At 47.5% G+C, this 1,142,026-nt stretch overlaps 5 protein-coding genes across 11 annotated transcripts; 1 reads left to right on the forward strand and 4 right to left on the reverse strand.

Moving 5' to 3' along the window:
- Positions 1 to 234,215: 234,215 nt before the first annotated feature.
- Positions 234,216 to 797,866, forward strand: AGAP1 (ArfGAP with GTPase domain, ankyrin repeat and PH domain 1). Of its 6 annotated transcripts, none has more exons than XM_079924566.1 (18): positions 234,216 to 235,087; positions 422,521 to 422,579; positions 428,945 to 429,032; positions 451,749 to 451,834; positions 456,195 to 456,336; positions 461,372 to 461,506; positions 504,000 to 504,127; positions 506,010 to 506,165; positions 513,592 to 513,684; positions 591,476 to 591,580; positions 614,733 to 614,901; positions 636,172 to 636,330; positions 669,914 to 670,075; positions 722,781 to 722,935; positions 725,869 to 725,959; positions 729,567 to 729,789; positions 786,636 to 786,891; positions 789,340 to 797,866. In XM_079924566.1, the coding sequence occupies exons 1-18, from the start codon at positions 234,925 to 234,927 to the stop codon at positions 789,541 to 789,543; spliced, it is 2,574 nt and encodes an 857-aa protein (XP_079780692.1). In that variant the 5' UTR covers positions 234,216 to 234,924; the 3' UTR covers positions 789,544 to 797,866. The 6 variants fall into 6 exon arrangements, with proteins under 6 accessions (XP_079780692.1, XP_079780693.1, XP_079780688.1 ...); XM_079924562.1 differs by lacking the exon at positions 234,216 to 235,087 and adding an exon at positions 388,338 to 389,937; XM_079924567.1 differs by lacking the exon at positions 636,172 to 636,330.
- On the reverse strand, positions 380,827 to 381,475 carry LOC307188357 (large ribosomal subunit protein eL21-like; the record flags this gene model as incomplete). The annotated part of the gene is made up of 1 exon (XM_079925358.1): positions 380,827 to 381,475. A coding segment is annotated over one exon (492 nt), but the record flags the coding sequence as incomplete, so codon positions are not given.
- Positions 797,867 to 827,596: 29,730 nt separating the features above from the next.
- On the reverse strand, positions 827,597 to 830,469 carry GBX2 (gastrulation brain homeobox 2). 2 transcript variants are annotated; one of them, XM_079924836.1, is made up of 2 exons: positions 829,313 to 830,469; positions 827,597 to 828,267 (listed from the first exon to the last, which is right to left on the reverse strand). In XM_079924836.1, the coding sequence occupies exons 1-2, from the start codon at positions 829,833 to 829,835 to the stop codon at positions 827,744 to 827,746; spliced, it is 1,047 nt and encodes a 348-aa protein (XP_079780962.1). In that variant the 5' UTR covers positions 829,836 to 830,469; the 3' UTR covers positions 827,597 to 827,743. The 2 variants fall into 2 exon arrangements, with proteins under 2 accessions (XP_079780962.1, XP_079780963.1); XM_079924837.1 differs by having other exon boundaries at positions 828,036 to 828,267; positions 829,258 to 830,469.
- Positions 830,470 to 847,338: 16,869 nt separating this feature from the next.
- Positions 847,339 to 888,017, reverse strand: ASB18 (ankyrin repeat and SOCS box containing 18; the record flags this gene model as incomplete). The annotated part of the gene is made up of 5 exons (XM_079924890.1): positions 847,339 to 847,870; positions 848,625 to 848,738; positions 864,257 to 864,761; positions 883,836 to 884,103; positions 887,777 to 888,017. The coding sequence occupies 5 exons, from the start codon at positions 888,015 to 888,017 to the stop codon at positions 847,685 to 847,687; spliced, it is 1,314 nt and encodes a 437-aa protein (XP_079781016.1). The 3' UTR covers positions 847,339 to 847,684.
- Positions 888,018 to 944,373: 56,356 nt separating this feature from the next.
- Positions 944,374 to 1,111,511, reverse strand: DRC11 (dynein regulatory complex subunit 11). Its single transcript, XM_079924891.1, has 19 exons — positions 1,111,066 to 1,111,511; positions 1,102,817 to 1,103,141; positions 1,099,057 to 1,099,176; positions 1,095,058 to 1,095,249; positions 1,092,552 to 1,092,623; positions 1,075,151 to 1,075,356; positions 1,049,926 to 1,050,010; positions 1,040,805 to 1,040,927; positions 1,028,778 to 1,028,853; positions 1,021,671 to 1,021,777; positions 1,021,412 to 1,021,513; positions 1,000,400 to 1,000,452; positions 996,893 to 996,975; positions 989,133 to 989,240; positions 984,782 to 984,981; positions 971,046 to 971,132; positions 960,563 to 960,740; positions 952,925 to 953,163; positions 944,374 to 944,996 (listed from the first exon to the last, which is right to left on the reverse strand). The coding sequence occupies exons 1-19, from the start codon at positions 1,111,074 to 1,111,076 to the stop codon at positions 944,868 to 944,870; spliced, it is 2,496 nt and encodes an 831-aa protein (XP_079781017.1). The 5' UTR covers positions 1,111,077 to 1,111,511; the 3' UTR covers positions 944,374 to 944,867.
- Positions 1,111,512 to 1,142,026: the final 30,515 nt, after the last annotated feature.

Raw genomic sequence — 1,142,026 nt, forward strand, 5'->3', positions numbered from 1 at the left:
AGGGAGGGAGGAGGAAGAGAGGGAGGGAGGGAGGGAAGGAAGGAAGGAGGGAGGAGAAAAGGAGGGAGAGAGGGAGGGAGGGAGGGAGGGAGGGAGGAGAAAAGGAGGGAGAGAGGGAGGGAGGGAGGGAGGGAGGAGGAAGAGAGGGAGGGAGGGAGGGAAGGAAGGAAGGAGGGAGGAGGGAAGGAGGGAGGAGGGAAGGAGGGAGGAGGGAAGGAGGGAGGAGGGAAGGAGGGAGGGAGAGAGGGAAGGAGGGAGGGAGGGAGGGAGGAAGGTAGGTAGGTTTGGGGGAGATGTCCTCCACTGCAGCGTGGTCTGGAGGAGTACGAGGGTCAACATTGCCTTAGAGGAGCCCCACGTCCCCCAAGAGTAGCCTGCTGCCCTAGTGCCTGGTTGGGAGCGTCCCTCGGGAAGTGTGGCCTCAGTGCGACTGTAGTGATGGATTTCAGAGCCAGTCCTGGTCAATTACTCTCCCTGCGGTTGGAGATCTGAGAGGTACATTTCTATGATCGTCATGAAATTCTTCATGTGTTTTACCCACAGTAGGTACCTTCATGTTATTTCATTGATTTATATGAAACTTTAATATAATTACTAGCTATTTGCTTGCCAACACTGTCCAAGATATATTCTTCAATTTAGGATTTTCTTTTCAGTTTTTTATACAGATATTTTTATGTAGTCAAGTTTATCTACTTTCCTTCCTTTTTTTAAACATTTTAATCTCAAGAGATAAGGATTTCTTTGAGTTTTCATATTCAACTTTTGAATCATTCTAGAATCTATTTTAACATAGAGTTTGAAGTATAAATTGTTTCAAAATTCCAAATCATTGATTTTCCCCAAGCAGTTTTTGAACAACTCTCCCCTTCTTTATTGATTTAAAATGCCACTTTTATCAAATATGATATTCTTATATGTTTCCTTGATATAAATTGTGTGCCCATGTCTATTATTTTCCCAGCACCACAGTTAATACCTGATGATAATTCAGGAAAAATAGTTACATGAATTGCACGCTTATTATGTGCTGGACATAGTGCTAAGAACTTTATCTGAGTATCTCATTAATTCACACGGCCAACTTTCACTACAGATATTCTTATCACTTCCATCCTATAGAAGAAGAATCTGAAGATACAGGCATTAAGTGACTTGCAAACACATCAAGCCAACAAGTGAAGCAGCAGGAGACTCATCTAGCTGCAGCCACTGTCCAGCCTGGGACAGCTGTGACCTCCTTTCACACCCTCAGTGTCTAAAAATGCACGTGTGTGTGTGTGTGTGTGTGTGTGTGTGTGTGTGTGAGAGAGAGAGAGAGAGAGAGAGAGAGAGAGAGAGAGAGAGAGAGCTCTCCACCCTGTTCCTAGAGCAATGTAATCTTCTTCTAGTGACTGCTTTGGGGCACATACGAATGTCCTATTGGACAAGTCCCATCTTCCCTCCTCCCCCTCCACTTTCTCCTTCTCCTCTTCATTCTCTTCTTTCCTTTTCAATGTCTTCCCGAATGGGCATGAACTAAACTACAGTTAAATGGGTTTAAACCATTGAAGTGTTGAGATATGTGTCTTAGTTTCCCAGGGCTGCTGTAACAAAACATCAAAAACCATGTGGTTTAAAACAACAAAAATTTATTCTCTCACAGATCTGGAGACCAGAAGTCTGAAATCAAAATGTTGGCAGGACGGTGCTCCCCGTGAAGGCTCTAGGGGAGAACCTGTTCCACGCCTTTCTCTTAGTTTCTGGTGTTGCCCACCATCCTTAGGGTTGTTGGCTTGTAGACTCATCACTCCCATCTCTGCCTCTGTCATCACCAGGTGTTCTCCCTGTATTCCTCTCTGCCTCTTCTTATAAGGACATAGCCACGTTGGATGAAGGGCCAACCTTACTCCAGGGTGACCTCATCTTAGCTAATTGCATCAAGCCATGCTCTTCTCTCCAGGTGATACGAGAGGAGGGGGTGGCCTGCAGGGGAAGCCCAGCCTTGCCAGGCATCCTCCTCTCCTTTCCTTTTCGGTGCCTGTAAATTCACCTCCCCCTGTGTTCCTGCCTCCCCGCGCTCAGCACACTGGCCTCAGGCCCCATCTTGCATTCTGGGGGTCCTGGGTAAGTTGGTCTGCTCAGCAGAGCCAAACCCTTCCTTGCACTGTTATCCCGAGATGCTGATGGAGGGCTGAGGGCGTAGGAAGCTGCACTGTGGCCCCAGATCCCAGCTCAGGTCTCCAGTCCAGCTTTTCCAACACAAAAGCTGACTTATTACATTCAGATTCCGAATCCTGGGTCTGACCTTGCAATGGTTTGGGATTTGGGAGTGAGATATATTGGAGAGATGGCTGGAACGGACTGGTCTCTGGGGGTGAGAATTCTCATATGGAGAAAGGGAAGCTCGGGCTGGGGCAGAGCAGGGGCTGTACACCTTTATGCCCTAGGAAGCTCCGTGTGCAGAAGGGCAGAGCTGAGGCTGGTGAGGAACCAGCACGGACTTGAGGATGAGCCCTGCCTGCATCTCTGTAGTCACCTTGACCTGACTCACCCGGGCCCCACAGGGCCGAAGCAGGAACTAGAAAGGGTGCTTGGGGCCCCAGCCAGGCAAAGCTGCCAGCATGGGCTGTGCAGACAGCAGCAGGCAGGTGCTTTTATTGGTTTTCTCCGGTTTCATAGCCAGCCCAGTGTTTATACTCAGAGCAGTTTCGTATTTTCCTCTCCATCTTCTCTGACTTTCATCTGAGGTCAAAGCAGCTTTTTCCAGTAGCTTTGTGACTTCTTCACATCCACTCTGATCCACAAATGTACTAATTATGGTTTTGGATTTTGGAAGTCAGATGACTTTTACCCACAAGGCACAGTAGGCCTTTTTAAACAAACAATTGGAACTGCGTAAAGACCCATATGGGAAAAGGAAGAGGAAGGAAAGTTGAATGACATTAACATAAATCTAAAGGGCAAAATCATCCTCCCATGAGATTTTATCTGGAGCGTCTGAGTGTGGGAAGGGATGACACAGACACAGCGAGACCTAAAGTGGCAGCGAGAGACGTTTCAGGATGCGATGGAACGAAAAGGGAGAGAAGTCCAGACCCCGCCCGCTCCCACCCTGGCCTCGGGTCTGCAGAGTTAGTGTTGAGCAAAGCTAGGTTTGGGGGAGAGCAGACAGCAGAAGGGTTGGTCCCACCAGGCCATGGGGGCACTCCAAAAGCAACGACAGCTGCTATTCAGGAATCTCCTGAGGGCAACTCTGCTGCAGAAGTAGATGCTGAGAAGGAGAGAGGATGAACCTCTAGGAGTTAGATTTCACTGGCTGGAGCAATTCCACAGCAAGAGGCAGTGGTAACTGCCAGGGTCTCCAAGACACTATCACTAAACAGCCCACGCTTAAGGCAACACCCAAGTGTTAGGAGCTCAGGGCTCAAAGGGAAGTAGATATTGAAAATCTTTCTGTACTTAGAATGTGCAAAAAGGAACCCAAATCTAAGACCTGGCGATTGGAGTGTCATCATTAAACTCCCTAAATTTTGCAAGAAGACAGGATATCTCAAGATATTACTCTTTGACCAAGGAAACACGGGTGCTTGGCTTTTTGCCTTTGTATCAGACAGCTATTGCTGGTTAACAAACAAGCCCAGAATCTCAATTTTTATTTCTTGTCCATGGGTTCATGTGCACTGTGGCTCTGCTGGACTTGGCTCAGGTCTGCTCAATGCACCTTCTCATTCTCCTCAGAACAGTGGCTGGCAAGGCATGTCCCTCTTTTGGCAGAAGCACAAAAAGCCAAGCTAAACCACACTGGCACTCTTGAGGCCTCTGTTAGCATCTTGTTTGCTAACATTCCATCGGCCAACAAAAGCAAGTCATGAGGCAAAGCTCTAAATCCACAGGGGACAGAGATTATCTTCCATGTGTTCCACCAGTTGGCACTGCAAAGTCACATGGCAAAGTCTGGACGTGGAATCCTTTACAGAGGGCGGGTAAAGGACTGAGATCCACAGTCCAGCTTACCATATTCATGCTGGGAGGTTTTTCTCAAAGGAGCGCAGAACTGTTAAGTTATGGTTATGGACACGTGACACAAATTCTTCTGGCAAGAGCAAAAACAAGAAGAGCTTTCTTTCACATTCCCTCTATCTGCCTTCTTTCTTTCAGACACACAAACCTCTAGATGGCCTTTGGAGACGTTGCCAGCTCTGCATTTCTGCGGTATCTCAATGCAGTCCTGGTGCTGTCTTCTAATCACATTGCAAAGCCCCTGGTGAGCTGTAGAGTACATCTTGCTGGACATAATTTAAGACAGTTATTGGAATAGAGAGTATATTTTCAGCCTTGGGCACAATATGTCATGAGACAAATTTGATTAATGTGCTGTTCCGTACCATTTCAGAACCATCCTGGGGAAGAGCTGAAAGGCTCACAGGAATTCCCTGGGTCCCCTGGAGGATACACACAGGAGCAGTGGTTGAAATTAGGGAGGGGCCTCCTGAAGATGAAAGGGCCCTGATAGATTAGGCTCTTCTCCTCTGAAGGGTCCAGCCACAAAGCCCTGGTAGACCATAGCCTGATCGTACAGTCCAATGGCTGAGAGTACAAAATTCAGGGTAAATACTGTTCCTTCACCCCTCACATCTGCACAGAAGGGAGATGCATTGGTCAGTATGGGTTGGGTTACACTGCAATAACACACAAAATCTCAGGCGCTTGAGACAACACAGGTTTGTGTCTGGCTTACTCCCCATGACCCTCACAGGTCACCGGCTGCTCTATTGTGCCTTGCTCTGTTGTAGGGGCCCATGAGAATGGAGGGGACCCCACTGAGTGAGATATTGTCTGTCACCTGGTGATCCATTCACTCTTTTCTTTTTAAAATTTATTTTATTGAAGTATAGTTGATTTACAATGTGTTAATTTCTGCTGTACAGCAAAGTGATTCAGATAGATATATATATATACTTTTTCATATTCTTTTCCATTATCATTTATCACAGGGTATTGAATATTGTTTCCTGTGCTATACAGTAGGACCTTGCTGTTTATCCATTCTCTATATAATAGTTTGTATCTGCTAACCCCAAACTCCCAGTTCATCCCTCCCCCACCCCTCCTCCCTTGGCAGCCACAAGTCTGTTCCCTATGTCTGTGAGTCTGTTTCTGCTTCATAGATAAGTTCATTTGTGTCATATTTTAGATTCCGCATAGAAGTGATATCATATGATATTTGTCTTTCTCTGTCTGACTTACTTCACTTAGTATGATAATCTCCAGGTCCATCCATGTTGCTGCAAATGGCATTATTTCATTAATTTTTATGGCTGAGTAGTATTCCGTTGTATATGTGTACCACATCTTTTTTTTCCATTCATCTGTCGATGGACACTTAGTTTCCTTCCATGTCTTGGCTACTGTAAATAGTGCTGCTAGTGATTCGTTCACTCTTAAAGGCATCCCTCGGGATTCATGCCCAAACCACTCGTGTCTCCTCGTCCTGAGATAGTCACTTGGCCACACTAACCTTGAACGTGCTGGGGAAGTGCAATCCCACCTCATGCCCAGAGGGTAGAATGTTGGGAATAGCCCAGTCAACCACTGTGGGAAGGAACTCCCAGTTCTGTCCGCAGGAAGAGAAAATCTGGGAGAACCTCTACTGTCCTCCTTCCTCATCCCAATTCACTCCCATCTCCCAAGACTTCTCTGTGGTCAGACTGGGGAGAGGCCAAGCCCAGTGGCCAATCAGAGGCTGTTCAGCTCCCCTCTCCTGGGGTAAGCACACTGGGGTCAGGTATAGGTCAGGATGCCCCTCTCTATCCCCAGGCAGGGGACCCAATGTCCATATGGTAGTGTCTTCCTGCTCGGCAGACCCCAAAACTCCGTGTGAGTCAGCCCATGGGCTGGCTTGAGAAAGAAGTGGACAAGAAGCCATAATTTGGGGCCATAAATCCACACTGAACCCTTCAATATAAGTTTACCTCTTAAACAAACAAACATAATCTCTTTTGCTGGTTTTAAAACTCAATCTCCTATGGCTCTTCTGTCTTATTTCTCAGTAAGTTCTTAACTCATAGGAAATTTAGGGCTTGTAACTAGTTAGCACCCTAAATCCCAACAAGCCCTCTGCAATATTCCGTTATTTTCATTTTTAGTAAACTTTTCATTAAAGTTTCATTACAGCATAACTCACATACAGAAAGATGCACAAACAGTAAGTGAACAGATGAATGCGTTTCATACACACATATAGCCAACACGTAGGTCATCAACAGAACACCCTTCAGATCAAGAAACAGAAAATCCCCAGCACCTCAAAATTCCCCTTTATGTCCACTTGCATCAACTAGCCCCCTCTGCCTATTCTTCTGACATTGAACGTCATAGATTAGCTTTGCCAGTTTTCAAACTTCACATAAATAGAATCATACAGTTTATATCGTTGGCGACCAGGTTCTCCCTTTGTGTTGCTGCTGTGAATAGTTTTCATTTGTCCACTTCCATTGCTGTATGAGATTCTCCTGTGTTCATCTCTTCCTCTCCTCATGAGCTTTTGGGTTGATTCTAGTTTGTTACTATCATGAATACTGCTTCTATGAACATTCCAGTGTGTATGTCTTTTGGTGAACATACATGTGCGCTTCTGTTGGGTATCCACCTGAAAGTGAAGTTTCTGGGTAACAGGGTATAACCAGGCGTGTGTATATTTTGCCTCCAAAGTGGTTGTGCCCATTCATGCTCCCATGGGCAGTGTATGAGAGTTTAACATCCTCGCTAACTATTGGTCTTACCTGTCTTTTTAGTTTCGGCCATTCTGGTGGGAATGTAGTCACATCTTTTGGTGGTTTTATGTCGTATTTCCCTGAAGACTGATGAGGTTGAGCCTCTTGTCATATACACTTTGGCCATTTGAAGAACCTCTTTTGTGAAATACTTCGTCATGTCTTTTGCCCATTTTCTACTGGGTTTTCTTATCAACGTGGGAGAGAGCTTTATATTTTCTACATATGAGTCTTTGGTCAGATATATATCGAAAACACTTCTCCCATTCCATGGTTTATCTTTTCCTTATCATCCTGTGCTTTCCCATTTTAGCTAATAATAACTCAAACAGAGCTCTCTCCTCACTGCATGGGAACGACCACACCCCACAACGATGCATCAGGTAGCGTACGATATTCTGGTCCTAACTTTTCAGGTCATAATCCAGAACCTACAGACATTTATAGACAGGTGGGTCAGCACAGCATCCTTCCTCCTGTGTAAATTAAGGCCCAAGGTCCACTAAAGTGTGTGACTTCTTAAATGGGACCTTAATGGGAAATAGACTTTACTCAGAGGTATCAGCCATAATTCCTATCCATCTGCCATAAATCCAGCTGTCTCCACAGATACGTCCACTGAAATGACCTCTATTTCAACCAGGAGAGTCTGTGAATCAATCTGGGTCCCGGGAAAAAAGAAAAAACTTACAACATTTCGCCCTGTATTGGATCTCCGTTGAGGATCTCCAAAATGAGACACCATTCTGTCTCTAGGGGGAACAGACAAAGGGACAAAAAAATTTCTCTTATTTAAACATAAAGGGGGAGTCACATAGACTCTGAATGTCGGGCGGACATTTGGAAGAAGCACATAGTTTACGTTGAGGGTGAGACAGGGACCGATTCTGGTGTCTTTTCAGTGAAGATCTGCCCAGGCGGGACACAGACTGAGAAGGTGGTGATCAGTGGGGACACGCAGCATCTGGTGAGGTCAGAGGGGAAGGTGGCTGGACACACGGCCCTAGGTGGGCACGGCTGGTGACGAGAGCATTCAGGGGGTCATCAGCAGAGACCCCATTAGGCACATTCTGGAGTCTCTTTCCCAAGACAGTTTCAGAAAACCAGAGTCAGCGAACAGGGTCTACAAAACTCTCTTTCCTGGGAATTCCGTTTGAAGGGAATGAATGCCAAACAGATGTGACATCTTGGCTTTGGAAAACTTCTGAGGCTCTTCTTTCCTTCGCAGGAAGCTGGTGATGGCCTGCCTGGGCCGTGGGTGGACAGGCATTCCTCCCCACCAGGGGAGCTCCATGGGGACCAGACGAAGGGTGCATTAAAAACAGGTGGCTATCGACCAAACCCTGCTTGGTATAAAACACAAAACAGATTGAAAATCTTAACGTAGCAATTCTTTAAGTCCGCATATGATTTTCGAGACGAGGGATTTTCACTTCCTGTAAAAACTCAGAGTAAATAAATACACTCATTAAATGGCCAAATGTGAGAACATTTCTTTCCAAGTGTTCTCAAAGCAAGTCAACGAGCCCTGGATGGTAAACGCCTCCTTGGTCCCAGGAAGCTCAGGCCTTTCCCTGCCCCCTGAGCAGGCAGCCCAGGAGTGATGTGAGATTTCCCTGGGGTGGAAGCAGGAACCGAGCCATGGTTTGGTGGTCCTAAGACCCCTACGTACCTCAAAGAGAGTGGAAATCTAAAACTCTTCCCTGGGTTTGGGACCTGAAGCTACCATGGAAATGAAAGGAGAGAGAAGGAAGTTTCTAGATAATCAGCTAAGGGGCTCCTCAATGGCCCCCCTCAGAAACACAGTGGGGAGACAGATGAACTTCACTGAGTGTTTGCAGCCAGCATTGGTCAACCCGCAGACGTGGCCCCAGGGATGCTGGTTCGTGTTCTGAATCCCTCCAGTGGGACCTAGCTGACTTTCGCCCATGCCATGGGCACAGGCCTCACTGTCACCAGCCCGGAGTTGGGTGGGCCTGTGTCCCCCAGAACTGGGAGCCTCTGGAGGGCAGGGAAGCCGAGCTGTCAGTGCCGTGCAAGCTCACACCCTCCTCAGACCCAGCCCCTCTGCACTTCTGACTCCCCAGGCTCCCCACCTGAAACCCTCACCAGAAATCCTTCCGGAATGATCGGCTGTTTAATCCAAATGCAGCTGTAAATGGATACTGGATTGGTTTTTATATAGCATTTCCAAGCCCCCAATAAAGATTCTGCCATGGGGTTACAAATTCACATTTACTAGAGTGAGAAAATAGGGAAACCAGATTTCCTTTGTCGATTTGGAACTCACTGGCAACTGAGAAGCAGGGAAAAAATGATACTTCTGTCTAATCTAATAAGCATCTTTTGATCCAATAATCTAGCCGGTCTCCTGAGACAGCTGAGTCTCTGTCGTGTCACTTGGTCCTCAGATAACCTCTCTCCTGGATCCCCTGCAAGAAGGTCTGCGGAGAAGGGGATGCAAATGATACTGTGGCCTTGGGGGGAAGGGCAGCCCAGGCCCTGCCGCCCCTTGGTGTGCGTTCGCCGGGATCCTCAGGTGTGCCGGGTCTGCCTTTGTGCCCCCTGCTGCTGCCCACGTCTCAGGTGGCACACCCGGTGGTCCTCTCTCACCCTGCTCATGGCCCCAGGGCCATCTCAGCCCTCCCCGGTGTCTCCCCTGTGGTCTGACGGTGATCCCCACTCAGCCCTTAGCCCAGGTGTTTGGCCCCCTGTCTATCTGCCTACAGGGTCATTTCACCCCACCCCGATCCCTCCTCTGGGAAAGCTCCCCAGCAAACTTCAGGGATGGCCAAGTGCCCCCTACAGGTGTGAACAGAAATTTCTAACTGGCCTCACACCAAGGGGGGCGGTCAAGGGCGTCTTGGGAGGGCTGGTCTGGAGTGTGGAGTGTATCCCTTCCTGACTGTGAGCTTCCTTCCCAAGTCCTTAATGGCGGGGGGGGGGGCGTGTAGCATAAAAACCCCTCTGCTTTTTGCTTTGTCCTCTCTCTCTATTAACACGCATCTCGCATACCCCTGGGACCCCAGCCTCAATCACGGCACGTATCGGACTACTGTTTTCTCCCTCTCGGGCCGTTCTGTGGGGCTGGCTGCAGCAGAAGGGTGCTGTGCTGGTGTCAAGGGTCTCAGTGCTTTCAAGCTTGTACTGGCTAGAAAGAGTCGATTGTTAAAATTTTAGGGATTCTGGAAGCTGGTTGTTAAACATGGGCATGATTAAAAATTAAATTATATAAACCCACAATTAGGTAAATTTGATTAAACGCAGAGGGAATGAACACTTAAAGCATATCGCTGGGTTAACTTTCTGAAATGCCATTTAAAAACATATTTTTTCCAGCAATGATGGATTTAGTTTATTATATGCCTTATTCTCCTTTTCCAGCCTCATATTTTTATTTAAAAGATAACTTATTTTTTTGTCTCTTTAAAAATAGACAACGGGCTTCCCTGGTGGCGCAGTGGTTGAGAGTCCGCCTGCCGATGCAGGGGACACGGGTTCGTGCCCCGGTCCGGGAGGATCCCGCGTGCCGCGGAGCGGCTGGGCCCGTGAGCCATGGCCGCTGAGCCTGCGCGTCCGGAGCCTGTGCTCCGCAACGAGAGAGGCCACAGCAGTGAGAGGCCCGCGTACCGCAAAAAAAAAAAAAAAAAAAAAAAAAAAATAGACAACTACCCCTTTGTAAACTTTTCCTTTGGTCAATGAAATTAATTAATTTCAGGGCACAGATATTCCTCTTGGCTGTTATAGGAACGATCTTTGATGTTTTAAATGTTTATCCTAAGTCCCTATTTCTTGTTACTCTCTGCTCACCTCATTCTTAAAGCTGATATATCTTGTCGTTAAAGTTCAGGGGTATTGAAAGCCTGTTTGTACATGAAAATGATCAAACATCTCCAATTTATGTCCACAAAGGTCTCATATACCCATCACCTGCATTCAAATATTATCAAGAAATTGCCACATCATTTATCCGTCTTCCTTCCTTCCTTTTTCCTTCCTTCCTTCTTCCTGAAATATTTTTAAGCGAATTCCAGATATCATATCACTTCTCTCTTACCCTCTTCAGTGTGCATTTCTTTAAAAATATGGGCATTTTCTTACATAATCATAAAACTATTAACACCTAAAATAATAAATAATTTCTTGATATCATCCAATACCATTTCATATTCAAATGTCCCGATTGCCTCAAAATGAAAAGTTCTGCTTTTAAAATCAATCCTCCTTGGCCTATTTGAATAGAATGGGGTCTGTGCTAGGCTGAGCCAGGACCAGAGGAGAAACTAGATAGAGGGCCCGCTCTCCCCCTCCCGCCCCCTGAAATTCCAGCTAACTCAGCTGTCCCATCCTTCTTCCCGCTGAGTAAATTGCAGGTCTGGAAGAATACCACTAAGTACTCACGGACGGTCTGGAGGATGAATATCTGATCTCGCAGCCCCATTTATTACCAGACCCATTAAGCCTCGGCTCTCACAGCTGCCCCTCAGCCCCCGTGGAAACCCTGGCGTGCGCAAGCCCAGCCACTTAGGCTGGAGATGAGAAAGGACGGCTTGTTTTTTCAAGTGTATATTATATCCACTTCAAACATTTCTGAAGCTCGGAGAACACTTTCATTTTGTAAAAGGTTAAGAATAAAGAACTTAGGCAGAGTGGCCTATTTCGAAGGAGAGGATAATTCAGAAGATCAAAGGGCACACCATGGAAATTGGAGTCACGGATTTGGTATTTTTCCCCAGGACATCACAGAAGCCTGGGTACAGAGGAAGGTGAATACGCCTCTGAAAATATCCCAGTTAAGGACACCGTGCGCGGAGAAAAGCATTCTCTCTTGGAAGGCGTCCGGGTCCTTTGAAGACGCGACTGCTACCAAAACAGTCTTGTTATGGGAAAGAGTCCAGGGGTTTGGGGCGGTGCCTCGGGATTTTTAGATGCACTGGACAGACTCCAGGTAAGAACTAACTGCTGAAACCAACTCCACTGCAGACCGACCTCCAGATGGAGAGCTGAGAACTCAAAGTCCGTTCTAGGCTCTGCCCAGGTCCCCATTGGGTCTGGAACACGCCATTCTGCTTCTCCCTGCGAGTGCATTCTTTGTGACTCTGCTTCCCATTTGCGCTTCTGTTTGTCATGGAGCAGGTATGACATCATCATACTTGCACAAAATAGAAACTCTTTGACCACGGTTATACATTTTTCTACAGGAAAAAAGTATGTCTTGTCATCTGGGTTATTTCGATGCTTCTCTCTCTTTTCCTGCATCTCTGCCTGATTTGGGCAGACCCAGTGGGAAAGAGGAAGAACAAGGTTTTCTTGGGCGCGTAATAGAATTTCTCCAGCGCCCCTTTTCTGAACAACAGAGATAACAGCGCCTCCCTTTCAGATTGTTCTGGTACTTGATGCCTATAATTCCTGGCTTCTCCACTGATTCATTCTTTCTCATTTCACCAGTAGTGCTGGTAGCTCTTCGTGCTACAAACGATCTCCCGAAGGATGGAACTGCCTCCCAAGTGCCCTGCGACTCTTCATCTCCGTGTACCTACAGCAATGGGAAGCGGGACCGCCAGGATTCACCGCTGGCTCTGCTGTCCTGGAAGAGACTCTCTCCATACCCTCCTCCCACTTTAGCAGCCTTGAAACACCAGGGCCTTTTCCAACATCCGCTTCCTCTGACTCAGACGTTTCAGAGAACCTCCGCCTCAGATCTGCTCACAGCCTCGTCCTGTTCACGTGGTAAGAACTGTCCCTTCCTGGACCTCTCTCCTCCCGGAGGTTCAGGCAGGGCTGGGCCCACAAGCCAAGCTGGAGGCAGTGAGCAGACATCCCTCGAAGGCTGGGGCGAGGGTGGATCGTGGTGGTGGCTCACAGCTATTCCTCTCCCTCCCTGTCTGGCTCCCCTTGGATGCAGGGTGCCCCCCCCCCCGGGCTGAGTGGGCTTGAGCAAGTGTCCTGCTGTAACTAAGGACACGTGGGCAGAGGCCTAGTTGGCAACGTTTGTCCTCCTGTACCCCTGCAGCGCCCCTGTAGGTCATTATCCAAAATTCTCATGTTGCAGAGCTGTTCACCTTCGTTCAGGTGACAGATCCCACTTGCACAATCACTGGACCCAAGGTCACCACCAGCCCTCCGTTTCCTCTGCCCCCTCGGCATGGGTAGACCCCACAACTTCGCTCCGAGTGCCATCCACTGCTCAGATGGAGGACTTGTGCCCAGAGCAGGAGCCGGAGGCCACCTCCCAAATCCCTTTCCCTCCCATCAGCTCTCTGGAGCCACGAGTGACCCACAGACCTTGGGTACGATGGTTGTTCCAAAGTCCCGGGACATTTCAGTACCCACTGCTTTCCTTTGAAATTTCCTTAGAGTAAGTTTGCAAATCTCCCCAGCAAGGAGAGAGGGCTGCTGCTCCTTCTTCTACTTGCTATTGTGAAGCCCTTTAACTATTTTCCACATAGACTCTAAGCTAGGGAATTTTAATTGGGTCTGCGCTTGGAGGTAAGTGGTCAGGAGAGGGATGGATCGCTTGGGGCATGAGAAGGCAGGTGTGAGGGGGGTTGGCGGTTGGGCATCTTGAGTGAACAGAGGGAGCAGGGGATAGGAGACAGGAGGTGAGCAGGTCAAAGGACACACGTGGCCTCTTCCCCAATTTTGTTGGAAATGCCATTGGCAACCAAAGCAATGAAAGAGGAATTGAAAACCACCCAAGTCTGTTTTAGAACATCACTGCTTTTGTGTGTAAAACTTTGGTAATAATTGCCTGGAAGGAGCTTGTATCTAAATTGGTACCCTGTCCCCAGCCATGAGGTAGGACTCAACAGATGACGTCCACCTCAGCCCCGCCCACCACGGCCAGCAAGTTCCCCGAGGGACAGCAGAGATGTCCAGCACCACGAAGTGGTTTCATCCTGATGAGCTGACCAAGCATGGGCTTAGGGACTTTGGGAAGTAAAACCCTGTCATTGGGCTGACAATTCAAAGACACAGATGCATCTTTGCTCCCTAAAAGGGTTGGATTCACTTTAAAGAGAAGCACCAACTCAAGAAGTGGGATTTATGTTCTATTAATAACGTTGTCCACTTGGGTAACACATAATGAAGAGAGAAAACCACTTGATCAGGGTCGAACAAGGGCGTCCAGACTCCTTATTATCAATGACCAACTAATATATTTTTAAATTTTATATTGGAGTATAGTTGATTAACAATGTTGTGTTAGTTCAGGTGTACAGCAAAGTAATTCAGTTATACATATACATGTATCTATTCTACAAATTCTTTTCCTATTTAGGTTGTTACAGAATATTGAGCAGAGTTCCCTGTGCTACATAATAAGTCCCTCTTGATTATTTATTTTGTATATAATAGTGTGTATACGTCAATCCCAAACTCCCAATTTATCCCTCCCCCCCCACTTTCCCTTTTGGTAACCATAAGTTTGTTTTCTGAGTCCGTGAGTCTGTTTCTGTTTTGTAAATAAGTTCATTTGTATCATTTTTTTTAGATTCTGCACATAAGAGATATCATATGATATTTGTCTTTCTCTGTTGACTTACTTCACTTAATATGATAATCTCCAGGTCAATCCACGTTGCTGCAAATGGCCTTATTTCACTCTTTTTAATGGCTGAGTAGTATTCCATTGTATATATGTACCACATCTTCTTTATCCATTCATCTGTTGCTGAACACTTAGGTCATTTCCATGTCTTGGCTATTGTAAACAGTGCTGCAATGAACATTGGGGTGCATGTATCCTTTCAAACCATGGTTTTCTCTGGATATATGCCCAGGAGTAGGATTGCTGGATCATATGGTAGCTCTATTTTTAGTTTTTTAAGGAACCTCCATACTGTTCTCCATAGTGGCTGTACCAGTTTACATTCCCATCAACAGTGCAGGAGGGTTCCCTTTTCTCCACACCCTCTCCAGCATTTATTGTTTGTAGATTTTTTGGTGATGGCCATTCTGACTGGTGTGAGGTGATACCTCATTGGAGCTTTGATTAGCATTTCTCTAATGATTGGTGGTGTTGAGCATCTTTTCACGTGCCTCTTATTTGCCAGTTATATTGACAGAGCTCTCATGGGGGTGTAACCACAGCCTGAAGGGACAGAGGAGTTTGAATACGTTTCAAAACAATCTGTAGGTAATAACAACAACAGTATTATTTTAACCTTTTGATAGAAAGATTAACTGTCATATAAGGATGAGGAAATTGGGGGAATACAAAAGGAAAATGTCACAAAAGTAAAGGGAACAGAAATGTAAAAGTCTGGCTCATCAGCCAACATGTGGCAGAGGCCCTGGATTTTTATTCTCTTCTCTCCTAAAATGTTTTCATGTTTGCATTACAATGACAGCAGGATGAGAGCCGGCACCAAAGTGACCTTGAGGTCACCTTTATGTTCCTTAGGAGGAAAGGCACAAGTCCCCAGAGTAGGTGGAGGGCTCTGTCTGCCGGCCCCCAGGGCTGAATCCTAGCCCTGTGGTCGGGCAAATCGGGAAGTTTGACTTCCTGGTTTTGAGCAAACATCAGGAAGATGCCTTGCAGGGGTGTCCTGAAGATGACCCCACAGGGAGCTGAGGCAGAGAGAGGCTCCTAATTGCTTGTCTCCTGGTCTCCCCTGTTTTCTGTGTAGAAAAGAAAAGCTACAGGGGAAGGGATAGTCCAAGACCCAGACGCACAGTCTCAATGACTTTCGGGAAAAATCCCCTAAGAATTTCCCGAAACATATTTAGAACAGGAATTTAGAACATACATATTCCAAATACATCTATTGTTGACTATTTATTAAACAATACAAATGGATACTAAGCATAAAAAAAACAGCTGTATCTTTGATTCTAACTCACGGATAACATTTTTCAATATCCAAGAAATCCTCCTTTTTGATTTTTGTATTTCAACATCGTCCATGGAATTGCTTCCTATTCTGATAGACAAGGTCAATGGACATTGATTTTAACATAGCGCTTTGTTGCTGTTCTTCTGACTGCTCTCTCTGTGGAATTAAAAATTATGTCTGGTCTTGTCCTTACATGAGACCATGAAGGAAATGTAAACCATAAACATGCCGCTCAGGGCACTGCCAAGTTGTTCCCAGTGGAAAAGGCCCTCCTACTTCAGCCCGGCAGAAATTTTTGTTGCTGCTAATTACGTGACTAATTTGTAGATTTTGTTAAGGAGTGACTTTTTTTTCACACAGGAGAACTGATCACTACAATGACCTTCCAATTTTCCCTTTGACACCAGCCCCCCCACCCCACCCCTAACCCCTGCTTTTCTTGTGTTTATTAAAATAGTCAACATTTCTTGAAGTTGATTTGGGAGCCAGAGCCTGAAATGCCTTACAACTTGCCCAACAGATGGGGGAAAGGTGTGCACCTTCCAGGGAGAAGTCCTACATTACAAAGTTATTATATCATGTATCTTGCTTAATTCAGGTGTAACTATAGCAACTACCTAGAATCGGAGATCAGTGAGGAGTGATTCCCATGAAAATGAACTTTGCCTCAGGCCATTTTAATTAAAGCATAAATATTTTGAGGAAGGAACAAGTTAGATGTATTTAAAAGAGGGGGCAGAGGGCTTCCCTGGCGGCGCAGTGGTTGAGAGTCCGCCTGCCGATGCAGGGGACGCGGGTTCATGCCCAGGTCCGGGAAGATCCCACATGCCGCGGAGCGGCTGGGCCCGTGAGCCATGGCCGCTGAGCCTGCGCGTCCGGAGCCTGTGCTCCACAACGGGAGAGGCCACAACAGTGAGAGGCCCGCAAAAAAAAAAAAAAAAAAAGAGGGGGCAGAAAGGAGGGCGATCACATACGTGCTTAGCGTATATGGATCTTCTTCACTTCTATTTTCCTTCCTGGCCCATAAAACTAGTGAAACTATTCATGTAAAAGGGAAATACATTTAGAAAAAGATACATTGAGTAACACTCATTTTTAAAAAATGCATTATTTAGAGACGTAATACGTTTGTTCTTATTTTTATGTGTAAACTCAACTACTGCACACATGATACCTGTCTGGAAAATGAAATACACTTCCCATAAGTGCTGAGGACTGAGGGTGGTATAGATTCTCCCAGGTAGAAGCCTGATTGGGTAATGGTCACGGACAGCATCCTGGGTGGTACCGCTGGATCCCCATCTTTCATCACTACTTACTAGCTGCATAAGCGTGGGCAAGTTTCCAAACTCTCTGAGCCTAGGTTTCCTCATCTATAAAAGAGTGATAATAGTACCAGCTTCGTAGGGTTGTTGGTGTAATTAATTAGGATAATGAATGGAAAGTGTTTGGCATGGGGTAGTCCGTAAGCACCAGCTATGATAGTTATCACTCCAAGTTTCATTAATGAGACAGAGAGTGATGGGAGGCTAAGGAATAAATAGAAGTTTGGAGACAGGAGTCCTAAGACTTACTCTTCCAAAAACTAGCTAGGAAATCTCTTCCCCTCTCTGGGCTTCAGTCTCCTCACCTACAATCTCAGGAGACTGGGCTACGCAATGTTTAATATCCATCCAGTTCTCGAATCTTGTGCGTCTAATCCACCCTTTCCACCTTTAATGCCATTGTCTCATCCATCACTCTCTGAAGAACCCAGGAAAGGGGTGTCAGTGCATCTCCTTGTCCTAGGAGAGAATACTGGCCCACGCAGGGGGGACCCCAATAATCTCACACCTTCCTCACCCTCCTTTGAGTCCAGAGGTCTGTGTAAAGAGAGCTGATCAAAGGGAACCCATAAATCACCCAGCTAAAGCCATGCCCCAGGGCTCACATTGATTTCTGCATTCAGACTTTATCATCTGATCCTCCCTCAGAGGTTCACACTCCGGTGACCCAAGCGTCCTCCCAGCATTTGGCTGTGTTAATCAGCCTGGAAGTGGCAGCCTGGACACAGGTGTGAGGTGAGGATTCCCACCCTTCCCCTTGAGCTGTGTACGATGACTTTGTGAACATAATTACTAAGATTTATACAAGGGAATTAGATGCATTTCAGATTTTTAAAAAATCACAACCCTATGTGAAAATGCACATGGCCCGCCTGCCTTAGCACAAGTGAGCGTTTCAGGGACCTGGGGCGTTGCATTTCTTAAGAATCACATGAGTAAATATATTGAGTGTTAAATTTATGGTTCTATTCAGTGGATAATTCTATTAAAAGAAGAGGAGAAAAATCTATCTCATGAAACTTCTTATTTATTTAAATTTATTTTATTGAAGTATAGTTGATTTACAATGCTGTGTTTATTTTTGATGTACAGCAAAGTGATTCAGTTATACATATATATAATAGTTTGTATCTGCTAATCCCAAACTCCCAATCCATCCTTCCCCCACACCCACTTTTTCTTGGCAACCACAAGTCTGTTCTCTATGTCTGTGAGTCTGTTTCTATTTCATAGATAAGTTCATTTGTGTCATATTTTAGATTCCACATAAAAGTGATATCATATGGTATTTTTCTTTTTCTTTATGACTTACTTCGCTTAGTAAGATAATCTCTAGGTCCAACCATGTTGCTGCAAATGGCATTATTTCATTCTTTTTCATGACTGAGTAGTATTCCATTGTATAGATGTACCACACCTTTATCCATTCATCTGCTGATGGACACTTAAGTTGCTTCCATGTCTTGGCTGTTGTGAATAGTGTTGCTATGAACGTAGTGGCGCATGTACCTTTTCAAATTATAGTTTTGTCCAGATACCTGCCCAGGAGTGGGATTGCTGGATCATATGGTCACACTCTTTTTAGTTTTTTGAGGAACATCCGTGTATGGCCACTCTGACCAGTGTGAGCTGATAACTCATTCTAGTTTCGATTTGCATATGAAACTTCTAATTTAAAGTCAACAATCCCATCCTTGTTACTGAGGATGTAGACAACACCAGGGAAATTAAGGCAAATTATTGCTGTCGTGTTTACCCCAGAGTGATGGGTTAGGGGTCCCTTTGCCCATGTCAGTTCCAGGTTTTTCCTGTCACCACAGGCGAGCCTACAAAGGATGGGGAGAACTGAGGGCTTGGAGGGGACGTGGCTGTCTGGATACCACAGGGAAGACTTAGTAAGAAATATTTCTCCAGAAGGATGTGTAGAACTTGCAGGATGAAGAAATGAGGGAACAGCCTTTGAGGCACAGAGACCAAAGCTGTGAGTTTGGACTTTATCTTTTAGCTGCAAGGGGTCTGGTAGACTGAACTGACAAGCCTGCAGGCTGGGTTCTTCCAGAAGCAGACGCTGAGGCAGAGTGAGCAGAACAAGGGAAGTACTGGGGAGAGACATCTGTGAAAGGAAAAGAGAGGGCAGGGGAGCTGTCGGGCTGGGGGACAGAACCGACAAAGCCCCTGCCCACCCTCAGGGCTGCCCACGAAATGAGGCTTTGCTGGCGGGCATGGTCATGCCCTCGCTGTGCGCAATCACTGTCTGGGACCTCCCTGAGAAGAATGACTTTGACTCGACAGCCGAGGTGATCACCGAAGGAGCCACAGGTGGAGGCCACTGGGAGAACAAACTCTTCTAGAAGGCAGGGCTGAGCGGTGCAGCTCCGTGCCGGCCATGAGAAGAGTCAGGTGTGTTAACAGGAAGAATTAACATTTATTGGGTGCAGGATATACTCTCTGCTAAGCGCATCACCCTTGTTTTTTCATCTGACCTTCAGAGTAGTCCTGTAATGGAGATGCTCTAATAATTATTCCCAATTTCCAGATGACGAATGGGGGCTCAGGAAGGTAACATAAACTCAGAATCGTGAGGCCTGCTAAGTGACAGAGGCCAGGTGGCAACTCCCCCCCACCCCTTTTCACTGTCTAAGCTGGTGGTCTTAGCAGTTTTGCCAGACAACAACGGGGTGAGCGGCCGAGGCAGGAAGCCTGGTCAGAGGGGTGGTCCACAGCACAGCCCGGAGCTGTGGAAGGAGGTAAAGAAAGATGAAGGGACAGCTTTGAAAAAGTCTTCCAAGAGAGATCTTCCATGACTTTGTCTGTAAGGTGAAGGTAGTGGGTAAGAAAGATGTCACTAGACGATGTTGAGATGTCCGGCCTGTTTAGGTTTGATATCTTTCTTTGATCAATTTTGGCAACTTATAATATATTGGAAAAACGTTAACCACATCCAGATTCCTAAATTTATTAGTTTAAATTATGTTCACGGTATTATCTTATTTAGTTAATTTGCTGAAAGTGTAGTACAGTCACAAGTTTTGAAGATCAGAAAGTATAAAAGTGTACATGATAAAAATCTCCATCCTTCCTCTGTTCCCCATCTGATCAGTTCCTGCCGTGTGGGATACCCAAGTATATATCCAATGTTATCAATGTCTGATACATTCTTTTAGAGATTTATAATGTAGATAGAAGCAAAGACAAAAATTATGCTTCCTTTTTTACACAAATTAACGCATTCTCTATACACAGTTCTGATTTTTCCATGTTAGTACCTAAAACCTGTCTCCTTATTTTTCATGGCATCATAATATTCCATAGAACGGATGTAGCACATTTGCTTTATCCTGTTGATGAACATTTACTTATATGTCAGTATCAAGAACACTTCTTCTATGGAAAAAAATGTTCTTTATCTTAAAAGTTTTAGTTGTTTTAGCTCTGTAATTATATTCTCTTTTTAATTCCAAATACTATAGGTCTTAATTTCTTTCTTTTTTTTCCTTTGACTGTACTTCCTGAAAGTTTCTCTGTTTTTTAAAATCTTTTCAAGGAACAGCATCTTGACTTTATTATTTCTACAATTTTACTTCTAATTTATCATGTTTTTTATCATGATCAGTACCTGCATTTTTGCTTATTTTTATTGTTAGGTAAGTTCTTGAGTTGAATAGTTAGTTAAATCTCTAAAGATCTTTCTTCTCCAATAGTAAAGGTTTGTAAAGTTACGAATTTGAATTGACAACATACTACAGGTTTGATTGTATTTTATCATTAATATTAATTTCTAAATCATTTGTAAATTACCATGACAATAATTGATTTGCTCTTTTTTTAAAACATCTTTATTGGAGTATAATTGCTTTACAATGGTGTGTTAGTTGCTGCTGTATAACAAAGTGAATCAGCTATACATATACATATATCCCTGTATCTCCTCCCTCTTGTGTCTCCCTCCTACCCTCCCTATCCCACCCCTCTAGGTGGTCACAAAGCACCAAGCTGATCTCCCTGTGCTATGTGGCTGCTTCCCACTAGCTATCTATTTTACATTTGGTAGTGTATATATGTCCATGCCACTCTCTCACTTCATCCCAGTTTACCCTGCCCCCTCCCTGTGTCCTCAAGTCCATTCTCTACATCTGTGTCTTTATTCCTGTCCTGCCCCTAGGTTCTTCAGAACCACTTTTTAAAAAATATTCCATATATATTTGTTAGCATACAGTATTTGTTTTTCTCTTTCTGACTTACTTCACTCTGTATGACAGACCCTAGGTCCATCCACCTCACTACAAGATTTGCACTTTGACTCAAAACTATTTGAAAGAATGCTTTCAAAATGTCCCAGTACTTAAAATTTATTTTTTCTTATTCATCTGTGGACTGTTTCTGGATTTAAAACATTTTGGTTAAATAGTGTGACCTCTGTAATTTCTACTTTGGAGTATGTAATCAAGTTTTTCTTTAGCCTACGTATAACCAAATTTTGTAGATATTCCATGTTTTTTTTAAAAGCCTAGTCTCTCTTTGTAGGGTACACAGTTCAATGTGTGTCTATTAAACATGTTAATTGCAATGTGCAAATCCTTGTCTTTCCTTATTTCTTGTTTCCTTCTGGCATGTTCTGAGTTGGCGCATTAATGTCTTCCATAATTATTGTTTTGATCATTTCTCCTGGCAATTCCAATGCTTTGCCCTTTTACATATTCCAGCACGATGCTGTTTGTGCATCAAACTTGTCCATGACTTTACACATTCTGAAGCATTTTTATGGAATATGTAGATAAGGACAAGAGAGCTGTGTTACTTTATTTACAGAGCATTTTGTGGAGTGAAGTTGCCTCTAGTGGCATCTCTTTAACCACTAAGTTTGACCAAACCACACATAGTGCACAGAAATTCGTTGGCTCAGTAATTTCACTGTTGTTCTCAGAAATTCAGCCAATATCTTTTCTCTGAATGTAGTCCAGCCATTTCATGGAGCTCGTGAACTCTTCCAAGGTATTAGTTTACAATTTCTTAAATGATGGGGTCACTATAGCAAAATGAGCAAGGTCTAATTTGTACCCAGACACGAATTTCTACTCTTGGCAAGACTTGCTCTATTTCATCCCCCAAAATTTACTGTAAAGATTAAAAATGCAACCTCAGTTGGGTATTTTCAAAGTGACTTCAAGTGAAGCTATAATTCACATTTTGCCTTGCTGAATAAAGTTTAACCTATCTCAATAGGGAAGAAATTTCAACACAGTTCCTGGTCCTGAGTTCCTAGGCAACCATATTTGGAGTTTGATATTTCACAGGATTCGGTGAGAGATAATCACAGGGGTTATTTTCCCCTCCTGACATCATCTTTTAAAAATATGCTTATCTATAATTTTAGGCACTTATGCTAGCATTCCTTAACCTTAAATTCCTAGAAGTGAAATTCTCATATCAAAGGATGAGCAACTTAAAATTTTGGTATGTAATTTGAAATTGCTCTTCGAAAATCTTACCCCAATCCACACAATCACACTGGGTGTAGAGCTTCCTGTTTCCCATGCTCTCACTGAACTAGGTGTTATCACTTTCTTACGTGTCCAATACGGCAGAAAAAAATACTTCATTGCTTTAATTTGCATTTCTTTCATTGCTAGTAAGTTTGAACATTTTCCTAAATTTAATGGCCATTTGTATTTCTCATGTTAATTGCTTATTCATACTCATTGCCCATTCTTCTATTGGGTTATTTGTATTTTTCTTATTTGTCTTTAAGAGCTATGCGTAAGGGTATAAATCTTTTGTCGTATTGATGAGGTCCTTAAAGCTTTCTGTATTCCAGCCATTTACATATCTGGCCCAGCTGAGTTTTTCTTACCGATCATTTCTCAGTATCAAAATACACTGCAAGGCTTCCCTGGTGGCTCAGTGGTTAAGAATCCACCTGCCAATGCAGGGGACACGGGTTTGAGCCCTGGTCCAGGAAGATCCCACATGTCACAGAGCAACTAAACCCATGTGCCACAATTAATGAGCCTGTGCCCTAGAGCCCGTGAGCCGCAACTACTGAGCCTGTGTGCCACAACTACTGAAGCCTGCGCGCCTAGAGCCCGTGCTCTGCAACAAGAGAAGCCACCGCAATGAGAAGCCTGCGCACCACAACGAAGAGTAGCCCCTGCTCACCACAACTAGAGAAAGCCCACGTGCAGCACCACAGCTAAAACTAAATTAATTAATTTTAAAAAATTTTTAAATACACTGTAAAGTGGGTAGGTATTGTTATTCCCATTTTAGAGATAAGAACAGAATTCAGAGAGGTTAAGTGGACAGAAATTGACAAAAAACCAGGATCAGGCTCTGAAGTTCAATGCATTTCGTCCTCAATCCCTGGAAGTCTTGCACAACTTTGTTACTGGAGCTGCGGTCACTGCCACTTCTACTGATGCTCTTTTGGCTTCAGACAGTGCAGTCAATTTCCATTTGACCCAGAAACATCTACTGCCCCTAAAAACCTGAATAACCCCTAAAATCTTTACCTAGGACGAACTTGGCTTAAAGTCCTGCCTCCTTAAATTCATGGAGTTTCCGTTTGCAAGAATATCTACGTTCCACCTTAAGGGAAAAATACATTATTCTGTTTGGGTTTGTTTTGTGTTCAAGAAGCCAGAGAACAATTCTGTGGGTTGAGGCAAAGCCATGCTGCGAGGCTGCCTCCCATTTGATGTTTGCCACGAACCCTGGACAGCTCTGATCCCCATCACAGGGCCTTCGCTGCAGATTTCCTTCCAGAGTCTGAGGTTGACTAGATGGACGCACCGTGTTATTAACAACCTTTAGCTGATGCCAGCCCGCTGAACTGGTTCGATGAAGAAACAGGCAAAAGCTAAAACTCACAAGGTATTTTGTTTCACTGTTGCAGCACCAAACCAGCATTCTTTTTTTTAGAAGCACCACATCTCTTTGGTGACTGGACGTGGGTAGACAAGAGGCAAGCTGGCCAGCCCAGTGATAAAAGCCAGTGCCAATAAGCTAGTCAAATGACAGGGTGGCAGAACCGGTCTAACACAGCAGCGTGTCCAGACCATGCAGTCTTTGTTCAAGCTTCTGATCCAGGCCACCCCTGTCTGGTCTCCAGCTGTAGGTGGTTTTGGCTGTTCACCCCCCAGAGCAATTTCTAGACCAGTGACGTTCTCGCCTACGTTGCCTGCAGGGTTTTGTTTGTTTGGTCTCCTCTGGGCTTTAGGGACTCTAGAAAGTGGCCACAGTAAAGGTCAACCTTGGGCAATTTGAAGTTTATATAGTGAATGCCTTGAGTACAGGAGGAATTCTTCCTAAGATGGTGGGTGCCCCAGAAAGTTTTGTTGAGTTCTGGGGACTCTGTATACAGATTTACTTGAATTAACCACTTAAATTCACAAATCGGAGAGGAACCGAGAGGACGGGCAGGGACGGAGGGGTGATGCCTGCGAACGCTAGGGTCAGACCACCGGATGGAAACATTGACTCTGTACTCACCTTGGGCAAGACACCTCGGCTTTCTTGGTGTCTTCCTCATGGGTAATGGTACCTATGCTGCAGGGTTATCTGAGGATTAAATTTAACACACTTGCCTAGCAAACATGGGAGCATTAGCCAAAGCCATCAAAGTCACTGCAGTGCCCCACCTGCTGCTGCCTTTCCTGACGCTCTGAGGGCCCAGTTCCCTTCAGCACCCATTTTAGGGGTTCTCAGACCCACCTCTGTGTTTTGCTTAAGATTCAATCATAACACTACGTTTTTGAATTTAAATTACACGTACAAATTTGAAATAGTATGGTATGAACATACCCACCTCGTGAAATGATGACCACAAGAAGTTTAGTGGACATCCATCATCTTGTATAAATACAACATTAAAGAAATGGGAAAAAAAGTATTTTCCTTGTGATGAGAACTCTCTTGACAACTTTCATATATAACATACGATACAGTGTTGTTAAATTATTCAATGGAGACTTTTTTTTTTGCGTGTGTGTGTGTGTGTGTGTGTGTGTGTGTGTTACGCGGGCCTTTCACTTTGTGGCCTCTCCCGTGCTCTTGATGCGCAGGCTCAGCGGCCATGGCTCACGGGCCCAGCCGCTCCACGGCATGCGGGATCTTCACGGACCGGGGCACGAACCCATGTCCCCTGCATCGGCAGGCAGACTCTCAACTACTGCGCCACCAGGGAAGCCCTGGAGACTTTTTTTTTTTAACATCTTTATTGGAGTATAATTGCTTCACAATGGTGTGCTAGTTTCTGCTTTATAACAAGGTGAATCAGCTATACGCACACATATGTTCCCATCTCTCCTCCCTCTTGCGTCTCCCTCCCTCCCACCCCTCCAGGCGGTCACAAAGCACCGAGCTGATAAATGGAGACGTTTTAAATAGCACTTTGGTGATAAGGAGTATTGAAGGCTGTAACAAATAGATCCGACGAAGTCAATTCCATCAACGCACATAACTCATCACAGCAAAGAACTTCAAAACCAATCATTCTCTTTTCCCTATAGCACAAAAATACAGATACCTAACCCTTAAGAAATGATAATTATGAAAGAAAAAATAGGTGCTCAGATGGTACTGCCCTTGCCTTATGCAACTAAGTAAACCAAACTCCCTCCCCCCCGATCTGTGATATGAGTGAAGCAAAGTTCCAATTACACACAACTAAACATACAGCGCTGAGTGTTCTAGAATGATGACTTCAAATACCCTAGGCAGAGACCTGAAGCTGAGCCTGGCTGGAGCCGCAGGTCTGGGGTGGAGGTTGGGGAGTGAGTGTGTGTGAGGCCATCATGGAGGCAATATCTACCCGGGATGTGGGGAACCAGCAGGCCTGCAGGGCTCTCCCTGTTTGCTTCCTTGACTTTTTGTTTGTTTTTCACTTGTACCGAACGCACAACCAGAACACAAGCATGTCAATTCTGTTTGAATGATTATCTAAGTCGTTATTATTGTTATTGAATTTTCTGGGACGCCACACTTTATTTCAAAACAACAATGACACCAGCCCGTGGAAATACAGTCACTGCGCCCTTACGTGGCTCTTCTTTCAGTCCTCACTCTGGGTCAGGGTCGCAGGTGACAGAGAAGCAAGACCTGGCCTCCAGGAGGGCCAGCTTTGCCCAGACACTGGGCAGCATGAGCACAGCACACTCAGACTTTGTGTGCCACAGCAGACCCCTTGCTGTCTGCACTGGACAGCAACTTTTCCCAAGATGTCAGCATCACAGGACGCTAATAATGAGAAGCCTTCTGTGTTCCGAGGCGTTACTAGGCACCCAGAAACATGAGGCGGCTACCAACTTAGCCCAGCATCTCCCCTGCCCCGTCAGGGTTAATAGGAGGCAAAGATGGAAGGAAGGGAGAGATGTACAATAAAGGAAAAAAGGGAGGAGACTGAAGGCTGGAATGGGGAGAGGGGAGGCAGGGAGGACAGGACGGGGGCAAAGAGAGAAGGCGACGTTCCCCCCGCGAGGATCTCAACCTGAGCCTGGAGCCTGCAGAGCCAAGATCTTTCCCTCCTTCCCTCCCTCCTTCCTGCCTTCCTTCCTTCCTTCCTTCTAAGTGCTTTTCTTTCTTCCTAGTTTTTCTTTCTTCAGAGCCTCAAGGGAGAGTTGGTAATTCTTCATCCTTAAGGAACTATGACAAGGTTTAGATCTCTTGGAATGTGCAATGTCTCAGAAGCACTAGGAATTTATTATCTATTTCCAAACAAAGCGATAATTAGATCACTCCAGATAACTAATATCATGTTTTCAGAAGTCCTAAGTAGATGATAAGCTAATATTTGTACAGTTGACCTTAAAAATGTGACAGCTGAGAAGCTTCTGGAGCGATGCCCAGAAAGGCACCAATTATGAAAGGGTTTAGCAAGCCGTGTAGAGAGGAACTTTCGGAATTCTTTTAAAAATATGTTTTCCGTTTTGTAAATCACTATGCTAGAGTAACTGTGGAATTATTCTTTGACAGTATAATTACATTTTAATTGTAGAGCAATTAAGCGTTCACTAGTCATGAAGGGGAAATCCAGTAGCCAGTCAGCTGCCTCCACTATGAAATCTAGACTGTGGTTCGTACGGTAGAAGACTTCGGTTCCCTGGTGACCATTGGCATCTTTCAGTTGGGTTCAAGCATTTGCAAAGACAGTGAGGACTCTCTCAGAGGCAGCTGGACACTCAAATACCCCCAAAGAAACAGTCAGTGTCTGTCAAAACCCAGCTAGAGGCTATTTTGCAAAATGTTCTGAAGACATATTTAGGAAAATATTCCCTGTTGTGCAATCAGCTCCCATGAGACAATGAAGTCTCCATAGAAAAAAGGAAGCCTTTTGGGGGGGCCCGGGTGGGTACAGGCGCCTCACCCAAGATGCTCGCTGGAGGTCCATTCAGAACGGTCCTCTTTCCTTTCCGCTCTAAAAGTGAAGCAATTCAGGCTAGAAACCACAGCTAGCACGAATGAGCAATGAAATGGTCCTTAATCCAAAAGATCCGAGCGGTATTTTCTCCCCCATTTTGACACTTATTCAGTGGAGACTTTTTAAATGGTACTTTGGTGGGACACAGAGAGGACCACCCCTGCAAGGAATTAGCCACGCCCGGACAGGCTCACTGCAACCAGACTTACCTTCAATCTCCCTTCCATCTACATTTTTTGCCTGATGGTTAAAGTGCTTATCATGAGAACGAAGCTCTCAGCCTCCGAAAGGTTACGGGACTTGCAGATTTTAGGCAGCAGAGGAAGAGTTGCTCCTGGACCTTGGGCCTCCCTGGTGTGGACATCTGTGCCATTTCCTCGACGGCAGCAGACAATTAGCAAGATGTTTCAGACACTGTGTGTAGTGGTTGGTGCAGGAGGGGACAATTGAGGGGAAGGTGCTTTCTCGCGCACAGAGCATGCGATTATAAACTGATGTGTTTTTTTTTTAATGAAAAGTGATTAGGTTAAAATGCTACAAGAGCCTTGAGAATATTCACAATCTTTGTCTAATTCCGCTTCCAGGAATCTGTCAAGGGAACTCAATCAGAGATGAAGTCGAAGCTTTTTTTTTGTTTGTTTCCACATAGAATATATTAACACAACTCTGTGAAGTATTGGTATCAAGCATATAAATTTAATCCATGTACAGGCAGATTGAATGACACAATGAACACATTTGGTCTAATGTATATTTACAAAATCCCTCATCCAACAATTACAGATCATTTTCCAAACACTCACGAATTCATACAAAAATTGACCACATATCACGCTACAGAGTCAATCATAACAAATATCAGTGAATCAGTTGCTATAGAGATACGGTCAAAGCTTTGAACTCAAGGTCATTTCAGCTTTATTTATAAAAGCAGAAACCGGCAACAATGGAAATGAAGGGGGAAATGATTGAAAAATGGTAATGCATCCCCTTAAGCAGGCATCATCAAAGTGCACGTTTTCAATGGCACGAGAAACTGCTCATGAGGTAATGGTAAGTGAAAAAAAGACAATTATATTCAGCATATCAATTTCATATATAAACCTGAAACAAAAAGTGGTAAGAATGATTCTACCTAGCCAGAGGGGTCACTGGTGATTCACAGTATTTGCCGAAATCTCTACAATGAAATTTTGTGAAAGAACCAACAGAATTCTCTAGTACACATTTTATTTTGTTTTCTAAATTTATTTTCCCCAGCTTTATTGAGATATCTTTGACCTATAAATTGTGTACATTGAAGGTGTACAACGAGATGATTTGATACACATATTTCCAAATGATTACCACAGAAGGTTAGGGAACACATCCATCACATTACGTAACGCCTTTTTTTTTTTTTTTTTAACTTTTCAAGGAAGCATTTATTACACCCATATATAATTCCAGTCTGGACATACTATATATGATATCAGAAGCTTAGAGTCTTTGCAATGAGTCGGTGCATAACAGCAATTTTTTTTTTTTGTACTGAGAATGTTTAAGATCTGTTCTCGTTATCAACTTTCAAGTTTCTAATACAGTATTTTTAACTATAGTCACCATGCTGTACTTTAGATCCCAGAACTTATTCATCTTCCAACTGGAAGTTTATACCCTATGACCAGCATCTCCCCATTTCCCCACCCTAAGACCTCAGCACCACCATCTTACCCTTTGTTTTCATGCACATTAATGTATTAAAATAAAAATGAACATGTATAGCAATGAATCTAGATAATCTGGATCCCAATATAAAAAGGAAAGTGTTCTAATGAGATTACGTTAAAAGAAGCAAAAAAAAACTGATGGCCTCACAACAAAATGACACAGGTGATGGAAAAGAGGCAGCATGGAAGCAAAGAGACGGCAGACATTGAAAATTGACACAAGACAAAGTTGAGGTCTATTAAGAAAATGCACTGTGAGAAACTTGTCATTTTGGAGGAATTAATTATAGAATTCCTCAGGAAAGGCTGTCCTCAGACTTTCTGCCACTGGCCTACTGTCGGCCAGAGCAGTTGTGGACACAAGTCTCTTTCTATGCCATTTGCTTCATCCCTAACAGCAGAAATACCATGAGTGACCTGGCAGCGTTGCCGTGGAATTGAATGACCTGTATGTGGAAGCACTCTTGCACAAGAACCTGGATAATAGCTGCTCAATAAATTTCCTTTTCATTTCATGTGTCAAACAACACGGCAACAAAATATGCAAAGGAAAATTTATTAGACGTACAAGGGAAGTGGACAGAAATACAATTGTTATATGAGATTGTAACTCACTGTTGTCCAAATTCACACAATAGCAACCACCTGACATTGTTTGTCACGAGACAAACAAAAGGGTTTTGTAAGCCGGAAAGTAGCATGACAGTGTTAGTTATTTTCATAATGCTAAGTAATATTTATGGGAGTCATTATATTTTTCTCAGGGTCATAAAGAAATTCTCAATAAATTTTAACGAAGTCGAAATCTTGCAATCCATATTTATGAACCCAATATAATATCTAATATTAGTCATTTATATTTAAACCAGAGAAACTCCATCCCCTCCAACATTTTCAAGTGCTCTCCTGAATAACACTTATGTATAACAAATGAAATGATTTAATAGTAATTGATTTGGAAAATAAAACACTATATATTGAAATAAAATTATAATAATCAAAGCATGCCTTAAAAATGTTATTGAATATTAACTTTTCGATGAAGGATTGATTAAATGGGCTCTGATTTCACTGAAGGAATCACAAGAGACATTCGAAAGATTTGGTAATAAAAAATGTTTAAAATATATAAATGAGGACAGGCTGAGATAAAACATTCCAGCAAATGTCCAGATTCCATAAAGAGCTCACAGAAGTTGATTAGAAAAAAGTTAAAGCTCCAACAGATAAGTGGACAAAGGATTTCAACGCACAGAGCATACTTCATTGTTCACTTGTATATAATAGATGGAAAGGTAAACGAGGATACTTAATTAAATACCCATAAACTCCTCCTATGTGCTGGGCATCGTTCTAAGTGTTGACAGAGTAACTCCTTCCACCCTCCCAGCATCCCTGTAAGGTAGATAACGTTGTTGTACTCATTTTACAGATGAGGAAAAGAACCCCAGGAAGGAGGAATGACTCACCCACGGTCACCCAACCAGGAAGTGGCAAAGCCGGGATTCAAGCCCAGGGTGTATTGTCTCAGTCACGTGGGGACAGCATCCCCAAAGGATGAAGAAGCAGAAGGTATGTACATGAAGATGTGGGCACAGCATGGTTTATAGTGGTTAAAACACAGCCACAACCAACAACGTGGGAAAGCTGAAATCAGTAACTGACATCAACTGAAGAACTTTGACATTGTCATTAAATCTGCAATGAAGCCAACTTGGAGCAACTTGAAAAATATGATGTTAAGTGAAAAGAACATACATTGCATGCGCGCTATGTTTGCAATGATGAAAGCATGCATGCATATAGACTACGATGGGAAGGCTGTGTGGAAAGTGAAAACAGTTGATGTGGCTATAAAACTGTATGTGCATAATATCAAAGAGAGGAGTGGTTGGAGAGGAAATGGAACACAGTGTCTGAGAACTCTCTGCGTTTCCTCCAGTAGAGTACCCTCTCCCACTGAAGGGCTTCCCAGGGCACAGCAGCTCCCTGCCCACCCACCCCATCAAAGCTGCCTGTTCTTCATCCTTCAGTCTCATCACCTCCTTTGGGAGGACTTCCCTGTGCCCCGCCCTTCCCTGGCATCCTCTGTGTTTCCGCAGCAGCCTGCTTCTCCTCATTCTGCAAGTCTGGCTCCTTTTCTTGTCTGCAGCTCCCAGAAGATCCTTGAGGGTACGGCTACATCTTCTCCACCACGTAGCCCTAACTCCCAGACTGGGATGTATTTGTGGAAGCACTCACACATCTAGGTACTGCGGATGAAGTTCTCAAAGCTTCATAACATTTGTCGGAAAAGGCACATTTCCCCCTCCCCCGAGAATACTGTAAATTTTAACCCAGAATTTCATATTAAAAGTGAGGCATCCCAGAGTATCGTAAATGAGACGATTGCTAGGTAGTCTTTCTTATGGAAAGGGAATGTAAGACAGTATATACCTATTAAACTGAGATGTCAAATAATTTTAATCTTAATTCCAAGAGCGCCATTGTAATAACAATACTTTTAGAACTTGCAGATTTTTCTAAGTAGCATACTTCAACTTACAACACTTTGATGTGAATTGGTGTGGTTCTTAAAATGGCCCCGAAAAGTAAGGTTTTTATTTATCCTGTTTGACCTACGTGGGGTGGAGGTGACGTTGCAGGTGGTACAGCTTGCCCGAGGGCATCCAGCTGAGAAAGCCCACCTTTTTAGGAGATACCGAATGACACCTGGGAGGAACATTCAAAAGCGGATAAGTGGGGCTTCCCTGGTGGCGCAGCGGTTGAGGGTCCGCCTGTCGACGCAGGGGACACGGGTTCGTGCCCCAGTCCGGGAGGATCCCACATGCCGCGGTGCGGCTGGGCCCGTGAGCCATGGCCGCTGAGCCTGCGCGTCCAGAGCTCCGCAACGGGAGAGGCCACAATAGTGAGAGGCCTGCGTACCACAAAAAAAAAAAAAAAAAAAGAGGTTGGACGCTAAGATGAACAGGAAGTGTTCACCGCTGGTGGGCAGTGTCCCTAGAGTAGGCTCTCCCGGTCTCCTTCCACAGGGAGGTGTCAGGATTCAAGCGGGGAAGAAGCCTGGGGTCTGAGCATCCTTATGAAAACCTTGCCCTGAGCCTTCGGGGACCACGGTGTGAGTCAGATTTCTCCCTTGCTTCCTTGGTACAGTTCTCTCTTCTTTCATGCTATCTGTGTAGGCTGATAGCCCCTTTTTTTAAACTCCTTTGTTATTGTTTCAGGGGTATTTCAGGAAGAAGGGTTACTCAATGCATGTGTTAAGCCTGCTGCTTCCAACCAGAGAGCTGTACAAAACTTGCTAACAGGGCCCTCCTTCATCCCAGCTTTGTGTCCAGACACACCCCCTTTATCTCTAGGAAAAAAGCCCCCTCTCATCCTCACATGCTTACTCTGTCCTTCCTTCCACAGGGCCTTTGCACATGCTCCTCCCTCTGCCAGGACCACTCTTCCCTTTGCAGTCTGCCTACCTAACTCCTTCTCACCTGTCATGGTCCAGTCCAAGCACCGGTCCCTGAGTGGGGCCTTCCCTGCAGGACACTGTAGTGTGGTCTGATTACTTTATTAATGTCTGTCTTCCCAACTCAACCGCAAGTTCATGAGGCCAGAAAGCTTGTCTGACTGTGTGCACCATTGCATCTATCTTCTCTACTCAGTAGATACTTTTTGAATGAACAAATGAATGAATGGGAAGGTGGGGCTTGAAGGCATTTTCATTTCGGCAGTTGTGCGGCGTGGTACGAACTGGCTTCCCAGGCTGGCGAAGTTGCCGCGTCTCAAGACTCTTTCAACAATATGAGAACTGTTCAGAGCTTCCCTGGTCTACAGTCAAAAAACCAAAGGTGAACTAAACTGGGCTTTTACTGATAAGATCTCTAAGCCCAAAGTACACAGGTATTGCAAGCTTATTTAATATTTAATATTCAGTTTCTAATACTAGCATCCTAGATTAAGGAGAGAGTTAGGCCACCTGCATTCAGTCCTTTCTTGCACTTCTCACCAAACATCTGTCCATCTGATATGTTAGGATCTCAGTAAAAAGGACGCAAAATCCACGTCGAGTTGAGTTTTGTGGGAAACCTTAGGAGCGTTCAATAAAAGCCTTAAAGCAAATGAAGATGCAGATATGGTGGATGGAAAAAATGCTGCCACTTGCAGCGATGAGTCTTGGGTGGTTGAACGCGATTCTCTGAGCTCCATTCCCTTGACCAAGCAGCCTGTCAAGGAAATGTGGATGCAAGTGATGGCCTCATTCTTTGATACGCTTGTTAAGTGTCCCTCCATCGAATAGAACGTTAGACAAGCAGAGTCCGGGACAAGTTCTCTACTATGAGCCTTGGTCCAGATTGCCACCCCTGCCTAATCCACCACCCCCTGCCCTGCCCACATAAGCATTCTAAATCTGGCCCTTGATCTGACAAAGGCTTCTTAGTTTTCTACGTAGCAACTAAAAGCAGACTGGTCGAGAATCCAGAATGCTGACGCTGTATACCAGCACTGTTCCCGGCTAGTTTGGACACGGGAAAAGTCCGTTTTCCCTGTTTTTGTGTCTCTTTACTCAGTGATCAAGTGGGCCTAGAGGGGCTTTAATTCCTTCTCGTTCTAATATTTTGTGCTTCTTTTATGAGCTCTGGCCCTCAGTGTCTTTTACTTGCACGGGACACCACCGTGTCTTGCTTTATTAGGACTGGCAAGGCGGGGAGGTACCCAGGAGTGGAGAGAGAGGTTTGAGATCCAGGCAGGCTCCTAGATGAGAGTGACAGATTGGTGGGAATTAGAGAGCCCTGTAGATTTTAGGGATGGAAAATTGGTCTAAAGCATATTCAGAGGAAGATCAATAAGCTATCAGGATTGCGTATTCAATCTCTATTGCTGTGTAACAAATTACCTCAAAACTTAGCGGTTTAAATACTCCATCTCATGGTTTCTGTAGATCAGAAGTCCGAACACAGCTTTCCTGCAGCCTCTGCTCAGGGTTTGCAACAGGCTGAAATCAAGGTGTCACAGAGGATTTAGCAGCTGAGAGTGGACAGGGGAGCGATCGGCTCCCAAGCACACGTGGCTGTAGGGAGGATGCAGTTCCTCACTGGTTCTCCAACAGGATGGCAGGCTCGCAGGAAGGGGGATACTCTGCCAGCAGAACAGAAGTCACCATTTTATGTAACTTAATTATGAAAATGACCTCCATCACTTTTTACATCCTACTGGCCAGAAGCAGGTCCCTACATGCAGCCCACAACAGGGTGGGAAGATCTCACATCTCTCCATCCTCCTGGAAGTGGAGTCTGTTGGGAGCATCAGGTCTTGCATGGTGACCAACATAGGCATTGAGAGAGCACCCGAATGGAATATTACTCAGCCACTAAAAAGAATGAAAAAATGCCATTTGCAGCAACATGGATGGACCTAGAGATTATCATACAAAGCGAAATAAGTCAGAAAGAGAAAGACAAATACCACATGATATCATTTATATGTGGAATTTAAAATATGACAAAGAAACATGTCTATGAAACAAAAACAGACTCACAGATACAGAGAACAGACTTGTAGTTGCCAAGAAATAGGGGGTAGGGGGGAGGGAAGGATTGGGAGTTTGGGGTTAGCAGATGCAAACTGTTATATATAGGATAAATAAACAACAAGGTCCTACTGTATAGCACAGGGAACTGGATTCAATATCCTGTGATAAACCATAATAGAAGAGAATCTGAAAAGAATATGTATAACTGAGTCACTTTGTTGTACAGCAGAAACTAAACACAACATTGTAAATCAACTATACTTCAATAAAGTTTTAAAAAAAGACAAGGGGCACCAGTGCTGTGTCAGTGTCACCTCAGCTTGACAACAGAAATGTGTTGTCTCACAGCCCGGAGGCCAGAGTCCAAGTGTTGGCAGCATTGGCTCCTTCTGAAAGCTGTGGGGAACAGTGTGCTCCAGGCCTCTCTCGTAGCTTCTCGTGACCTCAGGTGTCCTAGGCTTGTAGACGTCTTTTTCCCGTGTCTTCACATTGTCTTCCTTTTGTGTATGTCTCTCTCTGGGTCCACATGTCCCCATTTTATAAGGACACCAGACATCATTCGGGCCATCTAATGGCCTCAACTTGATCATCCACAAAGACTTTACTTCCAAATAAGGTCACATTCACAGGTACTGGGACTTAAGCGTCTTTCGGGAAGACGCAATTCAACCATGACAAGTGCTAACACACAAATAGGTTTTTTCTGACATAAACCGTACTTGGCTAGGGTTTTGACTTTTTTAAAGTAGGCCATTGTTTTGTTTTGTTTTTCCTGAAACATTGAATATTTTTATTTATGTTGAGGTGCAATTCACATAACATACAGCTAACCATTGAGAAGTGAATTATTCAGTGACATTTAGTCCATTCCCAATGTTGTGAAACCACGACCTCTATCTAGTTCCAAAACATTTTCGTCACCCCGAAAGGAAACTCTGTACCCATGAAACAACGGCTCCCCAGCCCCTGGCAACCCTCAACCTATGCCTTTGCTTTCTAAGGGATTATTTTGAGTCTAATGAGCTTACTCTGGTCTATCCCCCTACCCTTCACCTGGGCATCCCTAGAGGGAGCTCACAATACTCTAGGGGTGAGTAACACCACCATGTTAGGCAGGGTTCTCCAGATAAACAGAGCCAACAGGATGTGTATGTGTATAGAGAGAGATTTATTTTAAGTAATTGGCTCACACGATTGTGGAGGCTTAGCGAGCCTGTACTCTGAGGGGGTAGTCCCAGCAGGCCGACTCAGGGAAGAGCTGCAATTCAAGTCTGAAGGCCGTCTGCTGGCAGAGCTCCCTACTGCTTGGGGGACATCAGTCTTGGAGACCTTCAGCTGATGGAGTGTGGCCCACCCACATGATGGGGGGCATCTGCTTTCCTCAAAGCCCACCAACTGAAACGTAAGCCTCACCAAAAGAAAACACACACCCCCCAGAAACACCTAGAATAACGTTTGACCAAATATCTGGGCACCGTGAACCAGCCAGGTTGACAAACACAGTGAACCGTCATGACCATGAATCATCGCCCCCTTTCAAGAAGTGAGAAAACTGGGCTCCAGGGAAGTGAGCAGCCCCTGGTGAGATGGAGAAGCTGTTTGGTCCCAGACAGGCTGGCTTCAGTGTCCACACTCTATCCCCCACGCACAGCCTTCTGTCCACACACCAGCCTCAAATAAACTGCATCCGAGACCACGGACCCCTTCTCACGCAGGGGTTTCTCCACCCTCCTGGTCTTGCGCATGTTGAGAGTTTCTTCCAGGCCCTTGGGCAGCAAGAAACTTGCAGCAGCTCCTCTGAAAGCAGCTCGTGTCTCCTATTAGGACACCTTTGGGTTCTACTGTCCTAACCCACCTTCTACAAGAGCACTGGATTTCCCCTCTTCTCCTACCTTCCTCCTACCTCCTACCTTCTCCTACCTTCCTGGGTTCTACTGTCCTAACCCACCTTCTACAAGAGCACTGGATTTCCCCTCTTCTCCTACCTTCTCCTACCTCCTACCTTCCCTCCTCCTCCCTGGTCCCCTTGTCCCCCGGGCTTCACTGCAGTCCCTGTGGCTCACACGCTCCCCTGACTACCCCTGCACTTACTGGCCTCAGAACTTTCCACAGTCTTCACTAAAATAAACATGTGAAAAGTACTTCAGGCTGCTGGAAATTACTGTGGGAGGAATGAATTGCAGGTCGCACATTCAGGTGTGCAGGAAAAAACACTTTTAAGCCAGACAGAGAAAGACAAATATCATATGATACCACTTATATGTGGAATCTAAAAAAAAAAAAAAAAGATACAAATGAACTTGTGTATGAAACAGAAGCAGACTCACAGACATAGAAAACAAACTTACGGTTACCGAAGGGGAAAAGCGGGGAGGGATAAATTAGGAGGCTGGAATTTACATATACACACTATTATATATAAAATAGATAAATAAGGACCTACTGTGTAGCACAGGGAACTCTACTCAATACTCTGTAATGACCTATATGGGAACAGGATCTAAAAAAGAGTGGATACATGTATATGTATAACTGATTCACTTTACTGTACAGCAGAAACTAACACAACATTGTACATCAACTCTACTTCAATTAAATAAATAAATAAATAAGAAAAAACACTTTTATTTCCTAAAAATAACAGCATAGGGGCCACACAAAGGGGAGGGTGGGAGACTGCAACGGGGGTCAAGAGCAGGTCCTATCCATCATCCTCTGTATGTCCAATAACTGCCCCAGGCCTGCGGTGCCTTCCCTGCACCCTCGAGCCCAGCATCCCCTACCCACTCTCCCTCTGAAGTCAGCCGCGTGTGGGCCGCTGACGTGGAGCCCAGCCTGCGCCTCCTGGCCGGCAGAGCCTAGGGACCTCGGTCCCTCCTCCATCTCTTAGAATCACCCCCAGACAATCCTGTCTCTGCTTTTCCCTAGAGGTAAACGGTGTCACTTCATGTCCTTTACGACACCTACCCTCAACTTCCATCACTACCAAGGGCATTGGAAACAGGTGTCCGGAAATCCAGCCCAAGCCTGGTCAGAGGCCTGGTCAGAGGCCTGGCCACTCCACAGCTGCCTTCAGCCTGAATGCGCAGAGGGACTAGAGAAAGGCAGGGGAGGTGGAACCACCCTCCATACCTGGAAAAGTTATTCCGCCAAACTGAAGAACGCGCTCAGAGAATTTTCTTGGGATCTCATCAAAATGGCATCTGGAGAGAAGGGTTTAGATGGGACGCACTGCTGTGACTTGGACTCCACTTCCCAAAGCCCTGGTGTCTCACTCTGGAAATGGCACGAGGTGCCTGTTTGCCACAGAGACTCAGTAAAGAGAACACGCTTCGTCAGCAGTTCAGTGCATCCCCCAAGAAATAGAAGCAACGGTGGTGAGAAGAAATGAAATGAAAAATTGAGAGCTGAGAGCAGCCTGAGAGATCATCTGGTCCAATATGCTGCTATGAATGGAGTCAAGGGCCTGAAAAGTGCAATTATGTGTCCAGGCCTTCAGTGAATTAGGAAGGGAGGCAGCCAGTACCCCACTGTTGTCCCACGTAGGGGGGTTTCTCAACAGGCCCACAGCCCAGGTCCCGAGCGGGACCCCCTCAGTCAACCGCCGAGGCTGTCTGGACCCCCACGGGTGATGAGAAGCAGCAGAGAAGTCACGCCAATAGACCAACAGCAACTTTTCCTGGTGTTTGGCAGCAGACGTTACAGAAGGATATTTCCAGATGTGTACGTAGACATTTTACGACACAGAATGCTTTTCAGAGGCACATTTTACAAAATGCCAGTCCACAAGGAGATAATAGGGGGCCTTCAGAAGAAGAGGAGACCAGGGTGGCTGAACATTTCTGCTCTCTTTGAATAAAGCCACAAAAACCGCAGCAGGAACAAATGCGACAGAAGAAGGCTTCCTGCCAAACGTGGGAACGGGGGAGAGGAGATTCTTTCCTTTATAACCGAGACAGAGACTGATCCCTCACCGGAAGTGGAAGATGTCTCTCCAGAGAACAGGCTGTTCCCACGGTCACAAAACACGCTCATTTCCGAGAGACAAATGGGGTGACCCGTCAGCCCTGAGTTTATGTAATAATGTATCTCAGTATTTATGATACTTTGCAACAAAGGTAACTAAAAGTGGGAGCAGGGTTCAATACAATGACACCCTGAGATCTATACACTTGGCTTTGAAAACAGACAAATGACAAAAAGAAATGACATTTATTTACTAAAAACTAAACAGAGAGCTTAAGTGTTTCTTTTTCTTATTATGCCGTAGATTAAATTTAGTCTTGTAGAAGATTTAAAACATCTCAGAAGCCACAAACTTACTTCTAGCTTCTACTGGGATGGTCTCCGGCTGCAGCCAAGTTGTCCCAGCCACCATCTCAGCCGTGCTTTGTGCTGCTGTGAAGACAGGATGCCGTGTGACGGTCCTCATGGACGAGTAGTGCCAGCATCTTCCGTCCCTACAGCTGATGAGCTTAATCTATGATCTGCTTACAATGCCCAAGGAGACCCAAAGGCCTTTTGGAGAAGAGGCTCATAAAACAGGTTCAGATAAACTAGAAATGAACACAAAAGCTGACTCCAGGGGCTTATCTTTGGAAGCACCAGCATGAGAAAGGAAAGCGGAGCTGACATTTCACGGCGCTCCTAATTATGCCTCACATTTTTTTTCCTCTGCACCCCCTTTCTTCCATATCAAGAGTGAGTACAATTGCTAAAATATCCTGGAATACGGAGACATGATGCAGCTTTTCAAAAATGACTATAGTTAAGAGGATTTCAAGAACATTTTATCTTTTTTTTTGAACTTTCATTGACTTTTTTTATTTTTTTAATTAATTTTTATTGGAGTATGGTTGCTTTACAATGCTGTGTTAGCCTCCACTGCACAACAAAGTGAATCAGCCATGCACATACAGATATCCCCTCCTTTTTAGGCTTCCCTCCCATTTAGGTCAAGAGCATTTTACCTTGGTTGGACTATAATCCTAAAGAACCCACTTCTAAACACAAGCTTAATGTTACAATCTTGGAAAAGAATAAAATAAAAACAGTTTGGGCCACTTAATCAAATCACACAGCTACATCTTTATTGAAGAAAAAGGGACTTCCCTGGTGGTGCAGTGGTTAAGAATCTGCCTACCAATGCAGGGGACACCGGTTCGATCCCTAGTCCAGGAAGATCCCACATGCCACGGAACAGCCAAGCCCGTGCGCCACAGCTACACGGCCTGTGCTCTAGACCCCGCGAGCCACAACTACTGAGCCCCCGCGCCACAACTACTGAAGCCCTCACGCCTAGAGCCCGTGCTCCGCAACAAAGAGAAACCACCACAATGAGAAGCCAGCGCACCACAAAGAAGAGTAGCCCCTGCTCGCCGCAACTAGAGAAAGCCCGCATGCAGCAACAAAGACCCAATGCAGCCAAAAATTAATTAGTTAATTAATTTTTAAAAAGATAGAAAGCTGCCATACTCAGTCATGCAATATAGTCGCAGAATTAGTTTCAGATAGTAACGTAGAAAAATAATAGATTAAAGAAGAGAAAAAGCCTGGGATATCTCAACTGATAGAGAAAAAGTATTTAGTAATGCTCAATACCTATTCAATAAAAAAAAGAAGTTCTCAGCAAACTGGAAGAAGAAATGAACTTCCATAACTTGATAACTTGCAGTCAGTCTTTTTTTGCGGTATGCGGGCCTCTCACTGTTGTGATCTCTCCCGTTGCGGAGCACAGGCTCCGGACACGCAGGCTCAGCGGCCATGGCTCACGGGCCCAGCCGCTCCGCGGCATGTGGGATCTTCCCGGACCGGGGCACGAACCCGTGTCCCCTGCGTCGGCAGGCAGACTCTCAACCACTGCGCCACCAGGGAAGCCCTGCAGTCAGTCTTATCATCTTGTTGGAGAAACTTTAGACACATTGCTTTCAAGATTAGTAACAAGACAAGAATGCCCATTATTACAGGTACTGTTGAAGACACTGACAAAGGTCTGACCAATAATGAAGGGGAAAAAACAAAGACAAGAATTAAGGAGAAAGAGATTTAAAAAATCATCATTTACAGACTGAACATTTCCTACCCAGAGAAACTAATGGACTCCACAGACAAAGTATTAAGAGTAAAAAAAAAGATTATTCTCCAAGCTTTTGGGTACAAGATCCACCTTCCATAGCAATTCTCTACATCACATACACAGAACACAGGTGCATAATCATATGATCATCTCAGTAGGTACAGCAGAAGCATCTGACAAAATTCAACATTCATTCATGTTAAAAGTTGGCATCAACCTGACAGTAAAGGGACCCTCCTTAATTTGATACATTAAGAAAAAAGAAAAGAAAAGAAATACAAGAAGCCCTTCTAAACTTGGTGGTTAAATGTGAATTGTTGAATTGTTTTCTCTAGACCAGAAACAAGACAAAGATGCCCACTGGCACCTCTTCTAAACATCACACTGGAGGCTCTAACAGTGGGATAAACCAAGGGGACAAAAAGATGTAAGGGTTGGAAAGGAAGGTATAAAACTATCATTACTTGCTGACAACATGATGTTAATAAGAAAAGCTAGATTAAATATTAGAATTAATAAGCAAATTTATCAAAGTCACTGGATAAAAGGTCAATATTAAAACCCAATTTTATCTCTTCATACCAACAATAATCAAATAGAAAATTAAATTTTAAAACATTTTAGTAACATCCAAAATCATCAAATACCTAGGAATGGATCTTATCAAAGACATGCAAGCCCTTTATAAGGAAAACTACTGAATATTAATGAGAAAATTTAATAAAAAACTACATAAATGGAGAGATAGACCATGTTCATGTGTTGAAAGGCTCCATATTATAATGATGTTGGTTTATTTCAAATTATCTATAAATTCAATGCCATCTCACCCACTGCAAAGTCTAACAGGGTGTGTGTGTGTGTGTGTGTGTGTGTGTGTGTGTGTGTGTAAATTGGCAAGTGTATTCTTAAATATATATGTAAATATAAAGGGCAAAAAATAGGCAAAGTAATCCTTAGAATTAAGGACAAAGTTGGAGGATAAACTCTGCTTACTCGTATTGGGACAAATAGAGAGAATATAGATGGAACAATGGAACCAAATAGAGGATCCAAAAGCAGACTCCCACATAAAAAGATACTTGATTGATGGCAAAGGTAGTACTGCAGGTAAATAGGAAAACTGTGGTCTTTTCACTAAATGTGCCGGATCAGCTAGATATCCATATGGAACGTAATGAATCTCCATTCCTACACCCTAACTTAGTCTCAAGGATTGTAACTCTAAGTGTGAAAGATAAGAAATAAAACTTCTAGAAGAAAACACAGAATATCTTCAGGATCTTGAGATTGCAAAAATTTATTAAACAGAACCCAAAAAGCAATAATCATAAAGGAAAAGACTGATAAATTATTACTGTGTTATAATTAGGAACTTCTGTTCAACAAAATACATCATTATGAGATTTAAAAAGCAAACCACAGGGCTTCCCTGGTGGCACAGTGGTTGAGAATCTGCCTGCCAATGCAGGGGACACGGGTTCGAGCCCTGGTCCAGGAAGGTCCTCCATGCCACGGAGCAACTAAGGCCATGCACCACAACTACTGATCCTGTGCTCTAGAGCCCTAGAGCCACAACTACTGAGCCTGAGAGGCACAAGTACTGAAGCCCACGTGCCTAGAGCCCATGCTCCACAACAAGAGAAGCCACTGCAATGAGAAGCCCACACACCGCAAAGAAGCGTAGACCCCGCTCGCCACAACTAGAGAAAAGCCCATGCACAGCAAAGAAGACCCAACGCGGCCAAAAATAAATAAATAAATAAATTTAGAAATTAAAAAAAAAAAGCAAACCACAGAATGAGATAAAATATTTGCAACACGTGTAACTGACAAAGAGCTTAAATCCAGAAAATATACAATATTCTTAAAAATTAATAAGAAATGACAAGAATTTCAACAAGCACTTCACAAAAGAAATTATCCAAGTGACCAATAAACACAAATAGGTTTTCATCCTCATTAGTCAGGGAAGTGTAATTAAAACCACAGTGAGATATCACTGGATACCTACCAGAATGGGTAAAGTTAAAGACACTGGCTAAACTAGACATGGCAAGATGTAAAGTTATAGGAACTTTCATTTGTTGCTGGCAAGAAATATCAACTCTATGACCACTTTGGAAATCTATTTGGCTGTATTAAGAATACTAAACATACCCAGCGCTTTTACTTCTAGATATATACCCAACAAAATGCATAAATATGAACACAAACAGACCTGCTCAAGAATCTCCATACAGTGTTATCTGTAATTGTCACAGACTGGTAACAACCCAAATTGTGATATAACAATACAATGAACTAGTATACAGCAATGAAAACAAACTAATCTACATGCATCAAGGTGAATGATTCTCAGACACATATTGTTGACTAAAAGGAGCCAGACACACAAAAAGTCATAGTGTATGATTTCATTTATATGAAATGCAAAAATAGCTACACTAATCAATTGACATTGGAAATCAGGATAGCAGTTACCTTTGGGGAAAAAGAAGAGAATAGCAATTGAGGGGATCCACAGAGGGGGCCAGGAAACCTTCTACTTCCTGAACTGGTGCTTATCATGTGACTGTGTTTACTTCATAAAAATTCATTGGCATGATGTCGCCTGTATGTAGAATCTAATAATAAAAGTTGAACTCATGAGGCAGAGAGTAGCATGGCGGTTGCTTGGGCTTGGGGGTTGGGGAGTGGAGGATGTTGGTCAAGGGGTACAAAGTTTTAGTCATGCAAAATAAGCTTCAGAGACCTAATGTGCAGCCTGGTGACCACAGTTAACAATAATGTATTGTATTCTTGAAATTTACCAAGAGAATAGATCTTAAGTGCTCTCACCACAAACACACGCAAAATTGGTAAATATGTGAGGTGATGGATTTGTTAATCAGCTGTATTGTGGTAATCATTTCATCATGTATATGTAGATCAAAACATCAAGTCACACACTTTGACTGTATACAATTTTTATTTCTCAATTATGCCTCAATAAACATGGGGAAATTTTCATTCAGCTACACACTTATGATGTTTGCAACAGACTGGAGGAAGATATTTGCAATCAACATGCAGACAATGGAGTACATAGAATACATGTTTAAAATAGCTCCAACAAATCAACAACAGATCAATTTGAAAAAAGATCAACAACTCAAGAGCAGAAGGGAATAAAGGTAGAAAGACATTTCATTGGAGAGAAAATGCAATAAAATACAGGACTATAAAAACATGAACAGATGTTCAACTTTACTAAAAAAAAAAAAAAGCACCAAAAACAAAAATACAAATTTTTCAGGAATTCATATTGTTATGGCTTAAATTGTGTCCTCCTAGAATCTGTATGTTGAAGCCCTAACCCCTAGTACCTCAAAATCTGATTGTTTATAGAGATAAGGTCTTTAAGGAAGTAATTATGTTAAAAATGAAGTCATTAATGTGGGCCCTAATTTAACTGACTGTTGTCCTTACAAGAAGAAGAGGTTAGGTCACAGATATACACAGAGGAAAGACCATGTGAAGATAAAGCAAGGAGACAGACATCTCCAAGCCCAGGAGAGGAGGCCTCAGAAGACACCAACTCTGCCAACATCTTGATCTTGGACTTCCAGCCTCAAGAACTGAGAGAAAATAAATTCTATTGCTTAAGCCATCCAATCTGTGGTGCTTTGTCACAGGGGCCCTATCAAACTAATACACATACGAACAAGAAGATAGACATTAAATACATTAAAATAGTTGCTGCAAGGAAGATGGAAATGAGGAATTCAGAATGGGGACAAAAGGGCTTCCCTGGTGGCACAGTGGTTGAGAGTCCGCCTGCCGATGCAGGGGACGTGGGTTCGTGCCCCAGTCCGGGAAGATCCCACATGCCACGGAGCGGCTGGGCCCGTGAGCCATGGCCGCTGAGCCTGAGCGTCCGGAGCCTGTGTTCCGTGACGGGAGAGGTCACAGCAGTGAGAGGCCCGTGTACCGCAAAAAAATAAAACCAGAATGGGGACAAAAGGATAATGGAAGAGGCACCTTTCACGGATCAGTAGCAGAAAAGTGTCCTGAACTGAGAAGTGTGATTAACTTGGCTGTCTTACTGTGAGGTTAAAAACCAAAAAGAAATGAAGTGAGAAACCAAAGCCCTCACAGTATCAACACAATCTGAGCTTGTAGCTGGATTCCTCAAATGTCAAAAACCATAAGCTTCCACTTCCATCATGTCCCGTGGTCAGGGTCTTTTATTCTTCCTTCACAGTTCCCAACACCATAGTCATATCTTACCTTAGTAGTGCACTTTTTCATTTATTCCCAGTATTCATCTTCCTAAAACTTGAGGCAATTTTTGTTTCCTCTTTGATTTCACCGTTGACTACTTCTGATACAAATGATAAGAATAAATACTCAGGCACAGACATAGAAAACAAACATGGTTACCAAAGGGGATAGCGGGAGGGGGGGTGATAAGTTAGGAGTTTAGGGTTAATGTATACACACTACTATATATAAAATAGGTAAACAGCAAGGACCTACTGAATAGCACAAAGAACTATACTCAATATCTTGTAATAACCTACAATGGAAAAGAATCTGAAAGAGAATATATTTATATGTAATAACTGAATCACTTTGCTGTACACTTGAAACTAACACAACATTGTAAATTAACTATATTTAATTTTTTTAATTAATAAAAAATAAATTAAAAAATTTTTTTTCAAGATTTTAAAATGGAAAAGTACTTATTTAACTATTGAAATCATTGTTTATATCTATTTGTTTGGGGGAAAGAAAAGCACAATTGAATTATTAAGTTTTAGAACAAAAATAAGAGATTTTGATTCTTCTGAAAAAAAAAGAATAAATAATTGAGGAAGTGAGAGCCATTGGAAAATATGTACAGGAAGATAATACAGATTATTGCATTAAAGAAATACCATCACTTCCTTTGAGTTGGCAAAGGTGGTCACTGATTTGGCTCTGAGATTTTAGCAAAGAAAAGAGGAGAATGTGTCACTGCACATATAATAAAATGAAAAGTTATTCAGGACAAGTCTAGCCAGGTTCTTCAGTGATCAGTTGTAACTCTTTGAGATAGAAATATGGATTTTTTTTCTTTCATCAGCATCTTGAACTGTATATTGTTGAATCTTCCTTTTCATTCCTTAATAATGCATTAAACAGAATCCAGAGCTTTCCAGTTACTTTTGGGTTTTAAAACTTAGTCAAGTCTAAAACCTCAACAAATTTAATAGGATAGGAATTATTTCAAGCATCTTTTCTGACCACAATGGCATGAAACTAGAAGTCAACCACAGAAAGAGAAAGGAGAAAAAACCAATTACGTGGAGACTAAACAGCATGCTACCAAAAAACCAATGGGTCAACGATGAAATCAAAGAGGAGACAAAAAAATACCTCGAGACAAATGACAATGAAAACACAACCTTACAAAAGCTATGGGATGCAGCAAAGGAGTCCTAAGAGGGAAGTTCATAGCGATAGACACTTTCCTCAAAAAACAAGAAAAATCTCAAGTAAACAACCTAACTTACCACCTAAAAGAATTAGAAAAAGAAGAACAAACAAAACCTAAAGCCAGCAGAAGGAAGGAAATAATAAAGATCAGAGAAGAAATAAAGAGATTTTTTAAAAATAGAAAAAAATCAATAAAACCAAAACCTGGTTTTGAAAGATAGACAAAATCAACAAACCTTTGGTCAGGCTCACCAAGAAGAAAAGACAGAGGACCCAAACAAACAAACAAACAAACAAAACTCAGTCCAGTCTAAAGCCTCCATCTCTGGTGCGATTTATATCTCCTCCCTTCCCTTGAGCAAACGTTTACACCCAGGCACTATGTGTCTGGATCTGAGGCGGGGAATGCAACACCACCTCACTCCCTCCATGGTGCTGGCATGTGCGGGAGGAAGATGGATCCTTACCCAGTTGTTGAGTTGACATCCCCTCTTGGCTGGTTGGCTGTCCCTGCTGCTCCATCACCCATGGTCGTCAGTACCGTCTGGGGCGGGAATGTGAATCCCACTATCTCAGGGGATTCGTGGACTCTTGGCTGCATCATCCCCTCCTGCAGGAGAAGCAGCTCCCGCTCAGCCTCGTCTGCTCTTTCCGGATACCTACGCCGCAGCTCCCTCCTGTGCTCCCCTCACCCATGAGCTGTCCTGTGGGAGGGGCAAGACTATGTGGGTGCTGGCAAAGGTTTATCAATGGGCTTCCCACCTTCAAAAAAGAGAATATGTGTATATACACGTATATATGGTTATTATAAGTGTTATTGATATAAAGGATGTGTAACATACAATTTACAAATTCTAACATATACCGTACTCTTTGCTGTAAATTCTGTGTAGCCAGTTGACTCTGACACAATGATTTTTTTGATTTTTGGTAGACTCTTGTATCCACAGCCAACCTATGGTTGCCACTGACAAATAAGTGTAGTTGTGAGACAAGTGTTGTTTGATATTTTCCTTGATGTGGTGTGTATATATGTACACACACACACATACACATATACATACATACACACACACGGACAATGGAATACCACTCAACCATAAAAAAGAACGACATTTTGCCATTTGCAGCAACAAGGATGGATTTGGAGGGCATTATGCTAAGTGAAATAAGTCAGAGAAAGACAAATAGTATACGATACCACTTATATACGGAATCTAAAAAATACAACAAACTAGTGAATATACAAAAAAAGAAGCAGACTCACAGATGTAGAGAAGAAACTAGTGGTTACCAGTGGGGAGGAGGGGCAATATAGGGGTTGGGGGGTGGAAGGTACAAACTACTGGGTGTAAGATGGGCTACAAGGAGGTACTTTACAACACGGGGAATATAGCCAATATTTTATAATAACTGTAAACGGAGTATAACCTGTAACGATTGTATAAAAAAATTAATTAAAAAAGACAAAAATGAAACACCGAAGTTGTGTGTTGAAACTTGTTTATCAATGGTGTGAGTCACTTTTGCTGAATCAGACAATACTTTTAAACACTGGAAGAAATTTCCTCAATTTTTTTGTGCTATTCATAATATGGTGGCTATAGACATTCCCAGTTTCAAATCTAATTTGCGTTATTAACATTTCTCTATCAATTTCTTAAGTCTAGACAATTAACACCACAGTAAATTAAGCCCTAGTATGTCGCACTTGACAATTTCCACGGTGTAAATACTCCTGATGGCCAACCTGACATCACTAAATGTGCACTTGGGTAGAGACGCATCATGGTAACACGCCATTAGACAGTACCTGTCACTGAGATAGATGATATCTATTATTAGGCATAGATAATAGCAAAATGTAGTAAAGTAATTAGTATTTATATTTTGTTTTATTGAAAATTCGTACAATTTAATTTTTAATCATGACTGTGTTTAACTGGCTCACACAATTCCTGGAAGTTTCAGTCAGTTCTCACCATCCAATACGAGTTGGCTCCAGCACACTTGGATTAAGCAATTAAAAAAGATTGTGTTGGCAGGTCAGTCCTGCCCATGGCCCTTCTACTGGAACTGGTCCTGTCCACAGTCCCGTCATAATCGAGGCTGGGGAACCATCTTGGTGCCATGGGACTCCCCTGGGCCAGAGATGGCTGCACGAGACTGAACACACATAACCTTAAGAAGACCGGTTCGTGTTTAGACTGAGTCAGATCCTCTATTTCTCAGGATTAGAACCAAGATTCAGAGAAAGTAGCCAGAGGGTAGCTGGGTAGAAGACACACAAAGAGTGGAACTGAGTTGGTCCATATGTTGAAATACGGGCACTAGAGTGAATCGTCGCAAACTCTCTATGTTGAGGTCATAAATTCTGAACCTTCCTGAGCCCTGGTTATTCAGATTTCCCCTTTTTATTTATTTATTTTCATCTTTGCGCTTCCCCCACCGAACCCACCCATCTCTGAGCTAGAACCAGGCAATTTAAGACAGCTGTCACATCGTTCACTGTAACCTGATGTTGCCTGGACACCAACACGGGGGTGGCCAGGTGTCACCTCCGCATCTGAGGAATGCCTTTACGGTCACTGTCCTTGTTGAAACAATGATCCGTTTGGCTGATGTCTGAGTCACGCAGCCCATTCTAAGGGTCGTACACAGAGCACAACTGTGTGTTCTCAGGGGAGACTCAGGTACACCTCAGGGAGAAGGTGAAGGATGAGTCAGCGACAGGACCACAGAGCCTTCCATTAGAAGCCAATGAAATATCAGGAAAAACAGGCCGGCAAAGTTTCCTTTAGATGCTGAAACCCTGGCCGGATCGACGCAGCTCGCCCACTTTTCTTTTGTTCTATGGCAGAAGGCGTACAGCACACTGTGACAAGCCTCCCAACTCCTGGAAAACATTTGATCTTGGCATCTTTTCACTGAAAAGGTAAACCTGGAGTACATTTTGTGCAAACTAAAAATAGGTGAAGGTTTTGTGTATTTGTTTCCTGAAACTTCTTTCTTGGTACTAAATAAGCTAAAAGCAACTATACCATCCCAGATCAAAGACATTAACTCTGTTGGAAGAGAAGGTAAATGCTGGCAACGTATGCGTTTATAAAACATATGTGTGATGTGTCAACTTGACTGGGCCACAGGGTACTCAGACATTTAGTCAAACATTATGCAGGATGTGTCTGTGAAGATGTGCTTCTGGATGAAATTAATACTTTGCATCAGTAGACTGAGTAAAGCAGATGGCCCTCCCCAATGTGGGTGGGTCTCACCCAACGCACCGATGGCCTGAATGGAACAGAAAGGCAGCCACGTCCAGGAGTAAGAGGAAACGCCTCCTGCCTCACTGCCCTGAGCTGGGACATCAGTTCCTTCCTGCCTTCAGACTGGAATGTACGCCATCACCTCTCCTGGTTCTCAGGCCTTTGGGCTTGGACTGGAGCTATATCATTGGGTGTCCTGGGTTCCTCAGCTTGCCAACGACAGATCTGGGGACTTCTCAGACTCCATAATTGTGGGAGCCATCTACACACACACACACACACACACACACACCCGTTGGTTCTGTTTCTCTGGAGAACCTTGAATAATACAACATGTACCACAGGGGATACATGCGTTCTCACACAGTCTCACACAGGATAATGCGTTCACTCATTCATTCGTTCATTCATTCAACATTCAGTGGGTACCAGTGTAGCATCCAGAGGCCCTTGTGAGGTACCCAGATCCTGGCTGGAGGCTGTGAACAAGCTCTGAAGACTATAAAGCTTGGTGCTCATGCAAGTTGTTGTTTCTTATCTTTGCTCTACACGGGAGCGGGCAGTTTAAAAAGAGCGTGATTAGAAAGGGAAGACAATTTAGAATTTAACTGTACAAAATTTCACGAACCCATAAATGAGGGCCTGAAGAAAATATGCTTGGTTGGAAGGCAGCTCAGTCCAAGTTTGGGGGCCTCCTTGAGCCCCACCCTGAAGGACTCCAGTCCTGCCCTGCAGACCTGAGCCGGCTGCCGCTTCCCAGACTCTGAACCTCTGGAACATGGGGAAGTCGCATTTTAGGCAAAAGGTGGATTTCTGGAAGGTTTTGCGTTATTTAAGACTAATTTTCTCGTAAGAATAATTTAAAGAAGGGGTCTTTATACCAAATTTTGTGCATAAGGTGAAGTGAGTTTCAAAATTTTAGATTGTATTACCTCAAAAGCTTCCATAATTAAGTTTTTATAAAATGCATCTGGGCTGTGCACTGTCTGGTCCAGGCTCGCTGACACTGACCCCTGCAGTGGGCTCCTTAGGTCCCGCGCTCCACCAACCAGAAGGCCCTCTCCTCCGGGGCACTGGGCTGCCCGTCAGCGCCTGATGCCCTACCTCACCGCCCTCCAGCCTCTCCTGGGCTGAGCACTCCTTCCACCAGTGGGATCCAAGCCGGTGATAAGGGAAATCTCCCGGCCTATCCCCAGGATACGCTTCCTGGCCTCTGACCCCCCTGTACTCTTCCTCACTCTCTCCTGCAGGTGTCTGTGGCTCGGAGTCTGTGTGCGTTAGGCTCTCGGTCCTATTTGTTCAAAAGTGCACCCCCTGGGCAGCCTCTGAGGGTGTTTGACCCCAGTGTTCTTCCCCCTTCCACGTGGCCTGGTCCCCACATCGTGCCCGTCGTGAAGCATAGCCTCCTCCCCAGAGGGCCAAGCCAGCAGCATCGTGATACAGTTCGATGGGCAGCGGTGTGACCCGAGTGGAAGACCACCTTTGCCTGAAGCTGCCAGCGTCATGCACGTCTCTTCTGAGGGCGACACACTCTCCCCTCTTTCTTCCAAAGTCCCCTTCCCGCCACCGTGTAAGCCCTGCTTCGTCTCCAAGGGGTCAGCTCAGCCAGGTGATGGGCAGAAATGATGATGTAATTAGAGGTCAGGGATCCAGCCTTTGCAACCCATGGGATTGTTTTCCACTTCTTCCAGGAAGGGGGACAGACACTTTGACCTAAGAGAAAGACTTGCCCTGGGAGAAAACACAGGACACTCCAGACAGTAAGGAGGAGAAATGAAGAACCAGAGATGCCATTTAAATCACTTATTTATAGCTAGGGATTACGTGGTCTTCTATGATAAGCTGTTTTTTTCCTGTTTATATTCTGGATCTGTTTTGGGTGATAGTCACTCCCGCTGCCTGGACTAGCAGGAATGCTGTGTGGAGAGCGATTGCTTCACACCCGCAGCATGTAACGGCCACTGCCGGGCACCCTTCTCTGTGCTTTGGACCCTACACTTGCACGATGAAGCGGAGATAGCTACCCCGCTTCACAGATGTGGACCCAGACTCTGAAAGTCTGTGATGTGTATGAGGAAACCCAGCCAGGAGCTGGGTGACCCCGGATATGAACTCAAACTGCTGGACTTCAAAGTCAATGCCCTCTTTTCAACATTAAAAGAAAGGCCCAGCTATTTTCCCACGGACTAAAATCATCTTTCAAGTCTGAAGCTGACTTGAAAAGGCACCAGTTCCGGTAAATTGATAGCCCTGTATGGGCCCAGTTCTTCACCCACCCTGCCTTTTGCAGGTACCTTTGCCGTGTTCTCACTCCTACCAAGAGCGGGGGGGGTCACCAGCCCTGCCTTCTGACGTTGGTCTTGGGCCTGTGACTTGTCTTCGCCAACAGAATGGATGGAAGCGGCAGAATCCCAGTTCCAAACTGGACCTCAGGAGGCCGTGCCCATCCCCCTCGCTCTCTGCCCTTGTGCCATTGTTATGAGAACCTGTCCGGGACATTCTGCTGGAGAATGAGAGGTACGTGCATCGCAGCCAAACTGCCTCAACGTCCCAAACCGCGGCCACCGCCGCTCACTGGCGGCCACCCCGCCCCTTTCTGTGAGCGAGCATCACCAGGGTCACCAGGTCCCCCTTGCTGACCCCAAGGTGACCCTGCACACATGGGAAAAAGATGCCACTGAGCCTGCGTGTGTGCTAGGGAGTTGTCACACAGCATTCATGTGGTCTTCAATAACCAAATCAACATTCATTTTATTTTGTATCACTAGCAAGTTGGTAATTTTCACTTTTATTTGCTCAATTCTGCCCCATTAGTATTCATACCGCAAACTAGATGAGAAACAGCAGGTGGCAGAGGGACCCATTGCCAATCCGGACGGTAATCCTCAGGTAATGACTTGGATTCACATCAGTGAACTTTCTTTTCTCCCCAGTTTTTGCAGTGGAATTTCTTCAGTGTTTATTCCTTAATAACTAGTTCATGCTCCTAAGACAGGATCTGAAAGCTGATCGTTAATTAGCCTTTGGCTTTCTTTAGAAAGAACCCTGCAAATTGAAGTTTCTGTTAAAACAGCCCCGATGGTGAGGCCAGACAGACACATTGCTGGGACCAACACTGCTGTTTCCCTCACAGGGAATCTTTGGGATTAGACAAGGCTGGTAAGGGAGTGCCAGACACTTACCCTTAGAAACCCCTCCAATGAGGTGAATCAGTGGGGCATCCGGACGGGCCCGCGGGGGCAGATTTCTGAGACGTCCCGCAGGCCGGGCGTGGCACACTGGGACAGCAGAGGTCAAGACGGGACCCTGGGAGCGTCCACAGAGACAGATCCTAAACCGAAAAGCCCATGGATGACTATTTAAATTGAGTCCAGAAAAACAATGCTGGACACAAAACAAGTTCGGCAAAACGGTGATAATTGTTGAAGCTACGTGACAGGTACGTGGTGATTATTACGTTCTTCTCTTTATATTTGCGTATTTTTGAAAATGTCCGGACCAAGATGATTTTTTTTAAAAAAAATCATTTAACTAAAGCTGGAGGCAGGGCTCCAGGGCTGCTTCTTCAGGGAAGCCATCCCTGCCATCACACGAGAGGCCAGGGCCTCCGTCAGCAGCTCTCATTTCACGCTGTTCTCACCCTTTTGGGCAAAGACCTGAAGAAGGATCAGTTAGGAAGAATAAGGCCAGAGTTCTGAGTGTTCTGGAATGCGCTGAGAGGAGACGGGGCCACTGCAGGGGTGCACCCGTGTGGGCGTGGCCTCTGGCTGGGAAGCGAGCGGGCGATGCTCAAAATCAAGGCAGAGCTGCAGCAGCCTTGGGAGAGCTGAGCCTGCCGGTGTCAGGGGGCCGGCCCCAAGGAGAGGGAAAGCCACCAGGAAGACGGGCGGGCCCACCCCTCTCAGGGCTCCACTTATGGTGTGGACAGAAGCCCAAGCAGAAGCCCACGAGAGGGGAAGACAGAGGCCAGAAGAAGAGGCAGGGGTTACTGACAATGCCGAAAAAAAGTAAATAGACGGAAAAACCATCCCCCAAGTCATCAGCAGGCAATGCTGGCAAGAATGCTCCCCCCAGGCTTACACACGCATGCATGGGCTGCCGGTGATGCCAGAAGCAATTCTGTAACCCTGCCCTTAACACTTAAACCAGCAACATAAGCATTTTTCCAAGTGCTCGTCACTCTAAGGCCAACGTACAAGAGCACCAAGATTTGCTTTGGAAGAGGGGGCTCATGAATTGGACTAGAGGCTATTTCCAGATATAACCCAAAGGCAAGCATGAAATCACCAAAGATGAACCCAACAGCAACCATGGTGAAGATGTGAACAATCTGTGGATGCAAATAGGGAACTGCAAATACATCCCATTACTAGATGATGCTAAGGCTGCAGGACAGTTTTTAAAATCCTAAATTTTTCATTCATACGTATTCAAATCTCTCAGAACTCCTTGAGAAAGTGAAATTTTATCTTTAAAACAAACTTTGTGAAGTTTGAAAATAAAAGCACACAATGTTCTTGGGGTCAAGAAAGAACACTTTCTGGGACTTCCCTGGCAGTCCAGTGGTTAAGACTTCGCCCTCGAATGCAAGGGGTGAGGGTTCAATCCCTGGCGGGGGAGCTAAGATGCCACGTGCCTCGCCGCTTAAAAAACAAAACATGAAACAGAAGCAATATTGTAACAAATTCAATAAAGACTTTTAAAAAATGGTGCACATCAAAAATAATCTTTTAAAAAAAGAAAAAGAAAGGACACTTTCTAAGATACTGAAATTCAAACTTTGGAATCAAAGTTTCAAAGAGCAGAGAGTTGGATGAAATATGTGTGAAAGAAAAGTGCCTTGAAAATGTAAATTATATTTCGGTATTAATCTGTTTGTATCACTCACTTATTTACTTGTCAAAATGACTTTCACAAGGAGGAGGCTTTCCTGCAAGGTTTGATGCATTGGTGGGTTAAATGTGACAGAATCGGGGAAGGTAAAGTCGGTAATTTAATCACGCCACAGCCTGGTGAGTAAACTCACCCTCCTGTGACACATGTAATTTACAACTGGAAGTTACTAGGAGCAGTTTTTCACATCAAGCATTGTAACAGATGCAGTTTCTATGATATTCCTACACGGCTCAGCTTACTAACCCCCTCTCCCTGGAAGAGAAGTATTAATGCAAACCTCAACATCATATAGGAAAATTCCTTGTCCCTTTTGTTAAACAGACTCAGAATTTTTTTTTAAAAGATAGACACCAAGTACCTATTTAGTTAAATTTTGTGTTTTATTATTACCTTTTCTCACCTCCCTTATTTCCTAAACCAGGTCATGTTGCCCACCAAAGTCTTCACGTGCTCAAAGCATTTGTGTAAATCATGGGAAGTTTCTCATTAAGTTCAAGCCTCTGTTGAACTTTGTGGCCTGGGTTTATACACTTTTAGACGAGGCTTAGTTACAGTATTTGGAGCTGATGAAAATCTCATCACATACACAAACCCTGTGCTCATGTCCAAAGCCTTTGTTGTACCTGTCCAGTGCGACACACCCAGTGTAGCTGTGGAGAGACTTTGAACCTACAGATGTTCACTTCTCTTCTTCCCCTTCGGTCCTTCTCATGTATTTGCTGTTTTCTCTTCCTCGACGCCCCATCATGGTTTCTCTGCCTCCTTCCCCTCTGCATCTCTGCCCCCTCATTACATGTGGTGGAGCGGGGAAGCGGTGGGCCGGCTTCCTCGGTGGCCCTCTTCCGGCTTAGAGGGATGGTGATGGGCTAGAACGTCGCCGCGGACACGCAACCAGTGACACTGAACCACTGCTTGTAGGGAAGATACAGAGGTAGGTTCACGCACACTTCTGGTCCACCCATCAATGTATGACCTTGTTTTCTGTGTGTTAAAGACATCTTCTTTAATATACTGCTGATTCATTCATTAACATTAAACTCACGGCCAACAGCTCTATAACTCAGGCCTGAACAAAGCTTACCTAACGCTTGTATTTTCTTCGTAAGGCACATCACAGCATTCTTGAGCTGAGGACACTGGACAGCTCTTCGGCCGTATGCACAGGGGGCCACTTTAAACAGCAAAATCACCAAGGAAAAGCCCGCAGTGGGAACCGCATGGCACTAAAGAGAATGTAGAAGGGAACCCTGTTTCCAGTGTGAGCAGGAGACAAGAAGGCAGAGTTGCTGGTGCCACCTGGTATGGGAACAGGGCAGCTGGGTGACTCACATTTTCCAAGGCTCTGTGCATGTCGGCAAAGGACCCCGAAAACACCCCGAGCATTGACCTGGGGGTTACAAACAAATGTTAACAAGCAGGCCAATCCCCAAATACGAATCCACAAATAATGACTGGCTGTGTTTTGTATCTCCTTCTTTGGCCTCAGTCTCATTATTGCAAAATGTATGGGGGGAGGAGTTAGGAGGGAAGGTGTAGGATGGTTTTTTCCAACTGAACTCGGGGGACCCTAAGGGATTGGGGGAGGGGCCTCAGAGCTGCGGGCTGGGAGAGAAGCCCCGCCCCCATCTTCCCTCTCTTTCGGTGGCCGCCCCTCCTTCTCCCTTAGTCCAACCACCGGTTTCCAAGGACGTAGATTTGCCAGCCTGGAGACCGGCGTCTGACCACAGGGGCTCATCAGAGGACCCCCGGCTCCCCTCCTGCCCCAGTCACCAGCCCAGCGGCAGCAAGGTCACTTTACCCTTAGACTCCCCAGTAAATACATTCAAAAGAATGTTTCTTAATTTATACCCCTTTCCCCTCTGGTAACCATACAAACTACTCTATATAAAATAAATAAACAACAGGGTCCTACTGTATAGCACAGGGAACTGTTGGGCTGGCCAAAAAGTTCGATCGGGATTTTTCTGTGAGATATTACGGAAAAACCCGAACGAGCTTTTTGGCCAACCCAATATACTCGAGATCTTGTAATAAACCATAATGAAAAAGAATATGTGTATGTATAACTGAACACTTTGCTGTACGGCAGAAACTAACACAACATTGTAGATCAGTTATGCTTCAATAAATTAATTAATGTCAAAAAATATGTCTCTTAAGTCAGTTTCAGCTGGATTTCTGTCACTTGGATTAAAAACAAGAAAAACGCCCTTATTTGCGCCTGAAGGCTGGACAAATTGGATTCACGGGATTAGATTAGATGGTCTTTGTGATTCTTTCTCTTCATATTTTTACATTTTTCCTCTTTTTTTCCCACAGTCCCCCTTCTCTCCTTTACCCGTTCATAACATCAGGCTGCAAAATTTAGTTTACTATACGTCATGCTTTTCCAACCAAGTTGCATGTCTGCTTTTCTTATTTTGAAAAGCAGGAGGATAAATGGTTTCTTTACCTCTGTCATTAAAATCATATGAAAGAGGTTCCTCCTTATAAGTGGTGATTGATTTCCACCCCCAGAGGTGATTGTCCTTTAATTTTTAAACAACAGGCATATGGTATAATCTACCCAAGTGATTAAAAAAGAAAATCGATACCCTGACTCCCCAGTGCAGTCAGGGTGGGCTCAGGAAGGCAGCGGGTGTTTCCTGATCTCAGGGCCCACAAGCCTGAAGAGCAGACGGCGGTCTACCCTGCTTCGCTCTGACTCATATTCCCTGCAACTTTCTCGCCTGGTTTCCGCTGTGACGTCCTCAGGGCTTGTCTCTCTGATACAGGAGCCTCTAGATCCAGCGCCTCAGAACTTGGCAGCCCCTGGTTCTAACTGCTACCCCACCCCCGAGAGCTGTCATGAGACAGGCCATCTATCAGAGCTGAGAGCCGTCTCTCCCAAATGGCTCCATCACTTTTAAACCGAAGACTTTTTCTCATCTGCAGAGGCCATCTGACATCATTGTTTTGACCTGAAGGATCCATGCCCCTCAGAAGATGCAAGCAGCGGGTCTCATCTACACGTTTCCTTTTTTATTCTCTACAGGCTTCTCAACAGTGAAGAGCAATACCCACCCCTTGCTGAGTTCAAACTACGTGGTGGCGTTTTAGATACATTAACTCAGTTAAATATCACAAAACCCATAAAGAATAGGTATGTTTTGTGTACTTTACAGACTAAGACACTGGAACTCAGAGAGGTTAAGTGACCTGCCCAGGATCACACAGCTCAGAGATGACAGAGCCAGGATTAGAATCCAACCCTGTTGGACTCCAAGAGCATACAAGTTTACAACAGTTTTAATGTGGCTACCAATAAATTTTGAATTACATATGTGGCCCCCATTTGAGGTTCACGTTGCATTTCTTTTTTCTTTTTATATTTTGCGGTACGCGGGCCTCTCACTGTTGTGGCCTCTCCCGTTGCGGAGTACAGGCTCCAGATGCGCAGGCCCAGCGGCCATGGCTCACGGGCCCAGCCACTCCGCGGCATGTGGGATCTTCCCGGACCGGGGCACGAACCCCATCGGCAGGCGGACTCTCAACCACTGCGCCAGCAGGGAAACCCTCACGTTGCATTTCTATTGAACAGACTGGACAAGACAGGTAACGTACCAAAGCAAGTTAGCGTAACTACCACCAGAACCTTCCAAAGCTCAGAGGGTTACATGCCGTAGGAAGATAAAATTTCAGGAGGAACCCTCAGGATATAATAGGGTGCTTTTATGAAATCCTTAAATATCCAGAAAGAGTATTAAATGTATAATGCTCCTAAGGCTGTGATTAAGAATCTGTAGCAAGTTAGAATGAAATGCATGATTAACTTTGGAACCTAATTAAAGCTATAAAATAACTGGCTGGATGGTGTGGCCTTGAAGCTGGTGCTCTCAGGCCTGCGGGTCCAGCCCCACTGGCTCCAGCGGACCCTGCGCTCCAGCAGGGAGCACGGGCTGGGCCTCCACGGGCTGGTGGGTTTGGCCAGTGGGAGGTGCTGGCAGGAGCTCAAAGGGCAGGAGGGGAGGAAGGCCAGGGAGTCAGTCCCCTCGGCCCCGCCTTGCTGGGCTGTGGGGTGGTGTGGCTGCCACCCCCTTTCACCACCTGTGACACCAGGTGGTGTCCCCCTTTGCTGATAGACGGTCTCTCCTAACGCCACAGCCAGTTCTCAGGACCAGTCCATGCCCCCAGCCCAGCAAGCTCCCCAGCCTCATGGCTTTCCCGGAACCCTGTCCACTCCTTGTGGACTGAGCCCTTCCGAGTGTACCAACCTGTCTCCAACACCACCCCCAGCCCAGGTGCTGCAGAGCATAGAACAGAAAGACACATTTTAACTGGGGGTGAATTCACCAGCTCTAAGGAGCTGGGATGGACACCAGGTAAAGGAAACCAAGACACCAACAAGCAGAGCTTTGGGACCCCTGTGCAGAGGCAGGAGATGGACACGGAATGGGCTGGCAAAGGAGAGGGCATGGGAAGACACACTGCAGCCCAGCAGACCCCAGTCTCGGCTGCACTCTGTTCTGGCCACCTGTGTGAGTGTTTGCAACTGCCCTGGCCCCCTTTTCCTGACTTGTAAGATGGGCCATGTCCACCTGACAAGCTGTTGGGAGGATTAGCCTAGTGCCTGCCTGGCACGAGGAAGAGAGTGCCAACTTCCAGTTCCTGGATTATCAGTGCCCACAGGCAGGTAAGATAAGCCCAAGGAACATCAGTCTTGACGCCAGCCCTCAGAGTCAGGAGAGGCAGGTAGGACCTCCCTCCACACCCAGCCATCCACTCGGGAGCTGTCAGGAATCTCCTGGGGCCACTGGTGAAAGAGAACCATAGTCTAGAGTATAAACCACGCACATCGACCACCTGAGCAGAGGGAGGCTGCAGCTGCGGGGACAGGGGTCCCACTGGCGCCTTCCCCACCCCAACTGCGGGGCAGGAGACTGGGGGACCAATTCCTCCCACTGCAGCCTCTCAAACACCCTGGAGCTCCCCGTGTCCCGCCCCCATCTGCCTAATTCCACCCTTCATCCTACAATGTCCTGTCATTTCTTTCCCCTCACTCGACACCTACGTCTTTCATCCTCCTAACCTTCCCCTGTACCCTGCTTACCACCATCTGCAAGCTTCCTCTGTCCCCACCTTCCCACCAGCATGTTCCCAGCACCACGTCTCTTCCCTGAGGTCACCATGCCACTCTAGCTATGCCAGCATGTTCCCAGCACCACGTCTCTTCCCTGAGGTCACCATGCCACTCTAGCTATGCCAGGTGGTGGCTTTAATGTCTCAGAAACCCCTTCTCTCCAGGTTGAGACGGGGTTTGTGCCCTCTTGTAATATCCAAAATGGCTCAAATCCCAGTCCTTCCCAAAGGACCCCATGAAGAGTCACCTGACTGAAGGATATCTGGGCTGAGCAGGAGACTTCCACGTGCCACCTGAGTCCATGTAGACGGTCCTCGTCACATTACTGGTCACCTGACATTCTGTGACTCTCCACCACCCTCACCTCTGTCCCCCCAAAGCACCACCAACATAAGACTTGGGGAGCTAGAAACATTTGAGACGGGCAGAAAGTCTTCAGATGGGAGACTATATCCGACCACACCCCAGATCCTTCCGTCTTCACCAGACCAGGTCCCGCTGTGGTACTGGGGCGACCTTCCCTTCCCGGGTCCTCCTTTTCTCTCCTTCCTGGTACCACTCCTCCTGCCTGTGAACCCCAGTCTCCCCAAATGCAGGAGGTTTCCACCCTTTCCCGTCTAAACCTCTCCCAGCGAGGCTAAGCAGGGGAGGCTAAGCAGGGGACCATCGCCTTTCACGGCTGTTTTTGTTCTTTGCCTAAACAAAGAGCAGTTTTCTCCCAAAAAAGGAATTCTGTGTTCTCATCCTACTACCAACAGATTTCACAATTGCAAGCGTCCCTTCACATCCCATGCTACTCTCTCCCTTGCTGTCTTGCTCTCTGCTGAAGCCCCAGCATGTACCACAGTGACTCACAGTAAACAATCAATTACCATTTGCTTAACAAGTGCAGGGATGCTTTAGGATGACTCAGGGCAGCCCACCACCCACCATCATTATTGAAACCATATTCCACGTCTATGCCTATGGGGTAACAGACCTTCATCCACGTCGGCACCAAGGCAGGGAAACACAGACCTGGCTGGTCGCTGGCTGAATCCTACCAGCATCAGTCAGTGTCATCAGCTCACGTTTCTTATGAGACTCAGGAGCTCTAGACAGTCTCACTTCATCTCATCTTAAGTCAGGGAACACAGTCTTAGTACAAACAGAGACCTACAATTCATTAAATGCATAATTCTTCTGTGTTCTGGGGTCTTGCTGTAAGGCTTCAAAACGGAGGCTAACCTCCAACGCTGACATTCACATCTGCCAGCCCCCATCTTGACTCTCTCTGAGGGGACTCATCCCTCTTCACTGATGGCAAGGAGAAACAGCTGTCAAGATTGCCCAGGTTTCTCTAAACTCCATGCCCTTCGGGGTCTGGGGGTCCTTCCATGCAGCAAAGGCAAGCAGGACAGGTGTGTTCATTCTGGTTCCATCCCGTTGGCAGGAAGGCCTGGTGGCCAGAGCTCTCTCACGCCAGCAGATTGATGCATCCCTCTTACTCCCAGCTGACTCCCTGCTCCCTGCTCCCAACTACTGTTCTCATAGAAACTCCTCCCTTCCCCACCCCAGGCTCTCCCTCCCTCTCTACATCAAGACTGTGCAGTCTCTTCCCCTTTATCATCTCTGTGTCCAAATAATGACAAAGACACGTGTTTGTTAATCCAGGTAGATTTGTCTTATTCTGTGGAATCCACATTTTTTATTTCAATTTAACATTAAAAATATTCTCAATTATGCAAGAACACATTCCAAATCTCAGAGCTTTAATGTAACCAAACAGTTCAGTCCAAGCTTAAGGTGTCAGCAGGTTTGGCTTCTTTTGAGGCCTTTCTCCTTGGCTTGCAGATGGCCACCTTCTTGCTGTGTCCTTACATGGTCTTTCCTCTGTGCATGCATCCCTGGTGTCTCTCTGTGTGTCCAAATTTCCTCATCTTATAAAGACACCAGTCAGATTAATCAGCATCTGAAAGACCCTATCTCCAAATACAGTCACATTCTGAGGTCCTGGGGGTTAGAACTTCAACATATGAATTTGTGGGGGGTTGGGGAGGAAGGGCCACTACTCAGCCCATAACAGATATGGTGTCGTTCTCGACCACACCTTCAAATACTGGTTATGTTGCTTTCTAATTGCATATCCGTAGACAAAGTTAGTCTCCCTGAACCCTAAATCCCACATCTTCCAAATGTAGGTAATAATCACAGTCCCTCAGGGCACAGGGAAGGATTAAATGACATAATGTGGCTGAAGTGTCCAGCACAGTGAGGTACATAGTAGGAGCTCAGGTCATGGAAGTTCCCTTCCCTTCGAGCCTTTCTCTGCATCCGCAGATGGGAGCCTCAGCCTTGAACTTCCACCAAGAGATGCGAGTGCTCATTGCAGCAATACCAGGTTGCTATGGCACTGTCTCTCCTCCAGACCTCCTGGTAACCAAGGACCACATCAGCTTCATTGAGGTTTCTAGTCCAGAATTGTGGAGCTCAGAGGGAAGTTGCTATACTTTATTATGGGAGGAAACCTACTTTTATATTCTCAGTCTAAAGAGGAAAATTCAGGCATTATTTGTCTTGTTACAAAACGCTTGATACTAAAATTTCTTGCCTACTCAGAAGGCACTGAAGGGTTACAGTGATATTTCCTGGTTGTTTTCCCACATTTCCATTCCTCAGCTACTATTTTTAAGGTGACTTTTCTAGGTTTTCAGCTTTTTCTTCTTCTCTTGGCTAAATATATTCCCATCATTAACATATTTTTACTTAGCAGGTTTATATTTACCATCATTATTTATGTCCATCCACTCGTTTGCTTTTATAAATTGAGAAAAGAGATTTTTTTTTACCAACTGGCTAAAATTACTTTAAAATTTCATTTCAACTGTAATTATTTTTCACTTTTACCTTATTTTCTCCATCCTCCTGCTTTGTTTTCCATTTATTTAAGTGGACAGAAGACTTTGAGAAAAATCAAATTATCATTTTATAAATAGCACAGTTTCTCCTCTGCCCTTAACCAATGAGATGAACTGTACATGAAGGTTTGCCCACCCTCAGACTCTCATTACTCCTTGTGATGCATTCCACCTTATTGCCACCTTTTAATAGGTCCATTCTGCCTGGATGCATAAGAGCTTCATTACTTCAATGCATTTCTTTTTAAGTGTTCCACCTCGAAGGACTGCAGCCTTCTTGTTCTCGCAAATATGAATTCAATTTTGTTAATTGCTAAATGGAGACACCAGCTGAATGACCACCTGCTCTTTCCAATGACATTTACAAAAAACTCACGGCTACGATCTAGTAAAGGGGATGATGATTCATGCATCCAGTGGAATTCTGCTCTAGAGGACAGCAGAGGACCTCTTCAATCCTGGGGTCCTCATAATCTGCAAAGTGTCTCACTCTCCCAATTAAAGTGATGTTTTACTTCACCACAGAGCCCTTCAAAAATCCATGCTGCATTCACGGTCAACTTTCAAAAGAACACATCTTGCTTCTCCTTCAGAAAGAGTGAGAAAAAAATATTAAACTAAAGAAAAGCTCAGCTTGGAAGTGAAAATCTCTTTGTAGGGACAGGTATTGGGAGTTTTGCTTATGATTTGAATAATTCTGTATCTGCTAAAGTAGAATCTGGAGGATGTGGTACCAAGTGCATAGGTAGTTTATCTCATGCTACTGGGCCTGATGGAAGTGCACCTTCACAACATCCAGTATGGGTCTACACAACCATGCCATTGACTTGAAATCCAGTTTTGACTGTCAATATTTATTGAATGAATGAATGAATAGTATGGTAGAATAAAAATGATTATATTCCCCTGTATATGTGAGCCTGGGACCCCAGTTGATAGAATCCTAGAATCTGTATCTTCTCCTTCTTTGAAAAATAAAGTGAGGCTTTGTGACAGCCTGGAGGGGTGGGATAGGGAGGGTGGGAGGCGGGGGAGACTCAAGAGGGAGGACATATGGGAACATATGTTTATGTGTGACTGATTCGCTTTGTTATGAAGCAGAAACTAACACACCATTGTAAAGCAATTATACCCCAATAAAGATGTTAATAAAAAAAAAAAGAATGAAATAATGCCGTTTGCAGCAACATGGATGGACCTGGTGATTATCATACTAAGTGAAGTAAGTCAGAGAAAGACAAATATTGCATAATATCGCTTATAAGCAGAATCTTAAAAAATGATATAAATGAACATATTTACAAAACAGAAACAGATTTAGACTTAGAGAACAAACTTATGGTTACCAAGGGGGAAGGGTGAGGAGGAGGGTTAGACTGGGAGTTTGGGATTGACATGTACACACTGCTATATTTAAAACAGATGACCAACAAGGACCTACTGTATAGCACAGGGAACTCAGCTCAATATTCTGTAACAACCTAAATCGGAAAAGAATTTGAAACAGAATAGAAACATGTATATATATAACTGAATCACTTTGCAGTACACCTGAAACACAACACTGTTATTCAACTATATCCAACATAAAATAAAAATTAATAAAATAAAAAAAATAAAATAAAATAAAGTGAGACCCAAAGAGGTTCTATGGCTTGGCTGACATCCCACTGAGAGAAGACTCCGTGTGTGACCCCTGGTTTTCTTTTGTAACTAAACTCCATCCCCTGCCGAGTTGCCTTGCATGGTATGGTGGAGGAAGGGCTAGGAGAGCATGTCTCCCTGGCTCTCTCGTTGACTGAGTTATCTGGGTCAGAGACTCCTACTCCAACTGTACCAGCTCTTCCCCAACCATATAGTGGGGAAAATAGTGCCTGCCGTTCCACCTACCTCACTAAAGGTAGACAAAACGATCCTCAGATGAGACTGTGGGCATGATTTGAAAAAGTAAACTGACATTAAATACCAGTGGTAGACATTATTTTATAGCATTTTCTTCTTCTGTGACAACAGGAAGCTAATTAAAATGATATTTCTTCATGATTTTTATACAATTGGATATGTACTAGGAAAACTTCTTCCTGGTACCTCTGGCTTCTTCGCTTCATGTTAAAAATCCTGGGTGATGGAAAGGATGTGGGTTGGCCAGCGAGTACTGAATTCTACAGGGCACTGTACCATAACCTGGCATGCCAGAGAAGTCACAGAACAAAAAGCACGTGTGGCCATGACACCGCCGGAACCTCAGTGGGCAGCCACAGAAACAAAGCATCTTGGAGGAAGTTAGATTTGGGTTACAGGCAACCGCAAGTAACGTGCTATCACAAGTTGCCACATGGTTGTAGTACATTTACTAAGAGGCAGTTTTTCTCTGGGCCTGTGAGTCATTGTTCAAAATCTTTGTTTTCCTTTGTGTACATGCAACATGAGATTATTTTTGCATTATTCTTAAAACTTCAGAAGAATGGAACCCATGAGAGGCCTTTTCTGTACCCTATTCCCTAGTCTTTGGGTTCCTTTGTCATAGATCATTGCTGTCAGCTTGTTAGTCTAGAAAGCCTAAATTCTTCCATGGGAATTTAGTGGCCATCAGACTGGCAAAAATTCACAAGTTTGACAATATACTCTGTTGGCAAGGTTGTAGGAAACAGACATTCTCGTACATTGCTGATGGGAACGCAAACATGGTGTGACCCCTATGAAAAGGAATTTGGCAATATTCAAAAAATCTACCTATTCATTTACCCTTAGACCCAGCAATCCCTAGGAATTTATCCTAAAGATATTAGGAAAATTACGCTAATTTACCTCCAACAATATGAAAACACAAATGCACAAGGTTGTTCATTGAAATATTGCTTATAATTGTAAGATATTGGAAACTACCAAAACACCCAAGCAAGGAAATCGACTGAATCAAGGAAGTTGGTTCAATGAACTCTGGCACATCCATACAATGGAATACAAGGCAGCTGTGAAAAGGAAGAGGTACATGCATACATTTCCTTGCTTGTCAGCTGAGAGAGCTTAGAAGCATGACACTCCAGTAGAATGATTACAGTTATTCCCCAAATCTTGGCTTCTAATACCATTCTCCAATAAAAGCACCAGCACTCCTTGGAGAAATGGTTGATTCTAGTACTAAAGCAGGAAATATACAAAACAAACCTGGAACATCTTATATTGCCAGAAAGTAATGAAATACTTAAAAAACAAAACATAAAAAACCCACAATGTTTTGGATATATCAAAGAAACATAGGGGGGCTTCCCTGGTGGCGCAGTGGTTGGGAGTCTGCCTGCCGATGCAGGGGACGCGGGTTCGTGCCCTGGTCTGGGAAGATCCCACATGCCGCGGAGCGGCTGGGCCCGTGAGCCATGGCCGCTGAGCCTGCGTGTCCGGAGCCTGTGCTCCGCAACGGGAGAGGCCACAACGGTGAGAGGCCCGTGTACCGCAAAAAAAAAAAAAAGTAAGCCTTATTGCAAACTATGGACATTAATTAATAATTGTGTATCAACAGTGATTCATTAATTGTAACAAAAATATACACTAATGCAAGATGTTACTTAATAGAGGAAACTCCGAGGGGGAGAAGGAGGATGTGGGATCTCTCCACACATCTGTTTGATTTTTATGTAAATCTAAATTTGTTCTAAAGTATGAAATCTATTAATTTTTTAAAGATTTTGAAAATCAGTCAGGCTCACAGTAGGTAATCTGTGCAGTCATAATGTCAATTTATTAATTTACAATGATGGTGAGTTATTAAATTGAACAATATAATGAATCATGTAATAAATATCAGAGCATTTTCTCTCTCTAGGCGGAACTGCATAATAAATGAATGAGAAAGCAGGTTGGCAGGAAGGCAGGGAGGGAGTGTGGGAGGCGGGGTAGTACCTGGGAAAACCTGGGGCCTGTCCTCTCACACTCTTTTTTTTTTTTAACGTCTTTATTGGAGTATAATTGCTTTACAATGGTGTGTTAGTTTCTGCTTTATAACAAAGTGAATCAGTTATACATATACATATGTTCCCATATCTCTTCCCTCTTGCGTCTCCCTCCCTCCCACCCTCCCTATCCCACCCCTCTAGGTGGTCACAAAGCACCGAGCTGATCTCCCTGTGCTATGCGGCTGCTTCCCACTAGCTATCTATTTCACGTTTGGTAGTGTATATATGTCCATGCCACTCTCTCACTTTGTCACAGCTTACCATTCCCCCTCCCCATACCTCTCACACTCTTGACAAACCACGCCCAGGCCAGTCTGTGGTCGTTCAGCCCGGAAGCTACTCCACAAAATAAAACCTAACAAAATGTTCCTGGGGTCTTCATGGACCTCTGTGAAAAGCCCAAGGGCCCTAAAGAACCACCCTAGAAAGTGGGCATGAGCCAGAGGCAAGACTTTCCCTAACTGGGGGTTTTCCTGTCCTTGAGGTCCAGAGACCCTGAAGTTCACTGACACCAAGAACACGTTATCAAAATTCATTGCAAAGTGTGCGCCTGCGTGGGTGTGCCTTTGTCTGGGAAGAGTGCCTACAGCTCCCTTTAGATTTTCACAGGGGATCTGAAACACTCCACATCTGCCTCTGCTTCACTCTTGGACTTGTAGACAAGGACCCAGTTCCTTACAGACCTCTTGCGTAACGAAGAGCACCCATAGAGCATGCGCGGATAAGCAAGCGCGTTCAATGCAAGCACAGGAAAGGATCACAGTCACCCCTGAGTCTTTCTCTACATGCAAGAAACAAACATGGGGCTACTTAAAAAATTCTTCAGAAGAGAAAGCGTAGTGGGTTTTTCTCCAGATATTTATTTATTTATTCACCTGGCTGCCCCAGGTCCTGGTTGCGGCACGCGGGATCCTCGTTGCAGCATGCGGGATCTTTTTTTTTTTTTCAGTTGCTGCAGGCGGGATCCAGTTCCCCGACCAGGGATCGAACCCGGGCCCCTGCATTGGGAGCGTGGAGTCTTGACCACTGGACCACCAGGGAAGTCCCGAGAGTGTAGTTTTTTGTGGATGTCTCTGCCGTGACGTACCAGGGCATTATTCAACACTCATAATTCCACTTGCGTGCAACTTTTACCACATACACATTCAACACTGACACCTTTTTCTAGAACCAAAATTTGGCGTTCTGAACTCACTTTTTTTTTTTTTTGCCCTTTTTTATCCCTGCTAAGGATGAAAACTTTTGAGATGACAGTTATGATGTTGATATCAAGTTATTTTTAGAAATTGGGTTACAGGTTTTTTTTATCTGGGATGTTTCATGAAAATTGTAGTGTTTTCATCTCTAAAAGATCTTTGGGAAGCCACCTTTTTCTGAGGAATGTATACATTTCAGAAAAGGGATGAATCATTTTCTAGACAGAAATATCCTTGGGATAAAGCCATGGCAAAGAATTGTCTAGACACTGTGAGCCTCTTTGCTTTTGCTCAGAGATCTCTAAGTGTCTAGCTGGCTTTATTCAGCTTTGCTGACAAACATTGCCTTTGCTGCTTCTCTGCACGCTTGCCATGTGGAGGGGGCTCTCTTCCTTAGGTGAACATGTGCCAAGCATGACTGATTAACAGAGTCTTAGCAGGATTTACTCCTGATTGAATTTTGCATTGGTTCCTGGAACTCCAGCATGATAACTGGGGCATGTGTTTTGCATACTTACTTGTACAGCCAATGATTAACCCAATTTTGTAAAATAAAAAACACTTGTTAGAATCAGGGCTGGGCCTCGCACTTTTAGCCTGGAAGGGATCTGATAACTTCCCCCAACATATCCAGGGAATTCAGGGTTTAGATGCTCTTGGTCAAAGATGGGCTAAGCCCCTCTCTTTGTTATCCATACTGTGTAACAAACTGTCATAAATTTAGCAGCTCAAAACAACATATATTTATTATCTCAGAGCATCTCTGGGCCAGGAGTCTGGGCACAGCTCAGCTGGGTCCTCTGATCAGGGTCTTACAAGGCTGCAGTCAAGGTGTTGGCCAAGACTGGGGTCTCGTCTGAAGGCTCAACTGGGGAAGGATCCCCTTCCATGCTCACATAGTTGCTGTCAGGAATTAGTTCCCTGCAGGTTGTTGGACTGAGGGTCTCAGTATCTTGGTGACAGTTGGATAGAGGTAGCCCTGAGATCCTCACCACATAGGTCTCTCCTATGCATCTTCGTCGAAGCCAGCAAGGAAGAGTATAATAGAGGAAGTCTGTTAGCAAGACAGAAGTTACAGTCTCTTGTAAGCTAATCAGCTAATCACAGAAGTGACACCCCATCCTTTTAGCCATATTCTATTGGTTATATGTAAGTCACTAGGTCCAGCCCACACTCAAGGGGATGGAATTAAACAAGGGTGTGAATATGAGGAGGTAGAAATCACCACGGGTCATCTGAATCACAGCCACCAAAATTGTATCTATTTACAAAGAACCTGTAAGTTTCCAAGTTCTTAAAACTTGCCCTTTGGACTAGGATGGTTCTGTCCTAGGATGCAAGACAAGGATGCAAGAAAGAGCAGTGAGAGCTGTGGCAGCCATAGAAATAAGCTGCTAAGATCTCCAGTCACAGGGAGAGTGTTTGACTGAAGGCCCCAGATGGATCCATCATCATGTCCCCAAAGAGGCCACACTGGCTGCAGGCTGCTCCCAGTCAAGGCCCGAGCACTGGGGAAAGGTGTTAGCTCAAGTCCATACCTGGGCAGATATTCAACTCTTTACAGCTGGTGACTTTGGGCTCAAAGACTCCCCATCAGCCTGGCCAAACCATTCTTGGAATGGCGCTGCAACCTGAGACTCTTCCCACCCTACCCTCCTTCCTTCCTTCTCTCCTTCCAGGGGTCAGATCTTCATAATGGTCCACAGAGTCTCCCTGCTTCCTCCTGACCCCTTCACAAGCGTTTCCCCACGATGAATCCTTTGCACGTCTAATCCTACCTTGGCATTTGCCTCTTGGAGGATCCCATCTACACAAGAATATGAGAGGGAGAGAAAGATGAGTTTTAATATTTAGGGCCAGATCATTTAAGGCTTGATGCAATCTTATCTGGGCATAGTGCTGAGAGAAGACAAATTTGCCTACCCACCTGGTCTAGAAGATTCCCTGCAATCTAAGGAAATCCACAGGGACCCATGACAGCAGAGGCTGGAGCAGTGGTCACAGCCCAGAACATGACTCTGCTGACATCCTGAATTTCTGGAGGAAGTGACTCCTGGACTTTGCCTTCATTGACCACAGCAAGGGGTTCCAGGAAGAGCCGAGGGGCTGACATTCCTCTCTGTGGGGTGATGTGCACATGTTTCCTGGCTAGCCAAGGTGGGAAGGACAAGGACTTTACCCCGGGCTCCAACACTTTTTGGTATCAGAGCCATCTTGCCTCAGGACCCTTTCCAGTCTCTTGAGCTCCCTTGTCCCCCTGTCAACATAGTCTTGACCAGAGAGCACCCAATGGAGCCCTGTCCTCCTCACTCTGTGGTAACCATGGGTGTCTCTCCGTCCCAGGTGCAATGACTCCATTCCAGGCTCACTCATCTTCAAGTACATGACCTCCAAGGGACATGAAGAGATATAGGGCCCGTCTGGGATAACTGGCATCCTGGCCAGGAGTCAGGGAGGACTCGAATCCCTGTTCCATTGATGCAGGTCCAGAAGCACTAGACCTGACCTCAGGATGAAAGATCCCTTTCTTAGCCACACCAGGGACAGGAGAGCCTTGGCATGGTATTAGGGGTTTCACTATAAGGGGGACTTTGTACCCCAAGCTTGTGCAAACTGGACATACTGGTTACAGTGACATTCTTTGCCTTTTGCCTAGTAGATAGACCTCTAGGTTTAACAACAGAGCTCATTCTCTTATTCGTATTTATCTCTGATCACATGGTGGAAGGGCAAAGGGCCAGAGTTCTTCCGTGCTAGCCACTGCCCCAAAGAAGGGCAGTTTGGGCGCTGGAGTAGAGGTACATGGGTTATAGACTCTGGTTCCAACCTCTAGCTCTCAGCTTTAATCCAAACCAGGGCTTTCAGACCAAGTGTCTCAGATGCCTAACTTGACCTCTTTTCATAATTCTACTGTTAAAATTAATTTTTTCATCCCAATCCAGAATTGAAATAAATAAGAAGTCCTAATAAATTCCATGTTTAAACAAATTGAAAATAAATTATTTCCATTTATTACAAAACCACAGGGGGAAGAAAAAGCCTTTTAAGAATTTTGAATAAATTGACTAAAATCTATTTTGATTTTACTTTTAAGGAACGTAAGTTACCTTATAAAACCTGACTAATAATTCTGAACAAATTTATGCAGTCATTCAACAAATATTTGTCAACACTATGTTCCAGGCTCTGTTCCAGGTACTGAGGATACAGTGATAGGAAAAGAAAAATGAAAAACAAAACATCCTAGAATCCTAGAATCACAAGAATCACAGGAACGAAGACTTGGTGTGGACTGAATTAGAGAGCTCAAGTGAGATTTGGGGACTTCAAAAAGACTTATTAACATACATTCATATTACCTTAAAAATACTTTTCAGATTGGCAGTAATGCATTTTTGATGATGCAAAAGACTTCCAAATACGGCGTAGAATAGGAAGGGTCAACTCTGCTGATATTCACATTTCCTGTTAAATATTCGAGACAAAACTACCCTTCAGTTTTATTTCCAAACGAAACACGTAAGCCCGAAAATATCAGGATGACGTTAAGGCATTGCTCGCACTGTCTTTTCAGATGTTGCCCACATGGCTTGGTCACTAAGGTTTGAGTTAGTACCAGTCACTAACTCAGCAGTTTGCCGGGCTGGTAAAGTTTCAGAGAGATGGAGGACACCTCACACATGACGAGGTGGCAGTGGCCATGGGTCTGCCCTCCTGCCTTCCATTCCTGTCCCCTTCTCCCCTGCCTGCCTCTACTATAGAGACTACAGCAGTGCTGCCTTCATGGGCATGGAATCACACAGAGACGTGCCCTCGGAAGGGGGCCTCGTCTGGGCTTTAATTCTCTGTGGTCATTGAGTTAAAATTCTTAATAATTTTATCTTTGAATTTGTGTTTTATGAGTGCAGTCCACTGAGACAATGAAGTGAGCGCCACTCACCTCCCTACCTTACCCCCCAAAAGACTCTCAGCACCTCCTCCTTTCACCCCTGCAGACACTCCTGGAGATGTGGGCATGGGCACGGGAAGGGTAGCTGGTACCTCCCAGGCACTGAGTCGGGGGCAGGGCCCAGGCACTGGGGAGTGTCTGCACTTACTTCCTCAGCCTCCCCTTTCCGACATTAAATAGCAAATAAAAAACACCACACAGAGAACACAGGAGAAGGGAAAAGCTTTGCCCTTGCTTTGTGAGCAACACGGCCCTGGTTTTTCATTTGCATGAGATCCTGAATATTAGGTAGTGAGCTCTGGCCATTAGCACCCCAAACTCTATTTCCTTGCGCCCTCACCTCTTAGAGGCGCCGGCCCTGGGAAGCAGATCTGACCCGCACAGCCAGCTTACTGAATGGAGACCCTTGAGAACCAGAAATGTTTGTTTTATTCATTGTTAATTTCCTGGTATAGACCAAAAAGCAGGTGTTCAGTAACACTTGATAGAATTAACATTAAAGTACATATGTATCCGTGTGCTTGGTAACTGTATCATTCAAATGCCCGCATTATTTTTTTTCTATTCGATCTGTCGAGTCATGAGATTGATGTGCTATCTTCCAGTATAGTTTGATCAGGTCCTCTTTGAATTCTCATGCACTTTCTATATTAGATAGCTGTGTTCGGTGTATAAAAGTTTCTATGACAAATGCGTTTGGACTGTATCTTTTCTTAATATAAAAATCCCTTCCTACAGTGGAAAATTAAATATCAGCCTTAAAAAAGAAGGAAATCCTTGGTGAAAGGGCTCAAAGGCACAGTCATGAAGGATGAATATATCCAGAGCCCTCGTGTACAGCATAATGACTAGTTAGGAATACGGTCTTGAATACTGGAAATTTGCTAAGACAGCAGATTTCAGGTGCCCTCATGACACACACTAATGTGATGAGAGGATGTGTTCATTACCTTGACCCTAGTAATTGTCAATACTCTATGTGTACCAATCACCATGTTGTACACTGTAAACATACACAACTTTTATTAAAAACACAAAATAAAAAGAAGAAAGTCCTGGCGTTTGCAACAACGTGGATGAACCCATAATTATGCGAAGTAAAATAAGCCAAATCCTTTTCAAACTGCACTCCAGGAGGTCCTGCAAAATTGATTGATGCCGACACTTGAAATAAATCTATCGGACACATTTGGAATATATAGATGGGCATGTTCAACGAATCAGCACCCTCCACTCAGCGTGAACTTGCAGATGCCAATTCTCCCTGGAGTCAATTGTAAAAAGATTGACACTAGCAGGAAGGAAGATGGTTATTAAATGGCCCTTGCGGCCGGCACGGTGTCTTCCTGCGTTACGTCTGAGCCTGCTTGATGGTTGCCACCCCAGCTGGGAGCATGTGATTCCCACAGTGCCAGCCGCAGCTGCCCAGCTCCAATGACACCGTTTGACTTCAAGCCTTTAGCGGTTCTGAGACCAGGTACGTGACATCAAAATAGCCCATCAGCTTCAAAAATAATAAGCAAAACAATTAAGGGAAAAACAACTGTCGGAAAAACTGGGGTTTGTTTCTTTCCTCCCTTTAACCGGTTGTTTTGTCCATTGACAACTCTAGGAAGAGCCGCCACAAATAAAAGATGCTAGTGAAATAATGGCTTTTTTGTGCTGGGGATGACTTCATAGTTAAGCGTGATTGACGCCTCCGTGGGTCTTGGATCGGCAAGGATGTAATTAAGAAGTCAGCTGATGTGGGCTGACAAATCCCCCTCTCACTTCAGAACACTGATGCGTGGAATAAATTTTATTCCTGGCATTTAAACCAGCTTCCGAATTAACCGTTTCCTTCATTCACCCTCAATTTTCAGCGCTTGCTTTTTCCTTGCCTCTTTAGACATCAGCTCCAGCCATGCTATCGCTGAGGCCTTAAGGAGTTAACTATTAAGGGTTTATTTTTTACCATTATTGATCTGTGTAGAAATTTGTATCTTTAACTGGTTTGTTCTTTAACAAGGTAAAACCTGCTCGTGGTTTAAACAAATCAGAATATTCAAAAAGATTAGAGCAAAAGGCAATAAATTCCTGCTCCACTTTTTCTCTCCCACTCGCGCCAAAGGCAACACCATGTAACTTTTTGTTCTTTTTTTCTGATTATATCCTGTATGTCTAAATGCTCTCTGTATACCATTCAGTTCTGATTTATCAACTTTTCATTTTCTGTTGGCTGTCTGTGATGACGTATCTCATTCTATCAACACCCCCGCTTCCCTGCACCCAATATACTCATATCACTATTTTCAGTTACTTTCACAAACATTACTGCCCAGTAAACCTCTCCCACTCCTAATTCTGTGGCAGCATCTGCTTCCCAAGGACCCAATGAACACGGTGGCAGCCCGAGTACCCGAGGAAGTAGGCAGTAAGATGGGATTCGAATAGGATGATTCAATGTCATTAAGATCTCAGTTCTCCCCACATTAATTTATAACTCAATCGAAATTTCAATAAAATATCAACAAGCAGTTTTATGAAGCTGGAAAAGTTGACTCTGATGTCCATGTGGAAAATCAAACATGCAAGAATAGCTAGGAAAACACAAGGACAGAAATCCACGATAAGGTCTTGCTCTCCAGATGTGGGAACATCCTATGAGGCCTCTGTAAGTAAAACACTGTAGCACTGGGTCACGAATAGAGAGACAACAGATGGAATTGAATACAAAGTCCAGAAATAGACCCAAGTATGTATGGAAGTTTAGTATAGGGTAAAGTTAGTATTTCAAACTGCCTGAGCAAAGGTGAACTTTTTAATAAATGGTGCTAGGACAACTAAGTAACTATTGGGAAACGATCAAATCAGATACAAACCTTACACCATACGCCAGACTAGACTCCAAGTGGATCTAAATGTAAAAACATGAGGCCATGTACATACCGTATGTAAACATAGGTTAATTCTCTTTAACCTTAGCGAAGGAAAAGGCTTTGTAGCTATGACACAAAATGGAAAAGCGATAAAACTAAAGAGTGATAAACTTGACTCCATAATTTTTTTTTTTTTTTTTTTTTTTGCGGTATGTGGGCCTCTCCCCGTTGTGGCCTCTCCCATCGCGGAGCACAGGCTCCGGACGCGCAGGCTCAACGGCCATGGCTCACGGGCCCAGCCGCTCCGCGGCATGTGGGATTCTCCCGGACCGGGGCACGAACCCGTGTCCCCTGTGTCGGCAGGCTGACTCTCAACCACTGCGCCACCAGGGAAGCCCAACTCCATAAATATTTTCGAAAACTTTTGTACAGGACTTCCCTGGTGGCGCGGTAGTTAAGAATCCACCTGCCAATGCAGGGGACACGGTTTTGATCCCTGGTCTGGGAAGATCCCACATGCGGCGGAGCAACTAAGCCCATGCACCACAACTACTGAGCCTGCACTCTACAGCCTGCGAGCCACAGCTACTGAAGCCCGCGCGCCTAGAGCCTGTGCTCCACAGCAAGATAAACCACTGCAATGAGAAGCCCGCGCACTGCAACGAAGACCCAACTCAGCCAAAAAAACTTTTTTAATCTTTTGTATAGAAAAAAATCATCATAAATAAAACTAAAAGACAAATGACAGTTGGGGATAGACTCACAACATACAGCAGGGACAAAGGGTAATATCTCTAATATAAAGAATTCTTAAAAATTGAGAGGAAAGCAATCGAAAACCTGATAGAAAAAGGGACAAAAGAAACCGGCAATTTACGCAAAGCTATATAAATGGGCAAAAACACGAAAATGCTTTCAACCTCACTCATCAGAGAAATGTAAATTAAAACTACACTGAGATTTCATTTCTCACCTACCAGACTGACAAAAATTCAAAAGACTAACAACACATTCAGTTGGTGAAACAGTGAGGAAACTGGCTCTCTCCTATGTGGCTGGTGAGAATGTAAATTAATATTGCTAGAATCCTTATGGAGGAGAATTTGGCAGCCTCTAACAGAACGACATACAGGTGTTTACCTTGTAATCGAGCAACCTGCTCTATGAAGACAAGGTTTCATCGCAGCACTGTTTGTAATTAGAAACAATCCAGACACCCACACCTAGGAGAGTAGATGTAAACTGTGATACGTCCACACGGTAGCGTACTACACAGCTATACAAAAGAATGACAAAGATCTCCATAAAATCATGTGGAGGGATTTCCAGGAGACATTAAGTTAAAAAAAGAAAAGAAAAAGTGCAAAAGAGGACTAAAGTATGCTACCTTCTGTGTAGGAAAAAAGGAAGAATCAGAAAATGTACATGTTTCTGCTCATCTGTGCAAAAAGAGACACAAGAAGGAAAACCCAGAAATTAATGGCGTTGGTTACCTCCAAAGAACAGGGTGAAAAGGAGGAGTGTATACCCATGAGTTAGTTCTGACTTTTGGGACCTCGTTAATGTTCCATATACTTAAAATCAATAAGAATGAGAACAAGAAAAGTAACAGTCAAGTACAGACAGAACTTAAGTTACAAATGAACTCAATTATTTTATGATTTCAGGTGAATAACACAACCACACTGAAGGGTGAAGAAAGGGAACAAACCTGAATAACATTTCAATACTCCACATCCTTGGGCCAGAGACGGAAAGAACAGTCAACAAGCATTGAACTCTAGCTGTAAGCTGTGTTTTTCTCAGTAGTACGTGTCAGCACTTTTGAAACTACTTTGTATATTCTAGCAATGAAGAAATACGAACACGTATAATGGATCATGGGAGCCAGATTTCTCATCATCTGAGAAGGAAATTAAAAATATGGAAAGAAGGAAAGTTAGAGTAAACCCTGAAGTGACATACTGGAGGTATCAGTGTGAACACTTGATGATAGATAGATAGATACAGATAGATAGATAGATAGATGACAGATGATAGATATAGATGGATGGGTGTGTAGGTGGGTAGGTAGATAGATGATAGATAGATAATAGTTAGATATAGATGGATGGGTGTGTAGGTGGGTAGATGATAGGTAGATAGATAGATAGATAGACAGATGATAGATAGATGATGGCTGGATAAGTAGATAAATACTGATATATTTATTTTGCTCTGTCTGCTAAAGAGGGCCCAAAAGCAATGATACTAAGTGGTAATGAGCAAACCTATCACTCAGATCTTGGTACAAAGAACCAGTGCTTCTTAGAATAACAGCTGGTTTGGGGTCTGAAGATGGAAAAGACTCAAAACCAGGTCTTGTAAAGATCTTGTAAAACAACCTGGAACATCTTGCTGTGTCTGAAGATAAGGACTGCTTTAAGAAGGATGAAAACAAATCAAAGGATGTGGGACCATCTTGAAGGCACTCCCGTAGCCAAATCTGCAACCGTCTAAGCACCAAAACAAATAGTAATAAAATACTGACAGACACAAACAAAGAGGGGAAGGAAAAAAATCTCCTCCTTAGAGTAAAATGCCAACTAATACATGTAAAAGGAATCATGAAATTGGGAAAAATCACCATTTGGTGACCATGATAAAAAATACTTATTTAGGATGTGACCAGTGACTTGATAACAGTTTATCATTGTAGGGATGATACAGGAACACTGGCCAACCTCACGAGAGAGATGACTCACAGAGCAGCTGACAGACCAAGAGGGCTCGTCCACTGTGAAAACCCAAATTGGGATAGAGCTTAGGTCTCATGGCTGATCGGAGAACAGGAGATTTATTTGATCCCTGGGCAGTCCAATTCCCTTCAGCCTCACCACTGTTAGCCATATCAAATCGGATACCCAGTACACATCTCAGGGAGCTGCAGGGATGTGCTTAGCCAGGAGTTACCACACTCGTAGAACTGCTTTACTGCCTTAAAGGACAACCTGACACAGAGAAAAGCGCCTCTCCTGCAAGTTAGTGGGTCGGTGGTGCTTTAAGCTGTCCCCAGACTATTCCCCTCCTTGGAAATAGCCGCTGGGACTCATTAGCACCAACGGCCTTGCCTCTACAAAAGGCAAGCAATCCTAATTCCCAAAGAGCAGGCTTTGAGTCCCTGCGCGCAAGGGGGTCTCCTGTGAATTGCAGTATGTTTATTACATTGGACGTTCCTTGTTCCTGTTCAAATGAAACATATCAAGACAGTCCTGGGCTGGGCACCGGATGGAGAGCCTTCCTGCCTCTGAGTGACACTAAGGAGAGCAATAACATTCTTCCAGGTCTGACTCCATCATTTTAATCATGGCAACTGTAAGCACACCCGCTGCTAATCCCAGCGCTGGGCTTCCCGGGTCCTGAAGTCAGCCTAGTAGGGAATCCAATTAATGAGCTGCGTTTGCAGAATGACTTAACTCAGTTGTTACCACTGGGAAAACAGATATATATACAATGGAATATTACTCAGCCATAAAAAGAAACGAAATTGAGCTATTTGTAATGAGGTGGATAGACCTAGAGTCTGTCATACAGTGAAGTAAGTCAGAAAGAGAAAACAAATACCGTGTGCTAACACATATATATGGAATTTAAGAAAAAAAATGTCATGAAGAACCTAGGGGTAAGACAGGAATAAAGACACAGACCTACTAGAGAATGGACTTGAGGGTATGGGGAGGGGGGAGGGTAAGCTGTGACAAAGTGAGAGAGAGGCATGGACATATATACACTACTAAACGTAAAATAGATAGCTAGTGGGAAGCAGCCGCATAGCACAGGGAGATCAGCTCGGTGTTTTGTGACCACCTAGAGGGGTGGGATAGCGAGGGTGGGAGGGAGGGAGACGCAAGAGGGAAGAGATATGGGAACATATGTATATGTATAGCTGAGTCACTTTGTTATAAAGCAGAAACTAACACACCATTGTAAAGCAATTATACTCCAATAAAGATGTTAAAAAAAAAAAGAGAAATGGAAAGTGTAGGTTCCCTCTCTATCGCTTTGTGTCCCAAAACCAGACGCACTGTCCTTGTGACGAGGAATGGGGGTTTTGTTTTCGTTCAATTGTCAAACCAAAATTCCCACTTTCTTGCCTAGTCACTGGTTACCATCTGTTTAGCTAAAAGGCTATGAGGATTCTAATCCCGTGTTTAGTTTCCTAAAATGTTTGTGTGCCTGCTTTTCCATCCAGAGCTTTCTTCACATGCTTTTCAGAGGGGAAGGGAACCGCACACAACGTGTTTTCCATCTGCACTGTAGAAAGTAAAGTAATTCAGAACTGGAAATTTGTGTTTTAATTCAGTATTAATATTGTTTGGATGTAGTGTCCAAACAGATTTTTCAATTTAATGTTCTGCAGAGTTTTCTTTACCTCAATACTTACTTAAACTGCCAGTTTGACAGTTTTGTTTGTTTCAGAAAAAGCAAAAACGCTGTGGTTTTCTTCCTCTCTTTTTAAAATGAATACATATACTTCGTGGAAGAGGGGCAGCCGGGGCCAGACCAGGGTGAGAACAAGCAGAAACCTCACTTCCCATCTCCTGTCCTCCCCTGCATCCCATCACGCTTCCTTTGACACCTTCTCCCCAAGCCCACACCTGCCAGCCTTCTCCAGACAGGACAGGGAGAGAGAGAGGGAGGAGGGAGGGAGGGAGAGAGAGAGAGAGAGAGAGAGAGAGAGAGAGAGAGAGGGAGAAGGAGGGAGAGGGAGAGGGAGAGAGGGAGAGATAGAGAGGGAGAGGGAGAGGGAGAGGGAGAGAGGGAGAGAGAGAGAGGGAGAGGGAGAGGGAGAGAGGGAGAGAGAGAGAGGGAGGGAGGGAGGGAGAGAGAGAGAGGGAGAGGGAGAGGGAGAAGGAGGGAGAGGGAGAGAGAGAGAGGGAGAGGGAGAGGGAGGGAGAGGGAGGGGAAGGGGCGGGGGAGGGGGAGAGGGAGGGAGAGGGAGAGAGAGAGAGAGAGGGGGGTCAATAAACATATATTTGAGGGCAAATTGGAGAGCTTTCAAAGAGCAGATTTTAATTGTGTCTAGTCATCCCTGGCAGGTGTCATTTGTTAGCGATAATTGACAAAGCGGGATACGTGTGCAAGAGAGACTGTTTTCAAAAGATATTTTATGCATTAAAAATCAACTTTAAAATAGATCAATTTAAGGTAGTTCTCCCAGGCGATATTTACATACAGTATCTTTTATCCATGAGTCATTTGATATCAACAGCATCACTGTCATCACCAGGGATTTTGTAGGAGAAGTGAGGAGGATTTCTTTCCTTCTCTTTAATTGTTTTGTTCCAGCCTGAAGCACTGAGATATTATATCGCAGACAAAAAATGAACAGAACTATGTGCTCATTCCTAGTGTGGAAACCTGCTAATAAAAGAGGAATCTCTGGGACTTCCCTGGTGGCGCAGTGGTTAAGTGGTTAAGAATCCGCCTGCCAATGCAGGGGACACGGTTTTGATCCCTGGTCCGGGAAGATCTCACATGCCACGGAGCAACTAAGCCTGTGTGCCACAACTACTGAGCCTGCGCTCTAGAGCCCGTGAGCCACAACTACTGAAGCCCGCACACCTAGAGCCTGTGCTCCACAGCAAGAGAAGCCACCGCAATGAGAAGCCCGGGCACCGAGACGAAGAGTAGCTCCTGCTTGCTGCAACTAGAGAAAGCCCGCACGCAGCAACAAAGACCCAACGCAGCCAAAAATTAATTAATTAATTAATTAATTAATTATTTTTAAAAAGAGGCAGCTCTCAGCTCTGCAGTAGGAAACAACAGAAGGAAACAGCAGCTTTGTGAGCCGAGGCCATCTTTCCTCGGCCCAGAACTATGAAGCTTTAAAAGATTTTACATCCAATGGAAACTTCTTTGAGCTTTCAAAAGAAACACGTAATCCTCTGACCTGTCAATTTAGCACAATGGATAAATACTGTCTTGTAGTGCAAGTACTGTATGTTCATTTCATCAAAAACTTAGGCTCAAACAAAATGCCACGCTCTTTAATTACAAAATTTTTCTGGGGACGCTCCAAAAATAATTTCTCAAATTATCCTAAATTTAGGTATTTTTAAAATACTATCTCCTAACCCAGTTTTCCCCCTCACTCCATATTTTCCTGGAGTTCTAGCAAAACACCAATTTAGAAAATTAGTCAACTAATTTAAATATAATTCGCCAACTAAGTTAACTGTAACCCTGTAGTAAACTAGGTCGAACTGAAGTTTTCCAGAGTTTGTACTTCCTGTCTTCTTGGGTACAAAAGCCCACTCTCACGTGCAAATGGGCATTTCTCTTTAACTCTGTTAGATGTCCTGCCAAACACTGGGCTCTGTCTATTACTCAAAAATTAACTTTGGGCCTTCCCTGGTGGTGCAGTGGTTGAGAGTCTGCCTGCCGATGCAGGGGGCGCGGGTTCACGCCCTGGTCCCGGAAGATCCACATGCCGCGGAGTGGCTGGGCCCGTGAGCCATGGCCACTGAACCTGCGCGTCCGGAGCCTGTGCTCTGCAACGGGAGAGGCCACAAGAGTGAGAGGCACGCGTACTGCAAAAAAAAAAAAAAAAAAAAAAAATTAACTTTGGCTTCTATTAAAGAAAGCAGAAGGAATTCATGAAGAGCGACTATATGATTACGAAACTCAAGTGAAGTTTATGTTAGCAAAGCAAAGCTCCATCAGTTCTTTCAGGGTGTGCTGACCAAGACAGAGACGGCTGGGACTCTGCAAACTCCAAGAGCACAGGCAGAGCAATCTCCATGATAACCTCCCTTTAGCCTGGTGAAGGCTGTCCCTACAGCTGTGGACTTCTGCATTGTTGCCTTTGCTGGTCAGGAACAGCCATCTTTCCAAGGCTCAACATCTATCTTCCCCTGGTTTTCAGAACTGCCAAAGGTCTGTGCAGGACTGCTGTGAGGTCTTGCTACCAAACTCAGGTTCAGCTGCTCACCACTTGAAAGCCAGTATTCGAGAGACAAGTATTAGAAGGAAAGGAAAGATTGCTTTATCCAGGAGGCCAGCAACCTGGGGAGAAGGCAGACACAGGTCCAAAAGCCAATTCCCCACTGCCAATCAGGGGGCAAGAGCTTTTAAAGGGGAGTTTCAGGTGTATATAGGGAGGGGGCTATGTGCAGAACAGCCCAGTTAGCTCAGACAGTCATCTTGAAGTTGGCCATGTGGTGGTCTGATCAGAGTCATCGTGATTGTTTTAAGTACAGTTAAGCGTCAGTTCCAGAGCTGGTTTGAGGCCAGTTTTCAGAACTGTGTGAGATGGAGCAGCTAGGTCATGGCCACAGTCTGGTCATCATGTAGTTAACTTCTACCTGGTGGAGGTTTCAGTATCTGCAAAACAGCCCAAAAGATATGGCTCAGAATATTATCTGTAGCCCTTGAGGAGGAAATCAATGCCCTTGGATTTGTTTAATGGCTGAACCATTACTATTTTGTCTTGTTTGACTATTTTACTTTGCTGTTTCATTTTTCATTTCTCTGATTAAATTTATCCTTTGGCTGAAGTTTTCCTACAGACAAGAGACAGGCTGAGGACATTGCCGGGGGGCGGGGAGGGGTGGTGTCTGTCCTGGGAAGGCCCCATAGGGTCCTGCTCGGTTTCAGTCTGGTTCCCTTAGCAGAGGGGTGTGGGTCAGCCACTTCTTTCCTATTGGTCCCATAGGGCTGGTACCACTCATGCTGTTGAAGCTGCTGGCGAGATTCGCCAAGGCGGCTTGAAGCACAGGGGTCCGGGAGAGGAGTATTCCTCTGTGGCCGTGGTGTGCTGGAGCCAGTCGGTAACAGCTCACAAAAGCCAATTAGTAAACCTTCAGGAATTTTGCAAGCCAGTTGTTAAACCCTTGGTAGCTTGAAATCAGCCACGGTGGGAACATTTACACCACGGAAATGGGCAAATGTTTAAAAACTCAGGCTTTGGGGCTTTTTTCCCATAGAGCTAGTTGTTAAATATTTATCCACATACCATGGGGCTGGGTCATCTCTTGGCTGCCAGGAGAACCAGACACATGGTTCCTAATTGCTTTCTGAGGCTGCTGGAGAGCCCAAGAAGATGGAGGTGTGGGAGATCCAATTTCCCAGCAGGTAGTATGGCTGAAGCCAGAGGTTGTATCAGAGACATTCTTCCACTTAGCCTTGAAAACGTGAGTCACTACTGTTGCCTTTCGCTGACTCAAATTGCATAATAAATGTCTGAGACAGCTCAGACAGCTCAGCTCAGAGATGCAGAGAACTGCATCTCAGTTTTCTTTCATTTTCAATATCACTTCTCTGGGAATCTATGGGATGACCTTGAATGAAAAGGTGAGGTTGAATTACGTGGCTAATAAGACTACTCTGTAGTCCATTTCCTGGGAAAGAGGTGGGTTTCTGGGTGAATGCTTAAGTGACATCCAAGGTTAATTGCAGGACAGAACAATGGTGAAAGCACATTGAAGGTAACTATACCGTCAGGTAGAAATTTCACTGTGGCAGGTGCCGTCACTGCCCACCCCCCTCCACCACCCTGCCCACCATGCCCTTGAGCCTCATCATTGTAGTGAAGGTCTGCCCACCCCACTTTCAACCCCAGCGGCTGCATCTCCTTGTTGGAGGGCTTTATGCTGGAAAATTAAAGGTCCCAGGGAGCAACTCTCAACAAAAGGCAGAGCCAGTGTGAAAATTCCCCTGCGCCTAGTTTGGGAGGAGTCTGACGCCTGTTCTGTGTTTTCACCTAAAGTTCCTTAGCAGTTTAAGGTCCAGTGTCACAGGTGGTAATTGGCTTCATAAGGCATTCTTTGTTGGGTTTCCTCCCTTCCCCATCTCTCTTCTCCATTTTCCACTAGGTTCCCTAGGATTACCACCCAAGTAACTACTGGGGCTGGAAACTTTGCCCCACCCAGAGCCTGCATCCAGGGAAAATGACTAAGACGGTCCCTTTCACTGACGCTTCACTCATCCAGGGCCCAATCATACATGCACCCTGGTCTCCAAAAGAAGCCAGACCTGTGCTGATACACAGTGACAGCATATTCTAGCCAAAGATGTTCTTCCTGCATCTGACCTAGAGCTGGACACGTGTTACATCATGTTGCTTGTAATTAAACCCAACTGAGGCTCTATCCCATCCTAGAGCCCTCAACCAATGATCTACAGGGATCTGAGGACTGAGTAAAAATGAGGACTTTTTTTAAAGCTTTATTATGTAAATTTTCAAGCACACAAGATTAGAGCTGACAATATAATGAACCCTTTTGTTCTCATCACCTAGCTTCAATAATTATCAACATATGTCTATTCCCCTTTAAAAGCATTTATACCCTCCATTCTTTTTTTGCTGGATTATTTTAAAGTAAATCCAAAGTATCACCTCACTTCATCTGTAAATATTTCAAAGTCTCATAAAAAATAACATAAGAGCATTTTCTAAAATATATTACTAACATCACACTAGATAATGAAGGAAAGAAAAATTCCTCCCTAACATCAGGAACAAGACAAGGATGACCCTCTCACAACTTCTATTCAGCATTGTACTGGAGGTTCTAGCCAGGGCAACTAGGCAAGAAAAAGAAATAAAATTTATACTGATTGAAAAAGAAGAAGTAAAATTATCTTTTTTTTGTAGATGACATGATCTTGTATACAGAAAATCCTAAGGATCTTTGAGAACTAATAAATGAGCTCACAAAGTTTCAGGATACAAGATTGATATTTAAAAAATCAATTATTTTTCTCTACACTAACAATTCCAAAATGATGTTATGGAAGCAATCCCCTTTACAATAGCATCAAAAAAATAATAAAATGCTCAGGAAAAGAAGAGCAAGACTTGAGTACTGAAAACTATAAAACATCACTCAAGAAATTAAATAGAAAGACATCTTGTCTTCATGGATTGGAAGACTTAATGCTGTTTAGATGGCAATACGCCCCCAAATGACCTACAGATTCAGTGCAATCCTTATCAAAATCCCAACTTTATTTCTCACAGAAATAAACAAACGGATTCTAAAATTCATAAGGAAATGTAAGGATCCAGAAGAGCCAAAACAATTTTTTAAAATAAGGACAAAGTTGGAGGACTCACACATCCCACTTTCAAAACTTACTGCAAAGTGAGAGTAATCAAGCTAGTATTGGCATATAGATAGACATAAAGATCGATGGATTAGAAATGAGAATCCAGAAAAGTTCCATACATCTATGGTCCATTGATTTTTGACAAGGGTGCCAAGACAGCAACAGGTAAAGAGTAGTCTTTTCTACAACTGGTGCTAGGACCACTGGATATCTACATGCAAAGAATGAATTCAGACTCCTATCTCATAACACATACAAAAATGAACTCAAAATGAATCACAGACTTAAAGGTAAGAGCTAAAACTATAAAACTCATAGAAAAAAGTATTAGAGTAAATCTGTGTGACTTTCAGTTAGGCTGAGTCTTCTTAGATAGAACACCAAAAGCAAAAGAAACCAAAGGAAAATAAAAACAGATAAATTGGACTTCATCAAAATTTTACATTTGCATGCTTCAAAGGACACTCTCAAGAAAGAGAAAAGACAGCCCACAGACTAGGAGAAAATATCTGCAAATCAAATACCTGATAAGGGTCTAGTATCCAAAATATATAAAGAACTCTTACAGCTCAATAAAAAGAAAACTCAATTTTTTAAGTGGACAAAGAATTTGAATAGACAATTCTCTGCAGAAGATATACAAATGACCAATAAGCACATGAAAAATACCATTAATCATTAAGAAAAAGCATATCAAAAATGAGATACCACTTCACATCCACTAAAGGCTAGAATCAAAAAACAGATAATAACAACTATTGGTAAAGACATGGAGAAATTGAAACCCTCATACGTTGTTGAAAAGAATATAAAATGGTGCAGCTGCCGTGAAAATAGTTGGCAATTTCTCATAAAGTTCAACATAGAGTTATCATTTGATTCATCAATTCCATTCCTAAGTGTATACCTAAGAGAAATGCAAACATATGTCCACACAAAAACTTGTACACAGATGTTCATAGCAGCATTACTTATAATAGCCACAAAGTAGAAACAACGCAAATGTCCGTCAACTAATGAATGGATTAACAAAATGTGGTATATCCATACAATGGAATATTATTCAGTCACAAAAAGGAATGAAGTACTGACACATGCTACAGTGTGAGTGAACCTTGTTATGCTAACTGAAAGAAACCAATCACAAAAGGCCACATCTTGAATAATTCCATTTGTATGAAAAGTCAAGAATAGGCAAATCTGTAGAAGCAGAGAGTTGATTAGTTGGAACTGAGGCGAAATGGGAGTGACTGATAATGAGCTATGGGGTTTCTTTCATGAGAGAGATTTGTGGCTGGCTTTGAAGATAGAGAGGAGACATCTGAGGAGGGATGGAGGCAGCTTCCAGGAGCAGAAATCGAACATCAAGGAAATGGGAACCTCAGTCCTACAACCACAAGGAACTAAATTCAGCCAACAACCTGAGTGATCCTAGAGGTGGATTCTTCTCCAGGACGTCCAGAGAGGAACACAGCCCCAGGGGCATCTTGATTCCAGCCTTACAAGACCCTGAGCCAAGGACCCAGCCATGCCTCTCCCAGACCTCTGATCTACAGAACTAGGAGCTGATAACTGAGTGCTGTTTTAAGCTGTTAGGTCTGTGGTAAGTTCATTGCCATGCAGCAAAAGTCAGCACAGCCTGCTGTTTATGGCGTGGCTTTTCTCTCACTCTTCAACACACGTCCCTGCTCTTTTGTAGCAACACACGTGCCTGCAAACTTGTAGACCAGGAATTTTTACAAAGGGTGAAGCCGGTCTGCTCAAAAACATGACATTTTTGAGGGTTATCTACAACATCTAATACTTTGAAAAGATGTAAAAGGACACTAAAGAGAACAAAAATAAAAACTGATTTAAAAAGTAAAAGTATAAAAGAAGATGAAAAGTTTTGTCATTAAGTATTAAATGGCAAGGGAGTAAAATGCAATGTAAATATTTTACTGGCCAATGTAAAAATAGTAAATCTACCATGTGATAAGAATCAAAAGGAAATCTTCTAAAGGTTAATGTAACAAACTAAAAGGCAATTTTTGTCTTCCAGGTTTCTTGAGGTTTAATGGGCATGCAACACTGTGTAAGTTTAAGGTGTACAGCATAATGATTTGATTTATGTAGATTATGAAATGATTACTAAAAGGCAATTTTAAAAGTTGAAAATTATTTTTAAACTTTTTAGAAATTAATTTTTAAAACAAAAATTGATGTTAAAAATTATAAAACAAAAGAAATTATTAAAAATTAAAAGTAGAACCATTTTACAGAAAAGAACAGAAATTCTAAAACTTTTTTTTTAACATCTTTATTGGAGTATAATTGCTTTACAATGGTGTCTTAGTTTCTGCTTTATAACAAAGTGAATCAGTTATACATATACATATGTTCCCCTATCTCTTCCCTCTTGCGTCTCCCTCCCTCTAAAACTTCTTAATTAAAAACAAATAGAAGTTAAGTGAAATAAGCAGGACCATATAATGAAAATCATTAAATTTCAATGAAATAATACAACACACCCCAGAGGCAATTTAAGACTAAGGTCATTGAAACCTGAGATTCCAAGAAAATAAGGGAAACAGATGAAGCTTTGAGGAAAGGTGGGCGCCTTACAGGGTGCGCCAGCCCTCAGCCTCAGGGGCTAGTGGCTAGTGAGGACCAGAAGGACACTGTCTCCCGAATTGCTGGCCCTTCACTTTCAGGTAGATCACTACCCACAGGTGCAGACTTATGTCCAGGGAGCCAGTGCCTTAAAGAGCCTTCCAAGTATGTATTTGTATAAAGATTCACTTTGCTGTACACTTGAAACTAACACAACATTGTAAATCAATTACACCCCAATAAAAATTAAAAAAAAAAGAAACCTACCTCTTAGTACCTGGACATAGGAAGCAATTAATAGGAATATGCCGAGTTTCATGAGAGAAAACGTCTCATTAGTTGATAACCAAGAGGCCTCAATGAAATGGAGGTGCAGAAATACTGCTGGTTGCAGGTCATTGTAAGCTTCTTGTATTATTCCTTCTCTTTGGTGACAATACATAAAACAGTTCATGGATTAATCTGAGCTAACATTAGAAAACAAATATTCTCTAAGCATAACCTACCACCTCATCTCTCTGTTCATCTGTTGGCTTCTATTATTTTGTTTCTTCTATGCAAAGAAGTTTGCTTACTTGGAAGTAAAGTGTTTGAAATATCACCAACAAATTAAAAAAAAAATCCCTGTAAGCTTTCAGAAGTGCAGCTTTTTCCCAGGCTACACTCACCCCAGCCTCCACCCATAGTCCAGGGGTTCTGTCTTCTGCTGGAGGTGGGGGAGCTGTCCAGTCCCCCCAGCACCAAGGAGTTGGCACATCTGTGCCCTGCACAGAGCAGTGGTTCCCCCGCGGCGTGGGGAGGACCCAGGAGTCCCGCCGTCCTCTTGTAGCTGCCCTCAGCCCAAATCCATGTCTCTTAAGACACCTACCAGGTGCAGTCTGCCCTACACACTGCCTGCCCAGGCATCACAGTTCTCCTGTAGGAACTGTTGTCAACCACAGCCTAACCCTGACCCCCAGGAGAATCAGCCCACACCCTCCATAGACAGCTGTGGAGAAGAGACATAAGGTGGCCCAGAAACCTCCAAATGAGCAAAACTTGGTTAGTCTCCATGGGGTAGGACAGGACAATGCACGTCCACAAGCCTTTAGTTCATGGTGGCTAGTTAGGAGGGACTGTAGTTCAGTGATAGAGCACATGCTTGGCATGTATGAGGCCCTGGGTTCAATCCCCAGCACCTCCAGGTATTGGCTCTATTTTCCTCTAGTGGAATAATGATGGAATATTGTTCAAACATTGTGGCTAAAGCAGTCACCATGGGGGCCTAAAACACATGAGAGTGAACAGAGATGCTCATTCCCTCTCCACCCAGATGCTCAGGTCCTAAGCTTCTCTGGGGGTCCACTGTACTTGCTCAGCACCTGCCTATAATGGAAGGGTGCCTGGAAAGTGCCCCTCTCCTCCTGGTTCTTATGTCATTGTTCTGTGGCTCCTCTTTGTAAATATCAGGACGGGCAGGGTGCCTGTTGCAGAGGAAGTGGAGGAGCCGCTCTGCAACGTCTCCAGGTCGCACCCAGAGAGGACCTCAGCCTCTCCTGCAAATGCACTGGGCTCCTTGCCCAGAGCTCTTTAAAAATCAGCATGGAGGAGACCTTCAAGATGACGGAGGAGTAAGACGTGGAGATCACCTTCCTCCCCACAAATGCATCAGAAATACATCTACATGTGGAACAACTCCTACAGAACACCTACTGAACGCTGGCAGAAGACCTCAGACTTCCCGAAAGGGTGCGTGAGGAGAGGGGATTCAGAGCACCGCCTAAACAAGCTCCAGAGATGGGCGTGAGCCATGGCAATCAGTGCGGACACCAGAGATGGGCATGAAACGCTAAGGCTGCTGCTGCCGCCACCAAGGAGCCTGTGTGCGAGCACAGGTCACTCTCCACACCTCCCCTCACGGGAGCCTGTACAGCCTGCCACTGCCAGGGTCCCATAATCCAGGGGCAACTTCCCCAGGAAAACACACATCATGCCCCAGGCTGGCACTACGTCATGCCGGCCTCTGCCACCTCAGGCTCGCCCTGCACTCCGTGCCCCTCCCTCCCCTGGCCTGAGTGAGCCACAGACCCCGAGACAGCTGCTCCTTTAACCCTGTCCTGTTTGAGCGAAGAACAGATGCCCTCCGGTGACCTACACGCAGAGGCGGGGCCAAATACAAAGCTGAACCCCGGGAGCTGTGCGAACAAAGAAGAGAAAGGGAAATTTCTCCCAGCAGTCTCAGGGGCAGCGGATTAAATCCCCACAATCAACCTGATGTATGCTGCATCTGTGAAATACCTGAATAGACAATGAATCATCCCAAAATTGAGGCGGTGGACTTTGGGAGCAACTGTAGACTTGGGATTTGCTTTCTGCATCTAACTTGTTTCTGGTTTTATGTTTATCTTAGTTTAGTATTTAGAGCTTATTATCATTGGTAGATTTGTTTATTGATTTGGTTGCTCGTTTCCTTTTTTTTATATATATATAGATTTTTTTTCCTTTTTCTCTTTGTAAGTGTGTATGTGTATGCTTCTTTGTGTGATTTTGTCTGTATAACTTTGTTTTTACCATTTGTCCTATGGTTCTGTCTGTCAGTTTCTTTTTTTTTTCAGCATACTTTTTAGTGCTAGTTATCATTGGTGGATTTGGTTTTGGTTTTGTTGCTCTCTTTCTTTCTTTCTCTTTCTTTATTACTTTTTAATTTTTTATTTTTAATAATTTTTTAATAACTTTCTTTTCTTCTCTTTTCTTTTCTTTCTTTCTTTCTTTCTTTCTTTCCCCTTTTCTCCCTTTTCTTCTGAGCCATGTGGCTGACACAGTCTTGGTGCTCCGGCCAGGTGTCAGACCCATGCCTCTGAGGTGGGAGAGCAGAGTTCAGGACACTGGTCAACCAGAGACCTCCTGCCACACGTAATATCAAATGGCGAAAGCTCTCCCAGGGATCTCCATCTCAACGTTAAGACCCAGCTCTGCTCAACGACCAGCAAGCTACAGTGTGGGACACCCTATGCCAAACAACTAGAAAGACAGGAACACAACCCCACTCATTAGCAGAGAGGCCACCTAAAATCAAAATAAGGTCCCAGACACCCCAAAACACACAACCAGATGCGGTCCTGACCACCAGAAAGACAAGATCCAGCCTCATCAACCAGAACACAGGCACTAGTCCCCTCCACCAAGAAGCCTACACAACCCACTGAACCAACCTCACCCACTGGGGGCAGACACCAAAAACAACAGGAACTACAAACCTCCAGCCTGGGAAAAGGAGGCCCCAAACACAGTACGTTAAGCAAATGAGAAGACAGAAAAACACACAGCAGATGAAGGAGCAAGGTAAAAACCCACCAGACCTAACAAATGAAGAGGAAATAGGCAGTCTACCTGAAAAAGAATTCAGAATAATGATAGTAGAGATGATCCAAAATCTTTGAAATAGAATGGAGAAAATACAAGAAAAGTTTAACAAGGACCTAGAAGAACTAAAGAGCAAACAGACAATGATGAACAACACAAGAAATGAAATTAAACATTCTCTAGAAGGAATCAATAGCACAATAACTGAGGCAGAAGAACGGGTAAGTGACCTGGAAGATAAAATAGTAGAAATAACTACTGCAGAGTGGAATAAAGAAAAAAGAATGAAAAGAATTAAGGACAGTCTCAGAGACCACTGGGACAACATTAAATGCACCAACATTCGAATTATAGGGGTCCCAGAAGAAGAAGAGAAAAAGAAAGGGACTGAGAAAATATTTGAAGAGATTATAGTTGAAAACTTCCCTAATATGGGAAAGGAAATAGTCAATCAAATCCAGGAAGCACAGAGAGTTCCATACAGGATAAATCCAAGGAGAAACATGCCAAGACATATATTAATCAAACTATCAAAAATTAAACACAAAGAAAAAATATTAAAAGCAACAAGGGAAAAACAAATAACATACAAGAGAATCCCCATAAGGTTAACAGCTGATCTTTCAGCAGAAACTCTGCAAGCCAGAAGGGAGTGGCAGAACATATTTAAAGTGATGAAAGGGAAAAACCTACAACCAAAATTACTCTACCCAGCAAGGATCTCATTCAGATTCGATGGAGAAATTAAAACCTTTACAGACAAGCAAAAGCTAAGTGAATTCAGCACCACCACACCAGCTTTACAACAAATGCTAAAGGAACTTCTCTAGGCAGGGAAAACAAGAGGAGGAAAAGACCTACAATAACGAACCCAAAACGATTAAGAAAATGGTAATAGGAACATACATATAAATGTAGGAACATATAAATAGGAACATATAAATAGGAACATACATATAAATGTAAATGGATTCAATGCTCCAACCAAAAGACATAGACTGGCTGAATGGATACAAAAACGAGACCCATATATATGCCGTCTACAAGAGACCCACTTCAGACCTAGGGACACATACAGACTGAAAGTGAGGGGATGGAAAAAGATATTCCACGCAAATGGAAATCAAAAGAAAGCTGGAGTAGTAATTCTCATATCAGACAAAAGAGATCTTAAAATGAAGACTATTACAAGAGACAAAAAGGACACTACATAATGATCAAGGGATCGATCCAAGAAGATGATATAACAATTGTAAATATTTATGCACCCAACATAGGAGCACCTCAATACATAAGGCAAATACTAACAGCCATAAAAGGGGAAATCAACAGTAACACATTCATAGTAGGGGACTTTAACACCCCACTTTCACCAATGGACAGATCATCCAAAATGAAAATGAATAAGGAAACACAAGCTTTAAATGATACATTAAACAAGATGGACTTAATTGATATTTATAAGACATTCCATCCAAAAACAACAGAATACACTTTCTTTTCAAGTGCTCATGGAACATTCTCCAGGATAGAGCATATCTTGGGTCACAGATCAAGCCTTGGTAAATTTAAGAAAATTGAAATTGTATCAAGTATTTTTTCTGACCACAACGCTATGAAACTAGTTGAGTTTATTTTTGTGTATGGTGTTAGGGAGTGTTCTAATTTCATTCATTCATTTCATTCTAGTTTATCTTCTCAACTAGTCTCACACCAGTCAGAATGGCCATCATCAAAAAATCTAGAAACAATAAATGCTGGAGAGGGTGTGGAGAAAAGGGAACGCTCTTGCACTGCTGGTGGGAATGTGAATTGATACAGCCACTATGGAGAACAGTATGGAGGTTCCTTAAAAAACTAAAAATAGAACTACCATATGACCCAGCCATCCAACTACTGGACATATACCCTGAGAAAACCATAATTCAAAAGGAGTCATGTACCACAATGTTCATTGCAGCTCTATTTACAGTAGCCAGGACATGGAAGCAACCTAAATGTCCATCGACAGATGAATGGGTAAAGAAGATGTGGCACGTATATACAATGGAATATTACTCAGCCATGAAAGGAAATGAAATTCAGTTATTTGAGATGAGCCTAGAGATAATCACAGAACATGAGGTAAGTCAGAAAGCAAAAGACATATACTATGGTATCACTTATAGGCATTATCTAACAACTGACACAAATGAACGTATTTTCACAGAGAAAGAGTAGTGAGGTGGCTGGACCTAGAGTCTGTCATACAGAGTGAAGTAAGTCAGAAAGAGAAAAACAAATACCATATGCTAACACATACATATGGAATCTAAGGGAAAAAAGAAAAGGGTCATGAAGAACCTAGGGGCAGGACAGGAATAAAGACGCAGACGTAGAGAATGGACTTGAGGACGCGGGGAGGGAGAGGGGAAGCTGGGACCAAGTCAGAGAGTGGCATGGACATATATACACTACCAATAGCTGGTGGAAAGCAGCCGCACAGTACAGGGAGATCAGCTCAGTGCTTTGTGGCCACCTAGAGGGGTGGGATAGGGAGGGTGGGAGGGAGATGCAAGAGGGAGGGGATATGGGGATATATGTATATGTATAGCTGATTCACTTTGTTATACAGCAGAAACTAACACACCATTGTAAAGCAATTACACTCCAATAAAGATGTTAAAAAAAAATCAGCATGGACCTTTCAGAACAGGAAATTGCTTCAGGTTTCAAATTCTTCTGAATTTGTAGCTCAGGGCTACACTCATGAGGTCCCACCAAGCTCTGAGTCAAAGAAATACAAAACTATCCCCCAAGAGAAATTTGGGATAAAAGCGCGGCTCTTCTCTAGCTGAATGTCAGGGTTCCGGGAGAGAGAGATTTTGAAAGCTCAGTCACCCTCACGGAGGGGCGGTGTATAAGGTCCAAGCCTTTAGAAGGAAGCAGGATTCCCAGAAAGGAACGAGAAGAAAGGGGAGAACATAAACCTGGGAAACACCTGCATGGAGGGTGTACATATCTAATTATAGATGATTTAGAATCAAGTAAAGGAAGGCATCCCTAGCTCAGCATCTGGCCGCAAACCCCGAAGAGTCAAATCATGTCTGCTTTCAGCTCCATCTCCCTAGCTTGTCATGTAAATAGAACGCTGGTCAAGGCCTCTTGGCTGAGAGATGCCACTATATCACTACATTGTAAGGAGACAACGGTCACCGTATAGGTGATGGGCCCACACGGACCTAATGGAGCAGGGATGCAGGATAGAGATGAAAGACAATCTGGTGCATTGAATGAGGTCATCATGCCCTACAGTTAAGGAAATCACAGCGGCTGTACCAGCCAGCATCCTGCAGGACACAGTATCCAACTCAGATGGTTTAAGAGTAATGGATGAAGAGCTGTGGGCAGGGTAAGCAGACACACAGAGCCCAGAGCCCAGCAGGGGTGGGCATTGCCATTGCCATCACCACCCAAGGTCAAAGGTGTGGACATGGCCCAACAAGATCCCAGTAAGGGTGACAGCCATGGAGACGGCTGCCTGCAAGGAAGAGGAATCACGCAGGGATACAGCCGCTGGCAGAGAAAGGCAGCCCAGAGTAGGGCAGGAGTGGCAAAGATCTACCCACATCCCTCTCTCTGCTCCAACTGTCAGCTACCGCTTCCCAAACGCCAAAGCCAGTGGGAAGCCAGCGGACAAGGGAGACAGACAGTGCAGACTTGAGGAGCAAGCTTCCTGGTCACAGAGCAGAGAAGGTTGTAGAATGGGCAGGGAGGGATGGAGCAGAGAATAACCACGCAGTGATCACTGATATTAAATTAAGAAAGCACCGTCCCTGTAGGACAGGGGTTCTGCACCACGACACTGTTAGCATTTGGGGCCAGAACCCTCTTTGTTATGAGAGCAGTCCTGTGCATCATACGATGTTTAGCAGCATCCCCGGACTCTACTCACTAGATGTCAGGAGTAGCCTCCAGTCATGGTACGAAAAAGGTCTGCAGACATTGCCAATTGTCCCCTGCAGGAGGGGGGCAAAAGAAGCCCCAGCTGAGGATCACTGCTGTAGGAAAGAGTATGTGACCACAAGACAAGAAGGTCAAGACTTCAGACACTACACCAGCATCAACAATAGGAAAAAGATTCCATTAAGACCCACACCTCACCTTACCTGGTTTTACTGCGTTCAGAGAGAGAGGTGGTGATGGAAAGTAAACTAAAGGGATTTTAGTTTCTTGTAAGACTGATGACAAAACGAATGTGAAAACCCTTCCACTAGAGATGTGAGGAAATATAACTAAAATGAAAAATGATGATGCATAAGCTAGAAGCCATGTAGGCGTGTGGGCTGCCCCACACAGGAGCCAGAGTGTGGGGTAACACAAACCAGGAAGCAAAGGACAAGATTTGCAGGAGTAAAATCTCAGGAGACTGAGATCCACGTATAAAGTCACAGCTCTTAATGTGATGGCTGGAAAAAAATGTGCCAGCCAGCCCAAGGAAAAGACGAGAAGTAGATGACTCGCTGGACTCTGGGTGGGGAAAAACACCTTCCTTTGCCTCCTGCGGGTTTGCCATTTGATTCCCTAGTTAGAGGAACCTCCAAGCTGAGAAGATAGTGGGAAAAAACAAAAAATATCCTACAGGGGCAATAACGCAGCTGAGGCACTGGTAGAGTTAAACAGAAAATCCCACGGATTCAACTGAGAGAAAAGAAAAAACACTGGAAATGAACTTGAAATCAAAAAAATAATAAAGCACTAGACTTTGATGGAAGCTCAGGAGATGAGCATTAAATATCCCACATCAGACAGCAAAACCTACAAACAGCAAGAGGAGTCGAAATCATAGGAAAAGAGCAAAAGACTCTAGAAATAAAAAAGGATAGGTTTGAAAAGAGAAATCAATTAGTAGAATTTTAAAATATTGTTATTGAAAGTCAAAACTCCACGGAAGAGTCAAGATTAGATCCAGCAGAAGAGTTTCACTTCTGAGCCCATCATAAGAAGTCAAAGTTAGGTGCTGTCTGATTTTATCATTGAAATAATATTACAGTCACTAAAGGATTCTTCCTATGAGAACAATGATAGCTCTGTAGAAATGAGCCCTAATGCCAAATCTGAGGAACTATAGATTGCATATTGCCCACTGCACAGTACAAGACCTTCTTTATAAGAAGACGGATCAGTTAATCCATGCAATAGAGTAACTAATTGTATAAAGTTGTGTTTGATGTAATTTCTTAATAAGGGCTCCTCTGCAGATTTATTTCCTTGTATTCCTGTCTCACTTCTTTCTGGGACAAACCACACCTTTATAGGATCAGAAAGGCAGTAAGGGCTTCATTGCCTTTGAATCAATGTCACGTGATGGTTTCTGAGAAACTCACCCACCCACATTTATTCATTCCATAAATATTTACTGAGTATCCGCCATATACCATCTACTCTTCTAAGTGCTTGGGTAAATCCTTGAGGGAAAAATCCCTGGCTTTAGGGAGCTTGCATTTATGATAATAGAAGGAGAAGGAGAGGAAGGGGAAGGGGAAGGGGAAGGGGAGGGGGAGGGGGAGGGGAAGAAGAAAAAGAAGTAGATTACATTGGATGTTGAAAGTGGTAAAAGTTATAAAGAAAAGAAATAGAAATATTGGCCCTTCAACCCGCTGTACTTGGCAAGGCAACAATTACCAACTCTTTGTTATTGTAAATTTTCCATAAACAAGCACATTTTTCTACTGCTTTTCTTGTTGGGCTTCATGTCCTCAAAGCTATCAATGATATATTTTGTCATCTGTGACATAAACTGTAACCTAGGCATATGGTAATCTTTCTTTCTTGTTGCTGTTTAAATCATGCACATAGAGATGGGCAGCTCAGCCTGGGACAGCCCTCCATCAGCTGGAGGAACTCCATCAGCCTGGCCAGATAACCCCACTGCTTAGCCTTCCCCTGGGGTTCCCATTGATCAACAATCCCAGGCAAGTAGCAGCATCAATGAAGCCTGAAAACTGATTGAAAGCCCAGATGGCTGCTCCACTGCTGAGAGGACCCCTGGATCTCTGGAAAGGAAAATCCACAGCTAGCTGGCTTCCAGGGAAAATGTATTTGGCATTGTGGGAAGTCAGCAGAGAATAGTCACTGGGGACAGCGGGGACTTAATAGAGAGCACTGACATTTCTGCACGATAACCCAGCCTCTCCCTGCTCCCCACAGAAGGAAAGCCTGATTAGGATGAGAGGTGGGGAAAGAAGTGCGATAGACGTGAAAGAACTAACCATATTGTGGATTTCATGTTAGGGTGACAACAGACGCAGGTCCAGTGATGCCCCTGCTGGAAGCGGGCCATGAGCTGGAAAAGGAGAGGATTCTATCCTTCGGCCCCCAGACGGAACACAACTCTGCCATAAGACCCGTTTTAAGACTTCTGATCTCCAGCACTATAGAATAATAAATTTATGTTGTTTGAAGCCGCGCCGTTTGCTGTAACTTGTTACAGCAGCCATAGGAAACTAGCACGGGCATCTTTACAGCACCATATTCCACAGCAACTCACTTGTACACATCCATTCACTCCATCAATGCTCATTGCCATGGGAGACAGCCATGAAAAAGACAGACGCATCCCTGCCATTGTGAGCCTACAACCTATTGGAGAAGATGACATAAAACAAGATAGTTTCAGATTATTTCCTACATATACTTTATGAGAAGCAGAGTGACCCCACAGGGGCTGTGGAGGGGCTGCTATAGGGGGTAGTCAGGGAGGGCCTCACTGAAGAGGTGACATTTGGGCTGAACCCAGAAAGATGAGAATGAGCTGAGTATGGAAAAACTAGAGAGCCCATTCCAGGCAGAGAAAATAGTGAATGAAAAAGTCATGAGGAGGACTTCCTTGGTGGCACAGTGGTTAAGAATCCGCCTGCCAATGCAGGGGACACAGGTTCTAGCCCTGGTCCAGGAAGATCCCACATGTCATGGAACTGGGCCCATGCGCCACAACTACTGAGCCCGTGTGCCACAACTACTGAAGCCCATACACCCTAGAGCCCATGCTCCACAACAAGAGAAGCCACCGCAATGAGAAGCCCGCACGCTGCAATGAAGAGTAGCCCCCTCTCGTCACAACTAGAGAGAGCCCACACGCAGCAACGAAGACCCTACGCAGCCAAAAAATAAAAAGTAAAACAATTAATTCTTTAAAAAAGGCCATGAGGAGGAGAGATCTCCAGGTAGAGAAAGGAAATCCTTATAGATGGATAAAGAGGCAAGTGCTATTGCTTTAGGTGGGAGGAGATCACGTAAGGGGCCAGACTACTTCCGGGGCCAGATCATGGAAACTGCTCAACAAATGTGAAGTCAAGGAGATCTGTGTGAAATCTTACACACGCTGATTATGTGGGACGTCGTAGGGACTGATTCTGTGAAGAGCATGTACTCTTCTCCCATTTATAACTGATACAAACAGCTCTTCTTTTCCATCAGAATGAAAAATTTGTTACATACAAAGACCATTTAAAAATACTAACATTGTGTTCGGTTGATCAATCAATTAATTTGGTGTCATTTCAATGCCAGGCTACGTTGTGGATGAATGGAGTAAAGGGCTGCTTGGAAAAGGAACTGAATACAGAAAAAAAAAAAAACTTATTTTGGAAAATAGGAAGTGAGAAAGTCTGATGATTCCCTGCAGAGTTAGAGGGGCCGTGGGTGTCCAGGGCGGATCTGGGTATCGCTGGGAATCACAGTACGGTTCTGTTTTGTTGATAGTGATGAATATATTGTTCTGCGAACACTGAGATGCCAATCCTATAGAACTCAAACACCCACTCACTTGACTATTTGAACTTTATTTAGCTGCGTTATGCAGTTAAAAAAAAATGTGCTCCAAAAATTCCACTTCTAGGAACGTTGTCTAAGTGGTAGGCACAAAGATTTACCCTTAAAGATATTCATAATGTCATTTTTACAGTGGCAAAGAAACAAACACAAAATTCATAGATGGGTAAATAATTTATAGAACATTCGTAAAGTGGATTATTATGCAGTCATTAAATTTTGTGATAAAAGAAAAATTACAATAGTTAGAATTTATTGAGCCCTGCCTTGTAAAGTCTTAAAGGAGAGCCCAGCATGTTGTATCAGCTCATTTAATCTCCACGACGACCCTACGAAGTATACACTAGCATTAGTCTTTTCTTTTCAGATGACAGAATAAGGCACAGAGATGTCAAGTAACTTGCCTAAGGACTCATTGCTAATAATTCGAGGGGAGGTAAGAAAGCAAGAGAAATTGACCAGCAATTTCTAAAATGGGTCCAATATCTAAAAATGAATCATAAACAGAAGCATTGAAAACCCATTGCTACCTTTTACCAAATGAGTATCAGTGTTCACACAACGCACCCACACCTCTCTGAGGTATTACAGTCCCCAAGACAGGTGTTGTGTTGCTTAGAGCACTGCTCCTGGCCTCCAGTTCCAGATGCACAGCTCTAGACGAAAGTGCTTAGCTGGTGTGAAGTGAGAAAGGAGGAAGTGAGTAATTCTTAGTGGCAGACCTCAATTTCTTTCCCTCCGTGAAACCCACAACCCTCTGAGGTTTAACTGAATCACGAGGACTTCCCCCTGGTCTGTCACTGAGGTTTCCATCCAAGAATGTTGGCACTGGGAAAGGGTCTCGGGGGATATCTCATCCAACCCACACATGCTGCAGAGATTCCAGAACAGGACTCTTTTCTTTCCATGATGGAATTTTCCTTCCCTGGGAAGAGAGATGCCTCAGACTCAGCAAATCGTATCTGCCAGGTCCTGCCATCAGTAGAGATGGAACAGTTTCCCTCATTTGAAGGTCTGTGGTAGATTACAGATGACCACAAAATTTTGGACACTTCTCCCATTGACAAGGGGAATGAAAAGGAGATCTACGTCCCCACCTTTACATCTAAGTGGGCTCCATGACTGTTTGCCCAATAGATTGTGACAAAGTGGCACTGTGTCATTCTCTGGGCTCAGGCCTTAAGAGACTGGCATCTTCCACTTCCCGTCTCTTACAACACTTGCTGATGGATTCCAGCCACCTGGCTGTGAGAAGCCCAAGCCACATGAAGAGGCCATACATGGAGGCTCTGGTCAACAGCCCCAACTGAACTCCCAGCTGACAACCTGCGTCAACCACCAGGCATGCAAGTGCACCATCTTGGACGTCTGATATAAGTTGAGCCTTGAAATAATTCCATCCCCAGCCATGCAGACCACAGCTGCGTGAAAGAGCCCATACAAGAACTGCTCAGGCGGGTTTCCCTGGTGGTGCAGTGGTTGAGAGTCCGCCTGCCGATGCGGAGGACACGGGTTCGTGCCCCAGTCCGGGAAGATTCCACACGCTGCGGAGCGGCTGGGCCCGTGAGCCGTGGCCGCTGAGCCTGCGCATCCGGAACCTGTGCTCCGCAGCGGGAGAGACCACAGCAGTGAGAGGCCCGTGTACCACAAAAAAAAAAAAAAAAAAGAACTGCCCAGGTAAGCCCAGCCAATCCACAGAACCACGGTAGATAATAAGTTGGTGTTTTAAGCCAGTAAGTGTTGAGGTAGTTTGGTTGCAGCAATAGCTAACCAGACAGAACAAAGGCCAGTTCACATGCCCTCCATCCTGGAATGTCAATACTCGAAAGAGAAAAAGAGAAAGTCTTTGGAGTCATTATTTCATGCGACAAATCTGTATTGAGTATTTTCCGTGGTCCAAGAAATGTTCAAGATGCAATGAACAGAATAAACACGGTCCCTGTTCTCATGGAATTTACAGTCTAGCCTGGAGTAGAGTGGGGGAGAAAATATCAGGTAATGATAAGGGCCATAAAGAGAATTTAAATAGAGAAGTAAATGTAACCTTGAACTGTATATATTTGTTTATATTAATATTGTTACTTTCTAGCTGCAAGCAACTAGCTTTCTTTCCGTTAAATTTATCTGGTGTATCTTTTTCTACCTCTTTAATTTCAAACCTTTTGTGTCAGCTTATGTTGTACTCCTGTAAACAAGATACAGTTTGGATTATACATCTTCTAATGGTTGCACTCCGCATTCATGTTTGCTGTAATTATTGACGTATTTGGATTTATTTTGTCCACATTGTTTTCTATTTTTTAACTATGCTTTTGCTTTTATTCTCAATAATTGAATCTCTTCTACCACATCTCTTCCAAGTTTCTCTCCAAGCCCAGCTTCTGCTTAAACATCTCCAAGCTCTGATGTATCTGTTAGATACTATACTGGTAAATAATAAAATTCCCCGTGAATTTCTACCCAGTGGTCTTCATGTTGAATCCACACAGAGTGAGTCCCATCTATCTTGGATCTGGCCGCATTGCAAATACTCTAATCTGCCCAGCATGCTCGTCCTGCCCCAAGTCCTCTCTCCTTAACACCCTCTGTCTCCTCACCTTTTCCCCAGGACTCAGTTTCAAGAACCATCATTCTATTTTGCTGTCACCCCTTTAAAACGTGGTGGCCACATCTGAAAGAATGGACCATGGAGTAATCTGACCTCTTCCAAGAAAGATGAGACTATTTCCTCCCTCACTGAAACAAAACACAATCGTCACAGGGGCTAAGCTCACACCGGCTCTGGGAGCTGAGGCACAGAGCAAGCTCACTGCCAGCCAAAGTCTCTGCATCATGTCCCTGCTGTGATGCTACCTCTCCTCCACCTTACGTGCTCCAGCTGAATTGTCTTAATGCAAGTACCAGACTGCACAATTATCCCAACTGAGACTTCATCTCGTTAGAGTCAGTGCATTGCCCCAGGCTGTCAAGATATGTCTGGATTTCTTCCAACATTGTGTCATCCACAGAAGGAGATGTTTTCTTTGTTCAGACTTCTCTCCCTGTGGTTTCCATGGCCCTAGTCCAATCATTCTTTACATTTTTTGTCTTATTTACTGGTAATACAGTCACACCTGTTAGCAGTGTGTGGCAGGTGGCTACGGGAGGCGACAGAAAGGTACCCCCAGAGAACCTGTGCTTAAAGCCTCTCTCCCAGCTTGAGGAGTAAAGCTCTCACCTAATGGGTGTGAGTAGCCATCTGTGGGAACCCACTGCCAGGTGGCTAATGTGGGACAGCAAAGTCTGAGGACATCCAAAAGACCAACCAAGAGAAACCCCAGGAGGGCAGGGAGGCGTTGTAATTGACATGTCACGAGCAGAAATATGCTCAAGTGTATCATAGCCCGTGACGGTGGGTCGGTCGTGGCCGTCAACATTTTTTTAACAATAGAGACTCTTAGAAGCCAACTTTGTTGGTGCCCTAGATTTGACCATGTCACGGGCTAAATTTTGTCCCCTCAAAATTCCTATGTTGAAGTCCTAACCCCCAGTATCTCAGAATGAGTATATGGAGATGGGGTCTTTAAGGAGGAAATTAAGTTAAAAATGAGGTCATTAGGGTGGGACCTAGTCCAAGATGACTGGCGCCCTTCTAAGAAGAGGAGATTAGGACACAGACACGCACAAAAGAAAGGCCATGTGAAAACACAGGGAGAAGACGGTCATCTACAAGCCAAGGAGAGAGACCTCAGAAGAAACCAACCCTGCTGATACCTTTATCTTGGACTTCCAGCCTCCAGAATCGTGAGAAAATAAATGTTGGTTGTGTGATCCCCCGGATCTGTAGTACCTTTTTTACAGCAGACTGAGCAGAGCACTATCACTGCAGAGGCTAAGCTTGTGCTAGGTCAGACCGTAACAACTCGTCTGGCAAGGCCACCTCTGAGTGGCAGTGACTCAGGTCACCTTCCTGAGATCAAACAGCTTCCTTTGTACTGACTCTGGGCTGCCAGGAAACTACATTTTCCGTGACTTTTCTTGAGGTCAAGCTGGCTCCAGCATTTACCTCACAGGCACATTTCTCTGAAATCTGGCAGACGTGTTCCATGCGTGTGTACATCACATCAGCGAGCACACCTACAAGCATCTGTGCCCAGTGACTACAGCTCCAGGTAGACCCGGGCACCAGCCTTGGGGAGACGGGCAGATCTGCAGCCTAAGGGAAACCTCAGCCTCAGGACACTGACAAAATAGAGTTTGTGACGATGCAAAATTGAAAGCCAGACCCAGGATGTTAGTGAATGAGCTGAGATTGGGCCGTTTATGGGGCCATCCAGGTGGCCAGACGGCGACGCTCAAGTACTCTGCTGTCTTATCGCCTATGTTCTTGGAAAGGCAACAAAACTAATGCAATCTAGAGATGTTGACTGTTTGCTTTTCAAAAGCAGAAACGATTTAAAAATTCCGTCAGGCCTGAAGGAAGCTGATGGGGAGGGGCTGTGCCTGTGGACGGGGAGGGGCTGTGTCTGTGGACCGGGAGGAATTAGGTCCGTCTGGACATCTGGGCCCCTACTCAAGTCCTGCCTAGCGCTGCACGTAACTGGTCCAGCATGGGAGTCTCCTAGTCAAAGGAGTTCTGGGGATGGGGATGGCGGGGAGGGGCGGGGGTGTGTCTCAGACATTTGGTACTTTTTTGTTTTACCCATGTGAGACCAGAATGGAGGCTCAATACTTTCCCAGCAGCTTCTCTGGCCTCTGGGTGCTGGTGAGAAAGGTCACGTGACCAGGGAGGTGCCTCCCCTGCCACACACCTGGTCTCAGGGCCTTCGAGAATCTAAGTGCTCTCTCCGAAACATCAGGGTCCTATCTGGGCTCCTTCTTACCTCTGGCCCTTCCTGGAGAAAGGCAAATTGAATCCTATCATTCTCCCTGCCCACCATCCCCATTGAGACTCACCCCAAGACCATTCAAGGGTTTCCAACTCCCCTCCACGGTCTACAGGGCCCCCCCTCACCTCCTGGGGCTCTCACTGCAGTCCCAGCCATGCGGCCGGCCGCCACGCCCTCTCCCCCTCAGGGCCTCGCAGGTGTCTCCCCAGGTCGACCCCAGTCCCCTCCTCTGGGCACTTCCTCCTTCCCCACGGAAGCCTTCCTGGTGAGGTCAGGCACCCCAGTCACGTGCTCAGGTAGGACTCGGGCCCCGCTCTGTCAGAGCCTGCTCCAGAGTCTGCAGGCAAACATTCTTCTGGGGGACAGGTAAGTGACCAGCTCCCCCACTAGACAGTGAGAACAGAGACAAAAGCAGAGTCTCCCTCCATCACTACCGGCCAGTGAGAGAACTGGCAGATCAGCCCTCCCTGGGGACCCCGGAATAAATGAAGTAGAAGCAGCCTCTTCCCACTTACTTTGGACACGATTCCCGTAGGCTCATTTTCTTTATTTTTTTCAACCTCTGTGGTCAGAAGCGTCAGATTAACCACCCAACGGAAAGCTTAGGACATTTAGAGGCAGGTGTAAATGACAGCTACGAGAATCAATGCTCATAGCTGACAGTAAGAAAAAAAATATGAAAAGAAGGCAAAAAAGACAAAATCATTCTCTTGTGGGCTTAAGATTATCATTGGAAACAGCACACAATGACATCCTCTGGACTCCAGGTGGGGTGAAGATGCTTCCCTACACTGAATGGCCAGTGGCTGCCATTTTATTGCAAAGTCAAATTACTGTCCTTGTATTCTCATCTTAAAGACAAAGGTAACATATGCAGTGCATTCTGGGTGGATCTCCACCTCAAAGCATCACCATGTTTTGGCACTTCAGTGACGGAGGACAGGAACTGGCAGACTTTCTCTTTGCAGGCTGTACAGTCTCTGTCATGATAACTCAACTCTGCCATCACAGCATGAAAGTAGCCGTAAACAACACTAAGCAAATGGGCATAGCTGTGTTCCAATAAAACTTTATTTATAAAATCTGGTGGTGGGCCAGATTTGGCGCCTGGCTATAGTTTTCCAACCTATACCTAAGACATTCATACTGTGAGCTCCTCACTTACCACTAATGTCAGATGAGGGAGTGAAGGGACATTGCAGTCTGGGGACTTCCAAGTCTTAATTGGCTTAGCTGTCATCTATCAACTCCTCAGGCTGGCTTCTTTCCCTCTGCACCCTGCTAGATCTGGAGGTGAGATCTGCAGATTCCCCTCTGTGCCCTGGACCGCATCCCAGGTCTAGAACTACCAGGCCATTGTGGGGTGTTCACGAGTCAGCCATCCCCATGAGAATTCTTATACGGCAAAGCCCACCACCACCCTCGGGGAGGAAACCCTAGGATAATGAATGGTGTTATTAATGAGTCTCCCTCCCTGATGAAGAGCTCTGCTTGGCTCTTAAAAAACTGCTAATTAAAGCCGATACCCTCAGTCAAACAAAAGAAGCTTGTTTCGCCACTTTATTCTAACTGTGGGCATTAATCTAAATGAAGCATCCTCACGAAGAAGCCGTGAGACAAAATACACCTGCATCAATTCTTCTTATTTACCTTTGTGAGTTCTCCAGCTCTGTTATTGTTATTGGCCCGAGTTGGCCCTCCTTCTCTCCCTTTCTTTCCCTCTTTAAACTTCAAGCATCGTTGCCAAGACTAAGCTTAACACCAAAGTTAATTAACCATAGATTAATTGCCACCCTAAAGAGTCAGTTCTGGAAATGACTCCTGTGGCCATTCAACTGAGACTTTATTGAGGCGCATAGAAGGTTCTGTTAATGAGAGGATCAGAGGATGTGAGCCTGCCGTGAGCACACAAGAGCAGCCGGGCACTGTTCCCCTCTTGACAGCCAGCTTGAAGATGCAGTGAAGTAACCTATGCTGTAACAACAGAGAAAACATCACACAGAGAAAATTGCAAGGAGGAGCAATTTCCTCTTAAAGAACGTGAGCCGTAGCTTTGGAATTCAGGAACAGCTAGGTCGACGAGGCCTCACTGGATGGAGATTTCTGGGCAGTTCATTTCGGTCTAGGTTTCCCTGAATATCTGTATTTCCGGAACATATTTAGAAAAGAAAAGAAGGGCTGTTCCGGATGATAATGGGGAATGGCCCGGAGGAGGACAATTTCAGATGCTTGTGAAACAGACCTCATCACAACGAGGCAATAAAATAGGTCGAGTCGATGGGCTTCAAAGAAATTTAGGATCATTCTAAAGCCTTTAATTACAAGGTTGAATGTGCTATAAATTTAAAAATTAAAATTAAATCCAATTACTAAGCCTTCTCTTCAGCACAGAGGCTCAGAGGACCTGCAAAACAGAAGCTGCTTCTGGCAGATCCATAAATGCCAGCATCAAATTTGGGAAGAAATCAAGACTTTTTTCTCAGAAATATTTAGAAGAAAATCCCAAAGGAAGACTGAAGTTGAACCAGGGGGAAATGTGGTGTTCCGCTTTCATCTGGGATGTAGAAAGCTGGAATAAACATTATTCCTACCGAAATGATGAGAGAAAGCGGATAAATTACAAAATCATAACATATTTTGATCTATCAGCGATCTGAGGTTGCAGGGCAACGAGGTATCCTGAAGTCCAAAGAAATGAAGGTAGCTCCGAAGCAAGGTGCAGACATCTGCTCACCTGTAGCACAGCATGAGAGGAGGAGATGCTGAGACCATATAAATAGGCAAGAAGAATTCAGCCACAATTCTAAGGAACTACAAAATGTTGGAAAATGGGCTTGCACAAGAGCGTAGAACCTCAGCAGACACCAGGGGAGTTTGCACCCACTTGCAGGCTCTTTTCCACAGACTTCTGCAAATGCTTACAAGAATGGTCAAGGGTTGGGGAGGAGACAGAAAATAGCTTCCTCAGTGGTACAGGCCTGGAGGAAGGGAGCAGGTACAGATGCAGGAAAGACACGTAGCCCCACTTGGACCTTTTGCCACTGGGAACAAAAGTCTTGAACCTCTAGGAGAAGGACAGTAAGCCCTATCTGCTACAGAGCACAAGCGAAGAACCACTGAGGGCTAGAAGAGGGTCAAAATAAAAACCCTCTACTCCTGAGGTACGGAAGTGAATGGTACAAGTGCGTAAAACTTTGCATGCTTCTTCCCTTTATTTGCCCTGATCCCCCTTTGCCATTAGTAACCACAACTACAGCCAACCCAACAATCTCACTCTTAGATAGCTGGCTATTGAGAAGAACAAATATTAAATATGTAAAAATATTGACAGTAAACCCAATTTCTAGGCAATTTTGCCTCTCTAAATCTATCATTCAATTGGTTTTGCATTTCTTTACTGTTAAATAAAACACATCAACTGACAGTTAATATTTACATCACTGCCACTAAATCATTTGTGAGAACGTACAAGTGCCAGGTGGCTGCCTGTTGAGTAAAACTCATCCAGGCGGTGCCTACAGGATGCCAAGCGAGTAGCTGTACATTGAAAACTTCGGTCTATTTGCTTTGCTGGACTTCACTGTGCAAATGCTTTGACTGCTTCCGTAGAATCAATTGCATGTTCTGTCAGGATCAGTTAATCAGAAAACCCACCCAGGCCAGTGGTACCCAGCACCACCTTCATGGCTCCCACAAAACAAGCAGGAAAACGGAGCTCTCCACTTGGAATCACAAATCTAGTTTTTATCTAGATCTGTCATTTACGAGCCATATGTCCTGGGCAAGTTACTTCCCCTCCCTCAGGCTCCAATTCCTCGTCTGTAAAACGAGGAGGTTGGAATAAACATCCTGGTACCTGCCATCTGTCACATCCTACGTTCTTGGTAATTGGCCACCAGTTGTTTTGAAAATATGCATGTTAATTCTGGGTTAGCTCAAGACCAGGTAATGAAACGGGGAGAGCTTGGCTTTGGCTTTGAGCTTTGTCTGTGCTTCTGCGACTCCCCCAGCTTCCACCTCAGAACCTCTTTCTCCATCTTTCCCTCCATAATCTCGCTTAGATTATTTGCACCAAGGTTAAAACACTGGCAACAAATTAAACATTTACCCAAACTCAGGCTTGAAAATGAAAGAGGAGGAAGAGTCAAGTAGTGTCATGAGTTGGGCACCAGAAGTGCCTATAGTTCATACCCTGCTCCTTCCAGCTGTGTGATTCAGGCAGGTCGCACACACGTTGTACGTACCACGTGGGATTTTTATGGGCATTAAATGAGAAAATGTCTACAGAGTCTACAGAACTATGGCTGACATTTAATAAGGATTCAAAACACGTTAAATATTGTTATTGTTATCCCTCCTTAGCAAGAAATGATCAAAATCTGAGATAGCAGAATTAAGTTATTTGATAGTTTGAATTGTTGTTCAGAAAATGTTCATTCTTTCCCTTCATGCTGTGGATAGAATATACGGCCCTGCCTCGTTGATAGTGAGCTTGGTCATGTGATTTCCTTTGGCCAGTGAAATTTTAGTGGATGTGATGCAAGTAGAAGTTGTGAACATCCTTCCATAGTCTGGCTTGGTCTCTGGAATCTTCTGATCTCTGCCAGGAGAAGAACGTGCCCCATGACCTGAGTTCAGCTTGAAAAGAAGCCCAGCCGCATTGCAGTGAACCCTTGAGAGTGAGGGTAAATGGTTATTGCTCTAAGCCTGTGGGTTCTGGACGGTTTATTACACAGCATTATTATGGAAATAGCTGACTGATACAGGTTGCAATGATGCTGTTGTGGGTCAAAGCCTGGAAAATGAGGGAAGCCTTTCAGGTGTCAATCATGTTTCCTGCCCTGCCTTGTGTCTATGCATCCACCTCCTTTCTAGTGCTCTGTGTTTGGAAATTTACCCCCCAAGAAAATCTTCATTGAGCACCTCTCTGCCAGGTCTAGGCAAATAATGCAAACAAAACATTATCCTTACCCTCTTATTGTCTGATGACAGCCATAGACAAATTAACAAGAAATAACAATTCAGAGGGTTAGGAACTATGATAAAAAAAAAAATGTCAGACTGCCGTGGGACCAAACAGAAGGGACACCTGATGCAGGTTGCGGGATGAGAGAAGGTGGCAAAGTAAAAACTGAGACCTAAAGAATGGGTAAGAGTGACTAGACAAAGAGTGGAAGGAAGCATCTCACACCAGAAACGATGTAACAAGGCATAAGCAGGCAAAACCCATCTTTCAAGATGGAGTTCCTGCTCCCAAACCCCTGCTTTCCTTTCCTGGTAAGCTGGGTTAGACCACAGGGAACACTCAAGAGAGATTAGTGTTTGTCTCGCTCTCCCTTGGGGAGCTGTTTGGAAATACCCTTGCTGGGGACCACTTCTGGAAATCCTGAGTTCGCACATCTTGGAAGTGGCTCAGGCAATGTGCTTTGTAAGTAAGCTCTCAGATGATGCTAAAGCTAACCCAGTTTGAATCACTGATAAGATGCCTCCTCTGTGTTTCTCCTGGGTACCACCCTGCTCCTATGAGCCAGGTGCCTGGAGGAGCCATCTCTGAAGCCCATCACACCAGGGGAAGAAAGCGCCTCCTGGGGGGCCGTGGGGGGGAGTGGAGAGTAACCCCCCTGCTCTTCCCACTGAAAGTTCCCAGCCTCAGTGCCTGGAAGTTTCCAGAGTTGCCAGATGCCCGTATCTACCAGACGATTTATAGCTGGGGTTTTGTGGCTCCCACTCGCAGGATACAGCAACGAAGAGTCTGTACAGGAAAGAGCTTGGTTTGGGCTGGAGGGTGCAGGGAGATTCTAAATCTGGAAATTTGATATCACAGTGCTTCTGAGCTTTTAAACCCAGACTGTCGAAGGGAAAGTGGATTGCGGCAATTGACTCAATCATATTCCTGGAAACCAGAGTTTACCTAAATCATTCATGAAGCTGACTGTACTCAGCTGTGTTCCCACACATGATTCCTGTCTCTGCCACCCCCTTCATCCCGCCACACACTCACACAAACACACACGCTCACACAAGCAGGCGTGCACACCCTCTCGTGCCCACACATTCACACCCTTTCGCTCACAAACTCACACTCACACGCCGACACACACTCAGCTGCGGAACCCGAGGAAGACGTGAAGGTCAGAGGCACCCCCGAACTTCAGCATATGCAGGACTGATTCATACATGAGCCGTCAAAACAGAGCGTCTCGTTAGGGCAGCAGAAAGCGACTGTGAGTTTATGATCTGTGGCAGCTCAGACGGCGTCCTCCGCCATCATCTTTTCTCCAGAAGAGAAAATCATTCGACTCTCTGTTGAAAATCTAATTTCCTGTCAGGCAGCCTGATTTCAGGGAGAAGAGGGAGGCGGGGGGAGGTGGTGCTTGTACGTGCTGTGCTGTGCGCTGTGCGATGTGTGTGTGTGACCTGGATGTATGCATTGTGGGTTGTGTGTGAGGTAGATGGTATGTACGTATGTGGTGTACTGTGGGTGTGTTGTACGTGGAGTGCTAGTGGTGGTGTGTGTGTGTGTGTGTGTGTGTGTGGTTGTGTGTTCGTGTTGTGTGTGTTACACACGAAGACAGCAGCATCCAGGGAAGCAGAGCAATGGCTGAGAAGGAAATGTCTCCCTAACACCACGTCGGCCAGGTTTTCCCATTTTTATCAAGTATTCCTTCTGAATGTCATTTTCACAGCTCAGACCTAACTCAAAGGTGAGTTTTTCTTTTCTGGAAAAAATAGAAATTATCCAATCAATACACTTCTGAGCGATATCAGTGAGTGCGATTAAGGGCAGATTAAAGTTCAAAATTTCCCATCAATTTCTACAAATGCACGAGCTTTTGAAATGTCAGAAGAGCTCTCTTCCCAGTGAGAAGCTCCTCTCCCTTCCAGGGAGGAATCTCCCAACTGGGCCACGTCGAGGCAGCTGAGAACATCAGACCTTCTCTTCCCACGGACCTTCCTGTGGGTCAAAGAGCAGGTGCAGAATTTCTCTTTTCCAAACAAGCTTTGGTTTTCCTGTCGGACGTGTCTCCTGAGGCCCACGTTCAGAATACCTTTGTGAGGGAAAGTCCAGGAATGGAGAAATGGATGCACTCCACATCCTGGGCGCAGCAGGCCCTTTGCTAACTCTGCTGACAGCAGAGGGTGGAAGGCGGCGCCATGGGACGGGGGGGCGGGGGGGCATCACGCTTCACTTTGAGTGTCATGTCACGCCAGCTTCCCTGCCGTGCAGAGCGATGGAGGGGACGCAAGTGTAAGCGGGGTTGATGGCCGCCTGTCTATCTGGGGCTCCTCCAAGAAAGAAAAAGCAGAGCTGTCCCTGGGCAAAATATCCAAGGAAGTGGCCCAGGATGGTCCGTGATGGTCACCCCAAAATAGCCCAGCATCTACTTCGACCGCCTCAGCCCCAGTTTGCTCCCCGCGATCCATTCTCCACCTTTCCTTGAGCCACCCTCTGCCCCGGGAGGCTGGCCAGTGTGGACCCCCTCAACCAGGGCCACTGGCTTCTGGACTCTGGTGGGCTGGGCCAGGGGGAGCCCAGGCATGAAGTGGGAGGAGGAACAGAGTGAGGTTAGGGCATTGCCCCTGCTCCCTTGGATGGAATCACCATTGGTGGGCTGCCTACCTTCAATGACCCAAGACTGGAGCTTAAAGAAGCAGTCCAGGCCCACTGCTGTCCTCTGTCCCTCAGGCGTGGGAGAGAGAATACCCGACTGGCACTAGCGCCAGGATGGTGCACTGCCCCTGGTACTTTCCCTACATCTTCTCTGACCTTTGCAAATAGCCCGTCATCAAAGTCTCCTCGAATGACCCAACCTGCATGCACCATCTCGGTCTTGTCAGGACCAACGGATACACCCAGGTCGTACAACACCGCCTCTTTCATTTCCCCACCTTTAAATTTTCAATTCATCCAAGCTTCAGGAAAAACATGCTCAATGAACCAATTCATGCCTGTACCCTGTTAATCCTCAAGGCAACTTGTCACACAACACCTCTCACATTGGCTGCTCCCATCCCAATGCCAGCATCTCCAGCCAGCTCTGCCCGAGTCCCCACTCCCTTTCTTCTCTGCTGTCGCTCCCCCAGCCATCCTCCTCCTGCGGGACCTTTCTGCTCTGTCTTCTGGAACCTTCATTCTTTTGAAAACCTATACCCCAACCTCTCCATACCCTCTCAGAATACTCCTCCCACCTCCTGGATCCCCATCAAGGACATGGTTTTACTGGTAACCCTCTCCAGGGTGTTTGTCATCCCCAGGGCCACCAGCTGGACCAGGAACAGTGATATTTCTGCATCTTCACTGCAGCTTCCCAACCACAGCACTTCCACGCTGACACAGAACTCTTCACAAGTAACCTACAGGACGGTGACCAACATTGAAATGTCCCCTCGGAACTTAAGGCCAGCCCCCAACCTTCTAGCAGTCTCCCTAACCCTAGACTTTGTCGCCAAGTTTCAGTCTCTCTCCAACAAAACCTCACCCTTCCACTGATTTTTCAAAAACCTGATACACGTTGTGTCCTTGAGGGTAACGAGTCTCCTCTCCTTCCTACCTGACCAGGTTCTGTGGCTCAGAGACCCCAGCCAGGGAGCTCCACGGTGACTGTCATTCAGCTTCCAAAGGACCAGCTAAAACACCGTGTGACATACAAATAAGAAAACAATCGATCTCGTCAACGGACTCTGCATGGCTTGCCCAAGAACAAGAAAGGAGATGCGTTAGGGTTTGAGAAAGAGATTGGTCATTTCAGCTAACAGTGTTTTACTGATTCTAAACAGTCATTATGAACTTGATTTAAAGGAAACGCCTCTCTTTCTATTAGGGATGGAGCTGCATTTATGAGCATCTAAAAATAAGATAAAAGAGCACACATTTCTTGCTTTAGTGCCATGACTGAAGCCTCCTCTGATTTATTGTGATATTATTGATAAAACAATGCCTCGTCCTAGGAGAGCCATGTTTCTCCTTTTTCTTAGAAGGGTGACACCTACGAAGAGACTGTCGTACGGTAGATAAATGCAGAAGAGAAAGAAGTCTACAGAGCTGGCCTCGGCCCCCAGTGATCTAGTGTAGGTCATCAGAAGACCGCTAAATCAAACAAGTTAGACGTGAGCTTGAGGTCACGTGGCATGTGTTAGCAGCTCCAGCCTGGCAGGGCTCTCAGGGAGGTCAGAGTGGGTGCTAAGAACATGGATGGACCTAGAGATGATCACACTAAGTGAAGTAAGTCAGAAGGAGAAAGACAAATACCATATGATACCACTCATATGTGGAGTCTAAAATATGAAACAAATGAACCTATCTACAAAACAGCAATAGACTCACAGACATAGAGAACAGACTTGTGGTTGCCAAGGAGGTGGGGAGGGATGGAGTGGGAGTTTGGGGTTAGCAGATGCAAACTATTATATAGAGAATGAATAAACCAGGTGCTACTGTATAGCACAGGGAACTATATCCAATATCCTGGGATAAACCACAATGGAAAAGAATATATATATATATATATATATATATATATATATATATATATATATATATATATATATATATATATATAACTGAGTCACTTTGCTATAAGCAGAAATTAACCCAAAATTGTCAATCAACTATACTTCAATAAAAATTTTTTTAAAAAAGAAGAATGGGTGCTGAGTTGGTTTGCTCCCCAGGGAGGCACTTCCATTCATGCACAGCCTGGACCTAATTTCTACCCAATTTCAGATACTGCTGTGGGGCTCCAAAAGTCCAGGGCTTGTGAATAATTGGTCATACAGGGGAGGACAGGGACACCCTGAAAAGCATGTGTGGAAACTTGGCCACCTGCCCAGCACTGACCTCTCAACTCCACCTCTTTCTCTGCCCATCACCGGAGGCAGGTCTGAAGGGTCACCTGCCTTTTACTGGTGCTGCGTTTGGATAGAAGCAAAAGACAGTAATATTGACAGTTAGCATTTATTGAGCACTTGTTACATGCCAAATGCTGGGCTGAGGGCCTGCACACCTCATCTCTCAAAAGGTCTTTGTGGGTTGTTATTTTTAGGGAGCTGACTCTGAGAGATTAAGTAACTCTTGCAGCATCACAGAGCTAGTGACACAGCTGGTACCTAAACCCACACCTGTCTCACTATAAACTCCATGCTCTTAACTACAGCTCTTAACCACTCGAAGGTCTCAAGACACAGTACCCACGCGTGTCAAGGGGGACACTCCACAGCAGTTATTTGACCATTGTTCATCGGATAAATATTTCTTTGCGTCCTGCACTGTGTAATGCACTTTGTACATAAACACAACCAGTGGAGAAGCAGGCTTTGGGGCAGAAAGGCGTGTATATAAATACCTGGAACAAAGGAAGTGTGGGGTAAGTGTTAAGAAGCCCTAGGTGAATTGAGACGTGGTAGAGACCACTGCAGCTGGGCCACTCGGGTACAGGTATGGGGAGACAGGAGGGAGACACGCAAAGTTAGGGCATCAGGCATCCCAGACGGAGGGGATGCTGAGAAGTGTGGGGATGTGCAGAGCACAGCCATGAACCGCTAACTCCCAGTTTGTCAGGAGACAACGTGTGTGGAGCAGGACACCCTGAGTGAGCGTGGAAGGACAAACCCTCAGGGGATCCCTACTGAGCTAGGAAACGTGAATTTCATTTTCCCAGCAAGAAATTTTTAAGCAGAGAAAATGACATGATCTGAGCTGTGATTTAGGGAGATCAAACTGAAGCCTTGGTGTGTAGGTTACAGTGGAGGGTGGCCAGAGCAGGGGCAGTTAGGGGGGTTAAAAGAAGATGCAACTGCCCAGGAGAGAAGCACTGAGAATCTAAACCACAGCCGCAGCAGGGAGATCAAAAAGGAGGGAAGGATGTACCAATGGAAAGGGATTTGAGAGGACATGGAACTAAAGGGAAATGGAAGAGAGGTAGAAGGGGGATGAGCTGAGCCCATTAGGTTTTAAAAGTTTGGGGGGGAAGGGCACCACGCAGAGGGAATTGTAGAATAGAAGATAGAACAACCGTTCCCCTCCACACGGAATCCAGTGATGGACGTGGACTCCAGTGATGGTAGAAACACAAAGGTGAACGAAAGGTCCAGGGAAGGGAATAAAGAGAGAGCACAGAGGATTAAGGATGGGACTATGGGGACACAAATGCTTAGGAAGCATGCGATAGTCCAAGAAGTTGGAGATGACAAGGCTACACATTGTCACAGGGGCAACGGGAAGGGATGATGTCAAGAAGAGCGGCCAGGAAACTCAGTGAAGTGCTAGGGAAGGAGCTGAGAGGATGGGACCTGACCACGGCTGACAGCTGCAGTGAGACCTACCTTCTGTGCCAGCCAGATCGAGGTTTCCGAGCGTAGGACAGTGTCACTCTCCTGGCCACCCTGCAATGCATGTCACGCAACTTACGCGCGGTAGTCACTGAGCAACGTGAGATGCAGGATCAAGAAGTCATCACCCTCTCACTTATATTCTCCCACCACCAGCATAACAGAAGACAAACCAACACACTGCTGGAAATGGAAAGGGCTCGCAAATGCTTCCCTGGAAAGTCGAGAAGATCGTGCGGCTCACAGCACACCTGAGGGTGAATGAGGAAGGGCGAGGGGGGTGGGGGATGGGTGGGGGAGGGGGAGGGCACTCACCTGCCTTTGTGCAAAACGTGGAGTGAGGGAGCCTGCAGGAAATCTCACACACACACACACACACACACACACACACACACGGTTATCCTAGAAAACCACACAAATCGGGCTTCCCTGGTGGCGCAGTGGTTGAGAGTCCGCCTGCCGATGCAGGGGACACGGGTTCGTGCCCCGGTCCGGGAAGATCCCACATGCCGCGGAGCGGCTGGGCCCGTGAGCCATGGCCGCTGAGCCTGCGCGTCCGGAGCCTGTGCTCCGCAACGGGAGAGGCCACAGCAGTGAGAGGCCCGCGTACCGCAAAAAAAATAAAACCACACAAATCATTTGGACCTGAGTAGGAAGGAATAAGGATGGATGGACGGTTGAAGGTGAAAAGATGGCAAACGGAGGACACATTGATTCAGCCCCATAGCTAACCCGAGAGCCTGCTCCCCGGGCTGCAGGAGGTAGGGATGACCCTCGGAAGAGAGCAGAGACACGGCAGAGGGGACCCCACCAAGCGCTGCTGGGTGAGGCAAGCCTCAGCCGGCTGGGAGGGCAGACTCCCAGCAGTCGGGCTGCCGTGCTCTGCTGCAGTTCTGCCCTTTCCTTAGAAAAAATGATGGGTTGCTTAAACAGTCAAGGTGAAATACAACTTGGTCTAAAGGTTTCCCTTTCCCTCTTGACAGTGGCTAAAAGAGGAGAGCAGTGACCTGAACAATTTCTGATGGAGCCCGTCTCAGCCAGTAATCCCCAAAAAGTGTCAATAGAGAGAAAACAATCACTGAGCATATTAAGAGACTGGCCAGTTCCAAAGGGACGATCAAGTCAATCAAAGTTAAGTCCAGTAAAAGACTTGCTGCAAGTAGAACAAATTTTTTAAAACTCTACTATATTCTCAGTGTGATTTGAAAAGACTTTACACCCTTAAAATCAAAGCTGTCTTGAAAAATGAGCCACCTCGAATCAAAAGGAGACCTTCACGGTCAGAAGATTTTCACTTACCAGTGACAGTAAACAGTAGATTGTAAATTGCAAAAAGCAAACAGTAGCCCAATAGAGCAGATGGGAGACTGCTTCCAAAACTATAAAGAAAAAGATAACATGGGAACTGAAGAAATGAGAGATTCATTCCATCACGTACACTCATGTAACCAGTACTCTTTGAGAGCCTGTTGGGTGCCAGACCCTGTGCCGGGTGCTGTAATATGCATCAGGGAGCAGAAGAGAGAAAGATCACATTCCAGCTGGAGCAGCAGACCGTGAACCGAGGCTACGGCGGGTGAGGAGATGGGGGGTGAGTTCTACAGAAAAAGGGAAAGTGAGGCAGGTAAGGGATTGGGGGGAAGGTTCAGGTGTCAATAGGGTGGCCAGAGCGGACCAAACCGAAAAGATGCTATTAGAGCAAAGAATGGCAGGGAGGGTCCTAGCATGGGGTTATTTGGGTGTGAGCATCCCAGGCAGAGGGAACAAGCACAGAGCCCTGGCATGAAAGGACCTGGCATGGCTGAGGAACGGTAAGGCACCCCAGGTGGCCATGAGTGGTCGGGACAATGGTGGCTGATGAGGCCAGGGGGTAATGGAAAGCAGGAGGGGGGCACATATGTTGGTCTTAGAGGCCACTGTGAGAGTTATGGCTTCTATTATAATGAGAAGGGAAAACATCTCTGTGAGATTATTTTTGAGCAGAGGAGTGACCTGATTTAATTTAATTTTAAAAGGATCACTCTGTGTTGAGAAAAGATTGGGGTCAGAGAGGAGGCAGGGCACAGGAATGGGAACAGGGAGGGCAGTTCAGTAACAGGAGAAAGATAACAGTAATGTAAAACAAGGCTGTAGCGAAGGGGTGCTGGTAGGTGATCAGTCTCTGGATAAATTCCAAAGCCAGTCCAGTGCTAATAAGACTTCTTTGTGGTTTTGATGTGGGGAGAGACAGAAAGAGAGGAATGAAGGTTTCCAAATTTTCTGGCAGGAGTTACTGGAAGTCTGAAGTTGCCATCACCAGAGACGGAAGGATGCTGGCAGGCAGGTCAGGGGACTGCATGCATCAGGAAGTCAGTTTTAAACATAATAGGTTGGAAACTCTGTTGGGCATCCAAGTGGGAAAGTCAAGTTGGAAGTCTGGAATTCCAGAGAGAGGTCAGAACGGAAGATGTAAATTCAAGACTCTCAGCTTCAGCATAAACCTCAACACACTCACAGCTGGCCTAGATCAGGAAGCTGCATTCTGAGCCCTGTTATGTGGATATAGTCTATTTAATCACAACATAGTACATTCAAACATGTTGTGCTCTGGGAATTTCATCCTCTTTGAATCGGGTATTGCCACATACGTACAAAAAACAATTATGCACTATGTCAAATGTTTTAAATGCTCAGAGCATCACCTCACTACAGAAGTGGTCGCTACAATCTACTCACCTAAATTTTCATGTCCAATCGATATCCAGAGCTGTGGTACCACGAGGAAAAGTGCCCAGTCTGAACTCAATAAGGCCCTGGGGACGGACAAACAAGTTCTTTGTTTTGTTACAGAATCCAAGCTCATACGGCTCACCGCATGACAGGCCAATAAATCCAGAGACGAGTTGCTGGGGCAAGAAATAGCGACTTTATTCAGAAAGCCGGCAAACAGAGAAGATGGTGGACCACTGTCCCAAAGAAACTCTCACCCAAGTTAGAATTCAGGCTTCTTTTATACTAAAAGGGGAGGAGTCTGGTTGGTTATTGCAAACTTCTTGGTGTCGGAATCCTTTGTTCTTACAGCTGTCCACATATGTCAGGTCATGATGTTCCTATAAACCTCCAACAAGACAAATGTTATTCTCTGTTCTGCTGTTTATCTCTATATGAATGGAAAAGTGTTATACCCTTAAAGGTCAGAGCCTTGAGAATGGACTATTCTGTATATTTCTGTCTCTAGGCAACATTCTTAACTTGTAGAAAAAGCAATAGAATACGAAGGTTAAAGTAAAAGAAACAGATCCAATATGAAGTCAGATTTGTTCTTTCTTATTACAATTTTAGCCAGCCAGCCAATTATTGACACCACAAAAGATGACTTCAGAAGAATCTATCGGCCAGTTAGTGATTAATACTAAAAAGAATTACAAAAATGTCAGTAGTGGGAAGGAATGTGGTAAAAATGGAACATACCTATCAAGTTATACAAAAAGACATGATACTCGCTGGGTGGTTTTTGCCCAGGACTGGAAACTCTTGAGTCTCTCTGCTTGTGAATGAGGATGGACAACACTATGAGTGGTCAGGACAGACACCACTGCTGCTGAGTGTGAAGAGCTCGGGATGGAATTTATGCTCAGGCTCTGTGGATGGACCCATCTCTGTGTACCCACCGAGTGCCAGGCACTGTGTGAGGGCTACAGACATGAGATAAAACACAGCCTCCTTTTTCTTCTTCCCCCCAACTCCCTCTCCACCCCCGGCTTCACTCTGACCTTTTAGCCCAGGAAGATTGAGGACAGCTTCTCCGAGAAGAGTTCCACCAATCCCATATTACCCCTTCCAATGCAGGAGAAAGGGGAATTATGCACACCCTCCTTTTGTCCTTGTTCCTTCTTCCCCGCACTTCTCTGTTGTAAATTCTGCAAAAATGGAACTATTGGGTTGGCCTAATTGACCTCGAAACCTACTCACTCTCAGGGAAAAGTAAGGGAGGGTGTCCTCCAAGAGCACTGCAAGCCTTACAGACAAAGTACGAGGTCTGAATTCCCCTGGCCCCGCTAAGAACATTTGACACATGTGGCAATGTCTGGAGACATTTTCTATTATCTCCACTGGGCCTAGGCAGTGCTACTAGTGGGTGCATCTAGTGGGTGGGTAGAGGCCAGGGATGTCGTTAAACCTCCCGCAATGCATGGGACAGCCCTCCAGCAAAGAAGCAAAATGTCAATAGTGCTGAAGGTGAGAAACTTTGGTCCAAAGAGATGAAGCCAGATGTACGGAGAGATCAAGGAAATCTTTCACTATCCCTGGGGAAAAATTCAAACAAATACTATATTTGCTGAAGGTGTAGTCAGCAGCATTACTTACATGTATTTTCTTCCCTTCTATCCTGATGCTATGACATTGGAAAAGCAGAGGTTACTGTGAGGGAATATGAGAGGCTGGCCAACCTTAGGCAGTTTTTTTTAACCTAGCCTCACGACTGCACTAAATTTTTATACAGAACTTCTACTTCATCAACTTCCTCATCATCTCATCTAGTGTTGGAACTAGAAATGATCCTGCTACCAGAACACAGACACTTTCTGAGATTGGTACCTGGAGGGTATTAAAAGGAAAAAGGTAATGAAAGCTGGCCAACGAAATTCTTTAAAGAATTCCTAAAAATTTAGACTCACATCTTACACAGACTAATGGGCAAAGAAATTGGTTGGACATTTTAATCAGATGTCAAGCTTCATTTTTGGAGTGTGTTATTTCTTCCTTAATAAATGGAAATCTAAATTAAAACAGATATAAAGTCAGAGTTGATTTTTACATTAAAACTGCCTTATATGGTCAAAGGGTAGCTCTTTGTGAAGGCTCCTGTCTTCCCAAGCTGTAAATAATGTAGTAAAATATTAAGAGAGCCTTTGATTGTGGAAATTATTTCTGCTCTGTTCCTCTTGCTGCCCTTTCAGCAGCTCAGGCCCCTGGTTCAGACACTAAGGGTTACACCGCAGGCTGGCGGTTTGAGGACTTTTTTAAAGGTTTGTGGGTTGTGTGTTAGGTTTTTGTCTCTTGATTTTGCCAGCCATAGAAAAATCACATGAGTAGAGACACAAAAGGAAATGATTTCCTTTGGTGTTTTTGGTAGAGTGCCACGTCTCCAGTAAGCTTTATATAATGAATTTGTTACCGAATACAAGTTTGTATGCCCGACTCACAGTGAGGCCAAACAAACAGAAATGCTGGAGTTTGGAGCAGAGAAAGGTTTATTGCAGGGCCAAGCAAGGAGAAAGGGTGGCTCATGCCCCAAAATACCCCAAACTCCCCAAAGTGTTTCAGCAAAGTGTTTTTAAACTCAAGGTGAGGGGTGGGCATTGCTGGTTGCTGCGAACTGCTTGGTGTCGGCATCCTTTGTTCTTGCAGCTGTCCACGCAGGTCAGGTCACATTGTTCCTGTAAACCTCCAAGACAAATGTTATTCTCTGTTCTGCAACTTTTATGTCTCTATGAATGGAAGAGTGTTATACCCTTAAAGGTCAGAGCCTTGCAAATGGGCTCTCCTGTGTATTTCAGGCTATAGGCAACACAGAATACAAAGGTTAAAGTAAAAGAAACTTATCTTCCATGACATTTGTTTTCCAAAAGTTAGGATCTCTCTTACAGAGAAGCTGTAGCAAGGTCCTACACGTAGTCCCCTTCAACATCATTCAGGTGTTTGCAACACCACCCGAGATGAAAAGTGGGAGAGTATATGCTGGAGAGATCCAGCCCACTGAGATCATGCAGTCAGCTACCAGAAGCTTCTTCATTCAGACTTGTATCTCTGACTCAGTGAGTCATTGACCCCTTTCCACTTCACCTTATATAGGCAGGTCTGATGCAGACCCAGGAAAACAGCAGGACACCAAGATGGTGAAAAGATTGACCAGGGCTCTCTCACCGGTCACAGGTGGTACAGAGGGGTGTTTAAAAGACTGAAACTTTGCTGATAAGAGTCCTAATTCCAGATACATGGGACACATTTATTTTAATGTAATATTTTTCTGTGGTATTGCCTTAAAGGGCTAATAATGTGTCAGCAAGGGAAGTGACAAGGGGACTCAACATTTCCTGTTTGGTAGACTGGGGGATTCCTGAGGGAAAAGAAAAAGAATCGCGTTTGTGCCCATATGTGCAGACCTTGTAAGCCTCCCAGATGGTCCCCTCTACCACCCTGTGGGGTGGCACCGTCAGGAAATTACAGTCATGAGACTCAGAGGGGTCAGGCAACCTGCACAGAGTCAAAGCAAGGATGCAGTGGGGAAGGGAGCTGACCCCAGGCTGCCTCAGGCCAAGGCCTTGCCCAAGTTCATTCCGTGCGGTTTGAGGCTTTCCCAAAACAACGCCTGTCCAGGTTGGGGATGAGAGGACAGCGTCTCTACTGACCCCACCTCCCATGGAGCGATTTGCCCGGGGCAGCCCCTCCCCTGCACATCGCGTTGCACACGTGTGGGGTTGAGTGGCCTGCGGCATCGTGCACGTGGCCACAACGCGGGAGAAGGAGAAAGAGGCCACTGATGTAGGGGAAAGGCAAGCGCTGTGGAGTCTTACCTGCCAGTGGCACGATGGACCGAAACGGCCACCACAGCAGGCCCTTCAGCCAGGCTGGCAGCGACCTCCCCCCAGGACTGCAGCTGGCCCACACTGCAGGGGCACATCAGCTGACTCCCGGCTGCTTCCCCGAGACCCCTTCTACTGCCACGACTTTTACTCCACGTCTAGGAACTGGGCGTGAGGTCTGCCGGCCCCAAAGCCCTGTTATGCATCAGGGATGGGGAAACAACAACAGGGTGGGCTCACCATGAGCTCACCCAGATTTGGAAGCTACACGAGGGGCACAATTTTCCTCCGTGGCTGCAGACAGCAGCCTACTGCTCACTGGGTCTTCCGTTTCATATCACCTCCCAGGTCTGCTGGGACCATCCCCACAAGCCGGGTGGCTCAAAACAACAGAAACGTGTTCTCTCAAAGCTATGAAGTTCAAAATCGAGGTATCAGCGGGGCCACGGTCCCTCCGCAGGCCCTAAGGGAGAGCCCTTCCTGCTTCGGCCCAGCTTCTGGGAGTTGTTGGTGGGCCTTGACCTGCGGCTGCATCCCTCCAACCTCTGGCTCTGTTGTGAGATGGGCTTCTTCCCCGTGAGCATGTCTCCCCTGTGTCTAAATCTCCTCTTCTTATAAGGACACTAGTCATTGCATTTAAGGTCCACCCTGATCCCGTACAGATTCATCTTAACTTGATTATCTGTGCAAAGACCCTATTTCCAAGAAGATCACTTTCAAAGATGACCACACAGGGATCTCCATGTAGCTTTCTGGGGGACACATGTCGACCCACAGCTCTTGATCATAGAAATCAAGCAACGCCCTAGTTGGCTGTCCAGCTCATTCTCCCCCGAGAAAACCATCATCTGTCTAGTCATCGTCAACAGATCCCTGAGGCTCAGCGCCTCCCACTGACCACAGTAGCCATCACTGAGTTTACCTTCACTCATCTCTGCTGGTAAGTGCCCAGGACTCCGTTCCTGCTAGAAGCCAGCTCTGAAGGATTCTCTCTGAGTCACCTCCATGCTCAGACCCTAGGTGGCAAATCCATCCTAATACCCCCACCTCCGGCAAATTTCTGCCCCATTCCTCGGCTCTAGGCCTTTGCCAGGTCGTGCCGGCCTGGGCGTGTCTCAAGTCCTGTGGGGTCTTGCACGTCGGTGGCCACAGGAGAGCCCAGGGTTGGGAGGCCAGCAGCGGGTGGCATGGACACAAGGAGAGGAGTGTCAGGTCCTGCCTGCCACAGCACGAGGAACCAGGATGAGTGGTCGCTGCAGGAGCTTCTTATCACCGGGCTCCCAACCGTTAGCCAGTGCGGGCCCCCAGGCCAGAAAGCAAGGCAGGTGTGGACGTGGATGGGACCCAGACCGAGCTGGGAACATGCAGAGGGAGGCACAGACTCTTCCCGACAGTCCTCTGAAGGGGGGATTTTTCGGGATTAGGAGAATGAGGTACTTGCCCAGGAGGCGGTGGACGGGGGTTCTGTCCAGCTCCAGCAGAGGAGGCTTACTGGTTCCATCTGCTGCCGTGGCAGGCTCACTTCTGTGGGATGGGAAGCCCATTAGCGCCCATTAGCACCCACCCACGGAAAAGCAGAGGCGGGCGCCAAGCTTTAACTAACCTAACGTGTAAAAAGGCTACAGCTGGAAAAGCACGATCCACTGACGTCATGCTTTCTGAAAAGGGGGAGAAGAGTCCCAGGAGTTTCCTTCTGCAGTGCAAGCCCTCAGCTCTGCTCAGGAGCAAAGCTGGGAACCTCCTCCACAGACGTGCCAGGAGAACTGGGGTAGGCACGAGAGGCCACCGCCCCAGGTGGAGCGGGCACTGGCCTTGGGGGGTCCAGGCTGAGGGCACTTGGGCAAATGACTTAGATGTTCCCAGACTCCCTTTCCTCAAACATAAAGGGATTAAATAAGACACTGTGTGAAAAGCCCCTCTTGTGACAGATCAGGTTATATGATGTGACGGTTGATTCTACGTGTCAACTTGGCTGAGTCGTGGGGTGCCCAGATAGGTGGATGTTTCTATAAGGGGTTTGGGGGTGATATTTACATTTAAACTGGTGGATTTTGAGTAGCACAGATTGCTGTCCCCATGTGGGTGGGCCTCGTCCAATCAGTTGAAGGCCTGAATAGAACACAAAGACCAATCTCTCTGGAGCAAGAGAGAATTCTGCAGCAGACGACCTCTGAACTTGAACGACAGCATCAGCTCTCTGCTGGGTCTTTAGCCTGATGGCCCGCCCTGTAGATTTTGGACTTAGCCTCCATAATCCATGAGTCAGTTCCTTAAAATAATTCTCTCTGTATGTACACATCCTATGGGTTCTGCTTTTCTGGAAAACCCTGACTAATACATATGGTTTTGGACAACACAAATATAGAAGACCCTTCAGTATTACAGGCTCAGCTTAGCTGTCCCACTACAAGGCTTAAGAGAGACAAAACCTCAAAGCTAAAAGGATCTGACTTACCGTTACTGTTTCAGCCCATCTGCTTTTCCTTTTTATTTTAACATCTTTATTGGAGTATAATTGCTTTACAATGTTGTGTTAGTGTTAGTTGCTCTTCTTCGAAAACATAATATTGCCGTAGGTTTTTTAAGAATGAGTTCTAAAAGGGAGCAGTCGAGAGAAAAACGGGCTGTCCCTGGGCTGGGTGGTCTTCAGCATTTCCATTCAGAACTTGGGTGGATGTGTACACCAAGCACGTTCCCGGATATGAAAGGTCTGGATTTTTTCCTTCCAAAGCTTAAAGGACTTGCTCTTGAAATCTGTGGCTCTGAAAGAGAAAATCAGCTAGAGGTGGAAAGACCACCTCAGTTATGTACTGACTGCTTCCTTCTGCATCAGGATCCCACCCATTTCCTTATTCCCAAATCGTGCCTGACAGTACTTTCTGCCCTTAAGGGTGCATGCTCTCAGTTAACCCTCCTTCTCATTGACTTCAAGCAAAACCGCAAAAAAGTTTAAAAGCACAAAACAATAAAAACTTCTTTTAAGCTTTGTAACAGAGAGCTCCTTCCTGTGACCCTCCCGTTCCTACGATCTGAACCTGCTTTGTTGACCACGGACCCTGGAGATGCAGGGACAGCACAAGACCTTCACCACGTGCTCTGCCGTCAACACAGTCAGCCAGGCGGCTCAGCTCTGCCACACTTTTCATTTAATAGTCATGCCCTGGCGTGAGCTCAGCTGAAATGACAACCGAATGCCACGAGTCTGCAGCCCGAAAACCTACCAGACCCTTCCTCTCCTACTCATCCTAACTTCTGCTCCCTGAGGAAGCTGTTTTATAAGATTCTGCAGTGAAGATGCTCAGGTCTACTGTGCTTCAAAGGAAGGATCAGACCATCCAAAGTTGCCTTGTTTTCATGTAGGGACCAAAGACGTTTATTTTAAGAAATAGGACCAATCTGCATAGCTGAGCGTGATATTTGCATCTGCAGGTATGTGTGTCTGTGGAATCTATAGCATCCGCCCTTTGCATCAGCGGTGATAAGTCTAGGTTTCTTTCCCTCCTCCCCGCTTTCAATAAAATACTGCAAATCCCCGTCCCCACATCTCCAATCCTTTGCCTCAATTCTTCTTGGGTTTTTTGTTAACTAGGTTTTGGGGGCATTTTGTTTGTTTGTTTGTCTATTTGGTGTTGAGGAGGTGGGTATTTGTTTAGTTTGGGTTAGTTTTGTTTCGTTTTATAAGAGTATAAAAACAAAAAGCAAATACCAAAGGATATAAAGTCAAAGTTCAGGTTCCTGGGCTTCCCTGGTGGCGCAGTGGTTGAGATTCCGCCTGCCGATGCAGGGGACACGGGTTCATGCCCCAGTCCGGGAAGATCCCACATGCCACATAGTGGCTGGGCCCGTGAGCCATGGCCACTGAGCCTGCGCGTCCGGAGCCTGTGCTCCGCCACGGGAGGGGCCACAGCAGTGAGAGGCCTGTGTACGGCAAAAACAAACAAACAAAAAAGTTCAGGTTCCCAACCCATCTACCACTATTCTTAATAGGTAACAGAGTCCATTTCATTTCCCTGGCCTGTGGCACGTGTCTGTCCTCTGCTGTGAACGATGTCTGGTATCTCTCAAGTTCCTCTAAGCCCTAAGCTTGAGGACGACCGTTCTCCTACTTCAATGTGCATCAGAGCCACCCACTTAGGTGATTTTAAATTTTTTAGGATGACACTAAAAAAAAGGAAAAGGAAGCAGGTGAGATTAATTTCCATAATGTATTTTAGTTAACTCATATCCAAAATATTATAATTTCAATAAGCCATTAATATAAAAAAATTAATGCAGTATTTGGCATACTGCTTTTCTCATATCAGGTTGCAAAATCAAAGTGCACCTTACCAGCCACAGCTGAAGTGTTTGATGGACGCTGTGACACAAGAGGCTGCCACATGGGACAGTGCCGTTGTTGAAGGCTCATTCAGACACGGTCGCTGGTCCCACCCCCAGGGTTTCTGGTTTGGTGGGTCTGGGGTGGGGCCTGAGAACCTGAATATCTATCCAGCTCCCAGGCGATGCTGATGGTACCAGTCCAGGGACATATTCAGAACTGCTGCTTTAGGGACATGTCAAAGATAATGATGAGGAAAAATGATTATGTAAAACCAGGTGCATTTGCTACCATTGTTTTAAGTGAGATGAGATTCCTGTTCTCCCAAAGCCTCAGCTGCTTGGACAAAGGGGTCAGAAGGACAGGTCTGCTGATGCAGCTGCCTGACCCAGGACCCCGTGGCTGGGAACACAGGCGACCCCTTCTGCTGCCCTTTGGGAGTTGTTCTTGGCCAGCACAGGAGTTATTTGGAGAACTCTTGACTCTAGCTCCAGTACAAGACTCTTCGTGGACACAAGATGGCTATTCCCCTGCATCTTGGGTCAAGACATGTGTGCCCTTGAGAGTAATGAGTCCCCAGTCACCTCGATCAGAGAATCAGTGTACAGCGCCAGCCGCTTGCCTGGGCACCTGCTCAAGACCACACACTTCCATCCAGGGGACACCACGGCTGCCTTGGGGCCAGAAGCGAGGGAAGTGCTCGCCACAGCATGGAAAGGAAAGGGCTTCTGTGTAGAATGAGGTTCTAGACACGGTGGCTATAGTCGTCAGTTTTAAAGAAATTATGGGCAGGGGAAATCGGCTGTCCACAGTCTGCTCTTTGTGTTACTTTCCTCTCTCCAAATAAAGAGGTGAAAACTACTGTGCAGGAGAGGAAAAGCCTGTTGGTGGGTTTCAAACACTCGAACGCTTGCCTTTTGCAAGAGGCCTGAGCCCCAGCCCATGTGCCCCTGAGGCTGAGATAAGATAAAGAGATGCTGGGAGCAGTTAGAGGGGAGAGTGGATTCAGCCTGGCATCTGGAGTCAGACAACGGGACTGCACCCCTCCCCTACTGCCCAGCTGGCGGCCTGGCCCACGTTCTCAGCCTCCCTCTAAGCCTTAGTGACTTTATCCGCAACTCGAGAGGAGCAAAAGTATTTACCTCCAAACTTTGTGGTAGACTAAATTCAATTAATTCCTGTTGGGCGCTTAGCATGCTATCGGGCACCTGAGACAGCGTGAAGAGAGGCAAGGTATCCACCAAGAGGCAACTTGGGTTCAGTAAGATCTGAAAGATAGAAGGAGGTGTCCTACAAGTAACACACGGGGACCCCAAGTTCTGTTCCAACCTCCTCAGAGAGGCTTGTCTGGCACTGAGAACATCAAAAGCAGACACAGAAGTGGAAGGTTCAGGTGACGTCAGAGGGAGACACACTTCCAGGATCACAGAACCAGGCTAAGGCCTCCTGGTAGCTGAAGGGCATGGGTCATGACGACCTTACCCTTCTCTCATGATGGACTCAACGGGTGAGGAGGGAGGGGCTGAGACTCTGGGGGCCTTGTCTCTGGAGGGAGATGCAGGGAACGAGCGGCTAAGGGGGAATGTCACCGAGGGTTGGAAGCTCCAGACCCCAATGTCAAGGGGACATTTGCACTGAGGTTTGCTTCTGGCTTATCTGATCGCCCTCCCCAGCTGGGACAGGAGATCAGACTCTGAGCAGAAACCTCCTCTAAAAAACGAAAAAGAAAAATGTTTCTTCATGGCAGATTTCCCAGATCCTAGTGGGGCATTAGGCAGACAGGTGAGGAATGTGCTGAAAACCAACAGAACATAAGCCCCTGGCAACGAATCCCCATCCCTGTACCTCTGAAGGGGTCTCACCAAGTCTGCATGGCCTTTGATAGGCTGTTGAATGGGGTGCACAGGGCAAGGGTTGGGCTGGAGATGCTCTGTCCAGTATGGCAGCCACTAACCCCGTGGGTGGCTACTCTGAGCCATGCTGCAAGAGTCTAATATATACCAGATTTCAATGACTTGGTAGGAAAAAAAGAATGTCAGTACTTATACCTTTATATTGATCACCTTTGAAATAATCGTATTTTTGATACAAGTTACATATGTAACATATAATTGTATGTGTATTACATATATTTTATAATACTTAATAGAATATACTACTTAATATAATTTATGTAATACAGTATTAAAATTAATTTCCCGTTTAATCTCCCTGAAAAAGAATTCAGATTAATGATGGTAAAGAGGATCCAAGTTCTCAGAAAAAGAAATGAAGTCACAGATCGAGAAGATACAAGAAGTGTTTAACAAAGACCTAGAAACACTAAAGAACAAACAAACAGAGATGAACAACACCGTAACCGAAATGAAAAATACACTGGAAGGAATCACTAGCAGAATGTCGCCTGCTTACTTTTTTTAAAATATACATTTATTTATTTTATTTTGGCTGCGTTGGGTCTCCGTTGCTGCACGGGGGCTTTCTCTAGTTGTGGCGAGCGGGGGCTACTCTTCATTGAGGTGTGTGGGCTTCTCATTGCGGTGGCTTCTCTTGTTGTGGAGCACGGGCTCTAAGCATGTGAGCTTCAGTAGTTGTGGCGCATGGGCTCAGTAGTTGTGGCGCATGGGCTTAGTTGCTCTGCGGCATGTGGGATCTTCCCGGACCAGGGCTCGAACCCGTGTCCCCTGCATTGGCAGGCGGATTCTTAACTACTGTACCACAAGGGAAGTTCCTGCCTGTTTACTTTTAGTTTTTAATGTGGCTACTGGAAAATTAAAATGACAAACGTGGCTCGTATTCCGGGCCATTGGACAACACTGGTCTGGAGGATTAGCTAAGTGTCAATAATTCCTTTTATGGCACAATTTCCCCAAATATGTTCCTAAGCATATGAGTCCCGGGGGGTGTTCTCCACCATAAGAGTTCCTTAGTCAAATAAGCGTCCTCCCTCCTTCGAAGACACACATTTACACATAGTTAAGGACCCTGATCATGTAATGAGAAGACCTGTCTAACCCAGCATTTCCCAAATAATAGTATTTTTCCATTCTGTTCATGAACACCTACAGAACCAGTGTCCCACAAGACCTACGTTGAGAAGTGCTTTGCCAACATACAGAGAACACAATCACTTAGCAGCCAAGATGCAGCGTGAAAGCCACGTGCAGAATTTCCAAGGCGTGGGAAGCAGCGGAGGAGAAGGCCGCCTCCCTTTCCGGGTCAGTAACCCTCAAGATCGGAGTTAATGTCTGGGGAAGGGTAGACGAGAGCAGGGCGGGGAGCGATCTCATCAGTCACCGACCGAATCACCTTCGTGTCTTAATCACAGACTGTTTTTCACGGGCAAGAAAATTCCCTTGGGAGCGAGAAATAGACGAAGCATTGAATACTACACGTTGAAAACACCCACCTACGTGGTCACGGAGCTTGCAATTGTATTTCCATTATTTAGTAGAAAACGATTTGTCTTCAGAGGCCAAGGATCTGCCATTTGAATGGTTTGTGTCTGCCACATCGTCAGCCAGCTGCAGGATCTAACAGCATTCCGCTCTCCACTGTCTTTCTTTTTGGGGGGGTGGGGGGCTGGTTGGGGGAGGGGATGTTACAATGATCGGCAAGTGGTCTGCCGTCAGCACCACCAGCTGCTTCTCTGACTTGGGGACAGCAGCCACCTGGGCCACCCGGGAGTGACTTCACTGTCTTGGGAAGAATCACTTATACCATGGAAATAATGTCATTAACTAGCCAGGGCCTTGGGCAAGCAAGGGGCGGCAGGACCCTCTCTGGTGGTTTGAAAGGTCCTGAGACCTGAGCCTTTTCTCCCTGACACATTGGACAGTCGCCTATCACAGCAGCTGCCCAACCAGGAGCTGCCCCCTCTCTGGAGCCCCAGTCACACTGACGGTGCTGATTTCGGTGAAACGGACCTTTTGGACACCACAGACAGAAGCCACGTAAAGGATTTTCTCCGCCCGCCGTCTCCTGTCAAGTGCAACTTCACGCTCTGTCCAGAAGCTGCCACACCACCCCGACCTCTCCCTGAAGATGGAGACCTTCAACGCTGGAGTGGCCTGAGACCCAGAGGATGTCCCAGAGAGCCGCAGGGGTCACCACTCAGGGAGGCCTGCGGGGATCACGAGGGTCCCTTCCAGCCCACGGGCGGAGGAGGTTCTGAAGTTCTCTATCCACATCCTGGAACAGGAGTCACAAAACCATAGTAAAAGTCCAGTTTTCGGGGCCTTCCCTGGTGGCGCAGTGGTTGAGAGTCCGCCTGCCGATGCAGGGGACGCGGGTCCGTGCCCCGGTCCGGGAAGATCCCACATACCGCAGAGCGGCCGGGCCCGTGAGCCATGGCCGCTGAGCCTGCACGTCCGGAGGCTGTGCTCCGCAATGGGAGAGGCCACAACAGTGAGAGGCCTGTGTATCGCAAAAAAAAAAAAAAGTCCAGTTTTCACTTCCGTCTTCCCTCTTCGGGATGCAAAAGATAAGTTTCTTCATAACCTGTGCATGGAGACATCCATATAAAAAGAAAAAAGAAAGGCAGTGGGGGAGGGGAGGCGGAGAGGGAGGAAAGCAGGATGTCTAAATAAATTTAGCACCTAAATAGGTCCTTGAAGCACCTATTTCTGGGATGTACTTATCTGACCTCGGTTAGGATCTACAGCACATAGTCTGAAAAAGCGCAGCAGGCTTGACATTACTTTGCTCAAGAACAGTGTTCCTGATCTGTTAGGCTCGTCTGTCCCACCGGAAGGTGAAATCGTACACTCCAGGGGTCTCCTAAGGGCCTCCGTTAGTACCACCTGAGGCTCACGGGAGGGAAAAGGATCCAAGGGACTGGCAAGGGGGGTGTCACTGTGGGGAAGGGGTCCAGGAGGGAAGGTCGCCTGGCAGGGAAGAGCGATGCTGGGAGATGCCCCACCCCAGCCCGAGTCAGAGACCCGGAGGGTAAAGTAAAGCACGCTGGACCTACGAACTGGGCAGGGGTCTGTGACACCAGGTCCAGCGCCGGCAGCCAAACCCAGGGTCGGCTCGGAGAGCTGAGATTCGCCCACTTCCCTCCCCAAGGAGCTTTCAAAGCAGAGCTGGCTGCTCAGCAAAGGAACCCCAAGACTCTTGAACAACACAAGGAGAGGCAGAGGTCCGTCTTCCCTTGCAACAGGAGGATTTCTCAACTTTATCTTCAAGGCCAGTAGGACTCTAATTATTTAGTGTTAATTCCCTACCTGGGCAGATAATAATAGTGAAGTTCCCTCTAACTCAGGGAAGAGTTCCTGCAGAAGGGTGGGACCATGGCCACTTTCTTCCACAAATGTCCTCTTTTCTTGCTGTCCATCGGCCATCGACCTGTCCGGTGAGAGCAGTAGGGTCTTGACTAAACGGAAGCAGCAGCATTTTCCTCTTAAATCACAGCCCCGTGGGCCGAGCTACCAGGGAGGATGAAGTCGGGTGGGACTTGGTGGTCGGGGAATTGGCCAGGCTGCTCCAGCGGAGGTTGACCCTGAGCACTTGAGGTCACCACCACCTCCCCTCCGGTGCACCCAGCATTCACAGCTGCCCCCTTCCCAGCCCGGTACTGGAGGATCCACCCAAAACGTCCTTCAGAACACCTTGTTTTGGAACAGTATGGAAGAGACACTGAAGGCACGAATGTGGGAGACCCTTTGGTCTCACTGGAGAGTGATGGCTGGCGTGGGGAAGGACCAGGGGCGGGGCTGGGGGAGGCACGCACGCTCCCACGCAGACATCTGCCTGGCCTCCCCCGAGACGGCCTTCCGCACGCCTCCTCTGCTCCAGCTACACCCTCGCTCCTGTCCGGGCACCTTCTTTCTCCCCCTGTAAGGGCAGCTTCCCGACCACCCAGCCAGGAACAGAACAGGGATAGCAGGTAGGGGGCGGAGGGCTGGACCTGGCTCCGCAGACCCAGGGCTCTGCAGGCCCTGTGCACTTCAGCATCATCCCAGCGTTTCCTCACCTGGGATCTTGCCTCGCTGAGGGAGGAGATACATAAATCAAACGGTAAGGGGCACGGATGAGCTAATTAGCCGGCAAAGTGCTGGGTAAGGGCTCGCAGCGTTGTTATTTTTAGTCAGGGGTTTTGAATCGTGACACGAGGCATCATTACGGCCGCTGTGTCCGCTTTAACGAGGCACTCATTTAAGTCCAAGGATGCACATTAACACCTGCCCTAGGTCGGGTTTCCGTGGGCCTGCGCCATATGGGTCACCGGAGGAAACGGGCAGCCGGCCAGGCAGGGGCGGAAACCAAGATCTCGAAAATTGTCCAAACGCGCCCAATTACCTCATTGCTCTTGGTAGCAAAGCTCCTGAAAAGACTTGTCCGTACAGGCACCTTCAGGCCCTCATCCTCCATCCACCCCTCACTCCATTCCATCAAATCCACCCAGTCATGGTCGCCACCTCAGACGGAAGCGTGCGAGCGGCACTTTTCTTTGGGCTCTGTTCCCACAGAGCCCATTCCCCCATCAGCACAGCCCCGAGCAGTGAGGGGCAAACCCATCCAGCACAGACCAGGCCAAAGCAATGACCTCCTTCTTGACTCGCCTCCCTTCTCTCACTCGTCTCATTCAATCCATCGACAAATCGTGCTGGTTCCACCTTCAGAATACATCCAGGATACAACAACCCTCGTCCCTACTGCCAGCATACCAGCCCACAGCTCCGTTACCTCCCCCAGGCCAGCACACACCCAGCGGTGCTCTCTCTCTGCTCTGTCCCCTGCAGTCTCTTTCCAACTTAAACTAGATCACGTACTTTGATGCTCAAAAGCATCCCATTTGAGTCTCCTCACCTATAAAAAGGCTTTGGCCTATGTTAGCTCTGAAAACGCTGAAGTTTAGCATCCCATGCCCACGTTCTGCTCCTCCCACAGTGTGGGGGGGAAGCGGGCAGAGGAGGAGATTACAGAGGGACCTAAAGACGTCTGCGTCTCAGCTTGAAGTGCTGGTAACAGGACCACAACGAGCGTGGAGGCACGTGGGTGCTGGCTGTTGTCATAAAAGCCATCAAGGTGTCTCAGCAAGGATGTGGTCAGAGAGGAAAGAAGCAGGTCCCCTGGGGACCACTCTCCTCTTTGTACCTCTGCCGGGAAGTGAGGTGGGCCAAGGGGGCTGTTGTGTTGATAATGGGCTGGAGTTCTTATGCATTTACCGTTTATGAAGTGACTTGGAGTAAGGAGAGTCAATGAGGAAATCATGCTTATCGCACGTCAGAGAAAACACCTCGGGAAAAAGCTAGCTAGCACCGCGAGGAAGAACATCTGTCAATAGCCACGGGTAAATCGGCAAGTACTGTATCAATTTTCGAAGCTCTGTAGTCGGTTTATTTTTAAGGCTTCATCATCAGCTGTAGGTTTCAGTTTTTGCAAAGAAAAGGAGCAGCAAACTCAATCTGTAAGCATTTGCATTGAAGCAAGAGAAAAAGAATTTCACCAACATAAGTCCTTGCTCATTTCCCCAGCAAGGAAGACAGTGTTACCGTGAACGGCACCAAAATCATGGTTCAAACACACCCCAAGCTCAAAATGTGGGCTCCAGGCAAAACAAATTATCACATTTTCAAGAGTCATCAGCATTGGGAAGCAGAGGGAGGCTGATATAAGTGTGAAGCGTTTAAAATGAATTACTTGCCTTTGTACTAAAGTTTAAATTAAAAAGGGAAGTAAAATCTAGCTCCTTTCACAGGTAGGCAGTGCTCAAGGGCGGGAGACCTGAAACCAAGTCCATGAGGGCTCGTAATTAGCCTGGTAAAAATAGGAAGCTTTCCCAAACTTGCCTTTAGAGAAGACAGTCTTCCCCAAGGCCACATCTCCTCCTTCCTCTTCATTGCCCTATGCTGGCATCTTGCAATGGCAGTTTGTTTTCCCATCAGGTCTTGGGCAAACACCCACAGGCCCCTACTGTATGCACCAGCCACTGTAGAAGAGGTGCTGCCCCCACAGAGGAAGGTAACGTCCCTATGGCAGGAGAGGTCACCCCAAACCAGGAGTGAAGGCAGGGCAGCCCCACTACTCCTGGCAGAATGGGGTGAGATGTGAAAGAGGAACAGACAGGATGCAATGGGGCTCGGAGGAAGGGAAGCAAAGGTTCCGTTCAGTGACTGGGACGCAGGAAGGTGACTTGAAGGAGATGATGACATCTGGCTTGGGCGGTGAAGGACCGTGAATGTCGGAAATAAGGAGGAGCTGGGTGGGCAGGATAGAGTCAGGGGAGGAAGAGCACGGTCAGGGAGCAGCGGTTGTCCGGCCTGGCTCCTGCGTAGGGCAAGGAGCAGAACAAGGAGGAAAGGAGGGCGTCTAGAGCAAACTCGCACCAGAGCAGAGAAAATCTTAATGGCGCACTGTAGAACTTGAACTTGCTTCAGAGTGAGAAGACCTTGTCCTGCTGGAGACTGCTGTCTGAGTGTCACAGTGTCCCCAGAGAGGGAGACCCCAGGACGCCAGAAAAACCCACCTTCTGGCATGGTGTCCTTGCCACACTCTGGGCTCAGCCTGACGCCAGCTCGGGGCACAGGGCTGTTTCTTTGACATGAGTCAAAATGAACAGAAATGGCCTCTCTCCTCCCAAGACTGTAAACACACCATATTTCAAGAGTTCAACAAATCCCTCAGACTCAGTGAAAGCTACGGGCCCTCACCCTCCCCAGTCACTGCACTTCCGCAAAAGCAGGTGCCCCAGCCACCGATGTCCTGCAAGGTGGCACCGCCCCTGGAACGGGGACCGATACCGCCGTAAGTGACTCACCTTCCACAACAGCAAATTGTTAGATTCTATTCGACGTGCCTGTGGTACTGGATCAACATAATCAAGTAAAGTAAAAATAATTATTCAGAGATTCTGTTGCAACGGCAGTAAGTATGCAATTGCTATCCTTATAATTGGCACTTACGTGAAACCCAGAGGCAAAAAGCAGCCTCAGATCATGGCACGGTAGGGACAGCTGGTCTCCGGGAGGTATGAGACGTGGGTGTGTGTCCTCCTGGCCCTGCACACCCCGTCTGTGGCCCCGACTCTGTGTCCTGTCGCTTCCAAACTTGTTGACGAAGCAGTTTCCTCTGTCTCACCCACACTTCTCCACCAGAATGGATGGATGCCCCCTCAACTTCTCGGCTCTAGCAGAAATCCAATCTGGCTTCCACACTCCTGCTTCTCTCAAATCCCTCTTCCCAGAGTCACAGGGATCAAGCAGCTCACCTGCACCCCCTCCTGCACCCAACACACCTGCACATCCTTCCTTTGGCCTCCTCCATCTCCAGCCAGCTCCACGCAGCCCCTGCTCCGCCCAGGGCTTCCCAGAGGCAGCTCTGGACCCTGAACTGGTACAGCAGCGGCGTTCTCACCTGCGAAGGAGTTTAAAATGCTGATTTCCAAACTCATACGTTGCATGACTTGAAACCAGGGAATCATTTCTTTTGGAAGCATCCCAGCTGATTCTGACCTCAGTCAAGTCTGAACACTGGCCCTCCTACGGATCCTAGCTTCCCTGCTCTGTGCCCTCTGGCCTTGCTAGAAAACTGCAGTATCACCTCTGTCCTCATTTCTTCAGCATGTCCTGAGTACTTCCCGTGGGCAGGGTGCTGTGCTCGGCGCCGTGGGAGTGAGGGAGGGAATTAATGAGAAATTGCTAAGACCCAATCCTTGCAATGGAAGAGCTCATTGTCAATTACAAATGACAGAAATATGCATAAATCATTGCCGTACACAGTGAACAGGTCTCCATTGAAATGATCATCAAAGTTCCATCAGAGCTCAGCAAAGGAGAGGCTGCCTGCCTGGAAGTCCAAGGGGGCTGCCACACGTCCTGCAGAGCTGCGTCCCGGACAAACTGAACCAACAGATAAAGAGCGGGGTCACTTACCAAGCCAAGTGATTTTCTCCTATAGCATCATTTTTCAGGGTTACAGTCTACTCCATAAGTTATAAAATCCACCTCCTATTATTACACATTTCGGTTGTGCCTGAGTTTCTCCTGTTCTAAACATATTGCAATCTTGCAGAATTAAAAATAATATTCTGCTCAGGAAAATTCCACAACATACAACTGCCCAGTGAGAATACTGGGTTTTAACATTTTCTTTTCTTAACCTGTGTCCTTTTGAAAGGTGAAAATTTGATTATTGCTTTCGTTTCTATTCCTAAGAATATTAACGAAGAGGTCCTTTTTAAAATATTTATTGGCAATTTTTCATTCTTCATTTGAAAATTTTTTTTGTCTTTTGATCATTTATCTATTGCAGTGTTTGTAAAAGAAACTGATTTCAAATAATTTTAATATTACAAAGATACTGACTTTTCATTACATATATGCAATACATATTTTAAATTCTTTTAATTGTTGTTCAGCTTTTATTTTTCAGGGTGACGTGTTTGGGGATTCTAACATCTTCTTTTGCAAAGTAAAAGCTACCAATATTTTGCTTTACGATTTCTGCTTTGGATGACAGTATCTCATGACTAAATTATATTTTAAACTGATGTGTATCTAACAGCTTCTGCTATGTTGTCCTATATTTTATGTTCTATCAGTATATATCGTAATTAAATACTGATTGAATCTACTCTTAAAGAGCCATTCTTAGTGCAGTAAATTTTTTGTCACTATGTCAGAAGCAATAGTTGCTCACAGGAATCATCCTACAAGTACGAGAAACTTTCTCCTACTTTACGGATAGGTTCAAATCAAATGTTGCCTGTAACAGCTACAACAATTACCGTTAAAGAACACATGCTTACATCAATCAGCGTGCAGCAGACATCTTTTTTTTCCTTCTGTAATGACGTCTTGCAAAAGTTTAGTCACCATTCAGGTCAAAGCAGTAACCAAGAAAATATAATGAAATATAGAAAGAGTTCTCGTTTCATATCTAACCTCATGCTCTCATGCCCCTGGTTATGAGAGCAGCCTCTCCTTCACTTCTTTTTTTTTTTTTTTTTTTTTTTTTTTGGTAGTACGCGGGCCTCTCACTGTTGTGGCCTCTCCCGTTGCGGAGCACAGGCTCTGGACGCGCAGGCTCAGCGCCCATGGCTCATGGGCCCAGCCGCTCCGCGGCATGTGGGATCTTCCCGGACGGGGCACGAACCCGCGTCCCCTGCATCGGCAGACGGACTCTCAACCACTGCGCCACCAGGGAAGCCCAAAACAGCATTTCTTTAGAACTCAAATATTGAACTGTTAGGGTTAGTATCACCACTTGGTGCATACCAGTCACGCATGGATTCCTACCTGTCAGACCCAGATGGAATGTTCAGTTGTTTCCAGGATCTCAGCTCCTTGGCCTTATTGCCTCCTTGTGGGAACTCTGCACACTCTTGATTTCTGCGGCATCTTCTTCCTTGGTCCTCTTCCTTCATCCCTGGTGTTTCCTCCTTTGCTTCACTCTCCCTCTCCCCGACCTCGCCCTCATCACTGGCCCACTCACCTACAGCTGCCTCAAATTCTAGTTTTCCTGGGTCCTCAACCCATTCCATATGCCCTTCCTGGAAAAGCCCATCCACTCTCTCCAGGGAAAGACCAGGCGCCCTCCTGGTTTTATCCTACCCATACAGGTCATCGGGGACTTCTGGGCTCAGCCTTGCATATCAAACTCCCAGCTGCACATTTCCACCTGGCTTCTCAAATCCACAGACACTTAAGAAAAAGATCACTAAGATGAAAGTCATCATGCGCAGGGTTTTCTTAACTAGTTTTGTTTGATTGTTCTACCCAATGAAATTTATAATCGACTAGTCTAATTCCAGGTGGGAAATGTGTGGGTGTTTTTATTAGGATTACATTACATATGTAAATTAATATGTAAAATCTTCGTCTTTAAGTTGTTGAGTTTTCTATCCAAACACATATACGTCTTTCCATGTATTTAAGTTCTACTTCTGTGTTTCTCAAGAGGGTTTCATAGCTTTCTTTAAGCAGGTGTAAGACATTTCTTGAGTTTATTCTAGCTATTTTATTATTTCCCTTTCTTTTATACATTAACTTCATAACTGGAAACTTCTCTAAGTTCTATTTTTTAATAGCTTTTTCATCATTTACTTGGGTTTTCCAGATACATGAGCATATCATTGACAAATTAAGATAGTTTTAGTTTTTCCTTCCAGTACTAATGCCTTTTATTGCGTTCCCTTGTCAAAGGCAGGGGTTCATAATTCCAACACGTTGTTAAATCATAGTGAAAATAGTGGGCATACTTGCTCCATTTAATGGGAAATCCTCAAGTGTTTTCTGATTAAGTAAAGTGCTAGTTTGGAGGCATAAAATATATATGTCTGTATATAGATGTGTATATATATATAAATTAGCATAATAAGAAAGTATTCATCAAATCTTATTTTATTGAGTGAGTATTGCCTTTTGTTTGTTTGTTCGTTTGTTTGTTTTGCGGTACACGGGCCTCTCACTGTTGTGGCCTCTCCCGTTGCGGAGCACAGGCTCCGGACGCGCAGGCTCAGCAGCCATGGCTCACGGGCTCAGCCACTCCGCGGTATGTGGGATCCTCCCAGACCGGGGCACGAACCCGTGTCCTCTGCATCGGCAGGCGGACTCTCAACCACTGCGCCACCAGGGAAGCCCAATATTGCCTTTTGACAAATGCTTTCTTTCTGGTTTTTTTGTATCTTTGGAGATGACTTTTTAAGTCTTTATCCTTATCTCTATTCGTATGATGAATTATATTAATGGATCTCCTAATATTGACCCAACATTTCTGTATTTGTTTTCTGTCGCTGCATAACAAATCCTCCGAAAACTGAATGGCTTAGAATAACAACGAACATGTATGTTCTCACATAGTTTCAGAGGGTCCGGAATTTGGGAGCAGGTTGTCTGGGTTAACTAGACATTGATCAGTAACAGCTATTAACATGACACACACACACGCACACTCACACAAAGGCAATTGCGGCATTATATGTCTCCTGATGGAAGACCACACCATCACCTATAAAGTATTCTTGCCAAAAAAATTGAACTCAGATTTGATAAAATCTTGACCCAACTACCAATTAATTTATGGGAAATACAGAGGATAGAAGAACATGTGAAAGATACCATAAGGAAGAGTCAGCACAATCCAGACCACAGGAGACTATGTGATAAAACCTAAGTTTCCAACATGCAAATTAGAAAGGACAGAGAGAGACTATATAAACAAAACAGATCTGAGAGACACAGTATTCAATCATAATAATTGGATCTTATGTGGATCCTGATTCTAAGAAACAAGAAGAAAAAATTAGGAGACAATTAGAAATTTGATCACTGGCTGATCATATTAAGAAATCCTTGTTAATTTTTTTGTTGTAATAATGGTATGTTGAATTTTTTAAATTCTTTATCTTATAGAGAGGCATCCTGAACTACTAATGGTTGATGGGATATGATGCCTGGGATTTATTTCAAAATAATATAGGAGTGGGAGGTGGATGGTGTTACAGATGATGCTATATGGGCCATAACTGGTCATTGTTGTAGCTGGGTAATGGGTACATTGGGGTTCATTACCCTACACTGTGACTTTTGTATATATTTGATATTTTACCATATAAATAGCTCTCTAAAAATCTGAACACATCATTTTCTCCCATTCTCAGCTGTTCCTTTTCTTGAAAACCTTATTTCAGTTAAGGGTATCACCTTCCACCCAGGTGCCTGAACCAGAAATCTGAAAGACAGACAGTTCTCCCTCTTCCCCACCACTTCACAATGTCCACTGAATCCTGTGTCCTGAAGATTTTTTACCTCCTATTTTTTTTAATTGAGATGAAATTCACATAACATACAGTTAACCATTTTGAGGTGTGCAATTCAGTGGCATTCAGTGCATCCACAACGTTGTGCGACCACCACCTCTCTCTAGCTTCTAAGTTTTTTCATCACACCAGAAAAACTCCCTCTACTGATTTCCCCCTCCTCCCATCCCCTGGTAACCACTAATCAGCTTTCCGTCTCCTTGGAGTTGCCTATTCTGGAGATATCATATAAAAAGGATCATGCAGGGTATTCCTTGGTTGCCCAGTGGTTAGGGCTCCATGCTCCCATTGCAGGGACAGGGGTTCCATCCCTGGTCAGGGAACTAAGATCCCACAAGCTGTGTGGTGTGGTCAAAAGAAAAAAAATAGAATTATGCAACCTGGGGACTTCAGTGACTGGCTTCTTTCACTGAGGGTAGGGTTTTCAAGGTTCATCCTAGTTGCAGTGTGTGTCAGTACATCTAAAATTAATTGTTCTCTTCCTTTCCATCTGCTTACCAACACTGCTCAACTTCAGGCTTTTCTTCTCTCTTCCCCCGGCTATTTGAACAGACTCTGAAGTTATCACCCTGCCCCTCCAACACATCCTCTCTCTCCTGCAGCCAAAGTGACCTTGTCTTTTACCATCACATCCCGCTCCCTACATGAGCCAAACCATCCTTCCTTCAAGCTTCACACCTAGATTTACTCAAATTAAAACACCGTCCTCTTCTTCACACCCTCTCCAGCATTTATTGTTTCTAGATATTTTGATGATGGCCATTCTGACTGGTGTGAGATGATACCTCATTGTAGTTTTGATTTGCATTTCTCTAATGATTAATGATGTTGAGCATTAAAAAACTACAAATAGAACTACCATATGACCCAGCAATCCCACTACTGGGCATATATCCTGAGAAAACCATAATTCAAAAAGAGTCATGTACCAAAATGTTTACTGCAGCTCTATTTACAATAGCCAGGACATGGAAGCAACCTAAGTGTCCATCATTGGATGCATGGATAAAGAAGATGTGGCACATATATACAATGGAATATTACTCAGCCATAAAAAGAAACGAAATCGAGCTATCTGTAATGAGGTGGATGGACCTAGAGTCTGTCATAGAGAGTGAAGTAAGTCAGAAAGAGAAAGACAAATACCGTATGCTAACACGTATATATGGAATTTAAGAAAAAAATGTCATGAAGAACCTAGGGGTAAGACAGGAATAAAGACACAGACCTACTAGAGAATGGACTTGAGGATATGGGGAGGGGGAAGGGTAAGCTGTGACAAAGTGAGAGAGAGGCATGGACATATATACACTACCAAACATAAGGTAGATAGCTAGTGGGAAGAAGCCGCATAGCACAGGGAGATCAGCTAGGTGCTTTGTGACCACCTGGAGGGGTGGGATAGGGAGGGTGGGAGGGAGACGCAAGAGGGAGGAGATATGGGAACATATGTATATGTATAACTGATTCACTTTGTTATAAAGCAGAAATTAGCACACCATTGTAGAGCAATTATACTCCAATAAAGACGTAAAAAAAGAAAGAAAAAAAAACACCATCCTCCATTGTTCTTTCTTCTCTCTCTTATCTTCTTGATCACATTCACTCTAATTATTCTAACATTTAAAACACTCCTTGTCACGTTCTTTGCAGCATTCCTTTCATTAGCCAAACACCAGAACAAACTAAAAGCTCACCCATAGAGGCAGGGTTGGAGTAATTACATTCCATCCACAGGATGGAATGTAATTATCATGCAGTCGTTAAAAGGAATGGGGCTGAAAGAAGCTAACGTAAGGAGCTTCCTAGTGGGTTGCACAGAATAGAACACAGCATCACTTTCCCAGTGTTTCTTCCAAAGTGAATGACCTGACCGTAATAATGAGGGAACGATCAGACAAACTCAAATTGAGGGACATTCTACAAAACAACCGGCCCATGTGTTTCATCTCAGTGTCATGAAACACAGAGAAGGATGAGCTACAGTCGCAGGTTTAAAAATTTAGAGACATGACAAGCAAACGAAATGTGTGACCCTCTGTAGGATCCTGAATCAGAAAAAAATAAACTGCAATTAAGGACATGATGAGGGCAACTGGTGGAATTTGAATACGGACTGTATATTAGACAGTGGTATTATATGGATGTTAAATTCCCTGAGAATGATGTGTACATTACATGGGTAAGGGAATGTCCTTGTTCTCCAGAGATACACCTGAAGAATTTAGTGGTAAAGATGATGATGACCCCTGCTCACTCCCAAATGTCTCTGCAATAATACCAATCATTACATACATAGGGAGAGATACAGAGACAGAGCAAATACGGCAAAATGTTAACAAAATATTGGCAAACTGTGTATTGGGAATATAGAAATGCATTGCCTTATTTTTACCATTTTTCTGTAAGCTTGAAATTTTTCGAAGTATAAAATAATGAAGAAAAAATGAAGTAAATCATTGTATGCTGGCATGGAAAGATGTCCTTAATACGTTGTTAAGTTTCAGAACACAGTTATGAACTCGACACAGAAGAAGCCTGGGATAATGCACATATCCCACACTCTATTCCCAGCAGCTGCCCCGGGGCAGTGGCTCCTAGCTCTTATCCCGAGACGTGATGCTTTCCCTCTCTTGAGGGTCCCTTTATAGATGATAAAACACATGGTCCATGAGCTGTAGGAATGGGTTGAAGAGCAGGGAGGTTTTTACTTTTTACTTCATCCCAATCTGTAGAGTTTTAATATTTTTACTGCTGAGGATCCATCACTTTATACCGAAATACCCCCTTAACAAGTCTAAACTATTCATCTTATAAATTGTCTCTAATCTATAGGCATGGGCTTTGAGTTACTCATCAAAAAGTATTATGAAAACCTAAAAGGGCTTCCCTGGTGGCGCAGTGGTTGAGAGTCTGCCTGCCGAGGCAGGGAACATGGGTTCGTGCCCTGGTCCGGGAGGATCCTACATGCCGTGGAGCGGCTGGGCCCGTGAGCCGTGGCCACTGAGCCTACGCGTCCGGAGCCTGTGCCCCACAACGGGAGAGGCCACAACAGTGAGAGGCCCGTGTACCGCAAAAAAAAAAAAAAAAAAAACCTAAAAGATAGGGATTTCCCTGGTGGTGCAGTGGTTAAGAATCCGCCTGCCAATGCAAGGGACACAGGTTTGAGCCCTGGTCCGGGAAGATCCCATATGCTGCAGAGCAACTAGGTGCGGGAGCCTCAACTACTGAGCCCACGTGCCACAACTACTGAAGCCTGCACACCTGGGACCAGTGCTCCACAAGAAGAGAAGCCACCACCATGAGAAGCATGCACACCACAACGAGGACTAGCCCCCGCTCTCTGCAACTGGAGAAAGCCCTCGTGCAGCAATGAAGACCCAACACAGCCAAAAATAAATAAATAAATAAAATAAATTTATTTTAAAAAAAAATCTAAAAGATATGCTCAGCCTCAATAATTATTAGTGCAACCTAAAAATTAAAAGAGCATGGTATCATTTTTATCAATCAGACTGGCTAAAATTAGGTAAATTTATACATAGCATTAGTGAAAATGGGAGAAGGGCGGTTGGCCATCTCACACACTGCTGGTGGGAAAAATAAATGAGCTCAGCCTTTTGGAGAGTATTTTGTAACACCTATTATAATGGAAAATGTGCACGCCCCACAATGCAGCAGTTGAACTTTTATATCTGTATCCTGGGGAAACTCTGTACACGAAGAGACACGTCAACGTGTTCACTGTAGCATTTTCTGCAACAGAAGAAACTGGAAGCCAACACCCACCAGTAGGGGAATTGGGCAAATAAAATAAATGTAGCCCTATAAGTTTCAGCTGTTAAAAGAGATGCACTGGGGCTTCCCTGGTGGCGCAGTGGTTGGGAGTCCGCCTGCCAATGCAGGGAACACGGGTTCGTGCCCCGGTCCGGGAGGATCCCACATGCCGTGGAGTGACTGAGCCCGTGAGCCATGGCCGCTGAGCCTGCGCGTCCGGAGCCTGTGCTGTGCAACGGGAGAGGCCACGGCAGTGAGAGGCCCACGTACCGCAAAAAAAAAAAAAAAAAGAGAGATGCACTGAACTCATATATGGCAATGTGCATAGATTCAAAAACTTAAAATCGAGTGAAAAAGACAAGATACAGAATGATAAGCTGTGCCATTCATGTGTAAAGTGTTTTAAACACACAAACATATACACACATATATATTTACACTATTTATATACACATATGTATTTACATTATTCTTAAATGGAACACAGGAATATGTACCAAGCTCATGAGAGGAGTTGGCTTTGGGGAAAATGAGAAGGATATGGAATTAAAGTGGCAAGAGGACCAACCTGACAGATTCAAGGACATTAGCTACATCTGTAATGATTTCATTTTTAAATTAAAAATCAGGGGATAAGTTGTGTAAAAATATTAACAGTTGTCAATTCTAGGTGGTACAAAAATGAGTGAATATTTTTAAATTTTTTTCAAAATAAATATGAAGGTTTTAAAGTATGTGAAAGAATAAGTATTTTCATAATATTCTTCCGTCACCCAGGGGTTGGGGTCCTTGACAACATAAAATAAAGCTTATGCCCCCCAAATACCCACATCAATATCTTGACAGTATCTTGATTCTAAGGAATAAAATATAACCAGAATGTTGAAGAGTCTAAATAGAGCAGCACTCAGACATGTAGTTAATCAAAACTAGCCAGAGATACAACCCACATGTAGGATTGATTCATTCTGGAATTTTACACCTGCCAACATGTTCTGGGGAGAAATCATGGCAGCCACTCAAATGCATCTATTTTTGTCCCAGTTTCCTCTTTGAGTTAGCGAATAATGAAGTGGGAAGGGAGGACTAAGTCTTTTCTTTGTGATATAAAAGTGAATCTACTAATTTCAAAATGTGAAGGTCAAGATCCAAAACAAATCTCCTCATACCTGTAGTACATCAAAGCTCTAGGTATACTCAGCATACACTAGGCAAGAGTTCTCAAGCTAGCATTCGTCAGAATCACTTGGGAAACTTACTAAAAATCCAAATTCCTAGGCACCACACTCAGCAATTTTGATTCAACAGGGATGAGGTGGGGCTGAGCATTCTTTGTCTTTAGCAAACTTCCCAAATGCTTGAGATTTATATAGTCTGTAGAACACAATCTGAAAAAGAATTTTAAAAATTACTGATTAGGGGATCAAGCAACAGCTTTGGTTATGCTGGTTTGTTGGTTGGTTGGTTGATTGGTTGATTGGTTGGCGGTTGGTTGGTTGGTTGGTTGGCCAGTGCTTGGTTGATCGGTGGTGGTTGATAGGTGGTATGTTAGTTGGTTGGTGGTTGGTTGGTAGGTGGCTGGTTGATTGGTTAGTGGTTGGTGGGTGGTTGGTTGGTTGGCAGTTGGTTGGTTGGTTGGCCGGCCAGTGGTTGGTTGATTGGTGGTGGTTGATAGGTGGTAAGTTGGTTGGTTGGTGGTTGTTTGGTAGGAGACTGGTTGATTGGTTAGTGGTTGGTGGGTGGTTGGTTGGTTGGCGATTGGTTGGTTGGTTGGTTGGCCAGTGGTTCGTTGATTGGTGGTGATTGATAGGTCGTTAGTTGGTTGGTTGGTGGTTGGTTGGTAGGTGGCTTGTTGATTGGTTAGTGGTTGGTGGGTGGTTGGTTGGTTGGCAGTTGGTTGGTTGGTTGGTTGGCCAGTGGTTGGTTGATTGGTGGTGGTTGATAGGTGGTAAGTTGGTTGGTTGGTGGTTGGTTGGTAGGTGGCTGGTTGATTGGTTAGTGGTTGGTGGGTGGTTGGTTGGTTTGTTGGTTGGTTGGCCAGTGGTTGGTTGATCGGTGGTGGTTGATAGGTGGTTAGTTGGTTGGTTGGTGGTTGGTTGGTAGGTGGCTGATTGATTGGTTGGTGGTTGGTAGGTGGTTGGTTGGTTGGCATGTTGTTTGGTTGACTACAATGTTTGTTTTCTCATAACTATGGGCAGAATTTCTCCCCATTTTCTCCCATTTGGCTCCTGCTCTCCACATTAGAAACTTGGAGTTTTCAGTATCCGTCCCACCCTTAACTTTCACATCATAATAAGGTCTTGGATGGTTAACACAGGAGAAGCACTCTGGAGTCAAATATTTTCTCAAATCCATCTGTTCTAGAAACCTGTACTGAGTTACCTTAGGACCAAAAACAAACCTAGTGTTTCAGTCTTTGGCTTTTGTGTGACATTCATCATAACTTGCTAGAAAGCTGATGAGTGTAATTGCAGCATAAAGCACATTTCTTAGGTAAAGTCACTGTGATGTGCCAAAGGGCCCAGACATCTGGTCAAGCATTCTGAGTGTGTCTGTGTTTCTGGATGAGATTAACATTTGAATCAGTAAACTGAGTAAAGTAATTGCCGTCTTTAATGTGGGAGAATCCCATGCAATCAGTTACAGGTCTGAACAGATCAAAAAGTCTGACCCCTCCATGAGTGAGGGGAGATTCCTGCTGCCTGACTGCCTTTGAGATGGGACACTGGGTTTTCTTCCTGCCTTTGAACTCGAACTGAAACACTGGCTTTTCATGGGTCTCAAGAATGCCAGGCTTGGGAGTAGAACCATACTATCGGCTCTGGGTCTCCAGCCTACCCACGGCAGATGTGGGGACTTGTCAGCCTCCTCAATCATGTGAGCCGATTTCTTATGATGAATCTCTTTGCATATGTTTATACATACAATACATGCACGCACACGTGCATACACACACACATGCACGCATACACACACACAACATACACCTCTTGATCTGTGTATCTGGAGAACCCTGACTGATACAAGGAGCAATAGGAAGTGAATACACTCATTCACAAAAAAGAGATCTGTTGTCTAGAGAAACAAAGTAAACTGGACAAAGTTCACACCAGATGTTTCAGGACCAGGATTCACCAGATCTCCTCTGATACATCATGGACTCCACCTCTGTGCTTGGTTACCACGCCATGCTGCTGTCACTCCCTCGTCCCCTCATTTACCTTGCTGTGGCCAATGACTGATGTAAGATGATGACTGAAGATGATGGGCTAAAGGTGCCAACAGACCCAGGGAGAGAATGTAAAGTTCTTTAATGGCAAAAGCTACCCCACACGTGGCGTTGCTCTGATGTGCTCCAGGTGCCGGTGGCTTCTCACACCTGGCAGATCCCTCACTCCTCGTGGGTGGGGTCAGCCCCGTGCCCAGCCCAGTGCATGCAACTCTGGGCTTCTGGAAAACACATACCAGGTTATCTCCTGTCTTATGTCGATACCTGGCTCCTGTGTCCTCTTCTATTGACTGTGTCTGTGATGTCCTTCTGTCGGTCGATCCCTGTTCCACAGTGACCAACATACACACTCAGCTATTTAGTTAATAAAGAAAAGGTCCGCAACTCTTGATGAAGGGCTGGAACTCTACCACTTGGATCTCTGCAAGACATATCCTGTTAAAGTCAGAAAGAAGGCCAGCAGCCCAGAGTTGCTGTCCCGGAACCCACATCCTGCCACGTGCCAGGGAAAGTCCCTGAGGCGCCCCCAGGGTGAGGACAGGCTAGCATTTGTCCTCTGAGGATGCAGGCTGCACGAAGGCACAGCTGCTGGTTGAATCCCACAGCCAGGGTTGGACACCTGCTGAACATGGGCGGGCTGGCGCTGGGTCTACAGCATAGGACATTCACACCATTTCAAATCAGGCCCTCTGTGGAGTGACAGGTCACAAAGAGGAGCCACAGCCGGGAAGAAAGGTGACTGTCTGCCCCGGGGAGAGGGAGGGAGGAGGAGGCCAGGCCAGGCTGAGGGCTGGGCTGTCACCAGACAGTGATCTGAGAAGGAATCGCTTTCACGTTGGGGCCGGGGCTAGATGGAGTTCTCCGGAAGAGGCAGAATTTCCAGCTGGGTAAACAGGTGGGACATAGAACAGAGGAGGGTCATTGTTGACGCAGGGGAAGAATCATTAAATTTGGAGATAAAGGATCTGCCAAGTAATGCGACTTTGTGAACACGTTACCTGAACTATGCAGGTTTCGATTTCTTCATCTGTAAAATGGGCTGATGGTACCCACATCATTGTCAGAATGTTGTTGTCAGAATGAAATCTGAACCCTTGCTGTGTAAACTGTTGTGGCACTGTATTCACCGATGTTAGGATCTAATTGTCTGTCCCAGGCATAGAGAAGAGACCTGTGGTTGCCAGGGGAGGGGGAGCGGGCAGGAAAGGAAGCACTGGGAGTTTGGGATTAGCGCATGCAAACTCTTATATACAGGATGGATAAACAACAAAATCCTACTGTAGAGCACAGGGAACTATATTCACTATCCTGTGATAAACCACAATAGAAAAGAATATGAAAAAGGATATATATGCATAACTGAATCACTTTGCTGTACGGCAGAAATTAACACAACATTGTAAATCAACCCTACTTGAATAAAATTTTTTTTTAAAAGATCTAATTGCCTGACCCATGGTAGAGTGTTCTGGAAGAGTTTTTTGACTCCTAGCTTTTACTTTATAATTGGATCCTATAGTCGTCCTAGGAGGTGAACATCGCGGTCTCCAGTTACAGTAGAAGCGTCCCCGGGAGCTTCGGGAACGCATCCAGGTACACCCCAGCCCCCACCAGGGCACACCCAGCGCTGCGGACTCCTGGGCCCCTGCTCTGCTCTCACCCCGCACTACCTGCCCTTTGCTGGCTCCACCCCCTCCCTACGGAGGTGTGAGAGGAAACCAACCCCCGCTCTGCTGATACCCACACACAGAGGGGGTTTTGTGTGGCCGTCAGGGCTCTGGACGCGGGCTCACCCTCTCCCACCCGCTCTCCTTGTCTCATCTCAGCCGGAGCCAGCCCCGTGCGCCTTCCCCTGCTTTCCCAGCCTTTGTCCCAGGCCTGGCGGAAGAGAGCCTTCCCGTGCCCCGCGCAGTCCTGGAATGTGTAATGAAGTCACCAGCCTGTGAAAGAAAAGGCCTCTGTTTCTGTGGGTGATGGGGCTGGGTTCCGGGACGTGATGATGCAGCTCTGATCCTTAAAAAGGAAGTGGTGACTGTTAAGGGCACGTCATCTGGCCTGGCAGCTCTGAGAAGGAACATTTCATTTCTGCTCTGTGAGTTCCCTTCTGCCCTCTTAATGGCTCTGTGGCTGTCCGACCACATGATGGTCGTTGCTTTTCTGCCAGGATGGTATGTGCCACCCGGACGGAAGAGCCCCCATCTGTACTTTCCCCCACTGGCCATGCAAACCGCACAGTGTCCGCTGTGGGCAGAGGGGCTCCTGGAGCTGTCTGGGCCCGTGGTGGCTCTCACGCCAGGCCCAGATGACGTGCCCTCACCTGCAGTGGAGACCAGAAGTGTCACCCTGTCTTGGCTCCTGGGGATGGGGCCACAGGAGCTGTGGCTACTAAGCTGGGGTGATAGCCATCATGAAAGCCCAGGAGGCAATCAGTCAGGGGCCAGAACCACATCCACTGGGCAAAGCCAGAGCGAGGGCCAGGCCAGCTATATGATCAGCACAGAGCAGATGACAGATGCCAATGGGGCAAGGGTGACTGAGAATCCACAGGCCAAACGGAGGCCAAGCCCCACAGCACTTGGCAAGGAGAGGAATCATCGGAGCCAGGGAAGGTGAGATCTATCCTGCTCGGTTCCTCAAGCGGACACAGGCCACCTCTGTCAGAAGCACAGAGTGAGGCTGTTCGTTCAGAATCCTGGTTCCCACCCCAAACCAATCAAAAAAGAAGCCCTGAAGCTCTGGCCCAGGAACCTGCACTGTGAAGAGTTCCAGAGGGGCCGCTTGAGTCCATTAAAATTAGAGTCTCAACAGGGTCGGAACAAGTTCGCAGGTTGCTTCTTCTGGGAAGTGTGGAGAACAGAATCTCATAAATTATTTTTAAGCTTATCTGCCTCCTCTCATTTTACTTATTGATTTTGGCGCGTTTTACACTCCTGTTTCAACCACCCCCATAAGGCTCCCGTGCCAATGGGTAGGTGTAGACATTGTTTAATGTAGATGGATCCTTTAAAAAACAGCCTATTTCTTGGTGTGTGCCTGTATTTTTGACGTCTGTAAATAAGGTTGCCTGGCATAGCTGCTTCTTACATTTTTCACTGGACTTAAGATGCATCCACGCTGCTGAGCGAGCATCTCCTCCATCATTTTTAAGTCCTGCACAGACCTCCATGGCGTGTGTGGGCCACATTCTGCCTCTCCACCCCCAGTGATCCGCACTGCAGTTGGCTTCATCTCCCCCTGCCCCACACGCACTGCCACCGATCTCCTGCTTTTCCATAAGGGCATAGCCAAGGGGTGTGGGGAGTGGTACCCAGAAGCAGTGATTGATGAAGCCCGTAGTGTTCATCAGTTGACCTCTGCCAGATGGCTCCCCCAATGGACGTACCCATCTCCACTCCCTCCACCAGTGCACAAGAGTTCCCACATCCCATATCCCTCCCAGCACTAGCAATGGCCAGCTTCTAATATTCTGATTGTTGCCTAATAGACTTAAAGCAAGGTCTCGCTGTGGTTTTAATTTGCATTTCTCTCTTTTTTTTTTTTTTTTTTTTTGCGTTACGCGAGCTTCTCACTGTTGTGGCCTCTCCCGTTGCGGAGCACAGGCTCCAGACGCGCAGACTCAGCGGCCATGGCTCACGGGCCCAGCCGCTCCGTGGCATGTGGGATCTTCCTGGACTGGGGCACGAACCCGCGTCCCCTGCATCGGCGGGCGGACTCAACCACTGTGCCACCAGTGAAACCCTGAATTTCTCTTTTTACGAAAGAGTCCGAGTGTCTCTTCGTGTGATGGTTACTCTTTGAGTTTCCTCTTCTGTAAATTGCCCATTCATATCTTCTTCTTATAGATTTGCAGTATTTCCTCATTTATCCCAAGTATCATTTCCTATTCAGTTTTAGTTATTACAGATGTGTCTTCTTTCACAGTTATATATTTTTATTAACTTGATGGTATACTTTTAAAACAACTTTATTGAGATATAAATCATATACGGTGCAATTCACCAATTAAGGTGTACAGTTCACTGGTTTTCAGGACATTCACACAGTTGAGGATCCATCACCACAGTCAATTTTGTTTTAATAATTTATTTTATTTTTGGCTGCGTTGGGTCTTCGTTGCTGTGCGCGGGCTTTCTCTAGTTGTGTTGAGCCGGGGCTACTCTTCGTTGTGGTACGTGGGCTTCTCATTGCGGTGGCTTCTCTTGTTGCAGAGCACGGGCTCTAGGTGCGTGGGCCTCAGTAGTTGTGACACTTGGCCCAGTAGTTGTGGCTCATGGGCTCTGGAGAGCAGGCTCAGTAGCTGTGGCGCATGGGCTTAGTTGCTCCGCGGCATGTGGGATCTTCCTGGACCAGGGTTCAAACCCATGTCCCCTGAATTGGCAGGTGGATTTTCAACCACTGCGCCACCGGGGAAGTCCCACCACAGTCAATTTAATAACATTTCTGTTGTCCCCCAAAGAAGCCACATACCTACCTGCAGGCAGTCACTCCTCACTACCTACCCCTCCAAGCACACCAGCTCTAAGCGAGCACTGATCTCTTTCTGCCTGAGTAGATCTGCCTCTGCTGGACATGTCATGTCAGTGGAGTCATACACTATGTGGTCTTCAGGGACTGGCTTCTCTCACTTGGCCTAATGTTTTCAAGGTTCATTTGTGTTGCAGTACGTAGTCGTGATTCACCCTTTACTACAGAGTAGCATTCTGTGGTGTGGATATACCATATTTCGTTTATCCATTCATTGGGTGATGGACATTTGGGTTGTTTTTACTTATTGGCTACTACAAACATTGGTGTATACCAATTTTTGAGTGGACGTGTATTTTTATTTCTCTTGGGAATATACCTAAGAGTGGGGTCATATGGTAATTCTATGTTTCACATTTTCAGGAAAACATTTAACTGTTTTCCACAGGAGCTGCACCATTTTACATTCCCACCAGCAACACATGATGATTGCAGTTTCCCCACATTCTCACCCGCACTTGTTACAACCATCTTGATTACAGCCATCCTCAGGGGGATGGAGTGGTAGCTCATTGTGATTTGATTTGCATTTCCTTAATGGCTAATGATGTTGGGCATCTTTTCATGTGCTTATCAGTCACTTGTATATCTTCTCTGAAGAAATGTCTATTCAGATCCTTTGTCCATTTTTCAATTAGGCTAATTATCTTTTTATTATTGAGTGGTAAGAGTTCAATGTACTTTCTGAACAATGAAAGATAAAATCCTTAGTTTGATATAATCACATCAAGTTTGCTTTGTTTTGTTTTGCCTTATGGTTTGTGATATAGAAGAAGTTTGTTTAAGAAGTCCTTCCCCTCCCTGAGTCACAAGGATGGACACACACACACACACACACACACCACTCAATTAACATCTTAATTTGCCTTTCACATTTAGGTCCAAGTGGTTTCCACCTTTGTGTGTGATGCTGCTGGGTGGTAATCTGATTTCATGTTTCTCCATGTAGTTGGCCAGTTTTCCCAACATCATTTACAAAGCAGCCCATCCTTCCCCAGTGATTTATGATGCCACCTTTATCATATATTAGGTTTGCACATACACCTACACCTGTCTCTGAGCTCTTTATTTCTTTCCTTCAGTCCATTCTGTTCCTTTAGTCTATTTGTCTGTTTTCACAGCAATTCCACACTGTTTTAACCAGCCAGGCCTCTTGTGAAGGTCCTAGGGCCCCATCCTCATAGAAGACTCTCTCAACCTTAAAGGTGCAATCCCCTGGAAAGCTTCTTCTCTTCTTGACCTGTGCCTCTATCATTACTTGCTTTGGAGTTCCTGTAGGACTTTGACCATTGTGTTGCCCTCCAATTTTCTAGTTACCCCATAGGTCAAGGAAAACTACTGTGATTTATGCTTAATGCTCTCCTAATCAGGGTCCTTTGACTGCACTAATTGTCTTAAAAAGCCAAATCTCCCTTCAGATAGCCAGGTTCCAAAGTCATTTTTTAGGGACTTCTGTAAAGCATGACTTTAAGGATCTGTGTCTAGAGACGGCAGCTCTGGTTTCATCATCACAAACAGCCATGCCCTCCATCCACCTGGGGTCCTGGGTGTCCCCATGTTCAGTATAACACACCACCTCTCAAGCCTCTAGCTTATAAAAATATTGCCCTCTACAGCTATCTAACACTGTACAATTTTAAAAGGGTGCTTACTTATTGCATTAGAACCTTAGAACTTTCTGATGAAGTGTTCAAGTCTCCATACTGTTGATTCCATTTTAAAGGTGGAGAAGGAATTCCCTGGTGGCCCAGTGGTTAGGACTCCATGCTCTCACTGCCGAGGGTGCAGGTTCAATCCCTGGTCGGGGAACTAAGATCCTGTAAGCTGCACGGCGCAGCCAAAAAAAATTTTTTTTAATTAAAAACACACACGCGCACACACCGCACACACACACATACACCTAAAGGTGAACAAGCTGAGGTGCAGAGGGGACTTGTGCTCACCCATGATCCCACAGCCCATGAGTGACCCACAGAACTTGGGAAAGACCTCGGCTTTTCTGACCTATACTGTATACCTGCATTAGTTTGCTAGGGCTGCTGTAACAAAACACAACAGGTTGGGTGGCTTAAATAACAGAAATGTATTTCTTGTAGTTCTAGAGGCTGGAAATCCCAGATTAAGGTCCAGCAGGGTTGGGTTCCTGGTGAGAGCCCTCTTCCTGATTTGCACATGGCCACGTTCTTCAAAAAGCCTTTCCTCTGAGGGTGCAAGGAGAGAGAGAAAGCGTGCACAGTCTGGTGTCTTTTCTCATAATGGCACATCCTACTGGACAAGGGCCCCACCCTTGTGACCTCATTTAACCTAAATTACCTCCCAAAGATTCTGTCTCCAAATACAGTCACACTGGGGGTTAGGGCTTCAAGATGTGAATTTGGGTGGGGATGCCATTTGGTGCACAGCACTGCTGTAACAAGTTACTACAAACTCGGGTGGCTTCAGGCAACACACATTTACTATCTCGCAGTTCCGGAGGGCCAAGGCTAAAACCAAGGGCTCAGCGGGGCGGCGATCCTTCTGGAGTCTTTACGAAAGAATCTGCTTCCTTGCGTTTTCCAGTTCTGGAATCTGCCTGAGAAGATCTGTAAAACCCTCATGGACTACCCCCCGCTGTGGCTTATGGGAAGCCCTGCTCAGACGGCAGTTTCTGATCTGCTTCACGTATACACATCACCTGCCGGCCGTGCTTCCCTAACTTAGTGCCCCAATCAGGTTACGTCTCTCTTAAGTCATAGTGTTTTTCCTTGGACGATATTTGTGCTTTCTTGGCTCACGCGTGTGTCAACGTTTTTGCTCATCAACATTAGTTTTCAGTTTTAGGGAAACTTCAAAATGAATACATTTTGCTCAAATATTAGACAACATTCCATCTGTCAGAATTTCTAATTTTTTCGCAGGCATTGATTAGAGTGTGTGTGTGCATCCGTTCAGCCATCCCACAGATGTTTGCTGACATTAGTGTGCCAAGCACTGTAATAGGGGTTTATTGCAGAGATGCCCACACAAGTCGACATGGGGAAGTAAGAAAAACCTGGATGGGGGTCCAGGACACTGGTGTGTCCATCAGGGACCTGGCAGGAAACACAGTTCAAATGGAAAGACTCTGGTGTGGGCAGGGCTGGGGGACCACACAAGCGATGCTGGGGAAGCCAGAGACTTGCCACAGAGGACAGTGTGCCATCCCTGGGGCCAAAGGGGTGACTGCACACAGGTGACAGCTGGAACCGTACAGGAGGGAGCTGTCATTGTGATGGGTCAGAGCTACAACCAGAGACAAGATGTCAAACAGGGAGCGGGTGGGAGGAATACCCCAGCTTCTCTCTCTTTCTGCCCCCTCACCTAATGCCAATGCCGCCCAATGGTCAAATCCAAAGAGAAGCCAGCTGGGAAGGGAGCTCAGGAAATGCAGCTACGGGGGTTAGTCTCCAGGGACAAAGAGAGAAGAGAAAAGCAGAGAATGGACCCTGCTAGGGTGGGGGCAGGGCAGGGAACCAAGGCTAACCAGCCTTCCTGTTTCTGGCCTGGCTCTGTCACCAAATAGTTCTGCTTCTTTGAGCAAGACATTTACTTTCTCCATGTCTTTGTTTTTCTCACCTTAAAATGAACCGTAGAACTGAAATCTATGAGTTAAAGGATGATCTCTATCATCTATTTCAACTTTAATCAGCTATGGTTTGAGATATAGACATAAAAAAATAGAAATATATATATATATATAATTTATATCCAACACACCACCAGGCCACATGTTTGTTTTCTGTAAATATATGAAGTATTGTGAAGATGAGGCTTTCTAGGCACCCCTAAGTATAAATACATCAACTGGGTTTCCCTCGGTACACATAATTCAAAGTGGATATCCACAGAGTTAAGAGGAAAATCAACAGATCAGAGCACACCGTAGCATTTGGTCTGGCCTGATTTCTTTGATGGGTTGGTGATGGGGTACGACTGTTCAAACGTCTTCAGGATTTTCATCTTTCCATGGACAGCTGCCATAAAAATAGCGAAGCTTCGTGAAGTAAACTGTGCCCTCACAAAAGCCTTCTCTCCTTACAATCTACAAATTCACTGATGAGACAGTTACCAGTGTGCACTCGAGGAGGAGGTTTGCAAAGAATAAGGACGGGGTTCGTATTTCCCCCGTGCCTCGCAGGCGGAAGGTTATGAAACGAAGCCGCCCTGGTCGTGTCCCAGAGATGGCAGTGGCAGAATCCGACAGTCCCCAGCATAACACTATTTCAATCTGGAGGATAATCTAATAATACCTTTGAACAGAAAGACACAGCCATCGGCAACAAAGGCAAATACACTGATGTGTTTGGAGAGCGTCACCGAAGTCAGCTTTCCACTGTTGGATGACGTTCTCAGTTGTGAACCCCTGGGCCCTTGGCTCAGAGCTGCCGCCCTGGCTAGTGGTCACTTTCTGGACTCATGCCACTGGGACATTTCCTCCCTTGTCACTGAGCAGGGAGGTCTTCACCCCTCCCCTGGTGCCACGGCCAGGTTCCGAGGTCGAGTCACTGGAGAAAAATAATAATAACTGATTGAAAAATGTTGGCCGTTGAACCTAACTGTCCATCAACAGATGAATGGATAAAGAAGATGTGGCGCATATATACGATGGAATATTACTCAGCCATAAAAAGAAACGAAATTGAGTTATTTGTAGCAAGGTGGATGGACCTAGAGTATGTCATACAGAGTGAAGTCAGTGAGAAAGAGAAAAACAAATACCGTATGCTAACACATATATATGGAATCTAAAAAAAAAAAAAAAATGGTTCTGAAGAACCTAGGGGCAGGACAGGAATAAAGATGCAGATGTAGAGAATGGACTTGAGGACACGGGGAGGGGGAAGGGTAAGCTGGGACCAAGTCAGAGAGTGGCATGGACTTATATATACTACCAAATGTAAAATAGATAGCTAGTGGGAAGCAGCTGCATTGCACAGGGAGATCAGCTCTGTGCTTTGTGACCACCTAGAGAGGTGGAATAGGGAGGGTGGGAGGGAGACGCAAGAGGGAGGAGATATGGGGTTATATGTATATGTATAACTGATTCACTTTGTTATAAAGCAGAAACTAACACACCATTGCAAAGCAATTATACTCCAATAAAGATGTTAAAAAAAACAGTTGGCCATTGATTCAAAAGTGGGTACATGCATGGAAATTTCTGGAATGCAATGGTGTGTCCCCCTGGGAAATGACAGGAGCCCTGCTGGGAAGGAAAATTTAACTCCTGGGGTAGGATGAAGAATTTTATCTTTGTTGTCTATCCTTTAGCGCTGTCTACATTTGTGATGTGTGTGTATTACTTTTTTAATTAAAAAACACTCTTGTGGGCTTCCCTGGTGGCTCAGTGGTTAAGAATCTGCCTGCCAATGCAGGGTACATGGGTTCAAGCCCTGGTCCGGGAAGATCCCACACGCCACAGAGCGACTAAGCCTGCGTGCCACAACTATTGAGCCCATGTGCCACAACTACTGAAGCTCATGTGCCTAGAGCCCGTGCTCCACAACAAGAGAAGCCACCGCAATGAGAAGCCCATGCACCACAACGAAGAGTAGCCACCGCTCACCGCGACTAGAGAAAGCCCGCATGCAGCAACAAAGACCCAACACAGCCAAAAAAAAAAAAAAAACACTCTTGTGAGACATTCAACTATTCTACAAGCTCTGGTCCTCAGGTTTCAATGAGAAGGTATTTGCAGAGGATCTGTGATGTGCTTGCACAGATCACAAAACCCAGGGAAGGTGTGATGAATGAGTTTACTTAGAATTCATAGAATCATATTAAATAAAATCAAAAGGCTATAAAACAGCTGAAGAAGGGCCGTCTCCAAGTGCGCCGACAGGCTCTCAGTGGCTTAGGCTATAGCAGTAGCTGACCTCCAGAGTGGAAGGTCCTGCAAGCCGTTAGTTAAGCAGGAGGATGGATGTTTCTCTTGCAGGAGAGGATGTCATTATGGGCAGCGTGGCCACTGCCAGCTCCTCCTATCTGCATGACATTTCTGCTGGTAGATTCCCTTTGGTTTAAGGCCTCCCATCAGCCCCTGACTTTCTTCCAAGAAGTGGAAAGAGGGCAGACGCCACCTCTGGGAGCCTGCACCAGCCCAGGATTTAGATATTGTCAGGCACTCTCTCCACCATCTTATTACTCAGGGACAGCCCCGTGGGAAGGAATTTATGGCCTCCAAAAGCCATGGTTTTGGAAATATTCCACCATGACCCTATAGCCTTTGGACCAAGTCTGTGATGGCCTCTGCTCTGAGGTTTCCCTTGGTTATTAGTTTCAGGTTCTGATGACCCCCTCTGTGTCTACTCCGTTCCAACATCCTCACCCCATCCTCTTTTTCTAGCTCTCAGACTCCAACTCCTGTCCTAACTCTGGAATTTGACCACATCCTCTCCCTGGTTTCAGAAGCGACCACTCCTTGGAGCAAAAGGTCTAGGGTACCTGTGTTCCTCAACTCCAGTTAACCTGGTTAAGAAAAATCTTCTGGAAGTAAACTCGAAATGTTAAGTCAACAGAATGGTGAAAGAAATCTGGGGAAAAAATTGACCAAAAACCTGCAAAACCATCTTTGTGGTGCCCCAAAACTACCAACACTCAAACTATTGTGGACTTGCATTTGACAAAACTGTTGTCTCAACCCAGTGGTCATGTTGATCGATTTGTTCTCTGCCAGACTGCTTTCAGGCAAGTTGTTTGTGGCTATATGGTTTGCTACCCTGTCCCTCAGCCAGATCTTCACACCACTTTGTCCTGTCACACTGTCACCTAGAACACTGCCTCACCCACCAACCCAACCTCCACTCCCACCCCTTCCCACCACAAAGCACCCTTGTGAGGTCAGACACTAACCAGTAATTAGGGAAAGTCCATTCTTTGCAGGGGAACAGGAAGGCCACTTGATAAGGTGTTGAAGACTTCCACAAAGTCCTGGCCAATGAACTCCACTAGCTAGAGGACCAAGTGAATGCAAAGCCTGGAAGGGATCCCCTCCTACCCCATCTCTACCAGCCCTGCTTCAAGCTGGGGTAAAACACCTGAGTCCATCCTTCCTGTGGTCACCAGCCTCCTCTCCTCTCTTCCAGCCCCTGTAATAAAAACTCTGAGCCTCCACTGAGCTCGCCTACACCCAACTCCCATCTTACCCTGCTGTTCAACGAATCACTTGATTTCTCTCCTTTGGGGACTTCAACTCTCTCCTCTCCAGCTGTACGATTCTGAAGACGGCCGTTGAGATACCAAAACTCTTGGTATCTACTCTCACATGAGACAGCTTCATCTTCCAAAAACCTTTCTCAATTTGGGGGACAGGTCCCAGAATAAGGATTTTCTGAAGTCATCTAGGTTTGGAATCCATCTAACATAAATTGCAAGCTGGAGGGTGAAAGTCGCAGTAGAGAGAGACAGAAAACTACATTATTGGAGTATCTTTGTCAGAATCTCAGATACACAAATGACCTGAAACATCATACTCCCACTTTGCCAGGGGTACAAATGGTCTCTCCCTGAGCCTCTGCTCAAAGACCAGGAAAGGCAGGCACTCACTTCCCCATCAAGCACTGCCTCTGCTTGGATTCTTCATGTCTTCCTTATTCTTTTGTTTTTTCACACACGAAAAATGTCTTTTCCATTGCAATTTTCTTCCTCCTCCCTTTAACAGACATCTTATTTATCAACTATAGTTCTTTTTACACACTTAGTCTTTATTTTTACATATAAATGGTATTACTGAAGATTATTTTACTTGTTAGCTACAAAAACCTACTAGCTTAGGCAAAAGGGAGAAATACAGGAAGACTGATAGCTCGTGTAATGGCAGGAGGGGTTGGCCAACCCAAGCCTGGAAAAGTCGGGGTGCAGCTGAAACCACGGAAACAGGACTCAGACGCTGCCTGTCTTTCCCACTCTTCTCTCATCTCAGCCCCTCTCTGCCTCCCAGCCTCATTCCCACCCCTCAGGCTGCTTTCCCCACATGGTTGGAAAGGTGGTGGCCAGCACCTATCGGGTTTGACATCTTGGGTCTCCCACTATCAGAGACAGATTCCCTTGGGTGTGGAGAGAAGAGTCTAGGGAGGGATGCTGAATGGCCTGGCTTGGGTCAGGCTCTCATACGAGACAGCCTTCGAGTCAGTGCTCATTAGCTCTTGGCCCTGACCTCTGGCTCCAGAGACTGAGCCCCACCCAACGCTGGAAGGGAAGTGCTGTCACCCGGAGAGAGGTAGATGGACAAAGTGATAGGTGTCCCCTACAAGCGCACATGTTATGTAATAATAACAGGAACAGCTATGACCATAACAGGGAACATAGGCTGAGTAAGGGGAGACCAAATTCCTAGTATAGACAATAGGGCATTCCACCTGAATTACTTGCATCTAGACTTGTGCAGAATAACAGCTCCCTAGGAATCTGGGAATACCGTATGCTACCTGGCAAAGGTGAGTTAAGATTGTTCTTCAGCTGACCGTCGAGTAGGGAGATTATCCTGGATTGTCTGAGTAGGTCCAATGTAATCACAAGGACCCTTAACTGTGAAAGAGGGAGGCCGGAGAGTCAGGGTCAGAGTGATGTGATGTGAAGTGATGTGAAGTGAGAAGGATGCAATTGGACATCACTGGTTTTGAGTATGGAAGAGGACACAAGGCAAGAAAACAGATTTTCCCCTAGAACCTTCAGAAGGAACGCAGTCCTGCCAACACTTTGATTTTAGCCCGTGAGACCCATTTTGAGAGTTTGGGGGGTTTTTTGGTTTTTGTTTTTTGATGTGGACCCTTTTTAAAGTCTTTATTGAATTTGTTACAATATTGCTTCTGTTTTGTGTTTTGGTTTTTTAGCTACCAGGCATGTGGGATCTTAGCTCCCTGACCAGGTATGGAAGCCACACCCCCTGCATTGGAAGGCAAAGTCTTAACCAATGGACCACCAGGGAAGTCCCCCAGTGAAACCCACTCTGGACCTCTGACCTCTAGAACTGTAAGATAAAAAATTGTTGTTGCTTTAAGCCACTGAGTTTGTGATCATTTGTTACAGCAGCAATAGGAAGCTAATCCACAGCGTTATCTCTATATGGTAATTGGGAAGACTTTGGTTTGGGGAGAAGGGTCAACAGAGCGGATAAAAGAGAAGGAAGAATAACAGTGCTCTGTTCCCTTCTGCAACCCCTGTGCCTTGAACTAGGTTGGAGGCTCTATATTTAGAGAGCTTGGGCTGGGAGCTAGTGGAATTGCTTTTATAAAAGAAACACATGAGCCTCTGGACACAATAGAGCATTGAGGGACCACGTGACAAAGTGTGGCACTGAACTGGGGGAAAGGCCCTTCTTCTCACCTTTGTCTTGAACGCAGTTCCACTCTTGACACACGAAGAAACTTAGCTTTGAGGCATCTGGAGGCTACTGTCTTGGCATGTACAAGATCTCATGGGAGTAGCAGCCAGGACGTGGAGGCCAGAGCAGAACAGGAAAAAAATACGATGGCTACATACACAAAATATTGCAAACAATTTTAGGAGGTTCCCACGGAGTTTTTCCATGAAGCCAGTCGAAGAGTCCAGATTAAGGACCACTGGAAGCATGTCCTGCTTGTACTTTCCCATTAAATCTGCTCATCTCAACAGGCAGTAGGCACCAGTCAAAAGAGAAAAGCTGTGGGCACGCTAAGATGACCGTGGCACTCACCCTGACTTTCTTATGACCCTGATCTCATGCTGAAGTCTACACTCTTGTTGTCACTATCCTGATTTCAGTGCTGTCCCTCACCATTTATGCCTGGAGTTTAAGTCCTTGACCACCCAATCCCGTGAATCTCGGCTTTCCCCAGAGTTGCCTCGAGTGAGAATCTTCCCCCTACCCAATACAATTCCCTGTCCTCAGACACTTGATGGGTACCCCCAGTCATGCAAGCCTAGTTCTCCCATAAAACGGGCATTTGGATTCACCAGTGGGCTCTGACACAGGTACTAGCCACTACCTGAGTTCCTGAGCCATCAGAAGTAATGGAGAAAAATTTCCCCCAATTCCAAACAGTCCACTCCTTTTCTCCTTCTCCGGTAATGGTTACAATTATAAAAATGTCTGATTATAATTTGGTCCGTTCATCAGTATTTCTAAACTGCTGTGAACCAATTCCAACTGTATCATGCAGAGACATGGATCACAATCTATCTCTGTAGTTTACAACAGTTAATCCTTTCTTGAATTCGATGCTCCAAGGCTAAACCTGGCTTTGTGACATCAGAACTGATTAATGACAATAAGCTAGTTCTTGCTGAGTATGAAAATTTCAGTTCATTTCTGCAACTGTTCTCCTTTGCCAATTTTTTTTTTTTTTTTTCAGTACGCGGGCCTCTCACTGTTGTGGCCTCTCTCATTGCGGAGCACAGGCTCCAGACACGCAGGCTCAGTAGCCACGGCTCACAGGCCCAACCGCTCCGCGGCATGTGGGATCTCCCCAGACCGGGGCACGAACCCGTGTCCCCTGCATCGGCAGGCAGACTCTCAACCACTGCGCCACCAGGGAAGCCCTCCTTTGCCATTTTTATCGAAAGTCATCGCCCAACAGTTTTTCCATTTTGGTGGTGAGACTTAATACCCGAGTGTCTGTATCGGGCCAAGTTCTGCGTCACAGGTGTCCCCATGTGGCTCCTGGCTTACTTCCCATCTCCATCAGCACTAACCCCTCTCACTGGCTCTCCAGAAGGCAAAGTAGACATTCTCTCCTGGTACGGTGACAATGAACTGAGCCTGGATCTCTTCTAATCAGCAGAAAAGAATGCTCTCCTACCATCAGAGGAATATGGCATTTCCTTTCTCCCATTCATCACTGCTAGTAGATTTCCATTAGAGTCTTGACGTTCCTTAGCAACTCCCTAGCAACAGAAGCTTACCTGAAATTGTATAAGGCTTTCCAGAAATTGTTTTTTAAAGGCCTCATTCCTTCCCAACATTTCTACCCTCAAGGAAATAATTTCTCTTTATTGCTTTTTCTGATCACAAAAGTAATACAAACTTGCTTTAGAAAACTCAAGCAATATACAGATATGAAAATAAAAATTCCCAGCTGGTACGACTCCCCAGGCCCCAACCCACCCCCTCCCAGGAAAATCTCCCAACAAACGTTATTAAACAAGGTTGGCCTGTTGTTGTTGTTCTTGCTGGGGTTTTTTGTTTTGGGGGGTTTTTTTGCGGTACGCGGGCCTCTCACGGTTGTGGCCTCTCCTGTTACGGAGCACAGGCTCCGGACGCGCAGGCTCAGTGGCCATGGCTCACGGGCCCAGCCGCTTCGCGGCATGTGGGATCTTCCCGGACCGGGGCACGAACCCGTGTCCCCTGCATCGGCAGGCGGACTCTCAACCACTGCGCCACCAGGGAAGCCCCCTGCTGTTTTTAAATGGAGTTTAAGTTACTTTCAGAAACTATAAGTAACAAAAGTATTTTTCGGTGTCAAAACTAGAAAATGACTTCCCTTATTTTTAAGTACGGTACTTGCTACCAGAATGCCTGCACTCTAGGTTGGTTTCTAGTTGTTCTCCTTTCTTTCCTATGCAATAAACATTCCCTTTCCCCTGAATTTCAACTTTCTATCCACTAGAAATTTTATTCAGTGAGAATAGGTCAGAATGAGACTCAGGAAAGCATAGACTAGGTTGAAAGAATCTGAAGAAGTTTGCCCGATCCAGTGTGACAGTGTGTGTGACACTGTGACACTGTGTGACAGTGTCAGGGATAAAGGCTGAAATGAATTAATGTAAAGGACAAAGATAATGTGGTTACTCTCACAAAAAAAGATGAGCTGGAATCTTCTATACCTGAACACAGCAAAGCTGCTTTTCAAACCTGAGTGAGGGTCTAACCATACGTAATTAAAGTTGGAAAGAAAAATAAGTTATATCGACCCCATGTACACCCTAAAACACTCCAGAGCTGTTCTCTTTCTAACTGGGAGAGGTCTGAGCTGGCAGAATGTCATATTAATTAGCACTGGGGAAGTGTATATGTTTTGGGGTCTGGCCTCTATCTTTAGAAAAGCTAAGCGTCCTAACTGCCATTCTCCATATCTGAAGTTAGTCAATATTAGAGGTTATTTATCCTATATTGATATAGACATGATTGACATAATGCATAAATTATCAGAGATTTCTCACAAGAAAGAAAAAGGCTGCATTCCTATATTCATTCATTCATTCATTCATTCAAGAAATGTTATTAAGAATGAATTCTTGTGTCAAACTTGTCACCCAGACGTGTGAGAGTAATGTGTTCATAACGCATGGATCTTGCTAAAAGAAAAAAAAAAGAAAAAAGAAAAAATTCTTGATCAGACTCTTCGCTAGACTTTGAAGATTCCAAGATTAAGAAGAAGGGACAAGTAAGCAAATAATATTACACAAAATGAAATGCATGCTGTGGTCCCTGAGAGCATTGGCAAGGGTGGTGGGTATATATATAAATATAAAATATTTATATATATAAATATATATATATAAAATATTTATATATATAAATATAAAATATTTATATATAAATATAATATATAAATATGAAATATATAATATATATAAGTATATATATTATATATATAAGTATATATAAATATAATATATATATAAATATAAAATATACTAAATATATATAAATATTAAAATATATATATATAAATATATAAATATAAAATATACTAAAAGAATGTACCAATCTCAAAAACATCAAAGAGCATTTTGTCATTAGGAACAGCTACAAGTCCCACTTCAAATTACCCACTTAGCAATTTTTCATTAAAAGAAAAAAGACAGTTTGTAAATTAGTTTCCTGTGCCTGATGTAACAAATTACCACAAACCAAGTGACTTAACAACAACAGAAATGTATTCACTGGCAGCTCTGGAGGATGGAAGTCCAAGATCAAGGTGCCAGCAGGGCCGGGCTCTCTCCAAAGGCTCTTGGGGAGAATCCTTCCTTGCCTCTTCTGTTTCTTGGCCTGCAGCTGTGTCACTCCAGTCTCTGTCTTTACGTGGCTTTCTCTCCTATTTGTCTCTGTGTCCAAATTTTCCTCTTCTTATAAGGATAACAGTCATAGTGGATTTGGGGGTCCACCCTAATCCAAGATAACCTCATTTTAGCTTGATCACATCTACAAGACCCTACTTCCAAGTAAGGTCACATTCACAGGTTCCAGTGGACATTAATTGTGGGGGAGGGGACACTATTATTATTAGTGTTATTAGTTATTATTAGACACTTAGCATAAGATCTACCCCCTTAGACAATTTTAAATATACGATAGGGTGTATTGCTAACTATATCGAAACTCTCCTCAGTGCAAATGCCCTGCGGGAGAGGCAGTCCTGTGATTGTAAACTGCACATTCGGGCTTCCCTGGTGGCGCAGTGGTTAGCAACCCACCTGCCAATGCAGGAGACACAGGTTCGAGCCCTGGTCCGGGAAGATCCCACACGCCGCAGAGCAACTAAGCCCGTGCGCCACAACTATTGAGCCCACATGCCACAACTACTGAAGCCCACATGCTTAGAGCCCGTGCTCCACAACGAGAGAAGCCACCACAATGAGAAACCCGTGCACCGGAACAAAGAGTAGCCCCTGCTCACTGCAACTAGAGAAAGCCTGTGCGCAGCAACAAAGACCCAATGCAGCCTAAAATAAAATAAAATAAAAAAACTTTGCCTTTAAAATAAAAATAAACTGCACACTTAGGGTACCATTTGCCCAGAGTTCAATACTATGAAGGGCCCCAAGGGAAGAGCAGAGGCAAAGAAGCGGCCTGAGAAACAAAATGTTTAGACAAAGTACAGATTCTAATATACAAAGTTAATAAAAGTAGACCTGCTCTTGCTGGAGCAGTTGGAAGAGTTTGCCAATCCCTGGAATGGAAGGGGATAAATAGCATTTTAAAATCCCAGCTCCTGACTCTGGCATCCACTTTATATCTTGGGGCTCGCAAGTCACTCGATCTCTTTGGACCTCAGTTTCCTCACCTATAAAATGAGGGGAAGAAATCTGTTCCTCCCGAAGTCACAGGGTTCGTTTGAAGTATATTAAGTCCGGTGAGTCTCGAAAGCACAGTTTAAATATAATGTATTATTATGAGAAGAGCAGAGAGGAAACAGTATTTACTCTGCAGCCTGCCCCCAGCACAGCCAGAACGGGTTATCAACTCATGACTTAAGACATTCAATTTCACTGCTTCCAACGTGCATTACAGTCCTGAAATTGTAGATTCCTTCTCTAGATGAAAATAATCTTCCTAATACCTGTATCTTGTTTAAGCCTTTATTCACACGCGGTTTCATATTAAAAAAGAAATACGAAAAAAAGAAAAAGAAAAAGAAATACGCTGTATATGCTTATTATAAAAATTTCAGGTAGTAAAGAATACAGATAGATATTAACCAAAAATAGAAATCTTTTCCAGTTCTCACCTCTTACCCACCCCCAAATTATCTTATGACTCTTAATAACCAGATGTTTATTACCAACTCTAAAAGTTTTTAAGTAATGTGCAGAATTCCTTATCTGAGGGGCCTGCTAAAAGGTCTCTTCTAACTGCCCTCATGTTCCAGGGGGCTGAAGTGTGGATATGAAATCACACACAACTTCGCACAGACTCTCTGGGTTTTGTTGCCTTTTATGCAAGTCATGGAAGCGTGAGACGGAGCCACGGTCCGCCATGCACGTGGGAGGGTTCATGTGACCAGTAGCAGGATGGGCTGGTGACTCATTACTCTCTGGGGGGGCAGAGCTGGGGCGGCTAGTGTATCCTCCCTGGGCCCTAAATGCAACAGTGTGTTTCTGCTGAAACTGTGTGGACACCAGTGTTGGACTCCTAAACACGCAGAGCTCATCACTCCCAAGAAGGGAGAGCCTAGATGAGAGACGTGAAACCTTGCACAAATAATTTATCCCAGTCTCCAGAAGGAAAAAGCAGTGCTCCCAAATGCAGCAAGCACTAGCCCCCCCACAAGTGCTCCTGAGTCACCACTCTCCTAGCTGGACCCCTGATACTGACCTAGAGGGATGGTTTTCAAACATCACTTCTTATTGTGTCTGTCCTTCCCTCCCTTTCTTCCTCTCTCGCTCTCTTTCTTTCTCTTCCTTCCTTCCTTTTTGAAACCAGTGGAGCTCTTCCTTTAAATGAAATCTTATGTGGGAGCCCCTATGCTTTCTTCTGTCCCAACCCGCCTTCCTGGTATGAAAGAGAAAAAGCACAGGCCTAAAATGGCATCCCTTGTGCTAAAGCCCATGATATCAAACATAGATTTAATACCTAATCTATTCCAGTGATTAAAAAAAAATGTCCAACCAAGTAAATTGGAAGGTCATCAGAAATGGGATCTTAATCAACCAGCCTGGAGTTTTCTGCTCAGCACCAAAGCCACCTGTCATTTGGGCCCTCTCTTTCACTCTCCACACCCCACCCCAACCCCGCCCTCACCCCCAGGAAGAAGAGGCAATCTGCATGATAAAACCCTTGCGTTCCTTTCCCCCCAAAAAGAAGACATCCTGGCCTAAAACCAGTCCTTTCTTTTCTTTGCTAATGCTCCCTTGTCCCATCCTTCTTCCTAGAAAAACTTTCCATTTTATACCACCGCTGGAAGTGCCCTTCTACAACAGTTGCTAGATGGGAGGCTGGCTGATTCATGAATCGCCCAATGAGGCCGATTAGACCTTCAAATTTACTCAGCTGGATTTGGCTTTTTAACACTGCAAAGACCACTTTCTTAACAACAGAAACCTTGTTGGCCTCTAACTCACTGACTTGAAGTTATGCTCTGACAGTCGACCAATATCTATATGAAGAAGGGTTGTCTGCCTTGCAAATATTTCAGTCTATAGGATCTGAAGGACCTGAAGTCTCCTCCAAGGACCCACGAGGACAAAACACAGCTGTGGAGAGACGGAAGGGAAGAAAAACAGGAAAGCGAATGTGGAGAAGAGTAGGTGCAGGTCAAGGTCCATCAGAGGCCGCCAGGTGACCTGGGAGCCAGGTTGTGAGGGGCTCTGTTGAGACCCAAGATTGGAGAGCATTTTGTCAGGAGCCCCCTCCCCACCAGGAAGAGACAGTGCAGGAGGTGTCATCCATGTAGTTCCTGGAGAAACACGATGCGCTTTTGGCCTAAGGCCAGTGCTCTGCAAACAACTCTGTGGGCGTTGAACTCCTGGAACTTTGAAGAGAAGAAATGACTGTTGTTAGTTTGAGAATGTTGCCCCGGGCCAGGAGTTGAGACTATCATTTCAGAATAAAAGCTTCAAAGGCATCTTTCAAAAGTCACCTTACTCACTTTTGCATGTTCTTATCGTAGGTAAAATGGAAGAAAAACAAAAGACAACCCAGTTTCTTAAATGGATAAAAGTCTTGAATAGACCTTTCTCCAAAGAAGGTATACTAATGGCCAAGAAACACGTGAAAAGAGGCCGAACATCACCAGTCAGTAGGGAAATGCAAGTCAAAGCCACAGAGAGCTACCGGCTCACACCCGTTAGGATGGCTACCATCACAGAAAAACAGAAAAGAGCAATTGTTGGTGAGGGTGTGGTGAAATTGGAGCCCTTGTGCTCTGTTGGTGGGAATGTAAAATGGTGCAGCCACTGTGGAAAAGAGTATGGTGTTTCCTCAAAAAGTTAACAGAATTTACTGTATGATCCAGCGAACCCAATTCTGGGTATACACCCAAAAGAACTGAAAGCAGGGTCTCTGAGTGATATTTGTACACCCATGTTCACAACAGCATTATTCACAATAGCCAGAAGGTAGAAACAAGCCAGGGTCCACTAACAATGAATAGGTAAACAAGATGTAGTGGATCAATACAACGGAATATTATGCAGCCTTGAAGAGTACGGAAACCCTGTCACAGGCTACAACATGGATGAACCTTGAGTACATTATGCTAAGTGGTATAAGACAGTCACGAAAAACAAATACTGTATGATTCCACTTACATGAGGCACATAGAGGAGTTAAATTCAAAGACAGAACGTAGAACGGCCCGTGCCAGGAGCTGGGGGAAAGGGAGTGGAATGTTGTTGTTTAATGGGTACAGAGTTTCAGTTTGGGAAGATGAAAGGGTTCTGGAAATCTATGTGAGTATATTTAACGTTACTGAACTGTATACTTAAAAATGTTTCAGGTGGTACATTTAATATTCTGTACGTTTTACTACTATTAAAATCTGTTAAATCTTTTGAAAAAAAGCCAAAGTCTAAACATTACACAAAGATAAAGGCACAATGATTTACAACAAAAGGGAATACAATTTATCAACAGTCAGGCCTATTTAATAAAAGATATATAGAAAAATGGAAGGCTGAATTTTGCCTAGTGATACAGAACAGAGGGAAATAATACGAACCACAGCAAAAAAGGAAGAAACACAGACCACAGAGAGGTTTTTCGTTAGCTTTTGAGAGGTTTAAATATCACACGCCAGATGGTCATTCTTGCAAGCAGTGGAGGTTGACGCCCACAAAATAGAGGTTACCAGCTTCTCCGTGCTTTCACGGTCCCCACACCTTATTCTTATCACATTTATCAAAGCAAATAAAATAATTTACATCTATCTCCCCATGACACTGTCACCCCCATTAGAGCAGGGGTCGCCTCTGTTTCCCTCAACATGGTACCCACAGACCACCTGACACGTAAAAGACAACTCGATAAATATTTTGTTGACTGAGTGATTGATTAATCGGTCGATTGATTGAGTTCATGCACGCATGAATGAATACAAAAATTGCATTGATGTACCCTTCTTGGGAGTGTAAATTGGTGTTGCATTGGAGAAGCACAATTCAGCAAAATCTCTTAGCATTTCTAAAGCACATACCCTTTGACTCAGAAATTCTCCTTCCAGAAATTTATCCTGCAGAGAAACTCCCACAAACGTGCACAAATGTAAACATGGATGCATGATTTGCAACTGAAATATTCTGGAAACCATATCAATGTTCAAATAAATTACAGTATATTCACATGATGGAATATTATGTTGTCATTTATTAAAATAGAGCTTCATGTAAAGATGTTCAAAATCTACTTTCAAACTTAAAAGGCAAATTGTTGAAGAATATATATAGGAGAATTCTGATTGTGATTGTTTTTAAGTGCTTATACTTAAAGAGAAGTCCTATGAGAAAAACTAGCTCAGGGACAGGACTGTGTTTAAGAGGGGAAAGTGACTTCTACTTTTCAGGTGATGCCTGTCTGTGCTCTGAATTTCTTTTTTTACTATAAGCAGGTATTAATTTTATGATATAAAGAGTAGTATAAAGCAACTCTCTAGCCTGGAACATTAAATTGTAGAAAACATACCCACTGAAAGTTAAGATGCTGCACAGGTGTACATGACACGTTTACTCTGAAAGCAAGAAGCCACTTCAGCACTTCTGAAGGCCAAGCTGACCGTACAATGAAAACTGACCCTTTTGGTATTGGCCACCAGCCCTTCAAGATCATGTCAATGAAATGTTATATGAAGGGTTTAAAGTCTTCATTTTTTTGTAGATAATGTCTTATTTGGGGGGAAGGGGGTTGGGTGGGGGTAGCGGTAGATAAAACTTGAGGAATTCCACAGTGCCTGAATTTGTCAGGATAATCTCAGCTATGCTGCAAGAACAAAGAAGCCCTCAATCAAGGTTGATTTCTCACAGTGTAGATTGGGGAGCCCACTTACTTCTCTGGCTTCCAAGGTCATTGTGGCAGGGGAAGAGAGAACTGGAGAATCCGGAAGGATATTCTTACAGTCAGGCTTGGAAGTGGCTCACACAACTTCCATCCACGTGCTGTGAGCTGGAACCCAGTCACAACCTAACTTCAAGGGGGACCGGGAATGGTAGAGAAGAGGAATGTTGGATAATCACTAACAGTCGCAGCCCGGGGACCCGAATGTGTACCGGCTACTGTCCCGGTGAAGTAAAAGGGAAGATGTTGCCATCCCCTTTTATGAGACAAGGAGATGGGTAGTTTGCTCAGCATCACAAAGAAGCCAAAGGGCAGGGCATCCATGCTGATTAAGCTTGTACCACATGCCAAGTGCTACGTGCCAGGGGCTCGAGGTATGTGATCTTACGTAAGTCTCACAGGGAGTTGCCATTCTTCCCGTTTTAAAGGCGAGGACGCATGCTCAGAGGTGGGTAACTCCTCGAGATCAGCGGCTGCTGAGGAAAGAGCTCTCGTGAGACCCCAGGTCTTCAGACCCTGGATCTGAGTGTTCCTGCCAATGCAAGTGGGACCCCGTCCCCCAATCACCTTGTCACTGCCAGCCCAGCCCCACCGCACACCCCCAGCTCCGAGCCAATCCTGGTAGGGAAAAAAGGAGCCTCAGCTCTACCAGTGCGAAGGGACCAGGGCTGTTCTTTACTCTCTCAGGGTACTCCTGCCCACCCGCTTCAGCCATGACTAAGCAGAAACTCACCCAGCTGTCCTGATTCAGAGGCAAGTTCTCTGCTGAGTCCCAGGCCGATCTCGGGATCCCATTGGCTTCGGGGCCTAAAAGGCTGTAAAGATTTGTCAGTCGGCTCCTCTCCTGCAACCCCCACCATCCAGCCCCCCATCCCGCCATGACTGCCATTTCTGGACCGGCTGAAGGCCGGGGCCCTGGACTCCCTGGCCCATCAGTCTTCCATCCTCAGTCTCTAGGTAGCAAAGTCTCACCTCCCTCAGGCTCAGCCCAGCAGGATAACAGGGCTCGTGATCCCTCACGGATGTGGTCTGTGTCTCATCACCGCTTAAGCCCCGGGCTGCAGGGAACCGGCCCTAGACACGCACGGAAGCAGTCAAAGCTCTTCCGTCTCCACCTGTCTTGTTGACCAGATATCCCACCAGACTTCGGATTCCAACCTCAATCCACCGCGCGGAATGCAGGCCGACTTTGGATGCTGTCAGGAGGTCTGAGGTCTAACACCCCTGCCTCACTCCCTGAGCCCGCCCACCGCTTCCCACCACTAGGAAGAGCCCCGTGCCTCCAAATTACCTTCATGGAAACAACTTTTCCAAGGGTTGCCTATAAAATAATCCGTATTGCAATGCAAAAGATTTATAAAGTGCTAGGGAAACTAAATGGCATTTTTAAGGAAACAGAACTGAGTGGAAAAGGGCAAAATTTAGGCAAATTCCAGTGTGGCTGTGCTGAGGACCCTACTGTTTGCTCAGCAGCCCCTTCCTCTGCTGGGACCAGCTTTCCCCGACTTTGCCCATCTGCACGGCCCCCCGGGAGCATCCAGGTTCATACATCATGACGCTGGGAAGCTGACCCAAGCCAAGAAAGAGCTCTTTGTGTGGGGAGAAGACTCCGAGAACCCCTTAGCGTACTGTGGGGAGAAGACTCCGAGAGCCCATTAGCGTACTGTGGGGAGAAGACTCTGAGAACCCCTTAGCGTACTGTGGGGAGAAGACTCCGAGAACCCATTAGCGTACTGAACTCCTGGTATGAAAGGGGATGCCTTTAATCTGAAATTTACTGAGATTACATCTAATGTATATGTAATTTGGAAGGGAGACTTTCCAGGTCAGCCTGACTCTTGTCTTGAGGGGAGTCAAGGCCAACATGGAGCTGTGGGGGGCGTCATTTTGACCTGTGTTGAATAGGACGCTGAGATGGCCCTTCAAAGAAACCAAGGGCCAAAGGAAACAGAGCCCTTGGGAGTGGTCTCCCTGAGGGTCCCAACGAGCTCTCAGGCCTGGTTCCATTCCATCCTGAAACTCAGTAGCCTCCAGGCTTTGGGTTCACAGAGGCTCCCTGTGCCTTTAAGATGAATTTCCCTTCTTATTTAAGCAGCTCACATGACTTTCTGGGCTTTGCAACCAAAATTCCTAAGTAATACAAGCTGTGATTGAGGAAGACCAGCATTGATCAGTTAGGAATCAGAACTTTCCATCAATATTGTCAAGAACCTATAAAGAATTCATCTGAATTTTGAACAGATTCATCTGGCAGCTAAGCAGCGATTATTTACCTTCCTTGAAATTATTTACTATTCTGACCAAGCTTTCTCAGAATTGGCAAACAAATTATTAAATTAAATCAATTTGGTTTCTTGTATACACGGCAAAATATGTTGGTAGCACAAAGTAAGTTGCTATTTTTAAGGTAATTGCCTTTGACTTTTTGGCACTCTGAAATTCTAGAGAATCTGCCGGCCTTTCTCAGCCCTGAGTAGCTGAGCCTCCAGTTTCCTAAATTTCAAACCTGGCTTGTTGTTTTTTTAACCACAGTGAGAACAGGGTATACCTGATCACTTGCCTGAAATTTAACAGGAAGGAGGAAATTGGCTGCAGAGAAATTCAGTGAACTTTGCCTTGGCTTTTCCCCAGGGATGCGTGTTTCTGGAAGGTGTTTGTGTGGGCATGTGCCCTTCACTCCGCAAGCATCTACCTCACCCCTGCTGTCTGCCAGGCCCTGTGCCAGCTGCTGGGTACTCATAGAGGGATAGGACAGTGTCTTGGCCCCCCAGGAGGGTCATCAGGGTCACCAGGAAGATGGACGGGTAGCCAGGAACCACGATACTACGTGACATGTCCAAAAGGAGCACAGTCTTTGGGCACAGAGAAAAGGGTAAGGCAAGCTGCCAGCTGATCTGCAAAAACCCCAGGGAAGAGTGCGTGTGGGGAAGCGGGCCCTGATGGTGGAATAGTAGGCCTGCCCAGCAGACAGGAGAGGAAGGGGCATTCCAGGAAGAGGAGAAGGAGGAAAAAAGGCATGCTGTTAGGAAAGCCCTTGAAGGACTCAAAACACTTCGAGGAGGCAGGGTCCCTGAACAAACCAGACCCCACGTCCTATAAGGACAGGAAGTAAATACCTTTCTCTCTCTCTCTTTCTTTCTTTCTTTCTCTTTCTTTCTTTCTTCCTTCCTTCCATCCTCCTTGTTTGTTTAATAACATATTTATTGAAATATAATCCACATACCATATAATTCACCTATTTAAGTGTACAATTCAATGGTTTCTAGTACATTCACAATGTTGACAACCATCTCCATTATGTAATTTTTAAATATTCCATCACCTCAAGAAGAAATTCTGTATTCACTAGCAGTCTCTCCCTCTCCTCCCCAGTCCCTAAAACCACTAATCTACTGCCTGCCTGTTTGCAGTCCCTGGAAACCACTAATCTACTGCCTGCCTGTTTGCCTATGTTGGACTTTTCGTATAAATAATATGATACAATATGTGGTCTCTTATGACTAGCTTGTTCCACTTAGCATAATGTTTTCCAAGTTCACCCATGTTGTAGCCTGAAGCTGTACTTCATTCCTCTATGTTAAATGATATTCCACTGTATGAATAAACCACACTTGTTTATCCATTCATCCATTGATGGACATTTAGGTTATTTTCACTTTGGGGCTATTATGAATAGTATTTCTATGAACACTCACATACAAGAGTTGCTGTGGAGATATGTTTTTATTTCTCTTGGGTATATAGCTATGAATTGCTGGGTCATACAGTTCCTCTTGTTTAACATTTTCAGAAACTGCCTGACTACTTTCCAGAGTGGATGCACTATTTGACATTCCCACCAACCATAGAATATATGGTTCTAATTTCTCCATGTATTTGCCCGCACTATGTCCTGTCTTTGATTATAGCTATTCTACCGAGTATGAAGTGCTATCTCATTGTGGGGCTTTTTTACTTCCCTGATGATTTATGACAGTGAGCATCATTTCATGTGCTCTTTCTTTCTTTTTTAAAATTCCTCCTCACAGCTCAATAAATGCCTGACTTCCTGACCTAAGAAGGGACATGAAGGAGGTGAGGGACATCACTTCAGATTCAGGTAAACAAATAAAATATTGCCAGACTCAGAAAGGACATAGGTGTTGGTCACAGCTGTCGAGCTGGGCAAAGACCCCCCACATTGTCAAAAGGAGAAGCTCTGAGGACCCATGAATGTATTTAACCCCTGATTTTTTTTTTTTGGCCGCACAGTGCAGCATGCAGGGAACTAAGGTTCCCCTACCAGGGATAGAACCCGTGACCCCTGCAGTGGAAGCACGGAGTCATAACCACTGGACTGCCAGGGAAGTCCCTAATCCCTGATATTAAAGAGCATATTTTCATCTGAAATTTACCATGACCAATATACTTATATATGCACAATGCTTTGGAAGGTTCCTTGATATAGGAAAAAGCATAGACTTAGAAATCAGACAAACCCAAATTTTATTCCCTATGCTATCACTTGTTAATTGTGTGGCTTTGGGCAGATTACATAATCTCCACAAGGCTCAGCTTCCTCATCTGTACTACTGGAACACAAATACCTAATTCATAGGCTTATTGTGAAAATTAAATTAAATAATGTGAAAAGAATCTGGGACTTCCCTGGTGGTGCAGTGGATAAGCGTCCACCTGCCAATGCAGGGGACACAGGTTCAATCCCTGGTCCAGGAAGATCCCACACGCCACAGAGCAACTGGGCCCGTGTGCCACAACTACTGAGCCTGCTAGCCACAGCTACTGAAGCCCGCACGCCTAGAGCCCATGCTCCACAACAAGAGAAGCCACTGCAATGAGAGGCCCGTGTACCGCAATGCAGAGTAGCCCCCGCTCGCCACAACTAGAGAAAGCCTGCGCACAGCAGCAGAGACCCAAAGCAGCCAAAAAAAAAAAAAAAAGAATCTGCTGTCACTCAGTGGTCACTTAATAAATTTTGGTTCCTTTCTCTTTCTCCTGATACTTAACTGGGGACAGTTTCGCAGTTGCACATCGCCATGAATTTCGTAACTGATAATGTTTCATAACAATGACAGAATGCCCCCTAGGTCTAGGGAAGAACTTTCCAACTGCCTTTGCTCTGTTTTTTGGCAAGAGCTAAGATCTGAGGGCCTGATGCAATCAGCAAACATTCCTGCACCTCCTCCTAGCCTGGTTCTCAGCAGCTGGGCAAGTTCAAAGAAGGATCTGATTGTATTTTCCCCTGACCTTAGTGACCTCAAAATCTCTGTGTTGATACCCGAGGAATCTGCAAGATGTTTCAGACGGTACAGAGACTGTGTGCTGTGTGGTCATGGAGAAGTTGGTCCCTGAGCCAAGGATGGAGGTTCGGATGGTTAAAGGTGGGGATGGGGTGGGGATCACTTTCCCCCAAAGAGGAATTGACACGTGAGCCGGGCCTAAGCTTGCCAAGTATCTGGGGGCTGGGAGGCGAGTAAAACTTAGCAAATGCACATGGAAAGGAACAGGATATCCAGTGGTGAGAAACGGCCTCTCGGAATTCCTGCTACTCCACCATCTGTGGCTTTGTTTGGTTAAATGTGATTGTCAGAGACCTCCTAGATGGCTGCACCAGCCTTCCCCACGACTCTCTCACGGTTTGTGTGACTTTTCTCATCTGCAGTCAACTCATGGACACACGGAAAGAGCACTTTCTAACCAATACCACCGACCCCCCCCTCCCACCCCAGGTGTGCTGCAGGGCTGGGGGGTAAGGCTGAGTCCCCGCAGAGCTGGTCATGAAACAGTGCCACAAATACCCACTCCCAAGCCAGGGCAGGCTCCCTACCGGGCTCTGTGTCCCTTTGGTGCCACTCACCTCCTCTTGGGCAGCCCTGGCGCTGGCTGGGTATCCCTGACTTTCCCAGCTGCTGGCCCTCAGGGCAACAGTCTAAAAGGAGTATATCTTTTGAGTAAATAAGTATACAAGAGTACATATATATAATAAGTGTTATAAACTGAATGCCTGGGTCCCCCTCCCGAATTCATATGTTGAAGCCCTAACCCCCTCCCTGCAACGGGATGGTATTTGGAAACTTACCTTGTTGGCGCCTTGACCTTGGACTTCCAGCCTCCAGAACTGTAAGAAAATACATTTCTGTTGTTTAAAACCACTCAGTCTATGGTATTCTGTGATGGTAGCCCAGGCTAAGACAATAAATACACAAAAATATTTGCTTCTTGGCATTACTCTTGAAGAAAGTCATTGCAGTTGTGTAAAAAAAAAAAACAACCTATTTCTCTTTATCAATAGTTTATCAGCTTTTATCAGTTGTTTTCGAAGAAACCCGTGTACCGTATGGTAGAGACTTCTGCGACCGCAGTCCTCAGTGAATTAATTTCACATTTTCATGATTAACTCCTTGCTCTGGAGCCTCCCAGGTCCTCTAACTTTCTAGGGAAAACACATGCCTTCTAACACGTTTTCAAGCTCTTATTCTGTGTGAAGCACTGTGCTTGTCCTTATTTACATGGAAGAATACTGCAACATCCAGTAGTTTTCCTTTTGTTGTTTTTCAACTTCAAAGTAACATCCAAAATATTAGATTGATTTTGGGGACTTCCCTGGTGGTGCAGTGGTTAAGAATCCGCCTGCCAATGCAGGGGACACGGGTTCGATCCCTGGTCCGGGAAGATCCCACATGCCGCATAGCAACCAAGCCCAACACCTACTGAGCCTGTGCTCTAGAGCCGGGAAGCCACAACTATTGAGCCCACATGCCACAACTACTGAAGCCCGCTCGCCTACAGCCCGTGCTCTGCAATGAGACAAGCCACCACAGTGAGAAGCCCGTGCACCACAACGAAGAGTATTCCGTGCACCACAACGAAGAGTAGCCCCAGCTCGCTGCAACTGGAGAAAGTCCGCGCACAGCAACGAAGACACAACACAGCCAAAAATAAATAAATTTATTTTAAAAAATATTATATGATTTTCTAACTGGGGACGTGTATTTTTCCAAGCAGTATAATTTTTTGAGTGTCTTAAAGAAATGTTTCCCTGGTGAGTCTGTTTGCTGCCCAGCAAATCCAAGAAATGTTGAGCTGAACACCAGCTTAGACCACTCCTTGTAGAGAAAATTTGAACATCAGGTGGGAAAGAGGATGGTGGATCTAAGCGTCCTCTTTGAAGCTATAGATGCAAAATCTTTTCCCACTGGCCCTACATATTGTCTGAGTGTGAATGACATTATTTGCCTACATTGAACCTACATTATTGTTTGACTCCACTTTGATAGCAAGCAACTTCCCCAGGCCACACAGAGTTTACATGTGGCTTTTCCGAGGCGCAGTTGCTTTTAGGAGATGTGTTTGTATGTGAGATGTGCAATACTGAACCTCAATAGAAAAGGCTTTGGCCTAATTACTCGCACAGGAGGAGATTTTCATAAACGTCCTCAATAGCTACATTAGTGGAAAACTGGAAAAATTATGTAATTAAGCACCCTGATGGCTTGAGAATTTTAGAGCACTGGGGGACCGGCCAGACCTGCACTTGCACGTACATGCTGTGTCAAGACAGTGTCACTAATGCCCACTGACCTCAGTCACGCCCAAGCCTCCACCAACCGTGCCTAACTTCAGAGTCTGTCTTGTTCCTTCGCTGCTCTGCCCTCTCAACCAGAGAAAGCTAGAGCCCAAAGGAAATCACAGACCCAAAATGTCAGCGAGGAAATGAACCTCTGGGGTCACACATTCAACCCATTTATAGGTGAGGATGTTGAATTGCAAAGATGTGACGTGACCTGCCGAGGTCATTGAGCAAGTTAGAGGCTGAGCTGGGACGAGGGGTACCACCTGGTGTCCTGAATTCCAGGCTACTGCCCTTCCCCCACCCCCAGTGGCCTCCTGGCCACTTGCACCATCCCCTGCATCGCAGGGCACAGGAGAGTGGCAGTGGTCAGGCACAGCCAGGCTGCCCTCAGCGTTCCAGCGCTCATGCTTCTTGTACTTTCGACTGTAGCTGGCCCAGCTGGGGCATCCACTGCATGAAGCTGTGTTTAGCCAATAAGTGTCCTAGTCACTTAATTAAATGGGAAGACACAGCTGCCACCCTTGCCCTTCAATTATTTCAATACATCCTGTTTCTATGGTGTTTTGTGTTCTTTTAAATTTTATTTTATTTATTTTTTTTATACAGCAGGTTCTTGTTAGCTATCTATTTTATTTATGTTAGTGTGTATATGTCAATCCCAATCTCCCAATTCGTCCCACCACCACTACCCCCGCACGTCCCCCCCTTGGTGTCCATACGTTTGTTCTCTACGTCTGTGTCTCTATTTCTGCCCTGCAAACCGGTTCCTCTGTACCATTTTTCTTGACCACGTGGTGTTTGAACACCTCATCCCTCCCCCTGCTCCACCCAATACCCACACCCACCTCTCCAGCAAGGAATTCATGTACACATGGGAGCTATTTCCCATTAAGAAGACAAGTATCAGAACAGGAGGTGCAGTTATTTAAAAAAAAAAAGAGAGAGAGAGAGAATGCTTTTGCTGCATCAGAAGATCCAGAGCTGACACAGACTCGTGCTTCGTGGGGAAGAGTATGGTGTAGCTCTTGATGGAGACTTATAAAGAGAGAGGAACAGTCAGTCCTTTGTGGGAAGGGAAAACATTTTACTTGGGCTTTCCAGCTCCAGTGAACAAGTACTCAACCAGCACCTACTGTGTGCAAGTCCCCGGCTGTGATGAGCAATAAAAGATGAAGATATGTTATCTCTAGCCTCCAAAGGGCATATGGTTTTGAAGAGGAAGAAAGCATGTATCCAAATAAAGTGCATTTATTAATGGAAGGCAGGAAGGATTCTCCTGCAGACCCGTGGCACAGCCCATGTTTCATCTGCAGGACGGAGTTCCAGGTCTGCAGAGCAGGATGGGGCCCTGAACCCCTGGAACACAAAATCGGTGCACCAGTGCTGGCCTGTGTGCAGGGTCTCCCACTGAATGCTCAGTCACGGCTTGGGTAAAAGTTGGGGCTCTCCTTTGGGGTCCGATTTGGGGGCTCTGGGATGTCCTGAAACCACATTTGCATAGGGAGCCCTAAATTGCATGCAGAGGGTCTTCGAGAAGGATTTGGAGCTCCAGTTAAATTTAACGTCTGCATTAATTTGAGTTAACACCTGCAATTAGGTTAAGATACTCCAAGTCTGAAAGGGGCACCCTCCTACGCTGTTGGTGGGAATGTAAATTGGTGCAGCCACTCTGGAAAACAGTACGGAGGTTCCTCAAAAACTAAAAACAGAGTTGCCATGTGATCCAGCAGTCCCACTCCTGGGCATATATCCGGACAAAACTACAATTCAAAAAGATACAGCCAGACACAAAACACCACATGTTGTTTGATTTCATTATTATGAAATATCCAGAAAAGGCAACTTCAGAAAGACACAAAACAGATTAGCGTTTGCCAAGACCTGGGGAGTAGGGGGATAGGAGTGACTGCTTAACGGGTAAGGGCTTCCTTTGGGGGTGATGAAATGTTCTGGAACTTTTTAGTGGTGATGGTTGCACAACTTTTTGAATGTATTAAATGCCTCTCTGAATTCTACACTTTAAAATGTTTAAAACAGTAAATTTGATGTTATGTGAATTTTACCACAATAAAGAAGACAGAGAAAAAGAAAAAAATATGGAGGAGGATCCTATAGATTAAAAGGGACTTAAGAGACATGTCTACCAATCACAAAAGAAAGAAAGAAAGAAAGAAAGAAACAAAGAAAGAAAGAAAGAAGGAAGGAAAGAAGGAAAGAAGGAAAGAAAAGGAAAGAAGGAAATAAGGAAAGGAAGGAAGGAAGGAAGGAAGAAAGAAAGAAAGAAAAAGATACATGCATTCCTATTTTCATTGCAGCAATATTCACAATAGCCAAGACATGGAAACAACCTAAATGTCCATTGACAGATGAATGGATAAAGATGTGGTACATATATACAATGGAATATTACTCAGCCATAAAAAAGAATGAAGTAATGCCAGTTGCAGCAGCATGGATGGACCTAGAGATTACCATACTAAGTGAAGTTAGAAAAAGACAAATATTATATGATATCACTTATATGTGGAATCTAAAATATGACACAAATGAACCTATCTACAAAACAGAGACAGACTCACAGACATAGAGAACAGTCTTGTGATTGCCAAGGGGGAGGGGGGGCGGGGGAGGGATGGATTGGGAGTTTGAGGTCAGCAGATGCAAACTATTATATACAGGCTGGATAAATAACAAGGTCCTACTGTATAGCACAGGGAAATATATGCAGTATTCCGTGATAAACCATAATGGAAAAGAAAAAAAATACTCCAAGTCTGAACAACCAGCAGGAGACTGGCACCTCCCAGCAAGGCCTGGGTAGGACACTTGGAGAAACAAACGGACTGACTTTGAGTGGAGGATTCGGGGCAGCGGCCAGCTTACCTGGTCCCTGGGGCTGTCCCCTGACACCCCCCGCCCATTCACGGACTCCATCTTTGTCAGTCCTGAGCTGACTTGCTGTCACACCAAACTTACACTAAACCCTCCCGACACCAACCTGGTGACTCGCCCGTCTGAGCCTTGCCCCCTCCCTGCCTAATCCCACACCTGGTGCCTTCCCTCCTCAGTCAGTGTTCCCTGCAGGGGCATCACCTGGGCCACCACTGTGTAGCTCTCACCCAATCTGGTCCAGGCCCCAGGGTCCCCAACTTCTAAAAACGCTCAGCTGGACTGAGCTCACCAGAATCGGCAGCAACCCAGAGTGGCCAACTGGAGCCGAACGAGAGGAGCTGTGGCAGCCGCCAACCAGGAGCGGAGACCACAGCGTCTTGGAAGAAGAGCTGTGGCTGTATCCTTGGGGGAAGGGCAGTGGTGATGGGGTCTGGGTCAAAGTGGGTGCAGCAGGCTTAAAACGGACTGGACCCACCAGAGCAGGGTAGGTGGCAACCAGCCTGCCTGCCACTGTCCTGAGGAGCGGGGAGGGGCAGCCAGAACATCCCAAAGGAGGGGCAGGGTGACCTCAGGGGGCTCTCCTGCAGACACATGGACACCCACCTCTGCAGCCACAGTCACCTCAGCACAGGAGGAAGACAGAGATTCTGGGTCTCTTCCAGACAAGAGCTTCTCAAGCGTCATTTTTGTCCATGAAATAAAAAATACATTTTCCATGGTGACCCATTATGTACACACACACACACACACACACTCACACACCTATGTACACGCAAACACACACACGAAAATACACAATTGAAACAAGAGTTTCATAAAATGTTACTCTTACTTAGTACAATGCACTATGTAATTTTCTCTATTCTATCTCATTTTTTTAAATGCAGATTATAACCCTTCAAATTCATCGCATGGCTCCCAGAGGGTCATGACCCTTAATATGAAAACCACACCTCTAGGTATCAGGTGCCTTCTGAGGTAAGAGAACAAATGATTAGAGGCCAGAGGGAGGGGAAGGTTGGGGGGACGTTGGTGTGATGGGGGCTCAGGCCACACTCAGCTCTCACCATGTGTAGGCTTTTGACGGCTCAGAAAGGGTAAGTTCTCAAACCGAGAGTGACAGCTATTGCTCCAGGGTTTCCACCTATATAGGAAAAGTGAAAGAGGAGAGTGAGTCACTATTGTTAACAAACAAGAGAAGAGTACGTGCTTTTACGCATGACTGTCCATCATAAAATAAAGGTCTAGGAACGAAAACCAACCGAGAGATTTTAGCGCACACACCTTGTGAGTAAGTTGCAAAGTATTGAAACATCACAAATTCGTGAATACTCGCCGTACATTACCACATCCAGCTTAGCAATGGGGGTAGGGGTAATTCCCATGTATTAGAATGCATGCCTGTTTAAAATTACTGAAACGCTTCCAGGCTGAAAAAGAATTCCTGAGGAAATATATACCACTACACAGAAGCAATACCCGAACAGCCGAACAGCCCACCACTTTCTAAACGTATTAGCAGAAAGGTCAAATAGCTGGAATGTATAATTAGAAAGTGAGAAGAGTTATAACTGCAATGAGAAAGGATAAAATTCTAACAAGCGACACAAATCATGTCACAGGTATGCTGAGAGAAAGTCAGCTACCTCAGAATACATGCTGGCTGGTTCCATTTTTCTGAAATCTAGAGCAGCTAAAACTAATCAGTGGTGATGGACATCAGATGAGCAGTTACCTGGAGGGGTGAGGGTGGATAATGAATGCAAAGGGTATGATGGAACTTTCTGGAGTGCTGGTTGGGCTGGTGGCTTTATGGGTCACACATGTCAAAATTCATCAACTTGCACACTGAAAATGGATACATTTTGTTGTATGTAAATTACACCTTAATAAAGTCGACTTTTAATCGCTAAGATTAATCACTACCCTAAATTGAGGATAACATGAAAAACGTACTGATAAAAAGGAAAAAGAAATGAAACAACCTGCCCCCAAATAAGAATCTTGGTAATGCACATGTACACAGGCTTGGTAGAAATGTCTAACTCCCCACAGCAGGCAGTTTTCCCAGAAGCCAACTACATGAATCTTGGACATGCCAGTAACGCATCCACTGTGGTTTATGAAGTGCTCCATTTTAGGAGCTGTTGATAACTATTAGTAACAGCCCTGGGTCAGGAGTAACATGCAAGTCCTTGGTTATGGTGCGCCTCAGTCCACAAGGTAGAAAAAGTAACCTGCCTCTGGGCATCCATGCGAGGCCCAGTAGGGGACCTCAGCAGCCAGGGTTCACAGAGCATCCTCTGAGAATCACTGTGGTACCCACGCTTCCTTCCACATCAGGACCACACAGAGGACTCGCATCTGGTCCGCCTCCGCGATGGCGGCAAACCTTGATCTCTCCCTGTGCCTCGCCTGTCTCCCACCCAGCAGAGCAAGCAAATGGTTTCTTGTGAGGTCTCTTCAGGCATCTCAAGTCCATTCCAGATACGCATCACCCAGCCCGTGACCTGACCTTAGGTAACCTGGTGGGCGCCCATTTTCTGTCTCACCTGAAGGCCATCTTGTCTGCCCCAAGGAGGAGGATGGACCAGGTCTCCAGCGGGTGCTCTCCCCCAGGCAGCTCTTCCCTGTTTCTCCACCAGGAAGTTACAGTCCGGGCCCTCAGACACCCACAGGGCTGGCCCCTGCCCATGTTTTCTCTCTTTGCACGTGATAACCTACAGATCACAATGAAGGCTGGAGCTGGTGTCCCAAGTCTGTCCAGTCAGACAGAGACAGGGGATTAGGGGGGAGGTGGAAAATCAGGCATCTCTTGAACCCAGGAGTGAATGCACATGTGGAAATGGAGGGCCCCAAACCACAGGCCTAAATACTTACAAGTGATTCTTCAAGCTACGTTTACAGTCTGGCCCCCCTCCTTTGCCCCCAGAACCTTCAGCTTACTCCCCCAGAATTGGCCGTATGACCCGGAAGCTAAACCAACCCTAAGTCACAGCACAGATCGGCAGGGCTGAGCCCAGAGCTCCTGGGTGATGACTGGTCCTGTCCAGCTCCCCCAGGACCCTGGGTGGAGGTACCCTCCTCCACCATGTCTGGATTTCTGTTAGTTCCAAGGGATTCCTGAGCAAAGAGGGCTGGACCGGGGGAGAGCACAGTGGTCTGGGGAGCCCAGCTGCCTAGACACCACCTTAGGTGATTGGGGGCAGCCGACTTGGCACAAAAGCAGCCCCCCTTTCTCTGTGTGACGCAGAGGGGCCGGGTGTGTGGAAGGGAGAAGCTGCCGGTGCAAGAACGAGCAGCCACCACTGTGAATCTCCTGCAAAGACAGGAGAGATGGACCTCCCCTGATGGACCCTGATGCCCAGGAAGACTGACCCAGACAAATGGAGGGAGCCGGGAGGATACGTGCGGTTGCCTGAGGCTGAGGGGACTCTGCGGTGGGGCCGGCTTATCTGCTGGGGGAAGCGGCAACCACTCTGGAATCAGCACTATCAAAATATAAAAATTAAAAATATGAACACATGTTCAGCTGTCCAGCAGGTCCTTTTCTGGGAAACCACTCTTCTTCTCTGGGGGACTTTCATGGGACTTCAAATCAAAGAGTCATTTCTCCTCACTCCCAAGGATGGTATGAGACTCAAGCCACAGTGCAAAGCCTCCCTCAGGACTTTCCCCAGGGCTATCAGGGAAGACACAATTTTGCGATCTCTATGGACATTACTAGCCAAGAGTGGACACTATTCCTTTTTGACACCACATTGGGAATTCTCACTTGAAAATCAAGCCCAGACAGGGCAAAGCAGGGCAACAATAAAAAGAGCCAAAGTCAGTGCCCTGATTATATTATTTGAACCCCTGGATCCAGCTGTTCCTGAAACCACCCCCACAACTTTGACTTCTCAGTTAAATGAGCCAATTTATTTCCTTTTTTTTTTTTTTTTTGCATTGTGCTGATTTGAGCTAAATTTCTTTCACTTATAACCAAAGAGGTCTGATGTACATTCATTATCCCAAAAATACCATTTCTAAATAATATACCCTAAGGAAATAGTTAATTAAGAAGGGGTGAGAAATGATTTCTTTGTTATGTTGAGGTAAGAAATTATTTCTTACATGAGATTCTGAAAGATAAAGCCATGAAAGGGAAAATTAATGGTTTAAAGCCAATTGAAAGGCAAAGATTTCAATTCAGAGATAAAGTTAATCAGCAAATAACTGACTGGAAGATGATATTTCAGCATATATAATCCAAAAAAACTCTTAAGTTTTTATATATATATGGAAATATATATATATATATATATACGGAAAAATAGAAAATAGGAAAATGCTATGAATAGTTTATTCTCATATTGGGGAAAAAAATCAAATAGCTAAAAAACATAGACTGAAATAGCCTTGTTAATAATCATAATTCAATCAATAAAAATTGTCATTTGCATCTACCAGACTGGCCCAAATTTCAAAAGGAAATAATACTGGGGGAGATGAGAATCCTCACACACCATTAGTAGAAGTATAAACTGACAAAGCTCTTTGGCAGAATAAGTTGAAAATATTTAGTGAAAATTACTCTGCATATGATATCACCCCAGAAATCCCACTGCAGGACATATACTTGAGAGAAACTTTCACTAAAAGACACATATGAGGGCTTCCCTGGTGGTGCAGTGGTTGGGAGTCTGCCTGCTGATGCGGGGACACGGGTTCGTGCCCTGGTCCGGGAAGATCCCACATGCCACGGAGCAGCTAGGCCCGTGAGCCATGGCCGCTGAGCCTGCGCGTCCGGAGCCTGCGCTCCGCAACAGGAGAGGCCACAACAGTGAGAGGCCCGAGTACCACAAAAAAAAAGAAAAAAAAGACACACATGAGGATGTTCCATGCAGTGTTGTTTATAACAGCATAGAGTTGGGAATAACCTAAAAGTCCAGCATCAGGGATGAACAGATACATAACAGTGGATGCCCATGACTGAGTGCTCTCTACCTGGGAAAGGGAGGAACAGAAGCTACATACATCAAAGAAAGAAAAGCTCAATATGTAATATGCTGAACGAAAATTAAGAAGTGTCAACTTTAAAGCACATAAAGCAATAAATGCTTCACCAAATTACATATATGTATAAATCGAAGTCTAGAAAATAGATCAGAAGGACACACATAAAATATTCAAAAGTAGAATCTATAAGGGAAAAAAATGGAGTGAGACTTGGGTGAAGAAGAAAATAAAATAATATGAAATATTTTTGTGGATGAATGAAGATAAAGTGTCCTGAGCTGGAGGTAATGCACAATCCAGTTCTGTGCACCAAGATACAAAACAAACTAAAAACGATGAACGTACACAACTTTTGTTACAGGAATAGTTGTGAGAGACTAGAAGCTACTTAGCTATTAAAGAATTAAGGGACCAATCAAAACATTATGGTATATTCATTTGCTAAAGTAATATGCAACCATTAAAAATTATACTGTAGTGTGATATTGTGATTTATAATAAGAAATATATATATCTGGACTTGGGTCCTTTTCCTGGCACAGAGCACCTGAAACTCTTGGAATTTCCTGTAAGGAGAGTATTAAAGGTGCTTTTTGTGTTATGTTAATGAGTGACTTTGAGAAAACCCCTAAGTCTCCTAAGGATGGGGACTGGTTGCCAGGGTAGCTAACCATGTGATTAGAGGGTTGGAACTTTCAGCTCCACTTCCTAACCTCCAGGACAGGGAGAGAGGGTTTTGAGATTGAGTTCAATCACCAATAGCCAATGATTTAATCCATCATGCCTGTGTAATGGAAGCTCTCACAAAAAACCAACAGACAGCGTTCAGAGAACTTCCGTGTTGGTAAACACATGGGTTCTGGGGGAGAGTGGCTTATTCAGAAAGCACAGAAGCTCTGTGTCCTTTCCGCATACCTTGTCCTATGCATCTCTTCCATCTGGCTGTTCCTGAGTTATATCCTTTTGTAATAAACCAGTCATCTAGTAAGTAGAATGTTACCCTGAATTCTGCGAGCTGCTCCTGCAAATTAATTGAACCTCTGAGCTATAGCCAGCAGGTCAGAAGCACAGGTAACTATCAACCTGGACTTATGATTGGCATCTGAAGTAGGGGGAGGGGAGCAGGCTTGTGGGATGGAGCCCTCAACCTATGGGATCTGACATTATCTCAAGGTAAATAGTCAGAATTGAGTTAAACTGTAGGACCCTGCACCCCGTATCCCAGAATTGCTTGGATGTATGGGGGGAGGGGGGGGACCCACACACTGGAACTGAAACCAGAACTGTAGTTGCAGAAATTAATTCGTCGACATGGAAAGTTATTCATGTTGTATAATAAGCAAAAAAGCAGGTTATAAAATAGTATGTATGATTGATTCATACTAAACGTAGAGAACGTTCTGAAAGGGTGCACAGCAAATCCTTAAGTGTGGTTACCTCTGGGGTTACAAGTATTTTTCTCACTTTCTCTCCTGGTGTATCTGTATCTTCTGATAGCTCAGCAATGAACATATATTACTTATATGATAAATACAAAATTTTCAAAGCAAGCTTTTATTCAGTAAGAAATAATGTGCTCACCTGGCAACTCCCAAGCACGACTCCTCCAGGGTCCTTTAACATATTTCAGTGGTTGCAAGCGTTGGACTATTTTTGTGTCATTGTAGCATATCAACCCCTAGACATGTTGATTTTTGGAAGAAAAACGATCAGCACCTTGAGATAGAGTGTGGGTGACCTGCAGGTGTTTCCCTCAATGAAGGAAAAGCCTAAATATAGACAATGCAAGTGTGAGAATGAACCCACCCTGTTCCGTGATGGGAATGTGAGCAGGTTTTCTTCCTGTGCGCTGCTCAGGCCCACTGCGCGGAGTGCAGCGGTCTGGTGGATGTCAGGATGTAAGGTAGTTTTCCACTCTGCACTCAGCTTGCCGCCTGTTTCTGGGTCTTTTGGCACCGTGTGCCCATTCCATCCTGTTGGAGGGGGCCCAAGGGAAAGACCACGTGGTTAGGGGCACAGAAGCTGGTCTTTGCTAAGAAAAACACTCCGACTTCACAGGATGGGGCTGGACCCAAAGAGGCAGGCTCTCTCCCCTGGTAGAGAACACAATTGAGAAAAGTACAACCTGCCTACCACTCCCAAAGACTTTCCTAAGACATATAAAAATAACTTCCAAAGTTAGAAGGGACATTACTTCAACTGTGTATCTTACTCCTAATTAAAATCCAAATCATGGGACTTCCCTGGTGGTGGGTGCTGTAGTTAAGAATCCGCCTGCCAATGCAGGGGACACGGGTTGGAGCCCTGGTCTGGGAAGATCCCACATGCCGTGGAGCAACTAAACCCGAGCACCACAACTACTGAGCCTGGGCTCTAGAGCCTGTGAGCCACAACTACTGAAGCCCGTGTGCCACAACTACTGAAGCCCGTGTGCCACAACAACTGAGCCCACGTGCCACAGTTACTGAAGCCTGCATGCCTAGAGCCCATGTTCCGCAACAAGAGAAGCCACCGCAATGAGAAGCCCGCGCACCGCAAGGAGGAGGAGCCCCCGCTGGCCATAACTAGAGAAAGCCCGCATGCAGCAACGAAGACCCAACGCAGCCAGAAATAAACAAATAAATAAATTTATTTTTAAAAGAAAATAAATCATGGCTCAGAACATAATCTCCAATGTGACTTTAAAATGCTTCCTTGTACATTCATGACCTTTTTGCAGGTTTAAATGTTCCAGGGGAAATAATTTTGGAATTGTCAAAAAAGGTTGAGGTTCAGACCTCAATATTCCAAGATTTAATTAAGAATTCTCATATTCCATCCCAAGGGGAGCTGAGCCTTCATTAAACCCTGTTGGCTAAATTAGGCAGAATTGAGACCCCTTAGATGTACCGACAGAGGAGGGGAAACTAATCTGGGGAAGGACGGAGTGAAGGAGAAGAAGACTGACCCAGGCAGCAGAAACACCCCCAGGAACCATCCTAATTGAGAGGAAGTGTGGCCTTTCAGAGGAGGTATGTGATTCCACCCTACACCTAAATCATCCCACATCAAAGAATCTGTTATGAAAGCAAACTGTGGTGTGAAACATATGGAAGACTTTGGTGTCCACTGGATGGCTAAAAGCAGAGTCTCCAAAAACATCTTAGCTATTTTTAAATTTATTTTATTGAAGTATGGTTGATTTACAAAGTTGTGTTAATTTCTGCTGTACAGCAAAGTGATTCAGTTATACATATACATATATAAATTCTTTTTCAGATTCTTTTCCATTATAGGTTATTACAAGGTATTGAATATAGTTCCCTGTGCTAGCCAGTAGATCCTTGTTGTTTATCCATTCTAGATATAATAATTTGCATCTGCTAACCCCAAGCTCCCAGTCTATCCCTCCCCAACTCCCTCTCCCCCTTGGCAACCACAAGTCTGTTCTCTATGTCTGTGAGTCTGTTTCTGCTTCATAGATAAGTTCATTTGTGTCATATTTTAGACTCCACATATAAGTGATATCATATGGTATTTGTCTTTCTCTTTCTGACTTACTTCACTTAGTACGTTGATCTCTAGATCCATCCATGTTGCTGCAAATGGCATTATTTCATCCTTTTTTATGGCTGAGTAATATTCCATTGTGTGCACACATGCGTGCGTGTCTGTGTGTGTGTGTATGTAGATACATATATATATAGATAGATATTTATTGTGTCTTCCTTATTGATTAATCTGTCGCTGGACATTTAGGTTCTTTCCACGTCTTGGCTATTGTGAATAGTGCTGCTATGAATATAGGGGTGCATATATCTTTTCGAATTATAGATTTGTCTGGATATATGCCCAGAGTGGGATTGGAAAACACCTTAGCTAGCTTTAATAACAAGTTCATTACTAAGAAGGCAGCCAAGGTTATGAGAAGAACTGGCTAATAACAGGCTGAGCAACAAGGAAGAGTCCATGAGTGCTGTGGACATGATGCAACTTGGGAGACAGGCCACCTTGGCATTCATGATGGCCAAGAAGCGAACAGTATGCAAAGCCAGTTCCATGGCTAATCTGAGCTAAGGACTGTGTCTAGGACAAAAGTCCCCAAAGAGGAGTAGATCGCTGCAAATGAGTAAGGGGCTTCGGGCTTTTTAACTGTTGACCCGGACGAGGTGAAGCACTTATAGGAAACCATTCTTTATGTTGACATTGGTCAATTCATCAACGTTCTGTGGGTATAGTTTTTCAGCAGCTATATGTATGAACCATAATCCAGAACACATCGTGAGCTTCTCACCCCAGTGATATTATGAGGATTTTAGGAACCTCCCGGGGATGACCCTGGATTCCATGACCCGCTCATCTGCTCCTCCAATCCCCCTACCAGCAAAAGGCTTGTTGTGAGAACACCATGACCTGTGAAGTGGATGCCTGCTGGTTGCTAATGACTGCCTCACAAATAACCCTTTAATACGATCTTACATTTTTCAGGAAGCACACTACATTTTCTATAATCATATATCGCTTCTCTTTCCATTTCAAATGTTATTTTGTACCCTCTTGGGTCCTCAGGCACACACCTGATTTTCATCATCACTGCCAGGGTTTGTCAGAGCAGTTCACCTTTGCCAGTTATTTCAATACTCTGCAATGCAAGTCAACTTTATTCTGCATAATTCACTTCCATAAACATTTTATTGAGTACGAACTACACGTCTGGTGCTAAGCTGAAACTTGGAGATACAGAAGTGTATAGAGCATGGGTCCCTGTTCTCAGTAAGTTTACAGGAGAGAGATTCTCCATATACTTGGGTGGGCTGTTTCAGAGACATGAGTTTCTCAACATCCCGTGTGAGCTGGCCTCTGGGGTGGACTGACCTGTGGCGGACTGACCCTAAGAGGACCTCCATGACCTCAGCTTCCTGGTGTGGCACCTTCATGTAGCTTCTTCTGATTGACTGTGGGTAGGACCCGTGACCTACTTCTAACCAACAGGATGCGGTAAAGGTGATAGGATGTTACCCCATGATTATATTACATTATATAAGACTCCATAAGCAAACCAGAGCTAGAGGCTCTGATTTGGGGTTGGCCACACTGCAAAAACCCACATTGTAGGGAACTTCATGTGGTCTCTAGGAGTTGAGTACAGCCTCAAGCTGACAGCAAAAAGCCAAGGCCCTCAGTCCTACAACCACAAGAAATGAATTATGCTAGCAACTCGAATGAACGTGGAAGTGGGTTCTTCACCAGTCAAGCCTTCAGATGAAAACACAGCCCAGCTGACATGTTGATTGCAGCCTGTGAGAACCTAAGCAGAGAACCCCCTTCCCAAGTCATGCCAGATTCCTGACCCACAGAAACTGTGAGTTAATAAATGTGGGGTGTTTTAAGCCACTCAGTTTGTGATAATTTGTTATGAAGCAGTTGATAACTAATATGCACTCCTGGCCAACATGAGGTACTGACAGCTGGAATCTGGTGAAGTTACTGTCCTTCTGTTGAGTCTTACCATTGGAACATTAGGAATGGAAAAGCCCTGATAAAAGACGCCTTAGTCTACAAACACACACACACACAAATACATGTGCAAAGCCCACTGTCAATCACTACTTTTGCCATGGTAGGAAGGGAAACAATCCTTAACCAAAGACCTAGTGCTGTGGCATTTTCTTTAGGCTGCACGTGCAATTAGAACAGAAGATTCAAGACGTCCAAGTAGAATAAATCGACTCATTGAACACAGTGTTTTAATCAGGAACCAGAAGATCTGCTTTGACCTTAACATGGGATTTTAATCTCTCTTAGATTTACCTCTGTTAGTTTCACCCATTATTCTAGCTTATTGGGATAATGTTGAATCTCTAATCACTCAACCAAATTATCCTTCTCGGATCTGTGTCATCAGCTATGTCCAGCTGTGAATTTTAAAGTCATCTTCATGGGTAGAGATGGATGAATATGATTTAGCAACTCATGTTGGAGAAGTTGACCACAAACTCAAGGACATGGCTGCCTTGTATCCAAGTATCATCTTGGGCTGTAAAGACTGGAGTACGGTGTCATATCAAGGCAGGTAACGGTGTTTGGTGTGGTCAGACCACATCCGTCCCAGTTCTAGGAAAGATGTTTGAAAGGAGACATTGAAAGAAACCAGGAGTGTTTCTTAGGGAAGTATAATCTGGGATGGGTGAAGCCTCATTCGAATGGAAAATGACTGTGAGAACTTTTAAGGAACCAGGAAAGGACAGAATAACTCCTTTAAACACTTGCAGGACTATTCTTAAAAACAGAATTCTAACCAATGAAAAGAAATTGTCTACCCAGGTCTTCGTCTGCCCCACCATTGCACCAGCTCTTTCCTTTGCCTGCAATGTTCTTCCCCAGGAAAGCAAAACACTCCTTCCTCACCTCCTTTTGCATCTTTGATCAAAATGTCACCACTCAGTGAGGCCTTTTCTGACTACCGCAAGCCTCACACCTTCCCCACCTGGGACTCCCTGTCCCTTGCCTACCTTACTTTTCTCTGCAACACCTGTCACCATCTGACACACCAGCGTTTGTTTACTGTGTGTCTCCCCAAAGAGAGAACTAGTTCCCCGAGCAGGGATTTCATTTGTTCACGGATGTTTCTCCAGTGCCTCCATCTGTGTGTTGAGTGTCCATCGTAGGCACTCAGTAAATATCTATTTAATTATTAGGTTAATTAATTGATTAATCAATATTATTCATATTACTCTGCCCTTCAGTGGAGCCATTGGTCATGTCCTTCATCTCTAGATTATAGGTTCATAAAAGCAGAGACCCTAAAGGAAAACATTTTGGATTCCCTAAGTACAAACACATTGATGAATGAATGAATGAATGAATGGGTGGATGAACAAAGAAACAAGCTATCTAGGGTCCAAAGGACAAATGGCACATTAGAAGAGGGAAGCCATTAGGAAGATTTTGAATAGAAGCTCGGAATTTCTTCTTGCAGCAAGAACTCAAGTTTACGTTTATACTGCTTGTGAAGCAGGAGGCCTGTTAAAAACAATATTATTTCTATTTATTTATTTTTGGCTGCACTGGGTCTTCGTTGTTGCACAGGTGCTTTTTTCCCGTTGCAGCAAGCGGGGGCTACTCTTCGTTGCAGTGCACGGGCTTCTCATTGCAGTGGCTTCTCTTGTTGCAGAGCACGGGCTCTAGGCACACGGGCTTCAGTAGTTGTGGCTCATGGGCTCTAGAGCGCAGGCTCAGTAGTTGTGGCTCACACACTTAGTTGCTGCGCGGCATGTGGGATCTTCCCGGACCAGGGCTCGAACCTGTGTCCCCTGCATTGGCAGGCAGATTCTTAACCAATGCGCCACCAAGGAAGTCCAGTATTATTTTTATTTATTCAGTACAATTCAGATTTTTTCAAATTGATCGAGAATTCTTAAAGAAAATTTTTCCAGAGTCAAATAAGCTTAAAAAACTCTAGGTTTAGCAATTTTAAACAGACTTCTTTATGACAAAACTTAAAGAAGCCTTTAAAATGCTAATATCTATTCTACGTGAATCACCAATATTCATAAATCCTTTTATCAAATATTTTAAATCACAGGATGCTCTGACCATGGAATAGTCATGAACACCGGCCAGTGTTCCATAGAACAGAATTTGGGAAATGTTTCAATGTATAAGTTAGAAATTAGCACTGACACCTATTTCCTTGTAGCCCTATTACCTTGAAAACTCTACGTTAACTTTTCTTTTTGAAAAGAACTGACGTGTAAAAGTAAAGAAAAAACAATAAGAGCTGGTCATGACCTCTGTTAGGTGGCCAGGAAGGATCCAGTGTTATTTAAATAATAATAACAGTAAACTTTTTAAAGTAGGTTTCAAGGTAAGGGGAAAATGAAGAGAGGAAAGAAAGTCTGACCCCCCCCCCCAGGTACGAACAAGCAGGAAGGAGAAAAAAAACCTGTCTCCTTTGAAGGTAGAGCATGTCTGACCTGTTGGGAAATCTCGTTCTCTCTCTTTCTTTCAGGCTCATGCAGCAGCTAAGGTGGACGAGCTTCGTGCCCAGTAGCCCGGGCTGTGCTTCAAACCCATCTGTGCCCATCCTCAGAGCCCACTAGGGTCACCTTTCATACCATGTGGCCCCCTTGGCACAGGTGGCCAAGCCCTGAGTGACATAATAATGGCAGAAGGTGAAAAAGAGGAAAGAAGCCTAGCAAAGGTCTTTTCCCTTCCAGCTTGTCATTTTAAAAAAAAAAAGGGACTTCCCTGGTGGTCCAGTGGGTAGGATTCCTCGCTCCCAATGCAGGGGCCCCAGGTCGATCCCTGGTCGGGGAACTAGATCTCCCATGCCGCAACTAAAAAAAGATCCCATATGCCACAAGGAAGATCTCTTGTGCCACTACTAAGACCCGGTGCAGCCAGAATAAATACGTAAATAAATATTGGAAAAATGGAAGGAAGGAAGGAAGAAAGAAAGAAAGAAACTAGGTTCAAAGTCATTGGACCCCGCTCTAATTTCCACAGAGAAATTCTGTTTGCAGGAAGCTGTTTCACTTCCGGCGTGCGGTTTGATGCTGGTACCGCCATCCTGTTTCTTCCCGGAGGGGTTTGAAATATCAAAGTCTGTCGCCTCTGTTCCTGTTGGGAAAGGGTTGCCTGGCTGAGCTTTTCTATCAAAAGCTTTAGTCAAAATAGTACATTCGAGTTACATAAGCATATATATGTAGAAAGAGACAGACGTTAGCGTTTGAAGAAAGTGTAAACCAGAAAGCTTGCTGTATTTTAGTGGCAAGTTTAAAGCCCTTTGGTAGGGAGGGCTTAGCCTCAGCACGGGCACAGAGGTGTGTTTGACGCAGAAGGCAGCCCCTGGCTGGTTGCAGAGGCAGCAACAGAAAGTGGGAAGTGCAGACTGAAGCCAAAACGCTAGACATTAGCTCTTAGGCTAAGAAGTTTGGGTCTGAAATTTCCCCTTCTCTCCTTTCCAGACTTTCCACATTTCTGACAATGTACATAGATTGCTTTCACATCTAGGGAGAAAAGCAAATCGGTTTTATGAAAAATTGGGAGACACAAACATTCCTGTAAGAATAAAGTAATATTTAAAAATACTTAAAAGTTCACACACCATTGTAAAGCAATTATACCCCAGTAAAGATGTTAAAAAAAAAAAAAGTTCAGTTAAATTATTTCTATTCATCCTGTCTGGCAGCAAGGGTCCCCCTGGAGAGGGCTGCCCGTCTGGAGAGGAGGCCCCACAGAGGAGGCTGTGAGCGTGTGGCCCGGGGCAGAATTGGGGCTGGAAGAGGGCAAGCGGGAGCCTTGAGAACTGAGCAGCGAGTGGCCTCCAGCCAAACACCCACCTGTGCCTGGGAGAGCCGGCAGGAGGATGCACATGGACGCCCAGGCTGGACCACAGCAGCACCAGATAAGCAAAGACCCAGGTTGCTTTCCTCCAGCCCTCCTCCCAGACCCCAAACCCTGGGTCGCCAGAGTGTCTTTCTGGGTTCCTGTTCTAATCTCAACGTTGAGCTTTTCCTGCCAACCGAGAGGGTTTTGGTTTGTTTGTTTGTTTTTGCACCTAATGATGAAACACTTTATTCTGCATCAAGGTCTCTGGAAAAGGAAGCTGCATTTGGAGCACGTTACAGGTGAGGAATGATTTCCTACTAGGACCAGATACTCCATTACCAATGCTTCATTAAAAGGAAACCACGATTTACCGCACCAGAATTCTAGAAGCGAAAGAGGACAGAATTTAAACGGGCAGATATAAACGTAGCACCTACACCTGTATTTTAAAAACGAGTTGGAAAGATCTCTGCTTTTTCCAGTGCCCCGAGCCCCACCCGCCAGTGGAGACCCTGTTCTTTGTTCATCATGCTTTCGAGCCTGGGAGCGAGAGGCGTTGTCCTCGGGTGTCCCGGTTCATCCTCAGTCTCGGCCAGGTCTAGCTCCCTGCGTTCTCATCCTCCCTGTCTCTCCCTGGAGAAGATCTCTTATGTTCTGGGTCCAGGATGGTTTCTTTTCTGTTCCCTTCCTCCAACAAAATAGGTGTTGGGCTTCCTTGGTGGCGCAGTGGTTGAGAGTCCGCCTGCCGATGCAGGGGACACGGGTTCGTGCCCCGGTCCGGGAAGATCCCACGTGCCGCAGAGCGGCTGGGCCCGTGAGCCATGGCCGCTGAGCCTGCCGTCCGGAGCCTGTGCTCCGCAACGGGAGAGGCCACAACAGTGAGAGGCCCGCGTATCGCAAAAAAAAAAAAAAAAAAAAGGTGTTGACCTGAGCCCTGCAGGGCAACAGGGTTTGTTTCCCCAAAAAGTTTGGGCTCCGGCTTCCTGTGTGAGAAGGTCCTGGAGGGCTGCCCCTCCCGGACACCTGCGGAGGTTTCTCCTCCCTCCCGCCCCCTCCCATCTTTCCCATCAGCTAGGTCCATGCAGAAAGACCATGAACAGGTGTGGTTCCCCTTGTGTCCGCAGCTCCCGGATTCCACGCTCAGAAGAGCCCACGTTGAGTCTTTGACAATGAGGTGAAACTGGGCTGCCGTCTTCCCACCTGCTGTGTGTCGGCCCATCCTCTCCCTGCTCGGACCAGAACAGGTGCTCTTGTCCCGTGCCTTCCTGGAGCCCCGTGTCTTTCCCTAGACTTCAGGCTGAATGTTCTTCTTTCTTGCTGCGGGGAGCACGGCTCTTCCCACCTTTCTACATCGTAAACAGAACCTGGACCTCCCCCCACCTTTATTCCTTTTTTGAAAAGAATAAAGAGGTGGGTTTTTTTTGTTTTTTTTTTAAGTAGAAGGAAGGATTATTTATTTATTTATTTATTTATTTTTGCTGTGTTGGGTCTTCGTTTCGTGTGAGGGCTTTCTGTAGTTGCGGCGAGCGGGGGCCACTCTTCATCGCGGTACGCGGGCCTCTCACTATCGCGGCCTCTCCCGTTGTGGAGCACAGGCTCCGGACGCGCAGGCTCAGCGGCCATGGCTCACGGTCAGAGTTGCTCCGCGGCATGTGGGATCCTCCCGGACCAGGGCACGAACCCGTGTCCCCTGCATCGGCAGGCGGACTCTCAACCACTGCGCCACCAGGGAAGCCCTAAAGAGGTTTTTTTTAAAGGATTAAATTGAATACATTCTGTGGGCTCCCTCTGAATTTATTTCATTTTGTTTTGTTCTTGATGACTAACATTTGGGGGTTGAAGGGTTTGTTTCTCACACTACTTTTTCATCCATGAAACGAAGTGTATGAATAGTGTTTTGCAATTTATAAAAGCCTTTCCCTTGATGCCTAATCTAATTGATCTTCACGGCAACCCGAGACTCCCACAGTCTGCACAGGCTCACACCTGTGAGGGGCAGAGCTAAGATCCTCACCCAGCTCTCGTGGTTCCCGTGGTTATTTTCTCTGTAACACGCTTATCCTTGTAACAGTCCTGACTTCTACCAGCCAGATGTTACTCTTCTCATGTTATTGTCACTAAGAAGAAACAGGTTTCAAGCAATCCGCGTCCTTGCTCAAAGCACAGCACTGAGCCTTTCCATTCAAGGCTGGCCTGTGACTCCCACTCTCCAGGCAAGAATGACGTCCCATGTGCCCTGTGCCCCGTGTTGGATTAGATTCAGAATTAATGTTCACCGAGCCCCACCTTTAAGCTGGCGCGGCTAGGCTCTTCCACTGTCATCCTATTTCATTCTTAAAACAGCACTGTGAGAGAAAGCCCACTATATCCATTGAAAACATAATTCTATTGTTTTTTTAAATTTCTAAAGTAATGCACACTCATGGTTTTTGCTTTTTTAAATCAAACTCTATAGAAATGTATAAAGTTAAAAATAAGGCTTCCCTTCCACCCTCCCTCCCAGCACTTAGGCTCCATAAGAAACCATAAGTAGGTTATTTATCTTGTAGAGGTTTCTTACATATCCTTCCAGATAACGTCTGTACGTAGAGAAGCAGACCCATACGTGGATACATTTATAATAGATACTTTTTTTCTATCTAAGTGGGCTGATACTATTTTCCACTTGATTTTTTACCATATATATAGATAGATGTAGATATAGACATCTTCCCTTATCAGTAAAGAAGGAAGCATCTACGGTATTCTTCCAAGCAGCTGTTCAGTATTCCATTGAATGGCTGTTCTACAATTTATGTAGCTGGGTCCCAAACTGATAGCTATATAAGTTATTTCTAGACGGTACAATTACACACAGTGTTGTGAAAAGTTAGCTTTGTGAGCCTTTTCTCACCTTCTGAGACGGCCCACACTCTGTCTGTGGAGTGTGTTTCTCTCTGAATAAATCCACTTCTTCCCTATCACTGTGTCTCTCACTGAGTTCTCTCTGCGATAAGACATCAAGAGCCTGAGCTTCATTAGGTCCGGAAACCAGAACTAAAACCCCACCGAATGGAAGACGTTAACTACTTGATGAAGCACTCTTCATTCCAGAGAAGGTCACAGTTCGCCCATCATCACCTGATGCCAGATGATCTCTGGACCGAAGTGATGCGGGCCCTGCAGGGCACCCCGATCCTTATCAGCAATCCACCCCTGGACGACAAGACTCCTCACAGGCAACCCCACCCCGCTGGGTCGTGACATACAGTTCTGAGGGCATTAGTCCGCTCTGGTTCCCTTTGGCCGGCAAAGCAATAAAGCTACTCTTTTCTACTTCACCCAAAAAAAAAAAAAAAAAATTAACTTTGTGTCTTGTGGGCAGGTTCATTCAACTCTATCTCAATCTCTTCATTTGTATAATGGGAATAAAAATTCTACCTCCCAAGAGGTTGTTGTGATGGTGAAAAGAGATAATAATGGAAAGCAGTTAGAACAGCGCCTGGCAAATTATAAACACACAGTAATTATTGAATATTATTATTAGAAACCTTTGCAAGAATAAACAATACATTTCTGTAAGTAAAATTCATGTGTAAAAGAGTACAGACATTTAGAGTTTTGATAAACAAATTGTCTTCCTAAACATTTACTCAAAAAGTGTTCCACCTCACTCACAAACAAATGCAACTCAAAACAACATTGCAGGAAAAAACAACAACAACAGCGCGGTTCCGTCTCCCACTGCCCTGATCGCCAGAGACTGAATGGCTAGAAGATCACCAGTGTTGATGAGGCTTTGGGGGAAGACGTTCTCATACTAAGTGGCAGCATGTGTAAGAGGCTCCCTTGCTAATTTTGTCAGGCTGTTCTTGACATATCTACAGTGTGTTTCTTGTTTTTGTTTTTTTTTTTAAATAAATAGATTTATTTATTTATTTACTGGCTGTGTTGGGTCTTTGTTGCTGCGTGCGGGCTTTCTCTAGTTGCGGCAAGCAGGGACTACCCTTCCTTGCAGTGAGTGGGCTTCTTGTTCCTGTGGCTTCTCTTGTAGCGGAGCACAGGCTCTACGCACGCAGGCTTCAGTAGCTGCGGCATGTGGGCTCAGTAGTTGTGGCTCGTGGGCTCTAGAGCACAGGCTTAGTAGTTGTGGCGCACGGGCTTAGTTTCTCCGCGGCATGTGGGATCTTCCCGGACCAGGGCTCGAACCCCGCGTCCCCTTCATTTGCAGGCAGATTCTTAACCACTGTGCCACAAGGGAAGCCCTGTTTCTTGTTTTGTTTTTTTTAACAATTTTGCAGAGTCCAGTTTGGGCTTCAGTGACCCAGAGGTTGAGGGGCTGTGGGTAGCATCCCTCTGGTGAGAAAGGCCCTCCCAGGTGCCACAGGCCGGCTCCTGGGCCCAGGTGGTTCCCAGTGGGAGACTCTCAGTGTCTTTCAGCTCCTTTAAGATGTGGACTTACCATTCCGGCTGCACATAGGTCCACATACAGCAACATGAAGCGATAGACTAAACGACAGTGACCAGAGGATGGAGACCCTTCATTTAGAGGCTCTGAAGCCATTGGTTAAGAGACCAGGTATGGACTCCTTCCTCCACCAGCTACCACTGTGTGAGCCTGAACAGGTTACTCGACCTCTCTCAGCCTCTTTCTCTCCTCAGCAAAATAAGGACAATATCCTTTCCTACCTCCAGGGCTGGTATTCAGCTACTGGCACCAGGAGGACCATAAAATGCTGACCTAGTCCTGTACCAGCTGGTGAATAGCCACTGTCCTCATCTCTTTGCCTGAACCCTCTCCATGTCAACTCTTCCCACCCCTCCCCCAGGACTCTCCCCCAATTCCCCCTCAACTAAAGGGTTTATGCCTCTGGGACCCTGCTTTATCACTGTGGCCAAGTCCACTTTTGATGATCATTGTTCGTGCCCTACCACAGCTGAATAATTGGAGTATCTTGTTCCTCTCTGCACATACGTGTGATGCTGGGAACTGAAGGATACCTTCATGTCACAGAGGGGCCAGCAACACATCAGAGAGTCCTGGAGCGGGTGATAGCGTTATCCCTGGCTGCCATTCCTATGCTGAGTTGGCTGGAAATACCATAAACTATGTACAGATAAATATATCCATTAAGCCCCCACTGAATGTTATCACCAAGGCAACTTCCTCTCCGTCAGATCCCCAAACGGCCCAGTCCACCCCAGTGGACTCTTGCCCATCTCCTGGAGTCATGGAGTCTTGTGAGACAATGCACAGGAATCAGCTGGTACTGCATACAACCCAGCCGCCATTAATAAATGATGGTTATAATAGAAACCCAACTATCAGTGCGAAACAGAGACAAGCGATCATAGCGCAGGATCGTGCCCATCTTCCCCATCTCTCCAGCTTCCTCCAGGAAGGGATTCCTGTTTGTGGCATCTTAAAGAGAAGAACAGGAAGTGAAAAAGTCAAAGGCGACCCCACTACGTGGGACTAGAAAGGAGGAACATGGGAAACAGAGACAGGAAAGGATTACTGGACAAATGTCTGAAAGGGGCTAGTTTGGAAATCCGTAACAGAAAGTGGGAGAAAGCCGCAGCTTCAGGAAATGTTCCATTTCCCCCCTGAGAGGGGTAACCAGAGGCTGACTCAGTGTGAAGCCAGTGAGCTCTACACTTTGGGGCCATTGGCTCACAAGGACCCTTCCAAGATGCGGGGAGGGGCCGCGTAATGCATTGACACAGTCATATATGTTTTTGAAAACTGCAAAAGTAAGATGTTTTAACAGCAGTTTCTTAGGATCTCGCTCTCTTTCTCCACTCTTGTTCCTCTCTGTCAGCTCCTCACATCCGTGGCACTGGAGTGGACTGGGCAGTTTGGGGATCTGACGGAGAGGAAGTTGCCTTGGTGATAACATTCAGTGGGGGCTTAATGGATATATTTATCTGTACAGAGTTTACGGTATTTCCAGCCAACTCAGCATAGGAATGGCTGCCAGTGATAATGCTATCACCCGCTCCAGGACTCTCTGATGTGTTGCTGGCCCCTCCGTGACATGAAGGTATCCCTCGGTTCCCAGCATCACACGTATGTGCAGAGAGGAGCAAAAATAAGTTTAAAGTAAGAAGCCAGTATCTAGACTGTGGGAAATCCTTCCAATCATTTCATATACAAAATTATAAGCTGAGGATTCAGTTCTTATCGATGCCCAGCTAAAGCAGAAGTTCTCTCCCGACAGGAATGTACCTATAACCCTGCACATACAGCTATAAATGGACCATATTTTTCTCTTTATCCATGGGAATTGTGTAAATAGAACTTAGAATTTCTATGAAAGTTGTCTTAACCTGCAGCAGTAATACAAACGGTAAGCATTTCTGTGTATAAGAATACATATTTCACCCACCCCAAATTTTGGATTGTGTGTTCCCATATCTGACACCTTTTGTCCTTACAAAGTCTGATGGTTCTAGATGAAACAACATGCCAAATTGCCATGTATCAGTAGAGCGGCCTAGGCCAACCAGGTTCTCATCAAAAACAATATTCTTCTGTAATTTGTAGCATGAGAGCAACTCCATTACCAAATTATGTGTAATCAAAAAACCTACTGCACTTTCTTTACTCTTTATAAATAAATACTAATTTTGTGCCTAATTTTATATTCATAATTTTGTATTCTTCCTCATGAGGCCCTCCAAAATTGTACAAGCTTCAGGCACAAATTGTACAAGCTTCAGATCCGCAAAATCTGGATCTGTCCCTGCGTAAAATCATGGGGCAAGAAAACGTCTCTCTTTAAACTCTGTATTTTGAATTAACGTTAGACATAAAAAATGTTGTAGAAGTAGTATACCCTGCTTCCAGCTCATGGAAACACAACCACAGTTTAATCAAGAACAGGAGATTAACATTGCCATGATATTATTAACTGAACTGCGAACCTTATCAGAATCTGACGATTTTTCCTCGAATGTCCTTTTTCTGTTCCCAACTCTTGTCCAGGATCCCACATTGCATTACGTTGTTGGGTCTCACTAGTTTCTTCCAGTCTATGACAGATCCTTAGTCTTTCCCCATCTTTCATGACCTTGACGCTTGGGAGAACACTGATGGGTTATTTTGTAGGATGTTCCTCAGTTAAGGTCTGGCCAATGTTTCTTCATGATTGGAACAAGAATATGGCAAAACAAAATATGGCAAGAATGACGTCATATCCTTTCTTATCGAGGGGTTCGTGATGCCAAGATGTGTTGTTAACTGTGACGCTTACCTCAATAATTTGGTTAAGTTGGTGTCTGCTGGGTTTCTCCATTGTAAAGTCATGCTTTCTTTTCTCAGTAGTGGATAAGAATCTTGAGACAGATACTTTGAGACTATGCAAACCCTACTTCTCAAACTCTCTCCCACTAATTTTAGCATTGGTGGATCTAGTCTGCAACAATTATTACTGAGGTGTTTGCTTAATGGTTATTCTCTATTTCCCTCTTTTTGTGTTTACTTAGCAATTGAAATTCTATTTTGAGAAGGAGCTGTCTCTTCTCCCCTATTACTTACTTGTTTATTCAGTTATTTATTTAGACCAGTAGGAACTCATGATGGCTTTTAATTTTATGCTATATGTTAAAATTCAACACTATCATCATCTAGTTTGTTGATCAAATGTTTCAGCTTTGGCCACGTGGGCTTCCTTCATGTTGACTCTTGTGTTGCTTTGATAAGCTGCCATCTTTACTTGAGCATTTCCTTATTTTTTATTTTGCCACCACAAGTTTCATCTTGTATTTTTCCTGCCCCAGCATTGGATCAACCAGTTTTCCCTGATTCCTATTTCTGGAGAATGCTGTTTAGAGACCAGGATCTGAGCAGCAGGTGTACTCATTGTTACTGGGGTATCATTGCTTCTAGGCTCTCTCAGAGACAGAGCTAAGACATGTATGTATACGTAAATGTCTAGTAACCCATGTGATACACACATCGGTATTTCTCTGTCTCTATAAAATCATGAGTTTATACTGATACCTCTGATCCCAATTCAACACCACAGGGTTCATTTTAGCCTTTTCTAGGTAAAAACATGGGCAAGGCTACCTGTGTCATGGAAATGAAAGCAAAACCAATCCTCCAGAAACCTCTGGTCCATCCTGTAGCCCTGGGGTCTCATGGACACCCCTCAGGGGTTCATATCATTTAAGCTTCTCCTCTAGTGCCATAACTTAAAATAGATGTAGGGCCTCAGGGTCCGATGGGAATAAGAAAGTCACCTTTGTCATGTGTTTTGATCATAAAGCCAAGGGTACAAAAGAGAATTAAAGTGATCGAATTACAATTGTCAGTCCTCCAAATGTTACGACTGGCCAAGATTCAGATAAATTAAGATGCATGTATTATGCTGAATTTTATTTCTAAAATTACACTTATTGACTTTGGAGCTGCACTAGTCCACAGCAACTAATTGCATTTCAGATGGAAGAGTCGCATATAATTTGAGAAAACACTTCAATAAGAGTGACTGAAATCCCAGGGTTTACATGGTCATGTGATGTGAGGCCTACTGTATTATGCAAGCTAACCAAAGACTTCTTGGTGATAACACCCAAATAGTGCGACTACTCCAAAAGGTAGGGAGCTCCTCCTACTTAATAATAGAGAAATAATAGCATTTACGCTGGTTTCCACGAGAGGAATTTTCCATAAACGCTCTGGTTCCTTGTCCAACCTCTTACTATTCCCAAGGGAGCTGGGGTCAGTGACCTGATTGGACAGTCAGGGAAAGAGAGCAGGCGTGTTCGGCCAGCCCATACACCTCATGCCATCCGAGAGCAGACGTTCTGGTTTACTCCTCCCGGTCCCAAGCTTTCCCAGTCCAGAATCACACCTGAGGAGGTTTTCCAAGACACAGGGTAGATGAAGCTTTTGTGAAGACAGGACTCGAGTATTTTTTGGATATTGACAATTTCGAGCAGATTTAAGACTGTTTCAAGTGAGATTTGACCTTGCTGAGCCACTGCAGCTTTGGACAGTTTTGTTTTTCAAAAGGAAGGGCAGCAGCCCTGACCTTGACCCAGCCCAGGCCACCCACACCTTAGCAGATGCTCCCAGCCTGTGACAGCCATAGCAATCCTGGGCAGTAAATGGAGGACACAGAGCCCAGGCCTTAGCGAAGGCGTGTGCTGCTGGGAACCAAGCAGATACTTTAGTCAGATATGAGCTGCGTGGGTGGCCGTGGCGCGCCAGCTGCCACGGCTTGACCTGGACCTGTGCAGACACAGCTGACATTTAAATATGCGCACCAGTACCCCAGGTGAGGCTGAGGCTGGAGGAGACCCTGCTTGACCTTGACCTTGACCTTGGTGGGCAGAACATGGTCTGCTTTTAAACTGGAAGGCAGCTGAGTTCTGCATTTTTTGCAGAGAGTTAGTTGTACCTCTAGAATGTGGGTGCTAAACCTGGGGAGACAGACAGCAGTAGATTGGCCACCAGATTTCGCTCTGCACACACGGCCAAGGAAAAGGCTGGAGGAACTAAGCTTTAATCACAGGGTTCCCCATAGGCTCTCGAGCTGGCTCTAGACACGTTCATTATGTAAGTTCTGACCCTGGCTTTTGACTTCGGAGAACCAAACTGACTCACCTTCAGGAGGTGGTAGATTTTTCAGTAGTAAATAAAAAGAAACAAGGGTCTCTTCTGAAACAAATGTTGTCATTTTTGGTGAAGGCAGAGAATCAACTCAGTGAAATCGTTGCAAATCCAAAAGCTAGAAAGACCCATGCCTCTAAGAATCACATTTGCTCAGAAAATTGAGGCGAAATCAGAGTGACGTTAAACAAACCAACAAAAATGTTTTAGGCTTACAGTCAGAACAGGAAAAGTGAAAATAAAATAAGGCAGACTGGGAGGATTCAACTGGAGAGAGAGAGATTTCTTTAAGAGACAGGAGAAAGGGTGGGATTTTAGCAACACCCAAAACAGTACGGGAGGAATAACTGAGATCTCAGGGCCAGGAAAGACATTATAAACAGGAAAGGAGATGCACCCCAGGTCTAACAGGGAAATAGGGGGATGTTGTTAATGTGATCTTGGTTGTTAACAGGTCAGAAACAGTGGAGTCCAATAAAATCTGACAACTCTGCCATCTCAGGACTTCTGCTGGGAGGACCTCCTTCTGCGAGGAGAAGGCGTCCAGAGCGTCAGTGTCTGTGGTGAGAGCAACTGCAAACTACCATTAATGTTGGATGGATATTCCAAGTGGTTACAGAAAATCTGAACAGATTCTAGAGAAGGTCACCCAGACCAGCATGAAACACTCGAAGAAGCCTCCTTAGATGCATTTCAAGGTGACACAGTCGAGGTGGGACCAGTACTTCCTGCCCTGTGAGAACAAGCTCAGGAACAAGAGTGCTCTACGAAAAGGTACAGCCAAGATGCCCTGAGCCAGGACAGTAATTAGAGCAAGTCTAGCCTGGCTGAAATACTCGTCCTCAGGGAGGGGTGCCCTCCCGGTGGAATGACCCACTCAGGAACGGAGTCGTAAGGAGATGAGAACTCCTTGAACACTGGATAGTTGTCGCAGACCTAGAACCTTCTTATTTCCTTTGGCTCACTCGGTAGTCTCACAAGGCAGAGGGTGGAGAAATATCTTAGAACAAAAGCCACGAGGAATTAGGAGAGAAGGCACTCAGATGGGGATATGGTTCTAACCAAAGGTGTGTGGGACAGGAGAGGGAGCCGTTCAGAAAGTAGCTTCAGCTGCTGGAAACTCAAAGGGGGCCTCAGGAGGAAGAGGACCGCGGAGGGAAACCCACTGGGGGGCCGGCCCGCAAAGGGAGCGTTCTCAGCGGACCAGCAGAGCAAGTGCTCGAGGTACCAAAGTACCAGAACCAGAGGTTTCCTCATGCAGAATGGGGAAGAGACTGCAAACAAGACCCAGGAATGAGCCTTAAACTGTAAATGGCAAAGCTCTGCAAGAAGGCAGCCCTGTCTCACGTATACAGGGGGTTGTCCCCAGATGAGATGAACACACACCGTCACAGTGTCTCGATGCGTACAGATGGTTAACGGGGTGCATGAAAGATGCTCAGCAACGCTAATCATTAGAGAAATGCAAATCAAAACTACAGGGAGGGGGGCTTCCCTGGTGGCACAGTGGTTGAGAGTCTGCCTGCCGATGCAGGGGACACGGGTTCATGCCCCGGTCTGGGAAGATCCCACATGCCGCGGAGCGGCTGGGCCCGTGAGCCATGGCTGCTGGGCCTGCACGTCCAGAGGCTGTGCTCCGCAAAGGGAGAGGCCACCATGGTGAGAGGCCCACGTACCGCAAAAAAAAAAAAAAACTACAATGAGGTATCACCTCACACCTGTCAGAATGGCCATCATCAAAAAGTCTGCAGATAATATATATATGTATAATCGAATCACTTTGCTGCACGCCAGAAACTAACACAACACTGTAAATCAACTGGACTTCAAATAAATAATAAATAAATAATGTCTCGACGGCAGATTTCTTTTGGTTGAGTGTAACTCAGAGGCCAGGGACTTGAACCGATCCTCACAGACCGACGGGCAGCCTGGGTGAGGGGTGCAGTGAGAGCAAGGCTCTCTCCATCCCCACCCTTTGTTCACGTCCCCCAGATCCCTGCAAGGCTAAGCACTGGCCTGCCTCGCTAAGGTGGTGAGTGTGACATGCGTGCTCTCTTATTCCTTCCCCTTAACACTTGGCCTCTTTAAAAGAGACTCCCTCCACCTCTTTAGACCTCAGTGAGTTTCTCAGCCCTGGCTACACATCAGAATGACCTGGGGAGCCTTGACGAACGACTGGCGCCTGGCTCCACCCCAGAGCCCCTAAGTTAACAGCTGTGGGATTCGGCCTGGGCGCTGTGGGTTGTACACACTCTACAGGTCTAGCCAGAACCTCAGCATGTTGCCTCATCTGGAACTAGGGTCTTTGCAGATGTAATTAGTTTGCAGTCAAGATGGGAGCACACCGGATTGCACGGGATCGGGGGCCGTTACATCCAATGAGAGTGTCTTTGTATAAGAGACAGAAAGGGCACATAGAAACACAGAGAAGTCGCTGTGAAGACAGAAGGAGAGGTTGGAGGGATGAACCCACAGCAGAGGAATGACAAGGATTTCCAGCAACCACCAGAAGCCGGCAGAAAGCATGGGATGGTTTCTCCCTCGGAGCCTCCGGAAGGAACCAACCCTGACAGCATCTTGATTTCGAGCTTCCAGCCACCAAAGCTGTGAGGGAATAAAGGCCTGCTGTTTTAAGCCCCTCAGTTTGTGGCACTTGGTTACAGCAGGCCCAGGAAATGAATGCAGCAGCTGACCATGCTACATGGCCAGGCTGGCAACACTGGCCTTTCCAATGGAAGAGACCCCCAGCTGCCCGTCTGGGGGTCTGCCCATCATCCTGGCAAGAATGTCCCTGGCTGAGAAGAGAGGAATTAGAAGCTGGGAGCTTGATTTTTGGTCTTTAATGTCTTTGACTTTTAACTCACAAGGGCAAAATATTTAATTCCAACTTTGATTCCATTGGACTTCTACTTCTTTGAAGTTTAGCTTGTAAGAGGATTTAATCTTCTGGCTTTATTTTATACCCAGGAACTTCTTAATGAAGAGAGGGCCTATATTTACATAGGGGGTAACTTATTACCACCTGTTAACTTTTGGAGTATCTTTTTTTTTTTTTTTTTTTTTTTTTTTGCGGTACGCGGGCCTCTCACTGTTGCGGCCTCTCCTGTTGTGGAGCACAGGCTCCAGACGCGCAGGCTCAGCGGCCATGGCTCACGGGCCCAGCCGCTCCGCGGCACGTGGGATCTTCCCAGACCGGGGCACGAACCCGTGTCCCCTGCATTGGCAGGCGGACTCTCAACCACTGCGCCACCAGCGAAGCCCCTGGAGTATCTTTAGGATGTCATTTGGTCCCAGTGCAGGACCTCTGATAGGCGTGTTGAACACAAGGCTAGATCTGAGTGTGTGGCCTTGGGAGAAAAGTGACCTTGAGTTGATTTAACTCAGCTGATTTCTGAGCTATTCGGGGGCGGAGTCTGTACTGCCATCTAAGCTCCTAAGAGAATCCATAAAAGACCGGTGCCTGGTGTAGGCGGAGCGTCCTGCGAGGGTGGGAGCTGACCTGCCCAGACGGACTGCGGGTCCCCTCCCCTGAGATGGGGCTTGGCCTCGGTCATCCATTGGCCCAACAGGTGAGCTGGGCAGCTGAAGAACACAGTCACCTGGGAGAACCCCTCTGGCTCTCTAGGGGAGGGGCTTTCCCAGAACCCTCCAGCCCTCCCACCGCCCCACACACCCAGCAGGGGAGCAAGGCCTGCCGGCGAGGCACCAGCCCTCAGCGCCAGGAGCCACCCTGAAGCAACTTGCCTGACGTCATCTATGCCCCTGAGAGTCTGTCTTCCCATCCCCCCACCCAGCCCAGCCCGAGGCAGGACAGGGCGAGGCCTGTCAGCTGCACATTTGCTCCCTGCAGGCAAGGAGCCAGCAGACCATTCCTGAACCTGGTCTCATCAGTGACAAAGGTGCTATCGAGGTCTCTATCTGCTGATTGTTTTGTCTTAGTTTATTATTATTCCGAAATCGGGTGGGAGGGGAGTGCCACTTGTTGACCCTGAAAGCAAACATTGCTGACCCTTCCTGAGGGCTGGCTGGGCACCGGGCTCTGCGCCAGGACATTACAGGAATGTTCAGTATTGTTGTACTGAGTGTTCACTACAGCCTCAGGGAGGAGACGCTCTATCTCCACACACGGAGGCACAGAGAGGCTGACCAGCAACGGGAGAGATGAGACTTGAGCCCAAGCAATTTGACCCCAAAACTCTCAAGTCAATGAAAGAAAAGCAAATGTGACTTGTTGTTACCAAAGGGGAAAGGTCGGGGGAGGGATAAAATAGGAGTATGAGATTAACAGATACATATTACTGCATATAAAATAGATAAACAACAAGGACTTACTGTACAGCACAGGGAACTGTATTCAGTATCTTATAATAACCTGTAGTGGAAAAGAATCTGAAAAGAATCACTTTGCTGTACACCTGAAACTAACACCGCATTGTGAATCAACTATACTTCAATCAAAAATAAAATAAATACATATATATATAAATGAAAAGCACATGTGGACAATACCAGAACCATGTTGACAATATATTATACATATAAAATACATATGAACATGAAAAACTCATTAGGTATGCACGAGTATATACAAACATACGTTCACAGATAAGTTCATGAGTGTATATATGGGTGTGAGTATATGCATGTGAGTATGATGTATGTGAGTACATATACTCACAAGTCTTGGTACGTATGTGCCATATATAGTCAATGTGTGTGTATGTGTGTATGTACCCAGCAATTTCTCTTATAAGAATGTATTATAAGTGCTGTGTAAACAGATATGGACAAGGCTGTTCAACGCAGCTTCTTTATAATAACAGAAAGTGGAAACGATATGAATTTCCAAAACAATCGTTGACTAATTAGGTATATTACAATAGAGTCATATAACAGTAAATGGCTTTTTTGAAAGACATACAAATAAGAAAAATGGAAGCGTAAACAACAGCAATAAGGTCTGAAATTTGGGAAGCAGAGCAATGAGTAGAACTAACCTGACAGCTAAGAACCTTAAGCAGATAATGAGATGCTGAGAACCAAGGAGCAGAGTCCCCCAAAAGTCTAGGAATTGGGGTGAGTGAGGGGTGGCATAGAGGCAAACCAGGCGGGGCTGAGTGAGCGTTCAGGTAACCCCTCCTCTCAGCAGAAGAAATGCCCCTTCCCACCCCCTGCCGAGCCTGGAAGTAGACCCTCTGGAGAGAGGGAAGACCATGGCCTCTGGACAGGGTGCCCAGGCTCCATCGAGGGTGGGGCCCTCCACCAAAGACAGGGAGGTTGAACGTGCGTTTGCCTCATGAATGCTGAGACCCCTTTCTTCCAACAACTCCAGGCAGGATGCTGGCAGCAGCATCTCCTCTGGAAAAGGCCAACGAGAATATCAACATCAGGAATTCCCAGCTATATACACAGCCCAGCCAGCAGAGGAAATTGACAAGGTCAGTAGAGTGGGATCCAGTTTCTCAAAAGGAGTGAAGAAGTGACCGTGGAGGACAAGCTATTGGCCTTTGTGTGGCTCTCGGGTCACATCTGCCGCCCTGACCACAAACAGTGGCCAATCTGAAGTTCCCAAAACTGAACACGATGAAAGCCAGACAGAGGAGACAGGATAGAGGGAATGTTCCATAAACACTGGTGAAAATTACACCGTATCTAGGGACACAGCCCAGAGAGAGACGCGCTGCCGGGGAGCAAAGATAAGAGCAAAACCGTTGGCCTGTTAGCACCGGAAACAGCAGGTGTTGGTGACAAAGCCCTAGAATGAAAGGGGCGAGAACGCAGAAGAAACCTGGCAAGCGTGTGCTTTCAGGGAAATTCACCGCAGACGTCAGAAGGAAAGAAACGCGTCAAGGGAACAAGTACCATAACTCCACTGGACCGGAGGGCAGCGGCGGGAAAGAATTTGGGATTTGTGGAGAAGAGATTAAAAAAAGATATTACTAGTTTCAGTTACTAATTGGGACATTCTGCATTTGTTTTGTGTGCATCAGCTTGGGGTTTTTGCAACCAAGTGAATAGCCCTGATCACAATCCCTGGGGGGGCCCAGGAATGCCCTTCAGGAGCCCTGGGGAAGACGTCGTTGGACACAGCCTAGCTGTTTGTGACCAGGAAAGATGGCCGAGCCACACCTAGCACCAGTGATCTGCCTCATGACAGAGGAAGCAAATATTCAAACAGTGGAAGCCGGGGTTAGAGGGTGTTGTGGGTTTAATTGTGCCCTCTCAAAAAATAGGCTGAAGTCCTAACCCCAGGCACCCATGAATGTGACTTTATTTGGAAATAGGGTCTTTGCAGATGTAATTAAGATGGAAGCTAAGTTGAGGTTATCCTAGAGTAGGGTAGACCCTTAATCTGATATGACTGGAGTCCTCATAAGAAGCGGGCAAGAGACACAGACACACACACAAGGAGAAGGCCACGTGTCGACTGAGGCAGAGATGGAGTGACACCTCCACAAAACAAGCAATGCCACGGATGCTGGCGGAGCTAAGAAAGAGGCACGGAGCTGACCTCTGAGCCTCCAGGAGGGACCAACGCGGCTGAAACCTTTGATTTGGGACTTCTACCTCCAGAGCTATGAGAGAATGAATTTCTGTTGCCTCAAGCCACCCAGCGTGCGGTGCCGTGTTCCAGAGCCCCAGGAAACTAACACGAAGGGGCTCCGAGGTGCACCCAGAGCCAGGATTAGAATCCACGCCTCCTGACCTGCTTCCCTTCTCCTGCCTCTGCTCATCTGGGAGATTGTTATCAATACAAAACAATTGCTCCACTTGAGAGAAAATCCTGAAACACATGGATTTAGAGAATTGAATACAAATGCAGCCACGCTCTGGTGTTCCAGCATTGACAAAGCCATCAGTCCTTGGCTATAGATGACTGGTACTTAACCCAAGACCAAAAGCCCTCCAACCTGATTTCCAAACTTCAGTATTGGCACAGAGGAAAATAAGCCTTTGCTTTTCATTGGTGAGGAAAATCTCTCTGCTCAGAAGCAATTGAAGAAGATGAATGTGGAACCAGATGATACCTGTTTCCCAAAGCCCCTTTTCTGCCTCTTAACTGTGCTCTGCTGTTCTTCAATAAAGGACAATTAGGCCCATTATGGCTGTGTGGTCCCTAAACAGCCACGGGTCTGCAGAATTTGTGCAACGTGGAGCACAAATTGGTCTTCTTTAAATTTCTTATTAATTGGAGTCCTCTTATCTGAACACAGCATAATTTCTGCCTGTTCCCATGAGGAGCCCCTGTAGCTGTGCTAAGTGCTGCTGGGCACCTCTGCTGTACCTGATTCCCTGGGTTGGCCCCCACCCAGCTGCAGCTCCAGCCTGGTAGGATGCCTGCTGTCATGTGCTCGCTAGGGAACTGGAATGGAGGATAATTCTGCCAGAGAGGGAGAAAGGCTCCCCAGTAGCACCAAAAAATGAAAGAACTTTATTTATTTATTTTTTAAGTGAAGTATAGTTGATTTACAATGTTGTGTTAATTTCTGCTGTACAGCAAAGTGTTGGTGGGAATGTAAGTTGGTATAGCCACTATGGAAAACAGTATGGGAGGGTTCTTAGAAAACTAAAAATGGAATTACCATATGATCCAGCAATCCCACTCCTGGGTATATATCCAGACAAAACTCTAATTCAAAAAGATACATGCACACCTATGTTCACGGCAGCACTATTCACAATAGCCAAGACGTGGAAACAACCTAAATGTCCATCAACCGATGAATGGATAAAGAAGATGTGGTACAGATATACAATGGACTACTACTCAGCTGTAAAAAAAACAAAATAATGCCATTTGCAGCAACATGGATGCAGCTAGAGATTATCATACTAAGCAAAAGGACTTTATAATGGATATTAGTGCCTGCCAACTCTTTTTATTTTTTTAATATGTATGTATGTATGTATGTATGTATTTCTGCCTGCATTGGGTCTTTGTTGCTTCACGCGGGCTTTCTCTAGTTGCAGAGAGCGGGGGCTACTCTTCGTTGTGGTGTGCGGGCTTCTTGTTGCAGTGGCTTCTCTTGTTGTGGAGCACGGGCTCTAGGCACACAGGCTTCAGTAGTTGTGGAACTCAGGCTCAGTAGCTGTGGCTCGCAGGCTTATTTGCTCCGTAGCATGTGGGACCTTCCCAGACCAGGGCTCAAACCCATGTCCCCTGCATTGGCAGGCAGATTCCTAACCACTGGGTCACCAGGAAAGTCCCCAACCCTTTTTAATTTCTCTTTTTATTTTACCATTGTCCTGGTACTTTGTTCTAAAATAATCTTAAGACAAATACTGTATGATATCACTTATATGTGGAATCTAAAAGCCACAACAAACTAGTGAATGCAACAAAAAAGAAACAGACTCACCAATATAGAGAACAATCTAGTGGTTACCATTTGGGGGGGAATATGGGGATGGGGGAGTGGGAGGTACAAACTATTGGGTGTAAGTTGGGCTCAAGGATGTATTGTACAACATGGGGAATATAGCCAATATTTTGTAATAACTGAAAATGGAAAGCAACCTTTAAAAATTGTATTAACATTTTTTAAATTAAAAATAAAATAATCTTAGGAGCTCTGAGAAAAGAACGAGGGTGTGTTAAAAGGTTGAGAGGGAGAGGGGAAAGGAAATTAGAGAAGGTTCAAAGCAGTGGCAAGAGGGGCTATGCGCCATACATATGATGTTTCTTTCTGCGCTGTCTTAGAATTTCCGGGAAGGTCCCATTCCTGAGGGCAGTAGGCAGTAAATAACTTCAGGTTCTAATATAGACCCTCAAGACACATCCGCACGGGACTTATCCTGAGTTGACCAAGCAGGCCCGTAATCCTCAAACCTACTGGCAGGCTATCTCAGCACAGACTCAAGCTTATCGGAGATCATGGGTGGCAACAGAGCAGAACCAGCCCGTGGGGTGGGGGAGGGGCTAAGGTGTTTCCCATGACTCCCCTCCAACCCCCAAAGGCTCCAAGAGACCCCTCCTTAGAGACTGTTGGTGCCCGTGTCTTTCTCCCACCTGAATGGCAGCTGAGATGCAGCAATTCACTGCCATCCTGCTGCCTGAGCTGAAGCTTAAAGGGAGGGGGGCGCTTGGGAACACTGGAGCCCGCTCCCCACTGGAGGCTCCAAGGGTGGAGACTTGATTGGACCCCCTGGGAGAGAGGGCAGTCATACAATAGCACAGACCCCAATACGGATGTGGTACAAATGCATGAGTTTCCTCTGGGCCAAGGGGATGCTGAAAAGATAGCCTGCTAGAACTGACTTTATGGGAACCCACCCAAGAGGGTGACCTTCAAGGCCAAGGGAACCTTGACTGTAAGAGGCTGTGGGGTGGACCCCTGGGGAAAGAGCTGAGGAAACTTGCAATAAGTCAGTCAGGGAACAGTCCGTCCAAAGAGCTGATACCTCGAGTGCGACAAAAGAGCCGATGTTTGGACACCAGTCATGACCAAGAGCTTTGTGAGAGACTCAGGATGGACAAGGGATAACTGCTGTTTGGGATGAGAGGGCCCAGAAATGTATAGCTGAAGGTGCTGAAGCCAACGCTCACCTACATCCTCATTTGCCTTGAGCTGGCTCCCCAAAAATCTTTGGAAAATCTGTGTGTGTGTGAGTGTGTGTGTGTGTGTGTGTTCGTGTGCATGTGCATTTTAGTTTTTAAAATCTCACATGTCAATCCTTTAACTATTTTTCCCCTGTTCTCCACCATCACTGTTAGCTTAGACATTAAATGTTAAGTATTATCGTCAAAAATAGAATGGGACAGAAAAATGTGGGAGTGAATTGCCATCCTCTATGCAAAGGCTAACGAAGAGATGTTTCTGTTAAGTAATCCTGATGCTCTGAGATACGGTAACTAGAGAAGCTTTCTAAAAGCTCTTTGCAGTTATAAAGGTTCTGTGTAATCAATGGAGCCAAGCAGAGTGTCCAAAAATAGATGCAAGTGCACACAGGAGTTGAGCATATGGTAATGGTGACATTTTAAATCAAGGGGAAAAGATAGGTTCAGCAGATGACATTGGGACACCTGGTTAGGCATTCAGGAGGAGAGGGGAAGCGATCCTTCCTGCAATCTTAACACCAAAATAAATTCTGGGTATGTGGTTTGCAATACGGTAGCCACTGGCCATGTGTGGCTATTTAAATATAAGTTAATTAAAATTAAATAAGAGTAAATACTCATTTATTCGATCATATTAGCCACATTCCAAGTGCTCAAGAACCCTATGTGGTTAGTGACTACCATTGGACAACACAGACCATATTCATCATCTAGAAAGTTCTGTTGAACAAGCCTGCTCTAAATGGTTCAAGTGTTTAAATGTAAACCTACTAAGCACTAGAAGAAAAATAAACACAAGTTTTATAATCTTGAAATCAGAAAATTCCCTGGCAGTCCAGTGGTTAAGTCTCCGCGTTTCCAATGCAGGGGGCAAGGGTTCAATCCCCAGTCAGGGAACTAAGATCTCACATGCTGCCCAGTGCAGCCAAAAAAAAAAAAAAAAAAATGGAAGAAGAAGAACAACCCCAAAACCTGGAGACCAGAGAAAAGTGGCTCCAATCGCTAAGAAAAAATTTTAAATGTTTTCTGTATGAAAAATAATCTCATAACCAACATTAGCAAAAAATTAGGGAAAGATTTATAACCCATAAGCAGATAAAGAGCTAATTTGCTTAATAAAATAATAAGAGAACGACAAATACCCAACAGCAAAATATGCCAGGGGCCAGGCATCTTATAGAACCGAAGATATAAATGGCCAATAAATATATGAAAATATGTTTAACCTCACTCATAATGAAGGAAATGCAAATTAAATAATGATGGAAGAGGCCACTTTTCATCTATTAATTGGCAAAAATTTTAAAGTTTCTGTTCACATCATGAGCTAGAGTGTGGAAAAACCTAGGGGGTTCATACATTGTCGGTAGAAGAATAAACAAGAGCAACCTCTTTGGAAGCAGTTTGTCAGTAGAAATCTAAATTTAAAATGCACATTACCTTTGGCCCAGGATTTCCATCATTAAGAATGTACCCTACAAATAAACTTGCAAATGTGCACAAAATGGTTACTTGCAGCATTATTTGTTACAGCAAAACAAACAACCTCAATATCTATCAAATGGCCTATTAAATGTGCTGACAAAGATCCCAAGATATGTCAATATAATTAAGTGAAAATGTAACACTAGGACAGTGCATGGTACCATCCTGATTTTGTTTTGTTTTGTTTTAAGATGTGCAGAATATACGTATAGATGCTGCATAGATGCAGATATGCATAGATGTAAGGGTACACAAGAATCTGCTAATAATTACTCCCAATGAGTGGAGCTAGTGGATGCGGCATAGTTTCATTTTTCTCTTTTGACCTTTTTGTGGATGTTTGTTTTGTTTTATCATTTGCATTCATTTGTTTTGTTTTACCATTTGCATCCATTTGTTTACATTAGAAAGGAAATAGTTTCAAAAATTGATAAAGGTTCTGTACAAGTGGAAAATACTCATCACTTCCTATCTAAATTCAATTCCAAAAGGACCGTATTTACCCAAGTCATGTAGACAAAGGGACTTGGGCGAGTTTGGGGGCTGCGAGATGAAACTCAGCCCCAGCGCACATTGAAAGCAGGAGTACCCGGTCCTGAGGGCTCAGTGGCCAAACGCCAGGCTAGGTATCGCCTGACTCAAGCTACCAGATACTCAGCAAGAGGATCAGCTCTGACTCAGAGAAGGATCTGGTTCCAGGGGATTTGGTCATCAAGAGCAAATCATGTGACATCCCAGTGAGAGAAACGGCCGGCCATTGTAAACCTGTGGAAAAGTGAAGTTGGTCTTGGCTTCTGGCTTCACGGAGGTTTTTCTATTAACCAGAGGTGAGCCCAGGTGTGAGGTTAATGGCAAGATGCAAAGGAGGCTGTTGGGGACTGCAGTGAAGTTTACACAGAGAGGAGGACACAGTTCCTGTGACAAGTGGGTGTTCTATTATAAAACAGAGCCCTGGGGATGGCATGGAAGGCCTCCTGTGGTTCTGAAAACTCAGCCCCGAGGGGACAAGCAGGCTGGGGGGAGGCACTGCCAAGGGTGGAAGCTGACAAGTATAAGCCTTGTTTTGTTCTCTGTAGCAAAAATGAAACGTCAATAAGGGAAAATGTCTACATTTTTCAAATTCCCTAACATCCCACTGCCCTAAATTAACTCATTGGATGTTGACATATTCCCTTTCTCTCTTCCTTCACATAGACACATATGTTTCACATTTCTAATTAAAACCTACACAAAATGTATCATTTTTCCTTTTTAAACCATATAATATAAAATGTATCTATGTTGCCCAAGTTGACACCCTGTTCTACTGTTGCCTAGTCCACATTGTGGGATACTTTTGATTTGATAAAACCTGAAAGACACTACTCCAATGAACCTCTTCAAGGTATACAGTTTTCTCCTCCTGTTAAATTACTTCCTAAAAATACTCAGGACTGAAATTATAAGACCAAAGACATAACATTTTGCAACGTGTTGCCACATTGCTTTCCAGATGGGATATAACAGTATTCAGTGCCTATAAGTTGCTAGACAGGGATGGAGCCACAAAGCCAGGAACACAGTAGCTGTCTTAGTCAGCTGGGGCCCCTATAACAAAATACCATAGTCTGGGTGGCCTAAAAAATAGAAACTCATTTCTCACAGTTTTAGAGGCTGGAAGTCCAAGATCAGAGCGGCAGCACAATTGAGTTCCAGCGAGAGCTCTTTTCCTGGCTTGTTCATGGCCACCTTTTTTCTGTCCTCACATAGTGGAGATACAGAGCTCCCTCCTTCTTCTTATAAGGCCACCAATCCCATCCTTATGACTTCATTTAACCTTAAGCCTCTAAAAATCCTATCTACAAATACAGTCACACTGGGGGTTAGGGCTTCAACACAGGAATTTTGGGTGACACAATTCGGCCTGTAGCATCAGCCTTGCCCACTAGGGAAATTCCTGGACCATTTGAGCCCAGCTCCACCCGAGGATACCTGACCACACCAACCCTTTCTCTGGAGAAAATCCTGCGTGTCATGTGTGACAAGGAAACAAGAGCTCTGCACCTTTAACAGAGTTTTGGGGACAGTCAACAAAACAGAGGGACAGGGAAGGCTAGATTTCCATACTGAAACCTGGAAACTGATTCCAACCTGCTTTGTTTGTGATAGATGAGCATTGGATATGAGCTCAGCTGAAGCGAATTGGGAATGAGGTTTCTACATTCCAGAATGAACCTGACACTCAGCAATCCGCTCTCATGTTCTCCCATCTCCAATCTTTTCGGACTTTAGGTTGATCTGATACCACCACCAGGACCTTCCCGGCTTCCATGGGATCCTGGGATAGCATCATGAAGACAGGTTTTTTGGTTAGAGGATCTCTAAAAGCATTTTTGGCCCCCAGACAGCTCCAGCATCTTGGAGACAGGTGATACAAGAGCTCAGGCTGAACTCAAAGGAGTCAGCTTCACAAAGATTAGTTCATGTTGCATCAGCTTTTCCAGACTCTGCCCAGTTCAGTCCCCATCCCCTCCCCTCCATCACCATGATAAAACATATCACACAAGCTGGGCTGTTCCTTTCCAGGCAAGATGGAAAAGTGTGCTGCAAACGTGCCCTTTGCCTCATATTGTCCTCTGCAGGACCCTCCATACCTCCTGGCCAGTCAGCCCTGGACAACCCCTTGGGGATCAACATTTTGGCCATAGGGGTTCTTCTGTCCCCCAACGCAGAACTGCTGCATGAAGCTGTATGAGCTAATTTCAGTGCAACACTAGGACCCTTGCTCCTACCCCCTCACACACACCTGTACCTGTGGGAGAACCCTGAGTGATGCTGCATGCTCCCCCACCCAGTCTCAACACCCCCTCCATCCAGAAAGAAATCCACATCTGGATCCAACACATGTGCAAGTAATGCAGAATTTACTGATCTCCATGGAAAGGAAAGGATGCCATATAGGGTAAGAAAATGCATGTCATATAGCAAAACTTAATGCAGTTTCCGCATTAGTCATGTTCATTTTCTCTCTAGGTTTTAGACCAGAGTACCTACTGCTGAGCCTCCACTCTCCCCATCTCTTCCCACAGAGCCTTGAAATCACCTTCTATTGTCCAAGGCTTTTCAACTCTATTCTTCTGCAAACATTTACTTCCTTTCTTCAAAACAAACAGCCCAGTCATTCACCAAAACTGGAGCAGATTCTGCTCCTCAAGACTAGATCTTCAGGTCATCTTTCCCATGAAGGTCAAGGTCAAAGGGAAGTTCAGGTGCTACAGGGTAATCAACACATAAACCTGAGGCAAAAGAAAACGGAAATCTGGCCTAGATACTTGGGCTGAAGAAGGCACTGAAGCTGATGTAAAGAGCAGCTTACCTCAAGTCCGCTGGAGCACACAGTTGGAATTAGTTAATTAGTGATGAGAAAGTATTTGCTTACCTCCATCTACACTGACAGCTCTGAGAAGGAAGTGAGTCTCTTTTATTTACCATCGTGTCCCAAATCTCCATTACGCTGACCGCCTTGCACAGAGTAGGTGCTCTGTAAACATTTATTGGCTGGTCGACTGGTCCCATTTTATGCTAACCCCAATATAGCCTATGCATGCATATATTTTAAAAAATAAAATAAGATTTTAGAGGGCGCATTTAACCTAACTCAGGTAGACATACTTTGAGTTTGAGAAGAAATGTAAAAGGGCATTAAACATTATAATTGCATGTGTGTAAATTAAATTAGTAACTGATGTTACTAATAAGGTTGCGGGTGTTACTAATAAGATTCCCAGAAACATAATCATAATACCGTATGCAGTAGGTGTTTTAGTGGCTCCATTTTACAGATGAGAAAACCAAGGCCCAAAGATGGTAATGAATTCACCTAAGTCATTTAGTTAACAGTAGCCAGAATTTGAATTAAGTGGACTGGTGTATGCGCGTTCTATCTGTGGTTAGATTGAGTGGTTCCGAGAGAGGGCTCTGGACCAGATATTTTCTCCTACTGCTACATCTGCCATTGTTTTCTGGGTGACCTGAGACTAGCTTTAAGCCGCTGTTTTCTCATCCATAATGAAGAGCCATCTGGAGGTGCTGTGCACGGTTCTGGCATGGTGACATCACAAGCACAAGGCTGACCATCACTGCCAGGAAGAGTGGTTTGACAGAGAGTGAGCCCGCACGTGGTCCAGACTGCTGGCGAGGCACAGGTGGGTGAATTGCCCGGGGCCAGAATTGCTGCCAGAAGCCAAGGACTGTGAGATTCTACTCCAGGTCTGGGGGGAAGAATTGGATAGAACACCTACCTCACCCCACTTAGGAAATTTCATCCTATAAACCTGGCGGTGACTTTGTGCTTCTAGTAACCAAGCGGGTGATAAGTGGGATAACGGCACGAGCAGGCCCTTTGGAGTCCCAGAGAAATTAGCTTTTTGAGGGAAATACAAAGGGATAGCATTCATTTCTAAGAAACTTCTAGAAACTGCTCGGTTTTTACAAATAGTATGGGCTTCCTTAAACAGGTCTGTGATCTAAAATATTTTAAGAGAGAAGTTTAATAGCCAGGATCAGAAGAGCAACCACAAAAAATGTTTCCATTAACAGCTATGAAGTTGTAAGACCCCATTCCCATACCATCCTGGTTAACCAGAGATTTTTGATGGACCAGGTATACGACATCCTGACTATACCTTATGAGACCAGCAGATGAGACCAACGGCTCCACCTGGAACTTGTAAGTGCAGAATCTCAGGCCTTACCTAAGATCTGCTGAATCAGGACCTGCAGTGTTAATAAGACCCCAGGTGATTTGTGCGTATATTAAAGTCTGAGAAGTGCTGGCCTACAGGTCCTCTGGTCCATGTGATATTTTTCAAGCAAGGAAGTGGAAGCCCAGGAGAGGAAGTCTTTTACTCCAGGTGACAGGAAGGTGGGGGGCTGTGACAGGGAAGCCCCACAGCCCCCATGCCCAGTGGAGGCTCGTCCCTACTCCTTCCTCTGCCCCAGCACCCCCTGCCCCCCCGCCCCCCCCAGTTATGAGATTCTCTTCTCCAACCCCTTGACCCAGAGATGGGTGGAGGATGGGCCAGCTGTGTGGCCCCTTAGAGCAGCAGACAGCCAGGGACACAAAGCACGCCTGCAAGAGAAAGGAGCTGGAGGATGCACGCCTCCCAGAATGCTCTCAGGGAGTGCACGGTGTGTGGAGAAGGATGTGGGGACCACGGCTGGTACCTTTCCCTATGCCCGAGGCTTGCCTCCCAAACCCACACGTGGATTTTCCCTGTGGGAACCTGAGATCTCTTTGACCACAGAATGTGCTAGGTTTGAAATGTCAGGGAACTGATGCCTCAGAAGACAGCCCTTCATGAATGAATCGGTGGGTAAATACCTTGGCTTCCTCACCTGTGGGGCACAAGGACCACTTTGGGGTGACCCCATGCAGTCTTCTAGAGGACCTGGGAAAAGGAGCCCCCATTGCCCTACAGCAACACCCTTCTCAGGAGCACACCCTAAGCTGGCTTCCTCCCTTTCCTTGTCTTACTTCCCAGCACCCCTTCTGGGGATTCCTGGGATCACCTCCCAGATCAGCTCCTTGCCCTTGAATCCTCTCAGAGTCTGCTTCTGAAGCAATCCAACGGGACTGAGATGAGAAGCCCAAAGATGATCACCACGCTGCACTGTAGGGAGGGTGGTTTCCTCCAGAACTTTGGTTCTGTGAATGAGTGATGCAGGTTTGGGGCAGAGCTGAACTGCCGTGGAGAATGGGGACCAGGGCTGACTTGAGCTACCCCAAGACACCTTTCTCTTTACATTCCTGGAACAGCCTAGCTTCACATCTATGTACATTAGATACTCAGTGAATATTGCTTTGATAGGCACCAAATTATTCTCCTTCCAGGCCACCCACCAAGCTCTGTCCAGGTTTGTGTGATACTCAGTAAGGTTTGTCTTGGTTTCATAACTGCTTCAAAGACTTGGTTGGTAAAACATAACCAGTGAAATTGAGAAAAGAGTTTCCAAAGCTTGGTGTGTACTGTTTGCATATTCATAAAGTTCCTATGCACTCAGTCCCATGGGCGTCAAAATAAAGGCTCTGTATTCACTGTGCTACTCCTTCATTATGTATTCAGAGGTCGCCCACAGAATAGCTGTAGCTACAAGGGAGTCCAGATTAAGGACTCTCTGACTTTTCCCCAGGATTTCCCCTGCTCTGTTACGACTAGAGGTCTGCTGTTGACTCATTTGCGTAGGTTAGAAGGTAGTTGTGCAAACAACATTTTTTCAGATTTTCTTCAAGCATGAGAAAGGTCAATGAGATAAGATGATTAAAATGCTTTTTTGATTAAGAAAAATAAAATGTCTGCTGTTAAGGCAACACCTTTCAGAAGCCCCTCTAAAACCAGGCTGGACCCTCTAAAACTTGCGCAGCAGTCAGCAGACTCTGCAACGGGCCCAACAGTAAGTGTTTTAGGATTTGCAGGCCTCGGGTCTCTGTCCTAACTACTCAGTTCTGTGGTGTGAAAGCAGCCAGTCACAATGTGCAAACGTGTGGGCACGCATGTGTTCTAATAAAACTTTATTTAGACATCCAAATTTGAATTTTATTTACTTCCAAATGTTATAAAAATAGTCTCCTTTTGACTTTTTAAATAGAATGTGACAATGATTCTTACCTCATAGGCCATCTGGCCTGCTGGCTGTCTTTTGCCAAGCCCTAACCTGGTGTTCTGTCACCCGCTCTCCACTCGGTGGAGGGGAGGAGGGAAGGAAAATATAATAGAACCGGAGGGAGGTGTTGGGAAGGAAAGCAAATTTCCCCTCTGCCCACATCATCCCTGTGCCCCATCTTCCATGTCCTGTAGAACAAAACCACCCCAAGTAGATAAGGCCTACAGATGATCATGCAGAAATGTCATGGGTCTAGGAAGTATTTAAGTACCTAGAAAGTTTTTTGACATCTTGTACTGATGTGTCTTGCTTCTTAAATAACACCCCTGCCCCAAAGTGAATCTAATGGGGGAACTTGCATGTTAACAAGATAAAAGTGAAGCTTTATGTAAAGGGAGCCGGTGTTGGGGGTGAGGGAGAACCCCATGCACTCACATCCCAACCCCACAGCCAGCCGGCTTTCTTAGGGGGCTCCAAGGAGCACAATCGGATGACCACTGTCCTAAGAAGAGGAGGCAAGTCCTAACACCACTGCTGTTCCTTTTCCAAAGGCAGTCTTACGTTCCTGGGATACACGCAGAAAGCTGGCCAGCATGCTGGAAGCCAAGTGTGCCGTGGATCCCAGCCGGGCACATGCCAGGGCCTCCTCTACAGGGCAGACTCACACCCCGGGCAGAGTGTGACACACAGGAAGGGATTATTGTCAGGCAACATGTGGGTCACAGCTTAGCAGAGCATCGAATGACAGTCAAAACACAGAGCCTGGTGAGAACAGGAGAGACTGGAGTTAAGGCAGGGAAAATGCTCTTCCATTCCACAGAAACCATGCACACTGATCTAGATCTGTTTGGTTATAGGCTCATCTTCCACATCACAGAAAATGTCTCTGTGATCACACATTCCCGTGTGGGTTTTGTTTGTTTGTTTTTGTTTTTTAATTTGGCCGCACCACACAGCTTGTGGGATCTTAGTTCCCCGATCAGGGATCGAACACAGGCCCTCGGCAGTGAAAGCGTGGAGTCCTAACCACTGGACCGCCAGGGAATTCCTCCCTTGTGTTTTTAAAATTAGAGATTCACTGTGGTTAGAAGGGAAACAGGTGTGCTCACACTCAGAAAACCGGGCTTTACCCTCCGGGTGTGTCGAGTCTGGCTGTAGCCTTGGGCCCATCACCTCCTCCCTGACCCTCGGGCCTCTTAGGTGCACAGCATTAGCTGCCCTGTCATGTCATAGAGGGTTAAATAAGATGATGTCAACAGGTGCCCAGCCCAGGATTTAGCGACCTTTCGATAAATATTTAAATTGAAGCTGTATTTGGACACCAAGTGAAAATTGAAGAACAGAAAAGCAGTCCTTTTGGGGGGCTGTTGTTTAGTGTACTTTCAGTGGGTGCAGCAAAAGGATGTTTACCAAAGGTATTAAATCCTAAAGTTTAACAACCCGCCCCCCGAAAGTTTTGTAACAAATAATCTATGAAACAAACAGATACAAAGCACAAGTGCAAAGATGTTTGCAAAAATATATGGCAGGGCTTCCCTGGTGGCGCAGTGGTTGAGAGTCCGCCTGCCGATGCAGGGGACACGGGTTCGTGCCCTGCTCCGGGAAGATCCCACATGCTGCGGAGCGGCTGGGCCCGTGAGCCACGGCCGCTGAGCCTGCGCGTCCGGAGCCTGTGCTCCGCAACAGGAGAGGCCACAGCAGTGAGAGGCCCGCGTACCGCAAAAAAAAAAAAAAAAAAAAAAAAAAAAAATATATATATATATATATATATATATGGCAATTGTGATTAGAAAAAAATAGTTGGTAAACATCACAGAAACCCTCCTTTCAGACACCTCAACAGATCCTTTCTAACTCAGTTACTTGGTTTTCATATGATCTGCGAGAAGATTATGTAATTTCAAAAGTGTCTGTAAACTCCTCATTTGCATCTGATTTCTCAGTGTCTAATTTGTTCATCAGCCAAAACTATATGTATAAAACCAGCTTTTTAATCAGCTCACAGAATGTGTAGAAGAAAATTAATCTTCCATTATATGAGAGAAGAATTCTTACATTTAGAATTATTATGCATTTTGCACTTGATGCAAGGAGGAATGATTTACAGAATTGTGTTAGCTTGTGTCTCTATAAACATCCACTTTAAAAACTGCTGCAAATCCAAGGTTGGTGTGCTGCATTTTCACACCCCCAGGAGCTGATGTGAATTCGGAACAGAGTTTTCATGGCACACGCAGAAGAGGGCTTGAGCGAGTTGCTAGGAGAATAAGGCATCTTTGCCTTTTGTCCTCATTTGGAAAAGAGAAAAAGAAACAGTGGCTGGCTTCATGGGAAAATTCTAGGGAAACAGTTCTTGTGTGGCTGTATTCCTATCAGGCAAGGGGAAGGGCATTTCCACTAAAGCAGTGGAATTTCTGCACTGGAGCCAGCACCTCCCTCTGCTCTGGCTGCCTGGGTCTTAGACATGCTGATACCCACCCTGTGTGGGCTCAGGAATTGGTAACTTTCACAGGACCAGTTCCACTCCTGAGTTCGTTTTTAACAAGTAGTTCAGGAAGTAACTTCACCCACAGGGGCCTCAGTTTTTTCGCTGGTACATGAAAGGGACTCTGAGGTCTCTTCCGTAGTGTTGATTCTGTGACAATCTGAGACCAGATTTCTAACTACTTTTCTCCAGCACAACTCTTAGGAGCGGGAACCCTGGTCTGGAAGAAGACTGATCTTGGTAGAGTTGTTTCCCTCTGACAGTCATCACGAGGACTTGCTCTGTCCAACAATCCCACGTCTGGGTATATACCCCGAAGAATGGAAAGCAGGGTCTCCAAGAGATATTTGCACACCCATGTTCATAACAACACTATCCACAATAACCAAAAGATGGAAGCAACCCAAATGTCAGTCAGTGGATGAATGGATAAAGAAAATGTGATATACATTCATATATATATATACCCACACATAAACATATATACACACATACACACATACATGCATATCATTCTGCCTTAAAAAGGAAATTCTGACACATGTTGCAACATGGATAAACTTTGAAAACATTATGCTAAGGGCAATAAGCCAGTCTCAAAAAGATAAAAAACTGCACCATCCCACTTATAGGAGACACACCTACAAGAGTCAGATTCACAGAGACAAAGGGTAGAATGGTAGCTGTCAGAGGCTGGGGGGAAGGGGGGAGGGGAAGTTGTTGTTAAATGGGTATATTGTTTCAGTTTAGCAATTCGAAAAGGGTTCTGGAGAGTGAATACATAACAATGTGAATATGCTTAGCACTACTGAATTGTGTACTTAAAATTGGTACTAAGGTACATTTTATGTTATATGTATTTTACCACAATGAAAAAAAAAAAGACTTGCCTTAGGAGACCCCAAGCCTCCGCCTGGGCTGGGGACCTTGTCTTGCCTACTTTGTCCTGGCCTTAAACAGAGGGGTCTGTGAACTTGGATGAGGAAGCATTTACATCTTTAATTTCACTAAGCTTTAATTAAAATGTGGTATTTCCTTCCACTATAGATGTAAATAATAGATCACAGAAGTATCAGCAGTGTCTGAGACTTTGTCACTGAGAGAAATCAGATTCTTTCCTATCACGAATGTTACAAATTCCTTAAAATATTGTTTATGTTTATCAGCAGTTCAAAGTTCTATTAGTAGACTGGCTGCTACATCTTGTTAATTGATATGTTAATAAAGAAGCAGATATATTCCTATATCATAAACTGTTAGATATCTTGATAATTCTAATTCAGTATAACTGGTTTCCTTCAAAGTCCTATGTATTTCATTGAATGACTTTTAGAATATTAAATTAAATTTTAGATAAAAATGAGAAGAGCTCACAGTGCTTTAATTTTCCACAGGGAGGCTGGGTTCTTTGTTTTTGTTTTTTGGGGACGCTGGTCACTAAGCATGTGTTGATGTGGATCTATCTGAGGGACAGCCCATGATACATTTCACTGAAATATGCAAAGCCCGGGTGTGTTTCCACTGTACTGTCAGCATCAGTGGAAGGCAGAATCAAGGCCCCCAAAGATGTCTGTGTCCTAAAGCTGGAATCTGTGAAAACGCTTCCTTACATGGCAAAAGGGATTTTGCAGATGTGATAAAAATAAAGATCTTGAGATGGGGAGATTGTCCCGGATCATCAGTGGACTCAAAGTAATCACAAGGTCCTTTAAAGAGGGAGGCAGGAGGGTGGGAGAGAAATGTGAAGATGCTACGATGCTGGCTTTGAAGATGGAAGAGGTGGCCACGCACCGAGGATTGCAGGCAGCCTCCAGATGCTAGAAAAGCCACGCAAACAGATTCTCCCCTGGAGCCTCCAAAAGGAGTGCAGGCCTGTGGACACCTTGATTTTAGCCGCATGAGACCCATTTCAGGCTTCTGTCTTCCAGAACTGAGATAATAAATAGGTGTTGTTTTCAGCCAGTAAGTTTGTGGTAATTTGTTGCAGGAGCCATGGGAATCAGATACCACATGGAAACTGTGGAAGAGTTATGCTTAGCAAAGACACCCAGAGAGAAGGCGGGGGTGGGGGCGGTGAGAGGTTTGCTTATATGTTTGTCCTTTGAGAAGTAGTACTTCCTTGCTGTCTTCACAAAACAACAAAAGTTTCACAGAACAACTGCTACCTTTAGACAGCACTCACCCCCACTACCTATGATGCACTGATATTCTATTCTATTTGTTCTATTCTGTTCTATTCTATTCTATTTGCTGATAAGATTGGTTTCGCAACCTCTTAAAGAATCATGGCCCATAGAATGCATCTCTGAATAACAATTTCTCCTTAATTTAGGAAAATATGGTGATTGTGTGTGTGTTTGTGTGTGTCCCCAGACCTTTAACCAAAGGAGTAAAGTCAGTCTCATAAAGTGTCGTGGTTTGGGGTGAATTCCTTTCTGGTGATTCAGGACAACTGGGACTGTGAAGAGAGGAGCAACGGGCCTCCAGAGAAAGCGGGGTTCGAGGAGAAAGGTCAGGAGTGAGAGCTCCACGTGGCAGAACAAAGACACTTTCCAGAAAAGTAACATTCAGGGTTCAGCTGCAATTTTCCCATCTACCCTAAACTCTGACTTACCCCATCCCACTTTCTGCTGCTCCAAGCTTTGTAAGAGTCCTCAAGAACCGTACTCCCATTTTAGTGACAGTTGGAGAAATAAAACTTGGATTTCATACAGGAAACATTTTGCATTTTCAGTGGGATTTTGAAAATCTTGATAAAATCATATAGCATCCATTATTAATTTTAAGGATAGCCCATAAACATGGAAATCTTTTTTTAAAATAAATTTATTTATTTATTTTTGGCTACGTTGGGTCTTCGTTACTGCGTGCAGGCTTTCTCTAGTTGTGGCGAGCGGGGGCTACTCTTCCTTGCGGTGCGCGGGTTTCTCATTGTGGTGGCTTTTCTTGTTGTGGAGCGCGGGCTCTAGGCGTGTGAGCTTCAGTAGTTGCAGCAAGTGGGCTCAGTAGTTGTGGCTCGAGGGCTCTAGAGTGCAGGCTCAGTAGTTGTGGTGCACAGGCTTAGCTGCTCCACGGCATGTGGGATCTTCCCGGACTAGGGCTCAAACCCGTGTCCCCTGCATTGGCAGGCGGATTCTTAACCACTGCGCCACCAGGGAAGTCCCATGAAAATCTTTTTTAAATGACCTTGAGCTAAATAGTGCTACTGCTCATTTTGTTTACTCTGCATATTAGGAAGATATTCTTTTAACCCTGCAAATGAGCACTGACTGACCTAAAAATGTAAGTGCAAAAGAAATGAAGCCTTTAAAGACTGTGTTCATCTGTGTTTCTGCTTTCCATCCCTTTGCCTCAGGAGCTGTGGGGGCCTATGGGGTGATTCTGAGCCTGTTAGTAGTAGGTGACTTATCAGGTTACACAAATCTCATGAGTTTCAAAGGCTACCTTGTACTGAGGGGTATGAGTGTGGGTGGGTCCAAGGCTGATTCTGGGAACCCAACATTTCTTTCGAAAACCCTTCTAGTTACGCATAGGTAGGTTCAAATGCAACTACTATGACACTTGACACCCCCAAATAGTAAACAACAAGTGCATACTGAACACTGGCAGCATCTGTTAATGCGTTATAGGCAGAATAATGCCCCCCCTCCGCACCCGAAAGATGTCTAGGTCCTAATGCCTGGAACCTGTGGATATGTTACCTTATGTGGCAAAGGGGAATTAAGGTTGCAGATGGAATTAAAGTTAGTAATCATATGATCTTGAAATGGGGAAATGAGCCTGGATTATCAGGTGGGATCAATATAATCACAAAGGTTCTGACAAGCGGGAGGAGGCAAAGGAGGGGGTCAGAGTGATGTGACGTGAGAACAACTCAACTCACCTTTGCTGGCCGTGAAATTGATGGAGGAGGGGGCCACAGGCCAGGGAGTGCGGGCAGCCTCAAGACGCTGGAAAAGACAAGGAGACAGATGCTATGCAGAGCTTACAGAAAGGACCGTGATGTCGGTGCCTTGATTTTAGCCTGATGAGACCCGTGTCAGACTTCTGACCTATAGAACTACAGGATAACACATTTGTGTTGGTGGCAGCAATAGAAAACCAATGACTCTGTTTCAGAAAGTGAGCCATGGGCACCAGAGAAGGGCTGCCTGGAGAGGACAAGCAGAGCTGATGTGGGAACTGGATTCTCTCTCAAGGGGGCCCTTATTCAGGGCAAATGTCAACAAATGATGAACCCAGAAACAAAAATGTCATATATTCTCACATGTCATATATTCTCACATACATATCATGATTCTCTCATACATTTTCACAGGTTCAAGGATCCCCTCTCCATTAGCGTCTATTCCTGTAGAACAAGTCACTCTCAAATTTAGAGGCTGAAAACGATAATTGTTTATTAGCTCTCAGAGTTTCGATGAGTCCAGAATTCAGACAAGGCACAGAGAGAACAGGTTGTCTCACGCTACCTTACATGGGCCTCAGCTGGAAGACTTGAAGCTTGGGAGCTGGAATCATCTGAAGGATCTTGTATTCACACGATCTTGTAGCCTCTCCCTGTGGCTTGGGCTTCCTCACAACATGGTGGCCAAGGGCCAGTGAAAAGAGTGGAGGAGGGGTGAGAAAGATAAGACCAGTAGGAAGTATACTGCTTTATATGAACCATCCTCAGAAGTCCTGCATCACTGCTTCTGCTGCACTCGATGGCTGGGAAAGTTGCACGTACAGAAAAGGTGGAAGCTGCCCCTCTATTTCTTCCCTTAGAGAAGTGGAGTAAATCAGATCTGGATTATTTGCTTACTACAGCCTTGTGAACTTGGGAAAGTTGACTATAGCTCTGATAGCAATAATAATCCAATGTTTTAGGTGTTATAATCTATCTTTTACAGAAAAGTAAACTGAGGCTTATAGAACTCCTGTTCCATTGCTGGGATAATACCTGCAGGTGACAAAGCACTTGCCCACATACCTTATTCAGATGCTCACAACTGCCCTGTGAGATGTCACTGCTTTCTTCCCTGGGCCAAACAACTGAATGAAGGACACAATTTCAGCTAAAGGGCTCGATTACCTGGCCAAGGATGGCGTGCCCCACTGGACTGATAACCAGCTCTGCACTACCTTCCACCAGTAGGATTATACAGCCACACCTTTGCCACATAACTCTGCAGGGTCCTCTCATGGTGGGTGGGGTGTTCTTCCCTCCCCTGCTTCTGGGCACAGTCCTGTGACCTGCTTTGGCCATGGGGATGTCAGCAAATGTGAAGAGGTTTGAAATGAGCTTGCCCAATGGGGCTTGTTCTCCTGAACTTTCCCAATCACTGAGAGATGCACATGGCTCCTGAAGTCCTGCAGTGCCAGGAGGAGAATGAGAGCTACATGGAGTAGAGAGGCGGGGCCCCACAGAGCCCAGTCTGGATCAGCCTAGAGCTCAAACTGCAAAAATGCCAACACAATTTGTGTGTGTTCTCGTCCTCACCCCAGAGTCATTGCCTCAGAGAGCAAAATGCAAGATAAGGAAATTTTATCTTGGCCCTTTCCTGAATTATGCCTCTTTCTGGTCTCTGCTCTCCTCTCCTGCCCTACGTGGCCCCTCCCCACCTCCATCTGGAGCCCAAAGCCGTTGTGAGACGCTAGTTCCCCACAACGACCCTCTGCTCTCTGCAGATGACCCCATGAGATGAAGCAACCTCTGTCGTATTACAGTCTACACACATGTCAAATAAAAATCTCAGAGCTCCCCAATCAAGCGTGCAAAGTCACCTAATGAAATCAATTCAAGCTCAGGTAAATAACCTAAGAATCCAGAGACACAGAATGTTTTATAAATTTTCTAAATCACTTCTTAGAGATAATTTAGGTGGAATAACTATGTAGCTATGTGTAAGGGCACCTGTGCACGTTTGGGGGATGGGGAGAATTTTGATGTTTAAAGTTATGACAATAAAGTTCTTCCTCTGGAGGACACAACTCACACTGCTTCATTTCAGGAGAACGTAGAGGTATATGGCTAGGCACTAGCAGAAGTGCCCTAGATTTACACGTTTACTTAGACATGACCAGAATCATTCACCCAACTGTAACTCAGTCACTGAATGTTTGAGTGTGTAAACCCTGTGTTCATATGTGTGCGTGTGTTGGGCAGGGGGGGTTCACGGCCACCTTCATTTATAACTATTCTCACTCTCTGTTCACAATCTCTGTGTTGGATTCAGAAATTGAACCCCAAAAGCAATGCCTCTTCTACAGATAGTCCCCTGGAATGGAGGCTCTCTAAGGGCAGGCATCATCTTTTCTGTCTTTCTATTTCTAGAATGTAGCACCCTGTCTAGGACAGAGTAGGTGATCAAAGAAGATCTGTTGAATGAATAAATGAGAGAATGAACAAATGAATGAATGGGATGGTTATCAGGCTTTTCCTTGATACTTCTGGTGACAGGAGAAATTCACTACTTTGAGAGCCAGCTTGCTTTCATAGTAAAGTTTTCACTCACAAATTAAAGTCCTTGGAAGGACTATCATATCCAAATAGGCCCGAATTCTTGGCTGTATTCACAAAAGATGAATCTCCAGTAACCTCCTTGTAAATGCCACTGGGTCTCATGTCACTAGAAAAACTAACTTTCATTTCAATTCAGCTAATATTTATTGAACACCTACTATGTGCCTGGTATGATGGGAGGGGAGCCCTTACCTTAGGAGAGATAGTTACTATTTTTCATCAGTGAACTTGTTGAATATTCATTGCCCCTACAGTGACCAAGGACTGTGCAGAAGAGAGATGGTCCTTGTCTTCATGGAAATTACAATTTAATGGGAGAAGCCATTAATTTGATAAGCATTTATTGGGCACCTACTACGTGTCAGGCACTTATAGGTGCTGGAGCTAGAACAAGGAATAAAGCAGACGGAAATCCTGGCTCTCATAGACTTTATATTCTGGTTGGGACACAGAACACATCCAAGATAACTAAGTAAAGTATGTACTGTATCAGATGGGGATGAGTGCTAAGAAAACATTTAAGCAAGTGTATTAAGTTCCTATTGTTGTTGTAACAAATTAGCACAAACATAGTGGTGTAAACAACACAAATTTATTATCTTATAGTTCTGGAGGTCACAAGTCAGAAATGAGTTGATAGGACTGGATTCCTTCTGTAACCTTTAAGAGAGAATCCATTTTCTTGCCTTTTCCAGCTTCTAAAGGCCACCTATTCTCTTTGGCTCATCGTCCCACCATTCTATCTTCAAAGCCAGCAGTGTAGCATCTTCCAACTTCTCTCTCCCCCTCTCATCCCTGCATCTATCCTCATAGCTCCTTCTCTGACTCTGACCCTGATGCCTCCCCTCTTATAAGACCCCTTGTGATTACATTGGACCCACCCAGAGAGTCGAGGATAATCATCTCAACATCATTGACTTCATTGCATCTGCAAAGCCCCTTTGTCATGTAAGATAACATAGTTATAGGTTTCAGGGATTAGGATGTGGGCATGTTTGGGGGCAAAGAAGGAAGACGTGAAGTGTTGGTGAAGAGGGATGCCATTTTAGACAGAATGTCAGAAGAGGGCTCACGGAGACGGTGGCTTTGGAGTAATGTGTGAAGGAAATGATGGAGCTGCTGAAATTGCTGGGGGAAGCGCATTCCTGATGGAGGAAATACCATGTGCAAATACATGAGTCGGGTGTGTGCCGGGTATATTTAAGGAACAGCAAGGAGGCCAGGCAGCGTGGCTAAAGAGGGGAGAATGGGGAAGAAGGACAGATGCTGTGGTGGGAGATGTACCAAGGAGCTGGGGGAGATAATCCTCCCTAGGTCTCTTGCACTTCTGCATGTCTGAGTGAAGAGGCATGGACTGCCTTTGTTCTTTTTAAAAACTTTTTTTGGCTGCGTTGGGTCTTCGTTGCTGCGTGCGGGCTTTCTCTAGTTGCGGTGAGCAGGGGCTACTCTTTGTTGCAGTGCACGGGCTTCTCATTGCGGTGCCTTCTCTTGTTGTGGAGCATGGGCTCTAGGCATGCGGGCTTCAGTAGTTGCAGTATGCGGGCTCAGTAGTTGCGGCACGCAGGCCCTAGAGTGCACGGGCTTCAGTAGTTGTGGCACACGGGTTCAGTAGTTGTGGCTTTGACCGCCTTTCTTCTGAACTATCTTTTCAAGAACTTTTGTAGAGCAAACAGCCTTGGGAGATGAAGATAGGGTTTCCTGTCACAGTTACAGGGCAGAATGCTTACTGCCCATATAAAAGATTGGGGTTCTCTAAGCTCAGGGTTCCCCTCCTATAGGTCAATCCACTATATGTGCATCTGGACCTCTTGGCCCTCTGGGAACTGGGGCTCCGTTAACTACCAGCTCATGAAAATGCTGATCCTCTAGCTACTGCGATTGCTATGAATAGTAAAGTCCTTTGTTTCTGACCCAGGGGTCTTGTGTCTTTGGCAGGCTACCTTGTTAGCTTACAAGTAGGGGGAACCATCACACCCCGCACAGCTCTTGATAGGCTCTAGTGTGTGTATGGCTTTGGAGACCACCATAAAGAGCTGAATTTTACTCTGAATGGAACAGGAGTCACGGGAGGGTTTTGAGCAGAGGCTTAACATGACCTAACTTGGGTTTTATAAGGGTCACCAGGGCTGCCTTCTTGAGAACAGACTGTAAGGGCACAAGATAAGAAGCAAGGAGATCAATTGCTAGATCAATTTCCTAGCAATAACCCAGAGGCAAGATGATCACGACTTTAGTAGGTTGGTGGCAGCGGGGTTGGTGAGAAGCTGTGAGATTCCGGATCTTGTGGAGGTAGAGCTGACACTATTTGGGGTATGGGGAAGAGAGGCATCAAGGATAGTTGTTGGCCTGAGCAAAAGGAGGCCTGAAGTTGCCCATAACTGGAACAGAGAAGATTTCAGGAGGAGCAGAAAAGAGGGCATAACAAGAGTTCAGTCTGAGACGTGTTAGATTTCAGCTGTCAGCGGGCATCCAAGGAATGCTGAGGAAGCGGTTGGATATGAATTTGTGATTTAGGGTTGAGGTCTGGGCTAGAGATATGAATTTGAGGTTCATTAACCTGTATATGATATTCACATCCAAAAGACAGAGATTCCCCGCTTACAGAAGAGAGACCCGGAGATGAGCCCCGGGGGCTCTCCATATTTAAAGGTTACAGGAGTAGGAGGGGATCACAAACCGGACTGAGAAGCCTGGAAGGTCGTGGGAAAGCCTGGTGATCATGTTATCCTGGCAGCCAGGAGAAGGGTTCAAGGAGGGGAGCAACCAATGACTGCTGAGACGTTAAGTAAGATGAGGGCACGTTGTCAGCATCTCAGTTACTACAGTTAGGTAGGATGAGAGCAAAGCCAGAGGCATATCACAGAGGGAGCCTGGAACTCTGCCTCAGGCATCAGGGACCCTGCTGGGTTTGGGGATAGGGAGGAAGGCATGAGCAAGGGCTCAGAGTGCTGAAGGTGGTCGGCACATTTGTCTGGGGGAACTGTGAACCCGAAGTGTAACCCAAGGATGCTGGATACCAGGGTGAGTAAGCCACACGCAGGCTGCACATGAACCAGGTGAAGACTCAGCTGGCTTTGATCAGGGATGCCAGGGCAGCAGACTCGCGTTTCCAAAAGGTCACTTGGATGGGCGTGGTTAGGGACCAGGCCAGTGCGCACAAACCTGGCGCCGGTGCTCAGCACATCTGCAACTATGCGGTTTGCCTCGAACCTGCGGGATTAGCCTCCTGCGCGCGCTGGGCCCACTGCTGCAGTGCAGTCAGGCTCCGCGGGGTCCCGGGCGCTGAGCTTACGCGGGGATTGGGGTGGGTGAACAGGCTGGGGACCCACATCTCAGTTTGCTTGGTTTTTTGTTTTTTTTGTTTTTGTTTTTAATTTTAAAGGAAAAGGATGCCTAGGGAGCCTCCGTGGTATTTCACAGCACCTCGTGTCCTCGTCTAAACTTCACTCCTGGAGTGTGAATATCCACGCCGCCACGGCTAAGGAGGCTCTTCGCCTTCGGGAAGAAATTAAGTTTATTTAGAGGAAGCACTCGTGTCACTTTCGCAAAAGGAGACAGCAAGTGAAAACTGGGGCTGGGGGGAGGGGAAGCAACAAAGTGCGGTCGGGGGACACGGTGAGTCGCAGAAGCTCCTCTAACCAACCGCCCAGAAACAAACAAAAACGCGGGCGGGGTCGTGCACGGCCTCCCGGGTCCCGAGACGGCGGAACAGCCGCGGGGCAGCGCAGAGAATCGTGGAGAGGCTGGGGCAGGGGGCGGCCGCGTCGCGGGTCTGCTAGCCTGTCAGCCCGGCCCCTCGCCCCCGGGGCCCCGGCCGCACGGGAGCCCCGGGCGTCGTGCGCACCTCCCCCCCGCAGTCCCGGCGGGGCGCCGACGCGGCGCGGCGCGGACTACAAGTCCCAGGAAGCCTAGGGGCAGGCGCGGGGCGGAGCCTGGCGCAATTCCCCGGGATCCGGCGCGCTGGGAAGCGCCGGGGAGGAAGCAGCGGCGGCGGGCGGCGGGCCGCGAGCGGCGAGCGGCAAGCGCGCGGGCGGGCGGGGCGCAGGCGGAGGCGGGGCCGACGTGGGCCGGAGCCCTGCGTGCCAGGGAGGGGGCCGGCCGGGCAGGCGGCGAGTGGCGCTCGGCGCGGGCTCCGGGGCTTGCAAGGCGCCTGCGGCTCGGTCCCGGCTCGGCGGGCGGCGCACGGCGGGCTCGGCGCAGGGGCCCCGGCGCGCCGGGCGGCGCAGCACGCAGCGCGCGGACCCACGCCGCGGCCGGGCGCCCCGAGCGGCGCGGCCGCTGCCCGGGGGCCGGCCCTCGGCCCCGGCGCTCAGAGCGCGGCGGCTGCCTGGGCTTTAATGGCTGCTCGGCGGGGCAGCGCCTAGGGGTGGAAGGCGGCTGCGGCGCAGGAAGGCGCCCGAGCGAGCCTCCTCCGGGGCCGGCCGCGCCCGCCGCGGCGCTCCATGGGGGCCCGCTGACCCGGGGCGCCGGGGCCCGCTCGCTCGCCAGCCCGCCCGCCGGCCGCGCATCCCGGCCATGAACTGAGTCGGCGGGCCGGCCCCGCGCCTGCTCCGCCCGCTCCTTTCTTCTCGCGCCTCCTCCGCCCGCCGCCGGCGGGCCCGGCTCCCCGGGGGCTGCGGCGCCCCGGGCTCGGCGGCCCGCGGGCCCCGGGGCGCGGGGCGGCGGCGGCGGCGGGGGGCGCGCGGCTCCGGGCGCGGTGCCTGCACCATGAACTACCAGCAGCAGCTGGCCAACTCGGCTGCCATCCGGGCCGAGATCCAGCGCTTCGAGTCGGTCCACCCCAACATCTACTCCATCTACGAGCTGCTGGAGCGCGTGGAGGAGCCGGTGCTGCAGAACCAGATCCGGGAGCACGTCATCGCCATCGAAGGTGAGGGCCGGGCCTCCGCGGGGCTTCTGGAAGGCGCGGGGGAGCGGGCGCGCGCGTGTGTGTGCATGCGTGTGTACACACGCGCCGGGCCGTGGCACGCGGCTGCCCCGCCGAGTGGGCACTGCGGTGCGTCTCACCCCGCAAGGCCGGGCGAGAGCGGAGGGGGAGGCCGAGGGCTGGGCGAGCGCGCCGCCAGCTCTGCCAGCGAAGATGGATCGCCGGCGATAATGTGCTAATGGGCAGTAGAGTCTCCGGTGAGAAAGTGGCTCCGTGTGGCCGCGTCCTGGGCCACCCGAGTGACCCAGCCCAAGCCCTGGGGCAGCCGGAGGAGTTGGCGCCACCGGACCGCGACAGGTTACCAGGCTGGGGCCGAGCGTCTTGCTGGACGTTGAAGAGGTCTTTTGAGAAGTGTTGCTTCTGGGGGCGAGGCTCTGGCTGACGTGCTGAGGCGGGCAGGGCCAACCCCTTTGGTGTCTTTGGCCATTTCGGGGGCACAGTGGAGAGAGCTGACCTTAGCCGGAGCGGAGAGCCAGCCCCCGCTGCAGGCTGCATCGTGTCCCGATGCTGGTCTACCTGCCCCTGTGCAGAAGCTGGCTTCCTCTATGGCGTGTTTTCTACCAAAAGTCCTGGGTCACATCAGAAGAACCCTCCCTGGGGGGGTCTCACTTTCACACACCTGGCACTGGGAGGCCACCCACCCTTCCTGCGAGTCAGGCGAGGCAGTGATCCTCCGGAGCCATTCAGGCGAGTTCTGCCTCTCCTGGGCCTGTGTTTTCTCGGGTTTGCCATGGCTCTTATGTCTCTGCTATTCGGCTTCCGGTTTGTTCCCTTGCTTCCCTTCTCACTGCCATTGGTCAATGATGGTAAAAGAACTGAAGGGTGGGTTGTCCATAATATAGAACTGTCCTAACCAAAAGCCACTCTGGCCACAGTTGAGGAACACTGAGAAGGTTCTAAGGCCTGGCAGGAGTGTGTCGGGAGCCCAGCCGCAGGCATCGCCCAGCTCCCCTCCGTCTGCAGGTGAGGGGGCACTGGCCTCAGGAGAGCGTTGCTGTGGCGCCGTGCTGCCTGAACTGCTCACCCCAGAGTGTCTTGGTTTGACGCTTGACCAGTTAGGTGGAGAAGGTGGATGTGGTGGGGCTGATCCTCTTGGCGTTTGGCAGCCCTGTGGACTTGAACAGCATCCCAGCCAGGCTGCTGATTGGCTGCCTGTATCCATAGGGGACTTGCTAATTCCCCCTGGCTCTCAGAGCACCTGGCCGCCCTGTTGGCAGTTTAAGATGCTTCCAGGTTCCTCGAGAGGCAGAGGCTGCAGTGTGGCTCTGACAAGACTTCCGGGAGGCCGCGGGGCCGGCACACGGCTGCTGATGCTGGGTGAGGTTGCAGAAACGTTCCTCCAGAGCCGGGGCTCTGGCTCCGCGGCCACCCAAGTGAAGGGCTCCTGTGCCTGTTTCCGCTGTCTCTGCGCAGCTCTCTGGCAGCATCCACAGGAGTCTGATGAAACACTTTGAAAGCTGGTGACTAGCACTGAAAGCACCTGGCTGAGAGCGCCTAGTCTCTGTGCAGAGACCTCTAGCTGAGTGTGAGTCATGCTGCCTCCTTTTCATTTCCCATCGCGAAGCCCAGTTCTGGGGTCTCGGGCACCCCTCGCAAAGCATTTTGACTTTCTAGCAAGAGGATGTGGTTTCATTTTTCTTTTCTTTTCCTTCTTTTCTAAAAAAACCAAAACATTGTGTGGTTCCTAGATGGTGGTTTCTGGTAGCTTGCTGTCTACCTGTACTATGTCAGACTTTGGGCCCCTTCTTGGCTGGAAACCTTGTTATCATTAATAAGACGCAGAATCAATGATGAATCCTGCGTGGGACTTTGGCAATGCTATTATTTTTTTGTTAGAAAAAGGAATGTTTATATTGTGTCAGGGCTGTGGTTAATTTAATGAGGCTTAAGAACCATTCAAATATGATTCTGTTCTTTGCATTATTATTAACAACTATACCACTTTTTACTTGTATAGAACTTTAGCAAGCATGCTCTTGCATTCATAAGCTCGATGTGGAGCTGTACCAACCCTGTGAGAGAATGTGGGCCGGCTTCATTCGGGGAAGGATAATGACCTCCTGAACGTTTGACTGAGGTCAAAGTCGGGTCTGAACCAAAGGATCCTTTGAACCTAGGTCTGCAGCCCCCCAAAGCACCTTCCACTGCCCCTCCTAATGAAATATAAGTTCATTTGTTATAATGAAATGTTCTCACTACCAATTTTAAGATACGGTTGTGATTTATATCTACATCATTGATATTTTGGAAATTGAGAAGATTGCTCAGCTGTGGCAGGATGACATTTTTCCTGTGAGGAGAGAAGCATGCAAGAAACAGTTTTGTGCAACTGTGTAGGATATGGGTTCTTCACTCACACCGAGCAGGAGAGCATTGCTGTGGGGTACGGAGACTGAAGACGCATTTAACTCCGCGCTGTAACTGAGTGTGCGCTCAGAGGATCACAGTACCTCTAAGAAACGCACGCAGATCTGCCCCTGCCTGTGAACCTTGCAGGTGAGGATGGTACAGTAGCAAAACGTAAACCTCTCTGAATTTTAAAATATAAGACCGTTTCCAATCAGGAAAGTATATGCACGTCATAACAAATGGTTTAAACATCGCTCATCTCAACAAACAGAAAATTGCCTGCATTTTAGAGGAGATGCAGCTAGGCATTTTTCCTGCCTCTGTGTGGACCTAAGCAAAGTTGGAGTCATACTTGCAAAACTACCTGATTAGCATAAAGTGAGCACTTTTCAACGTTAGGAAGCAATTTCAGAGATACGATGTATCACATCGGTGTGAGGTTCCAGCATTTGTGCCATAATTTACGTACAATTTCCCCGTTTTCCCGAGTCTTTCAGGAATCGTTGGCTGTTGCAGTGAGGAGCGAGCTTGTCAAAGGGGAGGATGTTTCAGCTAATGCTTATTTCAAAGTGATTCTAAGAGGGTCTGGACTGGAAAATCTCTTAATGATGGGCTGAACTGTATATATTTTAGTCGAAAGAGCTCACCAAGATCCCCAAATCTGAATGGGTCTGTGACCCTGTTTGAAGGCATGGGGAATGTGATTTAGTTCTCAGTCCTGTTTTAAAACATCACCTTGCCAAAAAAAAAAAGAAAAAAGAAAAAAGATAAGTGTTTTTTCAAATCTTTACTTCGGACTTTGAGAGGTTTATTTTTTCCCTCCAATCTCTGGAGTTTAAGGAAGCATTGCCTGTTGTTTTCAGATTGACCTGGTCAGATTTCTGGGCTGTCCCCCGGGGGTGTGGCCAGCACCCTGGATGTTCTCCGTGCCTGGAAATGAACGGGAACCAGCCTGCCTCCTGGGTGAGCAAGCATCTCGCCTAGGGTCCCCCCTCCAGTTCTCCTTTAAAAAGCCCACCTGGGGTTGATGGAGTTGAGGTGAATGAGTCAGCTGTCTTTCTTGTTAAATGAAGCTTGTTCTTCTAGTACGGGTAAAGCCTCTGTTAGCCATTGCACCTTGTAATTCAGCTTGCCTGCCGCAGAACCGTGATGCAAATGATACGCCGGGCCGTGGTCGAGCCCCTAACCAGCATTCATGCCTCCACACTCACCAAGCAGCTGCTCGGGGAGGGGGGAACCGAGTTCCCCACTGGCCCCGCCGGTGGTTTGCGTGGCTTCCTGGGAGGACTTGGAGAGGTCACAGTGGCCCAGTCCTCGGCAAGAGAACTCTGCCTGCCACCCCTGGCCAGGGCACTTACACAGGGGCATTGAAGGGCCGAGCCCCAGCATTTGGGGAACCTGGGAAGATGGGGCAGGGAGCGCCTTTCATCCCACGGTGCAGCAGCTCTGTTGAGCACCTGTGGGCAGCAGAGTGCCCAGTGCTTGACCTCCATCATCTCAGTCCATCTTGTGATGATCCAGTGACACAGATGCCACCTTGGAGGCCCAGAAAGGGTAGGGAACTTGCTGGAAAGAGATGGGCTGGGCTGGTCAGCCTCATCGCTGGCTGTCTAGCCCTTTCTGAGCTAGGAACGAAGCTCCTGGTTATTCATAGTTCCCACAGCCTGAACGTACAAACCACCCCAAGCACGTGTCCCCTTTACCCAAGACAGGAAGGGGTTGCGGACGCCGCCACTAACGGAAAGTCTTACGTTCTCTGCGTGGTGGCTTACCTCGGCAAAACTTCTGTAAGAGTTTGTTTGCCTAGAAGAATTGATTTCATCTGGTTGGGGCAGGTGTGTGTGTTTAAGGAACAAATCCCTTCTTCCTGCCGTGAATGAGCATAACCCTTCCTGGACACGCTTGACTATGTTCGTAATCTTGCAGGCTTAATACAAGTTGTAAATATGGGGCCTTTTCGTTATTGATATGAGTGTCACAGTCTCCTCCTTCAAGGTAATTCTCGGGTGGCGGTCCGTCACTTCCAGGTTAAATTTCATACCTTCACGGTCTCCGACCCTTCCGGATTCTGGGCGTCCCTTCAGCCTGGCTGAAGTCCGCATCTTCCCTGTCTGTCCCAGGCCCCAGCTCCCAGCAGGGACTGGGGGCCCTCTGAGGAAAATCAGGTCGTGCTTGTGTTCCATCTCCGCGGTGATGCAGAGCGTCGTGTCTGGCCCTTGGAGGACGCCCGGGAATTGTTTGTTGAGCGGGTGACTTGTCGGCGGGGCGGGGGGGGGCGGAGGGCTTGTGTTTTCTCTGGCGTTTGGGTCCTCTTGCTTCTTGCTGGTGATCTGAACAATGTTGAGCCTCTAGCAGAAGTGACGGTGTTTTGCTAGTTGTCACCAGAGCACAGGTGTCAGGGCCGGGGTGTTTTGGGGTCTGGTGGATTAGCCCGGGTGGCAACTAAATGCCGTGTGTGTTTGGGTGGAAATGAAGTTTTCTCTAGTGCATGTAGGGGAAGAAAAAGACGTGCTTGCTTAATCCTGGCAACTTTTTCAACCTGGCTCTCGGCAAAAGGGTGGTGTTTCTTCCTCCTGGGTGGAAGTGAATTTCAGACCCAGAATCGATACCATTGGTAGGGATGGATGAGTGACAGGCTGGGTGGCTGACGTAATGTAGCATCCTCAGTGGAACGTAGAGAGCCTTGGTCCTCGAAGTTGAGCGCGCATTCGAATCACATGGAGGGCTTGGGAAGACAGGTTGCTGGCCCTGCCCCCAGAGTTTCTCGTTCCGTAGGTTTGGAGCAGGCCTGAGAATGTGCTTTCGACAAGTTTCCAGAGGATGCTGGTGTTGTCAGTCTAGGGAAGGCACTTTGAGAAGCATGGCTGGGCGGGGGGGCGGGGGGGGGCGGAGCTCGGTGGCGGACCGGGCATCTTCCCTGGGCCAGGGCTCTGCGCAGTGCTTTCAGTCAGCGAGGGGGCGTCCTCTTGTCCTTCCCTGTGGGTGACAGGCGGGGGCCAACAGCCCAGGGCGTTGCTTCTGGTGACACAGCTTAAACACAGTGGAGGAGGCCCTGAAGCCCAGGTTCGAATGGGTTCAAGTCCAGGTTCACTCTGCTTCCACGGTGCTGATGCTGAGTGCCCTGCGAGGAGCGTGGCTGGTGGGTGGTGGACATTGCCAAGGGCATCCCTTAGGGAGGGAGACTGTAAATCCCGGTCCTGGGTTCTGTGGGCTTCCCTTCCTGTGTCTCCAAGGTCGGTTGTTGATCCGTAGGTAGTCTCCTGTGTGTTTAAGTGGGGTTCTTCCGTATTCACTTGTTACGATAATTTGGCAGGTGATACGTTTTGTTTTTGTTGTGCAGCTAAAAGCGCTTCTAAACAGGAGAGCTGTATGTTATGAGCAGCTTGAGAGGGCTGTGTGGGGAGCCTGGTGGAAGTGACTCAGGAGGGAGAAGCAGCCCTGGCAGCTGCAGGAACCTTCACAGCGGAACCTGGAGCCCTGTTACTACCCCCTCTGTTGTTGTTGTTGGTGGTTTTTTTTGGTCTCAAACTGACTTTTTATTTTGTTCAGACTAAAATCTCTTATTTTGCATCCTTTTTTCCTGTGTACCCTGCAGGTGTTTACAGTTGGTGCGTCTAGCTCTGGCTTGTTTGAACTACCGATTTGTTCCTGTCTCTTGTTTCTCCACGTTCCAGCAAACCCGTGTCCCCCACCCCTCCCCCCGGCCCAACACTCCAGATTCTTTGAGGCCTTCGCCCAAGTGATTGAGTTTGGCAAAGCGGATCAGGCTTAGTTATTTTTAAAATCCAGGGTTGGGGGTTCTGATCTGTGCTTAGCCACATAATTCCTACCCTTTGTTAAGTACCTTTCTCCGAGAAGGAAAATGAACTCTGCAGATGTTCATCTCTAATCTCTGCAGCATCTGTGATTTTCCTCAGGTTCTGAGCACCAGGCCCGGTGTGTGCTGCCCTGAGCCCCGTCCTTCCCGGAGCCGCGGGGCTCTGAGGCTGAGTCCCGTTGGCTCCCATCTTGTGGTGTGGAAGCCTGCACAGCGGGTCGTGGTGATGACCCATCCCGGGGCAGGGCTGGCGTCGCGGTGGGCCCCATCCCTTCACCTCCCTGTGCTCTCTGCTCACGACTGACCCGGCGGGAGGGGCTGCCTTGGTTGCATGTGGCGGCCAGGGAGGGAAGGAGAGAAGGTACCTGCCCCAGCAGAAGAGATTTGTTACTGGACCCTTTGAGCAGCCAGCCAGAGAGCTTGTCTGTGTGCGAGGTTGGGACATTTCCACAAGGAGCAGACTAAATATAGGCTGGAGGATTGGGCCCAGGGCCCGAGCGGGGGCTGTCATCGCTCTGATACTGTTTCTCCCACTGCTAATCAGAACTCGCCACCGGCCCTGAACAGGTGGCCGCCCTGAGCTCTCTGCGAACAGACTGGTGTTTCTGTTTAACCAGGGCTCCTTTGCAGACTTCACACTTCTCCCGCTGTTTGGTGCGGACTGTCTTTTTTTGGGCTGCAGTGTTGGGAGTATTTGTGCAGTGTTTCTACACAAGCGACTGTGTGATCTTCAAAAACTGCCTGTGCCGTCTGGTCGTCATTAGCATCCTGGTTAGAAGCTGCTTTTTTTTTTTTTTTTTTTTTTAAAGGGTGGGAAACACTTTTCATGGTTCTGGGAGAAGAATTCCAAATAATTACCGGCCATGTTCACAAACGATTTATGTTTGGTCTTAGAAATGTCAACATCCAGCAGGCTCTTGCAGAGAGAACCATGTCCCTTTCCAGCTTAGCACACAAAGCTACTGTTACTGGATCCTCAGATGATAGTCTTAAAGGGGGAACAGTATCTTCAGGCTGTGAATTTAGTTTTCATTCGGTGAGTTTTAGGTGATATGGACATAGTCTACCAGCAGTACTGAGCATACGACAGAAAAAGAATTTTTCGTGAGGACCTACAACAAAACAAGACCCACCTTAGTTTCCTGAAAGAGTTTTTATTCCTTCACATTCTCTGTGTCAGGGCAGATGGTGGCCATCAGCAAGATTTGGTCTCACAGATGTGGTAGCTACTGGCTCCCTTTTGTAATGAAATAGAAGTGAATTCGGAGAGAGCGGGTTGCCCTGAGAGCCTTCTGTTTGTGTTTCCAGTTGACCTTGTCTGAGAGGGGAGAACCGGCGTATTTTCCAGGGAGGGGACTTCCGTGGGCCTGCCTGCCTACCCTCTGCTGTGGTTTCCAAAGATCTGGGTGCTGCTGGGAGCAGTGACGCAGTCTTCTCCTGTCCCGGCACCGCTCCTGTCAGGTCAGGCTGGTGAACCTGATTTCAGACAGACAAACAGTTGTTTCAGTTTTCGCTTCGACGATCAAGCCTGGATCTCTGATTTTTCCGTGTGTTACTATTAGGAGTTTGGGATTGGAGGGATTGAGACCACTTCAAACGCCCTAGTTTTTTTGAGCTCTTTTTTTTTTTTTTTGGCATAAAACATAGATCCAGAAGGATGCCCAGGTCGTCAGGGAGGGCGTTTTCACAAACTGACCACGTGGGTACATCCAGCCTCCAGATCAAAAAACCTGAGTTGGCCGTAGCGCAGGGCGAGACTCACCTGTATTGCATGTGGTTGGAGGTGGTTGCCTCCGCTTACTTACCTGTTCTCCCGACGATGGGCATCTGGGTGGTTTCATGTTCGGGGCTGCTGGGAATAGGGCTGCCGTGCCTTTGGTGCCCACGTGTCCCCGTTCCTGTTGGGGGCTGCACGCCGGGGAGCCGAGCGCTGCGTCCTGTTAGCCCTTCTCGCAGGTCAGCGCAGCTGCTCCGGAACCCGCTCCGTTGGTGGCCTCTGTCTGGAGACCTTTCCTTGCTGTTCAAGGTTCATTGCAGACACTCAGGATGGTGGCTGCCTGCTGCCTCCGTCCTTTGCTTCTCCTTCTTTCCAGCTGTTTGTCCAGAAACAAATAGTCAAGTGCTTTATACGTTTCCGGCACTGTCTTAGACATCAGGTTTTTAGCTTTGGATATTCTATAGGCTCTTCATTCCCTGTTAGTGGAATAAGTATAGCTTTGTAAGTGGAGCTGTGAGAATGAAATCCTTCACCAGGAAGTGTTTTCCTCGAAACTGCGGATGGCGCGATTCCCCCGGGACTGGAACGGGGTCCCCTCGGCTCTCCCTGGCTCCTGCCCGACATCAGTGGTCAGTGGGGGTCCTACTGGCTGAGCCCACACCAGCCCCGAGTCTATCCCACACCTCGGCGCCGGGTTTCAGGTGACCTGTGCGTCTCTGTTGGCATCGGAAGGGAAACTCCTTCTGTACTCCCCGTCCAAACTGATCCGTGGTCTTAATGGTTACATATTAGCGCTCTTCAGTCTCTGTTGTTTGTAGCAATTATGCGGAGACACAAAAGGGAAAAAGATCAGCGAAGTGTTGCCAACTGTCTGTTACTCTCAAGGGGTTATTTTCTTTGTTCCTCTGCTGTGTCCTGGGAGCTGCCCATCCCCCTCCACAAAGGCCACACTCACGAGGCCAAACCCGGGAAGCTGGTAAGGACCCGAGGGCCTGAGAGAGAGAGAGAGGGGTGTGTGCCTGTGTGAACGTCTCCAGTGGCTGTACAAACGCAAATATTTATTTCGAGGGATGGGGGTTGGGAGGGCCGGGTTTACCCTCACTTTGTTTAGTATGGGAAGTGGCCAATATGAGAATCAGTAGACCAGATTTTATCGAGCACTGACAGTGGGCAAAGCACTCTATTTGCATCTGGTGGTACAGGCAGATGTGTGGGCTTGGAGCCCCTCTCCCAGCACAGTCGGACCTAGCCCAGGAGGCCACACTGGCCCAGACTGGGATAAGCAGGTGGTGTGATGCAGGCGAGGGGAGTGGGATTAACTGGACTTGGAAGCTGGGTGGGAGTCAGGCAGTGGAGGCTTTCTGGGCGGGCGGGTAATAGGAGTGGAACATCCAGTATCCATTCTCTGCAGCCTGTGGGGACCTGGGGAGGAGAGGCCAGAGGATGGAGAAGAGCCCGGTGAGCCCCAGAAAGCATGCTGGGAGTGCTTTTATTTATTGGGCCGTGGAAATTACAGATTATGGATTTCCATTTGGAAAAGCTTGTGCCATGATGCTCAGCTGTTACCAGGCAGGATAGAAATGGTGGTGGCGGCCGGTGGTGGTGGGGAGTGGCAGGGAGTGTTCATAAGTGGGCTGTCGGGCTTCCCTGGTGGCGCAGTGGTTAAGAATCCACCTGCCAGTGCAGGGGACACGGGTTCGAGCCCTGGTCAGGGAAGATCCCACGTGCCACAGAGCAACTAAGCCCATGCACCACAACTACTGAGCCTGCACTCTAGAGCCTGTGTGCCACAACTACTGAAGCCCACGTGCCTAGAGCCCACGAGCCACAACTACTGAGCCTGCGCTCTAGTGTCCATGAGCCACAACCACTGAGCTCGCGTGCCACAACTACTGAGCCTGTGCTCTAGAGCCCGCGAGCCACAACTCCTGAGCCCACGAGCCACAGCTACTGAGCTTGTGCTCTAGGGCCTGTGTGCCACAACTGCTGAGCTCGCGTGCCACAACTACTGAGCCCGTGCTCTAGAGTCCGCGAGCCACAACTACAGAGCCAGTGCTCTAGAGCCCGTGAGCCACAACTCCTGAGCCCGCATGCCACAACTACTGAGCCAGTGCTCTAGAGCCCGTGAGCCACAACTCCTGAGCCCGTGTGCCACAACTACTGAGCCTGTGCTCTAGAGCCCGTGAGCCACAACTGTGGAGCCCACGAGCCACAACTCCTGAGCCTGCATGCCACAACTACTGAGCCTGTACTCTAGAGCCCGTGAGCCACAACTACGGAGCCTGTGTACCGCAACTACTGAAGCCCGCATGCCTAGAGCCAGTGCTCTGCAACAAGAGAAGCTACCGCAATGAGAAGCCCGCGCCCCATGACGATGAAGAGTATCCCCCGCTCGCTGCAACTAGAGAAAGCCCGCGTGCAGCAACGAAGACCAACACAGTCATAAATAAATAAATTAATTAAAAAAAATTTTAAAAACCCACAAAACTGGGCTGTTGCAAGGGGAGGTGGGGGCCTGGGCAAGGGAGCAGGGGAACAGAGATGGGCACCCAAGGATGCAGGTGCAGGCCTGAGGTTGCCTGTGAGTCTCGGGTGGAGGGGGCAGGAGGAAGGAGCGAAGTTTGACCCACGGAACGCAGGAGCGGGGCCGTGTGGGGGGATTCCACCTCTAGATGCCCTGGAAGCCCTCAGGTTTGGGCCGGAGGGGTGCTCACAGCCACAGCAGGGTGGTTACCCGGTTACCTGGGATTTGTGGTGGGAGGACCCTCCCCTGCAGGGTGGGCTCAGATGTATAGATTCACGAGTCACCCCCGTCTGTCATCCAGGCTGAGGGGCAGGCATCTGGGATGTACGGCAGCCACTTCCTCCCCTGCAGAAGCTTCACTGGGTGTCTGAGGGGTACGGCAGCCTCTTAGGAGTGCAGCTAGCGTGCATTGCTCTCCAGGAGCTGAATCAGTCCCCGCAGGGGGACGTGTATGATTGAGCCTGGGCTCTGGTGGCCCTGCGGTCCTGCTCATCCAGCCAGGTCGTCTCCTGGCCACCTGTGCCTGCCTCAGAGCATGTGTCCCATGGTGCTGGACTGGTGCCTAAATCTCTTCTGTGTCTGTGTCTCCCTCTCTGTCTCTGTCGCTATACCGTATCTGTCTATTAGGTGTGTATTTATTTTTTCACTTTACGGCTTTAATCCGTAGACTTGTAGAGCCACGTGCTGGGAGCGCAGAGGCGAACAGGCTGCTTGCTGTATAGGTCAGCGCAGGCACAGGCTTCGGGCCGGGGTGCAGTGGGCTAGGAGGGCTGGAGGGGGTGCCCTGGGGAGCCCAGGAGCTCCTGCAGGAAGCGCTCGCTGTTTGAGCCCCAGAAGATGGGGAGCTAATGCCATTTGGGGCGGGGGGTCGCTGACTGGGCATCTTGGCATCTTGCTTCCAAAGGAGGCCTTTGTAAACTCTCATCTCTGCCCAAAGAAATCTCACTGTCTTCACACAAAAAAGTGTGTTTCTATTTTTTTTTTTTTTTCACTTGAATAAGTTTAGTTTTACCCAGGTTTCTCAACTTGGACTTGCTCTTCTGGTCATCTTATGCTGGGGCATAAAAAAATTATATATCTATCTCTTCCTGCCTGCTCTCTAAATCTAGAGTCCCCCTCCCCAAAAAAAATAAAAACCTCCGAAGCCCCAAACTCTTTCCCTCAACTCCTTGCTTGGCAGGAGAGTTGTGGGGTGGGGGGAGTGGTGGGCGCTCAGATCATGGGCAGTTGGCTCTTGTGTTTCTGTCTGTGCGTCTTGGGGACCCTGCCCGGATGGCGAGCTGGGTGTGGCCTTGTGGCAGTGCTGCTTTTTCTGAAGTGGCTCAGAATTCCAGGCTCAGACGCGAGAGCCTGTTTCTTCTAGAATCCCAGCGTCAACTTCTGAGGGGATGCGGGTTGAAGGGGTGCACTTCTGGGCTTTTCAGTTTCCAGGTCACCTGCTTGGACATAAAAGAATCTCAGCGCGGTGCGGTCTCCCTCATCCGGGAAGATGGGACCCTGCTCCACTCTTTGGTATAGACACCTGGGCGCTTTGTGTAGCGCGGGGCGTGGCAAGAGAGCCCCCTCACCTGAGTCCACGGAGCCCTCACCCCCTGGGTGGACTGCAGGCACCCCCTCTGGGTCTCCGTGTCCCACAGCCTAGGGTCTGGGATTTGTGTGAGCAAGACATTTTGCAATGAAAAGAGATGAACATTGTTTACAAGTTGAGGAGGATCTCTTTTCCTCAACTCACTGTGATGAAAAATTTCAAACATGGAAGAGTTGAAAGAACGTTCAGAGTGAACTCCTACACACCCATTGCTTTGCTTCTCCGCTAGTTAATGTTTTGTGTATCTCTCCATCCAGAGGATGATAGTTCAGCAGGCTTTTTTTTTTTTTTCCCGCGGTACGCGGGCCTCTCACTGTTCTGGCCTCTCCCGTTGCGGAGCACAGGCTCCGGATGCGCAGGCTCAGCGGCCATGGCTCACGGGCCCAGCCGCTCTGCGGCACGTGGGATCTTCCCGGACCGGGGCACGAACCCGCGTCCCCTGCATCGGCAGGCGGACTCTCAACCACTGCGCCACCAGGGAAGCCCAGCAGCAGGCATTTTTAATAGAATGCAGGGTTTTCCTAGGCTGGCTCCACGTTGGCATGGAATCCGAAGGATTTCTGGTACCACCTGGGTGTCATGGTGTCAGATTCCAGGTGCAGTGCAGGCACAGCAGGGACAAGGTGCTTGTTAAGTGTGGATTGAACGTGAAGTGTCTCCTTCTGCAGGGGAAGTTGGTTTAACGTGTGCTTCGGAAGGACAGTTTTTGTTGTTAATCTTTTTTTTTTTTTAATTTATTTTTAAATTCAACTATGCTTCAATAAAATTTAGAAAAATTAAAAATTTATTTTTGTATTTTATTTTATTGACGCATAGTTGATTTACAATGTTGCGTTAGTTTCAGGTGGACAGCAAAGTGATTCAGTTATATATATATGTATTGTATATAACTGAATATATATATTTATCAGATTCTTTTCCCTCATAGGTTATTACAAAATATTGAGTAGAGTTCTCTGTGCTACACAGTAGGTCCTTGTTGATTATCTGTTTTATATATAGTAGTGTGTGTTGTTAATTTCGATACAGTTCAACCTTGAACCCACAGGGACACTTTGAATTGAGCTCTGACTTGAATTCTGTGGCTGAGCGTGTGTGTGGGGGAGGGCAGCCCCACTTTGGGCCTTGGGGGTTTTGGTTGTTGGGGTGGCACGCCATCCTCTTTGTCCAGGACTTTGGTTTTAGGAATAGTCTGTGTGTTGATACGGAGCACAGGCATTTCCTTGTTGGATCATGTTCCACCATGATCACTTCCTGGAAGCAGAATGATGTGGAGGATCTGATGACTCTTTGTGACTTGTAGGGGGACAGGCAACCCTAGCTGGGGGAGCCAAGACAGGCTCCTGCCTCAGTGACGTGCTGTGGAACTCTTGGGAAACACACGTGTCCCTTTCGGCCTCAGTTTCAGAGTCTAGAATCCATGGTGTTGAACTTTGATTGAGCTCAAGCTTCCTCCAGTCCCCAGAGTGACTGCCACTGTCCCATCCATTGCTCCTCAGTCCCTGAACCGACCTGGTCTGGTAGAGGTGGAGGAGGGGATGGGGAGGGTGGGGAGGAGAAGACTTGGTCAGAGGAAGCCAGATTGTCCCAGGGCATTGTGTTCACTTGTTCCACCCACAGTCTTCCTTGCCTCAACAAACCCAAGAGTGAAATTTCACTCAGTAGAGTAATAGCCAAAAGGGGAAGAAAACATCTTGTATGTGTGTATGTGATCCATGTAGTACGTGGGTGATCTAGCCCTTGTGTGCCTTGTGTAACAGGTGCACACACGTTGAAGGCCTTGTTATGACATCTGAGAGTGTGCAGGGGTCTGCAGAAGGAACCCTGTCCGTGATAATAATCTCCAACATCTCCACTGTACCCTGGTTCCCCAGACTTAGCCAGAGATAGGAAAAGCAGACGTGGAACTCTCCGTAATCCTGGCGGTGCTGGGTCATTGTCACCGCGGTGAGCACATGGTAAATGCTGCAGGTGTGGTTGTCGAGCCTGTGTGTGTGTATGGCCTGTATGCTAGGTGTCTAGTTCAGCTCTCATTCACCTCTCCAGTTGATGAGTTCAGGGAGCATCCTGGGCTGAACTGGAAGCCAAATTATAGTGTGATTCCTGTCTCAGCAGCGTTAATTACAGAACCTGATTAGGCCCAAATTCCTGTTCCCCAGACTGGGCCCACGTGGGGCATGTCTTCTGAGCTGTCCTTGAGCCAGCGATGACTTCACAAAGGGCTATTAGTCCGTAGTCTCCTCCTCCGTTGACCCCCTGCAGCTCCCTCCACATCCTGCCCAGAGCTGGCCTTTGACCACGCAGCCTTTCAGGGGCACTGAATCAGCGGATTCCTTCCCCTGTATAGTCTCTCGGTGTCTTCTCCACGGCTCTGAGCTGTTGTCTGCACGTCACAGGGTGCGTCTCCGGGCTGCACCAAGGTTATGCTGGCAGGTCAGACTTTTTTCTCCCTGGACTCGAGCCTTCAAGCCATCTTAGCTCACAGCCCTGCCTTTGCTTCCAAACCAAATTTCCATTTGGTGAGCCTGTGGGTCTAAAATATCCAGCCAGAGCCCTGGGTTTCAACTTCCACTTCGTCATGATTATCTCTTCAAAGTCCAGGCTGGCTTTTAGCTGAGGGGCACGTATGGCAAAATACATCTCAGTTGTCACCTCTTGTCACTCGACTAGGGATTGAGCTTCTGGGCGGCTCTGAGTGTCCATCCCTTCCTCCCATGCTCTCCTCTGACTTGCTTTCAATGACCACCTCTCCCCACAAAGTGGGGGAAGCTTAAGTTTCGAACATGTCACCTGCTGATGGGACAGGGATTCTCTTGTTCTAACAGTTTAGTTAAAAAAGAATGCTCCCGGAAAAGGGACCCTCCTCCACTGTTGGTGGGAATGTAAATTGGTGCAGCCACTATGGAGAACAGTATGGAGGTTCCTCAGAAAACTAAAAATAGAGTTGCCATGTGATCCAGCAGTCCCACTCCTGGGCACATAGCTGGACAGAACTATAATTTGAAAAGATACCCGCTGTTCACAGCAGCACTGTTTACAGTAGCCAAGACGTGGGAACAAACCCAAATGTACATCAACAGGTGAATGGTTAAAGAAGATGTGGTACATATACACAATGGAATACTACTCAGCCATTAAAAAGGAACGAAATAATGCCATTTGCAGCAACATGGATGGACTTAGAGATAATCATACCAAGTGAAGTAAGTCAAACAGAGAAAGACAAATACCATAATGCTATCACTTACACGCATGAACTTATCTACGAAACAGACTCACGGACATAGGGAACAGGCTTGTGGTTGCCTGGCGGGGGCAGGGGAGGGATGGATTGGGAGTTTGGGGTTAGCAGATGCAAACTGTTATATATAGGATGGATAAACAACAAGGTCCTAGTGTATAGCACAAAGAATTATACTCAATATCCTATGATAAACCATAATGGAAAAGAATATGAAAAGAACGTATATATGTATAACTGAATCACTTTGCTGTGCAGTAGAAATTAACACAACACTGTAAATCAACTATACTTTAATAAAATAAATTAAAAAATAAAACAAGGAATGCCCCAGCCTCCGTGCGTTTTCATGGTGGAAGGATTTCAGATGTCTTGCTTGTCTATTTCAACAACAGGCAACCAAAGTTCTCCTTAAGGCTTGACTCTCTCTCTCTTTTTTTTTTTAATGGCCGCAAGGCATGTGGGATCTTAATTCCCCAGCCAGGGATTGAACCCGTGCCCCCTGAAGTGGAAGCTCGGAGTCCTAACCACTGGACCGCCAGAGAAGTCCCCCTTGACTCTCTTAAGTATCAAAAAACCACTTGTTCTTGGGGCCTTACCTTAAACCCCAGGGACCTAGGGAAGTCACCTCGGTCACCCCTGTAGCCGGGCTCCCTGTTGGTGTCCGCCCTGCCCGCCATCTCTCTCATGGAAACGTAATGCGATTTATAATGACATCTGTGAGTGTGGATGTTTGCGTGGATGTGTTAAGGGTGTCTTTTCCCAAGAGGGTGGGAGCACAGAGTCCTGTTCTGTTTTATCCCTAGAGCTGTCCCGTCAGCCTTGACAATGCTCCTTAGCAGGTGAGGGATGGAGAGATGCATGGACCGTCTTGGTTGGGGTTCAAGGCTTGTAGCCATAGGGGACAGGACCCTCCATCCTGCTGCAACCGTGTGTTGATTCTTAAACAAGCCCTGTCTGAGAATTCTGTAGGAAGATACTGTGCAAAGCTAATTGCAGTGAACTTTTCCAGTAACTTGTGTGTGGAATATCCATTTTCCATGGCTACTGTTACCTTGGCTGTTGTTACATAACTCCGGTTAGATTCAGCTACTGGCGTTTGTTAAGCCTGGGTTCCAGTGTTGGAAAAAAACACGACCTAAAGAGTGATGACTTTGAGATTGCCTTTTTGGGGCTTTCTGGACACAAAAACAAAATTTTTAATCAGAAACTTGAGTTGATTTGACCAAGAGTTTCTCTCGGTTTCAAAATGTGATGTCACCGAGACCATTCTTGGTAAGGAGCTGTGAGAAGCTGCGTCCACGTGAGCAGGACCACTGAGACTTGAAGCCACTAGTGAAGGCCCAGCACTTATTCCTCCACCCAGATCCACGCTGCCTTGTCCTCTACCGACACTGCAAAGAGGGGAGACATGGGGCCTGATGGTGGACAAGGAGCCGAGTGGACAGGGCACAGTGGACAGAGACCCCAGCTATCTGCCCAGTCTGTTTTCTTGCTCTTTTCTCTGTGCGTTACGATCTCTACTATTTAGGCTCCAGTCTTTTTTTATGAGCTTGAAGGGGGCTGGAGCTGCAGCAGCATCTTGCTGGTTCTTCTCCCTGAAGCCCCCCAGCAGCCAGGCCACACTTGCTCTGGGCCGACCCTGTGGAGCCGAGCCCTTCTTCAGAACTTCCTGCTCTTTCATCGGGAGATTATTTTGCCATCACGTGTGGACCTTTCTCTGCGCCGAGCTTCTGTACCTGGAAAGCCCCGAGCGAGGCAGCTGTTCAGGACCTGTCACGTGGGAGCTGCTGGCTGGTGACGGCTGGTCCCGTGGGCCAGGCTCGCTCCCACGCCAGCTGGCTAAGGAGTCCCAGCCCCTGCCTCCGCCTCCCCCCGTGGTTCCCTTTCAGACTGCAGTTATGAATTAGTTTTGGGGAACAGAGGACATGAGTAGCTACTTAAAAATGCCCTGCACCGCGAGGACGGTGGGGAGAGGCCAGCACGAGGCAGTGGGTGAGTGGCCTGGTGCCCTGGCGGAGGAGTCTGGCTCGGCCTGTGGACCTGGGGTGCAGCTCTGCCCCAGCGGCTGCCGGGCGCGGGTTTGCCTTGTAAATGACACCGTCGCTTGGAGGCATCCCTGACAGCTGCCCCTGCTCCAGATTCCAGAAATTTCTATTAAACATTTCATGAACACACTCGTGGTTTCTTCCCTTTTCCTCCCTTAATAAAATCCGTAATAGCACCGACTGTTTATTGTGTGGGGGACCCCGCCCTGTGTTAAGCGCTTAGCGTGCTTTGTGCCATTTTACCTGGTCACCCCGGCACAGAGGTGGGAGAACCCTCCTTTCGCGGGCCGGGAGCTTGAGGCCTAGCGTTGAGAGCTTTGCCCAAATCTGCCCACACCTGGAGGTGGCTGAGTTGGATTCGAACTCAGGACTCACACACTAACCCCCGCCGCTCCCCCTCCCACCTACCTCTCTGTGTGTTTTTTAAAAATTTTTATTCATTTTACATCTTTATTGGAGTATAATTGCTTTACAATGGTGTGTTAGTTTCTGCTTTATAACAAAGTGAATCAGCTATACGTATACATATGTTCCCATATCTCTTCCCTCTTGCGTCTCCCTCCCTCCCTCCCTATCCCACCCCTCTAGGTGGACACAAAGCACCGAGCTGATCTCCCTGTGCTGTGTGGCTGCTTCCCACTAGCTGTCTATTCTACATTTGGTAGTGTATATATGTCCATGTCACTCCCTTACTTCGTCCCAGCTTACCCTTCCCCCTCTCCATATCCTCAAGTCCATTCTCTAGTAGGTCTGTGTCTTTATTCCCGTCTTACCCCTAGGTTCTTCATGACATTTTTTTTTTTTTTTTTTTGTGGTACGCGGGCCTCTCACTGTTGTGGCCTCTCCTGTTGCGGAGCACAGGCTCCAGACGCGCAGACTCAGCGGCCATGGCTCTCGGGCCCAGCCGCTCCGTGGCACATGGGATCTTCCCGGACCGGGGCATGAACCTGTGTCCCCTGCATTGGCAGGTGGACTCTCAACCACTGTGCCACCAGGGAAGCCCCTTCATGACATTTTTAATGATGCAGAAAGGAGACCTCTCAGATCCGCCCAAGGTCTGCAGAGGGCATGAGGAGTTCTCTGTGCTCTGTGCTCCTCCTGTAGGTGTCTTTTACTCACTGTGGTCACCAGGAAAATCACAGCTGCTAGCTTGCTTTTCCTCCGTTGCTGTGATTGGTGGCGTCGGGATGCTGGCTGGCGGTTTTGACTGCACGGCAAGGACACCCGGCGCAAGCTGGTGGCCTGTGGTGACAGTTTCCCAGTCTGGGAGGAGGGAGAGATTCCAGACAGCGTGGCTTTGAAAATTCACCTGAGTTCGGAACATCTGTGACACCTTTATTCTGGGCTGGCTGAAACTATAGCTATTAAATTTAAGGCACCCGAATTATATGACATCTTTTTTAAAAAAATTTTATTGATTGATTGATTGATTGATTGCTGTGTTGGGTCTTCGTTTCTGAGTGAGGGCTTTCTCCAGTTGCGGTGAGCGGGGGTCACTCTTCATCGCGGTGCGCGGGCCTCTCACTGTTGCGGCCTCTCTTGTTACGGAGCACAGGCTCCGGACGCGCAGGCTCAGCGGCCACGGCTCACGGGCCCAGCCGCTCCGCGGCATGTGGGATCTTCCCGGACTGGGGCACGAACCCGTGTCCCCTGCATCGGCAGGCGGACTCTCAACCACTGCGCCACCAGGGAAGCCCCTATGTGACATCTTAATAATAAAGATGCTGGCAAGCAGGTCATTTTAAACACGTATAAATAGACGTTGCTTTTCCTCTGAGCTATAATTAGCACATTATGGAGAAATTGCTACCCTGAAAGTCACCGTGATTGACCTGAGGTCATGCAGAGCCGGGTGGCAGGGCCGGAGGTGGCCAAGTCCTGTGCTCGGCTCTGATGCCGGCTTCATGGGGCAGCAGAGCCAGACTCTGCGTGGGGCTCCGCGCAGGATTTGCTTTCCACCGCAGGTGTGGTCGGGCGGCTCAGACGGTGCCGTCCCTCTTTCAGAGAGTGGCTCTGGGGACGGAGAGAGGTGAGACTCACCCAGGCTTGTCCCGTAGTTGACTTTGTCAGGCTGGCAGTTCTCTGATGCCCGTCTAGTGCTCTGTCCACAACATTCCTTCCAAGGGCATTTGGTGACGGTCTGCATTCTTGTTCTGTACCAGACCAGACTCGCCTTTCAGGCGGGGCTTAGTCCCCATCTGTGCAGGGGGCAGACTGCTGTATCTGCCCCAGGCCGGGGAGGGGCAATGGGCCCCTGGGTGGTGGGGAAGGAGTGGGAAGTGTAGGTGGTGGCTGTGTGCCCATCCCCTGGCATCGTAGCAGTGTCGGGGGAGGGGGTGCAGCGCTGCTGGCCGAGAGTTCCCACCTGAGCAGTCCCCACCTGCTTAGGCAGGACTTACCTGTAAGGTCGTGTGACCCCCCCCCCCCCCCACCACGGGACGGAACAGTTATTCTCGGTGAATTTTACAGCTGCCTTGCCCTTTCTGCACCTACTTTATTTTATTCTAACCACTTTATAGACTTCCAATTTCTGCAAGAGAAAGTGCACACATTGAAAGTTTACACTTTGATGAGTTTTGACGGGCCACCCCGAAACCACAGTCACGCTCTCGGACGTGTTCATCTCCTCAGGCGTTGCCCCCTGTGACCCATCCCCTCACCCCCATCCGCTCGCACTGATCTCCTGTTCCTGTGGATTAGTTTGCATTTACTAGAATTTAACAGAAGCGGAATCACACAGTAATGGACGCTTTCTTCGTTTGGCTTCATTCGCTCAGTGTCAGGATTTTGAGATTCATACAAGTCGTTGTGTGTATCAGTCGCTTGCTCTTTTTTACTGCTGAGTTGTATTCCATTGTGTGTGCTCCCCACAGCTTATCCTGTTGTTGGATATTGATTGACTCACTTCCAGGGTTTGGCTTTTACGAGTAATCTGCTGTGAACACTCAGTACTGTTCTTCCTATCGGCACGCGCTTTTGTTTCTCTTGAGTAAATATCCAGCAGGGAGTGGCTGGGAGATGTGGTGGGTGTAGCATCAACTTTGAAACTGCCAGACGGTTTTCCAGATTGGTTGTTGGACTTTACCCTCCCGCCAGGAGTCTGAGCGTCTCTGCTCTGCCTGTCAGTTCAGCAGGCTGTTAGGACAGCACGTGTCCTTGAGAGAGAGGAGTTGCCATCCTTGTCTCATGGGTGGCAGGTATTTTGCACTTTGTGACCCCCCTGACGTCACTTTCGCTCCTTGTCAATCCAAGTGTTTGGCTAAGACCTGCGGCTCTTAACAAAGAGAAGGAGCACATTTTGCCCCCAGAGGACATTTGGCAGCGTCTAGAGAAATTTTTGGTTGTCCCAGCTTTGGGGAGGCAGATGTTAGTGGCATCTGGTGAGTGGGGACCAGGGACGTTGCACAGGGTGGCCCAGAATCTCAACAGTGCTGGGCTGAAGACCGCCAGCCGGACTTCCGTGGACCCTGCCGGCCTCTGATCTGCAGTGCAGAGCTCTGCGCTGACCAAGGGTCAGTCTGGTACTCGTTGCTTTTTCAGGTGGGAACCAGTGGCATTATCTGTGGGGTAATGGACCCACGTGTTGTCAGGGATCAAGCACTTCTCAGTAAGGGAGGCTGGCCTTGTCGCCTGGATCTGACCGAGCCTCTCAAGGTGGGCAGGGGCTGTGTGAGACTCAGCCAGCACCTTCTCCTCTAAGGCTTCTAGGAAGCTGGCTCCTGGGTGAGGATGTGACTTTCCTCCAGTTGCTTGAGTCGGCAAATTCCACCCAGCGCTGTACGACTAACCGCGTGAGCTCAGGGCTGTCTTAACGAACTTCGTTGATTATTAACCTTCGCTTGGCTCAGGGAAATTACTCACTTGTTCTCTGGCCAAGAGGAAACCTCCTGGAAGCTTTCATACTTAAATCTTTTTGACAGCTCCACATTCTGGAGCATTCCCTTGGCAGTTCTTTTACTTATAGGGTGGGGAGAAAACTCTTGTGTACTTGCCTCAAATCACAGATTTTGCTCCTACAAAGCTTTTCACAGACGTGTTCACAGTGGGGCTCAGTGTGTGTCGGGCAGATGACAGCCCTTGTCCACGTCAGCCGTCACTTCTTGCTGCATCAGCAAAGTACTGCAGAGCTGACTTTTATCTGCTTGGGAGTTCGCTTATTTATTCTTTTTTTTTTTTTTGCTTTTGGGGGATAATAGCAAGAATGGGAAACACTGTTTTTTTTTGACACACGAATAAAAAAATAACCCCTGTACTTCCTTCCCCATTCCTGCCTCACTTTCTCTGTTAGGAAGGATGTGCCGTGTGCCCACTGCTGGTTGGAGACCTCTGAACTAGAAGTAGACCCTGACCTCTGAACTGAAAGCAGACCTTGACCTCTGAACTAGAAGTAAACCCTGGCCTCTGAACTGAAAGCAGACCTTGACCTCTGAACTGGAAGTAGACCCTGACCTCTGTACTGAAAGCAGACCTTGACCTCTGAACTGGAAGTAGACCCTGACCTCTGAACTGAAAGCTGACCTTGACCTCTGAACTGGAAGTAGACCCTGACCTCTCTGGGGTCCTGCCACTGCTCAGCAGCCCCGGTGTCCCCTCGAGGGCCAGCTAACTTCTGCACCAGTCAGAGAACCTGCCCTTTGTCTCCCTTGCCAGGACATTAACATTCATGAATGTATTATTAGTGAAATATTAAGTGCTTGGGATGTTATAAAAAGTGCACTGTGTGTTCATAAGAGCGAGGGGTTCCTGGCTGGTCTGGTCCCCTCTGCAGAGTTGGGGTTCTTGTCCACAGTGGTGCTTGGAGTCAGGCCCTCCCGGTCCACTCAGGGTCATTCCTCAAGGTCATTCCTCAGGTCAGGCCCTGTCAGGTTAGGTCACTTCCCTTCAAGTCTGTTTTGCAGTTTTCTTGGGCCTGTTTATGCTTTTCTAGTTCAAACGTAGCTTCCCTAGCTTCTCTTTGATACCAAACTGTCTTAAAGGGTTGAGATCATGAAATTTGACGACATAGCATGTGTTGTTTTCTTCCGCCTGTGTCCCCCTCACTCCATTCAAGAGCCGCTGTGTTGCCACTGTGGGTTTGTAAGGCACGGCTTCCCTTCCCGTATACCTGTCCAGGCTGGCGAGCCCACCCGCGGGCCTGGCTGTAGAGCTGGTGGCCTTTAGAGCAGAGATTCTCAGAGTCACCCGGACAGCGTGTGAGCACCGGATGCGCCCCAGAGGCTCTGAGCCAGGAGGTCCCGGGCGGGGCCTGGATGCCGCCTCCCCGACAGGTTCCCAGGGGCTGCCCCTGCTGCTGCTGGGTGGGGCACTGGACTTTGGGGACCACTGCTCCAGGTCTCCCAATCCTGGTGTCACGACGTGAGGAGCGGTGAGTGACCTGAATCTGGAATGTGGACAGGCCCTGTGGGCACGTGCCTCGTTGGTGGGTGGAGGACCCGGCGTCCTAGCCAGTGGGCTCAGGAAGCATCGGTGGTGTGGTTTGCTATCACGGGATGCCCGTGAGCTTGCCCCCTTTCACAGGCCTTTCTTAGTTAAAAAGCCAGAAGGCCCAGCAACATGCGATCCCCCACATCAAGCCTGCTGGAGACTTGCTGAGCTCTTCATACAAATGAAGACTTGATAGCTTTTCAGGTTTTCACAGGGTGATAACCCGTAGGATGGCGCTGACGTGTTTTATCATCAGCTTCACAGGTTGTGTGCTGTCCCCGCATCTTTGATTGTGTAGTCAACACGTATTTATGTTTATGTGATCAGGCACTGGCGGTCCTCACCAGCCTCCCTCGGTGTGCGCAGGCACGTCTCTGCTTCTGCGCTCAGATGTCCGAGGACGCTGATGTGGTAATTCGTGTTTGACAGCTTAGCTAACCCATAAATAGATTCCAAAACAAATCTGGCCAGGCCTTGCCCTGCTTAAAAGCCTTTAATGGCTCACCAGGGCTTTCAGAGTGAAGTCGAAATTCCTGGCCTCACCCCCTTAGCCTTTTTAGAACAAGTCATTGGGTAAATAAAGAAATGCAAATGGAATTGCTTCTCTTAGCATCCAGGGCCCTTGGTGACCGGCCTGCGTGGTCTTGCCCCTCCCTGCAGGCACCTCCTCTGCAGATGGCTCCCTGGGGGCCACCTGTCATCTCGGGCTCCACCAAGGCCTCTGGTGGTCCAGCTCCTGCCCCCAGGCAGGCGTGCCCCTCTTTTCTTAACCCAGCTGACGTCCTCACTACTCAGCTCAAGTGTCACTGCTCCCTGGAGGCCGTACAGACGTCTCCTGGCTGAGACTCCAGGCGGGCAGCCTGTGCCCCCAGCTCTGATTGTGTCCCCACCCCCAGCCCCCCAGTCTCTCCCCAGCGCAGGCTCCAGGTGCTCAGGGACTGTGGTCGTGGGACCAGATCCCAGGATCCCACGCAGGACCCACCGTGTGGTGAGAGCTCCGTGGAGCTTGGCCGCGTGAGAGGGGAGGACCAAGCTCCTGAAGGCGTCTTCCCTGGAATGAGGCCGTATGTATGTAGCAACGGGGAACACACCTGATGAACACGGACCCAAGGACTGAAATACCCAGAGAAGAGGCCCGAGGCTATAGTAACCAGTCCGTGAGGCCGGGTACCCAGGACTTGGAGGTTACTGTGGCTACCATTTTGGGAATGGCCTTCAGAACTTAGGGCAATAAAAAAAGTTCCTAAATTCAGGCAATCTTTGCCCTCAGCAAGTGGCCTTTGCCTTTTAGGATGGCCAGAATTTGCTTACCTTTTAAGCTGGGGAGCGTGATAAATCAGTCTGTTTGGGTCCATGGTTGAAAACATCGGAATCCCATTGTAGCAAATTCCAGCGGATGAATTTACCAGCAGGATGTGGGGGGCAGTCCTGAGCATGGGAGGCCGGTCTGAGAGCCAGGCCTGGTGGTGGGCTGAACCAGGGCCGCTGAGGGGTCCAAGACCCCTGTGTCTTTGGGGTACTGCACTTCTTTCTTGGGCCACCACTTGGGCTTCCTGTTGCCAGAGGGAATCAGCCACCTCTTGGCCACCTTGATTGACGGTGCCAGGAGGGTGGTAGAGAAGAAGAGGGGCAGGTCCTCAAAGGCTAGTTGGAGGAGCTGCCTCCGAAAGCTGGGGGCACGGATGCCCAGCTGGCAGGAGCAGTGCCAGTGCATCACGGTGGGGAAGACACGTGGGCTGTCCCGTCAGCAGTGAGATGCTCATCGAGTCTGGAGCGTGATTTCCTGCATCCGCCCAAGTCCACTGCGTCCTTGTAATTCTTCACGAACAAGTCTGGTTATGGTTGGGTATTTTGCAGTGTTTCAAAGAGAATGGGATGGGTTCATTGGTGACTTCTTTAAGATGCGCAAACACCATGTGTCAACTGGTAAGCAGCTTCAGCCATTCTGAATTCCTCCTCGCAGATGTAAAGGCTGGAAATTAAACATCCAGGGAGCTGGGAAAATGCCAGAGGACAGCGCTGCCTTTTAAGTGTTCACTGAAGTGAGATAGTTTTCAGAGCGCGGGTAGCTGAGTGATGCGGCTCGAGGGCCTGCTAGGTGCAGGGAGAAGTCGCTGGGCTGCCTGTGGGCTTCGGATGGTGACAGATGGCTGGGCTGCCTCAGCGCTTGGGCTCCAGCTCCCCCCCTCCCACTTGCCCCGGGACTTTGCCACTCCTCCTTCAGACCAGGTGGTTCCCGGAGGCACACACTCGCCTGGCCTGGGCTTCCTTCCTCTCCCGGCCTTCGTCCCTCAGGGCACAGGCACCCCAGCTGCACGCATGCCTGGCAGCAATAAACACCCCAGAACGCTCTGCTCGCGAGAGGAATGGCTTTCCTGACTGTTCTACTCTGCTCCCCGAGCCTGGGAATAAAGCAGAAATGCTGTGCCCTTGCCTTCTCTCATACCCGGGCACATTTTATTTGAACCTCCCTCCTGGCATTTTCTGCTTTTACTCCGTCATAGTAGCTATTGATTGTGGGGCATATAGTGTGTAGTGCCTAAGGAGAGTGTCTGAATGATGTCTGGTCTTGCTCTTCCTGGCTGTGTGCTTTTGGGGAAGCCGTTTGGATTCTGACCCTCAGTTTCCTCCTACTTTACTTGGAGGAAGTGAGTGTCAGCACCTGGTACCCTTAGCTGCTCTTCCCGCTGACTCTCCCCTCCCCACCCTCTGCTCAGCCCGAGGTCTGTCGAGTGGATGTACGTTCATTCGCCCCTCTCGGGAGACTTCAGATCTTCTCCCTGTCCTGGGGGTCAGTGGGGGGATGCTCAGCTTGGGAGGGCACACTGTGTGGAGGGTGGTCCCCCCCAAGCTGGGTCTCCGCAGTGGGATTCACCCTCTCTAACATGGTTGGCCCGAAAGCCAGCCGTGCAAATGCTGCTGATGGACAGTTGCCGGCAGAAGCATCCTTGGTCCTGCAGGGTAAGATCTGACTGGCTGGGGACACGGTGGCGTATTGGAAGGGCTTGGTGTCTGTGTCCGTCTGCAGGGAAACAGACTGTCCCAGACCGGGGAGCTTAAGAAACAGACATTTATTGTCTCACGGTTGTGAGGCTGGAGTGCGAGATCGAGGTGTGGCCGGGGTTGGTTGTCTCCTGCGGCCTCTCTCCTTGGCTTGTGATGGACACCTTTTCCCTGTGTCCTCATGTGGCCTTTTCCGTGTGCACATCTCTGGGGTCTCTTTTCTTATAAGGACACCAGTCCTATTGGATTAGGGCCCCACCCTTAGGACCTCATTTGACCTTATTTACCTCCTTAAAGGCCCTGTTTACAGCCGCATTGGAGGTTAGGGCTTCAACATAGGAACTTGGGGGTGGGGGGACGTGATTCAGTCTGTAACAGTGTCCTTCCCTTCCCCGGCCTCCCCGATATCACCCGTATGTGGTACCTGAGCATTTCTTCATCACCCACTCAGATGAGGGCTCCGACTGCACAGCCGTCTCCGCTACTGCAGGTATGGGGGGCAGCCCGCCCTTGACTTCCAAAGTGAATGGAACCAGGAAACAGTGACTTTCTGAACCTGAGATGAGCTATTTATTTTTTGTCTTTATTATAACGTATAATATCTTTCCTTCTTCATTAATATTTTTATTTACATTATGTTTAATTATATTTAGCATATCTGTATTTTGTATGTTTATTATAATTTTATCTTAATTGAGGTTGCAGAGACTAATTTGTACTGGGAAAAAAATAATAGCCATGAGGTTACTGTTTTAGAAAAAATGTAGAAGAGTATGTTTAGATTCAAGCAGTTTTTAAAAATATAAAACAGATGATAAAAAAATAAAAATTTGTTTAAAGAAAGAAGCGTAATGAAAAGCAGAAGTGATTGTTCGCAGTGAGACTTAAGTGCAGGGATGCCTCCCGGGGTCCCCCCCACCCCCTTAGGGTTATTGCCCCAGGGGCAGGTGAGAGGATCCAAGCTCAGCCAGGCCTGGGCCCCCCGGGGCACGGAGCAGGAATGAGCCCAGCAGCCCATCCCGCGAGCTTGGCCCAGAAATGTGGTCCAGAAGAGAGCGAAGGGCCGACTCTCTCCCCTTTGCCTGAAGACCACGGCTCTGCCACATCCCTGCTGCCACGTTCAGTCTTTCTGTAGCTCTGGCACTCGGTCCGAGCAAGAACAACGGTGCATCGAGTCATACCAATCATCTCCAAACCCAGCTTTGGACAGTCTCGCGACTTCGATTATTCTTTCATCTATTGTCTGTGAATGCTTTTATAAAAGGGTTTTGGTAAAGAATTTAAAGGTGACAGAAATAAAATCAGCTGTCAGCCCAAACCCCATACCCCCCAAATGGTGTCTTTCAAGATGTTTTGTGTGACGCCCCCCACCCCCGCCCCCCCGCTGGCTTGCTGGAATTGACTTTGATCCCCGGTGTCCTGACACGGGAGCCAGGCTGGCAGTTGCAGGTCAGTCAGTGCTTGTCAGCTGTGCGCAGTAGCCTTTGGGAGTGGTGCGGAGCAGAGCTTCAGCTGGTGTCCCCTGCTGTAGTCCAGAGAGACGAGGGCAAAAAGAATGGTTATTCACTTTTAAATCCTCAAGGTAGTATGATTTTTTGCGTCTTAAACCAGAGGGACGGCATAGCCATCAGTAACGGGATCCTTAGGTCGCCTCATTTCCAGGCTGGTGACTCTGACATCGCTCCTTTAGTGCATCTTGCCCCTCTGCCCTTGATCCTCCTTGAATTCATAGCGACAGAAGGCCCCCGCCAGGAGAATTGTCAGAGCAAACCACCTTGGCACGCTTGAAACCGGTACTGTTAGCGATAGCAGTTTGCAGGTTATGCGACATGAATTATGTTAATCAGCTTATATTTATTAATTGGTTTAATCCTCAAGTGACTCTAAGACGTAAATGTAATTCTCGACTTAGAGATGTAGGAGCTCGAGACTCGGAGTAGAATGATCATTCATTTCCCTCCCTAAGGAGAAGGTCTAGTGTATGCATAGAAAATAGAGAATTGTGTGTACGTGTGTGTGTTTTCATGTGTATATACGTTGGGTGTGCATAGTGGGTGAAGGAGGAAGAAAAGCCTAGGCTTGAACTTTTTGAGTTAAATATTGCTTTCTCAAACTTACAGAGCAATTCAAACACGTAAAATGTATGTAGAATAGCATAATCACCTCCCAGATCACCCATCAGCCAGCTTCAATAAGTACCAACCCGTGGCCAATCTTACTTCCTTGAGACACCCTGCCACCCACCAATATTATTTTGAAGCAAGTCCAAGACATCCTGTCATTGCATCCATAAATATTTCAGTGTCCATCTCCAAAAGAGGAGAACTCTTAAAAACAAACAAAAAGTGCACGTGACCACACCACCATTATCACACTTAAAAAATGAACCATTTCTTAATACCATCACATACACAGTTGGTGTCCGAATTTCCAATTGTCTCAGGAGTATCGTGATTTTTTTTTTTTTTTCAGTTTGTTTGAACGGGGATCCGAATAAGGTCCAGGCTGTGCGGGTGGTTGATGCTTCCCCTGAGTCCCTTCCAATGTGTGGGTTCCACAGCCGTCTTCCTTCTCTTCTTGTGGAATAGATTTGTTAACAGAGCTGGTGCGCCCTGCGGCACTTGTTGGTCTGGAGTTTTTGGGACCGCATCCCCTTAGAATTATGTAACATGCCGCCTCTGTGTTTCCCTGTAAATTAGTGGTTGTGGAGGCTTGTGTTGACTCCAGTTCTGGTTTTGTTTGGCCAGACGACTTCCTGGGTGGAGGCCGGGCTTCATCATGGGATGGACCTTTGAATTGTCTTTCTTTGATGTGAGCAGTACCTAATCGTCATCTTCCGGATCTGTTCATGCTAAGAGGTTGCAAACTGGAGGTCTTGTGATTTTGTCATTCATTCTTTCCAGGTTGTTGCAAAGCGCTTGGGAAGGAAGTGTTTCTTTCCCGGTGCAGATCTAGTCTCTGCCTGCCTCTGGGGCATATGGCGATTGCTGGTACATTTCAGGGGGATCTAGTCTCTGCCTGCCTCTGGGGCGTGGAGATTGCTGGTACATTTCGGGGGGATCTAGTCTCTGCCTGCCTCTGGGGCGTGGAGACTGCTGGCACATTTTGGGGGGATCTAGTCTCTGCCTGCCTCTGGGGCGTGGTGATTGCTGGTACATTTCAGCTGGTACATTTCAGCAAACCCCAGCGCCGGGTTTGTCAGTACCTAGGACGAGACCCAGGCTGGTGTGGATGGCGCCTCGCTGGGCGCTGGCTCCTGGGAGCGGGGTCCCGGTTTTCCACTCAAGGGTGGGAGCCATCTGCCGAGCACCTGCCCCAGCCCTGGTCACCTTCACCAAGATGAGCTGTGAGAAGTGTTTTATGGCGTCCAGGGATGAAACAGCAAGTGTGTACCCAGGGGCAGAGCTGGCCGGACTGGATGCCCATGGGGGAGGCACCGTGTGGGTGGACGGGGAGGGGGTGGCCGGTGGCCAGACAGCCTTGGTTTGAGTGCCGCTTGGACCTCCCTGTGACCTCGGCGGCTGGCGGCATTGAGCTCCACGCCCCCGGCGTCCAGCGGGGACGATGCCGCCCATTTCCTCTGAGTTCTGTGCTGAGTGTCCAGAGGGGTGATTCACGCCAGCGCTGAGCACAGCGCCTGGGACGGTGTAGATGCTGCTTAATCTGTGTTCCTAGTTCCGAGCGTAAAATGGTTGTGACAGTGGGTGGGGCGGGGGGGGGCACCACTGTCACGTGACAGCTGGCTGAACTTGGCTCCCCGTGGCTAGGGCGGCCGACCCTGATCCCAACGACACCCACGGATGTTGGTTCCGATTAGAAGTCCTGCTCAGAGGGAGTCAGCGTGTCACGCCAGGGTGAGGCGGGGGATGGCTCAGGCCCAAGATGTAACCTTAACGGTACAGGGTGGCTTAGCAACTCCCGGTATACTTTGTATGCAGGCTCCAGGGGTGGTGCAAAGGGGTGGAGGCAGGTCTGGAGGCTTTGAGCTGAGGATCTGGAGAGGAGAGGATGCAGGTGGACGGCTGCCCGCAATCTCTTGTCAGAGGACGGGGCCTCCGTGGTCCTGCCCGCGAGTCAGCATGACCCGCATCCTCTCGCCATATGCCCGAGGCCTTCCCCCAAAGGACGAGCTGGCTGTACAGCCCTCACCCCTCCCTTCCAGGAAATGTTCTTATCACACAAAGCGGGGAAACAGAAGCTTGTACTGGAGAGCCTCCCCAGCAAGGCCCTGCTCACTGACTGGGGGGTTTGGTCGGGGGGGGGATGTACATCCAAGAGAAGCAGATGGTGGGCAACATACCACCCTTATCGACCTCACTGGGCACATCTGGGCCCCAAGATGACCGAGGGAGGAACTCTAGGGATCCTGCATCTCTTTGGATCGATTCTTGGATATTGCTGGCTAAGTATGTATTAAATTCTAGATAAACTAATTCTGTGTACAAATTCTAGGTAAAATGTCTTCATGGAAAAATAGGAGTTTCCATTAAAAAAAAAAAGAAAGCTTGAAAATGTATCAGGTATTCCTCCTGAGTCTGCACAGTGTGAATGCCATTTTAAAATTTCAGGGTTAAATTTCTTAAGGTGATGAGATAAGGCAGGTATGAAATTTAGCAGAGAACATTGAGATTGATCCCTTTAATGGACTTTACCCCCTTTTTTGGGGTGGTCACTGTTGAATGTTAAATTTCTGTTTTACGTCGGGGTCTCCTTTGAAACTGGAGGTATTGATGTGGTCTTCGGCAAATGTCTCCATTGCAAGAGAGAAGACTAGTTTATAAAGTGGGCAAGCTGCGTGGGAGTTCTGTCTGATGGCTGTTTTAAAAAGTCAAGGCCACTTAGCCATGTGGACCCAGAGGCATAGCTGGGTTGTCCCGGTCGATGCAAACCTGGGGACCAGCTGTGACGGGCGTCCACAGAGCAGCCCTGTGGGAAGACCTTCGGTGTAGCACAGATGTCCTGGCCTGTCTCCTCCCAGGGGAAGGCTCGGGCATGGCTGTTGCCTTGTGATTCATCTCTGTTTACTTGGAGACCATGAGTTAGATTTTTATTTTTTGCAGCAAGAAAATCACTTGAAAATGTGGAATATCACCCTTGTAATCCTGTGATAGAAAACTATTTACATTTTTAAAAAAAGAGCCTCTTGTGAATAAGTTACGGTAACAAGGAATGAATTATTTGGAGACGAAAAGAAAAACCTTCACAAAGCATACATTTAGAAGCAGTAGGAGCTTGACAAGATCGTTGTGCGTAAATTAAAATCAAAAGGAGATGCAGATGAGGATGTGAACTGCAGGGCCTGTGTGAGAAAGTTCACCACCAGCCTGAGGTTGGAAATTGGACGCACTTGTTGCTTCTTGAGGTGGAGAATAGTGATGATGTGTAATAAACCTAAAAATTAATGGAACACTTTTCCTTGCAAATAATAAGTGAATGTGGGTGAATTCTTGTAGCATTTATCCCAAAACTGTACAGGCAGACTTCCACTGATGGAATGAAACCGTGGAAGTGATAGAGTGGATTGTTTTTTTTTTTTTTTTTTTTTTTTTGCGGTACGCAGGCCTCTCACTGTTGTGGCCTCTCCCGCTGCAGAGCACAGGCTCCGGATGCGCAGGCTCAGCGGCCACGGCTCACGGGCCCAGCCGCTCCGCGGCATGTGGGATCTTCCCAGACCGGGGCACGAACCCGTGTCCCCTGCATCGGCAGGCGGACTCTCAACCACTGCGCCACCAGGGAAGCCCGGATTGTTTTGGGAAGCATTTCTCTCCGTACTTTTGGGGTGGTGGCGGTAGTCTTGTTTTTCTTCTGAAGTGGAAATACTGTCAGGCTTCCAGTCTTCCATGAAACTGTATCAAGCGAAAGTAAAGTAGCAATTCTTCTGTATCAACTTAGTGTTTTGTTCACGGCAACAGTGATCAGTAGGAACCCGTATGAAATGGGAGATTGCAAAATCCCCAGGAAACCAGAAATGGGGGGTGGTGTGTGATTTTAGGAGGAGAATCCAGGTTGTCAAGCCGCTGGCCAGACGTGATTCTCAGTGTGGAGGTGTGGCCTGGGATGTATTTAAACTGACCCAAGTCAAGAAATTATTAGTAAGTGGGGAGAATGCCTGAAAAACAGGCATCCAGTTTTTTTATATAGAATTTATAAAAATTTATTTATTTATTTATGGCTGCGTTGGGTCTTCATTGCTGTACACAGGCTTTCTCTAGATGTGGCGAGCGGGGGCTGCTCTTCATTCCAGTGCGCGGGCTTCTCATTGCGGTGGCTTCTCTTACTGCAGTGGCTTCTCTTGTTGCAGAGCACGGCTCTAGGTGCGTGGGCTTCAGTAGTTGTGGCTCGCGGGCCCTAGAGTGCAGGCTCAGTAGTCGTGGAGCACAGGCTTAGTTGCTCCGTGACAGGTGGAATCTTCCCAGACCAGGGATCAAATCCATGGCCCCTGCATTGGCAGGAGGATTCTTAACCACTACGCCACCAGGGAAAGTCCCATCCAGTTATTTTATTTTATTTTTTTTGCGGTACGCGGGCCTCTCACCTTTGCGGCCTCTCCTGTTGTGGAGCACAGGCTCCGGATGCGCAGGCTCAGCAGCCATGGCTCACAGGCCCAGCCACTCCGCGGCACGTGGGATCTTCCCGGACCTGGGCATGAACCCGCGTCCCCTGCATCGCAGGCGGACTCTCAACCACTGCGCCACCAGGGAAGCCCCATCCAGTTATTTTTAAACAGACTATTAAACAGACTGCTTAAACATTTGTAATTTGTGTTCATTGTAGGATTATTCAAAGTAGAGATGGGGGAAAAAAGCCCATAACCGAGCATTTCAAGATGTCGTGTTGAGGTTTTTTCGCGTGAGTTTCACATGGTCTTTGCTTGCTTCCTCTCACATCTTACAACAGAGGCTCTTATGGTGCTCAGGTCCTCAACCCCTGTTTTTAATATCCGGTGATATAACTGGAGCGTCGCTACCAAATTGCATGTGTGTTATCCTTTCAAGTGAATGGATGTTTCAGAATTAGCCACACTCTGTTGGGCATTTAAGGTGCTTGAGTTTTTGCTGTTCTAAACAATGCAGTAAAGGATGTTTTCATAGTTACAGCACTGAGCATTATTTCTTTGTGATGTCATCCTAGATGGGTAATTGTTCTATCAAAGTTTTTTTTTCCCCAATAAAAGTAATGTATTATTGCACTGATTCCAGAAAGTTTGTACCCATTTATCCTCCCATGAGGAGAATGGACCCTCCCTTCCCCACTCCACACTTGGGCATCGCACTCCAGAGGGAAGGGGTGGAATGGGGTGGCCTTTACTAGCCCGGCTGCTGGACCAAGTCTGTCCTTTCTCTCAGCAGGCCCCTGGGACAGACTGCCACCTGCACACACGGGTCATCCCCACCTTCCGCCGCTATTTGTGATTTCTTAGGCTTCGTGAGGGTATTGATTATGGACTTTTCATTTCAGGTCTGGAACTAGAGACTGGGATGGAGAAGTTCCCAGAACTCTGGGGAAAGTAAACGCACAGTGTGTGGGAGTTGCCTGGGGAGAGACGGCTGAGACTGTCATTGTCATGTAGTCGGTGAAAGACTGGCTTCTCAACAGAGTGTCTTTGCCCAGCTTACTTCTTGCAGGAACTTCGGAAGAGCACGTGTTTCCATCCTTCGTGAGCTTCGGCGTGTGCAGGCAGCCTTGTGTGTGATGAATAGTTTTGATCACGGTTTGGCTGTCGGTTACTTGATTGTTCGACTGTATTTTTCTCGTTCCTTCCCTGTCTGCAGTGCCGATGGTTTCCAGGTCCCCCCTCTTGGGACTCTAACTCTGTGTGGGGAGTGGCTCCAGGCCCTCGCTCTGCTGCCTGGTCAGATTTCTGCTGCACTGTGAGAAGGCCCCTTTGCTGCCTCGTCATAGTTAGAGCCCTGGTCCTTTTATGTTATGGGGAGCAATTGTCGTAAGTCCTCTCCAGGGAACTCGGACTTCTGTACCGTGTGCTGGAGCTTGCCCTGGGCTGGTGGTTGTAATACCTACAGTTTCGTGGGCATCAGCTGCATGTGAAGAATTTTCTGTGTATTGGCTCCCTGTTATAATAATCTACGGAATCCCTATCATCGTGGCAGGTAGGGATTAAGAGACTCAGAGAATACGGATGTCGTGTAAGGTCCTACAGGCGGTGAGTGGAGAAATCAGGCTTGGTATCCAGATGTGCCTGACCCCAGAGCCCATGGTGTCCATTGCACATGGTATCCAGGGGACACGGGACAGACATGCACAGCCAGCATCAGACTGGGCAGCTCCAGGGAGCTGGGACAAAATGCTTGAGAGCTCGGGCCAAAAGAGTTCAGCTCGCCATGTCTGAGAGCTGGAAGGGAACAATGAACCTCCGCATTCAGGTTATTCTCATTATTGTACTAACCTGTCCCCACCTGGCCCATCCCCTGTGTGAGGTGCACACGTTGGCGTGTGAACCTTCTTCGGGACCGTCATGCATTTCATCCCCTCGGCCTGGCCTGTGTGAGTCAGGACTGTCGGCAGTATGGGGAGTAGAGGTTGAGCAGTGGGGGAGAGAAGGGAAGCTGGGCAGGCAGATCTCTGGCCCCTGGCTGCCCAGCGGAGCAGTTGGAGGAGGGCTCGGAGCTGCGATGGGGCAGTGATTGGGCTGGGCGGAGGCTGTGTGTGCCTCATTGGGTAATGGGATGGGTTTCAAGAATCCCTGTTCTCTAGGACTTGGAAGGTTAGGGTAAGGTGTGTTGCATCCTTACTGTAAGGTGTGTGGTGTTGGAGGCAAGTAGGGCTGGGGAGGCGAGAATCAGCCCCGCAAGGCCGGGCAGCCTGCCGTCTCATGCATCTTGTCTTTGTCAAGAGGTTCACCATTTATCTCTGAAGTGGACAGAGCTGGAAGCCTTGAAGATTGTGTCAAAGAAAGGATGTGAGTTATAAAGTGCCTGTGATACCCCACTGTCGTGCTACCAGGGGGGTCCAGAAGATGCAGTTACATCTAGAAGATGCAGTTGCATCCAGAAGATGCAATTAGGGGTCAAATTGTTGCCAGGTTACTAAGCTGTCCGGAGTGAGTGCGGCCAGTTCTGTGTCGGTGTCTCAGACTTCATTACTGAGGTCTTCCACACACTACTGGTTTGCTGTAAGACAAATGTAATATCCCCGTAGATTGTGCTTTACTCCATGTAGCAAGTAGTTTCAGGGACTTTCACAGGGTCCCTTGTGACCTTGGTCTGGTATCAGTTTCCTGTCGCTGCTGTAACAAGTCACCCCAAACTTAGTGGCTTAAATCGACATAGATTTATTCTCTTACCGTTCCAGAGGTCAGAGGTCCTAAAATTAAGGTGTTGGCAGGGCCGTGCTCCTTCTGGAGGCTCTAGGGAAGAATTCATCCCCTGGCCTTCTCCAGCTCCTGCGGGCTCCGCGTACTCTTTGGCTGGTGGTCCATTCCTCCATCCTCGAAGCCAGCCGTGTAAAGTCTTCAGATCTCTCTCTGATCGCTCCGTCCATCCTCACGTCATGTTCTCTCTTTCTTCTGCTTCCCTCTTCCGAATTCTCAGGACCCTCATGATGACATTGGGCTCATCTGGATATTCCAAAATGTTCCCTTATTTTAAGAACCTTCACGTAGTCACACCTGCCCAGTCCCTTTTGCCATGTAAGGTGACGTAGTCTCAGGACTTGGGGGTTAGGACGGGGGCATCTTTGGGTGGGGGCACGTTTCTGCCCACCGCAGTCCCCGGGTCTGTTTCTCATCAGGGCCAACGTTCCTGCAGGCAATTCTTCTCCTGCCGTGCGGACAGGCCACACCTGTCATCACTGGGCTCTGCTGTTCACACGGGGTGGCGGGGGGCGGGAGGGCACTGCGGAACGTCAGGCTTTCTGGCTCTCTCTGCCGACTTCCACTTCAGTTTAGGAAGTACAGTTAGCAAACGAGTACCGATTCTGGGCAACCATCGCGACCTGTGAACGCACGTGTACCACGAACCTAGACTCCGCACGAAGAGGCTGATTTTGGAATCCCAGCTGACCCTCCTTGTCCAGACTGAAGCCTGTGGCTGCCCTGAACCGACTGGGGTTCCCCCTTTTTGCTGGGGAGGCAGAGCTCCTCTTGCAGGTGGCCTCGCCCCCCGCTCGTCGACGTGAAGAGGCCGCCTTGCTCGCCTCGCCACGGTGTCCTCGTGGCTGGACCTGCTCCTGTCCCCTCCTCCGCTCCTGCGGGAACACCAGTTATCCTTGTAGCCTCGCCCAGGGTTGTGTGTCCTCATCTCCTGGACGGTCTTCTCTTCTCAAGTCCCATAGCTTGTGACCGACCCTCTTCACGTCACCTGCCACTTTCTGCCTTGAGATGCATAATGAATTGTGCATGGGTCCTTGTGGTGGGACAAGGTTACTGGGAGGCCCTGGTTCTCTGCCCACCTTTACCTCTAGGTAAGCAGGAGCCCCGACCCTGAGAAGTGGTATCTTCATTAGATTGTTCACCCGGCGGATGCTTGTCCAGGTTTTAGACTTTTCAGCAGGAAAAAGAGAAAACAGAAAAGGTAGAGTTGATCACAAAGAGGAGAATTTGCAGGGAATGAATCAACCGTTTTTCTGATTATTAACAGGTTATATGCTCAATATAGAGAATGTGGAAACTATAAAGAAGAAAAGTTGCCTGTGATCCTTCCGTCTGGAGGCAACTACTGACTCCGGGGAGGTTTTCTCCTTTTCCCACCTTGGTGTTTTATGAGGGTTGGTAAGTGTCACGTAAGCAATGGTGTGTCCAGTGTTTTCCTACTGAGTCTTTGTTACAATGACATTTTTCCTGTGTCCTCGCCTTCTCATCAGCGATCTTTTTCATGGCTGCATGATATTTAAGTATGTGGATGTATTGGAATCGACTCATCCCAAAGTAGATTTAAAAAAAAACAAAAACACCTTTTTGAGTGCATCAAATAAAAAATGACAAAAATTAATATTTTAAAACAGATGAAGAGAAAACCCAGAGACCCTGCGCAGTTTACCCCCATCCCCTGCCTGTCTGTGGCTGGCAGGGTGCGTGCCGGCCTGCTCCCTCCTGGTCCTGGTGAGTGGACGGGGGCCGTGATCCTCCGCGAGCTGTGGACACTGGGGTCTCCCTTCGTTCAGAGCCGCTTCTGTAAGTTGGCAGACACGGGTGTTGCTTTCTTTGGTGCAGTTGTGTCATCAGTGCTTCAGATCTGTCATGGCGGTGATGGAAGGAAAAAAAAAAAGAAGGGAGCCATCTATGGCTACTGATGGTGGAAAGGAAAACAAAATCAGACAGAAACTATTTGTGAGGCGCCAGTGTAATGAGAGTGAAGGGAGATAGAACACACCGTGAGCAGTGAATGAGCATCCGAAGCAGGGAGTTACAGCCCTACTTTGGACGTCTTTGCTTTGAAAGAATTATTTTTCAATCTAGTAATAGTCCATTAAATATCAGAAATGATCAGGTTCATTCAAAACCACAGTCAGTTGCATTCTGATGAGAGAGGTTTTGACTTTCTTCCTTGTAGAGCTAATGAAGATGCAAATGTTTGTGGCAGGCAGGAAATTATGTAAGAAATCGTAACGGCCAAGTTTTCTGGACCAGACAAGTGGAGAACGGTCCTAGGGAGGCGTGTGCGTCCGTTGCTCGTTGTTATCACCATCGCGTGGAAGCATGTCAGATAATTAGAAACTAGGCGGCATTTTGTGCTAAGCATCACAGCAGAGATTTTGCTTGGAATGTTGACCGGAATTACGCTCTGGCTGAGACTGAACACGTGGCAGGCATCCTACTCCAGTTCTTAAAATCATCAGGCAGAGGTTTTATTATATTTTTTTGGTCTTTGGTCTTCTGTCTTTTGCTTTAATGCAAAGGAATGCTCGGAGAATGGCACTGGGAGGCTGGCACCAAGTCAGCTTCGGGATTTTTCTCTAGTGTGGGGACCGATCTGCCCCTCTGCCCTCTCCCATTGGCTTTTTTTTTTTTTTTTTAATGGCTCTTGATTGTACTGTTTTTGTCTCCATAACCCATGTCAGCTTCAGGGCCATTTATTTACCTTTTTTGATGAACGTTCGAAACGTAATCAAACTAGAAGCTTCTTGATATACACACATTCATGTGTGAATTATGTTATTCCGTTTAATCCTAACACATGCCCTCTGCAGAGTGTCTCCTTAAACCTCAGGGATGCCCTGTGCCTCGGTTTCCTCACCTCGCAACACCAGGGGTAGCGGTGGTACCTCCTTAGAGCAGCGTCTGGAAATTCAAGTACGGTAATTCGTGGAAGTGTTCACAGCAGCCCCATGCACACATCAATGCCCAGGAATGGCGGCAGGCTGCTGTCTCTGTCTCTTTCTCTCTCAAATTGTCAAGGCATCTTGTTTTAACCTCATTCTGCCCTGTCTGGGGTTCCTTAGATGAGTTCTCAGTTGTAGTATTGACCTTTTCTACAAAAAAAGCGCAGCGAAGCCCAGGAAAGTGACAGCAGGAAGCCAACGCCAGCCTGCAGCTGTAGCCCAGGGGTGCTTTCCCCTTGCAAATGCCTTTGGCCCATTTCCTGGTTCCGTTGTGCTGGAATTCGGGCTTGAACGTCAAGAGACCAGCTGTTGACATGAACGGCTTTCTGCAGCCAAGGGTATTCCAGGACAGCCGGGCTGGTGCTGGCAGGAGTGTGGGGAGGGTCCGGTGTCCCCAGCGCTGCCCGGATGGTCCGTGCGCACACGCATGTGCCAGCCTCTGAAAGGAAGGGCTGTGTGTGCCGAGCAAGTTCATTGAAGAGGGTGTGGAGGTCGCCACTGTCGACCCTCATTATGTCCTCACTGCAAATGAAATGAGAACTTGACCGCCCCTCCCCTGCGGGATGAATGGATCTCAGAATAGCATCTTGGATGGAAACAGCGCCTTGAACTCTTGAAACGCCGCCTCTTCTCTTTATCCTCCCCTCTCTGTGTTCTCCGCGGCGGGCGGGTAGGAAGTCGTGGTGACTTCACTTCGTGGTGAAAGTGTCCTCAAAGACCCCGGGCCGGGCTGTGCGTCCTCGCTGGCTCGGAGCTGCGGCCCTTTCACGTGCCCGGCTCTTCCGGGCTGGCACTCTCATTCCAGAAGAAAAGGTTCTTGGCAGCCTTGAACAAGCTTGCATGTTCACGCCTAAGTGTGTAAGTGAGCCAGTGTGCCCCTGATGAGCTCAGAGGGTTGGATCCGGAGGCAGGTTTGCTGGGAGGACATGCCGGTGCCTGGCTCTGCACATCCCTGCCGGCCAGAGGTCGGCTTTCTGGAACCTCCTCCACGGGGGGAGCACGCGTTTGGAGCCCAGGACCCCGGCTGCGCTACCTTGAGCTCTCCAGGGTTTGGCCGCAGAGGTCTTTCTGGCTTGTCCTGTAGGACTCAGACCTTTGCTTCTTCCCTGTTACTCACTTGTCTTCCAGTGAGCCCCACCTTTTAATTTTAACTCTTGTAATGCTAAAAGCGCCTTGCGTTTCTCCTGGCTTTGACTTATTTTTTCCATCAAGAGTAATCTCTATTTCCCTTAGTGGAAAGCTTAATAACACATCAAGGACAGATCAACTGTTCAGTTTCCCTTGAAAACTATCTCCCTTTCCTCCCTGTGGGGAGGGGGTGTCTGCCTTCCTTGTGGCCCTTTCTCGTTTGCTTACAGCACAGACACACGGAGCCCGGTGTCTGTGCACGCACATGTGTGCACGTGAGAGTGTGTACAGGTGTGGGCGCACGTCCCTCAGACAGGACACTGTGTCCAGTCCTGCCTGTCCCCACCCTGGGTACCTTGGTGCTTACTGCGTACGGGGCCCAGCACCCCGTGTGTGGGAACCAGGTCCCCCGGAGAGGAGGGCTCCCGCTGGAGTCTCACACCGCATTGTTTAAACTGTGTCCAGTTGCAGGCGTTGGGGGATCAACAGTGAACAAACAGGTGCGAACTCACCTTCCTGGAGCTAATATTTTTGGGGTGGGTGGAGCATACAAACAAAGCCAGTAAAGTACTGCTTAAACGTGCAGCCAGTACGAAGGACACGGAAGAGCACACGGCAGGGAAGGGGTGTGAGTGTGTGCTGTGGGATGGGGGGTGCTGAAAGTGTAGTGGCCTCGTGGAAGGCCTGGCCGAGAGGGGCAGCTGCCCGCAGCCCTGGAGAAGGGTGCACGTGTGGATGGAGAGGTCTGGGTGGGATGGACTGAGCTTCTGGGCGGAGCCCTGAGCTGGAGGGGCCCCTGAGGCTTTAGGAACAGAGGGAGGCAGGGGAGAGGGCTGACGGAGCTCAGAGAAGCAACGCGGACCAGCCGAAGCGGGCCCTGTGTGGGCCGAGTGGTAGCAGGGAGAGGATGGACTCTGGCGGCCGTTGGGCCCCAGGGAGACCTGGGCACAGCCTGCGTTCGTTGGGCACAGCCTGCGTTCGAGTGTCTGCTCCCCCACTGCCGGCCGCGGGTGAAGTAGGAGAAACCCGAGGAGCGTGCAGCTCCCCATGCGAACACTGTCACTTTGAGTGTAATTATCACTTCTAGTATTAACAGTGCTGGCCCGTAGGAGCTTTCAAGTCCATATTATTGAATTCTGAATCCAGTCCAATAATTCTCTCAGCAACTGAGATACCATTGACTGCGGGTCATGGATGCTTTAAGGCCAAAGTCACCGAGTGAGCCGGGGACTTGCTGCTGGAAATCACTTGCCTTTTTTTCCTTGTTTTTCCCTTGCCCTCCTTTTTTTCCTGTGTGGCATTAAGTCAGCCACATTAAAAATTTTGTGCATCTGTCATCGGAAAAACCAGCATGCTTTCCCCTGCAGAGCAGGCTTGAAGACTTTTTCTAATATATTACACCAGCCGCACGAAGTGGCTTCAGGTTAGCTCTTAATTCATATTTTCTGCAGCTGCTAATACGCCTGATAGTCAGAATTGTTGCCCATTGGAGATAAAAACTAAATCTCAGCTTCTGCCCTGCCTCCCAGGAGAAACTCAGAGAAGAACTGTAACGCCTAATCCATATTTTGATGTTGAAAAGAAAATCGGTTATAGGCTTATTTCGAGCCTTTGGGTGTCTACGGTTGTGCAGGCTGGGTGTCCTGACTTACAGCGTAAAATCTGAATGTCCGGCGCAGGGACCAGATTGGTTTCTGGCCGATGCATGTTGTGCCTGTGATGGGGCGTCATCCTATCTTTATGTGCTGAGCGTTATTCAGTCCCAGAATGCATTGGATTGTACGCAGACTGTCTGTCCGGGGATGTGCTGACCGACTTCTCTCCCAGGCTTTGGAGGAAAAGCCCCAGCCGGCGTGTGTGTGTGCGTGTACGTATGTACACTTGCTCACCGCTGCACAGAGGATGGGGCATTGCTCCTGAGCCCAGGGGTCCCGTTCTCTGGAAAGTTCTCTCTGCACAGGTTTCTGTGCCCCTTGATGGGTCCCTGTGGAGTGCCTGGAGCAGATTATCACCTGGTGGTCCCTCCTTCAGCGGGAGCTACCCTCTGCCTCCTTGGTCCAGACCGAAGCATCTCAGGCCATCAGCCCTCCGCGTAGGGCCTCCTTTCCCACCTTCTCATCAGCGTTCCCTCCTTTGGATGAGTTTGCCTTGTGGAGGACACTTTTGAAGTGTGTTTTCCAAGGTAGGATTTAGTATTCCAGAGCAGAACAAGGAATACCAGTGGAGGGGAGTCAGATTACCTAAGGAAAAAATAAGAGGAAAGATGTTTTTTCAACGTACTTTATTATAGCATTTTAACGCCATTTAAAGTCACTGGAAACTGATGTTTGAACCTGCGATTATTTTATTATAGCGTTTTAAACCTTTTTTTTTTTTTCCTGGTCGGAGGCAGAAAGAAAAAATTGGTTGGGTCTCATCAACCACTTTCTGAAGTGTGAGTTTTATTTTTTTAAATTTTTTCAAAGAGCCTTACCCTTTTTTTTTCTTAATTTAATTAAAAAAAAATTTTGGCTGCATTGGGTCTCCGTTGCTGCGTGTGGGCTTTCTCTAGTTGTGGCGAGCGGGGGCTACTCTTCATTACGGTGCGCGGGCTTCTCATGGCAGTGGCTTCTCTTGTTGCAGAGCACGGGCCCTAGGCGCACAGGCTCAGTAGTTGTGGCACACGGGCTTAGTTGCTCCGCGGCATGTGGGATCTCCCCGGACCAGGGCTCGAACCCCTGTCCCCTGCATTGGCAGGCGGATTCTTAACCGCTGCGCCACCAGGGAAGTCCCGAAGTGTGAGTTTTAAATTGTTTATTTATTGTTCACAGAGAAGCAGCAGCTACTTTCTTACGTGCAAACTTTCAGATATTATGAAAAAGCACAGTGAACCGGCACGTATGCTTGCCTTTTCCTGATCGAAAGTCCTGGTCTCCCTTGGTGTGGAAGACCCCGTGCAGCATTGCAACAGTTGGTGTGCAAACTTCCAACCGCATTTAATAACTTAGGCTTTGCACAGCTTCTCCTTGGAGAAAGTGTTAGGGGTGTTTCTTCTGGGGCTGAAATTTTATGGTGTGTTGTGTTGTTTTTGCTTAAAGAGGCTAGCACGGAGAATGCAGAGCACAGACAGTGCTTTGGAATCTTAAAATGTGCCAGGTAGCTGATCTCTTAGGGACTTTTTCTAAATTAACCCCACACTCTTGAGATATGAGGATGGATCTTGTCCCTGCCTGGGGCTACCTGGGGAGGGGTTTCTGGCTCAATAAAATTGAAGGACGCTGGTCTCCTGCCTCCAACTCTCGGTCCTTTTCAGGATGCCATGCTTGGTCCTTCACAATGAGTGGCCTTTTTTTAAAAAAAATTATTTATTTTATTTATTTATTTTTGGCTGTGTTGGGTCTTCGTTACTGTGCGCGGGCTTTCACTAGTTGTGGTGAGCACGGGCTACTCTTTGCTGCGGTGCACGGGCATTGCGGTGGCTTCTCTTGTTGCGGAGCATGGGCTCTAGGCGCATGGGCTTCAGTAGTTGCGGCACGCAGGCTCAGCAGTTGTGGCACACGGGCTTAGTTGCTCCGCGGCATGTGGGATCTTCCTGGACCGGGGATCGAACCCGTGTCCCCTGCATCGGCAGGTGGATTCTTAACCACTGCACCACCAGGGAAGCCCGAGTGGTTATTTTTTGTGTAGAACCTACTTTTGTAATTTTCCTGTCCACCCTCCGTCCCGTTTTCCCCATCAGGTGGGAGGGAGGAGACGGAGGTGTGAGGTGGCCCTGGAGGTACCACACTGTGGGGCAGAGGTCACTGAGGTCTGTCTCATGTCGAGTCCTCCTCCCCCTGGTCATCTGTCTCTGAGAAGAGAAGTTTCGATGAAAGATGTTGCAGCGCATGATTGCAGCGGCGTCCGCGTGGGGAGCGTGTTAGTGCTGGGTGCCCATGGTGGGTGTATGGGAGCACATATGAACGAAGACTGCGGGGCAGCCAGGGAAATGTAGATTTCTGACCCACTAGGGTTTTGGGCGTAAGAAGTCTGGGCCTTTCAGTCTGGGTCAAGGAAGCACCTCGTGCCTGCACTGGAGATCCACTTTGGTCCTCCTGGTCCTGAGTCAGGCCCAGGGAACTGTGGACACCAGTCCTGCCTAGAGAGCCATCCGCATCCTGCTTCCTCCCCAAGGGTCCCTGGAGAGAGGAGCAGGCAGCGGACGAATGGACGCAGGTGAGGACACTTCCCGTTGGCCTCCTTTTCAACCCTTTTCTCTATCCTTGTTGGGGAGAGAATGTCGTTTTCATTGAATAAGATCAAAAAGGAAAAAGAGCCTGGTTATCAGAAAAGCACAAGAAACGATGCTTTTAAGGACTGGGGAAACCCTCTACTTACTCTCCTGGGTGTGCTTTCTTTGGAGGGGAAGAGACTGGAGGAAATCTCTGCAGAACCTCACAGTGCCTGAGAATGAGAGTGAACAGATCTTTGAAGAGGAGACCATGATGAAGGGAAAAAAGCACAGGAGGATATGGCGTTACCTACAAAGGTCGCGTGTTTATCCAGTTCGTGCCTCACAGCGTAAAAGGTAGGAGGAGGCACTCAGGGCTGGTGCACAGTGTTATGGGAAAAAGGGCTTCAGGTACTTGGGGCACAGAATACACAAGTTGCGGATTTGGAGGGATGTTTGTAGCTGATTTCTACCCAGCATGGTTCTCTATGTGGTCGCTCAGTTGCTTGAGCAAGGTCTAGATAGACCTAGACTTGAGGAGAATTTATTTCTTAATAAAGTAGTACTCGCGGGACTTTCCTGGTGGCGCAGTGGTTAAGAATCCGCCTGCCAATGTAGGGGACACGGGTTCGGGCCCTGGTCTGGGAAGATCCCACATGCCGCGGAGCAACTAAGCCCATGCGCCACAACTACTGAGCCTGCGCTCTAGAGCCCGTGAGCCACAACTGCTGAGGCCTGTGCATCAAAACTACTGAAGCCTGTGTGCCTAGAAGTCTGTGCTCCGCAACAAGAGAAGCCACCGCAGTGAGAAGCCCACGCACCGCAACGAAGAGTAGCCCCTGCTTGCCGCAACTAGAGAAAGCCCGCACACAGCAACGAAGACCCAAGGCAGCCAAAAATAAACAAATACATAAATAAATAAATAAAAATAAAGTAATACTCGCAGTGGGGGGAAAAAGGAGTATAAATATCAAAAGTAATTGTGGTTAATTTCTTTGCACTCTTCAAGAAGTTTTCTCGTCTTACGTAAGCATGGATCTCTTGCTCTGTAACGGTGAAGCACATTTATTTTATCCGACAAATGACTGTTGGACACAGTCTTGCAGCAGGTCACGTGGATTTGCCTCACGCAAAGGACAGTGAACACAAGCAGTAGGTACAGATTAGGGAACAATAAGGTGAATGCCTGCATTCTCCATCCAGCTGAAGAACCATTTTACAAAAACCTTTGCAGACCCCCGTGTTCCCCTCCCCCCCCAGGTAACCACTATCCTAAATGTTCTTTTTGTTGTTCCATTTCTTTCATTTATGGTTTTGTCATTTAATGTGTCTCTCCCTAAAATATGTATCGCTTGGTTTTGCCTGTCTTTGTCAACCTTATGTAAATGTAATCCACCTGTATGTGATTCTCTGCCTGGCTTTTCTTGGCTACACATGATTTTGGTTACCGAGGCGCTAACTCACGTAGCTCTGGTGCTTTCATTTTCACTGCTGTATAGAATTCCTGTGAAGAGTTACAAGGCGTGGCCACCATTGTGGTTCTGTCTTATTCTTTCTCATGGCTGCATCATTTTGTCCCTGCTGACGCTGAATGTCATGTGACATTTTTTTAAATGGATAAGGGTCCAGATGGTGAATGGTCACTGTTCCAGGAGTGAAGTTGATACTCTTTGTGGAAGCGGGGGTGTTGCTCTTCAGGCTGGAACTGTTTGTGTATCTTTCACTTTGATTTATTGCAACAAATCTTTAGAGCAAGGACCCAGGGAGCAAAGTGCAGTTCAAAGAGTGGGTTCCCGTAGGCTGGTTGCCAAAAGCCGGAGGTCAGGTGTTAGAAGCCCAAGAGCAGGGACCCATCCTGAGCACAAGGGCCAGGGCCAGGGTTGGGGTCTCGACCTTGGCCTCAGGGAGCCTCTCCTTGTCTGCACACGTGGGAGTGGAAGTGACTCCTGAGATGAAAAGGAAGCAATCAGTGGAGTTTGTTTCCTCCTGTGGTTTCAGGCAGCGCTTTCTCTATCAGATCAAAAGAGCCCATCAACTCCCAGCCTCCATCACCGAAAAATAAAATCTCATTTTCTTTCTGATAATACCCGTTCACTGTTTTAAAAAAAAACGAAACAAAACACTACCAGGAAAAGAATCCATAAATTCTCATCACCCATCTGCTACTAATCCATGAATTTGATGTGTCCACTCGTATTTTAGAAAGTGCTTATGAAACTATATATATTTTACATGTAAATGATCTTAAAAAGAAAGTTGAATTTCTCTGAGACTTTTTAGAAAGTTTGCCACATTTGCTTTACTTATGTATACGTAAATTTTTGTGTTTTTTTGTTTGTTTGTTTTGTGTTTTGTATTGTTTTGTTTTCCTGCACCTGCATTGCAGGCATCCTGACACTTCAGCATCAGATACTGCCACTTGTACCCCCTCAGTATCCACTGACCATAGGACATTAACCCAGTGCCAGTGTCCCGTGCTGGCCTTATTCACAACCCTCACTTGCCCACTCATCTCCCAGGGGCTTTTAAGAAAATTGTCAGCGTTTTACTTTCACCTGCATGAACTGAACTGCCAGGAGGACCAAATTGCAGCTGGGATTTTGTCGCTCATTTTCAGGACTTGGGCGTGTTCTGATCAGGTGCTCCCGTTACACCCACGTGCTGGCTTTTCTTCAGGACCCGTTGGGCAAGTCAAGGCACTGTCCTTCCCTGGGCAATGTGGCTCCCACCCAGTGTGATGGGCTGGATCAGTCCCCTTCCCCAGGCAGCTCTCGGGGACAGGCTGGGCCCCGAGGAGGAGGGCTGGCTGTGGCTCCACCTGAAGGAGCTCAGGGTCACCGGGAGGCTCTGATGGAGGATGGGACCGAGCAGGGGCAAGTGCTGAAGCATCAGGAAGAAGTACCTCTGGTTAGGATGTAGCCAGTCTTCAGGACACAAGGTATCTGCTTCATTGCTGTTAAGTTTCCAGTCCTGCGGAGCATGCTCAGTGGGAGATGGTTAAATTCGAGCCTGGGATTTTGGTAGATGTTCCATCATTGCGTATGGTGAGAATTACTAGCTTTGCCTCTTCACTGGGAGACTGTCAGAGCATCCAGGTGAGAGGTTGGAGGAAGGATGCTGCTGGACTGAGCTCCAGGGCAGGGGCTGTCTGGCCTGCAACTGTGTCCTGCAGGCTGGGGGGCTGGGATGACCGTGGGCTGCCCTGTTGCTTTCCCTTTGAAGTTTAACCTCTCCCGCAAAGATCTCTTCAGCCTTCAAGTCTGCAGTGCCCCCCAGCTTTGCCTTGCCTGGAGCATTGGTGCTTGGAAAGGTCATTTTCCCTGGTCTAGAAACAAAGTATGTCTGTTAACTGTGACCACCTCCAGAGGGTGCAGACCCTGTCATGACAGGGAAGAAACCGGACATGGTCGCCCTGAAGGAAGGCAGGGCCAGCCTCTGACCGGGCGTTGGGGTCGGAGTGCCAGCACCTTCTTCTACGGCAGGTACCCTGACTCCCTCAGGGGTGTGGCTTTCTCCTTGGTGGGGTTAGATGATAAATTTTTTTTTTTTTTTTTTTTGCGGGCCTCTCACTGTTGTGGCCTCTCCCGTTGCGGAGCACAGGCTCCAGACGCGCAGGCTCAGCGGCCGTGGCTCACGGGCCCAGCCGCTCCGCGGCATGTGGGATCCTCCCGGACCGGGGCACGAACCCGTGTCCCCTGCATCGGCAGGCGGACTCTCAACCACTGTGCCACCAGGGAAGCCCTAGATGGTAAATTTGACATGCTGTTTCCGAATGGATTGAGCAAAAGGTAGTGATTCTGTTTCTGCACCTTTTTCTAGCAGCTTCTTGAGCACTCTTCAGCAGGGTAGACGCTCCTGGGAAGAGCAGGAGCTCTCTTCGTGGAAGCATCATGGCTCTGCCCTTGAGAGCGGAGAGTGATCCTATGACAAGAGCCTCCTGGGCTCCTCCAGTCCCTCGTGCAGCTACAGAATAATTGCGGCCGTGACCACAGCCGAGAGCCCCGCGGTGAGCTCGGCCTTACATGTGTGCAGGAGCCTCGGCCACTCGGAGCCCTGCCTGGCCCAGCAGGTGTTCTCTGGGGTGTCCAGTGGTAGCACGTGCCCTGAATGCATGACCTCGGGGGCGATCACAGGCCGCATCTGAGACGACGTCCGCCGGGGGCTTGGCAGCCTTTTTCACAGCGGAGCCTGCGTGTGCTGCCCTCCCCCTGGCACTGCTGTGACCTGAATTCGGCTGGCTCAGGCCATGCCCTGGTCCTCGGGTGCTGGCTCTTCCGTCACCTCTCTCTCCCTCCCTTCAAGGAAGCATGTTTGAATACAGAGTGACCCAGGGGGGAGACAGTTTCATAAGGCTAACCTTGAAGGTGCACAGATGCTTCACAAAACGTGTGAGTGGCCATCTTGATGAGTGATGACTGATCACTCAGATGTGAGTTTCACTGGTTTCAGGAGCTTGATGGGAGTGAGTGGCAAGAGATCTCCCATCTAGTGGTCCAAGCAGTGGTCCGTCAGGCGTTGGGGCAGGAGAGAGCAAAGCCAACAGAGACACAGAGGATGCTGCAGTTTGCCTTTGTGAAAGCTGTGCAGGAACAGTGGGAGATTTGTGCCCCCTGGAACCGCTCACGAGGGCCCCGAGTCTGCAGGGATTGGCTTTCCCCCTCTAGAAGGGTGTGTGTTCAGTTTCTGTTACGTAAGTTTTAGAAAGAAGAATGCTCTCTGGGGCGTGACCAGCCTTTCTGAGGTAGAAATAGGATCCTTCTCACAGTCAGTGGGGCTGGAAACAGGCTTCGTTCACCCCAAGTCAGGCTCTCAAAGCATATGGGGGCCGAGCACCTGAGCCTCTTCCCCTGTTAGTTACAGCGAAGTAACCCAGATGTGCGAGGGGCTGTTGCCTGACACCCTCAGGGTGGGACAGTGTGTGCCTGGCCGGTTGGAAGTGCAGAAGCCTGCTGGACACCCGTCCCCATTAGCTGTCAAACTCGAATTTCTGGTTGATTAACCAGGAAAAGCCTTCCTGCTGGAATGTCGACTCTAGGGAACCTTTTGTGTCAGGTTTCAGAGTTCCTTTGTTTCCTCCTGGTTAAGACTGGTCCAGGGTCACATTACCTTCTTCTCAGTGGTCCTGTAGTCTGTGGGTGGGGGTTTTTGATAGTTTTAAACTTTCGGCTTGAGTTAAACCAATATTCTAGTGAGATGAGCAGTCATTCCAACGCACGGATGTGTCTTCCACAGCCTCTTTTCTGTCTCCTCTCCCTTACCCTGGTTTTCGCCATTTTGTTGTTTAGATCATCCTCTGCTCGGGAAAAGGAGACACTGTGTTCTCAGCGACCGTGGACACTCCCAAAGCTGATCCGAAGGACCCGCCTAGGTTCAAAGGGCTTGTTAATAATAGGGCTGTTGGTGGAAATCATCTTGATTCGGACTTCCTTGTCCTGTTGAAGGTAGTGTGGTGTAAGTGAAAGGAAGGGATGATTATTCAGAGGCTGTGCGTTTCAAGGAAACCATGCATCCGTCCCAGCTGCAGTTCCGGAGGGCCAGTGAAGGAAACCTTAGTTCGAGGTTTACTTGGAGGAAATCTGAGGCTGAGCTGAAACCTACCTGGTGTCTTGCGACTGCTGCTGGTAAAGCCGGGGAAATAGTAGATGGCATTTTCTGCTTCTAACACATGGTGAGATTTAGTCGACCTCAGTAACTGCCTCCTGAAGCCATTTACTTCCTGCAGACGTCGGGCTCCTTGGCTGTGGGGAGGCCGTGTCACTGTGGTTAGCTGGAGTTGTCTCTGCAGATTCTGCTTGTGGGACCCAGCACATTAGCAGCTCCAGTGCCCCTCTAGGGAGCTGCCCCGGCGGCTCCAGCTCTTCTGTCTTCAGCAGTGACACCCTTTTATTCTGGCCCCGTTGGATGTTGCTTTGTGATGGGTAGACTGGACCCTGTGTGCCTCTACTGGTCCTCACGGCGCCAGGGACCAGAACCACCTTTTACGCACCCTGTTATCTGCCGAAGCACCAAGTGTTGGTTGGTGCTTACTGAGTACTTGTTGGATACAGAGCATGAGAGAGGTCGAGGCTCCAGTACAGGTGGGGCGGGCAGGACCCAGAAGGGGACACCCCGACCCTGGGGGACAGGGTGGGGGCCACGCCCGCTGGCAGAGCGGGATCCGTGCTTGTTTCTTCAGCAGCCCAAGCTGCTTGTAATCCCTTTATACAGTGCATTCTCAGTGGTGGTGAAAATTGGTTCTTGAGAGGAGAAAAAACAAATCCTAGAGATGACGGTGGTTTTGGTGGGCCACAGGATGTAAACAGGTGTATGGCATACCTCTGCTATTAAAGTTTCATGGGGGAGAGCGATTAGGGGAAAAAAAATCTAAAAAGGTGTTTTAGGACAGGTAATACTGAAAATTGAATTAAGAAGCGCTCTTCTTACCACATGAGATTCTCACCTGCAGGCCCTTGTGCACGGAGTCCTCTCTGCTGGAGTGTCTACCTCCCCACCCCCAAGGCCTTGGCTGGGACCGCCTCATTCTGCAAGGTTTGGCCCAGGCTTTGCCTTACATGGGGAGCAGTTTTCCACACTGGACTGTAATGGTCTGTGATGGAGGGGGTCAGAGGGCAGAATTTCAGGGACATGGGAACAGCCGTCACCACAGCAGGCCAGACCAATCCGGGCTGTCCCCCTAGAGCTCAGGTGGTTTTTTGCCTCGTATGTGAAGGTCACTCATCTGAGCCGAGAGTGGAGCTGCAGGGAATCCCACGGCTGAGTGCCCAGCAGGCCCTCCACCCCCAGTGGGGTCATCCTGCTTCTTCAGGGTCTTGATTTTCAGGGGCAGAGGGGACAAGAAAAGTGGAGGTTGCAGTCTAGAAGGAGCCTGGTTGTAAATTAGCCAGGTTTGAACTCCTGGTGGTTCCTGGCAGCCTAGCAAGAGAAGGAATTCTGGTTCCAGAACCATGCCTGGGATCAGCACATCTGTCCTGGATCTCTGTTGAGAAACAGGGCTGGGGTCCTTCCAAGGTGACTCTGGTTCCCAGCCAGGAATCAGGTTATTTCCCAGCTGATGGTGATGATGCCAAAGATGGGGTGGGAGCTTAGGGGTGGGTATTGGGGGTGATGGGGGGGGTCTTTGGGGATGCCAGCGATGGCTTGTCTGATTTCACCACCAGTCCTTCAGTCCAGCACACGTGGGTGCCCTTGTGTGGACCCGGACAAGGAACTGCTGGTCCAAGACCTCATGTGCTCCTCCGTGCCTGGAATGCTGCTTTGCCTCTCTGGTCTTCAGTTTCTTCTGTGACAGAGTGAAAAGATTTTATTTATATGCTGCTGTGAATCTTGAATCAGATTAAAGAAGGTTAACGAGAAGCAAGCAGTTTGCAGGAGCAGGGCGAGGAAGCAGGCCGTCTGTGGTACTCGACGCATGGTCCATGTGGACCTGCTCTGTTGCCCAGAGAGCTGTGCAGAGGTGAACCGCGTCAGCAAAAAAGACACCTTTGACCGTGTAACAGAAGACACAGGTTTGAGGATGGTGGTGTAAGATGCACCTCAGAGAGATGCTCCGCTTCTCATCAGAGAGCGGCGGTGATGGCAGTGGTGCACTTGGAGATTGGGCCCCAAGGACGTGGCTTAGCCACGTGGTACCCCCGCTGCCAAAGTTACACGCTCCTCTTGTGATTCAGAAGGCTTTGAGAAATCTTTTAGCAAACCTTTGCTCTCATATCTTAGGTAACTTTTGCTTCCCAACGCCTGAACAAAGCTCCAGGCAGTAGTAACATGTTGCCGTATTGATTCTTCTAGTGGCTTTCCAAACTCCCATAGCGTGACAGAGCGACCTCGAGCTCCCTTGCCCCTCCTGGTCGTGGGTATATGAACACTGCTTTACTGCTCAGAACATCTATAACATAATAAGAGACACAAGTCACATTCTTGCGACATTTTCCATCTGCCACCCTAGGAAAACTACACGGAGATGAACGAGGCCACAGGGTGTTGGAGGCCACACTTCCAGCCTGGCACGGGCCAAGCCCGTGGGTGCCATGAAGTCCATTAGCACAGAGATTAGCGAGCCCTAGGAGAGATGGGAGGGGGAGTGGGCCTTCAGTGTTCCTGTTTGCTGGCGTCCCTGTGGCCTGCCTTCATGTGATTCAGGCCTCTCCCCTGTTCCCCACCAGCCTCCCAGATTCAGCCTGGGGCTTGTGTGGGGTGATGTCATGATGAACATGCATCTCGCGTGTTCCATGTGGAAAGGAGTACGTTTCCTCCAGGAAACACTCAAGTCCCCACCTCCCAGATAACCGCATCCTAGCTTGTGTGAGTCCTTTAGACTGTGGGGTGGCCTTATTTCACCTTGTCCCTGTGAGAGGCTGGACTTGCGGGCGTGGCGGTGAACTTGGGAGTGGAGGCAGCAGGCAGGTGCTCAGTGTCCGTGCGTCGGAAAGAGAAGAGCCCAGTGGAATTCCGGCGGGCGGTGGTTTTGTGAAAATGCGTGTGCAGTAGTAACAGGTGCAGTGAATATTTGTGACCCAAGCCTTGGGAGGTTAGCTTCTGGCTGCCACTTCTGCCCAGGTGTCATGAGAAATAGTGACTATTTCTCATGAACATTGAAATACAGAATATTTATGTCTGTTTTAGAGCAAGAAGACAATCGGAGCGATTGCTATAAGGTTCCTGTTAGTTCCAGAGCGAAGTCCGGCGCCTCAGGCATTAATTCAGTTCTCAGCCGGTGGACTGCGGTTTGCCTTCGAGGGAAGGTGACACGCTAACCTGGTGGGCCTGGGGTCCTGGGATGCGCAGTCTTCCCCACATCCGTGAGGATGTTCCAGTGGTGGGATCCATGTGCTGAGATGCACTGAAAGATGGCGTGTCGTGGGCTCATTTTCTCCTTTTTGTTTCCGCCTCTCTCACCTCCCCACAACTTATTTCCAGAAACACTGGGGTCCATAAAGGCCCACAGCCCCTTCCCTGGAATTGGGAAATCCAGGAGCTCCTAGGTCTGCGCTGCTCATGTGGCAGCAAAGCCTGAGCGGGGACGCTGCTTTTGTTCTTTATGTGTATGTCCGCGCACGCACGTGAAGGTGCTCGCACTTCACTATGGAATTATCCACGTGTTTGATGAAAGGTGGGTGGGGTCAGAAAACTGTAGCCCGCGGGCCAAATCCGGGCCACCGCCCCGCTGTTCTTGTTCATAAAGTTTTATTGGGACAGCCACAGTCTTCTGTTTGTGCTTGCCTCTGGCTGCTTTTGCATCTGACCTTTTACAGACGTGCCTCCACCCCGCCCTGGCGAGAACTGGCCTGCTGGGGTGGTGGTCCAGGGTCCAGGCGCTGGGGCTTGTGCAGGAACGGTGACCTGCTCGCTCTGGAGAAGCAGCCCGTAGTCCTGGGAGCTCACGCAGGTGACTGAATAGCTTCAGGCTGCCTCTTCCTCTGGTATCGTGTCCCTCACGGTTTTGGAGGAAGGTGCGCTAGATCAGTGGGGTTCTCCAGACCCTTCGAATGTGAGGAATGCGGACTAGAAGAGGCTCCCATAGGTAATCGAGCTGGGAGGAACAGGGAGAGTCAGTGAGTGCAGCCCCCGGGATGTCCCAGGGGTTGACATCGCATTGCCTCCCTCTGGAAGGACGGAGTCCTGGTTTGCAGACTGCGCCAGCCTGCCGCTCTCGGAGGACTCCTGTGTTTGGAGAGCTGCGTGGGCGTTTGGAGGCGATGCAGGACCCTCACCAGCAGTGAGCACCGCTCTGCAAACAGCTGCTGTTTTTAGCTCGGCCCACCTGTCCTAGCTTTCCTCTTTCAAGTTGTACTTGCCCGTTAATCTTCCGCGGGCGTCATGGTCCGCTTCCATTCCCTTGGATTAGTGTGTGTTTTTTAAGCCCTTTTCCACAATCTAATTTTTTAAAACGAGGGTAACACGGTTTGTATTTTAGCACCTGGTGAGTAACATGAAGAGTACTGATATTTCTGAGCACCACGGGTTTTATGAGTGCCCATGGCGGCTTCGGTCTACGGAGGAGAACCATGGAAGCCACTATGAATTGTTAATTCGGGACGCAAGGCAGGAAGTATGGGCGGCACATCGCTGAGTGATTGGAAGACAGCGTCGCCCGCGAGCACGTCAGAAGTGCAGGCGTGTGCCCGAGTCGTACTTGCATTTGGATCCCCACGTGACGGGGACACATTACCGTTTGGGAGGCTCTGGTCAGCCCCGCTGATCGGTCCTCCTTCTGTTTTATGGATGTGGAAGGAGACAGGAGGGTGGGCAGTGCAGCCCTGCTGTGCCCTCTGCTCCTTGGTGCCGTCACCCCGCGGGTGTGGTGTCACCTGTACCGGCAGGCACCGCCCCAGGGAGGCCGTTGTGGGCGCAGGAGCCGGTAGCTCCTTCTGCACGGCCTGGGGCCTCCTCCCAGGGATTCCTAGCCGCTGGGAGCCGCCACCAGCAAGAGGGACGGTCACCCTCCCAGGGTCCCTCCTGGGCTTGTCCTGGAGCCACTCCAGCAGCCTCTGTGCAGAGTGACCTGCCAGACACCTGATGTTACAGGTCTGTGATAGGTTCGGTTGCCAGAAGGTCACCCTGATCTGGTGGTGAGGGCACCCCTGCCTCTCGTTACCCAGCTCTCAGGCTCGCCCGCTGCAGGCAGGGCTCGCCTGAGATGTTCCCGTGGCCACTCGGTGGCGCCCAGCTGTCACGGAGGAAAGAGGAAGAGCTGCTGGAGAGAGTGGGGGACAGATGCGTCCCAGGGGGAGGGCACGGAGAGGCCCTGGGTCCTCTGGTGGCCGCAGGTCGGGTGTCTGGGCCTCCGCGAGGGTTGGTGCTCGGCTCTGTGGACTCGGCTCGCTCTTTGGTGGTCGCCGCTGTTTAAAATGATGCACGTCCTTGTATTTGTCCTTATGAGGCTGGGTGGATTTTAGGGAGGGCTGGTGGGGTTGGTGCTTTAGAGATGTGGCGCGTGTCCCTGTTCGGGGTAGAGTGCTGGGCGGGGGTGGGCAGGGCCCGCCTCGGGACCGCAGGCTCTGAACCCACAGGTGGCCTGAGGCTTTTCTGCCCCGCAGCTGGCCTCTCCTCTGGGATCCTTTCCCCGCCTTCGCCTGAGGAGCTCTTTATAATATTGAAACCCTTTGCTGCTTGGGGAGGGGGTGGGGGGGCTTCTCCCGGCCATTCCTCCCACAGAGATAAGGTCTGCGGGCAGGGGGTCTCCTCAGTTCATGGTCCAGCCCTTCCTTCTTCGCCCCAAATGCCGATCCTTGACAGCAGTGACGCCACCAGCAGCTGTCAGGAATGCCAGTTCTCGGAGCCCCCGACCTGCTGACCCAGGAAGTGCTACGGGCTCCCTCTGGCCGCTGTGGGCAGATGTTTGCCTTGGTGGTGTTGACGGTCGGCGGGGACTCGGGTCGGAGCCTCTTACGTCCTCAACGCAAGGAGCGGGCCCTGCAGGTGCCGTGCCCAGGGTGGTGGGAGCCTCCGTCCTTCCTGCGGCTGAAGAGTGAGCTCGTGGTCTGCTGATAAAACAGCATTTCTCAAGAGAGAACTGACCTCAGAGGAGAGGTGGGAGGCTCAGCGGGTCGGGATGCGGCAGCTGATGCTTGGTCTGTGGGGAAGGGAGGGAGCAAGGAAGCATCACGTGAGACCCACCTCCGCACAGATGAGACCACCTGGGGAAGGTCGGCCCTGTCTTTGTGTCTCACTCTCAGGCTATGGTCGATTCCCTTTTGCCTGCTTGTCTGTCTTCTGGGAATGGGATTTCCAGGCCTCTGGATCTTCCGAGTTGAAGATTCTCAGGCCCCTTTATGAGACCGGTTGAATCGTTTTCTTTCCCAGGCGTGTACTCGGCCGGCGTGTGCTGAGGGTTTGTGAGTGGGGCACCTTTAAAGAAAGAGGGACAAGCCGGAAGTTTTCTCTGGGATGTGCAGAGGGGCTCACTTCTGTCCTTCCCTGGACTGGCAGGTCTGGCGGGTGAAGCGGGGCATGCTCGGTGCGGAAGAGCAGAGAGCGGTGTGCCGCCACACTTCCGGCGATGCCCACCGCTGCCGCCCTTCGGCTCAGAGTGAAGGGGGAGGAGCCTGACGGAGGAGGCGGCTGGGGGCGGGGCTTCTGTCACGTCTCTCCAAACTCTCTAAAGAAGATAGAGGAAGTTCGCAGTCCCTTGAAGACCTCTGGTGTGGAGTTAAGGTACAGATGGTTTCAGTCTGGTCCCCGCGAGCCCCTTGAGCAGGACTTGGGAGAAGCGTTAATCGGATGAGTTTGAGCATCGTCTCGATGCTGTTCGGTCTCCCCTCTGCCACGTTCATCTGGCGGGGTCGCACTTTCACTTCTGCACATTGCTGGCATCGAGAAACACAGTTACTGCAGGGAGGAGAGGGAAGTTGGCGCCAAGAAATTCTATCAAGGGACATTTTATAAGTGACAATAGTGAAGGAAACCAGGTTTGGATCGCTTGCCTGGTGTGCCTACAGTGCACGTGGGATTTCAGCGCAGGTTTAACTCCTGCCTTGGTGGAGGCCAGGAAGACCAGCTGAGGTGCTTGGTCAAGTAGAAGCGTTGGCTGTTTGGAGAAAGTCCAGAACCCCGGGGACTGGACTTTCCGGAAAGGGTGGAATTCTTCCACCTCTCCTTCACTCCCTGAAAATGTCAGAGGAGCAGCTCCCACTTGCCGGGCAGTGGGGACGCGGCGGTGGGCGTAGCTCCTCCACCTGCGGGGGGTGGTGGGCAGGTGCACGCACCTGTCAGAGGTCTGCAGACAGGTGTGGCCGAAGTATGCAGGGCTGCTGTGGATGCAGAGAGGGTCAAACTCAGAGAACGGAGGGTTCATAGAGGTGTGGAAGAACCAGGTGAGAGCAGTGTCTGCCATCCAGAGAGCTGGGTTTCAGGAACCCAGCTGCAGACTCTAGTGTCTGCGGGTGAGTGTGATAGGCTGTGTCCTCTTACCTGAGCAGTGGGGGCCTTGGCTATGGGCCCAGCTAGTGCAGAGAGGCCGTGCCTACCTTGGTCCTAACCTCTGATGCACGCATGTGCGCGCACACACACACACACACACACACGCACACAGCGTGTATCTGGGTGTGAGTCTGATGACCTCCTAGTTGTGCCTTCGTTCTATTTTCTCCGCAGGTAGCATTAATGCCTGTCTTGTGTTGTTGTTAGGATTAGTTAAGAAAACAGATTCCAGGACACCGGCACATGGTGAGTACTTAGTGAGGGGTCGCTGCTACTCCAGTCATTGTCACCCTCATCATCATCTGTATGAAGAGGGCTTTCCGCACATCTCCCTGCCCTGTTGGTTGGCATTTGGTGGCAGTGAGTCTGTGTGTGAATTGGTGCCCAGTCCCCGAAGACGCCAGTTAACAGTTACCATCTGGAGCCACAGCAGGGCGCCTGGGCAGCCACCTCGCGGGGTCTTGGGTTTGGACTGAGCCAAGAAAGGGCAGGGCCTCTGGCAGGTGTGGGTGGGAGCCACTCAGGGCGCCCGTAAGCACGTGTGACATTCCTGAGTGGCACTGTCTGTCCTCTGCAGTGGAAGTAGTAGTTCCCCTTGAAAGTGGCTTAACTGAGCTTTGATTGGCGTGTGGAAGCACCTCAGCTTAGGGATCCGGGAGCCGCTGTGTCCTCCACTCCCCACCCCAGCTGGTGGGGCCCTGAGCTGCGGTCACAGCTCCAGGGCTTGGTACTGGGTGGACAAAGTTTTCTCCCCAAGTCACCTCTGCGCAGAAGTGCAGGGAAGCTTATTTGTAACGAAGGTGGAGTCGGGGTCTCTGCAGGAGACTTGTGGAAGGGCTCCGGGGAGTCTTCAGAAATAGAAAGGTTTATTGAAGGTAGGCTTTGGGGACGAGGGGCAGGGAGTCTGTAAGGCAGCGCGTTAATTGGCAGGTAATTGGGAGCTCTGATCTTGAGTGTCTTGTTTTAATTAGCCTGGCTCTGCCCGGTGGAGGCTGTGCTGTAGCAGAGCGCGCGGCCTGCTTAGCTGCGCCTCATGATTTATTTGGGTTTCTTATGTGGGAAGTTTGCCTGGGTTCCAGCCCTAGCTGGGAGCTGGCCACCATCTCTAGGGTACCCGGGGAGCACTTGGAGCTTTCCTGGTAAGAAAAGAAGACCGGGACCCAGCTGCCCTGCCGTAGCCTTTTAACCAGAGGCCCTGCCTGACCCTGGGCCTCCTGCGCCCGGACTGCTTGGGGCCTCACCAGGGCAGCCTCCAGCTTTGGTCAGGGCGGGAAGAGACTTCCATTTACACGCCTGTAAGTTGGAGGGCCTTGTGAGAGCCTTGATGCCATTTGGAAATGTTTTTTGAGTCTGTCAAACAGTCTTTCTCTCCAGCCAGTAGAATCGTAGGGAGGTGTGGGGCGGTGGTTTCCTGGGGTGGGTGTGAGCGGTTGGGTTCTCAGCATCCCGGAAACCGGGCAGCCCTGGCGAGGTCGGGTGGGTGGAGGGCCCCAGGCTCCTAGAGGCTCCCAGGTGCCTCTAGGCAGAGCTGCCACGGCTCTGTGGGTCTTCTCTCCAGAGGGATCGTTTTCTTAGGAATCTGGGTTAGTGAGGAAAGCATTGCTTCTTAAAGATGCCTGCTCTGCAGTGCCACCCTTCAGCCGTCCCCATCCCTCTGTGATGCGGAGAGCCTGCGGTCCTGCTCCGTGGGCCGTCCTGCGAGCGTGGCGGGTCTGCTCAGCTGAGAACCAAGGAGGGGGCTCCCTGTTCACTTGTGCCCGTCCCGTTGTTCTCCATTTCCAGTCTCTGAGTGAAGCCCGTCCCCAGCGCAGTGTCTGACGCCCGGCCGCGGGCACAGGGAGATGCTCATCTGTAGCCGTCCTGCACCTGTCAGGAGGGTGCACGCGTGTTAGGGCAGCATCCAGGGCTGGCGGGGGCCGGGACCTCGCTGCTGCAAGCAGAGGAAGCTTGTGCAGGGAGCAGCCCCTCACGCCCACCAAGCTGTACACAGCAGGAGGAGGCAGCCGTGTTCGTGTTCACCGTTGGTTCAGCCCTCGTGTCCTGTCGTCAGGTTGCTTTCGCTAAGGTAGGAGGATGTTGCCCCAGGGCACACGTGTGAACTTGGGCTGTAAGCGGCCTCGCTGTGTGATTCACACCCGAGTGGAGGCCGTGCTTGCCTGAGGTGCTCAGCAGAAGAGGTCTGGGGGTCGCTGCCCGTACCCGAGTTACTGAGGTTAAAAGCTTCGTGGTGGGTGGCGTGCTGTTGGTCTGAGGCCGGCCAGTGGCCGCTGCGGGTTTGGCCAGGAGGTTGCTTGGGGTTTTGGGGCACCTCCTCTGGGCCGTGTCCGGCCAGGCTGGGCTACTCAGACTGGAAAGCAGGCCTCCCAGGCCTGCCTGCCGCTGTCTTTGAGTTGCTCTGCGGGCTGTGAGCGGGAGCTGCTCCTCGGAGGGGAGAGCGGGGTTCGGCTGCAGCCTCGCTCAGGGAGGAGGGACGGGGCATTGAGCCGGGAGGGGTGTGTACACGGTGGGCGCCAGCCTGGCCGTGCCTGTCGCCTGGCCAGCAGCGGAGGTGGCCCCCGGTTTCTGGGAGCTGCCTCCTGGGGAGCTTGGTGTCGTGGCTTCTGCTGCCCACTGGCCTCATTCAGGAACAGACCTGTGACCCCCCAAGTCCCTTTGTCCTTGGCCTGCACCTGCCTTCTAGGACTCGGCCACTGCTCCAGTGGCCACAGACAAGATAGGAGGACCCTGCCCCATGGCCCAAGCCAGGCTTGTCCCAGCTGCCCACGCCAAGGCCTTCCAGGATGGAACGATGCCCGGGGGCAGCCCCTGGCCCTCCACGTCCCGTAGGTGAACCACGTGGGAATCTGGGGTACACAGCCCCAAGAAGGGCGTCAGTGGAGATGCCACGAATGCCTGACCCTTCACCCTTACGGTGCTCAGAGTGGCCCGGGTGTCAGGGCCCGTGAGTGACCCGCAGCTGGGCAGGGAGGGCGTCTGGAGCCTCCTGCAGACTGCAGTGGGGACTCTGTTCTCCGTGTGTGTCCCCTGCCTCCGCGTGTGCACGTGGGGATAAAGTGATACGCGTACATCCATCCAAACCAACGTGTGCTCATGCACCCAGCGGCCTTAGAAAGTGCCGTAGGTTGTGTTTAACTTTTTCTCTACCAAGGTGTGAGGTCAGGAGGGCAGAAGTGCTTTTGGTTGTGTATTGAACGGTGGCCTCGTCGTGAGCGGGAGACCAGTGTCCGTGTGCACTTACCCCATGGCACTGTGTGTGTGGACGTTCGTTTTGGACACAGGCGGTCTTTTGCTTTTTGCGGGGGAACGTAGAAGTCAGGTTTGAGCTAGGCTGTATTATTTTGGAGCCGGGCTTGATTGTTTTCCGAGGACCCAAGTATTTAGCAGGTACCGTTGTGGCCCCAGGGCTTTCTGGAGATTGGAGGTGGAAGCCCAAAGGGCCGTCCCAGGCTTCCCAACCGGCAGGGACCCGGGGTCTGTGGTGCGGTCTGGGAAGGATGCTGGAGACTGTGGGTCTGTTGCCTTGCCAACCAGGTCTGCGTCCTGCAGGCTTTCACAGTGGGTCCCGGAGAGACACCGGGGATGGGAGGGAAGGGTGGGCAACTGAGCCAGCCACCACGGGTTTGCCCAAACCCTCCCAGGCCCTCACTCCTTCCCTGTGATTCACACACGTCTCTGCTCTTCAGAGCTGTTCCTTGAAGTGTGTTGATGTTATTTTAGGGCTGGAAAGCCTTGCTCGGTCCCTCCCCTCGGGAGGATCAGTGCCATGGGTGCTGGCAAACACGCAGCAAGACAGCGGCGCTGGGCAGAGGCTTGGCGTTACTTTGATTTGGTGAAAGGAATGGAGTCTGCACTCATTCCAAAGAGCTGGCTTTTCGTTGTGGTGCGCGGGCTTCTCATTGCAGTGGCTTCTCTTGTGTGGAGCACGGCCTCTAGGCGCGTGGGTTTCAGTTGTGGCTCGCGGGCTCTAGAGCGCAGGCTCAGTAGTTGTGGCACACGGGCTTAGTTGCTCTGTGGCACGTGGGATCTTCCTGGCTCAGGGCTCGAACCCGCGTCCCCTGCATTGGCAGGCGGATTCTTAACCACTGCGCCACCAGGGAAGCCCCAAAGATGCTGGCTTTTGAGAGTTAATAAGACATGGAAAACGAGAGTTGATGATGATGGTGGCAGTGATGTGGATGAACTTTCGTTGGCTTTTTCTCTGTGCCAAGAGCTCCTGAATGCATGACCCGAAGGAACCCACTTAATCCTTCCACCATCCTGTAACTAGGACTTGCTTTGCTGTTCAGACAGGAAGGGGAAGCACAGAGGTTTCCTGAACTTGTCCTGGGCCACAGTGCAGTTGGTGGGACCAGAGCCCACCCAGACCACCTGAGCCCGGAGCGGCTCCTGCCTGTGTGTCTGGTCCCATGTGTGAAAGTGACCACTTAGCTCTGTTGCAGAGGCGTTTTTGATTTGCACTTAACTATTGCACTGAGTGACATTTGAGGTCCACGTCGGTGCTTCCTCCAGCCCTGCCTCATGTGAGTGACGTTTTGGTTCTGGACAGGTTCACTCACCTGTTTGTAAAGTGGTAGGTTTGGACTGAGAGCAGGGGCTGTAGGGGGTGTAGAGGAGGATGTGCCCGGGCCTGAGTCCCAGCTTCGCCTCTTTTTCTGGCCGGGGCCCTGGTATTCAGCCCACCTGAGCCTCAGGCCCCGTCTGTAAGTGGGAGGAGTACCATTCACCAGGGCTGCCTTGTGGAGGGATGAGGTCCCCCTGCATGAGATGAGAAAGGGTATCGCTCTGTGCTCGGGGTGGGGTGGGGGACAAGGTAAGCAGGCACGTTCATGGAGATTGTTCAGATCCTCATGGGCCTGTGCGTGTGTGAGCCTGTGTGTGCCTGTGAGCCTGTGTGTCTCTGTGTGTCTCTATGTGTGTCTCTGTGTGTGTGCAAGTGCACGTCTGTGTGCGCACGTGCCTGTGTCTGTGTCTGTTGTGTGTGTGTGTGCGCGCCTGTGTCTAAGTATGTGTGTCTCTGTGTTGTGTGTCTGTCTCTTTGTGCACATGCATGCTTGTCTGTGTGTTTCTGTCTCTGTGTGTGTCTTTGTGTTTGTGTGAGCCTGTGTGTGTGTCTTTGTGTGCAAGTGCACACCTGTGTGTGTGTGAGCCTGTGTGTGCTTGCATGCCTCTGTGTATGTGTCTGTTGTGTGTGTCTGTGTCTGTTGTGTGTGTGCATGCATGTCTGTGTGTCTCTGTCTCCCTCCGTGCGTGTGTCTCTGTGTGTGAGTGTGTGTGTGCACTGATGCCGTAGGACTGCCCACATTCTCCTCCTCTGGGTGAGGAGCCCCGAGCGTTTGGCTCTTTTGGACGCAGGTTGTCTTGTCTCCCCCATTTCATGATTTCTTTCTTTCTTTCTTTTTTTTTGTGGTACACGGGCCTCTCACCGTTGTGGCCTCTCCCGTTGTGGAGCACAGGCTCCGGACGCACAGGCTCAGCGAACATGGCTCACGGGCCCAGCCGCTCCGCGGCATGTGGGATCTTCCCGGACCGGGGCACGAACCCGTGTCCCCTGCATAGGCAGGCAGACTCTCAACCACTGTGCCACCAGGGAAGCCCTCGTGATTTGTTTCTTATTTAACTCTCTGTTGTCCTCGTCACGTATTTCCCTCAAATGACGTTAGCCACCTGTTTCCCCTGTATTTTGAGCCACTTCCCTCCCCTGAAAACCCTTTCTGGCACCTCCTCCTCGCGTCTGCCGTTGTCCACGTCTGACTGGCCTTTGCCCCTTGGGGGCCTCTCTGTGTGTCTGCATCTTGGTGGCCCTGTCTCCTGGTACCTCTGATTCTAAGAATAGCATGTGACCAGGAAAACCAGCAGTGTTGAAATCTGACCTCTCAAGTCCTAGAAAATACTCAGAGCCCTTCCAGAATGTTCTCCCATCTCCATCCACGTCCTTTCTCTCTACTTGATCCCAGCTACCCTCCAGTCCTAGCCGTCAGAAGCAGAAGGGCCCCAGAGAGTCCAGTCCACTTTCCCTCACCCTGAGTTCCAGGAAGCCTTGTCTGCGTTTCCCAGAGGAGCAATGTTGTGATGGGATCAGGGCCCCATTCCTCACAAAGGACGCAGCCTCGGAAGGTTTGATTAGAAAGATGCAGCAACTGTCAAGTGCTGTAGTTTATAATAGTATGATTACACTCTCAGCCAGAAAGATAACTTTCCAGATTGATTTCACGAGGAGCCCCAAGGTACAGCGTACACAGAATTGAGCTCTGTGAACGCATTATCATAGCCTCAGACAGGTCTGTTTGTAATTAGGGGGAAAGAGTTCATTACACATTTCATAGAAGGCTTTAAAAAAAAATAAAGTCGCTGGGCCTGCGCGGGAGGGGCCGCAGCAGTGAGAGGCCCGCGTACCGCAAAAAAAAAAAAAATAATAAAAAAAATAAAGTATTCGCCAGCTTAGAATTTCTGAGGATACGATGATGGGGGTGATATGAGTGTCTTGAGACTGTTTGGAAATCGTCCAGGGAGCTGAGTGCTCATGGTCGTGGGTCTTGGTGGCCATCTCTCTGGCAGGTGGTGAGGCGTTGCAGAGAGCACGCCTCGTGCGGGGCAAGCGAGGGTGACGGTGGTGTTAGTGGAAGTGTCTGTCACTGTAAGGCGTGTTCTCGAAGATTAGTCAGTTTTTCATGATGGCTCTGCGGCATGTGGGATCTTCCTGGATGAGGGCTTGAACTCGTGTCCCCTGCATCGGCAGGCGGGTTCTTAACCACTGCGCCACCAGGGAAGTCCTTTAATGTTTGTGACAGTTGCTTGCAGTAGCAACAGGAAATGAATAAACTTACCTTTTCAGAGGTTGTCAACTTCAGGTGTTACATTCTCTACCGCGGTGGTCCCCAACCTTTCTGGTACCAGGGACTGGTTTCGTGGAAGGCACTTTTTCCATGGACTGGGGAAGGGGGGATGGTTTCGGGCTGATTCAAGCGCATTGCATTTATTGTGCGCTTTATTTCTGTTATTATTACATTGTCATGTATAATGAAATAATTATACAACTCATAATGCTGACAGGAGGCAGAGCTCAGGAGGTAATGCGAGCGATGGGGAGCGGCTGCAAATACAGACGAAGCTTCGCTCCCTCACCTGCCGCTCACCTGCTGCTGTGTGAGCCAGTTCCTAACAGACCACGGCCTGGTATCGGTCCATGGCCTGGGGGTTGGGGACCCCTGCCCTACTGGACAAAGTGATGTTCCAGGAAGCTCAGGTCACTGCTGGATGCGTGCACCCCCCCCCCCCAACGCCCTGTCAGAGTTCCTCCTGTTTTGTTGGAAAAGTCATAAAAAATATTGATCAGACTCAGCACAAAGGACTTGAGTGCTTCCTCCAAGTGTGATGTCTGGACTGTGTGGAGAAGCCGCTGGAGGGGAGAGGCGACCAAGGTGGGCTGTCCCGGGACTGGACACTGCAGGACGACCTGTGTTGTCAGGTCATCGTCTTACCCTGGCTCTGCTTTCCAGTCAGTTTTCTTTGCATGGACACAGTATTTCAGCTTCCTTTCTAGCCAGAAAGGCCTCGAAAGCTGGCTGGGGACCTAGCCACCATTTCCAGTGTTACTTCTTTGTGTCTTGAATTCAAAACTATCAACAAACAAGTGACTTTGAGAAACCCTGGAGGTTGGGAGGCTGCCGGGGTATGGGGGGGAAGAATGGGAGGGCTTACAGATGCCTTCTGCTGATTTGGGGTGGGGGGATAGCTAGAGGGTTTCCCTGACATGTTAGGGTTGTTCTCAACTCCCCACAATTGATCCAGGTGTGCAGCCGGGTACCCCCTTATCAGGTGTTTCCTCTGGCTGCTGACCTGGGGGTGCGAGCGGAGGGCCTGGTCCCTCCTGGGCCTACCTCGACCCTTGTCCCGCTCCCCCGGGCAGTGTTCCTGAGGCTCTTGCCATCTGCCTGTCTGGTGAGGATATAAGAGGATTAAATTGCTAATTCATTATTTGGGGAAAATATCTGTGAACTCAAATAAAGGCCCATTAAATACCTTTTTCAGGTTAGAACTGTAATTGACTTAGTGATGAGGCAGAAACCAAGGCCTTTGATTTAAAAACTGTTGACAGGTTTGAACCTAAGCTGCTTCTGTTTGCAGAGGAAGGGGCTGCCTGCCAGTCCAGGCTGAAATGCAACTTCTTTTATGTCCTCTGAGCTTGACTTTTATCCTATTTCATAAAACACAAGGCTTTAAACTTTTTTTTTTTAATTTATTTTTGGCTGCATTGGGTCTTCGTTGCTGCACGTGGCCTTTCTCTAGTTGTGGCGAGCGGGGGCTGCTCTTCGTTGCGGTGTGTGGGCTTCTCGTTGCGGTGCGCGGGCTTCCCATTGAGGTGTCGTCTCTTGTTGCGGAGCACAGGCTGTAGGCGCGTGGGCTTGAGTAGTTGTGCTGCGCGGGCTCAGTAGTTGTGGCGCACGGGCTTAGTTACTCTGCGACATGTGGGACCTTCCGGGACCAGAGATCGAAGCCGTGTCGCCTGCATTGGCAGGCAGATTCTTAACCACTGCTCCACCAAGGCTTTAAATTTTCACACATACGGCTCTTCCATGGACGAGCTTGAGGTTTTTGTCCAAACAAACTAGCTAATTCTGTGACATTATTGAGATGAGCAGACATACAAAACTCCCAACAAATGGTGACAAAATCTGGGAGCTTAGAGATTGGTTTGTGTTAGTTTTAACATCAGAGACGGTCTCAAACAATCTTAAAGGAAATCAGCGTTTGAGGCCGTTCACCACGATTGAAAGCAATCCCTTTATTCATCTGTTACATTAGGCGTAATGGAAACAGTTCCTGTATTTTCTCACACTGTAATAATCCGGCAGTGTAGTCAAATCATAACATATTATGTCTGTAATCAAGTGATTAGGGTTTGGGTACATATTTGCCACTGTGGGGTTGAGGAATGAGGAAGAGATGCAGGTCTTTTAGGACAGTGCCGAGCCCTGACCACGGGGACGGCCGGGGACGTGGCCTCTCCTGTGCGTTTTGGAGTGTGTGTTCTTGAATGGCATTGGCCGCATGACCCCTCCACCCCCTGAGCCCCCAAGTCCCCAATTCCCTCCTCAATCCCTGACCGTGGACTTCTCTCCCTGTTCCTGGAGCTTTCCAGTGGCCTTCTAATTGCCAGACCCAGGGGTTCTCTTTTGGTCTTTTTCTGGAAACCCTCCTGCCCTGTAGCTTCTGTTGTAAAACTAACAGTCAGCTCCGGCTCCAGTCCTGGCTCTGCCCCTTTGAAATGGGTGACCTTGGGCAAGTCAGCTGCCCTGCTTTATCTGTAAAGTGGGGGGCTGCGGTGCACGTCTTTACGTCCTGGGGTGCCGTGCAGGTTACAGAAGGCGTCTGTGCCCCGTGCCTGGTGTGGGACTGGATATGCTGTAGGGTTTCCTCCCAGCCCTCAGCTATGCCCCCAGCCCTCAGCTGTGCCCCCAGACCACACCTCTGAGCTCTAGGCCCGTTCCGTGTCCCCACCTCCTAGGGATGGCGAGTCTTTCTGTCCGTCCTGCCCCTTCTCTTCTGGTTCTGGGGGTGCCTTGCCCCACCCATCCTCTGGACTCTGCCTTGGGACCCTCATCCTTGGGGCTGTGGCTTCAGTCACCCTGCTTTCACTCTTACCCAGACAATGGCAGTGGCCCCGAGAAGCTTCCCGAGCCCCCCGTCGCTCCCAGTTTCCTCCGCGTGGGTACAAACTGAGAGGCTTTGATTCCTTCTCTGGAGAAAATGAATGCATTAATTGGATCCAGGATCTTCGACAAACACTGTTCTATTTTTACAATCGGACAGGAAGTTGTAGTTTTAGAACTCTCTCTTTATAGATTACACCCCTGGGGGACTTGGATTGTTATAATAAATTATCATCCTTTTCTTGGTAGGGTGATCTTCTTTGATTTCTGGGTAAATTCTAGGAACTTGCCGTATTTTCTTGATCCTAATTAACTTTGCTGGGGCTTGGGAAGGGGCCCCTGCAGGAGAGAGAGAAGGAAACTAGCATTTCTTGAGTGTCTCAGAGGTGGCAAGCTCTGTGCCAGCTCCTCAAGTGTTATTTGACTTAATTCTTGTCGAAATCCCTATGAAGTGGGTGGTATCATCCGTTTGTTACAGATAAGGAAACTGAGGCTGGGCAGGTGGGGAAGCTGGCTACAGGTCACGTGACCGTAATGAGAAGGTGGTCCGTATGGGTCTCTGGTTCCCATGCCCAGGCTCTGTGTGGCCCCAGGACCCTCTCCACAGACAGAAGGTGGTGCTCCTGCTGCTTCTGCCGGTCTGTGCGTCTCCGCCGGGGGAAGTGGTCTCCGGAGAAGTCAGAAGGGCCTCCTCTCGGCACTTACCTTTCATCCTGCACATTTTCTCATTTTATTTTATTTATTTATTTTTGGCTGTGTTGGCTCTTCGTTGCTGCGCGCGGGCTTTCTCTAGTTGCGGCGAGCGGGGGCTACTCCTTGTTGAGGTGCAGGGGCTTCTCATTGTGGTGGCTTCTCTTGTTGCGGAGCACGGGCTCTAGGCGCACAGGCTTCAGTAGTTGTGGCGCGCAGGCTCAGTAGTTGTGGCTCACGGGCTTAGCTGCTCCGCGGCATGTGGGATCTTCCCAGACCAGGGCTCGAACCCATGTCCCCTGCACTGACAGGCGGATTCTCAACCACTGCGCCACCAGGGAAGTCCCCACATAACCTTTTAAAACCTTTTTATGATCATGACCCTGGCCTCTATCCATCGAATCTTAAAGTGGTCAAGCTACTAAGGACTAAGACGTGACATCATAGGATGCTTTCCTTGGACTGGGGAACCAGGTGTAAATTGCAGGCTCGAGCCTTGCTTTCGAGCAGTCAGACTCTGAGGGGGCGGGGGAGTGGGGGCGCTGCAACAGTGGCTGAGCATGACCTTCCACAGACATCGGTCTCGTCTGCCATGCAGTGGGCCAAGGAAGCCTCCCGGTGTCCTCACATGGGGGAAGGATTTTAATCCAGTTTCTCAGGCCAAATACCCGAGACCAGCTTTCTGCACGTTCTGCGGAAGTATCGGTGCCTGTGAGGATGCCTTCAGGTGCTTCTCCTAAACATTGGGTTTTGGCATCACTCATCCATTTAACACATCGAGGGCCTGCTGGCTGTGAGCCAGACCTGGGGCCAGGTGTCAGTCTGGATCCCCATCACCCGGGTCCTGGCACTAGCTCCCTCCCCGTGGAGCTCTGGGCCCCTTGCCGGCGTCGTAAACCAAGGTGGAGGAGCCCCGCTTAGCTTTGCGGTATCTGTTTTAAGGGCATTAAGGGGGTGCTTTTAGAAGGGTCATCTTTTTAGTGCCCTCTTTCACAGTGTAGCAGCTGCCTGACTGACCATGTGACATGCGGGAGGGGATTCTTGGGAGGAACCCACCAGGCGTTCACGTATTCCAGTGCTGTTAGGAAGATGCACTTTGCTTTGTTATTTGTGATGAAAAGGTTCCTAAAAGGCCATTGTGAAGTGTATCTACGCAGAGCTTCTCATGTCACTGATTTCCAGAAAGTTTCAAAGGATGTCTTGCCGCTGTAGTCTTTTTTACAATATTTTATGATAAAAAATTTCAAGCATATAGAAGACCGGAAAGGACTTTACAGTGAATAGTTGTATCCGCACGACTTGGATTCTGCAGTTAGCCTGTGGCTGTGCTGGCTTGAGCGCATTTGTCCGTCCCTCCGTTGTTTCGTTTTCCGGATGCGTTTCAGAGCCAATTGCAGACTTCAGTACATCTCCCCCTAAGTCCTGCCACGTGCATGTCATCTGTTATTAACTCAAGTTGGAGATTGGTTTCCAGTTGTGTTTTCTTTTGAGATAAACATTTATAAACAAGGAAATGCACATTCGCGAGGGTGCCATTCGATGACTCTGGGCAACCTCTTCACTGTACGAAGTGGAGGGCAGGTTCTAAGTGTGAGAGAAGGTGCTTCGTCTCCGTGTCTCATATCTATGTGGTCCAACTGGACCCAGCCGGCACGCAGGAGAATCTGTTGGAGGGAGACACGAGTGGCCGCAGATGAGGCAGGAAGCGTTTTGGGTCCAGCGTGTGTGGACCTAGAAGTCCCTGCCTGACAGGCCCTGTGTTAGCTTCCTGTGGCTTCCAGAATGAAGGACCACAACCTGGGTGGCTTAAAGCCACAGAAATCTGTTCTCATAATTCTGAGAGCCAGAGTCTAAAATCAGGTGTCAGAGGACCGTGCTCCCTCCAGGGACCCTGGGGGAGGGTCCTTCCTGCCTCTTCCAGCTTCTGGGTCTGCTGGCAGTCCTTAGCGTCCCCTGGCTTGTAACTGCGTCACTCCGGTCTCTGCCTCTGTCATCACATGACCTACTTCCCTGTGTGTGTCTTCCGGGTGGATGTGAATTGGAGGGACGTTCTTCAGCCCAGTACAGGCCCGAGCCTGGCTTCAGGGGCCACGTGGGCCTCTTGCCCTGGTCCATGCCCCTAAGGAGGGGCCCACTCCCACCCCAGGCCAGCGGGCAGCTGTAGGCAGAACTTGGTGTGTGGGCTGGTGTCTTGGCCTCTTTTCTTTCTTTCTTTTTTTTTTTAAAGTCTTTATTGAATTTGTTACAATATTGCTTCTGTTTTTCTTTCTTTATATTTTGGTTTTCTGGCGGGGAGGCATGTGGGAAACAGGGAACCAACACTAGGGAACGAACTCACACCCCCTGCATTGGAAGAGCAGAGTCTTAACCACTGGACCGCCAGGGAAGTCCCTGGAATCTCTTCTTTCTTTCTTTCTTTTTTTTTTTTTGCGGTACGCAGGCCTCTCACTGTTGTGGCTTCTCCCGTTGCGGAGCACAGGCTCCGCACGCGCAGGCTCAGCGGCCATGGCTCACGGGCCCAGCTGCTCCGCGGCACGTGGGATCCTCCCGGACCGGGGCACGAACCCGTGTCCCCTGCATCGGCAGGCGGACTCTGAACCACTGCGCCACCAGGGAAGCCCCCCTCTTTTCTTTCTTGTCACAGTTGAGCTGGAAGGATGTTTGGAAGTGGAGATCCTGGGAAAAGGTGGGGACACACTCTGTTTTCTGGGAGAGAACCTGTCTGTCCCAAGAGAAGCCCGAGCCATGGCCTCTCTCCCCAGTGATCCCTTCTCAAGCCCAACGACCCTCTCCCCGGCTGGGAGGCCAGCACTGGGCACTGCTGGGGCTGACCATCTGCCTGTTGGCATTTTCGTCTTTATCTCCAAGCCCTGCCCTCCTCCTGCCCTCCCTCCAGCCGCCTGACCCTGTGAGGGGTCTCATCCTCTCACCACGTCTGCACCTTTGCTGGGACTGTGCTCTCCTCCAGCGTCCCTTCTCCGCCTGGGCCTCTCCGCTGGCGGGGACCATGCTTGCTCTACCTGAGCCGTGTGTCTGCAGGTCAGGGGTCTGCCGGGCAACGGCTGGGAGCTCTCAATGCCGTGTTGGCAGGGGTACCTCAGCAACCTGCTCCCCAGCCGGTGCCATTTGGTGGGGCTGCTACCTGTCTAAATGCTCGCCTGGAGATCAGGGGTGGGGATAGGAAGCTGTGGGTCACAGCTGAGAAAGTTCCAGAAGGTAGCTGTGGAGCCAGCCACTTGCTGGGTGGACGCCCTCAGGGAGGTTGTCCCAGAGCGTGTTGGGTGGGTGACATTGCCAGTGCCCTTCCACCTCTGGTGCCCTCCGTGGGGATTGCCTGTTGACTGCGACGGCTCTGGCGCCATCAGGACCCCTGTGTGGCATCCTGAAAGGGGTTACCCGCAGGTAGAAGCTGTCAGACCGAGGCCAGTGTGGGATTCGTCCCTGACTGGGTCTTGAGAAGCCCTGCCAGCTAGTCTGAGGGCAGCAGGGTGCTTACAGATGGAAGCACAGTTCCGTGTTTATGAATCCAGAGCCGCTGTTGGCTTGCTGTCTGCACTGCCCCGGGCTCCGCTAAGCGTTTACGCTTGTTCTCTTGTTGAGTAGACGCACAGCCCATTGGAACAGAGTCCGCCTTGTTTTTTCTGAGGCGGAAGCTGAGGTTTATCGGAAGGGCAAGGCCCGTCCTAAAGCGCCCAGCCCTGAGATGTCGTGGCACCAGGAGGTCTGTGTGGGGTGGATGCTGGCCCGCTTCCCTTGACTCCTGGCCCCTTCCTCTGACATCAGAGCCAGCCGGGCATCTTCCAGTCTCTTTCTTTGTCCCTCTGCTCCGTCGTCCCATTGCCCTGTCTGACTCTCCTCTCTTGCTTCCCTCGTATAAGGACCCTGTGACGGCACTGAGCCCAGTGCCTAATCCGGGCTACGCTCAAGATACTTCATCACAGCTGCAAAGTCCCCTTTGCCCTGTGAGGTGGCGTATCCACAGATTCAGGGCACTAGGAAGTGGACGTCTTTGTGGGCCTGCTAACTGAGTCCACCGCACACCGTCAGAAGGGATCTTAGCGCAGTGACACGACCACTTGTGGATGCCCGTCTGGGGCCAAGCAGCCCTTTACGTGTATTCTCATTCAACCCTCACAGCGACCGTCCAGAGTGGGCTTTGTTATTCAGTTCGACAGGTGGGGGAACAGGCTCAAATGTTGAGGGACCCCATGCAGTAAAGGGCAAAATGGAAAGAGACCCTGATGCTTCTGAGCCCAGGGTTCTGCCCGCACCCAGGTGAGAACAGTCTGTGAGCAAACCCGGTGCTCAGGTTCAGGTAATTCAGGAAATGGGGGGCACCGCAGGGCTTGGGCCCACGTAGCGGGAAGGTCTGTGGTCTCACCTTGGCTCGGCCCTTCTTGGCCTCACTGGACCTGGGAAGCGGGGTCTTGTCGTGGAGCCTGGTTCAGAGACTGACCCATGTGTAGTATTTATTCCTCACACCACCTGGGCCCGAAATTCCCATTGCTAGTCAGTACCCAGAAGTGGACGCTGTCATTTCTCAGATTGGTGCTCTCTTTACGTCCTTAATAAAAAACAAGGTATAAATTTAGAATATTTATGGAATTAAACATTATAACCAGCATTGAAAATCTAAGGCAAGCAATGGGGTGAGTGGCCCACGATTAAAAATATTAGAGAACCTGTCTCTTTTTTTTTTACTTTTTTTTTTTTTTTTTTGCGGTACGCAGGCCTCTCACTGTTGTGGCCTCTCCCGTTGCGGAGCACAGGCTCCGGACGCGCAGTCTCAGCGGCCATGGTTCACGGGCCCAGCCGCTCCGCGGCATGTGGGATCTTCCCGGACCGGGGCATGAACCCGTGTCGCCTGCATCGGCAGGCGGACTCTCAACCACTGCACCACTACGTAAGCCCTGAACTTCACTGCATTTTGCTGGACAACTGCAATGAAAAGGCATTAACAACCTCCTAGCATCGCTGAGAGCTCCTCCGCGTTCCGCCTCATCCTCTCTGGGTCAGCTGGTCCTTCAGCTGCCTGCTCCTGAGTGTGTGCGGTGTGACCCAGCTTCTTACACGTGCACAATTCCAGGACATTCACTGGAATTGCACTGAGCGCCTGCCCCCGAAGGCTGCTGCCCTGGAGCTCCTACGGGGACCGTGACTCGAGGCCTCCCCTGCAGGTGTCCGGCCACCGTCGCAGTACCTGCTGTAAGGGAGTGTGATCAGACCCCAGGGCCTGAGTCTCTGGTTCCTGCAGGCCGGGCTGGTTCTCTGGGCAGTTGGGGTCCCGCCCCTGGGCAGCACCACCCTGCCCCAGCTGGGGCTCCCCCGCCCTCTGGACTCCTCACATCCTCCCGCCTTGCTCTGCTCACAGCGTGAGGCCCTGCATAGCCTCGGGATGGGGTGGTCACCAGACAGACCAAGTAAATAGAGGTGGAGCTTTCATTCCCCCCCCCCCCCCCCCCCCCGCCCCCCGACCTCCGGGAAGGGAAGAGAAGCTGGAGATTAATCTCTGGAAAAACTCCTGAACAGTGAACACCTCCAGGTACTGGGAGGGTGGCACCCTTGGAGAGCGCACGGAAGCCCCTGCACCCTTCCCCATGACTTGCGGACACATGTCTTCTGTCTGGCTGTTTATAATAAACTGGTAAGTAAACCGTTCCGAAGTTCTGTGAGCCATTTTAGCAAATGATCAAACCTAAGGAGGGGAGGTGGGAATCCCGTTTATAGCTGGTCATTCAGAAGGATGGGAGGCATCTGATTGGTTCTCATCGGCACCTGAGGCGGGGGCAACCTTGTGGGACCAGCCCCTTAACCTGTGGGGTCTGACACTAATTCTGGGTGGCGTCAGAACTCACTTGAATCTCGGACGCCAAGTTGCTGTCCGAGGAATTGGAGAATCGGTGTTGGTGTGGAAAAACCCTGCACGTTTGGGGTCAGAACTGTTGTGTGGATGGCAGACGTCTCAGTTAGTGATACCAAAGGTCCCGGAGCAGAACGAGCCACAGACTCAGAATCAGCACATCAGGTTTGTGCCTCCGTCTGACCCCTGGGTCCGGTGAAAGCCTCCTGTTAGAGTCACAGGACCCTGGGGAGACTCGCCCCCATGCTTGGCAGCAGAGAGGCTGACCCGCAGCAGCTGGATGACTGGTCCGGGCCACACAGCCCACCCCTGCTCCCAGCCAGCTCCAGTGCCCCTGCTGGCTCCCATGCCATCTTAGTGGTGGCAGCAGACTCATTTCCTGGCATCCTACATGTAACGTAGGAAAGAAACAGGGCACGTGAGTGAGGCCAACAGGGTCAGATGGTGTTCACGTGGCAGTTTGAATTTTAGAAGGTTTTACATACATTTTACATACGTGTGTATTCATTATTTAATAGCATCAATAAATTAAGGGATGCCTTCCTGTAAATTCCTTGACACCTTGACCAGTCCAGGAGAACACAGTATATGTAGATCTGTCCTCCTTTCTAGATTTGGGGATGCCATTTAACCCTACATCTTAGGTGACTGTCCACTTTGTTCCTGTTGGTACAGGATGGGTGTTCTCTAAAGCGTCTCAGAAAGCTGAGGCCACATCATTTTCCTTCTTGATTTCCAGTCCTGTAAAACAATGTTCCCTGAAAAGAACATTTTTCTTTTTTTCATTCACAGATTTTTTTAAAAAAATAAATTTATTTATTTTTGGCTGCGTTGGGTCTTCATTGCTGTGCACGGCATTTCTCTAGTTGCGGCGAGCAGGGGCTACTCTTTGTTGTGGTGCGCGGGCTCCTCGTTGCGGTGGCTTCTTTGTTGCGGAGCACGGGCTTTAGGCATGCGGACTCAGTAGTTGTGGCACACAGGCTCAGTAGTTGTGGAGCAAGGGCCCAGTTGCTCCGTGGCATGTGGGATCTTCCTGGACCGGGGCTCGAACCCGTGTCCCCTGCAATGGCAGGCAGATTCTTAACGACTGCGCCACCAGGGAAGTCCCCACAGATTTTTTTTTGTACATTGTGGTGATCACACTGAATATATAGGGTTTTTATTCTTTTTTTTTAATTGAAGTGCAGTTGCTTTACGATGTTGTGTTAGTTTCTGGCGTTTAGCAGAGTGATTCAGTTATATATTCTTGTTTAGATTCTTCTCCCGTATAGGTTATTACAAAATATTGAGTGTAATTCCCTGTGCCGTACGGTAGGGCCTTGTTGGTTGTCTGTTTTATATATAGTCGTGTGTATCTGTTAACCCCAAGCTCATTGTCCAGCAGAGGTAGAAGTTCCAACCGAGCACCCAGGGAAACAGGTGCAGACAGGCCAGGCTGCGGCATGTGACCAGGGACTGGCTGTGCTCAGCAATCTGCAGGCAGAGGGACCTGCGGGGCTGAAGGTGCAGAGTGGTGGAGGCGGTCCACTTGGCCCTCAGTGAGGATGTAGCTTGAGGAGGCAGACAGATGGATGTGAATGTCCATGGCCAGTTTCCTGACACTCACCTGCCACTTTCAGCTGACAGATCCTGACTAGAAGAACCAAACATGATTTTGAGCCAGGTAGAGGAAATTTGAGGATTTAGCAGAAGAGAAGTTTCTCGTCTTCTGTAGCCGTGAAGGTCAACTTATGACAAAGTTTTGGTGTACCCTGCTATGGACTGTGTCCTCCCCAAATCCACATGTTGAAGCCCCAAACCCCAGTGATGGCATTAGGAGGTGGGGTCTTGGGAGGTGATTAGGTTTAGATGTGGTCGTGAGGGTGGGGGCCCCATGATGGGATTAGTGCCCTTATAAGAAGAGATACCAGAGAGACCTCTCTCTCCATCTTTTGAGGACACAGCATGAAAGTATCCTTCCACAAGCTAGGAAGCAGCTGTCATCAGAAACCAAACTGCCTGGTGCCTTGATCTAGGGCTTCCCAGCCTCAAGAACTGTGAAAATAGGGGACTTCCCTGGCTGTCCAGTGGTTAAGACTTCGCCTTCCAAGGCAGGGGGTGTGGGATCAATCCCTGGTTGGGGAGCTAAGATCCCACATGCCTTGTGGCTAAAAGACCAAAACGTAAAACAGAAGCAGTATTGTAACAAATTCAGCAAAGACTTTAAAAATGGTCCACATCAAAAAAAAAAAAAGAACTGTGAAAATAAGCATCTCTTGTTTAAGCCACCCAGTCTGTGGCGTGTTGTTACAGCAGCCAGAGCTGACCAAGACCCGTCTTATCTGGAAATACTGGGTTCTTTCTGCAGCAGCTCCGTCCCAAGAGTCTGACCTGGAATTGGGGGGTGCAGCATGATCTTGCCTCTGGGGCACTTGTGGAGGAACAGTGACCTGAGACATTCAAGTGACAAGCTTGCCACCCAGGGGTTGAGCTGGCAAGCTGCTTTGGGAATAGCAGTTGGCATCAGGTGGCTGAGCTTTTGGCAAGAACGAAACATCTGGGGACCTGCAGGCAGAGCACCAGGCTGGGGGCCCAGAGGCCAGGGTCACGGTGCTGCCGACGCTCGGTATATTGCGTGACATCGGGCCTCAGGTTCCCCGTGGACAAAGGGCAGAAGTAGGGTTTGGGCTTTGTTCATTCACCTCTGTGCCGTGAGTCTGTCCAGTCCATCAAGCACCATACTCATTTCATTCTCCAGGCTTTTTTTTATTAAGCTGCTGTTTGGGAGCTGGGAGGTGGTACCCTGAGTGCTCAGTGAGCATTTGGTCTCTGCGTGACCTGGAAGCATTGCCTAATATTAATGAGCTGACCCAGCATCTGCTTTGAAGAACTTTGTGGTGTGTATCTTTGCCATGTTCACCGGTGGTCATGTTGTGTGGTGGCGGCCGGCGTGAGTACTGCAGACGGGCAGGTGGAGGACCGGGGAGATGGATGCTGGGTGCTGGGAGCCCCTCCTGGGGAGGATGCTGCCCAGCTGCAGGGAGCATCCCTGGCTGTAGCCCCTGCAGAAGGAGATGCCCACGTAAGGGCGCATCCCTCTGGGCCCTCTTCCAGTGGTCTGCCTGGCATGATGGTCTGGCCGTTTGGGCCCATCCTGATGGTACCGACAGGCTGCACGTGCTGCGGGGCTCCCCGCGGGCCCTTGTTCTCCTTCCACAGACCTGCATCTCCCACCCGCACCCTGTGTGCCAAACTCCACCTCTGCATCTTCCCCAAGGGAAGGATTTATATTGTCATGAAATCTGGGTCTTTCTTGAGGTCCCTTAGCAGCTCTGTCCAGTAGAAATAGAATGTGAGCCACATGAGTCCTTAAACATTCTCAAGTAGCCACATAAAAAAAGTAAAAAGGAGCAGGTGGAATTCATTTCACTGAGACATTAATACCTCGTGTCTAATCCAGCACATGCAAAGTCCCATCCTCCCCATCTGCAACATATCGGATTTATCGGGGGGGTGGATATCATCCTTCTTGGTTGTAAGCCTTTGGATTGCGGTGCGTTCTTCACCCATGGCGCATCTGAGTCGGACCAGCCTCATTTCAAGTGCTCGGTAGCTGTGTGTGTCTGGTGGCCTCCCCTGGACAGTTTTGACTTAATCCGGCATCTTGACCCTCTGCCCAGAGCCTTGGATGGAATGGACGCTGCCTCTCGCCGAGTGCCTGCTTGGAACTGAGTCCTTCGTGTGTTTGGAAGTCATCGGGTGCTCTCGTGTCACTTGCTGGGGTCAGTGGTGGCCCAGAGTCCCTGCGGCCCAGAGCACTGCTGTGTGGCCCCGGTCCTGGTAATTTATGTGACCGTTCTCTCCGAGCATCCTGAGCGTCCCCCGAGCAGGGAGTGTGTGTCGTCACCCTACGATGGCTCGGCTGATTGAGCCATAAACAAAAAGTCCCTTCAGCACGGGCTCATCTGCCCCTCCTCTGGGGGGAGGGCAGGCTGGCCCCTCCTCTGGGGGGAGGGCAGGCTGGCCCCTCCTGAAATGTCGCTCTCTGTCAGCGCTGCACAAAAGCCTCACGTCTGTGGGCTCCGACCTGATAGATTGCCTTTTGTGCTGATTGAACAAACCCAAGCCGGGCCTGGTGTGAACAGGGCTGTTGCCTAGGCGGGGCGGTGTTCACAGGGACCGTCCCAGGGGCCGGCTGTGGTGGTGACTCCATGCCCCTGCTGAGAGGCAGGTCATCTGCGTCTGGAGTGTGATGGGGATGGAGCCTGGAGCTGCGCCTGGGGCCCAGGGACCTGCTTGCCTTACTACTCCCGGATATCTTTGTGAGAAGCCAGTGACGTGATGGAGACCTTTAAAATGATAGTGAATGTTCCTAAAGCCACTGAATTCCGTGGTTAAACATGTGTAGAATGGTGAATTTTATGTTATGTGTCTATTTTCACCAGGATTTAAAAAAAATCAGTGCACTATTTAAATATTTGTGTTAAAGCTTGATGGTTTTTCAGTTTTTAGGGTCAAAATTACACATCTAGAGTGTAGTCCTGTCTACCTGTCTATCATATAAATCATGCATGTTAGGCATCTGTGTCTATCTAGATATACAAACCTGTATCTTAAGATTGTTTCCTTTTCTTTGATAGTCTTAAGTCTTAGAAGAATTGAGGGTTTCATTATCACTGGCTAAAGTTAAAAGGTACCCAGTTTAGTAATCTTGGAGAGAAAATCAGGAAACAAAATGATCGTTTCCTCAACTCTTGTTACAGAGGGTGCCCATTTTCACGGCTTATTGGCCAAATTACAACTTTTAGGTAAGGGTGCACTGGGGCAGAGTCTGTCCAGCTAGGAGATCAGAAGCGCAAGGTTTCCTCTGCTATGACCAGCCGGCTTCTGGGAGCCGGGCCCCTTTTCTCCTTGTGGGAGGCATCTTGGGAGCCCCTGACAGTCTCACCGTGAGGTCAGACAGGGAGCATTTGGGGGCCATCAGGCTGCTGTCCTGAAGGAGCCCTGGTCAGTACTTGAAGGTTTCCAGGCGGTGCCTTTGCTTCCTGGTCAGATGACCTTCATCTCCCTGTGCTCTGTGGTCTCAGACCTTTTTCCTTTTACAGGCATCTTCCTCGGGCACAGAGTCTTCTTGGGACACAGTACAGCCTTGGGTCAGGCTCCCAGCGGGTGAACCGGCCCGGCCCTTTTGTTGTTGCCATTTTTGTGGTCCTTGCTTTTAGTGATCGAGGGATGTAACACACCCGTAATGAAAAATTAACCATTTTAACGTAAACACTTCAGTGGCATTCAGTACATTCTCAGTGTTGTGCGACCACCACCTCAGTCTGGTTCCAAAACAGTTGCATTGCCCCAGGAGGGAACCCTGTACCCTTAGCAGTCACTCCCCGTCCGCCCCCCTGCCCCCCACCAGGTCCCTGGCAACCACCATTCGGCTTCTGTCTCTGTGGATTTACCTATTCTGTGGACATTTCAAATAAACGGAATTGGGCACTGCGGACTTTCATGTCTGCCTTCTTGCGCTCAGATGTTCTTGAGGTCCATCCCTGAGGTACCGTGTCAGTAGTTTTTTTTAAAGCTGGGTAATGGTATTGCTTTGTTGGACTCTAACCACAGATTGTCCACTCATCAGTTGCCGGGCGTTTGGGCTGTCTCCACCTTTGGCTGTTGTGAAGGGCACTGCTGCTGGTGCATGTGTGTATATGTGTTTAATCGAGTTTCATTTCTTTGGGAGATGTACTTAGAAACTGCCTTGTTGGGTCATATGGTAATTCTGTGTTTAACTTTTTGAGGAACCACTAAACTTTCCCCCATTGTTTTTCTTATTACTGTCGAGAATGTGGAAATGCTGGCCGCTTGCCTGTTTCCTCCTTCTTTTTTTTTTTAACAGAGATAGAGATTTATGTTAGGGAATTGACTTCCATAATTACGGAGGTATAAGCCCAAAATGTGAAGGGGACAGTTGACATTCCATCTCAAGTGCAAAGGCCATCGGTTGGCAGAATTCCTTCTTATCTGGAGGATGTCCGTCTTTTTTTCTTAAGGCCTTCAACTGATTGAATGAGGCCCATCCCCACTATAGTGGGCAACCTGTTCTACTCAGTGTCTACCGATTTAAATGTTTCTCATCCAGAAAGCACCTTCATAGAAATATCCAGAATAATGTCTGATCAGATACCTGAGCGCTGTGGCTCAGAGAAGGCGACACATAAAATTAACCATCCTAGGGTGCTTCCTTGTTTTCTTTCATCTCCCTCTAGGTGGCAGTGACTTCTCTGTGGGTTCTGGGCAGAGAGGGGGGTTGGGGTGTACTTTCCCACTTTCTGGGAGTCCCCTCAGGGCAGCACCAAATGATCCCAAGGGTCCCTTCACTCCTGGAATACATGACACTTGCTCTAAAGAAGAGGTTCTTGTGTGCCTGAGTTCAGGGCATCCTCAAGTACAGGAGTCGTTCCAGAGAGTTGTTACCTAGGATCAGTTAATTAATTGATGATAGCCATCATTTTGTGTTTACTTTGTTCTCGCTTCTTTGGCCCCTTGTATTTTAACTGCGGCACTTCGATAAATACCCAACAAGTGACAGCTCAGCTACAGCGTGGAAGAAAAAACAATCAAGTGAGAACCTTTGAATCAGGCTCTGTGTGAGGGGTGCTTTCTCTGCTTCTGAGCAGTGGGTATAAGATGCTCTAGATTTTATCCAGTAACGATGCAGCCCCACCGTGATGATGGTGAATAACAAGTACTAACCGCTGCCCTTGCGTTACGACTTCCCAGCACTTTTGCAGAGCTTGTTACATTATCTGGTCCTTATTATAACCGCGTGAGGTATGGAGTGAGGTTTTCTTATCAAGAAACTGATGCTTATGATGAAATTCTCACCTTCCATCCTAATGGTTCTTTATTTTTTTTAATTTTTTTTTTTTTTAGTTTTGTGAGCAGGGTTATTTTTATTTCTTTTTTTAAAAATTTTTATTGGAGGATAGTTGATTTACAGTGTTGTGACATTTTCTTCAAGGTATTCTATACATACTTATTGTCTATTTTGTGCCTATATTCCAGGCATCATTTCATTAAATCAATGTATATATTTGGAGGATGGTAGTTATATATCATGATAGTCCTTGGTTATCTTTTTTCCCTTCATATATTATTAACTTTTGAAGAGATTATACATGTACTTGGCATGCTTTTCTGTAGGTATAAAATAATTGACAGGGGCTTCCCTGGTGGCGCAGTGGTTGGGGGTCTGCCTGCCAATGCAGGGGACGTGGGTTCGTGCCCCGGTCCGGGAAGATCCCACATGCCGCGGAATGGCTGGGCCCGTGAGCCATGGCTGCTGAGCCTGCATGTCCGGAGCCTGTGCTCCGCCAGGGGAGAGGCCACAGCGGTGAGAGGCCCGCGTATCGCAAAAAAAAAAAAAAAAATTGACAAATGAGAAACAAAAAAACAAACAAACAAAAGAAACTGATGCTCAAAGAGTTTGGCACTTGGAAGTTATACACTGTGTGTCAAGATGCTGAGTCTTAAAGCTTGTTTTGTGACCCCTGATTTATACAGAATTTGATCATAAAGTAGGATGATTGTCTATATTCTGTTTTTAATGGACTGAGTGTGAAACTGATGGAAATATTAATGGAAGCTATTTAAAAGGAAAAATGAAAACTTAGTGATGTTACCATGGATATCCTACAAACACAGGGACATCCTGAAAAATGACAACGGTTGGTGGCAAAGCTTGAAACGTGTAAGAAGAAAACTGTGGAATGTGGTTATTTGAATAGCAAGCAGGAAGGTTTTATTGTTGCGTGTTTACCCAGGGAGATCTTTAAGGCCTTCAAGCAAGAACCTGACGGACTACAGCAGCCTCTAAGGGACGTGAGCTGTTTGTCCCATCCAGGGAAGGTGTGACTGCAGCAGACAGCACACGATCGTGATGGGAGTGATGCTGGAGAGAGGCTTGGGGACTCAAGAGGGGATGCCATGGGGCTGCCAGCCCCGTAGGAGAAGAGACATCTGGCCCCCAGATGTGGCCCTGGGGTTCCTATTTGTGGTTTCAGCCCATTCTGGCCCCAGGTTGGGCCTGACCTTGGCAGACCTCTGAATATGCTGCCCTTTCCACTCTCAGCTGGGCGGTGCTGCTCTCAGGGGCAGTGTGACAGTGTGTGGTGGCAGTTTTGGTCATCACACCATGGCCTTTAGTGCCCTAAGGCCAGGACTGCTACTCATTCCCAATGTGCTGGACAGGCCTGCCCTGTGTAGAACTGTCTCGCCCCCAAATGCCAGTGGCGGCCCGTTGAGAACCACGCGGCGTCTCCTTAGAAGTGGCGGCCCCTCATTGCACTGACAGAGCCCTCTGCTGTTGGGTCACCAGGTCGTGTGCATAATCATGGGGTCAGGTTTCAGTGGCAACCTTGAGATCAAAGGGACGCCAAAATCTGGGCTTCTCACATCGAAGAGCAGTACCCTTTTTAGAAGGATGTGTAAATGTTTCTCAACTGTGATTTATAGCAAAAGCATGGAGCGGGCTTCAAGGATTTTGCAGCTGGGGTGATGGCCCAAGGGAGCCCAGGATCCGTCAGAACTTGGGAGCCTGGGGCCTCAGCCTGTCTTGCCATCACCAGAGTTTGGGGTCAGCGCCCTTGCTCCCAGCTTCCCGGGAATCACAGCATACTGTGCCGGGTTCTGACTTTCCTTTCTAACACTAATGACCCCGGGCAGCAGCTTTGGCGAGAATTGACAGAACTCTTTTGATGAAATGTGTTTCTGGAATTGGGGGAAAATGTTTAAAAGAGCTTTTCATTCATTTAAAACTGTTGGTAGGATTTGACCTTGAACCTGCCGGGTGCCCCTGTGTTTTAAAGTTGAAATGATTGCCTAGTTAACTGGCCATCTCCAGCCCCACATGTGCATTTTCCAGAATAATCCTCATTTCTCCCTGATTCGTAGAGGTGAAAGGCCAAAGCCAAGGTCCTGGGGCAGCTTTGAAGGGGACAAGTTCAGGCAGGCCACCCCAGACTGGGCATCACTGTTAGAAGACCACAGCCATGGCCATCTCGCCAAAGGAATGTCTTTGGACCTGTGACTTTATCTCAGGCCAGTAGTTGTCTGCCAGGAAAAGGGCAGAGCAGGGTCATGCTGACGTCCAGTCTGTGGAAGGAGGGAGGTGGCACCAGCCATCCCACGGAGGCTCGGGGTGAATGGTAGGTTTGGAGGACAGGCTTAAAAAGATCCCACAGGGACTCCCAGTGGTTAAAACTGTGTGCTTCCACTGCTGGGGGCACGGGTTCCATCCCACGTCGGGGAACTAAGAGATCCCACATGCCTCACAGTGCGGCCAAAAAAAAAAGAATCCCACAGAAGTGTGAGTCCGTTTTAACTAAACCTATTTTTTCCTTCCTAAAAACTAGAAGTTAAAAGCAACAGGTACATTCAGATCTGTCGCACACCAGGTTTTCACCCATTGGCATCCACCGTCGTCTTAATTTCTGCCGTGGGGTCAGCTCCTTGTTTTGTGCAGACCCCCAAACAAAGCCAGTCTGGTCATTTCTGTTTAGTTGGAGCGTATCTTGAGACGGCAGGGGGAGCGGTTAAGCGCTGCGGCCGCATGCAGCCCGGATTTGTGCAAACCAGAACCAGCTGGAGGAATCCTTTAAACTGAAGGTTACGGATTGCAGCTGGTACCAAGGGGCGTGTTGAGACAGGTTCTGACTGTGGATTAGATGTGGGCAGGGGCAAGGAAGAGGTGCCGGAGTTTGGCTGGTCAGCTAGTCAGGTACAGGTGGGGGAAGCGTGGCTGAAAAGAAACGCCTCCTGGATAAACAGTAGGCGTAAGAACTTTAGTCGACTCTGTATGACTCAGCACTACGGTGTGGGTTCACACACACACACACACACACACACACACACACACGAGAGTTGGGGTGGCTGAGCCCTCAGGCTGCCTGCAGGGGTACATAATCTGGGAGAGACAGGAGCCACTGCACTCACCACTGGCGGACCACCCAGGCTTACCTCTTGCAAACTCACTTCGGAAGGGTGTTTTGGGTGCAGTAGGATACGCTGGGTGCCGGACTCTGGGTGCTGGACAGTGGGTCAGGGGATGGTGCACACGTGGTGGCTTTCTTGGGCACGTTTCACTAGAGTGTAATTGAGCTTGAGAATTTCCACCAGGAGAGCTCTCGCGTGTAAGTGGCAACCCAATCAAGACGCAAAAAATTACCAGGGTGGCGGTTTCCAGTCCCACGCAGACAGACAGTTTCACTAACTCTGTTGTTAGTTCATTCTTTTGCAGGTTAATGAGGAACTGCTCACTAAATCCTTATTTGAACCGATGAGTCAGTGCCTTCAATTGAATAATTTTTGAACCGTTTATAGGGAGGAGGTCTTACCCAAATATAAACATGGCTGCAATAATAGAATCACTTGTATCTCACTTGTTAATTACACAAATACCTCTTATCTCCTCATTACATGGAGAGCTTTCTACTAGGGGCCAGCAGGTGGAAAAGGAGAAAAGAGTTTCTGATCAAAGGAGGACTGAGTCTTGTCTTTTAAAGCAGATGGAGCTACAGACAGCTGGAGAATGAAAGAAAATTGGAGAAGACAGCTTCCTTTGAGTCCTGCATCTTCCCTGTAATAATCGTAGGTGTGACTTGACTTCTGAGCTCACTGGGAGCCTGACGCAGTTGGAAGGATTGGAAAGATACTGTTTCCTTTGTTGCCCAAGAATCTGTTTTACTGGAGGGATGCTTGAGGCAGGGGTGGTGGTGAGTGGTGGTGAGCTGCCACCCTGGAGGTGGGGAGCCAGGGGTAAACAGCAAGCCCTGCCGCTCTCCCACAGCTTCCCAGGAACTGAAGCTCAGTCATTTGCTGGTTATTAGGAACTTTCACTTTACTTGGAGGAGTTTGTTCAACCACTGCTAAGTGAAAATCATCACAGGGAAGGGTAGTTCTCAGAATTCATTACGGATAAAGTACCTTAGAATGAAGGGAAAACTATGCTTCCTTCTCCTTCTTCCATGACTCTACAATCAACCTCCCACGCACTCGCCCTATTCTATATTTAAAGTCAGTTCCACCCCTCACCCTGGCGCTTGTCCTTGGTGCTGAGATGGGCAAACCTCTTTAGAACCCCTGACTCACTACTGCTGACACACCTGATCAGGTGTGGCCTCCGACACTTAACCCCTCCAAATGGTAATAAAATCCTGATTTAAAGTAATACTTGGCTTTTAGTAGAGCTATTAACAGTCTCCCAGAGCCGGTTGTTAAGAAGTTATACTCTATTCATGCACATTCCTGAGTGTCTTTTTGGGAAGATTTTTGGATTTCCTTAAGTTCACAGAGAGACACAAGTGATTACTTTCTCTGTTCCTTTTAAATCCTTCTTTACTTGGAGATTATTAGTGTAAATTACAGATCGAGAATGCCGTAAATGTCATGACTAAAATTTATCCCTAGGCTCTGTGACTACAGGTGGGCTCCCTTTATAGAATATACTGGAGATTGTTGTTACTGATGGGACTCTTTTAAAGACTCTTCCAGCAGAGGAGGGTCTCAAGTGGCTTGTCTTCCGAGCTTACTTCGGAATTTTAACTGGCCCCTAAGGTTATCAGCAGTTTGGATTTCTGCTGTTCTTCATGCTTGCACTTACTTATTTGTTTCCATATTGAAATACACCTGTGTTTCCTTTACTTGGAATATATCTGCATTAGTCAGTCAAGACCGCTGTAACAAAAGGGCCATACACTGGGGTGGGGGTGGGGCTTAAGCAGCAAACAACCATTTATCACACTCCTGGAGGCTGAAAGTCCAAGATCAAGGCACCAGCAGATTTGGTGTCGATTTGGTGTCGGTGAGGGTCTGCTTCCTTGTTCATAGATGGCTGTGTGCTCACTGTGTCCTCATGTGGCAGAAGGGGCCAGGGAGCCTCTGGGGTCCCTTTTATAAGGGCACTAATCCCTTTCATGAGGGCTCCACCCTCATGACCTAATGGCCTCCCAAAGGTCCTGCCTCCAAATACTATCACCTTGGGGGGTTAGGTTTCAACATATGAATTTTGGGGGGACACAAACCTTCAGTCTGTAGTCATAGCTCTGCCACAGTTTCCAAGCACTCCTCTCTCCAGGAGTTCTGGAAATGCCCTTCCCTGGTCCTGCTTGGGTCCAGCCCTCAAGAAAGGTTGCTAGGTACCCTTATGCTTTGAGAGATATCTTTGTTTCGGTGTCTGATTTTTGAATTTTCCCTCCACCTGAACTTTTCACACGTGACTCCTGGTTCTTCAGCGGGGAAGTGGGCCTTACCATCTACAGGTGTCATTTTCTCTTTGGGATGACTGTCTTTATATTTTAAATTATTCTGGAGTGAAGACGATTGGAGGACGTGATGGTCATCTTAGGGTTTGTGTCGTCACGTGTTGCCAGGAGGGAGAAGGAGGGCACAGGTGGGGATGGTCCAGGTAAAGGGACACGGAATTCCAGAGAGTCCAGAGAGAGGAAGAGGAGAGATCCCTTAGGAGAAGGTTTGGGAAGGATTAGGAAGTATCTTTCATTTTCTGTCACTGTTACCATCTATCCCAATTCTTACTCAATGGGAACTTTTTTAAGGTTTGGATTTTTAAAAGTAGTTCTAATTTTTCTTATTATAAAAACATGAATAGAAAGCAACCATAATTTCTCCCCACAAAGATGAATATTATTAAGCCTTCGGTGCACATCCTTCCTGCTCTGTCAGATGCCGCGTCTCCCAGGGGTATGGGTGTTTGCACGTACTAATGATGGGCAAGGAGGCCAAGCTGCCTGGCGTCCAGGTTGGGTGTGAAGATGGGCACGAGGTTGGTGGTGGATAAGCACGGGTGATGAGCTGGGAGAGGAGTGTCAGAAAAGCTGAGCCCAGCCAAGAATACAAAAGGATCTTAGAAGAAGGACCTTATCTGTTCTTTTGTGAATGCGATGCAAAGAAAGGGACAGGCCCTCTGCAAGGGGCCGCCAGTGGATGGTAGCGTGGCAGAGCGCTCCCCTCCCCGCACGGCCTCCTGGCTCACTGGGAGGCGATGCTGGGACAGGGATCCAGCAGAGGTGGGCTTCCCCGAAGGTCACACCCAGCAAAGCCCCCGATTGCACCCTCAGCCACAGCCAGTCCATCGAATCCAAGGGTAAAGAAACCTGCCCATCAAATCTGATGGGATCAGACACATTTCAAGGGCCAGTGTATGTCCCTATACACAGCGATAGGAACGAATTGATTCGATGTGATGGAATTGAGCAGGAAATAACGTGACATCTTGGTGTTGGGTCTGGAACCCGGCAGCCCTTGGTGGGAGATGTCCTAAAGGCCGATGGGTTTGGGTTCAGAGAGTCAGTCGCTCTTTTTCTTAGTGGGATGTGGTCCCCAAAGAGCTAGTGTGCCCCATTAGCTGTGTGTGTATGTTTTCCTCAAGTCTGAGATGGGAGTAAATTGAGGCAGCTCTGATTCTGAGAGGTCCAGGCCCAGCTGGATGGGGAGCTATGTCCAGTGGGGTTGGTGAGGCAGCCGGGATCCATGCCTGTCATCCCCGCCCCAGATGGAGGAGGTGTTTGTCCCCGACAGCTCAGACCGCTGGGATGTGGGCTTTGCTCTGGACACCACGCTCTTGAGGACCAGCAGACAAACCAGGGCGCATAGAAGGAGCTCGGTGATGATGGAGTTGGGGGACCTTTCCTTTGGACGAGACCCCGTCTTGCAGTGTTCTGGGGGGCTGGGCTCCAGAAGAGGCTGGTTCCAGGCTGGCGGTTTTGGAACTAGGACCACAGGGGGATTTGTGGCTGGGGGCACAGACTGGCAGAGGGTGCTCCAGGGAACGTCTCAGGCCCTCCTCCCTGCAGGTGTGATCAGTAATTCCAGGCAGGCCTCCTTGTTCACAGGTGGGACATGCCTGGGAGGGACTTGACACCAGTAATCGTAGCAGAGTTGAGACAGAGGGAAGCCAGAGCTTCCACTGTGGGCCACACGTGCGTGGAACATGGAATCTGGCCGAGGTTGTTCAGGGTGGTAATGGCGGGAAAGCCATGCCCTCTCAGGGTTGAAGCTACTCTTTTCCTGGAGACGAGAGGAGGCATTGGGAGATAGAAGGTGGGGTGGGTGTAACTTCTCCTTGCAAGGCTCCCGCGAATGTCGGGATCCCAGGAATACACGTTTTGGCTCCACGTAAAGAGGGGGTGTCTGAGCGCTGCGGTCGGTGATGATCAGATGGTGGGTGTTGGGACTGTGGCCAGGAGGGTGGCCTCGAGGGCCGGCTGAGCTAGAACAAGCCTGAGGTGACGCCATCCTGCTTAAGGCCCTCCTTACCTGGCCACGTGTGAGATGGTGGGAAATGATGCCGTAAAGGTTGTGGGTCCGTAGTTCTGTACTGATTATTGAGGTCAGCCACCCTGATTGCAGGGTACATCGGGATTACCTGTGGCTTTGAGATTTTCAAAAAGTGTGTATTCATGTAATGTAAGAGAGCACCACAACTATGAAAGGAAAAGGATGAACCAATATCTGCATTAATTTATAATGTATCATAACTATGTTAATTAAAATTTTAATTGTAGGTTCACATGTAATAATTTTTTTTTTTTTAGTGATATAAAGGAAGTGGAGAGTTAGATATTTAAACGGAAACCTGGTGTATTTTTAGTCTCACGTGGGCTTTCAGTGTTTGAGCTGACTTGAGGCAGGGTAAGGACTTACGTAGTCTTGAAGACACTGCCCCCTTCTGGTGATGAAACGCATTCTAATACTGTCTGTTCTTTGTAGCAGAATTGCATTTTGATTTGTTTTCTATTTAAATATTATTTTTATTATTAAACCTGAAAAAGAAAACGAATCAGCAGTGGTCTCTCTCGCCTGTCCTTCTCCTTCATAAACACAGGAATAGCTTTCTGGTCTCTCTGCCGTTCCAACTTTTAAAATGATTATATGGTGCTGTCCAGTTTACTTTGTCCTTCTGTCCTTCCTTCATGCGGAGCACGACTGTGTGCTGGGCACCACGGTCGGCATTCCATGAGCAGTCTTGTTATTTTAAAGGACTGGGCATAGGATGCGTAGTTTTCCAGACTTTTTTTTTTTAATGATATCAACACAGTTACAAAGACATTGAAATAAATTTTAAGGAAATTTAACCTCAGCCTATCCAGAGGAGGTGGCTGGAGTCGGGACCCCCCAGTTGGCATTGATGAGGAGGAAGAGGGCCGTCTGTTTGTCTGAGAGCCTGGGGTGTGGGGATGGGCCAGATGGGCCAGGTGTGGAGCCCAGAGGAGCCTATTTCACGCCTAAAGAACTCGCTCACATTTCCCCAGAAAAGGGGTCTCAGAGAGTATGGGGGCAGCCTTGCATAAGTGTCCCGGTCAAGGAGTGAAAAGTGAAGCCCAGCCTCTAGGGGAAGTGGCTGGAAAGCCAAGGATCTGTTGGGGAGCCAGCCAGCACGGTTAGGACGCCTTAAAAAACAGCTGCTGGAGCCCATCACTGCTTCTTAGAGCTGACCCTTAGAAAAGCAGGCTTCCCGGGAAAGCGTGGCCTCTGGACGGCCAGAAACGGTGATAGCAACCCCGGGCACCCCAAATCCAACCTAAACACTGAGGTGTATTCTCATAATGTCCGTGTCACTGAAGTCTAGAATTCACCTTACTTAATTACATACTGGTCCACTCTTGCCGTAATTCGCCTGCTCACATGGTTTCAATTTTGTTAACTAAGCAGAGCACCTGACATCATGCTGGTCTTTATAAGTCACGTGGAGCAAGGCTCTATAGAGTTGTTAGTGTCCATTATTGAAACATTCAAGCCTGGACCTTTTCAGGACTCATTTTCAGCAGCCGCCGGTAGATGGAGGGAGTGAGACGTGTAAACAGAGGGGCGTGACCATCCTGCCACTTCCTGTTGGTGTAAATCCATGGCTAAGCCGAGCTCACTAATAAATCCCCTGCAGAGACAGCCGAGGTATTTATAGTGGATGGTTTACATGAAATGAACAAGAGCTAGCTGTTGACAGCAGCCTGAAGTGCCGAAGTCTATTTTAGAACGTCTGTGTCTTTGGAGAGTAAGAAACATGTATGCATTAACTTACCTTACTAAGAGCCGCTTAAGAATAAATCAACATAAACCAGGGTGGGTTATTATACATTATAGAGAACCACAAGGTCAAAATGTTCTCTCTTCAGAAGGAAGCAAGGGCATGCTGCTTTGCATACGTCATGCACTGCGTGTCAGGCGTTTCTCACGCCTAGCAGGTTATGTTCTTGGATGTGCTTGTGTAAATGCAGTGGTTGCCCTGATAGCTTGCAGGGCTCTCGACAGGAGAGGGATGCCGTGATTCCATGGAAGCTACCCAGAAACACAGCCTTTCCTCTCATTTCGACAGCACCTCTGCTGGTCTCGGGGAGGCAAGTGAGGCTGGGAAAACACTGGGGTTCCTGGCTGTCAGGGGTGCTGTGTCTTGTGGGGCTGTGTTTGATGGGACTGTGTAGGTGGATATTGACTGTTAAATCAGTTTTGAGAATCGGCAGAATTTTAGATCTCCAGGACGCCTTGGAGATCAGCCCTAACCCTCCTCATCCACCCCAGCCCTGGAGACCAGAAAACTAATGTTGTCTAAGGTCAGTGCTCGGGACAGAATTGTGCTCCCCCCGTGTGGAGGCCCTAATCTCCACTGTGCTGGGCTGTGAGATGATGGGATTTGTTTCCTTATTAAGAGGAGACACCAGGGGCGCACCTCGACCACCCAGCCGGCACCCGTGGGTTTGCTGCTGTTCCCTCTTCCTTTCCTCTTGTGGGGTGGTTACTGTGTCTCCTGGGACCAGAGCCCCGAGCCCTGAGCAGTGTCTCAGCTCTGAGTCATGCACAACAGCAAAGGAAATATTCCCGTGCTTCACGGCCCACAGCTGGCTCGTGCTGTCTCTTTGTGGTTACTTATCAATGTACGCAGAACTAATAGTTTTTACCTTCTTGTGTTCGTCACTCCTGGATAATCCAGCCGTAAGTTCAAAATTCCTACATCAAATGCAGTGACATGAGAAGGAACCACTTAATGAATCAGATGGGGTGCTTTTCTGTATGAACATACTTAATACTTTATTTTTTTATTGAGGTATAGTTGACTTAGTTTCAGGTGTACAACATAGTGAATCAACAGATAGATTATACTCCATTTAAAGTTATTATACAATAATGGCTGTATTTTCCTGTGCTGTACAATATATCCTCGTAGCTTATTTATTTTATCACCTAGTGGTCTGTACCTCTTAATCGCCCACTCCTATCCTGCCGCTCCCCCTCCCTCCCCCCACAGGTAAAGCCACCAGTTGGTTCTCTATCTGTGAGTCTGTTACAGACGGGGCACTTCTGCTGTAAGTCAGCCGCCCCCCTGGTGTGACTTTTGCAGTCGCTGGGGTGGCACAGGTTCGGTGCATTTGCTGTATGGCCCTCCTTAGGCTGGTGGACAGACATCCTGGTTCCCCAGCTACCTCTCTTGGACTCACGGCAAAGTCTTTAACTTTTTAAGATAATTTTTAAATACTTGAATCAAAACACATAACCCCTGCAAGTTGCCGGGACCAAGCCTGCTGATGACCTTTTGGGAAACCCTGTCCAGGTGCTGTCCACTGTTGATAAAATCAGCCTCCACTCTGTGCATCACCTGTTAAGGTCACGCAAGGCATCGCGAGGGCGTTGCGTTTTACAGTTATAGGAACTGTGGAGTTGGCACAGAGGCCTTGCGTGTGAACACGTAGTACCTGACACAGGTGAAACCCTGACTAATGACGTCAGAAGCCCAGGCAGGATGGTGGGGGCCTTGGGAGGGGGTCACCATGGCAGTTGTGACATCGGAGCCCTCTGCCTCACGTCAGGGAGCAGAGAGCTGTGGAATTGTGGGATGCTTAAGGCAGGCAGGCCTGGTGGTCCAGGGAGAGACTCGTCGGAGGACCCTCAAGTCCCCAGGGAGGCGGGGGGCGGGTTGCTTATTTCTCATTTATGGGCAGAGCGGTGAGCTGGGGCCCCATTTCCTTCTTAAGTTGCTGTGGGCGCTGGAGTAGTACCTTTATTTAAAAAGCCTGTGAAAAGCGAAGTCTTCAGTCACTGATGTAAGTGCTCAGGGCTGTGGAGGAGGAGCTCGGCTGCTTAAGTGTTTGGTTGGTGCAGAGAGCGGCGGGTCTCCTTTGGTCGATCCTTCCCTGCCTGGTGGTGCACAGAGATGAGCCCTTTGTTTTCCTCACAGCAGGTGAAATGCGTTTCCCCGGAGGCCTTTGGGTGCTCTACCGAGTCAGTTTGACAGGCTTCCCGTTTTTCCTCCTGGAGGACTTACTTGAAGCCAGAATGGGGACTTTTGGCTGCTCCCAGAGGGCCCTCCAAGTTACTGCAGCCGGTCCCTGCCTTGTGTGCCGAGAGAGCCTGTGCAGGTGTGTGTTTTTAGCCACCAGGGGAGTGCGAGCTGGAGTGAGTCACACTGTGTGTGTCGGGCTGTGTGTTTTCTTTCTTCCTGCCCCAGTTTTGCCCAGGAGGAATCAGATGACAGAGAAGGTGGGGCTGGGGGCGAGGACGCCGGGGAGGCAGTCTCTGCCTTTTTCCTGGTGCCCGGTACTGGGGGAGGGCAGGGAAGCGGGCAGTGCAGAGTGAACTGTGGGGGGGGGGTGTGCTGTAATTAATCAGCCAGGCGTGAAGGGTGGTAATTGGTGACGCCTTCTCCACGTGTGGGAAATGACAGGGTCATGTGAGGCTTTATTCCGTGGCTACAAAAATAAATTTAAAAAGAAATTCCCCACCAAGTCAGGATTTGCACAAAGTGGTCGCTCAGCTTTGGAAAACCGCACATGACTTCAGGGCTTCCGCCACTGCTCACGTGCCCACGGAGCCTTCTGGAAATGGTTCTGAGAGCCCCTTCACCAGTCCTAAAACAGAAACCTGCAAAAACCCAAGCAATCTGATTAAAAAATGGGCGAAGGACCTGAATAGACTTTTTCCAAAGAAGACATACCAATGGCCAAGAGGTACATGAAAAGATGCTCAACGTCACTGATCATCAGGGAAACCACAATGAGATGGTATCTCCACCTGCTCGAATGGCTTTTTACCAAAATGAGGTTGGAGAGGATGTGGAGAAAAGGGCAGTCTCGTGCTGCACTGTTGGTGGGGGTGAGAATTGGTACAGCAACTATGGAAAACAATATAGAGACTCCTGAAAAAATTAAAAATAGAAACATCATGTGATCTGACAATCCCATTTCTGGGCATATATCCAAAGGAAATGAAAACAGTGTCTAGAAGAGATAGCTAGAGCCCGACATTCATTGCAGCATTATTCACAAGAGCCGGGACATGGAAACAACGTTAAGTGTCCATGGATGGATGAATGGATAAAGAAGATGTGGTATATACACAATAGAATTTATTATTCAGCCATAAAAAGAAGGAAATCCTGCCTTTTGTGAAAACATGGATGAACTTTGAGGGCATTGTGCTAATTGAAATAAATCAAAGACAAATACTGTATGATCTCACTTATATGTGGAATCAAAAAAAGGCAAACTCGTGGAAACAGAACGGATTGGTGGTTGCCAGGGTCGGGATGGGGAGATGTCGGTGAAAGGGTACAGACTGCTAGTGATTAGCTGAGTAAGTTCTGGGGTCTAATGTGTGGCATGGTGACTTAACAGTACTGTATTACGTGCTTGAAAGTTGTTGAGAGTAGATCTTAAATGTTCCCACCGCACAAAAAAGGTAATTATGTGATGGGGGGTGTTAGCACCTCCTGTGGTAATGGTTTTACAATATATATGTGTATCAAATCACCCTATTGTAAACAGTAAACTTACGTATGTTATCTGTCAATTATATCTCAGTAAAGCTGGGCGGAAAAGGAGAGAAACTAGAGGGCCACTTGCAAGCGTCACTCGCATGGGATCCTTTTTGGACGTCACTTGTTCCACTTGGCCACCCACTGGCTAGGCAGGCTTGGCCCAGACCGGTGAGGGGCTTTTCCCCCCAGATGAGAATGGTCTGCTCTGCTCTCTAGGATATTCCGGGGGGGGGGGGGTGGGGGGGGTGGGGCAGGCAGTGCCGGGATCCAGGACACGGAAGCAGCAGAGGTCAAGGAATTCAGTCTGTGTAACTGATTCAGGCCAGTTCCTGTTTCTAGCAGAGGTTTGAAAATTCTTCCAGACTTTAAGGACAAATGGGGACAAATTGCAGGCACGGTAAACCCCAGGTTGCCAAGTTCAGAGGCACATAAATAGCCTCCAGGAGCCCCCGCACCCGCCTTTGTAGTCATTTAGGTATTTATTCAGCAAAAAGGTTCAAGTCCTTTGTCTCCTATCGGAAAGCCACAAGAATAGAAACGCTCTGTAACTCATTTGGCAGCAAAGCCAGACTTGGGGACCTAACATGAGGCGACTCACAGCCTCTCTTTACCCCCGGTTGTGAATACTGACGTCTCCCTGCGCTGGACCATGGGCTGCTCCTAATAGGGAAGGTGCGTTGGCTTCCTCTCCCCCGGGTCTGAAGCTCCCCCTCCCTGGCCCCTTGTCCTGTGTCCCGTCTGCAGCCTGGCCCATCTCAGCTGGCGGTCACTTCATTTTCCCAGTGAGCTGTTCAGGCCCCAAACCCAGGATAATCCACAATGCCTCTCTTTTTCTCACCATCCCCCATTTCCAGTCAAGCTGGGACCCCCTGTTGCACCCTGGACACGGGAGGAGTCCTGCCACCCCCTCACTCCAGGGTTGTCACACTGTCCATGCGCTGGTCCCCTCGCTTTCACCCCTCCTGCAGGGGCCTGTTCGCAAGAGCTTCTAGGTGATTGTTAAAACCCAAGTCGGTCATGTCACTGCAGAGCTTTGCACTTGCAGTGGCCCTTTACCAAGTCCCAGGAGCCAATCCGTCCTGCGCCTGCTCTTAAGCTAAGAATGGTTTTGATGGTTATAAAGTGCTTGGGGGGAAAATCAAAAGGTAAATACTTTGCGACCTGTGAAAGGCCTAGGAAATTGACATTTCTGCGTCTACGTCGCAGCCACGCCAGTGTGCTTACACACCTTCCACGGCTGCCTTCAGGTGTCGGCAAAGTTGAGTCCTCGAGACACAGACCTTTGTGACACCCTCGATAGTCTCCTGGCCCGAAAAACCTAAACGGTTTACTCTCCGGTGCCTGGCAGGAGAGGTTTGCCAGCCCTGTTCTGGCCTCTGCTCCTCCCCGACCTCCCGGCTACCTCGGCTCCAGCCAGGCCACCCTCTTCCTCCCATGGGCTGACCTCGCGGCTGTGGCCGTGCCTCTGCCGGGAGGGCCCTTCCTCATGGGGTTTTCACTTCCTTCAAGCCCTTGCTCAGACCTCAGCCCCCCAGGGGTTCAGCGCTGGGCTTCCCTCCTGCCCGCAGCCCCTCCTCTTCTGTTTTCCTGCCCCGTCACTGTCCGGTGCTCTCATTATGCTTGTTTCTCGTGGTTCCCGCTGCCACTGGACTCGAGTTCCCGACGACTGGGGTCTTCGTCTCTTTGGGCCCAAACACTAAGATCAGAAAGGAGTCCTCGTAGTGTTCGGTCCGTATTGGTTGAAAGACTTGATGTAGAATAAATATTCGCAATTTAGGTGCTCCGGGGGAGGTATGTAAGTTTTTGTTAGATACCCCTTCTCTTGTGTATAAAAAAACATGTTGGGCTTCCCTGGTGGCGCAGTGGTTGAGAGTCCGCCTGCTGATGCGGGGGACACGGGTTCATGCCCCGGTCTGGGAGGATCCCACATGCCACGGAGCGGCTGGGCCCGTGAGCCATGGCCGCTGAGCCTGTGCGTCCGGAGCCTGTGCTCCGCAACGGGAGAAGCCACAGCAGTGAGAGGCCCGCGTACCGCAAACAAAACAAAACAAAACAAAATGTGTTAGGTTCTGTGAGTATGAAACTTCCAGCGATTTCTTTTTTTTTTTAAGAAGAAGTAAAAAATATCTGTCTTAACCACGTGTGTGAAGTATTTTCCCCCTGTCTGCAAAGCCCTCCTTGTAAATGTTTTGGAGGTGAAATATTTCGTGGGGAAATATTTCACTAGAAATCTCAATAGTTAATGAATTAGTTTACTTTTATCCCACTGCATCAGAAAGGGGCACATCGAGCGGGTTTCCCACTGTGGGTCAGAGGTGGCTTTGTGTAGCCCCACGCATGCCTGCACACACGCTCCTGTCCTCCTGTGTCCTGGCACTCAGGAGGTGAAGGCCCTGTGTCAGTGCTCGTTCCCCATGTTGAACTTTCTGTGGCTTTGGAAAGCTTACTATGAATAGAGCCCTTACCTCAGAATTCAGGTGAAGAAAACTGTTGCATAACAGGGGGATCTTGTTAAGAGCTCTCTGGCCATGCAATTCATTTTTTCATTTCGTTTTTCTTTTAAGATAAATACGATCATTGCCCTCAGAATTGAGGCGACCTCCAGCTATAACTTGGCATCAGGAATAGAATTAAAAACATGTTTTTAGTTCACATTTATCATTTCTTCTCAACGGGCACATATAAAAGGAATATTGCTTGTCACTTTACACTTTATGCCATCTTTTCTTTTGGTTTCAGCTTGCACATGCATATTTCTTTTCTGGCCAATAATATTTAATAATAGTCATAATAAAAGTGAATAAGTGAGGCTAACATTGAGTGCCTTCTGTGTTCTGTGCTGTGCATTTCATGTCCATCATCTTCATTAATATCATTACTATTTTCCTCATTTTACAGACGGGCAAAGTCCCAGGGCTGTACAGCTAATACCTGATGGTATTTGCCGCTTGCGATCTAATTCTAGCATCTGGTTGGAACCTTTTATGCTTAGCACTTAGCACTACGTCTTTGGCACCCTAATTGTTTTTATCACTGTTAGTTATTTTCTCTTTGCTGTGTTGCCAAGTGCAGTGTGGATGTGTAACAGGTGAAATACTAGAAATGAAGACACCCTAAGGGAAGACATAAGAAAGGCGGCATTTAAGAAATGTAAGCACATTTACAAAAATTTAAAGTTCTTAGACTTATCCTGCATCAGAAATCGGGAGCCTCCGAAGATACTGCTTTCTAAAAATCGCCGGCTGTGCGCAGTCAGCACATTTTTGTTGTGTAACATTTCTTCTCAACCAGCAATTAGTCAATGACTCTAGAGTTGCAGCCACAGACCTGAGGAGTGCACAGGAAGCCACACCCACCATCCACGGCCTTGTGTCACCATGGTAACGGCGGCCTCCCCGACCTCCTGAAGCTTCAGTCTGGTGGTTTATGGAGCTCCACCAAAACACTGCAGGCACGAAGAGGTACTTGCCTGCTGGAACTCCGATTTTTTTTCTTCCCACTTTTAAGGATTTTCTAGACTTCCTCTCATAAGCATGCATTTTATAATGAAAACAGTAAAGCAGCTATGCTTGTATGTCTGCAGAGAAGTCGTCTTTGGACACTAGCTAATACTGATCATTGATTACCAAGATCGGCTGTTTTCCAGGCCTCTCGTAGGTGTGAAGCGCCAGTCGCTTACTTGGCGTCTGTCACGCTTGGCGTTACTGTCCAGATGCGTGTGCAGCTGCCCCACGAATGGCCTTTATCAACCTCTTGGTGAATCTGCTGCAGGGGGCAGGGGAGAGAGAGCTGTGTTCTCTGTCACAGTATGAGCTAGATTGCTGAGAACTGATGTGTTAGTTTATTTATTAAAAAGAAATTTTTTTTTTGACCGCACCCCACTCAGTATGCGGGACCTTAGTTCCCCAAACAGGGATCGAACCCCTGCCCCCTGCAGTAGGAGTGTGGAGTCTTAACTGTTGGACCACCGAGGAAGTCCCCCGATGTGTCAGTTTTTAATGAAAGCAAAACTGGTTTGCACAAGATGAACTTTAATTCACCCTTGGGCCATCCATCCTCTAGTGGATTTGGGGAGGGGTGGTAAGACAGCATGACTGATGGGGAGATAGCTCTCCGCAATTCAGAGACCAAGTCCTGCTTCGATGAAACCGTCAGCAGGGCTTGTGTTCTGAATGTCCAGTATCACACCCAGAATGAGCCTTTTCCTGGAAAAGATAATTGGGCATCACGGCGAATCTCGCATGTGGCTGAAGGAGTCACAAACCAATCCTAGGAGAATAAAGGCAGAAGCACTGACTGATGCCGTGGAGTTTCAAAGCGAGCAGCAGCCCTTCTTATAAATTACCATCGTTGATAAACCCATTTCACACACATTGTCCCATTTGCCCAGCGAGGCAGGGAGATGGCAAGGTTAGGGTATTTAGTTCTTGTTTATATCCTCTGGATGGGAAAACAGGGTCAGGTGGATAAGGGACTTTTCCCAGGTTCCCAAGTAACAGAGTTGGGACCAAAGTGAGTTCCTGTGTCCCTAAGGCCAGAGCCATCTCTCCCCGACCCCAGACTGTCCCCAAACCATTCAGGGGAGGGTCCTAGGTGGGAAACGGGAGGTTTTATAGAAGGACCAAAGCATGGTTTATACTAATGAAATCTAGCTAATTATTTGGAAATTTAGCTACTGTTAAATGGAATTCTGTTGGTCTCCCTTCAGTGCTCTCTGCAGGAATAAGAGGACACATGGAGCCCAGGGCAGGAGGAGGGCATTCTGGGCCTTGGGGGGACTGGCTGGCAGCCCGCAAGCCTGGCTTTTCCCTGTCGGGTGGATCGAGTGTGACGAGTGTGTGATCGAGTGTGCCCCTCTCTTAGCCTTTGCTTTGCCGTCACCTGAAGGGGCTGGACACTGAACCTTGTGAGGCCCCCTCTCCACCGCGGGGGACCGACTGGCATCTTCCCTGGAGGTCTGTGGAGCTCCAGCTCCGGTCATCATCCTGGCGACCGGGTGGCAGAGAGGAGGCTACTGGCCGCTGGAGGCTTGGATTCCCAGCCCTGACACTCTGGTGGGAACATTCTTCGAGGTTTTGTGAGTGTTTTAGAATTTTTAAAGGAGAGATAATATCTAGATGTTGGGTTCCACCAAAACAAATATTGTTCTTTTGAAAATATGTTAGACAAAAAAATGCAGCCAGATCTGCTGAGCCCGACTTAGAAACGCATCCGCGAACGCCCGCTGTGTCCCAGCTGCAGGGCAGCCGATGACCTGTGGGCCCTGTACTTCGTGGGATGCCCCGTTTAGAGGGTGGGCGGGGGGAGTGGAGGGTTAGTGTCCTGAGTGAAGACTGTGGAGCTCTTAGTTTTGCTCGCTGGGATTTTTGGCTTCACAGCTGACTTCCCTGGAACGGCCCCTCGTTGAGTCTCGGGGTTACTCCTCTGCCTGGTCGCCGTCGTGGTCCCTTCTTATTCTCACAGAGAAGGAGCTCTGGCCCGCAGCACTGCAGACTGCTGGAATCAGAGCTGGCTGGCTGTCTTCTGTAAAATTCCAAGGCGTGTGTTTTTTTCCCCCTTGTAATCTGGCTCTGGAAAGAGCCCTGCTGGTCAGAGTTCCCAGCTGAGAGGCGTTGGCAAGGATCCTGTGGGGTGTGGTCCTTGGAAGGTGGAGCCGTCTCAGGCCAGGGCACTGGGGATGCTCAGAGTGGGGGGCGGCCAGGCCCTGGGCCCCCTGGAGGCAGCAGGTGGTAATAATAATAGTAATAAAGATGAAATAATAGAACTAAAAGAGCAAACTTAAGAGACCATAGAAAAGGGAAGCAGTGGTTAAGTTCTGCATAGAAGTAATTTTGCACAGAGCTTTGTCATTTTGAAGGATGCTTATTACCAAGGGCTTTGTGGTTTCCTTTCCTCCTGTTTTTGGTCTTATTTTTGGTGGTTTTCTGTCTTGCTGTGTGGGGAGAGTTTGCGGCCAGGTGCTATGATGCAGCTGTCTGAGCACTTTTTCTTGAGCCCTGATTTTAATAAGACAAGCTGTGGGAACAGAGGAGAGAAAAAGAAAAGGTGGAGTTGGAGTGACCAGTGGTGCTTGGGAGAAAGCAGTGGAGTTGGGTCCGCAGTGGGAGAAGGGAACCTAGAGGTGCTGGGGGCGGGGGAATGAAGACAGCGAGGGAGGGAGCTCTGGGGAGGGAGCCCGAAGCCCGAGGGGGCTGGCTGGGATAACATTATCTGAGATTTAGAGAAATAAGAATAAATAGAGGCTAGGGACTGGCAAGGGCAGTGGAGGGAAAGTGCGTGGTAGGGGTGTCGGTAGGGTGGGGCTGGGCTGTGCGGTGGTACCGCGCAGCCTCAGCTGAGCTTCAGGCAGCCCAGGGCTGCTTCCCGCTCTCACCCCGGATCTGCGTGCGTGCCGAGGCCAGCCAGAGGGGCTTTGTGCATCTGGTCCCTCGGGGTCCCAGGCTGATGGAGCGGTTCACGTTTGGAACATTCCTGGTTCTGTGCCGGGGAAGAGAGCTCTGGCAGAGGGTCTCGTGTTTGCAGTTAGATGCTCAGAAGTTGCACAGGTCACTTTTGCTCCCAGCTCACTGGCCAGGATTGGTAGGTGGTCCCATGACCGCAAGGGGGCCAGGAAGTGCATTGGGAGGGATGCAAGTGTTTGCTGCAGCAGGATTGGAGGTGCAGCTCCAGGCTTCTCGCCTCCAAGGTGGGTAAGTGGAGACCCGCCGGCTAGTTGCTCGAGGTCCAGTCATTGGGCCGGAACAGGAGGTGATTGGCTGACCACCTTAGGGTAACTGAGCATCTCCTTCCTGCGGGCCAGTGTGAGCACCGTTAACAGGAGGGTGAGTGCTTTTGAACCGTGAATCTAGGGCTTTCTAGGCATGTAGACGCTCCGTCAGCTCTTCAGTTTGTGGCAGTGCTGACCTCAGCAAGAGGAAGGGTTCAGCTTGACGCCAGCTGGCACTGTCGCACCCCACTGTTACCTGACGCTGCTTGAGAGTCGGAGGCATGCCTTCCTCCGGCATGATGTTCTTCCAGGTTATGAAAACCAGTCATGGACATGCTTCGCCTGCGTGCTGAGAGCGCCTTCCTTTTTGTTTGCCAGGAGCTGCACACCTGGGTGATAACACCGTGTAGGTAACTGGGATGCTCAGCCCTCAATATGGACTCGGGTGTAATCAGAGAATCCCTATCTTGTGTGTTTTTTTTTTTTTAACATCTTTATTGGGGTATAATTGCTTTACAATGGTGTGTTAGTTTCTGCTTTATAACAAAGTGAATCAGTTATACATATACATACGTTCCCATATCTCTTCCCTCTTTCTTGTGTGTTTTTGAACAGGAGTCCGAGTCTGTTGGGTTGGGTCTCCTCGTTGATAAGCAGGGGATTGAGCTAGTTGTAAAGAACAGCTGTGTATGTCCATTACAGGTAGAGTAAAAAGTACAGTCTTGAGTTTCTGCTACAATTTAGGTTTGCCGTATAGGTCTTCATTTCTTTAGAGTATTCGTCAATTGTAAATATGGCCTGAATTTCATACCTTTGTAGGAGTTTCCACATAAATATGTTTACATTTCAGACAAAGAAGTGCTTCCATCTTCTGTCCCAGTTTCAGACCACGTGGTCACTGGGAACGTCGTTCCGGGACTGAAACCACATCTCAGGCCACTGGTCAGGGACCCAGGCACAGCGTGACTCCCTTCTGGAGAGTCCTCTGTCAATGGTGATGTTGATAATTATGTAAAATTATTCTGGTCTGCAGCCTGCGGTCTCACTGGAACAATCAGACATGCTTTATTTTCTAATTGCAGTCATAATTCCAGCGCTGTTTCAGGATTTTGTTTTCCCAATTGCTTATTGTTTGAGACATTTGCTTTTCTCAGTGAAGCCCGTCGTCCGCCGCTTGAAGCCTGTGGGGCGGATTTGTTGCTGGCAGGGAGGGCTCTCCAGCTTTAATCCCGGCGTTTATCTCCTCTCATCTGGTGAGGCTTCAGAGAGCTTGTTCATCGATTGCACCCTTCACTCGCCTCGAGCCGGTGCCTCTGGACAGAGCCTGTTTAAAGCGGGGCCCAGATGCACCTTCGCCGCATGTAACTCACGGGCATAATCAAAGGGCCAGGGCTGCAGTAAATAATTCAAGGCAGCCGGGGCGCCTGCCCTCGGTAATGAGATCTCAGGGGCAATGCCATGAGTGCCCAGACCCCTCAGATGATTTATGGATTGGTCTTTGCCTTTGCACTTATTCACACTGACAAATGCACCCTTAATAGCCTGTCGTACTCAGGTACCGAGGGGAAGGAGCAAGGCCTTGTGGGGGTTTCGCTCTGACCCTTGAGAACCTACGAATCCACGAAGTTAGTGTAAGAAGGGTCGTGTTCAGGTGGGACAGAGTTCGGGCGTCTCGGCAGCGCGTCCAGGGTCGTTGGGGGGTGTGGTGGCCGTTCTCTGTGCGATGGCCAGAGAGCCAGGCTGGGTGATTCTCCCCCAGGTATGCCTGTGGCCGCCCGTCCTGCCGGCCAGCGCTGTGCTCCTGTGGGCGTGGATGCCAGCCTCTCGAGATTCTAGCTTCTGCCTCCATGCGAGACTCTCAGCTTGGGTTGTCTTGGTGCCCTTTCGTCTCTCAGGTGTCCTCCTCTCTCCTCGTGGCTGGGGGCGTTCTTACTGATGGGCAGGTACATGGACACTCTGTTGCCCAAGGGGAGCAAATAAATATAAGTTGTACTGAAATAGTTTTACATTTAATACTCTTCACGTGAGGTTTTGAGGCAGATGCCTTAGGGATATAAGTACCTTAATCTGGCAACTTATTTTACAATAAAACGGGTTCTGTCTTGTCATCTAAACGGGTTTACATGTAATGCATATGTCAGAAGCCCTGTCCCCCAAACCTTTCAGCTTCTGTTAGTGACAAGTATTAGGTCTATTTGAATAGAAACCATGGATTCAGGAACTAACAGAACACTCTATTCCCTTGAAAACGATCAAGGCTAGGGAAAGAATTTTTAGCTCAACACTATTCTTGCCCATGGGTGTTCCCTTTGGCAGGGGAAAAAAGCTGCTAGAAATTGTAAGGAAAAGGAAAAAAGAGGAAACTATATCACAGGTAAATAGAACCACTTTATTGCTTTTTACTCCAGGTGATCTGATAAATTAAAGGAAGCCTTTAAACTAAACTGGTAATTATTTTTAAGTATTCCTTTGTGAGTGTGCCTAATTGGTGCAGCCCTCCCCGTAGAACCTGCCACTCCACCTACAGCTCCTAGCAGAGGCTGTAATTAACAGCAAATTAGCATATTGCAACACAGCGGGGGCCGCGGGGCGTCCTCACCCATCTGCTGTGTAGGGAACGGGGGTGACACCTGGCCAGCAGTGGCCTGGAAGACTTCTCTGTCATTTCAGAATGTAGGGATGTGTCAGAATCTTTGACACATACACGGACACACATGTACGTTCTGCTAAATGATCATGAAAGCCCCTAAATTTTCTGCATTTGTGTCTGTTCATTTTATTCATTCGTCAAATATTTATCGAGCATCTGTGAGTGTGCTTGGCCTCCTGTTGGTGCTGGCGAGCCAAGGCAAGCAAGGTCTTTGGCCTCCGGCACTTGGAGTCTCGAAGGGAAGGCAAGGTTGGCCAGGGTCACCCCCATAACCATACAGTTCAGTGAGGTCAGCAGCGGGGTCAGAGGAGGGCCTCTGAGGAGGGCAGTGACCCAGCTTAACGAGCTGCCACTCCTCTTCAGTCTCGGTGGGGACGGGAGTGCACTTCTTTCAGGAGGGGGGACAGCATGTGCAAAGGCCCTGTGCGGGAGAGACGTATTTGAGGAATATGTGGAAGAAGCCTCTTGCAGCTCAGCGGTGAGGGAGTGCAGGATGCGTGGGGCAGGGTTAGGGGGCTGTTCTTTATAAAGGCTGTGAAGTCGTCAGAGGTTTCTGGTATAAAATCTTTGGCAGTTCCACTTACATTGGGAGCATTGAGGGTCCCTAGCAATGTCCTCCCCAGACCCCACCCTCCACCCCCCTGCAACCTGGTGTGGGGTGTGGGATGTGCCAGGCACAGGGCCAGACACCCATGGCCACATGGTCTGGGAAGAGGCTGGAACAGCTCCCGCGGTACGTATGTAGCGTGAGGACTTCGTGTGAAATAGAACCAGGCGTTGGGTGCTGTCTTTTCCCATTTTCTTTGCCTCTTGGGAATACTGTTAATTGTTTAGCTCAGACGTGCTCTCTGCTTGGAGCACGTGCCATATGTGATGTTCTTACAAGGCTTTCAGTTCTTCCAAACACCCGCAGCCAACGAACCTCTGCCTGTGGTCGTGTGCCCACAGAAGGTTCTATGCCAGCCGAGTGCTTTCTCTGTTGGATCGTTTTTCTGCTCATAAAGTGAAAGTGAGGGTAGCTCTTAGGTGAAGAGTGCGGAGAGGGTGACGCCCTCTGCCTCCTCACGTGGTCAGAGGTGGGCGTTGTCACCTCCAGGGTCCGGGACGTGGAGAGCCCTGTCCCTGGCTTTGCTTCGTCACCCAGAGTCAAGTGACTGGGAGTCAGAGAACCAGACTTCATAGGACATCTGAGCACAGCATCCATCTTTCCACTGTGCCTCATACTCTCCTAACTGGCCCCACTGAGGAGTTTGCCAGTATTGTTAAAATTGGAATGATCTAAAATGACCTAAAATTGGAATGATCCCATTCTTTACTCACAGCCCGAGATACTTTTTCAAAGCATTATCTCTCTTGTTTCTAGGCAGAGAATTTATTACATTTTTCCTGAATTTATCTGTAAGCGTGGGTCAGTTGTATGTTTGGCATTACTCTCCTCTCCATTGTAGCCTACTTTTTATGCCAAGAGCAAGTATTTTAAGGCGGTGGGGTCAGCTCTCTTCTGGTCTCCTGACTTCACAGTATAACTATGCATTCTGTCCCTCTTGGGGAGCTGGGTTATTATGAAACTAGGTCAAATTACTGTTTTTCTCTTTTTGCCTATAGCCATTCCAAAGACAGAATCCTTTCCTCCAAAACAAATCTTGAAAGTCATTTATTCTTAGGATGGCCATCAAAGGCAGAAAATAAAAAAAAAAGAGATTTGCCTTGACAACATCTGAACAACAAGTGAACAACTTCTGAACATCACCAACACTTTACGCAAATATGAAGGCAAATAAAAAACTGGGAAAATATTCACAATGTATGGCAAAGGATTATCTTCCATATGTAAAGAATATTATAAAACAAAAAGAACAGGAAATTCCCCAACAAAAGAAGCAGACACAGGTTCATAAAAAGAAACGAAGGAGCAAATAATATGTAAATACATTTAGCTCTGTTAATTAAAGAACAATTAAAATGATGAGTTGACGTTTTCACCTAGTTAAGTAGAGTATTAAAAACAAAGACCCCATATTGGCAAAGGTGTATGGAAATCGGTTCCTGCCTTGGTCCGTTCCAGCTGTTGTAACAAACGACCCCACACTGGTGGCTTATAAACGAGAAATTTATAGCTCATACTTCTGGAGGGTGGAAGTCTGAGATCAGGGTGCCAGCACGGTCAGGTGAAGGTCTTCTGCTGCGTCCCTGAATTCTCACTATATCCTCAGGTGGCTGGAGGGGACAGGGTACCTAATCCCATTCATGAGGCCTCCACCCTCATGACCCATCACCTCCCAAAGGCCCCACCTCCTGATGCCATCACCTTGGTGGTGGGTAGACTTCAACCTATGCATTTTGAGGGGGACTTCAGACCATAGTATTTCCATTGGACATGAGAGGAAGGAATGTAAATTGGGATAGCCCTTTGGGAAAAAAAAATTGACGAAATGTAATAAAAGCCTTAAAAAGGTATGTCGCCTTTGACCTAGCAATTCCACTCTGCCTAACAACCCTTAACCCTTCTGCCGGTTTGGCCCAATAAATGAAGCACTCATGTGAGTGTATGGAAAACCTCACAGGTTTATGGCTTCTGGCCACACTTGGGGTCTCACCCTGCCCAGCTGTGGTTAACTTGACATCACTGGGTGCCTTGCATGGAGTGGACCTTTCATAAATGTTTCTGCCCTGAAAAAATTTACAAAAATGAATAGTAAAAAAAAAAATTTCTGAACATAATAATTAAAAAAACCACTTTTCAGCTTAATAAAAGCTTGGGAAAGATGCCTTTTTTGTTGCATCTTTGAAGTGAGGGGGATATTGTGTAATTTTTAAATGCCATTATTAACTTCCCCAGAGATGCTTGTAAAACGAACGAATGTGAATCTTTAATTTTTTTTTTTTTTTAACTTCAGATGAGTTAAAAAGTCAAAGTCATACCAGTTCCCCAGGGATTGGGCAGGGCTCACATTTTATGAATTTGCAGTAAAGAAGGGAAACATTTGCTTTCATTTTTGGCATGCTGCAGTGGCCTTACCAGGGGACTGTAACTTTATAATTTTAAGGATTAATTGTAATATAGGAGAAAAACATTCTTGAAACACAGACCAAATATATGTAAAGAGATGAAGAGATACCAAAATAATAATTTTTAAAAACTAGGTTAAAATGTCCAGAGAATTAGACTTCGCTCTCTCCAAAACACAGAAAGTTACTCTTTACGTGCAAACAGTTTTGAAAGGCTGGGGTTTAAGAGGAAGGTAGGATAGTGGTTAAAATAATTAAACCCCAAATCAGGAGTGCGGCTTCTGCTGCTACTGCTTTTGTTGTTGTGCAGAACGTTTGCTTTTAAGTTATAATCTCTAATCTGGGACCTGGGTAAAGGATTGGGAGGAAACATATTTTACCTTCGAGCTGCTTTTTGTTTTAAACCCTCTGAAGTCAGATTTCTTTTACTAAGTAAGTGAATACAGTGACTAATTTTAGGCTATGCATAAACTCACTTTTAAATTTAAACACTAAGACAGTGATTTGGGAACCGGAGTCTTTGTGGTGATGTGGGTTGGGAGCAGGGAGAGTTAAATGAGTTAAGTAACCAACGTTTCATGAAGAATTACCCGAGTGCATGTGACTCCTCTAATTTTGAGAAAATCAACATTGGGAAAATTCACGTCTCTAAGCACACGTACACCTTTTGTAGGGTTGCAAAATTCAGTTTTTGATGCACGCAATATTTACTCCCTTTTTACCATTACTGTGGTTGTGATTTGTAACCCGTTATGTCCATTAGTAGCTGTGACTTTTCTTTCTTTGATTTTTTAAAATCACCTTTATTGGAGTATAATTGCTTTACAATGGCGTATTAGTTTCCGCTGTATAACAAAGTAAATCAGCTATACATATACATATATCCCCATATCCCCTCCCTCTTGCATCTCCCTCCCACCCTCCCTATCCCACCCCTCTAGGTGGTCACAAAGCACCTAGCTGATCTCCCTGTGCTATGCGGCTGCTTCCCACTAGCTATCTGTTTCACGTTTGGTAGTGTATATATGTCCATGCCACTCTCTCGCTTCGTCCCAGCTTACCCATCTCCTTCCCTGTGTCCTCAAGTCCATTCTCTATGTCTGCGTCTTTATTTCTGTCCTTCCCCTAGGTTTTTCAGAACCATATATATATATATATATATATTTTAGATTCCATATATATGTGTTAGCATACGGTATTTGTTTTTCTCTTTCTGACTTACTTAGCTCTGTATGACAGATTCTAGGTCCATCCACCTTGCTACAAATAACTCAATTTCGTTTCTTTTTATGGCTGAGTAATATTCCATTGTATATATGTGCCACATCTTCTTTACCCATTCATCTGTCGATGGACACTTAGGTTGCTTCCACGTCCTGGCTATTGTAAATAGAGCTGCAGTGAACATTGTGGTACATGACTCCTTTTGAATTATGGTTTTCTCAGGGTATATGCCCAGTAGTTGGATTGCTGGGTCGTATGGTAGTTCTGTTTTTAGGTGTTTTTTTTTTTTTTTTTTGCAGTATGCGGGCCTCTCACCCTTGTGGCCTCTCCCGTTGCAGAGCACAGGTTCCGGACGCGCAGGCTCAGTGGCCATGGCTCACGGGCCCAGCCGCTCCGCGGCATGTGGGATCTTTCCGGACCGGGGCACGAACCTGTGTCCCCTGCATCAGCAGGCGGACTCTCAACCACTGCGCCACCAGGGAAGCCCTATTTTTAGTTTTTTAAGGAACCTCCATACTGTTCTCCATAGTGGCTGTATCAATTGATATTCCCACCAACAGTGCAAAAGCGTTCCCTTTTCTCCACACCCTCTCCAGCATTTATTGTTTGTAGATTTTTTGATGATGGCCACTCTGAAGAGTGTGAGGTGATACCTCATTGTAGTTTTGATTTGCATTTCTCTAATGATTAGTGATGTTGAGCATCCTTTCATGTGTTTGTTGGCAATCTGTGTATCTTTTTTTGGAGAAATGTCTATTTAGGTCTTCTGCCCATTTTTGGATTGGGTTGTTTGTTTTTTTTGATATTGAGCTGCTTGTATATTCTAGAGATTAATCCTTTGTCAGTTGCTTCATTTGCAAAAATTTTCTCCCATTCTGAGGGTTATCTTTTCCTTTGTTTATGGTTTCCTTTGTGGTGCAAAAGCTTTTAAGTTTCATTAGATCCTATTTGTTTATTTTTGTTTTTATTTCCATTTCTCTAGGAGGTGGGTCAAAAAGGATCTTGCTGTGATTTATGTCATGGAGTGTTTTGCCTATATCTTCCTCTAAGAATTTTATAGTGTCTGGCCTTACATTTAGGTCTTTAATCCATTGTGAGTTTATTTTTGTGTATGGTGTTAGGAAGTGTTCTAATTTCATTCTATATATAAAGTTTTTTTTTTAGTTTTATTTATTTTTTTGTAGTACACGGGCCTCTCACTGTTGTGGCCCCTCCCGCTGCAGAGCACAGACTCCGGACGCGCAGGCTCAGCGGCCATAGGTCACGGGTCTAGCCGCTCCGCTGCATGTGGGATCCTCCCGGACCGGGTCACGAACCCGTGTCCCCTGCATCGGCAGGCGGACTCCCAACCACTGCGCCACCAGGGAAGCCCTAATTTCATTCTTTTACATGTAGCTGTCCTGTTTTCCCAGCACCACTTATTGAAGAGGCTGTGTTTTCTCCATTGTATAGTCTTGTCTTCTTTATCAAAGATAAGGTGACCATATGTGCATGGGTTTATCTCTGGGCTTTTTATCCTGTTCCATTGATCTGTATTTCTGCTTTTGTGCCAGTACCATACTGTCTTGATTACTGTAGCTTTGTAGTATAGTCTCAAGTCCGGGAGCCTGATTCCTCCAGCTCTGTTTTTCTTTTTTTTTAACATCTTTATTGGGGGATAATTGCTTTACAATGGTGTGTTAGTCTCCGCTTCATAACAAAGTGAATCAGTCACACATAAACATATGTTCCCATATGTCTTCCCTCTTGCGTCTCCCTCCCTCCCACCCTCCCTATCCCACCCCTCCAGGCTGTCACAAAGCACCGAGCCAATATCCCTGTGCCATGCGGCTGCTTCCCACTAGCTATCTACCTTACTACGTTTGTTAGTGTGTATATGCCCATGACTCTCTCTCGCCCTGTCACAGCTCACCGTTCCCCCTCCCCATAACCTCAAGTCCGTTCTCTAGGAGGTCTGCGTCTTTATTCCTGCTTTACCCCTAGGTTCTTCATGACATTTTTTTTCTGTTTTTCTTTCTCAAGATTGCTTTGGCTATTCCGGGTCTTTTGTGTTTCCATACAAATTGTGAAATTTTTTGTTCTAGTTCTGTGAAAAATGCCATTGGTAGTTTGATAAGGATTGCACTGAATCTGTAGATTGCTTTGGGTAGTAGAGTCATTTTCACAATATTGATTCTTCCAATCCAAGAACATGGTTTATCTCTCCAACTGTTCGTGTCATCTTTAATTTCTTTCATCAGTGTCTTATAGTTTTCTGCATACAGGTCTTCTGTCTCCTTAGGTAGGTTTATTCCTAGGTATTTTATTCGTTTTGTTGCAGTGGAAAATGGGAGTGTTTCCTTAATTTCTCTTTCAGATTTTTCATCATTAGTGTATAGGAATGCAAGAGATTTCTGTGCATTAATTTTGTATCCTGCTACTTTACCAGATTCATTGATTAGCTCTGGTAGTTTTCTGGTGACATCTTTAGGAGTCTCTATGTATAGTATCATGTCATCTGCAAACAGTGACAGCCTTACTTCTTCTTTTCCGATTTGGATTCCTTTTATTTCTTTTTCTTCTCTGATTCTGTGGCTAAAACTTCCGAAACTATGTTGAATAATAGTAGTAAGAGTGGACAACTGTGTCTTGTTCCTAATCTTAGTGGAAATGGTTTCAGTTTTTCACCACTGAGAACAATGTTGGCTGTGGGTTTGTCATATATGGCCTTTATTATGTTGAGGTAAGTCCTCTCTATGTCTACTTTCTGGAGAGTTTTTATCATAAATGGGTGTTGAATTTTGTCAAAAGCTTTTTGTGCATCTATTGAGATGATCATATGCTTTTTATCCTTCAGTTTGTTAATGTGGTTTATCACATTGATTTGCGTGTATTGAAGAATCCTTGCATTCCTGGGATAAACTCCACTTGATCGTGGTGTATGATCCTTTTAATGTGCTGTTGGATTCTGTTTGCTAGTGTTTTGTTGAGGATTTTTGCATCTATGTTCACCAGTGATATTGGCCTGTAGGTTTTCTTTTTTTGTGACATCTTTGTCTGGTTTTGGTATCAGGGTGATGGTGGCCTCGTAGAATGAGTTTGGGAGTGTTCCTCCTTCTGCTATATTTTGGAAGAGTTTGAGAAGGAAAGGTGTTAGCTCTTCTCTAAATGTTTCATAGAATTCACCTGTGAAGCCATCTGGGCCTGGGCTTTTGTTTGTTGGAAGATTTTAAATTACAGTTTCAATTTCAGTGCTTGTGATTGGTCTGTTTATATTTTCTATTTCTTCCTGGTTCAATCTCAGAAGGTTGTGCTTTTCTAAGAATTTGTCGATTTTTTCCAGGTTGTCCATTTTATTAGCATATAGTTGCTTGCAGTAATCTCTCATGATCCACTGTATTTCTGCAGTGTCAGTTGTTACTTCTCCTTTTTCATTTCTAATTCTATTGATTTGAGTCTTCTCCCTTTTTTTCTTATTGAGTCTGGCTAATGGTTTATCAATTTTGTTTATCTTCTCAAAGAACCAGCTTTTAGTTTTATTGACCTTTGTTATCGTTTCCTTCATTTCTTTTTCATTTATTTCTGATCTGATATTATGATTTCTTTCCTTCTGCTAACTTTGGAGTTTTTTGGTACTACTTTCTCTGTTTGCTTTAGGTGTAAGGTTAGATTGTTTACTTGAGATGTTTCTTGAGGCAGGATTATATTGCTATAAACTTCCCTCTTAGAACTGCTTTTGCTGCATCACATAGGTTTTGGGTTGTCGTGTTTTCATTGTCATTCGTTTTCACTGTCATTCGTTTCTAGGTATTTTTTTGATTTCGTCTTTGAAATCATCAGTGATCTTTTGGTTATTTAGTCGTGTATTGTTCAGCCTACATGTGTTTGTATTTTTTACAGATTTTTCCCTATAATTGACATGTAGCCTCATAGCATTGTGGTTGGAAAAGATACTTGATACGATTTCAATTTTCTTAAATTTACTGAGGCTTGATTTGTGACCCAAGATATGATCTATCTTGGAGAATGTTCCATGAGCACTTGAGAAGAACGTGTATTCTGTTGTTTTTGGATGAAATGTCCTATAAATATCAATTAAGTCCATCTTGTTTAATGTATCATTTAAAGCTTGTGTTTCCTTATTTATTCTCATTTTGGGTGATCTGTCCATTGGTGAAAGAGGGGTGTTAAACTCCCCTACTATTATTGTGTTACTGTTGATTTCCCCTTTTATGGCTGTTAGCATTTGCCTTATGTACTGAGGTGCTCCTGTGTTGGGTGCATAAATATTTACAATTGTTCTATCTTCTTCTTGGATTGATCCCGTGATCATTATGTAGAGTCCTTCTTTGTCTCTTGTAGTAGTCTGTATTTTAAAGTCTATTTTGTCTGATATGGGAATTGCTACTCCAGCTTTCTTTTGATTTCCATTAGCATGGAATATCTTTTTCTATCCCCTCACTTTCAGTCTGTATGTGTCCCTAGGTCTGAAGTGGGTCTCTTGTAGACGGCATATATACCGTCTACAAGAGACCCACTTGTAGGGCCTTGTTTTTGTATCCATTCAGCCAGTCATGTCTTTTGGTTCGAGCATTTAATCCATTTACATTTAAGGTAATTATCGATATGTATGTTTCTATTACCATTTTCTTAATTGTTTTGGGTTTGTTATTGTAGGTCTTTTCATTCTCTTGTGTTTCCTGCCAAGAGAAGTTCCTTTAGCATTTGTTGTAAAGCTGGTTTGGCGGTGCTGAATTCTCTTAGCTTTTGCTTGTCTGTAAAGGTTTTAATTTCTCCATTGAATCTGAATGAGATCCTTGCTGGGTAGAGTAATCTTGGTTGTTGGTTTTTCCGTTTCGTCACTTTAAATATGTCCTGCCAGTCCCTTCTGGCTTGCAGAGTTTCTGCTGAAAGATCAGCTATTAACCTTATGGGGATTCCCTTGTATGTTATTTGTTGCTTTCAGTGTTTTTTCTTTGTATTTAATTTTTGATAGTTTGATTTATATGAGTCTTGGCATGTTTCTCTTTGGATTTATCCTGTATTGGACACTGTGCGCTTCCTGGACTTGATTGACTATTTCCATTCCCATATTAGTGTAGTTTTCAACTACAATCTGCCCAAATATTTTCTCAGTCCCTTTCTTTTTCTCTTCTGGGGCCCCTATAATTTGAATGTTGGTCCATTTAATGTGTCCCAGAGGTCTCTTGAGACTGTCCTCTATTCTTTTTTCTTTATTCTGCTCTGTGGTAGTTATTTCCACTATTTTATCTTCCAGGTCACTTATCAGTTCTTCTGCCTCAATTATTCTGCTATTGATTCCTTCTAGACAATTTTTTTTTAAACTTTATTTATTTATTTTTGGCTGTGTTGGGTCTTCGTTGCTGCACACGGGCTTTCTCTAGTTGCGGCGAGTGGGGGCTACTCTTTGTTGTGGTGCACGGGCTTCTCACTGCGGTGGCTTCTCTTGCTGTGGAGCATGGGCTCTAGTTGCACGGGCTTCAGTAGTTGTGGCACATGGGCTCAGTAGTTGTGGCTCGCGGTCCTAGAGTGCAGGCTTATTAGTTGTGGTGCACGGGCTTAGTTGCTCCGCAGCATGTGGGATCTTCCCAGACCAGGGCTTGAACCCATGTCCCCTGCATTGGCGGGTGGATTCTTAAGCATTGTGCCACCAGGGAAGCCCCTAGAGAATTTTTAATATCATTTCTTGTGTTGTTCATCATTGTTTGTTTGCTCTTTAGTTCTTCTAGGTCCTTGTTAAACATTTCTTGTATTTTCTCCATTCTATTTCCGAGATTTTGGATCACCTTTACTATCATTACTCTGAATTCTTTTTCAGGTAGACTGCCTATTTCCTCTTCATTTGTTTGGTCTGGTGGGTTTTTCCCTTGCACCTTCATCTGCTGCGTATTTCTCTGTCTTCTCATTTTCCTTAAGTTACTGTGTTTGGGGTCTCCTTTTCATCGGCTGCAGTTTCGTAATTCCCGTTGTTTTTGGTGTCTGCTTCCAGTGGCTAGGGTTGGTTCAGTGGGTTGTGTAGCCTTCCTGGTGGATGGGACTGGTGCCTGTGTTCTGGTGGATGAGGCTGGATCTTGTCTTTCTGGTGGGCAGGACCACATCCGGTGGTGTGTTTTGGGATGTCTATGACCTTATTATGATTTTAGGCAGCCTCTCTGCTAATGGGTGGTGTTGTGTTCCTGTCTTGCTAGTTGTTTGGCATGGGGTGTCCCGCACTGCAGCTTGCTGGTCATCGAGTGGAGCTGGGTCTTAGCGTTGAGATGGAGATCTCTGGGAGAGCTTTCTCCATTTGATATTATGTGGGGATGGGAGGTCTCTGGTGGGCCAGTGTCCTGAACTCAGGTTTCCCATGTCAGAGACTCAATGCCTGACACCTGGCCAGAGCACCAAGACCCTGTCAGCCTCACAGCTCAGAAGAAAAGGGAGGGAAAAAAAAAGAATGAAGAAAGAAAAATAAGTAAGTAAAGAAATAAAGTTATTAAAATAAAAAATTATTAAAAATAAAAATGTAATAAAAAAAGAGAGAGAGAAAGAAGAAAGCAACTGAACCAAAGAACAAATCCACCAATGATAACAGATGCTAAATACTATACTAAAAAAAACCAAAGAGTGGACAGACAGAACCCTAGGACAAATGGCAAAAGCAAAGCTATACAGACAAAATCACACGAAGAAGCATACACATACACACTCACAAAAAGAGAAAAAGGAAAAAAATATATGTATATATAGATTAAAAAAAGGAAGAGAGCAACCAAATCAATAAACAAATCTACCAATGATAATAAGCTCTAAATACTAAACTAAGATAAACATAAAACCAGAAACAAGTTAATGCAGAAAGCAAACCCCAAGTCTGCAGTTGCTCCCAAAGTCCACTGCCTCAATTTTGGACTGATTCATCGTCTCTTCATGTATTCCACAGATGTAGGGCACATCACGTTGATTGTGGAGATTTAATCCGCTGCCCCTGAGGCTGCTGGGAGGGTTTTCCCTTTCTCTTCTTTGTTCGAACAGCTCCTGGGGCTCAGCTTTGGATTTGGCCCCGCCTCTGCGTGTAGGTCGCCTGAGGGCATCTGTTCCGGCCCAGACAGGACAGGGTTAAAGGAGCAGCTGCTTCGGGGGCTCTGGCTCACTCAGGCCAGGGGGAGGGAGGGGCATGGAGTGCGGGGCGGGCCTGCGGCGGCAGAGGCCGGTGTGATGTTGCAGCAGCCTGGGACACGACGTGCGTTCTCCCGGGGAAGTTGTCCCTGGTTCCCGGGACCCTGGCAGTGGCGGGCTGCACAGGCTCCCCGGAAGGGGGTGTGGATAGTGACCTGTGCTGGCACACAGGCTTCTTGGTGGCGGCAGAAGCGGCCTTAGCGTCTCATGCCCGTCTCTGGGGTCCGCGCTGTTAGCCACGGCTCGCGCCCGTCTCTGGAGCTCATTTAGGCGGTGCTCTGAATCCCCTCTCCTCGCGCACCCCGAAACAATGGTCTCTTGCCTCTTCGCAGCTCCAGACTTTTCCCCGGACTCCCTCCCGGCCAGCCGTGGTGCACTAGCCCCTTGCAGGCTGTGTTCACGTCACCAACCCCAGTCCTCCCTGCGCTCCGACCGAAGCCCGAGCCTCGGCTCCCAGCCTCGCCCGCCCCAGCGGGGGAGCAGACAAGCCTCTCGGGCTGGCGAGTGCCGGTCGGCACCGATCCTCTGTGCGGGAATCTCTCCGCTTTGTCCTCAGCACCCCTGTTGCTGTGCTCTCCTCTGCGGCTCCGAAGCTTCCCCGCTCCACCACCCGCAATCTCCGCCCGCAGAGGGGCTTCCTAGTGTGTGGAAACCTTTCCTCCTTCACAGCTCCCTCCCCAGGTGCAGGTCCCGTCCCTATTCTTTTGTCTCTGTTTTTCCTTTTTTTTTTTTTGCCCTACCCAGGTTCGTGGGAGTATCTTGCCTTTTGCAAAGTCTGAGGTCTTCTGCCAGCGTTCAGTGGGTGTTCTGTAGGAGTTGTTCCACGTGTAGATGTATTTCTGATGTATCTGTGGGGAGGAAGGTGATCTCCACGTCTCACTCCTCCGCCATCTTGAAGGCACCTCCATCACTGTGACTTTTGACTGTATTCTGGTTGGGACCCAGAGCTCCAAGTTCGTGAGATGCTAATAATTTCTCCCTCATCATTACTGAACCACAGGGGCTGAAAAATTCCAGTAGGTTTTTGTGGGTGATTTTCAGGAGCATTTGGCTTTTGTGGGCTCCACACTTGCCCTGCCCGGCCAGTGCAATCTGTAATTGGGCGCCTGGTTTCTCTTCTTGCAGTTTCAGCCCTGATCTGTCTGGTTTAATTGGCTTCCTGCAGTTTGTTTCTTTTCTAGCTTCTCCTTTTCTACAGACCCATTTTACATTAATACAGAAGTTTTCAGACACAATTCAAGCACAGATTAACAAGCTTCAGAGTAGGGATTTACAGACTAACAAGGCCTTATCTTTTTTTCATTAGTAAGATCCATCATTAAGCTTGTATTTAGACAATGTACAATCAAAGCTTAAAATTATAAGGTTTTTAATTTTAATAGTGTTAATCACTATTATTAATAAGCTTTTGATAGTAATATTTAAATTTTTATCAAGCTTCAGTTAACTAGCATATGTAATCTCATCTAATCCTCGCCTGAAAAACAAAAACAAAAACCAACAGAAAATGTGGGAGAATAAATCTGGGAGACAGAATAATGGCCCCCAAGGTGTTTACCTCCTAATCCCTGAATCCTGTGGCTATGTGACCCTCCATGGTAAAAGGGCTTTTGCAGGAGTGATTAAATGAAGGTCCAGTCAATGGGAGATTATGTTGGATTATCCAGGTGGACCCAATGTAATTACAAAGGTTTTTGCAAGAGGGGGCAGGAGGGTCAGAGTCACAGAAGAAGAGGTGAAGACAGATACAGGAGTTGGACCCATGGAGACGTGATCCAAAAAATAAGGGCCGTCTCTAGAAGTGGGAAAGGGCAAAGGGCCTCCAGAAAGAGCCCAGCTCTGCCTTGATTTTGATTTTGGCTGTGAGATACGGAATAGGTATTGTTTTAAGCCACTAAGTTGTGGTGAATTCATTACAGCGGCAATAAGAAACAAGACACTGAGTGTAGGGACTCACTACTGGGACTTTGCTCGCTGCGCCCTTGGCTCACATGTCCCCTGCTTGCAGCACTCCGACACGCGGGTGATTCCTGCTGCATCGTGCGGAGGGCCCCCGTCTGCCTTGCTGTGCACTTTGTCCAGGATGTGCAGCCTGCGTCTGTGTGGGACTCGGTTTTCCTGAGCCTCCGCATCCGCTGGGCTGGTTGCCTTTGGCTACACGTCTGGAGGAGAACCGCGTTGTTCTCGCTGTAGTGGCTTATCCTCCGGCGGGCCTCTGCAGCACCTGCCCTGGGCTCCCTGGAGACCTTACTGGGCACACCTGAAGCCCTCCCGTGACCCGTGCTGAGATTCCTCGCCTTCTGGGCGTCAGCTGCTGGCTGACCCTTGTCCCTCCTGGGCAGCAGTGTCACTCGGTGGGTCATTGCTGCGGCCTTCTAGTTAGTGCTGGAATGTTCTTTCTTATAGCAGCCTGAGGGAGCCCTCAAACCCAAGTCAGATGTGACCCTCTCTGGCCAAAACCTCCCCCTGGCTTTCAAGGCATCTCGCACCCTCGGACCCACCTGCACCCTGGCGGGAGCGGGGAGGGGAATAGAATAGGGGGTCGACTGTAGCACTTCTCAGTTTGCATCCAAGTATATTCTCGGGTTGAGCTCATTTTCCTGTTGATTGCCTGATGTTCTCTAGGATGCCGCAGCTATGAAATTTTTACATAAATGGGCCTCTCCTTTCCTTTGGAACTTTAAATGCAGCTGCAGAAACAGTGCATCCGAATCGATTGACTGTTTTGGGGATTTATCTGTGTTCTGTAGGCTGACCTCCGCTTGTTGATGCAGAATGCCGTGCATAACACAGAAATCTATGGGCGGCAGCCTACACAGCCACATTTGCGTTGCTTCATGCCAACTCGGGTAAACATTAGCAAAACATGTTTTGGGAACAGAAAATTAGTTCATTTGGAAATAGCGGGTTATCAGACTTCACTTGTTCTGCACATGGTGGCTTTGAGAGTTGCTGCTTCAAGGTTGCAGGGTGACCTGAGCCGTTCTGGGTCAGGACCTTGTCTCAGCGTCTTTCCTGTTCCCTTCCCTGTGCTGGTGCGTCCCCAGCCTTGTGCTCCAGGCCAGCTGCAGGTTCTGTGGTCCTTCCAGCAAGGCTGGGCGTGAGTGGAAGGTTAGGGTGCTGGAGGCCCGTGCCAAACACGCACTTCTGGAAGCCTCCCAGTGACACATTTGGGGTGTATTTCTTGACTTTTGGCCCTTCACCCCTCCCCTCACTTCAGCCATTTTTCTCTGAATGAATGACACGCTTCTGCTCTCTGCCACCCCAGGTTGTTACTTTCTACCTCAGATTTTTCTTGGGTATTGTAGTGTTTTCAGTTTTTATGAAGCACTTAGTATTTGTAATACGAAAAAAGGTCAGATTTAATAACGTGTAGTACCCAAGAGGCATATTTCCGTTTTAAAGGTAATTCCGGTATAAGCTTGCCTCATGGATGGGTTAGATCACACCAGTGTGTCCAGAAGCGGGGCCTCAAGGGGAATCTGTCATTGCTAATTACAGAAGAACACGGAACCGTGGCCAGCTGCTCTGGAGCTGGTGACCAGATACCAGCTCTGCAGCCGCCGTCCCAAGTGACTCTTTGCTGAAAAGAAACTTCATAACGGTTGAGAGAACCTTGTATCCTAATCATTGAAAGTATTAAACGGTTCAAATTCTGAAATCCACAGGGAAGACCGTGGTGGATGTGATTATGCACCTCCTTGATTTAAAAATTTAACGTTTGCTTTTTCTATGTGGGGTGTGGTTGTGTGTTTGTGAAACAAAACATAGTTGGGAGGCCCACCAGCACCAGTACCACCTCCTCGACTGTGTTGACATGGTTTGTGTCTTTGCATCCACATCTCTTCATTTAATTTTTAAAATATTTTTCGGCCGCGCCCCTCGGCTTGTGGGATCTTAGTTCCACGACCAGGGATTGAACCCGGGCCCTTGGCAGTGAAGGCACGGAGTCCTAACCGCTGGACCGCCAGGGAATTCCCATTTACATCTCTTTAGACTGTAACTTGAGCATGTGTCCTTAGTAAGTGGTGTGCTGTGTGTGTAAGAACCCACAGGGTAACACACGCTGAAGATATCCTCTGCCTTGTGAATGAAAAAAAAGTGTGTTAACACATGTCGTTCTGGTTCTTTCATTTTACCTGCTGTAGAATATTCCATTTAGAACGTACTGTTTCATAGTTAAATAGTTGCATGTTTGTTTAAACTATTAAACATTCTTAAATACTAAAAATTGTTTTCTGTGTGTGAGCTGCAAAGTGAGTTGCCTGCACGCGCGCGTGCGCGTGTGTGTGTGTGGAAGGCTGAGGGGGATTCAGATCCTGCCAGGGGGATTCAGCCACAGCCTCTCAGATTGTGGTGGGGGTGAGTGTTTCATGGGAGGGCTCTCCAGACTGGCTCCAGGTGCTGGGATGGGACTCGGGGTGCGGCTCTCTTTTGCTCCATAACCTTGACATCTGCATCTGTAGCAGTAAACTCTTCCCAGACCTGAACTGCTTCAGGATGCCGTACAGAGAGTCACATCTCGGGCTCTGAGATGATGCCTCTGTAGCGGCAGTGAGCGTGGGGTGAGCTGTGCCACGGCTCCTTGGACAAGGTATGATGCACGGCAAGCCTCGGGCACTGGAGAGCCCAGCTGAGGCAGCGGGAGGGGATCACAGGAGTCTGTATGGCTGGGGTCAGGGCCGGCTCTATATTCTGGAGAAACGTGTGTTACCGGTGGGGAGAATGGTGGGTCTGATTGTCTGAAAGGGGGCGATTTTTCTCAGCGGTTTGAATGTTATTTTTGTGCTCTGGCCAAAGGGTGATGAAGATGGGGTCGGAACTAGAAAATATGTCCTGGAATGTTCTTGACTGGGGGAGGAAAGGTGAACTTAGGAAAGGAAGGCCATGTTTGCTGGAAAAGAAGGGGGGGATGACCCGAGTGGGCACCGTGTCCTTGACCCACAGGGGAAGACGGCCAAGGTCCCACTCACTTGCTGGGCGAGCGTCCTCCAGGGCAAGTCTGGTGGGAGGAGAGGGGAGTGTAAGACCCTCGGTGAGTCAGGGGCTCGGACTGCTCTGGGGAAGGTCATTCAGAGCAGACGGAGGAAAGCACCCACTGGGCATTGCCGAGGTGTCACTTCTGAGCCTTTCACTGTAGTAGAGTTGCTTTTGGAGCAGAGGACATGAAGCCAGACCATGGCTGTGACCTTGTGCCTGGTGTCCCGGTGGAGGAGCCCGGGGACTGGGCAGGGACACCGGGCAGGAAGCCCCCGGGGATGGGGTGGGGCTGGAAAGGAGGAGCTCTTTGCTGGGTTTCTGGGGATGGGCTTGGCAGAAGGGAAGCCTGGAGAGGTGTGGTCTGGGCAGAGGGATGGGTGAGCCAGGTACATGTGCTCAGAGGCCTGGAAGAGCCGGGAAGGTGGAGATCAGGTGTGCAGGGAAGGTGGGCAGGCCCTGGAGGGCTTTTTCAGTGAGATGTGGCCTCATCAGGCTCCGGGAGCGGGATGAAGGCAGGCCGGTTAGGATGCTGCGGCCATAGCCAGATGCTCGAGACCAGGAGAAGGAGAACAGGACAGACACATGGGAGGAGCAACTCCAGGATGGGGACCAAACGTCCAGCGTAGGGACCACCACTGGTAACCTGATGTGAATAGACTTCATTGAAGGCAGGAAATGACCGTTACTCGGGATTTTCATGAAGCCTTGTTAGTCAAAAGTACTTCTGAAGCAGATATTAACCATTTCATCACTGTATAGGGAATATTGCCTTGCATTGGTTTCTATTAGAATAGTAATACATGAATACAAAACTTCAGAGCAGAGCAATGTAGGAAGATTTTATGCCAAACAGAACGCATATTGAAAGGCAAGTTATTGTTCTGAAAACCTGTTATACGTCATTGTTAATATTTTGGTGGAATTTCTGCTAAACATTTTTCTGTACGTGCTTTTTCATGAGATGTTTGAGATGGGATTCTGGAGTCTTACAGCCTAAGCATCTCCCACGTCGTGTCATAGCACAGCACATCCGTGTTCTGTGTACACTGTACCTGTCAAAGAATCAGGTGCAGGTTTGGGGGGAGCAGTGGGCTGCATTAGGCTTCAGTTTTCAATGTTAAGTGATTCTGCTTCTTCACTGCACCGATGCTGTTTGGCAACCCAGCAGCTCTGGTGGAGGCATCTGTGCTTCATCAGAACATGGCTGCGGTCCCTGCTGTCGCCATGGCAACACTCAGCCCTGCCTCCTCCACGCTTGGTCCTCCTGCTAATTATTTGAACCCAGGCCGGTGTGCTGCCCCAGCTTGCTGCCGGGCTTGCATAATGTATGAACCTGAGTGACAGCCCGCGCGCAGCCCGATCAAAACAAAGAGCCCGCCTCTGAGAGCCAGCAGCTTGTGGAGACATGTTGTGAACACATTCCCCGGTAACTGCGCATCCTGTCATCAAACTCGTCTCTGGGCCGTCACGAAATATTTTGACAGGGCCCACCGTCTAGCTCCTTCTTATGCAAATGTGTTGGCAACGCCTGGATCCCAGGGCAACTCCCCAGGGGGAATCCGCAGAGGGGGCGCTGTCGATGTCATCAGGGTTCGTCGCTGAAAAGGCCCTGTTTTTGTTCTAATGTGTAAATAGCCAACTTGATTCTTTTTTTTAAATAAATAAATTTGTTTATTTATTTATTTTTGGCTGCGTCGGGTCTTCGTTGCTGCGTGCGGGCTTTCTCTCTAGTTGTGGCGAGTGGGGGCTACTCTTCGTCGAGGTGCGCGGGCTTCTCACTGTGGTGGCTTCTCTTGTTGCGGAGAACGGGCTCTAGGCACGCGGGTTTAGAGTTGTGGCACGTGGGCTTTAGAGCGCAGGCTCAGTAGTTGTGGTGCACGGGCTTAGTTGCTCCATGGCACGTGGGATCTTCCCGGACCAGGGCTCGAACCCGTGTCTTCTGCATTGGCAGGCGGATTCTTAACCCCTGCGCCACCAGGGAAGTCCTAGCCAACTTGATTCTGATGCTGTCAGGTCCTGGAAGGCAATGAGAGGGTGTCCCCGGACACTTGGAAAGGGTGCTTTAGGAGGACTGAACTGAAAAAGCCGCGCGTGGAGCCTGGGGTTGGCGCAGGGGAGGGTGACGGATTGGCCACCTGTGACCGGCCAGGCTCGGGCAGTCGCCAGGGAGGTGCCGGGTAAGGAGGGTGGGGCAGGCTGCCCTGGCTTCGAGAGGGGCCTTGTGCCCAAGGACCAAACCATGTTGTACCTGCTGCGACTGGCCTGCCTTCCTGCCAGAGTTCCCTGGGCTCACGGACCACCCCTCCTAAAGGACTTTTCTTGCCCATTCTGCTTCTTCCCAGGGTGCACCCTAAGCCTTCCAGAGCCAGCTTCCATGGGCTGGACTTCCGTGTAAGAGGTTAGAGCCCCCGTGTGCCTTGAAAAAGGGGGGTAGTGATATCTATGCAACATGGTTGCCAGTGAAAATTCAATGAGGGATGCATGGAAAAATGCTTAGAAAGAGCTGCGGCAGGTGGGAAATGCTAATTCCGTGCAGCTGGTCGTCGGTAGGGTCCTCATCTGGCTGCCCGGAATGAAGCCCCGTGCAGCCCCTCTCGCTGTTGGGGATGGCTGCTCCCCTGAGATGCAGCTGGGGGCATTATGTGGCAGCTTCTGGACGCCCTCCTTACGAGGGTAGGTCCTTGTTGCCCCTTCCTCTCTGATCATCTCAAGGAGGAGGGATGACGGCCACGTTGGAATTGGAAGGGGTCCAGGTTTATGGGGCCCCCAGCCTCACCTGGGACAGCCCACCTGGACACCTCATTAATATGCGAGGGGACTGCCCTTCTGTCTGATTTAAGCCGCTGTTATTGGGGTTTTCGGTCATATGTGGCCACGTGATCCTAATTAATGCACAAGGTGAGAATGTGTTGTCTGCGAGAGCCTAGAGGTTACCTGCTCCAGCAGTTCAGTGTCTCAAGGTGAATTAACAAGCGGTCTTTACGACTTCAGCGCTCCCCTCCTGAGTAGAGGTCCCAGGAGACTGCCTGGCTGTGGCCGAGTCCCCACAGGCCGTTGCATGGCTGGGCGAATTGCCCTGTGCTCTCCTCCAGGGGCCCTTTGCTTCGCCATCTCCATGCCGATTGCAGCCACGGCACAGGCTTTGGTGAGCTGGCAGATCCGAGGTACACCTGGGGCTGTCCGGTGACCATCTGTTGATGGTTGAGTTCTACACGGCTGGTTTTCTGAGCCGCGATCAGCAGGCCTGCGCAGGTCCCGGCTGCGGACGGGAACCTCGGGATGCTTCTGTTTCTCCGGTTCCACCTGGCTTGTCCGGGAATCGAGGCTCTGTCTCTCCTGCTGTTTAGGTGGTCACGTGTCTGCTGCAGAACAGCGCCCACCGCTTTTATCACGAGGCACGATCGCCAGCTGTTCCCTGTTCATCTGCTCAGCCTTCCTTTTGGGGTGCCCGATGGCATGTCACTGGAGGTTTATAACATGTGCTGTCGCTTTGTTTTCCTGTTTGGACAGGCATCACTGTTTTAGAGTAAGGTGCAGGAGTTTAGTTGCCGGAAAACACAGAGAGCTGCGTTGGCAGACCTGCCTGGCCCTGACTCATGTGTAGGAGGGTATCTCTGTTTCCTTAAAGGTCAGAAGCCCAGTGGCAGTCTCACCCCTCCCTCTGGGTGGGTTTGGTGGGCTTCTGAGTGCTGCTTTGCTTGAGCCCCGCCCTCAAAAGCTGCAGCTGGGTGCCCCGCTTTTCTCCACGCCTTGGATGGGGGACCCGTGCACAGGGGCTGAACACTGCTGGGGCTGAGAAAAGCAGCTGCGGCTTTAAGACAAACGCTGGGGCTTTTCACTTGATTTTCCCACAGTTGTGTCTGGCTCTTGAGTTTCTCCTCGGGGTCCTGGGAGGAACTTACGGTATGAGTCCGCACTGGCACCTGGCTAGATGGAAGCTGTGCTTTTGAGAGCTCTGTGTGTAAACACGGTAGCGCTGATGTATGTTTACATTTCATCTGCACACCCTTAGGAGTCTTCCATGCAAGCAGCAATGGCGTCATTGTAAGAATTACAGCCCCTGTGTGTGGAACTGTGTAAAACGGTGGAGAGCCCTGGCTTTGGAAGGTCCCCTCGGGCGTCCCTCAGACAGGACTCATCCCACCAGAAGACGCTTGTTTACAGCTTCTCACGGTAACTGGAGCCGAGAAACTGTCCATCAGAAAGTTATTTCTTGGGTCAAAACCGAGTCGCTCAAGCCGTGAATTAAACCCGTCTCTAATCAGTTCCACCACTGGTGCTGTGGGCCAGCTGTGTGTCCAAGACACGGAGGACGGTTAGGGAAAGGCTGAGCCTTCCCGGGGCTTCGCGGAACCTTCTCTGCTGCGTTTGCAGTTGTCAGCATCCCAGTGCCAGCGAGGCTTCATCCTGTGTTTTTGTGGCTGTTTCTTCATCAGATTTCTCCCTGTTCTCACTTTAATTGTGCTGTTGAACCTGAGAACACTGGTTTTTATTTTGGTCAAAATAAAATCTTTTCAGAGTGTTGAAAAGAGCATTGAATTTTCAGAGGGAGGCTCTCTTTTGGCTCTTGGTTGGGGGCACCGTACCTTTCATGGGATGAATGAGTGGATGGAGAAGTGGTCCCCTGTCCGCCCCATCCCCTCCCCTGAATCTCTCTGAAGTGTCGACACGGTGGCCGGCTGTATGTTGTCAGGTCTGCGTGGATTTTCTGGGACCTCAAGTCCAGGACCAGCTTCCCCTCAGACAGTGTGAACGTTTCTTCCCCGATGAGGAATCTTGCACAGCCTTCTGCCCCGGGACCTGTGGTGTAAGCAGCAGGTGTCCTGAGTTTGAATCCTAACCCTATAGCCTGGCTGCATGGCGGTGGGTAAGGCCTCCAACCTTTCTGAGCCTCCGCTGCCCCCTCTGGAAATGGGAATGAGAAACCCACCCAAGGTCATATGGGGAAGGAGGTGAGCTCCGTATACATACGCTGTGCTCACTGCCAGGCTCCGTGAGATGCAGGTGTTTCTTCCGTTTCCCCTTTTCTCTGTCGGATAGGTTTTGCCCTTCATCTTCCGGGTATTCAGCTTACTCTGAAAGCTTGGTAGAGTCTCTAGGTGTGGAAAATGGATTAATTCTCTCACCCATCATTCAGAAACTTCCAGTTCCTGAGATTATTTTAAATGGTTTGGCAACAGTGGGTTCAGTCTCTGAGACACAAGAACACAGAAGCAGGGATGCGCTTTGCTTTCATTTTAGGAAGAATCAGACGAGTGACTTTTCTAGAGTCAGTGTCAGAGTTATCCGTGAGGCCTTGTCCAGAGCTTTCCCACTGCCCTCGCCAAAGCCACGCCCCAGGGAGCAGCGTCCCAGGAGGTGTGGGGCGAACAGCATTGTCCTGTGTAGGACTGATGTTCTCCTTTCAGTGCTTTGAAATCCCATCTTATCGAGAAAAGGGTTCTGGAGGATGCGGGTGACCCTGAATTTTCATCCAGCTCAGTTGTCCTTTTCTTCAAGCAAGTTCTTTGGGTCTTTTTACCTTGGGGCGCCTTTCCAGGGCTGTGGCCACGTGCAGAGAGACAGTGGGGCATTCTGTGCACTGTGCTTTTTGGGGGTGACTGTTCTAAAGAATAAACACACCCCTGCTGAGTTTCTACGGTTGCTGGACTCAGAGAGGGAACGTGAGGGTAAAGCTCTCCAATTTGGGGAATAGTCATGACTTTGCGAAGGGATGCAGGTGTCCAGCCCCCTGGGTCAGTGCTGGCGGTGGAAGAGGCCTTGTCCAGAACCAAGCCTTCCCCTTCCAGAGTCTGGAGTGCCCACCCCTAGATGGCCCGTTCTCTGGGACCCTCCACACCAGCTTTCCCAGGACCCCACTGGCTTGGAGGTGAGTCAGCCTGACTGAATCCTTGTATTGCCACTTGTTAGGGGTTGAATTGTGTCCCCTACAGAATCCATGTGTTGAAGTCCCAACCCCCCCATCGCCTCAGAATATGGTCTTATTTGGAAATGAGATCATTGCAGATGTAATTGGTAACGATGAGGTCATAGCGGGATAGGGTGGGTCCTAATCCAATATGCCTAGTGTCCTTCAAAAAATGGGGAATTGGGAGATAAGTGTGTATCATACCCTGGCAAGAGGAAGGCAGAGATCCACAAGCCAAGGAGTACCAGCGATGGCCAGCAGCCCCCAGACACCAGGGAGAGGCCTGGGTCAGCTTCTCCCTCACGGCCTCAGAAGAAACCTTCCCTGCGGACACTTTGTTGGACTTCTAGGCCCCAGGACTGTGCGACCATACATTGCTGTTGCCTGAGGCACCCAGCCAATAGCTTCAACACAGCAGCCCTAGGAAATGAATATACCACCAGCTCACTGTGTGATTCAGCACGTGGTGTGGGGCATTTGCTCTTGATCTTGGTGTCTTTATCTGTACAGTGAAGGTAAGACCTGCCTTGTAGGCTCGTAAGTTTCCCAGCATCTCACAGGATCTCAAACTGTAATTATGTTTGGGAGGAACGTGGCGACGGACGCTCCAGGCCAGAGACCAGTGTGTCTCAGCCCTTGCCAGACGGAAGAGGAAGTGCCCCGGATGGGCAGCCAGGATGCTGGTTGGTGTGTCACAGACCAGCTCCATGGCCTGGGTACCGACCCCCCGCCTCACTGGGCTACAGCGTCCTTGGCGGTCAAATAGGAAGTTAGACCTGATGATGATGTTTGGTCCCAAGATGTTATGACCGTGAAAGTTGAGCGTGGCACTGTCACGGCTGCAGCTCTGGGAGTGGGAGCCCCTGGAGGCGCCGTGTCTTAGTCTTACCCCTTGGGCTGCACGTGAGGGGTCCCATAACATTTGACTCCAAGAGTGAAGAAAGCTGGAGTGTGCTCCACGACAAAGTTGTGAACGGTCAAATTAAAGATAAACATCAAAATGACGTGGGGAAATGTTATTAACGTTAAAACCTGTTACAAAATAGTAGGTTGAATGCTATCTCAGTTTTGTAAAACAAAAAAATATATATTCTTTTGATTTGAAAAAATCTATATAATATGCCCAGTTAAATGACCAGAAAGAAAAACACCATGGTGTTAATGGCAGCTGTCTGTGAGTGGGGAGATTCCAAGTCATTGGCTTTGCTTTCCAGGATTGGGGGAGAATAAGGCTGTGATCATGTGTGTCCTGGAGAGAGAGATTGCCCTGGCTTCCCTGTCGCTCATGGGCCGGGAAAGCGGGGACTGGAAGAGGGGAGTCCAGTGGGGAAGCTGGTAGAATCCAGGAGAGGGGTGGTGTGGACCTATGACAGGGACTCTCACCTTCGGCCGTACTGACACCTTGAGCGGGGCCTGTCCGGTGCATTGTGGGATGGTCAGCAGCGTCCCTGGGCTCTTCACCCATTAGAGGCCAGTGGCCCCCTCCTTTCCAGCTGTGACAACCAGAACCATCTCCAGACAGTCCTAAGCAGATGCTCCTTGTAGAGCAAACTGCCCCGCTGAGAACCGCTGGCCCAGAGATGGCGGTAGGGACGGAGGGAGGGGGGAGGTTCGGGAGAGATCCCAGAGGAGACTGTCCAGGACTGGATGCTTGACTGGATTTGGCAGAGGCAAGGCTGAGGGTGGGCGTGGGGCTTGGGGGCTTGGGTGGATCACGGTGGGTCTCAGTTTGGGGGAGGGACCGGGATGAGGTCCGTGGTGGCCACGCCGTTGGTGTATGTGAAGCTTCTATGGGACAGTTGAGTGGGCTTGTAGGAAAGGCTGTAGGGCCAACGGCCCTCAGACTCTGAGCTGAGCAGGAGACATCCATCTGAAGGTCATCCAGAGATGGAGAGCAGGCCACGGGGGCGGATGAACTCATCCAGGGTGACTGTGTGGCCTGGGAGAGAAGCCTGGGGAATCCCAGGGTTTCCAGGGTGGGCAGAAGAGGATGCTGAGAGGCGAGTTTATTTCTCCAGCCGGAGCCGTTGCTCAGCAGCTGCTGGGGGGTGAAGGGGAAGCTCAGGGCAGATGCAGAAACCTCAGGGATGACCCCGGGGGGGCGGGGCTTCCCCAGCATCCTCTCCGTACTCCCGCGGCCTTTACTGGTGGGGCCGTCTGCTGTGTTTCTGGGCGCACAGGAGGTGCGTTTGTTTGCTGAAGGCTGACGGGGACCTGTGGCTTGCTGCACCTTCGTCTGTCGAACCAAAAGCAGCGTGTTGCACCCCGTGTGTCTGTGCCATCCATTTCTGCTTCTCAGAGCTGTGAAAAACACTTTAAGGGCCAGTGACACTGTTCGGGAACTTCCTTTTAGGATTATTTTTGAGGTTTTAAGGACCCAGTTTCCCTTTGGGGAAATTGGCATCTTTCTAGTTGTGATTTGTCCGTCACAGGGTTCAGAGATGCACAGTTGCTCAAAAAGACTTCTAGTTTTCCTTGATGTGAGGATCTCCACTGGGTTTTTGGTGTCCCCTTGGGAGGTGGTTGTCAGCGCCCAGGGCAGCCTGATGCACAGGCACTTAGCCTCTTCCCTCCTGCGGGGCACTCACAGCATCATTCATTGCAGAGATCATCCCCCGGCCCGGAGGTGACTGGGTGTGGAGAGCCTTGTCAGTCAGGGACTGGATTCCCAGGTGGACAGAGACTAGTGCTCTGAGAGCCTAAGATGCTGTAACATTTCCTGCCTCTGTTTAAGATTCAAGCTGGCCCATCTCCCAAGATTCTGGCTGGTTTACCGTGCGGTTAAGAATGATCCCTAGTGGGCTTACCTGGGGGCGCAGTGGTTGAGGGTCCTTCTGCCGATGCAGGGGACACGGGTTCGTGCCCCGGTTCGGGAAGATCCCACATGCTGCGGAGCGGCTGGGCCCGTGAGCCATGGCCGCTGAGCCTGCGCGTCCGGAGCCTGTGCTCCGCAACGGGAGAGGCCACAACAGTGAGAGGCCCGCGTGCCGCAAAAAAAAAAAGATCCCTAGTGGCCATTTTGGCCCCAGGCCAGGAGGGAAGGTGCTGTCCCTCCCCTCAAGAGATCAAGGGTCAAGAGAGGCCAGCCTGACACAGGGCAGAAGCATTATCTTCCAGAAAAGGAATGAACTGTGCATTACCTCCCAAATCACATGCTCCCATCTCAGGACTCAGAAGCAAAGAAATCCTAAAACCCCAAAGAACTATTTCCCCCGCTGGTAGACAGACAGGCTCAGCTTAATGAGAGACCAGTGCAGAGCTGCATTTCCTTGGTTGTTTCCTGACACTTCTGGTCCATAAACAGCTAAGGTCTGTAATTAAACTGTCTGATTGGGAATGCATGCAGCAGAAGCCATGAGTGGGACAGGCCAGCATCTTTAACTCATTTGTATGTTCTCTTACCTGCCACCATTTTTACTCCCCTGTCATCTTTTAAGAATGTCTTGGGGGCAAATTCTAAAGAACAGTGGCGGCCAAACCCTTTGAACGGCACCTTGGGAAGCCTGCCTGACAGGGCAGGGAGGCACGTTTGTTCTTTCCCCTTGAAGGAGAGCTGTCAGATGTTTGGTGGACTGGAAAAGATGGGAGAGAAGAGTCCTGATCTGTTGAGCTGGATTGAGGTGGGTTAGGAATAGGCTGTACTTCTGAGTGTTTTCTTGCCCCAGAACGATGTCTCCACCTCGGCCTTTTTGTAATGACCAGCCTGACGCCTGAGCTGACAATGGATGCCCCCAGAAAAAATCAGGTTATGACTGGAGGGTGTTTCCCATCAATCACGCAAACTGTGTCCTTGCTCACCAGCCAGTTACACACGTGCAGGCCTACACCATCCCAGAAACAATGTGTAATGGGAGTTTTGAACTTTAAAAAAAACTCTTTAATCTTACAGATACAGTTCAGGCAAATACAACTCTACAGAAATATGTGAATGTCCCCAGAATTTGGAATTCTTTTTTTTTTTAAATAGGTCTTGGTTGTGTTTTAGGGAAACTTGTAATTAGAAAAGAAATGCCTTTTGTGTTGTGTGCACGTCGAAGGCCTGCCCGTGCATTCCAGGGCTGCGATTCAAGCAGCACTTTGGTAAACGTCAAGGAGCTGGAGCCGCAGAGCCGGTCGCACCCTGTTCCTCTGGGCGCCGTGGGTTCCTTTCTTGCCCACGTGGCTGCCGGCTGGTCCTGCTCAAAACCTGCTACTCCGTCTCCGTCCGGAGTGTTGCTTCTGTCCCCCGACTTTCAGTGACATTGTCCTCTAAATGGAAAGGACACGCGAGCGATGTTACTGCTATGTGGTGTTACTGCGGGGTAGGAGATGATCATTAAAGAACGATTGCCCCAGTCTGGGTTCACCAACCCGACAGATGCCCTGCGTTCGTTTTCCCACGTCCTCCTCCAGCCTTGGTCTTCTGTGTGCAGAGATGACCTTAGGGTGACGCTGCGGAGAAATGGTCACCGGCTCTTCTACAGCACTGCTCGGCCTTGACCCTTAACCTTTCGACAGTGGCACAGGGTTCTCTCAAACATGCCTTCCTCTGTCTGTCTGTGTATCTGTTTGTGTTGATCCCTTTTCGGTGACCATTAGGTTGTTCTCTATTGATCAGCCATTTCTTCTGTCATCTCCTTGCACCCTGAGTCTCTGCTCAGCCTGAAGTCCCCGCGTGGCTTCCTGGGACTCAGGTGACACATGGCCCTGTGGTTTTCCGATAATTCCCAGGGGTCGTCCCAAAGTGTCCCCATCCTCAGTTTGTGTGCCCCTCCCCCGCTCAGCTCAGCCTTCCTCCTACCAGGGGTTCCTCTCCTGAGTCCCACTGGCTCGTTGCATGTACGATGGGATTGATGCGCAAGTGTGCATTTCTTTCGTCACTGAGGTCTGGGGCGTTTAACGGGGAGCATTTCCAAAGAAACGTGAGGCTGGAGTCTTCGCACACTCCCCCACCCCTCAACCTTCCTGGGCCCTCCGGGCTATGGCCGCAGGCAGTGATGGCCTGGGTCAGAGGTGGCAAGGGGCCTTCTGCAGTTCTCTGCAGGGACGGTCCCCGCAGGCCCTCTCCCCGCTCCCTCCCTGTGTCCTAACAGCTGTCAGCAGAGATGTCCACAGGGCCCAGCTGTCCAAAGACAGACCCACCCGCGAAGGCGGTATGCTGGGAGGTGAAGGGCCTCTGGCCACAGGCTCCTTTGGGCTCAGGAAGTCACGTGGCAGCAGAAGGCTCTGTTCACGAGGAAGTGCAGACTCATTCTCGCTTTTAGATGGAGAAAAAGTGACTTGGGATCAGTTTTCGCAGCAGATTGCCTCAGGAGGATTGGGAAAGACACAGAGTTGGACTGGACCGTAGCAACAACCATCTTCTCCTGCTGCCGCCCTGCCAGGGAAGGGGAGGCCGGTGAATACGTGCTTTCTTGGAAGGGCTTTCCCCTTTCATGACCTTTAACGTTTCTTTTAATTGTGTTTGTCGGGGGGGAGTGATCGTAGTGAACGGGGGAATGGAAGGAACTGGAAACCCTCTCTGTGTGACACAGATGGATGTCTCCTTGTTCAGCGTTGCCCAGTAAGACCCACAGCATCTCCGCTGGGGAGCCCTTAGCAATTTACCTTATCCATCTGCAGGGCCCTGGAGATCGGATTATCTTGCGTATTGGTCTGAGCACAATTCTCCTTCCTTTTCTTTGGATAGGAAGCCAGCAATTGACAAGTTCACTGTTGAAACATAACTCAGAAATAGACTTTGTCAAGAACGGCTTGTCCCCCGCCCCCCCAGTCATGCTGTCTCTATGGGGTCCCCAGTATCTGAGCCAGCACGTGCATTTGGGTCTTCCACATCCTGGGATCTTTCTCGGAGAGAAACAGATGATCTAATCAAAGGAAGCAGGTGACAGAGCCCCTTGTCTGGTGCCCCCGTGGTGGAGGAGGCCTGGGACCAGCGGGACGGGGGCTCCCCGAGCCACAAAGCGGGGTGCCAGATTTCAGGGCAGCCTTCCCATTCTGGAGACGGGCGGCTTTCTGACCATGCAGAGTCAGCCCTGCAGACGTCTTGGGATTCTCTGCGTTGTTTCCGCTGCAGGTGGTCGAGAAGCCCTGGATGACCTCCTTGGAAGCGGGATGGGAGGCTGGGAGAAGGAAGTCTGGAAGAGCAGTCAGATTTCTTCCCCATTAGATAATCTGGAGGGGGAACTGGAGGGGAGCAGAGCCCGTTGCTGTCACATGGCGAGTTCACCGTGTGTGTGTGTGTGTGTGTGTGTGTGTGTGTGTGTGTGTGTGTGTGTGTCCCCGTCCCTGGGGACTTCCTGGGAGCGTTCTTGTTGATGTTTCTCTCTTGTACTCGCTGGTGCTCACACAGGCGTTTCCAGGGAGTCGACCACAGGGGAGGCCCCCCTTTTTTTATTTTGGCTGCGTTGGGTCTTCATTGCTGCGCGCGGGCTTTCTCTAGTTGCGGCGAGCGGGGGCTACTCATCGTTGTGGTGCGCGGGCTCCTCACTGTGGTGGCTTCTCTTGTTGCGGAGCACGGGCTCTAGGCACGTGGGCTTCAGTAGTTATGGCACGCGGGCTCAGTAGTTGTGGCTCGCAGGCTCTAGGCACACGGGCTTCAGTAGTTGTGGCACGCGGGCTCGGTAGTTGTGGCTCGCGGGCTCTAGAGTGCAGGCTCAGTATTTGTAGCGCATGGGCTTAGTTGCTCCGCGGCACGTGGGATCTTCCCGGACCAGGGATCTAACCTGTGTCCCCTGCATTGGCAGGCGGATTCTTAACCACTGCGCCACCAGGGAAGTCTGAGGCCCCGTTTATCTGAGAGTAGCTCGTCCTCATTCTCTGCCCTGGGGTAAACAGTTCCCTTGCAGACTCTTAATCCCTTGGGCGGGAGATCAACAATAGCCTCTCCATGTGGAGGGAATCATTCAAACGTCCACATCGAATAAGCACGAGGCAAAGCGGAGTCAGGCACTCAGACCAGGAGACAATCTCTGAGAAGCTGGCTAAACAGGCTCTGGGATTTGAGACGTGACCGAAATACAGCACAGTGGACTGTGGCCGTGAGGCCCGCTGGCTGGAGTCCTGTCCCCTGGTACGCTGTGAGCTCTGGTTGGAGAGAGCCCAGCGCTTGATGTCCTGACTTATACACAGAAATAGTTCTGGTAGTGCAGCAGCTTTGCTCTCTTTTAAGAGGGGCTTTCGTAGAACACGTTTACGTGTAAAGGGGGCAACACCGTCCAGATAGGGGGCTCCCGATCTTACAGCTGTGTGCTGCCCTAGGACAAGAGGTAGCATCAAAGCAGAAAAATAATGAACCGTACATAAAAGAAAAGGTGGGCTGGAGCTGCTCACGAAGATAGATGTAGCCAGCCTGAAGGAGGTCGGGGAGCAAGGTCATCCTCGTTCTGGAAAGCCGACTGGGGCGTCTGTGTCCTGACAGTGAGGAGTGCCCGGTGACACAGAGGGTGGCTTTCTGTTTGCTTTTTAAGATGCTGGTTAAATGTTCGGTCACAACTGCATGCAGATGAGTTTATCATCTTGGCAACTGATCACGGGTCTACCCTTATCGTATTTCAGTGATTTGCTGAGCAGGAGGGAGAAAAATGTTTACCTGAGGGCACCTGAGTAACCTGAATATTTCAGATCAGAGGTCTGTGAACTTTATCGAGGTTTTCAGTTGAGGAATCACTTGTAGTGGCCTACGAGAGGAATTCTGATGTTAACATGGTAGAATTTGGGCGAGGGAAAGATTGGGAGTTTGGGATTAGCAGATGCAAACTATTATATATAGAATAGATAAAAATAAGGACCTACTGTATAGCACAGGGAACTATATTCAATATCCTGTGATAAACCATAATGGAAAAGAATATTAACAAGGAATGTGTATATATGTATAACTGAATCACTTTACTGTACAGCAGAAATGAACACAACACTGTAAATCAACTCTACTTCAATAAAGTTTTTTAAAAAATGGTAGAATTTGAGGTCTGGAATGAACTTCCGTGAACGTTTTAGTCTCATCATCACTTTATGGTCCAGGCTCATGGCTGACCAGTTCATGGGGGCCCAGGTGGGACCTGGTGGTTCCCCCTCCTTGTCTGCATCATGGACCACACAGCCACCGCTTCCCCGTCAGTCTGGATTAGAGCAGATGGTTCCCATTCAGAAAAATTAAATCTTTTAGTTAATGCAGCCTCCCCACCCCCAAACACAACCATACACGAAGGTCGAGAGTACTGGGGTGACTGAGATTAGCACAAGTGCCTTCTTCTCTTGACCCTCACCCTCCTCTGTTCTTAGAAAGCCCTGCACGATTGTGGGCCAGTGTTGAGAAGCTTTGGCCGTGGGTGTGTCCATCCGGTGGGCACGGTGCCACTCCCATCTCTTCTTTCTGTCTTCCCCCAACTGCTTGGTTGCCCCCAGCCTCCTGCCCCTCTGCTTCCTGTGCCCCCCCAGGGCAGTGAGCTTTGGTTTCTTTTTTGACCTTCAGCCCTTAGGTTAAGGGTGGGTCATGAAATTGTGACGACGCAGTGGCCCTGCATCTGGGCCTCTGATGGGCCACGGACGGGCCAACTCCATCCCACTTCATATGGAGAACTGTGTAATGAGAACCCTTGAGGAGTCTGCAGGCGACAATGTCAAACTTGTCTCAGTTAAAGTGCCTGAAGTCGGAGGTTCCACGAGGCCAGCAGCAAGGGTACTTCGCCTGAGTGGTTATCTCCCTGGAGAGAGGGTTTCCATGTCCGTGGTGAATCCAGCCACAGCCTGAAAAACGGTTCCTCCTCTTCAGGGTGATGCCATCTTGTAGTTGCTGTTGCCATAGAGTTAAAGCCACACGAAGACAGGAGCAGAGGCCACCGCAGAGCTGCAGCTGTGGGGCTCGGTTCCCAGGAGTGAGACGCAGGGCACCCCTCCCGCACCCCACGCTAGAGCCATAGTGGGGAAGGATGGGTTGGTCCCGGCAGCTCCCTGCAGAACACCCTCCGCCCCTCCTACTGTTTCTCCATCTCTTAAATCAGGACCAAGCGTTTTGGAATCAGGCTGAACTGGGTTCAGATTTCTGCGCCTTCCCTTCCTGCACACTGCTTGCTGTGTGACTGAGTGATTCCCCTCCAAGTCTCTAGCCCTTTATTTAGAAAAAGGAGAGGGATAATGGTGTCCACCTCCAGAAGTTGATGGGGGCAGTGATCAGATCTAAAATGCGCAAGCCCAGGTGCCCGTGGTGCTTTGAGCACCTGCACATTAACTTTCATCAGGATTATCGTTGGTCCAACTGTGGTCACCCTGCTGATGCCGTCAGTACAGTGGCGCCTCTGATTGCATCTTGGAGGACTCAGAATGGTGTGACTTCGTGAGGGTCCCAAAGGAGGGTGGTTAGACATTTCCAGAAAGCTTATTTAAAAACCGTTGACATGTACCGGAATTTAGTTGTGTTGCTGTTTAGGGATGGGCAGGGGGCTCCCTGGAGGAGGCGGGCCCCAGGAGGGAGGTGGGTGTGGTCACTGGGCAGAGAGCTCCAGGACCCAGAGGACTTCGTGGGGCGGAGGGGAAGGGCAGTTGCCTCTAAAATAGGGAGTGAGGCTACAGGAGACGTTTATTTTCCTATTACAGAATAAGTCCTAGAGACATTTTGGGTGCAGTTCTGCCTCTACTTCTAGGAGATTTTTAATTTTTCCATTATTCCATCATTGACTTTGTCATGCTTTAAAAGCCTTTCACACTTGTTATATGTCTTTTAAAAATGTGTTACTTTAATGATCCTTCAATGCCGTACCATTCTTTCAGAATTCAGGGGAAATAAGAAAGGGTGGGGAAATAGAACATCTGGCGTTTTACTAAATCAGTCGTTTTAAGACATTTGCTAAAGTGTTTATCTAAAATGGGCTGTTACATCAGAAATGTCCGAAAGGACATCAGCCCTCTGTGTCCTGGAGCAGCGCTTTGCACATTTGAATAGAGATGCTTAAGAAGCAACCTTCTTGAGACAGATTCCCGGGCCCCACCCCCAGAGATTCTGATTTAGAAGGTCTGGGGTGAGGCCTGAGAGTCTGCATTTCTAACACTCGTGCCACATTCTCTGTCGACGCTGCTGGTCCGGGGACCACACGCCAAGCAGGGAGCATTGGATTTTAAAGGGCGCGATGGCGTATGCAGTGTATCAGGTGTCACTAACTTAAGGGTCTGGGCTGTGCCTGGGTGTCATGAGGTTGATGGAGATGAAATCAGTTAGAAGCACTTCAGCTCTTCACTTCGATCGGGAGCTGGCTTCTCTTATCATTTACGCTGGAGTGCCTTTTACATCAAAGTAGTGGCTTTTTAATTTCTAGCTCGAGTTAATATGTGGAGTTGCCGAGGCAACAGAATTCAGTAAATCAAACTCCATGACCATGTTGGTGGATGATCAGAAAAATGTGTTTGTTTTTTTGTTTTGTTTTGTTTTGTTTTTGCGACACGCGGGCGTCTCACCGCTGTGGCCTCTCGCGTTGTGGAGCACAGGCTCCGGACGCGCAGGCTCAGCGGCCATGGCTCACGGGCCCAGCCGCTCCGCGGCATGTGGGATCTTCCCGGACCTGGGCACGAACCCGTGTGCCCTGCATCGGCAGGCGGACTCCCAACCACTGCGCCACCAGGGAGGCCCAGAAAAATGTGTTTTTGATTGGAGAGTGAGCTTTGGTTGGAAAAGATGAAAGTAAGCATTGATCCGACCCAGGAGGAGTGAAGGGAGTGTGAGGGAGCCCCTTGCTGCTCTGGGGGCTGGGTGGGTTTATTCTTTCACTCCCCTCCCCCACTCCCTCCATCCGTTATTGTTAGTTAGTTGTTCTCCATGGCAGTTCTAGGCACTGGGGACACAGCAGAGAAGAAAGGACATAAAACTGGACACCTGTGCTACGGCTTGCATAACTTCTGAGGTCCGGGGGATTCTTGTAAATGAGATTACCCTCCCCCTCCCACCCTGCTGTTCTGAAGAACACCTGGCAAATAGGGCACAGAAAATTCAACGTGAAAAAAGTACCCGTTTTCAGAGTAGAAAACAAAAATGTGGTTTCTGCAAATTACAGACCTGTGAGTTTAGCTTTCAACTGCGGCTAAAAGTCTAGAAAGACTTATCAAGGAACGTTTTGTGGGAAGAGCTAGCATGCTCCTCAGAAGAACCCCAGCCACTGTGACTGTTGGCAGCCTTAATTAAGAGCAGCCAATATAGAGACAAGATGGACTGCCGCTCTGTGGGCAGTGCCAACCGGGAGGGAGATCTGGTACCATCGAGAAAACTGTGCTCTGATGTCTGCATAGCAGTATTCTTGAAAATCTTTTTTGATGTACTCTGATCTCCATTTTGACACGTTACGGAAAACATACTTGCACTGAATGTTCCAGACAAGTGGCTGTTACTGATGTTTAAAGAGCTCATACAAATGAACATGAAGATTCCCGTAGGTAAATGAACGAAACCCAGTTAAGCTGAGATGCCATTGTTTGAGCAAACGAAGATTAAAACCAGCGGTGACAGTGACACAGAGGTATCCATTCCTGTGGCCGTGTTGTGGGGATGGGCTGGACGGTGGCCCAAAGAAGCCTGTCTGTCGGGTGGGTAGGGAGAGGGCAACACTGAGGCCCCCAAATAATGACGGGGCAGTCAAAATAATTTACCCTTTCTAGAAAGCAGTTTGGAAATGTGAATGGATAAATGGTTTGTACACTTTGACCCAGGAATTACGCTTCTAGGAATCTAAGCTAAAGAAATTAAAGAGATTTTCACAACAATTGATGGAGTAATATGTATTTCTACCCTGTCGTGTTCCAAAAAAGATATAAAGTAGCCTACAGTGATGGAAGGGGTAAGGCAAGTACCATCGATGAAAATGTCTTCTCTTGATGCAAATTAGCCTTACATTACACAAAGTGTCTTCGAGTAGGAAATGCTTAGGGTTTGGGGCACCTTTCTGGTTTTTGAGCTCAGTTTTGTAATGGTTATTTAACCGAGGGAGAAATACAGGATGACGCCAACCGTGGATCATACCAGGAGGGTCGGCCTGCGTTCATTTGAAGACACACATGGACTGGGCAGGAGACCAGCTGACAGCCTTTCCGAAGGCATAGGGAGGGATGCTGCAAGTGTGTCCCTCTGGAGCAGGCGACCCGACCCCGGGTGGCTGGGCCTGGCTTCCAGGTTTATCGGGGGACCCCACCGAGGCCACCTGGTCGCGCTCCAGCCTCTGTCCACCACCCACTGAGGTTCTGCCCACCCACCTGCTGGGTTCCTACGTCTTGAGACTCTTCTCCTACCCTCTCCGCGTTGGTTCACTCACCCTTGAGGAACTGCCCTAAGCAAATTCCCTGGTCACATGTCTGTGGGATGACAACATTGATTACACCTTAAGGGGACAGCTGGAGGAGGGCTGTGCATGTGAACACAGGAGATTTCAAAACTTTATTGCACAGACATTGCTGAAACCTTGGGGAAGAGGGCTCAGCGCTGGAGATAAACAAAAGTGTGAAAGATAGCAATACCTGTGCTTCCAGTGATCAGCAAGGGTGGGAAGGCAGCACAGCACCTGGAAGGAAAAGGGCCTGGCTTTGTAGTCAGCTGACCTCTCCAGGAATCCCTTAACTGTCATCCCTCCTTAGCTGTCTGGCCTGGGGCAAGTCCTTGACCTCCCAAAGCCTGTTTCCTCCTCTTGAAGGGAGGAAATGGTACCCAGCCATTGTGCGGGGGGTGGGGGTGGGGGGGGCCCTCTTTGCTTTGCTGCATACAGAATAGTGGCGTAGGTTCACTGCTCTCTTCTGCCTGATTTGTCCCAACTTTGTTTATTATCGGATGGCTTAAGTAGTAAAGGGGAAACATTCAGGATTTAAAGGTGGTCGGCTTGAGGAGAGAGATGTAAAGATGGGTTTTAAAGTCATTGTCTCGCTGAGAGCATAAACAAAATTACTGAAAGCCAGCCTCAGCCCAAGTTTAAACATTAAAAATAGCCTTTCTTATGAAAAGCAGTACATGTCAAGTTTAGAAAATACAGATAAAGAACCAGAAGAAACATCTTACCGGTACTGAGAGGAGATTATAATCAGCGTCCTCCAGCTGCTTATTTCAGTCTGGCCTGCGAGGAGGTGATAAAAGGCAGCGGAGGGATTTTATTCATAACTGTGTATTTCATGTAACGCGGGCGCTTTTTTTCCTGGCCTCTTTGTAGCCGGGGGAATGGTTGTCAGCAACCTGCATTCATTCTTCTTTGCCCAATAATGTGTTCATTGCGGTGGTATTTCCTGGACAGCTGGGACTGCTTAACTATGTAACAACAATAGCAAGATGAAGGAAACAGACTTTCCAGTTGAATATTTTGATATATGACAGATTGAAAAAGGGCACAATATTTTGCATCACGGATACTGCTGATTGAATGATGACCAGAGAAAATCTAATGGGCACGGCATCACTGTCCGAAGGTAGAGACCAGAGTAAAGCGTGGTTCACCCAGTCCAAGGTCATCCACAGACGTCCGCGTATGGGTTTAGTGGAGATGAAGTGATCCCAGGACAGTGACACATTTCAAGTGACAGGAACTAGATATTGGTGGTCAGTGGTCCCCCTTGGCCAGTCCTAAAGTTGACGTGCTCCAGTCCTAACCCGCAGGACTTTTTAGACTGTCTCTTCTCGTCCCACGTGACAGCGCTTGACGATAATTTCATCCGAAAAGGCTCCATCATGGGTCTCTGCTTTATTTTCATGAAGGCAGATCGTCTCAAGAAAATGAGAATAAGAATATCCAACGTATTCTATCAGATTCTCTGAGTTGCTTCTCATGGCTCTATCTGGACCAAATTTAAACATTATAAGGAGTAAGCCATGCAGTTTTCGGTCTTTATGTTGTGTCTTTGTCACTATGATTTGCATTCATATAGGAGACGCAGCAAACTTGGAAAGAAAATGACTTTCTGATTGAATCATATATTTTCAAACAAAGCTCTTTTCATGAATAAGGAATATTAATTACTGTACCCAGAGGGATCCGCAGGTTGTTTTTGTTTGTTTGTTTGTTTCCTGAGTTGCGTGATAACAGAAACCTTTGTGCATTCCACCCAAGGTCAGCATAGATTTAAAGGCAGACATACATATGCTTGGAAAATTAATTCATGCTGGAATTGAGGACATGGAATTAATTAGGCGTCCAGAAGCCTCCCAGGCTCACCTCACTTTCCTCTTGATCGTCATCCCTTTATTTCACCAGTGTTACACTCCCTGCCCTCGACCTCCAGAGTGAAAGCGGATGGAGAGAGCAGACCCTGCTGAGTGCTTTTATCTGACCAACTAATAACAAGGTGTTTCTCAAGCCAGGCTGTGTGTGAGCCACACCCTGAGTGGAGCAGTTACCTTGGAGAGAAGCAGGTGGCTCCCCTGTTGCTCTGTGGGTCGCCTTGGAGCAGAATCCCTTACTTTGTGGGAAGTAATCTAACTTAACCATATATATTTTATTTTCCAGAAAGTATGATTTATTCATGTTTAAATTTGTTCAGTGGAGATTTCCAGCCTCCTTTTTATCCCCCCAGTGAGACTCTGTCCTGTGTGCTGTGGGCGAACCTCTGTTGGATCAGAGGGGGCAGTGCAGAGGAAGGCAAGGCGGTTGGGGCTTTGAACCTTCCAGTAAGTAACTAGCAGGGCTGCACAGGCTCAGTCAGACAAGGGAAGAAAGCGTCTTGTCTGGGAAGGCCGTCCACTGCATGTCCCCTTCCCCGTGAGGACACAGGAGTCGTCCTTTACCGCCAGACCACGGCCCATTCCCACTGGCCTGGGGGGTAGGTCATGCCTGCTGCTGGCTGATGGGGACACCAGGCGGGAGAGAATATTGCTTTCATTTATCCTGGCGCCTTACTACCACTGCGGAGGCTCGGGTTTGAACGTGACACACCTCTTTGGCCGGACAGTCCTCACGCACTTGTTCTTAGGGCTACTTTAAAAAAAGAAAGAAGAAAGATTTTAAGCCTAAAATCTTGCTTTATGCCTAGCGAACAACGCAGTCTGAACATAAGAGCTACAAAGGAGACGGAGAAGCACTGCGTTCCGCTGTGTGCCAGGGGTCTTTAGTTGAAACTGCTGACCATACACATGGGTTTTGGTTTAATATTTGAGCAAGACACGCCTGGTTTTCAAGGAATCCAGTAACGTCCACGACAAGGTAGAAATGAGAGTCAAGACTGATCCCAGCCCACACATGTGCTGTGAATTTTCCAGGTTTCCCCAAGAGGATGGCAGTGAGCCTGGCGGGGGTGAGACTCGGCTTCCCCCAGGAAAAGCTGAGTTTCTCTCTGTCCTGAGTTTCACCAACTAGCGACTGTTACTCCCGTTGGGGCCTGGGGAGCTCGGGAGCTGAGCTGAGCACGGCAGCACCTTGTTGATGTCGGGCTTGCTTGGAGTTTTTACCGCAAAAAATGCCTTTTGTAAATCCAAATGGGACTATTAGATATTGAATGCACCCCTTCCTTTAAGAAGTTCTGTTGTTATTGGTTAAACCATGATGCCATCTGGAAGATGCCGTGAGCTGTGAAGCCCTAACCCCCAGTACCTCAAACTATGACTGTATTTGGAGACAGGGCCTTTAAAGAGGTTATTAAGTTAAAATAAGGGCACTAAGATGGACCCTAATCTAGTAAGACTGGTGTCCTATATTACAAGAGGAGAGTAGGACACAGGCACAGAGGGAAGCCGATGTGGAGACACAGGGAGAAAACACCACCTACAAGCCATGGAGGGGGAGCTCACCCCTGCCGACACCTTGACTTCAGACTTTTAACCTCCAGAGCTGCGAGAAAACACGATTTCTGTCGTTTAAACCCCTGAGTCTGTGATACTTTGTGACACCAGCCCAAGCAAGACAAGTGCAGTGATGTTTCAAACGCCATTATGAACGTCAAACTGTTGGTCTTGGTCAGCAAGGTCATTAAAACCTTGGTAGCCAATTAATCATTTATGGACACTTTCCTTTACCCTTTTTAATCCTTTTGGAAATCATTTCTGCTTCTCTCTGCACACCGTTTTCTGTTAGCAAAATAAATCTCTTCTGTTACTAGAAATGACGAGATTTTGCTTTAGAAATAATGCTGCTAATATAACCCTTGGAGGAGCTGAGTTGAGGAAACCGCGAAAGGTCTGGATCCCCTGGGGGATGGGCAGTTTTCCTGATGCCCATGCCGTGGTCCTGATCTAATTGTATGCGGAGTATGTCTGATGCTAAGAATTTATGGCTTCGTAAGTGAGTACTTCCTCTTTAGGGAAGGGAGGACTGCAATTGACAGACTTGCTTGCTGCCTTCCAGGGTTGAGGTCGGGGGCTGGGACCAGGGGTGACAGGGCCCTGGGGGCACACAGGGTGGGGGGCAGGGGGCAGGTTTCGGGGGGGCCGGAGGGGGCTCTCCTGGAAGGGGCGGGCTCAGCAGGTGGACTGGGCAGTGGGTTGGTGATTTGGGGCCATTAGGTTTTCCTGGGAGGGTTGCCCTGGAATCTGGCTGGAGGCGGAAGCCCTCTCAAAGCCTGTACGGGGAAGGGGAGGGAGCCTAGGGCTTTGCTCAGCCCTGAGGGAGGGATTTGGTGTTAATCTTGACCCCTGGACTGGTACCTTGTCCCTAGAGGTTCAAGTGAAATGGGAGCCTGTTTTACCCCAGGCTGCCTTGAACTCTCAGTTTCCCATCGCATGGAGCCGGGTGTGTGTCTGTGTGTGTGTGTGTGTGTGTGTGTGTGTGTGTGTGTCTGTGTCTGTGTGTGTGTCTGTGTGTGTGTGTGTGTCACTTCCTCTGCCTGCCTGCTTCCGAAGTCTGTTACCTCTTTACCCAGCACCACCTGCAACAGCAAAATGAAGTTCCCTGACTCTCTTCCACAAAGCACTCTCACCCTGTCTCCCCACCCTGACTTCCAGTCCAGCCTTCTTCCTCTGTGGGCTCGGCCTCACCCCTTGGGTGCAGTCGGTGCTTTGGGGAGGGTGTCGGGGCAGGGCACACCGGGAATGAGATCCAGGGCACATTTTCAACCCCTCTGTGAGTTACTTTCCAAGTCTGTAAAATTAGGGATAATAGCAGTGCCCACTTCATCGGGGCATTGGGGGAATAAAATGGATGAACTGTGTCAAAGCGTCTGTGAAGGGCCTCTGGCTGAGCCTGGCCGTGGCCTGCCCTCCTCCAGCCTTGGCCTTGGCCATGGCCACTTCGGCAAGAGGAGCCCAGGGCTGCTCTGGCTGAGCCTGCGGGCCCCCTGAGGGGAAGCCTGGGCTGCAGGCGGGTGGGGAGCGGGCCCCTTGGGGGTCTGGGTGGAAGTGCTAGAAGGGCTGGCTTGGGGGTGGGCCTGCCTGCCCTGCTGGTGGCCTGGTGTCTTCGAAGCCTCAAAGGTTAAGCCTCTGGGAGGACGGAGCCGCACACAGTAGGCTTTGGAACTGGGAATCTTCGATCGATGTAAAATACCTTTTTACATCTTGTCTGGAAGGGAGTGGGTAAACTGAAAGCGCGTTGCACGTGTGGCTTACAAAGAATGGCCACACTGCGGCCCTTCATTCTTGGCCACGAGTGAGACCCGCCCCTGGCCTGGCCGCAGGACGTGGGCCAGGCCCCTGCACGACAGCCTGGGGGAGGTGGCGTGAGCAGGCTGCAGGCCCCGGTTCATCCCTTCGCTTGATGACAGCCTGTGAACGCTGGCAAGTTCCAGGGGAGTGGTGTGTGCCGGTGGTTTTTGTGGATGGCCGTCTCAAGTATTGAATTTCCTTGGGTGTGAACTTGTAATTCCATAGAGCAGTCTTCCTGGGAAAAAGGTCTTTTGCATGAACATTCTGCTGCCTAGGTCACCGTTCTTTGCACCCAGGGATGTCCAGTGACAGCTGTCGCTTCTCTGGAGATTCTCGGACGGCTTGGGTGCAGCGATGTGGTATTTGCAGAGTGGCCATCGCTGTGGGTCCTCCACAGCTCCCGGCGGCTTCCCTCAATGTGCCATCTGAAAAGTGAGGAAAACCATTATTATTTTTTTCTTTTTGCGGTACGTGGGCCTCTCACTGCCGCGGCCTCTCCCGTTGCGGAGCACAGGCTCCGGATGCGCAGGCTCAGCGGCCACGGCTCAGGGGCCCAGCCGCTCCGCGGCATGTGGGATCTTCCCGGACCAGGGCACGAACCCGTGTCCCCTGCATCGGCAGGCGGACTCTCAACCACTGCGCCACCAGGGAAGTCCGAAAACCATTATTTTGAGAACTTCTGAAGTGCCCGGTGCCCAGAGCCTTTGGATCCTTGCATTAACTCCGGGGGAGGTCCCATTAGTGGCCTCCCTTTAAAGAGTTCTAAGTTACTTCAGGCGTTGTATTTCTTCGAGGGTGTTCTAAGCACCTGGCTCAGTAGCCTGCATTTCCTTCTATCTCAGGAAACGCCCAGTGCTGGGCGGGGAGCCCCTGTGTGCGGAATCCCCGCTGACCACCCCCATCCCGTGCCGGCTGGGGACCCCTGGGCGATTCCCCTCCCGCCTCCTTTTGCATAGTAGGTGTGGCCCAGGCCCGAGGGGTGGGCGGGGAAGGAGGCGCCCTACCAGGGGATCCCTCCAAGGAAGGCCTTCTCCAGGCTCCAGACTGTCTGCCCTCTGGCCAGCACTCACCTCCCTAAAATGCAGCTTCTGCTGGGGGGGGGGGGACTCCCCGCAGGCAGTCAGGCTCTGGGAACTCACCCCCCCCATCACGTTTGCCTGTTTTCCACCAAGGGAGGGGCACCTTTGCTCGGGGTGGGGGGGGCAGCCACCCAAGATCAGCTGCAGCTGAGGCGGTCTGTGGCCAGGGGAAGAAATGAATCACCCTGTTTGCCGTGTCTTTCCCTAACCGCTGGAGACTTTGTAGATAAACTCTGAGGGGGTTGGGTGGCCCTGCGGTGTAGCTGTATAAACTGGGGCATCCCAGAGTGGGGTGGGGCCAGCAACTCAGCTGACGTCTGCCGTTATCTGTAACACGACCGACCAAGGCACTGCTGCTCCCCTCCGGGACTCAGCTTGGATCAGCCACCTGGGTTGATCAAGTGAACCATCAGGCAGCGTTTCTTAAGCAGAACGCTGGTAAGGGCTGGGGTTTAGCGGTGAAGTTGGTGGCCCCATGTCAAGAACCCTGATCTTCTGGGGGAGGTGGTTACGTAAATGGCGAATGTCAGGTCAGAGCAGGGTGATCGATACCCAGAAGGGGTGTGCACAGGTGTGTGTGGCGGGGAAGCCACACCCAGACACCTGAGCCCGGGCCCCAGTGATGAGAGGAGGTAGCTGACCCTGCAGCCCCAGCAGGAGGCAGTGGTGAGACTGGGTGGGGGGGTGAGTCTGGACTAGGAAGCAGTTTGATGGGTTACAGGGAAGACTCTGGGGGTGCAGACGACACACGCTTGCTCTAGGCACTGGGGCCGGTGCTTCACAGACATCATCACATTTGGCCGTCACATCTGCCCTGTGGTTTCATCACATTTGGCCGTCACATCTGCCCTGTGGTTTCATCACATTTGGTCGTCACATCTGCCCTGTGATTATATCACCTTACTGCATAAGTGAGACTGGGTGCAGAGACTCTAGGTCACTTTCCCGAAGTCACACGGGGTTTGCATCATTCTGGCCTTGGAGTCTGGCACCCCGGTGGCTGTATACTGCAGGGGCGAGTGGGGGCTGTCTGGGGCCTGGGGCACCAGTGCAGGAGTGGGCATTTTCCTCTGCAGGTGACACGAGTCTCTGGAGGTCTGAGCGGAACTGTGCCCTAAAAGTCTGATCACAGCAGAAAGGATGGTTGCCCGAGAGCGGGCTAAGCCGGGGCGTGGGGCAGCCAGGCCCGCCTGCTCTGGGAATCCGGGGGAGGATGAAGAGGATGGGGAAATGGAGGGAGGAAGGAGAGTTGGGAGGACGTTGGCAGAGGCCAAGGGCACGCAGATGGAGGAGAGGCTCTTGTTCCTGTTTCTTATTAAATGGGAGATAATTGAGCATTTTCATGGGCTGGCCTGGCCGAAGGAGAGGACACGATTGTGATGGATGGTACAGGGTCCGTCTGCCAACTCTGAGCGGGAGACGTGGGTGTGGTTGTGAGGGTCAAGAGTGAGGCCGCCCTGAACGCTGGCCCGAAGTCTTCGTAAGAGGGCCTGGTGCCCTGGCGTTCTCAGGGAAGGCGGTCGGCCCGGAAAGTTGGAATGGGGAGGGTGGGTGGGAGCCCGGGGCTGCAGGATGCTGGCATCTAGCCCTTCCTGCTGTGCGAGCATCTGCAGTGGGCCCGGTGCCTCCACGCCTGAGCTTGCACGAGAGCCTCCTGGAGATGCAGAGGGTCGGGTGGGCGCCACGTGCTGCCGGGCCGTGGACACCTTGTGAGCAGCGTCGGTCCAGTGGGGTGGAGTTTGGATGGACGCAGCTTTGTGGGGAGCGCAGGAGCAGGGTTCTCCGAGGCACCAGGGGCTGGGAGGGTCGTGGCTGGTGTAGACAATGAGAGGTCTCGGCCTTTGCCGGATACAGAAGGATCTGAAGGATTGGGAAGGAGAGGCTCCGTTAAAATAACCGCTTTGGCGCAGTTCTGGAAGGAGAGGCTGGCCGGCATGGAGGGCTGTGGGCAGAGGAACAGCTGTTGGAGACGAGGATGGTAGGACAGCGCTAGCTCTGGGTGTGGCCGTGGGAGGAGCCTCTGGAAGCCAGTGAAGGACAAGGCCACTGGGGCTGAGGAGGCAGGTGTGTGTGCCCTGGTTCTCCCGGCCGCCCCCCTTGGGGTGGAGTGGCTGTGACAGAGTGACAGGAGAAGAGGGACCCAGGGATGGCACCTGAACCCCAGCTCTGCCATCACCTGTTGCGGAGCCAACTAGTCATGTCTTAGGTGGTTATATGACTTTGTAGTTCAGAGGCTTTTCAGGCTGCCCTAGATCCGCCCACAGTGGTGCCCAGAGCTGGCAGGTTAGGCGTCACGCACCTCCTTTTCCAAATTTGGAAAGTCTTGTGCTGGTTCATTGCCAGGTAGATCACAGAAGTGTTAGCAGCGCTCCTGGGGGAACAGCGATGACGCTGGAGGGGAGAGTCAGTAAAGATTGTGAGTCCTGTGGGTTGTTTGGCCGTGGCCGCTTTATTTATCATTCCCCCCTCGGTCCATCCTTTTTCATGCCTGGGGTTGGTGGTGATTTTTGAAAGGAGGCAAGCGTAGGACACCACCGTAACTAGGTGAAGAAGCTCAGAGCTGCCCTAGTTGTCTGGGCTAGAGACCCAGCCTTGCCTTCCCCCTGCGCCCCCCTGTCTTCCCACCTTCCTGCTCCAGGAACCCCTCACCCCTCGCCCCTGCTCCTTGTGCACTGGCTGATGACGACCAGTGTGTGGCAAGCAGATGAGGAGAAGACGTAGATGTTCTATTCCATCTTACTGCGTCAGAACTCATCCCGGCGACCCACTTGTCTTCTGTCCCCAGAGCTCTAATGCAAACTGTAACTACCAAGGGGCTGGCTGCTGCCATCAGCCGCCGTGGAGCGTTTATCCTCCGAGCCTGGGGACCACGGAGCTGGTGACACATTGGCTAACGAAGGCAGGAGGCTGGTCACCTGTCTCTCGCTGCGGATTTGGGGCAGAGGGGGGATTTGGGCTTCGAACAGGCATCTTCACATGCTGTTTTCAGCCCTTAGAGAAAAATATATCAAACCTTCAAGTCCCCGGGGCACAGATGAAAGATTTCCAGATATCTCTGCAGTCAGATCCCACACAGGATGCAGTAGTGATAACTCGTGTTCAAACAGGCTCTTCCTGACGGTGAGCTCTGTTAACAGTGCAGATAATAATTCCCACGGCATTATTTGTGTACTCGATTGTCAGTTCCACAGAAGTTCTGGATTTTACGCATCTTGGGGGTCGTGGATCTAAAGACCAGCCTGGAAAACGTCCGGCTGTCGTCACACACACTTAGGTGGCTGCTCTTCGACAGCTCCTGGTATTTTGTTTTTACTCCACAGGCTGTTAGGAGGGTCCGTATCAGACTCTTCCCTGTGTTTTTTTGTTTTTTCTTTTTTTACAGTCCAGGTCTTTTATTTTCTTTTACACCCATCATGCCATGAATTCATAGGGAATGGGCTCCAACAGTTCAGGCTCCTTTCCGTTGGTTCTCATGAAGTGTGCTTCTCTGGGTGGAGCAGGCTGGCGCTTCAGCTGAACCCAAGTCCCTTTCTCTTTGGCTTCCTTCTTTTTCTCATCATTTTCCTTCACCCGTTTCAGGAAGCTGTCTCGGCTCTTAGAGCGCTTAATAGGCTCGACATGCACATGAATTCTCTTGGCAAGAATCTTGCACTTAACTTGTTTGTTTACAGTGATGCCAACAGCATGCTGGGTAACATTGCAGACTCTCCCATTTCTGCCGCGGTAACATTTGTGGGGCATTCCTTTTTGAACAGTGCCCATTCCCGTGATATCTACATTATCACCTTTCTTGTAGATTCGCATGTATGTGGCCAAAGGAACAACTCCATGTTTTCTGAAAGGCCTAGAGAACATGTAGCCGGTGCCCCTCCTCTTTCCCTTTGTGTTGGTCGTTTTGGCGAATTACTGGAAGATGGCAGTTCCGATGGCAGTTCCGGCCGAAAGGCTCTTCCCTGGGTTTTGATTGTCGACGATTGGGCAGATTTTATTGTTAGGGGAATCCCTTCTGGTGGATCCTGCAGAGGAAAATGTTACCAGATCAGCCCAGCCCCTCGGCCCCTCATGCACTCGAAGGCTGGGAGGATTAGGTAATCTGTAGGAGTTCCTTGGGTTTTCTCCACACAAATTCCAGAGCCTCTTTGCAGCTGTTCAGGGGACAGGTGCAGAGTTGTGTGTTGCCCTTGATTAAATCCTTCTGACTCATCAGCTGAACTGCCACAGAGAGCTGGAGGCCGGAAAAGGGGAGCATCCTTGCGGGGAGCCCCGGCTGCAGCGCAGTATCTGGCATCGCAAGGGTGACCGTAGGTGGGAGCTGCTCTGGTTGTCACTCCATGGGGTGTTGGCATTTGTTTCCATAAAGTGACAGGGAGGAGGCTTGGCTTCCATTCTATCAGCATCTTAAGTCACTTTTGCCTGACACTTAGCAAGGAAGCCCAGGAAGATGTTTCTGACACATTCCTGTATTGGGGAGTGAGAATCTATTCGTAACTGACAGGGGGCATCCTTTTGAAATCAGGACTGCGCCTCACTGGGCTGCTGAAATGGCTGTGAGCTTTCCTAGGGGCTCCTGTTCCAGCTGTGTGGACGGCCCTCTCCTCTGCTCTTCCCCTTTGGCCTCGGGCAGGTGGCTTCCCGTGGAGTCCGCTGCTGTATCTGTGAAATGGGTCAAATTAAAATCTCTTCCAGCTCTAGCTTTCTGTAATTTAAACAGCGGTTCCCATTTGCAAAGGATGGAGTGATATCACCCTGAGCTAAGGCAGGAGCGGACCGTGTGACAAAGTACCTCCAGCCCTTGGTCTGTGGCCCGTCAGGCCTGCGCACAAGTCCCTGCAGGGGCTCGTGGCGGGAGCTGAGATCCCACGTGCCCTCAGGTGCTCTTTCCACACCTGGGCAGTGCTGGAAGGCAGTCCTGGGTCCAAGTCTCCAAGCATCTTGCTTCGGACATTTTCTGATTTAAAATAATACAACATTGCTTTGGATTTTAAATAAGATAGGGCAGAACTTCAGTTTTTTCCTTTCCAGCGTTTTAATCACATCCATGATACTTATTCATTTTAACTAATTGTAACTGATGACGTGTCTGTCACAGAATGAGGACCAGTCGTGGCCTCCTCTGTAACTCGTGCTGTTCTTCGGATCTGGGGAAGGACTACGGGAAATCATTGCTTCTCTTTTTTTAGAGAGAGTGTCTGGAGCTTTCCATTACTACAACCAGAGGCAGGCAGGACTGGCTGAATTATTAAAATGGTAAAATGAAAAGCTGAGAAGACGGGAACCCCTAGTCCCCTTTTCACGTGGGTGTGTCTCGCCAGTGCCTTTGGACCCGCCCGAGGCATTTTGCCTCCAGGAGACATTTGCCAGTATCTGCCGAACCGGGGAGGGCGGGGGTGGGGTGCTCCTAGCATCTAGTGGGCAGAGGCCAGCGATGCTGCTAACTGAACACCCTACGATGCCCAGAAAGCCCAGAGCGCTGCGGTGGACACACCCTGCTCTGGATGAAGGCCAGATACCGCTTCCCTTTCGGAAACCTTTTTTTTTTTTGAGTGTTTCAGGTAGAAATAATAATCTTCTGCCTTCCTCTTCCCCACCTTCTTCTTACCACATGTAACACTTTCTTCTGGTTGGTGGTTATTTGTGACACTTGTCAACCCCCGCTGTCAGAGGTCCACCGACTGTCAGGGTGTTTGTTCCTGACTCACCTTCGACATGAAATCGTCTGCAAGTCAAGTGTGAGCGCCCACGCTGCTGCCCCGCACAGGTGTGGTGCCGACCGCCGGCATCTGGTAGCGATCACCTGTCACCTGGAATCCGCAGGAGGGCCCCCCCCAGAGAAACCTTTGCTGGCAGGATCCTGAGCTGGACCTGAGCTACTGCTGAGGGTGGGTGCGTGGGTCTCCGGCCCCTCCTCTGCCCCGGCCCACCTGTAGGGGCACCCAGCTGTCTGGCTTCCATGGGGACAAAACTGCCTGATTCTCAGATCTGAGGATGCCTTCGGACGGGCAGTGGATTGAGAAAACCCTTTCTTCTAAGGTCACACCAAGTTCAGTTGTGATCAGTAGCTGCTGACCCGGTTTCCTCACTCTCACGCCTGGAGTGTGGCTGTCTTGCCTGTTGAGGCCGCACCTTGGGGCTTCCTGTTAAAACTGAAGCGTGTGGAGCACAGGCGCTGCCTTGCGATGTCTGTGCTTCCGTACACATCCCACGGTCCCGTCGTTCGGCTGGCAGTGACCGCATTGCTGTCGGTCATTGAGGAAGAATGCCGCTAAGACGTAGGTGCTCAGAGGCGCCCTGTGGTCTTTCTTCTGCTGAATGCCCTCGCCCCAGGGACTGAGCACGTGCCTTGTCCTTCTGTGACTCAAGGGCCTCTCACTTGAGTTCCACTTGAACCTGCAGTTTATAAAATGAGGGAAAATGGGGCCCCTGATGAGTTCAGCCCAGGCAGGGTGATTGCAGAAGCTGAGCATCACAGTAGATCTTAGGTCAGAAACCCTTCCTCCCGCAAGGGTCTGACTCGAGTCTTCTGCCAAAAGGTAAAATGTGAAATTGTTAGGAAAACATACATGTCTTTCCTTGCTTCCTATTTGTATCTGTCGGTCAACCTGATGCCAGAAAAGAGGCTGTCCCATGTCCCGTGACAGGAGGAGGGATCCTTTGATGGCTCCTGGGGCGGGTGTGCGGAGGCCGGGGCACGGTCAGCGGGTTGCAGGTTTCTGTTGCCCACAGATGTGGTTCTGCTAGGATACTGTAAACGTGATGCCTGGCTGGCACGTTCTGCTGCTTGGAAAGTCAGCTTGTGGAACAGATGGCTCTGCTGACTACCAGGGGTTTCCTTTAAACAAGGCTGATCAGCTCTAGGAAAGCTTGCAAAGTAGGATTTTCACGCAGGATGTTTAATTTACGGGCAGCTAGAAATGGCCCGGGACAGGGAAGTCGTGGGAGGGTGGCCAAAGGATCTCATAAACTTGAGGCTGGGGGAGGGAAGCCAGCTGCCGAGGTGATGAGTGGGGGCGTAGGTAGGGCCGGCCCCCTCTCCTGGACCCCCCGTGTGGTCCTTCCCTTTCTGACATTGGCATCTCTGCAGTGCCAAGGCTTTGCCTGCTTGCCTGCCGGCTGCGCGGTTTTGATGTGGCAGTGAGATCCACTACAGTCTTCCGTTCTTTTTTTTTTTTTTTAAAGCCAAAATGGTGATACAGATATACTCCATGGCATGGAAAAATTCAAGAGGTAATGGTCTAGCAGGGCTGCTTTCCAAAGCAACAGGAAGATAAAGCAGTCCTACCCACCTGAACACATATAGTATGACTATTTTTTATTTTTCAAAGGCAGGTCTGGCTGTGAGAAAGGATTTCTATTTTGGAGGGGCAGGTTCTGGCCAAGCCTCTCTCTGTCTTCTTTGCATCGGAAGAGCCCATGTATCCAGGGCAGTAGGGAGAGGCCATTCTCCCAGGTTTTTCAGTGCAGACGATCAGGCCTCACACGGAATCGTTACGATGGGTATGGAAAATGGGTGCTACTTGTGAGGCAGAAAGCACTGGGAGATAGTGAACAACACCGGCTGTAGCAGAAAGAGGTCTCCTTGTTCAGTGTCATCGAAGATTCCAAGTTATCTAAGGTGGATAGAATGGAATCTTCTACTCTGCAGCCTGCATCTTCGGGCGGCAAAGTGCAAAACCCGGGCTGGATTCCAGACAGCCGCGGAGTGACTGGAAGGACCCTCACAGTTCAGTATTTGAGTTCTGAAGAAATGCTGTTTTGGGCTTCCCTGGTGGCACAGTGGTTGAGAGTCCGCCTGCCGATGCAGGGACACGGGTTCTTGCCCCGGTCCAGGAAGATCCCACATGCCTCGGAACGGCTGGGCCCGTGAGCCATGGCCGCTGAACCTGTGCTGTGCTCCGCAACGGGGGAGAGGCCACAACAGTAAGAGGCCCGCGTACTACAAAAAAAAAAAAAAAAAAGAAATGCTGTTTCCCCTCCTTGGGCTCTGTGAATGCCCACGATAACAAGATGTATTTTATATCTTATGGGGCAGCTGATTTCATATTAAAATTCGTCTCAATGTTTGGAAGTTGCCGTGGTCTCAAATACTAGTGAGAATGGATGCCAGGCTAAGTTAGGGCCTTGGATTCTGGTCCTAACAGAGATCCTGGTCTCTGTGCATTGCTGAATTTCAGTTTCTCTGCTTATAGACCCTGGTGGACCTTTAAGTCTCGACAGCTGTAAAATTGGAGGCTTTTACTGTCTCTTTGGGTGCTCGTCCATCAGACCATGCTGGGCCCTGCCCTGTACCACCCTTTCATCCTCCTGTCTGTCTTTGTGTGTTACGTCACTTGGCCTTGAGAACTGCAGCGTCTTTCACAGGTTTGTGACTTCTCGGAGGACAGAGAGACTCTGCCTTCTCACTGCGGAGTGCCACAGTAGATGCTCAATATATATGTTTGATGAATAAATGAACAAAAGGAATAAGTGAAAACTTGCTGAGATGCTAAGACATCATTTGTGTTCAATTAGTGTCAAATGCAGTAATAGTCACACACTTGTTTCTCTCTCTGATGTCCACAAAGCAGAACGCTGACACAAGAAATGACGTTGAAGCATGGAAATGGGCACAGGCAGTGTGACCCCAGGTTTAGCTCTCAGCCATGAGCTGTGTAGCCTTGGGGAAAGCACACACCCTCTCTGAGCCTTTACACTCCCCTAACCTGTGGGTTCTAGAAACCTCATTCTGATAGATGATGATTCCTGCCTGGCTCTAGCTCTAGAAGTTGGTGATCTGTGTGTCTCATCAAAGGGGGCTTTTTATTGAAACTCAAAAGGTAAGACTGATCTGTCCTGGGGTCCCCATCTTTGCAGTGAGGACATGTGAGAGACACAGTCCTGAATCCTTTAGTGCCAAGAGCAGGTGGATGGAGCTTGTGAGCCTGTGACAGTGGCAATTTTGTGTCCAGGTAGAGCCGAGGGTGGTCAAGTGTGTTTTAAAGTACTTAAAAAAAAATAATCCTTATTTTTTAGTTTTTGGTTCATAGCAATATTGAAAAGAAGGTACAGAGAATTCCCACATCCTCCCCCCCGCCCCACCCCCCAGTACATGCGGAGCATCCTGGACCATCAACATACCCCGCCAGAGTGATACATTTGTTACAACTGATGAACCTACACTGACACGTCATCCTCAGCTGAAGTCCATCGTTTGCATTAGGGTTCACTTTTAGTGCTGTACGTTCTATAGGTTTGGACAAATGTGTAATGACACGTATCCATCATTATGATATCATACAGGGTATTTTCACTGTCCTAAAAATCCTGTATGCCACAAAGTTTCTTTTTAAAAATAAACTCAACCACTTTTTGGTTTATTTCATCAAATCCAAATATTTCATTTCACTCTGAGGTCAAATCCAGATCTCCTAGGTTATAACCTCCTTTGTAAGAGACCTCACGATTCATCTTCATATCCTTTTCAGTGCCACAAACACAATAGTTGCCCCATAATTACTTGTTAAGAGATTAAAGAAGGGAAATCAGCACTTGGGAACAGCTGTCTAATCCCAGCGTCACACCTGGCCTGGCCTCGAGCACTTTTCTTAGAAACAGCCTCTCAGTCTTTGGCATTTCCAGGCCTAGAGAAGGCTGTAAAGGCATCCGGTTTGATGAGTGGACGTTGTCTTTACCACATTTTCCTTCTGAAGCTTTTAAGCAGAGAGATCTGTGTTCAGGACATCATGAAGAACTAATGTGTTGATCAAGTACGTGTGAATATAGTGCTGCATCAGATAATATGAAGAACCAGTATCTGCAGTGCCAAGATGTAGCTGGTGGGAAAATGATGGGAGAAAAATCAACACTAAATATTAGTGGTAAAGGGACTTCCCTGGTGGTCCAGCGGCCAAGACTCTGCGCTCCCAATGCAGGGGGCCCAGCTTCAATCCCCGGTTGGGGAACTAGATCCCACATGCCGCATCTAAAAGATCCTGCATGCTGCAACTAAGACCCAGTGCAGCCAAAATAAATAAATAAATATTTAAAAACAAAAACAACCTGTTGATTAAAAAAAATTACTAATGGTAAGTATTTAGCACTTAACACAGAATGCCTGCACATAGTCTCAGCTAATTCAGTCCTCACAAGAACGCTCAGCGTTTAGGTACTGGGTTTTTGTTTTTGTATTTCTTTTCCATCCCCACTTGACAGGTGTAAAAACTGAGCCCTCTAGGAAGGAAATGGACAAGCAGGGCTGGGACAGGCAGCCTTCTTTCTTCTGCTCTTAGCCACTGTATTCTCTGGCCTGTTATCCAAGACAGCAAATGCCTGCCTGTCAGGAGTTTTCCCCCACCCGTTGGAAAAATACTCCAAAATATTATTCTAGGAGTGAAACTGCGCGGTCCTTCACTTGGAGGGCCCTGGTGTGAACCGCACCCCCATCGCCGGATGGTGCCTTCCTGGGCCCTTCTTTGTTCTCTCCTTCCTGGGGGTGCACTTGCTCCTTTGTAGTTAGGGCAACAAGTACCTAAGATACCTTGCTTTTGAAAACAAACCTTTTGAGTCGCTCCTTCAAAGCTCCTTGATGAGGAGAGGTTCTTCCTATAAACCTTCCGCAGGTGAGAGATGCTCCATGTTCTGTTTGCTTTTGCAAGCCAAGCCCCGGAGTGTCGGTTCAGGCGGGCGCAAGCCCCCTCCCCCGCTCCTGCCCCCCGCCACCCCGCCAATCCCCCGGAGGCTCCGGTCCGCGCGGCGGCGGCTATCCATCCCGGCGCTTAGGCCTGGCCGCCGAGCCGCGCGCCCGCCGCCGCCGCCGCCGCGCTCCCGGGACTCGGCAGCCGGGCTGGGCGCGCGGCCCGCGGTCCCTGCCCGTCTGCCCCTGCCCGCCCCGCCCCGCTCCGGCGCGCATTTCCATTTTAAACCGCCGCCCGCCAGACCCTCGCCCGCGGCCGGCGCAGCTGCCCGCGCGTCCCGAACCCACGGAGTGGCGGAGGCTGCGGAGCCGCCGAACTGTGCAGAAAAGGCCCGAGGATGAGAGCGGGCCCCGCGCCGTAGACAATGAAGCCGCGGGCGCCGTCGCCCGCCACGGGTCTTGCGCGCCGCGACCGCACCTGCCGGCGAGACAGTCCCCACGCCTGACCGTCCGCCCGCCCGGCCCCGCCGGCCCATGGCTCGGCGCCCCGGGCCCGGACCCCCGCACTCGGGCCGCGCGGCGCACGGGCCGGCGGGCACCAGGAGCGCCGTTCCCGCAGCCTGAGCGCGGCCCTCGCGGCGAGCCGGGGGCGTGGACCCTGTCGGGGCGCGCCCGCCCTCCCCGCCGCCGCGCGCGGCGACCGCCCCGACCGTGCGGCCCGGCCCGCGGCGCGCTGGATGCGGCGGAGCCCCGGCGGGCGGCGCAGCGGCCGCGGTCCCGGGAGACATGTACCTGCTGGACGACAGCGGCGAACCCGCGTCTCCGCCCGCGGACGCGATGCCGCGCGGGACGCCCCCCAAGAAGACCGTCTACCGCATCTCCGTGACCATGGTCAGGAAGGAGCATCTAGGCGCGCCGGGCCCCGGCGGCCCCGACCCGCGCCCGGCCCGGAGGCCCCGGCCCGCGCGCTCCCCGGACGCGCCCGGGCGGCTAGTGGAGGAGGCGGAGGAGGTGGCGTGCGCTGAGGACCCCGAGGGCCGCCGGCCTCGCGCCTGGGACTTCCGCACCTTCCGCACCCGCAGCACTGGGCAGCTGGAGCTCGGGCGGCTCCGGCCGTGCGCACGCGGCCGGGAGCCCGCGGCCCTGGCCGGCAGCCCCCCGGCAGTGGAGGAGGGGACCGGCTCGCCCGCTCCCGGCAGTCCCGACGTGGAGGGGGCTCGAGCCGCGCCCTTGCGGCGCAGCCTCAGCTTCAGGCACTGGAGCGGGCCCGAGGCGCCGCGGGGCCGGGCCCTGGGACGCGGGAGGCGCCACAGCAGCTCCGGGAGCCTGGCCTGGGCTCCGGGCGGCGAGGCCGTGGCCGACCCCGGGGCCGCCCTGGAGCCCGCGGCCTCCGGGCAGCCCGCCTCGGAGAAGCGCAACACCCTGGACGTGGGCGAGGTGCTCAGCAAGAACGACGCGCTCTCGGACCTGGAGCGCTGGGAGCGCAGCAAGAGCAAGAACCGCACGCTGGACAACAGCGACCTGCAGCGGCTGGAGCGCGCGCGGGCGGCGGCCGCGGGCTCCGGCGCGGCGTTGGAGCACAGGCTCCTGCGATTCTTCAGTGGTATCTTCGCGCGCAGGGACGGCGCGACCGGCGGCGGTCCCTCCCCGCGGAGCGGCGCCTCGCGGCCGCGCGGCTACTTCAGCAGCCTGCGGCGGGCCCCGGCCGACGCGCACTCGTCCAGCGCCGAGAGCATCGACGGGTCCCCGCGCAGAGGTGGGCAGCGCGGCCGGGCAGGGGAGGGCAGTGGTGGGAACCGGCCGGGGGCCCCGCAGCGGCCTGCCTGGCAGAACCGCCGGGACTTGGGAACGGCTAAAGGACCTGCCCTCAGCAGCCGGCGAGTGGCCGTGCTGGAAGAGAACTCCGGTACTGCGGTTTTTCCCCAGTCATACCGCAGCTCTGGAAGTTCTTGACTGCCCCTGCTCCCAACTGCGTGTGTTGGTGCCTTTCAGGGTCTGTCACTTCAGCCACTGTGAGCCCGTCTAGGGAGACATCACCTTGCCAAGCGGTGCCTTTCTCCCGCAGATGCTGGCGCAGCCAGTTCTCCATAAGCGGGCCCGTGAGCTCCTGCTGCACCGTGCTCTTGCCGGCTGGGATACCTGTGGGCTGCAGCAGGGAGCTGGGGCTTGGTCCCGGAAGCCGCCACGCAGGTGGTGCTGCGTGGCCAGGAGAGGGGGTGTTCATCCTGGTTAATTCCTGTCTCACTGTAGGCACTACCATCTGTGAGTGGTGTGATGCGTCCTCGCTGCTTTGGCAGCGCTCGCCCTTTGGTAGGGAGGGTTCACTCCAGTGGTCAGAGACGGGTCTCTGCCCACAGCCTTCCTGCCAAGTGGCATCATATGGTGAGAGCTCGTCTGGGCCAGGACTCTTGTTTCCTAGGAATGTATTAGAGCACACGGGCAGGGAAAACCACAGCCCCACGCTGATCCTGAAATCTCCGTTCTCTACTCTGCTCAGTTCTCTGGACCTCCAACAGGGAAGGTTCTGGAGGCAGATGTGGTAACCCTCTCTTGCAAGTATCAGCTGACCTTCTGGTAGTTGTTTGGGGGTCAGAATCCTCCAGAAACAGCACAGCTCTCTACGTGCTGCCTGGGCATCGCCCTAAAGAGGCTGGGGGCAGGGTGTTAGGCTAGGTTGTTGCGTCCTTCTCATGGGGAGGGGTGTGAGGGGGATGCCTAAGAATATTGTCCCCTGGGCATTTCATCACAGAAAAATCACTAGTAACGATCCTTCTGCTAATTACCAGAACCCTGCTTCTGATAGAGATGGAGATAGTTGAAGCACTGCAATGTGGGCTTTTCATCAGAGCTTTTCAGCGGCTAACCCACCAGCCCCGGAGAGCGTATTCCTCCTTAGCGGACTTCACAGGTTAGCTGACTGCCGAGGGCGTATATTAAAACCAGCCAATACAAAGAAACCACTGCCCTCACTGAAGTTACTTTTAAGGTAAACTGAAGACAGATGACGTCATGTTCTAATACACTCCCTTTGAGCCTCAGGATATGATAGAAAGTATCTGAAACCAAGCAGTCAGATGTGCAAGTAGTGTTAAAGTCTGAAGTTTTTGATGAGGGAGGCTCTGTAGCATCAAGTTACCTGTCGTCGGGCTTGCACTAGTTTAACTTGCTGCACACGTCTTTTGTTTTAACCTGCCTTGGAATACTGTAGAAAGCACCGTGTTTGACTCCAGCCATGATCTCAGCCCCTTCCCGCGTGCCCTTAAAATATTTAAAAATGATGTGAGTTGTTTTGTTGAGACACTTGGTTTGTACGGAGCTACCACTGCCATCACCTGTGTTCGGTGGAAGTTCAGACGCGCAGGCAGCTGGTTCCTCCTCTAACGGCAGGCTTGCATCTTTGTTCTCAGGGGCTTTGTAGAAAATAGTCATTAGCTGCCTGGGTTCCAGGCAGGTACACCTTGGCAGGAGGGGGAGGGGGACCTCAGCAGGAGCGGGAGGGAGCCGGCCCAGACAGCACTTAGAATGTGTTTCATTGTGGTGGCTGTTGATACAAGTTAAAAGCTTTGGGGTTTGGATGTTTCCTTTCCTGTCAAACGGATTGATAGTAGATTTGGAGTAGTAAAGGTGTGAAGTGTATGGGAATTTTTCCCTCTAGGGCTGTACAAGATAATAACAAGAGTAATAATTAAAATAATGCTTGGTTGCTTTGTCCCTGTGGCCATTCCTTTTCAGGGTGGAATTACTTTCATCTGAGCATAACAGCATTGTGGGTTGTGTAGAAAAACCAAATGTTTGTGAACTAGGTTACAGAACACACAGTTGGAACTCTAGGGCCTTACTTCGAAGTTCTAGGTACTCACAAAACTACCTCCTTCACCTGCCTTTGGCTAAAATACCTGAAATGTCAGCGTTCTCAGGAGTTTTGTAAGGCCTGTATCTATTACAAGTAAAAGGTGCACCCCACGGCTTTTGGGTCTTCTCATTTTTATCCTACTTTTCTACTTTTTATATATTTGCTTCCTGTGACACAGATTAGGCAAATTTTAGGTGCTATTTAAATGAAGTTTTGAATTTAGGGTAGAATTCTCTCGGGTAACATTCAGATGCAGTGGAACCCGGGCTCAATCTCCCTGTGAATGTCCACAGAGCGAAGGTCCCCAGAGCCTTAAACCGTGGGGCCAGGTGGATCTGCAGGACTTAGAAAATTTGGATTTTAGGAAGGTAAAGTGGTGTGTGTGACAGAACACTGGCCGTGAGGTCGGGCAGCACCCTGTAATCAGACACTAGCAAGATGCAGCAAAGCCGGAGATACTCACACTCGGTATGGAAAATGTGCTTTGCCACCACGAGGCTGCTAAACATTTGCGAACAGAGCTTCCATTTTCAGACCTGTTTGGATTTCAGAGGTACAGGTAAGCCGCTGCAGACCTGTAATGTGAGAGAGAGATATATATATATTTATATATTAGGAGGAGCAGTCACTAGTTTTAAATCTCAGCCACTTTGTATCAAAATTTGACATCCTTCAAGTATAAAGGACCTTAGAGAAGATTTGTCATCAGGCAAATTTTCCTTTTGTTACACTCTTTCAGCTGTTAAAAGTTTGAATTGACTATAGGAAAATAACTTTAAAAGACTACCGAATTAATTATCATTATTTACTTGGCCTCTCAGAGTTAATTTGCTTAGGCAAGGTACCTTTGCAAGACGGTTAGAGTCTTATTTTAAGAACGCACACAGGCTCACACATCCCATAGCTGTGGTTTTCTTATAATCTGAATTCAAGGCATTAGGATGAAAGAATTGAAAGCTCCTGGATGACTCTCTCGTACCTTTTAATCCCTATTGGTCTGTTGAGGCTCTTCCTCTTTCTCCCCCCACCGTGACATGTAACAGTCGCCTCCCAGGTTCCAGGGTGGCTCCTCCCTGTCAGCTTTGGAACTATCAATATCAGGGAGCCCTAGAGCATTTCAGAGAGTCCTTATGTCAGATCAAGGGCAGTTTCCTGTTATCTGATATGCGTGTATTAGGGCAGAGTCTGTTGACACAACTATCATGTAATACAGCGAAAGATCGCGTCATAAATGATTTATTCCACTGTAGGGTGTCGCTCTCTGGTGAGGGCCCTCTGCATCCCGGCCAGCCTGCTGATGGATGAAACCAGCTGCCGGCATCCTTGGAACCAGCTGCCGGCAGTGCCAGTCTAGGGCCGCACGTGTGTTCAGGGTGTTCTATTGCTGTCTGGGAGGATTGATTACAGCAATAAATTCATTGATAGCCCAGACTGAGGTTAGCTCTTTAAATGACTAATTTACAGCTGATTTTTGACAGCACATTTTGATGAGTGGCTTTGTTCTTTAATTTTTGATTCCGTTGATTTGTATCACTCAATTTGTGTAGGGTGATAGACTGTTTTATAGTAAAAATAAAAACTTTCAGGAAGAGGAGAAGCAACAGTGAAATGAAATGACTGAAATAACTTGATGCATTTTTATTTTTGAACTTGATTCGTTGCTGAGAAAGACAGGGTTTTAAAGAAAGGATGTAACTGAAAGTTCTTCATTTGAGACAGTTTGAACCAATTACATACTCAGTGTTTTGAAATTCACTTGTGTGTGTTGGGTTTTTTTGTTTGTTTTGTCTTGTTTTTATTTTTGAATAAATGACTCTAGGTAGCAATTTAGGAAAATCCGCATCGTTTTAGTCGTAAGGTTGAATAGTTTTCCTGGAGTTGGAGCAGCCCATTGGGGTACAGACAGAGCTGCACTGCTCAGCCAGAGACCCTCGAAGTAGGCACTGGAGGCTTAGGCTGTGTCTTGCCACATTTATTTTCTTGAGCTGGAGCCCACATTACAGCATAGTCACCTATTAGCATCTTTCGTGATCTGGGCTTGGCTGGGCTTGGAATATCCTGCCCCCAAAGGGATGTTCAAAAGTGCATCCGCTAAAGAAATCCTCCAGTTTTAACATGGATCCACTGCAGCCATCTGGTCGGTTATACAATCAAGTACTTCTGTTTGGAAGAATAAGACCCAACTGTAAAGCACTGGTACCACTTTTTGTATTTTCAGTCTTTTTGTTGTTCTCTTGCATTAACAAACATTTGAGTTTCTGTGGTGTAATCTGCAGTGGAGCAGAGAGCTAGGTAGGGCTTACTAGGGCACAGTTCCCGACTTCCAAGGTCGGTAGCCTGTTGGGGGAGATGGAGAGTTTCCTGTGAGTCACACTTTCATGGGATACTTAGGGGAAGGTATGACTGTTTCTCCATCCGAGCACTAATCCTAATGTGTAACAGTAACCTTGTTTGCACGTCTGCCAATTCTAATAGTCAATGAGTCCCTCCTGGGCGTCCTATTCCTCTTTCTTTTGTAGAATTAAGAGCACTGTGCTTGGCACGTAGACTTGTAATAGGTGTTTATGGGAGGAACTGAGATGACTGTGGGGGGGGGGGACACAAAAAGGGGAGGAAATGTCCTTGAAGAGGGGAAGGAGTGAATGAAGGCCTCACAGAGAGGTAAAATGATTTGGGTCTTGCAGGATCAGTAGGAGTTTACCAGGTAGAAAAGAGGAGATTCTCCACCAGCAAGTTGGTTGGGATTTCTATAGTTAACTCCTAAAAAAATTATTCGTGTTCACCAGATCTATATGACTGATGCCACTGTCAGCCATTAAAAAGGATGTTATGGTTTTCAGGAGGTTTGTTTTTTTTTAACTTTTTTTGGCATGAGGTTTTTGTTTATCATGGGAAATTGCCTATAGGCTATTGTTATTTTCTGTAATTTGAAAAATTATATTTATTTAAAATGCTGACAGTTGAGTAAAAGAAAACGTTTTTATTAGGGCAACGATTGAGATAAAGTATGTACGGCTGCAAGCTGCAGTTATATCCCAGGTGATGAACAGAATTGGTATTAAGGTCAACAGATTAGCAAAAGGAAGGGCGATTATTGTCTTTGCATCATTTTGAGAGAAAGTACCATCTGCCCACCATCGTTTTCGGTCTAGGTTTTGTTCAGCTCAGATTAGAGTCCAGTGTGGTGTGGTGATGATATTTACTTGTTTGTAGGTTACAGCCTCAGGCATTCTGTTTCTCATACATTTCCACTGAGGTAGGCATTCACATTTGTTAGTTTTCTTTTCTCCTGTTCATTTGCTTAAGACAAACCTGTAGATGCTCCCGTAATTTAAAAAATCTTAGCACACAACTATTCATTTGGCTGGTTTTAATTCAAAGATGCATCTTGACCCTTTGTTTTCTCATAGCCTCGTTAATTTCATTTTCACGTTGGTTTTCAATTCTGACATCACTCATGGATCTGAAGGTTCAGAAAGCTTACAAAGAAATCAGCTTCATAGGTTGGAGGATGGGAATCTCTGTTCCCTCCTTCATTACCAGGGTGTACCAGCCAGAGGCTTGGGAAAGGATCATTTGGCTTCTCCTTATCTAACAAATGAAGATAATTTGAAGAGGTACACTTCATTTGGTGGGAGTGAAAGGGAAAAAGAGGGTTACTTTCTTTTCTTTTCTTTTTTTTTTTTGTGGTACGTGGGCCTCTCACTGCTGTGGCCTCTCCCGTTGTGGAGCACAGGCTCCGGACGCGCAGGCTCAGCGGCCATGGCTCATGGGCCCAGCCGCTCCGCGGCATGTGGGATCTTCCCGGACCAGGGCACGAACCCGTGTCCCCTGCATCGGCAGGCGGACTCTCAACCACTGCGCCACCAGGGAAGCCCGGGTTACTTTCTTATATTGTCCTTTGTTGAGAATAGTTACGAAGCACTGGGTCTGTGTCAGGTGTGTTCGTCAGGTGCAAGGTTTCGCCTGACTTAGCGTGTGCCCTTCCTTTGGTCGACACTTAGGACCACTCCCTTTATTTCGAGGGCTGCCTTTGGGTACCAGTGGAATACAAATGCATGTGTGCGTGGATACTCATCTGTTTGAGATGCCTGTCAAAGGGCAGCTGTGTTCCCTCTGGCCCCTGTGCCTGTCATCGCAAGGACTTCTTTCAGCTGTGCTGCTGACCGTCAGACACTTGAGAATTGACCTGGTGAACAATGCCCCCAGGCTCTCTGACGCAGCTCCTGCCCTCCCTCGTTCTCACACAGACCAGAGTTACTCACATGCCACTTCTTCAGCTGATGGGGGTGGGGTCGGGATGTCGCGTGTTGATCCATCTTGTACCTTCCTGCTCCGATTAGCAAGGGCTCTAAAACAATGGAAAAACCAGTTGGCCTGTGAACTGTGTGTAACAAGACTTGGGACTTAGGGATGCACACCTGTAACTTGCTTTCCTGCAACTTAAGTCCCACTCCCTTAGACCCTGGCCCGGTCACTGGTGGAGGGGTGGACCCAGCAAGGCAGGCTGTCTCCGTGGTGCCCATCGCTCATCCACAGCTCCCAGATACCTGAATATCTTATTTTCCTGGTTATTTTACTTGCCAGACTAGAATGCCAACCTTCTGAGAATCTGGCCTCTCTTGCATTTAACAGAAGATGCCTAATCTACTTGCCGGATCTGGCTCCTGGAAGACTCTGGAAGCCAAGTTCATTTGAAGACACTTGGGGAATTTTAATTTGCAAGGGAAGCCTGGGAGCACGGAGACTTGTCTCCCGGTTTCTGAGGAGCAGCCGTAAGAAGGACGCAGTAGTCAGCACTGAGAGTGCAATGCCTTAGGACCAGGTTGACTCAGAACTAGGTAGGCAGGCATTTCCCACAAGCCAGCTCTCACCTGAGGGGTGGGCCGCTTCCCTGTGTGAAGTGTTCCCGGTCACAGGAGGCTTCCAAGCACAGGCTAGTCAGGGAATGTTGGAAGGGGTCCCGTGTTCGTTGTCTGGGGCTTAGAATTGGTGGTCTTCAAGTCCCATATTAGTTTTTAAGGTCAAGAGTCCTTTCAGGATCTAGGATTTTGATGATTTTTGTACCTGGTCTCTCAGGAAGCAGCTTTCTCCCAAACGTACAGGAAGAGAGGTAGATTTGTCTGTAATTTCCTTGTACTGATCTCCTGCCTGCTCCCCGGTCCCCCCTGGCCCCCCAGACCTGGCTGTACCTGTGCCTGCTGCTTTATTCTGCTGGCTAACCTGGGACTTAGGGGAAATGATCTGTCCCATCCCGCCTGCCCCATGGCCACTCCGCAGCTGCCACAGCACAGCTTGTGCTTCCTGGGCTCACGTCGGGCCATCAAGCCCCTCGTGGTACTGAAGCCTTTTGTCCTTCTGCCTTCAAGGTGGTGGGTGATGTCCCGGCGTGATCTTAATCTGATTCTCTCAAAGCCTGTACTTCTTTCTTTTTTGCTTTCTCTTAGTGTTCTTGCCTTGAAAACTGATTTCAGGTATGTGAGTAAGTCGATGATGGTGGCAGGAAGGAATGTTCTGTTTATCGTGGGAGACTTTTTAAGTTGCCACGTGGAGAAGGCGCGGCGTCCAGAGTCAGTGGAATAGGTTTGGTCTTGGCCGCAAACTTGGGCTCAAGGTGCCCAGAGAAGTCATTTCATTGCCCTGAGCCCCATCTGCCTCATTATTTAAGAAAGTGTTTAGAATCCCGGGGGCTGATTCTCAGGAAGGCCAGAATGAATAGCTTTGCTTTAGAATGATTGCCTGTAGTGTGTTTTACAAAAGACCCAAAGACAGAACATATGAACTACGTGGATATGCTAGGATTTACGGTTGCTCTCGCATGTAAGCTGGCCCAGGTGGGGCAAGTGCATTTCCAAAGCCACAAGTATGAATCAACCTTGTGTTTTGTTTTCACTACTTCACCCTGTATTTTCTAATTATTTCCCGGTTAACTCCTTCTTTTTAAATTGTTGACCATCATACCTTCAGTTTATAAGTGGGAGAGCACAGTGGTCTCCGCCCCCCCCCGGGCTTAATCTTTTTTCCCCTCTTGATTCCTGTAACCAGAAGAGTTAACTCCATTAGTAGCATGTGGATTCATTTCATTCCTGATCCGAGCCAAATATGTGTTTATTTCCACGAGCTATTCCGAGCGCTGCGTCCTCAACCTGCCTTTCGTGATCCCTGCTTGTGCTTTTCTCCGGGCGAGTGTGTTGCCTGAAAACCAGAGTTGTCTGCATCCCTAGAGGAAGCCGTCTTCCTATTTTACTGAACAGTGATGGATCCTCCTCTTGGCAGTGACTTACAGCCTTCAGAGTGACAGGCACTGATGCCGCATGTTGCTTGTTCAGTGGGGTGGAGTGTAACCAAGACCGTTTGGAGCATCCCATATTATCTTCAGATACTCACGTTTTCCAACACCGTGATAGAGATGGTGTCTTTGGACCCGTGTTGCTGTCAAGCTGATATTTCCACTCTTCTGTACATCGAGTACTGCTGCTTTGGATGAGAGCACTGTGGCTCGACAGTGTAAGATCGTGTCATAAAACCTGTTCATCATTCGTGCCAGCAGGTAACCCTGGTGAGAGGCACTTGGGGTTCACATGGGAGAGGTCAGAATGCAGGGAGCTGGGCCCGTGATGGGGCTTCCTCTTGGGACGCACCCCCCCGACCCCCACCCCGCCCCGAGACTGAAGAGTGCTAATTCAGTGTACGCTCATGGAAGATTGAGAAAATCTGCCTTGTTGTTGGAAAGAGGCTCAGATGTGAAGACACGGGGCAGCTTGGGGCAGGCTGTGAGGCTCTGATCTAGCAGTGGGAGGCGTGTTGGGCCTGAACCCAGTGAAGGTGGGATGGAGTGAGGGTCTGCATGTGTACAGGTGTCTCGAGGGTCAAAGGCATGGTAGCCCTTTCTGGAAGCTGCGACCTGGGATGCACCCTCCGGGATGTCCATGTGGCCCTTGATGTGTGACGCCCCCAAGCCTGTCCTCTGGCTCTCTGCGTGCCAGTGAAAGGGGACCCAGGTGGCCTCCTGAGGTGGGAAGCCTGGCCTTTTCTGGGGCCTTGTCTCTGCCCGGGAGCAGGTGACATCCATTTGGTCTGCTTCCGACGCGTGCAGCGCATCTTCAGGTAGCATCCCAGCCCGAGTCTCCGTGGCTGGAGCTTCACCCTGTCTGGAGTGTTTGCTCTGACAGTTCTTCTGCAGATTGTCCTGTTCAGGCCGCATCAGGAAAAGCTCGTGGCCTGGTGGGAAGAGCGACTGTGGGCCCCCGGAGGCTCTGCTCGGAATTACCCTCCTAGCACCTGCTGGACCACCCCGGGCGGGCTTTCCCATCTCTGCGCCTGGGGCTGGCTCCGGGCCGCGGGCACCAGATGAGATGACCCGTGTCCGGGGGCTGCTGTCCCGTCCCGTTTTACCTGGTCAAGATGCTCACCTCTTTGAGAATTTTCGCCCCTTTTTCACCCACCACGACTCTCCTGTGTTCCTCCCCGGGAGTAGAATGCGTACACGGCAGCGTAAGGGAGTTATTTCAAGCCTGGTGCTTTTGTCCTCAGCTCAGTTCCGCCCCACTTGAGTTAACTGCCTTGTGCCTCCACTTTTCCCGAGACAGCCAGACACATGCAGAGCCACTTGGGAGGGAGCTTGTCTCTGTACAGAGCTTTTAGCTTTGCCCCCGTCCATCCTTAAACTGAGATCTCAGGTTTATGAGTAAATGTTGAATTCTGTATAGCACCTAGAAATGTAACACAGTTATCGTAATTTTTACATTTGCCATTAACATCGACCAGCGCCTAGAGAATACCACGCCCTACAGCTCTGGTGGGTTATTGACTTTTAGGAGTAGATCATTAACAGAGGAATCGGTTCAGAATTAGAGTATCGGGGAAATGTATTGTTTTCCACCGACGTATACATCACGTCGCGTCTGGCAGAGGATCTGAGAGCGTGCGTATTTTATACCGTGATGCTACTCAGCTATTTTTTGTTTGCTTGTGTTTTCGTACCGGGATAGTAATAGGTGTGTTGTGAAGCCCTTTCAAGCTGGTCACGGGGCACGTGCGGCTTGTTGGCTGAGAACGAGGCCTCTGGAGCCAGACGCCTGGTTTTGCCGTTTTGTGGCTGTGTGTCCTTGAGCGTCTTCTCTAAGCTCTCTGTGCCTCGGTTTCCTTTTCTGGAAAATAAGGATTGATAACAGCACTGGACCTGGGCTGGTGGTGAGGGGCGAGGGTGAGTGTGTGCCACCCTGCGGGCTCAGGGCAGCAGGGGCGCCACGTGTGGCCTGCTTGAGGGTGCCCCACCCCGCCAATGACAGGAACTGTTCCGGAAGGAGGTGCTGCCACCCTGGCCAGCGGGGAGAGCTGGGTGCTGTGTATGTGAGAAATCTTACTCTCCTTTAAAATGAAAAATACTTTCTTCTGTTTAAGGTGGCATGGGTAAAAAATAATGACCCCTTGGGAAGAGGATACGATTTGGGGTTCCACTGATTTTTTTTTTGTTTCGTTTTGTTTTGTCTGAAATGTACTTGCCCCTTTCATCTCTCCGAAATACATATATTTTTAAAATGTTGCTTAAAATTTCATATTTACTTTGTTTAATATTCATACATTATCCAAATATACGTTTTATAAATTACAAAATAATAAATTTAGTATTTAATATTTAAATTAGTTAAAAAATTTTGAAATTAGCAAGTAATTTATTAGGTAGGCCAAGAAGCTGGGATTGAGAGATGCCCATGCTGAGGCCTGCACTCCACTTATACCCCTTTGCGGAGGATGCCTGCATACGTACAACACCTACAGGAGGTTTGGACACAGCCCCTGACCGACAGATTCAAATGCCACTTCTAAATTATGACTCAGAAGAAAGCTTTCCACATGACCTCCTTCCCCAGTTCCCCGTCCCGTCCGTCCTGATGAATCCCACGACGTTATTATTTATGGGGTTGTCCCTGAGACCTGCGGGTTAAAGGTCAGGTAGATGGGGGCTGTAACAGCCTCTGTCCAGGGAAGCAGGGAAGGGATGAACCCCAGCTCTGAACGTGCGCACTGTTCTCGGCAGAAGAATCCAGGTATTTGCTGTCAAACAAGTGTGCATTTCGGAGGCAGTTAGTTTTCCACACGACAGGAGATTTTCGTGGCATTTTCCCTTTTCTTTAAAGTCTTTAGAGAGAGATCCATCCCTGGGAAGGAGATTTAAGTTCTTAGGTTCCATCAGGACAGGTCGACCTTTCAGTCTGGGCTTCCTGGGTGGCAGGTGTTAACCAGCACCTTTTATGCCCAGGAATTTCGTCCCCGTGGCCCCTGAAGCCTGACTTTTATTTGTAGCAGGCGTGCCTTTGGGGTGATAATATGATTTGTGCGTCTAACGCCAAGCAAATCCTAGAAAGGCCCTTCACCTTAGATACCAGCTGACGCTCCATTTCAGGTGAGTTTCCAAAGTTAGATGTACTTGGTGCATGTCAGTTACAATTTGATAAAACTTGCAGATAAAATCCCTGTATACGTGGCAACCAGCCTTTGAAACTCAAATTGTTTGTTTAGATGACCTGTCAGCTCTTCAGTTCTTCTGTTTCCAAAATAAACAGGAATGGTCCCTTCCTTCACAGGGCATGGCCAGAGATTCATCTGGGATATTAACAGATTTGAGGGAGGGCAGGAGTTCAGCATTCAGCATCTCTTGAGGGGAAGCTCACGTGCCCAGGAGTTTAGGCTCTCTGTGGTAGAAGGTTGTCCCCTGGATCTCTCCTCTGACCTCTGTCCTGGGACAGTCAGGTGTGGGCTGTGTCCCATCCTCTGGGTCTGTGGTCGGTCGCGGTGTCTGTAGGAGGTTTCAGGTGTCGGGTCAGAGTGCCTGTTGCGGTGTGAGGTCCTGGATGTGCGGCGGGCGGGGCGGGGGGGGGGGAGCGCTTTGCCCGTCCCAGAGGCGTCCCTTCATTCTCCAGCTCTAGGGGTCAGCGAGGCCCCAACAGCTCAGTTGCCGTTCGCATCGCCGGCCCCTCTGCTTCAAACACACGTCTGGACTCTTCTGCCGCTCCCGGGGCCCTCGGCGTGCCCTGCACATGCAGGCTGCTCTCAGGAGGATCAGCTCGCAGCACCTCACGCCCCGGGCCCTGCGAGGGTCTGTTGTGTCGTTTCTGGTTTCGGGTGAATTGGACTTTCTCCTTACGTTGAGGTTTCTGTCCTGCCTGTGTGTGACGGCCCGTGCCCGTTTTATGGCCAGGACAGGGGTCGCTGCGGCTGAAATAGAAACCGTGATTTATTTCACGGGTCGGGGCCGTCCAGTGGTGCCTGGCCTCTGGCAGTGGAGGGACCGAGTTTTGGGGTCTCGGGAGCAGCGAGGGGGACAGCGGGTCCATCCTAGATCCCCTCCCTGCCCCGCAGTCTGGAGCTCCTGCCACCAGACTGTGCTCTTTGAGGAACAGACCAATTATGCTTATTTTTAGACTGTTTTGTTGTCGTGTCACAATAAGGCAATTGAGAGTGACAGCCACACCTACGTAATGTTTTCCAGGCTGGGCCCTGTTGGGAGCGCTCGGCTTGTTCCAGAAACTGCACATCAGTAGGGCTGTTGGCTTATCTGTGGAGAGACCTCTGCGGAGCTGCCTGTGGAGATGGACGGGGAGGTTGAGGAGGAAGGAGCCCATACCACCCGTCAGTCGGGGGCTCCCAGGCTCCAGCTGTTAGTTGGTCCACTTACCACCTGCGCTCAACTCTAACATCCCTGCCGCCCGGAGATGGCCCGGGGGCTGTGGGAGCTGGAATGGGAGTGGTGGGAGAAGTGAGGCTGCCTGTCCTCGCTGTCACTGCGTGCCCCGTGGGTGGCAGGGCCGGAGCTTGTTCCATTCGTAGGCTCTTAGAGACGCTGACACAGTACCAGGCGACTTCGTTAACGGGCGGGGTTCAGCGACTGCAGTGGGTCTCCGTGCAGCCCCAGAGCTTACGTTTGGGGACCACGCAGAGAGGGGCAGGCAGAGCACGTGTGCAGGTCTGTCAGCCATGGGGCAGGGATGGCGTGGGGCTGCGGTCTTGGCCTCTGCAGGTTCCCATGGTCTCAGGGCTGTTGTTCTCCTGGCCTCCCCGCTTTCATTGTCATTTATTTCCAAGGTGTGATTCCTGAGGGGCCTCCATCTGGCAGGCCTGGAATGGGGATCTTCCCTACCTTGCCTCCTGCATCTCAACCCGAGTCATGAAAGGTCGGGAATGTTTCCCTGGATCCCCTGCGGTTTCTGCCTCTCAGAGCTGGGATGGTGGTAGATTCGCGTGCAAGTGTGTGTACGTGTGTGTTCACACACCTGTGCAGCCTTGGCTGGCCGGGCCGAGGCTGATTGTGTCCAAGCAGGTGGGCAGTGAGCTCGTGACTTGCACCCCAGGCTGGGAGTGCACTCAGGCTGGAGAGTTTGCTTTCCAGGCTGTGTTAAGCCCTTGAGGATGTTTAGTGGTGCTGACAGTGTGTTTTTTGTTTTTTTTTTTTGTTTTTCTTGCGGTACGTGGGCCTCTCACTGTTGTGGCCTCTCCCGTTGCGGAGCACAGGCTCCGGACGCGCAGGCTCAGCGGCCATGGCTCACGGGCCCAGCCGCTCCGCAGCACGTGGGATCCTCCCGGACCGGGGCACGAACCCGTGTCCCCTGCATCAGCAGGCGGACTCTCAACCACTGCGCCACCAGGGAAGCACCTGACAGTGTTTTAAACAATATTTCCTCTATTTACTGTTTTCCCTGGACCGATTGTATCTGATGGTAGAGGTATCTAACAGCTGCATACATATGTCTGATGAAGTGAGACTGTAGTCAACGCACAGGTGACTGCGAGCCCCGGGTCTCACTCCTCGCTGGTTTTCACGCAGTAGTGTCCCTGTTTTCCAGTCGCCGATGGGTCCGAAGGTGCGCCTCTTATCTCTTCCTTGGACAAGGAGGGGGACTTACTTCTTGCCCCTTGCTTGGGGCCAGTGCAGTGGCTTCCCGTTTACTGCTCAGAGGACTTCAGTACGCATTTCTGAAACAAAGGACCCTGGAAAGTTAGAGCTGAGGGACTGTGACCACGGCTCCACCCCACCCTTCTAAAGGTGAAAGCCCTGGCTGTCAAAAGGACAAGCCCAGGTGGGCTCCTGAGGCCTCAGACGCCCCAGCCTCCCTCCCCCTCTGCCCCGAGGCCTGGCGCTCTAGGTGACATCTAGCTGCAGAGAGGCAGAGCTCCAACTGGAGCATTTGATGTGTGGCATTTGAAACTTTTCGGCACAGGTTTTAGTTTAGAAGGAAAGTAATAACCGGGAAGGGACGCGGTTTGTTCTTTCTTTCTTTCTTTTTTTTTTTTTTTTTTTTTTTTTTTGCGGTACGCGGGCCTCTCACTGCTGTGGCCTCTCCCGCTGCGGAGCACAGGCTCCAGACGCGCAGGCTCAGCGGCCTTGGCTCACGGGCCCAGCCGCTCCGCGGCATGTGAGATCCTCCCGTACCGGGGCACGAACCCGTGTCCCCTGCATCGGCAGGCGGCCTCCCAATCACTGTGCCACCAGGGAAGCCCTTACTTTCGTATTTTTTATTTTGTTGGCCACGCCACACAGCTTGTGGGATCTTAGTTCCCTGACCAGGGATTGAACCCACGCCCCCTGCAGTGGAAGCGCGGAGTCCTAACCACTGGACCGCCAGGGAGGTAAGTCCCCAGGCACAGTTTATTCTTAGTCCCTCAGCCTTTGCAGGCAGATTGTGAGACTGACACGGCCCTGCTGCCCCAGGGGCCGTGCTTGGTGGCAACCAGATGCTGGGGCTCCTCTGGCAGAGACACGGCCTCCCCATGAGGTGGACCCAAGTCAGCTTGGGTGGGTGCGCTGGTCTTGGATTTTGCAATCTCTTGCTGTATCTTTGGATGAAGTCATTGTGTTTTTTCTTTGCTCACGATTTTTCCCCCCTCCCGTCCAGTTTGAGGATTGGTTTTGAGAAGTCCAAATTAATGGTTTTATTTTCAGAGTTCTAAATCCAGCCGTGTAAACACTTGGAGTCTGGGCCTAGGGTTTAGCGTGGATTTGTGGCTATTTCAAAAATGCCAGGAGCCTTCTTGGAAGCCGCCCACTGCTGGGTTTTCTCTGATTAAGCGGTGAGCTGGGGATCTCAGAGCTGTCCAGTGAGAGTACCAGAGCACTGGGGTGGGAGCTGTTTACTGGAAGTTTCTACCCTCCCTCCAGATTCTGTTCCCTAGGTCAGGCAGGGCCCAGGGAAGTCTGCCCCCTTGTGAGGGACCGGGGCTCTGGGTGCTAGGTGCTGGGTGTCTTCTTTTTTGTGGGCAAGGCCAGTGTCTCTGCGGGTGACCACTGCTCATCAAGGGAGGGGAGAGGTTGGCTCTTTCGAAAGCCTGTGCTTGCCAGTGACGTACTCCCAGAGGTGGGAGACTGTACACGTTTCCACTGCAATAAGCAAAAGTACATTTGACACATCTTCGGAGTCTGCTTACGGCCTCGAGGTTAATGATTTGAGACGCGCCAGCATCCAGGTGGGGCTCCAGCGAGTCTGCGACTGGCTCTGATTCACCTCCTTCCGTGCCTTCCCTCACCACAGAGCAGCGCTGGGTCGAAGATGATCAGATACCCACTGTTACGGTGCATGTGACCACAGTAAGGTCTCGTGTTGGTGAATACTGCCAAGCGGACGCCAGGAGAACCCTCGGTGAGATGTACTTCTTGCTGTGGGTTCACATCTGCAGGGGCCCCAGGGGCAGAGAGCCTGGGGGGGCTTCATGCTCTGGGGACCTGCCTCTGCCTTCCTCCTCAGTGTGGCCTCCATCATGCGGGCCCCTCCACCACTGGGATGCAGTGCTGGCCAAGCTTGGGAATAGCGGCTGATGACGTCCAAGGCGCTGGAAGGCAAGGCAGGGATGCAAAAGTAAATTTCCTAGGAGCAAACTACACGGTGCATCGTGAAGCCTTCCGAAGAAATGAGTACATCACGATAGCTAGTTGGTTAGCTACTTGCAAGATAGATCGCTTTGCAAAAATTATACAGCTGTCTTGAGAGGATGTAACTCAAACAGTAAGTTCAGACCCCAAGCACGCACAGTGAGTGGACCTTGAATATCTGTAGGAGATGTTTTATGTAGCCAGAGCCACACACAGAGGGGGCTTCCCGGCAGGCACCCACCTGGGCTGGGCCCCTCGTGCGCAGTACGTGTGGACGTCTCCACAGAGCTGCCCCCTGCCCCAACCCCGCCTGGGCCTCTGGCCCCTCTCCCATATCAGCACGTGGCACCCACCTTCCCTCTGCCCCTCCAGCCGGGCACCTGGCCTTCCCCTCCTGCATCTGGTCCCTCAGCGGTCCTGGGAGCGCTACCTCTCCCTCCCCTTCCCCCCCACCCCAGACCTCCCAGACCTCCACAGCCTGGGCCCGCAGAGAGCAGGAGGGAGGGGCCTCTCCGCCAGCCCTTCCCAGCCGGTCTCTCACCAGCCAGAAAGTATGACTCCTGTATCATCTTCTCACCCTTAGAGGCCAGGCGACTTCACTCCCATGAGGAGAAGACCCGCACTCTGTCCTCCACCCCAGGATCGAGCCACACTCCATCCTGCTCCCACCCCCGCCCTTTCCTCAGTTGCCCCCCCCCCCCCCCGGCTGCCTGCTCTTCCCCTGGCTGTACCCCGTCCTCCAGGCCCCAGGCTTAAATGCCAGCGCCTCCGAGCCCCCTTCCTGACTGCCTGCCCCGGGCCTCCTCCCCCCGTCCCTTTCCTGGGTCCCTGTACATCCTCCTGGCATCACAGGCTGGCCTTCCAGACCTGTCTGTGGGTTCATTGGTCTTCTGCCCTAGACAGAGGCTTTCTGAGGGCGGGGTCAGGTTGGAGTTGGCCGAGGGCGCGCCCTGGTCCTTGGTGCTGCCCGGCTCCCGAGATGAGTGCACGGTATGCCCCGGAGTTGGCGGCTGGGTCGGGACTGGCGGGGTGCCACGAGCAGAGAGGCCCCTGTGACCCAGCATGGTCGGCGGAGCGTCAGAAAATGCTCCCCAGGTCTGGCCCCGTGATCTGGGGGCCTTCCTGGTGGGCACCCCGTCACGCTCTGCGGCCGTTGCTGTTGCGTAAGGCCCTTGCTGGAGGCCAGCTCCTCAGGGAAGCAGCCTCCAGGAGGCGGGCAGCATCAGTATCCCCTGAGGCCTGCATGCTCTTGGCGCCCACCGTGGGGGAGGTCAGGCTGCCCGGCTGCAGAGCAGTCCCCCCACGGAGTTCGGGCACCCTGAGGAGGTGGGCAGGGCAGGGACTTTGGAGCTGGGACAGTTCCCAGAGTTGTCCAGGTCAGGGAAGCGGGCCAGGCCTTTATGCCTGGTACCCGTCCGTGGTCAGCCGTCCAGGGGCTGGGTGCTTGGGTTACGATGCTCTCTTCGGCCACTGTATCAGAATCAGGAGGCAGTCAGCCACCAACACTCCCCACGGCCAGACCCCGGGGATGCCGCCCTCCATGGTCACGTGAAGGTTTTGTCAGAAACGCTTGTTAAAAGGGCATCAGAGGACTTCCCTGGTGGTGCAGTGGTTAAGAATCCTCCTGCCAATGCAGGGGAAACGGGTTCAAGCCCTGGTCCGGGAAGATCCCACATGCTGCGGAGCAACTAAGCCCGTGCACCACAACTAGTGAGCCTGTGCTCTAGAGTCCGTGAGCCACAACTAGTGAGCCTGCGCTCTAGAGCCCTCGAGCCACAACTACTGAGCCCATGCGCCACAACTGCTGAGCCTGCACCCAAGAGCCGGCGAGCCACAACTACTGAGCCCGCGTGCTACAACTACTGAAGCCTGCGCGCCTAGAGCCTGTGCTCCGCAAGAGAAGCCACCGTAATGAGAAGCCCGCGCACTGCAACGAAGAGCAGCCCCCGCCCGCCGCAACTAGAGAAAGCCCGCGTGCAGCAACAAAGACCCAACGCAGCCAAAAATTTAAAAAAAAAATCAGAAGCAGTGGTACTTGCTTCTTATAGGAGGATGTAGAAATTAAATAGAAGAGTTAACTGAGAACTGATCTTACTTAGCTTTTCTTCACACGCAGAAAATTCTGTCTCTCCCAGAAATGATCCAGGTTCCTATGAAGTAGTAGCAGATCCTGTGAGTTGCTCCCCAGCAGTTGGGAAGTAATGGCTTTTCTATTTGGGAAACGAGACAGTTTGGATGCTACTAATTTTGCAGAACGTATCATGAATGTTTCATAGAAAGTAACAGAAATCATCTCTGATTCTAGAAGGCGACCATCTGCTTAGCTTTAAGTGTAGTGACGTAAAGAATAAGGAATAAAGGTATCTGGAAGCTCCTTTCTGTGCATCTTCTGGCTTCACAGGGGCATTTGTTCCTTTCACCTTGCTCAGCATCTTCTCCAGCCCTCTGGCGAGGTGTCCTGCTGTCACTGCACACCTGCCTTGTTTGTGTCCACATGGGACTCCTTCCCTCCCGAGAGGCCGTGTGTAATTAGAAAGCAAACACAGCTCAGATGTAGAGGATGAACGGCCAGGATGCGTGGGGACTCAGGTTCCTTCCTCCCTGTTTAACCTGTGTGGCGTTGACACAGGCCTCCCTGTGCAGGATGAGTTTCCGCCGTGGCTTTGCACGGTGTGATGGGCGGGGATGACGGGCAGCACCCCCCCGAGTTGGGGCATGAATATACCTACATACACGTAGAATTTCATGTCCATTCTTTTGTTTGTTTGTTTGTTTTTTGCGGCACGCGGGCCTCTCACTGCTGTGGCCTCTCCCGTTGCGGAGCACAGGCTCCGGACGCGCAGGCTCAGCGGCCATGGCTCACGGGCCCAGCCGCTCCGCGGCATGTGGGATCCTCCCGGACCGGGGCACGAACCCGCGTCCCCTGCATCGGCAGGCGGGCTCTCAACCACTGCGCCACCAGGGAAGCCCATGTCCATTCTTTTACTACTGAATGGACCTTGTAACTTCAGAACCACCTAAGGATCTCTGACAGTCACAGTCTGAGGACTGAGAAGTCTGGAAATAAGGGGGACCGTCTCCTTGTGTTTCTCCCTAGTTCGATGCTTAGATAGTGAGGCTGACATTGAAAGCCTTCCTCCTGTGCTACCTTGATGACCACGTGGGTGGCTCACCTCATGCTCCTCTGGTTGTTAGAAGCGTAAAGAGGAGCCAGTCCTTTATGAAGAAAGTATCTCTACACCTTTTCTCATTACAAAGATAATACCTGCTCATGGTAAAGAATTAAAACAGGACCCAAATCAGTAAAAGCGAAAAGATCCCCCTGCCTCTTCCTCCTGGAGATAATAACCCAACTAACCTCACAGCAGCGGCTGTCATTGCAGACAGCCTTCCTTGCGGTGGTGTATGTGCTGTCGAGCTCACTCATTAATTACCTGGTGCCCAGCTGTGGGCTGAGGTGACACGTCCTGCGACCCCGTCTCTGTGCTCAGCGTATCGCACGTCATCTGCCCTGGGGCTTCTCCACGCAAAGGCAGATTTTGTATTTTGTGCAGTCTGCACCCGAGCCTACACACCGTTACAGCCGCGCCTGTTCCGTGTGAATTGGAGCTGATCGGGGCACAGGGTGAGGTGCAGCGGGGCGCCTTGCTGGGGAGGGAGAGAAGAGTGGGTGGCGAGTCCCGCAGGTGCATGTGTGTGACGGGACCGCTGGGCACCCAGCCCGGGGAGCAGAGGAGAGGAGCAGGGTGGTGGCCGTCGTCCCCAGGAGCTTCTCAAGCAGGGGACCGAGGTAGGTCTTGCACAGATGCTGGGCAGCATCGTCAGGCCGGATGCAGATGACGGGTTTGACCGTCGCCAGCCCCTCTGTTGTGGACTTCAGGTTTTGATCCCTTTCTGTGTATAACCACTGGAAATTCTTCTGTGCTGAGAACAGGGGAGGGCCGAGATGGTGCGTGCGTGTGGGGCGGGGTTGCCAGGGTCAGCAGTACAGCGACGGGCACTGCCCTGACCAGTGCAGAGAGCGTTGGCACGGTTGCTCTGTTTTCCAGTTTTTCATCCACTGCTCGTGACCAGTAGTGACCCTGAATGTCAGTGACAGAGGGGCCCAGAAGCCGTGCAGCTCCTGAAGTGCACGGTGGACACACAGGTGTGACGATGGAGGTGGGCCTTCATCTCTGCACTCGGCAGTCTGCATCCTTGTCTCTCAGACAGGAGGCCCTGGACCGGGCCCACAGGGAGGAGACATCGATCTGTGTTTTTCAGCTGACTCAACGGACCTTCTACCAAGATCGTGATTAGATTTGCTGGACATTACACCCTAACGGGCAGTATTTATTTTAATCTTGTAATGCAGCCGCAGAATTGGTAGTGGCACCGTGAAATCACCACCCATTTCCTGTGCAAGGACTGCAGACCTATTTGTGGGAAAAATCATTCATGCTAACTCAAGATGAGCCCTGTTTCCACCTTGTAAAGAGAAATATCCCAGCTCTTTTTGTTTTGATTTGCTTTTATCGACGTTAAGTCAAGGGTTGTATTAGCCAAAGGCCATTATGAGGCTGTGTCGAGAAACTAGGGTCTCTGAAACCTCCCTTTTGGTCAGCGCAGGCCCATTAAATGGAGAGAGGCTGGGCCTGCCCTTAGCACCAGCCCGCCGTGGGTCTGCGTGGAAGGAGGTCCTGGAAGAGAAGATTCTAGGCCGTGAGGGCCAAAGGGACCAGATGCAGCCCTCGTGTCTTACAGGGGAAGGGATGGGGGCCCGAAGAGGCCAACTGACTTGCTTCCTGAAAGCAGGAGTTCCCACCTCCAGCTGGAGAAGTGCTGGGTACTGTCTCCTGTCTCGTGCGGTTGGTCCTTGTGAAGCAGCTCAGAAGTGGCGGAGCACATCCATGCCACACACCCCTGTGACGCCTGCCGTCCCGCATGGAATGCTGATTCTCCGACGGCGATGGGCAGGCTGTGGTAACCGACGCAGAGCGGGCTCTGTGCCTTTTGCCCCTGCGGCGGGGCTTGTGTGGTCCTGGGCCCCGCTGGCCACGTGGCCTCCGCTTGTCCACCAACCTTACAGGTTTTTTAGACAACATTCAGGGGCAATAGGGAAAGAGTTAATTCTGCCTGCTCATTCTGTAGTCATCTTCCGGATTCATTGTCATCTGTTACCAAGCCATCCCTTATTATAAACATTGATCGCACCAAGAAGTAAAAAATATTACTGACTGTTTGTAATTCTCTATGAAATTAAAACTGTCGGGCTCAGTTATATCCAGCACAGGACTGACAGAAGTGCAGCCTATGAATTGTAAATATCTAAGTCATCTCTGTTTTTTTCCAGGATTTATTTTAACCAGGGAAATTTTCTTCTTTCAGCTTTGTCTTAACTTTCACAAATAAAGTGGTTGTTGCCCACCAGCAACATCTAAGCTGCATAGTAGTGATTACCTTTTGGGGCGTCCCTGGCGGCCTAGTGGGTAAGACTGTGCGCTCCCAATGCAGGGGCCCCAGGTTCGATCCCTGGTCAGGGAGCTAGATGCCGCATGCCGCAACTAAGACGCGGTGCGGCCAAAATAAATAATAAATACATTTTTAAAAATTACCTTTTAATTCATGTGTTCACTCAAACTTCAATAAGAAAAACAGCTGTAACCTATCTCAGAAAAATGGCTGTGAATTTAACCTGCCGATTTTATTCTGTCTGGCAATTTCTGGCTCACACCTTTTCATAAAACGTCCTTATTTAAACATTTTCATTTTCAAAGACTTGGCAGTTTCATTGTAGGTGTTAAGATGTTTTAAAGACTCCTTAAAGTCTGTTTACAATTTAAAATCTTTTCAAAATGTAGGATTCTGACTTTGGTCTGAGATGACAGCATTTTGCCACTGCTTAGATGTGCCAGGAGGCTGTGTGTCCTTGGCCATGAGGTGGCATTTTAGTGGTGGGGCTCCGTATGTTCTGAGGGTCCTTGTCTCAGGACCCTAGTGTGGCAGCCAGTGTTATTGTCTCACAATTATTAATCACACCAGCCATCACTTAGAACTTCTTGTTAGTCTTCCCACTTACAGAAGCTCTTACCCAGGGCTCAGCTGTAAGTCCTCATAAAGTCCAGGTTGAACATTTCCTATGTGGTATATATATTCTTTTTCATATTCTTTTCCATACGGCTTGTCACAGAATATTGAATAGAGTTTCCTGTGCTCTACAGTAGGACCTTGTTGTTTACCCATCCTACACGTATGTATAATAGTTTGTGTCTGCTAATCCCAAACTCCCATTCCTTCTGCCCACAACCATCCCCCCCGCCCATCAACCACAGTCTGTTCTCTATGTCTGTGAGTCTGTTTCTGTTTCATAGATATGTTCATTTGTGTCATATTTTAGATTCCACTTATAAATGATATCATATGGTATTTGTCTTTCTCTTTCTGACTTACTGGTACTTCGCTTAGTATGATAATCTCTAGGCCCATCCACGTTGCTGCAAATGGCATTATTTCATTCTTTTTGATGGCTGCGTAATATTCCAGTGTGTGTGTGTGTGTGTGTGTGTGTGTGTGTGTGTGTGTGTGTGTGTAACATACATAGATACACACCACATCTTCTTCATCCATTCATCTGTTGATGGACATTTAGATTGTTTTCCTGTCTTGGCTATTGTAAATATTGGTGCTGCTATGATCATAGGGGTGTGTGTATCTTTTTGAATTATAGTTTTGTCTGGGTATATGCCCAGGAATGGGACTGCTGGGACATATGGTAATGCTGTTTTTAGTTTTCTGAGGAACCTCCGTACTGTTCTCCACAGTGGCTGCACCAATTCACATTCCCCTGAGAGTGGTTCTTTTAGGAACTTTGGTGTTGATAGAAGGCCCCTAACTTCAGCTTGGAGACCGGCCTGTTGTCTGTTTGCATGGAGATGCTTACATGATGTCTGTTGGGTTAACCAGAGCAAGGACCATAGGGTTATCCTGTTTGGGGATCCAAAGCCTGCTCTAGAAAGACATCTGCAGCAAAACCCACCGTCGCCCTGGGTTTATGACCGTGGAACAGAAATCGGATGGAGTCAGGTTGCACAGCTTTTTGGATTGCTGTGTTGTTTGTGAATAAAATACTCTGGAGCGGCGTCAGCTAATGAAGTGCTCGTCCTTCTGAAGGAAATACGAAACACAGAGCTGTCAGGGCCGCACAGAAGGGTCCTTTATAGGCGGCCCTGCTCCCCCTCTGGGCTGCAGAGAGGCATCAGTTTTCATACTTGAAGGAGGAAAGGAACGTTTTCTTCCTCTCCATTCTCAAATCCTCACACCCTCTACTCTCCTTATCCTCAGACACGAGTCTTTCAAGCCGTTTTTCCCACACCCAGCGTAGCAGTGGTGTTCTCAGAGAGCTCTGAAGCAAGGTGCTCTGTGCAGCATGTAGGAACGCCATCGGGGGAAAGGCAGGGAAGGGAGTCAGCCATGCTCTGAGGAGTTGGAAGCTCGCACGTCCCCTGGACCTCATCTGGGCAGGCATCGTTTGCCTTGGGCGCTCCTTAGGCAGAAGAGCAAGGATCCCCTTAGAGGCTGGTCTCGTGGAGAAGGATTCCGAGTCACGTCAGGGCTCGGGGGAAGGAAGATGCTTGGGATCGCAAGCCCTTGGTCGTGTCTGCGGTGGTGGGATTGGGGGCGTCTTGGTGGCCTGGCGTGCGTCACCGTGCCCTGGGAGCATCTTAGGAGTAGGGGTTGGATGCTGTCAGGGAACGTGTGGGTGGGAGACTGGTTTCTGGGTCTTTGAGGTCACTGGAAAGCAACTTGAACTTCCAGGCAAGCCTGGAATGAATCTTGTATCCCAAGGGTTTATGGTTTATTCCATTTCTTAGAGAGACTCAGGGATTTTCAAATAAGAAATTAAATCACCCTACGGAAAACTGTGCCAGTGAGCTTCTGGTAAACCCTCCAGTTGAGAGTCATCAGTGTATTAATGTATTAACCAGTTTGCAGTGTGGCTCTTCCCTGCTGCATTGAAATGGATTTCTTATTTTATTAGGGACATGCGTTTCCTGTCTCAGCACGGAAACGAGGCCCAACGGGAGCCGTGGTCTCCTCCAGTGCTTCTGTTCTCGGGGGCTGTGCTTCCTTTTTCCCATTGTTGTTTCCCTTTATATTTTGGGATTCTGAATGCTTTAAACTAAAAATAAACGCTATTTCACTTTTCTGTTGCTAAAAAGAATATTAAAAAAAAACTTCTTGTGAAATTTAAGGTTTCAAACAAACATCTCAATCCCGGAGATAATATGTAGTTTTTAAAAAGTCACCTGCGATTTCAGGGTCCCTTTTTTTAACCCTTAAATATAATTTCGGGAGGTTTGTTTGGAACCTGTATTCGTGGCCACTGGATCCAAACGGGATTGCGGGGGAAGGAGAGACCGTAACGGTCTAATCGTGGCCACGTGCTGTGCTTCTGCGTGAGAATTTGGAGGAAGAAATGAGCCCGTAGCTCTGCTGGGGAGTGAGCCCAGGAGCCAGCGGGGGGCTGGGTTAGTGTGCTTGAAGACGAGCGCCCTTGTCTAGCGAGGGGCGCTGGGAGCCGATCGCGAAAGACCCCGAGGAAGGACACAGCTGTGGAGACGGGGGCCTCAGCAGGAGCGACGCTGGCCCTTCCCTGGTCCTTAGCCAGGTTCTCCTGCTGCCAAGATGGGGGCCCAGGACGTGGGGCTTTATGGTCTCAGTTCACGTCCATTGAGAGATCTCTTGGTTTACCGTAGCCCCCTTGTTGTGTTCCTTTGATTCTTTTGTTTTTTGCTGAGAGACAGTGAATTCAGGATTCTTTTAGAGCCCTGCAGAGTTTTTGCTATATATGAGTCATCGTGCCACATGGATACATTTCTTTCCTCTTGCATTCTCACGTGCTATAGCGTGAACCACATGAAATTGCTACTCAGCCACTTATGACCGACAAAATGACAATTCCAGGAGGTTCAATGTAATATAAATTGGCCTGGGATCGAAACTAACCGACAGTACCTTTTAGCGGGTCTTACTCACTTTAGAGTTAATGGCTTGCTTTGAATGCCGATAGCTAATAACTTGTGGCTCGATGGCTTGATGAGGCCTTTTCGGGCCCCGTGCTATTTCGGGCTCACCTGTGGTCCCAACACAGGCAGTGCACTCAGGTGGCCTGTGTCCACCCCAGAGGCTGCGGGACCCAGGCGATGGGGTACCAGCAGCTTTGCTCCTTGATCACACCCACAAAGGCCGTAGGAGGGCTTCCACTGTGGGGATTGGGCCCTTTGCTAGCAGAGGGGATTATATCATCTCTTCGAGTGGAGGGGAAGGACTTCCACTCTACCGGTGCGGAAACACAGTGTCAGAGAGACTCGGAAAGTCACCCAAGAAGGTGGAGGCCACCGTCAGCCCGTGGCTTCTGGCTCCCCGTGCCGAGTTCCCTGTGCTCCTCTGGGGTCCTGGACATTAGGACAGCTGGGGCCAGGTGGGAGAAGCAGGGCTCCCACAGTCCGTGGTGTGAATCCCTGACATTGGAATTTTACATTGGTCGCATCTGCTTAGCAAAGTTTGGAAAGCGGAGGGAGTGAAGAAATCCAGAGAGAGCTGGTTAGCGATGCGGACTTTGAAGTTCGGATAGGATGGGTCCCGGCTGACGTTCACCTGTTGCCAGCTTTGCCAGGTGTCCCAGGTGAGTCTGGGGCAGGGTGGGGCGAGGAGCACACCTGGGGGAACACAGCAGGTGAGGAGGGAGGGATTTGCTGGCCTGACCTTTCACAAGGGACCGCCCCTCTCCAGCAGCACCGGGCAGCCGGGCAGCCCGGAGCAGTGAGAGCCTGTCCCCATGCTGCCGTGGCATCAGGTGAGCCTGGGTCACAGCAGTGCTCAGGGGACGGTCGTCAGTATCACAGGCTCAGTCGTAAACGTCGCTGAGACTCTCTGCTGTTTTCTCTCTGCGCTTCGTTCATCCGGGCCTGTGCAGGGTTGATCCTCGTTGCATAGACAGTGGTGAAGTCATGCGCACTGAGGGCAGTTTTCCTTCTGAGGTGTTTGTTTGTTTGTAATCACTGAAAGCATTTGTCTCCAGACCAGATTCATTGTGATGGAAGAATGGCCTCGTTTGCCTGTATTGCAAAAGAGATTTGATTTGATTTTGTAAAGAAGACTTATGCTTTTTATTCATTCTGATTTCTATGCTCCTGAAAAGTCTTTCACTCTCTTGTTCAGGGCAGGAATACAAGGAGAAAATAAAACACATCCCTTTTTATTAGGATTTTAGTCCCCCTACTAGATAGGCTGCTAAGATTGTCCTTCATAATCAATCATTTTCATCGAGGTGTACTCTTACGCCAGTAGATTGCTGTGTTTATTCTCAAGTTCCTCTTTTTTTTTTTTTTTTTTTGCGGTACGCGGGCGTCGCACTGTTGTGGCCTCTCCCGTTGCGGAGCACAGGCTTCGGACGCGCAGGCTCAGCGGCCATGGTTCACGGGCTCAGCCGCTCCGCGGCATGTGGGATCCTCCCGGACTGGGGCACGAACCTGTGTCCCCTGCGTCGGCAGGCGGACTCTCAACCACTGCGCCACCAGGGAAGCCCCATGTTGCTCATTTTTGACATGAAGTGCACAAGAAGGAAGTCCAACCACAGCTTTGATGCTTTTCTGAATGTCAGAGTGTAACTGCTTGGTCCAGGCTCAGCGGAAATGGAGTAATGAAGGGGTAATCTCCCTGGTAGATCTTAACGCAGGGTTCCTGGTTATTGCTGGAACCCAGAGGTTAATGTAGTCTGTGGCCATCTTCATGCCCTGCAATTAAATAAACTCCGAGGTATTGGAGGAAAATGCTGAAGGACAAGAAGTACTCTTTTTTTTTTTTTTTTGGGCTACTTTGCAAAATCCTATCAGTTTTAAGACTTGAATTTTTGGCTTTTGATACATCAAATCAAGAGAGTGGAAGAGTTGGTGCTGTAATAATACAAAATAATACAGTAGCACCAAGGGGAAAACGGGGGGCTTTCTACGCAGTGTAAAATTCACTATGATTTTGTCTATTCACTGGACCATTTCTTCACCTGTGTTCCTAGCATTTAGGAATTAGGTGATTTGTCCGTGATCCCCCATGGGCAGCAAGTTGCTAATTAAGCAGCTGGGAATCAGGTCCCTGCCCTCCACCCCCCACCCCATTTGTTCTGTCTTTGGTTGTTAAAAAAGGGAGCGATTGTTAAAAAAGGGGAGTTGTTATAAAAAAGGGGGGTTGTTAAAAAAGGGAGGTTGTTAAAAAAGGGGTTGTTAAAAAAGGGAGGGGGTTGTTAAAAAAGGGAGCGATTACGGCTTTCAAGGGCTTTCGAGTCAGAGCGCCTATTGTGTGTGTAGTAAAATGAGGGCCTTACATTTCCTGGTTAACTGTGCGGTTCTGCATATGAATAATTTTGGAAACAGACCAGAGCTGAGTCCCTCAGTGTTCTTAGCAGGCGGAGACTGAAGGGAGTTTGTACTCAGGATGAATTTTGAGAAAGTCCAGGCGAGGGAAAGGAGACAGTCCTCCTGGGAGTGAAAATAAAAATAAACAGCCGAGTAGCTTTGTCGTTGGATTTGTGTTTTGTTTGTTTCTGCGGCTCCTGCCCCGACGGTCTTAGGCCTGTTCTCCCATCTGTCGGTGTCAGGAGCTGTTCGCATTCTTTGGGGTCCAGGGTCTTGTTCTGTCACCGAGAGCAGCCAGGGTGTGGCTGAAGGTGGTCCTGGAAAGGGAGGTTCCGGAAAGAAGGCCTCGCTGCATCCTTGCTCTTCTCCAGGGGCTCAGAGAAGCAGCTCTGCTGCTGGGGAGAGGGGCTGTTCTCTGAAATGAGCCTGCGTCCTTTGTGACAGTGTCTCCTTCAGAAGAACCGGGAAGGGCCTCTGCGATCCTTTGGGTTCACTTGCGATGCTCTCCGGAGCCCCGTCAAGGGTTGATCTGTGCGTGTCCTCTGGAAGAGGGTTCAGGCTGTTTCAGGGACAGCAGGGTGCACGCCAGTGCGTTGGGGTGTAGGGGGTGCGGTGAGGGGCCCCTAGACCGGCCAGGATCGGGGGCCGCTGCAGGGTCCAGGCCCCTTCCTCTGCCGTGTGGCTTTTGTTTCCAGCTCCAGGATGTCTGTGCCCCTCCGTGGAAGGCCGTCTGCTTGTCCTCACCCTGCAGGTCAGCAGGCCCAGCTGGGCCAACCCTGCTCCTCAGTAGGATGAAACCAGATGGATGCGGGGGCAGGGGTGCCCGTGGGCCTGGGAAACAAGCAGTGGCCAGTGGGGACGAGGAAGGAGGTCTACTTGGAGGAGGCGGAACTGGCCCAGAGAAGGGTTTCTCCTGGTGTTGGTATAATCCCTGCTTTCCTCCTGCATCATGCTTTCAGATTTCCTAAGAAAGCCCGAGTCACACCCTCCGCTTGGAGTAAGAGGGGGTCTCCGGGACGCTAAGGAGAGCTGACCACACCCTGGTGGTCCAGGTGCACGGTGTGTGGTTCCATTTGTCAAGACGGCCTCTGGGTGGAGGCTGGTTGGAATCTGCAGGAGCCCGGCCCTCTGCCCAGGCTGCCCGCTGCTCTCAGGGCTCCCCCGGGCCGCGCGGCACCAGGAGCTGGCTCTCCAGCAGCGCTGTGTGTGTAAACACGTTTATCACTCAGTGACCCGCGTGGTCAGCGGTGTTAGGACGAAGACAGGAATAAATACAGTGTGGTGTTGTAAATACATTCTGTCTGGGCCGTCTTCCGCGACCTGCACTTTACTCGTCACTGCAGGGTGGGGTCCGGGCTCGGCACTTCATTTCATTGTGTGTCTGTGTGTATATGCGTGTATTTGTATATATACATATATGTTTGTTTACATTTTTTGAGACCTTATTTTTTCAGAATAGTTTAGGTTTATAACAAAATTGAGAGGGAGGTACAGAGATTCCCCTTATGCCCGCCCCCCACGTGCACAGCCTGCTCCATCATCACTCACCAGAATCGTAAAGACAAAGAAACTGCTGAGGACGCCGTAAAGGGATGACCCAGGTGGTTTGAATTTCATTTTTCTTGGGGCTCAGCACGAATTGTCCAAACCCCAAGCACCTTCGCCTTTGAAAGTGTAGGTCTGGCAGCTTCCTCTTTGCTCAGCATCATAAGAGTGTGCATTGTGGGCTTCCCTGGTGGCGCGGTGGTTAAGAATCCGCCTGCCAATGCAGGGGTCACAGGTTCGAGCCCTGGTCCGGGAAGATCCCACATGCTGCGGAGCAACTAAGCCCGTGTGCCACAATTAATGAGCCTGTGCTCTAGAGATGGCGAGCCACAACTACTGAGCCCACGTGCCGCAACTACTGAAGCCTGTGCGCCTAGAGCCTGTGCTCTACAACAAGAGAAGCCACCACAGCGAGAAGCCTGCGTGCCACAACTAGAGGAAGACTGTGCACAGCAACAAAGACCCAACGCAGCCAAAAATAAAAATAAATAAAATAAACAAATGTATTTTAAAAAGTGTGCATCGCGTGGATACAGTGCATTTTCATGTGTGAGCTTCGCTGGACTTTATCTTAACATAGGGCTAAGCTAGGAAGGAATTCTACTGGCATCCACATTTAACTGTTTAGAATTCCCTTTCTTAAGTCCTAAAATAATATGCCATGCGTGTGACCTGTGGGCACACCCGTGAGACAGCAGGGAGTTGGTGTCTTTTCCTTTAATTTCACGTTTTGGTCATCAACTCAGAATAACTAGGCCGAGAATTTCTGCTTAAAATTCCTAACACTTCCCCCCCCCCACCCCCCCTAGTGCTGAGCAGTTTTGGTTTCCTGCTCCGTCCTGATAACTTCCCCTTGTGTCCTTAGGCCCAGTCCCTGAGTCTACTTTGGAGGTGGGGGGGTGGAGGTGGGGGGTGGGGGTGGAGGTGGGGGGGTGGGGTGGGGGGTGGGGGGGTGGGGTGGAGGGGGTGGGGGGGTGGGGGGGAGGTCACTTTCTTTCTCCAACTGCCTTCAGATTTCTGTTCTGAAGAAGCTAATAGTTGGGGTTCTTCACTCCTGATAAAAGTTCCCTGTTACTTCAGGTTCCCTAATCTTGGTGTTCTTTGAGAATTTCTTTTCACTATTATGATTTCAATTGAAGAGATAAAATGTAACCTGAAGTGGAGCCATGTTAATGATCAGGAATGACTAACCGGCTTCTTTTCCTAAACCCTATTGGGTCATTACAGAGGACGCCCAGCATGCTGGCCCCCAGTGATGACAGCTAAAGGGCCTCAGTGTCCCCGACAGGCTAAAAGCAGTCAGTCAGCGCTTACTGGGTGTGTTTTATTCTAAATTCAAGTCCAGTAGCATTTCAAAAGCGCATGGGGATGTGTTTTCTTAAGATTATTCTACTCCAAGTGGGGGAATTGAGTGGAGCGCAGAATGGCCTCTTCTGAAATGAGACACATCTTCTGTGACTTTTGGTTCTAGCTGCTCTGAGAACACACGTGCACGTGCACACGCTTTCCCATACACGCGTTGCCATACACGCACACATGCACAGGCTGCTGGGTGTGTGCCCCCGACGCATGTGTGTTTATCCTTTAAGGATTGCTGCACCGTGGGACTTAAATAGAGCAGCCGGCTGGTCTGGTCGCCATGGTCCCCACCCTGCTCACCCCGTGATGAACTCTTCCAGAGGGGCTGCACTGTCATCCCTGTAGCTCCCACTTAGGGAGTCCAGCCCACAGAAAGGTCCCGATCCATAGAGGACTAGCGTGAAGGAGTATCTGGTGTGTACGTCTTCTGCTGCATCTTTGTTATGTTTCATTTAGCCTCTTGGGAGGCAGCATTCAGTCCTGCCCGGGCAATGATGGAGGTGATGAACATTTTTAAAGTAAATCTTCAAAAAGTGAAGATGTGTTTTTCTGGTTAAGTCAAGCATTAATTTTATTAATCTGGTCAGGTAGATCAGGCATTAATTTTATTAAGCTAGTTGCCACAAACAAATATATTCCATTCGAGGGAAGATATGTTTGCAATTAAAAAGGCACCACACACATTGTTGCAGTGTTTATATAATACGCGTCTTTCTTTAATGGAGCCCTGCTTAATCTATAATGAATATGTAATACTTGTGATAAACATAATCTTTGGTGGTATGTGCTTAAATATCGGCCGTGCATTAGTGAATGGAGCTCATTTTAATTCCCACTTTGCTCTCTTTGTCTTCCTATTAAGGTTATTAAAAACTATATTATTGAATTTTTTTTTCATGCCAGATGGTAGAAAATGTGGAAGGTACCAAAAGGTGACAATGAAAAGAAAATCTCTTCATTACCTTGTCCCCAGGCTACCTGGTTCCTTAACCCTAGATCAGCAACTGTGAAGTTTTTTTAAATCCTTCCAGAAGTGTTCTCAGCATGGACAAGCTTGTGTGGGTATTACACACACACACACACACACACACACACACACACACACACACACACACACACACACACACACACACACACACACACCCACACACACCCACCCACCCACCCACCCACCCACCCACCCACCCAACCCTATAGCTTTGGGATGGCTGCACTTTGGTACGTTGGGGTTTTAAACATTTTGTTGGCGACTTAGCCTTCATTACGTGGATGTATCCAAATGTACGTAACCAGCCTTGGGTTGTTACAAGCACAGCAACAGCGCTCTCTCTCTCTTTTTTAATAACTTTATTTATTATTTATTTATTTATTGGCTGTGTTGGGTCTTCGTTGCTGTGCGCGGGCTTTCTCTAGTTGCGGCAAGTGGGGGCTACTCTTCGTTGCGGTGCGGTGGCTTCTCTTGTTGCGGAGCACGGGTTCTAGGTGCATGGGCTTCAGTAGTTGTAGCTCGCGGCTCTAGAGCACAGGCTCAGTAGTTGTGACGCACGGGCTCAGTAGTTGTGGCTTGCAGGCTGTAGAGCACAGGCTCAGTAGTTGTGGCTCACAGGCTCTAGAGTGCAGGCTTGGTAGTTGTGATGCACAGGCTTAGTTGCTCTGCAGCATGTGGGATCTTCCCGGACCAGGGGTTGAACCCGTGTCCCCTGCATTGGCAGGCGGATTCTTAACCACTGCGCCACCGGGGAAGTCCTCCCCCTTGACTTTCTGACGCATCCCAAGGTGTTCTCACTGGATCTTCAGTGAGAACTGAATAATATGTTTCTAAGGATCAAAACTCCAGCTTGAAAGTCTTCTTCTAAACCATAGTGTCGGATTGTAAACACTTGGATTTTCCAGCCATCACCTACCATAACTTTATTGGGGGGATTTCAGACAAGTGAGTATTTTAGTGAAAACCCAAAAGGCCCAAAGTTCACTGGCTACAGGGTCATTTCCAGGAAAGCCAGGAGCTCCCTTCGTCCTCACACTTGCCCACATTCACGATAGGAAGGGTCTTAACACCCCTGGGCAGGGTGGGCCCTACAGGGCTGGGGCAGGACTTCGGAGTTGTTGGAGCGTGTGTTACGTTTTAAGAGGCAGGACACGGATTGGAATCGGAACAGCCGTGTGAACCAGGCACATCTCAGCTTCTCTGGGTGGAAGTGATGCTAGGGGTGGGCTGGACCGTCTTCGCTGTCCTTCCCGTTTGAAAACTGGCACCTTGGGGGTATCTCGACCTTGCACTTCGGTAAGTCTCAGCATCTCACTTCCTTTTACCCTCCTGTTTTACAGATGCCTTTGTGAACAGCCAGGAATGGACGTTAAGTCGATCCGTCCCGGAGCTCAAAGTGGTGAGTGTTTGCTCTGGCCTTGGGCGTGGTCATTCCTCACCTGCAGGAGGGGGGCTTGGAGGGGGGCTCAGGAAGGGGTGAGGTGTGACCTGTGAGTGCCCCAAGCCCGCATCCTGGTGGGCGTCAGGGTTCTCATTCCCTGGGGCCCAGAGGTGGGCCGTGTTCTGCTGTGTCCTGGGGAGGGGCCAGGTGAGGCTGAGGTTAGGGCTGGAGTCCCGAGGGCGCCCGTGACGGTCATGACAGATGGCAGGTGGCCTTGTGTGCAGGGCTGGGTCCACCCACCACTGTCTCTTGTATCTGAGTGTGTGAGAGAGAGATTCTGTCTCACACACACACGCGCGCACACACGCACACAGCTCATTAGTCCTTTGCAGGATGTCATGGACAGTCTCTGTAGCGAGGCATCAAGATGTAATTCTAATTCATCACTGAGAAGGTGTGACTGTATACTGTGTTACAGAGGAGTAGCATAAAATTTAAAGTTTTGTTTTTATTATGAACTTTAAGTACTCTTTCAGTGACACTATTTAAACTGACTTAAATAAAAAATGACTGGATCTGTTAACAGCCACACCTCTGAGCCTCTCCCCACTTCACCTGCCCCCCGCACTTGGGGATGGAAGAAAGGACAGCTAGAACTGTTAAAAAATCACATTGTTATGAAATACGCGGCGTCTGGAGGACGTGTGTGTGTGTGTGTGTGTGTGTGTGTGTCTTAAACTTCTCACGTGACAGACTGACCGTGGTGACAGCAGGTCAGCTCATCCTGTCCAGGCCCTGGGCCTGCTCTGCTCGGCCCACCTGGGCCCTCAGCCTCGGCATGTTGTCCCCCGACGTGCCCTTTCTCTGAGGCCCCAGGGTTTGTTAGCAGTTCCAGCCTGTCTGCCCGGTGACCCCAGAGGCCCTCAGATGCCCTTCCCGGGGCCCCAGCCACCTGCGGTGCTTCACGGGTGGACCCGGGGGGGCGGGGGACAGGCCCCTTCTGGCCTCTCCCTCCGAGACAAGGAGGTGGAGCAAGGACAAGTGTGTCTGTGACTTCCAGTGTCACCGGGAAGAACAGGTTTTGAAACTTAAGGCCTGAAGGGAGGGCTCGTGGGCAGGCCCCCTGACATCCCCCCGGCCCGAGGGCGCCTGGTGTGTCCCCGCTGCCACTGCCAGGCGTCCAAGCCAGGCCTCCTGCCCTCCCCTCTCGTCCCCGCTCCTTCCTCCCAGCAGGTCTGACCTTTCTCGATGGCTCCTTCCTTGGGGGGAGGCAAAGGGGCCCACGGTTCCGGGGCCGTTCCAGAAGCGCGGGTTCCGCAAGCCCAGCCCTGGGACAGTGCCGCTCTGTCCCCTGTGCTCTGTGACGCTGTCCCCGGAACAGAGCGAATCCCGTGGGACACTGTCAGGAAGCGACGTCAGCAATCGCGGCTGCGCGGCCAGAGGTGCTGCTTGGAGGTCCCCAGGGAGCTTTCCCAGTTTCAGAGGCGGCCTCTTGAGCCAGCCAAAGGTTGGGGTCCTGCCGTCGGAGTAAAGCAAGGGGAACAGCGTTCTGGTGACGACACTTACTCTGTGCGGGACGTGGGGTACCTCCTGGGTGGAGCCGTCACCTTGAGTCCTGAGCCGGTCGTGCTGTTGTCCCCACTCCCCAGGCAGCGGGGGCGGAGCCTCACGTGTTGAGAGTGGGCCCAAGGAAGCCCTGGTTAGTGAGACGCGGAGCCGGTATCTGAACCTGGAGTTTGTGCTTCCGCATCAGCTCTGCCGGCAGAACTTTCTGCAACTGGAAATGTTCTCTGTCTCCAGGGTGGCACCCATGGGCCCCGTGCGGCTGTAGAGCATCTGAAGTGTGGCCAGTGTAAGGGAGGAGCTGAAGTTTAAAGTTGAAGGGTGTCAAGGCCCATGGTTTAGACCCAGTTTGGGGAGTTAAAGGTGGTGAGGGTTCTACCAGAGCCCGCATAGCAGCCCGTGACGGAGGACGCCTCCTACCAAAACCTGTTCTCTGCTGGTATTTCAAAAGCATGAGTTTTCTGGAATCAGTGCGTGGAGGTGTAGGGGCGCTTGTGTTAACCGGTGGTGTGGATTTATGGTCCTAAAACAGAACTCTCACAAAGTTGGCTTGAATTCACAGGAGCGGTGGACTCCCTCTCACGGAGAAGTAATTGGGGAGGATTCTGCAGTTCTGGGGGAGGCGCCCTGCCCCCGACCCGTGCGGGGACGGCCCAGACCCCAGCAGGACGGCCGGCTCCGCTCTGGGCCGGGCATCCTCGTGCCTGGGCGGTGCAGCGGGCAGCTCGGCCTCCTCAGCAGATCCCTTCTGTGCTGAGGCGTTCCCAGCGTCTACAGAAATGCTCCTTTGTTCAGGGCAGCCTGTGTGTATCCGCAGGGCTGCGATTGTGTCCTGCCTGGGTACAGTACCCGGGACAGGTGGTCCCTTAGGTCAGCACCCTCGGAACCCCTGACGCTTTCAGAAACGCAGCAATTCAGTGACATGATAGCAAGCGAGCCATAAACCATCTGGAATCTGTCAGAGAAAAAATGTCAGTGTTTGCTTTCTTTTTCTTTTTTTTTTTTTTTTTGGCCCACCACATGGCTTGTGGGATCTTAGTTCCCTGACCAGGGATTGAACCCGGCCCCTCGGCAGTGAAAGCAAGGAGTCCTAACCACTGGACCTCCAGGGAATTCCCCAATGTTTGCATTCTTTTCAAGAGTGGTAGTGCCCTGCTATATGCCTCCTGAGGTTGTGTGATGGGGGCCAGTTGCTTTGGGTCCACACTCGGGTCCCTGCAGACGTGTGCCAGGCAGCACGTGCTGACCACTTACCTCTGGGCGGAAAGGAAACCACTCCGTAGATCCCTGGCCTGTAGAGGTGGGCGTCTGTCAGCAACCCGTCATATCCTATTTGCGCGTTTTCATTGAATTCTCAACTGGGATTTTTACCAAAAGCCTCGATTTTATTTTCAGCAAACCACGTGTATAAGCTGGTACGTGGTGAAGTGTGGGACAGTAGAGAACTCAGTTTAGAAAGACACCTCGTGTGATGTGACTGTTCACAGCCCTGCCCAGAGGATGCCGGGCCCGTGTGATGACGTGTCGCCACCAGAATACAGAGTTCTGTGATTTTCAGGACACCTTTTCCCGTGTTACCTTGCTTCTCCCCGAGCCTGTAGACCCAGACTGGCCTGATGCCGTTCTCTCTGGTTCGTATCCAGTAGCAGTTCATGGATCCCCGTGCAGCTTTACAGCTTAAAGAGCATTTTCATCCCTCACTTTATTTCCTCCTCACAGCTGGCTGGCTGTTTCTGCCAGTGTTTCAAATTAAAATAATGCCCACGGTGCGCAGACATGAGGAGGTATATGAGATGGCCATTCAGTCCAAATAAAACACCTCCCCCCCCCCGCCCCCGGGATTGAGTGATTTGATCCCTAGAAGGGGTGAGTAAATTCTTAGCAAATCATTGACATGTAAGAAGGAGGGAATATTGCCACACACAGAAAGCACAGACTGAACAGTGATTTTGAACATTTTCCTCCTCGGGAAAGAAAAAGCCTAATCTTAATTAAAAATTCAATTCTGCGGCATACTGTTTCGGATTTTCTCAGCGTGAAGCTGACGAAGCAGCAGGTACCCTTGAGCAAGAGAATAATTAACAGGTAGAAATTCTCAGATTATAGAGGCCCAAAGCGAAGGGAAGACATCAGTCAAATCAGGAAGGGATCCGTCCACGTAGTCTGGGGCTTGGAGCTGTAGTAATAAAGCGTCTCGTTTCTCCTCACTGGCGTTAGTGTCATTCATTCATTCATTCATTCATTCACCCAGTGTTGCTAGGAGTCCGCCGTGGGCGATGCTGGGGGGTAGAGAACCAGACACAAACGAGACCCAGTCCCTTGTCAGCACTGGAGAGAGTCAGACCCACATACCGATGTTGGGGAAACAAAGAGGTAAGTGGCAAGGTAGCGTTAGGAGGAGGGCACTAAGGGAGCTTTGGGGAGAGGCACCGGTTGAGGCTGTGGCATTAGGAAGGCTTCTCAGAGGAGGTGACATCTGAACCGATTGCTGACCCACGAGTAGGAGTATTATTTTGGGCAGCGATTGATGTGGAACGATCTAGGCGTCTGGAGTCTGCAAGGCCTGTTAGGATGGTGTTTGGTCACTGGCATATCGAGGACGAAGCAGGGAGTGGGAAGCTGAGGACGAAAGGACCATGACGGTGGGAGGGACAGGATGGTTCAGGGTTTTAGATCAGGTTTTAACTTACTTTCCACAATCTCGTGGCAAATTTGTTCGCTTTTATGTTTGTTCTTCTCATTAGTGGCACCGTCACCCATTTATCCAGCCAACCAGGCACACCCCCCACCCCCCGTTCCATCCATCCATCCAACCATCCCATGTTTACCGGCACTTTACTGGGGCCGGAGACAGTGCTGAGTGTAGGCATTCAGAGAGGTGTCCTTGCCAGCATCAGAGACACAGTTCTTGGTCTTCGGGGACCCACGCGTACTGGGGGGTGGCGTCAAGAGCGTCAGCAGTCAGTGTGAAGTGTTCTGGGTGTGTAGAGAAGCAGGGAAGCCACCCAAAACTCTTCGGGGGAAGGGAGGGGTGCCCAGGTGAGTGGTATGTTCGTGTGGTCCCTGCCGGACCTGGGTGCCTGCGGCAGAATTGATCGTGAGCATTTCGAGGGAGACGCTTTGTGGTCTGTTCATGAAATGCTTGGACTCTGGCCTGCAGGCAGTGGGAGGCTTCCCGAGAGTTGTGAAATGAGGGAGTCGCATCTTTGCAGTGTCAATTTTAAAGAATCTCTGGTATTCTCTGGGCGAAGAGGGGGAGCTCCCAGGCAGGGAGATAAGCTAAAGGCTCTCCCAGGATCCAGTGGACGGACGCACAGCCTGCCCCGTGGTGGGGGTGGGGGTGGGAGTGTGGAGACCCTCAAAAGCACATCTGGGCGGGGTGGGAATTGGAGACGGCGTCCAGGTGTCTGGCTTGGGAGTCTGAGCGGTGATGTGATCACAGGATGATGAGCAGACTGGGGAGAGAACGGTAAGGTCTGGACATGCTGAGGTTTCAGTACCAGTGTAGGTGTGTAGGGGTTTACCTGAGAGGGGGTGGGGCTGGAGAATGAGAGTGGGTATCCATAGCTTACTGGGAGTAGGTGGGATGTAGCCTGGCTCCCTTGGTTGGAGGGGGGTACTTAGAATCCAGGATCTAGGGAATCTAGGAGGTCTAGGGAAGGAGCCAGCGTGGGCTGGGGGTAATTTGAAGAGGAAGCCCAGAGCGGGAAGTTTGAAGAAAGAGAATCTCCTCTACAGCTTCCGGTGACGCAGCAAGGGGAGGGCCAGGGGATTTAGAAGCAGAAGTCCTCGGTGACCTCGAGCAGTGTCCTTGTAGCCATAGGGTCAAAACAGCAGGCTGGGGGTGGGTAGGGTCAGAGAGTGGGCGAGAGGGAGGCAGGCTCTTCGTAGGCGGGGGACCTGTGTCCAGGGCAGGTCTCTCGTCCTGCTTTTCCTCAAGAGAGAATTGGTTGGATCATGCTTAAATGCAGAGGGGAAGTTCTAGCCGGGGAGGAAAAGATTAAAATGCAGGAGAGTCTTTGCACAGAAGATAGAGGGGGAGTGAGATCGTGAGCAGAGGGAGGGCCTCCCCAGGGACAGCCACCTGAGTCCAGGTGTGTCCGCTGTGTTGACACGGGAGCGTTCTCTGAAGAAGGCAGGGTGAAGCCAGCCTTGCGTGCCGGTGCCTGTGAGTTCCCGCTTGCTGGTACAGTGGCCCTCACGTCATGCTGACCTGGTTTCCATCCAGCACAAACACCTTTGCCGCCTTGACCGTGGGTCCCTGCTCTGTCCTGCCGTGTGGACCCCGTGTCCAGAGATGCAGGCCGGCTCTCCTCCCCTCCCCGCCTTGGTCCAGTTTTCTCCCCTCCGGTCCCTCCCCGGCACTGTGCTTTTTTGTTGTGGCTCTTTATCAGCTAGTCTCACCCGGCTGCAAATCCTACCCCAGAGTTGTGACGGAATGCACGTCCTCCCAATCCCCTTGTGGCTCTGCACTGCCACTGCGCCCCATTGAACCTCGTACCTTGTTGAGCGTTTCGAGGGTCCACAATACGTGTTGGTGGGCTGACGCACTGTACACCTTCCTGGTGTAACCAGCACTCACGGGATTCAGTGTGTGTTCTAACCATGTTGATTCTTCAGGCCGTAGAGGCTGATGAAACGTGAGAGGTTAATTGAAGGTGTTGGAATCCCAGCAGAAGCATTTAGCCCATTTTCAGCCATCCCGCTGATGCTTGGTCGTGGTGTTCAGGATTGCGTCCATTTTAACCTCTCTATTGCAGGTTGCTGAATCGCATGATAGACTGACTACTCCTCAGTGACTGCCCATTTCTGTGTTTCAGGGCATTGTGGGTAATTTAGCCAGTGGCAAGTCGGCCCTGGTGCATCGCTATCTGACCGGCACGTACGTCCAGGAGGAGTCTCCCGAAGGTATGCTGCGTGTGTCACACAGTCTCCACCTCTAGAGAGTTTAGTGTTCTGAATTTTTTGTTAGCATATTCTAAATCATTACTGTGACGTATCCCATGTCGAGAAAAGTAATCACAACATAACCAAGCAGTAAAGATCCGTAGGCACGTTGCTTCTTCTGTAGTATTTTTCGCTGACCATCTCGGCATTTGGAGCAGATAGAGTCAAACCATGAACGCTGTTGAATGTATTTCGTACCGAATAGTTCTGTCCCTTCAGATGTGAATCCAGTGTCGCTCCTTTAACTGTTACTGCTTGGACGTTTCTCTGATCTAGATCTTGAGTTTATACCTAATTTGTGTGTACTGTTCCTTAGTCATAGATCCGAGCCTTCAGATGACCCACCACCATGTGTTTGAGTATGTTTTCCCCCTTATATTGTATTGTAAACATTTAATAATCACTTTGCATGAGAAGAAGCTATTTCTTTTGCCATGAGGCTTTTACTTCTTCAGTTAACATATCCATATTTTGTTTTTTTGCTTTAAATAAAATGATGGTAGTAATGCTAGGAAACCGCTTAACTCCCGTGTCCCCAAATCCAGGTAGAGTGTCCACACACAGTTTTCTAAATTATATTTTCTCTCCATGTAACCTTTGAAAATCCAACTCTGAGACACTGAATTTCTGGTTCCTTCTTTTTCTTACTGGCTGTTCCATTCTTTGCAGATATGGACGCAGGTAACTATACATTTTCTTCATGGCAGCGCTTGTCTTGTTTGAAGAGCGAGGAGAGACACAACTCTGTGCTGTAGTCTTCCCTTCCCTCCTTGTTCTGTGTATATCATCCTATTTTGTTTCATTTGATCCTTTCCTTTTTTTTTAAGTTCAACATTTCACCCTGTTTTGTCCCTTAGATGTCTTTTTAGCAGTAGTGCTGAGTAGCTTCACATGTTTCCTGTAACACCTGTTCTAGTATTTAACTCCTGTCTTGGATACTGTGTAACCGTTCAGAAAAGTGTGGCAGATGGAATTCTGTGGCAGTCGTTGCGTGGGGCTCTGCCGTGACTTTGCAGCATTTTGCGATCCCACCATGAAAGTCTCGTGGTGGTCACATGAGGGAAAGGCCTACGTTTTTCGTTATCCGTATTGAAATGATGGTTTAAGGGAGATTGGAAGTGAGGGCTCAGATGTGGGAATCAATGAGGAGAAGCATAGCTAGACACTGAGAAATGGATACAGATGCTAGAAAATTATGTGCTTCAGAGAGGTGAGAAAGTTGGCCGTCTTCTTTCCTGGAATCCGTACCTGGGTTGTACTTGTGTATTTGTGCCTTTGTGTGTGACTGCGGGTTTTAGCCATAGTCATTTTGACTATACCCGAGAGTTGGCTAGAGCCTTTTTCTTGGGGGTTCTCCTTATTCCTCGGGTCTAGCAATTGTGTAGATTGATGACACGAGCTGCTGATGGACTCATTAGCTGGACTGCAAGTGAGAGGATCACCTCCTCAAGTAAAGCTGCCTGTGTGCCCTGGAATGCTCAGGATTTCAGTTGAGGGGACCCCTTGGTCGGGGGTCCCTGGAGGTTTCGTGGTCTGGGCCCTGGTTTTGCTGCCATGAGCTGGATTCTCCTGTGCTCCGTTCGACGTCTGGCGTGGTTGGCGCGGGTCCCGGCTCTCCCGCCTGTGGCCGCCTTCCCCTTCCCCGCGTGGTGCTGTTTCGTCCTTACTGTGGCTTTTGCCATCTTCCTTTGGGCGTTCAGTTTGTGCCATCGCATTTGGCCCTGACTGTGATTTCTTTGTGGCGAGCCCTTATATTTTGATGAACACAAAAGCCTTTCTCTTGAACGTTCGCACATCAAAAGTAAAAACTGTACCCAGTGGGGAGACCTAAATGTGCTCTGTAACAGCCCTACTTCTTCGACTTTCCAGGTAACACATTTTACTCTGGGAATTTCATGGTATCATACGATTTTCAGAGTACATTATTTTACAGGGTGGATGCATTCTCGAGTTCGGTAACGGGACGTCCCTTCTTTCATCTACAAAGTGGAAACATCTCACCCCTCAGTGGGGTCTGTGCCCAAGGGCTCCTCGGTCAGGGAAAAGATTGTCCGAGATCTTTGCTCGCGCCCTTCAGGAGCTGGCCCTGCCACCTGGCCACCTGTCCTCTCACCGTTTGAGAGGTCAGGGGATTGTTCCTTGACGTTGCCAGGAGCGTAGAGAGGTCCCCCCAGGGGACGTGCGTCAGGTCCTCCGGGACCCGGAAGAATTGTGAGGAGGCGCCGCCTGGTGCCTGGAAGCCTTTAGTCCCCACGACTCCCTGTTTCCCAGAGGCCAGCCGCCCTGGAACCAGGCAGGTGGGAATGTCTTTGCTTCCCATGTTCTGTCCATGTACTGGGGCGAGTCCCACGTGGCAGCAGGAGGGAACCGTAATTTGTTGTTTCCAAAAGGAAATGAATGAGAAAAGCCTTGCTTTCTCATCGTCTTGGCACACAGGAGTCCCTGCCCCCGTCTCAGAGCCTGTGGCTGCAAAGTGATTTCAGTCCTTGCCGGATGCATTAACATCCATCGATTACCCTCGCTCGCTTCAGTGAGAAGCTTTCCACGGAGAATGTTCTGGAGCTGCAGTGTTCTGTGTCATCACCCAGGTATATGGGGAACATCAGAGCAAAGGGAATCCTCTCTGGGGTGTGCGGGAGGCTGATGAAGCCGATTACAGCTCAGCACCACCTGCAGCTTCGTTCGTAGCAAAGGGTCAGGTTAGTACGCAGCTGAAGGTGTGTGTCACGGTCGCCAGGCCGAGAGGTTTGGCCTCTGGCTGAGCTGTGAGACCTCTCCGTTTTCTTGCTGTTATTATTACCTGCAGCTTCATCCCCCTTTCCTCTTAAAATGGCTGGAGTGATCCACTGCCTGCCCCGTACAGCGCAGCGGCTTTACCTGGGAGGCGTGTTCCTGGGGGCTCTGCCTGTGCACACAGCCCACTGGCGCTTCCTGCCCTTCTCCCGTCTGCACAGGCTCTTCTTTTGCTTTAATTAATGTGTAAATGTCCTTTAGTGTTACTCTGACCTGTGGTGGGCATCTTTAGATTGCTGGGAGGGTGAAGGTGGTCAGGGCCTTCTGTTTGCGGACCCCCAGCCTTCGCCAGAGTGCAGGTTCCATCACCTCTCCGAGGATGACACCTGTTGTGCTTCGTGTTATGCATTTGGGTTGGTACTTTATCCCCGTGGCAAAGGCAGCTGACTCATACAATTTAGATTATTTTAAAGATACAACTGAAATGAGGGAATGGATTTAAATATTATGTGTGGGTTTTTTTGTTTTTGTTTGTTTTTGTTTCTGTTTTTTACAGTACGCGGGCCTCTCACCGCCGTGGCCTCTCCCGTCACGGAGCACAGGCCCCGGACGTGCAGGCTCAGCGGCCATGGCTCACGGGCCCAGCCGCTCTGCGGCATGTGGGATCTTCCCGGACCGGGGCACGAACCCGCGTCCCCTGCATCGGCAGGCGGACTCCCAACCACTGCGCCACCAGGGAAGCCCTTATGTGTGTTTTTTAATAGTGGATTAACAATGCAAAAGTGGGTAACCCAGTAGGGAGCCTGTAAGTCCACAAAAATAATCCAAAGAGTAAAATTTTTGTGCAGGCAAATACCCTTTTAATCGTGCGTGTGCGTGAGATACATGTGTGTATCTGAGTCCTAGGGCTGCATGACATATTACCACAAACTGTGTGACTTGAAACAGTGGAGATGTATTCTCACGGCTCCGGAGGCCAGGAGTCTGAGATTGAGTTGCTGACAGGTTGGCTCCTTCTGGAGGGAATGTGGGAGAATCCACGTTCCGGGTGACTGGCAGCCCTTGGCGTTCCTGGGCTTGTGGACGCATCATTCCAGTCTCTGCCGTGTCGTCACGGGGCCTTCTCCCTGGGTCTGTGTCCAGGTTTCCCTCATCTCATGAAGACACTCGTCTCTGGATTTAGGCCCACAGGTCCTGGGGGTTCAGACTGGAACACATTTTTAGGGGACAGAATTTAACCCGTAATAGTATGTGCATACTACACATCTGGTGTTGAAACAGAAGCTGCACTCGGACCTGTTGAAGTTGCCCCGTTACTTCTTGGTGACAAGAAGGGCGATTCGCTGCCCCAGACCTCACTGGCCATGCTCATGGCTGGTCTCCTAGAACGTCACAAACATTAGGTTAGTGTACGTGTGACCTTCACACCTCTGATGGAATTTCACAGCTGTCACTCACTTCTGATGGAAAGAATCGGGTGGAAATTATTCCTCTGCCATTCAGTGCCCTATTAGTGGCTGCTAATTAGGACAGTGAATGAGGATCTGGGCGTGTAATTCGAGTTCCATCTCATGTGCTTGTGCGCTTGATGTCTGCTGTGCACCCTGCCTTCCCCCGCCACAGACTCCACGGGCCTGCCGCAGTTTTTTGCTCTCTTCCTTCAAAATAAGAAAGAAAAGGAAAGAAAACCGCGGCTGCCCAGTATTATGTAGGAATTTGATGGAAACGTGGGCCACCTGAGACACTTTCCCTTGCAGACCGGGACACGGTGGTGTCCCCGAGAGCTCTGAGCTTCAGAGCTGAGCCCTTGCTGAGACCTTGTCCCGCTACATCTCCCTCTGTGTGCCCCTCCCTTTGTGCTTCCCACGGTGGGCCACGCAGGGGACCTGGGGCCCAGAAAGGCTGCTGCCCAGCAACGGCTCTCATGGCGGTGGAGGAGGGGAAGGGGCCTCTAGCTCTAAGATGCACTACAGTGCCCAGCAGACTGAGTAGCTGGTGTTAAGGTTGGTGGAAACAACTTTAAGGACGTCCAGAGACCGACCTTCCTGTGACGATAAAGTTAACTGCTCTTGGCTAATTTTTCAAGGACTTAGGGCCACCAAATGGGTGGGAAGTGCTAGGATGATGTCACGCTGTCTGAGAGCTCCCCTTCGTTGGAATCTGGAGTAAGCCCTCATCCAGGTGTGACACAGGTGGGTTCGCCACCTGCTGCGGCGCGGGGCCTCGGCCTGGTGTGACTTGGGGGCGGCTGACCCTGTCGTTCCCAGGTCTTCAGGAGCTGAATCCATCAGAGGTTCGTTCCTTCAGTGAATGACTCCAGCTTCCTGTAGGCTCTTCACCAATTCACATTTTTGGGTAAGAAAGCTCCGAGGCCATGGCAGCCCCGAATCTAGGCCGGCAGCCTGCAGGTTCCGACCATGAGCCCGGTAATGGGGGACGTGCCAGCACGAGGGCTGGGACGGCACCGCCTCTCACCCGCGTGTTAGGCCCGCACTTGCCTGTGGTTGAAACCCGGGTTCCCAGCCTGTCGTAGCCACTTACTGTCGTTGTGGCCTTGGGTGAGTTACCCATCCTCCTGAACTTCAGCTTACTCCTCCCTGCTCCCCAGTCCTTGTAGGGACTGAATATGAGTGTAAGCGTGCAGAAGACTGCGTTAGCCCTGGCATGGAGAGAGGGCTCAGGGACGCGTACCTCGTAAATAAGGGTCCTGCCCCTTTGCTCCTCCATCTTCTGCTTCAGGTGGGCAGCCCTGCCTCCTGGGCTGTTCTGACAGGTGTGGCTTCAGGACTTCGTGTCCACCAGGCACGAGGTCACGATCCCGGTTGCTCGTGCCCCAGGCGCCCTGGTCCTCGACCAGCTCAGGCCTGGCTCGAATATGCCCGAGGCACTGTCTCTCCTCACCAGTGCGGTTATTCTAACAGCTTTAAGCACAGCTCAGGTCATGACAGTAGAGAGCTGTACAAGATGCCTGGGACCTAATCGGGCCATTTGGAAACTAGAAAGAAGGATGGAATTTAAACTGGCCCCCCATCCCCACAGGGCTTCTAGAATGGGGCTGAGTTCTCTGAGGTCTTTCTTGCACCCGGGCGGTGGGGACTCTGTCTGGGCTGCTTGCAGGGTCACGAGCTTCTCTGGTTGGATGTGGCCTCAGAGCACGGTGGCCACTGTGATGGATGAGACAGCCCCATCTTAGCCTTCTCTCCGGTGTTTCCAATCCGAGGGTGCCCCCCCGAGGGTGACTGGCCCTGGGGTTACCACTGTGCCCTGCCCGTGCATAGCCGGGACGTCACACACCGGCTGCAGTTCTAATGGTCACTTCCTCCGAGGTCAGCGGCTGCTGGCCATCAGGTCACTGTGAGCTGGACGTCCCTCTGTTAATCTTGCCACTTCCCTTGAGGACTCTGCCTGGAATTGTTTCCCAACAGATGTGTCTATCGTCAGGGCAGCAAAAGCCTTCTCAGGAGCATGGGTATCTGAAGTCATTTTTTAAAAATGAATGTTTACTTAGTTTCTTAGAAACAAGCCATGTGGTAAACACCAGCCTTATTTTCTGGGACATGTGAAATGCATTTAAACTGTCAGCTCCAGAAACCCTTTCCAAATCAAATAAACTTAAAAAACATTTTTGTGAGCTACCACTGCTCAGCAGATGTTAGGTTTATTTCTAAACACGTTCTTGGTGCTGTTCGGTGTTCCAATGAACAAAATATGTAAACACTAATAAAATTCGAGTAGTTTTGAAATCTAGCCAGTTAAATGTTTCAGCGTAACTTTACCATCTTACTTGCAACCAGGTGATCATAAGTACATGATAAGTTTTTAATGAGGATTATCTGAAGCCTTAAAACTAAGAGCCCACCGGAAGGTTGGCTTAATAGATAAAGCAGAAACCAGTTCAGCCATCTTCTTTAATTATTTCAGACGCTGACTCAGTCCCTAACTATAGGAATATCATTGATTCTTGTCATGGTTCTGATCTGTGTAACCGTCTGCTGACTCTGTCCCCTCACACGTAAGCCATACTGAGGATCAGGTGATAGTGCCTTTAAAATAGGCAAAGATACTGAAATAATCACTAGAACTTCAAAGAAATCATCAGAGAGAAGGGTGTTCTACTTCATTTTAAACAAGAAAAAGACAGCTGTAAAATTAGAATAAGGAGATTATGGTTTTGGCATTGACAAAATTGGCAGGACAAAATGTATTTTTGAATTGGTTGTTTGGGACTCAGAACACATTGTCCCGTATTGTTACAATTAATTCACCGGGAAACTGAGGGCCTACTGAGAGCTGGGCATGGCACCTGTGGCCAGTGTGTGTGTTCCAGAGGGGAGAAGAAGCTTCTGGATGAATAACTGTAATTCACGGTGGTGATTTACACCTGGTCAGCTGAGCAGCCTTGCATGCTGGCTTCAGGCAGGAAGTGTCCCTGGGCTCCCAGGGTAGCCCACACATCCTCCTTCATGTCATTTGATTGACAGAGACCCCAGAATAGTAGCGTGCATGCTGGGAACACAACCGTGTCTTTCCTAAGACACCTCAGGACAAAACCATTTCTTTAATAGGTAAAAGGAGACTGGGTTCTAGAAAGTTCCACCTTTGAAATTAGAAATTATTTTTTCTAGAGAAATTTTAAGTCCCAAGATGGTTTTTTAGACCTTTAAGTGCACGACTTAATTGCAAATTAGAAAATAGTCCTTGGATCTGTCAAAGCTGAATTGCCACCAGGTGTTTTCTCCTTGGTCCGTTGCTACATCGGCCCATGACCTTGGGCCCTGACTTTGTCGTCTTGCTGGCAGCGGCTCTGGATCCAGGGAACCACGTGGCCGCCGACCAGTCCATTATTCACCCAGGCAGCTGCCTGCTCTGGTCTGGTTCATGTTCACTGTCGTAGTGTAGAATCCCTTGCTTGCAAGGACAGATGACCAGCTTCACTGAGCTTCAGTAGAAAGGGGGAATTCATTCACTTATGTACCTGGAGCAGCTCCGGGGATGGGTGTATAGCTTGAGAAAGCCCCTAATCACCTGATGCACGTGAGCTAGTGAGGAACCTGCCTCTCCCATTGCTTGGGTCTCCCCACTTGGCGGCAGGCAGTTTTGGTGGCCTCGTGACTGCGTGGTCTGCAAAACTCACATCTCATGGGAGGAAGAGTTGCATGTTTTTCTCAGTAGCTCCGAGGGAAGACTTAGAGACACCTCTGGATGGCATTGCTTGAGGCGCAGACTCTAAGTTTTAACCGGTGGGAAGCTTTGTAATGCAGATCTCTTCCCTGATGAACAGACCTGATCCACTCAGTTTACCCAGTGGGAACAGGGTGCCGCGGAGACCAGAAGGGCCAGGTCCTGTTTGCTCTCACCTCTGTGCTTCCTTTCGCAAATCTCTGCCTTTCACAGGCTCACTTCTCTCCCACCCTCCCACCCCATTTTATTGGTCCCAGGGAAGGGCAAGATCTGAGACTCATAACCAGTCCTTGACCGAGGCAGTCTGACCACAGGTTGAGAGGTTCTCTGTGCAAGTTTGTACAGAAAGGAAGAAATGCCGGCTGAGGCCAGCCTCGGGGCGGGCAGAGGAGAAAGAAAGGGGGGCAGGCAGCACCATCAGATGCGGGGCAGTGGGCCAGGGGGCCAGGCGTACGTTCCAGACGGGGACGGGGATGGATGTGCCAGCGTGGAGCCCACCTTCCGGCCACGGCTGGTGCGAGACGGGATTGCCGCGTGAAGAAGACGCACCGCCTGTAGGATGACGCTGGGAGATCACGCCTGCTGGATGTTCGAACTCTAAGGGCAGACTTTCACTGGGGCCATGGTCAACTCCCAGGGCCAGGACGTGGAGATAAGGCAGCAGAAGGGAAAATACTAGTAGCAAAATAGGCCAAGTGCCGAAAAAAAGAATTACACGAGGAGGGTGTGTAGTGTGATGAAGGTGCCTGCAGACTCTCCCCTCCACGTCACCTCCTCATGCAGGACTCAGGGACCCCCAAGGTGCCCCCTGAGAGCTGGGGCATTGTGGGCATAAGACCTGAGGGGCTGGGACAGGCCCCCGTGTGCGTGCGTGCGCGCTCACCTGCGTGCACGCCACGTACGGCTGCCCATTATCTACAAAAGGTGACAGTTCGACATGACTGAAATGGTTTGACTGAATCAGTTCTTTGATGATTGACCCAGGCCATAAGTGGAAACCACATGCGACTCGCAGCGTAGTCTTCTACCCGTCGTAGTGGCTTCCTGTGTTGGGAGGGATCGTGAGGCAGGATCTTGGCTCGGGAAGAGTTCTGAATGTAGCAGATGGTCCCCCTGACTTGCGTCTGGAAGCTGCTCGGTTCCGTCCGTGTGGCCCAAGGGGCACCATGTGTGGCCCGCACGCCATCCTTCTCTGAGCCCCATTTCTTACCGTTTTGCTTCTTTTTACAAAATGGCAACACCACAAACAAAAGAAGAGAGCAGCATTGTTCTTTGAGGGCCACTTGGGTGGGACAAGCATGTTGAAAGTGTGGAGGGGGTGGGGCTTGGTGACAGAAACCAGGTGGCAGTGTGTCCTCGACTCCTTCCATGCAGCGGAGGGGAGCGGGTGAGGCTGAACCAAGAGGGAGGTTGTGTGCAGGGACTGTCAGTTACACGGGGTGTGACCGCGTGATCTCCAGGTGGACCGGGCTGCCAGCATGTGCATCTCCCATTGCCCTCGTGCGTAGAAGGATTCTGAAGGGAGTTGGGGGCCGGACCCCTGGGCTCCCAGCAGTCATTACACGGGCGCTGGCTTTGGCGAGGGACACAGCAGGGCAGTTGGGAGGAGTCTTCAGACAACCTCTGGACCTTGGAGCTAACACAGCATGGTGGGAATGAGCCGCAGGGACCATTTACCACTGGACCCACTGCTGCCCCATCAGGAGGGGCGGCAGCTTATTAGTCCCACGAAGTACTGGCTGTAGGATGTGCCCTGGCCCACCTTCCGGTTTGGGCAGGAGCCTGGCAGTACAGGTGCAAGCTAAGTGTGTTCCAAGATGCAGATGCAGGGGCTTCCTGGGCTGGGCAGGTTCCGAATCTGCCTGAGAGGGAGACACACACACACACACACACACACACACACTCTCACACTCACACTCACACTCACACACACTCACACTCACACCCCACCCCAGGGCAGTCTGTCTCCTGCCAGCCCTGGGTGGTGGGCTTTGCTCCAGGTCTTGGTGGTGTCCAGCTCACAGGGTGCTGGCCTTCTCAGAGACCAGATCACCCTCTAGGATGGGCACAGTGACCTGGAGACAGAGCCCCCTGGAATCCTGCTGTTAAAGTCCTGACAGTGTTTCCATGGGAATGAGACAGTTACAGAGAGTGAGCCTCCACCTCTCCCCCCGCCCCCGGAAATGGAAGAGGACAGTCCAGACAATAAGTGATGTGTCCCCAACTTCCCTGGTGGCGCAGTGGTTGAGAATCCTCCTGCCAATGCAGGGGACACGGGTTCGAGCCCTGGTCCAGGAAGATCCCACATGCCACGGAGCAACTACGCCCGTGCGCCACAACTACCGAGCCTGCGCTCAGAGCCCGCGAGCCACAAGTACTGAAGCCCACGTGCCTAGAGCCCGTGCTCCACAACAAGAGAAGCACCGCAATGAGAAGCCCACGCACCGCGCCAAAGAGTAGCCCCACGCTCGCCATAACTAGAGAAAGCAACGAAGACCCAACGCAGCCAAAAATAAAATAAATTAAAAAAAAAAAAGTGACATGTTCCCAGAAGAAATATCAAAGGGGAGACGGCTCTCCCACAGCCGTCACCCCCTCCCTGTACTGTTGCTGCTCCTGAGCTGAGAAGGATTGTTGCATTTTTAAAGATCTGTAAAAATAAATAAACAAAAACGACCCCGCCCCCGACCCCGAAGCAAGGCTACTGCCCGCAAGGCCACTGTCTGGTGGCCCTTCGCCGTGATGGCTTGTGACCCTGCTCTGCAGTGTCAACACATCAGGTATTAAAATGCAGAGGATTTCTGGGTTTCTCCATAGGGTCTAATCTCACAACCACCATCCTGTTTTAGTTTCTTGAAACAAGCACCTGATTTATATTCAGAGAAATGTGTGTGAACAGACAGTTCTAAAGCCAGTACTTCTACATGTCCAATTCAACAATTGCATTTTCAAAAACAAAGTTGACACGACAGTTTTTTTTAATGACAAGTTATTTTCACGTGGGAAACACTAGTTGAGAGCAGTAAAATCTGAGGGACTAAGAGACCATCTGCCCGTATGCTGGTAGCTGAGCAACCCACCAGGGTGCTGTTGGGCGCTGGCCAGCTCACCTCCTCACCCACTTTTCTGAGGCTGCTGCCCCCGGACTCGTCCCAGGCCACGGCTGGCGGGATTTGGCCTCATTTAAAGGCACCAGGTGAGCAGCTGGGCTCTTTTCTCCTGAATCTGCAGTACTTTTTGTAATTCATCCCTTTTTATGCTTAAAATAAATGTGCAGAATACTAAAAATAAAACAAACAAATAACCTTAAGTACATTTCCCCCCAGGGAAACAAGGATGTGCACGACTAATATTCCCCTCACCCCCGAACTATTTCAGAGACTGGAGTAGTTGCTGGAATGTTCACGTACAGCCACCACAGTGGGTATCGGAACATTTCCAACAAACAGCTTCCTTCTTTGGTCACACAGGCATATCGGCACGTCCCAGATATTGCAGTTTTGTTATTTTTTAAACAAATGGCAGGTTTGTGGCAGCCCCGTATCGAGTGAGTCTGTCGGCGCCATTTTTCCCAACAGCCCTTGCTCACTTCACGTCTCTGTGTTACATTTGGATAATTCTTGAAATATTTCAGACTCTCTACCAGCAGAAAGGTTACGACTTGATAAAGGCTCAGATGATGGTCAGCATTTTTTAGCCGTATTTTGAAATTAAGGTATGTATGTTGTTTTTTAGACATAATGCTGCTTAATAGACTACTACAGTATAGTATAAACGTAACTTACATGCACTGGGGACCCCCAGCGTTCCCGTGACTCGTTTTATAGTGATACCCGCTTTATTGCGGTGGTCTGGAACTGAAGCCACAGGAGCTCCGAGGTGTGCCCGTGTATTAGATTTTATAGGGAGGGGCCCATCATTACGTGGCTGTTTCCTCCTTCAGGGGGCTGGCTGAAAACCATGCCCCCCCCATCCCGTCCGCTCGGTGGGTTCCCAGCGGGTTCCAGGGGGCACAGGCTGTGTCTGTTCCTGGTGCCCGGTCCCCTCCCATACCCCACCCAGCTGGCTCTCCTGGTCAGTTCCCGTGTCCTCCCGCTGCCCTTGACAGTCAGAGATTCTGTCCTGTTCACTCTGTTCACCAGCACTGTGCTTCTTATTGGCCCACAACGGGCTTTGCTAAAGGCTTGCTGAGTGGTGCTTCTGAAGACCAAGGTTTTATTGCCCCAGTGTAGGGAGCTAACAGAGAAATGGGGAGCGGCGAACACAGGGGGAGAACCCTTGCCAAATACCACTAAGAGCCAAACTGTGTCACAGGTGGAGTGTCAATCAGGTCCATTCCCCTGTGTTCCTCTATTGCTTGCTTGCATGGAAGTCCCCGTCTGAGATTAGAGACACGCCGTACACGTGGATAAATATTGAGATGGTTACTCGGACTCACAAAATCTTCTCCCTGGGGCAGTGTGAGTAGCACCGTCCAGAACTTGGTATCTTGTGAGCTCTTCAGACTTGGGAAAAATGATTACTACCCTGGATCTCCCAGAGTACCTGGAAATGTGACAGAGTGTTAAGGGGAATCCTGGTTTTCATATGGGAATTTGAGCGAACTGAGGGAATTTCTTTCATTCTCTGCTTACTGTGGTCTTGGTTCTTCCTTGTCGTTGAATTTCACTTTGAGACTCTCCCTCAATGTGCAAGTCCCCAGACAGAGTCGCCAGTGTAACACAGCAGAGCTTGGTTGGTGTTCAGGGGACACAGGTAGTGTTCCGGGAGCCTGACGGCTGCCGCAGATCAGCTGCCGCTCACCTTCGCTGTGGCTGCAGAGGCAGGTGGTGGTGCCCGTTGAGTTTTCACACAAGGGAGCTGAGGCACCAGCCGCTACTGAAGCCGCACAGGGTCGCCCAGCTCAGAGGCAGACCCTTGGCGGGCGGCTTCGAGCCCGTTCCTCTGCACTGCGCTCCCCCTGCCTGGATACACACACTCTGCTGTCCTGAAATGGCCACAGCCCACCTGACGGCTCAGCACCCACGTTCAGGGGCCTCAGCGGGACCTCAGGTCACCAGGTCTCCTGCGTGCTGGGCCGTGCCGGCCCCTGCAGGCTGCCTGTCCCTTGGAACAGCTGCTGAGTTATTGGGGAAAGTACTGAGTTCAGTGGAGGACAGTATGTGAACTTTGGGGGTGGGTCCTAACTTCCAAAGACAGCTTTGCAGGGAAGTCTGAGTGTGTGGAGCCAGGCCAGCCTGAATGGGCCTGGGGCTCTGAGCCCAAGGGAACAGGCTGCGGGCCCAGGCGCCAGCATCACACCTGGAGTGTGAGCTGAGGACAGCAAAGTCCAGGCTTCCCTTTCCGGAGAGCGTCCCGTGTCCACCACAGGGCCCGTGGACATCTTCACAAGAAGAAGGATGCTTTGCCTCCAGGACCTGCCGGCCTCTTCTGGGGCTGCTGGTATCGCAGGGCATGTTTTATTCTTTGCAGTACCTGAGGTTCTGCCGCTGTGATTACAGAGAACATTTTGTTGGGTTAATCCTATCTTACAGCCATTTTAGTGTTTTTTTGCAGGGGAAAAGCTAATGAAACTTACGAAAGTGGAATTGGGCCTGTCCCTGGACGTTGATGATTGGAGACTGGTCCAGGCCAGCCAGCCTGCACCTTCCCAGGGTTTCTGTGTTTGTTTTAGTCGTGAGAAGATAGCACTTGGAAGAGAGAACTCTTAATGGGTTTCATGTGTTAAGCTGCTAATTTACCTTTTTCTCAAAGTTCTTGGAAGTAAAGAAATTGAATTTAACTCTTGGGCAACAAACCACTTCCCCAAACATTAATTTTCCGGCTTCTTCTTTGAGCAGCAATACCGCTTTTACAAAATGTTTTAAGTAGATCTCTGATACATCATGGTGTTCTGTTAATAAAACTTGTACAAGTTCTAGTTTATAAGTTTCTGACTCATTGCTTATCAGAGACAGCAATAAAGCTGTTTTATGAACACAGAATAGGGCTTAAGGGGCTCCTGTTTCAGTTTTATATCTGCCTTTTCATCCAATTAATTTTTGATTTTATTTACTTGATGTCAAGAAAACCTGAGCTACACAGGTGACACTTAAATATATATATATATATGTATAAATGTATATGTACATATTCACCTTATTCGCCATTTCAAGGTACTCTTCCATTAAATACATTCAGAAGTTTTGAAGTAGTAGGAATACATCCAGAAGTGTTGAAGTAGTAGGAATAGTAGCACTCTTGAAATTCCAGGTTGAATCAATGAAGGCAGTGACTCTCATTCCGTAGAAGTATTCAGGTAGGAGCCCCGCTCCCCGGACCACGGTCAGCACTGAGTGCACTGTGACATCGCCAAGAGCCAGCTGGTTAACTATCTCCTTGTTGTTGCTTAAATTACTTGCATCACACAAAAAACTGTCACCGCACGTGTGCCCGGCTTGTCCCTCACGGAAGGTGGGACATGTCCCCAAGCAGGTTGCTTGCTTGTGCAATCTTCATGATTTTCAGGCGCAAACAAATGCAGGATGAGATTTTTAAAAGGCCAGGGCGAGGCCGCGACTTTCCCCGTATCCCAGCAGGTGGGTTCTGCCTCTGCCCGGGTTACCTGATGCAGCAAGAGCCACCATCTTGGTCTCTGGGTTAGTGTGTAACATACCTGCCGTGTGACAGCCGTTTCAACACCAGTTGTACGTATGTAAAAAATGCTTATTCCGTTGGCCATTTTCCAGCCCCCTGAAGTGGCCCTGGAGTGTGCTCCTGGGGCTGCACCTTGGGCCCTGCTGTGGGATGAGAGCCCCGTCTTGGCTGGCGTGGCAGCTTTTCACCAGGGCCTTGGTTTTGCTCCATCCTTAAAGTGACGTTGAGAGTCTGTCTTTTTCTCTTGGAAGATCATGGGCTGTTTTGATCTGCAGGTTCCTATCTTCTTGCATTTCAAGAAAATGCCTCTGTATTTTATCTCTGAATAGTCTTTGAGCTCTTTCCTTGGGGAGTTGTTGTCAGAGGTGCCGTTTATCCTTTTGTTAGTTTCATTTGTCTTCCTGTCAGTTAACTTCTGTCTTTTTCATCTTGACAGAGTTTATTTCAAGCCATTCCTCCATGTCAGAATTTCAGCTTTGAGCGGTGTTTCTTCTCTCCCTTACTTTTTCACATTGTATTCGTCCGTTCCAAAATGTTGGTTTGGTCCTCAGTTCTAGAGGTTCCCATTTCTTCCCTCATTGTTTCGGTTTCTTCTCCCTGGAGTTCTTGTCTTGTTCAGTGTCTGTTCATAAGTGGCATTAGGGAGGGAAGTGATCAGAAGGGATTTCCTTCTGCTTTTTGAGTTTTGCTTCCTCCTCCATTGGCTCTTTGGGTTTTGCGGGCTCCCTTGCAACCCGCCTCCCCTTTTATTTTGGCTGCGCTGCACGGCTTTCAGGATTTCATTTCTCCGACCGGGGATTGAACCCCGGGCCGTGGCAGTGAAAGCCCGGAGTCCTAATCAGTAGGCCACCAGGGAACTCCCGCAATCCCTCCGTGTCTTTTTCCCCTTGCCCTATCTTTGCATGATAGTCTCACCATCTCTTTAGCTTTTTCCTCCCCTTTGCTGAGATTGGCGCTGTCTCGACTGTAGTCAAGTGCAGGGATACACGCACTGCCCAGGCCGTTCACATAGGCTGGCCACTCGTCCTGGGTCAGGTACGGGACGTGGGGAGCCCCCTGCCATCTGGTCTCCTGGGGCAGGACACAGGCTAGAGGAGACATCCCTGGCCCAGAGGGATGGCGCAGTCTGCCCGAGTTCCCATTTCCCAGACCTCCGTCACACCCCCGGCCCCTGCAGGGAAGCACGGAAGGCTGAGGCTGGATGTTACTTTCCCTGAGAATCGCAGTGTATCATGAGTCCCTTTGTCCTCTGAGGGCATCTCCTCCAGACAGAGGTGAGCTGCCCTGACACACAGGGCGCTTGCAGTCCGTAGTAATTTGCTGGATGCCCTGCGCCAGGTCCCCTGCCTCCGCGCGGGCTGGGCGGGGGTTGTGTTATACGTCACTCCCTGCGGGGGCCCCTCCTTGCAGTCTGGGTATCGCAGGCACTTGGCCTGCAGAGAGCCCTGGCGGCTGCTCGTTTGGGAACCTCCTAACCGTCAGGGGACAGGGCACAAAGGCCATGCTGCCCCTTCCTGAGCACCCCCTCCCTGGGGGATCTGGAGCCCCTCTCCACCCCGTGCTGGAGTCCTCCTGTTCATTCTTGAGGTCAGTGTTTTCGAGGCTGGTTCTGTAAAGCTTGGCTTCTTTTCTTGGTGGATGGTGAACTTTTTATCTGGCTTTTACTTTCCCCCCTCATTTTATTAGATACGGAAGAAAGGAAATTTGGTTATAGCAACGTTCAAATCTTTCGTCTTACCCTGGAACTTTGACTTCTGTCTCCGTCTTCCTTCTTCATTTTACTCAGGTCTGGGTGAAAAGAAGTTGTTAAAGACCGTGGCCTGTGTGTTAAACCCCATTTCACCTGAAGTCATAAGCGTGAGCATTTCACCCGTGAACTTACCAGTCACCACGCATTAATTAGATCCTTAGTGTTAGTACATTTTTATAGTAGTCCCTGCCCTCCCTTTTTTTTCTTTTTTTTTTTTGCGGTACGCGGGCCTCTCACTGCTGTGACCTCTCCCGTCACGGAGCACAGGCTCCGGACGCTCAGGCTCAGCGGCCATGGCTCACGGGCCCAGCCGCTCCGCGGCATGTGGGATCTTCCCAGACCGGGGCACGAACCCGTGTCCCCTGCATCGGCAGGCGGACTCTCAACCACTGCGCCACCAGGGAAGCCCTGCCCTCCCCTTTTTTAAACAGTGTAAGTTTTTTAAAACTTGGCAGGGGAAATGAAGTCTGATTTGGTTTAATTTTGTAAACGGACGTGTAACCAGTAAAACTTTTCTTCCCCAGTGTAAAAATAATAATGGGATCCAAAATCCCTTTTAAATGTCATGATATGAAACTTCTCCAAAACCTCAGTAATAGGTACCTGACTTCAGTATTTTGATCAGAGTTAAAAGAGCAAAATTAATTTTAAAGCCTTTCTGGCACATTCATGATCAGACTTTTCATATTCTCCCGGGGAGAAATGAAAATATTCATAGTTGTCTCCAGTGTAGTCCTCTCATCCCGCCAGTCCTAAATAATTAGGGAACAACAACATTTACAGATATTTGTTCTGGGGCTAAGTAAGAAGAAAATTTTAGGCAAATGTTACAAATGACAAGAATCTCTAAACCGTTCCTCCAGGAAAATCAGGTGCTCCTGAGCTGGGGCCTCGTGAGGGTGACAAGATGTGAGGCCAGCTTGCAGCTACGGGGAGGGTCTTAGCGGCTTGACTTTGTCTGATCAGATGCTGGAATAATGCCCCCCCTCCTCTTTCTTATGGAAAAGGGAAATAGCGTGCTCCACAAATGCACTTTTAAACTCAAGAATGATATTCATCCTTTGCTTATGCGTGGAAAAGTAAAGATGGAAATCAGCAGGAAAAAAAAATGAAACATGTTACTGAGTCCAGGCTCGTACGGCTCACCACACAACAGGCCAATAATCGAGAGATGAGTTGCTGGGGCAAGGAAGAGCGACTTTATTCAGAAAGCCCGCAAACCGAGAAGATGCTGGACTCGTGTCCCAAAGAACCATCCTGCCTGAGTTAGAATTCAGGCTCCTTTTATACTAGAAGGGGAGGGAGTAAAGTCAAACACTTCTGGTTCCCAGCAGCTTCTGAAGGGGATGTGTTCATTTCTTCCTTCCTGCGGTCATTCACAGGTGGGCTTGGTCAGGATGTTTCCTGTGAACTAAACAAAAGTATTTTAGCTTAATGCTCATCACCTGGGAGGCAGGGTTCCCAGAGATGGGCCATTATGTATCATTTAAGCTTATAGGCAACATCCCTTTAATGATTAACTTGTAATAGAATACAAAAGGTTCTTCCCTGTGACACAAAGTGATAGGCAGGTCTATTTCTTTTTAGTTTCCTAAGCACAGGGATGATTACCATTTGGGGCTGAAGGCAGTTCCCTTCCGGAGCTGTGAGTGGAGCGAGGAAAAGACATCCTCAGCCCCACTGCCCTGCATTCTCGGTGTTGCCCTGTGGGTGCTAGGAAATTACACGAAAGATTCCAAGCTCGTCTGTGGACACTGTGTGCCGTGAACTGTCTCAGCAAAAATCCACAGGGAAGAGGGCAGAGGTGAGAATCAGTCAGCACTTCTGGGTTTGGGTCTCATGCTTGCTGGCCGTGGGGGTTTGGTCAGTGTCTGAACTTCTTTTCCAGCCAAGTTAGATGTGGAGGTTGATGGTGATATTTGCATCACAAGATGCTGTGAGGAACAACGGACATGATGTGGGAAGAGAAGTGCTTTGTAAAGTATTACAAGGCTTGCTGTTGCCTGGAGAGCTGTTAATGATATGATAATATCTTTTAGTCCAATTAGCCAAAAAGACAGAAATGTCAAACATCTGTTTCAGTGTTTACTCCCAACAAGATTTTTTTTTTTTTTGAGAATAGGAAAATTTGATTTTCTTTTTTTCCCCCTTAAAGCAGAAATGCCAACCCAGGTGAGATGGTTATACCTCCTTCAGTGTAGACAGCCCTTATATTTAATAGGGCTCCATTGTAGGTCCATCCTACCTAGCTTGAGCTTAAAGAGTAGAGGGAACCCAGTTGTTTTTACCTATGCCAGCATCCCAGATTCAAAACTGGTTCCCCCAGCATGAGATCAGGACTCAGAGTAGTAACCTTGAAACCTTGATACTGATTGGTTGCCAGTGGATTATAAGGGGCCCCCTTGAGTCTTTTTTTCAAGATATTAAAGAAACAAAACAACTGACCTTTTCTTCCTGGTGTGCTATTCACAACACACCCAGCATCCCTGTTCTTGGTAGGTATATTCAGGTCCATCTTTTACTCATTTTTGGAAGAAATTAAGACCTTGACTTGCTTAAGAAGGCAAGCTGAAGGGCAAACAAAGTTTCCCAGGGCAGTTTTCTGGAAACTCTGAAAACTAGACTTTGGGTGAACCAGAAATTTAATAAATTGCATGTGAGGTTGAGTTCAGACAAGAAGAATGTCCCCTCTGTGTGCTCTAACGAGATGCAAACACTTCTGTCCAGCGAGACTCAGTTACGAACATCAAAGCCCAGAGATGAACTCGGTTCTGCTCACTTATCTCTACCTGTTTGCTGCATACTTAATGCGGTGCTCTCTACCTCTGCTGACCTCACGGCATCTCTGGAAGGAACAGACTTAAGTGCGGGAGGGATCTCCATTTTCCCTTCTCATGGGGATGTCAGCACAGGTACAGAGCCCTTGTACCCCTGTGTACTCGGTGGGCAGGCAGCTGTGGGGGGGACACTGCACACGTATGCACGGGTGGGCCGAGCCAAGGGCATGTTGATCGTTCCCAATACAGGGGTCAGATTTGGGTACACTTTCCAAAAGTAAAACTACCCCCCAGGTACTTTAATGTCATGTAATAGTATTTGGCAGTCAGAGACGGTTGACGATTATTCGTGTAACAAGTTTATAGCATGGGCCACAGGCCAGGCTGTGTGTTAAATGCTGGGAATACAGAGCTCGGTGCAACAGAGCTGCTAGCCCTCTGTATCCACAGATTCGTTCAGCCACGGATCTGAAACACTCAAAAAAAAAAAAAAAAATTACAGGAAGTTTCAAAAAGCAAAACTTGAATTTGTCTCATGCTGGCAGCCAGTTACGTAACATTTATGCTGAACTTAGAGCTATTTACGCGGTATGTATACCGTTCGAGATATTATAGGTAATCTGGAGATGATTTAAAGTATACGGGAGGGTGTGTGTAGGTTATATGAACATACTGCACCATTTTGTATAAGGGATTTTGGAACTAGTCTCCTGTGGAGTCTGAGGGATGACTGTAATTGGAAATAGGATTGTAAAATAGGCATTTAAAAATCTGCATTAGAAATGAAGCTGGATGTAGAGTTTGGTAGTGTGCTCTAATATTTCGGTAGGGAAAGATCTAATGGCTGGGATGGATGGCGGGTTTGAATTTCAGATAATGAGAGAGGTGGCCCCTGGGGAGTGTAGACCAGCTTGGTACCACCCCCACCTTCATCCCAAGGTTTTTTCCCTTTGTGTCTCTAAAGTGAACTGTAGAAAACGGATTTTAAAGTCGAATTTTATTTACCTGCTGGGCTGTGTTTCTCCAGTACCCAGTTGTCTGTGTTCCCGTTGAGCCTGCTGACAATCTATCAGCAGTAGGAGTTTATTTTTTATATATAATTTTATTAATCGTAGTCTTACTTTTTCACAATCTGGGTGCTTAAACACCTGGCTGAATTTTATCTAATCAAACCTTTGGGTTCATGGCAAATGCATTTGAGTGTTTCATTTTTGTTTCCTGATGTATAACACCAGAGAAAACACAGAAGTCCATTGCAAGTGTCTAATATTTGCAATTGTAAAATATTGAAGAGACATACTGATTACATATCTTAGGGGGGAAATGAAAAGTGATTTTAGAATTGGAAGGGGCCTTAAGGATGGAGGAGAGAATCACCCCTCCTTTTAGAGCTGATGAAAATTAGATCCAGAGGCCTCTGCTTGAGGTTACAAAGCAGAGGAGCAGAGAGAACTCTGTGCAAAACCTTTCTTAACTTTAGTATTGTTGTTCAGCTATCTGGACACATAACTTGGGGTCGTGACTCTACAAAAATATGTGAAAGAAAGTGAATGAACGAATAGATGTGAAATTTATCCAACAAGCCCTTACCCTGTAAGACACACGAGGGCATAGAGACCCAGGGGAGGAGCAGGGCCATCAGCGGGCGTCATTCCGGGAGAGCTGCATGGTGACGCCCACCGGGTGCCTGCTCCCCAGGGAGATGGGGGCAGGCGGCTGGCAGCGGAGGGGTGCTGGTACTGCGGGAGCTCCCCCCTCCTGCTCTGGAGACCACGCGGACTAGTGAGGAGTTGGCCGTGTGAGACCAGCGTGCCCAGGGCAGCTGTGAAGGCTCGTGGAGGTCGAACCTGAGTTCATCAGACCAGGGCTGGCCTCCATGCGCTCAGATGCTGGGAGTCAGGGCTCGTTTGCGGGAGCTGCGGGGCACAGGGACCGTGAATCACTGTGGATCCTCCTACAGCCAGATGCGCAGGTGCAGAGCGGGCCTCAGCCCGTCTGGTCCAGTGCGCATGCGCTCTGTACCCCGCCCCCGGCCCTCAGATGTGTTTTCCTCCGTCCTTTCTCCACGGAGTCTGCCCTCCTTTTTCGGTGTCGGCGGTGAGGGGGATCAATATGAGAGTTTCTCCATTTTAAAGTTGGAAAGTTTCTTCGGTTTTTGAAGTTTTGCTCTTTAAGCACGTGCGTCTTGCCTGTGACGGGGTGCCCGGGGCGGAGGGTGGGGGGGGAATGCGGGGCGGGAGCGGCCGTGTGCGCATGCGTGCTCGCTTGCGGAGGCGACCTCCCCGCGGGCCGCCCCAGCCTCACGTGGCAGAGGCCCACCTGCGGACACTTCTTAGGGGTGCGGTGAGGTGAGGTGGGGTGGTTTGGGACGGGGAGTCTAGTTTCTGCTTCTCGGGCGCTGGGATGGCCCAAACCCCGGACTCTCGGAGGGAAGGTCCGCGTCGTCGAGGGGCCACTGTGGCGGAGAGCCAGGTGTGACTCTGCGGGGCAGGGGGCCGACACCCAGCCTCTGGGGCCGGTGGGGAAGCTCCACCAGCGAGGTTCGCGGGCTTCCAGTTATTCGGGGTTAGCTGGTGATTCTGGAAGGCCTCTGTGCCGAGGAGCTGAAGTGAGCGCCGGTGCTGGCGTGTTCCCCTCGAGACCACGAGTTCCGAAGCCCAGTGAGGGGTGACTGCCGCAGGCTCAGAGCCCAGAGCGTGGGAAGGTCGTTTGTCTCTGGAGGTGGCAGAGGGCGTGGCAGAGGGACCCAGAAGCGGACGTATTTCCCGCTGCCCAGGGGAGGCCTAGCAGTCCGAACCGGGGCGCTGAGGGGAGATGTTTGAGGCACCTGGGCGTGGGCGGGGTCAGCCCCTGCCGCCCTCACGTGGCCACCCCCGTACCCCCCGTGTTCCGGCGGGGCCCCTGGTGGTCTCTCGCTAACCCAGCGTGGTCTCTAACGCTCTCCGTCCGCCAGCTGCGCTGCTGTGTCTCCACCTGTGCGGAGCTGCCGTCCAGTAGTTTGTGTCTAACCCGTGTGTGGTAGTTGAGCACCCTTCCCTTACCTGTGAACTGTGAACACGGAAACACCATCCCCATGCTGTTCTATGTTTTCCCTCCAAGAACTGGGTTTCTCTTGAGGAGAATACAGATTCTCAGCCCTTGAATTTGTCAACGTGCTGGAGACCAGGCCCCTGATCAGCAGATACAATTCGTTTCGGTTTTGTGAACCCAACGAGAGAACAATTTCCGGGCTCTCTGTTTCTGGACTCGGTATCAGCGTGTTCCCAGGGAGAGAGAATTCCTGAATTTACACACAAAGCCTGCATTAAAATCCCACGCTTCTGAGCCACGAGTGATCCTGGCGTTGCATGGAGGCTGTGTATTCTAACTAGAAAGGAACACGGGTTCTTAAGGATGGATATTTGAATCTGAGTTCAGTAGTTCTTTTAAAGTCCAGGGGTCCCTGGAGGCAGAGCCGCAGCCCACTCCTACTAAACACTCAGGGCTGCCCCCAGGGCCACAGCCTAGGGTGTATTTTTCCACAAGCGAAGCCCACGTCTGTTTGCCCTCCCCTCGCTCTGTCTTTCCCGCGTAACGAGATTTTTTGTGTGTGTGTGGCAGGTGGCAGATTCAAGAAAGAGATTGTTGTTGACGGACAGAGCTATCTGCTGCTGATCAGGGATGAAGGGGGCCCTCCAGAGGCACAGGTGAGTACTGCACGCACGCTGGTGACCCGCTGTCACCTGGACCTCCCTGGGAAGGGTCTGACTCCACAGGTGCTTCTAAGAAGTCGGTCAGGTGCATACAAGAAAAGGTGAGAGAGAGGCCCCAGGAAAATGCTTTCTGTGACTGAGGTTTTTCTCATCCCTGAGAGACTAATTCCGTTGTTCCTTCAGACAGAAACCTAGAGGGAAGTTTGGGCTGTGTGGCTGATTTTCACTTTGCGTTTTTTTTTTTTTTTTTTTTTTTTTGCGGTACGCGGGCCTCTCACCGTTGTGGCCCCTCCCGTTGCGGAGCACAGGCTCCAGACGCGCAGGCTCAGCGGCCATGGCTCACGGGCCCAGCCGCTCCGCGGCATGTGGGATCTTTCCGGACCGGGGCACGAACCCGTGTCCCCTGCATCGGCAGGCGGACGCTCAACCACTGCGCCACCAGGGAAGCCCCACTTTGCATTTTTTAAGAAGGAAGGAAGAGCAGAATCTGCACTGATTTGTCAACTCAGCTGAATTGACATCTGGAAGTGTCTATAGCCCTTTTTTTCTCCTTTTATCCTGTGTTTGATCTCTAGAGCAGTACAGTCATTTAGAAAGTTGGATGGGATTTGGAAATCTGAGCACTACTGCCAGGCTGCCCACCAGGCTTCTCAGCCTGGATCATTCTCCGCCGCAAACCAGGATGCAGCACAGTGTGATTTCTTTGAAAGTTCCTTGAAAAATGGGTGTTGTGGAGGAAAAAAAAACAGCATGAGTGTGGAAAACCTTTTTCTTTGGTTTACTCACTCTCCAGTTTATTACTGTACTTATATAATTTACTAGCTGAACACTTTGAAGGGACCGAGGGCTAGTAATAGTCAAGACCCATTAATGTGAACTTAATATTAAAAATTTTCTCTGGCGTTCTTTCTTGAACTTACCCTTTGGTGAAAGTGCGACACGGGATTATTGGTGATTTAAGCGAACGATGTTGAATATGGAGGTTGTTAAAGTTCTAGAACTCCATACACTGAGGTGTGTGCAGAGCTACAGAAAAATGGCGTGGATTTACCATGTTTTAGTGAGTCTAAAATGCCACTGATCGTAAGCTATACCAGTATTTAAAAGAAAAATGCTGTCAAACTGTGAAACAAAGCAGTCCATAAGGTATGTTCTGATAGCAAAGACGTTAGTTAAAGTGTGGAAAAGATTTGTTTTCGCTTTGCTGAAACAGCATAGTCGATGAGAGTAAGGAAACACTGAAGACATGTTAAACATGAAAAAAAGTAGGTTACGGAGCTGTGAGAGCTCGGGTTCAGCGCACGTCTGTTACTTTATACTTACGCAGGACAGGGTGTGATGTCTGACACTGTCCTAGAAGGTTCATGATGGTGCTGAAAGTTCAGTCACTTTTTCTGAGTGGTCCTTCGCCCGTGGGACGTCTGTCTTGCTATCACAAGGGTTCCCTCCGAGGCAGGTGGTAATAGGAGAATGACGTAGGTAAAGTGTGGGTGTCACCTGGGGTGATTTTCCGCTTTTCTAGCTCGTAAATGTTTTGGAGTGACCAGGGGCAATCTCACATGTAAAGAGCACACCTTAGCTCTGACATAAAGAATCTAAGAAGAAAGTTGAGAGACGTACAGAAGCGCATGTTGGAGCTGGTGTAGTGGCTTCAGAGGCGCTGCTGTCCCGGGATGCTGCCAGGGATGGGATGCTGGGGGGCCCAGGGCTGCAGAGACACGGCGCTTCCCCGGACGCCAGCCGTGGAGCAGTGAGCAGGCTGCCCGGGGCCAGAGTTTAACCGCAGTGAGACCAGTCTCCAGGCCCACACTGGAGAGGGAACTCCAGCCCGAGGAATTAGGGGCTCGGAGCACTGCCCCACCCTGAAGTTTTCATCAGCCATGATTGCTGTTGGGGTTGCCTTTTTAATGAAAGTATTTTTTGGGGGGTGGTTCTCTTATTACGAAGCTCAGGCCCAGTGTTCCCCACATCCCCAGACGGTGACATTAAAAATCCCAGAGGTTTTTCTCTCCAGTGGTATGTACCCTCTGAGAAGCATCTTTCCTCTAGGAAGCACGTATTCCTATGGAATACATCTTTTCCGTAGCCTCAGATGCTTAGGACATGTGATGTCATTCGACACAGAATCATTTTCCTTCCTTTTAGTCCCTGATTAATTAAAGAATTGGCTTTTAAGAATAAAACAAAAAAACTTAAGGCCTGTGAGCAATAATGGAGCTCTTGTAAGTTTCTTCTCGTGTCTGGAAAGCACACATATTGTGAATCGGTAACGCTGGTTGAGCCCCCGGCCCCGCCACCTTCCCCGAGTGGTGCAGCTCACTTAATCCTCGAGATGACCCTGGGGGACGATGCTCTGAGCGTTCCCGTCACCAAGGACGCTGACGCCCTGAGATCTCACGGCATCAGGGCACAGGCCGAGGTGGCCGGCCCACACCCCCGCCCCGCCGGGGGTAGAACTAGGGCCCCCAGGAGGTCTCTGTCTTGGCCCCTGGCCGTGCGTTTCCCTGAGGACCAGTCCCTTATTCTAGCACATACTTCCCACAGAAGCATCATTAGGCTAGAAGCTTACCCTGGTTAAAGTGCAGATTTCTGCTTTGAGGGGATGTCAAATGGAGCCTTTCAAAACTAGGCCGAGTGTACTCGGACCTTCAAGGAAAAGAACTGTTTTCAAGTCACCACTCCTAGGCACATGTGAGCATGATGTTTGTTTCCACTGTTGCAGATCATGTCATATAGTCTGCGAAGGTAATGACGGCTTCATGAGTGAAGTTGCAGGATTTTGTGGATACTGGTGTCCTATTAGGTGGTGTGAAAACTCTGCCAGTTAACTGGTTTTTTGGGTTGTTTTTTTTTTTTTTTGCAGTTGGTGGAGAAGCCGCTGGGGTGGATGGGGGACATCTGTGGAGTGCCCACTGCTCACTAGGCCCTGGGGCTCTCAGGATGCACCCTTGAGAGGATGTGGCCTGGTTTGCATTTCCTCTGCACGGAGGGTCAGGTGGTTGTCAGTTTTGGGAGGTGCGGGCTGGTCCCAGGGACCACAAGCATTCATAAGGTGCTCTTGGGCGTGGGGAAGCTGACTTCTCCCCGATTCTTGGGAAGAGAAAGGAAAACACATCTCAAGGTAGAGAAGGGGAGAAGGAGATGCCGTGTCAGCCTGAGTCCTGGGCCCTCAGGAGGCATCAGCCAGTCCCAAGGCTACTGGCCCCAAGTTCTCTTTCTCATTTAATTTCATATTTATCGTTTGAACTTCAGGTGTATTTACGTTTTGTTGCATAAAATCTCCATTTGTAACTGAATACGCTTTTCATTTATGTGTGGAAGTCAGAGCTTAACCCACTGAAAATTTCACCAAACATTAGAGCTGATGCCTTGACCAGCAGAACTTATGTGGGAGCTGCAGGTTCTTTTAGAGAAAGCATGTGGGGCATTTTTTTTTTTTTTTTTTTTTTTTTTTGATTTTCACTTGGGTCTTTCATCAAAGAGAAGGGTCTCTGGTGCTAAGTCTCTTCCTCAGCGCCACTTCTGTGACCCTGGGAGCCCTGGGAAGCTGCTGAGCTTCCAGGACCCTCTCCTCTCTTGGCTCCAGCTTTACAGGACAGTTATGGGTGTTCCACGAGATAACGTGTGCTTGAGGGTGTGGTTATTTGCCAGAGAGAGGATCTGATGTGAGTTCAGCTGGATGCAAGAAAAATGAGAATAAAATGACAGGAGTCGGCCGTTGTGGGGTTTTCATTGTTTTCCCCTAAGTTTTGTGCATTGCTTTTGTTAATTTCTTCGGCAGTGAGTCATGATTTCCTTGAAGGGTGCTGGAATTAATCAGGGACGGCTGATCTTTACAACACGAAGGCCTCACATGTTGAGGGAGTAGTTGGCCCTGGAGGTGGAGGATTTCTGAGCCGTGGGCACCCAGAGGAAGAGCCCCATCTCAGGGGTCCAGCACGGCTTCCTGGGCGGCCTTCTTGGGGAGTTTGGGGTGAAACAGGAAGCTGCAAGGCCGCCCTCCGTGCCTATCTCCAGGTCGGCTCTGCTGTGCGCGGGGTTTGCCTTCCATTGGCCGAGTCGGGCCAGTGGGTAGACACTCCCTTGGGGAAGGATGTCAGGTTTTACTCTGGAGACAACGTGGCCTGGGTGGGAAGGGGCTGAGGGCCATCACAGGCGTGTGTGCGAGGATGAGAAGGGCGTTCGTGACGCCCCAGCGATGCGCTATAAGATGTCGGACGTGGCCCGGCTGGAGGCGTGTCTGCCGGCCTTTCGTCCTGTGTTCATGAAGGTGACCCCATGCTGCTCCTTTGCCTTTCTCTCGTGAGCTCCTCACTCAATATCTCCTGCTCACCTGCCTTTCTTTTCTCCCCAGTTTGCCATGTGGGTGGACGCTGTTATATTTGTCTTCAGCTTGGAGGATGAGATAAGTTTCCAGACGGTCTACCACTACTACAGCCGGATGGCCAACTACCGGAACACGAGTGAGATTCCGCTGGTCCTGGTGGGAACCCAGGGTGAGTGGTGCCCGAGGGCAGGTTGTGCTTCTATGGCTCCAGCAGTTGAGCAGTAAGTGATTCCTGGCCTGTGTTTTCAGAGTGGAGGGGTTTGGAAACGGTTTAAAGCAGCAGTAATTTCCTACTGAAGGCTCCCTTTTTACAGTGAGCATCCGTGAAACTGAAACTGTCACACTTCCTGATTCGATTCAGTGGAGAAGTCACTTGGCAACTTCAAAACAAAACACCCCCCCCTACACTCCCAAGAGCTCTAATTTCTATATTAGGATATCTTAATTCTCTGTTACAAAATAATATATAAGCGCCCCAAAAGGTTATTTATGTTAACCTTTGTACCTTTAATACTGATTTCTGATATAATACAGAGTTTTGTTTTATTCTGCTCTATTTCTTAATGTCTTATGAGCTGTATCTCATTTTTAGCAGATCCCTTAGAAAGCATAGAATCTTACCATGTGGGTACGTTTTGTGTTTCTTTCTAGGACACTTAAAACTTGGTCTTTTAGTAAAGTGACGTCACTTACTATGCCCTTGATCATAGATTCATTGATGTGCTGGTGCCTGCCACTGGGGACTTAACTCAGGGGTCGTACGGAATGTTTTTAAAAGTCAGATGAAGGTTAACTTTAAAACTGCTTTGTCAGAAAAATGGGGAACTTAAAAAATATAATCATGTCAAGAAACACTGGATTTTCCTTTCATTTTTTGGTGCAGGTTCTGTTTTTGTTAATTCCTTTAGAATGAGCACATCTGGTCTGCCCTTGCATGCCCTGATGTAAGACTTTTCCAAATAAGAAACCAGCTGCGTCAAACAAGCAAGAACAATTAGCTGCGTGCGTGGCACCAGATCTAATATAACTGAGAGCTCTGGCGGGGTAATCCGCTGCCTTGGCAGGATAAGCCTGAATCGTGGAGTGGGTGTGTGTGTTGGGAGAAAACAGTGTGGAATAAACTAAAGTCATCTGCTCAGGGTGCTAGATGTAAAACGGGAGGGTTGGGTTTTCACGGAGAGAACTTCATTGCCACCCCACCCCACCCCCCTTTTTTTGGCTGCATCGGGTCTTTGTTGCTGTGCGCGGGCTTTCTCTGGTTGCAGTGAGCTGGGGCTACTCTTCGTTGCGGTGCGGTGGCTTCTCTTGTTGTGGAGCACAGGCTCTAGGCACACGGGCTCAGTAGTTGTGTCTCATGGGCTCTAGAGAGCAGGCTCAGTAGTTACGATGCATAGGCTTAGTTGCTTCACGGCATGTGGGATCTTCCCGGCCCAGGGCTCGAACCCGTGTCCCCTGCATTGGCAGGCGGATTCTTAACCACTGCACCACCAGGGAAGTCCCCCCTCTTCTTCTTTTTTTTTTTTTTTTTTTTTTAATAGCATGTATGTCGTGGCCAGCGGTCTCACACCTGAAACCTTCAGAGCAGAGGTGGATTTAGACCAACATGGGACTTGAGAGGTTTTTTATGCCCAAAGCGCCCTCTAGTGGTCACTGGGAGACAAGGCACGCCAGTAAAAAGCCCTTGGTTCTTGTTCGGATGTGCAGAATTGGCATATTTGAGTTGGCCTGAAAATTCTTAATACGTAATATTTTATAGTGGGCAGCTCGTCTAAAGAAGACCTTGCTTCAAGCTGCCTTGAAATCGACATCGAGGCAGTTAATTTCCAGTAAGCGCCTCTTCCTGCAGGCCTACCGAGGGCATTTCTGAGCCAAAGCAGGGTCTGTATGGGCGGCTCCTTACCAGCCGCCTGGGTTCAGGGGATCTGTGTTCAGGATGCAGAATGCCTTTCTGCGGTGGACTCACCGGGATAAAGGGCAGGTAGGTTTTCAATCCAGGCCAGAAAGGTAACTTTGATCAGTTTGTTGTCTTTCCTACACAGCAGTGTTTTGGGTAGTAGGGGTGGCGAGTCTGGGGTCCCTGCACGTGGCCGTGCAAACCCTGCATCACTCGCTCCAGGCCGCTGTTGACCTTGACGCTACCAGGCCTTGAAGGGAGGAAATCCCGTAAGGCAGTGGGGGCATCCGTGGGCACACCAGTGTCGAGTGCGTGGTTGCTTTTGTTCCTGATGTTTCCACATGTGGCCAGTTTTCCTGAGGTCCTGCTGGGATTGCAGATGCATATCTCTCCCTGCTGCGGACCTTGGAGATAAGTGCAGCCTCTGTGTCTCCCGCCCCAGCTGAAGGAAGGCACATCTTCACCTCCCACCAGGATGGTGGATGGTCTGTGTCTCAGGGAGGCCTGGAGATGGCTCCACAGAGGCTCTGGGGAAGCCCTGATGTGGAGGAACCGGCCCCCTTTTATTCCCTCTAGTTTTATAAGCGTCTGTCGATTGAGGGCCATGTACCTGCAAGGTACACCTGGGAGCTTGCACCCAGCGAGCACCTGGGAGCACTGCTGGAGGGCTTGTTCCCTGTCCCCTCATATTCATTTGTGAGACCTGTTTGGACTTCAGCAAAGCCATGTCCCAAAGGAGCAGGACGGGAATGTTATCAATTAGGGACAGTCCTCACCTGAGGGCTCCTCGTGGTCATCAGCCAGACCTCTGATTCCCAGAGCACCCTGGAAGCCCCCGTGGCAGGAAGGTGGAGTGAGTGTGGGCTTCTGGAAGGTTCCACCCATAGGTACCATTAGCTCGTTTCGCTTTCTGTGAAGCCACGCTTGTCCTGATGCTGTACAGGCTGCGTGGGGTGCCAGAGACAACGGCTGAGGGGATCTCAGGTTTCCCTCCCAGCCGGTCGGGGCTGGTGGCCTCGAGATGGGAGATTATGGGATGGAGAAGATAGAGAAGAATTAAGACAATTCCTGAAGGGTACGTGGGGTGTGGGGCCTTACCCAGAGGTGGGGGGACGTGTTCTCTCCCGGGTACCATCGGGGAGCTGGAGGATGTTCCTCAGAGGACCAGGTGATGGTGTGATGTCTCTTAAACATCTGTTTTAAAGACTTGAAGATCATCTTGATTGGAGGGCGAAGCCCAAGCTGTGAAAAGATGCAGAGTCACAAGAGGAATGAAAAATAAGGCCAGAAGAGCATTCACGTGTAGGGTCTAGCTTCTGACACATGACAGTGTATCTTGGAAGGAAGCTGAGATGGGACAGAAATGAGTGGGCACCCACCGGGGAAGGAGGGCCTGGGGGATTACGGGGTCAGGATAAATCTGAAGCGGGATTCATGCTCTGTGGCGTGTATTTTCTAGTTTATACCAAAGCACTGGAAAATTCTGGGTTTCTAACTTTTTTTCTACTGTTTTCTTAAAAGATGTTTACACCTTTAAAAAAAAAACAGACTTCTTTTCCTTAAGTGTTATGAAATCCAAGTCAAATTTCTTATTCTGTAAGGTAAGAAGACAGGACGAGATAGTGTTTGAAGAAATCCCTCTAACAGGCCCTGCCAGGGAATGTTCTGGAACATCTGTTTGAGGTGGCTCCGGTCATTGTCAGGAGAAGGGTCCTGAATCATAGTTTCTCTAGGAGTAATTCAGAACTATCGGTTAAACCTATTCCATGGGACTAGGAAAAAAAGAAAAAATAGGGAGTAAGGAGAAGAGAAAGAGGGGGGAAAAATCAATAAATTATTCCCTCAAGATGTCCCTTTTGTTTACTACTTCCAGGAATTTGAGTGCCTCAGGCACTTCCTGTGCAGCAGCAGGCATTTAAAAGGTTGTCACTGTCTTGTGTGACTTACATCGCTTTTCCCTGGACTCGTACAGAAAATGCCGGTGGCGGGTTTTTGGTTAAAGAGATGTTGAGCGTTTCCTGTAACTCAGGAGCTTTCTTGCCCTCGGGGAAAATGCCACGTCAGGAGCAGCCCTGTAACGTGTGTGTCCTCGCAGGGTAGCACGCCGGCCGGAACGTCTCAGCCCGTCCTCTGGTCCTGTGTGCGGGGCGTGTAGCTGCCCCCCACTTACTCAGTAGTAACAGAACGAACGGGGAGAGGGCCTCGTGGATGCCGAGCTGAAAGAAAAGAAGGGCTGCATTTCTTTTTATTAGGAGACTAGTGGCTGGTGCCTGACATGTGTTTCGCGGCTCAGATGCCCCCATCTGTACACAGGTCCTGAAGGAGGTGAGGGGTGTCTCCCAGCCGAGCCATCTTTTTTTTTTTCTTTTTGATGACGACCACTTTTAAAGTCTTTATTGAATTTGTTACAATATTGCTTCTATTTTATGTTCTGGTTTTTTTTTTGGCCGCGAAGCATGTGGGATCTCAGCTCCCCGACTGGGGATCGAACCCGCACCCCGTGCCTTGGAAGGCGAGGTCTTAACCACTGGACTGCCAGGGAAGTCCCCCACCCGAGCCACCTGTTAAGAGCCAACGTGGTTCGCACACTAGTCTGCGACACCCCCTCCAGTGCCCCAGGCCCCCTCCCACTCCTGCCTCGCCCTTGGGTCCCCCTTAAATGCTCGGCGCTCTGCCGCCCCCTGCCCCAGGCACCCTCCCCCACCCGCCACCTGCTGCAGGTGTGGCTTCTCTGATCCCTGCCCTGTGACCCAGCTCCTACCCTACGTCCCATCCTACACCCATCGTCCTTCCTCGTTTGTGTCTTACTTATCTTCTGCCTCCCTCCCCAGCTGACCTAATGTCCCCTCTGTGAGAGCACAGAGTTTTGTTCCCTGGGGGGCATCCCCGTGCCTAGAACCGGGCCAGGCACCCAACAGGGCTCCATGAGCGCGTGTCCAGCGGGCAGATGGAGGGCGTGCGTTCCCCGGGTGCCGTGTGCCGGGGTCGCCACACGTAGCGACCGTGTGGTTTTCCTTGTTAAAGCATTGTCCTCTGGAGCCACATTGAACTCGCACCCTTTCCTTCCGGTCTTCGGGGACATTCTTTCATTTCATATTCAGAAGCAGGATCCTCTGAAACGCCTGATCGTTGTGGTGTCTGGGATGATTATGTTGGCGATAAACGGTGTTTTGAAAACTCCAGGTCCTGAAAAGAATCCCAGCAGTGCTGAGCGTGGGGCAGGTTTTGAGCTCCTGGGGGCCGTGAGTGGTGGGACGTCCCCAGGCCGCTCGTGGTCACCATGTCGCCGCTTCTTGTCGGTCTGTTGCAGATGCCATCAGCTCCACCAACCCGCGGGTCATCGACGACGCCAGGGCGCGGAAGCTCTCCAGCGACCTCAAGAGGTGCACGTACTACGAGACGTGCGCCACGTACGGGCTGAACGTGGAGAGGGTCTTCCAGGACGGTAAATACTCGTGCTGTGCCTGCAGCATCCATTCATCTCACACCGGTCACTGGTCCACGCGGATGACGTGACCCCGAGCGCTCCCTACAGGGAGGGGGACCCTCAGCCCCGGGTCGCGTTCAGGGGGTGCGCTGAGCGTCCACCCTGAAACAGTCCTGTGTGTACCATTGGTGACCTCTTTCTGCACAGGATGAAGCATTTCTCAAATGGTTATTTACGCACAGGACGTGTCATACGTACACACGCATCATTTCTGCTTCACTGTAGGTGCTCACTGTTTATTCAGCCCCATTTTAAAAAAAAAGGTTTAAATATTTCATGCTGGGTTTGGAGGAGAGAAAGCAGAAAAGAGAGAGAGTCAAGTTTGGCCAGAAGTAAGTACGCCTCAGGGCCGCTGGCTGGAAGTGAGCGCCAGCATTTGGGAATTGTGTCTTTGCCTCCTTCTTGATCCCTCACCTCCAGGACAGCCACGCCTCAGGTGGGAAATTCTCCTGGTGGAGCAGAGGTCCCCCCCGTACACAACTGTGATGGCAGACGTCAGGCCTGGAGGGCGGGGGAGAGAGCAGGTGGGGATGAGAGGGAGGCGGGGGGGTGGGGTCTGTAGCGGGGAAGGTGGTCTCTGGTCTAGTGGGGTCGGGGAGGGTCTGGGGTAGGTTAGCATCAAAGACGCGGGAGAAGGATGCTCCCGGCAGAGGGTTCTGTTTCTGATGGGCGTCATGGGAATCCTAGGCCCCCTCCTCTTCTGGGTTAATCTGGTTTAGACCTACCTCTGCATCCCCAGCTCTGTGCCGGGGCTTGTTGGGGGCTGAGCAGGGCAGCCAGGCTTGGTCTCCTTGGAGGCCGCCCTTGCTCCTGGGGTCGTGGAGGCCTTGCCCTGGGGAGACTGTTAATGCCAGGAAGAGTAGTAATGATGGGGTGCTCCCAGCACTTCCCCAAACCGGGCAGGTTATGCTTTTTTTTAAATGTCCAAACGAGCTTTCAGAGAAAATTATAGGAATTGCACACTCTTGCCATTTTATTAAATTTCAAAGATTGTGTCCATTTTTTAACTTTGCATTTTCTTCCACTTTCCTTAGCAGCCAGTTCCTTTTCTAAGCTTGCCATCTCTTTCCTCTTATCCGCCTCCCGGATAATTATCAGCCTTTTCTATCTTTCAGTACATTTATCCTATTTAGTCCCTATACGTCACATTCCCCTCCCAGCTCAGCCCCCAGTCCCCAGGGCTCTGCGCCCCCTTTGTCCTTTACCGCACATTTACGTGGGCCTCCTCGGGCCCTGCCCACCCGTGCTCGGGAGCAGACCCCACTGAAAAGCCGTTCAGGGCCAGTATCTGCAGCCCTTGAACGTTAGTGACACCGTGAAGGATGACGCAAGGAAGCCTGTGGGGCTCTCCCGAGCGGTGGGCTCCAGTGGGCGAGGTCGCCGTTTGCCCCAATAGTGGAAACCCCTGTGATGGTTAAAGTGGAGTATTAACAGATGAAAGGTCTGCAAACTAGGGCCCAGGGGCCAAACCTGGCCAACAGCCTGTTTCTATAAACAGACTTTTCTGTTTACAGGCTGCGGGAGGGGTGGGCTGGGCTGCTCTTGGGTGTTGCCGCAGAGTTGAGTGGTTCCAGCGGGACCTTTTGGCCAAGAAAGCCTGAGATACTCTGTGGCCTTTTACAGAAAGTCTGCCCATCCCTGACGTAGAGGATCGGCATGTAGTTGTGTGGATGATTTTCTTCTCCACAGTGATTGCTTTCCTTGTACGTTGATGGAGGTTTGCAAATGTGAACTTCCCATAAATAAATGAACTCCTCCTACACATAGTAAACTAACTAGTGCTCAGGGATGACGAGGTATGGAGCTTCCCTGCCCAGCACCCAGGGGATCCGAGGCAGTGGGCAGGGGCCAGTGTGCAGGGGCTGCTTCCCTGTCATCCTCAAGCTGGGAGCTGGCAAGGGGAGCGTGAGGAAGGACCTTTCCGAAAGTCATTGGTTAAAATACCAGTGTTTCCTTGCTGTGACGGCTCCTCAGTGATTCCACAGGTGAACCATATTACACTCGAAGTGTGAGTTTTCACAGGCTTGCGAGATTTCCAGAACATTTTGTTATTACTTTAGAAACGATACAGTCCCATTGAGTATTTGGATTGTACAAAGTCTGCATGATACTGCAACTTCTGTGACTGTTGTGATTTTATTCTTAAAATATTTCTATTTACGTGAAGGTTAAGTTTCTAAAATAAGATTGCGGTTACTCTGCATATTTTCTGTGGTAATTAGATGGTAAACCTTTTTATTTGTTAATCGTAAACTCTTGAATTGTTACTGGTGAAAGTAGTGGCTCACCGAATGGGGAATATACTCAGTACTTGGAAATCATTAGCAATAACCATCCATTTTAATCTTCAAGGGAAGAAAAGAAAAAAAAACCAACTTGGAAGGTTTATAGCTAAAGAACTCAGGGCTCAGAAAGGTCAGGTACCTTGACCACAGGTACTCGCGTGGATTGGACCCCAGTCTTGGGAGCCGGGAACCTAGAGCCTTAACCATTTTGTCACTAAAACAGAGCATCTGGGTCCTGCCCACATACCCGGCGCAGGCTGGGGGCAGGGTACACTCACTGCACAGGTTCACTGCCCACTCACGGACTCGGTATATCTGGATTTCTTTTTTTGACTTCAGGGCTTTCTCTGTGCCCTAGGGCTTACTTTTATTTGTGTACTTTTTATATCTTTGCATGGTAGAAAAATTTTTTAAAAAGCATGTGACTTCTGTGTAACCATTAGCTTATCGATCAAAGAAGCATCCAGACCCGGTGTGTTACCCCAGCTCCGACCTCCCCCTGCTCTTGCAGGCCGAGCTCCCGATCGACTGGCTGCCCAGCTCTGCTTTGTACGAGACCAGGGGCCTTAGTCTTTGCTTCTCTAAGTGTCCTAACACAGAAGACAGAATGTGAAAATAGTGGAGAAACAGGATGGTTTTGCTGGTGTCGTCACGTATCTCCTGGAAGGTGATTCAGGAGGGAGGTTCTCTGTTCGCTTCTCGGTATCAGGAGGAAGCGAAGCAGGTTGGTTGTTGCGTTCGTTCATTCATTCCCTTAGTTGAGCCCCAGCCTTCCTCATGCCTGGAAGCACAGTCAGGGCCCCCGTCCTGGTGAAGTGAAAGTCCAGCAGGGAAGATAAACTTAGAACAGTCACCCAGAAATGCAGGCGACATCTTGCCTGGGGGCGGAGAAGAGGTAGTGCCGGACTAGGGTGCTTTCCGTCGCCCCTGCTTGACAGCCTGGGGTCACCCTCTGCTTCTTAGTTTGTGTAGCTTGTGGAGAAGAAAGATCTGGCCTGCACAGGGGCTTCCTGTAAGTCAGATTCGCCTTTTGAGAATTAATACACTCGTTGCTTTTTACTTAATCTGGGCAGCTGAAGCTGGCTTGGGGCCTGGTTGCCCATCTGTTTGTCTGGGTTCCCCGAAGGGCCCTCGGGGCGTTCTGGGGCCCTGTGGGCTGCCCGGGGCCCACCCCATGTCTCTCAGTCCCGTTCTGTGCTGTTTTGTTTGCCCCTGGCATGTCTGGGAGAGGAACTGCAGGCTGTTGTATTTTTAATATTACAGTGACTTCTGTGTTTGGCATTCAGTGTTTTGAAAGTCCCTGGTCATTTGTCCAGATTAGGGCCTGGATACATGCAGAAACAGGATTGCAGCAAATAAAGTTCATTCTCGGCAGGTATCGTTTCTCTGGTGCTGTAATTTTTTTTTTCTTCCTTTTTCTTAAAAAAAGAAAAGTGTCACTTTCTATAAAGGAACCAGGTTTGAGTGGCCAGAGCCCTTGCAGTGAGCACGTCTTTCATGGTGTTCTAGTTCAGCCTCTGGGCAGGTAAAGGAAGGTGGTGTTGCTGGTGGGAGTTTTCAAGCGAGACGTTCAGTGATGAGCTAAAATAAACACGGCTTAACGACAAAAGTGAATTCTTCCCTCAGAAGACCAAGCAGAGCTTAAAGGTAGTGAAAAGTCATTGGTGTGGGTGGTGAAAGTGCCCCTTGGAGGGTTACATGCGCCGTCTTGGGGGCAAGAAAGTCTTCACGATAGAGCAGCCATGATTTTAGTTTCCTGGGGTTGGGTTTTGGAAATTGTGGATTTTAGTCACTCTTTGAACACTTTTAAATATCTCACCTTATATCGGGTGTCCGTGTTTGTAGCTTGTCTTGTCGAGAGTGGCAGTGGTGTGTCATGGACGTGTGATGAGCATAGTGATTTGTGTCACAGAACAGTTATCTCAGCCTAGGGATGAGGGAGGATCCGTTTGTTTGTTTTGGCGTTTTGTGGAAGAGAGCTGATGGACCTCTAAGGTTTTGGCGGTATATTTTATAATCTTTAAATTATGGCATCTGGCTTGCATATTTTAAAGATCTCTGATACCTAAAGAAGAGTGGCTTCCCTTTATACGGAATGCGACGTAGAACCAGCTGGTGGTACAGAACACCATCTTGTCTTTCCCTTATCTAAGCTGCTTTATGCCCTTCCCCTCCCTCCTTCCCTCCCCCGCCCCCAGCATGAGTTGATGCAGATTTCTGTGAATCGTAAACAGTATTGTTTTACGTATAGGATGTTGTGTTATGCCTCCCAGCATCAGTTGTATGCAGAATTTAATATTCTTGCACATACATTCTAAAGTTGCAATCATTTGTTAAATCCTGACTCAGAGCATCCTATTGTACACATTAAGGCATACTCCCCACTAAAGGTTTAACTTCTTAAGCTTCTATTCACTGAACAGTAGGAAACCTACCTGCAAGATTCTGCTCTGACAGTAATTGGTGGACCAGCTCAAGATCCGTATAGACCAAGATGTAGACGCATTGCAGATTGCCATCCTGCTTCATTCCGCCCAGGGCTGCTGGATTTTGTCGCTGGGTTGTTTGTCAGGGTGGTTCCGTCATCTCACGTGGGAGACCTTCTGCTCTGGGACGGGTCTGCTTTATTTATATCCACAGAAACGATTTAGCTTTAGGTACGTGTGGTTGGCAAAGCTGGGCAGTGGCATTTGAAGGTCGCTGTCTGCCTCTTGCTAGACCTTCTGCTTTACTGAGGGTTCCCTCCAGCTGTCCTGGGGGTGGACGTTTATCTATAGCAGCCCCCCTCCTAGGAAGACTCACGGCAGTCTTGCGACACCATCACCCAGCTCTTTCTTTCTTTCTTTTTTTTATTTTTATTGGGGTATAGTTGCTTTACAGTGTTACGTTAGTTTCTGCTGTACAACGAAGTGAATCAGCTCTGTGTATACGTACATCCCTATATCCCCTCCCTCTTGGACCTCCCTCCCACCCCGCCTCCCGGTCCCACCCATCCGGGTCACCACAGAGCACCTAGCTGAGCTCCCTGCGCTATACAGCAGGTTCCCCTCAGCTATCTGTTCTATACACGGTGGTGTACATATGTCAATCCCAATCTCCCAGTTCATCCCACCCCAGCTCTTCAGATGTGTGCTGCAGTCAACATTCTGGAAAATGCTTTCGCAGAAGCTGTTCTACTTGGGTTTCACGCCTGCTGGGGGTCGGCTCCCTCATGCCGAGGCCCGAGCCCCGAGAGATCGCACACCTGCCCGGGTCCCGTGGTGCCGCACGCAGCGTCAGTGTGCTTTCCAGCCTTTGCTTCCAAAAACTGAAACCCTGATGTACAGAGAATCCCCTTTCACGTGAAACGTCTGCAGCTGCTTGGCCCTAATTACAGGAGTGTCCAGTACAGGGGTAGCTGTGTTAATGAGCCCAGTTGGTGGAACCTAATTGCATGTGTTAGGGCATCATTAAGTGTAAGCAGTCTTCTGGGCTTTTCTCCCCAGTGTGGCATCATCTGGCACCGTTTTGGTTTTTTTATTTTTTTTTTTTGCGGTACGCGGGCCTCTCACTGCTGTGGCTTCTCCCGTTGCGGAGCACAGGCTCCGGACGCGCAGGCTCAGCGGCCATGGCTCACGGGCCCAGCCGCTCCGCAGCATATGGGATCTTCCTGGACCGGGGCACGAACCCGCGTCCCCTGCATCGGCAGGCGGACTCTCAACCACTGCGCCGCCAGGGAGGCCCCATCTGGCACCGTCTTGTCTTGCTTACATCACAGTCTTCTGTTCCTCCTGCTGAGGGATGTGTCAGGCCTATTCCATTCTTTCCTGGAACCAGCTTACTTTTCACCGGCGGGGTGGCCTATGTTGTTATCTGTAGTGTTGCTGTTGTTTTTCTCCTATTTTTATTATGTTAGAGATCAGATTGGAGCCAATTTATTGTTATTTATATATATGTTTTCTTTTCCAAAAGAGTACTTTCAAAGATAAGATTTTTCATGTTCAAAAGCAAGCCATGTGTGTCCATTTGGCGTTTAATATATACTGAAAAAGTGAACTAAGTCATTAAGTGTCATTGAGTATCTGTTAATATGTATTTTTTATCATTTATGATGATGACTAATGTTTATGTCGCAGTTTAAGCTAAGGGCTTACGGTGTAAGGTAGTAGATCTTACGAGGCCTGAGTTGTAGTGGGGGGCCACGTTCTCTGAGCGGTTGGCTTCCTGAAGTCACATCGTTCGGCTGGTGTCGGGCCCGCGTGTCTGTTTCCTGTTTTCACTGCACCTCTGTGCCCATCACTGTCACTGTGCCCACACCCACCCCGCCCACTCTCACTGCCCTCTTTGCAGTGGAAAGTTGTATGCGCAGGACTTCCTGGGACAGATGGTTGGTTAGTGTGTATTAGGATGGGGCAAAAAAGGTTCAGCTGCTTAAATTACACTTTTTAAAGGTTTTTACTAGTTTAAAACTTCCCAAGAACAGGGATGACGTGAAAAAAGTTACCTACCTAAGTCTTACGTAGCACTCACGTGGTGATGCTAAGGTGGGGGACAAAAGAAAAGGAAAACAGTCATCAGGTTCCTCTCAAGTTAACTGGTTAAGTCTTACAAGGCGGTCTTCACCCTGGTTTTGCAGCTGCCCTGATGTCATCATTAACCACAGGTGTCTTTGGCTGTCACTGCCTGGTAGCTTTTAACATGGTCTCATTCCCTGGAAATTAGAATCTGCAAGTTGTTTCCAAAAAAGCCATACCTGGCCCATCGCGGATCATCTCTCACCAAACTGAAAATATTCCGAGCGCTAAGTAGACTTTTGATGAGCCTGTGAGTGGAGGGGGCATGGAGTGATTAGGGATGTGTAGGCTTGGGGAGGTGGTTCTCCTTGTGCTGTAACCCTCGTGTATGTTTGGGTGAGGAAGTGTGTAAATGATTTATAGTAACTATTTTTATGAAACATGACATTGTCAGTACCGCTTATATATGCATTTTCAAATGCAGTGAATTTCTTAACCAGGGAAGCTTTCTCTGTAACAGAGTTAAATCACACGTCGAAGTAATGAATGAATGCCAGAAGTAACGTAGCAACACTTGGTGTAGTAAACTGTATTCTCAGAGGAAACAAAAGAAAAACAGAAGAACTTTTGAGTTACTTTACTGTTCTTAGAAAAAAATCTTTGAGCTCAAAAGTTCTTAGGGGTGGGGAGCCCGGTGCGTCTGGCACGTGATCTGCAACCAGGTCTTCCAAACACGGTGAACAGGTAGGGAATGTATCAAGGTGAGACCAGTGACTGGGCTGCACTGAGCAATCCGGAGCTGAGAGGTGATGAACCTTGAATAACTCAAGTGTTTTAAAACATGATTATTGTCACCAGTATGAAATCAGCTCGTTCCTCATTTGGAGTCTCTTTGCTTAGAAGTTGCCCTTTTTAAGAATTTATCTCCCATCATGTTCAGTGGACCCAGAGGTCCACTGATAATTCCTTTCAAAGAGGAATTATCTCCTTGGAATATTGACTGATTTGCTTAAAATCACTTACCCAAAATGACAATTTTTAGGTAGGGGGGAATTTCTAAATTATCAGTGTGGTTCATACTCCACAGACTGCAGGTACTGGCCTTAACATAACAATACGGAATCAGGTGTGAAATGATAATTCTTAAACTGGTTTCTGATGTGAGTAGAAGGAACCATTACAAGGAGAGGCATTTTAATTCTTTTAAAAAATAACATAGAAGTCATCTGAAAATCTTTATCAAGATTGATGATACTATAAACAGCGAGAGACAGTGAGCCACCTTCTATCTCATGGTGTCGTGGGATGTTGTGTTGATAGAGGCTTGGATCTTCCCTGGCATTTTCTTACCCTGAGCCTGGACTTGTCATGCTGTGCTTCCCCTGGGAGCATTGAGTGGGTCCCAGTGTTCGTGTAAGTGCACAGAAATGCCTGAGTTAACTCTCACACTACCAACACGAGGCCATTAAACACACTATTAGTAAATGTGCTGCGTTTTGATTTTCGCGTTAAGAGCCTATCTTTTGCTCAGAGAATTAATTGTATCAGTGCCATAGAAAATGGTTCTTTCAATACTTTGCCGCGCTGTGGCACCAGAGCTGTGTTTTGCCCCAGGATTCCTCTTAATGACTTCAGCCAGCTTGAATTAGCTTGATGTATCATTAATGCATACAAATGGCTTTTATTTTTGTTCCTAATCAGTTCTTAATGCCACGGCATTCTGCTCTTTCTAATGTTTTTAAGATGATTAAACGGTGATGTATTTTTTGACCTATTTAACCCTCCACAGAGTCTCTGATCAAAAGAATATGAAGATGTTACTTAATTAGGATAGTGAGAAATTGTTACGATCTGTAGCTGATGTTTCCAAGTTATTTTGGAGTCTTCTGTTTATTTTATAACATTTTTTTCCCTTATAGGACATAGCCAGATTTTTTTTTATTGAAGTGTAGCTGATTTACAATGTTGTTTAATTTCTGCAAAGTGATTCAGTTATATATGTATTCAGTTATATATATATATATTCGGTTATATGTATACACACACACACTTTTCTTTATGTTCTTTTCCATTATGGCTTATCATAGGATATTGAGTATAGTTCCCTGTGCTATACAGAAGGACCTTGTTGTTTATCGATTCTGTATATAACAGCTCACATCTGCTAATCCCAACCTCCCCCTCCATCCCTCCCCCCACTGCCCTCCCCCTTGGCAACCACAAGTCTGTTTTCTGACATAGCCAGATTTTGAGTAACCTATACTCATTGAGGAACTACCCACTACCCACTAGGTTAGCAGCACCAAATTGGTTCCGTTCGTGAAAGACAAAAGTAATCCTCAAAGGAGGTTGACTTTTAGTTAGTTGTGAGATGCTCTCATACGAGAAAGCATAGCTTCTCTCCGTGGACTTGGGTGTTTTTTACATGCCGCTCGCCAGGTGAACCTGGCCGGACACTGGCTCCAAGAGTGAGTGGGGGAGCCAGGGTTAGAGCAGATGGTGGGTCCCCCAAAGACCAGGCTCTGGAGTCTGGGGCTGGTTTGTGCATTTAGTGCAGAGCCATTGGACATTTTGTGAGGAGGGGAATGATGCATTAGCACCTCTGTCAGCGATCATCCCTGATTTGCGAAAAGTAAACTGTGAAAAGTGGATTGTAAGTTTGTCTACAAGAGACACGGATGTAAAAACTTTGATGAGTAAGTTGGGTTTTGTGAGACTTGCCAAAGAAAAGAGAGAGATGGTTTTTAAAGGTTATGAAATATGGAAATAAATACCACCCGGAAGACCCCCGCCCGCTGGCTATTACCATTAAGGCCTGGGAAGGGGGCTGTACACGGACGCCCATGCGTTTGAAAAATGGATTCTCGGGCATTCTGATACTTCACAACCTTTTTCACAGAAATACTTTTTCTACAAAATAGTTTCTGATTTTTACACTGCCTTCCTTGAGTGGCTGTGACAACTTTTTGGCCCCGTCCTCTGTTAGACACTTTGTGACCCGCTCCCTCCATTTATTTGTTGTTTTAGAATTAATGCTTCAGTGGTTGGCTCTTTGCCTAAAGCTGCATCTCCACCCGTTATCATTTCTTTTCCTTTTTTTTGCGGTACGCGGGCCTCTCACTGCTGTGGCCTCTCCCGCTGCGGAGCACAGGCTCCGGACGCACAGGCCCAGCGGCCATGGCTCACGGGCCCAGCCGCTCCGCGGCATGTGGGATCTTCCCGGACCGGGGCACGAACCCGTGTCCCCTGCATCGGCAGGCAGACTCTGAACCACTGCGCCACCAGGGAAGCCCCCCATTATCATTTCTTTAGGACACACCTCCAGACTTGAGATTGCTGGTCAGCGACTTGCATAGCTTTAAAGCTTTTGGTCCTTGTGGTTTGATAGCCTTAACCTTCTGGGGAGTCTGTATCGACTCAGGTTTCCTCCGTCAGGTGTCCTTTTTCTGCACTCTGGCCACTGTGGATATTTTCATTTTAAAAGTGCTTATTGTTTATAGACAAAATAATCATAACTTCTGGTTTTTTCCAAATATTACTTTCAGTAGGTCTGTCCCTTAATTTAAAAAAAGCTTATTTGTTAGGAGGTAGCAGCCATTTTCTTGGCTGGGATGATACGTGGGGAGCAGGGGGTCCTTGCTGCTCTCACAGACATGCCCTCTCGGGTGTACCAGGTGGGTTCCCTGAGCACCCAGCTCCCCAGAGGGCAGCCGGGCCCAGAGCCTGGTCCCCAGGGCCTGGTCCCCAGAGCCGTGCAGAGCTGTGACTTCGGCAGCTGGGTGTCAGAGGTGCAGTGTTCCCTCAGACTTTCTCACCAGCGCTGCCTGTGTCACCGTGGGAGACAGACCCCCGGTGTGAAGTGAACTCTGAGGGAAGCAGAGGGAACACCCAGGTCCTTGGATTTGGTCCTGCCCCTCGTTTCCTTGCAGGGACGGGGCTGCAGAGCAGGGCAGCCGCGGGGCAGGTCCCTGGGCTGCCATTCTGGGTCCTCCTCCTGGGGTTGGGCTTGGAACTTCATCTCGACCCATGTTTCCCAGGTGCTCGAAGCACATCCTCCCTTTGGGGGAACATAAAACTCTTATTTCATTATCAAGTGTCTGAAATGTCAAAATTTGCGAACCCACAGGAGTCACTGCTATGAACACGGAAGAAAGCAGACGTAAGCATGTGCTCTTTTCACACTGTGTCCTGGGCACCTGTGTCAGCCGCCGGGAGCACAGGTGGTGCTGCCTGATTTTCTGTCTCTGCAGGTCTCCCAAGTGCTGCCGTGTTCAGTCACATGCCCTTCAGTGGGTGCACATGGGACCTGCAAGCCTGTACTTAACTATGTGATTAACAAACAGCAGTCAGCCCTAAAAGAAAAGAGAACCTGAGGCATGTTCGTCGGGAGTGGTCTGGCCAGCCAGCCTGTCACCCGGCCCCAGGTGCCACCCCCTTAGAGGGCTGTGCGGCTCTTTCGCTTGTGCGTGTCTCTGTCTGCAGGGGGCGCTGCGACCCGACCCTGGCCAGCTGTGCTCCACGTGCAGCCACAGTTCAAGGAGGAATGTTTTGTCTGTGGACTTTGGCATTTCGGGAAACTCCCTCATAATTAACTTGGTGTGTAAACCAAATGAAAAAATACTGAGCGCCAGTGCAGTTGCCTAGATGTTAGGGAGCACTCCCATCCATGCACCAGGATTTCAATATTAAATGAAGTACCCAGGTGTCTCCTGAATTTAAATTCATTTCTTGCCTGACCTGCGGGCTTGTAGAATTTCACGTCCGGAAGGACCTGAGACGCTGTCCCGCTCAACCGCTCGCTTTACCGACGAGCAGGCGGGGCCCCTGGGGCCGGTTCCGCCAGGGAGGAAGCTTAGTAGCAAAGCAGAAGCTAGAAATTTGATCTGCGTCTCTTGCCTGCACAGTTCTACCTTTGTCCTGAAAATGTTATACTCAAAAGCCGCTGGTTACATTTTAAACCTGGTAGTGAACGAAAATGCCCTTTAAGCGATCATTATTTTTGATACAGCGTGTAAGGCCATTTCACCAGTGAGGGATGTCGGCTTAGATGCAGTGCTGTAGTTATAATATTTCGGATAAACTGTCTAATGAAAACACATTCACACAGACTGTTTTCTTTATGTGATAGAATATGTGCGTCATAGAAGGAGACCTGTGACAGGGTCTCTGAGATTCAATGAAAATATAGCAAAAGGAAAGTACTCAATTTTGTAATTTAGTAAGATGCCACTAGGGGGCATCGGAAGAGCTCGTAAGGATGATTCTCACATATTTTTAACTTTTGCTGTCACTGTGCGGAATACAGACGTAATAAAACGAACACTCTGGTTTAAGAGGCCATTTAGACCTGTAGTAAGATACACTCCATAAAGTGTGTGAAGTTACTGGATCAGCAGTGCACGAACGCAGAAGTAACGTTTCATTCACTCATTGGAATGGGGAGGAGAATAAAATAAAAAGAGATGAAATGATGTAGTCTGTGGTTAAAGGGACCCAGATCCCCTTTTCCTAATTTTGCCTCTCGTGTAACTTTAGAGAAGAATCAATGAAAGTTTGGCAAACTAGGCTTATTTTTTAATACAGTATAATAAATGGATTTATTTAGTCCGCCATTCTCTTTGAACAGAAGCCACCAAGAGTTCCGTCAGCCTGAGTGACAGCCCAGGCTCCCCACTTTAGGGTCTGCACCCTTGATGGGAAGGCAGGCGGTGGAGCACAGGCCGCGCTCTCACCAGCGCCCGGGCCAGGCAGGTGTCTGGGGTGGAGCCCTGGCCATCAGCTTCCCTGCGCAGCCAGCTGTTGCCTCTCCCTGTTTTGGGGAGACTGTGGGCTCTTCATGCTGCCTGGTACTTAGTGATGAGACAAACAACAGTCAGACTGACATCCCCGGGCAGGAGGGACAGAGTGGATCAGTTTGGGGAAACACGGATGTCCTTTTCTGCACAGGAGAGCACCATTACTGAGAGTGGTCAGGTGCCGAGTGGTTGGTTTCTAGGCACCTGAAGTGTTGAGGACCCTTCCGGAGAGCTGGCACTTGTGGCCTCTTCTGTGGACCAGCAGTGACGGGCTGGGGGCGCGCAGGAGAGGAAGGAGTCTCTGATAGAGACTGCACTTGCCTTGGGCGCATCTTTTAGTTTCTCGAGACGGTGGTGTTTTGTTTTCTTTTTTGTTTTGTTCTGTTAGTTCTTTTCCCCCTAAGGTGGATCGCTTCTCCCTGTTACTTTCCATTTATTTGTATTTTGCTCTCACCCTTTATTTTCTCCCACTGCATCGTTTCCATTAGACACTGTAGCATCTCAGCTCAGAAAATTTTCAGTTTCTTTATTTGGAAAAGGGGACTAATTACACGTTTGGTACTTCCAGTGAGAAGTATATCAAGTCACAGCCTCTTCTATATAGATTTTTTTTTATAGGTTATTTACAAATGGAGTGTTTAGAATTTATAAGAAAATATAATTTGGAGAGTTCTACAGTTTTCAGTGCTTGGAATAGTGGGAACAGGACAGGGTATTTTGAGCAAGAAGTTAGGTAGAAGTGGGGTAAATTCCTCCACATGAGGCGTAAGAGCCCCTCTGGGAGGGCAGCTTTCACGGACTTTCTTTTAGAGCCAGAGACTGTTTTACCAGCCCCTGCAAATGAGAGCATTAGAGAGAGGGCGTGTGGAGGTGGGGCAGTGGCCCCAGGTGCAGGTGTTTCCACTGAATTCAATACACACTTTGTGCGTTAAACCACTCACAGGGCACCAGCGTGGGTCCACAGGCCCTGCAGAAAGTGAGCCTGGCTCAGGAGCGAGCGGGGGATGCACACACGCTGGCTCGAGGGTCGGCGGGCGGTGGACAGTGTCCTGGGAACCCTCGTATTCTGAGCAGGGGCTGCAGGGGGCCAGGCTCCAGCTCAGCCAGAGGAGCCGGCTGAATCTTTCCTTGTTGGCGTTGCCTGATGAAGTTCTTCTGGAAGAAGGAAGGCCACTGCTAGAGGAGTTTGAAGAACAGTGATCTCATAAATACATCCCTGATGATGGAAATCCTCAACGAATACCCTGATGAATCGAGTAATTCAAGATAAATGTGGGTGAAAATGCCCATAAAATCAGATCCGACACTGAGCAGAGCAGGGGCTCCTTTCCTGGACACCTTGCTTTCCCGGGCGTCTCCCTCCTCGGGGCCCTTTGGGAGTGCCCGTCCTTTGTCTCCTGCCCTTTCTCCCTAAATGGTCCTTGGAGAAATGCAGTTAGTTGGGCAGGTCACACTATTGTGTGCTACAGGGACAGTTAGGAGGCCGTTGAAGAAATGAGATGATAGCCAGAGGAAATCACTCAGCGTGATATGCCATTAACTTACTTGCTATAAATATGATGGCTAAAATAAGGAGGGAGAGTGGAAAAGAGCCAATCCCATGAGTAAGCCTCAGGTGCGGCTGACCCCGCCCACCTGGCCAGGTAACAGTGGGGAAGCGGAGCTCATTGTTCTTAGTTTTGCTGCTGGTCAGGGTGCGCGAAGCCCAGGCTCCCTGAGTGAGTCTTGCACTGGGGGTGGGCGTGTGTCCCTTGGCCGCACCCTTTCCCTGGAGTTTTGCTTTTCAGAGTCCGGGTTCACATCCATTTCCTCGAAAATACACATGTATATTTCATGTGTTACCTATTTCTGTGTATTTACACGTTCGTGTTGTTCCGGTTAGGATAACACTTGTTTGTAAAAACACAGAAAACTGTTAACGAAGCCAATTAAAATCACCTGTGATCCCACCGCCTCGCGATCAACATTTTATTGTTATGTCCATCTAGTCAGTCTAGTCGTTCAATACTTTTAAAACAAAATTGGCATTTTATTCTATATCCTTGTTAATAACCTGCTTTAAAAAGACCTGGGAATGGTTTCTGCGTTAATTTCCACTGTGTCTTTATGACTTCACAGCATTCCTTTCTATGCTGGCATCTGCCAGCCTGGATTCAGCAACCCTGGAGACAGAAGGCTCGTCTGGAGACTCACCTTCTCTAGATCCTTTCCCTAAATATCTCGAGTGCCCCGCTCCTGCTCACAGCATCTGAGGTTCTGACCATTAAATCAGGCACCATCAGCTGTGACGTTCCCAGCCCTGCCTGGGAGAGGTGCTTGCGGGGGGCGGGCGGGAGGTCCGGGTGGGCAGCTGCATCTCACGGTGCCTGTGTGCATGAGACATTAGCCTGTCGGGGCCCCCCTCCTGCATCTCTGATCACCAGTGAACTGTGGTTACAAATGGGCCTCCAGGTAGGTAGACTGGAAGAAGAGAGTCTGTCTCTTTGGTGTGTAGATTCCTCTTGGGAAATAAAGGAATCGATACCATTAAATACACTGGACAAAAATTATACAGGACCAGATAGGCTCATTTTATGGACCCCTTTCTTTCTGGCAAATGACCCAAACTAAGCCACATTTTATAAAGATCTATTCCTAGATCTCATGTATTCATTTGTCCAAATACAAATCCTTCTAAAAAAAAGTTAAAAGCTTAAATTGAAGGACAAGTGGTCATTTCAGAATTTTATTAAAACTAATTAGAAAAGCTGGTGGATGTGGGGGAAAAGCATGCCTTAGGTGGACTTCCCTCATCAGTGTTAGGAAAATGGCGCTTGAAGTGACGGGTTCCAAAGCTGAGGAATGTCTGAGCCACAGCCTGAGATGGTGTGGTTGGCGGAAGAATGGCCCCCCCCCCCGAAGATGTGCACGTGCTAATCCCTGGAACCTGTGGGTGTACCTTAAGAGGCACAAAGGGTTTTACAGGTGTGGTTAAGTGTCTTCGGATGGGCCCGTGGATGTTCTGGTCGGGCCCTGAAAGCAGTTGCATTTACCTTGTAAGGGGGAGGCACGGATTTGAGTGCATGCGCAGGGGAGGTGACGCGTGAGGATGGAGCGGAGGGGGTCGAAGGCGGAGTGAGTCGAAGGTGGAGTGATGCAGCCAGGAGCCAAGGCACGCCAGCGGCCACCCGTAGCTGGGGAAGCAAGAAACAGGTTCTCCCTGGAGCCTCTGGAGAGAGCACAGCCCTGCCAGCACCTTGATTTCAGCCAAGCAATACGGATGTGGGACTCTCGGCCTCCAGAGCTGTGAGAGAACCTGTTTCTGCCGATTCCAAGCCGTCTGTTCTGCGGGGATGTGCTAGGGCAGCCCTAGGAAGCTCCTGTAGGCGGAAATGGGCCGGGTGACTCGAGAAGGCAGGAGGAAAGTCCGTGTCTCAGCTGTGCCTGCCGTGGTGATGCAGGAGCCTGGGAAAGGGGGCTGAGGGAGCTGCCCGGGGCTCAGATGCCCACCGGGCACGTGCATACCCGGAAGCAGAGGCACCACCAGAAGCCGGTGCACGCGACATGGCTTTCTGCAGCCAGGAGGACGTGGGGCTCGTGAAGAGTGTGACAAGGACAGGAGTGGCTCTAAGTGGGGTTGAGGGCGAGAAGGCAGGACTCTGATGGGTGGAGCGGGTGACCGCGTGCTCGCCGGTGACCAGAGGCAGCAGAGCGCTCTGGTCTGCTGTCTGGTCTTCCCAGGGGAGCGATCCCAGCCTGCAGGGGCCCGAGCAGGCTCAGGCCGGGGCCAGGTGGTCAGACTGCTGGCGTTTTCCAGCAGTTCTGAAGGCCCCCGAGATCAGGGCTGCTTTACCTTAATTCTTGCTTCCCACTCCTTACCCCACTCCACCCTTCCGTCTCTCACCGGCTCGCCAGTGACCTTCTTGCCTAAATCCAGTGGCCACTTTCAGTGCTCATCCCTCCCTCACCCGTCGACCTTTCCTTCTGTGACACCTGCCACCCCTCCTGGAGCAACAACCCTCCCTCCACCTCTCCCCAGCCTCTTTCGTCCATGGAATGTACTGAGACCCCATCCTCGGCCACTGCATCTTCTCTCTCTTCGGTCCACAGCCCAAACCCATTCCATTGATTCAACTGATATAGTTTATGCACAAGAAGCTGCATTGGTACTTCTGCCAGGCACCTGTGAGAAATGGTGCCGAGACCCACCATTGGCATTGGCCCCTGTTGACCTCCATCAGCGTTTATTGAGTGCAGTGTGTGTACATGAGCACGCTCACTGCGTGACGCTGGATTCCTGTCCGTCGCCTGGAGGTGCCACAGTAACCCCAGGTCCACGTGACGCTGACCGGCCACGGTGGGTCCTAGCCAGAAGCTACATGTTCAGCCTTAGCAGTGCCTGGCAGTTGGTGTGTCCCAACTAGCCTTTTCAGAACCGGGAAAGGCATGCTTAAAACCATGCAGCTGATTTAGGAGTTTGTAGACGACTAGAAAAGTATTTGGATATGAGTGAGTCCAGGGTTCAGAATATTTTCCTTTCTTAGTTTTATTACATTTTGCATTTTATTGTTCAGCAGCCCTTCTACCTGTTTCAAAATAACAGGGAATTAAAGCGATGCATCCAGGGTTTAGAAAACAAACCACAGAACTCCGGTGGAATTATTGAACTATTCTATTTAGAAGGTGGCTGACGTAAATGGAACATCTAAAAGCCCAGATGTTGCTTATAACTTTGCTCATGATGAGACAGGCTGAGCCATCACTAATGACATGAGACACCGAGAAACTCCGATTTCTCTCGATGAGAAATTCCTGCTTAATCCCGTAAAGACAGCTGTATTGAATCGCTACCCGCCGATAGGCTTGGGAATTCAACAGGTAGTGAATTATAATCTCAGATGTTCCTGAGTCAATTACCAAGAAACCATTGCCCCTGGGTGGCCCGGGGATGGATGCTGGGCTGGACCACAGAACACTGGGCTCCATCTTCATCTTCCCGCCGTACGTGACAGTTCAGCATCTCGCTTCCTCAGCTTACCCACCTGTGGAGTGGGGACATTGTTCCCATTATTGCTTCCCTGTAGGGGGCGGCCAAAATAACTGAAATGTGTCTGTGGCTAGCTCGGGAGGATTTTGAAAAAGAATACCTAGCGAAGAAGTAGCAGAAGGCCTCCCAGGGATGCGAGCTGGTCCCTCTCTGCCCTCAGGGAGGTCTCGGAGCCCTTCTGGGGTTGGCGCTTGTGCCTCACCCGTCCAGGAAAGGTGTTGAGACGGCTCTGTCCAGTTCCACCTGGATGTAGGCCAGAATGCACTGAGTCTCCTGTAACAACCTCTCCCCCTCTGTGTTCTGGACGCAGATTAACTCACCATAAATTTTAGTTCCTTTAAATAACACCGACTCATTCATTAAAGAACGGTTCTTGAGGACCTGTTAAGTGAATTGCTCGGTTAGTCACATTCTCCCCTATTAAAGGGGTGCGGTGGCAGGGGGAGGGGCGTCTCTCTGGGTAACCACAGTGTATCTACTAATTAACTGAGTCCTCCTGGTTGCCTTTCTTGTCCTCACACCTAAAAAAATGAATTCCTTCTTGAAAATATTACCAAAATTCACCGAAGAGTTTTTTTCTTTCTGCTTAAGATGACCACCCCTTTATCCCACCTGCTGGTCATTTCCACCAATCGCTGCTTTTCTAGGATTCTTAGCAAAAATGGCATCAAGAGATAGTACGTAGTCACTAGTTACTACTTGAACAAAAGCTAAATTTCTTAGTCTTGCCTGTTCTGATATATTCTGCAATTAAACATGCAGACCTTTGAGCTTCTTTGTATTAAGTTTTGAAAAGAAAATTCAATTAATAGATACCTTTTGTCAGGATGTTACAGACATCCCCCGCCCCTGAATGTGGCATATGTCTAATTAAGAACCCATGGCTGGAAAATCCACAAAACAGCACTACATCCACCCCTGTTTTTAAGGGTCCTTAGTACTGTTACCTCCTTCTTTGGGTGAGGAGACAGGTGTCTGCGGACGGAGGGCCTGTAACTAAAGTGTAAATGGTACGGCTGAGACGTGGACGCACGTCTCTCCTGTTTTCAGAAACGACAGTGTCTGGAGGACCTCGTGCTCCCCTCAAAACATCGCCTCAAAACTCTCCCACATCAGCGTGGATTTGGGCATGATGAGTAGGCGATGAGAAAATGCGAATAAAACATCACAACCTTCGTGTGTACAGCCTAAAAAATTGCTGATCGTAAAGCGAGCAGCGATTGAGAAATGTAGCATTTAAAATGGAAATAACGCCAGGGCTGGAAGTGGAGCCCGGTGTAAATGCAGTAATTAAAATAGTTGTCAGGTGACTCCCAATTACCTTTGCTCCAGCAAGCTGCCTTTATCTTTATGGCGGTGCTCGGGTTCCAATCAGAGCTTTCAAATGAACTTATTTTGGTATTTTCGGTGAAGTCTCAGAAAACAGATGGTTCTAAAGTAATTACCGTTTTTCATCTTGGGAAAGAGAAGATGAGAGAGATGCGTGGGCAGCGGGAGGGAAACCCTAATGAGATGCTCTGAATCGTGGGCTGGGCCATTCATTCCCTCCATTCGCTCAGGTGCCCTGGGCTTGTCCCTGGGCCACAAAAACAAGGCCACCTGCACCTTGATAAGGGTACAGTTCAAATGTACGCGTCAGTAGGGAAGATTTAGAACTTCCTTCTGAGATTCGAATTCGATTTTTCCTGGAAAGGATTCCCTTCCTGTCAATTCTGGGAACAGTCGAGGGGAAGTTCAAGTAGTTGTGATAAAAATAAGACGGCGGGTAGAATGCAGTGCTGGACAGAGCTGTGTGGTGGGCCAGCAGCCTCGTGGGGCAAAGGAAGAGGGTCAGAGCGCGGTGTGGGAGCCCCCAGGCCATGCCCGGTGTCCGCGCACGGACCGTTGATGACAGTTGGACCAGCTCCCAAACTGTAATCGGCCACCGTTGGGCACCAGGTAGTGGGGAGGGTCGCCCTCAGTGGGAGAAGATTTGCATTGATGTCGTCTTCATTTGAGCCCCGATGGCTGAAATAAGTTCCTTGAGCGCATTTTAAACCAGCAGAGATCAGATTTTACCAGGAGAAAAATCAGAGCTGCTCCCCACAGTCATGGACGTAATGGCATTCTTCCCATTGAAACAAGAGCAGCATCTTCGGGGCGAGTCTCTATGGAAGTGTAATGGACCTGTGTTTTCCTCCGTCAGCAGCCTGGGTTCTCCATCAGCCGGGAGGTCACTGCTTACTGGTTTGTGAGGCTGAGAAGTGTCACAGTCCTTCCCCCGAGACAAGGGTTCGCCCAGCGTGTTCCTACTCACGCTCTAACTTGCTGCCCGTACTTTGCTGTTCTCAGTTTGCTCTGGGCTCTTGGGGCGGCGGGGAGAGCCTTCACTTTGTCTTAAGTTCTAAGTCCATGAAATTAATCAAGCGGTTAGTCTCCTGGAAGTACTTCAGAGACAGAAAAATGTTGGAAACGAGTTTTAGGAATTTGTGACGCGTTTTTCAAGGAACCAGGTAACGTGAAGGCAGCCTGCTGGCTCCTTTAGCTTGTACGTTTCCCCGCGCCTGGGACCACCCTGTGCACCTGCTGGCTTCTATCTGTGAATGGTTCTACGGTGTTTTCTGTTTCATAGGAAAGCGTAGACACAGGGCATCGTACAGCTGAGGAGACTGTGCTTTGTTTTGTTTTGTTCTGAACACATACTAGATGTGAGACCCTCTGTGGAAATGATTTTACCTTAAGTTCTACGAGGGCAGGAAGTGGATCTGAGTCAACACGGTGGTCACGGTGTCCAGCGTACGGTAACTTCCCGTAACTGTGGTTGAATGACTAAGGGGCGCTGGTTGTGCACGCCAGGCGGGCATGGCCTTGCGTCCAGCCCTCCGGCCTCTCCCCCCCGCCCTCTCGGAGGTCCCGCCGCCACCCACGCCGCTGGTCAGCAGACAGTGAGCCTGCTCTCAGCCTCTGTGTTGCACTGTCTTCCATGCCCTTGCCTAGAATGGAGCTCAGACATGATTCTTTTCTGCTCAGGAGCCTTTGATGGCTCCCTGGCGACCACCTTGGAGGTTTCCAAACTTGATTGTGGCTGTGAGCCCCTCTTGGGAGGCGTTTCCCAACCTGAAGGGCAGCGGGCAGGGTGGATGGCGGCCCAGATCCCCGACTGCTTGCCCAGCACCTCCTGCCGCTAACCTGCATTCACTCAGGCAGCAGCTCCTTGTGGGTGATGAAGGGCCCCCCGTGTGCCTCCCCCAGCCGCCCCCCCAGGTGGGAGTTCGGCAGGAGTGAGAAGCAGAGGACCCTCCCTCGGGGCTGACAGACACCTGCCTCCTGTCCCGTCCCTCCCTTTGCACACCTGTGGCCCAGGTACACTGAGCTGCCACGCCCTTGCCCTGGCCTGGAATGCCCTCCACTGAGCAGAGTCCTCTGGTCCCTCAGACGTGGGCACCCAGCTCGCAGCCCCTCTCCTCGCCCCCCTCTCTGCCTTCTGCCCCGAGCGGGGAGCAGCGTCAGAGCAGGAGGGGATGTGCCTCTGCTTGCCTCTGCGCCCATTCGCCGAGCCCGGGCCCCAGCCTAGGTGAGCTCTCGGCTCACCTGTGTGAGGGTGTCACATATCCTGTGGGTGTCTGCTCGCTGGGGAGGACGGGCTGGATCCTGCAGAGAAACGAGGAAGTCAAGACAGAAGCGATTCACTGGGCTCTTCCGAGCTGGAGGGATGAAATGAGCAGAAGTGGGACAAACGTGAGAAAACTACGGTGCTGAAGAGTTCTATCCCTCTGTCCCGTTGTCTGTTTTTCTCTTTGTCTTAGAGACAAATGGGAGCTCCCTCTGTCCACCTGCAGCCTCCCCGGTGCCCTGGTTGGTTGAGCTCTTTGCCCTCTGTTAGTGCAAAGGATGATGCCCCTGCACCTGCACCTGCACCCACCTCCAGGCGCGTCTCATCCCCCTGATCCTGGGGACTGGTGTCCTTCAGCAAGTCATCTGAGCGTCCCCAAGCCCCCTGCACACGGGCACAGACTCACACTCTCCTGTGGGTCTCCGATGGCTGTGTGGGAAAATGTCCTTGTTTCAAGAAGGAACGTGTTCTAAGTATTTAGAGCTGAAGGGAAATGATAACCTGCTACTTAATTGGTTCAGCTAATAAACACAGAAATAAGACAAATAGAGTAAAATGTTTGCATGTGTTGCATGTAGGCAGTGGGTTTACAAGGTGTTTATTGTATACTTTTCAGTATGCTTCCGCATGAACATGTTCTTAATAAAATGGATTTTTTTTTTGCTGTGGGCTGGGGGCTCGTTCTGTGATGCTCCTGGCTCTGTCCTGGCCTTGCTTTTCCTCCTCTCCCTGTCCCCTCTGACCTAAGATCTCTGCTTGCTTAAGCAGAGTTCAGCTCTCTGCCAGTGGAGAGCCCTTCTCTGAGAGCTGTCCCCGTCAGCTGTCTACGGGACTGCTCCTCTTGGGTACGGAGGGGCACGCAGGCTCCGCACCTGCCCCTTTGATCCTGGAGTCCCAACACATCTATCCTGTTACTGGGACTGGACAGCCGGGGCCATTCTGATCCCCCTCTCTGCTTTCCTTTCTGCGTGCGCTTCACCATGTTCTGTTGGTGTAACTGGCTGGCTCTCTGGTCACTTACCTTGTGTGGTCACCACCAGCAGTGCCCTGGCCCAAGCCACTGCCCTTCCCACTGGGCCCCTCTCTGCACTTTTCCACTTTGTAGGCGTCCCCCCTTTCCCCCTCCAGCCCTTCTGCCAGGGCTTTTTAAATTCAGCTCTTATCAGACAGCACCTCCTAATGCCTTTCCGAGACTCCCCCAGTCTGTGAGTCCTGTGTCCCCCTTGCCCCCTGCACCCTCCTCCTACCTGCCCCATGCTCCTGTCTCTTCCACCAGATGCCCTCCTTGCTTCTTTGTCCTCAGAGTCCCTCTCTCCTCCCAAGTTCAGTCTTCAGATCGGAGCCCTGCAGTCAGGAGGCTGCCTCTCTGCTGTCCCCGTACCTGGGGCAGGGTGCCAGGTCTCTCAGTTAGCAGATGACAGTAGTCTGCTGTGAGTCAGTCATGGTCCAATGATCAGGTCAGGTCCTGACAAAGAATAAGGGCTCCACAGGCTCAGAGGTGATGGTCTTGTCTGACGGCCGTTCTCCTCACGTGGACTGTGAACTCCCAAGAGAGCAGAGGCGGCGCCCAGACCAGTCAGTGTCCCAGCTGCTCTTCAACGTCACCCACACCCTGTGGTCTCTCTGCACGAGGCTGACACGTTTCCTGTGCTTCCTGTTCATCAGATGACCTATTCCTCAAACCCCCCTCCCATGAGGCATATACAGAAACGGAAGCAGGCACAGGATGGCCAGGTCACCTGCCGGGGATCTGGGTCATCAGTTGCAGAGCTGAGATGGGAGCCCAGGCAGTCTAGCTCCGTCACCCACAATCCTCCCTGTTGCACTTACTGCCTTTGTAATTTGATCGATAAATATGTACCAGAAACCTCCATGGAGTCATCAGCTAAAGGAGCAAAGAGTCCTCAGGAACTTGAGAAATCCTCATCAGAGGACTTGAAAAAGGAAATACTAATGGAAGCATTGACGAGTTGTTTTTCTTTTAAATAACAGCTTTACTGAGATACCTTTCAAAACCATCAATGTTACCTGTTTATTTTTGATTTTGAGGTTTGGGCTTTTTGCTTCAAGTCTTAGATGTTTGTCACCTGAGAGCAGTTTGTGACTAATGGCGTCTCCTTGCCGTACCCTATGAAGTATTTCTCATCACAGTTTATTCTCCGGAAGCTCTTTAAGTAGCGTATGTGGGTGCCCTAGAATATGTCAGAACCCAGCCGTTCCTGAGATGCTCAGAAGTATTTTCAGCCCCAGAGCCCAAGCCGCTCTGGAAGGTCGGGTCAATGACAGCAGCGGCCGCTAGATGGCAGTACTGCCACGGCCAGAGCCGCCTGTCCGTGGTTTCCTTCAGGGGAGTTCATCAACCTCTGCGCTTTGCAGACTGAAGGTGGTGAGTTAACGCGCCCCATCCATTTTAATTTGAAAGATACAATTAATTAACTTAGGCCTAAAGTGGATGTGATGGGACACTGGAAGCTCACGGCCGAAGCACGGTCAGCTCCTGAAACAGCGCGGCCCAAGGTTCCGAGTCCTCGCACAGCTTTGCGACGCCAGTGGGCGAAATCGCCACCAGGTCCACCGAGTGGACACAGTTTATAAAGTTTGCACCTGGTGGAAAAATACTTAGGTAGCCTGAATTTTTGTTAAGGGACTGGACCGCATAGTTTCACTGGAGAACATCTGATAAAACTATTCACATGAAGCTCAGAATATTGGTATCAAGATGTGCACCCCAAAAGTTACCTGAAAAAGAAGGTGGCGGGTCCTCTGGAGCGGCTGCCCCACCCCGGGCCTGCCACCTCTCTCGATATAGTTGTGCCCACTTTTATTTCAAGAAGAGGGTTGATTTTTTTTTTTTTTTTTTACAGCTTTAAAAATAAGTTGAAGAATTTAGGTCTGGAAAAATGAATAGCTACAGGTAACCACGCAAGATGTTATTGGCAGATGCAGCAAAAAATATATTTCCACAGAAAATTGGATTTTGCGCATAAAGCTTAGTGATACTAATAAAGACAGGTCATGACCAGTTTTAAGCCAAAAAACTCAAAGAGAGGTTGTGTCCGTGTGAATCTCGGTAGTTTTCTGTTTTTTGGGGGGAAGTGTCAATCAGCTTCGTTGTAGCGGGCGCACGACGGATCTGCTGCAGTCATTGCTGCCCCTTCTGACCGTGGGTAGAGTCGCTGGTGCCGAGTGATTTACAGTCTGGTGGCAAGGTGTGTTTATATTTAAGCTGTGCCAAGGTGCAGCTAATGAGAAAGATAAGAAATTTATAGTCCTCGGTGATTGATAGGATTACTGCCTTGGCATTAATTGAAAGCTGAGGGATCACAGCTGTGGGTTTCAATGCGGGGTGGGGGGGAAGTCACTTCAAGTAAAGGGAAACTTTCTGATTTGCTTCTGAACATTTTAAAGATGATTTTCCCGCTGACAGTCTGGTTGGTGATAGACGCAGTTGCTCCTCACCGGGGCTTGGGTAATTACGTGGAGATAATTATGGTATTTGTTCTGTAACCTCCCTATGGTTAGTGGTTGTAAGTGTGGGGAAAAATATTAAATACCGTGGAGTTTTTTAAATGGCTTTAGAAGTTTATGTGTAGAATAATAAGATTCTCTATGGTTACTCTTGGCTAAATATTCCCTGGACTATTTAAGATGTTGATGAGGGGAACCAAACCAATAATGTCAGAGGCAAGCCTGTGACATTAGATGCTGCCTTAAAATTCCCACCGATTGTGTTTCGTCTGGGTATGTCTAAAGTAATCTCATAGACCTTCCCCAGCCTGTCACTTTTTAAATGTACCATTCTTGTGGAAGCTCGGTCTTGTGAAAATGTCTAAATTTTCCCATTAAGTGCTTAAAAAGTAATAAAACTACAATCATTAGACTTCACTCATCAGAGCTGTATCAGTAGAAATATTCTTTGGTGCGATAAATCTGAGCTAGGGTTCGACATTCATATCCCTTGGATTCATTCCCTGGAAATGGACGTTTGAAGGTAAATGGCTTAAGTAGGGCAGTTTAAATTTTTAATACAATCTTATTGTAACTGTTAGCAAATGATTAAAGTGCAAAGGGGCCTTATATGTTTTGCAAGATTTATAATAAACGCCCTGTGATGCCTTTTCTGTGCTGAACTGTAGACATTATGACAGTTAAATGCTTATAAAGGCCAGAAAGTCACAAATGAAGAGTCGAGTCTTTATTGGAGGCTAAATCAGGCTTTCCGAGCGCAGACATCTTTTCAGGGGACACTTGTGAATTCCTGTCTTGTTAACAGTCTTCAGGTGCCAGGAAGCTGTCGTAGCCAGGTAGGACCCAGTGCACCTCTGAGCCACTGCACAGCCAGCGGAAGCTGTTTGGGAAAGTACACACGGGAGTCTTCCCGTTACCGGTTTGCTTTGGGGGATGTACATGAGTCTTCTCATCAGATGTCTTCTTCTCTGGTGGAATGCCTCTAGTCTGTAAGGAGTTCCTGAATTCCTTTTGTGGGATCCAGAGGCTTAAAGCCGTGACTCCTGGCAGCTGTGACCCTCTTCTTACCCTGTAGACCCAGTGACACAGTGGGATTCCTCTGACTGTCCACTGTTTGCCCGCTGGTGTTTGTGGACTTGGTTTAAGGCCTCTGACCGGACAGCAGGACTAGCTCTTCACTGAGGGGCCAGCCTCAGCCAGGGAGAGGCAAGGACGGAGATGGGCGGGTGCCCCACCCCACCCGGGGCAGAGGCTGCAGTTCGAGGCGTAGAGCATGGAAGGCATCGTCCTCCCCTTCATGGGCCTGAGGTTCCAGCCGTTGTTGGGTGGATTGGTAATACATATGAAGGGGAGCTTTAGCTCCGATGCGCTTTCTCTCCCTCATGTTTGTATATTTGCCCATCAAAAGAGAAATCTGTTTTAAAGACAGATATCTGTATCATCTTTTAGCATTTATATAATTTTTGTTTGGAGGAAGAAAATAAATCCCTGGATTTTCTTTTTTTTCTTTTTAATAAATTTATTTATTTATTTATTTTTGGCTGCTTTGGTTGGCTCTTCGTTGCCGCGCACAGGCGTTCTCTAGTTGTGGCGAGTGGGAGCTACTCTTCGTGGCAGTGAGCGGGCTTCTCATTGTCGTGGCTTCTCTTGTTGCGTAGCACGGGCTCCAGGCGCGCAGGCTTCAGGAGTTGTGGCACGTGAGCTCAATAGTTGTGGCTGGCGGGCTCTAGAGCTCAGGCTCAGTAGTTGGGGCGCACGGGCTTAGTTGCTCCGCAGCATGTGGGATCTTCCCGGGCCAGGGCTCAAACCCGTGTCCTTTGCATTGGTAGGCAGATTCTTAACCACTGCGTCACCAGGGAAACCCCCTGTGTTTTCTGAACTTTCTTTGACAACGTCCTTAGTTAGTATGTTAAATTTCCGGGGCTGTCATTCGCCTTTTACTTCTGTGTCTCAGCCACAGATGGATTTGGGGTGTCAGCCGTGGAGAGGGAGCGTTCCTTTCAAATTACTTTCTCTAATTCTTATGGTAGATAATGATTTGGGTATTAACTAGCACACATTTGAGTCCTTTTCATCTATTCACGTTGGGTTTCTTTTTCTCAAAATGAATTCCCAAAAGCTTTATTAGAAAAGCTTATATTGATATATAAACATACATGTCGTTAGTAGATAAAATGTCACATGTAGCAGTATCAGTGGAAGAATAACCTTCTTTCTCTGAATAACTTCATAAAACTTGCAGTCAGTTCCTTCTTTCTTTGTAGGTGTCACCCTGGACGGGTGCTGAAGTAGCGGGATTGTGTGTTTAATTTTTACAGTTTTCGACATTAAGATAACGTGTTAAGATAACGTGTTGAAGTTGCACTGTGACTTTTGCCCATGTTCTTAAGAGTCGCTGGGCATCCTGCAGCAATGGAATAGGCATCGGGTAAGAGGCCACTGTCTTCAGCTGTAAGTGCTGTGAATGGATGTTTTTATGTCATTGTTGAGTTTTTAACCTTTTAAACTGTTGGAATACAGATGATAACTTTTTGTGACCTGCTGCTGTGTGTAGGTGGAGGTGTGGGAATCTAGTCTGAGATTCTGTGACTTGTTTTCAAAGTGTCCACTGTGGACTTTTTGTTTTTTAATGCCATTTTTCTCAGTGAGTTTGAACCGTGATGTCACCAAGGATGACATTCCTCAGTTTTTGTTAATGAGGGATATTTTCTTAGGGTGGATTAAAGGAAGCCTCCCATGTGTAGAAAGGGTTTTGAACTTATGGTCTGAAGAGTCATTATGACTTCTTACCTACAGCTGACACATATACCCGAGGTCAGATAAATTTAGAAGTAGGTTCAAAAAATATGGACAGTTTGTTCCTTTTTCATTCTTGGCAGGACCAGAGAAGTTCATGGTAATTAGGTGTTATTTTCCTTACGGTAGAAGATCGCCATCTTCTCGTAGGGACCTGTTGTGTTTCACTGGGAAGAGATGAACACTCTGTAATGAGGATTCTGGTATTCGGTGTGGCAGTGCTGAAGTTAGTTTGAAAACTCGTTACGGATGTATCCACAAAACATGATGTCGAGTGAACAGAGGCATTCGTAGTAAATGAATGATTTCATTTATATGAAGGCCTACAACAGGCAAAACTAATCTGCACGTAAAAAAGTCAGAAGAGTGGTTTTGAGAGTGAGAGGGGCTGGTGGGAGTGGGTTTGGGGAAGGGGCACCAACCTTCTGAAGCTTCACAGTGATTTGAGTTACGTGACATTTGTCAGTTCATGGAATGTACAGCTAAGATGCTTGCATTTCACAGTATGTACCTTCAATCTCAAAAGAAGGAACCTTAACCGGTTAATGCAGACAGTTAATTACGCACATGCTGAAGAGTGTAGCGGTGAAGAGCGCTGATGTCTGCCCCGTATTTGAAATGCATCAGAAAATAAGATGGATGGATGGTGGGTATGCAGTAAGCCAAGTAGAGCAACACCTACAATTACAGAATCTAGGTGGTGTGGACGTGGGCGTGCAAGCTACACTTCTTTCCATTTTTTGTCCACGGTTATAAATGTGCGTTATAAAATTTAGGGGGAAAGAAAAGCAATTGTTATTCCATTTAAAATACTGTTGTTGGGCTTCCCTGGTGGCGCAGTGGTTGAGAGTCCGCCTGCCGATGCAGGGGACACGGGTTCGTGCCCCGGTCCGGGAGGATCCCGTGTGCCGCAGAGCGGCTGGGTCCATGAGCCATGGCCGCTGAGCCTGCGCGTCCGGAGCCTGTGCTCCGCAACGGGAGAGGCCACAACAGTGAGAGGCCCGCGTACCGCAAAAAAATAATAATAATAATAAAATAAAATACTGTTGTCGGTATTTTGCGGTAAGATGAGTCCAGATGCGCTGAATTTAATGTGAAGTACTTTCTCACAGGGGGAATGTGCAGTATTACTCTGAGCTCTTTTTTTCTTTCTTTTTTTGAAATGAGGCTTTCCAGAATTAAAATGCATGCATGATTCTTGCAAGAATTTCAATAATTCGTAGAAACCGGCAGTACCAGGTAGGGATAGTTTGACTTCCTCACCGTTTCTGAATCACAGCAGATTACAGATTCAGAAATCAATCGATATCCTCCACCGGACTCTAATTAATACTTAAACATGATTAGTCACAAAAGTGAAATCTTGATGGCGTGACCTCAGGTCTTCTAGATGTAAATAAAATTAGATTTAGAGCCCTTTTAACCACCTGGGGTGCTGTGAGTAACTGCAGTGGGAATTGACACACTTAGTTTTTGTTGAAGAAAAAAAACTTGCAAAAAGTGTCTCTACACTGTGTACGTAACTCTTCAGTAACCGTGATCGATGGAAAAGAATGATCTACTATGCTCTTTTTAAAATTTCTTAAATTTTTAAAAAAATTGTATTGGAGTCTAGTTGATTTACAACGTTGTATTAGTTTCAGGGGTACAGCAAAGTGAATCAGTTATACATATCTCCACTCTTCTTTAGATTCTTTTCCCATGAAGGCCGTTACAGAGTATTGAGTAGAGTTCACTGTGCTGTACAGTAGGGCCTTATTAGTTATCTGTTTAGGGTGCTATATTCATTCTATGGAATCATATATCATTTCTTTACTTGGGCCCTCGAATTCATATGACTTAAATGCCTAATATCGCTGAAGTATCACAAAAGGCCAGACTCACCCACAGGAATTGTGTGTATTGGAGAGGGTAGGGTTCTGGGTGGTGGTGCTGGGTAAATGATAGTAATTGATGGTTGGTGGGCAGAGCCTCACAGTGACTCAGTGCACACAGCCCTGTTGAAGACCAAGTGGAAATCTGTTTTGTCGTCTCATCCTTCTTCCTAATTGCATCACAATACATTGTATAATTCAACCTGTGTGTCACTGTCACTTCTTCCCAGGCATTTCACGCAAGGAGCACGGCAGCTGGCTTGTTATTAACAGAGCCGGGGAGAGAGGAATAATTTTCTCAGGTTCCAACCAAGACATCTTCTCCCCCACTTTAAGAAGAAAATGTCTTTTTTAATGGAGATTGTTGTAAGGATAATTATTCCCGGAAATAGGAAAACAGCTTCAGTTGTGATAGATAAGTCCATTTTTCTTGAAAGTTAAAAGGTATCTGTAGGAGAATGTGTTTGTGACAAATGGGGAGATTAAAGAAGTTTCTAAAACTCCCTTTTTTTTCTGTGAGCATGTGTCTCAACACAGGAAGCAAAGTAGACCGTCCCAGTTTGGCTAAGGCAATATTAACCAGACGTTATTAATTTATTAAAGAGAAGACCAATGATTGTACTTAACTATTTGTCTCAAGGTTCCCGATTTAAAAATCCACTTGTGGCCTTTCTGTCTCACATATTTTCTTATTTTGGACCCTTTTCGTCTCCTGTTCCTCGTTTATCTTCATCTCCTCATCTTAAATTTTCATGCAGTTTCTTTAGCTTGAATAATCATTTTTGTGATTTTTGTTCGTTTGTTTTTTTGCGGTACGCGGGCCTCTCACTGCTGTGGCCTCTCCCGTTGCGGAGCACAGGCTCCGGACGCGCAGGCTCAGCGGCCGTGGCTCACGGGCCCAGCCGCTCCATGGCATGTGGGATCTTCCCGGACCAGGGCACGAACCCGTGTCCCCTGCATCGGCAGGCGTACTCTCAACCACTTTTTGTGATTTCATCATTTCTTTTGGTATCTTCTCTTTTATCGTGTTTTTAAATCCTTATCGCTGTCACCTTTTTCCTGTGTCACTTCTGTCTTTGTCATGGATTGTGTTCTTCCAGTATCACTACATTTATTTGCATTTATCCTGGGTGTTTCTTTCACTTGACTCATATAACTGTGTTAGTCTATTTTGTGACCAGTAATTTGGCCTTTTAAAAAAAATAGGGGATCTAAAAGGTGAGTCCTGTAGCCTTCCTGGTGCAGAAAAAATGGTGAGGAACTTCAGATGAAAGCATCCAGGGTACGCCGCCACCTTCAGTGGGTGTCAGAAACATCTCTGCCCCGGAATCATCAGCTTTCTCCGCGAGACAGCTTGATGAGTTGAGAAGAAGTGACAGGTTCATTTTTCCCCCTCTTTGTTTAAGCCATTTATCTTTTAGATCCTTGTCTGCCATCTAAATTGTATTGCCAATTTATTGGGATCTTCACTTGCCTTGTCTTGAAAGACACTGATTTGCATCCAACTTGAGAATAAGGGAGAGAGAAAGTTAATCATCTCGCGGCCTCTCGAACAGATTTGCACTGGGTTTAGTTGTAGCATTTGGAATGTTTTGGAGTCCGAGTCTAGGTGCAGCTCTGTGTTCACCTGGGTCTTGGTGAGAAGGTCACGGTGCCCCAGTCCGGAAAGCTCCGCTCTTTGAAAGGTCTTTAATTTATGCTTTGGGCACATCTTTCTACATTTGCGATTAACCTAAGCTGCGTCCCCTGCTTTTAAACCCTGCTGGCTTCTATTAATTGATTATTCATTAAGCGGAGTCATAGTAATGAGTGCCCAGTGAGCACTGAGTAGGTGGTACTCACTCTTGTAATCTTATGCAGCACATCAGAGTAAAGCTCTAGGGTCAGGGTGACCAGTGGCGTTCCAGCCCCTGCCCAGGTCTCCGCACCTGTCAGGGGTGCCAGCTCCCGCCTCCTGGAATCTCCCTTCGCTGATGCTCAGAGCCCACGGCCAGCAGCAGCCCCCTCACTGCTCCTGGCTCGTACGTCCTCAGACTCCTTGTCTTGTCCTGGCTCAGGACTGCGCCAACGGGCACACATGCACCCTTTGCTGCTGTTCTGCGGCCGCGTGCACACCACGGTTTTCTGTTTCATCAGGGCCTGCCCTCATCCAGTTCTGATCACTGCCGGTTCCTCAGGCAGGACACTTCGACGTGCTTTGTGCTCCGGTCACGCTTCCAAATTTTTCCTGCTTTTTTAAAATTAAAATAAAAATTGAAATATAGTTGATTTACAATATTGTGTTAGTTTCAGGTATACGGCCCAGCAGTTCAGTTATGCGTATATATTCTTCAGATTCTCTTTCCTCATGTGTTATTACAAAATATCAAGTAGAGTTCCCTGTGCTGTATATATAGATATATAGATAACCTTGTTGGTTATCTGTTATATGTATATAATCTGTTATATCTGTTATAATGGAGTGTGTATCTGTTAATCCCACACTCCTAATTTATCCCTCCCCAACCCCCCTTTCCCCAGATTTTTCTTGCTTTTTATGGTTCCTCAGTGTCTATGTAGTATAGTCACAATTCACCAATGTTTCCCTCTTGAAAATTATCCCCACTTCGATGTCACAGATACACAGCTCTCTTCAGGGCGCTGTTAAAGCCCCGGCTGGTCCTGTGCCTGACACACTTGTTGGGGAAGGAGGCAGGTGCTGAACCGGAAACACCGGTGCGGAGTGAGAGGTTTGCGGCTTCTCCGCTAAGATTGCCAAGTGCTGCTTCTTGAGACCTTAGTGAAAGAAGTCATGGAGGCTGTGTGACCATCTCTTCTGAAGGGCGCTCTCACCGCAAGCGTGTAAGGCCTCCTGGTCCCTGGTTCCTCAGTGGTGTGGCCGGCAGGCCTGTGTGGACCCCATCGTCTCCCGCATCTGACAGGTTGCCCGGCACATACTAGCTGCTCCAAGATGTGATGAAGGAATAGATCGTGAGTGAGGGATGCCAGAGAGCAGAGGGAAGACGCCGCCCCGACCCATGGAAGGGAAAAGGCGACTCCACGTATTAAGAGGGCAGACTCGTGGCAGGACCGAGAGTGTCCTAGGACCAGCCTGGGTCACTGGCATCGATGCTGCACCCTCTGGCTCATGCACGCCTGGTCTCACCTGTGCCCAAGGGGAGGCAGGGGAAGGAGGGGCGGAGCCCAGATGTCTCTTTCCCCCCATTAGCCCTTCTGAGAGTCACCGCTCAGGTCTGTGGTGCTCATTTCCGTTTTGAGACCCCGGAGGCCCCCCTGGATCCAAGCAGCACAGGCACAAGTGTGCGCTGGGGGCCTCGGACTTGTCCGGAGCGTGAACCCATCCCTGAGTGGGGCCCTGATTCTCCAGGCGTCCACCAGGCATTGGATTCGTCCCAGATGCTGGGTAGTATCATGTTCTTTCCTCTGCACTCGGAGACGAAAACCTGGAGTCTGCACAGTGATGCAGAGGTGATGTGGTCTGAGACGAGGGTGCTGGTGGGGTCAGCGGCCTGGAGAAGGCACAGCAATGTGGGCGGTGCTGAGGGAGGACCCGGCGGCACGAGGGGAGGGAGGGCAGAGGGACTGGCGGATCCCTCAGTGTCTGCAGGTGGCGTCAGGAGTCTGGAGCTGACCATCTACTGGGCGTCCTGGCGGTGCACAGGGCCGCTGGGGCCTGCGATGCTGTCCCTGAGGGGACTCCAGGCAGGGCTGAATGGAATGCCTGCCTTCCTTCTAGCGGAGAAAGGCTGACTGAAGCCGAGTCCAGCCCTGGAAGTGCCGTGTGCAGACGAGCTGAAGGACGTCTGACAATACGGTGCTGGGATATGTTGAAACTTACTTGTTTGGAGAGCAGTGAATGTTCAAAATCCTCTGCGTGTGGACACAGGAACCCTGTGTCCTTCGGAGGCCTAGAACCCCAGCAGGTGGTGAGCGTCCTGGCGCCTGCTGCCCACCAGCCCAACATCTGGGGCCGCTGGGACCCAGAGCTTCCCGCTGGCAACTCCACTTGGGGACTTGGTTTTAAGAGAAAATTGTGCTGTGAAGAAACGCATGAAAAAGGGATGTGGGTTTCTGGCAGGATGGTTTGATGCTCCCCTGCCACAAAGAATAACTTTCCATCAGAATTAGGTACACGTATAAAACACGTTGAAGAGACCGTGTTTATTTCAGCATGAGTTTTTAAACATTTTATGTTTAAAAACTCTTGCACTTTCTCTGGGAGGAAAAGGGAAATCCAGCTGCCTGGGACATGGGAGAAATTTCCGCCCATTGTGGAATCGTGAAATTAATGTCAGCAGCCATGACTTTGCTCCGTCCTGAAGGTAACTGTTGATTACAGTCGGCATTTAAATCCCCCGATTAATAGGAGCAATTAAACAATAGCTTCACTTCCAGCAAATTAACAACCCTAATAGGTAATTGCGACATAAATGAAGATAAATTTGTTTTAATGCAATGAGATAAAAAGAACACAGGCAGGAACGGAATCTCCGATTAAGAATTCAGATTTCATTACTTCATGGAAAACTTGAAAGCTTCGCTAGAAGAAATTAAAGAGAATTTGGCTTTTTGACCATGGCCTGTCTTGGCCTAGAGGTTTTTTTTAATATAATAGAAATGCCGTATGTTGTGCTCGGGGACACAAGGCAAGGGCACGGGGTTTTGGAAGAGCTTCTCGTTAGGTTTTCACTGACAAGGAACCAATAAACAAATGCATGGCGAGTGTTTCCTTTTCATGCACCCCTAAATTCATTTTATGGCCTGTTCAGTTCCAGGGTGTGTTTCCTTCCTTAATAATATTTGTTATAATTAGGAAACTATTCTGATGGTTTATAGTTTGTCCTGATGAAACGTGGAAGTGGTCAAGCCAGGCCTGTTTTTAGAATGATAAACGTGTCCATACGAAGGATGGTTTGGAAGGGGACAAGTCGGCTTCGGAGAGAGCAGTTGGGTGATTTTAAAGGTAGTGGCAAAAAAAGATGAAAGCTTTGCTAGAACGAAGATAATGAGCTTCTCCTTGCGGGTCGCCGTGCCGCCAGGAAGATCTAACACACGTTAAAGAACAGGGGCAGCCTGTCTTTCTAAGGAAGATGGGCGTATACTCCGATTTAGGACTGTAGCTTAGACTAGGTTAAATGTCCAGATCTGCTTTGAAAGTTTTTAAACTATGGGGGTTTAGCTAATACTACATCAGTGAGCTCATATACCCTTAGAATAACTCCTTTTGGTAGCTTTGAATCATCAAGTGACGTGTAATCAGCCTAGAATTCTATACCCCTTGAAAATATTAATCATGTGTAAGGGTAGAGTAAAAGCAGTCTGAGACACGAGAGTCTCAAAACAGAATAGCAGAGAGCCGGGGTCCTGCATATAGACCACGGCCGCTCGGTCACCGTCCCCCCAAATCCCCCCCACCCTGCGCCCACCCCCCCGCCCCCCCATGCTTGCTGTCTCCACTGTCCAGGTACAGATCACCTGCATCTTGCAAACCACACAGACCAGGTGTCCTTCCAACTCCTGGATCTCGTCACTGGCCCGTGAATAGCTTTGACGGCTCCCTGTTGCCTTAAGGATACGATCCACACTTTGCATACGGGATCCTTAAACGTGTTTCCAGCTGCTTCTCCACCCCTCCTTCTCCTCATGTCCTCACCCCGTCCCCATGGCTGATCCATCTGTTCGTTCATTGACCCAGTTGGTGAGTGCTGGTTGAATGTCAAGTCCATGTGGACCCTAGGAAGGTAAATGAGGCATCCCGTCTAGCATCTCGAGTCACGTGCAGGTCCGTGGGATTGGCCCATCGTCTTGGAACGTGAGCTGACTGTATTTTCCAATTGGCGGCTCAGTTTGGCAGGATCTCCACAGGTGTGTGGGCCAGGCAGGGCTGTGGGTCCCTGTGGTTCACTAATTGTCACTCATCATCACACAACCCAAGAGGCCTTCGAGAAGACCCCCCTCCCCACTCCCCACCTCCCTCGCTCTTTTTCATTTTAATGGTTTTTCTGGCATAGCTTCCTCTATTCCCAAAACGTCATATGAAAACAAATCTAGGAGATGGGTATAGGATTCCCAACAACACAGACCACACCTCCTTTAACGTTCATTAACTTTGAGAAAAGTTCCACTTCAAACTTTTTTTCATTCCTAAGTCACAAGTTCAGAACTACCTAGATAATGTGGTAATTAATTTCTACTTAATTAACAAGATAGTTTAATGATCACTCAACTGTAATTTAAAACTGAGTTGTGACATTAGGGGACCTTTTATTTGTTACTGGAAAATTTACAGTCCCTGGTGGTTTTCATTTTTCATGGGGATTTGCCCGGTAAGCCCTCCAAGGTTCTAATGGAAGAGCCTTTCAGTGCGAAGACAGTTAATGTTACATTTGGGTGGTAGCACCAAAAATAGAGATAGAACGATGGCGTGAACCCCAACCTCCAATTGCGCTTTTCAAATATGTTTGTGGAGCAAAATGAGCCTCATGCTAGTTGATTTTCATTAAGTGTGTTTATCATAAACGTTTAAAATATTACTGTAATAGATGTATCATTCATACTTAAATTCCTATCTGACGTTGTTTCCGCAGAACTGCCACCCCATATTGGCCCCAGTGGGCTACATAGAGCTTTTCCTAGTCGCTGAAGGATCGTCCTCTTCCTCAGAGTTGGCTTGATTCACACCAAGTTTCTATTTGGCATCTACCTGGGACCCTGCGTCATCAGTCCGGTGTACATGCTTCCACAGTGCCATCCTGAGCTGCAGACCCCACTTCTCCCCAGGCCCCAGAGTCACCCGCTCCCCAGTGCAGCCCGAGGACGCGGGGCTCAGCTCCGCTCATTCCAGAAGGGGCCGTGTTGCTCATACGGCAGGGCTCACGTAGCGGAAGCTGATGCTGTATGGGGCGAATGTTCAAAAGCAGATCATCACAAAGCTGGCTGATGAGTTAAGTCTCCTCTGCCTCCGTGAACTGGGGCAAAAGGGACGTGAAAGGGCAGCCAGTTGCTGCCTGATGGAGAAGCCTCTGCTCCTTCAGGACCTGCACAGGGAGAAGGTTGGGTCGTAGGAGCCGAGTAAATAAGGAGTGAAGAAAGGATGGGGCAACAGGGACCACCCAGCGGAGCACCTGAGCAGTTCTCAGTGGTCCTGTCTCTGGTGAAACCTTGGAGCTATTGATGTGAGATGCAGAGGGCCTTGCTCCTGGCTTGGGAGCTGCATGAGGCTAGAGACCAGGTCACATGCCTCTTCCCGTCTTCCCTTCCTTCTCTGGGCCCACAGGTGGCTCTTCAGACGTTTCTGTTAATTGACTTAATTCAAGTAAATCATTTAAACCAGAGAAGATATCTTGCTGATTAAATTACTAACACTCATTGGACTTTACCAAGAATGTCATAATCGTTAATGAAATTTTAAAAAGCTTAATTTAAGTGCTTAATTGTGGACGTTACCGACGCCAGGTGGTACCATGCAAGAGGAGTGTCAAAGACACCCCCGTCCTGGGGCCTCGCCCTGTGAGTAGAGATCAGGAGGCCAGGACCTGATGTGAATGATGACGTGTCTGGTTTGGGATTATTACATAATCGCTTATTGCACAATGCCTATGCACCAGGCACTAGGGATTCGGGGCTGAAAAGTAGAATTGCAGCTCTTCAGCCTGGCCCTGACTGTGCGTGTATGTGTGCGTGTGGGCGTGTGTGTGTGCGTAACTGTGCGGTGGTTCTCAGTCAAGGCCTGGGTGAAATACGGAGCTGGCTGTGTCCGTACCTTTGGTATTTGGGATGCGGGGTCTCCTTAGAGGAACCTGATGGTTAGAGAGGAAGGCTTGCCTAGGAGAAGTGATGCTCGAGATACGGATTCTGAGAAGGAATTGGCCATGAAGAGAAGGAGAAGCATGTCTGGGCCGTGGTGGCAACTTGTGTAGCAGGATTCAGAGAGCACACGTTGTGGCATCTGCAGTGGGTTCTGTCCGGCTCGGAAGTGGGCAGTGAGCCTGGGGGCCGGCAGCGAGGCTGGAGGGAGGCCGTGTCCGGTTGGGCGGGGACCCTTGTCCTCCCTGGGGTTCGGAACCCGTTAAGGAATAAGACCCTGGAAGATCGGATGACTACTTTTTATTGGTAAAGCTGTCCTGGGAAATGAAGCTTATCTGGGCTTCCTTCTCTGGGAACCAGAATCAGACAGACTTGCCCATATGGTTCCAGGCAGCGTGGGAGCCCCAGACCGAAGGGATGGAGAAGGGACAGCTTGTCCCAAGCCGGCCATCACCTAAGTCACTTGTCAGTGGGTCGGACCTTCACTGGAGGGCTTGGGAAGAGGCCAGGAGTGTCTGGGTCGTGGGAGCCGGGATGCATGGGAAGTGATAACAGGAGGGGAGAATCCACCCCTCCCAAGCGTGAAAGGGCCCCATTTTGCTGAGAAATTTCGGTTCTGACGTCTGTCTGGTGACGGGAGCGTTTGCAGAACTTTGAGCGGGACAAGGCCCGTAAGGGTCACCTTTGTGGAGGTCGCCGTGCAGTGTGTCCCTTGAGTGGCAGTGAGGAGAGGACAGCTTTGGAAGCTGCTTCAGAAACCAGCCACAGGCAGACGAGGTTTGGGTCAAGGCATTGGCAGTGAGGGTGAACTGAAGAGAAATTCCGGTGGCAGAATCGATCTATTCTGGCTCCTCTGTCCCTGCCCTGGGGTTGCTCGGGTGGTGCGGAGTTAGAGGCGAGGCCCAGGTTGGGACACGGAGGTGCCTCCAAGGGCAGGTGTGGCGCTGGTTATGGGATACACGGTTCTAGAAGTAGGAAGGGCACAAAGCAAGGCTACATACAGATTTGGGAGCCACAGGCATGGAGAGAAAAGGGCCAAAGAAGGAAGCCTAGAAGCGCCCACGTTCAAAGAACCGGTGAAGGAGGCTGAGAAGAGGTTCCAGCCAGGGGAGGAAACACAGGAAAGTCAGCGTCACGGGAGGAGGAACCATCAGCAGTGCCTAGGGCGGCCCAGAGACCAAGAAGGATGCGCCTGGCCTCCAGCTGGTCACCAGCGACCTTGGCAATGGCAGGTCCAGCCAAGGGGATGGAGGCGGAAGCCAGGTTGCAGTGGTCAGCAGAGCAAGGGAGAGTCTGTGAGGGGACAGGGCCAAAGGGTACACAGTCCCTGTCCTGGGAGCCGTAGGGTCTCGCGGGGTGGGGGGGTGCTTCCTTGCCGGGTGGCAGTGTTTGGTGTCGTCATGGGGGCCGACAGAGTGTCTGAACCCCTGTTCTGCTGCCGGTGCCCCCTCTGCCTTGTTTTCCCAACTGCGAGGATTAAATGACTCAGTAGACGGGAAGTGCAGACCGCTGGCCCATCGTTCAGATGTAAGGGACAGAGAAGAGGGGGGAGAGGGAGGGGAGGGGGACGCCCCTAGTTACCTGGTGAGAGGTGGGCCTGACTCCCTTGGTGTGACCAGATTCGTTCTTTCTGCTCCTCCTTTAGTGCAAATGATTTGAGAAACAAAGCGGAAGCAGAAATCGGGCATTAGGCCAGGATTTAATGAGGTCTTATTTGCGAGCTATCTGAGAGTCTTATCTTTACACACTAATTAAAAGATGCCATTTATCATCTATCCAATAGAGAATTTAAAATTTGTGGGGAAAGTAAACGTATAACTCGCTTTTCTTGTTGCTTAAGTTTGTAAATAGACTTCTTTCTAGTTGCAGAATGGAAATAAGTTTATGAAAGTACACTTAAGGGTACGGCTAAAAAAGAATGATCTCAGAGTCATCACCCAGGTCAGGAAGGGGCCACTGCCAGCCCCCAGGAGCCCCTCATGCCTCTCCCAGGCACCAGCAGTTTGCTTGCTTGGTTTTGAAGTTTCTACAGTGTAATTACAGATATGGTTGAAGGGGCTCGTTAAAGGGTATGTTTTATCTATTACCCAAATAAAATTTCAGAATTGTGGAGGGAGTCATATCCATTATTCATTCATTCATTCATTCATTTATACTTGAAGGTATTTGAACATTTTTTGCCTTCCAGTTTTACTGAGATATAATAAAATATCTATGTAAAATAGATACAAAAGTGAAGAAATGGAAGTTTTTTACATTGATGAGAACTCCTAGGGTTCACGCCCCTAACAACGTCCATGTATAACCTACAGCTGTGCTAACCGTTGTGCGTTCATCATGCACATCACATCCCTAGGAAGTGACTTTTAAAATGACACCAGGTACTAGCATTGCCGTATCAGGTTAATGGAATTGGTGGGGTGTCTGGTAAAGGAGCACATTTTCCGTATCTGCCAACGACAGCATTTCAGACCTAGGCTTAGCGCCTCAGGCAACTTTATAGGAAAGCAAGTCACCAAAATAGGAAAAACATCACACCTCGATGATAGAGTCCAGATTCCTTTTTTTTTTTTTTTGTGGTTACCATGAGGTGTTTTTTTTTTTTTTTTAACATCTTTATTGGGGTATAATTGCTTTACAATGGTGTGTTAGTCTCTGCTTTACAACAAAGTGAATCACAGATTCCTTTAAGGAATCTCAAGGGATTGTGTTTCTGTTTTCTCATTCGTGCATTGCATGTATTTATATAAAATACGTGACGTATTCATTTGTGGAATGATCCAATGCAGACAGAAACTCAGTGATGATAAAAATTTCCCAGCCAGTGTAATCTGGGGTGTAAGTAATATTCATGTTCTAAGTCTCCTGACATTTAAATGTTCCAAATCTCAGGAAAAGTTGATGATTATAGTTACAAGAGAACAGCGCCTCCCTGCCCCTGGCATCCCGCTTCCCTTGAGTTCTTATTGGGGCGGGGGGCCCTTCCGCTCACACAGCCCAGCCCAGCCCTGTGGCCCGCAGTGGGCCGGGGGCTTTTCACTGTGGAGGAGAAGGTGGCCCAGCCTTACAAAACAGTCCCCTTATCTCCTTTTCCTTCTTAAGTCAGATACTACCCCCACTTTTATGGGTGATCCTGTAACTCCTAAAGCAGTCTATGTATTTTAGAGCAAAATATTTGTAACTCATTTCCTTTCTTCCATGTGTGTGTAGACATAAAAATTATGGGGAAATACAACAAATAGGGTTGAAGGTTCTAGTTAAATTTGAAAGAATGCTACCAGTTATTAGCAGTTGTGACTTTGGGTTTTTTTAATAAATGTGGCCAAGCAACAATTCAGTGGACAGAAGAACCGTAGTACTTGACGTGTGGTTCACGCTTTACACAGCCCTGTTCTGTGAGAGGGTTTAATGGGAAAAGGTTCTCTCTGCCCATGAACTTGCTCTTTCTAGCCTCCACGTGGGAAGGAGGGAACATTGATTTGCATTTGGAGTTTCATAAAATGAGGATTTTAATAACATATTTGACTTGTCTTAGAAAGTTTCTCAAATCTCCCCTTAGAGTAGAAAACACTTATAGAAAATGTCTATGAAGTTCTCCCAACAGCTTAGCCCTGTTTAATTCTGACCTTTGTGTTTTTTCTATGAGATTTAAGGTGAAAGTCAGTATGGTCATCCGACTGAATAGTGACTCTGAGGCCAGGAGTAGTTGAACACAAGAAAACACCTTTTGCTCTTTTTCAGAAAAAAAAAAAGAAAAAAAATAGAAGTAATTTGGCATTCACCCAAACAATCATGATTTTAAGTTAATTTACTTTTGGTTTGGGGATTTCAGTTCACCTATAAGACACACGTTTTGCGGCTGTTGGAATCTGATCTTAGGTTTTAGTTTTGAGTTCACATAATGATTTTTAAAATATTCTAATGTGCGTCTTCAAAGACCCCAGATCGATACGCCAATGGTTTTGAAATGACAGAGTGTTGTGATATTCCTCTGTAATTTAAACGTGATTAGCTGATGAAGGTTATGATCAATACACTACGGGAGGATAAATTAATTGATATCGTCCTTTCAGGATGATAAGAGGCCTATCGGAGGTGGGATGTTACTAATGAAGCTGCTTCTTCATCTCTGTGAGCCATTTTTTATATATTGTATTTTCACTTAATCATATTTATACTATCATTCATTTACATGAAAGCCATAAGCTGTGGACAGACCAGTTCCTTCTTAAAATTATGTTCATTTGGAGAAGAAATCATCTGCGGACACAGTGTGTGCTCCTTCTGTAACATAAGCTATTGCTGGGGACAGTGGTGTGTTTTCCTTTGCGTGGGTATTTTTTAAATCAGCAACCCTCTCTGGACAAAGATAAGGATTGAATATCATTGAACTTAATTACAGCTATTCCCCAAAGACACACATCTATTCACATAAAAGCTGTAGTTATTCTCCTGTAGTGACACCTATTGGTGTAGGAAGAGTCTTCTAATCGTTGGCTTCCTTTCCAGTTAAATCCAATGTGCTGTATCAGCTGGCCTATTTGCCAATGGTTGAGTTTAGGTTTGTATTGATTAAGATAAACTCCCAACGTGTAGAGCCGTATATTTAAATAAAAAAAGCCTTTGACATAATTACATGTCCTTGAATATAATTCTATGCAGTAGCCTGTAGAGTTAAGAGTAATTCTTCAGGCTATGCAAAAAAAATAGATTTTTGATTTTCCAAAGGGTTTGGTATAAATTACCCTGTCTTATTTAGGATTATTTTTGCTGCAAGTAACTGGGGGGAAAGTCCGATTATTAGAATAATTTGAACAAGATAGGTGTGTGTTTTTGTGTTTTACATACAAAGCGTCTGAGGTTTGCGTGAGGCTGCCGAGCCAGAGGCCTAGCCCCTCGAAGGGGCTTGTGTCCCACCAAGTGTGGCTTCCTTCTGCAAGATCGCTTCCAGAGCTACAGCCAACATATGTGCTTTTTACATAGCAAGAAGGAAAGAGACATAAGGAAGAAATGGGCCGGGGGCAGCTACCCAAGGATGTTTCCTGGGTACCGCCATGTGACCCTCCTGCTGCCATCCCATTGGCCAGAGCTTGCTTGCATGGCCACGTTTAGCTGGGGTGCAAGGGGATGGACTGGAGGAAGCTCCAGGAAATGTCATATCTATTCTGGTAGTCCTGCGCCCAACTAAAAATCAGGAATTCTGTTACCACGGATGAAAGGAATAGTGGATAACAGAGACAGCCCTCGGTCTCTGCCACATTCCCTCTGCTTGGAAACCAGCCTCACGTAGACTTCTTCTGTCTTCCTGTCCACTAGTTGCCCAGAAGATTGTTGCCACGAGGAAGAAGCAGCAGCTGTCCATCGGGCCCTGCAAGTCCCTACCCAACTCTCCGAGCCACTCATCTGTCTGTTCTGCACAGGTGTCTGCCGTGCACATCAGCCAGGTATGTTGGTCCTTTGAGAGGTTGGACTGAAAAGCAGGTCAGAACCCAGGAGACACACCTGCCAAATAGTGTTCTCAGCCAGCTCCAAGGTGATTTTTTTTTTCTTTTCAACTTTATAAATAACAGCATGTTGGTAATTGACGTAACATCTCCTTCAGAAACTGCTGTGGCCAAGTGGTTTTGATGGGAATCATTCTTTAATATTCCCTGTCTTCACGCTGCCTGTGTTATGAGGCATGCTGGCTGGAGTGGAGGTGCAGGGTGTGCACTGCCGTCTCTGCTGTTGATTTTTTTTTTTTTTTTTTTTTTTGCGGTACCTGGGCCTCTCTGTTGTGGCCTCTCCCGTTGCGGAGCACAGGCTCCGGATGCGCAGGCTCAGCGGCCATAGCTCACGGGCCCAGCCGCTCTGCGGCACGTGGGATCATCCCGGACCGGGGCACGAACCCGTGTCCCCTGCATCGGCAGGCGGACTCTCAACCACTGCACCACCAGGGAAGCCCTCTGCTGTTGATTTAAATGACCCCACGTTGGTCCTCATTCTCGTCTGCTTGTAGGTTGGGCAGTTGTGGGTGAATCTCAGTGGCTAATCCTACAATATGCTTCAATATGGTAGCAGCCCTCAGTTACAATTCCCGTCTCCCTTAGGCCCTGTGGAAACTAGTATCTTTCCATTGCAACATTTTGCTGTTTACTTGGGAACAAACAATATAATTGTCACTTTGAAGAACCTAGCCAAAAACCCACTAAGGAACTGTTGGCTTACCTTTGCCTGCCCGTGTGTCTTCGGTTAACATTTCTTAGGCGGGTGTTATATTCTTTAAAGAGATGTAGCGAGAAGGTTTGGTATCGTGCTTTTGGTAGCTTGAAGAGTCAGGAAGTGCGTTTACAGCGGGGTCCTGTGAAGGCACGCTCAAGGATGTTAAATCCCACTCTAGGCATCTGTAATTCTCTCTGGATCTTGAAGAATCTTCCAGAAGCTTTCACATTTCCAAAAGGTCATTTTCTTCTTTTTTTTTTTAAATGAATTTTTATTGGAGTCTAGTTGATGTACAATGTTGTGTTAGTTTCAGGTGTACAGTAAAGTGAATCAGTTACACATATACATATATCCACTCTTTTTTAGATTCTTTTCCCATATAGGTCATTACAGAGCACTGAGAAGAGTTCCCTGTGCTATACAGTAGGTTCGTATTAGTTATCTATTTTTATATATAGTAGTGTGTATATGTCAGTCCCAATCTCCCAATGTATCCCTTCAAGAGGTCATTTTCCAAATGTGAGTTTTGGTTCTACTGGGCAAAATTGCACTCTTTCTCCTTCTAATCTGGAGCAGTGAAGGGACTGTAGAAACCACTTAGTTCAACCAACCCCTTCCCCTTTCGGAGGAAATAGAAAATAATGACATTTTAACTCTCAGATTTTTTAACATCTTTACTGGAGTATAATTGCTTTACAATGATGTGTTAGTTTCTGCTTTATAACAAAGTGAATCAGCTATACGTATACATATATCCCCATATCCCCTCCCTCTTGCGTCTCCCTCCCTCCCACCCTCCCTCTCCCACCCCTCTAGGCGGTCACAAAGCACCGAGCTGATCTCCCTGCGCTATGCGGCTGCTTCCCCCTAGCATCTGTTTTACACTTGGTCGTGTATAAGATCAAACGAAAGGGACTTCTCTGTCTTAAGTCACTTTTCTTGGACAAAACGCTGCCGAGCTGATGGGTCTGTTCTAGGATGAAACGGTGCCTGCTTGATGCCGATGCCACCGGCCGGGCCGCGTCTCCATGCGACTTGCTGGCTTGTGGGTTATGACCCCACGCACGAGGCGGGTTGGGCTCCTGGAGCGTGTCCTAACAGAACCTTGGCTTTCGATCATTACAGACAAGTAACGGAGGCGGGAGTCTGAGCGACTATTCCTCCTCTGTCCCGTCCACGCCCAGCACCAGCCAAAAGGAGCTGCGTATCGACGTACCGCCCGCGGCCAACACGCCCACGCCCGTCCGCAAGCAGTCCAAGCGCCGGTCCAACCTCTTCACCGTGAGTGTCCCCCCGGGGGGCGGGGTGGGGGGGAATCGGAGCGTGGTTCCTGCTCACCTAGCGGTCCTCTGGCCGCCAGGTGGCTCAACGACAGGTGTAGCATCCAAACCAAGTTAATGAGGAGAGTGCTGAGTTCTGTGGAAGTCTCAGAAAATGATAGGATGCCACGACGCAGGTGTAGAGCCAGGTGGGCCTTCCTCGGTTGCAGGGAGTCCTGACGTGTCAGAAATGAAGAGCAAGGGGTTTGTATAAAGGTCTCTGTTATCCTGTGACTTTCTTGGTCTCTAGCTAAGGACTTGTCACATTAGATACATGGAGGGGACAGACTCCGCCAGAATTCCCCAGACGTGTGCCTCAGGCCTTTCAGATGGGGTGTATAAAGCCGCATCAATGCACAGACCCCTTCTCCTCGGGCTGGAGCACTGAGGACTTAGCTCAGGGTCTTCAGCAGCTCACAGACAGAAGCCAGTCTGCTTGGACTTTTCTTCAGAACCATCTGCGGAGCGTTTTAAAACTCTACATCAGCTCTCAGGGCTCAGGTTTACGAACTCAGGATCTGTGCGTGGGGCCCAGGCGCGTGTAGTTTTTAAAAGTTCCCTGGGCAGTTGGGACGCAGAGAACCCCTGAACTACAGAGGACACACAGCAGACATTACCAATCAATCATGGAAGGCTTTGCAGTGGAGCCCAGAACTCGGTGCCACAGAACTCCAGGCAGAGCGGCTACTGCCGTGTGACTAGCATCATTTGATTTGAGAAGAACACTTTCCCTCCCGGGACTAGGTCTGTGCATTACAAGTGTATGCTTTCAAAGCAGGGGTTCTCAACCAGGCAGATTTGCACTCCCAGAAATTCGGCCATTTCTGGAGAAAGTGTGAATTGTCTCAGCTCGGGGGTGGGAGTGGGTGTGGTCCTGCAGGCGTCTAGTCTGCGTAGCAACCATGGAGCCGCTAAACATCCTGCGATGCACGGGCCAGCCCCACAACAAAGAGGTCTCCGGCCGCCAGTGTCAGGGTGCCCTGTTGTAAACCACTTGACTTCTCCTCTTGGTTGAGTATCGCTGACTTAGATGCAAAGAAGTTCAGTATTTCCTGGCTTAAACTGAAGGAAGATTCTGCAGGGGTGGCCGCAAGTGTCTTATCTGACCCACTGCCCTTACTTGGAGATGGCGTTCTTTCTTCCTTTTTTTTTTTTTCCTTTGGCGACACTGCGAGGCTTGTGGGATCTTAGTTCTCCCACCAGGGATTGAACCCGGGCCCTTGGCAGTGAAAGCATGGAGTCCTAACCACTGGACCACCAGGGAATTCCCTGAAGATGGCGTTCTTGATGGTGAACAAGGCTACCAAGTATGATAGATGCCCCATCCCTTTCCCACCACGTTCATAACAGGTTTCCCATCAGATAAGTCTTTAGTGCCAAGGTCTATTGCCAACAGCGAACACCCCCTCCTCACAACTCTCCCCTTCCCTTTGCTCTCTGCCCTGTGCCATGTGAGGTCTGCCAGATGCTACTGTTGGAGGGCCAGAGTGAGGATCAGACGGGCTCAGACCCTGTCCTGCACTGCCAGCAGCTGCTTGACCTTGAGCAACTTACTTAACCTCTCTGAGCTGGAAACAACGGTAGTTGTGGTGAGGCTGCTAAGAAGATTCCCTGTAGGGGTGAAGAGTCTTTGTGGCCTTGCTTTCATTTTTATCTCACCACCACTAATGTTATGGAACGATTTCTCTTAATGCATAAGCAAAAGTAGTTGTAGAGGGCTTCCCTGGTGGCGCAGTGGTTAAGAACCCGCCTGCCAGTGCAGGGAACACGGGTTCGAGCCCTGGTCCGGGAAGATCCCACATGCTGTGGAGCAGCTAAGCCCATGCACCACAGCTGCTGAGCCTGTGCTCTAGAGCCTGTGAGCCACAACTGCTGAAGACTGCGCACCTGGAGCCCGTGCTCCGCAACAAGAGAAGCCACCGCAGTGAGAAGCCCGCGCACCGCAACAAAGAGTAGCCCCCGCTCGCCGCAACTAGAGAAAGCCCGCGCTTGGCAACGAAGACCCAACGCAGCCAAAAATAAGTTAATTTAAAAAAAAAAAGAAAGTAGTTGTAGGGCTGTGTAATAGATTGGGAGGGAGGTAATTAGGTGTCTGCAAAATACAGGTGAATATCTGATATGCGTAAATCTGTACGTGAATAAGATGTTTACTGTGGAATTTCTTCAGACATACCGAGAATAACAGCAGTTGCCTAAGCAGCACGTCTGGCTTATCCAACACCTGTAACACTTCTGTCCGCCCAGGTGGGGTCTTCCAGGTGAGAAGGTGTCACCTCGCAGAACAGGCTGTGCACTGACTCATGGCTTAGTGGACCTGAGAAGCCCATTGCCGAAGATGCAGAGAGACTGGTCCCTGAGCAGGGCACCAGCGTAGCGGGGAGGGGCCTTCTAGGGTGTGGCGGGAAGAGGGAACACCCAGGTTCACGACACCTTCTAAGGGTCACCTTTCCTGGTCCCTGGCTTTGGTTTCTGTTCAAGGTGAGAGGTGAGAACCAGGAAGTCTCTTTAAAATGGGGCTGCTCTGGGCTTTCCTGGTGGCGCGGTGGTTGAGAGTCCGCCTGCCGATGCAGGGGACGCGGGTTCGTGCCCCGGTCCGGGAAGATCCCACATGCTGCGGAGCAGCTGGGCCCATGAGCCATGGCCGCTGAGCCTGCGCGTCCGGAGCCTGTGCTCCGCAACGGGAGAGGCCACAACAGTGAGAGGCCCGCGTACCATTAAAAAAAAAAAAAAATTGGGGCTGCTCTGACACGTGCCCACCCCCACCCCTTATAAGGGCAGTCCTGGGGTTGGGATGTGCCGGAAAATAGTGTCCCAGACCCCGCTCACTGGGTAACTGACAAAGGAGACAAGTTTAAGGCAGGAAGAAGCAAAGGAACGGTAACTCGGGTAATAAACGTTCCCTTCCCCTCTGCTGTCTGCGCAGCTGGGTTCTGTTTTCTATCAGGGATAGTGTTATGGGAGCTAACCCACGTTCAAGAGGAAGCGGATTAGAGACCGGGGGATCTGCCTGGTAGGAGGAGAGCGGAGACTGGAGCGAGGGGGCACTCTCCCCGCTGCTGGAGCGGCGCACACGTATGCACCGCCGCCGCGTCCAGGCACCCGGGCAGAGGCCAGGGGCGCAGCTGTCCAGGCCGGGTGGGGCAGTGCCGGAGCCAATAAGAACTCGCCCTCATTTATTGTGTCATAATTAACGTAGCTAGTGATGCGGGGGCCTGCCTGTGACCCTGTGCGGGATCAGTGCTTGATCTCTTTAAGTGCTGGAAAATGGTCTGAGAGTAGATACACCCTTTTAGAAATCGAATCCGGCTGCTCGGCCGTCATTAGCGGGAACAGGAATCAGGTCATGGAAGAAGCTAACCTCACGGCGGGTTTGCATCACGGCGTTCAAGGAAAAGACGGCTGAGATCCTGTGTCTTCGTCATTACTGGATTTGACATTGAACAAGATGGTGATGGTGGTGGTGCCGGGTGGGTGTTGTAGGTTGAAGATCTTCGAAGTGTCAACTCCACTAGATGTCAGTGTCATCCAAGGAATGACAAGAAGCAAATTAATTTTGAAATTGTAGCCACTTAGGAAACTAAATTCTCCTTGTTACCAGTTTGCATCTATTCCTAAATATGTAAAATTTCGTAGACTCTTCATCCCTGGCGATTATTGGTAGTTACTGGCTTAAATTGGCAAAAGTGTATTTATTGAAAAGCGTGTATTAGGAGGACAGAAGTACCATATGCCGAACAATCCTAGTGAATAAAAGTCCACGCGGGCTGGGACAGTAATGCCCAGATGAGGGAGCATTGTCCTCGTTTATTGGACCCTCATAAAGAGGCCAGAGGTAATTAAGTAGTACGCACACCATTTTTCAAATAACGTGCTTATGAATTGTGGCAACTTCGGATCTGATGACCTGTGAATGTACCGCTCTGGGCTGACATTCTTCAGTCCCAGATGTTTCTGTTGGCACACACACATGTGCAGAAATAAGGGAAAATCTTAAGCAAAAATAAATCACACGCACCTTTTACAAAATAGTACAAACTTTAAAAAGTCTCTCCTGTAGTAGCAAATTATGTGTTATATTGGCGGTAAGAACGGTACTTCACTGATAAAAAAGCTAAATTATATCCTATCTTGCTTATTTCTTTGAGAAAAAATCATTGTTTTGAGAAAAGAAATATTCAAAGGCTATCTCCGTTCACTTCCTGGTTTCTAATATTGGCACTTAGGATGATTAGTTTAGTAGCCCTATTTACGTGTGGTTCAGATGTTTTATTAGGAAATATTTTCAAACATGTAGGAGTTTAAAAAAACACATGCATGTACTCACCGTGCAACTCAGCAAATACAAGCATTTTTCTGCCACTGCAGCGGTTACTTCTTCTAGAAATAACCCCATCACGGATAAACTGTGCCCCTCCAGAATACGTCCCCCTGACCCCTGGTCCAGGGATCGGCATTCCCTTGGATTTGGTGTCTGTTATCTGTATCCATGTCTTAAACTCATTCTAGTACGTGTCCACAATTGTACGTTGCTTTGCCTGTTTTCAAGCCTTATAATCGTGGTGTCACTTACATGGTATTTTTTAAAGCTTACCATATAATGCCGACACCCCGACACAGAGCCAAGCATACCCAGTAACCTAAGATTGTGAAAAAGGCAGAGCCCAGCTCATAGAGACGCTCTGTAAAAATAAGGCAGCAAAATTGATAGTCTAAACAGACCTGTTTGAATGGTATTTTGTCTTCTGTAGAGAAGGGGAGCGTGGATCCTATTATATGTGTTCCAGCAGCCTTCGACTTACTCATCAGTTAGAAAGGGGAAAGCAGGTTTCTGTTTAATAGTGAGGGCTCCTGTCAGCGATGCTGCCTGTCCTTGGAAGCAGGCAGCTGACGGGGTGCCCCTTCACGGCTTCTTTTATCGCCTGGGGGAAAGTTAAACATTCCTCTAAAGAAGGAGATGGTAATGAGAGTTATCCTAGCATTTCTTTCCTCTGCGTTCGCTGTTTGCGGAGGCTACACGGTCCCACTTCCGGCTCCCCCCGACCTTCTGTGATGGGTGTGATAAACTCCCGTTAGGTTTCTGGTTGTGTGTCAGGCTGGATGCCTTGCACACTCACTCCTGCCCCAGGCAGCGGTACCCAGAGAGACTTCGGATCTGATGATTTCACGGAGCCATTCCAGCTGGAACGTAAGGACGTGGCTGATGTAGTCTCAGAGTTGGCAGAAACATCAGGAACCTTACTGGGAATTTGTACGTGCTGCGGTGTCTTATGTCCAATGGGTTTGTTTTAGTTTCGTTGTTGGATTTCAGTTTTATGACGTATATCACAGCCCGTTGTACCAAAAGTCACTGTAAGACAGCGATACCAGGTCTTTTGCCTAACAAATAACCACTGATCTGTCTTGAAATTTTAGTTTTATGACTCTCTCCACCAACGTGTTGGAGCCGTAGGGAATTTCTGTGGCATTTTGTCAGTGAAGTCTTACATCAGTTTTGACCTCCTTCATCTCAGGGAGTGTGATCAAACATGGAGCTTAGTTCATAATCCTGCTTCGTGTGGAATCTGGAAATTCTGCTCTGACGACAGAGTGGCTGTGAGGACAGATGTGCTGCCTTGAGGAAGACGTTGATTTTTTTTAATGTTTGTTTTGTTAATTATTCTGGTTAATAGAGAATAATGAAGATAGATTTCCAGATTTAGAAATTTAGAATTCATAGAATTCTGAAAGTACCATTAATGGTCTCTGTTGATTTAAAACAATTTTAAAAGTCATCGCCGTGAGCTTTGAATCTCACTTTACAAATAGTAACCTGAAATTCCAGCTTTCTATGAACTGAGACGTAGGGAAAAGAGAATTTAAGGCTGTCACGTAGCTCTTACCACAGATTATTAATTAAAGAGTTAATTAAAGAGAAAAGTGAGCCCGCAACTCTTAACTAAAATTCACGACAAGGAATTGATAAATCTCTATTTCTTTCCTAGCCCAAAGGTTAAACGTCATGTTTTATGTTCTTCTGAAACTTCCTATTGGTTGCTTGTTTCGTTTCCTGGTACTTCATTCCAGGCTTCTAGCATCCTAAAGAAAAAAGCACACGGGGCCTGGCACTTAGTAGGTGTTCAATAAATAAATGTCGGCTTCTTAGCATCATCCAAGAAGCCTGTCTTCTGAGGAGTCCTTGTGCCCCTTGCAGTCCCAGATCCGGGTTTACATCATGGGGACTTTTCTCCCTTATGCCCTACGACATCGCCCCCTTTAATATTTAAAAAAAAAAAAAAAAAAATCAGCGGCCCCATCTCACGCCCTTTAAAACTGGATTTCATTAGCTTCTCACTGCTGCCCTGGACACCACAAAGTCTGTTCATTTCATATATCATCCCAGATTTGAAAAGCACATGAAAATGTTTCTCCATTTTCAATATTGCGTGAGTAATGTTCCCATTGAAAAGTAATGGAGTGGAGTTGTCACTTGTCAGCAGTTATTAAGGAGGACGAATCTCAGATCTTTCTCTCATAATAAAATAAATCTGTCAGAAAATCACTGTGCTCACACTTTCTCATGCCACCAAGAGAGGGAGACTTAGCTGTGGTGCTCCTTCAGTGTCCCCAAGGCACCGTGTGCTGGAGTTGTGGCTTCCAAACTGGGGCGACCACTGCCGCCCTCCCCGCCGATTGCCCGCTCCTGGGCAGTGCACGTACATCGGCAGTACGGCCAGGGAAACTGTTCAGGAACTTGGCAAACAAAGCCACTCATTTTTCCCCAGAGTACTGTTTTGCCCCAAAAGGTATTTTCAACTTTTTTCCCTTTGTTATTTTTTGTGGTATCTTAAACTAGTTTTTACTTTGAATTTGCTCTTTTCTAGCTATCCAGAAGCAATCAAAAGGAACATTAATGGCACCTTGATACAAATTAAGGGTGTCCCTTTGAATTGCACAGCCGAAACGTTAATAGAAGCTTTTAAATCCTTCAGATGTTAATTAAATATATACGTTTATGTCATAGGTTTCCCAAACAAGCAGCGAGGAATCCTCTCCTCCTCGGCTGGACTAACTGCGGCTTTAGAGTGTGTTTTCCCGTTGGGCGTTACTTTCCTGTATGGTCCACTGGTTTCTAGTAATTGAATTTTGAACTCTTTACAAAAGAATTAAAAGATAATTTTGCAGTGGAAAAGTAGGAAGAAAAGTTTAGAAAACTCCCTGTAACGTCGCGGCTCGGTGGCGATGGGCGCCCCAGCAGTCTGCTCCTGGGTTGTGTGCGCACGTGGGTACACGCATAGCTCACCCAGGGCTTCTGGGCGTGTGTTCTGCAGCAACCATGCAGATGGGGCTCACCTCCACGATCTGGGAACCGCAGCCCTTCCCCCAATGCTAACTTTATTTTTGCTTTGCAGTCTCGGAAAGGGAGTGACCCAGACAAAGAGAAAAAAGGCCTGGAGAGCCGGGCGGACAGCATCGGGAGCGGTCGAGCCATCCCAATTAAACAGGTATGCTGCTTCCCCCTGCCTGTCCCTGTAGCTGGAGACACACCCCGGCTCTCTGCTCACTGTGATGCCGGCTCGTGCGCCAAGGTTTGTTTGATGTGCTCTGTTGATGAATGTAGAAGTCACTCACTTGACATCGATTAGAAGAGGTTCCTGTGTGTATTAAAATGGGATCATTAGAATGAGAAGAGGGAAATGTGACAACAGATCTAATGAAGTGCAGTCTGCCCGCTGCATATGGAGTGTGTTTGGAGGGTGCACTGGCTTCAAAGGCTGCCTTTGTAGCTCGGCTTTGATTGGGCCGCTGGCCGCCAGTCGACAGGGGTAAATCAGATCGCCATACCAGAGCCCCTTGTGATCACAGAGTAGCCCGACGTGGCCCTAATTTGCTCGCGCAGACGGACATCTGAACACTGTTTCAGGCTGGTTTGTAACAACGAGGCAATTAGTTGTGATAATCATAGCCGGTGTGTCAGCTGTGCGCTCTTGTTTGTAATTTGCTAATGAAGGAATTGTAACTTTGATTAGGTTCAGTTTCATTTAGACCTTATTATATAAGGGAACATTTACAGCTGTAATGCGGGGCCTTAATTAAACTTCCTCATTACACAACAGGACTCGAATGCAGGCATTTGTTTTGGCCTATGTTGCTAGCCTGGAATCGTTTTTCATTAGCCCAGAAGCCGGGTACCAAATTACTTTATGTCTCAAGTAAAACGGGAATTCATCGGACCTATTTGGCTGCGGTAGTTCCCAGGAAAATAAAAATAAGTGTTCAGCCCGGCACCATGGCTTCTGGAAATGCCACCTTTTAGTTTGTTGAAGAAGGCCCGTTGATTTAGAGTGCATTCTGCTTCAGAGGAAGGGAATCTGTGGGCAGGATAACAGCTTTGCCTCTTCTCCGGGTACTTAGACAGTTTCACCAATCCTGTAGGAACTCGTGTTGGCACTGACCACCCTTGAAAAGGGCTGGAGTCTTTCCACAGTTTAGTGTAATCCGTTTGAAACAGTAGGAATACAGCTTTAGCTGGGGGCTGGGCAATTTCTGCACAGAGGTGTGGGGAGGGACAGGATAGATCGGGCCCCAGCGTCACAGGTGAGACCAGAGCAGGAAGTCCACGAGGTTTTCGTAAGATGTGTTCAGACGCTGAGTGGCCAGTGTGTGGGCTGGCGTGGAGAACCACTGAGGAAAGTCCTCTCTCCTCCTCTTTGCTGTTCTCCCTTTTTTTTTTTTTGACTTTTGCTTTTTTTTTTTTTTTTTAGATATTGGGGGTAGGAGTTTATTAATTTACTTATTTATCTTTGCTGTGTTGGGTCTTCGTTTCTGTGTGAGGGCTTTCTCTAGTTGTGGCAAGTGGGGGCCGCTCTTCACCGCGGTGCACGGGCCTCTCACTCTCGCGGCCTCTCTTGTTGCGGAGCACAGGCTCCAGACGCGCAGGCTCAGTAGTTGTGGCTCACGGGCCTAGTTGCTCCGCGGCATGTGGGATCCTCCCAGACCAGGGCTCGAACCCGTGTTCCCTGCATTAGCAGGCAGGTTCTCAACCACTGCGCCACCAGGGAAGCCCTGACTTTTGCATTTAAAAAAAAAAAAATTTTATGGAAGTATAGTTGACTTACAATTCTGTGTTTAATTTCTGCTGTACAGCAAAGTGATTCAGTTACACATATATATATATATGCTCTTTCATATTCTTTTCCATTATGGTTTATCACAGGATTTTGAATATTGTTCCCTGTGCTATACAGTAGGACCTGTTGTTGTTGTTTATCCATCCTATATATAATAGTTTGCATCTGCTAATCCCAAACTCCCAATCCATCCCTGCCCCATCCCCGCCCCCCTTGGCAACCACGAGTCTGTTCTCTGCGTCTCTGAGTGTGTTTTGAAGGCTCTTAAACAACTTCTTAGCTGTAGAGATGCAAGCACACGGTTGTTTATTCTTTGTCCATTTATTTGTAAACGTAACTCTCCACATAAGGTAATTTTAATGTGTAATTTTCATTCTGTTGATGCTGTTTCAACTAGAATTAGAAAAAGCATTCAACTCTTTTCCTCTCACTTAAAATATTGGTCCCGGGACATTTCCTTTTGGGAATATTAGAACTCAATACTAGACTGTTGCCTTAAGTCACGTGTCCTGTGGGTTCGGGTGGGAGCGTTGGCCTCCACACCAGCCAGGCAGACCCCCAGGCTCCTCTGTGGAGGCGCTCGCCTTACAGGCCAGGCTTTCAGTATGGGTGCCGATGGGGCTTGACCGTGCGGCGTAAAGTTTGTATTATCCACTCTTTGGAAGCTTTCAGTCGTGTATGTTCCAAATAATCCAGTCGAACTCTAAATCACGGTCTGGTTTTCTGGAGAATCGTGACACAGGCAGTGCACGTAGCTCGTGTCTCTCATAGCTGCCCCCCGCGTGTGGCCACAGACCAGACGCCTCCCAGAGACCTCACCTGGCCCGTCCGAGTCCCGTGGACTCTGTGCCCGGCCTCAGAATCCTCATCTGTGAAATGGGCTCCGGACGATACCGACTCGCTTGGGACACTGGATGTGGAGATGCCAGCGAGAACTTTTAGATTCCAGCAAAACCGGACTTTCAGATCGGTCTTGCTCAGGACACTGTCGTCGGAGCCTTGCTGCGGGTCACAGGGACTGACGTGGGTTTGCACGCTGCCATACAGATTTATCTGTAGTTTTATAAAGGAACCGAGACCATTAGAGGTAGTCTAAATTCCTAACCCTCCCAGTGATGACTTCAACCGGTAGAATTGAAGCAAGAGGATTACGGAGGACGGAGCCCAGTGGGGCAGTACCTGCCGGAATGTTCTAGACACTACAGAACTGGAACAACTAAATGACGGCTTAGTATTCGTTAAGCTGTTTTCATCTAGCATGTCACCGAACCCTCAACATTGCGCGGTTCGGGTAGCCGTGTTATCCTTATTTTTAAATTAAACCCGCATAGGGCAAGCTTTCCAGACCAGGCATCTTCAGAAGCTGAGGGGCCAGGATTCGGACCCCGGCCCCCATATCCCCACGGCCGTGTGCTGTACACTGCCTGTTGGTGAAAAGCCTTCAGAAAGCTTAAGAAGCAAAGTTACGTGTTTTAAATTAAACATGCGACCCCTGACCTCAGACAGAAATACCTCCTGCTTGTGGAGAGGAACCTTCTGAGATGGGCCTGCGGCAACGCGCTTCTCCAGGGACATGGGTCCTCGCGCATCTGTCCGGGGCTGCACGGGGTCCCTTCATCCTGTCCCGATAGCCTGCCCTTCCCACCAGCATCCGAGCACTTGTCTCCATACTCAGCCTGCATTCAGGGCTTGGTCTGTATGTTGGGGCCCTGAACCCCAGCTCATGGGCCCTTTGCCTAACAACAGAGAAGTTGTCCTGAACCTCAGGGACCTCCCGGTGGGGCGGGGCTGGGCTGGGGGTGGCTTTGGGACAGGCCAGGATTTGTGATCATCATGGGGTCTGTCTTCCCCTCCGTGCAGGCGTCTTGTCCAGGGCGGTTTAGGGCACGGGTGAGGCCACTTGCAACACGCTCTGCAGCCTGACTCGTGTTTTTACAGATCAGACGTGTTCCGGTCGGTTATTTTAACCTTGTTTGGCTCACGCTTTACAGCTTGTCCGCTCGTTGTGAGACAGAGGCTTCTTCCCCCAGCGTGGGAGCTGCCCGTGCACGGCAGGCAGTGGTCCTCTCTTCCCTCCTTCCCCAGTGAAAGCTTTCTCGTCAAGGATATGACTTATTTTCTGCAAAGTAACTTCATTTCCTGAGGTGGACCTGGGCCCACCTTGCCTTTTCGTCCTTTCTGAGGTCTTAGTGGAGGTTTGGTTCAAAGAGTTCTGCTTCTGCCGCTGCTTCTCCGTCTCCTTCCTTCTCCTCCTCAAAAAGGTCTATTCGAACAAAAATTAAAAAGCAAAGCAAGAAAAAGAAAAGGCCAGAGGCCCGGCCCGGCAGCGCGTGGGCTCGTCACGTATTAATTTTTCACTGCTGTGGAGAGTTGCACATGCATAATCGCTTGATGGCGGTGGGAGTTGGGGAGCTCCTATGGTGTCATTTGCATAAATCTTGTTAAGTCACTGGCAGTAAATGAAGTACAAATGAGCCCGGAGAAGGTGACATGCAAATCGTGGGTGGCAGATGGGAGGTCTGTTTGGGGGACGGCAGCTGTGTGCTCTTTCTTCTTTCTTTCCCTTCCGCATGTTTTCGTCTCTATATTATGGTCCAGATACTCAGCCTCAGCGTGGCCTCCCCCTTCCCGGGGCTCGTCCTGCCCCCCGGTGTTCACGCGGGGAAAACAGACCTCAGGGCCTCGTCGCCTCACACCTAGTAACTGACGCTAGAGTGTGAACGTTGGAATTTTTAAAATCTTGGTCCGTTTATCTTGTCTCGCTTACACAATTGAAAATACCTGTATGTATGTTTTATTTGTGAGGACAAACAAGAAACAAGCGCACGCCTCCCTAAATGTTGTCTCCTGGGATTTCCAAGGATGAAAAAGAGTGGAAACTACTGTCTGCTTTATTATGCTTCTGTCTGGGGGTCTTCCCCCCTTCAGACAGACTGATGGTGTTTATCCAGCTGTTGACACCCGTCCCACGTTCACGGCTGGGCCCTAAGGGGTGGGCATTCCCGGTGAGGCAGCAGGGATTGCAGAAGAGCACGGGGCCTGCCTGTAAATCCGGCCGCAACGAAGACCCCTCGCTGTCCCCGTGGACCCCCCCGGCAGGGCCCGCACGGGCCTGTGAGGCCCGGCTGGGGTGCCGCTTGCCTGGTGGCTTGTCTCTTAAAGATGTAAGTGCCGGCGGGACTCAGCTTTTAGAGATTCGTGGGCGAAGCACCGCGCCTGCTTGCTTCCTGCGTTCAGAAGTCTTCTCTGTATTTCGTCCACTGGTTGCTATTTTGAGAGAAACAAGTCTCCGTTGACCTTGAAGAAGCGCAGGCAGAGAGGTGTGTGCGGGGACCCGAGCTGTGACAGGCACTCAGGGGCCACCTGTTCCGCTTGGCTCTTCCTCTGCCTGGTCCAACCCAGGCACCTTCTCGGAACTCGGGCCTGAGGTGCTGCTGGAGACCCGGCTCAGCTGTTGAATCCTGGGATGCTCCAGGGAGACACCAAACACCAAGTGTCTTCGTGTGACTTTTTGATTTTTTCCCCTGAGTGGTTGGAAGCATTTTATTTATTTTATTTTTTAAATTTTATTGGAGTATAGCTGATCTACAGTGTTGTGTTAGTGTCAGGTGTACAGCAAAGTGATTCAGTTATACATATATTCATTCTTTTTTAGATTCTTTTCGCCTGTAGGTCATCACAGAATATTGAGTAGAATTCCCTATGCTGTACAGTAGGGCCTTGTTGGTTTCATGTGACTTTTTTTAAGGTCTTAACTTTGACCTTGAACCCTGATGGACTTTGGCCACCTCTGGGGCAGACAGACAGCCAGTGACAGCAGGGCCTTTTCTGCAGCCACTGAAGCCACAGGAAAGCCCTTCCCAGGGCATCAGAGGCAGAGTGGCCTGGGTAGCACTGTCCCCAGCGCTCTGCCGTCACCTGTGAGCCGTTTTGAAGCCATACATGTGTTTGATTCTCGGTTGAGTAGAAAGCAGCAATTGTCCATTAAGTGAAAGGATCCTCTGGAGTGAACCCCCTCGGCCAGCCTGCTGTAGGCGCTGACCTGCGTGGTCTGGTACCTGGGGTCTACCCGGGCGTGGGGAGGTGGGTGGAGGGTGTGGCATCCGCAGGAAGAAAGCCGCCCGACGCTGCTCACTCGTAGCATCTCCGGAAGGTTTGACCCCGTTCACAGCCGGGTGGGCGGCCACCCAGCCATCGTCTGCTTTCCTGGAGGAAACAAGATGGGTGACCGGGCCGAAACTGTAGAGAGACTGGCAGGGAGAGAAAGGGGCCGGCTGTGCCCTCGTCCCGGTATGCGGGGAGAGCTCACCCCGTGGCGCCGTGTCCACAAGGGATCCTGTTTACTCCGTGAGCACCAGCGTCCTGAGAAGACTCTGCTCACCCGTGTGGCAAATCGGCTGTGCGCGGCACCCACGGGGGCCCAGCCAGCTCCCCAGAAGCAGGTAATTTACTGACACAGACCCGGTGCTCTGAAAGCTAATTTACCTCACTTGGGTGCACAGGGCCCTGTGAGGATTGCATCCGACCTGGTTCACGACAGACTCAGCCAATTACGATTGTTAATTTCATAGGTGGGGGGGGCACACACGCTTTTCATTTGGCTCCTCGGATTTCACAGTGTCATTGGCACTCTCGGCACGCTTTGGAATATCTGGTCGCCTGCGCTGGAATTTACCGTCACCCGTCTCTGATGAGTAAGGCAGACCCCCTGGCACTTTGGCCAGTGTAGGTGGGTGGCAGTATGGTGTGTACAAAATGCTCAAAATGCTGAAATAAATGACATGACTGAAATGCAAATCCATACTTTACATATAAATCTGCAGAGCGATGTAACCTAGTCCTTCCCTTGGTCGGGGGCTGCGGGGCGGCGATACGGAGTAATGTACAGTGAAGCGCTTTACACGCTGTAAACTGCCTGCAAACACAACGTTGTTTCCAAGAGTGGAAGTTCGTGTTACGACTGACAAAGTAATATACAATGAAGCGCTTTATACGCTGTAAACTAGCCTGCAAACATAACGTTGTTTCCAAGAGTGGAAGTTCGTGTTACGACTGACAAAGTAATATACAATGAAGCGCTTTATATGCTGTAAACTAGCCTGCAAACATAACGTTGTTTCCAAGAGTGGAAGTTCGTGTTACGACTGACAAAGTAATATACAATGAAGCGCTTTATACGCTGTAAACTAGCCTGCAAACATAATGTTATTTCCAAGAGTGGAAGTTTGTTTTACGTCTGAGTGTGTCCTCTGTGTACCCATAATCCAGGAGCTGGGGTGATACCTGATTTAGTGATTCATTTCACCTAAAGGTTGTTTATTTTCTTTAAAAGTTCAACAGTGGTGATGAAAACCCAATTCCCTGTGGGCTCAGAAAGATAAACTCACACACAAATAGAGGGAAGTTGCTCAAAGCTAAGTTTCTCCAAGCTTGTGGATGAATCAATAAGATACTTGGTTTTGGCATTATTTCTTACCAGACTCAGTTGGCTTGTAACTGTCATACACTCATCCTGTGTGGACACGCCCTGGGGACTCTGTCAGGGGCTTGGAGAGACAGAAGATAGATGCCTGCCACCCAGGCTGGCCTCAGACTTTGAGGGAGGCCCCTACCCCTGCCCTCCAGTACTGGTGGGTGGGCGTTGCAGTGGAGGTGTGTTGAAAGGGCCCTGTACCCCTGGAGGAACGGTGGATTCCACTGGGCTGGGAACGGTGGATTCCACTGGGCTGGTCAGTCCCTCTGGACTTGGAGGTATGAGCAGGCAGTCATCAGAGGCAGCGGGGGCAGGATATGAGCAGGGCAGAGAGAAGGAAGGGGGTGTGAGGCAGGGAAGCTGGAACGGCCGGGGCGTCCCGTTGCCAAGGGCTCTGACTGCCCCGCGGAGGGGTGTTGGTGTCAGTTTCTCTGCCTCGGCTGTGGGGAGTCAGGACTCGTCCCCACTGAGTGGCAGCATGAGGGTGGGAGACTTCTGAGTGCGTGGAGCTCAGGGCTCCAGGCTCCCCCGGGGCAGAGCGCCTGCGGGCTGTGTCCCCGAGGGCCGGCCAGAGCAGCCTTTACTTCTCAGAGGGCCTGTCGCTGCTGTTCTTCCCGGTCAGAGGGTGTCCTCCCCCTTGCAGCTTTATCCCCGTAGTGTTTATGACACGGGGCGATCATAACCTGTCACGGTCCTAGTGGTGAACGACGTTTACTGGCTGTTTCCTGAGTGCCAGACACTGCTAGAGCTTCAGTGTCATCCCTTTGAACCACAAAGTAGGAAATAGGATGGTGCCCATTTCACAGATGAGAAAGGTGGGGCTGAGTAACCTGCCTGGCATCACACTGTGTACGTCTGCTAGGGCTGCCGTCACAAAGTGCCACAGCCTGGGAGGCTTAAACAACAGAAGCTCTGGAGACCAGAAGTCCAAGATCAGGGTGCCAGCAGGATTGATTTCTGGTGAGGACTCTCTTCCTGGCCTGCTGAGTCTTCCTCTTATAAGGACACCAGTCGTATTGGATTTGGGGCCCACCCTTATGACCGCAGTTAACCTTAATAACCTCTTTAAAGTCCCTGTCTTTAAATAAGGTCACATTGGGGGTTATAGCTTCACCCTGTGAATTTTGCGGAGACACAGTTCAGCCCGTAGCACTCGGTTAGTTAGTGCTGGGACAGGAGCGCCAGGCTGTGTGACCCTAGGAGCCATCTGAAACAATCTCTCCATCGACGCGTTCTTCTGCCTTAGGCCTTCCTAGGATTACAAGGTGTGGCCACTTTATTCCTGTCCGTATGTTTGAGAATCGGAAGAACCTTTTTTAGGAGGCTCCATGTACTAGTTAGGAAACACGTGGTATTTGAAATATTCTGAGTTAAGCATTTGAACTTAAATTCTCCTAAGTTGCAGTAAACTTATCATTTGAAGTAAGACTGTTGTAGGAATGCTTCCTTCTACTAAGCCTGTGGCTCCCTCTCTAGGCAGTGCATTTCATGACGGTTAAGGCTAGCTTGGATTTTGTTCTTTGTGAACGTAAAGTTTGAAACAAGTGAGCACCTCACTTTCTGGCAGGAAGAATCATACGGGCTGTCAAAATGTCATGTTTTGCATCCATCAACTGATGAACGGATAAAGAAGATGTGGTATGTATATACAATAGAATACTATTCACTTAAAAAAAGAATGAAATAAAACCATTTGCAGCAACGTGGATGGACCTACAGATTATGATACTAAGCGAAGTAAGTCAGAAAGAGAGAGACAAATATCATGATATCACCTATATGTGGAATCTAAAAAAAAATGATACAAATGAACTTACTTACAAAACAGAAATAGACTCACAGACATAGAAAGCAAACTTATGGTTACCAAAGGGGAAAGGGGGGGAAGGGATAAATTAGGAGTTTGGGATTAACATATACACATTACTATATATAAAACAGATAACCAAAAAGGACCTACTGCACAGCACAGGGAAGTATATTCAATATCTTGTAATAATGTAAAAGAATGTGAAAACGAAAAAAAAAAAAAAAAAATATATATATATATATATAACTGAATCACTTTGCTATATACCTGAAACACTGTAAATCAACTATACTTCAGTTTTTTTAAAATGTCATGTTTTGTGTAAAAACAGCAACAGTGGAACCCTCTGAGACATTTGGCTGCTTGACTGGACACTTTTCCAAAAACCGGAGAACGTGGCTTCTCACCCAGGCTCCCTTCTCATGACTTTGCTCCACCGGTTGCTCACTCCAGAGCCTTTGGCCCCAGAAATTGTGAAGGATACGTCCTCAGACGTCCTCACCATTCCCTTCTCAGGAAGGTCATCAAGACAGCGACATTTTATCTGCTAGATGTGAGCAGCAAAAACATATTTGCCTTCCTGCATCTCACTCAAGGAATTTATTTATTTTTATTATTTTTGTGGGAGCCTCTTACCGTCATGGCCTCTCCCGCTGTGGAGCACAGGCTCCGGACGCACAGGCTCAGCAGCCGTGGTCCACGGGCCCAGCCGCTCTGCGGCATGTGGTATCTTCCCGGACCGGGGCACGAACCCGTGTCCCCTGCATCGGCAGGCGGATTCCCAACCACTGTGCCACCAGGGAAGCCCCAGGGAATTTATTTTTTAACGGAGGTACCGATGGCCACGTTTTCAAACCCTTGGTACCAAAGCTGACAGCCGTAATGAAATATCTAGAAATTTGCTGAAATATTATAAAACAGACGTGGAAGGATTTGTAGGTTTGAGAAATCTGTTTGCAGTTAAACATTTTCTATAAAGCACTTAAGATTATAGTTATGTTTATAGACTGGTGAAATAGAAACATTTAAAAATATCACTTATATATGGAATCTGACCCCCCAAAAACCAAAAAAAAGATACAAATGAACTTATTCACAAAACAGAAGTAGACCCCCAGACAAAAAAAACAAACTCTTGGTTACAAAAGGGGAAAGCAGGGGGAGGGATAAATTAGGAGATTGGTATTAACATGTACACACTACTATATATAAAAGAGATAACCGACAAGGACCTGCTTATAACACAGGGAGTTATACTCAATATTTTGGAATAACCCTGTAAGAGAAAAGAATCTGAACAAGAATATCTGTATATGTTATATATTCTGTGTGTGTGTGTGTATAACTGAATCACTGCTGTACTCCTGAAACTAACACAACATTGTAAAGCAACTATACTTCGATTTTAAAAAATACTATTAACAACTTAGCGCCTTCCCAAGTTCATCAGACCCACACCCCACTATATTTGCTCATGACATTTCCATCTACTTAGAAAGTCATCACAATTGACCAGATTGCTGTGTGTTCAATTTATTAAAAGAATGCTGGCGATCCCCTGGGTGCTCATTGTGCATCAGTTACTATATTAGATGCTTTAATCACATGACCTCACTTAGTTCTCCACCAGCCTCAGACACAACTTACTGCCAGCGACAGGTAAGGAGCCCAAGGCTTAGGAAGGTCAGGTCACACAGCCCAGGTTACAGAGCTGTAAGTGGCAGCGCTGGAATTCACACCCGGGAGTCCTCTAGGACAGCGGTCCCCGACCTTTTCGGCACCAGGGAACGGTTTCGTGGAAGACAGTTTTCCCACGGATGGGAATGAGGGAGATGGTACAGGCGGTCATGCGAGCGATGGGAGCGGCAGATGAAGCCTCACCTGCTCGCCCGTCGCTCGCCTCCTGCTTTGCGGCCCGGTTCCTAACAGGCTGTCCATGGCCCGGGGGTCAGGGACCCCTGCCTCAGGGCTGCTTCCCTTCCTTCCTTGCACACATAGGGCTCCCAGCTTCGGTTGGTCCCTGTAGTCTCTGTTTGTCACAGTCTTCCTGTCTTCAGGGCCCATGTCACATGCCTTCTGTTCCAGGAAAACGTACCTTGTCCCCAAGGAGATGTGCTGTCTTCTCTCCGCCCTCCCCTGACACCTCGTCAGGCCTTGGGATCTTGCCTCCGTCTTCCCAGATGCATGGACACGTGCATCCTTCATGCCCCCCACTCCCACGTGCTTTGGGGGGAGGGGTGGGGGGGAGGGGCGTTGCCTCTTTTGACAGTGTTTCTCTCCCGAGTGTCCACAGGGCAGGGCGAGTAGGTAGGCAAGTATATGTGGTAGATGGAATAGGTCAATAGTGTGAAATGTTTTTCTTTCCCCCAAAACAATGTTATGTTTCTTTTAAAGAATATGTTACATTGGAGAAGTCATACTCTACGTTGTTATATTTTAAGATACAGAATAATTTTTTTTTTTTTTTTTTGCGGTACGCGGGCCTCTCACTGTCGTGGCCTCTCCCATTGCGGAGCACAGGCTCCGGACGCGCAGGCTCAGCGGCCATGGCTCACGGGCCCAGCCGCTCCGTGGCATGTGGGATCATCCCAGACCCGGGCACGAACCCGCGTCCCCTGCATCAGCAGGCGGACTCTCAACCACCACGCCACCAAGGAAGCCCCAGAATAATTTTTACTTTTTTAATTAATTAATTTATTAAAAATTTTTTTTACATCTTTATTGGAGTATAATTGCTTTACAGTGGTGTGTTAGTTTCTGCTTTATAACAAAGTGAATCAGTTATACATATACATATGTTCCCATATCTCTTCCCTCTTGCGTCTCCCTCCCTCCCACCCTCCCTATCCCACCCCTCCAGGCGGTCACAAAGCACCGAGCTGATCTCCCTGTGCTATGCGGCTGCTTCCCAGTAGCTCTCTACCTTACGTTTGGTAGTGTATATATGTCCATGCCTCTCTCTCGCCCCAGAATAATTTTTAATCCAACATTCTCTGAACTCTGATTCATATATACATAGAATACTCTATTTAGGTGAAACACAAGAGGTACATCTTTTAATCCTCAAAGAGTAAAACCTTTGTCAGTGACCTAAATGATTTTAGAAATGTAGTTTCTTCTAAAACTTATTTACTACAGAAGAAATTGCGTCTAAATAGTTGTCTTTTTTAAAATTATTTTATTTTATTTTATTTATTTTTGGCTGTGTTGGGTCTTTGCTGCTGCGCACGGGCTTTCGGCATGCGGGGGCTGCTCTTCGTTGCGGTGCGCGGGCTTCTCATTGTTTTGGCTTCTCTTGTTGTGGAGCACGGGCTTTAGGTATGCGAGCTTCAGTAGTTGTGGCACGTGGGCTCTGTAGTTGTGGCTCCCGGGCTCTACAGCGCAGGCTCAGTAGTTGTGGCGCGCGGGCTCAGTTGCTCCGCGGCATGTGGAATCTTCCCAGACCAGGGCTTGAACCCGTGTCCGCTGCATTGGCAGGTGGATTCTTAACCACTGTGCCACCAGGGAAGTCCGTAAATAGATGTCTTCATTATGTAATTTTGTTTATAAAAAATGTTTCACGTCAAACCAGCAAATTTTAGTAACACTTGACTGTTTTCATAATTGCCAGATTTTTACCCCATTATTCAGCCTACATCAACCATAGCCTTTGTGATTGTAATTTGTCCCCCAAAGAAGAATATGTTTATCATCAAGAAGTTCTTCTGCAGAAAAATGATTTATATTGTTTTTAATATGCATAAAAACGAATTTTATGGAAATATATAAATATGCCAACTACACTAACAAACTGCTGGGGATATGAGTAACATACAAGGGATGATTTGGAAATGAAGAAACACAAGGAAATAAACATGGATGGACGTTTGGGTTTTCTTTGCTCATACCTAAACTGTTAGAAATTTAAAACAATGAGAAATAATTTTACACTTAGGTTTATAATTATTAATAACAAAACATGATAAAATCCTACTCTTAGCAAAAATTAGGGGAAAACAGAGTTTTAGAAATGCATTGCTGTGTTACTAAAAATTGGCCCGGCCCTCTTGGAGGATAATCTAGCAGTATATAAAGGACATAAAAAAATGTATTCACTTTGTCCCAGTAATCTTTCTCCCTTTCTCCTAGAAATTCATCCCAATGGGATAATTTACTCGGAGAAAGGGACAATATCTTAAGGGTACAAAAATGTTCATAGCAAGTTTATTTATAATACTAAAATTCCAGGAACTACACATGTCCAAGAAGTTAAATTAGTGACTGTCAACTAACCAGTAGTAGGATATAAAGCCTCTAAAATGGTCAATTTGAAGGCTCTTTAGAGCTGTGAGAAGTGTTAGAAAATGCTAAGTGAAAGCGTGAAACTGTATTTATAATAAGCACATGAAAATATATGTACATTCGGTATAAAAGTGGGTGAATAGGAACACAAATAAGTAAATTTGTGTGGGATTAAATGAGAACTTTAAAATTTTTTTTTTGCGGTACGCGGGCCTCTCACTGTTGCGGCCTCTCCCGTTGCGGAGCACAGGCTCCAGATGCGCAGGCCCAGAGGCCATGGCTCACGGGCGCAGCCGCTCCGCGGCATGTGGGATCTTCCCGGACCGGGGCACGAACCCGTGTCCCCTGCATCGGCAGGCGGACTCTCAACCACTGCGCCACCAGGGAAGCCCGAGAACTTTAAAAATTTTAACTTTTTATTGGGAAATAATTTTAGACTTGTACAAAACTTGTAAAAATTGTACAGTGAGTTCCCATATACCTTGCACTTGGCTTCCCTAATGTGAACAGTTTACATGGCCCTAAACAGGTATCAAAGCAGGAGACGACTCGGATAACACACTGCTCTGTCTGCAGACTCATCTTGGATTCCATCCCGGTATGCAGGCCAGGCTCCCTCCTTGCATTTGGTTGCTGTGTCGACTTCCTCACCTCCACACTGACACAATTCCTCAGTCTCTCTTACCTTCCATGACCTTGACACCATCTAGGAATACTCGTCAGCTGTATTGTAGAATGTCTCTCTATCTGCACCGGGACGTTTTTGTCTGGAATAGATTGAGGTTATGCGTTTATGGCAGGAACACAAGAAGCGTTGTGCCCTTCCCAGTGCCCTCAACAGGGAGCACATGCTTTCCAAATATCTAATTACTGGTAGTGTCATTTGGTCATTTGGTTAAGGTGGGGTCTGCGGGTTTCTCAATTGGCAGTTACCATTCTTCCTTTAGAGGAAGTTACTGATAAGTATCTTAGGGGGACACTTGGACACTGTGCTGATATTCTGTAAAAACATGTTTAATGATATAAATTGCGTTCAATAATAAGTAGGTTTTTAAAAAATGAAGAGTTTCCTTCTGGTAAATGTACGTAGTCTTGAGCAAAGTGCCCCGGGTGCCGTGAGTACATAAGTGGAACAAAGCTTATTTCCCCTCTTCTATAACAGGTGAATTAGAAGTCTGAATTCCACGAAAGGCCTCTCCTGATCAAAGGAATTTCAAGAGTAGTTGTTATACATAAACTAGTGCTTTCAGGTACTTATCAGCCTTTTAACATAGTAGTATCTGTAACTCAGGAATATTTCATAGTCTGAAAGAAAGGACAACTAATATTTTCCCGGTGTGATTTTTTTTTTTTCCTCCTTTTAGTCTTCCATTGATTTACCATCTGAGAACCAATTAAGTGCTTGTTTAGCCCCCTCCTTTGTTGGGGGAAAGGGGCAAAGGGGGACACATGTGAAACTTGCTGGGCCTTTGAGGAGGACCTGGGGTGAGGAGGGGTCCAGGAGAGGAGGGGGGCCGCCAGGTTGGGAGGGTGAGTGGACCTGGCGAGACGGATCTGAGGATGGACGGGCAGCTCCCAAACTCAAGGCTGACCGGAGGCTGTGGGCCTTGGAATGTGGGCCCATGGTGGATTCTCAGCAAATCCTAAGGAATCACCAACAGCTGCCAGCTTCTTTCATTTAAAAACTGGTCAGTCTTGTTTATCAAACAGCAGCTATGCTTTGAGTGCTGCTGGGGTCAGGGTTGGTGTAAAGTGGGAAGCTTTCCCAAGGTACTTCTCCAAACCAAGATCTGTTTCAGTTCGGTCCCCAATCATTTTTTGCTTGAAAACTGAAATTCTACTCAAAATTTTACATATTTCTCTTAAGTAATTTATCTCAGAGAATGAAGAATATATATGTGTGTGTTTATATATATATTGATATGTATATATTTTTATAATATATTAACATATATTAATTTTAAATAATAACCATAAGAGTTCTTTTTCCCTGTGGTCATGCTATTTTTGCCCAAATAACCAAATTCTCTCCTTGAGTCCATCCTGAAATTACAGTGTCTTAGGACAACAAACATACTGGTTTTTAAAGCTGGAAAGGATTTTCATTTTACAGATAGGGAAACTGAGTCCCAGGAAGGTTAAATGACGTACCCAACGTTACACTTCGTTGCGTGCAGGATCCAGGATCCATCATTCAGCTGCTCACCCCAATGCCCTTTCCACTATTAACACCAAACATCTTGGGCATTTTCTTCTTCCTTGGACCTTTTTTTAAAAGAATAGAAATAACAAATGATGTCTGCAGATATTCTGATTTTCTTGTGACTGGCCATGTTGCCCTAAGTTGGATCCTTCAGCTTCATACTGTTGGATCTATTTTAAAAAGGAGGAAGAGAAGAAATAGAAATCATTGTATTTGAAAGGATCTGATTCCCAATATGAACCTTTTTTTGTGAAAAAAAAAAGTAGCTTATTTATTTATTTACATCTTTATTGGAGTATAATTGCTTTACAATGGTGCGTTAGTTTCCGCTTTATAACAAAGTGAATCAGTTATACATATACATATGTTCCCATATCTCTTCCCTCTTGCGTCTCTCTCCCTCCCACCCTCTCTATCCCACCCCTCCAGGCAGTCACAAAGCACCAAGCTGATCTCCCTGTGCTATGCGGCTGCTTCCCACTAGCTCTCTACCTTACGTTTGTTAGTGTATATATGTCCATGCCTCTCTCTCGCTTTGTCACAGCTTACCCTTCCCCCTCCCCATATCCTCAAGTCCATTCTCTAGTAGCTCTGTGTCTTTATTCCTGTCTTACCCCTAGGTTCTTCATGACATTTTTTTTTCTTGAATTCCATATATATGTGTTAGTATATGGTATTTGTCTTTCTCTTTCTGACTTACTTCACTCTGTATGACAGACTCTAGGTCTATCCACCTCATTACAAATAGCTTGATTTCGTTTCTTTTTCTGGCTGAGTAATATTCCATTGTATATATGTGCCACATCTTCTTTATCCATTCATCCGATGATGGACACTTAGGTTGTTTCCATCTCCGGGCTATTGTAAATAGAGCTGCAATGAACATTTTGGTACATGACGCTTTTTGAATTATGGTTTTCTCAGGGTATATGCCCAGTAGTGGGATTGCTGGATCATGTGGTAGTTCTATTTGTAGTTTTTTAAGGAACCTCCATACTGTTCTCCACAGTGGCTGTATCAATTTACATTCCCACAAACAGTGCAAGAGGGTTCCCTTTTCTCCACACCCTCTCCAGCATTTATTGTTTCTACATTTTTTGATGATGGCCATTCTGACTGGTGTGAGATGATATCTGATTGCAGTTTTGATTTGCATTTCTCTAATGATTAATGAAGTTGAGCATTCTATCATGTGTTAGTTGCCAATCTGTATATCTTCTTTGGAGAAATGTCTGTTTAGTTCTTCTGCTCATTTTTGGATTGGGTTGTTTGCTTTTTTGTTATTGAGCTGCATGAGCTGCTTGTAAATTTTGGAGATTAATCCTTTGTTTGTTGCTTCATTTGCAAATATTTTCTCCCATTCTGAGGGTTGTCTTTTGGTCTTGTTTATGGTTTCCTTTGCTGTGCAAAATCTTTGAAGTTTTATTAGGTCCCATTTGTTTATTTTTGTTTTTATTTCCATTTCTCTAGGAGGTGGGTCAAAAAGGATCTTGCTGTGATTTATGTCATAGAGTGTTCTGCCTATGTTTTCCTCTAAGAGTTTGATAGTTTCTGGCCTTACATTTAGGTCTTTAATCCATTTTGAGCTTATTTTTGTGTATGGTGTTAGGGAGTGATCTAATCTCATACTTTTACATGTACCTGTCCAGTTTTCCCAGCACCACTTATTGAGGAGGCTGTCCTTTCTCCCCTGTACATTCCTGCCTCCTTTATCAAAGATAAGGTGACCATATGTGCGTGGGTTTATCTCTGGGCTTTCTATCCTGTTCCATTGATCTATATTTCTGTTTTTGTGCCAGTACCATACTGTCTTGATTACTGTAGCTTTGTAGTATAGTCTGAAGTCAGGGAGCCTGATTCCTCCAGCTCTGTTTTTCGTTCTCAAGATTGCTTTGGCTATTCGGGGTCTTTTGTGTTTCCGTACAAATTGTGAAATTTTTCTTCTAGTTCTGTGGAAAATGCCAGTGGTGATTTGATAGGGATTGCATTGAATCTGTAGATTGCTTTGGGTAGTAGAGTCATTTTCACAATGTTGATTCTTCCAATCCAAGAACATGGTATATCTCTCCATCTATTTGTGTCATCTTTAATTTCTTTCATCAGTGTCTTATAATTTTCTGCATAGAGGTCTTTTGTCTCCTTAGGTAGGTTTATTCCTAGATATTTTATTCTTTTTGTTTCAGTGATAAATGGGAGTGTTTTCTTAATTTCACTTTGAGATTTTTCATCATTAGTGTATAGGAATGCCAGAGATTTCTGTGCATTAATTTTGTATCCTGCTACTTTACCAGATTCATTGATTGGCTCTAGTAGTTTTCTGGTAGCATCTTTAGGATTCTCTATGTATAGTATCATGTCATCTGCAAACAGTGACAGCTTTACTTCTTCTTTTCCAATTTGGATTCCTTTTATTTCCTTTTCTTCTCTGATTGCTGTGGCTAAAACTTCCAAAACTATGTTGAATAAGAGTGGTGAGAGTGGGCAACCTTGTCTTTTTCCTGATCTTAGTGGAAATGGTTTCAGTTTTTCACCATTGAGGACGATGTTGGCTGTGGGTTTGTCATATATGGCCTTTATTATGTTGAAAAAAGTTCCCTCTATGCCTACTTTCTGGAGGGTTTTTATCATAAATGGGTGTTGAATTTTGTCGAAAGCTTTCTCTGCATCTATTGAGATGATCATATGGTTTTTCTCCTTCAATTTGTTAATACGGTGTATCACATTGATTGATTTGTGTATATTGAAGAATCCTTGCATTCCTAGAATAAACCCCACTTGATCATGGTGTATGATCCTTTTAATGTGCTGTTGGATTCTGTATGCTAGTATTTTGTTGAGGATTTTTGCATCTATGTTCATCAGTGTTATTGGCCTGTAGTTTTCTTTCTTTGTGACATCCTTGTCTGGTTTTGGTATCAGGGTGATGGTGGCCTTGTAGAATGAGTTTGGGAGTGTTCCTCCCTCTGGTATATTTTGGAAGAGTTTGAGAAGGATAGGTGTTAGCTCTTCTCTAAATGTTTGATAGAATTCGCCTGTGAAGCCATCTGGTCCTGGGCTTTTGTTTGTTGGAAGATTTTTAATCAGTTTCAATTTCAGTGCTTGTTATGGGTCTGTTCATATTTTCTATTTCTTCCTGATTCAGTCTTGGCACGTTGTGCTTTTCTAAGAATTTGTCCATTTCTTCCAGGTTGTCCATTTTATGGGCATAGAGTTGCCTGTAGTAATCTCTCATGATCCTCTTCATTTCTGCAGTGTCAGTTGTGACTTTTTTTTCATTTCTCATTCTATTGATCTGAATCTTCTCCCTTTTTTTCTTGATGAGTCCGGCTAATGGTTTATCAGTTTTGTTTATCTTCTCAAAGCACCAGCTTTTAGTTTTACTGATCTTTGCTATTGTTTCCTTCATTTCTTTTTCATTTATTTCTGATCTGATCTTTATGATTTCTTTCCTTCTGCTACCTTTGGGGGTTTTTTGTTCTTCTTTCTCTAATTGCTTTAGGTGCAAGGTTAGGTTGTTTATTCGAGATGTCTCCTGTTTCTTAAGGTAGGATTGTATTGCTATAACCTTAGAACTGCTTTTGCTGCATCCCATAGGTTTTAGATCATCGTGTCTCCATTGTCATTTGTTTCTAGGTATTTTTTGATTTCCTCTTTGATTTCTTCAGTGATCACTTCGTTATTAAGTAGTGTATTGTTTAGCCTTCATGTGTTTGTATTTTTTACAGATCTTTTCCTGTAACTGATATCTAGTCTCGTAGCATTGTGGTTGGAAAAGATACTTGATACAATTTCAATTTTCTTAAATTTACCAAGGCTTGATTTGTGACCCAAGATATGATCTATCCTGCAGAATGTTCCATGAGCACTTGAGAAAAATGTGTATTCTGTTGTTTTTGGATGGAATGTCCTATAAATATCAATTAAGACCATTTTGTTTAATGTATCCTTTAAAGCTTGTGTTTCCTTATTTATTTTCATTTTGGATGATGTGTCCATTGGTGAAAGTGGGGTGTTAAAGTCCCCTACTATGAATGTGTTACTGTTGATTTCCCCTTTTATGGATGTTAGTATTTGCTTTATGTACTGAGGTGCTACTATGTTGGGTGCATAAATATTTACAATTGTTATATCTTCTTCTTGGATCGATCCCTTGATCATTATGTAGTGTCCTTCTTTGTCTCTTCTAATAGTCCTTATTTTAAAGTCTATTTTGTCTGATATGAGAACTGCTACTCCAGCTTTCTTTTGGTTTCCATTTGCATGGAATATCTTTTTCCATCCCCTTACTTTCAGTCTGTATGTGTCTCTATGTCTGAAGTGGGTCTCTTGTAGACAGCATATATAAGGGTGTTGTTTTTGTATCCATTCAGCCAGTCTGTGTCTTTTGGTGGGAGCATTTAGTCCATTTACATTTAAGGTAATTACCGATATGTATGTTCCTATTCCCATTTTCTAAATTGTTTTGGGTTTGTTATTATAGGTCTTTTCCTTCTCTTGTGTTTCTTGTCTAGAGAAGTTCCTTTAGCATTTGTTGTAAAGCTGGTTTGGTGGTGGTGAATCTCTCACTTTTTGCTTGTCTTAAAGGTTTTAATTTCTCCATCAAATCTGAATGAGATCCTTGCTGGGTAGAGTAGTCTTGGTTGCAGGTTTTTCTCCTTCATTACTTTCAGTATGTCCTGCCACTCCCTTCTGGCTTGTAGGGTTCCTGCTGAGAGATCTGCTGTTAACCTTACGGGGATTCCCTTGTGTGTTATTTGTTGTTTTTCCCTTGCTGCTTTTAATATGCTTTCTTTGTGTTTAATTTTTGACAGTTTGATTAATATGTGTCTTGGCGTGTTTCTCCTTGGATTTATCCTGTATGGGACTCTCTGTGCTTCCTGGACTTGATTAACTATTTCCTTTCCCATATTAGGGAAGTTTTCAACTATAATCTCTTCAAAAATTTTCTCAGTCCCTTTCTGTTTCTCTTCTTCTTCTGGACCCCTATAATTCGAATGTTGGTGTGTTTAAATGTTGTCCCAGAGGTCTCTGAGACTGTCCTCAGTTCTCTTCATTCTTTTTTCTTTATTCTGCTCTGCAGTAGTTATTTCCACTATTTTATCTTCCAGGTCACTTATCCATTCTTCTGCCTCAGTTATTCTGCTATTGATCCCTTCTAGAGTATTTTTAATTTCATTTATTGTGTTGTTCATCGTTGCTTGTTTCATCTTTAGTTCTTTTAGGTCTTTGTTAAATGTTTCTTGACTTTTCTGTATACTATTTCCAAGATTTTTGGATCATCTTTACTATCATTATTCTGAACTCTTTTTCAGGTAGACTGCCTATTTCCTCTTCATTTGTTAGGTCTGGTGGGTTTTTATCTTGCTCCTTCATCTGTGGTGTGTTTTTCTGTTTTCTCATTTTGCTTATCTTACTGTGTTTGGGGTCTCCTTTTTGCAGGCTGCAGGTTCGTAGTTCTCATTGTTTTTGGTGTCTGTCCTGCAGTGGCCAAAGTTGGTTCAGAGGGTTGTGTAGGCTTCCTGGTGGAGGGGACTAGTGCCTGTGTTCTGGTGGATGAGGCTGTATCTTGTCTTTCTGGTGGGCAGGTCCACGTCTGGTGGTGTGTTTTGGGGTGTCTGTGGCCTTATTATGATTTTACGCAGCCTCTCTGCTAATGGGTGGGGTTGTGTTCCTGTCTTGCTAGTTGTTTGGCATAGGATGACCAGCACTGTAGCTTGCTGGTCGTTGAGTGAAGCTGGGTGGTGGTGTTGAGATGGAGATCTCTGGGAGATTTTTGCCGTTTGATATTACGTGGAGCTGGGAGGTGTATTGTGGACCAGTGTCCTGAAGTTCGCTCTCCTACCTCAGAGGCACAGCACTGACTCCTGGCTGCAGCACCAAGAGCCTTCCATCCACGCGGCTCAGAATAAAAGGGAGAAAAAGTAGAAGGAAAGAAAGAAAGAGGATAAAAAAAATAAAGTAAGGTAAAATAAAATAGTTATTAAAATAAAAAAATAATTATTAAGAAAATTTTTTTGTTGTTGTTGTTGTTGTTGTACGCGGGCCTCTCACTGTTGTGGCCTCTCCCGTTGCGGAGCACAGGCTCCGGACGTGCAGGCTCAGCGGCCATGGCTCACGGGCCCAGCCGCTCCGCGGCACGTGGGATCTTCCCGGACGGGGGCATGAAGCCATGTCACCTGCATCGGCAGGCGGACTCTCAACCACTGCGCCACCAGGGAAGCCCAAGAAAAAAATTTTTTTTAAAAGTAAAAAAAAAAAACAAAAAAAACGGACAGATAGAACTCTAGGACAAATGGTGAAAGCAAAGCTATACAGACAAAATCTCACACAGAAACATACACATACACACTCACAAAAAGAAGAAAAGGGGAAAAAATCATAAATCTTGCTCTCAAAGTCCACCTCCTCAATTTGGGATGACTCGTTGTCTATTCAAGTGTTCCACAGATGCAGGTACATCAAGTTGATTGTGGACCTTTAAACCACTGCTTTTGAGGCTGCTGGGAGAGATTTCCCTTTCTCTTCTTTGTTCTCACAGCTCCCGGGGCTCAGCTTTGGATTTGGCCCGCCTCTGCGTGTCGGTCGCCGGAGGGCGTCTGTTCTTCGCTCAGACAGGAGAGGGTTAAAGGAGCCGCTGATTCGGGGGCTCTGGCTCGCTCAGGCCAGGGGGAGGGAGGGGCACGGAGTGCAGGGCGGGGCCGCGGCGTCAGAGGCTGGCGTGACGTTGCATCAGCCTGAGGCACGCCGTGCATTTTCCCGGGGGAGTTGTCCCTGGTTCCCGGGACCCTGGCAGTGGCGGGCTGCACAGGCTCCCCGGAAGGGGGGTGTGGAGAGTGACCTGTGCTCGCACACAGGCTTCTTGGTGGCGGCAGCAGCAGCCTTAGCGTCTCATGCCCGTCTCTGGGGTCCGCGCTGTTAGCCGCGGCTCGCGCCCGTCTCTGGAGCTCCTTTAAGCAGCGCTCTGAATCCCCTCTCCTCGCGCAGCAGGAAACAAAGAGGGAAGAAAAAGTCTCTTGCCTCTTCGGCAGGTCCAGACTTTTCCCCGGACTCCCTCCCAGCCAGCCGTGGTGCACTAACCCCTTCAGGCTGTGTTCAAGCCGCCAACCCCAGTCCTCTCACTGCGCTCGGACCGAAGCCCGAGCCTCAGCTCCCAGCCCCGCCCGCCCCGGCGGGGGAGCAGACAAGCCTCTCACCGGCTGGTGAGTGCCGGTTGGCCCTGATCCTCTGTGCGGGAATCTCTCCGCTTTGCCCGCCTCACCCCTGTTGCTGCGCTCTCCGCCGCAGCTCCGGAGCTTCCCCCCTCCGCCACCCGCAGTCTCCGCCCGCGAAGCTTTTTTTTAATGCATTTATTCAGCAGGCTCGCTGATCTCCCAGCAGCCCTAGGAGGCTGTGTATTGTTACTCTTTACATTTTACAGATGAGAAAGCCGAGGCTCAGCGTACATAGGTTCATTAAGCCAGGAAGAGGCAGAGACAATGTTCAAACCCAAATCTGCCTCTTTCCAAAACCTGTGGTCTTCACACTGAATGCCGTCATGTACCACTGGGCTTCCCATGTGATATGAAAAATCCAGGCCCAGAGCAACACCCAGGGACTAGTGCAGATGTGTTTTCCTAATAGCACCAGTGCTGCTGGGTCTTCGGTGGGTGGCATCCGCGCTCCACGGTACAGCCAGACCTTCTGCAAGATCTCCTTCCCCTTCATCCTCTAAGTGTATTCCACAGCAGTTGTTTGTAATTCAAGTATCTGGAATTCACTGTGGTTTTAATTAGTTGATTACTAGTTCTTTAAAATGTACTGTACTCACTGTGGGTCTTGCAAATTGATAACTGGTAGCTACCAGTATAATTAAATATTTCAGAGCACTTGGCTACAGTAGCATTGAACTGTGAAGAAATAATGTAGAGCCAATCAAAAAGAGATCCTTGTAAACTCATTTACAGCGGCAGTGTATGTTAGAATCATCGTAGAGATGCTTATTGCAGGAGAAATTAAAGATACAATTTTGTGCTAAGAGGCAATATAGAAATTAGTTCCTGAATTACTTGTTAATTGATTTGGTAATTCCCTCGGGTCTGCATGCTCTTTTTTCCCCCCTCTTTTTGTTGTTGTATTCAGTTAATAGTGAGCAGTAAAAATAGTTTTCTCACTTAGATCAGATATGTCCTTACATCAGACTGCCCACGTTCATATTCGCAGAACAACAACAAAAAAAGGAACTGCCTTCAACACAACAGGCATATTGTTGTGTGATGTGTGCTCATCACAGTAACCCGGGCGTTCATGGGACTGGATCATCTCGGCAAAAGGGAAGCATGTTTTTGTGTCCCGTGTTGGAGGGAGGCTTCCCTGATTTTTTTTTTTTCTCCTAATGGAAACCCTCTTTTTATTATCAAGAGAGGAAGAGAGTCAGCAGACTTGATTTATGAAAGTCTTTCCTTGTTGTTCACAATTCAGCAAGAATAACCATACAAAACACCATTTGTAGACAAGTGCAAGTTGCTCCTAGAAATGATATTGGAAGAAAATGAGACCTGTTTCTCTGCGTTGAAATTGAGCGTGGATCTGAGAAGAGAACTGTGAACCCTAGGGTGGCAGAGGGAGCCTCTCTGGGGTCTGGCTTCCCTTGCTGTGGCCGCCTTCTCCCTGCCTTCTTGTTGACAGACTGGGAACGACATTGGGATTGATGCATGTATTTGTGCTGCTTCTGTGAAGGGGGCAAGAACTGCCGTCCTTTTGGATTTTTGAAAGAAGCACTGACTGCCCTTTGGACAGCTGCCAGCACGGAAGCCTCAGCTTCATTGCAAAGAATACTTTTTATATATATATATAAATTTATTTATTTTATTTTTGGCTGTGTTGGGTCTTTGTCACTGCGCACAGGCTTTCTCTAGTTGTGGCGAGCGGGGGCTACTCTTCGTCGCGGTGCGCTGGCTTCTCATTGCGGTGGCTTCTCTTGTTGCGCAGCACAGGCTCTAGGTGCGTGGGCTTCAGTAGTTGTGGCACATGGGCTCAGTAGTTGTGGCTCGTGGGCTCTAGAGCGCAGGCTCAGTAGTTGTGGCCCACAGGCTTAGTTACTCCGCGTCATGTGGGATCTTCCTGGACCAGGGCTCGAACCTGTGTCCCCAGCATTGTCAGGTGGATTCTTAACCACTGCGCCACCAGGGAAGCCCAAGAATACGTTTTTTACATCTTGTTGGCTGTGCTTATGGCGTGAAAAGTAACATAAAAGACTTTTTAAAAAATATATATCATTACATTAATTTTAGGTCAGTCTGTTATTTTCTTCTTTTGCCCTCCCCTGCGATCACCTACACGTATAAATGTCATTATGCTTTGCTCAGTTTAGGGAAGTTGGTGTTTATTTCAATGCCTACTCTTAAAAATATATGGTAATATCTTATTTTCAGTTAGGAAAAGCAGAAGCTGTTTGCACTTAGCATTGCATCTATTAAAAAGTATAAAGTTCTGGCTAGAACAAATCCTTTACAAGTTTGGCACAATTACTCACTTACCAAGCTAACTATGTTTGCATGTTGGTCAGTATATACAGTAAAAAGTAACGTTTAATCGGGCTTTTCGAAGCCGTCCCGACTGGGTGCACAGGAGCAGAAGAGGCACGCGAGCTAACTTAGGCTCCCGTGGTACCCAGCCCCGGGGTGAAACAGCTGCTTGGCTAGTTTGGGCTGCAGTATGCAGAGAAGGGACACTCTGTGCTCTTCACGCCGATAGATTCCTTCTCGCTACCCCCAGGTGGGATTGCTGGCATCTTCCTCATTAATATGGTTTAGCAGGGATCCGTTAAGACCCAGCCTCTGGCCTGCTGAGAGATGCTGCCTGGGCAGATGTGGAATCTGACCGAGGATACAGGAAAGCTTGGGTTCACGCCTCATCGTCATGCCCTTGGGCTGTATCATTTCTGATTCCATCTCCATTTCTCCACTCCTCATACCTTAAGTGTTTTCTCACAGAACTAGCTCTCCTGAAAGGTACTTCACAAAAGTTCTCTTGGAGGGGACCCATCACTTTTCTCTATGGCTTGATTCAGAAACACCGACATTTAGCTTAACAACCCCAGAAGCAGTGGTTTTATAGCCCCCTCCATTATTACTGCTAACGTTGATTGAGTTAGATCAATCTGCCTTCAGTTTTCAGTGACCTGCACGGTGGTTTCCCTGCTGGAGAATTTAGAACCAAATCCCATCACCGACCCTGAGGCGGTTTTGGGAGGAGGGGAAGTTTACAGCCCTGGGCAGGTCTGCAGTCTGGGCTTGTGTTTCTCCCCACAATGCGGAGAAGAGAAAACACCGTCCCCCTGAGGGATTAGAAGGACACAGCTGTAAACATTTTATTTGAAAAATGTATGTGACTTTTCCCTTCTGCTCCATAAACATATCTTGTCTTTGAATGTTTTCTATTATTTATCAGTTAAGTTGTTGATTTTGTGTCTCCCACGTGTTTGAATGAAATTGGTTTTCCACCAAGGGCTGACCTGCCTCGTGCCGTGGTTTCAAATGTACGTCAGGACTTTGCAAACCCAGGGGTTTACCAGGGCTCTGATCCGAGGGTCTTGGGTTGAGAGCATAGGGTGCATCCCCTGCCCTACCAGGCTCAGGGCTCTGGAGCGGGAAGTCAGTGCTGGCACTGAAGCTCCAAGGTGATGACTGTTCCTCCATGATGTTTCTGCACTTTCATGACTATTTCTACTAATACTCGTGTTCATACTTTTTAATGTTTCACATTGAGTAGGTGACATTTTGATACAGTAATGAGCCTTATCAATGACTTTTAAAAGTTCTTTGGTCTGCCAGGACTTTGCAGTGGCCCCCGAAGGAAGGGGGAGCGTGGTGTGGCTGGAGTGCTGAGCCCCTCCCTGACCCGCCCCCCTGCCGCCTGTGAGCTGCGGCTCTGAGAACAAGATTCATCACTAAATCACGCGAGAGGGGTCGGATTGCACTTCCAACGTTTGCCATGGAGGATTTCCCTTAAAAATTGTTTGCATTCAAAGATCTGTCAGGGTAAGCCTCGCAGATGGCAGGGGGGCTGTATCCCACGCCAAGTGCAGAGGCCCAGCCGGGGGGGTTGCTAGTATCTACGGGGGTTGAGGTCCCCCCATAGAAGCTTCCAGAAATTGAAAATGCCAGAGGCAATCTATATATCTTCTTTGGAGAAATGTCTGCAGAAAGGTCTTCTACCCATTTTTGGATCGGGTTGTTTGTTTTTTTGATACTGAGCTGCATGAGCTGCTTGTAAATTTTGGAGATGACACATGAAAGAATGCTCAACATCATTAATCATTAGAGAAATGCAAATCAAAACTACAATGAGATATCATCTCACACAGGTCGGAATGGCCATGATCAAAAATTCTACAAACAATAAATGCTGGAGAGGGTGTGGAGAAAAGGGAACCCTTCTTGCACTGTTGGTGGGGATGTAAATTGATACAGCCACTATGGAAAACAGTATGGAGGTTCCTTAAAAAACTAAAAATAGAGCTACCATACGACCCAGCAATCCCACTACTGGGCATATACCCTGAGAAAACCATAATTCAAAAAGAGTCATGTACCAAAATGTTTACTGCAGCTCTATTTACAATAGCCAGGACATGGAAGCAACCTAAGTGTCCATCATCGGATGAATGAATAAAAAAGATGTGTCACATATATACAATGGAATATTACTCAGCCATAAGAAGAAATGAAATTGAGGTATTTGTAGTGAGGTGGATGGACCTAGAGTCTGTCATTCAGAGTGAAGTAAGTCAGAAAGAGAAAAACAAATACCGTATGCTAACACATACATATGGAATCTAAGGGAAAAAAGAAAAGGGTCATGAAGAACCTAGGGGCAAGACGGTAATAAAGACGCAGACCTACTAGAGAATGGACTTGATGATATGGGGAGGGGGAACGGTAAAGCTGGGACGAAGTGAGAGAGAGGCATGGACATATATACACTAACAAACGTAAGGTAGATAGCTAGTGGGAAGCAGCCCTTTAGCACAGGGAGATCAGCTCGGTGCTCTGTGACCACCTAGAGGGGTGGGATAGGGAGGGTGGGAGGGTGGGAGGGAGGGAGATGCAAGAGGGAAGAGATATGGGAACATATGTATATGTATAACTGATTCACTTTGTTATAAAGCAGAAACTAACACACCATTGTAAAGCAATTATACTCCAATAAAGATGTTAAAAAAAAAAGAAAGAAAGAAAGAAAAAAAATGCCAGAGTTTTGGAGCAAGTAGGCTTGGCAGGATTCCTGCTCCGTGCAGGAGACCTCCCAGCGCCCGAGGCTTACCCAGGCCACCTTGGGTACCGATCACCCAAGGCCGTATTTACACAGGAAGATGGTGTGTTTTGACAGGATTAGGATAAGTATCCCAAAGAAAGGTGAGTATGGATAGCAAATTTTACATTTCTGGGAACAAATGTTTTCTCGTTTGTTGTCAGGTTTCTAGGAAATAATGGGCAGGGATCTTCCTGGCACAAGATTTGCCAGAAGAGGAAATATTTTGAGATCAGTGAAATAAGAGCTAGCCCAGGCTGAGTGTCACTGTGTGCCAGACTTACCCCCACCCCCACCCCGGCTGTCAGCCCATAGAAGTAAATGCCTTGAGGTTAGGACATTTTTTAAAAAAATAATCTCTTTGGCCACTGGTCTGTCCCAAGCCCCTAGAGCAAGTAAGCTCTCAATAAATATTTGTTGAATGAAAAAGTTAAATTCTTACAGCCTTATTGTGGGGGTAACAGAGTAATCCCCATTTTAGACAGAATAAATGCTCAGAGAAGTTAAGGCCCATGTTCAGTGTCACACAGCTTGGGATTGCTGAGACTTAAGCTGTCTGTGGGGCTTCCCTAGGGTCACGTTTGTTCTGGAAGCACCTGGGAGAGCCAGTGAGGAGTTGCCCCATGGGGTGGAGTGTGTATAACCTTAGAATATAAGCTTTTGGGGTCGGAAGTCTAGAGGACAGTCTGGGGTAGAATTCGGGCACATGTTCACTTTGAGAGCCTGCATTCCTTGGAGGTCACTGGGTGACCATTTGAGGACATGCTGGGCCATGCAATTTTTTCCTTAATGTTGATGATAAATGCTTTTTCATGCTATTATATTTCTGCATCTTTTTCGTTGCGGGAAATCCTTCCAACTGCCCGAGGGTTTGGTCTGCCTCTGTCGTGATGGCGACATCCGTCCTGGAGTTGGTGGGTACACTCTGCACTGGGCTGTGCAGGTGGACAGAGGCTCCCTTGGGGCCCTGAGGCGTTTGCAGGGTGGTGGGCAGAAAGCTTGAGTGTGTGGCAAGTGCTGACAGAGCCAGACACGCTCTCCCAGGAGGAGCGAGGTGACACATCCGTCTGCAGGAACTGGCGAGGGCAGCGGGAGCACAGAGAATGGTTGGGGTGGGGTCGGGGGGAGCAGGGGGTTCAGGAAACGACCAGCAGTCTGTGGTGACAGGTACCTGGATACTTCCTCTGGAAACAGTAGGAAGAAGCTTGGGGTCAGGACCATGGACAGCAGAGCCGGAGGGCAGCTGCGCTGCTTTCCATCTTTTTTTTTTTTTCATTTAATCCAAAGCTTTATTGAGGCGTAATTGACATACAAAAACTGCATATATGTAAAGTGCACAATTTGATTAGTTATGACATATGTATACACTCCTAAAACATCACTCCATCTAGATTTAGAATTTATTAGTATCTATAACATCCTCTTAAATATATATATTTTTTACATCTTTATTGGAGTATAATTGCTTCACAATGGTGTGTTAGTTTCTGCTTTATAGCAAAGTGAATCAGTTATACATATACATATATCCCCATATCTCCTCCCTCTTGCGTCTCCCTCCCTCCCACCCTCCCTATGCCACCCCTCCAGGAGGTCACAAAGCACCGAGCTGATCTCCCTGTGCTATGCAGCTGCTTTCCATCTTGACAGACAGAGGCAGGGGGCCTGAGGAGTAGTTCCCAGTGCAAGGCCGTTGTGATGCGACCCAGGAAAGAGGGTGAGGACAGAGCAGGGGGCCCACGGGAGGAAGGTGTGGACGAGGAGGGACTGGGCTCCGGGGAATTTCTCCCTGACACCGGGAGATGGGCCTGCAGTCGGCCGTCTTGGTGGCCAGGGAGGATCCGTGTGCTTAACGAGACTACTTAATTATTTAGTAGATTGCATTTTTCTTTGCACTTTGGAAATTTCTGTGAGGAAAGCCGTGCTGTTCATCACCAGCGAGCATTGCAGTTGCCTTCCCTCCAGTGCAGGGAAGCCCAGGGAGTGTTCTAATTGTAAGGGCATCGAAGTGGTCACATCCACTCAATGTTTCTCCCTCACGGTGTTCATTTCAGTGAACACTGGAGAATTCAGAAAGCCGCTGGTAAAGATTAACATATATACACGCTACAAAGTATAAAATAGATAACTAACAAGGACCTGCTGTATAGCGCAGGGAACTATATTCACTATCTTGTAATGATCTATAAGGGAAAGGAAGCTGAAAAAGAGTATATATATAGCTGAATTGCTTTGCTGTACAGCTGAAACTAACACAACATTGTAAAGCAACTATACTTCAGTTTTAAAGAAGGGGATTCCCTGGTGGCCCAGTGGTGAAGACTTGGCACTTTCACTGCCACGGGCCTGGGTTCAATCCCTGGTCGGGGAACTAAGATCCCACAAGCCGTGAGGTGCGGCCAAAAAATAAATAAAAATTTTTTAAAAGAAGGAAGAATGTAACTCCCTCAGGGTAGCCGTTGCATGCTGGATGTTCTTTGTCAGATACCTTGGGAGTCACAGGGAGTCAGGGTTCATTCTGGGGAGAAGCTGTGCTGTAAGGGGGCAGAGGTGCCCCGGCCAGCCCGGGAAGGTCTGCCGGCCCCAAGCGTGCGAAGCCGCAGCGTTAACGAGCCGCTCCCAGACGACTTACCTGGCAGCAGTTTGGAGAAGGTGTTTACAACACGTTTCTTCCTTGGAATTTTAAAAATCATTTATCTTACACCGGATGCTATTCACAGTCACAGTCGTCTCAGATACACCCTTCGGTGAGTCCAGTGGTTAACCAGTGAAAGCTCAGTTGTCAGTTGTCCACAACTAAGTAGACATGGGGACTCTTGATGGGAGATGCATGGGAGATGCCCATGGGAGATGCATCCCCATGGGTGAGTTCGGAGCAGTTCTGGGAGGCTGGCATTTCGTGCATTTACAGGATGCCCCATGGAAGGGGCATGGCCTGTGGGACTCTGGGCTGTGCTGGTACCTCCTGGGTGCTCTCCCTGGAGGTTAGAGCTGTCGGTGATTCACACCCGGGACTTTCATTTGATTGGTCATGAGCATCTCACTCTTCTCCTCTTCCTCCTCTTTTTCATTAGTAGATGTAATTTTTTAGGGCAGTTTTTGGTTCCCAGCAAAATTAAGCAGAAAGTTCCACCGTAACCTCTGCCCACACGTGCACAGCCTCCTTCACGACAGCCCGAACCACAGCGGAGTCTTGGCTATACCCAGCACACCTGCACCGGCACACCACTGCCACCCAGAGTCCATGGTTTACATTACCCTTCACTCTGGACGTTGCACGTCCCCTGGGTTTGGGCAGATATTCACTGACATGTATCCATTATTACAGCGTCACGGCATGTAGGTTCACTGCCCTAAAAATCCTCTGTGCTCTGCCTGTTCATCCCTCCTTCCCCCCACCACTGGCAACCATTGAATTTTTTATTGTCTCTATACTTTTGCCTTTCCCAGAACGTCGTATAGTTGGAATCATGCAGTATCTGGTCTTTTTAGATTTGCTACTTTCACTTAGTAATATGCATCTGAGGTTTCTCCATGTCTTTTCATTGTTTGTTAGTGCATTTCTTTTTAGTACTGAATATTGCATTGTCTGGATGTAACACAGTTTGTCCTTTCATCAATTGAAGGATGTCTTGGTTACTTTCAAGTTTGGGCTTTTTTTTTTTTTTTGCTGTATGCGGGCCTCTCACTGCTGTGGCCTCTCCCGCTGAGGAGCACAGGCTCAGTGGCCATGGCTCACGGGCCCAGCCACTCCGCGGCATGTGGAATCTTCCCGGACCGGGGCACGAACCCGTGTCCCCTGCATCGGCAGGCGGACTCTCAACCACTGCGCCACCAGGGAAGCCCAAGTTTTGGCATTTTGAATAAAGCTGCTGTAAACATTTTGTGTGCAGATTTTGGTATGGACACAAATTTTCTACTCACTTGTGTAAATGCCAAGGAGTGGGATTGCTAGATTGTATGGTAAGAATATTTTTAGTTTCGTGAGAAAATGACAGACTGTCTTCCAAAGCAGATGTATCATTTTGCATTGCCACCAGCAGTGAATGTGAGTTCCCGTTGCTTCACATCCTTGTCAGCTTTTGATGATGTCAGTGTTTCTGATTTTGGCTGTTCTAGTAGGTGTGTTAATGGTATGTCCTTGTTTTAATTTGCCATTCCTCAATGACCTGTGATGCCGAGCACCTTTTCACGTGCTTATTGGCCATTTGTACATCTTCTTTGGTGAAGTGTCTGTTCAGATATTCTCATATTTCAGTTGGGTCGTTTGTTTATCATCGTTGATTTTTAAGAGTTCTTTGTACGTTTTGGATAACATTCCTTTATCAGATATGTCTTTCAATATTAAATTCTCCCAGTGTATGTCTTGCCTTCTCATTCTCTTGATCATTCCTCTTCCACTTCTAACAATTATTCTTGAGTCTCTTCCCGGCCGTCGTTAGTGATGTGCCCTTCATTTCAGTCTTGGGCTTGTTTGGTTTGCCTACAGTGTGTGATTAGCATTTTCTTTGCAGTTGAGTAGAATTATTGCTTACTTTTCAACCATTATACACTGAATGTAACGGGTCCTCAAAATCATCAACTCTTGATTACATAATTGCTCAGGAGCATATAGAATTTTTCCAAGTACTTGATACACCGTATTAAATTTAGAATGGCTGAAACATTTTTTAAGTTATACAGTGTAGACATTCTAAACCTTGATTCCAATTAATAAGAATAATAAGCATTCAGGACGGTGTAATAATTCTCCCTGTCCTGTGTCAGTGTCAACGTCTGTAATTAACAGCTGGGGGAGTAGTCAGATGCCAGTTGGCTTCTGTGTTTATTGCCTGGAGTAACCGGGTGGAGACCCACTGAGCCTTGAGGGAGGATATCTACCCGCTGGATAAAGGGGTAGGGGGGCGGCCAGCTCATGGTGTTGATCAGTTGCCAGGAAGAAGCTGGCTCTCCCACCTCCTCTGTGGGCATAGGACGGGAACCTCCTCCTCCCCACAAGGCAGGGTTTCCTTTGCTCTGAGACCACGTCACATCTGACTCCTGAGGCACAGACTCACAAGGAAGTGAGGCTGGAAGGGCTGATGGGCTGGGGGATGCAGCAGAAGAGAACAAGGAAGCCAGACAGCAGGTGTCCTTGGAGGGAGGTAGAAGGCTTGCTCCAGGACCCAGGGCTTGTCAGCAAGCAGGCTGTTGGGTGGAGGGATTGTGGACTGGAGCAGTGCTGCAGGAGGACCCTCAACCTGCAGCCCAGGCCAGGGGGTGGGCAGGAGTAGAGCGTGAGGCTTGAAGGGGAAGGGGAAGCCAGGAAGGAGGCGCTGGGACATGGGTGGTTGCCTGGCAGAACTGCAGCTAAAGGGAAGCCCAGGATGCCTGGGGATGGGGAGAAGCCACAGGCGGCCAGAAAGGGGTGGGGGCAGGATGGGGCCTGGGTGGAATTGTTTTGTAAACTACAGAACAAAAGTAAAGTAACACATGCTCATTGTAGTAAAATTAGAAAATATACGAGGACAAGAAGAAAAGTCACCCATGGTGCCGTGAGCCATGTGGTAACCCACGTTTTTTCAGACTCCTGTTCAGGTTCACTGTGTGTGGAACCCTCTTCTAACCTGCCCACCCACTCCCTGAGAGGTCCCCCTTGCTTCCATCCCTGTCACCCTGGTCGTCCCTGGAGCACTTATGTCACCTGGTTGGCCTCACCTGCCTTGGGTTCCAGGACAGAAGAAATCTTGACTCTTGGTTACAGTTAATATCATAATAGGTGCTCAATAAATGTTTCTTGAATGAATGAAAGAAACAGTAACAGTGTGTCTTTGAGTATACATCACACTGTATAGGGAAGGCATTTGGAACCTGCTTCTGGGTGCCAGCCGTTGAGCCTCGAAGGCGTCTTTGAGGCAGTCTGAGTAGATCCGTTTGAACCCCTGGTTCCTATTATTGGAGGACAGAAGGGTTGCAGTGACAGCCAGGGAGCCAGATCTTTTTGATGCTGATTCTTCCTGATTTCCCTAGTGTATGTTTCTAACAGTAGATTTGCTTAGTCAAAGGGCATAGGAATTTTAAGGCTTTAGATAGATATTTCCAAATTTTTCTGTAGAGAAAATACATGAATTCACTCCTTTACAAGTGATATTTCTACATACTTTCATCTGCATTTGGGTATTTGTGTGTGTGTGTACACATACATATACATATGTGTTTCTTAATCTTAATGAGTTTTCTGTGTTAGAATTGCACCCTACTGTTTTAAAAAGTCTTTATTTATTACCAGTTTTTAAAAACACTTTTATTGGCTACCTGTGTTGTTTTGTGTGAAGGACCTGTTTAAGTGGTGGCTCGTTTTTCTGTTGGTATCTTCAGCATTGGCCTGTTAATCCTCATTATTTATTAAGCATGTTAGCCCTTTGCTTTTTTTTTTTTTTTTTGCGGTACGCGGGCCTCTCACTGCTGTGGCCTCTCGCGTTGCGGAGCACAGGCTCCGGACACGCAGGCTCAGCGGCCATGGCTCACGGGCCCAGCCGCTCCGCAGCATGTGGGATCCTCCCGGACCGGGGCACGAACCCGTGTCCCCTGCATCGGCAGGCGGACTCTCAACCACTGTGCCACCAGGGAAGCCCAAGCCCTTTGCTTTTATATACGTTATGTTATACACGTGTGTTCTGTATTTATCTTTTGACTTCAGCTTTATTTGCAGTAATTTTTGACCTTGAGAAGATTTCTAAAAATTCTGGTGTAAAGTCTTATTCATCTTGTGTTGCCTCCTTTGTTAATTATGCTTTGAAGGTCTTCTGTCCTCCCAAGTCCTCCTACAACTTCATCCTTTCACTGTTTTGCTATTTGATTCTTCCAGGTAGTTAATCTCTTTCGTCAATTGAGCTTATCTGTTCTCTACTGATCTGAATGCCACCGTTACCAAATTAGGCAGACTTCAGTGTCTCAGGACAGGATCTGTCCGTGCTGCGCCCCATCAGGTCCCTTTCTGCAGGTTTAGAACTAAGCTTTAGGATCAGGCAGGAGAGCTCCTTCAGGAAGGGCTCTTACAGACGGTGGAGAGGAATGGTTTGCACATGACTCTGGGGAGTAAAGCTTGGGCTGCCCCATCCTTCATTCTGTCGCTCAGGAACGGGTGGGAGGCGCCAGCTATCAGGGAAGGCTGTTGGCTTTCCATGGGGTGAGAACGTTCCGTGGAGAATGTAAGACACTATTAGCTTTAATAGCCGATGGTTGTGCAGAGCTTGCTATGGGCTGGGCGCTGTTGCCAATTTACTTAGATTGTTGTGTGGTCCTTGCAGAGTCCTGAGTTGGGGAGAAACTCGAGGGGTCTGCACAGAGGTGATGTCACTTGCCACAAGGGTGGCCAGGGGCCATCCCTGCCAGCTCCCACTGTGGGAGTGGCCAGGAGGACAGGGCTGTGTGAAGCTGGGGCATGATCTGACCACAGGGTCTTCTGGTCACCGGCCACTCTGGGTCATGGCCGGGACCTAGTCCCTATGACTGTGGCCTTCTGGGGTCTCTGAAGCTCAGCTGAAATGATCGTGTTTGGGTAGAGGCCCTGGAAAACCTGGTCTCCAGAGGCTGGTGGCTGAGCTCTCAGGGGTGTCCAGGCAGAGGAGAGAGCGGCCTTATCTAGGAAGGCAGCAGCCTGTACCCTGCAGGTCCCAGGGGCCAGGGGAGCAAGACCCTGCTGATGCCTGCAGGTTAAGGCTTTGGAGGGGCTGGTTTTTAAACTCTTCCCTTTGCTTTTCGAAGCGAGTTCCTGTCCGAGGCCTCAGCGGCACGCGCTCCTCACGTTACACATTCATGTGCATTTAACTCTCCGGAATATACTTAGAGCAATTGACTACATAAGCTCACTTCGGCCACATGTATATGTTGTGATTGCTGCAAAAGTCAGCACAGACCTTTTCCCAGCTGTTGCGACATGTTTCAGAATTCACAGAGTAGGAAATGCATCTCCCCCTGGGATGCGGTGTGTGTGTGTACGTGCATATAGTGCCCAACTGAAATCTGAGTTCTGTGAAGTAATGCTTATGAAGTGCATTGCGCTCCAGCCTGCTCTCTTCTGTCCTGTTTGTTTGACAAGTGCGGTTACAACCCGTTACAGTGATTTCCTGACCAGCTGCTTGGTGTGACACACGTTTCTTCAAGACACCATCCGGGTAGCATCGGCCCCTTGGCCAGTGTTGGCCTGTCAGTGTGAAGGGCCCCGGCCAGGCCAGGGAGGTATTGGCGTGTCAAGGCCAGTCCTGCCCTGACTTCTACCTCGGCCCCGTCGGAACAGCTGCAGACTAGCCGTGGAGGGGCGTGACCTCGCTGGGTGCGGCCACATCACGAGCACCAGGAGAGCAGAGTTCCCACGTGTCTCCGAGGCCGAGCCCATCGTTCCAGCTCTTAGTTCACACATTCTGTGTCTGCCTTGAGAAAATGTTTTATCTGGAATGTCAAGCGGGGGGCGGCGGGGGCGGCCTGTCTGCTGGCGTTCTCATTTGTGCCGGCCAGTTATTCATTTAGCAGAGACTATTAGGAAGGAGGTCCCCACGAGAGGACGGGAAAATGCCATTTGAATAAAAGGTCACCCAAGAAGGAACAGCTCTGAAGCAGATGGGCAGCTGGCGAGGAGGCTGGTGGGAGGGAAGGCTCCATCCCGGGGACCTGGGCAGGATGCGGAGGGTGGGCTGCAGGGACCACCGTGCGGGAGCCCGCCGGGATTGCTCCAGGCGAGCGGGGCAGAGTCACAGCCCTTCCAGCATCATGTGTGTAATACCACGGGAACATTTGATTCGTTAATTACGGTGAATGGTAATGACTTTCAGAAACTAGATGGGGAAGAGACTAACTCAAAAGCTGGTGTCACCCCTGCCTGCCTCTCACTCCCACCCCACCTCCTTGCCCCGCCCTCCCCTGCTCTCCTGGATCACGTGCCAGTGCCCACCCCAGCCCGTTCCCCCTCCATCCCTGACCTACACTGAGGCCAAAGGTTGCTTTCAGAAAATGCCAATTAGATTCTGTCACCACTTAGCTTACAATCTTCCATGGCTCCCCACGGCCTGTACCAAGATGGCCAAAGCCCGTGGCAGGGCAGGAGCCCTCCACCACCCGGCGCCGATCTGGTTTCCTACAGCCTCCCCGGAGCTCCCACCACCCCATAAACTTTTGCAGGTTTCCAAATATAGCGTGTCTGGCGTCTCCCCACGTCCCACAGAGAGGTTCTTCAGCCGGTAGCCTGTTTGCTCTTTACCAACCTTATCTGGTTTTTAAACTTCTCATCCTTAAGATGCTGCCCAGGCAGCCCCTCTCTTTTGAAACCTTCCATATTTATCCCAGGCCCACCTCTGCCCACCCCGATGGCCCTTTATTAAGTGCCTGGCACATTACATCAGCTTTTTCTTGTGGGAGTGGGGAGTAGTGCACATGTGTCCCTCCCGATGGTCGTTGAGTTCTGAGTCCGTTGACTTGTAGCCCTGCTGGAGCGTCCAAACCAGGCCACAGTTGTAGAAAGTTTGCATCACATTAAACGTTGTTACTAACCAGTATGTACGGAAGATTAAGGTAAGAAGGAATGACTAAGCCGCCGCATCTCAGGAAGACAAAGGAGGTGGCTGAGAACAGCCAGCCGGTGGCTGGAAAGGCCCTGGCTGTCACCGTGATTATTAACACATTGCGAAGACATTTTGGGGATTCCGCCATATTTTGTGTGGTTGCCAACAAAATGCTGACAGTTGTATTGTGGTTAATAAATTCATTTAGATTTATAAGCATTGTTTACAGAACCTGTTCGCCTGCTGAAGCTCCAACAGCATCTGTTCCTTCTTCCTAATTAACTGCTAATTACGAATGAGCTTTGTGTGTTTGTCAGTATAACTGGCTCATGCATTTTGTAAGGAACATTAACAAATTGATTTACATAGTAGCAAAGCAATCAGAAGAGTAAACTGAACAGCAAGCAGCTCGAGCCCTTCAGCTGGTTCTGAATGAAGCAAACTTCGGGTGCTATAAATACTGTCGTACATTTCCCGTTACCTGAATTCTTTAGTAAAGGTACAGCGATCAAAAGCCATATCCAAAGAGTAATAGTCAAATTAGAGCCCTGCAGCAGGCGGCCCCGAGTGCTGTGATGGTGACCCAAGGAAGTGGTTAGGGACCTGACTCGGGAGGAGAGCCAGAGAAGCGGTCCTGTGGGGACCACGTCCAGTCCCTGTGGGAACACCGGGGCTGCCGCAAAACTCTGGCCCTTAGGTAATAATGCTTCAGTTCCAGCCAGCGTGCAGCAGGGCCTTGGCCAGAGAGATGAAACCTGTTGTCCATCACACGTTTTCTCCTCTGGGAGTCTCAGATCTCAAACCATGGTGATGTGCATCCCGTTTTGAAGAGCATGCATTTAAAATTAACGGGGTAAGATGGGTGATTCCAGAAGCTCAGGGCTCATTGCCTTTGCAGGGAGATGGAGAAGGCAGCCCCCTGCCTCGCTGATAAGACGGGCCTGTTTGCATCCTAACAGCGCCCTTGCCGTTTTCTCTAACGCGGCCTCCGTGGTTAGCGCTAACGGGCAGAGAAATGGAACCAAGCTGAGAGCAAGGTGAGCACAGAAGGAAGGGAAAAGAGAAGCGTTGCAGCAGCAAACGCTGGTCTTCATGGCTTCCTCTGCCCAGACCTCAGATGCTGGTATAAACTGGAGGTCGTGGATCGGGCAGGCAGAGGGGTAATGTGCTCAAGGGTTTTGAGAATAGCTCAGGTTAAATATGATAACAGCCTTACATTAAAGTAAAAATGTACTAGTGGGCTTCCCTGGTGGCGCAGTGGTTGAGAGTCTGCCTGCCGATGCAGGGGACGCGGGTTCGTGCCCAGATCCGGGAAGATCCCACAAGCCGCGGAGCGGCTGGGCCCGTGAGCCATGGCCGCTGAGCCTGCGTGTCCGGAGCCTGTGCTCCGCAACGGGAGAGGCCACGACAGTGAGAGGCCCGCGTACCGCAAAAAAAAAAAAAAAAAAAAAAAAAAAAATATATATATATATATATATATATATATATATATATATATATATATATATATACTAGTAAGTGTTAGATACTGAGATGGAACATTTAATATCAAGTATCACAATGCACAACGTTGGCACGAGCTTTGACACAGATGTTCAGGGACAGGACCTTCTGGAAGGTGCAAAGATCCCAGCTTTGGAATGAAACCCTACTTACCAGCTGTGCACCTCAGGCAAACGCCCAACCCTCTCTCCGAACCTCAGGTACCTCACCTGTAGAATAGGGTTGGTAGAACAGCCCTCTTCCAGAGTCGGTGGGTGGATGAAGAGGATGCTAGATGGCCTCCGTAAAGCAGGCAGCACCGAATCAACAGCTCAGGAAGTACGGTGACTGCCATCGCCATGTCTGCATTCACGTGAAAGTAAATGTATATGGAGACACCATCTATTCAACTTTATTAGATCATGGTAATTACATATGGGAGGAGATTCTCCTTTCTCATCAATAAGTTTATTGCTCTTAATTTCAGATAAAGGGAAAAAGTTGAACATAAACGTGGTAGGTGGAGGGTCCAAGCGTAAGTGTCAGGATGGAGTGACAGTTATCTCACAAACCTGTAATGTTTGCTTAGCGCGTTTAATCGACAGCTGAGCCGTCCGACAGCCTGCCATCATGAGCAGCCTGCCACTGGTGAATATTTGCCCTTCAAAGTAATTGTATTAAAAATGAAAAAGATATTATTTGCATTAAAAAATGACGTTCTTTGCTCTAACCCTTCGTATAGTAGGAGGAAGAATAGGAACTGTGCTTCCTGAAGTATTCATTCTTTCTTGCAATTTTGCCCATGGATAAGTGTTTAGAAAACGTAATGAATTCAAGACAGTTTGCTCCAGAATATTAAGAAATGATCACATTGACTACAGATCGTCTCAGGTGGCCTTTGCTGACCCATGTACGTGTTGGCCGCCATCATTAGTTATAAAAAGGAAAGTGATTTGAGCGAGAGACAGTCTAGACTCCCAGCAGGAAAGCCAGGATTATCTCAGGAGGTCCCGGATGCACCAGACTCTGCTGGCTGCTGCGGCACGAGGGGCCAGGGGACCAGAAGGGAACATTTTATCTACTGCATCCTCATCTTGTGAGTGTTTCCCATAGATGATATTTAGTGAACAGGAAGCCTTTTCTTTTGGAATCTAACTGATTGAAGACTTTTTTTTTTTTAAGCACAAATTAGAAGTGAACACAATTTTTGTGGACTTAAAGTGAACATTTCTAAGACTTGCGGTTAAATTTTGCCAATCAGGAATTTAAGATATAAAGCCATTCTTTAAGCGGCCCTCGATGGACAAGGGATGTATTTGAGACACATTGTTGGTGTCTCCGTATTTAGCAAATTAACCATGTTGGGTGTTTAATGTGACCAAGGTCTAGACATCAGAAGACAGGAACATGGTTTTTCTCTCCCCAGGGACTTGTCTGCATTTAGTATGAAGCAATCTTTTGTGGAAAAAGCTTACAAACAAAAGGAGGGGTTTGGAATAAAGTGTCGAATGAGAACACAAGGCAGTTCTTTTCCACTTACATGTTGCACGAGGGACTCCCCAAAAGCCTCTGCACCAGTGGTTTTCAATCTCGGAGGCACATCTGTTCACGTCTCTGCACACACATAGATGCTCACGTACATCCTTCCACGGAGATCCAGATTCATGTGGTCCGGGTTGAGTCTGGTGGTATTCTCTAGGTGATTCTCAAAGATTGTTCATCAGAGTCACCTGGAAGGCTTTTACACAAACCCAGCAAAACAGTGTCGGAGGAGCCAGACCCTAGGCCCTGTGAATGGGCTCCCGGGGAGGGGAGGTTGGTTTCAAACCAGTTTTCCCAGCGATTCCACTTCCACCCCATTCAGAACCACTGCTCTAGGGAAACCCAAGGCAAAGATGAAGGAGGCTGCTGCTGCCTCCTGTCCCGGAGTCCTAGGAAAGGGGTTGTTTGTGCTTTTCACACATGAAATGGTTCCTTATTTGCAGATGATTGTCGTTTGAAAGACATTTTTGTAGCTTGATTTCCACTCAGAAATAGATGTCACCAGCACAGGATGAGAGAAACTTAGAAAGAATTATGAACTTCTTTTTAAAATGAGAAAGTCAATGAAGGGAGGCAGCATAACCAGAAAAGGGGAAAATTAAAATCTGAAATAATTTATGAGCAAAATAATTTTCCAGCTAAGAGTATATTAGCTGTTTACTCGAAACGTTTGAGAGGAATGTTCCTAATCAGATCATACTGCTATCTTTGGGGGACTCGCCATCTCCTTGCAGCCCAAGGCTGCAGTGTTTCTGCTCCTGGGCCTGCCGTGGGGTAAGCACCGAGCGGACTCCTCAGAGGCCACACACCTGTTGACGGTCGGTCTTTCAGGACAGTCAGCCAGCGTCCAGTGGCGCCGATTCTGATGGCTTCAACCACTGTGATGCTGTTTAAGGAAAGCAGTGGCTTTGAGACACAGCACAGTGACGTGTGTAGAGAGAGGAGACACTGCGTTCCCTGCCGTGTTGTCACCTGTGCCCAGAAAGAGTTGGAACCATCCTGTCTTTAGGCCTCTTCCTCCGTCTTCCTTTCTAACTACCCCCTTTGGAAGCTTTGCCATGGGACGGGTTAAAACTCCACATCCGTGGGTCCAGGTTTTACTCGTGGCATTCAAGTATGTACGACAGCATTGTCATTCTAGCTATCAGAGGCACCAGGGGCTCTGACAGAAGGTGGGTAGAGCAGTGATCCGGGCGAGAGCCGGGTGGGCTCAGGCAGGTTGTGGCTACCGGAATGGGGAGAAACGGATGTGTCTGGGAGATTTTATGGAAGTAGGATGGGCAGTACTGATTGGTTGGTTAGATGTAGAGGATGAGAGAGACAGAGGAAGAAGGAATGATGCTGAGATTTCTGGCTTGGTCAGCTTCATACAAGTTGGTCCAGTCACAAGGTGAGAAGCAGAACGGGAGGACGGACCACAGAAGACAGTGAGTGTCGTTTTAGGCGCCCTGGGTTTGCGGAGCCTGTGGACCATCCACAGCAAGCCAACTGGTGGATGCTTTTCTAGATCAGGGAAACCTGGGCTGAAGATGTATATTTGGGGATCATTAATACATCAGAAATGGCAATTGAAGACATAAGAGCGCGTGAGATCAATGAATTGCACAGAATGGGATCGAGGGGCTGGGGTGGCATCTGAGGAACATGAATGTTACAGGAATGGGCACATGAAGACAAGCCCATGGAGAAAACTGAGAAACAGGACCAGAGCAACAAGAGAAGGACTAGGAGACTGCGCCATCAGAGGGAAGAGAGGGTGTGGCTTTTAAAAGGAGATCAAATAGGAAACGGACCAAAAGTTATCCTTTGGTTCAGGGGACAGCGAGTGTAGACAACACTTCAGCAAGCCTGACCGCAATGGAAAGGAGGAAACTAGGTCTTAGTTACTGATTAATGTGTAACAGCAAAGGATGAATAACGTACTGCTGTGAGTTCCTGTTCAGAAGTTGCCAGCAGTCTCACTCCTTAGGAAACTTTTGACTAGACATACATTTATTTTAAAAATAGTTACTTGCTTATCATTTCGCAACTTATAAACAATTCCCAGTGTTCATCCGGCACTTGCCACGTGCCAGACACGGTGATCTGGCTTTGCGTTATGAACGCATTGACTTTCCTGACGGCCAGTTCCTTCCAGGTGGTTCTGAGATGCTGTTCCCTTCTGCTTTCGCTGAGAGAAGAAATTATTTCAAGCATGCATCCCTCCTCACAGCCTCATCCTGGTGTCGTTTTCCCACGATTTCCTGTTTCCTCACCCATATGCCCACCACTCTCTCCCTCAAAAGCTCCGGGTGCCACTTCCATTATTACTTGTGGAGTCTTAACCTCTACTCATCAGGGAGTTACAGAACTTCAGGCACTTAATGAGCAGACGTCCGCATATTTAAAAGAAATCTGTGGTCGCCACTCCACGATGACAGTCCTGCCTTCCCGCCTTGTACGAGGTGCTGCCGTGTGGCGTGCGCTCCCCCCGAGGTGCCCCCCTCCATGTTCTCCTGGTGTGGGCCTCCCTCCCATCCTCCATGTCTTAGACCAAGAACAAGGACCACACGTCCCAGATCAAGGAGGTCATGCCAACGCACGAGCCACTGCAGCTGGCAAGTGGCTTGGTCCAGAGAGACGGCTTAGTTCCCGAGCCCAGAGTAGACGCTCTCCAGCAACAGTTCTTAACGGGCTCTGCAGATAGAATTCGAGGACCCAAGAATGCGGGTGGGGGAAATTCATCTTTATTTCTACTAACGTCCACCGAGATTTGGCATTTCCCGGAAACGTGAATCTAGACACCAACCCGCAGTAGCGGTAGCGGAGCCCGGACTCTGTCACCCACAGACGTCGTGGCTGTTACACCTCACGTGGCAGTTGTCACAGATAATTTGATGAGTGGCCTACACTCCCACTCTTTGGAAGCATGGCGGGTACCAGCTCTCCTGCTAGATCTTGAAGTGGTAACGAAGAGTTGCGTTGTTTACTTTATCTGCCGTGGACGCTTTACACATATTTTGATGGCCGCCTTTCAGTTTAGTTGGCAGCGATCAAAATATTTTGTATTCTACCATCTTTTGTATTCCAGCGAATTGAAAGACATTTTTCTTAGAAAGGATCCTCCAGGAACTGCCCAGAGGGACGCACCCCCAGCAAGCCTCCCTGGGGATTCATGTTTTCCTACCCAGTCAATTCTGTAAATGGAATGTGTTTTTATCTCATGTAAAATTTTATATAAAATCAAGGACATGGGTCTTCAAAACTGAGTGAAAAGGCTTGTTGTCCAGCTCTCCCTTCAAGGCCGCGTGAACCTGTCTGGTCTCTGGTGATGCCCCAGGCCCCTCCCCCCCATCCCCCCCACTCCCCGCCCCTTGTTGGGATCAGTCCTGGATCCACGCTTCCCCACCCGCACTGGGCGCTCTCCCTTCCTCTGCTGAGAGACATTGTAGGGTTGCTCCTGTGCCCGCCAGCGCTGCAGCCGCCTCTGCTTACCTGCTCGGTGCCTCTGGATCGGGTCCCCCTCCTAGTGGGACTGTATGTCCCGGGGCCAATGAGTGACATTCCCATTTCCACAGAAGCAATGCCCTGACTTCTCTCCAGGGAGTGATGCGGTCAGAGCTCCTTCCCACGTGACACTCTCTCCTCTGGGGTTTCCACGCCTCGCTTCCACTCTCCTCTCGGAACCTCTGGGTGTCCTGTCTCTGCGGCATCTCCTCCCGCTTTGTCTTACCCCGTAAATAGCATCATCTTGGGCTTCCAGCTCTTGGCATTCTGCCCTGAATCAGAGATCTCTACTTTTAGAGATCTCCCCCCTCTCCCAGCATCCGTACCCCTTGGGGTCTTTTTGGTCTCATAAATCCAGCTCCTGGTGGGACCTTTCCGCCTGACGCCAGGATGTCAGTGGTTGGTGTGGACTTGTGTTGCCTGTGGCCAAATGAATAAAAATGCTTAGTGCGGGAATTACAAACACCAGTGCATCACAGCGGCCAAGCAGGCACGTGTGATGAGTGCATCCTGGGATGGGAAGCTGGCTAAGAGTTTGATTCACACGAGAGCAGCTCCCACCACGGGGCAGCCGGCGCTCACATCCACATCCCTCTTACTCTGTGGCCCCTGTGTTCCCAGATGGTTCTGGTTTTTAAAGGAAGCCAGGAATCTGGGTTTGCGTATCAAATCCTGTCATTTTTAAATGCTGGCAACTGAGTTCGGAAAACATTAAGCGCTCATAGGGGCTGATGTGAAGGTATCTGTAGGCTGGAAACGGCCCCCCAAGCCACCAGGGTGGGTCTCTGCCTCAGACCCTCTCCCAGGCTTCCCCAGAAGCTCAGCCATCTCGGCAGTGTTACAGGTCCGGCTCGGCCCGTCTCCGGCCTCCCGTTCCAGCTTCTGTCCGTCTCGGCCATGCCCACCACCCGTGTCCCCAGGCATAGGTGCCACCTGACTGCTGTGCCCTTGCACACAGCGTTTATCGACCATCGCGCCTCCACCTGGCTCGTCCTGCTGGCCCAAGTCTGGTGTCAGCACCGCCACCCCTCAGAAGCCTTCCTGGCTTTCTTCCTACAGCCTTCTGCACAGGAACACGGTGGTGCTTGTCACACTGGGTACTGATGATGGATGATATCTTTTCCACGCCCCCCCACAGACAATGATTCAGCAGTTACAACTTATTGTCAGAGGGGTCCCCAGGACCTAGCAGGACGCAGCCTGCCCACTGGGCTCTGTTTTTGAATAGCTGAAAAGGCAGCCTCCAGGCCACGGGCCTTGTGTTAGGCCAGGCGGGCCACCTGAACGGGAACAAAAACATGCCCTGGACCAAAGCTCAGTCCCAAGAGCCTCAGGGGTGACCGACAGCTGGGATGCCCCGGCATCTCAGAAGGGGTCAAGGGAGTGCAGGGCGACCTCCAGACCCCCAGCCACCTCCTGAGTCAGACCACCTTTAGGATGGCTTCAGGGGCATCAGAGCCAAGTCAGACACTGTGCCGCTTCCGTGAATGCAGGTGGTTACAGATGACGATGCAGAAACACCTGCCGTGCCCGACACTCCTTAATAGAAGAGCAGCACGTGGGGCCAGCTCGGGGGCTGGGCAGCCCTGGGCCTGGGCTTCCTCGGGACCCTCGTCAGGCCCCTGCTGGCTACCTCCGGCCCTGCTGATCTACAAGGGATCTTCCTCTGTTTCCTCCTTTCCTGAGCACCTGTGTGTGCATGTCTATCTTGGTGACATTGCAGAGTCCCCCGAGTCAGGAACTGGAGACTCTGCCTGGTCTTGTCACATGTCCGCTCTGTGCCCCTCAGGAGCCTGCACCTTGGCTCGGCCCTGGTGCTCCTGTACCCAGGCCTCCCGCCACCAGAATGCCCTCGCCCGCCCACCCGCCCTTCTCCCCGCCGGCTGTGCAGGAGAGAGATCCCACGCAGGCCTGACTGCTGACGGGGTGGCCCTTGGCTGGTCTGGGAACTTGGATGTCGGGGGGCGGGTGCCCGCATTCCCTGGACCAATTAGAGCAGCTCTGTGCACCTGCACTGTTCGTGCAACCACCTGCTCTCCTCCGGGGAGTTTGGAACTGGGGTCCGTGCCAGGCAGAGGGTGCCTTTGGGACCAGCCCTGAGTGCTGAGTCTCTGATGAGTGTCCCTGGTGGACAGCACTTCACGCGTGTTGTCACAGCTCACGGGGGCGGGAACTGAGTGCGTCCTGTGTGGCTCCGCTGGGAGGGGCCCCTTGCAGGCCTGGCCTCCCCTGGACGTCACCGCAGGGGCCTTTTCCCTTTGCTGATTGTGGTTTGTGTCCTTTTGCTGTATGAGTCATAAGCCAGGAGGTGGCTTGGGGGGACCCCTGGCATACTGAGTCTGCCAAGCCAAATTCCACCTCCTCTTTTCTAGAAGTTTTCATTTCACTGTTCACTCAGAGCTACTTTCCATTGCCGTGTTTTATTGAGATGATGTGTTTAGGTGTGTTTCTTTGCAGAAGCTGATGCGTTTAAGACGCATCCTGTTAAACGGTGTACTGGAGAGTTGGGAATATAGATCTAGGACTCAGAGGAGAAAGAGATTTTGAAGAAAGCCGTTGGTAAATGCATAGACCCCTGGAAACCGAGTGGGATGGAAGAGTTTGGAAGAGCGCCTTCTCAGAAGAGGGGCCGCGGCTCTCAGAAGGGCTGTGGCCTTCCCCTCTCCTCATCCCACGAAGTTAAAAACTGCAGAGGGGTTGACACGTCCCAGGTTGAACATGTTGAACAAGAAGGTTGGAGGCTGATGCAAAGGCAGGGGGTGCTGGAGGGTGGGGGACACACAGGCTGACCAGCGCCCAGGGCCTAGTGGGGTCTCCAGTCTCGTGTGGAAGGGAGCGTCTCGTGAGACTTTAGATTTTGAGAATAGGAGCCTGTAAGGACGGTGGTTTGTTACCAGCATCGGAAACTGAGGAAGAAAAGATAATTCCATTAAAAAAAAAAAAAAGCATTGCTTTAGAAAGGAAACTGGCACTGAAAAACCCTGGACCATCTTTTTTTCCTCTGGAGTGTGGCCGTTCTGGCCTTTTACACCCTCCTCAGATTCAGAATCCTGTTTCCATTCACATCACTCTTGCTTTTGATTTTGTCCAAAAGAAGAGCGCTTCCCAGTGGAAATGATGTTGGTGCACAATATACATGCTCCGGATTAACTTCGTAAGTGAGTGAACCTCTTCCTAGGTTATTTAGCCTGACGTTTATTCTGCACAGAAACTTACATCTTTGAAAAGGTAGAACAGGGTTGAAGTGAGTCAGCCTGTTCTAACTGAACTCATTTAATCTGTCCTTTTATCAAACAAAAACTCACACTATTTTTGAGTAGTCATAACTTAAGCAGTGTGTTCGGCATCCCCAAAGAGATGATCCCTACCCTTCCAGTGGTGTTCCTAGATCCTGACACGTGCCTTTCTGGGTTCGTTTGCTGCGACAGGGACCCTCACACACCGCTGCACCTGACCTCTGTGTCTCGTCTGAAGCTGCAGCCTGAGCCGTGCCTCCCCAGGGCTCTACTTTCTGTTTCTTCTCCCGAGGAGGGCAGACTCCCCATGAAGTTATCTCGTTCCCAACATACATTTTACATCATCAAAATGAGAAATTGGACTTTACCGGGTGGCCTTTAAAGTTACTTTCCACTCAGGATTATAAGGTCCTAGAGTTTCATAGCCTGGTCAGTACATCGGGGCGGGGGCTTTGAAACCTTTAACATCAATTTCTGGTCCTTCCTCTAAGACCTGCATGTGTCTGCTCACCTATCAGAATTGCCCAGCGGCATTGAGCTCTTCCGGGAACAGCCCTGTCACCATATTGCTTACCCCGCCCTCCTCTCAGAACAGCACCTGAGACAGAGTCTGCGCTTGGTACCTGAATTGTGGATACAGCCGCACTCTTAGGCAGACAGCTTCCTTCTAATACTGGGAGCTGGTATACTGCCTTTGCCATATCAGATGCTGGTTTTTCTTTAAAAAAAAAAAAAAAAAGGAAAAAAGTTATTAACAAATTTTTGGACCTAGCAAAGAGGGGAAATCATTCATGATGAAAATAATAATCCATTGGTTGTGATGTTCACGGTGAGATCATTACTCATGAGACGAATACTGATCATGTAATTCATGTGTCAGGTACTATTGATAGTTTCAGAGTTCTTAGGTATTTCCCAAGTCTCTTATTTGGTGTGTCCAGACGTAGCCATTCAACACAGCACACAGATGGAGTTTTCCTGAGCCTTTTAACAAGTAGAGTGAGTGAGAAACACTCAGTTGCACCTTGATAATCTTTTTCTTTAACTTCTTCCCCAGCTTGTGAATATTTGGGAGAGTTTCTCTCATTTGGGCTCTTAATGCCTTTTCCCTGTTTGAGAGTCACATCCATGGCTCCTTTCTCTTGCCCCTCACTGCCCTCTCAGTGTTTGGGGTCCGGATGGGCAGGCTCCCTGTTCATACGTGTGCTTCAGAGGTGTCCTGGCCATATTACTTCTTTTTTTTTTTTTTTTTTTTGCGATACGCGGGCCTCTCACCGCTGCAGCCTCTCCCACCGCGGAGCACAGGCTCCGGACGCACAGGCCCAGCGACCACGGCCCACGGGTCCAGCCGCTCCACGGCACGCGGGATCCTCCCGGACTGGGGCACGAACCCGCATCCCCTGCATCGGCAGGCGGACCCCCAACCACTGCGCCACCAGGGAAGCCCATGTTACTTCTTAAGGCTCTGAGTAAAATGACTTTGCTCTGTGGCGCTATGTTAAATTGGCTGGTTAATTCTGGTGTTATTTACCCTGTAATTCATTAGTTTCACCCCACCATTGGCAGCTGACAGGCGGTAATTTCACGCCTTGCAATAAAAGATGTCTCATAATCTGCTTCATTTAGCAGCAAGAGAATTTAATGAAATTAACTGCAGTCCTAATTATGCCAGTGAATACTAAAGACCACCATCAAGTTTTCTCGGAAAAAAAGGACGAGGTCCACCTCGTGAAGGATTTAGAATATAATTTCCTGGGAAAAGTTGCAAATGTCTTCCTTCTGTTGGCCAGCAAGGCCCAATTATGACTACACACATGACTATAATTAACTGGTTTTTCTGAACGTCTCTCCAAGTAGTCATCATTTCCAGTCACATTTCAAAGTGATGCCTCTGTGGGCGTGGTGGTGGTGATGTAAACATGCGGACACGGAGTTTTCGATCAGTGGTCTTTCCTCTCGTGCTGGTCCATGGTGTGGGTTTGCATCACGTCCCAGGTGGGTAGCAGCTTCACAGCGTGTGGCTGGGAGAGGTTCCCCGAGTGCATCCTGATGACGTTCTCCTGCTCTGAGGATGCCGGGGTGGGGTAACCGCCCCATGCAGGTTGTTACCTGTCGGGCTTGGAGTTTCCGGCCCCACCTGGCCCCTTGCCTCACCCTTCCCCAGGACACAGGGTTTTTCCATACTTCTTGGTCCACGCCCCACACCCTCTGCTCCTGGGTGGGAAGATGTGTTCTTGGCACCCCATGTGCCCGTATTCCTCTTGCACGTGGCACACAGGCCGTCTCTCTCCTTGAGATGCAACCTCTACCTCTCCAGGCTCACCTGTCTTGCCCCGCCCCCTTGGCTTCTCCACCTCGGTCTCCTTTGCTGCTGTTCCCCGTTAGCATGCAGGGAGGATGCTAACGGAAAGGAAGGATCCCCAAGGATGCGGACTGGAAAGGAAGTAAGACGTGTGAACGCTCTGAGAAGACCCAGGCTTCCCCGCCTCCCGGCCCTCGCCCGCAGGGCCCGTACACCTGCCTCCGCTCCTGTCCACCTCCCCATCCCGGCCCCTGGGCCACTGCTGGCAGCAGCAGCTCTTTACAGTGCAGAGATGGCAGCAAGCCTGGGCGGGCGAATAGTGTGACCAAGAAGAAAACACAGATGCTGCACAGGAGCCAGAGGAGTGGAGACTCATGGAGAAAGAACCACACATCCTGCGCTGTAGAGACAGAATTCAAACACAGCCGTGGGAAGTTCTGCCTTATTTAAATACGACGGAACTGTCAATAGCCACAGTTACTAACCGCCGTCCCTCTTCCTAATCTTACTTTAAAAGTTGATGACGTTTCTCAAGCTCTAAAAATAATCACCTGGCTTCCTTGGACGCCGGCACCTGTGACCTCGAGGTCTCAGATCAACACTCGCTCACTGCAGTGACATTATTCTAGCAGCTTTCGTTCAGAGCCCACGTTGGAAAGTGATGGTGAGGCGTTCCTTTACCTGAGGCTGCTGGCAGGGAGGCCTTTGACGAGAAACACTTTGGGGCGACTTGGAATAGCTGCTGTGTATTCCTGAAAAAAATATCTGCTTTGCAAAGAGTATTCGCGTTCACCGTCACCCTTTGTGTTCTCACTGTCTCTGCGCGATGGGTGTTGTACCATCGTGGACTTGGAGAGGTGACAGCTGTACAGCGAGGTCGGGGAGCTCCATGGCTGCCCCACAGCCCACTCCCACCAAGTCTATCCCAGGGGATCTGTGAGCTTGCAGGTCTGTGTCCGTCTGCGGGGACCATCGCCTGCTGTGGGCAGGGGCCCTGCCCGGGACGTCCCTGACTCTGGGTCTCTCCCCTCGGTACAGCCTCCGTCACCGTGCACCGTGCTCCCTCCCCGCCACACCCGATGGGGGTCTCCCGGGCAGAGTGTGTGCTGTGTCGGCCTTCGCAGGGCCCTCCCACGTCCAGGAGACCTGGCCTCTACGTGTCCTCCCGGCTGGTCAGCCTTGGGCCCACCAGCCGGCCTCCCTGGGATCTCTGAGCTCCAGCCCAGCCTGGAATGCTGGCGCCAGCGGTGCTCAGCGCCCATCAGCCCGTCGGTCCTGACCGTGTGTGAGCCTCCACCGGGGCCCCCCTGCTCTCATGGCGAGAGGAGGAGAGGCTCCATGAACTTGCGGTTTGGGCTTGGAGGACACGTAGAGGTGAACACGCGAGGCAGGGCCTGCTCGAGGGGAAGGCAGAGGAAGCTCCACGCCCTCCCGTAAACTGCCTCGCCCCGTGCACCAGGAGGGGCCGTGGGGGTGTGTGAGGGGACCACGCTGGCTGGGGGCACTTTTCAGGCGGGGTGCGTTGTCTGCACGTGGCGTTGCCCTGCCAGCAGCATCCCTCGGTCTCCCCACCTCGGGGCACTTGCAGCCGAGGCCAGGCTGCCCAGGGCGGGGCGTGGGGCTCTGCAGCCACATGTCACCCGTGGGCACCGTGAACACCCAGGAGGCCGCCGGGAGGTCCAAGTGCAGGAGCATGTGAACGAGGAATGGGGGGGAAGCGCGTCCTGACCGCTCGCCAACCTGAAGGCTGGGGGTTCCGGTCGCCTCCTGTGAAGAAAAGAAAGAGATCCTGGTGTTTGGATGCGCAGCCCGCTCAGCTCGTCCGCGGAACACCAGAGGTAATTTTGGCGACAAGCAGTAAGGAAACCTGAAGTATTTCTCTCCCAGACCCTCCCAGCTTATTAAAAGAACTTATAGACATGAAAATACATTAAAGTGGGCAAAGCGGAGAGGGTGAAAGAGATTAACAACCTTCGCTGAATAGAGCCTATTGATGAAGCGGGCCTGTGAGCCGCTGCGGGCTCAGAAATGAGGTGTGAGCTGCTGAAAAGAAGGTCAGGCCTGTCCAGAATTTTTGGGGGGGCGGGAGTGGAAATTGACATGTAAAAGTATGAAGCGCCTGCCTGGCCCTCGCTTCCCTTTTCCTGGTTGGGGAGATTTACTCGGAAAGAGGAAAACCCGCGCTGCAGCCGATTCCCCAGTTTTACACCCAAATTAAAGGACCCCGTAAAATGCAGCAGAGACAGGGGCGCGTGCCCATAATGTCTATTGTCTGGGGTCTGGGTGTTTCCGCACAGAGCGGGGCCCAGCATGGGAAAGGAGAGCGGCAGAGGGAGCCGGGGCTGGAAAGGGGGGTACCCGACCCGGGCCAGCTTGTGACAGGCACCTGACGGGTATGGCTGCCTTCGGACATCTTTCTAGGAAATGGGGTGTTAGCGAATATAAACGCAAGCAAGCCTGCTGTGTGGGTATGTGTGCGAGGGAAAGTTAGCCGTCAGTCATGTTTTATCTCTTAATGAATAGAGACTGCTGAAGTAAGGGTTAGGTAATTGAGTTTATAATTAATTAGCCATAACCCTCATCAGATAAAGCAGTTGTGAGGAATTTTTTTTTATCTCCTTTCTCTCCCCAGGGCCTGCCCTTCTTTGTCCTTGCACTGACAGCCAGCACTTATCTAGGGCCGCCCGTGCTGGGCCGGCAGCCCTCCCCCTGCCCGGCCAGGGCCCAGGGGTGGTCAGCCGGCCCTGCTTTGTGCTAGGAGGCCGGCAATCAGCCCAGCTGTCCAGGCCATGATGAATTAGCGGTGGGAGTGAACACAGAGGTGGACTCCAGATCGGCCTGATAGCTCCCAGGCTGCTTCTGTGGGTCCCGACTTCAGCGCATCTCTGATAGACCTTTGACGTCTTCCAACAAAGAGGTTACAGAAGGTAGAGATGGATCGCTCCTCCGGAAAGTTGGGCAACTTACACAATACCCCTTAATTTCTATAGCCGGGCGATTGGCTCCGCAAAGGAGGGAAATGAATGAGCGTTTCCACTCTTTCCTTGAGCACCTTTGCTGCTTCTTCATTTCTCCCTCCATTTATTGGCGCTTTACACGTTCGGAGGACAAGCAATAAACAGTGCAAATGTAAGGCATTAAAATCAAAGATTGTGTCAGGTCTGCATTTTACAGACTGTATGGGGGGGAAACCTTCCCCCTTCTCTGTTTAAAGATTAAAAATCCTGTGATAGCGTGAGTTCAGGGAGGAGTTTTTTAAGGAACAAGGTTGTGCCTTTCTTAAGGCTTCCGATACTGAATTAGAAAAATCCTGGACTTGTAATGTCAACTTCCTTGTGATGTTAGTTGTTTTCTTTTTCTAATTAAGCCCCAAGCAGGTACACATAAATCTCTCAATACCCCAGGGATATGGTGAATAAGAGGATGTGATCTTTCTTTCCATCTGCAGTTGCTATCTATTTTAGGTAGTCTAGGAGACGATTTTGTTTTCCTTTGTTAGCAAGACTAGGTTTCACTTTCCAAGACCCTCTGGTCGTTATTTGGGGACTCAAAAGCCAGAGTGTTTTACCAGACAATATGACTGAATAATGATTTTGAATGTTAATGAAAATTTAATCAGACCAGATATATTATTCAACCTCATTTAGGGAGTAAAGTATGATAAGTGCATTTACAAGTGCTGAAATTTATAGAACAAACGAGTTCATATTTGGGGGGAGTAAAATGAGAAACCCCCAGTCTGGTGTATTGTGATGGGGGAGAGAATGGTTATTTGTTTTGGGTTCGGTTAGAAACAAACATCGACTGCTCTCAGAATCAATTTGGGAAATGACGTTATTAACAAAAATTCCTAGTAAATGCCGATCATCTTCATCACCTTCCCGTATAGAAATACTAGATGCTGTAACTGAGCCGTACCTAACGACTCCAGTTTTTTCATGAAGCAAGTACGTATGGTAAATATGCCAGTTCTGGGCTTTCTTTGGGGGAAGAAAAAAGGAATCACATGCATAGGTTCATAGGATGATTGAGACCCAGATGTGAAGTCCAGATTACTCACTCAGCTGGAGGAAGTGGAACTGCCCTGTGGAGCAGACACTCCACCCAACCAGCCTTCCCTTCCCTTCCAGAATTCCTGGGGTGACGTCCAACAAACCGAGTATGAAGCCCACAAAAATCCGTATGATCCTATGAGCAAGGCTTCTGTCACAGCTGAGACAGTTCAGGCCCAGTTCTTGATCAAGGTCAACAGATAGAAAACATTGCGTGGAGGAGACAACGTTCCTTCTCTGCTTCCAACTGAATCGTGCATCACGGCCCTGTCGGCAAACCACGTGGCAAGAGGCAGAGAGGGTGGGTGCGTCCTCCCCCTTTTCTCCCATCCGCCTTATCCTGCCCTTCGTCAGAGAGGCAGAACCAGCCTTTTTCTCAGCCCGCCCTGAACTGCTATTGTAGCTGCAAACCATCAGCTGACTCTCCAACAGCTGATTGAGATGCGGTCGGTCGTAGCCACAGACAGACTCCCCGTGGGGGAAGTTAGCTCAGGGCCTAGAGAGATGGAGGGCACAAGGGGCTTTGAGTCCAGGCCAACCCAGCACCTAGTGCCTACACTTCCCCCTGTTAGCCATGCTTTGAGGAAGTTTCTTAACCAGCCTAATTAAGCTTTACTTGCGTCATCTGTTAAGCTGTGGGTTGTCCCCCTGAGTGGGTGAATGGCAGGTAGTCTCGATGTAGGGTTTCAGAAATGGCTAATACCCCTCTCCCTCGCTTTACTTTATTATTTTTTTTGCATAGAAGTTGATAGAGCAAATTACGAGAAACAGTTCTTTAGTCTTCCTTGGTTTTGGAGCCGGTATCCCGGGAAGTTTCGATCCCTTTACGTTTAGCTCCCTGCCGCGGCCAGGGCCCAGGACATCGGTCAGCTCTCCCGGTGTGACCTGTTCATCCCGAGAGGGTGCTCCAGCGGGAAAGCTTTCAGTTCTTCTCTCTCTGTTACTTCTGAAATTTCAACATCATTTATTTTAAACTACGATGACTAATGGATCCTTACCTAGTTTTGTGAAAGAAAAGAAAAGCAGAAAAAGTTGAAAGGAAGACGAGGTGAAGTCCTTCCTTTGTGATGTTCAACAAACCGTATTCTCAGGTGTATCACGCGGCCCCTGGCCTTGCTGATGTGTGAGCTGCTGTGTGTTGGGCCCGGAATGGAAAGGAAAGTCTGGCTGGAGGGGCGACTGTCAGCAAAAGTCTATGGAAAATGGTGATGCGGCTGGATCAGGGGGCTTGTGGTGGTGTGGCAGGCATTTCCGAATCACTAGTGTATTTATTCTAAAGGAAACGCCACCTGGAATCTTAAGTTCTCTTTGCTCACCTTTATTTAAACATCATCAAAATTTCTAGATCTAGTTATTAAGTCAGTTACAGGTTTATCATTGTTCAGGTTTATCAAAACCTAACTCTAGGGCTTCCCTGGTAGCGCAGTGGTTGAGAGTCCGCCTGCCGATGCAGGGGACACGGGCTCGTGCCGCGGTCTGGGAAGATCCCACGTGCCGCAGAGCGGCTGGGCCCGTGAGCCATGGCCGCTGAGCCTGCGTGTCCGGAGCCTGTGCTCCGCAACGGGAGAGGCCACAGCGGTGAGAGGCCCCAACAGTGAGAGGCCCACATACTGCAAAAAAAAAAAAGAAACCTAACTCTAAGCTTATTTTATCTTGGATATATTTCTGAAGTTTTAAAAGTTGACTTACACTAAATTCAAAATGGAGTGATTCCAGGTTTAAATAGCAATAGAGTATCTGTCTTCCTGTCCTTTAGACTCATTCCCTGAACTTTTGGGTTTTTATATTGTCTGGACACATCAACCCAGACCTCCTTCTCTTGCCTCCACGATGCTGGAAACTGGGAGGCCTGTTGGTACGTGGAGGACCAGGCATCTGGGTAGGGAGGAGGGACCCTTTGGGGGTCTCTGGAGGCACAGAGGCTGTTGCATTCCCAGAAGGCCAGTCTTGTCTCAGAAGTACTGAAGATATTTAAAATTTGCATCTTAATCTAGCATTGCTGAGGCCGTGGCTCTTTCCCTGAGGTTTGTCCCCATCCTTGGTGGCTCACCCACAATGATTTGGGGTGTGTGTGTGTGAGAAAAGTCACCTCACCTGGTGGCAGCCAGGAAGCAGAGGGGCAACCCCAAACTGTGGCACCAGGGAGCATCTCCCAGCTCTGACCTCTCTGGGTTCAGGCCCTGCGTGTTCTCGTGCTCCGTGTGCTGAAGCCCGGGCCCTCCTGTGGTTACCACTTCTAAGCCAGCAGTAGCCTCAAACAGAAGACCCCCCCAAGTGCTGTTCACGTGGACCAAATGCCAGTCCAATTCTGACCCAGCCCCCATGAGTCAGGGACACAGTGTGCACTGGCAAGGCAGTGACCTTGACCAAGGGCACCCCGCGTACACCGGCCGAAATGAGAATAGGGGTGAGTGCGGGAGGGTCACCAATAAGTGTCCCTGCCGGGGTTGCCATTAAATTCCAACACTTCTCTTATATGTGGAACGTAAAGAACACAAAACCAGACTCATACAAAAGGAGATCAGATTTGTGGTTACCAAAGGGGAACAGTAGGGGCTCGGGGAGCTGGAGGGAGGTGGTCAAAAGGTACAAACTTCCAGTTAATAAGTTAACAGGATAAACAAGTACTAGGGATGTAAGGAACAGCATGATGGCTGCAGTCACCACTGCTCTGTGGTGTATAGGAAGGTGAAGAGAGTAACCCTAAGAGAGCTCATCACAAAGAAAAGCTTCCCCCCCCTTCCTTCTTTTTGTCCTTCTTTTCTTTTTATTGTATGTATATGAGAAGACGGATGTTAGCCGAACCTACTGTGGGAGTCATTGCACAATATATACAAGTTAAACCACAATGCTGTGTGCCTTAAACTTACACAGTGACCTATGTCAATTGTTTCTCAATGAAACCAGAAGATAAACTACTTCAGACAGTGCTGCCTGTTTGAGGCTAAACCCCAGGGACGTCTCCTCAGTAAGGGTCGGCTCATGCCGTGTGGTATCTGGGGAGCCACTTGGTCCCGACAGTGTAGCCTGGTTGGCCATCTTCGGTGTTCGAGGGCAGTCTGCTGTAGACGTGCAGAGAGACACACAGACTCAAATCACACCCCATGTAATGGGCCCAGAGTTGCTTGCATGGGAACAAGCCCTCCGGGGAGCGCCCTCATTGGAGCCCACCCAGATGCTGCATCAGCAGTCAGCAGCTCAGTGCAGAGGCACCGCATCCCTGGGACGCTGCTCTTCGGAGCCTTCCCTGAGCATCACACGGGGACCTCGGATGTGGTCCCTCCCCTCTCCTGTCCCCGACCCTCCTGGGTTGCTCATAGCACGTCCATTGAGGAGACCAGGGCACACCACCCTGGTCGCAGACATTACTTTTTTCATATATATATAGTTATTTATTTATGGCTGTGTTGGATCTCTGCTGCTGCGTGCGGGCTTTCTCTAGCTGTGGCGAGCGGGGGCTCCTCTTTCATTGCAGTGCGCGGGCTTCTCGTTGCAGTGGCTTCTCTGGCAGAGCACGGGCTCTGGGTGCACGGGAGGCAGTAGTTGTGGCTCGCGGGCTCTAGAGCACAGGCTCAGTACTTGTGGCACACAGGTTGCTTCGCAGCATGTGGGCTCTTCATGGGCCAGGGCTGGAACCCATGTCCCCTGCACTGGCAGTCCCACAGCCGTTACTTTCAAACCAGAAACTACAAAAGTGGATGCGCACAAAAACGTGGCTTGCGTGTCACACACATGTCGTCCCTCTTTGCGTGTGTGCACCGTACCTGAGTTGACATGAGCTCCCCTCTGCCCGCCGGTCAGCTTTGGGATGGCAGCAAATACAGTCAGTTACTGATAAGGAAAGACCGATACAAGCATTTTCTATGGATGCCTGTAACTGATTTCCGAGAATTCAGCACAGAGGGCACTTGGGAATCGATTGGGTACAAAGAAAGGTTTTCCAGTTAGAAGCACTGAAGGATGCAGAAGTTTACTGAAGTTCATCCTGAAATATCTCTTTTGATCTGTGCCATGTTTTTTGTTTAAGCGTTTGAATGTTTTAGGTGAGCATAGCTACCCTCCGCGCGGCTGCCTGGGTGATCCCAGGGAATTCTCGTTTTTCTGGCAGAGGACTGGGTAATTGGCAAGACGCCATGTACGTCATTTAATTTAGTATTGCCGTTTGGGGAGAATGCTTATCTTAATTGCTAAAACCTTTAACTTTGTATAAATTCAAATGGAACATAATTCAGGCAATATAGCAATCTTTAACAAATTCCACCATCAGCATTACTACAGAAAGGAAACTTAAGTTGGGCACATAAAATTATAACTCATTTAACTTTTCTTTAGTTGGTAAGCAAATTACTGTTCACTGCTTCAACACATTGTATCCAAGGTTTTGGAAACATTAGTTAAAACATGAAAAGTTAATACTGTAGCATATGAACATAACATCTCCAGAGAGACATATTTATCGAACATTTTAGCTGCAAGGTTCTGGAGGGGTTTGGACTGAGTAAAAGCAGTTTTCCTTATAAAGGATAAGGCTTAGTGTTTTTTGGAAAAAAAAGACATTTGAGCCTTCAAGTTGGAAAATCGACAGGCAGAACATATACATCTACTTGGATTTGTTTGAAATATAGTAACTTAGGGGAAATTACTTTAAAATGTATAAAATTAAGAAAGCAGACTGTTTAAGTAGTTATGATGACTCTTATCCAGAGATGATAAAAAGTAGTGAATATGAATTATTTCGCAGTGAATTACATTCTGTGTGCACAATTATCTGTTCTCATTACTTGCTGTGTACTTCCCCTTTGTCAAAAGTTATAACATATCCATCTACCATGAAAGGTCCCTATAACGTGAAGGTGGTTTCCCTCCGTGCCTGTGAAATTGATGAGCTGATGAGCTGGGAGAGACTCACTCATATTTTAATGCCAGCCATACCAGTCCTCACACCCAGGGAGCTGGGGCATCAAACTCGGTGGTAGCAAGGAGTATTTGCCGCTGTAATTGACAAATAATACCCCTCATAAATACTGCCAGTCTTTTCAATTAGTTTTCATCTAAAATTCGGGCTACAAAATGATGGCCTGTCAACTGACAATAAATGGCAAAAATTAATAAATTGTCTTCTAAATAGAATGGACACTTAAGAAAAATTGGGCAGCCAATTTAGCACAGCATGGAGCGAGGGGAACCTTTTGTACTGGTGCCGGGCACTAATGTCGTCTCCGTGTTTATTAATGGTCCTCAGCGGCTGCTGACAGTTTTGTTGCTACTGGCAACTTTCTTCATTAAAATTAAAGCCAGCATCAAATTCTATTAGCCGTATGCTGGGCACCTTGCACTTTCTTATACATATTGTTTCTTTTATTAACTCCCTCTCCACCCATGAGAAGTTTTAAAAGAAGTTAAATAGGAGGAAATACTTGTCAAGGCTAGAGAACCATTCTCTGTCCTTGAGGAAGAATAGCTCGCTCTTGTCCTATTAGAGCCCGCATCCTAAAATCTACAAACATCTCTTTTTTCTGTTCCCTCCCCTTTCAACATGGGAGCCTGTTACCTCTATAAACGTGTATGTTCTTGGGGCTGCCAGCTTTCAGATAGAAACAACCAAGTAGCATCAGGCCTTCTACTTGCTTGTTTTTCCTGGGCAGTTTTTTTTTTTTTTTTTTTTTTTAAGTTCTGGCTTTCCTTTTCTAACTGTATTTCATAGCTGACTGTACCTTAGCACAATAGTAGCTTGATGCTCGGAGGGACTTGAATTTGTCAGGAATGCCTTAGAGTTATTTTCCCTGAAGGCATTACTTTTATCTGTAGAACAAATTTCAACCTTTGAAGGCAAAAAAATCAAGCTTTGCTGAACAAGTTCTGAACTATTGTCTGGAGAGCCGTTGGCCTGCCCCTCACAGCACTGAAAGCAGTTCAAAGACCGAAATCCCTCAGCCCTGGCTCCGAGCCTCTTTTCGGCAGCAAGAAGTAACAAACAGCTCAGGTTCGAGGGCAGCTCGGGTCCTGCCTGGGAGCCCAGGCGGACACCACCGAGCAGAGGTTGTGTGACTGCCCCTGGGTGCCTCTTGAAGGGGAATTAGGCTGCGATCACCAGCCACACGGGCTCCCTTTCCCTCCCAAACCAGTCTCTTAACTGCTTTCTTATGGCCTGAGTTTGGGGGCTAAACCTTCCTCTCAAGTGTTTTTCTTCTTCTCTTTCTTTCAACTTTATCTTACACTAAAAGAAACACAGACACTTGTGAAAACTATAAAAAGTAAAGTGCCGGGCACCGAAGGAAAAGGCACTTACCAGAAAACCTACTCAGAAAAATGTAACATCTCTGAGCATCCTGGCAGTCAAGGTGAAAAGGAAAATACAGATCTGTGCTCTGTTGAGAGTCATTATGCGAGTGCCCGGCATTTCCTGTAAACCTCTTAACCAACCGTTTGAAACCGTGGTTGCTGTTCTTTTTTTTTCCCCCCCCAAGGAAATAGTTCATGGATTCAGTATACGAGTGAGCTTTTCTAATCACATAGGTTTCCAATCACCGCTGTCTCCCCATACCTTCTACTGTCACGTCACAGATCAATAGGAATAGTATCTAGGATAGTGTTAAACCAAAGAGAATCCAATTCGTGAAATATCCTGTCTTAGTCTCAATTTTGGATTTTTTTTAACATAAGAAGTGACTGGAGTTTGCAAACAGTTCATATTTAAAGACTGTACAGCTTTTTCCTTTGCAGAGAGTTCTTGCAGTCTGTTTTATTCTTTGTGACATTTTCATAGTGAAGTGAATCAGTCACATCATTGCAGGAAGGCTCTGCTGTCTAGTCTTCTTTCTGTGTGATCTTAAATAATTCAATGAAGAACAACATGTCTAATAGTGTTTCAGTTAGTTGGCGTTTAAAAAACAAGCATTCACTAAGACTATTATTTGCTAAAATCTAGACGTGCAATTATTTACTATTGTCGAAGGGCCCATAAAATGAACAGGACCAAATCTCTGTACGTGCCTGCGGCCCTCTGAGCCTAGAGGGGCTCTTCTCCCACTGCAGACACCCCCCCTCCCCAATATCTGAACCTGGCAAGGAAACAGTTGTTACTTGATGATTGAACCCACTAATGTGTTACAGTAAATGGGGCATGAAATACAATACTTCATATATAGTATATACCGAGCGATTCTTGTATTGAAACAAGGCCATTTTTAACTTGCTGACACAATACTTGCAGTGTTTCATCATTAAATTGCCCTGATTAACAATCACCTTCTAGAGTGAGACCGTTGGAGTCATTGTTTTTCTAATGTGATGCATCAGAGGATTGGTTGAACAGGACTTCACCCTCTTTTATGTTTTAAATTTTGTTATTTGAGGACTTCGGCGTGAAATAAGGTATCGTCTTTTTTATGTGGACATTTCCTTAAGCACATTTTTGATGACTGCTGAGAATTTTATCCAGAGTTTTGATGTCAGTAAGGTGTGATGGACGCCACTTGATTTTACTCCGTAATTAGGGAGCACATTTCTCGTTGATGGCAACAGCCTCTAAGCTGGAGCACAGAAGACGTTGGGAGAGGATGTTTGGTAGAAAAGAAGCACATCCGACCTGCCCCACAGTCACCATCACCTCTGTCGCCCACATGCATTGTGTGTATTCAGCAGCGTAGCCCCTGCCTGCAATTCGGGGCTCTGCACGCTGACGGCTATCTTCCCTCTCCTTCCAGGTATGTTCAGACACGTGAGCTGACTGCTGTCTGTGAAACGACCCACTAGTGACCCTGGTGGTGGATGGGTGGGCATGCTCGTTCCCGCTCACCAAGGGAGGAGTTCTAGGGATGGCCCTTTACCTTCTTCATGCGTATTTACACTTGTAAGCACATATATCCGTTTGATGGCAGTTTTCAGCAATCTGACATTTCCTCAAATGAAACTGCTGGGGAAGACACTGGAATCTGTAGACAAGTTCCACCTGACGTCTTAGATGTAAGACAGCAAGACCATTTGGGAGGAAGAGAATCATTTTGCACCCTGTCCTGGGTGTCTTGGGTATCTTTGTTTGAACTCACGCCTTTAGGCAAAGACTGAGAGCAGGGGTGCCCCCTTCAGCCAGACTAACCTAGTAACTGAGCACCTGGCAGGTAATGGTCTGAAATGAAAACTCACCCACTAGCTTATAGAGACCCTGCCGTCCTGGGCCTTCAGTGATAGCTCTGAGTATACACACAGCCCCAGGACGTGGCGCTGACTAGATTCACTTTGGTTTTCCAGAAACGCAGTCTCTCTCTGTCTCTATCTCTCTGTCTCTGTCTCTGTCTCTGTCATTTTCTAATCAGTTCACAACAGTATTCAGTTTCCAAGAAATTAAGTAGTAGTAATAGTGGTCGTAGTAATCATCGGCATTGCTGGGATAGAAGATAGTCGTGGAAGGAAATATTTGTGCTGCTCATAAAAAGATCGCATGTGTTGGGCTTCCCTGGTGGCGCAGTGGTTGAGAGTCCGCCTGCCAACGCGGGGGACACAGGTTCATGCCCCATTCCGGGAAGATCCCACATGCCGCGGAGCGGCTGGGCCCGTGAGCCATGGCTACTGAGCCTGTGCGTCCAGAGCCTGTGCTCCGCAACGGGAGAGGCCACAACAGTGAGAGGCCCCCATAACGCAAAAAAAAACAAAAACAAAACAAAACAAAAAAAGATCTCATGTGGGGCTTCCCTAGTGGCGCAGTGGTTGAGAATCTGCCTGCCAATGCAGGGGACACGGGTTTGAGCCCCGGTCTGGGAGGATCGCACATGTCGTGGAGCAGCTGGGCCCGTGAGCCACAACTACTGAGCCTGCGCGTCTGGACCCTGTGCTCCGCAACAAGAGAGGCCGCGACAGTGAGAGGCCCGCGCACGGCGATGAAGAGTGGCCCCCGCTCGCCGCAACTAGAGAAAGCCCTCGCACAGAAACGAAGACCCAACACAGCCAAAAATAAAAATAAATAAATTAAAAGAAGGTTCAACATTTAAAAAAAAAAAAAAAGATGGCATGTGGAATGTTTCTGGAGACCAGGGCTTAGCAGTATCAGGGGCGGGACGGCTGTGGATTCCTGTTCTGTGCCGTTCTCATCCACAGTAGAGCCTGCCTGGAGGGCTGTGTGGAGAAAGCTCGATGCTCGCCCTCGCAAGTGCCTAGAGGGTGGCGAAGTGGGAGCCTGCCCGCCAAGCGGGTACCACCCCTGGTTTAAGTCTTGGCTTAAAAGCGAAACATGGCTGTTGGCACCAACTTTCTTCTTTTCTTAACCAGGAGCAAAGTGAGTCATCCTTCCCTCCTTTGATTTCTCCGGTAGAAACTCTAATCCAGGTTTGAATTGCCTTCCTCTGCCTGTGCCCACATCTTAATTTCCAAAATAGAAGAATCCCGAGGGGCAGGCCCCGCGCAGTGTTCTTCTTTATGCCTCCCTGTATCCAAAGCAGCACTTTACACTTACCATGCGTACAGGAAGACGGTTTGTACTGATTCGGTGTCTGATGCGATCTCCTTACGAGCGTGCGATTTCTATTCACCTTTGCTGTGTGGTGCAAGGCATGTGGTTACCGTAAGAGGATTGGAGCCCTACGGACAACGTGGGTGCAGATTTGGGTTTTACTCCTCACTGGCCATATTACATCGCACGATTATTTAATCTCCACGAAACCTTTTACCGTTCACGGCGATGGTTATGTCATACAGTTACGTGTTCATTTGTCCAACAGCCTTTTCTTGAGCACTTGTCGTGTGCCAGGTTGTAGGAAACAAAAATGAGCTAGACGAGAATGGCCTCTTCCCTGGTTAAGCTGCTGCTGCAGAAGCCCAGGAGCCCGACAGGGGGGAGCAGATGTGATCTGGGTAGGCAGCAGTGTCAGATGGAAACAGAATGTGAACCACAGATACAATCGCACCCCTCTTTTGGTATTCATATTAGAAAGAGTAAATAAGAACAAGTGAAATGAAATTTAATAATGTTTTGTTTAACTGAGTCTATCCCAAATTAAATCATGTCAGCATGTAACCAATTTAAAAAGTTGCCCATTTTTCCTGCTAAGCCTTCAGAATCTGGTGTGTGGTTTTGGTTTACACCTACAGCAAGCCTCAGAGCTGAGGACAGGTGGAGTCCTCACTTGTCACCCGGGGCTCGTGGTGACTCTGCTGGGCAGAGCAGGCCCAGAGCTGAGGGGACTTAAGCTGACTAGGAGACGCCTGCTGAGGAGGCGGGAGAGGCAGGGGGAGGGGCGCCACAGTTGGTGACAACTCTCACCAGTTTGGCAGTGCTGCCCAGTCTGGGAGTGATGGGGAGCCTGAACACGGTGGGAAGGAACTACCTGGGGTGCCCTGGGAGAGCTCCCCACAGCTGCTGGTGACTTTTTGGGGCAGAGTGTAACCTGGAAAGAAACCAGGTCTCAGCAGTGGCAGCATGTGAGGCAGGTGGGTGAGCAGCTGGCAGACAGGTAGGAGAGAAACGAGAAGGAAGTGAGAACAGAGCATATCCCAAGGAGAACGCGTTTAGAAGTGTTGGTTAGGGGAGAAAAGACAGATCTCCCCTGCAGAAGACTAACACTTAGCTGATGGAGATGTGAAATCTCGCAGCTCACCTGGTGTCTCACACCAGGTAACTTCCATGTCCCACGCACACCTTGCTCACACGCACGCTAACAGTCGCCCTGGGGGGTGTCCTGTGGGGGCTGATGACTGGGTTTGGGGATCATTTGCTTGAATAAAGAAGCAGCCACAGGTTCTTTATTGTTGCTTGTCCAGGAATTCCTCTCTGCCATGTTTGCACACACACGTTCGCGTGTGTCGCCCCACAGTTTGTACTTGGGGCAATGCCCCCCCATCGCACAAAGGGGCCCCTCCATCCTTGGCCTCACGCTGTCACCTGGCTGGACACTGGGGTGTCCTGGCTTCCGAGGCGGGGGATTGAATTCAGTTTGATTTTCTTTAGGAAAAGAAGTCTCACCGGCTCCGAGCGAGTGGCGTCCATCTCCCGCCCGCAGTTTTTGTTTGTGGTTCTCGCCTCCAGGAGTGGTCTGGCTGGGAGGACAGGTCAGGGCCGGGATGATGACGGAGCAGCCCTGCTCCGCCGCGCGCCCGCTGGGCCCCCGGACGGCAGTCAGTGTTGCGGGGTGACTGCAGCGGTGTCACCAGGCTGCCGTTAAGGCAGAGCTCTCATCCCAGCTGCCGCAACCCTGGTGGCAGAAAGAGGCAAGGTAAGAGGGAAGACAAACGAAGTGATCAAGAGGTGATATTAACTAGAAAAATCAAGAAGGATCTGTCCATCCTGGTGGCAACGGTTTCTTCTTCGTTTCCTTTCTTTTCGTTCGATGAGGGGAGTGTTTCTGGTGGTTGTTTTAAATTATCCCAGTATATAGCAGCCTCGTTGTTTTGTTTTTCCGCCCCTGTTTAGAATTCATTTGGTCCTCGTGGGGACTTCATAATTCAGCCAGACCTAACGTGAAGTCCACATCTCTTCAGCGTTCCTCAGGGTTAACGTGCTTTTCTAAAAAGGGGGGAAAAAACCAACAAACTTTTTTTCCCTTCCCCATCATTGTTCTCCGTCTCGTTATTCAGTTGACACGGAATTAAATTGGATTCTGTGTCCATCATTATTAAAATGTGAAGTGTGTCGGTCACAAAGCATCCATTCCGGGGCAGTTGGCTGAATAATTCTTTTCTTTATTATCCCAAATTACTGCTGAGCTCTGGAGAGGGGAGCAGTTTAGCCAATTATTGCCATTTGAGCTGGATTTGTGGGTGATTAGCTCCTGGTCGAATCCAGTCCCGGCCGGCGCTTTGAAGCCGCGCCGTGTGATTTTCTCAGCGGTGAGGTAGAAATCGACGCGGCTAATGACAGGAAGGTCGCGCGGGTGAGCTGACCCGCGCGTGGTGCAGGCTTGGGTTTCGCAAATAGGGCATCCACAATAACAAGTGTGTCACTAACCCCGCCGTGCATAATCGAGGCTTTATAGGATTGTCGGAGATGCTGACAGCTCAATTAAAGTGGAACCCTTTGTACCCTACAACCTGGCAGAATGACAGAAATATTACTAACCAGAAAGGGGGGGCATCGCGAGGGAGCTGCTTAGAGATCCGGAATCCTCACTGGTGCCTTGGCCTCGTCCCCCAACTCCCTCCACCGGCTGGAGCAAAGCTTCCATTTGTGGGATAATAGATCCTCTGGATGGGGGGCTAGGGATGCAGATATTACCATTCCAAAAAAAGAGCTCAGCTAAGAGGGGCTTCCCGCTGTTTCTATGGAAACACTCTAAACTAGGTGGAAAGTTAAAATGGTGGAGTACTGGCAGAGCTTCCAGGTCCTGGTCGAACTGGTCCGTCTCCTTTTACCAACACTGACATCCAAGCCTCACGTGTATGAATTTGCTAGAATTGTTCTGTTTGAGGAGCATCTGGGGAAACCATTTCATAGGAATTATCTTCTTGCATATAATGAACGGTTGTTACTGACTTTCTTCTTTGACTTAAGAGTATTTTTCTACGTCTAGAACCGCAAGCTGTTTTGATCCACAGTGTATAGTCCTGTCATTTTTGTCCCACTTGCTTTTTCCTGTTAAACCTGTAGCAGGTGGGTCCCTCATCCTGATGTGCTTCAGTGGCGTCGTAATTGAGTGGCGGGTTGCTGCACCCTCCCTGCGTTCTGGATTTTGGTTTTAGGTTTGCGATGGATTGCTCGGCTATCTGGAGACGTTCCGGATTTGGGGAGAGAGTTTAGAACCAGGCACGTCTGTAAATGGGCGTGATTACTTAGGACTCACCGCATGCCAGCTCCGGCACACCTGGCGCCCCAGAGTTCCCGGTCTGTTGGGGTGTGCTGTATTTGAGGTGCCTGATGGATACTCAGGGAACGCGTCCTACTGGGGAGGAAAAGTGAGACTCGAGCGAGCAGGGAGTTGAGAGCTGAAGATGCTGTGTGACGTGGGGACCTGCAGGGCATTCGTGGTGAGGTCCGGGCTGTACTACCTGCTGTGCTGGGTGCTGGTGGGTGAGACCCTTTCTCTGTCCTACGGCAGCTTACAACCTGTTTGCACACCGTTGTACTAGTCTTTCAGGGCTGCCGTAACAAAGTACTGTTACGGAACCAAACCTGGGTCCCCTTGCCCGCACTAAAGCCAGGCTCCTGGCGCCGGGTTGTGGCGAAGGGGGAAAGGCAGCGTTTATTGCAGGGCACCAAGCACGGAGTCTAGGCAGCTGGTGCTCTAACGGCCTGAATTCCCCGTTGGCTTTCAGGGACAGGTTTTTAAAGACGGGGTGAGGGAGGGGGGTTGGAGGATGTGTGATCAGCTCACAGACACTCTTCTGATTGGTTGGTGGTGAGGTCATCGGGAGTCAGCATCACCAGCCTTCTGGTTCCAGCCCATCTGGGGTCTGTGTGCTGGTGGGCAGCATGCAGTTAACTTCTCCCACCTGGTGTGGGTTTCCGTGTCTGCAAAACAGCTCAAAGGATGACTTAGAATATTATCTGTAGCCCTTGAGGAGGAGCTAAAGGTCCCTGACTTCGTTTAATGGCTAAACTATTACTTGGTCTTGCTTGACTGTTTTCTTCCTGCGTTTCCTCACTTCTCTGATTACATTTATTCAACACTTTTATTAAAGTTTTTCTACAGACAAGGGGCAGGTGGAGGACATGTGGGGCGGGAGGGCATCTGTCCCGGGAAGGCCCCATAGGGTCCTGCTCGGTTACAGTTCCACAGACTGGGAGCCTTAAAAGCAGGCATTTAGGGCTTCCCTGGTGGTGCAGTGGTTGGGAGTCCGCCTGCCGATGCGGGGGACATGGGTTCGTGCCCCGGTCCAGGAAGATCCCACGTGCCGCGGAGCGGCTGGGCCCGTGAGCCATGGCCGCTGAGCCTGCGCGTCTGGAGCCTGTGCTCCACGACGGGAGAGGCCACAACGATGAGAGGGCCCACGCACCGCAAAAAAAAAAACAACAGGCATTTATTTTCTCACAGTCCTGAAGCCTGGAAGTCTGAGATCAAGGTGATGTCCTCCTTTGGAGTCCTCTTGCCTTGGTTTGTGGTTGGCCATCTTCTCCCTGTGTCTTCACATCATCTTCCCTCCATGTGTGTCTGTGTCTGAATCTCTTCCTATAAGGACATCAGTCCTTCTGGGTTAGGGCCCATCCTACAGGCCTCGTTAGCCATAGGTTCTTTAAAGGCCCTGTGTCTCCAAATGCAGTCACATTCTGAGGTCCTGGGGGTTAGGACTTCACAATAAAAATTTAGGGGGGATATAATTCAGCCCAGAGCAACCATTATTCTAAGGGTCCAGGTGATGCTTGTTTCAGCAGAGGTTATGGAAGCCCAGAGCCCAGCTTCCATAGAGTGCTAGAGTGTAAGGGGGTCTTCAGCAGGAGTAAGGGGAGGATGCAAGATGGGCACTTGGGGGAAAAGAACAGAATTTGCCAACTTTAAATTAAGTCAATTGGGGCTTCCCTGGTGGCGCAGTGGTTAAGAATCTGCCTGCCAGTGCAGGGGACACAGGTTTGAGCCCTGGTCCAGGAAGATCCCACGTGCCGTGGAGCAGCTAAGCCCGCGCGCCACAGCTACTGAGCCTGCGTTCTAGAGCCTGCGAGCCACAGCTACTGAGCCTGCGTGCCTAGAGCCCGTGCTCCACAACGAAAGAAGCCACCGCAGTGAGAAGCCTGCGCACCGCGACCAAGAGTAGCCCCCGCTCACCACAACTAGAGAAAGCCTGCGCGCAGCAATGAGGACCCAACGCAGCCAAAAATAAATTAATTAAATAAATAAATTTATTTTTAAAAAATAAAGTGAATTAAGTCAGTGGCTGCCAATTGCTTCTTCATGGTTCCAGATCCTGTAGCAGGGCTCAGCAACCTTCTTCTGTGAAGGGCCAGATAGCTAGTATTCTATGCTTTGCAAGTCACGCGGTCTTTCCTGCAACTCCGGAGCTGTACTGGGTGAAAGCAGCCCTGTGTAAGAATGGACACGGCTGCGTTCCGATGAAACTTCATTTACAGAAAGAGGCAGACGATTCGATTTGGCCCACAGGCCAGACTTTGCCAGCCCCAGTGCTGCCGGATTCCCAGCGCTAGCAGTCTCTGCAGGGTGCACTGGCGTTGAGATTCCTGTTGACATGGGGATGAGCCCAACGCTCGGGATTATACATCCAACGCTCCCAACAGGGAGTTTGCTGATGTCGTCTCGGTCCCACGTGTAAGTGATGGAAGGGTGTGAGCGGAGGCAGGCACAGACTGCACCCCCTGCAACAGACACTTCTGTGCGTGGATCTCCACTCCTTTGGGCCCAGGCACACTCTTGGTAAAGTGTGTATTTGTGATCTGCAAGGGACAGCTTAGCGTAATGAGAGAGCAGGAGCAGGATGGAGAGAGAAGTTTCATGCTGGAAGGGTGGGCTGTTGGCGGAGACACAGCGGGGAGTGACACGCAGCCGGAGGGGCTTCTGCAGGAGCCCCTGACAGGGGAGAATGTCCCTGTGCCTTGTATGGTCGTCCGACTCCTGTGCTTCCCCAGTTTCTAATGATGAAATGGACCACTCACCCAGATGCCCTTTCCTAGTTTCTTTTTTTCTTTCTTTAAGTCAACAAAGCATAAGTAAACCACAAGTATAATACATGTTACAGGAAAAATCTTGATGGGAATAAAAGTACTAAATGCAAATGTGAAAATCGAATGATGGGTGGTCTTACTCTTTGGAGCTCAGGTAAAGATGCCAGCTTTTCTCTGCGACATTTTAGAAATTCCATAGAAAACCTTGAACTGCTATCATGAGAATCTACTCAAAAGTACTAAGAACGCGAGTCATAAAGTCACCGAGGCGCCCTTAACAAGTGTTCATTGTAGAACCAAAGAAGGACTCAAACCGCACTTCCTTTTTAGAAGCAGAAATGCTAAACATTTCTGAACCTGTGTGGAACGTTTCAAACCCTGGAAAAACTATCGTCATTTTAAACTTGGTAATTAGGAAGCTGTTGGCACCCCCTCAAGTGCAGCAGGATAATTCAATTTATATCACTGCTGAATCACACATGGCCTCTCCTTTGCTTTCAGTCAGATGCATGCATGGCCTCCAGTGGCTGTTAAAGCAGATGAGAAATGCTGCCTCAGAGCAAAGATCAGTGCTTCGTGTCTGTCGATGGTCTGATCTTGCCGTGGCGCAGCCTGCAGCTGGCTGGTCCTCCGTTGCCTCGTAGGACCCTGGCTGGCTGTTAAATGTTCCCCCGGTGTCGCGATGATCTCTGTGCTCACAGACGCCAACGCCACTGGCCCCTGCAACTCAAAACAAAGACTGATTTGCCTGCTTTAGACCCCCAGTGTCTAATGCAATCAGTAAATCTTTGTTGGTAAATAATTGCTATCGAACAGGGTTTTAATATAAATTTATAAGTGGTGTTTTATCACAGCTTGGGGCTGCAGCGGGCACTGAGTGATGGATTTCAGGTAGCACTTACATTCATTACGTTAACTTTGTAAGTTATTTAAAGCTTGTACCCTTAATAACATTGCTTTTGGCTTTCAGTGACCGCTTGGGACTACGCAGAGAATACACATGACTAATAAAGAGATTGCATCCAAAAGACAATTCTACTCTTTGCTCCACCATAGAAAAAGTTCCCTGAGCCAAAAAAGCAAGAAATGCCTGCCTAGAATCTGATGTTTTGGTTGTAGATCATTAAAAATCAGTCTTTCTGATGCATCAGTAAATGAATGAGGTGGTAGGAATTAGGTCAACGTTTGCCATTTCTAAGTAAGAGAAGAGGACTATTTGAGATGTCACAAAGCCCTTAAATTTCTTACTATGCAAACTAGTATAAGATGTTAAAGCTTTGAAATTGGTCTGGAGGGTGAAATGACTCACTGGGAGGTGGTGTACCTTCCGGTTATGGGTATAGACTATCGCTCCTGGCTCGCCCCACTGCACTGGTTATCTGTTGCTGGTAATTAACCCAAATCATAGTGGTTTAAAGCAGTAACCATTTCATTATTGCTCATGACTCTGTGGGTCAGGAATTTGGAGCAGGGATGTTGGGGACAGCTCGTTTCTGCTCCACAAAATGCCTTCTAGGGCTGAGGCATACAAGATGATTTCTTCAGTCACATCTGGTGCCTCAGCAGACGTGGCTCCTACGGCTGGGGATTGACGCCAGCAGGTCGACGACCGTCGTGTATCCAAGACCCCGATTCTCCTCCATGTAGTCTCAGGGTCTCTCCCTTCTCACTGTCTCCCTAGAAATGTGGTCCAGTTTCTTCCAAGGATGCGAGGGCTCCCAAGGGCACAAAAGCAGGAGCGTCCAGGCCTTCTCGAGGCTTCAGCCGGAACAGTAGCATCATTCCCACCATATTCTACTAGTTGAGTTGAGTCTGAGGGCCTGGGGTGACAGAGTGAGCTGAGTTTTTGAGGGTCATCTTTGGAGACTAGCTACTTCGATCTGCCCTCCCACGTGCAAAATACCCTCACCCTGTCCCCAGATTCACCAGGTCTCATTCCATCATGGCATCTGGCTCAGGCTTGAATCCGAGATTGTCATCTACATCAGGTGCACATGTAGATGGGGCTCCTGGGATATGGCCTTTCCATCTGAAGACCAGGTACTCAAGGGACAAGTTATCATACGCATAAACACACACGCACGCACGCACACACTCACGGTGCTGACACCGGCGCAGGAGAACCACAGCAGGTACCTTATTCCAGAAAGGAGGAGAGGGACAGAACACCTGTAGATATCAGTGGTCCACGGCACAGGGTATGTTCTGCTCCTAGGGACATCCTCCTTGGCCCTGGGCTCTGCTATCTGAGTCATCCTTCCTTCTCCATAAGAAATGGCCTGTGTACAGCTATATAGTTTTCTCAGCCTATACTTGGGTTGAAAGCCCAGGGCCTCTTTTCTCTGTGCTTTTTATTTTATTTTATTTTTAATAAATTTGTTTGTTTGTTTATTTTGGCTGCATTGGGTCTTCATTGCTGTGCGCGGGCTTTCTCTAGTTGTGGCGAGCGGGGGCTGCTCTTCGTTGCGGTGCGCGGGCTTCTCGTGGCGGTGGCTTCTCTTTGTTGCGGAGCACAGGCTCTAGGTGCACGGGCTTCAGTAGCTGTGGCACGCAGGCTCAGTAGTTGTGGCTCATGGGCTCTAGAGTGCGGGCTCAGTAGTTGTGGCGCACGGGCTTAGTTGCTCTGTGGCATGTGGGATCTTCCCGGACCACGGTTTGAACCCGAGTCGCCTGCATTGGCAGGCAGATTCTTAACCACTGCGCCACCAGGGAAGTCCCCTCTGTGCTTTTTAATCCAAAGTGGTGTAATTCCTTTAAAAGCCTTGTGGGTGTCCTTTGTATCAAATTACAAATTTGGTCCATTAGGCAAAAGCCAATCCCCAGGTTCCTGTCTCTGATCCATAGGTCTTCTGGTAATGGGAAAGGTCTACCTGAAATCTTTCTGAGTTCTCAAGAAGGGGGTCTGACTGCCACACTCTTGGTGGGGTCTTTATTCTGAGATCATATCCCCTGCCATTCCCTGGATTCGATCTTTGTTCTGAGGCCAGTTCTTACTCTCAGAGTTTTCTACTGCAGGAGAAGCTGGGATAGAGAAACAGTTTTTCTCGTGGTCTGGTCCAGTGAGGTTTTTAAATCAGAAATATTTTTTCTAATTCTGCTTGAAAACTACCTTGATCTCCTCTCCCTCCTCCCAGACTCATCAGAGCAGTTAGCGTGTTTGGCATTCTGCTCGGAAATCTTAGCCAGGTCCGTGCAGGGGTTCACTGCGCATCCTGGCTGTGCTGCACGTTCCCACAGGGAGCAGGTCTGCTAACTGTCCGTCCTGCCAGCACACAAGGCGGACCCCTTTCTCCAACCTCAGGGAGCACTTTCCTCACGGTCCTTCCAGCTGTTCAGTTCCTGCCAGCCTCAGCCAGCTGCCTGGTTGCAAGCCAGGGACATGTGTTTTTGATTTTTCTTACAGCAATGCAGGACACTAGTTCTGTTTTTCTAGTCTATTTTTGCCTAACACTCTACCCCAATCCCTAATGATTTGAAAAAACTATTATTATTTCTCATAGTTCTGTGGTTCAGAACTATGGACAGAGGACAGCATGGCTTCTTGGTCAGAGCTCCCCAAAGCAGAAGCTGCCAGGATTTCTTAAGGTTTAAACCCAGTGTAGGTAGCATCACTGCAGCTGCTACTGTTGGTTAAAGTGAGTCTCAGGCACCCCTGAGTCAGTGTGGGCTGATTTACACAGGGACACGAAGCCTGGTGCACTGGAAGCTGTCTTGAAATCAGCTACCAAGCTGGCTGTGTGAGTTGGGCAAGTTACATAGCCTCTCTGTGCCTCAGTGGCCTCATCTGTAAAATGGGGAGAGTCATAGTAATTACCATCAGGTCATCATAAGCTTTCCATGAGTTAATACTTACCTCTAAGGCTCTTAGAGCAGCATCTGGCTCACAATGAGCCCAATATTGTTTTGAAATAAAAAATTTTAAAAACATGCATAAGCCATACGAAATTCAAATAAAGCATTAACTGTAATTGATGTCTATGCTGGGATAGCTGGTCCACAAGAAACGATCTTAAACAGGAAATCGTTTTTACATGTACAAAAGTGGCATCTGAAAGATAGACCAAGTATACATTTTGACATTCCGCCGTGTGGTTTTGCCCTGGGTCACACAGAATCAAAGAGACTTAGAATCAGAAGGGCCATTTACACTCGCTGATGGGAGCTGCCCACCCGTGTGTCTCTGGCAGAGCGCCTTCCGGCCTCTGTCATCTTCTAGCTTGTGGGATCAGGGCTTCGTGTCCTTCAAAAGTTTAAAATGAACTATTTTTAGGGTTTTCCATTTTCCTGGTAGTTAGAGTAGAAATTGTGTAAGTCTGGGATGGCAGAAGCATGGGGGATCCAGTCTAGGGGCTCAGCCTGCAGTGAGGGGCTGCTAGCATGTTAGAGCATCCTGCTTCATCGGTAGAAGTTTGTCCTAAAGGGAGGTGATAGGTTCTCTCCCTTCAGCACTTTGGGGGATGCTACCTGTGCTCAAGAGGAGAGTCTCACCATGTCAGAGCGCTGGAACCTTTTGCTTTGGGAGGAGTCTGGGGCTAAGAATGGGCTTGGCTGTGTAGCTGTGTGACATCTCATTGGGTCTTTGTGGCAACTGTCCTTGGTCCCTGAAAAGAAGGGCATGCTGGGCGCAGGCTGCACTCCAGAGTTACAGACCAGGCCCACCCCCCAGAGGGCAGCGGAGCCCTGCTCAGGCAGCTCTAGGGGTCCAGGCCCGTGGGTTCACTGTCCCCAGGGATTCTTGAGCAGGGTGACCCCGGGCAGGGATCAAGCACAAATATTGGTCTAGCAGATTCAGGATGGAATGGTTTGACTTCCAGAGTCTCCTGTGATTCTGAAATTCTATGATTCCCACTTGATACAAATACTCTCTAAAAATCAGGGTTCAGAATTAATTTAAGAAAAAAAAATGGAAAGAAAGCAAAAGGAAACACATCTTTAATCCACAGAAGCTGTTTCCTGAGTCTCCTCGTTTGAACTTCAGGTAAACCTCTGATTACAGAAGTTCATCCTGCTCTGCTGCCTCCCACGCCCTCGACTCATCAGAGACCTCGCGTCTCGTCGTGTTTCTCAGGATGGGGCTCTTCTTACTATTTATGGAGAGACCACACGGTTTGCTGGTTTCTCCTAGTGTTTTGCATGACCTTTTCTAAAGGTTCACACATGTAAGTGCAGAAGTGGGCCCTGACGTCCAGAGCTGTGGGCATTAATCCACAGCCCTGGGCTTTCCCAGGACTCCCCTTCCAGGAAGTGCAAGCCTGTGGATGGCTGTCGTCTGGGCGATAGGATGGAGGTCCCACGTGGCCCAGCCGTGGGAGGGCCAGCACCTTGGTCCAGACCCCGCTACCGCCTTCTGCTAACTCTTGGCCGGAGGTCGCAGACACAGAGGTGCCCGCGTCTGGCCTGCAGACGTGTCGGGTTTGGCCTGAATTACACGCAGATGGTGTATAATCCGTTGCTGACATTCTAAAGTAAGGAGCCGTCACTTAAAGCTCCAGTTTTTCTTCTTCTCTTGGGTCATCAGGAAATCTGGAAACGCAGATGCGGACCCTGCGTTCCCTGCTCAGTCCAGGGCGCCGTCCCTGGACCGTTGGCTCCGCTATGCGTCGTTGACCTTCTCCACCCCATCAAGAGGTCTGGCCTTCTCCACTTGCAACAGCCTGACCACCTGCTTCCTGGGATCTTTTAGTAAAGCTGGAGATTTGCTTCCATAAATCCTCGTCCCGGTCTCCCCTCTCTCCAGGACACAGAGTTTAGGGCATTTTCAGGGTACTCTTAAGACTTGCAAACAGAAACCCCTTCCTCTGGATCCATATACAATGTATTTTCAGGAACAGATTTGAATTTGTTCACGTTAGAATGGTGCTTATCTGTTCTTTCACTGCGTGAATGTAAAATACCAGCCCGAGTGCTACTGGTATTTTATATTCCCTTGCGATCCTGGATTCTCAGTGCCCTCTCCAGAGAGGAACCAGACTGGAGGTGCCTGCCAGGATCCTGGGTGACCCGCCGCTCTCAGGTTTGGGTTTTGTGCCCTGGGAGGATGAGCTGGTGCTTCGAGACTGAAGGCTGTAGGCCAGGCAGTGGTGGGGACACTGGTCAGTTTGACCATTGTGGTCATTGCCCACAGGCCGGAACTTAGCAGCCCCGTGTAATGGCAGGAATGAAGAGAGCACGGAGGCTGGTCCTGTCACTTCCCATCACTAACGAGCTCCCTTACCTCTGGTCAGAGTACACGTCTGTAACGAGGGAGCCGTCGTAACTGCTACCCCTGCCCTGCTTCTTATGGGGAGCGAGTGAGAGAGAGAAAAATGCCGACACTTAGAAACGCATCAGCACCTGCTAGCGCTCAAGCCACTGAAAGAAAAGTGTGCCTTCCCTGGTCCAGCTCTGCCCAGACCAGCAGCTGGGCGACCCCCTCTTGCGTGCAGCATGACGTGGGGAGCCAGGCGGCCAATCGGTTCAGTCTCTACTGCAGTCTTGGGGTGGGCTGTGAGGGGTGGGATAATAAACCCAGCTGGGGCCAAGACTTAAGGGCAGAAATATGGTTCCTAGGCCACCAGGGTGTTCAGGTCTGCTGAATGTTGCAGCATTTGAATAATCAAGATTTGGATTTGAATTTTTTTTTTTTCCAACAAGATTTGTCAAGACTTGGATTTTTTTTTTTTCAACAGGACATTAAGTTTTCCTAGGACCAAACAAATTGGCCTAATTTAATTTCCCAGGAAACTATGACGTCGTCTCTTCACATGGCCTCCTGATAAATTTTCCCTTTATTCCCTTAAGAAATAAGTCTTTATACCTTTCACCGGGGAGCGTAGGATTTGCTCTTGAAAGTGCCCACGTGCTAGCTGAGAGACTTCTGTACGTCCCTCTGCACGGAGCCCTGGGGTGTGACCTGAGGCCTGCATTTCGTTTGAGGCCGGAGGAAAAGCTTTCTGAGGCCCAGGGCGGCTCTCTGCTACCAGTGACACGTAGTAACCCCAGCGCCTGGTATTGTTGGGATTCCAGCTAAAATGGATGGTGGTGGGAAAATGTGAGCCTGCAGGAGAACTTGTGTCACGTTTTATTATGCTAAGTTTTAATATCTTAGAAATCCCACCAGGGAGGGACATTTGATGATTTTAAGTGTTGCTTTTTCATTGTCACTAATTCATTGTCACCAGTGGTGACCACCCCTCTCCCACTGGTTCTTACTATGTCCTGGAACTTGCGTCGCCTTGGTTTGTAAGTAAAATTTTCCTCTGGGCCTGCTTCCCTTTGTTGGTCTCAGTGCCATGTTTGGTGTATATTGGTTGAGATTCCAAGAAATCAAGGTCTGCAGCTTTATGTCACGTGCTTTCTTTAAGTAAGAACTTGGAAAGAAATGCTCTTCCAAAGGTTTACTTGTGGGTTGCCTCAAACTTTGAAATATTTTCTTTCAGCGACAATAAACGTTTGTGGTCGGAGTCCCGAGTTGGTTCATAATCCATTATATTTGTAAACTTTGGTGTAAAACTAATGTCACAATATTGGTAGTTAATTGGAACTTAATTCTATTGCATAAAAAAATGCTTACTTGATTTTTTTCTTGTATTTTGGTTCCGATCAAGAGAGTCAGGAGGTGGATGGAGGCTGGTAAAAATTCCCAAGGGGACTCAGGATGCCTCTGCTTCTTTAAGGTGTCAGATTCTATCTCAAACTTACAACATTCTTTCTGCCTCCATCTGGGTGAATTCAGTAGCATTAGTCTTATGCGTTCTCAGTCATAATCATCATTATGTAGGTTTATAAATGGGCAGCAAGAGGAAGGGCAAGGAAGGAGGTTCTTCTGTTTTCCTTCTTTTCCGTGAACAGGAGTTAGACGAACCCAGATGTGAAAGCTCAAGTTGAAATTGACTGAGTACGGAAGGCGCGAAGCCCCAAAAGGGAAAGAGGAAGTGCAAAGTCGAGGTGCTGGGCCTGGCAGAGCTCAGGGCTGCCTTCGGTTTTCTTAACTCAGGAAAACCTACAAACAAGGCAGAAGGTTTGCTGGGAATTGGTAGTTAAAACAAGCATAAATTCTCATCAGTCATCTAAGGAAGACTGGATCAAATATACTTCAGAAGCGTGTTGGTTTCCAGTTTTGAATGGTTTTCAAGAAGCCCTAATGTAATTTCATTAAAAATGGGTTAAAGGAAATTATACACAGTTCATCTATTGAATGCCGTTGCTAAGTTTGCAAATGGAATTTCATTTTTAATAAATTCAGATCTGAAATGAAAAACTATAAAAAAATGTTATGTGTAAATATCATAAGGTAAGAATATGGTTACCGTCTTAATTTTAGAAAAGGAAATGCAGGTTCCTTTTTAATACCTTTAGGGGCTCCATGTGCTTGTAACTTAGCTATAAGAAAAGGTATGATGTGGCACATCAGGACGGTTTGTATCGTATTTGTTGAACCAATGGCGTATCTTAGCACTCATTAATGGCAGAAAGTTAGGTTCTACACACACATACACAAAAGGAAATTGGTTGACTATAAATATATCGTATGAAAAAGAAGGGAGAAAATCAAATGACCAGGCTAAAAATGTGTCATTTCCATTTTAAGATGGCATAGAGAAAATGAAAGTTTAACAATTTAAAAATTACCTATGTGCCTGCTCTTTTTTTAAAAAAATGGACCCAGGGGCTTCCCTGGTGGCACAGTGGTTGAGAGTCCGCCTGCCGATGCAGGGGACATGGGTTCGTGCCCCGGTCCGGGAAGATCCCACATGCCGCGGAGCGGCTGGGCCCGTGAGCCATGGCCACTGAGCCTGCGTGTCCAGAGCCTGTGCTCCGCAACGGGAGAGGCCACAACAGTGAGAGGCCCGCGTACCGCAAAAAAAAAAAAAAAAAAAAAAAAAAAAAAAAAAAATGGACCCAGGACTTTATAACTTATATTTATTAATTTCTGTCTGCCTCCTTTTTCCTTACAGGGCATGCTGCTGAAGCGAAGTGGCAAATCGCTGAACAAAGAATGGAAAAAGAAATACGTCACCCTGTGTGACAATGGTGTGCTCACGTATCATCCAAGTTTACACGTGAGTATTTGCTCCTTCGGAGAAAGTAGCAGGTGTTGGGCTGGAGGGGCGGAAGGGGTCCCAGCACAGTCACCGTCAAGCCTTTCAGCTCTGTTGGAGGTTAAAGTAGTATTTAAATGAGACTAAAAATGTTAAGTGAGAGTAAAAAGACAGGAGCAAGCGGTAAAAGAGAAAGGAGAAAAAAAAGAGATCTGTCTGAACATCTAGACTAGGGAACCCAGGGTCCGCTTGAGCCGCTGAGAACCAAAACAAGAATTACATGCAATTCATGAGTCAGTTTTTATTGTCCAATAAGGACACATACCAGTTTGTGAGGCAAGTTCGTTTTCTCTGTAATAGAATCTCTTATACTGGTGATTTTTATAAGATAGATTAAAAGACAATTAATTTCATCATTGGGGGGAAAGCAGACATTCCACCCACGGTGAGCTCTTTCAGAAAGTGGTAAAACCTGAAGACGGGGTGTAATGCCTATTCCAGAACGACACATTCCCTGAATCCTGCGTGATGTTTACCTGCCTTGATGTAGACAAAGGCGTAGATTAGAATATATAATATTAGCTGGTTGTTTGATTATATCACAGTGTTAAGCTTTTCATTTTAAATACTTTAAAAAACATTGCACGGTGACTGGCAAGAAGTTAGAAGTAAACGTACTGCAGAAGATGAAAATCCCCAAATACGCTCTGGAAAACGTGACTGCTCGCGTTTTGGGGTGTATGTCCCCAGCCATTTCTACACTCTGTGCTTCTTCCTTCCACAAGCATGCAGCCCCCCTGTGCACATGGCATGTGGCCTTCTCTCCTAGACGATGCAAGATCATAGGCACCTTCCCATGTCAGCAAATGTATGCCACCATTTTAAATAGTTATATAGCATTCATTCTGCACGTGTGCCCTAACTGACTTAACAGCATCTCCAGAACAGACATCTGGCAGGAAATTTCCATTTTGAATGATTTTTGCTGTTGTAAGTAACTCTAATCAGTGTCTCCTTTTGACACTTCTGTGTCCTCATTCATTTCCTGCAGATTCCTAGCCGTAGTCTTCCTGAGTTGAACAGTGTATGCTTTTATGGGCTTTGGGTATGTAGTGCCAAATTCCTGGAAAGACGGTATCCGTTCATCTCCTCTGGCTTTTTCCCCTGCACTCTCAGGAACATTTCCCTTTTTCAGAAACCTTTCCAATAGGATGGGTAACAGACGGTACCCTCGCTGTGTAATTTGCTTGCTGGGGTGAATTGCCCTTTTCCCTCTTGTCTTACAGCAGTGGCTTCACCTTTCTGAACCGTGTTCAAAAGCATGTTTCTTTAGGTGTCTCTGGTGTGTTTCTCCTGTCGATGGAATGCTTCCCATGCTTCACCATTAAGTAGACTTTTGAGATATATACTCCTTCTTTTACAGAGGAAATTCCTTTGTGCTTGATTTATTTGGGGTTATTTGGGGAGTAGAGTCCGCCTGCTTCTCCAGAGACCTCCAAATCAGAGACTTAATACCATCCCATGAGGCCTGCCTGTGGCAGTCCTGTCCCTCTCCAGGTCTTTGGGGTTCTCTCCGCAGAGCTGCCCCATCAGCAAGGAGGCGGCCCTTTTTCACTGGCGTAGTTCTTCCAAAGACCCCGTCAGAGAGCGAAGCCTAATTATTGACCCATTTGCTTTATGTTACTTAGAGGGAGACGTGCAATCACCATCTTCTTGCTGGGAAGTAAAAATAAAGTGAGATCTGATTGACGATGCATCTTGTGTCACCTTACGCTCACCTGCTAAGCTCACGTGCCATCAGAGGGGCATTTGCTCCTACTTGCCAAGGGGGAAAGATGATAACAACAAAAGATGGTACCGGAACATTCCTGTAGGAGGGCTGATGCCCACATACTTTTCATCTCAACCGCTTGGTGATGTAATCAGCGTCGGTTCTTCAAACATTCTCCCACACAGTCTGCTGCTTCTCACGGCCCTCAGTGCCGTCTTTTTTTTTTTTTCCTATGTGTGCATGGATATTATTGGAATCCGGCAAAGGAGCACAGTGGGGCTTTGTTATGTAATTGTAGGGCAAGCAAGAGCCAGTGTCATTTTAAAGTGCATTTCAGTTAACGCCAGTCTCTTGGGAACTGGAATTATTGATGCAGGGACACAGTTCCCTAAGGGAGTGGCTTAATCTAGAAGTGGATCTGAATTACTGGAGCATGACGGGGTGGCATGACCTTTATTGTAATCCTTCACCGATTTTGTCTATACAGCTAAGCTTTGGGTGAAGATATATTTTGAGTTTTGAGTTTCAGGTATATTCTCTGGCAGGTACCTGGAACGGATCTGTCCTAGTCAAAGTTGTTGGGAGCTACAGATCCCCAGCAGCTGAGTTAGACTGGCCTTCTTTGGTTCCAGATGGGAGGAGGCATTCAAGGGGATGTCCAAGGGCAGAATCCTGACTTTCCTTAATAAGAGATTTGGGAGCATGCAGATGTGTGGCTAACTCAGGTCCCAGAGTTCTGCGTCATGGAGAACGGGCCTGGAAAATTTCAAAGGTGATAGAACCAGATGGTCTCCAACACTGATCACACTGTATCACTCCCTCCCTGGGTTATCTCCGAGATGTATTACGGCAGGAGGACCGCTAAGCTTACTGGCCACTTGTGCTGAGGACCTAAGTGGTTAAATGTTGGGAAAATCTTGCCCAGGTTGGTGGCTTTGGGTTTCAGTACTGTCGGTCATCACCCTCGTACTGGCCGTGGAGCAGGGGACCTGCATTGATCTCAAGTAGCAGAACCTACAGCCTGTTCCTCTCCAGGGAGCCAAGGAAAAGAACTTGGCTAAACAGCCTGACAGTTTCAGATACTTTTCTACAAAGATTGTGTTTGTCCTTTTGGTGGAATAGCTGTGCCAGCTCCCGTGTATCCTCGTAACTTTTGACGATGAGGTAATTTATTTACCAAAAAGGAAACTGGCATGCTTTCTGGAGCGTGGGATTCCAATAAGGTAATGCGCCTATAATGGGGTGGGGTTGGGCGTCTGAGAGCAATAGGCTTGAGATACACAAAACGTGTATCATTCAAACAGATGTTAGGTGGGGCCTGTAGCAGCCCCAGCGGCCCCTTCAAAACCAGCATTTACCTGTGGCCGTGTGGCTCTCCTCTTGGTGGACAGGCGTTCATTTCCTGTGCGCACAGGCACTGCACACGGACTGCATCAGGCTGGACCCTGACTCTATCACGAGTCACCTTCGACGTGGTGTCCTGCTGAACCCAAGGATCTCGGCGGGGTCTTGCACACCAGGAGGACTGGAGCAAGAGTAAACGACTGAATCAAGCTTGTGGGGAAACAGGCCAGCGTGGTGAGGGCCCTGAATTGTTCTATTGCAGTCAAAGTGCGTCACCTGCAGAGTGTTGCCTGCATCAGAGAGCGTGGTCTGTAAGGCTGGACCCCCTCTGCAGGGGCTGATCTAGACGGCTCCTTCGTTAGCTAGCCGATTTAAAATCCCAGATGACCACCCTGACCAGTGTCCCTGGACCGGCAGGCAGGCAAGGCCAAGAGTTTATGACAGGGTACGGAGTTTGCTGCTGGCCCGAGCGGCCTGCCCCACAAGCCTCTCCTTCCCCAGCCTTGCCGCATCACCCCTTCAGCTCCCCTGGGCTGCCAGCAATGATGGTTTTCTCAGATGTTTCCTTGGACAGGATGCTCCAGCAGCACTGGGCTCTACCTTTAACTTACTTCGGGCGCTGTGGAAGCGGGAGACTGACCACTTCCTTTAAAAAAAAAAAGGGGAGCTTCCCTGGTGGCGCAGTGGTTGAGAGTCCGCCTGCCGATGCAGGGGACACGGGTTCGTGCCCCGGTCTAGGAAGATCCCACATGCCGCGGAGCGGCTGGGCCCGTGAGCCATGGCCGCTGAGCCTGCGCGTCTGGAGCCTGTGCTCCACAACGGGAGAGGCTGTGACAGTGAGAGGCCCGCATACCGAAAAAAAAAAAGATCTCCCAGAAGAGGTCATTTCTATTGAGGGAAACAGATACGGTTTCCTCATTACACAGGTGTCTATGGAAGTGTTTATGTAAAGATCATCCTTTGGACCCGAACCACAAGTTTCAATCCCAGCAGATGTCTCGCACGCGTTGGTGGGGTAGAAAACAGACCCAGCCTTTGGACAAAATAAACAGTCAGTGTGTGGCCCCAGCTGTGTGCCCAGCTTGTGGAATCCTAGCAGGATGACATGCTCTGGCTTGTCAGAAACTGGGGCTTAAGAAACAGGCTGGCAGTCATGAAACTGGGGGGCCTCAGCTTTGCAGCCGGCAGTGGGGTTGGTATGAGACCAAGTTCACCGAGTGCTTGGAATGGGTCAGCTGCCAGGGAGTCTGACGCTGGTGCCCCTGGATGGCCTGTCCCCTTCAGAGCTCACATGCACAAGATTAATAGAAAGGGACCTCGGGTGGTGTCCCCAGGACATCACTTCCCACTGGTCACCGCAGCTTCAGAGTTCCCTTCTGGCACACCCTTTCCCAGCCACATCTTCTTCCCAAGCCCTCAAAGTCGGCCCAGTTCGATGGCATCATCCCGGACGTGTCTTTCTGGTTTTCACCCCAAGCCTCATCTCAGCTCCTACACAGATTATTTAGGGGCCCCAAATCCTTGGTCCCTCTGACACACAGCTTGGCCTCATTCTGCCATTTCTGTAGCACAGGTGTCCCTAAGCCTTCCCTGTACCGCAGATAGACATCATTGAAGGAAGCTTTTTCACCCCAGGCATGTTTCCTGTTGTTGAAAACCTTAAACACTTCTCTTAGGGAGGAGAGACCCTCTCCGGGCAGTGGAGTAGAATCGCCTGTGTGTGGCCAGATCATACGAAGTGATCATCTGGAAATGAGAGGGAAAGTGGGCCAAACATTGATCCCACCCAGACGGAGAAAGTTCCCTACAAGTTGATATCAGCGATGCCTCTGGACCCCAGATTTACTCACTCTGTGGTCCGTGAAGTCTCAACCCCACCCTTCGCCCACTGCCACCCCTCCTGGCCTGCTTCCGCTCTTCCCCAGGGGCTCGGGGGCCGCCAGCAGTGGCTGGCTTGGGCTCATGGGGTCCCCCTCCCTCTTGCATTGTAGGTAGAGAGGAGGAGATGCAGGCATAGGAGGAAGAAGTGATGGTGGATTTCAACCTAGGTGTTCCTAAAGATCGGTGGTTCCCGCGCTGGGGAAGGATAGCCGTGCGGTCTGATGGCAGGGGCAGAATAGCTGAGCAGAGCAGCCGGTGGGGGAGGACTGAAGGAACCCACAGGTCCGTGGCATTGTCTCTGTAACTGAGTGTATCAGCGCCTGGTCTGTGGTGGACCTGGGCTGCCGCCTTTTCAGAAGGTGGAACTTGCCTGCGAAGCTTCAGCTCACACATCCTACCCTTCTGCATACAGTCAGGCTTCATTTCTTCTCAGTGTGCGTTTTAAGGTAGACATCGAGAAACTGGCTGCACAGCGTCTGCTCTGGAAATCCAGAGAAAGAATCCTTTAACTGCAAGGGCATGCTTGCTGTTACTGTCTTCTCAAGATCACTTCAGACTCTTAAGGGTGTGTGCGTCTGAAATTGTCACCAGGAACCCCTAGCGAATGGAGGCTCGCAGAGTCAGTTGGACTTCTAAGGACAACCCCATTCCAAGTTTGGAGTTGCTGGGTGGGATCAGTTTCATGGTAAGACGAAGACCCGGGCTCAGAAAACAAGCCAGTTGATTTGATTCGTCTTTCTTTCTCAAGATGCTGTTATTAAATTAAATAAAACCTAGAGCGCAGTTTAGATAACACATAGAAGACTCAGCCGAGATAACGAAGCTGCTTTGGCGTTGTAGAGTATCGACTGCCCTGGTTTTCCTAGGATGCAGGACGTCCAGTGCTAAAACGTGGGAAGTCCCAGGCAACTGGGAGAAGCTGGTCACCCGAGCTTCAGCACTGACCAGCTTAACTGCTCTTTCATCTCCACGTGGCATTTTGCAAAGACAGCCCTAAATATATAAATAAGACTGAAATAGTAAAAAGCAAGCTGTTGGGCTTCCCTGGTGGCGCAGTGGTTAAGAACTCGCCTGCCGATGCAGGGGACACGGGTTCGAGCCCTGGTCCGGGATGATCCCACATGCTGTGGAGCAACTGAGCCCAGGCGCCACAACTACTGAGCCTGTGCCCTAGAGCCCATGCCCCTAGAAGCCACCGCCATGAGGAGCACACGCACTGCAACGAAGAGTAGCCCCCGCTCGCCGCAACTAGAGAAAAGCCTGCGTGCAGCAACGAAGACCCAACACAGCCAAAAATAGACAAATAAACACACTTTAAAAGTAAATAAATAAATAAAAAGCAAGCTGTTGACTTCTGCTGCTGCTCCGTGGTCTGTATTTTTTTGATCCTCGGAGAAAATTGTACAACTACAAGACCTTTAAAAAGCCCTACCTGCTTAACTTTTTGCGGGGGAGACCCGTCTTAGTGTCCCGAGGTTTTGTGACACTTTGCTGGTTTCTAGTCTGGGTGGGTGAAAGGCAGCCTGTTCTGAGATCCTTGAATTCCCTTTCTATGGACTTGAATGTGAGCCTTAGGGAGCACCTTGATAGAGAAATGGAGAGGATAATGAGAAGGAACTTGGACCTCGGGGCTGCACAGTTCAGCATCGCCACCCATTCATCTTCCGTGTCGAAGGAGCTGCCGTCGAGGGCACAGCTGAAATTCCTGCTGGCAAAGGGGTGTGGGGGGGGATTCCTAAATGGACTTGTAAGAGTTCTCTCTTGGCCGCAGGTCAAGCCAAGGACTTTATGGTGCCCAGACCAGGGGGGTTCTCCCAGCTTCCTCCTGAGCACACGTGGCAGGTGTGGACAGCCCACCTGGCTGACACGTGCTCGAGTTGCTCACACTTTTGAAATTCTCCCTCCTGGATTTCTTTCCCGTTCTGTATGTTGCCTGAGTTATAGCAGCAGCTGGGGTGCTGTCATTTCTCCCTGCCCTGCAGAACTGGGCTTTTCCTTCTTACAGGACATTCATTCCTAATCAAGTGCCTTAGACTCTCCGGCTCCACAAAGCCTTGGATTCTGCAGGTTGCTGACATTTCCTTGTTTTTTCCCCCATGGACTTGAACTCTGAATTGTCATCGGAATGCTGATTGCAGTATGTTTCTAGTTTCAAAGTCAGGCAGAAAAATCCACTTGTTTACTGATACTAATGCCAAAATAACAAAAAGATGTGAGATGCTTTCCTAAGTAGGTATGCTTCTCAAAAGAAATAGTTAAAGGTGAAAAGGAAGATACCATTCGTTGTAAGAACAACTCTTGCCTGTACCCACTGCTGGTAAGCGTCATTTAAAATAACAATCCTGGGAATTCCCTGGCAGTCCAATTGTTAGGACTCTTCCGCTTTCACTGCCGAGGGCCCGTGTTCAATCCCTGGTCAGGGAACTAGGATCCCACAAGCTGCAAGGTGCGGCCAAAAGTAAAAAAAGTAAAAAATAAAATAACACAATCCTCACATAAAATGGGGACGTTTTACTTGAGGATTGAGGATTCACTAAGAGTCTGTCCCTTCAGCCCGCTGCACACCCGTGAAGGGAGACCCCTATCTCTTGAGGTGGTGAATTGAGTTACACTCGGAAAACCTCTCCCTTGTTTTCCCCAGAACATCGCAGAAGCCAGGCTACAGGGCTAGACAGACAGATTCCAAGCCCAGATTTCCAGATGTAGAAGCTTTGAGTCATGGAATGACTGATAACCCTGAGAGAGAAGTCAGGCCTCCCTTTCTTTCTGAGAAGATGCTGTCTGGCGTGTCCTGGCTCTGTCACACCGCGGCAGTCGACCTGCATCATTCTGTGATGAATGATTACGGGATCTTGCTACCCCTGTAGAAGCCGCAGTGCCGGAAGCCGTCCTCGGTCTGAACGTTCCTCTCCAGTCTGGCTTCTTGTGTTTCTGGTCTGATGCTCGTCATGCAGGTGGACCTTCATGCCCTTTGTCCGCTGGAGGTACACCTGGTTCCCAGGCTGCCCACCTGTCCTGGCGCCTCTCGCGTCTGTACCGCTTCGTCTAGTGTAGCCTCACCGAGGGCAAGGACTGTGCCCAGTCCCCCGTCTGCCCAGGGCTAGCATGGGCTCAGCACACAGGCCCGTACGTAGGGGCCACGTGGCAGGGAGCATGGCTGCTCAGTAGCTTCGTGTCAAGTCTGTGCTCCTAGGGCCCTGGGCTCCAAACCTGTCCTTGGTGATCCTGGCTCTGCTTTAAAAATTCTGGTGAGACTGAGACGGAGAAAGCCACCCACATTGCACAGCTAGACCTCCCTAAGAATAGATTAGCTTACGTCGGGGTCGAAAGAGAACACACACACAAATGGCATGATACGGATGCCATAAAATCTTAGAAGAGTGTTGGAACCCAGAACAATCCAGGTAGAGGAGGTTAGGAAAATACGTAGGTATCAGGGAGCAAAGGTCTGGAGCTGTATGGCAACAGATGAGCACTTCTGTTCTCTCGTCTCACTGCCTGTTTAGACAAGTGGGAAAGGGTTTGTAAGCGGTACATCGGGCCGCGACAAGTACATTGGACCGCGACAGGTGTTTCTGCAAGAGTTTCTCAGATGGCAGGAGACAGCTCTGAGAAGCACTGAAAATCCCAAGTGTGTCTCCTGCTTCTGGGCCTGAAGGGATAAGCCCTGTGTGCGGGGCTTTGTCGAGGATGGGACAGAGGCTCACGTCCTTCAGTCTCCAGCGTTCTCTGCTTCCCCAGAAGCAACCACAGGCCCTTTATCCAAATGGATCCGTTTCAGGGCAGACCTGGCCTTTCAAGCCAGTGTTGTGGGAATCACCTCAAGGATCCGGAGGTGTTGATTTGTCCACCTCCAGGCGTACTGAATGCTCTGCCTTTTCCAGGGCAGGAACCGAGGCAGCTTATAGCAGGCGCTTGATGGGAGAGTGTGTTCTTAAATACACCCCTCTCTAGTCAACGTAGGAGCATAGGCTCTTATGTTTATACACACATGGCTCTGGGCGGAACTTCATGCAGTGTGTTTTATCTACAGAATGCGATCAAGGTGTGTTGCATCTCTGTGGCCTCCCAAACTTCATTACCTCCTTCCTTCTTACAGTTCCTTCCTTCCTTGATTTCCAAGGCGTTCCGTCAGCTTCCCCCAACCCCCCCCCCCCCGAGTCGATACCTTCTGGTTGCAGGTGGACAGAAGCAGCCATGGACCGGGCCCCCTTATTTGTGGTTTCGGCTCCTGACACGGCCCCATCCCCTGTGGAGCCCTGGGACTGGGCGGCTCCCTGGAATCAGGAGGCCCCTTTCAAGGTGATTGCTCTGCTGCCCTCTCTTTCTCGATACCGTAGTCCCTGGGAATTCATCAGGAAGACCTCAGAGGTCACAGCTAGAGAGACGACTTCCCAACCCCTACCTGTCCTGAACTTTCAGAACTGCACGTCTGCTCGTTTCTCCTAGAGTGGTACCTGCCCATCGCGTTTCCCAAAACCTGTCTGCACAGTGCGGAGGAGAGCAGGTCTTCCCATGATCCCTCACTTGTAATTCACGTCACACGTTGATTTCCGTCCCTACATTTCTTTCTTTTAGACGTTCTGTGCCGAGAGGATTCCTGCTTCACTTCAGACGGCGTCCTTGCTCCCTAGCAGGCCCCTCCGGGCCTCACCTGCTCCCTCAGTCTCCCGCCATCCCTCCTCCACAGCTCTGGTTTTCTTTTAGTTCCTGGCACTGGCCGTGTTCTGGGGGCTCCAGGTCCTAACAGATGCCGTCGCTGCCACCAGCAGTGTTCTTTCCTGCCCCCTCCTGGTGGTGTCTTACATGTCACTTCCTCCCGGAAGCCTCCCCCCCTGCTAGGCAGGCCTGTGTGGGCACCGCTGCTGGGTGCCCGCACCTTACCCTCTGGCTCATTTCCCTGTTCTCTTGCCTTATTTCACGGCCCCGATTCTCCCCCAAAACTGGGAGCTCCTCGGAGCCGGAGACATTCTGGGTCCTGTTGCCAGCGTTGCCTTCACATTGAGCCAGTGCTGTTTTGTCGAAAGAGTGAAAGAATGATGGCACGATTAGCCAGACGCGTGGCCTGTCCTCACACCTGTAGGCCTGCGGTTCTGAAACTGTAGGAAGGGAAGCCGCCATGTGATGTTTTTAAGCCACAGAAAAGTGTCACAGTCACTTCCAGGCTCCATTTCTGCAGAATGAAGAGCAGGTCACCAAGGTTGGACAGGAGTTTGAGATGTTTTTTGGTTTTGTTTTGCTCTATTTGTAGTAAAACACACATCACATAAAATTTGCCGTCTTCACCATTTTTAAGCAGATGAGTTCAGGAGTGATGAGGCCATTCAGTGTTGTGCAACCCATCACCACCGTCCGTTTCCGATACTTTTTCATTTTGCAAAACTGAGGCTCTGTCCCCATTAAACACTGACTCTGAGTTCCCCCTCCTCCAGCCACCCTTCTACCTTCTGTTTCTATGAATTTGACTACTGAGTACCTCCTAGGAGTGGAATCGTGTAGTGTTTATCTTTTGTGATTGGCTTATTTCACTTAGCTTCCTGTCTTGAAGGTTCATCTGTGTTGTAGCATTTCCTCCCTTTTTAAGGCTGAATAATATTCCATTGTATATACATACAATACCATTGGATGTATACAGTCCAGGGATTCAACCAACTGCAGATCGAAGACATTCGGGAAAAAAATTCCAGAGAGTTCCAGAAAACAAAATTTGAATTTCTCGCATGCCAGCAGCTGTTCATATAGCACTTAGATCGCATTGGGCATTACGAGCAATCTAGAGCTGATTCAAAGTGCATAGGAGGGTATGTGCAGGTTATATGCACGTACTGTGCCACCCTATACAAGGGACTTGAGCATCTGCGGATTTTGGTGTCTGTCGGGGTCCTGGCACTAGTTCCAGGTATACATACCGCATTCTGTGTATCCATTTGTTGGATGGACACTTGGGCTGTTTCCTCCTCTTAACTGTTGTGAATGATGCTGCTGTGAGCACAGGTGTACAGATACCTCTCTGGAGCTTGAGGTTTTAATGTAAAAACTACAGTGTGGGAGAACTACTGAGAATGGCTGAACTTAAAGATGCCCAGCATTCATGAGGGCCCTGGATGAGAAATAACACAGAGAAATCGCTAGGCCCAGTCATGAGCATGGTGGGTTCTGGAGGATTCATAACCTGAATCATGGTCTGGAACCCACGTGGCACGCAAACACCCACCCAGCCCTGCCCACACGGGCCATGGGCTCTCTCTGTGTTTGCCAAGTGCCCGCCAAAGGTGAGGGAGGCTGTCCCTCTCTGCTCTTTAGGTGACCTGGGAAATATTTTTGGCATTCATCCAGCAAGTTTCAGATAGTATGATAAATTATTTCTCCCGTATATCAGTGATTTCAAACCCATGGAATGATACTGCCACAGTAGTATAAATATTTTCCGGGAATAGCTACAAGGTTTTTTTGTTTGTTTGTTTTTTGTTGGTTTTTTTTTTGTTTTTTTTTTTGCGGTACGCGGGCCTTTCACTGTTGTGGCCTCTCCCGTTGCGGAGCACAGGCTCCGGACGCGCAGGCTCAGTGGCCGCGGTTCACGGGCCCAGCTGCTCCGCGGCATGTGGGGTCTTCCCGGACTGGAGCACGAACCCGTGTCCCCTGCATCGGCAGGCGGACTCTCAACCACTGCGCCACCAGGGAAGCCCCTAGCTACAAATTTTGTTAGAAAAAGATGACTGCTGAAAAACTCATACCTATTACACATACACAAAAATGTTAGAATCTTTATCAAACTCTTATTTCTGCCCTGAGGAATTCCTTGTTTATTTTAGGTAGCCCTTGGGCTTTGAAAGTGTTTAGATTGATGGTTAAAATGGCCAAAATGCAGGCTCACCATAGTACACGTCTTGATGTTGAGAACAGAGTGACCATAAGTAGGGTGAGATCAGACAAATAAGGTCTTCCTATCTGTATAGAAATTAAACCACCGGGTAGCCTAGACCCTACCTAACTTAAAAATCTTTCTACATTGAAAAATTCTTCTGCCTTCTTGCTTTTGAAAAAAAAAAAGTATATATATGTTTTTATAACTGTGCAGAGTTAACCGTGTAGCCTGTGGATCTGAGTAAAGCTTCCAGAGGAGTCCTTGGAATATCGTCTTATCAGTACGCAGCATGATGCTTCATCCTTGTGCCCAAGCTGTATCACTTGGTTTTCCATTTCGGGCCTTTTGAGGGTTACTAATTATGGCCGGAAATTCTTGCGAAAGGTAAATAAATCAAACCCGTCCGTTTTCTTCACTGACGGCAAGTCGCTCCGGAGAACTCTCAGTGGGAGAGATCGGACGTGGGGGCACAGTGCGGGAATATTCTTTTCCCCTGCTGCCAAGAAATGGAATTTCATTATTCGACTTTGTAAGTATGTGCTTCTCCGGTTCTAACCTGGTTGCCGGCTGGTTGCTACAGTGTTGGGAAGGAAGGAGAGGCGGAGGCGGAGAGACCTGCTTCTTCTCAGGTGTGCCTGTGGCCCCAGATGGAAACCAGTCAAGGTGCGATTGATGTTCATTAAGTGCTTGTCAAAACTGAAAAATCTTCTAATCAACAGCCGTCTAGCCGCGGCCCCGCCGATGGCTGGGAGTACCGCCTCTGCCGCAGCGGCTGTTTGCCTGTTACAACTCTAGGCTAAAACTCCACTGATGATTACATTAGGCTAAGCTGCGAAGTAAATGAACCATATCTTATTTAGGTGCCACGAGCTTCAGTGTAGTCCTGCCCCGCAGGGAACTTGATAGCGTTTTATGGCTTTAAAATTAGTGTAGCTTCCCATTTGCTGCAGGGTGCTTGCCTGTTATGCCTTTGAACTCAATAAGCAAAGGGAAGGGGGCCTTTTGTTTTTCTCCCTTATTTTTCTCCCTTGCATGTTAGCAATTTTGTTTTGCATCTTTTCCAGACGGCATTTTGCAATAAAAATGTCTGACTACCCTGTACATGCCTCCCCCACCAAAAAGAAAAGAAAAGAAAAAGGAGGAGGGGGGAGAAAAAGAAGAAGAAAAATGTAGAAAATGTCACGCGTTTGCAGTTTTTTTTTTTTCCTATGCTGTGAAGTGAAAACTAGCTTTGCAGGTCACCCCCATGGCTTATCCTGTCGGAATGGCCACCCCCAGTCGGGATGCTGCCCGCACTTCGGGAAATGCCCACATAAAATCAGAGGGCAAGTATTTCAGTATTTTTATTGGACAAGAGCAGTAGAGCCAGCATTTCTAAAGCGCTTTGGCATTCTTTCAAGCTCTTTGTATATTGTCTCAGTTCATCGGGACAACAATCTCATGAGGCAAGAACTATTAACACCCTTATTTTTCAAGATGTGGAAATCGGGACCCAGACTGGTTAAATAGCGTGGCCCAAGCCCACAGCTCCTGACAGGCAGAGGCTCCCAGGCACTCTTGCTCTGAGGCCATCCTCTGGCCCGGAGGAGGCTAACTTTGTTTTCTGTGGACATCCATCCTTGGTTTAGGAAACCAGAAAACTATGTTAATCAGTGACCTGACTGCTATTCATTTGAAATGAATCTGATCATACTACTGTGAACCGCCTTGGCGGGCAGTAAGCAGCGTTAGGAAAACAGAATCACTCCTAAAAAAGCAATGCATTGGGAAAAAAAATAAATAAGGAGACTTCCAGACAGGCCTGGTGAAAGTTTTGAAATTAGAAGAAGTACTTAAATTTTGTGATGGGCAAAAACCGAAGTGGGAATTTTCCTGTCCTGCGTTGGGCCAAATGGTAGAAGAAAAGGCTTAGCGATCATTAGTGTCCTCTGAAGGCAGACGTGTGTGCTCTTCTTCTGTCTTAAAAATCTGTTTCTTCCCGCTAGGAAATCTCTTGTCGCCATCCCTTCCTTCAGGCACTCCTTTAAGTGGTGTCCCTATGCTTTTACTCCTTCCCATTCCTTTGCAGTGTCTGAGTTGCTTTCCCGAGTGTGTGAATCCTACTGCTTCATTTCTTCAGTAAAAAGTCACTGTGTGTCTGTCTTGCGTCAGACACTTGCTTGGTGCTGGGGATACTGTCCCTGCCCTCACAGAGCTCACAGATACTAAATAAATATACAAATAAACATTTTGTAAAAATGTTTTAAAAATCGCCACAACAGTGAGAGACCCACGTACCACAAAAAAAAAATAAAAATAAATCTGTTTCTTTAAGTGCTTCATGTTCTAGCAAATTCATCCCAGGAAATCTGAAGTTTTAAAGTGGTTCAGATAGAGCTAATTATCATTATGGTGAACATTCCTACATAACTCAGAATTTCCAGGATCTAACTACTGGTCCAGTTGTTTCAAGCCATATTTAATTATTAAAAGAGTCGTGGAGCCAGGGAATGGGGCTGGCTCCTTGTGGTTTATTGCTGTGAACTCTCACTCATGCGTGCCTCTGGGAGAGACCTGCCTGCATATCCAACACACTGCTGTTGTATAGGCTAGGTCTGAGCACGCATGGGCTACAACTGGGTAATGTTCAATTTAACCTAAAATGAGAAAAATTCTTCTTGTAGTGTAACGCTCAATATACTAGGTCAGTCAAGACAGATGCAGTCAAGAAGCAAAGGTATATTCATAATTCAACGTAGAATTCCCTGCTATTTTGATATATATTATATTAACCTGTTCCCCCTGGGCTAATGTTGGGCTTGAGCCCACATGTGTTGGATGCCAGCGCTTTGAGCACATGCACCGGAGAGGTTTGCCCTGCTTCAGTGGTGTTGAGCCCCTGTGGAAGCAAAGGGTGCCACCACGGATCCCTCACGACGCTTCACCAACCTTTTCCGTTACCACCTCTTAGGTAGTTACCCAGGCCCAGTAAAGCCTTGGTTCAGAATCAGGTGTCCTAAGCGTTGCCTTTGCCTCAGATGCCATTTGACATCCAATCTGCCAGGTGTCTTCTTCCTGCGGTGGCCACAGGTCACGTTGACATCCGCTGGTCAAGTGGTCTTTCCGAAGCAGCTCCAGAAGTGAAACAGTGGAATTCTGTTGGCTGTCTTTGGGAAAGCAGACGGATTCTCATAAGTGGGATTCTGTTGGCTGTCTTTGGGAAAGCAGACTGATTCTCATAAGTGGGATTCTGTTGGCTGTCTTTGGGAAAGCAGACTGATTCTCATAAGGTTTTTCTCTTTGAAGCTGCCTGCTCCCTTTGCTATTGTAACTGTGATCCTTTGGAGAGAAGGAGAAATTGTCTTCTTTGAGGGATGTGATCTGAAAGGATGTGGCCGGGAGATTTCGCATAGTTTTACGATACTATTTTCATAGTGTTTTTAGGGTATTAACTTTCCTCTGTGCCTGTGACTATATATGAGGCTATTGTTTATTATTCATCCATGTCGGACTTAAGCGTTTGCTTGGTCTCTTTGAAGGGATGGTACTATGTATGTCTTTATAGATGAGTTTCCTTTGAAAATAGTATTAAGTGGAGTTTGGGAATAGCAGTGCATCTGACAATGGCTTCTCTTACATCTTTTTTTTGAGCCCAGAAGTAAGGGTTTTAAAAAACAGAATTAATATAAACTACTGTTCCTCTTGAACCTGGACACATTCATGAAGTGGAGTGAAAATAGGGAAGACTGAGTTCTTCCTCTCCTCCAGGAGAAGACAGACATATCTGCAGACCATTTGTAATATCTGCAGAGCTCAGGCTGCAACGCTCCTCCCCCAGCTGTGTGCATAAAATCACACACACAGAGCCCTTGGCTGTTTTGTGAACATCAAGCTAGACTAGTGGGTGTCAAACCTTTTGGCCTTAGGGCCCTTTTACCTTCCTAAAAACTGAAGAATCTGAAAGAGCTTTTGTTTCTGTGGATTATGTCTATTGATGTTTATCATGGGAGAAATGACTGAGAAATGACTGAGAAAGCGTTTAATATTCATATAATTCATTTAAAATAATAACCTGTCCATTACATATTATTCCATAAATAACATTTTTTTAATGAAAAAGATACTTTCCAAAACAAAAGGAAATCATAAGCAGGGTAGCATTGTTCTCCATTTTTTCAAAGCTCTTTGATTTCAGTTCAGAAAGTTAGACCATCATTTCTACTTCTGCCTTCAGTCTGTTGAGACATGTCGTTTTGGTTAAAGTATGTGACGAGGCTCTCACAGAGATATTTAGTTGGAAGAGGAAGGAGTAGTTTTTATTTTAAGTGTGCTTTTCTGAAAATTTAGTTTTTTGAGGTATAGCTGATTTGCAGTGTTATGTTACTTTCTGCTGTACAGCAAAGCGATTCAGTTATACATACATATACATTCTTTTTCATATTCTTTTCCCTTATGGTTTATTATAGGATATTGAATATAGTTCCCTTTGCTGTACAGTATGACCTTGCTGTTTATCCATCCTATATATAATGGTTTGCATCTGCTAACCCCAAACTCCCAATCCATCCCTCCCCCTTGGCAGCCACAAGTCTGTTCTCTATGTCTGTGAGTCTGTTTCTGTTTTGTAGATAAGTTCATTTGTGTCATAGTTTAGATTCCGCATATAAGTGATATCATATGGTATTTGTCTTTCTCTGTCTGACTTACTTCACTTAGCATGATAATCTCTCGGTCCATCCGTGTGGCTACAAATGGCATTATTTCATTCTTTTTAATGGCTGAGTAGTATTCCATTGTATACACGTACCACATCTTCTTTATCCATTCACCTGTCGATGGACATTTAGGTTGCTTCTGTGTCTTGGCTGTTGTAAACAGTGCTGCAGTGAACATTGGGGTGCATGTATCTTTTTGAATTAGAGTTTTTGTCTTTTCTGGGTATATGCCCAGGAGTGGGATCGTTGGATCATATGGCAATTCTATTTTTAGTTTTTGGAGGAAGCTCCGAACTGTGTACCATAGTGGTAGCACCAGGTTACATTTCCACCAACAGTGGAGGAGGGTTGAGGAGTATTTTAATAGCCATTTCAGGTCATTCAGATCATGCATGTTCTTCTTGGATACTACACTAAAACTTGACATGTGACAGTTTATTAAAGCTTAGGAATTCAGTGAAATTTTCCTTCTCTGCTGCATTACATCCAATGACCTGTCTTGCACTTTGAATGATCTTGTATCCATGCATGTGACACACCATGTGTCAGTCATTTCAAAAAGCTTGTTTAACTGAGGTATGCAGATTTCCAAATGGTGATACTTTTCATCAAGTAATACCCCCAAAATCACATTCATTAATATCACCACCAGTCTTGTCAGAAAAGTCTCCAGGTATTTGGAAGGTGTCATGGTGAGAGACACAAGTTTTCGAAATTCTCATTGTTGCTGGAAAGCTCAGACTCTCTCACTGGCCACAAATACTGTCAGCCGCTTTCCTTACAGTACAAACACAAGAAAAGTACTTGTTCTTTTTCAAGAAAATATCTACCACATACCCAAGACCGAATAACCATAGTTAATGTCTGACATAGTCATTCTTTCAAGTTGAAGTGTTGTCCCAGCAAACAAGTGGCGAATTCAGCTTGTGAATGAAACACTCAGGGAAGAGCTTTCCTGTGTAGGATGGTCAGCCTCGCGGCGCAGCACAAACACTTAAGTACACTTGCCGCGGCATCACCTGGGAAATTTAAAAGCTCAAAGGTTAGAATTTTTTTAATCAGTAGGTTTTTTGTGGGGTTTTTTCTTGGTTTATTAAGAACATACTTTGTTATCTAAAGTTAGCCAGTATTCTTCAAAATATGATTTTGAGTGGCTAAATTATCACATAATTCAAAATATTTGTCATGGGCATTTAGGTGCTTGCTTATCCTTACCATTATCTAACTTCAGTGAAAATTCCTGAACTCAATTTTGTCGTATCTTTGAGCCTTAGAATTATTACCTAGAAGGGAAATTCCTGGGGGAAAAAATGTGGCCATTTTTTCAGGCTCTTGATTTAACAGTGAATATCCTTCTGTTAGCAAGATATGTGAGTGTTCTTATAACACCAACTCTGGTTCGGTATTCTCTCAAGTTCCTCTATTTTCTTCTTTACAGTTACGGGAAATTAAAATGTTGAAGTGTTAATGTAAAATGAGTTCAGACCAATAAAATCAAAGGAAATACAAAAAAAAAAAGAAAACATCCTTAGGTGAAACTTTTTTGTTTTTTTTTTGTTTGTATTTAGAGAGCGTGACAATCGGTAAAATACTGACAGGGTACAAAGTACAACGTGGTTACCATTGCCTTATTCGTGCTGAGGAGTCAGCGATATTTATTACCCACATTGCTTTTGCACCATCGAAGCAAATTTCAACAGAGGGAAAAAGCAAACTATGTCTTGGAGTTGTTTTGAAAATAGTGTCGAACTCATGAAGCCCCTGATAGGGTGTTGAGGGCCACACTTTGAGGACTGCTGAACTTAGGTTATGCAAAGAGAAAACACGTTGACTAGATTAGCCGTGGCAAAAAGACCAAGGCAAGCATCAGTATGTCCTAACAGTTACCTCACTTAGACAAAATATTAGATAGTAATAGAAAATAATGAATTTCTCAACATTTATGTACAGTTAGAAACCAGAGCTTATTGAGAAAACCTAATTGGAACAAAGATTTCTGTAACTTTTCCATCATTTAATTATGGGAATGAAGAATCTTTATACCTTTAAAAAGTATATGTTAAAACTGGAGCAATGTTGATTGCATTTCAAAGCTGTGTGTTTTATGCTGATGATCTAATCTTGAGATGCCAGTCACATCATTGATGCATTTGGGTTTAGCTTTAAGATCTCGTTAACTGCTTTTTGGTACCCTATGAACACACGAAGCAAACCATCTTTCACCAGACAGCCAAAGGTAACAAAGGGATGGGAGGCAGTGAGAATCAATATAGTAAGAGTATTTTTAGGGACTATTGATGGATTGCTGTATTTTGAGCTTAACTTCAAGTGCCAATGCCCCAGAGCTGACTAAGATGAACTCACCATTTACTGAGAACTGTAGGCCATCACGCACACAGAGGGCTCTGGGATGGGCAAGACGAGCCCCACACATCGTTCCCTTGGCCGTCTGGGGAGAACTCCGGTGAGGTGTTTTTAGGAGCTTTGTGCGGTATCTTGATGAGGACTTGGTACCACTCTAATTGCCGGAGCTGAGTGCCATCCAGTGATGACCTCCCAGTCCTGGTAATGGGTAACTGTGAGATTTTAGGACAACAGCGTGACAGCAGCCAACCCGTTAATTCTCGAATCCGGAGGGATCTGGTTACACCCACCGAGGCACTCAGGACTCCACGCCCTCTCCCAAGGCAGCCCCACCGAAGGTGGGAGCCACACTGAGCTGTGCTTCTGTCAGCAAGCTGAAAGCTGTGGGTCCCTGACACGGCTCTCCATTGCTAGCAGGTTCCTCTCACTGCACCTCATTTGCATCTGGGACATCAATTAGCATGTTTGTTGAGGCTAATTGAATGAAACTCAATCATAGCTCTTAATTGCTTGACTATGTGAAAAGAAATCACATTAATGCAGCTAATTAAGTGTACGGCAATAGATGCAACATAATTAGGAGGAAAATGTAAAAAACAAGGGATGGCAAAGGTGCAGGAGCGGGGTGGCAGGGGGACGCTGTGCTGGGTCCTGGAGCTTCATCCACGCGGTCGGGGACGGGTCCCTCTGCTCCGGCGCCTGCCTGCAAAAAATAATCCACGAGGTGAGCATGGACAACTTGAGACGAAAAATGCAAATAGGTTTGCAATTACTACTTTTTCAAGCTGTTGAGGGGCAGGAGATAGCACCTCTGGGGGGCCTGGCTCTTGAGTGGGCCCCGGGGACTTGTTAAGTGCTGTTTAAAAGTACTTGGCTTTGAATTACCCTCATGCCTTGTTAAAGGGTTTTTTCCCCTTTTATCCTCGATCAGCATTTTCTGCAAGGAACACGGAGAGGGGTTGTATCAGTAACGTTTGCATATCAAAATCAAGCTCGCTGGCTTTATTTCCCCCTGCATGGTCCCTACCTCGGACCATCAGGCTGCGCGTCCCACTTCTGAGGAGGCGACATTGTTTGGTGGTTGTAGCTTTAATTCCTCAAGTACCAAGCTGGGGAGAGATGAAAAGGGTAGTTCTTTCAAAAACGGAAAACTCAGTGTTGTTTCTCTTGGGAGAAGCTAGAAGCCTCAGGCTCACATATCCACCTGTTTCTGAAAGACTTTTATGGATTAGGAAATGGGTCTTGTCACATTTTTATAAATTTTAGTGAATTGCCAGACTTATATTCTGATTTTCTTAAGAACTGGTTCTTCTGCACTTTCAATGCCTAACTCAAGCAGGAAAACAGATCCCCCAGCCCATGCTGAGCCAAAGATAAATGGGTTCTGTCGCCGCGTTCAAATCCAGAGAGCCAACACTTGGTACATTTCTATACTAATTTTAAATAAAATATCCTGGTTATTGTATGTTAAAACATGCCTATTAAAAAAGAGACCACGCTGAGGCTTAGTCACTCTCTGATTAGCCTCATTTTAGAGCCCATAAGCCATAAATGCTCAATTACACTCCTGTTATTGTATTTTAATTTGTTAAGAATTGGCATTAAAGAAAAAAGTTGTAGCAACTTGATATTTTTAAAGGAGTAACTATGCAAGAAGGAATTCATTATTTACAAGCATTAACTTTGGTTTTGGGACTTGGGTTTGCCTGTTTGGAGTAAATGTTAATGGAAGTAAATGAAAGATGCTTAAGAACAACCTTTTTTTTTTTAAATAACCTTGACCCTTGGCCCTGTACTGACCAAAGGCCACTTCCTTCTTCCGTGTGCTTTTTGTCGGCCATCCTCGTGGTGAGCTTGGTCACGAGACTTCTACATTTCTTTCAGTCCGCTTTATCCTTTAGCCTAATTTAATGATAATAACTTTCTTTCCATCCTTTGTCCTCATCCTTTCAAAACCACAACTTTTTTCATAGTAGATTATATTTGCGGCAGGGGGCGGGGGGGAGGGGTAGTCGAAGCATCTTGCCTTTCAAGTGGAGTCTTTAGTCTGTTCCCAGCTAGACACAGCCCACCCCTTCTCCAAACCTGTGATGACCCTCCTCCTAGATGCCCGTGGCCGACCCCGGCAGATGTCCCTCCCTAAGCTGCCCTGGGAGATGAAATGCACAGCTGGGCAGCCCAGGGTGCATCAGCACCTCTGCTCCTGGCTTCCCCGGCTGACAGCGGCTGACAGCATACGTGCTGGTGCAGATGCTTCTCTCCGGATGGTTTGTCATTGCTGAGGAAGGCCCAGCCTCGCCCCTCCCTGGAGGAGCTGATCTGAATTTGCCCCTACTTGGTGCAGCTTCTGATCCTTTGTTTGTCTTCAGTCCCACGTTCCTCCTGATTCTAGCCTCAGCTTTTTGACCTTGAGCTCTGCACTAAGAATTGGCCATTTGAGGTCTGTCCTTAGGAAGTCACCCTGGATGCTGCGTCATCATCTCCTGGGCTGCTGCTTGGTGAACCTTCCAGGGTTCTGTAATCTCCATCACAAGGCCCCCGTTCACGTTATGGAGTTTCTCTTCCAGCCCTTCCTCCTGTGTTGAGAATTCGCCCACTCCCTTTCCTAAGTCTGGGGTGGCTCCCATGCGGCCACAAGTCCAACTGCTTGGGTTTCAGGTGAGGTCTGACACTCAGAGCTGGCCCTCCCTCCTACAGATGCTGGAGGGAGGACAGTTCTCTCTGTCCCGTACAGTCCCAGCGACCCATATGCGGGTTCTTCCCCCTGTGTTGGAATCTAGTACTTTGAGTTCCTTTTTGTGCCATAACTTCTGTCAGCAAACTTCCTACTTGTGGTTAAACCAGTGACTGCTTCTCAACCCCTTCACCTTATGGAATACGGACATTGTCTTGCAATTAAAAGAAGCCACTGGAGTCCTTCTCTTGGCTTCCCTAGCACCTTCTGTGCGCTCTGAAGCTTCTGCCGTTCACCTGGACTGACTTTCCTCGTCCTGCAGGCCGAGGCCTCTGACCCATGCACTTTGCGGGTAGACCTTCATCTAGTTCTCTCTCTGTATCTGTTGACTCTGTTGATCGGCAATTATAAGGAAACAGCTCGCTTCTCCAAACTCCCTGGGTCGCTTGCAGTCGCATGCCGGATCGTTTGGCAGTTCTTCTAAAATTAGATCGACGTGAACTCTACTGTTTATAATCAGTACAGATTTATTGGTCTTTCCCTTTATATCCTAAAAGCAATCCACCAAGATTCTGCCAAGGAAGGAATCTGGTTATTTCATTTCCTGGTTAGTCTTAAAACACTTGAAATATTATTTACCCAAGAGTGATTTAGATTGTATCCTTTCTTCATGTGTGATGTTGGTTTAATGATATATCTGCAGAGACAGGGGGGTTCATTGCCCCCCCCAAAATATATGAAAGGGTCAATAACTCCTCTAATTTGTCAAGAGGCCCCTCACTCTGGCTCTCAGTTGTCTTCTCTTTCCCCACCCAACAGCCGATTCTTAAGTATTGTTTTCCTCCATATTGAATTAGGTGACGGCACAAAGAATTCCCTGTGTACCTAGACTTCCCTTTAGTTCCGTGATAACTGCTAGTCATTGACCTCCAAAGTGTAGACAAAAGCAAGATACTTTTTCCGAGTACAGTGAATCACTTGGAGAAACATAATGCTTGAGTAAAAATAATGCGCCTTCTTTTTTAGCATCCAGCTCTTGTGACCTCCATGTGTTTTCAGCACCGTACCACTGACCCCCTCAGACATCTTCCTGAACAAAATGCTTGACCTCTTACTTAGCGTTTTCACCTGAGTTCCCACCAGACAACTTCAGTCTTACCTAGATGTCTAATGGTATTGCTCTCGGAGACAAAAAGGTTATTACAAAATAGTTCCTACTCCATGGAATTTTACCCAAAACTTACAGGAAGAGCCCAGGTTCCTAATGTACCATCTAATGTGCAGCAGCTCACAAAATAGGATTTCATGTCCGTACTGGTGTCTCATCCTCCTGGGTAGAAGGCATCGACTGTGTCTCCTGTATTTCCAGGGCCTGGGTTAGTTCAGGACACAGAGGCAGAGCTGATATCAGTGTAATGATGATGCCACCAGTACAAGACAGATCAAAACCTTATTTTTAAGCGCTTGCCACCGTGGAAGGGTCATAGGATTACAACTCAGGATGTCTGATAGAACCTCTTGTCCTAGATTGTAAAAGGTCTTTCTTTTAATCTCTCTTGGATGTTTAACATTTTGAACAGGATTACATGCAGAATGTTCATGGCAAAGAGATTGATCTTCTGAGAACCACTGTGAAAGTCCCAGGGAAGAGGCCGCCCCGAGCCACATCGGCCTGCGCGCCCATCTCCAGCCCGAAAACCAACGGCCTGTCCAAGGACATGAGCAGCTTGCACATCTCACCAAATTCAGGTAAGCTCACAGCCGACATGCTGAAGAAATCCAGCGCAATGGCAGCAATGGGTGGTCCTGGCTGGAGGACAGTGCTGAGGTTTTTGGATTAAGTGGAGATTTTGACCATTAAGGTTGTAAACTAAGGTTTACAAGTCTCATCTCTTCTGTGGATGATTGTTTCCGCTACACCCTTGGGTTCCTGGACTGCCAACAAGCAAACTGTGGCACTTTGAGTCACAGCTGCACAAACCACTAGGCTTTCCCAGGGCTTGGGCGGTTGAAAGTCACGTTTTACACATGATGGAGGTTTAAGGGCCTTCTAAAAAACATGAATTCATTGTTAAGGTGTCAAGGATTAGTATTAACTAATTCGTAGTGACTGTGTTTAGAAAAATGGAAAAGCCATTTGGAGCAAGATTTAAAGGAAACCCCTAGGCCTGTATAAAAGTTCAGATTCTCTCAGTTTTCTCTTGTAAATGTTATGTGATTCTTTCACACAATTTTGGTTTTCTTTATCCTCTTTTAAGGGAGAATTTGGTTTTTGCTCAGGATCAGAGAAAGTTAGTGTTTTCTCGGAATAGATGTGTTGAGAAATTCCTGGCTTCGGTGTGCAATGCAAACCATTCAGAGTGTCGTGGTTTGTTTTTGTTTAAGAGTCTTGGCAAACTGTGCTGTGGCTGTTACCTTCCCATGATCGCTTATCAGAGAAAAGGTGGTAAGAACCGCTTTAAGTCTTCCACCAACAAACTCAGACTCCTCCAACATATGAAATCCCTTCACAGATTTCAGTTGTTTCCTTTCCTGTCTCCAACCTACATCTGATCTTCTCAAAATAGATTTCTGTTCTGCAGTCATTCCTAGCATATGTCTCTGCTTCTTAAAGATGCTGCCTTTTTTCCTTTCTGAAATGTTAAATGTTTTTAAAGAGGAATAATGCTGACCCCACAGTTCCATGGCATGAATGACATTGTTTGGCAAAAGGAGGGTAAGAAAAAGGGGACAGAATTTGGGGTCCAGCAGCCTGGGCTCTACCGCCCGGTGCTGCATGGTGTTGAGCAGGTAACTGAACCATGTTTTACATTAGGCTGATCTTGCCTGGCCCTGCCCCCATCACAGAGGTGTGATGGCAGGTGCTGTGGAAACTCATGAAGCACAATACAAACATCAGCTCTTGTGACTAATCAAAATAAAACTGGCCTTTCTGATAACAGAGACATTAGTTCATTCTAGAAAGGTGATACGGTTACTTTATGTGGTCTCATGACCTGCTGACCTTCCTTCCAAGTGGTACATGAGTTCTCCTTTTCTAGATAGTGTGCTAACTCCATGGGATGGGAAGAGAGAAAAGCGCCCAAGAAAACTATGTTTCTATACTGAATAAAAAGCTAATGTCTTCATTAATTTATTTATTTGTTCAAAAAGTCCTTGCTGAGCACCTGTTCTGTGCCAGGAATTGTGCATTCTGTGGATCCAGAATCTCTGACCTCCAGAACTCCTGTGCGAGGCAGTCACCCTATAACCAACTTTCCACTTCCCCTTCTAACCATTGGACACATCTGTCCATTTATTTGTTCAAGTCAGCAAGCATGTATGAAGTTTCTAATGTGTGCCAGTCACTGTCCTGAGCTCTGGGGGTACAGAAAAATGAGGCATAATCCCTATCCTCTGGAATCTCACCCTCTGGGAGGTGGGAAAGGTGAGCAGATGAGCCAGTGCAGTGCAGCAGCTCATAGGAGGTGTGAAGGCCCAGGGGTGATGTGCTCGGCTTCACCCCAGGAGGTGGGGCAAGGCTTCAGGGCTTGAGGGATGCCTGTGTGGGGTGTGAAGAAAGGATGGGAACTTGCCAGGCACATAGGACGAGGGAAGAGTCCTGATGATTTGAAGAAGTGTCGGCTATGTAGATTTGGAGTTTGAAATGTCATCTAGAGACATCTTTGGGGCTTAACTGCCACTTACTGTCCTAAGGAAAATGTAATGTTTGATAACAAATAGAAAATACAAAATGCCACATGAACTTTATCATATCCCCAGAGGAGGTTATGTCATGGGCCTCGGCTAGGGATTGAGTTTTCAATGCCCAGTTGCTTTCTCTTTAAGATTCTTGCTATTGGGTGAATGGGAAGATTTGGGTCACGATTGAAATCCCTTTTCCATGGTCACACCCATGGTCGGTTTATTACAGCACATCCTGTCGACCCTAAGCTGGGGAAATCCCCATTCAAGGAGCCTGATAGATGTTTCACCTTCTTTGGGTCACAAGTAGGGACTCGGAAGTGGGAATATGATGTCCGCAGGAGCACAGCACCACTGTGCTGTAGAAAGTCCCTCATGGTCACAGCAGTGCCCAGGGATGGTGCCCTCAGCTAAGCCTGTGGGCAACGTCCTTGGCTGGCATCACCCAGAGCTCTACCCTGTTGTTCATAGAACTCTCTCACGTGGAGAATTCCAACCCAGCAAATTTAATTTCAAGTAAATGGATGCTACTTTTAAGTGATGGACTTTTAGCTAAAGATAGGTATTAGTTATTTTAGAGCTAACTTGCCGAAGAACTTAACCCACTACTTAACCTCATCTTTTATTCTCAACTCATTTGAATTCTGCCATTTTGTTTTAGACCTCTGGAGTAACTGGGCGTCTTTTGTTTCTTTTTAGCTTTTTTCTTTTTTATTCGTTTTCTATCTCCATGTTATGAATTAGATCAATGTTATGTGCCTTCCTTTCTAGTCATTTTTTTCATTCACATAGACCTGATACACACTTGTACTGAAATCTTTGTGTGTAACTTACTAATGTCTTAGCATAAAAGTCCATAGGCAAAGTGACTCAGCCAGTGGATATAAACACTTACAAGATTCTCCGTACATATTTCCAAATTCATTTCTAGAAAGGTTTTATATAAAATACCCTTCCGTCCATAAAGTGAGTGCTCATTTCACCTCTACACATTTTTAGAATCTATGCTAATATTATAAGCAATAAAAATATCTCGTGTTTTGTTTATTTGGATTTCTTCAGTTAGTAGTGAGGCTGAACAGCTCATATATTTATGGGGTTTTTGTGGTTCTTGTGTTGTAAGTGTGTAGATGTATCCTTTGTCCATTGTTGCACTAGGTGCTTGTCTTTTGCTTATTGACGTGTAAGAACTCTTCGTATATTAAGGATAACAACACTTTGTAATATATTTTGCAGCTATTTCCCCAGTTTACTATTTGCTTTTTGAATTTTGTAGCCTTATTTACATACAGAGTTTCCTTCTCTTTAGTATGTAATCGAATCATAAGACTTGTACTTCTGTAGTTTCTACTTTAGATATTTAGAAAGCCTTTAATAATCCTGAAATAAGATCATAATTCATATATATGTATTTCAGAGTTATAGTTTTATTGTTGCTCCTTTTCCCCTTTTTTATAATTAACCTCTAATCCACCTTTAATTTGTTTGGGTCTATTATATATAATAGGAAATCTAGTTAAACTTTTTATTCAAATATATAGCTAATTGTTCTCTCTCTCTTTGTTATTTCCTTTTCCTGTTGATTCTGTTTGTCACCTTTCTTGCACAACTAACTCATTTAATCAAATTAGGTACGTTTCTGGGCTTGAAAATTTATTCCATTGACCTACTTTCTCCGCGCTGTGTGGGTTTACCTCATTGTCTTAGATTCATGGCTCAATTTATATCTGGTAACGTAACATATAACATGGTTTCATATTACTCTTTTATTTTATAGTGTTTCTTGGTTATTGCCACCATTTATTTTTTCCAGTAAACTTCAGAATAACTGGAAACCTTTCTCTTCCCCCCTAAAAATAATCTCGTTGTGACTCTAACTGGCATTGCTGTTAATCTATGAATTAATTGTGGAGGAACTGACATCTTAACTATATTGAGTTTATCATAGAACACAATTCTTTCCCAGTTTATTCAGACTTATTATATACCCCTCAGTAAACTTTTAACACTTTTTTCCATTTAGATCCTGTATGTGTCCTGCTAATCCGTTCTATTACTTTATAATTTTTGGTGAAGTGTGAAGCTGATACTTGGTGGGGCGAGGGGTTGTCTATTCTATCATCTAATCAGTAAGAAATAAGAAAGATCCTAATTTTTGTATTTTTTATATCCAGCCATCTTACTGAACTCTTCCTGAGTTGGAATAATTATCCAGATGTTTCTCTTAGTTTTCTAGTGTGGAGTCGTAATGCATTCCATGTTTCAAACATTATGATGCCTGACTGTGTGTCGATGTTGACTTTTAGTTTCTCCCAACCAGTTTAATAATTTGGATACCTTATTGCTTTGCCTCCTGTACCATTCACTTACCATCATCGTTGAGTCTGCTGCACGCCCAGCCCTGAGGAGTGCTCTGGAGATTCAGGGGGCCCTTCCTCCAAGGGCTTACACGCCGATGGGGGGTGGAAGAATCAGAAGATAGACACACAAGCAAGACCACTGAAGCTGGTGGTAATTGCTAAAGGGTCTAAAAGGGGCAACTGGATAGAAAACTACTTGCAGGAGATGGTGGTCTTACATTATTCCTAGTATCGGGGAGTGGTTGGCCAGTATTGGAATGCTGACTACCTTTCAAACATTAAAATGCTAGAAATGTGATACTCTTAATACCGAGTTTCGCCAGGGACTTGGGGAAGAGGAGGAGAAACACATTGTCATGCCTGATACTGCATACCTGCATACTGATAACCCAGCCTGGGTCTCATCTGGGGGCTCGCGAGTTAACCAGAGCAGAAGAGCTGCCGTGAAGATGGGGTGGCTGCCAGCTCCATTGGGCACCTGTGGGATGCAGGCACTGCAGGCTGAGGGACACGTTCAGGAAGAGTTGCCCAGTGGCATCCCCACCACCAGCCCCACTGGGAAAGTGAGCAGCATGCCTGGGGAGGATATCCTGATGTGGGTGCTCATGCTTGCAAGAGAAGGAAGCAGGTTGGAAAACGCAGACCTCTGCATAGACCCGGGGAAACATAAACGAATGGCAAGGAAGGGCAGCTCTGACCATGAGGGACGTAATGCAGGTGTGCCAGCCTGCCCATGAACTTGTATTGTTGGTCAGAGACAAACCCACCAGTTAGCATGTGCCACACACGTGCTCCAGGGCTGCCGGGTCTGTTCAGCCCTGATCTTACTCATAAACATGAGTGGACAGCCAAGACGTTTGTGGACACCAACAGTCAAAATGTGAAAGACCAACATAAGCAAAAGGACAACTGATCTTGGAAGAAAGAGAGTGATAATTTGGGGAAAGAGAACTTAAGAGGAAATTACAACTGGGATCATCAGAAAGATTTAAGAGGTTGGCTTTTGTATTCCAAAATGAAACAAACAGACAAAAGATGACATGAAAAACCTGAGGAGAAAGAGTTCTTGGAAGTTAAGGAGAAAGTTTGCAAAACTAAAAATTTCAGTGGATGGATTACATACTATAAAGAACTTGGCTTAAAGATACTGTTGGCAGTATAACAAGAAAATATGCTAGAGGTGACAAAGGAAATGCCAGTGTCTTCCCATCTGAAGAGTCAAGTAACAAACTGGATGGGAGAGGAAGCTGTAAACACGGACAGATCCCCAAAAGCATCCAAGGTAACGGGAGGACTGAGGTTACCTATCAAGGAAGAAAACTCTGATAGTCCTTGACCTTCTCAAGAGTAACACCTTGTATTTGTTACAAGAACAAATAATTTTGAATCTAGAAGCTTATGTAGAGCCAAACTATTATCAATCAAGTGTGAAGACATTTTTAGGTCACATACAGGGATATAGAACACTTCCCTCTCAACGGATTTCTGAAAAAATTACTTAAGCATCTACTGCAAGAAGAAGAAGAAGGAGAAGGAGGAGAAGAATCGAGAAGATATTTCTTTATTCAGACCTGGTTAAATTCCACCTTCCCCATCACATCTTCCCCTTCCTCCAAGGTCACTTGCTGAGGATGCCCAGGGCAGTATCCACCATTTGCGTTCCTTCGGCGTGGAACCTACATTGCCATTCTAATGGGAACCCATCGGAAACCACATTTTAGAGTCTGCCCAACTGTCATTTCAGGGACGCTTCCAGAGAAGGGGGTCAAATGTCCAAAAATATTTTCTGACACGAGTTTTTGGCTGGGTTGGTAGAATAATATTCATATATGACAGAATATAGGATTGTTTCGCCTCTGACAGGTATTTTGACATTTCAGTAGACAGCAGGAAAACATAATGGCCAACAGTAGGGGCTTTGGAGCCAGAAACACCAAACTGAATCCCATCTTCCCCATCTTAGGACCTAAACCCCAGCTTCCTCATCTCGAAAATGGGAAAACAGTGCCTACCCCCATCCTTGTAAGGATAGCACTCTGCATGCCTGTCCAAAGCCTGACCCGGGGTGACTCTTCAGAACTGTATCAGGAATCCATCATCATAGTCGTGCTCATCACTAGTGAAGAAAAGAAAGGAAGAGGGTTGAGAAATTATGTTTTTGAATTAATTTTGGTAAATGCCATGAAGTGATTATTTAGCTTTTGAGTAGACATAGTGGGTCAGAATCAGCTAAACCCACGCCCCGCAACCTACAGCTGCCCCCATGATGGCAGAGAGCTGGGCAGCCAGAGAAATGCCCTTCAGGACTTCCCTGGATCTGCATGGGGGGCTCTGCTCCAGTTCTGTGTGTCCATCCTCTCTTTATTCCTGTGTTCGCCATAACTCCTGGTTGCGACATTTGCTTCCCAGATGACAGCTATCTTCTCATCCCTATAGTGTGTCTTTGTTGGGTATTTGCAACTGTGGGTGTGTTTTTATCCTAACCAGATTGATGCTGAAACCTGCGTGACGGGGAGACCTTTCCGCCTCGTCTTCCGCCCCCCCACCCCCCTGCACTCAGGCCCCCAGCGGTTTCAAAATATGAAAGCCGTCTGGAGGGTTGAGGCTGATTTTCCAGGGGTGGGGGCAGGGATCTCAATGTGTTTTGAGTATTGAACCGCTGTGGACATCGAAAGTCTCAACCATGCTGTGTCCCTCCACACTTCAGTAATCAGGGCATCCAGCAAACCCATAAAAAACCCAACTAATAGCATGAATATTCAGTGACCTAGAATAGTAATTAGTGTCATGAATATTAATGTGATCGGACTTGCTTTTTCCTCTCCTCTTTCTCTCCCATCCTCTTTCTCCCTCTCTCCCTCTCTCTTTTTTTTTTTCCACTTAGCCGGCTCTAAAGATGGGTCATAATGAGAGCATTTAAGAGGGAGCGCGCTCTCCGCCGTGACAGGGACTGGGGTAATAAGGAGAGCTTGATTAACGCGGAACACTTGGGGGAGAGATGAGAGGCTTCACGTGGGCCTGGTCGGGGGAGGCAATGAGACCCCGGCAGCTCTGTTGCTGCTCCCGGAGATTAATGAGGCCTAAGAGTGCATTAGGAACAGTGACAAAGGTTTGATCTAATGGGCTCAGTCATTTTTCCTTTGAGTGACAGACGCACAGAAGTAATTGGCTGTGCAGAATGGCAGCTCATTGGCGGTACTTAAGGACACATTATCCCCGTTGTGTGGCCCGCAGAGGCTGTTTATCAAAACCGCTCACACTGCAGACGCTGAGTCGCTAAGCTGCTGCTACAGCGGTAATAGCTATTTAAAAAAATAATAATAATAACGCAACATGCAACATCAAAACTAGATCCATGGTTGTCTTGTAGAGACAAAGTTTCTCTTTGTTTAGTTTCAAATGGGCTACAAGACATTTTCATAACTCTGGAGTCTGTGGAATCTGTTTTGTGCACCGGATGAGCCGTCTCCTCCCGGTGGGTCGAGTCGCAGGCTCGTTAGGACATCAGAGCCCTTGGTCACCCGATGATTTCCCACACTTTGGATTCTGTTTGCAGCATGAATCCGCCGGTAACATAAATTGGATGCTGTGGCCAAACAGCCTTCTAGCAGCTTCGGTGGAGCCCCTGCAGACGATCGCCTTCTTGGTTGAGAATTAATTTGCTGGAGAATACTCCCCAAAACCAGTACCACGTGGTGATGTCTGCTTCCATAAACCAGGTTTTATTGGAGTAGGTTTTGACGGCTAATTAATAATTCATTATTTTTCGGTTAAAACCGTTTTGTGGGGTTTCTCTAAGACTAAAATTTGAAGAAGCTGGTGACATCTGAAATGAAATGGCTCTGAAGTTGTTCTTTGATTCTTTATAAGAGTTTTGGCATCTGCTTTCAGGAGAAATGCCTTCTTACTGTTAGTGGTTTCTGTGTTTAGACGATTCTCCCACTGAGATTTAGGCAAATGTGTGCTACATGGTTTCCATCATTAAATTGTAAACTCTTCGAGGCGTAGACCATTATTTCTCTTCCTTTGTTATCCCCTCCTAGCTTCGTGACCTAGCAATTATTTTTGCATTAAGTAAATATTCCTGAGTATCGCCCATCATGTGAGATGTAAGTGATAAATATTGAGAGTAAGTATTGTTTGCTTTCAGATAACAGTTCCTCCATTGCAACATTCCGTGATCAAGATTACTGGGGTACAGTTCACATATAAATCAAAGCCATGCCTTCCAGTTTAAGGAGACTGTCTTCAATCATTTGAACTCTAAATGGAGTGTTCTTTTCTGTAAGAACTAACAAAAGCAAGTTAATCCTTGATGATTTCCGTTAAAAACGTAGAAGGGGGCTTCCCTGGTGGCGCAGTGGTTGAGAGTCCGCCTGCTGATGCAGGGGACACGGGTTCGTGCCCCGGTCCGGGAAGATCCCACATGCCGCGGAGCGGCTGGGCCCGTGAGCCATGGCCGCTGAGCCTGCGCGTCCGGAGCCTGTGCTCCGCAACGGGAGAGGCCACAACAGTGAGAGGCCCGCGTACAGCAAAAATAAAAAAAAAAACAAACAAAAAAAAAAACGTAGAAGGATGATGGAGGTACTGAGCCATACATCTCTATGGGAACAGATATCCCGATTAGTAAATAAAAGTTGCTTTAGAAACTTTTCCCCCATCTCAAAAATGTGTGTGTGCAGTGAAGAATAGTGTTTCAGCTGTTGACCTGATGCTTTCAAGATTGGGAAAATGGTCAGCACTGGGAGAGCTCTAGGAAAGAGGGCGGCTTTCACTGACCCAACGGCCTTCAGCAAGGTAGCTGGCCGGGGCCTCAGCTGGGACCAGGGCCTTGGGTTAGAGCCTTTCTGTGCTACAGTCAAGTCTGTGGTTGGCCCACTTGCTGCATAATCATTCCCACATTGGCAGAGGAGAACTTTTCCAAGTCATGGATGATGTCTTAGTCATGATGTTGTACCAGCTCCAAACCTTGTGGCCTGACATTTTGAGAAACCATGCATACAGAGACCGCGCTTCTCTCTCTGGAATATTCCTAGTGAGTGGTTAAACCCCAAAACATCCTGGCCCACGGACAAGCAGCTCCCCTTCACATCATCAGAGTTGCAAGCATGGAGTTCCTCAGTGCCCTCACCCCCTACAGGCTCTCTCTGTTCCGTCCTAAGAGATGGTTCTATGCAGCCTGGATGGGAGAGGAAGAAATCCAAGTGAGCACTTCTGGGGGTGGGACTGTGTGGCCACCTCCCTGAAAGGGCTTATAAAATTCAGTGAGAGCCAGGGAAGACTTCCCTCAAAGCAATGCTGTCAAGTCACACTGAATTTTGTGCGAAACACACCTACTGTAGGTATCAGATGGAGGAGAAAGAATATTTTAAAGACAGGACTACTATTCATGGCAAAGGAGGAAACTGAACTATTGAATTAAGTTGTTGCGGGCATAGAACCAAATAAGAAGCTAGGAGAGAAGATGATATGAGCATCTTGGACTTTCTGTTTTAGAAAACATTATTACTTGAGTGCTATATTCATATTTTATTGCTCAAAAAAATCCTTAGTTTTAGCCTCCTTTTGTGTAATGTCACAATACCTCATTATAACTGTATTGCATATAAACTTGTTCATGTAACCCGTACCAAGAAATGGCTTGTAGGTGAGTAAGCACTGTGTAAGCATCACGTGCATAAGTAAGCATTATGGTGACAGTCTCCATAGACACCTTCAGAATCCGTAGTAGCAAGTGTTCCTCAGGCAGATAGATATAAACGGGCAGGATGAGAAGTGCAGGTGTCGTTCTGCAGTGATGAATGCTGGGACACCCAACTGGAAAAAGCAGATTTTGTCATAGCAATAAATATTTAAACTCTTTCCAAATATCAGAACTTACCTTCTGATTGTGCTTAATATTTTCTTCTTAATTTATACCAAGCACCAAATTCTATCCATCCCCAAGGTGGAGCAGCATCCCAGGGATGGGATGTAAGCAGGACCATGGGTACTGTAGCTCACCTGTCCTTGCCCGTCAGGTAGTCTCATTCATCCATTGCTTGCGTTATGTCCCAAGCACATGACTTCTTTCCTTTCTGTCTTTCCTTTTATGAACTCTACTTCTGATGACTTTGGCATTACCTTTGGAATTTGGGGAGACTAAGAGTGGGAAGAGTGTTGCCGAGTTGTCCCAATGCTAAATGCTGTACTGGTCCATATACAGGAGTAGGTGTTCAAGAAACACCATCGGTGAATGAGTGTGTGGGCTCATGTGAAGTGATGAATGACTAGGACACCAAAACACAGATAGGAGGCAAACAGTCCGAGCAGTTTACACACGAAGAGACACCGCCACGAGAGAAACAGGAGTGAAATATCCAGACTTCTTAGATTTTAAAGTCAAACAAAATTAGCAGTATCACCATTTTTGCTAAAAAATTAAACTGTAGAGAAAAGGGCAGCTCACTGTTGGCGAAATTGATAACAACTACTATCTTCAGAGGCTTTGCAGTATGCGAAGTGCTTTATGTAATTTGGTCCTTGTATTAACCACAGGGGGCATATTATGATCATCATCATTATTATCTCCATTTTATCATCATTGTTACTGTTCTTTCCATCTTACAGATTCTGAACTGACTTGTTTTCAGGATGCCCAGGTTCCATCTTCTTTTAGCCCACGGGTCATTAAGAAAATTAATTAATAACATATATCACGAGTCAGAAAGATGTTAATGCTGTTTAACCCAATAATAACTCCTCTGGGATGTCAGCCTAAGGAAGAGTCTAAAAGTAGAAGATGTCCTTTGCAGTGTTGTTTATAATGATGAGAAATTGCAAGCAATCAAAACTATCCAGATGTAGGAAAATGGCAGTGCAAGTTATCTACATTAAATCTGTAAGATGTTATATGTCTGAAATTATTTGAAGGTTTTGGAACAACATGGGGAAATGGCTGGGAAGTCATAATACAGAAGTGTTGTAGAATATTACATCTTTTCTGTTGTCACAATTAAGAAAAATATATGCGTATGTTCAATAATGAGTTGATCTATTAGGTGGGATTTTGGTAGACTTCTGTTTTACATGATTTGTGTATCTGCATAACCTTGCAAAGTAAGTTTCAGTAACTTAGAGAACAAAACATGCTCCCATTTTTCCCCCATGGCATCATCATTAAAGCAGGGAGAAATCAGAATAGAAGGAGCTATCTCTACAGTTTAGGAAAAATAACCGTGAACTGTCTACTTCCAGGAGTTTCAATTCTGGGCGTGGCCACAGTGTTGCATGTAGTGTAATCACCTGTGTCATTACCACTGGGTCTGGACTCTGTACGTTCTTTTTTTCTCTGGTAAGCATACTGCAGAAAACATATAACCAAAAAAAAAAAAATGCATAGCATTCTGAGAAACACAGATTCCTATCTCAATAGTAGATGTGTTGAATTGCACGCGTTTACAAAACAAGTATTACATAATGTTATGTCTTTAAGAAAAGCTACTGAAGATGTCCTTGGAAAAAAAATCCTCTTAGCCTGAAATCCTGGTTGCCAAAAGGAGGGCAGATTTCCAATGCAAATAGTGAGGCGAATGGGCCCTCCTCACAGGCACTTAAATCATTCGTATCTCACTTTTTATGGTAGTGTTGTGAATTATATTATTTTTGGCTTTATAATTAGAGGACGGAACAGATGGCGAAGGCCTAGTTTGAAGTGATGTGGCCATTAGAAGAGCCTCGGTCGTCCAGTCCTGCTTCCAGCAGACCTGGTTTTCCCACCCGCGTTCGGAATGGGGCATGGTGTGGCTGTAGGTTTGCACAGTAGCCTTGAACTCTGAGTTTTTATAACATTTGAAGCCACATAGGAATGAAAAAGAGCCTATAAGAGCAATCGCTGTTTCAGAGGGTGAGGCCTTCGAGGGGAAGAGTGAGTTCCTATCAATCCTATTTCTGTAATTACGATTTTTTAAAAAAATTACGAAGTCCCACAATGGACGTAAATGTCTCTTTCACACTCACGTGCTCATAGAATCTTCTTTGGGTTTTTCTCCTCCACTCTCAGTGTACGAAGAACTTCATTATCACCATCACCAAGCGATTCTGCCCTTTTCCAGGCTGTTTCACCAGTAAGTCAAATGCCAAGTATTGTTTTCCTAGTTGAAGCCTTGGTAGGGTCAAGTCTCATTATTGAAGGCAGACCAAAGTCAGGATGTGCAGTGAGCAGAATTCTGTATTAAGAAAAAAAACAAAAATTGTTGATGAATCTCTATTTAAATGCTATGAAAAGCCTTATTTTAGGGTATATTTTTAAAAATCAGAATAGGCTGTTTTTAATGTAATAAGCCTATAGCTTAAAAGAGGAATTCTCCCTTCGATGTCATTTGGAGGATGAAAACATTCCTGTTCAATAGAAAACCAGCATCTTTTTCATGCTCGTGTGAGATCAGGCAGCTATAAATGCCATATTCGCTTTGAAATGCAAATGGTTTAAAGAAAAATAGCATATGGTGGAGGTAAGCACCTTTTCAAATCAACTCTTACACTTTAGGGATGTAAAAGCAAAGCTAAAATTATTCTTTGGGAAGAATCTGGCGCTTTGGACGCCTGGAAGCTTGCGCTAATCAGCCGGCCCAGTGGGCACACGCATCTCCATATCAAGGCACTGGCGTGGGGCTCCCTGGATTAGCATCCTAATGCGGCGGCCCCTGCTCGGCAAGGCCGGCAGCCGGCTGATAGTAGAGGGGGTCTTTGAGGACACACTCTCCTGTGTTCAGAATGGGCCAGGAAGTCGGCCACGTATGTCATCATAACGCAGATACTGTTTGGGACAAAAAAATACTGAGACAATAGCAAATGGGTCCTTTTGTGCCTCGCTCCCTCTGGGTGCCAGCATGCCGCGCTCGTAGGGCCGGGCCGCTCGCTCTTTGGGATGTAACACCGGTGAAGCCGTCTCCTCGCTCCTTGGTGACTTGTTCTCATACTTCCTGATCTGACCTCTGCATTCACAAACCATTCAAATGAGTTTTGGGGGGGTTGGGGGGTAAATTTTATTGATTAACATACACTTACAAAATCCTAAGTTCTAGCTAAGTGTACAGGTGACCAGCACATAAGTCAAGTCGCAGCACGTGGCCGGCAGCCCAGGAAGCCCCCGGCCCCATCGCATCACTGTTCGCATCTGCCCCTACACACACACGAGAGTGAGCATCGTCTCATTTCCCGCTCCGTAGATGGGCTTTGCCTGTTGCGTCTGACCCCTCGTACGGTTGTGTGGGACCAGGACAGGCGGAGCCCTCGTGTGTGTCTCCTTCGGATCCACGTGCTGTCTGTGGTGTCTGTCCTGTTGTGGCCCACGTCAGAGGCCATTCATTCTTACCAGTGTGGCTCTACTGTGAGGTACCCATGGTGGGTGGATGGACGATTCAGCCGTTCTCAATAATTCTGCCATGAACATTCTTGTACATGTGTTCTGGTGGGTTGTTTCTGCATGTCTGTGTGATTTTTTTGTCCTTTTTTTATTTTTACTTTTTTTATTACAGTATAGTTGCTGTACAATATTATATAAGTTACAGGTGTACAATATAGTCACAATTCCTAAAGGTTATACTCCATTTAGAGTTGCTATAAAATATTGGCTGTATTCCCTGTGTTGTGCAGTATATCCTTGTAGCTTATTTTATACCTAATAGTTTGTACCACTTACTCCCCTCTCCCCTCGCCACAGGCAGGCACAGCCCTGTAACAGCTACTTCGTTCTCTGTATCTGTGTGTCTGCTTCTTTTTTCGTTGTATTCACTAATTTGTTGTATATTTTAGATCCCACATTAAGTGATATCATATAGCATTTGTCTTTCTCTGTCTGACTTATTTCACTTAGCATAGTGATCTCCAAGTCCATCCATGTTGCTGCAAATGGCAAAATGTGATTCTTTTGTATGGCTGAGTAATATTCCTCTGTGTGTGTGTGTGTGTGTGTGTGTGTGTACACACATCTTCTTTATCCATTCATCTGTTTATGTTGGTGTGATTTTAATCCAGAGGGATAGTGTTAGGTAGTGTCGCCTCTTTCCATATTATTATTTACAGAGATGGGCCCATTCCGAAGTCTAAAATAAGTCTGCAGAGTTCCATGAAGTTTCTCCTGCAGCTTCCAGCAGGCACGCTATCCTGCCTCTTTGACCTTCTCACGGCTCTTGTGTTCCTTGCCCTGCGTTTTGGCCACTTGTGGGCTTGTCTGAGACCTTCTCCTGGACCAGACGGTGGCTGGTCCAGGGGCTGTCTTCTTCATTGTGCCCAGCACAGCAGGGGTTCCATGCAGTGAGACAAGGAAAGGTAGAAGTAGGTCGGTGTTAGAACTGGTGGCCGGGACCGTGCAGGGTCCGAGTTTACCCTCCCTGCAAGTTCAGCCAGCCTGCCTGTTTCCTGGATGGTGAGACCCCTGGGTCAGGACAGATGACGGCTCATTACTCACAGCAGTAGCAGTGGCCAGAGTCTCAGCAGTGTCGTGCACCAGTTCTCTCGGGGCCAGGTGACACCAGCATACACAGTGCATCATATTACAGGAGAGGAACCCCAAGCTTAGGAAACCCCAGTCTTGTGTAATGGGGTACAGGCACGCCTGCCCAGCCTTTGCCCTGGAACATGACGTTATCATCCCGACAGCACACAAATCCGCCCTCCTCTGGAGGAAGACGGTCTCTCCATCAGCCAAGTCTGTTCACTGCACAGACATTCCTGAGAAGATCATCAGAACAAGAAGTTGCCACCCCCTTGTGCCATGCCATGAGGGACCCATGGACCGGTCTACCAGCGGGAGGGGGTCTCCTGGGAGAGCTCAGGCCCAGGGAGGGTGGAAGACGGGGATATGAGGGGAGAGAAGGGAAGGAAAGATGAAAAGTGCCCTTCCCACCCACAGGCAGGCACAGCCCCGGTGCGCATCTCGGGGAGGTGAGTATCCACCCGCCTCCTGTTAAGGCCTTGTGTCTGCTCGGAGCTCAGCGAGCTAGAACCAGTTGTCAGACCTGCCCCCTGTGCTCCAGGAGAGGGGACGTCCCAGTCTGGCTTGTGGAATCTCCTCTCTCTAGAGAAACACAGACGTGCCTGAAAGACAGCAAGTTCCAGCCCTCTTCTGAGCCCCCCCGTTGGAGAGACCCCAGCCTCTTGTCTTGTTTTCTTGAAATTCTGTAGCAAACAGATACGGTTTAGGTGGTCAGCTGCCTGGGAGAGGAAGCAGTCTTTCTCCCCTGGGCATCACCAGGGCCCTGGTCGGGCAGGGCTCCTCTCAGACCGTGTGCCCCTGCGGTGATGAGCTAATCAACAGGGCAGCCGCCCCGCCCAGAGCGAGGTGTTTCTGTGGATCGCTGTGGGCCATTTGGGCTTTAGATCCCCAGCTCTTCTCTCGATCACCGGGCGCCAAGGCCTCTGCCTCACTTCAGGCTGACCCTGACTGCCCTTAGAACAGCGTTTAGGCATCACTTGATCGCGGGTGGTCTTGATTTTAAGACCCTTCGCTCTCAGGGAATCAGATAAGTCACAAGTGAGAACTCCAGACCCGCAGCCTTAATTAGTAACTTATTAATGTGAAATGAGTTGCCATTCGATGAGAGAGGTCACCCTTGAGTACTCTGAGAGGAGAGAAGCTGATTGGAAACTTAGCATCTCCTTATATGCTTAGAGGTGTTTTCAGAAGTGGTGAACACTCCCTGAGTGCTAACACGTAGGGCAGAAGCAGGGACAGGTCAGTATTACTTGCCCAGTTAGTTAGGTTCATTCAGGAACAGAAATGAACGTGTGCACTAGCCTTTGTTGGGTGGGTGTGTGCGTGCATGCATTTGAAAATAAGCATCAGAAATTATGACATAAAATACTATCATTAGATTTTAACTCTGTACAGTTACTAAAGATATTCATGGAACAGTTGGAGGGTAGTTGGTTGCTTTGACTGAAGGATTTACTCAAAGTAAGTAGAAAGGCCTCAAAATATGACCACTGGCCCAAGACTGCTCATGCTTGGGCCAAGATGTGTCACGAGCCACGCTAAGCCAGCAAGGCTATTTCACAGTGTCGTGACCAAGCCTACGGACCCCTGGTTTGCTTCAGAGTTGGAACGTGTGTCTTTATGCGTTTACATTTACAGGCAAGCACCTGTTTGTGGAACTCCAAAGTATATACATTTAGGGCAGAAACAATATTTCTTACCCTTCACAATTTTTTTGTTTCCTTATGTCACAATTAGTTGATCTTTTATTATTTGATTTTCAGAAACATTTTAACTGAAATTAAAGCAGATGGGCATGTATAAAAAAGAGATTTACTCTCTTGAGAGAAAATGAGACATGTTTTCCTTCTGAAATGAGAACCGGCCTCTGTATATTTTTGGAAGATTTTGTAACTCGTGGTCACCAAAGATCAGGAACTAGGCAGGCAGGTAATTGAGTGAATTTGGGGGGGTAGGAGAGCTGGTGTGGGCCCTGGCTTCTTGCCGTGTAGATTGAGACACAACCCAGACAGATTCGAGGCATGGAGTCAACTGACTGTTTCTGAGCATAAACATAGGCCCATGGCTGCCACATATTCTTATTTTTCAAACACTGCCAGAAACCACAGATTTTTAGATGCACCCTCCCAAATTTAATTCCACTTAAAAAAGAAATCATTTCCCCCTAAGCAAAAACACATCTATGAGCTCAACCCCGACGCCAGGCCCCAAGATTATGGACCTGTTTTAAAGTTTTACTTCCATAACCACGTGTCCATGTACACACATTCATTTGGTCAAAATTCAGTCATGGCGTTGTGGTGTCTCTGTTTAGTCTGACAATTGGGAATTGGGTGTGGTTGGCCTAAGAAGACCCTCGCCAGCTGGAAGGCCCTCAGGGTGGGCTTTCGGAATGATTCCATGCAGCTGTTTAGGGTTTCATACGGATTCTGCAATCAGACACCAGGACCACACAGCCTTGACAGGAGTTCCTTTACCCCAGAGATCTCAGTTTGGTTCCTTGGGGGCCCCCTCAGGAGCTACACCCCAGAGTGGATCCACCAGCAGCTTCATGTGCTGAAAATTCCGTTCGACGAACAGCTGGACGTTTAAAAACCAGATTGTATGGTCAGCATCACATAGTTTTTCAGTAGCTTGTACATTTTAAGGAACCTGCTCTTTCCCTGGTAGACGTTTAGCCTTCAGATGAAGAACTTGTCATCCTAAGACTACCTCTTTATCCAATGTCTCTGTTGGAATGTTTCCTGCGTCCCTGACCCAGAGCTCAGATGGACTTGGCTGTCCCGAATGCCTGTGGCTACTTATTCCTGGACTTTGGCAGAGCCAAGTGGTCAGTGCTGGACGCACTAAGATAATCCTCTCCACCTCTTGACTGGAGTATGTCAGGAGGGTCTGGGGCTGGTCGTCCTCGGAGCCACACCCCAGACAGAGTGAACAAGGAAAGGGGCACTGCTGGACTCATCTGCCCAAAGGCGGATGGATGGTGAATTTATTTTTGGTTTTTCGGGTGTTTTGCCTTGTGTGCCTACAGGTGGTATGAAATGAGGTTTTGTGGACAAATCCCACCCTTGATAACGACTTGTCAGGGGTACAGATGAGCGCTGAAGGGAGGAAGGAATGATCCCCCTGACGTGTGCACCAAACAGTAGGTGTCCCCGTGGGAGCACGGGCTCAGGGGGCCCGGCTCAGAGTGGGGTCGCAGCCCACATGCAGCTTCTCATTGTACTTCTTCTCCTATTCTCTTTCCATCACTTCCTTTTCCTTCCACCCACCATAAAAATGTTAGCTTTTTTTTTTAAAATAAAGCTCTTTTTTTATACAATTAGCTTTTATCTATTTATTTATTTATTTACTTATTTTTGGCTGCATTGGGTCTCTGTTGCTGCGCGTGGGCTTTCTCTAGTTGTGGCGAGCAGGGGCTACTCTTCGTTGCAGTACGTGTGCTTCTCATTGCGGTGGCTTCTCTTGTTGCAGAGCACGGGCTCTAGGCGCACAGGCTCAGTAGTTGTGGCACGCGGGCTCAGTAGTTGTGGCACGCAGGCTCAGTAGTTGTGGCACATGGGCTCAGTAGTTGTGGCACGCGGGCTCAGTAGTTGTGGCTCACGGGCTCTAGGCGCACAGGCTCAGTAGTTGTGGTGCACAGGCTTAGTCTCTCTGCGGCATGTGGGATCTTCCCGGGCCAGGGCTTGAACCCCTGTCCCCTGCATTGGCAGGTGGATTCTTAACCCCTGTGCCACCAGGGAAGTCCCTTAATGTTAGCGTTTTTATGAATTCACGTGGTGAAAGTGGAAGGGGCCTCAGAGCCTCAGGAGGAGTTGTGAACCCCTCTTAAATGGTGGGCATGTGGGACCAGAGTCCACAGGGAAGGGAAGGCAGAGGCCCACACCCTCCTGCTCAGAAGGGTTTCTTTGCAAAGGGACAGAGGTGTGGGCAGAGAGAAGCCGGGGGGTGGTACAGGCACCAGGGCTGGCAGAGTGGCACCAGGACCACCATGGACCCGAAGGGAAAGGAGGGCGGGGGTGGCCCAGGGCGCCCGCTCAGGGAGGGGGCCAGGGGTGCACATCCCCACTTCACACTCCTGTGCCTCCCCCTCGTTCAGCCCAGCTGGGAGCCAGAGGTAACCCAACAGGTGCCCTCCTCAGAAGGGAGCAGGGCATAGAAGGTGTGGGGAGAAGGTGGTGGCAGGCGCGGGTGTCAGCACAGGGTCAGGAGGAGACCCGGCCACGCTGCCCGACAGGTACGCCTGCTCAGCTGCTGGGCATATGCCGTCCAGCTGTTCCAGTGCCCTGTTGTACAGGGATCTGGCTGAGGAGAAGCGCACCCCGAAGACAGCTCCAGGGCGCCCTAAATGATGGATGACACGTGGAGAAAACCCGGAGGAGCGTGTGGTGTGTCCCTTAGCGCTGCCTCTCTGAGGCTTGGCTCCTCTGTACCTGAGAGATGCTACGCACCTGGCCCTGCTACCCAGGCTGCTGAGGACTGGTGCTGGAGCAGGCGCCAGCTCTGGCTGACGCTGCCATTCAGGAGGCACGAGTTTCCACATTTTTAGGGCTCGGACAGGTCCTAAAATCAGAACATCAGAGTTGGGAGGGAGACGGGAAACTGGCTGAAGACCCTCTGCAGCTCAACCGAGGAGCCAGGGCGGGTGCCCTTCACGGGAGCGTCGTCGATCTCAGTGTCCGCGGCAGGGAAGAGCTTTCGTTGTAGTTTTTGTTTCGTGTCCATGGTTATTTTCTGGTTTAAGTGTTTCGTTTTTAAATCAATCAGAGCTCTCCTGCGGGCCCACTCATATTTTTACGTGTGCACATGTCACCTGGGGCTCTTACTAAAAGGCAGGGGCGGGCTTCCCTGGTGGCGCAGTGGTTGAGAGTCCGCCTGCCGATGCAGGGGACACGGGTTCGTGCCCCGGTTCAGGAAGATCCCACGTGCCGCGGAGCGGCTGGGCCCGTGAGCCATGGCCGCTGAGCGTGCGCGTCCGGAGCCTGTGCTCCGCAACGGGAGAGGCCACAACAGTGAGAGGCCTGCGTACCGCCAAAAAAAAAAAAAAAAAAAAAAACACAGGGGCGGGGGTGAGGCCAGGGAGCCTGCCTTTCGAAGACGCTCCCAGGCGGTGCAGCTGCTTCTGCTATGAGGCCCGCACTTGGGAAGATACATGGGCTCCCATTCTTCCTCTCTTAGGTGGTACTTCTGGCTTTTTTTCTGGAATCCGGTAAACCTGCCTAGGAATACTTACTTTTACGACATTCAAAATGTACCCAGTTCCCCCAACAGCGTAAAATCGGCATCATTTTTTAAGGTAGAAATACATTTTTCAAAGCAAAATCCTTCCTGTTCGTTAACCTCTCGTTTGTCCTATTTGCTCACGTTTGTGTTTCACTGATGATTTTGTCACTTCCGGACGCTGTGTGCGATTAGAGTGAGGACCGTGTTTGTGGTGGAGCCCTGGTTCCTACCTCTGGCTGCTCACCAGAATCACCGAAGTCCCTTTGAAAATGCATATCCCCTCAAGCTCTATCCCCTGACCTCCTGAATCGAAATTTGAATTTCTTGAAGCCTCTATTTTTAAAAAACTCCACGGGTAATTCTGGTAATTGGTCTGTGTATTTAAAATCTTGTGCTATGAAAACCTTCTGTGACAACAATTTTGAACTTAATTGGTTCCAAACTAAAACAATGGGAGGAACGTTTAAGAAAAGAAACCTAATACCTTTGAAGATCTGCCTACAGATCTAACAAACGAACTGACTGGCAGCAAGGTGTGATTGGCTGAGCTTTGGAGAAAGGCACTTAATTATGTTTTTGAGTCTAGAATTGGGGTGACCAGATAGATGATAATTCATTTTGATGTTGAGCAACTGATTCAAGTCATTACGTGTACGATGGGACCATTTTCCTTCGCAGTCTGTGTGCGTGCTGTGACGTTGCTAAGGTTACTTTGCCTCTGCGCGGTCTTCTCAAGGTTAAGAGTAAACTTACCTGGTTTAAGAGTCTGCGTTTCCAGCGATGTCGCATATGGCAGCTTCCATTTGTGTTGATCATAAAGTATAGCTTCCCCGCGAAAGTAATCCTCTGGCATCAGACAGTTGACCCCCGACTGGTGATCATTTCATTTCCATTGACGTGTGGATGCAGCAGGGCTCCTCAGTGCCCGGCTCGCTGGCCTGCCAGGAATATCGCTTTTCCCAAAAGTGGGTCTTTTGTCTTCACCGCTACTCCATCTAGAGGTGGCGGTGGTGGTGGTGTGCATCTCTGTCTTGGACTGTGGTGGGTGTAGCCATCATAAGCATCGGATTCCTTTGTCAGGCACCATAAGACCTGCTTCACCCTATTTTCCTCTGGAACATGGTTTCATGTGATGCTTCCACTTGCCCTGTATCGGGACGCCGGCTGCTCTCGGTGTCAGGTCCACGGTGTGCAGGCGTGTAAGCCCCTAGACTAACTCGTGCCGGTTCGGGTGTGCAGTGCGCGCTGGTGTTCACCTGACTTGTTTATTCCTAGGGAATGTCACTAGTGCGCCTGGGTCTCAGATGGCGAGCGGCGTCAGCCTGGGCTCCTTCAACAGCCGACCGGACGGCATGCAGCAACGGTCCTACTCTGTCTCCAGTGCCGACCAGTGGAGCGAGGCTACGGTCATTGCAAACTCAGCCATCAGCAGTGGTAAGAGAGGGCACAGCCCCACGGACCTGCGGCCACCTCGCGGTCCTCGGTTGTAAGCCAGGGGCTGGACGTGACGCCCCGAGCTCTCCGAGCTCCGCTCTGAGGGCGGCCACCCTGTCGACGATGCCTGGCCCGCCTTCCGCCCGTGGAGCACTTTATCCTCGATCGGCTGTCTCACCCACAGCATCTCGTGACCTTCTTTGGTGCAGGGAGCAGTAGGTGTTCGTTCCCACTTGACAGATTTGGAAACTGAGACTGCAGGCAGGGCTGAGACCCGACTGCAGGTGGTATGCCCCTGACCACACTTCCCTACATGAGGTGGCCTACACTTTCCATCATTAGTGTGCCTTTTATGTGGTTAGGCTTTGCGGTGTTTTTGCATCAAAGGAAAACACATAATTCATTCTCCTTATCCGTTTTCCAAGATTCCTGGTATATCATCTAAGTTTTGGAGAGTCTTCCCTCTTGCCTTTTTTTTTTTTTTTTTTAAAGTGTGGGCAGCTTCTAGGGAAACAGATGTGCACGCTGGAAACTATCTTGACAAATGTGTGAGTGCGTGAACTATGCAGCGTTGAGGCTGCACTTTACCACAACATGCTTTGCCTGTGGCATTTTGTCTATGACCTGTTCACCGGTATTTAAAGGAATTCCCACTTGTAGTGTGTCATCTCTCAGACAGGGTTTTAGAGTAATAGTAGCATAATTTGTCCTAATTAAAAGATTCAGCATCAGGTCTTCCCTGTAGACCCAGAGCTGCTGCAGCAGGACGTGTGCTTTGGATAAACATCATCTTATTTCTAGTTACTGCATGCTCCTCCATCAGACACTGCCGAGCAGAGGCCTTAAAGAAAAGGCATCTCCAAACCAAGGAGGAGGAGTGAGGTCTCGAAAGGCAGCTCCAGCGGGTGCCACAGCGGCACGGGCCTGGGGCGCACGGACGGCATTGCCCTGTGCCCAGCACGCTCCCGGCTCCTTCCTCAGACAAAACAGGATGCTTCGGTAGAGAACGAACGTCTGTCTCCAGCCTCTTCAGGGACTGGGCTTTCCACCTTTCGTCTGAAATCATGACAGCACCTTAAGACGCTCAGTGAAGAGGCTAAAGTCATTATAAATGAACCGCGTACAGTTTATTCCCTTGTAACGCGACAGCTGTGCGTTCATAGTCGTCAGGTGCCCCGGCAGGCCTGGTGCGGGCCTCCTCAGCAGACATGTCCGTGCTCCAGGCAGAGGCCCCCGACCTGCCGAGCAGGTGGCCTTGACAGGCGGCCTTACCTCTGCAAGCCTCTGTGTTCTAATCTTAAATGGGTGTGTCCTTCTCTCCCTTGCGTGGTCAGTAGGTATGTAGGGCAGTGTCCATCTGTGGCTTCTGTCACTGAGCATCTGCTGTGGTTGCCATGGTTACTTTTTTTAGGGGGGCAAGCAGTTCACATGCTTAATTGCATTATCAAATACTTGGAAATGCAGCCGTTTTTCGACGAGCATTACCCTTACTGTCTGAGTGGGTTCGTTCCGGCACCCTCTGAGAAGGTGCGCTCCCACATTTGAGGGGGGCAGGAGTCGTCAGCTGGCTCCTCCCGGCCTGGTGCACACGCTGCTTTGCCCGGCAGCACCCTTTCTAAAGCTTTCCTCTTGTGAGTGAGAACTGCTGAGTCACCACCACACCTGATGAGGGCGGCGGTCTCTAGGTTCTGTTCCTTATGCGCCGTAGGAGTTATATTTGGGGAGGGGATAGAAGAACAAGTTCCTAAGCAAGATCCTCACCCCAAGTCTTTGCCTCCCCCCACACTCAGAATATTCCTCCAGAAAAAGCATTGGAAGCAGCCTATTAACCTAAAAGCCACACTTGACAGATATTCCATTCGCATAATTATCTCTTTGATAAAGACTCCCTAGCTAACTTCCCCTCTACCCGAGAGCTCTTTGCATCTGGTCATGTGTGTATGCCAGGGCACCTCCACACCGTCACATCAGGGACTCCGTGAGTGCCAGACCCTTGACTTGCTGAGAAGCCTCTTCCCACGGAAGGTGATCGTATTGGTCCGTACGGGCATATTTATAAAGTACCTGTATGACTGAGGTTGCCTACGGGTGAACGCTGTTTTTAAATTTACAAATCGATTTCTCACATGCCGATGCACCGGGTATCCATTGTTCTATCACACTGTGTGTTTGTGAAAGACTAGACTAGCTAGGCTTCCTGATGCCCCAGAGCTTGAACCGTGAACACAGGAGATGAGAAGCCAGTCTGTGCCCTGGTACGAGCCTACTGCGGGATGTGGATGGAGAAAGCCCGGGGTGAAATTGTGCAGGTAGTTTAAGGATGGAGAGAGTTAATCAAGGAAAACTTCCCAAAGAGACTGAAACTTGCGCAGCGTTTCAAGAACCAGAGGGATTGTGTGTGTGCAAAACCACAGGAGGAAGTTGTTCTAAACATGGAGGCAGTTTGGACAGAGACTTGCAGAGGAGGAAAGGGCAGCATGGAACAGTCGAGGGGCCACAAGCAAGTGCAAGGTATTAGTTGGGATACAGGAAAATGAGGACAGAGAGGAAGAAGAGAGATGAGTATTAACGGGTCAGAATCGCACAATTAATTAGCATCTTATTTTAAGGCTTACAGCTGACATTTTAAATAGCAAAGATCCAGAGAGAAAACGGAATGTTGTACAGAAGTAAGATTCCTATAGTTTCTCAGGCATCTTCCTTGACGCCTGTATTTTTGGAGGATGGCTGGTATGTCATACCCAAGATATGATTGAAAAGAGAAACAGTAGTAATGATAACGAGAGCTAGTATTTATTGAGGGCATTTGATCCCCGTGGAGTGGATACCGCTCTTAGCTCCACTTTCCAGGTGGGGAGACTCTGGTACAGAAGGGTTCAATACTGCTTGTCCAGAGTCACGTCCTGGTAAGGCTGGGATGTGAACCCAGGTGGCCTGATTCTAGGCCTTAGAGTCTACGTCAGCGCTTCTCAAGATATGTTTCCCAGACCTGTGGCGGCAGCATCCCCTGGGAACTGGTTAGAAATGCAGATTCGTGAGTCCCATCCCAGACCCACTGAATCTGAAACTCAGGGGTGGGGCCCAGCAACCTTTGTGGCAGCAGACCCTCCACGGAATGATGCTGCATGCTGAAGTTTGAGAACCATTGCTCGAAATCCTTGCTTCTGAGTGTGGTCCACAGACTGACTGGTATCTGACAGCCCCTGGGAGTTTCCTAGAAATGCAGAGTCCCAGGCTCCAGCAAGACTTCCTGGGTCAGAGTGCACGTCGTCAAGAATCCTGGGCCATTCGGGTCCGCCTGCGTGTGGAGTAGCCCTGTCTGCCTGCCGCCAGAGTAACGTCCTGGCTTCCCTCCCGTTAGTACCATCCTGCCAGACGCCAAGCAGTTGTTAGTAAAATCAGGGCACAGGATCTGACAGCTGACTTCAAGAAAACACATTTATGAATGGATTTCAAGACCTCAACTTGGGCATCCACGTTCCCTGCCATGCTTGGAAAATAATCGCAAAAGAAACAAACAATGATTAAGAGCTCTCTGTCATGCTTTTTCTCTGTACGTCGCAGTGAAATACAAACTCCACCCTCTTTTTTTTTTTTTTTTTTTTAATCATTTTCTCTCCCTCACCCCAGTCTCTGGTTTGGATGTCAGGGTCATAAAAAAGCTTACACTGTGCTAGCAGCAGGGACAGGGAGAAGTAAGCAGCTTTTGAATCCAAATGACCATGTGTTGGTGAATATGCCTTCCCATTGTCCCACATTTTTATTGTACATGATAATACATGACGTTGGGGTTCCATTTTTCCCTGCCCCCTTGTCCACACTAAATTAAGACTTTGGCTCCAGAGAACTCTGTAAAGTCTTCCCCTTTAGACGCACAGGTACCCTGGGGGTTTCTGTCTTTTAAGCAGCTGTGAGCAACTCCTAATTAGATAGATGACTTTGTGGTGTGTGAAACTACAAAACAGGAGGTTCTGGTTAAATTAAGGGGGGAAGAAAGAAGAATCCGTTCTGTGAGATGCAATGCCCCACTGCTTTATGACTATTACTGCTGTAAGGTTTTACATTTAAGTACCTGAGGTTTAAAATTAGATGTCTAATATAATTTGGCGTTGCTAACGTGAGACCCGCATCTGCCCTTAGAGGAAATGCAGACAGCTCAGCTCAGGGTTTCAGATCGCTGTCTGCCGGCTTGCAGCACAGAGGCTTGGGTCCCACTCCAGCTAAGCACCACAGGCTGCTCAGCGTAATTTTTTAAATGCAGAAACGTATTCATCTTGAGCTTCTGCGTTGAAAAAGGCTGTTCCCGTAGTACATGAAAAATTAATTTTTTTACATTTTTCCTCACTCTCCTAAGTGTTTGACAGAAGTAATTTTTGCAGCAAGAGAGAATAAAAACTGGTGGCTGTAAATTCCTGTCCTGGAACCTCTTGTGTAGATTCTTTATGGGCCCAGAATTGATCTACATGTCAGACCCTGTTGTGGTTTCAGCTGTTTATCACGGTAATGGCAGGAGTGAGCCTGTGAACACCAACTTATAATCCTGGGTGAAAGAAATTGGTGTTTGCAGTCAATGAAGGGGCAGCTCAGCTTTATTGATAGATTCAGAACAATTATCTCTGCAACAACTATTGGCTGAGAATTCTCTGCAATTTCATTGGAAGCCTGTGATTTTTTGATTAAGCATTTCTCTATAGGTAATTTTCTCTAGAAGTGCTAGCCAAGAGTTAGCATGACTGTGGGTGGCAGGGGACCCCCGGGGGGGTCATTTGTAGTATACTTAGTTGTCATATCTTGCTCCGAGGCAAAATGCATTTTCGGGTGCATCCCACCTGTGCTGAGGGCCCGAGCCAATGCCGTGAACCCTGTGCATCCATCTGCGAGGGGTCCTGCGTGTCTCGGCAAGCCTGGCAGCCTGCCACACCATCTCCTGCCACTGCCAGCTGTGGGCCGAGGGTCTCAGTGGTGGCCGTTGCCGTGGCAGCCAAACTCCCCACCCCTCTTGACTGTCAGGTTGTTCTGATGGCTCCACCCCATCTCTGATTGCTTCATTCCAAGAGTTAATCTTCTGCCCATCACCGGCAGTACTGCACTGCTTCAGATGACTCTTGAACATTTCACTTCCACCTGCCTCCACCAGGCCACCGTCCAGCCTTGTCAGCCCCAAGTATAAAAACCATACCCATCTGTCACTCCTCCACATGGAAGGTGTGTGTGTGCCCATTTCCTTCTAACCATTTAACCACACATCTTCCCACCAGAATCTATGGTTATTAGACAGCCAATCTTGAATCTGAAGCGCTTGCATTTTTGCTAACTTTTAAATATTTTTTGTCATCATGGACATTTTTTACAAGGCTTGTTTTAATGGCAGAAGTTAGAAACACAGGTTTCAGCTCTTGTCGTTGTGTCCTGCACTTCCTTTGGTTTCTCCTTTCTCATAGAGCCAGCCCCAGGAGGGGCAGGCAGCCCTGCATTTGAGATTACAGAGAGCATGCCGTAACTTTGGGTTCTGGGAAGGTTTACTGTCAGTTCATTAATTTTAATTTTTACAGCTTGAGCACTTTTTTTTTTCTCTTCTTGGATTCTATGCTAACAATTTTATCATGTGACCAGCAGGTGGCGGTAGTGTGACACTACAGCTCACTTTTTTTTTTTCCTTTTTAATTCAAGTATAGTTGATTTACAATATTGTGTTAGTTTCAGGTGTACAGCAGAGTGATTCAGTTATACATATATATCTATTCTTTTTTGGATTGTTTTCCATTATAGGTTATTACGAGATACTGAATGTAGTTTCCTGTGCTATACAGTAGGTCCTTGTTGGCTACCTATTTTATGTACAGTAGTATGTATCTATTAATCCCAAATTCCTAATTTATACCCCCGTTTCCCCTTTGATAACCATAAGTTTGTTTCCTATGTCTGTGAGTCTGTCTGTTTTCTAAATAAATTCAGCCGTAGCGTTTTTGTGGATTCCACCTGTAAGTTATATCATACGATATTTGTTTTTATCTGACTTACTTCACTTAGTGTGATATTTTCTAGGTCCATCCACGTTTTTGCAAATGGTATTATTTCATTCTTTTTGTAACTGAGTAATATTCCATTTATATGTATACCACATCTTTATCCATTCATCTGTCAATGGACATTTAGGTTGCTTCCATGTCTTGGCTATTGTAAATAGTGCTGCTGTGAACATTGGGGGTGCATTTATCTTTTCAAATTAGAGTTTTCTCTGGATATATGCCCAGGAGTGGGATTGCAGGATCATACGGTAGCTGTATTTTTCGTTTTTTTAAGGAATCTCCATACTGTTCCCCATAGTGGCTGCACCAATTTACATTCCCACCATCAATGGAGGAGGGTTCCCTTTTCTCCACACCCTCTCCAGCATTTATTGTTTGTAGATTTTTTGATGATGGGCATTCTGACTGGTGTGGGTTAATACCTCGTTGTAGTTTTGATTTGCATTTCTCTAATAATTAGCGATGTTGAGCATCTTTTCATGTGCCTGTTTGGCCATCTTACATAGAGTCTGAATTTGTACAGCTGCGTCTCTGTGTCAGGAGCTTGACATCTAATGCCCATTTCCTGAGAATCATTATCCCTGTTTCCTAAGTGAGGTTCCAAAAGGTCGAGGATCTTAAGACCACACTCTTAATAGCCAGAATTCAAACCCAGGTCTTTCTGATTCCAAAGCTTATAGTTTTCCTCTCTGTTATTTTTTTTAAAGGAGAAATGAATTCTTAGTATTAAAACAACGTATCATAAAAATTGTTTATCTTTTCATAGAGCTTGCTTTTTAAGGGAAGGTAGACATTTTCCCTTCTCTCACTTCTGCTGCACTTTGCTTTTCTCATCTGTTTCTCCCAAATCTTGGCTGGCATTCAGAAACCATTCCCTGGGGGTTGTCATCAACCTTCAGCTAAGCTCAGTATTAAAGGACCTGTGGGCTCTCATCTCAAAGCTGGGCACGCCCGGTCTCGGCCGCTGCGGTCTGTTCCCCCCACCAGGCTCGTCGGCCTAATTAAAGGGATGACCCCAGTTCCCTTCTGCAGGCAGAACCTGCTTCCCTTTCTCTGCATGGGACCGAGGAGAAAGCAGAAGCTTCCTAGGGTATCTGGCCGCAGGGGGTAAAAGGTGTATTTTTTTCCTCCCAATCAGAACGTTGTTACTTTGTACTTTGCCTCCTCAGTTCCTTCCTAACAGCTATTTCTAGCAGCAGGTGCTGACTAGGGGAAACGCTGCCCCCATATCAGACCGGGAGCAGGAGATTGCATACCTGCAGGCCAGCAATTCTCTTGCTGCCTGGCAAATGTCTAGAAATCATTTTAAACAGATGTTAGAGCAGGATACCGTTGCCAGTTGCTACGGTACCTGGACCATATCTTTTGGTCTCTCTGGCCCTCGGTATCTTCATCTAGACCAGTGGTTCTCACCCAGGGGTGATTTTGTGTGTCCCTCCCCTGGGGACATGTGGCAGTGTCTGGAGATAGTTTAGGTTGTCACAGTTGAGGGGGTTGGAGGGGTTTCCTACTGGAATCGAGTGGGTGAAGCCAGAGAAGCTTGTGAGCGCCCTGCAGTGCACAGGGCAGCTCCGCACGACAGAGGACCATCTGGTCCAAAGTCAGTAGCGCCGAGGTCCAGAAACCCTGGTCTGAACAATGAAGACTTGTGTTTTATGGACCCTAGCAGCCACCGTCACTGTGCTCCACCGTGAATTAAATGATAATCCTTCCCAAAGAAAAGGGAGGCTGTTTCCTTTCTTGAGAGAATGACTACAGCCAACCCAAGCAGTGCCTTGCCCGCAGCGAGACTTTCAACTCAGCTTCCCAGACCGTCCCCCAAGGCAGAAGGCGGGGGTTGTACCAGCCCCGTGGCAGTTCTGCTGCTACTACCAGTGATGATGTCACAGGACATCCATCCAGCACTCCCTGCCTGTCAGGCACGAGGACCCGGAAGAGGCGGGCTAGTGCCATCCCCATTTGAGATGAGGAAACAGAGGTAGCAGCAGGCCGGTGGCCAAGGCTGGATTCCGTCTCAGGCTGTGTCTCAGCCTCCACTGTGCTGTACTTTGCACCACCACGCTCAGCTGCCCCAAGAACTCTGCCTGCCTGAGGGAGACCCAGGGTGGCCTTGACCGTCGGCCCGTGCTGAGGACGCGCGGACGACACGTTGGCGGGCGTCATCTCAGCATCCTCCCTATTCAGAGACCACAGAATGGGTCGGGGCTAACAAAGTGAAACTAAGATAAACGTCCTGCATTCAGATTCAGCCAGCCAACCGTGCGCACGTAGAATGGGGAACCCTGCCTCGACGAGGCTGACCTGGGTGTAGCTCATCTGCCGAAATGCCGTCGAGACTTCCTCTGCCCTAAGAGAAGGAGGCGTCTCTCTTGTGGGACCACATTTCCAGAAGGACACTGGCAAATGGGGATTGTTCACAGCAGTGGATGGGGATGTAGAGAAGGCTCTGGAACCCACGTCAGAGATAGGGATGGAGGAATTGGGAGGTGGGAGGGGCCTCTGGGGCAGGGGCGTCCCTGATCCTGCTCTGGAGGGTGCTTTTCAAAAGTACTAGCTCCTGGGGCCAAGGGCTGGAGATGGGCTTCTTTGGCCCTGGGGTGGAGCCTGCGCACCAGATGTTCCCAGGGGGCTTGTAAGGTGCAGCTGGGATTGAGATCCACTCTTCTGGAGCTGGGGTCGGGGTTGAACACTGCGTGCGAATGGCGGTCAAGGTAACAGATAGGAGCCTTACCCTGTGTACGTCCAGGGAATTGAACTCGGGACAGTGGATCAAAGTTACAGGAAAGAATTGTGACAATTTTTTTTTTTTTTTTGCGGTACGCGGGCCTCTCACTGCTGTGGCCTCTCCTGTTGCGGAGCACAGGCTCCGGACGCGCAGGCTCCGTAGTTGTGGCTCACGGGCCCAGCCGCTCCGCGGCATGTGGGATCTTCCCGGACCGGGGCACGAACCCGTGTCCCCTGCATCGGCAGGCGGACTCTCAACCACTGCGCCACCAGGGAAGCCCGACAATTTTTTTTTTAACCTTTATTGAAGTCCAGTTGATGTGCAATGTTGTGTTACTTTCTGCTGTACAGCAAAGTGAATCAGTTCTACATATACGTATATCCACTCTTTTTTAGATTGTTTTCCCATATAGGTCATTACAGAGTATTGGGTAGTATACACACTACTATATATAAAATGGATAACTAATAAGGACCTACCGTATAGCACAGGAATTGGGACAATTTTGACACAAAGTAGCGTAAAGTAATATGATAGAGCATAATTTTTCAAAATGACTCTTTCAAAACTTTTCCTCTTGAATCTTTCACTTTCTCCCTCACCTGATGACCCTCTTGAAGTCTCACCAGTGAGATAGGGGAAGGCGCATACTCATCTTCCCAACCCCACGCCCCAGCTGCACCTGGAGCTGCAGCCTCTGTGCTGCTTCCTGCTGGCCAGGGGATTGGGGGGCATCGTCCCTGCCCTTGTGAAGTGTTGCTCCTTCCACCTCTGGACCCACCACCTCTCACTTCCAAAGGACTCTGCCTCTGCAGTTACCCTGTCTGCTTCCTGTACCGTCAGATTCTCCCGGACGTTGGGTCCCTCTGTTCAGCAGACAGGCCTGCTCCGGGATCTCCCATCCTGGCTCCGTGGCCCTCTGCCCTTCCAGCCCCTTCTCAGCCTTCTTCTCCATACACCCTCCTGGGACTCCTGTCTACACTCAGTGTCTCCAGCTACTCACCAGGTGCCTTCTCTTTTATCCGTCCCGATCTGTCCTCCCTCCCCGCACTGCCCGGACACTGCTCTCATCCAGTGCCTGGCCACCCACGCTGTCCACCCCAGGTACAGCATGGTTCCCGTCGCCATCTGCTTCTTAGCGATGGGGAGCCCAGTGACCGCTCCATCATGCTGGAAACTCTCTCTTCTCTTGGCTTCTCTGATGCCAGAGAAGGGAAGAGTGTGTGTGAGGCTGGGAAGGGCATGTGTCTGGGGAGCTTTGTGGCGTGGGTAATGAAGGAACTTAGCTGGAGACGAGGCATGAAGGTAGGAAGGGTGATTAGGAAAAGGATCCACAAAAGGTCTGGACTTGAGTCTGGGCAGTCAAGTGCGCCCCTCATGATTTTCAGGGAGCAGTGATTGTGACTTTTACAAGCCAACTCCTGAGTGAGCATGGGTTATCATCTGGTGTAGAAAAACGAGGCAGAGGTGGGTTAGGAGACAAGGAGGTAATCCAAGCCCAGCAACCCCTGATTCTCCCGGAAGTCTAGAAGTCTCCAGTAGAGCTGTCGCTGAAACTTACATTTCCCATCCCACTGGTATTTTTAGTAACATCATTTCTCATTGGTCTCAGCGCAACAACGTGTTATTAACGTAAATTGTTACAGCTTCCTAAAATACAGAAGTCTAAAATTTTACAGTTACTTAGTTTTTTTGTTTGGTGGTTTTTTGGTCCCAGCAGTTTTAGTTGCAAACTTTCAATTTTAGGGTAATTTTTTTAACAGATAGAAAGCATCATTTACTGCCCCGCATCCAATGACTTCGAGGTGGAGTAGCATAAAAAGATTTGTCAAATGTATATACCGCCATTTCCCAACTGGAAAGAAAACTTTCTGAGCTTTTGTATTTGCAACATTAAACCATCTGATTTTATAACACTGTATATTTTTAAGCAATATAGGACTTTTTCTCGTGATTTCATACCACTTTGGGGCCAGGAAAATATTCATTCTTTATTCCTCTGCTTTGCTCAAGTCCTCAACCTAGGAATCAAATAGCTTAAGAAACTTCAGTGATGCTGTCTCCCTGGTGACTTTTTCAGTTATTAGAATAAAGTTTGGTCAGATGTCTTTCCATCCTTCCCTTGCTTCCTGTTATTTACACATGCATACAAGGAGGGAAAGACCTAAAGGGCTTAAAATTTTTTAGATACTGATAAGGAAGAAAGGAGTGGAAGTAAATGTAGCAGAGGAGTGGTTATAAAAATACAATTGGTTGTAATATGGTTAGAAGGAGATAGGTAGGTGGATAGATGATAGATAGATAGATAGTTAATAGACATAGATAGATAAAGATAGATAGGGATAGAGAGAGATTGTGGGTGGATGGTTGGATGGATGGACCAATGGACAGATAAGATTAGGTAGGTAGATAGGGTAATAGATGATAGATAGATAGATAGATAGATAGAGATAAAAATAGGGAGATAGATGGGGGGGTGGGTGGGTGGGTGGCTGGATGGATGGATGGATAAGATAGGTAAGTAGGTAGGTAGGTAGGGTGAGAGCTGATTGATAGATACGGCTGACAGGTAGCTTTGTACAGATCAGGGTCATCATCAAACCCTCTGTGTATTTACTCCTTTAGTACTTGTACATTACTTTGGTTTTGCATTCTTAAACTTCTTTCAATGAGTATATCTTTCCTTACATCTTTGCTTTATTATCTGACAGATAAGGTTATTAACAGAAAGTGATATTAATATTAATTACATGATACTAAAAATTTTATGTCATGAGGAAACAGATGGTTATTTTAAATGACTTAAAATTTTACTCTTTTATAGGAAGAAACATTTTAAACATATTTTGTTATAAATGCTATTTTAATTGCTACATTATTTCTGCAGTGGGATTTTTAAAATCTTACTACATTTGCAGGGAAATGTTTGTCTGCGTCAGAATCTCTTAAAATGTGTACTTATTTACAAGGAAATAATTATAATTGAATTTAAAATATAGTATTGGGGAGCTTGATATTATTGATAAATACATTACGCAGTTCCCACACCTGATCTCTCCATCTCGGTTGCAGTTCAGGATCTCAGCTCTGACATGCGAGTTGCTCTCTGCAGCATTTAGCCAAGATTGCAACCATATACCAGTTACCTTTCCACACGGGCATTCTATATTTCAGAGTGTTTATAAGCATATAGTCCCTAGCTGAACTCTGAAATTATAAAGCATTGCTACTTTGGAAATGTTTTCTGTGTATCATGTAATTAGAAAACAGAAAAATGTACTGTGGGATTTTAAGCTTAATTTTACAAGATTGGGAAACTCGCCTTGCAACCAGCTGTTGGCTCTTGGTTCATTTCATAGCAAGCTTTGCACTGATGCAGAAAGTGAAATAAGCATGTCCACGCCCCGAAACAGCCCTCAGAGATCTTCTGTCTGAGGGCTGTTTTCCTTCTATGTCAAAATGTCCCAGAAGCACCACCTCACCGTCTCCCTTCGAAGACGCCTTTATGGTGAGGGCGCAGAGGGAAATTGAAGTCTGGGGGCCCGTAAGGCCCCCATCAATCAGAAGGCAGGGGTAGCGCCAGCAAGACATGCAGTTCAGGCCCCCAGAGTACGCGGGCCTCTCACTGCTGCGGCCTCTCCCGTTGCGGAGCACAGGCTCCGGACGCGCAGGCCCAGCGGCCATGGCTCACGGGCCCAGCCGCTCCGTGGCGTGTGGGATCTTCCCGGACTGGGGCACGAACCCGTGTCCCCTGCATCGGCAGGCGGACTCTCAACCACTGCGCCACCAGGGAAGCCCCAGCACCCGGTTTTTATTCACGTCTGTCTTCCCAGGGCGCTGGCAAAACTGTAAACCAAAGTGTTGGCCATCAAATCACGTGAATACAAGTGCCTGGACAGTTAATTTTTTTTTAAGAAATCATTTGTCCTTTCAAACAATATTCATTTTTTTCCCTTAGCACTGTGTTCATTATGCTCTGTTTTTCACTTTTAAAATTCTTTGATTTCTAGAAGCCTGGATGATAGACATACTTATGTAAAAAGTTTCACCAGTCAATGAATGTGACATCCGTCCATCATGGGGCTAAAACACAGAGGATCCCATTGGTGTCAGTTATGCATACTTCAGCCTACTCTAGGAAGCCTTTCTTCCTCCTTCTAGCAAGTGGGTTAACTACCTTATCCCTTCTTTCATTTTTTGCAATAATAACTTTGCATTTTCCCTAATTATAAAACGTTACATTTTAGAAAAATTAAAAAAGCAGAGAAGCTTTTTGCTGTTAAAACAAAAAAACTCCTACCCTAAGCTTTTAGTTTGGGGGATGTGTCCCCTTCCAGTGCGTATGTCTGTGTTCTTACTTATTTCCAAAAGTTGGATTACATCGTAACTGGCTTTAATTATAGATGTGTTAAGTTTCTCTACTCTATCTGAAAATAGTCCAGGCATAGGAAACCATCTGTGTGACGAGCAGCAGAGGACTGGTTAAATGAATTACAGTAAAGCCCCACAAAGGGATGCCACGTAGCCCTGAAAATGTTGCCTTCCGTGTAATAACTTGGAAGGATGTTCATGTAAACAGTAGGTGTCACCGTGCTGTGAACCGGCTTCAGCGTCACCCTCGTGTGGTCCCACCCACTCTGCGGCCTGGTCCCGTGCCGAGCTGGGGAACCTCTCCCCAGGCGCACATGGCCTCCCTGCCCTCATGTCCCATCAGATACCACCTTGTCTGTGAGGCCTCTGTGTCTCCCAGCTTAAAATTGCCCACAGCCCTCTTCCCCGCTTTACTGCCTCCATACCACTCTCCCCTGCCAACCTTTGTAATTCACTCGTTGATTTTATCATCTGTCATCTTCCCCACTAGAATGTACGCTTCTTAAGGCCGAGGACTCCATCTAGTTCACCTCTCTGTTCCCGGGGCTGAGAACGGGTTGCCCAGTGAGCTTCCCCTCGGGCTTATGTAATGTACTGATGCTCTCCGCCCTGCAGTAGCCCTGGATCAGTGCTTTAGACACATTGCTCATTAAACCTGTTACAGTTCTGTGTGGCAGTGCTCTTATCCTCATTTTAAATGAGAAAACTGAGTCTTAGAGAGTCTGAATAACTGGCCCCAGGTCACACAGCTGGCAGGATCACGTGTTTATGCGTCGATGGGCTGGGCAGGGTGTGTGTAAAGGGCTCCTGGGTGGAAAGAGTGCGGGGTGAGGGAGTTGTACGGGATCTTAACTGTTTTCCCCTTGTTCTCTTTTGAGCTTTCAGAAATGAATACCTATTATTTATGTAAAAATTTTTTAAAGTTATTTCAAATATGAATTCTGTAGTTAGAAAAAACACAAATGAAGCCATGAACATTTGAGAATTTCCACTTGCACTTCGTTAGTAGCAAACTTAATTCAGTTTGCAACTTTAATTGATCAGAAAAGCGTGGTCCTTGACTGGCATTGGCAAGGCCAAGAAGAGGAGAGCAGGTGGGGGGGGGGGCATTTGAGGCTTTGGGGGCAGGGAGCAGAAGGGGAGCTGGGACTTGGTGGGGCAAACAGAGACCAAAGTCAGGATGCCTGAGTCCCTGTCCTCATTCTGCCACTTGCCACACAGGGGAGACAGTTACAGAGATACCAGGAGACCCAATTCAATTCAGAGCAACTGGGTAGAGTCATGGGGAAGCTGCGCGGGGCCTGTCCTGTGTCCCGGAAAGCAGACGTTGTACCGGCAGTAAGTGGAATTATTCACATGCGTGAAGCGTCCACGGTAGAGGATGAATCACAGTTTCATTGCATTTCATTTCGTTGCATTGAGCAAATTGCAATGTTTAATAGTCAGTGAATGTTCTCATCTGCGTGGACCTAGAACAAGGCTCTGAATCCCGGTCCTGCCCGGCCCCGTCTCCTGCCCACACAAGCACGGCTTGAACAAATAGGCTTCTTCCTGAGACTTTCCAGATGTGAAGTCAGATACAGTCAGATACTTAAGTATATAATTTTGTTACTGATTTTCTTTCATGTATTAAAGTTGAATTTGTGGGAATTCCCTGGTAGTCCAGTGGTTAGGACTCCGCACTTCCGTTGGCAGGGGGCGTGGGTTCGATCGCCGGTCAGGGAACTAAGACCCTGCAAGCCGCCACGGCATGGCCAAAAAAAAGTTGAATTTGTAAGAACAATGGCTGTAACACTTCAGAAGAGAGTGGTGGCAGGGCTGTGCTTTTCGAAAGAGCTAGAAGATACTGTGCAATTCCTAATTATGCCTCATCCCAGCCTAGTTTTCTGCACCGTGTCTCCATGTCATCATTGTGTTCTCTTTCTTCACAATAGAACAGATCTGCCCAAACCCCCTGAGCATCCAAGGCTGTAGATTTGCCACTTGGAGTGCGCCTCCTGAATCCATCCTTGTGCCCATCTTGCACACAAAGCTTATAAGTGCCGAGCTCTTTTCACGAATATCAACATCTTCTTTTTCTCCATTTTCCACTGACCCTCATGAAATAAGGACAGAAACACGTTGAGCTGTCCTAGCTACCTAAACACCCTGGCAGAACCGAGCGAGCCCAGCCATGCTGCACCCCACCCCCTAGATGCACCCCGCGGCCTGCGGGATGTTCTGGGAACTCGGACAACTGTAGTTCTAAAGGTCAGACTCGGTTCCTCTGGAAAAGACAGAAGAGATGCCTTCACCTGTGAAAAAGTGTCCTGAGATCCAGGATTAGAAAACGAACTTGAATTTCATGGAAGAAAATACGTAACGCCTATTTTTTCCTTTTCTGAGCCAGAGCCAGGAAATCAGAGAAGATACTAAAAACAGCAACAAAACTGCCCCCAAGAGCCCTTCACTGCTGGGATATGGAGGGTGAGGTGATGGCTAGTTAAAGCCGCTCAGGGTCGGGACGCATCTGCGCTGCAGTCTGAGGCTGCGGGAAACGGGGTGACCGTGGGGTTATAGCCCCAGTGGACCTAGATGGCCTTTCCAGTCTTGTGCTCAGGGGACCCTAAAATCCCTCCCTCCTCGGATTCCCGGAGTTTCCTCCACCCTCGCAAGTGACAGAATCCCAGTGAAGAGCTGGAGAGGCCGCCCGGTCCCAGCCTCGGCTGTGCTGTAGCGCATCACCGGCCGTGTGGGCGGGGACAGTTGGCGAGAGTGTGCTGGAGAGAAAATTATGGACGGACGGAAACCTTCTGCAGGGGCGGAGGGGAGAAGAGGCAAAGACATGTATTCCTGAGGAACGGGGGCAGGGGCACCGTGGAGGCAGCAAGGAGGCCTCGTCCTGCTTGGGGAGGCTGGTGGGGCGTCACTGCTTCTAACCTCACCCCAGGGGACAAGAGGCAGCAGTGGGAAGAATGGGGATGAGCGGTCCTTGGATGGATAGCAGGCGACAGATTCCACTCCTCGGCCGGGGCGCCGCATCCTTCCCCGACCCTGGTGCCGGCCACAGGGGGGCTGGGCTTCTGCTTAAGGAAGAAGAGGAAAATGTCAGTTATTATGTTTGGGAACACAATCTTATCTCTCATTTTACTTTACAGCAATTTCCCCAAAGATCCACCCCAGTATCTGATTGAACTATATTGACAAAATTTTTAGCCACGATAAGGAAAATGCTTTGAACTCAAAGCAGATCCAACGCAGGATCTCCAGACACTTTCTTTTTTATTGTATTTTATTGCGTTTTATTTCACTTTTGCCAGGACAAAGCCCAAATTCCAAGACAGTGCTAGAAGTTAAAAGGACAAAATTAGAGGAGTACAAATGAAGTCAGTTCTTTTTTAAAAAGAATGTTCTGGAGTGAAGGCTAAATTATTCATCGCTTTTTGTCAGAAGTAATTTAATCTTAGTTTTCAAACACCGTCGTTAATTTTAGAGGTTACACTCCGATTTCTCATTTTTGTGGAAAAGACAAAATAAGAGTCACTCATTTGGCCACAATATTATTAAACCATTGAAAAAGGGCCAGTATTATTAAACTGCTGAAAAAGGCTGTACTTTAAACACCACTTCAGAAATGAAATGATTTTTGGTCTGTGGTTTTGAATGGAGATATTATTCATGGTATCTTCATCCATGGGGTTATTAGTAGGGACAACTATCCCAAGTATAATATTCAACAGATTTTCTGGCGAGTTAACATGATTATCTGTCACATAACAAACTTCTCCAGCATTTACAAGTCCCAGGCGTGTTTTTTGTTTGTTTGCTGTTTTGGTTTTTTGAGATTGACATGAAATCATCATGAGATTCAATAACAAAGAACACAAAAAAGTAGGGTAGGTTTTTGTTTTGTTTTGTTTGCGGTACGCGGGCCTCTCACTGTTGTGGCCTCTCCCGTTGCGGAGCACAGGCTCCGGACGCACAGACTTAGCGGCCACGGCTCACAAGCCCAGCCGCTCCGCGGAATGTGAGATCTTCCCGGACCGGGGCACGAACCCGCATCCCCTGCATCGGCAGGCGGACTCTCAACCACTGCGCCACCAGGGAAGTCCTAGGGTAGGATTTTAGAGGGGCTTTTCGACTTTCAGGAAACCTTACTTGCCCAAAGCTTAATAACCATAATTATCAGATTTCCTTTGAACTTTGTTCTTTTTGTCATTTTCAGAAATGATGGCAGAGTGGGATTAAGGTTGTGGTGACCATATGTTACTAATTATGCTGGGAAACAGGCATAACCAGGGATTGTACCAGGCAAAGCAGGGTGACTGTCACCCTAGTCAAGGTGGCTCATCTGAGTACCATGTGTGCAGCCTTTGTTCCTCATGGGTACTGTCCATGAGAGTTACTCATTTTCTTCCAGTACAGAGTCAGCAGTATCCTTGTAACCTAGGTGATCAGAATCTTGGGCTTCAGCTGCATGGCACCGTGCCAGCCTGCCACTCCCTGCGTGGACTGGGCAGTGTTGGCACCATCAGAATGTAGAACTTGCCAAATGTAGGAAGCTCTCACTCAGGCTCCTTCGAAAGAAGGAGAAATCTTAACTACAGGTTTGGCGTGGAAACAAAACAGCCCACTCTGATCTACTCAGTTGCCCTCTGGCTTGGGGAACCTTTTATCATCCTACCTAATATGTATTTGTGACCTGGTCAGTATTTTAAATGCAGTTGTTTTAACAGTGTAATCAGAAGTGAAAGGTCATTGGCCTCATCTTCTTAATACCACACGAGACTGATTCCAGAATTCAAAGTACAGACGACCTGAATGTCTCAAGTTCTTTATTCAAATGAATTCAGCCCCAGCCCTCAGCTGCCGCTAGTTGGAGACATGAGTGAGTTGAATACATCTAGCGTTCAGGCAGAGGAAGTTAGAGGTTAACCCCAGCCTTGGAATCTACATAAAATACGTAGCACAGTCGTTAGTCATCAGCAGCACGTTAGCAAAATTCTGAAACAGCAGGAAAGAGAAATATTCTCTTTTCGGTGGCAGTTAAAGAAATCATCTCACACTTTTCCAAAAAAGATTTTCATGGGACAAATCCTCGCGTTTACCTATGGAGTTGTTGTCCCATATTTTTATGAAAAAGGTTTATTCTGTTAGAAGGGTGTATAGGTATGAAACAGGTGACCGAGGCAGCTCACGATGCAAATTTAAGTAAATGTATTCTGAGTGTCTCTTGCATCCACACATGCAGTATAGAATTACAGTTGGATTTGTTTGGTTTTTGCAGTGTTAATTGGATCTGTTTTTTTAAACACATAGTATCGTCCGGCTATTTTCCCAGGACCTAAAACAGTGCTTCCCACAAAGCAGGCGCCGGGTGGTTATTTGTGGGCTGGTGTCTGTGTGCGCACGTGCAAACGCTCTCTGAATATGTCGTCAAGGTCATGCTCGTCCAAGTGGGGAGCTTTGTCACCTTTGGTCCCCAGTGGTTGCCAGTTGCCCTGCTCCAGCTCCAGGGCTTTCTGTGCAAGACCGCTGAGGGGGGATTACCAATGGAACCCAACCCTTCAAAGCTCCGCCGTGGGCTTAGTGGCTCAAGGTGGGAGGGAGTCCCGCACAGGAGCCTCCAATCCACTGACTGGGGCGATTGTTAGGGCCCAGGTGTGACGGAAAGGAATAGAGTTTCTGAGACTTGTGAGGCCTCTCTTTCAAGCGGCCCGACGTTTGAGGCACCTGATACCATCTCTCACTGGCGTGCCACCCAGCATCAACAAAGGCTTGGGAACCACAATCAAACCTCCTGTCCCACGGTTTAGGAGACAGTAGTGAGATGACATAGAACAAGAAGTTTTTCAAGTATCATTTTAAATGTTGAGAAGATATTATTTCTATGATTTTGCAAATTACCATTTGATTTCATCCAAAATAAAAAAGCCATCTGTTGAGTTGAAACATAACATAACGTGACATGTGATGATGCCCAAGGGAAATCTAGATCTTTTTTAAAAGAAGATACAATTTATCGTCTTCATAGGGTAATCATTTATTCTACAAAGGGCTCAAAACTGTGAGGGTATTTAATGCAGATTTTTTCAGCTGGCATTTAAATAATATCTAAAACCTCTAGGTCACAGATATACAATGATAGATATACGGATTTTGGTTTCTTCCAGCATTCAAAGACTTTCCTTAAATGTGGGGTTTTTGTTTGTTTGTCTGTTGTGGATTTTTTTGTTTGTGTGTGTGTGTGCGCGCACGCGCTGCAGTTTGTGTTGGCGTTTCTTTTTTTTTGGAAGACTTTTTACTGAGCATCTATTTTGGGTGTTTGGTGCCTACTGGCTGCTAAGCATACGTAAAGAAGTTAAAACTCAGAGGGACACCACCAAATAAGGGAAGCATCCCCAGAGCCAAATCACAGCACTCAGAAGGCAATGAAAGGGGTGCAGTGTTGTGTGGGAGCTGGGAAGAGGGGCCAGGAGGACTTCACGATGAGGGTCGTCTGGCCCTGGGCTCCCACCCCGGCAGGAATCCGTGAGCTGTCTGCTGTCGGCACTGTACTTCGTCCAGCTTTAATCTCGGGATGTCTAAGCGTGAACGTCCCGGATCCTCTCTAATAGTTATCAGAACTTCCCCCTAAATTTATAATCTTCTTTTGGTATCAGTAATATATGTTTTTTGTGTTGCAGTTCTGTGTTCAGATTCCTTAGTTTCAACTTATTGGATGGTTATTCTTTTTTCTTTTTTTTTAATTGAGGCATAGTTGATGTCCAGTATTAGGTAAGGTTCAGGTATACAACATAGTGATTCACAATTTTTAACGGTTATATTTCATTTATAATTATTACAAACTATTGGCAGCGTTCCCTGTGCTGTACAATCTACCCTTGTAGTTTATTTTATACATAGTAATTTGTTCCTCTTAATCCCCTACCCGTCTTGCCCTCCCCCTTGCCTCTCCCCACTGGTAACCACTAGTTTGTTCTCTATATCTGCGAGTCTGTTTCTTTTACTATCTTCAGTAGTTAGTTTTTTTAGACTCCACATATAAGTGATACCAGTATTTGTTTTTCTCTGTCTGACTTCCTTCACTAATATCCTCCAAGGCCATCCATGTTGTTGCAGATGGCAAATTTTCATTCTTTTTTATGGCTGAGTAGTATTCCACTGTGTGGGTATCTAGATGTATAGATAGAGGTAGATAGATTTCTCACACCTTCTTTATCCATTCATCTGTCGACGGACACTTATGTTGCTTCCATATCTTGGCAGTTGTAAATAATGCTGCTGTAAACATTGGGATGCACGTATCTTTTTGAATTAGTGGTTTTTGTTTGTTTATTTTTTTAAATAAAGTCTACCCAGGATTAGAATTGCTGGCTCCTATGGTAGTTCTATTTTTAGTTTCCTGAGAAACCTCCACAGTGGCTGCACCAATTTACATGCCCACCAACAGTGCAGAAGGGTTCCCTTTTCTCCACACCCTCACCAGCAGTTGTTATTTGTGGATGGCTTGTTTTAAAAAACTTGATTGCCCTTTGTGGCCATGTTTACATGGTCTTCAGGATTAAAGGAGGCTAAGAGCATGTCAGTGACCCTCCAGGACCACCTAGATTACCCGTCCACTCAGCATCTATCATCATCCCTCTAATGTGTGAGTCTGTGTCTAGTGTGTGTTTATTGATGATATCCCCTCACCAGGACATCAGCTCTCTAGGACAGGAGATTTGTTTTATTTACTTCCGTTGTTACAGCTCTAGAAGAGAGCCTGACGGGGTGAGTGGGTCTGTCTGTCCACCCATTTGTCTGGCAGTTGGTCAGTACCACAGTGAGCACAGGGTCCAAGCCCTGTGTGGTGGTGTGTCCTCTTGGACTGGTGTGGGACGTGAGAGGAGGAGAAGAGTCAGGATGGCCCGGGGCTGTTGGCCTGCACACCTGGAGGGTGGAGTCGGTGTTGGGCAGGATGGAGAAGGAGAGGCCGGGCTGCGGCAGGCCGAGGGCAGGTGTTCAGGGGTGCTGTCCTGCCCATTTTACATGTGGAGATACTGAGGCCAAAAGAGATGAACTACCCAGTCACATAGCCAGGTGGGATTCTGAACTGCTTTTCTGATTCCACAGCTGTGCTAGTTCCTTCTGAGGAACTCGTCCTGTGCTTCTCTTCCTGCCCCCCATCTGCATCCCTCTTGGGCCCCTTGATGTTGTCCATCTTGAGGACCATGGACTTCTTCATCGGGAAATGGTCAGGGTAGGAGCTGGAATGTGCATCAGCTCCTGGGCTTCAGGGACGTGATGGTTTGGATGCCTTCGCACACTGCCGTGGGGGGAGCACAAAGCTTCTGGGAGCAGTTTAGCATCAGGTATCCCGAGCCCCACGAATACTCATTTTCTTGGGCCCACATCCCTTGAAAACTGCCCTCATGCAATAATTCCGAATATGGAAAATATATGAAAAGTATTGATTTATGGTCAGAATTTTTCAGTCCATCTAAGCATTAGGGAAATAGTTAAGCACACTGAAGCACACTCTACTCTTTAGATTATTGACCTTTTTGACACTTGACCCTGGAGCAATGGGATGGTGTATCACAACCAAATGACCTCCTGTTTTAGTCTGGGCTTCTGTGTATCAGGTTTTCTTAAAGCTGGGGACACCATCGCTCTACTTTTTCAAACCACGTGATATCAGTAGAGTAAGAGCAGGGATGGGTCATGAAGAAACAGCCTTGTTTTGATGCATTTCTGTACGTTGAGAAGAAGGAACCAAGTGAACATATTCAGGACCCTGGACAGAGCCCGCTGGGGACTTGCAGAACTGCAGCTGGCCTTTCCTGCCTCAGACAGGACCATTTCCTGTGCAGGAGTTGGGAATTTGATTCCAAGTGACTTTTAATAGAAGCAGCTAGGTTTCTAAAGATGGGAAATTTACGTTATCGAAGAGGGATCGTGCATTTAATTAACTTCTCTATCTAATTGAGTTTTCTTCTAGTCATCTCAGCCGTTCCCCAACCTGCTCAGCCAGTGGAGCCTCCCACGTGAAAGAGAATCTCTTTGTCATTGAGCAGCTGTAAGCGCCCCACTTGAGAAATGGTTATGACTGATTATGTAAAACGAGGTGCAGGCATTTCTTGAAGTGATTTCATTTCCACCGAACGGTGCTGCTCAGAGTGCCTGTACACGTTTTCGGAGTACACTGGATTAATTTAAACTTTGTGCGCTTGATTCAGCTAAAATTCCGCCAGAGAACAATTTAATTTTTGACGCTGAAATATACAGTCCTGACCTGCATTCCCCAGATCGGGTGATGGTATGAGTACAGGCTGACCATCCGGCATGAGGCTCACGGACGCACTCACAGAGCCTGCTGTAGCGGGCAAGAAGGGACGGGGACAAGGTGATTCCGGGTGCAAGGAAACGGCGTGCACCAGGAGGCCAGAGCGGAGGCGGATGTAGCTCAGGGAGGGGGGAGGATGTGAGGAAACGAGAGGAGTGAGGCTGCTCCGCCCTTGGACATGTGCTTGCTGCGCAGGACACGCGGGAGGGCGGGACGGCTCCCTCAGAGAAGGACAGAACATCCCAGGGTCCACCTCTTCTCTGAGACCCGGAACCAGGTCCTGGTGGCTGTCTGGAGGCCCAGGGAGCCACATCCAGTCCCCGCACTCAACTTTGTGACCTAAGTCTTGTGAACGGCCTTAGCTTAAGTTTCTGAGTGTCGTCCGACCGCCCCCCCCACCCGGACCCCCTGCTCTGACACCGAACCTGCATTTGCTGGTCCCTCCCATTACCTTCTTTTGTCTTCCCTGTTTGGTGGCGTTGTAGCATTGAACACAATGGACCCCCGCCCTTTTCTTTTGTTTTAAAATAGCTTTAGTGAGCTAAAACTCACAGCACAAAACTTCATCCATTTAAAGTCTGCAATTCAGTACTTTTCGTATGTTCACAGAAACGTGCAGCCTTCACCACAGTCGATCATAGAACATTTTTCATTGCCTCAAAATGAGACTCCGAACCCTAATTAGCGATCAGAGTTTGTGGGTTTTTTTTTTTTTTTTTTTAAGGCTGTCATAGAAACATGTTTCAGTAAGTAAGGGCTTCATGTAAATGAAGACCAATTCCAGCGTCGTTTACAGAGACCTCTGGGTGTAACTGAACACAGCCCGGGTAGGAAATACTTCTCCCTATGTTTCCTCTCCATTCTAGCCCCTCCTATTGTATTCCTTTCCTCCCACTTTTGTAACTCAGTCTAACACTGTGTTGTCTCTCCCTTTTCCCCAACACCTGTCATCTTCCTGGGCCCCCCGCAGTGTCCCCGCTGCCCCTTCTTCTGACACCGTGTACCTCTGTGTGAGCGCCGCTAGCTGCAAAGGGAACCGGACAATATGCCGGGCTCTGAAACATCTTCAGAGATTGGGATTCAAGTAAACGTCCTCCTGTTGAAAGCTCCCGTCAAAAGGACTGTGAGAAGGGGTGAGGTTTTGAACTTCACTTCACACTCACCTTTTAACAGCAGCCGGGATGTTGTGATTTCCTTGGATGGCAGAGGTGGCCTGTTCTTTATTTACCAGCCCACACATCTCTCTGAGCTTCAGAAAGAACAGAGCCCTTAGTGAAGATCCAAATTAGCTTTAGATTGTTGGCTTTGTCTTGAAGGGAATAGGTTTTAATTAACCAGCTCCTACAGGGACTCCATCTTGAGTTTTTGGAAGGTTTTAACCCTCAGCTGATTCCCTCCACCCCAGCCCGGCACTGACAAATAGCCCTGTCTTTGATCATTTTGAATTCTTGTAATACCAAAAAACAAAGATTTTTAGTAATATATTGTTCCTGATCCTGCCAGATGAGTAAGTTAGGGACTATGTGAAAGTGAGAGAGAGGAGAGCTAATATGCATTCACAGTCGGTCCTTTTCCTTTTTTTATTTTTTTAATAGAGATTCAGGCTTCTTGTGAACATGCATTTTAAAGCAATTCCTAATTCCTATCTTTCGTCAGCACACAGGAAATAACAATCAGCCTGCCCTCAGAACTCCTGGCAGCTCCCCCAGATAGCGTGGCGGGCTCCCTGCAGCACATTCTGGGTGTCCACTCTCCAAATCGAGCCCAGTACGGAAGAGTGGAGGGAGACATCCCTCCAGAGGGTCCACAGCTCCCTGAAATGCACTCCAGAGTGGGAATCGGGGAAGGGCGTTGGACGTGCAATGGCGGTAGGAACGCCAGTAGTTGTTGCGGTCATGACAGTCGCAGGGATGCCCCGCTCCTTCCCAGCGAGGTGCAGGAGGACACCTCCCCCGGCATACACGTTTGGAGACCCTTGGGAGAAGCAGGGCCACGGGAATCACAGGCGTGGAGCCCGGTCTATTTGAATATCAGCCGGGATAGCAGAAAACCCATCCGCACACCTGGCGCTGACGGCCATCACCGAGGCATGCTCTCTGCAGCAGTTCATCAAAGATGGCCCCGCTAATGATCGGCTGGGCAGATAATCGGACGAGAGTTAATTGTAAGGTTTGATATGGCATCTTGTCAGCAGAGATAAGTTGTCACGTTTTCCACTTGAGCTGAAACTAAATGATTGTAAAATAAGTTATGAGTGTCCTTGGGCCTGTCTGCCGGAATGACGGCTGAGAATACGTTCCTGGCGCAGCAGGCGCAAGCAGGCTACTTGATATTTATGCGAACGGAATGTTATTTTATTCCCCCTCCAGTCATGCTTGTCAGCTCTCCGAGTGAAAAGTGAAACTGCTTCTTTGACTCATACGTCACGTGCTGAAGCTCGGAGACACTGCAGATTGTTATCGTTATTGCTCGTATTATATATTTTTTGGGGTGTGCGTTGAACATTGACGCCCGATTGGGAAGAACTAATGGCCGACATTGAGCGCTCGGGACGGCGGTGGACCGGCCTGTCCCGGCTCGGCGCCTCGTCTTGGGGGCTCCGGTCCCTCATCAGAGCCGGTTTAGAGGGGGCGTAATGAGGCGCTTGCCTCTTTCAATTTGGCATGGCTTTCTCCTTTCGGCGTCCCCCCCCCCCCCCCGCTCCCCTGCTCTCTGCACGCGCCCTCCCGTATTTAAGGCTATCGACGGTACTGTCTGCCCCGACGCCCAGTAGTTGATACAGAATAAGATGCGTTATTTGTACTGCGTTCTGTGGGCTCGTTTTCAGTGTCTGGGGCTGGGCTTTTGGGGTCTCTTCAGTTTGAAGGATACCTTGTCAGGCAAGCGGAGTCTGTTGGAAATGGAAAAGCACAGCACAGACGCCTGGTGCGTTTTGATTGCTCATATTTTAAACCAGGGGAATTTTTTTTTTTTTTTTTTTTTCCGGCACGCGGGCCTCTCACTGTTGTGGCCTCTCCCGTTGCGGAGCACAGACTCCGGACACGCAGGCTCAGCGGCCATAGCTCACGGGCCCAGCCGCTCCGCGGCATGTGGGATCTTCCCAGACCGGGGCACGAACCTGCGTCCCCTGCATCGGCAGGCGGACTCTCAACCACTGCGCCACCAGGGAAGCCCTAAACCAGGGGAATTTTAAATGACTCCTCTTGGAAGGGAGTTCTCCAAATCTAGAAGCCAGGCATTCCTATACCGGCACTGGGACTTGGGACCCAGTTAGCTAGAAACCAGAGCTTCCTCAACGTGACCCCCATCCTCGAGAACGGTCAGGGCTACCAGGGCCCCTCTCTCCTCCAGGCCTCCCTGACCACGCGTGGCCCCGCCCCTCCCTGGCCTCTGTCATGACTCACACTCCGACCTCCTCCTCTGTGCCCTGGTGCAGGTCCCCTGGCATCGTGGGCCCTCCTGGCTTGTGGGCAGTTGCCTTTCCTCGCGCAGCTGACCAGCCTTGAGCTGTGCCTGCTCCCACTGTCCCCACCCCAGAGCATCTGGTTTTTCCCACCCCCTTAGCCCGGCCCCCGGGACGCCTGACCTCATAGTGGCTACCTCCAGCAAAACGTTAGGAGCACGTGTCCAGGGCCTGGACCACAGTGGTGGAGTGCTGACACAGGAAGGGAGGCGCTCGGGGCTCCAGCCTCACCTGCAGGAGGGCCTGGAAAGTCTCTGCATCAGGGCAGTGATGGTTTTCTTGGCGGTACCTTGATCCTGTGAGCAGCAAACCAGGCCATGGATGGGAAATGCTTCTTGGTCTCCAGGAGACTGGTGCATATCCCTTACTTTATTCATGCTCCTCCTTGCCTGCGGAAGAACTTGTGGGGCTTACCAGGGCTGGTCCTGCTTCCTGATTTCATCATTATCATTATTGCTCTTATTACGAGATGGCAACCCGTGTCATCCTGAAAGCTCACCTCCCTCCTCCCTCCCTTCCTCCAGGCGCCAGGGCAGGACTCATGTTCTTCTGTTCTCCCTCCCCTTCTCCCTCCCCCGCCCCGCTCCTGGGCCTTCCCCTGACCTTGGCTCTCTGTCACTCTCACTCTGAGTCCTAGTGGCCCGAGCAGCCGTCCCAGGGTCATATTCCTGTTTCTCAAGGGAGGCCATGGGGCCGGCTTGCCTGTGCTCGCCTTGGTGACAGTGGACGTGAGGACGGTTCCTCACCTCACTTCTCTCTGCACGCAGGTGGCGCTTCTGTGTACATATGTTTAAATCCAGGCAGCTGGTGTGCTCGCCGTACATCTGATTCCCCTTTTCGTCCTCTGATCAGATAGGCATCCTCTCAGTCATCGGAATCAACTCGGGGACAGGGATTTTCACCCTCTAGTCTCTGACGTGACCCAGGTGCCTAGGCAGAGCTGGCCCCCAGAGCACAGAGGACCCACGAGGTGGGTGTGGTCGATGGAGGGGGCTATTAAGGGAGATACTTTGGAAACGTAAATAGACTTTATCCACCGTCTTAGTTGCTCACCTAAAAATAGGTTCCAGACTGCTGGAAACTTACCCGACTGACTGCAGTTTAACACAGAAGCATGCTTGTGGTTACTTTTTTTTTTATAAATCTATTTTTTATTTATTTTTACTTTTGGCTGTATTGGATCTTCGTTGCTGCTCCTGGGCTTTCTGTAGTTGCGGCGAGTGGGGGCGACTCATTGCAGTGGCTTCTCTTGCTGCAGAGCACGGGCTCTAGGCGTGCGGGCTTCAGTAGCTGTGGATCGCGGACGCCGAGCGCAGGCTCAGTAGTTGTGGCGCACAGGCTTAGTTGCTCCGCGGCAGGTGGGATTTTCCCAGACCAGGGCTTGAACCCGTGTCCCCTGCATTGGCAGGCAGATTCTTAACAACTGCACCACCAGGGAAGCCCGCTTGTGGTTACTTTTAAAACTAAGTTGCAAAGGTGATTCTCTGTTACACACCCAAAGCAGTGTCATCCACCTGTGTTAAAGCCTCTGCAAGAGAGAATCAACTCTTTATAAAACTCAGTTCCACAGACATGCCTGGAACCCCGATCATTCATCCCCAGGACGTTTCAGGCTCTGTCTTGGTGAAGAGGTTTGAAGAACGTTCCTGCCTTCAGAAGGTGTCCAGTTAACTAAGAGACAAAGGCACGGCTGATGGGGTGTACCGTGTGGTGAGGGCGGCCTCACCAGGGAGGCAAGGAGGGCTGGACAGGAGGTGACCGAGGACGAGGGCCAGAATGGGGGCCTCTCCCGGCCATCATTCTTTGGATCCCAGGACCCACAGCTTCCTAGTTTTCCTCCCACCCAACTAGTGTAAGGCCTCGCCGCGTCTTCCCAGCCAGGGGGGGAGCCAGGAACCACGTGGGACGCTGCTGAGACGGGCGCCATCCCGCTGGGACCTGCCCACGGACGAGGCTGTGGGGATTCCCGGGCCTCAGCAGGGGCGTGTCGGGCTGGCGGGTCAGACGCGGGCAGGTGACACCTGGCACAGGCAGCCAGGAGGAGGACAGCTCTGAGGGGCTTTGCTTTAAGGAGGAGCAGAAGCCAGTTGGTGGCTGGGTGAGGGCCTGGAGTCACGGCAGGGTTTCGTCAGGAGCGGCGATGTTACAGCGATGCAGCACGTTTAATGCAGGCAGGAGCGGGTGCGAACTGCCGGGTGGAAACCAGTTCACGGGGGAGGGGCTGCTTTGGCAACAGGGCGGGGCGAGGAGGCCCCGAGTCCGTGGGGACCCGGGACGGGAAGGGGGGTGCCCTCTTCTGGTTGCTGCTTTTATTGTTTCTTTTTGTGTCTGCAGTGAAATGAAAATGGGGGTCCTCGAGGGGGGTGGGATGCAGGGCAGGGTGTCTGAGGGGAGTGGAGAAGGGGTGATAGAGCCTCTTGGAGGGGGAGGGATGGAGTTACTTCCAGAATGCAGTGGATCGAAGCACAGGCCAGAGGTTGGGCCCCTGTCCCACCCCAGCACCACAAAGGGGCCACACAGTAGAGGAAGCAGTTGGCATGGTGCTGTTCTCTTCCATCCCGGGCCTGAGTCCTGGTGCGGCACAGGTAGGGGTGGAAATCATCAGTCACGCTGTGGGCTGTGGTCAGGAGAGGTAGAGGCAGGGGGCGTGGAGGCTGAAATCTGCAGGAGCAGTGCCTGTGATGTCGTCCCGCGGGGTAGGGAGAGAAATGGAACGTGAGGTGGATGTTAGTCGGTGAAGACCGATGGGGCCGGTAGATGGGACCTGAGGCCCCGGTGTGGGTGAGCTGGGCAGACTGGGCATGGGGGGCGGGGGCGGGGAATAGAACCCAAAGGGGCCGGTTCCTACAGCAGGCGGGCCCGGGTCCGGACCAGGAGAGCAGCGGATGCGGTGGCAGAGGGGAGGAAAGAGCTTCACGAGGTCCCCTGGGAGGGGCCCAGAGGCCAGGATGCTGGAGGGAGTGCCCAGGAGGCGCCGGACGTGATCACAGGTCAGGGTGGGTGATCTGCTCCTGAAACGGGCAGTGAAGGGGTGGGACCTGGGGTCCTGGGGAGCGAGCGCGATCCCAGGGCACAGGCTTCAGAGGGGCCAGGACTTGGGGGGAGAAAGAGTGGTCTGCAAGCAGCAGCGCGGGGCTGGGAGGACGCCCCGCCCACCCGCGTGCTTTGTGGTGCAGGGGGAGACGTGTCCTGGGGGAGAGCCGGGGTAGCTCCAGGGAAAGGGAGCCTTCGGGAGGGTCTCTGGTGTGAGGAACATTGCCCCCAGCCCTCACAGAACAGGATTCTGGAGGAGGAGTCTGAGAGGTTGAAGAAGAATAGAAGAGCCCTTCCGAGTCCACAGGTTTCTCACTACTGACGTTTCGGGCAGGACGGTTTTCCGCGGCAGGGCTGTGCTATGTGTTGTAGGGTGTTGTTCAGCGTCTCAGGCTTGTGCCCACTTGATGCCTGTGGCACCCCGACCCTGCTCGGTCTGATAACTAAGAATGTCTCCAGACGTTTCCAGATGTCGCTGGGTGAGGGTTCCCAGTAGTGAGCCGGCGGGTTACTGGAAACATGGAGCCATGTGGGGATAGAGCCACTGGTGTTGAGGATGGGCTCCCAGAAAGGAAGGCTGTAAAGGATGCAGGTGAGCTTGGCTCTGATGGTCCCTTAGGGGAAGGTGGGTGTCACCACTTGCAAGTAGTTCCTTCTCGAGACTGGCACTTAGCTACTTTCTTCGAGCGAGTCAGGAATCTCCCCCTCAATTACACGTATTGTAAGATACTCAGAAACCTTGGAAATGAGATTGCCGTGTCCCTGTCAGTTACTTTGCAGAAAGTTTCCTGCAGTCGGAAGGGGTGAGGGGAGCTGCCTAGAAACAGGCGCCTGCCATTTTGGTTTCCAAAATGCTGAATTCTGAGCCCTAAACCAGTGAGTTTAAAATCCAGCCCAGGTCGGATTCTGAATTAGATTGGTAATACTCTGTGCTTTGTGTGCGTATAGAAAAGGAAACAGTGACTTAATTGAACAGAGATAGTTCATTAAGGAGGAGAAGTATTATATGGATTTCCCTTTCTTGTTTTTACATTGGCAGACATATCTGTAAGTTGGGTACCCGTCTAGCTGTCAACAGTGTTTGACAAGGCCGTACCGTAGTTTCTTCATAGGCAAGTTCACAGGTGTCTGAGCTGGATGCACAGACAGTACGATGTCCCCAGGTCCTGCTCAGTGATCACTCAACAGAGCTTCTGGTTGTGGATTGGTGAGTGAAGATTCAAGGCTCTGTCTTGACCTCACCTTGTTGAATATCTTTTCCATCGATTTGGATGAATACACAAAGTTGTGTGCTCAGAACAGCCAACAAGACCTAAGACAATTGTGAAGAATAACGAAGTGTGGGGACTTGCCCTACCTTATGAGGTGCCGTAGCGTTCAGGACCGTGTGCTGATAGAACACAGATAGGTGAACAGATTATTGGAGAAGAATAGAGAACCCAGAAATAGAGCCACCTCACATATACGGAAGCCTGTTATATGACCGTATAGCTTATGTATATATTATATTCTGAGCATCTTAAAAAGAGATATTGGTACCCACCTTAAAGAACTGCTGGATGATGGAAGGGACCCAGGTGTCCCTATTATAATGCTGCATCCACGGCGTGCCCAGCATCGGGCGGCTCAGGACGGGGGTGAGCACCTTTAGCTGCCCTGGGAAACAACCATGCCAGCTACATCCAGGTAACGGACAGACGGCCAAGGGCAGGAAGCGCCAGCTCTAGGATCAGTAGGGGTTCAGAGATGAGAAATGTTAGCTTGGGAGAGATTGTGACATAAGGATTAAGAGGCGTAGTTGGGAATGAACATTGTGCATTGAATTGAGGGGACACCTGAGGGACAGAGTGAAATAATGAAACGCCAGCCGTGCTGCAGCAGAGGGCAGCTGTCTCTGCCTGCGCCCCTCATCTGCCTCCGCGATTGGAGGGTCATTGGGACCATTGTTTCCCCATGGCCTGTCACCACACCCGGCACAGGATGGGTTCTTAACACTTCAGAGTCAGAGAGGATGCAGTCAGAGGGTGAAGACTTTTGAAACCTGGGCAGCAAATACTTGAAATGTACAAAAATATTCATTGTAAGGTTTGAGCATTGACTAACATGTGAAAGGGTTGCTTTACGATCAGCCAGTGGTCTTGGGGTCCCTGGACCTCTTAGCAACATCAGGCAGCTTCTGAACCCTCTGAAATTGCGCACAAGTATTAACTAGACTAGCCTTTTTTTTTTTTCTTTTTCTGGGATGCCTACAGCTTTCATCTGATATTCAGTAGGATCTAGCATTTTTTAAAAAAATGTATGTAAGAATTGCCACTTTTAGAAGATTCGTATTGCGGAAGACTGGGACAACTTAAAAGGTGGCAAGCCAGCAGGAGAGAGCCCTCCTGCAGTTAGCTGTACCGTCCAGGCCTGGGGGGTAAGGATCGGACCCAGGTTGAGTGTGGCTTCGGTGGAGAGCAGGTGGGAAGTTGGAAAGAGAATGCAGAATAAATGGCCACTTTGTGGATAAAGATGCAACCTGGAGCCCCAGACTCCATGAGGCAGGTTCTCCTGCAGGAGCCGTGGGTTGACTCTTCACACCCCTCCCAGGACAGGCTCCCAGAGGCCTTTGCTCCACAGGTGACGGGGTTATGGAAAGAAGGTTGGTCCTTCTGACCGTGCAGAGATGGGATGGGATCACTGGTCTTAGGATATCAGGAAGTTGCATCCTAGGGCATTCCTGGAACCATATTTGTAGCTAAAAAGATACTGTGTTCTTTGACAGTTCTCAGTACATGATAAAATGTCCTAGAACATCAGAAAATGAAAAGATTTTAAATTCATTTTGATTTCGAGTATCTTTATATTTGAAATCATGTCATCCTTCTGTTCAAAATCCTGCCAGGCTCCTCATTTCCCCCAGAGTAAAAGCCAGGGCTCTAGATAGTGGCCAAGCCCCTTCCTCTCTCCAGTGCCATTTGCTGTGAGTCTCCCATCCTCAACTGGCCCCGGCCACTGGCACCCCCCTCTGCTTCTGGAACACACCAGGCGCGCACACCTGGTGTTCGGGCCAGGTTCTGACAACTTCCTCCTCCCCGAGGTGCACATTCACCTTCTCACGCCTTTACCATCTTCAACTATTGCCTCACGCGTCACTTTCTCAGTGAGACCCACCCTGTCATTTAAAATGGCAACTCCCCCTCACCGTGCTGCCGCCTCCCCAGTGTCCACCCTTCGCGCCCTCCTTTTCCCTCTCCAGCTCTCACCACCTCGTAATGAGCTGTGGGTTGTGGCCCCACTACTGTGTCAGTGCCACTCAGACGGGAACCTTTATCTGTCTTTCTCAGTGATGGATCCCAAACATCTGGAAAAGTGGTGGCCCACAGTAGGCCTCAAAAAATATTTGTTGAATGAATGAAATATATCGCACAGAACGTTCTGTCTTTTGAGTTACAAAGATGCTGAATCATGAAATACAGAATTCTTAGAACTTTGGAGGTGTTTAGATGGTGTTCCCCCATCACTTTCTCTGGGTACTTTTCCGTTCTGTTGAATTTCATGTTCATTTCAGGTGTTTTCATGGCATTCTGTTCTTCTCTCTGATAAAGTAAAAACAGACATAATAAATTGAGAGTTTCACTTCCAGTGAATGATCACGTTTGTGCACTGGTTTTAAAATTTTGTAAGTAGCTTCTGTGAATCAAACATTGGCAGGTCTACTATGGACTTCCAACCCTATTGCTGGACATCAGTGAGAGAGGGAGGTGGCATGCCGATCTTCACTACTAATAAACTAACGTACGCCATACATAACGTTGGGGGTAGAGGACAGAGCATCAGGAATGCCTTTATCTCGTGTGTACACACACGGAATCAACCCCATTTAAGATGACACTCTCACGTGTATTCCTAAGAGTCTTTACTTCATTCCTAATATATCACAGTAATTATGGGAAGAGAAAAATAAGGAAAAAGCTTCCCACCTCCCGCTTTCCTTTTCCAGAACTCCAATTATGCAAAATAGAGAACTTTATAAGTAAGACAGAGAAAGAAGTATCATAGGATACTGCTTATATGTGGAATCAAAAAAAAATGGTACGAATGCTTATTTACAAGACAGAAATAGGGTCACAGATGTAGAAAACAAACTGTGGTTATCGGGGGGGAAGGGAGGAGGGATAAATTGGGAGATTGGGATTGACATATACACACTACTATATATAAAATAGATAACTAATAAGGACCTGCTGTAGAGCACAGGGAGCTCTACTCAGTACTCTGTAATGACCTGTATAATCTAAAAAAGAGTGGATATATGTGTATGTATAACTGACTCACTTTGCTGTGCAGCGGAAACTAACAACATTTTAAATCAACTAGACTCCAGTAAAAATTTAAAAAAAAAAAGTTGGAGAAGCACAGGCCTAAAAAATAAAAAAGAGAGAGAGAGAGAACTTTAAATTCTCCAGAGCGTAAGGATGACGCCAAGAGGAGAGCCTGCCTTTGAACTGCAGGGGCGCTGTGACCTCTGACACGGGATGCTCTGGGCCTCCGGCCCAGGGGTTATTTGCGGAGCATGATGTGGCACTGGAGGAACGTTGCTGTAGTACTTGTGCGAAGTCTACTTTGTAAGTGTTGACCTTTGCGTTCTTTTGCCTTTTCCGGTCCGGTGGCAGACACGGGGCTCGGTGACTCCGTGTGCTCCAGCCCAAGCATCTCCAGCACCACCAGCCCCAAGCTCGACCCGCCCCCCTCCCCTCACGCCAACAGAAAGAAGCATCGGAGGAAGAAAAGTACCAGCAACTTCAAAGCCGATGGCCTCTCAGGCACTGCTGACGGTAAGGCCTCCCGGGACCTCAGGGCCAGAGTCCGCGTTCCTGAAAATCGATTTTTACTTTTTCTCATTTGTGGAATCATTGATCCGCAGAACCACACATGCACAATAACGCAGGTCAGTGCGTGTGCTTTTTGCTAACGAGGCGGTGCTAGGGGACCCTCTCTTCACTCACTGATTCTCGAGACTGTTCAACCACAGCAGCTGTCTTACCTCCTGGCGGTTGTGGCCTGGTCGATGGTGCCGCTGGTGTCCCCTTCGTGACATCTGGTCAAGTTGTTTGGTCTTCCCCGACCCCGGCAACCTGGGGTCGAGGTGTCTGCTCCAGCCGAGCTGTGCCATGTTGTCTTCCTCCAAAAAAGATCGGCGCCTCCTAATTTAGGAATCTTCCCTGACACCGGTAGACTTAACTCTAGTGCGACAGCCACTCCGATGCTGACTTTCAGCGACGTGTGATGATAACCGCCCCTTCTGTTAGCGTCCGTCACTCTTTTTGTTTTGTGAGCTGCGTTAGTATTCCCGCTGACACAGTTTGTCTTGCTTCTCCTTTGACTTGTTGAAGTCGGGTTTTATTCTCAGCGATGGCCCGATGTGATCTTTCAGAAGCGGCCCCTTCTGATGGACTTGGGTTCTTTTATTCCATGGATGCAAGTAGAGATACACACGCATGCACACGTACACACACATTGTGGGAGGTGAAATTAATGTAGTTTCAATAAACAAGTTAAACAGATACTTCAAAGGAAAATTAAAATTCCCAAACATGGTTGTATAACATGAATAATCATTGGTGAGACCAATAGTAGTAAAAGAATCTGGTTTCAACAAGGATTCCATATACGCTAGAAATACCCTCATAACTGATACCCTTTTTCTCTATTTCTGCCACACTTTTTCTGAATACTCTTTTGTTCAAACTGTAAGTCTCAGTGTTAAAGAAAGTGCCTGTTCCCTCCTAATATCGAAAGATGAGCCCGCAGACCCACAACATATGTGTTAGCAGGGAAGGAACGGAGTTTACAGTACACGCTCTGTGTCATTTCCCGTAATCCTGTGAGTTGGTTGGTGGCGTTTTCATTTATAACGAGGAGACTGGGGTTCAGAGTGTCAGGGAGCTTGCTGGGGCTCCCACGGTGGCAGGGAGGAGTCTGAAAGCCCTTCTTCACCACACTTCTTACCATTTTGCTTCCCATAGCTCCCTGCTAACAAGTTTAGCCAATAAAAACCCATTCTCTCCTGTTACGATAAATGAGGATGATTCTATTGTATCAGCAGTGGTGAAAAATAATGATTATGGATCAAAGCACCCACCCAGACACCACTGACCTTCCCCTTTGGAAAAGAAATCGGCCACAGATGCCGAGCATTGATGAGACACCTTCCAACAACTTCAGCAAAAAGCCCCCAGCCATGCACAGATGGCCACACCCCACCAACAAAAGGACTGAGGTAAAGCCAGGAAGATGCATGGCCTCTCAGCAGGGTGGGGAACCTGTGCCCCACATACCCAGGGGAAGAGTAAGATTTGCTCTATGGAAAGGCCTCATGCCCATTTCACGGATAAATATCGTACCGTGTCTGTCATGTGTTTCCAACCAATGACGTTTTTCAAAAGTGTCTGCCACTTGGTAGAAACTGGGGATCAAGTCCACCCTTCACTACATTACACACATTTTACACATTCTAATCATCCCACCCACCTACTGACATAGTGAAAGCTGTGTGAGTAAGATACAGACTGAAAGTAAATCAGTAGTGGTTGGGTGTTTAATCGGGCTGCGGGTTCAAATCAGCATCCCGGTCATCCAGTGAGTTTGCAGAAAACTTGCCAAGTGACTGTAAGCTTGTCGGACGCCTGAGATGTTTCCATCTTCCACCGCCTGAGTTACTGAGGTTGTACTGTGTGCTCCAAGCAATAGCCTGTGACGAGGCTGAGTCATATCCTCAACCCCAAACCAACCAGAGACCCTTTCATTAAAGGGCCTTACTGCTGAGGCAGTGATGCAGACAGAAAGACAGACTCCCGGCCACCAAAGAAACACCCAATTTAGAAACCACAACAGCATCTCAGGCATGAACGATGAGTGGTGGTTATGTGTGTTCAGAAGTTCAACACTAATGATTAGAGAGGAAGCCGGGCCTCACTTTGTAGTTCAGAGGACTGTCTCTGTGATGCCACAGTGTGACGTCTTTCCAACAGAAAATAAGACAAGTTCTCGGTAAAAAGAGAACGTATCATTTTTCCCGAGGAAAGGTTACCTGCCGACCTATAAATGAGTCGTTTTTCGGAGACAGGCTGTATTGATTGTATCCAAGACACACTGTTTTTCTTTTCTTCACATTTTCGCATCCCTGAAGTCAGAAGGCATCGTTCAATTGAGATCATTTTCGATTCAATGATATACAATGTTTTTTAGTACTCTTAGCAACTCTTATTAATCAAAGTGTATTGTGGGAACCATCAACACTAAGCCTTCTCTTCTTGAAATGAAAGCTAGTTGTATATTTTTAGAGGGCTGTTTCATTTTGATGGTAAAAAAATATTTCTCTTTCCTGCAAAGCACTATGACTTGTTATTACCAGTATATTCTCTTTTGTTTGACCTCGTGCTGGAAAGTCGCAATTGCAGATGCAAAAAGTTCTCTAGATGGTGTCCATAAAGTAGGTGGATTGTGTAGTTTTTGACATACCCCATTGGAACAGATGACTAGACTCAAATCTCTTTAGAGTATAAGAAAAATAAAATTCAGCTATTTCAGTCAGGGTCCCGGGAAAAACATGGCACCCTCAACTGGGTCGTTGATAGGAATTTTCCACAGGGACTATCTACAGAGGTGTGGGCAGGGTGTGGGAAGAGCTATAGGGATGGTGCAGACTCCCAGTGGGGTGATGGGGAAAGGAGGGGCCGGTTATGAGGACCCAGAGAGGGCGGTGTCTGGGGGAGGTCTCCATCAGGAGCTGTGTCCTTCAACAGAGGGACATGTGCCACCCCAGTGACCCAAAGGGTGAGGGGGCACAGGGGAGGCGCCTAACCTCACTCTCCTCCCTGCCTCTGGTCTCATGCCACCACCTCCTTGACCAGACCCAACCAGAAGCCAAAGGGTGTGAGAACTACTGCTGCCGCCACCCAGGCCTGCCTCTGAGGGCGTTGGAGGGCAGGTGGAGGTGAGCCAGCGGAAGCCGTGTGCTGCCCACAGCTTTCACGGTGCCTCTTACAAGCCCCTGGGCACGTCTGCCCGCTGATCTTTCATCAGCACGGTAGACCAGAAGCCTCTGTCCACCGTGGCCCCCGAGGGCCTGGCCTGAACCCCACCGAGGGAGGGGTCAGAGCTCCCCAGATGCACTTCTGAGCCGTCGCCCAGCCAAGTCCGAAAGGGAGCCCCCACGCCCTTCCCAGTCTCTTAGCTGAGCACAGAGGTTCTAGCGCTGGATATTCCTTACCTTTGTGGCATCTTTGTTCAGAAAGTAAAGGCTAAAGTGTATCATCAGTATTTATGCTGCCTGAAAAGCCAGAAACTCTCTGTCCACCTGGGGATCCTTGGTGCTCCTGATGGAAATAAGGATCTTCCTTCCATGAATTTCTCACTGCCCTGGCCCTCATCGGACTCGATTTTAGTAGTTCTTTTCTGCAGAAGAACAGTAGTTCTACACAGAATGGGAGAAAATGCTGTCACCTTGGGACTTCCCTGGTGGCGCAGAGGTTAAGAATCCACCTGCCAATGCAAGGGACACAGGTTGATCCCTGGTCCGGGAAGATCCCACATGCGGCGGAGCAACTAAGCCTGTATGCTACAACTACCGAGCCAGTGCTATAGAGCCTGCGAGCCACAACTACTGAAGCCCGCGCGCCTAGAGCCCGTGCTCCACAACAAGAGAAGCCACCACAATGAGAAGCCCGTGCACAACAAGGAGTAGCCTCCACAACTAGAGAAAGCCCACGTGCAGCAACAAAGACCCAATGCAGCCAAAAATAAATGAAAAAATAAATAAAATAAATTTTTTAAAAAAGAAAATGCTATCACCTAAATTAAGAACAATCATTTTCTTATACTTACAATTTAAAATGAATGGACAAAAGACCTGTATGCAGAAAACTATGACACTGATGAAAGAAATTAAAGATGATACAAATACATGGAGAGATATACCATGTTCTTGGATTGGAAGAATCAATATTGTGAAAATGACTCTACTACCCAAAGCAATCTACAGATTCAATGCAATCCCTATCAAATTACCAATGACATTTTTTATGGAACTAGAACGAAAAATCTTAAAATTTGTATGGAGACACAAAAGACCCCAAATAGCCAAAGCAGTCTTGAGGGAAAAAAACAGAGCTGGAGGAATCAGACTCCCTGTCTTCAGACTATACTACAAAGTTACAGTAATCAAGACAATATGGTACTGGCACAGAAACATAGATCAATGGAACAAGGTAGAAAGCCCAGAGATAAACCCACACACTTATGGTCAACTAATCTATGACAGAGGAGGCAAGGATATACAATGGAGAAAAGACAGTCTCTTCAGTAAGTGGTGCTGGGAAAACTGGACAGCTACATGTAAAAGCATGAAATTAGAACACTCCCTAATACCATACACAAAAATAAACTCAAAATGGATTAGAGACCTAAATGTAGGACTAGACACTATAAAATTCTTAGAGGAAAACATAGGAAGAACACTCTTTGACATAAATCACAGCAAGATCTTTTTTGATCCACCTCCTAGAGTAATGGAAATAAAAACAAAAATAAACAAATGGGACCTAATGAAACTTCAAAGCTTTTGCACAGCAAAGGAAACCATAAACAAGACGAAAAGACAACCCTCAGAATGGGAGAGAATATTTGCAAACGAATCAACGGACAAAGGATTAATCTCCAAAATGTATAAACAGCTCATGCAGCTCAATATTAAAAAAACAAACAACCCAATCCAAAAATGGGCAGAAGACCTAAATAGACATTTCTCCATAGAAGACATACAGATGGCCAAGAAGCACATGAAAAGCTGCTCAACATCACTAATTATTAGAGAAATGCAAATCAAAACTACAATGAGGTATCACCTCACACCAGTCAGAATGGGCATCATCAGAAAATCTACAAACGACGAATGCTGGAGAGGGTGTGGAGAAAAGGGAACCCTCTTGCACTGTTGGTGGGAATGTAAATTGATACAGCCACTATGGAGAACAGTATGGAGGTTCCTTAAAAATCTAAAAATAGAATTACTATATGACCCAGCAATCCCACTACTGGGCATATACCCAGAGAAAACCATAATTCAAAAAGACACATGCACCCCAGTGTTCATTGCAGCACTATTTACAATAGCCAGGTCATGGAAGCAACCTAAATGCCCATCGACAGACGAATGGATAAAAAAGATGTGGTACATATATACAATGGAATATTACTCAGCCATAAAATGGAATGAAATTGAGTCATTTGTTGAGACATGGAATGACCTAGAGACTGTCATACAGAGTGAAGTAAGTCAGAAAGAGAAAAACAAATATCGCATATTAACGCATGTATGTGGAACCTAGAAAAATGGTACAAATGAACCGGTTTGCAGGGCAGAAACTGAGACACAGATGTAGAGAACAAACGTATGGACACCAAGGGGGGAAAGCCACAGGGCGGGGGTGGGGGGGGCGGTGTGGTGGTGGTGGGATGAATTGGGAGATTGGGATTGACATGTATACACTGATGGGTATAAAATGGATGACTAATAAGAACCTGTTATATAAAAAAATAAATAAAATTTAAATAAAATGAATGGAATGAGTCTGGTGAATTATCGGAGTAGAATCTATGACTGAAGAATTCCTTTATGAGTATTTTGAGTTCCAGCATGGTCACTGGGCTCACATATAATTATTACTCTCATTAAAAGAGTCAGTATTGTAAAGTATTCCAGCCCCTTCCTTAGGTAAGTGTGGAAGAATGGAGAGGTACAAGCTAGTGTGGGTGACGTATGTCATTTAAAGCAGAAGTGCCTCAGACAGGTGGGTGTGTGCCTAGGTGTTCCCAGGACTGAGACCTGGGCAGGTGAAGGGCTGCCATGCTAACTGCTGGAGGATCCTCTGTACTTCTCCAGCACATTCCGCATCACCGGGCATCTGGCCCCCTATCTACCTACTTGGAGGCTCCCCCAGGTTTAGATCTGTTCTTTCCATACATACAGTCTCTAAAAATATGTGAGAGTTTTTCAAATTCTGTGGCCCTGTTTGTAATGATATGCACCTTTGTGATGTTTTTCTCTGGGAAAACGACTGTTCGTTAAGAACGTCAGAAAAAAAAAAAAAAAGAACGTCAGAAATAGGGACTTCACCGTTGAGTTTAACTTTGAGGTAAGCTTCTTGGAAATCAGCACCCTCCAGCCTTACCATTAAAAATGTGAAGGTGGTATTATTAACCTTTTTCAACAAAACTTCTGAATCCCGAATACTACTTGTATTCTTATTTAATAGACCATTGGGAACAACAGATGTTAAAATATCAGTGACAGTCTTGATTTTAAATTGGATTTGATTTGCTCAGGATTATTAGTTATATTTAAGAAAATGGGTATGTTCAGATCTGGGTGCTGATCTCAGTGATGATCGTAGATCAACAGAAGCCAGTCCACGTGTCGGTAAGCAAGATGGTGACACAGCACAAGAGGCATGGGGGCATCCTAATTGTGTTCAAACCATGGAAAGAGAGTCCCGAATCATCCTGGGTGGCCCTGATGGGTTTCATTGGGACCAATGGGTGGAAGTTTCAAGGAGGTGGATTTTGGTTCAGATACTAAAAGGAAAACTTTGTAAGAGCCGGGGCTGTCCTGAGAGGCAAGGTTCCTGGTCTCCTGCAGCAAGTCCAGCACTGGTTGGGCCACTGTAGCGGAATCCGGGTTCTAGAAGGATGCTAGCCCCAGGGGCCCTGGGTTCATGGCCAGAACCAAGTTGAAGGGTGTGTGCCTGGAAAGCTCTTGGGTAGTGGGGATTTTGCAGATCTCTAATGACTTGCTGTCTTTTGGCATTGCCTTTGAATCACCCTCCTTTCTGGGTACCTTCTTATCCAGGGTTCAGGAGTGAGGTTATTGCGGCTGAAATGTACCCGTGGTCTCTGCGGTCCCAGTTCTGTGGTTCCCCAATCTGGTGGTTCTCGTTAGTTTTATAACATTCATGCAAGTTTGCATCCAGTGTTAATTTTCCTGTTTCCCCAGTGAAAAGGCAGAAGTAGAGAGAGGTTAAGTGGCTTTCTTGTCCAGGGTCAGGTTGCTGGTAGGTGACAGAACTGTCTCTTGATTCTCTGCCTCAAACTCTTTCCACCAGGCAAAAAGCAAGTCTTTGAGGTGTGTGGAGCGGCTTTTGAATCTAGGAGTGGGGCAGGCAGAGTGGCTTCCTTGATATTTCTCAGATTCCATGTAAAGACACTGACTTTTATACAGATCATCACATCTAGAAGTTGTGTAGCAAAGATCTTTCTTTAAAAATGCAGGGCCAGTCTGGATTTACCCAATCTGATTATACAGGAGGGTATGCAGAAATCCTGTTGTTGGTGGTGGTGGGGTTTTTTTGTTTCTTTTTTGTGAGGTTTTTTGTTTTTTGGTTTTTTTGGTCCCCTTGGGTTCATGGTGCTTTTTACTAAAGGTCAGAAGGAAATTTATTTTATCCTTCTCATCTCCACGCCCTGGTTGTTCATTCTGGGTCTTTATAGACTCATTGTATGGTTGATCCTGGATAGATATTGAAATACTATCCTGTAGAGAAAAAGTCACAACTGGCCTCTGTCCATTACAGTAGAAAAATTGCCCATCACAGCTGTACCCACTAAGCCATCAGAGATGAGGTCTCCAACATGTTTACAAATTACATTAACTTCAAGTTGCAGAGGCCAGACAGGACTTAGTTTTCCTTCATTCTTTCAGAGAAGAACCTGACATTGTGAATCATTTTATTCTTTCATCAAATATTAAGCAACAAGCACAGAGGAAGCACTGTGTGTTTGGCTCCATGGGAGACGAGAGAATTAAAACTCAGTTTCTCTCTCACCCCAAGGCATTCATAGCCTTAATATGGGAAGAAGACTTGCACCAGAGACTGTACCTAAGATTTCAGGCAGAATATTTAAGAGAGGCATGGGTGGTCCAGAAGAAAGACAGCACAGCATTGAGTTGTAAAGGTTGGGGGAAGCTAACATGTTGTAGAACTTCATTGTAGATTCTGCAGGTTTAATACGTAATGGTTATCTTATTTACTAAAATGCCACAAAAAGCATCACTCTTTCATTAAATGTCTTCTATTTACAGCAACCTGAAACACCAGTGGTAGTGATTGAATTAGTCACAAAACAAACTTTTGTTTTCACTTAGTTGCTAAGAAAACAGATGTTGCTGTAATTGATCAGTTACCTTTTATCTTCTGAAAAAATTTTTATTAGTTGATATTTTGGAAGACTTTGGAGAGGAAATGAAGAATGATTACACAGGAGCATTGTACAACATTTTCCCTGCATACTCATTTTTTTTATATATACATAAATTTATTTATTTTTGGCTGTGTTGGGTCTTCGTTGCTGCACATCGGTTTTCTCTGATTGCAGCGAGTGGGGGCTACTCTTCCTTGTGGTTCGCGAGCTTCTCATTGTGGTGGCTTCTCTTGTTGCAGAGCACGGGCTCTAGGCGCGCGGGCTTCAGTAGTTGCAGCATGCGGGCTCAGTAGTTGTGGCTCGTGGGCTCTGGAGCACAGGCTCAGTAGTTGTGGCGCACGGGCTTAGTTGCTCCACGGCATGTGGGATCTTCCCGGACCAGGGCTCGAACCCGTGTCCCCTGCATTGGCAGGTGGATTCTCAACCACTGTGCCACCAGGGAAGCGCCCTGCGTACTCATTTTTACAAGAAGGCAGTCCACAGGTGTATCACAGCTCGGGTTCATCGTGACCATTGGGTCATGTGGAGGGTTGGGCAGTTTGGGGCATCAGTGGTAATTTGGGGATTTTGCACAGCACGATTAGGAGAGCAGTTTTGTGGTTTAAGTGTCTTATCACCAGGATGTTCTCACCCTTCCTCTCTCCTTGGGCACAGTTAACATGCTGGTTACTCCATGTTAGATGCGATGGTGCACACATGACTGGCAAGAAACCCATGATGGCCAAGGAGCTACCACCATGGCTTGCTTCTTGTCCACAGGGTCTTTCTCGTGTGATTCGTGTGATTTTGTATTATTTGGAGGTGTCTAGAGGGGAAAGCTAGGGGAGATTATGAAAGCTGTCCAGTGTGACTCTTGTGGGTCACTCTTGGCTCTCCTATTTGTGACCATTTCAGCAGCACTCCTCATCTACCCCTTGTTACAAGTTTGGCAGCTCCCTTCAGTGAAAGGAAAGAAAATCAGAAGTCTCCATCATCCATTCCATCAAAATTCCATAATCAACAGTAATTCCTTCTAACAGGAAGGACTTCTTAATTGAACTTCCTTGTTAGTAAACTAGTTGGTACGTTCCTCTAAATCAGTAAGCTGAGCAGTTAATTAGAGCAAATGGGAAAAACCAAGAACTGGACCATCTTCCTGGATGATATTCCTAAAATGCAGCAACTTTGATGAGGGAGCCAGGTTGGCTGGGTTTCTTCGCCCTTGAGGCGGAAGTGATAGGAGACACTGGCTATTCTGATGGACTTGCCTACTTCCCACAAACCAGATCATTTTTCCAAAGAGAGTTCTCAGGTTGTAACTCCAGCTTCCACAAGAATGAACTTGCTAAAATTGAGTAGACCTGGGTTTACTCTAGACATTGACATCCTAGACGGGGCACAGTTGACTCAAAAGCCATCCTGCAGGGTACAGTCCTTCTGACACAAACACACACAAGCTGTCAGTGCTCACAGATCCTTTGTGGAAGTCTGTGGGTCGGAAATAAACAAAGATGAGTTGATCACAGTAGGAGAAGCCAGAACAGAGGATTCCCATCATGATGAACTGACAACAAGAGAAGGATTTTTTGGTCCTTTTTTTTTTTTTAAGTACACGCAAACTAAAGAGTTAGATTCAGTTCCATGAAAGTGCATTAATCACCTACTGCAGGCCAAGAGCTATGCCTGGGACTGGATGGAAGAGTGACTGAGGGCCCCTGCCTTCAGCATGCCCACTGTCTGGTGGAGAAAGCAGATCTCTAAATAAGCCGTGGCCACCAGAGCAGCCTGTGCAGGGAGCCCAAGGGACCTCGACCCAGCACCCTGGGTGTTGGAGGCTCCAGAATGAAATATCTGCTGTTCCAAAAAAGGGAAAAAATATGCAAAGTGAACACACGATAAATCTTGGTATAAGGTGGCTTGGAGCTCCAGGGCCCTGCAGACACTCCTGATGCAACAAGACATACTCAGCCTCCTGCTGTACATAAGAGTGAACTCGCCTTTGAAAGATGCAAACTGCTCTCAAGCTTGCTGTCTACAAGTACAGATCTGCGGCCGACCCCAGTTCCTTTTATTGGCCCTAAACTTAGAGCTGCTTTTTCTGCATGAATGACCCACAGCCTCCAATGTCCGTCAGGAGGACTCAGGACAGGCATTTCTCCCCAGGCATCCTGGGGTTGGAATTCTGCCGGGGGGGGAGACCCCGAGTCAGCCAACTTTTAGGGGATTCCAAGATAATCTCTCAGTCATTTTCTTGATGTTCTCAAAATGGTGGAGCTGTCAGAGTCTTTGGATGTCACTTCATTCCGCTATGAAACTGAGACCCAGGGTGTGATGTGATCTACTCAGACCAAGGTCCAAGAGGGGCCTCAGTGCACAGAGAGCCCTCTCTCTCTCTCTCTCTCTCTCTGTCTTATAAGGCCACTAACCACATCCCATGGGCCCCACCCTCACGACTTCTTCCAACCCTAATTATCTCCCACAGTCCTCATCTCCAGGTGTCATCACATGGGGATTAGGGCTTCAACAGATGAACTTTGGGAGGACACAAACATTCGGTCCACAAAGCCTTGTAACTTTCTATTCCTATCTGTGGGCTTCATGGACGCGGTCACTGCAGATCACGCCTGTTCTGTTCACTGCTCCCTCCCTCCCCGGGGTCTTGCCTCCGTTGTTAGAATAGGTCTTTAAGCATCAAAGAAGGAAGCCAAGATTCAGTGCCTGCTCTTAGACAGGTGTTACCTCATTGCATCCTTCATACAACCCATAGTGTCCGGCAGGGAGGTGGTGTTATCTCTGTTTTCACAATGAGGACAAAGGTTCGGTAACGTTAAGTAATTTGCCAGAGATGGGCAGGTGAGTGTGAACTTGGGGTCTATATCAGGCCTCTAGGACTTGGAAGTCAGTGTGGCTTGCCTTGTACCTGTGCTGTCCACCTGGAAAGGCCTTCAGCGGCTTGGGTGTGAAGAGGAGCCTTTTCTGCAGGTCGTGGTTCAGCCCTGTGTCTCCTGGCACTGCTTTTCCCTATCACAGCTGGTCGGGGGCTGTGTGCCCATCACCCCCCACCATTGCTCTTAAGAACTTGGAAGCAGTGACTCCTTTACTAATTTTGATCTCAGTCTCTTTTCTCAGGACGCTTGTTGTGACATGGCTTCTTTATAAGCAGTATTGCCTTTCTCATTATGTCTGTGTGTGTGTGTGTTGTACATTCCACGAAGGATGCAGATCACTGCTTCAGCTACTCTGCAGACAATTAGAACATGCAGGGTTAGAGAACAGGCAGGGAACATCACGTAACTTTTTTGAACTTAGGGATGTTTCACTCAGATGCAGTGAGCCCAGCTTTTAAGTTCGTTGTGAGGATGATATCCTTTGTGGGTTTTTGGACAAGGGGAGTGAGCATTTTTCAGGACAGTTGGAGGGAGAAGGGGAGCTCTTGATTAAGCTCTCCCCATCATTCACTGGAATCCTGCTTTGCTGATTTAAGTATGATCAGATGTCTGCCGCACCTTGTTGCCGGGTGTGATCACCGCGCTCTCATTTTATTGCGACGTATGATTGACGCTCTAGAGTGGGTGTGGCTGGAGATCAACTTGGTGCGTTTATTTAGGAATCTTTGCTAATGCGGCCCTGCCTTTCAACTCCACCCCTTTCTCGTCTCAGACGTATAACAGGCCCCAGGTATTAAACCCAGGGTGTCATCACCAACGAAAGAAGCAGGTACGGTGCAAACTTCAGGCATCGCCACTGAGATACACACACAACCTAACAAGGCTTCTTTTGTACTTGGGACATGGAGAAAATTGGCCATTTGTCTGTGGGGTAATGGGCTTTGCTGCCATATGAAAATCTCTCAAATGGTTAAATCCAATGACATTATCTCAGAGTGCATGAAAGCGACTACCGCACACAGTTTAATTCTATTTAATTTTTTTAAGGGGGAAAAAAAGCAAAGGGAAAATGTTTTAGTTTCTCTTAAGCTGATGTCTCTCTGCTTTTTCTTAAAAGTGCCTTTCTAGTTGCCACACAGCGATGTGATCATTATCCGCCGCCTCGTTGCCTTGCTGCCTCTGCGTGCAGTAAAATACAAAAAAAAAAAGAGAGAGAGAGAGAGACCAGGGGAGCTTGTGAAGTATGACTTCCTATCCCAAGACTCATTGCCTGCGATTCGTACCGCTTGACAGTAATGATCTTATTACAGTACTCTGGACCTTGAAGAGATTTCATGAGGAGAGTGAGAGGACGAGCCTCCATGTAATCAAGTGGTGCTGAATATTCCACGCGGTTTTGATCACACACTGATTGGCCACAGTTCTAGCCCATCTTCTAGTCAATTATGCATGGCCCCTGTGCTCTTCGCCTAGTCAGAAACATAGGTGGCTGGTGTCTGGATTTTGGCAGGCAGCCAGGGATTTGAAGCGCCGTGCACACCATCCTCCCAGGATAAGTGCTTTTTAGTGGGAATTGATCACCTTTCTTTGGGTTTTGCCTAATAGCAAAACTGCATTTGGAGAGGGTTTCGGGCGAAAAATGGACGTATTAGCCATTTAGAGCATCCGAACTCCTAGTCAGTTTTTAGGCTTCCCTTGTTTCCGTCTAATTTCTGTTTAATGATAGCATGTTTGAGAATACTGAAGGTATTTCATGGCATTGGCCGCCGAGCACACGTGTTGAGCATGGAGGACAGATTCAGTTACGGGACCACTGTGTTCAGGTTCCCGGATTCATCCAGGGAGGCTTCGCGCTTTGGGGAGATAAGATCTCTGTCGGTTAGCTTCCTTCTCGGCAAAAAGCGTTAAAAGAGGTAATGAGGGCTTCCCTGGTGGCGCAGTGGTTGGGAGTCCGCCTGCCGATGCAGGGGACACGGGTTCGTGCCCCGGTCCGGGAAGATCCCACATGCCGCGGAGCGGCTGGGCCCGTGAGCCATGGCCGCTGAGCCTGCGTGTCCGGAGCCTGTGCTCCGCAGCGGGAGAGGCCACAACAGTGAGAGGCCCGTGTACCGCAAAAAAAAAAAAAAAAAGGAGGTAATGAATTCTTCCCTCAGGCGACTGGCTTGTCTTCAGTAATTGTGGGGAGTGCACGTCGACATGGCTGGGTTTTGAGAACTCTGCTGTCTCTGCCCAAAGGGTTGTCACCACGTCGTTTCCCCGGCTGTGTACCTCCCCTTCTTGGTCTCGAAGACGAGTGATATTTGAAAGGGTGGGATTTTTTCCTGCCAGCATGATCGCTGACGTTGCCCATTATGAAGCTAACTCAGTCAGGCACATGATAATATGCAGAAAACTGTTGTAAACCAAGATTTTTCTTCCTCATATGTCATACTCTCAATTCAGATTCTTGGTGTGTAGATTGTCTGAGAGTCATCAGCTAGGAAAATGTGAACGTTCTTTCTACTGTTTTGTGTACGAGGTGAGGAACTGGCCACGCCCAAGCAAGCGATCAGTGTGGGATGTTTTCAGAAATCTATCTTGACTCCACCAAGGGTCTGGTGCTCCCTGTGGCCTCAGTCATTGGGGGGACGTAGAGGATGGAACCCTCGCATTGCACACTGGGCACCTCGATAGCCTGATTTGACTCTTCTGAATTGAATAAGTAGGTAGCTTTATTCTTTGACTTGGTTTCCATGTGGATTGCCCTTGCTTTCTGCAGGAGGGAATGATTTTCCACGTCACTTGACTTTCTGCAAAATCGACGTGTACTGTAGGCATGGTTACTAAACAGCCCTAGGAGAACCTACCAGAATCCTTAACTTCATGTTCTGCACGTGTACACACGCACGCACGCACACACAGAGGATTTCTTTGTTCTCGATGTCATGAAAATAAAATATCTTCTATCAAAATTTAGATTTCGTGATGTTTCTTTAAAAGAGAAAATCACAAAGCAGAAAGCCACGGTTGACCATCTATTAGCAACAATCATTGCGCCCAGTTATTGACCCCTTGCTACACATCAGCACTGCGAGGAAACGCTCCCTGTGTGTCCTCTCGTGACCCTCACAGGAAACTCCTGCTTGAGTCTCCACAGCGACCACCCCTCCCTTTGAAAGTTCATGTGTGTCTTTTCAGTGGTCTCCCTCACTCCAAATCTTGGCTTATCTAGGACTTTCCCTAAGGATTAAATTTATATAAAACAAAGAATTGTACAATAGGCTGTCAAAAAGGATATTTCTTAATTATAATAAGTTAATATTCAAGCCATTAAAAATTTTTGTCGTTTTACCCCGGCAATGTTTCAGTAGATTGACAAAATGTATTTTTATGGCAGTTGGAAAATATCAAATTCACAATTAGCAAATGGTTCAAGTTTTAAGGTAGGAACTTTAGAAAGCTGGCATGCACTATGACGACCTGATTACAGCCTGGTGTTTTCACCTGAGCAGATGAGTCCAGTGCTCACGTTTAAAGAGAGAGAGTCAGTACCTGGAAAATACAGTTTCATCACGAGTGCAGAATACCTGCTGTCATGACCATGTAATTACCCTGAAAAGGCCGATTAATTAAAGAATGTAAACAATTTAAGTCAGCTACTTTCTTGAATCCCTCCACCGCTTCCCCAATTGTTAGTTTTTGCCTCACTGTGGGATCAGACTCCTACAGCAGGAGTGAGAAGCGGGGAGGGAGTTCACCTGCCCGCCGTGACCTGATGGAGGGAGAGAACTCACCTGCCCGTGGTCACCTGTTGATGTGCCTGCGTTAAGAGCCACCATGGTGGCGGGTGGCCTGGGACCTTTCCTTGAGCAGCTTGTGAACGGTGAATGGAGCCTGTATCATCGTTGTCTCTCCACCAGCACGGAGACGGGTGTTCGCAGCCTCCCTCCTGTTCTACTCGCCGGGAAGGGATGCAGACACGGTTTGGCCCCGTTTGTCTTTGAACGGCATAGAAACACCGCCATCACGGGCCCTCATGGAGGAGAACAGAGCCACCCCTGCCGGGGCCACATGTCCTCCAAACCAGGAGTGGTTCCCGAATGTCCGTGGAGGGTCTTTGATTTTCTTTTGGAGATGAATATGTTGTTATCATCAGTAACTTGCTACCTTCTATTTCTGATCACAACAAATCAGCTTAGTTCGCCCAGGAGAGCTATGTTTTTCCAAGTTTCTTTGCTTGAAGAATTCTAAGGTAGGATCTGAAAGCCATTAATTTATGGGCCAAGTCTAGATCTTGGTGTCACTTTTTTCTAACCCCTAAAGTCTTTCGAATTACTGCTCCACACAATAAAGGTGGACAAGCCCACTGTGACATGTGAGAGCACATCCCACAGTGCTGGAGTCCGTGTGGACGTGCTGGCCACTGCAGGGCCATCAGGTGGTCTGCACGGAGGAAGCTGGGAAGGGAAGGCCGCCCCGGGAGAGGCTCGGGTCTCCTGGGACGCCAGGGCCGGGTGTGACCCCAGGGGACAGGCAGGTGGGAGCTGAGCAGAGGCTCAGGTGTCGAGGAAGGACCGAGGCTACTGCAGGGGACCCTGGACTGGTATCAGGAGGGGCCGTCGGGCAGAGCTGCTCCAGGACCTTTCCCTGGGACCCATCCTCTGCTTCCAGCCCTTCCTCCAGGACTGCCCTCCCCTCTCATTTCCCTCATTCTTGCTTCTCTTTCCTCAGTTCACTCTTTCTCTTTCTTTCTCCTTCCTCCATCCAAGAGTTTTCTCGCTTTTTTCTCCCTTCTCTTATTTCCTCTTTTCCCATCCACGCCGTCGTCGTCTTTTTCCTCCCTTACTTTCTTATTCTCTTCCCTTACTTTTTTTTATTTTGGAACTTTTTTGTGGGGGGGACTATGACATAAAACTTGCCATTTCTGAGCATACAGGTCATTGACATTGATTACATTCCCAAGTTCACATTCACCTGCCACTAGCTATTTCCAAAATCTTGTCATCACCCCACATAGAAACCCCACAACCATTAAGCAATAACTCCCCGTCTCCTCCCGCAGGCCCTGATAACCACTCGTCTGCTTTCTATCTCTGTGGACTTGCCTGTTCTGGACATTTTTTCATATAAATGGAATCATATGATATTTGTCCTTTTGCATCTCGTTTCTTTCACTTAGCGTCACGGTTTCAAGGTTCATCCATGTTGTAGCCTGTGCCAGCCGTCATTCCTTTGTGCTGCCAAGTAGTACTCCAGTGTGTGGATAGACCACATTTTGTGTGTCCCTTCAGGTACTGATGGACCCCTTTCAGCTGTTGTGTGATGCTGCAGTGAACACGGGCGTGCAAATATCTGAGTCTCTTTTCAGGTTTTTTTCTACCTATACCTAGGAGTATGCGTAGCTTTTTGAAGAACTGCCAAGTTTCCTCTTTTCTTACGCTGCTGTCTGACTTCCCTTTTTCCCTCCTCTAAAATACGAAACGGAAGAATCTCCTACAATTGAGTGAATCCACTTTTTGGCTCCCTCTTAATTACAGAAGTCTATGACTTTAATGTATTTTTAAATCATTCCTGTTTTTCTTTTTGAAAAATCCTAAGTACCCTGAGTTAAGACTTCCTTTCATTGGCACGTGAGTGACGTTGGTCCCCTTCCCTGCCCCCGTGGATCAGTCGCAGACTCCCTAAGGTACTCTGGAATTTCCCATCATCCCGTGCTCTTCCCCACTGGGAGCCCGGTCTCTATAATCTCGAGGGTCAGTGTTCTCTGGACAGCCCGGCTTCTCTACCGAGCAGCAGTAGTTACGTAGTCAAGGCACACGGGCATCTCTCCCGTTTCAGTTTGCCTGCAGAGGTCAGCTTTTCCATCATCTCTGGGACACTTGCATTTTTTCTATAACTTTCCAGTAATGAGCGGCCCAGTGGGCAAATGGAATCTTAAAGACCAGAGACTATTGTTTCTTTTTCCGCCAACCTCCCTTGGGCCGTGATTAGCTTCTCTGTTTCGCTGTAGAATTAGTGACTTAGCATTCACTTCCCTTCGGTCGCCCCTCATTTCTCTGTGGTCATTGCGTGTTTATTTCCTAGATCGGGTGTCACTGTCACCACTGTGATGCTCACCATTCAGGGCATTTTCCAGCAGACGATTTCAGATACCTGGTACTAATCTCAGTTTTCTTAAGACCACTTCGGGCTGAGTGGTGATGATTCTCTAGTTCTTGTGCCTTTTTGATTTTATGTTGTTACAAACTTTGGTTTCGGTCTGTTAAGGAAAGCATCAGATCACTTCAAATGCCGTGTTTTCGTGTTTCCCTCGACGGTTGTAGTTTTTTGGTTTTTCTGTCCTTCAGAATTTAATCCCCTCAGGCCTCCTCCCCTTTATCCATCAGATAAAGTTGTGAGATTATCATCATTATATTTAGTAGTAAAAACTGGCCTCAAGACTTAGGCAATACCAGATCTTCATAATGTGTTACCTCTAGTAGCCTCCTTTGATCTTGGAATTTAAGGATCTTTAAATCAGATTAATAACAGACACTTACTGGCCATTTGCTACCCAGAGGACACTGTTACATGCTGCTTCTGAGACCCAGAGACCAGCTAGGGGCAGCCCTGCCGACTGAGAGCTTGTGGTCCAGAAGGAGGGGGAATGATGTGTATGCTGTCCTCCCCGAGGCCAGCGTCCCCAGCTCCTTGGCCCCCCGGGGACTTTCTAAGGCTCCGATTTCTGAAACGACATCCCAGCTGCTGTGGCGGGAGGGGGAAGACGAGAAGAGGCAGTGATGACAGCAGGAGGGTCACCGGTAGCTCGGCAGTGACGCATGTAACAGAGAGGTGGGCTGTCGAGGGAGGATGTGCTCGGCTGGGGGAGCGTTGTTCAGGGAAGAAGGCCTGGAAAAGGGTCCTGTGCACGGCGGTGCATGGGCGAGGAGGCCCCGCGTGGACTGTGCCGAAGCTGCAGGCTGTGGGGGTCAGGAACTGAAGCAGGACAGTTAGGGGTGTGCCTGCCTGAGGGTCACAGCTGGAGAAAGGAGGGAGTGCAGGAGACCAAGAGGACAGGGGCACTGGAGGACCCTGTCGTGGGGAGAAGGAATGAAGATGCTGGCAGGCCAGGTAGCCCCTGCGGGAAAGGCCTGCAGGAGTGAAAGGCCCCGGAGGCAACACCCGGGGTGGCGGAGCCGCGGGATCGCTGTGGCCCAGGGGAGGAGGAAAGCGCGGGGAGAGGCCGGCCGGCCAGCCAGCTCCCTGGACAATGTTTACATCACTGATTGGAAACCAAGATTTGGGTTCAGCTGGCCTGCGGGGAGCCTGGGCGCCAGGTGATTGCAACTGAGCCAGGAGTGAGAACCGGAGGTCCAGGTGAAGGTCAACTAGGACTGTGTCACGGGTGAACACGCGCAAGGTTCAGACCCAGCAGAGTGCAGGTCACACGCCAGGACCTGGCAGCCCCCAGAAGACGTTCTTACGACTTGACATCATTATCCTGCCCCGGGTGCTCTACCATTAGAATCCCTCATCTGTTATATTGGTTTTATATTTTTCCTAATTTCATTGGTTTAAACCAAATTTCAAACATATACAAGCTCAAATATCATTATCTGTTTTCTTAAACAACATACCAGAATTAGTATCTGAGCTGCTGTTTTCAAGGCAAGTCCTGCCCCTTGAAAAGCACCTGCCCCTCCCTCTCTACGTGACCTACTGCTGTGGCCGGCCACATAGACAGGCAGGTGGAATGTCCACCCTCTGGAGCAGAGCACCCCGTAAGAAGCTTCTCTGCCACCTGTGGCTCAGGAATTAGGACAGAAACAGCCGGGAAGGCTTGTCTCTGCTCTGCGGTGTCTGGGACCTCCCCTAGAAGACTCTAAATCCAGGGGCTGGAAACGTCTGGGGGGCCGGTCACCACGTGTCTGACTGTTGGTGCTGCCTCTTGGGACCTTGGCCGTCGGCCGAGACACCTACACGGGACCCCTCCACGTGGCCAGGCCTCCTCCCAGCACGGTGGGCCAGCATTGCGGGAGCCACGTTTCCTCCTGTGTCCTCACCTCGGAGGACGCACGCTGTCCATCTCTAGGAAACGCGAAGTCCTGGTTCCAGGCACACTCCTGCCGGAATGTGGCAAGATTCTAGAAAAGCCTGTGAACCCCCATACTGCTGTTGCCGTTGTGGAAAATGTGTCCCAGGTAGTAAATAAATATATGATACGTCCGGTTGTGATCAAGCAGTGGAATGAGATGAGCCAGAGGAAGAAGAGTCAGGTGCACCAGGTTATTTTCTCGGAGACAGGGGCCCGGAAGGCTCCCGAGGAGACTCGGAGCAGAGAGCCCGCAGAGGCGAGGCTGGCGGCAGGTGGCCCTCTGGGGTCCGCGTGTTCCCGGCGAAGGAATCATGATCTCGCTCTAGTTATGGGGGCCTCATTAAACTCAGCACTTGTCTCTAGTCAATACAGTGATCTATATGCATGTTTACGTGCTACCGTATCATTTTAAACAAGCTGACTTTCACTTCAATCTCAGCGTTGGAATTGCTGGTAAAATAACTGGGGAAATATTTTATTTCTTTTAAGAATTGTTGGGAGTTCCCTGGCGGTCCAGTGGTTGGGACTCGGCTGTTTCAACCGCCAGGGCCCTGGTTCAATCCCTCGTAGGGGAATTAAGATCCCACAAGCCACACAGCATGGCCAAAAAAAAAAGAAGAAGAATTGTTATACGTTCCTTATTTCTCCAGTCTTTAATTTCAATATCTGCTAGCTTGTTCCCCACATCCAATTATATTCCCATAGTTACAGGATTGATTCTTTGCAAGCAGCACTATGAATCAGAAAATCGTACTGTTTTTAAAAGTGGTCCAGAGAACCACCACATACAGAGGGATGCCCAAGAAAAATGGGTCCCTTTTTACGTACGTCACTTTAACAGTTTAAGATAAAGTAGATTAAATATTTTAAAGTTTTTAAATAGTCTTATTCTGCATAGGATTACTTTCAGAGGTTGGCGAATGGCATTGGGAGTTTTCCAACAGTTGGAAAAAGACACAAGCATCTAACACTGGGTATTCTTTCTAGTGCTTTCAAAGCGAAGGCAATCACATAAGGCTATCTTGCTTCATGGGTAATTAAGGCATTTCACTCTGCAATTCCTTACTCTAATGAAGAAGAAGAAATTTCTCTTTTGCTGAAATATTTCTTGCAAGGGTTTTATTTCTACTCATTGCTCCGACTTCGGAAAATGTTCCTTTTACCTCTGATGGTCTCCTCTAATATCTTCTTGAATTGTGAGTCACGGGGAAAAGAAGTATAAAGATTCTCTACAGATTCAAACTTTTAAAAACTGCTTAGAATCTCGCTGTCCATGAAAGCGAAACAGCCAGCATTGCAAGTGCCCAGATGCCTATGCTTCCTCAATTATCAGTGAGACTCCGCTCTCCTGGCATGTTTCTTCCCACAGTGTGTGGCCAACCCAGGCAGGCGGCCAAGCACCAAAAGGGGTTGTGCTGGTGCAGGTAAGGATGCCCGGCAGCTGGGGGGATGGTCAGGAACTCAGTCCATCTTGGGTTGAATTCCAGCTCCACCTCTTACTGGGGCGATGGCCTGGGCTGGTTCCCCGTGCTTTCCTGCCCCGGAGCTCTCAGCCGTAAAAGCTGGGACAGTGAGCCACCTAGGACTGTTGTCAGGGCTCCGTGAGCGCATGTGTAGGACAGAGCCTGCCCCGAGTTCCTGTCTTGGGACCCAGTTCATATATATTAAAATACTACTCTTGGGAACCCAGTTACTCGCAGTAAATTTGGAGATTATACATCTCCAAAGGCCCAGGGACACTGGGTTCTGACTTAAGGGATCACTTGTTAAATTGTGCTTTTCTTCTTTTTTGGTTTGTTTGTTTTTGTCTTTAAGCATATAAATCAAAGTTTCATTTTTTTATTTTCTATTTTTTTAATTTTATTGGAGTCTAGTTAATTTACAATGTGTTAGTTTCAGGTGTACAGCACAGTGATGGTTTTCTTTTTAATTAATTTTTATTGGAGTCTAGTTGATGTACAATGTTGTGTTAGTTTCAGGTGTGCAGCAAAGTGAATCAGTTACACATGTACATATATCTTCTCTTTGTTAGATCCTTTTCCCGTATAGGTCATTACAGAGCACTGAGTACAGTTCCCTGTGCTGTACAGTAGGTCCTTGTGGATTGTCTGTTTTATATGTGGTAGTGTGTATATGTTAATCCCAATCTCCCAATTTATCCTCCCCTCCCCTTTCCCCCTTAGTACCATAAGTTTGTTTTCTACCTCTGTGACTATTTCTGTTTTGTAAATAGGTTCGTTTGCACCATTTTTTTGGATTCCACATATAGGTGATAGCATATGATACTTGTCTTTCTTTCAAAGGTTGTAGACAGTAACCCCTAGAGGTTATTGCATTAAGTAGCATATGGATGAAATTTTTAAGCTGATCGTTCTGCTCACCCAGAGTACCCCGCCCGCTAATGTCCTACCCACCTGTGGGTCCGTGAGCACAGGTGGGCACCAGGGAGAGTGCACACTCCCAGTGCGCACTGGGGTGGGTAAGAGCTGTTGCCACGCAGAAGTGGGTCCCGCTCATTGGGCTCTTCCAGCTCCTTCTGGTAGATCTTCAGGGTGAACCATGCTCCGTCTGCCTCTAGTTCGTCCAGGGCTGGGGAGCCTGTCCGGCCACAGAGGCAAACCTAGAAATGTCTGCACTGTCATGACCACCATCATGACAAGGTCATGGAAGGTCCCTGGTAAAGTAGTGGCAAAAGTTACCGTTGAAGGTGAAGAAAAACTTCCTAATTTTAAGACATGGATTTTCACGTGTATGGCCTGAAAATGAAACTTTACCAAAGACTCTGCATCTTAGACACTCTAGTTCCTACGTGGCATTTTTTTCCCTCGGCACTGACAGCAAGATGTATAAAATGCCCACAGTTCACGGTTGTACAGCTAAAAAGGCTGACCCTTGGTGGGGGAGGGGGAGGGGGAGGGCAGGGGGCACAGTGATCTTTTCCTCAACTCATGTCGCTCTACGCAGTTCGGTTGACAATTACTTTCTGCCACAGGGCAGCCTTGTATTGTGTCCGTGACATGTTTGGTTTGAAACATTTCACATGGGCTAGTCTTACCCGTTCCACTAGACGGAAAGCCCGAGAAGGCAGGAGACACACCCTCCTATGTGCTCGTGTCCCCAAAAAGCCCAGCACCTTGCCCGCCCGTGGTGTGTACCTCGTGGCTGCTGGTCCACCAGGTAGAAAAAGAAGAGTGCCTCGAAGGGCCCGCTTGGAGGTACTGGTTGGCTTCCAAAGTGCTTCTTTTGGATGAGGATGGTTTTATGTGATATAAACCAGTGTTTTCCAAAAGTTTGTGTTATCGAACATGAATCCAGCGAGATGCTCTGAAAGACGAAAGTTTGCAGAGTGTTGTTTAGTCTGGCTCCGTCTTGGAGTTTTAGATGCACATTAGCAACTTGAGGGCGCTGAGAAGCCCTCCATTTAAAGAAAGGAAAAGAACCGCCCCTCCTTTAGCTTATTCAGCCTCGGAAGGAAGGTTACGATGGCTCCCTCGAGGCAGTGCTTCTAGTATAGACACCTTCCCCAGCGCCTCCATCTAGACGTTGATCCGCAGCCTCTAATTCCTCCAGGACTCGGTGCTTGGGTTAAAGTACGCTTCATCTATCGCCTGAAGTTTGATAACACACTTTCCATATGTGTCCTAATTAAATCTCATCTCAGCAAACACGGTTATCTTAGAGAATGCCTATCTTTGAAATCCACTGCATTTAGCATTTTTTCCCTGCCTGTGTTTCTATGCATTCCTGAAATTCCTGGTTACATTTAGAAGTCTTTCCCAACTTCTTCTCGCTGTAGACTAGCCGATAGAGATGATGTAATTTATAACATGGACCTCACATTCATTTCTGTTCCTGTAACTGAAATCCCGTCGAGCTTGCGCTTATGTACATCTTAAATTTACCGATTGATATGACAATAGTATAGTAGAGGCTTGTTCCTTTCTGGCTTGAAAGTTGAGAAGTAGATCATCATCATCATCACCATCATAGCTAACATTTACTGTTTATCCTCTGCCAACTCTATACTAATTACACTGTGCATTATCTTATTTAATTACTTACCCCCCATCTGATGACACAGGAACCAAGCAGCAGCAGAGGGCTCAAAACGCCGAGCTGTTCTGGTTTTCCTGTTATGTCAGTTTCTCGGGGGAAGAGCCTGTTGAATTGATTTGATTCTTACCAAAATTAGAATAAGACTCAACGTGTAACGCCATAGAAATAAGTGTGTTTTTTTGAGTGTTGTACATAAATAAAATCTTTAATGTCCTTAAAGCCACACTGCAGCCCACCCATAGGAAAACAGAAAAAAATATACCTAAAGGATAAACATCCTCTGTTCCTCATGGGTGGAAGGAACATTCTGTGCACAGCAGCCCTGCACTCTCAGGTGACAAACAACCTCGATAGGGCGCTTTGATCCCGCAGATCAGACTTTGCCATGGAGAAAATCTATCTGCCATCCAGAGACGATCCGAAGTCATTCATGCTTTGATCCTACTGACAATCCCATTTCTCCGTGTTAGGACCGTGCTCTCTCTAGCTGTGCCTTATCTTTCTTTCTTGTTGTACCTCTTTCTTTTCTCTGTCTCTTCTCTCCCTCACCCATCGCCAAAAAAAAAAAAAAAAAAAAAAAAAAAAAAATCCATTGTGCAAATTGATGCGGAGATCAGCCTTGATAAAACACCAGTGTTTAGCCCTGGCTGCCTCAGTGCAGCCGGGGTATTAGCTGTTCCTGATTTACCTGAATGCGCAGGCTGGAGCTGCCTTTTCAGGCTGGAGGTGTGCGCAGATTAACTGGGGGCTTTGCAACCGTTTGTCACACAAATGGCAGTGCCAGTAAACTGAAAAACGATAAATCATTTTTCTCAAGATTGAACCCTTTTATCAGTTGTGTCAGTTTCATTACTCAGTAAACGATTAGTAGCAGCCATTGTCATTCACTCATCTGTATTTAACCACTCAGAGCTGCTGGCTGAGCGGGCACCCGGCATCTGCACGGGAGGTGAGGACACCTCTGATGCCCAGCTCTCCCCGGGAGGGTTGCCAGACTCGCCAGTCATGGCAGCTCGACGAAGGGAGAGAAGTGAAGTGTCTGGTGTATGTCTTCTAATTTTTAAAGTTACGCTTTGACATGGTTTCTAGTCATTGGGTGGGCATTCTTCTTTGACCTCCCACCCTGCCTTTTCTTTAAATTTTTTTGCCCTTTAAATGCCACCTGTCTTGATTAGAGAGGTGATGTTGCTTCTGCGTGCCCCTGAGTCAGGGGTGGAAGCATGAGCTGGAGAGCTAAGCCTGCCAACTCTCAGGCTGCCCCTTTGGGACTTTCTGTTGGTCATCAAACCCAGTTTATCTGGAGGGAGGAAAGAGGATGGAACCATAGCTCCCAGCCTGCGGATAAAGGACCTCTGGAGATGCCAAGGGTCTTGAGTCCAGGTGTCCTCTGTATAGACAGAAGTGTATGTGTACTGACGTTGTGATTGACAGGAAGCAAAGTCATTTTAGAATGTTGCCGCATCATTGTCGTCCAGAAGGGAGTGCATATTTTTAAAAACTTGGGGACCGCTGGGAGAGATTGATGTCTGCCAATTTGTTGTTACCTTTTCACCCAAGTTGAGTTTATCAGAAAATATAGTTCTACCACTAGTTAAAAGTAGAAGAGAAACCTCACTGAATTTATATATCACTGGGGCCTTATTTGATGATTCCAGTAGAGCGTTACATGGCCAGCAGTGGAGAAGTGTGTGTGTGTGTGTGTGTGTGTGTGTGTGTGTGTGTGTGTGTGTGTGTACATAGCAACATGCATAGTGCCCTTAATGAAGGACTTATAAAATATTATGATTCCAGAAACCATTCTGAACTGTATTTCTACAACTTTCAGAAATATCTCCGTACTATCTTAAGATTAATCATCTGTATTTTTTCTTCTCTGTCGTACATTTTTTTGAGAGCTGTGGCTATATCTTGCACCTTCAATTCCCATAGCACCTGTGTCCAGATACTATATGGTTAGTGGTTGATTATATATTGATCCCTGCTAAAATGTTTGGTTTATTGTTTAAGAAGATGTCATTTTGCGACCTTCTAAGCCGCTCCAGCCACTCCAGTGCCATCTCCAGGATACGTAATAAAAAAACCTGTCTTCTTGATATCTGAAAAATTCTAAGTCCATTCAAATGAAAGGTTCTGGTCTTTTAATTCCAGTAGTGCCTTCTGTTGAAATCCCTCTCTCCAACCCTCCTGTGTGTGAGAGAGAGCTACTGTATGTTTCATAAACTGCTTCAAATTCTAGTTTTATGGCAAAAGGGATGTGAAAAGAATATGTTCACAAATAGCGTCACCACCACCCCCTATGGCGGGGTCATCAGCTGTTGTTACAGAGTTGTTTTGGTGAGAAAGCCTTTCATCTGTTTCTCTTCGTTGGAGGTTCTTGGCCTTTGAGGATGGAGCTCATTGCATCCTTCTGTACCTCTTGGATGGGGCATTTAAACATTAAAAGGAGGGAGATGCCACAGGAGCCATGACTTCATAAAATTATTGAACTTTACCAAAAGTTAGGAAAGCTATTTCATTAACACATTTCATTCCATTTATACTATTTCTTGCCTTGAGTTCAGCATGTCCTCAGATTGTTTTTTGGGGGTTTTTTTTTGCGGTACGTGGGCCTCTCACTGTTGTGGCCTCTCCCGTTGCGGAGCACAGGCTCCGGACGCGCAGGCTCAGCGGCCATGGCTCACGGGCCTAGCCGCTCCGCGGCATGTGGGATCTTCCCGGACCGGGGCATGAACCCATGTCCCCTGCATTGGCAGGCGGACTCTCACCAACTGCGCCACCAGGGAAGCCCCCTCAGATTGTTTTTTTAATGACTGTGCTTCCTAAGAACGAAATCTGTATGAGTAGGAGGGGCAGAGTGGCTGGATTTGAAGCACACCCTCAAGACACCTGCTCTATTTCCAGCACTTCCTTTACTTTCCTCACTGAAAAGAAAAGGAGAGTTGGGGGTGTCCACAGAACTAATGCAGAAGTTCATTAGAAAATCATTCAAATTACGGGTTCAACCGGCGTTGCCTTCACTCGTGTCCTTCATGCGGTCTGAGACTTTCTGTCCATGCGTCTGTGTACGCAGAGTGGTCCTGAGCCCACAGACTTCCTGCCCTTCCTGGTGTGTTGTCTGCTTTACTCCTCGTGGCAGCTCTGGGATGGAGCTGATGCCAACGGGACCTGTCACAGAGCCCCATTCCCCCCACGGCCACCCTGCGCTGCTGCCGGCTAGGGCGGCGAGAGTCCTGAGCGCCAGCTTTTCCTACCCCACTCCCCAGCTGTTCTTCATCGTACCTCACACCTGGCACTTCTGGGAGCAAGCAGTGTAGACGCCACACTGATCAAATTCAGTCATTAACCCGCTGAGACCAGACACACGCCCTGCAGCCAGTTCTCCTCCCTGAAGGGAGCGGTGCATTGTGGTCCTGATGCTTTTTTCTTGGCAGTTTACCTGTCCTGCCCACTCTGTAAAACATCACTGTCTCCCCCAAAGACTTAGAGAAGTTTAAACAATACAGGGTTTTTTTAACCTAAATAATGCATATATGGTACAGATTTATATGTTCCCTATCCATTCATGAAAGTGATGGTTGAAAACCTTAAAACCATCAGGCCTTGAACTCAGTACTTCTGTGACATAGTCAGTTTAGTATTTCTTTTTCTTTTTTTTTTTTTTTTGCGGTACGCGGGCCTCTCACTGTTGTGGCCTCTCCCGCTGCGGAGCACAGGCTCCGGACGCACAGGCTCAGCGGCCATGGCTCATGGGCCCAGCCACTCTGCGGCATGTGGGATCTTCCCGGACCGGGGCACGAACCCGTGTCCCCGGCATCGGCAGGCGGACTCAACCACTGCGCCACCAGGGAAGCCCAGTATTTCTTTTTCTTGCAATTTATTTGGGGTTTTTATATACGAAATGGGCATTGGTGAGAATAGCACCTCATATCGTGTGTCCTAGTAAAACATGTATTTTGGACCGTATTTTCTGGATGCACTAGTGATTAGAAACTTGTTTTTCGTATATAACTATCACTGTTCATCCCCATTTAAAAGATGCTAATTTTGTCCCCTGACAAAAGTCTTAAGGCCGTTCTTAAGTTCAGACCTTCCCAGAATAGGTAAGTCACCACAGATGAATCTCAGGAAGCCAGCTTAGCATGACTCTCCTCTTTAATTTTATTAAACCCTGTCACATTTATTTAAAAGACGATTTTATGTGCTGATTAGAAGCTGAGATCTAAATTCAACGTGAGCACAAACACTTTTTTCTCAGTGGATCAAAGCTCATTTTTTAATTGTTAAAAGCTAATCCTGGAAGTTAGCTGGAAACTTGTTCAAACATGGTACATTTTTATTAAATATACATTGTAATCCACTAAAGGGGAAAAAAAATTTAAAGGTCAACAATTCTAAGTGAAATACAAGGAGACAGCACAGTAACCCAAAGAACCAGCATTGGTATATTATTGCTTCTAAAGAATATTAGTTAGCAAACATACTCTGAAGCCTACCTTCACCATCATAAATAGCACATCTTTTCACACAACTGCCAGTTGGGGTAGGCGTTCAAGTTATTGAGAACTTCAGTGGCACATGTGACAGGTAATATTGATGCCACACTAAGATTTCAAATTGTCTTTAGCTTGTAAAAGTGGGTTTAGTGAGTAGAATAAATGATATATTGTGATGAGATGGTTCTCTCCGTATATATTCCACGTTACAGAATATTCCCTTCATTCGGTAATATTACTCCTGCCATTTTATTCCAGGGAAACAATTAAAATAATTGGGAGGCAAAAACATATTCCTGCCCAAAGATGCTGATTGTAGTATTTTTAATAGACTTTATTTTCTAGAAAAATGTAAGAGGTACAGAAAATTTGAGGAGATAGTACAGATATGCCACACACACACACACGTACAATTTTCCCTATTTACATCTTTTATTAGTATGGGATATTTCGTATAATTAATGAACCAATACTGATATATAAATGTTAACTAAAGTCTGTACTTTATTCAGATTTCCTTAGTTTTTACCTAATGCCTCTCTCTGTCCCATCCTGGATGCCTCGTGACGTGTAATCCTCACATCTCCTTAGGCTGCCCTTGGCTGGGACGTTTTCTCAGGCTTCCCTTGTCTTTGATGACTTTGACGGTTTTGAGGAGCACTGGTCAGGCATGTTGCAGCATATTCCTCTCTGGGATCTGTCTGATATTTTTCTCAGGATCAGTCTGGAGTTACAGGTTTGGTGAAGGAAGACCACAGAGATAAAGTGCCCTTTTCATCACATCATATCGAGGGTACGTCATCACGTCATCACGTCATATCGAGGGTACACACTATCAGCGTGACCTGTGACTATCAGTGTTGACCTTGATCACCTAGCTTGACGCTGTGTTTGTCAGTTTCCTCCACTGTGGGTTTCTCCCTTCCGCATCCCCACTTCCACACTCTCCGCTTCACGGGGAGTCTCTCTGCACAGCCCTCAGTTAAGCAGTGGAGAGTTATGCACCGCCTGCTTTAGGTGGGACACCTGTGTAAACTCTTTGAAATTCTTTCTGCATGGAAGCTTGGCCTCTTCTCCCCATTTATTAATTTATTCAGTCATTTATATCGGCACGGACTCTTGGATATTTCTTTTATACTTGAGATTAACATCCAGTACTACTTTGTTTTTCTTCATGCTCAAATTGTTCCAGCTTCAGCCATCGGGGGCTCTTTCACTTAGCTCCCGCGCCCTTTTGTCCTTACCCCCATCAAGGTGGGTTTTGTTTACCTGTTTGTCTTAGCACTTCTTTACTCTCTAGAACTACAAGATGCTTCAGGCGCATGTTGCATTTTTCCTAGAATTAGCCATTTCTCCAAAGGACCCCTGGTTCTGTTTATTGGAGATGGTATAAGAAACCAAGATCTGGGGTCTAGGTATGCTCGTTGCTACTGGGATGTCATTTCTTCTTGGTCTTCTCAGCAGACTTAGCAAAGAGAAGAAATACATGTGTGTATTCTAGCATGTATATACACATATATATATAAATATTTCTATATGTAATTATCTGTACCTATATTAAGTGAAACAGATTATAGTATCTTTAATAGCATAAAATTGGAAATCACTAAATGTTTAACAGTAAGGATTGGCTACAACTATGATATATTTTAACTCCACAATGCAACTGTTAAAAGGGATAGTTTTGAAAACTCTGGTAACTGTAACACCTTACATACAAAAGTAGTACAGCTCTGTCAGAGCTATACTTACAAGTGTGATAATTACATATGTATATGGATAAGAACTTTAAAAGGAAAATGGAAGGGGTAGTTAGATTAGTCCTGGTTTATTCTTAATATTATATACTGCTATGAAATTAATTTTGCTTCTGCAATAATATTCAAGTAATCTAACGTGTTCTTGCTGGAAGCTGAATAAAGTTAATGTATTTAAATTATTTTTAAATGAAAGAAATGACACATTTGTTATTTTGTTGTGTCAGCACTGCAGTACTTTTCCAGGCCCTCCTTGGGTAATAACGACATTGTTTAATCATTCACAATAACCAAGGAGCATGCTGAGAAGTTGTGAAGTTATAGTCAAGCAGTTTTAGGGGGAAGAAATCTGTTAGCGCTTAAAGGAATGTATTTCCATAATAGCAAGAAGAATCAAAAGTTTCGAATTCTTCTTTTGTTTTCCTCCTCTGATCTTTGTACTTGATTGACTCAGTAAGTACCAAGGATCTTATGGCTTCCAGGATTTCTCAAGCCACAAATCAGAATGCTATTGAGAATTTCCGGTGAAGTCCTTCTTTAAATGCAAAATGTTAAAAACATTTTCTAGAAGATATTTTCACCAGTCTTCTCAGATTCAGATGGCCACAGGGGGAATATGATGGACTGAATAACCCCAAAGGGTATCATTTCACTTGGTGGTTGTAGGAAGTCAGCTACAAAGATGGCAGATCAAATGCAATGTCTGCCATTGTTGAAGCTGGTGGTCCAGTGATCACAGCCCCTCAATTACAGCCCTTCCAGGGAGCACAAGCCACAGTCATTAAATCATTTTGCCTTTGATTAGGTGCTCTCACTGCTCATTGCCTTTGAAATGTGATAGTGCAATTTGAAGTTTTATTAAAAAACTTTTTTCTAGAATTGCTGAGAAAGATGTTGTGTTTTAAAAAAAAAAAAAATCGGAAAAAGGCCTGCCATGTATTCTATTGGAGGAGATTGAGAAGAAGAAAAAGAAAAAGGAAGGAAAGAGGAAAAAAGGAAAGACGAATGTTTCCCATTATCACTCATTTCAGTCTCAGAAAGCCTAAGGTGGTCCCCGCGTGCCGGCCTTCCCCTCCCAGCACTGGCAGCCTTGGGCCTGCCTACCACTTCTCAGAGCAGCCGGCCCTCGGAGAGGGGGCACGAGACGGGGACAGGTCGGGAGACCCTCCACCTCGCCCAGACGCTGCCCCTGCTTGCCTGGGCGAGCACAGTTGCTCACGGATCTCACAAAAGATGACCTTCACACACATCATCCAGCTTGAACAAACTGATTTGAACCTCACTCTTCTTGCTTACGTGAGAATTTGATTTACTTTTTGTTTCTGTTTTGAATGCCACGTGTCCAGTCCTCTACTACGGAAGGATTAGGGTATACGTTACCCTGTTCGCTAAGAAACCAGGCCTAAAAAAAAAGCAGTGTTCCTCGTGATGCTGGGGACCCAACAGTCACGAGTGGCCTCTGTTCTCACACCCTTATCACATCCCAAAAGAGAGTGAAGCCGAGAGGCCAGGGAGCCCCGATTTCAACATCCTAACAAGCCACCACCCCCGCCCCGCAAAAGCCTCCCCTTCTCAAAATGAGTAGCTACTCCCTGAAGACATGGAAAGAAGTTTCCATCATGTACTGATGTATTTCTCATCTCCACCTGAGAATGTGTCAAAGCTAAAACGGGGGTATTCTACGTGAAGTCACTTTTTTATTTCAGTCCCTATTGAAAGTTATACTCGCAGTTGTCAAACTGAAATACCCAATTAATTTGGGGTACCCTTGAACCCTCGCTCTGCAACTCAGTGTGTTTCTAGGCCGAAAGGGAAACTAACGCTCCACCTAATTGGAACTTCTGGTTTTATGGCGTATCCTGGAGTTTTTGTTTCGTTTTTATTTTCCATGTTTTCCGGGGTTAATGGTGTTTTCTGCGCGCGTCTACATTAGCCCACTATGTGGAAGCCCTCGGCAGTTTTCAAATCCCAAGAGCTGTAAAGAAGCCCCCGATACCGAAATTGTATTGGCTGTTAAGAAAGCAGTTATGAGTTATTGGAAATGGAATTAAAATTGTCTAATTAAGGGTCGATTCCTTATTTCGGAGTTCTGTTTGGTTTGGTATTTTGTCTTGTGTCCCGTGACTTCAAATGACGAAAAGAACACTCATCTTGCTGGAAACGGGGAAGGATGAAGTTATTTTGCTTCCTGCACATTTGTCCTATTTTGCTTGGCCTCAGGTTTTGTTTAATCCTCTCAAAGGCCCTTTTAATGGACGTTTCAACATGACTACCTCTCTGTGTGGTAGCCTCTAGGAAACGACCATTATGTCAAGCCCCTTCACAGCTAAAGTAGTGAGTTCACATAGTGGAAGAATCTTCGGGGTTGCATCTTATGGGAAAAAAAGAAAAAAAACCCACTGCCTTTTTATAAAAGAACAGAACATTTACCCAGTCTTGTTGAGCACATGAATGTTCAGATGGCCGGCACAAAAGAAATCTCCAATCTCTAACCTCACAATGAAATTGCACCGACAAAAGATCGCGGGACACCGGGCGCACTAAAGTGGAAGGGACACAAAACCACAGCAGAATCCGACCCTGCCTGCAGAGGTTCCTGGGGGACTGCCTTTATCCAGCATCCTGGTGCCACGGTCCGGCTGCAATGCTCCAGGGAGCCCATGCAGTCCCCCCTGCACATGTGGCATTTATACTGATGGCATCTCTACAAATAAATAAATACACATCCGTGTGGACGAGGAACAGTGCTATCAAACGAGGTTATCACGTGGCTCCTCCAGGAGGTAGAAGTTTACACTCCCTGGTAGGAATGGAGACGGTTATTTGTTTCGTGCTGAGACAAGACAGTCTTAGAAATGAGTGGCACACCCTCGTCAAGCCAGCCCCTTCTTCTGCCTAGGTAGAAAGGTCCGATTAGTTCTCGTAATTGATTCTGAGGGCCGCAGCGTGCATTTCGCCAGCCCCGCTCGGTGCACACCAGGGATGTAATTCATGCACACTTGAGCGTCCAACATGGCTGACAGGGCTCGGACACACAGCTCCTGGCTGCATCATTTTTTAATCAGCTCTCTGAGGAATATTTATCTAATCAACAGAGAGCGCTGTCCGAAGGAGACCAGAGGGGGCGTTAATACAAGTCTGTGGCCTCCTGGTACTAGGATGCAGGAAGAGTTTAGGATAAAACCCTGCCTGTTTGAGCATGCCAACAGACTGCAGAATATTTTTATTCCACTTGTAAAGAGCGAGTCAGAGGATTCTCACGTTGGAGCTCTGCCGTGTGATTCGTTCTCAGACATTCATTCGCCGTAGTTAAAATTTTGTTGTTGCTGTTTTTAGAGAAACAGGATGACTTTTCCTTTAAAATAAAATTTTAAATGCCTCATGATCATGACAGGAACTTGTATGAAAAGCTGTAGCTTCCAGAAATAAATCGGTGTGTAATGATGGGGGGTCGTTAACGCTAAATGATTCCAGCTACTCTTGGTAGAAAGCCGTAATTTGCACGTTTTCCCTTTCTCTCTGTTTCCTTTGAAAAGATGGTGACTGTCTGTTAGTAATTTCGAGGAGTTGAGTGTATGCTGCTATACCTCATATGGTCATCCGAGCACAAAAATCATCATTTTAACTCCCAGACACCTTGGAGAAATGTCCTGTGAATTCAGCTTCATATCAGCTTTTCTTCTTTAGATGTACGACTCAGGACGGGCAGCAGTTGGGAGCTGCGTGAGCTGGGTCACAGCCACCCACCTGCCAATCTGGTAGCGCACTGCCCCAGAAAATTAATCAGTGCAGGATGTGGACCTCAGGGCTGCGCTCAGGAGGGGACAGTGTCACGTGACATCCCCCAGTGCGCACGCTCCTACGCTGGTCACCGTTAGTACCAGAGTCACCTCTCTTTTTCCTCCCTTTGTAATTCAAAGATCGCCTTAAAAATTCGGTTTTACTAACACCTTCAGTGTTCATATGCAAGAGGGCTCTTTATTAATTTTAAGGGGAAGTGACAATACCACTGTTACTATAGGGCGGTAAACTTTGTGTTTTCTTATCATGTGGGGCATGAGTACTGTCTTCACCTGCCTTTTGCAAAATTTTAATCCCCAGAAAATATCTTCCAACCAACCTAATGACGAGTTTCACCTCCTCCTCTGTGTTTAATTCTCAACCATCAGCTGTGTGTCCCGTGTGCCGCCTCTTGCTGTGATATTCACATAGTAGCCTGGTGTTTAACCCAAGTTCACGGTTCACGTTTTGGCGCCATTATGGGGAGAATGCTACACTGTCCTGCTGAAGGCTCCCTTTCCTGGGTCTGCTGACGTTTCTGCCAACCCAGACTGGGGTTCAGAAAGTTCCATTTAACTTGCAGGCTGCAAGGAGAAGTGGCCCATCTCACCGTCTGCATTGGGGATGACAGTTGGTTTGCACTAGATCTGGGATTACGTGCTGTGGGGTTCTGTGTCCATTGAGAGGTTATGCATGTTCTCAAACACCGGACAAGATGCTGAGACATGTGCCATTTAAATAGTTATATAAGGCATCGTGGCAACTTGCTCACAGAAGAGACTCTTGTTTATCCAGTCAGCAGAACAGCAGAATGGAAAACACCGATGGAATGCCCACAGTCTGCTGCCTTTTTGTCCAAAACCAGGGGAGATTCTTGTATTGAAGTAATAGTTTCATGAGAAATAACATGAGTGAGAAAAGCAAAGTAAGTTCATCTTTGTTTAAAAGAAAGAAACTATATTCCTGAAATATTTTTTAAAACAAAATTTTTTAATTAAAATAAAAATCATCCAGAAAATTTAGTCATTTGAGCTAGTCTACGCGACGTCCTCAAGAATCGCCGTCCAGATTACCGCAGTTTGTTTATCCATTCATTCACTGAAGGACGTCTCGGTTGCTTCCAAGTTGGGGCAGTATTATACAGCACCTAGAAGAAATGAGCTATCGGGCTTCCCTGGTGGCGCAGTGGTGGAGAGTCCGCCTGCCGATGCCGAGGACACGGGTTCGTGCCCCGGTCCGGGAAGATCCCACATGCCGCAGAGCGGCTGGGCCCGTGAGCCATGGCCGCTGAGCCTGCGCGTCCGGAGCCTGTGCTCCTCAACAGGAGAGGCCACAGCAGTGAGAGGCCCGCGTACCACAAAACAAAACAAAAAAAAGAAATGAGCTATCAATCAAGCCATTAAAAAGACACGGAGGAAAGTTAAATGCATATGACTAAGCGAAGGAAGCCAATCTGAAAAGGCTGCCAATTGTATGATTCCAACCATATGACATTCTGGAAAAGGCAAAACTGATGAAAAGATCAGTGGTTGCCAGACCACGGAAGATTTTAGGGCAGTGAAACTCTTCTGTCTGATGCTATAAGGGTGGATGCACGTCAGTATACATTTGTTCAGATCCATAGAAAGTGTAACACCAACAGCGAACCCTCATGTAAACTATGGACGTTGGGAAATAATGATGCGTCAGTGTGGGTTCATTTATTCTAAGAAATGTACCACTCTGGTGTGGGATGTTGATATTGGGAGAGGTTGTGTGTGGGGTGAGTAGGGGGTGGACAGCAGCTACATGGCAACTCACTATTTTGCATCCAATTTTGCTGTGAACCTAAAACTTCTCTAAACAATAAAGTTTATTTTAAAAAAAAAGAAGCACCGTCTATTCCAAAGGCCTGCGGTCACGGGGTGCTGCCAGCGTGACGGCCATGCGTGTGCTGGTCAGTGGAGCTCGGCATCCAGCCCGCGGCAGCAGGTTGGATAATTCCTGGGTCCGTGTGGTGCGGTGTCTTCGTTTCCTTTAGCGGTGAATCCAGGCAGCAGCATTGCACATAACCAGAGATTTTATTGATGATAATATGATTGTATTTTCCCGTTGAGAAGCTTCTAAACAAGTGGACTTAGAGCAATCAATGCCCCAGGAGACAAATGCACGTCTCAGGACCTTGGTATCAGCCAGAAAAAGTCCATTTGTTTAAGAGGAAGAAAAAGGCATGACATTTTACACATTAAAATTGATTATTTCATCAATAGGTTAATAGAAAACCAGGCTGCAAGTTCACATCCTGCTTATATATCCATATGGTAATGGGAGACTGGGGTATGAAAAATGCAAGGCGGAAAGCAGGCAGGAAAGGTTTTCTGCACCAGAGCTCCCCTCCCTTGCACAGAGGTGCCCAGCCCAGATTCTGCCTACTTATATGTAAATGCTTTAGAAAGAGGTAACTTTTTCCACTGAGGAGTGCAGCCTCTGTGGCCACGACTTTCTGGAACTTGTGAAACATGGGCCAAGACGCCAGAGCTCGGGCTGTTGAAATAATTAAGCACACGCTTAATTCTGTGAATGTCTCAGTTATACGAGGAACTCAGTAAATATCCACTGAACATTTCCAAAGTAAACACTCGAAAACCGTGACCGGTTTCCTTTGTCTCGAATGACATTTGTAATAGTGGGTGTACCTGAGACTCCCGTTGCCATGTGTGGTGTTACCTGGGACAGGTAACCTTAGAGATAAGATACCTTAAGGATGTAGAGATAAGGGAACCTTCTCCACTGATGGAAGACTAAATTTAGACGCATATATTATAGAAGGGTCTCAGTCACCAACCTTACTAGGTTAGAGATGACATTTCTTTTATTGTTTTTTTAAATTTATTTTATTGAAATACAGTTGACTTACAATGTTGCGTTAATTTCTGCTGTACAGCAAAGTGATTCAGTTAACACATATATGTACATTCTTTTTCATATTCTTTTCCATTATGGTTTATCACAGGTTATTGAATATAGTTCCCTGTGCTATACAGTAGGACCTTGTTGTTTATCTATGCTATATATAATAGTTTGCATCTGCTAACCCCAAATTCCCAAGACATTTTTTATTAAATTATTTGGGTTTTCAAGCCACAAGGTCATTGTTAGTTGGTTAGTTATAGCTTCACTTTTTCTCATTTCGAATCAGGTGACAGCTAACTCACAGCTAGTTTGTACTCTCATTAACATAAAATTTGCCTCCTGATTATACAGTACCGTTTGGGAATTGCGTTGGTTCCCTTCCGTGTTCCTGTTTCTCGCGTGTATCTTATATTGTCGCCCCAGAGCAATCCAATGTGCACCAAAGTGCTTGAGATTCGCTCCAGCAGCAGAACCCCTTGTGAAGACCGGGGGTCTGGGGTTCTGGGAAGACCTGAAGCCTCCACCGTACTAGTTGAGGTTGAGTCTTTTGGCCTTAATGCTACCAAAGGCAAGAACAGCCAATCTGTCCTAAGCCAGGAATGCTTTGGGGTGAGAGAGCTGGCCACTGGCCAGTGCATGCCTCGCTTTTTGGTCAGCCTGTGACCGAGTGGGTTAGCCTAGCTTTCTGCGGTGAGCTTCAGACACACCTGCGGAAATGCACACACCTGCCTCGCCAGGTGAGCGCTTCTTACCTGCATAAACAAGTGGTCATCCAATGAAAGCCGCGTGCAAGGTTTGACGAGTTTCTCTTCCCGGCTGTGGAAGTCAGAAGAGACAGATGGTCCGATTATGCCCCTTCTTCAGGAGCGTGGGTGACTGGCTGTCACCGACCACGCTGTCCGTCCAGCGCTTAGATCTGTAGTCACATTAGCCTGAAGACTTGCTCCTCAAAACCCTGTTTAACTCTGCTTTTTACAACGTGTCTCCTCTGAAGGGCTGGCAGGAGGCAGCCTCTTGGCCACAGGTGTCTGCATTCCTGAGTGGGGGGTTGGGAGGGCGGAGGAGGTGAGGAGGTGTCAGTGGAGAAGAGGGTCCGCGGAGGTGGGAGGGGGGCATCTCACCCCTGTTAGTCACAGCACGCCATGTCAGCCGTGGGCATGTCATGCCTGTGTTAAACTTGTCCCGCACTTCACTTCTGAACCCAGGGCTGCTCTGTGGGTAACTTGGTGTTTGTCTTTTTCTCTCGGACGCTTTCTTCAGTGAGCTGAGAGCTTAAGGAGGCAGGTGCTCTGTGGGTTCCTCCATTCAGAGCCTCCAGCCTCCTCCCCATAGGAAGGAGAATGGACCACCCTTCAACCACAGCAAGATGGTAGTCGAGTTTTGCTAGTGTAGGTTCCTGTCCAGATCAAAATACGTCTGGGGAGAAAGTACTTCATTTTTTAACAGCGCTGGGCTTTGCACACCTACCGTCTGTAGCATACACAGGAACGGCTCATCACTAGAGTCCCTTCTGATTTGACAGGCTCCCAGCGTTTTGCCAAATCAGAGGGCTTATGGCGACCCGCCTCGTAGCTCCTTCAAAAGATGCTACCAGCCCCCAGGGAAGAGACCAGCTTTGCACTGTCTTGAGTAGCCGCGTGTGGAACCCAGCAGGGCGAAAGGGGTGCATGGGCTTCCTTGCCTGGGCGTTTGTTGGATTCTGTGCAAAGCTAAGGATGCTTTTTGGCCTTCCTCTGCCCTTCCTGAGTTTCTCTGCGCTTTGGGGTGGTGAGGCCCGGCCGGGAGGCCGGAGGTGACGTCACGTGCTACTTGGACATTTCTTTTCTCCCCTTTTCATCTGTTTCTTTTCCTTTTTGTTTTCTCTCTTGTTCCCCCTCTCCCCTATCTGCTCTCGGGATGCAGCCAAACGCAAAGCATGGAAACTAAACCGTGTTGGTAGCCTGCGAAATATCCACAACAGCAGCACCAACACCGAAGGTAACGCCGCCCCTCCCCCCTCCCCCTCCACGCCGCGTCCTCCCAGCCTTCCTGCCTCCCTGCCTCTCCAGCGCACAACTGGAAACGCGATTCGCCCAAAGCCGCATGCACCCTGATTGTGTTTGCACAGTCATTCCCGTGGTCTTTCCATCTTTCTGTTTGTGTGTTTTATTTTCCCATTCATGTTCCTTCCAGCTTACTTAAATTTTGACCTTTCCCTTGCAGTCGTAGTGATGTTTAAATTACTTCACAAACCTATTTTCTTCTCTTTTTTCTTTTCCTTTATACATGTGAGCACTCAATGTAATGTTTCCCAAGTTATTACAGTTTTTAAAAGTGTTAGTATCAGGTGTAATGATCTGTAGCCAAATACAGTAGTGTGCCGTGACATTTAAGTAACAGTCTTAATTTGTTTTGTGGAAACATTCTCCATAATGCTCTCTGCAGCTCTAATACAGAGGCAGCCAGGCCCGGGTCATTTGCATGGCCTGCTATTGCTTGTAAATTCAGTATATTGTTGTGTTTCTAAAGGTCGTCTGGTGCCAAAGTTCACAAATTGACTTGCGTTGCTTTTTTCACCGAAGACAGCCGTCATTGCTTTTGTATAATAGCAGATTGAATTTCCCCCCACCCCAGCCTTCATTTGAAACAACACAATTATAAATTGCCCTTTTTTTTTATGATTACAAATGTCAAGGGTCAGAATTATTTTGATGCCAAGCAAAGGAAAACCACCCCCATCGGCCCAGGCCCTTATAAGGGAGGCTGGCGTACAATCCGTGTGATGCAAAATAGGTCACGATCCAGTGATCTCGGGATAATAGGGGGACATTTTTTTTCACTTAAATGCAAGCCAAATGGGTCAAGTAATCGCAAGCTCGTGCCCTAACACTAATTGACTTATTTGGGGGTGATTATAACTGTAATATTTTTCTTAATGTCACTGTTTTCTGGGCTGTTGGTTTTAGCAATTGGCAAGCAGTGGCATTAAATCTCTTGTAAATTTTAAATTGCACACTATTTCTGTAAACAAGTCCCCCTCTTCACATCCCAGTCATTAACCTTTGCTGATTTATATCACCATCCTTTTTTCCTTCCTTTCACAATTACTCCTGTCTCGCCACCGAAAGCCCTGCTCTCAGCCAGAAGGAAAAAAAAATGAATCCGGAAAACAAAACTACATTTTCACGATGGCTTGTTAAAGACCTGTTTTTAATCATCATTTGTTTTTTCATTCCTCAAGGGGAAACGGTCGTCTGTTAAGGTACCAATGGAACTTGACCCCCCGGTATCTTCTTTCAAAGCATTCGTTTAAGAGAGACAAAATGAGAGAGGAAGAGAACAGAATTTTAGAAACAGTCACATGCAGTATTATGTCTCGTTGTCTTTTAAAGGGTATTAAGTATTCTCATTCACTATCTTTTAATGTTAGTGTTTCACCTTGGCGTGCGTAATCATCTCCCCCGTGTCCGTATCAGAGACGCTTTGCTTTTGTTTGTGTGTGCATTTATCACAACAAGTGTGTTTATTGACTCTCGGCCTTTAAAAAATATTGGTGAGGTCTGGTTTTACCTGTGGTCATTTACAAAGCTTGGGGGCAGGAGGAGGCAGGCAGACAGCCCCGCCGAGACTTGCTGTTGGGGATCTTCCTGGAGACGCTGGCAGGGAGGTGCCTCACGACAGGTGTGACAGTTTGCAGAAGTGGGAACTTCTCAGCCTTGACCAACCAGGTAACCTGCAACACTGCCCTGCCCAGCCCTCCTGGGTGGGGAGGGACCATGATGCTCTCTGCTGTCTGAAATCTGTAAATACGGTTAACGCTACCCACTCAGGGTCCCTCGTCAATGGCCAACGCTACGCAAGGCAGTCCTGAAGATATCGGAGTAAATAATGACTAGTCTCCTTCACATTTTCTTTCATTTCTCTTCGGCATTCGATTACATTTATGAATCTTCAGTTAAGCGACATGACCATTCTTCATTTACTTTAGGTTTCTTTCGAGATTAATGTCTGTCTGCATCCAGTCTCATTTCATACAGCTTTCAGTATAATAGTACTGAATTCATATAATTATATAACGTAAATTATCAGAATGCCTTTCTGATTTCCGGTCTTTTGCTATATGATGTCATCACATCTTCTCTGTCTATAAAATCATCCTTTCGGAAAATTCATATCCCGAACATTCTAACTTTTGTCGTAGCCTGAGACCTTGAGTGTTCCACTAAGTACACCCATCCCCAAATGGACTGGTTTTTAAACTGGTCCACTTGAGTAATCTGTTCAGAGGTACCCACAAAATATTGTTGACACCAGAGTTTCTTATAGAGGAAGTTAGGACTTGAGGGGGGAGAGGGGAGAGTGCCCGCTGTGCGCCAGGCCCTGTCCTAGAAGCATGTCCACGCCCCTCAGTGCAGATCTAGAGAGAACAGCCCAGACGTTACGGGACTCACCCGAGGATTCAGGCTGGTGAAAGACAGGTAGGACCAAGAAATGAACCTGATGGTCTTTCTCCAAAGCCCTTTTATTCTTACGTTCATCGTTCTGGCCTCTGTGCTACATTATCTCATTGAATCTTCACTGGCAGGTAGGTACTTCGTTACAGATGAGAAGTTGGAGTTTCGACAAGTCAAGTGATATTCTGCAGGACGAATAGCTGGCATCTTCTGGAGACAGGACATATGCCCAGATCTCTCAGCTCCAGGACCCACTCCTGGGTGCTCATGGAAATGGTCAAAGATGGACGTCAGGAGTGATAAAAACGAATTAAACCGAACTAATTGGGGAAGCACATAGACAGAATTAGAAAACAAACAAAAATATGTTTCTCTTCCCCTTTTTTTTTGTCCATTGGGCTAATTATCTCTGAAACCAAGCTGGAAACCTCATTGGTGTGTATTGTATTGCCCTAATTTTAAAATCTTTGTTACTTTGTAACAATTCAGCTCTTTCCCAGGGTTGGTGAAATTCAAGTTCCTTCCACAGAATGCAACTTTAACTTTTCCATCTCAGAAGCCTGCGGACTGCGATGGAAAGTTTATTTATGCTGTGATTCTCCCAATTCGTAGCTGCCTCCTAAGCCACGAGGAAAATGTATATCAAATTGGGTGGATGAGGCTGGACTTGGGAATGTTCGACTCCATTGGAAACATTTTTCTCAGACCCGAGCAGAAGGTGGACGTTGTGTAGAAGGACACGTGGCAGGGCGGCCGGCTGGCGGTCTGTGAGCAGTGTCGCCCAGGAGGGATCACACAGACTCTGTGCGGGTGTCCTCAGGCCTCTCCTTCCCTGCGCTGCTGGGGACAGGGCGGACCATCACCCACCGTGAGTTGGGCCAACAGCGGACTCTTCCGGGGTATTTCAGCTCTCCTTGCTCCTGCAGAAGAAGGCACGTGATGAAGCGTAAATGGGTAAAGAAGAGATGTATTAGGGAATGAGGGGCGTTTCCTGGGGTGTCAGGCCCACCCACGTTGTATGCATCCAACAGGCCGCGCCACGCAAGTACCAGCCGGGTTCAGTGTAGCCCAGAGTCCCGACTCAGCCCTGCTCGTAGAGTCCGTGTCCCTGGATCTGGAACTTGCCCCAGAGACAGGCCTGTGAAGCCTGTTTGGGGTCCCCCGCCACAACGTGGTGGCCCAGATGGATGAACTCAGAGGTGCCGGACACAGTGTTGCCAAACAGGCCGCACCGTGGAGAAACACGAGTCTCCTTTTGGAGAACACACGTGGTGGGCATCGTTCGTCCCTCGGGCCCAGGTCAGGACTGGCACCCCCTTCCTCCACCAGATGGCCAAGACCATCCCTTCTGTATGAGCAAATGAGAGCAGGCCTTTCCCGTGGCCAGCCTAGCTCCGTGATGCTCTCTCCACCCTCCGATGTCCACAGTCACAGATCTGAGACGTCCACCTCATTCCAGTCCAGTTAAATTACAGATGACTATCACACTATCCCTCCTGAGCCGGTGACGAGCCTGCCCAGGTCTTGGGTTCCTGCCACAGTGTGGGTGCCCAATGCTGGGCCCCAGGCAGATGGAGGGGACAGGCTGACGGTCAGCCCAGGCGGGTCAGGCAGAGCGAGGGAGGAGTTCCAGCGAGGCCCTGGGTGCCCTGCGGGTTTAGTGGAGTGCGAGACTACACTGGATTCAGGGGTTTCGGAGTCATGACGGCCTGCAGGGCTGAGTACTCAGACTTCCTGGCATCCTGTCGTGTGGCTCCCCAGTAACCCCTAAGAGAGGTCGTGTCCTTGATCTTTTACAAAAGGAGAAACCAAGGCACAGAGGGGGCAGTCAGGAGCCCCGGGAAGGCACACTGGCACGTGGAGACCGTGGCATGTGGGCTAGGTGTTTGGGTCAGAGCTGCAGCTGAAGCCCGGATGAGGGCTCAGCAATGGACGTGGAGCACACATCCCCGTCGGGACCATGACGCCCAGCAGACGGCTGTCACCGCAGTGGAGGAAAAAGGCCTGAGCTGGTGTGACAAGTCATCCTTCTGAAGGACTCTGCAGTGTCCGAATGCAGTGCCCACCCCAGACCCCAGCAGCTTTCCCCGAGCCCCGTGTGCCTGCAGGCCTGTGCGGGGCCACCGTCTGAGGCCACCTTCCACGCTCAGGCCGGGCTCTTCTTCACCCTAAGTCATTCACATACTTGCAGTCCAACCCTGGTTCCTGGTCAGAAGCCGTGCAACCTTGGGTTCGTGAGCGGCGGTGTGCACAGTGGTTTCAAGCCCAGACTCTTGAGCAGGTGGTACTGGTCTGGTTCTCACGTCCCCACTGCTTAGCTCTAACCTTGGGGTCATTCCTGTGCCCGCCCTCTACCTCAGTCTCCCCATCTGTAAACTGGGGACAGTCGGTGAGGTCATCTATCCAGAGGCAGGTAACACGGTGCCCACGGTCGCCACTACCACTGCTGCTAGCGTGAGGAGCGCCAGGGAGTCTCTACGGCAAAGAGGATTCAGATGCCTGAGCGCCATTTACGTAGTGAGGAGCAGAGATTCGGCAGGAAACGTTGCCCCTGAAAATGTAAGATGGGATTTAAAAGTCAAACTTCTTTTTTCCCAGACTTTTTTCACTACCCTTCCCCAGTTGCATTTACTCTCATCCTCCAAAGAACCGTCAGATGCAGAAATTGGGTTTTTGAGTCCAGTATGCCTGTATCCGATCCCAGCTCTGCCACTTCCGAGCTGTGTGAATTACTGGGGTTGCTGGGTGTCTCCTCCCCTGCTTAGTTTTCTTTCTCCGAAACAGAGACCGTAAAACCTACCTCGAATGACAATTGAAGAAGAAATTGAGAGAGGCGGACGAAGCCCTAACCAGGGAGCTGGGCACACGGCGAGGGTGACCGCGGTGGTTGCTGTGAAACTCACAAATGCTTACGTCATGGAAAACCATCTCCAGGAACACAGTGCGTGGAGCACACAGGTTTTAGGCCTGTGGAATGTGTCCGTGCAGGCAGGGCAAGATGGGCCAAAGCCAGCACTCGTCAAGCATGAATGGCACAGGTTAAGATCTCATGCAGATAAATTCAGATTTAGGAAAGAAACCCTTTGAGCACTAGCTCCAGGACTGACTTTCTGGGGGAGAGATGCAAGACTGCAGGTATTTCCAGCCCTCAACTTTTAAAAGAATGATGAGATTGACAGTCATCCACGCGCTGAGCCGCAACCGCGAGAGAAGAGCTGGGGGCGGAGGCAGCGTGGAAGGTTCTGGAGCCTGCCAGTCCAAGTCTCCCCATCCCCACCCCAGGCTCTGAGCAGAGGAGGGGCCCTGGGCCCCGTGTCCCTGTGATTAGGAGAGCAGGGGACCTCAGAAAAGTGCTGAGTGTAAGTTAGAATGAGTAACAAACGGTAAGCGTGTAGAGCGACCGGTAAATGGCAACGGGGGCCTCCAGGTTTGCTCTTTCTAAACCGAGCGCTTGGGCCTCGAGCTTTCCTGGGGTGCCTGGGCCTGAGCAGGTGCCAGAAAACATGGTAACACATCCGTCTTCTGCCTCCTGAGAGGTTTGCAGTTTGGGATCCAATCATTTATTTTTTTCAGGAGTTTTATTTTAGACACTCTCCTTAATTTCAGGGAACACGTGGCCCCCTATGCTTCCGGAAGCAGCAGCTTTCGTGCTGCCTGGTTCTCCGGCTGCCCTCCCGCCTCTGTCTAATGTGTTTGGAAAATCAGAACTTCCTTTGTGTTTCCTGAGGATCTTCCTGTGATAACATTTAGCAGTAAACAGTCCTAACTCGGTGACCTCCTCTGGGGTCTTGCTTCTTCACAAAATTAATTCTACTCTTGTCCTAAATTAAACCACAGTACGACACCTCCGTTGGACTCTGGGCTAAACAAAGATATTTACCAAGTTGAGAGCTTGCAAAAATATTTACCCAAGAACCATGACCTGTGTGTGTTTATAAAGACCAAAAAATAACGTTTTCTTTTTGTTGAAAATGAACAGCTCAAGTGGGAAGAGGGCATTTTTTTTAACTTATTACTTTTTTGCCATAGGTCTTGGCTCTGCACGGTCCTGGAGCAAATCCTTCACATTTATCTTTTCTTACAAAAATGGGAGGAAAAATCGAAAATGGATAAAATCTGACTTTCAGTATTGTGGTGGGTTTGGGGCTGAAATCTTAAACGTGTGTCGTTTTCATCATAATTGGGCAAAATATCTAAACCACATGCTTATTTAATATATGCTTTGAAAGCAGAAATATTGAAGTATTTTACAAATTGTGGGACTCTTCAGAATTAGCATAAGAGCCTGGGGCTGTGTTTGACCAAGCCTGGCGTAATCTCGAAGGGTGTAGATAGTGGGGGACCTGGGGAGGGGGCAGAATAGCAAACACATTCCATCTCGGTTTCCAACTTTGATGAATTGATAGTGGCTACCTGGAGAACTGGGCTAGGAAAGATTCTGAGGCTCCCTCAGGCCCTTTGGGGTCAGTGATGAAGGTCCTCCCTGGCCTTCAGGGAGGGACAGCATATGCCTTTGTCATCCCAGTCAGTCCCTGCTGGCGCCTCCTTGGACCACAGAGCTGAGACCAGCAGGGTGAAGTGGGCAGCTCAGCCCCAGTTAGTAGATGGCAGAGTGGGAAAGGCCCCAAAAGCGGGAGTGAGGACCCCAAAAATGGGAGCCCCAGACCCCAAGGACACGAAGGAAAGAGAATGTGGAGATTCAGGCAGAAACGGAGAGAAACCCATTGCAAATACTCGTTAATGAGGAAAAGCCCCTTGACCAGTGGTTTGAGTTGCTGTATCATCAGGGCGCTGTGCTGTACCCTAAAACAAAAGTCCCAGTTCTGCGACAACAAAAGTCACAGGTGGAGACGACAGCGATTTCCCTGCGAGCCTTGGCTATTTGATGGTCAGATCATTTTTAAATGGTGACCATCTAGAAGCCTCTGGGCTTGGTGGACCCTTTGGCCACCTCTGCCAGTGGGCACATGGCCCCTCCGTGCTGGACACTGTCATCTCTGCACCATTTAAATAACAGGTTTTCATCATGTTTGTCATTAAATGTGTCGGGAAGGACACTTAGCCTCGTGGACAGAAATAGGCATCCGGGTCTGGGTTCCAGGTTTGCAGGGGAGCCCGGGAACGCGGACCCAGATTCCTCATCCCGCCAACGAAGAAAGTGGGATGAGTGACCTCTGCAGACACTTTGGGTTCTTGTAAATTCAGAAGAGAAACAAATCTCAGCCTCCCCGTACACAGTACACCTGCATCTCGCAGGCATTTCTGAGCCGTTGTGCATCCAATGGGCACAAGGGTCCGGATCCTCGGCCCTTGCAGAAGTACAGGGCAGTGGTTCTGGTCCCAGATCTCCTGCCCCTCAAGACAGAGGTATGCGTCTGTCCGTCTTCCTACCCTTCCACCCGCTCCCCCAAAAGGCATCCTTGTCAGATGTCTGCTGTTGAAAGCAACCTCAAATGTAAATGAGTTACAGCTGTGTTTAGCCCTTTAACCCTTTGCCTGCTAGGATTCCGCAAAAATAATTGATGACTGATTGGCCCATTAACCTTTAAAAAAAAAAAGTTTGACAGCCCGGACTTGTGTAATGAGGAGGGATTCCTTGTGAAATCAGTCTGGTGGCTGAGTTGCTTGCCCCTAAGGAGGCGAAATTAGCCCCACGGGGCCTCGTCTGCATAGAAACTGGACGCAATTAGTGTAATATCCGGTGTTATTAATGTCGTTTGGAATAATTGGGCAGGTTGATTTCGACAGGTTCATGGTGCTAAAATACTATTATAGTGGACCTTTCCACAGCTAACCGTTAAACACGGAAAACTGTTTAAATCCCTATGAGCCCAATCACAGAACTTTATTAAACCACTAAGCCCTGGAATGCCACACTGGGAAACAACACGGTTCTTTTCTTTTCGGGCTCTGGGTGTGGCGGGCTTTGATTTTTTATGATGGGGGGGAATCTGGGGGATTGAATTTTGATGATCACCTGTGTATCTAAAACTAAGAAACCCCCTGTAACGTAGATGTCATCAGGAATTTCTACAGCCTGAATTGTATTTTTACAGAATGAATTACACATAAGCTGCTGTAATTGTCACAAAGAGTCGGTTTGTGTCAGTGAACCGAAACCACTTGAAACGTAGCCACTGTTCGTCCTCACCTTCTGAGCTCTCATTCTTCACATTTTAAGTGAGGGTAACATTGGAGAGTAATGCTCCGTCTGTCTTTCTGACTGATTGGCCCCCCACTGCCTATTATTATTTTTATCATTTTTTTATCTAGTTGCTGATACTAAAATAGCATCACAGTGTCACTTCAGAATGTGATGGGATCCTTCTGGTCCACTGGTGGTTTGAATAGGGCTGTATCATCTGACAGAAATTCTTGTTTGAACGTGAGGAGGAGCTTATGTTGTGACTGTTCTGTCCACACAGAGGAGGGGGTGATATTTAGGTCCCCAGATGTACTGTTTACTTAATGAGTGTTCATGGTCAGTGCCATGATACAGAAATATAAGCCAGGATTAAATCTAGAGATCCGCCAGGTGTTGATTCAAGAAGATGACCAGGCAGCAGCTCGGAGGCTCCCATCAGGGCGAGATCTTTTCGATTAGTTAGAACTGGATTTGGAAGTGACAGAAATATAAAGGGATTTGGGTTAAAAAAAAAAAAAAAAAGGAGGGAGAATGGATTCATCTATCCAATCCAACTGTAGGACAGGCAGCTGGGCTGGCTGCAGGGACCCAGGAACCTGGCAGGTATCGGGTCCATCCCATCCCTGCTTCTCTCTGCTGGTCAGCAGTGTTCTCACCTGTCCACAGATAGTGGCCTAGATAGCAGAGGCTTTCCTTCCCGTGGATAACTTGTGAGCTCTGTCTTGTTCAGTCCAAGGTAAGAGGAAGGAGGCTCTGCGACCCCAGCTCAGATGAGAAAACCTGGAGTAGGACATTTGGGTGATGTGCCCCCCACTAGGACAGATCAGTGGCCAAGAGCCTCCCATGCTCTGATTGTCCTGGTGTAGCTGGGACCGTTCTTCTTTCCCGTGCAGACCAATCACTGGCCACAGAGCCAGAAACGCAGGAAGATGGAAGCTGGAATGTCCCCAGCTTAGACTGCCACATCCATGGCATCATGTCCCCTAGCATTCTCCAGACGTGACCAGTTAAAAAGAAATATGACACTAGCAACAAGCTGGTTAGGGGTTTCTGGGGAAATTACCTTTAAAAGACCCTGGCAGCTTGCTCTTCTGACATCAGGAGTGAGGGAAAATAACAGAAAAGGTCACTGGGAAGTGGGGAGACCCATCCATCTCCTGCTGGACACCCTAGGAGAACTTTTTTTTTTTACTGTTTTATTTTTGAGAAACAAAGCACTGCTGGCCACCTCGAGAGAGGAAAATAATCAGACTGAAAGAGACGATGCCTGTGACGTCCTCAGCATTTTTTCTGACACGAACTTGGTATTATTCTTTTTTATATTTATTATTCCAGGCAGTAGATTCATTACAAAGAAACAAGTAGTCCTTCATGGAAGTCATATGTAACATGATTAAAAATGCAACTTCTCTATAATCCTTGTTTGTTTTTTTTTTTTTTTGATCTTAGGAGGCAGAGGAAAGTCATAAGCAGGTATAATTTCGTTCTGAAACCCTAACTGTATCTGTAAGGGTTAACACATTACCCTCCCTCAAAAAGAAAAAAAAAGCCACGTACAGACAGTACCCTGGGAAACACACGAAAACTTAAGCATCAGCTGGGTTCCATTGATGCTGGTGGTATAGAGTGATTACAACTAAACATGCCCAGATTTGAATCCCTTACTCAGGAAGCGGGGAATCCTAGCTAACCGGCTTCTTATAAAGACATCTTCACCGGGGCCTGAAATCCAAAAGAAGGCTTGGAGTAGCACCCCTGTGGGGCTGCCTCTGTACTGAAACGGTGTTAGGGGGCGGTTCCATCCCCTCCTCCCTGCCTTCTCCATGGTGAGCTGGGCCCCTGTCCTCCAGGTAGCCCTGATGTTCGCATCCACAGTTCAGCAAGGAGCCCCTCAGTGTGGCGCACCTGGGAGAGGCCAGCCCAGGAACAGAGGCACCATCAGAGGCCTTTCTGTTTGGGAGCTGTTGCCAGACCCTGTGTGGACAAGACTGGAGAGGAGCGTCCCCTGCCTCTCCAGGGCTAGGCCAAGCCCTTCGGTTAAAACAATAAATATTTCGCAAAAGCACGCTTGGTCAGCGTTTCACTGCATAGTGAGCTGCTACAGCGTGAAGAGCCTTGACCACAAGTCCTGACACGTACCTGAGTACATGTGCACGCTTCAAAGCCCTCAGAAGCAGACAACTCGTACACAGACGGTCACGGCCATCACCGCTTATTGATGCAGCTGACTTGGTCACCGAAGTATTGGGACTGTAGGTTCTGATTCCCCTCTTCATTATTCGTATAATTGTGTGCCTTTCCAGACTGGCAGTCACCCCACTGGCCTACCCCCTCCAAAAGGAAACTGTCTCAGATGAAGCAGGTGTGGCGCGCTTGCACCATTGGTTCTTAATCAGGATGTGAAACGTGGCTGTGCTTTCCAGGGTCATGCAGTTGTGTTCACGGGGCTCACCTTTCCAATCCCAGCCTTTTCTCATGAGCTGCTCTCCACCAGGCTGGGGGCACGGGATGTCCTGCATCTTTTTGATCTTTTGAGCCTTCCTGGTGTTTCGTTATTGTTAGCGAATCAGCCAGGGTTTCATCTTCCAGAGACAAGCAGGAAACCTCTCTGGCCACTCCCGAGCTTGGGTTAATCCGTCACGTCGAACGCAGTGTGGAGTCTTCTCTTTACCACCTGTTACTAGAGACTGCAGGTTCCGAGTCATCCTCTGTGTTGCTACTTTTAGGGAATTGTTTGGCTTACTCACATTTCTTTGCATCTCTCTTTCCCTACCTCACAGATGGAGAGAAATGAATTTATAAACATATATCTTAAACGTGATTTCTGTTAGATCCTCATGTACAGAAATGCAATTAACGTTTCATTATACTGGTCTTAAATCTTGTCCATTTACTAACTACCACTCTTATTTCTTGACATTTGTAGATTCCTTGGGGTTTCCTATGTAAGCAATCTTGTAATTTGTGAATGACAGTTTGGTGTCTTTTATCTTTCCAGTCTCCGGATCTGTCACTTCCCTGTTTTGTTTCACTGCACCGGCCAGCAGGGCTGAACAGGGGCTGGTACCGTGAACATTTTGGCCTTGAGAGCCCTTGACCTGGTGTGAAATGATTGCTTCTAACATTTCATCCTTAAGAATAATGGTTGGGCTTCCCTGGTGGCGCAGTGGTTGAGGGCCTGCCTGCCGATGCAGGGGACACGGGTTTGTGCCCCGGTCAGGGAAGATCCCACATGCCGCGGAGCGGCTGGGCCCGTGAGCCATGGCCGCTGAGCCTGTGCGTCCGGAGCCTGTGCTCCGCAACGGGAGAGGCCGCAACAGTGAGAGGCCCGCGTACCGCAAAAAAAAAAAAAAAAAAAAAGGAATAACGGTTCTGTGGGTTCGGATACGTACTCTTTTCCACGGAAAGAGGATTCCTTTCTATTCCTAGTTTGATAAAAGATTTTAATCATATTTTTAATTAAATTTTCCTTCTTCTTTGTCAGGGAGTTATACATTCTACTTCTTTTCTCATAGAGGTTAACCCTGGTATTTTCTCATGTGTGCCTAGTTTACCAAAGTCTAAAGTTAGTTCTTAACTCCCCTGTGGAACAATGCAAAGTCCTAGGGCATTTTAACTCCAGGGTCCCCATGTCCACTTTCATTTCTCTAGTATTTTGCACCTTCCCCAAATTAGATGTGACAAGAAAAGTAGTATTTGATATGATTTTTATTCAGGTGTATTTCCATACTTATCCATTTGCTCCCTAACCCATCTGGTTCAGACCTTTGTAGAATCTTCTGAAGTGTGTCTTTTACCAGTTCCTCTAGGGAGGGGCTCTTGATTCTTTCAGTTTTTTATATGAAAATATCCTTATTCCACTCTGGTTCTTGAAAGAGAGATTTCCTGTCTCCGTGTGTCGGTTGCATCCCAGCTGCCCTTCTCCTCTCCCCCTTCGGGGACCGAGACCATCTCGTTCAGCCCCTTCCCTGAGCTGTCCCGGGTCCGCTCCAGGTGACGCCCTGCTTGGCCCCTTACGCGGGGTGGGCCTGCGCTCCACGCCTGCTTTTCCACAGCCCCACGATGCACCCCTGTCCCAGGAGCTTTTAACAGCTTTGAGAAGCTGTTTTTTAAGAGCTGTTTTTTAAGCTGTTTTTTAAGAGCTTTGAGAAGCTGACGGGGGCCGTGGACCCTCTTGTTGGAGAAACGTTACCCCCCGTGAGGCTGGGCGCGCCGATAGGAGAGTCCCTGACCTTCCTTCACGTGCTGTTGAGAACAGGTTCCACAGATTGAGGCCCAGCCCGCCAGCAGGTTGAATTCTAAAAGAGCAGCGATGCTGATGTCACCGAGAACACGGTTCTGTTGTTATCAGGGTACATAAAGATTTCATGAAAAGGTGGCATAGCCCTGTGTCTGTGGCAGTCTGTGTTGGAGCAGCTCCCCAGACCTGGGTGTGCTCGACAAAGACACAAGCATCCTGTTCCCACCTGCCCAGATCAGTGGGGTCAGGTGGGAGGGGCTCTCAGCCACAGTAGTGGGAGCTGCTTCTCTTCTGAGACGAAAGGGGAGGAGGAGAGGGCGTCTGGAGGTGACTGCCGTTGCTTCGGAGACTGAGGGAGCATCCTTGTCTCGGAGGCCGAGGGCTCCAGTGAGGCAGGGCCTTGAGAAGGGGCGGGGCCAACCCGGCAGCACGGAGCCTTGCAGAGGTCAGGGGCCATGAGGAGTGCTGGGGACGCAGGCTAGAGGACCCGAGAGTGTGGAAGGGGGAGGTTTGTGCAGATGCGAGCAAGCCGAGTGTGGGTGACAGAGGTAATTGACGAACGCGGAGGTCAGCTGGGCGGGCAGCAGGTCATTCACGTTATCAGTAACACTTGCTCGCCAGGGGCTCGTGATGCAGCTGGCTCTGCAACAAGTGATGGGAAACTGCCGATCACGTGAGACACGCTGGCGCCTGGAAGTCCAGCTCCACACGTCTTCATGGCTACCTGTGGCTGGTTACGCTGTCTGCACGTGGCCCCTGCTCTGCCTTTCATTCCGTGGCAGAGGCCGGAGGTTAGATCAGAACAGGGGACGCACACCAGCGCTCACGGAGGGTGTTGGGCGTGGGCCTGAGCTAGTGCACGTCATTTCGCCAGTGGAAAACACAGCAAAGGAGGCAGCTTTCCCCTCCCATTTTAAGGGTGAGGAAATGAACCCAGCACGGGTTGAGAACTTGTCCAGACTCCAGCATGCCAAGTGGCAGAGCAGGATTTAAATGTAAGGACCCCCCTTCCTGGTACACAGTGGCCCCTTCAAATCGCCTGGAATTTCACTCGCTCCTCCAGACTAAAACCTTCCCCGCTGTAGCTGGTCTTCTGCCCTAAAAGGACAGACGTCCTCAGGCCTCCCTCTTTGCCGGGGTGTATCTGTGGATTGGCGCACAGGTGCTTATGAAGAAATTAAATTGTATCCTGAGATGAGCAGTGTTCACTTGATTTTCATCCCCCTGTCAATTTCAGCAGCCGGCCACGAGTTACAATATTACGTCCCTGAGTTGCTTCATCTGTGCCCAGCACAGAGACACTGACATCACACGCTGATTTTCATTTTTCCTCATCCCCTGAGCATTGATTGAAACCTAGCTAAGCCACGCTGGCTTTAGGAACCAAATCTGGAGTGTTGGGAGGTCTGCAGATTCAGATCTCCGCTGCGGGGCGGCCGGTCCTGTGTGTGCCTCGGCCCCATGCAGGCGCGATTGAACCCAAAGGCACTTTCATGACCGAGGGCTGGCGGAGGGGCCATGATCTCATGAAAGCTAAACTCTTCATCCCCACCACTCTGTGTTTCAGAACAAGAAGAAAACTTTGAGTTTATCATTGTGTCCCTCACTGGCCAGACGTGGCACTTTGAAGCCACCACCTACGAGGAGCGAGACGCGTGGGTCCAGGCCATCGAGAGTCAGATCCTCGCCAGCTTACAGTCGTGCGAGAGCAGCAAGAATAAGGTAAAACCCGGAGCAGCCTGCCGCGCCCCCCCCCAAGGCCCCACCACCAAAATCAAGAGCGCTGATCCTGGAACGGAAATGGGTGGGGGGGGGGAGAGCATCGGGTGAGACGTGCAATTGGCAAGACTCTTAAATGTTTCTGAGCAGAATGCAAAATAATTGCAAAGATAAAAAAGAATTGTGTCGATATGTGTCCTGTGTCATAGATTAGTAGCCTAGCTTAACCACGTTCGGATGGCAGAATATCCCAGTTTAAATCTTTGCTCTCTCGACTCATCCCAAATGTAAAGTATTGACCTTTTATTGGAGATCGTAGAATCTTTTGGACCCTTGTGGCTTCTTTGTTCACACTGATTTTTGCTTTAGGCTGAATACCCTCAGGAAAAGAAGTGCAGACTTAAGAGGAGGCACTGTTCCGTTCTCATAAATGTCTCAAATTCAAATCCACGTCGAGTTAGAAAACTGACCCTTAGTACAGGCTTCGATGAAAAGCGCATGCACATATATGAGCATATGCAAAGGGCTTAGGGAAGAGAAAATGTCCATTTTCTAAATTCTGTTGATAAAGCCTGGTATGGGGTTTATTCAGTTAGAGTTCATTCTTTTGCATTTATTTAGCCAGGAAAAGCAGACTTTAACCTGCATTTTCTGAATTACTGCCCAGTGATATTCCTTATACAAAGGTCATTTTTCTCATTTCCCTTTTCCCAGCAGAGATTCCTTCACAAATCATTATTTTAATGCTTGGATATTTTTAACCCCTTCTCTGGGACACTTTAAAGTCTCGGAGAGCATTTTGAGTTTTCAAACTGTGAACAACCAGAAGCCAGGAGAAAGAACATTGCCTCCCAACCTGCAATTTCGTTTGTAACCATTTAAAGACATTTCTGCCAGTGATTTATGTTCCGCTTTGTCATTAAGAAGGGAGTCTGTCTTTCAAAAAGATGGAGTGTCTTATTTTATTACCCTCTTTAACCAGGGTAAACCAGACCACAGTCATTATTATTATAATGTAATTTGCCTCTCTTTTTTAAAGATGTTTTATACCCACAGTGAGGAGAATCAGGGCCTTTCATTTCTGAGCACCTTGGCTTTATTGAGTCACGGCTGCAGATGCGGCTTCTGAAGCAAACTCGGGATGCTTCCGCATCTCCTGTCGATGGGGACTGAGGACACCTGTCACCCACAAAGCTCAGGAACTCAGTTTCAGAACAGGCGTTGGGAGGGCACGTGTGGCTGAACAGACAAACGCATCTCCAAATTTTGCATAAAATCACAGTATCTCAAGTCAGACCCTGAATGTATGCCGGGTCATCGGATTCAGGAGGGTGGGGGACGGCACGTGCCTTTTCTGTTTCACACCCTTGCCAGATGCCTCCCCGCTCTCTGTGAAAACAGACAGCGTCACCTCGGCCTGATGCGAGCACCAACCTTACAGGGCTTCCCCTTTTCTCTCGATAGACGTGTGCCATCAGGGGCCAGCGTTCCCCGTGAGAGAAGGGCTCACTGAGCACTTTGGGCGCTTGGTGAACAGGTGTGACGGTGCACAGCATGGAAATAATAGCCACAAGGAACAGCTGCAGGGGAAAATACAGCCTCCGCTGAGAACGGGCCGTAAGGTGTTCTAGCTGCCCGTGGCTAATTCAGAATTGGGAGCAATTGTAGATATACGTACTTATGCCCTAGAGATTATAGAGGTAGACAGAAGACACATCTCTGTACGTGCACACACACACTCCAGATACCAGTAGAAATTGTTAAACACACTTCGAATACTTGGGCATCTAACCAAAGGGAATAAAACCGCAATGATGCATTATGCTAATCAGACAGTGGCAATTAATAAATTACAGTTTACGATTAAGCAGTAAGCAATTGTTTCACAGCAAACAATTTGACATAAGATGGTTCCACTTGTGAATAATTTTTACATGAAAATCAAGCTTATTCTAAGTGCCCTCTGGGATTTATTTGGCATTAGCCATTATATTAAATGGATGCGTCATAAGCCTTAAAACCATGTACGTCTTTTTACCTGGTCCTCCTGTTTTGAAGAATTCATCCTTAGTCAATAATCACGAATTTGTGCAAAGAGTTAGCAGTAAGCTATTCACAGCACTGCTGATAGCAGACAGAAGTTGGAAACAGTCTAAATGTCCATCAAGGAAAACAATGTAACTAAGTCTTCATAAGTGGAATATTATGCAGCCATTTAAAATGATGCGAGAGTTGCTCTGACCCTTTTCCTAAGGAGTCTTGGTGCTGAAAGACTGAAAATCAGTAACATAGGTAATAGCTACCTTCCAAAATCAAATTTAAACATATAGAAAAACAAAACTTCTGAACATCTATCACATCAGAAATAAATAAAATGAAATAATGCCAGGGACTATGTGATGCCATTGAGAGGTGACACTATGTCGTTAGGCTAAAAAGGCAGATTCCAAAGCAACGTACCCCACACTGGCTTTTTTTTTTAAAGCACGTCTATCTGTATACATGTGCTTTTTTAAAAAAGGCCAGAAGAATAGATATCACAATGTTAATAAAACTTAACCATGATAGTTTATAATTTTTGTGTTCCTCTTTTCCCCTCTTTGTGTTTTTCTAACTTGCTTAGAGAAGACAAGTAAGTGTACGTTGAAGCATGAACACCCCCAGCCACACACACGTGTGGTCTCCTGACGAGGAATCACGAGATGTGTCTTAGGGCATGAGTCTCTCATCTGACGCATCCTAATAGGTAGTGCCGGTCCGTTCTCCACCCGCTAGGCTCCATCCTAAAGACGTCTAACGAGGAGTCCCTTGTTGACGTTGCCTTCGGGTTATGTTCGCTCGCCATCTGTTTGGTGTTTCCCAGGCTTTATTAGCAGGTATATACCTTTTTCTCGGAGTTCTCATATCTTGGCTTTGTATGTCTCCCTGTATGCCAGTCCCGACTGACCAGCCAGAGTGAGGCCATGGCCTTGCAGTCGATACGGAACATCCGAGGGAACTCCCACTGCGTGGACTGCGAGACCCAAAGTAAGTGTGAGCCAGGACGGGGTGGGGCTTGGCCCTCGGCAGAGGGAGATGGGGTGGTCCGACGCAGCGTGCATTGCAGCAAACCCACATCTGTCATCTGGCATGTAAGGTTTATAACATGATTTAATGGCTTCTAAGGAACTGAAATATTTTTGTTTGGACTTATATTTTAACACAGTGCCCTTCACACAAACGCCTCTCTGATGGCACTGCAATTCTTTTTTGTTTGTTTGATTTTTTTAAATTTTATTAAAGTGTAGTTGATTTACAATGTTGTGTTAATTTCTGCTGTACAGAAAAGTGATTCAGCTGGACCCGTGTGTATTCTTCTTCGTGTTCTTTTCCATTCTGGTTCATCACAAGTCTTGTTTATGCCTCAGGCATTCCCATGAGCCACAGTCACACCACAGATGCCGTAGGGATTAGGCCACCTGCCCGGATTCTGTGCCGCATCCAGAAACCAACCTTTGGCTTCATCAACGATCATACGTTTGTTTGCTTTTTCCATAAACATAGAGTACGGCTGGTTAAATCCTGCCCAGAGACTTCTGGGCTTTGTTTTCTTTATTTCAAAATCATATGTTCTAGATTTTGCTATCAAATGGTCTCTTTTTATTTTATCTTGAATTCGCTACACACTAAAAGCATTTGATTGAACTGACAGACTTCATAATTATGCTTTGTGCCTTGGAGCAACCCAGTTTTCCTCCATGCTTTCCGTTGTCCAGGGAATAATGCCACGTTCCCTTTGAGAAAGTCCTTTTGTAGTTCGTATCCTTGAAGTTAAGGACTGACTTCTCATTCTTCACCTTCCAGCCCTGGCACAGTGCTGGGCCCATTCAGTAAAGTTTTTCCAATCATATATTTTTGCTGTTGTTAGAGTCCAGTTGAAACAAAATAAAAGGGTGTAAGGTGGCCCTGGCATCCCGAGCCTGAAGCCCAGTGGGCGAGGCCTGGACCCAGTGGCCACGAGGCCCGGGGCCACGGAGCAAGGCCGTTAGGGGCACACAGCAACTCAGAGCACACCTTGTGCAGGAAATGGGCGGGACTGGAGCAGGTGGGGAGGGGGTCATTGTGAGTCAGGGAAGCAGCAGGACGCACAACTGAATGGCTCTGGTTTGTTCAGGGAAAGAGCAGCTGCTGCTCAGGTAGGAAGCTGGCCAGGTAGGATTTGTGTAACCTAACAGGAAGAACTCAGGATTGTCACAGATAAAAGGGGAGAGACCACTGGTTGGCAGGTCAGGTAAGGGCAGGACGGCAAGGCCATGTCTGAGGCCTCCGGGTGAAAGAAGGGGTCTCCTCTTCAGGTATCTTGAGGGACTTCTTTTTTTTTTTTTAGTTTTTTTTTTAATTTATTTATTGTTGGTTGTGTTGGGTCTTCATTGCGCACGGGCTTTCTCTGGTTGCAGCGAGCCGGGGCTACTCTTCGTTGCGGTGCGCGGGCTTCTCATTTCGTTGGCTTCTCTTGCTGCGGAGCACGAGCTCTAGGCGCGTGGGCTTCAGTAGTTGTGGCTCTTGGGCTCTAGAGCGCAGGCTCAGTAGTTGTGGCTCAGAGGCTTAGTTGCTCCACGGCATGTGGGATCTTCCCAGACCAGGGATGGAACCTGTGTCCCCTGCATCGGCAGGCGGATTCTTAACCATTACGCCACCAGGGAAGCTCTTGAGGGACTTTAAAGCATCTTCTTTTGTTTGAATTTTTAAATGTTACTTTCAACATGTGTCATGACATGAAGTTAGAAGAGAGAAGTCGTTATTTGAAGTGTGTTTTTATCAGGAAGTTTCAAAGTAACATCTTTAAAAGCACAAAATCGGAGACATATCAGAACCTCCATTAGGAGAAACGTCTGCAGTGGTTTCCACCATCATCTACAGGATTGTTTTAACGGGAAGATTCCTTGGCTCCTGAGCTTTGCCGTGTGTGGCCAATTGGAGGTCGAGAGAACATTCTGAGAGCCGGGTTGGGCGGGCGAGTGCCCAGGTGGGGAGGGCAGGTGGAAGAGGGAGGTTGGGGGAGGCTCCGGGGCCAGTTTGTTTAGAATGAGGCCACCTGAGTAGGAATCCAGGGACAAAGGGTGACAAATCTGGAGAGAAAAGAGGTCTTAAACTCCCATTCCTTAAACACATTATCTGTCAGGTCTGTGCCCAGTCCCACCATGCACTGTCTCTTTCCATTCTTGTGACTGTAATAGTTGTTGCTACAGTGTGTCCCACTTACAGGGTGACATGAAGAGTCTGAAGGGTCAGGTTATATACCCCAGGTCATCATAAGAGCCAGCTGTGTAGCAGGATTCAAATCAGGCCTTTGGCTGCCCTGCTGTGTTTTCTCAGAGGACAAGGGGAAGGTCGAGGGGCTGAGGTCAAGGACATGAGAGATGGCGCATTGGCAAAGGTGTTTTGTTTTTTATGTGTTATTATTATTATTATTAGGGGCATCTGTTTCCTCTTCCCAACCAGACGGTCTCTGAGGTCACAGACCCCTCTTCTCGTGTGCCCCCCACCATGGTCTCTATCACCACCTTCCTGCCTTTGTATCAGATATTAAGTGAATCACTGGCTGATTTCTGCTGAATGAGCATAAGGCCACTCCTGGTCATTTGCCATTTCCAGAGTGATTCCAAATAAATATGATGTCAGCTACCTGGTTTTTTGTTGGCTCTTCAAGTGCACCTACGGTAAATGTTGATTATTCTTGGATGATGTAAGCCTTATTTGCTTCTGTCGGTGGTGAAAGCCATTGACTGTCAAGGTCAGCCCCGTCTTTGCAAATCAGCTGGTGATTCTAGCATGAAGCCAGCCCTGGGTCCAAATCCACAGTCTTCTGACTGTGTCAGCCAGTTTCACACAGGGACTGATCCCACTCAGGGGTCCCGGTGCTGTGCTCTGGACTCATTCAGTGCCCCTGGTGCAGTGTCACAGCCCAAAGCCCATCACCGTTTATTCCGAGAATCAGGGTCGATCATCCTGGGTAGTAACCTAACCAAAGGACCATGTCCGCCATCTTGCCAGCAGTGAAGGATGGAGAAACGGGAGTTGCTTTGGTGGTTGCCCTTAAATAAGATCCCTGAAAAGCACACTTCTTCATCGTGGTGTGCCTTTCTTTCATCTTTGAAATTTGCAAATGTGCGCATCATGTCGCTAAAAACTTTGCTGTGCCCGTGGTTGCAGAGGTGGTCACGGGGGACCTGGTAGCTTTGGGAGTGGCCCAGCTGTCCCTCAGCACACCTTCTCTTTCCCGCTCTCAGCTACCGTCCACAGTAGGCACCAAGTCGTGCCTGATTTCGTTGCCACGTGTGTCCACCTGCTCAAGGGGAGTGCCGCTGCGGAAGTATCCAAAAGTGCGTCTTTCTATCCAAACCCGTGCTTTCCGTTGTTTCCAAGGCTTTGGTTAAAGCCAGTTGTTTGAAAGTTGCCGCCAACATGTCAGATCTGTTGAGATGCCTGAGACAGTTCCAAGTACCGGCCAGGGAGCATTTTCAAACCATGTGATTCTAGGGAGGGACTGTTGCATGGGAAGGCCGATTGGCCGTTTTGTTCCTGAGACCTAAGGACAGTTGGGATGAGTGATGACGGTCTGATTGCATATGGCGCCCTTTTCCTCTTCCCACAGATCCCAACTGGGCCAGTTTGAACTTGGGAGCCCTCATGTGCATTGAGTGCTCAGGGATCCACCGGAATCTTGGCACCCACCTTTCTCGAGTCCGATCTCTGGACCTTGATGACTGGCCCATTGAGCTTATCAAGGTGATGTCGTCCATTGGGAATGAGCTGGCCAACAGCATCTGGGAGGAGAGCACCCAGGGGCGGACGAAGCCCTCGCTGGACTCCACAAGGTAGGGACGTGGGAAGGCATGTGGTTATGGGGCATTCTGCAGGCAGTTCAACAACCAGAAGTGACCTTAATGACAGCCACCACTGGAACTGCCCCAGCAACCAGTGGGAAGCTGATTACCCCGGACAGAAACATCTGTATTAAAAATTGCTCTTCCGCAGACACGGGTAATTCAAACTCCTTAATTTTTTACTCTTGTTTTTACACTTTGGGGATTCCTCTTCCTCTCTTAGAAATGTATTAAGCTTCTAACCTTATGAATATATCACTTTAATTAATATACTTCTAATAGGCATAAGCTAGGCTGTTAACACTAATTATGAATTTTGGGTTCTTTAATTTTGTTATTCTTATGTCTTTGATAAGCATCTACTCCATTGGTTCCCCTCTCCCCCCCGACCCCCACTAAGTGAGGTTATAGGAACCAAATATATTTTATTTTCTGAAATACGTTTCTAACACATTTAATCAACCAAGTGTGGCATAACTTAATGGTGGCCCCTCATTAATGTTAATTGTTACCCAGTGTAAAAAACGCATTTATTTTGAGTCCATTCCGTTTCTCATTTTTCATTGACAGCAATTATAAGCCATTTCTTAGTACACATGCATATTTAATGTACCTAAGGGTGGTAAAATGGCGCGTTTTCTGAGAAAGCCTCTTTCACGGAGGCAGGATGGACCGTCCTGTCTCCACGGCTGTTCGGGGAGCTGGGGGGCATCCCAGCGTCTGAATTAGGGGCACGGGATGGGCTCAGCCTTCACTTCTCAGGTGTGTGCAGAGGTGAGGGGGGAGAAGAGGTCTCCCAGCATCAGCACGGATCTGTTTTGCCGGTGGTCAGACAACAAGGAAACCCAGGTGTCCGTCTGTGGTCGGGCCACATGCGAGGGGTAAGAAGTTGGTTTCTACCGCCAATAACATGGAAAACCTGTGGGCTTCATTTCATCCACACTAAAAAATGAATTTGTGGTGCCCCCTTCGGTTCACTTGAGAGAATGAAGCTGGTGTCATTAACCCTGCCCTTCCTAGTAGGTGCTCTGTGGGGAGGGGACGGGGGTGGGCAAGAAATGTGCACGAAGTACATCTGTTTAAAATCGAGCAGGTTGGCGCTATGAGCTCTTTATATAAGTTATGCTGTGTCGTGTACACGCAGGCAGCTGTCTCACAGACTGAAGAAATGATACACTTCTACAGTTTTTTAATTTTGATTTAACACTAATATAGAAATCCGCAGGGTTGTCCACTAGGAGCATTCTTAAAAGATTAATTCGTGTTTTAATGTCTATTTTTTCATATATATAGTTTCCTTGGAGGGTATTTAGATCTGAAAAAGAAAAATGATTGGAAATCGGATTGAGTTTAACGTGTGAATGCAGAAAACATTAAAGTAAGTTGGGAAAAAATTAACTTTATACATTTTACTGTTTGTGTGTAAAAGGAGCAGTTATACTATTTTTAATACATGGATTAGAAAAGTTTGGTTGTTTTTCCGTCTATCACAATTAGAAACCATTTAGAATGATTACAAACAAAGACGTAGGTTAATTTTTTAACTGGCAAATATTATATAATAATGGCATCCTCATAAGTGAAGATGGTGTATGTAAGGGTATTTTATCCTTCTAACTTGTACACTTGAATTAACCTCTTGAGTATGTAACTTCCTCTTCTGTGTAGTGTTATACACGTCGTATCTTTACATTTTAGAGACATTTGAGTCTTTCTTTCTCACCAGTGGAGTCACTGCTGTGAAATTCCTACAGTGAGGTGATGTGGTTACGTCGTATTTCCAGTGGTAACTTGGGGGTTTCTAAGTTCTGTCCATCTTTAAGAAGATAAACATGTTGGAGAATTGAATATACCTTTGTGCTTTAGTAATTCTCCCAGGGAGTTTTATTTTTAATTAAATTCAGCAAATATTCATTGAGTGCTTCCTCATAGAAAAGAAGTGATGGCTAGGTGACGACCGTAAGTGTGCAGTGATTGGTGAATGTTCTCAGGGCCAGCCAAGGGTGCCAGGACTCGGTGGCGTTCACAGACTGGAGGGATTTGCGTTGCTCCAGGAGGTCCAGGAGAAATGTCCTCTGAGCTGACTTTAAACTGTACTGTGATCTCCAGGCCTAGGGGCGTGGGGAGTGTGTGTGCTGGAGGATGGGAGGGACCTACACACAAACAGGAACGTGGAAGCCTCAGGGCCCATGGGGAGCTGGACCCTTGAGCACAGTGAGAAGTGGGGAAGGGAAGGCCATAATAGAGCAAAGGCCTGGTGAGCCGGGCTAGTGTTTTAACAGCGACTCTCGCGGTTGGGCAGAGGGTGGGTTGTTGGATCTCTTTCTGTGTTCATATATATTCCGCCTGTTGTCAGGAACACTAGAGGCAGCCAGCAGCATCCTAGGAAAGGATGGAGACAGGCAAGGAGGTCAGTTGGAAGACTGTGGTCCAGGTGGAACGTGGGCAAAGCCTCAGATACACTCAAAGACCACTCAGTGTAATTGTAAAACAGTCCAGATCCCCAGCTCCTTCACTACCTCCTGCAGTTTCCTCAAACAGAATCAAAATCCCAAAGTTTGGGCTGGAATGTCCACATGGAATTCAGTCTGCGGTGTGAGAATGGATATCTAGTTTGGTTCCTGCCTCTCCAAGACAAGGAAAGACACGCCCTCCCACCCACCCTGCCTCGCTCTCTCTGCAGGGCCTGTGATCACTAGCACAAAAAAAGCTGGACGGTTCTCTAATGTGGCCCTCAGGTAATACTAAAAAGAAATATTTTAATAAAATTTTATCTCTGTCTGAGGAAAAGCCAAGTGCAATATATCCAGTCTGATTCTTTGAAAAAGGGCCCAGCTGTTTTCCCGAGAAGCTCCATCCATTCTGTCTTGTTCAGAAGATTCATTCTGACAGTGGAATATAATTAGAAATGTGCCATGCCTCCCCCAGTGCGCGCACACACACACACACACACACATACACACACACACACTCACACACAGACTCAGACACACACACACACTCTCACACAGACACACACAGACTCAGACACACCCACACAGACACACACACAGACTCAGACACACACACAGACACACACACACAGACACACACACACAGACTCAGACACACACACACACACAGACTCAGGACCATGGAGAAGTAGAACACGACAGACCCTTCTCCAAAGAAACAACCGAAGCCATCTCGCATTGGTGTCACCCAGACGGGCTCCTCTGACCAGCCGTCTGCCCTACTGCTTGCTGGGCCTTCACCCCTGATTAGGGCAGCTTTGGACGGCACGTAATTGGTTCCAGCGATTCTCAGCTGCCCTGAGAACTGCCGTTCAAACTTGAACAGCTTTGAGATCAATCGAAGCTGACGGCGGCAAAGCAGTATTGACTTCCCATTCCTAAACCGGGGAATCATTAGTCAAGAAAAGCATCTTTTAATTACTCCCAGGAAGAAAAAAAAAAATCTTTTTGGATGGATTCTGCAACAACTGCTATTTTTTTTCCAGTGCCTTCGATATGAAATTTATTGTTTCAGGAGGGGAGAGGATGCCCTTCATCCCCCTCTGTAATGGAGGTTTAATTTGGAGAAAGGAGCAGGTAGAGAAGATCGATGCTGTAACAATTAACTACCTCTGGGGTAGAATCAGAATCCCCCTCTAATTGCTATTGATACCATTTAAGCACACACTTAAAATATTGATTGTAAATGGGGCTGCTGGAGTAGGGGAGAAGTGGTAACAGAATGAACTAGGTGTTAGGGCCTTAAGGAGGGGCAGTTTGCTGTCGGCAGGACAGTCAGCATGTGAGTTGGTGTGCTGCATCTTAGAGTACGTTGTCCTGTGGAGTTGGACGCGGGGCCTGGAGCCACCAGGCAGGGCTCTGGTTGCGGTGTCAGGACACAGCTCGGAGGTAGAGATGTTAAAACAGTCACGTGCATATTTCCGGAGTGCGTGAACGAATGGGTGAAGGAGAGAAAGAGGAAACTGGTCAGCTTGGAATACATGTGTCGGGGGGGCTTTGCATCCTCAGAACTCCCCCATGTGTTTGTGAGTGAAATTCCCAGCACACGGTGAAGCCGTCGCAAACAGACCTCTCTGCGCATCCTCTCATGCTCGGCCACGCACTGGTGTTTTCGGGGCCCGTCTGCATCACTTAAGGCAGGTCCTTCTTGATTCTCATCCCCCTTTTCACTTAGAAGCTTTTTCGATTGACCGCAGGGAAAATAATTTCCCACCAGGACCGATCGGAGCTCTCTGGAACCGCCTTCCTCCTGGCAGAAGCCGAACTCAGCTGGGCTGTGCGGCTTTCTCTCTTCGTCTTCCACCTTTGTGTCTCCGAGTCGAGGGCTTTGGCCCGGGAGGGACCAGGGACCAGTTGCTATTTGCATTTCAGGGCAGGTATCCTGTTTACAAGGTGGTTTGGGGCCTGCCGGTTTGGTCTAGGAAATCAAAGGAACCTGGAAGTGGAGAGCTGTATTCTCAATTCCATGAAAGAGCCCTCGGGAGAAGCTCTAGGCCCAACTGAAATCACCCCGTCACCTCTTTGATCCCACATGGAAGGGGACCGAGTTTGCTGATTTAGCGTACGTTCCCTTCCCTCTCTTAGCATCCTTTCTCTGGGTTTCGTTATTTGTCAGTTCACCTGCGCCCCTAAACTCCCCTCTTGTGTTTAACCTCTAAAAAGATGTCACTTCAGGAGGAAGATTGGGGGCCGGACGTCAGAAATCCGCGTGGGAGAGACGGGCTGCTCACTTCCAGGCGGAGCGAGTCTGCCCAGTGATCCAAGTTCCGTGTCCTTTTCATTTCCGAACGCCACTTTCATCTTATTTATGCACATGGAGATATTGATAAAGGGGAAATGTATCCAAACTGAAAATAATTGGATCCCCACCGCTAACTCTGAGATATTAAAAGCAGCACCACTTGGCCACGTCTCTGTCTCGTTAGGTTTGATCATAAGATCACAATATAGTAATCTCAGGCTCAAATTTCTGGCATAAAGATGCACTGATCCAAATGCGGCCTCGGGGAACATGAGGGCCCACGCGGTCCCAGGATTGTCTCATCTTATTATTTTTCAACAGTTCTTGGCCCTGCTGAGGTCAGTGTTTTGTCTCTTTTGAGTGTTCCTCTATGCTTGACACCTTTTCCTATTTTCTTTCCTTAAAAAAAAAGAAAAATGGGCAGGGGGAGAAATGGGGGGGGGGAAGGACTTTGCAGTGATGACCAGAACCCATCTGCAGTTGGGTGGCATCTGCTCCCCACATGTCACTTCCCTCATTAACAAGCAATTGAATTAATTAAATGCTACTCAGAACACGCATAACAAGCTACCGGCAGTGTCCAAATTAGCACTGATAATCAAGGATGATTTCCTTTATTATCCTGCTAAGTGGTGTGCAGACTCTGATCTCCCTGTCTGCCCTCATCTATTTACATACCCCCAGCTTCTGCCTTTGGAAGCGGAGGTTATCTTACCTAGTTAATTTGCCAGGATCACCGAGCATGGCGAATTGATGCCCTGCCGCTGCTGCCACTGCCACCACTCGGCCCCCTCCCTTCCTGCCCTCCCCCAGCCCCAGCCTTTGTATCTCAAGCTCACTGATAAATTAAAGGCCACCCCTGTGGTCTCTCAAGTGAGTAATAGAGGCAGAAATTTCATTTTGCAACTGGCTGATTTAATGATCCGAAGGGTAATTAATGGCCTGATTATCTTAATGTTAAATATGTCCGGCAGCAATTACCGTGACCTCCCGCTTGTCAAGGTCCGGGCTGTGCTCTTCTTTCAATTAAGTTCTCTGGGGCTTAATGGTATGAATAAACTCCTGATTCTATCATCCCGGACGGACACAGAGGGTTCAGGGAGCTGGGGGCTCGTTTGGAGTTTTAATCAGCCTGTCTTCGACTCTGGCGATCAGAGTTAACAGTTATAACAAGGACAGCCTCACTTTCTTCTTCCCCGTGCAGGACCCCATCTCCACCTCCCCTCCATCCACCCTTTTGTGTTGTTGTTTTATTTTATTTATTTTCTCTTATGTATTTCCATGCTCGGAGGGAGAATTCTGTTTGCAGAGGGAGCCGCTGTGCTCCATGAGGCTCGTCTCTTCCAATATAAATTATCATGTGAGCGCTGTGGTTTTTCTGTTTGACAGGCTTAATTAATTGGCAGGAGCCCCCGAAAATGACAGTGCCACTAATTGCAACTCAGAGTGCATTTCTGTCATCGTGGCGCGCCTGTCAGCGGGCATGCCCTGGCCCCAGCCGCCGGAGCGGGGCCCACCCTCCCGGCCTCGGGTCCGGGCGGGGACAGTATCCTGAGTGAGTGGGGACAGTGGCAGGCTCCGAGGAGCCCTGGGTTTGCAGGCACGCCATCCGCGTGCAGGAGCGACGTTTATTGCCAATAAAGTTCACACGTCCGCGGCTCCGCAAACCCAGCAGCGGCTCGGGGACCTCGGATTTGACTTAAGATATTTTAGGGACTTCTCAGAGTAGGCCAACATGGAATCAGACCCCGAGAGCCGTAACTCAGCCACCCTCCTTGACGGGATGGTCCTCATTAGCACGTTGCTAAATATGCTTGGGTTTACCTGAGCTCTGCACCCAGATGGGAAATATTGCACTATCAATATTAAGTCAGTTAGGGAAACGTACAAACGAGACGCGCATTAACACTGCCTCAGAAATAATACCTGTAGATTACGGTTGACGAGAGAGAGAGCAGTTCCCCTGGTACGCTGCAGGCAGGGAGCGTGGAGGGAATCTGTGCGTCGGCAGTGCTCTCCGATTAAGCTCTCAGGACAGACTAGCCCTAATTATAAGAAAGGCGGATCTAACAAGATTCTCCGTAAGGTTAAGTAAAACGCGCTCCGCGTTTTACAGCGTAACTGTTCCTTCCAGTTGCCTTTGAAGAAGATGGATGAAATAGTGCTGTTGGTTTATTACGTCCTCCTGCCACACACAAGCCCGTCTTTTATTTGATCCTGTAGGAAACCAAATGTGGGAGCCAGCTTTGCGACCGGAGAGCTGTCTTGGGTTGAAAACCCCTCTCATTTACTCTCTGAAATGTAGCCATGGAGACAATCAAGGAATTTTTTATGGTTGAGAATTTTTATTATCATTGGTAGCTGCAAATGCGAGTCACCTGCCAGCATCAGTTTCTTGTAGGTGCCCTGACCACTTCCGAGCCCGCGTCCGTAGATGAAGCAATGTAATGTGGAGGCGACCTGTTAGACTCGAATTCTAGATCGTGGAGCCCTTCTAAACGGGGGCCTAGAAATACGCTAAAACAACTGCCTCTGTTTTGATTCCTCCAAAAGTAGAGCATTTTCCAGAAGGTCATTTCTCTCAGTGGTGCTTTGATCATTTTGCACCAGAAACCTCCTCTCTTCTGAGGAGGGTCTTGCTTTCTTCTTCCTAACAATGAAGAAGAGGCAGAAGCAGACAAGCCTGGGTCCAGGGTTCACCGTGTACTGGGTGCTTTTTCTTAGGACGGAGCCATCCTGCGACACGGGATGACCCCCGTTTCCCATGTGAGAAGGTTGTGAGGTCAGGGTCCTGGAGTCACTTGTCGAGGTTCGCCCGGGACTAAGGGGCAGAGATCACTTGAACGCAGGACCTGACTCCTGACACTCTGCCCTGGTCCTTCTGCTGCTCCCATCCTCTTTCTGCTCAGCGTCATATGGCCATGTCCCACGGTCAGTTGTGGCATCTAGAGGTACCACTGTGTTCACCAGTGTACATTCCCTCTTTTCCCCTTGACCCCAGCTCATGCTCCTACCAGCCATTAGTGTGTCGGCGTTTATATATTATTAGTGTAAATTTATTATGTATAACAGCATAACTACGATGTCTGTCCACTTATAAAATCTAATAGCCTCATTCATGGCAACTTAAAGATGATAAAGCATCATTCATTTTAGTTTGCGTTCATACAGCAAACCTGGTCAAGTCACTCAGTCGTGATTCTCAAGTCTTAATTTTCTGCAGTCAGTGCTAATCCTTAGAGCTTCTCCGGAAAACAGTGCCGAGACCTAAACGTACAGATCAGCCAACGTAGTCACACGGTTCGAGCCCCAGCTTTTCACGTGACCACATCCTTCTCCTGCCTGAACCTCCCTCCATTCATGTCCCTGACCCAACACTGTCTGTTGAAAACATTTAGCCTGTATTTCCGAAAGCTTCACAATCATGTTTATTATCTGCGTGATGAAATAGGGAGCCAGGCCGGAGGATTTCTAGTCCTGGTTTCATAGCCAGCATCTTCTGTGATTTTGATTTTTAAAAACCAGGGAATGTTCTCATTTGTAAGATGAAACTAGTCATTAGCCCACCCACTTAATCATGTAGATCTAATGCTAAAAGAAAATACTATTTATGAAGTTTCCTGGGCTCTTTATCTGGAAAGCTCAATCAGCTTTGTTCCTGGGTCCCTGCATGCTGGCGGTGAGAGAGGCAGGTGGCCTGTGTGCTCTCGGGGGCTGGGGAGGGTCTGCTGACGTGGCATATGCGGTCCGGGTTTGTTTTTGCTTTGTAGAGTGGTTTATTGCAGCATCAGCAAGGCACGTTCTTGGACCCCATTCCAAGTGTATCCCTGTGGTGGGGCCCAACGATGTGTGTTAACTCTCTAGGTGATTCTTATGCATATTAAAGTTTGAGAAGCAGTGGTCTACACCAAGCAGTATCCACGAACGCCCACAACCCGCCTGGAGTCCCTCTCCGTGTCTTAGCCCAAGTCCCTGGACTTTATTCCTCATTTCTTAAGACCCAGGTATCTGTCCTCCTTCTTTACCGTACTCTATATCCAATATGCCATCTCAAAGGTGCTACAACCCACAGAGAACATCTCTGTGTCTGCCCCCATTACAAGAAGATTATATACTGTGTTCAAATGTCATTTTCCCCAGGAATACAAGGTTGGTTCAACATACAAAAATCTGTCAAAGTAATATACCACGTTAATGGAATAAAGGACAAATGCTACACACTCATTTCAAGAGATGGAGAAAATACATTTGACAGAATTCAGTACCCCTTCATGATACAAACACACAGCAAAGTAGGAATAAAAAGCAACTTCCTCGACCTAATAAAGGGTGTCTATGAAAAACCCACAGCTAACATCAAACTTAATGGTAAAGTACTGAAAGCTCCCCGCTTAAGATCAGGAACGAGACAAGGACATCCACTGTCACCACTTCTCTTCATCATTGAAGTTTGAGCCAGAAAATTAGGCAAGAGAAAGAAACCAAAGGCATTCAGATTAGAAAAGAAGAAGGTGAAATTATGTTTGCAGATGATGTGATCTTATATATAGAAAATCTAAAGGAATTCAAAATAAACTAGTAGAGCTAATAAAGGACCTCAGGAATATACAAAATTCAGTTGTACTTCTCTACGTGAGAAATGGACAATTGCATTTGCAATATTAATATACTCAAGAATAAAGTTAACCTATATACTGAAAACTACAAAGCATCTTTGAGAGAAATTAAAGAAGACCTAAATAATTGGCAAGACATCATGTTCATGGATTAGAAGACTTAATATTGCTAAGATAGCACTCCCCAAATGATGTGTAGATTCAACACGATCCCTTTCAGAATTACAGATGCTTTTTTTTTGCATAAATGGACAAGCTGATCCTACAGTTTATGTGGACATTCACAAGACCTTCAGACAGGCAAAACAATCTTGAAAAGGAATAACAAAGTTGGAACACTCGTATATCCTGATTTCAGAACTTACTACAAAACTACAGTAATCCAAGATTGTGATATTGGCATAAGAATAGACATATAGATTGATGGTATAGAATTGAAAGTCTTGAAATAAGCTCGTCCCTCTGTGGTTAATTGATTTTCAGCAATTCATTGGGGAAAGAATAGTCTTTCAACAGGTGGCGCTGAGACAACTAGATATCCACAGACAAAAGAATGAAGCTTAGACCCCATCTCCTGCCGTAGACAAAACCTAACTCCAAATGAGTCAAAGACCTAAGTGTAAAAACTGAAACTGTAAAACTTTTAGAAGAAAATAGATAAAATAGATAAATTGGACTTCATCAAAATTACAAATTTTAGTGCTTCAAAGGACAATATCAAGAAATTGAAAACAGAGAATGAGTGAAAATATTTGAAAACCATATATCGAATAAGAGTCTAATATGCAGAATGTATAAAGAATGTGTACCGTTCAGCAACAGAAGACAAGTAACTCAGTTTTAAAACGTGCAAAGCGTTGGAATAGACATTTCTCTAAAGAAGACATACAAATACCCAATAAGCACATGAGAAAAATGCCAGACATCATTACTGATTAGGGAACTGCAAGTCAGTCCACACTGAGATGCTACCGCACACTCACTAAGATGTGGCCGTAATAAAAAAGGTCAGTGGCAGGTGTTGGTGGAATGTACAGAAATATGAACCCTCATGTACTGCTGGTGGGAATGTTAGATGACACAGCCACTTTGGAAAGCAGTCTGGCAGCTCCTCCAAAAGTTAAACATAGACTTACCGTATGACCGAGCAGTTCCTCTTCTACATATACACCTAAGAGGAATGAAAACACACGTCCAGGCAAACACTCGTGCACGAGTGTTCATAGCAGCATTATTCATAATAGCCAAAGAGTGAAAACAAACCAAATGTCCATCAAATGATGGATATACGCCAACTATGCTTCAATAAAATAAAATAAAAAATTTTAATGATGAATTAAAATAAAAAATTTTAATGATGAAACAGAAGATGGTACATCCATACAGTGGAATGTTATTCAGACACAAAAAAACAATAAAACACCGTATGTGCTGCAACTTGGATGAACCTTGCAAACATTATACTAAGCGAAAGGAGCCAGACACAGAAGACCGCGTATTGTATTATTCCGTTTATGTGGAGATCCGTAGAGATGGAAGGTAGATCAGTGATTGCCAGGGGCTGGGGGATGAGGGGCAGTGGTGTCCAGGGAGTGACTGCTTAAAGGGTACAAGTTTTTTTGGGGGGAGATAGTGAAAATTGTCTGCATTTCCATGATGGCGATGGCTCTGCAATCTTGTAACTAAACTAAAAGTCCACCAAAGCATATACATTTACAGCATGAATTGTAGGAAATGTGAAAAAGTATATGAATTGTGTCAATTTTTTTTAAAAAAGAAGGAATTTCCAAGGAGCACAGATGGGGCAGGGCATTCCACAAAGAGGGAACATTCTGGGCAAAGAGGCAGAAACACACGAGGGTGGCTGAAGCCCGGATGGTGGGGGAAGGTCGGCCTGGCCAGCATGTCTGCCCCTCACCTGGCTGGGGGAGCTGCGGGAGGGGGTCGTCCAGCATAGCGCTCTGAGCAGGATTTGCACTGCTACCAAAACCCCCTGCACTTGGGGGGGCAGACCAAAGGAGGGTGAGGCCAGGGAGAAAGAGGCGCCTCATGTCCAGGTGAATTGGTGGGTTGGAATCAGTGATAATCAGTGATATGAGGGCCTTCCAGAGCCTTGAGAGGCCGGGCATGTCACAGCCATTGGCTCCTGGAATCCACAGGACAAACCGATGTCTTTCCCCCTTTAATAGACAAGGAAACTGGCCTGAGAAGCTCAGCCTGTGAATGCAGGAACCAGAATCCAACCCGGGTCCTGCCGGCTGCACAGCCCTTCCTCAAGAGGCATTTGGACCAAAGGGATCTCGGGGACATAACATTATCAGGGCTCACCCCAGCTGGGGGCCTGGGGAAGGACAGACATCCAAGGTGATACTTAGTTTTCTTTCTTGAGCCATTGGGTGGATGGCGAGGCCTTTAAATGACAGGCAGAACAAATAAAAGGTAATTTCAGCCGTGAAATCCTGGCAGTTTGATTTCGTGTTAATAAAGGTGGACACTGCACCCGTTTATGCCCCCTGGTTTTGAGGAGGTGGTCCAGCGTGGCCGAGGCCCAGCCTTGCCTGTCCAGTCCTGGCTTTGGAGCAGGGTCTCTGGGCTTTAGGGCGTACCATCCCAAGCCAGCAGGACAAAGCAAGCTTCTCCCAGCTTCAGAGTCCCGATTTCTCCAAGAAACTGCTTGAGGCCCTGGAGAGTGGGAACAGCAGTGACAGCAGCACGAAAGCTTCAAATACTTAAATGTCGTTTGTAACTGATACAAAATTTCATCAACCTGGAGTCCGGAAGATAAACATTACCTGGAGTACACATCCCTCAATCTTAGGGACTCACATGAAAAGCATCTCTAATGTGCGTGATCTTATGACCCTTGAGGATGAACACGTAACCATGGTGACTTAGCTGTGACTTTCTCCTCAAGGACCTCCACGTGCTGCCCCTTGTGTTTTCACACTGGTCCTCACGGTCTTAGTGAAATTAGGAGATGTCTGTGTTTACGATCGGAGAAGAGGACCCCAGACAGGGAAGGCGACTCCTGTAATCTCACACAGTGCCTGGGAGCAGGCTGAACGTAGCTCACACGGGTCACCTGGAGGCACCGAAGAGAAGTCGACTGCATGGCTTGTGAGCATGGAATTCTGTCTGCAAACGGCCACGGTCCTTGTGCCAGCCTTTCTTAACCATCTGGTGGTTCTCAGCCCAGGAAGCATTTGGAAATGACCATGGGGCGGGGTGGGGGGGGTATGACTGTCATTGAGTCCTAGGGGCCTGAGACCCTGAAGCCCCAGACAGTCCTACAAAAGGGAGAATTGCTTTGCCCAGAATGCCAGCAGCACCCCTGCTACGGAGCAAGGAAGAGACGACCCCAAACAGACCCCAAACAGCCTCCTGAGATCATCAGCGTCTTTTAAAGAACGCGTGCGAAGTCCTCTAAGAATCCAGTCACTTTCCCCGGAGTTTCCTCCTGGGGGTGTGGAATGGATAAATCAAGGAAGACGAATACGTTCGCATTCTAGAATGTCAGACTCTACCTTTCCAGACGCGTTACATGAAAATAAGAATAATGACCTATTCCGTAGAGTTTCCGAGGAACCATAATAGAGGCTCAATAAATACTTGAGAGCTTGTATTTTTAATTATTTGTTTCCCGAAACTAATGCTGGGGCTATGCCGCATGGCAGATAAAAGGGAAGTGAAAGTAAGTGGCCAGCCAAAGGTTCCGTGGAGTGTCCATCCAGTGGACGACTCCACACACAAAACAGGGCTGACCTCAGTACTTAGAGATTATGACATGGCCTCACAGTTAAAGGATGGACGCACAGCTCCGTACGGCTGTGTGCAACCCAGACTCACTTAACAGTCGGAAGACAGTCTGGAGAACTGTATGGCGCAGGGCATCCTAGCACTGTTTACAGAAGCGGTGTCCCTGGGACAGAGGAGGTAAAGGTAGGATTCCGATCCCATCGAGGCTGCTCTAATCCAGTGGGAACAGCAGAAAATTATCTGTGATTTTAAAATTCTCAGTCCTTCTGTTACAGTTGTGTCTGTGGACAGTTTTGGTTTCTAACGACCAGCTTTCTTCTTGACAAAGCGTGTGTGAGATTTTTTTTAATCTCCTGGGATCAACCCCGTTCTCCACAGTGGATCAAGAACCAGTGTCTGTGCCATGCGAGGGGGGGCACCTGCACGTAATTTCATCAGCAGTCCTGACAGAGGAGACCTCCACCCTATCAGGAGAGGACGCGTTTATCCCTAGACTCTGACGTCACAAAGCGGGGTGCCCTTTCCGCGTGAAGTCAGTGTCGAGGGGAGGAGAGTCTCTGTGATTGGGAGGTAGTGGTGAGGGATTAGAATGCAATCCTCGTCATGTTTAGGAACCTACTTCCACGATGGCAAAGCACCAGCAGCCAAGAAGCGGTGAGGAGAGACGCGTCCGAGGCAGGGAGCTCCCGGGATGCTCGGTGACACCTGTGAGGTCCTGCGGTCAGAAGAGTTAAAACGCCCCGAGTTGGGCCCACGTGTTCAGTGATGACCATGAATGTGTGGTGATCCACGCAGGCCGCTGCGTCTTACGTGGTCATGGGGCTTCTGAGAGGCCTTTCCAGCTAGAGATCTTACGGCCCAAAGCAAGGTGACCTTGGCCTCTCACACCCATCACACTAAAGCCATCAAGGCCAGAGACAAGCTGAGCCCCCAAGGCCCGGGGCGGCAGGAGCGCATCCTTAGCAGATGGAAAAGGCTGGTGTTCTCCATGCTCCCTGCAAAGCACAACCTCCAGGATGGACGTGGCCCCTCGGTGCTGCAGAGACCCAATGTGCCAGCTCGCCCACTGCCTGCCCACGTGTGGCAGCACCGGGGGCGGGCCGGCCGACCCCTGCAGCGCTGGCCCTCGCGTGAGTTACAGCAGCCCCTGGCATCCCAACGGCCCCGAGCGCAGCCGCTGTCCTACACGGCATCCGGATCTAAGTCTCCAGAAACCCCTTGGAAAGCTGCAGTTGTTGTCCCCATGTTATAGCTGAGGACACGGAGGTCACACAGCAGGTACTTGGTGACAGGGAGTTTGTCCCCAAAGCCCACACTCTGAGCCTCGGTGCTTTGCTGCTGGGCCGTTGTGGGGTCGGTGACCAAAGGGAACTGCATGTGACACTGGACAGCAGTGAGACACAGTACAGCTGCCATCGGGCTCAGCAGGACGCAGGATGACCAGGGGGCAGTGTGTCTGTGCCTGTCCCCCCCCCCCCCCGCCTCCCATCCATGTCACCTTGGGGCAAGGCCTCACCCTCTCCCACGCCCACCCCTGCCATGTGGCACGTTGTCATCTTTCAGCTGCTTGGGGACCATGATGCCCTCTGAACATGGTGGAGAATGGTGGCCAGAAACACGACAGCCAACATTTTTAGTTTATTGTTCAGGTTCAGCAAACACCGAGGGACCACTGGTCAGTCTCCTTAATCTCCATCTTGATACACTGAGCTCTGATTTCCCCAGACGCGTGTTGGTCATACCCACCTTCCTCCTCCAGGTGAGGAACCACTAGTCGGCTTTGTCGAGTTTGCAGCCTGCCTGTGCCTTGGACTCCATGTCTGTTTTGGGAGAGGAGAGTCCTCTGAGCACTTTGTATGAAGAAAGAGCAGGAAAGGGAGGCATTCTGTGGTGCTTACTGGAAATATTGATCTCGCTTAGACTTGTAACCCAGGCGCGGAAGGTTTTCTTCCTGACAGCAGCCTCCTTACTTGGAAAAAATCTCGTGGTGAGCAGGTGAAGTTGGGAGCGAGCCCGCTGGACAGAGGCAGGGAGATAGGCAGAGAGAAAGCCGGAGGCCGGTTCATGACCCTGGAGAGGCTCCTGGAAGGTGGTGAGCAAACTCCCAGGCCCCAAGCAGTATTGTTGCTGTCACTTAAGGAACATCCATTCCTAATCAGGTTAGTCTCCTAAAGTATCTGGAGGTCAGGAAAGGTGCTTTCGGAAGTTTATTTTAAAGATAAACCAAGATAAGCATAATGGCTTTTCTCGTCCATCTGTGGTGGAAGCTTCAGACAGCAGCTCTCAGGAGAGGACAAAGACAGTAGCTATGGAAATGGCCCAAGCTGGGTTCTGGTCCCCAGCAGCAAGTTAGCAGACCATGGCCAGGCCTCAGTCTTTTCATCTGTAAAATGGGAGCAGTGGTGCCTGCTTCCTGAGATGCTTGTGCGTTCATGAGAAGATGCGCGGGAAGCCCACAGAGGCGCTGACTCATCTTCCTGCTGCAGCAGGGGCAGAGGCCGAGATGAGGGCCGACCAGGCGCCTTCCTCCGTCCTTCCAGCCCCGCTGCTCTGCGTGCCCTGCTCCTGACTCCAGCCTCTGACCTGGTCACTTGAAAGGTGGAAGGTGTGTCCTGCTTTCCCCCGGGTGTGAGTCTAGTCCACCTCATTATCCGAGCACTCTTGGACCCTGTCTCCCCACACCCCGGGCAGGGTGGAGGCATTGGGAGGTGGGACCTGGGGAAGGTGGGCCCCTCCGGTGGCCCAGCAGCACCTCTCACCTGCCCCGCAGCACCCGACGGGGGCAGAGCGGGACCGGGAGGGGTGGCGGCTCCCAGGTCATCCTCTGAGCTCCAGGGCAGGCACAAGGGCCCAGGTGCGAATGGAGCAGGTAGAGGAGGGTTGTTCTAGGACAAGGTGAAGGCCAAGCCTCGCTCCAGAGTCATTTTCAGCCCTCTTTAACCTGCAGCCACGTTGTCAAATGAGCCACATCTGCTAAGAGATGAGTCTCGAGGTCTGATGGTCACCCAGGATTAACTCCCTGCCTTTCTCCCCAGACTCTCCCGGGAGGTAGCCTGGGGCCGTGCAGAGCCGTGGGAGGGGCACATGCAGGTGCGGAGGCTGCTGGCTGGGGGGCTGCCAGGATGCTCTCCCCAGGGCACTGGGGAACTGGAGCAGGTGGTGCTGCACCGGGTGCTAAGGGGTGTGGTCTGCAGCCACCGGACGGCACAGCTGTCCTTGCCACTGTGCTGGCATATATGGGACCTGACGTCTGGGCCTCGCCTGCCCCCCTCTATAAATGCTAATATGCAGCTTCCCAGACCTACCAGCGGCCCTCCAGACACTGACTGGTACCCTCACCTAAACCTACTAAGCCAGATAAAGCCAGCCGTGTCATCCAGCGCCTCCCTCTAAGTGGGCAAAGAACGTGATGCAGGAAACAAGGACTGTGGGCGGAGAGTCAGGCCCCAGGGAGGCGGCAAGGGACTTAGATCCTCGCCTGGCCACAGCGCAGGTGGAGGGAGGAAAGGGAACCCAGCAGGCGACTTGCCTCTGCAGCAGCTTCTCAAGCCTGATTTTCTACAGACAGAAATCAGGCGGTTCATCTCCTGGAGGTGGAGGCGCTCCGGTGAGACGGACGTGAACATCCGACCTTAGCATGGCTTCCTGAAATCTCCCTGGTTTCAACACAAGTTTGAAAAGGACTCTGTCCCTGATGTTTGCACACGTGGTTTGGAAATTGTGGTTCAGGGGGAGGCTGAATGACTTATTCAAGGGCAAGGAACACAGCCACTGGCTTTGAGCTAGGGGCCTGCGGTTCCCTGCGTGTCGCTCACCCCATTGTCGCGCCTGCTCGGTCCCCTGCACCCACCGGGTCGCGCCTTATTTCTGAAACACGCTCCCCCCTGCCGCTGGGTTTCATCTGGCTGTGAAGCAGTCATCAAAGGACGCTCCCCTAAACGATCTGTTCGCAGGCAGCCTGGAGGGCTTTGCTGATACGTTGCTAACACTCTTTCGGGCTCTCTGCAGAACAGGGATGGTGTTTGGCCAGCCCGCCGGCACTTGGGCCCCACGGGGGCCAGAGCACGTAGAAACAGGAGCAACGCTTTTCATGTGCATGTTTACGGTGAAATCCTGTTTCCCAAGGCGAGGGAGTGGGGTCCAGTTGTTGCCGGAACAGCCCATCTCCCTGGTCCTTTTAAAAAGGGGGATGTTTTGACAGTTGCCACACGCTGAGCCCCAGAGTCCTGTGATGGCCAGCTGGGCGGTTGTTTAATGAGGGACCGAGGACCAACGTTCCAGGCTTTAGTGTGGCCTTCCCAGGCCCTAGTGCTGTCCATCAAACTCATCTGCTGGGACACTCCTTTGGTCCCTGAAGACAGACTTGCATGTCACCGTGGCTTTTCCCCATGGTGCTTCTACTGAGATTTGATGGAGTAGTTACCTCGTGGTCAGGATGACCCCACGTCAGCGTGTGTCCGGTGATGTCAGCGTCACCGCTCGTGACCCTGGTGACTGTGCTTCCCAGTGTGACTTGCCCGTGCTTCCTGCAAAACCCCGCTCCCCTGGCCGGACTCCTGGTCCACAGTGTCTTTCCCTGTCATCACAGGGCCACCCTTCCCAAGCTCAGGAAAGACCACTCACTTCGCGGATCCATTTACTGAAGCACGGACTGCGGGATGCTTTGTCCTGCAGGACGCCCTGAATGTGCAAGGCCCATACCAGTCGCTTGAATATCTTATTCTCAGTCCAAGGATGGGCAGAAGACTCATTCAAAGTGTCCTTCTGAGATGGTTGAGATAAAGCATGAAATCTCACAACTACTGGACGATTTAGCGAGGCAGGAGGGGTCATTTTAAAATATTTATATCACGGTGTAGTCTGCATACAGTGCATTGCACCTCTGAGGGAGCCAGGAGTTCCAGCAGTTTGACAACCACATGCACGTGTGTAACCCACACCCCTGCGGGTATATTTCTCTTACCCCAGGAAGGGGCCTCGTACCCCTTCCAGTTAATGTCTCTGTTAAGCAATGGTCGTGGATTTGCTCTCTATCAGGACAAGATTAGTTTTGCCTTTTCTAAAAAGTTATATAAATAGCATTAGGGGGTATGTACTGTTTTTGTGGCTGACATCTGTCCCTCAAAAAATGTATTGAAAAGGATTGGGCTTCTATCAGTGGTATTTTTTTTTTTTTTGCACGCTTATTCTTTCAAAGGCATATCTGAAATATAGTTTCTCATCAATGGTGGTTTTTGATTTCTTTTTAATTTTTTAATCACTAAGACCTAAGAGCTCAGTACCATGTCAGAGGCATGTACCAAGCTTCGTACGTGTCCAGGTGGGTCTGGTTCCAAAGCTGAGGTTCAAGTTCAGGCTCAGGTTCAACTGACCAGGGTCAAATCTTAGTTTGTCCCTGACTTGCTGTGTATCCTGGGCCGTTGGACCTCTGTGTTGGACCTCAGTTACCCCATCTGCGAAGTAGGGCTAATTGTAGTACCTGCCTCGTAGCACGATTTTGAGGATTGAATGAGCAGTATGTGTGGCACCGTGCTGAATACCTAATCTTCTAAATGAAGGTCTGAGTTCTAGATAAATGTCATCTATAGTTTTTCTAAGGAAAAGTCACCGAGCGTTTAAAGGGGAAACATTTCTACAAGTTCACGTACTTTAGGGTCAAGTTCAACGAGCTCGTATAAAAATTACAGCGTCCACACATCACATTGGCTACAAGGTCCTAAATCAAATGAGTGATCGGAGAATGTCATCAGTATCTGTAGTAATACTTGTACTGTGCCAACCCCTTTGGGACCAACAGGAAGGATGTTTCTGGAAAGACAATTCAATTATTTTCTTACGATGTAGTGTAAAATAATATACGTTACCATGGGCTAAATTCTGTGGCCAAGACTGCGAGTGACACATATCTGAAGAAGAGAATGAACTGATCTTTCTCCTTTGATTCTGGGCAAGCAGGCTTATCTCTTAGACATCTTTTGCATCCTTTACAACCTTCATGTTTTGTACATACAAGGCGAGACTCAGGAATCCCAAGTGATTTTCATGTGTGGTCACAGGAGCCAAAGAGCAGTGACCATCCCTGGCGTATTTTACACCATGTTCCGAGTCACAGCCACTGGACTTTCAAGGTCAGCCATCGGTCTTCTGCTAGCTGGTCTGGCAAAGAGAAGGGCATGTCATGTACGTTCCTATAAAATGGAGTGACTCTTCCTGGCGTCAGATAATTAGCTGCCAGTCAGTGTGCAACATCTGATGGGTAAAAAAAAAGATAGTTGTGTTTCCGAAAATAGTGATACTTCGTGTTGGCCAGGGTTTCGTGGAAATGTGCCCTCAGCCCCTCCCTCCCCCTGCCAACACTGCTGGTAAGAGTAAAAATTGGGAAACCTTCCTGGAAAGAACGTGGCATGAGAAAGGACATCTTTAAAAGGACAGCTTTTTTTTTTTTTCATTGAGGTACCATTGGCTTATAACATTATATAAATTTCATGTATACCACATTGTATTTCATTTTTCTTAGCCATTTTTTTAATTGAAATATAGTTAATTTACAATGTTGTGCTAGTTTCAGGTGTACAGCAGAGTGATTCCGTTTTTTTAATATATATATTCTTTTTCAGATTCTTTTCCATTGTAGGTTATTACAAGATATTGAATATAGTTCCCTGTGCTATACAGTAGGTCATTTGTTTATTTTGTATATAGTAATATGTATCTGTTAATCCCAAACTCCTAATTTATCTGACATTATATTTTGAATTCTGTGTACACTACAGTGTGTTGGACACTGAAAGTTTCCATCCATCACCGTACAGTTGAATCCCTTTACCCGTTTCACCTCCTCCCCCTTCTTCCCCTCTGGTAACCATGACTCTGTTCTCTGTATCTACGTGTCTGGCTTGTTTTGTTTTCTTCTTTTCCTTTATATATTCCACGTGTGAGTGAAATCATATAGTATTTGTCTTCCTCAATCTGATTTATTTCACTTAGCATCGTACCCTCAAGGTCCATTCGTGTTGTTTCAGGTGTGGCAAGATTTCATCTTTTTTATGGCTAAGTCACAGTCCATTGTGTGTGTGTGTGTGTGTGTGTGTGTGTGTGTGTGTATTTATAACATCTTCTTTATCCGTTTATTCATCAGTGGGCACTTAGGTTGCTTCCATACCTTGGCTATGGTAAATAATGCTGCAGAGAACATGGGGGTACATATACCTTTTCGAATTGGTATTTTTGTATTCTTCATGTAAACACCCAGAAGTATTCAGTAGGATAGCTGAATCACATGGTAGTTCTATTCTTAACTTTTTGAGGAACCTCCATACTGCTTTCCAGAGTGGCTCTACCAGTTTACATTCCCACCAGGTGTGTATGAGGGTTCCCTTTTCTCCACATCCCAGCCAACACTTGTTATTTCTTGCCTGTTTCATGATAGCCGTTCTAACAGGTGTGAGGTGGTAGCTTACTATGGTTTTGATTTGCATTTCCGTAGTAATTAGTGATGTTGAACATTTTTTTCATATACCTGTTGGCCAACGGTGTGTCTTCTTTGGAAAAATGTCTATTCAGCTCCTGTGCCCTTTTTTTAAATCAGGTTGTTTGGTTTTGTTGCTGTTGTTGAGTTGTATGATTTCTTTATATGTTTGGGGTATTAACCCCTTATCAGCTATATGATTTGCAGATATCTTCTCCTATTTGGTAAGTTGTCTTCTTGTTTTGTTAATGGTTTCCTTTGCTGAGCAGGTTTTTATTTTTTATTTATTTATTTTTTTTAATTTTATCTATTTATTTATTTATTTATGGCTGTGTTGGGTCTTCGTTTCTGTGCAAGGGCTTTCTCTAGTTGCGGCGAGCGGGGGCTGCTCTTCATCACGGTGCGCGGGCCTCTCACTGTCGTGGCCTCGGAGCACGAGCTCCGGACGCACAGGCTCAGTAGTTGTGGCTCACGGGCCCAGTTGCTCCGCGGCATGTGGGCTCTTCCCGGACCCGGGCACGAACCCGTGTCCCCTGCATTGGCAGGCAGATTCCCGACCACTACGCCACCACAGAAGCCCCTGAGCAGGTTTTTAGTTTGATGTGGTCCCATTTGTTTATTTTTGCTTTTGTTTCCCTTGCCTGGGGAGACATATCCAGAAAGATATCGCTGAGACTGATGTCAAAGAATATACTACCCATGTTTTCTTCCAGGAATTTTATGGTTTCAGGTCTTACATTCAAGTCTTCAATCCATTTTGCACTGATTTTTGTATATGATGTGAGATAGTGGGTCTAGTTTAATTCTCTTGCATCTGGCTGTCCAGTTTTCTCAACACCATTTATTGAAGAGAACATCCTTCCTCCACTGTATGCTCTTTGCTCCTTTTCGTAAATTAATTGTCCATATAAGTGTAGGTTTATTCCTGGGCTCTCAATTCTTTTCCATTGATCTGTGTGTCTATTTTCTGCCAATACCATGCTGTTGATTACTATGGCTGTGTAATATAATTTGAAATCAGGGAGTGTGGTACCTCCAGTTTTGTTCTCTTTTCTCAGTATTGCTTTGGCTATTTGGGGTCTTTTGTGGTTCCATGTAAGTTTTAGGATTCTTTGTTCTACGTCTGTGATAAATGTCATTGGGATTTTGATAGAGATTGCATTGTCTTTGGATGGCTTTAAGTAATATGGACACTTTAACGATATTAATTCTTCCAATCCATGAGCATGGAATATCTTTCCATTTCTTTGTGTTTTCTTCAGTTTCTTTCAACAGTGTCTTACAGTTTTCAGTGTACATGTTTTCACCTCCTTGGTTAAATTTATTCCTAGGTATTTTATTGCTTTTGTTACAATTGTAAATAGGATTGTTTTCTAAATTTCTCCTTCTGCTAGTTCACTGTTAGTGTATAGAAATGCAGATTTTTTTATATATTGATTTTGTACCCTGCAACTTACTGTATTCATTTATTATTTCTCATAGTTTTTGGGGGGCTTTCTATATATAAAATCATGTCGTCCCCAACTAGTGACAGTTTTATTTCTTCCTTTCTGTTTTGAATGCCTTTTATTTCTTTTTCTTGCCTAATTGCTCTGGCTAGGACTTCCAATATTACCTTGAATAAGAATGGTGAGAATGGACATCCTTGTCTTGTTCCTGATCTTAGAGGGATAGCTTTGAGTTTTTCACCATTGAGTGTGATGTTAGCTGTGGGTTTGTCACGTATGGCCTTTCTGATGTTGCAGTACATTCCTTCTATATTTATTTTATCATAAAACGGTGTTGAGTTTTGTCACATGCTTCTTCTGCATCTGTTGAGAGGACCGTATGGTTTTTATCCTTCATTTTGTATGTGGTGCATCACACTGACTGTTGAGGATTTTACACCTATGCTTATCAGAGATATTGGCCTGTAACTTTCTTTCTGTGTATGGTTTTTGTCTGGTTTTGGTATCAGGTAATATTGGCCTCCTAAAATGACTTAGGAAGCATTCTCTTCAATATTTTGGAAGAGTTTGAAAAGAACAGGCATTAAATCTTCTTTGAATGTTTGGTAGAATTCACATGTGAAGCTGAGAGGACCTGCTTTTTGACCCAGCAGTTCTTCTCCTAACATTTATCCTTAAAAAAATGAAGCCTGTGTGAAAAGATTCCATTGCAAAAGTACTCACTGAATTGTTGTTCGTAATAGTCAAAAATGTTTAAATAAAGCATCAATCCAAAATAGATGATCAAATAAGTCGTATTTTCTTTAGTATATAAATAATGTATCTATTTACAAATATTAAATGTGTAGGTGATTACAGTAAATAGTATACACAGTGAAATATTTTGAAGCCTCTAAAAATGGTGCAGCTGAAAATGTAGTAACCCCGAGAGGGGGGTCACAGTATATTAAGTTAAAAGCATCTTATAAATTAGAATGTACCCCAAGTTGTTGTTTTTTATTTTCTGGGCGATGGGGTTTTGACTTATTTATTGCTTGTCTTTACTTTCTGATTTTCTACCATTTTAAAATTGTGGTTAGATTTTGTATACAGTGTCTATGAGATTGAAACCTTTGAAGGCGCAGGGTGCGTTCTTGGTGCGAACGGCGTGACCGTGACCGTGCTTTTCACACAGAGCGAGACTGGCGGGTGCCGCCCGAAGGGCACCCTTGTCTGCGCCCTGGCACCCGCTGGCTGTGGCCCTGTGCTAAAGGCACTGAAGCTGGAAGAGGCATCGTACTCGGACTCGAGCCGCACAGCCTTAAAAAAGCCCTCCCCGGGCCTCAGTTTCCTCTTTTGTAAGAGGACCTGGTGGTTCTCTTTTTCTTCCCTGAGGCTGGATTGCCAGGGGAGTGGGTGGGGCTGGTAGTTAGGACCAGCATCCTGTATTGGAGTATAATTGCTTTACGGTGTTGTGCTAGCTTCTGCTGTATAACAAAGTGAATCAGCCCCACATCCCCTCCCTCTTGCCTCTCCCTCCCACCCTCCCTATCCCACCCCTCTAGGCGGTCGCAAAGCACCCAGCTGATCTCCCTGTGCTATGCTAAGCTCATTGACTTTTAACAGCCTAGTGAGGCCGATTGGGCTTATTTCTCTGGAAGAGCTTAATTAAAGGTGAGAGTTCTAATAAAAGAAGAAAAAGGTGACAAAGACTGCAGGGGGAGGGGTTGTTTCCTAACTTTGCCTTGGAGTCTCTGCGCTGCCCCTTCTTTTCCAGAGCCCCCTCAAAACCCTCGGCAGCCTCCTCAGTGGAGCAGGTTGGGGTGCTCCAGCTGTGTACGGCTGCCGCACCAAGGGAGAGTTTCTCTCAGCTCTAAAAGCCAAGCCGGATTTTGGAAGTATCCGGCGGTTGAGAACTGTCCACAGGTGCCAGTGCTCATGGTGACTCTCCTTCACACGGCTGTCCCTGCCCACCTCCAGGAGCAAATGGAACACAGGCCCGCAGGAGAGAGGAACCTCACCTAACCTGGCCTTCTCTTTTGCATTGTTCAGAAAACAGTTTCTTCTCTTGGAGAACAGTCTTACATTTTCTCCTTACATTTCCCACCCATCCTCACCGCTGTCTACACCAGCACTGTCCAGAAGTATGACGTGGTCCACGTATATCATTTTAAACTTTCTAGGGAATCCCCTGGCGATCCAGTGGTTAGGACTCCATGCTTTCACTGCCAAGGGCCCGGGTTCAATCCCTGGTGGGGGAACTGAGATCGCACAAGCTGTGCGCCGCGGCCAAAAAACAACAAAATAATTTAAAAGTTCCCAAGATGTTTAAAAAAAAAAGTTCTATTAGCTGCATCTTAAAGAGTCAAAAGAACCTGGGAAGTAATTTTAAAGATATGATGAATTCACCCATTATCTGTAAATTGTTGTTTCACCATAGTAATCAATATCTAAAAGTATTAATGAGATAGATACATTCTTCTTTGATACTAAGACTTTGAAACCCGGTCTCTTGTTTCACACAGCCCACCTTCGTTCAGACTTGCCCAATTCGGGCGTCCTGTGGTCCTATGTGGCCAGTGGCCACCATTTTCAAACTTGTGGGTCTAGACAGCTCATCAGAACAGAGGTGGTGTTTGCCCTCTCGACTTGTAAAACAGTGATGGGGTGGGATGTCCGATTATGATGCTCTTGGTTTCATAAGTTAGTCTCCTGCAAAAACCTTACAGGGATACTCACATATAAATGTCTTACAAAGTAACCTGGGAATGGTTATTAAGTAACCCGGTCTCAATTTCAGGGTCCGTCACAGCAAGGAAGGCACTTAGTCTTTTGGAACTTGTCTTTCTTCATCAGCAGGTGGAGCAGATCATGCTTTTTTATCTGGGCCACAAACGTGGCTTCCCTCACAATCACCTGTGGGCCTTTTCATGGCCCCGACTACACGTGAGATCCGCTGGGGGTCTGCGGCCTCTCTCCAGGCCCCCGGAACCAGACTCTGCCAGTCGAGCCTGGACACTGGCATTTTATAAAGCCCCACCCCCTCCTCCCAGGTGTTACACTGTGTGTCGCAGGTCGGGAACCCCTGCTCTGCATTCTGGGGCCTTACCTAGAGCGAGGCTCTCACCTGGGGCTGGTTCTGCCCCTCAGGAGGACATTTATTTAGTTAGTTGTTTGTTTATATCTTTTTTTTTTTTTGCGGCACGTGGGCCTCTCACTGTTGTGGCCTCTCCCGTTGCGGAGCACAGGCTCCGGACGCGCAGGCTCAGCGGCCATGGCTCACAGGCCCAGCCGCTCTGCGGCATGTGGGATCTTCCTGGACCGGGGCACGAACCCGCGTCCCCTGCATCGGCAGGTGGACTCTCAACCACTGCGCCACCAGGGAAGCCCTAGCCCCTGACTTTTGACTTCAGACAGTCCTTCAGAGTAGCCGACTCTCCTTCTCATTAAAGGTCCAATGACAGTTTTCATTAGACGTCTGTCCCGACATCCTTTGTACCACGTTAGTCCTTTCCAAACTGGTGTTTGCGCACCAGCCGACTGTGAGAGTCAGCAGCTCCACGTAGTAGAAACTGCAGGTTCATGACCCGTTTGAGCCCCATGTCAGGGCAGGTCACTTATCCTAACATCCGTGTCCTCTGCAAAGAGATGAGGTTGAGCAGAGGTCCGCCAGGGAGCCCCGTCTGCGACTCCTCTCCCTCCGCACTTACGATCCACACAAAAGGTCTCAACATTTCCTTGGTGTGAGTTAGACTGAGTGTAGATAAAGACGTCTTACAAAGAGACTTCTCCCATCCTCCGTTTAATCACCCTAACCGTCTCTTCAGAATGGGCAACTTCATCATCGGGTTAATGTGAAGATACTGAGGGCGAATTCACATCGTGGACTCTGGGAAGTTCATGATCAGTTTTTATCTGGCACGGCGTAGGCTGTTCTTCGTTTTCAGGGTTTAAACTCAGCAATTTCATCTTAAACATCAGAAGAGTCCGTTTGTACTTCCTAGTAGTCTACATAAAACCCAGCACCTAAATACAGTAGGTTTTTCCAAACCAAAACAGACGTGTAGAAATGGTACGAAACGTGCGTTGAATTAGTTGAACGGTGACCAGACACTTCTTCAACACAAAGCCCTCTCTCAGATGTGTCTTTTATTTGCAATTCCTGTTTTCGTGGACTTAACAGTCGTCTATGGAATGGACATAAGGACTGGAGTCCTCAGTGAAAAGAGCCAGACAGAAAAGTCAGATCTGTAGAGAAAGAAAGCAGATTCGTGGTGGCCTGGGTGTAGAATTGGGGATTCACTGTAAATGGGTGTGAGGGAGCTTTGGTGGGTGATAAAAATGTTCTAAAACCGAATTGTGGCGATGGCTGCGAAGCTCTGTAGGTTTACGAAAAATTGTTGAAATGTATGCTTAAATAGGTGAATTCTATGGTATGTAAATTGTACCACAATAAAGCCGTTAGGGGAAAAAAAAGATTTAGTACCGCCCTCCCCCACCCCAGGGGGCTCCCAGTTTATTAAGAAAGCTAAAGAAAGCATAGGACAAAAAGAGGCGACATCAGTGGGGCCCACACAGCCACCAAGGGTCTCCTGATCCAGTTGTCGGAGGGAATGGTATTCCAGCCTGGGATGAGGGCCAGGGAATCTGGGCTGTCTCTAGTCCTTGGTTTCCAAAGCCCTTCTGGTAAATAGGGAACCTGCTGGGGCTTCCAGGTACCAGAAGTGGCCTGAGGTCCCCCTGTGGGCCCCGGAGGAACCTCATCACTCCTCCCGAGGCTCCAAGACGGTCCAACATGTCACAGTTTCCGAGTGGGGCCTCTGACAGTGAGGACACCGTGCCAATGGCCCGGCGTGTCATGAAGATGCCGCCAGTGGTTTTAGATTCGAAATCCTGTGCCGGGGCGAGCGGCTCAGAATCCGAAATGTATTTGGAGAAGAAACCCATTCAGAGGAAGCCTCAGTGAGAACAGGTCTGCAGCAGCCATGGGGCCAAGGAGGCCTAGCAGGGGCGGGTTGGTCACAGGCGGTGCCGGGACATCGCACACGGACCTCCGGGAGCCGTGGGGCAACTCGGATCTCCACTGGGACCTTCCCACCCCGTCACGGGCTCCTTCACACGTACTTCTCAATAAGGTCTGGAGATGAACAGAAGGTTGTTTTCAGCAACCGGAGACTGGTATGTGGTTTTTTTTAAGTCTTGAGAACATCTCTTTCCTGAATATCTTAAACATGGGCTGTAAGCCAGCCAGACCTTCTCAGCGTAGGAACCAGGATGCTGTGTCAAAGCCAGAGCGTACTCCTGTGAGTTTTAATTCCAGCAAGTGGTGACAGGTGTTTCTGGAAACAGAGGTGTATTTGAGAACCAAAGTAAACAAACAGTGGCTTCTTCCAGTAAGGGGTGCAGGCTCTGTGCTGTGGGCATCCGAGCAAGGGCAGTGCTTCCCAGGCTTACTTAACAGAACCTTCCCAAAGAAATACTTTCTAAAGGTCAAGGGCCACATTTTTGGAAGCTCTCCCACGGAGCACTGAAAATATGTACATATGCGTGTATATATACGTGTATACATGTATACACTGTACATGCGTCTACGCGTACACATCTGGGATTTCACCCCCTGTTAGAGTTTGATGTATTGCATACAGTCTTCCCATACACAATTTTTGAAAAGAAACAATGCTTTAAAAAACAATTTTAAAGCCTTTTTTAGGCTAGCACTAGCATATCATGATCCTTTCTGTTGTTACATATTTTATTTTCTTTTTAGCTTATTTATTTATTTTAAATTTTATTTTATATTGGGGTATAGCTGATTTACAATGTTGTGTTAGTTTCAGGTGTACAGCAAAATGGTTCAGTTATACATATACATATATCCATTCTTTTTCAGATTCTTTTCTCATACATGTTATTAGGGAATATTGAGTAGAGTTCCCTTTGTTATATAGTAGGTCCTTGTTGGTTATCTCTTTTATATATAGTAGTGTGTATATGTTAATCCCAGACTCCTAATTTATCCCTACCCGCCCCGCTTTCCCCTTTTGTAACCGGAAGTTTCTTTTCAAAGTCTGTGCGTCCATTTCTGTTTTGTAAATAAGTTCATTTGTATCATCTTTTTAGATTCCACATATAAGCTATATTATATGATAATTGTCTTTCTGTGTCTGACTTACTTCACTTAGTATGATAATCTCTAGGTCCATCCATGTTGCTGCAAATGGCATTTCATTCTTTTTTATGGCTGAGTAATGTTCCATTGTAGATCTGTACCGTATATACCTTGGTATATATCCAAATGTATACCATTCCTTCATCCATTCCTCTTGTCGATGGAAATTTAGGTTGCCTCCATGTCCTGGCTATTGTAAATAGTGCTGCAGTGAACATCGGGGTGCATGTATCTTTTCAAATTATGGTTTTCTCTGGATATATGCCCAGGAGTGGGATTTGCTGGATCATACGGTAGTTTTATTTTTAGTTTTTTAAGGACCCGCCATACTAGCAGTATATCATGATCCTCTATCCATCGTTACATATTTCTTTTAGAGCATTATTCTTAACGGAGTCGTAGTAATTCATCTGACAGTTGAGCCATCATTTGGTCCTTCACCTTTGGACTTAGGGAACATTCATAATGAAATAGTGAAAGACGGCTGGAGTGAGCACCTTTGTGTGTACATCTTTGAGGGACTTATGACTCATGCTTTTCTAAGGCTGGGTCCCCAGAAGGAGCCTAACTAGATCAAACGTTATAGACTTTTTGAGGAATTTAATTCGTGTCAATTCAGTGCTCTCCAGAAGAATGGTGCCCTCTGCCCACCCCTCCCCCCACGCATCCCGCCTTTCTCTCCATCCTTCACCGCGTCGTCCTTACTCCCTTGAAGCCGGTCCTTGAGTCCAGGCTCATGAATCTATGGCACTGCTTCGATCAGGTCACTTTTCTCCTCAGAAACCTGCTCTATCAGCCAGGTTTCTCCCGACAAACAGAACCAACTGTGTGTGTGTGTGTGTGTGTGTGTGTGCACGTGCGCGTGCGCACACACAGACACATGTACAGGGAGAAAGATTTATTGTAAGGAACTGGCTCATGTGATAGTGAGGGCTGGCAACTCTGAGATCTGTAGGGCAGGCCGGAGGCTGGAGACTCAGATGGAAGTCAGCACCGCGGTCTTGAGGCAGAATACCTCCCGGAAACCTCGGGTTTCTCTTCCTAAGACATTCAGCTGATTGGGTGTGGTCCACCCACATCGTGGAGTGCCATCGTCACTTAAAAGCAGCGGATTGTAGATGACGTTAACCATTCCCAGCAACACCTAGACACGTGTTGGATTAAACCACTGGGCTTCACAGCCTGGACAGGTGGACACATGATACTGGCCATCATACCTGCCTTGGCTCCAATTGCCAGGAGAATTCGTCCCAGCAGAAGCCACCAGCTGTCTGTCCTTGCAGGCGGGGGCAGGGGGAGGAGACTGCATTTTATTGGGTCCCTTTGCCTTTTAAGGGATAGTCTCCCTGGATAAGTATTACTACCAAGTGGCATCTTGAACGACTTCAGTATTCCCTGACATCACACGGGCCTCACATTTTCGGTCCCCTACCTGCCCCCTGTGACTTGGTACTTTCACACACTGGACCCAGTCCACCCTCCAGCCCCCTTCTCCCTGTAGGAATCCTGTGCTTGAGCCAGACTGATCACTCCACAAAGGCTCCTGCCCTGTACCATGTCGTTGACCTCGCTTATGCCTTTCTCTCCGCCCGGAGCGGCCCTCATCCCATGTGGTTAAATGAGTGACCACACCCACTGCCTGCCTTTCCTCGCCACCCACTGTGCCTCCGTCCCAGCAGGAGGTCTGGCCAAATACGGTGAGCCCAGGGCTGGAGCAGTGAGGTTCCAGTCCTGTCCTCATGAGGGATGACACCAGACAGAGCACCAACCCATACCCTGGCCTGGGGACACCATGCCTGCCCTCCGGAGTCTCACTGCCTAGAGGGGAGACAGACAGTGCTGAAAACTGCTGGATAATGTCATACATGCCCAACGGCAGCAAGAAGAGGGGAACAGAGAAACCAAGGGAGGCTTCCAGGCAGGAAGTTGGCGGACCTGGGAGAGGGGTGCCATGGAGAGAGGGGCGGTCTGTGCAGAGCTGTGGAAGAGGGACCCACCACGACACGCTACCATGTGTTTCACTGCTGCTGAAGACCAGCATTCGAGGCTGGAGTTAGCAGGGAGTGAGAAGCTGATGGGTCTGGAATGTTCCCCAATGGGCAAGTTAGCCCGCCACAGTTCCATGGAGCTGTTTCATGATGTGATTCCTGGGTCAGAAACAAAGCAAAGCTCTTACCTGCAGCAGTAGCAGTGCCCTCAGTTCCCAGGGTGATGCGGTTGAGGCCAGGTGACATCCGCACACACAGCGGGCTACGAGACAGTGGAGGAGCCGCGCTCAGGGAACCCGAAACTTCAGTGAGGGGCAGAAAGCACTTTATCTCGGCCGCCTCTCTGGTCCAAGGCTGCTCGCCCTGCAGGCACTCCTGGAAAGATGATCGAACACAAAGGCAGTTGAGCCTCTGCTGGAAAGCCGTGCAGATGCAAGAGACCAATGAAGAATCGTTTCTCAGCAAGAGGAAGGAAGACAGGACAGACGGCCCCTTCCCTCCAGTCTCCAGCCTCGATTCTGGAAGAGTCCAGAACCTTCCTGACTCGGGCTCAGAGGGGCAGCTGGGGAGGAAATAGGAGAGCAGTTTGTGAAGGCAGAGATGATTTCCTGGAGACCCTGTGGCCACGAGGGGCTGAGGTTGCCGGGCGCCCAGGGTGATGGGCCCTCTGTCTGCCAGGCCCCCGCCAGCTCAGCCGGGACACCAGCCAGCAGCCCCTCGTGCATCTTCCACCCAGTCCTCCTCCTGACAGCGTGGATGTTAGATTTCTACCACCTCTGTAACAAACGACCACAAATTCAGTGGCTTCAAGTCATACAAATTCCTTACCTTACAGTTCTGGGGGTCAGAAGTCCAAAGTGGGTGGAGACGTCTGCATTCCTTCTAGAGGCTCCACGGGAGCCCATCTGCTTGCCTTTTCTGGCTTCTGGAAGCTGCCCTGATGCAGAGGTCTGAGTGACGCAGAGCCACGAGCCAGGGGAAGACCCTGGCTCGTGGCTCTGCGTCACTCAGACCTCTGCATCTGCCATCACATCTTCTCTGACTCCAGCCCCCCAGTGATACGGCCACAGTGGGGTCCCAGAGTCACCGGTTCCAGGTATTAAAACATGTACAGGTCTGGGGAGCTTTTATCTGTCTTCCTCATTATCCTTTTCTCTTTAGAGATTGTGGCCCCATCATCGACCCCCGACCCGAATCGTGGCCCTGCCTACATGTTTTTCTCCATCCAGGTGTGGTGCTTGTGGGCACATCCCAACCTGGGGTGAGGATGGAGCCCTCTCTTGGCAGGAAGATCGTGTTTAGTCAGGAGGTGGAGGGGGGATCCTAGGCTGGAATGAGGGCTGTGGGCAGGAAGGCTGGGTCAAACTCTGCCATAACAGTGACCACCCAGAGCCTCAACTTTCTCACTTAAATAAAAAACTGAGAGTAACAATACTTGCCCTGTCTACCCACTAGATTGTTGTGCAGCTCAAGTGAGAAATTCCTAGGGATACGTTTCTGAACCATATACGACGTTTAAGACGTTGCCACTCTGTCACATTTTTAAAATTTATTTTATTGGAGTAGAATTGATTTACAATGTTGTGTTAGTTTCAGGTGTACAGCAAAGTGATTCAGATATATATATATACACACACATATATATTCTTTTCCATACTCTTTCCATTATGGTTTATTACAGGATATTGAATATATTTCCCTGTGCTCTACAGTAGCAACCTTGTTGCTTATCCATCCTATATATAATAGTTTGCATCCGCTAATCCCAAACTCCCTGTATGTCACATTTTTACAGCTCTAGTGTCCCCTCCATTTGACTGAGAGCGTCTCTGTGTGTCAAGATTGGGGTAAAATGTTGACCACTTGCCAGGCAGATGCCACACCTCCTAGTCCAAAGCCACCAAGTCATTAGCGAGAGCTTTTCCTGTAGAAATGCATGACTTCTGCTTTGAAACGACTTGCTGGTGAAAATATGTGGATGGTGGAAGATGTAATGTTTCCGTCTGCTTAAAGTTCTGCAGTTTTTTGCAGGGCAATTATCTGTATAAAATACTTTTTTTTTCTTTTAAGTAGAATCCTATCGCTAATGAAACCATATTTTGAACATGAAATTGTTACAAAGAAGAAAAAAATGTCATTATCCAGAAAAGCAGCAATAGCTCACACATCTGATGGTCTAAATAGAGGATTCCTTCTCTAGGGGAGATGAAAGTGATCCCCTCTTATCAGTCTATGAAATTGTTTGAGAATTGCGTTTTAATCCCTGGAACGAGGAAGGGAGATGGAACCCTAACGTAGGTTCCAGGCATGGGAAGTCAAATCTGAAATGTAGAGACAGGGTATATAGGCTATCACGCCTAGTCACTAATCCAAAAGAAATATGAAAAAAGAAGAGTTGTTTTAATGTTGGAAAAAGGCAGCTTGAAAGGTAAGGCTTCCTTCCTGCAGTTTCCCCTGGTGCCCTTTTCCCCGATCACATTTGCTAGATGTCCATTTCTGTAAGTTTTCCCTCTAGAACAAACCTATCATTTTTCACCACAGGATATTTCCAGCCTCAATCACTGCCAAATTCAATTGGCTTCTGATCTCATCGCTGGAAGTTATAGATGCAGATATTATTTGCACTGCGGTTAATTATGGAGCAATCAAACTTTGGCTTTTCCACTGTAATTTCCTCTGCCAGCTAATTTAATTAATCACCCCCAGCTCAGCTCTTCCAGCTGCGACCAGCAGGGTCATTAATTAAGCACGCGGCTGCAGTAGCTCACAGACCAGGTCCTGCTTCGAGGCTGCTGCCCACGTGATCTCTCAGGGAGGGAGAGCTTTTCCCAAGCACCCAGGCGGATGAGGGCTGGGGGGAGCACTGCTCCGTCCCCTCCAGAAAGGAAGATGATTCCCCCCAGGCCCATCAGGGGCAAACAACTTTACCTGCAGTGGTGATTGGATTAGGAGACTTAACCAAGTTTAAAGAAGCAAGAGTGGGTGGACCTAGAAATTATCGTACTACGCGAAGTAAGTCAGACAGAGAAAGACAAATATCCTATGACATCGCTTGGGGAATCTAAAATAAGTGATACAAATGAACTTATTTACAAAACAGAAACAGACTCACAGAGAACGAACTTATGGTAAAGTTCAGGTGCGGGGGAGGGATAGATTGGGAGTTTGGGATTGACATGTACACACGGCTGTATTTAAAATAGATAACGAACAAGGACCTACTGTATAGCACAGGGAACTCTGCTCAATATTCTGTAGTCATAACCTCCACAGGAAAGGAACTTGAAAAAGAATACATATAACTGAATCACTTTGCTGTACACCTGAAACTAACCCAACATTGTTAATCAACTATACTCCGATATAAAATAAAAATTGTTTAAATAAGTAAATAAAGAAGCAAGGAGGTCTCACCTTCTAGACTGGCCAACTCGGTGAATTTACGGGAAGCGGTGACCGACAGGGAGCCTTCCGTCTTGGGTTTTCAGTCAGCCTGTGTGTTCCCCATAACGTGTGCGGAGCTCAGTTTTTGTCACGTGTAAGTGTTGTTTCCCGTGCAGGCCTGTCACGTTGATAATGTGACGTCGGAGGCTGACTTTTGTCCTAAGGGAAAGGTTAAAGGATTGTTTTCGTTTGGCCATAAGGAAGTGACTTTTTTGGTCTGCACCCATCAAAGGATGCATGAGTGCTTCAAGTGATTCTCCTTTGCAGAGAAGAAGACACACACGCTTTGCCTTGAAGACACTATTTTCAGCAATTACCAGCTTAACCTTTGCTGAGCAGAGAATACCCATGACTAAGAAATCACCGGAATTCCGTATAATTGTGTGTATGTGTGTGTGCGTGGATACATAGAGATACAATCACCCCAATTTGGGAAGCTTTCATACGATTACTGTTAAACAGAGAAATAGAGTTTGTTTTCTTATAATTTTGTGGGGTTTTTTTAACTTAATGTATTACATAGGAAGATTTTTATAAGTACTTTAAAGAAACTGGATATTGTCTGATCTTGTACAAAAGGATAAACTGATGAACAGGTGTTTTCAAGAGCTGTGATAAATCATCCTAGAACAAGGGAGGCCTCTTCTGAGGCCTGAGATCCTATCCAATGCCCTGCCCTCAATTAAATGAATCAAAGAGATAAATGTGTGTGTGCGTGTGTGTGTGTGTGCGTGAACACACACACGCGCGCACACAAAGGTTCTAGTTGAGAGGGAGCAGGGCGGTCCAGCTCAGTAATTCAAGGGACAATAAGGACGCATCGTATGCCAGGTGGGAGAGACTGTGCAGGACTCACAAAGTCTGTAGGTTGGACCCGTCTGTCTGTTGAGCCGGGCAGGAAGCACCCCCGTCATAAAAGCCCGTGGCCTGTAAACACCAAACTTCCCTCCCGTCGGGGGTGTACGACTGGGAGGTCCCAGCAGGTAATGGCTGTAACTCGCTTTAGTTGTGTCTTCCTGCAGAGGAGGTGTCTGCCCAGCTGCCATAAACCTACACAAGTGTATTCAGTGTGGACGGCCAGCCCCGTGACCTGCTGGCATATTAAAATTTAAATGCACGGCCCGTTCGTTCATTCCACACTGTAAGGATCATTCCGGAATGCATTCTAAGTGGAGGGTTTTCTCCCTAACATTCCCGCTCTGTTATGAGACTATGGGAGATTCTTGAGCGTTGAAAAACAGCCATGATGAAAAGGGCTCCTGCACATTTCTGCCCTAAAAAAAAAAAGTAACAGGCAAAAGAAAAAAAATTATTTTTCAGTCATTTTCCTCTAGAGAAACCTCTGTTTGGATCTAAGTAATTAAAAACTCTGAATTTAAAAAAACAACTCTGAACTCTGAGACAAATCTATTCATCACTCCGATATCAATTGTAAGAATTTTGTTTACTCATTTCCATTGCAGCTGCTCTAGTGCTGACCTCACAGCCGAGCCTCAGTTTCCACCCATCCCCTGTTTCCCCACACCTGGAACCACAGAGCCCGTCCCAGGTGGTGGTACCAGCTCACGTAGATCCCAGAGCTCACTCGAGCTGCTTCCTTCTCCTCATTTGTCTCTGCCTCATTCCCTGACCATCCATAAAAAGAAACCCAGCTCTAAAGAGAGCCGGGGGTGGGGGGATGCTGCTGGAAGAGGGGTAGGCAGGCCTGGGCGTGGCCAGGCCCCTGCAGTGGCCCCCGAGGGCACCCTGTGGTTTTCCAGGCCTGGAGAGCGGTCTGCGGTCCTGCTCCATGGGCCACCCCAGGATGTGGCCCGGCCAGCTTCCTTTGTGAAAGCGTGCCAGCCTGGGAGGAGGGCTCCCGGCAGGGACAATGGCTGTCCGTCAGGGATAACAATCCCGAATCCTGGCCTTGGGTTCACTGGGCTCGGTGGGGCGGGGCGATGGCCAAAACCCTGATCACAGTTGTCATGTCTCTGCTCTTCTGGCAGCCTGGGAGCAGGAGAGGGTCCATCCCAGTCACTGCATCTTTAAAACCTGCCCTCATCTCCCCCCGCTTTTTTTTCTTCCCCCTGCTTAGAAACAGGCTCTGACAGTCCAAATGTTGGAAATAATTGGATTCTAAATTCTAATTCATCTGTAAAATATTCAGTGATTACATTAGCCTAATAGATATTATTTCTTACGTGGCTGCGTAATTCTACCCTGATCGGATCTCAGTGGCACTCAACGTGCCCCCCGATTTACTATTGACGTGCAATTCTCAGAGGCAAGACATAACTGCTTCCTTCAGCCTATTTTCCCAGGTTAAAAGTGAAAGTGATTTATGCTTCAAGGATAGGGCCTCCCGGCTCAAGTGCAGTTGCTAGGTGTATATTATTCTTGAAGAAGAGCAGTAGAAGAAAAATATTATTTTATGTAATTTTGAATCCTCTCTTTCTCCTCATAACGGGGAGAGACACTGACCTTTGAAATCCTGTGGGCAGCACTTTTCTTGTAGGTCATGTAGGTTTTTTAAACAGTTGGAAATTCTATCCCAGTAAGACTGTGTCACTCGTAACACAGATCTTGTAAGCGTGAACATGGTCCAAAAATTGTAAATCTTCTTAAGGTACAATTTCAGCCCAGGCATCTTTATTCTTTATAGAATTCTTCGTCGGAAGTGAGGCAGTGAGGGAGGGCCGGGACCCCAGAGTTCTAGCTTAGGCGCATCGTCTGCCTTCCATTCTTTAGCCTCGTTTCTTTATTTCTTTGCCCGAGTTTAATTTCTTCAAGTATGTGCCTCCCCTCTCCCCTCCCCCACGCCCTGCCCTGCCCCCTCCCAAAATCTGCAAATAAAATTCACGGCTCCCTCCCTGGTTCAGTAGCTGGAAACAGCTGGTGGGTTTTGTGTAGCCACTGAACCAGTGGGGGGAAAAGTTTTGGCAAATACTCGGGAAACCCAGGACAGAGGAGGTAGGTAGACTCAGGAAACTGTCTTCGTGAGTAAATGAAGGAAACAAAGGCCGCCCAGCGGGAACAGAAGGGACACACACTCCCTCTGAATAGCTCCCTAAAAACAGAGCTGAAAAGGAAGAAGGCCGTTTGCTTCTGGGAATCCAATAAATTGTTTCAGGAAGTGAAAGTCTGTCCCGGCTAATGGAGCTGTGATTGACAGCGCTTCTCATTATGGAGCCCATCAGGGGACGGGGCGTTCGTTGCTGTTTAGGGGCGAAGTGGGAGTGTGAGGGAGCCCAGGTGGGAGTGTCAGTCTGCACCCCGACACCCCCTCCAAGGAAGACCACCCGGAGAGCGAAGGGCAGCCTTCGGGAGCTCCGCCCTTTCACCTGGTGACACATCCATCTCGGCGAATACACCCACGTCGTCCCCAGAGCCCGCCCTGCCCCCCACGGCTCCTGCGGAAATGGGGGTCGGGGTGGGCAGTAGGGACAGGACCAGTTCGAGGCTCTGGACGGGGATCCTCCCAGGCGTGATGGCATGATCACCTGGCATCTGTAAAGGCTTTCTTCTGTGAACCTGTGGTGCAGTGGGGAGTCTGTTAAGGCAGTTACGGGGCATCTTCTGTTAGGTGACAACAGAGACATAGCCGTCCCCTTTGTCCAGGAAGGACCAAATCGGGGGTGGGGGGAGGTGGGCTTCAGTGAACCCAGACTGATTAATCATTATCCAGGACCCCAGAATGGGCTGTGGCCGGAGGTGGGAGGCCAGCCGTCTTTGTGGGGAGGGGGTATTTGTGTGGTTGAGCTCCCCCTTCTAGAAGCTTGAAGGTGTGCAGAGACCTTGAGGGCTGGTCAGCCTCATAGAAGGCACGTGACTGTACCTGGCAAGTCAGGTAAAACGTCAGCACCAAGCCCCGGCCAGGGTTATCCACGTCCCCTGGCCTGAGGGACGGGTCAGAAAGGCCTGGTTGTCCAGTTTGTTGATGTGCTGATTGGGCAGGATTCCCCGCTGGAGCAAGAGAGACCCTCAGCCTCCGTAACTGTCATTTCCAGAAAGGTGGGGAGCTACTCCAGTGTCCTTTCATTTTGGACTTCACCCATGCTGGTCACCCTCTCCTGGGTCCCAGCCTTGCCAGGTCTCAGAGAGTTATCCCCTCCACCAGCAGTTGGGGGCCGGGGGTGGGGCGGGGTGTTGTCAGGGGAGAAGAACACATTTCCTCTACCCTCTTAGGTTCAGTACCTGGGGGCCTGTGAATTAAATTGACAGCAGACAGAATGACAAGAGAAAAGGCATACAAATTTATTAGTTTTTAGTTTTACATGCATGGGGGCATCCAAGAAAGAAGGGAATCCCAAAAGGATGGTGAGATTTGAGCGCTTATGTACTAGCCGTCTTCATAACGGAAAGGGAAGAGGAGAAAGGCCGCTTACGGGAAAACAACTTTTAGGAAAGATCACTGGGCCCTTAGGAGGTGACAAAGTTTATATGGGTGTGATGCCAACTTCTCATCGCTCCTGGGGTAAGAGTCCCTCCTCCCTGGTCGATGAAACTCCCAGGGAGGGGATTTACAGCCATTGAGCTCTTCTTCATGGAGGATCTGTTTGTAGGCAGATACAGGTAGCTCAGAGAAAGCCTTTTCCTGCATTTGTTGACTCTCAGATATCTTCAGTTCAAAATAGTCCTTCTGCCTGAGTGGCATATCTTGATCTTCCTGACAGTGTGAATGTTAGATTTCTACCACTTCTGTAACAAACGACCACAAATTCAGTGGCTTCAAGTCACACAAATTCCTTATCTTACAGTTCTGGGGGTCAGAAGTCCGAAGTGGGTGGACACGTCTGCATTCCTTCTAGAGGCTCCACGGGAGCCCATCTGCTTGCCTTTTCCGGCTTCTGGAAGCTGCCCTCTTCCCCTGGCTCGTGGCTGTGCGTCACTCTGACCTCTGCATCTGCCATCACATCCTCTCTGACTCCAGCCCCGCAGTGATACGGCCACAGTGGGGTCCCAGAGTCACCGGTTCCAGGTATTAGAACATGGACAGCTCTGGGGAGCTTTTATCTGTCTTCCTCATTATCCTTTTCTCTTTAGAGATTGTGGCCCCATCATCGACCCCCGACCCGAATCGTGGCCCTGCCTGCATGTTTTTCTCCATCCAGATATCTTGATCTCTTTGCAGGGAATTAGGTCTCTTTGGACAGTGCTGTGAAGGAGTCTCTGACTCCAACTCTGCTGGAAAACCAAAAGGCCCATTAAGCAAGGACACATGTGGAGTCTGGGCCTGGTGTCGCCACTGTCTGTGACACCATCCTGAAACACCAGCCACTTCTGATACACATGTCAGTGGGCTGGCGTGTCCCAAGAGGCTGCCTTTACTCTTGGGCTAGTGGATGGTAGGTATATCGTGAGGTTGGTGCCTCTGTGAACTTAAGTATTTGTTTAAGTGATTCACAGGCCGCCCACCAATTGTAGATGCTCTGATATTTACTGATGCATTTTGTGTTCTTAAGCTGCAGAAAATAGGGTTCCTTTTTCATCTGGGTTTAGCTACACTTTAAATTTAGTAAACTAAATCCAGGGCCGTCCACGTAGTTGCAAACGAAGAGCACAGATTCTCTCTCTTATGCAGTGTGTTGTGAATCCCATTACCACAGCCTATACTACAAAGGTAGTTCTTTTCCCACTGTGATGTATTTATTTATCCGTCTGCCTCTGTTCACCTGCAGCCCAGAACCTGACACAGTGCGGTACCTCACTCCTAGTGAGTGTTCGATTGACATTCCTTGAAAGAACGAATGCTTCATAGGGCGTTAGATGTTGGTGGTAATCAAATCAGATTCAAAGAACTCACTTCAGGTAAGGGGAAGAAGGAGTCTATATTTCAAAGTATAGAGGTGGAAGGGAGCTGACATTCATCACTTCAGGGAATGGAAAAAGAAGGGGTGGAGACCGTACTTGGGGTGCTGTGCAGAGCAGGAAACGTCCAGGAGGAGAGGGTGCAAGCCAGACCAGTGATGTGGGCAGCAGCAGCTAAGTCCATTTTGTACATTTCTACACAGCTGGCTTTTTCTCAGAGAGCGTGCACTTCTGTGAATTTTTTTTTCCTTCAAAGAAAACATACAAAATTAAAAGTCCAGTCAGCTGCTTTAATGCAACGAGCAAACTTCCATGCTGTTTCCCTGGGCAGGTCTACCTGTTTCCTCACTGTTCCGAAAAGAGCGTATTTACCTTTGTGCCTCTTGGTCCCCCAGTTGCCAGGACTGCGTTCCAGGAGATGTACTGTCCAGTGACCACGAGGTGGAGATGAATGCCCACTAGGCCTTGGGCGTGCTAGCGTATGACTAGGTGGTGCCTGACTAAATAACAGCATAGTGATACCAGTAAACCCTGAGGTCCCCCTGAGGGCCGGTGTCTGGCGGGGAAACCCAGAGTCTGGAATGCATCTTGTCCCATGTAGATTTCATGCTCATGTCAGGTCCTTGTTTCCCGCTGGAGAACAAAGACGAGTTTGCCTAGAAGAAAAGGAGGTGGTTTAACCAGAAAGGCCGTCTGAAAATTAGGTTCCTGTACAGTCAGCGTTAATATGCTGCTTTTCAAACATATAAAGGGGGATTGAATTGCAGGAGTGTCGGTGATAAAGGGTGCATTTGTGGAATGGTAACCTGATTGGCGTCCCTGCCTTTTGAATGGCTGACGAGGTCTAATTGGCATATAACGCCCTATAAATTTGTTAGCGGGCCTCGCCTCTCATTGGTGGACCTTCTGCTGTTAACCACCAAGAAATTGCCAATTTTCAGGAGTTAGTCACTCAAGTCGCACTATAACTGGATTTAAAAAAAAAAAAAATCCACGCGGCTCATGTTATAAATCAGGCTGATGCCTCATACTTCAGGTCTCCAGCAGCAAATTAGTCACTTGGGTAGGGGAGTTTGGGGCAAGTGGGTTGCAGGGAAGAGCCCGTATTTACCGGGAAGCCCCACTACCCTCCACGTCTCCACTCAGCCGTTGCCTGGCCCAGGGCCCCAGCTGCTCGGGCCACCGCCGGGCTGGGTAGAAATTGCAGTTTTGTGGCCATTCTTGTCCAGCGCTTTGATGTTCTCAGGGATACTTTCAACCCCCGGGCATATCACGCAAAGAGGACACATCCACCCTCTTATTTCGGGAGCATAATAGAAATATGCAGGATCAGACATAATTATTTCAATTACTTCTCTCTGGTGTTTCAGACACACTCAAGAGTCACAAATTAGAAAATAATATTCACGTGTTTCTCCTAATGGGTAACAGATTAGAGGCATTTTATCTTTTAAAATAATTTCCAAATGTGCCCCGGAGAGACTGGGGAGGGGCGGGAGAGAGGTGTGGGAACGTAGACACGGCTTTTCCAGGCGAGTCAGAGGCCCCCGTCGGAGCCAAGAACTGGGGACGGCGGTGTGCAGGAGGCGCGTCTGCAGTGTGCTCTCGGGTGTTCAGACTTGTGTTATTTTCATCCCTTTTTTTCTACTGGAAACTAGCAGAGACGGGGCTGCCATTTTCTCACTGACCACCGTGTAAACTCAGTCCTCGCTTGTCGATGTACGTGTGAACCCCCTTTTTGATCCCCCGTGCCACCTCTTCAGCCGTGCTTTCTACCCACACACCCCCCACACATTGGCGTGTCTGTACTCATTTTTCTGTCCCATCAAATTCCTGAAGCTAATCTGTGCCCCTCAGTCTGCCCAGGAGTGTCGGAGGGGATGAAGACAGAGGCTGCAGTGGCCCCGGGCCCCCAGGGTACCGTGTTCTGATGCGGGGATATCACGTCCCTCTAAATCATAAGGGCCCTCACAGTGCCTTTTTTTTTTTTTTTTTTTTTTTTTTGTGGTACACGGGCCTCTCACTGCTGTGGCCTCTCCTGTTGTGGAGCAACAGGCTCCGGACGCGCAGGCTCAGCGGCCATGGCTCACAGGCCCAGCCGCTCCGCGGCATGTGGGATCCTCCCGGACCGGGACACGAACCCGCGTCCCCTGCATCGGCAGGCGGACTCTCAACCACTGTGCCACCAGGGAAGCCCCACAGTGCCTTTTTCATAAAGGAATTGCTTTTTATCAATTCTTGTTTTGAAAAATTGATTTCTTCTACTCTGGAAAACAGGTGGGCAGTTTCTTCTAGAACGAAACACACAAGTCCCACATGACCCGGCAGCAGCTGTACCCCATGGCATTCATACCAGAGAAAGAAGGCTTATGTTCACACAAAGACCTTTTAACGAATGTTCACGCAGTTTTATTTGTAACAGCCCAGAATAGGAGACGTCCTTCAGTGGGTGATCCGGTTAAGCAAGCTGGGACACATCCGTGCCATGGAATAGTACTCAGCAATGCAAAGGAGTGAGCAGTGATACACCCAGCAGCTTGGATGGGTCATCAGAGAATTACACTGAGTGAATGAAGCCCATCCCCAAAGACTACAGGCCACATGATTCCATTTACAAAACATTCTCGAAACGGCAAAATTATAGAAACGGAACAGACGAGTGGTTGCCAGGGGGTTAGAGATGCAGAGAATGGGCAGGAGGGAGGTGGGTGTGGTTATAAAAGGGCAACCAGAGGGACCCTTGTAAGGGAGATGCTCCTTATCTTGACTGTGGAGTAGATACGGAAACTTACCTTTAATGAGATTGCGTAGAACTAAATTCATACACACAGATTTGAACAACTGCAAGTAAAATGGGAAATCTGAACACGATGGCTGGATTGTATCGATAGCAAGATACCTTGACTGTTATATTGTGCTGTAGTTTTTCAAGATGCTACCATTGGGGGACACTAGGTAAGGGGTGCATGGGATCTCTCGGTATTTCTTCTAACTACATGTGATCTACAATTATCTCAAATTTTAAGTGATAAAAACAAAGCCAAATCAATGGTGGCTTCCGTAAAAAAGAATCAGGACTCCTTAAGGAAACGGCTTATTCCAGATCTGAGAAAGTAGGATGGACCTAGGACATCGTGCTGTGCCAGAAAGCAAGAGACCGACAGGGAGGAAGGGAGACATGTCAGATAGAGTAGCAGGCTGCGCACAGGGCCTCCCACTGGCCAAACCGGAGCAATTTAAGGATCAAAAAGCATCATGTTGATAATAGTTTACATGACACACTTAGTTTTCTAAAGTCTAAGAATCTACAGTGATACTCCAGAAAGGGGCAGGGGGGGACCTCTTCTTTACAGAAGATGCCAACTAATAAACAGAAAGAATGAGAGAATCGGAAAAGCTCTGTCTTGTAACTGAGAATGTAATAATTGATCGGCGATCGTAAGTGATGCCACAGCACTTGTGGGGGAAGGTCTGAGAGGAACAGGAGATTCACCGGCTCGAGGTATCCGCCCCCAGATCACTTGTTAGTTTTAAGAGGAAGAAGGTTCCAGAGAGAGGACAGGACCAGGGGCCCTGCTTTAACCCTGTGCTCAGGTTTGGCCTTGGGACCACCCCCCAGTCTGTACCTCCTGATGTGACAGAGGAGAACGTGCCACCTGTGTAGTGTTCGCAACAGAAATATGTGACCTGAATCAAATCAGACAAAACAGGGTGGGGGACCTTCTACCGTAGAACTAGCTTTTGGAGTCCTTGAAACAGTCAATATAATGAAAGACCAAAAAGGGGAGGGAACTGTTTGTTAGGTTAGAGGAGATGAAAGAAGTGGGGTGACCAGGTGCATCGCATCCTCATTGACTGACTTCTGAATTGGAAGGAAAATTCAACTCTAGAGGACATTTTGGGATCATTTGGGGGAAACCGAACATAGACCACATATTAGCAATAATAATGTTATATTATTTTTGAGGTCCTGGAGTATAATAGTATATGAGCCGTCAAAAGGCAGGCATGAAATGTCAGAGACTCACACAGTGGTATCTGTATGAGGGAACAAGAGAGCATTCAGGTTCTGGATTTTATCTTTAATTGTGGTAAAATACATAGAACATCAAATTGACCGTTTTAGTCAATGTTAAGTGTACAGTCCAGTGGCAGGAAGTGCGTTCATATTGTCATGCAGCCGTCACCACCATTCTCTCCAAAACTTTTTCATCTTCCCAAACTGAAACTCTGTCCCAATTAAACAGTAACTCCCATCCCCTCTCCCCGAGTCCTTGAAAGCCACCCTTCTACCTTCTGCCGCTATGAATTTGACTACTCTCGGGACCTCGTGTAAGAGGAATCATACAATATTTTTTGCGTGCAACTGACTTATTTCACTTAGCATCATGTCCTCAAGGTCCACAAATGTTGCAGCCAATATCAGAATTCCCTTCATTTTTAAGGCTGACTAATATTCCACTGCATAGCTAGACTACATTTTGTTCATCTGTCGATGAACCTTTGAGTTGTACCTCTTGGCCATTGTGAGGAATGTCGTGAACACAGGTGTACAAGTACCCCTTTCAGTTCTTCTGGCTATAAACCCAGAATTGGGATTGCTGGGCCCTGCAGTAATTCTGTTTAGTTTCTTGAGGCACCTCCATACTGTTTTCCCAGGGTCTGGATTTTTGACACATTAAAAATGGAGTGTCGGCTGTCTCGATGAGATGCTTTTTTTCTAAAAGACTTTTTAAAGTCTCTCAAACATCCTCATGCACAAGGACAGATTGGAAAGCCCAGAGCATGGGCTTGAGAGCAGAGACTTGCCCTGGTCTCCTGACTGCCCCAGCGAGCGGTCCCGCCTTGGACAAAACCATCCGCAGAAAGGGACTGGGCTGATGGAGCTTCCCAGTTACGTCAGGTTGTAAAATATATTTAGGGGTAGATGTGGTAGTAGCTGGTTCTTAACGTTGCCAAGTTAGGAAATTAAATAAATCGTTTACTATCACCATGATTTCGTGAAAGGACGTGTTAGCATCCAGAAAAGCAGAAAGAATGTAGCATCAGAAAAAGGCCTGCCTTAAAATTTTAAAAATCTAGCTTTATGGAAAGCTCACTACAGTGGATTGGCGACAGCTTTGCCACCAACTGATACTTGAAAGCGACTGGCCTGTCCTGGGCCAGCTAGAGAAGTTATGGGGCTCAGTAGAGAATGCAACTGTGCAGCCCTTGTCCAGTCATTAGCAGGAATTTCAAGACAGCACCCTTAGGCCATTACATCAAGCACAGGCCCCTTGTGAGCTCAGGGTGCAGCTGCAGAGCTTGCGCCCGCCCAGATGAAGCTGGCCTCGGGCTGGTGAGCCCCCGAGGTCTTCTTCATGCCACTGTGCTAAGATTCCCGCTCCAGGAAAAAGCTGAGCAGATAGACTCGAGTGTCGCCATTAATGTTTTAATGTCTTAATATCAAAGACAGTGCCGTTGGGCAAGTTAAACTCTGTGTCGATTGTGGAAAATAAAACATCTGACCAGTTTCTGCCTTCCGATCCCATTAGATAGAAGTTTGGTGATTTTAAGGAAAAAATTTATCTTTAGCTTCTTTCATAGTAAATGCTTTCCTTACTCCAGAGAATTCACAAATACACTCCTGATGATCATTCTTGGGATCAGCCCCACCCCTTCACAACCAAATTTAGAAAAAAACACTACCTAGTGGATGTGTCGATGTGGGTCTAATATTTTTAACATTTAAGATTAGTTGAGAATGAAAAACTAGCATCCTTCATTTGTTGGGTTTTCTCTAAGAGGGTCTCTAATAAATTTTCAGTTGTCATTACATTGGAATGGAATTCATCTTGGCCCGTGTGAGTGGCTGCTGGCAAGTCATCCCCACTGTAAGGAATGTGTCAGTCCAGCTGACCCCAATCATATTAGTGTCTTTCAGCATGTTTCTGTGGTTTCATATTTTGAAAAAAGATAACATGCAAATTTGTTCTAAATGCCCTTATCCATTTGCAAACCCTCTGGAATGCTTTTCCTCTTTTAAAATCCATTTTGTTGTTGTTGTTATTGTTTTGTTTGTTTTGCCATTGAGAAACCATGTGATTCTTCCAATTCCCTCTGTGCACCCACCCCCAGAAAAAAATTAAAAGGAAATCTACATTAAGATGATTCTTTATTGTTTAAAATCAATCATCTTTTGTCTTAAAAAATAATAATATTACCAAAGACTGTAGTTCTTAAAGCCACTTGGCAGTTTTTACTAGAAACCTACTCAACTCTCCATTGCTTTCCAAATGAGTCACCACTCCATAACCTACAGCCTCTCTCTCTCCCTCTCTCTCTCTCTCTGTCTCTCTCTCTGTCTCTCTCTCTCTGTGTGTTTAATGACCACTTAGCCAGCAGCCACCGGGTCATGCTTGGCCCTCTGCCCCACTCCATCCTGTCGCTCGATTTTTCTTTTAAGAAGAGCCATGGAGTTCTTGCTCCCTGGTGTTTAAAGGGCGCTGGTGCACACCCAGCAAAGGCTTCTATCCATTTTACAGTATTCCGAGTGGAGGAAAAGGGCCATTTCTCTTCCCTTATCTGTTTATGATGTGATATGTTCCAAAGCCGATCCCATCAGCCACTGTTATGGTGAACTTAATTCGCTGTGATGGGGGTCCTACCAACAGGGCTGCCGCGAGTGCCGCCGGGGTGCGTCCCGTTTCATGCCACATTACGCAGAATCTAGGACCGCCTCACCTGACTGCCTCAGGCTCCCTCTCAGTTGGCACAGATTTATCGGGATTTATGCTTTCAAACAGTTGTCCGCCTTTTTTCTAGTGTTGACCTACAGAAGCATCTAGTGTGTGTGTGGCTCCCGCAGCTGAGCTAGGGTTACTGTGTAAAAACCACACTCAATTTGCAAACTGACTCACAGACTTAGTTTATCAGACCAGCTTTGCACGTAACAATAAAGGCGTCTGTGCTAAAAGTCCAACGAGATGAGCTGTGTCTGTGAGTGGAAATGACAAGGAGGAAGCACAGAGACAAGAAGAGAGTCTGTGAGTGGAGGGAGGAGTGCCACGGCCATGTTTCCCCTTAACTTCCTATGTCTTGTTGTCTTATTTTACGATAGATGAGAAAATAGGGGGAAATAGTGAAAACTTAAAAATAAAAAAATATTTTCAATAAAAATATTGAAAATAAAAAACATTGAAAATTTTAAAAATTGAAAAAAATGTTGAACATATTTCAGCTGCTTCTGGAACAATCTGATGTTCTGCCTTTTTCTACTGGCGTAACCTGCTTCTGAAAATGATTCACTTAAGAGTTAGACTTTCTCTCATACACAGTGAAGTAAGTCAGAAAGAAAAAGACAAATACAGTATGCTAACACATATATATGGAATTTAAGAAAAAAAAAAAATGTCATGAAGAACCTAGGGGTAAGGCAGGAATAAAGACGCAGACCTCCTAGAGAACGGACTTGAGGTTATGGGGAGGGGGAAGGGTAAGCTGTGACGGGGCGAGAGAGAGTCATGGACATATACACACTAACAAACGTAGTAAGGTAGATAGCTAGTGGGAAGCAGCCGCATGGCACAGGGATATTGGCTCGGTGCTCTGTGACAGCCTGGAGGGGTGGGATAGGGAGGGTGGGAGGGAGGGAGACGCAAGAGGGAAGAGATATGGGAACATATGTATATGTATAACTGATTCACTTTGTTATAAAGCAGAAACTAACACACCATTGTAAAGTAATTATACCCCAATAAAGATGTTAAAAAAAAAAAAAAAAAAAAAAGAGTTAGACTTTCTCGAAATTGCTCTCAGCGTCCCCACTCTGCTTCCTCCCCACTCCACCTGCCGCCTACGCCGGCCTCTGGGCTCCCTGCGCACTGCCCCCAGCTCTGTCCATTGCACCCGGAAGACAGCCCTCCACCCCTGTCCTGCCTTCCCTTGACCCATACCCACCTTTTCTAACCTGGTGGCCTCCTGAGCGGACAGTTGCAGGGTTGACACAGGTGGGCTCTGGGGGCTGCGATTCCAGGGACCAGCAAATGAATGCAGCAGGTTCTTTCATTCTGGAATGAATTTCTCACGAGTGGAGCCTGAGAACGCAGTGCAGGTGGCTCGCAGCGGGGCAGCGGGGGAGGGAGACTCTCTGGGCCGCTTGCCGGGGTCACGGTGCTGGTGGCAGCAGGACAGCATCCACTGGAGAGGCCCCTCGGCTGCATCTCTGCCTCGTCTGGGAGTGGCCCGAGGTTGAGCTGGTCCCAAACAAGGTGGTTGAAAGCTATGAGTGGGTGGCTGCCCTGGGTGCTGCGCGATGTACAGATTGATTTGTCCAAACAGAAGGCTCAGCGGAGGCATTCCGTCGCACAGACCCGGGAAGCGGGGGGATGTCTGGCCCGACTGTGCAGGGCTCACCCAGTCCCAGGGGGGCACCTTCCATCCATCATTGACCTCCCAAGCGGATGCTCGTGGGGGCCTTGAACTTCAGAAGCAGCCTCTCCAGAGGGGAAACCGAGGTTGCGGAGAGGCTGAGTGCAGCCACGCTCCCCGAAAGGCCCAGGTCTCTTTTTTTTTCCCTGCAAGCACCAGCACATTGCAGACAACCAACAGGTTGTGGAACTTGAGCCGGGTTTTGTGCATTCATTCATCTAATGCCTGCTCACTTCCAGGCCAGCGCGAGCCGGTGACCCAGCCTGACGTCTCCTTTATTCCGGCTTTGAGGTTCCGAAGCAAAATCCTCCTAGGTTGCCTCAAACCTGTAGAGGGATGATGTTGCATTTGCGTCACTGCTTGTATCCTGGGATATATTCCCACTCAGCCCGGTCAGGTTCCAAACAGGCAGGTGCTGGGAGATGCCCAGTGCTCATGACAACAAAGCCACGAGGGCCCCAGGCCTCCACCTGGACCTCGGACTAAGGTGTGGGGGGAGACGAGTGCCCTTACCCGCACCTTCTGGGACGGCGCAGGGCTGAGCCTGTCGCACGGGGCCTGCACCTGAGCACAGACTCTCACTCCTGGGCTGCCGGGGCCGCGATCTGCCCACCCGCCCCCAACCCCTGCCGCCTGGCACACTTAACTGTGACTCGCCGAAATAATAAGCCTAATGCAGTTGACTTTATTTAATTAATAATGATCCTGTTCTGTTCCTCCGAGCTCATAAAGCACCCTGCAGGTTGGCAAAAACACTCATAATATTGATCCGAAGTCAGGCAGGATATTTATTTTGTCTTTGCCCCGTGAGCATAAATCCTTGTCCATTGCCTTCTGCTCTCTGCATGTGGGATTTACAGTGGCCAGTTTCTTAAAAGCTTTTGGTAATTAAGGAATAAATAGCCATCAGTCTTTGTTGGCTGCCCTCCCCCATCCCGAGGCCGGCCCCCTTGGCAACGCGGCCGGGGGAGAAAGCATGCGTGCCGGGGCTCGCAGTGGGCCGGGGTCTTCCCCTGCAGAGAGAGGAAGCCCCTCTGTTTTCCTAACATATTGTTCCAGCCCCCTCTACCATGCCTCCCCTTCCAGTTCCTGTTTTGCTTGAGGCCGAAAGACACTTGGGAAATTCCTTGCTGCTAGCTAGCGCTTTCTTTCCTCTTCCTGGCCTCTTGGGTCACCATTTAAAGCAGTGCAGGTCTCCTCCAGTTTCTCCACCTCACCCCAAAGGACATTCCTCCACTCTGGTACACTTTGCTACAAAATCTCCTTTAAAATTACTGTTGAGAGACTTCCCTAGAGGTCCAGTGGTTAAGGCTCCACATGCTTCCAGTGCAGGGGGCGCGGGTTTGATCCCTGGTCAGGGAAGTAAGACCCCACATGCCGCGTGGGGCGCCCAAATAAATAAATAAAGTCACTATTGAAAAATCCTTTCCCACCCCGTGAGGGGGAAAGAAAAAAGATGTTTCTGGAAGAAGCAGTGTGATAAGCCCCCAAAAAGTTCTTGGCCTTCAAACATTCGGGAGGAGGGTCTCCCATCAAAATGAACACGTTCGGCTCGACACTGAGGGGGCTTCTGGGAAAGGCCATGCCTGCCCAGGGTCCGAGCCAGAGAAAGCCTCGTTTGTGGAGATGGGAAGGCTGACCGCTCTGCACGTCACCCCAAAACATCGTCCATCCTGCCTCCACGGTGGGCCCCTTGAGGACCCAGGGAACGTCTGGCCGCGGCTCCCGTGTCTGCTCCTGGGGACCACAAAACGGTGCTGGAAGTCAATCAGAAGCTTTGTGGTTATTTGCTAAAATGGTCTTTGCTGGGAAGCCAGCGCATTAACCTTGTTACCCCGGGCCCTCCCTGCCAGATGCCAAGCACAGCTGGTGGCGGCTGAGTGTGGCCGCATCCCTGTAGCCCTCCGGTGGACAGAGGAGGGGCCACCGACCACATCAAGACGGCGTTTCTCTAAGGGGCGTGGCGCGGGTCTCGTGCGGCTCCAACTCAGCCTCAGCTTTCCCGAAGGGTCTTTGAGACCCGCCCTGCCCTTAGCTCCTCACTGACAGCGCGCGTTTGCGGTGCTCCAGTGACGTCATGGCCACCAGCAGTGACAGGTGCCCGCCCCCCGGGACCCGGCTGCCTAGAGAAGCTGCTGTCCTGAGTGCTGGCCTCTGCATTGGCTTCCGTCCCACTCCGTCTCCCACACAGACATTGGTGATTTCCTTTCTCTTCATTCTGCGTTTATGGTTATTCCCAAATAATTTGGGTAAGACAAAAATGGGAGAGAAAAACCCTCCCTAGTGCTGATCTAGACAGGTTGTCTGGATGAGCACGATCCCTGCCAGGATGGAGCAGCTCTAGATCCAGTCATAGAGACGCTCTAGATCGTCTGCACTGCCCGAGACAGCAGCCGCCAGCCCTGGCGCCACTGAGCACTTGACCCGTGTGGCGCGTCTAGAGGAGCGGGACTTGCTGTTTCATCTGGATTAATTCAAACACCTGTGCGTGGCTCATGCTGCCCCCGGGGTGGTACAGCTCTAGATTCTCCAAAGCGACTCACATTGACCCATCACCACGTGGTGAGGTGATTGAAGAGAACGGGTGGGCGGAGTGCTGAGGACTCGGCTGGAATCCCACAACGCAGGCGATGCCCTTCCAGATGGGATCAAGTTTCCTTATTTGGGAGGTGGCAGAGCCCGGAGGAAGAGCTCAGGCAGTGACCACCGGGGACAGCCGCTTGGGCCGTCTCAGGTCGGGGACCCAGCAAGACCGTCTTCACCTTCTAAACTGTGGGGGAATGATAGCAGGACCTACCCCACCAGGTGTTGTCAGAATGAAACCAGATAATTAGCCCAGCGGCTAACACATCAGAAGTACTTAATAAACATTAGCTCTGATGCTCTTGGGGATTTTCCTAGTGTGTGCAACAGAGTCCAGCTATTTTATCAGTGACCTGTCCATTGCTTGGTAAATAAAGGTCAAGGAAGGATGAGAAAGGCTTAAAGTTTACTATAAAACTGCAAACAAAGATTAACATGTACACAGTACTATATATAAAACAGGTAACTCGGGCTTCCCTGGTGGCGCAGTGGTTGAGAGTCCGCCTGCTGATGCAGGGGACGCGGGTTCGTGCCCCGATCCGGGAGGATCCCACATGCCGCGGAGCGGCTGGGCCTGTGAGCCATGGCCGCTGAGCCTGTGTGTCCAGAGCCTGTGCTCCGCAACGGGAGAGGCCACAACAGTGAGAGGCCCGCGTACCGCAAAAAAAAAAAAAAAAAAAAAGCCGTGTCTGTCAATTCCAGACTCCACCCTTTTCCCCATCTTCTGAAGCTTGCCACAAAATGACCCATCTCTTTTCCTGAAGCCTTTCCTTTATGTCATGATTTCCCAAAATATGGCCACAATTCTGCCGTCACACATGCATGGTGTTCAGCATTCGACATGTAGGTCACTCGTAAGAACACGGCGGGTGTTCCAGGGTCAGGAATCGTCCACAAAGCCGGTCACTGTTGTCACCATCGTCACCGTCACCAGCAGCACCATCACAGGAAGCGCTCCTGCGGCTTGGAGACGGCCCCTCCTCAGTGGGGCCTCGCGGTATTTACTGGTGCTGGTAGTTGATTCCATTCGGCAGGCACTAAATCTGCGGGTTGCAGGTGAGGTGCGCCCCCGGGATCACCTTTGGTGGAGCCTTGGCCGAGTCAACACCCCTCAAGGTCAAGTGCGGCAAAGCCTCATCTGTCAGGCTGCAGTCCTAGCAGACCAGCTGAGCCCGGCAAACCCCACAGGACCCTGGAGTCACGGCTTCCGAGACCTGGGCCCCAGGCTCACACACGAGGCAGTTTCCTGGGCCCAGAGGGCATGGAAGGCTACCTGGAAAGGGTTTCATCTTAGGCAAGAAGGAGAGAAAACAGTTACTCCTGTGCCTTCGACTGTATCTTGTCTTTCTCTTTGGGGGGATTGGGTTGGTGTCTCGTGATGAGTGGCCCGTTCTCTCATTTTCCCTGGTCCCGTGCAGCTGATTTATTTAAAGGTGTGTCACCGCAGGGCTCAAATGAGGAGCGGGGCCTCCTCCTCTCTGCTGATGGCCAGCCGTGCCAATAATTCATTTTTTAGCTCATTAGCTAACGGAGGCTGTGAGCAGTGAGCCTCCAGGGGACTGGAATGAGGTGAGGTAATGTACTGCCAGCTACACTGCTCTTGAACTGGCCTTCCTTGGGGAAAAAGAAAGGCTGGGCCGAGACAAGCCGGGAATCCCAGAAGCAAGATTGGGACGTCAGAGTCACCATTAGGGTATCTGTGCTTTGGCATCGTGGTTTCTTGGGGCGAATGGTTTTAGACAGAATATTCTCGCAGAAAAGGAATCATTGTCAGAGTATCTGTCTTTCCCATGGTGACTGTTGGCACAGAAGCCAAGTGGAAACAGTGGACCATGTGGCTGTCCAGTGTATTAGTCAGACCAGCTGCCATAACAAAATACCATAGACGGGGTAGAGGAGGCGGAGGGGTTAAATAATACAAGTTCATTTTCTCACAGCTCCGGAGGCTGGAAATCCAAGGTCAGGGTGTCGGCAGGGTTGGTTTCTGTTGAGGCCTCTTCCTGGCCTGCAGACCCACCTACCGGCTGTGTCCTCTCCTCTGTGCACGGGGAGAAAGACCCCCAGCTGTCTCTTCCCCTTCTTATACGGACCAGGACCGTGACCTCAGTCCACCTCGATTACTTCCTAAATGCTCTGTCTTCAAATACAGTCACGTTGGGTGGGGTAGGGCTTCAGTCCACGAATCGGGGGCGGGGGGGACACAGTCAGTCCATAACATCCAGGAAGGCTTTAGATGCTCAAGGCCACGGGCAGAGGCCAACCAGACTTGGCCCCAGAGGTCCTGACAGCTATGGGGTCGTTCGAATTTGCTGAGCACTCCTCACCCCAGTGTCTCAGGTCCTTCTGCACCCTGGAGGGGGAGCCCCACAGGACCCCCATGGGTTTGTCAAGGCCTCTGGCCAGGGTCCCCTCGCCCACCCAGCGGGAGTGTCAGGCCCCACCCCCCTGCCCCCAACGCCGCCTCATCACCCGCGACGCCCCCACGGGGAGCGCTTGTGTGCACGACAGCAGGGCGAGTCTTGAGAGATGTTCTTCTCTTCAAGCATCAGGACAGCCACGGCCGCCATGTGTCAGGGAACCACTGTGTACGGCCAGCACTTCGTCCGAACACGTGACTTCAAATTCCAAAACCACCTTGCCTGCTGTAGACGTCACTGTGCCCGTTTTACAGATGAGGAAACGAGGGCCCAGGAAGTGACTGAAGTTGCAAAGATCTGCACCACAAAGAAGAACAAAGCAAGCACATGAACGCCAGCCTCTCCAAGGCCGAAACCCGCAGCCTTTTAGCTCAGTGTGGACTCTCTTTTCCCTCCCTCTGGCCACTGCAGGGAGCATGCAGAATTAAGCTTTCCTCCCGGTTTGTCAGCGTGGACAGTGACCGCAGGACATAGGCTGTAACTAATATTAAGCGCTGATGCACGCATGGGGGTTGCTGAATTAGCTCCCACAAAACAGAAACGTTCCTGAATCCCCTGCTCCTTCCAGTTGGATTTCAGCTGTGGAGAAGCAGCACGCCTGACACAGACTCAAGGCCCAGTGGTCTGCCTTCCTTTGCTCTCCGGCCTCCTGGTGTCTGAAAAAAAAAAACAAACAAACACCGAAACATCACCGTCCTGCAGGACCCAGAAGCCGGCATCGAATGCTTATTTTTAAATAACACAAGAAGTTTTGGTGAAGAGCCGTGGTCCTGTCAGATAATAAAAACCGTGCATTAAACAGATCTGGGGAGGCCCTTGGTGGAGGTGAGGGGCCGTGTGGACGTGGGGCTGGGAAAGGTGGGCCCCAGCGAGAAGGCTGCCTAGAGGCTTTCGCTGCTTTTGTCTCCTGGCAGCATCACTTGGGGACAGTTCCCAGTATCAAGCCTGTTTTCTGTATTTGAGTTGTTGGAGGTTCTGAAACCCTCACAAATAATCATCACCCCGCTCCAGGCTAAGGAAGCCCAAGCCCCAGGCCCTCCTCCCTGTTCCTCGTTTCACGTACATAATCTCAGAGTCTTCCTCTTACAGAAGGCTCCCCAAATGGTACGTGTTTTCAGCCCCACGAAACCTGGACCTGCCTTTATTACGTATTGCGAACGACACTGATTTTTAAAAGCAAAGAACAGCTTAAATGCACTCATCATTCAGACACGTGTCGAGTTCAGTGAATTCAGGTGAGCTTGGGGTGGGGCGTTCCCCAAGAGACCACATGGACCACGACAGAGGAGCTAGAAGCTGGGGGGTCTGACCTCGTTCTTTGGCTGGGGTCTTCCAATATTAAAAAGAAAATGGAATAATTGCAGTTAGGACTGTAGCTACCGTGTTCCATCCTCTGGTTTGTCCCTGAATGACTTGGCAATGAGTATTAAAATCAACCGGAGCAGAGTAAAAGAGGTCTGATTTTAATGCCTACCAAGAAATGAGAATTAGCAGATTGGAACTTGAAAATCTGGCTGTATCTCGCCCACTGCTGTCCCTTTTCATTTAATTCGCGTTTTGCTCTTCGGCGATTTATGAAATGCATCAACATATGTTTAATACATTTGAAATAAGGTTTTTAAGTAACACGAACAGCAAGGCCCGGCCTGGGGTTTTTTCGCCTTTCACCTCTTCCGGTATTTCCAAGGTGTCGCCGGCGCTTTTGTGCTTGTATTTTGGCCCAAGTGAGGGAGGCTGTGCAGCCGGCCTCCGGGTGCTGGTGTGAGTTCTCAGCTGCAGCCACGTGCTCGTCCTAGAAATGGCCTAATGAAAAGGGTCGGGGGGTCGCTCGGGGGTCCCTCGTAGGGACCAGGAAGCGAAGCAAAACTAATCCAGATTTACTCCTGGAAGAAAATGTTTGCCTAAGTATTTAGAAACAGATTAGGGCTAACCCGACACTACATCACCAGGAGCAATGTCAACACGGGTAAAAGGTGTAAACAGGGCCTTTATTCTGTACTTGGAAAGGAAAAATGTCACGGGTAACGAGTTTTCTTTCTCCAGTCCAGCGGAGGCCCCAGGTGATGCCCCTGTGTGGTTTGTAGCTATGTACCCTCCTGACTCCCCCGGAGAAAATGCTGAGTTTTAGGACAGGGCAATTGTGGATCCGTGTATATGTACGTCTCTGTGGGTAATTACAGTCACTTCTTATCTCTAGGGCTTCTGTTGCTTCTTTCATCAGCCTCATCAAAGAGCATCCGTCCGGGGACTTCCCTGGCGGTCCAGTGGTTAAGACTTTGCCTTCCACGGCAGGGGGTGCAGGTTCAATCCCTGGTCACGGAGCTAGGATCCCACATGCCTCGCAGCCATAAAACAGAAGCAATATTGTAACAAATTCAATAAAGACTTAAAAAATTGTCCACATCAAAAAAAAAAAAAAGCATCTGTCCGGCCTAAGGTCCCCCACCCCACTCCCCCTACCCCCGCTCCCAACCCTGGCCCCATTCTGTTCCCAGACTCTCTCATTTCAAGAGCTACTTGTGAAATCTCACTTCTGTCTTGTGCATTTCCCCCCCAGTTTTTTCCCCCCAGCAGTGCTGCAGTCTTGAGGATTACTGAGTTGTTTTCAGTGGTCTTCACCTGTACTAGAAGAGGCAACACCCAAATCCACCCTTAGCGGCCCAAGTGCACGAGTAGACGGCCCGGGGTCTTCTCCTTCCGGTCAATATAAACACACCTTGCTGTTGGTTTCTTCTCTCCTTCTTCAGCTCCTCTCTTCCCATCCTGCCCCCTCCTCCCTTCCCCAGCCCTCCTTCCAGATGTCTCAGGCAACATACTGTCCTCTTTGGGCCCCAGAGAGTGGGCCTGTTAGCACTCCCACCCCGCTGGGGTTATGCTCCTGGGGGAGGGGCACCAGCTGCCATGCCCATCGTGCCTCACACCTTCCCTCCCCGTGTCCTCCTGCCCTCTGCACCCTGACTCAGCTCTGGCCTCAGGGGGCCCCCTGCCTGGCCTCCTAGGCTGGGCCTCAGCCCACTTTCCCTGGAAAACCCACCCGGCTGCTCTTCGTCTTGAAGGAGTCGTTGACGCCCTCACCGAGGCTCCCCCAGGTGTCCCGAGAGCTAAGAAAGCCGCGCAGGGTCACGAGCTTCGCTTGCATCTCTTTTCCCCGTTGGATTCGCTGCCTTTTCATGTGTCGTCTGTAGCAGCATTTTCTTCCACGGGAGTGTCTGTAAGACCTCCGAGCTCACACACACCCCCTCCCCGGCCGATGAGGTTGAGAACTAAGCCCTCGAGGTCACACCAGGTGGGAGAGCCCACCGGCCACCCTGCCCCCTGGACTCCAGCCAAGTGGTCTGTAATCCTGGCTCTGACTGTGGCCGCTTAAAGTGGATGAGGCCTCCGAGCCTGTGGCATCCATCCTGCGTTGGGCGGGACCCCGGGCAGCGGGGTGATTCTTCTGGGGCCACAAAAAGCAGAAGAAATCACATGAGAGGACTTCCCTGGTGGCGCAGTGGTTGAGAGTCCGCCTGCCGATGCAGGGGACGCGGGTTCGTGCCCCGGTCCGGGAAGAGTCCACATGCTGCGGAGCCTGCGCGTCCGGAGCCTGTGCTCCGCAACGGGAGAGGCCACAACAGTGTGAGGCCCGCGTACCGCAAAAAAAAAAGAAAAAAAAAAAGAAATCACATGAGAGCTCAAGGCCGATCCCTGGTTCTCACACCTTAGGACATCAGAATCCCCTGCAGGGCTGGTTAAAACACATCCCAGGGGTTCTGATTCTGGGGGCTGGGACGGGGCCTGAGAACCTGCATCTCTAACAGGTGCCCAGGTGGTGCTCCTGGTGGGGACCCACTTTGTACACTGTAGGGAAGCCTTTCCCCCGAGGGGGGCTTCCTGGTGCCGGGTGAAGACACTTGTCACCGCCCCCTGGACGCCTCCGGACCACACACCACACACATGGTGGTGGCTGGGCAGAGGGGTGCAGCCTCGGTTCTGCCTCGCGGTCGTGACCTCGCCTGTCTGGTGACTCTTGCAGGGAAGAGAAGGAGAGGTGGATCCGGGCCAAGTACGAGCAGAAGCTCTTCCTGGCCCCGCTGGCGTGCACGGAGCTGTCCCCGGGCCAGCACCTGCTGCGGGCCACCGCCGACGAGGACCTGCGGACGGTCATCTTGCTGCTGGCGCACGGCTCCCGGGACGAAGTGAACGAGACCTGCGGGGAGGGGGACGGCCGCACGGCGCTGCACCTGGCCTGCCGGAAGGGCAATGTGGTCCTGGCCCAGCTTCTCATCTGGGTAGGTCGCCCACGCGCCCTCGGCACTGCTCCGCGGGCATCATTCTGGGAGAAGGCTATCGTTGCCCGCCTGGAAGTGGGAAGCATTAGTAATAGGGAATTTAGGCTTTGGGGTGGGGGGGCTCCCTTTCAGCCCACCTGTGTGAGGGCACACACAGAGCACCAGTTTAAAAGGGAGGAACGAAGTCTCCTTACGCGGGCACAGTGGTCCACTCTGCACGGCATTTGCTAGCGTTTCTGCCGGCTTCATCTTTGGGATGACCCCCGCCTTGGGTCAAGTGTAGTTGGTGATGTTCCTCTTGTTGCTTTTACAAAAGGCTCCCACCATCGTTTTGTGGGGAAGGGGTGGAGGGAGAGGCTATAAACTGAACGGTTTGTGTGGTTTTCCCGTTGCCACACCTTTGGATGTTTCGTTCACATAACACAAAAATGCTGGACCCTAGACTTTGAGCCTTGATGTGGTCGGAGTTTGTCAAAGGGCTTCTTCTGGACTCTCCCGATTAATTTCCGCTGGGGAGAGTTATCTTTTTAATCCCTACTGAAGCATTTGCCATGCAGCTTGAACGGGGAGAAGAAAGGGAGAAAATGACTGTACCACCAGGAGCTGCTTCGGAGACGCCCGCACCCCCTGCCTGGCCGCTGCCTGCCTGCCTTTGGGGTCCTTGGCCACAGCAGGTCCCCATTCGAAGGGTGGCGGAAAGCTGCCCGTTGAGAGGGTCCTGGGTAGGGAGGAGGGGTGTGTGCTCACCAGCAGTGGGACACTGTCCAGAGGTGGGTCACCTGCTGGGGGCTCTTCTGTTCCCAGCCCCAGGGGCAGGCGATGGGTCTGTCCAGCACAGCTGAGAACGATGCCAGTTTCTACATATTTTTACCTGACTCTTGGGATGGCTGTGATGGGAGAATTAGATACACAGATATCAGAAACACTCAGTGTTCAGCTTCATGTTAGCAGTTGCATATGAGTCTGCTGGGGCTGCCCTGACAAAACACTACAGACTCGGGGGGTTAAACAACAGAAATTTATTTTCTCACAGTTCTGGAGGCCAGAAGTCCAAGTCCAAGGTCAAGGTGAGGGCAGGGTCTTTTTTCCCTGAGGCCTCTCTCCTTGGCTTGCAGACTTCTCTCTGTGTCCTCACAGGGCCTTTCCTCTGTGTGCACATGCATCCCTGCTGTCTTTTTCTCTTCTCATAAGGACACAGGTCATATTCGATTAGGGCCCCACCCATATGACCTCAGTTAACCTTAATCACCTCTTTAAAGGCCCTATGTCCAAATACAGTTCAGCATATAAAGTTTGGGGGAACACAGTTCCATTAACAGATTGCATGCCATCTTTCCCCCTCAAATTGGCCAAGAGTTCCTTTAATGCTCATGCTTCCTGCAGACGAGAGATGAGACTCCCATCCATGGTGGTGGAAGTGGACATCAGTCCACCCTTTCTCAAGATCCAGAAGCTTAAAACTATTTGTGTAATTTAATCTCGTGTTACCCCTTCTAGTCATCACTCTGACAATCAGAGATCCTGAGAAAGGTTCAGTATGAGGCTGTACATCACAGCACTATTTAGACCAATGACAACTTTAAAACACTATGTGTAGGGACTTCCTGGCGGTCCCGTGGGTGAGACTCCGTGCTCCCAATGCAGGGGGCCTGGGTTCAATCCCTGGTCAGGATTCGATCCCCACATTCATGCCACAACCAAAAAAAAAAAAAAAAAGATCCTGCATGCCACAACGAAGACCCGGCACAGCCAAAATAAATAAATTTTTTAAAATAATTTAAAAAAAAATAAAACACAATGTGTAGCTACCGAGGACAGAGTAACTGAGTCATGTTCATACGGAGGAATATTATATAACTGTTATATGTCATGCTTTTGAATAACTTCTAATGATCTGAGAAAATGAGCAGAGCACCAAGTTCAGTAAAAAAAAAAAAGATAAAAATTATTTGTGCAAGTTTTATCTCAGTTATTCATATATGCATTTAGATTCAAAGAAGAACCATTAGAAGGAAATCCGCTGAAAGATTAACCAAGATTATCTCTGAATAGCGAGATTATACGTGATTTTTTCTTCTTATGCTCTTACGTATTACCTATGTATTTCCTTCAATGAAAATGAATCGCCTCTGAGATCAAAAGAGCGATCGTTTTCTGTGTTTATAATTGGAAAGTCAAAATAGAAATAGCAAAACTAGAGTTATCCTTGGTCCGTTCCTATTGCACAGGGGAAGGGCTTTTCGATGCAAAAAGCACACTCTTTTCGGAAAAGAATACACCTGGCGGGGGTAGGGGGGACGGGGGCAGGGACACTGGACGCTGGGCTCCCCCGCGGGTTCCCGGTAGCGCGTCCCGGGGTCCGCATCTGCCCCAGCTGCCTGCGGGGTTGAACAAGGCGCCCTGTCCCCTCCCTCCCGTGACCCTAATGCGGTTCTGTTACCTCTGCAGTACGGGGTGGACGTGATGGCCCGCGACGCGCACGGGAACACGGCGCTGGCCTACGCGCGGCAGGCCTCCAGCCAGGAGTGCACCGACGTCCTGCTGCAGTACGGCTGCCCCGACGAGCGCTTCGTGCTCATGGCCACCCCCAACCTGTCCAGGAAGAACAATAACCGGAACAACAGCGGCGGGAGGGTGCCCACCATCATCTGAGGACCGGCGGTGCCCGCAGCCTCCCGCGCGCCCTCAGGGATCACGCCACGTGAGTCCCGTCGCGTCCCCTCACTCCTCCTGGTGGTCCCCAGCCAACCCCCCACGCCTCCACCCCACCCCACTCACGCCAAGTGAAATCACAAAACCCGGATGGTCCTCAAGGGGCGAAGAGGAGGCTCGGAGGCTGCAGCATTGATTCCTTTGCATAAATTCCCCCGATCAACACACAGGAGCGACCGGCGGGCCTGGGTTCGTTGATGGTAGCACACGGCGCCGGACCCCGGTCCCTCCGGTGGCCGGGAGACAGAGCGTGGCACAAGGGACGGGACATGGGGGAGGGGAGGCGCGCAACCAGGAGAAGGGGCAACACTCCTTAACTGGGGGTTCAGCACATCAGTACATTTCACCTCTACCAGACGGAACGCTTGGGTTTCATCTCTTCTCCGAGGAGCTTGACGGCATAAATCAGAAGCAAGAAGAGTTTGTCAGGTTTGAAGCCCCTATGATGGTATGTGTCAAATCAGTTGTAGCTAATCTGTCCAGGGAGAGTACCGGCTTCATTACACTCGTACAGCTGAGTTCTTCCAGCATTACCGCTGTTTAATAGAACATGATTAGTCATCACCGAGAAGGAAGCGTATTAGCCGAGGAGGTAGTTACACAGCACGCTCTGGCGATTGCCGCGATGTGACTGCAATGCTCTTAGAAGCATCGTATTATCCCAGACATGTTCTTTCAAGCCCTTGGAGCCCTCCTTTCTAAATTCACTGTCATAATTTAGTATCTGTTTAATTTTTCAGTCCAAAGAGAGGAAACCAGTTGCCCAGTGTTATTTGACTGCAGTCTCCTTGGCGCAAAAACAAAACGGAAAAGATAAATAAGGGTGACTTGGAAGTTCAAAAGGAAATCACGAATTCAGCTAACGGCAGCATTTTGAGCACATTTAGTGAACTAAGTAAATGCGTAAAAGGCTGTTTTTTTGCCCAAACCTGAGAGGTAGTCTGTGTCCTTTTGCCGAGGTGGGTGTCTTGGGTCTCAGTCACTCGGGGGCCACGTTGCCCAAGTCACACAGGCTTCTGTATTCTGTCTTTAGATGAGATGTGTTGAAAATCTATTTGAATAAAAGAAGTTCATAAATATGCATTGATTTCTATACAGACAAATGGCACCTCTGTTAATTTATAAATTGAACTGGATGTGAACTAATAATATGCAACTAGTTGAGATAAGAGGGTTACAGATCATTGTACACGGGAAATATTCCCAGCAGTAAACACTTCCATTAATGTGATATACAGCTTCTAAAAAGGAGCATATCAGAGTAAGATGGTGGTACAATTTGCTTATTAAAATCAAGGAAGAGGGGGATAAAAGCATATTAGCGGGGGAAAGAGGCATGTCATTCCTTGTTACTGGAAAGCACGATTGAGATCTGACCCTACTTTTGCCCACCCAGAGGAACAGGCTGTGGCAACGCGGGGGGCGGGGTGACTTTCCAAATCCCAGACCCGGGCGCTTTGCAGAGGTCCATCCTGACCACCGCTGCCAATTTGGGAGCACAGACTGACTCATGAAACGCCCTGAGACTTTTTTTTTTTTTGCCTGGTGTCCAGGCCCATCATTTTAGTACGTCACCCGATTTGCCGTCGTCACGGTTTCTGGCTGCTTCAGACTTCGGCCACCTTCAACGTGGTGGCCAAACATAGTAAACCAGCTCGTGACACCTTAGGTGAAAAAGAAAAGGGGGCAACTGTGCCTTGAGCCCTTTGGCAGTCTGAGGGGGGAGAGGGCGTCACCTTGAAGGACGGCACGGGACTGAGGTAGCACAGAAACACAGGGCCACGTTCACCCTGCCGCCTCCGGGGAAGTTCCTTGCTCTCATATATTAAACCTTCTATTTTGTAAGAGTGTTTCCCCTTCTTTCACTTTTTTAAAAAAAATTAAAGTAGGTGGGGAAAAGATAAAGCTTTACACGGTTTCTACCTGGGTCGGGGTTTCATGGGCATTTCTAACCTTGATGCAGCTCTGTGGAACTCGGCGTTTTCCCAGGATAACAGGTGCGGAAGCCTCCAGCCTGGAAGCCTTGACAACAGGTCCGTAATCCCTCCACCCGATTTTTAATTCTGTTTCATCGCTGTGTGGTTATTTTGAATGTGAATAGAGGAAAGAAGAAAGTCCTTCCTGTTTTTGAAGAACGCGTCACTGTTCTAATCCAGCCACGCGCATTCGCCTCCCCGTTAGCATAGACGTTACGTAGTGGACACAGATAGAGTATAAACGAAATTCTTAAATTATTTCATTGTAGTTAATTCCCACTGTAGGAATGCTTTATCACAGTGAAGCCTTCTTTTGAAAAGAAACGGAATTCCTTGTAAGGCTTCTCTTTGGGATGTATATGGGTGTGTACAGATTATTATATGTGTTTATAATATAATATTTTCCCAGATGACTTCTTTTTTCACTTAGCCTTTCACGACCTGAATGCTAGACTGGTTTCTTCCCTTCCCTCCCTCCAGCGCTGGGACTTCATTGATTCCTCCTTAGAAAACTCGACCCCTCTCCTGCTATTTTTAGCGATATTGATCTGCTGCAGGGGGCAGCCTGCTTTCTCGAGCCCGAGTTTTGGCAACAGAGAAAAGGCGGTAGTGGGTTTCAAGGGTTTTCTTTTAAAATAAAGGTGACCGGCGGCTCGTCTGTTTGTATGTCAGTGTCAAACTAGAAGTCCTTTCTTTGCTGACAACGCTCTCATTCCCATCTTAAAGCCTTATTAACACCAAGGCCAGAGAAGCAAGGACCCAGGGCCAGTGTTAGAAATAACCAGTTGAGGAAGGGGGTCCAGCTTTCATAGTTTATTTCCATGTAAGTTCAGGGACATGACAGTGACACAGGAAGCCACCACTGCAGAATCCACGTAACCTTTTCTATTCAGAATTCAAATTTTTCCTTGACGAGAAACCCACTGGCTGGGGAAGGCATATGATAAGGCGGCCGCGTGTGAGGGCACCTGCACAGGTGAGCTGGGTGTATTGCAGACCTCTCTGGATTTCTCTTGTGGCCAAGAGAACCCTGCGGAGAAAGGAGCCTTGATTCTGACGGTGCGTGGGTGGACCTCGAGTACTGGGGTGGACAGGCAGATGGTCCCGGGTTCCTTCCGTCTCCGGTCTTCCCAGCAGATGAGCAGTCGAGGGTGAGTGAGTGACGTTCCTGCCATGAGTCTTTGGTCCCACAAGCAGGTACAGTTTCCTGTCCCCCAGGAAGCCCGCCCTATGTGCAGTTATCCCAGAAAGCAGGTGAGGGCAGCGGGTGCTTGCTGACCGCTGGGCTGTCGGGTGCAGGAGAGAGCAGCTCTTCCTGAATTACTCTGGCCTGGAATCCTTAAAGCAGCACCTTTCCTGCAGGGCCACGAGTCCAGGCTGCGGCCCTTGTAGCACCGGTGCAGGGCCGTGCACTTCTGCCCCCTCCTCTGAGGTTTTGTGCCGCCTGATGTGGTCCGCTTGGACCCAGCCTCGGCCTCCAGCATCAGCTCCGGGCCTCCCAGTTTGGTGCCACCTGAACACGTTCAGGCTCATTCCCCACATTTGCAAAGGAGCTGTCACTACTTCATTAGGGAACAATAGTCCAACAAGAAAGGCAGCCCTGGGGCCGAGCAGACCTGGGTTCACCTGGCCTTGCCGTCCCATCCAGCTGCCCAGGGTCCTTCCTCAGCTGGGAAACCCTGTGGCCTTGCAGGGTGTGGTGACGTTTGGACCAGGGTGGTAAATGCCGGCCCGATGCCCAGCCGGGGGCGGGAGGCTCAGGAGAGCAGAACGTGGATAGGACGGGGCCAAGAGCGCCAGCCAGGAAACCGGCCCCAGCCAGTGCCCTGGGGGGGCGGGGGCGGCCAGGCCCTCCCATCGAGGCTCTGACCCTCCTCTGTCTCTGCTGAGCCCGCCGTCGCCGTTGTCGTCGTCGTCCTCCTCGTCGTCGGTGGGAGCGAGGCTCTCCGAGGACCCCTGCTTCCGGGCAGCCCCTCCCCCAGGGGTGAGCCCACACTGCCCCCTCCCCGTCACTCACCGCCATGCGCCCACCAGCCTGAGTCTGAGTTTGATTTTCTAGGGGACGGAAGGGTGAGTGTCCCCTTCAGGCCCTTCACCCCCACTGCTTCTGGCCGAGACCACCCTTCTCTCTCCCGCACCCTCTGCTGTGTCGTCGATCCCAAGGCCTCTGTCCTTCAGACGCCTCCTCCGGCACTGAGAGGCCGCTGGGCACACTCGTGTTTGGGGCCCGTTCAGTGTCCTTATCCTGCTTCCGCTTTAAAACCAGAGCTTCTTGCAGGCACTCTGGGCTGGCAGGGTGTGGCCTGAGGCTCCAGGGCCGCCTTCTCTCTCCCTCTGTCCCTCATTGAGCTGCTGTGGCTGGCCAGTGACCTTGTCTTGGGCCTGCCCTTGGTGGTACCATCCTCCCCCTTGGGAGTGGCCACTGGCTCCTGCCCAACCCCCAGCCGAGCTGTGCTCACGGGTGACATGGGCCCTGGTGGCTCCAACCCCGCCAGTCCTTTCTCTTTGCATTTAGAATGTTCTGGAAGCGGGGTGGGGGGAGCTCCGAAACCTTGCCACAATGTAGGTCCTCAGTGAGTAAAGTAGGGTCAGGTCTCAAAAACTGCTCAGAAGACACAGATGATTGGAAAGCAAATCCGTCACCTCTGGATGGGCTGCTTCCACTCGCTCACATCCTCTCTGTCAGGTGCCCCGCAAGGTCATCGCGACTTTTCTGCAGCTCCCCTGGACCGTATTTATGTCCTTCAGGCAAACAAACTGAAGAGCCGTCAGGAAGGAACTCTGATAGAAACGTGCTGAAGATACACATCTTTCTTTCCCAGGAAATATAATTCATTTCTAACGGCCTCTTTCCACGTGGGCTTCACACGCTGTGAAGTCGTGTCCTGGAGTGATTTTCAGCCCCATCCTTAACCAAAAAGCTAAATAAGGGCCTTTGGCATCGAGACTTGCATCTTTCTCTTTTAGCCGTGGTTTAGACATGTTTCTTTTTGGATTCCCCAAGCGGCTGAGGCAGGGTCTGCTTCTGCCCTGCTCTGTGCCCTACGCTGACAGGTCCTTTTTCATTCAAGTTTCTAAATCAGCTTTGCCTTTCAGTCAAGACATCAGATTCCTTCCAGTTATGCAGACGGGAGAAGCCGGGTGGGCTAATCCCTTGGGGTAGATGAAACACTGCTCAGACTTTCAGTTCCACCACTGCCAGGAAGTAGTCACTGGAACCCAAGGTGCTGTGACATCTGAGAGAGAAATGTTGCCACACAGGGTCAGCACCTCCACGTTGGACGTTCAACCACCTAAGACGTGATCATCCCCAAACCACAGATTTTCTCCCCCTTAGAAAAGTAATGCTGTCCTAAAACAGATGTTTTTTAAAACTATGAATAAATTCCCCATCTCATTTTGGATGTCTGCTGCTTTTTAAACATAGATTGACACTTTTTTCCAGTTGGCGTTTGCAGTCTGGGTCTGAGTTGAAATTAGAGGACATTTCATCAGCAGGGGATTCTGTAAAACGAAAAAGTCTGTTTTTAATCTGTGATTCTTTTTTTAAAGCCCAGATTTTAGAAGTATTTGTTTCACCAGTGTAGCAAGCACCCTCGGCAAAGCAAGGGTGCGGTGACCATGAACTTGAAAACCCCTCCTTAAGGCATGTCACTTACGAGGTGTTGTTTTTGTTGTCAGCGTTTGGGGGTTTGCGCCTTTTTGGTGAAAGTGTCCTTATCTGAGGCCCTCAAGCCATCCAGAAAAAGGCCTTCGGTGCCGGGGAGAGGGCAGGGTTGGGGCAAGCGTGCCCAGCAGAGACCCAAGGTGGTTCTAAAGGCTGCAGGTGTGCGAGCATGAGCCTGCCCCGTTAAAAGGACGGGATCGCGGGCTTCAGCCACCGCGGGACACCCGGCTCCCAGCAGGCGCCGGCTGTGCGCAAGGAGAGGCAAGGTGGCTGCATGAGTGAGAGGTGGGCTTGAGGCTTGTCTTGTGTTGGGCCTGGCTGTGGCGTCTGTAGAGAAGGACTCCCGAGGGTCGTGATCAAGGCGTAAGAGAGGTCCTCACCTGTCCGAGTGCAATTAGGACTCATCTAGATTTCAGTGTCGGTGAGCGTTCCATGACCTTCAGCTTTTGAGATGCAGATGAAAGAAAGGAACCAAACAAGATGTGAGAGGGCTGGGGAGGCTTTGGAATGGAGCAGACCCCCGTAACACACCCGCGGTCGGGAACAGTCACCCCTCAATCAGATTATGCCCCTGTCTCCCTAGTGCCGGACGGCATCCACACCGGCCCGGAAGCTAATGTCTGAGCTGGTTCAAATACTCTTGTCATAAGGAGACTCTGCCCATCCCTTAGAAGCTCGTACTCAGAGCTGGCTCGTGGAAATTAAAGGTGTGTCAGGGGCTGGGTGAAGGACGTCCCGGGTCTCCCCACCCCTGTAACGACGCCTGTGTTAGAAACCCACAGTGCCTGGCTTCGTGCAGAGACCTTGGTGAGCAGCCCAGCTGGGGACACTGCACTCAGCTCTGCACCTGACTGAGCCGCCTGGGGAAAAGGTACATCCCGCTTGGGAGGACAGAGGCTGGACCCAGGGTGCCGTGAGCTGGGGACAAGCCAGGGAGTTAGCGCTTACTGCTCATGGGAGCCCAACACGCACCTCTCAGCCCCCCAGTCCCACCCACGGGGTCCCGGCAGTTTTCTCACCAGGACTATTACGAGTGCACTGGTGGGCTTGAGTGAGGGTCAGAGCTGTTCCGTGGTGGATAGGCGGGGGGTAGGTACCCTTACAAACTGCTCTGTGGCTGTTCACGCATCTTGGTCTTAGAAATAATGCCTTCTCCAAGCCTTCAAACGCAGCACGGTTTCTCTCCTCCGACTGAGTTTTTGTGTGTAAAATATATCAGATTCTTGGGGCTGCTGCCCCTGCCCTGGCTTGAGTTCCCGTGTGCTGGGGATGCCGTGTGCACTTGATCAGAGGCCGAGCCCCGGAAGGACCGGGCTGGCAGCCCAGGGAAGGGCTGGAATTCGGCCGCACCAGCCACAGGCATCGCCACGTGGGTCCGAGGGTGTGGCTTCCTGCCCCAGACAAGCCCCGCTCTCCTGTCCCTGACTCGGAACTGGGTTCTCATCTTGCCACTGGCTGTGTTTCTGAAAGGGAAGCCGAGCAGGTCAAAGGCGATGACGGAGGCATTTCTAGGAGGGACTAGGGAAGGCCGCGCCTCGCCACACTTTAGCACACTTCTCTGTTCTGTAAATAGCCATGTATAGAAGACGGAAGCGGAGCCTGGGGTTCATCCAGAGATGGGTTTTTTCCTTTTCTTTTTTGGTTGTTTTTATATTACCTCATTCAGCAAGTTTGTTTCCCGATGACTCAATGATGCTTTATTTATATTGTTTGTACTGTAATTAAAACCATTGACAGACATTTCACTTGGCTTGTTATTTCCTACGATCTTGTTTTGATTAAATATGCCAGTTTGTATTTTCCTGCCTTGGGATTTTTTTGTGTCAGCTGTACAGTATTCTAAGGGGACAAAAAAAAAGAAAAAGAAAAATGTGTAAAGTAATGGAGAGAGGGGGCTATAGCGTAGAGGCCTCTTTCTAATAAAGAAATGGAAATACGTCTACGCCGCTTCCGTGGAGGTTTTTCTTGGGTTTTTTTTTTTTTGGTGGGGAGGGGAGGGGAGGGCATTTTTTGTCATGATGAATTGGGTTTCTATTCCCAGGTCAGTGCTTACGGAAGGGATTCTGCTACTAGGCCCGGGCAGCCCCGTGCATGAGCACACTGGCCCAAGGTGCTACAGTCATGGCAAGAAGGAAAAAAACAAGGAGCAGCTCTTCTGACCTATTTACAAGAAATTCCGAGAGGCCCTGGTTCCTCCAGCCAGGGATCGCCTGGGCCCGGAAGTTCTGATACATCAGATGCTTCAGCTGTATCTTTGCACTGGACCCACAGTGCCCCAGATATGTGATAAGGACTCAGCAGTGGCTAGAAAATAAACCCATTCCAGGACGGTGTTATTACTAATATTAAAATGTTCTCATGCAAAATAACATTCTATCTTTATCCCCCAATTCAGAAAAGTATAAAGAAGGTAAGACTCACCCAAAATGCCACCACCCGGACGTCACCACAGTTAGTGATTGGAGCACCGTCCAGACTCTTCTCTCTACAGACAGACGGATGGCTTTCCAACCCCCCAGGCTTCCATGTCAGTAAAGATAGAGCTGCGTGATCACAGGACAGGTAGTATTTACAGTTTCTGCTGGGATTTCCCCGTGGCGTGGGGCGCCTACAGCGCCACAGAGTGTCTGGTGAATTGCGCAACACAGAAGGGAGCGAGCCACCCAGCCACGCAGTCACATGACTGCGGGCCAAATTCAAACCATGACAAAGGTGGCCTGTCTTCTAGTAAATAAGCCAAAAAAGGACCAAGAACATTGCTTTTTGGAGGAATCAGCTGCATTCACGTGCATATTGGTTATCTATTTGGTAAGAGATTTACAAAACAGTTCTTTTAAGTAAGGGATGACACCTAGAGGTAGGCAGGCCAGGGCTGCATGGACAGTTCCAGAAGGCCATCTGGGCCCAGCCTCCTCCCGGCCACCTGGTCACCCATCACCTCCTGGCCCCCACAGAGGGCTGTTCCACATGCAGCGTCTGCCTTCCAGGTGGGGAGAAGGGGAGGTGCAGCCGACACGGCCCTTCTATTTGGCGTCCTCGAAGCCCCGCTCGTGACCACTGCCACACAGCCGGCCAGACCAGGTGGCGTCATTCAGGGCTGCAAGGGGGGCTCAGTGGGGCAGGGTCTGGTGGTAAGGAAGAGCGGGGAGCAGGTGTTGAGTGGGCAGCCGTCGGTCTCTGACCCTCCGCCCGTAAGTTTCCCCAACATCCAAACACACCCTTCTGTCAACACCCAGACTCCCCAGAGAGCTGCCCGGTAGGCGGGTTGGCCCGGCCTCACCCCTGCTCAGCGGCTCCTGGCCTGGCCTGGTCTCTACCCCGTCCTGACCGCCCCCACCTTCCCTCCAGTGCTCTTGAGTCAGCCTCGGAGCGTCCATCTCCCTCCTGGGAGATCACAGCTTCTCCGCCTCCGGGGTGGGGAACTGAATCACTCACCTTTCCAGGCCACGGAAAGTTCTGCGGCCTCAGTGAGGTAACTAGAGTGAGACTGAGTGCCTAGATTTTACAACCAAGATTTTTTAAGTGATCGTATGCAGTGCTGGCCAGGCTACAGTGGGACTGTCCCTAACACGCTGTTGGTGGAAACGAAGTCAAACAGCATTTCTGCACAGCGATTCGGAATTGTGTTGAAAGACACTGAAAATGTTCCCTCTGGCCCAGGAATCCAGGGCCTAGACGAGGCTTCATCACAGTGGGGGGCTCCATAAATGTGTTAATTACATGAATAAATTCAATGTCTAGGAATCTGGCCAAGGAGTAGTGTGAGCACTTCGACATTTGTGTGAAAGATGTTCGTGACTACAGTTTCTATAATAACAAAACACGGGGAACAAACACAAAGTCTAAGGGTTTTTATTGAAGTATAGTTGATTTACGATATTGCGTTAGTTTTAGGTGTACAGCAAAGGCTACATACATTCTTTCTGATGGTTCTTCTCCATTATAGTTTATTACAAGATATTGAATACTGTTGCCATGCTGTACCATAGGACCGTGTTGATTACCTATTTTGTATATGGTAGTGTGCGTTCTGTTAACCCCATACTCCCAGTTCATCCCTCTCCCCTGCACCATTTTCTTTGGGGGGTTCTGCTTTTCGGGAAACCAAGCCTGGTTGTCACTCCAAGCGGGCTGAAGAGGGAAGGGTCCAGAGGGAGGCCCGCAGCTGGGCGCTCAGCGCCTCGCCCCTTCCGCCAGGCAGTCGGGTCCCCCCAGAGGTCCCCAGGCACTTCGGTGGAGGCCCCGGGCCAGGGTCGGTCATTGATGTGCGGGGCTTTCTGGCCCCCCGCCCCGCGGGTCCCAGCGCGCTCGTGCAGGGACGACCAGAAGCCCGCGTGGAGCGCCACCGCCCCACCAGCCCTAGCACATTCCCGAAGCCGCTAAGCCACGATTTATCACCATCGAGTCCCGTAAGGAGCCTAATTGGCCCATAAACGCAGTCCGATAACCACACCTGACACCCAGAGACACTGCAGGCAATTAGCACTTATTTATTTGCATGTGGTATTGACCAAGCTCTGCTCCGGCCTCAAGGTCTGTCTGTGCTCCAAGCTGGAGAGAAAGAACCTGGTTTACTGCACTGTGGAGGGTACACGACCCACACATACACACGCCACACACATAGCATGACACACAACACACAACACATACACATAACACACCACACACACCACACGTGCACACACCACACTATACACACACCACACCCATATGCACGACACACAACACATACATAACACACCACACACACACCACGTGCACACACACCACACTACACACATGCACACACCACACACATAGCATGACACACAACACACAACACATACATAACACACCACACACATACCACACGTGCACACACACACTACACACCACCACACCCATATGCATGACACACAACATATACATAACACCACACACACACCACACACATATGCATGACACACCACACACACACCACACGTGCACACACACCACACTACACACATACACACACCACACACATATACATGACACAACACACACAACCCACACACAATACACGTACTACACGTGCACCACACAGCACACGTACGTGCGCACGTGCGCGCGCACACACACACACACACACACACACCACGTGAACAGGAATGGTGAGAACTTTGGCATTGCACTGCTCCTGGCTGAGGATCCAGTGATCATTTGTGTGCAGGGTCCTCTCTTGCTAAATGCTCAACAGATCAGGCACCCCAGTGGCTGCCCACTCCTGTGCCATCTGTCCAGGTGACTCTGCACCAGGCAGGCTGGGGAGGGGCTGGGAGGACAGAGTAGCCCAGGCCCTGCGCCCTGGTTGTGTGGACTTGCGAAATGCACGGCAGTTTGGTCACTGTGGCGCCATCGCATTCGTCTTGGCTTTGCCAAACCACACTCGGGGAAATGACTTCCCTGAGCAGCAGGTGCTGGCCTGGATGCCGAGTTCCCAGAGAGCTTGGCCGCAGCTCCCAGTGCCTGAACTGTTTGGTATGAAAATGAAATATTGCCTTTTAGCAACAAACTGTCATGCTCATTGCCAAAGCAGTGTATTGGATTAAGACGTGGGCTGTACACTCAGACAGCCTGGGCTTCCTAGATCCTCTTGTTACCAAGTCCAAGCTCTTACTGCTCGCCACACGACAGGCCAGTAAATCGAGAGATGAGTTGCTGGGGCAAGGAACAGGGACTTTATTCGGAAAGCTGGCAGACCGAGAAGACGGTGGACTCGTGTCCCAAAGAACCGTCTTTCCTGAGTTAGAATTCAGGCTGCTTTTACACTAAAGGGGAGGGAGTAAAGTCAAACATCTCCTGGTTCCAGTCAGACTCTGGAGGGGATGTGTTCATTTCCTCCTTCCTGTGGTCATTCACAGGTGGGCCTGGTCAGGATGTTTCCTGTGAGCTAAACAAAGGCATTTTAGCTTAATGCTCATTACCTGGGAGGCAGGGTTCCCAGAGATGGGCCATTATGTATCATTCAAGCTTCTAGGCAACATCCCTGTAGTGATGAACTTGTAATAGAGGGAATTCCCTGGTGGTCCAGTGGTTAGGACTCAGCACTTTCACTGCCGGGGCCCAGGTTCGATCTCTGGTTGGGGAGCTAAGATCCCGCTCGCTGTGCGGCGTGGCCAAAAAAAAAAAAAAAAAAACCTTGTGATAGAATACAAAAGTTCTTCCCTATGACAGTCTGAATGCTCATCTGTCTAAGGGGTGTAATGGTAATACTCACACTGGAGGGTTGTGAAGGCTAAAGTTAGTACATTTCTTAGAACAGTGTTTAGTGAGTGCACAGTAAGGATTAAAAATCATCACCATCATTAAGGTCACAGAAAATCTGGAACATCAAATTAAGCAACACCGTACAAATATTAAAATCCCCCCTAATCCACATGCAAGCAAGAAACATTTTGCAGGAGATGAGAAGACGTTTATAACGCAGAGTGAGAGTTTGCAAAAAGCAAGTCATCACTGTGTAGACCATGAGTTCTATTTTGGCTGGGGAAAAGTACATAGAATTACATATATGTATATAGGTATAGAAACGCTTCAAAAGATGGTGCAGCGAACCTTAACAGGAGGTCTCTCTCAGATTATTCATGATTTTAGCTTGTTCTCTGCTTATTTGAATTTTCTGATTCATCTGAACATTTATTACTACTATAACTGTTTTTAAACTAAGGAAAGAAAGTGAAATAAACAACTACCAACACCTCAGAGATGGGCACTCTTCGCATTTGAATGCGTGTCCTTTCAGCCTTCTAAAACATACAGATGTACTTTTCTTTTAAAAAATAAAATAACATTCTTCAAACCTTTGCAGCCGCTCTTCCCTGCAGATGTTTGTTTAGAAATTTTTCAAGCCTACAGAAAAGTTGAAGAAATATTTCATTGAACAACAGAGATACCTCATTTGTATTCGCCAATTGTTAACATTTTAACACATTGGTGATTTCTATATAGATGATAGATAGATAATAGGTTAGATAGATATAAGATAGATGATAGATACAGAGATTAGAAAGATGATAGATGGTAGATAGATGATAGATAAATAGGTAATAGAAAGATGATAATGTACACACACACGATGCTGAACCACTTGAAAGTAAATTACCAACATCATGATTTTTCACCCTTAAATAAATAAGCACAAGGACTTTCTCTGTCGTAACTACAAGACCATTATCACTCCCAAGATAGTTACCATTGATATGATATAATATGCAGCCCATATTCAAATCTCCTCAATTGTCCCAATAATGTCTATAGCTGATTTTCCTGTCATCCAAGATCCAATCAATAATCACTGGGCGCCCTGAGCATGAACAACTTTTCATGTCAAAAAAAAAAAATAGCTCATATGATTTAAACACTCACTCAGGAATGTGGCTGCCTGGTCCCCAGCACTTTACCGATATGGTGCTAACATTTTCTTTTCCAATGCGAAAGGCAAAAAAATAGGATCTCTTAGTCTATCTGCATTTTAACACTATTGGGATGGAAATTTTTTGCTTAATAACAACTTGTATTTTGTTGCTGTTACCCTTGCATATACTTTGCTCCCTTTTCTTTCTGAGCATTTGCATTTTTCTTAATGATGTGTAAACTTAGAGGATATTAACCCTTTATATAGCACATTTATAAAATTTTTTCTCATTGTTTCATTTCCTTTCCAATTTTATGATTTTTTTAATGTACAGAATTTTAAGATTTCTATCCTCAAATAGTCTTTACTTTTATGATTCTTGCCCGTCGTGTGACGCTTAGAAAGTCCTTCCTCACCCAAATTACACAAAACTCAATTTCTCTTCTAGTACACTTCTATTATTTTACGGTACTTTATTTAAACCTTTCATCCATCTTCCATTTGTGAAAATTTTATTTCTTCCAAATGGCTAGCTAATCGTACCAATTCCATGTATGAAACAATAGGATGGAAGTCCTTTTTAACATATGATGCATAAATTATGGAATATCCATATAATAGAATAATAGTAGCCATTAAAAAGAATAGAGTAGACCTGTATGTACTGATGGGGGAAGATGTCCATGATATACTGTTAACAAAAAGTCAAGTTGCAGATCAGTGCATAGACACGTAGCAAGAGACCCCCAAACCAAAGGTCCCATGTGTGTATGTGTTTGTATGTACACACAGACACACACACAGGCACACACACACACACACACAGAGCATACTCTGTTGTCCCTCTTGGTCTCCTCTGCTGGCCACTCCTCCTTTTTTGACTCCCAAATGCTAGATGTCCCAGGACTTAGTCTTTAGACTATTCTTTATCATGAGACCTTCCTAAATGATCTCATCGAGGCCCAGAGCTTTCAATATTTGCCCTTGAGTTCCAAATGTATATCTCTAGCCTTGTCTCTGCCCTGAGTTCTAGACTCCTATATCCACCACTAAGTAGGTATTTGGATGTTGTATAGTTACAAATTATTTTGGCTATAGATAATGGAATACTCAAGTAACAGAGGCTTAAGCATTAAAGATGCTTAATTGTATCACATAACAAATTATTTAGAGGCAGACAGTCCAGGTCTGGTACTGTGGCTCAGCAGTGTTAATTTTTGTAATTCAGGTTCTTTCATGCTTCTCCACTTCGTTAGCAAGCCACCTCACAGTCAAAAGATGGCTGCCATAGCTCCAGACATTGCATTCATGTCCATGGGATAAAGGGGTGGCACTGGCCACATCTATCTTTTTTATCAAGAAAGCAAAGGTATTCCAAGATTTTCCACCATTTTCCAGCAATTTTTCCCTTTGTGACTAACTCATTGGCCAGAACTTGGTCATATGAAGCAAGTATGTATCTTTTCCAGCCTCTGTCCTGTGGGTGGAAAAGAACAAAAGGAGGCTGGGAATAGGTGTTGGGGTAGCCAATTAATAGTTCCTCTGATATCTAATAGTCATCTCAAGCACATCATTTCCAAAACAGAAATTAATGTTTCCCTCCCAATACAACCCTCCCAAAGAAGCCCCATCTTCGTAAATACCAGCTCGCCCTTGCCAGGTGCTTGCCCAGATGTGCAGGAGTCATCCAGGACTTCTGTCCCTTCCGATCACCCATCATCTCCAAAGATACCTCCCAGAGCTGACCACGTGTCACTCCCTGCAGCACAGCCACCCAGATCCAGGCGCCGGATGCCTCCAATACCAGGCTGTTTCCCTGCTTCTTCTGCTGCCCCATTTGTTTAACGTCCACCTGGAAGCCAGAGGGACCCTTTTAAAGTGTAAGTCAGCTCCTGAAACACCTGTGCTGTCCACACTGATGGCTTCCCAGCATCCCTAGAATAAATTCAAGATGCTTACCTTGTCTTGCAAAGGTCCCATGAGATCTTGCCCACCACCACCCTGACGGCTCCTGCACGAGCTCCCCGTCCCACAGGTACACTGGCCTTGCTCGTTCCTGAGCTTTGCCAATAGATCCATTCCCATGTTTGCACTTGCCGTTCCCTCACCCACTCTGTTCCTCATCCTGCCTTTCACGTGCCTCCTCTCTCCTTCCTTAGGTCTCTGCTCGGAGCTCAGGTCCACTGACCACCCCACCTGAAACAGCCCCACCACTCTCTCCCCACTTATCCTACTTTATTGGTTTTCATGGCACGTACCCCGATTGAAATTACACCACATGTTCATTGTTACCTGCTGAAGTGTGCACCGCCCACGGGAACACAAGTCCCCGGAGGGGCAGGCCCTATGCACGTCTCATCGACCACTTTTCCCAGCACCTAAAACAATGCCTCGCGTACAGTAAGTGCTTATAAATGTATCGAATAAATGCATTGGACCTCTCCGCATTGCTCAGGGAGTTCATTAACTGTTAACTAGTCTACCCCACCCAGCCTGGAGCTCACGACACTGAGTTGCCCGGAGGAGCAGCTAGACAGGCCCCCAGTGCCTGACTTCAGCATGGCTGGGGGAGGGACAGATACACTCCATTTTCCTTTATTTATGTCGATCACTCGCTCCCACCTACAGCTCCCGCTGGATTCACTGGGAGCTTGTGAAGACTACAATGCTGACCTCATCTCCAAAGGTTCCAATTTCATGGTTGGCAGTGGGTCCCAGGCACCACCCACGGTTCACAGCTAATACGGTGTGTCAGCGAGAGCCAGGTTGGGGTCCAGTAGCCCTCGTGGGCGTACCGTGTTGGGTAGATTTCAGACGGCACCAGAAAGGGAAAACCACAAAATGGCGGTGGTGGTTCCAACAAGGCAGAAGTTTAGACTCACGTTCCGTTATGGATCATATAAAATTTGGGAGTCCTGCCATGGAGGGCCGAGTCTTTGGGGACCCAAGTCCTCTGAGCCCAGCACTTGACCATCGCTAGGTGAGACCCTCCTTCGTGTGGCCCCAGGCGCCGTCTGCATGCAGACTGGAGAAGAGAGGCAGAGACAATAAAGGGCACTGGCCCGGAAGGTTTCCATTTCATTCTCCAGCCAGAAGCCCATCACGTGGCCACGTCCAACTGCGAGGGAGGCCGGGTGTGCAGTCTCCACTCTGGGTGGCGTTGTCCCAGCAGAACACATGTTCTTGAAGGGCAGACACCGGGCGGCAGTTCCAGTCTCCCTCACAGAGACGTCCTTCCCCCGGACTCAGGCAGCTTATCTGGTACCACCAGGCTCTGAGCGAGCCACATCCCAGAGCCCAGGTCCGGAGCAGAACACGGCCCATCTGTCCCTCATTCATTCAGTGAAACACAGAGGCGTCATGGCATGCCAAGAAGGAAAACCCTAGACCCTTCCTTGCTCCCACCTACCCCGACCCCATCACCCGTCCCCCCGACTTTCCTCCCCTGCATGACAGCTATGCATGCACGTGAAGTCCTCCTCATTAAACCCCCAGCTCTGCTGAAGGCAGCTGCCATGCCCTCCCCCCTAATCTCCCGCTCTGCCCAGCAGCCCCGGGCACTGGTCCTTGGCATCCTAAGGGGGCGGGGGGGGGCGGGCTCCTTGGCTTTCAGATTTATTCCCTGCTGAGCCCCATGGAGCTGGCTCCTGGCATGTGGCCTTGGCTGGCACCCTCAGAAGACCTGGGCCTGTCTAGCCCACATGTCTGCCCTGGGCTTCCAGAGTTGACAGGGACAGCCATGCAGGAGTGCCGATGTCAGGCCTGGGCCCCCTGGTGACAGAGGCATACTAGTTCAGCCCTGAGGTTGGGGCCTCTGCCCACCACTCCAGCCACCCTTTCAGCTCAGTCCAAACAAAAAGCACCGAGAGGCACTGTCTGCCCCTACAGAGGGGGCACTGGGGATGCCCGCCCTCCTGTGCCTGGTCTCCTGGTCAAAGGCCTCAGTAGAGGCCAGCCTGGAACAGGTTCTGATGGACTCATGAGTCTGGCAAACAGTCATGCCGGCCACTCTGAGTCAGGACGGGCTGCCCCACCAAGGACGCGGAATCCAGAGATGGGGATGGATTCCACAACGCTGCTGGCAGCCCCTGAGATCCCTCCTGCTCCAAGATGCCGAGCGTCCACGTCTTCCTCCATCTCAGTCGCACCAGGTGGTTGTCTTTGCTGAATGCGTTTGCAAGTCTGTAGCTCTGGGCAAGAGGGAAGGTACCCAGTGCTCAGGGAAGGGCACTGACTGGTTTATTATTAGGCATTAATACCAAAAGAGGGTTAGTTCTCAACCACTCAGCAGGTGTCTGCAGTGGAAGAGCAGGCAGGGCTGGGCCAGGCTGCCCAAGGGCCTCTGAGGGAGGCTTGGGAAACGTGTGCTTGCAGAGAACAACATTGTTCCAGGAGAGGCCTGCAAACGCCTGGAATGTCCGGCAGTGGGGAGCTGGTTAGAGAGACCGTGGAGCAGCTGACCACAAGATCCAGACCCTTCCATGTGTTCTGATTATGGAAAACTGGCCACAATACATTAAGTGAAAAAATACAAGGTGCAGAACGATGTGATTCTGCATATGATTCCATCCTGTTTATCCATTTATATACACTGATGCGCACATAAAAGCAACTTCTGGAAGGGAACACAAAAAACTGGGACCCCTGTTGGGCATAGGGAAGTGCATCACCATTCCCCGCCCTTAAGGATCAGAGAACCTGTTGGATTTCCTCTCCCTGAGCAGTAATGAGCTGGAAGCAGCTTTTCCCAGCTCCGGAGAGCTGACTGTGAGTCTCCCTTCCCAGCTCCGTGCTCAGTGACATCCCATAGGTAGCCTGAAACTGGTCGTGGTTGGAGTGTTTACACCAAGGAAATTGGCAAACACTATACAGCAGAGGTTTTTTCCCCCCGACTGTTAAGCATTTACCGCACACCTGAAAGAAAGCATCTGCTCTGTGCTCACATACGCATGGAAAATGCTGAATAAGGGACCCTGCACCGCTCTGGAGCCTAGGCCTCGCATGGGCAAAGTGAAGGCTTCCAGAAGAGGTTGAGTAAGGAGACTGAATTTAACAAATTAATTTTCATGTGATGCACCCTTTGTTACTGCTATTCTCAGGGACACACAAAGGGAAATATACCTTCTTGAGTTACCAACTTTAATGATATATTTAGTCACACTTTTTATCATGAACAATGATGGTGGATTCAGCTGCTAATGTGTTTGCCCAGGACACTTCTGAATCTGAGGGGTGAGAAAGAGGAGCTGGTTGTCAAGGAAAAGTGGAGCCAGAAAAACCTGGCCTGTCTGACAGCATTGCAACCCGCATTATGATTATTTTTTGTAAATGTTTCTTTTCCAAGTAGGCCTCCCTCCACAGGGCGCAAGGAGCTTCCTGCCCCTTCTAAGGCCATGATCTCAAGTGCAGTCCTTGCCCCACGGGAGCGCAGCCATGAAGGGGAGTGGGTGCTGGCATGGGATAAGCGTTCCCCTCAGTGGGAGCTTTGTAATTGTCCTCCTAGAGAGAGGCATCAGTGTCTCCCTCTTACAGAAGAGCAGAATACGTCCCAGAGAGGTTGGGAACCTGCCAGAGGCCATACAACTGTGTGAAAAGGCAAAGCTGGAGTTTGACCCAAGGCCTGAGCACCCTTGAAATGTGATCGACTACAGCCCAAAGTGAGTAATCTAAGCTCTGCTTTTGGGGGTGTGCACAGGCACACAGGCTAAATTGGAACCTGACACAGAGATAGAGAAAAAAACAAAGGGAAGCATTTCCATTAAAATCAGGGAGAAATGGAATATGTGCATCATCGCCACTACTATTCATTATTATATTGGAGTGGAGGGTGGAGCCAGTGCAATAAGACAAGAAAAAAAGGGTGTCTAAGTATTGAAAAGGAGAGGCAAAACCCACATAAAAATTCAATTGCATTCTAATACCATCACCATTAACAAACTAGCAATTTTTCATGTAAAAAGAAAAAGAGGTTCCCATTTATAATAGCAACTAATATTTCCAAATAGCTAGGAATAAACCTATATAAGGTATACATGAAGCCTATATGAAGAAAATGCTAAATCTTTACGAAAGGACAGCAGAGATCTGAATAACAAGAGAAGCAGGTCATGATCCTACATGATAAGACTCAATACTGTAAAGATGCTACCCTTTATCCTATAAATTTAGTGCATTTGCCATCTAAATTCCAAATGAATTTTTCAAAATAACTTTGAGAGATGATTCTGAAATTCTTTTGGAAAAGAAAATGTGACACACTGGCTAAGAAAAAATTGAAAATGAAGCACAATGAGGAAGAACTTACCATAAAAGATATCAAAATAAAAAGTGATACAGTGTTGGAACAGAAAGTAACAAATAGATCAGAGTTGTTGCTAAGTTCTAGAAAATGGATTATAGATATATGGAATTTAGAATATGATAAAAGTAGCACTTCACATCAATGGTAAAAGTCTATTTAATAAACAGGGGAGACACAGGCCATATATTTGGGGGCAAGTATACTTTGACTCTTACCCTACCGTATGCAAAAATAAATTCCAAATAGATTAAAGCAAGATGTAGGGACTTCCCTGGTGGTCCAGTTGTAAAGAATCCACCTTCCAATGCAGGGGACGCGGGTTCAATCCCTGGTTGGGGAACTAAGATCCCACATGCCGCAAGGCAACTAAGCCTCTGTGCCACACGTGCTGAGCCCACGTGCCACAACGAGAGAGAGAAAAACCCACATGCCACAACTAGAGAGAAGCCCACATGCTGCCACAAGTAGAGAGAAGCCCGTGCTGCAACCAAGAGCCTGCATGCCGCAACTAAGACACAACGCAGCCAAATAAAATAAAATAAAATAAAATAAAATTAAGCAAAATGTAAAAACAAAACTACTAGAAAAATATGGAATAGTTTTATAATCTTGGGCTAGAAAAAGGTTGCCTCATTAAGATAAAAAATGCAAAGTTTAAAAAAAAAAAAATGCAAAGTTTAAAAAAATGGACAGATTTGACTACATAAAAATGTGACACCATTATATAATAAAATGCACTGTTTTTCTTTTCTTAGAAGTACCCCCCAACCCCCAGCAGGTTAATCACCAAGAGGAATTAAGAGAATAGGAAAAAATACTCTGACAAAACTAGACAGGAGGACAGTCTATAAGAGTGTTCGCCTGAAGCCTTCAAAAAGTCAATGTCATAAAAATAGAGTGAATTATTCTAGAATAAGAGAGACTAAAATTAATAATAATCAAATGCAATTTATGAATCTCGACTGGATGTTGGTCTTTTAAAAAGCTATCAAATATGAAAAATTGAGGAAATCCAAATATGAACTGCATATTGGATGCTGTTTTCCATATGTTTGAAAATTTTCAAAATAAAAATTGAAAATTTTTAATTGGTTAAGATGTGACAGTAGAATGGCATATATGTAAGCTATAAAAGTGAATAATAAAGTAACTCACTATCCCATTTTAAGAACTAGAAAATCACCAATGCCCCCTGGGTAATTCTGCCCCCTGGATGTTTCTACCCCCAGAGGTAACCATTATGTTGAATTGTGTGCCAATTTTTCCCTTGCTTTTCAAAAAATAGTTTAGTTACAAACCACATTAGTTTTGTTTCTGAGCTTTATAAAACTGGAGATTTGTCCAGGTTGTATGTCACCAAAGTTCCTGCATTTGTACTGCTCCAGAATGTGAATAGACCACAATGCATTTATTCATTCTCCTCTTGATTTGAGTTTCCAGTTTTCACCATCACCAACCAGGCTGCCAAGAATATTTTTGTACATTTTCCCAGCACATACGTTCAAGAGTTTCTCTGAACTTCCAACTTTCCCCTCATGCACTCTCTAACAGAATTTGAAAAACTGTGCATCCTCTTGCACCTTTTACAGTTGAAATCTCAATTTTTTATCATAAGTTTTTGAAAATGGTATAATTTGGGCACATTATAAATATTAACACTTAAAAATAAAGTATTTTTTGAGACAAAATATTATTTCATTGTATTCCAAATATACTATACTTAACATCATTCCTATTATATAAGAAACATAGAAGAAATAAGGAATTTTGCCAAAGATATAAAGCTGGAAGGAGCCTACTCTGACAGTTAATGGCCAATAAATAGATTACTATTTGCCTCACTTCACAGTTTGCTCTTATAGCTAGCTAGCTCTTATTGCTAGCTCTTCAGCACTCTTTTAAAAAATGTGTCCAGTGGAATCCAAGCACCATGGCAATTTATTATCCATCATCATCCTATTTAAAGCTACATGAACAAACTCTTCAACACTCAGAAATCTTACATTTTTCCTTTTTTTTATTGAAATTGTGCTTTCATTCTTTTCCTTCCTGAAAACTTTATCCTGACTTGTATCCTTAAACGTCATTTATTGATCACCCTGTTATACTTCTCGGCAATGCAAATATGTATATAACATGAATTTTAAAAATTTATTTTAACTTCCTGTGACCTTATTTCTTTAATTGTTAAACATAATTTTTAACGATGTACCAGCTGGTAACTGGATTGGTTTCTGTTCCATGTCATTGGAAACAATGAATTGGAAACTACCTGACTTGCAAAAGGTATATTAGATGATCATTAGTCATTCACTTTTTCAATACCTAAAAGTAACATTGCCATGTGGCTATGCATGTGTTTGACTTCACAGTGTAACAGGCAAATTGTTTTCCAGCGTAGTTGTACAAATTTACATTCCCCCCAACTATGTATGAGAGTTCTAGGTACTCTACAACTTTGCTACCACTTGGTATTGTCAGATTTTTAAGTTTTTGCCAATTTGATGGATGTAGAATAGTATTTCATTTAGGCCTTAATTAAATTTCGTTGATTACCAGTGAGACTGAGCATCTACTCCTAAATTTACTTGTTAATAATGTTGCTCGTCTAAAAAATGCCTGTTCATATTTTTTTCCTATTATTATTATTATTTTTTTAATTTTTATTTTTTTGCGGTATGCAGGCCTCTCACTGTTGTGGCCTCTCCCGTTGTGGAGCACAGGCTCCGGACGCGCAGGCTCAGCGGCCATGGCTCACGGGCCCAGCCGCTCCGCGGCATGTGGGATCTTCCCGGACCAGGGCACGAACCCATGTACCCTGCATCGGCAGGTGGACTCTCAACCACTGAGCCACCAGGGAAGCCCCTTTCCTATTATTTTTTTTACTGATTAATCTGTTTCTTTTTCACTCATAACAGTTTTTTTTTATTGTTCTTTATACAAATTCCTTGCAAAGATTTTCTTCTAGTTTGTGACTTTTCAAAAATGCTCTCATTTGATGAACAGTGCATTTTGCAACTTGTTGAAGAAATCCTTTCCCTTAGAAAGAATACTCGAATATTTGCTTATAAGAATTTAAAAATTTTGTCTTTTCCATCAACATCTTTAATCTATTTATAATTAACTTGTGTGTGTGTGTGTGTGTAATGTGAGAGAAGCATCCAGTTTCATTTTTTACTGGAGATCATTAATTGCTTCAACACTCTTTACTGAAAGCTCTGTGATATATATGCATGGGGTATATGTACTAGGCTTTCAATTCTGTTTCACTGTTCAATTTATCTATTCCCATGGAAACACTATACTTCCCTCATAACCGGAACCTTAAAAGGCTTGATATCTTGTAGGATATGTCCTCTCACCATATTTCCTTCTTCATGTATGTCATCATTATTCTTTTTTTAAATTTTTATTTATTTATTTATGGCTGTGTTGGGTCTTCGTTTCTGTGTGTGGACTTTCTCTAGTTGTGGCAAGCGGGGGCCACTCTTCATCGCAGTGCACGGGGCTCTCACTATAGCGGCCTCTGTTGTTGTGGAGCACAGGCTCCAGACGTGCAGGCTCAGTAATTGTGGCTCATGGGCCCAGTTGCTCCGTGGCATGTGGGATCTTCCCAGACCGGGGCTCAAACCCGTGTCCCCTGCATTGGCAGGCAGATTCTCAACCACTGCACCACCAGGGAAGCCCCATTATTATTCTTAACTCAAGCTCTTCAAAAGCCCTCCTGGTTTTTTATTAGAATCACATTGAAACTTCTTGTTTTTAAATTGAAGTACAGTTGATTTACAGTGTTATGTTAGTTTATGGTTTATAGCAAAGTGATTCAAATATATATATATATTCTTTATGTGTATATATTTTTCATATTCTTTTCCATTATGGTTTACAACAAGATATTGAATATAATTCCCTGTGCTATACTGTAGGACCTTGTCGGTTATCGACTTTATATATAGTAGTTTGTATCTGCTAATCCCAAACTCCTAATCTATCCCTCCCCCACCCCCTTTCCCCTTTGATAACCATAAGCTTGTTTTCTATATACACTGAATCTTCTAACCCAATTTGGGAATAACTGACGTATTTATGACATTGAACCTTTTCATCCATAGCCGTGGTTTCTCTCTCTGTTTATTCTGATGTTCTTTAATGTCTCTCAAGAAAATGTTATAATTTTTCCTGAGTACCTTATATTTTGTTTTTTTTAAATGTGTCTCTCATAAATTTGATTTTAGTTTCCCCCTCTCATCCTTAGGGCTTTTATTTGTTTTTCTCATTTCACTGCTTTGGTTAGGACCACTAGTTACAATGCTGAATAAAAGTAGTAATAATGGTTTTCCTATTTGTTTTTTATAATGAAGGTTATTGCTTATTGTTTAACAAGTTTAAAATAGGCTGAGAGAAAATTTTTACCCTACTTCCTGAGCATGGATCCCTTGTTTCTCTTGTTTGCTACCCCTCTGCAGCCCCTCAAAGACTATCTGGCTCGTGGTTTCCTTTTCTTTTGTTATTAATTGAAGTAGAGTTGATTTACAATGTTGTATTAGTTTCAGGTGTACAGCAAAGTGATTCAGTTATACATATACATATATATCTATTCTTTTCCCCACTCTTTTCCATTATAGGTTATTATAAAATATTGAGTATAGTTCCCTGTGCCATACAGTAGGTCCTTGATGTTTATCTATTTTATATATAGGAGTGTGTATCTGTTAATCCCAGACTCCTAATTTATCCCTCCCCCGGCTTTCCCCTTTGGTAACCATAAGTTTGTTTTCTATGTCTGTGGGTCTATTTCTGATTCATAAATAAGCTCATTTGTATCATATTTTAGATTCCACAGGTAAGTGATATCATATGATATTTGTCTTTGTCTGGCTTACTTCACTTAGTATGATAATCTCTAGGTCCACCCATGTTGCTGCAAATGGCATGATTTCATTCTTTTTAATGGCTGAGTAGTATTCCATATTGTGTGTGTGTGTGTGTGTGTGTGTGTGTGTGTGTGTGTAGATAAAACATCTTCTTTACCATTCATCTGTTGATGGACATTTAGGTTGTTTCCATGTCTTGGCTATTGTAAATAGTGCCGCTATGAACACTGGGGTGCATGTATCTTTTTTTTAGTATTTATTTATTTTGCCTGTGCCAGGTCTTAGTTGTGGCATTCAAACTCTTAGTTGAGGCATGCATGTGGGATCTAGCTCCCTGATCAGGAATCAAACCCAGGGCCCCTGCATTGGGAGCGCAGAGGCTTACCCACTGGACCACCAGGGAAGTCCCTGCATGTATCTTTTTGAATTAGTTTTCTCCAAATATATGCCCAGGAGTGGGATGCCTGGATCACAGGGCAACTCTATTTTTAGTTTTTTAAGAAACTTCCACACTGTTTTCCATAGCGGCTCCACCAATTTACATTCCTACCAAAAGTGTAGGAGGGTCCCCTTTTCTCCACACCCTCTCTAGCATTTATTATTTGCAGACTTTTTGATGATGGCCATTCTGACCGGAGTGAGGTGATACCTCATTGTAGTTTTGATTTTCATTTCTCCAATAATTAGTGATGTTGAGCATTTTTTCATGTGCCTGTTGGCTGTCTGTATGTCTTCTTTGGAGACGTGTCTTTTTAGATCTTCTGCATTTTTTTTTGATTCAGTTGTTTGGGGTTTTTTTTTACATTCAGCTATATGAGCTGCTTTTGGAAATTAACCCCTTGTTGGTTACATTGCTTGCAAATATGTTCTCCCATCCTGTAGGTTGTCTTTTCATTTTGGAATCATGGCGCCTTTTCAATCACTATTGATTGAACGGATGCTCTTCCTCAAGCCACAGATGAGTGTCCACCTCCCTGAACCATATCCCTGTCCGGTTTTACAAATTTTTTAATATTATAAATTCCTATATTATTTTTATATTATAAACTTTACTAATTTGAAGAATTACCTTGGTACTTCATTTTGGTTTTAATTTGTATCTCTTTGAACAGTTTTATATGTTTATTAGCAATTAAAGAAAAATGTATTAGCAGTTTTATATATTTATTAGTATTAGCAGTTTTATTTATTTATTAGCAATTAAAGAAAAAAGTATGCACTCCTGTACTCTGACACCTTCAGTGGCTTCCTGTATCAGTTAAAATAAAATCCAAGTTCTTCCCAGAGCCTCCAAAGCTTTCCATGGTCAAGTGCCTGACTGCCTCTGTGGCCCCATCATCCCATCACTCTCCCCCTTGCCAGTTTGCTCCAGTGACATTAGTCTCATTGCTGTCCCTCTGCCTGGGATACTCTGCCCCCAGACCTGTGCATTTCTTGCCCCTTTACTTCTTTCGGGGAGCTACCCAGCTCTCACCTTAGCAGCAAGCTTGTCCCCAACCCTCCATCTAAAACAGCACCTCCCACTCCCCGTGTTCTTACTCTGCTTATTCTCCTTCCTATCACTTACCTGTCTTCATAACACCTGGCATTATTGGTTTGTTTCATGCCCGTCTCACCGCATAGAAGGCAAGCTCCTTCTCAAGCCCAGAACAGTGTCTGGCAAGTAATAAGTGCCCCATAAATGTTTGTGGAATCAATGAGTTTGCTTTTCACTTTCCATGAATTGTCCATCTATGCGCTTTCTCAGTTTCCTTTCCCTTTTATTCTAGTTCTTTATATGGAAATGTATTAATCCATCTTGTCATGTTTCTGACAAGTGTTTTTCCCAGTTGTTCCTTGTATTTTTAATTGTTTTATGATCTTTTGAATGAACAAGAGCTCCAGTTTTTTTTTATGTAGACAGCTTTGCTATTCTCTCCTTGTGTCCTCTCCACTCGGCAGATAATTATTCAGCTAATCCTCTTTTCTAGGTTTTAGAGGTTTCCTTTTATGCATTGAACTCCTTAATCCATCTGTAATTGATCTGCGGTAAAGGTGGCAGGTGAAGATCTGTTGTCTCTTCCCCTAATTAGCCAGTTTTTCCAAATACCATGTATGCAACTATTCTTCCTTTTCCACAAATTTGTGGAGCTTTCTTTATCATAGATTATATTTTCATATATTCTAGAGTCTAATTCTGAGTAATCTGTCAGTCACATCATATCATTTTATGAGCACTATCCCTGCAGCCAGTCTGTCTGGGTGTAAATCCTGGATCTACCAGTTGCTAGCTGTGTGACCTTGGGACAGTACTTAACCTCTCTGTGCCCTGGTTTTCTCATCTGCAAAATGTGGATGGCCATAATACAAAATTGCCACTTTGTAGGTAAAATAATGCTAGCAAGTACCAACAGTTTCGTATGGTAAAATGCAATACCTAGCTCTTAGGGCTGTTGTGAGGATTCAACTAATTAATGACTATAGGGCTCAGAAGAGGGCCCGTCACCCACGGACATTAGATGTGCGTTCTTATCAAAGAAGTGCGCCTCATCATTACGCTTCTCTTTAAAAGTTCCCCAGCTACAGAAGACCTAAATAGACATTTCTCCAAAGATGACACACGTGTGCCAAGAGGCACAGGAAAAGATGCTCAACATCTCTAATTATTAGAGAAATGCAAACCAAGGCTACAATGAGGGGATTTCCCTGGGGCGCAGTGGTTAAGAATATGCCTGCCAATGCAGGGGACGCAGGTTCGAGCCCTGGTCCGGGAAGATCCCACATGCCGTGGAGCAACTAAGCCCGTGCGCCACAACTACAGAGCCCGCGTGTCACAACTACTGAAGCCCGCACACCTAGAGCCTGTGCTCCACAGCAAGAGAAGCCACCACAATGAGAAGCCCACGCACGGCAACAAGAGTAGGCCCCGCTCGCCACAACTAGAGAAAGCCTGTGCGCAGCAGCGAAGACCCAGTGCAGCCGAAAATAAATAAATAAAGTGGAAACTCTTTAAAAAAATATAAAATAAAGAAAAAAAAAAGACTACAATGAGGTATCACCTCACTCCGGTCAGAATGGCTATCAGTATAGATGTTCCTTATAAAACTAAAAGTAGAGTTACCAAGTGATCCAGCAATCCCACTCCTGGGCATATATCTGGAAAAGATGAAAACTCTAATTTGAAAAGATACATGTACCCCAGTGTTCAATTCAGCACTATTTACAATAGCCAAGACATGAAAGCAACCTAAATGTCCATTGACAGATAAATGGATAAAGAAGATGTGGGGTGTGTGCGTGTGTGTGTGTGTGTGTGTGTGTGTCTGTAATGGAATATTACTCAGCCATAGAAAAGGAATGAAATAATGCCATTTGCAGTAACATGGATAGACCTAGAGACTATCATACTGAATGAAGTAAGTCGGATGGAGAAAGACAAATATCATATGATATCATTTATATGTAGAACCTAAAAAATAACACAAATGAATTTATTTACAAAACAGAAACAGACTCACAGACATAGAAAACAAACTTATGGTTACCAAAGAGGAAAGGGGGGGATAAATTAGGAGTATGGGATTAACAGATACACTTTCCTCTATATAAAAACAAATAAACAACAAGGACCTACCGTATAGGACAGGGAACCATATTCAATATTTGGTAATAACCTAGAAAGGAAAAGGATCTGAAAAAATATATATAACTAAATCACTTTGCTGTACATCTGAAACTAACACAATATTGTAAACCCATTATACTTCAATAAATAAATGAATAAAATTACAAAACAAAAATTCCCCAGTTACGTCCATCTGTTCGTCCATCTTCCAGATGTACTCTAGGATCGTTTGGTCAAATTTCAGACGATTCTTCTGGGATTCTGACTGAGATTACCTTGATGTTAGCAGTTAATTTGGGGAGCATGGACGTCCTTACTACCCTTGTCCTCTCCCCCTGCCGCGCGCTGGTCTCCCATGGACTCCAGTCCCCTCTGACATGTCTGAGCAGAGCTAAAGGGAGAAGAGGAGAGAAAGGGGGGAGCAGGAACTCTCTTAGTCTGGGCTGGAGGGACTGGAGGGGCTGGAGGGGCTGGAGGGGACATGAGCTCATATTACTAAATCATTATTTCAAGACCAAGGTGGACTTGCCAAGAAGTAATGTCACTGAGAACATTTCCTGAAAGTATCATCGAATTCCTCCAGCTGAAGCAATGGAAGCTCTGGAATGTTGGCAGGCTATAGGCTTAATGGACTGAATTACTTGAAAATTGTGATCTCCGGTCTCATCAGGGACTTGGCTACATATCTCCAAATTCGTCTATAAACCCTTCGATTTCTTTGGCAGTCCAGTGGCTGGGGCTGGGTAGTAAGGGGGGGAAGAACTATTATTATTATTATTTATTGTTATCATTCATTCATTTTGAGAAAGCATTGGAAAGGCCCAGGTGGAGAGTGAGGTCAGCAGAGCCCCCTCAGGAGCTCCAGGCTGCCAGTGTGGACCCCCGTGAAGGCCTTCGTGCCCCCTGAGACACACTGGAGGCCATTTCGGTCCTGAGCCTAAGGGATGGGACGTTGAACCACGTAAGTGCTGGGCAACTTCTGCAGAAGGGAAGTGCCCTGGGAAGGGAGAACTCCCGCGGGGTGGACCTGCCCATGTTCATTGTCAGCTCTCAGCCAGGGTGCCCGGAGTGCTGCGATCCCATGCAGCTGTGCCAGCTGTGATTGGCTGTGACTACTGAGCTCGAATGGGCAGGATCGCTCCCACAGCTTCAGAAGCAGGACGAGGCTTAGAGGGGAGCAGGAAGCCTAGAGCCCGGGGAGCGACTGAACGGAGGAGCCAGGTGAGCCCTCCGGGCGCTGAGCTGTAGGCAGTTGGTCATACAAACACTGCTGTGTTGACTGGTGGCCCTGGGTGCCCGGAGCAGCCCCACTGTGGTCACTGGGATGCGGGGAGAGGCCCTGGTAAAGGCCTGTTCACCCGTAGCCCCCCCGCAGGAGCCTCTGCCCTGTGCGCCTTTCTTGCCCAAACTGGCTGGGGACGAGGGTCTTGCCATGAGCTTCAGGGCACACTGGTCTCCCCACATTGGAACAAGCTGTCTTCCCCTTTGGCACCGAGTGCCCAAAGGTGTGCGTTGCACCCAGGTGCCCATCGGGTCCCCATGCCTAGCAGAAGTGCTCTCAGCTGGGGACAGCTGCATTCTCCTTGAGGGCACTGTTGGCTGTCATTTAACTCGGTCATATCTCTGACATTCATGGGACAGTCGCATACCAAAGAATTGTCCTGCCGGCGATGCCCAAAACACCAAGTAGAGATGCCCTGCCTATAGGTGGCGCTGTAAGGAGACGGCAGCCTCCAGAGATGAGGCAGGAAGACAAATTTGTCTTCACTTATTATTCATGAAGGAAAGTCCTTTGTAAATCCCAAATTAACAATTTCTCATTTAAAGATGGGCAATTATCATTCTTTTCTCTCAATTTATAGCTTTCAAAATCCTGAAATAGGAAAATTATTGTGGGCAAAAATTCCAGCCGTAGTCATGGAAAATGGAAATGCACTTCAAAACCATTGATAAAGGTTTTTCAATGATCAATAGTTTAAAGGCCCGAAGTAATCACATACATGTATGTTAAATAATTGCTTTGGTGACACAAATATTCTGAATGATCGCATGAAGGTCTGTGGTCATTCTGCACGTGGGTGGCACCGTGCCCCCCGTTACTGGAAAACCAAATGACGAGTCTGGCGAGATTTCATTCAGCTCAGAGATTCTTTGCCTAAGCACAGCGACAACAATGCTTTTAAAATGCTTATCTTAGTTTTCACAGTGCTCGGGCTCTTGCCAGTTTTCTAAATAATCCCACCAGGCTCCTCTGGAGGGAGATGGGTGTCCGTACCAAGAAGGAAATGTGAGAATATGAGGAATGATTCAGGCCCTTCTGAAAAGAGACTTCACGTCTTTATCCGTAATTTACACATTCACTGAGACCTCCTCTGTCGGGTTTTGTGCAGAAGAACAAGTTAGACCTGGAGTCCTGCCTCCACCCCAGGCCAGCCTCCGGGACCCCCGACTCCAGGGCTAAGATATCACAGCAGATCCGATCAGATAGCACATGTGGGTCACTGAAGTCATTTGGTGTCATGGAGAAGAATCGAGTTGCGATAGCCTTCATGGGTTGAAGAGTTGTCTCCTGCTGCAGTGGTCCCCAGCCCATTCAGCTGTCTCCTCCCCACAGACTCTGGGGCCCTCGAGGACAGAAGGTGCCGGTGCAGGACTTGAAGCCCGTTTACCAAGTGAACGAAGAGGGTGCTGTGGACTCCAGGCCATCTCCACAAAGGACAGGGTTGCACGATGGCCTCAGCTGCGACAGGACAAACCTGGGTTGGGCCGGTGGAAGGGCAGTCACCGAGGAGCTTGAGGTCACACAGCAGACCCCAATCCAGAGGAGGAGCTGCAGAGGCAGAAGGGCAGCCCTTGGTTCCATCCAGCCTTCAGCTGGGGAACCTGCCTCTGTTCAGATACAAACGGAAACAGTGGCTAATACTGGCTCCCTGCGTGCCCCAGCTCTGCGCAGTGCCCTTTGCCCACATCACCTTTGGTTGGAGAGTTAAACCCCCCAGCGTGGGAACCCAGGTGGTCTGCATTCAAAGCTGTGCACCGAGGTCCTAAATGGGCTGGTGCCGAGGCCCTGATGTTACCGTGCGCTTCATCTGTGTTTCATCATAAACCCCCCCAGAAACCAAGACAACCTGGAGTTTGGAACCTTGTCCCAGGTCATCACGTGAAGGAGCAACGGTTCAGATGGGGGAAGTGGTTTGGTCAAGGTTAGCGAAGGGGAGCTCCTATTAGGGTGTGACTTCCCTCCAGTGTTCTCTGCACTGCTCTGCGCCCCGTCTCTGGAAGATCTACCCAATTTCATCTAAAGATGACGGACTCTTTATCTGAAGCAAAAGGGAAACTTGAAACAGGGCCAGGCATCTCCAGCCCCATCCTACCATCCCATATGCAGCAACAAGGGTGCTCCAAGCTCTGACTCACCAGCCCTTCCCCACCACCAGCCTTGCCCCAAAAGGCCAATACCTGAGCCCTGGCTCCCAACACTGGGGGCTGCTGTGTGTGCCAATGGCCTTGGCCTCAGCACCCAAAGCTTTCGGATGGAGCGATCGGATTTTGGGGTGACCCGGGACCCACTGCAAGCGACACCCTGACTGGAGCCTCTTCCCTCAGTCTGGCTGCTACATCTGCAGATAGGGAGCCTCCCGCTGTGTTCCCAGTAACTGTGAGATGAGTGGGCAGGTAAAGCACTGGGTACGGGGTGGTGGTGTCTTTCCTGTTCCTACGTGCACCTTAGGCTCCAGCTACCTGTCCGGCCCTATGGGCGAGGCGCCCCAGAAACTTCCATACAGAACCAGCTGGCCTGGGTTCTGACAGCCTGGGCTGCACCCCGCCTCTGCCTGCAGGGAGGCCCAGTCCAAGCTGGGCGGGGGGCAGCCCCTCTCGGTTTCCTTCTGCGCTGTGGCCGGGCTGGGCTTTTGTCATTCAGAGCCCGGGCCGCGCTCCCTCCCTGGGGTCAGGCGGCCACTTGCAAACCCCCAAGGCGCTCAGCTTGCTGCAGGGTCCCCGCCGCCGAGCCAGGTGCGTCTGCGGAAGTCGGGCTGGGGGCGCGGAGAGGGGGGACGGGTGGGCTGAGGGATCTGAGTCGGCCCGAGCGCGGGCCGGGGGGCCGACTTAATGGGATCTGGTCGGTGTAATCTCATTTCAGCTTTTGTCATTCGGGCGGCCGAGGAGCCCGAGCTGGGGGGCCGAGCCCTTTAAGAGGACGCGCGGCCACACCAGAGCGGGACAGGCATGACAAAGGCGCGGGATGCAGTGGCGGGAAATAAAGAGATGAGGCTGGGGGTGGAGCGCCCAGCGTGACGTCTGCCCCCCAGGCCGGGCTCTGCCCCCGGCTTCTTCCCGGGCCCTAGGCAGCTCTCCGGCTGCGGGCGCGCCTTTGAATGGGCCCCCAGCTTGGGACTCCGGGCCCGGGAGCCTGTCCCCGGCAAGGTCGCGCGGGGCCGGGAACCGCACGCGGGCCGACGGCCTCCCTGCCTCCTCGGAACCGCGGGGTCCGATCGCGACCTCCTTCCTCTCTCCCTCGAGGCCTAGGGGACGCTGACGGTTCGGGCAGAACTAGGGTCTCCCCGCGCTTTGGCCGGGGCTGCGCGGGCCTCATTTTCCTCTCCCTGGTCCGGTGTGTGGCCCGGCTCCGGGCCGGGTCTGCTCGCCGGGAGGCGGTAGATCCGGCCCCCCCAGCTGTGTGTGTTGGGGGAGCTCCTAGAGGAGGAGGCGGGGTGGACTTCGGGGGCGGGTAGGGGCGCAGCCCAGAGTCCAGACCCGGGAGAGCTCCAAGGCCGGGGTGGGGTGGGGGGAGGACGTCATCCCAGAGATCAGAAAGGTTAGGGGTGTGTGCGGAGAGGTCAAAGGGGACGGAGTGCGCTAGAGGTTGGGAGGTGGAGGCCAGAGACCAGACCCGGGGGCCTCCACGCGGTGGGACAGGAGTGGAGGTAGAGCTCCGAGGCGCAAGCCCGGCTTCCCGCGGGGGAAGGTGCAGTGCGCGCCCCCGAACGGCTCCTCCAGCGGGGTCTCGGCTTCTCCAGCGGGGTCGGACTCTTGGCTCTCCGCGATCCAGGAATTCCGAAAAACTCGGCAAAGCGGGCTTAGACGTTGAGAGGGGAATCGCACAACTACACACATGCTAGCACTCTCCGCGCGCTCACACACCCGCCCACACTCACACCCTTGCTCATCACACAGCCGACTCCGCGCGGAGGGACACCCTCGCAGGGAACTTTGGCTCAGAGCTAGACATCTGAGCGCCGGCTGGAAGGGTTGGGGTCGAGGGGCGGCATTCCTTGGTCTGGTGGGGCGGTTTTTGGAATCCAGACCCGGCCTTGATGCGCAGCAGCCCCGGTGCCTGTGGCGCCTCTCGCCCCACCTGCACGGAACTTCGTAGGGCTTCCAGAGTTTCGGGCCTCTCCTCTCCTCTCCGGGCAGAGCCGGCGGTGCGCGCCCCACCTCCGATGCAAGCGGATCGGTCCAGAGTGCTGGCAGGAGACCCTGGGCCCAGTTACCCTGGTCCGATGCCCCTCGAAGGGAATGTGCTCCCAGACCTTTCCCCAAAGCCAGGGAGTGTGGACGTCAGCTTAGGTCCCTCACTTCTGAACTGTTCAAGTCGGCAATCAATTTTTATGATGTAATTTATAATTTATGCAGGTTGTCTTCATACATATGGTGTTGCTTTTGTGTGTCGGGGTTTCAGGTGCTTTATTACTCTGACGGTGTGATTTGCATTCATGTTCGGTTACCAAGATCGTATTTCTCCTGTTTACACCATAAGGGGCCGAAATGAAGATTAATGCCACCTCCCTTTGCCCGGCAACCCCTTCCCGGCAGACCCCAGACCTCGGCTCCCCTCTAGACCTCAGAGCCTGGCATCCAGCTTTGGCAGAAAGAGGCCCCGCTGTGCCCTGGCTGTGTGGGAAGCCCTGGCACATCAGAGGGTGCAAGCGGACCACCTGTTCCTGCTGTGCGTGCCTGGGCAGAGGCCTGGGGTCTCCCGGAACAGAAATAGGGGCACATACACAAAAGTGTCCTCGCCAGGGAGGCTGAGCGCGGACACGCCACTAGGCCGTGTGGTCACCCAAGCCTCCTGCAGGTGACAAGAGAAGGCAACCGACTCTGTGGCCAAGGCCGCGGAATGCGCGGCGCTCCAACCACGAGAGACCCCTACTCGGGACCGCCACAGGGAGCTGAGAAGGCCCCGAGGCGAGAATCAGGCGGTGGTCAGATCCTGAGGCCGCCAGAGTGTCCCTCCCAGCTTCCAGCACCCAGCAGAGCCCTCTGCCAGGGAGGACAGAGCGCCGCGCTGCTTGGGACAGGCCTGGGGCCGGAGGGAGCGGCCCGGAGGCCCTGTTCGAGGCTTGCCAGACACAGCTGAAATGATTAAGCCAATTAAGCTCGAACAAACAGACGCGAGACCGAGCGGGCACTGACCCTGAGAGAAAGGGTGGAATGCAGGTGCTCCGGCCAGCTACACGCCTCGTGCGGACTGGCCGGCGCGCAGACAGCCGTAGAATCGGGATGGTTCCGCCAGGGAAACCTGGTCTTGAGAGGCCTAGAAGGCCACCCCCTCCCCCCTCCCCCTCAGGCCACCCCCTTTAGCTGGACAGTCCCTGCGAAATACCACCCTGGGGCTGAGGACTGGGTGGCAAAAACTGGCTCAGAAGCATGTGCTGAAGTCTCCACAATCCCAGCACAGGGCTGGGAGGGGAAAGTCCAAGCCCTGGTGCTCCGAGGGGTTCTCCCAGCCCCAGCGGGGAGCAGGGGCAGGATGCTGTTTAAGGCCCAAGACCCATCTAAGAGGGCCCTGCCCCCAGAACGTGGAGACGGGGCTGCAGGTTTTCAAAGTACCCTCAGTTCTGCAAAGGCCAGGGGCACCCAGCTCCCCGAGGCTAGGGGCTAGGGCTGGGGCTGGGTGACTACTCCGCGCCCCCCACCCCCGGCCCCCAGGATCCCTACCCTGGTTGGTGGATGCAGGGTGCAGACGGGCTCCAAGAGCCCTAGCGCAGGGAGGGGGTGGGTGCAGGTCCGCAGCGCTCCCAAGCGTAATTATTTGATCTGCAGATGTAAGTGGGATTTATTGTAACAACAAATATAGTGATGTCAAAACCCAACCTTGGATTAAAGCCGGCAGCCAAAGGGGAAGTGTATTAATTTCTAACAGCATCTCAGGCCAGAGCCTATTAGAACAAGCTATTCTTCAGGCCCCCCCATCAGAATTAATCATCGGGAGTTAATTTGAAGCGCAGACAAGTTGCTGTTAATTTAGTGCAGAGAGGACGGGATGGAATAAAAAGCTGAGGTGCTGGCCGAGCCTCGTGGGTCTCATTAATCAGCCAGCTGAGACGGCCTGGCTTGATTACAATTTGCAAAAAAATTCATTAGGGCCCGGGCGATTGACAATTTTTCTCTCTGCCTGTGATGTGACTCATTAGGCAGCCAAATGAAAGCCATGATGACGGCCATGATGACAGCGGCCATCAAGCGCCGCTTGTTTATCTTCCTCCCCTCGGCCTGTCTCTCGGGCCTGGGCCTCCGCGCTGGGCTCTCAGGGCCGCCCGGTGTTCGGAGGTTGGGGAGGAGGGAGACAGAGCCCAGAGAGGGCAGGGGGGCCCAGTGGTGGCCGGTGCCGCGCTGTCCACCAGGCTAGGGTAGCCCCAGGCCCTCTACTCCTCCTGCTTCCAAAGGCCAAGGACCAGCGCAGCTGGTGTGGGCCTGGGAGCTCGAGCCCCACCATGAGGTTCCCTGAAGGCACCCCCCTCCCTGCTAGGGAGCTTCACTTTCCCCCCAAGGTTTCTGAAGCCAAGGCTTTGGGCCCCTCCACTCTGTGCCTTCCATCCCTACCATGGGCTTTTGGAGAATGTGGGTAGGGGTTACACCTGTTATGGTGCAAGGGTACATGGGATGGGGGGGCACGCCAGGATCTGCGGGGAGTGCCCTGCTCTCAACACCCGGGGTTCCTTCCCCAGACCCGGAGCGCCAGGTGGGGGCGTCCCCGCAGCGGAGGCCGCAGCCCCCCCAGATCCTCAGGCCCGGACTCTGCGCCACCGGCCGCGGTTCTGCCAGGGGCACATATCCGGCCTGGGGATGGAGAGGCCCGGGTATGGGGGGCGGGGACGGCGGCTCCACGGGCCTCCATTGCTGCTGCTGCGGCTGCGGCGGCCAGTGGCCAGTGCGGACCTGCCGCGAGCAGATGACGCCAACTGGCGACCCGGGCGCGATCACTGGCGGGCTACCGGCGGCATCGGCGGGAGCGGCTGGGCCTTGGGGACCGTGCGCCGGGCAGGGAGCGGCCCGGGCGCACCTCCCACCTCAGGCCCCAGGGCGCTGGGTGGGGGGCAGCAAGGAGCCTCCCCAGCTCTCCGCTCCCCGCAGAGCGGACTGAGGCCCTCGGAGGAACGGCCACTCGGTATCACTGTGCTCAAAAACCAAGCCCGGGCCATCTCCTGTCCCTGGAAATCTTGGGAACGCGGCGGAAATCGGTGTCTCGGTCGCGCCCGGCCCTCACTTTGCGCCTGAAGTTCGGGCTGAAACCTCGGTCCCCAATGCCCCTCCTCCGCGCAGAGGTGACGGGTTGTAAGCCGTATAAATTAAGTCAATATTAGTATTGACCCACGGCGACAGATCTCGCCTTCTTGGACCGAGAACCGCGGTGAGTGAGGCGCGCGGCTGCTTCGCAGTCCGTTCCCCGGCCTCCATTCTGAAGGCTGAGGCTGGCGAAGCCGCCGGCTTCTCTTCGCTCTTCGGGCTGCTGGTTTGGTGGCCGCGAGGGCTCTGGCACCGCGCCCCTGGGTCACCCGCGGCCTGTCCGCGGCAATCTCCGGAAGGCCTGGCCGCTCGCGTCCGGCTGGGCGCTTCGGGTCGGGAAAGGAGCAGCGCGCGGAACTGGCCGGGCTCGGGGGGCGCGGTCTGCTGTGGTCGGGGAGCGGGATTGGGAATCCTGACACGCCCCTCCCGCGCCCTACTGGCCGCGCCCCCCACCCCGAGGAGGAGGAGATGCCCAGCTCCCACCCCCAGCCCCGCGGACCTGCCCCCCCAGCTGGCCGGCGTTCCTCGGGGTGGGGCGGTGGTCGGGTCCCGCCCCGCTCCGACCCCGCCCGGAGAGGGAGGTGCCCGGCCCGCGGGCGTTCACAGCCCGCCTCCGCCTCCGAGCTGAGCACTGCCGGAAAGCCCAGCTCGGCTAGTCGGGTTTCTGCTCCCGTCGGAAGATCACGCCCGGAGGCTGATTTATGAGCGCTCGGCCCTGCCCCGCGAGCGAGCACCGCTTCTTTTCGGGTCCGGGATGTTTGTAAGGAAACGCATTCCCTCCCCGGCTGTCGTCGATTTAGAGAATCAGGAGTTTGTGCAAAGCCACCCATACCCGCATTCACTTTCCCTCCTCCGGCGCCCACCTCCTCCGGCCAAAGTTTGCCAGCCTCCTAGGTACTGGTTAGGCTGAGCAGAGGGGAAGATGTTAGATTTCTAAGGTGAAAATTAGCTTTGCTCAAATTGATAACCCAGTTGGAGCTCTTGCTGGCCTATTTCAAACCTGGTGAGGTGCTGTGCGGCTCACGTCCGGCCGGCTTGAGGAGGCCCTGCACACAGGGTATTCATCCAGTACTGGTCTCAGACCAGCTGCCTGGCCACACGCCGGCAGGCGGTTCCCTCTAAGCAGTCAAATCTGGACAAACTTATGAGACCCAAGAATTGGTCTTTCCCTCTCTCTCTCCTTTTTATTATTCACAAGACTGAGATTGTTTTAATGTCATAACTTATACGAAAATAAGCTACATTGAAATAAATTAAACACAACGGAGACGTGCTTCAGACATGGCTCATAGGATATGCAACCCCAGGAAAGAAAGCCAGGCAAAACCAAAGCAAAGCGAATTTCCAGGCTGCCCCAAAACGTCTGCTTTTCAGTCAACTAAAAACGCCAGAATAGAAACAAAAAGAAATGGAGACCCCAGTGTTCGTTCCTGCATGTGATGTTTACCTTTGGAAAAGTATGGAAAAGCGGCTGCTGTGCGTGGCAGGTTACAGCAGAGGTTTTGTTCTCTTCTGGAATGTGGCTGGAGGACATTACTGGGTAGTTGGGTCCTATAACTTTCAAAATACAGCAGCTGAGATCCAGTCTATATAGACATCTAATGTACAAAGTAGGTTAGTATAATAAATATTTAGTGTGTCTTCAGGTGTAGCTGTGGCCCCTTCAAAAGCAGTCTTTCAAGCCTGTTTCATGAATATACTCTCAATTTGCTGGGGATGTCCAAAGTTGGGGGGTGACTTTGAGTTTTGCCTCAGACACGGTGGAGTCCACCATGGGTTCCCTCGGGCACTGTGGCTTCTCCACGGTGGTCCAGGCCCTAGCCCTCCCTGGGCCCTCAGGGGCGGGCCTGCTCCAGCTGCTGATGCTGACTTCTAATGGCGAACCTGCTGACGTGGACGGGGATGGGGACAACGATCTTGGGGTTCCTGGAGGGCTCCCCTGTCTTGGAATTGGCATTGCCAGCTTTCACCCGTTTCCACTTGGCCCGGCGGTTCTGGAACCAGATTTTCACCTGCACCTCGCTGAGTTTGAGGGCGTGAGCGATCTGTGAGCGCTCGGTCAGCGAGAGGTACTTTTTGCAGTGGAACTCCTTCTCTAGCTCGAGGAGCTGCTCGCTGGTGAAGGCAGTCCGCCGCCGCCGGTTCTTGCCCGTGGACGTGGTGCTGCCCGCGCCGCCGCCGCTCGGCGGGGTCTCCTCCAGCGCGTGGCCGGGGTCTTCCTCCTTGTGAGCCGCCTGGCCAGTCAGATTGTCATCCGAGCTGTAGTCCAGATCGCTCTCCAGCGAGAAACTCTCCTCCTTGCCCTTCGGGTCGTCTTCCACCTTTGACTCGTCTTTCCCTTGCCCTCTGACAGCCCCGACTGAAAGCAAAACCAAACGGCGTTTTATTACATTTCGCACACTGGCCTTCCTTTCCCTTTCCCACCGTCCCTCGGGCATTTTCCCCCCTTAGCGGATTGTCTTTCTGTGACATTAACACATTGTGACTTCCTGGCCTTTGAGGGGTAGAGAAGGGGGGGGGGCGTGAGAAAGCTCAAGGGAGAGGAGGAGACAGTACAGGCGACGGCCCTTTGCCCAGAACCATCACTCAAGGGGCCACCAGGCCTCCTCTGCACCCTCCCAGCCTCCCGCAGCTTAAGGCAGAAGTAACAGGAGGCGTGAGGCCCAAGAGAGCGTCCTCTTTGTCCCCGGGGTGGGGGCTGGGTGAGGACTGAGGGGGAGTTCACGATTCATCCTGCCCGCCCACCTCCCTCCCCGCCGCCGCCGCCGCCGCCGCCGCCAAAATTCTGTGAACTTCAATTTCATCACAGCCAGAGTGAGTGCCCAGGGAGGTGCAGATCCCAGACCATGTCGGGTTTTGAGACAGATGATGTTGGTCAAAGGGAAGTTTTGTAGCCTTAGAAGAAGTTCCCACCGGACACCCCAGCACACACATGCGGACGCACAGCCTCCTAGGAATCCGATTCTCCCAGGCAAGCAGCAAGCCTGGTAAAGGGGTTTAATAGGTCTGGACGCCCTTCGGCACCCTCCCTGCGAAGTCGCGCAGCCCAACCCCCCTCCCCAAAGGCCGAAACCTACCCGGGATCCCAGGTCACAGCGCTGGAGATGGGGGAGTGCAAGACTCGGCCAAACTGGCCGGCAGATAAATTCGCCGCTCAGAGCAGCAGCTGGCCTGGGGCTCTGAATGCGCACTCCGCCCCCCCGCCCCCGCGCTTGTTGCGTGGCTCTAAATGCCCTCCGGAGGCCCCGCCGCGCAGCTCCGCTGCATCCTCCGGCTCCTCGGGCCGGTGGATCCGGGGCGAGGGGCGGGCGGGGGCTCGGCCTCATCCCCTCGGTCCCCGCGGGAACACGGAGCTGGCGCGCCCCCGCGCCCTCCCGCCCGGGTCGCGCGCGCCGCCGACTCACCGAGCGACGCCTGCACAGCCTCGGCCGCGGAGAAGGCAAGCAGCGAGCCCTCCTTGGCCAAGAAGCCTTTGCCATCCTCCGCGTCGGCTTGCAGCGCCTCCGCCTTGTCGAAGTTGCCACCGCCAGGCAGCGGCTGCGGCGCGAACTTCCGGGCAGCCGCCGCCTCCTGGTGCTGGGGAGACGCGGAGAAGCCGCCGGGCAGCGTGGCCATGAGCGTGGAGGTGAGCGCCATGCCCTGCGCCAAGCTGGAGCAGAAGCTGGTGGGCAGGCTGGGGATCTGGTGGTGAGGGTGCGCGGGCGGCAGCGCCGGTTGCAGCGCGGCCTGGGGCAGCGCGGGCGGCGGCGGCGGCGGCGGCGGCAGCACCACCGGCCGGTAGGGCATGAACATAGGGTAGCCAGTGTAGACGAAATGGCCGGGGCTGGGCTGCGGCGGGCTGCCGATCAGCGAGTCTATGCTGAAGGCGGTACTACTCCCCAGCGGGCGCTGCATCATCATCAGCGACGGCGGGAACGCTGCGCTCATAGACGCGCTCGGGAGAGGCCCGCGAGAGGCGAAAAGTCCCCGCGCCGCGCCGCCACCGGGAAGCCCGCCAGGCGCCGGGAGCACAACTTGGTGCACCGGGCAGGGGCCGAGCGGGACCCGGAGAGCAGATACCCCTCAGTCCTGGGCCCGCTGCATGCCTGGCGGGAGCTGGTGCGGGCGGTGGGCGGGTGAGGCCGTGCGCCCCGGAGTGGAGCGGGCGCCCGGGCCCCGCGGGCTCTCTGGAGCTGCCGCCCGCCGTTTGCCCGTCGGAGCCCGCGCGCGTCGCTTCCGCGGCCCTCGGCCCGGGCTCGCAGCCGTCTGCGCGTCCGTCTGTCTGTCTGGCTGTCGGTCGCCTCCTGCGGGCCGCAGGGGAGCGCGCGAAGCTGGCGCACTTGTCTTCGGCGGGCGCCGCCAGCACCTTTAAATCGCGCTCCTCTTTCTCATTCACATTTTGCCTGCTGCCCGGCCGGGCTCCCCTCACGTGGGGCCGGGAGCCGCCGCCTATTGGCTGCGCCAGGAGTGGGCGGGGCTAAAGTGGGGCTCCGCCCCTTCCACCAGGGCTGGCCGAGAGCAGGCTGTGGACGCCGCGAGCGCAGCGCGCGGCCCAGAGAGCCGGAGCTTGTGCGCCTGACCCGCGCCGCGCAAACTTGAAAGGGGCCATTGGCACCTCCTAGGCTCGAAACTCGGGGCTCGGCAGCCTCAACGAGGCCGCCTCCAAGGGCGGCTCTCGGGTCTAGCGACGGCCGCGTCTAAACCGCGGGCATTTTATTTCTTTGGTACATGCTTTGGAGCAAACCTGCGGCGTGCTGCTGCTGCTGCTCCCGGGGTCCGGGCGAGGTTCCCGGAGTTGGGGGCAAGGTCCTGCCCCTCCAGGTCCGCCTCTAGGGCGCCGGCCGGGAGCTAGCAGCCCCTGCCCGCCGCAGGGAACCCGCCGGGTTGCTCGAGGCGCCCCCGCGTTCCCGGCGCCGTGGGGAGGCTGCTGATGCCCCCATCCCGAGCTGGGCCCTCCAGTGAGCGATCCCTCCTCATTTTTCATGACATTCTTAATCATCGCACCTATTTACACACTTTGCCTGCGCACCAAAATAACAGCCACGATAATTATGATAATAAAGCGAGTCCTTTATCTGCTCCATCCTCGGGGAGGAAGGGGGGAGTTGCTGTGCCTCCAGTTTGTATAACGTGAGATTATCCTGATGAAAGCTTTATGATGTTTGCGCAAATAAATGCTGCGTTTTGTAAATAGGCGCTAATTAAGCACGTTGAGAACGGAGGGAGCGCTCACCCCGGCGCCGCCGCCAGGTTTCCAGCGCGAGGACTCGAGGGTGCGCGGTTCCCCTTTGCCTACTGCAGGATGGAGCCGATTCCCTCAAGATGTTTCCCCCGTCTCGACAGTGGTAAAAACCCAGAATTTGGGAGTAAGGGAATTGGCGGGGATGGGGTGAGTGTTAGGAATGTTCTTATCCCCTTCACCATGATAAAAACAAAACTTTCAGCTCTTGTATTCCCTTTTAAAATGGAATCCTTTCGTGGCAAGGGCAGACCGTGCAAAACGCGCCAGCGCGCGCGGGGCTTCCACGCGCCTCCAGGGCCTCGGCTCCAACTTCCTGGGTCTAGACGTTCGCCCGGAACGGCCGACAAGCACTGGACTCGGGAGGAGAGGAGAGAAGAGCACTGTTACGCCGGTCATTAAAAATCAGCTCACGCCAAGGAGCTAGTGGTCGGGGAGTTGGCCCGTGTTGGACGTGTGCTGTGTATCACTTACAAGCACATTTAATTGGGAGATAAAGATAAATCGATCTTTATGAATTTATCGACCTGATTCTTTGAAGCTCTTCTTTCTCGCTCTTCTTCTTTCTCTGGCTTTAACCCGAAGGCCCCCTGGGGGACGTCTTAATCCTGGACCACCTCCTCAGCCGGGAGTCTGGCCGGGGACCCACTGCCCACCCAACGGGCCCTGGAGGAGCGAGGGGAGGGTGCATCCTCGGCGCCCCGGAGGGCTGAGAAAACTCGCTGTCCCTGCCGCCAGCCGCCCTCCCTCTCCTCGCCTCCTCCCCCAGCCCCCCCACCAGGACAAAGGCGTCTCCAGCGTTTTTCCCCACTCCAGGCCGCAGTAATAGATGGCTCCGGCCGCAGGCGGTTTGAAAGGAATTCATTAGGACGCTGCCTGTATTGCCTCCACTCCCTTCACGCCCAGACCCCGAGGTGGCTTAGGCGGCGTGAGGGGAAATGAATTCCCGTTGGGATCCATGGGGAAGGAGACGTCTGTGGGCTCTGTAAGCGCTATCCCTTTCTCCACTCCTGCAAAGGAAGCACAAGAAGAAAAGGAAAAGAAAAAAAAAAAAAAAATCGAAGCCCAGGGCAAAAGTCTGGTTTCTTTATGAGCATAATAAATACTCCCTCTCATTATGAGATAGTTACAGTCACACCGTCTTGGGCAGGGTTACCTTGTTTTTTGAATACTAAAGAAAAAAAAAAACGCTCGACTGCTTGATTTACGTTGATACAGCCGGGTCCCTTCGCTGCTTGACACTGGCATGTCTGTGTAAGCTGTTACTCATTTTACCTAAGCAGATTTGCCATCCACTTTGCTATTTTGGCGTAAAAATGTTGTTCTAGGGACTTCCATCCCCTGATTACCCTCCAAGGGACAGAGGTTCCTTTGATTATTTCGGTGATAATTCCACATTTAAAGTTCAGCAAGGAGATTGAGGTCCACTGAATTATAGGTACACTTGAAATAATTTAATGGCGTATTATTTGCACCCGTAAACTGCCGTGGAAAGTATTGACTACAGGGGTTATAGTCCTAATGTCCTTTATTAGTTAAGGAGTGAAGGGGATTCTCCTCAATATGAATTTTATTTACCAGTGTGCTTTTTCTCGAATGCAGTGCAGTCATATTTTCTCATCTAATGCTTAACTGCTTAGAAAACGACTGTTCGCGTCATAAAAGGATCCTTGTGTTTCGCCGTGGTTAACGAGATTCATTCGGGGCACCTGAGCTACCTACAAAGCGTTCAGAGCGAGGGGACAGTGGATAATAAAAGCCTTTAGAGTTTTTCCACTGCTCCTCGGAGAGATTTCTGGGCAGCGAGAGACAGGTACACCGCTTATCCATCCTTCGGATTCCGACCTGCCTAGCTCGGAACTCCCTCCAACTGTAGAGCTCTCGGTGATTCAGCTCGGCCCAGGCTGCGCGGGAAAACCGGCCGGCACAGACCTTTGCAACTTTGCCTTAGGTGTCCCCTGTCCCCTCCCTCCGAGGAGGAAGAGCGAAGGATGCACCCGAAGGGAGATCTTGCGTCCTCCAACTCCAGTGAACTTCTGCGAACTTTTTTTTTCCCGGGGAAACTCCAGTCGGGATGAAGTTGGCCCAGCCCCTGGACACTTTCCTCGGCCGGTGCCAAGCTGGTGTCAAGACAGTATTAGGCCACTTAAAACATCAGACGTCAGTAAATGTGATGGTAATTAAGTTGTCGCCGCGCTTCGGGGCTGTCCCAGTCAGCGTTTGCACGCAGGTGTGTGGAGGCTGAGTGTAAAATGCTCAATGCACAAGGAAATGAATATTCATGCAGCAAACTTGTGTTGGCCTGTGGCGTCCAGCCCGGAGAAGGAAGCACCGCGAACCGCGCGCTTCCACGATGCCGCCAGGGTCGAGGTCCCGGGTGGTCGTGGAGAGAAGGCAGCGTGGGAGCCCCAGGTCTCCGTGGGTGCGGAGAAACCCGCGGGCTTAGCGGGCCGGGTGTTCCGGCCCGCCGCCCAGTCCCAGGCTACAGGCCGGTTTCTCGGGCAACCATGTTGTTTTTATTTATAGGGACTTTGAGTGGCCTGATCATTAGGTCATTGCCGCAGCTCTTGCTCCTGGCAATAGTTGGGAAATAGCTTGGGATGGGTTTTATTTATGGAAGGGCAATTGGGATTCACACCCAGCTAACCCAGAACAGTCCCTCCCAAGCCCAAGATGCACTTACAAAGGGGTGCTTGTGTAAAATTCCCCATCAGACACACCAATTTGCAAGTAGTAGAAAGCATTGAAGCCTCATCTTTTTTAACTATTTTATTCAGCCATTTTTTTTTTTTTTTTAAATCTGAAAGCCCAAAATAGACTCCATGTGGTTCTAAGTGAAGGCAGCCCTTGGCTGGCTTTGAAATAGCTCCTGCAATTATGTAAAAGAGCCATTCACCAACAGAACGGAATTAAAAGGGATCTCGCCCGCTTCCCTTTCATTGCCAACCTCTCATGTTTGGCTTTTCAAAGCACTTCCAACACGATGTCTTTCTCCAGGACAAAAGGCAGAACAAAAAAAGTCCCCAAACTTGTAAATTGAACGTCAAGGGAACTTTAAACAATTTAAAGCCCATAAATAATGATAAAGGGGACTGGCAAAAAAGGCAAACCCATTCAATTAATAGAGTTTCCCAAGCAAAGATCAAGTGGTTTATAAAATAAAAGTCTTTGGTTTCATTATTCTGCTCCTTGGCCGTGCAGAAAGCAGGACCGGGGGGTTTTCTAAAGCGCCCTGAAGAAGAAACACTTTGCAGCACCGTGTGTGCTGCGACATTCTTCTGTAGGAAGTTTTGCTTTTTGTCCCCCACCCTCAAAATAGCAGAAACAAAACCGCAAACCAGAAACGTGAAGAGATTTTTTTTTTTTTTTTTTGCATTTCCTTGGAGGAGTTGGAAATTGTTCCCCGCAGGACTGCAGTCGGGGAAACGTGACCCTCACACCTGCGCTGCCCTCCCCACCCCAGCGCGGAGGAACGGGCGGAGCCACGGCCGCGTGGCCCGCGAGCCGAGCCCTGGTGGGATCTGGGGACCAGGGCGGGGAGGTCCTACACCTCCCGGGAGCCGCGAGACTGCGGACGCGGACGCGCCGACGGCGCACCCAGACGCCAGCTGCGAGTGCGTGGAGCTCGAGGTTCCCCCACACCCCACGCGGGCCTCGGCTCCAGAGCCGGGGTCCAGGCGTCCAAGGGCGCAGCCAGGGGTCCTAGTTCCTTTTCAGAATAGCCCCGGAGCTTGGAGTGGGGAGTTCGTGACCACTGGGGGTATTGGATCGCCTGACACCTTCGTCCTGGAAGCCCCGCGTCCGCGCTCACCACGCATCTCCCCGGGAGCACCCAGCCCCGGCAAAGCGGATTCTCAGCGGAGACTGAGCCCGTCCACCCCGGAGCTCCCAAGCTGGGAGGAAGAAGCACCGGGCGGAGGCCAGGCCGGGAGCCGGCCCGAGGGCCGTAGTTGCGGGGCCGAGGCCTCGGGGGAGGGCCTGGCTGGGGGGGAGTAGCGCCCGCATCTTTCCCGCGGGCCTGGCTCGGGCCGCGCGTCTGGGAGGCCGCGCGAGTTCACTAACCCCAGGCCCGGGAGCGCCGGGGAGGGAGGCGCAGGCCGCGCGGCACTTCTCACCTGCCTTTATCTCTACGCATCTGCCCCCTCGGATTCCCGCGGCCCCACCTTTCGGGGACTTCAAACGCGCCCTGCTACCCGGCGCCCGACTTTCATCTCCCCCGCACAGCGGGCATTGTTTGCGGGACTTCACAGAGATGCTAATCCCGGGGCCGCGTAAACGGCGGCCCGGGAGGCGGGCAGAGGGCACCGAGGGGTGAGGGGGTGCGCCAGCCTGAGCCGGGGGGCCTTGGGAACCGCCGTACTGGCAACCCTCCTGGAACGCCCGGGTCAGCTACTGTCCCCCTCCCGTCCCATCCCGCCCGCCTTATCCGGAAGGCGCCGGACACACTGTGACGGTCCTGGGCCGGACACAGCCGGCGTCCAGGGGATGCGGAAGTAGGAAGCGACCGGTGGCCGGGGCTCAGCAGTGCGCCCTCCCAGCTTCCAGCTCTCGGGAGGAGACCGCGTGGCCCGGGAGAGCCCGCCAAGGGACTCAGACTGGAGCCTCTGGGGACTCCTGGGCCCTCGCAAACCACGGCCGAGCAGCCACCCCTCGATGGCCCCGACCCCCTGCAGGGGTGTTGTCTGTTAAAGAGGACGAGGTTTACCTAGAGTTCATCCATTTAACCCTTTGGAAACCACACTGGAGGGAGCAAGAGGGTGTTTGGATCAACTGCCACCACAATCAAGGGCGCTGCTCCGACTTCAACTTCTACAGGGACCGAATAAAACGCAGAGATGCTCCCAGGCGGCACTGTGTTTCTCCTTTCTCCAGAGATGCCTGCAAAGCAGAGCCTGGATGTCCTCTGGTTCCTGCCCCTTCTGATTAAGAAACTGTGACCCAGAAAGGATGTCACCGGACGGGGCATGGCACTGGGTGTAAACAGAGGGGAGAGATGTTGGCTAAATGTGGAGGGAGAATTGGGATGGCCTCTGTTCGTCCTAACGAATCCCTCCCGTGGATTTCTGGGGGAAAGGTCATTGTAAAAAGTTCGCTTATCAATAAGCTCATCTGGGAACCTCAAGGGTAGGTATGTCTGTAACTGACCAACCCAGCTCCACGAGGTTTTCCCAGAGGACAGATCTGACTCTCGGGGGAGGATTGACTTAAATGACAGATGTTTCCCATGGGAGGACAGGAGCCGGTGTGGGCTGATGGAGGTGGGGAGAGAGCCATTCTATTATAATCAACCATTAAATGGAACTAACTGTAGATGTGGAAGCCACTTGAAAAGGTAACCAGGAACACTTCACTTATAATAGGGCCCCCAACTTACAGAAGCATGGAAGAGAAGAGTGCTTACCCCCAAACCACTGGGGTGGACCCATTCCACATTGGAGGAAAATTCCAGTGTAGATCTTTGACCCTTGTTTGAGGGGCTTGAAAGCCACCAAGAACCAGAGCTCATGAAAAGGACAGTCAGTAGAGGCTGGCCACAGGACTCAACTCCCCCTTCCTCGACACTCAGACTCTGAGCCCTCACCTCCCCAGGCTCCTTTGCTCACTGACCTGAGGGTGGCTGTAAGTCATGGGTAAGTCATGGGTGTAAGTCATGGCTCAAGGGGGTGAGCCAGCTTTCTGGGCATCTGTTTTTGCCAAGCTGGGACAATATACACTGTTCCCAGTTTCGATCGTACACACCCACTGTCCTCATTGCTCCTTGTCACTGCCTGAGAAGGTTGGAATCTACTAGGAGGAGGGAATCCTTGTTTTCAGGTCTCTAAACAAACCTCTAAAACCTTCCGCCTCATGTCCCCCAATATACAACCCCTCCTTGGTGGTGATTGCAGAAATAATTGGAAATGCTGATCTCCTAGGCCTCCGAAACAAAAGAATTTCTTTGAATTTCCTCCATTTATCATCTGAAAATATACAGAAGGCTCAATTTGCATAAGTTTGCTACCAACAATTGTATCTCCCTTGTGGGTGCAGCCTGAAGTCCCCAAACTTTAGAGAAAGAAGGAACCAAGAACCAGGATAGAGAGCAGACCTTAATACCGCCCCTCCGCATGTGTTTTAATTTGGGGACAACCTACATGAGCATTCGCACCCAGACAGGAAAATGAGGGAATGAGGAGTGCAGTTCTCTGAGACACAGTGGGAAAAACCCAGAAAACTTTAGAATGCTGTCCCCACACCTCCCTAGGGGACATTTCTGGGTTTTGTAGGACATGAAAATATTTTGCACGGGCCATGTTGCCCCTTGTGTGTGTGGGTTTGTTGAAAGAGTGTTTTGTTTTGTTTCTGAACGATGAGCAGAGCATTAAAGAAAGGCTGCTCACATCTCGCTATGTAGTATTTATTCTGCATGATGACACCCCTGGGAGGGGAGGTTATTCTCGTAGCTCCTTCACACTCATGTACTGAGGTGAGCCCTACTGAGGTGACTTCCACCTGCAGGGGACATTGCCACTGACACCAGCAGAGGGACTCCGAGGCTGCTTCTGAGGGCTCCCTTGGGTGTCCCTTGCCTGCTCTGACCAGGCCACAGCAGAGCAGCCCTTGAGGACAGTCACAGACCCCATAGCAGGGCAGAGGCGAAGGCTCGGTGAGTGGGCTCCTTCAGGCCGTCTGCCCCTCAGCTGTCCCCCTGAGCATATGAGGCTACTTCATCTCTTGGTTGTTATAATTTTCCCTCTTTCCTCAAGTTTCTCTCAGACCCACTTAAACTGCAAAGAAAACCCCAGAAGACTTAAGAGATGAGAGACTTCTTAAAGTTCAACTTCATTCTTACCCCAAAACCCTTAAAATTCAGTTCGTTCAGTATATTGTAAGTTATTCGGAAACTTATACTTTAAAATGTAAAGAAATGGATCATTTATTGTGGAAGCAAATGTCACATTGACATTTTAATTTTAATCATCTAACAAGGTTATTTAAAATCTGTAAACAGAAGTCAAAAAAAGTGTTATATATTAATAAATTAATGAGAGAATGGCAGGAAACAGTTTTATTTCAGACTTTGAAATTTCAAAAATATTAGTGTGGAAAGCACCGTGGGTGTGCGGAGCGCGCGGCGATCTAGAGTGCCGCCTATGTGTCATGTGGATAATGGCATCGGCTTTAGGGCCTCTTTCGGCTCTGCGGTTCCAAGGGGACGGAAGCGGGCTCCCCTTCTGCGGAATTAGAAGGGCCGAGGAGTCTACCTTTTTCATGTCTACAACTGCACAGAAAAAGTCCCAATTTCTTTTCATTTTGAACGTCTAGGCTACAAGAGAAGGCTTTGTCACAAATGAGGGGGTAAAAATCAGACTTGCGTGATTGCGCAAGGCCTTAAGATATATGATCAGATTTTGGACGTGATCACAGAAAAACCACATTGTCTCTCTTTAAAATCCATGTAAAGTTCTCCTAGTTCTTTGATTCCTCCTGAGCAGGGCCTAGAATCGGAAAGGATAAGAAACCCTCTGACACCTGGGCCTGAGGGGCCTGGGTGCACCGCTGAGTTCACCCCGGCCTCAGTTTTTCCATCCGCGTAGTGGGCGGGAATGCCGGCTCTGTCTCACAGGCGGCCTGACTGCATCCCTAAAACGCAGATAATTAACAGATTGCTTATGTCATGGGTGGTCTGAACTAGATCGCGTAGCACGAGGTGGCAGGGCGCCTGGCCCGGAGCGAATGCTCGGGAGGGTCTCTAAATTGCAAGCAAGCCCGCCGCCCTGGAGCGCTGCAGGTGCTGGGTGGACGCGGGGCAGCCAGGGCGGCAAGCCTGTGCGCTCAGAGCGAGAGTATCAATTTGAGGCAGCCTCTGATCTCAAGACTCTTTAGCACTGAAAACAAAGCACAGGCCACCAATGGATCAGGATGCGGTACAGTATTTAACGACACACGAGGCCTTCCCCGGGAGGAGAGAGGTCCCGAAGCGCCACCCCTGCGTCGGCACAGCTTCATCCTCTTTGCACAAACGGAGGCCGAGGCGCCGACAGTCGCCGGCCCCGGAGCGTCCCTCTGCAGTCGGCCCTCATCACTAAGTTTAGCATTAGAAGGGCGCTAGGCACTGCCTGCCCAGGGAGATGACTTCTCTGTCATTTCAGATTATTTTACTTTAAATAAAATATCTGTAAACTGTGTTCATGTGCTAAACGAACAAAGCTCAAATACATTCCTCTTTGGGGAGGGGTGGGCAACCTGAACACTTTGGCGTCTTGCTTCCCCCCAAACTCCATCTCCCCAGGGCCCCCATCCCGATCCCACCGCTGGAGTTTCGAACCCCGTGGGGACGCTGCGGGCGGACGAAGCTGGGAGGTGGGACGCGAGCTGCCAGCCAGGGACCAAGGGCTGACCCGCCCTTTCCGCTCGGCAGCACTCCGCTCTCGCTGCAGGACCCTGGCTCGACGGCGCCCCCTGCGGGCCTCTGTCGGGATCGGCCCCTTGGAGCCGGGGAGCCGGGCTGGAGGGTCGCCGCGTCAACGTCCCCGCCAGGACTATTCCCTCGCACTCCCAGACTTCCGTTCTCTGAGCAGCCGGGCCTGATCTCGTTTCGGGTGTGGGGGGCGATTTTTACCGCACCCCCGGCTTGCTTTTTTTATGGAAAGGGGCAAAATCTCCAGTTTTAAGGTGGCCCAATTATCTCGTTGGCACGACTTAAAATGTCTCTCTTTAATTCATTTCAGTGTAGTAAATATGCTTCGGCAAGTAGCTAATTTCTTAGGGATGTCTTCGCCTCGTCGTTTGCGTATAAAGCGCGTCGGAAGTCGGCCCCATCTTCCCGTGCACGGGTCGCAGGCAGCTGGGCCGCCTCCTGGGGGGCGGGGATGCCTGAGTTTGGCCCGGGAAGTCGCAGGCAGTGGTCAGCGATAGGGCCTGGAGCCGGCGGGGCGGGGGCGGGGGCGGGGCACCGGGGCGGGGAAGGGGACAGGCCCCCTCCCCTGGATCGCCACTGCACTGCCCCGAGCCCCCTCCACTCTTATCTCCGGGAGGGGGCGCCCCTTGGTTGCCACGTGGGCGCGAGGGTCGGGGGCGCATTTATCCCCAAGTGCGTTTATTAAATCGCGTCTGGAGATAGATGAACGTGGATACAGGGGCGGATATCGCAGCGCTCAGTTGAGCAATCTTCTGGCTTTAAATTCCGAGTGAAAGTCTCAAATATTCCCGGGTCAGGGGGGCACTGTCTCATTAAAACCACTGTCGTCCTGAAACTGCAATGCAGACATTAAAGTGCAGTATTTTTCAATTAGAGCTGACGAATTCAATCAAAATTCCATAGATTAGGATGAAATGAGGCATGGGTCATTTACAGGGGAATTTAATTGCCGAGCCATTAGACAAATAGTATATTTGCCATTCCCGCGTTATCCATCATTTTCGACATCAATACCGGGGCCGCATCACCCCGTCCCGCAGCCGCCCGGCGTCGGCTGTAAACACTCCCTTCCCGGTATCTTCTGATTATATCTGATTTCATTTAGGGCCATGGGGGATTATAAATGTTCACGCAATCAAGTTCATTAGGACTTCAAATCGCATTTCTGATTGGGATCGCTCTGCCGCTGTCCTCGGTGCGCCTTTCAAACCCCAGGACGAGGCTTTCAGAAACATCTTTTTGAATTTAAAGCTTCACATCCTTTTGTCTTCCGACGCCCCCTCCCGCCTCCCCCCGGGCGGTCTTGCGCTCCTCTGGCCTCCTTTGCGGGGGAGCAGCAGCGGGGCTGGACCCTCACGCCCCCAGGCTCGCCCGGAGGGGGGACACGGCGGGCTGGCCTAGCAGGTCTTCCCCCCCATTAGATCCCCCTCCCGGCCCACCCGAAGAACCTCCCCCGCGCGGCCGCGCGGCACTCAGGATCCGGAGACCTGGGCCGGGCGCTGGAGGACCCGCCCCGCGTGTTAGCGGATCGCGGGTGGGTGCGGACCCCCAATCCCTTACCCCCGGCCCCGCGCCGCAGTTTGTAAGTGGAGCTCCGGGCGTATTTGAGTCACGCGGCCGTAGGCCTGTGGGCAGCTACTGGGCCCGACCCTGGGACCCTGAGGACTGACACCCGGAACCCCTTTCAGGCTGGCTCTTTCACTCCAGAGACCCGGGTTGGGGCTGTAGCCTGCGGAGCAATTCTCCCTTATTAGTAAACGCAGGAAACAAAGGAGCAGACTCTTCCGGGGAGAGCTCTCGACAAGAAAGACTCAAGATATCCCTCCCAGCGCAGTTGAAAAATAATAGCGTAATATTAACTGCTTCTCATAAAAATATACTTTCACAGAGATACAGTTACAAGAAGAAAACCCTCATTTTACCCCCGTACTTTGTGCTCCTCGCTGTTAGCTGCCTCAGTAATTTAATTGGAATGAAACGTGAGAAATGTGTCATTTTTGAAGAATTTATGCATCACTTCCTAGAAATCTCATTGTTAGCTAGGAGCCCACTGCGTTGTGTTTAGAACCCATAATCACATTTTTATGTGTCTGTACTGGGAGTTAATATGACCTCCTGTTTTTAGCAGATAAAAAAAGGTTCTTTTTCCATAACATCTGCATCAAACTCCGGCTTGCACAAAGTACTAGAAAATCCTGTTTCCCCAATGTTTTCCCAACTTACCAACTTTTTTCAGAGCAGGGAAAAGATACGTGAATGGGAAAAGTGCCTACCAAATGAATAATTACACACCGAATTAAAACCCTGCGTTAAACATAGTCGACAGCAAACACTGCATTCTCAATCATGTTTATTGCTTACAAATTGCATTACAAAGAAATCTACTCTTTTTATTGGAGTGATTAAGCAGAGTGTTAGGACTGCAGAAATACCATTCCGGAAGATTAGATGAAGGCTGAAAACCCAGCTAGTTACATTGCAATGGTGAATGTATAATTTTGTTAAAGAACACGTTGAACACATAAATGAGGATTGGGCTGTCATTATGGCATCGTAAAAGAGTCAACTTAAAATTATATTCATTTATAAACACATTGCCTATAAAACGTGCATACTTAATACAAAGGAAGTAGGCAAACCCATAATCAATATTTTAATTACGGATTTTTAAAATTATAGCAACATAATTCTATATGATATGTCACGATTCTATAGTTTTCCTATACTCTCCGCCCCTTTAGCATGTGAGCTAAAATCTTGTCTTCTGATTCCGGGGAGAGCCGGTTGGTGGGCCGGTTAAGACCGTTTGCTTATGGCGCCACCTGCAGGACTCCATGAAAATAAGTTTCAACGCTGGAATCCTCCCGCTGGGCTGCAGGAATTGACCTCACTCAGGCTTATTTTTTAGCAATTTAACGAGATTAATTTTTGTTTTAAATCAGAACGATACTGACAATTTCAAGACAAACCCTAGAGTTTGAAAAGCCGACTGAAAGCCAAAAATAAGACGCGACCTTGATCCTAGTTGAAACTTTGGGACTCCTGAATATCCCAAGTGCACGTAGAAAATTTGACTAAGGAATAATTTATTCTTGAAATAATGGAATAAAAGATGCAATATTCCTGGTTTATCACTTGGTCCTTGGGCAGCCCTTAAAAGATGAAAAGCACTTGGCAAGCTAATAACGTCCGCAATTGCAGTGATTAAGCTCTCTCTCAGATGTCCGTGTCAGGACCCGTCACTGGAGCAGACCCACTCATTCTCCAAGCCTGTATTTTATACCGTTTTTGTAGAGGGTTAAGTGTTCTTTGCAAAAGTTCAACAGCCTGCCCCATCAACGTGAAAACGTAAGGGTTATTTCGGAGACTGAAACTGTGGTGATTATATACAGTTACTGGGATTAGCAAATGCTTCCTAAAGAGTCAGTGGTTTTGATTTTCTTCAAAACATGCAGAATGGTTGATTGTCATGGAACTTAAAATTAAATGGATTTTAAGTTCACTAATAAGAGAAGCCCAATGCCGCCTTCAGAATCTTAAACATGACACATCACACCGTGCCATGTCCGTGCCCTGCCTGCCTGTGGGCTGTGGGTTGTGTCTGGCCATCTAGCTGTGCTGTGGACATCTCATCCTGTCCAGGGTATGGTCGGGATGGAAAGGGGTGAAACTTCTCAGGACCATTGTAGGCAGAGAACCTCATGTGCGTATTTTTGAATTCTCTGCGGTCAGATGACAGTTGTATAGTCAAAGATACTCAAAGTTTGAGGGAAAATATTCCTCTGCTATCTTTTTCCTTTTTAGTAGAAACATCATCTACTCTTTTATTACCTTCTGACTTTTGAACCATGTGAATGCATCATTAAACACTAAATTTAAAATTTAAAAAGTTTAGGTCTTATGGAATTGAGTTTATGTAATATACTCAGAGAGAAAAATAATGATGTTTAATATGAACTGTTTAAGAATGGAAAACACTTTTACCCTTTAATAAAAGAAATACCAGGGGACGTCCCTGGTGGCGCAGTGGTTGAGAGTCCGCCTGCCGATGCAGGGGACGCGGGTTCGTGCCCCGGTCCGGGAAGATCCCACATGCCGCGGAGCGGCTGGGCCCGTGAGCCATGGCCGCTGAGCCTGCGCGTCCGGAGCCTGTGATCCACAACGGGAGAGGCCACAGCAGTGAGAGGCCCGCGTACCGCAAAAAAAAAAAAAAAAAAAAAAAAGAAATACCAGGGTATGTTTTGTTCACTGGAAAAGAAGAAAAGAAGACAGACAAGATAACTCTAGCTGAAAAGCATAATGTGTTTTCGGATGTTTTACTCAGCTAAGTTACTTCGCTCCCTCCTTCCCACCTTTTCTCCCTCCCTCCTTCTCTTAGTCTCGTCCTTCCTCTCCCCCCCCTTATCTGTGTGGAATTATGCAAGTCTCCTTCATTTTAGAACCTCCTGCCACATGACCCATAGGGCAAAGCTAGACAGTCTTCAATACTACAAATTTTTTCAGTTATTTTATTTTTTGCTTAACAAAGCAAGTTGCTAGCAGTAATTAAATTCTGAAAAACTAGGAATGAATTCCATCCCATTTGATGGTTAAGATAACCCCCAAACCACCACACTTGCCATTTTCGTCCCATGCACTCATGACCATACATCAGGAATCGTTTTCAGCACATCTGGAGCCACTAGAACGCGGCTGATTCAGAACTAATTTCTAGCGCCAGTTTATTTCCTATTTTTCTGTGCAGCAGTCACGTACCTGAGTTGGGGGCAGGGTAAAGGACTTCCTGACATCTTTCATTGCTCTGTTTCTGTTGCACATGGGTCCATGTTGACCAAGAGCGCTACTATACTGGAGGTACTGGACCCACCGCATATGGTACTGGCTGGTGGGGGAGGGCGGAGTGGGTGCTCATCGGGGATGTCACGTGACTGCCTGATGAGTGTGTTGGTGAGGGAAGCTGCAAAGTGCCCGCACTGCCACCTGCCTTGGGAACAGGGGCCCTCATTCGATGCAGAGGTGAAGCCAGAGAGAAAGCGGAGAAAGTGGCCCTTTCTCTCCACACCTCCCCCGATGTGCCCAGGTCTCTCCAACAGCCTTGCTGACAAGTTGGCCTTCCTGGCTTGGCTGTGAGCTCCACTAGGAGCCTGTCTTGTGGGTGGTGGGTCCTGAGCCCTAAGCCCTGGGCTCCACCCCCAGCAGGCTCAGACAGGGTTGGTTAAAGGAATGAACAAATGACTGAATGGATGAGTGAATGGTTTATCCCCAAGGAACTTCATGGATTAGCTCTACCTGGGAGCATCTGCTTTTTAAAAGAAAATTCTTGGGGGGTGGGGGTGAAATAATGAATAAGAATTCCACAGGGGTGGAATTTCGGCATCTATGGGGAGATGTCTGGGGCTCACTCTGAGAATCATGTTGTTGTTTTTAAGCTGTAATTTGGGGAAAAACATGTTTTTGAAAATGTAATAATTGGTCATTATTCATCAGATTTTTAGAAATTTAAAGTCAATGTGTTTTAAAAGAGTTCTACTTTGTTCCGGGACTCCAAAACATATTTAAAATTTAGTGCATTCAGAAATACCACCTGTTTTCTAAGGAGGAGGGGGGTGGAGAGGGGAGGCTGAAGACAGGCAGCAGAAGCTCACTCAGATTCTCATTTGCAAAATCCCGTGAGGACGGGGCTCCTTAGTAGCTGCTGGGGCTGTATTTCTTACTGTTTCCGCCTTTCTCATTTTTCTCATAAATAACGTTGCTTTGCTTTTCCATTTTTGCAGTCTTTATCCCAATATTAGGCTATTTTCTTCTCCTAATAATCAAACAATCATAATAAGAGAAGGAACCATTTATTGCTTTCCTTCTCTGGGCCGCCTCTGGGCCTAGGGCTTTGCACTCTGCTCTCAGTAGGACCAACCAGGGGCAGGGGCGTCACCCAAGCTCGTCAGCAACGTGAAAGTTGGCCGACCCACAGAATCTGGGGCCCTGCCCCAGACGCCAGTGTCAGAATCTGCATTTCAACAAGATCCCTTCAGATTGGAGAAGCCTGCTGCCCTCACGAATTATCTCACCGAGTCCCAGCCCGGTGAGAGAGGTACGCACGCTTTCACTTCCCAGCTGAGCAAACTGCAGCCGATCGGTAGATACCTGTAACTGTTCTCCTTGCTCAGTGCAGCAGCCTGGATCTGAAGCCCCACCTCTGGGGTGTCACCATGGGTTCCTACCCGCCCTCTGGTGTGCTGCATCCCTTTCCAGGACGCAGGAACTTCCTAGAATCTCACTGGGGTCACACCTGCTCACCTGCTCTGTGGCTCCCCATGGCCTGTGCAATGAAGTTCAGAATCCTTGATCTGGAAGCCAAGACCCTCCCGACTGGCCTCCTTCCAGGGGCCGAAGCATAGGGACCCTCGCCTCCAGGCGGACGAATCACTGTTCCTCCATGGTGTGTGCACTTTCCTGCACCCCTGCCTTTGTTCAAGTTTTCCTTTTGATCCAGGGGCAGCTCCAGAATGCTACGTGGGAGGGGCTCGGGGAGAGCCATCTGCCTGGGGTGAGGGTGTGTGGGATCTTGAACCGTGCTTACATAGTCGTTTGGGTGAGATGTCGGTCTCAAAGGGCAGGATGTGGGTGGGTCAGCTGAAGGGGGATGCTGTCCTAGCCCTCCCTTGGCCTGACCCGCTGTGTTGAGATCTGGCCATCCACCAAGGCTCAGCCGGTCTACTCCTTTCGTGACGCCCACCCTCATTCTTTTCACCTCCACAGTGGGCTTCACTCACAGACAGAGCATCCCACCTTAGACCGCAGTTATCTACTGGGGTGTGGAACCCCCACTTGCGCACTGCAAACAGTGGGATGGCGTGCCCGCCCTCCTGAGGTTCGTCCCAGCCGCACATTGCACGGGCTCAAACTGGAAAATGGGCAGCCACTGCTTATCCTCAGAGGATGAAAACAAAGAGTCCTTGTTTTAAGAGATGCTTTTTAATAGAAAATGTGAGGTCTAGTAGGGCCAACAGATTGGGAGACAGTTATCAATGAAGAGATAGTTTATTAGTCACCATTCCCAAGAGAAGGGTCACACCAAACGGGGAGGCACCAGGGTTGATCAGGAAGTGGGGGGAGGGGACATGGGCAAGAGACTTTATTGTGGTTTCCATGGAAAGGATAGGCGAGGCAGGACACACAGGCGTAGGACTGGCTAGTCTGAATGACTGCAGTGGGCTCCAGGGCAGAGGGGCTGGCCTTGGTTGTCGGGACTGGCTCTGGAGGGGCAGTGGCTGGAGCTCCAGGGAGGTGGTAGGTAGTGAACTCTGGGTTGGTCGAGTTGTATTTGAAAAGGATGCCTGGGGGCATGTTGTTTACAATCTCTAGGAGTTGGCTAACCCTGGGAGGAGCAGTCCCTCCAGGGTCCGAAAGGCCCCAGATGTCGAAGCACCAGAATACAGAAAATAAAAGACAGTTAACACAGCCCTCGACCTTTAAGGATGCTCTCCGATCCCGGATGGTCGGGCTGAGCTGACGGCAACCTCCAGGAACCCGTGTCTGTCCCTGGCATCTGGCTTCCTGGACTGTTCCCCACAGCTGGATCCGCTGGCATTTGGTAAGGCTGTTGCACAGAAGACCCACATCGGATCAGAACGTCTGGCTCACCGCCCCTCTGACGTCCTTCTAGGGACTCTGGACTGTGATACGCTGGGAAGCACCAGTGGGCTCCCAGGCAGGGGCTCTCGATACAGAAGTGTCCTCTCTCAGTGTGTACGTCTGTCACGTTTGGAGGACAAAGTCTTTCCAAGGGTCTGAGCACTAGGAAGGGTGGGGTGTTCCCCTTGAGGCAGAGGGTCTGAAGGCTGGGGGGGGCGGGGTGCAGCTCGAATGCTGCCAACGCATTGTGGGCAGGAGACAGACCTTGGAACAATATGTATACCTTTTAGTTCAACCTCCGTTGAAAGGTACTTTCTGATACAAGTACTACGATATTCACAGTTCCAGTCCTTACAAGCAACCCTGAGAGGCAGAAAGGGCCTTTATTGCCAATTCCATGCCCAGGTGGACCTGAAGCTGGGTGAGGTCCGTGCACAGGGTGGGTGCCAAGTTCCATCCAGGGCCCCTCGTAACCCTGGAGCCTCCACAGAAGAGCACAAGTGTCTTGGTCCAAATCTCTGGGTTTCAGTGCAAAACCCCCTCTGGCTCCAGCAGAAGGTAATTTTGCAGGGACTTCGGCAAGGGCAACTGGGGCACGAGGAAAAAGCACTTTCTGCTAAACAGCTTCCGAATGGCACAGCGGCAGAGATGCTGCAGACAGCGCGGGCTGTGGGCCAAGGCAAAGAGGGACTGGTAGAAAGGCTGGTGCATCTGAAAGGAAGGCGGGGGAACGTCAGTCTGGGCACACGGAACCGACGCGCGTCTCTCTCCCAGACAGAAGAGCCCTGGCGGCACAGGTGATCCTTTCCCGGCTACTGATGCGGGACAACCCTCCCCGAGAGGGTCCGGATACTTTTCTCAAGTGCAGCTCCTGCCCAGTCAGACGGAAGTCTGCTTTGGGTGATTTCAGATACTATGGGTAGAACCTCCTAGAATTCCCCTCTGCCCACCCGCTTTGGAGAGCACACTTTGTTGTTCAGTAATCTGAACAGGACTCAAGTCAGTGAAACATGAGGGGACATTTTCTAGAGGCTTCTAGAAACAAAAAGTTCTCTCTTTCTAAATTGACAGTCACCTGTGGACTTTGTTGTGTGTGGACGCAGTGCCAGCAGCTGCCTCGGCCATATCTTAAGATGTCAGAGAAAGAAACTGACACCCAGGAGCCAGGACCTCCACGGCCCACCCTCCTCTGGACAGTGGTTACTGCAGCCCTGAGCTTCTTAAGCCTGTGTGGGTCGGTTTTCTGTTCCTTGCAGCCCACAGGACCCCAATCAGAACCACAGGCTGTGTGATTACCGGGCCTCCAGAAGAAAAACAGACACATCAGATATGCCCCCAATTTGCCTTTCTCTTCTCTTCTCCAGATGTTTTCTACTTACCTGAGTATTAGTGCAAAACACACGTGGGTGAACAGAAACAGACGACAGTCTTGTACTAACGGGGGAAGAAGGGGCAGCTTCCTCACCTGAAACACTTCTTCAGGGATCACCTCCTTCCAGGACTCTGACACACGGAGCTGAGGGTAGGAGTTGAAAAGAACCTCGAGGACAGCTGGGGCTGGCGCGCAGGTCTTCAGCACCTGGTTGGAAATGGTGGGAGGCACAGTTTGGGTGGGCTGGGTTTTGGGTCCAGGTGGGCAAGGGTGGGGAGACAGGAGGGTGTGCTTGGGTCCCACTGCTGCCACTTCCTGGCTGTGCGACGTCACTGTCCTTCCAGGGAACAGTAGCAATCCCAGTAACAGTACAATAGGGCCGTTGTAGGGCCCCAGGAGCTAGTGCACAGGTAAGCACAGGGCAGAGCTCTGTAAGGGGCTGTCTTATCAACACGAAACGTCTGGGCCAAGCGGTAGGCATTCAAGTTCCCAGGAGGAATATACTGATGGCCGGGCAGGCTCCTTTGGCTCCGGGGAGCTGCTCAGAGAAAAGGAAATATGCTCTGCTGGGAAGGAATTTGGCCCAGGGATGGTGTTCCCAGTTTCTTACTTCGATTTTCTAATGTGTTGGGAAACTGGGGGAGAAGAATTGCTTCGCTGTTGCATTTCTTCTCCACTTGGCCTTTCCGTTTTATTTTCAGAGTCCCCACTGGCAAAGAATGTTTATTTTCTAATTTGCAAAGTCTACAGTTCAAGTCCATCAGCTTCATCATAGAGATGGAAACAGTACTTGCTTTTTAAAACATAAACTTCTTTTTGGTGTTGTTGTTATGAAGAAGTTCGAAAGTACACAAAGTAGACTGAATAGTAGGGGAAACCCTCACGTACCCACATCAGTTCATGGCCAATCCTCCCCTATCCATACCTCCAGATCCCCTCCCTAATGTTATTTTAAAGCAAATTCAGTGTATCATCATTTCATCCGTAAATATTTGTGTGTCTCTTAAAGGAAGTTTAGAAGAAATGCAAACACAGTTGTCACTGTAACAGCTGAGAAATTAACAATAGTTTCTTAGTAGCACCTAATATATAGTCAATGGTTAAATTCACAAATTTCTCTTAAATGCCATTATATCAAAAACAGTCATTTGTTTGTTTGAATAAGAATTCAAATCAGACCAACGCCTTTACATTGGGGTTGATATATTTTCAGGTCTTTCTTTTCTGTCTCATGTTGACATATTTGTGGAAGAAACTAGGTTATTTGTCCTGTAGAGTTTCTCACCGTTGGGATTTTGCTGATTGTATCCCTGGGGCATGCCGCTCTTTCTCGACTTTCTGTAAATTAGTAGTTGGGTTCAGAAGCTTGACCAAATTCAGATTTGATTTTGGGGAGGGGCAGGGCGACTTCATTATTCTCTGTTTGTGAGGTTTAGGACTTACCAAGTGTTGCAGAATTGTTCTTTTTATTTCCTGGTTGAGAAAACTGAGGTGAAGCAATTTTTCTAAGGTCAGGCACCAAATACCTACAGTAGACAACAGTCGGAGCCAATGGCAAGCCTGGCCTGCAGCACGCTCACCGGTGCTCCTTGAACACACCCAATACGGTTGCTCCCTTTACAGCGTACCTAGCTTCTTTCAGATCTAACATCCCTTTAAGACCCAGGAAAGCAAAATTTTTAAATTTCACATTTCTTTGTTCAGAGATAACCGCTGTCAACATTTTGTATATACTAAGGTTATATGCATTTAGACAAGGAATTAATATATATGCCAAAATGAGCCAGTGCTTTGTACATCATTTTGAAAATTTATTTTTTATCAAAATAGATTGTGAACAATTCAAAAATTATAAATGAGCATTTAAACATCATTTTTAGTGGCCATAAAATATTGTATGAACATATCATAATGAATTCAATGAATGAACTACTATAAGTTGCCTCAGTATTTTCTGATATTATAAACAGTGAACATCTGTGAACACAATTCTCTCTCTGCCCCCAGCTGTAGTTATTTAGATTGCTTATTCTGCATTGCTGGAAGTAGAACTGCAGGGTCGAAGGCTGTGTATGTTTTAAGGCTTTTAAAACATACTGTCAAATTATAAGTAAGTTATTACACTTTTTAAAGAACTGAGTATGAGAGTGCCTCTTTCTTCCTACCCAGACCATCTCATTAATTATTTAAATCTGATAGGTACAATATGGCATGTTTACTTTTGGCTGACCATTTGCCTTTCTTCTTTTGTGAATTGCTGAATTATGTCTTTTGCTCATTTTTTCTACAGTGTATTCATTTTTTCTATTGATTTATAAGTACACTTTATTTATTAAGGTTATTTTTCAGGTAGGGAATCATTTTCACAAATAATGGTATTTTCTCCTCCTCAATATTATTTTTATTTTTATTTTTTTGCGGTATGCGGGCCTCTCACTGCTGGTGGCCTCTCCCGTTGCGGAGCACAGGCTCCGGACGCGCAGGCTCAGCGGCCATGGCTCACGGGCCCAGCCGCTCCGCGCCATGTGGGATCTTCCCAGACCGGGGCACGAACCCGTGTTCCCTGCATCGGCAGGCGGACTCTCAACCACTGCGCCACCAGGGAAGCCCTCCTCCTCAATATTAATATTTATTTTTATTGTCCTATTACATTGGCTAGAGCGTTAAAATTCAATGTTAAATAGCAACATTGATAGCAGGCATCAGCATCTTAGTCCTAATTTTAATAGGATTGTCTCTAACATTTCACCATAATCTTGGGTATTAGTTTCACATAAATACTCTAAGTTAAGGAAATATCTTTGTACTCCTAGGTTACTACAAATTTTAGGATTTATTTTTTTTGCCTTTTTCTAGCCAAGTTGATACCAAAAGGCTTTCCAGTATTAACCCATTTTTACCTTCACAAAACAGACTCTGGCTATTCTTCTAAATAGAATGGCAGATTCAACTTGCTAAGATTTTTGCAGCTCTCTTGATAGCTAAATGTGGTTTACAGTTTCAGCTTTTTGAGCTATTATTGTCAGGTTTTTTTTTTTTTTTTTTTTTTTTTTTTTTTTTTTTTGCGGTACGCGGGCCTCTCACTGCCGTGGCCTCTCCCGTTGCGGAGCACAGGCTCCGGACGCGCAGGCTCAGCGGCCATGGCTCACGGGCCCAGCCGCTCCGCGGCATGTGGGATCTTCCCGGACCGGGGCACGAACCTGCGTCCCCTGCATCGGCAGGCGGACTCTTAACCACTGCGCCACCAGGGAAGCCCTATTGTCAGGTTTTAATATCACTTTATGTTAACTTAGTAAAACCATCTGAGAAAACTATCTTTTTAATACTCTGGTAGATTTTGAAAAGCAGATAATTATTGGAAATAAGAAAGCATGACGGACCTTTCATTTGAAGCTTTTAAGCCTAGCCCTTAGTTGTAGGTGATAATTTAATATTTTCCATTTCTTTCATGGTTACTGGCATATTTTGTTTTGATTTCTTCTTGGCTCAATTTTGTTCACCTATATTTTCCTGGAAAAAGAAAAGAAATTTAGCATTTCATGTGTATCAGTCTGGGTTCTAACAGGGAATAGATGGCGTACTCGATACAGGATCATTCCAGGAGGGTTTATTGATACGGGGCTTATTTATAGCCAGGGGAACCACAGGGAACAGTGCATTGATATAGAGCCGGCAGCAGAGCTACTTCCACTCCTGGGTCTGCAGGGTGAGAGCATGGGGTGGGTGATCCTGGGCTGGGGACACACAACCAGCCTGAAGCTGAGAGGGCGCCAAGTGGATACATCCTCTGACCTCACTCTCCTTCCTCCCCTGCTTCTGGGACACTGCACTGGTGAAACCCAGGAAGCAAGGGCCAGGAGCCTTGCAGATGTGTCCACGCAGGTGGAGAGCAGATCTGGGCGGGGGCGTATCTCCACTGTATATAGGAATAAGCACCCTGTCTCATTTGAGATTCACTGTGATTGTATTTGCAATTCTTTTTCATGTTTAGTCTTGCTGGAATTTTGTCTATTTTAATTTTTTCCTCAGGAAACCAGCTATCGGATTACATTGATCAGTTCTCTTTAAAAATATTCCAGTCTATTACTTTTTGCCTTTATCGTTATTAATCCCTTTCTCCATTTCTCTTTCCAGCTCCTTGGACTGACTGCTCAGTTAACTTGACAATATGTTTTCCCTTGTGTCACAATAAAGCAATTTTTCAAGCGCTCTGGATCTTCCTTTGAACAGAGGTGTGGTCAGAGCCATAAGTTCTGACGCACAATGTTGTCACTGTCTTTCTTTCTTAAACAGTCTGCAATTAAATAACTACTGATGCAGTATTCATTTGGGAGCATGTGATGAAATTTTCAAAAAGTTAATTTTTAAAAATTTTTGGCCACACTGCGCCTTGCGGCTTGCGGGATCTCAGTTTCCCAACCAAGGATTGAACTCGGGTCATGGCAGTGAAAGCCTAGAGTCCTAACCACTAGGCCACCAAGGAACTCCATAAATTATTTTTAAAAATTAACTTCTGCTATTAATTTTCTGGAGTCTTGTATTCCGGCTTTAAATAATGTCTGATTTTGAAGTACTACAAGTTGTATTCTGTTTGACGGTTCGAAGTTCAACATGTATATGTCACATTTATGACTGGAAGCTTCTAAAATTTTTTCCCCTACTTTATCTATGGGAAAGACTGAGATATGAATTAAAAATCATCTAGAATTATTATTTTTCAGTTACTTTCTCCATTGTAACATAATCTCTTTTTGGCATGTAAGCTTCTTAATGGTTATCTCTTCACTGTGGACTGTATCCTTTATCAGTGTCGAGCGAATCTTTTCTTCTCATTTTGCGTATTTCCCTGGGACTCTTCTACATTGCATATTGATATCAGTACATCATTTTATTTTCAGTTTGTTTTTGCTAGAATTACCTCCGCCCACTCTTTAATTCTAACCTTTTGTTTCACGTTGTTTTAAAGTGTTTGAGAGTCTCTACTGGTAATAGGGTAACTTAAGAAATCTGTATTTATTGTTATAGATAATCTGTCTGGTTTTACTTCTATCATTTTATTCCTTACGATTTTTTATGCTTCTTGTTTCCTTTGTTGTCTGATTTCTGTTACACAGGTTTGTATTTTCTTTGTATTTATCTTTTATATATTTAAAAAAGATTTTTTTTTTTTGGCTGCATTGGGTCTTTGTCGCCTTGCGTGGGCTTCTCATTGCGGTGGCTTCTCTTGTTGCAGAGCACAGGCTCTAGGCGCTCGGGTTTCAGTAGTTGTGGCTCACGGGCTCTAGAGTGCATGCTCAGTAGTTGTGGTGCACGGGCTTAGCTGTTCCGCAGCATGTGGGATCTTCCCAGACCAGGGATCGAACCCATGTCCCCTCCACTGGCAGGTGGATTCTTAACCACTGTGCCACCAGGGAAGTCCCTATCTTTTATATTTTGGAAGTCTATATCTTATTTAAAATTGTACTAGTGGTTACCTTCAGAATAAAAAAATATTAACCTATACTTCTCTAAACATCAAAGTAGTATCTTTTGCGCTCTAGATGTACCATTATCCCTTCTCTCACCTCTCTTAACCAATTCTTCTCCCTCCTTAGTAACATCTGAAGTTTGTGTTCTGGATTATAATTAGTACAAGATCTTATTTTATGCTATATATCTCCTTGGGAAATAACTTTTGGTAGTTGCATTTAGTTTCACCACCTGCCTGACAATTATTTAAGTTGTCTCTATTTTAACTGGATTGTTTAAGCCATTCATTCCACAGATATTTAATCAATTTCCTACTAGACGTTAAAGATTGTGTTACGTTTGTGTGATAACAAAGGCAAGCCTTGGCTTCACAGAATTTCACGGTCCCAAATGATACAGTCTCAAATAATAGTAGGAATAAAAATAAATGTATACGTGCCGTAGTACTATGGTGAGAGAATCACCAGGTGCTAGAAACGACACCTAACTCAGACCTAGACTTGCAATGGGGTGGTGAGCTGATCAAGGAAAGATTTCTGGAGGAAGTGACATTCAAGCTAAGACACGGAGTAGGAGTTACGAAAGGTGTGGAGAGTTCTGAGGACCAAGATGTTCTCGGTGGAGAAAACATTTACCAAACTTGGGAGGTGAAAAGGAACAAAAAATATTGGCTGTGGCATGGAGTTGGACACGGGGAGTGGTGAAAACTGGGACTGGAGAGGAAAGCAGGGTCGGATCTAGAAGACCACCGTCTGCCATGACAGGGAGGCTGGACTTACCCTGAGGGCACCCAAGAGGCCTTGAAGGATGAGTGGAGGAGTGACAGGGTCAGGTTTTAATTTTAGAAATGTCACCATGGCTACAGTGTCGAGAAGAGTTTCATGGGGCCACATTGGAGGCAGACAGCCCAGTTACGAGGGTATTTTTGCAGTCTAGCAGAGAGATGGTGGTGGCCTAACCTCAGCTGGTGGCAGCCAGGATGGAAAGAGAAGAAGGATTTTGAGAGATATTTAAGAGGTCGACCTGAGACAATGTGCAGATTGAGTTTCCCAATCCTGAGACAGTCTTTCCCATCACGTCTTGGTCAGCTGGGTACTCCCATCCCATCTGGCCTTTTGTCTCCACTACTCCACCCAACCCGCCCTTGCCAAGAGCGCCCGTGAGCAGGCTGCATCTGGTGGTCACGGCTCTGCCTCGCCTCGTGCTGTGTATCAGCACTTCTGACACAGTTGATCACGTCCTCCACTTGATGTGTTCTTCTCTTGGCTTCCAGGAAGCCACACTTCTACTCCTTCAGCTCCCTCACTGCTGCTCCTTCTGTTTCCTCTGCTACTTTTTCATCTCTGCATCTTCTCCCTGCTGGAACGGCCTTGGATTTAGTCCTCCTTCCTCTTCTCTATTTACTCTCCCTTCCTGGTGATCTCATTCAGCTTCCTGGCTTTAAATACCATCCATATGCCACCGGCCCTCGAAAGCATATCTCCAGGTCAGTCAAACCTCCCTCCCAAGCTCCAGGCTTGAATATCCAACTGCTTACTTGATATCTCCTTGTGGCTGGCTCTATCTCACACTTAATGTATTGGAAACGTAAATCCCAAGTCTCCCCCTCACCCCCGGACTTACTTTCCCCATAAGCTTCCCCATAATAGTTGATGGTGCATCTCACCTTTCAGTCTCTCAGGCTAAAAGTCTTGGAGTCATCTTTGACTCCTCTTCTCTCATGTCCCACAGCCAATCTGTCAAGAAATCCTGCTGGCTCCACCTTCAAAATACATCCAGAATCAGACCACCTCCCTTGTCCATGCCACCGTCATCCCTCAGGTGGATTAAGGTCACAACCTCCTAAGTCATCTCCCCACTTCCATTCTGTTCCTCCTAAAGTATGTTCTCAACGTGGAGGCCACAAGAAGCCTCATAAAATGTTAGTCAGGCCACACCCCTCCTCTGCTCAAACCACTCCAATGGCCAAAGTCATTGCAATGTCCTACGAGACCCCACACGGTCTGTGCCCCTCCCCCACCTCTCCCATCTTATCTCCTGCTACTGTCTCACTGGTTCTCTCCACCTTCAGCCACACGGCTTCCTCTGTTGTTCCCCACGTGGATCAGGCTCACTCCAGCCTTGGGGCCACAGACTCTTGGCCTGTCTGCTGGGCTGCTCTTTGCCTAGACATCTGCTTAGCTGATTCCCTCACCTCTCTCAAGTCTACTCAAAAACCACCCATCCTAACTACCGTCTTTAAAACGCACTGTCTCCCGTCTTGCTTCTTCTCCCCTAGCCCTTATCATTTTATTGGCCCATTTATTATGCTTGTTGTTTTTTTTTTTATTTTATTTTATTTTTTATTTTATTTTATTTTTTTATGCTTGTTGTTTAATGTCTGTCTTCCCCATTAGCATGTAAGCTCCATGAGGGAAGCAATGCTTTTTTCCCCTGATTTATTCACTCATTAGGTATCCTAAGCGTCTCGTATGTTGTTGGCAAATGGCTGGCGCTCAATAAATATTTGTTGAATAAATAATGCAGTAAACAGAAATATTTTTTCTTTTAAAAAAATGCATTAGGAAGGCATGTCTTACGAGCCCTTGATATCTAAAAGTGTCTTTCTTTTGCCTCAAAATGAAAGCTATCTTGGCTGAAACTAGAATTCTAGCGTCCGAACCTTTTCTTTAAAAGTCTGTAGGTGATATTTCATTGTCTTACAGTAACACTGCAGCAGAGAAATCTGAGTCCAGCCTGATTTTTATTCCCTTATGATAACCTGTTTGCTGCTTGGATACTCTGCAAGCCTTTTTAGAACATTTTTTTTAGAATGTATATAGGTCTGTGTCTCCCATCACTGATTTGCAGAGAATGTCCATTCAACCTCTCTATGTTAAGATATTTTAGTGCAGCTAAGTCTTCTATTATGTCTTTGATTATTGTTTCTGATCCATTGTTGTATGTTCTTCAATAATATCCCTTATCTGTGAATTGGCTCTCTGCTCTTTGTCCTTTACGACCATCACTTTGTTTTTTAGTTTCTTGGCTTTGTTTTTTCTTTTGCACTTAAGAAGTTCTTTTTTTTTTTTCTTTTTTTGTGGTACGCGGGCCTCTCACTGCTGCGGCCTCTTCCGTCGCAGAGCACAGGCTCTGGACGCGCAGGCCCAGTGGCCATGGCTCATGGGCCCAGCTGCTCCGCGGTACGTGGGATCTTCCTGGACCTGGGCACGAACCCGTGTCCCCTGCATCAGCAGGTGGACTCTCGACCACTGCGCCACCAGGGAAGCCCTCTTTTTTTTTTTAAATAAATTTATTTATTTTTATTTTTGGCTGCGTTGGGTCTTCGTTGCTGCATGTGGGCTTTCTCTAGTTGCCGCAAGTGGGGGCTACTCTTCGTTGCAGTGTGCAGGCTTCTCATTGTGGTGGCTTCTCTTGTTGGGAGCATGGGCTCTAGGCACGCAGGCTTCAGTCATTGTGGCACACAGGCTCAGTAGTTGTGGCTTGGGGGCTCTAGAGCGCAGGCTCAGTAGTTGTGGCGCATGGGCTTAGTTGCTCTGTGGCATGTGGGATCTTCCTGGACCAGGGCTTGAACCCGTGTCTCCTGCACTGGTAGGCGTATTCTTAACCACTCTGCCACCAGGGAAGCCCCAGAAGATCTTTTAATATTAGTCCTTTGTAGTGAACATTGTGGTTGACTTCCCAACACTCCAAATGATTAGATTAATTCAATCATGATAATTCTATTCCACTCATCATTTAATGGTTTGGGGAAGGGCAGGTTTAAGCCAACTGAGGCCAATAAGACACAAAGAAAGACTTCCTCAGGGCTTCTAGAGAAAACAGCTGGATCTGAATAGGAGGCTGGTTGGCCCAGTTGCTGGAAGCCATTTAGGGACCAAGAGAAGGACCATTTTGAGGGCAAGGCTGACTTGCTGAGCTTGAAAGGCATCTGGTTCTTTGATGATGTCACTGAGACTCAGAAACCACCAATCCTGAAGCCTGTGCTTCTTGTTAGGAGAGATACAAGGGAGGCTGGAACCAAGGGGCTGCCTGGTGGGGCTGTGACTATGAGAAGGAGCCGCCTGGGGGTACTGGAGCCATGGAGATGCACGTGCTGCAGCAGAAGCTACCTGAGGTGGAGGAAGAGGGGGAGAAATACCTTGGCTTTTCCCCCTCCCCCTCCAATTCCCCATGGTGTCTCCGTTGGCTGAACCCAGTCAGAAGCCAGCTGATATGGGGCTCCGTGTTAGCTTGAAGGGGCCCTGTACCCTATCAGGACGTAGAGCAGAACACAGAGGCAGCAGGGACTGGATCTGGGGGCACACATGCAAACAGCACAGCGCCCTCACTTACATCATTGATTTGATGTTTTTAATGAATCAGTTCTGCCTTCTACTTCCTTTAATGTGTAATCTGACCTACCACTGTGCTCTTGCTTTCTTGGTATAAATTTATCTCCATCTTCCTTTTCATGCCATTCTATTGACTCCTCAGCTTAACCTGTCTGGTTTTATGGATTTAAAGACGAGATCTTCTTGCATTCCATAAAGGATGGCACACAGGGCACACAATTTTTCAGATCTTCTTCTGGATCTTTTGATGAGAGGTACAGATTTCGTCTCTACTCTCAGGATGCTATCTCATTTTTCTTCTTCTGCCCTTCCCCACAATGAATCCATTAATTTTTTTCTGTATTCATCTCTGATTAAGGTGAGATCCAGACACGAGGTCTGTCAACATGCAGGGGAAGTCCATGGTCCCGTTCTTTGTTCACCTGTGAGATGGTGGAGGGGCAAAGTGGAGGAAGGCTGGCGAGGGCGATGCCCAGCCTGGTGACCTGTGCTCCACCAGGAGGCCTCTTCCTCCCCCCCTCCCTCCAGCAAAGTAGCAGGTTGCTGTGGAACTCGGGTTCCTCAGTTTCCACCTCTGCACTTTACTGCATCTCCCATGATGCACTGCACCTCCACAAGCATCCCCTACTGCCCGGTGGACTTAAATTATTTGTCTGTAATGTCTGCCTGATTGCCTGAAAACTCAGGGCCGTGGAGCAGAGCCGCGTCAGCCCTTCCTGACTCAGACATGAGATCTTCCTGTTGGTGCCGTGGGTTTGCTTTCTCCCCCTCCCCCTCTTCCTTCCATCCTTCCTTCCTCCTGTCTACGTCTTCACAGGTATTTTAACATGAAGACAGGAGCAGCTGCCCATTTAAATTGGTGATCCTATTACTATTATCATCTCTGGTCCCCTCCCTACCCCAATTTTGTTTTTTCCCTAATCCATTACTGTCACAAGCTCCGGCTGAAGTGGGCTTTAGAGAAGGAGAGAATGAACACGGTAGGCTGAGCTGCAGAGGGAGAGCCAGGCAGGTGTGCATCTTCCCAGCCCAGCCTCACACCCCACCGTGTGCTCTTGACAGGCTGGTATTTCTGGCTTACACGAGCCACCACTAACATGCCATTTCCGGGAGCACAGTGAATTCCATCGGCCCCTTTTCTGTGTTGGAAGGAAACCATGCCATTGAAAAGAGCAGTTCACACTGGATCCCTCCAGATCTAGTCTGTCTGTCTTTACATGGTATCCTAGGCAATTCCTGCAACCTCAGACTTTCCTCAGGCCAATCTGGACCCTCCAGCTACCCTCCCATTGGCCCTCTCACTTCTCTGCAAAATATTCAATGGTTCCCAGTGACTGCATGCTACCTGGACATCCCCATCCCTCCCCTCAAGCCCCAGCCCCCAGGAACAGCTGCTCTCCCTCAGTAAGAGCTCCCCTCCTCCAGGCCCCTCCTCCCTGGGTCACGGACTGTGACAAAGTCTTATTGCCTGTCTCTGGGAATTCATTTCCTGTCTCTCCTCTGTTCCACCTCTCTGGGGCTCCCGGGCCCTTCCCAACCCCTCCGTGCTGTGCCCCCCTCACGTTTGCCAGGCAGCTGGCTGCCTTCATTATTTTTACGCCAACACAGTTTAAAAATCTCCGCTGCCTCCTTGCTGTCTGTGGAGAAGCGGCTGCCACGTTACTCTGACACGCTGATGGCATTAGGGTCCGCGCACACTCTCTTCAGCTAATGAGGCGGCAGAAAGAAAATTAAGGGGAAAAATCACACGGGCACACTGCTTTCTATGTAGATGGAGAAATAAAACAAAAGCAAGGAAAACAGAGGCGCGCTACTGCTGATAGCTCCCCTCCCCGCTCCCACGGGGGCAGCGTGCAGGCACTGCTGTGTAAAGGCAGGGAAGGGAGCCCTGGGTTTTGACTACTGCGACCCCAGGCTCCCCCCACGGAAAACTCTAGGAAATTGGAGTGTGAAGTCACGTTACCTAATTCCGTAATTCGGTAAAAAGAAAACAAAAACTTCAGGTCCATATGTGCAGCGTGGTCAATGCCCAGAAGGAGAGGCAAGACCATAGGTTTGTAGATATTTCTAGAATCTGTCATTCTCGCCCTCCACCTCCCATTTCCCCTTGCTCCAGCTACCTGCATCCCTCACCTGGACCGCACGGCAGCCAGGGGTTTCCCAGCAGCCCCCAAGAGAGCATGTTCTCTACCCCTGAGCAGAGAAATCACCCGCCAATTCTCACTGGATTATGTCACCTGTCTGCTTAAGATGACGTAATAGATTCCCATTTTTCTTAAGACAAAGGCGCAAACCCTTAATGGGGGCCCTGCCTAGAGTCCCGGCTCTTGCTGTTTCCCCTCCAGCTACTGGGTCATCCCCCCACCCCCACCGCTGCACATATTGCAGAGTTCCTTCTGCCCCAAGACCTTTGCACCTGCTGTTTCTTCTGCCTGGAATGATTTCCCCTCCCCTCTTCACACAGCTAAGTCTCCAGTCTTCAGATCCAGAATCACTCTATAAGCCCTCGAGGGGGCCTCGGACTCGCTGCTCAGCCAGGTCTGGCCCCTCGTTTGGTACCTTCGAGGTCTGGAGGGCCTTGGCTTTGCAGCTTTTCACGTCACAGCAATTTCCCAGTGGTGTGTGTGGTTGTCTGAGTCAAGGCCATCTCACCCACCTGACTGGCGCTCCATGAGGGCAGGAAATACCCATGCTCCGGTTCAACACTGTACCACCCGCACGGGAGCACAGCCGCTCCCTAGAAATGTTTGTTGAATGAATAAGTGCTTAAGGGACGCCTGTGGGGGAGAGCTTTCATCACCGGTGTTGGCCTGGCACTTCCCCAGCTCCTGGGCAAATCTAAGTGTGAGTTATTTATGACTGCCCAGGTGAGGGGCAGGAGGAGAGAGGCACGTGAGCAAAGGCCTTTATCCCAGACCAAGTATCGAACCCACGAAGTCAACTAGCGGCAGCTAGTCTGATCCACCCTCGTGGGCGTTTCTCTGCCCTCCTGCCCGCTCTCCTCCAGGCCGGGCCCCCTGCGTCCCGGCAACTTCCAGAATTCAAACCTGGCCGCATCCTGACATCGCACCTGCACCTGCCCTCGCGTCCCCACCTGACTCTGGTGTTAAGTAGCGGTCAGCCGGGCAGAAAGGCCTGGCATCGTCCACATGCTTTGCTTTCCCAGCCGCGACACCGCTTTGATGTTTGCGGCAGCGCAGTGCGCGCGGCTCCGACGGATGCTTCGAGTCCGCCTGCTGCGGCGCTGGTGCCTTTGTCTGGGCACCGGGGAACTGTGATTTATGTCATAAGCTCGCTGTGAAACCTTTTGCCTCAGTAATTCTGAGCTCCGTGGGTGTCTCTTTACATCTATTTAAAGCGCGGCTGCTGCCCACGGCCGGCGTGCTCTGTGACATTCCCCGGTGCCTCTGTGTACGCCTCGCCATGGCGCTGAGTCCTGCCTGCAGAGCATCTTTGTGGCTCGTTTCAGCGTGTTTGCTGCGCGCTCCACGGGGCTGCTGAGCGAGTCGGGTCTGCGCTTTGATGTCCTGCGTGCTGATTAGACCCCTTTCCCGGTGGAGCACATGCAGGGGGTCTGGATGCTGATGCCACATTTCCAGAGCGTTCGCCCTGGTTGTCCTGGGGCGAGGCCAGAGCCTCACAGGCACTTGTACGTTGGCTTGGAGGATGTCCAGGTTGGTAGTAAACGCGCTCTTGCCCGCAACCTGCTCCTAGCCGGGGGTGCCGGGGGTGGGGTGCTGGGGGCAGGGGGCTGCGGACCTCCTCCGCACCGCCCCCTGCCCCCCCCCCACCTCGAGGTGTAGGCGGGTCTCAGCGCAAAGACATCGGAGGCCCGTTTCCAAAGATTTTAACTGCAGCGCCGTGCCCCGGAGTTGCTGGAATCCCCTTCTCTCATTCACAAACTGACTGAAGGTTCCCTGCACTGTGCTCTGTGAAAGCCTCGAAGTATTAAGATTTCTCAAAGAAACTCCGGTTCTTTCCGCAGTGGTGTGGGGCTGCTGGGAGATCCATCATCGTCTCCAGAAGCCAAGCACCTCTCGTGGCCTCCGGGCCCCCGTCGTAACTAACTGTCCCCAGACCCAAACCCACAGCCACCCCGCACCCCACCCACTGACCTGCTCCATTCCTGTGTGGCTGACAAAGGATGTCGTGAGGGGATCCCAGGACAGGGCCCCTGGAGGCCCAAAGGGGAGGCACTGGGTTTGCTCTGCATCTCTAGGTCAGGGTGGGGTGATTCCCACAGCCTTGGAGACAGAGTTCAGGTGCTAGAAGTCCTGTCCCCGGGATGATGCCTGTGGGGCTGCACCTCGGACATTGAAACCTGGACAGCACAGCGGTCTCTACCAATCGAATGCCTTCGAGGCTAACAAAGGATTAGTGCTGGTCACCACTGAAATATACTGATTTTCTTTTTTCTTTAAAAGAATTTGTCCCAGGTGTTTTTCACTGTTGGGCATCATGTAAAGTCTTGTTTCTTTCTTTGTTGTTTCGTTGTTTCTTGTTCATTCTTTATGTCGTTTCACACCATAAGGGCTGAAGGGTGCCTCTTGGTTTAAGGCGCACACGGTGTGAACTGGAGGGGTGGTAGGTTTCCATTTTATCGGTAGATGAACTAAGCCTGCTAATATTGGGAAACGTCTAAATGTGAATCATGAATATAAAAGGGAAGTGTTATAGAATACAAAAAGGCTGGCGTTTCTTCCCTTTCAAGAGTCCATGCACCGCATGGAAGTCACTGCATTAGTAGAATGCCTCAAGAGGATGACTCGAAGACGGTGCAAGACTCGGCGTAAGAAACTTGTCATCAAGTTTGTCAAGTAAGGAAACACCCAGGGAATTGTCTGGGTGGATTTTCCATTTCTCACCTGTGTTTTGAGAGACAAGAGTTTTACTCTGTATGCATCTGGGATGCAAAGTTAGCATCTGAAAGAAATGTGTGAATCTCACTATTTCAGACCATCTAGACCATCTAGCTGTTGTCCTTTTAGGATAACAGCTTTTAGGCTATTTGTGTAAAGCTTATCAGGCCAGACACGTCTCTGGCATATGACTGGTGAGTCTGGGATAATTTTTAAATTTAGCACAGCCAATTTTACATCGAATGGAATGACCTCCCTTCAATGAAGTCTTTCGGGGGAGGACAATCGCTTATTTTAACTAGTATCTTGGGAACTTTCCTTTTGGAAACACTTTGTCTTTATTTTCTCTGATAAGAAATGTTTATTCTTCATCTTTATCATTTCAGTGCAGATCTGACACGTGGAAAGGCGACAGGCAGCTCAGAGCCAAGTCTGCAAAGTGGGGTTGAGGTCCCAACACAACCTTGACCCTCAACAGGGCATTTCACCTGATTGAAATCCAGGTAAGGGAATGTCAGGAACCTGGTGTATTTCACAGGCGTGTGGTGAGGACTGAATGAGAGAAATCTGTGAAGTGCTATCATTAATCCTATTAATAAGGTGGATGGTCACGTTGCGTATTTCATTTCAAGCCAAATACCAGATGCGACAAGAGACTGATTTCATTGTTCATCAGTTACACCAAAAGATAATCTGCTAAAATATTTTGAGCCATGACGGCATCACAGAAACAGGGGCCTGGCGTCCCCAGGTGACAACTCTGCAAGGTCTCACTCGAGTATGCTTGTTGACCCCCCAACCTTTTCATTTTCTAGTGACTCTAGAAAGGGTTGCCCAGCCCTGGCTCCTCAAAGTGTGGTTCCAAGACCTCACCCTCATCTCTAGTCTTGCTAGAAATGCAGACTCTGCCATCCCCTCCTGCGGGATCAGAATCTGCATCTGGACCAGTCTCCAGGGGGCGTTCCGGGCCCCTGAAAGTCTGAGAAGCGCTGAATGCCCCCCGGCGGCAGGCCGGGTCCCTGCCATGCCAAGTCCTCGTGGCCTGTCCCCGACCCCTTCTTACCTTGGGGAAGGCGTCGGGCCACACGGTGGGGGAGCCGTGGTTGAGCAGCTCCTGCAGCGTGCGCTGCGGCGCGGCCTCGGGGGCGCAGGCGGCCGTGTGCAGCACTCGGGCCAGCGGCGACGCACCCCCGTAGTCGAGCGCGCCCGCGTCGGCGCCGTGCCGCAGCAGGAGGCGCGCCAGGCCGTGGCGCGCGTGGCCGCAGGCCTTGTGCAGCGGGCTGCGCTCGTCCTCGTCGCGCGCGTCCGCCGCCGCGCCGCACCGCAGCAGCAGCGCGCACAGGCGCAGGCAGCGGGCTTGCTCGTCGGGCCGCCGCGCCGTGCCGCACGCCGCGCTCAGGGCCGTCTCGCCGCGGGCGTTCCTCGCGTCCACGAGCGCCCCGCGGCCCAGGTAGAGGCGCGCGTGCTCGTCCAGGCCGTGCTGAGCCGCCACGTGCAGGGGCGTGTCCAGGCCCGCGCCGCCCACGCGCTGCACCGAGGCACCGTGCTCCAGCAGCGCTTGCGCGCACCTGCGGGGAGGCCAAGGTCAGTCACCCGGGCTGGGCCCGGCGGACGCCCCGGCACCGGCGCCCTGTCTCCCCCAGCCCGGCACGCCCTGCCTGCGGGTTCCGGCGCTTCGGACCCCCCTCCCTCCCCACAGGGGGGTGTTGGCTCCTAAAACAACCAGGACAGGAATCCAGGTCTCCCGTGCCCAGGCTATAGGAGTTCAAACTGAGCTGTAAAAAAAAAAAAAAAAGATTAAGGCAAACCTGGGGGTACAGGTTACCAAATGGTGGCAACAGCTTGGAACTTTTCCTAAGAACCCACGCGCCGCGTTAATATTTACCTTGTAATTTGTAACTACTTGGTGCTACCCTGGAAGGTAATGTGGTTCAGGTGACGGTGCTGGAAACACGAATTACCCGGGCGCTTTGTCACAGGTGGCACTTGAAGGGTCTGGGAGTCAGGGTTCTAAGGAGGGCCCCTTAGGCCGTCGGGCTCTTTATCAGCCGGCAGGTACCTGCGCTTTGGCAACGGTGTGAGGCAAGGCTTGCCTTACTCCCTGGGAGGGAATCTATCCATCCCTCAAGACACGGACACAGAATGGCACTGGGGTGTCCTCAGACAGCACTGGATGCATGGGCGAAACCCACAACCATGCCCAACTGTGGGACTATCTTGGTTTCAACCAAGCTCTCCTTGAACAGACTGTGGATTTTGGCTGTTGCTAAATGCCACGATGGTGTCCTGGGGTTTGTAGGCTCCCGTGGGACACTGTGGTCTCCCCCAGAGGTGGGTGTCTCCTGCTGCTTCCAGGTCCATCAGGTGGATCCCAAGACTGTCCTCTCCCAGGACAGCAGCTTCCACCTGGGAGAGCTCCAGGCCCCTCACTCCAAGCCCAGGTGGCATTTGCTGACTGGGCAGGCCCATGCTGGACGTGGGGCCTCAGACACTGGTGGGGAACTCAGCCTGGACCAGCCTGAAAGTAAGACAGTCTCAGAGACCCTCCCACCACCCTCCTCCATCTGCTGGCCCTTGTCCTTCACGGGCACTGCCGGAACACCAGCCCCACTTCAGTCCCCCACTCCCGGGTCACCTCCTGGACGTTGCCATCAGTGTGTTTACTCCACTTCTGGCGTCGGACGCGCCAGCATGCTGACTTCACGGCGTAAGGCTCTGGTCCGTCTCGCTAGCCCTCCTGTTGGTACTGTACTCATCTCTGCTCTGTTGAGACTTGGGTCATCGGCCCCTGGCTTTCTCAGCCCTTCCTGGCTTCACTTCCTTCCCTGGGCAGCCCTCCACTCTCTTCTCGGCATCCTCAGGTCCCTTGAGTTGAGGGGACGTGGCCGTCCCCTGCGTCAGTTGGCCACATTTTCAGCTGGGAACCCAATCATCACCCACCTGCTCTTCCCCGCCTTGGCGGCAGGGTGCTGCTGGAGGGAACACCATGCATGGAGATCGGCCTCTGGGCTCAGCTGGTCCTCAGGGCCCTTTGGTTCTACTTCCCAGGACTGAGCACCAGCTTCTCCTTCCTTGCCCTTTACTGGCTGTTCCAAATGTTGACCGCTGTCCCCAAGAGGTCCTATTTCTACTCTCCTCCTTCTCAGCAATCTACCCCTGCTTCACTCAGAGTGCACGTTCTCCCAGGAACTGCCGTCCTTCCCGCCTTGTGCCGTCTAGTCGGCCCCCACACTTGTTAGCGTCTGCGTCTACACGATTGCCCTCTCCTACTTCCATAGGTCTGAGGAAGGGGCTCCCTCCGGATCCTCTTGCCCCAGGTGTAGTCCTCTTCTGCTTCCTTGGGGGTCTCGCTCTGGGCAGTACTTGCTCTTCGCTTTCCCCCTGTCCCCCACCCCCTCTTCAGTGGGCCACTCAGCCCCGTCGATTCCATCTCTTGAATAATCACCTGAACTGCTTCCTCCCTCCATCCCCGTTGTCACCATCCTTTGTTGAGGTCCCCAGTCATGTTTTGCCTGAAGCTAACGACAGTCTCTTAATTTGTTCCCTGCGCCAGTCTACCAAGCTCCGTACTACCCAGAAAGAGCCTTTCCGGTGTGAATCGTAAGACCTGTGCCCGCTGAAAACCCAGAGGCTCCTCCCGGCGGCTGAAGAAAGCCAGGCTCCTTTCCGCGGGACACAGGACACTGCGTGCTCCAGCTTCCGTGGGCCTCACCAGTTTCATTTCCTGATGCTCCATCCCGTGTTTCGATCCTCCCTGACCAGGTGTGGTTCTTAGGACACGTCCTGTCCTTCCTTCCTCTTCCTCTGGGTCACACGTCTGTGTTGTCGTGTTCCTCGTGCCTAAGTGTCTGGGCGCAGCCTTTGTCACACTGTGTTTCAAATGTTCGCCGGCACGTTTGATTCCTCTCTTAGACGGTTGGCTCCTTGGGTGTAGAAATGGGGGGTTATTTATCTCTGCTTCTCCGCGCCGAGGGCAGGGCTAGCCCACTGTTGGTGTTCCCTGAGAGCACGTCGCACACACGCACTTCGTTAATGAACTTCCTCCGGTTTTCCTTCGTGTGGTGGCTGTCTGTCCTGTTCTTTACCTGACTGGGGCTCTGAACGGGATCCTCTGGGGGTTTCCAGGCCGGAAGCTGCTGCCCTGAAATCTGTTTGCATTTCTACCCAGGGACTCTCAATGTTTTAAATCCTCTCTCTGTATTTCTCTAGCCTCCATGTCAGCAGTATCTTGGGAAGTGGTCTGTCTTGGGTGGAAGATCTTTACAGACAAGTATAATTTGATGTGAAATGTCCTTTGGGACGATAACCAGCTAAGAGAAGATGCAAATTGGACAATCAGAGTGCTTCAGATCTGCTTCCTCCTTGCCTCTCTGGGAGGAATTTTGAACAGTGCAGCAGGAGGTTAGAAATCAAGGGTTCCGTCTCATTTTGCCACTGAGCCTGTGTGCACTCACAAACAATTACAAAACATTTTCTTCTGCTCTTTTTTTTTTTTTTTTAAAGCAGCCCAACCTCTCTGAAGAAGCCCACCGGGGAATATAAGTGGGTCTCTTTTCCACGTCCACAGCCTAACAGGCTGCCGGCCAGGTTGCTCTTTGCAACAAAGATACCTTTCAGAAGAATGAGGACACTGGCCCACCCTCTGGAGGGCTGCAGATGCCCTTTTCATTTTTAATGGAGAGCTTCTAATTGGCTAAACCTTGGTACTTCCTTAGAGCAGATAATGATGTAAGTTGCAGACCACAGGCAGGAGAAAAAAACAACACAACAAATTGACTGGGGCACATAGCTGCTGGCACACACTGGGCAGTCATTAAAAATGAAGTTGTGGGAACCTGTTTAATGACATGGAAAACTATTTGCAGTGGTCATGTGAAAAGATCGGGTTACAAAACCGCATGGAGCACTCGCATTTAAAAAAAAAAAGAGCAGGTGTGTATGTGCATATGAAGAAAGCCTAGAAATACACAAGCCAGCGAGTTTACCTCTGGATAATGGGGTGATGGTGCTTTTGTTTCCTTTCTGCCTGCCTGTATTTTCAAATTCATTTTCCAAAATGAATCAGAGTTGCAATTTGACAGAGGGACCAAAACAGAGGTTACTTACTAATAACAAAACCATCCCCCACTGCCACAGCAGCATCTCTTGGATTCTAAGAATGTCAGCTCGGCTTTCCAGGTTTCCAGAATGCTCTCAAATTTTCCATTGATCTGTCCAGGCGTAAGCAACGATCTGGGAAAGCACGTATGGCAGTGCCTCCGAGAAGGTGAGTCGAGAGGAGCAGGTGGGGGTGGGTGGAAGGTCCTCAGGGCTAAGCAGAGCAGTGGTAACAGTCTTGGGGACCTGCAAGACCTGACCTTGTGTGGGTCCGTGTCTCCAGTCAAGGAAGAGGTGGTCCAGCGGGGAAAGTACCACCCAAGCCTTTGCAGGACTGTGTGGGAAACCCAGCTCTGGCCAAGCGCTTTCCTCCCAGGGGAGATTTTGTGAGCAGGTTTCCTGCTATCCTGATAGACACAAGAAGGAGGGCCTGGAGCCAGTGTAGGACAGTCGCTGTCGGGAACCAAGGGTAAGTTCCCATCTGACGATGTCAGAATGACTTGTCTCTGTCTTACGAGATTAAGGAGATGCTGTGTTGTCTGAACAACCTCAGATATGAAGCAACTTGGGCAAACACTCCCCACCCCACCACCATCCCTCATCCCCATCTTTGATAATGATCGAGGTGACAAGCTGTTATGGGGCCCAAGGTTGACAGCACACAGAAAAAGTGGCTTGAGCCAAAAGGCAGGAGTTAATAGAGATGAACCCATCAAGGGCTGTTGAATGAATGTCATTTTAACTTATTTCTAAAGAGGGAAGTGGGACTCTGAGCCTACATCCCACACACCGCTCCCAGCCACCTCCAGCATCTTCCCGAAGCGCTGGCTTTCCCACTCGCCTCGCAGGTGCAGAAAGGTGCCGAGTGCCTCAGCCTGGGCTTCCTCACTGCTCACCTCTTCCTTACCCTTTCACACCACCTGCCAAGCCGCCCTGTGCCCCATGAGACAGAGCCAGCTCCAGGCTTTCTTTCTCCCGCGTTCCTCCTCACCATCCGTCTAGTTGCACAAAGCCCTCAAAAGTGGTATCTCACAGCCTCTGGTTCTGAGCTGGGCGGTCAGTGCATTCCCCAGCACATGGTCTTTTTATTTATTTTTAGAAGAATGTTATCTTTAGTCCTTGCAACAAATCTGTGTTGTAGGTGGAGTTTGCAGGGGGGGTGGAATTGAGGCTTAGAAGAAGACCAGTGATTTGTATAGGGCCATCCAGCCCAGAGGTGGCAGGGCAGAGACCCTGGCTGCTGTGTCTGGCTTACTTCTCAGTCACCCTACCCGCCCGGCTGCTCTTCCCATTGGTACTATTTGTTAAGCACTTTTATAAGCCGGGCATGGTACTAGGCATTTCCCGTAAGTTCTCTCTAAACTTCTCATTCATTGGCTCATTCAATAAGTAGAGAATTTCCCCCATGCTCTGTACGCCAGCAGCTTGTCAAGGCGAGGGGGAGCGTCTCTTCTCTGAGCACTCCACGGGATTCCTGGACAGACTCACTGACAGAACACTGAATGCAGCAGAAGGCCAAGGAGGTCTCCTGGCGCGTGGACCTCGTGCTATACGACAACACACAACAGGAACCTGCTGCTCGTCCAGTCCTGTGGGCACCTCTGCGCCATAGATTTCATTCTCCCTGGTTTTCAGTGAAGATGTGTTTGAGGGGTCAGCAGTGATCTCAAGGGCGGGGACCTGGGATGTGATGGTGACGCCACAGAACATGCTGCTTGAGATGTGAACCCCAGCTACCGCTGGCTAAGAGAGTGAGTCAACGACCTAATGATGGTACTGAAAGACAACAGTGACAAAGAACTATTAAACGTAAGGTGAAATTCACCAAGATCGCTTAAAGTTTTTCAAGGGGAAACAGGCATTGCTTCTAAGCCCTTTGTCAGGTGTGTTCAGCTTCTGTCTCCTGAGCAACGGTTTCAGTGGCTGGACGTCGTCAGAGTCCTTGGGCAATCCTTCACTGTCCTCCTCCCGTGGTTGCTGCCCGAATCCCTTCTGACAGACGGGAGGGGCTTCGCGCCAGGCAGTGTGCTCAGCGAGAGTCATGGGTGTCATGAACCAGTCTTGTTGAATCATCTTTATGCTGCTTTTCCTACTCAGAGTTGACGCAGAGGCAGATGGGCTGGAGACGTGTCCCCGGGGCAGGGTGGCTGGAGCCCGAAGCCTGGGTCCGCTGGTGGGGGCAGGCAGATCGGCTGGATGCTGGGCAAGGCAGGAATGGGGGGAGGCAGGGGACAGAGGGGAGAGACCTGGGAGGAAAACACAGCCGTGCTTTCCATTGAAAGGAGACTCCCTCTGCGGATCGACTCCCCAGCTGGCTCCAGACGAAGGGTGGGGAAGCCGCTGCCCTGACTTTGATGGAGGAGCGACTCCACTTGGTTTCCCAGGACCTTCTGCTGAGCCTCTCCTTGGGGGACCTGCCACCCGCCCCTTTCTGCTCTGTATTTTCTTCTCCCTCCCTTAGCATCTCCCGGGATGCTAAGCTGTGAGACGATCAAGCATAAAGGTTTACAATTGAAAGGGCTGATGTGAACGGACAAATGCTTAAGGGTAGCGGGGAGATGGAGAGGGAACCTGCCAGCCATTTCCATCCTTGCGTTTCCCTTAGAGCAACAGCTGCCGTTTAATTTGCTTCGGAAGTGTTGGATGGTTGTGGCCGCAGCGGGTATTTTCGGCAAATTCTCCCCGGACGGCGAGTGAGATTCTGCCTTTTGGGGGACTGAGGACTGATTTAGGGAGCAAACTTAGAGAAGTTATAGCTCCACTGTTTGCTTCACTTGCCCTTGAAGGAGTATCTGACTTTCTGGAAGCTTCACCAGTGTCCCCGCCTCAACAAGAAATGGGCAGCCTTTCTCTCCTCCCCCGGCCCCAGCACACTGGATGAAGAGGGAGACCCAGAGGCATCAGAGTGAGGTGAAGAGAAGGAGGAAAAGTGAAATAAAAGACTCTACTCGCTTTTTAGGCAGGGATGAGGGTGAGGTGGGGGGGAGCTGGGACTTGTATGAGAGAACAGTTTTATATGCATATATTTTTTAAGTCAGGTAAATTTGCATACAGAGAAACGCACAGGTGCAGAAATCGGCAAAGGAATAGAAGTTTGTAACCAACATCCCAGCCAAGACGTAGCATATTTTCATCTCTGCAAGAATTTCCTTTGTGTTTGCTACCAGCCAGTCATCACCCCCACAGGCAACCATGGTTCTGAGTTCTCTCACCATGTTTTGCCTTTTCTAGAATTTTCTACTTTTTTGTGTCTGGCTTCTTTAGCTCCACAGAATGTCTTTGACGCTCATCCACATTGTTGCATGCGTGAGTAACTCATTCTGGTTTATTTCTGAGTCATATTTAATTGTATGGACTCACCATAATGAAAAAATTCGTTCTCCTTTTGATACTGATGGGCATTTGGGTATTTCCATCTTTTGGCTCTTATGAATAAAGCTGCTATGAACATTTTAATGTAAGTCTTCTTGTGGACATACGTTCTCATTTCTTTTGGATAAATATCTAGAAGTGGAATTGCTGGTAGGTGTATATTCAACTTTAAAAGAAACTGCTGAACAGTTTTCCAAGGTGGTTACATCATTATACACTCCTAACAGCAGTGTGTGACGTTTCCGTTGCTCCACATTCCTGCCAGTGTTTGGTGTTGTCTGTCTTTTTGACTTTAGCCACCCTCACGGGTGTGACGTAAAGCATATTTCCTCGTGGCTTTAATTTGCGTTTCCCTGATGACGAGTGATGTTGAGCACCTTTCCGTTTGCTTATTGGCCATTTGTATATCTTTCCTGAGGTGTCTGATCAAGGATTTTGCCCAGAGGGTGAAGGTTTGATTTGGCCTGGATTACCTCTTTTAATTCCTGACAGCGAGTTGTCTGTATTCAAATAGAACTTGGCAAGTGACCAGAAAACTGAGGAATCTGCCTGAGATGCCAGACGTGGCAAGGAAGGAGGCTAAACCTACGATAGGACATGTTTGAAAGGTCGTGATTAGAGATGAGCAGAGCTACTTTCTGACTATCGGCAGTTTTTGAAAAAATTAGGTTAACAAGGGAGACGCTACCTCTCAACATCCGTCTCCCTTACGGCGCTTGGCTTTCAAACCTGGCTCTGACGGTTTACACTGTGCCACTTAACGGCAAAACATGGGCTGTTGGTGAGCCTCAGGTTTCTAACCTGTAAACTGGGGATAACCATGCCTTGCAGGCCTGCGGGGAGGATCATAGCATGTAAGACACTTGCAAGTGCTCAGAATGTGAAGTTCTGGACTTCCCTGGTGGTCCAGTGGTTAAGACTCCGTGCTTCCACTGCAGGGACGCGAGTTCGATCCCTGGTCAGGGAACTAAGATCCCACGTGCCGCATGGCAGAAAAGGAAAAAAAAAAAAAAGTGAAGTTCTTCTACAAATATCAAATCATCCAGTGGGAGTAGCCCCTAGCTGACACCTTGTTCTTTAATATTCCTTGAGATGTCTCAAAGTCCTGTTGAAGCAGACCATGTTTTCTCCCCTCCACTTGAACAACGATCCGTCACTCATCTGGGATGTGGAGAGTGGACCGTTTAGTGGAATATACATCGATGCTCATGAGCTGGAACCTCATGCAAGCAAACCTCCTGTTATTAGGCAAAGGCTTTGGGGGTTGGGGCGAGGACTCAGAATAGTTGTCCCTGTTCAAATCCTGACCAGAGAGTGCCTTTCTTTCCTCAGGAAGAGTCATACTTCCTTTCTCTCTGCCCAGATTTCAACGTGCCAGGTCTGAGTTAGAAAAGAATTGTCCAATGATTTTCTTCAATAATTTTTTCCTCCCAAGATAATTAGCTGCTTCCACAAGTCCAATTCTGGCTTACGAATGAATTTTTATTTAGTTGAATTGACACAACTGGGACCAAGAAGTAAACTTGCATGCTTTTTAACTAATATGTTTGTGAAGGAAGCAAACCCTCCTCACTTTTGTTTAAATCAAGACAGCTTTAGATGAGAAAAAGAATCAGGACTCTGTTCATTCTTTTCTCATTTTAATTATCTCAGAATTTGAAAAAGGTCAAGGAGAGGAGTCTGATAATAAATAGGGCGAGGCTGGCATGCAGGCTACTAACGTGAAGAGAGTAACTTTACTGGAACTTTTCTTTTTGGGAAAATCTCTTCAAAAGGCTCCTAGATTAAAGCTCCGATATCCCTTTTTGTGTGTTGAATTCTGAATTCTGAAGCTTGCTGGTTGGAAGGAAGCACAGATAATTTTTTTTTTAAATCCCAGGAACTCAGAGACTCAAAGGTTTTAAAGTCCTGCACCCATGGAGAATTGCTGACTAAAAGGGGAGGCAGCAGAACTGGGTCCCTAGGTGTGGAGACCATTGTCATCAAGAGTAAGAAAATGAAGTGGCTCTGTATGTAGGTCAACGACCCCCTCTCTACTGTAAGGTAAAAAAATTAAGGATGACCTAAAATCTACTATGTATAAAAAGGTTCTGGAGAAAGTAGCTCTTTCCTGTCAAAGTGATAATGTTTATACTACTTGAAGCCAGACCTCCTCGGAGTCTAACTTTAGGGGGACTCTTCAGAGCAAAAGCCGTAGTCTAAACCTCAGGCCCTCTCTGACATCTGTTAACTTTTATCCTTCAAGGTAGTTGGCTATGTTATTGTAGAGGTGTTCAAGGGGACCCGCCAGCATCTTCCATCAAATCATTGATATTCTAAGTCAGCTGTTGCATAGTTCTGCCTGAACTTCTGGTGTGTTCGTCGCATATCTTAAACTTTCCCCCAATAGCGTGGATTTAACGAAGTCAAGACTGTCAAATGAAATCACCGGGGAGAAAGAGTCATGTAGAGAGACGTAAGGAGACAGAAGAGAAAAGGAGAAGAAAAAGAACAGAGAGGAAGAGAAAGACAAAAGAAAAGAGATTTTAAAAGCCCCATGTTAATATAAAGACATTTTAAAAGTCTTTCTTTATTAAACAATGTACTAGATCTGAATGATTTCTGAAACACCAGCTGAAGCCAGGAAATGAGTTTCTGTCGCACAGTGTGTAAGCCGAGTAGCTTGAACGGTCTGCATGTGTCTCAGCTCCGAATGTAAGCTTGTTGGTTTGTCTTAAGGGCTGTTGTCAGGATTCACAATATTTTGTGTTCTGAGTAGGTGATAATCCTCATTTCTTAGTAAAGAGCAATATTTTTCTAATACTGTAAGGTGGAAGTTTGGAGCCCAAGGTATGAAGAAAACTTGGTTTTTAAAACTCCTTCTATTTTAAAATTATTTTAGATTTACAGAAGAGTTGCAAAGATAGTGCAGAGTTCCCAAATGCTCTTCATCCAGCTCTCTCTGAAGTTCACATCTTATATTATTATGGTACCTTTGCCCACATTAAGAAATTAACATCAGTCCAAAACTATTAACTGACTTTGTTTGACTTTCACCACTTTTCCCACTAATGTTCACGTTCTGTTCCAGGATCCAACCCAGGATACCATGCTGCATTTAGAGAAGTTAATTTTGAACAAGAGAAAAGTAAATATAGACATGCATTCTTGGGGGGGTGGGAAGCATGGTGTGTTCCTAGACATGCAATATCATCAAATGGGTTATATTTTCCATAGGAATATGTTATAATTGGGAGTATGTTCTTGACTAGAGATATTACTGGGAATAAATGATAGATGACCAACAAATATGGAGATAAAAGAAACCACAAACCCCATATTAATTAAAAACAGTGAAATGTTTTTTCAATTCTCGTAAGATAGACACAATGATTATACAAGAGGCCTCAGGAATTGCAGTCAGCACCTACGTAATTCTTAACTATATGCAAGGTGCTCTTCTAAACATTTTTCCTACATTAGCTAATTTAATTCTCATAATAACCACCCTACACAGTAGGCTCACATATTACAGTGAGACACAGAAAAATGAAATAACTTACCCAAGCTTGCACAGCTAGTAAGTGTTGGAATTGGGATTCAACCCAGACCTCAGATGTAGCAAACTATGTACTTGTAACATATAAAATTGTAGGGTATAAAAATATGATGAAAACTGAGTGCAATCAATGTAAAACTGCCTAATAATTTTGCCCGTTTTCTTAGTATATAGAAAGACATTTGCTTTGATTTGATTGGCTTATGTCCTTGAATAGAGCTGGTGCCTCTTTCTCTCCTAGAAAATTTCCAGTAGAGATTTACCAGCCCACACTCTCAACTTCGTGCACATAGTGGATTCTACATATGCTTGGCTCAGTGTCTAGCACCTGCTGTAAATTACCTTCCTTTCCTTTGAAACCAAAAGCATCTTGCGGGAATAGACTGTGTATAACACAGCGCAGCCCCAGCACCTTGTAGAGTTCAACAACTTGCGATTGGATGCTTGTAGGGAAGGAATCATTATTGGATGAACTTAGAGCTGTGCTTTTCAAAAATAGATGGGGTTTCTATAATTTTGTCACCAGATGGCAACTTTGTACACCAGCAAATCATCTACCAAATGACTCAAGGATAGAAATTGTAAGTTAAAATGAGGTAGAAGTTAATCTTTATTTAGTATCCATGCAGAATAGCTATCTACTTAGAGCTTTAAAAAAATCATTGAGAAATATATTCATAAGCATTTCTACTTTGACTCTTATACCTACATATCTTATCTCTCACAACTATGCCTTATGTGAATCTGAAATTTACAAAATGAACAAAGTTAAAATAAAGGAAATGTTATTCATACCCAGATGATGGAATTGATAGACAGAAACATTAAAATAGTTATTAGAACTGTATTCCATATATCTGAGAAGCTAGAGGAAAGATTGAACATGTTAAGTAAAGACATGAAAGATATTTTAAAAAGACCTAAGATTGGGCTTCTAAAGTTGAAAATTATAATGTCTGAGATGAAAAATACACTGGATGGGATTAACGGCAGATCAGGGATTTCAGAACAAAAGGTAAATCAATTACATAAGAAAAAAATGCAAAAAAAACAAAGAAACAGAGCATTAGTGAACTGTGGAACAACTTCAAGTGGTGTAACATATATGCAGTTGGAGTCCCTGAGGCAGAAGAGGGGATCATATAGAAAATATGTGAAGGGATATTGCCAACAATTTTCCAAATTTGATGAAAAGTATAAACCCACAGATCCAAGAAATCAGTAAATCTCAAGGACAAGAAACATGAAGAAAACTACATCAAAGCACATCATGATCAAATTGCTTAAAACCAGTGAAACGGAGAAGATATTAAAGTCAGAAAAAAAGGACACTATATACAAAAGAACAAAGATCAGATAGATAGAAGATTTAAAGCTTAAAAATTCAAGTTAGGGCTTCCCTGGTGGTGCAGTGGTTAAGAATCTGCCTGCCGATGCAGGGGACACGGGTTCGAGCCCTGGTCTGGGAATATCCCACATGCCGCGGAACAACTAAGCCCGTGAGCCACAACTACTGAGCCTGTGCGTCTGGAGCCTGTGCTCTGCAATGGGACAGGCTGTGACAGTGAGAGGCCCGTGCACCGCGATGAAGAGTGGCCCCCGCTCACCGCAACTAGAGAAAGCCCTCGCACAGAAACGAAGACCTAACACAGCTAAAAATAAAAATAAATAAATAAATAAATTTATTTAAAAAAAAGAAATAAATAAAAATTCAAGTTAGATGACAGTGGAGCCATGAGTGTAAAACACTGAAAGAAGAAAAGAACCTGTCAACCTAGAATTCTCTACCCAACAAAAGTACCTTTCAAACACTCAGATGAAATAAAGACTTTTTCAAACATACAAACTCCAAAAGGATTCATTCCCAGCAGACCTTCACTATAAGAAATATTAAAGAAAGTCCTCCAAGCAGAAGGAAGATGATCCCAGATGGAATCTTCAGTCTATACAAAGGAATGAAGGGAACTGGAAATAGGAACTACATGGGTAAACATAAAAACTTTTTTTTCTTATTATTTCAATATATTTAAAAGATAATTGACTTTGAACAAAAATAATAACAATGCATTGTGGGACTTATATACAGAAGTAAAATCTATGATACCAATAGTGCAAAGGTCAGGAGGAGAGAGATGGAAGTATAGTGTCATATGGTTTTTATATTATACATGAAGTAGTATAATACAACTTGAGGGTAGACTGTGGTAAAGATGTATACTATAAACCCTAAAGCAACTACTAAAATAACAGAACCAAAAGTTATATATAAAAGTCAAAAAGGGAGATAAAGTGGAATCATGAAAAATACTCAGTATAGAAGAAAGTAGAAAAAGAAGAAAAGGGAACAAAGAATGGATGAGATGAATAGAAAGAAATAACAGGATTTGAACATAATCATATCAAAATCCCATTAAATGTAAATGATCTAAACACCCAACTAAAAGGCAAATACTACCAGATTGGATTAAAAAAGATTCAATTATAACCTGCCTACAAGAAATCCACTTTAAAAATAAAGACACAAACTGAGCATGGCCTTCAATCAATAGTCAGCAAGGAACTGAGACCTTCAGTTCAACAGTCCCAAAGAACTGAATTCTGCCTATAACTATATGAATTTTATAGCAGATTCTTCCCCAGTTGACCCTTCAGGTGAGACCCTAGCCCTTGTTGACACCTTGATGGCAGTCATATGAGAGACTCTGCAGTAGAGGACCCAGTGAAGCCACACCCAAACTCTACCCACAGAAACCATGAGACAATAAATGGGTGTTGTAGTAAGTCTCTAAGTTTGTGGTAATTTGTTACATGGCAACAGATAACTAATGCAAATGGAAAAGGGTATACTATGCTAACACTAATCAAAGGAAATCTATATTAATGTCAGACTGGATATTTTAAAGCAGACAAAGGAGACTTCAGAGCAAAGAATATTACCAGAGATAAAGAATATCTTTTAATAATGATGTCAGTTCTTCAAGAGGCAATAAAAATGCTAAACATCTATGTAACTAATAATAGAGCTTCAAAATATTTGAAACAAAACTGATAGAACTGCAAAGAGAAATAGACAAATCTATGATTATAGTCAAGGATTTCAACACTCCTCTTTCAATAACCTGTAAAACTAGTAGGCAGAAAATCAGTAAGGATATAGGAGTTTTATACAACATTATTAAGCAACTTGACTTAATTGACATTTATACAACACACCACCCAACAACTGCAGAATATGCATTCTTTTCTGGTGCACATGGAAATTTTACCAAGGTAGAATATATTTTGGATCATAAAACTAGACTCAATAAATTTCAAAGGAGTAAAGTGATACAAAGTAAGTTCTCTCACTATAATGGAATTAAATTAGAAATAAATAATAGAAAGATATCTGGAAAATACCCAAATATTTGGAAACTAAATAACATGTTTTTATACAACCTATGTTTCAAAGAAAAAAAAATCAAAAGGAAAAAATTTAAAGGGAAATTAGAAAATATTTAAAACTGATTGAAAGTGAAATTTTAACATATTAAAACTTGTGGGATTCAGCTAAAGTAGTACATAGAGGGTACATGTATAACACTGAAAGCCTATATTAGAAAATAAAAATCATCAAAGACATCAGCTTCCATCTTAAGAAATAGAAGAACAAGAACAAATAAAACTCAATGTAAGTAAAGAAAGGAGGACAATAAAGATCCTATCAAGAATGAATGAAAAAATAAAACAGTAAAACAAGAAAGAAAATCAGTAAAACCCAAAACAAGACTGAACAGGGAAGAAAGAATAAAAGTCACAAATTCCAGTATCATGAATGAGAATGATGATTCTACAGATTCTGCAGCTATTAAATGGATAATAGGGAACAACTTTATGACAATAAATTTAACAATTGAAAGAGATAAATGTCTTGAAAGATACAAGCTATCAAAGCTCACTCAAAAAGAGAGAAATATCCTGAATAGCACTATAGCCATTAAAGAAATTGAATTCATAGCCAAAAACCTTCTCATAAAGAAAACTCCAGGCCAAGATAGCTTCACGGATGAATTCTACCAAACATTTAAGGAAGAAATAATAACAATTTTGCACAAGCTTTTCCAGAAAATAGACAAGAAGGGGACACTTCTCAACTATTCTTGAGGCCAGCATTACTCAGATATCAAAACCAGACAAAAACATTACAAGAAAAAACTACAGATCAATACCTTTCATGAACATAGGTGCAGATTGAAAAAACTTCAACAAATCAAACCTAGCAATTTATAAACTGTGGTCTGAAGAATGCAAGGTTGGTTTAACATTTGAAAATCAATCAGTGTAAATAATTATATTAACAGGCTAAAAAATACACCATATGATCAACTCAATATATGCAGAAAAAGCATTTAGAAAATTCAATATCCATTCATAGTAGAAACTCTCAGCAGAGTAGGGATAGAAAGGCACTCTTTCAATCCGAAAAATGTCATCTACATCTAATATCATACTTAACGGTGAAAGATTTAATTCCTCTAAGATTACAAATAAGGAAAGTTGTCTGCTCTCGTTACTTCTATTCAACATTGTACTGGGGGTTTTATCTAGTGCAATAAAGCAAGAAAAAGTACTACAAGGCATCCAGATTGGAAAAGGAGTAAAACTCTTTTTATTTGCAGATGACATGATTGTCTACATAGAAATCTTATGGAATCTATGATAGGCTACTAGAACAGTTAGTAAGCTTAGCAAGGTTGCAGGTTTCAAATTAACATACAAAAATAGCTTCTTATCAATTTATATAGTAGCTACCACAACAGAGATTTGAATAAAAATATCACTTTCAGGGCTTCCCTGGTGGTGCAGTGGTTGAGAGTCCAGTGGTTGAGAGTCCAGTGGTTGAGAGTCCATTTAAAAAAAAATGTTAAAAAAAAATCATTTTCAAAAGCATCAAAAATATGAAATACTTAGGGATATATCTGACAAAATATGTTTAAGCCCTGCACACTAAAAACTATAAAACAAAGCTGAAAGAAACTAAAGATCTAAATTATTGGAGAGATTTACCAGGTTCATGGGTTGAAAGATTCAATATTTTTAAGTCAAGTCTCCCCAAACTGATCTATAGATTCACATTAACCTCAGTCAAAACCCAGCAGCTTTTTTTGTAGAAATTGACAAACTGATTTTAAAATTTATGTGGAAATGCGAAGAGGCTAGAACAGCCAAATCAACTTCGAAAATGAAGAATGATGCTGGAGAACTTATACTACCTGACTTGAAGATTTCTTACAGAGTTACAATATTCAATACAATGTGGTACTGGGGTCAAAAAGGACCAATAGAGCAATGGAATGGAGTAGAGACACAGAACCACAGCTCTGCCGTGGAGCCCCAGCGACTTGCACGTATCCACACAGGCCATGCAAACAAAAGTTTGAACCACTGCTGACCTATGTGATCTTCCAGAATGAAAGTCTTGTAAGGAGTTGCTACAAGACCATCGTCCACTCACCTCCCTACGGCCCCTGGGAGGCCGTCCTGAGACGTTTCTCATCACCTCCTGGGTTCTGATGAGGTTTGGGACTTCCTGCCTTGCCCCCCTCAGAGTAGAGCTGCAGTCTGTAAAGCCGCTCACCTGAGGTCTAGATTTGGGTGTTCTGTATCAGGGTCTCCTGCAACTCACATTGCCATTGTCTGGCCCCTTTCGTTTGGGTGTTGTCCTTTGTGGTGTGTGGGACAGGGACCGTGCAGAATTGGTACTTCTGGCTATTACTCTTTTCACTGTTTATGTAAGCGTTAAAAGTCCGAATCTACGAGTGGCTCTGTGGATCTTTACCAGTTGAATCGGTCAGGCCTTGCCCTGTGTGTGTACTTGACAAGAGAGCCGGAAATAAACCCAGACATATGTAGTCGGTTGATTTTCAACAGAAGCGGAAAGGCAAATCCATGGAGAAAGGAAAGGCTTTTTGACAGATGGATATCCACATGCAGAGAAAAAGAAGCTTCAATCCATACCTCACACCATATTCAGATATTAACTCAAAATGGGCCACAGACTTAAATGTAACATATAAAATTATTTTAAAAATTTTAGAGGAAAACATAGGAGGAAATGTTTGTGGCCATGGTTGGGCAAAGATTTTTTTTTTTTAAAGCTAAAATAACCCAACACAATCCCTAAAAGAAAAAAAATGATCAGCTGGATGCCACCAAAAGCAAGAACTTCTGTTCTCCAAAAGACACTTTTTTTTTTTTTTTTTTTTTTGCGGTACACGGGCCTCTCACTGTTGTGGCCTCTCCCGTTGTGCAGCACAGGCTCCGGACACGCAGGCTCAGCGGCCATGGCTCACGGGCCCAGTCGCTCCACGGCATGTGGGATCTTCCCGGACCGGGGCACGAACCCATATCCCCAGAATCGGCAGGCGGACTCTCAACAACTGTGCCACCAGGGAAGCCCCAAAAGACACTTTTAAGGAAAGAAAATATAACCCAGAAACTGGGAGATAATATTTATAAATCGCATGCCTGACAAGGGACTTGTATCCAGAATATATAAAGAAATCTCAAAATTTAAGAAGAAAACAAACAACCCAATATTTTCAAAGGGCACAAGATTTGAACAGGCACTTCACCAAAGAAGATAAATGGATGGCAAATAATTACATGAGAAGATGCCCAACATCACTTGTCATCAGGGGGATGCAAATCAAAACTACAATGGAATATTCCTAAGTACCTAAAGAATGTCTACAGCTAAAGAGTGACCATACCAAGTATTGGAGAGGATGGGAAGCATCTAGAACATTCATATATTGCTGGTGGGAATGTAAAATGGTAGATCCAATTTGGAAGGTCATTTCCTAAAAGATTATCTTTTAGTCATATCATGTGACACAGCTCTGCCTAGGTATTTATCCAGGAGAAACGAAAGCGGATACCCAGAAAAAGGCTGGTACACAAATGTTCATAGCGACTTTATTTGTAACAGCCCCAAGCCTGAAACAGTCAAGTGTCTTTCAGCATATGAGTGGATAGATACATTGTGTTATCCTCTACCCTGGAATATCACTCAGCAATGAAGAGGAGTGAATTATGGATACACACAACAGTATGACAGCTCTCAAAGTATTGGGATTGACATGTACACACTGTTCTATTTAAAATAGATAACCAACAAGGACCTACTGCATAGCACAGGGAACTCTGCTCAATATTCTGTAATAACCTAAATGGGAAAAGAATTTGAAGAAAGAATAGATACATGTATATGTTGAACTGAATCACTTTGCTGTACCCCTGAAAGTAACACAGTTAATCGACTATGCTCCAATATAAAATGAAAATAAAAAATACAATATATGCTTCAAAGCAAATCTTAAAGTAATATTGCTGCATGAAAGAAGCCAGACAAAAGAGACTACATTCCATTCACATAAAATTCTAGTAAATTCAGACTAAACTATAGTGACCAAAAGCAGATCAGTGGGAAATTGGAGGAGCAGGAGGGAGAGATTACAATGGGACAAGGGAACCTTTTGCTGGTGATGGCTGGGTTCACTATCTTGATTACAGGGATGGTTTCATGAGTGCATGCCTGTGTCCAGATTTATCAGATTGTATACTGATATACAATGCGCAGTTTACTATATGCAATTACAACGCAGTAAAGCTGCTTTTGAAAAATATATTGTTTTCAGTCACTTTCCTTCAAGACTCCTGGTCGTCCACGTGCCTTTCTGAGTCCCTGCTCCACGTGACATTGGTAGGCGGTGCCCCTCCGCCTTGGTCCCTGAGAGCCCAGTAGTCCTGCCTGCCTGCGCTTGACATGGTGATTTTATTTAATCGTCATCACAGAGACAGAGGCCAAGAAATTTTGATCCCAAGAACAGGGACTAAAAGAAATGTCAAGATGACACAACGCAAGCTGGGCCTCCGGAACAGAAATCCTATGCAATGACGCGGTGGGCCCCCGCCGTCTCTCCCAGGACCTACTGGACCCCGAGGGGACAGACCCTCCGCAAGGACAGCCGCGAGGCTGGACCCGGCACCATCAGAACTTCCAGAACCCCGGCACCTGGGAGGGGGTGGGCCCCGAAAACGCGGGCGCAGCTCGGCTGGCTTGTGGGACGCCGAAGCCCCGCCCGAGGAGCTAACCATTTATGTCACACTGTGACAATTATTCTGCATAAAATTATCATTAAAAACCCTAATTTTTCAGCCTCCAACCCCGCCAGTGGCCTTTTAGCATTCTCCAGCGCCGGCGTCTGCGGGCCGGTGATCACCGGCTCATTACCTCCGTGTGGCGCCTGCCCCCCCCGCGCTCGCAATCAAGCGCTAATTAAGCCGGCGCGGGGCCCGGGCTGGGGCCGAGGCCCGGGCGGGGGACCCGGTGGCCTCCAAGGGGCTCTGACGGACGTGGCCGAGAGCTCCCGGATCTGGGTCCCGGTCCGGGCGGGGTCAGGCGGCGGGCGGGGCCGAGGCCGAGGGTCTGGGGGCGGGGCCTGCGGGGGTGGACTTGGGGGCGGGGCCTGGAGCGGTGACACAGGCCTGGTCCGGGGTCTGAGTGGGGTCGGGCGCTGAGGGCGTCCGGGGGCAGGGTCAGGGGTCGGGGGTCGAGGGTCGGGTGGGTGGCCGGGGCCACCCGGCTCCTTACCCCAGCGAGGCGGCCGTGCGGCAGAGGTGCAGGGGCGCCAGGCCGTCGGCGCTGAGCAGGTCGGGGTCGGCGCGATGCTGCAGCAGCAGCTGGGCGCAGGCCGTGTGGCCCCCCAGGCAGGCCTCGTGCAGGGCGCCGCGGCCGCCGGGGCTGGCGTCGGGGTCCGCGCCGCGGCTGAGCAGGTGGCGCACGCAGGCCGTGTGGCCCCGGGCCGCGGCGATGCACAGGGGCGTGGTGAGCTCGCGCTTGTACTCCAGGGTCCAGAGGCCTGGGGGTGGAGGGGAGGTGGGGAGAGGTCAGGTGAGTCGGGGGACGCTGGTGGGGAGCGGTGTCCATTAAGACTGAAATAGGGTGAAACCATCTCTTAGAAGCAGGTACCAGGTGGGCACGTAGGGAGATACACAAAGATGCTCAGGGTTCGGGACAGAGAGACCCAGTGAGGTGCAACTGGATCAGGGATGAGGGATGGAGGGAGGCCTGGGGGTAGAGGTGAAAGGGCCCTGACAGAGAGGGGCAGAGAGGTAGCAAGGGAAAGAAGTGCAGGAAGAGGGGAGAAAGAGAGTAACAGCACACAGGGCAGAGACACACTGGAAAGACAGAGATGGAGAAGCAGGGAGAGAAGAAATACAAAGGAGAGATTGGGGTGGGCGGTTATTGAGAAGCACGAGGGTTTTGCGAAATATGAGGGTAACTTGGTTAAGATTTGAGGAGTTAAAAGCTGAACAAGCAGGGTGGACAGTGGGAGAATTTACGTGAGGAATTCACATTTTCCAGACTCTGAATTAGGGGCAGCTTGAGGGAGGAAAGTGAGCTGTGGATTTTTCTGGAATCCAAGCCCTCTCTTTTCGAGCCCCGAATTTACCCCTTTATCATTAAGAGGAGAAGACAACAGACAAAACAAACTGACCCCCATCACCAAGGTTGCTCGAGAAAAGGACTCGGAAAGTTTAGTTGTCTTGGAAGTGGCCGGGTTTCAGAAGCACCCTTTGATGTGGTGGTCTGCATTGAGCACAATTCTGGTTTGTTCCTTTGCGCTCTTTAGGGTTGTGTGTGTGTGTGTGTGTGTGTGTGTGTGTGTGTGTGTAGGGTTGCTCTTTCTTGAGGGATGAATGGAGCAGGAACTATACATTTCACTTCTCTGAAAACTTTGGGCTTTCAAAAGGCCTGTGGAAGGTTGTTAGCAGCCATGGGCACTCCTGGAAATGGGGGAGAGCTGTCCCTGGTGAATACACTTCAAGGGACAGGATTTCACATGGCAGGGATGCCTTCTGATAATGATGGAAGAATCGATACTGTGGCTGTAATGAGCTGTGGAGGAGACCCTTTTCACAGGCCACCTCCTTCCCGGGACCCATGCTGAGCAGTTTGAAAGACCACTCGTAATTACGTACCTCCATGCAGCGCACGGTTCCAGCCCGCCCCGCGTCCCCAAGGCCCAGCCTGGAGGTTGTGCACGCTCGGTGGGGGAAGAGGGGGCCTGTCGTCCTGGTGGTGGGTGATGGTGGCTGGAGGCCCTGCGGACGTGGGCCTGCATGGGTTTGAGCTGCCCTGCCCAGTGAAGACTGGGTCTGATTTGAGGGGCATGATGGATATGACCGTAACAGTGACCTACATTCTTGTAGGAGCAGCTCCTGGTTGTTGATTCTACTCATTTTCCTGAGATAGGAAGTTTACTTACTGCGGGTCAAGGAAGGGGGTACTCGATTTTCTAGGGCATGCTAAATTCCCACCATCAGCTCTGTTCACCCACCCAAGATTCCCAAGTCTTCCCCTGGACTGACGGGAAGGGGCCTTGGCTGGGTATTTAGCTCAGCCATAGCTTAGGGCCAGCCCCCTTCTCCAGGTCCCTGGAGATGCTGATGAGCTTCTATCAGGCCTTCCAGAGAGTCCCGTTCAAAGGCAGCTCTCTCATTCAGTAAACCTGAATCATCAATCAGCTTCCTGTAAATCGCACCCTTGGTCCAGGTTCTGCCACCAGGGAGAGCACAGGAGCAGGCTTCTCCCCATGTGATACCTCCCTCTAAACGTCCACTCCTCCATGCTAATGCTTTCCTGGCACCGCGAGCTTGATGGGCCAGCATTCCATCGTGGGTGTGGTACCCAGGAGCCAGCCACTGTGAACCTGTGTATCCCCTTCCCCATGCCTCCCTTCAGGAGGAGCTGAATTGGCCTCCAGGAAGTCCTCGTATGAGCGAGGGCAGTGTCGGGGCCACTGTTCTCAGCCTGGGTTTGGTCATTTCTGCTACTGGATCAGCTGGGAGAATTCAGGTGGCTGAGCTGAAAGAGCCCAGAGTCCAGAAGTGTCCATCCTCTCTTCCCAGCCTGCACTGAGGCCTCAGGCCAGCACTAACTCCCAGGGCTGCCCTTTTGCTCGGTAATATCTCAGGTCCCCTCACTGCCACAATGCTCTAATCTCCTGTCGTACAGCGGTGCCATGGAAAAACAGCAAACTTAGGGGTGGAAAGATTGAGGGGGAAAACAGGAAGGAGGCTTTGGTTCAGACCATGAACTGACATTAATATCTATCAATGCAACATCTGAGTGTGTGTGTGTCCAGGGCTGCGAGGCATGTGATTAAAAAAGACATTAATAGAACATTCAAGCAGTTGGCGTTCTTGGTTGAATGGTCACACAGCCCTCTGGAGGAAGATGTGGGCCCCATCTGGGACAGGTGAGGGAGAGGAGACCCAAAAAGGCTCTGGGGTGCCTTTGGCTGGGAGGGGTTTTGGCCCAGACTAGACCTGCGTGTGCCTTCCCCGCAGCCTCTGCCGCCTCGCTGGTGGCTCTGAGCTGCTTAGCCCTTTGGCAGGGTTTGGGTTTATTCCCTTCTCCCTGTGTGAGGTGTACACAGACTGGATCAGTGCTCTGGCAACCGCCCTTCCTCATTCTTGGCCTGCCAGAGATCACGAGTCAGGGCCACGGGGCACTGGCCATTGGCCCACTGACCACAGAGTCTGAAACCCTCACAGGTTCCGACACACGAACCCTCTCGGTAAACATGTGGCATCGGGATGCCCGGGAGGAAGGGTGCCCAAGGCAGAGTGCCAGCCAAGGGGGTCACACTGCAGCCTGATGGCCAGAAGGTCTGTTCATCCCAGATGGGGTGAGGGGACTTCTCTCTACCTGGGGGTAGGTTTGCCTGCCCGGCACATAGCGACAGTGTCCAGGCGACAAGAATGCAGACATATACAACTTAAGGACCTCTGGTTTCTCCCCCTCCTTCCCCTTCCCAGGCTCCCCTGGGTTCCAGGAGGAGCGTCTCCCGAGAGCTGTTCCTCCACGACGCTGGCTGTGTCCCAGCTTCCCCGCTGGAGCCGTGGTGCTCACGGATTCACAGGGGAAACTAGCCCATGGCTGCTCGCCAGGGGCCCGCTCCAGGCGCACCCAAAGGAGAGGCTGTACTTTATCTCTGCCTCCCTGGCTGCTGGATCCAGGCTCTGGCAGATCAGCATTCAAACCAAAGCTCTTTTTAAAGACAAGAGGCACCTCCAGCGTGGGAAGGGCCCTTCTCACCAACAGCTTGGCCTTTCCAGTTTGATCTCTCTCATCTCTCACCTAAAAGCTACATCTTAGGGCTTCCCTGGTGGCGCAGTGGTTGAGAGTCCACCTGCCGATGCAGGGGACGCGGGTTCGTGCCCCGGTCCGGGAAGATCCCACATGCCGCGGAGCGGCTGGGCCCGTAAGCCACGGCCGCTGAGCCTGCGCGTCCGGAGCCTGTGCTCCGCAACGGGAGAGGCCACAGCAGTGAGAGGCCCGCGTATCGCAAAAAACAAAACAAAACAAAAACTACTTCTTAAAAATCATGCACGCAGAGTTTGGCTTCTAGATGTCTTTTGCTCGAGTATGTTAAAGGCAGCACCCGTGTGAGCAGTCTACACACAGAGGTGTGTTAGTAGCTCCTTAAAAAAATAAATAACCGGGCTTTAAAGGAGGAAAGGTACCTGACGGTCCAAACGTGGCCGGGGATTTCACCTGCCACTCCATCTCATCCTTCTTGATCTCAAACACCACGTTGGCGTCCTGGAAGAACTGGTCCATGAGGAGCTTAAGACGGTCCAGGTCTCCCGTGACCAAGGCAGCATGGTACTCGAGCACCGGCCACCCAGCTCTTGCTTGAGGCTCTTTTCCCATCTTCTGAAAGATCTGAAGTTTCCCTGTAACTGGCTCTGGCTGTCTCTTCATTGCAGTGCCGATGATCTCAGAAAAGTTCTCCAGGAAGGGGAAAGATGGTCTTATGGAGTGTGAGCTATTTCTATTGTTATTACTCAATTGTCATCCAGCTGGGGCTCGGGTGGTGGTGTATTTTTAACTCCTGTGGGCTCTGATGTGATAATGGTTACTTGATATGGCCAGCATCACGTGACCACTAATACGCCAAAGAGCTCAGCCACCCCCTTGTGATTGTATAGATGTAAACTCTAGAGACAGGCACATCTGTATATCTTCCAAACAGCTCTCCGCACGACAAGGGCAGACACAGCCTGAAATAGGCAGGGCTTCTCTTTCCTGCTCTGTAGTGTGTCTTCTTGCTTTCATCCCGTCCACTTCCTTAGCTGCTGTGGCCAGTGGTGAACGGATGTGTATTCTGAGGGCTGTGTCAGTCCCAAGGCTGTGTGAAGGAGGCCCAGCTGGACACTGCAAATGACCGGGCTGTGCACAAGTGTCCCCGGGTGGGAGGCTCCGTAGTAGGACACACCAGTGATTTCCAAAGGCATCATCTGGGGCCCCAGGTGGCCTGTGAGTTTCTTCCAGTTGTTGAGAACTGATCCCAAAATGCACATCCCTTGCTGAAGATGAGAGATGCCACAATTTTTTTTTTAATGGATGGTAACAGTTCTTTATTAGTAACTTACTAGCTACTTGCTACACTGTAGTTCAGGGCTTTATTTTATTGTCTAAAAATTAATAAAGTCTAAAAATAGAGTTACCATATGATCCAGCAATCCCACTCCTGGGCATATATCCAGAAAAGATGAAAACTCTAATTCAAAAAGATACATGCACCCCTATGTTCATAGCAGCACTATTTACAATAGCCAAGACATGGAAACAACCTAAACGTCCATCGACAGATGAATGGATAAAGAAGGTGTGATCTATCTATCATCTATCTATCTATCTATCTATCTATCTATCTATCTATCTATCTATCTGCCTATTTATCTATCTATCTATCTATCATGGAATATCACTCAGCCATAAAAAAGAAGGAAATAATGCCATTTGCAGCAACATAGATGGAGATTATCATACTAAGGGAAGTAAGTCAGACAGAGAAAGACAAATATGATATCACTTACATGTAGAATCTAAAAAAATGATAAAGATGAACTTATTTACAAAACAGAAATAGACTCACACACATAGAAAATAAACTCATGGTTACCAAAAGGGAAAGCGGGGGAGGGAGGGATAAATTGCGAATTTGGGATTAATAGATACACACTACTATATATAAAATAGATAAACAACAAGGACCTACTATAGTACAGGGAACTATGTTCAATACCTTGTAATAACCTATAATGGAAAAGAATCTGAAAAATAATATATATATATTCATATATATATATATATATATATAAAACTGAGTCAATTTGCTGTACACCTGAATCATTGTAAATCAACTATACTTCAATGGAAAGTTTTTTAAAAAATTAATAAGGTCACTGTTTTCTTATAACATAGATAAAACACAATTCTCATATATGTTTTCCAATTCTTGTTTTTCCCCTGCTAGGAAGCTGGGATGGGCCAGTGCAGTTGGCTGACAGGATCCTGTGCCACGTCTATGTGACTTACAATAAAAAATGTGACCAGAGGCTAGAGGGAGGAAGGAGAGTCGGGAGGGCACTGCCTGGACCAGCAAAGGGGGTGGAGCATGCGCCCAGGAGAGTTAGGCACAGAGGTTCCGGGGGAGGGAGGTGTGCGTATCAGTAGCCACCAACCTCTCAGTGCCAGCGGTAGCCCAGGGATCGTGGGACCCATTGCTATGTGGTGTTGCAGTCAAACAGCATAGAGACAGCAGGAGAAAAGACCTGATGTCAAGGGTTAGGGCTCACGAGGCAGCACCTCTTTAGTCAGAGCTGGACTTCGTAAGCACCCTCTTTTCCCATGTCCCTCTCTCTCACTCTCATTCACTCCCCAAAGCTGCCCCCTGACCACCCCCTGCCTCTCTCTAAGTCCCTCTAAAGCCTGAGCAGGATCTCTCAGAGTAATCTGGCCCCTGGGGTGCCCCTTTCATTGAGATTTTCCACAAAGGGGGGGACTCAGCCGAATACCCTTGACCTTTCTTAGCAAGGCTTGCAGTAAAGAGTGGAGGGGAGATTGGATGCTCTTATAATTTAATAAAGATGTTTTACTCTCATCATAGACCTGATTTGCAGGCATAACTGTATTACACGGGCTGACCCAAGGCCTGGAGCTTCCCCCAAATGGTAAAGCCCACATCTTCTCTACAGAAGGGGGTTGCAGGGTGCTGGGATGGGAGAGGTGTAGCCTCTGCTCCTCTGTGATGCTTTGTGCAGGCGGATAAGTGGTGTTGACAGTGCCTCAAAGGCTGAAGGGCTCACGTTGGTGAAGATAGTGTAGGGGCTGGGGGTGTCCCAGAGCACTGCTGAGGAGTGCTATGGAAAATGCAGTGGTAAAGATTATGCAGACCATGTTTGCAAGGAGCATGCAGCCTTTATCAGACGCAAGCGACAAGAGCTTACGGAGGATGACAAACAGCAACACTACGGAGACCATTTCCTTTCTGGAACGTCCACTAGAATAAAGTCATCTACTCTTCCTTCTTCATTTCCATATTATGTCATTGCTCTATTCATTTCAGTAGCAATATTAATTCTTTAGGTATTTCGTTTCTTTAAACATAGCCTTTCTGCCCTGTTATTTTCTCAGACCGATAGCTTGTAATTAGATACATTTCTGAAAGACTTTTCATATGCAACTATAATCCAGGATCCAACTGGAGCCTGTACTTTAAACTGGAGCATTCTTTTGTACCTGATACATGTTGTCATGGGCTATTTTTAAAAGGGGTGGGACCCTGGAGGTGAGTCCAGGGATAAGAGCCATTCCACCCTGTGTTCTATGCTAAATTTAGCTTTCCAAGTGCTATATTTGTCAACAGCACCCTAAATACTCAAGCTTGATTTCAGTGGATATGGGGTAGTGGTCCAGAAACAGACTTGGTTCTTTGTGAGAGCTTTAAAAATAGCTTACGGTAGACAGAACTGGTTTCACGAGTAGGACATGGAGATTAGTTCTACACGGCAGCATGGCAGAGTTGTTGTTTTAAAGAACAAGAAGACCTGTGTGTGTGACTCTTACATTAAATAAAAGCCAAGTAAAATAAAAACAAAACCAAGAAAACCCCCACAAATGGCTGAAAATCAACCCATTCATGCACCTATTTATTCAATAATCATTTGTGTAATATTATGTTGTAGGGTGTGCTATTAGGTTTGGGGGATTCAGAGACAAAAAATATACACATTTACTCTCAGGGAACACATAGAGTCCTGGCCGCAGCAATTAGTCAAGAAAAAGAAATAAAAGGCATTCAAATTGGAAAGGAAGAAGTAGAACTGTCACTATTTGCAAATGACATGATACTATATACAGGAAAGCCCAAAGACTCTTCCAAAAATTGCTAGAACTAATAAAAGAATTCACTAAAGTTGCAGGATACAAAATTAATATATAGAAACCTGTTGCATCTCTATTCACTGATAATGAGCTATCAGAAAGAGAAATGAAGAAAACAATCCCATTTACATTTGTATCAGAAAGAATAAACTTACCTCAGGAGGTAAAAGACCTGTACTCAGAAAACTGTAAGGCATTGAGGAAAGAAATTGAAGGTTACACAAACAAAGGGAGAGACATTTGGTGCTCATGGATTAGAAGAATCAATATCATTGAAATGTTCTACTACCCAAAGCAATCTATAGATTCAATGCAAACCACATGAAAATACCAATGGCATTTTCCACAGAACTAGAAAAAATAATCTTAAAATTTGTATGGAACCACAAAAGACCTCAAACAGCCAAAGCAATCTTGAGGAAGAAGAACAAAGCTGGAGATATCACACTCTCAGACTTGAAGCTATACTACAAAACTATAGTAATTAAAACAGTATGGTACTGGCACAAAAATAGACACATAGATCAGTGGAACAGAATAGAGACCCCAGAAATAAACACATATGGTCAATGAATCTACAACAAGGGATGCAAGAATATATGATGGAGAAACGTCTCTTCAATAAATGATGTTGGGAAAACTGGACAGCTACATGGAGAAGAATGAAACTGGACCACTCTCTTACACCATACACAAAAATAAACTCAAAATTGATTAAAGACTTAAATATGACTTGAAGCCATAAAACTTCTAAAAGAAAACATAGGCAGGAACCTCTTTGACATCAGTCTTAGCAATATGTTTTTTGGATATGTCTCCTAAGGCAAGGGTAACAAAAGCAAAAACAAACAAATGGGACGAATTCAAGCTACAAAACTTTTGCACAGTGAAGAAAACCATCAACAAAACAAAAAGGCAACCTACTAAATGGAAGAAGATATTTGCCAATGATATGTCTGGCAAGAAGTTAACATCCAAAATATATTAAAAATGCATACAACTCAATATCAAGAAAACAAACAATCCAATTAAAATATGGGCAGGGGACCTGAACAGGCATTTTTCCAAAGAAGACATACTGATGGCCAACAGACACATGAAAAGATGCTCAACATCATTAATCATCAGGGAAATTCAAATCAAAACCACCATGAGATACCACCTCACACTTGTCAGAATGGCTATCACCAAAAAAGATCACAAATAACAAATATTAATGAGTGCATGGAGAAAAGGGAACCCTTGTGCACTGTTGGTAGGAATGTAAACTGGTGCAGCCACTATGGAAAACTGTATGGAGCTAAAAATAGAACTACCATATGATCCAGCAATTCCACTTCTAGGTATTTATCTGAAGGAAAAAAAACACATTAATTAGAAAAGATATATGTACCTCTATGTTGGTTGCTGCACTATTTGCAACAGTCAAGATATGGAAGGAACTTAAGTGTTCATCCAGAGATGACTGGATAAAGAAGATGTGGTGTGTTTACAACGGAATATTAGTCAGCCGTAAAAAGAATGAAATCTTGCTCTTTGTGGCAACTTGGATGGCCTGGAGGCTATTATGCTAAGTGAGATAAGTTAGACAGAGAAAGGCACATATTGTAATATCTCACTTACATGTAGAAGCCAAAAACAAAACAAAACAAAACAGAAACAGACTCGTAGATACAGAGAATAAGCTGGTGGTTGCCAAAGGGGAGAGGGGTGGAGGGGACAGGTAAAATAGCTAAGGGAGACTAAGAGGTACAAACTTCCAGCTATAAGATAAATAAGTCAAGGGAATGTAATAATACAACAGGGAATATAGTCAATAATATTGTAACAACTTTTTATAGTGACACATGGTAACTGGTCTTATTGTGGTGAACATTTCATAATGTATAAAGATACCGAATCACTATGTTATACACCTGAAACTAATGTAATATTGTGTGTTAATCATAACTCGATAAAGAAGATCACATGGAAAAAAGCAGTGACCATCGGACCCCAACACACAGGAGTTCTTTATCTTCCTTCCCACCAGCTGAACGATGTCCTTTAGTTATGTGAGTAACACTGTTTCCTCACCCAGCTCTCTTGGTTGGGCTCCTCCTTTCCTGCTGCACACCAATTCTGCCCATCAAAACCTTGCTTGGATCAAGCCATTCGTATCTCATTTTTATCATCCTCATCCTTCTCAGCTTGTTTAAAAGGCAATGCATAGCCTTCAAGATGTAACTCAAGTCTTATCTTCTCTGCCTACTTCAGTCCATATGAAAACTCAGTTTCTTCCAAGGGTGAATTTGTGTACGAAGTTTCTCCGCAATTGTCAAAATCTTTGAGGAACTGAGATAAAACAGAAGAAGGACCAGAAGACTAGAGTTTTCGTTTTCAAATAGGAAAAGAACTTGATTCTTCAAGTCTGAATTGACGTCAGTTCTGGGCAAGATCCCTAAATGGATCATGAAAAGGATTGGTTGGGAGTATTTAGAAAAGGAAGTGGGGGTACCTGGAGCTCTGTGGGTCACTAGGAAGAAGTGAGGGTGGACTCAAAGAATTTTCTTTTGTGTCATGGTTATCTCATTAATATGCAAGGAGATGTAGGCATAAGTATGAATATTTCAACCTGTAATCGAAGGTTGAAAACCTTTTAGAGAAGATGGAAAAATATGGGTCTTTGTTTAGGAAAATATTGCTAAAAAACTTGAACTGGAGAAATAATAGACATGGTGCCTAAAAGCAGCAGCTGTAGAGTGGAATCACTGAGGAGCTTTAAAAACATTGATGCCTGGATCCCAGCCTGAGAGATTCTGATGTAATGGGCTGGAGCGGGCAGCGTGGGCATCAGGAGGGTTAGAAACTTTCCAGGTGCTTCTAACATACAGCCAAGGTTGAGAACCATTGCTCACAAGGGAAGACCAGAATCTGTTTCCAGCCTGATCCTGTATAATTTGCTTACTGATGATTTGAGTGAACACGTGGACGAGTGGGTATCAAATTGGTGGGTGAAACCAACATCCCAGGTCCATAGGATCCTGTTGTCCTCGTGAATCACTTGGTTGAAATTGCCACTCACTGCCGGGGGTCCCCTCGTTTCTGGCACTAGAGGTTTCTCTTTCTTTTTTAAAAATTTTATTTATTTATTTATCTATTTATTTATTTATGGCAGCGCTGGGTCTTTGTTGCTGCGTGCGGGCCTTTCTCTAGTTGCGGCAAGAGGGGTCTACTATTCGTTGTGGTGCACAGGCTTCTCATTGTGGTGGCTTCTCTTGTTGCGGAGCGCGGGCTCTAGGCGCGTGGGCTCAGTAGTTGTGGCTCGAGAGCTCTAGAGCGCAGGCTCAGTAGTTGTGGTGCACGGGCTTCGTTGCTCTGAGGCACGTGGGGTCTTCCCGGACCAGGGATCGAACCTGTGTCCCCTGCATTGACAGGTGGACTCCCAACCACTGCGCCACCAGGAAAGCCCCGAGTTTTCTCTTTCTTGTTTTTAAGCTCAGAGGTAGCCATGGTATGGATGTGGTGACGTTTATACCTAACTTTAGGTGGCCTAAGTGCAGCAAATTATTTGACTTTATTTTAAAACCCTCAAAGCATGCCTGTATAGAGTAACTTGTGTCCGTTTGAGTTCCCTTACTCACTGGGACCCTTGGTTTTGTGCAACCCAGAGTCCTCCCTAGAACCCTGAACACCCCTGTGCTTTGCCTCCTCGTGTTTCCCCACTTCTGTGTCTGCTCGAATGTGTGTGCTCTGTCCTGCCTGTGGCACAAAGTTAGCTCACTGAATTTTTTTTCTGGTTGGTTTGTTTGCTTTCAAGTTAGCCAACAAACAATATTACTTAGCGAGTTGGGTAACTATACTGAGGATGTGAAGGGGCCTATCACGGTTTGTACAGGCTTGTCCCACGAGTCTCCTCCATCTCTGCTTCCCTGCCCTCTGGCGCAAACACTGCAATCTTCCTCCCTGATCTCCCTTTCAGTGTGGTTCCACACATTCTCAGGCCTTGCTAGTTTCAGCTTCACAGAGCTGGTCAAGAACAAATACAGTGCCCTTCGTGAAAGAGAGGGGCTCTGATGAATACAATTTTCTCCACATCAATATGTTGAATACTTTTAGTGTTTCAGATGAAGTTTCTGATGGTACCTATTTGATGGAGGAAACCCATTTGTAAAGAAATTTAATTGCTGAGGCCTTTTATTGCAGAGTGTGGAGTGAACTTAGGAGAAGACAAAAATGCAAGCAGAAGAGGATATCCAAATTTTATCTGGATGATTCAATGAACAGACTAAATCTCTCTACCTAGCTTGCCAGGTAGTCCACTGCATGTGAATATACTTTTTTTTTTTTTAACGTCTTTATTGGAGTATAATTTCTTTACAATGGTGTGTTAGTTGCTGCTGTATAACAAAGTGAATCAGCTATACATATACATATATCCCCATATCCCCTCCCTCTTGCGTCTCCCTCCCACCCTCCCTATCCCACTCCTCTAGGCGGTCACAAAGCACTGAGCTGATCTCCCTGTGCTATGCGGCTGCTTCCCACTAGCTATCTATTTTACGTTTGGTAGTGTCTATATGCCCATGCCACTCTCTCACTTTATCTCAGCTTACCCTTCCCCCTTCCTGTGTCCTCAAGTCCTGAATATACTTTTGTAAACAATATTTTGGGGACTTATAAGCATAATGTTTTGCCCATGGGAGACACAAAAACTGGTTCTCCATACCAAGTCTCGTAGCGTTGGTAGCTAACAAGGGGGAATTTTTGCTTCTCCATCAAATGAGACAAAAAAAAAAATCCACCTTAAAATGATAATGAGATAAAAATGGTAGCGTTCAAATGGTAATTATTATTTTCACGCGATATCAGGATCTTTGCATCTTGCCACTGAATTGATGAATGATTTCCTTTTCCTCAGAAGCATCTGAGGATGAGCTCTGGTGATGTTCTGTGGAACAACCCAGCAGAGCCTGAAATGTGGGGCTGGTGTGTTTGTTACAGGGTCAGGCTGGTTATCCAGGGCCGTGACTGCCCATGTGTTTGGGCCACGAGGTAGAGTTTCCTTGTGCTCTTGGGAAAGGGCAACTGTGTGGAATCTTTCCTAGGCCATTGGGCAAATATCTAGCTTCCTTCTGGGGTCAAGCGTCCAAGTAAATGGGAACACTAGGCCAGGAAGTCATTCCCCTTGGGGACATAATGAGATTCTGATTACTTTCTCAAACAAACGAATGCATCCTGTTATCCTGATCAATATTCTGCTTCCTACCCGAATTGTTTCTGTAAATGGCCATGGACTAAATCCGACAGACTAAATTCAATGTTCCCACCGCCTGGCACTGGCCCCAGGTCTTACCTTGGATTTACTTTCACACCTTTTTTGACCCTCACTCTCCTTATTTAATTTCTAAAGCCCACTCCTCCTTCATCCCTACTCCCTTAGCTTTTTAAAATTACAACATTTTTTCAAACTTACGGTTACCAAAGGGGAAAGGTGGGGTGAGGGCTAAATGAGGGATTTAACCTTAACATATACACACTACTATATATAAAATTGATAAACAATGAGGACCTACTGTATAGCACAGGGAACTATGTATACTCAATATTTTGTAATAACCTCTATGGGAAAAGAATCTGAAAAAGAATATATATATACATGTATAACTGAATCACTGTGCTGTACACCTGAAACTAACACAACATTGTAAATCAACTATACTTTAATAAAAAAAAAGAAAATACTACGTAAGTGAAAGAAGCAATTCACCCAAAAATATTAAAACATTTTTAAAAAATAATAAGCTGAGCCGGCATGTGAGGCTCTGCTTTTAAGAGCCCAGGACACACCCACCCACCCATTCACCAGAGTTAGTCACACAGACATTAACATCCAAAAATATGAACGTACCCTAACCTTCTCTCCAAATAACAATGTTAGCACAGCACACCTCATTTAACAAAACATTAAAACATTTTACTTCCTCAGATCAAGTGTATCTATTAATAATGAATTAAGTTGTCTGTACTCATTTCACATTATTGAGAAATCTCATTCCCGTCATGTGGAAGAGTACGATACCGGGGGACGACACCTCGCTAACTTATTTTCCCGACAGCGCTACCCAGCCTGGTGCAGCTCCTGAAAAGCAGTGTGGTCACTTCTCATCACGAATGCCATCTCATCCAAAGGTCAAGTGCTGCTTTCAGCAGGGCCCAGGAGGGCTTTTCCGGGAGCTCAGAAGCAAAGGTGCCCTTGAGCACTGCCCACCTCTGTGGCTGAGCGGGAGGTGGGGCAGCCCGGACCTCGGCAGGCACAGCCACGAATAAACAGCCCTGGAAGGACACTTATGGACTCTGGTGATGGAGCTGGAAAGCCTCTCATTGAAGTTCTCCCTGATAAAGGTGACGAAGTTTCTTTACAACTGTCATGGGGATTTAATTACATGATAAAATTGCAGCTCCTGCCTCTTGAGACAAATTGCTTGTTCAGACTGATTGTTTTTTATGAATCTCACACGGGGAGCAAAATACTTCTCTCCTGAAGTTGGTTCGGTCCGACGGTTATGCCCTATCATCCTTTACTTCCCTTCGAGAAATGAGAAGTTTACTGGTCCTGTAGTTGAGGAGGGGTGTTGCTTCTGGTGGAGTCCTTTGGTTACTTTGCAAGTGTGCACAGACCAAAGTGAGCCCAGTGGTGTCTGATGCACTTAAAGTTCATTGTCCTTATGTTTCGGTTTGCAAAGAATGCGAACTTTGAATTTCCAACAGAAAAATAGGAAAAGGGCATGATAAGAAATAGAAATGACCACTAAACATATACACAATGTCCATTTTTACTAATTAGAAACACAAGTTAAAAGAAGACATCTTTTTTGCCTATCCAGTTGTGAAAGGTTTTTAAAAAATCAAGTTTTGGAAGTGTTTAGTGAAACTGGCATTTTCAGAGTTTGCAGGTGGAAGGGTACATTTCTATACCATTTGGAATTATTCTGTAGTGAGTGTACACATAAGGGGCCTTTTTCAGGTACTAGAGGCCTGTGGAGATTCAGAGTAGAAATCCTTGCCTTTGAGGAGGGTTACACTTTGTGGGAGAGACAGACAAGGCGGCTGTTAGCTGACAAGTGGAGTGAGATCACTGATCGATAGGGGTACAGGTGTGAAGATGAGAACGCATCAGGTAAGGTATCAGAGTGACAGGAAGTAGGGGTAGGACAGGCTTTCTCCGAAGGTGGCATCTGAGCTAAGCACAGAGGGAACTGAAGGAAACGATGGCTCACGACCCCTGAGGGTGTCTGTCTCCTCCTCTTGGCCTGTGGTGGGGGATGAGTGTCCCTTTATTGTGGGCTGAGCAAGAGGCAGACAGGTGTCCCTGGCCTCAGGGCTGTGTTGGTGGGGCCCAGGGTGCAGTCTGGAAGGTGGGTGCTTGGGAGAGCAGAGCGGGGATCTGGGGAAGATGCAAGCCGCAGAGAGTAGGTCTGAGGGATCAGAGCCAAGGTGCACGGCAGGGCCAAGACCTTTGGTGGACACAGAGGTGTGCTGCCCAGACCCAACTGTTAGGGAGGACTTGTTGCCCCGGCTGTGTGCTCCTTCTGGGTAGAGAGGCGTCTCACTCCAGAATACGCTTCTCGACGTGGCAGATCCAGTGACTGATGGGTACCGGTAGACAGGTCTTGCCACTGTGACCCCATGTGGGAAAACCGTGATACGTGGATCAGCTCCAAAGCTCCCCTTGGGGCTGGCCGAGGCATGGCAGGGCCTGGGTCACCGGCCAATCCCTCTTTCTCCCCTCCCCCTCGAAGGTGTGGATCCCCAGCAAATACCCTGCAAGGCAAACGGCACCCAACTGTGAACCCCTGGGCCATGGAAGGACGGGTGGGCATGTTGTCAGAGCACGTGAAGACAGGAGATCAGAGAAGGCCTGCCCCAAGGCCAAGAGGGGAGAGAGGGCCTGGGGGTATCACTGAGGCCTGGTTCGGACCAGGGTTTCTCAACCACATCAGGTGAAGGACCAAGGATGTTTTTTTTTTTTTTTGATCCCAGTTTGTCACAGAGTGATTCTCTTTCAAAATACAATTAAAATTAATTACAAGAAAGAATAAAATGGAAAAAGGGCGTAATTACAAGTCCAGTAATCACACATGTGGGTGTTATATTAATTGTCAAATTGCTGTCAACGTTTCTAAATGTTCACTGTCAATTTTCATGGCAAACACTTTGCAGAGCAGCCCCTACTCCCCACTGAGCTATGAGTCGTGTCTTTATTGATCAGAGTCCCAGGAGTACAGGGTGGGTGAAGGATGTGGGAGAGATGGTGGGGTGGGTTAGTTCACAGCACATCTTTTGGACTCTTGGACGCCTGCTATAAAATTGCAACTGCACATTGTTGGACAGGGGTTGCCAAACCTTTTTGTAAAGTGCCAGATAGATATTTTAGGTTTTGTACGTTATATGGTCTTTGTGGCAACTACTCAGCTCTGCCATTGTAGTATGACAGCAGCTATGGACACTGTGTAAATGAATGAGCAGGGCCGTGTTCCAGTAAAACTTTATTTATAAAAACAGGTAGACGGCCCTAGGGTCATAGTTTGCCGACCTTTGCTGTAGGCAGTAGGGAACGACTGCAGGCTTGTGAAAAGGAGAGTTACATGCACCCCCAAATAAGAAGCTGTTATTGCGTCTTTTTCTCTTCATGCCTTTTCCCCTCCCTTCACTGCAATGAAATGTGCTCTTTATTTTCAAGACAAGTTTGACTGAACAGCAGCCAACAGAGCATCCAGATTCCAGGCACACATTTGTCTCCTGTGATGCCTATCCTGCTTTGGGTTTGCTAAACTTCTTGAATCTGTAAGTTTATATCTTTCATCCAATTTGGGAAACGTTTGGTAATTATTTCTTTAAATATTTTTTCTGCTCCATCCTCTTTCTTGGACTTTGGTTGAATGTGTCAGACCTTCTATATTGTCCCACAGTCCCTGTTCATTTTATTTTCAATCGTTTTACTTTCTGTTCTTCAGACTGGATACTCTCTATTGATCTGTTTTCAAATTCACTGACTCTTTCTCCCGTCATCTTTGATCTGCTGTTCAGTCCATTATTGACTTGAACAAGGCCAGCCCTGGCTTCAGGGGAGGTGGGGAAATGTTGTTTTTTCTCCAGCTGGGCACATGGTGTTGTCATAGGGACTTTATTGGTAAAGGAGGAGGGGGAGTGGGTGTGTGCAGCTAGCCATGACTCCCGGCACCAGTCTCTCCACCTCTATCCTTCCTACATATGTAGGAGTTTTTCATTTTTTTCCAAATTAGATGATCTCATTCCATTGCTGAGTGGCTTCTCACTGCCTTTGCATTTAAGTGTAAATGCCTATGTCTAGGATTTGTGGCCTCACACAGTACAATGCAGTCTCAAAGTGCTTGCCCAGATATTCCTCCCTCTCCCCTGACTAACACACCCTATTTCCAGCCAGCGCCTACTTCCCTGAGTGCAGACTGTGTGCTCCACATCTGCTCCCTTTGTTCCCTCAGTTTGGAATAACTTCCTTTCCATCCCAGCCTGTCAAGAACACGTTCATCTTTCCAGTGCCAACCCAGGAGATTTTGTGTCCTCCATATGTTTTTTGGTCTGTTAATATTTATTACACACCTACTATGTGCCAGGATGTGGTGATTAGGACAAGCCCAGACCCTGTTCAATATCCAGCTTTTGAATTTGGTATTTGGTACCAGGCTATAGGTAGTGCATTTGCCATTTCCGATTCGTTTCTTTGGAATGTTTATCCTCAGCAGAGTGCACCATTGCAGGAACCACCATCATCCTGGAAAAAGGTAGAAAAGCCTCTTCCCTCTTATCCTCGTTTCTTTTTGTTCTTTCAAAACTCTCCAGTGTGCTGGGGAGTGATGCTAATAGAAGTATGTCATCAGCATACATTATGTCTTTATTAGCCTGTTTCTCAATTTTGATTCTGAAAATATCCTGATTTAGCCTAATTGCAATTTCACTGTGTTCCACAGGCAGTGACGGTTCATACTGGGGGGAGCTGAGACTTGACCCTGTCGGATATTTCTTCCTGCCTATATGCTTTGAAGCTGGACCATTAGCTCAAAGCCATATATCTCATCTCACCACAGCAATTCAACCTGCTCCTGGGAAAATAGAGCCTAGGGTGTGTGTGTGGCAGAAAGCAAAGGAATATCTTCATTCTAGGTGGTGGGAGATATTTTTTCTGAAGCTAAAACAAGGGATGCTGCTGGAGCCATTTTATTCCTAAATAATTTAACTATATTCAAAGATAATCTGATGTTATTGTAGGAAAGTGTATTTCTAATAAACTCCACTTGATCTGGGTGAATCAATTCAGGCAGCGCATAATTGAGTCTGTTAGCAAGGACTTTAGCAAGAATTTTGCAATCAGCGTTAATTAAGAAGATGGGACAATAATTTGTGCATAATTCCGGATCTTTTCCTGGCTTGTGAATCAAAGTAATAAGAGCAATGCTCCGGCTGGTGGTGGGATGGTGTCATTAGGTGCTGATTTATAAGTACTTAGAAAGGTTTAATTTCATTTTGCTTCGAGCAGGGTCTCCCTGCCCCCACACGCTCTGATCAGGGCTGCAGCCGAGACGGCAGAGCTCTTGCCTCTCCATCCTTCCCTGTCATCACTGACCTCCTGCTTCCCATTTTTGTTTTTATTCTGCAGCCGAGCACCCCGTTCATTCATCCATGTTTTTTCTTAATACTCTTATTTGAATGATTTGAAGCGATGGACTCCATGCTATTGATGTTGTGTGCATGTGTGTGTGTGTGTGTGTGTCTGACGTAAAGTCGAACGGTTGTCACAGCCTCAGTGGGGACGTTTTTCATGGATCTTCCTACCACACATCTCTGGGTGGGTATGTGTCAAGAACCCTTGACTACAACTCAGAAAACATACCCGGTTTGTGTGCTGTTCCTACCTGGCTGTTGCCCAGTAAGGGAACACATGTGAGCCTTGGTGTCCCCATCTGTATAATGCAGCCACAGGACAATTACAGGCATTAAGGAGTGCCAGGAAGAGCTCTGGATTTCCACCTCCTCCGGCTGTGGCATCTGAGGTGTGGAACTCACCCTCTCTGAGCCTCATTTTTCTCAGCCGGGAAAGATAATAGTCCTTGGGAAACGCATACCTAAGAGAAGTGCTCACTGCATGTGATCCCTCCATCTTTGCCCCCACTTGCGGTTGGCTCCAGTGCTAACAAGCTCTGGTCTGCGGACTTAGTCTCCTAACAACAAGAACAGGACTGGCCCTGTGCAAGGCTGCTGGTCTTCGGTGATTCGAGCTCGTAAACCAGCCTCCCACCAGGCGATACCTTCCCTGCCCATCTGGCCTGGAGCCAGCCGTTCCTTTGAAGTTGGGGCCCAGTCTACACAGGCCTCTGCCAGGGTGCACGACACCTGAAGGTGTTGTGAAGGCAGCGGGGTTTTGTTAATCTCCATAAACACAAGTCGTTGTTCTTAGAACCCTAGTTCGTCCCTTTTGGAAACACCCTGAGAGATGACCCCACTGATCCCATATTTTTAAATGAGGAAATTAGGGTTCAGAGAGATGGACTGACCACACAGGTTCAAGGTTCAAGACCACTCAGCCCGTGGGAGAGCCAGGGTCACCTCCCCATTAATCTCTTGCTGTATCCATGACACCAGCAACGTACACACACTTGTCATTGGTTCAAATGTGAGTCCTCCAAGGCAGGGTTGTGCTTACTCAGCTGACGTTCAGCTGTTGGGTTTTCCGTGGGCGATGCTCCCCTCCGCACACAGGGACAAAGGGAGTAGGTGTACCTCGGATGGCACAGTGCGCTCAGCGTCAAGCTGGTTGAATGAACAGTTAAATCCTGCCAACGGACCCACTGGGTCTATGTCCATCCCACGTTCACCCACACTCGTTCCCCACCTATACTTGCTGCTGGGTGAGATCTCTTAATAAAAACCCAATTAGTATTTCTTTAACTTGCCTCCAGATGCTTAAATACCATTACCCCAAACACACCATAATGCCTCTAGTTTTCTATTTCAATCAAGAATTCAAGTAGCATCTTGACTTGTACATAAGATATCAGCAGCAAAATCATGGAATGCTGACATCCTTAATAATAGCAATTAGTAATCAGTTGTTTCTTAAGTAGTTTGATTACGCCAGTTACCAAATTGTACAGTTGATGTGTTTGGGGGGCAAGCGGGGTCTCGCCACCCCTCCCCCGCCACCCTTTCTCCCTTGCTGTGTGCTCGCTGGTTAGTGAGATGATAGGCACTGCAAAGGGGCGAGGACGAGTAATGCCGTTGTTGCTAATATTCAACAGTAGAGACTTGCCTTTAGCAGAAAGTAGAATCGAATCTTTCTTTGCAGAAAGACTCATCCCAGTCATGTCTGTGGAAACGCAGTCTGTGTCCACCCGGGTGAATGTTAGCAAAAGAGCTTGGCCAACCCATGCAGCCAGGGCACCCAGAGTTTGAACACTTATCAGGGCGAAGACCCTGAGCCAGGCTCTGGATACCAGGCAAGGGTCTTGCCCTCGACGAGGCCATATTTGAGAATGAAATATTCAGTGGGTATAAAAATTAGCCCAGCGAGGGGGCTTCCCTGGTGGCGCAGTGGTTAGGAGTCCGCCTGCCGATGCCGGGGACGCGGGTTCGTGCCCCGGTCCGGGAAGATCCCACGTGCCGTGGAGCGGCTGGGCCCGTGAGCCATGGCCGCTGAGCCTGCGCGTCCGGAGCCTGTGCTCCGCGACGGGAGAGGCCACAACAGTGAGAGGCCCGCGTACCGCAAAAAAATATATATAAATAAAAAAAATTAGCCCGGCGAGGTTGCGTGTTTCGGAAACTGATGGAGACTGAGGGCTTTGTGCTCTTGTGGAGGGAAGTGGTGGGTCTGTGGGTCGGGTGTGCAGGGGGGCCCTCGTGTGTGGGGTCTGGAAGGAGGGCATGGCCTAGGTGAACCGAGGAGGCAGGGGAGGTCCTGACAAGCCCTGGGATTTGGGTGTCGTCCTGGCAGGAAGGTTCTTGTTGGGAGGGGGTAGGTGGGAAAGATGGGGGAGCAGATTGTGGATGAGCTGGGGCCTCAGCTCTGTTCCTCTCATTACACACACACACACACACACACACACACACACACACACACACACACACACACACGGAGAGAATGAGAGAGATTGCTGTGCCCCAGTCCCAGGCCTCCTTCCCGGGTCCCTCACAGCGGGCCAGTCTCAGTCTGACTAGCAGGGAGAGGGCTGATCATCTGTTAGAGACCTCCATGCCCTTCCCAGCATCCCACAGGGCATCCGAAGTACATCTTTGCAGGAGAGCAGGTGGCTTCACAAGGGCACAGGTGAGTTGTGTCTTTAGAGGAATCCTGATTGAGGACCACTCTTCTGCCTCGTGGCCAGGCAGGGAGGGTACATTCCGTACTTTGACCCACTACCTGCTGGGGCTGAATTTTTAAGTTCCTTTGCCCTCTGCCCTCCTTAAGGGGACCCGTGTATACCTGAGGGGTTCTCCAGAACAAGTCGTTCCTTCCATTTTTTTGGCTGGTACCTCTTTTCCCTATGGTTTTATTGTGATGTGACATGGCTGCAGATAAATAAATAATAATTATTTTTTCTGCTCTATTTGGTGGGAGTAATAAGCTCACACACAAGCATGGAGATCTCACTGAGAGAAGCAAGGTCCTTGTATATTTATGTTGACAAGCAGAAAGAATTGTTACTTTTCTTTTTTTTTTTTTTTTTTTGCGGTACGCGGGCCCCTCACTGTTGTGGCCTCTCCCGTTGCGGAGCACAGGCTCCGGACATGCAGGCTCAGCGGCCATGGCTCACGGGCCCAGCTGTTCCGCGGCACGTGGGATCTTCCCAGACTGGGGCACGAACCCGCGTCCCCTGCATCGGCAGACGGACTCTCAACCACTGTGCCACCAGGGAAGCCCACTTTTCTTCTTCTTAGTTTTGCAAATTGTCATCTTGTGAACAATACTCAGAGTTCTTTGAACAAGCGTTGTCCTTGGGATGGACAACTCTTCCTCCCCTTTCCCCAAAAAGCCTTTTCAACCTGACCTTCGGCCCTGCCTTCTCCTGGCCGGGGTGGGCACCTGCAGCCCCTGCCCCTCGCCGGGCCCGGCCCTGTCTTCTTGGTCATCATCATCCTTTCATCTTCACCTTCCTCCTCAGGAGGACTGAAATTCCAGTATCCATTCCCAATGTGGGCTGCCCTTCAAGGTGCTGCTACAAGTTCTGACCCCTCTTCACACGTTCTAAAGACCCCACGTGTATGTCTGAATGCAAACAGCTCTTGCTTCTCTCAGGGCTGTTCCCCCATGACTCACAATTACCCCCCGAGAACGAGCCCATTCACTCCCGTACTCAGGAGAAAGGAGGCCTCGCTCCATTTTGGGCTGAGACAGGGAGACTTTGGGATCACGGCCTCAGAGAAGCCTGGAGATGGAAGGGGCCTCAACAGTGATCTGAGCCAGCGTTGCCCAAGGCGCATCTGCAAGCCACCCGTCCCCCTGGTGGTGGTGAAGCCACAGCCAGCCTTTAACCTGCCCTTGCGTATTCTCTGACGGCGTGGTTCTCCGGGGACCTCCCCCGTGGGGCTTTGCTCAGGGACCTCTGCTTGGGAATCACTAATGGAATCTCAAGAACTAGTTAATAAGTAAAGGCACTGGCTCAGAGAGGGAAAGTGACTTCCCTGAGGTCACACAGCTCGTTTGTGGCAGAGCCCAAGCTTCCCTCTGGAGCGTCTCACTCCAAGGCTACTTGAAGCACCTGATAGCCTACCTGTGATGACACAGGCTGAATTCTGAACTCCTGGGAGGCAGTCCTGTGTGTTATTCCTGTTTCTATCCTCCCCTCATTACGGCCAGGCTCATAGCAAAGGCTCAAACTTTGTCACAGTCACAGAGCCCCCTGATTTCTGTCTGGATCGGTGGCACTATCCTCTACTCACCCCCAACCCCTTCCCATCATTTCTCAGCTTTGTCATTTCTCGCCTTTATCTCTGTGTGTACCCCACTTTCTTGGTTTAGACCCTGTCATCTCTCACCTGGGTGACTGCCTTCAACCACCTCCTAACTAGATCTTGTTTCCTAACCTTTCTTGTTTCCTTCAAATCCTACTCTCACATGTTAGCCAGAGAGGCGGCCCCCCAATGCAGGTGTGAGCGTGCTGCATCTCTACCCCGGTTTCAAGCCCAGCCTGCTTCCCCCGCAATAAAATCATTGGCAACAGTATGTGTCCTGAGGTCACAGGCTTAATCATTCAGTTACCATCATCCCGAAACAAAAACAACCCAGAACAAGCCCAAGTCCTGACAAGATGTCAGCAGCATCGACCTGTTCTCGTCCTGAATTGCGCCGTTCGGCAGGGAGAAGTAGACACGATACGATTTAGAACATACAGGTTCTTCGTGGGAGGGAACGGGACACTCTTAACACAGATTTCATTGGTTTCAAGTGTTTAGTAAAGTGGTGGGGACAGTAAAGACGGTGCAGGGCAATTAGTAATGTGAAAAGAAATGATATTTTATTTTAGTTTTTGTTGGAAAGACTAGATTTTTATCTTGGATTAATAAAAAATATGTTATTAATACTGAAAGAAAAATATTATCACATCATTAGCTTTTCACGTAGTTCATTTAAAATAGTAAGATGTTACCTGTAATTTATATTAATGTGTAACACTGATGACGTGTCCTTCTGTGAAAACACTTATGCTATTTAATAAATGAATCTAAAGAACAGATTAGGGCTGTTGTTAAAGGACAAGAAATGATATTTTAACTCAGGGGCTCCAAATACACAAATCCCCAACCTGCTGGGATGGGCTTGTAAAAGGGGCTGTGATGAGTGGGCACTTGCTCCAGTCAGAATCCCAGCAGAAAGCAGACGGCGCAACTCCAGGGCGTAGCAAAGGCGGGCAGGGCCAGGGAAGCCAGCTGGGGTCCCCAGGGCCACCGTGGGAGCCCCCCTCCCTGTGTCTGAAGGGGCAAGGAGCGAGGTAGGAGGTGCCACGCAGGAGCTGAGCCTTCAGCCCAATGGTGAAGCCAAATCGCAGCGATGATCTGGCAGGGAGGGATCCCCAGAGCAAATACCCTCCCTTCCCCGCTCCTTGCAGCACCTTGCGTTAGCTACATCCAATGGGGGTCAGAGAGCGTGGGCCAGGATGATGTGACTCATAAGAGCACCTCATGGGCAGGCACTGGGCAGGGGGCAGGGTGGGTCTGGAGTGCACATGCAAAATGCAGAGCTCAACACTCCCGGCCAAAGCGCAGTTTAGGATTTCAAAGTCCCCTCCGCACCCCAGGGCAGGCTCCTGGATTGCTGCGTGTACCAGGTGCTGTCTCGGTGAGGACCCCTGCCCATCCAGGCAGAGCTAAGGTCTGAAGAGAGGTGTGGTGCTCTCTGGGCTCATGCCTCCTGGGGCCTCACCCTGATCGGCACCCCAGATATTAGGAAAACCAAGGAAAAGAAGAAGCAGGAGCCGGTTTCTCCCTAAAGCCTTCCGCAGCTTGTTTACACCACCAGTGAGAGACAGCACCGGGGGTGCACCCACATCACAGGGGAGTAGAGGGACGGTCACCCCCTTAGAAGTTCCAGGCTCTGATCTGTCCCTTCATCACATTAAAGCTCCACTTGCCAGCACCAACGTCCCAGGCACGTTCCCTTTTGGTGTCCTTCCTGGGTGTGTGAGCATGTGTTTGTGCACGTGTGTGTTTGTGCCTTGTGTGTGCAGTGGTACGCGTGTGTGCATGCACTCACATGTGTTGGGAAGGAGTCTGTCTAGTGGGGGGAGGGGAGCCCTGAACATTCCTTAGGAGTCAAGACTAACGTTGTGGAGGGCACATCTGACAAGCTAGAATTAGCACGATGCAGTGAACAGTTAAGCTGTGGTCAGGGATATCATTTTCAGCAAATATGACAACGGGATTATACACATGTTATGTGAAGGAGATCTACAAAATGACCAAAAAGGTATAAAGAAATGAGGAGATATTGCCCAAGGACCTGACTAGACAAGGGCCCACATGTAAAAAGGTCTACAAAGAAAACCCAAACCCTACAGATAAGACTTGGTTCTGAGCAGTAAAGAAAGGTTGGGGGGAAGGGGAAGCTGGGACGAAGTGAGAGAGTGGCATGGACATATATACACTACCAAATATAAAATGGATGGCTAGTGGGAAGCAGCTGCATAGCACAGGGAGACCAGCTCGGTGCTTTGTGACCACCTACAGGGGTAGGATAGGGAGGGTGGGAGGGAGACACAAGAGGGAAGGAATAGGGGGATACGTGTATACATATAGCTGATTCACCTTGTTATACAGCAGAAACTAACACAACATTGTAAAGCAATTATATTCCAATAAAGATGTTAAAAAACAAACATAAAAGGATGGACGAGCAGGCAGTGGAGAATGACCAGGGTGCACTTACTAAACTGGAGATTTAAATATGAATATTAACCACCCATAATGTTCAGGGTGTGATGTGACACACACTCGCTATCAGGAGGAATAGAAATCATTTCAGAAAACAATTTGGAACATTTGTTATCCTTGTCCCAGTAACACAGCTCCTAAGAATTTATCCTAAGGACAGAACCCTGAATAAGAAAAAAGCATATGAATGCTAATATAGACGCTAATTATAGCATTACTGATAGTAGTAAAGATGTAAACACACAGCCCCCTCTTGCAGGCGTTTGGTTTAAGTATTTTGTCATTAATCACCTCAATAGGTGATTGAAATTAAGAAGACATGTAGCAATATGGAAAGTACTTTAGGTGTATTAACTCAACAGAACAGGACACAAACTTATTATCTACCACACGGTTATAAGGAGAGGAAATTTACACATGCAAATAGACTAGCTTGGAGAAAAGTGGAGAAACGAAAAGAGGTGCTGGGTCGGGATGACGGTGCCACGGTTTAATTTTTCTCTTTTTAAATTTTTTGTATATTGCACTTTAGTTGTTGCCTATGTAACATACTGTGTGTATATATATGTGTGTGTATGTGTATATATATAGACACATAGTGTAGATCATAGTATAGATCTATATATCATAGTACATATATACATATTTACTGTGTATATATTTACATAGTATATATATATTTACTATGTACTGTATAGTAAATACAGTAAATATGTGTATACTATGATATATATATATACTATGACATATACTATGTATATATATACAGATATATACTAGGTACATGTATATATACAGTATACGTATATACACACAGTGCATATGTATATAAATACGAATCATACAGCTGGGCACGTATCAGTCGCCTTTTTCAACCATTTGCCCTTCCACCCCCGAATGTTCCCCACCCCAACCCTGTGCACACGATGGGGAAGCAGCGGATTCATCGCAGTTACCTAGGAGCACCCCGGGGGGCAGCTGGGCCGAGGGGTCCTTCATCCAGTCGTCGTTGGCCAGTTCTATCACGGCGTCCACGTGCCGAACTTCAGTACAGATCAAATCCCTCACTGTCGCCTCATCCCTGGCTTCCAGGGCTGACTTCAGTCTATTTACGAAATCCGACTTGACCGGGTAATCGGGAAGGCAATCAGAGATGGACATTGTGATGTCGTTTGTGTGTTGACCAAACTGCTCTGCTTCCCAACTGAGTCCAAAGTCAGCAGCTGGGCGGAGAGGGCTGCGGGCATGTCTATAAATAGAAGAAACGTGGCTCCGGTTACAGCCCTGGGAACGGCCACCCGCCAGCAGTCCTCCCCACCCCGTTCCTCAGAGGGAGATGGGAATTAATCTCCCCAAGGCCTCACTTAAGGATCATTCTAGACAGGGGGGCAGTAGACCTGTCTGTGAGTGGGAGAAGCCGAGGGGACAGCGTTTTTAAAAAAAAAATCTCTTGTCGGTACTGCCGATCAACATCTTCTTTTATCAAAGTGAGACTCTGTCCTGAAACCTTAAAATCCTTTTCCCGAGCCTGGGCTTGCAACCTTTTTTCTGTTGAAAGGAACATACTGTAACGTTCTACACCACGTATTCCTTCACTTCATCTAAAAAGAGAGCCTGGTTGACTATAAATTGGACATGCCTTGAAATTGAGAATGCAGGGAAATCTTTGGTTTCCAAATTCAGGATGGACTGGCTGGTCTCGAGAAAACGAAAGCATCACATAAGTGAACCAGAAAGTAACCGAAGTATCAGCAGCAGCCTCTGTACTTCTTAAGGCTGCTAACTTTTGCTTAAAGCACCCAATTCCGTGCCCCGTGGAAGTGCAAAGCACTCATGTTGGTTTCTATGCACTCCTGGGGGTAGTGGACTTTTTTTCCATAACCTCTGTCTCTAGTGGTCCTGTATCTCCCCACCTGAACCTGGGCACAAAACACAGCTGCTCCAGCAGCGCCTGTATGCTGTAATGACCTGAGGGGCCCAGGCTATGCCGTTTAGCTTAAAAATTAATTTTTGGATATATTAAAATTGAAATACATTGAACATATAACATATACATGTAAGTTTGAGGTGCACAGCATGTTGAGTTGATGCATTTATATATTGTAACATGGTTGCCATTGTTAGCTAACACCTCTGTCATGTTGCAGAATCATGACTTCTTTTTTTGTGGTGGGATAATTAACTTTTCTTCATGTCTTAGAAAGTTTGCTGTTCATAATACAATATTGTTGTCTATAGACACTATACTGTGCATTAGATCTGCAGGACTTATTTACCTGCTGGTTGCAAGTTTGTGCCCTTCAATGACATCTCTCCTCTTTCCTCACATAGATTTATTTTTTTAAAGTTGAAAATTTGAAAAATTAAAAATAAGTTTTAAATTGAAGTATAGTTGATTTATAGTGTTGTGTTATATTCTGGTGTACAGCGAAGTGATTCAGTTATACATATATATGTATATATATCACATAGCTTTTATAGAGCCCTCTTTACCTTGTGTCCCAGTCTTGCTACCTCTTCCCTTTCTTACTTTGTCTTGTCTCCCTGTGTGATGGTTAATTTTATGTGTGAATCTGGCTGGGCCACACTGCCCGGATACCTGGTCAAACATATACTGGATGCTCCTGTGAAGTTCTTTTTTTTTTTTTTTTTTAATGAGATGATGATGTTTAATTTGGTGGACTTTGAGGAAAACCGATGACCCTCCATAATGTGGGTGGGCCTCATCCAATCAGTTGACGGCCTTCCTAGAACAAAGACTGATGTCCCCCAAGCGAGATGGAATACTGCCAGCAGACGGCCTTTGAATTAGAACTGCAATTCTTCCTGGGTCTTCAGCCTGCTGGCCTACATGCAGGTTTTGGACTTGCTGGTTGTGACAATTGCGTGAGTTGATTTCTTAAAATAAATCATATATACCTTTATTTTAAGAATATATATATATATGCACACACATCCTCTTGGTTCTGTTTCTCTGGAGAACCCTGAATAATACACTCCTCTCCTCTCAGCTCCTCTGCATGATTTTGCAGCTTCTGTTCCATACACTGATGCTTTTCCCGAAATGTCTGCATCTGCATTTGAGGAGCCAGCCCTGAAGTTACTACTTAATATTTGTTCTCCTTCCTCCTACCTAAGAGACCCTGGGTTTTCTTTGTTGTGACCGTGTGCCTGGTCCCTGCTGATGAATCATGTTTCTCTAAGTCAGTAACTTCCGCCCTAGTCTCCTTGTTAGCTACTCTAGAATTAGCCTCCGTTGCAACCCCGTTCTGGCCAGTGAGGGCAGGCATGGTCTGCTCTGGTGCATCTGGGAAGTTCTTTGCTCTTCTGATTGAAAGGGGAAGTAACGGTTGGCACTTTTTTCCTTTCCCTTTCTTCTTTCCTTGAACACGGACATAATGTGTGGAGCTGTGGCAGCCAACTTACAGCCATGAGGTGATGGACATGAAATGAAGGCTCGACGTACTCAGGTGAGTGGGACAGAAAGAGGGGACGAGACGGATGGTTCCTTGATGACATTTCTGAACCTTTGCCCCAGCTCCAGGCCGCCAACTGCCAGACTTCTTGTCTTTATTCCTTAAGTACTATTCATGTGTTTTCTGTGACTTGCAGCTAAAAGTATTCCTGGTTGATGCAGGTGTGTTCACTCTGCCTTTAAAACCATGGACACGTTCTGGTTTCAGTCTAAAGAGATGCAGCAGACACAGCTCTGCCTGTGAAAAGAATGTGAGTCAGCCCCCAAGCTTTCTGTTCTTTGGTAGTTGAACTCTTGTCTTCCATGACAAAATCTCACTGTGTGTTGCAAGGGCAGCAGCTGACCCCAGACTCCCCGAATACGGAGCAGTGGCATCACGGGCTAGGGTCATCAGTGAGCAAGCAGCCAGGGCCACTTGAGGGGCTGCTGTTGGACCCTGGTGGACACATTCCTGGAATTGCTGGCAATGGGGCTCTGCCTAGAAAGGAGGTATGAACTCTATAGATCTGTATTCAGACGTTTGACTAACTTGCAGAGCGTGTGGTTGGCCTCTGGTTCTTTCTTTCAGCCAAAGAATGATGGGTTTTGAAAGAGATTTTGAACCTGAATTTCCAAGCACAAATGCCTTGTAGCATCAGATGCCTTTACGTTTAGAAGGAAATCTGACACCAGCACGTTTGTGTCGATACAAAGAGAGGGAGGGTAGTGACCGCAGGAAAATGATCGGAATTTGGGTACGGTAATTTAAAGAAATAAACTGAGAATTATTAGAGATTGCTATCAAACTTCAAATCAGAAGGGAGCTAAAGAGGAAGCACTTGTTAGGCAGATAATAAGATGACAAAGCCTCAAAATACGGCGCTCGCTGATCTTAATTACCAAGCTATCTGCTGGGTGTTTAATCAGTAGCATATATACTATGCTAATTATTCTGGCTAATTTTGTTATAATGTAATTCTTTATCAACCCCGCTATGTATAAATTAGGAATTGAAATGTAACTAACACCAATTATATTTAAGGCAACACGAATTTCTTTATTTCAGTGTGAAATCTTCTGATCTCTATTTCTTTGTCTTTCCTTTTTTGATTAGTTCATGGGACCCCCTACTGCCCACCCTGCCTCAGTCCCCCACTGGCTGAACAATCATTTGAGGGGGGAGGGACGCAGTATCAATATTTCCCCCTTAACTTCTTGGAAGCCTTGTATTTGACTTTCTCCTTCGCTGACTGTCCTTGAAGGTGCAGAATATATTTGAGCAATCAATAGCAGAGGGATCCTGGCTTTCTCTGAATCAGATAAAGGTCGCTTCATTGTTCTGCTTGGATGTTGAAATGCTCATCAGAGGGTACCATAATTCACAGATTTTCAGTGATATATTGTATGTGATTTACATCAAGTTATGTTTACAGATGTGTTTAGATGAGGACTCTGGTAACAGATCCTCACAGAGAAGCATAAACATTAGCTAGAATTCTGCTGCGTCATGAAGTTTGCATCCAGTGAGGTTGGTACAGCTGTGCAGAGCCCGGTAGCACGCCTTCAGAGACCACCAGCCTTGGAACTTTTTCTCTGTCAATGCTCTTGGTATTGAACTATTTTGCAGCAAGATAACAATGCCTGATGAATACATGAATACAGTGTGGGTCTAATTTAGTCTCAGCCCCGTGTTAGGATGAAAATCAGTGAGTCGGTTGCCAATGGAGGGTCATGGTCTGGGAGAAATGGTCAGTCCCAGATACACAGACCCCATTGTGACCTCAGGTCAGGGACAAACACCGGGCATATCCAGGTTCACTCAAAGTGACTGTGGCATCATTCCACTGTGAGTGGGTCCAATTCTGAGCCTGGCTGCTTCTTCGAGCCTGAAAGGCCCCTCTTAGATCCTCAGGTCCTGGAGAGTTGCTCCTTCAACACACGGGTTCCCCGTAGGTCAGCCCCCAAGTGCTCTTGGCTCAAACCTCACCGTGCAATTCAGCTGTGGACCCTCTCAGCTCGGGGCTGGTCTGGGGCTCCCTTCCTGGCCGTGGTGTTTCCATCCACCTCGGGCTGTTCTCTCCTCTCTCCCGTCCCCGCAGTCCGGCTCTCCCAGTTCCCAGCTTCAGCAACACAGAGGTGTCTCCCTGGGATCGGAAGCTTTTCAACTCGGTGGAAGATTTTTCTAAATTCCTTTTTAAGGGGTTCCTCATAGCTTTTCAGGCTTGTCAGTTTCAGCCAAGACTTATGTGTGGCGGGAGGGGCTCACCCACCAACCTGCTAGGCTGTGGGGACTGCTTTGTGAAGGGGCATTGTTACGTGGTCTTTATGGGCAGCAAGTCACGCACCCAGAAAACACGGGCCACTTTCATTTCCTTTGTGTCCTTGAAACAACGTGATGGCACGTGGGCACTAGCTAGATGTGACGAAAGCCCTTTACAACTCTTGCCTGTTTTTTTTTTTTCTTCCTGTTAGGGGCATGATTTATGCTGACACAAGGATGAAGTTATGCAGCTGGAGATGTGGACATTTTCCATTAGTATAACCATCAAAGACAAAATAACAGACAAATGAGTTTCACTCAATAAACACATTTTTGAAGCAGAATTATTTAATTATTTATTTTTATTACTTTTTTATTGAAGTATAGTTGATTTACAATGTTTCAGGTGTACAGCACAGTGATTCAGTTACACATATCTCTATCTGCATCTGTATCTATTCTTTTTCAGATTCTTTGCCATTATAGGTTATTACAAGACATTGAATATAGTTCCCTGTGCTATAGATTAGGTCCCTGTTGTTTATTTTATATATAGTGGAATGTATCTGCGGATCCCAAATTCCTAATTTACTCCTCCCCCACTCCAATAAACACTTTTTGAGCCCTCATATATGCCAGGTACTCTTGATGTACTGAGAATATAGTATATTACATACTGTATACTATATATACTATATACTGGGTACTTATTGCATAGGTCCTCTTTTAAAGATATTGCACATGTAAACTCTCTTTCTCTCAGCAATCCTGCGAGGCAGGGGCTATCGTTATTACTATCTGGCAGATGGGGAACCTGACTAGTGAAGCAATCTCCTGGCGGCCTCACAGCTGCTAAGCGGCAGAGCTAAGACGCAAATGCGGGCAGTTTAACTGCGCTCATTAGAACTGTGTGGCCATGCTTCTCGTTCAAACCCCCACTGGGTCCAATTCCTCACCCTCTTCATCCGTTTCTTCCTCTTCCTTCTTTTCTAGTTTGCTCTTTTCTCCAGATGCAGTCTTGTGAAAAGAGATGGGGAAGGCATGGGAGGGAAGAAAAGAGGTACAAGGGCTAAGGCAGGGACCAGGAATATTTGGAGGACTTTGGGAGAAAAGGCCTGGGAGCAGCTATGACGTATGTGGGAATTGGATAAAGAAAGAAAGACAACTGCTTTGAAGTCATCTGCGGTTGCTGGAGGGTGTTCCCCTAATCAAGACACCGTGCTGAGCCCAGACCACCAGGGTCACGGCTTTTTAAGAGTAATCCAGCTAATTATGGATATCTCGGCCATTGACTGGGGGAGACAGTGCAGCACTCATCAGGCAAAATATTGTAAGGTGGAAAGTTTGCCTTCCGAGAGTTAAAAGTTAAAATCAACCTGATAGAGCAAAGCAGACTGTATACCGCTTGTCTGACCTTGACAACTTCAAGGATATAGAAGCACAGCTTGTAATCTGCTTTCAAGTTTTAATTCCTCCCATCTTAGATAATCTTGGAAATATAGGAGAGGGAGAAGAATGGAGAGCTGTGTGTCTGGTTGAACTTAAGGACGGAGTGCACCATGACAGAAGTGTTGGGGAATTCCTGGGAGAAGTAGGGCAGGCAAGACTGAGGAAGGGCTGACCAGCTCCCCGTGGGTTCACCATGGGTAAGTAGGAGAGGAGCCCTGCGGTGGGTGTGGGGTGGATCTTGCCTCTTCAGCAGTTTGGGGGAGAGCCCTGAGTCCCGCGGTACTCCCAGAACATCAGCACCTCAGGTCACACTCTGCATCTGATGACCTCTAGTTTCAGTCATGCACGTTTCAGAAAGGAGCATCGCACCAGCCATTCCAGAGGCTTATACGTTAAAAGACGACAAGACAAACAAAAACCTGGAAAGAAACACTCTGCCCAGTGGTGAAGCTCCTGGCCATGTCTGTGGCTAATTCTCTCCAAATCTACACAAACCTGTTATAGAAAAGTACCACGTCTGTAAGGTTAAACTCTGTCTCTTAGTCTGGGTCTGAAAATGTCTGACCTCAGACACACGCAATCTATGATCTACCCAACTGTGGTGGGCAGCCTCGGAGATGGCCCTACTGACCTGCCCATGATCTTCACACCCTGTGTCATCCCCTCCCCTTGAGTGTGGACTTGGTGACTTGCGTCTAATGGATATCATACAGCTGAGGGGATGGATTGTCACTTCGGAGATTAGGTTATAAAAAGCCTGCAGCTTCTGTTCTGCATGCTGTCTTTCTCTCCCTTTTGAATTGCTCATCCTGGGGGCAGCCAGCTTCCATGTGATGAGGCGGCACCGTGGAGGGATCCAGGTGAGTGAACCTGAAAGTGGACATTCTGAGGCTGCCAACAGTCAGTGAAGGGGCCTGGCAGTGGAACTGCCAGCCTAGCTGAGTCTTGACATGACTGCAACCTCATGAGAGGCTTTGAGTTAGAACCACCCACCTGAGCCATGCCTGCATTCCTGATCCACAGAAACTGAACACTTGTCAGTGCTTGTTGCTTTAAGCCATTAGGTTTTGGGGGTAATTTGTTATGAAATAATACATAATTAATCCATCACCTGAACGACCTTTTTAAGAAAGCCATGGACCTCATTCTTCCCTCTCTCATTCTCTCCTTCCTCACTCAAGGATAAACTGACATGAGCTCTGATTCAGAACCACAGAAGGATGGATTATTTTGAGTCATCAGAGCAAATGTCTCTTTATGAACCAGAGTTGCTGCAAGAAACAAGAGAAAATTTGAGAAAATCTCTGATTTATGTCGCCACTGAGAATCTAGGTGAACATTATGTCCACGGAAAAGGAGCAACAGGAGATCAAGGAAGATTGCTTTGAGATGAAAACCGTTACTTCAAGTTTTAAAATGCAGTTGACACAGTGATTGGAGATTGCGGAAAATCAAATCAGTGATTTAAGACCGGACAGAGAAAATTTCTCATACTCAGAGTATAAAAGAGACAAAAAGATGCACATAAAGAAAAGTAACATTGAGGACAGATTCAGAAACTTCTTTATATCTTAGGAGAAAAAGGAGCAGAGAGAATATAACATGTAAACAAGGAAATAATAAAGGTAAGTTCTTCTGTGGAATGAATTGTGTCCCCCACTAAATTTATATGTTGAAGCCCTCACCCCCTATGTGACTCTGGTGGGGATGGAGCCTTTAAGCAGGTGGCTTAGGTTAAATGAGGTCTTGAGTGGGGAGGGGGGTTGATCTGATAAAGCTGGTGTCCTTATAGAAGAGCCACCAGAGACCCCTCTCCCTGGGCACACAGAGGGAAGGCCATGTGAGCACATGGCGAGGTGGTGGCTGCTATAAGCTAAGAGCAGAAGCCTCAGAATGAAACCTACTTTGTCAGCACCTTGATCTTGGACTTCCCAGTCCCCCAAACTGTGAGAAATACATTATTTTTTAAGCCACCTTGTCTATGCTATTTTATTATGGTAGCCCATAACAAAAATGGGCTATGATAAGTTTCCTGAGCTGAAGAATGTGTTCTCTCCAAATCAAAACTCCCTTTAAGCACCCTTAAAATTAAAAATTGTCTTTAAAGTATCCTTCAAGAGATTCTTTGAAAAGATAGAAACATACCTGAACATATTCTGATGACATTTTGGTATTTCAAGGATAAAGAAAGGAACAGCTCTCATAAGTTTACTGTAGGAAAGCCACATTACCTAATTGAGAGCAGTTTTCTTTATATAATAAGGTGGCACAAAGCAACAGAATAACACCCACAAAGTTTTTTGCAGGGGGAGAAATATACTATAACCCAAGAAGTCCATTCTCAACCAATCTAATGTTCATGTGTGGGGAATCAGAACGAGATCTTCAGTCGTGAAAGGACTTGGAAAATATTTCACAGACATCATCTCTTGAGAAAAAATGGGGAAAGATATTTGCAAAATGTAAAACAGACAAAGTGTTCACCTTCAGATAAAGAATTCTTACAAATCAATTAGAAAAAGGGAGACAACCAAGTACAAAAATGGACAAGAGACTTGAGTGGATACTTCACAAAATAGGATATGCAAGTAACAATACATAAATGTAAGGGGCCTATTCTCATTAGCCAACCGAGAAATACAAATTAAAGCCCCACTAAAATACAACTACACTGCCACCAGAATGCCTACAATTTCATTTTGATGATTTGGGGCAATGCAGATTTCCAAAACCTACTAGGGCATAAACCGGTACAACCACTTTGGAAAACTGAGATTATTTACTCAAGTTGAAGGCAAAGACATCTAGTTACAAAAATATCTCCCTCCCAGGTAAATGCTCAACAGAAATATGTACACATTTCCACTAAAAGTCATGTTCAGGAATGTTCATAACAGCATTGTTCCTAATGCCTCAAACTAGAAACAATCCGATTGTCTAGTAACAGTAGGATGGATAAATAAATGGTGTTCCTACAATGGAAAAGATACAATGATGAAGGGGAACGTACTACAGTTGCCTGCGATAGTGCTTGACTCTCACAAACATAGTGTTGAACAAATGAAAGTTGCCTGACACAAAAGAGTGAATTCCGTATGACATTATTTATGTAAAGATCAAAAAATGGGTGAGGGACTTCCCTGGTGGCACAGTAGTTAAGAATCTGCCTGCCAATGCAGGAGACACAGGTTCAAGTCCTGGCCCAGGAAGATCCCACATGCCGTGGAGCAACTAAGCCCAGGAACCACAACTATTGAGCCTGCGCTCTAGAGCCCACGTGCTACAACTACCGAAGCCGGCATGCCTAGAGCCTGTGCTCCACAGCAAGAGAAGCCACTGCAGTGAGAAGCCCACGCACCGCAACGAAGAGTAGCCCCCACTCGCCGCAACTAGAGAAAGCCTGCGAGCAGCAACGAAGACCCAAAGCAGCCAAAAATAAATTAATTAAAAAAATTAAAAAAAAAAAGATCGGTAAAAAGCCAAGAGAATAGGCACAAATACATAACCTTAAGGGAAAAGAGGCTATAACTAGATAAGGAATAGAACTTTAAATCTTTAAGAAAATATGTTTTAATTTGTCTGAAAGTCTTAATGGGATGGGTGATTTTTCAGGAAAATAAAAAGAAACAAAAACGAAATAACGAAGGAGTAGAAAACCACAGTACATCAATTTTGTTGACAAAAGTAAAAAAAAAAAAAGTCAAAGAAATATTCACAAAAAGCCAAAATAAAACATAACAAACATAATAGCAGTCATAGCAATAATAACAAAGTTAGATCAATATCAATTACAAATATAACTGCAAAAATTCTATGTAAAACATCAACAAATCAAATCCAGCAATGTGTTAAAAGAATAATACATATGACTAAGTAGAGTTTGTTGTAGGATTGCCAAATATTTTTAGTTTTTTAAAAAAAAATCTACTAATATATTTTATCTCATAATATGTCAAAGGAGAAAACAATATGAGCATCTCAACTGATACTAAAATAATATTTTATAACATCTAACATATTGCATATTAAAACTTCTAGTAAACTAGATCAAAAAAATACTTTGTTACATGATCGAGATTATCTTTCTAAAATTAACAACCAACCTCATATTTAATGCTGAAACAGAGATTATTTTGACAAGAACAACAGGCAAGCCAACCCTGTATTATTATGTCCTCCATGTATCAGTTTGGAATCAACTGAGAGGAGGCATCAGACAGATGGGGCTCAAAGTGTCAGCTTCACTACTGATAAAGCCAACTGAAGTAGGTGGCTTTAGATCTGAAGCTAGAGGAGCTTACTAGGAATCCCTGACTTAGGCAACGTACGCAGTCCCTGGCAGCTCTGACCCTCCTTTCCCCACCCACACCCAACAAGGACTGACACTTCCCAAGAAGCAGAGAGACCCAGAGTACCCTCTCCTCAGATACACAGATCCCAGATGAATCTAGAAGCGGCTAAGTCATGCAAGCAAATTCTTTCTCCCAGAGATACCAATAAAGTACTCCCAGAGTGAAAGGTATGAGATCAGAAGGCCAGAAGCATCACACAAGTCCAAGTTTTGGTGTATGGAAGCATGAGGCCAAGGTGAGCTCTAACAATGTTCTACACCCTTCGAGAAGTTCGTCAGTGTGTGATAAGTCAGGGAAAGAAATAAGAACAACAAGTATTAAAAAACATCAACATGAGCAACCATTATCTGCAGATGATACAGTTATTTGGAAAATCCAAGTGAATCAACTGAAAAAATATTAGAACTTATAAAAATGTTCAGTAAGCTAGCCTATGTCCCTCCCCAAATAAAAAAAATTAATGGCTTTTCTATATACCAGCAAAGTTAGACAATTGGGCAAGGTGTAGAGGAGAGAATCCTGGAAAAGTAAATTCACATCAATGTTCAGGAAATTCAATAAAAGAAGAACGTTGAGAGAAAATCTGCCTCACCAGATAGCAAAATACAGGGTAGAGCACCAATAATTCTTCCAGGTGCGTTAGCAGGAAAAGCTTCCATGGAAGATCAATGGAAGACAGTGGGAAGCTTGGAAACAGAAACAATAAATAGGTTTAGATCATGAAATATTGGCATTTAATTCACCAGGAGGGGAAGGATTTTCAATAAATGGAGTTGGGGTAGCTGAAAAAATAAAAAGTGAAATCTGTCGTATTATGCACCAAAAGAAGACCCAGAGGATTAAAAAAATAAAATACTGAAAATAAAATCATATCACCACTAAAGAAGAATATAGATACATGTTTTTATTATCTTGGGCTGAAGAAGAGCTCCCTAAATATTAAAACAAAGACAGAATCTAGAATCTAGATTTGCTCAAATAAGCAATTTGAAACTTCTAAATATAAAAAAGCCCTAAAAACAAATGGTAAGAGCACTTGTGAGAAATCTTTCAGAGGATTGAGCCTTCACATGTAAAGGGCTTCCTACTGTTCAATAAGCACAACTCCAAGTCTCCAATGGCAACAGGGGCCAAGGACATTCATAGCCATCTCACAAAAAAGAATAAAAATGCCAATAAATCTCTTAAAGTGATGTTAAACTTCACTAGTATTCAGAGAAATGCAAATTAAAACCAGATGTTAAATTGACAAATCTTTAAAAATGTGCATGCTTGGGTGCTGAGGTGACTTTAGGGAAAGGGGTATTTACGTACATTTCTGGCAGATATACAATTACCAGAGGGCAGCATGCTATGGCATGATTTTATTTTTGGTAAAGCATATATGAAATTAAGCTTGGAGAAAGATTGGCAGGATGGATTCCAAACGTTAACAGTGGTTATCTCTAAACGAGTATTTTAAAAATCTGTATTTTCTCAGTTTTCTGCAATAAAATGATACTTTTGTAAGTATGCTGAGAGAGTACCCGCCCCCCTAAAGAAATAAAGAATACATATATGAGAATAGTTTAGAAAACTTTGAGGAATGTGTAAAAGATGGAATTTCCCTAGAAGGTAGAAACCAACAATGATTAGTGGTGTGGTACGGGTGTAGGGAATAGCAGACCCATGGAGCAGAGGAGAAGGTCAGAACTAGTTCTCAGTGGATGCTGGATCTAAAAATCGTTGAAGCTGAAAAACTATCATTTGGAGGATTGCAAGCCATTTCTCTGGTGGGGTTTTTCTTTGGGAGGGACTACCTGATGAACCCCAGCAAGTTGGCAAAAACCCAAATATCCAATTAACAGGGAATTGGCTGAATAAATTATGGTACATTGGTTCAATGGAGGTCTACAGAGCCACGGAAATCTGTGATGATAGAATATTTAACGGTATGGAAATTTGTTTACAGCTTATTTTAAGTGAAAATCTGGTTTCAAAGCTGAATGTATGTTGTGATCCAATATTTGTAAACAACAACAATAAAATAAACAAAAAACCAACCCTGTATTTATTTATTTAAAGATTTGAAGGATGTATTTTATTTTACTCTGGTCACTTACCTACATTATATTTTTTCTGTAATGCGCATCTACATCTTTTATAAGAAAACACATAATAGATATAGTTTCCATAAAAATGTAAAAAAGGAGAGAATGGTTCTCAGGTCAGCAAGACTCAGTTATAAAATGACTAAATGAACCAATATATCCGAGACAAAGTCAATTAGGCAAAATGCTTACAGGGGTCTCCTGTTAAAGGGAAAAGACCTCTGGGCTCTGGACTCCAAATGGTAAAGACCCACAGGAAAAACCATCTATTTTGTGAGAAGGAAGCTTGAGACCGCCCTGGCCAGTGCCACGACGTACTTGAGTCATTTTACTAGCTGTCTAGATTTATTGTAAGGAATCGGCTTGCATGATTATGGAGGCTGAGAAGTCCCATCATCTCCGTAAGCTGCAGACCCAGGCAAGCCAGTGGGGGAGCTCCAGCCTGAGCCCAAAGGCCCAAGAACCGGGAGAACCAGTGATGTAAGTTCTAGTCCAAGGGAAGGAAAAGACCAATGTCCCAGCCCAGACAGGCAGAGAGAACAAATCGTCCCTCCCTCTGCCTTCTTGTTCTATTTGCGTCCTCAGTGGATTGGATGAGCCCCACCCACATTGGGAGGGCATTGGCTTTACTCAGGCTTCCAATTCAAATGCCAGTCTTATCTGGAATCACCCTCACAGACACACCTACACATAATCTTTAACCAGATACCTGAACACTCTGTGGCCCAGTCAAACGGACACATAAAATTAACCATTCCAGTGATAGGCCTGTAATTGTGTGAGGGGGCAGAGGTTCGAACATGTTTATATTCTACGAGGTATAAAGCTTATAGAGACAGAACTATTGTAAGTACTGCAGAAAGTGGAATAAATGATGGAGCACACGGGCTGTCACCAGGTTGAGTTGGGGGCCCCGGCCTCTAGCGGAAGCAGGAGCACACCTGATGCTGGAGGGAAGCAGAAAGGCACAGATGCCCCAAAGACAGAGGTAAGGTTGTCTCCAGGTCCAGAAGAGGAAGGGAGGAGAGCTAATGGTGTCTTTTCTTTGAAATGAGGGTCAAAGTCATTTGCTGAGGGGTGGGAGAGATGATTGGGGTAAAGAGCTTGAACACAGCAGTGAAAACTAGAAATATCTGGTGTGGCTGGTGGGCGAGGGAGCTGACCAAGAGCAAAGAGAAAATCTGTGTACGGCATCGAGAGCCTGTGAATTCTAGTGGCATCTGCAGTAGGGGAAGCTTCGTGCTCTGAGCCTATCACACGTCTTACTGTTCTCTGAGCTATCACAAAGGGCTAAGGAGAAACAGGGCCTGTCTTTCATTTACCCTTAATCCAAAAGAATCATCTTAGTGAGCCCCGATTGTAGGCTACAAAGGCTTGTAGAACAAGGTGTCTGGTTCCAGGACCAACTGGACGAGAAGATATAATAAGGAACTCGATCAGCTTGGGCATCCGCGGTGGTGCTGGGGAGAAGACTTCTTGTTGCAGTCACCAGAGAATTCATGGGCAGGTGATTTTCGAATTGAGTCTTAAGGAACGGGCAGAATTTTGTTAGGTAAAAAGGTTCCCTCCCAGATGTAGAGAAGAGAGTGAGCAAAGGGATATGGAGGGACCACCAGCTGTGTGGACCCGGCCAGCAGGGGTGGAAGTGATGCCGTGGGAAGGTCTTAAACGCCATCGATGCCCAACTCTTCGAGTTTTTTGGAGGCAGCTTATGAAATGACCAGGGTGGCATTTTAGGAAGATGAATTTGCCATAGTTTATAGAGAAGAAAGGGGGTGCCTAGGAATCGGGAGAAGGCGCCAGGGTCACAGACATCTGAGAAGAGTGGCTAATGAGTGGCAAACCAATGTGATTAAACAGTCCATGTGCTTCTGCATCGAAACTTCTAATTTAAATGCAGCACCCTAATTAAGCATAAATTATTTTGCCATTCAAATGTATTCTGGCTCGAAGCTCCCTCTCCGTTGGTGGTGAGAGGGGAGGAGGGAGGAGGGGAAGTAACCACAAGTCAACAATCAGAATTATCTGTAGTTTCTACTCAACGGTTCCGAGGGCTTGCAGCCGTTCCCCACGTATCTTATCTCTCTCCCTTCTCTGGGAGCTTGCCGTCCCTGGATGTGGACTGTGTTCTCAGGCAGTGACGGGTTCTTAGTCTGGCTCCCTCAGCCCTCCCCAGGTCTTTAGCCTGCAGGGTCCAGCTGGAGTAGAGTCTGGAAGGGTTCACTGGTCTCCATGTATAGCATAAATGAGAAGTCCAGTGTCACCAAGAAGAATTTCCAGGCACCACCCAAGGTCATCTAGGACACTCAAGGAGGTGGACGTCCACATCCAGCTGGGCAGGGAAATGAGCCCCACCACTGAACCTCTGTGGGTGGTTCACACTGTCCCCAGGGGAAAGTTGGGAGGAATCAAAAGAAGGAACACAGAAAGGAGGGGATGCTGTTTTCATGCAGACATGTAAGAGCAGCCCGGGTGTTTGAGAAGGTGTGGTTCTGCAGAGGTGTCATGTTCCCTCAGACCGATGGGCCATGGGGCTAATCCGTCGTGCACAGGTCATCCCATCACCTCTCCTAGCAGCCAGACGACACTGTCACTGGGGTGGGGGTGGGGGGAAAGGAACGCGTGCCTGGGAAGAGGAGAGGGCTCACTCTTCTGGTACCTTGCCAGATGGCCTGGAGTGGCAGGGACCCAGGCCAGGGTAACCCTCCTTGAGTGGGAGTCTGTCACCGCTGAGGTTGGGACCCCCCATACGTGGAGGTCAGGATGAAATAGAGAGTCATCACGTTTAACAAGTCTGCGCTCAACGCCTTCTCTGTTCCCTGACACTGTAAGACGTTGGAGAGTCGAGACAGAAAAACCACATAATCCCTCCTCTCTAGGCTTTATATGACGGTTGACAAGACAACTACACAACTAGTTCCAAATCTAGAAATTTTTTTCTTTTTTTTTGTGGTACGCGGGCCTCTCACTGTTGTGGTCTCTCCCGTTGCGGAGCACAGGCTTCGGACGCGCAGGCTCAGCGGCCATGGCTCACGGGCCCAGCCGCTCCGCGGCATGTGGGATCTTCCCGGACCGGGGCACGAACCCGTGTCCCCTGCATCGGCAGGCGGACTCCCAACCACTGCGCCACTAGGGAAGCCCTTGGCTCTGTTTTTGAACGACCTCGGCCCTTCCCCACTCGAGGTATAGTTGGAAATCCTCCCCTGGCTGGAGGAGAGGCTCATGTCCAGGGCTCCCGGACCAGCACATGCCGCCCTGGTGAAGCTGTTTTAGGGATGTTGAGAAATCCACTCACAGTTCCTCCATCCACTCCCCGCGGGAGGAGGACCAGCGGCGGGGAGAGGAGTGGGAGAGGTGACCTCCCAGCAGTGGCCACTCACAGCACTGCCCACAGGGGATTTCTCTCCAGGGTGGGCCCCCCAGCAAATGGCTGCTGAACCCAGGCCCTCCAGCAGGGGGCAGCAGCGGCCAGATGCCCGTCCTGCTAACCTACCACCTGGTCCACTCACACCCCGGCTCAGAACTATAGCTAACCCCTGGTAGGAGTGACCTTCATGATGGTGACAGGGCACAGCCCTCAGGATGCTGTACGTCCACTTGTGAAGGAGGACCAGGGCTATAGCAGCGAGAGCTGGGACCACAGGGACCTGGGATTCAGTCACCTTGAGGTTGGGCAACACCCCTTGCCATCTCAGTCTTCGGAGCTGGTCTGGGTCAGCATCTTCCAGCCACGTGCCTTGTGGGTTAATTGATTTTTCTGAGCCTTAGTTGTCTCATCCGCAAGATGGGAGGGACACAGCACTTTCTTGTGCATTGATATATGAACGGTGTGGCCCCAAGGCAGGGGCGCCAGTCAATGTTCCTATTTTGATTATCTGAACGTCTTTCAGTGAGGCATCAACGTGGCACCGAGTGTACAGTATCAGGACCCCGTGACCGTGGACGTGACCTTTGTGAGGGCAGGACTTTCTCCCTCTTCCCTGCAGAGGACGGTGGATCTATTTGCTGACAGCTCACGGGCCTGACACAGGTAAGAAGTCAGGCATTTTTCTCCCAGGGCTCTTTGATCGTAATAACGACCTCGCCGGGGGTCTAGACGGTGTGATAAACGAAGCACAAAATGTCCAAAGCTGGATGGAGGACAGAGGGCAGTGGCCTGGGTCTGTCCCTTCCTGTTGTCATGTGGGGTCTCCTTGTCCATTTGCGCTTGGAGTAAACCATCTTTAGGGTCCATTCTAGCTCGGAAGACTCTGATATCTGAACAAAGTTAATGCTTAGAATCCCCCAAGGCAGAGTCCACCAAGTATGGTGAAGATAAGAAAAAACCAGCAAATCTCTCCTCTGCCAACAAGACCTGCATTTTCATTAAATTTCTGCTCCAAAGCCGGTTTCTCCTGCTGTTCCGAAGGGGACAGGAGTGTTGCCAGTGGACCTAATCAAGCTGGACTCAGCTGCTGGCTGATAGGAGAAGAGTCTTTGCCTCCTAAGGTAATGAGAACCAGTTGCCGAGTTGTTCCACTTTGTTCTTTCCTGGAGGTTTGGGGAATCAAAACAAGGCTGCTTCTGAACAGACCTGGATAGTCACTGGGAGGGTGAGATCAAAGTGTGTCTGAAAGTAAAGAACCCATCGTTTCTTTTCCTTTTTAAAAAAAGTGTGGGAAAATATACATAACATGAAATTTGCCCTTTTAACCATTTCTAAGTGTATAGTTCAGTGGCTTCAAGTACATACACATCATCTGGTCAATCATCACCACCATCCTCTCCAGAACTTTTTTCATCTTCCAAAACTGAAACTCTGTCCCCATTAAACACCAGCTTCCCATTCTCCTTCCCCCAGCCCTTGGCAACCACCCTTACACTTGCTGTCCCTATGACTTTGACTCCTCTAGGGACCTCATAGAAGTGGGATCATACACAATTTGTCCTTTGGTGACTTGCTTGTTTCATTTAGCTTAATGTCTTCAAGGTTTATGCATGTTGTAGCCTGTGTCAGAATCCTCTTCCTTTTATTTTTTATTTTATTTTATTTTTTTTTTGCGTTACGCGGGCCTCTCACCATTGTGGCCTCTCCCGTTGCGGAGCGCAGGCTCCGGACGCGCAGGCTCAGTGGCCATGGCTCACGGGCCCAGCCGCTCCGCGGCATGTGGGATCTTCCCGGACCGGGGCACGAACCCGCATCCCCTGCATCGGCAGGCGGACTCTCAACCACTGCGCCACCAGGGAAGCCCTCCTTTTAAAAACTGAGTTCCCCTGTATATATAGACCACATTTTGTTTATCCCTTCATCCATCAGTGGGCACTTGGGTTGCTTCCATCTCTGTGGCTACTGTGCTGCTGTGAATACGGGTGCCCATGCAATGAGCCCGCCCTGTGCCTTGCTTTCGCTGTGGACCCCCTACCCCTGCTCAGAGGGGCTGCAGGAGTTCCTGTTCCCAGCCCTGGGATTTCTCTCAAACAAAAGCAACTCTGATCTATTTACTTTCTGGAATGCCCAGGTATCTTCCAGAATGCTGCAACACAGGCAGAGAAGAAATGATTGTGGTCTGCAATATTGGAAGCCAGGGGCTCCCTAATGTCTATTTTCCACCAAAATAGAATCTTAATGAGCCTCTTACAGCTCCATGTATTAGAATCCGCGCTGGGTATTGATTCAGACCACCCAGTGGTCTGAATCCTAATGGATCCTCTAAGACCCATTAGCCCAAGTATGAAGACGCCACCCCCCTTCAAATAAGAACAGACATTGACTTGTGGAAGCGCATTGTACAGAAATGTTCTTCTGGAGCCTTCTGAGATCCGGCAGAAACTAGTGGGGCTTTGGCGTCTGTGTTTGAATGCTCTTCCCGACAATGACTGTTTAATAAATTCAGCTGATTTTTATGGCTGTTTCTGCCGGTCTTCCCGTGAATGTTTGAGGATGCACATCCTCCCACTTTTTTTGGTCAGGAATGCATGCTTCCTATTCCTCTAAAAGCAGCACTGAGTTGTGTTTTTTTTTTTTTTTTTTTTTTTTTTGTGGTATGCGGGCCTCTCACTGTTGTGGCCTCTCCCGTTGCAGAGCACAGGCTCCGGACGCGCAGGCTCAGCGGCCATGGCTCACGGGCCCAGCCGCTGCGCGGCACGTGGGATCTTCCCGGTCCGGGGCTCGAACCCGTGTCCCCTGCATCGGCAGGCGGACTCTCAACCACTGCGCCACCAGGGAAGCCCTGAGTGTTTTAGTTAATCAAATTTAGTTTAAAGGAGGGAAAATGGGCAAAAGACATGAAGAGATATTTCACCGAAGAGGAGATCCAGATGGCGAATAAGCACACACACAAAATGCTCGGCGTGAGTAGCCATCGGGGAAATGCAAGTTTAAAAAAAAATGACAGTCAGATGTCTCTGCACACCTATCAGAATGGCTAAAATAAAAAATAGTGACAACACCAAATGCTGACCGGGATGCGGAGAAACTGGATCCCTCATCCATCGCTGCTGAGAATGTAACGTGGTACCGCCACTCCGGAGAGCAGCTTGACCATTTCTTATGAAACCAAACACGTGATCTTCATAGACCCAGAAATTTCACTCCTGAAAATTTATTCCAGAGAAATGAAAACTTGTGTTCACACAAAAACCTGTACAAAAATATTCATAGCAGCTTTTTTGGATAATAAACCCCAACTGAAAAGACCCCAATACGAATATTTCCTTCCATTCTGTGGGTTGTCTTTTCAGTTCCTTATTTTTAAAAAGATATTTTAAATGCATTTGTATGTCTACTTTGAAAGCCACAGAAAAAGCAGCAAAATGTAAAGTCATAACTTCTGACAATTTTGATTCTTAAGACCTGAGAATGAGCTGTGGACTAGTCAGGTGACCAGTTTTAGGGACAAAGAAACTGAGGTTTGGGCAGATTGAGTTTTGCCAAAGGTCTGTACACACCCATTGGTGACAAAACTGAGCTTGTGCCGGGGTCTTCTTCTCTGTTCTGTGTTCTTTATTCTCACTTTTTTTTCTTGTTTCTTTGGATAAAGCATAGATTATTTTTCACTTCTTACTAATTTAAGGAAGCTCCTTTTGCTGATAATACTTAGGGTTTTTCTATCAGTGGGAAGACTCTTGAAATGCTTTTCTATGTCTATTCCTTTATGCCAACAATGCTTTGCTTCCTGCCAGGCCTAAAATCAAAGGCTCCCAAAGTATTTTCCACTTGTGTTTCAGTGACTTCATTGAATTTTCACATAAGCACACATGACCTTGACCCGTAAGGACTAATTCCTGGAACTTTGTGTTAACATGTTTTGGTACATCTACATTTTCACAAAAACCATTGGTTTCTTACCTTTGGAAAATCAGAGAAAATTGTGGGCATTATTGCCGTGACACAAATGACCAAATGGCCACGTGAATGGATGACATGTAGGGGCCCCTGGGACAAAGTGTACAACGTGAGTCCTGCCTAATGAACTGCCCATCCTTGTCTGGCATGTTCAGTCTGGTGGCGTCTGCAGGTGTGACGGATTTGCTCCCTGACGGCAGACACTCAAAGGTGATGGCTCTGTATGGTCCCTTGGTTGGCTCAAGTGTACCAAACATGGGTGCTCAGGACAATTTCCTCTGACTTGCCTTCTTCCTGATTTCCAGCGTGTAAGTAGTGTCTAGAAGAAAACTGCTGAAAATTTATGTACATTTGAGTCGCCTGGGGTTGTGATAAACTGCAGATTCTGATTCTCTAGGTCTGCGGTGGAGCCCAAGATGCTCTATTCCTAATGAAGTTTTCAGGCACCAGCTGCATCTGTATCATCTGAGAGCTTGTCAGAGATGCAGCATCTTGGACCCCAATCCTGACCCACGGATAAGGAACCTGCATGTTAACAAGCTCCTTGGGAGATTCAAATGCACATCCGACATGAAGACGGGCTGCTCCGGGATGCAGCAGTGCAGCGACTGCAGGAACCCTGAGCTGCTGGTGACAGTCCGCAGACAGCACCTGCACTGAGCTTCTGCCAGGAGCCTGCCTGGTACCCAGGCGGGTTCTGTGAGATCAATCTGGATCTTTCATACTTTTTCCTTTCAGGCCAACTTGATGACCCACCATCACTCCCTCCTTCTTCCCTTCCTCCCCCGGTGGTCTTCTTAGTTAATAGGCATCTGTTTTGTACAGTGGACCTTCTCCCCATCTTACAAACTGTATTCTCACTAAAATCCCAGGGACTCAGGCACAGATGGGGTCTGGCAGGCAGGGTCCGAGGACATTTTATTGACCTGCAGATGCCCTAAGGCATCCTAGAGGTGGTCACGTGACAGCAGCATCCCTCCCCTTCACGGAGGTCGGGGCCTGGGCTGGGGGTAATGTGTAGAGAGAGAGGCCATTTGGCTCATAGAAACTTAGGAGAGTTTATTGACCTAATAATGCCAGCGGGACAGCTGGGTGAAACCACCGTGGTGTCCCCAACTTGTCTCCAAGAAACCAACTTTCAAGGAGGTTTTATTGGCCCCAATATACCATCTCCTCCATTCTCCTGGTTTGGCTTCCTCTTATCACCAAGACAATCTCCATTCCACTGGGATTCACCAAGGCAACAGGGAGGAAGGCTTTGAAAAATGCATTCTGTTCAAAGGACCTTAGCTCTTCTCTCCACCGTCAATGGAAGTCATTAGGATTTAACATTTCCCAATTATATACGTCAGCTGAGGTGTGTGTGTGTGTGTGTGTGTGTGTGTGTGTGTGTGTGCATCTGGGTATGGCAGCGATGGTGGTTTGTCGTCGTATTCTAATGTAATTGGCCAAGGCAAACAGAAAATAATGGGCAAACACGGATTTATGTAGCTTTGGGCACGGCTTGTCGAATCCGCAATTCTGATAAGGAGAGAGAGCAGATGGCAAGTTTTCCACTCTTCTGCATTTCGTCCAAATCCATTTGACTATTAAGCCTGTCTGGTTAATATCACACTTCTTTGCAGCTTTGACTCACTACTATTACTCTGTGTGTAAATTATCAGAGAAGTGAAGACAAGTTACGTCCCCTTCCTCACTGCATGACCCCTCCCATCCTGCACCCCATTTTCTCCACCATTACAAGTCATACCCCTGTGACAAAGTGGGGGCATCCTTAAGGGGCATGGGGGAGTAAGCTTGCAGTGGAGTCTGCACTTGACCGTCAGAGCTGTTTGTTCTCAAAGGTGGGTCTTGTCCCCTCCTCACCTTGTGCGTGCAGGGCTGCCCACTTGAAGCAGGACCATCCCTTAGTGTGTTTGGACTCTAGGGGAGACATTTAGATGGATTCATCCATTCCTGGATTCTCTGTGCTAAAAATTTGTTTCTCCTGTGTCTAGTGTGGGCATAGCCCCTATAGAGCTCCCGTCTCAAGCATCTCCTCTGCATCCTGAGGTCACCAGTCATAAGAGCACGTGGGAGGGTAGAGCACCTCCCAGGAGGTAGGAGGGGGCACAGGTAGAGGCTGGTTAATGCAGGTCTCTGACCCTCGAGCCAGCTGCCCTGTACAGCACATTCCATTTCTTTTTGAGGGACTCTTGCTAAAATGCTCTTTTAGAGCATATATATATATATATTTTTTGCGGTACGCGGGCCTCTCACTGCTGTGGCCTCTCCCGTTGCGGAGCACAGGCTCCGGACGCGCAGGCTCAGCGGCCATGGCTCACGGGCCCAGCCACTCCGCGGCATGTGGGATCCTCCCAGACCGGGGCACGAACCCGGGTCCCCTGCATCGGCAGGCGGACTCTCAACCACTGCGCCACCAGGGAAGCCCTTAGAGCATATTTTTAAGTGCAGTGTCAAGACGGTGACTTTCTATCCCTTGTAGTCTGAAGCTCCTCTCCCCATCACTTCATTTTTGAAAAAAATTTGTTTCATTTTTGAAAGAACACTTAACATGAGATCTACCTTTTTAAAGCACACAATATAGCCTTGTTGACTATAGTTACAGTGCTGTGCACCACATCTCTAGAGCTTATCCATGTTGCTTCACTGAAATTTACATCCATTGATTAGCAGCTCCCCATTTCCCCCTCCCCCCACCCATTGCCTCATTTTGATGCAAATTCAGATGTTTGCCAGCAATCCCAGGTAGCATCGGCAGCAGTGCTATCCTCTGCGACCATCACAAGCAGGGTTAAGGTGTGCACACACGCCCAGCTCCCGGCAGCAATCTTCTAGGGAGGCGCTTTCCAGAGATGTCTATCTGCCAGTGAGTGCAGAAATGGGACTCTGACTGAGGCACTTTTCCTGCTCTGCTCTCAAGGTATTTGGAGTTTATTTCAACACTTTCCTGACAGTGGCTTCCTTGCCCCTTTCTCTTTCCTTTTGTGTCTGGTGTGGCAGGAGGCGCTGGATCTTTTCAACACACGGCAGCACAGGTGTCATGGCCCGCCTGCTTTCCCGTTGGCAAGTGACCCCAGAGAGGGTGGAACCATGGCGGCGCTGGGGCCCCTCTGAAGGCATCTACAGATGCGAATGATTCAGTGAATGTGTCCAATGAGGGCTGGCTCTCCCAACCTTACTCACATCTGCCTTTGGCCAGTTTCTATGATGACAGATATGGTTGACAGGCATCCTCTGCTGGGGGTGTCCATGACCCCGGCTGGGACCTCACCCCTGGAGGGCTGGCAGGAGGCCACGGCCCTGTAGTCTATGATTTTCACTCCCCTCTACTTTCTGCTTTTTGTGTAGATGAAACTTTGACCGAGCTGGGCCACTTTTGAGACTCTATCAAGCAGAAATAGATGAGGCACTGAGCAAAGCTCTGTGTGAGATGACGTTTGTTGTGGCATGACTGTCATGGCCCAGATGGTCAGCTGATGCTAATACTGCTGAGATTAAGAATATGTTATTCAGCTGCAGGGTGGACGGCCGGCAGCAGTCTTCAGGAGCCATCTTTTTTTTTTTTTTTGTGGTACGCGGGCCTCTCACTGTTGTGGCCTCTCCCGTTGCGGAGCACAGGCTCCGGACGCGCAGGCTCAGCAGCCATGGCTCACGGGCCCAGCTGCTCTGCGGCACGTGGGATCTTCCCGGACGGGGGCACGAACCTGTGTCCCCTGCATCGGCAGGCGGACTCTCAGCCACTGCGCCACCAGGGAAGCCCTTCAGGATCCATCCTTTAAGGCAAAGTCATGGTCTTCCCCGGCAGACCCTAGCCAGTGATAATGATCCAGTAGAAGAAGTTAGTGACGGATGACCAGGGGAAACACACAAGGAGGACTACAGAATCTTACTTGTACTGTTTCCTATCAGACAGGCGAGGGCTTGGCAGGGACCACAGGACCAGGCACAGTCAGCGGAGGCCACAGCAACTCTGTGCTCCAAGTTTCCCCCGGTGGCCAGGATCCACCTCGAGTCCAAGTCCATGCAGTGCTCAGTCAGCTCACACTTGAGAACCACCTGCATCACGAGGTTGATAGATGCCTGTGTCTTGTACAAAATAGAACTAAAGGAATTGCCTGTTCACTAAGTGTCTCTTCTCATGCATGGTCACTCTTTCTTCCCTTTTCGACATGTACTTGTCCATCCCCCAAATGTTCCATGGTCCCAAGGAAGGGACAACCCTGTGATGGACATTGCCTGTGAGCATATGCAGAATGGGTGAGATGTCAGGGACAAGCGGAGGTGTGGAGACCCCCCAAGCAGACAAAAAATGGGCATTCTTTAAATATTTGTACATTCACTTACTGGAGATGGTAGAATAGCTTATATTCTATGAGTAAACAAAGATACTTATTCATAACATGACTTATCGCCATCTTTACATTCAGAATAAGATTCCCGATGTCACAGAGCATGCTCCCAACCTGGAACTGACCAAGAGCGGTGCTTGCCAATCTCCACTTGAGGGCACTGTGGTGCCAGGGTTGTTCTGGCGTCCCTTTCAACTGGAACTCTGGGCAAGTGCCTGACGGGTCCAGCTCTTCATCAAACTCTCAACATGCTCCTTGAGGAACAGGAGAATTTCCATTCTCGTCAAGGACAAAGGCCTTGAGTCAACTGACTGGCTAGTCTGTGCTGGCTTTGCACAGAGAGCATTGGATGTCCTTGGCCACTGGAGAAGCGATGCCAGTCTCTGCAGGGGCAGTGAGCTCCCTGCTGCCATCCATGCATGGGTGACTGTCCCAGTTTGATTCCCTATTGGTGGGAGAGAGGCTGGGTCCACCTTCCTCACAGAGCTGAGGATCTGGGCTGGAGAGCCCCTTGGTGCCCAGCCTTGGAAACCAAGCTCACGAGCATCAGTGGAATCTGGTGTGGTCAGGTTGTCATCTTAGTGTTAGCTGACCTATCACTCTTCCCCTTCCCAGGACCAGGAGAGAAGGCAGGAATGGGTTTCACCAAGGTCAAATGTAGCCCCAATCCAGATCTGGAGCATTTGAAGGATGGCGCAGGCCAGTCTGTAGGTGCAGACTGAGCCTAGACAGCCCTGCAGCTCTTCCCTCACTGGACACGGCACCACCGTGCTCCAGGGACAAACACAAAACCTCTGTCACTCCACATCTTACCAGCTCATTATCATAAGCGTGATTTAATCCTGGCAACACAATAATCCCTTCCTCGTGTATGTGTGAGTACGTATTATGCAAGATTCAAAGTCACTTGATGCCATGAGGAAAGTAAAAAGACTCTCTGCATAGGGCAGAAATAATTTGCAAGACCAACTTGGGGTAGAGGGTTCTCAAATGAACTCCAGTGGTCCGACAGCTTTCAGAGGGCCAGGCAGGCACCCCCTTTGAAGAGCTGTGTAACAAAAGGCCCTGGCTAGGGGCATTATAATTTGCTCCAACCAGTTCCAAAGGACTCCTGTTTTCAATGATGTTAAGAGAAATACTAATGTCACAGGACGTGGGCATTGTGCTTGGTATAAGTCCATGCACAAAAGCTAAGCGAGGGTATTTTGGATGTCTTGTTGGGGAGGATGTAATTAAATTTACCTTCGAGAACCCTTTGAAGTCTGTGGCTCACTGTTTTATATAAAGGTAACGTTCCCCATCAGCTCATCTGTCAGTTGTAGAATTCTCGCAAATTGGGAAATTTGCTGAGGCAGAATCAGTGTTTCCGCTTGGAGTAAAATGATCTTTCAGGAGGGAGGATGTCATCCCTGCTCTGGCTGTTTGAGTCAAGCACGATGGTCCCGGGGGGTGACGTGCTGTGTTCAGTGAGCTGTGGGAGCCCCCAGGACTGGGTGTAAGTCTGGGCTCCGAGCATGGCAGCCCCGCGTGTGCCACGGGGAGACTGAGGTTTCTGGGTGGCATCAGCTTCTGTTCAGGCCCAGCCCCGCTAGGGTACCACCCAATGAGACCTCCCCACTGCTGAGTCCCATAAACATGGGGGCCTGGCTGGTGGGGAAGCACACATCTCACTGGGTGAATGGCATTGGACGTGGCCCGTGTGCACCACACCCAGTGCAGAAGCGCTACAAGTGGGCTTCTTTGTTTAAAATATTTATTGATTTATTTTTTATTGAAGCATAGTTGATCTGCAGTGTCGTGTTAGTTTCAGGTGTACAGTACAGTGATTCAGTTATTTATATATATATATATATAATTGAGTTATTTTTATATATATTCTTTTTCAGATTCTTTTCCCTTATAGGTTATTACAAAATATCGAGTAGAATTCCCTGTGCTATACAGCAGGTCCTTGCTGTTTATCTATTTTATATACAGTTGTGTGTATATGTTAATTCCAAACTCCTAATTTATCCCTCTCCACCCCTTTCCCCTTTGGTGACCATAAGTTTGTTTTCTATGTCTGAGTCTCTTTCTGTTTTGTAAAGAAGTTCATCTGTCTTTTTTTTTTTTTTTTAAGATTCCACATGTAAGCAGTATCATATGATATTTGTCTTTCTCTGGCTTACTTCACTTAGTATGACAATCTCTAGGTCCATCCATGTTGCTGCAAATGGCATTATTTCCTTCTTTTTTTTTTAAAATTTATTTATTTATTTATGGCTGCGTTGGGTCTTCGTTTCTGTGCACGGGCTTCTCATTGCAGTGGCTTCTGTTGTTGCAGAGCACGGGCTTTAAGTGCGCGGGCTTCAGTAGCTGTGGCTTGAAGGCTCTAGGGCTCAGGCTCAGTAGTTGTGGGGCACGGGCTTAGTTGCTCCGCGGCACGTGGGATCTTCCTGGACCAGGGCTCGAACCCGTGTCTCCTGCATTGGCAGGCGGATTCTTAACCACTGCGCCACCAGGGAAGCCCTATTTCCTTCTTTTTGTAACTGAGTAATATTGCATTGTATATAATACCACATCTTTATCCATTCATCTGTCAACGTACATCTATGCATGTGGGCTTCTAAGGGGCTGACAACACCTCCCCTTCATATCCTGGACTGTGCCTTTCTCCTACTTGCGTCATAACTCAATAAAAACACAAGTGCACATCCCCTCTTACGGATATTCACATTTTGATAAAAGACTATTGGAAAGTTTTCTTTCAAAAGAACGACTCTCTGAATGAAATTTCAGGTAGTCAGAGAGCAATGAATGGGATTGTCCAGAAGGGAATGCTCATTTATCTTTAGTGTTTTTGCTTGGAAGTAGCAAACGTTCTTGAATTCATACACTTGAGTCCACAATTTAAAAACTGGAGGTAATTTTTCATGTTTCCATTTGTGGTAGAGGCTGGGCATACAGCTTTCCTATATTTCTCCCCCTCTCCTGCTCTTGAGCGTGGCCGTGTGATTGCATAGTGACCAAGGAAATAGACCTGATGTGTACACTGTTGCAGGCCTGGCCCCTAAAACCTTTCCACTGGTCCTCTCTGCTCTCCTCCACCCCGATAAGCTCTCGGGGGCTTCGCACAATAGAAGCTTCTCGGCCGTTCCGAGTCCACTTGAAGGTGAGGGAGGACTTCTCCCTGGATTCATCCAGCCTCTCACTTTGCTCCTCTGGTGGACTGTATGTTCTAGTGCAGCTTGGGGGAGGGTGGAAAACAGACGGATGTCTACCATGTCGGGTGGTGGTAAATAAAGTGTGGTCAATACAACATGAAACAAGACAGGAGGACAGAGGGGCAGGGTGGGCACTACTGTTGGAGATGGAGTTGACCCCGAAGTGGGGCCAGCAAGATGCTCGGCTGGTGCCTGGAGGATGCAGAAGCAGCCGAACTCCCCACGGGGCCACCTGAGCGGTGCTGACACAGCCTGAGTAAGACATCGTCAGGCGCCAACGGTCAAGGATGAAAGTTGCCCCTGCTCTCCAAGATGAGGGCCACCTCTGACCAGATAGGGCCCCAGCCCTAAAGCTGTCGCTCTGGGACATAAAATAAGCCAGGATGCTCGGAGAATCACGTGCGGAGCGAGAGCACGCCGGCTCTGACCTCTAGCTGTTTACTTTCTTCATCAGCACGGGGTCTGCTTCTCTCGGGATACAACCCTCGGCGCTTTGCTCCATTTGCTGTGTGGTGTTGAACATTCAGCTGCAGGTAGAGGACTCTGCCCTGTGATATTTGGGGTGCTTTCTCAAGAATGTGTCTGGATCCCAATTGTTTAGGAGGCGGGGTGAACCTGGTCACGGTCCTCTTATCACAAATGACCCTGATGACTGTCATGGATTAAGCTTACAGATCCCTCATCTCTGGAATGCTTCTGTCCTATGGGCAATAGGAACTCAGAGCTAGAAGGATCCTTATGGGGTTCACCCCAGGTCTTTTATAGATGAGGAAACAAACATGGCTCCCTGGGGGCCCCCAGGATGGGCCCCACATCACCCTGCGCTCAGCTTCCCTCCTCCGAGTTGAGTGTGTGGTCTGGTGGTGTCTGCGAGCAGTGCTTTGTGACGCTGGGAAGACTGCTGACCTCTCTGACCCCACCTGGGGAGTAGGGAGTCTGCTTTCGGTTTGCCGTGGATGTACTTGCAGGCTCTCCTGGGCCACCCTCCTGCCCTACCTGCTCCATGTGCAGCCGGGAGCCGTGGGCGTCCACGTCAGCCTTTCCTGCCGCAGCTGGGGTCTCCGCGACTCCCTCCCTCGAGGAGCAGGAAGCGGATGTTTTCACGAAACACTCGCTCAGTGTAGACGGTAAACACAGAGCTCCGAGCCCAGGAGCACCGGTGGGGACATCTCCCCAGTTTGCTGCTCCCCAGTGCCCACTCCTCCCCTGGGGGGAGGCCTGAGGCTCAGGGATGTGAGGGTCACGGGCATCTGCCATCAGCCCTGCTGAGGAAATGGGGGCTGCGGGAGGGGGCTGTGCATATAGCACGTGTGTACATGCACGCATGCGTGTGAATAGCATGTGTACATGCATGTTAACACGCATGTATAGCATTGTGTACATGCGTGTATGCATGTGAACACGTGCATGTGTTTATAAGTGTGGGCTGTTTATGTGCGTATCTGTGCATGTGTTTATATGTCTCTTGGTGTGTTCATGTGTGTGGGCATGTGTGTGTGTGGGGCATGTGTGTTTCTGTGTGCAGTGTGAATATGTGGTGTGTGTGTGTGTATGTGTGGCTGGGCTGGCCCGAGGTCACCCAGCTCATTTGTGTATTTGGACCCAGCCCAGCTCAGCCTACGGTGCTTTCCAAGAAGCCACGGCCCTCCTCCCAGACACTGGCTGACCTCCCTCCAGACAGGTGGGGAGAGGCCTGAGGACGGGTCGGAGTGAGGCCACCCAAGGGCTCTAGAGAGGGAGCAGGGGTATCCCAGAGGGGTGACGGAGGTCTACCAGACCCCCAAACTGGCCCTCAACAAGGGAAACAGAGCCAAGTGAAATGGTTGGGGATGGAGGGTGAGAGGGGACCCGGCAGAGAGCCTCCGGGCTTCCCACAGGACTGTGCACCCTGGCCCTGGGGATGCAGGCGTGTCCCTCCTCCCCTCCCCCACCCCACCTTCATCGCAGCGCTGTGTTGTCATCTCCCCTGTAGTGCAAGATCTGTGGTCATGGAACAGCGAGTGGTGCTCACGGAGACCTCACTTGGTGTCGGCCGCTGTGCTGGGTGCACGGGTCATAGCTGGGGTCACTATTCCCAGCAGCCCCGCAGGGTGGAGACCAACTGCCTGCCCGGGCTTGGGTCAGGCAAGGCCTTTGCTCTAAACCACTAGAATTGACTGCAGAGACCAAATTGCTAAGATGCTTAATCCCTAGGCCAAACGGAAGAGCAAGGTCCTGTGTCTGTCTGCCACGTGGAGGAACTGGGTGAGCTGGGGTGAAGAGAGAGTCATCCCACTACAGTCCAGTGCGTGGGGTAGGGGAGCGGGGGGTAGAGGCCAAAACTCCTGGAGGCCGACTCCTGGGCTCCCGTTTGCCTCCCAAAGCCCCATATGAAAAGTGCACTGCAGAATGTGTACGAGGCAATAAACCCGTACTGAGTACATCCCATGTGCTGGGGGCCCGAAATACACCATCTTAGGTAGTTATATGGGCACTAAGTGTGGCCGGTTTGAAGAGGAAAGGAATCAGACCTGCCAGGTACTCATGGAGTCTCAGCTTCTCCATCCGGAAAACGTTCCTGCAGGGATGAGGCCAGGCGGCCGTAAGCCGGATCCCTTAGACAAGGTCGGGTGCCCAGTACTTACACCCCTTGTGCAGATCTGGACACACACATTCATTGCACAACCGTTTCATGGATGTCCCTTCTCCCACTAGACTGCAAAGCAGCTCCCCTGGGCATCTCGGTGTCTGGCACGTAGAAGGCGCTCAATAAAAGACTTGGAGAGTGAACCCCACACCGCTGCGATGCTGCAGCCGTGACTTCTAGTGACCCGGGGTGGTTAAGGGGACCACGCATCGGCGAATGAGTGAGTCTAATGGTGGGGATTACAGGTGCTTGGAGACACGTATTTTGGGTCAAGCTCCCTTTGATTTTCCAAACCTCACTGTTGAGGTAGCTGCCAGCTTGGTTTCGAGCCCACTGGTCTTTCGTGGTTCCTCTGCTTTCGTTAGCATCATCCACGCCTCTCTTAAATTAAAATCTTCAGACCTGCGAGGACATCAGAAGCCACTTCTCTCAGTTGTTTGGGTCCCACAATGTCTTTAGTGGCTGAAAATAGTGTCGCTCTTTGAAACAGCCCGTGACACCGACCACCGTGACTGTCTTCGTCTCACACGTGGATGGAGGGTTACGAAGAGCCTCAAAAGTAGCTTCCTCAGGGCTTCCCTGGTGGCGCAGTGGTTGAGAGCCCGCCTGCCGATGCAGGGGACACGGGTTCGTGCCCCGGTCCGGGAAGATCCCACATGCCGCGGAGCGGCTGCGCCTGTGAGCCATGGCCACTGAGCCTGCGCGTCCGGAGCCTGTGCTCCGCAACAGGAGAGGCCACAACAGTGAGAGGCCCACGTACCACGAAAAAAAAAAAAGTAGCTTCCTCAGCGTTAGGGGTCTTAAACTTGCTAGTTCTGGATGGAGGTGTTTGTTTAAGCCCGGATGGTCTCAAGAACATCTTCGAAGGAATGCCGTGGTTCTGGACCTGGAACCTGCTGGTTCCTCAGGGCAGGCAGAGGGCAGAGCCACCGAGAGCTTTAATTCCACTTTAATCAGATTGCATTCCATAGATGCTCCTTAATGAGGGTTAATGACATTAATTACTGTCCCCTTCATTTCAGAACACACTCCAGAGGAGCTAATTGTCACATAATGACCCTGGAACAGCTCAGGCCCCAGCAGAACTCCCAGGAAGGGTCTGTTTCCCTTTCTTTCCCCCAGTCCCTCTGCCCTTCCACCCCACACACTCTCTTATTTGCTTTCCTCCCATCAGGGCTGTCACGTCTCCTGTCTCTGCGTCAGATAAGAATGGGAGTTGTAGCACATGGCTGCATCGCTTTCCCAGGGGGACCTTGGATTTTAGACATGGATTGATGACAGGCTCGTAGTCTGATGAGCTGCCCAGTGGATGATGACGTCATGAGCATCCTCCTGCAGGACGGGTGGGTGAGCGCCTGGTGTCCTGGCAAGGGTGACCCAAATTAAAAATGCACAGCTAGGGACTTCCCTGGTGGCACAGTGGATAAGACTCCGTGCTCCCAATGCAGGGGGCTCAGGTTCCATCCCTGGTCAGGGAACTAGATCACATATGCATGCCACAACTAAGAGTTCACATGCCACAACTCAGGAGCCCATGAGCAGCAACTAAGGAGCCCAGCTGCCACAACTAAGACCCAGCACAACCAAATAAATAAATAAATAAATATTAAAAAAAAATAAATAAAGGGACTTGTCCCAACAGGATTAAAATCTTAAAAAAACTAAAAAATAAAAGTGCATGGCCAATCTGACCCAATAACTTCTGTTTTTATTGAAGTATAGTTGATTTACAATGTTGTGTTAATTTTTGCTGTACAGCAAAGTGGTTTATCACAGGATATTGAGTATAGTTCCCTGTGCTATACAGTAGGACCTTGTTGTCTATCCATCCTATATATAATAGTTTGCATCTGCTAACCCAGCCTCCCACCCCATCCCTCTCCCCCCTCCCCCTTGGCAACCACAAGTCTGTTCTCTATGTCTGTGAGTCTGTTTCTGTTTCATAGATAAGTCCATTTGTGTCATATTTTAGATTCCACATGTAAGTGATAACGTGATATTTGTCCTTCTGACTTACTCCGCTTAGTATGATAATCTGTAGTTAATAGTCCATGTTGCTGTAAATGGCATTATTTCATCCTTTTTAATGACTGCATAGCCTTCCGTTGCCATAACTTCTTTTTTAGGAATTTATCCTACAGATCTTTCTCCTGTACACGTCCACATGGAAGAATGCATAAAGGTATTCATTGTAGCACTGATGGGATAGCAAAGGGTGGACACAATCTAAATGTCTGACCAAGAGTGGACTGGTCAGATGAATTATGCTATATCCACCAAGTGGGTATTACGTAGCTAATATAAAATGAGGCCAATCTGTGTGTGCTGATATGAACCAATACCCAAGGTATATAATTAAGTGAAAAGAGCAAGGGGGTGGAACAATATATATGCTATGTTACCACTTGTATAAAAAAAGTGAAATATATTTTTGTGAGTACACGTGCAGGAATCTACCCGTCCCCTGGCACACACACAGAGCAGGACGCCATGGTACAAATACCACCAAGCGCTGGGCTATAGCTTGTCAGGCTCTTGTGCAGTCTGCAGTGACCTACAAGGGGGTCCACTCTGTGCAGAGTTGAGGGCACCTGTGAGCTGGGCAAAGCCGGCTGGGGTGGGAGGACATAGTGGTTCTTGGTAACCAGGTGGGGCTGGCTGATGGGAGTCACGTGGAACAGAGTGAAAACCTAGCACTGGAAAGGTCAGGGAGTCACAGTTTGGGAGAAAACAGAGGGGCCAGTGGAGATCACGTCTCAGTATGAATGTGCTATGAGAGAGTGAGCCCATAGGGACGATATTTAGACGATCTTTGCCAATTTTTAAGACTCAAAATTACTCCAAAGCTGCACTGTTCAATATGCCAGGCACTCTAGCCACATGTGGCCGTTTAAATTTTTTAATTTTCTATTGACGTATACTTGATTTACAATGTTGTGTTAGTTTCAGGTGAACAGTGAAGTGATTCAGAGATATATATATATTCTTTTTCATATTCTTTTCCATGACGGGTTATTACAAGATACTGAATACAGTCAGTTCCCTGTGCTACAGCTACAGTAGTGTGTATCTGTTAATCCCAAACTCCTAACATTCTCCCACCTCCCCCTTTGGTAACCATACGTTTGTTTTCTATGTTTGTGGGTCTGTCTCATTTTTTATAAATTAATTAGTGATTGTTGAGTAAGCTCTACCTACACAGGTTTGTATGCGTTCTGAAAAGTGTGCTTGTTTTTCACAGTCAGACCAAGTTAAAAGGTCTTGTCCACCATTAACATTTTCATAACGCTTATTCCTTTACAATCATGATTCTCATTGCTTTACAATCCAGATCCTATTATTTTGCAATGAACACCAAACCCTAGAGCCTTGGAGCTCTCATCCTGGGTCAAAACCAAGAGTCTGCTCCCATGACATGTGAAAGAAAGGGTCTCCGTGGGCCACCCTGGAGAGACGAACATTTCACGGCTCTCTGAGCTTAGGATGGGGAGTCCGCCCACCTCTCAGGCCACTTTGAGCCTTGGCCAGACACAGTCTGGGGTGCGTAAGGGGAGGGCAGGCAGACCGTCTGCAGAAATTGGGGTTCCTTTGGTATGAGAAGGCAAATCTACGGCGGGGCACCGGGAAGGTGGAGTTTGTTCAAGAAGACAGACTCTGAGGGATGGCTTTCCAGTTTGTACAGAGCACGTGCAGAACTCGGGAGCCTGGGGCTGTCTCTTTCTGTCCTAATTTGTGTTTATGTCCTGTACAGACACAGGCTGAGGGGTATGTGCTGGTGGCCAGAAGACAGCTGGGAACCACTGGTAGTTTTGGGCATTAAAGATCTAACCCGCTGAAAATCCCAGGAAAGCCTGGAGATCTAGCTTGGTCTATGGACTAGGAGATTGTAGAACTTTCTGTGGTGTAACCAAAAACTGCGCAGTAGTTAATTTGAATTAAATTCCAGTGAATTTATCGCAGCTTAATTTGTCTCCTTCCTTTGATTGTGTTCTCACCACAATTTAGAAGCGGGTTACTTACAATATGCCGCCAAGTAACCTTTCAGATTCTTACAAAATTGAAATTTATCTTTTGACCCTCACCTTTCTATTCTTTAATCTTTTTCTTTCTTAGAATTTCTTACTTCTTTATTTAGAGTTTCTCTTCTCCTATTTTTACCCTATTTGGGGTCGTAGTTTTCATCTAGCCATTGGCCTGCCGCTGCTCCAGTGTTTCCCAAGAGCAGGAACCCGGGAACTAAGAGGCAATGACATAGTCCCAATGTTCCAAATATTAGCTGTGTGGCCTTGGGCCTTAGTTTCCCCATCTTCAAAGTCAGAAGATTGAAAGCGTTAATTTAAAAGATCTTTTTTAGCTCCAGCAACCAAATTACTGAGTCAGTCCAAGAAAAAGTTTCTATTCGATTATATAGAATACATGAATAGAGCAAAGAATGAATTTATTAAGATATGTGCAAGATTATTAATAAAAAGCTAGTAGCACCGATGACTGAATGAATTTACTAGTTGTCAGATTAGGGTATTTTCTAAGTATCAAAATTTAAATTTAGCAACTAGTACCGATGAGATGAAGTGTCCAACTGGGATAGATTGTGGAGTGTGTGAAGAGTGAGTTTTGCTTATATACAAACTTTAATATAGATTAAGAGATAATTACAAGCTCTAGAAACACTTGTTATGCACAACTGACTTGGTGGTCAGCCTACGAAGATCTAACTGAGCGAGGGCAGGGCTGGCGGACGTAGGGCATCAGTGTGGGTCTTCACACAGGCAATGGTCAATCTCCCCCCTGGAGAGTCGGGCCCACCTCCATCCCTGGCTCCTCAGAGAGGCATTACTTTTTCTTTTTCTCCTTTATCCCTTTCTTCTCCTTCTCTTTTCCTTTGTCCTTTTCGTTTTCTTTGTTATCTCCTGTTAATGCCAAGGCTCGCTTTTTACTCATAGGGGTCTTGGCGTACCAGTCCTGAAATCGAACAGACGTTCAGGAAAATATCAAAATGATGTGAATTCACTAGTATGCCCTTAAAAATAAAGAAAAGCTCACTGAACGGAAAGGGGCAAGCAGCCATTAAACGTTGGGCATTTAATGTATGTTCAATACAAATTCTTTCTACGTGGGTTTACCAACCTGTATTTCTATACAATTTGAAACTTCTATCTCAAGGAGTTAACGGTTAAGGAGGATCACTGGCCAGATCTAACCAACGACCCTTCCCAACTAAGTCACCTGACTTCCTGGGAAGCTTGCTCTATCCTGAAGGTGTGGGTTTTCTTGGTAATGTGAATGGCTCCCTATGGTTCAGACAAGGCCACCAGCAGCTGGACTGAGGGATACTGTCAAAAACATGGCAGAAATACTGGAGCACCCCAAAGCACTTAATGATTGCAGCTGGCCCTGTGATGACATTTTTCTCAACTTTCACATTTATTTGAAATCTGAGAAACACTTTGGTTTACAAGCTCTGTGGTTATATTATTTCATTAAATGACTATGCTACAACTTACTTATCAATTCTCCCATTAATGGACATATAGGTCATTTCCAATATTTTGTTATTATGAACCATGTTGAAATTCACAACTTTTATATCTCCTTATACACCAATGAGAAAACTTCCCTGGGGCATACACACAGAAATAGAACTCCTGGTTGAAGGCCATGAGCATCTTCAATTTTATTTGGTATTTCCAAACTGTAGTCTGAAGTGTGTGAGTAGGACACTAGCTCAGTCTTTGTGTGTCTTAAAGTATCTTTATTTTTTCCGATCTCTTGGATGTTAGTTTAGCTGGATACAAATTTTAGGTAGACAGTTATTTTTCCTCAGCGCTTTGCAGATATACTCTCACTTTCTTCTGGTGTCTATTTTTGCCAAGGAGATGTCTGATCTCCCAGTTGCTTCTTTGCAGGTAATCTGGTGTCTTAAGACTGGCCTGTTGCCTTGTTCTTAGGTTCACAATAATGCATGTAGGTGTAGATTTGTTTCATGTGTTCTGCTGGTCATGTGGAGTTTGTTTTTAACCTAAGAAGTCAGGTCTTTAATTAAGGAAAATTCTCAGCAAGTATTTCTTCAAATAATTGTTGCTCTGACATTTCTTCTCTTCTGCTAGAACTGCCATTAGTTGGGTGTCAGTGTCTTCAAAGGTTCTTACTTGCAGTTTATAGGTTTTATGTTTTTATTTTTCTATGTTGCCTTCTGGGGGGAGCTGTGAAAGAGTTGTGAAAAGAGTTCACACCTCTTTTATTTTTTGGCTTTTTATGTTAGTTACCTTATTTTTCATTTCAAAGCTTTCTTTTTGTGATTTTTTTCATAATTATCTGTTTTTATTCCATTTCTGCCTGTCTTTGTTTCAAAACTTTGTATCTCTAATGGAAGTTATGCCTTCATTTATTTTCTTGAACATCTTAATCATATTAATCTAAATGTTTTTGTTTAAACCATTGTCTTTTAATCATTTTTGTTTGAAGATTGTATGTAACACTAGATTTCCTAAAATGTTTTGGAATTTTGATTTTCAGATTTGTTTTGGTCTCTCTCTCTCTCTCTCTCTCATTATACCTACCTCCCTAGCAGTACTGTACTTGCTTCCACGTGGTTCTCTAAACCCACATCTAGAACCAGGACTTATAGGGTGTATAGAAGCTAACGCTCCTTGGTGATATTGGGATATCAAAGATCCAGTCATAGAAGCAGCAGATTTGTCATTTTATCTGCTACAACTCCTAATCTTTGTTTTCTATCATTTATTTCTCTCTATGCTACCTGCCAGGCATCTGTTTGTCCCTGTGTTTGAGATTTATCTTTGTTTCTGGCACTTGGGGATTTTCTCATTCTTCTTTGAGCGTTGACTCACCTTTCAACGTAAGGTGAGGTGGCCAAGTACTTAAGGTGATGGACTCCTAATTTACTGAGGCACAGTATGGAATATGGTCAATAAAATTGGCTGTGGAGTGAGATTTGAATTTTAGCTCTACTCCTTTTAAGCTGTGTGACCTGGAACAAGTCATTTTGCCTCTTGTGGTTTTTGTTTGTTTGTTTGTTTTGTTTTGGCTGCTGCAGCAAATTACCACATGGCTTAAAAAAACACTTATTATCTCATAGTTCTGTAGATCAGAAGTCCAAAATGGGTCTCATGGGGCTAAAATCAAGGTGTCTGCAGGCTGTGTTCCTTTCTGGAGTTCCAGGGGAGAATCTGTCCCCTTGTCTTTTGTAGTTTCCAGAGGCCACCGGCTATCCTGGCTTGTGGCCCCATCTCTAGCTTTGAGCTAGCAGTGTTGTGCTACCTGGAGTCTCAATGATTCCTCACACTGCCATTTCTCTGGTTTCTCTTCTTGTGCCCTCTTCTAACTTTTATGATTACACTGGACTCATAAGGATAATTCAGGGTAATCTGTCTTAAGGTCAGCTAATTAGCAAACTTATTCCATCTGAAACCTTAATTCGCCTTTGCCATGTAACCTAACATAGGCCCAGGTTCCAGGGACCCAGATGTAGACCTCTTTGGGGAGCCAATATTCTGCCTACTACACCTCATTATAACTCAGTTTCCCCATCTGCAAAATAGGGTAAATGGTGTGGTCTAACTGAGTTAATAGGGTGCCTGGCACATAAGTAGTCATAAGTATTAGCTAACACTATTAAAACTATTACATCATTATCATTCAATATCTTCTCCATCATGTCCATTGTGCAGGTACATGTGTTTGGAGAATCTGCAAGACCCTAGTCTGACATGTTGTCAGAAGCGCAGCTGGGTGAAATTTCTCAGGGTGAAAATGATAGACCTGATTACCAGCAACTACAGCCATGGAATCACATTACTCAGCACAGTGACAGTTTCATTCTATCCATCTGCTCAATCCATTTGCCGCTAAACAAGTTAACTGAACATCTAGGTGGGACCAGGTGCTGTGCCAGGTCCTGGAGATATGACAGGAAGCAGAAATGGATGTGGGGTCAGCAGAAACTCTGCAAGCCAGAAGGGAGTGGCAGGACATATTTAAAGTGATGAAGGGGAAAATCCTACAACCAAGATTACTCTACCCAGCAAGGATCTCATTCAGATTCGATGGAGAAATAAAAACCTTTACAGACAAGCAAAAGCTAAGAGAATTCAGCACCACCAAATTCAGCTGTACAACAAATGCTAAAGGAACTTCTCTTGGCAGGAAACACAAGAGAAGAAGACCTACAATAACAAACCCAAAACAATTAAGAAAATGGTAATAGGAATATACATATAGATAACTACCTTAAATGTAAATGGATTAAATGCTCCAACCAAAAGACATAGACTGGCTGAATGGATACAAAAACAAGATCCATACATATGCTGTCTACAAGAGACCCACTTCAGACCTAGGGACACATACAGACTGAAAGTGAGGGGATGGAAAATGATACTCCATGCAAATGGAAATCAAAAGAAAGCTGGAGCGACAATTCTCATATCAGACAAAATAGACTTTCAAATAAAGACTATTACAAGAGACAAAGAAGGACACTACATAATGGTCAAGGGATCTATCAAGAAGAAGATACAACAATTGTAAATATTTATGCACCCAACATAGGAGCACCTCAATACATAAGGCAAATGCTAAGTGAGTAGGACACTATCTCAATCTTTGTGTGTCTTAAAGTATCTTTATTTTTTCCAATCTCTTGGATGTTAGTTTAGCTGGATACAAATTTTAGGTAGACAGTTATTTCCCCTTTTATAAAAGGGGACATAAAAGAAGAAATCAACAGTAACACAATCATAGTAGGGGACTTTAACACCCCACTTTGACCAATTGAAAGATCATCCAAAATGAAAATAAATAAGGAAACACAAGCTTTAAATGATACATTAAACAAGATGGACTTAATTGATATTTATAGGACATTCCATCCAAAAACAACAGGACACACTTTCTTCTCAAGTGCTCATGGAACATTCTCCAGGACAGATCATATCTTGGGTCACAAATCAAGCCTTGGTAAGTTTAAGAAAATTGAAATCGTATCAAGTATCTTTTCCAACCACAATGCTATGAGGCTAGACATCAATTACAGGAAAAAAACTGTAAAAAATACAAACACATGGAGGCTAAACAATACACTACTAAATAAGCAAGAGATCACTGAAGAAATCAAAGAGTAAATCAAAAAATACCTAGAAACAAATGACAATGAAAACACGACGACCCAAAACCTATGGGATGCAGCAAAAGCAGTTCTAAGAGGGAAGTTTATATCAATACAATCCTACCTCAAGAAACAGAAAACATCTCAAATAAACATCCGAACCTTACCCCTAAAGTAATTAGAGAAAGAAGAACAAAAAACCCACACAGCAGAAGGAAAGAAATCATAAAGATCAGATCAGAAATAAATGAAAAAGAAATGAAGGAAACAATAGCAGAAATCAATAAAGCTAAAAGCTGGTTCTTTGAGAAGATAAACAAAATTGATAAACCATTAGCCAGACTCATCAAGAAAAAAGGGAGAAGACTCAAATTAGTAGAATTAGAAATGAAAAAGGAGAAGCAACAACTGACACTGCAGAAATACAAAGGATCATGAGAGATTACTACAAGCAACTCTATGCCAATAAAATGGACAACCTGGAAGAAATGGACAAATTCTTAGAAAAGCACAACCTTCCAAGACTGAACCAGAAAGAAATAAAAAATATAAACAGACCAATCACAAGCACTGAAATTGAGACTGTGATTAAAAATCTTCCAACAAACAAAAGCCCAGGACCAGATGGCTTCACAGGCAAATTCTATCAAACACTTAGAGAAGAGCTAACACCTATCCTTCTCAAACTCTTCCAAAATATAGCAGGGGGAGGAACACTCCCAAACTCATTCTATGAGGCCACCATCTCCCTGACACCAAAACCAGACAAAGACGTCACAAAGAAAGAAAACTACAGGCCAATATCACTGATGAACACAGATGCAAAAATCCTCAACAAAATACTAGCAAACAGAATCCAACAGCACGTTAAAAGGATCACACACCATGATCAAGTGGGGTTTATCCCAGAAATGCAAGGATTCTTCAATATATGCAAATCAACCAATGTGATAAACTATATTAAGAGACTGAAGGAGAAAAACCATATGATCATCTCAATAGATGCAGAAAAAGCTTTTGACAAAATTCAACACCCATTTATAATAAAAACCCTCCAGAAAGTAGGCATAGAGGGAGCCTACCTCAACATAATAAAGGCCATATATGACAAATCCACAGCCAACATCATTCTCAATGGTGAAAAATTGAAACCATTTCCTCAAAGATCAGGAACAAGACAAGGTTGTCCACTTTCACCTCTCTTATTCAACATAGTTTTGGAAGTTTTTAGCCACAGCAATCAGAGAAGAAAAATAAATAAAAGGAATCCAAATCAGAAAAGAAGAAGTAAAGCTGTCACTGTTTGCAGAGGACATGATACTATACATAGAGAATCCTAAAGATGCTACCAGAAAACTACTAGAGCTAATCAATGAATTTGTTAGAGTAGCAGGATATAAAATTAATCCACAGAAATCTCTTGCATTCCTATACACTAATGATGAAAAATCTGAGAGAGAAATTAAGAAAACACTCCCATTTACCCCTGCAAGATAAAGAATAAAATACCTAGGAATAAATCTACCTAGAATAAATAAATCTAAGGAGACAAAAGACCTGTATGCAGAAAACTATAAGACACGATGAAAGAAATTAAAGCTGATACAAACACATGGAGAGATATAACACGTTCTTGGATTGGAAGAATCAACATTGTGAAAATGACTATACTACCCAAAGCAATCTACAGATTCAGTGCAATCCCTATCAAAATACCAATGGTAGTTTTCACAGAACTAGAACAAAAAATTTCACAATTTGTATGGAAACACAAAAGACCCCGAATAGCCAAAGCAATCTTGAGAAAGAAAAATGGAGCTGGAGGAATCAGGCTCCCTGACTTCAGACTATACTACAAAGCTACAGTAATCAAGACAGTATGGTACTGGCACAAAAACAGAAATATAGATCACTGGAACAGGATAGAAAGCCCAGAGATAAACCCATGCATGTATGGTCACCTTATTTTTTTTTTTTTTTTTTTGCGGTACGTGGGCCTCTCACTGCTGTGGCCCCTCCCACTGCGGAGCACAGGCTCCGGACGCGCAGGCTCAGCGGCCGTGGCCCACGGACCCAGCCGCTCTGCGGCACGTGGGATTCTCCCAGACTGGGGCACGAACCTGCGTCCCCTGCATCGGCAGGTGGACTCTCAACCACTGCGCCACCAGGGAAGCCCAGTCACCTTATTTTTGATAAAGGAGGCAAGAGGCAAGAATATACAATAGAGAAAAGACACCCCTTCAATAAATGGTTCTGGGAAAAACAGACAGCTACATGTAAAAGAATGAAATTAGAACACTCCCTAACACCATACACAAGAATAAACTCAAAGTGGATGAAAAACCTAAATGTAAGGCCAGACACTATAAAACCCTCAGAGGAAAACAGTGGCAGAGCACTCTATGACATAAATCACAGCAAGATCCTTTCTGACCCCCCTCCTAGAGAAACAGAAATAAAAACAAAAATAAACAAATGGGACCTAATGAAACTACTTGTGCAGATCAAGATCAAGATCAACTACTTGTGCAACCCTTGTGCAGATCATTATTTTGGGGATCAGTATTGAGACTATTTTCAACCTTCACTGAAGCATCAGCAGCAAAGCAGAGGCGAAACAGTTTCTAGAGTTGGTGGAAAAGTGACACTTCATAGAGGGAATTTTCCTAATCCCAAGCAGGCTTTCAGAGACAAGAGGCTTGAATGGGAATTACAACTCTCTCTCTGGTGACTGCATGGCTAAGATGGTGGTGGATATAATTGCATGGATACAGTTCTCCTCCCTTTTTTTCCCAGTTGGCCAAGAAAACTACCTTTAGGTTCAGAAAGAGAACACAACTGTACTCATTCTTATTCACAGGATTTGGAGGGGTTGCCTGCTGGCCTGGGCCTTGGGGACGAAGGCTGTAAAACTCATTGTACCTGGAAAAGGCACATCACTCTTGGCTAGTTCTTTTCCTCCCATATCGAGGGATATGAAGAGTTAATTCTCAAAGCTTCCTCCAGATCTAAAAAGTTCCGTGAACATATCAGAGTGTGTTCAAAAATGCAAAAATTAGGGCTTCCCTGGTGGCGCAGTGGTTGGGAGTCCGCCTGCCGATGCAGGGGACGCGGGTTCGTGCCCCGGTCCGGGAGGATCCCACGTGCCGCGGAGCGGCTGGGCCCGTGAGCCGTGGCCGCTGAGCCTGTGCGTCCGGAGCCTGTGCTCCGCAACGGGAGAGGCCACAACAGTGAGAGGCCCGTGTACTGCAAAAAAAAAAAAAAAAAAAAATACGAAAACTAAATGTTGGCGAATTTTCTTGTGATTTCCTATCGCAAGTGTACTAGAAGATGACGTGTACCAGGGCAAATATGGAGCAAAAGCAGCATTGGCTGGAAGTACACTGTTTAGGGACTGGTTTTTTCCATGCAAAACTTGTTCCATTACGTGAATTATGAAGTAAAACCCAGTGAGAACCAAGAGAGGGTGTGTGTGTGTGTGTGTGTGTGTGTGTGTGTGTGCAAATCCAATGGTTTTGAAGCTGCTACTCAGTTCTGCAATTTGGCTGTTCATTTATAAGGTCATGGATCACAATTTTCCTAAAATTTGGAAGACGTGCTTTACTGCTAAGGCCAGAAAAATACTGTGGCCCCCAAATTTCGAGTTTCTAAATTTTACTGGGTATGGTAGAGTCCAAATGCATGAATCCCAGGGGACTGGAGGGAGGAGGTGACGTGACAAGTGTTTGCTGCTAGGACCTGGCCAGGTAGGCGTTGCGTTTACCTTAAAGCTCTCTTCTTCCTCTTGGTAGACGGGACTCATGCTGGTGAGAGGCGGGATGAACTCGAGGGCGGTGAGCGGCTTGTGAGATTGCTGCCGGATTCTGCGCTCCGTGAGCACCTCCTTCACCACCTGGACGATGTGGCCCTGGGTGAAGCCGTCGGTGATCTTTGCCAAGCAACTGACACTCAGGGCACCGGTGATGACTCCGCTGTGGCGCTGAATGATTTCTTTCCACAAAACTGTTGTATCCAAAGTGATGGAAAAGACAGAGAACAGGAGTCACCACAGAGAAAGCAGCATTGACCCAGTTCCCAGGACAAAGCGGTGGCTCACCAAGAAAGGAGAGCACAGGAGGTCTGCTCCGATTTGTAATTCAAATGAGCAGGAAGCCACCTGACCAAATGCTCTGCCCCGAGGGATTTTCAAGCATAAGGGATGCACGTGGATGGCCCTGAGGTCTGCAGACTACGAGCCCCTTGAATTGACAAGGAAAAATTAAACTAGGGTCAGTATAGTTTTAGGGTGGTACCTTCAAAGATGTTCAAAATCTTCCAACATTGGAAATTTACGTGGGTGTCTATGGCATTTGGCTAAGTAGGAGTCGGACTTCTTTGAGCTATAAAGTTCATTTCTTACATGATTTTTATGCGTGGAATTGGAACGCAGAGTCCAATTTCCATCAGCCATGGCTGGGCTCGGTTCCCATTGGGTGTAAGACACTGTCCCACACGTCCTATTAGACAGAGCAACTGGACCCTTTATTCTCTGCCCCCAACAATGGAAAAACAGCACAGATTAACAGATCTACCAGATGGGTGTCCTGTTGCTGTGTGGGTCAGTGGGACCTGGGGTGACCGGGAGATTTCGCTTAGAACACAGGGATGCTGTGAAGATGAATTATGAAATTATCCCTGATGTTTACGTAACCTTAGAGATAGGATGGTCTTCCATACAACATCTGAGACGAGATTACACTTTGAGAACTATGTCTATTCTGTCAAGAGAGGCTCCAGGGAAATAAATGAGACTTGCTGTGGTGTGTTTAGTTCTACCCATCCAGACAGTGAGGAAGGATGCGGACAGGGTAAGGCCTTCCGTATCAGAACCAGCCGCGGTACTGAGAAGATCTGGCCAGATGTCTCTAGAGCATTTTGACCTTCTTTGAGGAATATTTGAAACAGTGTTTAAACACTGAAGATTTACTGCATGATCTGAGCACTGTCAGGTGTGTGACGTGACTGCAGCATCCAACTACATTGATCCAAAAGTACCTGATGAGGTGAAAAGGTCCAATGACTGTCAAGGGATAGAATGACTTGGAACGTAACTAGGACCCACATCAGAGTCTGGCTTTTGGGGCCACGAGTTATTCCAACAATGTGCCTCCACTGTCCTCCTTGGCAGGAGATGCTTGGCCCCAAGGTGAGCTGAGTTGCTGGGAAGGGGTGCATGTTATCATGGGGCCTGTGGTGTCTTCCAACGGTGGAAGGTTAGCCATCAAGGGATGAGAGCTGCAGTGAGACCAGCAAGGGCCACGGGGGCCCCCAAATTTGCCTAAAGCAACATCTTCCTCCTGCGTCTACACTGCTACTTCCTTGGTGGGTTTATTTGAACCTGAACCCATCTAAGGTAAAAGTGGGAGTAGAAAGATTTCCTTCTCAAGCTGCTATGAGAAATAAGGACAAGAACGTGTACAAATCACTTGGAAGAAACTGTTTGGCATATGGTGGACACTTTCTCTCCTGTAGCTTTATTACTGTTACTTCTGTAATTTTATTACTATCAAGTCATTCCACTTGGTACCAAAGTTTCCTAATGCTCAGTCAAACATCAATTATAAAAGCTAACACAAAATAAACTACAGCGTATTTCTAAGCATATCTGTGTAAAAGACAGATTGGAACAGGGGAGGATTACCCTTATCTAAATACAACTGCTGTAGAGTTAGACATCAGGAGACACAGCCCGTGGTAAAAACACACAGCAACAACAACAACCAGATGACACCATCCCTTGGGATCTCGTCTGTCTCCTGTCCTCATTCATAACATCTAGAAGCCGTGCAAACAGGTCTGAGTGGTGACTCTGGGTCCTGAGAAGGGAACACGTTTTATGGGACAGTCACTGGTGAGAACCCCTAAACCTGGGGACCTGGTAGATACTCCAGGCTGGGAACCCAGAGCAGCTTCAGACGTGGGCACCCGTGGGTGAAATTCCTACCTGCAGCGTGGACGGGACAAACAGTGGGGGCCAAGGGCTTCCCAGCGACAAAGGTCAGCTCTCCCGTGCCTCCCTGTTAAGCTGTGAAAGTCACAGCCTCCCTGTATTTTAACACAAAAATCCCTGCAAGTAAAGATTCAGTAATAGTGATGCAGACGTCGGGCTTAACAGATACACTCTACTATATATAAAGCAGATAGCCGACAAGGACTTACTGTATAGCACAGGCACCTCTACTCAGTATTTTGTAAAAACATATAAGGGAAAAGAATCTGGAAAAGAATATACATATATACGTACAGCTGAATCACTGTGCTGTATACCTGAAACTAACACGATATTGTAGATCAACGATACTCCAATAAAAAAAGAGTGATGCAAAAAACGACAATTACTCTGGTCTAGCGTGGGCATGTAAACACCCTATTGACAATGAACGTGTATGACATTCGTGTAAAGTCTTGGTCAAGCTTCGTCAAAATACCTGAAACATTGATGACTTCCCCAAGCTCATTATATTTTAATGGTGGTGCAGTCACAGCTGCGGTGGGACTTGCCCACTTGCCCCCAGCCATCTCCAGATCCAGAGAAGGGGAGAGAGAATCAGGCTTGACTCCCTTCTCATGTCTGATGAACTAGACTTACTAGCCTTTAAAAGAACAGCTTCTATTGCTTGTACAAAGCCACCGGATCATGGGTTCTTGGCCCTTAAATAGCTGCTCTGGGGCAAAGAGGGGATTCAGGCGTGGAGGGAGCTCTAGCCTGGTGGTTCATTGCAGTGGCAGCCCCACAGCCTGTACTGGAGGCACGAGCAGGCTGCCAAGCCTTTGTCCAGCGGGGGAGGGGTGGTGGTGGGCACAAAAGCACAACAGGCTTGGGGACTGGCAACGGGCGTGGCCGTGAGGACCAGAGGCCGGGGCTACAAAACGGTTCAAGGCAGCTGAGGGGCTCTCTGGACCTGCTGCCGTGTTTTACCTTCCTTTCTCGGATGTAGAGGGCTCTTCAGTTCTTCAGACTAATCTCCATCCCCTTCCCCTTCTTTAGGCTGAAAGGAATCTGGTCTTCGGGGCCCCTTCTCTGCTCTTGGCATTCCCAGTTGATTCATTCCCAGTTGATTCATTCCCAATTGATTCTATCCTGGCTAGTGCTTGAGATGACACAGTCTCTTAAAATTCATTTTTATTTGGGATTTTGCAAAAGCACAAGAGGGTGAATAATGTGATTGGGATGAGCTTCTGGCCTCTGCAGTCTAGGATTCCAGAAAAAGAAACGAAATTGAGTTATTTGTAGTGAGGTGGATGGACATAGAGTCTGTCATACAGAGTGAAGTAAGTCAGAAAGAGAAAAACAAATACCGTATGCTAACGCATATATATGGAATCTAAAAAAAAAAAAAGGTTCTAATGAACCTAGGGGCTGGACAGGAATAAAGATGCAGACGTAGAGGATGGACTTGAGGACACAGGGAGGGGGAAGGGTAAGCTGGGGCGACGTGAGAGAGTGGCATGGACATAAATACACGACCAAATGTAAAATAGATAGCTAGTGGGAAGCAGCCGCATAGCACAGGGAGATCAGCTCGGTGCTTTGTGTCCACCTAGAGGGGTGGGATAGGGAGGGTGGAAGACGCAACAGGGAGGAGATATGGGAATGTATGTATATGTATAGCTGATTCACTTTGTTATAAAGCAGAAACTAACACAGCATTGTAAAGCAGTTATGCCCCAATAAAGATGTTAAAAAAAAAAAAAAGACATGGGCGGGACCCCTCCGAGCAGACACAGGGTCTAAGGTGGGGGGCCTGTGATGAATCGGGTTATTAGCGGAGCAGACCCCGGGGAAGAGAGACAGGAGGAGGCATGAGGAACGTGGAGAGAAGGAAGCCCAGAGGGATTTCTGGGGACTAGACATGGCATTAATCAACCTGGGGGTGGATTTTCTTTGCAGAGACATTTTGAAGGAAACCGCTTGATTTGGGGAAAGCAGGTAGCTATTGAATTATATTTGGTAAACCTTAAGGACCGCGTTTCCTCTGGCTGATCTGCCCTTCTCTTCTCAGCCCTGTCACTCCCCCACACCGCCTGGAGAATCTGAGAAGTTGGGTCGAGTGTCCCATGCACCTTTGGTCCTCGGCTGCCAGCAGACAGGTGGACAAGCAAGGGCCCAAGTTATGGATCTGCAGCCCAGGCTTTACAGGATGCAAGAGACCGTTTTTTTTTTTTTTGTACGCGGGCCTCTCACTGTTGTGGTCTCTCCCATTGCGGAGCACAGGCTCCGGATGCGCAGGCTCAGCGGCCATGGCTCACGGGCCCAGTCGCCCCGCGGCATGTGGGATCTTCCCGGACCGGGGCACGAACCCGCATCCCCTGCATCGGCAGGCGGACTCTCAACCACTGTGCCACCAGGGAAGCCCAAGAGACCGTTTTTGATCATTGCAAAGACAGGAATAGTCTTTCTTTAAGATAGATGTCCCAGCCACTGTGGCTATGGTAACTTCAAGGTCACTGGAGGAAACGCTGGGCAGCATTTATGATGTTGGTGAGAATGGCAGCCTGAACAAATCACCCACCGAGAAAGAAATATGTGAGACACATGTGGTTGAGTGGACAGAGCCCTGGGCCCAAGATGACCACTGCTGCAGGTTTATCATCCGCCCACCGGTGAAGGGATGCTTCCTCCTTCCTCTCCCACGATGCTGCCGTGAGGCGATTCAAGCTGGAATCTGTCTTGTGATCTGAGTCCCTAGAGAGGCCTGGCACTTTATCAAAAGAACACACCTGTCCTTGTTATACATCAATAGCTTCATTTCGAAAGGGCCTATGGTTTTGTCAGACAATCGAAACTGTTCAAAGTCAAGAATAATGTTCTAGGCCCTGAAAATTAATAATACTCTACCTTATTCCATTAAGATAGCTTAAAATATATATACAATACAGAGAGAGAGAGAGAGACAGAGAGAGACAGAGAGACACAGAGAATCTAACCAAGGGGCACGGGAGTGGGAAAGCTCTGATGAAGCCAGGAGCGTGGAATCCTCTGTAGCGGGCAGAGAACGCTGGTGCACACCCATCTCTGTGTCGACTCCTTCCTTGGCTAAACTACACATCCCTGCCCCCTTGAACCCTGGTGGGGCCTCGTGAGGCATTCTGGCCAATGTGGCTAGAAGAACTGTTGGCCCCTCCTCAGTCTGGTCCCTAAATCTCCTGAGAGATCATTTATACTATCTTTCTTTCTTTTCCTTTGATGCTGGCTGGTTGCAAAGGATCCAGTGGAGGGCTTGCAGGCCCCAGAAGATGGAGAAGTCCCTAGATGGGTGGAGAAATAACTGCACCCAAAGTCTTCCTGTGCTTTGCATATAACATTGTGATTATGATCACACTTTATCAAGACAGAAACGAATGCATATTGCAAACGGAGTGGCTAATAAGCTAAGAGTTTATAATGTATGGGGAGTAAAGGGTTGTTCTTCTAGCAAATCACACTGACCAGGAACTTAAGATCAACCAGAAAGGACATATATCCTCTCTGTTTTGGTGGTGCTATTGTGACTAATGAAGGATGAATAGAAACCAAGTCTGACCTAATAGTTTTTATTATTATCAGCAATGCACCATGGCTACCAGGTCATCGCTACCGCCATCTCCTCTACCATGACCGCCACCATGACCACCAGCTTCTCCATCACCACCAGGCTGTGGTCACAACCACCATCATCTCCATCACCCCCAGGCTGTGGTCATGACCACCGCTATCTCCATCACCACCAGGCTGCAGTCACAACCACCATCATCTCCATCACCCCCAGGCTGTGGTCATGACCACCAGCATCTCCATCACTTCCAGGCTGCGGTCATGACCACCAGCATCTCCATCACTTCCAGGCTGCGGTCATGACCACCAGCATCTCCACCACTTCCAGGCTGTGGTCACCATCACCGCCATTTCCAACAGCACCATCATCATCTCTAAACCAAATCTACCACCACCACCACTACCATGGGCGGCCGGGACGGCCCCTCAATGAGTCGCACCTTTGGTATTCACATGCTGTGTAGTCCACTGTCCTTGAACTTGGGCTGGCCTGTGACTTTCTCTTGACCAGTAGAATGTGGTGAAAGTGACTCTGTGTGACTTCTGCAGCTGGGTCACAAGGATCCTTCCAGCTTCTGCCTGAACCTCTTGAAATGTTTGCCCTTAGGATGTTCCCCCTGGGGACCTAGCTGCCGCGCCGTGGAAGGCCACGGGGAGGGGCCGGGTAGAGGAGGTCTGGTCACCAGCCCCAGCTGAGCTCCCAGCTGACAGCCAGCAACAGCACAGTCATGGAGGGAATGGTCTTGGATGTCCAGTCCTGTCCAGTCTTCAGATGGCTGGAGTCCCAGCCGCCATTTACTGCTCCATCATGAAACACCTTGGGGAGAACGCCCCCACTGAGCCCAGTGGCCCTTCAGAATCATGAGAGGCGTACTTTATGGTTTCAAGCCACTGGGGAGGTCTGTCACACAGCAATCGATAACGGAAACCACCACCGGCACCACTGCCGGCTCCCTGGGCCATTTACTGACCTTCCATTTAAATATTCCTCCTCCACGCCCCCATCACCGCCTTCTCCCCCTCCACCCGTCCTCTCCGGGAGCTGAGATGGTGCTGGGCATTCTAGCCATCTCATATAAGGGTCACCACAGCCCTGGGAACTGAACAGTTCTCCTACTTTAGAGCTGAGAAAATGGAGGCTCAGAATGTCAGCCTACTTCTCAAGGTCATCAGCTATTCGGCGGGACAGCCAGGATCAGAACCAGGGCTCGTCAGAACCCACGTGCCACGGCTCTTCCCAATTTCACTGCACTGCCTCCCAGGGTCACTTTTTTGTATTGTTCCCATTTAAAAATAGGTTTCAAAAGAAGTGATTTTGAATCTGTCTGTCCAAGGGAAAAAAATGGAAAAAAAGTAAGCTCTTGTATTCAGTGTTTAAGTAAATCAACATTCCCTTGGACTGGTATTTTGAGCCTGGAAAGAAAAAATCGACCAGGTGAAAAGAAATGCTTTTGCACGGGAAAGACATCACTGCCGCGGGGACGAGCTGAGTGACCCTAATCCACCTGTCGAAAGGAAAATTCTTACCCATAGGGGCTTTTGTCTCCTTCAGGACTCAAAATAATAATCCCTGTCCTGTTTCCTTTTGTCTTGGGTAAAAAGAATTACATTAACAACAGAACAGAGATCTGTTGCTCTTGGGACCTGGAGTTTATGTTTATGGCTTGGAGTTCGCTGACTGTCCTGGGGCACTGGGACTTACATCACCTTCTGATGGTCACTGGGTGACGAAGGCCACCCTCCTGGCTCAAGCCCACGTGCCTGCAAGCCCACACCGGACGGCCCAGCTTCGGTTACTGCATACTGGAAGGGGTGAGGGGTACTTGCCATGTCTGGAAGCATAGTCTGGTCTGGGAACCAAAATAATTTTTTGATAAACTTTGCAAAGAGGTTGAAGTTCAGCGTCAAAAGGTCGCTGTGTTGTCCCCACAATCAGAATCCTGTCATCTGGTTTCAGGAGCTTCAGGATTTTGGGAAGCTGTTTTTTCAGGCGCTTAGGTTCCATCTGGGAGGAAGAGAGAGGGGAAAAAGTAAGCCCACACATAGAAAAAAAGAATCAAGAACAAAAGAAAATATAGCGTTGGATGCACTGTGGCATACATTTGTTAAAAAGTGATGCCCAAACAGACTTTCTTAGTTTGTTCTGGGCCGGGTCTCGGGACGTGGTTCCTGGTTTGCTTGGTCTGAACTGCTGGCTCTTCCTTTCCTTAAATCTGGTGTTCCGATTTGGAAAGGGGGAAGGAAGGAAGCACCTGACCGAACGTACCAGCATCTTAACCCTAAGAATGGGAAACAGGGCGGATTTCCAAGCGGAAGGAAACTGGCTGGGATTGAGAATTGGTTTCCAGTGTGTTCCTCTGAGCTGTTTTGAAGGTGAACTCAAGATTTCCTTTGCTGACGGCTGTGACAACGAGGACCAAGGTCTTGGATCTCAGATCTGAAAACAGCTGGTTACATAAGAGTGTGAAACTTCTCTCTGAAGCAGTTTGGGTGTAGTTTGAACCTGTATTATTTCAGTAGAATCTCAGCACTAATGAGGGACAGGAGTAAGACTTGAGGTACCTGAGGGAAGATAACTTCTGGCCTCTGGGCGGGGTGGGGGGCATGTCAGATTTGGCCACGTTGCCATGGCAACGCATGGGCTTTTAATCAACCACAACTAGTGCAGCAAGAGAAGAGGAAGCGGCTAGGGGTGATGGGGGGGCCTCCACAGAGACACCCAAGAACAATCTGGGCCTTTTTTGCTCCCCTTTGGCTCAGGGGCAATTGAGCCAGAGAGTTAAAGATCCCACCTATCCTGGGGCTTTCCTGGAACCGCCCCAGCACATGTGAGCTACTCTATAGAGATGAGGCCGCCTGTTGCTTGGCCCTGTGTGTCCTGCACACCTGGCCGGAAGACAGCCCCGCACGTCTGCCTGCAGGAAGGGGCTGGTAACATCTAGGGAAAGGAGTGGGCGTGGGATAAATTCCACGCTCGAGAATAAACGCGAATGGCAGGAAACTGGAGGCATGGGGGTGACAGAGCTGTGCACGGCTGCAGGGCCTTTGGGACAAGGACACTCGTGTGCTGGGGAATCTGTTCCCTGGGAGGCCCTTTGGCTGCCCCGTGGAATTGGGAGTCAGACCTGGAACGGCAGCCTGCTGGGCAGAGGGAGGGAGGGTGGTGTTAGGAGTGTGGTCTGCAGGGCGGGTGTGAGCTGGGTGGGTGATGCCGGGGATGGAAGGGGCTGTGGCCATGCAGGGGGCCCAGTGTTGTGCCCCTTCCTGCTTCCTTTTGTTTGACCAACAGAAAGGCCCAGTTCCATGTCTGGATTGACGGGGTGCAGGGAAAATACTGGATGAGAAAAGAGCGAGACGCCGGGCCGAGGGGCCGTTCGGAGGAAAGCCCAGTGGGAAGTTGCAGAAATTTTGGATCCAATGAGGCAAGAGGTTGGGGGCTTGCCTTGACCTCCCAGGACAGCACAGCTTGTTACTTCCCGGCCCGTGAGCCTCGCTCATTACTTCTTACGCCCAGGCTGCTTCCATGGTACTGGTAGCATCGACTGCATGCTTCCTGTGTTCCAGGGGTCTTGCTCGGTGCCTGACATGAACCTTCTCACCTTATCCTCGCAGCCACCCCAGGAGAGGGACCCGTTCTCACCCTCACTCCGGAGATGCTGGCCTGAGGCACAAGGAGACCAAGGGACATCCGAGACCCAGAGTTCATGAGCCGGTCCCCAGCTGCCAGCACGGAGTTAGTGACTCCACAGCCTTGCTCCTGCCCCTGCTCTGGGGACCCTGCCTTTCAGAGGGGATGTGTGAGGGGCCATGCTTGCCCCACCCCCAATTCCCTTCCTGTTTAGGGGCCTATAGCGATTGAGGGCTGCAAAGGAGACTTCAAATATCTATTATTGTTATATTATGTTATCTATTATTATGTTTATATCATTATCATGGTATAGATCAGCTTTATTGAGATGTAATTCACATACCATATAATTCACCTATTTAAAACGTATGATTCACCAATAAAATTAAAATATTAAAAAAAATAAAATGTATGATTCAGTGTTTTTAGTATATTCACAGAGTTGTCCAACCATCACCACAATTAATGTTAGAACGTTTTCATGTTCGTTGCCCCCAAAAGACCCCGCCATTCGCAGTCACTGCCCATTTCCCCCAACCTCCTTCTGCAATCCTAGGCAATCACTAATCTACTTTCTGTCTCCACAGATGTGTCTCTTATGGATATTTCATAAATAGAATCATTCCATATGTGTCTGTGTGTGTGTGTGTGGCTTCTTTCATTCAGGGTAACATTTTCGAGATTCCCCCATGTTGTGGCGTGTTTTAGGACTTCATTTTAATTGCTGAACGGTATCCATTGTACGGTTATGCCCCATTTTACTTATCTACTCATCAGCTGATGGACATTTGTTTTTCTTACGCTTTTTGGCTGTTGTGAATAACGCTGCTATGAACATTTGTGTATAAGATTTGTATGGACTAATGTTTTCGTATCTCTTGGGTACGTACAGAGGAATTGAATTGCTAGGTCTTATGGTTACTCTCTGTCTAATCTTTTAAAGAAATGCCAGACTGTTTTCTAAAGCGTCTGCACCGTTTTACAATCCTAGCAGAGAGCAGATTTAAGTTTCTCTGGACCCTTACCAACACTTGTTACTGTTTTTCTTATTTTTTCCTTTTATTTAGCCAACCTGGTAGGTGTGAAGTGGTATTGGATTGTGGTTTTGACTTTTACTTCCCTGGAGGCTAAAGATGTTATTAGCATCTTTTCACGTGCTTAATGGCCATATGTACCTTCTTTGGAAAGACGTGTATTCAGATCCCTTGCCCATTTTTTAAATTGGGTTACTTGTCTTTTTTTTTTTTTTTGCGGTACGCGGGCCTCTCGCCGTTGTGGCCTCTCCCGTTGCGGAGCACAGGCTCCGGACGCACAGGCTCGGCGGCCATGGCTCACGGGCCCAGCCGCTCCGCGGCACGTGGGATCCTCCTGGACCGGGGCGCGAACCCGTGTCCCCTGCATTGGCAGGTGGACTCTCAACCACTGCGCCACCAGGGAAGCCCAAGGTTACTTGTCTTTTTAATATTGAGTTGTAAGAGTCATTTATATTTTCTAGATACAGGTCCCTTGTCAGATTAATGACTTGCAAATATTTTCTCCCATTCTGAGTCGTCTTTTCACTTTCTTGTTGATGTCTTTTACAGCAAAAAGTTTTCAGTTTTGATGAGTTCAGTTTAAGTCTTCTTCTGTTGCTTGTGCTCCTGATATTGTATCCAAGACACCATTGCTTAATCCAAGGTCACAGAAAGTTATGTCTCTATTCTCTTCTAAGGCTTTCATAGTTTTAGCTCTTGCTTTTAGGTCTGTGGTGCATTGTTGGTTAGCTGTGTGAGGTAGGGGTCCAACTTCATTCTTTTGCATGTGGCAATCCAGTTGTCCTAGAAGCACGTGTTGAAAAGGCTATTCTTTCTCCATTGAATTGTCTTGGCACTTCTGTCCAAAAAGGCAATTTTTTTGTAAATGTGAGGGTTTATTTCTGGACCAGTTCTATTCCATTGGCCCATATGTCTCTCTTTAGGCCAGTACCACACTGTCCTGATTGCTGCAGCTTTACGGTAAGTTTGGAAACTGGGAAGTGTGAGTTCTCCAACTCCGTTCTTTTTCAAGATTGTTTTGGCTATTCTGGGTCCTTTGAATTTCCATATGGATTTTAGGATCAGCTTGTCAATTTCTGCAACTAAGGTCGCTGGAATTTTGATGGGGATTGTGTTGAATCTGTAGATCAATGTGGGGATTCTTGTCGTCTTAACAGTAAGTTTTTCAATCCATGAATATGATGTATCTTTCTATTTATCGAGGTCTTCGTTGACTTCTTTCAACAATGTTTTGTAGCCTTCAGAGTAGAAGTCTTCAGAGTAGCGTCTTTTGAGTAGAGTCTTCAGAGTAGAAGTCTTGCACTTCTTTTGTTAAGTTTATTCCGATTTTTTGGATGTTATTATAATTGGAATTGTTTTCTTAATTCTAATTTTAATCTTTTCCTTGCCAGTGTATAGAAATGTTGCTTTTTGTATATTGATCTTGTATCCTATCCTGCGACCTTGCCGAACTAGTTTATTAGTTCTAATACTGCTTTAGTGAATTCTTTAGGATTTTCTGTATACAAGATCATGTCATCTGCAAATATAGTTGTATTTCTTCCTTTTCAGTATGGATGCCTTACTTAATTTTCTTCCCTGATTGCCCTGGTGAGAACCTCCAATATAATGTTGGATAGAAGAGATGCTCTTAAGGGGAAAACATCCAGCCTTTCACCATTAAGGATGATGTCAGCTGTGGATTTTTTTGTAGTTGCCCTTTATTAGACTGAGGAAGTTTCCTTTTCTTTCTATTTTTTTAATCATGAAGGGGTGTTGTATTTTGTCAAATGCTTTTTCTGCATCTGTTGAGAGGATGGTGTGGTTTCTGTCCTTTATTTTTAATGATATAGTATATTACATTAATTGATTTTTGGATGTTAAGCCTGGGATAAATCCCACTTGGTCATGGTGTATAATCCTTCTTCTGTGTTGCTGGATTCAGTTTAAAGGGACGTTTTGTAATGTAACTCACAGCAGAGAAAGAGATGGGATTTTTACAGCAAAATAAATCTCACAGGCTGGGCCTGGAGCCAGATCACCAGGCAGCTTCTGATCCCTTCCTCCTGCCCTCACAGAAGTCCAGAGGCTGCCTGGCTCCATCAGGAGGGAACAATGGCCCTGCAGGACTCCACCCAGGAAGCATGAATGGGGGTTGGGGACAACAGAGGAGCTTAAAAGAGGGCAAAGCACAGGAGAGGGATGACCCAGAATGAGACTCCCTGAAATCCCGGAAATGGGCATGAGGATGGAAACCTGCTCTCGAAGGGGCAGCTCCCCAACCCCTACCCCAGGTCTTTGCAGAAACCTGCCTTTGCTCAGACCCATGCCTCTGGGCGGCCTAGGATAGGGACGCATGTTTGGTGGGGCTTGACTTTGCTACTGAACTTCCCTCAGGGGTCGGGCTCTGTGCATAAATGAAAAGCTCAAGGAACAAACACCATCACAGGCAGATGACGTAGCAAATGGTTCAGTGCACGGGCTTTGGGTCACACAGATCTGATCTCAGTCTTGGTTCTGCTCTTAACAGATGTGTGACCTTGGGCAGGTTACTCAACTTCTCTGAACCTTAGTCCCTGCATCTGAGAAATGGGAATAATCATAGGTCCTAACCTGAGGGATGCCATGAGGAGTATACGGCATAATGTGTCTGTCTGACAGGTGCTTGAAATATAAGTGCGGGTAGGAAATCAATGCTAGGTCTGCTCTATTGAAGAGAAAGGTTTCTAAAGGGGAGAGTCAGAAAAACGGGGGCTTTATGATTTGAAGGAAACTAGCAATATTGCCAACGGGGCTGAAAATGACGGTGTAAAAATCTCCCCCAGTTTCCACTGCACTGGATGATAAGGCGTCAGTTGCTCATCTCTGAGGAGCTGCCTCTGGGCCTCATGCCACTGAGGAAAGGCCTCTGCTGAGATTCTGGAAGAATATTCCTTACAGGAGTATCTACACCTGTGCCAGGAAAAACCCACTGCGTTTAGACAAGGCTTGGAGCGTCTGGAGATATTCAGAATTCACTTTACCAGGGTGGATCCAAAGCTCTCTTATGAAAAGTTGTTCTACTAAAAACGTAACCCTTTGAAAAGGCAGGAGGAGGGGCAGGGTCATGTGGTAGGTGGTGATGGAGGAGGAGTTGGGACAGGCCCTGCCTGAGTCGGCAGCACTGTGGGGGAGGTATCCCAGGGGTGGTTCTGGGTGATGCCGGGTGACTGCACCCGAGCCTCAGGGGAGAGCTGCGGGCTGGGGATGGAGTGGGGGCACTCGCTGGCTCAGGGGTGATTTGTTAAGCTGGTGCCCAAGGAGGGCGAGGAGAGCAAAAAGGTCTGTGGGCCTGAGACGGAATCTCAGTGAGCACCCGTGTATTTAAGGGGTGGGTGGAAGCGCATGGAGGAGACACAGAAGAAAGTGTTGGCGGGGTGCGAGGAGACCAGGAGAAGGCTATGGGGGCTGAGGGAGGACAGAGCTTGTTTTACAAGCTGGGGCCCACTGGCGAAATGGCTTTCAAAGAAATTTGTGAGAGCAGTTTCCATGGAGCTGCAGAGCATCGAGTGGACAGTGGTGGGTTGAAGAGTGAGTGGGGATGGTGAGAAGAGTCTTTTAAGAAGCTTGACGGAGAATAATGCAAGGTGGCAGGGGCGACTGGGGCGTGTGTGGGGTGCACATGGAGCTGCCCAAAGACCGGTGGAAGAAGGACTGACCCCTACCTCACACAGGTAACCTGGTGAGACTGGAGACTACTACTCTGTGGGGGCAGACACATGCTTGCAAGGTCTGAGCCCATCCCCAGCAGCCTGGTTGCCATGGTGACAGTGGTGCAGCCCTGCCTGTTCTGAGGCAGGAGATGCTATTGCTGTCTGTGTCTCCTGACAACGGCAGGGATGACTGAACTTAATTAGCCTGTTTGGATAACAAATGTTGATCCTGGGCCGCGTCCAGAGTGATATCTTCACTGATGGCGAGTCCCATTAGGAGGGGATGGAAATGAAAGGTGAGTATATTCAGCCAACACTCTTCTGCACTTGGGCCACCCCTGTTCCGGTTCAGAGCCGCGTCCATTATGCATGAGACTGGTGTGCTCAACCATCCTGTCAGCCGACATCCTCCCCATCACCTGGCAACCTCCTCAGCCGCCCCCACCGCTGGACCTGCCAGCCCCACACCACCTTATCATTGGGGGCGATTTCAAATTAGTGTCTGGCACCCATGCAGCAGTTTCCATTTGCTTTTCTGCGGCCAGCTCCAACCCAGCCAGCGCTTCCCTCGTGGAGGCCCTACTGTCACGTGGGCAGGGCTCCTGCTAGATGGAGTCATGAGGGTGACGGAGCAGAAAATGCATCAGCAGCCCGTCTTGCCTCATTCCTTACTGCCTTCGCCTCAAACACCAACAGCTGACCAAGGCTCCAGCCTCAGATGGTGGAAAGGAGGGCCCTCCTCCTGGGAGGGGAGGGAGAGGGCGCTGTCCAGGCATCTGCCAGGTCCCTGGGGGCTGGGTGTTGAGGACAACGTGGGGGGCAGGGGTGGTCAGGGTCCAGGGGTCTCTGGAGCCTGACACATTTGCCTCTAAGACCTGAGGGCCCCTCAGGCAGTCTTCAGGATGTGGTTTAAAGTAGCCTGGGGGTGGAAGAGGGGAAGAGGGAGGACGCAGGTGTAGTAGAAGCGAGGAGGGTCAGACGGGAAGCCGGTGCTGACACCGGAGCTGCACCCAAGCAGGGAGAGGGGTCCTGCCTCAGAGTCTGAGCTCTGCACTTGACCAGCTGTGCGCCCTCTCGGGCCTTTGTCCTCTTCTGCAAAACAGGAGAAGGCCGCCTCCCTCCCAGCGTGCTAGGACCTTCCTGACCTACGCCTTGTGCCCCTGGGCGTCCTCTGTGGCAGCAGCCCTAGGGGTCCCTGTGCCCGGCTCTGCACCCAGGAGCCATCGCTGCCACCTGGCCTTCTCCGTTGCCTCCCTCCTTATGGCTGTATGAGCCTCCACACTGTACCTCCTAAAGGGCCTGAGCCCAGAGGTGGAGGCCTCGGGGGTGGAGCTAGTCATTGTGGGTGAGAGGTTTTCTCGAAGAGCGTTCCTGGAATCCCTCCACTGCCCTGGGCGGACGCTGGGAGTGCTCTGTGTTGTGGCTGTAGGTGGTGGCTTCTCTGCAGGTGGACATTCTTCTCTAGGTTTCAGCACCTTGGGGATCGGGGGAGCCTTTGGGACGGAGGCTGGGCTGAGTGGTAGTAAGGACGCCGGGTTCCTGGATGGCCAGGTGATGCAATGTGGAGCCGGTCGTGCTACCTCCTGGTGCCTCTCGTTGGCGGATGCAGCTGCTGCCCTTGGAACTTGGTGATCACCTCCAGAGCATGGACGTCCAATGCTCATGACTGCCTCAGGCCCTGGAGGCTGAGGGACTTGGGTAAGGACAGGAGTCAGAAGCTGGAGGTGGGGTGGGAAGGAGAGGAGAGCTGGCCCAGCAGTGGCCCCAGAGGCAGGAAGGCAGCAGGAACCCTGCAGCCCTGCTCTCCGAGGGGCAGGCCCAGGACGTCGAGCTGAAGGATGCCCAGGCAGCAGTTCTCTGCCCACCGTGCTTTCCCCTGGCCGGGGCACTGGAGCTGGGGCCGCTGCACTGCTGCAGGGGTGGGCATGCCCCTTGCAGCTCTGTCTGTGCCTGGGGTGGCTCAGGCCCCCAGCCGGCCTCTGGACATCTGGGGACCCAGGGACCCTTCTGCTTGTATTCATCAGGCATCCTGGGGTTTTCCCAGGTTGTGATTCAGTCCTCAGTGCAGTTAATTCCTCGGACGGACGACAGACTCTTCTAATGCAGAGGTGGACAGAATAAATGTCCGATTTGTCCACAGCAAAGACTGTACCACCAAAGGCCTTCATTTTCTGCAGGAGTAAGACTAGTCGGTGACCATATCTGTGGGAATCAGATCGTGCTGGAGAGAACCCCTCGGGATCAGCAAGGAAGGGCCTATTCAGGGGAGGGTTCTGGAGTCTCTCCTTTGCCGGCTCCCTGCTCTTTCACAGTGACTCCCCTTGGGGGGGCATCTACTGAACTCACATCTCGCTTCCTGCCTGACGCTCCCTCAGAGCCCGCCAGCCCTTCCCCCAGGGCCCCTCTGGCTCTCTCAAACGGGTGTGTCCATCCCTCTTACTCTTGACCCACTGAGGGGTACAGACGAGCAGACGTAATTGTTGGCGACAAACCGACAGCTCGAGGGGGTCACGGGAGAGAATTCGAGAGGGGTTCACGAACTCAGAGGCTATTCTCTCTGGAGCCCTTTAATTAGATACTTAAGGGAAGTGGAAGCTCAGAGAGGTTAAATTACTTGCTCAGGGACACACAGCCAACTAAGGTGAAGGGCAAAGCAGGCCGGGAACATACGTCTCCTGAATTCTCATTCTCCAGGCTGATGTCCAGTGCGAGAGCCCTCGCCCATTCATGAGACAAAGCTTCTGGTGACGTGAAGTGTGTGACACCTGGATTAAACGCTGCCTTGCATCTCTCTTTAGATTGACCGTGGTAACTGCTGCCTTCAAGTTCGCATGTATGTGGCCTTTTAAAGGATTTATTTTATTTTGTTATTTGTTATTTTTTTTTTTGTGGTACGCGGGCCTCTCACTGTTGTGGCCTCTCCCGTTGCGGAGCGCAGGCTCCGGACGCGCAGGCTCGGCGGCCATGGCTCACGGGCCCAGCCGCTCCGCGGCATGTGGGATCTTCCCGGACCAGGGCACGAACCCGTGTCCCCTGCATCGGCAGGCGGACTCTCAACCACTGCACCACCAGGGAAGCCCTATTTTGTTATTTTTTTAAAATTAATTTTCATTGGAGTATAGTTGCTTTACTGTATGTGGACTTTTTTTTAACGTAGCAACTTCGCCAGCAGAGGGAGCTACCTACCAGATTCCCAGATTAAATAATAAATGAGTCCTCTTCAGAGTTTCTAAAATGACAGGGCAATCAAGGCTCATTTGGGGAAGAAAAGATTCAGCTTTCATTCTTTATCCAAATCATCTCTACCTGCTAAAAATGATGTATAATACATAAGGAGCAAAAGTGATTAAAATCCTTATGAATTTAATCAGAAATTCACAGTTAACCACTATTTGCTTTGGTGCAAATTGATGTGGAATAACAATCATGTGTATCTGCAAATTTTTTTTAACTTGTGGGAAATTTGCTGGTGATTTGCCGGGGGAAGTGCGGGGGAGGGGAGCCATTGAAAGGAGAGAAAAGGAGGAAGGAAGCAATTGACAGAAGACTCCCCGGGGACACCCAATGTGGGGCGCTTGGCAGTTCTACGGACGGTCTTTGTTCATAAATTGCAGGCCTTTTGCTATTTATTATAATGAACAATAGGAAATCCTAATAATAACTCCTGTGTGTGCCATTTGCTGTAACTGAGTACAGTTCTCTCAATTGTTTCTTACCCCTGAATCGGTAGGTTTGGGTTTAACGCTCCCCTCCCCCCTTTTCCATACTTTTTTTCATTTCTTCTAAATTATGCCTCGTAAAATCAGACACTGGATCCTTTCAAATGCAGTCAAGTGCTTAGGGCAGAGAGACGGCTGCCCCTCCGTTTCCTTCCTCCCTTGAAAAAGCAAGACCGTCTTGAAAAAACGAGGTAGTCCCTGGTACGGGGCCCCTTTGTAGGAGGGAAAGGGCCACGTTAAGAAATGAGAAGCCCTCACCTTCTTTTCGGCGTTGGGGACTTTTTTGTAGAAGGTTTTCTCGGTGTCTCCAATCCACACCACGGAGGGCTGGAGCTGGCGGGCCACCTGCAAGGAGAAATGGTGGGTTGTAAATGCATTTCCCTCTGGGGTGCACACTTGACCCCGGGCAACAGCAGGACTCGGCGGCCCGCTGTGTTGGCTCGGGGACGGCTGGCGTGGGGTGGGGAGGCTCGCGGGGCTGCACTGCGCATACGGCCTGTAGCCTCCTTCACCGCGGGATGGGGGCGCTGCCCGGCCCTCTTCCACCTGTGGTCAGGATGCGCTGGGTGTCTGTGCGTTCTGCTCCTGGACCCCGAGCCTCGACTCAGTTTGGCTTGAAATAAACCAATAGTTTTCTCCTGCAAACGAAGGGAATTGGGCCAGGACTTTTAATTACAGCCTACGCCCCACTCCCAGGTTGATTCAAGTTTGCTCATTTCGAGAAAAGTTGTTTTAGCACCAGGGCCCCCGTGATGCCATTTGTTCGTCCCCGTGTGGCTGCGCCTTTGCGGCCGTGGTTTCGTCTGGAAGGTGGCTCTGAGCCCCTCCAGGGCGAGCGGGGCTTCGTGACAGCGCTGGGACTTACCGTGGGCCCGTGAGTAATTGCCACACACCTAACAATCTCTTCAAAGCGCCCCCATGAGAGCAGAGTTCGGGTATTTTTGCAACAATTTGTGCTTTGTGCAAAATGGTGACAGATAAAAGTGGTCTCCAGCCACAGCGCATACAGTGTTACGTACTCCTATTTTTATATTTCTTTAAACATCATTAAGGCAGCAGATATGATTCCTAAACCAAGGCAGACATTTAATAAATGATGGAAAAATCGCCGGGAACACTGGCTGAGTCTGTTTCCGCCGGCGCTACGTACCAAGGGAAGCAGATTATGCATGTTCAAAGACAAAAGTGGATTCAGCTTGCTCCCCGTGCCAGTCCGACCCCCGGGCTGGCCGTATTCCAGTCCCACACACGCCGGGATGCCAGGACGTTCAGAGAGGAAACGGTACCAGACAACCACTCTTTGGTCAGCGTTATTCTTTAGGCCCTGAGCCACAGAGTTTAAGAATTCAGAATTACAAGTTTCAATCCCAGTACCCGAGGCAGCTTGGCGTGGAGCAATGAAAATAGCGAGCGAGACAGGCCCGGGCCACACGCATCGTACAGGGCATCACACACAAGATTAGGGCAGGCACAGACCAGCACTTCCTCTGCTCGGAGGATGTCACCTGTGATAACTCATTTGAGCTCACTACAGCCCTTATGTAGCAGGTAGCGTTATTATCATCCCTGTTTACAGCTGGAGAAACCGAGGCTCAAAGACACTACATGACCTGTCCAAGGTCACACAGCTAGGAAGTGGCAGAAGCAGGCTGCGAGGCCAGGCTGATGGATGGCTGCCGGGTCTGTGCTGGGGGCATGGCCACGTCCTCGGGTCCTCTCACTTCCTCCAGCCAGATGCTCGAGCATCCTCCCTTGCCCCACCTCCCACGTCTAACCATCCTCAAGTCTATCCGTCCCCCCTCCTAATCTCTTTCAACCACATCAGTGCATCCATTCTCTCAGCTCCTGACTTTAACCCCCAACTTCTTTCCAGCTGTCTTGCGCACTGCAGTCAGCGGGGCCCACTCAAGGGTCAGAGGGGCAGCTCCAAGGAACCACTGTGCCACTGAAAGCTATCTGGGGTTTAAGTCAAGAGCTTCCCTACTTCCAGCCCCCAAAGAAAATAAGAAAGTGAGATACTTTACATAAAAGGTTTTCAGCTTCTCTGAACAAAGATACGTTATAATAACAAAGGCAAAAATCTTATTCTTTTCAATCCCTCTTGAAAATCCTAGCTTTAGAACGGAAACCAATGTAAACACAGTTTTCTCATAAACAGCTCTCTCCTGTCTCAGGCTAACTCGTGCGCTCACCGAGGCAGCAGACCGGCCTCTCCTGTGTCCACCTGGCAAACACCGGATCTTCCATGGCTCTTATCTGTGTGCCTCTTTTCTCTAGATCCAGCTGTTCTTAATGGAAATTGCAGATGTGAGTACCAAGTATTCCAGCATTCCTTTTCTCTTTCCGCTTTTAACAAGGCAAGCTACATAGATGGACTTGAAACACAGGCATCTTATTAGTTTGGGATAACTTTGAAAGCAGCAGTCTTATTTCTCGCACCTTATTTCAAGTTGTTCTGAAAACCTGGCCGCACCATTCCATTGAATGGGAACGCTATGCATTGCTCCCTGAACTTGAGCGCTCCCTCTGAGCGGTGGGGGAATTCCGCACTTCCTGTGTTTCTAACATGCACCTGTGAAGGAATTCCTTCCTCGGGACGGTCACCTGCTCTGGGGTTCCCAGGGCTGTGCAGAGGACCTGGGTGGCCACATGGTTTGGAAGGGCTCAGTCATTATCAAATGAGCAGAAAACATTTCCCAAGCGAGTTCTTTGATGTTAACAATACAAAGAATGGTCATTTGCAAATTGCCTTGAGATCTAGGACAGCACTGCTACTCCCTTTCCATGTACCCCACGCGGAGGCAAGCGCGCCCCACCCGACTCCCCTTGACACATAAGGTGCCGAGGCAGAGAAGGAAGTCAGTAAAACCCCCTCCTCCCCCGGCACAGAGAGACGTGGAGCCCAGAGCGAGCCCTGGGTCGGCCCGACACCCCCAGACCAGCACCATCATCCAGGCAGCAGGCTCCCACGTTGCCATGGAGAGAAGATGCCTATTCCAGAGCATCTCCTCACCCTTGGCCCGTGTCCTCCTCTATCACCTTTCCCTCTAACAGGAAGAAGGGCTCTAAGACCATCACTGTCTTGTCCTCCAGAGCATGAATCTCTATTTCCCTGACCTTCCTCGGTGGCGTGCCTGGTCAGGGGACCTCTGGTGACCTTGGTCAGTTCTGGGCAGAGAAGAGGGGTACAGAAGGCTGGGCCCTCCCAGGCCAAACACCTCTCCCACCAGGAAGAATGGAAGGAGCCGAGGCTCTTTTCCTCGGGGAAAAGAAGACTCAAGGGGGCAAGTGAGCTGATTTCAAATAGTTGAAAGGCGGTCAGGCGGAAGAAAGTCTGGTTTTATTATCTTGGGTCCAGCGTGTAGAATGAAAGCCACTCTCTCATTTTTCATTCACAACATTGATAGAGGGGCTTTGGTGTGCCGGGCACTGGGGCAGGTGCTGGGGCCCCTGACTTCAAGGGGTCCCCACCGACAGAAGGGGAGGGCAGACGTGTAGCTGGGAGGGGGGCACAAGGAAAATGGGCTGTCAGCAAGGACCACCGATGACAGAAAGAGGGAGAAGTAGATGAGGAGGGTAAGTAGAAATGGAGACTGCAGATGAGGGTTAAAGGAGACAGACCTTCCAATGGTTTCCAGAAGGTCCCAGAGCCTGGAGAAGGGGATGCATCTGCCATGCTCAGGACAGGAGCCAAGGTGCGGGGCTAGGTGTGCCCGAACGGGGCTGCTCGGGGTCATTCTGGAAGGTGCCACAAAGTCCTTGGCCGCGCTACAGAGTTGCTTCTACCCTGGAAGCTGTGGAGAGTCTGTAAGGGTCTTGAATCGTGACCTTTGATGCTGGTTGTGTTAGAGAAAAATCCCCCTGGTGGGGTGTGAAGCATGACTGTTCCCCGGAGACTGGGAAAGAGATGGGTGTGTGTGTGCAGATGGCATGGTGAGAGGTGAGGCTGGAGGCAGGGAGAGGGTTCGGAGGCTGTTGGAGGAAAAGGAGGTGAGACCTGGAGCAGAGGAGTGGCGGGGAGGGCAGGAAACGGACAGGAGGGGCATTTAGGATCTGCCAGACCTGGTGATGGTTGGGGGAGGGATGAGGAAGTAGGGGGTCTCCAACGCTGCGAGGCCTGGAGAATAGGAGGACGATGGCCCAGGAATCCAAACAGGGGACTAGATGAGGGATGAACGGATGAGGTCAGGTTAGGCCAGGGGAGCCCGAGGGCAGCTGGACATCCAGGCGGGAGGACTGATGGGTCTGGGGGGCAGGAGGGAGGTGGGGGGCTGGAAAGGGCTCTGAAGATGGCAGCAGAGCCATGGGAATGGATGGAGGGGATTCCCAAGGAAAGGGGGAGAGGGGAGGAAGCCAGACCAGGGCTGCGGAGCGGGGACCAAGGGTGAAGACGTTGATGGAGGAGAGAAGGAAGAGAAGCCCCAGAGAGAACAAAGGGGCACGGAAGAGGGAGCCGTCCTGCAGCCCAGGGACGGTGGAGGGCAGTGAGGGGTGGGCGACGGCAGCCAGTGCTGGCCCAAGGGTCTGGCAACCAGGAGGTCACTGGTGGCCTTGGCAGGGTGTGGAGGGGACAGAAGCCAGGGGACAGGGAGCTGAGGAGTGCATGGGACAGAGACAGGAAACACTGGCAGAGTTTAGAGATGGCATTGGGTGGGGAGGTAAGGCGGGAGAGGATGACCTTCGGGGGAGACGCCTTCCCTGCTTCACAGCCACGGGGAGGGGAAGGATGCCTGTGGGCCAGGCAGGTGCTGGAGAGTCAACGCGCATCCACGCGGGCACCAGGCAGGCAAGGCTGAGCTTTGGAAACACGTGCCCCGGAAATTCAGCCCTTTCTTATTGTCATGCACAAGCAGCGCTGGTTAGTAAAAATTTCGGAATACATATTCAGACAGGCATAAACACCCTCTGCCCCCTCCACTGAGGACAGCTCATCAGACCTTTCCTGTCTCTACAGACCTTTCTCAGTATCGAAACTTGCAAGCACAAGACTGTTCTTCACACACTGCTTTATATTCTTCTTCACTTCGTACGAAATTTATTTCTCCAACATCATTTTAGCAAGGGGTCTCATCATTTATCGATCTAACCCCTGTTTTTTTAACATTTGGATGGCTTTCCGCCTTCTTGCTAAACCAAACAGCGCTTAGACGGGCGCTTTTGGGTCCATGAAGCTAGTCGGTCAGAGGGCCTGCCAGCTCTTCACGTCCTCACCCGTGTGGTCCACCTGCCCTCCCGGAGGCCCTCTGTTCACACTCTCTCCAGCCACAAATAAGTGGATCTGTTTTTCTACTCTCTTCTCAACAAGTATTAACCATAAAAAACTCGTTGCCAATTTGTTAATGAAAAATGGTAGCCTTTGCTATTTTAATTTTCACTTAGCAACGAAAAGGCTTTATTTAAATTACCCACAGATAGTTTGAGGTCACAGGCAATTAAATGTAATTAATTCGTAATGGAACTTTCCAGAAGTTACAGGGGATAGTTTGTTTCAGCCGCCAGTAGAGGGCTCTGCAGTCCTATTGAATATCAATTCCGGCATAAAGATGCGTTTCAACCAAAACGTGCTTTTTCAAGTTCTGGGAAGGGCTAGCAAACAGTTACTTCTCCATCCATGTGAGTTTTATGGATTTGATCTTTTGTGTTCTCCAAAGAAATGCTGTCAAGCATCCGCCATCGGAATTAGATTCTCTTGGTTGGGATATAATGGCCCAACAATGGAAACCAGTTTGTGTTTGGCACGCTTGAATTACTAATTAGATCTGCCCAAATGACCCCTGGAAGCTTTGCGAGTTCTTTCTGAAAGGGTCCTATTTTGTTTGCTATAGAGAACGCCAGGAAAACCCAGCTCCGTTTTTCAGTGGTTGTGTCTTAGTTTACCAAACTGAAAAGGACCATCCATCCGCCTCTCCATCCGTCCGTCCGCCCTTCCATCCATCCAACCCGCACAGATTTTGCTGAGCATCTGTGGTGACAGGCAGGGATGTCTGGGAAACATGGTCCCGGCCTGCAGAGTGTGTGGCCTCCCGTGTCTGAATGGGAGCTGCTGGGCAGTCAGGCAGCCGTCAGCGAGGTACTGCCATGCTGGGAAGGAGCTCGGGGGCGGTTCCTGGGGGCGGGGGGCGGGGCTTAGCTTTCTGAACTACAGTCCCTCGGATTCTGTTTCCGTTTAATATGTGAAGACATTTTGTTCTCTATTTCCATTATTTACAAATGATATTTTCAAACTTTCTATTTCCTTGCATTATCTTTTATGTGATTGTAGGAGTTACTTCAGGTCCTTGCTGGGTGTGAGCTGGGATAAACCGCGAATGACAATCACAGGAAGAGCAGAGGTGGATTAAAGAGTCAGGAGCCCGGCTGGGCTGACCCTGTAGAGAAAGGAAGGTGAACTGAGGCAGAGGAGAGGACCAGGAGGGAGGCACAGCTGATGGACTGGGACAGGTGACATGGGGGAACCAGGTCAGCGCTGGTGCCAGGAAGCCACTGATACCATTGCTGATTATCAGGTGGAATTCGAGGGGATGGTGCCTGGATGGTGACAGGTGTCAGGCTTACAGATCACCCAGACTTTCCCCTGGGACCCCCTCTTCCCAGCCGACTCCCAGCTAATCCATTAGAACTAATGGATTCACGCCCACCCGCCCTGACTCTGTGCCAACTTTGGGAAGCACAGGGGTTAACGCCGGGGTGCAAGGCCATGCTCACCTTCCCCATGCACCTTTTAGCCACATTTAGGGCACTCCCCGCTCTAAGCGTTTCCAGGCTGGTTAAAAATTCTTTAATGCCTGTGACATCGACCCCGTTCCCATTACCCACCACAGAACAAGAGCAGATGCAGCGACGCTTACGTGCCTTACAGCCCACAGCGCGTTTCCACACACCTCACTGCAGATGGCGCCCGGATCATCGGGGGTTGGGACCCGCCCTTCCCCCCAACCCAGCCGCCCATCCTCTGTGGGGACGTGTGGATGCTCTGACTGCGGCTCAGTTTTGCTATGAACCTAAAACCGCTGCAAAATGGAAAGTCTGTAGTAAAAAAAAAAAAGGTTTTGCTGCCTACGTGCGTTCCCTTCTTCAACCTGAAACTGTCTACACGACCCAGCGGGAGGGGACCCAACTCTCTGATAGCAGCCCACTGAGGGCTCATGGGCAGCAGCCCCCAGTTTCTGTATTGCCACACCTGATGCTGCACGAAAGGGGCTAAATTCTGTTTCTCTGTTTCCCTCTCCTCTCCCCCTCCTCTCTTACCCCCTCTATCATTTGAGCAGCTCTGTTTTGGGGGGCCAGGTGTAGGCCTTTGCTTTACCCTTACTGAATTTCACCTTGAAAAGGGTGACTAACATATTTATTACATTTATTGTACATCTGTGTGTTGTTTTTTGAAGATCATCCTCGAACAGCCACGATGTCTTTGTCTGGGTTATTAACCAGTAGTGTAAGTCTCCACGAGCTACAGAGATGTAACTGGCTGGGCTCCCCATCTGCTGATTCCTGGGCCAGCTGTTTACACCAGCACATCTGGGCAAAATCCCTTGGCCAGCTGCCATCGGCCGTTGGCTGGGAGCCCAGCACGGAGCCCTGGTGGGTGGCGCTGAGGCACGAGCAGCATCTCAGCTCTTTTGTCCAGATTCGCCGGCCACTACGGGCCACGTGGCCCAGACACCGGCTGGGCGGCCTCGTTAGCCCTGCTCTCTTAGGTCTCCCTCTGAGTCCAGCCCTCAGTGGCCGGACCTCTGACAAAGGAGGAAAGGGAGGAAGCCAGGACCCCGGGGAGGGAGGGACCATCTCTCCCAGGACCCAGAGCTCAGGATTAGGACGCTCTGCTCTGTCCTGCTCTCCGGTGCTGCTGGCCTCCCCTCCGCCTGCTCATGGGCGGTCTGGAGGGTCAGGGAAGGGGGAAATCAGGAGGGCGTGGGGTGCCGCGGGAGCTGCCAACGGGACGCTACAGCCTCCAGTTTCTTCACCTTCTCACGCTGAAATGTCTCATGCTGAAAAGGGTACGCTGACACTCTGGCCCAGGAATGGCCTTGCACTCGGGCCACCACGAGGGCCCAGCTTCCACAGGGCCGGGCACGACACAGCCTTCACTCTCTCGGAGGCCAGCCGGGGGCCAGGTGATGGCTTTGGAGTCAGATCTAGGCTTAAATCCAGATGCCAGCCCCTTAGTTCTCTTGTATTTTTGGTTGAATTAAGCACCCTGAGCCTCAGTTTTCTGGTCTGTAAAATGGAGACATGAATTCCTGCCTATCAGGGATTGGGGCAATTAAAAGGGAAAGTGTGTATAAAGCTTCTGGCCAGACAACGAGTCTTCCCCGCTTCTCCATCCCCTGCCTGACCATCATAAACACCTGAGGAGGCTGGCACCCTGCCTTGATAACTTCTTCAGGCTGTAAAACACCTATTAAATATTAATCATTTATCCCGTGTCTCTTAACTGTTAGATGTATTTCTAATATTTCCTAGCTAAATAGATGTATATTCCTTTCCACATATAGCTTTGCTGGAAGAGAGAATTTTAAATAACATTTGTGAACCGGTACGGTAAAGGCATTTCTTCAAGGAATGCATTGGAGTTATCGTGTGTAAAATAAAGGAACCCTCCCAAAATAATGAGAACAAGACAGATTTGAACTTGTGCTTGGGAAACAGATCAGAAACTCGTTTTGCCAGCGTGTTTTCACGTGCACAGGGTGTTGCGGGCAAAGCAGATGCCTCCGGCCAGAAGCGAAATTACGATGCTTCCTACGCGTTGCATTCTTTGCTCTGCCGAGATTAATTCAGTCGGAGGAATTCTTTATAAGAAGACGTGATGAGTAATCGGGCCCTTCTGTTATTTCACCTTCTCCAGCAAACGCCTCAGATCCATATTTTGCTGCCTTCAAGCTGCTGCGGCCCTGGCCCACATAACAGGACCGCACTGGAGCTTCCCGCCCCTGATTCACCAGCACAGCCATAAAATCCCTCTTTCCTTTGGTTAATTAAAGGCAAATACCTCTTTGCAATGCAGATAGCTGCTCCGTCAGTCCTGCCAGGACACAGAGGCTCACTGTACGTGATCTTTAAATGAATGACTTTCACTCCAGAGACCTCTTGGTCTTTCATTAATCGGCTATATACACAGTAAATGAGGTGTGTGTCAGGTCCTCCGACGTGGAGTGGTCTAGGCGGATGCATGTACTGTTCCACATTTTGATAATCTGACATCAGCATTTTGTGGTCCACATAATGTCAGTCTGCAGTGATTCTAATTAATACAAAGATAGCTCGTCTGATATCAAGACAAACCTCTCAGTGGCACGAGCAAATAATTTCTTGAGAGTGAGAACATCATGATCATGTCCTTGGCTCTGTCCTGGAGTCTGAGCAATTGAGCCATTTGGTGGCTGGAGACGAGCGGCTTAATTCAGAGGCTGAATAATGCAGCTGTTAGACCTGGAGCCTCTGCATCTAGACTGACCAGGCTCACATCACGGCACTGCAACCCAGGAAAATCACGTAAATGCTCTGTACCTCAGTTTTCTTATCAGCAAAATGGGAATAACAATATTGCCCACCTCATAAGGTTGTTGTGAGGAGTGAATGAGTTAAAACAGAGAGAAGTGTAAGGTCTGTGATATATAGATGCTCACGAAATGCCAATATTTTTATACTCATGTGCTTCTGTTGGTTACCTGACAATGTCAACAAAATTCAGCATTTAGAATGAGTGCATTTAGGTGTTCTTTTGGGCAAGAGGATGGGTTTCTCTTACTTTACCTCTGAAGAACTTAGTGCTTTGAGCTTGGTGGTTAAGTACACAGAGGTCACAAGTCAGGTTGCTGGGCTTCAAATTCCAGCTCATCTTCAAATTCTTGGGTAACCCTGCAAGTGTGCATGCATGGGGGAAGATTCCAACAAGCTCAGTGGAAAGCAACAGCTGGAAAACTAAACTAATTGAGCACATACCTTAGCTTCTGCCAAGTTAAAAGAGCTTGGTAAACACGTCAAGCTGTCCTTTTAGACCTCAAAGTAAAGACAAGGTTCCAGGACTAAGGGCGAACTCAAAATACACCCACACTAACAAAACAGAAAACAAAACCTCTGCAAGTTCAAGCTGATCAGCCAGCAACTTAACTGCCTGATAGAACCAAGCCTAGCATGCTTCAGAGTCAGCAATGTATCGTCCACAATGTCTAATGTACAATAAAAAATGATCAATCATATGAAGAAACAGAAACATGTGACACATAGACAAGAAAAAACAAATAGAAGCAAACCGCAAGATGACACAGTATTGGAATTAGCAGATAAGGACTCTAAGGCAACCACTGAGTTCAAGGACTTAAAAGAAAAGATAGCTACATTGAATGAACAGATGGAGAATTACAACAGAGAAATAGAGATCTATAAGAATAAGCAAATTTAAATCCTAGAACTGCAAAGCAAAGTATCAGAAACACAAAAAAATAATCCACGAGATAGGTTTAATAGCAGATTGGAGATAGTAGAAGAAAGGGTAGGTAAACTTGAATGTAGATTAATAGAAATTATCCAATGTGGAAACTAGAGAGACAGAACCTCAGTGACTTGTGGAACAATATGAAGCAGTCAAATATATATATATATATATATATATATATATATATATATATATATATATATATATATATATATATCTCAGAAGGAGAGGCGAGAAAGTGGGGCAGAAAAAATATTTGAGTAAATAATGGCTCAAATTTCCCAAATTTGGCTTAAAACATATATTTACAGTTTCAATGAGCACAGTGAGCCACAAGTAGTTAAAGTACAAAGAACAAACAAAAATATCTAGACACATTATAGCCAAATGAATGAAAACAAAGATAGAGAGAAAATCTTATAACCATTCAGAGAATATTGACACATTACACACAGGAGATCAATAATTTGAATTTTTGACAACTTTTCATCAGAAATAATGGAGTTACAGAGACAATGTAATAACATCTTTAAAGTGCTGAAAGAAAAATGTGTCAACCCAGAATTCTATATCCATCAAAAATATCCTTCAAAAATGGAGGCAATGTAAAAACATTTAAAAATAAAATGAAAGCTGAGAAAATGTTTTGCCAGCAGACCTGCACTGAAAGAAATGTAAAAGAAGTTCTGCAGCTGAAAGAGAAATGACACCAAATGGAAACCTGGATTGGCAGAAAGGAATGGAAAGCACTGAAAATGGTAACTGTGTGGGTAAGTATAAAATATTAAATTTTTCTGCTGAATTTCTTTAAAAGACAAATGACTATTCAATGCAAAAATAATAACACTCTATTGTATTGTTGACAACATTTCTAGATGTAAATTGTATGATAAAATCATAAAGGACAAGGGATAATAAATGGATTACATTGTAAGACTCTCACATTTTAAGGAAAATAGTACAATATTAATGCTGTGTTACGTTAAAAATGACTATTGGGGCTTCCCTGGTGGCGCAGTGGTTGAGAGTCCGCCTGCCGATGCAGGGGACATGGGTTCGTGCCCCGGTCTGGGAAGATCCCACATGCCGCGGAGCGGCTGGGCCCATGAGCCATGGCCGCTGAGCCTGCGCGTCCGGAGCCTGTGCTCCGCAACGGGAGAGGCCACAGCAGTGAGAGGCCCGTGTACCGCAAAAAAAAAAAAAAAAAAAAAAAAAAAAAGACTATTGTAATTTGTAGAGCAGTCACTGAAAAATAAGAGTCATTGCTAAAAAGACAATTGAGGAATTCAAATAAAATAATAAAAAGTACTGACTTTACCCCAAAGAAGGAGAAATAAATAAGTGGGACAAATGGAGAACACACAGCAAAACGGGAGACCGAACTCAACCATGGGAATAATTGTAAAGGGAGCAAATGCTCCAATTCAATGGTAGATATTGTCAGATTGGATAAGAAAGCAAGACTCAAGTATGTGCTATCCACAAAAAGGCATTTTAACTCTAAAGACATTGAAAATAAAAGAGTATGAAGAAAGCTGATGTGGCACCATTAATATCAGACTGGGTAGACTTCAAGATAAGGAGTATTGTTAGAGACAAAAAGGGACATTTCATAATGATAAAATAACCCATCAGGAAGGCGTAACATCCTAAGTGTGGATACACCTTATGCATACCGGAGCTTCAGCATATGTGAGGCAAAACCCAACAGGACTAAAAGGAGAAATAAAGAATTCCACAATCATAGCTGGAGGTTTTAATACCCCCTCTCAGTAACTGATAGGACAAGTAAACAACAACAAAAAATAGAAAACGAAAAAGCAAGTCAGAGAATGAGAGGAAACATTTGCCATATGTGTGTCCCACAAAGAACTTGGATCCAGAATACATAAAGAACTCTTCCAAATCTCAAGGCCAGCAGCCCAGGGAAAAGCAGGCAAATGACTTGGACAGACATTTCAGAAAAGAAGTTATACGAGGACCAAAAAGCACATGAAAATGGTGGTGACACATTTGTATCCATTTCTTCAAAGTTCACACTTAATATGCATATTTCAGATCTGTGCATGTCACTGTATGTAGATTTTACCTTAATAAAAATAGCGCAGGAGGGTCAGGAAGAGAAAGGTCTAGGTTTGAACTCTGCTCAGCCACTTGATCTCGGTGGCCTTGGGCAAGTTACTTAACCTTTCAGAGCCCCAGTTTCTTTATCTGTAAAATGGGGATGAGAATGAACTCTTCACTGGGCTGCCGTGAAGATCAAATCCAATGACACAAGACATGGAGCATTTAGCGTGTATGGGGCGCTCTATTAAATAGCTTAATGCTCGCTCTTTATTCCCCACCCTCCTTCTTCTTCTCACCTCCCAGCTCCCCAAACTTCTCTCTCCATGGATTCCTTCAGGACAAGCAAGGGACGAAAGTGCGGGGGGGGGGGGGCATGTCCTAACTTGCGCAGCGTGGGGTCCATGTGGCTGGGAGAGGAAACCCTGCTGCCATCACTTCCTCCCTGGGGCTGTTAGGAGGAGACGGAAAAGGAACCATTTCTACGAGCGGCTGCTCGTGTGTAACCATCTCCCCTGAAAGCAGAGGCAGAGCTAACATCTAGCCCCAAGTACCGGACAGTCCTTGCTCCGCGTACATTTTGATATAGTAAAAGCTGGCTTATCGGACATGCTAGCAACTGAAAACGAACTGAACAGCCTAAGGACAACCTTGAGGGACTCAAACAAATGAAAATGAAATCCTGTGAAGTTTTAATATCAAATACAGAGTATCAGAATGCTCTAAAGCTTGGTAATCCTCAAGTGTACGTACGTATACTGTGTCTCTATCTATCCAGCTATCTGTTATCTATCATCCATCCATCCATCCATCCACCCACTGATGTATCTTCATCATCATCTATATCTAAACTGTATCAGAGAAGCATTGCTTCTAGGGCTGACAGTATCATTTGGTTTGACTCCTTCATTTCAGCGACGATAAAACAGAGACCCAGGCAGGTGAAGAGCTTATCTAAGATCACAGTGCTGGGTTGTGTATGCACCTTCGAGGACATGGCATCCTCTGGCACTGGGTTGTAATTGAATATCTACACTACTGTGGTCAGCTTAGCTTCCTGTGGGTTCCTCCTTTATCTCCTGTGTGAGAAGCTGACCTCAATGTATGCCACGTGAGAAAAAATACCCCCAAATGCAAACATCTGATGCCACTATTGGAGGGAGGTGGGCTGAAAAAGGATTTGATTTTTAACGAGACCTGTGAGCGCTGCAGGAAGGATTCCTGTGGCAGGAGGAGGCTGATCTGAATGGCACAGGAGGGCGTTTACGCAAAGAAAGGAGCTGTGTCTGGTTGTTGGACGCTCAGCCAGATGCAATAATAAAGTAATTTACAGGAGGATGCAATGGGGAAGTTTAAGAGGGATGTGCATGTCTGCCTAAGGAAATGATCTGTGAGGGTCTGTGCTAGTCGGCTTAAGGAAATTAACGGCAGCATTTGAAAATGCAATTTGAAAGGTGGAGGAGAACTGGAGGTCAAGAAATGTGATAAATACCTTGAGGACCATATGCAGCATCATCTGGAGGCCACTTTTGCCCGGGTATTTGCCGGCAATGTTGGCTGCGGACAAGTCGAAGAGGTTGGCTCCCGTTTCGGTACAGATGGCATGGACCAGCAACTTCTTCCCCACCCCAGATGGGCCAGCCAGGAGCAGGGATTTCACCAAAGGAGCTTTCTCATGCACTGCTTCAGAACCTAAAAAATGCAGAGGCAGAGGCTCTAAGGTCCCGCCAAGGAAATAAGTGGCTCTTAGACGGGGACTCCTCAAGGCCGCGACTCCATGGCACGACACCAGCCTCGGCAACAGTGATGGGTGCGTGGAAGGCATTTCTCACCAGGGGCACGCCTCCTGTCTCAGCCAGCTCCGTGACACCTTTGATTTGTATGTCAAGGTGGAGCTGTCAGGTCTCCTTGGGTGTTCAGTACATTGCTTCTCTCTCACCCCTCACCCCAGCATTCCCTCCACACTCGTAATTTTAGAGGACATTCCTGCGGTAACTAACCTCTGGCACTTTGGGGGAAGGGCTGGGGGTTTCTCTGCTTCTCAGCAGCACTACAGCCTATGAAGGCTCAGGAAGACGAATGTGCGACGGACAGGAAGATGCAGGGGGAAAGGGGGAAAAAACAAGATCCAGGCAGCAGCAGCCTGGCTTTTTTTTAAATTTTTATTTTATGTTGGAGTATAGTTGATTAACCATGTGTTGGTTTCAGGTATACAACAGAGTGATTCAGTTACACATATACATGTACCTATTCTTTTCCAAGTCCTTTTCTCGTACGCGTTATTATAGAATATTGAGCAGAGTTCCCTGTGCTATGCAGTCGGTCCCTGTTGGTTTCGTCTGTCCTGGTTTCTAGTCTGTCGGTAGGGGCAGAGTCAACCTGACCCTTGATAATAAAGGACGTGAATTATTAGGTCACGCAGAGGTCCCTGCCCTGTGCTCTCAACCTCATCGCCCATCTCCTTCGAGCCCAGATTGGAACTCGGGCTTGATTTCTTCCACCATCCTGAACACGAGCAGAGCAGACGTCGGCGCTAAGTAATTAGAGAGTGAACAGAATGAAATCCTGCAGAAGGCTGTGATTGGAACGTCGGCTATCACACTAGTTTGCTTTGGGTCAGCTGCTGGGCTCTTCTGGATCAGCTGTAAACATATCAACATTCTAATTATTATTGTGCTTCTCTTTCATTTTTCTTGTGTGATTGACAAGACTTAGGGAATTTATCTCATCATTAGAAACAAATTTTTATAGTTACCTACTACACTCTGCAAAAACTTGGAAGGTAGTTTGGAGCAAGTTCTCTTTAAAATGAAGCTAAACGGGCACGCTTCCATTGTGGTTAGCGTGGGAAACGGCAATGTGTTACGGTGAAGCAGACCTCGTTTTCCACGGCAGCAGAGAGATGCCATTCTTCCCGTCTCCCGCTCAACACCTGGATAACTGAGGGCTCAGTCTGTGGCCTCGGCTGGGGGCCGCTCATGCGGAAGAGCCAGGATTTGCTGTAAAGAGTTCATGGCCGGGGGGAGCTAAACTTGAGAAGTAACTAGAAGGGGAGGAAAAGATCCGTGCTAAGATCCGTGAGGGAGACAGAGATTCAGGGAAGAAAGGACTTCCCATTTGGGGGATGAGGTGGGTGCATGGGGGTGAGTCAGACCGGACTTCAGAGAGAGGGGCTGCGTCTGGGCTGGCCGGTGAAGAGTGGGCAGGGTGGAAGGGGGCGTCTGAGAAGGATGCAAGTAGGGGGCGCAGTGACCACAGCCTGCAGCGAAGGTCAGGCAGGTCCTGGGGGGGCGGACGATTCTGGTTGGCGAGGTAGCTGAGGTCAGCAAGGGGGTGGGGCGGAGCAGTGACCACAGCCTGCAGCGGAAGGTCAGGCAGGTCCTGGGGGGCAGATGATTCTGGTTGGCGAGGTAGCTGGGGTCAGCAAGGGGGTGGGGCGCAGTGACCACAGCCTGCAGCGGAAGGTCAGGCAGGTCCTGGGGGGGCGGATGATTCTGGTTGGCGAGGTAGCTGGGGTCAGCAAGGGGGTGGGGTGCAGTGACCACAGCCTGCAGCGGAAGGTCAGATGATTCTGGCTGCGAGGTAGCTGGGGTCAGCAAGGGGGTGGGGCGGAGAGTGACGCCAGCTGGCAGGGTCCCTGGAAGATGATGGGGGTTAGAGTGGTGGCCGAAGCCAGGGGGCCAGGAGAGTTCCGGAAGGGGTGGAGGGAGGGGAGGACAGCGCTGGGGGAGGGGCACAGGCGGGGGAGACCCGGACACGTCATCTACCCCAGGGATGTGACTTTCCAGAAGGAAGGGGGTGGTCACCAGCGCCGTGCAGAGGTGGAGAGGGAGGTCCAGAAAGGCTTCTGCGCCGGCGCCTCGCTGGCCTCTGGACAGCTCATCAGACGGCAGGGCAGGGAGGGGCCGGGGAGTTGCTGGGGACAGACCTGCCACGGCGTCCATGGCTCTAGCTGCTCATCTCGCCTTTCAAGGGCAGTTGTACAAATTGCCTAGAATTGCTAAGAGACAGAGGAAATTTCCAGGCTTTTGTGCGTTCACCCTTTTCAACTTTCGGAGGCTTAAAGAGTCACGAGGAAGCCAGTGTTCCGTGTCCTGAGCCCAGCTCTGTCCCTTCCAACCTCGGACTTGGAGAAAGTTCCTCAACATCTTGGAAAGGCTTACTCATCTGTGAGAGCTGTTCAACGTCCCCCTCCGCTGGGAAATGAAACCGCACATAAAACGCAGCTTCTGCTCCGTGAGCGCCCTCCCCCCGCGCTTCCCTCTCTCCCTCCACACTGCAGGGACAGTGACATTCCGGGGCGGGGGGCAGTGAGCGGGTGAATGCTGACCAGATGCTTCCTGGGCATTCCCTCACTGCCCTTGTGGCTTTGAAAGTTCACAGCTCGTCCTGGGAGCCCTGGCCGAGGCTCCTGGAACCCTGGGGGCCGGTGCGAGCTTTGTTGCCTGGCAGGGTGGGAAGTGGCCTTGCGGTGTGTCCTCAGTGCCCTCTTCCAAGTGGCCGCCTTGCCTAGTCCTGGCAGGGGTGACCTGAATAATCAGACCAACAAACACATTCCCTTTTGTGCCCGGATACTAGTTTAGACGTATGAAATTTAGACGAAGCCCTGGCCGGCTGCTGTGTGAGCGAACTTCTCTGTCTGACTTGTTTGTACAGTGCAAACTCATGAACCCGTCACGAGAAAAAAAGCCCCGCTGATTCTGGGGCCTGGTGGGGCGGGTCAGCCACCAGGGAGACTTCAGGTTTCTCATTGACAAACGGAGGGTCCAGTGGGACGCCTCCCAGGCCCGCTTCTTCCAGAACCCTCAGGTCAGCTTGGAGACGACACCCATCGCCTTGTATCTGCCAGTGGAGGACGCAAACACACCACGCGCTCACCTGGGAGGAGTTCCCTTAAAATCTTGACACCCCTTGATGTCCTTGGCTCCACTGCCTTCCATCACTCTGCGATGAGGTTTGAGGGCTCATCTGTTTATTTTATTTACGCAGACCCCATTAAATATTGTATATTGATTCTGTTGACCCCAAATTATGTTGATCCCCAAGTATTATATACTGTGTTATATATGTATCTTATTTATGTTGACCCCTATTCTACTGACTGCTTCTGACATGAAGTTGAAAGAAGAATGAACTATTTCTGGCCAATAGGTTTAAGTTCTTCTTTAAGTCAAAGTGGAATAAGGTGAGAAGTGTCCAAACGATTCCCATCTTACTTTGAAGCAAATTAAATAAACAAAATGCGACTTCTAGTTCAGAACGGTCATCAGAGCACGGCCTGGCTGGAGTTCCTGCCCCTGCCCCAGGTGACGCAGTCATGAAAACATAAATAAAAGTGAACGAGAGGAGTGGGTATCTGTTACGGAGAGCCCCGACTTTTCTGCAGACTCTGGTCCGTCTGTCTGAACAACCATGATTGAATCTCCGTGGAAACTGGCAGAGCCTTGATTCTTTAGATCCAAGAAATACACTTTCACTGACTCCCGAAGGGCCGGCTCTGTTAAGGACCCAGTGACAGAGCCTGTGTGTAACAGGTAAGCCTAACCTCAGCCTTTGTCTAATTTGGTCGCTTTGAATCGCGGGTGCTTGCCTCGGTCATCATCTCTCCAGATGACAGCTTCCAGGACCTTCAGAATGCTAACCAGACATTCAAAGGTGCTACAGATATGCTTCCTGGGCGGTACCTTTCTGTGCTCCAGGATGCTCTAGCCCAGCAGAACGACCCTCACTCACAATTCTCAGTAGAAGAGGTAAGCTGCAATGCACACTGATGACGACCTGGAACACACGAGCAGACACGCCTGCTACTAGCAAAGGCACAGCAGGGCAAGTGGAGTCCTTACCTAGCGGCAGGATCCCATACAGGGTGATGAGCTGTCGGACATCCAGGAGGGAAGGCATGGGTTCTGTGGACATCTGGCGAAGAGTACTCCCCAGGTAGCTGTAGTCACCTGGGGAGAAAAAAAACAGAGGACAAATGAATGGGAAACTACGCTACTCTGAGTTGCATAATTTGGACACTTGCAAAATTAACACAGGATACAAATTTAACATTTCTGAGCAAATATAATTATATTACGCAGAGTCATTATAAAGAACTTCTCAGATAAAGGCTTGAAGAGAAACTGTCCAGCCACAAAAACATTTCTATACTCGCTACAATAGCTGAGAATTATGTTGAGTATGATACTAACCTCCCACTATTTTAAAAAATCACCTCTGAATGTTGAATATGTGAAGAGCAAAGTTCTAACATGAAGAACATACAACGTATGTTTGGTTTAATTTCTATTCCAAGAGATTATGTCTAACATTTGCACAAACTTTAAAAATAACTTACTTAAGATGGATGTGAAATTTGTATTGAAGCTGTGTAAATCTGATCCTGAAATGCAATCAGTTGAAAGGTAGGATCTGAGTCTAATTTAGGACAAACAGAAACGTCTCCTTTTGAGGGTGATAGTCGTTAACATTTTTATCGTTTTTAAAGGATTACCGAAGGAATAATATCGAAATAAATCTTTACAGGTTTAATTAGAAGGCATCCAAGAGCTTCATTGTAACTAGTCATAAATCTGAAGTGTTATTTTCCAACTAATTTAGATAAGGTCACACGAAAATTACTTTGCCGCCTTCACTTGTCATGAGGATGGACTTTTACATGCTCATACGATTCTCTCTTGATTTGTACCTGAATCTGAAGGAAAAATATTCGATAAACGAATCACAATCTCTTGATGTTGTTTCCTCCTGACTTTTTCTTTTCATAACATGTATGGATCTGCAGAGCTTTCAATGTTATATATGTAAAACAAATGCCTTTATGCGTGTATGCAAACACTGAAGAAATACATGTAGGCGTCTATGAAAGCCTGAAAATATCAACGGCTTTAAAGCATTTTCAAATGCTAAGAACATGAGAGTTAAAATCCAGATCATGATTGCTGTTTTGTTGTGGGCCACAGCCTTTCAAAGCCTCCGCATGAAAGAAAGTCCTTGGCAAGGGCAATGGTCTTGGTGAGGGAAATGAGTGATAATGAAAGCATCTATTATGGCTTCCGATCTGCACGCTTTTTAATGAGCAGGTAATAAACAGAAGAGCGGTTCATTTCGCCTTCACTAGAGCAGGAAGGGATCCTGCAGCCACCGTTAAATCCAGCACTTATTGCTGTAAACATGACATTGGGGGGGCATAAAAGTGACCCCATTTTCCTGCTTAAGTAAATCCAAGTTAATACCCAGATGCGCCATATTTTCTAGACTTAGACAAAGGAAGTTGAACAGTTGGCTGTTGGTTCTGATAGAAGGAACGACCCTTTGCCAAGTGAGGAGACTCATTCTGAAAGTGTGTGACTACGTTTTGCTATTGCCCAGCACGGAAGCCATAAGCCCCTCCCACGGACTCATTCAGAATTTAGAGACTTCAGGGTTCCCTGCACAGACACCAGGTCTTCCACGAGCGAGGGAAGAAGGAAACAGATGAAGAGATGTTAGAGATAGAAAGCATGAAAAAGGGCAAGGAAACCTAGGACAACAGTGGGAAAAGAAAGAAACAGGACTGTGTTATGGGTAGGATTGTGTCCCCTTAAAAATCCGTATGTCAAAGCCTAACCTCCAGTATCTCAGAATGTGACCCTGTTTGGAAATAGGATCACTGCAGATGTAGTTAATGAAGCCGAGGTTGTTAGGGTGGGTCCTGATCCAACACACTGGTGTCCTTTATAGAAGGGGAAGTTCGGACACAGACACACACACAGGGAGGAGGTCACGTCAGGTCTGAAGGCAGAGATGGGGTGATACAGCAGAAGCCAAGGATCACCAGCAAACCACCAGGGGACAAGACGAGGGATGAGGGGAAGAGGCCAGTTTAGGCCACGTGAGCCCCAGGGCAGCTCAGCATCCTGGCAGGGGAGGACTGACAAGTCCAGGGAGCAGGACAGAGGTGGGGGCTTGAAGGGGCTCTTAGGCTACAGCCAACAGATTCCTTCTCAGAGCCTCCAGGAGGAAGCAACCAACACTGCTGACACCGTGGCGTTGGACTTCCGGCCTCCAGAACTGGGAGACAGTAATTTTCTGCTGTTTAAGCTGCCCTACTGTGGTACTTGTTAGAGCAGTCCTAGCAAATGAACACAGGAGGAGGAACTAATTGTAGAGACTGGGAACATACGAGCACACTTAAAAAATAAGGAGAAATAAAAAATATTTGAGAAAGCAAGGTGAAATCAGCTTCTAACGTTTCCATTCTACCCCACAGAGCATTGAAAAGAGAATAAAGAACAGACGATTGATAAAAAATAACAGCCTCTTAAAAAAGTTACTCAAAGAAAAGGAGCGAGAGAAACAGGAGGCCTCAAGTCAGCAGACAATCCTCGTAGGACTTGGGGCCTCCCACCTGCACCAGGACATGCCAGCTCTGCCCCGGGCACTGCCAGGGCTGCACAGAGAATCTTCTGATGATGACGAGCACGGTGACACATGCTACGTGGTTACAATCCAGGTTCCTGAATTGTTTACACAATAGAAATTTACGTTGGATGCAGGCTACCAGCTTCCAGAATGAGGTCGACAGAGAGACTTCTCAGGTTAACCTTTGGTTGCAAGAGATTATTATATCTCTGCCAAGATTATGCGCCCCGGGGCCCAGGTATTCCGAAGCTTCAGATGTTTTCCACGTGTAATGTCTAAGTCAAGTCTTGTAAGGTGGGATTTTGAGGAACCCTTTGAATCTTCTTGTTCTTAGGACAGGCCCTGGATGCCAAGGAGAAAGCAAGAAACACCAGCCCTGGCCTGGGTGTCAATGTTCCCACTGAACGCAGCAGCTCCAGAGTCACAGGCAGAGCCAGGTAATTTAGGGGAGTATTGGCTGTGTTTGCTCCCTCTGCATTTTCCCCTCGAGCAGTGGCTGACCCAGGTGCCTCGCACTTCTGCGACGTGCACAGGGAGGGAGGGGCACGGAGGCACCAGGAAGTCACAAGCCCTCTTGCTGGAGAACCCTGAGCCCGCGGAAGATAGGTGAGATTACCACCGCGGCAACACAGGGGGGCAGCCAGCTAGCTCTGTACCAGCGCGCCCTCAGGTGTTCCATTTCCGCACTCATTAAACCGTCACAGCAATTCAGTGAGGCGGTTGCTGTTATCATCCTCATAATTGTGGAAACTGAGGCACAGAAAGATTACAGAAGGGACTGGCAACCCAGAGGGTGTGAGCTTCAGAGGCAGGAGGGAGAAGACATTCCCAGCCTGGGCGGGACAGCTGGTCAGTGGGTCTCTGGTCAGTGGGCATCAGCCCTGTGTCCTGGTGGCACGGAGGACGAGGGAGCAGGGGAGAGAGCCCCTCGCTGAGAGAGGGCCCCAGGCAGGCACCAAGGGGTCTTGGAGGACGCCAGCGCCCAGAATCTCTCCCCAGCATCCAGGCACCATCTGGGAATCAGGGACCTTGATGGTACCTGGGGGCAGGGGTGGAGACTTGTAAGAAGGATTGAATTTGAATAACCTTGGCAGTTCAGCCCTCGTGATGCTAAGTTACGGTGATTTAAAGAATAAGGAAATGTGCTATTTCTTGCATACCCAAGCTTGTGGCGGGAGCTGGTTCCTGGGCACAGGGTCAGCGCTCTGAGCTGGGCAGGTGCGCAGGGACAGAGCAAGGAACTGGGGGTGGGGGGAGTTGGGAGCTGGGCCTTGGGGGAACCAGACATTACGCACTTGAGTTTCCTGCCTTCCAAGTCTCCTTCAGCCCTAACTGCTGTGATTCTAGTGTGTATTTGGATTTGAGTGGTGTTTAGAAAAGAGTGGAAGCCCCCCAAACAACTCGTGTCCCGGCAGTGCTGAGCTGGGCTGGCTGTGAATACAGGGTTCCTGGGCTGTGGGGAATGTCCAAACCATGCGGCCACGTTGTGAGTCTGAGGGTCTGTGCTCCGTCCCTGCCTGCATGGGGAGTTGCTGAGGGACAGCCAACACCCACCCTGCCCTGCTTGTCCAGCTCTGGGCCGGCTGGAAAAGAAGAAGGGGTAATGCCCCAAGGTTTCTTTTTCCCCTTTACTTTAAGGTCTGGTACTTTTATTAGAATACATCTTGGTGTTGGTCAATTGGAGTTGATATTCTCACATCCAAAGTGTGATCGTTCATTATGTGGTTTGCATTTCTGTTTTAGGAAATTTTTCATGAATAAAAGTTCTTAGTATTTGTTCTGTTCCTTGGCTTTGGTTTTCTTCTTTAGGGATGTGTATTATGTTTGCCCGCCTATGTGAATTTTCTTTGCCTATCTTTAGTACTTGTTACTTTCTTTGGAAACCTTGTAATCTTGTTCTTCATTTCTAGTTTTATTTAAAAAAAATTTCTGTCTTTCACATTTCATTTCTCGTAAAGCATGGTTTGTGGACTTTATTCATTCTTATGTTCACTGTAATTTAGTTTTGTCCTAAAACGAATTTTCTCCTTTATTTAAAATATTCCTGGGGCTTCCCTGGTGGCGCAGTGGTTGAGAGTCCGCCTGCCGATGCAGGGGACACAGGTTCGTGCCCCGGTCTGGGAAGATCCCACATGCCGTGGAGCGGCTGGGCCCGTGAGCCATGGCCGCTGAGCCTGCGCGTCCGGAGCCTGTGCTCCGCAATGGGAGAGGCCACAACAGTGAGAGGCCTGTGTACCGCAGAAAAGAAAAAAACAAAAACAAAAACAAACAAACAAAAAGCCCCCAAAATATTCCTGGAATTTTGTGTAACTCATTTCTGCACTTTTCTAATTCCACTTTATGTATTCTTACATATCTTCTATAATTTTCTTAATGTATATTAGCTTGGTTTGAAAGAGGAGGTTCCAGTTATGTCTGCTTTGTGGGCGTGTCTTTTTGTGATGACACTTTGCTCCTTATTCTTTCTTTTTTAATAGACATCTTGCATGGGCTTTGACCTTGAAACTTTCCATTGCTTAAATTTATATGAGTTAATATTCCTATATGTTTAGAAGATATTTTGGGTCAGGGTAGCTTTTTAAATTTCATAGAGTCCCCTCTTCTGTTGTTTTCATATATGTTATGAGTATGGTGGCTTGCTTTTTGAGGTGTCCTTGTTCTGTTCCCCTCCCCCAATTTATTCTGGACCTTTTCTCTCCCTCATCTCTGTTGTTCCTATTCAATTGTGATTCTGCTCCCCAGAGTTTCTTCTCAGTATAAGGCCGTGTCTTGGAAGGGTCAATTTCAAGAGCGTCCAGAGGTTGGAGTGTTCTCGCCTGTTCATACTTTCTGATTCTATCCATTTTCACGCATCCGCTGTTGAAGTGGGCAAACCCCTCCCAATTCCAGCTACAGTTACTACCCTGGTCTGCTGTGCTTTCCAGTGAGTGCTTGCTGGCTATTTTGGGGTTCTTTTGTTTTTTGTCCCCAGTGGCTTGCACTTTGGGCTTTGAGGGGAAACTTGGTTATTTCGTTTTCATGTTAATGTTGTCCACAGGCCTTTGCTTTTGCCATCTAGTTGCTTTAGTCTATTTTTATGTGGGGATCTGGGAAGATGCACTGCCGTCTTTTCAAGCTAAGGATCTTAACCGGGAGAAAGAAGACAAACGTGGAAAAGACCAAAGGGAGCCAATCCTTGTGGCAGTTTGACTGATTTTGCTAGACTGGGTCATTTACATTTGAGGTCACTCTTAAGAGGTTGATTTCATTTGCTTTGACCTTAAGCGTCTTCAAGATGCTGCCTGGAAACTGACAAAGAGATCAGTGAGGAAGTCCAAGATGGATAAGAAATTAGTAAGAAGATGAGAAATATGTCCATTAATTCTCTGAGACTCTGCCATGCGCTAGGCACTGTACTAAAAACTAGGAATTCAGTGATAAGCAAAAAACACATGATATGAAGAAAGAAACCAGACAAGGAGAGAGAGAGCACTTAGAGATCCCAGTCGTAAGTAAAGAGGTAGGTTCTGCTAAAAGTGTTATTTTTTCATATGAACAGAATTAACAGAACATAATCAAGGCAATCCAGGAGAAAACCCTGCAGTACTTGAATAAGAAACACATAAAATAAATAGAAACCCAACAGATATTCCAGTACATATTCTGGTAAAATCTTACACCATTAGGAAATACGAAGGCTCCTCCAAGTCCCTGAGAAGGAAATGTGGCTTTATTTCAAAGGGATTAAAGTGATCAGTTTTTTGATCCAAGGGAAATGTCAGTCTTTTTGCTCCTGCAGGCCAAAACTGGGGCAGTGTAAACGCTGGAATGAATAACTCGGAAATGGGTTGTAATACAATTTTAGAAAGAGAGAATCCATCTGTCTACTCTAATACCAAAACAATTTTAAAAGGAGGGTGGGAGGGAAATCTCTCCAGGAAAATGGTACCTGCTAGAAGAGGAGACAGAAATAGAATATTCCCACTTTACAACCACCATAGCAAACACTGATGCAGGCAGAAGTCACCACGGCGGATGCCTAAACCTTTAAGATGGCTGGGAACAGAATCTCCAGAGCCTCAAACTATCCCCCACAGATTATTCATTGATTACAAAGTGGAAAATGGAGCTTTACAATGGAGAAATCTGGGGAACAGCACCTTCACCAGTGATTAAACCCAACATCACCAGTGATGGGACAAAGCGTCATTTTTGTGCCCTCAATGTGAAAGACTGGGAATCAGGACACAATATTACCTGTAGTTTCCCTGTAAAAAATGTTTAACATGAATCGAGTTAGGAGGAAACCATCAAACCATCAAACCAATTCAGTTGAAGGAGAGTCTATAAAACAGCTGACTTTTTAAAATGTCAATGCTGTGAAGGACTGGAAAAACCTGTAAATTGGTGCTGATTAGAGGAATGAAAGGGACGACGGAGATCCGTCACATCCATGATCCCTGACTGCATTTGGGATTGAGAAAGACAAACACTTACAAAGGACATTATTTATTAGGACTATCGGGAAAACTGAGTATTAACTAGATATTACCTAGTGGTAACAGTACAACATTAATGTTACATTTTCTGAGTGTGATTATCTTTTCGTGGTTATGTAGGCGAAATGTCCTCAGTTGATTGTAGATGTGTGAAAGTGAAAATGATATCTGCATTAGGGTGGTAGGAGTATGACGAATTTTAAGCTTTAAATATGTTTTCAGATCCTCATGGTATTTTTTAAAAATTAAGAGAAAAACATTAGCTGAAGATGGTGAGAGCAAATGTCCCCTCTTTTTCCTCCCAGCTACTCCTGTGGTGGCCCCTAGATGGAATTCTGGAAGGAATTTCTCCTGTGAGGACTCTGTGTTGGAAGTACCAGGGGCTGCCCCCTAGGGCACTTGGATAAACAGAGAGCATGAACAATTCTTCATTTCCTCAATTCAGCTTAAGCCACAAAGAATGCCTCCAGGAACCTTGCTAGTAGGTTTGGAAACCTGCTTCTACCACATGAGGGGAGAGAGCTGGACCCATTGGATCCCAGCACAGCATGAACTCAAATCGATTCAATCCAACAAACATTTACTGCAAGCCACTGAGGTCCAGATTTTAGGTTGCACAAAAGCACAGATGAAACATACTTCCGGCTGTTGGGTCCTCAGAACCCAAGGGGTGACATGCATCTGTGACACATACATGCATTATTCCTTGTGTACTTTACCAATGTAATCAGAGAGGTTGACTTTCAGAGCCTGGATCAGTAAGCCTTCTTCCACTAGTTCCTTGTACAGAGATTCGATGGTCCTGGGGATAAAGCAGACCATGTATTCTGTGAGCAAACACATCAGATCAGCAGTACTGACGTTAATCATCACATACTCAAGAGAACTTCAACCAGATCTCATTCAAAGTACATTTGTATGTATGCAAATAAATTGATTTTTGAAGCGTTACTACAATTGGGGGATAAATTAGGCTTTTTAAAAACAATACTTGCACTCGTCCATGGGTTTACCTGATGTTTCCCATGAATAAGAATTATACCTTTGGGCATCTGAGACCAGCTATGACTCCTGCAGTCTCCCCTTTCATCAGCCTTCATGATGGCACAAATATGAATTAGAAATGACCCAATAACAGTAACCTAACGGGGCCATAATTATATATTCAGTTAGCGTCTGCACGCTGTAGAAAATCATCAATCCTTCGTGAAATTGACATTTCCTTTTAACTCCATAGCCTAATAGTTTAAAAGAAATATCTATAAAAAACAAAGGCTTATAATGGAAATCATTTTAATATGAAAGACAAAATATTATAATTTTTTAGGAGGACGTTATACTCTTCCATAGTGTTTACAGATGACAAAGCCTCTTCTCTAAGGCGGCCTCGGGTATGTAGCCAGCATGGTGGTAATTTATACTACTTGGGGAAAAAAAATGGAGATAGTCTCCCACTTAATGAATGAAACTCCCAATGAAATTAACTGGGGCTTGGCTTGCTGGAACAGATGCTCAAATACGGTGCAGCAGAGACCTTCGAGATGTTTTGTCTTTTCCCTTTTCATTTTTAGGGGCCTGATGCTTTGGTTCAACCCCAGTCTTTCTTTAGACTGAAGAATTGTAAATATAACTATTTTTAAAGTGTTCTTTGATTGTTCAGTGATCCAAGTTAGTGTGATTAAAAGAGACTCAAGAACATCAGTGAGACTCAAGCCAAAAACCATCGGGATAGATGTTAATTCAGTGACGCCAGTCTTTGGTTGACTGAAATTTTATTCTATCAGATATATTTAAAATCGTGTGCCCTCAGCTGAGAATTAAGAACGTTTTAATTGTAATGGAATTTGGGATGACAGTATCTGACCTATACCAAGGCAGTATCGACGGCAGTGTTTTGACTTGAATATTGGTTTAACATAAACACATGCGTAAAATATTAACATAAAATTGAATAAGATTCTCTAAAATAATCCAAACCAAATATCTTAAGACTCCGGGAACAGAAATCTATATTTGGATCTTTCCAGTGAAATAAACTCTTGCGACAGAATAAAAAATTTCAACTCGAAAAGTACCTTATATGGCGACCTTATGTGGCGGAGCAAGTTTGAAAGCCCTAGGTCCTTTTTTGTCTGGGCGGCCAACCTACCAGCCTGGGGCTGCCTTGAGTGAACAGAAAAGCATCATGCCCGGGAATAGGCAGGGAGGAATCCCAAGTTGTAAACTAATAATAGATCATCCTAATCATTAACCAGGAAGTGGCTGAGAAGAGATGGTCCCTTTCTGAGCACGGCCACATACAGTGACCAGGAAGAGATGAGGGAGCTAAGAGTGATGAATCTGTTTAAACTGATTTTTCAGGAGGCCATTACAATACTCAACAATAACAATCCCTGTGAATGGCAGGGAGCATAAAATGCCCCTGGAATACCTTGACTGTCAGCACACTGTTGAGTAGTTTTGTGATGGGGGAAAAATAAATAAATAAAATAAAACCACCTTATAAACTATGATAAAAATACTGATTTAAGGTTTATACTAACTGGATGAGAGAAACATAAGTTGTCTTACAGTGTCTTGGCAGAGAACTAGCCCATTTACTGAATCCCACTTAATGAATAACATAGAGTCTTTAAAATTAAAATGAAAAGTCTTCCAGGAATAGGATGATCAGGTATTTCTGTACTTTGGGGTATAAAAGTGAATAAAATACTACTGGTCTTTCTTCATTTCACTAGAGAATTGCTGTAGCTCATTTATAATAGTTCAACTGTAAAGAAACCTATGCAAAGAACACATTCATTGGCTAACAGACACGGTCCATGAGCCACGTGCGTGCTCTGTGTTGTTAAAGCAGAATTGTATTCAGTTAAGCGACTCTCTAAGCGCAGAGAACGTGAATAGATAACTTTTACTTAGTGGTCAGCTCATCTTGGCAGATTTGGGTTTAGCTCTGGGTGGTCACTCAATAAGACACTTAGCAGGATCTTCTTCTCCTGAAAGACTGAGGTAAGGACAAAGGAGAAACGTGGCATGTGAAAGTCCCCGAAAGACAGCAGTGGCCCTGCGGGTAGGCAGGGGCTGGACCTTCCTCCAGGGAAGGGACTACAACATCCCCCCCAGGAGGCGTCAGTGTTGGCGCATCGGTAGATGGACTCCTTCCCAGGAACTGGGCGCCTGAGTCTCAGAATGCTGACCAGGCAGCGGTCAGCCAAAGCTCTTGAACTTGAACTTTTCCCTAAACAATGGAACGTCATGTGAGGAAGCCTGCAGCTCCTCCCTCTAGCGATATCCCGTGGGAGCCTTTTCTCCCCAGAGCCAAAGCCCACACCAAGGCTGGGTGTCTCTCCAGAGGCTGCCTGCCAGGGCCCTGGGTGTGTGCACCAGCTCTGGGGTGCTCCGGTCCCCACTTCTCCTGTGGATGGTTCCATGCTGGCTTCCTCTCTCATGGGTCTTCTTTCAAGCAGAGTTTGGGACTGTTATCAGCGCACCAAAAGGGGAACAAGGGAACACCCCAAACAGGGAGCAACACCTGTGACCCATTAACAAACCCATGGGAAAAAAGGTCTATGTTCAAAGTGATTTCTGACATTCACTTCCTAGGGATTTTAATTAAATTCCTTGAAAATGTTTGAAAACCTAGGCCCTATTTATTTCCAATATTAAAGCACCGAAGGCCATTTCAGCTTAAAAATGAGCATTTATAATCGTTAATATCAAAGTTCAGCTGATGAGGCTTAAGGAAATGGAAGTATCCTTTCACAATGAGACAGATCCTCACCCTCTCCTTCAAGGAGCACTTACGAAGGGCCTCAGCGGGCGGGCCCAGGGGCGGGCATGTAATATGAACCGTCTCTGCCCTCAAGGGCTGCAGTCTCAGTGTTCCCTCAAAAGCTGTAGCAGGATGCTATCTTCTCAAAAAACTTTCTTGAGAACCCCATGAATTTTAAAACTTAAAAAAAGTCACACGGCCTTAGAAGCGATGGGGCCTGAGTCTGCCTCCCAGGCCCCCCCTCTCCACTGCGTCTCCCCAGTCGAGGATGCTGGCCTGCATGCAGGACTGAAGAGAGGTCTCCGTGCTTTCCCCCACCATACTCTTCCAGGATGAAGGGGTGTGGTGTACAGAGCGGGGGGGGGGGGGGTTGCCTTTCCCAGACCAGGCCGAGGACTCAGGCCATGTCCTATGCTCTTTTCTGCGGTGCCCCCCACCCGTATGCACCCCTCACCTGTCAGCCGTTGGGTCTTTATCCTTCTTCCCCACTTTCCTTTTTTTGTCTTTCTGGAAGAAAATGGAAAAAAAAACCCATTTAGTAAAATCAAGCTTTGTGTAAACAAGAAAAATGAGCTCTAGAGATTAGCTAAGGAAGCTGGTTTTGGGTGGTGGCGTAGGGAATGGGAGGTGGGAAGTCAATCGCGGTACCTGGAGCTCCAACACTTACTGCATGAACATAGGGACTGGCAGGTGAGGTGGCCACCTGGAAACCTGCATGGACTGAGTCCCAACAGGCCCCGAGCATTCTGGTTCTTCTTCTGGGCCCTGGCACGCTTGCTACAAAGGATGAGAGTGCCGAGTGCACAGGCTATCAAGCTGTGCTTTTCTTTGGTATCCGATCACCTCTCTGTTAGCATCAGGACCTGAACCTGGAGCCCAAAGACTGAGGCAACCATCCAACTTTGGTTCCCAAAGGGCTTTGCACTCAGATCCTTGTGCCGGCTGGAGGGCAGTGCTCAGAACGTGGTCCGTTAAAGCAGTGCTTATCGCTGCACTATTCTGCCTAAAATATCCACCAGTGGGCTTCCCTGGTGGTGCAGTGGCTGAGAGTCCGCCTGGTGATTCAGGGGACACGGGTTCGTGCCCTGGTCCGGGAAGATCCCACATGCCGTGGAGCAGCTGGGCCCATGAGCCGTGGCCGCTGAGCCTGCACGTCCGGAGCCTGTGCTCCGCAACGGGAGAGGCCACGACAGTGAGAGGCCCGCGTACCGCAAAAAACAAACAAATAAATAAATAAATAAAATATCCATCAGTACCTCCCCATTGCCCACAGGATAAAGTTAAAATTCTGCAGCCTGGCCCCTATCTTCCTTTGTTGTCTCTTCTTCTATCCCAGGCCTTCTCAGGTGACTCTTGCTCCCTATCATTTCATTCATGCTTTCATTTATTGTTTTTATTGCAGCATAATGTACATAAAGTATACATAAAGTATACCCACATCAGGTTGGTTAACATTTTACATTTAATTTTTACATAGTAAAAATTAAATGTAGTTATAATCATATAACTACCATCCAGCTGAAAATACAGAACATATTTTCACCATTCCTGAATTCTCTCTCACACTGCTTTCCGGGGTCTGTAGGTAACCACCACTCTGACTTCTCTGGGGATTCACATTGCCTGTTCTTGAACATGGAATCTTACAATATAAACTCTTTTCTTTTAAAATTTAACATCTTTCTTTGAATATAATTGTTTTACAGTGTTGTGTTAGTTTCTGCTGTATAACAAAGTGAATCAGCTATATGCATATGTATATCCCCATATCCCCTCCTTCTTGCATCTCCCTCCCACCCTCCTTATCCCACCCCTCTAGGTGGTTGCAAAGCACCGACCTGATCTCCCTGTGCTATGCAGCTGCTTCCCACTAGCTATCTATTTTACATTTGGTAGTGTATATATGTCCATGCCGCTCTCTCACTTCGTCCCAGCTCACACTTCCCACTCCCCATGTACTCAAGTCCATTCTCTGCATCTGTGTCTTTATTCCTGTCCTGCCCCTAGGTTCATCAGAACCATTTTTTTTTTTTTTAGATTCCATATATGTTAGCATACAGTATTTGTTTTTCTGACTTACTTCACTCTGTATGACAGACTCTAGGTCCATCCACCTCACTACAAATTACTCAATTTCATTTCTTTTTATGGCTGAGTAATATTCCATTGTATATATGTGCCACATCTTCTTTATCCATTCATCTGTCGATGGACACTTAGGTTGCTTCCATGTCCTGGCTATTGTAAACAGAGCTGCAATGAACACTGTGGTACATGACTCCTTTTGAATTATGGTTTTCTCAGGGTATATGCCCAGTAGCAGGATTGGTGGGTCATATGGTAGTTCTATTTTTAGCTTTTTTTTTTCCACTTATTTTTAGTTTTTTAAGGAACCTCCATACTGTTCCCCATAGTGGCTGCATCAATTTACATTCCCACCAACAGTGCAACAGGGTTCCCTTTTCTCCACACCCTCTCCAGCATTTATTGTTTGTAGACTTTTTGATGATGGCCATTCTGACCAGTGTGAGGTGCCACCTCATTGTACTTTTGATTTACATTTCTCTAATGATTAGTGATGTTGAGCATCCTTTCACGTGTTTGTTGGCAATCTGTACATCTTCTCTGGAGAAATGTCTCTTTAGGTCTTCTGCCCATTTTTGGATTAGGTTGTTTCTTTTTTTGATATTGAGCTGCATGAGCTGCTTGTATATTTTGGAGATTAATCCTTTGTTAGTTGATTCATAGGTCCCATTTGTTTATTTTTGTTTTTATTTCCATTTCTCTAGGAGGTGGGTCAAAAAGGATCTTGCTGTGATTTATGTCATAGAGTGTTCTGTCTATGTTTTCCTCTAAGAGTTTTATAGTGTCTGGCCTTACATTTAGGTCTTTAATCCATTTTGAGTTTATTTTTGTGTATGGTGTTAGGAAGTGTTCTAACTTCATTCTTTTATGTGTAACTGTCCAGTTTTCCCAGCATCACTTATTATTATTTTTTAACATCTTTATTGGAGTATAACTGCTTTTCAATGGTGTGTTAGTTTCTGCTTTATAACAAAGTGTATCATCTATACATATACATATATCACCATATCTCTTCCCTCTTGTCTCCCTCCCTCCCACCTCCCGATCCCACCCCTCTAGGTGGTCACAAAGCACTGTCCAGCATCAGTTATTGAAGAGGCTGTGTTTTCTCCATTGTAAACTCTTGCCTCCATTATCAAAGATAAGGTGACCATATGTGTGTGGGTTTATCTCTGGGCTTTCTATCCTGTTCCACTGATCTATATTTCTGTTTTTGTGCCAGTACCATACTGTCTTGATAACTGTAGCTTTGTAGTATAGTCTGAAGTCAGGGAGCCTGATTCTTTCGTTTTTCTTTCTCAAGATGGCTTTGGCTATTCGGGGTCTTTTGTGTCTCTCTACAAATTGTGAAATTTTTGGTTCATACCAATGGAAAAATGCCACTGGTATTTTGATAGGGCTTGCATTGAATCTGTAGATTCCTTTGGGTAGTATAGTCATTTTCACAATGTTGATTCTTCCAATCCAAGAATATGGTATATCTCTCCATCTGTTTGTATCAACTTTAAGTTCTTTCATCAGTGTCTTATAGTTTTCTGCATACAGGTCTTTTGTCTCCTTAGGTAGGTTTATTCCTGGGTATTTTATTCTTTATCTTGCAGTGGTAAATGGGAGTGTTTCCTTAATTTCTCTTTCAGATTTTTCATCATTAGTGTATAGGAATGCAAGAGATTTCTGTGCATTAATTTTGTATCCTGCTACTCTACCAAATTTATTGATTAGATCTAGTAGTTTTCTGGTAGCATCTTTAGAATTCTCTATGTATAGTATCATGTCATCTGCAAACAGTGACAGTTTTACTTCTTTTCCAATTTGGATTCCTTTTATTTCGTTTTCTTCTCTGATTGCCATGGCTAGGACTTCCAAAACTATTTTTAATAACAGTGGTGAGAGTGGGCAACCATGTCTTGTTCTTGATCTCAGAGGAAATGGTTTCAGTTTTTCACCACTGAGAATGATGTTGGCTGTGGGTTTGTCATATATGGACTTTATTATGTTGAGGTAGGGTCCCTCTATGCCTACTTTCTGGAGAGTTTTTATTATAAATGGGTGTTGAATTTTGTCAAAAGCTTTTTGTGCATCTATTGAGATGATCATATGGTTTTTATCCTTCAATTTGTTAATATGGTGTATCACATTGATTGATTTGACTGTATTGAAGAATCCTTGCATTTCTGGGATAAACCCCACTGGATCACGGTGTATGATCCTTTTAATGTGTTGTTGGATTCTGTTTGTTAATATCCTGTTGAGGATTTTTGCATCTATTTTTTTTTTTTTTTTTTTTTTTTGCCGTACGCGGGCTTCTCACCGTTGTGGCCTCTCCCGTCGCGGAGCACAGGCTCCGGACGCGCAAGCTCAGCGGCCATGGCCCACGGGCCCAGCCGCTCCGCGGCATGTGGGATCCTCCCGGACCGGGGCATGAACCCGCGTCCCCTGCATCGGCAGGCGGACCCCCAACCACTGCGCCACCAGGGAAGCCCCTGCATCTATGTTTTTGCATCAGACATATTGGCCTGTAGTTTTCTTCTTTCTGTGACATCTTTGCCTGGTTTTGGTATCAGGGTGATGGTGGCCTCGTAGAATGATTTTGGAAGTGTTCCTCCCTCTGCTATATTTTGAAAGAGTTTGAGAAGGATAGGTGTTAGCTCTTCTCTAAATGTTGGGTAGAATTTGCCTGTGAATCCATCTGGTCCTGGACTTTTGTTTGTTGGAAGATTTTTAATCACAGTTTCAATTTCAGTGCTTGTGATTGGTCTGTTTATATTTTCGATTTCTTCCTGGTTCAGTCTCAGAAGTTGTGTTTTTCTAAGAATTTGTCCATTTCTTCCACGGTGTCCATTTTATTGGCATATAGTTGCTTGTAATAATCTCTCATGATCCTTTGTATCTCTGAAGTGTCAGTTGTTACTTCTCCTTTCTCATTTCTAATTCTATTGATTTGAGTCTTCTCCTTTTTTTTCTTGATGAGTCTAGCTAAAGTTTTATCAATTTTGTTTATCTTCTCAAAGAACCAGCTTTTGGTTTTATTGATCTTTGCTATTATTTCCTTCATTTCTTTTTCATTTATTTCTGATCTGATCTTTATGAATTCTTTCCTTCTGCCCACTTGGGTTTTTTTTTTAGTTCTTCTTTCTCTAATTGCTTTAGGTGTAAGGTTAGGTTGTTTATTTGAGATGTTTCTTGTTTCTTCAGGTAGGATGGTATTGCTATAAGCTTCCCTCTTAGAACTGCTTTTGCTGCATCCCATAGGTTTTGGGTTGTCATGTTTTCATTGTCATTTGTTTCTAGGTATTTTTTGATTTCCTCTTTGATTTCTTCAGTGATCTCTTGGTTATTAAGCAGTGTATTGTTTAGCCTCCATGTGTTTGTATTTTTTTACAGTTTTCTTCCTGTAATTAATATCTAGTTTCATAGCGTTGTGATTGGAAAAGATACTTGATACCCTTTCAATTTTCTTAAATTTACCAAGGCTTGATTTGTGACCCAAGCTATGGTCTGTCCTGGAAAATGTTCTGTGAGCATTTGAGAAGAAAGTGTATTCTGTTGTTTTTGGATGGAATGTCCTATAAATATCAATTAAGTCCTTCTTGTTTAATGTGTCATTTAAAGCTTGTGTTTCCTCATTTATTTTCATTTTGGGTTATCTGTACATTGGTGAAAGTGGGGTGTTAAAGTCCCCTACTATTATTGTGTTACTGTCAATATCCCCTTTTATGGCTGTTAGCATTTGCCTTATGTATTGAGGTGGTCCTATGTTGGATGCATAAGTACTTACAATTGTTATATCTTCTTCTTGGATTGATCCCTTGATCATCATGTACTGTCTTTCTTTGTCTCTTGTAATAGTCTTTATTTTAAAGTCTATTTTGTCTGATGTGAGAATTGCTACTCCAGCTTTCTTTTGATTTCCATTTGCATGGAATATCTTTTTCCATCCCCTCACTTTCAATCTGTATGTATCCCTAGGTCTGAAGTGGGTCTCTTGTAGACAGCATATGTACAGGTCTTGTTTTTGTATCCATTCAGCCAGTCATGTCTTTTGGTTGGAGCTTTTAATCCATTTACATTGAAGGTAATTATCAATATGTATGTTCCTATTACCATTTTCTTAATTGTTTTGGGTTTGTTATTGTAGGTCTTTCCCTTCTCTTGTTTTTCCTACCTAGAGAAGTTCCTTTAGCATTTGTTGTAGACCTGGTTTGGTGGCGCTGAATTCTCTTAACTTTTGCTTTTCTGTAAAGCTTTTAATTTCTCCATCAAATCTGAATGAGATCCTTGCTGGGTAGAGTAATCTTGGTTGAAGGTTTTTCCCTTTCATCACTTTAAATATGTCCTGCCAGTCCCTTCTGGCTTGCAGTTTCTGCTGAAAGATTAGCTGTTAACCTTATGAGGATTCCCTTATATATTATTTGTTGCTTTTCCCTTGCCTCTTTTAATATTTTTTCTTTGTATTTAATTTTTGATAGTTTGATTAATATGTGTCCCGACATGTTTCTCTTTGGGTTTATCCTGTATGGTACTCTCTGTGCTTCCTGGACTTGACTGAGTATTTCTTTTCCCAGGTTAGGGTAGTTTTTGACTATTGTCTCTTCAAATATTTTCTCAGACCCTTTCTTTTTCTCTTCTTCTTCTGGGACCCCTATATTTCGAATGTTGGTGCATTTCATGTTGTCCCAGAGGTCTCTGTGAGTGTCCTCAATTCTTTTCATTCTTTTTTCTTTATTCTGCACCCTGGCAGTTATTTCCACCATTTTGTCTTCCAGCTCACTTATCCGTTCTTCTTCCTCAGTTATTCTGTTACTGATTCCTTCTAGAGTATTTTTTTTTTTTTAAACAGAGAAGAGGAGTATTTATTTATTTATTTATTTTAAAATTTATTTATTTATTTATTTATTTAGGGCTGTGTTGGGTCTTCGTTTCTGTGCAAGGGCTTTCTGTAGTTGTGGCAACTGGGGGCCACTCTTCATCGTGGTGCACGGGCCTCTCACTATTGCGGCCTCTCTTGTTGTGGAGCACAGGCTCCAGATACGCGGGCTCAGTAGTTGTGGCTCACAGGCCTAGTTGCTCCGCGGCACGTGGGATCCTCCCAGACCAGGGCTCAAACCCATGTCCCCTGCATTAGCAGGCAGATTCTCAACCACTGTGCCACCAGGGAAGCCCCTAGAGTATTTTTAACTTCAGTAATTATATTGTTCATCACTGTTTGTTTTCTCTTTAATTCTTCTAGATCCTTGTTGCATGTTTCTTGTATTTTCTCAATTCTGTTTCCGATATTTTGGATCATCTTTACTATCATTACTCTGAATTCTTTTTCAGGCAGGTTGCCTATTTCGTCTTCATTTATTTCATCTTGTAGGTTTTTACCTTGCTCCTTAGTCTGTAACATATTTTTTTGTTGGTTCATTTTTTTTTGATGGGTGGGGCTGCATTCCTGTCTTACTGGTTGTTTGGCCTGAGACGTCCATTTCTGGCGTTTGCAGGCAGTTGGATAGAGCTGGGTCTTGGTGCTGAGATGAGGACCTCCGGGAGGCCTCACTGTGATTGATATTCCCTGGGGTCTGAAGTTATCTTTTAATCCAGCTATTTGGACTTGGAGCTCCCATCACAGGAGCTCGAGCCCGACCTTGAGCCCACAAACTCTGTGGCATGGTTAAAAAAAAAAAAAAAGGAAGGAAGAAAGAAAAGAAAAAAAGGAGCAGTACAATATCAAAGAATAAAAAACAAAATGAAATTAGAAAGATAAAAAATGTATTAGGAAAAATAAAACTGCAGTTGAAACAACTGCAACAAGATAAAATAAAACCACAACAGAAAAAAGGAAAAAAAAAAAAAAAAAGGGTGGGTGGGAAACAAGCCAAAAGCAGAGAACAATAACAAAGTATAAAGAATGAAACAAAATTAGAAAAATAAAAGATTTGTTAGAAAAATAAAAACATAAAAGAATCAACAACAAAGAATCAACAAGGTTAAACAGAACTCCAATCGAAAAGAGGAAAAAAACAACCTCCCGTCCCCTTAGGTGTCCGTGGTCCCCCACCAGTGCCTGGTAGGTGCCCTAGTTGTGAGGAGATGTGAATTCCGTGTCCTCCTAGTCCACCACCTTGACTCTGCACCCCATAAACTCTTTTAGGTCTGGCTTCCTCCAATCAGTATTACAATTCCAAGATTCACATAGGTGGTTGCACATAGCTATACTTCATGTTTTTCAGTATTTTAAAATTTAAATTTCTTATTTTGAGATAATGGTGGATTCACATTCAGCTGTAAGAATTGCTATGGAGAGATGTAACCTTTAGTGGGTTTCTCCTAAGGGTAACATCTGGCAGAACTTTCTCACAAGGTCACAACCATGATCTGGACTTGATACTGATACAGTTGAGATCCAGGATGTTTCAATCACCCCAAGGGTCCTTCCAGTTGCTCTTTCAGAGTAACCCTTGCTTCCCTCCCACAGCCAATCCAGCTTTATTAGAAACCTCTTATCTGTTCTGTTTCTACAGTTTTGTCCTTTCAGGAATGTTCTATCAGCAGAATCATAGAGTATGTTACTTTCTTGCTTTTTATTCATCATAATTCTCAAGAAATTTGTCCAGGTCATTGTATGCATGAATAGTTTTTTTTTTTTTTATTGCTGTTTCTAGTTTTGGGCTATCATGAGTTGATTAAGGTGCAACAAATGTCTGTGTGTGTGTGTGTGTGTGTGTGTGTGTGTGTGTGTGTAAGTTTTCATTTCTCTGGGATAAATGCTCATGAATGCAATTGCTGGGTTCTATGGTAGTTGTATGTTTTTTTTAAGAAATGCCAAATTTTGTGCAGAGTGGTCATACCATTTTACACTCCTACCAATCATGTAAAAGTGATCTAGTTTGTCCCCCGTTATCTTAGGCAATTGGTGTTGCCATTGTTTTTATTTTAGCCATCCTCATAGGTATGAAGTGATTTCTCTGTGGTTTTAATTTGCATTTCTCTAATGGCTAACAATGCTGGACACCTTTTCTGTGCTCTTTTCCCCTCTGTACATTCATTTGGGTGAAATGTCTCCATGTCTCTTGTCCATTTTATAATCGGATTGTTTTGTTTTCTAACTGTTGAGTTTTGAGAGTTCCTTGTATGTTCTACATACTAGCTCGTCGTCAGATATGTGCTTTACAAATGTTTTGTCCCAGTCTGTAGCTTGTCTTTTCACGCACTTAACAGGGTCTTTCTCTGAGCAAACAGTTTTAATTCTGATGAAGTTCAAATATTCCTCTAATGGATTTGCGCTTGCAGTGTTAATTTTAAGAACTCTTTGCTAGCCTTACATCCCAAAGATTTTCTCCTGTATTTTTTTTCTAAAACTTACAGCTTTACATTTTACATCTAAGTCCATGATCTGTTTCGAGTTATTTTTTGTACAATATGTGAGACTTAGTTCAAGGTCCATTTATTATTATTATTATTTTTGGTCTGTAGATATCCAGTTGCTCCAGCACCATTTATTGAAAAGGTTATCCTTCCTCCCTTGAACGGCATTTGCATCTTCATCAAAACTCAGTCAGGCCTATTTGTGTGAGCCTATGTCTCAGTTGTCTGTTTTGTTTCATTGATCTACAGTTTAACCCTCTACCAAGAGCAAACAGTCTTGATTACTGTAGCTGTATAATAAACCTTGAAATTAGGTAGATGGATTCTTTTTACTTTATTCCTCTTTTAAAAAATCGTTTTAGCAATTTTAGATTCATTGTCTTTCCATATAAATTTTAGGATAATCTTGTCTATGTTTATAAACTATTTTTCTGGGATTTTTTTTTTTTTTTTTGCGGTACGCGGGCCTCTCGCTGTTGCGGCCTCTCCCGTTGTGGAGCACAGGCTCTGGACGCGCAGGCTCAGCGGCCATGGCTCACAGGCCCAGCTGCTCCGCGGCATGTGGGATCTTCCCGGACCGGGGCACGAACCCGTGTCCCCTGCATCGGCAGGCGGACTCTCAACCACTGCGGCACCAGGGAAGCCCTCTTTCTGGGATTTTGATAAGAATTGGATTAATCTTGTATATTGATGTGGAGAGAATTGACATCTTTACATTTTGTTTTCCAATCCATGTGCATAGTATGTTGATCTATTTAGATCTTTGATTTCTTTCATCAGCATGGTGTAGTTTTAGCATACAAGTCCTACACACGTTTTGTTAGCTTTACACCTATTTCATTTTTGAGTGATTTTAAGAGATATTATATTTTTAATCTTGGTGTCCATCTGTTCATTGCTAGTAAATAGAAATATGATTGATTTTTATATGTTCCCCTTGTACCCTACAACCTTGCTGAACGCACTTTTTTATTTCTAGGAGTTTCTTTGTAGATTTCTTGAGATTTTCTAAATAGACAATCATGTCATCTGCAAATAGGGACTGTTTAGCTTTTAAATTTCCTTTGCTTGTCCTACTGCACTGGCTAAAACGTCTAGCACTATGTTCAATAAAAGTGCAGTGAGTGGACACACTCGTCTTATTCCCAGCCTTAGGTGAAAAGCATTTAGTCTTTCACTGTTAAGGAGAAGGTTAGCTGTAGGTGTTTCTGTAGATTCTTTTTATCAAGTCATGGAAGTTCTCTAATTTTTCTGAGAGATTTATCATGGGTGAGTGTTAAATACTTTTTCTGCATCAATTGATATGATCATGTGATTTTTTTTCTCCTTTAGTCTGTTAACATAGTTGATTCCATTGTTGATTTTCAAATATTGAACTAGGCTTGCATTCCTGGAATAAACCCCACTTGGTCAGGGTTTATAATTCTCTTTATTTTTGCATTCTATTTCAAAATATTTTAAGAATTTTTGTATCTATATTCATGAGGGATATTGGCCTATATTTTTCCTTTTTTTTTGTACTGCTTTTGTCTGGTTTTCACTTAAGGGTAACACTAGCTTGTTATAAAATGGGTTGGGAAGTGTTTATTCTATTCTGGAAATGACTGTGTAGAATTGGTGTTAATTTACCTGTGAATATTTGGTAGAATTCTCCAGTGAAACCATCTGGTCCTGGAGATTCTACCTGGGGAATTGTTTTAATTACAATTTAACTTCCTTAATAGATGTAGGGCTAGTCAATTTATCTATTTCATATTAAATGAGTTGTAGTAGTTTGTATTTTTAGGAATAGTGTGTTCATTTCGTGTAAGTTGTCAAATTTTGTGTGTAGTTGTTTGTAGTATCCCTTTATTATTCTTTTGATATCTGCAGTCAGTAGTGATACCTCTTGTTTCATTCCTAATATTGGTAATATGTGACTTCTTTTTTCCTTTGTCAGTCTTACTAGAGGTTTGTCAATTTTGTTGATAATTTTCAAAGAGGCAGCTCTGTTTCATTGACTTCCCTATTGTTTTTCTGTTTTCAATTTCACTGATTTCTGCTCTTATCTTTTTCTTCTTTCTTCTCACTTTGTGGGTTTTTTTTTCTTTTGCTCTTCTTTTTCTAGGTTCTGAAGTTCTGAAGGTGGGAGCTTAGATGATGGATTTGAACTTTTTCCTCTTTTTCTAGTGTATGTGTTTAGTGCTATAAATTTCCCTCTCAGGACTACTTTATTTGTGTCCCAGATTTTTTTTTTTTTTTTTTTTTTTTGTGGTACGTGGGCCTCTCACTGCTGTGGCCTCTCCTGGACGTGCAGGCTCAGCAGCCATGGCTCACAGGCCCAGCCACTCCATGGCATGTGGGATCTTCCCGGACCGGGACACGAACCCGTGTCCCCTGCATCGGCAGGCGGACTTTCAACCACTGTGCCACTAGGGAAGCCCTCTCCCGGATATTTTTGATATCTTGTATTTTCATTATATGTTTTGAGTTCTCTTGTTTCTTGTTTGTCCTATGAATTAGAAGTGTGCTGTTTAGTTTCCGTGTGTTTGGAGATTTTCTTATTATTTTTCTGTTATTGATGTCTAGTCTGACTCCATTGTGGTAGGGGAATGCACTCTCTATGATTTCATTTCTTTTCAATATGTCGAGATTTGTTTAACGGCACAAGATAAGGTCCGTCTTGGAATGCATTCTGTGGGCACTTGCAAAGAATATGTATTCTGTTTGTTGGGTGGAGTGTTCTATAAATTTCAATTAGACTCTGTTTGTAGATGGTGTTGAGTTCTTCAGTAACCTTGCTGATGATTTTCTGCCTAGTGTTCTATCAGTTCTTGAGAATGAATGTGGATTTGTCTGTTTTTCCTTTCAGTTCTATTGGTTTTTGCTTCCTATATTTTATAGTTCTGTTGTTTGGTGTATGCACATTTAGGATGAATATGTCTTCGATGGACTGGCTCTCTTATCATATGTAAGTTCTTCCCTGACTTTGATAATTTTCTTGGCTCTGAAATCTACTTTATGTGATACTAGAATAGCCATTCCTGCTTTCTTTTGATTGTTTGCATGATATATTCTTTCCATCCTTTTACTTACGACCTGCTTATATCATTATATACCAAATGAGGTTCCTGCAGACAGCATATAGTTGGGTCATGTTTTTAAATCTACTTTGGTATTCTCTGTCTTTTAATTGATGTGTTTAGACTGTTCACATTTAATGTAATTATTGATATATTAAGACTTGTCTACCATTTTATTTATTTTTTGTTATATTTTTTATTTCTTTTTCCTGACAGGGAAAACTGTCATCCTGTAGATGACTTGACCATTTTTAGAATTTCATTTGATAGTGTTCTTTGAGTATATTTCTTTGTATACTTTTCTAGTGGTTGCTCTGGGTGTTACATTATATATGCATAGTGAATCAGAGTCTACTCATGTCACATTTTGAGTGAAGTAGAAAAATCTTATTTCCCTTTACATGCCTTTACCCATCCCCTGTCATTTGTAATATTGTCTTAAATATTTCCTCTGCATCACTGAGAACCAAGTCAAACAATGTCATAATTTTTGCTTCAATCAAATAACATAATTTAGAAAGGGAAGAAAAGCCTATTCTATATATATATATATATATATATATATATATATATATATATATATATATATATATAAATTTTTATTGGAGTATAGTTGACTTACAATGTTGTGTTAGGATTTCTGGCTTTTCTTGAAAAGTCAGAAGATCTGGCAGGACAGGGTATGCCTTCCCGCCTGGCAATCACTGGCCAGAGCTGAGTCATGTGTGCTGTTTAGTTCATCACAGTCCTATGCCTGCTTCTCTCATTTATGGAACTTGACTGACACTGAAGGCATTTGAGTTTGAGACTCCCGAGGTAGACGATCCTTGGTTATATCACTGAGCACCTGCCACCTCTAGTATTTCTGAAGTACCCAGGAGGTCCATGACATGGAGTTTTGTGATTTCACTGATACCCAGATTACCTATATTTTTGGTTACCAAGTTATTTCTTCCTTTCTGATGCTCCAGGTTTTTTTTTTTGAACCATTTTTTTTCCATTTAAAGAAGTTCCTTTAGAAATTCTCTCAGGGTGAATCTGCTGGTGAAAAATTATCTTAGTTCTCCTTCATCTGAAAATATCTTGATTTCCTTTTCACAGCTGAAGAATATTTTTGCTGGGTATAGATTCTGGTTGGCAGTTATTTTATTTCAGCACTTGAAAAAGTATTGTGCCCTTTCTTTCCATCTCAGTTTCTGGTGTGCAACCCACAGTCATTTAAGGTATTTTTCTCCTATAGGTAAAGGGTCATTTTTTTCTCTGGCTGCTTTCCAGATTTTTTTTTTTGTCTTCTGTAGTTAGAAGCTTAGTTATGATGTGTCTCAGATTATATGTCTTTGGATTTATCCTGTTGGGTATTCATTTAGCTTCTTGAATCTGCATGTTTATATCTCCTGTCAAATTTGGGAAGATTTCAACCATTCTTTCTTGAAGTGCTTTTTCAGCCTCATCTTCTTTCTCTTCTCCTTCTGAGATTCTGATGGCATGAATATAAGATTTTTTTTAATAGTCCCATAGTTCCTAATTCCTGTTTAGCTTTTTTTTTTTTTCCAGTTGATTTTCTCTGTTGTTCAGATTGGGTAATTTCTATTGTTCTATCTTCCAATTCACTGATTCTTTCCTCTGTCTCCTCTATTCTGCTGCTGAGCTCATCTAGCATTTTGCATACTGTAGTTTTAAGTTCTACAATTTCCATTTGGTTCTCCTTTATATCTTCTACTTTTTTGCTAAGGCTTTCTGGTTTTTTGTTTTTCATTTGTATCTAGCAGCTTTATAATTACTCATTGAAGCATTTTAATCATGGCTGCCTTAACATGTTTGCCAAGTAATTCTAACATTGCTGACACTTCAGACTTGGCATCTGTTGTCTGTTTTCCTTCAGTCTGAGATCTTCCAGGTTCTTCTATGATGACTGACTTTCAATAAAACCTAAACATTTTTGTATTATGTTATGAGACTCTGAACTTAATTTAAATCTCTTGTTTTAACTCTGACACTGCTCTGGCAGGGGAACTGTGTGTGTGTGTGTGTGTGTGTGTGTGTGTGTGTGTTGTGCTGTTACTGCCAGGAAGGTAGAAGTCTAGGTTACCCAATCCATTGTGGGAGGGGCTCCTTATATTTCTGGGTGGGGGTGGGAGTTCTGGCTCTCCATGTGGTCTCCACTCACACTGAGGTGAAGGTGTCCTTGTTACCACTGGGAACTGGTGAAGTTTTGACTCTGCACTAGGTCTCCTCTGATTCATCCCAGCAGGGAGGGAGGGGTGCCTTGTTATCACTGGTTGGGGGTGGAGTCCAGATAGATTCCCCATGTAGTCTCCACTGACACAGTGGATGGGAAGGCTTCACAACCAATGGGCAGGAATGAAAGTCTTTGTTCCTTATTTGATCTTCTCTGACACCACTCCAGTGAGGGTGTTGGGTTGTCTCCTATGTCTTCATGAGGGAAGAAGTCTAGGCTCCCCATGGAGCCTTTGCTGGTGTGCACTGGAGTGGGGCCACATTTTTTCTGTGGTGTTTGGATGGTGCAGGGTGGTTATTAACTAAAACCTGTTTTGTCTGATACTGAGTTACACTAGCTATCTTTTGGCTAGTACTTTGATGGTTTATAGATTACCATCTATAGTTTATAGTTTATTTTTAACATATCTATTTGTTATGTTTAAAGTGTGTTTCTTATAAATAGCATATAGTTGAGTTTTGTTTTTTTTCCAGTCTGACAATCATTGTCTTTTAAAATAGAACATTTAGTCCACTTACATTTTAGGTAATTATGGATTAAATTAATTGGATTTAATTCTATCAAATTCATATTTGCTTTCTTTTTATTATTTCTTTTCTTTTCTTTTTATTCCTATTTTTCCTTTCCTGTATTCTTTTTGATTAATTATTTAAAAATTTTCTGCTTATCTTCACTATTACTTTTTTGCTATACATTTTAGTATGATTTAAAAAATTATAAAATACATCATTAATTTATTACAATTTACCTTAAATTAGCTCTTTTTGGCTCCCTGAACAATGCAGCAATCTCACAAGTCCGTTTATTCCTACCCAACTTTTCTGTTGCTGCTGTTATATATTTTCTTTGTATGTATGGTACAGACCCTTATTCTTGCTTTAAAAACCAGAATATTTTAAGAATAGTTAGCTTTTTATACTTGCCCAAATTTTACATTTTGAAGAAATGATTATTCCTTCTTACACTTTTGTTCTCTTATCTGGGATTCTTTTCCTTCGGCCTGAAGAATATCCTTTCAGTATTTTCATACTATGGGTCTGCTGCTGCCAAGTCAAATCAGATTTTGTTTGTCTCTATTTTATTTTCATTTTTGAAGGATATTTTCACTGGGTATAGAATTCTAGGTTGGCAGTTATTTCTTTCCAGTCTCTAAAGATGCTATTCACACTTCCTTCTGGCTTCCATGGTTTCTGTTGAGAGATTTAGTAGTCTTTCTTATTTTTTGTTATCCTGAAGGAAATGTGCCTTTAAAAAAAAATCTAGTAAGAGTTTGCCTTTTATCTTTGACTTTCAGTATTTTGACTGTGATGTGTCTAGATGTGGTTTTCTTTGTAATCATCCTTCTTGGACCTCAGTAAGGTTCTTGGATGTGTGGGTGTGTGTATTTCATCTGATTTGGAAAATTCACAAACATTACTTTTTCATGTATTGCTTCTGTTCCATTCTCCTCTTTTGGGGAAAATTCTAATTACACATATGTTACAACTTTTGACCATGTCTCAAATCTCTCTTCTTCTCTGTTCTGTTTTTTATAGTATTTGTTTTTTCTGTACTTCAGTTTGGATTTCCTATTGACTTGTTTTTGAGGTCAACCTGCCTTTTGCGATGTCTATGCTGTTGTTAAACCAATTAGAAGACTTCTTATTTTTGGATACCATATTTTTCAACTGCAGAATGTTTATTTGTTTCTTTTAAATGTAGATTCTAAATTTCTATTTAAATATGGCATTTTTTCCCATTATATATGTTAGCACTCAGGAATGCAAAATATAGAGCCAGTCAAGAATCTTATCCTCAAGGAGCTTCATGGCCACTTCAGGAACTCCTATGTCCTTAAAGTTTTTGTGATTAGAACAAGAGAGGAGCTCGAGAGAGAGAGATGGCCTCTGAGAGTCAGGACCTCACTCAGTGATGTCATAATGGGGGTGACAGCAAATCCAGGGTTGATTCACAGTCCTGCATATCTGCAAACTTGTTTTTGAAAGTACAGACTCTTTGTCTGTCTTGTTATCTTCTGTACCTCAAATGCCTTGAACTCTACCTGGCATACAGTGCCCAATAAATAATATTAAATGAAACAATCAGTAAAGATGATACGTCCCCCAAGATCTGATTTTGGATCTCTAAATCACAAGAGAAGGTGGAGTAGACTGCAATGTAAGTAGATTAAATTATAATGTGAAATATAATTGCCAAGGGAAACAGACTCTGTAACCTTCCTTCTTGTAAGAAAATGAACATGAAACTACAATAACTCAGCAGAAGGTTGCTTGTTGAGTATGGAATAAGCAAAGGAGGTGGCTGGATGCTCCGAACTGCTACCTATGCCGTACTGTGACATCTTGAGGCACTTATTTAGCCTATGGGGGTCAATCTGCATAGGATCTAGATTTGATTAATTAATTCATTCAATATTATGTGCTGAGGACTTGCTATGTGCCAGGAAAGGTTACAAAGGTGAGCAGAAAAGACAGTCACATAGTCGCTGGACTCATGGCCCTTCAGTAGTAGATTTGGGAAGGCAGAAACAAACAAAATGATCTCACCAGTAAATGTAACATTAACACTGTGATATAAAGCACCAGGAAGACACGGTACTCAGCATCAAGTGTATGTGTAGCAACCAGACTTACTTTGGAGGTCCCAAAAGGCTTTCCTGAGGAAGAAGGGCTTGGACTGAGACCCCAAGGATGAGTAGGGGTTAACTACACTCGGGACTGAGGGTGTGGGGGTAAAGACAGTTCTTGAGAGGGAACAGCATGTGCAAAGGCCCTGTGGTGGAGGGGAGGGAGCACAGAGTGTTTGAGGCACAAAGAGGAAGATCAGGGTGCTGGAGTACAGCCAGGGAGGAGAGGTGGGTGATGAGCCTGAAGAAGAGGACACTGGCAAGGTTGGTCATGGCCTTGTAAGCCTGTCATCTTTATCCTTGGGGGAACCGGGGTGTCATTGAAGGGTTTCAGCATGGAGTGCTAAGGTCATATTTATATTTCAAAAGGAGCACTCAGGCTGCTGTATAATCTCTGATCAAGTCACTGTTTCTGGATAATGCTGAAATAATACTGTCAAATTCTATCCCTCTGAGTCCTCTTTCTCCTTTTCTATGTTCAAGGTTGCCCATTCCCCTTCTGCTAATGGTCTTCTTAAGGAGGGGATTTAGTATAGCTAATTAAGTTTCAGCTTACGAAATTAAATCATAATTATGTCTCCCAAGGTCATTTGGATTGGAATTTTGAGAACTGAAAACTCTACAGTTACACAATTACCATCAATCTATTGGGGTACCCTGAGTGCATCTATTGCGTGTTCAACCAGTTTAATTCCAAGAGAGAAATTCATAGCAATTTCTCACCCTGTGACATGTCATGAGTTAGGACATGGTGAGGGCAGACACCAGGCTGCGAGGAGTGAGAGGGTGCCCTTGGGCCAGACTGATGATCAGATGCTGGGTAACAGGAGGAAGCCTGTTCTCAGCTGGAGGGGTACAGTCACCTCCTGGCTTCATTTTCCGTTTTGTTTGGCTTGATTTCCATGTTCAGTCATGAAAGTATCACTTTCTGAAGATGTGAAATTCATTAATAGGGTCAATGGGTGGCATATTTATTTCCTATTGATGAGGGAATAGCCTATAGAGAGCCCTCAGTGGGCTACAGAGATGGAGCCTCAGTAGAGGCCCATGAAGGACATTCAGAGTCAGAGTTAAACTGTAAACTGTAGAGTCAACACAAAAAGCATTAGGATAGAGCCACTGTAAAGACACCATACAGCCCCTGGGCTGGCGAAGCTAGTCACTAACGTCGCTGGGAGTGTGGTAAACTCTGAGGGAGTGTGCGAGTCCCAGGAAGAGGTGATGGACCATGGAAACCTGAGAAAGCCTTCAAAGGGCAAAGGCTGCCCACAGTCCTGCCAGCTCCTCTGCCTGGAGTATCCTTGCCCCAGAGGCAGGGCTGGCTCTGAATCAAAGTGGACCATGTTCACAACACTTCTGATGCCAGATGTGCGGGGTTTTCCCCCGCCAAGCAGTTTTCTGCAACACCAGCTGGGGGGGTCCTGCAATCTAACTCAATTCTGACACTGTCTACCTGGAGATAGAGTTGGATCCCACAGGTTAAGGGTGATGTCCCACCAAACTGCTCCCCACCCCAATTCAGATGCCAATTGCCAAGTCCAGGTTGTCACCTATGTTTCTGACCAACCGGCTATAAACCCCTCCTCAGGTATGATTAATTTGTGAGAGTGGCTCACAGAACTCAGGGAAACACTTACTTCCATCCACCAGTTCATTAAAGGATATGATACAGGATACAGAAGGACAGCCAGATGAAGAGGTATGTAGGGCAAGGTCTGGGAGGGTCCTGAGTGCAGGAGCTCCTGCCCCTGTGACACTGGGGTGTGTTACCCTCCCAGGATGTGGAAGTGTTAACCCACCTGGAAACTCTCCAAATCCCATCATTATTGGGGTTTCACGGAAGCTTCCTCATGTGGGCTTGATCAATTATTAACTCCATTTCCATCTCCTGTCCCCTCTCTAGAGAATGGGGGTGGGTGGAGCTGAGAATTCCAGGCTTCTAATCATGGCTTGGTCTTCCCTGTAACCAGCCCCCACCTGGGAGCCACCTAGGAACCCACCCAGCATTGCCTCATTGTAACAAAAGACGCTTCCAGTGTGCTTATCACTTAGGATTTTTTTTTTTTGAGTATAATTGCTTTACAATGGTGTGTTAGTTTCTGCTTTATAAGAAAGTGAATCAGTTATACATATACATATGTTTCCATATCTCTTCTCTCTGTGTCTCCCTCCCTCCCACCCTCTAGGTGGTCACAAACCACCGAGCTGATCTCCCTGTGCTATGCGGCTGCTTCCCACTAGCTATCTATTTTACGTTTGGTAGTGTATATATGTCCATGCCGCTCTCTCGCTTTGTCACAGCTTACCCTTCCCCCTCCACATATCCTCAAGTCCATTCTCTAGAAGGTGTGTGTCTTTATTCCTGTCTTACCCCTAGGTTCTTCATGACATTTTTTTCCCCTTAAATTCCATATATATATGTGTTAGCATACAATATTTGTCTTTCTCTTTCTGACTTGCTTCACTGTATGACAGACTCTAGGTCTATCCACCTCATTACAAATAGCACAAAAACAGAAAGATAGATCAATGGAACAGGATAGAAAGCCCAGAGATAAACCCACGCACATATGGTCACCTTATCTTTGATAAAGGAGGCAGGAATGTACAGTGGAGAAAGGACAGCCTCTTCAATAAGTGGTGCTGGGAAAATTGGACAGGTACATGTAAAAGTATGAGATTAGATCACTCCCTGACACCATACACAAAAATAAGCTCAAAATGGATTAAAGACCTAAATGTAAGGCCAGAAACTATCAAATTCTTAGAGGAAAACATAGGCAGAACACTCTATGACATAAATCACAGCAAGATCCTTTTTGACCCACCTCTTAGAGAAATGGAAAGAAAAACAAAAATAAACAAATGGGACCTAATGAAACTTCAAAGCTTTTGCACAGCAAAGGAAACCATAAACAAGACCAAAAGACAACCCTCAGAATGGGAGAAAATATTTGCAAATGAAGCAACTGACAAAGGATTAATCTCCAAAATTTACAAGCAGCTCATGCAGCTCAATAACAAAAACATAAACAACCCAACCCAAAAATGGGCAGAAGACCTAAATAGACATTTCTCCAAAGAAGATATACAGATGCCAACAAACACATGAAAGAATGCTCAACATCATTAATCATTAGAGAAATGCAAATCAAAGCTACAATGAGATATCATCTCACACCAGTCAGAATGGCCATCATCAAAAAATCTAGAAACAATAAATGCTGGAGAGGGTGTGGAGAAAAGGGAACACTTTTGCACTGCTGGTGGGAATGTGAATTGGTACAGCCACTATGGAGAACAGTATGGAGGTTCCTTAAAAAACTACAAACAGAACTACCATATGACCCACCAATCCCACTACTGGGCGTATACCCTGAGAAAACCACAATTCAAAAAGAATCATGTACCAAAATGTTCATTGCAGCTCTATTTCCAATAGCCCGGAGATGGAAACAACCTAAGTGTCCATCATCAGATGAATGGATAAAGAAGATGTGGCACATATATACAATGGAATATTACTCAGTCACTTAGGAATTTACAAGGGTTCCAGGAGCTCCCTGCCAACAAGCAGGGGCAGACACCAATATGTATATTTTCTCTTATCTCTCAGGACCCTAGTATGTGAACATGGAATACTGGAATCCAACTGGCTACTCTAAACCACTATGAGACGGATGGGTGGCAACTGAAAATTCAATTCATCGGATTCCCCGACTCACAAAGAACCTGCTCATTGCCACTGGCTTCCCCTACAGAGCTTCTACAGGGAGAGACGGGTGGGCATTTGAGACACATGCCCCAGCTCCTCCGATAGGTCTCCTCCCACTTGTGGGGCTTGGGTACCACGGATCTGCAGTGATGGGGGACTGGGGAAGTTACTTCCAGACTGTTGGATTTATCTCATTTATGAGCCCACAGCCCTGAGGGCTACCTGGTGGACCAACGTAAATTCACCAAAGGTAGGCACGTTTCCCGGAGAATCAGCCTGGGACAGCCGGGGTCCGCAGGCAGCACGCATGGATGGGCCACCGCCCGCGGGGGCCGGGCTCTTGGTCGTGGTTGGGATCTGCCCTCTGCTTCCCGTGCATAAGGACCACTCACCTCTTTACTTCCTTTCTTCCTTCCTGTTTTGCCCGATAATTCCATCTCTCTGTTCACAGCTAGTTTTAAGTTTTTTAGTTCCTGTCTCATCAGCTCGTCAACCTAGGTGAATACAAAAGGTTTAGGTGACTTCGCATGACTTGTGTTTTCTTTGTGAAGTTAAAAATAGCTTAAATTCTGGGTAGGTTATTAACGGGAAATTGTAACAAAGCACTGCAGCGAATGACTTGCTGGGACTACAGCATAAAAGCAGTCTTACCTGCAGCCTGATCTCCGACTCCAATTCTTTCCGTTTGTCCGCTTTGATCAGTTCGGGATCATAGCCCTGGGGGACATTCCACGATTCATCTTTATTCTTCCACAGGTCTGTACTCCAGAAGGATAAAGAAAATGAAATTTTTTCAGCGTGAAGACTAATGTCGACTTAAAAAAAATGTATGACATGAGAGTTGTGAGTCAAGTTTTATTTGGGGCAAAATGAGGATTATAGCCCGGGAGACAGCGTCTCAGAGAGCTCTGAGAAACTGCTCTGAAGAGGCGGGGGGGAAGGTTAGCATATATGTGATTCTGGTGAAGGGGGAGTCCAGGCAATCGAGTATATTTTTTGGCAGAAGGTTTCTGCTCGTCTCGAGGAGCAGTCGTCACCATGAAGGATTTCAGTGCTTTTCTAGATAGGAGGAGATACAAGAATTGGGCTCATAAAATCTTCTCCTGAAAATATCTAACTATTCTGAAGACCTGCTCTGCCAGTTTTTCCCAGAGCACAGAGGGCCTCATGCCTGCTCTCCACCTTGAACTCCTTTCAGGGGGTGTTGGAAGTCAGCAGCCGCAGTGGCTCATGATCTAATCCTTGTAGAGGTAGAGGGCCAGTGCCCGTTCCTTTGCGGTTGACACTAAGGAACGCAGTTTTGTGACATATAACACAACTGAGTTTTCTGCCCTGCATCCTTCTCCACTTCCCAAACAGAAGGATTGTGCCTGTACAATATCTAGAAAATACAGAAGGAAACTGCTGATGTGTAAAGATCCAATAAAAAAGCATGAAACAAACAGTATTCTTCCATACGGTTAAAAACATGTAAAAAATAATACGTTAATTGTGGGATTATACAGTTATAGGCGACTGTTTCTGTAATATGCTTTACATTATTTTTATTCTTCAAATGATGTGCTAAGATAGGAGAGATTTTGTTGCTAGTTCAACTCACCAGTAGTTTACCCTGGCTCCTAGTAAAAGCCAACACTGAATACACAAGTACCCGCTACGCGCCCCTAATTCAACGGCTCTATTTTTGTGTCACTTTTTGGATGTTTTTGAAATCACACACAGTTTACATTTCCCTTTTGCCTGGCAGTTAGGAGGATGGTTAGAGAAATGTGACCCTAGAGGAAATAAGGGTAATTTTGTATCACTGGAATAAATGGGAATAAACCTGTTTTCTCAGAAGGGGAATTCCAAATTGCGCAGAGGTGCAGATCCCTGGATCCTGGCGGGACCGGGGGATTTCCCAGGGGAAAAAGACTTGCCAGTTTGGGAAATGAGATCTCTTCCCTGAATTTGTGTTCAGCATGTGATGGAAAATTTCTGGAACCAAACCTGCAACCACCACTCCGCTGGGCCACTTTGCCGGGAGCGCATCCCTGGAGCACGGATGCCGTGCAACTCGGGAAGGCAACCGAGGGCCACGGGGCCCCAGGCAGGGGTTTCCCCACCTCTGTCTGACAACGGCTATGGCTTGGGAAGAAAGGGGGTCGTGCGGGGCCTGGATGGCAGGCGGTGAACGATGGGATGGAAGTTTCTCAAGCACAGCTTCTCCTACGAGCACCTCACGGGATCCTGAGACTAGCCAGGACTGTGTCCCCCGACACAGCTCATCAAGAAGGGCGGCATTAGAGGACAAGCCATAGAGGACAGTCACGGTCACAGGCAGAAACATACATCTGGGCGCACAGAGCAGAAGGTGTCAACTGTGAAGGTGGACAGCAGAGAAGATTCTCGGAGAGTCAAGTGGGCAAACAGATGGGAGAGGAGGGTGGACTCTCCACGTAAATCATGGAGGCCGGGGATGAGCAGAAGCTGCGAGAAAGGAAAGGAGAAGGGACGGCACGTGGTGTGAGCCAGGAATGGCTGCAGATCCTGGGGAGATGGAGCAAGAGGGCAACGAGATGCAGATGCACAAGAACGGGCGACTGGGCGAGGGCATCGCCTGGAGGGCTCCAGCCAGGCGGCAGCCCCGGCAGGTGGGTCCCCCATGCTACCGCTTTCCAGCTGCTGGTCTTAACAGTCTTCCCTTTCCTTGTCAACAGTCTCCACCTCTCGAGGGGCGAGGAACCAGGCAGGACAGCGGCTACTCTAAAAACACTTGTGCCCAGAGAGCAGGTGGAAGTGAGGAGGCGGAGGACCACTGGGCGTGTCCTCTTCGCGGCGTGCGAGTCAGGGCCACACAGGATGCAAGGGGAGCAAGACGGGATGTGGCTGTGCAGCTCCAGTTTTCCCAAAGTGTGGGTCGGCTCCACAAGCCACAGGCTGGAGACCCCGACGCTGCTCCCAGAGGCTGGCATGGAGATCTCTGGAAGCGAGAGGGGGCATCACAAGGTGATGGCCACACACAGGTCAGGCCTGGCTCACTTCCTGGTCAGTTAGCTGGGCAGAGGGGTCGGCCTGTCTGGCTTCCAGGCCCGGCGAGGGCTCTTAGGCTCACCGGCCTCCCACCAGCCAACCAAGGGCAGTGCGGCCTGGAGGGGGTCAGCCCTTGTCTGGTCACAGTCTGCGCCAGGAAGATAGCAAGCAGAAACCGACGGGTGATGCAACGTTTCAGGGGCAGATTTTTGAAAATGAGGATGATGAAAGTACCCCAACTTTTTCTAGGGTGGCTAGTGTGGATTTATAAGAAATCGACAAGAAACACATCACAGAGGGGGTGAGATTTTCATAGAATTGATTCACCCACATGTCCTTCCCAAGCAGGGTGGCCACGTGAGAGGTGGCCCAGCCGCGAGGGCTCAGACGCTGGGACGGGACGATACGGCAGGAGAGGTTTGGGGGTGTGCCTCCTGTATGCCTGTCTGAGGGTGACCTCAGTTTCTGCTCTGGCCTGAGCGCCTGTCCGCCCTCCCCCCCAGAAGGGGGATTTTGCAGTGAGCTTGGAAGGTGTGAGTACACAAAGGCGAGGCTGGCTCACGGGCTTGAAGGCAACCGCCCCTTCTCTGTACGTTTTCTGAAATTTACATAAGCTTAGACTGTGGAACACTTTGAAATGCAGGAATAACATAATGCTTCTTTTTTATGGGTTTCCAATTGTAAGCTCTCCCCCTTGAAAATACTGTAACTGTGTTAAAACGTGCTATTCACGAAAAACAACTCTTTCCTAGCAGATTTCCCCCTTGTATGATGACTGAATCTCCTCCCACAGCAAAAGCCACCTGTTTCATTAAGATCTTTTAGAGCAAAACTGCTTTGTTATTTAAAGGAAGCGACACTGCTTTTTCACGGGATTGATTTACTAAGACTGGGAAGCAATGCGTTTCAAAATGAAAGGAACACAGAATATTCAACAGAAAGGAAAGCAAGATGCGATTATTTATGTAAAAGCAGTGACGTTCCCATTTCTGGAGCTGTAACTATATTCTACAGATAAAGCAGTTCGCAGCAGCCTTTCCCGGTTTCACCTCTAGTTCGCGTAAATGGACCTCGTTTTCCACTGCAACTTTGTTTTTCTCATGACGCTTTTGCACAGGGCCCTTCTCAATCCCTTCAAGAATTTCATGGACATTTCTGAATGCAGGAAGCTGTTCATGGCTCTCAAAGGAAAACAACGGCCCGCTCTTTCCTACAGCAGAGAATGAGCTTTTATCCCAGAATTGGGAAGCGGGAGGTGCGGCAGCTTTTGCCCGTGGAGGGGTGACCGAGGAGGGCGCTTAATCTCAGTGATTAAAATGCTAATGTTTCATCTGAGAAGAAAAAGCTTTGATTTTTATGAAAAGAATTCTCAGATGAAAACATTTAATTTCTGTAAGTTACTGAAGACCTGACAGATAGCTCATCAAATGCCCCAACAGCCAACTAGGAAAATCACGCCTCATGTTTCCTGCTCCCGAGTGGCTTGTGTTTTCTTAGTCTTGATGGAAACAGATATTACACACCAGGTGTGGGTCGGTTCAAGAGCTTTGCTGGGTGGGGCTGCAGGCTTCCCATGGGAACATTAGATGTCCCCCAAATTAATTACTGTTTTTATCAAAATAATGCATGCACCTTATTTTAAAGTCAGAGTATCGAAAAGATTATAATAAAAAAACTCTGCCTTCCAGTTACACTGTCCAGTGGCATTTATTCCCACATTCATTCATTCAAAAATGCATTGACTAGATTCAGATTTATTCATAAATCTGATCTATTTGTAAATTATGAAATTCATGCCCTGCCCTCATGGACCTGGCGCCCCCCTCCCACCCGCTGCGGGGAGACAGCAAACACACACACGGAAGTCAGAGGGAGGTGAGTAAAGTGGGGTCAGGGGCGGGCACAGGTGAGGCGGGAGAAGGCCTGAAGGGAAAAGCATTCCAGGCAAGGGGAACAGAAAGCACGACAGCCCTGAGGTCGGGGGGGGCCCAGGGGAGGGGGGCGTGAAGTGATCTAGCTTCACGTGGGCTCTTTTGGTTGGTTGTTCCTCTCCCAATGTCTAGATAACACGCATATACTGCTGCTTCTTGATGAGTCAATTTTAGACACGGGCTCCTGACTCCTTGTTAAGGTAGGTGAGAATTTTGCTCTTCCCCATTTTTCTTTCTTTCTCCATATGCAGTTACATCAGAGGCCAAGGGAGCCAGGCCTTCCAAATCCCGAGTGCGAGTGCATTGAGATGTACCTGGCACCTCAGACTCCCCACCGGCAGCCCCTCTCAGGACACCCAGTAGGACAGGCTCCACCAAAATGAGGGAGTACCAGGAAAATGAAGGGGTGACAGTCAGAGAAGGCAAAGGAAGCCCCAAGGAGGACAGCTGGCAGGGCTCCAGAAGGGAGGTGTTCAGAAGAAGAGTAGCTGGTCAATTACCTAAAGCGTTCGAAGGCCTGGAAAATTATCTCGAAGGTTGGAGATAGATGTGCAGAATACGAAACAAAAGACAGTGTGTACGGACCAATACATGAAGTCATGTGAAGTGGTGTCTTCACAAACGGCAGCTATTGTCTGCGACCCAGCCCTGAGTTCCGGGGGCACCACAGCCAGGCCTGTGACTTACTGCGATTCCTAGCTGGGTCCCTCGGAGGCGGCTGAGGCCAGCCTAACAAGCCATCCAACTTGTGCCACTGTCCCCACCCATCTACCGCCACCGCACCTGGTGTGTTGTGAGCCTGCGGACGGCATGCGCCAGCTTTGTAGCTCCAGGCTAGCATTGCACCTGCACACTGGAGTCAATCAATGTTTGTTGAGTGAATATGTAAGTGAATGGATGCTTTGATAGTGATTGCTTGGCACCATTGTTTGTTAAAGAGTTGGTATTATCTTGGTGGGAATGTAAGTTGGTGCAGCCACTATGGAGAACAGCATGGAGGTTCCTCAAAACTAAAAACAGAGCTGCCGTATGATCCTGCAATTCCACTCCTGGGCATATATCCGGACAAAACTGTAATTTGAAAAGATACATGCACCCCAGTGTTCATTGCAGCACTATTTACAATAGCCAGGACATGGAAACAAATTAAATATCCATTGGCAGAGCAACGGATAAAGAAGATGTGGTACATATATACAATGGAATACTACTCAGCCATGAAAAAGAATGCAGTGACGCCATTTGCAGCAACATGGATGGACCCAGAGATTATCATACTGAGTGAGGTAAGTCAGAAAGAGAAAGACAAATACCATATGATATCACTTACGTGTGGAATCTAAAATATGACACAAATGAACTAATCTTCGAAAGAGAAACAGACTCACAGACATAGAGAACAGACTTGTGGCTGCCAACGGGGTGACGGGGATGGGGGAGGGTTGGAGTGGGAGTTTGGGGTCAGCAGGTGCAAACTATATAGAATGGATACACAACAAGGTCCTACTGTATATAGCACAGGGAACTATATTCAATATCCTGTAATAAACCATAATGGAAAAGAAAAAGAGTTGATGTTCTTAAACGTGAATGATGGCAGGTCTTCTATCAGTAGACCTGATAGAAGATCAGACCTGCTGATGGTGGGTAAGTGATGTTTACCGCTCCTGGTTGTTATAAAGGTAAGTAAGATGGGAACGAAAACACAAAGCCTTCTGCGTCTCGGGCACCTAATCGGTGTTAATTTACCCTTTGACCTCCTTCCTCCCCAATTAAAGCAGTCGCTAAATCCTTCTGGGGTCATCCTATCCCTGTGCTTCTGCCTTCGTTCAGCGTCTCAGGTAGAGTGGGACCCTTGCCACTAGTGGTAAGTGAAAGAATTTCAGGAGGTACACGGACATTCTTTTTTTTTTTTTTTTGCCACACTGCACGGCATGCGGGATGTTAGTTCCCTGGCCAGGGAGTGAACCCGCTCCCCTTGCAGTGGAAGTGTGGAGTCTTAACCACTGGATTGCTGGGGGGAAGTCCACGGACATTCTTATTTTATAGAACCGGCATATCAAACCTGCAACGACTTTTGATATAGTTGCTGAGGATAAGGCTCAATTAATTGGGATAAAAACCGTGCATCAATTAAAAATAGATATTAAGTAAATAACAGTAGTGGTGCTGTCCACCTAAGACCAGAATTAGGAAGGAGGCACACATGTGACTGGAGTTTGGAAATATTCTACTTCACGCCCTTATTGCATTTTTCAGGAATTTCCAAATAACACTGATGGCCAGGGTCGCCTTGGCAGGTCCTTCTGTGTTGGGGTTTGTTGTGAGGGTGGAGTGGGACCACAGGAAAGTATAATGAGAGTATCTCAAAGACCAATTCATACACTTGCCGAATGAGCCATATTATACTCTGCTAAGTATGCTGAACATGGGAGAAAAGATTTAGGTGTCAGTGTTCAGGCACGAGTCTTAGTCTAATAGGATTAAAACATTTTACTGTACATACGGCATTGATTTTCTTAATTTAAACAATCCAGGGAAAATCCTTCTTCCCTTTCATTCCTAGCAAGAGAATGTTCAGCTGGAGTCTCAAGGGTTTAACACGGAACAGGGGCTTAGATGATGTTCTCATCTTTCTCTTTTACCAGGTATATGCCTTGAAGCCACCCAAAGGAATTCTAAAAGAGAGATGGACAGAAGGTCTTGGCTGTGAATTGCATGTCTGCAGCCTCTCGTGGTTGGGCACCAAATTCTGCCCAACAGAGGCTGAGGCCGCACTGGGTGGACAGGAGCACACCTATTCTGCTCAACTGACCTTTGTATACGTCGTTTCCTTCTTGCATCGTATGAAGGAAAACACTCGGCGACATCTGCCAGCCGTCACCTTCGTCCTGTGAAAGCAGAATAATACACTTGTTAACTCCAGGCAGAGTTTACCTGTCGGGATCAGACAGTAAGAGGCACGCACATCGTGGTTGCTGTGGCTACAGAGAAGCACGTAGACTCTTTTCTGGTTCGTGCGGTGAAGGCCCAGCCCCTCGTCTGCCCACCTGGGCAGTTTCCCTGCTGACCAGTCTGAGCAGGGAGTGCTGTGTCCACCGACCAGGGCGGGGGTGGTCTGGAGACCTGGCTCTACCTTCAGGCTCCCTGGGGTACCCCACCCCGAGTTTGGTCCTGTCCTCTGATGCTCTGCTCCTTCCTTGCTCTGAAAGCTGATGCCCACCCACGTCCTGCCACCTCCTTCGCCATGTTCCCGTGACCCAGGTTTGCTGCTGCTCTCCGTCTGTGCTCTGCTCCGCCACTTGTCAGGTGGTGGTTTGCAGGAGCACCCGGGCTGCTCCTTTCGTGGCTTGCCTGTCCCCTCCCTGGGCCAGGAAGCCAGTCCTGAGCCCCAGCCTGAGCTGGAGGTCCTGCCACCCTCCCTGCCCCGGGCCCCCGCTGCAGAGAGAGCCCGGCCACGCCACCCTTGGTCCCGGCTGCCCCTGTGCAGCCAGATCGGAGCTGCAGGGACACCGGCCACTGCAGCTGGAGGGTCTGCCCCGACCCCCAGCAGAAGTTGCCCTACACCACCAGGGCTGTTCCGCGTCCTGAAGAGCCATACCTCGCCAAGCCCCATCTGATGTTTCTGGGCAATAATGTTTGTACTGTATTAAGAGTCTGGTGCCCGATGACCAAAATCCTGGTTATTGTCACCCCACAAAGGGCAAAAGGAAGGATGCTGGTCTACACCATGTCTATGGGGAGTTTCCCAAAGCAATCAAAGTGCTCTCTGTACAGCTTGAAGGAGGAGCGGCCATAAGACGGTGAGCATCTCTGGTGACTCTGGGCACAGGACGTGCTCTCGTTTCTGGGACCCCACGCGCCATGGGCCGTCGTTCGGCAGCGCCCGTGTACCGGATCCCCGCCTACCTCTCCTCCCCTACTCCACGTGGCAGTCGGGAAGACACTTGAAACGAGCTCACGAGAGCGATGGGAGCTCCCAGGGGGAGGTCAGGGTGGCGGGAGGACTCTGCCTTCTGTGGGGGTGGGGTGACACGGGGAACCTGCTTGAACCACAGCTCACGGAACACGCAGGGGCTAACACAGCCTCCTCGCGAGGCCACCTGCCTTGCAGAAGCGGGGGGAGAACCTGGACCCAGAACTCCTGGGGGCTCCACGCCTGTGGCGCAACTGACCCACCTTCCAGGACCCACAGGAAATCAAAGCTCACGGGGGAAGGAGCCCCACTCACTCACACAGCCCGGGACACCCAGGCATTTGGGAAGAATCAGCCCGAGAAGCACGGAGAAGACCAGTGCTGGAAAAAGCCATGTCCTTGGATGAAACAGATGATTCGTGGACAGAAAGGGGCATCTAAAATAGCTAATGAATACTCTCAGAGATATTCCTCATCTCTCTCCCCGCCTGGGTATCATCAGGCATTCACGGATCTTTTGTATTTTTTAGTCAGTGCGTTGCTGATGGACGTGCTGTTTCTCTTTTGGTTTTAGATACTCAGATCGTCCTGTATTTGGCCTCTGGGAGCCCCTACAGGTGGTGAGTGTGCGCCTTCATGGGTAGAGGTGAGGCGGGGGGAGGGAAAGCAAAGGGAGCATCATGGAAGCGCTTTCAGCAGAGGGACCAGTCCGTGTGAGTCTGAGCTGGAAGGCCGCGTTGCCTTTGGTAACTGGAAGTTAGTAGGGCAGGGGCGTACGGAACAGGGCCAGCAGACAGACAGAGACACAGAGACAGAGACACAGAGAGGGGACGGGCTTTGGAAGGCCCATGAGCCGTGTTCCTCAGAGAGTGTGAACTTGGTCTGAGAGCAGGGCAGCCACCTGGCGGTCCCCGCAGGAGCCTGGCATGAATGGAGCTGCCTGTCGGGTCATGACTCTGGCTGGAGCACGGGCACAGGCCGGAGGGGGTCAGGATGCCCACCTATCTCTGACCAGAATTCATTTTCCCATCTTCTTCTGTGGAAAATTCTTCTTAGGTCTGAGGCAAATATCCCCTCCTCTGTGAAGCCGTCCTGGATTGTCCCAGGTCAGAAAGACTCTCCCCTCGCTCAGCAGGATCTGCTCATCCTTCCCGGCGCCTGTTTCTCTGTGCATGTTATGGGCTATTTGTGTGCCTGCCTTAGCTGCTCTCTTGGGCTGTGGGCCCCCATGGAGAAGGATTCCGTCTTGCTGACGTTTTGCACCCCATATGGAACCAGCATCAGGCCTGTTCTCCAGGCGTTTAACGCACGTAAGTAAAAATAAGATTTATGGGTCTATTTGTACAGCTTTATTTCTATAATAAATATCAAGTTCTCAAGGGGAGTAAAACACTGTTAAGACCAGTTTTGGAAACATCTGATCCTGATTGCACAGAATGACAGTGGACGTTAGCGGTTCCCACGGCTTTCCACGTGGTAATGACATAACTGGCCGTCACAGGAGACACCTTTTAACCAGAGAGAAAGCACGATGGAACACGTCTGCTTTCCTTTTCAGAGATATTTCTTCCTTTGGTCAATAGTTCATTGGACATATCCTTTCCTTTGGTTGCTGTTTGAAACACTTAATATCTTTCTCATTTTGACAATTATTGGGAGAGAGAAATTCCATGAGGAGGTGTTACCCTCTCAACTCCAAAGTCACTTTTTTTTTCTGAATCTTTCACCGTGAAGGGGTCATACAAGTACAGTTGCACCTGTCAATGGTACCTGCCTTGAACAACATCCCTTTCTGATGGAAGCTCCTCGGGCACAACTCCCAGCGCAGCCGAGTGGCTGGAGAGTGTTCTAGCCAGAGAGACGTGCCTCTCCTGGAGCAGCCTGACCCCGAGGAGCTGGACTGGGCAGCCACATTGGCTCCCTCTGCACTGGCGGGGGCACACAGATGACAGGCAGGCAGGTGGTCCCAGCCACCATACGGCCTTCTTCAGAGAAGGGGGTGGACAGAAGAGCTGGTCCTGGTGGACCTGGGTCCTGCGACTCCCGGCTCCAGCCCACGCCGGCCAGGTCCTGAGCCCTCCACGCGCCCTGGCTCCATCTCACTGTCTGCTGACCTGAGTGCGCTGGTGTTGCCACCCAGTAGGCCCAGTGAGTCCCAATAAGAGACAGCGTCTTAGACATGTCCAGCCTTTGCATTGGTTCAGAAATGTTGTAAATATCACCGACACTGACAATTTTTAGTAAGTTACCATCTATCCTGTGACATGGGTCCTTATACAACACAATTTTTTCCCTTAATCATCGAGATAGCGATACAGAGAAAAATGCAGAGGATTCCAAAAGATTTTTCATTGTCAGATATCGTATCCTAGGTATTTGTCTTGGTGAAGTTAGGAGAGCAGACAGAGGTAAACAGTGTGCCTGGCCACGCCCCTCCCCAAATGTTAACCGTTAGGATGATTTCTAGCCTGGCTTAAAGAGGGACTCAGATGAACAGAAGTCCTCTTGAAATTTTCTATTAGCCAACGTGTGCATCTGAGGTGGTCTGTGGGTGGAGGGACGGTCGCACTTCACATTAGTGGGTAAGTGTCAAAATTCAAGTAGGGTCACAACTCTTCCGGTTTTTTTTTTTTTTTTTTTTAATTTTTTCGGCCACACCATGCGGCATGCGGGATCTTAGTTCCCCGACCAGGGCTCGAACCGTGCTCCCTGCAGTGGAAGCGCTGAGACTTAACCACTGGAAAGTCCCTGTTCCGTTTTTTTTAATTTTTTTTTTTGCGGTATGCGGGCCGCTCACTGCTGTGGCCTCTCCCGTTGCGGAGCACAGGCTCCGGACGCGCAGGCTCAGCGGCCATGGCTCACGGGCCCAGCCGCTCCGCGGCATGTGGGATCTTCCCGGACTGGGACACAAACCCGCGTCCCCTGCATCGGCAGGTGGACTCTCAACCACTGCGCCACCAGGGAAGCTCCTTGTTCCGTTTTTTAAATGGGGGTATGTGTTTCAGCATATACCTATTAACATACAAGTCCAAATGTCCAACTGATCGCTTGTGGCTTTCAGATTATCTGATGGTTCCCTTAGGGTCTCTGTCCTGGGGTAGGAGTGAGGCTGCTGTGACTGGGAAGAGGCTGATTACTTCCCACTGAGCTGAGAGTGAAATTATAATCCGCTTTTAGATCCAGAAGTGAAAAAATCATCCCAGAAGCTATCATCATTAAAAACTGCCTTTAAAAATAAACATGTATGAAAATAATGTGATGTCTCATGAAATTTGACTTGTAAAAATACTTCATCATCTCATGACTGTTTTCAAGCTTGCATTTAGAATGCCATTTGCCTTTTCTGCTCTCACATTCCATTGAGACTGGAGAATTAGTTACTCAACCTTTTTGGCCTTCCCACATGAAAGATGTGCGGCGGATCCGACAAAACCTACAATTTGAAGTCTAAAAATGTACAGCGATGTCCTCAATACATCTGTCCCAATGTTCTCTGTGGGTGTCTAGGTTTAATTTTTGTCAGAAGGAGCTGCCTGGCTATTCCTGTGGAATACACTACTTCCTCCCTCAGGCCATCCGGACCGCCAGCGTGTCTCCTTCCCCAGCCCACTCACCACCACCCAGGCTCTGCGCCCACCCCTGGAGGCCTCACAGGCCCCCTTTGCTGGGGAGCCACTCTTACCTCTGTCCACCTGGCTGACCTCCTTGCCCTTTAAGAAGACTTAGCTCAAGCGAACACTCAGCCTTCTCGTAGCTTAACTGACACGCTTCTGCTTAGAATCCTTACCTGTATCTTGACTTCACATCTCCACAGGACGTGACAATTAACAGTTACTGGAAATAATGTATCTTAAGAAACTATATATATATATATATATATATATATATGCATAAAGAAATTTCTGGAAGGGTATATACACCAACATGTTAATGACCATTAACTTTGGGTCCTGGGTGCAAGGGCAACTTCTATTTATTTTTCTCTTTCTGCTAAGCAGTGATTCTTTTCCCCTCTCCGTTGAACACGTACTGCTTGAGTAACGTTATATAACGCTTGATGTGCTAATTAGATGAGCCTTGGCAGGGTAGGGCCAGGCCAGCAAAGGAATCCCGGGATCCTCCCGTCTTTAGCGCTTACTTCTCCTGGAAGGAAATCTCTATGACCTTTCCAGAAAGTCACAGTTTAGGAAATCAGGGTCCAGAGAACACAGTCCACCTGAATCAGTCTGGTTCTGGTCCAGGCGATACCCAGCTGGTGGGGTGGGACAGCTGTAGCAACCGAAGCCCGAGACGGTCCCCGTGTAAGTGGGTTCTCCACCTGCCTGTTGTCTTTGCATGCACCTCGCTGTGCCCTTCTTAGCGGAGCAGTGTCACACCAGTTTCAAACTTGCTTCCTGTTATACTGAGAAGACAGAGGCCATTTGAATGTAATGGTCTCCCCTTCTCCACACTCTTCTCACTTCTTCACACGCCTGTGTTTCTCCCAGCTTCTCCTCGACTGCTTTTTGCTGCCGAGAAACCTTGTCTTACTCTATTCGGCATCACCTCCTGATAATTTTAAGCTCTCCCAGGCCAGGGGCACTTTTCCCTTGGTCCCGGCACATTTACAGTTCTTCCCCATCTTAAAGTCCTCTCTCGACTAACGTCATCATGTTGCAACTTCCTGAAGAAGGTGTGTCCACCAGCTGCCCACATGTCTCAGCCAGAGTCCCCTGCCTGCCTGTCACCTGCCGCCCTGAAATAGTCCCAGTGATGTGCTCGTCACCACACTTTCTTTCTCAAGCTTCCTCCTTGACTTCCTCCTTGACTTTTCTGCGGCATTTGACACCGGTGGTCCCTTCTCTTTCAAGAATCTCCTGACTCTGCCTCCATCGTATTCTTAGTTTTCACTTCTCATGGTGAATGGACTGAGGGGAACAGAAGGGAAACGTTCCTTTCCTCCTTCTAGAAATTCACCCAGGTGGAAAATTAGATAGGAGCGGCCTTGTGCTGAATTTCTCCCTGCCGCCAGGCTTTCTCCATCTACCTGGTTGGTTTCACCTCTTCCCCCTGCCCTCATAGATGGATGTAATCCAGATCCTCTAACATATACCCACACTGATTTTCCTAAAACCCACCCATCCTCCCGCCTTCACTAGGGTTTCCTGCACAGGGGCAACTCCTGCAGTGACACCATGTCTTGACCCCACCTGAGTTCATGCTGAACCTCTAGCTGATTGTCGGACATCTACCTGGATGTCCCACCATCAAGGTTCTGAAGCCAGTTCCTGTTGCTCAAGACGCTTGGAAGCCACCTCCACTCCTGGTCTCCTTCTCCACCTCAAACACCCAGTCCACCAGGCTGGTTATCCTTTGCCATATCTCCTGCATCTTTTCCATGTTTTTCCATCCACCATTTCCACCCTAGGGTCCTCACCTGAGTACTTCCTCATTCCTTCAGAAATAAATACTGCACAGCTCCTGAGTTTCAAGCGTTGTTAGGAGTGCTGATCAGAGTTACACTGGAGTCCGGGCACTCTGGCTGCTGCGGGAAGAAGAGATTGCAAGTGCAGCACAGGAGGTGGGGCAGCGGCCAGGAGATTTTGTTCCCCTGAGATGACGAGATGTGCGTACACTCCGGTAGCTCTCCTGAGACGCCACCCCCTCCGGGAAGCCTCCACCTTTTCCAATGCTGATAGAGCCTCACTCTCCTCTGAGTCTGCAGTGCTTCTCTTGGCCCTTCCCTTAAACAACCCAATATGTCCTTTCCGTATGCAGTGGTTTTTGAGCTTTTTAGAGGGAAGAATCCTTTGAAAACACAAAGAAAACCCATACACCTTCTTCCCAGGAGAATGCGTCTCGCATAATTCCGTACAATTTCAGGGTGTGTATCCGTAGGGTCCGTGTTCCCCGGGTTAAGAGCCCCTGCCTCTACAGCCCAGAAGCCTCTCACTTCCTTATATCCGCTCTCTTACTGCACTTCAGTGGACACAGAAGATGCTCGGTATGTATATTTCCATAATGAAATCCTTGTTCCTGATAGCAGCCTCTGGAAACCCATGACACTCACTTTTCCATCTGTGTGAAGTAGTGCAAAATTTGGTTTGAAATACTCTAGAATTATATAAGAACGTGGTTGGCTCCACGGTTCAATGTGGAGCACCTCCTTGGGCCAAGGGGCACTGTGGTCAGAGCGGCTGGGTGGCACTGCGGACAAACAATAGCTTTTCAAGCTAATCGTGCTGCATATGGATAGGTCCAAGGATCTTTCCAGAAGAAGTGAGCACCACGTCAGGTCATTTTATGGCTGGAGGAAACTTACAGAAGACTCCTTAGTATTCGCGTGAGCATGTGTCATGGGCAGGACAAAACCACTGAAAGTAGCTCCAAATGGTGGAACATTCGGAACATTGGAAAACAAGAAAGAGAAAAGAATTGTAGGGATGGATCACAGAGTGCTCTTTTTCTGTATTTTTGTTTCTAAAGCCAACATGAGGTCCAGAGTGAGGCAAATAAAATTATGTTGGTATTGAAATCATATTTGCAGAGATTGCTATTGGTCTGCAGAAAATGTCCTTCTGCCACCAGCATCTCCTCTATCAAAGCCCTCGTTTAAGGGGATCTCCTTACCTGCAATCCTCAATACTTTTAGAGATGGATTTAAAACAAAAGATTTCAAAGAAAGACACTTTTTCTTCTTACTGTTGAATTTTGAGAATTCTTTATATATTCTAGATACAAATTATTTGTCAGATATATAATTTGAAAATACTTTCTGCTAGTCTATAGCTTGTCTTTTCGGCCTCTTTACAGGGTCTTCTCTCTGTCCACCTTCTCTCTGCAGAAGTCTCTGCCAGGCCCCCCAAGGGATCACTCATTGCCTGCTGCAGCCTTTCCGGGTTCCACACACTGCATAGCTATCCTGGCCTCCTGTCATCCATGCTCTGAAGTTGTCCTCTGGTTCTGTGGCTTGGAGATTGCCTGGAATACTGCCCCCGCCCAGTCTTACGATCCACTCACCCTCCAGGCCCCTCCCAACAGCTACTCCCTGGATATTTATGCTCCTTTGCAAATGCATCCCAGTTCAGCTCCCCCTCTACCCAGTTCAGCTCCCCCCTCTACCCAGTTCAGCTCCCCCGTCTACCCAGTTCAGCTCCCCCTCTACCCAGTTCACCTCCCCCTCTCTGTCCAGTGCTACTTCTCTCCCTCCCTCCCTTGCAGGTGATGTTCCCGAAAAACCACCTGCACGTTCTCCGTCTCAGTGTTTCCAGGGAACCCATAGACCCCCTATTGCCCTACTGTTCTGCCTGCACCCGTAAAATTCTAATTTGTTCCAGAAAAAAAAAACCCCAAACCCAAAAGACAGCTCACTTGATACAGTTAATTTTTAAAACCCTCCTCCACCTGGCAAGATAATTTTGAAGCAGAGCCTAAGAAAAGGGACAACTGGAAGAATTTCAATTTTATTCTAAGCATCTCTTCCTCTAAATATGCATGAGTGAGTTTGACACTTGCAAATTAAAATTCACTGTTAGTGAAGCTTGTTCCATAAAAATCTGAAACTATCTGCTACACAATCTGGTCTTTGTTGAGTGATAGTGTTTTATTAACTAGCTCTTAAATAGTCACTTAATGATGAATGGTTTTGGACAAAAAAGCAAAGTTTGAGTACATCAGCATTTACGAAGTAGTTGCAAATGATGGGGAAAATCCTTCAGAATTACTTACAAATGAATTTATATGAAAAGTACAGGTCTACACAAGTGACAATGTGATTATTAAAATGTGAAATGTTAATCTCTACGAAAGCTTGATACAATTAAATGATGTTGGTATGTTTCTTATAGATCAGATTGCCTTTTCCATTGACTTTTAAAGTCTTATTCTAAAATCATTCCTAAAGAATCAGGAAGCATTCCTGAGACCAGCTATTCAAATCCTTGTGTGGAAATTAGTATTTTGACCTGTAGAAAAAGACGTCTATTATTCATCCTGGTTAGAGGGTAAGGCAGGAAACAGAGGAAACGAGTTTTGTTTAACTTGCAGATACTGACTCACCCCTAACTCTAACCCCTAACCACAACAGCAAAGCTGTATGGTTATTCTTTGAGTATTTTTATAACACTTGGTCATCTCTCAGTTGCCAGCCCCATACATATAGTCAGAAAACTTGGGAAAGATCTCATATAAAAACATCTGAATATTTCAACTAATCTCCATAAAGGGAAAATAGACCCTTTTTAAAATATCACAAAGGTAACAAGGTTGAAAGCTTTGTAAGTCCATGAGACAGAGCAAATAGCTGGTCCCTTGGGTGGGGTTCCCTGGAAACACTGAGACGGAGGACGTGCAGGTGGCTTGTTGGGAATATCACCTGTAAGGGAGGGAGGGAGAGAAGTGGCACTGGACAGAGGGGGAGCTGAACTGGGTAGAGGGGGAGATGAATTGGGTAGAAGGGGAGCTGAGCTGGACAGAGGGGGAGCTGAACTGGGTAGAGGGGGAGCTGAACTGGACAGACGGGGAGCTAAACTGGGTAGAGGGGGAGCTGAACTGGACAGACGGGGAGCTAAACTGGGTAGTGGGGAGCTGAATTGGGCAGAGGGGGAGCTGAACTGGGTAGAAGGGGAGCTGAGCTGGACAGAGGGGGAGCTGAACTGGGTAGAGGGGGAGCTGAACTGGGTAGAGGGGGAGCTGAATTGGGCAGAGGGGGAGCTGAACTGGGTAGAAGGGGAGCTGAGCTGGACAGAGGGGGAGCTGAACTGGGTAGAGGGGGAGCTGAACTGGGTAGAGGGGGAGCTGAACTGGGATGCAATTGCAAGAGAGTGGTAGCTGATCCCACAGGGAGCCCAGGAGCTAGGAGAACACTTCAGAGTTGTCCTGGGAGGTGAGGGGCTGGGTCTTTGTACCCTGATGTGACTATCTTTTTTTTTTTCCCAAGATGATGCTATTTCTTCATTTCATTTCATTTCATTTCATTTATTTATTTATTCATTTATTTTTGGCTGCACTGTGCAGGCCTGTGGGATCTCAGATCCCCAACCAGGGGTTGAACCCGTGCCCCTGCAGTAGAAGCGCAGACTCTCAACCACTGGACCGCCAGGGAAGTCCCTAATGTGACGGTCCTTGAAGGCCCGCGCCCCGTGGCGGCGGCTCACGTCACTTGAAGCACCCCCTAGACCCTGAACAGTTCCTGGGGAGGGACTCAGTGTGAGGGGTCAGCACCGCATCCTGGGTAGCTGGGGATTGAGCCCCTTGGTCCTGAAGGGGGCATCAGAGGGGCCCCATTCAGCATCCACTACAGTGGAGTGGGCTGTTCTCAACATGAGTGGGGAGGGGTCTCTCTTCTTTTGTCCGCACAGCAAAACAATGGAACACAGTTAGAGAGGGCAGGACAGCAGGGGCAGGTGCTTGATTTCCGCATATCACCGTGCAGGCGTGACCACTGGAAAGGTGGTCACTCCCCTGCAGTGTCGGCCTCAATCAAGCCAAAGGATTTTAAACAAGAGGTTGGCTTCTATCACTTGCATCTTCGTGGACTTTGGGTATTGACATTTTATACTCACCATCACCCCCTCTCCCTTGCTCACAACTTCTGCCTCCTTGGTCCAATCACTCCTTGACTACATAGCCCGTCCGATTTCTCTCTCACTGTGATGCACCTACCAGACCCCAGGGAGTTGCTTCTCCCACAGAGAAATTTGCGAGTCTGCGCGTCAGTGGGCATCCTCAGAACATGAGGATCGTGGCCACGGCTACTCGAGCTAGACCTGGGCCTCTGCTTCTGGACAGTCACAGAGGGACACAACCTTGCGGGATCCGCTCCGATTCAGATCAGGGTTTCAGTCAGCTGTGAAGCAGTATCTGTCTGGGCCAGCCGCTACAGTGAACATATTCACGTTTTCAGACGACGCTAGCTTTCAGCCTGAATTCCATTTCCCAAAGAAGGAGTTTATGCAGAGAGAGAACCACCACCCTGGCAGTGGTCTCTCCACATGTGTGAGGGTGAAAACCCCTCTGATCGCACCCGGGACAGCAGCACCCCCCTGCCCGCCCACCACCCAGCAGCCCCATGGCACAGGGCATGCCCGGCCCGCAGTGACTCTGAACTCTGCTTTCCTTTGGGTAGTAAGAAACAAGTCCTGTTAAAACAGGTCCAAGATGTCGACGTGAAGTGATAAATTGAAATGAACACACTTTGGTGAAAGCAGACACAATTATTTTGACTTTGTAGTGGTCACTTAGTTTGCCAAGAACCGTTCCTTGTCTCTACCCTTGAGAAAAGATGAGTGGAATCATTTATCTTGAAGAATGAAAATTCAAAGCTATCACATTTGTGAATAATGTAAAGTATCTGAGTTGTTGAAACCACTCCTTATCCTAATAGGTATTTATGAGTCATAGAAAAGATGGCAACTGTTGACCAACATGAAAAAAAAAACTGAAGATGTGGTACATATATACAATGGAATATTACTCAGTTATAAAAAGGAACAAAATTGGGTCATTTGTAGAGACGTGGATGGACCCAGAGGTTGTCATACAGAGTGAAGTAAGTCAGAAAGAGAAAAACAAGCATCGTATATTAACGCACAAATGTGGAATCTAGAAAAACGGTACAGATGAACTGGTTTGCAGGGCCGAAACAGAGACACAGATGCAGAGGACAAACGTACGGACACCAAGAGTGGAAAGTGGCGAGGCGGTGGTGGTGGGATGAATTGGGAGACTGGAATTGACATATATACACGAATATGTATAAAATAAATAACAAATAAGAAAATAAAAGTGTCAGCTTTCATAAAAAAAAAAAAGAAGAAAAAAAGGAAAACAGCTGGTAGATAGCATGGTTCCCAAGGAAACGAGTGACTATAGTCTCAACAAATTTGAGATTATTCCACAGATTTAAAGCAAAAAAGCAAAAAAATCCCCAAATTCCAAATACGTTACCTTATTTTTTTCCTTTGTTTCTTTCTTTTCCTTTCCTTTTTTGCCTTTTTTGGGTTTCTCTTCCTCTTTCTTCTTTTTGGTTTTTTCCTCCTCTTCTTGGCTTGCAATAATATCCTCGATAACCTGGTAAAAAACAAAATCATCGTGGCTTTTTCATAGAGTTGGATCGAGATGAGGACTATTTTTCCCATCTGGAAGGAAGTATTTGTGCAGTGTCCCTCCTCTGCCCTGCTCTGGGCCCACAGACCCAGCCCTCCTAGCAGCATTGGTCTCCCTCCTGCCATCTGCCTTTGGCTGGATTCATCAGTGGAGGCAGCAGTGGGATCTTGGAGGGCAGATATATAGAGAGGGTGGACATTTCTGAACCATTTCCCTGTGGGTTCAGAGCTGCTCTGGCTCCCAGGGGTTCCACGAACACCAGGAAAGGTCTCGGCTCCGTCAGCATCTCAGCCGCAGCCCAAGCATCGGCCCACGCACACCCCTTCCCCAGATCCCAGCCAAGAACTCCTGCTTGGACTCCATATATGATCATGCGTCTCTCCTCAGAGTTGGTGTCTTTCACCTGTGATTTAATTTGTATTTCCTACGAAAATCCATTTGTTCTCCTAAAATGTAAAATATTGGTTAAAAAATACCTGGTTCACATAGGATTAGCATCACCGGAGAATTAGTGGAAGTCTGTAAAAAGCTATATAATTCCATTCAATACAGCAGGTATTTACTGAGCTCTCTCCCACTGTGAATTCTGGGAGGTAGGATGGTGACCGTGATGGGACACATAGCCTGTTTGACCCTCGGGCTCTGCTCACCACTGGTCACGTGACTGAGACAAGCAGGATACCCTCTCTGAGCCTCAGTTTCCTCAGCTGTAGAAGGAAGTCAACACTTCCATCCACGGCACTAATGATCACCAGGCATGGCTCTAAGAGCGTCACAAAGACGAGCTCAGTTACTGCCGAGCACAGCCCACGGGTGGAAGCTGTTAGCGACCTGTTTTATCGATGAGGGAAATGGGGCGCAGAGCGTTCAGTCCCACGGTCAACACACACAGCTAGTAAGTGGCTTGAGCCGGGATTCAAACAGGTGCTAACCGGGATGACCTGCATAATGTAGAAGGTAAAGAGGCAAGATGCTGAACGATGCCTCTAAATTTATCCTTCATTGTGAAATGCATCTAGTGAAACCAAAAAATGATACTTGACGGTTACGGTTTCAGGATACATACACACACAGTCAAAGTGTAAGAAATGTGAGGGAATGATAAACACCAAATTCAGCACAGTGGTTACTTCTGGAGAGCAAGGTATGCACTTCAAAAAAGGGGCTAATATCATTTCACCCCTAGTGTGTTGTACTTAACCATCCTCCTGGGATCAAGCCTGCTTTGATTCTGCCTTGCTGTGATTTGCTAAAATGCTGAAGTTTATTTTCTAGTATTGTATTTTTGAATTTATAGCTATGTTGTTTTTAGGAGCTTACTTCGTACCTTTAAAAGTGTTCAAAACAGCTTTATCATGAACAAAGCAGACTATTCAGGCACCATCTGGACTTAAAAAAATAAAACCTACAGTCATGTGTCTAACTCCACACCATCCTCAGGCTCACCCGTCCCCTAGGCTCTAATGACGATTCTGCAGGGGCGGGGGGCGCTCAGCGAGGGGGCACTGGGGAGTTGAGGTGACGTATATGTTGTGCACATTATTTGGTAATAAAAAGGGTGTCTTTAGATAGGATTAAAAGTCCCTTGTTATCAGAATAGTAATTTTTTCCTTGGGGATCAGGCTCACCTCCACTCATAGAACCAAACTGTGGCTGCCAGGACTTTTATGCTCTGGTGCACTTATGGAAAATGGACATGTTTTGGTTCTCGGAAGTTTGGAAACTTTCAGAAATTTGAATATATATATATATACATATGCATCTGAAAAGAGGATAAAATCCTTATTTGTGAAGCATAAAATTCAGTGTATCGATTGCATCAACAGCATTGTTTGTTCCCTCTAGATCTTTACCCAGTTTATTTACTATTTTGAATAGATAAAACATTTACACCATCCACACTTCAGAAGTTACGAAAGAGCATGTAGTGAAATGTTTCCTCCCCATTCGTCACTTATTTGACCATTCTCCTACCAATGGAAATTAAGGTTATTTCCAATCTTTTGCTATTACCCACAAAGCTGCCATGAATCAACGCATGCAAATGTCATTTTGCAAGTGTGCGCGCATACGTGCAGGATAATTCCCACGAGGAGAGACGCTGGATCACGTGCACATACAGGTATAAGACCATCAAACGGCCTCCACCGGGTCCTGCTGATTTACACGTCTGCCCGCGATGCCGGCAACTGCGCATTTCCCCACACGCTCACCGACACGGCGCTTATGTTTGCCAGTTGAACGGGTGAAAAATGGCATGTTGTTGTATTTGTTTGGGGGTTTTTTTTTTAGGTGTCAATATGGAATTTATTTTGCTCGTGATCTTCAACTATAGCAAAACCTCCCAAAATTAGAGGGGCACTTTAGTGCCTATGAAGTCAGCCATCACGTTTTTGGTAAACTAAGGGGACTAAAGGTCATATCTGGCCTGCTACCTGTTTTATTTTTCTTTTTGAAAATACATGTATAACTTTATGGAAGCATATTTGACATTTTCTACGTTTACCCATTTCACGTGTACAATTCAATCATTATTTAGTAAATTTATCAAGTTGTGCAAACATCACCATAAATCATCTTTAGCACATTTCCATCACCCCACTACTAAGATCCCCTCATGTCCATTAATTGTTAATCTGTCTTCCCTCTCCTGCCCTTCTCCCCAGGCTCTAATCAACTTTCTGCTTCCATAGATTTACTCTTTTTGGACATTTCATATAAACAGAATTGTACACTATGTGGTCTCTCACGTCTGGCTTCTTTCACTGTGCACCATGCTTTTGAGGTTCCCCCAAGTTATAGCATGTATAAATCGTTTGTTCCTTTTTCATGGCTGAGTAATATTCCATTGCATGGATATACCACATTCCACCCACCCATTCACCAACGGATGGATATTTAGGTTGTATCAACATTTTGGCTATTATGAGTAATGCTCCTATAAATATTCACATACAATTTTTTTTTTTTTGCATGGACATATGTTTTCATTTCTCTTGGATAAAGTCCTAAGAGTGGAAGTGCTGAGTCACTTGGTCAATTTGTATTTAACTTTTAAAAAATGGACAAACTGGTTTTCCAAAGTGGTGCACCACTTTACATCCCCACCAGCCATGTAGGGGGATTGCCTCTTCTCTACATCCTCAACATCTGTTATTGTCTTTTTTTTTTTTTTAATTACAGCCATCCTAGTGGTTGTGAAATGGTCCCTTATTATAGTTTTAACTTTCATCTTCCTAATGACTAACGGTGTTGAGCATCCTTCCATGTGCCTATTAGCTATTCATATATATTCATTTGTGAATTGTCTATTCGAGTCTTTTGCTCATTTTTTGATTGGGATGTTTGTCTTATTATTGAAATGTAAGAGTTCTTTGTACATTCTGGATACAAATCCTTTATCAAGTATAAGTTTTCAAATACCTTCTTCCAGTCTGTTCTTGTATTTGCACTTTCTTAATGGCATCTTTTGAAGCCCCAAAGTTTTAAATTTTGATGAGGTTTAATCTATCAATTTTGTCTGTCAGTGTAGCTTTAATTTGCATTTCTCTTATACGTGTGAGGTTGATTGTCTTTTCGTATGTTGAACATCTTTTATTATGTTTCAAATCCATTTAGATTTTCATTTCTGAGAACTGTTCATATCCTCTGGCTTTAAAAATATTGGGTTATTGAGTTTTTTCTTATAGAGCTGCAGGAGCTCTTTATATATTAGAAAACTGATCTCTTATCTGTGATGCTCATTACAAATAATTCTTGCAGTGTGTCATCTGTCATTTGACTTTACTTGGTGTCGGTTTTGCCATGCAGGTTAAAAATTTTTTTTAATGTAGTTTAATTTATGTTTTTTTTCTTCTATGTCTCCTGGGTTGTGCGACAGAGGTAAAAAGTCTTTCCCACTCTGAGGTTATGACATATTTCTTTGTTGGCTGCTTCTGGTTCTTTTGTGTTTTTGTTTTGTTTGACATTTAAATCTTTGATCCATTTGGAATCATTCTGGGCTAAAGTATCAAGAGATAGAGATTAATTTTCTTCTTTTCCAGTTGACAACCTGGTTATTATAATACCATTCATTAAATGGTCTTTTTTCTTTTCCTTCTGCAAGAAAGATGAGATGCTTCTTTATTATATACTAAATTTCCATGTGTATTTGGATATATTTCTTGATTTTCTTTTCTTTTTCATTTAGTCATGTGCCTGTATCAATGGGCTCTTTAAAACATGTTTTAATACCTGGCAGGGCTGGTTCCTCCTCATTACCCTTCGTTCTCAGAATTTTACTAGTTGTTCCTGGTTATTCACTTTCTACCTAAAGTTTAGAATCAAATCAGTCACCCTCTGCATGCCCTGACTCCCCACTCCAACAAAATGCTATTGGTATTTTTATTTGGATCGTACTGCATGTATAGATGATGTTTGGGAGTGTTGAAGTATTTATAACATTGAGTATTCCTACCTAAGAACACAATATGGTTTCCATCTGCTCATTTTCATTCTTCAGAATGTTTTAAGCTTTTCTTCCCATAGAACACACATTTATTATCAAATTTATTCCTGGATATTTTATCTTCGTGTCATTGCTGCCACTGTAAATGGACTCTTTTTTTTTTTTTTTTTTGCGGTACGTGGCCTCTCACTGTTGTGGCCTCTCCCGTTGCAGAGCACAGGCTCAGCGGCCATGGCTCACAGGCCTAGCCGCTCCGTGGCATGTGGGATCTTCCCAGACCGGGGCACGAACCCATGTCCCCTGCATCGGCAGGCGGACTCTCAACCACTGCGCCACCAGGGAAGCCCTAAATGGACTCTTTTAATATATTTTCCATGTAGCTGCTGTTTGAACGTCGAAAAGCTTTCTCTTTCTGCATATTAATTTTGTAACTCCCCGTCTTACTTCTCATATTGTTTAAGGCGTTTTTCAGTTTATTCTCTTTGCTTTTCTAAGTACAGAACATATCTGCAAAAAGTGACCATTTCCCCTCTTCCATTCCAATTCTCTATCTCTACATTCTTCCTCTTGTGTAATAGTGTTCAATAGATCCTGTGGGTCAATGGTGATAATGGCCATCCTTGTATTTTTCATGACACCAGTGGAAATGTTTCTTGTGAATTTCGTTAAGCATGATATTAACTTTTGAACTAAGAAATATTTTGTCATGTTGAAGAAGTATCCATATATTCCATTTTTTGTTTTATTTTATAATATCAAGAAAGGGAGTTGAATTTGTAAAATGCCCTTTCAGCACCCACAGTGATGAGCTTATGGTTTTCCCTTTTGGATCTCTTTATATGATGCAATGTATTCACAGAACATCCAAAACACAGCAGTGCTTGCGTTCGGGAGTAAACACCACTGATTGTAGTGTTTTGCTAATATTTCTCTTTGAATTTTTGCATTTATGCTCATAAGGAAGACTGACCTGGGGTTCTGTTTGTATTCCATCTTTTGGGGGGCTTGGCATCAATGTGATTACGCTCACTTCAGAAAAAGTATTTGCACCGTTTTGTTTTTACAAATAGAAATTTGACTGTTTACGTGTATGTTATAGTGATTATGTTTGGTCTATCTCTTCTGCCTCTTCCCCTCCCCTCCCACCTTCTCCTCTTCCTTTTTTCCTCTCCCTCCTGCTCCCTCTCCTCCCATTAGTAACCATTGCTAAGACTTTCTGAATGATTTCAGGGTGCCAAGCTCTGTTCTGAGTATATTACGTGTATCATCTCATCTAATTATTGCATCGGCCCAGGGAGGCAGGTGTTTTTAGCATCTCCATCCGCAGACAAGAAAACTGAGACGCAGCGGGGAAGTCGCTTGCCTAAGGCTGCAGACCTAGTGGAACTCGGATTCTTCACCACGATGCTGTCCTGACTCTTCAGTCATCTGCCTTTTAAAGTCATGCTGCTTTGGGGCTCCCTTTGTTTGATTTTAGTGTACGTGTTAACCAGACGTCTTCTGTTTTCTTTTGCTTTTAGTTTGACTGGACATTAATTCTACTTCTGAGAGTTTCTGATGGACAATTTAGACATTCCACCAACATTCTTAATTCTATAATTGTTACCTTTAAAAACTAACATGAAACATGTCTGGCTGCTTGTCATGGGCTTTCAAGACACAACTTGTGCCGGATGATTTAGCTGGAGGGACAAGACCTAAACATGTGAAAAAGTGAAATAACATCACATCAAAATGACAGTCACTCAAGGGAGGGCTCGAACTGCCAACAAGAGGGTGGTTATTAAGTGGTCACACAGTTCAGGGGAGAAGGACAGGAGGGTGGAGAGAAGGCTTTGGGAGCTGATGTTGGCTTTTGACAGGGAGTTGGGAGAAGAGCTCTTCCCCTTGATCCTGAGGGCTCAGGCGGGGAAGCAGAGGAAGCCAGGGATGCTGACTGTGGCGTCAGTAGTGCTGACAAAACCTCATCTACAGCATGGCTTTTACTGCTGCTTAGTTAATGTTTCACGTTACTTAACTAATTCCCTAGTAACGAACATCAGCCTGTTTCTTCTCTGTCAATGCTGTGAACAGTGCAGACAAGAACAGCTGTTTCAGTCACCTATGGCAAGTATCAGCAAACCACATCACATGGGCCAAATCTGGCCTGCTGCCCGTGTTTGTAAATAAAGCTTTATTGGAACACAGCCATGCCCATTCATTTACATATTGTCTCTGCTTTCATGTTATAATAGCAGAGTTGAGTAGTTGCAGCAGAGACTGTATGTTCCACAAATATTTACTATTTTGCTGCTAATAGAAAAAGTCTGTTGTTGCCCATCTATGGCAACTTGTTTCTATTTTTTCCTTAGTATAAATTCCTTGAAGAGCATTTATGGGTTAAAGGGTATACGCAGTAAATATTTTGATATTTACTTGGCCCATGGCCCTCAAAAAATGTCATGCTAACTTATGTATCCAGCCACAATGTGCGAGAGTGACTTTTTTCCACATGCTCACCAACTCCAATTATTATCACAAGTTAAAAGTTTTAGCAATCCTATAGGTGAAAAGAGATACAGTAACATTATATTTAAATTTCTTTCCTAGTGAGTTAAAAATTTTTAAAATTATTTTAATATTTTTTGCCTTTTCTACTGAGGTGTTCAGATTTTTCTAATTACTAAGAACTCTACATATGAAAGATACCTAACGTCAGCTACGTTGCTAACATTTTCTCCATTTTATCATATGATTTTAATTTCATTTATGATTTTTTTTGCTATTTAAGCTTCATTTAGTCAGAGATGTCAGCTTATTCTCTTTATGATTTCTGCCTATGGTGATATACTTATAAAACTACTCCCCATTATTATTAAATATCAAACAATTTCTACTGGTAATTTGTGGTTTAATATTTTACATGTAAATACTTAATGCATCTGAAATTTATTTTGTATATTAAGGGAGGTAAAGCTCAACTAATTTCCTCAAATGGAGAGCCAGTTGTCCCAATGTTATTTATTGCGTAGTTAATCCTTCCCCACTTAGGTCAGGATTATATTTCTGAATTCCAACTAGTACCTGAATCAATTTCTGAGCACACTATCCTGAAGTCAGATTATCTGGGTTGGAATCTCAGCTCCCCAACTTATTAACTGTGAATCTGGCCAAATGGCTTGATCTTCGTGGGTTGGGAGGATTGAATGAGTTATAATTTACATAATGTTCTTTGCATAGGACCCGGCACAGAATATTTGTCCAATAAATGCTGCACATGACATACTATTTTTGTTATTGCTGTTATCTGTCTACTCCTTTCCCAGTACCGTGATGGCTCAATTACTTTATAAATTGATTTATAACCAAGTAGGGCAAGTTCCCTTGATTACAGTTCTTTTTCATAAACTTTTTGGATATTGTCATGCATTCATTCTTCTCTATAAACTTGAGAATAATTTTGTCAATAAAAAATTGTTTTGATTTTATTGGAATTGCACTAACTGCATAAACAATGGAAAGATAATGTGTATTTTATTGAATGCTTCTATCCAGAGAAACAAACCATCAGTCTATTTATTCACGTCTTCTTTCATTTTCTTCAGTGAATTTTGTCTGTATAATTCTGTACAACTCTGCATAATATGTCAATATAATTTTTTGATAAGTTTGTGTTTTCTAGGAATATAATCACATAATCTGAAAACAATAATAAAATCACCACTTTTTAAACATCTGTAACTTCTTTTCTTTTTCTTATGTTATTGCATTTGTTAGAACTTCCAGAGAGTAGTAACTAATAGTGCTGATAGCAATTATTCTTTTCTTGAGTTTCACTTTTAATGGTCATGCTTCTAAGCGTTTCCCTGTTGAGTAATGCAAATCTTCTCTTGGTTTCTATGATAAATACTCTGAGGTTAAGAAGAGTGTTCCTATTTCTGGTTTATTAAGGCATTTCTAAAAGCAGCTTTGGAGGTCAATCATCAAATGCCACTAGAGCATCTACAGAGATGGTCCAAGGGTGTTTCTCTTGAAGAGCATTAATATGGCAAAGAGCTGAGTCTTGACAGGCAAGCAGGAGCTAAGCAGAGGAGGAAGGGCAGAAGGCATCCTGGAGTGAGGGGAGAGCATAAGATGTACGAAGGCACTAAAGGGGCAGCAGCGTGAGCAGCGAGGAGGACGAGCAAGTGGACCGCTGGAGTTGACGGTGTGAAGATGGGGTGACGGGGACAGGAAATGATACTGGGAGGCAGGCAGGGACCAGAACATAAAGGGCTCCTGGAATCGAGCTGCTCATCACTGACTAAGAAGATGAGACTCCTGTGATGTCACATCACTTTCAAAGACAGGAGAAAGCATGGATTCATCTAAAAAATTTTGTAAGTACCTTAGTGGACAAACAACCAAAGTACTTCCAGGTAAACATCTGTAGGGAAATAACCAAGACCTAATAACACTGCAAAAGTCATTATCTCTAAAGTTTAAAGAAATGCGATTATGATATATTTACATTTTATTTCTCACGCATACTTGTACCTGTTGTCGTGTCTTGTTGGAAAAAATAATAGCGGAACCTCCTTCTTCTTCTGTAGGGTAGTTGGGAAATGTGCCCGTTAAGTTCCTGAGGAGGAAAAAAGGCAGAATGAACATCCATGAGCACAGCCCTCTGCTGCATTCCCCACTAGCTGGCTCTGGTCAGGTTCACTGAAATGAGTGACAGTTATTAGGAGAGGGGGCCCCCGGCCAGTTGCTGGCCAGACATCCGGTCTCTAAGAAGCAGAAGGACCTGGTGACATTCAGGAACAGGTTTCCTTCCTCAAGGCAGTTGTGACTGTGAGACAGACACACCTCTCTTTGAAGCAGATTGTAATTTTCTGCCTTTTTTTTTTCTTCTCTTTTTAATTACTGAGATACTCTGTGCTTGTGTTAAAAATGAAAAGACAGAAGCACAAACTATTTCTTCCTGTTTGAAATTTAGGATAAACACAGGATTTTGACATAAAACAGAAGCATGGCATTGTTCGAATTACAGATTTAGGACTAGTGCGTGAGATACGCATGCGCGCTTTAGATTTTAGCGAGTCCAAGGCCCCGTATGTTAAGAGTTCCAAATAGTAATTTTTTCCTGTAACCATATAGTTTCTATGTTTTAAAATGCAGACTTTGAAATTTAATGTTGAGGGATTTCAGAAGGGAAATGAAGTTAATTTTTCCAAGAGAAACTGACTTGGATACGAGTGTTATATTTATTCCATATATAGAAAGAAAAAACGACCAAGTTAGTTCCATTAATCCACAAAAGAAGAGAATCTGAGGGTTAGAGGAGATGCCCACGCTCCAGATGACTCTGTAACAGCGGTTCTCAAACTTCTGGCCTTAGTTGCTCTTGACACCCTTGATAATTTTTGATGATCCCCAAAAGCTTTTGTTTATGTGAGTTCTAGCTATTGATATTTACTGTATTAAACATTAAACCTGACACATTTCTAAAATATGCATTTTCATTAAAAAATAACAATAATAAGCCCGTTATGTGTTCACATAAACAAAATTTTTAATGAAGAATGTATTTCCCAGAACAAAAAAAATAGTGAGAACAGTGTAACTGTTCTGGCTTAATGGAAGCTAGCAGGATGCTTATATCTGCTTCTGTATTCAATCTGTTACAATATGTTGTTTTGGTTGAAGTATAGAAAGAAAATCTGGCCTCACATGGCTGTGTAATTGGAAAAGAGAGGAGAGTTTTTTTTTTTTTTTGCGGTACACGGGCCTCTCACTGTTGTGGCCTCTCCCGTTGTGGGGCACAGGCTCCGGACGCGCAGGCTCAGCGGCCATGGCTCACGGGCCCAGCCGCTCCGCGGCACGTGGGATCCTCGCGGACCGGGGCACGAACCCGGATCCCCTGCATTGGCAGGCGGACTTTCAACCACTGCGCCACCAGGGAAGCCCGAGAGGAGAGTTTTAATAGGCTTTTAGATAGCTGTGAACATTCTGCTTTGACTCTACACCACAACTCGACAAGTGGTAGCTTCCTAAAGGCTGGTGGTGATGTGGAATCTGAAATCATATCAAGAACTTTCCCTTCCCTGTGTCACATCAAAACCCATGCGCCTCTGCATTGAATAGGTCTTTCACCCCAAAATGACTTTGTAACATGATTCTGTAACATCTTGGTCATTTCAAAGCTAATGATTCATTGACTTATGTGGAACTTCCCAATGCTTACACATTTCACCGCACCAAAAATCACCTTCATTAATGACGCCACCAATCTCATACCCCAAAGCTAAGTAATGAGAAGCTCTCAGACTCACAGAGGTGACTACAAGATTTCCAAAACTGTAATTCTCGCTAGAAAGCTTGACTTTTATTATTAGCGACAAATGCCCTCAGTTGTCTTCCTTCAGGCTCGCTTGGTTCATTTTTGAGAAAATGTTGCCCCAAACCTGAGTCTGAAAAATGAGGTTCCAGAAAAAGTGTCTGGTTCAGTCTGAAGCTGGACAGATGGCAGGGGCCCATCCTGAGCGGCCCTCATACTTCGGGGTGCAGCAGAAGGCAGCCACCTCGCCTCCAGGGTCCTCACGTAAATTTTGAAAAGCTATGTATTTAAGGGTTGAGTCTTACAATTATTGTTTACGGGGTCCTCAAGGATATTGTTAAAGGAACTTTTTAGAAAGGCAGGTGCATGACAGTGAAAACTGCGACGAGTCTGAATTGGGTCTGAATTGGGGCCACTGCCTTGGGTAGAGGTCGGCAGCCAGCACCTCCCTAACCGTCCCCACCGCAGGGCGTTGGCCCCATCCCTTTCATAGACTGCTTCTCAAACATCTTAGGACAGTTACATCACTGTCTCTTGAAACTTTCCTATGGGCTCATTCAGCAGGCACATGACTCAGCTGCTCAGTACTGCTTTGAAAGGAACTGAACACAGTGCACTGCCTGGGGTTGGGGGGCGGTTCTATGGACATACGCACCGGCAGTGGGGAAGTCGGGTGGTCACACACTATGTGTGCCACTCTGTCAACGGAGCTACCATGACTGCAGCTACCTGAGCGGCCTCGTGCACTCATCCATCCATCCATCCACCCATCCATCCACCCAACCATCCATCCATCCATCCATCCATCCATCCTTCTAGGCGTCCATCCATTCATGCACATAGTCAATCAACAAACATCTATTTAGTACCAACTAGATTCTGGATGTTGCAATGGAAGACAGTGATCTGAAGGTTAAAAGATGTCAGACCTCGTCCTCACGCAGCTTACACTCCACAACCACAGGGCTGATGCCTAGATTTGGCCCCAGATCCTGCTTGTCTACGAGACTCATATCTCAAACCTTGTTAACTTGCCTGACCGAGTTCTGTCTTATGTGTGCATCGTTCAGCCTACACGATCTTGGATAAAAACCAGGAATACAACTGAATTAGAAGTTAGAGCACTTTCCCTTCTTCACACCCACCCACCTTATTTCTTTGACAACCAACTTCACAAGCAATTCCATTGTAAATTGTTATTGTTTCATTGTAAAGCTTGAGTGTTTTTGAGGACTCAAAACAAATGCTTTTAAAACATAAGTCACGCCGTGCCGTTTCTCTGCTCCAAGTTTGCCAAAACTCTCCCTCCAAATGAAACCAACGCCCACATAATTAGGTTAACCTATGGCCCGCTTTCCTGGGGACAGGCCCAGTTATACGTAATTAACAACAGCACCCCCTTTCATTCTTACAAGTCTCCTGGTTTGGATGGTGACTGACCCGGTTCCTGCACTTACTGCGGCTTCCCTGGTACTGCCCTGCTGCCTTCCTGCCTTCCCCCACCTACTCATCATTCCAGTTGCTCTCCATCCACCCCATGCTCCCTGCTCAGAGAGATGTTCACGTTCAGAGAGAAAACACACACACCCACTCGCTTTAAGGTTTTGTTCAAATGTCATCATATCACAGAGGCCTTCCCTGACTACCTTGCATAAAGTACATGTTTGACCAAATACAATAGGTTCCCTCTTATCTCACAACCAAAGGTCTTGCTGAGGGATGTGCATTTGGGATGGAGAAGAGAGAGGATGTTAAGTTGTTTCTGGATGATTACCCCAGTTTCTCTCTGTAGCTTGGAAAGTACTTTCATAGACGCGGGAATTCTTTTCTACTTAAAGGAAATGTTAACACAAAATCCTCTGCAAAATCATTACATGGTAAAGATCCTGACATGGTACATGGTGATTATTTAAATCACAGCTTTCCCTCAATTATAGCTTGAATCTTAACTCCACAGACATTTGATTACCTTTGAACTTTCATCGTCCGGCTGATTTTCAAAGTTAACGTGCAGGCGTGTGCTAGTGTCCTCCCCCCTGTGCCACCCCCTCCCACCGCGCACCACCAACTAATTTCCATTTGCCCTCAAATTGCTGCAATAGGCAAGGCCAAAGCAGGTTCTTCAAATGGGCATCCAAACCGTCAGATGGACCAAGTGATGCAGAAAAGGGATCTCAGCACATGGCTGCATGAAACATCACCTGCACTATATACGTTTCACCTGCATCTACAGAACAGGAGAAACGAGAAAGGTGAAAAACCACCCAAGATCACAGAGTTTGAGAAAGGGATCTGGGACTCGACCAGGCAGGATTTACCAGATATTTCTGCACTCCTAGTCACCATTTAGTCACCACCAAGCACGTGCTGGCACGTCTCATGGGGATGACATGTTTTCTAAAAGCAAGAATTCAACTTTTTGGAACAATATTTCATTAGGATTAAGTATCATTTCCAAAAGATAAACTTCCAGGTATTCATTAAATCCATTCCCTGAAAACTATTTAGGAAGAGCAGTTCTACCGGGTTCCCTTACCCTGCTGCTCTCCACCCGGGCACCCCTTCCCGTTAAAGTCTTTTGCTTTGTCAGTTAAAAAACAAAATAAAATAAAATAAAGTAAAATAAAAAAATCAAATAAAAAGTAGGAAAATTTGAATAGGAATGCTGAATATGAAATATATTATTTATCAAACTTTAGATTTATCAACAAACTAGAGATTGTTGAATATTTTTCAAAAACGAGTCACACCTCCCTACCACTAAATTTGGATCTCCCCTGGAAACTTACAAAGGAAAGAAGCTGAGAAGCCCCCGAGCGCCCCTCCCCACCAGAGAATTAGCCCTCTAAGTGACGGCACAGGGCAGTTGCTCCAGGGTTGGAAAGCTCTAGTAATCTGACATTTCTTCCAGCTTCTTCTCTTGATACCAATCTTAGTTACTGACTCAGAAAGCATCCTATCCACATTTTATGATCAAAGTTATCTAGGATAACGGCCTCCAAGTCCACGGCTCTTAAGTGGGACCTGCACCATCTCTCCACTAAAGGAGCTTCCAGGCAGGGTTCACGTGTGTAAAGCAATGACTCTGAATCCCCAGCCATCCCATCGTCTGATCCCAAACTGTTCCCACCTAATTTCCTCCCCAAACCCCCATCCAAACCCTTGGTCCAAACCTCCAGCCAAACCCTTGGTCCATGACTGGGCTTTCAATCTGTCTTTGGCCCTGCAGCTATGATATGTGTCCTGCACATCTTGTAGCCTACAAGTAGCGTTTGTCCGGCATCTGCGTGACTCAGGCAATGCTGTTGCCATTTCCTTTTTGTGCCTGAAAAATGGCTTCACGTCTGGAGGCAGGCGGCAGAGCACTGAGACACCGAGGGGCCAGCCTGGCCCTCCAAGCATCAAAACTCACATCAATTCAGGTGACCTTAGTTCACACCTCACAGGCATCTCCTAAGAGCAGCAACCTGTTCTTGAAAGCCAGGATGCTCTGGGCAGGATGCTGATGGCTCATTATTTTAAATGGGAAGAATTAAAATTCGGTATAACTACAACCCCCTGTCCCAGCCAATTATTCTGGGGCCGGGGGTGGGGAGGGGGTGCCCATGATGGAAGTACACAGAGAAAAGCCCTGGTTGTTTCCTGGAAAGAACAGAATTCAAACACAAACCCACCAGACAGTTCTGAGCGCCCCCTGCAGTCTGCTTCACCTATCACACCAACGCATTGGCTTTCCTCTTCCTCTGATGCCTTTATGGGTTTTGGGTATAAAATGGAAGCTCAATTTGAATTCGCATTTCTTTAGCTGCTACTGAGGTTGGCACTTTGCTACCTGCTATGCGCATGTGCATTTGTGTAACTGTCTCCTTACCTCTTGGACCCACTTATTTAGCAGAAATGATCATTGTGTGTTTGTTGCATGCAGGTTTACAAAGCATTTTCACACACGCCTTTCACAAATTGTTTCTCATTTCATCCTTACAGAAATTCTGTGAGATAAGCACTTTTGTCCATTTTGCAAAGGAGGAAGTTGGAAAATCCGAGAGTTTAAGGGACTTTTCCAAAGGCAAACGGTTCCTTACAGAAGTGCCTCAATTCTAACCTTGGGATTCTGCCTAGAAGCCCACGATGGGGCTTCCCTGGTGGCGCAGTGGTTGAGAGTCCGCCTGCCGATGCAGGGGACACGGGTTCAGGCCCCGGTCCGGGAAGATCCCACATGCCGTGGAGCGGCTGGGCCCGTGAGCCATGGCCGCTGAGCCTGCGCGTCCGCAACGGGAGAGGCCGCAACAGTGAGAGGCCCGCGTACCGCAAAAAAAAAAAAAAAAAAAAGAAGCCCAGGATGTCTCTACTAATCACAGTCACTTACTGGCTTTGCATAAACCCTTAGACAATGGATTCCTTAATTCTTTAGCTATCAAGTTTGTGTTATACACCTTTCACATGTACACAACTTTTAACCCAACAATTCCACTATTGGGAATCCTTACTGAAGTAAAAGCAGAGATATGTTGTGATGCACAATTTGTACTAGCAAAAGCTGTAAAAAAAAAAAAAACTGTAATAAGAAACTGCAAATAATCACGCAATGGGGAATGCTTATGTAATTACGGTAAAGCCCCACTGTGGACTCCAGCATCAGGACTAGACTTCACCTGTTCCTCTTTACCTTTTCACCACCAGCACTTAAGAAATACTTAGGTGGATGAATAAATTCAATTCTCTTAAAGACTAGTCTGCTCTATGTGGACAGGGATGTTAAAGATAGAATATTAAGGGGAAAGACTGGGCTGGGGAGCGACCTGGGTTATCAAAAGAAAAGGGGACAGGAGAGCCTTGTCTGCCTGGGTTTATGTTTGCAGGTGCAGGAGGAACGCCTACACTGTCCACCTGGATTAGCTCAGAGATGTGGCCTGGAGGGAGGAGCCCATTCATTTTTTTCTGTACATACTTCAGTATTGCTTTCCTTGCTATGACAAATAGAAATCATGTTTGTAATTAAATAAAATGGTAAGGTAAAATAATGTACAATAAAAAATAAATTTTATTTTTGTTTGACTCCCTTTTTTGTCTTATTTTAGGGTTTGATTATTATAAAGACCTTGTAATTTTTACAGCCAGCGGAAAACATTTTTGTTTCCATAGTTAGAAAACTGTGACCTTTCTCTAGGGAAGTTAAGTTCTCCATTCAGCTTTCTACTGCTTGTTGGCTTTAGCAATTAAGGCAATCTAGTTACTGCAAGTATATTTCTTCCATTCTTATTACTTTTTAAACTTAATTTATCATATGCTATTTATTTCCATTTATGTTTGTCAGTTCCTGGGCTCTCTACTTTGTTTCACTGAGTTATGCTTGTGCTTTTATATTAGTGTAATGCATTTATATCAATACCTTATTTTTCTTTATAATATTCTTGAAAATAAAGTGTCATCTGTTCTTCCTTATGGTTCTTATTTTCTTATTCTAATCCTAATGACTTTAATAATTACGTTTTCAAGTTCAATAAATAATCCTGTTGGGACTTTAATTGAAATTGTGTCCTTTCTATAAATTACCCAGAGCAATCATGTCATCTTTCTGTTTAACCAGAAACATGGCACGTCTCACCACTTATTCAAGTCTTTTAAAATGTCTTCCTTTTAACATTTATAGACTGCTTGAACTTTCATATACTTCTCTTTCATACTTAGTCTGTGGTTGATTTTTAAAAAATACATTTTGCTACATTTAAAAAAATATTGTTTCCTCTTGATGTCATTATATTGATAATAATCTATAGCATGGCACTAATTATTAGGGGACAAAGTCATCGATAGTTTCCTTTCCTTTTGTGGGACGACCTACAGTGTTTCCTCATTAAGTGTATAGCTCTCTTCTGTTTTAAAGAATACTTGATGTTTCATTCATTCGTTCACTCATTTAGAACTACGTGCCAGACACCGGACTAGGCACAGGGAAAAAGCAGTAAACAGAAGATTAAAAACATCCTTGTTTTATTCAGTTTACATTTTATTGTGCTAAGAATTAACCCTTGTCTTTAAATTTTTACAATAAGAAGTGGGCGTTCCATTTCATCAAATATTTTTTTTGCATGACCTGGAATGATAATATTGTTTTTCCTGATGCACGTAGTCTTGCATTCTCCTACCACTGAACCATTTTTATTCCTAGGAATAAACACGTGTGTCTAACTCTGAATGACTTGGAAACCTAGAAGTCCTAACTGAAAGAACAAGTGAGTCAGAAAAATCAAAACACAAACAAGTTGGAAATGAATCAAGAAAAATAATCATGATACATAATTTTCTATCCTGCAGAATGAGGATTCAGTAACATAAGTGGAAGCCTCTAATTTCCCTTCTCCCAGATTTCATCAGAGGAAACAACAAAACATGCACTGGGGACAGTTTTGGGAGCAGAAACTGTGGAAGCATATCTCCCAGGCACTAGAATCCCTGTGGAGGAGGCTCCTGGGGCCTGGTCACGGCGATCCTCCAAGAAGGAGGTGCCCCTGGGCTGCCCCAAGAAAAGCCAGGATTGTCAGTGGCCGCAGGACACCGAGCCCGAACTTGCCTTTCTGGAGAGGAAAGGGAGCCACTTTTTAAGGCAGGGTCAAGACCTGCCTTAGGTTTCTGAAGGATGAGTCTTCCTCTCTGTGTCCACAGACTCTGAGGCATCTCCTGAGTTCTCTGTGTCTTGGTGTCCACACCTTTGTGTCTCTCCTTCCTTTTGAGTGGGGCTGGGACCCAGGACTGGCTTGTAGCCAGCAGAACACAGGAAGCATGAGGACAGGATATCACTTCCCCGATGGCTCTCCACGGCCGTAATTCCCACCTCTCTCCCAGACTCTCTCTTGCTGGCTTCGGTGAAGCAAGCTGCCGTGGTGAGAGGCCCACCTGGCAGGGAGCCGGGGGCGGCCTCCAGCCAACCGCAAAGAACCGAGGCCCACAGCCAGGAGAGCATGGAAACAGGTGAGACCTTGACCACAGCCTTGTGAGACCCTGAGCAGAGGATGCAGCTAAGCCCAGACTCCTGACCCACAGAGACCGTGGGAGCTGCAGTGGGTGTGGTTTTTCAGTCACTAAGTTTGCAAGTCTGAGTGATAACTGTTATGTATGCAGCTATAGGTGGTGAATACACTGTCCTCATCCTGAAAACAGATTTCAGGGAGCCCGGGTGGTTGCGCGGAGGTGGGTTCATCAGGCTGGGGTTGATGCAGCTCAGACCCCAGGTGGTGGTGAAGTCAGAGGCCTGAGAGGTCGGTGGGCCTGGGGCATATCTGGAAGGTAGAGCCAATGGGATTTTCTGGCCGACTGCAGGCTGGGCTGAGAGAAGATGAAGAGTCGGGGTGACGGTAAGAGACTGGACGGGTGGGTTCACATCTGCTGGGGTGGGAGGCTGTGTGGGGAAGCTTTGGGAGGATAAGATGCCAGTGCACTTCTGGATGTGTGGAGCCTGAGATGCCGCCCCCACCCCCAGGTGCCTCTCTGTGGGGATACTGAGTAGGCAGTGGGATCCCCATGTCTGGAGTTTAGGAGAGCGAGCGCTCCGGGCTGGGGACTCGCAGGTGGGAGTCAACCAAACAGGGATGGAGTGGAACACTGTGAGCCTGGGTGAGGTTACCATGGACACCAGGAGGGACAGGGAACAGAGGGAGGCAAGGTCTAGGCCCTGGACCTCTGGCTGTTAAGAGGAGGGACCAGCAACACATTTGGGTATATTTTGTGTCCGAGGATTTCTCTCCTCTCTTTTCAGGTTACTGGACTGTCATTTATATCACGTGACCAAAATCAGCCTCAAGACGGGATTTGCTGGGCAAAGTTGATGATTTCACGAGCGGCAGCGGCTCCTTCAGGTCAAGTGGCCTGTCCAGCTGGAAAGGCCGAGGTCCTAGGACCCCACTGGGCAGATTCCGCTCTACATTGGCTGCTGGCTCTCTCCTATAAACTGAATGGCTTGAAGGAGATGACCTTGTATCTTTATTTAAAATGCAGTAGGGCTTCCCTGGTGGCGCAGTGGTTGAGAGTCCGCCTGCCGATGCAGGGGACACGGGTTCGTGCCCCGGTCTGGGAAGATCCCACATGCCGTGGTGCAGCTGGGCCCGTGAGCCATGGCCGCTGAGCCTGCACGTCCAGAGCCTGTGCTCCGCAACGGGAGAGGCCACAGCAGGGAGAGGCCCGCGTGCCGCAAAAAACAAACAAACAACAAAAAAAGCAATGTTACTTCTGGATAACCTGATCTAGTGACCGCGCTGAAATGATTTGCAAAGAATCTTCCATGGTAACATATTCCTTTTTAAGCACTGCGCGCTCAGAACCTGAGATCATGGTCTCCTTTAATCCTCCCAACAGCCCTGTGAGGTGGGTGCTATTTTTGCCGTCAACGTTTTTCAGATGAGAAAACTGAAGCTTAGCAAGTTTCACCGGCTGCCCCAGCAGAACCAAGCTTGGAGCAAGTCGAGAACCTGCAGGCTCCGCTCCCCGGCCGGGCACTTTACACAGGCAGAGCTGCGCTGACGGCCAAGGAAGGCACACGGGTGGTTTAGGTTCCAATAATAAAGCTGTAGGAACTTCCCTGGTGGTCCAGTGGTTAAGTCTCTGCCTTCCAATGCAGGGTGTGTGGCTTTGGTCCCTGGTCAGGAGCTAGGATCCCACATGCCTCGCGGCCAAGAAAAAAAAAAACACAAAAAACCCCCAAAACATGAAACAGAAGCAATACTGTAACAAATTCAATAAAGACTTTAAAAATGGTCCACATCAAAAAAATAAAAAAATAAAAATAAAAATAAAGTGGGCTGCTCCCACTAATCAGAGGTGTGATTTGAGCAAATCGCTCCATCACTGTGGGAGGCTGGTAGGTTTCCCTCTCCTCCAAATGATGCTGTTGAACTAGGTTTATTCATTCGTTATTAAAAAGTAAGTAATGTGTGTCTATCAGACAATTTCTAAAGTTCCTTTCAGCTCTAGAAGCTATAATTCATGTATGACAATGTTAATGGGGGAAGGGCAATGTTAATTTCTTACAGAATATTCAACGATTAATGTTACTTTCCTATAAAAATCACCTTCAACAGACCTACCTGCCTTTATATTCTTTTATTTAAGGGAGCCTGAGGAGAAAAACACCCATGCCTTCTGTGTTTCAGTTAGCAAACGTGAGGCACAGAACATCTGGTAAAGTTAGAGCTGATTAAAAATTTATGCATATTGTCAAAAATTCTTTCACAAACCTGAAAAGGACCAGCTCTAGAGTCTGCAGTGATTTAGAAAGCAGAACTACTAAAATGATAAATTTTTCCCCTGAGCTCTGACACTGAGCTTCAACGGTCCCACCGTTTCAGATGCCCAGGGCAGAGATTTATCTGTGTTTCACCAAGTATGAAAAATATATGGATGGAGGGGTTTCCGGCCGGTCCCCCCCAAGTCATCCAACTACCTCCCTTAATGTCAGCAGGCTCATAAATTTCTCCTGCGTTCTAAAGAAAGCAGCTTGTGCCACCGCACAGAAGCCTCCAAAAGTGTCACTTGCTGCCTATAAATTCACTTACACTCAATAAAGGCAATTGGCTACACATGGACTTAATTACCACGGCCCTCGTTGGGAAACTGAGGGGTTTGCCATCTCTCGAAGCAGAGGTGGAAAAAGGCGTGTGCAAAGCAAGGCGATTTCTCAGTGGCACATTACAAAATCTGATTTATTCATTGATGGTTCTACTTATCAGTGGGCTATGATTAGCAGTTGCTACTCCAGAAAGAAGCTTCCTTCTTTTTCTTTTTTTTTTTTTGTGGTATGCGGGCCTCTCACTGCTGTGGTCTCTCCCGTTGCGGAGCACAGGCTCCGGACGCGCAGGCTCAGCAGCCATGGCTCACGGGCCCAGCCGCTCCGCGGCACGTGGGATCTTTTTGGACCGGGACACGAACCCGCGTCCCCTGCATCGGCAGGCGGACTCCCAACCACTGCGCCACCAGAGAAACCCGGAAGCTTCCTTCTTGATTCCAAAGTATTATCGTTGCTCATGCTTGAATCCTACAGGAACCTCCCTGCCCTGCGCTCACTTTTTATTAAAAGGAACAATATACTACAGATGACGTCATTGATTATTTAGACTTTGGTTACTCTTTTGTTGAGAAAATGTTACATATGCTTTATTTTCACCTTTTGTCTGAAATATTTATCTGTATAGACAAATTCATACCCAAGCAAGAACAAATCACTTTAGGAAGGAATGGAGAGAATTTTCCATTTAAATAGACGGCCGTCCATTTCTGTTCATGCACCTATAGTTCTAAAGCCCAGACATCATTCATCCATAGACTTTTCCTCACTTAAAGGAGTGAGTCACTGCCCTTCCTAACTCAAGAGTCCAGAAAGTTTAGGAAACGAAACTTTACAGATGTTTACATTTTAAACTCATTGCCTATGCGTTACTTTCAAAATTAATCTTTCATAAACAGCAACAGAGTGAATTACAGAAAAGAGAAGCTTTTGAGTATAAAGGTTAATTCTGAAGATCCTCTGACCTTAGTTCTATCGAGTGACCAGCACCTATTTATGAAACATAAAGGCATGATCGTTTCTGTCTGAAGCAACACGTGTATCGACATATGTCACCACACGACACAAAATTTAAGAGCCTGTTGAAACAAACCCAAAGGCTCCATGTCCAAAGAACAGTTTGTCCTGCCTTGCGATGTATGAAGTACCTATGACGGAGGCGGCTTCCAGTGACTTTAGCAGAGAGTCAGTAGATTTGGGGCTTTCACATTCCCAGGATAATACTGGTTTTAATTTTTTCAGTGGTTTTCTGACACTCCTGAAGGCGATTTCCTACACTTTCCCACCTCCCTGGAAGGTGTGCAGAGGGTGGCAGCGCCTCTAGCCCAAGCCTACTCAAAGTATAATCTCAGGACCAGGACTCTGAGCATCTCCCAGGAGCGTGTTAGAGATTCGACACCAAGGACACAGGTAACCAAGGCAAAAATAGACAGGTGGAAGCACAGCAAACTAAAAACTGGTGTGCAGCAAAGGAAACCATCAACAAAACGAAAAGGCAGCCTACAGAATGGGAGAAAGGATTCACAAAGCATTCATGTGATAAGGGACTAATATCCAAAATATATAAAGATCTCCTACAACTCGATAGCAGAAGACCCCCAAATAACCTGGCTTAAAAATGGGCAAAGGAAGTGAATAAATATTTCTCAAAGAAGACATACAAATGGCCAACAGGTACATGAAAAGATGCTCAACATCACTAATCATCAGGGAAATGTACATTGAGATAACAATGAAATGTCACCTCACATCTGTGAGGATGGCTGTTATCAGAAGAGGAAAGATAAGTGTTGAGGAGAATGTGGAGAAAAGGGAACCCTTGAACACTGTTGGTGAGAATGTACATTGGTTCAGTCATTATGGAAAACAGTATGAGAGGTTCCTTAAAAAATTAAAAATAGAGTTACCATGTGATCCAGCAATCCCACTTTTGGGTATATATCCAAAGGAAATGAAATTGGGATCTCAAAGAGTTACACGTCTTCTGTCTATCAAATATATCTCAATACAAAAATTTGAAAAAAAAAAAAAAAGAGTTACACGTCCACTGTGAAATAACAGAAGAGGTATCGATTGGTCTCTGCCTCCGGCTGCTGGCACAGAGCTCCTAAATCCCTTGGCATTTCCGTGAGAGGAGAGCGTTCTGTTCTAATGAGGAGATGCTGGGTGGGCTCCTGGGGCGGGGACAAGCCACGATTAGAAGCTGAGACATTTAGCCCCACCCTCTACTGTCCAGGAAGGGCGGAGGAATGAAAATTGAGTTTATGATCGATCACGCCTACGTGATGAAGCCTCCATAAAATTTCCCGAAGTATATGGGGTTCAGAGACCTTCTGGGTCGGTGAACACGTGGCGGAGCTGGGAGGGTGCTGCCTGGAGCATGGGAGCTCCGTGCCCCTCCCCGCAACACCTTGCCCTGTGCGTCTCTTCTATCTGGATGTCCATCTGTATCCTTTACCATTTCCCTTTATAATCAAAAAGTAAATGTAAGTAAGTGTCTCCCTGAGTTCTATAAGCTATTTTGGCAAATTATGGAACCCAAGCGGGGAGTCATGGGAACCCCGATTTATAGCCGATTGGTCAGCAGCACAGGTGACAACCTGGGATTTGACACTGACATCTGATGTTGGGGGAAGCAGTTTTGTGGGACTGAGCCCTTAACTTGGGGGGTCTGAGGCTCTCTCCAGGGAGTGTCAGAACTCCACTGAATTGAGGGACACGCAGCTGATGTTGCAGAGAGTTGCTTGATGTGTGGACACCCCCACGTGGTGTCAGAAGACAGCGTGGATGTGGGTGAGTAAAGGAGACACACACAGGAGGAAACGTTTTTCTCTTTACACACATCCTTGTTCACTGCAGCGTTATTCACGAGAGCCAAGATATGGAGACAACCCAAAAGTCCGTCAACACATACAGGGATAAGGAAAATGTGGTACATACATGCGATGGAGTATTATCCAGCCATAAAAAGAAGGAGATCCTGCCATAGGTGACAACATGGATGAATCTTGAGGACACTGTGCTAAGTGAAGTGAGTCACACACAGAAGGACAAATACTACATGATGTTGCTTATATGAGAAATCTAAAATAGTCCAATTCAGAGAAGCAGAGAGTAGAACAGTGGTTGCCAGGGGCTGGGGGGAGGGGGAACCAGGAAGGTATTAGTCAAATGATGCAACCTTTCTGTTATACAAGATGGGTAAGTTCTAGAGATCTACTGTATAGCATAGAGCCTATAGTTAACAATACTGCACTGCACACTTAAACGTTTGCTAGGAGGGTAGATCTTATGTTAAGTGTTCTTATCACACGCACAATAATAAATCAGTAAAAGAATGGGAAGTGGGCTTCCCTGGTGGCGCAGTGGTTGAGAGTCCGCCTGCTGATGCAGGGGACGCGGGTTCGTGCCGCGGTCAGGGAAGATCCCACATGCCGCGGAGCGGCTGGGCCCGTGAGCCATGGCCACTGAGCCTGTGCGTACGGAGCCTGTGCTCCACAATGAGAGAGGCCACAGCAGTGAGAGGCCCGCGTACCGCAAACAAACAAACAAAAACGAATGGGAAGTAATTATACAGAAAAAGAAATGCAGACTCTTAGTTCCCGCCCAAGGTCTACTGAATCAGAACTTCGGGGGTGGGGGGTAAAACCCGTTTTGACGGGCTGTCCAGCAGCTTTTGAAGCATGCAGCAGCGTGAGAGGCACTGCGATCTGGCCCAACGTTAATTACAGTATCTCGCTGGACCTTCAGCTCTCCTCTGCCCGTGACTGCAGCTCAGCTCAGCACACGCGTTACATCTGCTGAATCTCAGGCACTGTGCTGGGTTTGAAGAAAACCAAAGAGGACATTGCTGCCCTGCCCCCGCAAAGGCTTGCAATCTAGAGGGAAAGACAGAGGCTCAGTGGGGGTGGGGGGACCTTGGGAGCCAGGGGTATGACCGTGGACCATAGAGAGAGAGTCTGGCTGCTGCATTTGCAAAAGAGCCTCAGGGCCTGTCTTTCATCATGACTTGGTGCCTGGATAAGCCCAGAGAGCCTGTAGCTGCTGGGTGTTCTTAGTCTGATTTACTGTGACGACTGACAGCAAAATACGTGATTTCACGCAGGTGTGCACCTGTCCCCAAGGCCTCTGTGAATAACCTTGATTTCTCACCCACCTCTTCTTATGTCTTCCATTCAACCTAATATATTTTCCACCAAAGCGAACGGCAGAGAAAAAAAAAGCTATTCACCTTCTCACAGGAGTAATCCATATGTGTTCACATCTCCTCCACAGACCACAGCTGCTTTTGAGAATTCACTGAAAATATCATTACGCAAGGAATTCAAAATAACGACCCCTAATCACCTCCTCTGGCCATCCCTTTCCCACTGTCCTCCTGAAATTTCTTTTTTCTTTCTGAAAGTAACTCATGCTCAATGTAGAAAATTTGGAATACGAAGGAAAAGAACCAACAGAGCCGTGGTCCCAGTCCCGGGAAGATACCTATTGTGAACATTCTAGTGGTTTCTTTCCGATGTCCTTAAAAGTCCTCGGAACAATTCTGAACCTTTCCCTGAGAACCCATCTCGTTTTACACAATAATCAGGCTTCATTGCTCTGCTCACCCTGGTTTTAGTTCTGCCCGTAGCGACCCAAGTTTTTAGCCAAGTTACCTGACCCCTCTGGGTCCCTTTTGTCACCCGTAAAATAATTGGAATCAGCCAGTTTTCTCAAATCCCACGATTCCTCTGTCTTTCTCCCTCTTACCTACACAGACCATCACCTCACTCTGCGGGAAGAGGCTTTGAAGCAGGGACAGAGAAGGAGTCAGGAACAAGGAGAGCTCCTGGTTTCCGGGTGGTACCTAGTGAGCAACACGGCCTTGGGCAACGGCCACCTTTTCCTATGAAATGACCACGGAGCCCAAGACACACAGGACAAGCCTTCCGTTGCTCGAATGCTCAGAACAAGGAGACACATTTGCCGTTGGGGGAGCATCATTGCTTTTGGAATCAAGAGACTGGAGTATGAATGGCCTCTCACGAGCCATGAACCCCGAGTAAGGCACTCAGCCTTTCTAAGCCTCGGGATCCCAGAAGAGCATCCGTGGGAAGCGCCTGGCGAGGTCCCTCTTGGAGGAGCAGTAGACAGGTACGCAAGTTCAGAAGGAGTGAACAGGGATGGAAGCCGGTGCAGGCCCGGGAGGTCCTGGCAGGGGGACAGCATTGGAGGCTGGATGGGAGAGGTCTGAAAGTCTTTTCCAAAAGAGACATACACTTTTCCAGGCTGATAGGAAACTCCGTCGTTCCGCCTCGCTCCAAACACGTCCCCATCCTCAGCAAATTTCTGCACGTGTCTGGGAGTTCTCCTGGGTGGTGAGTGCACCATCCTCTCCACTTGCAGATAATTCTTGAGCCCCCTCCAGCGTAAACTCCTGGAGCCCTAGATTGGCATAAACTGTGCGGGCGAGAGACAAATCTGCGTCTCTCCAGGTCCACATATCTTAAAATGACAAAGCTTGACCTGCAGAACTGTACACAAAAGGGTGAACTTTACCGCATTTAAATTATATCTTAATTTTTTTAATCAAAAAATTAACAAAGCATTCCAAGGCCTCTTCCAGGAAGGATGTACGTCTGCTGGTGATCTGTAGACATGTCACGTCCTGGCTCCCCCGCCCTGGGGACTGAGAGCACATTCCACCCCGTCTAATTTTTGTCCGCCTACCCTGTTATTATCCCTCAGTTTATCCCCACCCCCAGCACTGGCAGCCCTTCCTCCCCCGCCTCCATCCCCAGCCAGTCTCTCCTGCAGATCAGGAGGCAGCACTTGAAAAGATGCTTACAGCGGCGAATATAAAGGCTCCAGACCCAGGAGGGAAAACGCAGGGCACTATGGCTACGGCAACTCTTCCAAACTGCAAACTGTGTGTCTGAGAATGTACCGGCCTTCCTGTACGTTTAAAATAATTTGAGGCTGTATCATATGCCACACGTTGCTCTAAGGGCTTTATATGTATTATTCTCTGTTATCCTATCCATGAGGTCGATACTGTTAATATCCTCATTTTAAGTTGAGGAAATGGAGGCACAGAGAGGTTAAGCAACTGGTTCAAGGACACACAGTCTGTAAGTGCTAGAGCCGGGACTTGAACCCAGGCAGCTTGGCTCTCAGACCACTCCTCCTGTGTGTGCGTGTGTGATTTGTAATGTATTTGTTTATTATAGAGAGCATGATAGATGCCATCACATCATAAGATTAAAAGGCATTTTATTTCGCAGTCAGGCTCACCCTGCTGAGGACCAACAGCATCCCAAAGCCCCCAGAGCCCTTCCTCTTAGCCATCACCTCTGACTGACTGTGTGTTGGCTTAAAAAATGGAATAAGGCTATGTAATTTACTACCACTTCCAGATTCCTCAAGATTAAAAGGAACCTGCTAAAACCCCAGGAGAACTGCCACAGGGCCAGTCCCAGGGCTGTCACCCCATTTGAGGGTCTTACTTCTCTCTAGATTGAAGGTGAGCTGGATGCCGGGCATAGTTTCAACAAACTCAGTTAAAAAATGCAGGTGGGGAGAAGTGGTCCACACAGGACCTATTGCAAAGAGACAAAGGCCTCGATTTGGCCCGGTTTTCAGAGCTGACAGCTACTCAGGTGCCTCTGATGCTCGTGAGGGAAATGGAGGAAGAGGCTGTTGCACGGACAAGAGCCCACAGTCCCACGGACTTCAAGGTTCTCCTTTTATCACCCTAAGGGGTTGGATGAGGTTACTTTATGATACTTCAAAATGAAGCTCATCCGTGGATCGTAACACTTAGATGACGGTTTATGACAGGTCCCAAGCCAAAAGAAATACTAATGATAGCAAGAGAGTTTCTGGAAACAAGTATCCCCACGACTGTGCCATCCAATATGGTAGCCCCTAATGACACATGGTTATCTAAGCTTAAATTTGAATGAATTAAAATTAAATTAAATTAAAAATTCAGCTGCTCTGTCACCCTAGCGTCTTTCAAGTGCTCAATAGCTGTATGTGGCTGGTGGCTACTGGAGTGGACAGAACACATCAGACCAATTCCACCACTGCAGAAAGTCCTATTGGACAGTGCTGACCGAGAGGACTACGAACTTCTCATTTTGTCCTTCGTTAGGAATGCTGCCAGCGAATGAAAGAAAGAAGAGTACTTATCTCATGGGGTTGCTGGGGATTGTGGTAGGCTGAATAACAGCCACCAAAGATACTGGGTCCTAATTCCTGGAGTCTCTGAATGTTATTCATAAGAACAAAGATATCGATATTTGAGATGTGATTAAGAATCTTGGGATAAGATTATCCTGGTGGGCCCTAAATGAAATCCTAAGTGTCTTATAAGAGAAGAACAGAGAGAGATTAGAAGAGAAGGAGGCAAGTGACCACGAAGCAGAGATGGGAGTGATGCAGCCACGAGCCAAGGAGTGTCGGCAGCCTCCAGAAGTGGAAGATGTGAGGAACCGACGCTCCCCTAGAGCTTTCAGAGGGAGCACAGTCCTGCCGAGTCCATGATTTCAGACTCCTGACTTCCAGAACTGGAAGAAAATAAAATTCTATTGGTTTAGGCCACCAAGTTTGTGGTCATGCCTTACAGCAGTAATTGCAAATTAATGCAAGGGTTAAACTACTTTATATATATACTACATTTTAGAGGTCACTTAAGAAAAAAGACATCACAAAGGGAAGCATATAAATGACGGGGCAGTTCACAGAAGAAATGCTATTGACAAAAAGTCCAAAAGATTTTTCAACCCCTCCAAATAATAAAATGAATGCAAATTAAGGGACAGCACTGTTCTCTTATCAATTTGACAAAATATTAAAAAGATCATCATTGATTCATTAGCCAGTCCATCCATCCAACAGAACGTTAAGCAATCATGAAAGACATCTTTTTGCAAAATATTTTAAGGACGTAGGGAAACCCAGTGTTAAATTTTTAAAAATTAGTAAAAGGATTCATAAAACTGTAGTTAAAATATACACATGAGAGAAAAACACTGGAAAGCAATTTACCAAAAATTTTTATAGTAGCTATCTCTGTCTACTAAAATTATAGACAATTTAAATTTTCTTTTTTAAACTGTCTTGTAAATTTTCTACAATGAGCATGTATTAGTTTTAACACTGGAAAAAAAAGATTTCCTTTAAAATAATTTAAAAATCAACTTGAACCACAAATTCTAGTATTTGATAAAATACTGGGCAACTTTTGGCAACTACAAGTATTGATTAAATCAGCTAAGAATTAGTATTCAAAATTGTGGGAGTTTATATTTGTAACTTCTAGTCATTTTTTAGTTGTCACTGTATGTCCTGTTGGAATTTATCCTGAAGACTGATCACGTTTCATGTTTCAAAAGACAATATTTGCTTTTTATTTGTCTTTGATTTAAAAAAGCAAGGAAAGGGATTTTATCAAAGTCAATCAGATAAATGTAATCCAATTATGAAAATAAATCCGCCCTCGACCTTACATTACTTCAAAAGGAGGGATCTTTACGTCTCTGTGAATTACACACAGATACCCATGGGAGCTGCTCTAACTCAGCCTCCAAACTGTCAGGTCAGTAACAGCAGGATGGAATGTCCTCAAGGGGACTGGCCGGGAGGGCTGGGTCTTCAAAGAAAGCCCAGAGCCAATGGGAGGGGCTGCTCCCAGGAGGCCATCAGGAGTCTCCCATGACCCTCCCAGCACCTCAGACGGGGGAGCAACTCACAGTTACTGCCAAGCTCAAGGCGCCCTATTCTTTCATCAAAAGAATTTCCAGGAGTGTTCTGCAGGTATTGCATCAATATACTTTTTAAAAAATTAGGGTGTTTTAACATTTCAAATGTTTATTTTGGATCATCCCAAATTAACTTCTTGCCTTTCTTTTACTTCTAATATAGTTTTAACTAGGCTTTTTCATTATAAAAATAATACTTATTGAAAGAAAGACTTCTAAGCGTACAGGAGAATATGAGATAAAAGTAACATCACTACTCTTGTCCCCAGAGGTGGCCATGCTAATAAAGTTTCTAGTGTATCCTTCCAGAAATTTCCCATCCATATGCAAACATATATTTAATAAACTAAATGCATGTGTGAATATATCTTTGTATATGTGTGTATACATATATTTTATATATTTTAGCTTATTTGGAGTTATAATTGTACATAGTGCTTTCAACTTGGTTATATCACCTAACAATAAATTGGATTATAAAAGTCTATCTAAAATTAAAGAATTATTTCATTTGTAGAAAACATGGTTGTGGGCATCTGTTCTCTGATGTCCTGAGAAAAGGGAGGAAAGTTGCTGATAAGGAAAGTTCATGAACACAGGGCATATCATCTTCATTAACTATGAAAATGAAGGTTTCAATTATAAACCAAGGTGATAAAATCAGAAGACAGTTCTTTTGAAACAATGCCTTTCTGCTTAAAGTTCCACGATTGCACAAAATCATCCTGAGTATATTTCCTCCAGACACAATTATGTAATTAGATAAGAAAGGAAAAGGACAATACTGCTGGCTTGCACTACCCACTGCTTGGATGGGGACTGTATCCACCACTCTCTCCTCAGCACGAGGCACTGTCCTCACAGGGTTTGCCATTTATCTGGGGGAGGGGCATATGAATGAGCAGATGTGTACAATACGGTAGGAATAATAATGGTCTGCATACTGGGGTCAAAGTCTCCCCTATCTTAACAACCCCACAAAATAGGTTTGAGTCTTGTTATCATATCACAGATGAGGAGACTGACAGCACAGAGAGGTTAAGCGACTGGCCCAAGGCTGCACAGCTATTTCTCAGGAAGCAAGGCTCCAGTTTCTGTGATTATGCAGATCGCCTGGAGCGGGAAGGGGAAGATGCGGGCAGAGCTCAAGGAGGAGATGGAGAGGAACTGTAGGGAAGCACTCAGGGAGGGTTTCATATAGAGGATGGATTTGAACAAGAAGTTGGTGAGGCAGAGTGGTGGGGGAAGGGAGGAGAAGGTGGACAAGTGGGGACACCATCTGCGTCTTGGGCCCCATCCTCCAGGGGTCTCAGTCAAGGAGGGGATGAGTGCTGAGATCCCAGCAGAGACCGTGGAGTGGCTGAAGAGCATCAGGGACCAACTGGGCAGTGCTTGTCTTCCTGGGTGTGCAGCATATGATGGGGTTGGACGGAGCCAGGAGGAGGGGACCTGCTGGTGGAAGGTCTGAGAGATCCCACCCGTCCCCCAAGGCCTGAGAAGGGCACCCTGTACGCTCCTGGGGAGTGTGGGTGTCCTGAAGGAACCCGCATCCAGCGGGATGAGGCCTGTTCAGGAAGTGAGAGGCCTGAATTGCAGCTGTCCAGTGAGTGAGGGCACGTGGCAGAAACCACAGGCCACAGGAGGAGGTCCCCAAAGACCAGGTGGACTGGTCTCCCTCGTGGACCAGATGGCTACACCACCCGCCTGTGGAAACCAGCCAGGGCGCTGACATAGCCCGAGCCCAGATGCTGTTCACTCTGCTGGCCCCCAGCCGATGCTGTGAAGGTTGGTAACTTCCCTTTGCAGTCAGCTGCCACAAGGGAAGAAAAACAGGGACATTCGTGATAGGGAGGCATCTGAAGTGACTGCACATTTACTCAAAATAGACAGTCAACCTTAAAGAGGCTATTTAAGCCAGAAGAGATTGTTACCTACAATTGTTACCAATTAAGTTTTTCTTATACTGTGAGTGGGAGTTTGGCAGGGGGGTAGCGGGGTAGTCTGAGAACAAGGCTAGTGATTGGAATACTGGGTTTTGGTGTTTGAATAACAAAAAAACATGCTATTTTAAAAAACTGAAACACTAACATCTTTGTTGATATATCTTTGATCTATTTCTAACAGCTTTATGGATGTGTAATATATAATAAACTGTTCATATTCAAGTGTACAATCTGATAAGTTTGAGATATCTATCTGCCTATATATATACACACACACACACACACACGTATATGTATATCTTATGTCTCCATGAAGCCATCACCAGAATTAAAAGTAAGGAGGGGGCTTCCCTGGTGGCGCAGTGGTTGAGAGTCCACCTGCCAATGCAGGGGACACAGGTTCATGTCCCAGTCTGGGAAGATACCACATGCCGCGGAGCGGCTGGGCCCGTGAGCCATGGCCGCTGAGCCTGCGCGTCCAGAGCCTGTGCGCCGCAACGGGAGAGGCCACGGCAGTGAGAGGCCCGCGTACCACAAAAAAAAAAAAAAAAAAAAAAAAGTAAGGAGGAAGCTGATAAAGTGAGGAGGGGATATATGCGTATGTAAATATCTCCCTCCCTATCAGCATCTTTTCTCTATCTTTATTATTATCAGTTATCAGTATAGAATTAATACAGTGTCAAATTTCTCATTTTAAAATATTCCTTTCATTTAAAATATCCCGTTTGGCAATAAAATATCCCTGATAAATACAATATAAAGAGAAAAGCTCACAAAGTTAATCGATTTTGAATTTTAAAAAACCATAACTATTTGAAAGCCCTATTTACATAATAAAGGACAGAACTCCCCAATCAAAAGCATGTAACTGTTATGTCAAACATTCCTGAAGAAACTGTGTTATAAAATTTAAGTATCATTGAGGAGATAGCATGTTAGAATCCCATACAGAATTAACACAAGAGAAGCTTATGATTGTTCAAGTTTTTCTGAATCATTGTAAAATAACTGATGTACGTTAGACATCTGTTGCTGCATGCTAAGTCACCCCAACACTTAGTGACCGAAACAACACATGTTGATTGTGTCACTGTTTCTGTGGGTAGGGAACTAGATGTGGCTCAGGTGGGTATCTCTGCCTCAGGGTCTCCCACGAGGCTGCAAACAGTGCTGGCTGGGGCTGCAGCCTCATCTGAAGGCTCGCCTTGGGGAGAATGCCCTTCCAGTTCACGCATGTGGCTGTGGACAAGATTCAGCTCTTCTCAGGCTGGAAGGAGGCCCAAGTTGCTTGCTGGCTGTCACCAGAAACCTCCCTCCGTTCCTTCCACGGGGCCCCTCTGCTGGGCAGCAGGTGACCCCTCTCAGAGCCAGGGGTGAAAGCAAGTGAGGGGGGCGAGAGGCAAGCAAGATGGCAGTGCCACCCCACCTCTTTTGCCATATTTGTTTTCTTAAGATTTATTAATTTTATTTATTTTTTGCTCTGTCGGGTCTTAGTTGTGGCACGCAAGATCTTCACTGAAGCACAAGGGATCTTTCATTGCAGTGCTTGGGCTTCTCTCTAGTTGTGGTGTGCAGGTTTTCTCTTCTCTAGTTGTGGCGCGAGGGCTCCAGGGTGCGTGGGCTCTATAGTTGAGGCACGTGATCTCATTAGTTGTGGCATGCGTGCTTAGTTGCCCCACGGCATGTGGCATCTTAGTTCCCTGCCCAGGGATCGAACTCGCGTCCCCTGCATTGTAAGGTGGATTCTTTACCACTGGACTACCAGGGAAGTCCCCTGCCATGTTCTTTTTATTCTTTTTTTTTTTTTTGGTTGCACTGCGCAGCATGTGGGATCTTAGTTCCCCGACCAGGGACTGAACCTGTGCCCCCTGCAGTGGAAGCGCAGAGTCTTAACCACGGGTCCACCAGGGAAGTTCCCCATATATTTTTCTTTAGAAGTGAAGTTCTAGGTCTACATCACACTCAAAGGGAGGACATTACCAGAGGAAGAGGTGGGGTCAGCAGAGGCCATCTGGGAGGCTGCCTACCACAGACATAAACATCTTTTAATGTAATGTTTTGAGAAGGAGTTTGGTTTTCTATCGCCAACAAGTTAAATTCCCTGGTCTTGACGAGCTCATCAAAGTTGGAATCTGAGTGTCTCTGAACCTAATATGGTACAGCACAATACCCACCAAAGAAAACAGGTGGTGAGTCTGCTTCCATGGCCCTGGGACTGATCACACAATCTGCTCTCTTTCCTTCCCCTCTTGAAATAGATTTTTTTTTGCGGTACGCGGGCCTCTCACTGTTGTGGCCTCTCCCGTTGCGGAGCACAGGCTCTGGACGCGCAGGCTCAGCGGCCATGGCTCACGGGCCCAGCCGCTCTGCGGCATGTGGGATCTTCCCGGACCGGGGCACGAACCCGTGTCCCCTGCATCGGCAGGCAGACTCTCAACCACTGCGCCACCAGGGAAGCCCTTGAAATAGATTTTAAAGCTGCTCCAACTGGGTTGCCTACAAAGCGTTTGTTCTACTGTGTGGAAACTTGTACTGTGTTCTTTAAGTGTTTGTTCTACTGTACTTCTCTAATAAAGGAGCACATCTTTTGTAAACAAAAGCCACCTTTTGAAAACAAGCTTTAAATTGCTTAACATTTCACTTAAGAGCATTAAAGAAGACCCTTAATATAGGCAGACCCTTAACACAAGAAGGTCTTAATATACATAAGGCCCTGTCCCCAGAACTGCTACCTTCCCATCATTTCATGGGAGGCCTGGGGGCCAGGCATCAGGTCGCAGAGTCAGCAGCTGCTTCAAGGGATTATGACAGAGAAGGAGCATGACTGAGACTGTGGAGCCTCATACAATTAGGGTCAAATCCCAGAAGGAAGGGCAGCATGAATTGCTTGTGGCCGGACCCCTCGGATTTCAGACAGACCTGGCCTGTGAAGGTTTACCATCTTGGGGCTGTGTCATCCACCCATGATGTTCAATGTCATGTGGCTACAGAGGTATTATATAGACTGTATTTAAAAACAGGAACAAAAGCAATTTCATTAAAAAAAGAATTAGTGCCTAAATTCTTCGCCTTCACATTCTACTTTTCTAAAATGAAGCCAGAAAACCACATGAATCTATATCAACATGTTTCTGTGCTTAAAAACACACAAGAATGTCAACCGCCACAGAAGCGACTGTCAGGATAGATGTCCTACACTCACCTGCATTCGATGAACCAACGCCGGATCTCATCTTGGAGGTTCTCCTTGATGTCGGGACCTTCTATTAGTTTCAAGTCATCCTTGATTGTAACCAAGGCATCTCTGTATTCCTCCTCATGCTTTACCTGCACCTCATCCCGCAGGTGGCTCACCCTGTCAGCCTGGATTAATGCAGCACTGACTTCATTAAACAAAGGAGGCGGGTTCTGAAAATATAAGCCAAAAGGTTTGAGATCATAAAGGTTACAGAGCGGTGAAAAATTTTAGACAATAATGAAATATGTCAGTATCTTCAATGGTGTTCTACCATTAGACCCATTAAGAAATACATTCTACCATTAGACCCATTAAGAAATACATTCTACCATTAGACCCATTAAGAAATACAAACAGAACAACAGAATCAGATCTTGCAGGAGGGCTTGAAGGAGTAATTCACAACCATGGGGAGGAAGTATGGGATCACTCTGTACTATTTCCCAGAAACTGGTAATTAGCTTAAAAAATGCTTATTCGGTAAATCGTTCAAAAAATCATTCAAGTTACAGAAGGTAAAGTTTTCCAAATCTTCTTGGTTAGTGGGAGAGGAAAGAATACAGCATTAGAAAGTAAGTGAAGCGAGAATTGATGAAAAGAGTTTGGGTGTTCTGATTTCAAGAAAAATGACACCAAAACCAACCCTGAAAACATCCCCTGTATTGTTAAAGACCCTCCAGAGCAGGAAATTCTCAGCGGACTCCAGACATTCACGCTATTACATCTTATTGTCAGAATGTTCTCTCTCCACATCTGCTGATCAGAAAGGCAACAACGTCTAGCTGTAGAACGCCCACCAAATGCTCAGCACTGGTCCAGCAACATGTGGAGGGTTGTGGTCACCGAAAATACAAAGTCACTTTGAGACATAATACCTGTTCTTTAGAACCGCTCAAGAAATGAGGTTGGCGGGATAAGAGTAATGTCCGTCACAAGAGGGAACCATGTCAAATGATCTATAAAAGTGCTACCTTGTGGGTCTGGATGGAAAGAACTAAAAGGGACTTGGAGAAGAAGAACACACATGGGAATCACAGGTATGAGCTAAAGATCCTGAGCTCTAAGGAGTTCAGAGATTCAGCCCAGGTAAGTTAGCAAATTAAGGACAAATTCAGTGGTGTGCTGGGGCCAGCCTGTAATGACTCATGAGATCCAGTTGACAGATTTTCAGAAATTTTGCAAGCTTGCTGTGAGGCACAGTTATTTTTAAATGCTAAATTATATAAATTGAGGATTAAATTATGTTAACAACGCCAAGTTACCGATACCAAAAACTCACTGCTTCATAATTATTTTTACTGGATTTTATTGTCATCTATGCTCTTGATGTCATTATGTCTGTTGTATCTCTAAGGTGAAAATACTGTAATAATGCTGTCACTTCTGTGCGTACCTTCCTGTATTCCTGTGTTGCAGTTGGCTATAGGAATACTTATACCGTCGAAATTAGCAAATGCTACAAATGAGGGCTTGATTTACTATGGTGATTTGATTGTATAGACTTAATAAAGTGGTAGAGAAAATAATAATGCAGATAAACATAAAAGTGTGTCGTGTCTGTGTCACCTACACTGTGCATAGCGCCCAAAACTGAGGAAATATTCTTCCAGAATCCAAAAACTATAGTCTGATTCAGCAAAGGATGGCTAGTATCAAGTAGGGAAAAGATGACAAGCGTTGGGCATGGATGTGGAGAAATCGAAACCCTTGTACACTGTCGGTGGGAATGTAAACTGGTGCAGGCACTACAGAAAACACTATGGATGCTCCTCAGGAAACTAAAAATAGAACTACCATATGATCCAGCAATCCCACTTCTGGGTATATAACCAAAGGAAATGAAATCAAGATCTTAAAAAGATATCTGCACCCCCCTGTTCACTGCAGCATTATTTACAATAGCCAAGGTATGGATACAACCTAACTAAAGCCAGGGACCATTTTAAATCTGAAAATCCATATCCTTTTGTTACCAGGATTTTTTTGGTTACTGTTCCTTTACAATTTCCTTCCTCTGTTTTCTTAGTTCTTTTCTTCTCAGAACTCCTGCAATTTTCTTTACACGTATCCCTCATCCATCTCTTTGTCATTTTGCTATTTTCTAGGAGATTTTCTTAATTTTTTCTTTCAACTTTATTTTTTGAAGTTTCTATTATTATATTTGAACTCTTCAGCAGCACTTCAACTGTTCTTTGATTCTCCTGTTTGGGGGAATTTTGTTCTAATTTCTGGATTCGATAATCCTATTTTATTTCCATAAGGTTATTACTTTTAGAATTTTGTTTTTTATGTTTTACTTTACCGCTCTTTTTTTTCTTCCAGTTTCTTTTCTGTTGGGTCTCTGTCTTTCCTAAGTGACTGGTGACCCTTTGTGGTTCACGCTTATTTAGGAGGGAGGCTCCCAGAGCTGTTTGGAACCTGTGTAGGGGAGTTGCTGACTGGTGAGGTCAGAGCTGCTTTATTGGAGGTATCTGAGTATCAGTATCCGAATGTCTTTCTTTTGAGCTGGTTTCTGCAGACAGAGATCCACCCATCTGCTCCTGAAGAGGTGTAAGTGTGGCTGCTAGAGCCAAGCAGAGGGAGGGAGCTATTGGTCTCACTGTTTTCTTTTTTTTTTTTTTTTTTACATCTTTATTGGAGTATAATTGCTTTACAATGGTGTGTTAGTTTCTGCTTTATAACAAAGTGAATCAGTTATACATATACATATGTTCCCATATCTCTTCCCTCTTGCATCTCCCTCCCTCCCACCCTCCCTATCCCACCCCTCTAGGTGGTCACAAAGCACCGAGCCGATCTCCCTGTGCTATGCGGCTGCTTCCCACTAGCTATCTACCTTACGTTTGGTAGTGTATATATGTCCATGCCTCTCTCTCACTTTATTCCAGCTTTCCCTTCCCCCGCCCCATGTCCTCAAGTCCGTTCTCTATATCTGCATCTTTATTCCTGCCCTGCCACTAGGTTCATCAGCACCGTTTTTTTAGATTCCATATATATGTGTTAGCATATGGTGTTTGTTTTTTCTCTTTCTGACTTACTTCAATCTGTAGGACAGTTTCTAGGTCCATCCACATCTCTGCAAATGACACAATCTCGTTCCTTTTTCTGGCTGAGTAATATTCCATTGTGGATGTGCGGCACGTCTTCTTTAACCATTCATCTGTCGATGGACACGTAGGTTGTGAAGCATGTCCTTGAGTGTAACTTTCAGACTGGATATGGTCAGCCACAAATATTCTAAGTACCTGCATTTCTAAAATGTCCTCACTTGGCCCTTCCCACTTGAACGGCAGCCTAGTAGCTACCCTGGAGGACACTTCTTCTAATGGGCAGAGCTGCCAGCGACAGCTTGTTGGAAATTTGATGACTGTTCCTTCGTAGGTAAAGCTATTCTGCTCTTATGATGCTTTACACTTCGTCTTTTCAAAGTTTATCAAAATGAATCTAGGTGTGAGCATTTCTTCATTCATCACATTCTCCATTTAGTGGGTCCTTTCAATATAAAGAATTATGTCTTCTCCTCTGTAAATTTTCCTTCTATTATTTCTTTTTCTCCATTTTTCTCCCTGCAACAAATATTACATAAATGGCAGAGCGCCAGATTGATCTGGCCTTTTCTCTTGTATTTTCCATCTCTCCTTTACTTGCTCGCACTATGTCACAGAAGATTTCTCTATCTTTACCTTTCACAATTAATTTGGCTTTCAGTTATGTCCATTTATTATTTGGATTTATTTAGAATTTTAGAGGGGTTATTATTGTTTTGCTTTTTAGAGCATGCTCTTATCTTCCCAAAATTCCTTCTTATTTTATATTTGCTCCTTTCTTGTTTTTAGTAGTCACTTTGTTCAGGGAAATTATTTTAGATGCAACACATCTTCAAATATACCAGTGAGGTTTTTTTTCCAAGTTCATGTTTTTCCTCAAAATTCTGAAAAGCAGTAAAAAAAAAATATGGATTCCCAGTTCCATCCTGGGGGTGAGGAAGAAGCAAGAAACTAGTAGTTTGGGAAAGTCTTCAAGTGATTCTGATAATATCCAGGTTTGAGGAAAAACCAACTGCTCTAGAAAAAGGTTTGGTAACCTACAGCACACGAGTCAAACCTGGCCCACTGCTTATTTTCGTAAGTAAAGTTTTATTGGGATGCAGCCATGCCCATTCATTTACATGCTGTCTATGGTGGCTTACACACTACAACGGCCACACTGAATAGTTGGGACAGGGACCATGTGGCCTGCAAAGCCTAAAATGATGATGATAAAGAAAAAGAAGAGGGACTGTTTCCTTAATCTCTCTTTCTGATCTTTCGTTGTTAGTGTATAGGAATGCGAGAGATTTCTGTGCATTAATTTTGTATCCTGCGACATTACCAAATTCACTGATTAGCTCTAGTAGTTTTCTGGTGGCATCTTTAGGATTCTCTATGTATAGCATCATGTCATCTGCAAACAGTGACAGTTCTACTTCTTCTTTTCCAAGTATTCCTTTTATTTCTTCATCTTCTCTGATTGCCATGGCTAGGACTTCCAAAACTATGTTAACTAATAGTGGTGAGAGTGGACATCCTTGTCTTGTTCCTGACCTTAGAGGAAATGCTTTCAGTTTTTCACCACTGAGAATGATGTTTGCTCACCACTGAGAGTGAGTTTGTCATATATGGCCTTTATTATGTTGACACAGGTTCCCTCTATGCCCACTTTCTGGAGAGTTTTTATCATAAATGGGTGTTGAATTTTGTCAAAAGCTTTTTCTGTATCTGTTGAGATGATCATATGGTTTTTATTCTTCAATTTGTTAATATGGGGTATCACATTGATTGATTTGCATATATTGAAGAATCCTTGCATCCCTGGGATAAATCCCACTTGATCATGGTGTATGATCTTTTTAATGTGTTGCTGGACTCTGTTTGCTAGTATTTTGTTGAGGATTTTTGCATCTATGTTCATCAGTGATATTGGTCTGTAATTTTCTTTTTTTGTAGTATCTTTGTCTGGTTTTGGTATCAGGGTGATGGTGGCCTTGTAGAATGAGTTTGGTACTGTTCCTTCCTCTGCAAGTTTTTGGAAGAGTTTGAGAAGGATGGGTGTTAGCTCTTCTCTAAATGTTTGATAGAATTCACCTGTGAAGCCATCTGGTCCTGGACTTTTGCTTGCTGGAAGATTTTTAATCAGTCTCAATTTCAGTGCTTGTGATTGGTCTGTTTATATTTTCTATTTCTTCCTAGTTCAGTCTCAGAAGGTTATGCTTTTCTAAGAATTTGTCCATTTCTTCCAGGTTGTCCATTTCATTGGCACATAGTTGCTTGCAGTAATCTCTCATGAGCCTTTGTATTTCTGCAGTGTCAGTTGTTGCTTCTCCTTTTTCATTTCTAATTCTACTGATTTTTGAGTCTTCTCCCTCTTTTTCTTGATGAGTCTGGCTAATGGTTTATCAATTTTGTTTATCTTCTCAAAGAACCAGCTTTTAGTTTTATTGATCTTTGCTATTGTTTTCTTTGTTTCTATTTATTTCTGCTCTGATCTTTATGATTTCTTTTCTTCTACTAACTTTGGGTTTTGTTTGTTCTTCTTTCTCTAGTTCCTTTAGGTGTAAGGTTAGATTGTTTATTTGAGATTTTTCTTGTTTCTTAAAGTAGGATTGTATTGCTATAAACTTCCGTCTTAGAACTGCTTTTGCTGCATCCCATAGGTTTTGTATTGTTGTGTTTTTATTGTCATTTGTCTCTAGGTATTTTTTGATTTCCTCTTTGATTTCTTCAGTGATCTCTTGGTTATTTAGTAATGTATTGTTTAGTCTCCATGTGTTTGTGTTTTTTACATTTTTTCCCCTGTAATTTATTTCTAATTTCATAGCGTTGTGTTGGAAAAGATGCTAGATACAATTTCAATTTCCTAAGGCTTGATTTATGACCTATGGTCAACTAATCTATGACAAAGGAGGCAAGGATATACAATGGAGAAAACACAGTCTCTTCAACAAGTGGTGCTGGGAAAATTGGACAGCTGCATGTAAAAGAATGAAATTAGAACACTCCCTAACACCATACACAAAAATAAACTCAAAATGGATTAAAGACCTAAATATAAGACGAGACACTATAAAACTCTTAGAGGAAAACACAGGGAGAACACTCTTTGACATGATTCACAGCAAGATCTTTTTTGACCCACCTCCTAAAGTAATGGAAATAAAAACAAAAATATACAAATGGGACCTAACGAAACTTATAAGCTTTTGCACAGCAAAGGAAACTATAAACAAGACGAAAAGACAACCCTCAGAATGGGAGAAAATATTTGCAAACGAATCAATGGACAAAGGATTAATCTCCAAAATATATAAACAGCTCATGCAGCTCAATATTAAAAAAACAAACAACCCACCCAATCAAAACAGGGGTAGAAGACCTAAATAGACTTTTCTCCAAAGAAGACATACAGATGGCCAAGAAGCACATGAAAAGCTGCTCAACATCACTAATTATTAGAGAAATGCAAATCAAAACTACAATGAGGTATCACCTCACACCGGTTAGAATGGGCATCATCAGAAAATCTACAAACAACAAATGCTGGAGAGGGTGTGGAGAAAAGGGAACCCTCTTGCACTGTTGGTGGGAATGTGACCATTGTTTTGGTTTGTGATTTCTCTACTTGAATCCACAATTGAGATGCTGTCAGAATACAGCATCCACTTAACGATATAAAGCCAGGGGGAAAAAAATGAAAAGAAAATCACACATATAATACTTGATAAAAATATGCATTAGAATGTGTAACAAACTAAGCAAACTGTCTAAGTTTAGTATAATGAGGACGTGAGAATGTACAACTCTTGATAGGGAAAAACCCCTAAAACGACTTTGAACGTGGATCTAGAATAAGAAGTAGAGAATCATTTTAAAGAACAATGTTAAAAGCCAGTGATCTAAATTGACTCAAGATGTAAGTGCTCAAAGCCATGACTTTATATTCTCTAGTTGGTGTCAAAATAAAGAGATAAGAAATCCCTTTATTTAATCATTTAAAGAAATATCCAATTCTCATATTTTTCAGGAAATGTCTTACATTCCTAGTGTTATGAAATAGAAGTTTATAACTAACACAGAGATTTTTATCTGATCTCTCCAATGACTACCCTGAAGTCCATTGTTTTCGTGAAGATGTTCAAATGCATCTCTGCTACAAATGACCCAAATTTCTTTGTCTCTGATGAATGTGTAAAATTGTCTTGAAGTCTTGCTTTAATATTATGATTTTTTATCAGTGAATCATATGAAATCCCCCCCACTACATTGTTCTTATGGTAAATCATAGCATATTTTTTTCATAGATTCACACATACAAACTATATTTGAGCTGGGCCTTTTCCCCTTTGAATCCCTAAAAGTGAATTAATGAGTCGGCAACTCTGACTGGTGTCCTGGCAAAGCTCTACACAGTGTTCAGCCAACTTCATAGCACGTCCATGGTCTACGAGTGAAACAGAAGTCTCCCAGTGCTCATCAGATTTTCTGTAATTGGCATGGCACTCTGTCCCACATCTTCTTTCTCTACATTTCTTTACTGATGTTACATCCATCTTTTGAGACAGAAGTAAGGACCTGATTATCCCATTGAACAGATGGGGACTGAGGTCCATCACTTAATGACTCTCCCAAGCCATCCTATGTGAATGAAGAAGCTGGCAATAAGGTTTCTGGATTCCTCCGGGTCTGTGTTTCTCCTATTACACCACGCTGGGCTGTTAATATGTGTGTATTCATGCGTGTTGCTTGAGATAGACTTTCTCTGACAAAAATACATTTGGGGTCATTTGTAGCTTCTTTCGCTAGTTGCTTTTGAATTTAAAGGTTATAATATATGTAGATTCTTATGTTAATGAGTAGCTTTTCCTTTGGGCTACATCTTTTTCCTGTTTAGCAACTTTGTTCATGGCATTCAAATTTGTTAACTCACCGCATAGACAGCAACTCATTGAAAAATAAATTACGAATATTAAAGGGAAATAGAGAACACAATAATATACTATATACGGAAATACATCAGCTGTAGAATAATGCATCTTAATGAAGGCTTCCCATGTGAATAAACCATTATATTTACAAGCTTTCCACAGTTAATGACCCAGAACTGGTTAACGAAACCTAAGTTTATAGCAAGGTCCTCTGTCAGCAAAAATATACATATTAATAATTGATGTTGCTGTAAAAATAGGACATAAGATGATGACTCCTGGGTTTGTGGAGAAATAGGACTCTGTGGTCCATTAACTTAAAATGCTTATCTAATGTTTGATGGGCTTTGCCTTTAAAAATCCTTGGTCAAATTAGTAAGATAAAATGGACATTTGTCCAAATGACAATCTGTTCAATTTATCAGTCACAAATCCCCTTGCAAATAAGTGATTTAATGCTGGCAACTTCCTGGAGGAGCTCATGGTCTTGGGGGTATTGTAGTCACTTAAGGCGTGGATGGAGCAGTGAGGGGAAGGCAGAGGGTCTATTCCAACAAATGACCGCTGTGGTCAGTGCAGAGATTAATCAGCTCCACGCAGCCCCCGGTAGGTCATCATTAGGGAGCACTCAGAGCCGCCCCATCAGCCCATGGGCTCGCGCCACGCGCTTCCTGTGCTAATTTTACACGTGGAATGCCTCATGCTGTGGAGTAAACTGCTCTTCGGTTGGTCCGTTTTAAGATCGTGTGCATGTGGGTGTGTGTGCATGGATGTTCCTTGGTTTATAAAAATAAGCTCTTCTGTTTCACCATTTCATTTCACAGTAATATATCTATACTTGTATATCTGTGTTTATATAAACACATCTACTCAGAAAGAAGAACCCAGCAAGAAGTGAAAAAAAGTTGTGGGGAGAGTCAGGGCTGATGGTTTTCTTTTCTTTTTTAATTTTTTAAAATTTATTTATTTAATTTTTGGCTGTGTTGGGTCTTCATTGCTGCAGGCGGGTTTCCTCTAGTTGCGGCGAGTGGGGGCTATTCTTTGTTGCGGTGCGCGGGCTTCTCATTGCGGTGGCTTCTCTTGTTGTGGAGCACGGGCTCTAGGCCCGTGGGCTTCAGTAGTTGCAGCATGTGGGCTCAGTAGTTGTGGCTCGTTGGCTCTAGAGTGCAGGCTCAGTAGTTGTGGTGCACGGGCTTAGTTGCTCCATGGCATGTGGGATCTTCCCGGACCAGGGATCAAACCCGTGTCCCCTGTATTGGCAGGAGGATTCTTAACCACTGCACCAAGAGGGAAGCCCACTGATGGTTTTCTTTTGCCCTCTGCTCATACTACAGTTACGGTAAATCTTTATTTTAGGATGCCACAACTTCAAGTGGGTGCAAAACAATTAAAAATAGAGCAATTTCTAGTCCGTTAAGTCTACTTTCTGGAAACTTGTAGTAGTTTTAAGATTTGCTTAATTAAGTGCTGGAATAGAACTGTATAGTTGAGCCTGTAATTGATTAGTGGTGGGAGCTAAATTTGCTACTTTTGTGTCCTACATTCTTTAAAAATGTTTTAAAATAACACTTCCATGGCACTTAAAGTTTGCGAGACACTATTTTAACTGGTTTACAAATATTAACTAATTTGTTCCTCATAATAAGTAGCCTTAGGTATGAGTACCATTACTATCTTCATTTTATATATGCAGAAACTGAGGCACAGAGAGGTCAAAGAACTTGTCCAGGGTCACACAGCCAGGAAGCGGCAGGCTGGAGCTTTAACCCGAAGCATGTACCTCCAGAATCTCTGCTCTTACCCTGTATATGCTTTCTTGTATCTTTTCACTGATAGTTTTCTTCTGGCTTAAAATAGTTTGTCTGAAAATGGTTTTTTATGGGTACTGTAGATCACACTTCTCAAAAATATACATTTGTAATTTTAATGGATATTGCTAAGCTGCCTTGCAAAGAGGTTGCAGGATTGCTTTACTCTTCCCCCCAACAGTGTACGACAGAGCCCTTTTTCCCACACCTTGCCAACATTGTGACCTTAACCATTTTGATCTTGGCCAACTTAAATAGATTAAAAATGACAACTTAATAAGCATTTTAAAATCATGAGTGATGTGAGCATTTAAACCCACGATTATAAGCCATTTCAAAAAATAACAGTGAACGCTTACCTAGGGCTCACAGGGTGCAGTGTGTCAGACACTATTTTAAATGCTTTACAGATACCAATTTCTTTACTACTTAACACACATCTTTGCCTGGGTGCTAGCACTGTCTCCATTTTGCATATGTGGAAATCGAGGCACCAGGAAGCCAAGACACCACCCCGGTTCACCCTGCAAGTAAATGGTGGAATCAGAGTCTGAACCCAGGCAGGCTGGCTCCAGAGTTCCTGGCCTTAACCATTCTACTATGCTGCAGTAAAGGACTTTGTAATGGGCCCTAATCTGAGATAAATAAGGGCAAATGTCCCGCCCTAGAGTAGGGATCAAAGAATCCTGGGATCAGGTGACTAAAGGAAGAGAATTGTTTTGCTCATTGAGTTTCTGACGACCTGGGGACCCAGGGCAAGAATAAAGCAGAATAAGAATAACAATAAATACTTCCCAGAAATAAACCCATGCACACATGGTCAGTTAATCTACGACAAAGGAGGCACAAACATACAATGGAGAAAAGACAGTCTCTTCAACAAATGGTGGTGGGAAAACTGGACAGCTACATGCAAAAAAGTGAAACTGGACCCCCATCTCACACCATATACAAGAATAAATTAGGGACTTCCCTGGTGGTGCAGTGGTTAAGAATCTGCCTGCCAATGCAGGGGACATGGGTTCGGTCCAGGAAGATCCCACACGCCACAGAGCAACTAAACCTGTGCGCCACAACTACTGAAGCGGGCACACCTAGAGCCCGTGCTCCACAACAAGAGAAGCCACCGCAGTGAGAAGCCCGCGCGCTGCAATGAAGAGCAGCCCCTGCTTGCCGCAACTAGAGAAAGCCTGTGCACAGCAACGAAGAACCAACACAGCCAAAAAGATAAAAAAATTAAAAAAAAAATAAACAGTTTAAAAAAAAAGAATAAATTAAAAATGTATTAAAGACTTTAATGTAAAGCCTGAAACCGTAAAACTCCTAGAAGAAAACATAAGGCAGTAAACTCTTTGACATCAATCTGAATATTATTTTGGGCTTCTCTCTGCAGGCAAGGGCAACAAAAGCAAAAATAAACAAATGGGACTACATGCTTTTGCACAGCAAAGGAAACTATCAACAGAACTAAAAGGCCACCTACTGAATGGGAGAAAATACTTGCAACTTATGTACCTGATAAAGGGTTAATATTCAAAATATATAAAGAACTTACACAATTTAATGTCAAAAAACAAACAGCCCAATTAAAAAATGAGCAGATGACATAAACAGGCGTTTTTCCAAAGAAGACATACAGACAGCCAACAGAGACACATGAAAAGATGCTCAACATCACTAATCGTCAGGGAAATGAAAATCAAAACTACAATGAGACACCACCTCACACCTGTCAGACTGGCGATTATCAAAAAGCCCAAAAAAAAAATAAGTGTTGGTGAGGATATGGAGAAAAGGGAACACTTTTACACTGCTGGAATGTAAACTGGTGCAGCCACTATGGAAAACAGTGTGTAGATTCCTCAAAAAATTAAAAATAGAACTACCACACAATCCAGCAATCCCACTTCTGGGTATTTATCTGAAGAAAACAAAAACACTCACTTGAAAAGATACATGTTCACTGAAGCATTATTTATGATAGCTGACGTACGGAAGCAACCTAAGCGTCCATCCATAGATGAATGAATAAAGAAGATGAATAAATGAATATATAATACACATCACACACACACACACACACACACACACACACACACACACACACACACACTGGAATATTATTCAGCCGTAAAAAAGAATGAAATCTTGCCATTTGTGGCAACATGGATGGGTCTGGAGGGTGTTATGCTAAGTGAAATAAGTCAGACAGAGAAACACAAATACCATATGATTTCACTTATATGTGGAATCTAAAAATCAATACACATGGACATCAAACCAAAACCGAAACAGACTCATTGTTACAGAGAACAAAGTGGTTGCCAGAGGGGAGAGGGGGACTGGGCGGGGGTGGGGGGGGGGCGGTGGATGCCAGGAGAAGTAGGTGAAAGGGATTAAGAGAAACAAACTTCCAGTTATAAAATAAATAAGTCACAGGAGTGAAACGCACAGCTTAGGGGATGCAGTCAATAATATTGTAATAACTTTGTGGGGTGACCATTTCAAAATGTACATAAACGTCAAATCACTATGATATATACCTGAAACTAATATGATCCTGCATGACAATTATACTTCAATAAAAAAATACTTACAAACTAAAGGTTCCCAGTTAACTAGACTGTAAGATCTCATTTAACAGAAAAGAAAATGGTGAGTTTTCTTTTTTTCCCAAAGCATCTTGAGGTGGACTTTCGAATCACAGAAATTATTCAGGGTGTCCTCCCCGGGCTCTGATTCCCTTGCTCAACCTAAGAGCCTTTCATGCATGCCTGTATCAGGATCACTGCTTTTCCTGGTTTGCAAACATTTTCCTGGTGCAACACACACAGCATACGTGGTGGGCAGTACCCGCTGCCCTAGGGATCTCCGAATCCTCCCTCTGCAGCTGGGTGAGGCTCGGACCCTGCTGGGCTGTTCCAATGGCACTGCTTTTCCAGATTGTACTTTTAATAGACTAATTTCAGGTTCATAAATCTAAGTGAGACAGGCTGGGACCTGGGACCCTTTGCTGCAGTGCTTGCACCTGGACAAACGTCTCCTCCAGCAACAAAAAGCAAAGAAAGGGACTATAAGGGACTAAAAATAACTGCGTGCATGCACAGTTGGGGCAAATCATGAACAACCAGATACATAAAGACCAAAAACCCAACTGCCACTTCTGAGGAGCCGGGAGCAAAAGCAGGGTGTCGCGAGCAAAAGCAGGGTACTGCGCATGCCCCCAGCACACCACCACCAAAGGGGTGGGCAGAACACCTAAGCTAGACCTCCAGCCCAACACCTGGACACACCCCTACCCTCACCTCCTACAAGGAACCAGCTCGCCTGCACTCAGGGAGTGAGCAAGGGCACCGCTACTTGTGTTTGCCCCCTCCAGCTGCAGCAGGGGCCCCAGTAACGCCTAGCCTGAATTTCTTTGGGCCTCTTATCAATTTCTATTGATTAAGGAGGCTGAGAATCCTGGTCGGTAACACGAGCAGCAAATAACAAGGGCCAAGTCAGTTTATATTTTGAAATCAGTGGCCTGCATGTGTTAGGCAACAACTTATTTTGAAATATTTTGTTTTGTTACATAGAAAGGTTGTGATGTACCGTGATAGTTTTCCTTTGTACAAAATCATTCAGTTATCGGGATAACGTAATGTGATTTTCCAAGACGATGAACAATCAGCCACCATTCCTTGAAGGCAACCCGTCTAAGCTCTAGGCCGGGTCCGGAAGCCCTTCTAACAGCTCTGTGAAACAGGTGACACTATCCTGCCCTTACAGAAGGAGAAACTGAGGCCCAGGGGGAGGGTGAGTGAGTGGCTCAAAGTGTCCCCCTGCGACCCACGTGGTAGAGGGGCCGCCCCAGACACCTGCCACTCCATCCACCTGGCAGGCCAACCCTTCAAAGGCCAAGGGGAGACGCGCACTCATTTCTAAGATGCTGTCGTCCCCAGACACTTAGGGAAACAGCTTTTTTTTGTATTTAAAAAGTAAAATAAAACCAAAGCAAAGCAAAACAAAACCTCATAAATCATGGCAAATCTGGTTTTTAATACATTTATTTCTAGAAACAACCAAAGGTCATCTGGTGCCAAATATAATGAATAATGCACAGGACCAAGCCGGACGCCATGGTTTGGGGCTGAAATCGAAGTGTGATCATAAAGACGGTTTCATTTTGATTCTTCGCTCATTTTGGCTTTGACAGCAGTTCCCAAAGAGGAGCCCCTGAGGGCCCCGGACCAAGGGGAGCCTCAGGAGAGAGCCGCCTTTCGGGAGCATCCATTGGGTGCCCAAGCTCCTACCTGGGGTTATTTGTTAATAAGAAATGAGTCTAATTTATTGACCGAAAAATAATCTATAATGTAGCCTGTTTCATGTTAGAATTTGAAAGTGAGCAGGGTGTTATGGTGTTTTGAGGATTTAGCTGATGCATTTCAAAGTGACAGTTCTTCGTGTTTAATAAGTGTCCCCTAGTGTTCTTTATTATAATGTAAACATTGATAGCTTCAGGGTAACATAAAATACACCATGGTCTTGGCTGTAGGACACATTATTTCAAAGGGACCCACAGAATGAAATGTATTACATTCATTAAGTGTCCTCCTTCATCCACTCCATTGGCTCTGCCAATTAAAATAACTGCACATGAATTTTTAGAGTGCTATTTATTTTCCTTTGTAGATTTTAGAATATAAATATTTAAAATGGCAACATCAAAAAATAATTTATATGACAATGGTAAAGGCAACATTTAGTCAGGAACTGAGTACATAATTATGTCGTTTGCTCTAATTCTCATTTCAGTTACTAAATACTCACCCCTGGAAATAGGCCAAGCTTCCCACAAAGATACAAATACTGTTCTGATCAGAGAAGTCAATGGTTTATACACTGATATGATGTAACAAAGTAAAATAATGGAAAAATGAAATTTTAAAATGAGTAGACACTATCTTAATTAGTGATATAGTGGAAAATGTATTTAATTGAAAACATTCCCAGGATTTGGGGTAATGGATTTTATGGTTATCAGCCAGCAAACAGAAGATACCATTCTTTTAAAAACTGAATGCATATATTTCTCAATGGTGTAAAATTTCATAGAACATGTAATACCAAGAGAAGACATGCTTGGAAAAAAAGCAAACTGGAGAAAGTCGCATTTAATACAAAACAGACAAGCTGTCCTATTTACTATCCAAACTCTGTACTGCTGAAAAATTAAAACAGACTTCCTTTATTTGAGTTGAGCATATACAAATGACAAAGTAAAACAGGAAAATTACAGTAAAAAACATGTTACTCTATCTTTATGTGGTATCAATGTAAGCCATTAAGACTTTAGGTTAAAAAAATAGCATTTGGCCATTCCCTAAGTTTCTGGCCTGTTACGCATCATATTCAGTAAATGTCGGCTGAATTAAATTAAATGGAAGTGGTTGAGTCAAACTGCTGCTTACATAAAATTTCATGTTACACTTAGATTATCTTAGATTGAATCTTCTGACCGCAAGTTTAATTTTTAAAGTAGAAAATTGGAGATAACCATTGTTTTTATCATTACATCTCATATTTCTGTGTCTCTAACGGGTAGAACAGAGAAACGATTTTGTATCATAAACTGTCCACCTATGTACATACACCAAACAATTTGGAGATCTGAATAGAAAAAATTGATAATATTCTATGGCTGTTTGCTTTTATTTTTAAATGTGTGCCTTTTTTTTTCCAGTTAATGCAGTAAAATTTAAACATTTTGGAAAATACAATTAAAACAAAAAACTTCCAGAGTTCTGACATGAAAAAAGGAACACGATATAAACTTTCTTTCCTTTGTATGTGCATGTATGTGTGTATCTATTTAGTTGAAGTCCTATTATATGTACAATTCCAAATCCTGTATTATCACTCTGAGCATTTTCACATCAAAAGTGAGTCATAAACATATTTTTTTAATGGTGGTCTATCACTACTTTAAGGTAGGTCCACCATAAATCATTCAACTCCATCCCTACTCTAGAACGCTAGAATTGTGTATTTCCAATTTTTCATTATTTAAAACAACACTGTAGGAAATGTCTATGCACATAAACCTTTATTTCTGATGATTTCCTTAAGCTAGAACTAGAACTCAGGTGGAAGGATATATTTTAATGATCGTGTTGCCTCTTTCAGAAAAGCTGAATCAGTTTAACTCACCGTGTATGAGAATAAGCATCTCATCACACTCCTGTCAATAATTATAACTTGATCTTACATTTAGGTCTTTAATCCATTTTGAGTTTATGTTTGTGTATGGTGTTAGGGAGTGTTCTAATTTCATGCTTTTTCATGTAGCTGTCCAGTTTTCCCAGCACCACTTATTGAAGAGACTGTCTTTTCTCCATTGTATATTCTTGCCTCCTTTGTCATAGATTAATTGAACCAAGGTGCATGGGTTTATTTCTTGGCTTTCTATACTGTTCCATTGATCTATGTGTCTGTTTTTGTGTGAGGACCATATTGTTTTGATTACTGTAGCTTTGTAGTATAGTCTGAAGTCAGGGTGTCTGATTCCCCCAGCTCTGTTTTTCTTTCTCAAGATTGCTTTGGTTGTTCGAGGTCTTTTGTGTTTCCACATAAATTCAAAAAAATTTTGTTCTAGTTCTGTGAGAAATGCCATTGGTAATTTGATAGGGATTGCACTGAATCTATAGATTGCCTTGGGTAGTGTGGTTATTTTAACGATATTGATTTTTCCAATATAACTTGAAAAAACTTTTTCCCCCCAATAAGACAGATACAAATTGCCTTCTATCATCAGTTCTAACATACATATTTTTCATGGTTTAACATACCTGAAATGTTAAATATACAGGGATGGCTGTATATTATGATCAGGGATATGTTTTGGTTTATTTGCTCAAACATTTTCTTTCATTTTCAATCATGATGTATCTTATAATGAACAACATCTTAGATTGAATGAAATACAGTATCTCATTTAATTTTTAACTTGTATGTTTTGGCCATTAGTGAATAGTGATGATTCCTATAGAACCATCTCAATATACATTTCCATGTTCAGTGAACTAAAAACAATTTTTAAATTGTGGTGAAAACCACATAACATAAAATTTATCATCTTAGCCATTTGTAAGTATACCATTCAGTAGTGTTGAGTATATTCACATTGTTGTACAACAGATCTGGAGAACTTTTTTTTTTTTCAAACTGAAACTTTACACCCATTGAAGTACTCTTCATTGCCCCTCCCTGAGCTCCTGGCAACCTTCTACTTCCTGTCTCTATGAGTCTGACAATATACGAACATATATTAACAAAGTGCAGGGCACGGCTGATATCGGTGGGCAGCTCACAGCTTGTCCCACCTTTGGAGCAGCCCGTGTATTCCGGCAGACGTGTAAACAGACAAGACCTTGCTGTCTCTGGATCACCTGGGGCAGGCTTCTAGATAATACAGGCGATTCCATTCTCTTAAGTCACCAGTCATGTATTTTGCTTTCCTTTCTTCTCTCAAAAACTCTCTAAGGAAGACACAAGTCTTACAGATTCTACTGTCTTTAAGAAAACCAGATGCTTATTTGTCTATAAGAAAACTTACCATACCCAGGAATATCATCTCCTCTTCTCTCTCTCTTTCAGTTCTCTTGCACTGATGGAAACCTCGCCAAACCTAAAAATAAATAAATGGTTACTTGTTTAAAACATAAAAAATAAAGAAAACATGGTCATACTGTTTCTCCCATGTAACCTCCACATCCCAAATGATGTAATGATTATGCGGTCAAGGTTGTGCACCTGTGTGTGTTGATGGAGTATTTTTTCTTTTGTGATCACAAGCAAAAATATTAAAGAAAGTATGAATCACAGAAGTGGCCTAAACCATTGTCTACTCTCCCAGGACCCAACGGTGGACCCTGATGAGGACTCTTGTCCAGGGCCTCCCTATTGAACAAGGGGTACTAGAGGCAGTTCTGTCCACCCAGGGACAAGACAGGACCCACCCTTGTCCCTGGGAGCAACTGGAGGGTCCACTGCTGACCCAGCAACAGCCTCACACCTGTTAGGATGGCTGTTATCTAAAAGACAAGAGATAACAAGTGTCAGCGAGGACGTGGAGAAAAAAGGGAACCTTCCCGTACTGTTGGTGGGAATGTAACTGGGTGTATCCACTATGGAAAACAGTATTCAGGTTCCTCAAAAAATTAAAAATAGAACTACCATATGATCCATAAATTCCACTCCTGCGTGTTTATCTGAAGAAAAGGAAAATACTAATTTGAAAAGATACATCTACCCTCATGTTCACTGCAGTATTATTCACAACAGCCAAGATATGGAAACACCCTAAGTGTCTGTTGATGGATGAATGTATCAAGAAAATGTGATGCCCACATACAGTGAAGTATTATTCAGCTACGAGAAGAAGGAAATCCTGCCATCTGCGACAACGTGTGTGCATTTTGTGGGCAAGAGAAATAAGACACAGAGAGAAAGACAAATACTTCATGCTTCACTAACATATGGAATCTAAACATACCAAATGTATAGAAATAGAGAGTAGCTTCGGTGGCTGCCAGGGGCTGGGTGGAGGAGGGAGATGGGTGAAGGTGGTCAAAGGACACAAACGTCCAGTTATAAAATGAATAAATTCTGGGGGTAAAATGTACAGCATGGTGACTATAGTTAACAATACTGTATTTTATACTTGCAAATCGCTAAGAGAGTTGCCCTCAAATGCTGTCACTACAAGAAAAAAGGGCAGTTATGTGAGGTGATGGACGTGTTAAGTAACCTTACTGTGGCAGTCATTTTGAAATACACACAGACACCAAATCACGATGTCCTACTCTTAAAGTTACACAACGTTATATGTCAAATATATCTCAGTAAAGCTGGGGAGCAAATAGCCTATAGCTTTTGTTAGTGAGGTTCCTCTACCTGTATTTCTTCAAGAGAAACTTCTAGATTGCAGAAGTGAGGGGCTAAATCTAAGGGTGGTACTTCAGAGTTTTAACAGAAAAATGTCCACTGTAACATGGAGGCATATAACACAGTAACACCCGAGAATCGTACAAGTCAAGCTTTGGACTCAGATGCTCATTTAAAACTTTATATCCCATAGAGAACAGACTTCTGGTTGCCAAGGCTTGGGGTGGGGGTGGGGATGGTTTGGGGATGAGCAGATGCAAAGTATTATGTATAGAATGGATAAACAGCAAGGTCCTACTGTAGAACACAGGAAACTATATGCAATATCCTGAGATAAGCCATAATGGAAAAGAATATGAAAAAGAATATATATATGTATAACTGAATCACTTTTCTGTACAGCAGAAATTAACACAACATTGCATATCAACTATACTTCAATAAAATAAATATTGAAAAACCTTATATCCCCACAGAACCTTGAAAGAAAATAGTCTATCTGTCTCTCCCCAGCATCCCCACCACTCCCATTCAAACACAATTAGGGACAAGATTCCTGATCTTCTGGCTCTGTTTTATGTCCTTGTACTTACTTTCTCCCCAACCTAATTCTAACTTGTGTCACGTTGCCATCTTCTGCATTTTCCCATGAGCAACCTCAGTCACAATTTGAAAAAAGATGGGGTATAACTCGAGGGTGGTCATCTGACAAAGGGAAGGAAACTTCAAGGGCCCCTTCTGAAAGGACCACCTGTGTTCTGGTTGTTAGTGGTGGTCACTGGAGCTTCCGCAAACGGCACACGCTTCTGCAAGCTCCCAGGTGTTAACCCGCTCCCCTTCTATAACTACCACGTCTGCGTGTAAATGTCTTTTTAAAAATTCAGTGAGGACTTATATAGCAACATTCTTTCCAACAGTTATCGGTGATCTTTAAAAATATTTCAACAAAATGCCTGAGTTTCACACCTATTTATAACAAAATTTAAAAAAACATAACGAAGCTTGCTTAACAGTTTCCCCAGGGTAAGAAAATCAGTCCTTCTGGAATTTAGGCCAGTCCTACTAAAGGTAGGATGTGGGGATTTGGAGTTTCAGAGCTCACCCCCGTCCCTGGTCTGCATCTCCAGCTGTGTCAAGACACCTTGCCCCCGAGTCCAAAAGCGCCCCGTTCCCACCTTCTGGATACACAGTGCGGCAGTCCCCACGTCGGCCACTCTCTCGCCCAGTAGCCTGGCTTGCATTGCTCTGAATTCTTGAAGATAGATCTGCTTCATGAACATGGCTCTTAGGCGCCCTTGCCGCGCCCTCTCGGCGACCTGGATTAATTTAACAGCCTCTTCTAGGGGGATAGGCTTTACAGGGTATTTCTGCAAAAACATTTAAGATAAATCAATGTTTAAACATGTTCATGATGTCAGCTGATTCCAGAAACATCACATGCTAACTTCTAACACCACCCTGCTGAGAGTCTCCAAACTGCTGATAGAGAGCATGATAGCCATTCGATATGAATCATTTTTTCCCGTGAACACATATATTTTGATACTATGCCTCATTCACGCCATGGGCCCATACTTAAGGACCCTTAAGCTCTCCTCTACCGTTTTGAACAAAATACTAATTAGCTCCACAAGGTTTTAGGTTGGTAGCAAATTATACGAGGAATGCCAATAAAATGGATTGAAATAAACTTGAAATTGCTGTCACTGTTCATTCACTTAATAGTAGAAATGTACAAATTCAAAACATATCTACTATGAGAATTTGAAATGTGAAATATAGATGAAGTCAAATGCTGACTTTAATATCAATTACAGGATGATGTAGTGAATATGACTAATATTAAAATCACTTTAGGGGTATCTATTTAACTTTATCATATATTAACACATATATGTGGAATCTAGAAAAATGGTATAGATGACCTAATTGGCAGAGCAGAAATAGAGACACAGACACAGAACAAATGTATGGATACCAAGGGGGAAAAGGCGGGGTGGGAGGAATTGGGAGATTGGGGTTGACATATGTACACTATTGATACTATACATAAAATAGATAACTAATGAGAACATACTGTATAGCACAGGGAACTCTACTTAATGCTCTGTGGTGACCTAAATGGGAGGGAAGTCCAAAAGGGAGGGGATAGATGTGCATGCATGGCTGATTCATTTTGCTGTACAGTAGGGGCTAACACGACATTGTAAAGCAACTATACTCCAATAAAAATTAATTAATAAAAAAACCTTTATATGGGAACTGTGTGCCAGTGCCTGCACACTTGCACTTTAAAACATCTGAATGTGATAGTTACTATCAAGACTGAGAAAATCAGGCTCATGCAATAGGATATTGTCTTTGGAGATCTCAAGCAGGGTGTGTTTAGGCAAGGTCCGGTGAGGCGCGGTGCTGTCTTCTGAGGAGAGGGACAAGAGCAAGGCTGCTGGGGGCATCCTGGGTCCTGCGTGAGCTCAGGCGTTGTCCCTGGAAGGAGGGATAAGCTGTGGGCCTGGCCTAGCTTCTCCCAAGCCTCCTGCGTGGATAGAGGCAGAAGGGAGAGGCCTTTCGAATTCGAAAAACACTCCATCATGGGCTGAGTCTTTTTCCAGGCCTCAGAGGACAGCAATGGCCACCCCATCAGGGTCCAGGGCAAGACGCTGTGGGACCAGGTAGAGGTGCTCCAATTCAGCCCCTGGACCAAAGTTTCCCGGGACGGTCTGGTCATTTCTCTGTGCAACAGGGGACGGTGCAGAGAAAGGGGCAAGTAGGGGAGAAACGGGACATTTACTGAGGACCCACAGATGCCAGATGCTCTTCACATGCGTTCTCATCCACTTCACAGAGCAAAGGTCAAGACAGGTATTACTGTGACCACTTAAGAAGACCGAGCGTGGAAACAGTAAAATAATTTACGCAAGTTCCCACGGTTAGTCAGGGGTGGGGCCCACTGGAACCGAGACGGCCACGCTCTTTCCACGAAAGCACCCACTGCCCCCAGCATGGGGACACCTAGAGCCTTACGGGAGGAAGCTCTTTCAGACAACAATTGCTCAGGGTTGGTTTTCAGAGGGATCTCACTGCTTCGAATTTGCAGTGAGCACTCCTTTTCGATGATGCGTTTTGCACGTGAGGGTAAAATGAATATTATGCTGCCATTAAAGCAGCTGATGTATGTAAAAACCCTTAAGCCCAGAGCAGGTGCTCGGCAAACGTTAGTTATTATCGTCTATTTCCTTTAGGTTCCATACTGCCATTCTAAAATAATTTCAGCTTTTACGGGATACTAGTGAGGGATTTTGTGTCATCTACTCAGTCCGACAAGGAGCTTTTGAACATCAGTGAAATATTCTGCATGACCACTATAGCAGTGGGCAGTCATTTTCCCTTATCAAAATCCTTCTTGGGGTATACATTGCATATACCTGCAAGAAATAAGCAGCTTAAGGTGAGAGCGGGGGTCCAGTGAGACACTGAAGGGCACGGGAAGGTCACACAGGTGCCTGGGTGTTGCTCAGAAGCCCCGTGTTCTGCGGGGCATGAGGCACCCCTGAAGCAGGGCCTGGAGCAGAGATGAACGGCTCGACCTAACAAGGAGAAAGGAGCCACCAGGGCTGGGTGCGGAGTGAGGGAGGAGAGAAACCTTCCTGCTGCCGACCCCGCACAAACCGGGAGGGACAGTGGGGAGGAGAAACGGCAGAGAGGAGACTTTGGGTTTGACTGCAGCGTGTGCCATGGAACCTCCCTTCTCTGTCTTCCCTAGAAGATCTTCCGCGGATTCTGCACTGCTTGTCAACGCTTTGGGCCAGGGCCTCTTTGGGGTGGATTCCTGGGGAGGGAGGGCTCCGTTCTGGTGATGATGCGGTGACAGACGGCACAGACCCAGGAGCCTGTGGTGAAGGAACGGCTGGACAACCCCCAGGCCAGATTCCCAGGAATCCACTTCAAGGAACGTAGAATGTAGAAGGGGGGCCGGTCGTTTGGAGAAGGGGCACAGGAAGGAGGGGCGGTCGGGAGTGAGGTGGGTCAAGAAAGGTTTCTCCAGGGATGTTGGGCCACCTTGGGCTCTGCAGAATTAGCATCACATTGACAGGGATACAGCGAGGAGACCAAACCCTCGCTGCGGCGAGACGCTGCCTGTGCAAAAGGACAGACAGCTCGGGGCGTGGTGTGTCTGCTGAGGCAGTGCATGCACTTCAGGTGTGTCCCTCGGCAGGCAGACAGGACACACGCTTCTCCCTCCCCCCTGCCATCCTGGGTGCACCTGGAATCTTCCTTCACACCATGGCTGGCAGTACCCCACGGGGCCTACCTGCCCCAAGACCACAGGTGTCGGTTTGCCCTGTGCACCCAGGCTGCACGCAGTCTCAGCATAGCTGCTAACAGTGCCCCGGCCACTCTGAACTGTCCCTGTGTGATGCTCACCTGCCGCCTTAATGCCTGGGCCGTGAAGACCAGCCAGAGGCGGGAGGCACTGTTTTGCCGGCAGTGAGGGGTTGATCAGGTTCATCTGGCAGTGCCCTGTGGAAAGGGCTGCCCACCAGAAGGCTGAACGGAGATGACCACAGAATCCACGAGAAGGCAGTGAGGGTCGGAGCGAAGACAGCTGCGGAAACCGGGAAGGGGGCAGCCGCGCACATACTGGGGATATAGGAGGAATGGGGCCAGGGCACCCACTGGGTTCTGCCCTTGACTTTCCAGGGGAGTCTCTAAGGGTTTCCCCCGCTTTCCCCAGAGACAGTCCATTCGAGGTGATCTAAGTGCCACTCAGCTTGAAGTTACAAGAGGTCAATCGGCATTTTCAGAGTGTCATAATTTTTTAGCTCCTAGCTATCTCAGCACTTAATTATTTTATATGAACGACATTCTGCTTCTGACTGTAGGCTGGGTGACTTTGAGATGAACCAGTAAACTGAGTCAATAATCTACTCAGTCTTAGAGATGCTGATTTAACCAACGAAGTACTATGTTTTGATCTTAAAAAAAGAATGGTTACGACTGGTCAAAAACACACCCAAAGGTTATGCAACTCCTTAGTGACTGAATAACACGGGAGGAAGGGTGCCACGCTCCTCGCATCGAAAACAGTCTTCTTGTTTGTCGCACAATTAGGAACAGCAGAAAAGGAGGTTTTACAGATTATGGAATAATGTTTGTTAAAATGATATACGAACCTCTTCAGTTATGCCTAATCCACTGTCGGCTAATAGTTGAGCAAGGATTTTCTCTCTTCCTTTTATTGCTTCCAACCTCTCCTTCAGAAAATACTTCGGTATGGGGATATCTAACTGTTGCTAGAGAAGAGAAAGCAGAAGAGCATTTTGGTCATGATTCCAGGACTCAAATCCATTTAAAACATACAGTTAGGACAAGGGCATCAGAGACTCACTTTACTTCCCATCCTCACTTAAGAGGTGATGAAGCCAGTGGTGTGAAGACAGTTCCTTCCCGCTAAGGAGACATAAATGAAGTCAAAAGGAGAAAGTGTAACCATAGCCCATTTTGATCATTACTGTAAAATTCCAGTAATTCATATCGATTAGGCCTCAATTAACCAATGACAGCTTAACAAATTTTCTTTAAAGAAATATAATATTATCTGAGCTTACCTAAAATAATAATGCAAATTAGGATAGCATAGAATTGAGCTATAGAGATCTTTGAATTAAACCTAATAATTTATCATTAGCACCACTGACCATGTGTACGTGAACAGTCACAATTAAAAAAAATAATTTGGTTTTATTTTGACCTAAATTACCCCGTTACAAAAATCATTTACAAAATTAATTTGCTTTATTAGGAAACTTGTTTTTATACACAAATATAAACTTCTGCTCTTCATTTATGTACAGATATTTCAAATTAGTGGAGGTCAAATGAATGTTTACCATTCCAAGGTCAATAATCAAGATTGTAGAAGTGTTATTCAAGAATATGGGTGGGCCTTTGGCCCTAGTATCTAGAAACACTGTCCTGGATACTCTATGAGAACACTCATGGCTGCCTTCTGGTAGACCAGTTGACTGGGGGGAAGCTAAGTTCTGGTCTTTGGGATCAGCTCTGCCTCTTTCCATTCTGGTGTGACTCCCCACATCTCCCCAACCCAGAGAATTCTGAATAGGCCTTCCCTTGAAAAAGCATTTTAGCATACAGGACTGTCTCTTTAGGACTTGGTGGAATAGTGCACCCAGGACTTCCAGGAAGTGGCAGCACTTTTTGAAAACCAAAACTTTCCTAGGCTAACGGAGTGTTTGGGGTGAACTAAGACTGAGCTTCTAGCGTCCAGTGGGTGAGTGTGGACAGTCAGTGGAGAATGATGACACTTTTATCTAATGTTGTGATTTTTGTTTATTAATAAGCATGTTCAAGTGTTGTGCTTTTCTAAATTTTAAGACGAAACTTTACTGACGTGGCTCTGTCTGGTCCATGTAGGACCAATAAAGTTACAGTTAGGATTTTGAAGGTGAGGAAACAGAGCACTTGAGAATGCAAGAGAGGGGAACGTAGGTACCCCTTGCTTCAGGCTTGCTGCTGCATCCTATCCGTGATATATATATATATATATATATATATATATATATATATATATATATATATATATTTTTTTTTTTTTTTTGCGGTACGCTGGTCTCTCACTGTTGTGGCCTCTCCCGTTGCGGAGCACAGGCTCCGGACGCGCAGGCTCAGTGGCCATGGCTCACGGGCCCAGCCGCTCCGCGGCATGTGGGATCTTCCCGGACTGGGGCACGAACCCGCGTTCCCTGCATTGGCAGGCGGACTCCCAACCACTGCGCCACCAGGGAAGCCCCCATCCGTGATATATTTTATGCCCATCACAGATGCCTTGGGGTTTCCATTCTCCATGGGGTGGAATCAAAGTAAATTTGTTGGAACAGAGAATCTCTCTCTTCTCTACGTGTTTCTCTATGTTATGGGGACCTAAAGAAACAGTCTTCTGGCTAGTTTAGCCAAAGGGGACATTGATGGAAGGATCTGGGGCCTCTTGGGACAAGGGCAGGAACGAAGCTGGGTGTCTGCCAGCATCAGGGATGTGTCCAGGGGAGACGATGCCTTCAGGAACTTGCCATTTCCTTGTACTCCTCTTGGATCCTGCTTTGTTCTCTCTCTCTATTCTCTCGCTCTTTCTCTCTGAAGCTTCTTTCTTTGGAGCATCTGGTGAACAAAGGCTCCAACTACTTACAAGTTTGGGAGACTACAGTTCAGAACTGGAGACAGAAAGTACTCTCTCTCTGTCCCAGTTTCAGAATCTCTCAAGGAAGGACCGGCTGGTGCAGCCACCAAGGTCTCCATCCCTGAGCCACGGTCAGGGGTGGTCATGTTGTATGAATATCTGCGTGCTGGCCCAACAAAACACAGAGGAGCTGTGGGTGATAGCCACAGAGGCCCAGCCACAGAGGATGCTGGTTGGTCAAGCTTTCACCCTGAAATGCAGAACTGGGCCACACAGGTATCCCCAGAGGCTGGTCCATGTGTGTCTCCCTGGCAAGGGCACTGTTCCTGGAGCCTGTGCTGAGGCAGCGTGAAGCACCCCTAAGCACCTGGAGCTCAGTGTCATTGTACTGCTCCATCAACACCCTCCAGGGCTGGCAGAGCACGTAGTTCATCGTCTCCTATCAGGAAGGCTGCCTGGGTGATGTCACTCAGTCATCACCCTTCTCAATGCTCATGGCCTTCAAGAAGATGAACCAGCCAGTGCAGAGGGGCTGAGACAGGATGAAAAGCAGGGAAAAAACTGAAGGAGCCCACCATTTAAATTTCATAAACTGCTTATTCCTTAAATTTAGGAGTATTACTTAATATTCTTGGAATTAAATTAATACATTGAATATTACCTCATTAATTAAATTTATTATTATGACTTAATGACTATTTATTTCATGTTTGTCCTGAGTTGTTCTTGATATTTTCACACTGCGGGTGGGTAAAGTACTCCTGACCTAAAAAATCTAGTGCTTTAACCCATGCTCTTATACTCGAACGCAACAAACACGAACATTTTGAGACGATCTTCAACATCTTCACTCATTCCTGGTATTCTCTTTAGTCCATTCTGATTCAATGCAGTAATAACGCTAGGAAAGTTTATCCCAGAGAGGGACATCCTTTTATAGAAGCATGAATATTTTCAAAAGGAAGAAATATTAAACCCCATGTAGAAAACTAAACGCTTTCTCTTCCTAATTTTATTTTAGGGAAACGATCTTTTCAAGATGAAGACTGAACTCATATGACTCCTCACACTGAAACGGGGTGTTCACCAGCCCCTAGAGACCCAGCCAGATGAGATCCCGGGCCTCAGGCAGTGGTCGTAAGGGCAGCTGCAGGACAGAATGCTCACAGGTAGGCACTGTGGTTACAGGTGCTGGCAGGGAGTGCTCAGGGCATCAGAGAGAAGGGGAGGGAGCCCTTCTTTGGTGTCGGAGGCTCAAAGTCCCATTGCCATACACCTCCTGAGTCACCATGGACCCAAAGCAAAGGAGGAGATGCATCCTCCTGGGAATTTGGAACCAACAGGCTGCTCATCGAGAAGATGATGGGAAGCAAAGGCCAGAGAGAGATTTCCTTTGGAAACAGAAGTAGGGGCATGGCTATTGGAAATTGGGAGGATGTTTGGGAAAGGCTCGTCCTACTCCATTCCAACCTACCTGGGCAGACACCATGGTGACAGGTAAGGCCACAACAGCGGTGTCCAGCAGACCCCAGGACCGTGCAAAGATCTGTCTGCGCCCAAAACTGGGCAAACCCAATCCTTGTCCACGGCAGTATAGTTTCACTGAAGGGCTGTGCTTCGACTTTCAATACGACATGCAACTAATAAATGCGACTAGAAAGTCTGCAGAGTATTGGTTACAGGCCTATATATCTTATTTATAAGAAGAAACCAATATGAAAAACACCCTGAGTACTTACGGGAACCAACTTTAGATCCTGTAAGATATCATCCAAGTAATGAAACTCGGTTAATTCCAATTCAACCATCTCATTCTTCAGCTCCAGGATGCGACCCATCACCCCGTCCAGGAGTTTTCGGATCAGTATGCGTTTCTGTGGATGGACCATCTGGTCATAGACGTTCTCCAGGTTTCTAAAGATCTGCACATATTTTATGTAGAAGGTGGCTAACATCTGGAAGATGAAAACTTGATTTCTTTGTGGTTCCGTCATCTTCTCAGATTCTTTATCAAGCAAAGAACTGAGGGCTTCCTGGGTCTGATGCCACATCTTATTATACATTCTGAGGGACGACAGGGTCAACAATACAAGAAGAAAAAATTACTCTGCAAGGCATACATATTGGGCATCTGGTATAACAAAATGTAACACACCGTAAATGTGCGCTAAGGACACTGTGCATGGCTGCAAGGCTCTTTGGACCACTTATGTCCTGTTTTGTTATGCGTGTGATTTTTGGATACGACCACGGCTATTATCATCAAATAAATAGTTTAAAAAGCCTTTTGCCTAAATGATATAAAATGATTCCTCACTATACCGGTAAAGCCAGTATTATTATACCCATTTAAAAGATGAGGAAGTTGATAACCAGAATAGTTACCTGATCTGTCCATATACATAGCTGGTGGAGTACGAATTGGAACAAATACTTTGGAAAATACCTTGTAAAGTTGAACATGGGCATAACTACGAATGAACAATTATACCCTGGAGAGACTCTTGTAAATCTGCATTAAGAATGACCACAGCAGCATTTCTTGATAAAAGCAAAGACCTGGAGATATTCCAAACGTCCATCAATAAGAGAATGGATAAATAAATTGCAGTATAGTCTCCAACAGACAAACACACAGCAGTGAGAAATGAACGACATACAGCTCTAAGCAACACCTACGAACCTCGGAACCGTAACACTGACCGTAGGAAGTAAGGTGCAGACTGTGGCTGGGGAGGCCGGCTCCCCGCTCTTGTTTGAGCCGCTCAGTGGAGGGTGCAGCCGGGAGCCCGGGGAGTGGGAGAGTGAGATAGGGATGTATCCTCTCTTGCGGCCCCCCAGTGAGTCAACAAACGATCCTCCTCCTAGCAAAGCCTTAGGGTGGTGACAGCCCTGCCACCCCCAGGACACCACCCCATCCCTTGTTGGTTTCCCGAGATTCAGCTCACAGCTTTGTCACCGGTCCCTTTATTAGCCACCCTGCTGAGTATGCCCTCTTTCCTGCTGGGACTCTGACCAATACACTCATGGCAGAGACTTTTATTTTCTTTCAAAATTTGGCTGATTTTTGGCCAAATTTTGGCCAAATTTTGGCCAAATGTGTGCCACGACGACAAGTAAGAAATGAGAGACTTCTGCGCCCATTTTCCCGGCTGCTACCAAGACAGTATCCTTCCACGTGCTACCGGTCATCTGCAATTTCTCTTCCTTCAACTGTTCACCCATTTGTTTTACCTGTTGTTATGTGGGATTGTTTTTCTGCTAAACTGTGGGGCTTCTTTATGTGTTCTGAGTTTATGTGTTCCACAGCTTGCCTTCTGGCTGAAAAGCTGGTTTCCCACTACGACCCAGAATGGGCTGCGGCCCTTCCCTCTGCCTCTGACCCAGCTGGGAAGGGCGGTCCTGCCCAGGATTCCATGGGAGTCCAGCTCCCGTCCTCCTGGAGGGTCTGATCCCCGGTCTTTCAGGAGCTGAAATCCCAGAGTGCACTGCCCACCCCGTGCCAGACCGACTAGGCCTCCTGGTCTGGCCTGCTCACTGCCCTGGGTTTCCACTCTGCTCCTGGTGCAGAGATTTTCAACTTGGATTAAAAAAACAAACAAACAAACAGGTTTTTTATTTTCAATTTAAAATATTTTAGTTTTATTTTATAATTTAATATTATACTATTAAATATACACTAATATACATAAATATATATTAAATATATATAATAAAAAATAAAAATGTATAAATATAAACTAATATACTAATATTAGTATATTATAAATATAAATTTAAAATATAAATAAAAATATTAAAAAATAAAAGTTTTAGATAAAAAATGAAAATAATCCTTAAAAATATTTTTCTTTTTTTATAATTTGATTTTTGTTTTATTGATCAAAATTCTAAATTAAAAATAATTAACATTTACTAAGTAGATGTCATACACTAGGTTATTTAAATATGGAAAGCCACTTAGCTATACTCTGAACATTTTTCAAAATTAAGTACTATGTTGTCACTTCATTTTTTGTGCTGGACTCTACTGAGCTACCTCTGCTCTCTAAATAAATCACCTTAAATTCAAAAGAAACATTTCCTTTGTTAATTCTGAGTACTTGGAATAATTTAAGAACATGGCAACATCCTTAATTTTAGAGAAAGATAAATATGGAAATCACAGTATTAACAAAACCTCAGTTCGCTGGACTTTTGTTTAATTTCTAAACCTACTGACATGTTAGTGCTCATAAAACAAGAAAGGAACTTAAATCTGTTACTGTTTCTATACTAACTTCTATACTTAAAAAAATTATTTTATTCAAGTATAGTTGATATACAATGTTGTATTAATTTCTGCTGTTTCTATCATTTTTATGTGCTTAGAGCAGAGGTGGGAGATTTTTATCTTCCTGGCCCAAAGTGAAAAGCTTCTCTTGATGTGAAAAGTCTTTAGGGTTCTGGTGATGATGACGGGTAATAGCTCACATTTACATCATATCAGTCACTGTTCTAAGTACTTTACATATATTAACTCATGTAATTCTCAAAACCCTATGAGGTGGGTATTATTATTACTCCAGTTTACTGATGAGGAAACCAAGGCACAGAGAAGTTACTGCCCGAAGTTGTGTGATTTGAACACAGGATTTACACCCAGGCAGCCAGGCTCCAGAGTACAGGCTCTGAACCTTTATTGCCTCTAGTTTGTCAGGACAAATCCCAGGGCAGAGGAGTGCTGGACACCACAAGGAAACCAAGATTCATAGCTAAAAACGAAACTCTTCCTCCCTCCCAGCACCCCACTGAGGCTGGATGCTAAATATTGTCCCTGGCACTCCATCCCTCGGTTCAAGTACCAGATTCTCCAAACTTGGCAATATTTTAAAAATACTGCTAGTGAAAGAGCACTCTGATAGACAACTTCATTATAACAGAGAAAAGTTACTACCAAAAGTTAGAATTCCAGGGCTTCCCTGGTGGCGCAGTGGTTGAGAGTCCGCCTGCCGACGCAGGGGACGCGGGTTCGTGCCCCAGTCCAGGAGGATCCCACATGCCGCGGAGTGGCTGGGCCCGTGAGCCATGGCCGCTGAGCCTGCGCGTCCGGAGCCTGTGCTCCGCAACGGGAGAGGCCACAACAGTGAGAGGCCCGCGTACCGCAAAAAAAAAAAAAAAAAAAGTTAGAATTCTACTTAGCCCAGGACCTCTCACTCGCTGCATGATAAATGGGTACAAAGAAGCTGAGCAGGTTCTTAGTTTACCAAAGCCCAGACTTCCAGCATCTGAGAGGGGGCCAGGGACCCAAGGCGTTCACTGACCTGACAGGTGACGCAGGCCCCACGTGCCACCAGGCTCGACACATGTTCCCATAAAACAGAAAATCCACTCGTTTTGTAGAATAAATAGGGCTCAGGGCCTAGACGTGGCAGGACGACGTTACAGAAGAAAATTACAGGCTAATTTTGTTTGGAACTCGGATCTGAAATTCCACTCAGCAAACAAAACACAGCGCCAGATCAAAAGCATTGTTCCCTCTGACCAAGGGGGGGGGGGGTCACCCGGGAAATTCACAAGAGTCAGGAAAGCTGGACAAAATACCGCACAGGACAGTAAAAACTGTGGATTATTTTCACAGATGCCAAGAAGATGCTCAATAAATTTAATTTATGGCATATGCCTGATTAAGAATACTGTCCACACACCCCAAAGAGGCTGATGACGACCTCTTCAAAATGCTGAAAACCAGAGACCATAAATATTTTCAGTAGAGAAACACCAGAAAGCTAAAAAATACAAGTACAAAAAGGATGAAACAGATGGAAAAGGGATCAATACAAAAGATTAAAAAAACTGCTTGTAATGACACCACTGCAAAATCCAAGGAAATCAGTAAGAAGTCAATTAATACAGCAGAGTTGCAAGACATAGATAAAAGCCCCCAAAACTAAATGCAGAGAAAAAATACGAAAAACAAAACCCCATTCGCAGTGCTGATCAAGAACATTAAACATTCAAGAATACATATGGCTAGAGCCACACAAGACGTAGCTGAAGAAAATTCTGGAATGCTAGCTGCAGAGGACTGGAACAGGCAGAAGGCGGTCTCTGTTCCTGCCTGGAGAGACCAGATAGAAAGAAAGCAGATTCTTGAGACTGACAGGCAGATTTAATATGACCAAGAATTTGGTAATAATATCCAGGAGACCCTGGAAATAAATCTAGTGATAATTTCTATATGTAGGGGTGGAGTTGATAATAAAAGATAGAGGGTATTTATCAGACTTCAAAGCATTTAACGCACCAGCAAGCATTCAGGTGTGTTATGCCACCCATGGAGGCTGCTTCCATAGGGTGCAGGGGGTGACTTGAATCCCATAAAGACCCACACCAGTCATTAGCGAGGGATCTTGGGAAAAGGAGGCTTCCACCAGGGGAAACAAAAGCCAAATGAATGGATGGGACACACCTAGAATTTAAGACTTTGCTTTGGGGCAGATCCAGCCTGGGGAAGCCTTGTTGCCCTAGTGTCGTGCACTCCTGGGCTTCTACCCAGGGTTAAAGAGGCAGGAATCCCTCCAGAGCCAGGGCAGAGCTGACTCCTAACTGGAACCTTTGGCCAAAGACCATCCTGGTGGCTTGATCCTTCCAAGTCCTGACATTTGGGCTGCAGCCTCTTTCTTCCTCACCTGCTGTCTTTCGGAGGACCCTTGTTGGACAGACCAGGCAAGCTTGTTGGTCGATGGGGAGATATTAAGTAGCCGCGTGCGCATGCAACCCTGCATCTGCTACCCTCTCCCCTGGAGACTGGCTTCAGCTTTCCAGTTTCCCCGCTGCCTTGCTGCCCCTCCACGTGTGTCCACTGGTTACAACCCTATCGCTCAGCCAGTGCAGCCTCCATGTCCCTCGAAGCCTCAGTCCAGCCTGAGCCCCACCCTGCCTCAAAGCCACGGTCTCAGCATCCTTCTGCTGAGCCAGTGCCCACGAAGATGATCTGAGACACGGAATGTGGCAAGATGATGTTTCAATAGGACCATTATGGAGATGTAACTCACATACCATAAACTCACCCTCTTAAAGTGCACAGTTCCGTGGGTTTTTTTTTTTTAGCATATGCACAGAGTTGTGCAACCTTCACCTTTCTCTGATTTCAGTACATTTTCATCACTCTAAAGAGAAACCCTACACCCGCTAGCAGTCACTCCCTATTTGCCCTTATCCGCCTTCCTCCCAGCCCCTGGCAACCACTCATCTAATTTGTCTCTATTTATTTGCCTATTCTTGACATTTCACATAAGTGGAATCATAGAACAGGTGGCCCTTTGTGACTGGATCCTTTCACTCAGTATAACTTTTCCAAAGCCCACTGTGTTGTGGTGTGTATCACTATCTCATTTCTTTTTATTGCCTAATAATGTTCCATTGCATGTATATACCACATTTTGTTTATCTGCTCATCAGTCAATGGACACATGGGGTGTTTCTGCCTTTGGGCTCTTGTAAATGATGCTGCTTTGAGCATTCCAATACACGTTTTTGTGTGGACCTATGTTTTTATTTCTCTGGCGTATGGCAAGGTGGTTTTCAAAGCTGTAAGTGCTCCAAGCTTACAATCAGAACCCGCCTCTTGAGGTAGTCGGTCTCAGGAGGGTCACTTAACCTTGTACCTTCACTTCCTCAAGTGGCAAATCTGGATAATGACACCTACCCTGGACACCCCACAGGATTACTGAGGAATGGGATAACAGACGTTAAAGTGTTCTTGAAATTTTAAACGTGCCTTATAAAGAGAAGGTAGTATTTTATCCTTGAGACCACTTAGAATTTTTTTAAAGTACGTGATTGGTTTCAGACTTCAGCACATGACCTAGAAATGTTACAGATATTGAAGTTAGAAGGACTGTGGGCGCAGAAGACTGAATATGACAGTTGAAAAAGACCAGATTGTTATTTCTACAGCTTGGCAGTTTTCCTATAACTGGGGGATGGAGGGTTGATGCATAAATGGGCGGAGGGGGAAAAAAAGACTTAAATATTCAGACATAAACATGTACTTCGATACAAAATCTTGCAAAATGGGAATTCTCAAGTTATTTTATATATGATAAACCTTCAAATTCTTCCAATACTATCTAGGTGTTTGTACTGTTTCTGGAATATTCCTTGGCATTCTTGCTCTAAGGGAGGCCTGGCTCTCCCCTCAGAACACAGCCTCTCCTGCAGCCGTCTCTCCGTCCCAGAGCCCTCGGACCACAGCACGGAGTGGGGCCAGATCCTGGCTCCTAAGCCCACCTCCAGACCATTCTTCCTCCCACCCCCGACACTCCCTGGTTTGCAACCTCATTTCGTCAGAGGGTATCGCCCTCGGGCCCTCAGCATCACCACCATCTACCATCTACATCATCTTTCCAGGCCCCACCAGGACATCTACCCACCGAACAGCATCTTTATCAAACAGCCTCTACCCTGCCTCATCTTCCCGCCATAAACCACCTGAGCTCCTCTCTGTGTCTGCTGGGGCCCGTGCCCCCACTAGCAAGGACGTCACCCCACTTCTCCTTCCTCCTCCCATGTCATCTCGCTTCATTTATACTGGCCATTCCCTTCAGCAAACAAATAGGCTATTGTTTCCTATCTTAAAAAATTCTTTCTCTGGACCCCATTTCCCTTGCCACCAGCTACAGCGAAATGCCTTTAAAAAGCCAGTGCTGTGCTGTCTATGATTTCTCTCCTCTTCCTCTCTCCTACATTCATTCCAGTCCATCTTTCCACTCCATCACCCCCGAAGGTCAAGGTCACCGCTGGACTCCACACTGCTAAATCCATGGTCAATTCTCAGCTCTCGTCGGGCTTGTCTTGCAGCATTTGACAGAGTCTGTTACTCCCTCCTCCAAGAAACTCTACTTTTTCTCCTGGCTTCCAAGGCACCAAAACCTTGTTTCCTTCTCAATGATCACTCCTTTGGTTCCTTTGCTGGTCTCTCCTCCTCCATCTCTTGCCATTGGATGACCAAGTCTTAGTCCTTGGACCTGTTCTCTCTTCTGTCTACACTCATCCCATGTCTCATAAAGACTGTCTATGCCAACAGCTGTCGAATTTATATTTCATACACAGGCCTCTCATCTGAATTCAACTGTCTACTTGTGTCCACTTGACGTCCAACAGGCACTTCAAACTCAACACGTCCAGAGCTGAACTCCTGATCTCCCCCACCCGCAAAGCCCGGCAAGCCCTTAGCCCCGCTGCTCTTATTTCCTGGCCTGGAAAACAGGGTTACTGAGAGCTGGAATGCAGGTTGGAGCTGCAGTGCCTGGTTGACACCGTGTCCTTGCTGTGTATGAACTACTTAGCTTCTTTGTGCCTAAGTCCTCATCTGTAAGATGGAAATAATATTAAAGGCTCTTACGCTACAGGGGAGTCATGAGTTACTATTCAAGCACTCAGACTGTGCCTGCAGGGTCAGCACTATAATAGATGTTTGAGATGACCATTATGAAGTAACTGCTGGGCTGGTGCTGTGTAAACGGCACAGTGCTGGGTGAATACTCTTTGGTGCCACTGCCACCTGACTGGCGTTTCTTGGTGAAAAGCAACGTGGTACAATAAAGCTTCCTCAAGATCTTTCTTAAACATCGGGACCTGGGTGTTTTCACAAAGCACCGTATGTTACTGGGTTAGATTAACAAAAAGGCAGGCAATGAACTGAACATAGACACGGCTTCCTCAAAAATACATCCACAAGGGCTTAGTGGGCATAAGCATTGGGCCTGGAGGAGCTCATCTCTATGTGGGGCAGGGATAGATAGCACCAGGGGAGTTGGCAGGTCTAAGTGTATGGCATTCCCTGTCCACAGAAGCTGATGCTCTCTGCTGAGGTGTATGTTTACTTGCTAAAACTGCAAAAAGAAGAGGTGGGGGAGGAAAGAAACGGAAAAGAAGCACAGCAGGCTATCTTTTTGTCGGAGAAGCCCACCCCATGGCTATGGCTGGGCGGCCCATCACTTACGCGTTCGACATGCTGGCTACTTTCCCTCTTTCCCTCGCCCGCTGGGAAGCTCTTCTGTTGTCCTCTGAAGGGCGGCTGGCTGCAGGGGTCGGGACACAGCCAGAGGGCGTTGGGGTAAGCTCCTTCTGGAGGGAGGGACTAGGGTTGGGGATATCTTTTCAGTTCGGGAAGGGAAAGGCGATTGGCAGGGAGGCGCGCAGCCGCCGAGAGTGGGATTCGAGCCTTCTCGTCTGGACCCCCAGGCTCCGGAACCTTACTGTGGCCCGGCAGTGAGAAGGCGCGAGGCGGAACCTAGCTACGGACGCTACGCCTGAGCAGCGCGGGTCTGCTCCGCCGGCGCGCTCCCGCCCCCTTCGCGCTAGGCGCCTGCGCCGCCTCCTGCTGTTTCCCTGGCAACCACGCCTGCCGAAGGCCGGCGATCCTCGCAGGAACCACGCGTAGTACCCGCCTCCCGGAGGACCCGCCCAGCGTTCCGCGGGATTGGCCCCGAGTCCTGTCCGCTCGCTCGTTGTCCTCCAAGCCGTTGTTCCGCTTTCCCGTTTGCCCATTTTCATCCACCTTCAGATATGTAGCCTTGGGCGAGGTCCTTAATGATGGTAGCCCCAGTCTTCCCATCTGTAAAGTGGGGTAACAGTCATTCGTTCCTTCGAAACCTTACTGGGTATCTACTCTGGGCTAGCGCAGACTTAGGTTCTGGAGATGCAGGGCAGATGCAGATGCTGCCCTTCTGAGGCTAAATGAAAATGAAATATGGCGACAGTGCGTTGTAAATGCAAGATGCCGTGTGGATGTTATTAGCAAGTCACTGTGTTTGTGTGCATTGTTCTTCTTTCATCATCTTTGGTAACTGTTGAGGTTTATTTGCAAATTTTATAATCTGCAATTTCTAGTGGAACATTTTTAGAACTAATGCACTTGAAAGAGTATATAGAGGGCAAACACGTAAAAAGGACAGAATAAATCTGGATCACACAACCCTTCTCCCACAATTACTAATGAAATGAACAAAAGAATAGTAAAAAAAAAAAAAAAAAAGAAAGAAAGAAAAAAAAGGAAAAGAAAAGGAGAGCCAAACAAAAAATTAAGTACAACTTCATGCCATAAACTTCAAAAGCTACTCAATGAAATAGAAACCTGCAGTGGACAATGGCATCTAATCTCATCCCCACTCCCCTGCAAAATCCCTACTAGGGAGAGAAAGTACCAAGTAGGCAAAGTACCAAGAATTCTCACTAATACTTTTCAATACAAGGAAGTCAGGAATCTGATAATTGAGATGAAAGGTGAGTAGGGTAAGTGAGCTACCTGGGGAAATCCAGGTGAGATAAAACTAGCACTAGTCGAAACAATCACTACCACCCACAGGGCCCTTCCGGAACTAGAAAAAAATCACTAGGGCTTGTCACTTTTTAGGACTTTACACTGAATTGAGGCAAAGATTCAAAGTCAAAGGACATTTTGTCACAGGAATAGGATATACTTCCAAGAAGCGTGAGGGATGGTGGTAAAAGAGTTTACCAAAATCTCAGGAGAGAAAGCAGAGCGCAGACCTTGCAAAGACTCAGAGGATCAGTCCTTATCCTTACCCTGTGTCCAGGCTATGGAAAGGTGGATAAAAATACAATTTTTCCAGCTCTCAAACTCTGTCAGACACAGTGAGAAAGCAGTCAAGGAGAATTTGCTCACATTATATATGAGGAACTGGAAGATATACAAAGAGCAATCCATATTAAATATTAATAAGAAGCAGTATATCCACTATCTAAATCCAAGTCTTCAATAAAAGGGGAAGGAAAAAAAGGATTACAACAGGTGAAGAACCTAGCCTGGAGAAAAGGTAACCAAACAGAAGAAAATTCTTTACATGTGTTTTATACTATAGAATAAGTTAATAAGAATAGAAGTTTAATAGAGTAAGTGCTGGGAGTAATATAAAACAACATAATTAGAAGGAAAAGAAGATTGTATAGCTAACGAAACAAATGAAAATCAGAAAGAGTCCAATATAGGAACTAAATTAGAAAAACCAAGGAATGGACTGGGCACAATTCATCTGAATTACTGACTTAGAGGAAAAGCTTAAATCAATTGCAGGGAAGGTAAAAGGAAAAGACAGATGTTCAAGCAATTAGAAAGGTTTACTTGATATGCCTGAAAAAGAAAGCTCCAATTAAGTTTTTCAAAGATCTAAAGGAACATTTCTGAAATAAAAGAATGAAACTTACAGATCAAAAGTTCTCATCGTGTTCCAGGAAAAACTGACATAGAACAACCAACACCTAAGATATCCTGGATATGTTATTGAACTTCAAGGAGAAGTGATACAGAGAATCTGGTTGGCCTCGAATTTTTCCTCAGTACCTTTCAATGTCAGATGAAAAGCTAGAGGTATTTACAAAGTTCTTGGGGGAAAATGTGAACCAGGATATTTCTACTCATTGCAGTTAATATTCCAAAATATGAAAGCTCTCAGGAAATACAGCACTCACGTAAATTGGCTTGTTTCAAGTGCAAGTAATAGAAAACCCAGTGTCCAATGGCTTAAACAATAAGAGGATTTATAGGGCTTCCCTGGTGGCGCAGTGGTTGAGAGTCCGCCTGCCGATGCAGGGGACATGGGGACACGGGTTCGTGCCCCGATCCGGGAAGATCCCACATGCCGCGGAGCGGCTGGGCCCGTGAGTCACGGCCGCTGAGCCTGCGCGTCCGGAGCCCGTGCTCCGCAACGGGAGCGTACCGCAAAAAAAAAAAAAAAAAAAAAAAGAGGATTTATAATCTCCCTTAACAAGAATAGAGGTGAGGCTCTTTGGGAGCCAATGATTTCAGTGGCTCAGTGACATCGTCCATCTTTGATGGGCTTTCTATCTTTTGGAGCTGTCATCCCTGGGATGTCAGATGGCTTCCCTCTACAGTGGCTGTAGATGTTACAGCCTCACGCTGTAACATCTCAAGATAGAAAAAGGACCGGCTGGGAAATGTGCCGCCATTATTGTCGTAATCAGCATGTACCTGCATTAAGGGAGAGAGCGGTAGATAAAAGAACCGCATCAGGCAGTTGGGCTGCTGGGTTGGCAACATTCCGTATGAGCCAAATCCCATGAGCTCTTCTGGAAAATAAAACGCTTGAGGATGAAATCCAGTGATCGAAAGATACAAGTCATGTGAAAAGGAGGAGCAGGTACTCAGTATACGACAGGGAAACAAGGTCTCCCAACTCTGCATACCAGGAGAACAAACATAGCTGTTCTCTGATTATATCCCTTGAGCTCTGCCAGTTGCTACACTTATCGACCACTTTTTCCACGCCAGGGACAGTTTAGGACCTGATATGTATTCATTCATTAAATCGTCCCACTAACTTTATGAGTTGAGTAATATTTTCATGCTCATTTTACACACGTGGAAACTGAGACTCAGAGAGGTTAAGTAACTGTGTATCCAAGGTCATCCTCCAGTCGATGGTGGAGTTGGTATTCGGACCACCTGCTAGTCTCCCTTTAAAGACCACACCCCTAATCATTATCTCTGTGTTGGTAGCCACACCTACCGTAACTGATACTTGTTTAAAAATTTGGTTTCCTGTGAGACAAATGTTACTAAGAAGAGTATTCCCCAAACTACTTTTCCTTTTAGAAAAAACATTGCTACTTAATTATGTAGATCCAGTTGAAAAGGTGACTTTGTCCTCAGTAGTTAATAATTTATGCAGCTTACTAATCAGACTGCCAGGTCTCTGGGCAAATTCATCTTCTCGGTCCTCTGGATATATGTGAAGTCATTTGGGCAAATATTAAATGATGCCTGTTATATGCAAAGCACAATGGTTCCCACTGTGCAAGAGGAAAGGATGAGTCTGGCATGAACGGATCTTGCCTTCCAGGAGTAGAGGAGGTAAACATCCAGGAGAATGATGATCTCAGGCTTCATTATCCCGTTGCTGGAGGAATGACAGGCCTGGAAGAGCCATCAGAGCCATCAGAAGAGCCAGCCAGCCATTGTCTGGTTTACTTCTGTCTCAGATGGTTTAAGCCCCCAGGACATTCCTGTTTCTTGAGCATCCCTTCTTGCCCACACTCTGGCAGCGGGAGGGACCACCTGGCCCCTTTACGAAGTCCATCTGATTTTGGACAACTCTCACTATTAGTCTTGGCTTTTCCATCAAAGCTCCAGGGCAAAACAGAACAACCCTCTTCTACAGGAGCAGACTTTTAAACATTGAAACCCATGTATCCCCTCCCCGCCAGTCTTCTTAATTACAGAGTAAGCTCGACCACGTTCTTCAACACCAGATTTCAAGTTCCCCTGCCATCAGTCCCTCTGTATCTCTGCTCACTGTCAGTGTCCTTTAGACATAGACCGATGAAACAGAACCTTCCAGGTGGGGGCTGGTAGGCACTCCATCAGGGGCCATACCTTGGTTCCCACCCCTTCCATCTATTGCTGGGCGGCCGCAGTCAACCACAGTCAACCTGCGGAGCCCTCTGTCATTCCGTGTGCTCACCTTTCCATCCAATTCCATGTCATCCCTCAAATCTGGTCCAGGCCATCGATGAAAACACTCTCTATGAGAAAGCTGAGCAGACTGACAGAACAGCACTAGAAATGTCTCCAAGTTAGCATCAGTCCACAAGTTATCAACCTCCCCAGCCACCCTGTCTCCTCTCTGTCCTCAACAAGCCCATGAGATAAGGGTGCTGTCAAGTTTGTCGCTAATATACAGCCCTCTTACAACTGCAGCGTTGTCCTTTTCTACTAGGCTAGTCACTATGGAAATTGAAATTTAGGTGTGCCCTGTTTTAGAGAACCCACTTGTCTCTGCTTCCTTTTCTAAGAACCCACAAATCGTTTTAGTGATCTGTTCTGGATCTGCGTTAAGTTCACTAGACCAGAACCTGACCTTTTTTTCTTTTTTTTTTTTTTTTGTTGCGGTATGCAGGCCTCTCACTGCTGTGGCCTCTCCCGTTGCGGAGCACAGGCTCCGGACGCGCAGGCTCAGTGGCCATGGCTCACGGGCCCAGCCGCCCCGCGGCATGTGGGATCTTCCCGGACCGGGGCACGAACCCGCGTCCCCTGCATCGGCAGGCGGACTCTCAACCACTGTGCCACCAGGGAAGCCCTGACCTTCTTTTCTTTTCTTTTCTTTTCTGAGTCACCAGTCACTGAGAACCTCTCCACCAGACCCTGCTTTCCCGTGAAGCATGGTAATTCAGCCAGCCCCAGGGACCTGGGTCCTCACGCACACCTGAATCTCCAAAAAGGCTTGCACCAGAGTTAAAACACCCCAGAGCCGCTCATCTGTCCAAACCTCAGCCCAGGACAACTCCAGCTGCCACCAGGAGCAGGGCCTTTTCATACCACCAGGTGCTGCACAAGCCACTAACCAATCAGAATGAGGCACTGCCTCCCGCTTCCCAGGGCCACCTTCTCGCTCAAGGACCACTAACCAATCAGAATGCGGCACTGCCTCCCGCTTCCCAGGGCCACCTTCTCGCTCAAGGACCACTAACCAATCAGAATGGGGCACTGCCTCCCGCTTCCCAGGGCCACCTTCTCACTCAAGGACCCAGCCTCCTTGCCCCTCCTCCTTTGCCGGCAAACCCCCTTCTGCTCTTCCCACTAATAGCAAGACTAGCACATAGGGCAGGAAGGCACTCTACCCTATGATCAGACTCTACAGCTGGACCAAGCACCCTGTCCAGGAAAGGCTCCAACTCTCGGCCAGGCAGTGCTGCTGGGGGACTGACCAGGTGCAGCAACATGGCCCCGGGGGTTAGTTCCCTGAAGGACTCAGAACAGTCCTGGGCTTCCTGGGAGACCCGTGCTCTGCTCCACCCTCCCTGATCTCTCTCTGTCCTGCCGAGTCTATCCCAGAGTCCCTGCCTGCCATGCCCAGGTGTGTTAGATTCTCTCTCTTCTGGCAGGAAAATACCAAGTTCATTTTGTTTAGTGACCATACTCTCTGCTTCCCTGGACATCTGAGGCCCAAATCATTACTCTGACTCACCTTTCTGCAATTTCCTCTAAACTGATCAGTATCTTTTCCACAGTGACTATGCTTTGTCCTAATAATTGGTGTTTTGTTTCATTTAAAATGGTCATATCTTTTTACACAGCCTCATAATTCAACAGCCAGCTCTCTGGGAAAACTCATCGTCCTCCTGATATGTGTGACCTCAACTGGGCAGATGTTGATTGATGCCTCTTCTCTACAGAGCCCAGTACTCAACACTGGGCAGTAAAAAAAGATGACCCTGGTGAATTCTGCCTTCAAAGAGGAGAGGAGAAGAGAGATAGTTCCAGGGTGATTAAATGCCACGGTGCCAAGTCCCCTGGGAGTTTAGAAGAGCGAGAGGGGTCACCGTGCCCTTGGGAAAGTAGAAGGGGTTATGCAGCAGGTGGGATCTGAACTGGCTTTGACTTGAGGAAACAGAAGGAGAACATTCCAGGCAGGGGAAACAACATGGGCAAAGGCTTAAAAACAGAAGTGTGGGGAGCTATTCATCTGATGGTGGACATTTTGATCTGATCTGGGAATAGGTTTGGCATCCTAGCCCTCGGCCAGAAGGCGTGTGTGCTCAGGGAGAGCCAGAGGAGTTGGACTGAGCTCTGTAGACCGTGGAGGTCCACTCGAGCAGAGGACTCACGTGATCGTGGGGCAGGGAGACCAATTAAAAGCCCAGAAGCACCGATGAGTGGATAAACGCAATGAGGTGTAAATACAGTGGGACAGCATTCACCCATAAAAAGAATAACGTTCCGATATGTGCCTCAACATGGATGGACCTTGACATAAGCCAGATACAAAAGGACAGATATCGTATGATTTCGTTTAATAGGAAATATCTAGAATAGGCAAAGTTATAGAGGCAGAAAATAGATTAGCGGTTCCCAGGGGCTGGGGCAGGGGAGGAGGGAGTGGAGAGTTATTGCTTAACGGTTACAGAATTGCTGTCTGGGGTGATGAACAATTTTGGAAATAGTGCTGGTGTTTGTGGAACATCGTCAGTGTAGTTAATGCCACCGAATTGGATACTTAAAATTGATTAAAATGGCAAATTTTGTGCCATACATACAATGGAATTTGGCCTTTGAAGGGTGAGTGGAGTCAGCAGCACGACGCAGTCTCCGCGGGTTTGCCGTAACCCCCAGCACCCCAGATGTACCCAGAAAACAGCACATCCGTCTCTAGGGAGCAGCACACGTGTGTTCCTCTCAGCGGGGACCTGCCCAGTGTCCCGCTGCGTCTCTTCCATCCTTTGCCCAGTTACAGATTTCCTGAAACACCACCCGTGTGAAGATCATGCTTATTAGTCCGTAGAGCACAGGATGTCGCTTATTCTCCTTTAATACTTTAATTGCTCCGCTGATGCTCAAAAACAGGTTGCAGTGTAATCAGGCCAATTGTAAGCCCATAGTTCGTTTGAAAATAAAAACTGGGGGCTTTGGGGCTTCCCTGGTGGCGCAGTGGTTGAGAGCCCGCCTGCCGATGCAGGGAACACGGGTTCAGGCCCTGGTCCGGGAAGATCCCACATGTCGCGGAGTGGCTGGGTCCGTGAGCCATGGCTGCTGAGCCTGTGCTCCGCAACGGGAGAGGCCACAACAGTGAGAGGCCCGCGTACCGCAAAAAAAAGAAAAAAAAAAAGAGTTAAAAAAAAAAACTGGGGGCTTTATTACTATGAATGGAATAGCGGACGGTCGGAACCGTCAGACACCTCGTCCCAATCCTTCCGTTTCCTAACAGGGTGACTTGAAGCAGCTTGTGTACCATTTCTGAGCCTCAGTGAGAGCAAAGCCCACATCACTCAAAGCCCGTGGTGAGCCTCGTCCTCTGGTGGTCTCTGAATTGCCCTGTGCTGGAATCCTGGATGTTGCGACTCTGTGTACTTCGGGTTCTGCAGGTTTAGTTCATGATGCTTTTCTGAAAACTCGGTGCTTAAGCATCGTTGGCAGTTTTCCCCACTTCCCTCACTGAGCGCCTGGGACAGGACTCATCTTTCAGAGGCGAGTTCCCTTAGCCTGGGAGGAGGCTGGCACGCAGGTGTCCACGGAGTTTGAGGAGTGATGGCTGTGGTCCCTCCCTGGCCTGATGAGCCTTGAAGGCACCTTGAGAAGGAAGCAGAGTGGACCTTGGTTCAGTTCCAACGTGTTCCTCAGGTGGGCCTGCAGGGCTGCAGGCAGAGGAAGCAGGATGGATAAACGTGAAAAGGGCTCAAGTTCAAATCGAATTTGAAGGACTTCTCCTCTCAACTTAGCTGTAAGAAGCATTTTCTATGCTTCTAAGTATAAAATGTCATTCTACAGAAGAGGCGTATCTTAAAATGTCAGATATTAAACTCTCTGCTGTAACACGCCAGCTTTTGTGTCTGATGCTGCTGTAACACGCCAGCTTTTGTGTCTGATGCTGTCTGTACCAAAGCAAATGGATAAAACGCTGTCTTGTTATGTTTGCACACACAACTGGAAATGAATCAAGAGTGGATTTCGTTAATTCATAATTATTAAAGTAAAGCGTTGGTAGACTTCTGGTGTTGAAATATTTCCTGTCTTGACTCTTCCTGACCAACCCCAATGTCCATGAACGTTACAATTTGTAAGAGGGACAGTTCCACTTACCTCCAGGGATTATGAAAAGCACTAGGTGAATAATGTAGGTAAAGCCCTTGGCACAAATTAGAACCACATGCTGTTGTGTGACAGCTTGGTCCTTAAGCTCCTGGGAGAGCCTAGGTGTCTGCTCAAAATCCCCAACTCAGCTAGCAGTACTCCTAATTTGGGGGTTCACAGAAATCTTGGGTGTCAAAGACCTGCTCCATAGGTGGGGTTCACCACGCCTTCACCACGGTGTTAGTTACAAACTCCTCCAGCAGGTGAGATCGACATTCCCAAGCAACAAGAAGTTTTGATTGTGAATCTTGGCTTCTCTCTAGTCCATTATAATCACATATCAAAGGATGTTTTGGACTGGAAATGAGTCTTATTTGGTAGAGTTTGTTGAGAATATGCTAGTAAACTGATTTAAAAGGGATATGAGCAATCCGAACGTTACATTCTGGACGGGATTCCAAAGATAACAGAGTCTACAAACACCAAAGTTACTTTACGTCACATAAACATCACTTCCACTGGGAAATGAGTGTAAGAGTGTGTGTGTGTGTATGTGTGTGTGTGTGATTCTTATAAGCTGCCTTTATTATCTATAAATAAAACTGTCCAGTGTGAGAAAAAAATAAAAAGGAACTAGCCGGAGGCAGGATGTTTTTCAAATTATTATTATCCTGTTTTTTCACACACATTGGGGCAGCTTTTGTAACCCAGGTGCAAAGGAGGTCACTTCTCATTGTTTTAACACCTGCTGTCTTTTAAAAATGAATACGATTTCCACAGGCCATTGATAAACTCAGCCTTAAACCTTCCTCAGAAACGACAGTCTCCTATATTTTGATACTACTTCTGAATAACCAGCATGTGTCTGTCCAATTTCTGTTTTGTTTTGTTTTGTTTCCATTTGACTCTCATACGTGTTCCCTCCTCTTTTGCTATTTTATTCTCACAATGCTTATAATGAAACAATAGTTCTTGGGTACCCAGGGTAGAGAGCCAATTACAAATAACAGCTGCATTGTTCATAAAACAAAAGTGGTACATTAATGAGGCTTATTTAGGGACTTGCATTGCCAATGGCCCTGACTACAGCAGTAAGATGAAGTTTAACAGCAGAGAAAACACCTACTTAATCAATTAATTTACACTGCCGGACTTAATAGAAATATAATCTTGCTTTTAAAAAAAATCAAGCAGGAGGCTAGTAAGAATTTTTATATGCACATTTCTTCCACCATCCGTCTCCCAGACTCACAGATGTAGAGAACAAACTAGTGGTTCCCAGTGGGGAGAGGGAAGCAGGGAGGGGAGTAAGAGGTACAAACAATTATGTATCAAATAAGCTACAAGGATATATTGTACGACACAGAGAACATAGACCAATATTTTATAACAACTATAAATGGAGTATAGATTTAAAAGTTGTGAATCTCTATATTGTTCACCTGTAACTTATATAATATTGAATAGCAACTGTACTTCAATAAAAAAAAATGAGGCAGAAGGATAGTAAGAATTTTTATACGCATTTCTTCATCTGTCTTCCAGTTGTCTCTCTGCTTGCCCTTCTCGGTTTATCCTTTCTCTCTAGAAGTGCGGTCCTCCTGAGATGTGGGATTGCCCTGTACCAGGGCTGGGACACGAGAGGCCCCACAGCATTCAGGATGGGGTCCTCTTCCTTGAGGCATCTTACTGGTTCAGATAACCAGCGCAGCCTTAGGTGAGCTTAAAGCTTAAATATTAATGTCATCTTGGGCATGTGCCTGCCTGAGATATTCCCAGGGAGTTGTTTCCGTATGCTTTTTATGCTAAGAAAAAAATTTCATCCTTTTCTTTTGTCTTGACAGGTGAAATGCAGATAAAAAAATAATAGTTACAATCTAAAAAATACTTTAAAGTATAATAAGTGCTGAAAACTGTGAAACTCTTAAGCGTCCAGCTCAATGAAACTTCTCAGCTTGCAAACACTTGTATAGATCGAGACACAGAGGAAAAGCCAAATTCCAGAGCTTCTCTGAGCCCTTCCTAATGTCACCCTGACTCTGCTTCCCAAAGGCAACACTGCTGAACACCGAAGATTAATTTTTCCCTTAGAAGGGAAGACTACATTTTATAAGACGGAATGATATGATGATGTGCATTGTTTTGAATGCAGCTTTGACCTACTTATGAGTGTGAAGTTCATTCACATTGTTGCACGGAGATGCAATTTGTTTCCACTGCTGTGCAGTCTTCCCTCGGACAGACTGCAGTTTGGTTATCCATTCTACCGTGAGGGACGGTTGGGGTGCTCCCAGGCTGAGGTTATTATGAACAACGCTGCTGTGATCAATCTCCTGCATATCTCTTAGTGCACATCCTGTGCTGGATCAGAGTATGCATATGTCTAACCTCAGCAGATACGGCCAAAAAGTTTTCCAAAGTTGTAGCATTTTCTTCAATTTTACCAATAAGAATTTTGATCACTTTACACGTTTACCAATACTTGGTATTTTCTGTCTTTTTCTTTTTCTTTGAAATTGTGGTATTATTATTTTATTGTGGTTTTTTAAAAAATTTTTTTTCTTTTTCTTTTTTTTGCGGTACGTGGGCCTCTCACTGCCGTGGCCTCTCCCGTTGCGGAGCACAGGCTCCGGACGCGCAGGCTCAGCGGCCATGGCTCACGGGCCCAGCCGCTCGGCGGCATGTGGGATCTTCCCGGACAGGGGAAGGAACCCGTGTCCCCTGCATCGGCAGGCGGGCTCTCAACCACTGCGCCACCAGGGAAGCCCTTATTGTGGTTTTAATTTGCATTTCGCTGATAAATAAAGGTCCCGAGAACCCTTTCATAAGCTTCTTTGGCCATTTGCCTATGGAAATCTTTGACCGATTTTTATTGAATTTTCTGTCTTTTTCTTATTAATTTGTAGATGATGTCGATGTATTCTGACAAGTCTATGTTGAATATATTGAAACTAAATAATATATTTATTGAATGTATTTATTGAAAATTAATCGAAATACAAACCTGAGGGCTCGGCTGGGGCAGAGTTGGCTTAGCTTAGTCGCATGGCTGTCGGCAGGATCAAGTTCCTCTTGGGCTTTTGGATGGAAGGGCTTCAGTTCCGTGTTGGTTCTTAGGTTTTCCATACGGGCCTCTCCATAGGGCGGCTCACGGGAGGGGACTGGACTCCATGGGAGCGAGCGAGCCAGAGAGGATAATCTTGGAGGTGATTCCCACCACTCTTGCTTTTCTCTTCTCTCAGATTCTTCACTACCTAGCGTCTGAAAAACAGTTTACCCCCAACTTTTGTCCAGTTGTATGGTTGTTTACGGCAGGAGGGCTGGTCCAGTACCAATGAATTCAACAGGTCTGGACAGAATTATGATGTTTATTTTAACAAATAATTGTGTTTAGCTTCCTCTTCCAGCGAACTGAGAGACTGCTTCTCGGCCAAACATTTTTCCTTTATAGTTTCTGCTTCAGAACTATTTTCTTAACATCTGTTCTTTTTATGCTTAGCTACATCTAGATTTAATGGCAGAGACAGTAACTATAACAGGAAGTTAATAAGAAACAGCAGCACCTCTGTTTGCAGCGCTGATAACCTTCCTATGACTGTGACGGATTGAATTTAAAATCATTTCAGAAAAGTGGTAGATCACATGATATTATACTATGAAATCATAATAATCTAGAATTTAAACGAATGATATGCAGTCAAAATTATTTTCAGTTATTTCCTTGAACTTTTAAAATGTTTCATCCACGTATGATTGTCACTGTTCACAAATACTCCTTCCAATCTTGCGTTTCAAATGCAGAAGTTATTTGAAATGTGTGTCCATCTCTCGTTTCCTTGTGCAGAAGGGTTTGGCATTAGAGCATCCAGAATTTTAACCTTTGGCCCCTCCCAGAAAGGGCTTCCTTTCCCAAGCCTCTTGAATTTGGAGCCATTATCCATATTCCTCTAAAAAGGCATTAGGATGAACAAGAAAAAATCAAAGTGTCCCAGAGGCCTGAATTTATGGCTCAAAGGATAAAAGGGTGAGGTGGCCTGGGTGAGGCCATGTCTGTTGTTATTATTTTCGTGTTTTGACAGACCTGCATCTCCCTGGCTGGCGGTGGGATGTTGAGGGTCTGCAGACTCTGAAAGAGGTTCTGGTCTCCTCAGAGTCAGAGCTGAGCACAAAGGTCTTGCCCCCGTCCTCCTGCACCGGACAGTGCCCATATCTCGACAGTCGCTTAAGTTCATCTGCAGAGAGATGCAGAGATCTCTGGTGAGGATACAATTCTGTTTTCTACACAACCAGAAGTCATCGAGGGATTGTCTTTATTTAAGCTTGTTTCGAGGCCTGGATGAATTAGAAAAGGAGCTGGACTCGGGTCACCTTTCCTTTCTTATGTGATTTGGAGACTGTATTACTAGTAAACAATACAATGGGTGTAGAATTCGGGGAGAAGCAAATGGAGAAAAGAAATGGCCAGATGGGAAGAAACGGCAAAAAGAAAAAGAAGCAGTGGATACAAATCACAGAAGATGTGCTCTCCACGCACTTTCTATCGTGTGATGATGATCACACACCGGGGGGGCTTTGAACAGCATCCGTTTTGTATCTCACCGTTTCTATTGGTCAGAGGTCCCGCATGCGTGGCTTAGCTGGGGTCTCTGCTCAGGGTCACGCAAGGCTGAAGGTGAGTGCTGGCTGGGCTGCATTCCCTGATGGAGCTCTGGGTCCCCCTGCAAGCTCATTCAGCTTGTTACAGAATTCGCTTCCCTGCCATGCGGACTGAGGCCCCAGGACACAGCTCTTGGAAGGCACCCTCAGGTCCCAGCCCCAGGGCCCTCTTACAGCGCAGACAGCTCACTTATCCAAAGCCAGCCAGAGACGTTCCCTCTTGTGGGAGCCACAAGGGAGTCTTACAGCTTCTAACCTGATCAAGGGCGCGGCTCTCCCATCCCAGGCACCGGCCTGCCCCCTCTCAGGGAGGGTCTTATAAAGGGGCGTGACTATTGAAGTCCTTAGAATTCTACCTGCCACAGGCTATGAAATCAGGTGATTTTTAAAAAACCATTCTGACAACAAGGACCTACTATATAGCACGGGGAACTATATTCAATATCTTATAATAACCTATAATGGAAAAGAATCTGAAAAAGAATAGACAGATATACACATATATGTATACATACATATATATATGTTTGTATATATATCTGAATCATTTGCTGTACACCTGAAACTAATACAACATTGTAAATCAACTCTACTTCAATTACAAAAAAGCAACCCACCACTTTGGCTAATAAAGAAAACAATTAGTAGACATTATTATTATTATTATTATTATTATTATTATTATTATTATTAGGAGTTAGGTCTTTTAATGGCAGCCTCTGTAAAATTCAGATGCTACTCCAAACCTTGGTCCTACGTGCGGCTGTTTCAAGACCGACTGGACTCCTGCACGCGCAAAGCTTCCACAAGTAGAAGAGAATCGGGACTCCCGTGTGCCTTTGTGCATGCACCTGCAGTGAGACCGTCTACGTCACCTGCCTCCGCGCCCCCAAGCAGAAGTCCACCCATCACCTTTTCAGCTTCATACAGGAAGTTAACACACACCACCTTCTCTTGTCATTTCTTTTGTACTTTTTATCTGTTCCTTACCAATTTGAAACCTTTCCAACCGTAGAGTTTGCACCTTAATCATCGTTGCATCCACTTTAGTGCCACCAAAAAATAAAGGGACAATAATCCACCCTAAAAGCAGCACGTTGTGAGGCTGAGTGCAGGCATCGTGCAGCGGGGAGGGGCTGCCGGGGTCCTGGAGGGTCCTCCTCGGCCGATTTCACTGGCTTCCTTTACGGAGCATTTCACGAGTGCCCGCAATCAGCAGAAAAAATGTCACCAAAGGCAGTGACTCTTCAGGGTCTCTGCCTTCTTAGAGACGCTTCCGTGTTAAAACAAAACAAAACAATACACTCTAAGCAGGAGTAAGTGAGGCTCTCATCATGGCACGAAATACCATTTTGAGCTACTTTGCCTTACTGTAAGAAAAAAAAGAAACTGAACACGGACATGCTTTAAAAGTTCACAGTAGTAACCAGTGGCCTTTAGGGTGAGCTGCACTAGCCTGGAGCTGCCAACCTCCCAGGTGGAGGTGAATCTGGTTTACAGGGAAATCTGGCGGTGCGGTGGGCTTTTGACAGTCATGTGGTGTAAGGCCCAGATACCGTCAGCATCCTCACGGCTGCTGAAATCAGCTCGCTGAGGGTTGGCAACAAGGCTGTTGCTCGTGGCATAAAATAAATACCGGTGGTGGAGCCACGTAATCTGCAGAATGAAGGAATTATGAGTGACATGTTGACCTGGTTTGAACTTGTAGCAAGTTAGGAGGCATTACTGAAAGCCTTTCTCCTTTTCCAGGCTCAGAGAGAGTTACCTTTCTCTTAATACAGGCACACAAGGCGTGCTTTCCATAGCAATCATCAACCACATCTCAGCTTAGACTAGAAGTTCCCACTTGGGTAGGGTCTTGGGTTTTTTTTTTTTGACATTTTATTGTAACATATCCCATGCAACTAAAAAGGTGTAAAGAATTACATGATGAGCACATAGATTCCCACTCCAGAGATTTAAAATATCTTTGCTAATTCAGTTGAAGACCCAATGTATCCTCCCCAATCATCTTCTTTTCCTTCCTTTCCCCCAGGGTGAGTATGAACCTAGTCTTTCTCTTCTTTTCCTTTTCTTTACAGTTTCGACAAACTTTAGTTTCTCACGATTTTGGATTTTTTTGAAATGATATCATAATGTAAGTATTCTCCTGTGAATTCCCTTTATCACTCAGCATTATATTGTGAGCTTCATCCAATATTCTTAGCTCTAGTTCATTCATTTTTACTGCTATATAGTTACTGTAAAAATATATCTGGCCATTCTTTCTTTGTGGGACACCTGGATCGTTTCCAAGTTTTTCTAACACAGGTAGTGCTGCTACCAACGTTGTGGCCCATGAGCCATTGTGTATGCGTACAAGAATTTTTTTCTGATTGAATGAATGTATCCTAGTGGAGCGGAGTGGAATTGAAGGATAGATCTCTCTTCAACTTAAGAGAGAATGCTCAGTTGCTCTACAGAGTGGCTGCACTAGGTGGGTTTTTTTACGCTGTGCTTAAGACTAAGCTTATCCCATGAATTCGCACAATGTTGACTATTTGGAATCTCAAGCTGTTTATCAGACGAGGGCTGCTTCTCATCTCCCCAGTGAAAGATTAACCAAACCATCCACCAGAGCCTCCACGTTTGTTTTGTTAATATTGAATTCTTCTGAAGAACAAAATTTTAATTCTCTTTCTTCCCCACCAAGTTGAGACCTTTTACTGAAGGACGCCTTCCTGGCCACCATCACAAATGATCTCACCCTCCCCTTTCTTCACTTAACCTCATTCTTCCGTGACCTTCAAAGACCAGATGAATCCCACCAGCACTTGCCACAAGCCTTTTCTACCAGCCCAGCCACAGCAATCTCTTCTTCATCTAAACTCCCACCAGGCTGTTGTTTATTTTTTTAGGTTGTAAATGGCAGAGAAACCAACTCCAGTGGGCTTAGCGACAAGCACCGTTTATTGGCTGCAAACCCGAAAAGCCTTGGGGTTAACACAGCCTTCACACAAAGCTGAAATTGGGGTTTGCTTTCCTTTTTGCAAACACTAGCATCTCATCATCTCCGACTGAATCCTTAGTCCCTGCCTGGTGGCCTGGGAAGGATCGCTTCTCCAGCTGATCCTGAGTCAGCCGTGCTTCTGCCCCCATCCATTAATTTAAAGAGTTATGGGGCCTGTAATATTTCCCTCTGGATCACTTCTTCATTTCTTTCTTTTTGTTTGTATATGAATGCACAGATCTCGCCCCACGTGTGATTAGAAGGTCGGACTACTGGAGTATCTTTTCTGTTTTTCTGGGCCCTGGGAAGTGCAGTAATGATTTATGTTGTTAATGACGGAAAGTAATATTAATGGATAGACAATGATAACTTCTTTCTTTTACGACTTATGGTAAATGAAAATGTTTTACTTTGAAAGTTATTGTTGCATTTCTTTGAGGAGGGGCTAATCTTTACGGAATTGACTTATTAGCACAAGAATATGCCTCGTGCTTCTTACCTCGGAATCATCCTGAGGCAGTGTCACCTATTCACACGTGCCTGGTGTTCTTAACAAATATTAGCATGATGACTGCACAGCAACACACTGGGGAAAAGCTGCAGCAGTCTAAAAGACACAAAATCTGTGCTTGAATTTTAAAGTCTTTCGTGTCAGTGTCATTCAAAACCTAACACACGTGCGATATGTTCATATACTCTTCCTGTTGCAGCCTCTGATCTGTGGTGATGATTGCCTGTCTTTTTCCAGTTTACAAGAAGGAAATAATCCTTTTTGATAAATGTTTATAAATATTGTTTGAAGAAATGAGTTCAAAGCATTGGCCAAAATAATGTTTTCTCGTGCCTCCAGAGAAATAGAACCGACAGCGGCAATTCGAATAACTAAAACCATCGTTTTTTACTCAAGTCAAAAATACGTCTTTAACTTTATCAGATAAACTTGGTTTGAGTGGCAAAGGACAGGATGGTGGGTGTTCTGTGCTTTCTTGGAGCCTAAAAAATCCTTCCATTCTCCCTTCTTGAAATGGGGCCTCTTTCCTGGGGCAACTCCATCATGGAGCCTGTTCTGCTTTTGGCCTTTGGACCTCTCCATGATGAGAGGAAAAAGGAAGAAAAAGTAAATAAAGAACAAGATGGCAGACTCAACCCAACCATGTCAGTAATTGCTCTGAATGCCAATAGTCTAAATACCCTGGCTGGGGACTCAGCGAGTGATTCCTGGAAACGTCTTGGCTCTCTGCCTGGAAGGGTCTGATGAGGGAGTCTGTTGCCATGTCTAAAACCTATTGTTTATATTTGTATTTTCTCCAGAAAGAAAAGCTCCAAATCACTTCAGACATACTCATTTTCTGCCTTACCTCCCCAGGTCCTCACAGCTGTGGACCTGCAGAAATAGCCTGGACCAGGGCCCAGCCTGGGGTTCAGCCCTGATTCTGTGCCCAAGCTGTCGTGGACCAAGCTCTGGGCTGGGCCTCCTCTTCCGTATCGCATGAGTCCTCACCCAGAAAGCAGCTGTGATGGTATTTTCCTTACAAAACACTCAGGCTTGTTTTGAGGACAAAATACTATCAAAGGGTCATGTAGCATTTTATAGCTTATGAGCACTCTTCATACCAGTGAGGCAAGCTTATTATTATTATTGTATAAATATGGAAATGAAAGTCATATGACTTTCTCAAGGTCACACAGCTAACGAGGAGTGCAGTTGCCCTAAGACTTTCATACCCCAGAGTCTCCCACGATAAGAAATGGCATTTGACAAAGCCTTGGAAAGTACATTCCTATTGGAACCGCATGGTAAAAGGAAAAGAATCCCGCACAAACTAACTTACACAAGAAGAGGGGTTTGTTCAAAAGGTTCAATGGTGGCCCATTTGAAGAAGACTGATCATGAACTAACAGTGCAATAAAAATTACAGTCTAAAGTTACGTAAGTACATGCCCCCACAAGTTATTTCGGACTGTCCCTCTAGGATTTAAAATAAGAGACTTGGCTTTTTTCCCCTTAAACATTTTTCTATTTGTGTGACAGTGTCTGGCAGAGACTGGGCCCTTCATGTTGGTTTGCATTTGTATTTGATAGTTTGCTGAATATGATCACAAAGTTTCAAGGACCATGAGCGCTGGGAGTTAGTGAGAGACAAGAATAAACAATTTTTCCTGAAAAAAAAAGAAGATTCAAGGACATAACCAGAATCCGGGATTAGTTGGACCTGAGGGCCAGAGTTCCAGAAGAACACCTGCTGCTTCCCCGTGGGGCTGCTTCCCTCTGCTCGTCTGTTCTGTGCTTTACTCTCTTCTCTTCTGTCAGATTTCAGATTGTAAACTCTGCCTCCCAGTCCATCGCTTTTCACAAGTGGGAAGCACAGGTTTGATAAAATATAGTGTACAGTCTAATAGATTCTTTACTCAAGAACAAGAAAGGCTATCAGAAAGGCCAGTATTATATATTAAGTTTAAATTGCAAGTCATTTTAAACAAGGTGAAATTGTTCTTCACAAAGTGCGTCAGGTTAATTTCATGTATACGTTGCCATCTGTATTAAACATTTTTGGCTCGTTCATTTTTCTAATAGAATCTTCTCAATATAGGATTTTTAGTACAGAGAATTATTACGGATCCTCAACATTGAATATGAAATTTAACCCATACATTAAAAATGGGTAGGTCATGTTTTTTTTTATATAAGAGAAAACATAATTAGTAAATAAAAATGAGGCTATAAAACAGTAATGATGGGGCTTCCCTGGTGGTGCAGTGGTTGAGAGCCCGCCTGCCGATGCAGGGGACACGGGTTCCTTCCCCTGTCCGGGAAGATCCCACATGCCGCCGAGCGGCTGGGCCCGTGAGCCATGGCCGCTGAGCCTGCGCGTCCGGAGCCTGTGCTCCGCAACGGGAGAGGCCACAGCGGTGAGAGGCCCGCGTACCGCAAAAAAACAAAACAACAAAAAAACCCCCCAAAAAACAGTAATGATGTTGTTTAGAAAGTTTCACGATGGGCATCTGAGAAGATGGTGGAACAGACATCAGTACCAGGAGGCTCCGTCTCCCAGCTTTCTCTGTTGTATGGATAAGAACATCTGAACTCAGTCAGGAAATGATGAACTTGACTAGCTTCAGGCCTTCACGGGATGCTCTTATGCAATGCTCACCACAGAGATGGATCCAGAAATAGCTCCCAAACTGGAAGGTCAAGGCAGGTCTACAATCATAACTTACACGAGGGAAAGAATTGCATAAAAAATAACAGTAAATGTCCATATTACGTTGACATCCACACAAATTGGTAGGAGTCGCATCCAGTAGCTGGTGAACCAATGCACAGGATTATGAGTATTATTCACAAGAATAACTACAATTAGTAAATAAGATGGAAAAATGTTCCCTCCCACGAGTAACCAAAGGACATAATTACATCTCCCATCCCCCAAGGGAAGTGATTTTTTTTTTTTTTTTTTTTTTTTTTTTTTACGGTACACGGGTCTCTCACTGTTGTGGCCTCTCCCGTTATGGAGCACAGGCTCCGGATGCGCAGGCTCAGCGGCCACGGCTCACGGGCCCAGCCGCTCCGCGGTATGTGGGATCTTCCCGGACCGGGGCGCGAACCCGTGTCCCCTGCATCGGCAGGCGGACTCCCAACCACTGTGCCACCAGGGAAGCCCGTGATTTTGAATATTATAATCTGTTTACTCACTCCTGGGAATCTCTCCTAAGAGAGGAGGAACCCTCGGTACCAATTTATTTTCAGTAAAAAAGCAGCGTTCAATATTAGGAAAACGGCCAAATAAATCGCAGTATCAACGACTGTATATAAAGTAGATAACTAATCAGGACCTGCTGTGCAGCACAGGGAACTCTGCTCAATACTCTGTAATGACCTGTACAGGGAAAGAATCTAAAAAAAAGAGTGGATATATGTATATGTATAACCGATTCACTTTGCTGTACACCTGAAACTAACACAACATTGTACATCAACTATATTCCAATAAAAATTAAAAAAGCAAAAATCTCAGAGTCAGCCTCCATATAACAATTATGCAATTAATGTTGAAGGTTATTGACAAAATGAAAAAACTTAAATCAGAATTTCAAGTGAAAGTACAGAAAGCAATCAGGAGCTCAGAGCTGAACACCTGGGTTCTTAGATGTCATGTCATCCTCAAACCTTCCACGTAAAGGTGAGGACAGCCCACGTGAAATATGGCCAGTCTTCCTTCAGTCCTCGGCACAGGTTCTGAACTCAACACTGATGTGAGCATATCAGCTGAGAAAGGCTAGTGGGAAGTTGATTCTGAGCAGAGGCACAACTGTAAGAAAATCCACGGAGAAGGGTGAAGGGTATGGAATTCTCTGTGAGAGAAGACAGAGCTTAGTGACCAGCTGGTTGAGTTTCGGAATGAGTTGAGCACCAGTTAGCATAAGCAGTAGCAAAGCCAGCCACAGCACTTGGAGGGTTGAGGTGAGTCCCATCCCAACCGTGGGCGGAGCAGAGACAAGGAACACACCAGCCTGAAGGCAGGGGCCGCCTTTGCCCTGCCTGCTGTGCTTCCCGGCATGTCCTCCCCCATGATTAGAGGTCTTCTTGAAGGGTTGGAAAGAGAGTCGAAACCTCAGCAGGGATTTGGGTTGGTGTCTAGAACAGGGGGATTGGGAGGGATGCAGGATTTTTGAAGCTGTGCCAGGGAAAACCATGGTTTTGGTTCATCACGCTGCTAACATTTCATGCGCAGAGCTTGGCGGTGTGTGTGAAGTATACAGGCAGATATGGGCCTGACATTGGAGCAGCCAGCCAGGATGAGCAGGCCCTGGTGCGGGAGATTATGTGGGGCTGTGTGTGGGACCCACCGAAAGCCAAGGGTCCTTCTCCCAGAAGAAGGCTCTGTCTCCGAGGACTCAGCCATCCCGACCTGATTCCAGTCCAGGGTGGGGACCGGGGTCCTGGCTAACGCGTCAGGCAGCCCACCGGTGGTCAAAGTAGGGAAAGGCGGGCTTAGTGGAAGCCCACACAGGCCACTGCCTTCGCCGGCATCTCCTCTGTGGTGGAAAGACCCAAAGCCCTGGGTTGGGGGCTTAGGAACAGTGCTTTTGCCCCCCAGAGTTGGTTGGCCATGACCGAGGAAAGCCCAGGCCTCAGCTGGGGCCTCCTTAGGCAAGGGGAGAGCTGACAGCGCCATCTCAGGCGGTCAGGTGTGGAATCCTGACATTGGAACCCAGTACTTTTGGACGGCAATCTTCTAAGTCCTGAGTTGCAGTGGCTTTTTCGAAGGTAGGTTTTCTTACTGGCCTGTGGGCTCCATCAGCAGGGACAGCTGAGGGAGGTGGGCACAGAAGGAGGGTGGGCACTGGGGGGAGATGGAGACCGAGAGTGGGCTCCTGTCTCAGCCTGGATTCCCCTCCAGAAAGCAGAGCTGGATGGAGTTTATTTGGGGAGGTCATCTCAGGGGGCAGCTGTGGGCCCTGGAGGGAGGGAAGCTTGGGAGGGCAGGGCCCTACTAGGTGCTTCCTGACACTGGCCACCACTGAGGGTTGTCGGGTCCCATCCCCTAGCACCCTCTGAGAGCCACGTGGTGGCTGCCTCCCAGAATGCTCTACCTGAGGAGGGAGAGGGAGGAGTTCCCTGGGGCTCCTGCGCCCCGCGTGGGGAACCTCACTACACGGCGTCCCTCCCCGGTACTTCTAGGCTATGGGTGTACCAGGCAGGTGTCATGGACACAGGGCAGCCCTGGGGCCGCAGATGGAGGTGCCGACAGGTGGCACCGGCAGGAACCCGGCTGCAGGAGAAGGTGCGGGGAGAGGATGTGGGGTGGGGCTCAAGGAGGGACTGGAATGCAGCTCCAGGGCCCTTTGGCGGGTCCGGGCATCAGGACTGAGTAGCCCCTGGGTTGTCACGAACTTCACTGGTAGCTTGTGGGTGGCCTGTGTCTTTTTATCTGGAGGAGGGAACATCGGGTTTCCACCCGATGGTCTGGTTCTGGAGGAACCAACTCACTTAACCTGAGACTTAACTTTCTCACCTGTAAAATGGGAGCATTAGTCTCGAGTTTTCCTATCCCGTGGGTGTTGTGAGTATTATCAGTAATGGATTTCCAGTGGAGATGCTTTGCCATTTGTAAATCACTGTCCAAGGGCGAATCAACACTGACAGTTAAAGGCAGACACCAATATCTAAACTATGTGGCAGCTGGAACAGATGGCCTCCTGACCTTTCTGGAGCGCCTGCTGCAGGTCAGGAACTTTTATATATGTAATGTCATGTCATCCTCACTGCAGCCCCTAAGGTGGTCACCATCATCGTCCCCATCTACAGATAGGGAAACAGAAACACGAAGAGACAAGGGACTGGACCCGGGACCTGCGGGGAGCGGCACAGGGGGACTTCCACTGCCTCTGCTCTCTCTATGTCTTGGAAAAAGCGTGGTGGGCGTCACCTGGCAGTGTAGCACCGAGGCCAGCCTCCTGGGATTTGTGACCGCATTCTAGGAACGCTAGTGCTGGGAAACTGACGCTACCAGCTGCTGAAAGGGAGACGGAGGGGGCCAAGCTCAGCCCCGCGGGCAGCCTACCCCGGCTCTAAGTGCGAGAGGCCGCGTGGGGATCAGCCATGAGGAAGCAGGGAATGGTAAACACGTGGGTTTTGCTCAGCCCAGGGACTCTTGACCAGGGATCCATGAATAACTTCAGGGGCAGTGTCTGAACCTCTTGAAACAGTCCGTAAAGCTGTGTGCACGTGGGTGTATGTGCACTTTTCCAGGAAGCAGGTTCATAATTTTTGTTAGAGTCTTAATGATCCACGACCCCAAGTTTTAAAGCCACTTTAGTCGGGTCACCCTGACATAAATAGAAAAGGTGCAGGCCCCCTGGAACACCTCTGGACACAATGAGAGCATTACAACCCGTCCCTCAGAATGGCTTTAGGTTCCACGAGTTTCACTTTCTTGAAGTGGCCTGCTTTTAATTTCACGTTTTCATCTTTTTACAACTATTATATGTGAGCCAAGGTTAGTGATATTCTACAGAGGGAAAAATGCATAATAATTTTATGATCAAAGTGTTCCTGTCTACTACTTTATTATTATTTTTTGCACTTTCCCCAAAAGGTATAATTTCTTCAACAAATTTAGTTTCTTTCTTTCACCGACACGTATTCATGCTCTTTTAAGCAAGTGAATGTGCTTCTTTTAGGGAGTCAACCCTTGCAAATTATACCTCTTTTAGTTGCCAGGCTAGGAAAACAAAAATAACCTAATAAGAAAGTGTTTATGTTCCAAGTAGGTAGTCTTTTAAAAAATGGTTCTTTTAAATATAATTCCCTGAACCACTCTTAACAGATTTTGACTCAAAGGCCTCTTTTGTCCCTACTATGAAAAGCAACATGAATGGATCAGACCCCCCTTTCTTCGTGTGGTGCGGTTAATATCCGGGCACATCACACCTGGTGTCTGACTTCTTGGAAACAGGCTAAGAGTCTTGTGCACTGTAACCCCCAACTTGATGAACTGTGATTGAGTCCTGCAAAGTTGCAGGAGCTTTAGATGTCCCCTGAAAAGAAAGACAGAGGAGGCAAGAATGAGCAAAATGAAACAGAAACACGGTAACAGTGCCTTTTCACAACGTGAAATGATGAAAATGTGGTCAGAAGGAACCATTCAAGCCAGAGACTGGGCTCCATCTGTGGTCACAGGGGAAGCCACGTGCGTTCCCTGGGTGGGGTTTCCCCCCACAACCCCCCGACCCTTGGAGGGAGGGAAAACCTTGCACCCCTCCACCCTTTGAGAAACCAACTGCAGAACTGGCACTGAGCGTGGTTGGGGCCTGCGAGCTGGGAGGACCAGGGCAGGCTTGTTTCTCTCTTCTCTGAGGAGGGCCTGGGGGAAAGGACCCAGCCTGGGGGGGCCTCTCGGTCAGTAGTTGGCTTGCCTTTAGAGAGGCCACGGGAAACCACAGTGCAGAGATGCCAGATAAAACACAGGATGCCTAGTTACGTTTGAATTTCAGATGAAAAATGAATCATTTTTTAGTAAAGTTCTGTCCCATGCATGTACGTGCCACCCATGTCCCAAATAATTGCATGGGACATACTTATACTAAAAAAAAATATTTGTGGCTTATCTGAAGCTGAAACTTAACTGAGTGTCCTGAAATTTTATCTGCTGAACCTGGCAACCCCAGCTCAGGGCAAAGGAGGCCCCAACAGGCTGTGCTGGCAAGCCTTTCTTAAGAGGCTTGTATCGGTCTCTCAGCTTCCAGAGCTTCACAGAGATCAAAGCATGCAGTGTTCTTGTTTGTGTCTTATTTCTCTCACTCAGTATGATTTTGAGTTTCTTCTCCGTTGCTGCCTCTATCAGTAGTTTGCTGTTTTTCTGTTATTACTGAATAGTTTTCTATTGAATGAAAGTACCACAGTTTGTTTATCTATTTACTGCTTGCTGGACCTTCGGGTTATCTTCAGCTCTCAACTGTTATGAATAAAGCTGCTTGGGGTTTCAATGTACAAATTATTTTGTGGACGTACATTTTCATTTCTCTTGGGTGAAACCCTAAGAGTTAAGTTGCTAATGGTAAAGTTTAGCTTTACAAGAAACCACCATCAGTCTTCCACAATGGTTGTACCGTTGTACGCTCTTACCAGCTGCCCTAGTCCATTCAAGGGGCTATAACAAGCCATCGCAGGCTGGGTAGCTTATAAACAACAGAAATTCGTTTTTTGCCGTTCCGGAGGCTGGGAAGCACGGTAGAAAGTAAGGGTGGAGCTTCATTTTCCGCCCACATAATTGTCCAGTTTTTCCAGTACCGTTTACTGAAAAGACTGTGCTTTCCCGGGGAATTACATTGGTGTCTTTGTTGACAATTAATTGAGTACGCCTATGTGCGCCTATTTCTGGGCCCATTCTGCTTCTTTGACCGTTACATCTGTCTTTATAGCAATACTGAGACAGGCTGGGACCTGGGACCCTTTGCTGCAGTGCTTGCACCTGGACAAACGTCTCCTCTCCTCAAGCAAAAAATACAAAGAAATTATGAGGGACTAAAAACAACTGCATGTATGCGCAGTTGGGGCAAATTATGGACAAGAAGATGCAAAAAGATTAAAAAACCCAACTGTCATTTCTGAGACGTCGGGAGCAAAAGCAGGGTCCTGAGCATGATTCCTGCACCCAGCACCACCAAGGGGGTGGGCAGGGCATCCAAGTCACCCCTCCAGCCAGACCCCCCCATCCCCCCTACTCTCACTCCATTTAAGGGACCAGCTCCCTGTCCCTTCAGAAAGCCATCAAGGGCACCTGTTACTTGTTTTCGCTCCCTTGTGCTGGAGCACAAGTCCCATTAAAGCCTTGCCTGAATTTCTCGTCTGGCCTCTTATCAATTTCTATTGATTAAGGAAGACCTAGAACCCTGATCGGTAACAAATGTGCCATAGCTGGGATTCCACCCCGTTGTCTCCTGCTCAGAAATGTGCAGCTAAAGGAAGATGACTGAGTCACCTTAGTATAGGGAAAAATCTCTATTTCGTTTTCAATGGTCAATACTTGTAAACCTGGGTACTTTCTTGTGAGAAGGTCTGCTTGTGTCCCAGCACCCAGTGCAGATCCCGCTGCTTTGTCTTTTGTGCAACTCAGCACAGCACCGTGATCCTGCGAGGGCTTAATGCTCGTAGGATAGATGCACAAATAAGCAATTGGCTAATCCTGGGTCCCTCTCAGGGGTGGAAATGTAGGGTCCAACCAGCTTGTGCTTCTCTTCCCAACTCCACATTCAGTGACGGATGCCATGTTGGTAGCTTGCCATCAGCCATGATGGGAGCATTTACACTATGGAAATTGGCAAGAGCTACAAATTAGGACATTTTTCCCCAAGGAACAGGTTGTTAAACATTTACCAGTACATCACGGGGTGACTTTGCTGCTGGCGGGGAGACAGGGCAGAGGTGGAGATCGCGTGTGTGCTCTTAATGTGCAGTGAGAGCTCATGACGTCGGGACACTGGGGACAGACGTCTCACTGCTTCGGCCAGACTTATTCAAATTAATGTAAATGATCGTGCCGAGCATTATGATGGAATCTGGCCGCAGAACAACCTTACAGCTGATCTCCAGAAAGGGCTCCTCTGCAGATGGCATCTCATTGGTGGGTGAGACCAGAGGGAGGATGCTCTGGGGCCATGCATCCCAGTCCACATCTGCCTTCCAGCCACTCATTCACCCCAGCAGTTGCAAAAGATAAGGACCCCATTTTCAAAAGTGCTACCCCTACTTACTCAGAGGCACACATCCTCAAAAAGCGTTGGAAGCTTTCCCAACCAGCTGTAGTTCTATCATTATCCTATAGCATTTGGACTATCTCTTGGGTCTTTTATGCCATCAGAGTAAATTGGCAGCAAGAAACTTATAATCCTCCTTACATGTGTTTCGGGTTAGGAAGGAGTCGTACAGATTTCGTTCTGAGCAGCATTGTGGTATTTCAAGAGAAGTTACATTTCAGTTTGAATTAAGTTTACATATAAGTGAAAAAGTATATGACACTCCTTACACACAGTATAAACCTTCAGGGAAAGCAGTAGTGATCTGGGACACCGCTCACGTAGGAGAATCCAACCTGGAATTTCTTACCCTGCGTTTTGAGAGCATCTTGTAAAAAATTGAGAGCACACCATGACGCTTTAGTACTTTCAGTCATAGTTTGTGTTCCCTCTGGTGGGTCTTCCAGTTAAGTTATCTATGGAAAACGATTTGTCTAAGACCTACTACACACAGGTCCTGTGCTGAACAGTTTGCAAAGAGTATGGTTACAAAGAGTATGGTTCTTGCCTTCCAGGAGTACAAATCTATCATGGGAGACCAAGAAGTAAAACGATTGCAGGGTAGTGTGACAAATGCTTTCCTGAACCTAAGAGGAGATCAGGGAGTCCTCTGGACGAGGTGCTATTTGGGGTATGAAACGATGAACAGGACTCACCCTAGAGGATAGGAAAGGGAGGTTGCTTCCGGCAGATGGAAGAGAAGGTGCCCAGGAAGAGCCTCGAGCTTTGGGGCCCAGAGCATGGTGCAGCGGCGGGCACGAAGGATGGGGTTCATGTGCTGTCGGCCTCAGAAACTGTGTGCAGCAGGGTGTTGAAATGGAACCACTTTGTTTCTGTTTCAGCTGAGACTCCAAGAAATGGATGCCGTGTTCTAAAGTGGAGCCTGTGGCCCCGTGCTGGAGGTGGTGAAGACAAAAGCTGTTTTTAGGTAAACAACAAGGTCCTGCTGTGTACTGAGCTATATTCGATACCTTGTAATAACCTATAACCTATAATGGAAAAGAATCTGAAAAGAATATACATATATATGTAAAACTGAATCACTTTGCTGTATATCTGAAACTAACCCATTTTTAATCAACTATACTTCAATTAAAAAAATGAAAAATAAAAGTAACAAATCCTTACATATAACCATAGAGGACATATTTTTAATGAAGACTATATTTTCAAAAAAATACTGAGAATATTGGCATTCTTTTCCATTTTCACAAATCCCTTTAATGCCTTCCTTAAAAGGCAACTGGATTCTCACACTTGCTTATACATTTAATCTTTTGTAATATGTTGTTTTGATCGAAATATATGAAGAAAAATCTGGCTGCACACAAACTTGCAGCTGGAGAAAGGATTTGATGGGCGCCTGAAAGAACCTCAGGGACCCAGCTGTCTTTGGACCACATTTTGAGAAGGACTAATGTAGATGTAAGTGCTAGAACCACCTTGTTCCCATAAAAAGTAGATGAGAAGGGAGAGCATGGTTATAACAGTTATGCACCGAAATAATTTCTTGTATATGTTCCCATTATCAAGTTTTATTTTTAATTTTCTATCATATGACAGCTAAATCAAGTCCTCCCTCGATTTTGTTGAAAATAAATGATTTGAAATCACACACACAATAAAGACAAAAGCTGTTTTATTACTTTTAATTCTTCGTACACACTGAGGTTACAGAAAAGCCAGCCTAGAGGCGAAGGGAAGATTTCGGGGGGTCGTTGATGTGTTGTGTGTTCCAATCCTATCCCCAAGGGGTGATGGGCAAATATGCATTTTGGGGGGAGGAGAGGTGAAGGCCCCACCCTCCCAAACAGGTGCCTGGCCTGTAGTGGGCATGTGCTGGCCAGGAGGAGAACTCTTAAATGAAATCACATATTTTGATTACGTCACTACATGGGACATTGTCATTACTGACTGATATGGGCACTTTTATTGGTTGAAAGTGACCAGAACAGTGATAGGACATGACACAAATTCCATCTCAGGGCAGGGGAAGAATCAGCCTACCAGGGTAATTTGAAGGCACAGTGGAACTCTATATAAAATTAACAGATTATTGTATCCATGAATTATGCTTCTTCAACATAGTGGTTACAGACCTCTCTAATTTTTTTTTTTCCCCTGAAAAGGGTCATAGCTTTATATAGACACCAAGAGGGCTAGGATTCAGAGAGGTTCTAACTGCTGCTGCCGACAGTGGGAGGCCGTTGTGCTGTGGGTCATGTTAGGGACAGCTTTGTCATCTCCGTGGCTGCCTTTGGTGGCAGGGTGGCCCATCGGATGGGATGGCCCCAAGTCTAGAGACAGGGAGTTGAGTGAGGGGGCCACTGCAGGAGCACAGGGCTTGTATCTGGGACCATAGAGCTGCCAGCAGATTCCAGAGCGATCCAGAGACTGGATCAGTGGTGATCGAGGCTGCACAGAGGAGGAGGGATGACTCCCCCCAGAGTTCCGGGTTGACCAGCTTGACGGGTCCTGGTCTTATGACTGAGCCAGGGGAATACGAGGAGGAACAGTTTTTAGGGGGACGATGATTGGCTCAATCCAGGAATTTGAGGTGCGTCAAGGAAGGAGTCAATATTGGTTTGATGCTTGGAAAAGAGATCTGGGCTAGATTGGGAAGAAAGTAGAGGTACAAAGTGTAGGCTATTATTTTAAGAAACCTAGAAAGCGTGGCAGAAATCGAGAAGACACAATAGGGGTTTTATTTTATTTTTAACTGAAGACACTTGGACATCTTTACATCTTTTTCACTCCAAAGGAGAGAAATCTGGTCTGCAGATGGTGGCGGGCAACCACAGCAGAGGTGGAAGAGACGTGTGACCCCCCCAGCAGCCTTGCATCTCAGGGGGCTGGTGTTTCCTGTTCACTGAAATCCCTCAGGATGCCGCTCTTGCTTCCTTTGGGTTCTCTAGATCGTCCTGCACCCATTCTATACATCCTCCATTGATGGAAGCTTAAGTGAGGTCGAGAGGGCTTCTGTTTCTAGCAACTGAAGGATGTGAGACAGACACCTTGACCTTCAGGGGCTCTGTCACTCAAACACATTTGGGAACTTGTGCCCATGGTATCATTCCCAGCTCTGAAGTGCCCCTCTGCTGAGCGTCCACAGCCCCTCCTTTTGTCACCCTGCCTAAGAATACAACGTTCACGCTTCCCTCTTTATTCACCGTCTCAAAGCCATAGCAATTCTCAGTGCTTCCACTTGGGTATTTCTTTCGCGTTTGTGCACGCGTCTCTAGGTCCTTGGAACCCTCTGTAAGTGCTGTATTTAAAAAGGCAAGAGGCTAATGAAAATGTTTTAGCCCCCATGATAATGGACCCAGGGAGCCACAGGCATATTTCCATGATGATGTTCAAGACGTGGTAGTAAAGACACGCACAATATTAGGACTCCAGAAAGGACTTAGTGCAGGCGAGCAAGTGGACACAATCGATTTCTCTTTTGAGTGTAGTTCTAACCAATAAAAGGTCAGGACGTTCAGCTGGGCCTGATATTCTACTTCTCCTTCCTTCACAGACACTTTTGTCTTCAGCAGTGAGCAGGGAATGAGGGGTACCATATGGATGTAGCCTCAGTACAGCAACTGTTTAATGCTCTTTGCATCTTGGTTATAAAACAGGAAGATTTCATGGTATGTAAGATGGGATCGCTTCTCTCTGGGGATGTAAAATAAAACCTCTGGGAATTTATTTTATAGCCATTATGGGGAGAGTGTATTGTGTTTTCAATAAATACTTTTGCATCACTAGAAAGAGAAGTCACGATTATTGGTGAAATTATTTGCGTGATTTCGCCTGTTGCGGTTGCAGTTCACTTGCCTCAAACACACAGTATGGTGAGAACTGAAAAGCCCCAAGCCTACAGCATGTGGGAAAGGAAGTGAAGTTACGGAGCAGCTGTTCTCTGCCTCCGTTTTCAGCCTGACTGCAGAGGAGGGAGCCATCTTATGACCACAAGGGTTTTGCTTCCTTTTCAGAGATTCATCACGTGTGTGACTGCAGAAGATACACAGCAGTGCTTTGTGAATTGCAAAGCACCGAACAACAGAATTTTCTTTCTGACTCTCCACGGTCCTGTGAGAAACTAGGTAACTGGCTAAACGTGTTGAATTTGCGATATGAAGATTGTTTCTCAGACGTAGGTAAAATGGGGACTTTGATGACTGGCATGCTTTTGAGGGGCCCCAGCCCCCTTCAGGGCTCGTTCTGGAAGGATGTCTTCTCAGCACCGACCCACAGAGGACTCTCGGCTCCAGGGGCCAGTGAAGACTCTGCTCTGTGTCTCTCCATCAGTCTCCCCCTGCACAAGGGCAGGACCTATCCCATCTGGTTATTTTAATACACAGCTACTTTTCCGCTACAAATTGAATAAAGCATGTGCTCAGTTCTTGGTGGTTACGGTCAGAAATT

This window comes from Stenella coeruleoalba (assembly GCF_951394435.1).
Source record: "Stenella coeruleoalba genome assembly, chromosome: 6".
Taxonomy (NCBI): Eukaryota; Metazoa; Chordata; class Mammalia; order Artiodactyla; family Delphinidae; genus Stenella; species Stenella coeruleoalba.

Coding starts and splice junctions, on each gene's coding strand:
- GBX2 (XM_079924836.1), bottom strand. CDS start 829,835: ATGAGCGCAGCGTTCCCGCCGTCGCTGATGATGATGCAGCGCCCGCTG. Junction 828,268..829,312: donor GGCTGTGCAGGCGTCGCTCG/GTGAGTCGGCGG, acceptor TTTTGCTTTCAG/TCGGGGCTGTCAGAGGGCAA.
- DRC11 (XM_079924891.1), bottom strand. Junction 1,021,778..1,028,777: donor AGGAAACGACGTATACAAAG/GTCAGTTGAGCA, acceptor TCTGGAGTACAG/ACCTGTGGAAGAATAAAGAT. Junction 971,133..984,781: donor TGCTGCATATGGTCCTCAAG/GTATTTATCACA, acceptor TTCTCCTTGCAG/GTGGCCCGCCAGCTCCAGCC.
- AGAP1 (XM_079924562.1), top strand. CDS start 388,968: ATGTACCTGCTGGACGACAGCGGCGAACCCGCGTCTCCGCCCGCGGAC. Junction 451,835..456,194: donor GGGGCCCTCCAGAGGCACAG/GTGAGTACTGCA, acceptor TTTTCTCCCCAG/TTTGCCATGTGGGTGGACGC. Junction 670,076..722,780: donor CCTCTCAGGCACTGCTGACG/GTAAGGCCTCCC, acceptor TCTGTGTTTCAG/AACAAGAAGAAAACTTTGAG.